Raw genomic sequence first — 966,762 nt, 5'->3', positions numbered from 1 at the left:
TGAGCTGTTTATATATTTTGGAGATTAATTCTTTGTCTGCTTATTCGTTTGCAAATATTTTCTCCCATTCTGAGGGTTGTCTTTTCGTCTTGTTTATGGTTTCCTTTGCTGTGCAAAAGCTTTGAAGTCTCATTAGGTCCCATTTGTTTATTTTTGTTTTTATTTCCATTCCTCTAGGAAGTGGATCAAAAAAGATCTTGCAGTGATTTATGTCAAAGAGTGTTCTTCGTATGTTTTCCTCTAAGAGTTTTATACTGTCTGGTCTCACATTTAGGTCTCTAATCCATTTTGAGTTTATTGCTGTATACGGTGTTAGGGAGTGTTCTAATTTCATTCTTTTACATGTAGCTGTCCAGTTTCCCCAGCACCACTTATTGAAGAGATTGTCTTTCCTCCATTGCATATCCTTGCCTCCTTTTCATAGATTAGTTGACCATAGGTGCATGGGTTTATCTCTGGGCTTTCTATCTTGTTCCATTGATCTATGTTTCTGTTTTTGTGCCAGTACCATATTGTCTTGATTACTGTAGATTTGTAGTATAGTCTGAAGTCAGGGAGTCTGATTCCTCCAACTCCGTTTTTTTCCCTCAAGACTGCTTTGGCTATTCGGGGTCTTTTGTGTCTCCACACAAATTTTAGATTTTTTGTTCTAGTTCCATAAAAAATGCCATTGGTAATTTGATAGGGATTGCATTGAATCTGTAGATTACTTTGGGTAGTATAGTCATTTTCACAATATTGAGTCTTCCAATCCAAGAACATAGTATATCTCTCCATCTGTTGGTATCATCTTTAATTTCTTTCATCAGTGTCTTATAGTTTTCTGCATACAGGTCTTTTGTCTCCCTAGGTAGGTTTATTCCTAGGTATTTTATTCGTTTTGTTGCAGTGGTAAATGGGAGTGTTTAATTAATTTCTCTTTCAGATTTTTCACCATTAGTGTATAGGAATGCAAGAGATTTCTGTGCATTAATTTTGTATCCTGCAACTTTACCAAATTCATTGATTAGCTCTAGTAGTTTTCTGGTGGCATCTTTAGGATTCTCTATGTATAGTATCATGTCATCTGCAAACAGTGACAGTTTTACTTCTTCTTTTCCAATTTGTATTCCTTTTATTTCTTTTTCTTCTCTGATTGCCGTGGCTAGGACCTCCAAAACTATGTTGAATAATAGTGGTGAGAGTGGACATCCTTGTCTTGTTCTTGATCTTAGAGGAAGTGCATTCAGTTTTTTACCATTGAGGGTGATGTTTGCTGTGGGTTTGTCATATATGGCCTTTATTATGTTGAGGTAGTTTCCCTCTGTGCTCACTTTCTGGAGAGTTTTTATCATAAATCGGTGTTGAATTTTTTCAAAAGCTTTTTCTGCATCTATTGAGATGATCATATGGTTTTTATTCTTCAGTTTGTTAATATGGTGTATCACATTGATTGATTTGCGCATATTGAAGAATCCTTGCACCCCTGGGATAAAGCCCACTTGATCATGGTGTATGATCCTTTTAAAGTGTTGTTGGATTCTGTTTGCTAGTATTTTGTTGAGGATTTTTGCATCTATATTCATCAGTGATATTGGTCTGTAATTTTCTTATTTTGTAGTATCTTTGTCTGGTTTTGGTATCAGTGATGGTGGCCTCGTAGAATGAGTTTGGGAGTGTTCCTCCCTCTGTTGTATTTTGGAAGAGTTTGAGAAGGATGGGTGTTAGCTCTTCTCTAAATGTTTGGTAGAATTCACCCGTGAAGCCATCTGGTCCTGGACTTTTGTTTGTTGGAAGATTTTTAATCATAGTTTCAATTTCATTACTTGTGATTGGTCTGTTCATATTTTCTATTTCTTCCTGGTTCAGTCTTGGAAGGTTATACCTTTCTAAGAATTTGTCCATTTCTTCCAGGTTATCCATTTTGTTGGCATAGAGTTGCTTGTAGTAGTCTCTTAGGATGCTTTGTATTTCTGCTGTGTCTGGTGTAACTTCTCCTTTTTCATTTCTAATTTTATTGATCTGAGTCCTCTCCCTCTTTTTCTTGATGAGTCTGGCTAATGGTTTATCAATTTTGTTTATCTTCTCAAAGAACCAGCTTTTAGTTTTATTGATCTTTGCTATTGTTTTCTTTGTTTCTATTTCATGTATTTCTGCTCTGATCTTTATGATTTCTTTCCTTCTGCTAACTTTGGGTTTTGTTTGTTCTTCTCTCTCTAGTTCCTTTAGGTGTAAGGTTAGATTGTTTATTTGAGATTTTTCTTGTTTCTTGAGGTAGGCTTGTATAGCTATAAACTTCCCTCTTAGAACTGCTTTTGCTGCATCCCATGGGTTTTGGATCATCGTGTTTTTATTGTCATTTGTCTCTAGGTATTGTTTGATTTCCTCTTTGATTTCTTCAGTGATCTCTTGGTTATTTAGTAACGTATTGTTTAGCCTCCATGTGTTTGTGCTTTTTCTGTTTTTTCCCCTGTAGTTCATTTCTAATCTCATAGCATTGTAGTCAGAAAAGATGCTCGATGGGCTTCCCTGGTGATGCAGTGGTTAAGAATCCTTCTGCCAATGCAGGGGACACGGGTTTGAGCCCTGGTCCGGGAAGATCCCACATGCCGCGGAGCAACTAAGCCCTTGCGCCACAACTACTGAGCCTGCGATCTAGAGCCTGAGAGCCACAACTACTGAGCCCTCGTGCCGCAACTACTGAAGCCCATGCGCCTAGAGCCTGTGCTCTGCAACAAGAGAAGCCACTGCAATGAGAAGCCCACACACCACAACAAAGAGTAGCCCCCGCTCGCCGCAACTAGAGAAGGGCTGTGTGCAGCAACAAAGACCCAAGGCAGCCAAAAGTAAATAAATAAAATAAATAGATTTATTTTAAAAAAAGAAAAGAAAAGATGCTTGATATGATTTCAATTTTCTTAAATTTACTGAGGCTTGATTTGTGATCTATCCTGGAGAATGTTCCGTGCGCACTTGAGAAGAAAGTGTAATCTGCTATTTTTGGATGGAATGTCCTATAAATATCAATTAAATCTATCTGGTCTATTGTGTCATTTAAAGCTTCTGTTTCCTTATTTATTTTCATTTTGGATGATCTGTCCATTGGTGTAAGTGAGGTGTTAAAGTCCCCCACTATTATTGTGTTACTGTCGATTTCCTCTTTTATAGCTGTTAGCAGTTGCCTTATGTATTGAGGTGCTCCTATGTTGGGTGCATATATATTTATAATTGTTATATCTTCTTCTTGGATTGATCCCTTGATCATTATGTAGTGTCCTTCCTTGTCTCTTGTAACATTCTTTATTTTAAAGTCCATTTTATCTGATATGAGTATTGCTACTCCATCTTTCTTTTGATTTCCATTTGCATGGAATATCTTTTTCCATCCCCTCACTTTCAGTCTGTATGTGTCCCTAGGTCTGAAGTGGGTCTCTTGTAGACAGCATATGGATGGGTCATGTTTTTGTATCCATTCAGCAAGCCTGTGTCTTTTGGTTGGAGCATTTAATCCATTCATAAGGTAATTATTGATATGTGTGTTCCTATGACCATTTTCTTAATTGCTTTGGGTTTGTTTTTTTTGTTTGTTTGTTTGTTTGTTTTTTTTGGGGGGGGTTTGTTTTTGTAGGCCCTTTTCTTCTCTTGTGTTTCCCACTTAGAGAAGTTCCTTTAGCATTTGTTGTAGAGCTGGTTTGGTGGTGCTGAATTCTCTTAGCTTTTGCTTGTCTGTTAAGCTTTTGATTTCTCCATCGAATCTGAATGAGATCCTTGCCGGGTAGAGTAATCTTGGTTGTAGGTTCTTTCTTCCCTTTCATGCCACTCCCTTTTGGCTTGTAGAGTTTCTGCTGAGAAATCAGCTGTTAACCTTATGGGAGTTCCCTTGTATGTTATTTGTCGTTTTTCCCTTGCTGCTTTCAATAATTTTTCTTTGTTTTTAATTTTTGCCAATTTGATTACTGTGTGTCTCGGTGTGTTTCTCCTTGGGTTTATACTGTATGGGACTCTCTGCGCTTCCTGGACTTGGGTGGCTATTTCCTTTCCCATGTTAGGGAAGTTTTCGACTATAATCTCTTCAAATGTTTTCTCTGGTTCTTTCTCTCTCTCTTCTCCTTCTGGGACCCCTATAATGCGAATGTTGTTGTGTTTAATGTTGTCCCAGAGGTCTCTTGGGCTGTCTTCATTTCTTTTCATTCTTTTTTCTTTATTCTGTTCCACAGCACTGAATTCCACCATTCTGTCTTCCAGGTCATTTATCCGTTCTTCTGCCTCAGTTATTCTGCTATTGACTCCTTCTAATGTAGTTTTCATTTCAGTTATTGTATTGTTCATCTCTGTTTCTTTCTAGGTCTTTGTTAAACATTTCTTGCATCTTCTCAATCTTTGCCTCCATTCTTTTTCTGAGGTCCTGGATCATCTTCACTATCATTATTCTGAATTCTTTTTCTGGAAGGTTGCCTATCTCCACTTTAGTTGTTTTTCTGGGGTTTTATCTTGTTCCTTCATCTGGTACATAGCCCTCTGCCTTTTCATCTTGTCTATCTTTCTGAGAATGTGGTTTTTGTTCCACAGGCTGCAGGATTGTAGTTCTTCTTGCTTCTGCTGTCTGCCCTCTCGTGGATGAGGCTATCTAAGAGGCTTATGTAAGTGTCCTGATGGGAGGGACTGGTGGTGGGTAGAGCTCAGATTTCTGTCTCTTGCTTTCAGTTTATTATGGGTGTGATTACCACCAGCATTATATAGTAAAAACTAATACTTGTAAATACATGTATATGACACTATGCTAGTGTTTTTACCAGTACTATGACATTTCTTTCCAAATATAATTATGTAATAGATAAATGCTGTTATTATCATCCCTATAGTAAGAAGCTTCACTGAAGATTTTTGTTTTCTCAGGTCTAAAAGAAAGTCACCTTGACTTTCCTAAAAGGTTAAATTTTGGAGTATTAAAGGTTGCTCTCTTCACCTGGAGATAATCAGGGTAGCTGCAGTTAAGTGTGAGCTGGTTACTCTATTTTCAGAAAAGGAGTATGATCAAAACCTTTTAGGGGGTGGGGCCCCCAGGAGACACTAAAGGCAGCTACCCTTAGAAGGGTGAGCAGTGGCCAGCTGTATTATTCTGGAAAAAAGATGTAACGAGATCCTTTGTGCTTTAAGAATTGACTAGGAGGGGCCACCTGACCCCTGGCTGTGTGGATCCCTGGGGAGAGAAAGGAAGCAGAGGTTCCAAATCTATGAGGGCAAGGGCCTACCCAAATCTGAGAAGCCTTGGAGGACAGCTAATCCAAAGTATCCAGCTCTAAGAACTGTAACCCTGGAAATCCATGCAAGGCATCACTGAAGCTGGACCAAGCCCTGGGAAGCCGATTGTCCTCCCTGGAAAATCCTCGGCAGCCCACCCGGGAACCTGGATTTGTAGTACTGCAAGGTTTGATGGACTGTGTAGGACGCTGTCAACAGTGACACCATGTGGCAGTGAGAAGCAAAGGCAGGAGCAGGCTAAGCCTCCAGGGTCTCCAAGGTGGACCAAGTCCGAATGACCCCCTTCCTCCCTCCTGTTTAGGATTCACTGTTCCACAGAGCACTGGGGCCATGAGGTGGGGTTTGCAGATATGAGACAGCTACAGACCTGATGCAGCTGATCCCAAGACACTGAAACGACTGAAGATTCCCAGATGAGGCAACTCCATACTCTTCTTTCTAACTTATTTCCCCAAGTGCTCAATTCAGAAAAGTGAATAATTTCTATTACTCACATGATGAGAGAGCAGTGGCTAGTATATTTAGTAGGAAAATTGAAGCAGAGAAGGTCATTTTGGAGGGCTGCTGTTTTGCAAAATCAAACGGGGTATTTCCAAGCTCCCCCCGGGAAGCCTTCCTTGATCCTGAGTTAGGTGTTCTCCTAAGGGCCTGTACTTCCCCATTCATAGCATTTAAGGTGCAATTGTGCTTTCCTGTTGACGTGCTCTAGCTTGTAGCAGCAGGGACAGTATTTTGTTCACCATTGTATCCCTGCTGCTTTGTATGTGTTGAAACCAAAGGATTATATTATAGCTAATCCATAACCCAGACTCAGGAAAGGTCTGGCAAGAATGAGACAGTTTTTTCACTTTGATGCCTGATGCTGTGTTCTTTCTATCTGGTGTCTTCAATTTGGAAGGCTGTGGACCTGTATCTGGAAGTCTGGACTTTAGTTTTGAAGGCAAGTCAGAAAGGCTGCTTCCTGAACTAATGCACCACCTGCCCTGGGCTGTTTGGTTATGCTACCAACTTGACATTCTTTTCATAGAGATTGTTCTCAAAGTGCAACTATGTGACTTAATAAAAACTTTCAGCAGTGACACAGAAGAGAAATACTTTCAGAGGTCATAAAATCACTTTTACTTTTTATCATTTCCAACATTTCAGTAACCCATACATGACTGATTTTGGAGAAAAGACCTGGTTTTACAATCCTTCATGTCTTCTCTAGCGGGTGAATATAATCTTTCCAAAGAACAGAGAAGGAAGCTCAATCATATAGTGAACATTGTCACAGGAGGAGTCCTCCTGAAGCTTAAAGGGAAGTTTGCAGACATATAAAAATATATACTTCTTTATGTAAAAGGAGAATAAACATTGGAACTCTAACCTAAGAGCTTGTACGGGTAAAAAAAATTAATATGTTTAATGTGAACTCACAGATGATTTACTCTATAATGGATTATGAAAAGGAATTCAGAGAAGTTTGGAGCTCAATTTCATGGAAGAACTCTACCTTCCATTTCAGGGACAGAACACTGGGCTAGGAAAGCTGCATGTCTGACCCAGTGTGGAATTTCTTATGATTTGTATACTCCTCTATGGCACACAATAGATGGTTAGTGAGTTGAAGCCTAACCAGACACTGAGCCTTAATGATGTCATCAAGCTCAGCTCTGGGAGCCAGCATTCCAGAACCCCAGGCTAGGGGAGCACAGGAATGTGTAGGCGGGAATCAGGTTCTGATTCCTCGCCCTTTGTTTGGTATTGACTCCCTTCAAACTCCAGTCCCCAGACTAAGAAATTGGTTCCCACTTAGTCATGAGGAAACCATGAGAAATGAGTTGTATTTCAGAGATATTTCTGGCTATCTCTTCAGTCTGATGTTTGGGAGCAAAGGGCAGTGGGAATGGGGGTGACAAGGCACAGGCAGGATCTTCTTTTCTGAATCTGAGAGTGGACTGGTAAATCACACAGCAAGGAGCAAGAGGCTCTCTCACCAGTTAACACTGAGACTGAATTCCTACTCAGAGGAGCGGAGCTTGTGGGTGGATTGGATCCACAGGACATGAGGGCCTGAAACACTGTTTTATGGGACCATAGAACACAAAGGATAATGTCTCTTTCTTTCTCTTCTACTCCCTCTTCCCTCTCTCAGGAAACCCCAGTAGTAGAGGGTGCCTTCAACCAAATAGCTCTTTCTAACTAACAGTTCTGTGCATTGTGCTTTTCTGCTTGTTGAACAGCAAACTGGCTTTCCTCCTCTTTGTTCTTCTCCTTCTGCCTATAGGGCAAGTTCCTCCCCTCTATCTTGCAGGGCCGATAGTTCAAACACAGTGCTATGATGATTACGCCCACTCCAAGGATGACAATAATAATGACGAAGATGGTGGAACTGACTCCTTCATCCAGTCCTGCCCAAGCACAGAAGACAGAGAATTGGGAGTGATCGAGGGCAGGAGAATCGCCCCACCCCAGCCCACAAGGCCCATTTGTCAGTCTCACCCTCCCCAGCCCACCGAAATCTTTCTTCTTTCCATGTTTGTTTAAGAATCCCAGCCCCTGGGGGATTTCCATCCTGGGCCTGGCAGCAGGGGAGCTGCAGTCACCTTGAACAATGACAGCAATGTCTTTGCTGACAGAGTCCAGCGGTTAGTGGCTGTGCAGCAGTAGGTTCTAGAGTGGCCCTGGGTTGCCTTCTGTGGCACTTCAAGGTCAAAGATCGTTCCATTCCAGGTACACGACAAGATTGGTGTCGGGTTTCCCTTTGGGACACAGGCAAGCATCTGCTCCATCCCTTCCAACCAGGTCTGATTGCCAGGGCAACCAGATTCCTCTAATCGTGGCTTGTCTGGAAAAACAGGTCCCCAGAGGGGCCAGCTCAGGGCGCCACATTCCCTTGTCTCCATCATGCTCAGCTCCCTGTCCCTCCCCTAATCCAGACGCTGTGTCTCCTCCACCCAATAGCTTTCTTTCCCAAGGGGAGGACCATCAGTTCCCTGCTTTGAGCTACTCTTTTTCCTCCTTGGACGAGACTGAGATGCAGCACAGGGCATTTTAATGGATTAAGACTAAATGATCTGAACTGCTTGATCAATGATGGCCCTGGGGTCCCTGCTTCCCATCTTTGCTTCTCAGTGAGTGAGAACATGGGTAGGGGTGAACCCAGAGACAACGATTTTTCTACTTTTCAAAATTCAAGTTTTTATGAGGAAATTTCCCTCCTCAGCATAGGCTCCAACTATCGATTCCTATGTTCTCAGCCTTTGGCCCTCAACTAATACTGCCTGATCACTTTAACCACTTTTTCTTTTCTCTTCCTGGTTTCCCCCTAGGGTTCTCCCTACTCACTTTCCTAGGGGTAAGGTAAGCTTGAAGAGCTTTAATTTTATTTTCTCCTTTTTTTTTAAAAATGAGAAAAATGTGGCAACTCTAATAATGAAGCTGCTGGCCAAGATCTCTGGAAATGGAACACTAATCATCCTTGTTTTGACAAGAAAGATCAGGCTTCTACTCACATAAGACATGGAGTTGGATCACAGTGGTTTTGCTCAACCGCTGACCCTGAACCTCCAAAGAGGCCTCACAGGAGAAATTTCGGCCATCATCTTCCTCCCTGGCGGTAAGTAAAAGCCAGGCAGGCTCCCCAGGGGCAGGGAGATCTGGGGCTCCCTGAAGCCGACAAGTAGGGCTGGGTGATGTTAATACATGCCCTGAGCAGGTCACGTTAATTTCTGTCCCTGCCAATGGGTGTAATTCTTCTATCTCCAGGATTGGCAGAGGGAAGCCTATAAAGAAAGGAAAAAGGGAATGAAACATATTTCTCAAAACTGACAGCCACTTCTGTACTCTTGCTGCTGGTGGCACCCCTCGGGCAGGCGGAGAGCAGGGGAAAGGCTCTGGATACCGTTACTGCTTCTGTGCTGACTGGCGGGAGCGACGAGATGCTGTGGGAATTTGCGAGCTTCTCCTGTAACAAGTGCCGCATGCACATATCTGGCTATGCCTCTGCTGCAAGGATAGCGAGATGTCTTTTCATCTTACACATTTCCTCCTCACTTCAAATCATTGTTCCTAGGAATAAGTTCAAGCATTCAGAATCACTCTGTAAGTATGATGGCCTAAGGAAACAGGGTGAAGGCTAGATAGAACTACTGCCTCAGCGCATCCCTGCGCTTAGAGAAAGATGAAAACTAATGTTCACTTTGGAGTATACCTAGCAAAGATTAGTAGGGAAATTTGCAGTTGAATCACCAAGGCTTTACTGTGGACATTTTCAATGGCAGAGAACTGTCAAGGGAAGGGAAGAGGCAGGTCACTTACTATAGACTCTCTTGTTGGCTCTCTTGTTTTGTGTTCCATCGGACCCAGAGATACAAGGCAAGACAGCTCCTGATCACCAGTCTCCATGGCCCGAACACTGGCATTGGCCCATACTGTGTCTCCCTCCCAGGAGAGGAAGGGCCTAAGCTCCTGGTCTCCCAGGAACATGCGGATCATTACCTCTTCAGCTGGGAACACCCTAGCCACCTCACAGCTCATGGTCTCTGCCATCCCAGCTTCCAGAAGTGAAGAGACCCAGATTTGGGGGCTCTGAGAGAATTCTGCCAAGAAATGAGGAAAAGGAAAGAAAGGAGAAAAGCCATGATAAATCACATGTCATATAGGACCCCACAATGTAGGGAGTGGGGCTAGAAGCTCTCTGTCCCTCACAGTGAGTTTAAAACTCAAGTCAAGGTGGAGCTCAATTACCCTTACACCCTCATCCTAAACACTATGGGAAATGAGGGCCAAAGGCCAAGGTAAGCTGAGGAAACTGAGCCCCAGGATTCCTTCCACACCTGGGCTCTGACTCACCAAAGATTCGGAGCACCTTGAGGGCTGAGCTGCTGCAAAAGAGCCCTCCACCATGTGAACTCAGGTCCAGTTCTGCATGGCAGGAGAAATTGCACCTGTCATCCTCCCTTTGGGCTTTGACACTGATGGTGACCTCAGCTCTTTGGGAGGCCACAGCCAAGCTCCTAAAATTCTTTCTATGTAGTTCTTGGTTATCCTGGAGAAGGGTAAGGGTGAGGTTTTCCAGGGGTGTGACACTGGGCACGTGGCATGTCACTGTAAAGGCGTCATCCACAGCCACCCATTCAGGCTGCAGCTCCATGATCACTTGCGCTGGTGGCTCTTTAAGACAGAAAGGTGGGCTTGATGAGAGAAAGATACTCAACTCTCCAGAAAGAACTAGTATAGGACAGGAAGCCTGTGACAGAAGGTGACCACTACTCTTAAACCATCTGATGAACAGTGTCAGCTTTCTGCCCTAGATGAGATGAGTTAGCCTTCTTCGTCCCATCAAAGGTGGCTAAAGCCAAGAAATGTTAACTGGTGAGGGGCCCCCTGCTTTGATAGTTGCTGCCATTCTGGAGAGCTTTTCTCTCTTACCAGAGGTGCTTCAGAGGCACGAGCAACTTCTGAGGAGCTTCTTACCGTCACACGAAAACGACACCCTAGCTAACCAAGCTCTGACACCCCAGAGATCACACTTATTCTTATGGATACATCTTTGCCAAAGCTATTTGCCTACCTGAGAGAGGCTCCTCGCCCATTCCCATCACTTCAAAACCTAACCATTTGCAGGAATGAAGCTCAAGGGCCTCCTTTTCTGTGGAGACTCCTCCAGCTACCCCAGCCTACAAAGACCCCGCTTTCCCTAATCCCTGTTTATTCTAAAAATTTGTGACAAATAATTCAACAATGATTTTATACTTTTTTGATAACTTATAAATTAGCATCATTAGCAAATGCCTCCTCTATTTGAACATATTCTCAAAAGCACAGATGTCTGGATGTGCTCTATGGTCTGCTCCTAATTTAAAGTCCTACACCAAAGGGAAAGAGAAATAATTGGCTCTAGAATCCCTACAGTAGGACAGAAATCTTTATTAAGGGCCACAATTCTCTCGCCTAAAATAAGTCTCTTTCTTATTATTCCCTAAAGAAGGCACAGTCATGTTCCCCCACTCTTCCCTTCCTCCCCAGCCCTCAGCCCCACTCACGGTACACAGTGACGCCAAGGCTTATGTCCTTTTGGATCCCTGCACAAGAGAAGAAGCACTGCAGGATGGAATTCTGTGTGACATCTTCCAGGTGAAACTCCTTCCACTGAGGCCCTTTGCCCACCTGGGTTTTCTTTAATAAAGTCTCAATTCCACTGGGTCCCAGGTCTGGACAGGTGGTGCTGCAGTTGACCATTAGGGACTGCCCATACTTTACAAGGGCCTGATGTGGCCAAACAGAAACCCCAAATAGGTCTTCTGCAGCCCCTGAAAAGGTCAACCACATATGCCAAAGACTCTGGTGAGGACCACAAGACCCAAGAAAGAAAATACAGAGCCTATTCTATCTAGTTACAGGTTAGAGAATAGGAAACCTACCCTGAATAAAAAGGTACAGGGGACAAACAAGAAAAAGACCCTTAAGGAACAAGTTAGAATCCTGACTCTACCACCACTCCCTCCTCTCAACATCTTTCTTGGGATCTCGATTTCTCTAATAGTGTCACCATGGAAACTATGGCGTTGCTAAAAATCATGCCCAGGAAACCATTCTCTTCCTAAACTTCCAGAAATCTTGGAAACTTCCAGAATTGGCTGCTGAGGGCCCTCATGGGGTAAGTAGACCCCTGAAAAAAAAGAGCTTTGTTACTTATACCTCAAAGCAGTGTTTCTCAAATTATGGTCTAAGAATTGCCTTCACCAGAATTATGCTGGAATGCTTGTAGATTGCAGATTCCAGCTCCACCTCAGACTGAATGATTAAGAATTTGTGAAGGCAGGACCTGGAAACACTCAAGGGAACAAAACAAGCACTCCTGGTGACCTTTGTGCACACCAAATTATGGGAACCACTGGTATAAACGTGACTCCTAGGGTCACTCATTTCCATGGAACTTTTCACCTCTTCTTCTCAAAGTGAGACTATTCCATTTTGCTTTGGTGCTAAGGCAACAGATGTTTTTGGATGCTTAAGAGTTTAGTCTGTTAGGGAACTCTTCTCAGGAACAGTGAGAGAGACATCAGGTAAGTTTTAAATGTCTGATATAGGTGAGGGGCACAGTGTCCCGAAAACGTCCCTTACCGGTCCCCTTTAGCTATTCCATGTCCACCATCTACTTCATCTCCCAAATACTAGTCCCTTCTGGGAATACACAGCTCTTGCAGCAATGTTACCCACTAAGCCTCCAGTTCCTTTCTTGCCATCTGGAGAACTCGCTCTTCACAACTGCACTATGGGCCCTGTCCTATCGAGATCCTATTGTAGCTCATCGTGACATAAAAGATGGCAACAAAGAAGTAAAAATATTCCCGAGAGCAGAATAGGACAGTCCAGGGGCAGCAGGGAGCCAAGCAGAGAAGGTATATTTCTTAGAGAGGGTTTTTTCTGATGGTCTATTATCCTGTCCCTTAATGTGGGTTTTCCCAGTTACAAGCCGGAAACACCTATGATTCTGTGTCCTAGATCCAAGAAATAGGACTCTCTCCCAAGGGTCCAGATGAGTGAATACTAAAGTGTCACCCCACTCAGGATTTCCTAACCTCTTTCTCATTGACCTGTGCCCTGGCACATACTAGCTAAAGAAACTTTCCCAAATAGCCTCACCTGGGCAAGGAATCAGGGCCAGCAGGGCCCAGACACCAAACAGTAGCATTTCCATCCTTATGAGAAGCGCCAAAAGTTGGAGAGAAAGAAAGGAGACAGCAATGCTGGAGAAAGTGACAAAAAAAGAGAAAAAGGATATAGGAAATTCTTTCTTTGATACTGTTCAAAGTTAGCTCCTTCCCTAAAAGCTTGCATGGTCTGGAGAAATTGTAGCAAGAGTATCAGTGGTATGGAGGTACGAAAAGAAATTCTTGCATCTATTTCAGTTTGGTTTATGTGCATAGCAAAAAGACATAGGAAAATATGAGAAATAATGAAGGAGTTATGAAATTAAGTGAGATTCCTATATAAGCTTGTATTGCACTTACCTGTTTACATGTTTGCCTCTGTTTGAGTCAATAGAAGATGGCTGTTAGCATAGACATATGAAAAGTGAGGTTTAGAGAGATGAAATTTGGCAGTGTTTATCTGGCAGTCCAGTGGAAAGTGACCCTGAATCTAGAAAACATGTTCACTCAAGTCCTGTTCTCTTATGGGAGAAATGCTTCTTCAGGACTCTCTCTTCATGACCTCTATGAAATATCCCTCAAGATAATCCATCTCTTTCTGATCTACCTCCAGGTTCACCAAGCAACATTTGGATTACTACTTTGGCTTAGTTAAATCTTAAGTGTCCACTTCTTTTCTCTGCCAATCCATACCAAGTTTTTCTTTCAAAACCCCATTCAAGCAAATTTCTTCTAAGAAAGGACTTTCTTGACTAATCCTATCCCACTTCATAATCCCTCACTTATTACACATTATCTGTACCTCACTTTATGCCAAACACGATTTCTGAAGCTATGTATATTAAAATGTAATTCACCTCAGTGCATTATTTTAATGATGTAATCATTACTGTACTAGGAATTCTTTAAGAACAAGAGATAATACTTTCATCATCTTGCATCTCCAGCACCTGGCACAGTGCCTAGCATATTATGGATATTCCATAAATGAGTGACTATCCTCTAATTCTCCATTTTAATTTTCATACACTGGGTTGTGTACAAGTCTACCTTTACTTGTATGCTGGTCTGAAAGAGAGTTGTTTTTTTTTTTGGTCTTTTTTATACACGCATAAAACAATAGGCATATCAAAATTTACACTCCCAAGTAAATGCTACCATTCAAAACAATCACTTTGGGAGGCTATAAATTTAATCCAGTGATGACACTATTATTCAAAACATTTTTGGGAAGTGATTTAGAACTGGCTTTTAAGCTACATAAGAAATATCAGTCTCTTTATTAAGCTATTCTGTTGGGTTGGCCAAAAAGTACCTTCGGTTTTTAAGTAAAAATAAAAGACACATTTTTCATTTTTACCAAGAACTTTGTTGAACAATGTATTCACCCTTTTGTTCCAATACCTTCTGCCATTTTTCAGGCAACTTCATAATTCCATCTCCCCAAAACTTTTTATCTTTTTGAGCAAAGAACTGTTCCAGGTGCCTTTTACAGTCTTCCAGGGAATTGAATTTTCTTCAATTAAGAGGATTTTGTAAAGACCAAAATAAATAGAAATCCGAAGGTGCAATGTCTGGTGAATATGGCAGATGAATCAGAACTTCCCAGCCAAGCTGTAACGGTTTTTGCCTGGTCATCAAGGAAACATGCAGTCTTGCCTTATCCTGATGGAAGATTATGCATTTTCTGTTGACTAATTCTGGACGCTTTTCGTCGAGTGCGGCTTTCAGTTGGTCTAACTGGGATGGAATTAATCATTTGGTTTTCCAGAAGGAGCTCATAATAGAGGACTCCCTCCCAATCCCACCATATACACAACATCACCTTCTTTGGATGAAGACCGGACTTTGGTGTGGTTGGTAGTGGTTCATTTCGCCTGCCCCACGATCTCTTCTGTTCCACATTATTGTACAGTATCCACTTTTCATCTCCTCTCACAACTTGTTTTAAAAACAGAACATTTTCATTACGTTTAAGTAGAGAACTGCATGCATAAATATGGTCAAGAAGGTTTTTTTCACTTATGTGGAACCCAAACATCAAAGCAATTCGCATAACCAAGCTGGTGCAAATGATTTTCAACCCTGATTTGGATATTTTGAGTATGTGGGCTATCTCCTGCATGGTTTAACGTTGATTGTTCTCAATTAATGTCTCGATTTGATCACTATCAACTTCATCTGGTCTACCTGACCATGGAGCAGCGTCCAGCGAGAAATCTCCAGCACGACACTTTGCAAACCACTTTTGATACTTTCAATCAGTCTCAGTACGTTCTCCATACACTGCACAAATCTTTTCTTGCATTTCGCTTGCGTTTTTACTTTTCTTGAAATAATAAAGCATAATATGCCAAAAATGTTGCTTTTTTCTTCCATCTTCAATACTAAAAGGCTACACAAAAATTCACCAACTTTGATAAGTCTTTTTTTAAATGCATGCTGATATTGACAGCTGTCACATACAATCTAACATAATTGTTTCCAATGAAGTTAAAGACAACTAAGTGCTACTAGAGCCATCTTACGGTTAAAAAAACCAACGAACCTTTTGGCCAACCCAATATTATTCTTTGGACAAAAGTGATATTACTCAGTCACCTTATTCCCCAAACTTAGCTCTGAGTAACTTACATCTCTTTCAAAGGAAGACCTCCTAACATGAAGAGATTCTAAATAAAGTAACCTCAGACTCTGAAGGGCATTTCAAAACAAGTGTTTTGAGTAACAACAGCTCTGCTGAAAAGAGTACAAAAGCCCCAATTGGGACTACTTATATTCATACATTCTTTCAGCAAACAATTATCGAGCCAGGCTTGTAGTAAGGTGTTGAAGTTACCAAGATTTATCCTATGACATAGGAATTCCTGGTAGTTGGAGGGAAAGACAAATGTAAATACAATTAACAATATACTGTGCCGAATGTTATCATAAATATTGAGAGGGAGTAAAATGAGAATTAAATGAGTTAATTCAAGTGTTCAGTCCAACTATTGGCACCTAAGTCTTCAATAAATGTGATGATGGTGATTGTGCTGTTCTTTGATGCTGCTGATAATGACAAGCAAATTGATCAGGGAGCATTGAGGAGGGAATCATTACTTCTCTCTGAAGGAGTTGAGACGGTCTCTCAGAAAGGTCCCCTTTGAGCTGCATTTTCTATTATGTGCAGAAGTCTGTTAAAGCATGAAGTGATATGGAGAAGAGGTCAGGCCAGGCTTATTTGAGAAAATTAGAGAAGTTCATCCTCGTTTTCCCTGTGGCATGTTATGATCAGGTACTGAAACATGAAATTTTATATTCATTTTCTTAATGAAAAAGAAAGTGGCATCCCTAATGGGAAACAGTTTTTAAATCTTGAAATCCCTTTTGCTCACTCTGTAGACTATACCTAAATTAAAGGTTTAAACTGTCGGCTATTCTAGGCCTGTACTCCAGCCACTAAAGGGTTGCAGGGAGAGTGGTGGGCAATGAGGGGAGGGTGGCAAACATGCATGTGCTGTTGGATGGCTTTGGCTGTGTAGCCGAACTGGACTTCCTGTCAGAGTTTGGGATGCTCACCATCCATTTACATCCCAGGGGTTCTTGCAGTTTCTTACACACACCTGAGTCACATCCCACCCTTTGAACACTGTCTCTTCGCTATGCCTGGAATTTGCTTCCTCATTCCTGGACACTCTTTCACCCAGTTCAATGTGTCTTTTCAACGAAGCCCACTGTGACCAGCACTTTTCAACCCCGGGTGCCCAGGCCGCATCCCAGCACACCCTCGGTCGATGCTGCTGCTTTCTTTTCCCCCAGCAGCACCACCTTCTACCACACTCCCCCTGACCCCTTAGGCCTGGGAGTCTGGTCTACTTCCGGCCTGGACTGTAAGCCCCATGAGGGCAGGGCCTTTTTCACTGATGGATCCCAAGCACCCAGAATGGCTGTAGGTGTTCAACGACTATAAACGAATGAATTAATGAACTAGATAAATTATTTACAAATCTTTGAGTGAGGGGCTGCGCCCACCCCTCGGATACAGAGCCCAGTCAGTTGTGGCTCGGCAGGAGTTTCCCGTGCAGTGTGTACACAACGTGGCTCTGAGCCCAACAGGCCATGAAGCCTTTTAAAGGTGGTTGGTATTTTACATTTTTTAACTATGTGGGGGAAATACTTCAATGAGTGATCCTCAAAAATTCCGGAGTGTGAGGAGGTGAAGCCCACCAGGAGGCCAGACCCCCACAGATTTGACAGGAAAGCTGGGAGAAGACCCCAGCATGAATCTAAGCAAAGAAAACAAGACCCAAGTTCTCACTGAGGGCCGCTCCTTGCTGCCCCACCCGCTCCTCGCCTCGCCCGCTTCCCTCTCAGGCGCCCGCCACGCGCTCCGACCGTTTGGTAGGCACAGCCGGGCGGGCGCGCACGAAGACGCTCCTGGCCGGAGGATTTGCCTGATCTGCCTAGAAACTCGTGACGTCTACGCAGAAGCTTAGCGAGAGTTGGCTGAGACAGGCGGGGCGGGCCGGAAGCTAGGACGACAGGAGGGGGTAACGGGGAAGATGAGAGTAGGGAAGCCTGTATCCTGCTTGGCAGAGAGCACATATTTGACTCAAGGTAATGGCTACTACATAAAAAAAACCGTGAAAACAAAATGGAAATGGTGGTTGTAGCAAATAATGGCTCTGTAAGGAAAACAAGGGGTTGTCGGCACCCCCCTGCCTGTTCGTCTGGTGGTGCGTCCTGAACACGTGAGGCTCCCGCGCGGGAGTGGGCTGCGCGCGCAGCCTACTTCTCGCCTTGGCCCTCCGAGCGGGCTCTTCTGTGGACTTCGGCTAGGCCCTCGCACAAAATCCTGCTGGGACTCCACCAGGCTCTTCCTGGGTGGGCTGGGAAAGGGGTTCGGAGGCACGCCTTGCCACTGTCTGAAAAGTCTTTCCGGCGCCTCGCCCCCTGTTTCTATACCCCGCTCTCCACATAGAAGTAACACGCTTGAGGGAACTAGCGGTTCGGGCCTCACTTCCTACCAAAGGTGCTTGCGCCCTTGCTCCCGCCCAGGGCTTATCAATAAGCTATAAAAATTAAGGTGAGCTTGTAAATCCTCCTTTGTTGCCTCTTTTCACCCCGCGTCCCTTTTCCTTAGCTTCCACGTCTGACGTCTCCCGAGGGTCGTGTCTCAGAAACCTTCCCCTGAGCCCAGATAGGGCCGTTCACATCGGCACCTTTTTGCGGCTTTGGATCTCCCGTAGTCGTTGGTCTGACCGTAAGGCATGGGCTGAGTTAATTGGTGAAGTGAAATTTGAAGATTTGGGAGGTTTTTTTAGGAGGGCAGTTATTAGGTGCATCCACTATCTCGTTTAATAGAACTCCTTTCCAGCGAGGAGGCAGTCCTTTTAACCCGATTTCGTGAGTGAGGAAACAGACTTGGAGAGGCCTCACTAATCCTTGTATGGGGGAGGCAGGCCGGGAAATTATTAATGTTGACAGTTTTGGTGACCAGTATAAGTCTTTTTTTTTTTTTTTTAATTTATTTTTGGCTGCGTTTGGTCTTAGTTGCTGCCTGTGGGCTTTCTCTAGTTGCGGCTACCGGGGGCCACTCTTCGTTTCGGTGCGTGGGCTTCTCATTGCGGTGGCTTCTCTTCTTGCGGAACATGGGCTCTAGGCACGCGGGCTGAGCAGTTATGGCGCAGGGGCTTAGTTGCTCTGCGGTATGTGGGATCTTCCCGGATCAGGGCTGAAACCCATGTCTCCTGCATTGGCAGGCAGCTTCCTAACCACTGCACCACCAGGGAAGTCCTGACCAGTATAAGTCTTAAGAACCTTTTTTTCTTTTTTTCAGCTGCCTGTCTTGTGTCCTAATACCACTGCCTCCTCTCCTTCCATACTGACAGTTTGAGGGAGAGTGTTGGATAGAATAGAAGCTTGGAGGCTAAACAAGCCAATGAATCCCTCAAAAATGTCCTACTAGCTTTAAGACTATGGGAAATTTACGTAACTTACAGTTTCCTTATCTGTCAACGGGAATGGCATTTAGTTTATTTATATGAAAGTGCCTACCATTGTTTTCTGACACTAAAAATAAGTGTGCAGTAAATGGGCATCTGTATTTTCCTCTTCCAATCTCAGAAGGGCCTTTTCTGACTACTCTCTAAAACTGCCAGGCTTTGTTTTTCTTTATAGCACTTATCACTACCTGACTTTAAGGTAAATATCCAGTGGTGTTCTGGAGCAACTCGAATGGGCAAGCCGTTCTCTTCCCAGCTCTGCATTTAATGATGTAGGTTGGTTACCTGAAGACCATGGTAGAGGTTTTAAAAAAAATTTAGCTGAAGTGTAGTTGATTTACAATGTTGTGTTAGTTTCTGGTATACAGCAAAGTGATTCAGTCATATATATATATATATGTATATTCTTTTTCATATTCTTTTCCATTATTGTTTACTACAGTGGTGGAAGTATTTATATCACTGAAATTGTCAGAGGTTACAAATCAGGGTTTGATTTTGTTTTTCTGAGAACTGGTTGGTAAATATTTACCGGTACACCACTGTATATTTCTGTTTGTTTATGTTTATTGTTTTCTCTCTAGAATCTAAGTGTCACGAGGGCATGATTTTCATGTGTCTTATTTATTGCTGTCACCTTAACACCTAGAACAATGGCTCATGTAGTATGCACTCAATAAATATTTAGTAATTGAGTGAGCTGAGAGTCTGTGAAGAGTGGTGATTTCACACCTTAATTTTCTTTAGGGGAGGCATGGCATAACTCCCTCAGAGGACTCTTAGCTTTGTGACACCAACCTCCTTTGACTGCTTTTCATTTTCCTTCTGCTTCTCCATCCCTTGTCCCCAAAGGTAGTGGTGAGGATGAGAATTTGGATCTGTCTAGAGAAGACATTACCACCACCCTCTTCCAGGCAACAAGCTTCCAGGCAACAAGCTCAACCCCACCCCTGAAAACCTCTATCAGTGGGAGAGAGTGAAGGAACTATGCTTGTCAGAGACATGCCCTCAACTTATCCCAGCCCCAGACAACTCAAAAGGCCAAAATGGAGATGACCCCTAATACCATTTTTCCAAAAAAATGTTTCTCATACCTCTTCATAAAGTTCCCAGCAATTACTATTTTATGGGCTAGTTTTAAAAGGTTTCAGAGATTTCTGGGAAGTTCTAATTGACAGGTTTTTATTTTATTTTATGGTAATATTTTCAGGAATATTTAATTTGTCTGAAGTCAGAGTAATTTAAAGACTTTATGGAAATAGCGTATATATCAAAATTTATCAAACATGTAGTTGATTGTCAGTCATATTTCAATAAAGCTGTTTTTTAACTCTTTATAGAAATATTTAATCATAGAAATATTCATATTTAATAATATTAAACATTCATATTTAATATTCATATTTTTTTTCAGTATCAGTAACCAAATTTCAGTTTCATGATAGAATGTTACCATTTTCAGGAATTGTTTTGCCAATTTCTAACTTTGCATATCACTTTAGTATGTTACTTCTAGCAAAATGTATTTGTGATGTGGTTGCTTCTGTTGCTTTACCTGATTTTTAGCATGTTCTTTTTTTTTTTTTTTTTTTGGTCCTTTACAAATTCATGTTCCTGGTTAATGCATATCAAATCTGAGGCTAGTTCATAAGCTCTATCATAGTAACCCCTTTAAGCTGCCTTCCTTTCTCTTTTGTGGCTTTGAATGGTTTTGCTCATTTATGTTAACTCTTTCTGTAAAGTGCTACCAAATCAACATCCTAATCACTCCTTGTTAGAAATCAAAATTTCTGCACTTATACTTGGCAGGATTTTTTCAGCTGCTTATTTGTTTTTTCAGGTACCGTTGAATGTCATTTTCTATTTTGTCATATGCTTACATTTTTATTATCCTTTTTCCAGTTCCTCAATGGCATATCAACCTTAAATTTCATTTCTTCAATTAAAATTTTAACCTTCAAAATCTTTAAGGCTGTTAATATAATCCCATGTAATAAAAATAGCTATATCATGTAAAAATAGTTTTTTAAAAGTTCTGGTAATTTTATAAAATGGTCACTTAGTGAATGGAATTTTAGCAAATAAGCTTGCTCCAGCTGTCCCATTTCTTTATGTGAATGGTGCTTTCCTAGAGAAGTGGAGAAGGCACTCCTTCAAATGGATAATTGCTTTGGCCCAGGTGGTTCATGATTGTGGGACTGGCTTATAGAGGCAGCAGGTTTGAACCTGACAGAAGCCGGAAAAACCCCAGCTGGAGAGCTGTCCTCTTCTGAAGGTGCATCTCTCATTTGACTGCTTTTTTTACTTGGTTTCTTGGCTCCCCAAATCTGCTGCCTCTCTGATCCCTCAAGACTCTCTTTCTCCTTTACCTGCTCTTTATTCGTGGGGCTGGCAATGCCTAACTCAGGGCAACTTGTTTATAGAGGCTAAATGGCTAGTTAGGATCAGTATAGTCTTAACCAGAATCAGAAGGGCGTATAGATTATGGGTTAAACATCAGGAGTTAGTACTAAGGGAATCAACCTTGGCAGCCCATCAGAGTCAAGGTGAGGATAAGATCTGAGCTAGGGAGTAAACAAAGAAAAATCCAGGAATCCAGGTGGAAGGTCACAAGTCAGTATGTTCAAGAGAGTGAGAGTGTAAAGCTCAAGAAAGATTTGGGAGTCAAAGTTAACTACTATGATTAAACTGGTTTTAACCTTCTGCCCTGATGGGTTGACTCCTGATTGGGACCAACTTGGAACAGAGTTCTAGGGTGAGGAAGCAGAGGTAACTTTTATCAGAGATATTTCCTGTGCAGGCATTTTTTTGTGCACTGTCCTGGAGTTCACACTGCAGGGGTGCGTGGTTGGAGAGCCCCAAACAAAAGCCACAGCACAATATGATGAGTACTCTTACACAGATTTAGATTGAGTGCTATGGAAAACAGAAAAGAGAACAACAAATTGACAATGGCAGTTGGAGGGTGGGGATAGGAAATCACGGAAAATTCCAGAGGCAGTGGCATTTGAGTTGGCCTTGAAGAATAAACAGACTTTTGCATAGCAGAGAACTGGGGAAGAACACTTACTCATTTAATAAATATGTATTGAGTACTTAACTTTGTGCCAGGTATAGTTCCAGGCAGTGGGGACACAGCAGCGAACAAAGTCCCAGCCTTAAAGGAGCTTACATTCTAGTAACATCATAGGCAGAAGAACCACAGCATGAAAGGTATGTTCAGGGAAGGGCAAGTTCAGTGTGGCTTGATAGTAGAATACATGGGATGGTGGTGGAAAATAAAGCTAGAGAGGTAGGAGGAGGACAGAGAATAAAGAGCCAATTATGCCATGTTTAGATATAGACTCTTCTGGAAGCCATTGGCTTTTAACATTTTAGAAACCCTTTAGGAACCCTTTCTGCCAAAGAAATCATGCAAGGTCACTCAACATAAAAAGCAAAAAACAGTAGAGCTCCTTGTCTGAAGCAGGGATATGGAAGGTGGGGTGCGGGGAGGTCAAGCAAGGGAGGAACTCCTAGTTCTGCCCTCTCACCTCATTCTCAGCTCTCCACAAGAGCTCTGAGAAACCCGAAGGACCACAGTGGGTTTAAAGCCCACTAGTGAAGATGATGGAGGGCACACGAATATGAGAAAATGGAGAGATGTGATCAGATTTGCTATCTTGAGATAAAATTGGCAGGGGGAATGGGGTAGAATGGCCTATTAGCAGAGAAACCATGGCAGAGGGAGGTTATGGAAGAGGTGCTGAGGTGCTGACCTAAGATGGGTAGGATGGATCCAAGAGAGATTTAGGAGGTAAAACCAATAGAACTTGGTGACTAAGACTGAGCAGGAGTAAGAGGGAAGAGGAGAAGATGATTTCAAGAACGAAGGTCCTTAAGGCTTCCTCTATTCTCTTTGCTTTTGGTTGCAGGCACCCTGGGCATCTGTTTGGGTCACTCCACCTTCTTTGGCTCTCAGCTGCCTATAAGACCAGTTTGAATGTCTCAGCAAGGCAGCGTTGGCCCTTCGCCATGTTTTCATGCCCTTAATCAAGATAGATACAGGGGAGGAGACTGAGAGGGAGGACAATGAGATACTGATTTTGGACAGATGGGTTTAAAAGACCTAGGGAGCATCTAGCAGGGAGTTGGAGATATGGATCTGAAGGTCAGGAGAGAGGTGGGAGTTGGAGTTAGAGATTTAGGGTCATCAGAAAATAGACAGTAATTGAAGGGATGGGAGTAGATGAGTATGTCTGGGTAGGTCATGTATAAAAGAGCTAAAGATAGAATGTCAGAGGACAAGCACATTTAGGGACCAGAAGAAGAGTGAGGATAAGTCAGAGATCCCAGGGGAGACCCTTATCTTTCCTCTGTTTTAGTGGTCTGTTTTTCCATTCTACCAGCAGCTCTGGGGCCAAATTCCAGAGCTAGGAGGTCACCTCTGGGAGGGTCTGAGAAGTGACCAGGAAGAGGACTCTGAGACCACAATGCCACATAGGTCTCTGAATGCTCCATAACCCTCTACCTTGCATGGGGAGAGAACAAATGGTAGCATCAAGCCCCAGACCTTGGCTCCAGAGAGTACAGGAGTGTCACCTGGGCTGTAGGCCTAAAGCCCACTTCTTGAATCCTGGTATCTGCTCCCACTATTGGAAGTCTGTGCTTCAGGAGTTTTACCTGCTAGACTGTGTTGACTGTGAAAATATGTGTATTGAGAACCATGACCTCAATTGGGCACACAGAAGAGGAGCTTTCTGACTTACACTTGATAATCCAGCAAAATTGATTCTGATTCTCTTCACCCTGTACTGCTTCATGCCCTTGAGTCTTACACTGTTTTCTTTACCTAACTCATTCATAACCTCTTTTGCATAACATCCTCCAAGAAGTCTTTACTAATCCCTTTCCCCCACTAAAGGCCTCTTCTGTTTTCCCGGGGTACCTTATGAATACCTTTATCTTAGCAGTTGTCACATGGAGAAATGATCTATTTATGCATTTATTTTCTTTGCTAGAATATGTCAGGGACTGGCACATGGAAGGTGTTCAATATAAGGCTTCTCAAATGGCAAATACAGCATCTGCTGCTTTACTATGCAGCCCTTTTGCTGCTGTGACTGGGCAGTGCCCCAGGCCTGCCTTCCCACCACATCCACATGGGAGATGGATGCGTCAGCTGCCTGGACGCTCCAGCGGGGACAGACTCCTCATACAGCCCCAGAATGCTGCCATCATGATAAATTTTTCCCGCCATGACCTGACTACCACATTGTTTCTCCTGTAATTCCAGCCTCCTGAGGGCCACCACACTGAGGAGTGATCCTTTGCCTGCTTGCTCTAGGGCCATCTTGCTCCAAGGGCCTTTCTCTTGTGAACTCTTCTGGGGCTATTTTGCCCACCAGACAGCTGGGCAAGGAACATTAAAGCGCATGCTGGGGATTATCCCTTTGGCTCTGGTTGTATTAAATACTTTACTATTAAACACTTTATTACATTAAATACTTCAGTTTCATTCAGTCTCTGGGCATCTGTAGATACAACAGGGTCCAGAGGTTATTGGAAAGTCCCTCTTCTGAGACCATAGAAGGTCTCAGAATGAAATTCTGAAAAGTGGTCACTGAGCAGAATAAGTATCAAGGGAAGAAGGGAGGAAGAGAAAAAGGCATTACAAGTTGAAATAACAAAGGCATGGGAATGCTGCCTCCATGACTGCAAGTCATGTAATTGGCTGTACCATTAGGTCCTACGAGGGTGGCAGTGGAAATGGCCTCCCCTCCCCACATCTCTATCGTTTCTTCAGTGTTAACTTAGTGCTCTCTTTTCACAAGGTTCTGAATTGTCTCAAAGTGAGAGATCCATTTGTCTACTGGGTGACCACCAATCGTATCTCCTTCTTCAAATCAGAGTGCTCCAGGAAACATTTTCTGATTAATCAGGCCCTACCAATCAACCTCCCTCTGAGTCCCTGTGGCACTTGCTTTTCAGTTTGAACAGTTTCTTTGCAAGTAATAACAGACCAGAGGTAAGAGAGAAATAACAGTTACCAACAAGAAGTCATATATAGTGGGTAAGTGCCTGGATTGTGGATTCTCAAGCCAGATCAGAACCAGGTTTGAATCCCAGCACCATCATAGTAAGAGCAGGCAAGTAACTGAATCTCTCTGCCTTGATTTCTAAAATAGAGGTAAAAGTAGTATTTACCTTATATGCATTGTGAGGATTAAATGAGATAATATGTGTAGTAAATGCTTAATAAATGTTAGCTCTTCTCTGCCTGCTGTCTAGGAAATCTTCTTTAACCTCTACCATGTCTTAGGTATCTGTTTTCCCCCAACACCTTGAGGATATTATTTCATTGCAATTAGCTCATTGCTGACATTGTTTATCATTTTATCTCACTACACTTAAAGATCATTCATTTGTTTACACATACAAGGAAGGTTGTGTCAGAATTACCTGGGAGGTCTTTTTTTAAATGCAACACTGGGAGCCAATGGGGGGGTGTGTGGTGTGTGTGTGTGTGTGTGTGTGTGTGTGTGTGTGTGTGTGTGTGTGTGTGTGTGTGTGTGTGTGTGTGTGTGTGTGTGTGTGTGTGTGTGTGTGTGTGTGTGTGTAGGGGGGTGGTTTGGCAGGGATATTTTGGAATAGCTCCCCAGGAGATTCACACTTACTACTTCCTCTGGAACTACTGTTGCTCTAGCAGCTTGAAAGTCCTGAAATGGACATTAACTGCATTGTCAAGAATTCTTTACCCACTTTGCAGTGGTGGGGAGGGGCCTTGATTCAATGACTGGAACAATTCCAGTGGTCTGTTTTCAGACTGGCAGTTAACCCACTTTTAGGGAGAAAGAGGACAGGGATCTCTGAGAAGACCAAGAGGCAGGAAAGCAGCAGCAGCAGCAATAGCAGGGTTTATCACTGGAGGATAAAGATACCAGGAAGTACAGATGAGCAGAACTAACTAAAAAGGGTTGCACTGTAAACAGGATCTGGGGTGCTATGGTGCAAGACTTGGTTGGGGATGAAAACATACAGCAGAGAATTTGTATAATGAAGAAGTCGATCTTGGATAGTCAAAAGTGTAGTCTGAGTAACAAGAGCATTGCTTGGGAGCTCGTTAGGAATGCAGAATCTTGATCCCTACCGCAGAACCCAGGCCTACTGGATCATAATCTGCATTTTAAACAAAAGCCCCAGGTGTTTCTTATGCTCCTTAGAGTTGAAGAAGCACTGGTCTGTATCATGGGGAGAAAAATCACAGAACACCTGGCACAGCTAAAGCACTTTATTCTGAGTACCTCTGACACAGGGCTGATTTCTGAAAAGGTACTGAATTTTTGAAAAGTGCTATAAATCCTGGAGAAGGATATTTAACTCAGGGAGGCTTCTCATAATGCAAAATTCCTTTGCCTAGAAACATTTCCTGTGGAGTAAAGTACTAGGCTTCCTTAAAGTGAGGCAGAGGCACATTCAAAATATGCGATAAGAACTCGGCGCTTGGCCAATTCAGCCCTTCACACAGCTGGATCCGGTCTGGGGCAGCCAAGTCCCTTGGCAGCTCTGCGCCACCAGGATGGGCTTTTTTTTTTTTTTTTTTTTGGCTGTGTTGGGTCTTCGTTGCTGCGCGCAGGCTTTCTCTAATTGCAGCGAGCAGGGGCTGTTCTTTGTTGCGGTGCACGGGCTTCTCATTGCAGTGGCTTCTCTTGTTGCGGAGCATGGGCTCTAGGTGCACAGGCTTCAGTAGTTGTGGCACACGGGCTCAGCAGTTGTGGCGCGAGGGCTCTACAGCGCAGGCTCAGTAGTTGTGGTGCACGGGCTTAGTTGCTCCGCGGCATTTGGGATCTTCCCGGACCAGGGCTCGAACCCGTGTCCCCTGCATTGGCGGGCAGATTCTTAATCACTGCGCCCCCAGGGAAGTCCCCAGGATGGGCTTTTAAAGAAAGTCAAGTTGGCAGCTGTTCTGCTGGATAGGGCAGCTGTAAGTTGTCTTTAATGCTGAAAACGTAGAAAGGATGTCTGATAGAAGTATTTTCAGGGAGCGTGGCCGTGTACCGCAGTGAGTCGGCTGCACGAAGGAGAAAGCAGCAACTACTCTTTCACTGTAGAAGCCCTCCTGACCTTTGACCTCTGACCCCGCCCCGCTTTTCCGTGCGCAGCTTCCGCCCCCGCCCCTCCGATGGAGGGCCGGCCCAAGGGGTGTGGGCGGGGCTCCTGGGGGGCCGGCGGTTAGGGGTGGTGCCTGTTGGGGGCGGGTCTCGCGAGGGGCGGGATTTGAGGAGGCATCCTCGCACTGGGCGGCTGGGTATAGGCGGGGCTTAGTGCTGGGCTGGATTAGGCGGGGCAGAGGGTTAGTTGCCGCCTCTGCGTAACTGGACACTGGCGGCCAAACCTCCGGAGGCCGGGGGAGGCAAGCGGGCCCGTAGCACATCCCGGATCCGGAATTTCCCGGGCAGGACCGGAATCAGGATCGGCCCTGCCCCAAACTGGGTTTGTGAGGAACTCGCGAACTTGGATTAGGAAATCCCGGAATCCGGATCAACAAACCCTAGAACCCGGAATTTAGAGCGGAAAGTCCCGGAGCGCGGAGCGCGGAGCGAACTCAGCGCGAAGCCCGGAGTCCGGATCGAGACACCGCCGGACGGGACGGAGCGATGTCGGGCCGTGGCGCGGGCGGGTTCCCGCTGCCCCCGCTGAGCCCTGGCGGCGGCGCCGTTGCCGCGGCCCTGGGAGCTCCGCCTCCGCCAGCAGGACCCGGCATGCTGCCCGGACCGGCGCTCAGGGGGCCCGGGCCGGCTGGAGGCGTGGGGGGCCCTGGGGCCGCCGCCTTCCGCCCCATGGGCCCCGCGGGCCCTGCGGCGCAGTTCCAGGTGAGGAGGGCGGATGGGCGGGTGGCGCCGCTAGCACGCCCGGGGCAGGGGGCGAAGGGGGCCTCGAGTGAGGGCCCTGGGGCAGCCTCCTGGATAGATGGTACAGGGGCTCTGCATGCGGATTTCACGGGGCACGGTGGGGGGCAAGGCCAGGGACCCTCGGGCTCGGCTAGGTGGTGGTGGAGTTGGGGGAGAAGGTAAGAGCTACTCTGGGGTGTAGGGTTTGAAGCAGTTAGGAGGGTCGGGGTTCTTCCTTAGAACAGGGATTCTGAGCAACTGAGAGATGGAGGCGTTGTTGGAGCTAGTGAGTTGTGGGCGGGTGGGATGAGAAGTGTAGTGTAGATTATCGGGTAAGGGGTCCTGGGAAGTGATGAGAAAGTTTTGGAAAAGGACCCTCACTGAGAAAGCAGGTTACCCTGCATTGGTCTTGGTCCTACTCCAAGTCTGCTCTGTTTTTTTTTCTACTTGGGAACTGGCAGAGTTCTAGCGTGTCTGAGATGGCTCCCAGCTGCTAAGGAGGAGGAAGAAGGGCCTGGCTTCCCACGGCCACCGGAGGCAGAAGATAAGGGATTCCAGCCTGTGCAGGGGGAGTCTACTCCTGGGTCAGGCCAAGGGGCCTTCACACAGGGATGACTCTGGGTTAGACCAGAGAGGGTGGTGGACAAGCCTGAGGAAGGAGGAAAGCCCAGCCCATTCTGGACAGACTTTATTTATGGCTTTCTGCCTGGTGTCATAGTGTCCAGGAGTTGATCAGTCTGGAGGAGCAGAGAGTCTCCACTGAGCACCGCTGGTCTGCGGCTGGAGGAGCCTGCAGAGAGTTGCTTCAAAGGGTTCTGTCTTTTTTGGCTTTGCAGAGGGGCTTCTCGGGTTGCAGCTTCAAAGGCCATTGAGAGGCAGAGACTCTTAGGGTCAGTGTGTGAGGAACTCAGCCTGACACTGGGGGGGCGGGGCTTATCAGTCCCCAAGTTCATTGTTTCTGGTCGCCCCCAGAATGCTTGGGAATTGCGCCCATCCTTTTTCCCGCCACCCTCTCCACTTTTTTTTTTTTTTTTTGGCTGCGTTGCGTCTTCATTGCTGTTTGCAGGCTTTCTCTAGTTGTGGCGAGCGGGGTCTACTCTTCGTTGCGGTGCGCGGGCTTCTCACTGCGTTGGCTTCTCTTGTTGCGGAGCATGGGCTCTAGTGCAGGCTTCAGTAGTTGTGGCACGCGGGCTCAGTAGTTGTGGTGCACGGACTTAGTTGCTCCGCGGCATGTGGGATCCTCCCGGACCAGGGCTTGAACCCGTGTCCCTTGCATTGGCAGGCGGATTCCCAACCACTGCGCCACCAGGGAAGTCCCCCCCCCATTTTTAATTAGTCTTTAGGTTCTAACAATGCCATATCCCAATCCATGTGCCCCAGCATTTGACACTGGCTTCTTGCTAATCTCTCAGGGCAGCTGGGAGATTTTCATGTCTCCTCTACCTCACTTGCCCAGGTAGAGGTCCCCCAAATGGATCCTCATAGAGTAGGGTACACATATCCCCCCAGGAGCCCTGGGCCCTCACTTTGTAAAGAGATGCTTCATTTGGGGGCAGTGATTTTTCCCTCTTACCCCTCATTCTCCGTCCTCCCTGTAAAGAAAACTAAGGTCTGAGTATTGACAGGGACAGATCTGGTCCCAAAGGCTCCAGCTGGGATTCATCTTTCCCATCTTGCCCTCCCCCTTGGGGATTCATGGGCCAGGGTGTCACTGAGGGATCCCTGCATCTGTCATTCTGGCTCTTGGGCGAGTTAGCTGAGGAGCCTCCCTGTGGGCCATTGGCCTGGGAAGGATCTAAGGATCTGATAGGAGCCTCTCTAGTTTCCTCAGCTTGCAGACCATGGGAATGTGGCCTGGGGAAAGCCCCTGAGAGGATGGATTCCACAGTGATTTGTAGGGAGTGGCCTTGGGCCGGTGGCAAGGCTGAGCTGGCTGGCTGGGTAGCCCAGGCTTCTAGGAGTGGGGACCTTGGGGAAGGCACTGAGCCTCTGCTTGCCATCCAGCTGCTCAGGGTCTCCTCCTCCTCTCCCCAGGGCCGGGGTTGGGGGGGCCGGCAGTAGAGGTAGGTGCCGGGGGCGGGGGCGGTTCACTTTGGCTGAGTTTGAGGAGGATCCTGCTTGGCCTCTTTCCAAGTCCAGTTATGTGACTTCCGGGAGAAGGGATCTGAGACCTGAGGAGCGGGGGTGCCTCTCTATTGGGGTGCCTGCAGTGAGCTGGAGCTGGTGCCTGCAGTGAGCTCTCAGGCCCAAGTGGGGCGAATAGGGGAGCCTATTGATACAAGGGAAGTGACGACCCACCTTCTTACAGTGTCACAGTCTACCAAGGAGCTTAAAGAAAACAAAAAATGAAAAAAAAAAAACCCCAAAAAACACAGAGTGCTGGGTTCACGCCGGAGAGTTCAGGATATTTTCCATGTATGCAGGGGTATACGCTCTTCTCCTCCGTCCTTAGGCCCAGCCACCAGGAGCCCCAGGGCCCCAGGGGCTGAGCCGGGCGAGCGTGCTCTCTGGAGGCGCAGCATCAGGCCTGGCCTCCCGCCCCTGCTGTCCCCGGTGGTGGAGCCAGAGTCCAGCTGAGGACGTGGGCTGCTGCCGGGCTGAGGGAGAGGAGGTTACTGCCCGCTCCTGAGGCTCAGGGCACTGAGCCAGGCCTCCCTAGCTAGCCCTGCTGCAGGAAGGGGCTCAGGGAGCCCAAGCGTTCGGGGCTCTGTTCTTTTCTTTAACTCTTGGGTTGTTTTTTTAGAAGAGAAGGAGTTACTGGTGCTTCAGAGCCCAGGTGTGGAGCTTGGCCAGGCCGAGCTGGGACTTCATGAACTGTAAGCAGCCTTTCCCTGGGCCCCTTCCCCCTCGGGAGAAGCCTGGGGCCCTGGGCGAGCTGGGGGCTCTCACCCGGGAAGAGTGTGGAGCAGCGTCTGGGAGGGGCCTCTTCCAGGCCCTGCCTGTGCCGCCTGGTCTGGGGACTTCCTGTTCCGGGAGCACCTGCCTCAGCGGGTTGGGTGTTGCTCAGGAGGTTTTGTGGGCGCCCTAGTGAAGAGGCCCCGGCTCCCACTCTGCAGGCCCCCGCCTCACTTCTTCCTCCCCTTCAGCTCGGGCACTGGTGGGAAAAACTCGAATCTAGGGTGCGTGGGGCTGGGCTCTCAGCTGTGGCCACCCTGAGTTTTTTCTGTCATCTCTAGCTGTGGCTCATTAAGGCAGAGAAGCAGGCTGACTGCCTCTCAACAGCTCCGATGACTCCCTTCCTGATGAGGAGAGACTTGTGGCAGGACTCCAGAGGTCCCAGACAGAGCCCCCCACATTGAACTCCATCCTCCCAAACGCTTCCTTCATGCCTCACTCCTTTCTCCTCCCCCCCCCCCCCCACTCTGGGTCATGTTTCTGTCCGTCTCTGCATCTGGTCAAGAATCTGACCCTCCTTGGAGAGAACAGGGGTTGAGTGCTGGCTGAAGAGGTGGAGCAGGAATCTCCTGGTGCTGGGGGGGGGCGGGGGTCCTTTGATTTGGTGCGAGTCCCCACCCAGCCTGGCTTGGTTGGCTGGTCCTGGCGGTTGCATAATCTGGGCCTTGGGGCCAGCCCTGTGAAGCTGCCAGGGACAGTGTGTACGAGGCAGAGCTGCCAAACAGGCCTTGCAGGCAGCAGCCTCTGGGAAGGGGCGGGGGTTACTCCCCGAGGGGCTCCACAGAGATGCTGGGGAGCCTGACCTCGGTGGGAAATCCTTCTGCAGGCTTCTAAGGAAGCCACCTCTCATTCAGATTCCTCTGCTGATCCTAAGACTTCGATCCTTGCGTCCCCTGATAATCTTACCTCCCTTCTCCAGCTTGGGATTGCCAAGCCAGCCCTAGCCTCCAGGCGGTGGGTGCGTGGACCACGCGCAGAGGCCAGGTGCCAGCTGCTCTCTCTCCCGCAGGAGCCACGGCTTCCCCTTCAGGGTCTTCTGGCTGGGGGCTGGGCAGTGGGGAGGTGAGAGAAGGGTCCAGTTGTGGGTGGTGAGTAGGGGCCATATGGCGGCCAGATGGTCTCTACTCCGCCTGAGGCCCCCCACTGGCTGGGACAGGCTCCACGCCATCCCGCTGCGGCTTGCTCACCTGGGCTTCCACTGCCTGATGGGCTCGCCAGCCTGTTGGACTGCCTTTCTCCTCTTAGTCACACCACCAGGCTGGCGACAGGATGGGTGTTACGGCTGTGACCGTCAGCCTGCTCCCCTCACACTGCACCCAGCCACCTGGCCACGATACTGCCCCCAGGCTTCTCCCTCAAGTTGGGGGAAGGAGCGGATGGGAGTGCTTGGTGGGACCATCTGAGAGCCTCAGGAGTGCCTTGAAGCTGGCTGGTCCCAGGGAGCAGGGGCATAGTGTGCTAGGGCCGGAAGGTGGCTGGAAGTGGCGATGGGCCCTGAAGAACTCCCCCAGGCCCTTCTTCTCTCTGCAGGCAGGATTCTCCTCCCACCCCTGGGCTCTGCAGGCCTCATTCGCTGGCACGGCTGCCAGGGCGGTTGAAGGGGGCGGGGCAGGTGTGGTTTACACTTCTGCTCTCAGGCGCCTGCTCCCCTTTGTTCTTGGCACTCCTGCCCGGGCTCCGCGGGCTCTGCCGTGTGCTGCTCAGGGCTGGACCTGGCTGAGCAGAGGGATGGAGGGAATGGGTTACGGGCCCCATAGGGCCCCACCGCTGACCTGTGCATCTCCGTTGGCTCACTTCCCCCAGAGGCCTGGCATGTCACCAGGGAGCCGGATGCCCATGGCTGGCTTGCAGGTGGGACCCCCTGCCGGCTCCCCATTTGGCTCAGCTGCTCCACTTCGACCTGGCATGCCACCCACCATGATGGACCCATTCCGAAAACGCCTGCTTGTGCCCCAGGCTCAGCCCCCAATGCCTGCCCAGCGCCGGGGGTAAGACCATCCTGTTTCTCCCACCCCATCTAGTGCAGCTCTAGTGGTAACAGATGGTTTCCTTCTGTCCTAAGAGCTTCGATGATTGAGGAAGACTCCCAGGTCTCCTGGGGGAAGGTCCTGGGGACTGGAGAGGTAGATGGTGAGTGGGGGAGGTACGTTGGACCATTGACCTCTTAAGTGGGTTTCTGTCCTCCCAGGTTAAAGAGGAGGAAGATGGCAGATAAAGTTCTACCTCAGCGAGTGAGTATGTTGGGAGGGGGCCTAGGAGGCTCACCCAAGGGCTGGTTGGCTGAGGGTGGAGTGAGTCTCCCCTAACCCTGGGGTGAGGGAGAAATGGAGGAAGGAACCAGAGCTGCAGCTGAAACAAGCTGATGAACCCCTTCTCCCTTCCTCCAGATTCGGGAGCTTGTCCCAGAGTCTCAGGCGTACATGGATCTCTTGGCTTTTGAGCGGAAGCTGGACCAGACCATTGCTCGAAAGCGGATGGAGATCCAGGAGGCCATCAAAAAGCCTCTGACGGTGTGTGCAGCCCCAGCTACTTCTGGGCCTTGCCAGGCTTCTCTGCCTCTCCCTGGCCTTGTTTTCCAGGGGCCAAGCGAGGGTCTGTGATGGGCTAGAGCAGGATTTTTCACATTGTAGGATACAGCCCATTGAGCATGGACTCAATTTAGTGTGGTGGGGCCAGCACGTTCTCAATGAAATATAACATAGTAGAAATTATAATAATTCTTCACCGTAGTAAAGGACTTAACGACATTTTTATTTCATGTATTTATGTGTGTAGATCCTGGATCATGATTTAAAATGTAAATATTGTAGATCGTGGTCAGAAGTTTGAAAGGCAAAACTACAGGGTAGATGAGGATAGTTCCTGTCTTCTTCCCCATCCCTAGAGAAGCTTTATCTAGAACAGCCTCTTGAACGGTGAAGGCTTTCCAGGAGATGATATTCTGGGACCATCATGGGTGTTTGAGTTTCATTTAAAATAGGAGCCAGAGGCTTCTGGTTTGCCTGATAGCACCCCCTGTGTACCTCTGTCACACCACTGATCCCCCTGTGTTGGAACTGTTGGTAGTGCATCTGTCTCCCCTATGAAATTGTGAGTCCTTTGAAGGCCAGGACTGAAATTTCCTCTCCTGATTCCCAGTGCCTAACCAGGGGCCTGGCCCACAGTCACTGCTCTGTATTGATGTTGAATGAGTTCAGACGGGAAGATTGGGTAGCAGTGTTTTCCAACACACTGGTCCCCCTCTAGCTAACCGGTCGTCTTTCTCTCTTTAGCAAAAACGAAAGCTGCGGATCTATATTTCTAATACGTTCAGTCCCAGCAAGGCAGAAGGTGATAGCGCAGGAACCGCAGGGACCCCTGGGGGAAACCCCGCAGGGGACAAGGTGGCTTCCTGGGAACTCCGAGTAGAGGGAAAACTGCTGGATGATGTGAGTTGGGGAAGGAGGTGTCTGGAAGGGAGGTGGCCTGTGTGGGCCAGACAGTTGGGCACTTCCGGGGACGTCCTGCATGAGGGAGAGGGCACTGCTCACAGTTCATGCTTTGCACAGCTCTGAGCCAGTACGAGGTGGGAGATTTGTATGGTTATTACAACAGTTTTCCTGAAGATGGCAGTAAAGTGTCCTGAGGAAGGGGTGCCCCTTTCTAATTGGCTGACAGTGGGGCTGCATAGAGCCCCTTCCCTGTCTCAAGTCTCTCACTTTTCCCGGCTTCCTTCAGGGCCCAAGAATCTTCAGTACCCTGAGCTTCAGGGCTGAAACAATATTCCTCTGTTTGGGGCTTAGTATAGCTTAGGCTTGAGTGCTCATCAGCACCCCTATCTCACACCCCTTTGCATCCCCAGCCTAGTAAACAGAAGAGGAAGTTTTCTTCATTCTTCAAGAGCCTCGTCATTGAGCTGGACAAGGAACTGTACGGGCCTGACAACCACCTGGTGGAGGTGAGAGTGGGCCTAGGGTTCAGGAACACAGGGTGACATGCCAGGTGGCCAGAGAAATGGCCTTAGTCCCCTTGCAGGGCCAGGTTGTGTATGTTCATGCCCACCCCCTTGGTGATGAGCTCTGCTCCCCTCCCCCCTGCCAGTGGCACCGGATGCCCACCACCCAGGAGACAGATGGCTTCCAGGTGAAACGGCCCGGAGACCTCAACGTCAAGTGCACCCTCCTGCTCATGCTGGATCATCAGGTGACAAGTGCCCTGGGGCCATGTTTGGGGTCACAGGGACTCTCCTCTGGGGCATTGGGGCAGGTCCCTATTGTAAAGCCTGTCCCTGTCCTATTCTTTTTTTTTCACAAGAACCCCTTCTCTGACTCCCCTCTGTCCATCCCAGCCTCCCCAGTACAAGTTGGACCCCCGACTGGCGAGGCTGCTGGGGGTGCACACACAGACGAGGGCTGCCATCATGCAGGCCCTGTGGCTCTACATCAAACACAACCAGCTGCAGGACGGCCACGAGCGGGAGTACATCAACTGCAACCGGTACTTCCGCCAGGTTAGCTGGACGCCGTCCCCCCTCTAGTCTCGCAGCCTCTGTCTTGCCTGCGGCTCCAGAGCCCCACTGGGCTAGTTCTCAACCACGTTCTTCACACTGCCCCTGGGATGGTCCACTTCGCCGTGTGCCCACAAAGGCATCACCAACCCTCTGGTGCTCTCTCTAGATCTTCAGTTGTGGCCGACTCCGTTTCTCTGAGATTCCCATGAAGCTAGCCGGGTTGCTGCAGCATCCAGACCCCATTGTCATCAACCATGTCATTAGGTAAATGGGAAGAGGAGGAGGAAGGCTCCTCTAAGAGCAGTTTACCTTTGGCTTGAATTAAAGCCAGAGAAAAGCAGCAGGTTTGGTTTCCTGCTCCCCGAGCGTGTGCAGTTTGGCCCAGGTGGGTGGGGTGGAGCTGTGTGCTCACGCTTTCCCTCCCCTGTGTTGTGTGTAGCGTGGACCCTAACGACCAGAAGAAGACAGCCTGTTACGACATTGATGTGGAGGTGGATGACCCGCTTAAGGCCCAGATGAGCAATTTTCTGGCCTCCACCACCAATCAGCAGGAGATCGCCTCTCTTGATGTCAAGGTGGGCCCCTACCCTCACAGCCTCCTCTGGGCCCACAGGGAGGCCAGTTAGGCTCTCAGGCATTTCCATACATGTGGCACCTTGGGATGGGGTCCGAGTCCTCTGGGGTTAGGGCTGGAAACAGCCAGTCTGACACATGTACCCCTTTTCCCAGATCCATGAGACCATTGAGTCCATCAACCAGCTGAAGACCCAGAGGGATTTCATGCTCAGTTTTAGCACTGACCCCCAGGACTTCATCCAGGAATGGCTCCGTTCCCAGCGCCGGGACCTCAAGGTGTGCTCCTCTTTCCTGAGGTTGATCCCATGTTAAGCTCTGGGTGGTTGTGCCCCCATCACTATTCTTCCGGTTCCAGGGGCAGATAGATCAGGGGTGGGAATCATGTTCAGCTTTCCTCCTGGCTCTTTGCAGATCATCACTGATGTGATTGGGAATCCTGAGGAGGAGAGACGAGCTGCTTTCTACCACCAGCCCTGGGCCCAGGAAGCAGTGGGGAGGCACATCTTTGCCAAGGTGAGGCGGCCGCGCCCCATCTGCCCGCCTGTGGTTGAGCGGGACTGCACACCAGAGGGGAGGGCGAGCCGCTCACAAGCACGGGCGGTCAGACAGGCCTGAGCCACCCGTCTCTCCCTCCTCCAGGTGCAGCAGCGAAGGCAGGAACTGGAACAGGTGCTGGGAATCCGCCTGACCTAACTGCTCAGGGATCCCTTCCTTTCTTCCCAGCCCTGGAGCCACCCCCTCCTCAGCCTGGAAGGGGACCACCCTCTGGGGCACAGACATGTAGGATAAGGAGGGGGGAGGGGTGTCTCCTGTCACCCTCTGCTCCCCAGCTTTAGTTTCGTAAGTGTAGTGATAGGATTCCTTGTTGCTTGGTCCCAAAGCCTTATTACTTACACGTTGGCTTTAATTGGATTCACAGCAGAGGCCTCCTCTGCCCCCTGCAGGCAGGCCCAAGTAGGACCTGGAGGCTGTGCTTTGACATGGTAACCGAGACCTTTCAGAACCAAAGGCCCCTGGCTTTGCTTGTTTACAGACCCCGTTGGGGCGAGTGTCAGCGCTGGCTCTGGGGAGCTGGGCGAGGAAGAGGGGCACAGCTCACACTCTTCCTAGCCTTTCCAAACCAAAGTTCTTTGCCATTCCTACCAGCCCAGCCTTGCTGCTGGTTTTTTTTCCTTTCTTGGGTATTTGCACTATTCGTGGAGCAGGTTTTTCTATGCGGGAGCCACTTTTTTTTGTACAGGGGTAAGCTGGGGTTTTTCAGGGAGCCCTACTTGGTGTCTCCTTCCTTGTTTTCTTCTCTCAATCTATGCAAGCGGCTCTGGCCGCCATCATCTCCTGAGAGGCCAGAGGGCTGCCACCCCAGCTCTTGGGCCCGGGGGGTAACGCCTCCTAGAGGGAGGGCACACTAGTTCTCTGGCGTGGCCTGAGGCATGGGTGTATGTGGGCAGGGGTAGGTACAGGGGAGAGATGGCGAGGACTGTTGTCCTTTGGAGCTTGTTAAGGAGGGTGGGCCTAGGGCTTGGCAAGTGCCACTTCTGGCAGGTTTGGAAATTTCCAAATAAATCTTTGTTTATTGGTGGTGCCCAGACCTGGTGACTGAACAGTGCGGCCACTCATTAACAGACTCAAGTCCTCAAGGTCTTGTCCTGCAGAGCTTTATTTGAGGGACCCACACAAAGGACATCCGCCTCACTTCCACAGCTTCTTGATGGACATGTTTTTCTCACTGTCCTTTTGCATGACCTGGAGAGACAGAGCGAACATTTAAGTTAGAGACTGGGTGAACACGTGCCCCATCCCCACTGCTCCAGAGCCACCATCAGCAAAGGCGGAAAGACGGAGGCCTGTACCTTGGCTACTGCCATCTCGAAGTCCTCCTGGGTGACGTGGACTCGCCGCTCCCGCAGTGCGTACATGCCGGCTTCAGTGCACACGCCCTGAGCAGGGAAAGGAAGACAGGCGCTGGGGCTGTGCCCTGGAACCTGGAGCTTCGTGCTGCTGCCCCCATTTCCTTGGGCCCTCCAATTACCTTCACTTCAGCCCCTGATGCTCCTGGCATGAGCTCAGCAATTTTTCTCAGGTTGATCCCCCGGGTCAGGTTCATTTTCCGAGAATGGATCTTCAAAATGTCCAGCCGGGCCTAGCGATGGGAGAGGAAAAGCCTGAGCCCGTGGCCTGCCCTCACAGCCGGAGCCACTGCCAGCGCTGCCCATCACAAACCTCCTCATTGGGGGGTGGGAATTCAATTTTTCTGTCAATGCGCCCTGGGCGGAGCAGCGCTGAGTCCAGGATGTCAATCCTGTTAGTGGCCATGATGACCTGAGTAGACAGAGCAGGTGGCGTCAGCTAAGCCCTTCCTGAGGCTGCAGCCTCACCCGGGGCCTTCCCGTGGCTCCTCCCACAGCCGACCCCACTGCACCTTGATGTTCTTGGTGGCCTCGAAGCCATCCAGCTGGTTGAGCAGCTCCAGCATCGTGCGCTGGACTTCACTGTCCCCTCCGGAGCCTCCCTCCAGCCGGGAGGAGCCGATGGAGTCGATTTCGTCCATGAAGATGATAGATGGAGCGTGTTCTCGGGCCATGACAAACAGTTCCCTCACCATTCTTGCCCCTGCACAGAGGCCAAGCTGGCGTTAAGCTGATGGGCCCCCCAGCCCCCGCCGCCTTATAGTTTTCTTGTTTCTGGCCACAGTTACCTTCCCCGATGAATTTCTGCACCAATTCAGACCCAGAGACACGAATGAAAGTACAGTCTGTATGATGAGCCACAGCCCTGGCCAACAGTGTCTTCCCAGTGCCTGGGGGTCCGTACAGCAGCACTCCCTAGAGAACAACAGGACTCAGGGCAAAAAGCTGGCCTCCATGTTTCATTCAATGAACATTTATCGAGTGTGTGCACTGTGCTAGATCCCGTATTAGATGCTAGAGATAAAAAAATGAATGTCAAGGCCCCTTCTGGAGCTTATAACCAAACCACTTGGGTGGCCTGGCAGCATCTCTCCCCCAGCCCCTCGGCATGGGGAGGGCCAGCGTAAGCAGGCTCCAGTCTATCCAGCCTGGGGCAGGAGATATACAGTAGCAGCACGGTCCTCCCATAGAAGCCCTGCTCACCTTGGGCTGCGCGATGCCCAGCGCTTCAAAGAGCTCAGGATGCTTAACGGGCAGCTCAATCACTTCTTTGATCTCCTTGATCTGCTTGTCCAGGCCACCAATCATCTCGTAAGTTGAATCTGGCACCTTCTCCACCATCATCAGTGACACCAGTGGGTCTACCTTGTTGGGCAGGATCTTATGCAGAGTGTAGCTGTCATTTCTGAGGGCCACCCGGCAATTGGGTGTCACCTGGGTGAGGAGAGAGAGGTTCAGGAAGTGGTGTGGTGAGAGCTGACCCCCCACCTCCCACCTCCCCAGCTGCACTCACATCATTGATGTCGATGTTCTTATCTACGTCTACGACAAACTTGCCCTCAGGATGTACCTAGAGAAACAACGGCTCGTGACCTTCCTCCCCAACAGCCACCAAATCACCGACCTCGCCCAGGAAGACACATGAGTCTTACAGTAACGTGAGAACAGTGTCCTCACTACACACAAAGGTATGGGAATGCAGTGGGCAACGGGCTGGTCCCTGGGGTCATGTTGCCTTTACCTTAACCAACACTTTCTTCTTATCCATGGCCCGGACTACTTCCCCCACATAGGAGCCCTGTTCCTGCAGCAGCTGTAGCTCTTCCCGCAACAGGCGAACTAGATGCGAAACAGACACAATGGCCACCCAGATTCTTTGGTGTCCCCCACCTATGACTTGATTCAACATGCATGAACTAAGCACCATTGTAAAGTTTTGAAGGGAAGGCCTCAAAAAAAAAAAGTCAAAGTTCAGGTCTTTAAGGAGATTACGATGGGGCTGAGGAGAGAGATGTGCATGTAAACAGAGCATCATCTTGGACTGGGAAAAGCAATAGGCACCAATGTAAAGACTCACTTCAAACTGCCCACACACAGCCTTCCCATCCTTCCCCCTCACCTTTTGCATTAAGCTCATTCCTCTGTGCCTGCAGCCTCCGGAGATTTTGGCTCTTATCATTCACAATCAGCTGTGGAGGACAAGAAGCAAAGGGTGGAAAACAGTAGGCAATTAAGATCTTGGCCGAAACCCTCATAGGCTGATATGAGCTAAACGAGGAAGGAGCACAAGGCACCTGCATTCTCCATTCAGATTCTCCAATATGATTCTAACGACCCTATCCTGTCCTCCAAGAGTCCCTCTGGAGTGTAGGACAACCACAGGAAAAAAAGGCTGCTTGTCTAATACTGGTCCAGGAATAACAAACCATAGTGGAGAAGAATTAACAGCTGGCTCACATAGTCAGTTTCTTGCAGACTGGTAACATGGTAGAGTGGGAAGACCTCTGAGTCAGAAGCCTAAGTTCTAGCCCCATTGCTGGCAATTAACAGTTGGGTAAAGCCAATGAAAGCTATGTTAAAGATCTAGATCTGTTACCAAACTGCAAGCATCACCTATCCTGCCTCTTTTCAGGACTAACGTGAGAAGCAAATGAAAGCACATGTAATGCATTTCAAAAATGACAAACCAGACTTCCTTGGTGGCGCAGTGGTTAAGAATCCGCCTGCCAATGCAGGGGACACAGGTTCGAGCCCTGCTCTGGGAGGATCCCACATGCCGCGGAGCAGCTAATCCTGTGCGCTACAACTACTGAGCCTGCACTCTAGGGCCTGCGAGCCACAACTACTGAAGCCCGTGCTCCGCAACAAGAGAAGCCACCGCAATGAGAAGCCCGCGCACCATAACGAAGAGTAGCCCCACTCGCCGCAAAGAGAGAGCCTGCGTGCAGCAACGAAGACCCAACACAGCCAAAAATAAAAATAAATTTTAAAATATATATATATATCATAGTCTCTTCTAAAAAAAAAGTGACAAACCAAATATGATACCTACAAATGTACCTGGAGTTCAGAATTTTTCCTTGTGGCTCTCCTCCATCCAACTGACATTATTTTCCTTATTTCTGTGGTCCCTGCTCCCTGTTTAGGCTAGAGCACTGGGTTGTCCAGTTCCTTTTCATTCAGTCCTACGGAATCAGCATTGTCCAGACTCCTCAATTCTGTCTTCCCTCACTCTGCCCCAACCCTCCCTCTGATAAATCTCATCTTCTGATCCTATGTCTTCTCTTTTATAAGAAACCCTCTCATTCAGGCTTCTTCTAAGAAGAATGACTTTTGGCTAGGGGTACCTTTTACGTTAAAATTTGACTTATAAAGATGTTTAATGAACTGTGAATACTACCTTCAAAATGATGAGACTTGAGAGGAACAAGAGGCTGTTAACTTCATATACTTTATACCGTTGGCTTGTTACTTCTTCCACTGCGCCCCCAGTGGAATTATATGGATTTGCAGAAATCCGTTCCATCAATCCCTCATCCCCCTTCTAGCTCCCTCTGGACCTTTGGAGTCCGTTCTCACCTGGAGTTCTTCAATCTTGGACAGATAATACTGGCGGAGTCCACTGCCTGCCTTCCCCTCTTCCAGCTCCATCTGAAGACACAGTGTAATTAGTTACCAACAGGTTAAACATCCAAGGGATAAAGCTACTTCCAGCTTGGATTTCGGAGATTTAAGATTTGGGTTCTAAGCCCTCACTCCATCTCTTCGGAACCATTTCTCGTGACTAAACTAAAACAGAATGAGAACGGTGCCTACCTCTTAAGACTTCCAGAAGGATCAAGAGACGACACACCCGGGAACGCTACACAAACCCCAGGTGTTATTACTACAGGAGGAGCCAGCAGGAAGGACGTGTCCCCCGACTCCCTCGACTCGCGGAAGGATGGGTTCCCGCTCCCACCGCTCCTCTCACTTACTCGGCTTCCACCGGGTCTTCCACTCCCGGCCCTGCCTTGACCCGCCGGGGGAGGCGCTGACACAGCAGATCCGGTCCCAGGTAGGGCCCAGTCTAGACTGGCCCACCCACCCCCACTCCCCCCACCCTCTTGCCCCGACCGGCTGCCCACCTCGGATCACACCTGTTTCGCATCCAGCCCCAGTCCCCGCCCGACCACCGCCGCCATACCTGCTCTGGTCCGTCAAGCGCCATCTTCCCTCTTCCGCGGCCGGCATCAGAGCCGCCTTGGCGCGCAGGCGCAGAAGCAGGGGCTTGGGGACCGAAAAACCAAGGCAGAGAACAGTTCCGGGTCAATGGGCGGGGTGTGAGGACAGACGGTAACTTAAACAGGGGCCATGAGGGGAGGGGCGGCGGTACGCGAGATCAGGAGCTTTGAAAAGGGTTAGCAGAACTCCTAAATATTACTCTCCAGAAATTCGGTTTTGGTTAAAGTAACCATTTATCCTGGTGCCAGCTTCCAACTTATAAAACCTGGGGACAGAAAATTTTTGTGGCCACGCTCAAAATGGCGGAAAACTTGGAGCCGGGGACGCGAGTGACGCAAGCGGAAGCGGAAATACGTTTGCTGCCCACACGTGCCGCTTCACGGGTGATAGAAATGGTGCTGGGTGGTGGTGAGTAGTGTGGACTGAGGCTCCGAGTGTGTGTGCGACGGCGAGTGGGAAACGAAGAGCGGAATCTAGTGCTCCGGGAAGAGACGTCCCAATTTCTGCTTTCTCTCCATATTGAGTGGCGCTTCCACCATGGGCAAAAAGGGCAAAGTCGGGAAGAGCCGGCGAGACAAGTTCTATCACTTGGCAAAGGAGACGGGTGAGTCAGGGTTCGCGCCGTCTGCGAGCGGGCGTGCCACCAGTCTTGGCCGGTTCGCCCCCTTTCCGAATATTGAGTTTTTCTTCCGTAGAAAGGGTGGTGGGTCGTAAGGCCGCAGAAATCCCGCTGGGAAAGCGCTTCACGGGCCTTACTTTGTCGCCGCCTCCAGGTTACCGTTCCCGCTCTGCTTTCAAGCTGATCCAGCTGAATCGCCGCTTTCAATTTCTGCAGAAAGCCCGAGCCTTGCTGGACCTGTGCGCTGCACCAGGTGGATGGTGTGTAACACCCGGCACCTGACGCTCCTTGTGGACGCGTTCTGGATTCCAGCCCTGGATGATTGAGAGTTGCATTTGGGGTGGGAGGGAAACAGTAATACCAACCTCAAATTTCTCTACTCCCCAGAACGTAAACTGCAGGGGGAAAGATTTGGACCGTGTACTTACGATATGATTGGCTGATACCGACCAGGGTTCTTGGTTTTCCCCAGTCAATAGAAATGGACTAGAGGCCAGACAAGAAATTCAGGCAAGGTTTTCTTGGGGCCCCTGCTGCAGCAGGGAGGAGCGAAAACAAGTAGCAGGTTCCCTTGCTAGCCAGCTCCCCAAGGAGGGGGCTGGCTTGTTCCTTATATAGCGTGAAGGTGGGGGTGTGTCCGGGGGTCCGGCCTGAGGGGCGGCTTAGGTGGTTTGCCCACCCCTTTGGTGGAGCTGAGTGCTGGGGGGCATGTGCAGTGCCCTGCTGCCTACACCCTGTTTTTGCTCCCAACTCTTCAGAAGTGACAGTGGGGTGGTGTCTTTTTTGTGTGTGTCCATAATTTTTGTCTTCTTGTCCATAATTCACCCCAACTGGGTATGCATGCAATGTTTAGTCCCTTATAGTTTCTTTGTATTCTGTTGCTCGAGTTGTTTTGTCCAGGTGCAAGTATTGCAGCAAAGGGTCCGAGGTCCCAGCCTGTCTCGTTTCCACTGCACTTAGCAGGGACCCCTAACACCGGGGATGAGAGATCACATTGCTGAGGGAGGGGAAGGGACAGTCCAGGGTGTTTTAATCTTTACTTCTCTTTTATAGGCTGCAGGTAGCCACCAAGTTTATGCCTGTATCCAGCCTTATTGTGGGTGAGTGACAGGTGGTGCTCCTGGATGTTCCAGGGGGTGGGAGTGTGAGACCCTGTGTTCTGCATTTCCTTTCTCCCTGCTTGAGACAACCTTTTGGAATACTCTGCCCTAATACCTTCTAGGAGTGGATCTGGTTCCAATCAAGCCTCTTCCCAATGTGGTGACACTCCAGGAGGACATCACAACAGAACGCTGTAGGCAGGTAATAGGAATCTCTCTTTTCCTGTTCCCTTTATATGTAGACATCCACATTCATTCCTCTTCCCACCCTGATCCCCTGAAGGCACGTTTTTCCTGTTAACCATGCCTTGAGCAGTGCCTGCATGTTGTTTATATAACAAGGCCCATAATATTGCGTGTCCGCCCAGCCTTTATTTATTCAGGAAAGAGGTATTTGGAGTTGGAGGAAGTGTAGAGATTTCAGTGACATCCTTTCCAGCGAATTCACTAGTAGACTGTAAGGTCCATGAAAACAAACGTGTTATTTTTGCTATTGTTGTATCCCCTGTCCATGGCACAGGATTTGGCCGTGGTGGGCACTCAACAGCTGGCTGAATGAAGGGCTCCATTCGTAGCCATTTCTGTATTTCTGTTGCTGTGGTTTCTCTCCTCTGTAGGCCCTGAGGAAGGAGCTGAAAACCTGGAAAGTTGATGTTGTGCTCAATGACGGGGCCCCCAATGTCGGGGCTGGCTGGGTCCATGATGCTTACTCACAAGGTGCCGGGATCGGGGGGCATGGAGCTGAGGGTGGAGGTGGGCATGCCCTCTCAGGCTGCAGAGGTCCTCAGCTAACTGTCTCCCCCCCACAGCCCATTTGACACTGATGGCTCTGCGTTTGGCTTGTGATTTTCTGAGCCGTGGTGGCTGCTTCATCACAAAGGTTTTCCGTTCCCGTGACTATCAGCCCTTACTATGGATTTTCCAGCAGCTCTTCCGCCGTGTCCAGGCCACCAAGCCCCAAGCCTCTCGTCATGAATCTGCAGAGATCTTTGTCGTCTGCCAGGGTGGGCATAACTTCCCTTGTTCTCTTGATTTAGTCTCCCACCTACCAAAGCACGCTTTCTTATATATCCTATTACCTTAGGATTCCTGGCTCCTGACAAGGTCGACAGTAAATTCTTTGACCCCAAATTTGCCTTCAAGGAGGTTGAAGTTCAGGCCAAGACTGTTACTGAATTGGTGACTAAGAAGAAGCCAAAGGTGTGTTTGGCGAGTGGGGGCCACCCTCAGGTCCTGGGACTCGGGAGGTTGGGCCTGGTCAATCCTACAGACACCCCAGAAGGGACTGCTCAACATTCATTATTTCCCTTCCTAAGGCTGAAGGCTATGCTGAGGGTGACCTCACACTCTATCACCGAACTTCAGTCACCGACTTCCTCCGAGCTGCCAACCCTGTTGACTTCCTTTCCAAAGCCAGTGAAGTGAGTCCCCAGACTCGAGGGGTACGAGGGAGCCCCAGAAACATGGCCTGAACACCTCCCCTGACTCTTTTCCCTCCTCCCGAACAGATCTCGCTAGACGATGAAGAGTTGGCACGGCATCCAACTACCACTGAGGACATCCGGGCGTGCTGTCAGGATATCAGGGTGCTGGGGCGTAAGGAGCTCAGGTTTGCACTGGGGGTGGGCATAGGTGCTGTGAGCCCCGAAGGCAGGGGACAGCCCTTGAAGGACGTGACGCTGGGTCTCTGGGAACAGGATGCTGCTGTGTTAGAGGTTTGGGGTGGGGGCCTGAACCTTAGGACTTCTGTGGCTCAAACGTGAAATTCGGGGTATGGGCCCAAAACGAGGAGGTGAGGACAAAAGGGAGACAGCAAGGTCAGGAATGGTATCTCTGGGGCAGGTCCCTACTGAACTGGAGAACGAAGCTTCGGCGGTATGTGGCCAAGAAACTGAAAGAACAAGCAAAGGCACTGGACATCAGGTGAGGAGAGAGCTAAACCAGGGCAATTGTTGACTGGGTGTTGAGGGGAAGCATCTGGGAAAATAACCGACTCCTGCAACTACTCTGTCAGCCTCAGCTCAGGGGAGGAAGAGGAAGGTGAAGAGGAGGAGTCCGCAGCTGGGATGGGGCCGCAGCCCTCGGAGGAGGAGGAGCTGGACCGGACCCTGGCAGAGATGAAGGCCCAGGAGGTGGCGGAGTTAAAGAGGTGAGGGGAGCTGGGGAGGAGCTTGGGGAACCGCAAGGCAGAGTCCCTCGGTGGGTGAAGATGGGGAGAGAGGGTGAAGGCACGGATGGGGATCTTCAGAGCTGGGCAGCTTTAATTCCTCAAACCATACCCTCAGGAAGAAAAAGAAGCTGCTGCGTGAGCAGAGGAAGCAGCGGGAACGTGTGGAGCTGAAGATGGATCTTCCCGGGGTTTCCATCGCAGACGAGGGGGAGACTGGCATGTTCTCCCTGCGCACCATCCGGGGTCACCAGGTGAGGCGGGGTTTGGGGCCCACTGAGGGGACAGGAGGATCTGTTTGGGTATTTGGAGTTGGGGCGTCGGATGTCTTTTTGGTAAGTGTGCTGAAAGATCATGGCTCATGGTTGCTGTCTTCACCCGTAAATGACGTGATATGGGGAGATTGGGAAAAAAACAAGAGCCTTGTGTCTCAAAGGCCGGGAAAGAACACACCCCTAAAATAATGAAAGTAGGAAGATTTGTGAGTGTGGCGTAGATTTATCCTTGTAGAACTAGAATATCAGAACCAAGAGGCCCTCGTTGCAGGAAGCTCAGGTTATAGGCGATGCAGCCAGGGTGCCTGGGTTACGAGCACGTGTGAGGGAGGGTCTCCCTCAAGAGGGGCACAGCGTTCTTCAGTTGACTGAGACCAAGTTAGCACCTTGCTGCACCCGGCTGCGGGATGGTGCTTTCTGCCGAATACTGGAGTCTGCTTTTCCTGGTAAAAGCAGCATCACAAACAATGAGCTTTCGTGGCTCTCGTGTGGGAAGGTAGTGACCAGCTCGTATTGTTGAGGGGGCAGTAGAGCACAGTGGTCCTGGAGCAGACTACCACTTATGTGCTCTCTGCCTCAGTTTCCTCATCTGTAAAAGAAAATGATAGACCTACCTACTAGCGTTTTTGGAAGGAATAAAAAAAAGATGGTGTAATTCCTGGTATGTGATTCAAGAAATAGCTATAGTTGCCACGAGGAAAACAGATCTTGGAGTTGACATTATTAGTGAAACAGTGCTTCCTGTTAGATGTATACGGCATGGGCTTCTTTATTCAGTGGAAACGAGTTGTAGATGTTATTTGCTGGTGATAAGGTGCCTTCTGAAAGTAATTTTTTAAAAAGCAGTGTTTTAGAACATTTTAAAATCGGACGCTAATTAGACCATGGGGTACTTTTCCATAAACCTGTTTCTGCTACCACTGAAGAAGACACAGCTGAATGATCTGGCCTAGAGTGGGATGTTTTAAATGGTTAATCCCATCACTTCCCTGTCTGTAAAAGAAGATATTATGTACTTGACACAGTGTGTTTTCCAGCGTTGCTGAGGATAAACTAAGGTGATGAATATGGAGGAAAAAAGCAGTATGTACCTTGTTAGTGCCCTTGATCTCTGTTTCTCTGTCAAACCTCAGTTGTTAGAGGAGGTAACACAGGGGGACATGAGTGCTGCAGACACGTTTTTGTCTGATCTGCCAAGAGATGACATCTACATATCAGATGTTGAGGAGGAGGATGATACATCTCTGGATAGTGACCTGGATCCAGAGGAGCTGGCAGGAGTCAGAGAACCTCAGAGTCTAAAGGACCAAAAGTGGTAAGGAGGGGGGAGGGGTGTGGGGAGGTGTCTGCAGGGCACCCTCAGCTCAAGTCCGAAGCAGAGCTGGTGGCAGGGCTTGCCAGTTGGAGTGTGGGCAGCAGCAAGCCCTCCAGGGCACTGACCCTCCACCCACTTTCCTTGGGTGTACAGTGTACGGTTTGCTGAAGTGCAAGATGGTAAAGAGGAGGAGGAAGAAGAGAATCCATTGCTGGTACCATTGGAGGAAAAGGCACTACTGCAGGAAGAACAGGCCAGCCTGTGGTTCTCAAAGGTGAGCAGAGGCTGGTGGCCAAGACAGACAGGGACTGGCATTCCCTGGGCAAAGGGTGCCTGACGATTTCCCCATCACAGGATGGCTTCAGCGGGATTGGGGATGATGCCGACGAGGCCCTGGAGATCCGTCAGGCCCAGCTGTTGTACGAGAGCCGTCACAAGGGGCAGCAGCTGCCACCACCGCCTTCCGGTGTGAAGATGGAGAACAAACCTCCCCCGTGCCAGGATGAGGCCCCTGAGAGGGCAGAGGCTCCTTCAGGGACAGAGGCTGCCACTGGCCCTGGCGGGGAAGAGAGAGATGACAGTTCTGACAGTGACAGCAGTAGCAGTGAGGGTGAAGAGAGGTGAGTGGTTGCAGCTGATGGGAGAAGAGCTGAAGAGGAAGCAGTGATTGTAACCAGTACTCTGTAATTGGGAGTTTGCAGCTCTGACTGCAGATGGAGAACTTTAAATGCTGATGATTCTAACTTGAGTGGTCTGCAGTACAGCCTGGGTGGCAAGATTTCTGGAAGTTCCCCAAGCATTTTTAACTAAGAACCAGGGGTGAGGTGAGTAGGAGTGGGCCCGAGTGGTGTGGGTAACGGTGAGACATGCGTGCACGGTCCTCCTCCCTCCCACAGCTGGAAACCACGCGGCAGGAAGAAGCGAAGCCGTGGGCCTAAGTCAGATGATGATGATGTCGGGTTTGAGGTCGTGCCTATCAAGGACCCAGGCGAGAGCTCTGCACCTACTAGAATGGGAGGCAACATGGAGGGGTCAGTGTTGGGGACTGAGCTTTGACTTCCTTCCTTCTTCCCTCTCTAGTGAAACATCGGATACTGGACCCTGAAGGCCTTGCTCTAGGTGCTATTATTGCTTCTTCCAAAAAAGCCAAGAGGGACCTCATAGATGACTCCTTCAGCCGGTAGGGGGCAGAAGGTCCCGAGAAGGGGTGGGGCGAGGAAGAGGGGAGGAATGATTTCTTTGAAAGCCTAGATTGGTGTCCTCTCCACCAAGGTACACATTTAATGAGGATGAGGGGGAGCTTCCAGACTGGTTTGTGCAGGAGGAAAAGCAGCACAGGATACGACAACTGCCTATTGATAAGAAAGAGGTGGAGCATTACCGGAAACGCTGGCGGGAAATCAATGCACGTCCCATCAAGAAAGTGGCTGAGGCCAAGGCCAGGAAGAAACGGAGGGTAAGCAGTGGGGCTGCCTGAGATTCTGGGTGGGTGGGGCAGGGGTAGGAAAAGAGGTCAACCTGACCGAGGTTCCCCCACCCCCCCCACAGATGCTGAAGAAGCTGGAGCAAACCAAGAAGAAGGCAGAAGCTGTGGTCAACACAGTGGACATCTCAGAACGGGAGAAAGCGGCACAGCTTCGAAGGTGAGGGGCAGGGGGGTCACCCACAAAGGTACACGGGGGTGAAGGAGTGGTGGAAAGTCTCTAACCTGTGTCTTCCATTTACAGTCTCTATAAGAAAGCTGGGCTTGGAAATGAGAAACGCCAAGTCACCTATGTTGTAGCCAAAAAAGGTGTGGGCCGCAAAGTGGGCCGGCCAGCTGGGGTCAGAGGTCACTTCAAGGTGGTGGACTCGAGAATGAAGAAGGACCAAAGAGCACAGCAACGGAAGGAGCAGAAGAAAAAGCACAAGCGGAAGTGAGCGGAGCCACCAGAACCTCTGAGGGACTGACTGTAAGGACGAAGAGCGATTCGGTGCGGCTTCTGGCCTCCTTCGTACCAGCCCTACCCACCCTTGCCTGCATGGCAGTCATCTGAAGAGACAGATTTGAGGTACCTGAACTCGTGGTGGCCCTGGGCAGTGAGGGGGACATCTTCCTGGCTGGAAGAAAGGGCTCCCGTTAAAGCCCCGCTAAAATGTCTTGTCGGTGCTGTCAGAGCCCACAACCCTTCTGTGGTGCTGGGCGAGAAGTCACACCATTTTTAGATCCTAAGGCGAAGTTCAGTGGCATTCACTGTAGTCTATTCTTGGGCAAGTGGGCCTCTCAAGTCTTCCCCCATTATCATCTGAATAAAACCAGGATGATTGATTGATTGATAGATGTCTGACAACAGTTTAGTTCCTGGTAACTTGATAACTCAAAAAACATCTGGGTGTTCACACCATGTGCACTGTTCTAAATCATATTTAATATGTCCCGACTCATGGTGAAGTAGAAATGACAAGCAATCCACAGGTCCCAGTAGTAAAACATTTACTAGAGCAAGCAGAAAGGAATGCACATCTTAAAGAAACCTTCACAAAGTCACAAAATTTGATGTATGTGTATTTCTTTTCCTTTTATAAACAAGATAGAACAAAAATCGTCAAAATCATTTCAGCAAAAGATTTTCCTACCATTATGGCAAGTTAAAAAAAATACAATGAAATAGGAGAAGACAATTTAAAAGCTGTTGTCAGGTTTTTGTTTTTTAAATTTAGCAACACTTCAGACCCAGAGCAGTCCTGTTTCCAGGACCCTCTCTCCCCCCTCAGCTGTAGGGACTCTGGATCTGGCAGGCTGCTGCTTCATGTCTCAGGACTGGACACGAACCTGGCTGGGAAACCTGAGCATCAACTCTCACTTAGAATCAGACCCCTCCCCTAACCTGCAGATGTTTGGGAAGCGCTTTGCTGCACATCCCCCTACCACCATGGACTAGGCTGCAGAAGCCTGTCTCAAATGGGGCCTGACTAGCCACAGAAAAAGAATTTTATTTGTAGGTGTTTTTAAGGTGACATTTTAGTAAAAAATATGTACTACATACAAACCTAGAGTGAGTTTTGTGCCCTATAAGGCCCTTTCTTCCAAGATATCCTCAACTGACCTTCGTGACACTCACCCAGAGCCAAAAGAAGCTGCCCAACTCTGACTGCTTCTAAGGACCAAAGCAGCTTCCCAAGAAAACATCTGGAAAATTATCCAGATGACGGGGTAATGTCTCCAAGCTCCAGCTATCCACTAAGGGCAGGGGGTCCTTACACCTTGTGCCCCAACCCAGCCCTGAGACACCTAGTTACCAAAAGTCTTTCTAAAAATAAAATTAAAAGACAATTGATTTCACTCTTCAGCACATACCCTCTAACTGTCCCATCGACTTTTCTTGCGCTTGGGTGGCTCGGGGACAGCGAAGCCATCAGTAGTCTTATCTGTCTTGCTGTCCATCTTGTCCATCTTGGTGCTGTCCACCTTGGGGTCCACCTTGCTTTCACGATTACAAATTTCTTTCCTGCTTTCACCATTCCGACCATCATTTGCACCTCGGCTCTCTCCATGTCTGCCTCCACCTCCTCCATGCCTGTTCTCTCCATGAGGATGGCCATCAGCATGACGGCGCCCATCAGCGTGACGGCTGCTGCTTTCTGGGTAGCGGTATCCCTCTCCATGGCGACCACCGTCTCCATGACGTGGGCTATCGCCATGCCGATTCCCACTCTCTCCGTGACTATGACGGCTTCCACCCCGGTTCTCAGTGTATCTCTCTCTTTTCCCATTGCCACCCCCAATCCCTTCTCGGCCGTTATTCCCTGAAGCTGTGTTGTTGACTCCCTGGGCTCCGGCAGAAGGATAGGTCACTGGGGCACTGCTGAGGTTCCCAGTACTGCCAAAGCCTGGGATGCCCTTTGTGGCACTGGCAATGGGGCTGTCAGGACTGTTATGGCCCTGTTGTTGGGCTGAATTAGTTGGAACTGAATTCAAGCTCCCTGCACTAGTCCATCCACTCGCCCCAGCAGCAGAGCTTCCAGCCTTCTGGTTGGTTAAACTGGCAGCAACAAAGTGACTCTTGTACTGTGACTAAAAGAGAGACAACAACAGTGGGTAAGACAGTAAGTTAAACTTGATGGCCCAGCTAGTTAACTGGATGCCAGCTAGCTAACTGGAGGTATAGAAGGATGATGGGTTCAGAGTTCACAAGAGACACAGAATCAAACTTGTCTTAGCTAAAAAATGGCAATTACTCTCAACCAGATTACAAGAGCCTTGGAGCCTTGAAGGCTGTTAAGGCAGGGAGGGAACACCAATCCTGCTGTAGGAGGAGGGCCCTGAGCATGACTGAAGTAGATGACCAGCAAGAGGGGTTTCTCTAGGCGCTACACCTGCAGCTCTAGGTAAGCTGCAGTTACGGTGATATTCGAAACTGAAAACAGGAGAAGGCCCTACCTAAATCCAGCAAACATCAAGTCTACGAGGCCAGCTACCATCTCAGGAAGACTAGGGCCCCTCCTCACTGCCCAAGAGTTACCAGTGAAAGCTCTTAACTAAATGCTTAATTTCAGACCGACCTGGAAAGCTGCTTTCATTGCCGTCAGCCGATCTCCCATGGCTCCTGTGGAGGGCTTGTAGGCCTCATAATTGCTCATTACATTGTTGTTACTTCCTCGGTCCTAAAAAGTCAACACACTCATGAGGATGGAAGAGTAAGTAGGAAAGCCCACTGCCACAGGAAAGCCCAACACACTCATGAGGATGGAAGAGTAAGTAGGAAAGCCCACTGCCACAGACTGGGCCTCAATATACTGAAAACTGAAGTGGGAGCTGAAATGGGAATGGGAAATTTTTAGAAAGTTATGCTTTGTGAGAAAAGAGGCACGGTAATGAATCATTTAAAAATGCTTATGCCTTTCAACCCAATAATTCTATTTCTGGGAACTAACCCGAATAGTCAGAAATGAGGTCAGATTATGCCCAAAGCTGATCACTTGGTATTATTTACAGACACAAATATAAACATGTTTATGTAATTATATAAAAATTACGTTAAGGCTGAAAAGGCCACAAGGCAGTACAGCACATACATGACTGCTCAGCCTCCAAGTCCAGACCCTAAAGAGTGTGAAACCTCAGCTTCAGTGCTCAGCACAGTGTGACCTCGGGTGCCTCCGTTTTATCATCTGTACTTACTCTGAGTGGCTGTGGAGACTGAGCTAATAACGTGTGGCTGCCCGGGCTGGCCCTGGCACATATTCAGTTCTCACTACCATCTATCTGCATGACCCACATCGTCATCATCACTGTAACATGGGGACAGATTTTGTATGTAACAAAGACACCAAGTTAACTGTGATGATGCAGAAATGGAGACTGGCAGCTTTCTTCCTTGGCTTAAGAAAGTGACAGGAAACAAAGTTAAGAAAGCCAGTCAGGGGGAGCTTCTGTTACTGTTTTGTGAGAAAAGCTAGCTCTCGTATCTCTGGTTCGATTTCCCAGAATGTAGGAATCATTCCTGAGTTTAGTTACAAGCTGTAGCTGGAGTTTACAGAGTGACCCTCCGCTCTAGGCCAGTGCTGGAGGGCTGGTGGACAGACTGCTGGGCCCCACCTCCGGAGCTGGATTCACCAGGTCTAGGGTGGGGCACGAGTTTGCATGTGCTACTGGTCCAGGGACCACAGTTTAAGAACCACTGCTAATCTAAACTGGTATCCTGAGCACGCCTAGTCAGTCAAGGACACACAGGTGCTTCTTCAATAGAAAGTCACGTTAAGAGGCTCTCAGACAAGAATAATCCTAACATCCAGGACTCACCGTGTTCTCAGAGCCGAGGCCAGGCCGCTCCCTATAGCCTAGGCCTCCTCCACCAATGTTCAGCTTTTTCCCTTTCCCTCCTTTGAAGCGGGATTTCCGAAACCAGGCATTCTGCATTGAACACAATTCAAGGTTAAGACATGGGAGGAAGAGGCGCCCAGAGGAACGGGACGAGATCAAAAAGGAAACTAAATGGGAAGAACTTTTTGTTTCATCTTTTGCGAATGTATCTGTAGCAAAGGAGGAACTGTTCACAGGCACCACAGATTAGCTGCTTTTTGGTAGCTTCATCCGTCATATTTGTCAGGAGCCTTATCTAAGGCTTCCTTTTACTGCTCCTTCCTTCCTTCAGGGGCTCCAGGAAGGGAAGTGATTAAGATACACCTCAGATGCAGAGCAGTTACTCTGGCCATTTCTAACTTCCTTGAGGAAAATGAATTTATTCTCTATTTCTCAGACAATCTATATATAACATCTCTGGGGGTGGTTAGAGCTTTATCTGACAATCACGTTACACTCAAAAAGTACCTGAGGGCTTCCCTGGTGGCGCAGTGGTTAAGAACCCGCCTGCCAATGCAGGGAACACAGGTTCAAGCCCTGGTCCAGGAAGATCCCACATGCCGCGGAGCAACTAAGTCCAAGTGCCACAACTACTGAGCCTGCGCCCTAGAGCCCGTGAGCCACAACTACTGAGGCCCGCGCGCCTAGAGCCCGTGCTCCACAACAGAGAAGCCACCGCAATGAGAAGCCCACGCACTGCAACGAGGAGTAGCCCCTGTTCACTGCAGCTAGAAAAAGCTCGCACACAGCAATGAAGACCAAACGCAGCCAAAAATAAAATAGATTTATCAAAAAAAAAAAGTACTTGAAAGGTAGGGCAGGCTGGGCAAGGTGCTAATCAGGGAAGCTGATCAGTCTGAGAGCAGAGAAAGCCTGAGGCACAATGAGATGTAGGAAAATGCCACAGACAAAATACATCTTGTATTTAATTCAGGACTGGCTCTCCGCGAAAGGAAAGGAAACATCATTCTACTCTCCCCTGCAATGCAGGTCCTTTACTCCCAGGTCTGGAAGCACAGGCAGTACCACAGTACAACTGCATTATGGGTGAACAGTTCTGTAGGCTGGCCTATGAATTTGAAAAACACATAAGTCTCTACTATCAGTCTCTACAAATCCATTTGTAATCTGGGGACTGTGTGTACTAAGACAACTCAAGGCTGAATTCAGTAGAATGCCTCACTCAGTTTTAAATGGGTAAGCAGTGTAGTCAAAGGTCTGAGATCTAGGTCTGAGAAGTAGTGAAATACATTTTTTTTTTTAAAGACACCATACATTTTTAGCCCCCCAAAGAAAAAACTTTGGGGAAAAGGGCAGTGAGGAGACTAGTAGCTTTCTTTGATATTATATTTGCTCACAAGTGTGACATGGGGCAAGCAGAAAGAAATGTCACAGGGACAGATTTTAGCACAAAGGAATAGCTTTTCAACATAAATGCTGCTGAAAGGAGAGGATGAGAGGACAGACCAGATGAGTTTTAATGTCCTACAATACCAATCTATACTTCATAAGTGCTGCCTGCCCAACTTTACTGTCATGTTTCTATGTTATCTGCCTCTGGCATATTGAAATTTTTTCGCTTAGTTTTACAACCTGGAGCAACCTGAAGTGTGTCCAGCCCCTCACCTGCATGGCCAGATCTAGGAGTTCCTTGGAAACATGCTGATTGGCTCCTTCCAAGTTCCGGACAAGGTCACCGGCAAAATTGCTATCCTTGGGTGTCAGCAAGGTATAGGCCACGCCTTTCTCACCCGCTCGTCCTGTTCGGCCAATCCTATGCGTATGGGTATCAATATCTCGTGCCACATCATAGTTAATGACAGTCTTAATTGAAGGAATGTCCAGACCACGGGCTGAAACAAAAAACAAAATTCTTTTATTCTTTATCAGGAGCCAAAACACCAAAGTGTCCCCAAATGCTAACCTAAGAACCCACATTCCTCTTATCTAAGCAAAGTACATGATTTGGTGTGCTGAGATACAGGCATGTAAGCTGCCCTTCTAGAACAAATGCCACTATCGTAGATTCTATGATGCTGGGTCAACTTAGTGTGTAAGGGACATCTATCTTCTACTATCAATAACCTGCCGTGGCCTCACTCTTGCACCAGAAATATGTAAAAAAAAAAAAAAAAAAAGTAAAACCAACATCAAATGTGTCCTGAAGCTGAGAAGTGATCTCCTTTCTGCGAGAAAATACCAGTTTTTAAGGGTAGCTATTAAAACTCAGCAGAACAAACTCAAAAATCACACTTCAAAACTTTTTCTGATCTTGAGTGAAGTATGCCAAACTAAATAATCAATGTAAGGTATGTACTATATTCAGACACACAACAGGGGCATAGCCCACGATGTGACTGTGTAAACAATTTCTTCCCCAAGTGTCTTCCAACTGCAGGGATTCTTTTTTTCAGAGGAACATTAAATGAAAAGTGGTGGGCTTCCCTGGTGGTGCAGTGGTTGAGGGTCCGCCTGCCAACGCAGGGGACGCGGGTTCGCGCCCCGGTCTGGGAGGATCCCACGTGCCACAGAGCGGCTGGGCCCATGAGCCATGGCCGCTGAGCCTGTGCGTCCAGAACCTGTGCTCCGCGGCGGGAGCCCGGAGCCACAGCAGTGAGGGGTCCACGTACCGCAAAAAAAAAAAAAAAAAAAGTGGTACCCAGAGCTCCAGACTGTAATCACGGTGCTCTGAACTGCTGCACCACGGGGTGTGGCCAGCCAGGCCAGCAGAGTGCCTTCAATCAGCCTCCTCAGATATTAAAGGTCTTATATAGCAAGACAGAGCACCCTTATAGCATGGTTACTGGGGAAATTCATACCCTACCTGCAACATCTGTGGCCACGAGGACTGGGATGTCCTTTTTCTTAAAGTCTGAAATAACCTTGTTTCTTTCACTCTGATCCATGTCACCATGGAGCAGGCCAAGACTATGACCCTCCTGTTTAAGGTTATTGGCTAGCTCTTCAGCATTGGCTTTTTTAGTAACAAACAGGAGGACACTTCCTGAAGAGGTAAACTCCACTAGACGCCGGGTGAGCCAGTTCCATTTACTAGGCCCAGAATGCAGAATCTCCACAATCTGAGTCACATCTTCATTTGCCTGAAAAGAAATAAATGAAAAAGATAATTGCGACATTTGTGCCACAGGGCACGTGAATTAGGACCAGCCATCACATTTTCTACCTGCATCTGGAAGAACCTTGAATAATCCCTCTTCTCCTTGGGCCTTTCTTCAGCAAGTCAAGTGTAGCTCAAATTTTACATCCCTTAGCAAATCACAGTGCTCTCCACCTCCCCTGACGTGTACATATACCTAATAATCTGTAAGCCCCAGTGCTTTGCTCAATACTTCTCTATATGCCTATTCAGATTATTCCCAATAGAGTAAGCTCCTTTTCTGTCCTTCCCACTTACTGTTCCTAGTACAATTCATACATGCAAATAGAAGGCACTTAGTGATGAAAAGCAGACAATGTCAAAAAGCTAACTGCACAGAACTTTAATAAATATACCAAGCAAACTAAGGAATTCTCAAAGCAGCCTTAATTGATTTCCAAATCACAATTCAGAGAAATTTTCCACATAGGACATATTTATAGGTAAGGAAAATAAAACCCTTAACTCATTTTCACCAGGCCTTTCAAATCTCCCCACTCCACGCTGTGCAGGCCTACTCCCACAATCACTTATGATGTCAGTTCCATCCTAACTGACCAGTAGTCTTTCGGGCAAAACCTGCTTTTACCCCAAAAAAATATTTTTTAAAAAAAACCTTTTATTCTGGAAAAAACTTTAACATTCAAAAAGAGTAAAATGAACAAAATCAACTCCCATGTATCCATCACCAAGCTTCAACAATTACTAACATTTTGCCAATCACGTTTCACCTATTTCCCCCAACCCTGGTGTTTTTAAAGCAAATTTGAAACATGTTGCCTCATCTGTAAACGCAAAATATTTTTTTCTCAATAGTGAGAAATTAATTCCATGTCACCATAGTAAGAGAAATAACCCACTGGGATCCTATCCAGCCCTGCTTAGGGTTACCTCTCCAATATCCCCCTGCACCACACGAATAGGGTCAATCAGGATGTCTCTGGCCAGTTTTTCAATCTTTTTCCGAAAAGTTGCACTGAATAAGAGAGCTAAAAGGTAAAGTAAATTCTGTTAAAGAAACAATATGACTTCTTTTCTGAATACCCACTAAGCTTCCCACTGACACTGCTCAGTTTTTAAAAAAGTAAACCCACCTGAACTTTAAATTTAGTTTAAAAATTAATTCACTAAGGGAAAAAAAAAACTTGCCCTTATTCTAACTTTATGCATTTTCAGTTAAGACAGGGGTCGTCAGCATGGTTCAGAAAAAGGCTCTTGACTTCAAATCAGCATATCTGCACTGTGTATTGCCTCTAGCCAGTGATAAAACTTTATGAATTGGGGCAAGTAATTTAATCCTCAGCCTTGGTTTCATCATCTATAAAAATGAGCAAGTTCTATCTAATGATCTCTAAGGTCCTGTCACCATCATTATCTTCCCCTTTATGGTTCCTCACTAGAACACACATGATCATTTTTGCTGCCATAGCTGTGAGTGCTTATAAAATAAATAGGTGTTTATTCTGAGTACAAACATGGCTTAATGAAACTGCTTCATACGTACTCTGTCTGTCGGGACGGACATGACTTGCTATGGATCGCACCTGGTACTCTGGAAGAAGTAGAACAGTAAAATTAGTATCATACCTCTGTATGACAGTTTGGGATGCCTGGGAAAAGTCATTTTAGTAAAAATCTTCACATGAGACATTATAAGAATTAAGGAAATTCTGGAACTCCTAGACCTATCACTCAGTATGAAACTCAGAAACACTTACCCCAGCACCATTGGCTGGGCCCAGGGATGATCCAATCCATAAAGATAGCTATTTAGAATTTTCACACAGCTGGTTAAGTCAAGGAGGACAGGAAAGCAAAAGGCCTTGAATGATATGACATCCACCTACCTAAGAACACAGACCTTGACCTTCACAAAGGCATATGAATAAAAATAAAGCCTAGAGATGATATTTCCCTTATATTCACAGGTACTTTCAAATGTCCTCAACCCAGTTAAGCCTAACATACTTTTCCTGAAAAAACTCCTAAAAATAGTTAATGTCTTAGCAATATCTCTATGGTCTAATCCTATCCAGGAGTATTTTTAGCTTCTCTCGTGCAGAGAAAAAATTAAGTCTAGAAAGATATGGAAAAAACTAGTATCATGAGGATGGGGACAGAAGAAACTGGTATTCAAGGCATACCAAATCCCATGTCAAACATTCGATCTGCTTCGTCAAATACAAGGTAAGAGACTCTTTGAAGGTTGGTAGCTTTCTTCTTCACATGATCAATAAGTCGACCCTATGAGATCCAGAAAATGAATAGTAAGCATAGTCATCCCAGTGTCTGCTGGACACTGGTTCCAGGATCACCCACACTCACCTCCCACGAGGACGCTCAAGTCCCTTAAACAAAATGAAGGAGTATTTGCACATACAACCTACACACACCCTTCTGTATCCTTTAAACCATCTCTACTTATAATACCTAACGCAACGTAAATGCTACGTAAATAGTTGCCAGCACGCAGCAAATTCAAGTTTTGCTTTTTTGGAATTTTTTTCCCCTGAATATTTTCAATCCTTTGTTGGTGAAACTCACAGGGAAACCTGCCGATGTGGAGGGCCGATGGTATAAAGGCATTTACAAGAACTTTCTAGAGTTCCACTCCTGGGAAAAGTGCTAATACTCCAGTCTTAGACCGTAATAGACACTAGTCTGACAGCCTCAGACTTTACGCACTACAGAGCCCAAAAGAACAGAAAATCTGAAAACTCAACAGGATTCTTCCTTTACATTAATTTTGATTTAAATTGTGGAAAGATGGTCAGAACTATTTTTTGTGAGGCATTCTGAAACTACCTAAGTTAAAGCCTTATTAATGGGTTTTAATGTTTAAACTACAATCTTCTAGGCAGTTCTGACCATACCCTGAACAACTTTCTGATTCTTGGTGCTCTCAGTAAGCATCGATCCCTTTTCTAGGAGAGCATAAGAAAAACTGTTTGCTATAGAGGGGAATTCACAGCAGAGAGAATCTTATTGGACTGCTATTTTAGGCTAGCAATCAAAATTAAACCAAAGCCACCAGCTGTCATTGCATCAGAGTATTCTTAACCCTGCTTTACCACATTTTAGGGGAAATGCCCTCCAACAACTAACCAATTTTCTTCATACCAAGAGAGGCTGATATTTAAACCCAAGACATACTTACTGGTGTACAGACAACAATCTCTGCCCCTTCCTGAAGGGCCTTGGCCTGCTCCCACATGCTCCCTCCTCCATACACGGCTACTGATCGGAGATTATACGCTTTCCCAAACCGCTTGCATTCTGCGTGGATCTACAAAGTTGACATAATGACGTATTAACAAACTGTGACAACAGACACCTCTGTCATAACCCAAAAGGGAGCTATGAAAAACACACAGAATGCGATATCAATAGAAAATCAAAAGCCAGAAAATGCTTTAAAAACACAATTTTACTTATAAAGTAAATGAACAGAGTACCATTATCATATCTTAACAGGCTATCTAAAATCTTGTTGTGATTATTCTTTTTCACGTCTCTTCCCGACCCTGTTACTGCCCTTCTACCAGACAGAATGAATTAACCCAGGAGGAAAACTTATAATACAGTTCCCATATTAATTTGGTTATACAGAAAATCTATAACACATAATATTTTCCAGAAGTTTCCTGGTAGCACAACAATGTGAATGTACTTAATGCCACTTAACAGTACATTTAAAAATGGCTATAATAGTAAATTTTGTGTATTTCACTGTAATTAAAAAAAAAAGTTTCCTGGTAATTCTACCCATTTGACTGGCTAGTCCCTTATCAGGTAACAATATGGAGGGGGGCTTCTACACAAAGCACATACCTGCTGACAAAGCTCCCTAGTAGGACACACAATCACTGCAATTGGTCCATCACCCGGTTCCAATTCTTTCTGGTCCATTATATGAATCAACATGGGCCAGATAAAGGCCGCAGTTTTCCCACTGCCTGTTTTGGCAATACCAATCATGTCTCTACCACTTAATGCCACAGGTACACCCTAGAGAAAAAGAAAAAAAAAAAAAAATCCACTCCAAACTTTCAATTTTAAAGATGTGCTGAAGGAAATTCTGTGGAAGGGTAAATGACTATTAATGACATTTATTTCCAATGGAACAAAAATGTCCTGGGCTATGCATACTGGCTATGGAATAACAAGAAATACCTGGAATTTCCATTAACTTCTTGATCTGTAGGAAATATTATCATTGCTAAAATTTTTAAAAATTTGTCCCCCTTGTGAAGGTAGAGACTGTCTCATCCACATACTGAACTGCGTAGAAATGAATAAAATCCATATATAAATGAGAAACAGAAGCTATTACCTTCAGTTATGAGAATTTTCAGGCCATGGACAAAGGAATCCTCATAATCGACAGTGCTAAACTTCTCCATGCACAAATTTTATTTTGTTCAGTCTAGGCCTAATGAACTATTTTCTTCAGATCATATTTTCAAGACATTTATCAGACACAAAAGAACATTTCCCAGCCCCTTAGCAACTTTTTTAAAAAATAGGTTAAGTAGATTTATTAATATAGGTTGCTTGTGAAAGGCACAAGTGGGCAGGCAAGAGGGCTCTGCCCCAAGAACTAAGCAGACATTTTTATAATCAAAGGAAAAGTGCGGAGGGGGAGAAGACCACCTCATGTCCTAGGTCACAGGCAAGTTCCTAGGACAGGCTGCCAAGTGAGGGTCCTTCCTTGGCTTTGCACAGGAAAGAATTCAAGAGCCAGCCATAGTAAAGTGAAAGCAGTTTATTTAGAAAGACACACATTCCATAGACAGAATGCAGTCCACCTGAGAAGGTGAGAACAGCCAGCAACTTCGTAAGAGTGGTAAAAAATTCACTTTTGCTCTTTAATTTTTAAACGTTTCAAAAATTCTATCTATGTCAATACAGTTCTATACTAAACTTTCATTGCTTTGACTTGTTAAAAAAAAAAAAAGTCACAATGTCATTCTACTTCATTTTTCTTTCAATATGTTTTACTTACCTGGCACTGTATTGGAGTGGGCTGTGTGTACTCAGATTTCCGAATCTGGTGCATAAGTTGCTCATCAAACCCAAAATGAGCAAAACTACTTCCTGGTCTAGGAGGTGCAGCACCAGAAACCTAGAGATAAAGACAACTTGCAGGAATGACTTGTACTTCAAAACAAACAGCGTTAGAAGTTCAAGAATATTTGCCTGTATCTACCTAGCATTTAGTTGGGAGTATGAAGAAGTGAAAATATAAGTCTGTAGCTAAGAGCCTACACTGTTTGAAAAGGTAAAATTCAAATAATAACAGGTCTAAAACCGCATATAAAAAACTCCAAGATAAATATTCCTGAGATAATAGTCATATCATTTTAAATGATTAAGGGCCTAGAAATCTCTTAAATCAAAATCAATTTTCTCATAAGAAATAAAAAGATGTTCAGTAAATTGGAAAAAGCCATTAATATACTTCTTCCATTTGCATAACTATTAACCAGGTGGTAGAAAAAATAAAATTTACTCTTGAAATAAAGAGTGCAAATGAGCTCCAAATTCAGACACGTCTATACCCACTAGTTACAAAGATATTGTCTACTGTCTCCAATTTCAGTGATGCCTGAAGAGCTAACATCCCGCTTAGTGATGATCCAGACACTGCCAAACGTTGTTTGAACTGCACCCAGGTGAAGAACTGGGCTCCACCTCCATCAAGGTTTCTCAGGTGATGCTGATATTTCCAACCAGGATTTCACTTAAAGGTTTTTTGAAGGGGTACTTCTTGGAAAACAGACAAGTACATACGTGTACACACACACACACACACACACACACACACACACACACACACACCCCCCTCCCACACACCTACCCTCAGAAAACACAAGTTCAAACATCATGTAGCAACTGGTAAGGCCAGAAAGTTGTCCACACAAGAACACACATCACTGTATTATCTGTGTGTTTCACTTAACATCTAGCAGCACCCTAAACAATGTGGTCAGTGTGCAACCCAAAGCTTTTTAGTGGACACTTTAAACCATTATTCTGATATTAGTACATGCATATTTTTTAAAGTTGTTAATTTCTTCTTCTAATTAAAAATGCGTGCTGTATATAGTTTGAGAAGCAAGTGTATCTTAATTTCGAAATAGTCTAAAACTTCCAATATTGTCCACATCTATTAATCTTGTCTCCTCTTCCTGAAGATGGGAACCCCTTGTTTTCATCTCTAGCCCACCCAACGCAGTTCTTAGCATACTGTTCTCACTGCAGAAATACTTGCTGATTAGTTTTAAGGTCACATGACCTATTGTTCCAACACAACACACAAAGTTGACTGAACACATACATATAGTATTCATGTGTATCACATGAAAGAATGAATAATCCTATCCTAAAACAGCTATAAGACTAAAACAACAAAATCAAGACACAAGAGCCCAAGGGATCTAATTATTACTTTATCAAAGATAGCTCAGGGACTATTAGAAAAGAAATTCAAGATTATTTCAGTTTGGATAAGCAGTAATACTAACCCTGCACTAATTAACATTAATATGAATATTTGCCTTAATGGCTGACTTACCCGAAGATTGAGCTTATGCCGGAGATCTATTAGCTGCTGTGGGGTGAGGTTGGTTATCTCTTCATGTTCATTGTAAAAATTTTTTTCAAATGGTGGATAGTCAATCTGCAGGTCCAATTATTCAAAGTTAGTCTAGAATTCAAGAGTCAATCCTGTAAGTTTGATTTTAATGCAAAATAACCTTTCACAAATATTATACAAGTAAAGCCATAACCAGCTAGAGAGAACAAAGGAATTCATTTATTCATGACACAAATCCCGAAAGTACAGCCAGTACTTTTTCTTGTTCCTGTTTTCAATATAAACACCGACCTATTTCCTAAAGAGACTCTTAGGACACCTCAGGTTTGAACAGCCTTGATGCAGACTAGGGAATCTCTAATGCCAAAAAGGACTCAGATATTCCATCATATAACATTTAAATATGTTTTGCAGTAAGCTGTTCACCTAGATCTCGGCATTTAAAAACATTTCTAATATTTCCTTTGGGGAGAGCTCTACCTTTAGAGGGAGTTCCATTCTTTTTAAAAACATGGAACTGTTTACATAACTTTTAAGAAATGTATGGCCAAGCATTTCCAGTTCCAAAGAGGGAAGAAGTCATTTCTGCTAATCTTTCATAGCTTACTGTACTAAGAATACAAAACACTAGCATATTTACCACATGTGAATCTGGCTAAATGATTCTCTTTCTGACATGATATGTCTACAATAAACTTATTCTTTAAGGAGAACTTATGCCTTTCATAGGTGGTCAAAAATTTCATAACTCGAGATACAGCCTAAAATTAATTATCTTTCTATGGTACTATCAACAAAAAGAAAGAATTTAGTTTTATTATTAACAGGACCTTTGGTTATGCTCCCCACAATGCTGCACTAAGCCCTTTTCTTCAGTTCTCTTCTCTTACCAGAACAGAAGGTCCATGAGGGCAAGAATTTTTGTCTTTGTTCACAAAAATTTACAAATATGTAAATTTTTTACACACACACATTTTTTTTTTTAACCCAGAAGAGAGGTAAAAAAAAAGAAGAATGTGAAGAAAGGGGTATCCTTTCTTCATATCTGGTCTCTCCTGGCAGACTTCTCATTATATTAAGACAACTGTGGGATACCCCAGGCAGGATAATGAAGTTTGACCACTTTGTCAAATATCTCAAATATTTTATTAAATGAATATTTCAAATATTTGAGCTTTTCCTTATTAGCTTTTCACTCTTTATCATGCATGCATCCTCCTAGATCAGTTTCAGATATTTAACTTGCCACATGTAAAAATGCCAACTCCTTATGTGGTAACAGCTGTGCCAAAGGAAACATTTAAAAAGCTGAATATAACCCATACTCCAGTCTAGACCAGTAGTTCTCAAACTTTTTAGTCTCATGTACCCTTTACACTTAACGGAAACACAATGACCTTTTGTTTATGTAGGTTAAATCTACTGATATTTACTGTATTAAACTTAAAACAGACAAATTTTAAAATTCACGTTAAAGTAACAACAAACCCGGGAACCTACCTCAACATAATAAAGGCCATATATGACAAACCCACAGCCAACATTGTTCTCAATGGTGAAAAACGGAAACCATTTCCTCTAAGATCAGGAACAAGACAAGGTTGCCCACACTCACCACTATTATTCAACATAGTTTTGGAAGTTTTAGCCACAGCAATCAGAGAAGAAAAAGAAATAAAAGGAATCCAAATCAGAAAAGAAGAAGTAAAACTGCCACTGTTTGCAGATGACATGATACTATACATAGAGAATCCTAAAGATGCCACCAGAAAACTACTAGAGCTAATCAATGAATTTGGTTGAGTAGCAGGATACAAAATTTAATGCACAAAAATCTCTTGCAGTCCTATACACTAACGATGAAAAATCTGAAAGAGAAATTAAGGAAACACTCCCATTTACCTTTGCAACAAAAAGAATAAAATACCTAGGAAAAAACCTACCTAGGGAGACAAAAGACCTGTATGCAGAAAGCTAAGACACTGATGAAAGAAATTAATGATGACACAAACAGATGGAGAGATATACTATGTTCCTGGATTGGAAGAATCAACATTGTGAAAATGACTATACTACCCAAAGCAATCTACAGATTCAATGCAATCCCTATCAAACTACCAATGGCATTTTTCACAGAATTAGAACAAAAAATTGCACTATTTGTATGGGAACACAAAAGACCCCGAGTAGCCAAAACAATCTTGAGAAAGAAAAACGGAGCTGGAGGAATCAGGCTGACTTCAGACTACACTACAAACCTACAGTAATCAAGACAGTATGGTACTGGCACAAAAACAGAAATATAGATCAATGGTACAGGATAGAAAGCCCAGAGATAAACCCATGCACATATGGTCACTTTATCTTTGATAAAGGAGGCAAGAGGATACAATGGAGAAAAGACAGCCTCTTCAATAAGTGGTGCAGGGAAAACTGGACAGCTACACGTAAAAGAATGAAACTAGAACACTCCCTAACACCATACACAAAAATAAACTCAAAATGGATTAAAGACTTAAATGTAAGGGCAGACACTATAAAACTCTTAGAGGAAAACACAGGGAGAACACTCTATGACATAAATCACAGTAAGATCCTTTTTTGACCCACCTCCTAGAGAAAGGGAAATAAAAACAAAAACAAATGGGACCTAAAGAAACTTAAAAGCTTTTGCACAGCAAAGGAAACCATAAAAAAGATGAAAAGGGACTTTCCTGGTGGCACAGTGAAGAATTTGCCTGCCAATGCAGAGGACATGGGTTCGAGCTCTGGTCCAGGAAGATTCCCACATGCTGCGGAGCAACTAAGCCCGTGCACTGCAAATGAGCCTGTGCTCTAGAGCCCACAACTACTGAAGCCCGCGTGCCTAGAGCCCATGTTCCGCAACAAGAGAAGCCACTACAATGAGAAGCCGCACACAGCAAAGAAGAGTAGCCCCCACTGGCCACAACTAGAGAAAGCCCGCGCACAGCAATGAAGACCCAACACAGCCAAAAATAATAAATAAATAAATAAATTTATTTTAAAAAGATGAAAAGACAACCCGCAGAATGGGAGAAAATATTTGCAAATGAAGCAACGGACAAAGGATTAATCTCCAAAATTTACAAGCAGCTCAATATCAAAAAAACAAACAACCCAATCCAAAAATGGGCAGAAGACCTAAATAGACATCTCTCCAAAGAAGATATACAGATTGCCAACAAACACATAAAAGGATGCTCAGCATCACTAATCATTAGGGAAATGCAAATCAAAACTACAATGACGTATATCTCCTCACACCAGTCAGAATGGCCACCCTGAAAAAATCTACAAACAATAAATGCTGGAGAGGGTGTGGAAAAAAGGGAACCCTCTTGCACTGTTGGTGGGAATGTAAACTGATGCAGCCACTATGGAGAACAGTATGGAGGTTCCTTACAAAACTAAATATAGAACTACCATATGACCCAGCAATCCCACTACTGGGCATATACCCTGAGATAACCATAATTCAAAAAGAGTCATGTACCACAATGTTCATTGCAGCTCTATTTACAATAGCCAGGACATGGAAGCAACCTAAGTGTCCATCAACAGATGAATGGATAAAGAAGATGTGGCATATATATACAATGGAATATTACTCAGCCATAAAAAGGAACGAAATTGAGTTATTTGTAGTGAGGTGGATGGACCTAGGGTCTGTCATACAGAGTGAAGTAAGTCAGAAAGAGAAAAATAAATACCATATGCTAACACATATATATGGAATCTAAAAAAAGAAATGGTTCTAATGAACCTAGGGGCAGGACAGAAATAAAGACACAGACACAGAGAATGGACCTGAAGACAAGGGGAGGGGGAAGGGTAAGCTGGAACGAAGTGAGAGAGTAGCACTGACATATATACACTACCAAATGTAAAATAGATAGCTAGTGGGAAGCAGCCACATAGCACAGGGAGATCAGCTAGGTGCTCTGCGACCACCTAGAGGGGTGGGATAGGGAGGGTGGGAGGGAGATGCAAGAGCGAGTGGGATATGGGAATATATGTATGCATATAGCTGATTCACTTTGTTATACAGCAGAAACTAACACAACACTGTAAAGCAACTGTACTCCAATTAAGATGTTAAAAAAACCCCACAACAAACCCATCACACTTTAACATAAATGCTTTAATAAAAGTAACTTTTTTTTTATAACTTTCCTTTACATTTTTGCAAATCATTCTAATGTCTGACTAAGAAAATATTTCCTACTGCAAACTGTTGCAACGTTGTTTTGATTAAAGCCAAGGAAATCTGTCCTCACAAAGATATGTAGTTGGAAAAGGGACAGGAGTATTTATTAATAATCTTTTCAGATGCTTGTGGACTTTAACTCTTCTTCAATACTACACTAAACCTTGACAAATGGACATTTCTTAAAGATCATTTTCATTGTGGAATCTGAAACTGTATCAACTAACTTTTACATTCTGTTACATTAAAATTCATTGGTCTATCACGCACTTTGAATGGAGCCTTTACTCACGCATGATTTTGTAACATCGTGTATTGGCCATTTGAAAACAATGGTTCACTGAAATGGTCTGCAGATCATCCAAAACATTTCATTATATAATTAAAAAACTACATATATCATGGTTGATTATCAACAGACTTTAAGTATTAGAAAGCTATCAAGCTCACCATGGTGAATATGTTTCCCAAATTCTAATTTTTGCTTGAAAGCTTGATTTTCTACCATTGGCAATAGACACTTGTTTTCCTTGAAGTGTCATTCATTTTCTCAAGTGAAAATGGTGTTCCATGAAAAAAAAAGCATCTAGCTTAGCTCACAACTCGAACACCTAAGTGCCTTTCCTTGAGACAACTGTCATATTTTGGCATGCAATAGAAATGATTTGCCCTTCCCATTTTGTCACAGGATAAAAAGACATGTTAACATAAAGGTCAAGATTTAATAAATATTTTTTACTGTTTCATCAAGGATACTGTTAAGTGAAACTGGTTTGTATTTGTTTTGGGTTTTTTTGGGGGGAGCGGTGTGTGACTGTGATGATCTGGCAGGGAGAAGCAACTGGTGCTACTGTCCTGATTCATGTTAATGCATCAGCATTGCTTTTAGTCATTGGTGCAAATGCTGACACAGTGAAAAAGGTAAATGATCTCAGCATTACTATGAAAATTCTTTTGACTTTGTAGACTCTGTGAAAAGATCCTTCTAGGACTCCTTGGACCACACTTTGAGAACCACTGCTCCAGATCTAGAATCACTGTATGCAAGGTCTAGTCTGATATTTAACCTGGATGAAATACTGATTTCCCCCCCCACCGCAAGTGAGTACACTGATATCCTCATTTCCTTTTCCTGATTTAAGGGCCATGTAATTCCTGGTTCCACTTTGAAGGAACAACCCCTCATCTGTTCCAGATCTAGGAGAAATACTAAAGATTTACAGCAATTAAAAAGCAAATGCAGGGGCTTCCCTGGTGGCGCAGTGGTTGAGAATCCACCTGCCAATGCAGGGGACACACATTCGAGCCCTGGTCCGGGAAGATCCCACATGCCGCAGAGTAACTAAGCCCGTGCGCCACCACTACTGAGCCTGTGCCCTAGAGCTCGTGAGCCATAACTACTGAGCCCGTGTGCCACAACTACTGAAGCCCACGCGCCTAGGGCCCATGCTCTGCAACAAGAGAAGCTACAGCAATGGGAAGCCCATGCACCACAACGAAGAGTAGCCCCCGCTCTCCACAACTAGAGAAAGCCCGCAAACAGCAACGAAGACCCAACACAGCCAAAAATAAATAAAATAAATTTATTTTAAAAATAAATAATAAATTTAAAAAATAATTAATTCATTAATTTTTAGAAAAGCAAATGCAGGCCCACGGACCCACTGTGAGATGAAGATGGTAAGTGATGGTGCAGAAAACAAGTACAATTGCTTGAAAAAAACTGAATGTGAGCAAGTGACTCAGCTGTACCTTCAACAGTATAGGCTACAAAGTCTCAACCACTCAGTCACCTTCTGACTCAACCATTTGGTAAAGATGACAAGAGTCCAAAGAAATAGTCTCATGACATAATAAGGAGTACGAATCAGGATATTGGGAAAACCTAAATATTAAAGCTAAAGAAAACTATCAGCTTGAAAGAAGAGTCAAATTCAGCAAGAAACACCATACCTCTGAATGATCAATGGGAGGAAGAGGATCAATGATTTTTTTGGAAGGTGCAATTGGATTTCCATCACTATCATATTCCAAATTATCCTCCTCTTCCTCCTGAACCACGCCAGCAGTTGGATTCTCTGCCATGTACCGAAAATAAGCTTCCTGCAGGAAAGCACAAGAACATAATCATACCCAAGTATAAATGAGAACATTTCTGCTCCTGTAATTAGTGCATACAGTGTACAGATAACTGCACAGTTTAAATACCTACCAAGACTCTTACTAGCAATGATTCCTTTAACAATAGCAGTATTCAGAGGGACAATCAGAGGAAATGAATGAGACGGTTACTACCATAAAATGATTTAGCTTGCTTAAAAGAAGACATATATCTGTCTGTTCCACAGCCTTCCTCGGGTGGGGTGCCCAGAGCTGTGGAACACATGCTGTGGCTTTACCAATCCAAGTTTGGAAGGTGACACTGATTAGAAGGGTCACAAACCTGGGAAAGGCTCACTCTGGTTCCCTTCTCACAATCCCACAACTGAATGGGGAAAAAAAAATACTAACGAATAAAAACCCTAAAGGACAGTCATTTAATTAATGTTCCATCTTGAAACACAAGAATCACAAACAGAACTCTTAGAAACAGGTAGAGGTTAGATGTTGCTAGAGTCCATCCGTAGATCCCACTCTACTCTACTTCTTGACTTATCAGAAGAAACATTAATTTTGGATTAAAAAAATCAAGCTGAATAAAGCTCATATTTGCTTTTGATATTATAGTTGATCAAAATTCCATCTTCAACATGGGGGAAAGTCACATGAATCTTTATATTACCAACTGGTCACACACGCAGAAAAGCAGCAAGTCAAATGACATTCCCTCCTGAACGTCAGGAATGGCCATTTCAGTGAAGGCAAGCTCTAGCTTGTCCCCAGTACAGACTTTGTGGGGTAAAAGTAAAAGAAATACTGCATAGGAACTCACTTGGTCATCTTCCTCTTCAATGTCATCTCGAATACCCCTGGAAAAACAAGCGGAGAAACAAACTTCCCTGCAAATGTTCCACATACCCAGCTCCATACTTATAGCACATTAGTGTTGAATTCCATACAGCACAGGAACTCTCAACACTAACAATAACAAAGCAGCAATAAGCACACTGTAAACTATCCATCCATCATACACGTCTGGTTTCACTCTGTAAGCCACAGTTTGCATTTCTTTTGAATGGGATGATATGGTACCCCTAGAAACATCAAATACTAACAAGAACATAGGGAGTAAAAACTTTTGAAGAGAGATACCCAAGGACCCCAGGCTTGTCAACCCCATACAACAAACACAGTAGTGTTTAATATAAAGCATTTTATATTAAAAAAAAAAAAAACCTGCATTTGGTACATGCTAAAAAGACTGTCACAACTTTCTTAATGTGCCCCAGAGTTTCTAGCCCTGGAGTAACTACGTTCAGCCAAAATCCTTGGGGACAGAGAGAAAAACTACATCAACTCTTTTTAAAATTTGGGACTAAAACTCCCAAACAGTTCACATGGAGAAGCGGACCATCGCCACTTGCATCTCTCAGGAGCTGTGGACAGTATGGTTGCTTAGTTCCCATAAGCATCTCTTTTTAATCAGACTTTCTTCCTAACCTAGTGCACTTGCTATCCCTAAGGCAAGCAGCACCGCCAGTGAAGGGCAGCTGGAAGAGGATGCAGCACACAGTAAACGCCAAAGAGAGGGCTGAACCTCCATATGGCACAGGAACCTTGGGGAGGGCCTGAGCACTGACTGCCAAGTAGAGGTAAAAGTCCAACCATGCCTCCCTGTACTTGGTAAAAAGCCTTAAGAAGAGTATATTCAGCAAGGGGACGAGGAGAATTCTCTTTCCTAGAAAATAAAGTATTTCAAGTTCTGACTAGTGGCTAAAGCATGTCACCCCTTAAATAAATTTTTATTATTTATTAAAAATATACACAGTTTTTTGTGTACAATCACCATTACTTCTTAAAATCAATCACACAGGCATAAGTCTATTTTATATCAGTTATGGGACAAGACTGAAAAATGAACCCAAACTTTAGTAATGATGCTCTCTCGATTCTCTCTGTAACTCATTCTTGTGTTTACTAAAAACTATTTATAGTTGAATACCAAAAAGAATGCTTTTTAATTACTATAAGAAATATTATTCAAGATACAGAAATAACTTTAAGTCATTTGTGTATTTTAATTTTTCTCTATAAACTTTGGGGGTATAGGCTTTGCAATACTGTAGCAATTTTTATGTAACTTTTGAGGGAGAAGAAAACAACTTACTTTACGTTTTTTCTTTCCTTGTCCTTTTCTTCAAGCCTCTTCATGTCTCTAGCCGCTTGATCCTAATGAAACAAAAGGCCGCAAGGAATCACCAACTAAAAACACTGAAAGGGAAATTTCTTTATAAAGAATTTTTAGATTCAAACAAGCACCACCACAGTTTTAGCTATGCATTTTAACAATTGCATTTCGATGCAATCAAATTGTTTGACAATTATTTTTTAAAGAGAAATACCCAAATGTTCTAAAAATTTGACTGTACATGGATTGCTTAATTTTTATCTGCAAATATACCATGCATGGAAAAATTAGCAAAAATTCTTGATTGATCACTTTTAAGAGTTAATGATATAATTACCAATGGGGCTAGTAAAAAGTGCAGATTTCTAGATCTGGCTCTGGGAAGGTGGTTCTCAGCCTGGGGTAATTTTGTCCCCCATGGACATCTGGCCATGTCAGGAGACACTTCTGGCTGTCATAACTTGGGGTGGGGGATTGTTACTAACATCTAGTGAGTAAAGGCCATAGATACTGCTAAACATACTACAATGCACAGGACAGTCCACAAAACACAGAATTATCCAGCCCTAAATGTCAATAATCCTGAGGTTGAAAAACTTTAATCTAAATAAACCTACTACATCAGAATCCTTTGGGTTGGACTTAAATGCATGTAGTTTTTCCATTTTCCACAGGCAATTCTTATACACAGCAAATTGATAATTATTGATCTAAATTAATTCTTTGTTTTATACATGTGAAAATCAAGGTCAGAAGAATTAAGTAATTTTCCCCAAGGTTAAAACACATTCTGCATAACTGTTTCTTGTTACAAAGTAACGTGAGTTTTTCTGACTCCTTTGATGTAAAAAAATGCCACTATATATAACCTGGCATAGTCAGATGTTCTATCTAATCAAAAGTTCCTGATAAAGAAGAAGTATTTTAAAAAGAAATATTACACATAAACACTATTTTTCAAGGGACTGAGCTACACATAAGATATAGTAAAGCCTATGGGTGAAGATGACTATGCAACGTAACATAAGAAAAGGGCCACAAACACTTACAGAACATATTTTTTAGCCTACATAAATCTTTTTTGAAACACTAGCTAAAAATCAATCTTCATCTAGTTCAAATACTAGAAAAGTTTACACCTTCTAGAAAAGTTTACACCTGAGATCAGGGATTAATGCAATACCTTGGCAACAACACTCTCCCCAAGATCAGATAATATCCAATCTCTCTGTCCTAAAATCAGCAAAACCCCTTTGGATACTATACCAAAAAAATACCCAGAAGAATGATTCTATATCAGAAAGATTTAACCTCCAAACAGCTTCAACTACTTGAAATTCCAAGCAAGTGAATGTGGGCCATTCTTGGATACTCCTACTCAAAAAGGGCTATGCCAGCATGCATCACCAAACATTAAATCTAAATTTAAACACAGAAAATCAAAAGTTGATTTTTTATTCTAATTCATCACTAGGGATCTGAAGAAATGAGAAACATAGCCCTTTGGGAAATGTCCATATCTCAAAAAGATGGGGGAAAAAAAAAGACATGTATAAGACATCTCAAACACGACAAACCATTTATTTATTGCCTTTAGTTCTAGAGAGAATCATTTAACATAATCTATTTACTAAATTGCTACCATGTTGCAAAGCACATGTATGTTCTGAGTAGTTTTGGTTAAGCATTATGACAGAGATACACAAAGCTACAAGAACTCAGATACTGAATGATATAGCAAAAAGAATATGGGCTTTGGAGTTGAATCCTGGCTCTGCTACCTTTTATGTATATATTCTTTGGAAAGTAATTCAAGATGTTCTAAATCAAAGGTGGGAAACTCAAAATACTCAATGGGTACCAATGTGACAATGAATGAAGTAAGCCAGGATAAGAAAAGTTCTATTCTTTTGACACAGACATGCTTTGCTTGCACTTTAGTAAGTAGGAATATTCTAAAGAAGCATGCCCTAATTTTTCTTCTAACACGTAGCTCTGAGTCTTACTTTCTAATATTTGATAAGAGACCCAAGCTCGAGAAAAATATTTCTCCACTCTAAGAAAATTACAGCACAAGTGTGATGGTAAATGGTTCTAAACGATGGCCTCAGTGTCAAGAAGACAATAGGGACTGATGGGTGAAGTAGGAAAAGGCTGCCTTGTCTAAAGCAGGCAGCTATTTCCTCAACAACAGGCTATTTTTTGCCACATAAGAATGCAGGCCTAGTCTTGCCAGATTTTCCACTTTTCAAGAGTCTGATCTTTTCAACAAAATCTACTGATCTTAAAAATGTTGGCTCATATTTTAGAAAAGCAATGTTTAGGCCGAACAAAAACACATCCATATTGGATTCTTTTTTTCCCCTACTTCCTTAGAGGAGAGATGAATTCTGGCTGAAGACTTTAGGTAACAAGTAACTGAGGAATCTAGAAGGACTTCACTTCATAAGCAATGAAGTGACAGTTTTTGAGCAAGAGGAGTCGCATGACAGGAAATCACTCTGTAGCTGTAAACACCACATCGACGGGAGAGCAGGGAGCCTAAAGCTGGGAGAGAATTTAGATCAGGCAAGAGTTAACGAAGGTATAAGGTAAGATGACTATAGGGGACGTAGAAAGAAACAGATGCAAGAGATACTGTAAAGACTGACAGAACCTGGCAAATGACAAGAGGAAGGCAGCATCATGTACTGGACAAGAGCTAGTTCTCAGGACTACGAAGCAAGAAAAATTAGATTTGAGTCCCAGCTCTGCCACACAGTACCAATGTGATTTGGAGAATGAATCTGAATTATCTTAGGGTTCAGTTTTCTTATTAGTTAAAAAATTATATTTATATATAGTTTTTCTGCCTATTCTCCTTTGTTATTCTGAGGATTAAATGAAGCAAGTCATGAACATGCTTGATCATCTGCTAGAAGAGAGGGAGAAGATGTGGCACATATATACAATGGAATATTACTCAGCCATAAAAAAGAAAACGAAATTGAGTTATTTGTAGTGAGGTGGATGGACCCAGAGTCTGTCATACAGAGTGAAGTACGTCAGAAAGAGAAAAACAAACATTGTATGCTAACACGTATATATGGAACCTAAAAAAAAAAAAAGGTTATGAAGAACCTAGGGGCAGGACAGGAATAAAGACGCAGGTGTAAAGAACTGACTTGAGGACTGGGGAGGGGGAAGGGTAAACTGGGACAAAGTGAGAGAGTGGCATGGACATATATACACTACCAGATGAAAAACAGATAGCTAGTGGGAAGCAGCTGCATAGCACAGGGAGATCAGCTCGGTGCTTTGTGACCACCTAGAGGGGTGGGATAGGGAGAGTGGGAGGGAGACGCAAGAGGGAGGGTATACGGGAATATATGTATATGTATAGCTGATTCACTTTGGTATACAGCAGAAACACATCATTGTAAAGCAATTATACTTCAATAAATGTTAAAAAAAAAAAAAGAAAAGAAGAGAGGGAAGAATCAAGGTGGTGGAGTAGTAGGACATGGAACTCACCTCTTCCCACAAATATACCAAGAATATATCTACAGGGACTTCCTTGGTGGTGCAGTGGTTAAGAATCTGCCTGCCAATGCAGGGGGCACGGGTTGGATCCCTAGTCCGGGAAGATGCCACATGCCGCGGAGCAACTAAGCCTGTGAGCCACAACTACTGAGCCTGCACTCTAGAGCCTGTGAGCCACAACTACTGAGCCCACGTGCCACAACTACTGAAGCCCATGTGCCCTAGAGCCCGTGCTCTGTATCAAGAGAAGCCACCGCAATGAGAAGCCACAACAAAGAGTAGCCTCTGCTCACCGCAACTAGAGAAAGCCTGCACGCAGCAACGAAGACCCAACACAGCTAAAATAAATAAAATTAATTTTATAAATAAATAAATAAATGAAAAGTTTAAAAAAAGAGGAAGTGGTACGGGACCCCCGCCCTTGGGAAGGAGCTGAAGGAGAGAAGTTCCCATACTCTGGGAAGTCCCATCCCCAGCAGGGAGATTAGCTGGGACAGAAAAGGAGCTTCAGAGGCTCAGAGGAGAGTGCAACAACCAGTTTGTGGCAGGCAGGACAGAAAGAGACCTACACGTAGGTCTGTGCCACCGCCCTGGGAGCCTCAGCATGAGAAGCTCGGCTGCTGGTATGGGGGTGGGGGGAGGGTGCTGGAATGCAGGGTTTAGAGAACAGACCCCGGGGGAGGACTGCTGCTGGCTGTATGGAGACAGCCTGAAGGGGCTGGAGCGGGGCGCACAGCAGTAGTAGCATTTTCAGAAGAAGCCTGGGCCACCACAGAACCAAAGCACCAATGTTAAGTGGTATGCGAAGGGAGGGGTGGGGCTGCCATTGCGGCCTCCTTCCCCAGGCACTGGCCACTGCCTGGGCAGGCTTGCGAGCCACAGCTGCCACCCTAGCCCCCTCCCGCCTGGACAGGCTTGTGTGCCCCAGCCACCTCGGCAACCCCAGGAGCAACGCCAGTGGGTTGCCCACATGCAGCGGTGTGGGTGAAACCACAGCTGAGCCCCAGGGGCTGTGCGACTCACGAGCAGAGCCGAGATCTCTCCCAGCAGCTGCGTGACCACGGATTTAGACCCCTGCTGCCAACTCTGTAAATTCAGTGCCTGTGGAACAACCGAACAGACCACAGGTGCTCCCGCGGCTGTGATGGGTCTGGCTTTAGCAGTTGTGGGCTCTGTGGACCAGTATACGTGGGGGCTGGGCCCGGCCAGGGTCCGAGCTGCCTCCACAGCTCCCACAGCAGGTCCAGGTGCATGCCTACTGCAGTCCTGGGACCTGCCTTCAGCGGATCTGTGCTGCTGGCCGTGCAAAAACAACGCCGGAGAGATACCAGGGCCTGCTGCTGGTGCACCCAAGGTTGAGGTGGGGCCGGAGGCCACACCAACAACACTGTACTCTGTGAACCCGCACAATGGGTGAAAGGTGACACAGCAGAGGGTACTCACAGATGAACAGCTCCAGCGGAGGAATACTCAGTGGCTCCGGTCCCAGTGGGAGCCCTCCAATCACACCTACCTCACACTGCGGATCAGAAATGCAGCTCAGAAACAGATCTGGGGGCTTCCACTCCAACAGCTAGGGAGCAGACCCTGCCCCTGACAGGACAGTGACAACCAGAGAGCAAAGAGGAGGTCTCGCTCAATGCAGGCTCTGGTCACACCACCAGTCACACCTCCTATCAAGGGGATAACGGCCGGCATACACTGAGGAAAGAGATGGCAGACATCCATACTAAAAACAGCCCTCACACCCAAAATTATTAAACCCATACAGGCTACACAGGGACGATACCACATAAAAATAGCCCTCCAAGACAACAGTAAATAATTGTTTCTCCTAAACTCATACAGCAAAAGCAATATGACTAAAGTGAAGAAGCAGAGGAACTACTCCAATTAAAAGATCGAGAGAATTCCCCTGAAAGAACAAACAATGCAACAGACCTCTTCAGTCTAATAGACACCAAGTTCAAAAAGGAGATAATGAAAATACTGAAGGAACTAAGAAAGGCTATCAACAGAAATACAGATTACTATAAAAAGGAACTAAAAACTATAAGGAGACAAGAAAAATTAGAGAATTCATTAGAAGAGATGAAAGCTGAACTAAAGGCTATGAACAGCAGAATGAATAATGCAGAAGAACAAATAAGTGATCTGGAAGATAGAATAATGGAAATCACCCAGTAAGGAGAGCAGACAGAAACCCAATCGAAAAAAAATGAAGGAAATATAAGAGACCTATGGGATAATATAGAGTGCCAATCTATGCATAACAGGGATCCTAAAAATAGAAGAAAGAGAAAAGGGGATTGAAAATTTATTTGAAGAAATTATGGCTGAAAAATTCCCAAACCTTAAGAAGGAAACATATCCAGATACAGGAAGCACAGAGGGTGGCAAACAAGATAAACCCAAACAGACCTACACCAAGATGTGTTATAAAAAAATGGCAAAAGTTAAAGAGAGGATTCTAAAGGCAGCAAGAGAAAAACAAAAAGTTAATTACAAGGAAACCCCAATAAGGCTATCAGCTGATTTCTCTACAGAAGTGTTTCAGGCCAGAAGGGAGAGGCAAGCTACATTCAACATCCTGAAAGGGAAAAATCTGCAACCTAGGACACTCTACCCAGCAAAGTTATCATTTAGAATGGAAGGAGAGATAAAGAATTTCTCAGACAAGCAAAAACTAAAAGAATACAGCAATACTAAACCTATACTAAAGGAAATATTGAAAGGTCTTCCCTAATAGAAAAGTAAGAATCTATAGGAAAGAGGAGGACCTTCAAGATGGTGGAGGAGTAAGAAGTGGAGATCACCTTCCTCTCCATAAATATATCAAAAATACATCTACATGTGGAACAACTCCTACAGAACACCTACTGAATGCTGGCAGAAGACCTCAGACTTCCCCCAAAACAAGAAACTCCCCACGTACCCAGGTAGGGCAAAAGAAAAAACAGAGACAAAAGAATAGGGACAGGACCTGCACCTCCAGGAGGGAGCTGTGAAGGAGGAAGAGTTTCCACACACTAGGAAGCCCCTTCACTGGTGGAGATGGTGGGGGGGGTGACGGGGGGGGGAAGCTTCGGAGCCACAGAGGAGAGCGCAGCAACAGGGGTGCAGAGGGCAAAGTGGAGAGATTCCTGCACAGAGGATCGGTGCCAACCAGCACTCACCAAGCTGAGGCTTGTCTGCTCACCCGCCGGGGCAGGTGGGAGCATCAGATCCCAAGGAGAGGACTGGGGTTGGCTGTGTGAACACAGCCTGAAGGGGGCTAGTGTGCCACAGCTAACCGGGAGGAAGTCCAAGAAAAAGTCTGGACCTGCCTAAGAGTCAAGAGACCATTGTTTCTGGGTGTGCGAGAAGAGAAGATTCAGAGCACCGCGTAAATGAGCTCCAGAGACGGGCATGAGCCACGGCTATCAGCGTGGACACCAGAGACAGGCATGAGACGCTAAGGCTGCTACTGCAGCCACCAAGAATCCTGTGTGCAAGCACAGGTCACTATCCACACCTCCCCTCCCAGGGGCCTGTGCAGCCGGCCACTGCCAGGGTCCCGTGATCCAGGGACAACTTCCCCAGGAGAACACATGGCACGCGCCTCAGGCTGGTGCAACGTCATGCTGGTCTCTGCTGCCGCAGGCTCGCCCCGCATCCGTACTCCTCCCTCTCCTTGGCCCGAGTGAGCCAGAGACCCCTAATCAGCCACTCCTTTAACCCCCTCCTGTCTGGGCAAAGAACAGATGCCAGAGAGCACCCTACATGCAGAAGCAGGGCCAAATCCACAGCTGAACCCCAGGAGCTGTGAGAACAAAGGAGAGAAAGGGAAATTTCTCCGTGCAGCCTCAGGAGCAGCAGATTAAATCCCCACAATCAACTTGAGATACCCTGCATCTGTGGAATATCTGAATAGACAAAGAATCATCCCAAAATTAAGGCGGTGGACTTTGGGAGCAACTGTAGACTTGGGGTTTGCTGTATGAAACTGACCACTTTCTGATTTTTATATTTATCTTAGTATAGTTTTTAGCGATTGTTATAATTGGTGGACTTGTTTACTGGTTTGGTTGCTCTCTTTTTTATTACTTATAATTTTATTTAATTTTAATAATATTTTTATTTTAATAACTTTATATTATTTTATTTATTTTTCTTTCTTTTTTAATCTCCCTTTTCTTCTGAGCTGTGTGGCTGACAGGGTCTTGGTGCTCCGGCCGGATGTCAGGCCTGAGCCTCTGAGGTGGGAGAGCCGAGTTCAGGACATTGGACCACCAGAGACCTCCCGGCCCCACGTAGTATCAATCAGCGAGAGCTCTCCCAGAGATCTCCGTCTCAACACCAACACCCAGCTTCACTCAACGACCGGCAAGCTACAGTGCTGGACACCCCATGCCAAACAACTAGCAAGATAGGAACACAACCCCACCCATTAGCAAAGAGGCTGCCTAAAATAATAGTAAGTTCACAGATACCCCAAAACAAACCACCAGACGTGATCCTGCCCACCAGAAAGACAAGATCCAGCCTCATCCACCAGAACACAGGCATCAGTCCCCTCCACCAGGGAGTCTCCACAACCCACTGAACCAACCTTACCCACTGTGGGCAGACACCAAAAACAACAGAACTACGAACCTGCGGCCTGCGAAAAGGAGACCCCAAACACATTAAGTTAAGCAAAATAAGAAGACAGAGAAATACACAGCAGATGAAGGAGCAAAGTAAAAACCCACCAGACCAAACACATGAAGAGGAGATAGGCAGTCTACCTGAAAAAGAATTCAGAGTAATGATAGTAAAGATGATCCAAAATCTTGGAAACAGAATGGAGAAAATACAAGAAACGTTTAACAAGGACCTAGAAGAACTAAAGAGCAAACAATGATGAACAACACAATAAATGAAATTAAAAATTCTCCAGAAGGAATCAATAGCAGAATAACAGAGGCAGAAGAACAGATAAGTGATCTGGAGGATAAAATAGTGGAAAAAAGTATCACAGAGCAGAATAAAGAAAAAAGAACAAAAAGAATTGAGGACAGTCTATGTCTCAGAGACCTCTGGGACAACATTAAACTCACCAACATTCGAATTATAGGGGTCCCAGAAGAAGAAGAGAAAAAGGAAAGGATTGAGAAAATATTTGAAGAGACTATAGTGAAAACTTCCCTAATACGGGAAAGGAAATAGTCAAGTTCAGGAAGTGCAGGGAGTCCCATACAGGATAAATCCAAGGAGAAACATGCCAAGACACATATTAACCAAACTATCAAAAATTAAATACAAAGAAAAAACATTAAAAGCAGCAAGGGAAAAGCAACAAATAATATACAAGGGAATCCCCATAAGGTTAACAGGTGACCTTTCAGCAGAAACTCTGCAAGCCAGAAGGGAGTGGCAGGACATATTTAAAGTGATGAAAAGGGGCTTCCCTGGTGGCACAGTGGTTAAGAATCCACCTGCCAATGCAGGGGACCCGGGTTCAAGCCCTGGTCTGGGAAGATCCCACATGCCGCAGAGCAACTAAGCCCGTGAGCAACAACTACTGAGCATGCGCTCTAGAGCCCATGCTCCGCAGCAAAAGAAGCCACCTCAACGAGAAGCCCACACACCGCAATGAAGAGTAGCCCCTGCTCGCTGCAACTAGAGAAAGCCTGTGTGCAGCAACGAAGACCCAATGCAGCCAAAAATAAAAATAAATATATTTAAAGTGATGAAAGGGAAAAACCTACAACCAAGATTGCTCTACCCGGCAAGGATCTCATTCAGATTCGACAGAGAAATTAAAACCTTTACAGACAAGCAAGAGCTAAGAGAATTCAGCACCACCAAACCAGCTTTACAACAAATGCTAAATGAACTTCTCTAGGCAGAAAACGGAAGAGAATGAAAAGGCCTACAACAACATACCCAAAACAACTAAGAAAATGGTAACAGGAACATACATGTCGATAACTACCTTAAATGTAAATGGATTAAATGCTCCAAACAAAAGACACAGACTGGCTGAATGGATACAGAAACAAGACCCGTATATATGCTGTCTACAAGAGACCCACTTCAGACCTAGGGGCACATACAGACTGAAAGTGAGAGGATGGAAAAAGATATGCCATGCAAATGGAAATCAAAAGACAGCTGGAGTAGCAATTCTCATCTCAGACAAAATAGACTTTAAAATAAAAACTATTACAAGAGACAAAGAAAGACACTACATAACGATCAAGGGAGCAATCCAAAAAGAAGATATAACAATTGTAAATATTTATGCACGCAACATAGGAGCACCTCAATAAATAAGGCAAATGCAAACAGCCATAAAAGGGGAAATTGTCAGTAACACAATAATAGTAGGGGACTTTAATACCCCACTTTCACCAATGGACAGATCATCCTAAATGAAAATAAATAAGGAAACACAAGCTTTAAATGGCACATTAAACAAGATGGACTTAATTGACATTTATAGGACATTCCATCCAAAAACAACACAATACACTTTCTTCTCAAGTGCTCATGGAACATTCTCCAGGATAGATCATATCTTGGGTCATATATCAAGCCTTGGTAAATTTAAGAAAACTGAAATCGTATCAAGTATCTTTTCCAACCACAACACTATGAGACTAGATATCAATTACAGGAAAAAAAACTATAAAAAAATACAAACACATAGAGGCTAAACAATACACTACTAAATAACCAAGAGATCACTGAAGAAATCAAAGAGGAAATCAAAAAATACCTAGAAACAAATGACAATGAAAACACGACAACCCAAAACCTATGGGATGCAGCAAAAGCAGTTCTAAGAGGGAAGTTTAGAGGAATACAGTCCTACCTCAAGAAACAAAAAAAATCTCAAATAAACAACCTAATGTTACACCTAAAGCAATTAGAGAAAAAAGAAAAAAACCCCAGAAGTTATCAGAAGGAAAGAAATCATAAAGATCAGATCAAAAATAAATGAAGAAGAAATGAAGGAAACAGTAGCAAAGATCAATAAAACTAAAAGCTGGTTCTTTGGGAAGAAAAACAAAATTGATAAACCATTAATTAGCCAGACTCCTCAAGAAAAAAAGGGAGAAGACTCAAATCAACAGAATTAGAAATGAGAAAGCATAAGTAACAACTGACACTGCAGAAATACAGAGGACCATGAGAGATTACTACAAGCAACTGTATGCCAATAAAATGGACAACCTAGAAGAAATGGACAAATTGTTAGAAAAGCACAACCTTCCAAGACTGAACCAGGAAGAAACAGAAAATATAAACAGACCAATCACAAGCACTGAAATTGAAACTGTGATTAAAAATCTTCCAACAAACAAAAGCCCAGGACCAGATGGCTTCACAGGCGAATTCTATCAAACATTTAGAGAAGAACTAACACCTATTCTCAAATTCTTCCAAAATACAACAGAGGGAGGAACACTCCCAAACTCATTCTACGAGGCCACCATCACTGATACCAAAACCACACAAAGATGTCACAAAAAAATCTACAGGCCAGTATCACTGATGAACACATACGCAAAAATCCTCAACAAAATACTAGCAAACAGAATACAACAGCACATTAAAAGGATCACACACCATGATCAAGTGGTTTATCCCAGGAATGAAAGGATTCTTCAATATATGCAAATCAATCAATGTGATACAGCATATTAACAAACTGAAGGATAAAAACCGTATGATCATCTCAATAGACGCAGAAAAAACTTTTATCAACACTGATTTATGATAAAACCCCTCCAGAAAGTAGGCATAGAGAGAACATACCTCAACATAATAAAGGCCATATATGACAAACCCACAGCCAACATCATTCTCAATGGTGAAAAACTGAAACCATTTCCACTAAGATCAGAAACAAGACAAGGTTGCCCACACTCACCACTATTATTCAACATAGTTTTGGAAGTTTTAGCCACAGCAATCAGAGAAGAAAAAGAAAAGGAATCCAAATCAGAAAAGAAGTAAAACTGTCACTGTTTACAGATGACATGACACTACACACAGAGAATCCTAACAATGCTACCAGAAAACTACTAAAGCTAATCAATGAATCCGGTAAAGTAGCAGGATACAAAATTAATGCACAGAAATCTGTTGCATTCCTATACACTAATGATGAAAAATCTGAGAGAGAAATTAAGGAAACACTGCCATTTACCTTTGCAACAAAAAGAATAAAATACCTAGGAATAAAACAACCTAAAGAGACAAAAGACCTGTATGCAGAAAACTATAAGGCACTGATGAAAGAAATTAAAGAGGATACAAACAGATGGAGAGATATACCATGTTCTTGGACTGGAAGAATCAACATTGTGAAAACGACTATACTACCCAAAGCAATCTACAGATTCAGTGCAATCCCTATCAAACTACCAATGGCATTTTTCACAGAATTAGAACAAAAAATTGCACAATTTGTATGGGAACACAAAAGACCCCAAATACCCAAAGCAATCTTAAGAAAGAAAAATGGAGCTGGAGCAATCAGGCTCCCTGACTCCAGACTATACTACAAAGCTACAGTAATCAAGACAGTATGGTACTGGCACAAAAACAGAAATACAGATCAATGGAACAGGATAGAAAGCACAGAGATAAACCCACACACATACTGTCACCTTATCTTTGATAAAGGAGGCAAGAATATACAATGGAGAAAAGACAGCCTCTTCAATAAGTGGTGCAGGGAAAACTGGACAGCTACATGTAACAGAATGAAACTAGAACACTCCCTAACACCATACACAAAAATAAACTCAAAATGGATTAAGGACCTAAATGTAGGCCAGACCCTATAAAACTCTTAGAGGAAAACATAGGGAGAACACTCTGTGATATAAATCACAGCAAGATCCTTTTTACCCACCTCCTAGAGAAAGGGAAATAAAAACAAAAATAAACAAATGGGACCTCATGAAACTTAAAAGCTTTTGCACAGCAAAGGAAACCATAAAAAAGATGAAAAGACAACCCTCAGAAAGGGAGAAAATATTTGCAAACGAAGCAACTGACAAAGGATTAATCTCCAAAATATACAAACAGCTCATGCAGCTCAATATCAAAAAAACAAACAATCCAATCCAAAAATGGGCAGAAGACCTAAATAGACATTTCTCCAAAGAAGATATACAGATTGCCAACAAACACATGAAAGGACGCTCAACATCACTAATCATTAGAGAAATGCAAATCAAAACTACAATGAGGTATCACCTCACACCGATCAGAATGACCATCATCAAAAAATCCACAAACAATAAATGCTGGAGAGGGTGTGGAGAAAAGGGAACCCTCTTGCACTGTTGATGCACTGTTGATGGGAATGTAAATTGATACAGCCACTGTGGAGAACAGGGGACACAGGTTCGTGCCCCGGTCCGGGAAGATCCCACATGCCGCGGAGCGGCTAGTCCTGTGGGCCATGGCCGCTGAGCCTGTGCTTCACAACGGGAGAGGCCACAACAGTGAGAGGCCCGCATAGCAAAAACAACAACAACAAAATGGACTTGAGGACAAGGGGAGATGGAAGGGTAGCTGGAACAAAGTTAGAGAGTGGCATGGACATATATACCGTACCAAATGTAAAACAGATAGTGGGAAGCAGCCGCATAGCACAGGGAGATCAGCTCGGTGGTTTGTGACCACCTAGAGGGGTGGGATAGAGTAGCAAGAGGGAGGGGATATGGGGATATATGTATAGGTGATTCACTTTGTTATACAGCAGAAACTAACACAACATTGTAAAGCAATTATACTCCAATAAATATGTTAAAAAAAATCAAACACACACACACAAAAGAATATACAGGAAAGAGAAAATCACAGTTGTAAAGTAAATCACTTAACTAAGCCAGCAATCACTTAAGTAAGATTAAAAAAAAAATCAAAACATTTCTGTCAGAGAATGATAACCACAATGAACAGCAAAAGGATGAACATGAAGATGCAAAAGAGGACGTCAAAATCGTAAAATGTGAGGGAGGAGAGTACAAAAATGTAGACTTTTTTTTTTCTAGAGTATGTTTAGGTCTATATGACTACCAATGTAAAGCAAGTAGATATAGGAAGGGGTTAACATACTTGAAAAACAGGGCAACCACAAATCAAAAACACAACTGATTCGCAAAAACCAAAAAGAAGAGAATATAATTAAGCATAATACAAAAGGAAATCATCAAACCACAAAAGGAAAAACAAAACAAAACAAAAAGGGACAAAAAATATATATAAAATCAATGGGCAAACAAGGTTTAAAATGGCAATAAATACATATTTATCAATAGTTACCTTAAATGTCAATGAACTAGAAAGTCAGCAGAAGGAAGGAGATAATAAAGATCAGGAAAAGAGAGGAAATAAAATAGGGATTAAAAATAAAATAGAAAAAAATCAATAAAACCAAGAACTGGTTCTTTGAAAGGGTAAACAAGAATGACAAACCTTGGGAATTCCCCAGTGGTCCAGTAGTTAGGACTCCACACTTTCACTGCCAAGGGCATGGGTTCAATCCCTGGTCAGGGAACTAAGACTCCATAAGCTGCGTGGCACAGCCAAGAAAAAGAAAAGGAAAAAAAAACCCCAAAACACGGAAAAACCCCAGATAAACAAAATAAGAAATGAAAGAGAAGAAATCACAATTGATACCACAGAAATAACAAAAAACCGTAAGAGAATACTATGAATTATATGGCAACAAATTCAACAACCTAGAAGAAATGGACAACTTTCTAGAAACATACAGGCTACCAAAACTGAATCAAGAAGAAATATATAACTTGACCAGACCAATCACTAGAAATGAAATAGAATCTGTAATCAAAAAACTCCCTACAAAGAAAAGTCCAGGACCAGATGGCTTCACTGGGGATTTCTATCAAACATACCAAGAAGAACTTATACCGATCCTTCTCAAACTCTTCCAAAAGACTGAAGAGGCAGGAACACTCCCAAAGAGATTCTATGAAGAAACCATCACCCTGATCCCAAAACCAGTCAAAGACACTACCAAAAAAGAAACTTATAGGCCAATATCTTTGATGAATATAGATACAAAAATTCTCAACAAAATATTAGCAAACCAAATCCAACAACACATAAAAAAAGACATATACCACGACGAAGTTGGATTTACCCCAGGGTCAAAAGGATGGTTCAACATACACAAACCAATCAATGTGATACACCACATCAACAAAAGAAACGACAGATGCTCAGTCCCCTTCTGCCACTTGGAATCATATGTTGAAGAGAGTAGAGCCACAAGATGGAGGAGCCCTGAATGTTGCTTGAAGGAGCACCACCCACAGGTTAGAAACACCCATTTTGGCTTTTACATGAGCAAGAAATAAACTTACGGTGTTGGAGAAAGAAAAACAAACACACAAAAACAAAAGAAAGGACAAAAACCACATGACCATCTCAACAGACGGATTTGATAAAATTCAACATCCACTGATGATAAAAACCCTTACAAAAATGGATATACAGGGAACATATCTCAACATAATAAAAGCTATTTACGACAAACCCACAGCCAATATAATACTCAATGGTGAAAAGATGAAAGCCTTCCCCCCAAAATCTGGAACAAGACAAGAATGCCCATGCTCACCACTTCTCCTCAACATAGTATTGGAAGTCCTAGCCACTGCAATCAGACAAGAAAACAAAATAAAAGGTATTCAAATTGGTAGAGAAGAGGTAAAACTGTCATTATACGTAAATGACATGATACTGTACATAGAAAACTGAAAGACTCCACACAAAAACTACTAGAACTGATAAACGAATTAAGCAAGGTAGCAGGATACAACATTAACATACGGAAAGTGGTTGTATTTCTTCACACCAACAAGGAAATAACAGAAAGGAAATGTAAACAAACAATCCCTTTTCAAATTGCACCAGGGGTGGTCTAGTGGTTAGGATTCAGTGCTTTCACTGCTGTGGGCTGGGTTCAATCCTCCTGGGTCAGGGAACTGAGATCCCGCAAACTGTGCAGTGTGGCCAAAAAATATATACATATTTTTAAATAAATAAACAAAACAAAATGGCATCAAAAAAAAATACTTAGGAATAAACCTCACCAAGGAGATGAAAGACTTATATGCTGAAAACTACAAAAATTAATAAAGGAAATTAAAGATAATTCAAAGAAATGGAAAGATATCCCATGCTCTTGGACTGGAAGAATTAATAATGTTAAAAATGGCAATACTAGGGCTTCCCTGGTGGCGCAGTGGTTGAGAGTCTGCCTGCCGATGCAGGGGACACGGGTTCGTGCCCCGGTCCGGGAAGATCCCACATGCCGCGGAGTGGCTGGGCCTGTGAGCCATGGCCACTGAGCCTGCGCATCCGGAGCCTGTGCTCCGCAACGGAAGAGGCCACAACAGTGAGAGGCCCGCGTACCGCCAAAAAAAAAAAAAAGGCAATACTACCCAAAGCAATCTACAGATTTAATGTGATCCCTGTCAATTTACCCATGACATTTTTCACAGAACTAAAATAATGCTAAAATTAATACAGAACCATAAAAGACTCAAAATTGCCAAAGCGATCCTGGGGAAAAAGAACAAAGCAGGAGGCATAACCCTCCCAGACTTCAGACAACACTACAAAGCTACAGTAATCAAAACAGCGTGGTACTGGCACAAAAACAGACATACAGATCAATGGAACAGAATAGAGAACCCAGGAGAAAACTCCACATTACCTACCGTCCATTAATCTTCAACAAAGGAGGCAAGAATATAAAATGGGAAAAAGACAGTCTCTTCAGCTAGTGGTGGGAGGAAAGTTAGACAGCTGCATGTAAATCAATTAAGTTAGAACACACCATGCACAAAAATAAACTCAAAATGGCTTAAGGACTTAAATGTAAGATATGACACCATAAAACTCCCAGAAAAGATCACAGGCAAAACATTCTGACATAAATGGTACCAATGTTTTCTTAGGTCAGTCTTTCAAGGCAATAGAAATAAAAACAAAAATAAACAAATGGGACCTAAGCAAACTTACAAGCTTTTGCACAGCAAAGGAAACCATAAACAAAACGAAAAGACATCCTATGGACTGGGAGAAAATATTTGCAAATGATGCAACTGACAAGGGCTTAATTTCCAAAATATACAAACAGCTCATACAACTCAACAAGAAAAAAACAAATAACCCAATCGAAAAATGGGTAGAAGACCTAAATAGACATTTCTCCAAAGAAGACATATAGATGGCCAACAGGCACACAAAAACATGCTCAACATCGCTAATCATTATAGAAATCCAAATCAAAACTACCATGAAGTAACACCTCACACCAGTCAGAATGGCCATCATTAAAAAGTCTACAAATAATAAATGCTAGAGAGGGTATGGAGAAAAGGGAACCCTCTTACGTTGTTGGTGGGAATGTAAATCGTTGCAGCCACTAGGAAAAACAGTATGAAGTTTCCTCAGAAAATTAAAAATAGAGCTGCCATATGATCTAGCAATCCCACTCCTGGGCATATATCCAGACAAAACCGTAATTCAAAAGATACATGCACTCCTATGCTCATAGCAGCACTATTTACAATAGCCAAGACATGGAAACAACCTAAATGTCCATCGACATATGAATGGATAAAGAAGATGTGGTGTGCGTATGTGTACACACACACACACACACACACACACAATGGATTATTATTCGGCCATGAAAAAGAATGAAATAATGCCATTTGCAGCAACATGGATGGATCTAGAGATGATCATACTAAGTGAAGTAAGTCAGAAAGAGAAAGACAAATACAATATGATATCACTTATATATGGAATCTATTGATAAATTATGACACAAATCAACATATGTACGAAACGAAAATAGCCTCACAGATATAGAGAACAGACTTGTGGTTGTCAAGGGAGAGGGGAGGAAAAGAGGGGAGGAATGGGAGTTTGGGATTAGCAGAGATAAACTATTATATATAGGATGGATAAACAACAAGGTCATGCTGTATCGCAGAGGGAACTATATTCAATATTCTATGACAAACCATAATGGAAAAGAATAAAAAAGAATATATATATGTATAACTGAGTCACTTTGCTGTACAGAAGAAATTAACACAGCATTGTAAATCAACTATACTTCAATAAAATTTAAAAAAAAGAAAAGAAGAGGGGCAAATTAAAGGAAGAAATTAAAGCCAATGTGGGAATTCTCTGCCGGTCCAGTGGTTAGGACTCTGCACTTTCACTGCTGAAGGCCGGGGCTCGATACCCCTGGTTGGGGAACTAAAATCCTGCAAGCTGAGTGGCGTGGCCAAGGGAAAAAAAAAAAAGGCAATGTGATTGTGTGAATTTTGGTGCCATTAAGAGAAGTAAGATGAAATACCTGGCTGAGGAGGAAAAGATGATGAATTGCGTTTAAGGTGCCATTTTTACACCCATGTAAAAATGGTCAATATGATTCTAGAAAAGCAGAGCTGAAACCAAAGAGAGACTATGGAACTAAAGATATTAATTATTCACATAGAAGTTACGTTTTAGAAGAGGATGAGGTCACTAAGGAATGTATAAAGAGTGACAATAGCAAATCAATATAGCGAACTGTAGGAGAATCATATTTGAGAAACGAAGAGAATCACAGAATGACAGATAACAGATGGCTATGTAAGAATTTTTTTGGTACAATGATATGGTAGCTATGTTTTTTAAGAGTTATAGAAATACAGAAATACTGATGGATGAAATGATATGTCTGAGATTTACTTTAAAATAATCTGAAAGAGGGGTGGAGTTGTTAGATAACGAAAGACTGGCCAAGTTGTTAACTGATAAAGCAGGGTGAAGGGTACATGGGGGCTCATTTTATTACTCTACTTTTGTATGTGTTTGAACTTTTTCATAATAAATAGCAAATAAATAAATAGCAAATAAACAGAAAGGGAGATGGGAGAAAAGAACAAAATCACAAAAGCCTAGTGAGAAGAGTTTTAGGAAGGAAGAGGTCACAAGTTTCAATTTCCATAGCAAGGTCATGAATGTTGATGATAATGTTGATAATAAGAAATAAACATTAAAAGTACAGAATACAGAATTTGTAATTTTAGCAAGTTCCTTAAGTTTAATTACCTTACATATTTATTTAATAAATGCTAGATTGAATGAGATAATATTCATTCAAGAATATACCAAGAATTATTAAAACAAAACACACACAACAAACACACAAATTTTGAGCTACTATGTTCAAGGGATACAGTTCAAATTCCTAGGCACGAATCATCTCTGAAAATGCTACAGGGCCAGTGGAAGCATATTTAAGAAACTATAGAATACAAAAGCAAAATTCTCCCAATAAAGGGCCAAGAAACAAACTGACTGAGGACTAAAGCACTAGGTTAATCTGATCTATTTCTAATCACTGAAAATGTTAACATAACAGAGTTGATACTTGCCTCCACTTCAGCCATGAATGCCTCTAAGGGATCATCATCACTATCAGAATCTACTGGCTTGGAATGGAATTGCTGGCGGGTAGGTGAGTTTTCAGCAGGAATGTAAGGTAAATCAACATTGCTAGAATCTTCTTCCTCGTCTTCAAAATATCTGAAAATTAAGATGCATGACTGATAGAGTGAATGTTTAATTTGGGCTCAGGTGAATCTTTCATTTAACACAAATTTTTATTAAAGTATATGTCACAATTAAGAGATTTTGGTCCTTTGGCTTAGGACCTAATTATTAAATTATCACTTAATACATGCCAAATTCTAATACTGCAAAAAAAAAATCACAGCAGATTCTCCATTTCAATAGTGTCTGTTAAAAAATCACATTTCCAGTTCTCTTAAAAGGGATAAGTTTTCAGTACAAATTTAGTATATCATTGTTGCACAGATATAGCAAATATTAAAGTGTATGCCATGGAAAAAATTACTTTGTATGAAATATTATAAAGCTAGTTTATTCTTCATAATCCTTAAAAAAAATTTTGAGATGTATTCATGAGGCTAGAGACTTTCTTCAGAAGTTCTGGGCTGTTTTCTGAGAACCAACAGAAAATTTCTAAAATTAAAAATAAATGTTCAGGAATATAGCCAATATTTTATAGTAACTATAAATGGAGTGTAAACTTTAAAATTTGTGAATCACTATGTTGTACACCTGAAACTTATATAACATTGTACATCAACTATACTTAAAATGTTCAATCCAAAATCCTCACCATACTATGTAAGTATTCAGAAAAGAATTTCAACATCTGTAAAAAGTATCACTTTCCCTCTAACAAATATCCCAGAAAAGAATATCTATGTAGCTATCAACTAAAACAAAACAAAAACATTGTTTAGATCTTACCTCAGAATTAAATGAAATAGTAATACAACCAAATATTAGTTTAAAGAAATCACTACTACAGCCTAAAATTTTATAGCCTTTCAAGTCTTCATTTTAAAAGCTCTAGCCACTGTTATGTGCTGCACACACACATAAATGCATATTCATTTATATAGTAGTTTCATTAATGTATCATTTAAAAGTATCTCTGAGCCGGTAAACTGTTCTCTAGAATAATGATCCTTGACTTTGCTGAATCTTAAACACTTACTTCTGTATTTAATTGCTAAATAACATACCAACTTTTTTAAATGCTGCTGTGTACTTTAAAAACTCTGATCTTGAGGTGTTTTTTTTAACTAAAAAAAAACCTCAAGCAGTGTCACAACCAGGTTGGGAATAATAGCAATAAAAGATTTCTTCAGACTTGGCAAAGAGAGAAGTTATAATCTATAAGGAATTACAGCTCAAACTTTCAAGCCCCAGCTTCTTAACAATCACCTTCTTAGACATCAAGTTAAAAAAGGTAACCGGTAAATATGTTTCCTGAGAACTGTGGGCAAAAATCTGAGATCTTCCTACCACTATAAGATATTAAACATAACAGTTGTAAGGACTTGGGTATTGAGCCAAACTATGCCTCTGCCAGTTCTGACAACTGCCTGTGTTTCCAAAACAACTTGTATGGTGTAAACAAAAACTTCAGGGCTTCCCTGGTGGCGCAGTGGTTGAGAGTCCGCCTGCCGATGCAGGGGACATGGGTTCGTGCCCCGGTCCGGGAAGAGCCCACATGCCACGGAGCGGCTGGGCCCGTGAGCCATGGCCGCTGAGCCTGCACGTCTGGAGCCTGTGCTCCGCAACGGGAGAGGCCACAACAGTGAGAGGCCCGCATACCGCAAAAAAAAAAAAAAACTTCAGTAAAGACCATCAAAAGCCACATGAATTATTTAAAACTCTTCGGCCACATTTAGGTTTAAATGGCCTCAAATCCTTTTTGGAACAAGCAAAAGTGAAGGACCACAAAAGTATACTCCTTATGAATGAGTAAACTTAACAATTTAACTTGTTAGGAACAATGCAATCCAGTGAGATAACCACTTTAACAAGTCATATTATTATTTGAGAAACAAATGGTTTCTTTGCTTCAATTTCTGTTGATGGAATGAATACCTCAAAGCCTAACCTTTGCTAAATTACCAGGTATTCCCACTTACGCGTTTTCTTCATCAAAGTTGGCCCGTTTAGAACCAATTTTGTAGAAGGAAGGGAGCTGTGGTGGAGCCGACTTTCCAAATCCAGAAGAGCTGGTTGCCCCAAAGGCACTATGGGACTGCTGTGGGAGTTTTGGTTCCTCCTTCTTTCCCGCACTAATAGCGAAACCTCCAAAGCCAAATCCCCTCTTAGTGCCAGGGCCACCTTTATTCCAGTTCATGGTGTCAATGATTGATCTGTTAGGAACAAGAGACACTTACATAAGTTTAACTTTATAAACAGACCACTGATTTTTATGTCAGTTCCAACCTTTGCCTACAATTTTATTTTAAACCTTTGCCTCTCAATTAAAATTTTAACTTCAGTACAGCACAGATTGGCACAACACTATAAATCAACTATATTTCAATTAAAAAAATTTAACTCTGTACTTCAGATATGCAATATGCTAACCTCAATGAAACGGTCACATTTTCTGCAACACTGAAGAAATTGTTATTTCTTTTGTTGAGATCTCAATCTGAACAGGTATGCAGTATTTAATACCATGCCCTTCAAAAGGATTTGATTGCTCATTTAACATCTCATTCAGTTTGCCTATTGTTAAGGATAACAAAGAAATTTCCTAAGCACCGATCAAATGGGTTTAAAAACACCTTATCTCTTATAAGTCTTGGTTCCAAAAAACCTTTTTTTAATGACACAAGTTACCTACGTTTTATAGAATAGCAGAAAACTCAGAACGCGAAAAGGAACAAAATAAAATTACCTGAAATTCCTCTCCCAGATATGCAATTTTGTTGATATCTTTTGCTTTTTTTCTATGCATATGTGTATACACAAACACACCCCATTTAAAATCAAAACTGAAACCATACTGTACAAATTGTTTTAGTTACTGATTTCTTCACAGTATGATACACATGAACATCTTTAAATGTCAATAAATACATTTCTCTACTTCTGTTTTTTTAAAGTTATGAAACATATCATATATCTTTGTGCATACTCTTATTTCCTTAGGATCAATTTTTTTAAATGCAATTGCTTAGCAAACGGGAATGTGCATTCGAAGTTTTACATTTACAGAAAAGTGTCCATTATACACTGAGTAATATGAGAAGGGCATAAAACAAGGTGGGTGGTATGATTCAATGTAAAAGCATGTCTTACATGTACAGAGATAGCTGGAGGGCTGCTTATCAAAATGTTAATAGCAGTTATTTGATTTTTACTTTTTTCTTTGTATTAAAGTTTACCATTAATAAGAAAAGTTTAAATGTTTATAATAGACTCTGAAGCCAATGTGAACAGAGTTCCAAAAACTGCTTTTTACAATGGCATTGTTAAAGGGACCAGGAACAGCAACAACACGCTCTACTTTTCTGGTTCTATGCCCCTCCCCCATATATAACCTATAGGTTTTGTTTTAACTATTATACAACACTTAGTTCAGTCTGTTTAGTATTAAAGTTGATTTATGCCATGTCAACCACTGCCCTTAGTTCCAGGTAGGGACTGTCTTTACCCATTTTGGACTTTGCATAAAAGTGATTCATGGCTAGAATAAGCACTTTATAAGTAATAGTTTACTTACACTTAATTTAGACCATCTCCTGCCTTCTTCAGGAATTCCTTAAGGGGAATCAACATAATTCTAGTGAGATGAGATTTGGTAAGAGTATTTACAAGCCAGAAAATTTTAGCATCTGATAGTATCGTTTAACCAATCTGTGAGCCTAGCTTTCCAAGGGCTGTTCCTAAGCAACAAAAACGACGGATTCTGAATTTTAACCTTTTTCCTAGTGTATATAATGCATAATAAGAGGCTAGTAATAAATAAGCCATTGAAATCAGAACGTAGGCAAAGGAAGGATGGAAAAAACCACCCTTGGTAGATGTTAAGAATTACATTAACAGGGACTTCCCTGGTGGCGCAGTGGTTAAGAATCCACCCTCCAATGCAGGGGACACGGGTTCGAGCCCTGGTCCAGGAAGATCCCACATGCCACGGAGCAACTAAGCCTGTGAGCCACAACTACTGAAGCCCACGCGCCACAACAACTGAAGCCCGTGTGCCTAGAGCCCGTGCTCCGCAACAAAGAGAAGCCACCCCAATGAGAAGCCTGTGCACTGCAGCGAAGAGTAGCCCCCGCTCACCGCAACTAGAGAAAGCCCGTGTGCAGCAACGAAGACCCAACGCAGACAAAAATAAATAATAAATAAATAAATTTATTTAAAAAAAGAATTACATTAACAATCTCCTAGCAGGAAGACTTTCAATGGTTTATCGAAAGCTTGCTGAGGAAGGTCAGGCAATGCATTGGGTGCTCGGCGTTTATAGATGAAAGATACAGTCCCATTCTCAAGGAGTTCACAGTGTAGTTTTAGCCAGCTTAAAAAAAAAAAAAAGATGTGTTCTAATAGAGGTACTACACAAAGTGCATTTATTGATGGCCCAGGAGGAGAGTACCCAACCTATGATGAATTGGGGACAAGGCACAGTTTTTCTGGAGATGACACTGGCGTTAACTTTTTAAATCTGAAGAGGCATTATATCAGGGAAGAAGTGTCAGGAGAGGGAATTTTAGATAGAAGGCACTGTTAAGTGCTACCACAGAGAACTAGAAATATTGCAGTGCAGCTAGAGTTCTGTAGGACATTTGGGAAAATTGCAGGGCACATGTTCAGAAAGACAAGCAGGGCCCAGGGGAACAGTTTAGTATACTATGCTAAGAACACACCATACAAAACTATAGTCCGCCAGTTATAATTTTAAGCAAAAAAAAGGACACGTTTCAGATCAGTATTTTAGAATGATTAGATGAGAGACAGCAGGAAAAGTTGGACACAAGGAAAGCAGTTAGGACATTATTATAAAAATACAAATATAAAGTGACAAGGTACTGAACAACTAAGGAAGTGGCTATAAGGAAGGAGAAGGGGGGTTGTAGATCTGAGTTATTTACTTAGGTATCTATGAGGAAGAATCAACTGGGGTAACCAAATTAGACGTGGGAGCTAAGGAGGAAGGGAGAGTCTAGAATAACTCTGGAAGTTTCTGGCTTTTACAGATTGGGTGAATGGTGGTGCCATTAGTAGAGATGGAAACCTAGAAAAGCCAGGCATGGAGAAGCAGGTAGAAAGTGAGATCAGTCCAGTACCTATGGGAGAGCTAAGGACAGCTGGCAAGTAAGGTCTGTAACTGCAGAGAGAGATCTGTGATGGGGCTATAGATTTGATATGAGACATTTGCATCTGAGGTTACTGATGTAGATAAGCCAGCAGAGAGTGAGAAAAGGGGTGAGACAATCATAGTGTATGTCAATATTTAGGAATGGGCAGGGGAAGAGAAACTCACGTGGAAACTTGAGGACGAACGAAGAGGAAGGGAGGATAGCAGAGAAAGTGACACAGATGGTGAGACAAGTTTTACAGGCAGAAAGAAATGTCTAATGTTAAAAACTAAAAAGAAGACAGGTGAGATAAGAACTAAAAAGCCTCCGTTGAAGGAGTGGGGGCAGGGTTAAGGAATGATTGGTAAGTGGTAGAGGATGAAGACTAGGCCACAAGGAGTGCAGATTACTTCCTAGGCTGTTTACCAATGACAGGAAGGAGAGCATGAGGTGTTAACTAGAGGAATTTCGTTTAAGGAAGAAATGTAAGCATGTTTATATGCTAAAGAGTAAAAGCCAACAAAAAGAGAAACTAAAGATTTGGGATGACAGGAAAAATCATAGGAACAAGGTGTTGCAGAGACCTGAAGAGACAAGATCAAAACCTTTAATAAGGAGTAAGTAACTCTTCCCCCTAGACTGAGGATAGAAGAAAAGGATGGGCATAAATTAATCCTACTAAATAATAAAGGGTTCAAATTACAAAAGAAATAAATCAAATACTTCGTTTTAAAAATTCAACTGCCACAAACAGGCAAGCAATGTGACTTTAGGGGAGTGAGAGTTGCTTAATGGTTTAGAGACATAAGACGCAAAATATGCGTTTAGAATATGCGTAAAGAAATATGCGTTTCTTTAACTCTTCGGAGATTTGGGTCAGCCAAAAGACTGAGAACACTTAAGTGCCCCCAAGCCTTACACTAGTGTGAGCTAGGTCACACTGCCCACGTTCCCTAACTAATTGCCTCTAGCAAGGCCAAACAACTGTGCTATCTATACCCCACTGACTAGAATGTCAGCTCCGTGAGGGCAGGAACTTTGCCTGTTTTGTCCAACATAGTATCCTTAGTGCCTAGTGTATACAGTACTCAAAAAATTTTATGATGAATGAATAACTATCATGCATTCAGGCTCTTCAGAATTCATCCCAGTATTTGTGAAAACCATCATCTCCCGTTATTACAAACCTTGCTATCTAGCCAACCAGTCCTGATTAAATCTAAGCCAGCTCATCCTCAGTGCACCACTAATTCTTAATTTCTTGACAACAGTTTTTCCTACTATTAGTCCATGTATATGGCTACAGATCCTTGACAAACAGAGGTTTGAGGGGCTGTAGCTGATATAAGAAGCACAAGATGGCCAACCTAATCTCTATTTGGTTTCATGATGTTCAAAGAAAAAGAAAAAAAAATGAACCCTCCTCTGCATAAGTTATTGAGGCTATTAAAATTAATTTTCAGTCTCTAAGCAAACATTGTTTGGAGAAGAGACATCCATTAAACAGTTAATAAGAAAGTCAAAACATAGTGAGGATATTAAAAAATTAACTGTAGTCCTGCTATTCGTGGGTCTCCTCAAAGCTCCCTTTATTTGGTCTACACACACACACACACACACACACACACACACACACACACACACACACACACACACACACACCCCTGGGCCTTCTCTCAGGTTACAATATGCCTGGTACATCCTTCCCACAAGCTGGCAAACTCATCAAATAGCTCTGAAACTTCACCTCTGCCTCCATAAACACTTCTCAAATTGATGACAGAAAAGGTGAAAAATCACCACATGGCTTCTGACACCCAGGTAAAGCTCACAGACTTCATTAAAAACAACCACCAGCAACAAAAACAATCCAATTTTAAAAATGGGCAAAGGACTTGACATTTCTCCAAAGATATACAAATGGCCAATAAGTATATGAAAAGATGCTCAACATCACTAATCATTTGGGAAATGCAAATCAAAACTGTATCACCTCATACTCATTAGGATAGCTACTATTAAAAAAAAAAGGGCTTCCCTGGTGGCGCAGTGGTTAAGAATCCACCTGCCAATGCAGGGCACAAGGGCTCAAGCCCTGGTCCAGGAAGATCCCGCATGCCTCGGAGCAACCAAGCCCATGCGCCACAACTATTGAGCCTGCGCTCTAGAGCCCGTGAGCCACAATTACTAAGCCCGTGCACCACAACTACTGAAGCCCGTGTGCCACCTAGAGCCTGTGCTCTGCAACAAAGAGAAGCCACTGCAATGAGAAACCTGCGCACCACAATGAAGAGTAGCCCCGGCTCGCCACAACTAGAGAAAGCCCGAGTGCAGCAAAGGAGACCCAACGCAGCCATAAATAAATAAATTTTTTTAAAAAAGAAACCTACACAACAGAAAATAACAAGTCTTGGCAAGGATGTGGAGAAACCAGAACCCTTGCACACTGCTGGTAGGGATGTAAAATGGTTCAGCTGCTGTGGAAAACAGTACAGTGGCTCCTCAAAAAATTAACCACAGAACTACCATATGATACAGCATTTCCTCTTATGAGTATAGACCCAAAAGAACTGAAAGCAGGGACAGACATTTGTACACCCATGTTCATAGTAGCATTATTCACCACAGCCAAAAGGTGGAAGCAACCCAAGTGTCCACGGATGGGTAAACTAAATGTGGTGAGATAAATATATAGCAATAGTATTCAGCCTTGAAAAGGGAGACAGTTCTGACACATGCTACAACATGGATGAGCCTTGAGGACATCATGTTAAGGAAATAAGCCAGTCACAAAAGGACAAATACTGTATGATTCCACTTATATGAGGTACCTAGAGTAGCAAATTCAGAGACAGAAAAAAGAAGGGTGGTTGCCAGGGATTGGGGGATGGGGAGTTACTGCTTAATGGGGAGACGGTTTCAGTTTTACAAGATGAAAAGTGTTCTGTGGACACTATGGTGGTGATGGTAGCAAAACAATGTGGATGTACTTAATGCCCCTGAACTGCCCACTTAAAAATGGTTAAGTTTTTTTACGTGTAGTTTACCAGTTAAAAAAAACCTTGAAAATCAAAGAATCAGAATTCCACTTGCACATGTATTTTTAGATTGTTATTTTATCCAGTTTATGAGAGAGAATGATGCTGTCTAGACCTCAGTTTCTACTCTGAAATGCAAACATATTTGTGAAATTTCAGTTACATTTTTTCTCTTTAAAAAATAGTGCTTTTTAAAATAAAACATCCAATCTGAAAAGAATTAGCTGTATAATAGAAGCATAAACAAAATGTATAAGCATTTGCTTTAAAGAGAACAACCTGAGTTGGGTCTTAGAAATAACAAACATTGTTTTATATAGATCAATAGCCACTTTTTGCTATGTGCCCAGTACTGAGGGATAACACCTCTCCTTTCCCATAATCTATAAAAGGCGACTCTATGTGGTAAAGTATTAAATGAAGTATAGTGGGTCAGAAATAAATAGTGAAAAGAGAAAATGAATTTCCGTCTTTTTTCGGCAGGTGTTTGTTAATATAGTGGAACTAGGGAAAGTCACGCTCAAGGGAGATGAGCACTCAGATGCTCCGCAAAACCTTCTCCCAGGTACCTCCAGACCCTGGCCCCAAACCTCCCGGCCGTACATTTCTGACCCTGTCATTCCCTTCAATTCAACAGCTCTCCACAGTTACTCAATCAGGCTGGAATGAGGCTCTCCATTGTGGCAAGAACTACTTTACATGCACTTTGGTGAATGCTCTTCCCTCTACCTGTATACCCTCCCCACCAAATCCTATACCTACCATAGTCTTATCCTTCAAAGCCTATCTCAAATACCAACTCGTAGAACTATGACATGAAGATGATTCCCCAAGAGAAGTGGTATCTCCTTCCTCAAACTCCCTTTCTAGTCTTAAAACACCCAACATCTATTCATAACTATTTGTGTTCTTGTTTTATCTCTCCAACTCCATGTTACAAGTTCTATGGCTAAAATAGCAGGCTTATTCACTTTCTTCTCTTTTGTTTTCCAGAGAATACACTCATTATTCAGGTTTATTCAATATATGGGAGACCCAAGGCAATTTACAACTTGGCTAAATAGAAAAATTAAAGACAGCTGAAATACCTGCTTGGTACTGTTTTAGGCGCTGAAATGTTGTGATTTAGCAGAAAATCATAACAGCATAGTAAAGTAGTACAGACTATGGAGCCAAGCTGACTATGTTTAAACACTGGCTTTGCCACTAACTTGATGTGAACCTCATGGAAGTTACTCAGATTCTTTGGCCTTAGCTTCTTCATCTGTAAAATGGTGAGACCATCACCTGCTTCACAAGGTTGGTGTGAAAAAATGAATTCATACACAGAAATACACTTAGAACAAAGCTTGCCAAATAGTGCACAATATGTATTAGCTGTCATGTTTATCATCATCATTTTTTCTCCAAAAATCAATCTCTCCATTGGTAAACGGAGAATATCAAGCTAGACTTCTCAGGTTTCTTTAAACTCAGGGATTCCATACATCAGTGCCACATGACACTGAAGATGTCAGAGATCACTACGAGCTGACAAATGGGGACAGGCTTCATAAGAGAGCTAGAACCCAGAAAATGGGGTTTTTTATACAGAAAGATGTAAGCTGAGTAGAGAAGTGTGAAGGAAGAAGACATTCTAGGGAGGAAAGCTAGAAATAGCAGTCTAGGGAGTTAGAATAAGTTGGAACATAAAGAAGATAATTTGGCGAGAGTTTATGTTTTGGACAATCAAATAAGATACGATCTAAATGACTTTAAAAATAGTGGACTAAAAACAACTGATTATAAAACTACATTATCACTTGTGTTTTGGGAGAAGAAAGATTTCTAGTGACAGCTGATCACCATCCACTCTAATAATCTGCCTTGAGAACAACTCACACTATAAATCTGTCGGTTCTTTAACAAGAATCTGTTCAAAACCCAAGAATTTCAACACATTCTTCTAAAGCCAAATACAAGTAAATGCTGGATTTCACTTATTTTAAAAGCATCTCTCTTCTCTCTGCTGGCTTAAAGAAACTAAGAGCTGATTACGTAAAGATTTGATAAAACTAAAATATAAAGAACTGTACTCTTCCACAAATTACACTAAATTATTACAATGTAAGTCAGTTCTTACCATTTCTCTGCTCAAAACCCTAAGACAGTTCCCATCTCAGGCAGAAGAAAAATGAAATCTTCACAACAGCCTAAAAGGTCCTGGTTGTTCTGTGCTTCCCCCCACCCGCACCCCCGTCCCCCCAGTTCTTCCCTGACCTTATCTCCTACCACTCCCTCCTTTGCTCACAGTGTTCCAAGCATGTTGCTCTTCTAACTGTTCCTCTAACAGGCCAGCATTGTCCTTTGCAAGGTCTTTATACTTGCTGTTCCCTCTGCCTGGAATGATCATTCCTCCAGAAACTAGCTGGGGTCACTCCCTCACCTCCTTCTAGTTGCTTAAATATCAGCTTGTATGTAAATACTTCCCTGACCAAGCTATTTCAAAATGCAACACCTCCCCTTCCCTCTTTGCAGCTTTATTTTTTTACCTAAGGCATTAATTATCTTCTAACATACGGTATAATTTATATATGTGTTTTCTGTCTCTCTTTCCCTCACCAGAAAGTAAGTTTCATGAAGGCCGGGGTCACACACCTCGAACAGTGGTAGGGAACAGGCACACAGAAGGTATCAACAAAAATATTTCTTGAGTGAATGAATTGCAGATTAGGCCATATAATGCCCCTTCTGGGTACAGGAAAATACAACATACATTTTTTTCCCTCCACCGCTTAAAGTCTAAAAATTAATTTTGGTATGAAAGACTTATTGCCCACCTTCCACTGGGCTTGGATCTGGAAAGTTAAAGTGAATTAAAGCAGAATCTCTGCTCTTTAGGAGTTCGGGGGTGTGTATACAGGGGACAATAGATATACAAAGATCATTTACAAAAAGCAATATGTATGGGAAGCTAGAGGAATGTGAATGACTGACCAAAGGAGTGAGGGGCAAAGCTTCCACTAAGGTGATAAGGAAGCTATGATTCCCCCAAACTCTCGACTAGTACGACTGTTCTTCCTTATATTATTGGCGCGTATGCTTGCAACTCCATATAAATTATTTACCCACATCAGATAGGCTCCTAAGTAGGCCGCAAAAAAGTTTGTGTGACGATGGTGATGCTAATCACGGATGTACTCAAAGCTACACCAAGATTACCGACTATATCTTTTACTGTCCTCAGATTTGGCAACTTTTCCCTATCAGGTCCCCCGACTTGGAGACTAGCATCTGCTAACTGCTGCTGGCTTGGGTCAGAATCCTCCCCGCGGGTATCCCTCACCCGGAGCCCAGCACCCTGCAAATCCCTTCCCTTGCAGGGCAGGCGGCCGGGAGAGCGCCGCCTCCGGAACGCCGCCAACTGGGCCTCGTTAAGAGCTGCGGGAGAAGCGGGAGCCGTGGGAGGACGGCGAGGCTCGGAAGGGCCCCTCGAGGTTTCAGTCACGCACTCCTACTACTCCCCAGCCCCCTGCGCCTCGGCTTCCCCGAGGCTCCGCCGACTCTTTGTTAAGAGAGGCCGCGGTTCCCTGGCCCTCGCTAGGCCCCACAGTTGCCTTGCGGTGCCCCCGAGGGGTTACGGCCCCGCGTCCAGACCCACCTCGCACAAACCTGCTGCTGCGGCTGCAGAGGCAGCTACTACTACCGCCGACGCGGAGAGAATCCCACGGCCCGAAGTACGAGCGGTCCAGACCCCGTCCCACCGCGCTCCTCGCTCTCCGCCCCCTTCTTCGCCGCCGCCGCCGCCGCCTCCGCCGCCTCTCGGCCCGTAGCTGACGCGAGGAAGGGGAACAAAACCGGACATGCGCAGTGCAGAGCGCGGGCCGAAGGGCGGAGCCTGAGCTATGGCTCCCGGAAGGCGCCGCGAGCTCCTGGCCCTAAAGCTCCAGACTGCCTCACAGACACCTCAGACACCTAACAGGCACTACTGCTGGATGAAGAGTGTTCACGGCCCGTTTAGGAAGTGGGCCTGGAAGTGAAGAAAGTAGCACTGACTGGGAGCCGCCAAAAAATCCCAAGAAAGAGGCTCGAGTGGAAACCACATGTACATAAAATCGTCGATCCTCTAAAGTCCGCTCCTTTGCAAATGCGACCTGGGCAAGATTTCCCCGCGTGCCTCTGGCCACGTGGTCCCGTAGAGCATGGCGACTTTTAGCATCCGGAGCACGGGTTCAGCGTGATGACAACTTGACTGAACCCTAGTGGAGAGCACAGGGATAGGCGCGGGCAGTTCCGGCCCAGGGGCCGGGCTTATGTAACTCTCCCAGCTTCCACACCTCGCCTCAGCTGGGCGGGGGAGGAGGAGGTCTCGCTCGGCCCCCTGAGCTGTGTCCCGCCCCCGCGCCGTGCGCAGGCGCGGACGGGCCGCACGCATTCTACGTAACGGCTGGCGGAGGCTACGTGAAGAGTGGTGCGGCGTGACTGAGCTACCTGGTCAGGCTGTGTCCTAGAGGCGTTGAGGGCAGTAAAACCGCAGTGACCCGGCAGGCGGGGGCCGGCCCGAGAGGCAGGCAGGGTAAGGCGGCAGCCGCAGGAGCGCTGGGCCGGGTTCTAGCACTCGGTACAGGTAGGGAGCGGGCCGTGACGCGCTAGTCGGTGGGGTCGGGCTGGGCCGAGCGGTGACGCTGATTTGCGTGGCCTAACCAGGTCCCTTTTCCCACCCCATCCCCTAAGTCCAGCCTATGGTGACATGCCTCGGTCCCTGCGCCTTCTCGCCTTTCCCGACTTTCTTAAAAACAAACCAGACTTTGTCCACCCCAAGGCCCATTTTTTGTTGGGAGTTCTGATCAGGGTAGGAGTGACTTTTAACGGTTTTTGGGAACTTCCAGAACTGTGAGCAAATGCCAACCCACAGGGCAAAGTTAGAGCAAGCCCACAGCGTGCCAGCAGGAAGAATGGAGCGTAGAATTGATTCTGCTTGCTGGGGAAAGACTAGACCCCGCAGGCTTAACAGAAGCAGCAACCTCTGTGGTCCGTGTTCTCTGAAGGTTTCTAACATGACATGTTTTTATCCAACATGTGTAAGGAGACGGCAATGTCTCCATGATCTCCAGAAGCCTCAGGGTCTGGCCATTGTCAGAAAGGCCTACTCTAAAATGCCAACAAGGAATGATTCCTGCACTTAGTCCTCTTCCGTTTTTAAGTCCAGACCCAATCGCTGAGACTGCCAGGTGAGCTAGCAGAAGAAATCAGACCAGACTTGTTAGTGCTGGGGTGCCCTGCCCCAGGAGTCTCAGGACTGCCTCTCAGGCAGGGAGTTGTGCGTTTGAGAAATGAGTTGACAGGTGCACCAGACAGACTTCTGGGAAGGAAGGCCAAGGCACGGATGGCTTGGATAATTTTAACCTAAATATCCTTAAAGGAGCTCTGTTACAGGGCTGAGTTAACTTAGAAGTGCTTCTGTGGTGTGAACGTTCTAAGTGGAAATTCACTTTGAAATGACCAGACCTTTTGTCAGGGAGTTAATCAAGTTGACTGTGCCAGTGTTAACCTTTATTTGCTTCTATTTGAAAAAGTTTAAAACTGAGATCTGAAAGAGAAACACTAAAAATGAAGTATTTTTACACCTTAAAGGGTGTTCATAAGGCACAGTGGAAGGAAGTAATGGGAACTGCTATTTATTGAGTACCTTCTATGTGCCAAGCACGTATCTCTTGTAATATCCACTACAGCCCTGTGAGGCAAATAGTGAATGACTATCCCTTTTTTGTATGTGGGGAACAGGGGTTTAAGTAATTAGCCCAAGGTCACATGGCTGGCGAATGGTAGAGCTGATGTTTTGAACCAAACCTAACTCCACCAACATACGTGCTCCTTTTCATATGTCTTCCACTTTTGACTGTGAAGCTAAGGGTGTTTGGAGACACATCGCAAGCCTCTTTGAGGTTGTTGTCAAGAGGGCAGCTATGTTTTCCCATAAAATGTCCGCTGGTGCTAACGTCAAAGATCAAATATTGGAAAGGATATAATATTGGCCTATCCTTGGTGGCATATCTCAAATCATTGGTGGCATTTCTCAAATCATTGGTGCCTTTCAAAATTTATGAACTTTGTCCAATTTTAAGAATATTTCTTGAGCAGCCATGAGTTGCAAGGTATTGGGCAATAGCCTTTGATATTGAGCCAATTTCCTTTATGAATTTATGGTGTTGTAAATATGAGATATAGAATATTCACTATGCCAGAGCACCTTGAGAGATCAGTATTGGGTTGGCCAGAAAGTTCTTTCAGTTAGCGAATGTGTTGTTCAATAAAGTTCTTCACGAAAGTGAAAAATGTGTCTTTTTTGAACTTAAAACCGAACGAACTTTTTGGCCAACCCAATACATACTCCCTTTTGCCACCCATTCACTCTGTTAGTACTCAGCTCCCTGCATCCTGGCTTTCATACTTACCACTTTCTTGCAGTTGCCAATAATGACTTCCTTATTAACATTGGGAAATTTTTGGTCCATATCTTACTTGAACTTTCTGCAGCAATTGAAACCGAGCTCTGTTTCCTTCTTAGAAATATGCTTCTCCTTTGACTTCTGTGCTACCACTTCGACCAAAGTCTCTTTTTCTTTAACCATTCCTTAGTTTCCCATTCCAGTTCTCCCTATTATGCACAACTCTTAGCTGTTATGATTTGTTTCAAGACTTTTTGGTGCTTTTTTTTTTTTTAAACCTAACTCTTAATACTCCCTGGGGATCTAGCTCTTCCATTCTCACACCATCTCTATTTCCAGCTTAGGCGCATATCCTGAACTCCAGGCTTATACTTCAAATGCTTCCTTTCCTCCCTTTGTAAAATAGGTTATAATACCTTTTAGGATATTGTGAAAATTAAGAGATAAATGTTAATCATCTAACATACTGCTTGAAAACACTTAAAACTTTTCAACAAGTATTAAATTTAATTTATTGCCTTCCCCCAATTTTTTCGCTCCTTTATTGCTTTTTATTTCAAGGATGACTTTGTCCAGCTGTTAATCAAGCCAAAACTTGGAATCACCCCAGATCTTCCTTCCCCACATTCCTTATATTCAGTCACTTTATGCTGACAAATATAATTCTTAATACCTGTCAAATCTGTTTTCCTGTTCATTCCCAATACCACTGCCAGTTCAGTTGTGTTTTATCTCTTATCTAATTATCTCAGCCACTTCCTATTTTTCCCACCTCAGGTGCCCTTTTCTAATTCACCCTCTGTGTGAGCTGTCAGGGTTAAATTGCAAATCTGATTGTGTCACTCTCTTACTTAAATCCTTTAGTTGATTCTAATCATCCAAACTTCTCAGTGTGGTATTTAAATAAGGATGATCAAATAAATAAATAAATAAGGATCATCATGATCTGGCCTGTGCTGGCCTTTTTAGCCTCATTTCCCCCATTTGGGTCGACAAACCCAATGTTCTATCATACCAAACTCCTAAAATGCGCTGTTTCAGCCCTCTGTGCTATAGCTGTTCCTCAGTCTGCAGTGCCTCTTCTTGAGTGCAGGAACTATCCTTTTATTTTATTTTTTAAAGAACATTTTATTATAAGAACATAATAGAAAAATTAGAAAAGTATTCAATATAAAGAAAAATAAAGGCAAAATGTCCATAATCCTATCATACATAATAACTACTATTTATATGTAGATGTATGTATGACCTTCTAAACCTTTTTGTTTGTGTATTTGCTTCTAAAACAACTTGGGTTCTAACTTCATTCATAACAATTTTTAATAAACAAAATAAGTTTGTTTTTTGTATGTATGTATGGTTTAACCGGTTTCAGATTTTCCCTGTCATACTGTAACTCACGTCCTTGAAGCTAGGTTCTCTTGGCATAGTATCTGACATGGTGATATGCTCAGTGAGGGAACATTTTATTTGATATGGTAGGATCATTTTATGAAAAGCAGTGAAAGCCAGAGGAGTTTTATATTATTCTTTGGGTAATTGGTTAGCCTTCATTGGTGATTGAATCCTTATGTAACAGAAGTCATGTTTTAGAAGGATAACGGTAGTTTTTAGTGAGAAGTAGGGAGTAGGGAGAGAGTTGAGCAGGGGAGACCATTTAGGATAATACTGTGGTTCTTGAGTAGGTGGTGTTAGCAAAAATTGCTACTTTAAATAAGTAACAAAATCACTGCTACTGGCTTACGTTGGAGATGCTGCCTGAGAAGTGGATGATAGCAGGGATTCTGGAGGCAAAACTGGCATCAGAACATCGTTCTCTGTCACTTGGTGGTTGTATTACTTAGCATTTCTGTGCCTCATTTTCCTTATCTATGAAATGGGGATGTTAATAAAACCACTTTCTTCAGAGGGTTGTCATGAGGATTAAATTAGTTGCTTTTTGTAAAGCCTTTAGGACAGTGCCTAGCACTTTGTGTCTTAAACATGTGCTTTGATGATGATGATGATGTGCACACATACAGTTGATCTAAGAATGAATAGCTTTTCCATTCATGTATTATTTTTATTACAACCAACAGATAGTTGCATCTCATTCTTCTTTCATTACCCCTCTCCCAGTTTCTATATAAAGCTTTTAATAGGCGTTCAAAAACTGCGTACTGAATACACAGTGTAAATGGAAACCAACCTAAAGAAATTAAATGACTAGTACAAGATTTTACAGGTAACTAGTGAGAGAGTCCAGACTAGAACCCAGGCCTCTTGAACCTCAACTTATTATTCTTCATATAATGCTATCTGAAATGAACAGTATTAAATAAGAGAAAAGTGGGAGAGTCTTATATTTAATTTTTAACTGTTTACAAAATGTGATCGGTATGTGTAGAATGGCAGTCCACTTAGGGTTTTTGTTTTTGTCTTGTTTGACTCATTTTTAAGGGGCAATGAAAGCCTTCCATGCTTTCTGTGTTGTTCTTTTGATATTTGGGAGTGTCTCTGAAGCCAAGATTGATGATTTCGAGGATGAGGAAGACATCGTAGAGTATGATGATAATGACTTTGCTGAATTTGAGGATATCACAGAAGACTCTGTTACTGAATCTCCTCAACGAGTGATAACCACTGAAGATGATGAAGACGAGACTACTGTGGAGTTGGAAGGGCAGGATGAAAACCAAGAAGGAGATTTTGAAGATGCAGATACCCAGGTAAAGGTTCTTTTTTATTGATTTCTTGGGAAAGTGGAAGGATGGGACAATGTGTAACTAGCACTTTTCCCAGACATTAAAAGTAATGCCCAGGTCTAAGGAGACCTTTACCCTCTGGTATGCTCATTTTTATTCAGTAGGTGGAGCTCTTCTAAATGATTGTGGTATGTTCTCACCTTTTACATTCAACAAAAAATGAATTGTATTTTTCTCCTCTATGGAAAGCCTGGATGGAGGATGGTGGAGTGGGGGTGGATATGTATTGGTATGTGGGTGGGTGGGAATTGTATCATTTAGAACTCAGGGTTGAAATGCATGGGGGGGGTCATCATTTGTTTAAAATATGTAAGATCTCTGTGTTCTGTGCTTGCTGCTTTCATGTTCTTTTTTCCTTACAAATGTTATCTATAAAAATGAGATAAAATTGCTGGTGATGTTAGTGGGGGAAAACAGATTGTGCCTCATTTTCGTAGGAGGGAGATACCGAGAGTGAACCATATGATGATGAAGAATTTGAAGGTTATGAAGACAAACCAGATACTTCTTCTAGCAAAAATAAAGACCCAATAACAATTGTCGATGTAGGTATACAGGTTTTGAATCCCAAACTAACCAACAAAATATCTTGCTGTCATTAATCTCAGAAATATAATTAGTGACACGTAGCTGGTGTTGCTGTAACGTGGGAGCCATGAAAGAGTTTGACATCAGTTCTTCTGATGCAGTGGACACACGGAAAAACAACCTGTATCTTTTGTTGGGTTCTTTTTATATAAATTTATTTATTTATTTATTTTATTTTTGGCTGCGTTGGGTCTTTGTTGCTGCGCGCAGGCTTTCTCTAGTTGCGGTGAGCGGGGGCTACTCTTCATTGCAGTGCACAGACTTCTCATTGTCGTGGCTTCCCTTGTTATGGAGCACAGGCTCTAGGCGCACGGGCTTCAGTAGTTGCGGCACACGGGCTCAGTAGTTGTGGCTCGCGCGCTCTAGAGCGCAGGCTCAGTAGTTGTGGCACACGGGCTTAGTTGCTCCTCGGCATGTGGGATCTTCCCGAACCAGGGCTTGAACCCATATCCCCTGCATTGGCAGGCGGATTCTTAACCACTGTGCCACCAGGGAAGTACCACAACCCATATGTTTTTATTTTAGCCTTCCTAGTTTTATTTACCAAGGAATGAGGAGGATAGATGTTGGGTTTATTTGGGAGGTGGGACTCGGAATCAAGATGAATACAGAGGGCTTTCCAGCGTTTCATCCCATTTGATTATCCTCATATTTCCTTAAAGAATCTTTTACAAAGATGACCTGGAAGGACTTCCCTAGTGGCGCAGTGGTTAAGAATCCGCCTGCCAACGCAGGGGACACGGGTTCAATCCGTGGTCCAGGAGGATCCCACATGCCTGCGGAAGCCCGCATGCCTAGAGCTCATGCTGTGCAACAAGAGAAGCCAATGCAATGAGAAGCCCGTGCACTGCAACAAAGAGTAGCCCCTGCTCGCTGCAACTAGAGAAATCCCACGCGCAGCAATGAAGACCCAACACAGCCAAATAAATAAATAAATAAATAAATAATAAAACCTTCATTAAAAAAAAAAAGTAACACTGAAAAAAAAATGATGACCTGGAAAACCGAAATGGGCATATTTTTCAAAGTATAACCATATTCAGTGACAGTTATCTAACGTATCCACTTCTGTTTATGGGTTTTCTCATTCTCCTTCATACCTTGAGTTAGACTTCGTCCTTCAGCCTCAGCCAACATTAAATGGAACAATTGTTCTTCTTTAGGTTCCTGCACACCTCCAGAACAGTTGGGAGAGTTATTATCTAGAGATTTTAATGGTGACTGGTCTGCTTGCCTACATCATGAATTATATCATCGGGAAGAATAAAAACAGTCGCCTTGCTCAGGCCTGGTTTAACACTCATAGGGAGCTTTTGGAGAGCAACTTTACCTTAGTAGGTAAGTTAGGCTAATACAAGTCTAGCCACCTGTTTGAAAACTTTCTGGTAAGAACTGCTTATTCTGCTCAGTGTAAGCATCTAACTACTTTCATGGACTGCTGAAGAGGATGCTTTTTTTCCTTCTCTCAAGGATCCCTTTTTTGTTAGGTTTTGCATAATGAATAAATCGCATTCATGAAATAATTTTCTCACCTTTCATCAAACATTTGCTGTACAGCTTCAGATAGAATGAGACAATCAGTGTTATCAAAACAAGTTGATAAAAATCTAGCCAAAAGCAAAGAATTTTGACATTTTAGGTAGCTTGTAGCTTGATAAATGCTTTCAATTCATCTTTTAGAAATTGGAAGTCCTTCAAAATTCCTTCAGGTTTTAGGCACTTTAGTGTCAGACCCACTGTAGAGATGTACAAGATGTACACTGATACCTTAGAGGAAGTCCTGTAATGGTGTAGTGTAGGGGGTAAGGTAGACTCACTCACCTTCACTTCAGTTTGGCTTTAAACACTTTGTTTCCCTTTGATAGCAAGCAAGTATCCATCTCTTCTGCCCTTTAGCAGGAATGTGTACTATGTTGTGCTAGGTACTTTGCATACATTGTTTCTTATTTAATCTTTAGAACAATACTGTCAGTTGGATATAGTTTCTGTTTTCCTAAGGAGGGAACTGAAGTCCAGAGAAGTGTTAAAATTTGTCTAAGCTGTTCAACTGCAACCATGATATTAGAACCTAGTCTACCTGCTTCCAAAGTCCATGCTGTCCACTGTACCATATACTATTTCAGTACTTTTTGACCTGGAAATTAGGAAAAAAATAAGCAGCCTTTAATGCCTTCTACTTCCCTTGGTGTGTTTTCATTTGGTGTGTCAGTCTGCTTTACCTTGTAAAGTTGGACACTTTTTTTTGTACATTTGGACACTTTTTTGTACATTAATGAATTAAATGAAGAGAGGAAATTATTGGAATTTGAGCTTTTTGTAGCTCTTAATACCACTGTTATCATTTTGCTGCAGGAAAAACAAGCTTGGATAAAGTTAAATGAAAGGAAACAGTGAGGGAGTGTTGAATAGTTAGTATTAATGGTATTTTTAATTCACTACCTAGGTTTTTTTTTTTTAACTTTTGGCAGAGACATTTAAAGTGACTCTGCTCCATTTTGTACCTACTCTTGACATACTTATATTCCAAGCTGAATGTCGTTAACTAACAAGGACACACAAGTAATGCTAGAGTCCATAATTTTTTAATGGCAGCAATAAAGCATTTTAAAAGTAAAAGGAATAATGCCCATCTGTTGTAATCTATGTCTAAAGGAGAGTACTATAAGATAGATAAGTATTGTTAACCTAAAGGTACCGTCATTTTGGGGTCAGAGTAGAAGAGTGTGTGGTGATTAGGCCCCAACATTTCCAGTGAATCATGTTAATGGTTTTACCCCTAGGGGATGATGGAACTAACAAAGAAGCCACCAGCACAGGAAAGCTGAACCAGGAGAACGAGCACATTTACAACCTATGGTGTTCTGGTCGAGTGTGCTGTGAGGGGATGCTTATCCAGCTGAGGGTAAGTAGGGAATTTCTGGTACAGTGTATATCTTCCTTTCATTTTTTCCAGTGTGATCCCAAGTCCTGTAAGATCAGTGTCTCATTTTTTTCATGTTTGACTTAAAATGAGATCTAAAAATCATCTTTTGGGAATTCCCTGGTGGTCCAGTGGTTAAGACTCTGTCCTTCCACTGCAGGAGGCCCAGGTTCGATCCCTGGTCAGGGAACTAAGATCCTGCAAGCCATGTGGCACGGCCAAATAAGTAAATAAAAATCATCTTTTTTACTGACTGGCAAATGTAGAGTATATTTGATGAAGCATTTGAGTCCCCCTCCAATGTCTTCTCCTTATAGCAAACAGAAGTTGCAATTGTTCTCTTGGGCTTTTTGTTTTTTAGTTCCTCAAGAGACAGGACTTACTGAATGTCCTGGCCCGGATGATGAGGCCAGTGAGTGATCAAGTGGTATGTATTCTTCCTGCTGGTTTTCTCTGTACAGATTGAATTCTTAACTTCTTAGAGCTTGTTCTATTTCTTGCCAGGATTATATTTGGACTTTCTAACAACTTGTGTCCCTTGCCCAAAAAATGGAACCTTTTCTATCTAGACAGATCATCTTCCACTCAGTGTGAAACTGGGGGTGGAGGTGCAGGTGGGTGTGAGGAGACATATGTGCTTTTTGTGGGGAAAGAGGTAATACTTTGTCACCAGGTAGATCAACAGAATCAACCTGGATGATGGAGGTAAAACAGTTGTCACAGACCATTTGCCCTCACATCTGACTCTGCTTTTGGTATCTGCTTTTATCTTTGGCAGTAGGCTGGGTTTTTTTTCAAATATTTTTTGCCTCAAGTAATACATCTTGGGCTGAATGAGTTCATAACACAATATGGAGACCTTATTGTTTGGTATACTTTCTTTCCTTTGTTAAATTAACATGTTAATCTGAAAATTGTGTCCTTCATTAGAAATGCCACATTCCCCCTCCCTTCATTCTTCCAGTAAATAATTGTGCTGACTCCCACTGCAGCAAGAAACAAAAATACATGAGACAGTCTTTTATATAAGCTAGTAGAACAAGAAATGTATGCATATATATCAAAATACAAAGTAGTATTTGGTTAATAAGTGCTATATTGGTAATATAATTAGGTACTTTTTATTGGATTGAAACTCAATTGTTATTTTAAAGGTCTTATTGTTAGTTGGAAACCTGTTTCTTTTATTTATTTTAATTTTTCTAATGTGGCCGCTGATGATTTAACCCACTAGTTTTTAGAGCCTCCTCAGTTAAAACTCAAAGGAGGAAGTTTTGCTGCATCTTCTGCCATCTTTTTGTAGAAATTATTCTTTAGAGTGTTGTGTTAATCATTTTCAGTTCTTTCCTGAGGTAGATTTAATCTTCTCTTTTCCTCTGAGCCAGCCAGCCTTTTACCTTTTTTGCTGTTTTGGGGTTTTTTTTCCCTGCAATGAAAAGCAGCCTCAACAAACATATGGGTTTTTTATATTTTTAAGCCTTTTTATGTGGGTTCTGCTTAAAAGAGCAGAAAACCTTTCTTTAGCAGCTGACATCTTGCCAGATCTTTGCCATATTTCCCTTCATTAACATTTCCCTTCTTCCACATATATACTGGTAAATTTTGACCCAAACTTCTAAAGATATAGTTAATAAGACAAATAGGGCCATGTTTTATCATACCAGACTCTTTAGGCTATAACTTTATCTCTCTGGCCCAATGTCGAGTATTAAAAACTGTTTAACCTGCCTCTGGGGTGTTTCCAACACCAACAACCAATTCTCTGATTCTCCAGATACCAGTTGGGTGTCCAACAATTCAATTCAATTCTGATACTATCTACTTGGAGTTAATGCCAGATCCCACAAGTTAAAGGTCTCATTCCCACAAGATTGCCCACACTTCAGATGCCAGTTGCAGGCCCCGGGCCACCGTACTTCTGACTGCCCAGCTATAAATCTAGAGTTCCCACAGCCCTCCCCTCAGATTCAATAATTTTCTAGAATAGCTCAGAGAACTCAGGAAAACACTTTACTTACATTTACCAGTTTATTGTAAAGGCTGCAATTCAGGAACAGCCAAATGGAAGAGAGGCATGGGGGTGGGGTGGTGCACAGAGCTTCCATGCCTCTAGAGCTTGGGCCCCTCTTCATAGGGTCATTTAGGCTGTTGGCAGAATTCAGTTCCCTGTGGTTGCAAGTTCCTATTTTCCTGCTAGTTGTCGCTGGGAACTGCTCTTAGCTCCTAGAGGCCATTCTCCGGTCCTTGCCACGTGGTTCCCCTCCACCCCATAGCCCTTTCACACTTTCACCCTTTCTTCAAGTAGGGTCCAGTCCCTTTTGAGGACTCACTTGATTAGGTCAGTCCACCCAGGATAGTGTCCCTTTTGATTAACTGAAAGTCACCTGATTAGGGACCATCTGCCATGTAACACAGCATAATCATGGTAATGATAATACCATCACATTCATAAGTCCTGCTCACATTCGAGGGGAGGATGTATACACCAGCAGGCAGGCATATTGGGGGCTGTCTTAGAAATCTGCCTATCACAGAACCTAACAGGTGAGTTTTGTTGTTTTTTTTTTAAAGCAAATAAAAGTAACCATGAATGATGAAGATATGGATACCTATGTGTTTGCTGTTGGTACTCGGAAAGCCTTGGTACGACTACAGAAAGAGATGCAGGATCTGGTATGTCAGGTTCTTTTTCAAATAATATGTCGAAACTGTGCCTCTTTATTACATAAATGTTTGACTTCAGAGCATAAAGTAATTATATCACTTGAACAGTTGTATCACTTTGAAATAGGTCAGTACATATTCTCTTGAGAAAAAAAATCCTTGTGCATAATAAAATATCATGTCTTACTTTCAACTACTGTCTTCCTCTAGAGTGAGTTTTGTAGTGACAAACCTAAGTCTGGAGCGAAGTATGGACTGCCTGACTCCTTGGCCATCCTGTCAGAGATGGGAGAAGTCACAGAGGGAATGATGGATACAAAGGTAAATACAATAGAAGACATACATTTGTAGACCATTTACGGGGCAGTCTCCCTGAAAGTTACACTGTACAAATTCTTCATTTTATCTTCCTTTCCCACACAACCGGTAAAATACTTTCTTTAAACAATAGATTCACTTGTCAAAAAGACAGTTTTATTAGTCAAGAAATTCTCTCTAAATCAAGAACAAATTGTCCCTAGGATTGCCAATGGCTTTCAGGTTTTTTGAAAAAGGACTACTACTTTAATCCTTATCACCATGTCATTTAGTACGTTTGTTAAAGTTTCAGTTTGTGTAGAAGACAGGTATATAAAAAGCTATTTTTTTCCTATTGGTTATGTATGGTAACAGCACATCTTAGTATCATAAAAATATAGGATAGCTCAAAGACAGTTCTAAATGTAAGTTCTGGGTGATGTGGTTGTGAAGAATTCCTAAAATTATTTTAGATTTTATGTTCATGCTTTCACTCGTATTTTGAACACTATTTTGAGATATATTTTCAGCTGCTCAATTTTGATCATTGGTGTGACTAAAGAAGGGCAGTAGTTTCATCATAGGGAGAGTCCTTATTTAAATTTAATTTTTTTTAAGCTTTAGCCTTCATCATGTGCAAAAGTAAGGAGGATTAAAGAGTGAATATCTATGAAAAAAGAGAAGTGCATCAAACCTACTTTAAAAAAATAATTTTCTTTTCTTATTTCAGATGGTTCACTTTCTTACACACTATGCTGACAAGATTGAATCCGTTCATTTTTCAGACCAGTTCTCTGGTCCAAAAATTATGCAAGAGTACGTATGAAATAAAAATATTGAAATCAGTTTTCTTCACTAGCTTTCTGTGTTGAAACACCTGCAAGGTGCTTCTGCAATTTCCCTTCCCAAATGAGTGAGGGAAGTTGGTGACAGCATCCAAGTTTTCCTTTGCTTTGACTGCATGCATCGTGAAGGTAATTGAAAACCTATGGGGGACAATCAAATAAGCCTCCCCAGTTTGCAATTGTCACCGCATGTATGCATCACCCACTCAGTGAGGTAAATGAGAATCTAACAGAATGGCTAATACTAAGAAAATACAATTGGTAGTCTCTGTCCTTTGTAGTCTAGGGTGGTTGTTTTTTGGGGATTTTTTTCCTTTTTAATTTATGATGTGAATCTGTGACGTTTGATTTGTGTTTGATTGCAGGTGTATGCATTTTGTAATTCATGGCCTTTTCCGGCTTTCTACTTTGAATGGTTGAGTGATTATATTCTTTCTAGTGTATTATCAGACACCCTTGATGCCCGTAAAGTTTCTGGCTTTATAGTAATGTTGTTCGAATGTAAATATTCAGGGTTTGAATTTGCTGTTTGATTTCACATCCTGTTGCAGGAGAGCGTATTTAAGTTTACCCTTGGTGTAGAATTGGTTCTGACCTAAATTTTTGGCTAAGGACTGTGGAGTTGAATACAGTTAAAAGCCAATTTGAATTTTAATTTTGTGTCAAAATCACTAAGGTAATCAAAATTACTTATGCCTCTAGATGGTGTTGCATCATCCTTGCCTTGCTGAACTCAGTAATAACGCTTTGGACAAAGTATCACATTGCGGCATTCATGGAGCATTTTGTGTGTGGGGGGAGGTGTGGAGGGTTGAAAGTCAAAGATTGCAAGAGGATTCTTTGAAGAGTCAGAACTAAATTATATATGCTATAGTAGATTATTTCTCAACTTATTCTGAGCCTGACTCAAAAATAAGATCCTTCATCATAGGAAGATAGATGAAGAGTTAGAAATAAAACATAAAAATCCATCAAAACAGGGCTTCCCTGGTGGCGCAGTGGTTGAGAATCTGCCAGCTAATGCAGGGGACACGGGTTCGAGCCCTGGTCTGGGAGGATCCCACATGCCGTGGAGCAACTAGGCCCGTGAGCCACAACTACTGCGCCTGCGCGTCTGGAGCTTGTGCTCCGCAACAAGAGAGGCCGCGATAGGCGATAGTGAGAGGCCCGCGCACCGCGATGAAGAGTGGCCCCCACTTGCCACAACTAGAGAAAGCCCTCGCACAGAAACGAAGACCCAACACAGCAAAAATTAATTAATTAATTAATAAACTCCTACCCCCAACGTCTAAAAAAAATAAAAATAAATAAAAGGTTATTTAAAATATGGGCCGCATACTTAAATACAGGCTCATTTCTGGCTCCCCAGGTGAGATGGAATTATCCTGCCTGGAGGGGACATCACTGGAGGTGTTGAAGGATAGGATAAAGATACTTGGGAATGCATCCATCGGATAGACGAGTGGACCAGATGACCTGTAAAGCTCCTTCGGGCTCTGAGACTGTATTTAACTTGGGGATGCCAAGCCAAATACTGTGCTGATTATCTGCACAGTTATCTGTTCATCTAAGTGAATTGGGTGACTTATGTGCATGCAAAGTAACTCTCTCTTGCGTTCCTTCTAAATAGCTCTTTCTTTTATGACAGGGAAGGTCAGCCTTTAAAGCTACCTGACACTAAGAGGACACTGTTGTTTACATTTAATGGTAAGTGTTCTGTGTCCTGTCTGAGTTCTTTGTTTTCTGTGAGATGATCTTAAGGAGAGTATTGTTTCTTTCTAAACAATAGCTATAAAAAACTACATTAAAACTAACCCCAGGGACTTCTCTGGCGGTCCAGTGGTTAAGACTTTGCTTTCCAATTCAGGGGGTGCTGGTTCGATCCCTGTTCAGGGAGCTAAGATCCCACATGCCTTGCGGCCAAAAAACCCAAAACATAATAACAGATTCAATATTGTGACTAATTCAGTAAAGACTTAAAAAAATGGTCCACATCAAAAAGAAAATCTTTAAAAAAAAAAACCTCATGCCAGCTTATTGGTTTTTTGATTTCTTCAGTAAGAGATCCTTTTATATATTTTAATTTCTATTTTCTGCTGTATTTTAGCTGCCTAAGAAATTTGGAGAAAGGAGCCTATTAAAACAAAAAGAAAAAAAAATTAATACAAGAAGTATGAATGCTGCCATTAACTCAATAGGAAAATGGTTTTGTTTTCCAGTGCCTGGCTCAGGTAACACTTACCCAAAGGATATGGAGGCTTTACTACCCCTGATGAACATGGTGATTTATTCTATTGATAAAGCCAAAAAGTTTCGACTCAACAGAGAAGTAAGACCTGCAGCCTTAAGTTGGAGGCTTTTATTGTGTTTTTCCCCCCAAGGGGCGGTGGGGAGGGGGCCCAGCTTTCGATTATTTCAGTGATTTTATCTTTGCTAGTTGACTTAAAAGTGCTACATGGGAGTGGTTTTATGAAAGAATATTAAATGGGATTTTGTATCTGTTTGGATTGAAATGGATTTCTTATGAATTGCTTTGTTTCCTGGGGAAAGGGCAAACAAAAAGCAGACAAGAACCGAGCTCGAGTGGAGGAGAACTTCTTGAAGCTGACGCATGTGCAAAGACAGGAAGCTGCCCAGTCTCGGCGTGAGGAGAAGAAAAGAGCAGAGAAGGAGCGAATCATGAATGAGGAAGATCCTGAGAAACAGCGCAGGCTGGAGGTAAGACAAACTTTTCTTATCACTGGGGTAAAACTCAGATTTGTAAGAATGCCTATTTGCGCCATATTGGCTGTTAAGGTAATTCTGTGTAGGAATGTACACAGGCTGAAAGCTTAGCATTTTCTCAGCACTTGGGACAGTTGATAGCGCTGTAAAAAAAAGAATAATCCTTCCTGTTCAAACCATGTTAGATTGAGCCTCAATCCTGGAGAATGATATGAATTATCCTGTTCCCCCAGCATAGGCCCTTTTTGAAAGTTCCACTATCATCTTTCAAGCCAAACACATACTAAGGTAGAAAGAAATTTGGAATTTTAATAGAAGCCAGGACATGTGCCCTATGGTCCACATAAACTTGTTTTATAAAAATTTTATTTTGATTATAGAATTAGAGAATTCTAATATTTTTTCTTTGTATTTTGTTTTCTATTTTGTACATAAGTAGAATCTCAAACTCAAGAGCTTTAATAAGGCTGTAGTCCGTTATGTTTCAAACATCAGCATGTTCTCATGTTTTGTGAAGTAAGATGCTGCAGTCCAGCTCTAAAATTTTAAACCTTGTAAATGCTGATCAAAAAAGAGGAGAACAAAGTTCTGGGAAATGTGAATTTTAATGTGAATAACCTCAAGAATTGAAGAAAATTCTTGTAAGTGGAGGAGGCAAGCTGCCAAGAAAAAGTGAGCCCCTGGACTTCCCTGGTGGCGCAGTGGTTAAGAATCCACCTGCCAGTGCAGGGGACACGGGTTTGAGCCCTGGTCCGGGAAGATCCCACATGCCCCGGAGCAACCAAGCCTGTGCGCCACAACTACTAGAAGCCTGCGCGCCGAGAGCCCGTGTTCTGCAACAAGAGAAGCCACCGCAATGAGAAGCCCGCGCACCTCAACAAAGAGTAGCCCCCAGTCCCCGCAACTAGAGAAAGTCCACGCGCAGCAACGAAGACCCAACATAGCCAAAAATAAATAAATTAATTTTTAAAAAAGAAAAAAAAAAGTGAGCCCCTGTGTGGCACTTTAGTTGCTGGTAGAGTCGTTAATGCTGTTGAGTGAAGTGCCCAGAGTACCACAGCCCTCCTCTCATCCTTTCTCATCAGTCTTTGGTTTGGTTTGGTTTGGTTTGGTTTGGTTTAGTTGATGGGTATTTTTCCCCTGAAAATAGAGCTCTGTGTTTATGCAATCTTCTTTATAAATATAAATGGCTTTTTAACAGATATACAGGAAGAATCTACATGGACTCATTAATAGATAATGCCTTTCATTTTTCTATGAAAAAAAAGTTCTCCAGTTATTTCTAAGTTTGAAACTATAGTAGGTTTAAGTAAAAGAGGGGCCCAGAACTTAAGTCAGATTGTAAGTTGCTTGTGGGTGTAAACCATGTATTTTTTTTTAGAACCACCACTTTATAGTATCTAGGCCTAGGTACCTTGTAAAAAGATCCAGTGAATTAAATGGGAAAGGAGCCAAACAAAACACAAAAAACCCTATAGTGAATTTCTGGCTTGAATGGCTCATTTATACCAATGATCTGGACCTTCCTGCCACTACTGGTAGAGCCTTGTTTTGTTTTGTTACATATTTAATTTGAAAAGTATAGAGAAACATATACACAGACATTAAAATTAACCTTAATTCTACCATGTAAGAACAATGTAACATAATCCTTCAGTTCCCATCCCTAAAACCAACCACTGTTAATACTATATAGTTTATTTAGTCCCTCAACTGTGTATATTCAGTGTACTTATTTCATTTCTTAATGTAGATCATCTTATAAACTTTTTATATTAAAAATATAGCAATCTTTCAAGAAAGTGTCTTTCCATATTCTTTTTTTTTTTTTTTTTTTTTTTTTGCGGTACGCGGGCCTCTCACTGTTGTGGCCTCTCCCGTTGCGGAGCACAGCCTCCGAACGCGCACGTGCAGGCTCAGTGGCCACGGCTCACGGGCCCAGCCGCTCCGCGGCATGTGGGATCTTCCCGGACCGGAGCATGAACCCATGTCCCCTGCATCAGCAGGCGGACTCTCAACCACTGCGCCACCAGGGAAGCCCCAGCAATTCTTATAACTATCTTCTGGAATGTTATTTGTGATGCTAGCCTAAATAGTATAGGCAGTATTCTAGTTTTGACTTTTTTTTAAACAAGTACTGAAATCTTAGTTTGCATTCCCTCTTTCTCTCTAGGAAGCTGCCTTGAGGCGTGAGCAAAAGAAATTGGAGAAGAAGCAAATGAAAATGAAACAAATCAAAGTGAAAGCCATGTAAAGTCATCCAAGAGATCTGAGTCCTTATGCCCCCTGTAAGCTCTGAATTCACAGGAAACAAAAAATACCAGTTCATTTCTTATCTTAAAGTTTCCCAGTGACTGAGAAATCCTTATTTCATCATGTGTTCTGTTTTTGGTTTGGAGTTTTACAAAGGTCATAGATACATTGGAAGGACTCTGTTACAGTAATTTTCTTCCAGATAATCAAATTATTTTGATTATTTTATAAAAGGAATAATATATGAAATCTGTGTAGTTTCAAAACATCTTAAAAATTATAACATGAATCAGTACTTTTAGTGCTTGATATTTGAAGAAATATCATGAAATTTATAGATATATAATTAGATTGTTGCTTTTTGTTTAAACTAGGCAGTTGAAATGGCTATGAAGACTGACTCTAAACCAAGATTCCACAGATAACTATTGGAATTGCACAATAAACATTGCTTGGTGTTCTCTTCTGTGTCTACATTAAACTTGTAAAAAAATAAAATTCAGAACACTATATGTGGTGTTGAGATTTCAGGGACTCAACAGTCTAGTTCAGTATATGTTTATAGGTGGGAGGTGCTGATGACAGTATGATAGGATATCTGTAGGCTTTAGGATACTTACATGTATGTGGAAAATTCTAGGGATAGATAATACAGGAGCACGGTTTCCTCCTTACCTGATACCATGAGCTAATGACAATGTGAATGCTGTATTTTAAGTGGTTGTATGTTTTCTTGAGTAACAAATGCATGAAAAATTAACTGCTTCACCTAGATGAGATCAGTGGTCTATGTGAAGTCACAAAAGTTTTCCTTCTTGGTCGCTGCAACGTATGGGATGTTCACGGAGAAGCTCTGTTCTCTGTGTTATGGCCATATCCCTTTGCTTCTCCTTCTGGTTTTATCTCTTCCACAGTTGAGGCTGGGTATATTCTTTCAAAGAAATAGCCATGAATATGCATAAACATACTTTTAAAAATGAACTTTCCTAGACTATTGAGAGTTCCTTCTGCCTCTTGAGGAAGGAACTCTTGGGGGAGAGGCCCATCTACCTGCACAAGCATTTAGCTTGTTCAGATCTCTGCATTTTATAAATGCTTCCTACTAAGAAAGCATTTTTTAAGTCACTGCTTGTACCAGGTAATTTTTGCTGGGGATGGGAAGGGGTTGGGTTTTTTGTGGGAGAGGGGTGAGTGGGTATTTTTTGTTGATGCTTTATGTGCAGGTGTGTTCTGAGGCAATAACAAGTTGCTGTGAAAACAGCATGTGCTGCTGCCTTTGTAACTGCATGGAAACTTTTCACATGGGTTTTTCTCTAGGTTAATGCAGAAATGTATAAACTGGGAGATGCAAATGTAATATTTTTTTTAACAGTTCATGAAATTAAGTTATTAAAATAACAAAATTTAATTACCTTAATGCTATATAATTCTAGAATTAGCCTTGTTTTACAAACCTTTAACCTGCATTTTAGAAATCAAAGTTGGTATGCTTAGCTATCTTTTGATTAATAAAAGCTTTCTTAAAGTCCCACACATTTGGACCATGGCAGCTAATTTTGTAATTTAAGCATTCGTATGAACTACCTATGGACATATATTAAACTAATTGACAAAAGTCTCAGAGTGCCGCCTTTACTTTTCTGGGGTTGCCCTACAAGAGTATAAGCCCATAGTTGTTACCAGTTTTTGGTGTTTTGTTTTGTTTTTGGCTGTGCTGCACGGCTTACGGGATCTTGGTTCCCCAACGAGGGATCAAACCCGAGCCCTCGGCAGTGAAAGCGTGGAGTCCTAACCTCTGGACCACCAGGGAATTCCCACTAGTTAATTAATGTTTTATATTTTTAGAGCCCCATTATGTCATTGATGGGCTTCTCCCCAAAGTCCCCCACTAGAGTTAAGACACCATTGTCTCTCCTATGACTGAGAGGACAAAGAGAGGAGAATGTTGTTGACTGTCACACGTTAGAAAACCTGTCTTGTCCTCCAGTATTGTCTGCATTGCCTGGGCACTTAGCAATACCACAACAAGTGCTGGACTGGAAGATAGATAAAGACTTGGCCTTTAGTGCCAGCAAAACCAGTTACCAATCCTTTGACTTTGGGCAGGTCATTAACCTCTTTGAGTCTCTGTTCTGATCTTCCTTCTACAAAGTAAGGGAAGTAATTATTTTCTCTACCTACCTCACATTAGGTCAACACTAAGAGGTAATATATGTAAAATTCTCCTGTAAATGGTAGCACTTCAAAAAATGTATCATCTAGGCCTATTCTCCAAGTGGTGTATTTTTGCTTTATTCTGTTTTGCTTTTCTTTCTCTCAGTGAAAACCAAGCAGATCCTTCCAGAGTTCTCTAACTTTATCTGCAAAACTTGACAGGGTATTATTGGGGCGGGGGGGGTATAGTTTACAATTCTGTTTCCTTAATAATAGAAACTTTCCTTGTCAGGCACCAGATGTGAAACTCTTTTCTTTAGATGGAACTTAGACCAAAGAAAAACATTAATTGGCTTTCTCATTCCACCCATCCAATAGGAATTGGAAACGTGAAAATTACTTAGAGCAGTGTTGTACAAGGATCTAGTTTTGGTGTGAGGGATGAAATACTGTACTTAATCACCCCAGATTCTCTTTCCTTACTGTTCCTGGCTCCATGAATTCAAATTCATGCTTTGAATTATTTGAAAGCATGTAAGAGGGAGAAGACAGTTATACCCGTAAGAGTGGCTTCTGTTACACACTACTAAAACAATAGTGAAAATATTTTCTCAGTTTCTGGAGTTTGGTGATGGGCTAAAGATTTATTTGCATTTGGAAAAAAGTGTAATGTTTTTATCTGTGTACAAGTTGAATGCCATCTTCTCAGCTCTGTGAACTGAGAAATAATACCAATTTCAGAAGAAAGTTTTTTGTTTTGTTTTTTTTTCCCTGAAAGGGAGAACTTTGTGTCTACTACTATTCTGCTCTTAACGGCTATTATTAGGTTATATTTTCATCTTTTAAAATTAATTGTCCTCTTTAATTTCACCTATTTTGCTTTTCCAAATAGTGTAACTTTTATTTATGTAAAAGACACCCAGGCCTTTTAAAATATTTAGTTCCATGGGAGTTATTTGGAGATCAGATAATATCATATCTGCCTAGGTTGTTTGTTGTATCAACTTTGCTTTCCTATCACATTTCCAACTTAAATGCTTAAATAGCTTTCTTTTGCCTCTTTTTCTTGCATGTTAACTGCATCACTTAGCAAGGTTGTAGCAAAGCTAGAATTGAAGCTATTTTCTGCTTCAGGAAAGAGCCCTGGGTTTGTGGGTAGGGACCCAGGTGCTGTCCTAGTGCTGTAACAAGTCTCTTTCCTTATCTATAAGTGGGCATCATCTACTCTGCCCTTTCTAAAATGCCTTTTCAGAGGATATTAGATAACATGCATAAAGTGCTTTGACATATAAAATGCTCTATAAATTAAATAATCCTGCTCAACTTGTTAAACTACACATTGTAAGCATTTCTAGCTCTCACTTGAGTATTCTAGGCAATTAGTTTTACCTTTCTCACAGTTAATTTATGTGGTATCTTAAAGAGGGCAGTGCACTCCGGGTGCTCAGAGTTAAAACAAAATAGCCAGGATCTTCAGTCCATCTCCATTCCTCCAGGCTTCAAGCAAGTTTCAGAAGGTTCCAGAAATCTTGGAGAGTCCCAGCCCTTATGATACAGAAGTGAAAAGGAATAGGGAGTTTGTACATCCTGTGACTCAAGTCAAAAGCAAAGCAAGGAGAAACTGAGTTTGTAAACTCTCAAAATTGACCTTTCATGACACCAGTTTTCTAAGTTATCTGGATTTTGGAGGCCCTTTTGTAAGGAAATTTGCTCCCTGAAACAGAGTCTAGGCCAAAAGTTTCTCAAAATATCTTTTGTGGGCAGTCCTGAAGATGATGAGATCTCTTAGCCCCCTTGACCAACTGACATCCAGTTAGAAAATGACATAGCTACTGGGCTGGACAGAACAAATGAGAAGTACTTACGTGTTTAAACTCCCCATTGTGGTGGCTGCATCAAGTCTGGCATCTTTCAGGCACTGAGTCCTCTAGTATCCTTGATTCCCAAGACCACATGTGAAGAAGGTCTTTTCAAGAGAACATCGCAGGGGACGTCCCTGGTGGCACAGTGGTTAAGAATCCACCTGCCAATGCAGGGGACGCAGGTCCGATCCCTGGCCCTGGAGGATCCCATACTCTGCGGAGCAACTAAGCCCATGCGCCACAACTACTGAGCCTGCGCTCTAGAGCCCACGAGCAACAACTACTGAGCCCACGTGCCACAACTATTGAAGCCCACCTGCCTAGAGCCCGTGCTCCGCAACGAGAAGCCACCGCAATGAGGAGCCCAGGCACTGCAATGAAGAATAGCCCCCCCCCCCGCCGCGCACAGGAACGAAGACCCAACGCAGCCAAAAATAAATAAATAAAAATAAAGTAATTCAAAATAAAAAATTGCAAGGATTTTACTTCAATTTCTGCTACTATCTTGCTTTGTCCATTTACCGAGTTTGCAGCTAGTATCTTATTTGATGACAGAATAGTGAGGATACTGTTTTGGAATGTTAAAGCACTAGATAAGAGCAAAGTGATGTGTGTAAAATTCAGTGAGATCCTGAGATGCACTGGCAGAGTTCACATTCAGTTTCGGCATCAAATTTCCATCGGTCCCTGTTTGAATGGAGCGAACTTCTTCCCCATCGTGGAAGTGAGACCAGTATAAATCCGTGTCAAGGGTCGTAGCTGGCAAGGGCGAGTGTTCATTACTTGATGGCGTATATCCAGTTTTGGATCTAGCCCACCCCACCCCCGTGGGCGGAGTAAGTCACTGAAAAAAAGAAAAAGAAAAAAAAAAAAACCAGTGTCAGGGGCTTCCCTGGTGGCGCAGTGGTTGAGAGTCCGCCTGCCGATGCAGGGGACACGGGTTCGTGCCCCAGTCCGGGAAGATCCCACATGCCGCGGAGCGGCTGGCCCCGTGAGCCATGGCCGCTGAGCCTGCGCGTCCGGAGGCTGTTCTCCGCAACGGGAAAGGCCACAACAGTGAGAGGCCCGCGTACCGCAAAAAAAAAGAAAAAAATCAGTGTCGCAGAAGGAAGCCTTGCTCCATCCCTTACTGCTTCATCCTTTCTCAAGCCCTGCATGCCTTGGCTTAGGCTAGCTTCCCCAGCAAGGCAAACCTGACAGTTTTCTGCAAACAGAACATGTCTCTCAGAGTTGTGGGTAAGGAAGGATCCAGGACCAAAAATGTCCAGAGGGGGAAAAAAAGATAGTTGAGATATTTTCCTCCTTTTACCTAAGGTGGCACAGAGAAAGGGTGGGATTCCCCTTTGTAGCTTGTCAGTCTTGTGCCCGAGAGGCCAAAGTGAGGGGCATTTGAGATATCTTCAAGGAAACTGCGAGACTGATTTTCCCACTGAAGTCCTACCACACGAAAAAAAGAAGTTTAAAGTACTCAAAGTAGCCAAGTCAGCAGACAGTGTTGGTTTGCCTTATTCTAGTCCCCTTGACTCTACATTACTGAAATCATCCCACTGCCTTCCTGTTTCGGGGATGGAGGCTCTGGAGAGCCCTTTTCGGACCCCGAAGGCCACACCGACGACAAGCTAGGTCTTTGGCTTCCACACGCGGGGGGGAAACGTGTCCCCTCCGTTGGAGACCGAATGCCCTCAGGTATGCGCAGCGCGTAATGAGGTAACTCAGCACTGGAAAACCGCTCTCTGAGAGGCCGCTGCTGAGGGCCGGCCGCACCAGCAGAGATGCGGAAACCAAGAAGAACTTCCCCACCTGCCGGGCCTAGCGGGCCGGGGCGGGCCGGGGCGGGCCGGGGCTGGCCTTCCTCTCCGGCGCGGGGCGGGGCGGGGCGGGGCGCGGCGGGGCGGGGCGGTTCTCTACCAGCCCTCCCCGGGTCCCTCTACTGCGCATGGCACGTTGCGTACCTCCCTCCCAGCAACTGGCCTGGCGGCAACGCGGCCTTAAACCAAGGAGGCGGAGCTGAGATTGGGTCGAGACTGCTTGCTAACTCCAGGACCAGGTACCGGGCTGGCGGGGCCGCCTGGTGCGCTCCAGGGATCGGTCCCTCCTGCCCTGACGCCGATTCCATCTCCTCGGGGGCGGGCCTCCGGAAGAGCGGCCATCCTAAGCCCCCCCTCGCCTTCTACGGGCCCCTTTTCACCCGAATTCTCGATTCCCGCGATGAGGGGCTGCAGCCCGAGAGCAGAATAGGCTTGGGCCTGGCCCGGAGACACCGGAGCAGAGTTGCCGGGCTCCCTCTCCTCTTCCCCCCTCATTTTCAGGTGGGAAACCTGGGGCCCAGGTGGCAATTTGTCCTGATCTAGCAAAGAGGAGGCATATCCTAGGCTGCCCTCTCCCCGCATCCCCCCACCACATCCCCATCTCATCCCAGGCTGGAGAGCCAGGGGGTCAGGCCCTCGTAAGAACAGAGATCAGGTACTCCCTGAATCAGCCTAAACAGAGCTTCTGACTGTCTTGTTTTCCAAAATGTTTAAGTGCTCACAGTAGATTGGGGTGGAGATGAGGGGCGGGGGTAGGGAGGTGAGCGAGAGAGAAGGGGTGTGGTTAAATAAAATTGTTCAAGTTTTCAGGAAATGGGGAACTAACTTCTATGCCCAGCCTTCTGCTAAGATATCCTAGTATATTCTAACTTGACTTCTCCCAAAAGAGCAAAAGCCGTTCGAATTGATTCTTATTGTAATATCTGTTGGGGTAGAACCGTATTCCAATATGTATTTGTGGCATTAAAACAGTTTTTCATTGATTGATGGATACTTTTCTTTAGAGACCCCCAAGACTGTTTCTTGTCCCTGAGAGTTGAAGAAACCAAATCTTTCCTGATTTTCAAATCTCCTCAGGCCAGGAGCCTATTCAGCCATATGTTAGTGCTGAACGGGTTAAATCTGTTGCCCCACCCCCACCCTTTAACTAGGTTTCTTAGAGGTACTGTGGCGCAAATGCAGTGTTGTTTATAGTTGTCATCGCAGACATGGAGGAAGTTTAGAAAACCAGTGACAAAAATAGGGAAAAAAGGAAAAATCAAAGTAAATGAACTCCTTTCTATACCACTTGGCATCTGGTCAACCTCAATGTCCAATCAGGTGATGCTTTTTCAGTCATTATATCTTTGCACACACAGTCTTGACACTTCTCCCTAAGCTTCTCTATTATCACTCATGGTTTCTAGAGCACAGGCTTTGGAACAGACCTGATCAGTCCTCCACCACTTGCCTGTGTAACTTTGTTTTTTTTGTTTGTGTGTTTTTTATTTTTTGGCCATACCACACAGCTTGTGGGATCTTAGTTCCCCAGCCAGGAATCGAACCTGCAGTGGAAGTGTGGAATCTTAACCACTGGATCACCAGGGAAGTCCCATGCCTGTGTAACTTTGGGCATTTAACCTCTCTGAGTCTTAATTTCCTGATCTGTGAAACGAGGATCTATAATACTTGCTGTGAGCTGATCTCCATGAAGCATTTAGCACAGATCCTGGCACATACTAAGTTCACATAAGTGTCTGCTGCTTTTATTATTTTTACTATTATTAAGTTAACAGATACAGGAGTGCCAATATTAAGTGTTGGTCACAGTAGCCCCTGGGAATGCAACAGTGAATGAAATGCATTCCCTGCCTTGACAGAGTCTCTCTTCTAGTGGAGGAAACTGATAAATAGGCAATTAAGAGAGTGGTAGGTATAAGGGTTGAATACAGAGGCCAGACATCTAACATGGGTAGGGAGGGGCGGTCAGGGAGGACTTCCTGTAGCACAGGACACCTGAGATGAGTAGTGAAGGACAGGTAAAAGTTAGCAGATTGGGAGAGTGTTAGTGGTCCACAAGGAGAAGCAGGATCGTTAATGTTTTTCCTTTGGGTTCCATTTCCTACCTGCCTTTCAAGCTGCATGTCCTAAATATGGACCTATTCCAAGGCTTACTTCCCAGCTCTCTGCTTTTCTCTCACCATTTTCTTCTTTAGTGAATTTTTGTCGCTCATATAGCTTTAGCTGCTAACTTCCAAGTCCACATAGCCATCTCTAACCCCTCTTTTAAGCATCAGTCTTTTCAGTACTTCTCTAACTGAATGCTATTTCTACTTGGGATATATAACTGTTTTCTCAACCTCAGTATGACCTAAAAACTCAAACTCATCTTTCCACCAAAACTTCCATCTCTGAGCTTTCCCATTTTGTCTTTGACACGCTACTCTTTTCCCAGTTACTTGGGCACACACAAAAAAAGTCGGAGTCATCAGAGTTGTTCACAGTTAGAATGGGTTCCCTGATTAGGTAGTGAGTCTCTGGCATGAGAAGTTTTCAAGCAGAGACTAGATAACCTTATATTCAGGAGTTTTTTTTGTTTTGTTTTGTTTTTTTGCGGTTCGCGGGCCTCTCACTGTTGTGGCCTCTCCCGTTGCGGACCACAGGCTCCGGACGCGCAGGCTCAGTGGCCATGGCTCACGGGCCCAGCCGCTCCGCGGCATGTGGGATCCTCCCGGACTGGGGCACAACCCACTTCCCCTGCATCAGCAGGCGGACTCTCAACCACTGCACCACCAGGGAAGCCCCAGGAGTTTTTAAAAGCAGTTCTTCCAAAGGGTGGAGGATAGGCTCGATGACTTATGGTGTACTTACTAACTAAATTTCTTTATTTTTCCTTCTCCCTATCCATCTATTTCTTAATATTCCCTCTGTCACAGGCTCTTATCACCACAGATGTGGTCCAGTATAATTGTATTCTAACTGGCATTCCTTTTCTGGGTTATTTTCACCTCCCCCTCTCCCATCGTTTTGCAGATTAATATTCCTTAGAATGTTCCTTAGAACAAGGCTTCTCAAATGTCAATATGATGGTCCACAGATCAGCAACATTACCATCATATGGGAGCTTGTTAGAACTACCAGGCCCCACTTCAGACCTTCTGAATCAAAATCCGCATTTTAACAAGATCCCCAAGTGATTTACATGCACAATAAAGTTTGAGAGACACTACTGTAGACCACTGTTCTGTGTTTGTCACCTTTCTGTTCAAAACCTACAGTGGCTTCCTGCTGCCTGCTGAATAAGATCCGTGATCTAGCATGCACTTAAGGCCTGTTAATTGTTCTCATATGTGTGGAGTTCTGCTTCTGTAACTGCCCTCACATTAATTGGAGAGTGTATGCACAGTGCTGAAATACTGCTCGGCACATTTGGTCAGTCCTTCAGTATTACTGAGTGCCTCCTCTGTGCTAGGCGCTGTTCTAGAAACCAGGAGATACACCTGTGGATATGTAAGCACTAAATAATCAGCAGCTAATACTATTTTATGCTTGGAATTCCCATTTTCTTTAAGTCCTGTTTGACATTCAAGCCCCACCTCTTCAAAGAAACTATCCAGGTCCACCTAGCTAACTGTAATCTTTCCCTTTGCTGAACTTCATAAAGTGTTGCCCATTTCTACTTTTGCATTCCCCAGACCTGCTGAATTAAAATCTTTGGAGGTGGGAGTTTGGGCGGGCATCCATAGATTTTTCTAACAACACAAATGAATTTGAAACACATCCTGATTTGGGAACCAGTGGTTCAGATCATTAGAGAAGCTGTTGAAGTGGCAGCCTAGAACCAGTTCTTGGGTCTCTCCAATTGGGCAGTTATATTTGTTTATACAGTGTTTTGGAATTGACTTTATTTTCTATTTCCAGAGCATAGATAATTCCTTCTGAGGATAAAAATCATCTCTTTATCTACATTAATATTCTCTTTCCTTTCTGTTGTAGACTACAGATGGACGTGGATGTTGTCTTCTCTTAAATTTCTTTGGCTTGATGCTTTGTGTTTAATGTTATTAGACAATGTGCATTCTAATAATCTTTTTTTTCCAAATTCAATCTATATTTTTACTATTTCGTAGCAGGATAAATTATTCTCAGCATGGTGGGGTGGGGCTTCTATACGATCAGTGTTGGGGTGAGAATAAATGCAATTTGGTAAAAATCTATAGATGATTTTGAAAGGCCTCCTCACTCCCCTGGATTGAAAACCATTGCTTCGATTTCTCTGAAGCTGTTCTAAGGACTTTTAGATTCTGTGCACCACACTAAGTCCCCACCCCCATTGCTGTACCACTGCCACAACCCCTCACAACCCTACCCTACCTTAAAGAAAGAAGGGAAATGTGGCAGGGTTTTTTCTAGATTCTTCAAAAGCATTTCTGAGTATTTATTTTAATCATTTTACTTTTAAAATCAACTTTATTCAGATGTAATTCACCTATAACAAAATACACTTTTTTTTTTTTTTTTGGTTTTTTTGGCTGCGCTGGGCCTTCTTGTGGCGTGCAGGCTTCTCTAGTTGCAGCGCACAGGCTCTAGAGCGTTTGGGCTCAGTAGTTGCAGTGTGCGGGCTTAATTGCGGTATGTGGGATCTTAGTTCCCTGACCAGGGATCAACGGGCCCCCTGCATTGGGAGCGCAGAGTCTTAACCACTGGACCACCAAGGAAGTCTCAAATACGCCTGTATTAAGTGTACAGTTTGTTGAGTTTTGACAGATACACTCACATAACCACCATGCAATAAAGATACAGAACTTTTCCATCACCCTGAAAAGTTCTCATGTGTCTCTTTGAAGTTGGTCCCTCATCTCACTGTTGGTCCCAGGCAAGCAAGATCTGCTTTATGGGACCTCCCTTGTGGCTCAGAGTTTAAGAATCCAACTGCCAGTGCAGGGGACACGGGTTCGATCCCTGGTCCAGGAAGATCCCACATGCCACGGAGCAACTAAGCCCGTGCACCACAACTACTGAGCCTGTGCTCTAGAACCCGCAAGCCACAACTACTGAGCCTGTGTGCCACAACTACTGAAGGCTGCGTGCCTAGAGCCCGTGCTCTGCAACAAGAGAAGCCACCGCAATGAGAAGCCTGTGCACCGCAACAAAGAGTAGCCCCACTCACCACAGCTAGAGAAAGCCTGTGCGCAGCAACGAAGACCCAACGCAGCCAAAAATAATAAATAAAATAAATAACTTTATAAAAAAAAAGATCTGATTTCTGTTGCATTTTTACTTTTTCTAGAATTTCGTGTAAATGGAAACAGTATGTAGATCTGTGTCTAACTTCTTTCACTTAACATGAAATTGTTGCCTATATCAGTAGTTTGTTCCTTTCTATTGCTGAGTAGTATTACATTGGTGTATGTACCACATTTTAAAAATCCATTTACCAGTTGGCAGATGTTTGGATTGTTTCCAGTTTGGGGCTCTCGTGAATAATGCTTTTACAAGCATTCATGTACAAGTTTATGAGAAAATATGTTTTCATTTCTCTTGAGTAGATTACCTAGGAGCAGAATTGTTGGGTCATAAGAAGCTGCTACACCATTTTCCAGTGTGGCCATATGTGTTTGCATTCCCACCAGCAACGTATGAGAGTTCTGGTTGGTTGATATCAACACGTGGTATTGTCAGTCTTTATGTTTAGCCATTTTGGTGGCTGTTTAGTGGTATCTCATTGTTGGTTTATGAACATTTCCCTGATGACAAGTGATGTTGAACATCATTTCATGTGCTTAGTGCCCACTCATATATCTTCTGTTCAGATATGTTGCCCGTTGTTTAAGCTGAGTTGTCTTATTATTGAGTATAGAAATTCTTTATATATTCTGTATATAAAGTCCTTTGTAGACACACACACACACACACATATACATGCACACACAATATGTTTTCTCCCAATCTTTTCATTTTCTTAGTGGTGTCTTTCAAAGGCAGACATTTTTAATTTTGATAAAGATCAGTTTATCATATTTTTTGTTTTATATTTCATGCTCTTGATGTTCTTTTTTTGAATCTCTACTTATCCCAAGATCATGAAGATTTTCTCCTCTGTTTTCTTTAGTAGTTTTAACTTTCTGTTTAGTTCTATGATCCATTTCAAGTTAATTTTTGTGTACGATGTAAGGTAAGGGTCAATGTTCATTTTTTCTAAACAGATATCAAGTTGTATCCAGACTGTCTTTCCCCATGAAATTACTTTGGCCATTCTTTTGAAAATTAATTGACCATATATGCATGGGTCTATTTCTGGATTCTCTTTTCTGTTCCACTGATCCATTTGTCTATCCTTAGACCAAAGTACACTGTCTTGATTACTATAGCAATAAAGTAAGTCTGGAAATCAGGTAATGTAAGTCATAACTTTCTTTTTCAAAACTGTTTTGGCTATTTTAGGTCTCTTGTATTTCCATGTAAACCTTAGACTCAGCTTATCAATTTCTTTTAAAAGTCTGCTGGAATTTTGATTAGCATTGCACTGAATCTGTAGATCAATTTGGAGAGAATTAACATCTTAATGATATAGAGTCTTCCAATCTATGAACATTGTGCAGACCTCTTATCTAGATCATCTTTAATCCCTCTTAGCAGTGTTTTATAATTTTAAACGTACAGGTCTTATCCATAATTTATTAAAATATTCCTAATTATTTTATGGTTTTGTAGGTATTATTGATGGTATTGTTTTTTAAATTTCATTTTCTACTTGGTTGTTGCTAGTATATAGAAATACAATTGCATTTTATAATTGACCTTTCTAAATTCATTTTAAGTATAATGATTTTTTTATAGAATACTTAGAGTTTTCTATGTATACAATCATGTCTACATAGAAAAATCATAAAGAATTTTACATCTTTTCCAATCTATATGCCTTTTATTTCTTCTTGCCTTTTTGCATTGGCCAAGACCACTAGTACAATGATGAATAGCAGTGATAAGAACATTCTTGCTTTCCTTCTGTCCTTAGAAGAAACTCATTCATTCTTTTTACTGTTAATAGATGTTAGCTATAAATTTTTTTTTAATTTTTGAATTTTATTTTTTTATACAGCAGGTTCTTATTAGTCATCAATTTTATACACATCAGTGTATACATGTCAATCCCAATCGCCCAATTCAGCACACCACCATCCCCACTCCCCTGAAATTTTTTATACGTATCTTTTAGCAAGTTGACTTGGTAAATTCTATTTCTATTCTATTCCTAGTTGACTATTCCCAATTGACTAAGAGGTTTTTTTTCTTTAACTTGTGGGTTAGTGTTGAATTTTGTTAGATGCTTTTTCTCCATTTATTGAAATGATTGTATTTTTACTTGCTTACTCAGTTAATAAGGTAAAATGACATCGATTCATTTTTTAAAATTCCTTAAAATTGGTTGTTCTTTATTTGCAAACAACTTCAAACAAAGACAGTTTTGTGTACATTGACTCATTTTTAAATGTTAAACCAATCTGTTATTCCTGAAGTAAGCCCCACTCGGTCATGATGTATTATGCTTTTAGCCATTCTAGATATAAATTCTTAACTATAAATAGCAAACATAAGATAAGATCAGGATGATATGAAAAAAGATACATTTGAGAAATGGCCAAAGCTCTTGGAAATGGGTAACAAAAATGTAAAACTTAGTAGAAAGGTTGGAAAATAAAGTTTGAAGACGTCTCCTAGAAAGCAGAGAGTTGTAAAGTATGAGTGAAATAAATACAAAATTGGGGGCTAATTCTAGCAGTACACCTTTAACTATTAGAGTTTCTGTTCCTATTTCTTGTCAAAGAAATGATATTCCCCAGAATTGGAAGCCCCAAATCTCCACACTATAAAGGCTGACTAAGTGCAACTGACTAAGCAGCTAGTCCAGACCGCAGCAGGATGGAGGGCCTCTGGAAGGCCGTCTCCAGGGGAAAATTGGAATGGATGAGTTTGAGTGTATGGAAAAACACACTGATGAGACTAATAGCAGAAATGTTGAAGTATTTGGAAAAGTTAATAGCTACATGGAAAAACAAGCAAGTGAAGAAATGAGGCCATTATTAACTCTAGGGGGGAAAAATGAGTGTATGGGGCAGAAGACGTGGTCACCTCTGTTTGCCTCAATGAAGAACCATGTTTGCATAGTCCTAGTAATGTAAATTTGGACTATTGTTTTAACCAAAATTTATGTCAGAACTATGTTGGGAGAATGAAGGCAGGAATGTAGGGTGCAGGAAGTTGATGTAGGAGAGCTTAGTCTTCACCTACCATGGTAGGAAGTTAGTAGATAAATGTCTAAAATGGATAAGTCATGACACATAAACAGCATTTAAGAATGATGATAAAAAGGAGGATAAACAGACAAAAGAATTGAAGGTAATTGCTTCTGCAGAGGGGTCAGTGGAGGGTTGGGTCATGAGAAATTTAAAGATTAATTTAAACAAAAAAACCCTATAAAAAACTTCTCTTACAGATATTGCAGTATTTCAGAATGTATTTGGCCAAAGTACATCCAGGTTTATTGTCACTTAAAGTTTCTCTAAACAAATCTTTAGAATCTAGGAATTTGTAGGTCTAGTGCAGTGCTTTGAATGGTAGACTCATAGTAGGTTTTTGTTAATCAACAAATATTTCTATAAAAGCAGATTTGACTAACTACCTGTGTCTATTTTCCTTTTAGGTTTAAATTTTTGAAATTGAAGTAGGTCTACACGTTAGGAACTCATGTCTTTTCTTGTAAGTAAACCAGAGCGAATTAGGGTGAGTGTTTCTCTTCTTCTGGCTTTACTATTTTTTATTTTCTGAAAAGCAGTGTGTTTGGCAGATATTGTAGGAGGTTTTTGGGGTTTTTTTTTATGTGATGTTCAGAATCATACAGAAGTGAGGGATGTAGAAAGTAAAGTAGGTATTGCAGCCTCCACTCCTAAGAAAAGAACTTGCAGGGACATCCCTGGTGGCGCATTGGTTAAGAATCCACCTGTGAATGCAGGGGACACGGGTTTGAGCCCTGGTCCGGGAAGATCCCATGTACCGCAGAGCAACTAAGCCTGTGTGCCACAACTACAGAGCCTGTGTGCCACAACTACTGAAGCCCGCACGCCTAGAGCCCGTGCTCCGCAACATGAGAAGCCACCACAATGAGACGCCCGTGCACTGCAACGAAGAGTAGCCCCCGCTTGCCACAACTAGAGAAAGCCTGCGTGCAGCAGTGAAGACCCAACGCAGCCAAAAATAAATAATAAATAAATTTTTTAAAAAAAGAAACGAATTTGCAGGCAGAGGCTGGCCAGAGACATAGAATATACCCACCAGCTTGTCTGATAGAGGAGAAACAAGGTGGCTTATTTTATGATTATCAGTCATTCAACATTAAATGAGTTGCTGGCCCTTTTCAGTGTAGATGTGTACCTACTAATGATCTGCCTGTTTCCTACACATTTTCAGTGAGTTTGTGTGTGTGTGTGTTTGTTTTTTTTTTTTTTTGCGGTACGCGGGCCTCTCACTGCCGTGGCCTCTCCCGTCGCGGAGCACAGGCTCCGGACGCGCAGGCCCAGCGGCCATGGCCCACAGGCCCAGCTGCTCCGCAGCATGTGGGATCCTCCTGGACTGGGGCACGAACCCACATCCCCTGCATCGGCAGGCGGACTCCCAACCACTGCGCCACCAGGGAAGCCCAGTTTGTGTGTTTTAAAAATCAGCATCGGACTTCCCTGGTGGCTCAGTGGTGGGGAGTACGCCTGCCAGTGCAGGGGACACAGGTTCGAGCCCTGGTCCAGGAAGATCCCACATGCCACAGAGCAGCTAAGCCTGTGTGCCACAACTACTGAGCCTGTGCTCTGGAGCCCGTGAGCCACAACTACTGAGCCCACATGCCACAACTACTGAGCCTGTGCTCTAAAGCCCACGAGCCACAACTACTGAGCCCGTGCGCCACAACTACTGAGGCCCGTGTGCCTAGAGCCTGGGCTCCACAACAGGAGAAGCCACCGCGATGAGAAGCCCACGCACCACAACAAAGAGTAGCCCCCGTTCACTGCAACTAGAGAAAGCCCGCGTGCAGCAACAAGGACCCAATGCAGCCGAAAATAAATAAATTAATTAATAAAAAAAAAATCAGCATCAGATTGTAATCATTGGAACACTTTTTTGAACCCGGGCCCTTGGCAGTGAAGGCACGAAGTCCTAACCACTGGACCACCAGGGAACTGCCATCATAGGTTTTAATTGAAGGCTTTTTGAAAAATTTTATTACACCTGAGAACTTCACTAGCTAAAATGACCTCAAGAACAAATACTGGGTTTAGCTTCTTTACAAGCTTCCTAAATGATTTCCTAAAAAACTATCTTGTTTATTATCAAGTACTCAATTTCTAACTGCTGTAGTAATTATTTTAAAATTCTGTAACACTGTATGTGTACTGTGAGACATTGTGAATATACCACTTTCTTTTTTTTTTCTCTTTTGGCCGCACGGCTTGTGCGATCTTAGTTCCCCAACCAGGGACTGAACCCGGGCCACAGCAGTGAAAGCCTGGAATCCTAACCACTAGGCCACCAGGGAACTCCCTTAATATACCACTTTCTTTAAATATTAAGGTGTCAATTATATTTTGTGTTCCAGTGAATATAAATTTTTTATATCAATTTTTTAAATTTACAGTGTTCTTTTTTTAATTTGGAAAAAATTGATATAGAGAATGATGTTATAGTTTAAATTCATAGTCCATATTATGCAACTTATTTCTGAATGTTCCTTAATCTTCCTTTTTCTTATGTTTATGTGGTAAGAATAACTTACATTGGAAAGAGTAAACCTCTCTATTAATTAAGAGAAACAAAACAGAATCCCTCCTTAGCCTGAACTCTACCCAGTGGAAAGAATACCCCTAAGCCAAGCTTTAATACCAGCCCTTGAGTGAAATACAACCTTGATCCCATTGCTTTTATGTATGAGCTGCTTTTCTATTTCAACCTAACCTGATTCAGGTGAAACCAGACCGCTGATCGGTATGATGGAAATCCAATACTAGTTTGAAATAGTCCAGTAAAGTGAACCATAGATTAGTCATGCTAGTTTGGTCCTTGTAAACTTGGTAGAAAATGTAAACGTTGGTGATGTCTTTAGAAATCCTAGCGGATGAAAGAATATGCAGTTTGCTATTTCCTTTTACAAACTAATAGAGACTTGTGAAAAACTGTTTCATCCCTATTTTCTGTGTGTGAATTCCAGTAGTTTTCAAATTGGCATTAATGATCCAAAGCATCTGTAATAGACAGCCATGGGATGAATAAGATGGAACCAAAAGGCACTTTTATATGTAGGAAGGACAAAAGCATGCTTCATTATCAGGGCCAGTACTACTTATTTCTCATCTGTCAGATTTAAGAATTGTTCATCAAATTAGGCAAAGAAGAATAGAGAAAGGAATTAATCTATTGTGTTCAGTTGATTTAAATCCAAGATTCTTTTCAAAACTTTTCCATAGAAATGTAGCTTAACTGTACTGCATGATTCGCTTTTTGTAGTTGTCTTTTTGTCTATCTAATGGCTGATAGTTAATTTTTTGTGGCTTGGAAGAAATACTAATTCTCTTTGGGGTTTTCCTCTTTAGCGGTGGGTCTCGGAAAAGTTCATTGTTGAGGGCTTAAGAGATTTGGAACTATTTGGAGGTAAGTACAGTATGGCATTTAGCCATCACTTCAGGATAAATATCGCTGCCTTTTTGTTGATTAAATCAATTTATAGAAATTAGCAATTTAAGGGCAAGTTGTTATATTTGTTTGGCTACAGCTGTTATATTTACTTGGCTCCTTTTTGAATCCATGCTTTCCCCAAAATTTGAGGACTAATCCGGCAGTTGTCCTTGGCCTGTCTTGATTGTTAGAAAGCCAGTATTTACTTAAAAGCACACGTGTTTCTTCTAAGTATTTGGCTATGAAATACATATTCTTAAAGGAAAAAAAGTAGGTGTTTAAAAGTCTCTAGCCTTGAAGATTTAAAAAATAAAATTATAGTCAGGACAAAGGTAGCAGTGATATAAAAGTTATGGTTTTTCTGATCAATCTAGTTGACTCATCTTTTCATGAGACTTAGAGACTAGAGAAAAAAAAAATCTGTCAGGACAAAAATACTAACTTCCTATTGTAAAATCTAAATGTTGATTCAGAAGTAAAGTAGGTTTGCAATTTTGAGGTTTAACAAACCCAGGCACTCCCCTTTGGCTATTTTCCAACTGAGCTGTTTTGGGAACTGTGATCTTGACTTAAGGCAAGGAAAATTCTTTTTCTATAAAAATAATAGTAGTAAAGCCCCTTTCTTTTTATCTGTACACCATGATACTCTCTTCAGCTCCTATAGCTAAAGAAATGGGTTATCAGATAGAGTGTGTTGGTTAACTGATCCAAACTACCTCGAGAGGCTTGAGTAATTGAAAACTCAAACTTGCTAGTGACTAGGTAGCACCTATTAATTTATTTTCCCTACTGCCACTCAAAGAACTTCTGGAGTTGAATTATTCATAAACTTTGTCAAAGGGTTTTAGAGAAGACAAATAAGAGTTTAGAAAAATGATGAGTTATTTTTGTTTTGGTTATAAAGAATAAAAGTAATCTGCACAGTAAAGGAAAGGCTAGTGGAACAAAAATACTATGTTCTGGTGCTATTCTCATTTTTTCCCCCAGCATTAAGGGCAATACAGTGGTTTAAAAGTAAACATTGGCATTGATGGAAATTGAGTTGGAAGTCCAGTTTACATTAATTAGCTAAAAATATTCCAGTTATGTGAATTAGATGAATGGATTTTGGTTTCAGTGTCTTGAGTGTAGGATCTCTGGATGTCTTTTGATAATTCCCTAGTCTCTGGTCTGAGGAGGATGAAGAGATTGTTCTGTATATTGTTTACAGCTTAATGAAGTGTATGTTACCAAGCTGATACAGCTTGGAGTTTGCCTTCTGCTCTAAGAAGCCTTGGTTTGATTTCCTTTTACCTATTCACCTGGCTTGTCTTTGACTTGTAAGAAGCCCCTCTTAAGCAGCCGCTCCTGCCATTTATATACCAGAAAACTGATGTCCATGGCACACACACAAAAATCTTATTTTGATAAATTGAGGCTAATTTACTCTGCACCCAATATCTAGCAATATAATTTAAGATATTTGGAGATGTGTAATCATTCCAATACTTTACAGTTAAAATCTTTACTTTGATCACTTTTCAGAATAGAGAAAATAAAAAGCACAGATACAGGATTTGTCTTCTTTTGGAGCAGAAAGTCATTTAAGTTGTCCTTTGCTTTATTCTTATTCATCAGGAGTAGCAGAGAGCCAAAAAGCCCTTGCTTTATTTTCATTTAGAATAGAATGTATCTGACTGGAGAATCAAATTGGGTAATGGTCCCACAAACACATGTGACTGTATTAAAACTTTTTTGTCTTTTTATTTTGGAAAACCTGTTTTCTAGTCCCTGCACTCCCTGGGAAATAGCCAACCATGCATATAATTTTATAATGAATTTTTTGTTCACAGTATAAGACTCTGAAAGTAGCCTATTGAAAGTAACATTGTGTGCTGATGGAAAGTAATTGTATGACCAGAACTATAGCAGTTGAGTTGTACTCAGTAAAGAATACCCGTAGAATAAGAGCCTTGCCAAGTTTTGAAGAGCCATAGATTCATGTTTAAAACTCCATCTATCTGCAGCATTTTTACTGTGGATCTCTGGGGCTGTGTGTGTGTGTGTGTGTGTGTGTGTGTTTGTGTGTATGTAGCACTGCAGGCACTTTTTGCTGTAATGATTCTTAAGTGGTTTCCATTAGTAAATGTAGTCCTAAGTGCAGTAATTGCTGTTCTGAATGTGGGTGTGTCTTGTTCCAAAACCCAAAATGCCAACACTCAATCTCTCCACTCCAGAGCAGCCTCCGGGTGACACTCGGAGAAAAGTAAGTGATTTTCCAGGCTCTAGCACTGTGGCTTGTTGCATGGAGGTGACTTGTGGAATGTTGTATGTTTTTTTGGTTGGCTTATCATTTTATGTTTCTGCTCATCTGTCACTGAGTTTTATACATGGTATATAATTCTTCTCCTTGTGGGGACTTAGGTTTCACCCTAGAGAGATTCTGATGTGTACTTTGAAAACTGAAAAACTCTCAGGCACTTTTTCTGTCTCCTCCCCTTTGTAGCCTTACCAGTCACCAGCCACCCCCTCCAAAAACTAAAAGGGACAGTTTCAACACTCTAACATGTGGTTATCTTTCAGTGGCTAGTAGTACTAAGTTTCCCATCCTTAGTCTATTAATAATAGATTTCAGTCCACAGAGATAATATAGATCTCTGTCTAGATTATAAGGCAGGACGTCAAATCTAGTTTAAAAACAAAACCCCATGTTTTAAAGTACAAAACAGAAAATGTATTTTTTTGGCAGAAGTTTCAAGACTCTTGCCCTGCTTCTTACTCTTCTAGTTTATTTTACCAGTGGAAATAACAGCAGCGTGCCAAGCTGCTTTTTTTTTTTAAATTTGTTTATTTATTTATTTATTTTTGGCTGCCTTGGGTCTTCGTTGCTGCGCGCGGGCTTTCTCTAGTTGGGGCAAGCGGTGGCTTCTCTTGTTGCGGAGCATGGGTTCTAGAGCGCGTGGGCTTCAGTAGTTGTGGCATGCGGGCTCAGTAGTTGTGGCTTGCAGGCTCTAGAGCGCATGCTCAGTAGTTGTGTCTCACGGGCTTCGTTGCTCCACAGCATGTGGGATCTTCCCTGACCAGGGCTCGAACCCGTGTCCCCTGCATTGGCAGGCAGATTCTTAACCACTACGCCCCACCAGGGAAGTCCCCAAGCTCCTTTTGATACTGTGAATCAGTGTCTTATACAGAGAGGATAAGAGCCCTTTTCTCCATAGACGTCTTCCTCTTTTCAGATAACAGACCTTTGTGCCTTTTGCAGGCAGCTCCAAGGTGAGTGAAGGGTGATGCTGCTGACTAGGGATTTCTTTCTGAGTAAAGCTTGGCTGCGCTTTCCTAGCCAAGAGCACTTCACTATCAGATCCCAATATTTTCCAGTCAGGAGACCAAAAACGTGCCCTATAGGATCAGTTGGGTATTTTTCCAGAGTACAGCGCCAATTATATATAGTTCTTATATTTTCACAGCGGCTGACGTTATACCAAAAGTTATCCTGTGTGAAACCTTTGGGAGGTTGAATGTGCTTATTTGTTGGACATTTCATAAATATTGTGTTTGTGGGCTTTATTGCATTTTGTCTTTAAACAAGCTCTTTAAACAAAGTTATCCTTTTATGGTCATTTCTGGATAGCAGTAGCTTATGTGTTTTTCAAATGCTTCAAAATGAACAAAGTGCTTTTCATGGTGGGGGAAACTAAGAAAAGACTTCGATAGAATTCGTTTCTTTCTCTAGGCAATTTGAGATTATACATTATACTAATAAAACCGTGCCATGCTATGTTTAACGAGAATGGGCTAAATATCTCCTTTTCATCTGAATTTTGACCTTTTCTAAATCGGAAGCAGTATAATGGACTAACCTGCCTTTCTTGTGGTAAAACCAGACCAAATCTCTTCCTTTCAAACTAGTGCCTTTGTTTGTTTGTTTTCCTAAATAGAGGTCGCCTTCTGTCTGAGTTCAGACTATAGAACATCCACAAAGTAGAAAGCATCCATTTTAGGGTCATTTCCGGGGAGTTGGGGACAGAATGGTAGAGGGGTCACAGCAGCCACCAGACGAGTTCATTTCATGCGATTCTGGATTCGCCCAATGAACTCATCTTCCCAATTACCTAAAGAATTTCATTTTCTAAACCTAACACTTTGAAGTAGTTTTCCATAGTCAACGAAGACAGTAGAAATATTGTCAAGTTACGAACTAATCATATCAGTAGTTTAATGAATCATTTCTCACCTAGGCTCAACAAAAGTGTGGCTTTAGTGTGTAGCCTGGTAGGTAGTATGTCTTACGTGCACTCCTGGCAAGGAAAAGGGAGATAGGTAATTTTAAGAAAAAAGTATCCTATATGTAGTTTATCCAAAGGGAGTTATTTAAAGTGCCTATAAAAGAATTTTTTTAAATCTCAGGTCTCAGCTGTTCCTCATAGTCCTTTTTTTTTTTCAAATTAGAGAAACAAGGAGTTTGCCTAGAGATCAGAGGAGAGACCTTCAAATACAAAGTCATTCTAGGTTTGTCCTCGTTGGGGCCATATTGTTACCTGCTAAAAAATGCAGTCCTTTCTCACATGCAGGTGTCAGATTCTGATCTGTGAAGTTCCCCTGGTAACAGGGAAGCTAGGGAATGTGTTGTAGGAGGGCTGGCGTTTGCGGTATAAGTCAGCATGTGGAACTGTCTCCAGTGGAACCGACTGGTACGTTTGCTCTCCTCTCCAGCCCATGGGAATAACAAGGTCATGGGCAGAAAACCTCCTGAGTTCAAACGTTGCTTAAATGATTACTTTTTAAGTAGATGCCAGCACTGTTGTAGGCCTTGGGGAATACATCAGTGAAGGAGACAGACAGGCCCTGCCCCGACAGAGCTTGCGTTCTAGTAGAGAAGACAGGCAGTAGACAAAATAAACTGCAGTGACCGCTATGAAGAAAATCAAGCAAGATGACATAATAGAGTGACTGGGAGCTGCTTTACTCGGCGGGACAGAGTCTTCAATGAATAGGTGACATTTGAGACCTCAAGGACGAGGAGAAGCAGCGATGGGAAAATAGTGGGGCAGGAGTGTCCCAAACGGAGGGACAGCCGGTGCGAGGTTGCTAAGACTGCTGGTTCGTGGGGGTCAGGTGCGGTGGGTCAGGGCAGCCCCGTGTGGGGCGAAGTCGTGGAAGTAGGCAGCGGCCGGGTCGTGTGGATCCTCACAGGCCGGAGTAGGGGGTGTTGGGTCCGAAAGCAAGCCCCTGAGTTTTGTGTTAACCGGTGACACTGATTTTATTGAGGGCAGGTCGATACTTGAGAAAACAGCAAAACAGAGCAAGAGTCTGTGCAGCGGGTTAGAGGTATGAGGTGAAGCTGGGACTCCCCAAAGTCAGCCTAGCCGGCGGCGACGTTCTCAGCAGCTGGGGAGTCGCTGTGTCGGAGCTCTTGGTTTAGGCTTTTTGCTCAAATTGTTACCGAGTCCAAGCTTGCTCCGCTCGCCGCACACCAGGTCAATAAATTGGGAGACGAGGTGTTGAGGCCAGGGATATGACTTTATTCGGAAAGCCGGCAGACCGAAAAGATGGCGGACTAGCGTCTCCAAAAAAACCATCTTATCGGAGTTTGGATGCCAGTTTCTTTTATAGAACAGAGCGGGGAGGAGATGAGGAAGTAAAGTAAAAAGGCCGTAAGTTTTGCAAATATCACCTTGAATGGCCAGCCTCGGGGAGGGGATGTGTTCATTTTTTCTTTCTCGCAGCCATCCACAGGTAGACGGGGTCAGGATGCTTCCCTGAACAAAGGCACTTTGGTTTAACATTCAGGCAGAGGGGCAGGGTTCCCTGAGGCAGGCCATTGTGTATAGACAGTATCCTTTAGTGAACAAAAGCAATGGAAGCAAAGGTTAAAGTAAAACAGATCCAACATGGAGTCAGATTTGGTTCTTCCCTGTTACGAAATCTGTACTCCATTTTGTTCCTTGATTGTCTGTGTGAGGCACTGGCTGGCACCAGTATCTTGCTTTGAAGACAAGATAGTTTCAAGAAGCTACAGTGGCTATTAAGTCATCCTAGAATCTGTTTTCAGAGCATTTGGAAACACAGAAACCTGTAAAAAACAAAATCAAACCAACTTTAACTATCGATCAAGCCCTATTTAGTAGTCTCTGTTTTCTCCATTTTCTCTGTTCCATCTTCTTTGCTGAACAGGAGAGTGACCAAAAAGTAGACAGCAAAAGAGAGAGGGGAAGAATAGAATTCATATTTATTGAATACCTGTGATACACCAAGTAGTGCTAAGCTCTTTACATATTTTATCTCATTTCATAGTCACAACAACCCTGTGAAGTGGGGATTGTTCCACGGATGAGATGATGAAGATCTCAGGGCTTAGAGGGACCTGCCCAGGGTCACAGAGCAAGGGATAGACTGAGTTCAAGTTCTGCCTATCCCTGGCCCCTAAGCCGCGAGTCTTCACATTATACCACATATTTTACTTAAAACAGCCTTTCCCAAATCATCTTCCCCCAAATTTAACGGATGTTAGGCACAACAAGACTTCTCTGGACAGGTATCTTTGGGAAATGTTAGGTTAAACGAAGTTATACTTTGTCAAATTACAGAACTTCTCAAAGCCCTTAATATGGGAGTACCCCTTGTGGTTGTCCATGAGAAGGAGAGTGCTGCATTTTGTAAGTTAATGGGACGTGTAAACTTTTTTCATGCGTTAACTGGCAGGATCCGTGTTCCATGGGGCCTCCTTTGGGGAAATCCTGCATTAAAACAACTAGATAGAAAAGTGGACAAGAGACAGAAGTAGGCATCTTCACTCTGGAGAAAACCCACGTAGCCAATAAATGCATGAAAAGACGCTCAACTTCATTAGCACTCGGAAATGTAAATCAGACCCACAATGAGACTGGCAGGAATGAAGTCTGAATACACCAAGTGTTGGGGAAAAGATGGATCAACAAGAACATACATGTATCGCTGGCGGGAATGTAAATTGATATAACCATTGTGGAAAACCGTTTGGCATTTTTTTCTAAAGTCGAATGTTCATATACTCTGTGACCTCCAGTTCCACTCCGAGGTGTAAGCTTTAGTGTAACTCCTGCATTTATGTGTCAAGAAACACATTCAAGTGTGTTTTTAGTAGCACAGTTCGTAATAGCAGAATGAAAAGTAACTGCAAAAGCCCCTCAGCATTGGAAGGATAAATTGAGGTATGTTCACAAGATGAGCATTATACAATAAGGCTAAACACAACAATATAGGTGAGTCTTAGAAATAGAAAGTTGATTAAATTGGAACTGGGATTTGCTAACAGGGCTCAATTCTGCTTGACTGGGTTCCTCTTAATGTTAAGTGGTGCTGGAGGTAAAACCCCATTTGGTTTCTTTCGTCACTGGCAGCATCAACTGTTTTGAAACCAGATGTGTTTCAAACATCAGGCACCCCACCCCCACCCCAAGGTGACACCAGCACGTCAGAACATTCTCGACTCCAGCACTTTTCTGTCTCGTGCTGAGCCAAGAGCCTTCGTGTATTCAAAGACCTTTTCCTGATCGGAGGGCAGGTTTAGGAACGCAGCATATGACATGTGAGCTGGCCTAAGGCTCTTTGTTTCAGTTAGACATACATCTCAAGAAAGAGGATCCCAAAGAAAGAAAAATACTCACAGTCCCTAAATCATACAAATAAATTTAGGTTTGGAAGAAGGAAACTGAACCTATTAAACTGAAGGAAGAGCCATTGGCCTGCCATGTATTTTGCCGGGCACTTTTCCATCAGGACCTCACATGTGACACCCACATCCTAAATGGCTGGAATCCAGCTTCATTTGCAGCCTGGGTGCACAGGGACGAGGGAGCAGGTCACTTCTGCTGCCTGGGATGATGGCTGAGACCTGACAGCTCTGTTCCCCGCCTGCAGCCCAGTGTGTTAGCTGTTTTCTGGCTTCACTTGGAAATGTCAGGGAATGATTGGTCTGGCCTCTTGGTTTGCTAACAAGGGGGCCTCATATGGCCACTTTTTGCCTATAGCAAGATTCAGCGTCTGATCTTTGGGATTTTTTTAGTCAGGACCTTAAAAATGGGACCCTAGGGACTTACCTGGTGGCGCAGTGGTTAAGAATCCGCCTGCCAATGCAGGAGACACGGGTTCGAGCCCTGGTCCGGCAAGATCCCACATGCTGTGGAGCAGCTAAGCCCATGCGCCACAACTACTGAGCCCGCGTGCCACAACTACTGAAGCCCATGAGCCTAGAGCCCGTGCTCTGCAACAAGAGAAGCTGCCGCAATGAGAAGCCTGCGCACTGCAAGGAAGAGTAGCCCCTGCCCGACACAACTAGAGAAAGCCGGCGCACAGCAACAAATACCCAACGCAGCCAAAAAAAAAAAAAAAAGGACCCTAATGCAGCAGGAAATTCAAGAGAAACCCCACCTCTCCATTCCCCTTCTCTTTTCTAAATGTGCCTTTCTCCAGACATCCTTTCCCAAGTAAGAATTTCATAGTTTTTAGCAAATGAGCCAGCTGTTGGGAAGGACAAGCAAACCAAGTGTTGACTAGAACTGGCCCTTGTCCCCACCCCCACTCGTAGATAGCGCTCACGCTTGCTCTGATATTAGTGCCAGTGACTGCATTGAACAACTGATGCTTTACTTTCTATTTCTCATCAAGTAGGGCTGGAACTGTTTCTTTGCTCCAGGGTCAGAGTTTGTATGTTTGTTTATATGCCAGTCTCCTTGTGGGTCTGAATTACCATCTCCCCACTCTCATCCCGTCCCCAAGTTCCTCTTACTAACCTGTTTTTCTTTTTCTTTAGACCAATGAGGCGAGCGCAGAGTCGATAGCATCCTTTTCTAAACAGGAGATCATGAGTAGCTTTCTGCCGGAGGGAGGGTGTTATGAGCTGCTCACCGTTATAGGTAATGTCCAGGACTGTCATGCTCCAGGGAATCATGGCAGCCGTCTCAGCATCCTCGGGTGAATGTGTGCCAGAAGCTGTCAGCCAGTTGGCAGGATTCGTGGAGACAAAACTGGCTTTTGTGGTTCTTCTATGGTTTTCTTCTTCCAAGTGTAGGGGAAGAGATCATGTTTCCAGGAGAGAAGCTCTTTTCAATTTTTCCTTTTGGGCTGTACACTTCTGGTGTCCTGGGCCATAGTCAGTTAGAATAGTTGGCTGAGAAGGAACTGATGGAAGAAAAATCAAGAAATAACAGAAACGAAAGTTTTAACTTCAATTTTCTTTTAAAATCAAGTCTCTTTAAGGAAGATGAAAACCTGTGTTGCTCTCGTCCCTGTTTATGGCATTTCCCTTTTCTTTTAGGCAAAGGATTTGAGGACCTGATGACAGTGAACCTAGCAAGGTACAAACCAGCGGGAGAGTATGTGACAGTACGAAGGATTAACCTAGAAGCTTGTTCCAATGAGATGGTGACGTTCTTGCAGGTAATCGAACGTGAATGTGACACTTGGAGGGAGGGCTCTTAGTTCCAGCAGTAACCACAAGGCATCTTTACATCTGTCTTCTGAAGCAGCTGGCGGGAAACGAAGGTAGACCAAGCCAAGAAGTTACGGAAGCTCTTGGTGAAGAATCTTGGGCATTTGGCATTAAGGGTTCTATAACACTGCTCAGCCCAATTTATATTCCCCTCCTCTTCACCAGATCCTCCTGTGACTCATTTATTCACGTATTTATTATTCAGAGAGGCTAAGTAACTCGCCCCTGGTTGCTCGCACTAGTAAGTGGCAGAGGCAGGCTTCACACCCAGACAGTGTCTTTCCAGGTGCGGGGCAGCTCGCCTGGCCACGGGCGACCGTCTTCCGGCTCTTAGTGTCCTGTTTGCCTGAGGCTCATTTCTTCTGGAGAAGCAAGTAGCTGCCCTCTTGTTAAACTGGGAGACACTGCAGGTCTAGTAAGTGCCTGGGGATGAAGGCTTGCCCTGGGAACTCCCTAGATTTAGGGCCCGGCTCAGTGTATTTTCAGTACAGTTGGCTGCAGCCCCTCCCCCTCCTTCAATTACAATGTTTTTCTGAACTCACGCTTATCTGACAGTGCTCCAGTACCAGTTCATGTGTTCAGAGTAGTTTTGGGGTCTGAGGATGGAACAGAATGTCAGTCCCAGCTCAGTTATTTGGGAAAAAACTTATCTGAGTTTGTTCTAGAGCACATTTGAGCTTTGTGATTCTTGTCTTTATTCCGTACAGCCGTGGACAGGTAGAAGGTGTTGCTGCCTATTTGACCTTGGCTCATTTCCCAGAGGCCAGGACCCTGGAGTTGCTGTAGTTCTTTTGTCCAAATTTTTTTTCACATCTTTTGTCCAAATTTATTTTAAAATTCCATCTGTCTTACGCTTTTCATAGCTGCTTCTGAGGAAGGGAGCTCTCAGCCTGAGGTCGCTGGAGAAATCTATTCTAATGGTTAGTTGTTGTTTGTTCTTTAATGCTTTCTTTCTGTGTTTCTATTGCTAACAACATTTTCCTTTATAATAGGAAAACACTTATTTGTTTTATCTTTTTTTTTTAATTTTAAAATTTTTTGGGTCTTTGTTGCTGCGTGCTGGCTTTCTCTAGTTGCAGCGAGTGGGGCTACTCTTCGTTGCGGTGCGCGGGCTCCTCATTGTGGTTTCTTGTCTTGTTGCGGAGCACGGGCTCTAGGCGCGCGGGCTTCAGTCGTTGTGGTTCGTGGGCTCTAGAGCGCAGGCTCAGTAGTTGTGGCGCATGGGCTTAGTTGCTCCACGGCGTGTGGGGTCTTCCCAGACCAAGGATCAAAGCAGTGTCCCCTGCATTGGCAGGCAGATTCTTAACCACTGCACCACCAGGGAAGTCCTTGTTTTCTTATCTTAAAGAGGAGTTCTGTGCCTGGGCCCTTGAAGTTGAGCTAAGCTTATAACTTCCTAAGTCTGCAGTAGGCGGTTTGTTTTCATGGCCTCCGAGGTGGTGCACTGTGACCCTCTGCTGTGGTGTTAGCAGTTTCCCTGTTGGCAGGGAATGGTTTCTCGAGGTGCTTTAGGATTGGCTGGCAGAGCCCAAGTTAGGCAGAAGCTGGCGAAGGAGGGCTGGCTTCCCTGCTGAGATGGCAGAGCCTGGTTCCTTTCATACTGGTGGCACCTGCTCGGGCTGCTCCCAGGATTCTGAGCAGGGCACGCAGGGAGGCCTAGGTCCCCGTATTATTCGTGCTGCCACCTTCATGTTGAGCGTCCTCCTTGGGACCCCTTGGTTCTGACTGCAGCTCACCATTGCTTTCAGGGGGAGCTCCATGTCTCTAAGCTCTTCAGCCATCCCAATATCCTGCCATATCGAGCCACCTTTATCGCAGACAATGAGCTGTGGGTTGTCACATCATTCATGGCATACGGTGAGTGGGAAAGGGGTCCTGGCAGGGATGGGTTCTAAGAACTCTGCTGTCAGCTTGCTCACGTGCTGTCACCCTGTGCTCCGTCCCCACGATCCTCTTCCTCAGGCTCTGCAAAGGACCTCATCTGCACACACTTCACGGACGGCATGAATGAGCTGACGATTGCTTACATACTGCAGGGGGCGCTCAAGGCCCTGGACTACATCCACCACATGGGATACGTGCACAGGTGCTTTCTTGGGCCTGTTAACCCTTTATAAGAGTGGTATCTGGGCCCACGAGCCCTCGAGTAAAGGTTGACTGAAGCTAGTGAAGCCAGAGTTTAAAGCAAGGGTCGAATCCTGCCCTTGCCTCTGCTGGGAGGGCAGAGCATTTACCCTGTCAGCGCTAAAGCTACTGACTTTCTCTTTACCGAGCAGCTTGGTCCCGAGTATGAGGGGAATACCTGACGTGGGCCTCTGCACCCCACCTTCTCCTTCCTTGGAGCACCCATACTGGGGTGTGCCCTGGAGTCAGCCCTATGCTGGGAGGCTCGGGAGAAGACAGACTGCTCTGTAGATGGTGTCCAGAAAAGCGGCTCGTGGTAGGGGAGATAATAAAACTAGGACCCCTACCTAACTCCACATACAAAGGAGCACTTCAGGTAGATTAAAGGCCTACATGGAAACGATAGATAGAAGGAAACGCCAGGAAATATTTTCGTGACCTGAGGCATAACTTCTAAATGTTTTACATGCACAAAACAAGGCAAAAAATGGATGGAATTGATAATATCAAGATTAAAACTTCCTCTCCAATACAGGACACCAGGAACAAAGTTAAGAAAGGAGTTACAGCATGGAAGGTGTTAGTTTTGTCTAAAACACACAGGAGATTAGTAACAAGGAAATTTTGTGAATCAATAAGAAAAGGATAGCAGAGCAACAGAAAGATGAGCAAAGGATGTGGAGTTTATAAAAGAAAACCTGAAAGACTAATGGTCATATGAACAGACACTCAAGTCTAGCAAGAATCAGAAAATCAAGTTAAAACAGGAGGATGTCACCTTATACCGTGGGACTGGCTGTAATTCAGAGGCTGGGTGAGGACCAGTGCAGTGAAGAGGTGGGTCTCCCGTCCGGATAGTGGAAGGTGGCCCAACACAGCCAGTCGGAGTCACTTAGAACCAGGACCATCAGTGCTGCCTCTGGGTGCATACCCCAAAGAAACCCTCCCGCAGGCCCATCAGGGGACATGTACGTGGACATCTTCGTTCATATTTGTGGAGATGAGAGGCAGCACGAGTGTCCTTCCTGGAAGAATGGATTCGTAAGTGTTAGACCCCACCCCAGGGTGCAGGTGGCATTTAGAAGCAACAATTAGGTGTACACAGTTGGCAGCACAGGTGGGTCTTGGAAACATTACACTGAAGAATGGGCTGCATAGCACAGTACCATTAGGCCAATAGAAAACACGTGAGAGAAAACAATATACTTTCGAGAATACCTACAAACAGAACGTACAGATTAAAGGCAGTAGATGGTAGAGGAAGCAATGGTCTGTAAGCATAAAAGAGAACTTTAACAAAACATAAATAAGTTTTAAAGTCTGGTGATATGTAAATGGGGTCATGCTATTTTTTCTTTCTGTGTATATTTGAAAATTTTCATAAAAATGCATGTTCGTGTATATATATGTGATGTATATGCGTATAGTACACACACACACCTGCCAGGGGAGAGGGCTGACTGGGTCTAGTGTGTGAAGACAAAGGCTTGTGGTGTGAGGGGCTCCTGCTGCCCCATGACCCCCTCCCCGCCCCCCAGGAGCGTCAAGGCCAGCCATGTTCTGATCTCAGCGGATGGGAAGGTCTACCTGTCTGGCTTACGCAGCAACCTCAGCATGATCAGCCATGGGCAGCGGCAGCGTGTGGTCCACGACTTCCCCAAGTACAGTATCAAGGTTCTGCCGTGGCTCAGCCCAGAGGTCCTCCAGCAGGTCTGTGAACTGGGTCTCAAGGGGTCCCCATTCCCCACCAGCTCGTGATTCCCCAAGGAGGCCTTCAGGAATTTCCGGGGATGGGGGTTCCCAGAGGGAGGGCTTCCCTGGTGGCAGGTGGAACTGGGACGCTTCTCGCGCGGCTGTTCCACGCCCTTGGCCGCTGATCTCGTCCCCCCCCCCCCACCTGGGGAGGGTCCCAAACTGCGCCTGAGGCTCCCTTCAAAGATGCTGCCATTTCCTGGGAAGAAGAGCGTTTGGGAAATGTTTGGCGCTCTCTACATCCCTGTCCTAAGCAGGAGCACGTCCTCCTGCTGCCACAGAGCATCAGCAAGGCATTCGTTCCTTCTAAAACAGCAGTGACCCCTCAGTAGTACAGGCGAGGAAAGTCTCCGCAGCCGGTCCCGATTTGGGGACAGGCCTTCTTTTCCTCTCCCCGGTTTTTGCTCCACTCGCTTCTTTCTCTAAGAACAATGGCCAAGGCTACAGTGTGGAGTGACCTGTGGCTCTTTTCTCCTGATTTAGAATCTTCAGGGTTACGATGCCAAGTCTGACATCTACAGTGTGGGAATCACGGCCTGTGAACTAGCCAATGGCCACGTCCCCTTTAAGGATATGCCTGCCACCCAGGTGAGCCTGCAGCCCAGGGGCTTCCTTCTGCCTTCCTGCCTGTCTGCCTTCCACAAACACTTGCTGAGGAACCGCCACACGCAGGACACCAGCCTGGGATACTAAGATGAAAGACCCAGTTCTTTCCTTCAAGAGCCCCACCAGTGGGGAGATAGTTGTGTAACTGTTTACTTCTGTCAGTGGTAACTGTGGTGGTAATGGAGCCCGGGGGTGGGGGGCGCGGGTGTGGGCTCACAATTTCAGGCCTGGAGCCCACACACCAGGTGTCTATTTAAAACATATAAATTAAGCTAACAAAGTTTTATAGATGTATAAAATATGTTCTATATTCTTACCTTGATCCATATACCTGGAGGACCAGTTTCTAATTTAGAATTCTTAGACTTCTCAGGTTCTGTGCTACCACGTTCCAGTCAGTACCTTTGCAACCTCCAGCCTGCACGTTCTACTTCTGTTCATGCCCCTTTTAACCACCGCCCTTGGCTTCTAGGCATACACGCAGCCAGTGGCATCGTCTACCCTTGGAGACAGACCCAGGGAAGAGGGTTATCCAGGTCTTATCAAGTCCAGGAAGTGGACTTGGGTCATTTGGGCAAGGATTACCTGGGTCCCAAGTACCTGGAGCATGATCTAGACCTGAGAGGGGGTGGGGGCGGGCGTGTAGGCTCTGAGTCAGCCTCTCCCAGAACCCACAGACTGCTTGCCCTGTGGGGAGAGGAGGAGCTAGAGAACGGCCACAGGGCAGCTCTAGAGGAGGGGGTCTGGGAAGGCTTCTGGGAGGAGGTGACCCTTGAGACTTGAAGGCAAATAGGAATTAACTGTGTGAAGAATGGAAACTGGAAGGAAACTCTTTTCGGCAGAGGGAGCAGCATGTGCAAAGACCCAGAGTCAAGAAAGAACAGGACCGGGGTTTCCCTGGTGGCGCAATGGTTGAGAGTCTGCCTGCCGATGCAGGGGACACGGGTTCGTGCCCCGGTCCGGGAAGATCCCACATGCCGCAGAGCGGCTGGGCCCGTGAGCCATGGCCGCTGAGCCTGCGCGTCCGGAGCCTGTGTTTTGCAACGGGAGAGGCCACAACAGTGAGAGGCCCGCGTACCGCAAAAAAAAAAAAAAAACAGGATCTGGGAAGAGCAGGTAGTTGTAAATGGCTGAAGTACGGGTGCTTCTGGGGGGCTGCTAGGTGACGTGGTTGGAGAAGGAAGCAAGGGCAGATCACGAAGGACTTTGCTTGTGTGCCACGCCAGGGTGTTCGGTTTCTGTCCCAAAGCATGTGGAGAATTGCTGAAGGAGTGATAGCATCAGATACATATTTTATAAAGATGACTCTCGCAGATGGATTAGCTCTGGCAGACTAGTTAGGAGGGTATGGAAATCTATCTAGGTAAGGAGTCTAGGAAGTCTAAGTAAGACAGAAACGGATGCTCAGGAAGGACTTAAAAGGCCATTTTTAGGTAAACAAGGTAGGGATGCAGAAACAGCAGTGCCCAGGAGAACCTCCTGAGGTGATGGAAATGTTCTGTACCTGGGCTGTCCAGCGTGGCCTCCACTAGTCACCTGTGGCTGTGGAGCACTGTGGCCCGCGAGATTGAGGACTGGATTTTAAGCTGAATTTAAATAAAGATAAATAGCTATGGGAGTTCCCTGGCAGTGCAGTGGTTAGGACTCAGTGCTTTCACTGCTGGGGCCCAGGTTCAAGCCCTGGTCAGGGAACTGAGATCCTGCAAGCCAAGTGGCATGGCCAAGAGCAACCAACAAAAATCTCTTTGTCTGTCTCTGTCTGTCTCTGTCTCTCTCTCTGTCTCTCTCTGTCTCTCTCTGTCTCTCTCTCTCTCTATATATGGCTACATGTGGCTGGTGGCTCCCATATTGGACAGCACAGCTCTAGAAGGATTTCCAGGTTTCTGCCTTGAACAGCTCACGAGGTCCATGAGGACAGCAGTCCCCAAGGTGGGCTGCTTTTACATGTGTGGAGTCTGAGGACTTCGGAACAGCTGCCTAGCCCGCCCCTGGGTGCACTGCTCCTGTGCAGCCCGCTGCAGTGACAGTCGGCCAGAATGAACCCCATCGGACCCACCTGGGCGTGGCACACTGGGGCTGGGCTTTAAAGAAAGGACCTGGCTGCCACCTTGACCCTAGGGTGAGGGCTCTACAGTTGGAAGGATCTGATGCCTTACGAAGGGGGAGAGACTGCAAGCCCCTGCCTTCCAACCACGGCGGAGGCGGGTACTCCTTTGCAGTCCTCCTCGTCAGTTTGGCCTTGCTAGGGTGTGGCTGCCAGTCCTTTGGAAAAGTCAGACTTTTTCCACTTCTTTCTTTACTTCTCCCGAATCACTCATGTGTTGGGGAAAGTATACTTGTGAAGAAACTCTATAGGCCTTCCAGGGGCCCCCTCCAGCCTAGCCCCTGGCTCTGTCCTCCCCAGATGCTGCTGGAAAAGCTGAACGGCACCGTACCCTGCCTGCTGGACACCAGCACCATCCCTGCCGAGGAGCTGACCATGAGCACCTCGCGCTCAGCGGCCAACTCTGGCCTGAGTGAGAGCCTGGCCCCCAGCCCCCCCAGGACCTCCAATGGCGACACGCCGTCCCACCCCTATCACCGCACCTTCTCACCCCACTTCCACCACTTTGTGGAGCAGTGCCTTCAGCGCAACCCGGATGTAAGGTATGTCTGCTGGGCTGGGAGTGGGCTTTGTGGGGAGCCCAGGGGGCTCTGGAGTGCAAGGCCGGGTTTGAGAGGATGCCTCTGTCCTGTAAAAGTCTGGGTTCCTGGGACGAGTCCAGAGCCCCCTCGGCAGGAGGGGTTTGCTAGGAAGCCAGCCTGGGTAGCTCTGGCTGTTGTTTCTTGGTGAGCTGAGGGAAGGAGAGGGGGCACTTGAGGGTAAGGTAGAAGCAGCAGGACTGGGGAAATCCGGGCACAGGGCTGATGCTGGTCTCTCCTCCCCTTCCTCTACAGACCAAGTGCTAGCACCCTCCTGAACCATTCTTTCTTCAAGCAGGTACAGTAGCACTTTCCCAAGGCTCCCTGGTTCTTTTTCTTGCCTGTGGTTCCAACCACCCTCAGTCCCCTTAGCTTTGGGGTCTTTAGATATTCTCTCCTCCTCCGTTCAAATCAGAGAAATGACCATGTTTCCAAAGCCCCTTAAAGGCGCTGCTCCTTCCTCCCAGAGACTCGTGGCTCCAACAGCCCATCTGTCCCTGGGCCGTGGTCCCTTGCCCCATGATGTCCTGAGACTCAAAGCAACAGCATCCACACCCAACTCTCTCTCCTCCCCCAGATCAAGCGACGTGCCTCAGAGGCTCTGCCGGAGTTACTTCGTCCTGTCACCCCCATCACCAGTTTTGAAGGCAGCCAGTCTCAGGATCACAGTGCAATCTTTGGCCTGGTAACAAACCTGGAAGAGCTGGAGGTGGACGACTGGGAGTTCTGAGCCTCTGAAGAAGGTGCACATTCTCCATCCCAGGCTGCGTGAGCCTCCGGGACCCTTCCTGAGGGCTGGCTGCACTCCCACCCTCCTGGGGGCAGATTGAGCAGAAAGGACATTTCTGCCAGGAGTGTTGGCTGCTTACTGACTGGGAAAGAAATTCCTGGAAGGAAACTTTTTTTTTTTTTTTTACTGCTCCAAAGGCTTTTGAGACACGAGGGAATCCCAACAACCAGGGATTGGGAGGGGCCGGAAAGCTGACGTTCCCAGTCCTGTGAGCTCAGGTGACCTGACCTCTTCAGAAGGAATAGATGCTCTTCTGGCTGTGGCGGCTGAAGTCCAAGGCCAGGGTTTGACTCACCCACCCAGGGAACTGTGCGACTTCTTCCCACTCTGGCTCTCCTACCAGCCTAGTTGCGTCCTTCTCCCCTGCTCTCAGATCCTATAGGTCCAGAGGGGCAAGCAATAAGACTCCCCTCCCCTCGGACCTCTCCCTGATAACTGAAGGCAAGGGTATTGTTTCTTTATAAGCACTAGCTGAAGGCTAGGGCAGTCCATCCTCCTCCCCCTTTTTGCTTGGGCCCTGACACCTGAAACCTTCCCTTGGTTCATCTTTGTAGCTCATTCCTTTCCCACGAAGGGTCCATCTCACCGACTCCTGCTGGCCGCCTTGGTGCTTCCTCCAAGGGCCATAATTTTTGCCTAACCTGAGGGCCTGGGTCCTTATGCAGTGTTGGTTTCATCGCCAGAACAAATTAAAAGTTCCAGAGAATCCACTGGAGAGTGACATTGTTGTGTGTTGGCCATGCAGGCTCGGACGTGAGTCATTCCACCCCCGGTTCTGCCATCTGAGAGTGGTCCCACAAGTGCTTGTGGAAGCACAGCGGTGACTTCCTTCGTTAGCTAGACAGCCTCACAGCACACGTTTCTTTTAAAACCCATAATGGATTTGTCTCTTAACTATCTAACGTTGAGACGATTAATTTTAGCCTGTGGCCATCAAACTGCTTTGGGGCTGGAAAGGTCTGAGCACTGGTGACCGGCCTCTCTGCAGGACCACTTCTGGGCCACTGGAGCCCAGGCAGAAGAGGCTCACTTTTGTCAGGAAAGGCGGTGGACGGGGTTGTTTTGGAACAGGACTCAGCGTCTCCTCACCGTTGGGACTCATACTCAAAGAGCAGGTAACCTAAGACCCGGCCTCCGCCCTTCCTGTCGTCCTGGCTGGCAGCCAGGGAGTCCAGGCCAGGGGGTGATTCTCACCTCGGGCTCCTGCGTGTGCGTCCCAGCCTGCACGCGCCCCCCAGCCGGGCCCCTTCCCCCACCAGTCTCCCCAGGTGGGTGCCCCTCTCTAGCCTGGGTACTTCAAATGTCAGATCAAGGAAGTGCCCCTCCCTCTTTCCTGTAGCTGCTTTAACCCGTCAAATGCCCTCACTTTCCCTTTCCTCAGAAATTGTAACATCAGTTTTAAAAAGAAAAATAGAAAACCTCTTCCCCTGGGCAGTTACAGGGGTTGAGGGGAAGTGACTCGCACCAGCCGGGAGGGCGTGGGGAAACCTGAAACGGAGGGAGTGAGAAGGCCAGGTCACATTTATTTCCAGCCCTCTTGCCAGCTCGTTTTTTTTTTTTTTAAACCTCAAGTTCCCTTTTCTTAACACCCTCGGCAGCTTGTTTTTTTTCCCTCTGATCTGCTTGCTCCACCTTGCTGTCGGCGCCCCAAGGGCTGATTCTGTGGGGGCCGCAGCAGTTCAGCTGCGGGTCATCCTGGGCACGGCAGGGGGGCCTGAGGCACCAGCCAAGCGCTGCTCCTTGCACCTCAGAGAGCTTCAGGTTTCTTGCATCACCATAGCCCCCTTTGAGCATCTGACGACAGGTGTGGAAGCTTGGCTGGTAAAGATGCCTGTTAACAGTTTTAGAAGTTCTCACACACCCCATCCAGGGAGTTCGGGGGGCTGCAGCTCAACCCAAACGTAAAACTTCCTCCAGAGAGGGAGGGAGCCTGAGGGGAAGAGTGAAGCACAGCCTGGGTGCCCTGAGCGAGCCAAGGGAACACCCGGGGGCTGGGGATGCCTGCTGCCCCGCTCACTGTCCTGCCAGGTGAGCACGATGAGCTGTTCTGTTCCTGACAAGGCTGTGGGCCTCGCTGTTTAGCCACTAGTTCTACTCTTGCCATCGCACGGCAGCTATGCTTAGGGCTATGCTTCGTGAAACAGCTTCCAGCTGCGACCGGGAGGTGGCTTCCCTGTGCTCCCCGCAGAGCTGAGGCTCTACCCCACAAGTGAGTGATGCTCCCTGGGACCCTTAGTGCCGTGTGCCGGAGGAGCCCAGGCAGCCGGCTCGGCCTGGGGGGGGGGGAGGGGGGCAGTCAGGAGGCCTGGCCTTTCACGCCAGCCCTGCCGCTCCAGCTTTGTTACTTGAACGAGTCACTTTAAATCTTCAGGCCTCGCTCCCTGTGTCAAATGAGGTTTGGTTGAACCCAGGATTGCTTGTTTCAAGGATGGAGATCTCTTTCCCTGAAGGGGGTGCCGGCAGGGGCTGGGAGTTGGGGGGTGACGAAGCCCACAAAGTCCCTCCACAGAAGCGCTTTAGGACGGCAGCCTCTGGGCACCACAGCCGCAGGCTCCCGGTTTCCCTCTCTCCGGGGCGCCAAGAGAAGGCGCTGAGGGCTGGTGGCCGAAGCTGACCGAACACGGAGACCCCGGGGCCCTTCTGCGGCGCGGGCCAGACCGCGTGCCCGGCCGCGTGGCCAGACCGCGTGCCCGGCCGCCCCTGCCATCTTCCTCGGCGGCCATATGGGCGCGCGAGGCGCCCCTGGCGGCGGGAGGACGAGGCGCCCGAGGGGGCGTGGGAGCCGCACGGGGACGCTGGGCGGGCCTCCGGGGCGGCCCCCGCGGGTCCTTCGTGCCGCAGGGCCCACGGAGCGGGGAAATGGAGGCAGCGAAAGGCCCAGGCGCGCCGGGTTATCCTTTTCCGCCGCGAGGGCCTCGTCGGGAGCGCCATTTGTCCCGCGACCCCAGTCAGCTCCACCTGGACTCGCCCCTGGCCCGAGGCCTGCGGCGCGGGTCCTCCAGCTCCGGTCCCTGCCTCTGTCCGGAGCGGGCCGACGGGGCGGCCGGTTTCGCGAGGATGGTGGGCGCCAAGGCCGAGGGGCGGTGCGGAGCGCTGGGAGAGCGGGGTCGGCGCTGGGGGCAGACAAAGGCGGGGGACGCCGAGCAAGGGGAAGACAAAGCGCAGAAAGGGGGTCGGCGGCGGCGCCGGGGCCCCGGAGGCGGCTCCGGGCGCTGCGGAGCCAATGGGCGGGCGCGGGGCGGGGGCCGGCGGGGGCGGCGCCGTAATAAGGCGGCGGCGGCCGCGGCCGCTCGGGGACCACTGGCAGCGGCGGCAGCTCGTGCCCGCGCACTCCTCGCACCCGAGGCGTTCCCCGGAGACCGACTCCCGCCCCGCGGCCCAGGCCGGGGCCCGGTGAGACCCGCGGGCGGGCCAGGGGAGGGGCCGGCATCACGCTCGTAATCCGGGCGGCCCAGGTCGGGGCTGTGGGCGCGAGGGCCGCCGCCCACGGGGTCCCGACGCCGAGCGCCTCAACCCGTCGCGCTCGCCCGTGGCCCCGAGGCCAGCGTCCGCCCTCCGGGTCCGGCCTCCAGACAGAGGCGGGGCCGAGGTCTCCTCGGCTGGACCCGCGGGAGTCCCGGGTCTGGGTTCCGGTACGCGGGATCGGGACGGAGGAGCGGGGCGCGCGGGCGGCGGCTCGGCCGGGCGGGGCGGGCGGCTCGGCCCGCGAGCGCTGTCCAGGGGCTGGGTCGGCCGAGCGAGGAGCGCCCGGGCCCCCGCGCCTCGGCCCCGAGCTGGGGAGGGTCGGGCCGGGGTCAGGCCGGGGCAGCGGATTCTGGCCGCGCCTCCCCCCCGCCCCCCCCAGGACCCGCCCTCTCCTGACCTCCCCTCGCACCAGGCGGGGTCCTGGTCTGCGAAGCGCTCAGGCCGCTGCGCGGAGCCCCTCCCCCAGTCGCTGCCAGCTAACTGTTCTTTCCCCGACACATGGTTCCACTCAGGGACCCCTGCCCCCTGAGGAGCCGCGTGGGGGACGAGCGGGCCAAGGGGGAGGTGGGTGAGGGGCGGAAGTGGCAAGACCCAGAGCAACAGGAAATGACTTAGGGAAAGCCCCAACCGCGGCCCCCCAGCCCCTTGCCTGTAAACACCCCACCCCCACCCTGCGGGCTGGGGAAGGGCTTGTGGGGCCCTTTCAACCGACTTCCCCTTGCAGAACCCGGCGGGTGCCGCGGCTCCACACGGGGCCTCCATCGCCGCCAGTGAGCCATGTTCCAGACTGCAGGAGCCACCCAGGCCACCCCCTCCCACGTAGGTGCTCGGCCGGGTGGGAGGGCACTCCATTCCCGCAGGTGTCTGGCCTGAGGGTGAAGGCGTGCTGAGCGGCGTGTTTGCCTGTCTCCCTTTCCCTCCTCCTGACTGTCCCTGGGATCTGGGCTGGTGATGGTCTGGGGCCCTCCTCAGCTGACCCTGCCCCGCCTGCCCTCTCCCTCAGGAAGCCAAAGGTGGCAGTGGCAGCAGCGCGGTTCAGCGCTCCAAGGTAGGGCCCTGAGGCTGGGGTGTGCGGGAGGGCGGGCTGGTCGCTGGTCAGGCCCCTGATGGGGTCTCTCCCGAAACAGTCCTTCAGCCTTCGCGCCCAGGTGAAGGAGACCTGCACTGCCTGCCAGAAGACCGTGTACCCCATGGAGCGGCTGGTGGCCGACAAGCTCATTTTCCACAACTCTTGCTTCTGCTGCAAGCACTGCCACACCAAGCTCAGGTGCGCCCTTGCCCTACCCCCGCCCTGGCCTTCCTGACCTGACCCGACCCGACCCGACCCGACCTGAGCGCAGCTGTTCTGCTTCTACAGCCTGGGCAGCTACGCGGCGCTGCACGGAGAATTTTACTGCAAACCCCACTTTCAGCAGCTGTTTAAGAGCAAAGGCAACTACGACGAAGGCTTCGGCCGGAAGCAGCACAAGGAGCTCTGGGCCCACAAGGAGGTGGACCCCGGCACCAAGACAGCCTGAGGCCCCTCTCACCATCCACTCCCTCCTCCTTCCGTCGAGGGCCTGGAGCAGGCAGCGGGCAGGGTGGGAGAGACGTTGGACCGGGCCCCGGCGGGGTCAGGGTGGGAAGGGGATGAGGCTGTCTTGCTCGGGCAGAGGGTCTTGGGGGCAGGGCTCTGCTTCGGGATTCCTTCCTTCTCCCTCAGTGGGTGGGGGGGTTAGGGAACCAGGACTGGGCTTTGCTCACCGGCCCGCTTCCTGCTGCTTCCAGCCTACCCCACCTTACCCCACGGCCCCCTGGGAAGGCCCCCCAACCCAGCTTCCCTATCTAGGTGCCTTTTCTCCAGCAAGGAGTCAGCATGCCCCCCTCAGGGTCCCAAGCTCCCTCACTGCCACCCAGGGCCCTGTGTGGCCCCCACATCTCCCCATCTACCTCTGCCCTTAGCCTGGTCCTGAGCCATGGAGACTGCAGGAAGGTGAGCCAGGATGCCCCCTGCTGGGTCTCTCCAAATGCCCACCAGGACCCAGTGGGGGAGGGGAGGGAAAGTGGAAGAGCCCCGCCCTCCTCACCCCCCCCCCCCAGGCGAGGCAGGGCATGCCCATTAGGGCTTGGGACCATCCCACACCACGGAAGCAGCAGAAGCTAAAGCACCGGCCAGGCTGAGAGCCACAGAGACTGGTGGGGAGCTGGCAGGGTCACGTTCCCCTCTTCTCCCATTTCTGCCGGTTTTGACTGTTGTAATCAACCCTGTTTTAAACACGTTTCAACAGATCCTGACTGTGTATTATGTGGCCTGATGGGGGTTTTGTGGCAGGAAGGATACAGAGTCACCACACAGAAGTGAAGGGGGACAGGGTCAGCCCAAAGCACCCCTGGCCTTGATTGGTGGTGGGGGGCTGATGGTGATGGGTGTCAGGGGAATGAACACTGGGCAGCCTGAGAAAAGGGGGTGCGCTTCCCAGCCAGGTCTTCATACTGTCAAACCCAGAGTGTCTGATGACTGAACTCCACTTTGCCCCTCAGTCTGTGTTGCTTAAGGTCAGGCCGTCAGTGGGTAATGGTGCTGCGCCTCGCTGCACTTCAGTATGTTGGGGTACACGACAGAATCCTTTTGCTGAGTCGTCTGAGCCCCCTTTGCCCTGGAATGGTGGGAACCAGCAGATCCAGCAATTTGTATCAAAGGTCTCCTAGTCTCTGTGCCCTTTCCCCATCTGTCCTCTTCCTCCTGCTTTTTCAAGCTCCAGGGAATGGGGCAGCCGTGGTCACCATCCCAAGCAGTCTAAGGAGAAACAGCTCGTCTGCTCTTCTGAGGGGACAACAGTTTACAACAAACAAGGCAAGCTTGGAGGGCCTAAGATCCTCCCCTGCTCCCACCCCCACCCCAACAGAATACAGGCAGGATGTCTGGCTTGTCCTGCCCCAGACCCAACCATCCTGATTTCCCCCAACTGCCTGTGGACTATGTGACTTGGTGGAACAAGAGGGCAGACTCCTGGGGGATTTGCTACCTCCACCCCATATACGTCCTGAAGTTCCTAAGTGACCTCATGCCCATAGAACAGGGCAGGGAGCTGGGCCTCAAACTCCGAAGGCAGGTGGGCGGGCCACTGTGCTATGTTGCCCCTGGAAATGGCAGAGCTAACAGCAAGCAGAGTTGGCACCCCGAGCCTGGGTCCTCAGAGCGTGAGGAGGGCTGCTGAGAGCCTCACTTGGGGCAGGTCCAACGTCTGCACCAGAGGCCTCAGATGGGGACAAGGATGGTCCTTCTCTGCTCCGAGCTAAGCAACAGCAGCAGATAGCCATGGGGGAGCTATCAGAGAGGTGGCTCCTGGAGGTGCCCGATCCCTGCCCTGCAAGGATACGACTCAGGTGAGTCCTTCCCTGGGCTGGGAAGACCAGTGGATGCCACAAAGGTCCTGGAAACGGAGCCACATTGATACTTGGGTCAGGTGAGCTGACAGTGCCACCTCAGTGAGTCAGCTGTGGTAGAACCACCCTCGGCAGAGCTCCGAGGAATGGGGGGAAGAAAGGGAGCCACTTCTGAGCTAGCAGACTGGTACCAGCCAAGTCACACCACCCCAGGACCCCTCTTGGAGTCATTTCAAGTTCTCATCTGCTAAGGGAGGCAAGCTTGTTGCCAGGCGCCATACCCAGCTTCTCCCAGGTAGACACCTGTTCCCTCCACCCCCCCAACCAAAAGCACTGCCACAGGACCCCTTGGGTATAAATGATCCCTTTTATTGTAAGTAATGCACGACACTGGCCTGGCTTTGCACTGCAAGCCCTCGGTCAAGATATAGTCAAAATAACTATGGCTGCAGGTTCTTCTGCACGATCCACAATTCAGACACAGACACAGAGCTGGGGTGGGCAGGAGGGTGGTGGAGTGTGGACTGTCCCCAGCCCTGGCCTCTCCGTGTCGGGCTGGCCAAGGCTGACATACCCCACGGGTTGATGAGCAAGTGGTGGCAGGCCCTTCCCACAGCCAGCCTGGGGCTGCTAGGAGACAGCCCTTCAGATCCTTTGGGCCAGGCCATCCTAGGCCCCACAACTTTTCATCTGGATTATTTAATAAAAAAACAATAAATTAAAATTAAGCAACAGCTTGGTCCTGAGGATGCTGAGCCAGCATGTCCACAGTTTTTGGCACACAAAAAATCAGGGTCGTGGTTTTTTGGAGTGTAGGATTTGTTGGCTTGTTCGCAAATTCATTTTTAAAAACATTCCCTGTGCGGCAAGACCCCGGGGGGGGGGGTGGGGCTCTGTGAGAGCCTGAACCTGGGACACAGAGTCGTCTCATCTTGTCGGCACCGGCACCACGCCGTTTCCTGGCGGGGGTCAGGGACTGGGGGCGGGGGTGTGGGCCCAAGAAGAGTGCTACAGCCATCAGGACGGGGTCGTGGAGAGGCCGAGCTGCCGCTCGGCAGCTTTGGTCGAGGCAAGGGGCCAGTCCCCACCCTGGGCCAAGAGCCAAGGTGGAGGCAGGAGCACATGCTCACTGTCTTCAGAGCGCCCGCCTGGGGGTGCCTGACAGAGGCCCCTGGGGGAAAAGGATGGAAACAGGGGCCCAGGCCCAACTGGCACCGTGCAACACACATTCCTGCAAAACCAGCTGCTTTCATTTTCTCTTCTCTCTCTTGAGGCGTCCATCACCTGTAACAGTCTAGAATTGATATATATAAAAACCATCAAATATGATCTGAGATATAAATTAACAAGTACAAGGCCTCACATTACATGATGTGAAAAGGCTAAAAACAGCGATAGAAACTACATTCATAAAAGTGCATCGTCAACATACAACGAAGGCTTTGGCTTGTTCTGGTGCCCGTGGGGAAGTGGGCAAGGCTGGCAATGAGCTGCCTGGCGCTAATCCCCAGCTCCTTGGAGACACCCATCCCTGGGCACTGGCTTTTTTTTTTTTTTTCCTTTAATGACAACTCCCAAGGAAACTGGGTGTTGGAGAGGGAGGAGCTCTAGCAATAGGCACATTTTTGGAGGGGAGGGGCCGGAAGAAAGGACCAGCGCCCAGGCTGAGGTAAATAAGGCCAACTCTAAGCTGCTTGGAGATACTGGCTCCCTGACCCCTGCTGCCATTCCTCCCCCATAGGAGCAACAAGGGAAAGAGGCTGAGACCTCATGGGGATGAGCAAGGCTGGCCAAGGAGGAACAGAGCTTTGCAGTTTGGGATACAGTTGGTGGCATCATAGAGAGCTCTGGCCTAGCAGGTCGTAACCCGCAGACAGCCTGATACGACTCCCCTGGCTGCCCTGAACGGCCCACTCAGGGTAGCCAGCTGGCTCAGATGCCTTCACTGTGTTGTCCATCGTCCTTTCTGCCCCAGGAGGGGAACAGGTGCCAGGCCAGGAGCACAAAGGCCATGACCTTCAGCTCTTTCCAATCTGGCCCAAGGCCCAAGCCCAGAGCAGGGGTACTCAGAGCCCAGAGGGCACACGAAGTCTCCAGTTTAGAAACTGGGTACAGCATAAGAGTGACTCCAACTTGTAAAACAGAGACAATTGCATTGACAAAACTGGGTCTCCCTCTCAGTGGGGGCAGTTCCACATCTCAGGCCCCTGCTTGAGGGTGGGAGGGGGTCAGGGTCATGGGGGCAGGCAGGACAGGCTCCTCCTTCCCTGAATAAGGCAGCATAACATTTGCTTCATTCATCTTTGGTAAAGGAAAGGGACTGGCAAGCTGGCCTGGGGCTCCAGGGGGAGTGCAGCCCAGGCCTCCGCTTTCCATTGGCTGCGGGATGCTGGGCTTTACCTCAGGCGTGGGTGGGCTCATCCAGCCCAGAGATGCCCTGGTGGTCTCCAGACATGGGGAGGAGAAACAAAATAACACTCTGAATGAAAGTAACACTATTCAGACCCTCGTGTCCATCCTGTGCCCCCAGACTCCCGGGGGTCTGGTGCTGACCGTGGTGTCAGGACACAGTGCCGAGGACGGGGCCCACGGCGCCTCGCACGCTGTTGCTAGCCCCTTCCCCTCCAGGCTGAGCTTAGGATGCTGGAGCTTCAGGTCTGGCAGGCTGGGGGCTCCCAGTCCGTGAGGCTGCAGCCACCCTACCTGGCTCTGGGCCCCAGCAGCAGAAGGGCACAGACAACGCTGGCTGGACTGCAGCTCCATGGTCCACAGCCTTGCCTGGGAGAAGCAGCAATTTTGCTGAGCCCCACAGCAGCCCCTCGCCCATGCAGCAGGGGGCGGCCAGCAACAGCGTGGCCTTGAGAGCTCAGTACACGAGCTGTGCAAACTGGTGTGTGAGCAGCTCCTCGGCCGAAGGTCTCTGGCGGGCCTCCACAAAAATGCGCCTCAGGAAGTCCCGGCCGTGCTCAGAGATGTGGGAGGGCAGCTGAGGATTGGTGGGCTGGGTGGCAATCTTGAAAATGGCGGCCATGGCTTCATACTCTGCCCAAGGTGGTTTCTCTGTCAGCATCTCCACCACAGTGCAGCCCAGGCTCCTGGAGAGAGAACCCCAGTGTCACCCCCTCAACCCTCCCCAGGCTCCCAGCTGCCCTGCCCACTGTTGTGAAAGGAGGTGCCCTTCCCAGAACACACTGAGACAGGATGGGCCAAGCTGACGGTTGACACCCCTGTAGAGGGGTCCCCAAGGCCAGAAGAGGCTTCAAAGCCCCGTCAGCTTCATCCATGTGGGCTTCATCAACCTACACCCACCCAGGTGCTTCCTGACATTGGGGAAGAGAACCACTCTAGCATGTTCAGAAAGAGCTCTGAGATAACGGTATTAGTTCCTGTTGCTGCTGTAACAAATTACCACGAACCTAGTGGCATAAATTTATTATCATTTTGGAGGTCGGAAGTCTAAAGTGAGTCTCACTGGGCTAAAGTCAACGTATCAGTGGGATGGTTCCTTCTGGAGGCTCTGAGAGGAGAATCCATCACCCTGCCTTTTCCAGCTACTAGAGGCTGCCTGCATTCCTTGGTTCATGGCCCGTGCCTTGCGTCACTCCAACCTCTTGTTTCCTTCGTCACCTTTTACTGCTCACTCTGATATCCTGCCTTCCTTTTATAAGGACCTTTGTGCTTATACTGAGCCCATCTGGATAATCCAGGATCATCTCCCCATCTCAAAGTTCTTAATCTGCAAAGGCCTTACTGTCATATAAGGTTAACACAGGTACATTTACTAATCCTTTTGGCATTAGTATGTGGACATCTTCAGGGACCATTATTCATCCCACCACAGTAACATTGTAAGAGGAAGTGATGCTCTCACAACTTTCAGGCCCTTTCAGAGGATGGACATGAAGTTAGGCAGAGCAGATGCAAGCCACCTGAGCACGAGGAGGGAGCGCAAGCCTGCTGCTGTTTAGAGACAGATCAGGCCTTCAGATTGGATCCCAGTTCTTTCAGGGATTTAGCAAACATCAGGGATGTCTTCCATGGCCTAAGTTCTCAGTGGTAACAAAACAGTTGCTATTCAGAGTTAAAACACAGCGCATCTGCTGTATGTACTGCTGCAGGCACCACCACCTCTGCCCACACGGAGCCTGCAACCTGGCCTCGCTGGCCAGAGGTGAGTTCTCACTCCCTCCTGCCACACTGCAAAGCCCCCAAGCCTCATTTCTAAGTTGGAGCCGCTACAGCCCAGACAGGGAGATGGGGTCCCAGCACGTCCCCAGTGCTCACCACACGTCTGCCTTCCTTCCGTAGCCCTCACCGCTGATCACCTCAGGGCTCATCCAGTAGGGTGTGCCAGTGACCGAGCGCATGCCCGTGCCTGACATGCAGATGGTCTGCAGGCGCTTGCTGGCCCCAAAGTCCCCCAGCTTCACATTCCCAGCAGAGTCTCGGAGGATGTTGGCTCCTAAGGCATGAAAGGGCAGAGGCTGCAACCCTGGACCCCTGGGCACTTTCCACGATCCTCCCTCTGTCTCTCCCTCCCAGGTCAAAGGGCTGCTGGGGAGGATGGGGGGCTACCATGAATTAGACATGACCTGCACAGAACAAACAGGCTAGTGACGGGAAGCCTCAGCCCTACAGCACCAAACCGTCATCACTATGGCCAACATCTGCAGAGCACTTCACAGTATTTTCCCAAATTGCTTAACTGATCTTCATGCCAATCCCCCAAGGAAGCAATTAGGGTTCCACTTTTCAGAAAGTTCAAAATGACCGGGTCGAAAGTTCCCAAGTAACTAGGTCACGGGGACCACACAGCCTGCCCCTGCTCACCCTTGATGTCCCGGTGAACAATCATGTTACTGTGCAGGTAGGACATGCCCTCCAGGATCTGCCGGGTGTATTTTCGGGTCACACTCTCTGTCAGAGCTCCGTAGGCCTTCAACTGGTCTTTCACTGAGCCCTAAAGCCACAGGAGTCAGAGGGAGTCACTGCAGGAAGGTGGTGGGAAGGGGCAAGGCTACTTCCAGCCCCCGGCATTTGGCGAAGGAGTGATTCTTCTGATTCCCATTTGTGATGTGCCAGGCACTTTGCTAGGGGCTGTCAGGCAGCTTGGAGAAAAGTCTGAGACAGTCCCTTCCTTAAGCAACAGATGACCCAAATCCAGAAGGGAGGTCTGTCTACTCTAGGTAAAGGCGCTACTTACTGGACAGTGCAGCTGCCCTGTAAGCCTCAGGTTAGGGTAGCCTGGGACATTTCTCATCCCACACCATCACTGCAGCCAGACGCAGGGCCTGCTGACTCCAAGTCCTGCCACTGCCTCACCTTCCCCCCTGAGCCTCTGGAGTCTCAGGTAATCAGACCCATGTCAAAGGGACCCCTCCTCCACAGCCCACAGCCCCAGGAGAGGTCCTCTCTTGCGTGTCCCACATGCATCAGGGGCACATACCCCCGGCATGTACTCCATGAAGATGGTCAGAGTCTTCTCGGCACGGTCCCGCAGGCAGCCATAGTACTGCACTATGCGCTCGTGCTGCAAGTTCTTCAGCAACTGGATCTCACACTCCAGTGCACTCACCTCCTAGGGGAGAGGCCCAGTGGTCACCTAGGCTTTCAGGGCCCTGGTTCTACCTGCCTAGGATCAGCTCAGCTTGCCCTAGTCAGTGGCCTCAGAGGAGTCTGTCTGCCTTGGGAACTTCAGCTGGAGAAAAGGGGGGACTCTCTCAACTGTTTGGCCCTTGTCCACAATGCTGGCTAAGCCTTGGGATGGTGGCACTCCCATGCTGGAAGACAGCAGACAGTGGGGTGGGAGACGGGTTTGTGGGGGCAACTAAGCAGTTTAGATAACTGCTGTATTTATCCACTCAAACTGGAATGAAGGTCACATCCAAAGCTAAGCTCCAAAGACAGGCTCCTTCCTGGTCTGAGAGCTGGGAGACAGAGGCATCTGTTTGGTGAGGGTGGGGCAGGTACTGCTCTTTGTAGCACTGGCCATCACCTCCCAGTTTGGGTTGCTTGGTACTTTGGCACCAACTCAGTTCCTCATACCCAATCTCTCCCCTGGGCCAGGGTCAACAGCAAGGGAGCCTGGGAGGAAGAATGATGGGAGAAGCAACCTGTAGCATCTCGAGCAATTTGTGCAACGCGACAGGTATTTTCTTGAGAGGGAGGAACTGGAAGTCAGACCATGGGGAAGGCAATACCTTGCTTGTCTCAGGACTGTCTGGGTCAAACTGGACCTGCTTGGAAGCAAGTTCTCGTCCTGTGTCCACATCATAGCACAGATAGACCCTGCCAAAGGCACCCTGGCCCAGGAGCTTCCCCCGGCGCCAATTGATGGGGGCACTGGGAGCTACAGGAGAACAGAAGGAAAGAGCATTAGAGTTCGTGCACTTAGTTACCGATATCCTGCCTCATCCTACAGAGGCCCGAGCTGCCCCCTCACCCGGCATCATCACATCTCTCAGCATAGCATCTCCACGCCCATCTGGAACAGGCTCAGTGCCCTGGTCAATCAGACCTTAAGGCCCAAGGCCTGAGAAGCAGAGGATTGGCTAAAATAGTGGTTAAATGTTCATCTGAATTGATTAAATACCTTCATACTTCCAAGGCCCCCAAATATCTCATTATGTCAGGGATTAAGGAGACTGCTCTTCAGTTTAAACATGGAGAAACTAAAGGCCAGAGAGAAGTGCTTGTCACACAACAGTGGAGTGAGGACTAAGGTCCAGGGGATCTGCTGCCCACCCTCGGGCTCTTCCACTGGGTGCGGATGGGCCAGAGCTGCCAACTGCTGAGCCAAACAGCCCCAGTGGACCCGCTGGCCTCCCGCCCTGCAGCTGGTCTGAGCATCCCCTGGGCAGCCTCCACCTGGCCAGGGCCCACTCCTCACACTTGGTTGGCACGTTCCTCTCCTGCACAGAGAGGGCGTTCTCACTGTCCGCACTCCGCAGGCGCCCTCGGGGGTCCAGGTACTGCACCGCCAGGCCCATGTTCTCGCCATTTGTGCTCAGGGAGCGGCTGGAGGGCACCAGGGTGAACAGGTTGCCTTGATGACGCCGTATTCGGGGAAATGTTCTTCTGCCTGAAGGGTTGCAGGGCCAGAATAGAGCAAGTCAGACCCCTGGCCACAGGCTGAATGTGCAAACCGGGCCATAACAGCAGCTCCAGTCGGGTGAGCTCTCCAGAACCCATCTGCCCTCCCACCTGACTCGTGCCAGAATGGCTAATGTCTCAAGCATCCTGAGAATCAGGACAAAAGCAGGAATTAGCAAGCAGCCAGATGGTTTAGGGAAACCTAGCCAAAGCGAAAGCATAGGGCTGGCCCCTATGTCCTACGTCACTCGCAGGGCCAATCCACGGCTGATCTATTTTCCTTGGCATTCTAACCCTAAACCTCTGAGGAAGCTCCATTCCGTTTGCTGCATGAGGCAGAAGGGGGCGTTGGAGAGCTGGCGCCCTGGAGCATGCTGTGCACTCAGACAAAGGACAGAGTTCCCAGAGGCAGCATCAGTCTACAAATACCAGCCTCCCCCCACCCTTTTTTAACCCTGACTCTACTGCCTCAAGCCTGGGCACAGTTCCTCAGGAATAAAGGGAACATGGGGCCTGGAGTACCTGGGCCACCCGCTCCAGTGGCTTTAACCACATCCCTTTTGAGGTGGCCAGCAGGGGGCAGGGTGGAGGCACACTCACCGTCATTGTAGTCCTTGTGGTGCACGGACACATGGTAGCGCCGGGGGTAGGTTCCACCTTTGACCCCTTTGTCATAGAGCTGAGTTTCCCGATCTGAGTAGGAAAGAGGAATCACTGGCTTCTCGACAGGCCAATGTTAGTGATCCATTTAAGCCTCTAGGTCACCTGAGGCCTCAGAGCAGCAAGCCCGAGGAGAATTAAAATACAGCCCTGGCTTCTCTTCCCAACTCAGCCATCAAAAGCAGACTGCCTGCAGCCCCACCCGGACACCCCGCAGTGCTCACCCAGGCTCTGGAGAACTCACCCGAGAATTCCTGTCTGTTGTCTGGGAAGCTCTGGGCTCGGGACATTCGCGATTTCCGGAAGGATGGGCTAGAAAAACAAAATGAATCACAAAGTAGACTTCAGGGTACCTCCAAAGCAGCTCAACAGGGCAGAAGAGAGGATACTCACACAGACTGCTTCTCCTAGCTCCTTCCCACACATGTCATTGCATGGTAGGAAGCAGAGTTGGAGAGAAACAGCCCTTTTCTCAGCCTACTACTTTCTCTTCACTAGTCTGAGGCCCACATCTGACGGGACCCTGAATAATGAAGCCCTCCAGTGCTACCGACCTCCACCCTGGCTGCACAGTGCTTTATCTTACCCTTCCCTCCCACCTTGGTGACAGGGGAAGAGCTGCACAAAGCCCCTTGCCCAGCGCAGTAATAAAGATAGCAACAGCATCTTCCTTTCAGAGTAATCACCACCGTCCCATTTTAGAGACGTGGAAAACAGGAATAGAGAGGTTAAAGGGCTTGTCCAAAACTATTCAACTAATATTTGGTGGAGCTGGGTCTATATGGCTCCAGATCCCATGAAGGGAAGATGAAAGCTCTGACCTTAGGTTACGCTGGCCCTCAAAGAAGTAAAGTCCAGGTCACTGAGTCTGACTCCCAAGGAGAAGAAAACAAAGCATTGGAGGGACAGAGGAAGAATTCAAGAATCAAGTGAGTTATCTTTCCCAGCATCCACCTGAACGGTTCTTTCCCTCATGTGAGAGTGCCTTTGGAAAAGGTCATAGGTCAGCAAAAACTCTCAAGGCAGTGATGCAGGGGCTGTCCCCTACTTCCCAACTGCTAGACCTTCTGTGGTCCTGTCCCACAGCTCCCCTCCCCCACCAGCGTGGCCACAAGGCTTAGAAGAGAGTTCAAAGCCAGAGTCAGTTCCTGTCCTGGCAGAGCTGTCAGTTTGCAGCAGCAACTCTGGCACTTTCACCTGTGCCTTCTTACTCTTTTTTTTTTTTTTTTTGCTGTACGCGGGCCTCTCACTGTTGTGGCCTCTCCCGTTGTGGAGCACAGGCTCCGGACGCGCAGGCTCAGCGGCCATGGCTCACGGGCCCAGCCGCTCCGCGGCATGTGGAATCTTCCTGGACCGGGGCACGAACTCGTGTCCCCTGCATCAGCAGGCAGACTCTCAACCACTGCGCCACCAGGGAAGCCCTGCCTTCTTACTCTTTTGGTTGGAAAGCAAGCCTAAAATAAGGCTGCAGATTGGATGCCAATAAGCAACTGTGACTGTTCTATGATACCTAGAGGGGAGACCACGCTCAGCAGCTCACAGGTCTGTTAGGAGAGACACGGTACAGATCCAGCCATGGTCACAAGGTGATTACCCATGTGAGCAATTAATCAGTTACAAAAAGAAAAGAAAATCCCCAGAACTGTTCCTTAGCCTCTGACCACAGTCCTAAGCCCAGCTGGATGTGGTCAAGCTTATTATGCTCTTGGGCATAATAAGGTCAAGGAGAGAGACTGGCTACATCAATGATAGATATGCCAAAGCCACCAATGATAGGTGGCCAATGATAGGTGCCAAAGCCACCTCCAAACACCCCCGCTGACGGGCAAATCAGCTCCACAGAACCACGTGGTGTGTGAAGGATGACGCTTGTTGCCTCCCAAAGTGTAAGAACAAGATTACACACCAAGCATGCAGTGTGGTAAGCTAGGCAGTCTGAATATCTTGCTTTCTGGTTTTTATATCCCAGTTTCTTACTCCACCAGAAAGACTTGGAGAAAAAAAAAAAGAAAGTAAACCCAAAGGTGATAATTCAGTTTTGTCCCCCAAGCAATGAAGGCTGAAGGTTGTCCAGATCTCAGCAATGAGGCTAAGGGTACAAGGGCAGCATGTGTTATGTGGGAAGTCAAAACATGTAAAGTGCTTGGAACAACAGAGCAAGCATTTAACACATGTGAGCTGCTATTATAACGTACTACATTCATCTAATTATACAAACATAACATTCTCCCTGTTTGGAAAATTAAGGAGAGGGCTAGGAATGCTAGCGAAAGGTTTCTTTCCCAGAAGCATGACGTTTTAACCATGGGTCTGCAGACCAATGTGCAGTTCAGGGACACACACACTAGCTGACTCCATTTCCTCAGCTCATCAGTTCCAAAAATGCCTATGCACTAACCCCCGAACCAGCCACAGTCTCATACCTGTCTGCGGACCTGTCCAAGGATTGGCAGCTTCCTGACAAGGAATTTTCAGCACTGCTCAGGGGATCCAGCATCTGCAAGGCAAGTCATACAATAAAACCCCAGCCCCAATCCCAGCCAGGTGACCCAGCCAAGGCCAGCAAATGGTCCTTTTTCTTTTCCAAAATATGAAAGTGCCCTTTCTCCGCCAGGGCAGTGGGAAGAATGGTTAGGAAGGTACCATTCTCCCCCGCAGTCTGAAAGGCAAGTTTCCAGGAGTGAGAAAAATGCCTGGCTGGCATCCCAAGGAGCCCTGCCAGGAAAGCAAAGCAGAGACGCTGCTTCTCTTGTTGACATTTTCTTGGCTTGTGAATGCTGGAGCCTGGTGCTGGAGATGGTCCTACCCTGCAGAGGCTTCCAGTGCATTTGGGTGGGACCATAATGCTTCTGTTTACACTCCACAATTTATAATTTAAAATTCATAATTTTATTGCCCTCATTTCACAGACAAGCCACTGCAGGTCTAGAAAGGTTAGGAGAATTGTCTGAAGTCATGAAACTAGTTAGTACACAGCTGACACAGAACAAAAATTTCCCAGTTCCTCGTTCTCCTGCAGAGCCAGTAAGTATCTATGTAAGTTAAAATGTTTCTCTGGCCCTTGGTCAAATGCAGTAACAAAAAGCCTTCAGGTTAGCTTTTTCTCCAACTAATCTCCCCTTCATTTTGCCTATGGGGGGTATTCACTACCAGAGAATTTATTATCTGAGATCCAAAGTTAAACATTACATAGGGAAGCAGAGTATCAGAACCATGAAAATTCATGAACAACTTTCATAAAATTGGTTTCCCTCTCAAATTATCTCTTCCCATTTAATGCTGGAGTCCACCTCACCCATACTGTCACTCATATATTGTCATATATGATTTTTTTTAAACTGCCAATCAAGGCAAATTAATTGAAAAGTAAAATCCCCAAAATCTTGATAAGGATATAGGATTTCCCCAAGAGGATAAAACCAACATGGGAAAGAATTGCTCCCAAACCATAAAGTGCATATTTGGCAAAGTTAGATCAGATAACAGAAGAAGAGAGAATGAGCAAGTATAACAACATGACAGGTGTGACGAAGGAGGAAGAATACCAAAGGTTCAAGAAAGGCCTGTGGAAAATACACTGAACCCCGTGAAGGCTTCTGTAAAAAAAAAAAAAAGGAGCCTCTTTAGGACAGTGCTGCAGAAGTCAAAGAGGAAGTGAAGGAAGTTATGTTGTGCTAGTAAAATTTTTGTTAGAAAAATTAAGCCAAAAAAAATTAGCCTGAATCATGCTTTGTTCATTCTAAAAATTAGCAAATAGATGCAACTATTACTCAAATCTGATTAAAGAAAAAACAAAATAAAGTTATCTTAGTTTCATTTTTCAAGAAAGTCCCAGTTGGATACTCTTTCACTATATACTATGCTGTTTTGGTCTCTGTTAAGTGGATTTATCTTGAATGGCCCATTAGCAGCAGCAATTCTCTTTAGCTAAAGAGGCGGGCACTGGGGAAGGACCTAGGCATTCTCCTGCTTCCTTGGCCTCTTTCTAAAAGTCTATCCTCACTACAAGTCTAATACTCCCATGCTTTCCAGGGCCAGGCAGGTAAAGAAGTAAAAGGACCAGGATATAGGACCATGGGGAGGGATAGAAAGCAAAGGCAATCAAACTCATTAGCAAAGTCACCCCTAGTACAGCTGATGTCTGGAAGCACTCTGGTTAGAGAAAATGGAAAGGATGGTCAGTAAGATATCCAAGAAGGGACTCTGCAGCTAAAAGCACTCTAGGTCACTGTTCTAAACATAAATTTACCTGGAAGGCAGGACTGTAGAAGAGAGAAGAGGCAGTTTAAAAATGCTTCTCATAGCCTATATAGTTTGAACAATGCTACACAGAGATTAGCTATTGAGGGGAAGAAAAGTTGTAAGAATCAGTTTTAGGAAAAAGAAGTTACAAGAATCAGGTTTTTTTTGGTAAAATCCCCCATGTGATGGTGCTGGCCTTCTACTGGATGCTTTTACCCTTAAGAAATTTCCCCTCTCAAGATCAAATCCCGAAAGTTTATAAGACAGATCTTTTTCTTGCAATCAAAGCAAGCTCATTGAAAAAACTTCAGAATGAAGCCAGAGATCTCATTCTTGCTGAATTCACTAAGCCAAAGTGCCATTTTCATCAAGTGGGCCACAAGTTAAAAAAGCTAGCCATTAAAATGGGTAAGCCATTGTGGTAGACGCACCCTAGGATGTCCTCACTCCACCCCACCCCAGTAAGTCAAAGCCTTGCATATAACCCCCGCCTCTTGAGTATAGGTAGAACTTGTAATTTGCTTCTAGTCAATAGACTATGGCAGAGAGGATGGATTTTCGTTGCCGCGTGCGGGCTTTCTCTAGTTGCAGTGAGCGGGGGCTAGCTACCCTTTTGTTGCAGTGTGCGGGCTTCTCACTGCGGTGGCTTCTCTTGCTGTGGAGCACAGGCTCTAGGCGTGTGGGCTTCAGTAGTTGTGGCACATGGGCTCAGTAGTTGTGGCTCCCGGGCTCTAGAGCGCAGGCTCAGTCGCTGTGGCTCACGGGCTTAGTTGCTCCGTGGCATGTGGGATCTTCCCGGGCCAGGGCTCAAACCTAAGTCCCAGGCATTGGCAGGCGGATTCTTAAGCACGGCGCCACCAGGGAAGCCTGAGACTTCATCTTTGCAGACCAGAGCAAGAGATTCTTCTGCTGGCCTTGAAGAAGCTACCATATTTTGAGAGGGCCACATGGCAAGGAACTGCAAGTGGCTCCTAGGAGCTCAGAGTGGCCCCTGGCCGACAGCCAGCAAGAAAACAGGGACCACAGTGCTACGACCACAAGAAACTGAATTCTGCCAACCACCATGTGAACCTGGAAGGGAACCACAAGCTTCAGAAAGAAATGCAGCCTGGCTGACACTTGAGTGAAGCCTTGTGTGACCCTGAGTGGAGAACCCAGCTAAGTCATGCCTGGATTCTGGGCCCAAGGAAACTGTAAAATAATAAATGTCTGCTGTTTTAAGCTGCTAAGTTTGTGGTTGTTTTACTTCGCAGTAGATAACTAATACAGCTGTCTACTATCATAAAAGTCCACCCAAAGGAGACAGTCCTGCTTTGGACTGCTATACTCGTTACCTTTCATTAAGAAATAGCAAAACTAAAATCTGGTTGAAATGCAAAACAAAATCTGTTTAGGACTGGTCACATGTTAAAACTCTGCTGAAATGACAGGTCGTTGTAAGGAAGTATACAAACAGCGGAGTGGTGTTCTGCAGGGAGACCAGTGAGAGGACCACGGAAGAGGAAGAATCTGTCAAATGCACATGCAGCACCAAGGAGGCTAGGCAGCTTAGATTCTGTCTTTGGTAGAAATGGATATTTGGCCCCTAGAAAGGAAAAATTCATATTTTGGCAGGCCTGGTTTACAAAAAAGCTACTGGATAGGACTCAAGTCCCTCACCTACACACCATGCCCACTGAGAACTCCCCCTGCTAAGCGTGGTCTGACACGTCCCAAGACACACCCCAGCCCCAAAACCCCCATCCCCAGACTATACTCACGCACTGCTCGCTGGTCTCTGGGATGAACTCCCCCTCGCTGTTGATGCTGGTGTAGGACCCCTGTCGGGCAATCCGCTGCTGCCGCTCAGGCACGTAGCCAGGGGGAGGCGAGCTTCGGCCGGGGTTCTGGGAGCCTAGAGCACAGAAACACGACCTTTGACTGCAGAGCCAGGACCTGCAGCCTGAGAGGAGCAGACTTAGGGCCAGCTCAGACAAAGCATCTGCTTGGTGGTAGAGAGCTGGTTTGGCTCTTTGAACATCCTGGAGGAGAGGGAGGGCCTAACAAAGTGCTGAGGTTGAAGGAAACTTCCTGAGCCAGGCAGCTCCTCCCCCAATCCAAGGACCTCAAGAAGGAAGAAAAATACTTAAGAGAAAAGTTAAAGAATGGTGGGTAGCGTTGCTCTTTGAAAGATAGTCTTTAAGGAGTTTTAAACTATTATTTTCAATGTCCTTCAAGAAACTCACTCCTTCATTCTTCTTCACGAAGTCACTCGGTCAGAATACAAGGATCATGTGGTTCGTAGAGACGCTATTTTAATGAATTCGCCACCGAGAGCACTTGGTGCTCCAATCTCTTGTTGGAGGCATCAACCCATACTCTCTCCAAGAACCACTGACACGATCTCGGGTGGGAAGGCTAACCTGAGGCTCTTGGTAGTCTGGCTTCCCCACGTGACTCCAGGGCAGAGGCCAGAAACCAAACTGCTCTAAAAACAGGCACAGAATTATGCTGGATTTCCACTTGCAACACCTCACAGGGTAGAGGCTACCAATTCTGAGATAAGGAGGTACCTGAACCATGACTTTCAAATGATCTCAGACAGCCCATGGAGGAAAGAGTCTGTTTGTCCAAGTTTTCTAAGCCCTGGCAGAAACTGATGCTGCTCAGAATATACACTTAGAGATGCTATGCCATGAACTAACAAAGCAACGAAATCAGCCAAGGCAAGTTTTCTTTTGTTTCTCTGCCCCCCCCCCCCGCCCCCGGCCACCTGCACAATATGCGGGATCTTAGTTCCCCGACCAGGGATCGAACCCTCGCCCCGGCAGTGGAAGCACAGAGTCTTAACCACTGGACCGCCAGGGAAGCCCTTCTTTTCTTTTTTATACTGTTACCTTGTCTTTAATTCTCACAACACACCTACAGCGGAGGTGCATTATTATCATCCACAGTGTGCAGAAGGGGAAGCCAAGGCCCAAAGTCATGTAGTGTCTTAAGGGTGGTGCTGCATCTAGAAAACAGGCCTTGTGACTCCCAGTATATTTCAGCCAAGGCAATTTTGAGACCACAGTTTATTTCCAAAAGGGGCAGCCATGCTACTCATACATTCCCCATAAGCAATCCAAACAGAGGAGGGGGGGATCCCACCCATGGGGAAATGTGACAGCCTTTCTGCAAGGAGCAGGAGGGAGGCAAATATGGGGATTTCTTGATAGCACGAGGGAAACACAGTGCCATGTCTCATGCAGCTCAGATTCAGAGTTGTTCTGTCAGTGATCACTTGTGAGTTGGATGCAAGATGCCATCTGGCCAACAGAGGGCTCGAAGGCAATGACAAGATGGAGGTAAGGGGAAATCGAACAAGAAAGCTACTCCGTTTTTCAGAGGGCCAAATGTCAAAGACCCATGCAGCCGGCCATTTCCCTTGCCACTGTAGCACAAAATGCCAGTGTAACCATGAAGAAAAAGATAGTTTTCTTAAGCCCTAGCGTGCCCTAAAGCACAGAGCGCTTTTTTAACACATGGCTTACAAACATTAGCCCAGTGCCTACTTCCCACTTCCGGCTTTGGAAAACATTCCAGTAGCCCACACGTTCTATGGAAATCCAATCCCTATGTTGGCAACATTTGTCAGCAGCAGAAGCGACCTAAAAAGGTGAGCAAGGTATAGTGAGAAAAGCCTAGGCTTGAAAATTAGATAAACAGAGGTTCAAATCAGGCTTTGTCACTTATTAGCTGAATGATTTAAACTCTCACCTAAATTTCCTCATTTCAAAAAGGAAACAACTATCTACCTCATAACCGTTTTTGGAAATTATAAATGAAATGTGGTAGCACAGGTACACATATACGTGGTAGGAACTCAATAGAATTCCATTCGTTCCCTTCACGCTGTGTAGCAGATATAATGGGTTAGATAGACTCAAGAGCCATTCTACCCTTCTAGTGTGCCTTCCAGCACTTCAGAAGTTCATCAGCTAAAAGCTATTCTAAGACCTCCTTTAGGTTCAGCCAGTTAGATGCACTTGTGTGAGATCTGGATGGCTTCCTGCTGTTCCTGGGCACAGTCCTAGAAGCCTTGGTTTTTCTGCTGCAACACCAGCAGAGACCCCACACCTGATCTCAAGACACAGGTGCAGGTATCCCTGTGTAAGTGGTGTGTGGACAGAGCACAGGGGCCCTGTGCTTCTGGATCCGGTGGCTTCCTCATTACAGAGGGAAGAGGAGCTCTGCAGTGTGTCTTTAGACTTAGAGTCTGTTTCTCACTCTTCATGATTTTACAAGCCAGAATGTGCACCAAATGCCTTCTTCCTGAAACTAGTCAGAGTGGATTCTGTTCTGTGCAACTGAACCCTGACCAATACATTCCGGAGCGAAAAGGTATTACATATTTGACCTACAACAAACAAAAAATGTCTCTTGTGAGGAACTGATGAGAGAGAAAGAAAAACTCTTACATATTGATGAAATCCCACACACTAGTCCAAACTACCCCCAGGTAGGCTGAACTACCCTCGATCTGAGCATCAGAGCATCTAGGGTGAGACCTCCCCGGCACAAAAGATCCCTGGCCCCTCAACACCCATTCTCTCCTTCACTGCTGCCACTGAACTCTCCCCTGGTTTTGCAGGTGGGATGGGACTAGCTCACATGAGGCCAGCACTACAGACCCAGGAGGGGCTGGGGGAAAACAGCAAAGGTTTTCTGAGCTTTTATTTCCAGCCAGAGACTTTCACTTTTTCCAATACACATTGCTGCCTGCCGAGAGCCAGCCTTGTTATCTGATGGGCAATGGGCCAGGGGCTATTGTGCACAGGCCCACAGCTTGGGGCAGGAAAGGGAAGTCTCCCCAAACCAATGGCTATCAGAGGAAGCGAATGGAAAAACCAGGAGTTGGCAGAACTGCTCCAGAGCATTTTCAGTTTTGTTTTTATCTTCATTTCAGAAATTAGGGGCTAATGAGACACATAACAGCATCTGAGAACGAGTTAGACAGGGACCTGAATAGGACAGGATACTGAACTGTAAGACTCACTGATCCTCGCGTATTTACCAGCAGGGACAACAGTGAGCCAGACAGCACAAACACAGTGCTATGCAAGACACAGCTCATCCTAGGTCTCAGAAGGCAGGCAGCTTCTCTGGGCCACCCTTCCCTGGCATTCCAGCCTGATCTTGCTCTAGTCTCATCAGGGCACTTATACCAAGGGGCCCCCTCTCAGCACCAGCTGAAGTAAAAGAACAGAGTAGTAATCCTGTGCTCAGAAGTGCTCTCTTCTGAACAAGGATTTCAGCTGCCAGCTGTCTGCATTCCTCTAGCGCTTGCTGGCTCTCTGCTTACCTCCTTGATCTGGGGCAGCAAAACCCTTACCCTATGATACGGTTGATTCTTTTGCTCTGTCTTCTGACTCAAAGCTGAAAGCTAGGTTCTCAGACTCTAGCCCTTCTCATAGGAGACTCCTGTCAGGAAGCTGATGCAGTCAGGAAGTTGCCTCCACAGGGAGTTAGTTCTAGGGCTTTGGGTCAGTGTTAATGTGCAGGTCATTGCAAGTACAAAGAGAAAGCTTTTTTTGGCCATCGACTATTTTCTCTAAACCTTGTTCTCTCTTAGGGAGCTGATGAGGGGAAGAATCAAATCTTTTTTTCTTCTTCAATATCCTCGCACTGGACCAGGTTGTGCAGAGCAGAGCTCCGCAATATTTTCATCTCGTAAGACCTTGAGAACATCCTGTGTTTCAACTTTCAAAACTCCCATTTTATTTTGAAGTTGTGACCACCACTAAACAGTTTCTGGTCTCATCTAGTATCACAGAAGAATTTTTAGCAAGAAGGAGAAAAAAATCCTGTGCAGTGAAGGCAGCTGACCTTTTTGTTTCCATGTATGTGGTCACTACCTCTGCAGTCCTGGTTTCCACTCTTGCATATCTTACCAGGACTGGAGGTGTGCACTGTGTATAGCTCTCTAACTTGTTACTGCCCGGGTGTCACTGTAAGTCATCTCATCCTTTCAACATTCCTTTTCCCTCTGCCTGAGTTTTTCCTCCTCTGTTCTCAGAGGAAGAGGGCTGCCCTCCTCCTTACCAAGGCACTGTAAGCCCTCTGCCTGGACTCCCCAGTTCACCCCCAGCAGGAGTCAGCTCCCCTATGGTCCCCTCTTCACCACCTTCAATCTCCTTTTCAGCTGTCTTTGTGCCTCCCTTCATAAACATGCTCAGATCTCTAGCCTAAAAAATATCCTGACCTTATTTCTGCCACTCCCTTAAGCCACTAGCCCACCTCTTTTTTTCTTTTATGGCCAAACCCCTTGAAAGAACTGATTGCCTCTACTCATCAGGTACCCATTCCTTAGTGGGGCAATCTGGCTTGCCCCGCTGTGGGACGCAGTGGCAGGACGAGGAGCGAGATGGAATAAGAACAGAGGCGAAGGACTTAAGATACACTAGACCAAATGGGAGTCAGATGTGGCAGGGACAAGTCCTTTAGTCGATGGCTTAAGGGCACCGCCCACTGCATTGTGGAAGAAACAGTGCTTGAGCTCAGCTTCAAAGGTGACAGAATTTCTACAGGCAAAGACACAAGGAAGGGTAAATTCGCGTAGGGAAATTCCATTTGCCTTGTCTGCAGATCTTCCCACAGGGGTCTCTCTTTTGGGTTAACACATTCCCTAGTAGTTTTTTAAAATTTATTTATTTATTTATTATTTATTTTATTTTATTTTTAGCAGACTAACTGGCTTGAAAAAAACCTGGAATTCAAGGTATGTATATTATGATGGAAAAAACAAAAGGTGAACAGGATAGCTGGTTTCAAATATCTGAAAAACTGTCATATGAAAGATGTTATCTGTGTTGCTCAAGAGAGCAGTACTAGAGTCAATGCGTAAAGTGAGAGAAGGCAGAATTTCGCTTCAAAATAAGGATGAACGTCGAATAAAGAGAGCTGTCTAAAATTGGGTTGGGCTTCCTTGCACTTCCTCATTACTGAAAATGTTGCAGTGGGAGCTGAATGACCTGCATGTTTAGTCTTTCACTCATATGCACTGGTAGCACAAGTACATTAATGCTGGTGGAGGAGGAGGGCAGAGAAGCCCCTCCTGTAGGTGGGGAGTTGGATCACTAAGGCTTCTCATTTAACCCCATTTGTATAGCTAGGGCTTCTCCTAGTCCCTCATGCTTAAACCTTGACTTCTCTCTTTCTGTTTCCTTCTATTCCAGAAGGCCTTACCCTGTACCAGCACAGCAAGCACTCAGACATTTGTGGATGAAAATGACAAGTTTGTGTCTCTTACTCTTGGTCTGTCCTTTCCAACCTGGCTGGTACCATGTAACGTCTTCTTCCCACCTTCTCTTACTTTCCCTCCTACTTCTCTGGTCACTCCTTTCCTGCGTCCTTTGCAGGCTCATCCTCCTCTAATTGGCCACTGTCTGGGTTTCTAAGGCTCAGTCCTAGGCCCTCTTCTCTTCTCATTTTGTAGTCTGTTTAGAAACTCTTATCTGGGCCCCTGGCTTCGACTTGACAATTTCCAATTGTTTCTACCTCTGGTTTTCTCCCCTCTGAGCTAGAGATCTGTATAGTTAGCTGCCCATCTGCTATCACCTCTTGGCTGTCTCTCTTTTTAAAAAAAAAAAAAAAACACAAATATGTTTATTGGTGAATTGATAATCATACCAAAATATCCATAATTATACCAATTCAACCTGTCTAAAACTTAAGGTCTGCCCTTCACAGTGCCTGAAACCAGGCTCTCTTCTAGTCTCTGTCTTGGTGAAAGGCACTGCCAATTACCCAAATCCACAAACCAGTAATTTACGTCCTGTTCTCTCAACACCTGAAAATCCAATCCAATACCACAGTGGTTCGTAAATCTTTTGAACTTAGAACCCTTTTCCACTTCTAAAATTTGGGACACCAAAGAGCTTTTATTTATACAGGTTATATCAACTGATATTTACTGTATCAGAAATAAGGGTCAAAAAAATTTAAAACACAATAATACACAAGTACACATTCCATTAGCCATAGAGCAATGACATTACCTCAGGCAGGTAACCTCTGGAAAATTCCACTAGATATATGTGAGAGCCAAATCATGTCTTAGCATTATTATGAAAATAGCTTTGATCTTCCAGATCCTAAAAGGATCTCAGGGACCGCACCCCCCCCCCCATGTCCCTAGACCACGATGCCATGTCCTGTTGGCTTTACCTTCTAAATGCCTCAAATCCACCTGTTCCTTCCTCTCTCCACTACCCTCACTAGCCTAATCCACGCTTCTGTCTTCTTTCACCTGGACCACTGCATTAACTAATACGGTTCTCCCTTGGACCCATGCTTGCCCCCCTGTGATTGGCTCTCCACACTGTATGCAGTTGGAGCAATCTTTTCAAAATACAAATCCGAATATGCCACCCATTCCTCTTCACTTAAAAATCCTAAGGTGTATTTTCACTGCTTTCAACGTAAGGACCCCAAGGCTCAGTCTCCCTCCCCAGCCTCAGCCCATCCTCCTTTCCCTTGTTCTCAGCTCTCCAGCCCTCAGGGCTTCCTTCTGGTTCTCAAACACACCACACTCCCTCTACCATGAGGCCTCCGCATGGGCAGCTCTCCTGCCTGGAGCTCTCCTCCCTATATCCCCTTTGAGTAAGTCCCCTTCAAGCTCTGGGTCACAGCCTATGGCTTCTCTGGCCCCGAAATCAGGTCACATCCTTCTGCTATACGTGCTCCCAGCACCACACACCTTCTGGTCGCAGCCTGTAATTATAGATGAATCACATCATGACACGTAAGGTCTGACTTCCCACAGGTGGACAAGGGCCATAGGGACGGGAACTGTGTGTTTTGCTTCCCATGATTCTGGCAATTATTTCTTGAATGAATAAATGAACAAATGAGTAAAAATGCAGTTTGACAGGGAGAGGGATACAATAACAAGACAATGTGATAAGCATTAGGATAGAGATGGGTACAAGGGGTCACTGTTCCCAGTGGCTCTCCACTGCCCACCGAACAAGCCCATGTGCAGACAAGGGTCCCCAGCCAAGGCAGGCATTCTTTCCCAGCCTTCTCTACTTATCCAAATATCAATACACGAGCCAATCTGAAGGATAAGTGGGATCTCCACCAGCAAATCACTGAAATGCCCTCTCCCCTCATCCTTGCTTATGGAAATCCTCCATAATCTATAAAAATCCCAGAATGCATTTCCCAGGTCGTTCCAGTTAGAAATAATCTCTGCCATTTTCCAGCTTTTAGAAAGGCTGCCAGGCTCTGCCTGCTTCTCTCGTCAAACCCACCACTCCAAACCACCTGGGGTTCTCAGAAGCCACCACCTTCTTCTGTGATCGTGCCTGGCAGATGCCCTTTTCTGTGCCCGGAGTATCTGTCCCTGCACTCAGTAAATCTTCCTTAGTTTGTCAGCTCTGATGTTCCCTCTCTTTAGCGAAACCTTTCCCCAAAGTCCTGGGCGCCGTTGGTTACTGCCTGCTCTGTGCTCCCGCACGACTCTCAGCCTCCCAGATGCCTCCACCATGGCACTCATGCCAGCCCAAAGGCTGGTGCCTAATGCTTGCTGACTGAAGGAACCCAGGATCTGTGTGTGCTGGGAGGCTGTGTTGCCCATTCTCTAGATAGATAGGAACTCGTTCATAGAAATCTTACTCCCCGTAAGATTTTAGCACCCTCAGACAAGGAAATTCCATATACGGCCCCTACAGTGAGGGCCCAGCATGTAGCTTCCACACACAAGTCACAGGAAATTGCTCAGGAGCCGGAGGCCCAATCACTGCCCTGTGTCCATCCTCACAGCTTACTCTGCAAAGGAGCAATGCTGCCCTCCTCCAGCCCCTTGCTCTCTACAAGGGCTCTGGAACAGAGGCCAAACTAGCAGAGATTCCCAGGTTCCAGGGCACCTGGATTTTAGGGCCAGAGATACTCTAGATAAGGTTTCCTTGTTGGGGTGCTGGCTCTCTCCTCAACCAGCTTATTGAAAACGCAGCCACCAATTATCCACAATGTTAGGGAAATATGAAACACATATACAGACTTTCAGCTTGGCAACACTTACTACCAGTGCTTGCTAGGGTTCCAGAAATTACTCAGTGAGGCAAAGTCAGTGCCTCAGCAACACATTCTTCCGGCTGCCCCCCGAGGAGGCTTATCACTCCCAGACAAGCTCAGTGACAGGACTGATGCTCAGACCTCCCCAAGTTCAGCTCAAGATCTCCAGAGAGCAGTTCAGTTTGCTGCAATTCTACCTGTACGGATAGAACCTGTATGGACAGCAGCAGGGGTCTCAGCGACGTTAGGGCAGCAACCTCAACAGAAATATTGTTAAGGCCGGACTTCCCTCTTGAAGCAAACTGCACAATTCAAGAAATGAGCTTTCTCCTCAGACTGTGGGAAATGGGATCCAGAGCAAAACTGGATTGCCTGGTATAATGCACAGACCTGATTTAGATTCCTTTCCTGGGGAGGCCCGTCAGCAGCTTCGTAGCTTTCTTCCTAATGAGCCAACTGTATTTACTACGTCAACAGTCTCCTGCCCTTCCCAGACAACTTAGTTTGACTCTCCAGGAGTTTCATTGGAGAAACTTTGTCCCATCTTCCTTGAAGCATTAGGACTCCTCAGGAATCACAAGCAAGAGGTTTGATGTCAAAACTCAATCTTGGACCTGATTCGTAACTTCACAAGTCCCCAGTCCTTTGGGGAAAGAATGGTCAAAAACGAGGGTATACTGCTGCTGGAGGTCTTCAAGCAGATGTTTGAGGAGATCACTTTTTCAGGACTGTTGAAAAGGAATTTGATTTTGCCACCACATCATGACAGTGTAAGCTCCTGGAGGGTCAGGACTCCATCCCAGTCACTTGTCTATTTCTTCTCCCCAAAGAAAAGCATGGAACATTATTCTGAACAGCGTAGCAGTCAATAACGTTTGATGACTGTTTTTTAATAATTTTTAAAAAGAATATTTAAAAAAATACATGGGCAGATAAATTAGATGAGAGGAAAAAAGGGGTGAGATACTCACTGACAGAGAGGTGCCTGCTCCTGGGCTCAGGGGGCTGGTAGATGGTATTTATGTCTCCCGCAGACTGGGAAGCTTTGATTCGCACCTGCCTGGACACCCCGGAGTGGGGAGGGGAACTGGTCTGCAAGATAAGAGGAAAAAGGCTGAGCTCGTTAAGCAGGCAGGCTTAGAAAGGCCCCCCGCCCCTCCCTGGGCCTCCCCATGCTCTCAGCCGCCATCACGCTTTCAATACATGAGCTACCCAGCTTTCCCTCAAATCTCACTCCTCAACTCATCTTGGCAAATCACTGTTTACTCAATGTAGTTATCCAGCTTCACTGATATAGAGCACTGAGACTCAGTGCTCCAATTTATTAGGTGATGACCCAGACACAGAAGAATAACAGGCATTCCTGTAATAATGTGCCAAACAGAAAAGCGTTGTAAATACCCTCTCATAAAACTCTCCAGAGAGCTTGGAAAGAATAGCAGGAAAAGCAGGAAATTATTTCAGTGGCAAGATCACCTGCCACGTGGGGGGTCAGAATGGAGAATGGTGGCAACTTCTGCACCAAAAATTCTGGTTGATAAACTTAAAAAATAGCTTGATATGCTGCTTCTTCCCCAACCATAATCACTCCTGGAAAATTAAGGTAAGAAGGTCTCAGATGCTTCATATTACTGGGGTTTACATGTGAACCATCTCAGGATTGTGTTCATCTCAGAAAGGCTATCAAGGCACCATTCTGCCAGAGGTCAAGGACTTCAGAACAGGGTCAGCAGCCTTGCCACATCTACCTCACTTTGCACTGACCCAGTTGGGCCTCAAGGTGAGCCCTTGAGAGAAAACAAAGCAACAGAAAGGGACCCTTGCACTGAGAAAGCTTAAAACTGAAGCTTGAAGGTGAGCTAAGTGATGTCAGGATGTGCTCATAAATAAGCAGAGTACTGTGGAGAGTGGGAGCTCAGAATTTATAAATAATTTGGGTCAAAGTTTCTACTTGTTTCTCTCTCTCTCTTACCTCCTGTAAGAAAAAAAAAAAGGTCCAACCTAAACAAACTATATCCTGTCCTCCAGGAAAAAGGCTTCCCGCTCTCAGGGCTAAGTTCAGCTGCCAAGCAGCCTCCTCTAGTCCCCCCACGCCAGACTCTATCACATGCAGGGCTGTCTTGACAAACTGTCTTGCTCTAACGGGAAGTCAGACCAAGGGGAAGTGAGTGTTCTTGCTAAAGCCTCCAATGTGCAATAGCTCTCTGCCGAGGGTCAGAAAGGAAAAAACAATCAAAGCCACACGCTGGGGAAGCAGGCCAGTGAAGGGCAAGGAAAAAGCCACAGCCTTAGAGTCAGAAAGAGGAGAGCTGCACGCTGAGCACCCCAAGGACACCTGCTTAGACACGGGGCCTTACACAGGGTGGGAATTCAATACATCGTGGCAACATGAATCTGAAACGTATCAAAGAACATAGATTCTAAACTCTCAATTTTAAATCTAAAAGCTGAGCCAGGAGAGGAGGTTCAACAGCCAGCACGAGCGTAGGTTTCTAAAACGAAAGGCTGACTGTGGCAACAGTGGGAAAACAGATGAAGGGAATCAAGGAAGGTTTCAAAGCAGGGCTTCTCACATTTTCGTGTGCACACAAATCACCTGGGACCTTGATGAAGTGCAGATTGTGATTCAGTAGGTCTGGGCTGGGGCTGAGAATCTGCATTTCTAACAAGCTTTCAGGTGATGCTGACACAGGGCGGCAGCAAGGTCTTAGGAGGTGAGTCACACTTGGGTTTAAGGCAATGGTTCTCAGCCCGAGCTGACCAGCAGAACTGCCTGTGGGGTTTTTAACACCTCAGGCCAACTACAACAGAATCTCTGGGGGTAAGGCCGAAGGACTGGTGTTTTTTAAATCTCCCCCAAGTGTTTGTAATAGTCAGTCAAGTTCAGAAAACCCTGATTTAAGGAGATAAAAGAGAATGGCATGGTAAACAAAAATGAGGTTGATGCAAGGATTCAGGGAAACTTGAACAAGACCTAGAAGTGGGCAAGAGAGGAAGGAGGAAGGTGGGACTAGGAAAAATAAAAGGGACCTGTAAGAGAGTGAAAGGAGAGCCAACAGGTATAAAGTGTGTAGCTGGCAGAACATTCTAAAGACAGCAAATAGAATGGTCATTTCATTTGACCATTCAATGAAAACCTCACTGAAAGGCTCTGGGGGTAGCAGTGTGCTGTGGCCGACACAAACAACATGAAAAATTACCAGGGAGCCACATGCACAAAGACTGCAGTCACTGGAAGCGAGGAGATTAGCAGAAAAAGAGATTATAAAAGTTGACCCACAAATCATCTCGATAAAAGATTTGGTGGTGTCAGACAAAGGGAACAGGTGGATTCAATGATGCAGGGGGAAAAGAAGAGGTGTGTGTGTGTTTGCTTTAGTTTGGTTCACGGAAACATGAGCTGAGAAATGGCACCTTGGATGTCACTAGTCCTCTGCTTCAATGGTGGCAACGAGACATTTCCATGATAGACCATGACAGTTATGATAGCTGTGGAAGCATCCAGGTTATTTAATAGATTTACAGCTTTAACATCCATGAATTTATTAAAAGCCTTAAAAAAATCTGCTTTGAAGCTATACAACTTGAATAAAGGATGCCATGTTTATACCCCTTATACAAATTCTTATTTCCATTTTGTTCTATGATAATCCTCAATATTCAAGGGGCTCATCCAAACTGAGATTAGGTGAACAAATCTGTGTTTTTATTATCCCTGCTCTTCAATGCGTCACAGGCTTTGTTTATACATAGGTATGCTTCGGCTTCCTTTCCCGACTAAAGAGTTCCAGGCTTTTTAGGCCATACACATATAAAACTGACCCCAACCCCTTAAAAAGTTTGTCTTCTCTTGGACCTTTCCTAGCTCAGTTAACCTTCTGAGCTGTGGGGAAGAGAATGACACATCTCACAAGTTTTCCTCACGGGCAACATTATACTTTCTGTTCTGTTTCTAATGAACTGTGAAAGAACCTGGGTGAGGTTTTCCAAGGACTACAATAATTCTAAGATCCCTTTCCTGGATGGTATCTAATACATACTGGACTATAGTCAGAACATCTGGATTCAAGACCAGCTCTGTCACTATCTACTGTTTCACCTAGGCCAAATCACTCTAAGCCTCAGTTTCCCCAGGGGGTAGACTGGCGATAACAGATGCCTAACCAACCACTCAAAGCTGCAAAAACCAAATGAAAGTTGAAAGTACCTTATACATGTAAAGTGTAATGATTTTTAAACAGGGGCCAGACTGAAGGTATTCTGCCCAACAAGTTTCGTTCTAACTTCCTGCACTTGCCCCATTAGTTTCTTGGAAAACTGAAAATAATTACCATTTAGATTATCCTTGATATTTTGAACTTAAATAGTGTCAAATTCATTGATGGGAAATTTGGGAAGTGGGCAACATTTAGATGAGAAGATTATAAGTTTACTTTTGTCAGAATCTGAGGTAACAAAACAAAATGCCATTCACAGTTTAAGATGGTTGGGTATTTAGTTTTTATCATATGCAGGTACAAGTGACAACAGAATGTTAAGCTTGAGATTATGTTATGACAGTGGAAAGGTCGAGAAAGTTACAAGAAAGTCAAGAGCAGAAAGATAAATTAAGAGTTAGATGCACACATGTTTAGAAAAGAAGTCTGTAATAGGAAAACAGCTAAGAGTTGATGGCCCAAGGCAGAGGGCTAGGGCAGCAAGAACTACTGAAGGAGACGGTGAAGTATCTTAAAATGGCAGTAAAACCAAGGCTAGAGAAAGACTCTTCAGATTAAGAGGAGGTTCTGTGATTGCCCAAATCCAGGAGTTCTCAGGTAAAAACAATATTGAAGCCTAAGACCTGGCCTTGGCCAGGTGCGATGGGAGGAGTATGACTTTCCACCTTGGTGAGGGATGAAGACAGAGGAAAGACCAGAAGCTGTCATAGAAGGATCAATAAAAAAGGAATCTGGAGAGTAGAAAGAGATAGTACATTTAGAAACAGGAATAAGAAGGGAAGTAAAGGTATAGGTGATAACAAAAGGTGGATGAGTTGACAGATTGCTAAAAATGGAGGAAACTAAGTAGAGAACAAAGTGGCTCACAGTTACCATCAAGAGGAGATGAAGACCAGGTTGATATGGTATCCTGGAGAAGTGTATGTAAAGTGTGATCTGTGGGCTGGTGCCAGGGTACAACCTGTGGTGTATACCAGTCCTCAACAAGGTAAATACCAAAATGGAAGAGTAACTCTTTAAGCACTTTTACAACAATTTGGCAGTGACTCATGTCTATTGAACTTAACAATAAAAGTTGTGGGCTTGTATTTTATACGTCTCTAGTTAAATTTTCCATTTCACTTTTCATGTTTTTAAAAAAGAATTGGTCCATAAAAGATTAGAAACTAGAAGAAAACTGATATTTCATCACAAACAGAGAAGCACTTCCAGAAGTAGGACTCCTAAGCACATAGCAATTTTGGATCATGATACCTCTGTTTATTGAGAAGCCTGAGGTCTAGCTGAGGAAGTCCTCAAGGAAAGATTTCATCACCACCAATGCCACTATTAGTCTTAAATGCAAATCTTTATAAATGCAAAAAAAGGAGTAGCTTAAGTGTTCCAACAGTAGCAAAAATGGTTATTTAATTAAATTATGGTATATCCACTCAACGGACTTATGCATCCTTATAAATTATAATCATGAAGACTGTATATTAACAGAAAAATGTACATGACAATGTTAAGTGAAAAATTAAAGTAGAAAATTGTATAAATACCATGACAACACTTATAGTGTGTATACATATGGCCAAAGAGGGGCGTATGCAAAAATCAATCAATGTGTTACGGTGCTAGGATTATGTAAGACGGTCCTCTTTTTTTTTTAAGTTTACAACAAGTTATACTGACTTTATAATAATTTTAAAAAATACACATCCTTAGAGAGAGAGGCATCAACGTGGCACTTATTTTATGTGATATCTAATGCCACACCATCAGTGTCAGAGCTTAGATGGTCATCTTCCAAACAGCTCTGGTGTTGCAGCAGTAACTGCAGCTGAGTGCACCCCTTACTGGATGGGAAAGCGAATGCAAAGAACCAGTTGTCTACAGTTTCTCATCAGGGGAGTGGAGGGATCACAATCAGGGGTGCTAGCTCCCAGTTAAACAATCACATCATTAAACTAAACCCCAATTCCAGCTTCTTCTGTAAAGAAGGGGTTGGCAGAATATGATTTCTGCTTGACTCCTGCTAACAATTCAAGAAGTATTCACTGTGTTCTCTTAAGAGGATGGGTTCCAAAACAAGACACAGCTCCCGTTCTCAAGGAGCTTATAATCTTTTGGGGTAAAACTTACAAATATGCAACAACTAGAGGGCAATTACTCAGGAACCTATAAACTAGTGTGCAAATTATATCCAATGACTAAAGGAACAGGGAATAATGAAAATGGTCTCAGTCAAAAATACTGACCAAACTGCAGCAGGTAAATCAAGCTAGAGCCTTAAAAAAGGTTGACCATGGTCTGGCAAAGAGGAAGCAGGAAGAACTGCAGAATAGTGGAAGTATGCTGAAGAACTTGGAAAGAGGAGACTGGGGAGCTGAGAGGAAGGGTAGTTAGTGACAACCCTTGGGTGCCAGGCTAAATTTAGATCTTACATGATAGGCAACGAGGAAGGCCTACAAGGAGCAGGTGAGTAACTTGAACAGAGAAATGAAATAATAAAGTATATATTTTACTTCAGAATACTTCCCAAAACACATCCAGAAAAGAAGACATTGTGAGAGAGAAGACCAGTCCTCATGCTCAAGGACACTTCTATAATATGAGAAAATGTCTTCTTTACTCTAAGCCTTCCTAACCGCATTCTCCTGTGTCTTTCGCTAATCAATAGACAGTCCAAGGTGTCTTTAAAACTAAATGGTCAGGGGCTTCCCTGGTGGTGCAGTGGTTGAGAGTCCGCCTGCCGATGCAGGGGACACGGGTTCGTGCCCCGGTCCAGGAGGATCCCACATGCCGCGGAGCGGCTGGGCCCGTGAGCCATGGCCACTGAGCCTGCGCGTCCGGAGCCTGTGCTCCGCAAGGGGAGAGGCCACAGCGGTGAGAGGCCTGCGTACCGCTAACTAACTAACTAACTAAATAAATAGTCAGCATAAAGCACCATTCCATCTAAACTCTGTCCTGGTATGGAGCGTCCATAGTTCTCAGACAGTAATGTCAGCTGTCCACAGTTGGCTGTCTTCAAGCATAAGGAAAGGAAAGAGTGCCAAGAAACCTTCAGGAACATGCATCTGAAGAAAACTGGTAGAGCCATCAGTGATTAGAAGACAGACCCAGATTACAAGCATTCTTGTGAAATGTAGGCCCCCAGGGACCCTTTAGGAGAGGAAACTACATAAGGGATGATCCCTCACTTCTGAAGGCCCCCACAGATTGCTGCCATTTGGTAAGGTAGCAGCTGGTAAATTACAAGAGGCCCTTTAGACCATGGCCTTTTTTCCACTGAACAGAAGGGAAAGTTTGTTTCCTACATGTGTCCCAAGGGAAAGTCATGGTTGCCGAGGAGTTGTGGGAGTTGGGTTTACAAAGCATGATAGTCTCAAATCCTTGACAGCCTCTACTAATCAGCTCCCCCACGCTGAGCAAATCTTTCTTGCTGGGGTCCAAATCTAGTCGAAAGAACATAAATACAGAGAAAAAGAATTTCCTCCTTTATCATAAAATGTTTCCCTTCCTCCCATACCACAAGCCAAGTCACCTTCAGTTGCAATTTTAACACCAATGATCTGGCTTCGCAGTCAAATCAAATGCAGAAGGCTAAATGGCTACTGACCCAGTGGGCTGGGCCACACCTACGTTCTCGCTTTAGCAGTGACTAAGGAACACAAAATTCTGTCAAGGAAGCAAGCTGGACTCCTGAAGGACAGCAAGCTTTGTCTTCAGCTGTCAGGCCGTGACAGGGGCTACTTACATGGTTTCTGTCCTGGGACAGCAGCAATATCCTAAGGCTTTTCATGCTTGAGCTTCTATCCAAAATATCAATTGCTTTATCAAGATCATCTTGGTTCTTCAGCAGGATGGAGAGCTGTGACACAGGACACAGAAAAAGGAAATCACATAAAACATAAGTCTTTAGTTTGCAAAAATGAGCAAAATAAGCAACAAAAAAATAAATTTGGAGGAAAACAATCTCAGTGGATACTATGGGGTCTTAAAAGATCTAATTGAAACCACAAAGATATTTTCTTTCCCTTTTTATTAAGTTTACAATTCAAAGATTTTTGGTAAATTTACAGAGTTGTGCAACCATCACCACAATTCAATTTCAAAACATTTCCATTGCTCCAAAAAGATCTCCTGTGCCCATTCAGAGTCACTCCCCTTTTCTACCTCTTACCCCAGGCCACCACTAATCTACTTTCTGTCTCTAGAGATTTGCATTTTCTGGACATTTCATATAAATGAAATCACACAATTCATATTCAATTCAATTCAATTCATAGCCTTTTGCATCTAGCTTCCTTCACTTTGCTTAACGTTTTTGAGTTCATCCATGCTGTAGCACATATCAGTACTTTATTTCAAGGTATTTTTTTTTGATGGTATAAAAATATTTTTTAAAATATTTTCAGTTTTTTTTAAAATTTTTATTTGAGTATAGTGGCTTTACAATATTGTGTTAGTTTCTACTGTACAGCAAAGTGAAATGAAACAGCTATAGTGAAACAGCTATACGTATACATATATCCCCTCTTTTTTGGATTTCCTTCCCATTTAGGTCACCACAGAGCACTGAGTAGAGTTCCCTGAGCTATACAGTAGGTTCTCATTAGTTATCTATTTTATACATAGTATCGATAGTGTATATATGTCAATCCCAATCTCCCAATTCATCCCACCCCCCCCAAGATATTTTCTAAGAAAAGCTTCGTCTCTAAAAATACCCTTTACTCCAAAGCATCAAATCCGAAACAGTTATAGGCCCCATATTTCTTCCTAGATTAAGCAGTAGAATCATGTCCCATTCTACCCTGTGCTGACATTAACAGAATAAGCAGAAAAGGCACAGGAGGAGGAGGGGTCAGGCAGAGGATGAAAACGTTACTCAAATAAGAACACAAACTTAGACTGCATAGAAGGGTTTAGTATCTTAATGTATAAAGGTTAAAAAAAATCAGTGACTAGAACGAAAAACTACTTCCTCTGTTTTCATTCCACTGAAGTATTAAAGAGATGGTTCTTGAGGGTACAGATAAGCCTCACTCACTGTTAGAAGCAAAAGATATTATGAGTACTTAGTATTAAAAGATGCAAAACTATGCTTTGCCTAAGACCTAAAAAATGTCAGATCTTATGTACTTGTGGCAAACATAAAGCAAAAATCCAATTAATTTCTTCAGTTCCCCATTCAGAATACAAGGAAGTGAGAACTCTAAACCCCAGGCCAGGAAAAAACAAATAGTAAAAACAGTATTTAAAATAAAACCTCAAGACAACCCATGGAATGGGAGAAAATTTTACAAATCATATCATATTGTAAAAGAATTCCTTCCTGGGTAACACTCAAAGTAGGGATAAATAAGGACTGGTGTTGGGGGAGGCGAGGAAGGGGTGGGTGGAGACAGGGGAAGATAAAGAAATTACTGGAGTAGGTTTTAACTTAAAAAAAAAAAAACTACAATTTTGCAAATGTATGATAAGGGTCTAGTATCCAGAATATATAAAGAACTCTTACAATTCAACAATAAAAGGACAAACAATCCGATTTTTTAAAAGGGCAAAGGATTTGAATAGATATTTGTCCAAAGAAAATGAAAAAATGGCTAATAAGCACATGAAAAGCTACTCAACATTGTTAGTCATTAAGGAAATGAAAGTTAAAAACCACAATAAGATACCACTTCACGTCTACTAGGATGGCTATAATTTTTTTAAAAAAGAAAAAAAAAAAAAGAGAGAATCACAAGTATTGGTGATGATGTAGAGAAATTGCAACCCTCGTACATTGCTGGTAGAAATGTAAAGTGGTACCAGTTGATACGCGAAAGTTGGGCAGTTCCTCCAAAAGTTAAATACAGAGTTTCTACAAGAACCATCATTCCACTCAGGTATATTTTAGAGAATTGAAAACATTTGTTCATATAAAAATTTGTACACAAATGTTCATAGCAGCATTATTTATAATAGCCAAAAGTGAAAACAACTCAAGTGTCCATCAACAGATGAATGGATACACAAAATGTGGTATAACCATATAATGGAATATTATTCAGCCATAAAAAGGAATGAAGTATGAGACATGCTACAGCATAGATGAGCCTTGAAAACATGCTTAGTGAAAGAAGCCAAACACAAAAGGCCACATATTGTGTGATTCCATATATATGAATGTTCATAATAGGCAAATCCAGAGAGGCAGAAAGTAAATAAGTGGTTGCCAGGGACTGGGGAGTGGGGAGAATGGGAAGTGACTCCTAAGAACTACAGGATTTCTCTTTGGGGTGATGAAAAAGTTTTGGAATCAGGTAGTGATGTTAGTTACACAACTCTGTGAATACACTAAAACCACTGAATTATACAGTTTAAAATGTAAATTTAAAAATAAGAGTAAATTCTATGGCAGGTGAATTATATCTCAATAAAGCTATTATTACAAAAATATAAACATAAATAAAATAAAATCTCAACAGATTTTTTCATTTGTCGTTCACAAATCCTGACAAGACAGGGTTTAGAGGGCAAAGAAAAGAAAAATAGTTGAGACATTTGAAATTAATAAGATGTAAGTAAATTAGTCAATTCTTGGTCACTGACATTAGCAGACTGCGGAAAGACGTGAATGATTTAAAATAGTAACAATTATGGGAGTTCCCTGGTGGTCTAGTGGTTAGGATTCCAGGCTTTCACTGCCATGGACCAGGTTCAATCCCTGGTCGGGGAACTGAGATCCTGCAAGCCGTGCAGCACAGCCAAAAAACAAAAAACAACAAAAAACAAAGTGATGAAAAATAAATGCTCAAATAAATTAGTCTTCACTGACTCAAAAAATAATGACAATTACTTATATTTGGCTTTAAAATCAATATCTGTATAAACATTTGAATAAAGGAATGCTCAACATTCTGGGCAGTCATTCCCTTGGCAAAAGAGTTTGAAAATGGATTTTGGGACATCTGAAATTCTTAATGGAAATATTAATGGAAAGAGAAACAAGTGGTACTAAATCATCCAGAAAAGTCTTTACTAACTAAAGAACACCTTCTTTAATGCTGATTGGCTAGCTGACTTCAGCCTCACTTTCTTATATAGTCACTGATGCTTGAGCTGCAATTTTTTAAACTTCTATGGATTTGACATTTGTATTTGGGGGGGAGTTCTCAAATCCTGTATTTAAAATGTGTTACTTTACATACTTTAAAATACTTACATCTGTGTTATTTATTAACTATAGAGTTAGTGGTTTATTTTTCAAATTTGCTGTATTTCTAAAATTTATCCAAAAAGCAAAAATCAGATGGTGTTATTTTTGTTAGCTATTTGGCAGTGCATATATCCAGTTGTGGTTGTACATTTTATATGAAGAGGACCACAGAGTTTTTGCCAACAAATGTCATCTCCTACAGATTTAAGCCCCAAAGTAGAGGAAATTCTTAACTTTTCAACCAATAAAATAAAACTACAAAGTAAGGGGACTTCCCTGGTGGCGCAGTGGTTAAGAATCTGCCTGCCAATGCAGGGGACATGGGTTCAAGCCCTGGTCCGGGAAGATCCCACATGCCGCGGAGCAACTAAGCCTGTGCGCCACAACTACTGAGGCTGTGCTCTGGAGCCTGCAAGCCACAACTACTGAGCCCACGTGCCACAACTACTGAAGCCTGCGTGCCTAGAGTCCATGCTCTGCAACAAGAGAAGCTACTGCAATGAGAAGACCGCGCACCGCAACGAAGAGTAGCCCCTGCTCACCGAAATTAGAGAAACACCGCACAGCTACTAAGACCCAACCCAGCCAAAAATAAATAAATTAAAATAAATAAATTTAAAAAAAAGAAAAACTACAAAGTAAGGACCTGACTCTCAAAGAGCCATCAGGTTGCCCAGCTTTCCTGTCTTTCCCCCCAACTCAGTTCCCTCAAGGTGCAGGCTCCTTATTGGGCACAAACAGTGCCTTTCAGACTAATGCAAAGCACCAGCCTAAGCAGACTGCAGCCTCTAGTACGTTCCTTGGAGCTGGGAAAGCAGCCAAGTAACTGACATTCAAAAGAATTCCTTCCTGGGTGATGTTCAAAGTATGAATAAATAAAATGGCTGTTGGGCGGGGTTAGGAGGACTAAGAGTTAAAGAAATCATTAGAGTAGGTGCTAACGTTTGGAACCAGCTACAGTTAGAAGTTAAACTCTGAGAGAAGAATCCAGCATTTATGCCTGTCAATAGAGGATCTACCCACCAGTTTTCCACACCTCCCCAGCCCTACTGAACCCTCTGCTACTAAGGCTGTGCTGGAAGGAAAAAGATAACCTACAAAATGTAAAGGAGACAATATAAGCCCTGACCCTAATCGCGTACCTGATTCCACCATGGAGTATTAGAGCTACCAGCATTCAATGAGCAGAGGGAATGGACATAGCTATGTAACCTCCCATGTAATAAAAAAGAGAAATCGCAGAATTACTGGAATTAAGGAAAGAGGCTCCAGAAAATGAAAACCTGAAGATGACATTAAGGAACAAACTAGGAAATCCTCAGTTAAACAGAGAGAAAAAAGGTAGGCAGCTGGGCCTCCCTTGCCCGCACACCATCCATCTTTCGTACCTCATTGTTCATGTAATGTAGATCAAGAGGCTGCCCAAACACTGTCGTCACCTTGTGCTCCACATCTTCATATCTTACAGGCCGGCTGAATGCTATAATTCTGAAAAGGAACAGAAATCATGGTTAACTGTATATTTTAAATGCAGGGTTTAGAAGCTATGGCTCCTGAGTGTTATCTTCCTTTTCTTTTCAACATAGAATTCTCTTTTTATTTTTCATGCAGCTTGCCTTTCTCTGTATTTTTTTCTTCTCTTACGTCTACCTTTATCTTTTCACCCTTCTTCTGAGCATCTCTCAGGTTTGTCAACAGTACCTATGAGCAGTACTCAATCTCAGCCATTGTTCTTCCACTTCATCTCAGCTCTTTCGGTCAATGACAGTGCAGTATCATAGGAGGATACCTGGATTTAAAAACTATGCTTCAAATATTCCTGTTAGGAAGAAAACCTGGGGATTGGAGCAGCAGTCCTGAAAACATGGTCTTAACTCCTATAATCAACTCAACTCCAGGACTTGAAAGGTCTCTTCCATTGTTCATTTTTGAGATGCCACAGTAATCTCAATGCTGATTATCCTCAGAACTGACATTTCCTGCCATAGTCACAGGAATTCCCCTTGAGTTGGTTATATGCCTGATCAGTTTTTTCTTAACCAGTGACACATGTGTGCATGTAAGTAGCGTTGATATTGATGCTCTTCTAGAGAGACTCTCTAGGTCAGTTCAAAGAACAATTTCTATAAATAGATGGTAGAGTAAGAACATGTTCAAAGAGGTCTTAAAATGATTTGTCGTTAAATGTCACAGCAAAATTTACAAGTGGGGATAGATGAAACAAGGTTGGCAAAATGTTGATAATGTTGAAGTTGGGTGACAGGTCCTTGGGGGTTGAGTATCATATTCTATTTTTGTGTGTGCTTGAAATGTTTTTAATAAAAAGCTTTAATTAATGCATTAGGTTTAACTATATGATACTGGAGGTAGTCAACAATTTTTGCATATAAAAGTGGCAATTTTATATGGGACCAACCCAACACTCTAAAACTTAAATAATTAAAACAAAAATAAGCAAAGAGGGACTTCCCTGGTGACACAGTGGATAAGACTCCACACTCCCAATGCAGGGGGCCTGGGTTCGATCCCTGGTCAGGGAACTAGATCTCACATGCCTTTTGCAACTAAGAGTTCGCATGCCACAACTAAGGAGTCCACGTGCTGCAACTAAGGAGCCCATGAGCCACAACTAAGGAGCCCGCCTGCCGCAACTAAGACCCCACGCAACCAAATAAATATTTAAAAAAAATAAGCAAAGAGATAAACAGAAGAGAATATCAGAAACCCATATATATTATATATATATATATACACATACATATATATATATATATGTATAAAGAAAATACAGGATTGAAAAAAATATTAGAGCAGGGAAGGTCTTCCTAAGCATTGCATAAAATAGATAAGACAAAAAGGAAGAAGACAAGTTTGACAACAAAAATTTAAACTTTTGATGGGAAAATAAACCATCAACAAAGTTAAAAAGAGGGCTTCCCTGATGGCGCAGTGGTTGAGAATCTGCCTGCTAATGCAGGGGACACGGGTTCGAGCCCTGGTCTGGGAGGATCCCACATGCCGCGGAGCAACTAGGCCCGTGAGCCACAACTACTGAGCCTGTGTATCTGGAGCCTGTGCTCCGCAACAAGAGAGGCCGCGATAGTGAGAGGCCCGCGCACCGCGATGAAGAGTGGCCCCCGCTTGCCACAACTAGAGAAAGCCCTTGCACAGAAACAAAGACCCAACACAGCAAAAATAAATTAATTAATTAATAAACTCCTACCCCCAACATCTTCTTTAAAAAAAAAAAGTTAAAAAGAAATACCAAACTTGGAGAAAATACTTGCAAAAATCAATAAGAAAAAGACAGCCCAATAGAAACACAAGCAAAGGATATGATGAATGGCTAATAAACACATGAAAAGATGCTTAATGTGATAGGGGAAAATGTATATTAAAACCACCTTAATCTGTTAGCATGTCTAGACTTAGATGAAATCTGACTAGTGTGTGGCGGACTAGCAGCACTCAGCCATCAGCCTCTATAGTTCTTGCCCTCCTCCACACTGACAGGAAGAAGTGCGTGGTTCTCTCATATACTCCCTGCTCCCCCAGACTGGGAAGTGGTATAACCAGAGGAAGAAGCAATAAGCCACAGCAAAGAGGGATCTAAGCCATTTTTTAAAAAATTTATCTTATTGAAGTATAGTTAATTTTACAATGTTATATTAATTTCTCCTGTATAGCAAAGTGATTCAGTTATACATATACATGCATTATTTTTCATATTCTTTTCCATTATGGTTTATCATAGGATATTGGATATAGTTCCCTGTGCTATACGGTAGGATCTTGTTTATCCATTCTATATATAATAGTTTGCATCTGCTAATCCCAAACTCCCAATCCATCCCTCCCCCACCCCCCTCCCCACTGGCAACCACAAGTCTGTTCTCTATGTCTGCGAGTCTGTTTCTGTTTCATAGACAAGTTCATTTGTGTCATATTTTAGATTCCACATATAAGTGATATCATCTGGTATCTGTCTTTCTCTTTTTTTAAAAGAAATTTATTTATTTATTTATTTTTGGCTGTGTTGGTTCTTCATTGCCACGTGCGGGCTTCCTCTAGTTGCGGTGATCAGGGGCTACTCTTCCTTGCAGTGCACGGGCTTCTCATTACGGTGGCTTCTCTTGTTGCAGAGCACAGGCTCCAGGAGCGCGGGCTTCAGTAGTTGTGGCACATGGGCTCAGCAGTTGTGGCTCACGGGCTCTAGAGCGCAGGCTCAGTAGTTGTGGTGCATGGGCTTAGTTGCTCCATAGCAAGTGGGATCTTCCCAGACCAGGGCTCAAACCCATGTCCCCTGCATTGGCAGGCAGATTCTTAACCACTGTGCCACTAGGGAAGTCCTGTCTTTCTCTTTCTGACTTACTTCACTTAGTATGATAATCTTTAGTTCCATCCATGTTGCTGCAAATTGCATTATTTCGTTCTTTTTTATGGCTGAGTAGTATTCCATTGTATATATGTATCACATCCTCTTTGTCCATTCATCTGTCGATGGGCATTTAGGTTGTTTCCATGTCTTGGCTACTGTAAATAGTGCTGCTGTGAACACAGGGGTGCATGTATCTTTTGAATTATAGTTTTGTCTGGATATATGCCCAGGAGTGGGATTGCTGGATCATATGGCAACTTTACTTTTAGTTTTTTGAGGAATCTCCATACTGTTCTCCATAGTGGCTGCACCAATTTACATTCCCATCGACAGTGTAGGAGGGTTGCCTTTTCTCCACACCCTTTCCAGCATTAGTTATTTGTAGACTTTGTAATGATGGCCATTCTGACCAGTGTGAGGTGATACCTCATTGCAGTTCTGATTTGCACTTCTTTAACAGTTAGCGACGCTGAGCATCTTTTCATGTGCCTGCTGGCAACCTGTATGTCTTCTATGGAGAAATGTCTAACTAGGTCTTCTGCCCATTTTTCGATTGGGCTGTTTGTTTCTTTGTTATTGAGTTGTATGAGCTGTTTGTATATTTTGGAAATTAAGCCTTTGTCAGTTGCATCAATTTGCAAATATTTCCTCCCAGTCCATAGGATGTCTTTTCATTTTGTTTATGGTTTCCTTTGCTGTGCAAAAGCCTGTAAGTTTGATTAGGTCTCATTTGTTTATTTTTGCTTTTATTTCTCTTGCCTTGGCAGACTGACCTAAGAAAATAGTATGATTTATGTCAGAGAATGTTTTGCCTATGTTCTCTTCTAGGAGTTTTATGGTGTCGTGTATTATATTTAAGTCTTCAAGCCATTTCAAGTTTATTTTTGTGTATGGTGTAAGGGTGTGTTCTAACTTCACTGATTTACACGTGGCTGTCCAGCTTTCCCAACACCACTTGAAGAGACTCTCTTTTCTCCATTGTATATTCTTGCCTCCTTTGTCAAAGATTAATGGTAGGTAATGTGGGTTTATTGCTGGGCTCTCTACTGTGTGTTCCATTGATTCAAATGTCTGTTTTTGTGCCAATACCATACTGTTTTGATTACTGTAGCTTCGTAGTATTGCCTGAAGTCTGGGAGGGGTATGCCTCTGGCTTTGTTCTTTTTCCTCAGGATTGCTTTGGCAATTCTTAGCCTTTTATGATTCCACATAAATTTTAGGATTATTTGTTCTAGTTCTGTGAAAAATGTCATGGGTAATTTGATAGGTAAGCCATTGGATTTTAATGAAATCTGGCTGGCTGAAATCAGTGGGCACCATAAAAGCTGTTATCATCTAGAACTGCGCTGTTCAGTATGGTAGCCACTAGCCACATGTGGCTATTTAAATTCAAATTAAATTTTAGAATTGGCTCTTTCAGTCCCACTAGCCACATTGCAAGTGCTCACTAGATACATGTGGCAAGTGCCTAGTATACTGGAGAACTCAGCTATAAGTCGGCCCTCCATATCCACAGGTCCATATCTGCAGATCAAAAATATCTGAAAAAGGGCTTCCCTGGTGGCGCAGTGGTTGAGAGTCTGCCTGCCGATGCAGGGGACACGGGTTCGTGCCCCGGTCCGGGAAGATCCCACATGCCGTGGAGCGGCTGGGCCCGTGAGCCATGGCTGCTGAGCCTGTGCGTCCGGATCCTGTGCTCTGCAGCGGGAGAGGCCACAACAGTGAGAGAGAGGCCTGTGTACTGCAAAAAAAAAAAAAAAAAAAAAAAAAAAAAATCTGAAAAAAATTCCAGAAAGTTCCAAAGAGCAAAACTTGAATTTGCCACATGCTGGCAACTATTTACATGGCATTTACATTGTATTAGGTATTATAAGTAATCTAGAGATGATTTAAAGTATACACGAAGATGTACATAGGCTATATGCCAAGACTGCACCATTTTACCTAAGAGACTTGACCATCCAAGGAGTTTGGTATCCACAGGGGGTCCTGGAACCAATTCCCTCGGCTACCAAGGGATTACTATAGAACCTTTCCATTACAGCAGCAAGTTCTACTGAACAACATTGATAGGATATTACTATAAACCATAATCTATCCTTCACACAAAGCATAACATCTCAGGAAGATAATTTCTCTATAACTTTTCCTTCATCCATCACTACCTTTCATTTTTGGAAATTATACTGCTGAATGTATTAGCTTATATCTACCAGGAAATCCATCCATATTGTAATCCTTATTTTTCCCTCAAATCAACTGTCCCAAACAATAATTAGGTGCAATCTAGATATGGGTTATCTAGATATGAGTGTTTTCTGGATTCTTTTGAGAGAATACCTTTCTATTAATTCAAAAGGGGCCAGCCTTTTTTTTTTTAAATCAATTTTTTAAATTTATTTATTTTTTTGGCTGCATTGGGTCTTCGTTGCTGCGTGTGGGTTTTCTCTAGCTGTGGCAAGCAGGGGCTACTCTTCCTTGCGGTGCACAGGCTTCTCATTGCGGTGGCTTCTCTTGCTGTGGAGCATGGCTCCAGACCTACGGGCTTCAGCAGTTGCGGCATGTGGGCTCAGCAGTTGTGGCTCGCAGGCTCAGCCATTGTGGCTCACAGGCTCTAGAGCACAGGCTCAGTAGTTGTGGCACACAGGCTTAGTTGCTCTGCAGCATGTGGGATCTTCCTGGACCAGGGATCGAACCCATGTCCCGTGCCTTGGCAGGCAGATTCTTAACCACTGCACCACCAGGGAAGTCCCCGGGGCCAGCCTTTCTGAATAAAATACCAGGAGATCACTCAGATGTCTCTAGCACAGTTAGAAAAACATCAGGCTCAGAGATAAATTTTCCTGCATTTGGCCTGGTGATGAGCCATTCAAAACCCCCAAAAGCAGCCCAAAAGTCTGGTCAAGATCAGAAACCAGCACTCCCAGGTTTGGTAAGATCTAAGCTGCTGCTACCACCTTGAATAACAGACATTTTTAGGCCAGTACTTCAAAGAGGGGTCTAACACCCAGGACAACCATCCCCACCAGTGTTCAGACATGAAGGGAAGGAGATCCTAATCTACAGTCCTCTTCTGCCCTCCTGAGGCTAAGAGGGAGGAAGGGTAGAAGTCTGATGCCCACCCTTCCAAAGCAAAGGGAAAGTCAGCCCACCAGAATGGATACCTGGCAATGACGAATGGGAAAAGTCACTACTTCTTTCCTCTTTTCTGTAAATTCTTATTCTATAAGGGCCTACAACATTTAGGTACATACTGTCCATATTCCCTGTAAAAAGTAAAGAAAGCCCACAATAACACTTTCTACAAAATCCTAAGACATGAAATACACGAAACCAGAGCTGTCTGGCACAGAGCAGCTTGAACTTGGCTTCCCCGCACCGACTTTATAAAGTCCTCAATTCCACACACAGTACACAAACAGTGAAATGCCATGGCTCCCGAAAACAGCTCCATAAAAAGAGAGTGCAGTTTTCAAAACCTTGATACCAACACTGCCGCTTAGGGCTTCAAAAGCCTGACCACCTTAAATATTTGTGGTTTCGATCTGGCAGCATCTCTGAAACTAAACACATTCACTTTCTCAGTGTAAGTCCGCTCACTGTAACTGCACACCACTTAGGGAACAGGAATTCAGGAGCGTGTACTGTGTAATTAGGCTCCAACACAACTGAGCTTTTGATTTCCTATCTTCATACTTCTGAAAACTCTCTGCTGCTCCAAGTTTGGCAATCCCTCCAAAACCCAGTCAGGTCAGAAGTGTGAAAAGGAGCAACAATGAAGTGACAATTTAAGTTCCATGCTACTGGCAGGTCATAGGACAAACAGCTGGGGACAGAGCTCAGAAGACCTTCTTCCCTCCGGCCCTGGAACAGCCCTAGAATTCGCATGGCGGCAGCAGAACCCTGGCTCTGCAGACCACTCTTTGTACAACGTTTCCATCCGGCAACCTCTGACAACCTTGCAGACTTCCGAATGTATTTTTTTAAGGGAGAGCAGCAGCCAAAGCTCTCCGGAGCTAGTTTCAAATTGGGCTGAAAGATGCCAGCAGTACAGAACTACCAGTACAAGAGCATTTGAAGGCACTAAGGTCCTCTGGTGGGACTCCTAAAGTAGGTGGATCTTATCCTGATGGGTATGCTCTTTGCCCCTCCAAATGCTCAAAGCAAAGGAAAAAGGGCGGGGCAGTTATCAATGGCAGAGAAAGGCAAAGAGGGGGAAAACAGGTACTGAAAAGCTTGCTTGGGCGCATGCTTGTGCCACATACATGCACACACAGGGTCTCAAATATCCCCTGACCAGAGTTCTGTAGGCTTTCTTAAAGGTTTTTCCTTAAAATAACTTGAGAAATTCAGTGGAGTCATTTTTCTCCACTGAGAACTTCTACCTTGACTTCCTACAAAAAACTAAATACTGACAATGGAGAAAAGGATACAAGGGTTTTGTAACATTACTTTCACTTCCCTAACAAGGTAAAATACAGAATGCAGACTGAAAACTCCCTTTCTATGTCCTCAAATGAACTGAAATCTTTCACAACTGAGGGACTCGATGCAGCTTCCCATGACCTAGAGACATTTTAAACTTTTTTTTTCTTTTTCCGCTGAGTTGGGTCTTCATTGCTGCGCACAGGCTTCCTCTCATTGTAGCGAGCAGGGGCTACTCTTCGTTGTGGCGTGCGAGCTTCTCATTGCGGTGGCTTCTCTTGTTGCAGAGCACGGGCTCTAGGTGCGCAGGCTTCAGTAACTGCAGCTCACAGGCTCTAGAGCACAGGCTCAGCAGTTGCGGCACACAGACTTAGTTGCTCCGCAGCATGTGGGATCTTCCCAGACCAGGGCTCGAACCTGTGTCCCCTGCACTGGCAGGCGGATTCTTAACCACTGCGCCACCAGGGAAGTCCCAAGACATTTTAAAGAAAAACTTCCAATTCACCAACCTGACCCCTGATGTGGACAAAACCAGGGACACTCTACCGGGGATGGGAATGGTACCACGTAACAGGAGAATCCTCATCTCCCTCTGATACCCATGGCTGGCACAGTGTCAGTGTGTCTGGAAGCCATGACTCAGTAGAGCTGGGGTCCTGACTTCCTCCCCTAGCACAATGGTGGATCTCACAGTAGCAAAATAAGAGCAGAAGAGTGAAACATTAGCAGTTGAAACGGCTTCCAATTTTAAGACCAGAAACAAGGTTCAATCAGCAGGCCAAACCAAGGGTGAAACTTTCCCCTTTATGCCCTATCAACCCCATTCCCCAGCCAGTGACCCCACAGGAATCACTCCAGGGCAATGGCTTCCACAAGCTGAACACTTTCTAAGAAATGCAGCATACATGAACACAACCACTCATCAGAAGGCAGACCTACCGCCTCTCCCCGTTGTGCTCGAACTTGATCCTGACGTCACTCTGCCAAAGAAATGATAGACAGGTTAGCGGTCTCTCTGGTGTGTGTCATCCCTGCCCTTCCCGGGTAAGTCTCAGGCAGTCCTTTAGCAACCTTAGGCAGACATCCCTGATGGCTCCTGTTAGAGCTTCTCTACCCCGACAGGCATTCCTTTCAATGAGTTCTAACCCCAGCGGCAACAAAGTTCTTGGGACAAGATCCTTTGGTGGCTGCCCCAGCTCAGGTGCTCTGCTCTGACATATCATTTCTAAGTTCACACATTCTCTATTTCCACAACTGGCTCTGGAGTTTCTCCCACTATATCACCACCTCCTGGCCAGCACACCGTTCCTTCTGGGCTGATGTAACTAGACAGAAAAAGAAACCTTAATACTGATACTTCCTAGCTCTACGACCACAACCAAGTTACTTATCCTCTGTAAGTCTTAGTTTTTCCATCTGCAAAGTAAGGCTAAACATACCTAATTCACAGAGTTGCTATGAGAACTAAACGAGAAAATGTAAGTAAAATACCTAATACATAGTAGACATGCAATAAATGGTTGCTGCTGCTACTAATGATTTCCACAATCCTTTCAAGGCTGCCCTCAGTGGGAGTAAAGTGGCACTCTGGACAAATACCTTATAATTGTCCCCAGCTCTAGCCTAAATGGCCATCATGTGTACCCTATAAGCTCCAGGAGGACAGGGTTCATGTCTCTCGTTTCTGTAGCTCCAGTGATAAGCAAAGGTAATAGTATATATCTGTGCTTACAATATTTATTAAACGGATTGACTGAAGAATAGAGTTGGGCGTTAAGTGTCAGAAATTAAGACGAGGTAGGAGTGTTAGAATGTTAAGGAACACATCAAGGAGGACGAGAGATACTGTAAAGGGCAAACAAACAATTTGAAGGAGTTAAAAATGACAGGAAAAGGGAGAAGATATTATAGAAGAAAAGAACAGGTACAGGGGAAAAAGAAAACTAAGATAGTCAGGAAACCAACAACTAATAGAGGGGGAGGTAAGAAAGTTCATGGTCAATGAATGAAAATTATACTGAGATTGACAAATTAAAAAACTGTGGCTTGGAGGAAAGAAGAGGGTTTCAGAGTATCTGAAGATGAAGAACACAGAGCAGACAGAAAAGATGACAGAAAAGGGAGAAAGCTGAAAGGTAGGGTGGGTGCACACAGGACTTCCTTTTCCCAAGAGATTGGGGGGCTAGAATTCCCTTCCAGTCAAATGAACTAGACTGGTGTTTCTAATTTACACTCTAAAACTTATTGAGGACCCCAAAAAGCTTTTGTTTATGTAGATTATATCTACTGATATTTGCCATGTTAGAAATTAAAATCGAGAAAATTTAGATTTTATTCATTTAAAAATAATTTAAAAACGTTATGTGTTAACATAAATACATTTTAATTAAAAAAACTTTAAAAAAGTGAAGTGAGAGAATGCCAGTCTCTTTAATGCATGGCTTAATAGGAGACAGCTGGATTCTCATATCAGTTTTTGCTTTCAAACTGTTGTGATAATACGTATTGTGTAGCCTCTGGAAAACTCTACTGTACATTCTTAAGAGTATGAGGGTATAAAGGGCAAGGAACATCTTAGTACTATTATGAAAATAGTTTTGACCTGATGGACCCTCGAAAGGTTCTTGAGAACTTCCTAGGGGTCCTAGAACACACCTTGAGAGTCAATGAATTAAAATATAAGAATACAGCCTCTAACTCACTATTTTAAAGACAGGGAAATGGAAGCTCAAAGAGCTTCATGACCCTGAAAAGCTCACATACTAAACAGTGGACAGCAAAGCTCCCCTGAGGAGTAGGCCTGTGATGTGACAACTTTTCAAAATACAGCCCTGATACAGTCCTTTCATCCTTTGATGTAACATATGGGCCACTTGATCCCATTACTAATAATATGACAACAGTTAACATTTACTGAGGATTTACTATATACTAAGCCTTGTTCTAAGCATGTTACATGTATCAATTAAACTAACCCTCACAACAGGTACTATTATTGTGTCTACTTTACAGGAGAACCTAATTTACAATGAAGTTAAACAAGTTCTCTCAAGATTATAATGCTTTAAAAGAAGCTCAGATATGGTATAACTTAAGTGTCACACAGGCAAGGGAGGTTTATTTTACTCACAGATGCAGGGCTTCAATGGGAGCACTGAAAGAAGGAAACTATCAAAGGATCTTTTGAGACCTTTTCAGAACTCATGGAGAAGATGGAGTAATAATAATGGAGCCAGCATCAGGAGACCAGGGTAGCGATCATGCAGGAAGCTATGGGGCCTGGGGAACCAGTAGGGGAGGCTCTGGCTGAGGCTGTGCGTAGGTGGAGATGGAGGAGGTGGCATGGAAAGGCAGTGTGCCCCCTCTGGTGTGCATTCCAGGTGAGAGAGACTGTGTGTGTATGTGTGCACATGCGCGTGTGAACATGAGCACACAAGCAGAAAGGTGAGGCACTGCTGCAGAGGAAGTTATCATGGGGCTTCAAGGTTTGCATGAGTGACAGCAGTGTTTTCACTGTCTTCTTTTTCTCCTTCCCCTGAACTACTAAGCAGCTCCCGTGGCAAGGCCTTCCGAAGCACAGTGCCTGCAACACGCTGCCGCATCTGACATGCTGTCTCCAGCTTCCCATGCTGTCTGGTTCCACAACTAGCTCTGGAGTATCCCAAGTGCTCACCGCAGTTTGCAGCCCTGTCTGTCCCTGCAGCTGGGTTACCACTCCTTTCACTTCCTCCTGCTCACAGCCCAGCACACCTTGGTGTAGCACTCATTATTATTATATTTTATTAATCGATTCTATTTTTAGAACAGCTTTAGAGTTACAGAAAAGTTGAGCAGATAGAGCAGAGTGTCCATATACCCTTCTCCCCCCTCCACCCCCAGTTTCCCCTATCAGTAACATTAGTATGGTACATTGCTTTTTGTTACAACTAATTAAACAATATTGATGTGCTAAATAAAGCCCATAGTTTATTCAGATTTCCCTTTTTTCCTGTTGATTAAAAAAAAATTATTCCTCTGTTGATTTTTATCTAATTTTTTATAGTAATAAAAAACACATAACATAAAAACACATAACAATAGCTCTCATTCTAAACTGGGACATTATATTTAGATGCACCTATGAAGGAATCCCCTCTGTCCCTTTGTGGGACTGAAGGAACTAAATTTATTTCATGATGGGCCACAATCCAAATACTATTCTACTTGAATTTAGTGAGAAAGGGAATTAAACTTTTGCCTCAAACCACAAATCACTCCCACTCAAGACTAACCTAGCCTGTGATTAGTAAGCAGTGTAAACAAAGATGCCTAGCCTTCTGAATCCCTTGTCTGATGTGGCTACAGCCTTTCCAGAGCAGGATGCAGGCTTCCATGTACCACATGGTGTGCCCAAACCTGCCAAGTTCCTAAATCTGAGTGACCCCTGTCAGGCTGACTAGAATAAGCCATGGATAAGGAAGTTCAGATACAGCTAACTAGATTCAATTCCTTCCTGCCCACCATCCTCCTTGCCCCTCCGAGGCATTTCGCACTGGTAGCGGCGTCCTCTGTCATGAGGTTCTCTCCTCTTGCCTCTGTGACTCTATCCCAAGCCAGGGAACCTGCCACCACTCTAACCACTTCTGCTTCTTTGCTGGTTCCTCTTCCTCATGCCTTCTCACACCCCTCCCCCAACATGTAACTGTGCCTCAATGTTTGGACTTTTGGCCTCTGGATTTCTCTCCCTCTTCTCACATCTTCCCCTTGGCAGGAATTAAAAAATCAGGCAACCTATAAATAGAAGATTCCCAAATCTCTATGTCCAGCCCCAATTTCTCAAGCGAAACCTCATCTGTCTGCCACAGATATAAGGCAGATAAGTCATTGTTAGGAATGCAGCACTAGAGTCAAACTGTCTGGCTTCAAATCCTGGCTCTATAACCTCCTTGTTGTAACCTTGAACTAATCTCTCTGTGACTCAGTTTCCTCATCTGAAAAGTGAAAATAGTGACAGTATCTATCTCATGGAGTTATCAAAATACTTAAATGAAATAACTGGATAAAGATATGAGAAAAGTTCCTGACACATAATAAGTGCTCAAAAAATGGTAATACAGGTCCTTTAGCCAAAACCCTTGGGGCCGAAAGTGTCTCAGAAAGCACTTTTGGATTTAGAGAGGTAGTGGTACGTGTTCTGTATGTTAAGTGATGCCCCTCCGGGGGAAGGCGTCTGGGCAGCACTCCTCGGCACAGCAGAACGCTCACAGGCATTCCGTGCACCCCTCTGCGCTGCTTAGCCTCTCCGGAAGTTAGTTTGGGATTCTGTAACTACTTCTGACCAGCAGCTGGGAACAAAGTTGAGTTCTACACTCTCTTCCCTGGCAGCCACGTGTGCCAGGTCAATGGAGCCACCTTCAATCAGGGTCCTTAAGTGACTGTGGGGAACACTGGCCCCCCTTCCCTGTGCTGGCCGTATCTGTACAGTCACTAAGATTTAGGGTTTACCTGTTAAGAGCAAAAGCTAGTTTTTGTATTGAAAAGTATGAATATTCACAATTAGTCAAATAAATAAAGACTGTAAATGGCCCTGTGTCCATTCAGGCCAAGTTTTGTTGCCAAATGAATTTGCTGCAAATTTAAAAATAAAGAAATAAAATTTTAAAAACATCTTTTAGTTTGCAGTACTCTTTGGATTTTAGAGTTGCAGATAAGGGATTGTCTACCTGCAAAAGCAATATACACACATACCTCTCAGAGTATTTCACTGTAGTCGCAAACTCAACCTAGCCATGTGTGTCTGCATCAACTACCCTCCCGAACTAGTCCCCCTTCTCAGTGTTGCCATTTCTAATACTGGCTACAGGCTCAAACCTCTGAGTTCTGCTTGATTCTTTCCTTCTTTTCCCTTTCTCACAGCCAGACAGCAAGTTCCAATTCTCCCCTCCAGGGACTCCAGTATGAGACTCTGCTTCCCATTCTCTCAGTTGTCACTCTCGGAGCCCCTTTCCCCTCCTGAATTCCTGAAGCAGCCTCTGTACTTCTCAGCTCCCCCCTTCCAGCACATTCTACATTCCTACACAGTTTCAGTCATCTTAACCACCACTTTCACCACACCCCTTCTTTGTTCAAAAAGTAATCAGTGATACCCATGACCTATGGAATAAAGTCTAAGTTCTTTACTGTCATTCAAAGCCCTCTGGAATGTAAGCTCACTCAGTTTACCTAATCATCTCACACTGTTTGTTCTCAAAGGGAACCCTCTCTCCAGCCAGATCAATGCCCACCCTATTTCCTGAAATATGCCATATTCATTCCTTCCCCTAGGCCTTTAATAATTCAGCTTCCCAACCTGGAGTGCCACACTTCCTCCTTTCCACCTAACTAAACTCTTATACATCCTTCACTGCCTGGTTCCAGTGCCACCTCCTCCAGAAATGACTCCATAACTCCTTCGGCCCAAGTTCGTCTTTTACTTTCCTGGCCTCCTGTGGCTCTCAGTATCTGTACCATATATTTAGGCATAGTCACATAGTACCTTAGTTTCTTTTCTTTTTTTTTTTTACATATTTCTCATTTCTCATAAGACTGCATGATTCCTAGGGTACAGGGAATATAACTTATATTTCTTTGTCTAAGAAGGTTGAGTATAGGCCCATGTTGAACTGAATGGAGAGGTGCTGCTGCTGAGAAAGAAGTGCCAGTACAAAAATTCCGGTCTAGGCAGGTTCAAGTCCCCTGCCCACCAGAGCTAACCTGGCGAAAGGAAGGGTGAGAGCGCACCCAGGCCTGGCTGCAGGCCTCCAGGCGGGGCTACGGATTTGGGAACTCAGGGGGCAATAGGAGTAACCAACGCTACCAAACTTAAGCAGACGTGACCTTCTCAAAGTTTGAACTCAACAACCGGATATGTAACCCAAGAAGACTCCCAAGAATTCAAAACAACCTTTATTAAACAAAGGCTTATGAACCTCTGACATGGCAGAGGCCCCGGCCAGCCCGTGTCTCCGGTGCCCTCTCTCTGACTCTGCAGTGCTCCCCCTCCCTGTAGTTGCCATATACCTTTGGCTCCCACATCTCTGGCACTGGAGTCCTTACTTTGCCAAAGAAAGTAAATAAATGAGAAGAAAAGAGCAACAAAAATAATTTTATTTGTGTGACTCAGGAAAGTCCTAAGAGATCAGTGGAAGAGGTGATTATAAAGCAACCTTCTTCCCTACCCTAATTCTTTCTATATCCCCAGTCCCAGCATTGTGCCTGGCATGCAGCAGGGGCTCAGTGAGTATCTGAATAAATCAATGATGAAATAGTGTATTAGTTATTTACTGCTAGTTAATAAACTATCACACACAAAAAAGGAAGCTTCTTATAAAATAGAATATGAGGCTTGTATATTGTATTATGTTTTATTTTCAAACTAGCCAGCCTATCTTATCAACAACCCATGAAAGAGAAAGGAAGTCCTCAAGAGTCAGGTCTATCACAGTAAAAGCAAAAGACAGTCTGCTCAATCACTGACCCTGCGGAGGAACAGCTCCTAGAATTCTCCTCCTCTGTAACTAATAGCCAAGAGCCTGCCCTTCTAGCAGCTGCTATGAAGAAAGCAACTTTTCCATTCTTAAGCACCCACTAGTGAACATCTGGAGGGTCAGACCCAGACCCTGGGCTCTGTTCAAGCCTCTACCTACCACCGTGATAAGATTCAAGGGAAACAGGAATCCATGGTAATAAGGATTCTATTTTTTCTTCTACTGGGACTTTCATATATCAGATTAGCTTCCTAAGTCTGCAAAGGACCATCTGATATATAGTAATGTCAGTCCAATAAAGGTAGAAAACCTTAACCCTTTCAGTTCCATGACAATCTGCATACTTCTGGTTAGATGCTTTCACTAGCGCTCATACCCACAATGCCCGAACATTAACAGAAGTGATGTAGTCACTACCACTTTACACCCGTACCTTGTTTTACAATGTATAAAATCTTTTGTATTCTGTCTATGATCTTACAACAACTTTCAGAGGTAGACACTAGGCCTGTATTTTCAGATGGAAAAACTGAGGTTTAAAAAGGTTATCAGACTTATACATGGTAAAATTATTGTGACCGGGAGTCAGAAGATCTGGGTTTGCTTCCTGGCTCTACTTAATATCTTTGCATAAGCACTTTGTAAACTTTAAAGTATTATACACATGCTTATAGTTTAGCTTATAGTTGTTGTTATTGCTGTTAACTGTTGTTGTCGGAAGCACTCTCTAAACTGTAAGATCCATGTTAATGGATTATTAACAACTCAATGACTTCTGGGCCAGTGCTCCTTTCACTACACTAAGCTGTCGCCCTCACAGAGAAATAGCACCTGTTGATAAAGCACTGTTAGTTGATGACTGCTAAAGGGTCTGCCCTTCATGGCCTATAAAACCAGCCACAGGCCCCAGCTGAGGATGTGCCACACATGTCTAAGAACATGCAGCCAGCTCTAACCGGCTGTAGGCTTCCAGGGACCTAATGTCCAGGTGGGAGAATACAGAGAGCACAGATCCTAACTCTTAGCAAATAGTTGAATAACCAAGCGCCTCATACCCCTGTACTTCCGTAGCTGCTCAGAATGCTCAGTTTTTCTCAAATGTATTCTCTTTTTCAATTAGTTGCCTAGCTTGTTTACTCAGGGAAGAGGGTATCTGAAGTCTTGCCAAGCAGAGGTATTAAATTATGATTTCCCGTTCTTCCAGGCCTCAGCCCCCAAACGATTCTGTCAGTGAACCCCCAGCTCCCGTGGCATTCCTTGCTGTGCCAAGCTTGAGCCCCATGAGGCTATGCCAATCTCAGCACTGCCATTCTCACTCTGAGGCGCTGCTTGCCTCTGCCAACATCATTCCATCCCTGAACAAACCACCTTTCCTGGTGGCCAAAACACTCGGGTACTTTCAACTGGGACTCTGCAATTTGAATCTTTAGCCCAATTTGACATTTCTTAGACCAATTTGGCATCTCTTAGCCATTTAAATTAGGTTTTGATCTTTCAGTCCTTTCTCCTCCTAAGCATGGACCTTCTGACAGAAGAATTGCTACTGGAGAAAACCGTTTAATCCTATCCTAGGCCCAAGCAAACAAAAACAAGAATTTTTAAAAAGGGAATTCACTGTGTAAACTGTAAAGTCCTACATTAACAGATTATTAACATCTCAAGACTCAGGCTGCGCTCTTTTCATTACATTGAGCTGTAAACACTTCTCCCCCTAAATGTTCCCACCATCCCCATCTCACCCCATCCTTCCTTGGAAATGCAATCACTGAGACTCTCTCTCTCCTTCTGCTTTCACGATTTTGCTGAAGACTATTTCTCCTGGTCAGAAGCTGAACATCTGCTATACTTCCCAGGAGAGACCATTCTACAACCTTGACTTTATTAAGGGGGAAGCTATTTTGACGTTTTCATTGCCCTTTTACCCAATATTAGCATAAAACTTTGAGCTTCAACTTCTAAACAGCCATGCTAGTTCCAAGCTTCATATTCCCCCCAGATCCCCATGCCCCCTGGAATAGACGCTTAGCTGGGATTCCCACTGATGAGATTATCACAATGCATAGAAACTCATGACCTGTGTGGTGGAACGAATGTACCAAGGAGATGTGCACATCTCCAAGCATGTACTTAATTTCTTGCCCAACAAATCAATAGTCCCTTATACAGTATATAAAGTTGTGCTATCCAAGACAATAGCCATTAGCCATATGTAGCTATTTAAATTTAAATTAATTAAAATTAAATAAAATTTTAAATTCAGTTCCTCAACTACACTGGGCAGTACAAATATAGAACATTTCCATCATCACAGAAGTTTACTGGACAGCACTGACAGAGGTTGCTTATGAATAATACTGTTGTGAGAAATGGTGACAGCACACAGGTAATGAGTAACCAGTGCTCCCTGCAAATCCACTAAAACAATTTGTCCAGGAAATGAATTCCACACTCTTCCAGCACTAGTAGATTTAAAAGCACATTTTAGCTTTAACGGGTAATTTTGTTCCTTACCAAAAATTTCTTTTTCTCACTGGCCCCTGCACATGAGCTTGTAGTTACTGTGGGGCTGTTCAGAAGGGCTGAGCTGCTGCTGTTGTGTTTTTTCTTTAAAAGCAAAAAAACTGAGGTTAATAATTTGTATCCTTCATGCAACAGAAAAAGTTTGACGATATTCAAGTAAACCGTGGGTCCAAAGAGCTAGTACCGCTTGTTAAGATTATTTCCTCTATACTAGTCAATCCTTTTCACAGGCTTCTACCTTCATAACCACTGCCTTCACCCCAATAACACAGCAGCAGGCATGGTAAAAGATCAGGATTTTTCTTATAATAGCTCTTAGGCCTAAACAGGATTCCTAAAAGGTAATCTCCCTTCAAGGAATGATCAGAGACCACTCCACCCCGCCTCTTCTCCGCAGAGTCCATTTAGGTCTTCCAACTCAAGAAAGCTTCCCCTTTTCACCTACTAACTGACATCCACGCTAATAGTCCCATTTGGAGAAAGATCAGCTGACTGGAGCAGCGTTAACAAGCACACTCTACATAGGAAGACAGGAAGGAAAGTGAGGTCATTAGGCTCAAGCCTGGGGGAGGGGATTCACTTCTGGTAAAATGCTCCTTCCAAAAGCAGCTTTGAATAGAAGTGAGTTACAGCAAGTGAGAACCCACACAATTAGAATAATGTACAACAGTACAAGAATGGGCCCTATTCTGTTGTTCCCCTAGTTCTGTAAGGTAAACACAAAAAATAAAAGCAGCTTTCTAAACTATTCCTTATGTTACAACTGAAACAAAAGGACTTCGGGTCCCTAGTTTTCCTAAAGGCAGGAAATACTCTGGGAGGCTATATCTAGCCAACCTCAGACAGAAGAAGTTCTAGCCCCTTACACTTTCTCCAGGAACCAAGAGCACTTCTGAAGAATTGGTAGACAAGGTGCAAATGAGGAGAGAGAAGATTAGCTGATAACGAAGAGAACCACAAGGAAGGATATCATCAAACACACCAAACTTGGCCATCTGATACCCACCAGGAAGGAAAGCTCCCCGTCACTCACACCTCTCTGTGGGCCAAAGGGCCGAGGCAACAGGGAGGTCAGTGACACTGGAGGCGAGAAGAAGGTTCTCAACAGCACACAACTTTAAATGTTAACAAAATAGAAGCTGTTTTCCTAAAGAAGCACACAACTCTCAATAAAACAGGCACTCTCAACTACCTGAGTTAATGGGGGGAAACAACTGTAAACAACAATAACAAAATCACTCATTGTTACTTTCAGAATATATATGATGTTTTATTAAATAAATTTCCCTTCCTAACTACATTTTAAATAAACCAATACTAAAATTAATTAATTTTTTCTGAGTATATACTGTAAGATAGCTAAAAAGTTTCTGAATTAGGGATCGTGAATCTGGATAAAATATTTGCCAAATGATCAGTAAAGGAAAAAGTATATGAATACTGTCCCCATAATTAGTGAAGAAATTATTCTAACTCTCCAAAGATGAAACAGTATTTACAAGGTGAGATGCACAAGGCATTGGGACTCCAGATCACAACCCACACCTGGTTAGTACATATCACTTACCATTTAACAGACTTAAGGGAAGGGACCAATAGCATTCAAGCCTGTATCAGAGTATCATTGGCTTCTCACATATTTGCCACCTGAAAACCCCTCCCCAACAAATTTAGTTAACAGCCATGGCCGCACACACCTGCCTATTTGGGTGACCCGTTTCTTTGTTCTTCATGGTCTCATATCCAGGCACCCGGGGACGTCGGCTCATCTGGAGGGCCACCAGATCCTTCATGATTGAGTTCAATGCCTCCTGTTCGTCTGCAAAGAAAGAGAGCACATGGGCTAAGGTACTTTAATACAGACCACAGAAGTACTTTCACAAATTATATAACTAACACTCAGGGAGTTCTGCCCAGGTGAGAGACCCTGTAACTATAATCTCATGAATTTGTTATCTGTGAAAAGTAGATAACTGAGGTCAGACTACGGCAATTTGAATTTTAATGGATTCTTAACAGCTCTCCAATCAGATTTCTGGCAGCAATATCTACCAGTTCACTGGGGGCAAGGGAGGTGTTCAAACAGACCAATTCTTCCAGTGCCAGAGAAACTCAACCAGGAATAATAGATGAAGAGTTGGAGTGAAGAACAACAAAGCACAGTGTAGTAGGGTACTGAGTGAAAAGATGAATTCATGGAGAGCTGATTATGGGACATAGTCAGTCAGACTTATTCCTAAACTATCATACACAGGAGAGCATATTTAAAAGGTACCAAACAAGGACCTCAGGTTGCTGCTTTGAACAAATGTTGTTTTACAAGCCTAGCCTCTGAATGCCCCCTCCCAACTCTTTACAATTTTATAGGCCTTCTGCTTCCCACAGGGAAGTCAAAAGGCAGTTCTATTGTTTTTCTTCCCTAACTGACCAAGCAATGCATTGTCTCTGCCTTACTGGTATTACTTTTAATCCCCCTTTCTTGACATAGAATAGATCACTACAGTTCTCATGCAATGAAGACAACTGGCCAAAACCCAGAACTTAAACCAGCCCAATTCCATGTTTTGCAAAATCCTCCTAGGCCCTTCAAGAGATCCTTGTCTACTCAAATAGCACTGGGGAGTTGAAAATAAATCTGCTGATCTGCAAAGAAACATGAGGAATGAGCTGTTACACTTGATTTAGTGACAAATTAGTCACTTAGGGACTTGGGGCACACCTTAAAAGAAGTACAAGACTCCACCCACAGAGTGTGCCTATCTTCTGCGCTTTATCACTGTCCCTTGAAAATACTCTAATATCCTGTGGAAAGGAAAGAGCAGCATGGAGTATAGGAAGTAAAGCGGCGTTAGTTGCCTCTCCCCTCTTCCTAAACCAAATCTGCTTGGGTGCCCTACATGCCCTCTGAGGAGATGCAGCAAAGGAAGGAGAAGGGTGCCCCTGAAGAGATTTTTGTCTGCTCAGAAAAGTAAAATTAGATTTAAGACTTGAAGGAAAAACACCAGTAGAGTAGCTTCCCAACTAATTCCACTTCAAAATATATACAAAAGTATGAGAGTGATATAGTTGTAGTATGAAAAGAATGAGGTAAATGAGATAACGAATGAGGAAGTGGGTGTCTACAGAAAGACATCTGTCAAAATTAAAACACAGGGCTTCCCTGGTGGCGCAGTGGTTGAGAGTCCGCCTGCCGATGCAGGGGACACGGGTCCGTGCCCCGGTCTGGGAGGATCCCACATGCCGCGGAGCGGCTGGGCCCGTGAGCCATGGCCGCTGAGCCTGCGCGTCCGGAGCCTGTGCTCCGCAAGGGGGGAGGCCACAACACTGAGAGGCCTGCGTACCGCAAAAAAAAAAAAAAAAAAAAAAATTAAAACACATACATCCCATCAATTATTTTATACTTTCTCACAATTTACCTGTAGGCTCCTTAAAGGGAACTTGCTTGGTTTTTGTTTTGTTTTTTAACCTCCCAACCAAGATTTTAAAACTAGAGCATAACATCTAAGCTAGGATGACTAGATTATATATATGTATAACATATATATATAGGCTTATATATTAAATTGGCTTATATATCATTAAATATTATATATGTATAAATTTATTGGGCCAACTGTAACAGTAAATTGGGGTCATTATGATTATGACTAGGTGGGTGTTTTCTGAGGAGCATCCAGTGATAGTCCTAACAGCAGAATGCATATAGTTTTCAGTATCAAGGTAACCAGCCTTAGAATTGAGAACTTCAGTTGTCTCAACTCAGATACTGAAACAAGATGGATGTGAATATACACACACAGACACACGCACATGCTTTCCAAGTCAAATCCATGACAAGTATGACCAAAGAAATTGTTTCTAATTCTGTATAAGATGATGCTATTATAAGAGCTGGTTTATCAGGTTGACAAATTCTGTTTCCAGGAAGCTAACCAATTCCTGGCATTACTTAATGGATAAGAACTTGTTTGGTAGTTCCAGTGGTGCGAACACACTAGAGGAATGGTTTGGTTCTATCTCTTGAAATCTGGGGCAACTGACCCAAGTGAAACAAAGTAATAGAATCTGATTTTGTGTCAAAGTTGCATATATTTCTAGAGGCAAACGGGTTCTTTTTTTAAAAAATAAATTTATTTAGTTATTTTTGGCTGTGTTGGGTCTTCGCTGCTGTGCGCGAGCTTTCTCTAGTTGCGGCAAGTGGGGGCTACTCTTCGTTGTGGTGTGCAGGCTTCTCACTGCAGTGGCTTCTCTTGTTGCGCAGCATGGGCTCTAGGTGCACCGGCTCAGGAGTTGTGGCGCACGGGCTTAGCGTGTGGGATCTTCCCAGAACAGGGCTCGAACCCGTGTCCCCTACATTGGCAGGCGGATTCCTAACCACTGCACCACCAGGGAAGCCCTGGTTCTTAAACTGATACTTCAAACTGAGGACATGGATAAAGACAGGAAGCAAATCGAGTGGTTCTTTTAGGCATTTCTTCCTGGATTGGGATTTTAACTGAATTATCTGTGCTATCGTACTCTTTCCTTAAAAAATAAAAACAAACAAACAAACCTTTTAAAAACAAATAGCAGCTTTCTTAGAGTGCAGTAGTCAGTTATATGGACTTTGGAGTCAGAAAGACCTGGCTTTAAGAGGCCTTAAACAAATTACTTATTCTCCCTAAACCTCAATTTCCTCATCTGTAAAATGGAGATAATAAAAGTATCATTACACAGAGCTGCTGTGAAACTTAAGGGAAAAAACAAACAAACAAAAAACCTTACAAATTATTCCTCACGCTACCTAACACTTAGTAATGATGGAAAAAATGCTGGCTATTATTTTTAGTAATGGAGAAAAGGTTAATGTTGAAAAAAATGCTGGCTATTATTATTAGCAATGGAGAAAAGGTTAATGGAGGCCACCATCTATCCTAATATTTAATTGTATTTCTGAATTTTTATTAATCATTAACAATAACCATTTACTGAATACCTATCATGTATTATACATTAGACAGTTTTGAAAGATACTTTAAGGTATTCAAACTCTAGGGGTAAAAAGACAAAACACACAAATACAAGGTTACACAAATAAAGAGACTGAATTAGACAAGAAACAAACCAGAATACATAAACACACGTGTAAAAAATTTTTTTTACAGTGTGAGTAGCAAGAGATTATATAGATGATTTTACAGAATAAAGAGTTTTCCAGAAAAGCAAGTTGTACCAGCTATGCAAGAGAGCTTTACAAATAAACTGAGAGAAGGACATGAAAGCAAGCGAGTGGTGGAGGAAAAGAAAAGGTCAGGGACTGATCCTCAGTGAATAGTAATGCCATCAAGTAGAATAGGAAGAAGGTGTGCTGGCACAGAAGCCTTTAAGAGGATTGGGAAAAAACAAGGGTGACACCACAGAAGCTCAGACCAAAGAATAGCAGGGGCACGCAGAGGCCAGGCAGGTCCAATAGGGTAGTAGAGGCAGAAACAATTTTACAGGGAATAGAGAAGCTGGAGATTAAAAGAAAATTGGAAGTAGTGGAAATCAACAATTCACTTATGAACTTTACACGTGAACAAGCTGAGGCAGAGGTAATAGTATGCTATATAATCTTGAAAAGATTTCCGAAGGATGGGGGTGGTCTGACACACTTAAAAGCTACCAGAAAGAAGCACAGAGGAAGAAGTTAACTCTAGAGATTAGGAGGTCAAGGATCTAGGGGTGAGGAATATTCATAGAAAAAGAAAAGAAGGAATCTATGAAACAAGGTTTACAGTTCAGGCTTAAAAAGTGGAAGCTCTTCAGCAGTCTCAAGCAGACAGCTATCCATAATTATCCAGCGGCGTGTACTTTTCCTTCTCCCCATACCCTGACCTAAGGCATGGGGGCTGCCAGGCAACACACTTCTCTCTCATTAGTCCCAGCAGGAAGTCACTCTTCCAGACTGAGCTATTACTTCTATCTAAAAGCAGGGTCCTAAGGCACTCCCATTTACAAATTCCCTTGGCTTAAAACCCAGAAAAGTTTCCAGAAGCAACATGTCCTTCGATAAACATTGTTGTCCTGCATGATGCCAGACACTCACTCTTTTCCATATATACAACCCCCAAATTTAATCTTTGTTTTCATTTAACAAACTACTTCTTCACCTTGCTCTACCCAACTCTGCCAGATCATCTGATCACACTGCTCACTCAGGAGATCCTGTGCTTCAGAGTGTCTGTGAGTCAGATTTTACTACCTTACTGTTCATGACATGTTACATACTCACACTGCCTCCACCCTCTCCATACCTGGGCAAACATCATTTCATAGTAAGTATAAGCAAAAAGGTCTGATCCTCAATTCACAAGAAACATTTTTCCTTTTTCCTTCAAGGCCCTGGTTGAATCTTCGCTAAATCTCAAAGTCAAATTCTGGTGTTTATTTTTCTGTTTCTGGGATATAACTGCCCTTCAATATTAACTGATGACTTAAAATTAAAAAATACATATTACAAAGTAAGCTATTGCTTCCTCGTAAAAATCAATATATCACCATCATATTTTATTTTAATGGTTAATGAAATTGACCTTACAGGTCTGAGGACTATAGGATAATGTATGTCAATCCCAAAACTACAGAACTGATCTCTCCCTCCTATGTACCTTTACAGTTTTGATGAAGTACCTATAACACCTCATTGCACTGATTTGTTTTCATGTTTTTGGTTCACCTCACCTAACTGTAACTTCTTAAACACAGGATACATGTATGTACAGGGCCTAACACTATATCTGACACATAAGAGATGCTCAATAAATGGGCAAAGAAAAAATGGATAGCTTACATAGTCAGAACCAAGAAAACTGCTTCTTCCTCTATGTATTCCCCTAAGTAATGCTAAGTTGGACTGATACTTTTTACAAATGCCTAAAATTCAGTTTTAAAAACCAATCATCATTTTGTAAAGTATCAGAAATCTAGTCGTGACATAGCCATGTTGATTCATTAAACTGTGATCCCAATTTCAATCAAAACAGTTGCTAACTATTTAGAGTATACACAGGTGGTCAGATTCTAGCTTGGTCTAATTGGGAGCTCCCAACAGACTTGAAACCCTAGAGACACAAGGCATCTGTAAATCACAATGATTCTGACTTCAAACCAAGTTATCAAACCAGAACCACAACATCCTAAATCCTATACTCAGTTCATGATCGTTTCCAGTAACATTTCCAAGTTGTTGCATAGTTTTCAGTAATACTTCCCACTAAATTTTAGATTGCATTTATAGAGTCCAAATAAACACTAGTAAATTAATCTTAGGTGTTATTAACAGCATGTGCCACTATAATTACTAAAACTAGGAGAGAATTTTGGTGTGACCAAGAAAAAATGACCAGTCAAGCCCAAATTTTTCTTTATAACCACATAGTATCAAAGCCAAAAAAAAAAAAAGACTATTTCCTATTATTTACAAGGATAAGTGTAATTTCCACTAGAAATTTACTGGGGCTAACAGCCAATACAAAATCTGACCTCTTTTCATTACCAACCCAAGTTGTCAAACAAGCTTGAGTCTGGGGCTTAGAACAGCTCAGGAAAATATGACTATTAACCAAGGAACCTGAAGGGCAGGAACTCAAATTAGTTTTAGTCCTTTCCTCACTGGGCTGGAGTTTAACAAGTATAATAAAAATATTAATAAGTCTATGCTTCTCTCTTATTACTCCTTGAATTTATTTAGGACTGCATGCAGCAACTAAAGCATACTAACCTGGGAATTTGATTTTTCATCATTTATGTCACCAAAATGGAAACTAGTATTTAAGAGAGACTCTGTGTGTGTGTTTGTACATACATGCTTGCTGAGCCCTATACAAAGCAAACTAAAGGCCAGGTTCTAAGAGAATTCGTTATCAGCTCTAATTGCACGTCAAGGTCATCTACTAAAAGGAAACCGAGAATGGTATGAGGGGAGAGTGCTGAAGAAAGCCAGGCAGTGGTTCTTAAATCAGCTTGCCTAATATACTGCAACCACCAGGCAAGTTAATTCTCCCCTCACTGTCTCACTTTCTTCATGTAAAACCTGACATGGGGACAAATGAGAAGACACTGAATTTTTGGTCCTTTTTCGTTTGGGGCTCTGGACCCTACCTATATAGTTCCTTTCCTCCTCATTATTGTCTCTCCATATACTCACACACTTAAACTTTTTGATTTTTTTTTTTTTTTTTGCAGTACATGGGCCTCTCACTGTTGTGGCCTCTCCCGTTGCAGAGCACAGGCTCCGGACGCACAGGCTCAGCGGCCATGGCTCACGGGTCCAGCCGCTCCACGGCATGTGGGATCCTCCCGGACCGGGGCACGAACCCGCATCCCCTGCATCGGCAGGCGGACTCTCAACCACTGCACCACCAGGGAAGCCCCTGAAAATATCTTGAAATGTGAAAACAGGCTGACATCTATTTTATTTCTAGGGATGCAATGTAGTCAACGCATCTGGACACTCTAACTGATTTAGCAGTTGAGAAAGTGGGAAGTAGGTCTGCACACCCTCAAGTATTTCACACTACCCTTTGGGACTTAAGACTGTCCCCGCAGGACAAAAAGGAAAGACTTAGAAAGATTATAGCAAGTGTAGGCTCACAAATCAATTCAAAGATTTAGTTCAATCATCAAATTCCAGAACACAAAATAAATGTATGAAACCTGGGGAGGACAAGAAGAATTATGTTCCCCATTTATAGTAAATGTTCAATGAGTATTTGGTGAATTATGTATTTAAATACCAGGCCTCACTGGGTTCCTTTTCTGCTTACTGTCACAGACTTTTCCCAGAAAAGCAAGCACTTCTGAAGTAAAGCATGGGAAGGAAACAGTAAGCCCAACAAATGAACAAACCCATCTCTTACTGTATGAGGGGCAGTATGGAATAGAACAAGGTAATTCATTCAAAGCCAGAGTGTAAAGATGGGCCGCAAAAGAATATCTGCCCCATGTGACACAGCAAACATTTAACCCCCTACAGAAACGACTTGACCTTGCTATAGGGCAAATCAAATATTAACGTTCCCTCTTCACAGACGCAATCAATGGTCGTGCAAATGATCTTTTTACTGACTTTTACCCCTTGATTATTTATGACAATACCAAATATTTTACAAAACTTGCCATTGCAAACAACAGTATCAAAATAACTGATCCAACAAGAGAAGCAAAGTACATCTAAAATGTTATTTGCTACTTAATCTAGTCCAATAGTCATTTGGTAAATTACCAAAAAGGACATGAAATATAATTCAGTTCAAATGCTGCGTGTGGAAGACATTAAAAGCTTTTCTTAGATTACATCTTCACAACAGAAGTTACAAATATCGATTAAAAAGGAAATGATTTCATAGAGATTCTTTTGTGTAGTGAATGTTTCTCTCTTTCAAAAGTTACATAATTTCAGGGATACAGTTAGATTAAAATAATGGATGTAAAACACTACTAGATTTTTCGAAAGGTAGGATGTGTATTATAAGTGGCAGCCCGCGACCAATTCCTAACCTCCAGCAATCTGCGCGCAGCTCGCATTTCTCAACCGCGCGGTTGATAACAGTGATTGCCGTTTTAATCACCTCCCAACCTATCTCCCTGCACGCCCTCCCCCCTGCGCTGGGGCGCGCACAGGGCTCGAGAGCAAGCCCCGGGAACTCTCACAGGCCAGCCTGTGTGAGCAAAGGGAAGGAAATGACACAGGCAGGAAAAAAAAGCAAATCAAGGAAAAGACACAACAGCAGCTGGGCCTGCACCAGCCTCCAGCCCGGGCCCCACACTGCGCTCGCGCTCCCCCGCCCTCGGGCTCGCGGTCCGGCTCGCTCGGCCCGGAGCGGGCTGCCCCGCCGAGCATGGGCCCTCGACCCGCCGCCGCTTCTTTGGGATGCGCCGGCCGCGCGGCCCGGAAGGAGGCTGCCGAGTGGGCTCCGTCGGCCGGGGCCGCCCCGGCGGGCCGAGAAGCCAGAACCCCCGCCCGGGCCGCGGAGCCGCTAAGCCGCGAGCAGGGCGGGCGGGCGGGCGCCGGCGGTCCGCAGTCCCGGCCCGGCTGGCTGTCCATGCCTGTCAGGCGGCGGCCCAGGGTCCTCCTCCCCTCAGTCCGGGGCGGGGCAACGCGAAGCAGCGCGGGCACAGGCCGGGGCGGTGGCGACACTCACCCATGGTGGCGATGGCGGCGGCGGCGTCTTGGGCCCGAGTGTCACCTCCGCAGCCGGGGCTGCATGCCGGGGGCCCGGGCGGCGGGGACGGCAGCGGGCCTGGCTCCGCGCAGGGGGCGCGGGCTGCGCTCAGGGCCCCCGCCGCCTCCCCAGGCTCCGGCTCCGGCTCCGCCCGCAGCCGGGCGCTGTGGCATGGGCAGGGTGGCCCGCTACATCCCCGGCGCTCCTCGGCTCGGCCCAGCCCGGCCTCGGCGGCGCCGCTCGGCCCGCCCGACCGCCAGTCCCTCAGTCCCGCAGTCGCTCGGTCCGGCCGCCGTTCTCCACCTCAGGAACGCTCCGAAAAACAAACCGCTGGTCGCGCAGCTCGCCCCCTTGTCTGTCACTCACCCCAGCACCCGCCAATCCTAGGCAGTCGCTGGACCTTGGTACCACCCCCCACTCACTTCACCAGCCAATACCAAGGAGGAAGTCGCTGCCCCCGCCACCCCTCCTCCCCCCGCCCCGGCTCTCTCTCCAACATCCTAACTCTCAGCCGCCAGCTAATCATCAGCACCACTTGATGAACCAATCCCGCCTACTCTCTCAGGATGCCAATAGGCGAAGCCAAGGCAGTTTCCGAGGGCTGTCTACCGCCTGCCAATCATTGAAACAGCTCCCGGTTCACTCCGCTGCTAGCCAATCACATAGAGGTCTCTGAGCACCCTCCTCTGCGCATCCCTCGCAGGCTTGCCCTCCCTCTCTCCCTGGGAGGTGTGGGTCGCTCCAATCACAGCTCGCGCTTGAGGCTCCGCCCACATTCCCACCTCCCGTCAGTCACCCAAGGCTCGGCGGGCGCGCGGGCTGGCGCGGTTCCCCGCCGGCTACTTTGGGGCTGGAGTTTGGGAAGGCGGCTGGAGGGGCCCCTTGGCCTCCCGCCTCCCGGCTCTCGATGGTCTCTGATGCTGAGGTCCTGCCCCTCGCTGTGCCCACACCGGGCGCGTAATAAGCGGGGAGGGTTCTGGCTCTGAGCGCTTCCCGGCATGTGGCCACCTCTGCCGCCGGATCCCCAGGCAAGTCCTCCGGTCCAGACGCTGCGCTTGCCCGGAGGCAGAAGCGGCTTACCACTGCCCGCCTTTTCCTGGGTCTCACACCTCCAGGGCCACACTCTCCAAGGGGCTGGGGTAGTGCCGGAAAGTGGGTCCTAGGAATCTGCTGGCCAGGGCCGAAACCATTAAGTGCAAAGCCAGAGAGGTTCTTTCGGGAAGAAAACTTTTTTTTTTTTTCCTGGTCATAAAAGCAATACAAGCTCTTTGTATTAAAATTGAAAAAAATAAAAATAAAACTTCCACCCCAGAGATAATTTTATCTTTCCTACCTAAATATACAATGTTTGATAAAAACGGCTTCACATTGTTTTGTAGTGTGCTTACATTTTATCATAAGTGTTTTCCGGGGCCACTGAATATTGTTCCAAAACAATTGTACTGGCTGCATGATATTTCAAAATAGAGATGACCATAATTAATTTTCCCAACCCCCATTGTTCAACATGTTATACACCCAGATCTTCAGATTCCAAGTCCTCCACAATCCCGGTTCCCTTCCTCTGGCTTCTGTTCTACTGTAATATAAATCAGACGCCAGAATCATCTTCCTCTTGTTTTCAACTGTCAACTAAGAACCTTTAGTGGTGGCTTTGCCTTGGTATCAAATCTCTTAAAAATTACCTTAGATTTCTCTCTTCTCTCTTTCTTTACACCCACCCCTCCCCGCCACCACCACGATTCAATCAGGCCCCTTGTCTGTTATTTTTTTCCTCCAGCAAGCTTTTAAGTCTGTCATTTTCCCACTTGAGTAGATCCCTACCCAGTTTATTGCAGTTCCTTAACTATAATAACTTCTCTTTTCTGGGAAGGGGAGGTAAAGCAGAGAGAACTAATATTTATCAGTCATTTTCTATGTGCCAGGCACATCCTCTCAATCTTTTCAGTAACTTTGAGGTAAGTAGTAGTACTGGTGTTTGAATGATGAAGGTGAAGCTCAGAGAAGGTAAGTATCATGTCCAAGTGGTAAAGCCAGGATCCACATCAGGGCTTTCTGACACCCAAAGGCCATGCTCTTGCACATTTCTCAACTGTTTTTTTCATTATCACCCCCCCAAGGAGAAAATTTTTAATTACTTAAATTTAAATTCTCCCTAATGTGAGAAATTAAATATTAAGGGATAAGATTTTGTCAGGTAGGGCTGAGCTTTGAAGCCCATATACCATCATATTATCGAAGATTTTTTTCACCTCGTAAGAATCATTTTTCGTCCTGTTGGGGATATCACCCTGTTAAGAATGTGTGTAATAGGCCAGTGCTGGAGGTCACAATCTGCCAATCTGAGGCTCAGATCTGACCCTTAATTTTACTGAGCTGTGAAATAAATATTTAAAAAAAAAGACATTTATGCCAGTGGAAATGTAGGACCCACTCCTAGATTTAGGAATACTTGCCTGTATTCAAAGGTCCATTCAGCAGCTTCTCCTGGAATGTCTAAAACACAACTCCAATTTAATGTGTTTTACACTGAACTCTTGATTCTTTCCCCCTCCCCCCACAAACCTTGCTCCTCTGTTTTCCCAATTGTTAAAATACAAACCTAGGAGGCGTCTTCCTTGATTTCACTTTCCCTAACATCCCTATATCCAGTCATCCAGCAAGTCTTTTCAGCTCTCCTTTCAAAATGTATCTGAATCCAACTACTCACCACTTCCACCCTAGTGCAAGCCACCACCATCTCTACTGTATAACTGCCCTAGCCTCCTAACTGGTTTCCCTGTTTCCTCTGTGGCCACCCAGCAAATGATTCTCCACACAGCAGCCAGAGTGATCCTTGTAAAATGTAATTCAGATGTCACTCCCCTGCTCTCAACCCTCCAATGGCTTCCCACCACACTTAGAATAGAATCTTCCAGGCCCAACAGGAGCCGGCTCCAGCCATCCTCTCCTACCACAACTCTCCTGCTCCCTCAATCGCTCCAGCCACAATGGCATTCTCACCATACTTTGAACCTACCAAGCTCAGGACCTTTGCACTTGCCATTTGTTCTGCCTAGAATGCTCTTCCCTAAGATGTTCCCACAGCTAATTCTTGCATTGCATTCAGGTCTCTGCTTAGATATCAACTATTAAGAGCGCCTAAACACACGATCCAAAATAGCCCCTCTCCCCTCCATCATTCTGTATTTCTATATTCTGCCTTATTTTTCTTCATAGTGCCTGAAATTATATACTTATTGTCTTTCTTCCAACTACAATGAACATAAGCCGTGTAGGAAGAGGGATTTTGTCCTGTTCACTGCGCTATCACCGGCACTTTGAACAGTGCCTCGTACATAGTAGCACATGCAATACAACTACATTAAGTCTTTAGCTGAAAAGAGCCTTCTGATTTTTCTTCTACTTTACTATCAACTGCTTTCTTTGAGGGCTTCATTTCTGTTGCCTGCTGCTTAACCAGCCATCTCAAACATTCCCATGCTGCATTTACCATACTGGGCTTTCTTCTGAACTTCAGAGGCATCACCCATTGAGTACCCCACAGGCACCTCAAATTCTACAGGTCCAAATTGAACTGATCATTTTCCTCCATAGTTCTCTATATCCTCTCTCCATCTTCAGTTCCCCAAGCTGGATGCTTCTGAGTTATCTAACTTGGAGAGCTCTTTCTCTCCATTTCCCTTCCCCCACAGCTAATCTCGACCATGTCTCCAATCTGTCCACTCCTCTCCCAGCCCCAGCGCCACCATCCTAGTTCAAACCCCCAAAATCTCTCACTTGGATTACTTAGTTTAACAGCCTCTCAAGATCACTCCCATCACAGGGTGATCCTTTAAAATGGATACCTGATCCCGTCATGCTCTGCTTAAAAACTTTAAGGCTTCCCTGGTGGCACAGTGGTTGACAGTCCGCCTGCTGATGCAGGGGACACGGGTTCGTGCCCCGGTCTGGGAGGATCCCACATGCCACGGAGCGGCTGGGCCCGTGAGCCATGGCCGCTGAGCCTGCACCAACGGAGCCTGTGCTCCGCAAGGGGAGAGGCCACAGCGGTGAGAGGCCCGTGTACTGAAAAAAAAAAAAAAAAAAAAGATGGTCTAGCATCTCTCACAGCACATTCAAAAAAACAAATATTTGGGACTTCCCTGGTGGCACAGTGGTTAAGACTCCGTGCTCCCAATGCAAGGGGCCCAGGTTTGATCCCTGGTCACGGAACTAGATCCTACATGCATGCCACAACTAAGAGTTCACGTGCCTCAACTAAAGGAGCTGGCGAGCCACAACTAAGGAGCCCACCTGCCGCAACTAGACCCGGTGCAACCAAATAAATAAATATTTTAAAAAACTCAGAATTCACAAGATATAAATTAATTAGGCTTCACTCTACTGGCTCTTAAAAATAGTCAAAGTGCTCAACATATAATTCTTAAAAAAAACAATTATTTGTTGAATAAATAAGTGAACTTCAAATGGGTATGTTAGTAATTGAATGTAATTTCCACAGGTGTGCCCTTTTAGCTATGTATTTTATCTACTCTATGTTGTCTCTCTCCTCACTCTTCATTTTCCCCATGTGAAGGCTCCCAACTGGGCCAGGCCTTCTCAAGTCTATTCCCCTAGTTTTACACTGAGTAGATGCTCCTGGTTAAGCACGTGAGCCACTCCTGACCCCAAGACTCATTAGGCAGCCAATCACACACCAGCTGCACATTTTCCTTTTTTCTTCCAAGAGCACAGGACACATGACAGGGAACAATAAATACAAATGAATAAATTTCCTTAAGGGATAGCTCAATGAATTTGGTGTAAAAACAAAAACAAACCAAAAAACCTATCACCTAATTTGATGAAAATTCTTTTAATTCAGAGGTAAAGTGGAATATATTCAGATTACCAGTTCAACCAGTTAGTTTATCTGCATTGTTAAGAAGTGATGTACACAGAAGATTTTTACATCTCCTTTACATTTTTATATATGGACATTTACTTCTAAAGAAAAATTGCTTTTCGTTTTGAAATTCCACTTCTATAAATTTATCCTAAAGAATATTTTGCAAGAGACCAAAGTAAAGAATGTTCATCGTAGCATCTTCTGTAAGATAGACAACCCAAATGTCCATTGATAGAGACTAGTTAAATAAATTATGGCACATTAATTAATACAATAAAATACTACGTAGCTACTAAAAAGAATGAAGCAGACGTCTCCATTCTAATACCAAAAGGAATCCAGGATATATCTGGGGGGACGGGGCACAGGAGACAGGTTATAAAGCAGATATATATAGGGTGATCACATTTCAGTTTTTAAAATAGTTCTTTCACACTTAGTGGGAAAAAAGGCCAACATACACTGAACACCTCCTATTGCCAGGCACTGTTTTAAGTGCTTAGCATATATTAACTTATTTAATTCTCAAAACAGCCTTATGATATAGATGCTATTATCCCCATTTTATAGATGAAGAAATAAGTACAAAGAGGTGAAGTTCTTCCCCAAGGTTGCTAGCAACTGACAAGAGTCAGAATTTGTGCCCCAGAAGATTGACACCAATGAGAAGAGCAGACTGTTAATGGTGGTTGTTATTTTAGGAGGTTAGGATTAGATGGGACTTTAATTTTTTTGCTGTATATTTCTATAAGATTTGACTTTTTAAAAAACAATAAAGGTTACCTTTTTGGCAAAACCAAAGAAAGATAAAAAGAGGAAAAAGTAAAAACTTCTATCCCATTCACTGTCTGGGGATAGAATAAAGAGAGAAAGTGATTTCAGTCAAGACGAGTGTAGTATCTATCATGACACTCTCCTTTGTGAGATCTACTGGCTCACTTATTTTCTCTTCATAGAATGTCTTCAGAGGAGTCCTCAGGGATTCAAAAGTTGAGGACTCTTAGAGTGTGAAGCTTTATTGACAGCTGTGCTATATATTTCCGAGAGAAAAAAAAAGTAACTCAACCACACGACTGAATTTCTAGAGTTGGCTAGAGGCAGAGTCTTCACTGTTCCTGTCTGATTCAGCGGGGGCCCCTGGCAGAGTTGGGGCAGCTACATACCACACAAGCACTTCTCGTAAGAGTCAAGGCTATGGACAGAGCCTGTCACTGATACTTCCATCCCACTGAAAGGAAACTTGAAAATGAGCCCGAGCCAGCTCAAGGCTCTAAATGATTTTGTGTTGCTAAGACAATGACCAAAGATAAGGCAAAGGCAAGGCAGGACCAGACGCTATTCTTCTGACTTTAAGGTACACCTGAATCCCACCCTCTCACATGCTGTCTCCCTAACCGGACAATAATGTGACTAGTTTTCTTTTTAAAAAAATGCTTCCCTGATAAAGTAAGATACGATTATTGAAAATAAAACTCAATTATAACATCACCACCCAGAGATAACCAGTTTTGATATTTTGCTATACTTCCTTCTAGTCTTTTTTTAAAAGTTCATATATAAAGTATGATATATATTTTAAAATTTGGACCATACTATACATATAGTTTTGCATCTTTGTTTTTCACTTAACATTATATTGTAAACATTTTCTCTGACATAAAATATTCTTTGAAAAATAATTTCTAGTGGCAGAATAACTCATACCCTCTTTACTTAACTATTCAGTTAAATAGTTAACTATTTAACCTGTAGAGCTAAGGGTCTCTTTACCAGATCTAGAGGCAGAGCAGGTCCAAGTAAGCTTTCATTTCTGCCTTTCCCATACTAATTGCAGGAAAGACTGCAGGGCACCGCCAGGGGTCAGTGCAGAGCTGTTTAGTATGTCTTTATGCAAGAAAACTGGTTACACAAGAATTCACATTAACAAATCCTATCTATTAGATTAGAGGACTATTCACATGAGTAACCAAGTTCCCTTCTAGAGCAGGCTTCCTTAGTATGGATTTCTCAGATCAGCATGACCACATTCTTCCAAATTAATTTATATTCAACATTTATAATAGACCTTGGTTTATTTCATACAGATGTAGTTCTCACCTGCTTGGTATGAGATCATCTGTGCATAAAATACTTGGCCTGACTATTTTGTAGGTTTGTTTTGAAAATCAAATGAATAAAATATGAAAGTATCTTATAAGTTAGGAAGTGGCATTTAAACTTTACATTGCCCTATTTTAATGATGTGCTATTCAGATATTTAGATGAGTTATCTCCTATAAAAACTAAAGAATGCCAGGTAGTACCAAAATTATGAAATGAGGTATAACAGCATATGCTTTGGCACGATAACAGGTTATTTCATTGGTTTTCCTCCCTCTAGCCTTCACTCTCCAGCTGTTGAAGTCATCATGGAATTAGTAATCTGTTTTTCCTAGAAGGTGAAGTTATCATTTAGCCAATCTGGTTTTAGTTCTTTTCCATGCTCATTTACCTATGAGTCCTTCAGGAAAATTACTCTGAGCTCAGAACTGGCTTAAACAACTTACAAGAAGGTGGATAACAGGGATCAAAAAGCCGCTCCGGGACCGACACGCCTGACGGGCTCCAGCACAGGTGGTTGGCACTCCTTGTCTCTCTAAACCCAGAAGTGACTCAGGAACAAAAGGCACCAAGGCCCCTATTTCCCACCTGGCCAGGCTTCTGACTCAGCCTTCTTTCTGTTCTTATCTCCTTTCCAGTTCCCAGTGCCCCATCATCTGGCATCAGGGATGAAAAGGAGCCAGGGCTGGGCCTTCTGGGGATCAAGCAGCTTTCAAAACCAGCTTGGTACAGCCCTTCCTGAGCGCAGCACACTGACAGGTCCACTCTGAGCAATCTCAGAACACAGAGGGACCCAGGAAAAGCAGGGCCTGGAGTCCCTTATCACTGGCACTTGATCTCCTTCGGGGCCACAGCCTTAAGCTCTCTGACAGAAGAAGGGTACAGAGGCCACACAAAGAGAACAAGGATGCATGCACAGCACCTCACATTGCCCTGGGAGAGCTCCGGTAGAGAGCAATCCTGTGTCTTCCCCATGAAGTCCTACGTCTTAGAGTGGATCTAACACAGGGCATCAATTGAACAGCCTGTAAGTGCAGTTCCTGGTACACAGTAGGTGTTTGATCAATATTAGTTATGTGAAAGAATGACAGGTTTAAGCCATTAGATGAGCACTAGAGCACAAAGTACCTGGAGGGAGCTACATTTCTATGGTCAATCAAAAAAATAAAGTCTTGGGATTGGAGTAGTGGAACTAAGCCTATAGACTTGAAAGGAAGTCAAGAGGGTCCCAGCAACTGGACACAAACCCAGGAAAACTCAAGAGTCATACAACAGCAGTGCAGCAAACCCAGATCAATAACTGTTATTATTTAAGAGCAGTTTCTAGTACATGGGCCCTCAGGGCACCTACCATCCCCACAAGGGCCAACTTCCTGAGATCAGAATCTGACCAGCTGACTGGCCTCACTCTGCATCCAGAAGGATGTGGAGGGGCTCACCTGGGACGGCACGGAGACACCAGCAGAGCTGACAAATAGGCTTCACAAAAGTGCAGGGATTCCGTTGACCACAAACTACAGGTCTTCTGCTTCCTAACCTGCTAGACCACCCACCGCCCTGACCTGCTTGAGTCTCAGAGGATGCTGCAGAAGCTTGTGCTCCAGAATAGGCTGCCGGGGGCACGTACAGCCTGGCTACTCAATGTTGTCATAGACGTGGATCACGTCATTGTGGTTGCCGAGAGCCTGGATGAGATGGGCAGCCTGCTCCAGGTCAGGGTCAGCCAGCCGCACCTTTGTGTTGGGGATGAACTCTAGCATACAGGACACAGAACACAGGCCCAGGGAGTCCAGCTTCTTCCTCACTTGATGCAGTGAAGAGGCATCACAAATAAACTAGGAACAAAGGAAAGTCAGGAGGTAAGTAGCCAGGAGATAACAGGACAAAGCTGGACAGAAGTTTGCAAAACCTGAATGGAATTACTATATCACTGGGTTTAAGTCTTCACTGGCAGAAACAGAGTTTTCAATGTTCTGAATCCTTCTCATCGTCCTCAAGAGAGTAAGCCCTATCCGGTATTCTCTTAGTAAATGTCTGTGCAATATGTGAGCTCTTTATCTCACCTGTACCCCGGGCACAGGAAAGAAGAGACTGACAGAAGCATGCCTTAACATGTCAATCAGGGGCCTCTCGGAAGTCCACCAAACACTAAGGCTTCACACTCACTTTAAAAATGTTCGTTTTCTCTTCATCTTCAGTTTCCTTGACATCCTCAGCTCCTGCTTCTATTGCCAGCTCCAGGGCACGCTCCAGATTCACAGCTTTCTTCTCTTTGTCCTCCACTCCAACCACGATCACCCCCTTTTTGTCAAAGGAGTGGCGAGCTCCTTCAGCCATCATTCCCCTAATAGGAAAGGAAATGGGCCAGAAAGAATGCCTTTAGACACTCATTCCCACCCAGCCCCTGGAGTATAAACAGACATGGAGCAGCTCTCTTCCTGAGGCAGATGCAGCTACCACTGGGCAAGGGAATAATCCAAACATAACCCCAACCTTCTATTTTCTGCCCTGTCTGGAGTTTGGAGGATGCAAAGACTTTGCTCATCAATTCCTGTGCAATTAAGATTCCATCCTGGTTGTACATTTTAAGACCTGGACATTATACAGACAGATGGGATAATGGGACAGAGAGCTCGTTCTACACCTGATGAACAAGTTTTTTGGATCCTGCCCAGTACAGAACACATTAAGGGAGAATAAATGATCCCATTTGGATTCTGCTAAGGATGAAGTGTGTGTAAAACTTGAAACGCCACTAGGAACAACAGTACTTTCCCTGCACAGAATTGGAAACTAAAGACTCTGTACCCTTCTACTCTCCCCAGACACACACCTACCCATTCTTGTTCAGGATATGTTTGATGTCCGAGTGGCACTTGGAGCTACTGTTAGATAACGCCTCAATGAGAAGAGAAGAGCCACCAGGGCCTCGGCCCTCATACAACAAATAAATGTCCTTGGTTTTCTGCAATAAACAACATAATCACATTTTCCGGTTTCCTAGTTCCCTCCTACATGCCAGCCCAGGCACCACAGGCACCACAAAGTTGACTCCATGGGATGGGCTCCCTGGGCTGGAGCCTAGGCTGTTAAGCTTCAATTTTGTCCTCCCCTCTGAGAGGAGGCCCTTGGGACCAACTTTTGAGATAATTGGAAGTACTATCCCTTACTTGGAAGGCAGTCTGTTTCTCTTGTCCCTGAACAATCAATCTGCCATCTCCCAGCTTTGTTTTCGCCCCTCCCCAGCTGAATCCCACATCCACCCCGCCATAGCGCCTACTAAAACTCATTCTCGTACACCTTATCCCGCATGAAACCCACCTGTGCTCCTACCCCAGCGCTGCTGAGTACTGCCACGTGAAATGACACATCTGGGCCTTATCAAATAGCATAGCCTCAAAATTCAAACAATCGATCAAAAACTCTAATGACCAATCTCATCTGGATCTCCCACACTGCCTCTGCTCATTCTTTGCCCGCGCATCCGATCTTCACCACTCTCTCCATCACCCTGCCCTGCCGTCTTCCCAGGAACTCTCAACTGATGACTTCTCCCTTCCTCTTTCACAAAGGAAATTAAGGACACCAGGTGGGGGAAAATCCTCTGCCTCCACCGCCTTATCTGCACCACACCTGACAGGAGGGCAGTATGAATGACGGTTAGGCATAGCCTCTGGAGTCTGTCTGGTTCCCAGTCTGTCATTTTCTGTGTGACGTGGTCAAGTCGCCTAATCTTTCAGTGCCTCAGTTTCCATTTAAGGTTGTTCTGAGGAGTCAGTGAGGTAATGCATACAAAGTTCTTATCAAAGAAATTGGCCTGGAATAAGCACTCAATAACTGTTAGCAATTAAGATGACTACTACTTCCTCAGATCCTTCCCCCTTGTCCTAGAGAAGAGGTGTCCCCTCAGCTGGGCTTGCAGACAATTCCCACACCTAGGCTCTACATCCCAGCCCCTCCCACTATCACTATCATCTGCACCCTCTCTATTTCTACTGGCTTTTCTCCTTTAAGGCATAAATATCAGAAAAACAAACCCTTCCTCAAACTAACACCAGGGCTTTCCCCATACTGTGGCCCTTCTTTTTACCCCATCTCCTCAAAACTCAGCTCAGCAATCCTAGGCTATATAGTTCTGTACGCTGTCTATACATCCTGCTCCTGACTGTGCTCCCATAACCAATGGCCGAGAGAAGAGTCACCAGGAGACTTTGGGCTGAGTGTCAACGACATCACTACCCTTCTCTGATAATTTAAGGGGTGTGTGGTGGCCTTCCAGACATGTGCCCTGTAGGGACTGTGATCAAAAACAAAGTTAAACTGAGGACACACCTCCATTTTCAGTGCTGCCTCAATTGTTGCCTTGGGCATGTGCTTGCTGCGACACACCTCTAAGATGCTGGCCAGGTTTCTATTGAACTCGGGGTTGGGGCCTCCTTCTGAGATAGAAAAGAGTAAGCAGAGACATCTCATTATGACATGAGAGAAAAAAGGGATTTCCGCCTCCTACCCCCATCAGCCAAAAGAGCGACAAGTCAGCACTTAGATCTCGGCTTGTTGAGGACACTTTATCCAGTGTTTGAATGAGATCTGGGTAAGTATTTTGGAAAAGAAGTTTTCAATTCGCTCTGAATGAAAGGCCGAGGATCGGGGTGGGCCTGGCCCAACTCCAGTAGGCAAGCAAAGCCGTGGGCATAGTGAGGGCAAGTGGCTACCACCGGGGGGTGACCGTCAAGTTCTCACCTTTAACCGCTAGGCGAATGCTCAAACTGAGCTTAGAGAAGACGCGACTCCTTTCGGTGTCCTTGGGACCCTTGATGTGCCGGACTTTGGACCACTTGTTGTGCCCGGCGAGGACTTCTGCCGTGAGGTGCAGCGTCCGGCCCTCACAGGGGCTACAGCCTGGGGACTCAGGCTGGAAGGCCGGGGGGAAGCGCGGACGAGCCACCCGGACCCCGGGGCCTCGCGCCCACAAGCACTGGGCAGCGGCCCTGCTCAAGGTGACAGGGGCCCAAGCCGCCATCGGCTCCGACCCTGGGCCAAGGTCAGCAAGAGCAGTGGCCGAGGTCAGTCCGCCGAGTCCGCCACTGAAACAAGCAGGTCCAGAGCCTGCGGCCTCCTCAACCCGTCACTGGAGAGCCAAAGGCTCAGGCCCACCCCGGGGAGCCGGAACACGAAGTACGCCGCACCTTCACCGCGGCAGCCCAACCCGGGCAGCCGGAACACGAAGTACGCCGCACCTTCCCCGCGGCAGCCGGGAGCGGGTACATTCAATGGTGTAGCACACTTCCTTTTCCCGGTCCGTTCCAAAAACGCGTCCCCACCGCCCACAAAAGCCGTTCCGTCGCGTGGTACTTGCTTTTCTGTTGCTTGCAGCTGCGCAGAGCCTGGGCGGAGGTGGGGCAACCCTGTGCTCAATCCGTCCTGGTTGCCTGGGGAACGCCGGACTTTACTTCCCACGATGATCTAGTAGAGATACATCTTAGTTATGAAACTGATTTTGCTTCAGAATGACTTCCCAACTCTAAGCAGGCCTAGAATGATAAATGTTTTGTTGTTGCAAAGAAATAGGTAGTTCAATCACTTCACTTTAAGGTAGGGAAATCGCTGCCCAGAGATGTGATTTAACCAATCATTTAGTCTCTCTGAACTTCCTCTTCGATATCTGTAAATAAGGATGCTCCTACTTGCTTTACCAACGTAAGAGGGTTGAAAAAAGCTCTTGGAGCGTTAAAGTAATAAAATCTTATGTAAATAGCAGCAGCGATCATAGTGATGAAGTCCCTAAATGCAAGAGACGCTTGCCATCCTGGAGAGGGAGGATGATCAGAAGAGTTTCCTGGAGCCTAATTCGCCTCTGCATTTTCCCTCTGCTCTCACAGAAGAGAAAACCGATGCCATTAGGAGGAGAAGGTATAGAACAAACAAAGCAGGAACTGTGAACAACTTTCCAGTGGCTCCCCAGGCTGGTGAGATTAAATCCAAAAACTTGGTGTGTTAGATAGAGAGCAGGTTAAGTTTGTGGCCTCTGGTCCGAACTGGTGGGTTCAAACCCCGGTTGTTACACTTACTTGTGTAACCTTGGGCAAGTTCCTTTACTTTCCTATATTTCAGTTTTCTTACCTGTAGAATGGCCTTGCTATGATTAAATGGGATAATGGATAAAATACACAGGCATAGGTTTTATGTTATTTTTTAGCTATTATGTAAGAACCTTCATAATCTCAGATCTACTCATTCTTCTGGTCTCATGTCCTGACACTACAGTCCAGTTGGAGGGAATTATACTCACTGTACTCTGAATACAAGTCTTTATCACCTCTTTGCCCCTATCTGCTTGGAGTGAACTTCACTGTCTCGGTGATAAAATCTTCATCGTGCTTCAAGACCCAGTTCAGCTGTCCCCTCCTTGGTTAAAGCCTTCCTAAGAGTCCTTCTTTGAGTTTTTAGCTGTAACTAATAGTGCACTTATGAATTGTTAATTTATTATTTTTTATTATCGAAGCTACTTGGGCTGGGCACTCTCCTCCTTGTACTTTGCAGATTACGCAGAAACACCAGATTGCTCCTACTGCTTCTCCCAATTCTTGTATTAAGCACAAACCTGTGTCTTTGCTGTTCTACCTCACTTCTGGCTAATTTTTGTTCTTCCTTCAAGATTCAGCTCAGGCATCATTTCCCACCAGAGGAAAACATCTGCAAATTCTCCGTTTGGGTTCAGATGCTCTACTCTGTGTGTTCACATAACCCTTCATACATGTCTGTACCTTAACACTTACTTTTTTAATATCAAAATGTTTGTCTCTGCCATGATATTAAATTCTTTGAGAGCAGGACTGTACTCCTGTGCCCAGTACAGCTTTTTTTTTTAACAAAAACTTTACTGACATGTAATTTAAATATCATACAAATCACCAATTTAAAGCGTACAATGTTTTTTAGTATATTCAGATTTGTGCAGCCATCACCCAAATTTTACATTTTCATCACTCCCTAAAGAAAGTACCCATTAGCAGTTACTCCCCATTTTCCCCAGTTCCCCCAGTCCTAGGCAACCACCACTTTACTTCTGTCTCTATGGGTCTGCCTATTCTGGACATTTCATATGAATGGAATCATACAATATGTGGTTCTTTTGACTGGCTTCTTTCATTTATCATAACGTTTTCAGGGTTCATCCATGTTGTTAACTAATGTTCCATTGCATGAATATACCACGTTTTATTTATCCATTCATCAGTTGATGGACATTTGGGTTTTTTCCACCTTTTGACCATTCTGAATAATGCTGTTATGAACGTTCACATACAGGTTTTTGCGTAGACATATATTTTCATTTCTCTTGGGTATATGCCTAGGAGTGGAATTGGTGAGTCATACAGTAACTCTGTTCGATCTTTTGAGGAACTGCCAGAGTGTTTTCCAAAATGGTTGCATTGTTTACATCCCTACCAGTAGTGCATGAGGGTTCCAATTTCTCCACATCCTTGCCAAAACTTGTTATCATCTCTTTTTGACTCTAGCTGTTGTCATCCTAGTGGGTATGAAGTGGTATTTCATTGTGGTTTTGTTTGTTTGTTTTTTCTCATTGTGGTTTTGATTTCTATTTCCCAGATGACTAATGATGTTGATCATCTTTTCATGTGCTTGCTAGCTATTCATATAGAGTATTACTTTTTGTAATTTAAAAATATAGCTTAGGGGCTTCCCTGGTGGCGCAGTGGTTAAGAATCCGCCTGCCAATGCAGGGGAGAGGGGTTTGAGCCCTGGTCAGGGAAGATCCCAGATGCTGCAGAGCAACTAAGCCCACAAGCCACAACTACTGAGCCCGCGTGCCACAATTACTGAAGCCCGCGTGCCTAGAGCCCGTGCTCCATAACAAGAGAAGACACCACAATGAGAAGCCCGCGCACCGCAATGAAGAGTAGCCCCTACTCGCCACAACTAGAGAAAGCTCGCGTGCAGAAACAGACCCAACACAGCCAAAAAAAATTATTAAAAATAATAATAATAAATAAGAATATAGCTTAACATAAATGTTACTTCAAGTAGCAAAAAGCAAATGAAGGAAATCTATAATCACAAATAAGAGTAGAGGCCAAGGGTTTCCCTGGTGGCATAGTAGTTGAGAGTCTGCCTGCCAATGCAGGGGACACGGGTTCGAGCCCTGGTTTGAGGGATCCCACATGCCGTGGAGCAACTGGGCCCGTGAGCCACAACTACTGAGCCAGCGCCTCGGGAGCCTGTGCTCCGCAACAAGAGAGGCAGCGACAGTGAGAGGCACGTGCACCGCGATGAGAAATGGCCTCGGCTCGCCGCAACTAGAGAAAGCCCTCGTACAGAAACGAAGACCCAACACAGCCAAAAATAAATAAATTAATTGAAAATAAAAAAAGAGTAGAGGCCAAAACAAAGTTTGAGATAGTCCTGGTCCAATCAGCCTAAACCCACCAGGGCAAAGCTGTAGTCCAACAATGTCAGTCTATCAACTCACTGCAACAAGGCAAACTGCACACCAGAGGGATGGTGGAGTGTCTCACTAAAGGAAAAGATCTCTATTATATAATTATGGGAATGAGTGGAGGTTAGGTGAAATTTCAATGAAACAGGTTTTGATATACTCAAAGGAATACAGAGTTATATGAAAAGAGAGTCAACATCAGCTCTGGACTGCAAAGTAGACCCAAGGTTAAGTTTCCTTGAAAACTACAATGTTAAATGTGGAAAGTTGTGTTCAGAAAGCCCTGAAGTTCTACACCTGGGTTGGAAATCAAGGCTGCTTTTCTGTCAAAGCAACTTAGATTCTCCAAGCAAGACTGTAAGGCTTCATTCTCACTGGACATAATTTCAAACAGCAAACTTCCCGACAGTCTATGATTTTATTTAATTTATTTATTTATTTTTGGCCACACCACGTGGCACGCAGGATCTTAGTTCCTCGACCAGGGATTGAACCCTGCAGTGGAAGCATGGACTCATCGCTGGACCACCAGGGAATTCCCAGTCTGATTTTAGAGAACAGTTTCTTAGTGAATTTTTTAAAGCCACCCAGAGAAGGGAATTATTATCTGATAAGTTGCAGTGTGTGCTTGGGAGAAATATTGTTTCCTGTTAACTTTGCACCTGGTTTTATCTGTGTCTGTTTATCTGTGATGAATGGCAGGGCAGATTTTTACTTTCTCAGTCTGAGCTAATATTCATGTCTCAAAATGAATTCACAGGTGACTGAACCATCCCTAGAGACCTGGCTGTCAAGATCATTGAAAAAAAAAATTTTTTTTTGGCTGCTTTGGGTCTTTGTTGCTGCACGCAGGTTTTCTCTAGTTGCTGTGAGCAGGGGCTACTCTTCGTTGCAGTGCATGGGCTTCTCATTGCAGTGGCTTCTCTTGTTGCAGAGCACGGGTTCTAGAGCACAGGCTCAGTAGTTGTGGCACAGGGGCTTAGTTGCTTCACGGCATGTGGGATCTTCCGGAACCAGGGCTCGAACCCATGTCCCCTGAATTGGCAGGCAGATTCTCAACCACTGTACCACCAGGGAAGTCCCTGAAATTTTTAACTTACAATGAACCTTGGATTCTAAAGACTGGCTGAAGGCATCATTCTACTAGGTTTGAACAGGTGTCGTCTAGTACTAACGGCTCTCAATGAATAGAACCACACTTGTTACTATTCCAGATACTCTTGCTAATTTGATGGTATGGTGGAGACATTATTTATTTCCTCTTCCTAGGCACACAGGAAAAATACATTCCTTGCAGTTAGGTTGAATGACGTGACTAAAGTGGAAGGCACTTACTAAATACTGGCTCACTGAACCAATCAAAATGTCTTTCTTCTTTTCCTTTGAAATGGCTCAACAAGAGCACAGACTGAAAATAAAAATAAACAGAGGGAGTATTCATCTAGGACTAACAGCATTTGAATAGCAGTGGGATAAAACTCCTCCATCCTATCACATTGGGGCACAGGCTCGGGAAACCAGCTTGGACTTGGAAATTCTAGTCAGCCATCAGAGCCTGATGTCTTCACCCAGGGGACGTGGGAGTTATCATTTCTTGGTCAGCCTTCACAGCCAACAGATTACTGAATCCTGATTAGCCTGTCCCTTAAATCTCTTCGGTTGTGCCCTGCCCTCTCCTTCCCTGCTGCTCCTGCCTTAGTGAGGCTTTTGCTTTTTTTTATGTTGACTATTTTAATAGGTGAGGTGACTCCTTGTCTCACCCCCACTCAGAGGCATGTTCTTCACTGCCTCCTAAAATGCAGAACTGAGCATGACTTCCCTCTGTGTAAATTTTCCAAAGTCTCGTACAGGAGGAAGGTCTAAACTTTCTACAAAGCACAAGACCACCTGCTCCTGCTCTCCTCTCTAGACCCACTTCCCACCACTCCCCACACAAAACCCCACATCACCTTACCATTCTCTGAATAGAACCATATTCTTCTTGCCTCTACAGATTTATACATGGATGTTCTCTCTGCCTTAAATATCTTTCTTTACTCCCAGAAGACTCCAACTCAGCCTTCAAAACCCAGTTCATAACTACAAAGCTACAGTAATCAAGACAGTATGGTACTGGCACTAAAACAGAAATATAGATCAATGGAACAGGATAGAAAGCCCAGAGATAAACCCACGCACATATGGTCACCTTATTTTTGATACAGGAGACAAGAATATACAATGGAGAAAAGACAGCCTCTTCAATAAGTGGTGCTGGGAAAACTGGACAGCTCCATGTAAAAGAATGAAATTAGAACACTCCCTAACACCACACACAAAAATAAACTCAAAATGGATGAAAGACCTAAATGTAAGGCCAAACACTATAAAACTCTTAGAGGAAAACATAGGCAGAACACGCTACGACATAAATCACAGCAAGATCCTTTTTGACCCACCTCCTAGAGAAATGGAAATAAAAACAAAAATAAACAAATGGGACCTAATGAAACTTAAAAGCACAGCAAAGGAAACCATAAACAAGACGAAAAGACAGCCCTCAGAATGGGAGAAAATATTTGCAAACGAAGCAACGGACCAATTAATCTCCAAAATATACAAGCAGCTCATGCAGCTCAATATCAAAAAAACAAACAACCCAATCCAAAAATGGGCAGAAGACCTAAATAGACATTTCTCCAAAGAAGATATACAGACTGCCAACAAACACATGAAAGAATGCTCAACTTCATTAATCATTAGAGAAATGCAAATCAAAACTACAATGAGGTATCACCTCACACCAGTCAGAATGGCCATTATCAAAAAATCTACAAACAATAAATGCTGGAGAGGGTGTGGAGAAAAGGGAACCCTCTTGCACTGTTGGTGGGAATGTAAATTGATACAGCCACTATGGAGAACAGTATGGAGGTTCCTTAAAAAACTAAAAATAGAACTACCATACGACCCAGCAATCCCACTACTGGGCATATACCCGGAGAAAACCATAATTCAAAAAGAGTCATGTACCACAATGTTCATTGCAGCACTACTTACAATAGCCAGGACATGGAAGCAACCTAAGTGTCCGTCAACAGGTGAATGGATAAAGAAGATGTGGCACATATATACAATGGAATATTACTCAGCCATAAAAAGAAAGAAATTGAGTTATTTGTAGTGAGGTGGATGGACCTAGAGTCTGTCATACAGAGTGAAGTAAGTCAGAAAGAGAAAAACAAATAGCGTATGCTAACACATATATATGGAACCTAAAAAAGAAAAAAAAATGGCTCTGAAGAACCTAGGGGCAGGACAGGAATAAAGACGGAGATGTAGAGAATGGACTTGAGGACACAGGTAGGGGGAAGGGTAAGCTGGGACGAAGTGAGAGAGTGGGGTGGATGTATATACACTACCAAATGTAAAATAGATAGCTAGTGGGAAGCAGCCGCATAGCACAGGGAGATCAGCTCGGTGCTTTGTGACCACCTAGAGGGGTGGGATAGGGAGGGAGGGTGGGAGGGAGACGCAAGAGGGAGGAGATATGGGGATATACGTATATGTATAGCTGATTCACTTTGTTATACAGCAGCAACTAACACACCATTGTAAAGCAATTATACTCCAATAAAAATGTTAAAAAAACAACCACCAAAATAAACCATTCAAGCATCCTTCGTCTTGTGAAGTTTTCCCTGACCCTCTCTGGCTCCCACCCAGACATAGGTGATCACTTCCTCCTCAGGGCCACCAGAGAACCTGAACACACCCATCACTGCACAACACTGCCAGTGTTTCTTTATGGAGATGTCTCTTCTCGTTGACTGTGAGCGACCTGAGGGTCATGGCCCCCAGCAGACAGTAGGTGGTCTGTATTTTGTTAAAGGTGATGAATTAGGCCATCAGATAGTGTGATGGGCTGGGCTGGAGGTCTAATCCCCCAGCCAGTGTGTCTGGAACATGACCACAGTGGCAGAATGGGAAGAAGTGAATTCATCACAAGAAGAAATTCAGTCAATCTATACATGTTCAAGTTTTATTACAAAGTATGATGGGCAGAAAATACGGTACTTCTTATACAGGAGGCTGAACAGAATGAAAGGGTGAAAATTAGGTTTAATATATTCAGAAAGCAAGAAATAAAATCATAGATAACACTCCACTTTCAGGTGCCTTTGAAGTAGCCTTCAATGGAGATTTACCATCATGGTTTCACAGCACAGTGTTAAAAAATTTTTTACAAGCCCTGTGTATAATCAATCCTGTGAAAATGTTTTTTTAAAAAAATGGTTACAGTACAGTTCTGCAAGGGGCAGCTTCCTCTCCACCTGACCATGGGATGCCACAAAACCTATAATGTAGAGGAAAAGTTTAAATATATAACAGGAAATTAAGTTCAGACACACTAGGCTAAAGGGGACAGAAATGGATTGGCTAGCGCTTAACACTTCAGAGAACAAGGAATCTCCATTTTCTCTACATAGAGATTTGTACAATCATGCTACAAATTCACGCTCGGGGGAGGAAGGATGGAAAGTCACTGAAAGAGGGGTCATCAAATACACAGGAACCATATCAAATGATCCATATTCGACTCAAGCAAGTCAAAGCTTCAGCTCCACGAGTTTCATAACACACTGTATTACCACAATCAACCCAAGGTGAGAACATTCTTTCAAATAGCAGGTATCACAAGTTCTTATTCACTGGGTTTTCCCAAAGGCCAGTACTTGTAAGTTTTCCAGCTCTTACACAGACTGCCAGTATCCTCCTTCCTCTTGAGTTTATACTTTGATTAGCTTATCTGTTTCTGGCTTGATACACCAGTCCAAGCCTCTTGGAAAGGCACCTGCATGTTTCTACACTTAAAAAATCACATCTAGGAAGTAGCCTGAGAGGAGCTGGCCCATCCCATGTGGTCACACATTTAACTCTGACCACTAGCAGCAATGACAACGGTGGGAAAAGAGGACGAGGCTCTGCAACACTGAGTAGCTGGCCCAGCCAGTGCAGGGATGGCAGTTCTTGGAGAGCCTGGCCCAGGGTTCACAGTGACTGCTCAGCTCAGCTTTCCTCCCAGGGAAAACACAACTTCAGTGCCAAGCTGACCCTCCCTCCTCATCCTGGAGCACAGACAGGAAAGGGAAGAGGCTGCTTTGGGGCTTCTACTTTACTGGTCTCCCTTCTCCCAAGTCAGGCAGTCAAAGGAGCTGGGGACAGTGGAGGGAAGTTACTAGGCTGGCCTCCCGTGGTTGGCAGACCCTGCAGCTCCTACATACCTTACAGCCTAGGAATTCAAGGCCCAGGTTGCAGCAGGGAGGAAGTTCTACAGTGGAGAGGCAGTGGGAAGGTAAAGAGGAAGAGAAAAGACAAAAGGGAGGGGGGGAAGTCAGCATGACTGTTTACAACCTCTGCTTCTTCTCTCTACAAACCTACAACCAAGAAGAGCCATTGTCTGGAATGATCGAGGGACTCCCACTCCTGCAAGTTTCTACCACCAAACGACACTAGGGCTGAACTGCAGCAGGAAGGGGTCCCCCTGTCCCCCTGTCCCCAGTTACCCCACATCACAGGCACCTGATGAACAGTCCAGGAAGGCTGACACAGGCCGAGAGCACAGTCTCACTCCACAGCCACATGACGGTCTGAATGCTTCCCCAGCTCAGACCTTTACTGCCCTCTAATATTTTCTCCTTTGCTACCACTGCTTTTCCCCCACACCCTAAATCACCTCCTAAAATTTCAGACACACCTGCCATCAAAAACTCATCGGAGTCTTAATGTTTTCTGTTTCTTAACCAGTTCTCTGAGAGCCGATCCTGGTTCTGATAAGAAATTCTCACCTGGCTATCAAGTTTCTTCCCTCTTCAAGTCCTCATCTTTCAGCCTGGCTCCTCCCTGGAAAGAGAGGCTTCTGACTCTCCTGGGTGTAAACAACTCGAACTCTTGAAGGACCTGGATCCACTCACCAGCTCTCTGATGGGGAACCTGAGGCCTCATCTATTCAGCAGCCCCCTCCCCTCAGAGCAGACAAGGAAAACAAAGGCGGCTGCGGCTCTGGGGGCCAGAAGCATGTCAAAGGGCCACAGCCCAGAGAGCCAGAGCCCAGAGGTGCTGCCGCAGCCTTTCCAGTGCAGTCCCGGCAGTGGCTCTTCTCATGTTCAAGGAGTGCAGAGACAGAGCCTCCCAACCTATTCTCGCTGGCTGGCAATCTGAGAACCTAAACACATTAAACAAACACTTGCTTTTGAAACTACAACAGATCTCTGCTTCCTGTGGCGTGGCTGACTAAGAGGCTTTCTAAATCCTGAGACTACAGAAATCCCCTCCTCAGCCATGAGGCCATCTGGCCCATGGCATAAAGGGAGAGTGAGGGAGCCGGGACTTCAAAATCCCAGCATGCCAGCTACTGTGTGTCTGTGTCTGCTTGGGGGGACTGGGGAGTCTCACCTGGGCCCAAGTGGGATGTTGAAAGGAAGAGGACCAGACCACACTGCAGGGCCTAAGGAGGGTGACAGGGCTGGGAGTCTGCAGGGCAAGGAAAAAAAACATTCAAAGTTGTTGTTTTCCACAGTAAATAGCAACTTTATCCAAATATATCCCTATTCTTATTAACAAATTTTTTTTCTCCAGATTATTTTCAAGTTAGAGTGGATAAATCTTCTCAGCACTCAGACCACAAAAGTGGAGATCAGGAAAGGAATCTTAACCGAGAGCTCAGTGTAGTTAAGCCCTGCCCCAGCAGGACCAGCCCCCTCTACCACTAGACCTTCATTTCAGACCCTTTTCCACAGGAAGGAACTGACAGCCTCCTAGAGCAAGTGACACACAATTTATACTTGCTACCCTTGAGGGAAGGACCCTGGAACCATCAAACACAATAACAAGCAGAGGAGTGTTCTGACCAAGAACTGTTCGCTTTACATCTCCAAATGATGCAGTGCAAATCTGGTGGTAAGTGCAGGAGAGATGACCTCAAGCAGACGGCCAGCCAAAGAGCCTCAAAATCAGAACAATGTATAAAGGGAGAAGGGGAAATAACCTGACTAAAAAGAAGAACCTTTTTCTTTGGGCCAAGCCCCCGTGTATTAAAGCAAAGAGCTATGACTTTGGGGATACAAATACATCTGCTTCTGAAAAGTAGGACTCAACCAAGAGAGTTTAAGTGTGCAGAAGGACAAAGCTAACTGCTTTGTTTCTCAAAAGCAGATGAGAACTGGACAAAACCATTGGCCTCAAGGTCTGCTTCTCTCCTACTCTCGGACGCTCAACTCAGAGGGTCTCAGAAACCTTCCGGCACTTGGCAGAGCGTGGCAAACTCCCCCCGCCACCCCGCGCCGACTCTGAGCACGTCCCCAACTCTGCCTGCCCAAGGATTCACCTACCACCGGAATCACACACAGGCCCCCTCCACGGAACTCGCTCATATAACGGACACAGACACCCACAGCCTACAATCCAGTACTGCTCAGAACCTAAGCTGGGGTCAGGGTGGCTGACAGGGGTTCGTGGAGTTCTGAACTGGCTGACCCTGGGTCTCTGAAGCTTTTCTTGCTCTCTATATAACTGATGGCCTGGGATCACCACAGCCTATTGGTCCACCCTTTGCAAGAGCTGACAGTCTCCCACACTCTAAAGGAGATCCTGCTCAGGCTAGATGCTCAGACTGTGCACCTGTCAAGCAGGGCTCTCTCACCTCAGAGCACTCTATCCAAAGAGTGGCCAATATACTGCCACTCACAGTAAACTGAACAAACAGAGATACTGAAGTTCACCTTATACTTCATTCTTGCCTATCATTCAAGACATGAAAGAGACGGGCCGGGGGCTTATATCTGGAGGGAAAAACAGACTCTCAAACTAGGTACTGGAAACATGCTCTAAGCTCAGCTTTCCTGCCACTGTTCCCCTCAGTCAGGCGCCCCAATCAGCCTGGCTAGCTCAGAGCTAACACGTGCCCAAGAGGTCCTGGGGGGCTGGACAGGGGTACTTCCGGGAGTTAACAGAAGGAGTCCCATGTCTGTTTCGGAGCTCAGAATGCCCTTGAGAAGAGCCAGGCTGAGCAAAGGTGTGAGAGCTGGCTGACTTCAGAGCACCGAGGCGGTTTGGGACTCCAGGTCAGGTATGTTCCGCTCAGGCAGTGATTCAAGAAGGCAAACTGCTCATGGGGTCAAGGACCTGGGGCCAGACCCAGGCAGGGAGGGAAGAGAGGAAGGTGCTAACAGGGAGGGCTATGAGACAAAGGAAGAGACCAGGGAGTAAAATTCTTTTCGTAAAAAAATTAGCCTGATAGATAAAAAATATACAAAGTTGAAGTTTGTTAAAGACATTGATAACAGGAGGAAAGACAACTTTGAACTGGCGTTTGTTCCCACCTAAGTGCTCACATGGACACGGACACAGATTGCTGCCTCGGGCAGCAGCAGACAGAGACGTCTGGGACAGATGAATACAAACAGAGCCGGTGCCCACAGTGCTCATTAACACAACGGCTGACAAACAAATATACAGAAATTTTTAATTGAGGAACCAAAGGACATGAGGAAAAGAGAGAAAATCTTAAAACTCAGCCTTGGGCTGAGGAGGCGCCACACGGCACTGAGTCCGGCCCAGAGAGCAGTGGGGCGACTGGCCGGGAACTCCTAGAGCAGCTTCTGGGAACAGTGGGTGCAAAGCAACGAAAGACGTACTGGCCACCGGAAACATGTTTCTTCTTACTTTGGGGGTGGGACAGAGGCGGGAAACACACAAGCCCCTGCCTCGTGGGCACGGCGCCACCGACACTACACTCTGAGTATCTCCAGGCAGTTGTTGTAGCAGATGGCAATCCAGTCGGGCTGAGTCGACGCCCACTGCACGTTGTTGATCTCTCCCTCGGCTGTGTAGGCCAGGATAGGGTCCTCGATGGCCCGAGGCATTTGCTGGATGTCCCAGATGAGGGCCTGATGGTCATCCGCTATGGACACAGAGAGCAAGCGAGCAAGGTCACAACTCAGGCAGTGAGGACCATGACCCCTGCACCTGAGCGGGGATCGCAGTTTACAAAGCATTCATTCACCAAAACCCCAGTGAGGGAGGTTTTACTGCAAGCCCCCATTTTATAAATGAGGAAATGTTAAGGCACATGCCCCGAACCACAGAGCTATGCAGCAGTGAGTGGCAGAGCCCGGACGCAAAGCAAGGCCGCTGCCTCTGACCCATTCACCACAGCAGAGCTGGGATGGCGGAAGGGACTTGGATGGGCACCTCATCTCATCTGGGGCAGGCATCAGGAAAGGAAGAAGGGATGGGATAAAAACGATCCCCAAACATGTCATTTTCAGCCACTTAAAGTACTTGAGTGATTAAAGATCCCTCTCTGACGATTCAATTATTTAATGGGATTCTTTTCCCTCCATCTTATGGACATTTATACATCAATGAGGTGTTATACAGATAATGAGATACAGTGTTGTGGGGACATGTGCCCAAGAAAAGGGCCCTGGGAAATACCAGAAAGAAGGAAAGCACCTTAAAAAGACAGATAAGCACATGAAAAGTGCCTGGAAAGAAATATATCAAAATGAGACCAGTGGTACCATTAGGACCGCAAGGTAATGAGTTATGTTTACTTTTCTCTAGTTCCTAAGTGATGTGTAATGTGGTGGTCATGTTACTTTTACGATCAAAATAATAAGTTCTTAATTTAAGAGAGGAAAAAAAGGGCAATGACCTTCCACACCACAGTGTCCCCTAGTCCCATCACCCATCCCGACGTGAAAGCCTGTCTCTCTCCTGAATAAACTAAACCCTCAGAGGCCGCACAACCTGGGCATGGGTGAGAGACACCCTTCCCAGGACTATCTGCATCAAGAGATCTGGGAAGTCGTTTTAAACACTCGGCACCTCTAAAGCAGTAAGTGCCTTTTCCTCAACCTCAACTGAGCACGCTCTTCAGCACCAGCTCCTGCCACTGGAAGGACACAGGGTGGGTGCGGCACCCAGGGCAGCAGCAGGTCTGCAAAGGCGGCCACTGGGAGCCGAAGGTGGGCTTCTGCTGGGTGGGCTGATACTGTTCTCCTTTCTTTCTTTTTGCTCCTCCTGCCCTTCCCTAGCCACACTCCTGGGAAAAAGCGGGCAAGAGTGAAGAAGTCAGGCCACAACATGAGGCACGCAGGACGGCGTTGGGCCTCAACTGCTCCACAAGGAGACAGACAGGCATGAGCAGAGGGCCCCAAACAGGAAGAGCTTCATGCCTTTCGAACTCATGCTAAAATGGCAGAAACCCACCAAACTACATCGCTCCTCTGGCTCCATAATGAACAAGGAAATGAGGATGCTACTGATTTGTGAGGAGGGGAAAAGTATGTTAGGAGGAAACCCAAGGCTCTGAAAAAGATAAGGAGCACAGCATTATGGGGCTAGAGTGGAATCCTGTCTGTAAAACAAAGGGACAGGTATTCATATGGGAGGGATGTGTACACATGGATCCACCTAAAAGGGTCTGGAAGGAGACATACCGACCGTCGTGAGTGGTGCCACCTAAACAAAGTGGGGCTGAAGTAGAAATGGGAAAGGAAGCAGAGAAGATGACGTTCACCTTCCTTTTTTTTACATCTCTGTATTGTTGAATTTTTAATAGCAGGCATTGTTTCTAGAATACAAGCACACTGACGGCCAGCGTATTTTTAAGGGGTACTCTTTTGGGTCTGGCAAATGGAGAGATGGGAACTACACGTCACACACCACGGACCCGGGCAGGCTGTGCAGGCCCTTCCATGCACCCAGAACTCAGGGCAGGGGGCATGTGCTTTTGGTATCTCCCAGGCGACAGGCCCAAAGAGCCAGTTACATCCAAGAGAGACTGCGCCCTCCTTCATGCTCCTGGATGAGTCCTCTGTGCCGACCTAGATTTCAGAGGCGCACAGTAGTTGGTACAAGCCTATAACGGGTACACGATGTAAGTAGTATACAGATGCTCTGACATCACTGAGGGTACAAAATCATCTGGAAATCCGGACTGCTTCAATTTCACAAGCATAGGGAGGCTCTCAATGGAGTTACTCTGTGTAAACCTCTCAAACTATCCTTGGAATACACTAAGGATTACAATTCTAAGGAGACAAGAGGAAGATCTCCTTACCGCTCCCTCCCCATCGCCCCCTGCCAGTAATTACCTGCAGTACAGATGTGGCAGGATGAATGTGGGGCCCAAGCAATGCCATTGACACATGCTCGGTGGTTGTTTAACCTGGCGACAGGCGTGCAGGGAACTCGAACATCCAGAATCACTACCTGCAGAAATAACAAGGAAGAGGCCCAGAAACTTCAGGGTGTGACAGAAAAAAACAAGACACTACACAAGAGAGAGAAAAAAAAAATTGTTTAACTTGTTCATTTGTAGATTTAAAGACTCTTAGAGACAGAGGGTCTCGGCACAGCTAGTTTCTAGTCTGTGTCATAAGCAGCTCAGGGCCTTTAGGCTGCAGGGGAGAAGGCAGAGCAAGTAACATGAATTTGAATAATCCACCAAGTCCTATTAGGTGCATGTGCTAAGGACTCTGTGCATGCTCAGCTGGGCAGCATGGAAGCCCTCTCCCCAACCCCTGCAGCAAAAGTTGAAAGGTAAGCAGCCCAAGGTACTGGTTTCATCAAAATAAAATTCATCACTGCATCATCTCCACCCACGGTCTACTGCTTTTATCAAATAACAGGCTACAGAGTTGCCACTTCCACATCTGTTCACTAAGGCTGGCAGAATCTGTCCAGACTACAGAGGGGAAAACTGCCTGTTTCTTTACTCGGCACCATAAGCACAGGAGATTTGGTTTACTCTTTAGATATTGCTTTTCTTGGCTCCGACTCCAACTCTCCAAGTAGTAAAAGTTCTTAACTCACAGCCCTTGTTCTAGATCAGGTTTTCTCAGTTTCAGCACTCCTGACATTTCGGGTCGGATAATTCCGGGCTGTGAGGAGTGGTCCTGTGCACCACAGGACGTGCAGCAGCATCCCTGGCCTCCACCCACTAGACACCAGTAGCACTGCCCCTCCCCCTCCCACCCCGAAGGTCTCCAGATATTTCCAAAAATCCTCTGAGGAGACAATGGCGACCAGTTGCAAACCATTCTTCTAGATACAGTAAGTACGCAGAGCCGGAGCTGAGTGGCAGGGCCTATGTTAGCCTCAAGCGGGGCTCTCACCTCCATTCCGTCCATGGCCATGGTGGCCAGGTAGTTGGGGTCCTGCTTGTTCCAGCAGAGGCGAAGCAGTGGGTGATGCTGTGGGTCTTCGTAAATGATGGTGCTGTGCTCTAGATGACGGAGGTCAAACATCCGCACCGAGCCATCAGCACCCACAGAGGCAAACATGTCCCTGCCGCCTCCGGCCCGGCTAAATGCAATATCATAGACCTGTTGGTGAATAAGAAGCGTCAGTCGGATTCAGCTCTGTTACCACCCTTTCCTGTAACAGGGAAATCTGCTATCCCTAGTTCATCCAAACCCTTGTTCATGACCCAGAAGGAGGTAAACAAAGCCAAACAGCGCCTGTGAGGACTGGGACCTGAGAGTGCTAACATCAGTGACTTTCCAAAGAGTGAAGGTCATTCTGCTCTGGAAACTGGCTGGCTTCTTCTCACTTCCTGCTTTCCAAGGATTCTTCCGCCACCTCCCGTGATAAAACAAACAGCACATACCCTGCTGACCAGCAGAGCACAAGTAGCTCGGAGCAAGTATTCTGTAGGCTTGGACAGGCTCAGTGAAGCGAGAGCCAGTGGCTGTCTCCTGCCACCCTGTTACAAGATGGAGACATTTATTTCCTGGGCCTTCGTGGTTTCATTTGTGTGTGATCAGAGGCAAATCCATGAGCACATTAAGGCCAAGATCATCGATTTGCTGGGTGGAAGCAGCCACGGTTCTGCTGAGAAACCTGGACCTGAGATTCATTTGCGAGAAAGAAGTAACAGAGTTTTGAATCTCGGGAGGCTCAGGTGTTCCTATACTTACGGAGAGGCTTAATACCGCTCTCTTGTCCTAGGACACGCTATCTCTTCTCCTAGTTGGTTTGTACTCATAAGTGAATCAATTTAGGTTTTGAATCATTGTTTTCTGCACTTATTACTTGCTACAAACATTGCACTCTGCTAATGTCTATGAGAAAACAGAGGCAGAGAGCAACAGAGAGCCAGACAAGCGGAGAGAGAGAATCTGAAAAAGGAAAACAAAATGCCAAACAAAACCTATCTTCTGGGGCCAAGGGCAAAGACAGCTGACTTCTGGGGAGACATGCGTGGAATCCCTCACTCAGGACCGTGACTCCAGCCTTCTGGAGGTTCTACCTGCTAAGGGACACTGGCAAACAAGCATCTGTTTCTATTCAACCTCGTAACTTCCTTTTCCTCTGGCTGACTATGAAGAAATTACACTTCTCTTTCTGTAGTAGGAATTAGGAGTGGTTCAATGGGGCACTGGGCTGGTCATCACAAGGAGGCCTGACAGATCAAGGCTCTGTCCAACACCGACCAGCTACCTTAGGGCTGGGCTGTGTTTATCCATATGTGCACCCAGGGTTGGCTCCCAGTAACTCGCAGGGACAGGGACACCATGGCAGCACCACTAAGCAGTAAGGTTCTCACAGGCAATATGGCCGAGTGTGTAAAGCTCAGCTCTGACTGCTTCTTCTTCTGTGCTCCACCAGTGTATTTCATCATAAGCCAAGGGAGGGAAATAACTCCCAGATATATGCTACCCTCCTCTGCACCAATCCGCCAGCAGCAACGAGAACCTCCTGGCAAGTCTTTACTTCAACAGAGAGAGGTGGGCTGAGAAAAATCTAAGGTGCCAGGAGGCGTCATGTTCCTCTCAGAACAACCACCCTTCGATTCATTTCTTCGAGGCCGGGGTGCTGGCCCAGGGCCCGTTGGCTGTTGAGATCGCTGCTCCCATTGTCTACACTGCACTACCTCACTGCAGCTCCGGTGTGGCTTCTCAGCTTTACCATCATCTGTGTAAGCAATCTCCTCATTAAATCCCCTCAGTTTAAATATTTAAAGTAGCTCTAGGTTTCTGGGTTGGACCCTGACAGAGGACAGCAGGCTAAGCTGTCACAGAACCAAAATGCGGCAACCTGCTCCACTTGATGCCCAGAGGGCTCCCAGAACCTCCTTATACCGATCTTCTCGGCAGGACAAACTCTTCCCTCGCCCCTTGGCTTATGGCAGCCAAGTCCAGCAGATTTGTAACAGATCTTACCGTTGGGAGCACAGAAAGCCAAAGAACAACCTCTCACTAAGAATGATAATCTAGTCACCAGCTTTCCATTCTGTGGACAACCTCAAGTTTCTCACCTCATGTCAAGGCATCCTTTTTATTGGTACAGATACTAATAATCTTCACTGTGCAGGGTACGATAGAAAAGAAAACACTACCCACAGGAAACGTCCTATAATTTTTCTGGTAGAGGACCAGCATGCAGCGGCTCTGGCAGTTAAAGATTTATGACCACTTTACAAAATCACTCAGAAGAACGCTTTGTTAACACAATTACAGATAGCTTCCTTTGGCTCTTCCAATAAACACAGGAGAAACATCACCATCAAAATAAACCATATTCAATTCCAAATAGTCTTAAAGTATAAGCATTAAGTGAACATACTAGAATTTCATAAAACAAGTTTAGAGAAAAATTAATGATTTAGTTTTGTCTGCCAGGAAATATTCCCTCTTCTTGCCTCCCTGCTCCCAAAAAAGTAAATATATTTCAAGATAAGTGTTACTCTAAGATTATTTTTTAATCACATTCAGTCCAAGTTTGTCTATAAGAGATCTCATTATTAAAACCCAATAATCTCTGGCACAAGAAGAAAAACAACAGACTACAGAATGTTTACACCAGCCAAAAAAAAAATACACTCATTTACAACAGTGCTGTTTTCCACTGTTCTGACACATTACTATTTTCAATTTAAACAAGACGACGTCAGCATTATGATTTTCCATGTCATTTGCAAAACAGGGAGAGAACAGCCTGCCTTCACGCTGAAGGCATAGAAAGCAGCTGCGCACCAGCATCAGTACCTCTTTGTCATGGGCAATCAGCTGGGTCTTCACATGGCCGGACACAAGATTCACTCGCCCCAACACCTGCCCGGTCTCCAGCCCCCATATGGTACACGTCGTGTCAATGCTGGAGGTACCTGGAAACAACCAGTGCAAGTCAGCAGCTGACGGGGGTGAAGTTCCCACGCCAGCTTCTCTCCTTGTCCCTATTCATCTATTCAGCCCAAGAGACAACGCACTACAAACACTTCTTGAGTACAGGGATGGAGACCCCAAAAGAGTCACGTGGGCTTCCCTGGTGGTGCAGTGGTTGAGAGTCCGCCTGCCGATGCAAGGGACGTGAGTTCGTGCCCCGGTCCAGGAAGATCCCATATGCCGCGGAGCGGCTGGGCCCGTGAACCACGGCCGCTGGACCTGTGTGTCCGGAGCCTGTGCTCCGCAACGGGAGAGGCCACAGTGGTGAGAGGCCCACGTACCGCAAAAAGAAAAAAAAAAAAGAGTCACGTACTCCATCCTCACCCCAGGGCCTTGGACTCTGCCTGGAGAGACAAGACATGCACACGTGGGAAGCTCAACTCCACGGGAGGAATTAATAACCACATTCCATATTTAGCCTCTTCCCCACTCGGCCCCATTTTAGGATGTTGCACAGACCTCAGGGCCCTGGTTAAAAACTGGCCCAGTGTTATATCTGAGAAAATGTATCTTTGCTTCTTCACACTGGAATACACCCTCCCTCACTCCCTTACCTAAAAGATAAGGATCCACCTCATTCCAGTCAAAGGAGGTCAGAGGAGCACAGAAATCCGAGTTCTTGTTATTGTTTAGCAAACATTCCAGCCTGGTCTCTGTTTCACCAACCTGAAGGAACAATAATCTTTAAAAACTCAGCCAGTCTTATCTTCACAAAAAATCTTTAAAGCCTCTTTTAGTCCATATTTTAGTAAATTTAAGACGTGGGGGACATTTTTATCATAGAGTAATAAAAACCAGAGGAACTACTTGAATGCTACTTCTTTCCAAGCTTTCTCCTCTGCCCAGCTTTGTTTCCCAAATTTTCACCCCCAAATTCTTCTAGACAAGAAGTCTTCTCACTCTGCCCAAACCGGGGCATCTGTACCCTGCCTGGCTGGACGCCACACCTCCAGCTACAGGAGAGGCCATGGTGACGGCTCGGCAGAGGGGAGGGGAGGCTCCAGGATCCACTCCCATGCTGCACTAGAAGCAGCGGCCTGGATTTTGTTTAATTTACTCAAAAATATCCTGGCTGTAAATAGAATAAGAGGCCGCCGGTGTCCCCACCCCTGCAGAAGGCCTTCGTGCTTACATCACGGTCACTGAGCCTTGAGCTTCCAGGCCGACTGCAGTCGGCAGCAGGACTTGAAGGAATCTTGGCTGGACTCACTAGGAAATCTGCTGAGCCAAACAAGCTCAGTCCAGATCCGCTCCCACCTGTTCTCCCGGCTGCAGTGATCTGGCCTCCAGCCCCGGCCTGTTCTCCGTGCGTCCACGCTGCTGCGAGCAGCTGACTCTGCGGAGGCCCATCAAGCACCTGCTTACCCTCCACACGCGGAGATAGTCGCCACTCGTCGCCAGCAGGTCTGGATAGACGCCTTTTGTGTCAGGGATCCACATGAGCTTTGTGGTGGGGTACGGATGGTCGAAGGTGTTCCGGCAAATAAACTCCGAACTCTCTTCGTCTAAACCAACAAGCTGGACCTGTAACACAGCAGAATCCAGCCACGTAAACATCTGCTTCTCGGGAGCTGCACCAAATACACCAGACCCCTGTCAGTGACAGCCGTCCTGACGCTGTACTACTCTTCACTGCAGAGGCAAGAACTAAGAGAGAGAGGGCATCTAGTCCAACGGGCCTGCTGCTCAGACGAGGAAACCCAGCCTTGGAGGGGTTGAGTTACACTGAAGACTGCAGAGCTAGTCAGAGGCAGAGACAAAATCTGAATACAGGTTTTCTGACTCCAACTCCTGCCCTCTTGATCCAACACCCTAGAGCTGTGTTAACTGCCCAGCTGGTTACCTTCCCCCACAAGCCGAGGCACTTGACAACGTGCAGGTGTGGTTTTAGTGACCCCACGACTAGAAGTGCTGTGGACATTTAGTGACAGCCAACAAAGGAACGTCTCACCTAAAAAGGCAATCGTAGGGGCTTCCTTGGTGGTGCAGTGGTTGGGAATCCACCTGCCAATGCAGAGGACACGGGTTCGAGCCCTGGTCCAGGAAGATCCCACATGCTGCGGAACTACTAAGTCTGTGAGCCGGAACTACTAAGTCTGTGAACCACAACTACTGAGCCTGCACTCTAGAGCCTGTGAGCCACAACTACTGAAGCCCACGCGCCTAGAGCCCACGCTCCGCAACGAGAAGCCACCGAAATGAGAAGCCCGCTCCCCTCAACCAGAGAAAGGCCATGCGCATCAACGAAGACCCAACACAGCCAAAAATAAAAATAAATAAAATTTATTTTAATAAAAAAGGCAATCATCCACAAACCGCCTCCTCCTCTAGCCCCCCAACCTCGCCCCCACTGGCTGGTAATATGCTGACACAGAAGGGTGTGCCAAACAAGCATTCGGGAGCCCAAACCACTGTAACTGGCAAAAAAGCGGGTACTGTTGATGAGAAAGTCCCAGCTGGTCTGGCCACCTTTTCTTTGAGTCAGTTTTGGACCAATATTGACTTCCATCCTTTGCTGTCCAACTCAATCTGGCTCAGTAGGAAATGCCACCTGCTATACATTTGCTTATGAACTTCCACCAGCTGGAAGATGGAATGGTAGGGAGGATAAACGAGAGGATAGGCACTAACCATATAGCAGAAAGAATTCCTTCCACTCCTGTCTTGCTGACTCCAGTCTCAGATACCAATATCTTCCTATCTTTTTTTTGTTTAAACAATTTTATTTAGGTACAATTGCATACAATAAAATTCACTCACTTTAGGTGTACAGTATCACTGAATAATATTGCATTATGTGGGGGCTTCCCTGGTGGCGCAGTGGTTGACAGTTCGCCTGTCAATGCAGGGGACACGGGTTCCTGCCCCGGTCCGGGAAGATCCCACATGGTGCAGAGCGGCTGGGGCCGTGAGCCATGTCCGCTGAGCCTGCGCGTCCGGAGCCTGCGCGTCCGGAGCCTGTGCTCCGCAACAGGAGAGGCCACAACAGTGAGAGGCCCGCGCAAAAAATAAATAAATAAAATTTTAAAAGGTGTACGGTGGGCTTCCCTGGTGGCGCAGTGGTTGAGAGTCCACCTGCCGATGCAGGGGATGCGGGTTCGTGCCCTGGTCCAGGAAGATCCCACATGCCGCGGAGCGGCTGGGCCCGTGAGCCATGGCCGCTGAGCCTGCGCGTCCGGACCCTGTGCTCGGCAACGGGAGAGGCCACGGCAGTGAGAGGCCCGCGTACCGCAAAAAAAAAAAAAAAAAAAAGTGTATGGAAAGGTTCTGAGGAGGCATAGAAACGGAAGGCATCCCCAGCAAGTGGGGCAGAGTTACTAACTAGATGGCCCACTTGGCGGGCAGCAAGAGGAACCAACGGAGAGAGCCCCGCAGAGGAGGCTGATGAAACATGCCTAGGGCAGGCTCGAGAGCCCTGACAGCAAACTGAAAACAGAGGTGGGTTTTCCCTCGTGAAGGCGTCTGAGAGGCAGCGGTAGGACTGTGAGACCGTGGAGGTATGAGCATGGGGCCTGGTAATGCTGGGCGGGACTGACTGGATCCAGGAAGAGGCTGGAGGCGGGGAGCTCAGCCTGGAGACCCACAGGGGAACAGGTGGGAAAGGTTAAGGGCCTGTGGTGACCGGTAGTGAGAATGGCAAGGGATAACCCGAGATGGCCACAAGAAGGATTTTGACAGAATGAACAGTTCTTATGGAATTAAAAAGTTGACATTCTGACCTTTGCAGAAAACAAAATGTAAAGGAAGATTCTAGATGGAACAGGGAAAATTGGCATCAGGCTTGGTGGGGGAAGGAGGAGAAAATAGATGAGAAGGTAAATTTTGTGGCTCACTGGGCAGAATAAAGCGTAAGCCTCTCATATAGATTCTGAGCCAGATATTGCATTCATCTATTTATTCAAATATTTACCTAGTGGTTATTAGGTGCCAAGCCCTAAGTGCTGGGGATGTGGCAGCAAGCACAAAATCCCTCTTTCTAGCCATGCAGGTAAGGCTAAACTAGAAGGGGAAAATGCTGCTACTGCTAAAAGTTGCTTTCCAGCCATTGGAGGCTTCTCTGCAAACCTCAAAATATCAGCTCCCATGAGCACGTGCCACTTAGGATCCACTTAAGCAGGCATTCAAAGCTTTCGCTAGCCTACCTTATCTTCCACTTTCATTTATCTAGTCAGTGCTTCCCATCCCTCTCCTTACACTGCCCTCACTTATAAAATCCTCATACCTCCTTCCGTTGATCCAAATCCTGCCCAGTATTAATAAAGAACGGTGGCATCAGCCTTCCAGGCCTCCTTACTTACCACTTGCTAGTTGTAGGACCTTGGACATGTTACTTAACTTTGCTAAACCTGTTTCCAATCTGTAAAGTGAGGATATTCACAGTACCTACACCTCACAGAGTTGTATGTAACACCTTTTGTTTGTAAACTGTTCAGTATGATGCCTTCCTCAGTGTATGAGCTTTTAATATTCTTACACCTCACCTCCTTCATAAACCATCTGCAGTCTTCCCAGCACAGTGGTCTCTCAGTACTTATCTATTCCATCCATTTGGTGACTAATCCCACACTGCCTCATGAAAGCACCTGCATGACTGTCTTATGCTATTTCTCTTAGTAAATGCCTTAAAAACAGGGCCTGTAGGGACTTCCCTGGTGGTCCAGTGGTTAAGGGTCCGCCTTCCAATGCGGGGGACGCAGGTTCGATCCCTGGTCAGGAATCTAAGATCCCACATGCCGCGGGGCAACTGAGCCCGTGTGCCGTGACCACTGAGCCTGCACGTTCTGGAGCCTACATACCACAACTAGAGAAGCCCGTGATGAAGAGCCCGTGTGCCACAACCGGTACCCGACACAGCCAAATAAATAAATAAACATTAAAAAAATAAAAAATTAAACCTACACACCATTGTAAAGCAATTATACCCCAATAAAGATGTTAAAAAAATAAAAATTTAAAAAATTAAAAAAATTAAAAATTAAAAAAAAACAGGGCCTGTGTCTTACTCCTGCTTGTACTGCCAACAGCAATGGTTTTCAAATCTGGCAACCAGATTTACCTAGAGTGCTTTACACATTCCTGGGCTCCCCACCGTTAGCCCAAGATTCTGATTCAACAAGTGTCAAGTGGGGCCCAGGAGTCTATATTCTTAAGACCCTCCCTGGTGATCTGATTCAGCAAGGTTTGACAACCTCTGCACAACAGTACCTAACCTAGGGAAGAAGCCAGGAAATGGCTGGGATCTTTCCTGATCTTCCCAAAGACTTCATGTGTTTGCACAGACTCGTGTTTCATCCTTGGCCTAACTCGCTTTAGCTCTTCTGCTCCAAATTGCCAACCAAGTACTGAAAGGAATAACACTTTGCTTTCACTGTTATTCAACTGTTGTTCATATATGCAGATGTTAAAAATTTAATGAAAGAGAATGTAAGTTCTCTTGAATATTCATATAATACAGAATGAAGTGGTAAAGTCTCCCATTAACTTCACCCTCAATTCTACTTAGTGACTCTCAAACCAGTTTGATATGAACTACTTTCCAAATGTTTTTCCAAACAAAACACCAAAAAAAACCCCAGATAAGTTTGGACCATAAAATGTATTCTGTAACTTGCTCTTAACAACATCTTGGAAGATCTCACGTCCGTACAAATAGCTCTACCTCATTCTTCCACAGCAGACTGTGGTAAGCACACCATAATTTAACTATTCATAGTTACTGTGGTTATAGCCCATTGTTTTGCTATTATAAACAATGCTCTGTACATATATGTGTAAAGGCTTTTATTGGTCAGATTGCTAAAAGTGTAACTGCTGCATCACATTTTAGATGTTAATACCACAGGAACTATGAGATAATAAATGTGTGTTGTTTTAAGCTAAAAAAAAAGTCACAGATTCTGTCCAGCAGCCTTTGAAAAGGCTGCTTCCATTTACACTTTCATTAACAGTATATGAGGGTGCCAATTTCCCCATACCTTTGAAAACACTGAAAATAATCTTTTAACATTTTTGTTAATCTGAGAGACGAAAAATGGCATTTTACTACTGAAGGTGAGCATATTTATTATTTTTACTTCTGAATAATAATTTTTAAAATGAGTGCTTATAATGGACCAAGTATAAGCATTACACTTACTGCTTTACATGCAATACCTCATTTAATCCTCTCAACATCTCCATGAGGTAGGTACTCTTATTCTTCCCACTTTCCTAAGAGATGGAGTAAAAGAGATGTTAAGTATCTTGCCCAGGATCACAAAGGTTATCACTTCCCCATACTATCAGCAACACTAGAAGCAGTAACTTAATTTTTATAAATTTGAAAGGGAAAAGTAACATCACAGGGTCAATTCTCATTCCCCTTAACTACCTGAGGTTGAGTATCTTTTCCTGTTTATTGATCACTTGCATTTTCTCTTCTACAAACTGGCTATTTATACTCTGTTCATTTTTCTATCACACTAAGTAAATTAGCTCCTACTGGCTGTCATGTTTTGAAAATATTTTTCGTTGTCCTATCATCTGTCTTTTGACTTTGTCCACAGGATATCTTTTCACATAGAAATGTTTTATTTGTATGTACAGTTGACCCTTGCACAAGGTGGGGGGTTAATGCACGTATAATTTAGTATCTGAGTCCTCTGCATCTTTGGATTCAACCAACCATGGACCCTGTGTAGTACTTAATTGAAAAATATCCACTTATAAGTGGACCTGTGCAGTTTAAACCCGTACTGTTCAAGGGTCAACTGCACTATAGCCTGTCAATCTTTTCCTTAGTTGACTCTGGATTTAATGATTGGCTTAAAGATCACCTTCTCTGCGCACCCTCCACTGCCCCAGTACAAATTTCATAGTCAATTTTCTTTTACTATGTTTGGGGGACTGTTCCTTACTTGATCTGGAATTGATTTTCATATATGACGTGAATTAGGGGGCTCTAAATTTTTCTGCCGTACAATTTATTTTTTTCCCCAGTGAGTTAAAGTTCTATCTTATCAATAACTACATTTCTATATATACTTAGTTCTGCTTTGGAACGTTGTGTGTGATTGCACCAACTATATGTGGTATTGGCTGTAACTATACCAATTCCAGTATGTTTACTCTGATCTGGTAGGCAAGTGTTCCCCTCTCTGTTTTCAAAACATCTTTTCCCTTTTTTTTTTTGGACATCAGTATACATTTATTTTTAAGACTCTGGAGACAAATAGTATTCCAGTTCTAGCCTCGCATTTACCTTCTATGTCACTTTGGGGAGTTACTTAGCACATCTGGGCCTCAGCTTCCTCATCTTCCCATAAGTTCTGATATGTATTATTTTTACCAATCAGCTGGTTTCCCTTAAGAAAAATTTTTTTCTTAATACATGGCCAATTTTTATAAATTATCTTTTTAAAAAGTGCATTCTATTCCCCATATAAATCTTATATACTCAAGTATATTTGCAGGTATTCACAGTAGCACAATCTGTAATAGCTGCAGATTTGCAGACACTGCTCCATGCCTTCTATCATCAACTGTGGCTAGCCTGACTTTTCCTTCCCCTCTTCAAGAGGATGTGATCATTTTGCCTGAATGTCCAAAGATTCTTTCTTCACCCTAGGAAAATGTAGACACTTTCCTAGGAAAGTTTTCAGTGCCAATTGTTTTGTGTCCATTTCTCTTGAGATATAGTTTGAACTCATTACTTCAAACCTTTATTCTATAAAGTCTTCTTTAACGACATATTTGAGTTTTTGTGTTTCATTTCTTTGGTCTTCTTCAGAGACACCAATTATACCTAAGTTAGACATTCTTTATTTTCTGCATCTATTACAGACTTTCTAATTGTTCATTTCCACTTCATTTTCTCCATCTGTCTTCCCTATCTTTCACTGTTTTCAGCAGTTTGTATTCATTTTAATTCTCTTTCTAATGTGGCTTTTAGGTCTGTGATAATTTTTGTTTTCTCTTCCACTTTTTTCCTGGGCTGCACCTGCTGGTGGTCCCATTTTCTCTTGTCACCATGCCTATTTTACCTGATCTCCTGTATCTCCACCTGGAGTTCTTTATTTTCTTAAGTTATTTGAATTCATGGTGGCCATTAATTTTCAACTAAGGTGAAAACAATTTTCTAGTGTAGATACTTTACCTTCCATTTGTTTCCCATTTTTTTCCCCTCCTTTCTTATAGTATCTCTCTATTGCTACTATGCTGGTTCCTGAATGAGGCAAGTTCTTTCTAGATGATCTGAAGGAAGTTCCTATGGGAGAGAGGTCAGGGCCATGTTCCAAGTTAGCATAAATACATGAGGCTTTTGCATCTTCCCAACCAACAGAGATGAAGAGCTGTCAAGCTGCTCACAATTCAATCTCTTCCAACCTGCCTCATCTAGTGCTTCTAGAGACGATGGCATGTCTCCATGTCTCCTTATACAGCTTAGCTTCCCTCTCATCCAAGGTGTCAAGTGCGGTCTAGAGAAGCTCCTGCTGCCTTCTGTGCACCCTCTTCTCACTGTCCCAAACAAAGGATTGTTGGTTTTGCCCATCAAAATCCTATCCTGGAGAACTGTGCTCTTCTGAGTTTGAATCTGCAGCCACAGACATCCTTTCTCAGCATCTTCCTATACCCATTTGATTTTCATTATACTGCCATCCTTCCTCACTTATTGTGGGAGCGTAAGGAAAAAGTATGTCTTTAATCATCTTGTCAACATTTAGGTTACCCCTCTGCCTTTTCTTTCCTCCATAGTCTTCCCTGTCCTCCTGTTAAACTTCTTCTATCTCCCACCTCCACTGCCTTTCTGCAACTATTGTTTCACAATGCTTTACCCCAACATGTGAAACAAATGCCCCCTAGAAAGAAAAGACTGTGAAATAAGATCATTTTTACTTATTTTTAAACTGTGGATATTACTATGTCAGATATCTCCTAAGGAGCAGATATAAAACATAAAATATTTATTCCTTGGAGGCATGACCACACCTTCACTTTCAATTACTTTCATGAACAACAACATAAATTACTATTCACATTACTCATACCTTGTATTTTTTAAAATTTAAAAGCTGCTGTGTTTATCTTGTTACTATGCTCCTCGAGGGAGGAGACTGTGTATCCCGCTTTAACTACATGCAGTGCTAGTACCAGAACATGAAGGTGAATGCATATGAATATGTGTGCACATATATGTAATTAATAATAATAATAAAAAAACCCGGGGCTTCCCTGGTGGTGCAGTGGTTGCGAGTCCGCCTGCCGATGCAGAGGACACGCGTTCGTGCCCCGGTCCGGGAAGATCCCACCTGCCGCATAACAGCTAGGCCCGTGAGCCATGGCCACTGAGCCTGCACATCCAGAGCCTCTGCTCCGCAACGGGAGAGGCCACAACAGTGAGAGGCCCGCGTACCGCAAAAAAAAAACCCAAGTTATCTAAACCAGTAATACCACTCTTGACAGTAGAACATTTCCCCACAATTGTTAATATAACCAAAATCAGCTAAGGCAAAATTCTGACAGAATAAACCAGCTTTTCTTGGTCTTTTCCATTTGTCCTCCTTTCAAGCCTGTTCCTGACTGATTATTGTTGATCAACATCTGCAGAGAGGTCCTGCCTTGTCAAACTCTGAGATGAACTCTGGCACAGCACCCCTTCAGCTCCTGGCTCTGAGGCTAATCAATCAGCTCTGGCATCACAGCCCCAGGCAGGCCAGACTACCTACAGAACACAGATTCACTCCTTGTTCAAATCACAGCATCTCCAGTAAGTCTGTGTGAACCAGGTTAGGGCAAAAAACAATATAGCAGAATTTTATTCAGTGGTCTCATGGAGGAATTAGTCCCCTCACTGTCTAGAAAAAAGAAAGGAGGAAGTTAAAACCAGAAGAGTTTTATACTTTAAATTCCCCTGCTGACACTCTTGGCAAGGACTGATGGAGCACTGCAAAATTTTAAATATCTATCAAAAATACTTATGTGTATTAAAACACTTTCTCTTTACTGCTACCAATCTCAAATCTGCTAAGAAAGGATACAGAAGGTTACCAAGTATCATCGCTGTGCCTAAAACACATAAATATTTGTTGAATTAATGAACAAATGAATGAGAATCCTGAAAGGCTGCCAGAAATACTGAGAAATGAAAACTTATATGCCAGGGTCAAAACCATTATGTGCCAAATACGCAGTGGTTGGGGGTCCGCCTGCTGATGCAGGGGACACGGGTTCATGCCCCGGTCCGGGAGGATCCTGTGTGCCGCGGGGCGGCTGGGACCGTGGGCCATGGCCGCTGGGCTTGCGCGTCCGGAGCTGTGCTCCGTGGCAGGAGAGGCCACAGCAGGGAGAGGCCCGCGTACCGCAGGAAAAAAAAACAAAAAAAAAACCATTACGTGCCAAATAGATAAAGTAATTCTACATTAAAGATCTCATAGGAATCAACACAGGCTGACAAAGCAAGCATTCATCCCATGTGCATTTCAAGTACAAGGTAGTCTTACTCAGATTCACTACCAGTATTCTTCAAAAAGCATCAGGTATACCTATGATTTCTCTCCTCAGAACCTCAAAAAATGTTTTCTAGATGCCAAATCTTAACGCACATATGGTCAGCTAGTTAAATATTAGGGCAAAATAAATCCCAATCACGCTGTCAATTCTATTCAAAACCAACCCTGAAACATGCACCTAAGTGGAATAGAAGCCCAGGAACTGCTACCCATCTTTCCCCATAAAACAAGGGAAATACCACTCGTCTAAAGATGACAGATATTGTCAAAACTCAGGAGAAATACCAGAGTTCTTTTTTTTTTTTTTTTTAATTTATTTTGGGCTGTACTGGGTCTTCGTTTCTGTGTGAGGGCTTTCTCTAGTTGTGGCAAGCGGGGGTCACTCTTCATCGCGATGCACGGGTCTCTCACTATTGTGGCCTCTCTTGTTTCGGAGCACAGGCTCCAGACCCGCAGGCTCAGTAGTTGTGGCTCACGGGCCTAGTTGCTCCTCGGCATGTGGGATCTTCCCAGACCAGGGCTCGAACCCGTGTCCCCTGCATTAGCAGGCAGATTCTCAACCACTGTGCCACCAGGGAAGCCCCAGAGTTCTTATATCAGAGTTACTGTGTCTAATCCAGGTAGAACAAGAGAAAATGGGCTTAAACTAGCATATTACACTACTTGGAGTCCGACAACAAGAAGCTTCTACACCACAAAATGGGTTTGGTTGAAAGAAACCAAGAGAATTTTTTCCCCTGGGTCTTTAAAAGGCAAAGGAATGAACATAATGACCTTTTGAGGTACCTTTCTGACCTAAGGTCCTGATTTTTCTCTGGAAAATACAAAAGTCAAATTTACCTAACACCCATATAATGCTCCTTGATTATATTTCGATTACAGATAGAGTAGTGATGATGTTTAAGTAATAATAGCTAACATTTCTAAATTGCTTACTATGTGCCAGGCAGAGTTCCTAACTCCATTACATATATTAACTCATTTAATCTTATTACTCTCATTTTACAGATGAGGAAACTGAGGCACAGAGTTTCATTTGCTTAAGGCCATACAAAACTGGTAAGTGGCAGGGCTGAGATCTCAACCCAGACTACCTCAAAGAGGCTATTTGGTAATTGAGCTTTTTTCATGGGATGGAATCAATATTTAGGCACATGCAGATGCAAAAAGAAGGATTCCTGTCTCTGGTCAGGAGATGCCAAGGTAACTCCAGGGTAATGGTCTTAGAGCACCACCTGGACCACCTGTGTCTGAATGACCTGGGTGTCTGTTAACTAGTGAAGCCTGAGAATGTATAAGTCCCTCAAAGGATTCTTATACACAAGCTAAAATTTAGAAAACCATTCTCCAACACCAGTGTTGCTCTATCCCCAAGCAGAGACCACAAAAAAACAACATCAAACACAATTACCAATAGTAGGACTCTTTATTCCAGGTGTAGTTGATAGAACCTAGTTTACTCCACAACAATTCCCAAATTTATTCGGATGATGGAACACCTGGAAGTCAAGTTGTTCTTGAAATGCTAAGAGATTTAATTCTACCGAACTACAAATAATTTTACTACAGGAAAATGTGATGACATGAATACAAAATTTTTCTTAAATTATAATCACGTTTTCTTAATGTCTCACAGTAAAAAAAGATGACCGTTTCTAGGCTTTTTCATCAATGTTAATTTGCTGTGTCAATTTATTTTGTCCTCTACTGGCAATTACTATTGACAGCAAACAGGAACCAAAGGTCTGAGAATTTCAACCAATAATTTTAAAATTCCTCTAAAATATGAAGTCTGGCACCTCCATGTCCAGGTTTCTCCGAAACTGAGCCTGATAATCACTGTGTTAAAGTGAGATTTATTGCCCGCCAGCCCCTAAGCACAGATCCTCTACAGCAGGGTTTCTTACCTTGAGGTCCATGAACTTGAGGCGGAAAATCACATTTACATTTTCACAAACCTCTAGCTAAAATTTATCATCTCCTTCCATTACAAATGGAGGCAGCTACTCACCATGGCATCAAGATCTGTGATTTGTTACCAATAAAAATCACTGATTTTTTCATATCACATCAAAGTGAACATCTTGAAATGTTGTTTACCCTCATCCCTACTTCAAGATTAATGATTATAATGGATGATGTAATTTAATGAGTTAACTTAATTAAAAGTACAGATTATCACTTTTTTTTGTTTTTTGTTTTTTGCAGTACGCGGGCCTCTCACTGTTGTGGCCTCTCCCATTGCAGAGCAACAGGCTCCGGACGCGCAGGCTCAGCGTGTCCCCTGCATCGGCAGGCGGACTCGCAACCACTGCGCCACCAGGGAAGCCCCCAGATTATCACTTTTTAAAAAATGTTTTTAATAACTATACCTCAGGGCTTCCTATAATCTGGGGATGCGGGTTCGTGCCCCGGTCCGGGAGGATTCCGCATGCCGCGGAGCGGCTGCGCTCGTGAGCCATGGCCGCTGAGCCTGCGCGTCCGGAGCCTGTTGCTCCGCAACGGGAGAGGCCACAACAGTGAGAGGCCCGCGTACCGCAAAAAACAAAAAAAACGAAAAACAAACAAACAAACAAAAAATAACTATAGCTCAATATGATTGGTTTCCTTTGTAATCCTATGTATTTTATGCATTTGAAAACAGAATTATGAACAGAGATCTACTGGCTTCAAACTGCCAAAGGTGTCCATGACAGACAGACAGACACACACACACACACACACACACACACGCACGCACACACACACAAGTTAAGAACTCTGACCTAGATAGGTGAGGGCACAAAAACAGTAGGCAAGACACTGCACTGCCTACATCATGCAAGTGAACTGAGACAGAGGTAACCGCTTAACCTATTACTCCTGGGATCATCAGACCACGCGGCCTGTGTGCCTGTGGCACAAAGAAGGGGCTCCACATGGTTACTAAATGAAAGGACAAACTTTGGGGTAGAGTCCCTGCAACGGAGGTTTGACACCAATTACTCCACTGATTCCCCCAGCAGCCTAACTGTGGCTCAGTTTCTCCTCTCTTAGAAATGGGACTACTGCTTACCCAAATCGACCCTGGAAGAACTTGCAAGGAAAAAAAATCTATCTGTGTGAAAAGATTCAAGCCCTTTGAAAGATATATTTTACTTTTCTTCCCCTTTTAAACATGTATCCTTAAACAACAGTTCTAATGTTCTCAATTTTACTAGTTCAGTTTACACATCAGGGCCTTGAATTCCATTCCCAGCTCTGCCGTCCACTATGGGCCATAAAGAAGAAAGAGGCACCAGAGAGAAGAAAATAAAGCTATGTCTTGTCAGGACTCTCTGCTTTCTGTGGGCAATGGGTGGACTCCAAGATCAGTGCATACTCCCCAAGATTTGTTTGTAAATTGTGTATGTGTGATGTCTGGGTAATGAAAGTCCATCGTTTTCATCACTTTCTCAAAGGGGATTCCAAAATAGTTAAGACCTAACTCTAGAGAAACAGATGTGCTCCTGAAAAACTGTCAACAAAATTACAATGTTCAAATGTTTTTTACAGGACCTTTATGTGTAAAAAGAACTTTCCTACAACAAATTGTGGGTCAGAAATAATAAAACTGACCTGTGCAGTGCCCCACAGCTGGTCAGTGGACCAGACAGGACCCAACCCAAGAGCACCTGTCTTTCTTCCCTGCCCCATGCCTGTCACCATCCAACACTTTATTCTTCTTAAGTCACGGTGTTCATGGTGTTAAGCAGGTGTACAGGCTTTCAACACCGCTAGGCACGGCTCTCCGTTGCTCTGATCACTATCAATCACGTTTACTCTAATACAATAAATGGAAGAGATTAAGGAATAAAGGAAAGAAAACTCTTCCCACTAACTTATTCAACAACTTTCAAAAATAAATTTATGCTTCACTGCCAGCTTAAAGCTTCCTCCTACTACCCGTGCTTCTATGAAGGATTCTCAAATTGTGGATGTCCAGAAAGACTTACTACTCAAGATTACATATCTGTATTAGCACGAAAGATGCCAAGAAAAAAATACGGCAAGTATCATCCTTCTCTGTTCGGAAAACAATGGCGGGATTACAGCCATTGGCCAAGATTTCCAAAAAGAGGGTCTCTTTGAAGAGGATGAATATGAGGCAGCAATAGCAATGGAAATCCCGGCAAAGGGCTGGGGGAATCCAGGAAGAGTACCTGGGGGTGGATGTAGGGGGCTGGGAAGCCTGCGTAGTAAACAGTCCTAATAGCGATCTAGCGTGGCCAGGAGTGACCACCGAGGCGCCAGCATTTTCTTCACAGCCACCATTCCCTCATCCTTCTTCCGCCCCCTAACTGAAGCAATGCGGCAGGAGCGGAGGGGATAGGAGTGATAAATGGCATAGCTTTGGGGTGTAAACCTGGGTTTGAGACCTGTTTCCGTCACGAAATAGCTGTGTGACTCGGGCAAGTCACAACACGGTGCCTCAGTTTTCCCATCAGTAAAATGAGAGTAACTACACTCCTGACTACCCAGGAATGCTGCAAGGATTAAATGCGATAATGAGAGCGAAACTGTCTGCACAGGGCCAGACACAGAGGAACCGCTCGGTGGCGCTAGGGCAAGTCCGCGGGAGGGTCCTGGGGTCTGGGCTCCGGCCCGGAAAGGGCGCCCCCGGGGCCCGCTCCCCGCCAGCCGGGTTCCGAGCCCCTGCCCGGCCCACCTTGTTGTTGTACTCCTCCACGAAGCTGCCCAGCGCCAGGCGAAAGCGCTTGTCGGGCCGCACGCTCCAGTTCATGGCGTAGACAGTCCAGGGCGCTTCATACTTGTAGATCTCCTTCCGTTTGCCGTGCAGGGACATGGTGGCGGCGGCGGGGCCGCAGTGCGGACCGGGACGGCAGCGGGCTGCTGAGGGCGGGGGCGCCAATCGGGAAGGGAGCCTGGCCTGGAACCCAGGGGTCCGAAGGGAGGCGGGGCGGGGGCGGGCAAGGACGGCCTAGCCCGGAAGAGGACCCGCAGCGAGAGACAACGAGGGCCGAGCCCAACTCTCAGTTTCAAACCTGCTTCGGCTCGGACGACAGCCACCTTCCGTTTGAGACACCGCCCCGCCCACCCGGGACGGAAGCTACGCGACCCTCGCAGCGGCGCCGACCGTTGGCTGCCTGACACGTCCTTTCGAACGATGCCTTCTCCTCATTGGCTATTGTACCCGGGGCTTCTGAAACCTCCTTGCTATTGGTGTGTTTTGTCATTCCAATTACTTGCCCCGCCCAACTCCGCGGGGGGAGGCGCTTTCACAGCCCCAAAGGTCATTGGCTGATAAAGATGTCAGTCAGAGAGATAAGAGGGCAGTGCGGGTGAATGGGGGCGTGGGTGCATAGAATCTAGCGCGCTGGCTTACGGGCCTTCAAGTTCTAGGTCAAGTCTGAGCGTGAAAGCTCTTGTGACGTGCTCTGACTTCCCCACAGCAGCTGCTATTTCCAACGGCTTCTCCACTCTGTCGAGTGAAAAAGAAAAGTCTGCCTTACCGTAGGGCCTGCTGCATTCCGCGGCACAGAGCTCCGCGGCCTGGCTGCCTGGCCTGCGCCAAAGGGGAACCACCGTAATTCCCTGTCGTGCCAACGCCCCCGTTACGCCGGAATGTTGTTCTCCCAGCGCCCCAAGGCGAACACACCGTTGGACACGCCGATGTACTCAGGGCCAGGCCAGCTTCAGTCAGGCTTTCCTGCGCTATCCTGGCCACTGTAGAAATGCTCTGAATTCTAGGGTTGGTCTTCAGCAGGCAGCAGCCCGACCAGTGTGGCTCTCACTTTTTATTAGTTCCCATTCCATCTTTTCCCCACCGAGGGTCCCAAGGCAAATGCTAATCTAGCCCTAAATACTATATCTGTGTCTTGAGTTTGAAATGGAGAAGGGTCCGAACCTAGGTAACATCTCTTTATAATTTAAATGGTTTCCAATAATTTGCTTTCAACAAAACTAAAGGAGGATTGAATTGTTAGATATCATTAAATATAGTTTTTAATGATAAATGTGATTGTTAACACAGCTCAGAAAGAATTCAAAGAATTGAGTGACACTTATATATAACAAACCCCTTATAGTACTATCTACTTATGCGAACAAGTTTTCTCTGTGCTTCTGTTTTACTCTAATAAAAAATTAATATTCATCCACACACATGAACTAATTGAGAGGAAAATTCCCTCTTGTAAGTGATGTATATCCAATACAATTTTAGTTTCTATAAAAATTTAAAGAGATATTTATGTTGTTTTGAAAAACCTAGTACTAATAAGTGTAACCCTTAAAGCCTTAGTAAGGTTACAATTACTTAAAAAATTTTTTTTATTATTTTTTATAAATTTATTTATTTCTTTTTGGCTGTGTTTGGTCTTCATTGCTGCGTGTGGGCTTTCTCTATTTGCAGCGAGCGTGTTTTCCAAACAGATATGATGAGGTTATTAATAATAGACTTTCAAGCATGGAAATAAATTACATGTCAGATAAACTGTGGATGGAATAGAGTGGAATTATGAGCAGAGAAAAAGGAACTATGTTAAAGAAGAGCTTGCTCTCCTGTTTTTAAATGAATGATATTGGCTTCTGAATCACTGCTATTTGGATTGAAATAGATTGATATGAATGCAACAGTTTATAAAGTGTCAATATTTACAACACACTGGAAATTATGTCCTCTGCAACTATTTATTTATTTAAAAAATTTATTCATTCATTTTTTTGGCTGCGTTGGGTCTCTCTAGTTGTGGCGAGTGGGGGGCTACTCTTCGTTGCGGTGTGTGGGCTTCTCATTGCAGTGGCTTCTCTTGTTGCAGAGCACGGACTCTAGGCGCATGGGCTCAGTAGTTGTGGCTTGCAGGCTCTAGAGCGCAGGCTCAGTGACGCACGTGCTTAGTTGCTCCGTGGCATGTGGGATCTTCCTAGACCAGGGCTTGAACCCATGTCCCCTGCATTGGCAGGCAGAGTCTTAACCACTGCACCACCAGGGAAGTCCTGTCCTCTTCAACTATTTAAACTTATCAGGAAATACTTCAGATGTCAACTAAAAATGTGTGAGGGGAAAATAGATTTTCAAAATTCTTTTAGGGAGTACTGCAAAAGGACAGGACCACTGACTTTTCTGGACAACAGCCAATTTCAGTGGAGTAGTTGACTGCACATGTTCTCAAACCAGACCATCTGTGTTGAAATTATGTCCTCCTTTTGATATGTTTTTGGGAAATATTTTTTTTAAATCAAAGTATAGTTTACACATAGAAGTGCACATGTTTTTACAACCTGAAACACATTGATGCAATCAGCACTTAGATCAGGAAATAGAAGAGTACCAGCACCCCAGAAGTTTCCCTCCTGCTTGGGTAAATTTCTTAGTGTCTCTCTGCTTCTGATCCCTCATCTTTAAAATGGGGATAATAATACTGACCCCATATAGTTGTTGTAAAGAGTTGATGAACTAATATCTGCAGGGCAGTCAGCACGGTGTCCCCCAACACAGGGTGAGTGCTATGGAAGCGCTGGCTGTTGTCATGATTCCCTATGGCCACCACGCCAGCGCCTCTCTGCTTCCCTTCACCCCAACCTGGCTAAAAGCCCCCTGTTCCGGGGACTCCTGAACATGGTGGATCCACCTTCAGGTCCCCAACACACAGCTCCTTGGGAGAAGGACTTGGAGAAGATCACAGCTGTCAGTTACAGCACAATCAAGGACCTGATGACCCTACGTAAGTTACACACCCAGCCCAACATGAAGTGTGCAGACTTTATTAGCTCTGAGACACTCACTCCATTGTCCCCTAGGGTCCCAAAGGTCCTCACAGAACCATCAGGGGCAGAGTGGCTGGGGGCTGGAGTTCTGTCCCTGATGTGTCCACTACAGAGGACACTTTCATCTCCAGCTGGTTCACAAGCTCTCGGCGGGAGGTCTTGACCAACCTTGGGGGCTGGCTGGGTGGTGGGGGAGAGTTCTGAGCTGGGAGGTGATCGTAATTGGCACAGAGCAAGGCTCTCACACAGTAGATCAGGAAGGTCTCTGTTCTTCACTGAGCCCTCTGTCCCATAAGCTACCTCTACACCTGAGGCTCACCCCCCCTCCACCAGGCCTGCTGTCTAAATAGAGACCTGCGGGAGGTTGGGAGAAGTCCTGAGCCTCTTGGCCCAAGCCATCTTGGGTCACCTGGATTGGCAGTTTGTAGCTACTCTAGGTAAATGGTTTTCAGTTTACAGGCTGTCTGCCTCCCCCAAATCCTTAACTGTCGCCTCACCCGCCTTCAGTTCCTTCCTGGTGTCTATTATCTTGGGGTACAGTGGCTCTAGCTCCTCACAAATCCAGGATCTGAGCCATGTCTCTGGAACTCCAGCTATTTGGGGACAGAGCTGAGGTGTTCAGGGAGCAAGGGAAAGTGAGGACCACAGACAAGTCCCTGTACCTCCAGGGGATGCAGAGGCGAGGCCAAGGGTGACGGGAGCCCCTCAGGCTGCTTCTGTTCTGAGGACGGTGTTGTAGTTTTGTCCATTTCTGTGGCTGGGGCCAGCATCCTGGAGGAGGAGTTCCCGAGCTTCGGCCTCCATTCGTCCAGGTCACCATAACTGGGGGCCTGGGAGGGGCAAGAAAGAGGGAGGCATGCAGTACGGGGAGCCTCCCCAGGCCACCCCGACTTCAGCGATGGGAAGTGGCAGGAGCTGTGTCCTGCTGCCCTTGCCCCAGATGTGGCGTCCCTGGTCACAATCTGGGCTCTGTCACCGCCTGTCCAGGCTGCCTGTCATGACTCAGACCATAAAGGAGGACAGCAAAAGTCATAGCTGCTCTCGGACCACAAAGGCCGTGGGCTGGATGCCCACTGAGACCAAGTTAAGGGTGGGGGAAGACATGCAGCTGCCTCCAGGCAAGCCCCTGGGGATCTCCTCAGCTGCTTACCTGTGCAGGGGGCAGATCGCCCTGGGGTAGTAGTCTAGTTCCTGGACTCTGAGTTGCTGAGGTTGAAGGAGACAAGGCCAGGTCATTGGAGGCAGGGGCTCCCAGAATGTAGCCAGTGTGGTCCTGGGGCGGGGGCTGCTGAAGGAGCTGCAGGATGCGGCTGAGGTCTGAGGACATGCGTGATTCCAGCCTGTCAGGCAGAAACCCACAGTCGGAGTCAGGGTCAGGGCTGGGGCTGGCAAAAGCAGTTTAGGTCCTGAGGGCAGCTCTCGATTTTGCAGCCTGCATGCTGTCCCTGCTATTTCCCTGCTGTAATCCACAGCCCCTGCCCAAATTCCCCTTAGCACACCCCTGACTCTGATAATAACAGTGATCAGGCACGGTGCATACATCATTTAGTCCTCATAATGAAGTTTTTTTTGGCAGGGGGGTGGGTAACCAAATTACTTTATTTGACGGAATGGTACTATGGAAAGAACTTAAGTAGATGTTTTGGTGCACCTTAGGAAAGGTGAAGGTAACCCAAACATGCATGCACTGCCTTGGTGACCAGGGACGTCATCCCCGTGGCTACAAGAAGCCAGCCTAAGGCTTAGCTCTCCTTAACACTGTTTCCCAGAGGGTGCCTGTCAAAGAGACACTCTGGCCTCATAATGAAGCTTGACGTGGGTATTCTGGTTATCCCCATTTCACAAAAGGGAAAACTGAGGCTCAGAGTGGTTAAGTAACTTGTCCACAGTATTGCTGGTAAGTTGCAGAGCCAGAATTGGAACCCAGGACTATAGTGCCCCCAAGCCCTCACTCTGCCACCACAGCCGTACCATCCACAGGCCACACCCCCTTTCCAAGGGCCTGTGGAATTTGTTTCTGCATGAGGTTATGCCCATCTCCCCAGAAGTCCTCCTTGGCATGCTCCAGGGTTTGCTGGGACAAGCCATCCAAGGAATTGTACTTAGCGACAGGGATGGGGAGGTCTGCAGCTAAATGGGGCTGGCCATTCTCAAACCCATGGGGCACCCAGCGATGTCCCTGAGGCACCAGGAGGGGGCACCCGTGCCTAGCCTGCCACTGGGCCTGCCCTCTGTGGCTGCCCCCACCCGTGGCCCACAGGTCACTCACCTGTTCATCTGGGCCTGGAGCTGCTCTAGCCTGGAGCCTAGCTCCCGAGGCCAGCAGTCTGGGTCTCCCTGAGGGTTTGGGGGGCTCTGACTTTGCCTGGGGGGCACTTGCTGCAGCAACTCAGGCCAGCGGCCAGATGCATCTGAGATGCTCAGGGAAGGGGCTGCACCTGCACGGGGCAAGGGAAACTTGAGCTTCGGTTCATCCGGTTCCACAGGCCTGACCCCTACCTGCCATGGGAGCACAGGGTGGGAGGAGTGGATCTCCTTACCTGGGCGCCCTGAAGTACGAGGTCCTACCCCCATAGAGGTCTGGCTTCTGGGACCCAGAAGGCTGTAGCCCTGGGAGGGGGCCTGGGGCCCCAGCCTGGTGGGGGGGGGGGGTGGCTGGCTGGCTGGGAACGTCCAGCCCTGGCCTCACTGTCCAGGGAGCTGCCGCCCAGCAGGGCCCTTGGTGCCTTGATGTGGAGCCCCAGGGGCTGGCCAGTATCTACCCCTGAGGGCAGCCCTCACTCAGGCTCTGAGGACACAGGGGGAGGAAGGGTACAAGGGCCTCCGACACTGAGCCTAGGGAGGGAGTCCCTCTCCACTCACTGAGGGGACTGGGGAGGCCTCTCCCAGGGGAGGCAGATTGGGGAGGACCTGAGAAGGGGCAGGAGGCTGGGCAGGGGCTTCGGGCTGGGGAGGGGCAGACACTGGTGGGGGCTGGCTTTGCTCACCTGACTGGTTGTCACTGAGGAAGAAGCCTTGGTGGTCCTGGCTGCCTGGGGCCTGTTGGGGTGATGACTGGAGACCCTCGCCTGCCTTGTGGAGAACGAGAGCATCAAGTAACAGGGACCAAAGCCAGGACAGGGCTTCTTTGCCCTCCCCTCCCCCTCCCCCCGTGGCCCTGTGGCCACTAGGTGAGAAAGTGGTGACAGGTGGCTGGGCTCCCTGACTGTGCTCCCGGCAGCTCCTCTCCTGTGTGTGTGGGTGGGAGATGAACAGGGGCTTGGAGACGTGCAGACCCCCACAGAGTCCTGCGAGAGGCCGCCTTGAGCAGCAAGGTTGGGGTCGTGGGAGACGGGGGGACTGTTCTCCTCCCTTTTTCCCCAAGGTCCTGGTGTCCCCGCCTTCAGCGTGGGCCAATGGGGCGATTTCCTCTGAGGAGACGGGGTCTGGAAGTCCCAGTCCGTTCAGGGGGTGCCCTCAGCAGTGCCCCTGGCAGCCCACCTTCCTGGCACCATGAGATTTGAGGGTATCCAGGGGCTGCAGATATCCCAGGCCATGGGGATCGCATCCCTCTTGCCCTGGAGTCCAGCCACTGAGCACTTGGGCCACCTGATGGCTCCTGGCTGCTGGACCTCCCCCAAGGCAGGGTCTTTGCAAGATGTCCCCTAGGTGGGAAGGGGGCAGACCGGGGAAGGGGAGGACAGCAGAGGGCAGAGGGTGCGGAGGGCTGTCCAGACCATGTAAACCTGCCTCAGCACCACCTCCAGAAGCTGGGTGTGGGGCTGGGCCAGCAGGACCCCTCCTCCTGACACCGGGGATGGGGGGCTCAGCATCGGGGCCTCAGCTGCTGCTGCCCCTGCCGGGTGTGCCTGCCCCCGCCTTCCCACTAGCTGGTTCCAGACCTGCTCCTCCATACAGACCCTTCCGGGCACTTCCACTCCATACTGGCTGCCCCACGCCTTGGCAACCCTGAGCTCCACAAATATTTGGTCTCCCTGCACACCCTTGAGACTTCCTTGGTTATTTAACTATGCAGCTCTTTCTTTTTCCTGAGTTATTATAATCTCCTCCGCTGAGTGATAAACTTGAGAGGAGAGACTGCTCTATTACTGTTTATACCCCTGGGACCTGGCACCGTGAGTTCTTGGATGGCAGACACCGCTGCCCCCGCCTCGCACCCGCCCCTTGCAGCTTGGTAGGATGTGGTGGGAAAAGCCCGGGCTATGGAGATGCACAAACTTGAGTCCCATTTTGGCTGCGCCACTGACTATACGGCTTACTGTATGGCTGTGTGGCTTTGGTCATTTGTCCGCTATGACCCTTAGTTTCCTCATCCGGAAAATGGGGATAATAACACCACCACACTTGCGAGAAGACTAAATGAGATCATGTAAAAGGAGCCCAGCACTTACCACATAGTTGGTGCTCGATAATTGGTAGCTACCTTCATATTTAGCATTATGTTGGCCATGGTAGGCACAGAAGAAATTATGGTAAAGGATGCAGGAGGGGGTTGAAAGGAAGGCAAGTGTCCGGATGGGTCCCTTTAGGCCAGGCAGGCCAAGCTCTCAGCCGGCTGACTGGCCATTGCCCATTACCAGCTGGCCGAGGGCCACCCCCCACCCAGCCTATCCAGCCCGGACTCACATCCCGCAGGTTGAAGGTGACTTCCAGCTTACTCCAGAAGCTGTCTGCGAAGGCGGGGTACATGTCCAGCACCTCCAGCAGGTCTGCCCGCTGGATCTTGTGCAGGTCACAGTAGGTCAGGGCCCGTACATCTGCACTGGACTTGCCCGGCCGGGCATGGAGGCTAACGGGCTCCCCAAAGATGTCATTCTTTCCTGCCAGCCAGAGGGGCGGGGTCTTTCTAGGGCCTGGCTCCAAGCTCTCTTCTGAGGAGCCTCCCTGAGGACCTCTTAACCATGACCTCACCCCACTTCAGGGATCCTTCTGGGCTGGGGCCTGGGAACAAGGTTGGATGTGCTGGCTGAGGGGTGCTGCAGAGACCCCTCCCACCCCAGCATGTGGGGCCCCTTGCTATCTCCAGGCCCCTTGGGACCATCCTCTATTAGACTCCCCCCTCCTGTTTCCCACTTTCTTTGGAACTGCCCCTACCACCCCCATCCAGGGGACAGTGGGCAGTAGGGACCCTAGAGGCTCCCTGCTTAATCTCTTCTTCTCCGGGCTGCCGCGGTGCTGCAGAGTGCACGGGACCCAGCGTCAGGAGTACCCAGCTCCCCAGGGGAGGGCCTGAGGCTTCCCTCTCTTCGTGTTCCCGCTCCCTTTGTGGGGCCAAGTGACCAGCATGGCCCCAGCAGAGGAAGCCTGGGAAAGTCACTTCCTCTCTCTGGACCCCAGTGTCCTCATCTCTAAAATGGGTATAACCATATCTGCCTTGTCAACCCCCATGGGCTGCCCAGAGAAGCAGATGTGATGCTTGAGGAAGTGGCTTGAATAGCAAGACGCACCAGACAGGTGGATGCAAGGCCCTGGGAGGGACAGATGTCACAGGGTGGACACGGGCTGGATACAGGGGCACGTGGTGAGGGTATCGGGCCCTCCTGGCGCCAGATACTGTGCTAGCCACAGCATGTCAACATGAATAAGATGCTGTCCCATGCACAAGGAGCCCCCCAAATCCCAGAGAGACAGATTACAGAATGATCTCTAGAGCCTTAGAACAGGGAAGAGCCAAGAGCAATGGGGCTATGGGGGAGGGAGAAGCTCGTTCCACCAGGAGTGGTTGGGAGCAGGGAAGAGGGGGGCTTACAGAGCAAGTGAAGTGGGGGGGGGGGCTGTGTTGTGAGACTCTAGGAGGACTGGAAAAAGGCAATGGGGTGGAGGAAGCAGCATGTGGTCCGTGTGGCACAGTCAGGGCTGGGGGCAGAAAGCCCAGGGTCAGGGTGCCAGGGACCATGATTACTTGGATGGCCACTCCCCACAGCAAAGTCCAGCCCCCCAGCCTGGCCGTACCACACAAGAGGTGCTAATTGCTTGCACAATGATGGACAGAGGCCAAGACATGTGCCCCAAGAGAACCGGATAAAAGGTCATTTACAGAGGAAGGGACCGAGACTTGGAGAAGGAAGGGACCCTCCAGGGTCACATATGAAACCCAAGAAGCTGGAAATCTGGGCAACATTATAAAGTGATGGTTTTCCAGTAGATGAAGGATTATGACCTAATGTCCATTTCCACTCAGGACAAAAATGAGAGGAGTTCATGTCTCTAAATAAAACTTAAATTGGACTGGCTTCTTAATTATTAATAATAATTATTGTCTCTCCCACACGGACGGTACTTCTAAGCTTGGCTGAGACTGAGGGAAGGGCTCATAGAGGAGCCCGTGCTTGAGCTCAGCGTTGAAGGATGACTGGGGTCCGCCAGGCAGGGGTGCAAGATAGGTGCTCTGAGCAGAGTGGCAGCACGTGCAAAGGCACAGAGGTGTGACAGATGGGCAGGTTTACAGAACTAACTAGTTTGTATGGCTGGAATGTGAACTACTGGGGGGAGGCTGGCAGGACTTAAGGTGGCCAGAATGGGGAGGGCTGTGCATGCCATGCACAGGGGTTTACATTTGTTCCATGGGTCATGGGACCCATGGAAGGATTTTGAGCAGAAGAGGAGTATGCCAGATGTGAATTTCAGGTCACCGGCAGAAGGTGGAAGATGGAGTATGGCAGGAGACCAGATTCAGGGCCATGGGAAAGGAGCTCCTGACACCTGCCCAGGAAGGACACAATGAGGGGTGGACCCAGGCAGGGACAAGTAGACAGGTATGGGACAGAGCGAGATTAATGAGGGGAACAGACAGGGCTCCGTGGCTGCCTGGGTGGTGGCGGTGGGGCAGAAAGGAGGAGGGTGCTTCTTTGGTTGACTCCCAGGTCTCTGGCCCAGGCAACGGAAGGTTCACAGTGATGGGGATGCCGACGGAGCTGCCTTTGAGGGCAGATGATTTCAGACTGAGATATGCTGTGTGGTCTGCCTATGGAATATAAGGGTGGCCATGCCCAAGAACACATGGGGTAGTCCAGTCTAAGGAGAGACTGGGGTCGGGACACAGTTCTGGGGGTCCTTGTGGCATAGGTGAGGCTGAGATCACAGGAGCAAGGAGCTGGCCCAGGTGAGGATGTAATGGGAGAAGAGAGTGAGCAGCACACTTGGTGAACACCAGCCGAGGGCAGGCCAGAGGGAGAGGACTGGGTGGAGGGGCTGGAGTAGAGCCCGGCCATGGCGAGCAGGGGAGGGTGAGTGACGGCCTGGGCAGGGACTTGGGGTGGGCTGAAGTCAGCGGGAAGGCAAGGAAGATGAGCTCTCAGACAGCTGCGGTGACCTGCCCAACGTAAGTGGCAGGGGCTGTGTGTGCCCCAAATCTGTCCCCTGTCCAATGCTCGCATCCTTCCTCTGAAGTGTCCAGCTGTCCCTGCAGCTGCACCGAGACTGGGGACCCCCCTCCATCCGAGGCAAACCCTCGTCCTCTCACCCTGAGCTTCCCAAGGGTGGGAGAAGGTCAGAAGCTGCCTGGACTTCCGAGTCAGCCCCGTAGCCCTGGAATCCCTGCTTGTCCACCCACCAGACGTCTCTGAGCATCAACTTCCCTATCAGGAAAATGGGGCCTGTGGCAGAGGTTAGTTTTAAGGCTTGAGTGAGCTGGGTGTAAAGCTCCCCCGTGGCACACGCTCTGCACATGGCAGGTCAGCAGAAGGGGCCACCGTCATCATTGGGAATGGCCTGGTCCAGGCAGGGCACCCCACACGCCGGCCTAGCCCTCCCCGCCAGACGCACCGAGGATGGCCACCACTACGTCGTCGCGCAGGATCTCGATGGAGCCGCGGGAAATGAAGTAGAGCGTGGAGAGCACGTCGCCGAGGTGCACCAGAGTGTCCCCGGGCGGCGCGTGCGTCGTCTTGAACTTGACGGCGAGCGCGCGCAGGCAGCCCTTGCTGGCGCCGTGGAAGGCCGGGCAGTGCTGCAGCAGCGCGCGGTGCAGGTGCAGGCAGATGTCGGCCTGCAGGCACTCGGGGAAGCCCTTCAGCACCTGCGAGAAGGGCGGTCGCGTCCAGCGGGGCGCGGCCGGGGTGGGGGTGGGGCTGGGGGAACGGGTGGGGAGGGCTCTGGGGACGCCCTGCGCCCGCGGGACTTTGGCCTCCCTCGGGGAGTTAGCCAGAGCTGGGACTTGGGCTAGGTCGCCCGCCCCGCCCCAGGCAGAGCGGCGGGGGCTCACCGCGTTCATGTCGATGCCGTTGGTGTAGGACCAGGCGTGCTGGAAGTACTCCTCAAGGCGCTGCCGCAGCGGGTTGGGGATCTGGTGGAAGCGGATGAACTCCTTGACTCGCAGCATCTGCGTGTGGTAGCGCGCCGTGCCCGAGTACAGGCGCTGGATGATGGCCGACACGTTGCCGAAGATGCTGGCGTACATGAGGGCTGGGGCGGGGAGCGGGGGATATGGGCCGGGGGCGGGGGGCGGGGTGAGCTCCTGAGCATCCCCGCCAGGCCACAACACCTCGGGGCCTGCTCCAGGACCCCCTCCCTCTCCCTGGGATCCCCCAGTCAGGGACCCCTCTGTCCAGGGCAAAGTCACAAGTGCCCAGGACGGCGCCAGGGCACATGGGGGACAAAGACCCCTGGGCTTCCTGCCCTCCTCCCTCTGCCCTCCCTCCTGGCAGCTTCCTGGGCCCAGAGGCCAAACTCCTGAGAAGATGAAACCGGGGCAATGAATTTTTTAAATTCAGATATGTTTTCTCTTTCAAGTTGTAAAAATATAATAAAGGGAAAACTCTTGGTCTCTTGTTTTCACCCATTTTCCCCTTGTTTTTGTTTTTCTGGGCTTTAACATCTCTAAATACTTCATGGGCGTGGACCTGTGCTAAGAAGGGCCCTGGACTTAGTTTAATGCTCTGCTGTCACCATCTTGAAATTCTTAATAATTTTGTTTTAACAGAGGGCTCCACATTTTCATTCTGCCCCAGGCCCTGAAAATGATGTAGTTTGTCCTGATCCCTGGTATATAGCGAGGGCTACATGGGTGTTAAATTCTGTGTATAGTTGGTGTACACATATGCAACACGTTCATTGTGCTGCCAACTTAGGATCTGCCTATCATACACCCTCTGTTATATCTCATTACAAAACTGAAACTGGGATTCTATGAGTAAGGCCCGGGACACTCACAGCCGATGAGCATGACGCAGATGGAGAAGACCTTTTCAGAGTTGGTGTTGGGTGAGACATTGCCGAAGCCCACGCTGGTGAGGCTGCTGAAGGTGAAGTACAGGGCCGTGACATACTTGTCCTGCACCGAGGGGCCTGAGGCTGGGTCGCTGCCATTGTAGCGCTTGCCGAGCTGCGCTCCCAGGCTGTCCAGCCAGCCGATCTTGGGTTCCAGGTAGGGCCGCTCCACGTTGCCGATGGCGTACCAGATGCAGGCCAGCCAGTGTGCGATGAGTGCAAAGGTGCACATGAGCAGGAAGAGCACTGCTGCCCCGTACTCAGAGTAGCGGTCCAGCTTGCGAGCCACACGCACCAGCCGTAGCAGCCGAGCCGTCTTCAGCAGCCCGATCAGGGTTGTGGTCTGGAGAGGTAGGGAGGGGGCGGGGACATGGAGTTGGGGGTCAGCCCTTGAAAGGCTGTGCTTAAGACCACGTTTATTCACTTGCGAATGTGGTCACATAGTCATTCAACAAACACTTATGGAGAGCCTGCTTTGGGCCAGGCTCTTGGCAGTGGGGCACAGTGCAGGGCCTTAGGAGCTCTCAGTGTAGAGTTCAAAATAGCCATGTGTTTGCTCGCACAAAAGTCTACGGGGAGCACAGAGGAAGGGGAGGTCAAGTCTGCAGCGGCAGGGCAGGGAAGGCTTCCTAGAGGAGGTGGCACAGGAGCTGAGTCTTGAGAGAGGAGGCTGGGTCTCCAGGCAGACAGGAGGGAGAGGTAAAGGGCACTCCAGGCACAGGGAGCAGCATGAGCAAAGGCATGGAGGTGTGAGAGGGCACAGTCCACATGGAAAACCAAGGGTGATGCTGCAGCTGGGAGCACAGAGTAGAAGATGGTGGAGGAGTGAGGAGTGAGCCTGGAAGGTGGGCAGGGGCTGCTGCTGTGGCCGCAGGGCCCACAAAGAGCTCGGCTTTTATTCCAAGCCACTGGGGAGCCACTGAAAGTTCTGAAGACTGGGTCAGATAAGGGACAGGGTCAGACAAGTGATCTGAAACTTGCTCTGGCCTCTGCGTGCAGGGGCTGAGGCTGGCAGGTATGGGGCTGGGGCAGAGGTGGGTAAGAAGGCCACTTAGTGTGCAGGCAGGGGCAGTGTGGGTGGAAAGTGGGAGGGCGGACTTGGGGATAGATTTGCTGGGAGTGGGTGGTCATGGGAGCAGGTAGTCACGATGGACACCCCGTGCTGGACGGGCTGGGTGACTGCAAGAGGCAGAGCCGATTTCAGCGGAAAGCTGATCCCAAGAAGGTGGGTCAAAAGGACATAGTGGGACTGGAAGCTACGGAAAGAGCATGAAAATGCCCTCACATCAGCTATGAGAAGCAGGGTGGGCATAGTGGAGGGGCTGGGGCTTAGGAGGGGGTCAGGCTGCATGGAGGGACAGCCTGTGGATTCCTTTTCTAACGCCAGGGTAAGAGTGGTTTAGAAGTCAGCACGAGGGGCTGGGGCACAGGAGTGCCCATCCCAGAAGGGGCAGGATTCTGGAGCACAGGGAGGGCACTCAGGCCTGGGGTGCTCAGCTGCTCCTTCTCCAGGGCTGGGAGATGACAGATGTCTGAGGCCCCCCCTTTCCACCACCACTTGCTTTGGCAAAGGTGCCCAACGCCAGGTACTCTCTGCACCCAGGGCTGGGGCACAGGGGATGGCCACAGTGGCCGGCCTGAACGGGGTTTGCTCACCTCATCAGAGCCAGTACGGAAGATGAGCAGGTCGAAGGGGATGGCGGCCACCATGTCGATGAGGAACCAGCCCTTGAAGTAGTGGACGGCAATGCGGCGGGGGTGGCTGACCACCTCGTCGTTGGCGTTGACGTAGGTGGTGCGGAAGTTGATGACGATGTCCACGACGAACATGATGTCCACGATGAGGTCCACCGTGGTGAGCGGGCTGCAGGTGTAGCCACAGTCCGCGCGCTGAGGCTTGTCCTGGTCGCCGAGCAGGAAGGCGGCCGAGTAGGGCGTGAAGATGGCCGTGTAGATGACCAGCAGCAGGATAAGCCAGTCCCACACGGCCTTGAAGGGGCTGTAGTGCAGGAGGGTCCCGCGGTGGATGCGCGGTGCCTGCAGCTGGTACTCCGGCAGCACGTCCGCACCCAGGGACAGCACCTGGGGGTGGGGACCGTGGGGCAGTCAGCAGGGTGGCCGCCGCTGGTGAGACGGGTCTGGGAGGGGTGCAGATGCAGGGCTGAGGCCTAGGAAGGGAGATGTGGGAGAGGGTGGGCGATCGGGGCTGTGTCGGGGAGAGGGGACGACACAAAGATGGGGTGTGCATGTATAACAGGGCAAGTTCTTAAGGGGACAGGTGTGCAGGAAGTGCAGAGAGGAGGGGGGTTCCATATGAGGGGTGCAGCTCTGTCCCACAGTGACCCCAGGTTTGAAGCTCACAAACTCCCTCCCAAACAGGCCAGCCTGGAACGGGTGGAGACGGGGCTGGGGGAGGGGAGAGGGGAGGGCCAGGCTCAGGCAGATTGAGAGGGTGGTGGGGCGGGGGGCGGGGCATCAGTCCTCTCTGGTGGGTTTGGGAAGTTTCCAGTGGTCAGGTTCCCGATGGGAACAAGTCACCCCCAAAATACCCTCTGCATTCCTGAGGGCCCTGTGGAGCCTGGACCAGTGAGGGCCCTCCCTGGGGCCAACCCTCAGAGCCTCCGTGGAAAGAACCAAATTTGGGGGTGAGTAGCTAATCTGAGCCCTCGACAGGTGCTGTGTGCCGGAAGCCTTGACTCCTTCACACGTCCGAGGGGGTTTTGATCATTACATTCAGCTGAACGCCCTTCTGCTCTGACCCTCTGACCCCCGCCTCCGAGCCTATGGCCAACACAGGATCCCCAGGGCCCAGTCCAACATACCCAAGCTCTGCCCAGCTGCCCAACACAACAAACAGCTGGGGCAGCAGGAAGGCAAGCGTTTTGAAGCCAGACCTCCCAGGTTGATCCCAGGTCGGACATTGCTGTGTGTCTGTCTTGGGGCAAGTTTTTTAACCTCTGTGAGCCTCTGTTCCCTCACTGGCAGAAGGGGATGACAAAGGACAACAAACTCCATGGGGCTGTTGTGAGTAAATGAGCTGGTACGTCTCAATGGCACATGTCGCTCTACACGATAATTCCTCCTCCCCACTCAACCCATGTCAGACACTGCCCCGACAAGGATGGGGCCTGAGGGGTGTCTCACGGACCACGCCCCACCCCCTGCCCAGCACTACCAGATAGGGCCCTGCCGGTGGTCCTGGTTTAAGAAAATCTACCATGTAAGGTTCTGACCTTGCAAACCAGGTCCATTAGCAGATGGGATCACAGTAAGGAAGATCCACCCAAGGGCTGGTTCCAACCAGACGGTCCCCCATCTGCCATCCAAGGCCCTGGGAGGGGCCACAGTGTCCCCACCCTGTGGTGACCTCCAGCTCAGCCTTGGCCTCGGCTCCTGTTTTGCCTCCCCAGGATGTTTCCTCTAACCCTGCACAGACTCAAACCATCTTTTCCAATGTTCTCCCTGCTCCTTGTAAACACCCTGACCACACAGCTGTCCCCCACTGACTTAGAGCTGCAGATCCCTTGTGCCGCACGTCCGCCTCATATGCCCCGCACTTGGTCCACATGGGGGCTCAACTAAAAGGGGCCAAACGAGCACTGAAAGCCTGGCTGTCATGGCCACCTCCGCCCCTGGCTGCTCAAGACCAGCCAGGATGAAACTGCAGAGCACGGGGAGTGGGAGGGAGACAGTCAGACTTTGGGGGGATGGGGTCCGAGGAAGTGTACATCCTCAGGACTTCCAGACAGGGGTGCCATCTCCCCCACCACAGACCTCCATAGTCTCCCATCGCCTCTGAGGCCAGCACGAGGCCCTTCTCAGTGGGCTCTCAGGACGTAGGAACTCAGGTGTGGGATCACAGCCCTCTAGGCCCTTTGAGTTCGGGTTGAGGCTGGTGTGACTTCCGTGCTCTGGGCCATGCCAGCCTGAGCTCTGTCAGGCTCCTCCCCACCTTAGGGCCCACAGGCAGTGGGTTAGTAAAGCCAAGAGGGGCTGGGGCAGGGGGAAGGGCAGCAGGACAGGTTGGGTGCGGGCAGGGACCACGAGCCCCAGCCAGCTCTGTCGAGCTTCACGGGCAACTTTCCAGTCCAACAGCCCCCATGGCCCCTACCACCAACCTGAGGGCCCCGGGGTGTGCAGCTTGGTGGGCTTCCCAGGTCATTGGGCCACATTGCCTGACCTCCAAGCGCCCAGCCCTCAACCTGGGGTCCTTTCCCAGGGTTCCTGTGCTTGGTGAGGGGCTGGGTCACAAGGAGTTTCTACTCCATCTGCTCCGGCACAGACAGTGCTTCAGGTGAAAAGGGGTAGGGAGGCAAAAGAGCTGCTCCCATCCGCTTATGAAGCAAAGTCCCAAGGGAAGCTGCAGTAGGCGCCTACCTCGCCCTGCAGCCCCTTGCCCATCTCTGGCCTAGGCAGCCCTCAGTGCTTTGTGGGGCCAGCACACTCAATGTCAGATGAGTCCTCAGAGACGGTGCGGTCCAACTCATTCCTCCGGATGGGAGCCCCGGGGCCCAGTAAGGGCATAAGGCCTCTTGCCCAAGGTCACAGAGTGGGCTGGTGGCAGGGAACCTGAACCTTGGGCACGGCCCTCTGCATTTCCCCCTGGATGGCCAGCTGGGGACTGGGGCATCAGGCCCCAGGAGGAGGGTCACGGGGGTCAGCTGGAACAGAGGACCCAGGGGGGTTCGCCTTGGCCTGGCCAAGGTGGGGTGGTGGGGAGGGAGGCATTTCGGGCCTGATCCCCAGGGACCTGAAGATGCCAGGGCCACCTCCCCTCTGCCTGGATTGCAGAAGGATCCTGCCATGGGGGGGCTGGCCGTCGCCTCAAAGGCAAGGGGCAGAAGCAGGGCTGGGGCTTCCCCATCCACTTCAGTATGGCCCTGACACCTCTTCTCTCTGCTTCTCCTTCTCCGGGACTGGCAGAGCCTTGGGTGGGCCTCCATGGTGACCTGCGGGTTCCCCCCTCCCAGCTCCTCCAGGCCTAGGATGTGGCACTAGTCACAGGCTCTGCTGACCCCATCCTCCCCTGGTTCTGGGAGCTGAGCATCAGGGTGGTGGCCTTGGGGTTGGTCTTTAGGTCTAAAGAATCAGACTCCAGCAGGACAAGAGGCCTGGAGCTCAGACCAGACAGTAGGGGGCTGGGCAGGCCGGCTCCCTCTGCTAGCCCAGCCCCGGAGGAGTCCAGTCCATGGCCTGAGGAGGGACCCTCGAGGCCCAGCAGAGCCCCGTCCACCCTGCCCTGCAGGCCGCACCTGGGTGACCTTCTCGGTGACGTTCTGGGTCCGCTCTACCACCTTGTGGGGTGCGATGATCTCAATCTCCGTAGTGGAGCCCGAGCGGTGCTTCTCCAGGTTGAATTCCACGAAGTTGAGTGTGAACTGCGGGATCTGGCTGATGGTCCTGTACTTGACCCTGCCCGGGCCAGGTCCCTGTGCACCCGGCCTGCCATGAGAGCCCTCTGAAACCAGGGCTGGGGTCAGAGCAGCCAGGGCTGGGGGACCCACTGCTCTACCTGGTGCTCCCCGCCCCTCCCCGGCCACCTGCTCCCCGCCTCACCGGAGCCCAGGAAGCTCTGGGACAGCAGGCGCTGGGACAGGCTGCGGCTCCCTCGCTTGGCCAGGAGCTGGGCCAGGTCCTCAAAGTTGAGGATGAACATAATGACGGCCCCATCCTCATTCTTCACGGGCACCACATCCACGAGGCAGCGGAAGCTGGAGGCTGCAAACACCGTGGGGAGGGGGTGTCACTGGAGGGGTCCTCTCCTGCAGGAACCTGGCCTGGGGAAGCTAGAGAGTGATCTGGGTTAAGGTCAAGTTAAGAGCAGCCGTGGGGGGTGAGGAGGCCTGCAGAGTCACCAGAGCTATTGGGCAGAGGGTTGGTGACACTGCCCAGCAGGTGCCCCACCCACAGGGCAGAGGTGGAGAGAGCAGCTAAGCTTCTCATTAGAAAATAATGTAGCATCGGGCCCAAGTCCACACTCAGCCCTCAGCTCAGGGCTTAACCTTGAGGTTCGCTTCTGCTGTAATTAAAGCCGAGCAGATGGGGGTGGATTAAGTGGGGAGGTGAGGTCGGGTGTTCTACCCCCATGTAGCTCTGGCTGGCCCTGGGTTCAGCTCCCATATTCCCGTCTCACAAAGATGTCCTGCTCCCCTGATGCTGGAAGGAACTCACTGTTGAGAACATACTGAGTGCTGGGCACTGAGCCAGTTGGCACATGAGGCCGCAAGCTCCGTGGTGGCACCCAGTGGATCCCTGGAGGGCCCACACGGACCCCTGTTCCGCTGAGCCTGGGGTTCTGAGAAACTGACTTGCTGGGGCTGGCTGGGGCCCTGGAGCGGGGAGCCCTGGGCTCTCAGTACATAACAGTTTGGAGAGGAGAGGGGACTTGTCTGGAGCGAGGACACTGGAATGAAGGCCAGGCTACTGCTCCAGGCCTGGAAGGGGCCCATGGTCTCAAGGCAGAGGTGCTGGTGCTGGGACTGGGGGTGGAGGCGGGGCAGGCAGGGCAGTGGCCTGGGGTCTGGAGAGGGAGAGGGAGATAGATGGCAGGGTGGGGGCAGGATGGGCCCTCCAGCCACTCTCCCTGCTCTCTCAGGAAGCCCAGACCCAGCCATTGACCCCACTCTTCCTCTTTCTCTGCTCCAGGGTCTCACTCCCCCTCCCATAGGTGAGTGGAACAAAACAAGCTAAAACTTCCCTGTACCCCAGAGTCCAGTCTGTGGGCTGGCTGGATGCCCCGTGAGCCCCCCTCCATGGTACCCGGTCATCCCATGTCCCTCAGTTCAAAGTGTTGGTGGGTGTCAGGCCCAAGGGTCAGGATGGATGCTAAGGGCAGGGGCCTCAGGTAAAATGACTATCAGAAGGCAGGTTTGTGTCTGTCTCATTTGCCAGCTGCCAGGACCTGTTCCAGGTGCTGTTAACTGAGTGAATGGAAGAATGTGTGTAAATGTGAGTGGGTGGGAGGCTAGCTCACAGGATTATTACTACTTTGGGTTTCACCAGAATCACGCTTCCCCCAGCTGCCCTCTGGTGTGCTTCCTCTCACCATTACTGCTGGGGGGCAGCCAAGCTTCCCCCATCCTCCCTCCCACGTTCCTCCCTGGGAACAGGAATCTCCAGGATCAGATTCCCGGACTCCCAGGCACCAGGCGTCAGGCAGCCATCTGCCAGCTGCTGCATTGGGCCCCACGGGAGACATCCACCCCGAGGAGAGGCTACCCGCTCGCCTCTGTGACCCACTCCTGGGCTCGCAGTGCTGTAGGCCTGCCTCCCAGGCCAGAGCCTGGTGCTCTTGTCCGCCCGGGGCATGGCGAGGCTTGGGTACTGGGACCCACCCAGGAAGCCTCCTTGGCCAGTGACCTGAGACACCGCCCCCAAGGCCAGACTATCTCCTCACTCTCTCTGGCACTGCAGAAATCTGGCCTGGGAGCAGGCGGGGAGAGGGCAGACCTGGGCAGAGAGCAGGGCCTCCAGGTTCTATGCTGCTAGGGGTTGCCAAGGCCCAGTCTGTACCCACTGATGCTATCTTTGGAAAACTGAGGCTGGGAATGGACCAAAGACCAGCCCATCAGAGCAGTGAGGGCTGGAAGGGGGCCGTGCGTGACACCCTATGCCTGACCTTCACGCTTGCTGCCTGTGGGGTGGTGGAGACAGGAGGCTATCAGGATTTGGACGAGTTCAGAGCATTCTTTTCCTGATCCCTAAGCTGTCCTTGCTCATGAGCACCTGTGTCCGGGTGACCGGAAGGGGGTGAGTGTGGTCACCCTAGGTTGTGCCCAGGAGTGGCAGTGTTTCTGTGCCCTTGCCCGCTCCCTGGACTGGGGGCCACAGGCTGTGCTCATTCTCCCTTCCAGGGGCTCCTCCCGGTCACCTCTCTGACCAAGGGCAGCAGGCGCATCTGCCCCCTGGGACACCTCACTGCTCTCCGCTCTGCTCTGTGTCTTGGATGTGTCCTTTCCTTCAATTTCTTATAGTCCCCGCCCCTCCCCTATGAGCCTCCCTGTTGTCTATTGCCCCCATCTCTTTACACACCCCCGTCCAGCATGTGGTGAGCCCTCAGGGAGGAGCTGGTGCCACAAAAGCTGCCACTGAGAGGGCGGCTCCACACCGCCTCCCGACTTGGTCTTTCTGACATTCATGGGTGGGTGTAAAGAAAACACTGGGACCTCAGACCTCAGCCCTTGCCCTACCCTCCTGATCTGGAGCTGAGGACTAGAGGATCCCCAGGCTTGCGGATTAAGGGACTCTCTGGTTTGGGGTCATCAGAGAAGAGGATCTGGCCAAGGCAGGCAGGGATGGGCCCCTCTGACAGGCCCCCAGTAGGGGCGTGGGCCGGGGGGGAGATCTGAGTGCCCTCCATCCCTCCCTGCAGACTTTCGTTCGTTCTAGTCTTATGGCCATCCCCATGCCTTCCAGCTGTTAAGTTCTTACTTGTCCCAGTAAAGGCAGATGGCGGCAGAGCCAGTTTCTCAGGGGTCTCTGAGCCCTGTCTCATGGGGTAATTTTTGTCAAATGCCCTGGCCTCTTTGAGCCCAACTTTACACAGCTGCACAATGTGGAGATATGTGGACACAGACCTTCAACTTTGACTTGGAGAACTGTCAGTGGATTACCCCTTTAGAGGAAAAGAGGATTATAAATCAGCTAGAATTCTGTCCAGGACCCCTTCCCTTCTCACCTCCCTGGAGTCAGAGGGGGGAAAGAGGGGGGGAGAAGAGGTATCGTGAGGAGGGAAGAAATCATCATTAGGATGCCCTCCAGCAGGACTATAAAATGTATGTGACTATGATAAAAAACAATCATGCAGTCAGAGTGGACCATAAGGTGAACATAAGTTATCTGAGCATTACATCCTTCCCTTAGGGGAATGCAAGCCAGGAGGTTCCCCTTTCTGGGTTTCAGGCCAATTTGGGGCAGGTCCAGGTGGTCAAAGTCTTGGACTATAGGACAGGGAAGGGCTTAGGATGGGGGTGGGAGTAGACTGGGATTTATGGGCCACCAGGCATGTGGGTAATTTTTCATTTTCACCCAGGGACAACCTCCAAGACTAGGTCTCTAGGGCCCCTTCTGATTGCTAGAGGACCCCAGCAGGGTTCTGAAGACCGGAGTCCTGATCTGAGGGTCAAGGCTTGGCCTTGACCTCTACCCCCTGCCCAGGCACATGCAGGGTGCTGAGGAGACCCTAAGAGCTCTGATTTGACATCACTAGGAGTCTGTGGTCAGTCCTCACCCCTCTGGGGCCCAGGTAGAGCTCTGGGGTCAAGGGGAGGGACAGAGAAGGACTTGTTGTCCGCTATCATTTCCTGCTGTCCCACCCTGTTCCCCTGGGACCCTTCTCACTCCTTTGACTGTCACCTCCTCTCTGTAGTGATGTGAGGAGGTGAGGTCACAGCTTTTAAAAATATTCTAACTTCATTAAACCTGTGAGCGCTGCCAAGCTAAGCCAGGTTCTTCCTAGTCCCCTAATCACTACCCCATTCACATGGGTGGCAGCAGCAGGGGACAGCCAGAGGTACAGCCAGGACCTGCCCAGGAAGCACCCGGAAGCCCTTAAACACACATACACATGCTCAGGTTCACACTTACACTCATGCTCCACACACACACACGAGGCCCCTGCTACCCGGCTGTCAGCACCCCTCAGCCCCAGTGCCTGCCCTTTACCTGCACTCCAGTGGTCCTCATTCCTTCTTCCCCAGGGAAGGCCCTCTTCTGAGGCTTCCTTCCCCCAGAGTCCTGCCTCCAAACACAGAGGCTGTTGGGTTCCTTTCTCCCTTCTTGGGATTATTCAGACCAGATATCTCTGAGGGAAGAATCCAGAGATTTGGGGTCCAGTCCCAGTTTGGACCCAAGCAGTAGAATCTTGGCCAAGTCCCTTCTTTTTCTTGGGCCTTGGTTTCTTCATCCATGAAAGGAAGGGATTTATCTAAGCCAGTGGCTCCTAAACTTGGCAAAACACCCAAACTGCCAGGGAGATTTTTACAAATACACCTGCTTTGTCCTCCCTCCACACCTCTGAGTCAGCCTCTCTCTAGGGAAGGTGTGTTTTGGAAAACAAGCTCCAGGTAATTCTGATTCAGAACCAGGCTGGTGGGGCCATTGATCCAGGTGATTTCAAAGGGACTTTCAGGATCCTAATTCCCACTCCTCTCTTCCCTCCCCTCACGGATCCAGTGAAGCACTGGGGGGAGGGTCTTAAAGGGCTTCATGATTTTTCATCCTCAGCCCCTGACCTATGCTTTTGTTCTGTTTGCAGTAAGCTTGGGCTGGCAATAACATCCCAAACAGGATGAGCCTCCAGGTCATGGCAAACTCCAGACCCTATCTCCCCAGGGAGCTAGGGCTTGGTGAGCCAGACCCAGCACTCTTTTCAAGCCAGCTGCCCCTTGCCTTGCCTCGCCACAGAGGCCTTGAGGGGGTGACTCCTCCCCTAATCCCCAGAGCAGATGGAGATGAGTAAAGGTTAATTTCCATCCCAGCTGCCTGACAGCTGGGGCTGACAGTGACAGAGTGGACAGCCAGGAGACCAGGGACATGGGGGAGGGATGGTGGTGTGGGAGGCCCTGCATGGGGCCAGGACCAGTTGGTGGCTCAGTCTGGTCCCTGGCCTCTGAAAGGGACCTCAGAAGGCATTTCATCCAGTGTCCATCACTTCACCCTACAGATGAGGAAACAGAGGCCCAGAGAAGAGACAAGATTTATCCAGACCCTTTGGTCCTCTGGGTCAGTGCCCTTCCCATGGTCACTCTGCCTGGACAAGAGAGGGGCCAAGCCTGCCTTGCAGAACCTGTGGCCTGAGGGCACCTCACCATCCTTGCGGTAGTAGAGGATGTCCACCTTGCACTCCTCGGCCCCCAGCAGGGCCTGCGCCAGGCGGGACATGGCACTGCGTGGGGTGTTGGGGCCTGTGAGGAAGTCGCAGGTGCACGGTCTCTGCATCACTTCCACTCGGGAGTAGCCGAAGAGTTCACAGAAGCCATCGTTGCAGTAAATGATGGCGCAGTTCTCCATCTGAGCATTGGCGATCAGGAACTTACGACCTGGGGTGGGAGGTGGGAAGCCCATGGCAACCAGGATCAAGCAGCAGAGAGGGAAAGATCATAGGGACTCTTGGGAGCAGTCAGGGGGGATCTGGATGGGGGAGCAGAGCGGTGATCAGAATGGGGGAGGGGGGAGGTCAGGTCTGGGGAGGGTGGGAAGACCAAGGAGGCCAGAGCCATGGGGGAAGGTCAGGGGACTCCTGGGAGTAATGAGGGGGTGGTCAGGAGGGGGAAGCAGGAGAGTGATTAGAGGAGTGAGGGAAGAGGAGTCAGGGCTGGGGATTGTGGGAAGACCAGGGCAGGAATGAATGGGGTCGTGAAGAGGGAGGGAGGCCCAAGGCTTCCTGGAGGCAGGGAAAGGGGTGTGACCAGACCGGGGCCAGGCCTGGGTGAGCTCCTGGAAAGACCAGAGTGGCTAGGGTTAGGAGGTGAAAAGGAGGGTGAAAAGGAAACCTCTGAAGGAATTTGGGGGGGTGGGGGGCGGTTCAAGAGGGAATTGGTACAGTGATAGAAGGGGAGGTCAGGGCTTGGAAGGGGAAAAAAACAGCTCAGGGGTGGAGGGGAGCACTGCGCTCTGCCCACCGTGCTGTAGAAGAGAGGGCAGCATTGGAGGTAAGCGGGGGCTCCCTGGGGGAGAAGGTGTTTCGGGGACACTAAAGAGAAGGGTTTTGCGTTCAGCCTCAGGTACCCCCCCACCCTGCTCTATCTGAAGTTAGTAAAGGGTTCCGGCCACTCCGGCCACCGAACCAGGGCTCCAGATCGTGCCCCCACCCGACGCACACACTCACTCTGGCCCTCGAACTTGCGGATGATGGTGTCCAGGTAAGTGTTTTGGGGCGCGACGTGGCCCCTGCGGACCGGCATCTTTCGGCTGCGGCCTCTGCCTGGAGCCACCAGCGCCCCGGCTCCCTGCGTCTCCGTCTGCCCTCTGGCTCCGCAGCGTCCGGCTCCGGGCGGGCGCCGCCCCCGGGGAGGGCCGCGGGGCTTCGTGCCCCGCCCGCCCGCCTGCGTCTACCCTCTGCTGCTCTCCCCGGCCCTCCCCGGCCCTCCCCGGCCGGCCGCTCGCCGCGCCTCCTCCCCTCCGCGGCCGCCCGGGAGCTGTCCGCGACGCGGTGCTGAAAGAAGCCGCGCGGCGGCGGCTGGGCGGGGGCAACTTCTCCGGGACTCAACGGGGCAGGGGCGGGGCCCTGACTCCTAAGGGGCGGAGCTGGGCGGGAGTCCCGCTCCAGGACTTCTTGGAGGAGCTTCTGCTCTGTCCCAATGACCTGTGGTCTCGGCCCCTCTCAGACCCGCTCCCGGTACCAGAGGGCAGTCCAGACGTTGCCAGGCGGTCTCTCTCAGGCCATGGGGGGTCGGGGGGTGGTGGCGCAGAAGGGGGTGTTAGAGGCCTCAAGTGGTTTTCTGCTGAAGGTCTCTTTCCTGATCTGTTGGGCTGGACTCCAGCAATGGTACGGTTAGACCTCTTGCCCATCCTTACCAGGTGCGCTCCAGCTGAACCCCAGTGCCCACGTAGAACTCCTAGTGGCAAGCCCATCCAGGACCTGGTCCTGGCAGAGTGATGTACAAGAAATATGCAATGAGGTGCTTTCTTGAGCTCTTAGCATACAGGCACTGCTTGGGAAGAGAACAGATTTAAAACCACCTATTAGCAAGTGACCACTGATTAAAGTGTCTGAGTACAGGTTGAAAATGAATACAATAGAATAAGCAGATGGGGATGGGGTGAGGTTTATTGAAAGAGGCTTCTTGGAGAGGAGGGAGAGAAGGGGACCACAGTTTACTGAGCATCTTGGTGGGCTTGGAGCTTTGCAGAGGGTCCAATGGCCAGTTTCAAGCCAGGCCTTGGAGGGCAAGCATTCAAATGGGGCATGCACTTCAGGCAAAGGCTGATGGTGGGATCAGTGCAGGGGTCTGAGCTGGGGGGGTGGGAGAGGTCAGGTGGGAGAAGAAGGGAATGATAAAGACCCTCAGATGCCATTTTGAACATCTAGATTTAACTGATGGACAACTAAGTTGTTTAGCAGTTACGCATGAAGGAAATAGTCCAGTGAAAGAAATTTTACAATGGCGGGTGGGGGAGGGAAGATGGAGAAGGAGGCTCAGTGAGATTTTTGCTGGAGTCCAGGTGAGAGGCTCAGAGTCCTGGGTCGGATGTGCCTTTGCCACGCAGAGCCACAATGCCTGCTGGGGGCCTCGTTGGCCACTGTGGCTGGGGGATGGGAGGGCTGCAAGTGTGGCCTCCTGCTGGGGGCAGAGTTGTCCTGGCTGACCCTGTGTGTAGGGGGATAAGCTGTCTGTGGAGGAAAGGTGGGGCTGTTTCTCATGGGCTCAGTGTGTGGGGTGCTGAGCTCTGAGGAGGGATTTGGGCAGTGGGACACTCATTCATTCACTTACTCAAACATTTTCCAAGTCCCCACTATGTGCCATGGCCTGTGCCGGTTACAGGTGTTACACAGTGTCCTGCCCTTACAGAGCTGACAGCTAGTAATGGGGACAAATAAGGACACTGCAGCACAGCAAAGCAAGAGCAGTGACAGAGACATCAAACGAGGAGCCTGTGGAGCCTGCGGTCAGAACAGGAAGTGCTTGGGCTCAGCCAGAACTCAAGAAGACCTCTTGAAACCTGGGCAGAGGTAGGATCCATGGAGGTCTCAGCCTATGGGTACAGTCCTTCTGTACCCTGAACCCCTGAATTCTGGGCTCAGATCCTTAATCTAGAGAGAGCCAGTTCCATCTTTTGGCCACCTTCCCACTAGCTCAACTGGAGCTCCTGTGCCTCCCCTCTGTGGTTACTGGCTGTGATGCTACTTCTCCTCAAGGTTTCCCTAATCTCTGACAGGCATTGATTCTCAGCCTCCCCAGCAGCCCCTGGGGCCTCAGTCCAAACTCAATAAGTTCCCATATATTGGGTGTGGCATCCTTGGGTTAGACAGACAACACAAGAAAGAAAGGGTGAGAAGAGGCAGGAGCAGAGGCCTTCCCTCTCTCCTCCTAGGTTTGCCCCTGGAGTACTCATTCCCCAATGTCCTCCTAAAGCTCTCCCTCCCCATCCTCCCCTCCCCCACTGAGCCTGGAAAGGTGCTGTTTGCCCTGTGCTCAATCCCCAGGGCAACAGCCCAGGCAGCAGGTGTGTGTGTTGAACCAGGCCATCTATGGAGCGCAGTGGCTGGAGATGAGCTTTGTTTAAATATTAAAGAAGTCAATCATTAATCAAGCTTCTCTTGGTGCCCAGCTACCCACTCTCTCCATTTGGGAGGGCCTGGACTGGGGCAGGGAGGGCCATGGGGCAGTTTGTAAGGCCACTTGCATCTCAGACAGCTAACAAGCAGCTTTTGGGGGCTGGATTATGCAGCCCAACACAGGGCAGGCCAGAGGATCAGCAGAAAGAGGTGCCGGCCAGTATACAGAGCCTCGTGCTCATGAACTGGGCGCTGATGATTTGTACAGGAGTGTCTGGCTCTACTTGAATACATTTTATAAGGGGACTGAAGCAGTGTCCAGTTTCTAACCAGAGCAGATTCTCCTCGGGTACTGCAGTCCCTGTCCAGCCCCACAGTTGGGCTCCTAAAGAAAGCATGACTATGAAGAACAAGTTCTGGGCATGAATTGGGGCTGGGGGATGGCTTGGAGGAACAAAGCCCCTGAGTCACTAAAACCATGGTTCCTGCGCCCCCAGGGAAGGAGGCTGGCCTGGAACCCAGGGCGTACATGGAATCACACAGTCACATGGCCTCACATACATGAGTTCACACACACACAGTTACAACTCCGCATGGATCCAGATCTGCCACAGCTGCACCCATTACAGCAGGGCACTATGTGTGCAAGCGGCCCCCTCCTCAACCTCCCCAACGTCCTCTCTGGCTTGGCCATCCTCCTCCTGCCCCCCAGCCTCACCAGTCACACTGGTGTCTAGTCCCAGCTCCACCATTCAGCTCTCATCCACGGGGGCTTCCTGCTGTGCTGTGTGAAAATCCGAACGGTCAGGCCGGTTGAGCGCAACATCAGGATGAGGCAGAGGCCCAGCAGCAGCCACTGTTCTTTGACAACTTGGTGGGGCTCCATGGCTGTGCCTAGAAAGCAGGCTTTGGGTGGTGACTTGAGTGTCCTGTGCTCTGGTGTCCTGAGTACTGGTGTCCCGCGCACTGGTGTCTTGGGCCAGTGAGCTTTTTTTCCAGGATGTACAGCCTGTAGGCCAGCAACAGGACCACCAGTAACATGACAAAGCTCAGGGCCAGCAACACCCACTGCCTAGATTTGGCCTGGGCAGGGTCCAGCTCCAGACCCAGGAATGCCTCCCTGTCTGTTTCTTTCTCTGTGAAAGACATAGGAATCTTGCCAAGCAGGTGGAACTGGGGAGGGTACCTCATGGTGATCAGAGAGGATCTGACTGCCACGGGCCTTCTCCCTCAGCCTCTGGCACCCACCTTCCAAGCCAAAGTTGAAGGCCTTGCCTGGGAAGGAGAGTGAGAAAGAGAGCAAAAGGAAGAGAAGGAAGGGATGGTACAGATAGGGCTGTGTACCACATGGCACCCAGCAGTGGCTCCGTGCAAGGGTCGGGAGGCAAGGTGCCCACCCCGTGCTCAGAAGCCAGCCCGGCAGTCTAGCTGGAGAGTGGGCAAGGAAGCATCCGAGCGAGCTAGTGGCTGGGGCGTGGGCTGTGGTCCCGGCCGAGGCTGCATCAGGTGCAGACAGGGCTCCACAGCAGAAAGTCAGGTCATAGATGGGCTAGGGGTGAAGGCTGGGTTGCAGTAAGGGCTGGCCCAGGGCAGGCTAGGGTAGGGCTTGGGGCTAGAACAGTGGTGGGATTAGGGTCAGATTACCAAACCTTCAAAGGAACAGCTGAAGTCTGGCCAGCCCAGGATGTCCCCACGCCGCACATTCTCGGCGACCAGCCAGTTCAGCAGGGGCTTGAAGTAGGTCATGAGGGCCTTTGTACACACCTTGGTCTCCCCGGTTATCTTCTGCAGGGCCTCTGGCCAGGGCTTGCTCAAGCCCAGCTTTAGGACATCCCTGGGAGAGTGGGTACAGCTGTGAGGCTGTGTGGGGGAGTCAGCTGATGCTGCTGGGACCCCTCCGTATGCCCAACCCCGCCTTTAGGGCTGTGATACCCAGACTCTTCCAACAGAGCTCAGCACAGTGGATAAAATCATAAGCTTTGAAATAACACCAACCTGTGTTTGAGTCCTCTGTGGCTCAGCTGTGGGACCTTGGGCAAGTACTTAACCTTTCTGAACTACAATTTCCATATCCATAAAATGGAGAAAATAACAGTACCTATCTCCTAGGGTTGCTGTGTTGGCCAAATAAACACAATTCTCGGAGCATACTAGGTAGGCAATAAATGTTTGCCTAATATTATTATTATTATTATTACTACTACTACTGTGATGATTATTGTTCTCCTGGACTCAAATAAGCCTAAAGCCAAGAGGGAAACCTCATGTTTCCCATGAGGTGTTCAGTGTTAGCAGAGAGAGGTCACTCTTCAGTCTCTTCCGGTCTCACAGGGAGCGTTTGGGATGATTAGAGAGATAATTAGCATGGGATGTGTCCTGTGCACTGCCTGCAGCGCTGCAGAAATGTCAGCTCTGTCTCAAGGCACACCTAGTGCTTGGTGGCAGGGGGTCTAGCCTTAGGCAGAGGTAGCAGGAGGCGTATGTTGATGCTTCTCAACCTGTTTCCCCTGATCTGACCAGGAGAGAGGTGGGGCTGAGAGGCCCAGAAGTCAGAGTGTGGAATCTAGACTAACAGGACCCAGGTTCAGATCCAGCAGTGCTAGCTACGGGCCGCACAACCACAGACAGTCAGTTTAACCTCTCTTAGCCTCAGCTTCTTCATCAGTAAAGCCGGGTTCCATTAATACTTGCATTTCACTGTGGTGAGGATTAAGTCACATAATGGCAGCACAGAGGGCTTTGTTGCTTGCAAAGACTTATACACATCGCTTAATAAACAGCTAGGAAAGAATGAGGTGGGGAAGCTAAAGGTCAGTGGATCCTTGGAAGAAACCACTGGGGGGAAATGTAGTTATGAGCCTAGAGAAATGGAGGAGAAAAGTCATCAAGATAGAAAGAAAAAAACAAACAAAACTAACTTTAAGTTAGAAGATTTTTATCAGATGCCAGGTCCTGGGAAAAAGGAAGGACCTGGTGGGGGAAAAGTTTCAACCACTCACAGTCTGCCTGCTCAGAAATAGTCTTTCAGGCTGGGCGGGACAAGAGGTTTGATGTGGGCAGCACATGAAACTTGCAAGGGTGACAACTGGGCACTGCCTGGAGCCCTCAACTCCAACGTGGCAGCAACGGGCCCCATGGACAGGGTCAGGTCCTCATGGCTGGCTGCGTGAGGCAGGGGACTTTGGGAATTTGGACCAAGTCCACTTTGACCCTCTCTTCCCAGGAGAACCAACCCAGAGGCTGTCCCACGGCAATCACATTTAGGAAGATGAGTCAAAAATAGCAAAATCAAGTTTTAAGCTGTGTTAGGCAAAAGAGCAGCCAAGGATCTTGCCCCTCCCCTTCTCCCCTGCAAGCACGTGCCTGCCCCATCCCTCCACAATATGCCTAGTGACGACCGGCAAGGCTTCTACATGCTTGGTGTCAAGTCACACCCTGGGAGCCTGGTGTGCCCTGTGTGGAGTGGGGGTGGGAAGTGATGAGAATGACTGAGCTCAAAAGTCCCAGCGACCAAGCGGGATGAAGGCTCAGAGTCAAAAGTGAGTTGATGTTGGGAATTCCCTGACGGTCCAATGGTTAAGACTCCAGGCTTCCACTGCAGGGGGTGCGGGTTCGATTCCTGGTCGGGGAACTAAGATCCCACATGCCACGCGGTGCGGCCAAAACAAGAAAACACCACAAAACAAAAGTGAGTTGATGTATAGAAAATGGATGTCTGCTATTTTTTCTACTCCTGCGTTGGGGGTCAGAGATCCCTCTTTGATCCCCTGGCATGACCTCCTCACTCTCTTTACATGTTCATCAAAGCCCTTTCTTACTGCACCATCTCCTTTCTTGGATTACGGTTATTGATTTATCCTGTGGCCCATTGCCCCCTGCTGGACGCAGGGCAGGCTGGTTGGCACGTGCACAAGTAAATGTTTGCTGAATGAATAAATGATAGGCAGCCAGAGACATGAATGCAGGAAGCAGAGAGGCCTCTTATGTTTCACACATTCAGAGAAGCTCAAACCTGGGCAGTCAACTAGAATAAACTGCTGTAGTACGAAAAGATAGAAAAGCAAATAGACTAGGCAGACAAGAAGGCATGCAAGGTGTAACCCTCCTGCAAGCAAAGGCAGGCACCAGTCCTGCAACTCCATCTGGCCTTGTGGTTACTGATGAATGGCATGGTGGAATCACAAATGTGCTCATTAAATTTGCAAAGGATACTAAATTATTGTGGGTAATTATTAGGATACTAAAAAGAGGCTTTGGGGCTTCCCTGGTGGCGCAGTGGTTGAGAGTCCGCCTGCCGATGCAGGGGATGCAGGTTCGTGCCCTGGTCCAGGAAGATCCCACATGCCGCGGAGCGGCTGGGCCCGTGAGCCATGGCCGCTGAGCCTGCGCGTCCGCAGCCTGTGCTCCACAACGGGAGACGCCACAACATTGAGAGGCCCACGCACCACCGCAAAAAAAAAAAACAAAAAAACCCAAAAAAACCCTCAACATGACCTTGACATGTTAGGGTAATGGACCTACTGAAATCGGTTGAAACTCAATGGGGAAAAGACCATGTCACTGGGTGGGCCTCATGTTTCAGTGGTTAGAGCGCTGATCTTAGGACCAGTGGACTAGGTCAACTTCACCAGACCAGTATCGTTTAACTTATGCAAGCAACAGGGTGAAAGATATTGTGTTCTGGAGTCAGTTTGGGCCTCAAAGCATGACTCTGCCACTTCCTAGTTGAGCGATGTGCACTAGGGGATCACATTACCTCTCTTAGCTTTGGTTTCATCATTTACGAAATGTGGATAATAATATCCATTTTGCAAAGTTATGAGCTGCTAACGTGAAACACTGTAAGAGCGCTTGTTAGGGAGCCCAGCCTGTAGCAGTAAATGCTTCCCACCATCAGGTCAGCCTCTCGCCCCACTCCAGGTTTGCTTCAGGACCAGAAAGCAGTGCCACAGAGGCAGGGATGGAAAGGATGGGCTAGATACCAAGTGCAGGAAAAAAGACTGTGGGTAGGGGGTCAAAGTAGACCACAGCTGATCAGAGTGTGCCAAGAGGCTGGTGTGAAAGCCACCTGGATCGGCCTGGGAACTGGGTTCAGATGCTTCCAAGAAAAGGTGGAAAAAGCAGAGTGCACCTTATCAAATGCTGCTGAGAGGCTAGGCAAGCGACTTGCCAGGAAAGAATAAGGGGATTCAGATGGAAGATGGAGGCAGAGGCAGGACTCCAACACTGGGTTCTGATCTGGGACAGTTTGGTTTATTGGCTATGTGAGTGAGGGAGGGAGGGAGTGAGTGAGTGAGTGAGTGAGTGAGTGAGTGAGTGTGTGTGTGTGTGTGTGTGTGTGTGTTAGCAGGAGGGGCTAAACAGTCTCTCTGACCACAAGGGGCTACACAAGAGGAAATGAGCTTTGATTAACATAGGAGAGACTGCAGTCTGACAGAAGGAAGAACTTCCACTAGAACACAAGCTCTGCTCAGGGGGCCTAGGGTGGCCAGGTGAGAAGAGGGGCCCTGGGGCAGGCTTCCTGCAAGGTGGGGAAGGGGAGCCAAGGACAGGGGAGGGAGGAAGGCACTCACTCCAGGAGCTTCCCAGCCAGCTAGGAGTTATAGAAGTCGCATCAGTGCAGGGGCCCCACGTGGCCTGAGGCCTTGCAGAGTGCTTCATGGAACTGGAACTGGAGCACGAGGCTGAGGAAGTACCTGGGGAGAGAAGGCGAGGCTGGCTAGGGAGGGGTGGCAGAGGTGGGCCTGGGTCCGCAGTCACAGTGGGGTAGGCTGGCCCTGGAGCACTGCAAGGGCTCTCCTTCCTAGCCTTCTGAATCAAACCTATGCTGGCCTCCCTCGTTCCTTCCCTCCTCTCAGGGACATGAGACACGCTTTCCCATCAGCTCTGCCCTCCACGCGGGAGCTGACGTAAAAGCCCAGTGGGTTCAGGGCATGGCCCTCAGAAGGCTGTGCCGTCTGATGGGAGGAGGTGGGGAGGGTGCAGGGGGACGTTTGGATCTGCTGCCTTCCTGGAAATCCTCAGCCTGGGTCCTATGCCCCCGACTCCCAACTCGAAGAGCCGGTTCTGCTGGCAGGGCCCAGACCTTTACCGAATGTAGGGCAAGCTGGCAGAGATGTGGAACTTGGTGCCCGGATCAAAGTCATTCTCTGTCCGAGGGACAGTGGGGCACAGGCCCTGGGACTTCAACCTGGGGGCAGGGGGCAAACTGGGGGCTTGATAGTGCCATCCGGTAGGGTTCCCAGAGCCTTTTCCTTTTGAAACATTTGCACAGCTATCAAAGCGACTTGGCATGCAGAGCACACTTAATGCATTTTTACTGATTAAATAAATGAGTTGAAAACACACGGGATTGGGAATCAGAATCAAATAACAATAGTGAACACTGAGCACTTCCTCTCTGCAGGAACCGTGCCAAGCTCTTCACACAGACTCACTCAACATTGTCCTGGTTCTGGGGGCACAGGAGGCAATAAGCTAGGCAAGGTCACTGCTTTCATCCTAATGATGGGGGACGGTTGTAGACCAACCAACAAGGTCGTTTCATCTGATAAAAAGTGCCGGGGCTTCCCTGGTGGCGCAGTGGTTGAGAGTCTGCCTGCCAATGCAGGGGACACGGGTTCAAGCCCTGGTCTGGGAAGATCCCACATGCCGCGGAGCAACTAGGCCCGTGAGCCACAACTACTGAGCCTGCACGTCTGGAGCCTGTGCTCCGCAATAAGAGAGGCTGCAATAGTGAGAGGCCCGCGCACCACGATGAAGAGTGGCCCCCACTTGCCGCAACTAGAGAAAGCCCTCTCACAGAAATCAAGACCCAACACAGCCAAAAATAAATAAATATTTAAAAAAAAAAAAAGTGCCAAGAGGATACCAGGGGATAACGGGGTGGGATAAATTGGGAGATTGGGACTGACATATACACACTACTATATATAAAATAGATAACTTCTGAGAACCTGCTGTACAGCACAGAGAACTCTACTCAATACTCTGTAATGGCCTATATGGAAAAGAATCTTAAAAAAAAAAAACAGTGGATATATGTATATGTATAACTGATTCACTGTGCTGTCCATCTGGAACTAACACAACATTTAAGTCAACTATACTCCAATAAAAAAAAAAAAGAAGAAGAAGAAAAGAGAGTGACATCCCTGTGGTATAGTACTACTCCTATTCCCATTCTACAGATGAAGAAAACCGAGGCTTAGGGATCAGGGAATTGGTAGCAGGACACAGAACAGTCATGGGCAGACCCTAATAACGTTCATGTTCAGGTCTGGTTTTGCCCCTCTGAGCTGTGTGACTATGGGAAAGTTATTGTCACTGAGCCTTGTTGTAAAATGTTGTCTGTGAAATGGGGATAAAATGACCCATCTTTGGGAAGAGACAAAGTCTGTGAACAAGCTCATCGTTTCACTGTTGGCCCACTGGAGCCTTGAACTATCCTCTGAGGGAAGTTCCTCTCTCATTGACAGGTTTTTGTTCAAGGACCAAGGAGTTGCCGTCCCTCTCCCTCAACCCCAGGTTTCCATCACTCAGGTGGTGGTGGGCATGGCCGGGAGAGGAAGGAAAAGGTCCTGGGCAGGCACTTCAGATGGCTGGTGGGGGTGCCCTCGGAGGGGGCACGAAGTCAAGACTCCGCCAGTCCCTCCAGTGAGGCCTGGCCCTGTATTCAGGGCGGGGGTGTGAGGGTGAGAGGACAAAGGGAGGGGCGCCCAGCTCTGCCATCCCTGGATGGCGGTGTGACCGCAGGGTGGTCACACCTTCTTCTGTGAATGGCCAACGTAAGGGCCTGGTGCAGAGCTAGCAGGTCCATCAGGGTCGTCTGTCACAAGCAGACCTGAGCTGGTCAGTCTGAGGCCTAGTGAAGATGGAGAAGCCATAGTCATGGGCAGTTATTACCCAAGCAAACAGCCAGGGGTCAGTGATGGGATGGACACAGGTGCCCCTCACTCAAGACTGATGCTGCCCGACTGCTGGTGGTGCTCCTTCTGTTGCCCGCAGACAGGTCTGGGGATGCTAAGTCAGAGGCAGGTGTGTGTGCGTGTCCAGGTAGCAGGAAAGGGGGCACTGGGCCTGCCCCTGTCCCATGAGGACTCTTTCCACAGGAGGGAAGGATCTCAGCCCCCCAAACACCCCTTCTGCTGGTCCCACTGGTGGGCACAGAAAGGGAGGGGGGGAGCAGGAAGGCCTGCCCGGCAGGCAGTGTCCTGTTCTTGGAGGAGCCCAGGCGCAACGAATGTGCGAGCTTCCCGGGCTCCCAGGATCCCCAGAGAGGCTAAGGGGACTGCTCAGCTGGTGCTGCACTCGACATGATCCCCCACGACTGCACGCTCGGGCCCCACCCACTTCAGCAGGAACGCTTTTGTCCGGTGACAGCAAACAGCCAACGCCACCCCAGGGCTTCCCCATGGCCCCAGGTCAGCAGCATCTCACTCCCAGCTCTGCCCTCACAGGAGAGGCAGCAGCGCTCTTTAGTAGCAGGTGGTACCCTTGAGGCTGCCCTGAAAGCCCTGGGAAAGCCCACAGCAGCGCTGGGCCTGGGCAGTGGGCCCGATCAGCGGTCCTCCCCACCTGAGGTTCCACCACTCCTGGTTGTACACGGCCTTCTCGATGGTGCCGTCAAAGACCTTCCAGTGAAACAGGTCCACCAGGTAGGCGAAGGGGATGAAGGCGATCTTCTCCAGGGCAACGTTCATCAGGAAACTGACCTCCTCTTCTGGGGAAAGTGGGGCCGTTAGGAGGCTGCTCCCAGTTCCCCCTCCCCTCAGCTTTGCCTGGAGAGCCCCAGCTGCAGCCCCAGGCCCAGACTGGCCTCCTATGATCCCCTTGGTCCCCATCACCTTCATCCTGGTGCTGGTGGCTGAGCAGGGCTCTGTTGAGCAGGTGCTTATGGGAGGAGGCCGAGAGGGTGATCACCGACCCCACGGCCTCTTCAAAGGCTGGGTTGGCGCCTGTGTGGAAGATCACAGAGAGGTTCTTGTACTGCAAGAAGTACTGGATATAGCCCATCTGGTGGAAGATGGAGAGCAGATCTTCTATGGTCACTTCAGTGCACTTCTTTATCCTAGGGTTAAAGGGCAGGGGTCAAGGAGCATGGGGATGCCCTGGGAGGAGAGATTTCTCCATTCAAGCTCTGTTAAGGGACGGGGGTGGTCGAGCCAGAGACCAGCAGGGCCTTATGCTGTTACTCCAGGCCTCACATCCACGCAGCGGCCAAGCCCTTTGCTCTCACCCACCTGGCCCACCCCCCGCCCCCGCTGCCCTCCTGAGCCAGGCAGACAGGTGGAGAGCGGAAGGAGCAGAGGCAGGGGGTGATGCTGGCCATAGGCTGAGCACCTGAAGTCCTTCCCCTCGTAGACGTCCCAGGCGGATGCGTGGCACTCCACCTCCCGCCCGTCCGTTGGCCTTTCCGTCATGGCATTTTTCCAGAACTCAGGAGGGGTGGAAAGCAGCCCCAGGGAGGTGACGAATTTTTCAGCCTCTTGGAACATTTTCTCAGACTTCCACTGCTGTGAGGAAGAGGAAGTGCGTGGGGCCCCACTCAGGGCTGCGGAGTGGGCAGGGGCAGACCGAGGCCGAGCGCTGACCTGGCCTCACGTGATCTTCGTGATGTCCTCGGGGTGCTTCTCCGGAAGGGCAGGACCAGGTCTAAGACGCTGACCCAGGACTGAGCCCACATGTTGCCTGGAAGGGGAGGGGGAGGGCTGAGAGGAGGCAGGAGACCGGCTCTCCCCCGCCTGAGCGCCTGCCTGCTCGCCTGCCTGCTTGGAGGCCCACTCCGCCCGCCCTGCCTCTGCCGCCAGCTGGGGTTTTACCCAGAACGTGGGCTGGGATGGGCTCCCTCGGATCGATGAGCTCGGGCCCGTAGAAGTGATACAGGGCCCGGCGCACGCAGGCGCACGCAGGCGCACGTAGGCGTGCAGGTTCACGTAGAGCGGCTGCAGCTCCTGGAAGAGCTGCTCCAGGTCTTCTTCCAGTGTGTCGGACTTGTACGTGGACCGCCATAAGGCCCCCATGTCTTTGTAACCCAGGAAAGGGGAGGGGGCTCAGAGGCGCTCACCACCCTTCAGCCTGGCCTGGCTGGCAGGAGACCCAAGCACCTTCTAGGGAAGCCACTTGACCTCCTAGATCCTTAGGGGTCTTCATTTGCCAAACAGGAAAAACACCTCCCAAAGCCACTGTCCGTATTAGATGAGATCAGGGTGGAAAGGCACTTAGCAAAGTACATACTGTGTGCTCTTCCCCTTGCCTGGTTGGATAGGACCTGGGTAAAGCCCTGTTCCGCTCTTCACCCACCTCAAGCCCTACCCATCCAGTCCGCCTTCCTTTAGCTCCTCCCAAGGACTTCAGGATGCTCTTTTCTTCTTGCTGCCTGGCTCGTTCCATCTTTCAGGCCTTGGATAAACGTCAGCAAGGCTTTCCCTGACCACCTAGCTGAAGCAGGGCTCCCCTATTCTCTCTCTGCAGCCCCTTCCTGCTCAGCATTCATCCCGGCTGGCAACAACTGGAGATGTGCGTCTGTCCCCCAGCGAACTGTAAGCCCTAGGAGGGTGGGCACCTTCTTTGTCTTTTCACCTATGCATCCTCAGAACCTCCCCAGCACCAGCACACAGTAAGTGCCCCATCCCCATTCGTGGAACCACACAATGAGTGAGCCACCTTGCCCTCCCCAGTGGCAGGGCTCAGGGTTCCCATCTCCAGGTCCTACCACCACCCTTCCCCTCTGCAGACTCTGCTTCGCCCTTCCCAGCATTGCCCTGAGCCCCACGCAGCACCTGGTCGGCCCCCGGCTGGGCTGACTGGTAGGTGTGGGGCGGGGGAGGGGCCTCACCGGTGAGCTTCGCAGCTGCAGGTAGCGCTTGAAGGTGCTGCGGAGCTGGTGACCCACAGCATCCCGCCAGCCCTGCCAGGCCCACAGCAGCTCCCTCTGGTCCCGGGAGGAGGCCGTGACTTCTTGGAGGTCTGTGCCCGGAAAAGGAGCCAAGGTGGGACCCCACTCCGGCTGGTGGCCTTCTGCCCTCACCTGCCCCAGGCACCCACTCTCCCCGCCCCCCCCCCCCAACAGGGCAGCTGGGACCAGGGTGGGAGTCTAGAGGCTCCTGGAAGGGGCTGGTGCTGAGACTCTGGGGCTGGGAGGGGTGGGCTCGGGTGCTCCTCAGGCTCCAGGGGCAGGCAGGGCCCCTCGTTCAGGCACACCTGGGCCATGCTGTCTGTGGTCTCCATGTGGACCACAATCTGGTTGTACTGGGGGGACGGGTGTCACCCAGGGCAGGCCGGTACCTGTGGGCCCACCCCGGTACGAGCCCCACCAGCCTGGAGAGGCAGGCCCGGCCAAGGCATCTTCCCGCCAGCCTCTGCTTCCCTCCTCCTCCAGAGGAAGCTCTGGCCCTGCCTGCCAACCTCCCTCCTGCCCCCGGCGGCTCCCCGTCAGGCAGCCCACCCACCCTGGAGACCTGGGGGCCTGTCCTCACCTCCCGGAGCTCCTCCTTGGGCAGGACCGCCCTGTCCAAGTTCTGCAGCTTACTCAACATGCGCTTCACGGCTGGGTCCTGGAAGCTGGCGACCTTAAACAGGAGGGCCCGCGTGCCAAGAGCACAGCGTGTGCTGGGACCGCTCCACGTCCTTGTCCAGCTGGAAGGAGGGTCACTGTGTTTGTCATGTGAGGCTGAGGGAGAGTGTCAGGGTCTCACAGCCCCCCAACCTCCTCCCAAACCCCACTTTTTTTTTAAAAGATTTTTTTTTGATGTGGACCATTTTTAAAGTCTTCATTGAATTTGTTACAATATTGCTCTGTTTTGGTTCTGGCCACAAGGCATGTGGGATCCTAGCTCCCCGACCAGGGATTGAACCCGCACCCCCTGCATTGGAAGGTGAAGTCCTAACCACTGGACTGCCAGGGAAGTCCCCCAAAGCCCACTTTAAGGGTTTGGAATCATTAAAAATTTGCTAAGAGGGAGAAAGGAGGGAGCCTGGTCCTTAAAAGCAAGCAGGGGATATCTACAAGGGGAAAGAAACAACAGACTCTTACTTAGAGATCTTTAGGGCTACCAAGAGGCCTGGAGCTTACAGTCTGTTTTGACATGTACTTTGGGGCTTCCCTTTTTCCTCTAGCTCTGGAAAGGGGGCAAAAAAGTGTGGTTCTCCCCATCCCCCCACCGAGACCCCTGAGAAGAGCAAGGGGAGAAGGGGCTGGGGTGGAAGTGGTACCACACCATCTCCCCGCGGTTATTCTTGGTGATGTTGGTGACATAGTTCCAGGTGGCCTCCATGAACTGGTTCCACACAACTTGGGCTGTACGCTCATAAAACTGCAGGAAGGCCTTTGCCACGGCCTCATTGTAGAGCTTGTCTGCGGAGAAGGAGACGGGTATAATGCTGCCCTGGGAGGCGTCTGCCCCTGCCTGGTGCCCTTGTTTGATCCCATGCTCCTTCAGGTCCCAGCGCTACCTGAGTTCTGATCAGCCTCAGTCCTGAGCCATGGCAAGAGCTGCCCATAATAGAAGAGCACAAGTAGGGAAGGTCCAGGGCAAGTCCATCTTGTTCCCATGGCCAGGAGAACAGCAGAGCTGGGTGAGGCTATGGGCCAATCACGATCAAGCTCCATATTGTAACATCAAGGGCCAAAGGGTCAGCCATTGAACGTCAGAACTGGAAAGCCCCCATCTACCTTCTGGTCCAACTGTCCCCATTTTACAGGTGAGGAGACTGAGGTCCAGAATGGTCTAGCCATACAACCTGATTCACACAGCTAGTCAGTGGCAGAGCCAAGAGGAGAACCAGGGCTCTTGACTTCTACACCAGAGCTTGTCTCACTCTACTCGGTCACTTCTCCCTGGCACTGGAGCCACCCTTGGCCATGACCAGGGATTGATGCGTCTCCTCCCTCCACAGGCTGAGATTACCTCTGAGCAGGTGGGTGGGAGGATGGATGGATGGAAGGAAATGACATCTCCGGGTCTCTGGACTCTGGAAGCACAGTTGTCTCTCCGTGTTCTTCTGACTTGACCTCCTATGTTCATATTTTTGGCCTTTTTCTCTCTTGTGGGATGTATGACCATCCCAGGGCTGTGCAGGACCCTTCCTCCCTTTCCCTGTTCTTACACCTGCTTCCCCAGGGAGAGCCCGATACTATGAGTTTGCTGTCAGGAGGAGGCACGGAAGGTAGAGGACCATCTACTATGATAAAAATAGTACTTTTTGGTTGTTGTTAACTATTGTCATCATGCTATACATTACATCCTCAGGACTTATCTTGTAACTAGAAGTTTACACTTTTTGACTGCCTTCACCCGTTTCACCCACCCTCCCACCCTTGCCTCTGGCAATCACCAATCTATAAGTTCAGTTCAGTTTTGTTTTGTTTTGGGGTGTTTTTTTGTTTTTTAGATTCCTCATATAAGTGAGATCATACAGTATTTGTCTTTGTCTGACCTCTTTCACTTAGCATAATGCTCTGAAGTTCCATTCATGTTGTTGCCTTCTCTTACATGGCTAAATAGTATTCTTGTGTGTGTGGGTGTGTGGGTGTGTGTGTATGTGTGTGTATTATATTTTCAGTGTCCATCAATGGACACTAAGGTTGTTGCCGTATCTTGGCTATTGTAAATAATGCTGCAATGAACATGGGGGTACAGATGTCAAGATACTGGTTTCATTTCCTTTGGATAATACCCGAAGTGGAACTGCTATATCATACGGCAATTCTGTTTTTAATTTTTTGAGGAACCTCCATACTGTTTTCCAAGTGGCTGCACCAATTTACATTCCCACCAACAGTGCACAAGGGTTTCTTTTCCTTCATATCCTTGCCCACACTTATTTCTTGTCTTTTTGATAACAGCCATTCTCAGAGGTGTGAGGTGATATCTCACTGTGGTTTTGATTTGCATTTTCATGATTAGTGATGATTAGTGATGCTGTGCACATTTTCATGTACTTTTGGCCATCCATATGTCTTCTTTGGAAAAAAAAGTCTATTCAGATCCTTGCCCACTTTTTTTTTTTGCGGTACGCGGGCCTCTCACTGTTGTGGCCTCTCCCGTTGCGGAGCACAGGCTCCGGACGCGCAGGCTCAGCGGCCATGGCTCACGGGCCCAGCCGCTCCGCGTCATGTGGGATCTTCCCGGACCGGGGCACGAACCCGTGTCCCCTGTCATCGGCAGGCGGACTCTCAACCACTGCGCCACCAGGGAAGCCCCTTTGCCCACTTTTTAATCAAATTGTTTTTGTTGTTGTTATTGAGCTGTATTCGTTCTTTATATATGTTGAATATTTAACCCCTTATCAGATATATGATTTGCAAATATTTTCTGCAAGTCTGGGGGTTGCCTTTTCATTTTGTTGATGGATTCTTTTGCTGTGCATGAGCTTTCTAGTTTGATGTAGACCCACTTGTTGATTTCTGCTTTTGTTGCCTTTGCTTTTGGTGTCAAATCCAAAAAAATTCATTACCAAGACTGATATCTAGGAGCTTACCTCCTATATTTTCTTCTAGGAGTTTTATGGTTTCAGGCTTTACATTCAAGTCTTTAATCCATTTTGAGTTAATTTTTGTCTATGGTGTAAGATAAGGGTCCAGTTTCATTCTTTTGCATCTGGCTGTCCAGCTTTCCCAACACCATTTATTGAAGACATTATCCTTTCCCCATTGTATATTCTTGACTTTTGTCATAAATATATTGACCATATAAGCATGGGTTTATTTCTGGGCTCTCTATTCTGTTCTACTGATCTACGTGGCTTTTTTTTTTTTTTACATGTCTGTTTTTATGCCAATACCATAACGTTCTGATTACTATAGCTTTGTAATAAAGTTTGAAATCTGGAAGTGTGATGCCTCCAGCTTTGTTCTTCTTTCTCAAGATTGCTTTGTCTATTTGGGGTCAAAACATAGTATTTTTAAAAATGCAAAATACAGAGCTGAGATGGAAAGCAAGAAAAGGGACTCTTCAGATGCCTGGGAGACAAGGAGGGCTCATGCAGCAGTGAGTGGGGGCCCATGTGGTAAATCAAAGTTCATCCATGCCCAAAGGGCTGCAGCATTGGTGCCTGCCTGGGGATAGCCAGTCATAGTGGAAGTACTGCCTACATCAAGGGAGCCAGCAGATGGCTTCTTTTCTAAGGGAGCCCTGCAAGAAGCAACCATGAAACCGACCCGGAGGACATTTTCACAACCTGGTGTTGCATGGGAAGGGTCCCCCTGCAGAAGGCTGTCCCACTGAAGATGGCTCATAGGTCAAGATTTCCATGTGAAAGAGGAAGTCCAATGTAGTCGGTGTTAATAATGATTACCAGCCCTCACTGAGCATTTCCCAGGGGCGAGGGACCCTTTGAGGGCTTTCAGGACATGAATCCTCCCAACAAACCCATGAGGTAGGTACTGTGATCAACTCCCCCAGTTTACAGACAAGGAAAATGGGCACAAAGAGGTTGAGAAACTTGCTCATAGTTACATAGCTAGCAAATAGTGAAGGTGGGACTCAAATCCACATAGTTTGACTCCAGAGTCTGTGCTAAACTACAGACACAGGCATGGATTAGACCTGAGGAAGGGCAGGTGTTAGAGCAATCTGAAAGGGACTTAAAATCTGGGTTTTACACCATCTACAAAAATTAACTCAAAATGGATTACAGACCTAAACATAAGAACTAAGACTATAAAACTCTTTGAAGAAATCACAGGGGAAAACTCCATGACATTGGATTTGGCAATGATTTCTTGGATATGATACCAAAAGCTCAGGCAACAAAAGAAAAAAACAGACAAGTTGGACCTCATTAAAGTTAAGAGTTTTTGCACATCAAAGGACACTAACAACAGAGTAAAAAGGCAAGCTACAGAACTGGAGAAAATATTTGCGAATCATAGACCTGATAAGTGATTAATATCCAGAATATATGAAGAGCTCCCCAAATTCAGCAGTGAACAAACAAACAACCCAGTTCAAACATGGGCAAAGGACTTGAATGGACATCTCTCTAAAGATGATATATAAATGGATAATAAGCACTTGAAAAGATTCTCAATATCACTAATCATTAGGGAAACACAAATCAAAACCATGAGATACCACTAGGATGGATATTACAAAGAAACAAACAAAAAAACCCAGAAAACATCAAGTGATGGCCAACACGTACAGAAACTGGAACCCTCGTGCACTGCTGGTGGGACTATAAAATGGCTCAGGCACTGTGGAAAACAGCGTAGAATTACCATATGATCCAGGAATTTCAATTTGGGGTGTATACTCAAAAGAAGTCAGAGACTTGAACAGATGTGGTGATGGTTGCACAACAATTGAATATACTCAATGCCATTTTTAACTGTACACTTAAATATGGTTAATGGGACTTCCCTGGTGGTGCAGTGGTTAAGAATCCGCCTGCCAAAGCAGGCGACGTGGGTTCAAGCCCTGGTCCAGGAAGATCCCACATGCCGCGGAGCAACTAAGCCTGTGCGCCACAACTACTGAAGCCCGCGTGCCTAGAGCCCGTGCTCCGCAACAAAGAGTAGCCCCCACTCGCCACAACTAGAGAAAGCCTGCACAGCACAACAACGAAGACCCAATGCAGCCAAAAAAAAATTAAAAATAAAAAAAGGTTAAAATGGTAAATGTTATGTATATGTTACAACAGTTTAAAAAAAAGGTCTTTAAAGGGATGAGAGAAGGAACAGGATCTGTGAAGCAAGGATAGACTTTTGTGGAAACACAGTAGGTTTGAAAGTAACAGAGATGCAAAAATAAAAAATATAGTTATTAAATTGGAAAAACAGTAATCTCGATGCACAGGCTAAGACACAGCTGGGGAAAATCGCTTGGAGCACAGGACAAAAAAGAGATGAGAAATACGAGTGGGAATGAGGAGACACAGAGGACAAAGAAAGAAGCTCCAAGCTGGGTCTGGCAGGAGTCCCGAAGAGGAGACTGAAAAGGACGAGGAGATGACGGCTGAGCGTCTCGAGAACTGATGGAAGCCGAGTCCCTGAAGTGAACAAGCTCACTGCACTGCCGGGGCGAGAGCGTCCGATGGTGCACGGAGGAATCATGAGAAATGTCTATCCAGCTGGCAGTGAGCTGCTCTGGAAGACTTTCTCTGTCTCTCTAGTGAGGGGCTTGCCCTTCCAGCTCTCCAGTTTGCAACTCGAAGGGATGTTTGAAGTGGGAGGCAGATATGAAGCAATCTTTATCAGGAGATGATGCAGTCATTACAAAGAGAGGAGACTAGGCACCGGGAATTTGTATTATCTCATTCGATCAACTGCAGCAATCATGAGGCAGCGTCATAAGAACCATCATAATTATAAGCAGCATCATAAGAACCATCTCACACGTGTGAAAATGGAGGCTCAGAAAATGGAAGTAAATCACTCAAGGTCACATAGGTGGTAAGTGCAGAGGTGGGATTTGACTCAGGCCTAATCCAAAGCCACTGGACTCACTCATGAGCGCCAGAGTGAGCAGCTGGGGGCAGGGTGGGGAGATCAGAGAAACCACCATCACCCCTGGCCTGTGTGCGTCAGAGCTGTCACTGAGAAATGACTCCTTGACGGGCAGCGCAGGGCAGGGCTCAGCCTTCAGGCCACTGGGAGAAAATGTTGGAACGGCCCCTCTTCCTGCTGTCACCACCTCCTCTTCCCTAGGCCACCTCCCAGGTAGACACGGCCCCTCCTCGCTCATCCGAGGAGGCAGAAACAGGAGTCTGAACAGTTTTAATATCTCAAGAGGCCTAGTGGATAAGGCTGTTAAGTCTTCTTTGCACCTCAGACCTTTGGGTGTTGAATGCTGCTGCTCTCACGCTGCCCACAGCTCTGACAGGCAGCAGGAACCTATGTCATTCATAAAGATAGGAAAGGGGTGATGTGACAGTGACCTTCGTCTAGCAAACAGTTTTTGAAACATCAGGCTGGGGAGGGGGGTAATTACAGAAGTCTTTGGTGGTAGAAGGCTTGGAACTATTTAGAGGCTATGTTTATAGATTCCATTGTTCTAAGTAATCATAAACTTCCACCCTCTTGCAAATCCAAAATACCTCAACTCCACGTCATGCCCCATGGAACAGGCCTGTACAATTAAGTCTATGTACAACATACACACACAGACACACACACACAATCACAGACACATACACACACACACACACACAATGGCAGCTGGAGACTGGGGGGCTGGGCAAAAGCTGTGGACTAAAGGATGTTGGGGGACAGATACTAGGGGCTGGGCCAAGTCATCAGCAAAACCGAGAAGAGGCTCAAGGCCGAGGGTCTCCACAGAGGCGGCCAGGCTTTGGACAGTTTCTAGGTTTGGCATTTAAATATCTAAAAAAATAGGTCTAGTCATGTTAACTGGAAAAAAGGTTATACAACTGTAAATACAGTGTGACTCCACTTAAAATATGTGCTGAGAAAAAAAGGCTGGAAAGATATACACCAAATGTCAACAGTGCTTATCTCTGTGTTGACATAAAGGGCTTTTATTTTCTTTATACTATTCTGTGTTTTCTAGATTTTCTACAATAAACATGTAGATAAGAGATTTTTAAATGTCTCTCAAAATGATACTCCCTCAAACCCATAATGGCCTTCCAAGGAAGGCTCAGGGTGAGGGCATGTGCTGGGGGGATGGGCAGGGGTGTCCCCTAGCAGTCAGTCCCTGCGTGGGCACCAGCTACTGCCTAGCTGGGGTGACGGGTCCTGACCCCGGGCCCTGTGGGCAATACTCTGGTGGCTCTGTCCACTGTTTCGAGTGGAAATGGAACTGGGGCAGGCAGGCGCCTGAGGTGACGCCGGGGTCAGTTGGCCAGTTCTACAGCCTCAGCATGCAAGGCGCCCTCCCGAGGGAACCAGAGGGCAGCCCGGAGCCTTCCATCTGGGGGACTTAGCCATTTATGGAACAGCTGGGGCAGGGCTCCAGAAGCCCAGAATGTCTGCTTCCTCTTTGCTGTCCAGAGCCCTCCTGAGTTGGTGTCCAGGCCTGGCAGGGGCTGCCTGCCATGGCAGGACAGGGGCCAGCTGCCCCGGCTGAAGGGGAGACTGGGATGGGCGCTGGGGGGTGCTGGGGCCAGAGCTCTGGGTATTTTCCAGCCTCTTCTTGGAGGAGGATGAAGACCCCCGAGAAGTGACCCCTTGACTGTCAGGAGGTGAGAGAGCTTCCCCTGTCCCTGGCTTCCCTGTGAGGGACATGGACACAGATGGGGAGGGCAGGACCTTTAATTGAATTCAGAGAGAGATGGGGAGGGGGTTCCATGTTAGGTGGCCTGGTCCCCAGGGGCCAGGGGGCCAAGGTGGTTCGTGGTCCAGAGGACTGGAGGAGGGGGGAGGAGGGGCGGGAGGGGCGGGAGGGGGAGGAGGGGCGGGAGGGGGAGGGGGAGGGGGAGGAGGTCTGGGGTGAGCCTTGAGAGCAGTGGCGGGTCGTCAGCCCATCCCCGGGCCTTCCCGGTCCCTGGGTCTCCCGGTGGCGCATTCCCCGGCAGGCCCGCCCAGCCCTCATCTCAGGAGTGTCTGAGCTCCACCTCGGAGCCAAACTGGGACCCGCTGTGGGGGTGGTGAAGGCTGTGGTGGCGGATGCTGAAGAGCCGGTAGGCGAGGCCCAGGGTGGCCACCAGCAGGGCGACGCCCAGGAAGAGCAGCACCCACTGGCCCACGCGGGCCTGCTGCTCCTCCAGGTTCAGGCCCAGGAAGCTGACACGGCCGGAGCCCGGGAAGGAGGCTTCCGAGCGAGCTGGGAAGGGAGGAAGGAGAGCGGGCGCTGGGCCGGTCCCGGGCCGCGGGCTGGCTTCCCACCCGCGCCCGCCCGGAGGTCGACCTCCCACCTGCCTGAACCTGGGGGGGCCTGGCCCTGCGCGAGCCCCAGGGCGGCCTGGGGCCGAGGGGGGTGGGTGGCGGTACCTGAGTTTGGCATCCAGTTGTACTGCGGCCAGCCCAGCTTCTCCCCGTGCCGCGTGTTCTCGGTCACGAGCCAGTCCAGCAGCGGCTTGAAGTAGGTCATCATGGCAGCGGCCGACATCTTGGGCTGGCCCGTGATGAGCCGCATGGCTTCGGGCCACGGCCGACTGAAGCCCAGCTTCATGGCGTCGCTGGGGGAGCCCCGGGAAGGGGACCGAGTCAGAGGGACAGGCCTCGGGGCTCCCTGCCCGTCTGCCCCAGCCTCGTACGGGTTCTCTCTGCACCCCACCTCCCCGCGCCAGCTTCCCTCGGCCTGAGAGGCCCGCGCAGGGCAGGTCGGGGGCGGGCTGGGGGAGGGGCTCCTCAGGCCCTGGGAAGTAGGTCAGAGGGTGGACAGCAGGCAGGGGGACACCAGAGGAGACTCACGCCAGGCGCTTCCCGGCCTCCTGGGACTGGTAGATGTCGCACTTGTGCAGGGGGCCCTTGTGGCCCGCCGCCTGACACAGCGCCTCGTGGAACTGGAACTGGATGACGAAGCTGACGAAATACCTGCGGGAGGACAGGCGAGGCCTGGGACCAGGGCGGAGGGGCGGCGTCACCGCCCCCGGCCACCACTGCCTCCGCCCCGGCACCTCCCGCCCACGCCCCCGCGGCTGCCTGCACTTGTCAGCAGGGCCTACTCTGAGCGCCTCTGGGCGTCCCTCGTGGGCGAGGAGGGGCAGGGGCACTGGCAGAGCCCTTCACGGACGGACGTGGCAGGCTGCTCTGGACGCAGCGAGGTCTCCGTCCCTGGGCTACGTGCATGGAGAGGCCGGGTGTTGCCCAAGGGGTCACCTCTCTGACGAGGCAGGGAGGCCAGCCCGAAGGACCTCCTTTATCCCAAATTTGGCAGCAGGAATTCCCTGCAGAAGTCTGCCGGTCCAGGTGGGGGTCGCCTCTCCGAGCCTGGGGAGGTTGTGAATGTCCTGAACCAGCAGGGCAGGCCCCCCGCTTTGAAGGCTGGGCACAAGCCGTGTGTCACTGACTTTCCTGGCATTTCCTAAAGTGCTTCGCCAAGGCTGCTGGTCAGAATTTGGAGTGCATCCCTCTGCGCACCCCCGCCTAGAGAATTATCTGTGCTAAGCTCGGAAGCTAACCATCACATGGGCCTGGCTTCTGTGTGAAAGTGAGTGCCAGCTTGGAAGCTCAGAAATCCTTCGGGAAGGCGGGCGGAGGCCCTCCCTGCGGGTCATCCTGGCACACTGGCCGGGTCAGGCCTGTGCTGCGCCCTTGAGTCTCCTTGGCTCCCTGCCCACCTATGCTCTCTGGAGCATCTGAGCAGGCTTTCTCTTTCTTCCTGGACTCGGGGACAGAATTCACCCACCCTATGCTTACTTATTAGGTCTTGACTATGTGCTGACGTTGTGCCAGGTGCTGGGGTGGAGGACTGGGCACAGTGGGCATAAGCCCTCCCTCACTGCCTTCCGGGGAGCACAGGAGGCAAGGGCTGGGGTGCCCTCACGGGTGGCCTGGGCTACTTGCAGCCCAGGGGCCCCCAGCCCTCTACCCTGAGGTGTCCCCAGATCCCTACCTCTGGGAAGGGCTCCAGATCCTCTAATCACCCTTCCTAGTCCCCAGCAAGTGCTCCCCTGCAGCACATGGAGGGAAAGGGGCTGCGCTGGGTGCATTCACGCTATGGCTGCATGACTCACAACGCGGCTATGTTTCTGTATTTCATTTAAGACAGTGACTTAGGGACTTCCCTGGTGGTGCAGTGGTTAAGAATCCGCCTGCCATTGCAGGGGACATGGGTTTGAGCCCTGGTCTGGGAAGATCCCACATGCCGCGGAGCAACTAAGCCCGTGCGCCACAGCTACTAAGCCTGCGCTCTAGAGCCCGCGAGCCACAACTACTGAGCCCGTGTGCCACAACCACTGAAGCCCGTGCGCCTAGAGGCCATGCTCTGCAGCAAGGGAAGCCACCGCAATGAGAAGCCCGTGTACCGCAACTAGAGAAAGCCCGCGCGCAGCAACAAAAACCCAACCTAACCAAAAATAAATAAATTTTTTAAAAGAGAAAAAAAAAGTCAGTAACTTAATAATGGTGGGTTATGGCCACCAGTTCCCAAACATGCTATGTATTCGACAGTGTGATAAGAAGTTAGCTCTTGCAATGATCCTGTGAAATAGGATTCCACAGCTGAGGAAAATGATGCTTACAGAGACTGAGGAATTTACTCAAGGAAACAGAGTTGTGGAGACGAGATTTGAACCCAGTTCTGTCTGGGCCCCAGCCTATGACCCCATGCCCCTAATAATACAGACTCCCAATCTAGCTGGGTCTCTAATCCTACTTCTAGTGGATAGAAGGTATTCCAGGTACAACTTAAGTTATATCAGAGGAAATACGTTCAGTATATAGTAAGGGAATCACAATCTTGTAAAAATAAAAAAACAGTGCTCAGGTCATGATCCGGCCGTGGGTCATGGTTAATGTTAACTAACAAAGGTCTTATAAGCATTAGCCAGTTATAGTGAAGTTTTTGTTTTCAGCTGTCAAGAGGGTGCAGGCTCTTGTCACATCACAAGAGTGAAACAACGGCCAGCCTTGGTCACAGGTGAGTGGCCCGGTCACAGGTGAGTGGCCTAGACACAGTGGGCCATGCAGCCGGGTGCCCAGGTCGCCCTGACGGTAGCTGCCGGGGGGCAGCAGCAAGGGCAGCCCGAACGCTGAGCGGAGGCGCTGCCCCTCACGGCACCCTCCTCCCTTTCCTGTTACCTGATATATGGCACGCTTGAAGGAATGTGGAACTTGGCCCCTGGGTCAAAGTCGCCTTGAGACCTGGCCACTGGGGGACAGAGGCCCTGGTACTTCAGCCTGTTGGGGAGGAAGACACATTAGAGGGAGGGTTTGGGAAGAATCAAGCCGGGAGAGTTGGTGTTTTCGATTTGAAGTATGGCACCTGCACTGGGCGCTCCAGACTCCTGTGTGCTGTGCCTCTGCGCATCACGGCACTTACACACACACACACACACCCCTAGACGCCACAGACGCAGACGCACCATGTGCACACGGATACAGGTGCAAACACCCCGCCACGGAGGCCCCCCCAGCCCACAGCAGCATTCCAGAACCTGAGGCTCCACCACTCCTGGTTGTAGTTCTCCTTGGTGATGCTTCCGTCAAACACCCTCCAGCGCCACTGGTCCACAAGATAGCTGAAGGGAACAAAGGCGATCTTGTCGAGTGCCATCTTCATCAGAAAGTTGATGTCCTCCTCTGCCAAGGGAAGGGGGCCCTGGCATCAGATCCAGGCCTGCCTCCTAGCAGTGGGGCTGTGATGGGCGCGATGGGGGGAGCGGGCGGGGCGAGCTGTACCTCTCTGGGTCCTGCGACCTGCCTCTTGGGATGGTATGGGTTTCATCCTCCCACTCTCCCTGCTGGTTGCCCCTCTTGTTCCCCACTGTTCTGTCCCAGCTCTGCCTGTGGGCTATGAAGTCTCCTCTCTCCGCCTCCCAGGCTTGCCCCTTCTTGGCCCCTCTGCCCACTAGGATCTCCCCGTTCCTCTCTCACCATAGCTGCCGTCCCCACTGCTCAGCAGGTTGATCTTGTGCAGGTGCTTGGGGGTAGACACTGAGAGGGCCAGCACATCCCCAATGGCCTCGTGAAAACCAGGGTTGGCACCCTCCCGGAAGGTCACCGGCAAGTCCTTGTACTGCATGAAATACTGTATGTGGCCCATTTCGTGGTGGGCCACCACCAGGTCCTCCATGTTCACAGTGGTGCACTGCTTGATCCTGGGAACACGGGGGTGGGGAGACGGTGTGGAAGGGGGCAGTGAGGATCCCTGGGGCAAAGGGACCTTCTGTCCTTACTGGATGCAGAGCGTACCCACAGGACTGCTTTATGCAAGGAACACAGCATTATGGGAAGGAAAGCCGAAAGGGGAAATAGAGGGAATCTGGGGGTTAGAAGCCCCGAACGTCTGGTCCTCCAGACTATTCCTCTGCCCCCAACTTCCCTGAACAACTGACTCCAGCCCACACAGCCGTGTGGCTTCCTAACTGTACGAAGTATGTGCTCTAGAGGCATGGGGACCCTCGGTCACGGTCCGTGTAGGGCTTGGGTCATGTGAGTCATGTGGTTCCTCATTACGTGCTTTGTCTCTCCCAAGACTTAGGCTTCCTGAAGGAAACAACAGCGTCTGAGCTCTTCTGCATCCCTTGTGCCCAATGCCAGCAAGGATATTCATCCCAGGATTTCTCAGGGCCAGGACTAGAGGGATATCTGCTGAGCAGTCCAAGCCAGAGGCTGCATCACTTTCCATCTTTTGTGAGCCAAAGCAATTCTCCCTTGGATCTAACCAGAACTCTTCAGCTCAGTTGACCCCCTTTGTCTGTCATTCTAGGGAAAGAGCTGCCCAGCACCCTGGTGACAATGAGGTTGGGAGCTGTCCACCTTCTGCTATGACTCCCCATACAAGGAAGATCCCCAAAGAGCCCTCACCCCCTTGATTCTGTCTGCGCCCAGCCCTACAGCTCTGGTCCTTGTGCCTTTGAAGGAAGGACCCAAGGCCAGGTGAGCCAGTGAAACTGGCTGCTTTGTTCCAGGATCTCTGTGCCCACTCTTCTCATAAGAGACACTTCATCAGCTGTGGCAGATCATCTCTGCCACTTCTCCCGAGAGGTGGAATCTTCTTTACCTTCTCTTGAAACTGGGTTGGCCTTGTGACTTGCTTTAGCCAATGAAATGTGGTAGAAGTGACCTGTCCCAATTTTAGACTTAGTCTTTAAGAGATCTGGCTACTTCTACTTTTGCTCTGGGGATGCCAGCCTCCAGGTAAAAAATAAAAAATCTGACCACCTAAGGCTGCCATACTGTGAGGAAGTCCAAGCTTTCCTGGAGAGAGATGTCCCACCAAACCCCAGCTGCTCCAGCCATGCCAGCCCAGGTGCCCAGCACGTGAGTGAAGGAGCCCAACGTGAACGTCCCTGCCCCAGCACGTGCCACACAGAGAAAAACTGAGGAACCGAACAGACAGCCGGAAGCACAGCCCCAGATAGACGGCCCCACTGAGCCACGCCAGCCCTCTCTAGCCCTGCGGAGCTCTCCACCACTGCAGAGCAGGACAAGCCATTTCCACTGTGCCTGAATTCTTGGCCCATAAAATCATGAGCGTAAGCAAATGGTTGTTTTACACCACTAGGTTTTGGGCTGGTTTGTTATGCAGCAGTAGGTAACTGAAACACTGTCCTCCAATGAAGACAGCTTCTGAGCCCATCAGTGGTGAGAGTGGATCTGTGCAAAGCCCCCACGTCCCCATGTGCCTCCGTGTTAAGGCACAGGCACTCAGGGAGAGGGCCAGCTGTACACAGGGGCCGCCTGAGAGGGAGGGAAGGCTGGCAGCTCACGTGGGGCTCACCCCCAGGACTGGGACCTTGAACGCTGGGCTGACAGAGCTGGTCAGCACTCGAGGAGACCCTGCCACAAGCCAGTGGCCAAGCTGCGGCCAGGCCCAACTCTCTTAACCCTCCGTCCCCTGTTCTGGCTGAGGAGACAGCAGCGGAGCCTGTACTTGACTCGTCTCCTTGTCCTCTGGGCTCAGGACCAGGTCCCCCTGGCCTGTAGCCCGGACATACCTGAAGTCCTTGCCGTTGAAGAAGTCCCAGGCGGAGGCGTGGCACACCACCTCCCGCCCATCGGTCGGCTTCTCCAGCATAGACTTGCTCCAGAACTCGGGGGGCACGGGCAGCAGCCCCAGGGAGGTGAAGAAATTGTCTGCTTCCTTAAACATCCTTTGGGGTGTCCAGCCCTGCAAGCAGAGGGAGCTCTGCCGAAGCTGGGGATTGTGGGGATGGACTGTGTGCCGCAGTGGGAGGGCCCTGGGAGAGGGCCAAGCTGGGAGTCTTGAATCAGAGGGCCCTCTCCCACCTGGGCAGGGTCCCCCTCCCCTGTGCCCTGGAGGAGCAGGGGTGCAAGGAGGGGGTCGGTGCGGACCTGCTTTATCATGGCCTCTGTGGCATCCATCCTGGGGGCTGAAGGGAAGGGTACTACCAAGTCATAGATGTTGGACCAGCTCTGTGCCCACATGTTCCCTGGAGGCGGGTAGAGGAAGAGATGGCGGAGAGAGGAGAGACAGGTGTTAGATCTTAGGCTCAGCACCGTCATGCAGGGGGAGGGAACACTGATCATAATCTGACCAGCCACTGCTCTGTCCCCTCCCTGTCGCCTGAGGTCAGTTTACAGGTCAGCTGGCAAGAACCACCCTCCTTTTGGAGAGGCTGATGCCTCTGCATTCACCGCAAGAGTGGAGATAAGGAAGCTATTCAGAATGAGTGGAAAGGTGCAGAAATACATTTGGAGAGGCTCTGACAGCCAAAGGGGACTAAGCTTGAGCTGACATCAAGTGGAGCCTACAGTGCAAACCAGTGAGAGTCAGAGCGAGTGAGAAGCGAGAATGGGAGGGGGGAGCGAGCCTGGGCCTGGCTGCTCTGCTCGTCTTGGGGGCTCAGCTCTAAGCCCCAGCTCCCAGGGCCAGCCGGGCACCTGTGTTCCCTCCCGGGGTCTGTGTTTCTCCGCCATGGAGCTGATATTCTCTGGTCTCACAACAGAGGGACCAAAAATGGCTGGTCTCTTGGGCTGCAAAGACCCTCTAGGCTGAGCAGAGCTAGACCCAAAGCTGGACGGGGGGTGGTCTCCCTCTGATTTGTCAATGGTCCATGGCCCCGCCTGGCCTCTCTGTTCACAGTAAGAAGCCCCCAGAAACGTGTTCCCGATGGCCCGACAGAGACAGGAACCCAGTAGCCTCTACTTTGCCGCAGTCCCCACCATCCCTTATTGTCCTCCACTGCCTGCTTCAAGTGTTCAGGGCATCTGAGTTTACAACCCCTGGAGAATGAGGCGCCCAAAGTTGAGGAGGATCTACACTCTCACAGCTCCCTTTGCCTGAATGTCGTGTCTGCCTTTCTCTCCCCACGACTACTTTCTCCATCTGTCAGAACCTCTCATCTTTCAGGGCTCTGCTCACATGCCACCTCCTGGGGAGGCCTTCTCAGCTCCCACTCACGGCCCCCTCCTCTCCCTCATGCTGCCTGGAGCTGCGACGGGTGATGTGGTCTCCCCACGACAGGCCTATGAACTCCGCCCACTGCCCCATCCCTGATGACCTGTGTAACGTGGATCTGTAGCAAACGTGGCACCAAATGCAGGGAGGGGGCTCTTCTCCCCACCCCCAGCCCCGACCCCACTCCAGCCCTGGCAACATTCCCCAGCCTCAGGTGTCATCTGCAGACCCTTCCCAGTCTGCCCTCTGCCCTCTGGCCAGCCCTGGGCTGCCCCCTCCCTCATACTGTTGACTGTCTCACTTGCCCTCACCCAGCAGGTGGGCTGGGATGGGGCCCTCCAGGTTGATGAGCTCGGACCCGTAGAAGCGATACAGGGCCCGGCGCACGTAGGCGTGCAGGTTCAGGTAGAGCGGCTGCAGCTCCTGGAAGAGGTGCTCCAGCTCGTACTCCAGGAATGGCATCTCGTACATAGATCTCCAGGAGTCCCCTCCGTCCTTGTAGCCTGCAGAGGGGACACAGCCAGGCTCTCAACACCTGACCATCCCCTGAGCGCCCTGCCTCCTCCCCCCTCACCTCTTGGGTTTCAGAGGACCTTTCTGAGGGCCTCGCGGGGGTCTGGGACCCGACAGCCAGTGACACTGGCAGAGAGGACTCACCATTGAGCCTGGCAGCCTTGTTGCTGAGCTCCACATATTGGGGGAAATATGGGAGGATGGATCTCCCCACCTTGTCTCGCCAGCCCTTCCATGCCCACAGCAGTTCTTCATAGTTCCGGGATGTGGCCATCAGATGTGTCAGATCTAGGTGGGAGGGATTGGATGGCTTTAAGCCTCCAGCTCTTGGCTCACCTCCCACCTCCTTCAGAGGTGAAATAAAACTGGAAAGGGACTGCACAGGCAGCAAGTCGAGGGAACTTGGAGACAGGCTGGTGCCCTTTCCATGGGGCTTACAGGGCGCCAGGCCCGGGGCTCAGCGCTTCCTGTACACAATCTCAGGCAACTGCAGGGCTGCAACAGCCCTGTGAGGGATGCCCTTGACCCTCTTTCCACGCAAGCGGTTTGGTGACACGGCTGCATTCCCCAGCCAGCAAGTGGCTGAGCTGGGGCACAAAGGGCCCAGACCCCAGAGCCGCTGCTCCCAACTCGTTCCCTGCCCACCACCTCCCCGGGAGAAATGGCTTGGAGGTCAAAAGACCCGAGTTCTTGTTCGGTTTCCTCCTGACCTCGAAATCACCTTGGGTGAATCACGGGACCCCTCCTTCCCTGACTATGAAATGGGGATTATGCCGGCCCAGGGGCAGGACGCCCCTGGGCAGGGACAGTGCCTCCTTCATCCCCACGTCCCCACAGGGCCCAGGGCATCTTTCCCACATTGTGACTGGACTGATTAATAAAAGAACAGCTGTGAAGGCAAAGTACAGAGATCCATTCAAGCATCATCAGGGAGCCAGAAATCTTGCGTTTGTGTCCTGTCAAAGCCGTGACTATACGAGTGGCCTCCTGGCTTAGGGATTACACGGAGCTCACATCTACCTCACAGAGCTGGGATGAGGATGGTGTGAGCTCACGTGTCGGTTCTGAAGGTGGCTCCCCTTCCTGCCCGGCCTGGCCTGAGACGGAGGCCTGAGGGCATCCACACCTCATGGACTTGTGCTCTATCCTGAAACATGCTATGCGCTACCTACTCTTCACAGACAAAGTACATTCAAGTTAATTTTATTGGGGGAAGAAACATATCTTGAGAATTTTGTCCTCTGCTGATGTGAGTGTTCTGTTTTTGTGGGTGCTTCTTATTTTTACTACTGGCAGTGACCTGATGGCCCAGCCCTGGATTAAGGGGCTGACCGATGGGGGGTGAAGGCCATACTCCCTTTAATGCTCTTCTCCATAAATGCACACAAATGCGCATCCCCTCCCCCCACTTTGCGTGCCTACCCACATACACAACCCTCAGGCCAAACCCTGTCCCAGGAAAGCTGTTTCTCTCTCCTGTTTATTTTCCATTTCCCCTTCTGTTTGTCATTGTTCTAATGTGGGAGCTGGGCGGAGGGCCAGGAAGAGACTGCTTCTGGGTGGAGACTCCTCAGGAAAAATGTTTATGCGTCTGGCTCCTCGACCCTGGGAAGCACGGGTCAGAGAGGGGAGGGGGTGTATCTGTGCGCAGGTACTGGGGTGTCGGGGCTGAGCTCCTTCAAAGAGGAGAAGGTAAGAAGGACCAGCCAGTCTCCTGCGAGAGAAAGAGGACAGGCCAGAGCTGGCCCACTCCTTCCAGTGACGAGTGGCGGCAGAGGGAGTGAAGTGGGAATGGCGTGGACGTGGCTTCTGCTGGCTGAGGCTTCAACTTCTGGGTGGAGGAGGGGGCCAGGGAAGGGCCAGGGAAGATGGGGAAGGTGGATCGGATCAAGGAAAGAGCGCAGAGGGGAGATGCCTAGAGTTACTCTCCCTACTGGGGAGTCCAAGCCCCTGAGAGATGAATTTGAGATACACCTGCTCTGAAGGGCGGAGTGGAGGGAGGAACAGAGGGGACCCAGCGGGAGCAGATGGGCGGAGCCAAGGGCAGGGCAGGGGACCAGGGCAGCGATGAAGGAGGTGTCGGTTCTAAGCAGGGGCAGAGGAGCACCACCGGTGGGAGACAGGGAAGTGAGTCTCCCGGGCGCGCGGACCCCGTGAGTCAGACGTGAACTCCGCCCTTTCACGGCCAGCACCCCTGACCTCCCCAGGCCTCCCTCTCACTCCCCACGTGTGCTCACCAGGCTCGAGCTGCAGACAAGTGCCGTTGCTATGGCACACAGAGGCCACGCTGTAAGTGGTCTCCATGTCCAGCAGGATCTGGTTGTACTGCAGGGGGAAGGAGAGGGGCGGCCAGCTTGAGCCCTGGGCTCCCTGCTCCGCCCCCGGCACCATCGTGGACCTGGGCTCTGCAGCTGAGGCGGGTGCTCCCAGAGCTCTGCCTTCTCAGTAGGTTTGTAGGTGTGTGTTGACGTGCCAGATGTCACGACACGGCAAATCGAGGAAGGGGAAGCAGCATGAAGGCCAGACGCTGTCCCCCGAGCTAGGACCCTCCCCTGACCCTGGATCCTCCGCCCCATGCGCCCCACGAGGCACACACCTGCTCCAGCTCCCTGACAGGCAGCGCCGCCCGCTGTAGATCCTGAATCTTCTTTATCATCCGCTTCATGGTGGCGTTCTGGAAGTTGGTCACGTCAAACTTCCTGGCCCAGGTGCCGTACTTGACAGTGTGGTTTGCCATCTGTACGTTCTTCTCCAGCTGAAGGCACGGGGGAACCGTATCATGAGGCCCAGGAGCTCTAGAAAGGCCTCCTGGGAGGAGGCGCCTTGAGGGGAGCCAAAGGGACTGAGGGTGTCAGGGTGGGGCCGGTTTCACCAAGTGGCTGCCTTTGCCTATGAAGACCCTCTTCGACCCGGACTGTCTATAACATCCTGTGTGCAGTACCTGCCCCTCAACAGATGGCCATTTCGAGCAAGACATCTGATGGCAGCGGCAGAGAAGGAAACCCCACCCCGTGTCCTAAAGGCTGTTAGGATAGATGCAGCCTGGTATCTGCTCTGTGGCCTCTCTGAGCCTCAGGGTCCCAGCTGTAAAATGCGAATAAGGTCACTGGTTTTGCAAGGCTGTTGAGGAATCAATGAGGCAACAGATGTCCAGTGCCAAGGAAAAGTGGCCGGCACACAGTGGGTCTTCAAGAAATGTTAGTCCTCTGCGGCTCACCTTGGTTAGTCAGCGCTCAGCCACACAGGCGGGGAGGGGGGTTGGAGGGGACGCACAGCCCTCTCAATGGTGGCAAACGGGAGCGTTCAATCTTTTTAAAAACTGACTTTAGCATCACTTATTTATCTACAAATTATTCCGTTACCAACAACGGGTTGGTTGTGAATGATAAGGCAACTTGTTTAGGCACTGGGTGTGTGCCTGAAATTGGACGCTTTTCAATATGCCATTGGGATTCTTCACAAATTCTGACAGCCTGTTCCCACTGAGGTGACGTCGGGGGGCGGAAGGGCGGCCTGCAGTGCCTTGGGTTTCAGAGGGTGGCCCCCGGGGGAGGAGCAGACGTGTGCTGAGTCTGTGCGCGAGCTCTGGTGGGGGGAAGGGGGCGTGCAGGGGCCCCTACCAGTATCTTGCTGCCCTCCTTGGTGATGTTGGTATTATAATCCCAGCTGGCCTCGGCATACTCGTTCCACACCACCCGGGATCTCCGGTCATATTCCTCCACAAACCTGCTGGCCTCAGCCTCGTCGGACACCAGGTCTGTGGGACAGAGCAGAGAGACACAGACAGGACTCCCCCTGCCCTTCCACTGCTGCCCCGGCCTCCCCGCCCCGGCCCCCAGCTGGTCCCACTTGGGCTCTGGGTTTTCGGGCTGCTGGTTGTCGAGTGGCGGGTAGTCGTCTGGCTGCTGGCTGTTCCCTGGCTGACTGACACCTGGCCGGTGGTCCCCTGGCCAGGGGCCAGCAGGGGGCGCCCACAGCAGAGCAGGAGGAGGAGGAGGAGGCGGGACAGTCCCGGAGCAGCCCAACCTTGGCCCATGGCAGCAGGAGAGCAGAGTCCTGCAGCCCCTCCCCCTGGCCTATAAGAGCGGAGCCTGCAGTGTGACCTCAGCGTGACCTCATAGAGCAGTGTGCCTGCCAGCCAACCCCCGGCCGGGGCCTCAGATCTGGGCATACCCTCCCCAGGATGCTGGGAAAGATGTGCCCACCCCACCCCAGGGCCCTGCCAACCAGCTCAGGGGGCTGCCTGGCCCTCCAGGCAGGGCGCCAGGGCCCGGCTGGGAGAAGCTGATGGGGAACCATGAACCGGGGGCCTGGTCCCGAGCCTGGAACTGAGAACCTGCGGTAGCGCCCCGCCCCAGGCTCCCTCGGGCCTTACCAATGCCCTCTGGGTAATTGTCGGGCATCGGTGGGCGCCACTGATATTCTGGCCAGCCCAGGACCTCGCCATTCTGCCGGTTCTGCTCTTGTAGCCACTGTGTGACCGGCTGGAAGTAGTTGAGCAGCGGCTGAGCGTCCAGGGAATCTGAGCCGACCATGTCCTTCAGCACCTCCTGCCAGGGCCGTGAGGAGCCTGCCTGCAGCAGTGCCCTGTCAGGCAGAGCGGGCACAGTGGGCACAGGGCTCTCGGGCCAGGGGCCACTACCGCTGCCCTGGCCCACCTGCCCCATCTCCGGCCACTTCTGCCCCCACTGGATGGCAAGAACAGCAGCATTAAGACCCAGGGCCTAGGAGCTCTGTGAAGGGGGGAACGTATGTTTTGCCCCATGCCAGCCAAGAGGCCCACTCAATAAACATTCGACGAGAGAAAGAAAGGGAGGGGGAGGGGAGAAAGGCCCCCTCCACTGGTCTGGTGGTGGTGCCCTCACTGGCATGCCCTTCACTGGTCGCTCCCCTCACTTCCCACTGCCCTCCCTGTGCCCCACACACCGGAGCTTGGCCCCCGCCTGGGTGGACTGGTAGATGTCGCACTGGTGCAGCGGGCCCTGGTGGCCCGCCTCCTTGCACAGGGCTTGATGGAGCTGGAACTGCAGGACAAAACTCACGAAGTACCTGCAGGCACAGGGTGGGCATGAGGGGGATGGTGGAGGCCCCTCGCCCAGGTCCCAGCCAGCTTCCGCTGGGCAGAGGCCAGACCAGGGGCTGCCTGGGGGAGAAGGGAGAACCGAGCTTGGCTCAGGAGAGAGGCCCCCTCAAATTCCAGGCCGTTGAGGGGTCCAGAAGGGTGTGGGAACAAGCCCTGGGAATGGGGGTCCCAGAGTAGGGGGAAGGGGACTAAAGGTGTGCTGGAAGTGGGGGCAATAGTACCTGATGTATGGTGTCACATTTGGGACATGAAACTTGGCTCCAGCGTCAAAGTGGGTTTCGTTTCGGACAACTGGAGGACAGATCCCCTGATACTTGGTTCTGGAAGAGGATGTGGTTAAATTGTCTTAGGACCCAAGGGTTGTACACAGGCTGATTTTACCTTTGCAGAAAAGTCTGCTAAGCAGACATTCCCACGGGCCATACCTTCCCCATCCTGGCGAACCAGGAGAGACTGCCTGACGGAGGAAGTTTTAGGCAGGAAAGAATGCCTTGCGGAAGAGGATGGAGGCATCATTAGAGAGGAGGGAGGCAGGAGGCAGGTTGCCCGGGAGCGGGGGGAGGGCCGTTTGGGATTAGGCCCTTCCCAGTCCTGCTTTGCTCACCGAAGATACCACCAGTCATAGTTGTAGAGGGAAGGGGGGGTACGCCCACTAAAGACCCCCCAACGCCACTGGTCCACCAAGTAGCCAAAGGGCAGGAACGCAATTTTTTCCAGTGCCATCTTTAACAAGTAATTGATGTCGCTTTCTGTGGGGAGATGAAAAGAGAGAGGTCAGAGGGAGAGGGGAGTCCAGCTGGGACAGGGTGGGCCTGGGGAGAAGCCAGCAGGAGGTGAGGCTGGGCAGACGCATAGAAGGGAGCGCCAGGCTTTGGGACCCTGGGGCCCCGCTTGGAAGAGGGAGCTTGGGCAGTGGAGTTGGGACTCAGGGTGGGCTGTGAGGGTCTGGGTGGATCCCCAAACCTGCCTGACATGGGGCAGTGAGGCAGAAACAAGAAGGGCAGAGGGGAGCGGGGACAAGTGCGGGCCTGCTGTGGGATCCAGCGGGGTCTGGGGGGGGCGGCTGCACTGGGCTCTCTCCACCCACCCCCATACCCTTGTCGTTGGTGACATGGTCCAGCAGGCCAATTTTGTGCAGATGTGCAGGAGTGGAGACGGAGAGTGCCATCACATCCCCGATGGCCTCATGGAAGCCGGGGTTGGCGCCTTGGCGCAGGGAGACGTGTTGGTCCTTGTACTGCAGGTAGTACTGCACGTGGCCCATCTCGTGGTGCACCGTGGACAGCTGGTCCATAGTGACCTGCGTGCACTGCTTGATCCTGGGGTGGGGAGAGGGCGTGGGTGAGGGTGAAGGATGGGTGGGGCAGGAACCAGAGAACAGTGGGGCTGGCGCCTGAGGGAAAGGAGCCAGGCGGGCACTGCCCCGGGGCTCGAAGGAGCGGGCGGAAACAGGCAAACACTTTCCCCTGCCCCAGCCCACACTCTGGCCTTTTCCCTCCGTTCCAAGGTACAGAGCTGACTGCCTGTCAAAGCTGCCCAGGGAAGGGACCCCGCCCCCAGCCAGTGCTGGGGCTGGGTTAGAGGCGGGCCTGGGAACTGGCTTCTCCGTGCCCAGGCTGCCTGCCCTGTGGGAGCCCCAGAACCCTCCTCCTGAATCGAGACCTGAAGTCTTTCCTGTTGTAGAAATCCCAGGCGGAGGCGTGGCACACCACCTCACGCCCGTCGCTTGGTTTCTCCAGCATGGACTCTGCCCAGAACTCAGGAGGCATGGGCAAGAGCCCTAGGGAGGTGAAGAACTCCTCTGCCACCCGGAACATGTGTGTAGCGTTCCATCCCTGGTAGGGGTGTTCGCACGGGTCAGGGGCCAGCCGCTGGAGCCCGCCATGGCTGCCCCAGGGGCACGTCTGTGGTCCCCCACCCAGCTCAGCTCCGTGCTCATGAAAAGCACCTCTGCTCTGGGGCCTCCCTTCCCAGATGTCCGGCCCCTGCTGGCTAGAGTGGATGGACCGATGCTCACAGCCCCCACTCCCGAGGGGCCCCGGAGGAGGGATTGGCAGCTCAGCGAGGACGAGGACACAGACCCCAGCTCATGGCTTGGACACACACTCCAGGCTGCTGCTCTGTAGAAAGGGAGGGACTGAGGTCCCTTCCCGTCCCTCTCCTCATGTCTTGTTCACTCCTGTGGCCCCCACCTGGCCTGACTCCGAGCTTACCTTCTGCACCATAGTACTGGTAACGTCAAGATTGGGCTTGTCAGAGAAAGGCACCACCATGTCGTAGATTTTGTCCCAGCTCTGGGCCCACATGTCCCCTAGACAGAGGAGGGGAGCCAGACAGCTTGGCTCCCAGTCCAGCCAGTGCCTGCTTCCCCATGTGTGTCACTGAACGGCACCCTGGGCGCCTGGTGTCTGGACCCAGGGTGCTGCAGGGCCACTGCCCTCTCAGCTGGCTCACACATCAGTCCTACCCACACCCCCGAGTGCTCCACGTTCCCTGGGGCTGGCAGAGGCCAAGTGTGAGCCCAGGTGATGCTGCTGGGTCCTTTCTGACGGTGCCAGGGTCCCTGCCTCCCAACCCTGACGCAGGGCCACAGGGCTGGCTTCCTGGGGCATAAACTAGGCTTATTTCTCCTCCTCCACTGGACCTGGAGCTAAAGCCTCCAGTGTGACTCCTGGCTCTGCCTTTTAATAGTTTTCTGCCCTCTGCCAAGTCACTCGCGCACCCTAAGCCTCAGTGTCCCCGTGTGAAAAGTAGGAACAGTAGTGACCATGAGAAGGGTCACCTGCTTTATGGGCTCATGTGCAGGGGATCGAGCAGTGCGGGGCTCTGAAATGTGACACACGATGAGGAGGACCCTGGACATGTGTGGTGGCAAGGCCAGGTCCTTACCCAGCAGGTGAGCAGGGATGGGTCCCCTGAGGTTGATGAATCTGTCCCCGTATCGGCGGTGCAGTGCGCGGCGGACGTAGGCGTGGAGGTTCAGGTACAGGGGCTCTAACTGATGGTACAGGTGCTCCAGATCCTCCGTGAAGGTGGGGGAGTCGTACCAGGAGCGCCAGTAGGCCCCCGTGTCTGAGAAGCCTAGCCGGAGGGTGGCGTTGGGGTGCAGCTCAGGCCCCAGGCTCTGGCACCTCCGCCTCCCAGCTACCACCTGGCCGTTCTCCCGGCTCAGGGCCAGTGTATCTGCCTGCTAGCTGGAAGGGAGAGCTTGGGGGTTGCTGCTCTACAATCTTCTAACTACGGGTTGCTCCAACTCCAGCTAAACAGATCCTAGAGAGCAGGAGAGGCAAAGTTGAGCCCTAGGGCTGGGAGGAGTGCCAGGAGCGCAGCATGAGGGCGATGGGGCTAATGCCCATTCCACCATCCACTATCTGTGTGACCTTGGACCAGTGTATGGAGTCACTGTAATAGCCGCTCTGCTTGCCTCAGGGGGCGGGGCTCAGTGGAGACAGAAGATGAGAGGGAAACGCCCACAAAAGGGACAGGGTGGCCATGCTCACCATCCTGCTTGTAGGCCGCGTTGCTGAGGGCAGTGAACTTCTGGTACAGGGGTTTCAGCGGGATGCCCACAGCGTTGTGCCAGCCCTCCCAGGCATAGAGTAGCAGGGCATAGCTTCGCGACGCAGCCAGGATGTTGGTGAGCTCTGAGACACAGGTGAGCAGGGTCAGTTTGGAGACTTCTGCGTTGAAGTCAGCAGTAGCCTTCACCAGAGCTCCCACACCGGTCCTCACCATCTCCACCTACTTCCTCAGCATCATGATACCCTCAAAGTCAAGGGCAACCTACAAGCTGGACAGGATGGCACTGGGAGCTATACAAAGTAAGGAGCCAAGCAGGGTCCTGGTTCCCAGGAAATGATTATTCTAAGGTGGCTGACACCAAGAGGACACCCACAACTTGAAACATAGGCAGACCCTTCATGGCTCCTTGGACGGAGTGGCTGACCTCAAGGCTGCCTGGTACGTGGCGGGGCGGGGGAGCTGTGGGGGGAGAGGAGGAGGTTTGCAAGGGAAGCCATGAGGGGTCTAAGGCCTGTGGAGGACTCTTGTGGGGAATGAGAGGACCCATGAAAGGGAAAACCAGGCAGCCAGGAGGAAAGCCGGTTGTGATGAGAGAGGAAAAAGCACACATGCATGTGGGGGTGGAGCGGGGGCTGGAGGCTGGAGATTCCAGAAATCAGTTTGCCTGGAGGAGCAGGGGTCTGGGGGCATCTGACAGTCCAGTCCCAATTGGAGGTTAATGCCTTTGGGTTTACCCACTCTCTCTGCAAAAACACGTCATCCTCCTGAGTGCAGCAGGCCAATGGGGAAGGGTAGGAAGCCCCCGAAGACAGAGAGAGTAGACACAGGGCAGTACCTGGGTCCAGGGACCAGCAGGTGGCAGTCTTGTTGGGGAAGCAGACCTTGGCCGTGGAGTAAATCCTGGACATGTTGCTTAGCAGAGAGTTGTACTGGGGAGTTAGAGTTGAGAAAATGTTAGCGATGAACAGCCCTTGGAGGTAATCTGGCGCCCTCTACTCTTTCCGCTGGGAGGAAAAGGGGAGATGCCTGGAGAGGGGGACGTGGCTAGGGCAAGGCCACGCTGTGGCACCCAGAGCACAGCTGAGCATGAATGCACGGATTCCACTTCCAGTGGAGCAGCCTGGGAAACTAGTGTCCTGAGAATTAGGGATCAGGGTTCAATTCTGAGCCCAGCCACCACCTTGAGCGAGGGCAAATCCCTCTCATTCTCTGACCTTGATGCCTTCTCAGCCCTTCCCAATCTTTCTGAGGAAGCCCATAAACCAAACCACCTATGGAGAAAGTTTGAAAACCCCTGTTTCATCCTTTTCTCTTTATTTGAATTTTGCTTTCTGCTCCATAATACTTGCTTTGATAGAAATGAACTTCTCTCACTCCAGCTCCAAGGAAGATCAGTACTTCAGGAATCCGTTCTGTGTTTGCGGGGCTTCCCTACAGTCGGGGCCGGTAGAGATCCCAGGGTCCCTCCCTGCCAGGCCCCACCCCTCCGGGGCAATGGGGGCACCCAGGCCACTTCTGCATCCACCGCTCCACCAGGCCCACCTGCTGCCGCTCCTCCAGGGGCAGGTTGGCAGGGCCCAGGGTGCGCACGGCACTGATGATGCGTCGCAGCGTGGGGTCGGTGAAGTGCTGCCAGATTGGGTCGAACAGAGCCTTGGCCTTCTGGCCCCAGACCTCTGAAAACTCCTGGCTGATTAGGGCTGCCTCCTCCTGTGGGTACCAGGAGGGCACGAGAGGGTAAATAGGGGAAGCCGTGGCGCGGGGGAGGGGAGGAAGGCCAAGGGCTTCAGGAGACTGGGGCTTGTGGGAGCACGGCTCCCTCCTCCTGGGCCCTCGGGGTGAAGAACTGGGGGAGTCTGCCTCAGGGAGGCGGTGGAGCAGAAACTGGGGCCAGGAGAGGCGGGGGAAGAGTGTGAACTGTGGTGAGCGATGACAGGCACAGTGAGAGAGGGGTACGTTGCAGTCGGAGAGGATGAGAACCCAGAGCAGAGCGGGCACCCTCAGCGAAGACTGCCGCTGGCCCAGCCCGTCGTCAACCCCAGGCGCTGCCACCTGGGGGGACTCGGGGTCAGAGGGGCCAGCCTCATCCATTCGGTTCCTTACTGGGCATGTGCCCAGCACTGTGCTAGGAAACCGACCGCCTGTCTTGCTGGGACGGCGTTGGGGTTGGGGGTTAGCGGGGAGGCCGGCTGGCCCAGCCCGGTCCCCACCGCTCAGGGGCCGGGGGCGCACGCGGGGCGATGACTCCCCGCCCCCCAGCGCCCGTCCGCCCGCCTGTGATTGGGCGCCCGGGCCCCGCCCCCGCCCCGGGCCCGCGCGCCCACCTGGCGCCGCGCGTTTTCCTCGGTGATGTTGGTGTCGTGCGCCCAGCTGGCGGCCGTGCTGTGGAACAGCACCTGCTCGGCGCTCGAATTGAAGCTCTTTGCGAAGACCTGCGCACCGGCCTCGTCGGCGGAAAAGTTCCCCGGCTGCAACGCGGGGTCGAGCGCCAGGACCACAGGCGGCGGTGGTGGCAGCAGCAGCAGCAGCAACGACAGCAGCGGCGGCCGCGGCCACCGGCGGCCCGACGCGGCCCCCATGGCGCGGTGCGCGGTGCAGCCTCTTCTCCCGCGCCGCGCCCGCCCCGCGGGTTATAAAACCCGACAGCCGCCGCCGCCTTCCGACACACCCTCACCTCCCCGCCCCGCCGCGCTTCCTCCTCGGCTCCAAAGTCCCCCGGCCGCTACGCGGGCCTAACGGAGCGGGGCGGGGACCGAGGCTTCCTGGCCCGCCCCAGGCAAGGGCGCCGGCCCGAGGCGGCCCCCTGCGAGATGCAGCCCGGGGGTGGCGGATGGGCCTTAGGTCAGGTTCTCACAAGGGAGGCTAGAAAGAAGCCCCCTAACGCACACACACACCTCTGAAGCTGAGGGACCCAGCAGTTTGCTGGAACACCCCAGCCTGCCAGCGTGCCCTCCCCTTCCATCTCACAGCCTCGGCGCAGGGACCCGGGGCCCAGCGGTCTCTGACGCTCAATCTCCCGGCCTCGCCGCCCCAGGGCTCTCTGGACTCGGGAGTGACAAAGTGGGGGAGCTGTCCGCAGTGCCGCTAGTGCTGCCGGATAGGGTTAAGGATGGTCGCCCGGTCCAGCTTCTTCACGAGGCCCTGGGGGGAGAGGGTGTGGCCTGCGCGGGTAGGGGAGAGTTTAGCTTCCGCAGGCGCCTGGGGCGGTGCTCAGAGCCCCCGGCTCACCTGCGGACTGGGGAAGGGGGGCTGTCAGAAGGCGGGGGGAAGAATAGAGGAGCTGTTCTGGGAGGAGGGGGCGGGTAATAAAGCCAAAGGAGCACTGGCACACCTGCTTTCTTCACAGGAGCTGTCATTCGCTCAGGCAGAAACAGTCACAGACTTGCCGACTTTGAGAGCTAGCTACAAAGATGAGCGCAGAGATGACAGCAACCTCTCCTTCAACAGGGGAAGACATGAAGACTCAGGTTGAATGGCTTGCTCCAAGTCACTCCAGGTCTCCACACTCCCCATCAGTCTTTCCCTGTCTCACCACGCGTTCCTCCAAGTGACAAGCACGGGGGAGGAAGGAGAGTGGCATCCTCTTGAGGCGGCTGGGGAGGCTGAGGGCTCGCCCCTAACTCCTCAGCATCATGGTGTCTGTCCCCAGAGGCGGGAGGACCTACCCCCAGCAGACGCCGACAAAGGTGTGGGCAGGGCGACGGAGGAAGCACAGGCTGGGCAGAGGGAGCAGGGAAGGAGTCAGTGACAGCTGCTCAGGAGACCCAACCCATCCGCAGCTTGGGCACCTTGGGAATCACCTGGGCTCCTGGGTATCTGTGTGCAGGATGGCGCCTGGGGCTCTGAGGGACACGTGGGCTCGCTGTGCTCTCCGGAGTGTGTGCAGGAGGCTGTGTGGCCCGAGGCCGTGCTGAGCTGCCAGATGACATGGTGCCAGGGTGGTGTGTGAAAGGGGGGGTGAGGGAGGAAGGCGGGGAGAAGAGGAGGGTGGCTGCCCCAGCCCTAGGAGGGGGAGCAGGGCATCGTCAGTGCTGTTGTTCAACAGTGTGGGGGAAGGCGGGAGGGGAGGAAGAGGAGTCCTGGGCCCCTGGCTTTCCTTCACTCCAGCGGACACTTCAGGGCTGGCGAACTGGACACCTGTGATCAGAGCAGCCCCATCGAGGGCAGGGGCCCGGCTGAGGGCGATGCAGTGAGCCTGGCCTCTCTTCCTCAGAACTCGCCAGCTCTCGAGTGGCTCTAACAACTGTGTTCTCCAGGCTTTGAGGGCAATGGGCCGTGTGTGCACAGTGAGCTGCTGTCTGCTGGGAGAGAGCAGTCTCTCCACCAGCTAAGGCATGGGTGGGGGGGATTTTGTGAGTGGCACCCCTTCAGGGCCCAAAGAAGGGGTCCTGGAGCGGAAGGATGGGCAGAGGGGGTAGAGAGCCTGGCGCTTAGCTTGTGACCGGGGAGCCCTTCTCTTCTACCAGGAAAGAAACAGCGTGGAAAGCTGAAGGGTTTGAGCAGGTCTGAGCAGGGCCTTGTCTCTGAAGAGCTCTCGAGCGCCGTGTCTGGGAGGCGGGTAGGGCAGGGGTTTTGCTCCACGGCCCATCCTCAGCTCTAAGGTGGCCTCGTGACGCTGTCTATGGAGCATCTGGGTTCAGCATGGAGCAGCCTCGGCCTCATTGGAAAACCATAAGAGCAAAGGCTAAATGGGGCTGGAAGATAATCTAAAAGTAAATACAACTTACATCTGGATAGCATTTTAGACCTTTCTGAATTCTTTTGTGTAAGTGATCTTATTTGATATTTATAATAACCTTGAGAGGTAGTAAAGAGATAAGGTCCTTTGTTCAGTCAGCTACCTCCCAGCTGCCATCAAAACAATGGAGATGGCTCTGAATCCTGCAGGAGGATGTAATTATGACCCCCCAGAGGCCTGACCCACCAAGGAAATGCAGTCTGCTTGGGAGAGCTCCCCATCTCTCCACCTCTCTTCCAGGGGAGGACAGGTCACAAGTCACCACAGTTTGAGAAAAATATCCCTTAGAAAATATGCCCAACAATGGAATAAAATTGAGACCTGACCAAGAAACACATGAAAAGATGCTCAACTCCATCAGTCATCGCAGAAGTGCAAATCAAACCACAGTGAGATACCACTTCACACCCACCAAGAGGCCTAAAGTCAAAAAGACAGACGATAACAAATGTTGAGGATACGGAGAAATTGGAGAACTTATACGTTGCTGGTGGGATTGTAAAATAGTACAGCCACTTTGGAAAAAACATCGGCAGTTCCTCAAAACTTTAAACAGAGATGCCATGTGACCCTGCAATTCCATTCCTAAGCATGACAGCCCCAAATGGGAAATAACCTAAATGTCCACCAACTGATGAAGAGATAATCAAAATGTGGTGTATTCATACCACAGAATATTATTCAGCCATAGAAGAAATGAAGAATTGACTATTTGCTACAGCATGGATAAGCCTCTAAAACATGATGCTAAGTGAAAGGCCACATGTTGTATAAATCCATTTACATGAAATGTCTGGAATAGGCAAACCCATAGAGACAGAAAGTAGATGAGTGGTTGCCAGAGGCTTGGGGGAGAGGGAATGGGAGTGACTGCCAATGCTATGGAGTTTCTTTATGAGATGATGAAAATGTTTTGAAATTAGTAGTTGCACAACTCTGAATATACTAAATATACTAAAAACCACCAAATCATACAATTTAAAAGGGGGAATGTTATAGCACATGAATTATATCTCAATAAAGCTGTTATTAAAAAATACGCCCGAATGTTGACTTTTGTCATTCTATGTTCATCAGGAATCTCACGATTATTGATTGGTTTTCAGAGGAGCCGTGGTTCTCTCACTGGATACCCACCTGCTCTTCTTTGTTTAGCCAAAACCTACCCATCTCTCAAAGACCAGATCAAGTCCTGCCTCTAACATGAGCAGCTCTAGCTCCTCAACCAATGATAACCTCGCCTTTCGATATTTATTCAGCATTAACTCACATGGACTCCAAAAGCCAGGTGTAGGGGAGATAGCACTGGATCGGGAGCCAGAAAAATCTGGGCCACACTTACAAGCCTTATGACCTGAGCAAAATAACCTCTCTGAGCCTCAGTTTCCTCATGTGTAAAACAGCTATAGACATTTTTACCCATTCTCCCTCTAAGGGTTGCTCCCTGAGTTGAGGAAGAGCTAAGGCACCAGTGCGGCGGGGGCAGGGGGAGACAAGAATAGGCTGAGTGTGGACAGGCGGCCAGAGCAGGGACCCGGTTATCTTGAGACGAGAACCCAGTGCAATTGTTGGGTATTGGTGACAGGCTTTCATTTTTTAAAGTGTCCTCTTATAATGTAATATATGTTACATAGAATATAAGTAGTATGTATATATGATATCTAATGTATATGTAAGTTATGAAGCATAATAAAGTGAGGACCCATAAATCCACTGCCCAACATTACTCTTGTCTAGCTGAGTCTGGTCCTTCCCTTTCCCATCTCCCTCCCCCACACCCACATGCACCCACACCAGCTCCCCTGAATGCTATCTTTATCATTCTCCTGTGAAGAAGAGTTTCAGCACTTCGTATGTATCTCTAAACATCACACTGTTTAGTTTTGCTTGTTTTAGAACTTTATAAAGACGGCGTCACCTAGGTATGTACCTAAGAGAAATGAAAACACATCTGTGCGAAGACCTGCGTGCAGAGCAGTGTTACTCAAAGGAGCTGAACAGTGGAAGCAACCTGACGTCCATCACCTGGCGAATGGGTAGACAAAATGTGGTAGACCCACACAATGGAATATTAGTTGGCGATAAAAGGGAATGAAGTTCTGATACATGCTACAACGTGATGGACTCCAAAAACATTATGCTAAGTGAAAGAACCTAGACACAAGAGGCTACATATGGTATGATTCCACTTATATGTAATGTCCAGAAAAGTCAAATCTATAGAGACAGAATATAGATCAGGGGTTGCCTAGGGCAGGGGGTGGGAATGAGGAGTGACTGAAAAGTGGCAGGAGGGTTCTTTTGAAGGTGATGGAAATGCACTGCAATCTTAAAATAATCTATTAATCATTGAATTGTACACTTAAAATGGGTGAATTATGCTAAAACGTGGAAATGTAAATTACACTTTGATAAAGTTTTTTTTTTTTTAAAGGCATCATATTAGAGTCTTCTAAGGTTTGTTTTTTCTCTTACAATTACGTTTCTGAGACTTTGTCGTTGCTGTTGCATGTTTACAGTTCATTTATTTTTATAACTTTTTCATAGCCCATAATAATCCATCATGTGATTACGCCACATTTTTTTCTTCCAACCTCTAATCCTGTCACTGGACATATGAGTTACTTCTTGTTTTCAGTTACTACAAAACAATTTGCCAGCAACATTCTCGCACATGTCTCCTTGGTATACATAAGTAACTTTATGTCTGTTGAATCTAATAATATCAGGCTTGTATACTGTATGTCTATTTTCACTTCATTTTTAGGAATTCATTTTTACTGTATTTTACGAAAGTATTATTCCCCCAACAAATTAAAAATCAAAACAAAACTGGTCCTCATTGAGAAATATTGCTCTAGGGAGTAAAATTTCTGGGCCAAGGATATGCAGATGTTCAGAGATATGCAAAAGTTCAAGGGGGTCCCAATGTCAAACTGCTTTCTAAAATAGTTGTACTGATTTGCACCCCTGTCAGCAGTGGATGGGAGCTTGCACACTGCCCCACATCTTCATCAACACTTAGTGTTCTCCTATTTTTAAATTTGTGCCAATTTTGGGGGCATGACATATTTTCATTCCTTTGTTGCTAATGAGGTTGAACATCTTTTTATATGTTTATGGGGCAATTGTGCTTCCTCTTCTGTGCTGTTCCTGTTTGTTTCCTTTGCCCTTTTCTTTTTTCATTTTCTTATCAACTCATACAGTTCTTTATATATTCTGAATATTAGTCCTGTGTCATTTAAATGTGTTGCAGAAATCATTCCCAGTATGTAACTCGTTTGAATTTCCTTGTGGTGTCTTTTAATAAGAGAAGGTCTTAATTTTTTCTCTATTTTTCCTTTTTTTGGCTAGCTCCTCTTCATTCCTTGCAGATCATGCCTATTTCCTGGTCACAGCCTCTGCATGGTCCCTGCTGAATTGATAAGCTCTGAGCAGAGCATGGACGGCCTCCTGCATCCAGCCTCGTCTCAGTCCCACTTTACACTCAGTAGTTTGTTCTGGAGCTCACATTTTCACCCCTGAGTCTGTCCTGGCTGCAAAGACTTCCCTTCATCTGCTCGTAGAACCCCATCACTCCTCAAATCCCAGCTCTGGCACAACCTCCCCTCCGCTCCTCTTCCCTTTCCCCTCCCTCTCCCTCTCTTCTCCTTCTCTCTCTCTTTTTTTCCCCACAGTCCAGAGGTCTTTACTTTTTTACAGCTATCAAGCCATGAATTCACAGGGAGTGCGTTCCAGCAGTGCAGGCTCCTCTCACTGGTTCTCACAAAGCGGGACTCTCTGGGTGGAGCAGGCTGGCGCTTCAGTTGAACCCAAGTAAATTTCTTCCTTCTTTTTCTGATCAGTCTCTTTCACACGTTTCAGGAAGCTGTCTCCGCTGGTGGAGTAATCCTAACTTAATTCTCTTGCCAAGAATCTTGCCCTTATCTTGTTTGTTTACAACAATGCCAGCCACATGCTGTGTGCACTGGAGACTCTTCCTGTTTTGCCATGGGGACACTGGTGGGGCGTTCCTTTTTAAACGGTGCCCCTTCCCTTCATGTCTACAACATCACCTTTCTTGTAGATTCACGTGAATGTGGCCAAAGGAACAGCTCCTTGTTTTCTGAAAGGCCTGGAGAACATACAGTAAGTGCCTCTCCTCCCCGCTTTTGTGTTGGTCACTTTGTGAGTTACTGGAAAATGGTGGCTCGGGAGGAAAGGCACAACCTCCTCTTCACAGAAGCATTTCTTCCTTCCTTGTTCAGTGGGCCCCAAGCCTGGCTAAGCGTCAGATAACTGACAATACACAGGTTTTTGACTATTAAAATGGAATAAATTTTACTTTGCATAAGTACAATTTATTAAATAGATACATTATTATCAAACATGGGATTCGTGAACAGTGGGATGTTCGGAAGCGGAAGAGAGGTTAGGAAACGCTGGTCTCCTGCCAGTGATGGCCATGATATCCCTGACATCATCCTGCTTCCATCAGGACGTTTCCAGGGACAGGGAGCTCACCACTCTGGTGGGCCGGATTGTTCCAGCTGTTAGGAACTGCCTTCTTCTGTTGTGTCTCCTGCCTCACCATTTATACTTACTGTTCTTCACTCTGCTCTCTAGAGACACACTTCGTCTTTTCTCTCTTTGGCACGACCATCCTCCAACAGGAGAGGTCTGTCTGTCCAGGTCTCCTTTTCTCCAGGAGAAATCCATCACCTCCAGTGACTCCCAGGAAGAGAGGGTTTCCAGATCTCTCTGTACCGGCTCATCCTCCTGTGAATGGGTTGCAGCGCTTCCATATTCCTGGTAAACCGCACACCCGTGTTTGAGGAAGACCCCAGGGCTGGTCTAACCTCAGGGCTGGGGCAGAGGGGTCCTGATCCGGTTAACGTGAGTCTATTGGTGCAGCCCGAGGGCCGTGGCTGTTCTGGCAGCCTCATCGGCCCTGTGGCTCGTACGGAACCTGGGATTTGATGAAAACCCTTAGATGTTTTTTCATGTGAAAAATCACCAGTTTGTTTCTGTGCATCTGACTTCCCCCTTGTCTGAACGCAGAATATATGTAAAATTCAATCTTACTGCTTTTGACTCAGTAATCCTATCTTTTGAGAAATTTTTCTTACTTTCATGTCTCACTTTGTTTTTCCCCTCAGCTCCATGGCAAGCACAGATTTAGTCAGCAAGATATTGTTTTTTTTAAATTTTGGCATCCCCAGGACAGTGCCCTATGGCAACTAAGCATCCGTGGACCCTGTCTGCTCTGTGCTCTGCCTTTGGGATGTCAGGCCCCTGACCCCAGGAAGCAGGGGAAGGGGAGGTGCACCGCATCCCTCCAGGCCCAGGCTGAGGCCCAGCTCTGCCACAGCTGTGGGCGGTGACGGTCAGGTCTGTCTCCCAGGCCGGGAACATCTGAGTAATCTTTAACTCACACCTGTCCTGTCTCCTCTTGCCTAATCTTGCCTGGTCTTCATTAAAAATGTCTCCCTCTGGGGAGGGGGAAGGGTGGGCTGTGACGGGGTGAGAGGGTGGCATGGACATATATACACTACCAAACGTAAGATAGATAGCTGGTGGGAAGCAGCCGCATAGCACAGGGAGATCAGCTCGGTGCTTTGTGACCACCTAGAGGGGTGGGATAGGGAGGGTGGGAGGGAGGGAGACGCAAGAAGGAACAGATATGGGAACATATGTATATGTATAGCTGATTCACTTTGTTATAGAGCAGAAACAAACACACCATTGTAAAGCAATTATACTCCAATAAAGATGTAAAAGAAAAAAAATATGTCTCCCTCCTTTTCTTTCATTCACTGGCTCCTCTGCACATTTCTCTTGAGACCATGGGGTGCAGGCACTGTGCTTGTGCTGAAGATGGTCTCACCAACACAGAATCCCTGGATGTTTTCTTTAGGGACTCTGGCGTGGCATGAGGGATCTTAGTTCTCCGACCAGGGATGGAAACTGCACACCCCTGTACTGGGAGCGCAGAGACTCCCTGGATTTTTTTTTTTTATAAATTTATTTATTTTTTGGCTGCGTTGGGTCTTCGTTGCTGCGTGTGGGCTTTCTCTAGTTGTGGCCAGCAGGGGCTACTCTTCATTGCGGTGCGCGGGCTTCTCATTGCGGTGGCTTCTCTCTGTTGCCAGCATGGGCTCTAGGCGCGCGGGCTTCAGTAGCTGTGGCATGTGGGCTCAGTAGTTGTGACGCACGGGCTGGAATCCGTGCCCCCTGCACTGGCGGGCGGATTCTTAACCACTGCGCCACCAGGGGAGCCCTCTCTGGATGTTTAACAGCAATTCCCAGAGTGGTGACAGGCCCTGTGCCCCTCTGGGGGGTGTTGCTTGGGCTGAGCCATGAAAGGAGGGGTAGGACTTGATCAGGTCAGTCGTTGGAGGACTCACAGTTGAAGCAGATGAAAGAGAAAGCAGTTTCCCCCCGTCAGCACACGGATGTGAGGGGGGTCTGGAGAGTAGGCTGCGGCTGCCAAGTCAAGGTAGGCAGTCAGACTTCCTCCTAAGGAAGGGCTCGCAGAGGGCAGTGCCAACGCCACAACTGCATTTCAGGGTGTTCAGTGAAGATAAGTGATTAGCAAACTCTGGAGGCCCAGAGGTGGCAGGAGAAGATAGGGCTCAGGGTCCCCCAGAGACTGAGGGAGGTGGTAGATTCAGGGTCTGCTGAGGGAGACAGGGGCCGAATGGATGAGGGCAGGGCGGGGAGGAGCTGAGGGGTGACGGTGCCTTGAAAGGCACGTTCCCAGGCAGCAGACATCCTAGAAGCAGGCTTCGGGGGTGGGGGGCAAGGAGATGAGGGCTTGGTTTTGGAGGGCACTGGTCCTTCGCTGGGAGGAGGTGGGTGACTGAGCAGCCAGCTCTTCTCACTGCTGCCACCACAGGGCATCCTCCAGTCTGCTCTCCCTCCTGCGGCCCCCAGACCCTCTGCCCCCTTTTCTCTGCCTGCCTCCTGCCACTGGACCAGGCATCCACCCCAGAGAACCTTCCAGGAGGTGTCGAGTCCCTTCCCAGGCTCACCAAGTTTCCATCTCAGTCGGCGTTAGGTGTGTGTGGCAGCGGCAGGGAAGAGCTGCCCCAAGAGAGCCCAGGAGGGTTCAGAACCCTGCCCAGCACCCCGGAAGGCGGGCTCCGAGCCCAGGGCCTTCCACGAAGCCAGGCCTAGTATTTTCACCAACATTAACAATCCCTCCTATTCTCTGGGGGCTGTGTGATTGCTGGGGATGTGACAATGTATAATAATATCAGGCCATCTCTATGGAGCTGGGCATCTAAGCGCTTTACATATCTTAATTAACGTAAACCTCCCAGCAACCCTATGAGTTAGGTACTATGCGGTTCCCATTTTACGGAGGAGGAAACTAAGGCACAGAGAGGTTAGGAAGTTGACTAAGGTTGCACAAGAGGTGGAGCCCAAGTGCAAAGTCAGACAAGTGCCCCCACTGTGAGCTGCCCCACTGCTCACTCCTCCCCCGCCTTCCAGAATGCTCACTGCCTTGGTCTATTCTCACCGACGTGTCATGTTTCATATTCTTTACAGTCAGGATGTTCTTATCTTTAATCCCAAATCCTAAGCCCACTTCCTCAGGCTCTGCCCCTAGTGAGGTTATCTCTGTTCACGGTCCCTGTGAGAACGTGAATGTGAGAGCAGGATGACACCTTCCTCTTCCTAGCTCCTCCCCCTTCTCCAGTCCCACCACTGTCCCCGCCTTGGGACAGACCCTCATCATTTCTGCCAGCTCCCTCCGCCAGGCTCCCCCGTCTCTCTCTCTCTGGTCCATCCTTACAGCTGTGAGAATGAATGCTCGTCCCAAAGCACGGATCTGACCGCAGCATCTGTTCCCCGAGAGCCCCTCCTGGCTCCACATCAGCTGGGGGATAAAATCCAAACTCCCGAGTGCATAGTCCAAAGTCCTTCCTGGTGTGGCCCCTGCCTCCTCCAGGTCCGCAGCTCCTGCCCTGCCTCTACAGGCCCCTCTGTCAGCACTTCCCAGAGGCCAGTCCACTGGCTGGTCTGGCCTTTGATAAAGTGTTCGATAGTCAGCAATAAAGCAAGACAAACAAGAACAGTGAGATATATAAAATCGATCGGCATACATCAGCCAAATTGCTAGCTGCCCTTTCTTGGTCACAATATCTTTTATTCTAAGTATTCTATTTTTTTATAGTGAAAATACTTCTTTCATAAAATGGTGCTGAGAGAAAAATGATGGATTTTTTTCCCTTAATGTTCTTACTTGGCAAACTAAAAAATGTCTGCAACTCTAGTCAGATTCCTTTTTTATTCTGACAATTCAGGGGTTGATGGAAGCTTGCCCCACTGGCATGCCAAGCAGACCCTGATCTCTTAGGCTCCTGAGTCTTTCCTGCCATTCATTCCTTCCGTCTGCAATGCTCACCCCCTGACCCAGTGTTGGTCATCACCCACCGTGCCTCAGGCCTGACCTTCCTTCTCAAAAAGCATGTCTGCAGCACCATCATATTCACATTTCCAGAGCCTGGTGCAGGCCCAGCCACCCAGGTACTTGGAGGTTTGCTGAGAGCCTGACTAGAATGAATGAATTCCAGCCTTCTTTGCAGCAGGTTGAGTGTGTGGTGGTGAGGGGCAGTGGGTGGAGGTGTCCAGGCTTCCACTGGCCTCAGCTGTCAGGCCGGGGCACGGCCAGCTCTCTCCTGCTCTGAAGGCCCGGTTGGGTGCCAGCGACTCTTCCCCAACCCCAGTGGGGCCCAGGTCAGAGCTCGGAATCTTAACAGGCCCTAAAGTGCTACCCGGCACCTGTGTGTATCTCACTCATTGTTCCCAGGGGGTCAGGAAACCAAGTGAAACCACCCTTGCCCTGAAATGCTAGAGATCATCATCTCCCTCCTGGAAGCCCAGGAAACGTCAGGTCAGCCGGGAAAACAGAGGTGGAAGGAAGGGGGAGAGACTGAGAGAGAAACTGAGAAAGAGAGAGACAGTCAGGGGAAACAAAACAAGGCCTGTTGTGGCAGCAGAGAGGGCAACGTGGGGGACCCAGAGAGAAGGGGGTCAGGAAGGACAGCTGTCATTGGAACGGTGGGCAGCGGAAGCCTGGAGCCGGGGGTCTGGACAGCCTCCTGCTGGGCTGGGGAGAGGCATCCTCCTGCTGCCCTCTAATACGGTCTCCGTCATAGGAGGCAAATGCACCTTTGGGGTCTGCCCCCACCTCTACATGTGCAGGGCCCAGCAAGGCCCTCTGAATGCCCAGGGCCCCTGAAAGGCCTGCAGCCCCCCTGCCATCTCCAGCAGCATCCTGGTCTCCACATCCCTTCCCTGGGACCCTTCAATAATCAAACTCCCTGGAAGGCATCAAGGATGGGTCAGAGGAGGGGCCCCTAAGGGAGAAAATGACATTTTGTCTTTTAGTTAACTCGGCGTAGTTTGCTTTGCTTTAGCAGGTACCACTTGAGAAGGCCATTTTTTTTTTGGCCGTGCCGCGCGGCATGCAGGATCTTAGTTCCCCATCCAGGGATCGAACCTGCGCCCCCTGCAATGGAAGCATGGAGTCTTAACCACTGGGCCGCCAGGGAAGTCCTGAGAGGGCCTTTTATGCAGACATCAAGAAGAAAGTCTGGGGACTTCCCTGGCGGCGCAGTGGTTAAGAATCCGCCTGCCAATGCAGGGGACACGGACTCAAGCCCTGGGCCGGGAAGATCCCACATGCCACAGAGCAACTAAGCCCGTGCGCCACACTACTGAGCCCACGTGCCACAACTACTGAAGCCCGCGTGCCTAGAGCCCGTGCTCCGCAACAAGAGAAGCCACCGCGATGAGAAGCCCGCACACCGCAACGAAGAGTAGCCCCCGCTCGCCGCAACTAGAGAAAGCCCGCATGCAGCAACGAAGCCCCAATGCAGCCAAAAATAAATAAATAAAATAAGATAAATTTATAAAAAAAAAAAAAAAGAGGATGAAAGTCTGTTGAGGAGATGGAGGCAGTGGCCTTCTGTGGCTGGGCAGAGGCCACCTCAGGTCACGCCCCTTGAGAGGGGGGTGGGTGGGTTGACCAATGTGCATAAGAGGAAGAAAGAACCTGAGCTGAGACCCTTTTGCCTTAGCAGACCTTCTCTGATGGCCAGCTGGCCAGGGAGGCGCTGGGGCTGCTGGGGAGAAACCTCTCCACGGAGGAACGTGGATGGGGCTGGGCTCCGCAGAGGACCCGGTCGGACTCAGTCATCTCGCGGGGTAGCTGGTGCTGTTCACTGCACCTGACGGCTGCTAACCTGGCCACCTGAGTGCTGCAGCGAGGCCATGGGGGGCGGGAAACGAGCACGGGGTCTCTAACGAGCTTAGAAGCTGGGCTCGCTGGCAATGGCACCATTGGTCTTGACTCTGTGGCCAGCTGAAGCCAGGACTGAGCCCTGGGCCAGAATAAGCTCTTGGAGGTGCCTGGGTTTATCCGATGAGGAGGGGCCTGTGGAAGGGGAGAAAAACTCCTCCAGATGGATGACAGCACTCAAAGTTACACCCGGTTGGACTTGACACTGCCTTCCAAGCTGTGAAGGTACCACCGACAACGGGATGTTGGGGTGGATGAAGACTCCAAGCAGTACCCTTGCCTTCCAACAGCCTTAGTCCGTGGAACCTGAGAGAGGGCACTTAGGGTCGTCATTTAGGGGCCCTGGAGCTCTGGGGTGAGCTACCCAGAGGCCTACCCAGAAGACCTGAGCTATCCATTGCTGCAGGAGCAGGAAGGCCTAGCTCTGACCCCTTGGATCCCTGCAAGAGCAGGAGGCATGACGGCCCCACAGGAGGCCATGAGGCAAGAGACTAGGGGACCAGCTGAGGGGCGTGGTTCTCCCTGGCACCAGCCCACCTCTTAGGGTCTCCCACTGGCTGGGAGGGATCAGAGGAGTGTGGCTTCTTGCGTGAGGGGAGTGCTGAGCTAAGGTCAGCGTACCTTCTAATCATCTGCTCTCAAATCAGGGACCAGATGGCCTGATAGGAGCACTCAGGCAGGAGGTGATGGCCAAGGTCAGGAGAAGTATAAAGGACGAGGGGAGGGGCAGAGCAGAGCGGGGCAAAGTGAGACCTCTGACTCAGGACAAGCAGGCTGCTGACTGGCTGTGACCTTGGGAGAGTCACCAGCCTTCGTGCCCTCACCAGGGACAGCGCCTGGCCTGGCCTCCCCTTCGTTCTGCTCCTCTGGGCTCAGCTGCATCCTGCTCTGGGGTCATCACAAAGCTACAGCTGGGAAGCGCTGCCTGAGCCTTTGCCCGTCTCCCGCCCGGGCGTCCTCGGGCCGCGGCTTTGTCACCCCACAGCTTCGGCTCAGGGTGGCCTCCACATCCGCAGCACACTCCTAGCATGAGGCGCGCGGCTGAGAAACGGGGGGTGTGGAGCCAGAGCTGGAGCAGCTTTAGGAGCCAAGATGAGCTGTCAGCTGTCAGGGGCTCTGAACAAAGTGCAGGAGTCCTGGCCCTGCGCGGTTTATGGCTGTTAGTGGAGGCGATTAGATGGCTGTCAGCAGCAACTCACGCCCTCCCCCTTCATGTCTCTGCTGACACCACCCCAAGCTTTAGCCAGTCCTCACCCCCGGCCTCACACCCTTGCCCTCCTGGGCCTTTCTTGCTCTCCACAACGCGTCTAGCACTCACACAGCAGGTCTTCAATGTTTCTTGACTGAGACTCAATGACTGATGGACTCGGAGAAGAGTGGGGAGGTGGGATTGAGGACACGACTGGGAAACACGCCTCCTCATGGTTTCTTGTCTGGAGGGGAGCGCTGGCCTGGGTGGATGTCATGCCAGGGCTGGGCTCCAATGCCTCCTTCTCGGGCCGTACCACCAGCCACAGGTAAACCTGGGCTGGACCAGGGGAGCCTGGTGGTGCCCTACTGACCGGGACTGATGTCTGGATTCTCCAGTGGGTGATAGACGTGGTCAGTGCTCAGACACAACCACAGCTACGTGCCTAGAGACACTTCTCCGACGCCCCAGGAGCCTCTGGTGGGGTCCCTGCTGCACACCTCACATCTTCAACCTCTGCCCTCTCTAACGACCCGTCTACATCCCTGCTCTCTTGTCTGCACAGGTGGCTGATTTCTCCTGTGTTGGGGGAAGAGGAGTGTTGGAGGACAGGGTGGAATGGAGATGGCCATGCACATTCCTGTCCTGGGACCTTTGTCCTTCTTCCCTCCTCTTTCATCGGCTGGAATTACCTTCCCCTGGACCTTCACGTGGCTGCACCCTCACTTCTCTCTCCTCAGACAGCCTTTACTAGCACCCCTCAACAACAGCCCTCCCTCCCGGGACACTCCATCCCCTTCCCCTGCTTAATTTTCTTTGCATCATCTGTTACTACATGCGATTAGGTTTGTGTGTTTGTGTGTGTTGTTTGTTTGTTTACCTTTTAATTATCTGTCTCCCCCACTTCATGTAAGTTACATGAAAGCGGGGACCTTGTCTGTCTTATGGATTACTGTCTCTCCAGGGCCTGGAACAATGTCTGGCATAGGTAGATGCCCAATAGACCTTTGTTGAAAGGAAGAAAGGAAGGGAGGGAGGAAGGGAGGGAGGGAGGGAGGGAGGAAGGGAGGGAGGGAGGGAGGAAGGGAGGAAAAATGGACTTCCTCCTGATCCCTCCCTCCCCCAGGGGGCTGCACAGAGCTCCCTGAGAGGCTGGGAAAGCCCACCCCTTCCACTGCCACCCACTTCAGGTGCCCAGTGCTGTTTTGCCACCTCCTGCACTGGGCCAGTCCCCTGCACCACCCTGGCCGCTTATGCCTCCCACGTCTGTTCGCTCAGGGCCAGCAGCAGTGAAAGCTGGCCTGACTGTTTCATTCTCATCGCTTCTCCATCCAACCTGCAGTGTTCTCTTGGCTTGTGGACTCTTGTTTATCTAAGTCTTGTTTTCCCAGACTTGGACCAACTTTGTGGGTCAGCCGGGAACCCACAGCCTGTGACACCCCTCAGCCCCATCCCCACGCATGCTGGAGGTCGCAGGTGACTCACCGTCTTCACTGGGAGCTTTGTGGTCAGTCCCCCGCGTGCTGCCGCTCCCGCCACCATCGCTGCTGCTTCTGCTCGGGCTGCCGATGATTTTCTGGCCTCCTTTGCTGCCCCTGAGGCTGGAAGATAGGATTTTCCCCCTGAGTGATTATTGTTCCATTTTAAACTCATCAAAGTAGCCATGTACTTTCAGATTCAAATCAGTTTTCTTTTCCAGCAAGTTGGGGCAAGTCCCCCAGGAAGCGGACCTGACGATGCCACCCCCGCTGAAGGATGCTCTCACCCTCAGAATACAGGTTAGCAGATGTGTCCTTCGAGTATTTGCCACCCGAGTGGCCATGCCCACCTCCCAGAGCTGGCACAGGGTTTGGTTCAGGCGTATGGATTCCTGATTCCTAGTCCAGCAGTACTGGTTGGGCCTCCTCACCTGCCTTCCAGCCAACACTCCTGCTCTCACCCTGCTGTCCCTTTGCCAGGTTACCCCTGCTCGCCCTGCAGCTCTACGATTCTATGCCATGCCCCAGAAGCCTTCCCTGACCCTCACATCTGGGTTAGGCGCCCTTTCTATGCACTGTTAGGGCCTGAAGAGAACAGGGCTGTGCCTGTCCTGTTCACTGTTATACCCAGTGTCACCCAGCGCCTGGCACACTGAAGGGACTAGATAAAAACTGTTGTAAAGAGTGAATGAATTGTGTGTGTTTGCATCTTACAGTGCGTTAGGACTGGGGAGCCCCATCTCCAATGCCTTTGGTATTCACTGCAGCCCAAGATTAAAGCCTCTGGCTAAAGTGTGTGCTGAACAGGAGTTAACTGGGTGTTTCCGCCTGCTGGGGTAGGGACGCTTTGCTGGGAGGGGCCGGAACTGCTGGGAGGCCCTCTGTCCTTCCCACACAGGAGCAAGGGTAGGATTGCCAGACAAAATACAGGGCGCCCCGTTAGATTTGAATTTTGGATAAACAGCAAATACATTTTTAGTATATTGCATGTCATACGTGGGACATACTTATGCCAAAAAAATATTAATTTCAGATGGAATGGGGCATCCTGGGGTATTTTCCTTCTTTTTAAGTCTGGGAACCCTAGCAAGGCAGACATGATGCGCCAGGTGCTAGGGGGTCTGAGGTCCTTCTACAAGGTACATTCTGTTCACTGTCTGGGTCCTTCCTGCTCTTTAAATGCTTTTGGGCAAAGAACAAGGTGAGCTCAAGACGTGGTTTCCCAGGGCTGTCACTCGCACACTTAATCCACTGTATCTCCCTGCATCTCAACCCCTGACCCAGGCTACTGGACTGGACGGTTAGGGAAGGCCTCTCTGAGGAGGGGATGTTTGAGCTGAGATTTGAAGGAATGAGCCAAGTGATGACTGGGGAAGAACGTTCCAAAGGAGAGTGGGTGTGAACTTGGTGAGTCTGAGGAACATAAAGGCTAGTGGAGTGGAGTGAGTGCAGGAAGGGAGGGGTTTACATGGAAGACCTTGGGCCACATCCGTGGTCTCCAGGAAGGGGACTTAAGGCTGCACTCCTTGCTGGTCACCGCCCCCAGCTGTAGGGTGGATGCTTCTCTGGCCTCCAAGGCTGAGTCTCAGCGGCAAAGATGGGGGAGGAAGGGAGTGAGTGTCTGCCGTCTGGGGTTAGGGATTCTGGCAGCAGCGGCAAAGCCACGGGGCCTGCTTCTTGACTGCAGTTTGGTGGGGTCTCCAGCTCTTAAAAATGGCATGGAGCCATGAGTGCTTAGAGCAAAGACCCCATGTGACTGGTCCCTGTGGAGAGCCACCTCCATGCCCTCCCAAGAGCACTGCTGGGAGCCAGGTGTGCGCTCCTTTTTCGGGGAAAATGCTGCAGCCCAGGGCCACAGGGCCACGGGGTGGGGAGGACGCAAAGGGCTCCATCTCACCGCAGCAGGAGTCTCTCTCCTGGCTTTGGAACGGGTTGAAAGCCCTACACCAGGAAACTCAAATCAGGTCCCCAGTGAGGCTCTGCTCCTTTGTGCAGCCCAGCCCACCCCAGTCCTCCTCAAATACGCAGGCCAAAGAACGGGAAATGGCTCTTTTCCAAGGACTCAACTCACAAGACACTTGTTGCCTGCTGTTTGCCTACCGGCCTGTGAAGGAAGCTGTTTCTTAATTTAAAATGTCCATTAACTCCCTCCAGCTGGAAAGCTACCCCAACAAAACTTCTGTTTGTGGCGGGTTTAAGCTTGGTCACTCTGAGGGCGGGGGCCCAGCTGGGTTTGCCCCATCGGAAGGTGTGCCCAGGGCAGTGGGCACCCTTAGGTGTCTTGCCTTGGCTTGAGAGTATGTTCTCTCTGTCAGGAGGTATTGGATCCCCAAGGCCCACCTTGGCCAGGGCCCTTGGGAAGCCCACAGTGCTGGGGCAGGGGGTGGGGGTGATGTCCCTTTGCCGAGGTTCTTTTATGTCTCCAGGGGAGGAAACCCCATTTCCCTACTACCACCAGGCCCTCGGTGAGTCCTGCCGACAGGAAAGAACCTTTTGTTCTGAGCTTGTAGGAAGTCTGAGCTGGACTTGTTATCTACCCACAGCACTTCCTGGATAGGGGCCTGGACGGGACTGCACTAGGGGCTGGCTCCCAGCCGTGGCCTTGGTTCCTTCCTCTCTTAGCGTCTGGGGCCGGGGAGGCTGCCCATGGCAAGGTCTAGGCCTTCACGAAAGGCTGGTGAGAACTGGTATTTATCTTTAGGCTGCTGGAGGGGGTGTGTGTGGGGTGGGCGCTATAGCCTGGCAAAGGTCCCTGGCTTGGGGAAAGGGGGCAAGAAACATCACCTAGTGCGCGCGCGCCGTGTGTGTGTGTGTGTGTGTGTGTGTGTGTGTGTGTGTGCGCGCGCGCGCGCGCCCGCGCGCGCTGCGGACCTGGAGAAGGGGTGAGCCCAGCCTCCCTGCAGAGTGACACCTCCACCATCGGCTGCAAGGAAGGGGTGAGTCCCTCAGGGCTGCAGGAGCGGCAAGGTAGGCCAAGGTCCGGCCACGCCTGACACCTAGTGGCCACCTGAGCCCGGGGCAGGGCGCGGGAAGAGCAGGGGGCCTGTTCTCCCGTTCTCCCGGCCAGCATCCCCCTTCCCTCTGCCCGGGGCCCGGCCCTGGCAGCCCCAGCAGCCCATTCCCCCTCAGCCTCGCCCTCGGCCTCCGAGTCAGGCCTGGACTTGGAGGCCTCCCACACCCACGGGTGGGTCGCAGAACCCCATACGCCCCCGAACGTGGCGGACCCGGGAAGCCAGGTCGTGAGGCCCGGATTCGAAGGTTACCCGCGCTCGGGTCCGGAGGCCGGGTCACGGTGGCCGCCGTTCTCGCGCCGCAGGCCCCAGCACGCGGGCGTCAAGGCTCGGGCCCGGAGGCTGGCGGGACCCTGTCCCTAGACCCGGGACCTTGGGGGGCCGGGCCCGGTCCCAGGTGCGCGGACCCGCCGGGGGCACTTCCGGTCCCCGCGCCCCCGCCCCCCGCCCGTCGCGTAGTCTGCCGGGCTGCCAACCCTCTGCAGCCGCCCGGTCGCCATGGAGACGCGGTAGCTCCGAAGTCCGCGCGGCTGGCCGAACCGGCAGAACAGCCCGGGCGTGGCGCGGGCAGCTCGCAGGCCAGTCGGCAGCCCGACGCTGCGCAGCGAGGACAAGGTCCGGGCTCGACGTCCAGCCAGGTAGGTGGCCGGGGCGGGTGGGGGAGAGTCGAGGCTCGGCGCGGAGTCGGGAGGGGCCCCGGGTGTGTGCGGGGGGACGGCGAGCTCAGGTGTGCTCGGCCTGGGACGGGACCGCGCCCGCGCCGGGACAGGCCGGGATCCCGGCGCCGCAGCCAGTCTTTCTCTTTCCCTCTCCTGCCTCCACACCTGACTCACCTCACCTGCTTCCCCCGGCTCGGGGCCACCGAGCAAGGCCCGAGGTTAGGAGCTCATCCCACTCCTGCCTGGAGCTGTCAGCCGTCGGCCCCGGGTCAGCCTCTGTGCCCAGTCTCCGCGGAAGTTAGCACGGAGCGGCAGGTGATCCCAAGTTTATGTACGGCGTAATGTTTTGCCCTACTCTAGAAACTAGGTGGCATAGAAGTGGATCAACCAGCATTTGCCACGACTGTTCTTTTGAAACCTGAGACCGAGCTGCCAAACTGCTTCGCTAGTGGAGCGGCCTCCCTCCCTCTGCCTCTTTCCTCTCGGCGTGAGATGTCTAGCTAGTAGAGCCCTTCCTTGTTCTTCTCCAACATCTCCAGCCTCTTGGGTGCAAGGAGTTTCCCGTTTGGGAAATCCTTACTCCTTGGGTTAGCCTTGGTAGCCCCTGAACTGTGGGTACAGGGGATGCAGAACTGAGCTGAGGAAGGGATCTGCTGCTGCCTTAGACACCTGGGAATGGTGGGGGGGTACCTCCCCTCTCTGTCTGCCCTTCCCCCCAGGGCACCACAGAGAGGAGGATCCAGGTGGACCCTGGAGTCCCAGACATGTCTTTAGGAGCTGGCACCCCTCCCAAGTCTTTCTCCCTTCTGGTCGCCCCTCTCCACTCTCACTCTACCTTGGCTTTGAGGATTTTCTAAGACTCATTAAATGAAGCTCTATCTTATCTGGATTCTGTTCCTTCGTTTTCTTTCTTTTTTTAATATAAATTCATTTATTTTATTTTTGGCTGTGTTGGGTCTTCGTTGCTGCGCGCAGTCTTTCTCTGGTTGCAGCGAGCGGGGGCTACTCTTCATGGCGGTGTGCAGGCTTCTCATTGCAGTGGCTTCTCTTGTGGTGGAGCACAGTCTCTAGGCACGTGGGCTAAGTAGCTGTGGCTCACGGGCTTAGTTGCTCCACAGCATGTCGGATCTTCCAGGACCAGGGCTCGAACCTGTGTGCCCTGCATTGGCAGGCGGATTCTTAACCACTGCTCCACCACGGAAGCCCAGTTCCTTCCTTTTCATAGCAAATGGAAAACAAAACAAACAACAACACCCTACAGAGCTGTGCTACCTTCTCATACATATCTTGATTTCTCCTGTGAAACTGGATTGAGGCAGAAAATATAGGCAACTTGTAAATGCCGAGGGGAGCCCCATACAGAGAAGGGCTGCTACAACCCCGCCCCCAGGGCAGGAGGAGCCTCCTGGACCTGAGTGGATGCCCTGCTTGTCCCACTTCTTCCCTGCCTGCGCCACCTTCCCTTGGCAGGCAGAGCTTGGGTGGCTTCTAATACAAAGGGGTTCACCAGCACTGGAAGAATTTGGTGGATGAATTCACGCCAGATCCAGGGGTTTCTGCCCAGTGGGGGGATTCATGGTAGACAGAAGGCGGGGTATGGATTTATTAGAAGGGGTCGTGCTGTCTGCTGCCATCTGGCTCTCTGTGGCCCCAAACCTCATGTGTCAGCAGCTTCGGATGCATGACTCTTCCTAAGGTGCTATTAGGAACAGGTTTAGTTTTTGTTAGATTGCTATTTAACTGAATGAATACCTATGTGGCAGGCAGTGTGCTAGGCACTGGTACATATTTATCCTGTTTAATCTTTGCTACAGGCCAGTTAGGTGGCTCTCAACATCCCCCTACCTTATGGAAGAGGAAGCAGGCTCAGAGAGGGTGCTTGCCCGCCACCCCCCACCCCGGGCGCACACAGTCATGAACAGTGGGGCTGGCTTTGAAATCATATCCGTCTGACCAGGGCTGCATTGTGACTTTCCCCTTCCTCCATAAAAAAATAAAGAGAGGGCTTCCCTGGTGGCGCAGTGGTTGAGAGTCCACCTGCCGATGCAGGGGACACGGGTTCGTGCCCCGGTCCGGGAAGATCCCACATGCCGCGGAGCGGCTGGGCCCGTGAGCCATGGCTGCTGAGCCTGTGCGTCCAGAGCCTGTGCTCCGCAACGAGAGAGGCCACAACAGTGAGAGGCTCGCGTACCGCAAAAAAAAAAAAATTAAAAAAAAAAAGAGAATTATATTTTACAACCATATTGGTATAAAGATGAATATAATCCAGGCTGGATTAAAAATTAAAATATTTTTTTCAACCCTAGAAGTTTGTTTTTTCTTATGATTTTAACAGAAATCAAAACATTTTTTGTGAGTCCCCACAAGTACTGGGAGCCCCAACACTGAGTCCCTGGGCCCAGTGGAGAACTGGGCTCAGTGTCTGACTTCACGCTTTCTACCCAGGGGTTACTTGGGTGTGGGTAGTAAGAAAGTGCCCCACCTAACAGCTCAGCCCTCATTTTGCCTTTTCTTTGATCACATTCGAGGACATTCTAGGACAATTGAGTCATTTCTCCCCCTCACCCATCAAGAAAAGATCTAGCCCCCAACACAATCTTTTCTAACCCAATTAAAACCCTGCTTCTGATAAGGAGGCTGTGGTCAGGCCAGGCTCCCTGCTTCCAGGCTGTGGCACTTCTGCGGTGTCTGGTCCCCATAATGAGATTAGGCCTGGTGGCCTTTCAGTGAAAGCTGCTGGGCTCAGGGAGGGAGAGGGATGCTCGTAAGCACGTTCAAGCCCTGCGGCAGCTCCTGGCCCTGGTTGATCACATTAAGTGGAGTCTGGCTGCAGGTGTGTGTGGGAGGGGAGGGGTGACTGTCACAGCCCAAGGTCCCAAAAGCTGCCAGAGATCTGACATCCCCATCCTGTGCTCTGACAGGAAGGAGGGTGGCCGGGTAAGGATCCACAAGAGCTCGCCCTGGTTCTGAGACTCTGGTCTACTGGGCTGAGGAAGCCTTTGGGGGTGTAGATGGGCTGCTTCCAGACTGTTGACATTGCTGCCTGTACTGCTGCGCTGGGAACACAGGAGATCCCAAAGCAGCCAGTGTTCTGGTGTTCCACAGGAAAGGAGGAAAGGAGGCAAGGAGGAAGGAAAGGAGGAAGGAAAGGAGGAAGGGAGGGAGGGAGGGAGGGAGGGCAAGAGAATGTTCCCACTGTCTAGACTGGGAAATGAGGGAGCAGAATAAAAGATATTTGCTGGGCTTCCCTGGTGGCGCAGTGGTTGAGAGTCCGCCTGCTGATGCAGGGGACACAGGTTCGTGCCCCGGTCCGGGAAAATCCCACATGCCGCGGAGCGGCTGAGCCTGTGAGCCATGGCCGCTGAGCCTGCGTGTCCGGAGCCTGTGCTCCGCAACGGGAGAGGCCACAACAGTGAGAAGCCCGCGAACCGCACAAAAAAAAAAAAAAAAAAAAATCTGCTTACTAGGGAGTGAATCTCAACTGATTTCAAGGTTTGCAAATGTGTTTGTGGGTGAGTCAGATTCCAACCAGAGTCCTTGAAATGTCTTCTTTGTATCCCCCATCATCGGAAGCAGCCCCTCTGTGTACAAAGGTACGTCGTCAATTATGTTGAACCGAATAAGCAATAGGGCAACGGCATTGCTGAAGGGGTCTTTCATCTTCTGTGAAGCACAGAACCACTTGAGGCTTTGTCTTTTCTGTAAATCTGGATTTTTCACTTAGATCTTATTGGCCGTGATGTCACCTATGGGGAAGCTACAGGCCTGCCCGAGGAGGACTGGTCTTTCTGTGTGCGTTTTCCTGTCATCCCTCATACCTGGATTTAGAATCACCTTCAAATTGGAAGGGGCCACAGGGGAGACTGCTTAGGCCTCCATGAGTCCAAAGGTCGTTCTTTATCTCTGGCTTCCTCTGGGATGCCTAGTTACCAGGGCACAGGGACCAGGAGAGATGCCTTTGGAGCAGCTGGCATGAAGATCTTGCAGCTAGTTTGTCCCCATCACCTCTTCTCTCTAACCCACCTGTTTCCATCCTGCAGCCTTTTCTCCCAGGAGAGCCCATGGGGGACACCAATGCTTGATGCTATGGTGGGTGTAAACTGCCTTAGAAGCATGGTTCCCCAAGGGGTGGGGAGGGCCCAGGAGGACTGGCGTGTGAGGGGAGAGCCCTTCCTGGAACCCTGCCTCCAAGCAGATTCAGATCCTCTGAATACTGGCTGCAGTATGCAGGAAGTTTTCCTTTCTTCCCTAGTTACTGGCCTGAGAAAGTGCAGAGCCACACCCCGAGCAGGCAACCCCTGTAGGAAATTCAAAGGAGTGGCCGCCCCAGCGTGGTGAAGCCAGCGTGGACTGTGGTAAGTGCTCTGGGAGTTTAACTCATAGCCTGAGTCGTTACGGCCCTTTACTCTAGAATCGGCATGTGCTCTGCACCTTGTCTGCAAGGTCCTGGAAGGCGGGGCCACGGCTCATCTGTATCCAGCAGTGTCACCCCCATATCGCAGGCGCTTGATAAACAACTGAGTTGAGCACTTCTTTGCTGCGGCTGATTTGGGGCAAGTCATTTATCCTCTTTTGAGTCCCAATTTCCTCATCTGTCAAATTGGGGTAATACTCCTGTTATCACCATAGGTTATTGCGAAGATTGAACTGAGTACGGAGCGGGGCTCCCTACCCCTGAGGCTCGCAACTCCACCACCCTGGGGTGCAGACAGCACTAGGGTTTGGACTCTGAAGGGAATTCAGGTTGTGAGTTTTCAGTGAGGACATTAAAGCCATGTAATGTGTTTTCTTTTCAACACCACCAAGCGAGTCTCCATTTCTCAGCAGATGCTCCTGGGTGTCCTACAATTTAACTCAACATTGACACTACCTCCCCGGAGACGGCGTCAGATCCCACAGGGCTCAGTCCCACAACACTGCCCCCACCCACTTCAGATGCTAATTGCAAGTCCAGGTTGTCACCTGTGCTGCTGAACAACAGGCTATAGATCAGAGCTTCCCACGGCCTTTTCCTCAGGTTCAATTAATTTGCTAGAGCAGCTCACAGAACCCAGAGAAACTTGCTAGATTGCTGGTTTGTTATAAAAGGATGTAACTCAGGGACAGCCAGATGAAGAGGTATGTAGGGCAAGGTCTGGAAGGGTCCGGAGCACAGGAGCCTCTGTCCCCGGGGAACTGGGGTGCATCACCCTCCCGGCATGTGGATGTGTTCACCAACCTGGGAGCTCTCCAAACCCCGTCCTTTAGGGGGTTTATGGAGGGCTCATTACACAGGCCCGATTGATTAAATCATTGGCCACTGGTGGCTGCACTCAGTCTCCAGCCCTTCTCCCTCCCTGGAGGTCAAGGGTGGGACTGAACGTTCCAACCCTCCAGTCATGTGGTTGGTTCCCCTGGTAACCAGCCCCACCCTCAGGTTTCCGAGGGGCTTCAGTAACAAGATGTAATATTAACATAACAAAAGAAACGATTGCTTTGTCACCTGGAAAATTCCTAGCGTTTTACAGGCTCAGTCCCATATATTTCTTATTAACATCACACTATCATGGCTGTGAAGAGAAGTCTGATTTCTGCCCGACTCACGAGGAGGTTGGCTGGGGGTGGGGGGGCATCTGGCTCTGGCATGCGTCACCACAGAGCGGCTCGGGACCCAGGAGTGGCAGTCTGTGCAGCCCTGAGCTCCCCCTCTGTACTCAGTGGCTACTCGGCGGGGACGCTGTGGCAGGTCTGCTGGGGCAGAGCACGTTCCTTCCAGTCTTCCTAATTCAGAGCTAATCGGATTCTGACTGCGCCCCAGGCTCTCGGGGAGGAATCTAATAAAGCAGAGGAGGACAGCATTTCTCAGTTCAGTACACTCTTCCTGTCAGAGTCGGCCCAAGGATGAGATTCCCGAGGGGAAGGTAGATGCGTTCCCCGCCTTCTGGGAGCTCACAGGGCCCTGCAGCAGAGAGGCTCACAGGGCTTAACGTGAGGCAGGACACCGAGGGTAAGTAAGCGCCAGGCCAGCCTTGGGAACAGAGAGGAGGGGGACAGAGTGGTGAACAAAAGGCCCATTTCAGGTCGTGGAGCAAATCGACAGAGGCGGAAGAGGAGGAGCCGGGGTGTGAGGTGGAGGGGATAACAACAGGCCGTGCTGCCAGAGCTGGGGAACTGGGAGCATCTCTTCCGAGTGGACGTGGTAGGAGAACAGTGGGGGCTGCCGGTGGGCTCTGGGTTAGGGTCAGTTATGGAGCTGGCATTTGCCCACCACACGCTGGTGGCTCTTTGTGCCTGGTGGGGCAACATGACTGGGATCTGGCTTTGTCCCTGTCGGTCAGGCAGATTGAGGAGGGTAGGGAGACGGGGGCAGAAGCTCCAGGCCCTGCTGGGTGGTGGAAATGAAGATGGCCAAGAGGGAAGCGATGGCGAGACGTGGGGGAGAAGCAGGAGGACTCGGCACTGGGACTCGAAGGGCGACCTGGGAGGTCAGGGGAGGAGTGTAACTTTGGATGTGCTGAGTTTGAAGTGTTGGAGGGATGTCCAGGTAGAGATGTTAGTGGACAGTTAGAAATGGGGTTTAAATTCGGGGGAGAGGACAGACTGGCACTAGATTTAGAAGTCATCAGTGTAGAGGTGACAGATAAGCACGAGGGCAAGAGTTCCAGAAATATGGCTTCACTGTTGCCCACGGCTTCTGGAAACAGGTGTTCCCACCTGCCTTGGGAGTGTTTTCTGGAAGATGATTTGACAGAATGTATCCAAAACCTAAAAAAGAACCTAGCCCTTGCTCAGGATTCTATTTCTTCATTTAGGAATTAGACGAGTGTTGTACAAAAATGATCACAGTGTTGTTTATTTAGTGAAAGCTGGCTAAATATTTAACAACAGGAGATTAGGGGATTGGTTAAAATATGAAATAGCCTGTCATGTACTGACATGAAAAGATGTGCATGATCTATAATGAAGTGAAAAAAGCAAGTTAGAAATTGGTATGGTCACGTTTCTATGAAAGAAGGTACATGTATTTCCAGAAAAAAAGGATATAAATCAAAATGTTGATTACTTGTAATTTTTCTCTTTTTTTGCTTATCTGTATTTTACTGCAGGGAGGTGTGTTACACGGCCTGCCCCCCTTTTTAAAAAATGATGGAATTGCCAACAGTTGTCAAAGGTGGCAGAGAGAACTGGGGGTAAAGACAGCCCAGTCCCCAGGAGGACAAGGCCAGGCCAGCTGGAAACTAGTTCTTGAGCAGCACAGGGTACAGGGTGTGTGCTCGCTTTTAGGGGGGACCCCAAAATTTGTTAGTTAAACATCTCTGCTCAGCTGCTGTTCTCTGCTGGTAATGAAGGAGAAGGAGGGTGTCTCCAGAGCTGCTGGGAGAGGCTGGGGCAGTGGGAGAGGCAAGATGGGATGCAGTGCTCGGCCCTCTGGGAGCTGCAGCAGCGTCTTTCTGTGGCCCCAGGCCGCCAGCACCGAGGCCCAGCAAATGGACACCATACTTGTTCATCAACCGCCTCCTCTCCTCCCATCTTCCAGTGCCTCTCCCGCCTGGGTGTGGGGAGAACCAGCAGGTTCAGAGGGAAGAGCCGGCACACAGGCCACCCTGAGCCCGGGCGAGGCTGTGGAGACACTGGGGACTGGGCAGAGGAGCCAGGAAATGCCTCCCACTGGCCCTGAGCCTCGCTTCCCCAAACCCCATTGAGCCCCCGGTTCCCTGTCTGCAAAACGGGAGCAGTGACACACCTTTTCTCACAGGATCCCTGTGTGCTAAGTGACCCCAGGAGTTCTCACCTTGTAGATCTCAGTTCAGGAAGCCTGGCCTGAGGGAGGGGCGCAGGCCCACGCCCCAGGTGTGGAGGGGAAGACGAGGCAGGAAGGGAAACGGGCAGCTCGGAGGCTCCTGTCGCCTGGTCCTTTCTACTGAAGCGGCTCAGAAAACATTCCTTCTACCGGCAGCTGCCCTGCAGCTCTCTGTGGGCAGGACTTCTTTCATCTCCAGCTGGGAGCTGAAAAAGCAGGCACGGGGGAGTCAGGTTCCTCATTTCTCACCCTAGATGTCCTTTATGATTCATCTGGAGGAAAAATTCCAGCACCTTCAAGGAATTTGCTCACTTCTCTGTTTCACCTGTGAACCCCACCTGAGAAAACCCAGGGCCTCCTGAAACAGAAAGTAAAGCACTGGCACTGGGCCCTCCTGCTCCGGCCAGAGCTTGGAGGACTTTGACTTGCTCCCTCGTTGCAGGTGGAAGTGCAGCCAGGTGTGGGTCAGTCTCTGCAGGAAGGCGCCCCACCCCCACCGGGTGCTCCGGGAGCACTCTCACGGAGGCCTGGGGTTGTGGGCCGAGGGAGGAGGCAGAGGTGGGCAAGGGAGGCCTGCGATGTCTTTTTGGAGGCTGTGGGCCGCTCCTCTAAGCTCCACCATCTTCCCTGCAGCAGTCGCCTCGGCATAGAGCCGCCTCAGCATGGACAGCCCTGCCCGCCCAGCACCTGCCCCTGCGGCCCTGCTTTACTATGTGGCCTTCTCCCAGCTGCTGGGCCTGGCCGTGGTGGCCATGACTGGCACCTGGCTCGGTGTGTACCGAGGAGGCATCGCCTGGGAGAGCGCCCTGCAGTTCAACGTGCATCCTCTCTGCATGGTCATAGGCCTGGTCTTCTTGCAGGGAGATGGTGAGTCCCTGGGCGATGCCACCTGAGAGAGGAGATGTGCAGGGACCCTTTCACACCTGAATCTGCCCAGTAAGAGAAGGAAGCTGGCCTGGACCTTGGGGACACTGGGAATCCAGATCCAGGGCCCCACGGCTGGTGGGTGGCAACTCCTTTCTGACTTATCCCAGAGCTTTCACCTCTTGCTTCAACAAGGAGCATCCGAAGGTGTGTGTGCTGCACACAGAGGCCCAGGGGCTGGGCTGTGAGCAAAGCCCATCTTCTGCAGAGGCGGCTTGAAATTGAGGGAGAGAAAGTGAGCGTGAGTGTGAGCGTGAGGGTATGTGCGTGTGTGTGTGTAGACGCTGGACTTGGAGGAGCTAGAGCTCCTCTCTCTGGGGTAGGATTCAGGCCGTGGCTGGCCCCCACCCTGCCTCAAGGCCAGGGGGCCTTGGCCTTCTCCTTTTGGTAACAAGCAAGCTGGATCTATGCATTCTTCCTAGATGTGGTCCTGGTGACAGCCACCTCCTCAGCAGCACACTCCTGAGAGGCATTCCGCAGGACCCCTGGCCCTGACTGCTTCAGCCCGAAGAGGGGGAGTTAGCTTGGGGCTGCAAAGTTCTTTGAGAACCTGGGGTTTCCCAACCAGGGAGCCTGCTGGCTAAGAGTAGTGAAAGGCTGATCTGGCTTCAGTGCTATACAACCTGAGGACCATCATAGCTAAGAGGTGAACTCAGAAGCCTGGTGGCACCTTGATGTGACTGCACGATGAGCCTAAAACAAAGCCTGGGATACAGGACAGCTAAGAAGGGGGTGGGCGGTGCGGGGGCATACGGATCCTTGTTTCCTCCCCCACTTCCTGTGGCTGGGGTACCTGGACAAGCCCTCCCCTCTCCAGCCGGGGGTGTCTCCTCGCTGCCCTGGCAGGAAGGCCTCGTGCTCGGCTTAGTGCCCTGACATTCCCTTTCTCACGGCCCACCAGCCCTGCTGGTTTACCGCATCTTCAGGAATGAGGCCAAACGCACCACCAAAGTTCTGCACGGGCTGCTGCACGTCTTCGCCTTCGTCATCGCCCTGGTGGGTGAGTTCCAGGCACGGGCCCGCCCTCCTTCCCCCACCTCTGCTGACTTGGGGAAGGAGCTGCTTTACTGTCCAGTCCCCCCTCCCCACCCCTCCTCCCCCTTCCGGGCAGGGACACTGGTGCTGGCAGCTACCGAGCTGGGACTGGAGCCCAGAAGTCCCGGCGAGTTGGGTTTCCCTTGGGTCACCGCACCCCCTCCGTCGCCATCAGCCCAGTCCTCACGCGACCCCCTCCGGCTAGGCCTGGTGGCGATGTTCGACTACCACAGGAAGGAAGGCTACGCCGACCTGTACAGCCTGCACAGCTGGTGTGGCATTCTGGTCTTCGTCCTCTTCTTTGTGCAGGTGAGTCCTTGCGGCTCCACGGCGCTGGGGAGGGGCGGAGAGCAGGGCCCAAACAGGGCCGGGGCCAGGTGTGCGCACAGGCGAAAGGCGCTCCAGCCCGCCGAGCGCTGCCTCCGACCGGCGTCCTTCCGGCGCCCTTCCGGCCGACAGGCACGTGGATTTGGTCCCAGGCCCCGCCTCGGGGCGCACAGTGTGGGGCTGAGACCGGCCTAGAGCGCCGGCCCACGTTCCCCACGTGCTCAGCGTTCCCGCTGCGTCTCCGGGCCGTAGGCCACCGCGCGGGGGTGGCGGGGCCTTTGGTCCTCGCGGGCGGCGGCCCACCTGGGGCGTCCTCGGGCTCCAGTCTCCAGCGCAGCTCAGCCTCCGGCAGCATCTCGCCTTTCCTCCCAGTGGCTCATGGGCTTTAGCTTCTTCCTGTTCCCCGGCGCGTCGTTTTCTCTGCGGAGCCGCTACAGGCCGCAGCACGTCTTCCTTGGCGGCGCCATCTTCCTCCTCTCGGTGGGCACCGCCCTGCTGGGCCTGAAGGAGGCGCTGCTGTTCAAGCTCGGGTGAGCGCCCCCTCCCGGCGGCTCTGTGTGGGGCCGCCGAACAGCGGCTTTTCTCCCAGTGGGGGTGGGGGGCCGGGGTTGGGCTTGGGATCGCATTGCATCTTGTGGGCCGGGGCGAATGGCACTCGGCCTAACGGCGACGCCTCGGGTGGCCTTGCCCTCCGCCCCAATCCCGCAGGACCAAGTACAGCAAGTTCGAGCCCGAGGGCGTCCTGGCCAACGTGCTGGGCCTGCTGCTGGCCGCCTTCGGCGCAGTCGTGCTCTACATCCTGACCCGCGCCGACTGGAAGCGGCCCCTCCAGGCGGAAGAGCAAGCGCTCTCCATGGACTTCAAGACGCTGACGGAGGGCGACAGCCCCAGCTCCCAGTGACGCGCGCCCCGTGCCATCCCGTCCTGTCCCCCGAGGCGGTCTCCGCCGTTTCGGGGCCCCGACAGGTGTCTGTCCCGCACCCGCCGAGGCTCCGGGGGTGGGGAGCGGGGGTGGGGCAGCCCTCCTCCCTGAGCGCTGATTTCCGGGGTTCAGGCCCCCTCCGCTTTCCCCTCCTCACTGCTGCTGCCGCCGCCGCTGCCGTCGTGTTAATCCTGCACAGACCCCCGCCCCCCTTGCCTCTGCCACCCCCTCAGATGGAGCAGCTTTGGGTAGGGTTCTGGGCGGCTGGGCCTGGTCGCAGAAGCACAGATCCTTAAAGGGGTTGGAGAGGGGGAGGCGGCTCCCCGCTCGGGGCAGCGGGGGCCTGGGCTGTGTCCGCGGAGAAGGCGGGGCTCAGCGCCGGGCCCGGCGAGGCCAAGACTTGCTTTGTGTGACGCCGAACTCCAACCAGGAGTCTTGCGGGCCCAGCCTTTGGCAGCGGAGCAAGTGATATTATGTGTAAAATATTCTGGTGTCAGGGCAGGGTTCCCCAGGAGAGGGGAGGGACTGGCCCTTGGGAAGCTCTGGACGCGTGGCTTGGGCCCAGCTGCGCTCTGCAGCCTTCTCTTTCTTTAACCCCTTAGCCCCAGGGCGGCTTTCTTTGCCTTTGGGGCCCAGCAGCCCGAAGAAGAGACAGGAGGTGGGCCTCGGCGGGCGCTGCGGGCCGTATGGCGCCTGCAGGGGCTCCCCTCCCCGCGGGGGCCGGCCTCGCGAGCCAGCTGCCCACCCTCGGAGCTCACTCAGGCGCTGCTCTGACAAGAGGCCCAGGACACAAGCCTTTTTGCTTTAAACAAAAAGCTGCCGCTGTTGCCCCCTTTCCCTTTCCATAGGGGGGGTAGGGGCTGCCTAATCAGGAGGAAAGCCTCATCCTCTCCTACCTGGGGCCCATCTTTGCAGGAAGTTGGGACCAAGTCAGAATCGGATTAATTCCCCCAACCCCATGAGTGTATAATGCTGTTAGCTGAGTCACCGTTTGGCTTCTGTCTAGAAATAACATGATTACAGCATCGATCTTGTGCTTCTTGGACTTGGTGAATGCTCTCTCCTTGTTTTCCTCGTTTTCTGGGCTTTGAGGAGCATGACACTGTTTGAGACAAGACACAGTTTACTTAAATGAAGACATTAATAGAATTTCCAAATCTGACTACTGTTTGTTTTTTTTTTGACGGCTGCCTTTCTCACACCTAAATGCTGCCTTCGAGAAAGGGAGCTTGTCTCCCCTATTGCCCAGATTTCTAGAACAGCTTTTGTGGTGGGTCCTGCCTCAGGCGATGCTGCTTCTCAGAGCCGGTGGCTGTGTTGGGCGCCTTACCAGCAGGGCTCCCTGCTCCCTTCCGTGGGCATTCCGGGCTCTGCTACAGCCCCAGCACCAGGGTGTCTCCGCACCCTGCTTATATCATACGCTCCGCAAGGGCACGAGCTCCGGCAACTCTTTGATCACCTGGTATGGTCATTGTTTACACGTGGGAAAACTCCACCTTAGACAAACTACAAGAGTACAGTTGTGTATCTCCGTTGCCAGAAAGGCACAGAGAGAAATGGAACCTTGGATTTGCAAGAAAAGTCTATAAACTGGCCTGTTTGCCAAAGCGTATGCTGGACGATTCATGAGCCAAAAAGCCTCCCCCCCACCCCCAAGCTGTTCTGTGGTGGTTTATTTTATTTTGCCTGTGGCCAGTCTTCTATGAAGTACAATGTAGTGTTGGTACAACAGATGATTCAATAAATGTCTACAGCAGGTCTCTTGTGTGTTATCTTCATTTACTGTGGCAATAAAAGGAGCCAGTGCTTTTAGCAGATGCATGAAGTTAGTCTACTAGGGTTGAAAGAATTTGCATATCCCCAGGCTGGGCACAGAAGGTAAAGTGATTAATGATATTTATGATGACGCAGGCTCTGAAACAGCCCAGTGGCTGTCCTGACTCTGGACCCAGCGAGGGAGGCTCTTCCACACGGTTAGAGAAATTCTCTTCTCAACCCAGACAGAGTGGTCTGGAGGGTGGAGCCGTAAGAGCCTGACAAGGGCCTTGGCAAGAAGTCTCCCCGGTAGTCAATTAACCTTTTTCCCTTTAAAAACGTGTCTCTTCATTCCTTAAGAAGAGGAGCAAAGTTTTGAGAACAAGCTGAGATTCCACTTAGGTCAATTCCTGAGGCTCAGGCAGATGTGTTTACAGTAACGCTGGGTGCGACTCAGATCCCACCGGGATCTACCGTGTGCTCCTGAAAAGCACTGTCACTTAGCTGAAAAACTTACTAAGGGCTCACTATTGAAAGGGACCATGGATTCTCACTTCCTAGCACTTACTTTAGTTTCTGTATGGAATCTGGTCTCTGGCGTGTCTCAGCCAGAGCTTGAGAGGTCTTTGCTTGATGCATCTGTAGAGTCTCCTGATCAAGGCGTCTACGTGGACCTTCATTTGCTTTAAAGGCCTGCAAAGCATGGCCTGGTTCATGTCACGAGGTGATCTCTCGGTCAGGGTCAGGGCTGGCTCTCCGCGCGAGGGCAGAGGCATCCTGACCCTGGGAGGGTGACATCTCCCTTGCGGCTTCTGTGCCAGCCTCTGAATCTTAAGGGTCTCTTTGTGTTTGAATATTCACATAATCCCAGATGCTGCCTCTCCCTCCAGGGAGCTACTCCTTAACCCACTTACCTTCTCACTGGGTTTGGAACCTCGAGAGGTCCCAGAGTTATTCCTCTTGCCCGTGGCACAGAGTTGTTTCTCTAAAGGAGCACAGAGTAGCTTTCTCTAAGCTTCCTTCTGGACGACTGCCTGTGCTGCTTCCGGGGTCATCCAGATTGCTTGTCTTGGAATACCCCCTTCTGAGGAAGCGGGCAGGCAGCATGGTACAGGGAAAATGCTTTCTGGGAAGATCTGATTCAGAGTCCTACCTTTGACTCCATGACCTTGAGCAACTTAAACTCTCAGGATCTGCTTCCTCATTTGTGTTCTGGAGACGGCAATGTCTGTCAGAAATTGGATGAGGAATACGTTAGAGAACATGTGGGAAGTCCCCATCACAGTGTCTGGGACATAAGGGGTATCTCAAGAGAACGGCCCTTTACAATGGACTCAGCAATGGACTGTCTCTTCTATGAGGCCCTTTTTATCATAGGGCCTTCCAGACATGATGCCCTTAGTATGAATGTCCTATCCTTATTCCTGGCAATGGGAAGACTCAGTCTCCAAGTTTCTTCAAGCTCCTCCAGCTTTCATTTTTAAAGGTGAAAGAAGATGATGCTATGTTCCCCCCTCAGCCTTGGCCTGTGGAAGGGGAGTCTGACTGCCCACGTGCATGTGTGCACAGCAGTGTGTCGAGCTATATAAAGAGCAACTAAAGGGCACCTACCAGGGAATGAAAATGACTAGGGGAAGACCTACCAGAATGTGCTGAGTGCACTGTTTCCTGCTGCTCTGAGTGGCTCTTTAGTTAGGTTCAGGGCAAACAGTTTTTAAAAATTAGCTTTCTGGGACTTCCCTGGTGGTGCAGTGGTTAAGAATTTGCCTACCAATGCAGGGGACACAGGTTCGAGCCCTGGTCCGCGAAGATCCCACATGTTGAGGAGCAACTAAGCCTGTGGCCACAACTACTGAGCCTGTGCTCTAGAGCCCGTGAACCACAACTACTGAAGCCCGCACACCTAGAGCCCGTGCTCCGCAACAAGGCACCGTAATGAGAAGCCTGCGCACCGCAACGAAGAGTAGCCTCTGCTCACCACAACTAGAGAAAGCCCGCGTACAGCAACGAAGACCCAAAGCGGCCAAAAATAAATAAATTAAATAAATTTATTTTTTTTTAAAAATTAGCCTTTTAGGAATCATTCAGTGCCTCAGGAATTCTTAAATAACTGTTTCCCTGGGCTTCCCTGGTGGCACAGTGGTTAAGAATCCGCCTGCCAATGCAGGGGAGACGGGTTCGAGCCCTGGTCCGGGAAGATCCCACATGCCGCGGAGCAACTAAGCCTTTGTGCCACAACTACTGAGCCTGCGCTCTAGAGCCCGCGGGCCACAACTACTGAAGCCTGCACACCTAGAGCCCGTGCTCCGCAACAAGAGAAGCCACTGCGATGAGAAGCCTGAGCACTGCAACGAAGAGTAGCCCCTGCTCGCCACAACTAGAGAAAGCCCGCACACAGCAACGAAGACCCAACGCAGCCAAAAATAAGTTTATAAAAAAACAAACCAAACCAAAAAATAAACCCTGTTTTTCTTTCAACCACTTATCCATTTTTAACTTATAATGAAATAACTGGAACAGCCCAGGAATGCTTTTCAGACTGAGCAGGTAGTTCCTTCCAGAGTCCTCTCCTCTTTAAAGGCAGTTGTGGCGTCCAGGCTGGGATGACTGCATGCCTGGAGTTTTCCTGCTTCCCCAGCTTTGGTGCTTTGGGGGAAATGGATGTAGTTACACAGCAGGGGCGTTTGTTCAACAAAGTCTGGCGTCTAGAGGAGGTGGTCTCCTTCCTTGCTTGTGCCTGAAGTAGACAGAGAGGTCGAAGCCAGGCAGGAAAGACCACAGGACTCTGTCCTTAACGAAGGGTATGGAATCTCCAGCCAATTTCAGAAAACCTGCAACCTCTCCGTTCCCAGGGCAGCTGCCTAGCTCTCTATATGGCAAGGATTGGTAATTCCGGCCGGATTTCTGAAGAAAAAATAAAGTCACTGGAAGCACTAGGCTTCCAACTTTAACCAAGTTAGCCTTGGGAGCTGGTGCTGTCCCCCTGCCTCGGGCCTGCGGTCTCTAACCCTAACAGTTCTAACTGGCAGCCTTGGATTTTGGTACGGTAGCTGGATTGGGGTGTAGCCTCAGCTATTAAAATCAAAGGAGAGGAACTCAGTGCTCCCTAGGCATGGCTGGAGAAAGGCTCTTCCACGGAAGAAAAAGCCTCCCTTTCTCAATGAATGCAGTGAGCCTTGGCTGATGGGCCCTCAGGACCGTCTTGTGCATGGTTCTTGCGTGCCCACCGCAGTGTCCAACTCCCGAGAGAGGTGCTCAGTAACTTCTCTGATGAACCAGAGCCTGAAGGGGTGACTCTTAATATCCCTTAAGAGACCAGCCAAATCATTAGGAATTTGGCCTCTGCCAGTTGTTCTTGGGGGAGGCTTCCTCACACTGCAGGCCTTAGTGTAGCTGAGCGCAAGTCAGCTCCCCTGAGAGGTACTGTAATGAAAGGAGAGTGCACCACAACGCCATGTTTTTCCAAGTGTTACCCATTTATAAATAAGTACATTTGCTTTCATACATACAGTTCATTGTACAGATGGCGATCTGTATACATGGGCAGGAAACTGCATTCATTTAACTTTTCACATCTATCTCACACAGCTCACATGTACAGACAATAAAACTGCTCAAGCAAGTACAGCAAAGGAAAACGTCTTTCCTTACACAGGGGCCTAGATGCCTCTGTTGAGTGTGGGACATCCCCACTGCACGAGTTCACAACTGTGTGGTGTTCAATATATCAGGAGAGAGAACAAACATGCATTGGATAATATACTGTACAGAGAAAGTCCTTTACATCTGAGTTATAGAAAACCTAAAGGAAAACTAAGTGCATTAAAGCTTTTTCCAGCAAGTGTCTTGAAAGGACAGCAAAGAGGAGGAAGAATCAAAATCATATTAGTACAAATCACTCTTTAATTGTAGACTGTACATGTCTGTACTAATTAAAATCATCTTGGATTTGGAGGAGACAGAACACAGACAAAGATGCTATGCTGGATGGAAAGGAGGCCATGCCTGAGAATGGCACCTGCCCTGAGCCTGACGAGGAACTGGTCCCACTCAGCAGGAATCAGCCAAAGAGGAAAAAAAAAAAACAGAAACAAAAACAAACCAAAAAAACCAAACCAGAACAGGAAGTGTAAATTACAGAACTTCCAAAATAACCTGTGAATGAAGTAGAGATCTGGAGCCAGCATTTCTAACACTTTTCCAGTAAGTTGGTTCACAATAAGGCAGGTACATTCAAGTACTGAATTTTCCAGAATTGACTCTCTGTCTGGTCCTGGGGACCAAAGGGATTGAGTTGAGTCCCCCTAACCAGGTGTTCTGGTTAGCGATTAGGCAAAAGAAAAATCCAGCCAGCAAGTGCTACAACACAGCCCGCTAAGCTCCTTCCTTTCCACAGACTAGGTGGAAAAAACGAGAGCAATGCCGGCCTGCACCTATATGCATCCAGCTAAAACCTGACAGGTCAGCTTAGTGGAGATATCACAGAGTCAGCAGGAAGAAATGAGAGGATATGGGTGAGGAAACACGAAAGTAACACTTGATTTTTGGTGTCCAATTACGCATTCATTTGGTACTGACTTTCAAAGCTCTGACTGTGGCCATCAGCTGGCCACAAGCATCTCAGGGTGGTTCAGCTGCTGTGAGGCATTGGACACCGAAATGCAGGTTACCAACACTTCAGCCCTTGAGTGGTCTGTGTTATAAAAGTTGATGAAGTCCCAGTGATTATTCAAGTAGCTCTGCACAGTGGCTCCACCAGCCCCATTGTGCTTGTGTCCAGGCCCCCAGCCAGCCACCTCTTCTTGGGAGCAGCCAGAGCTGAGTTCAAGGCATTGCATGGTGAAGGTTTCCATGACACGTCTTTGTAGGTAGCTCCTACCCCTAAGCCCTTTGTTCACTGTTGTCAGTCATGGTAGCTGCTGGTCAGTCTGGAATTCCTAGAGGAGAAGGAGAGAAAGCCACACACACCCCCAGTGCACAGGCAACCGGGTGGCACAGGCCTGGTGTGGGAGCAGCTGCAGGCTGCCTCTGCAGGGTAGCTTCTCGAGAAGGGGGCAGCCCCGGGACAGACAGGCAGGGCGGGCGAGGCTGGGATGGGGTGGGTACATCCTGCCCCCTGGGGAGCCTGTTCCATTTTGTGGCAAAGATTCAGCAAGCAACTGGTTTTGTCCAAGGCAATTCTGCAGGAGAAAAATAACTATCTTTGAATCAAACCATCCAACCGTGACACCTCTGGAGTTATAAAAGTTGGAGGCCGAGAGGAACTGAGAGGGATGCTCCTGGGGAAGAAATGGGTCTTCTGCACACCCATTCATCCACCAGAGAAAAGGAGCTCTGGTCAGCCTAACCCCAGCCTCTGCCTGGCTGAAGGTCCAAAGCAGGAAGTGTTCAAAGAGCTTATCTCGCCACATCTGGCACAGATGTATGAAGAGCCCTTTCCAGGCCTTTGTTCCCTCCTTCTCGAACCCTCTTGAGCCTATGAGCCTGTCTGTTGTTGGCCTGGATGTCGCTCCTCCAGAGATGCTGCCATTCTCTGCTACCAGACAAGCCTGGTGCAGAGCCACAGTGACACCTAGTGGTAAAGTATGGTGAAGCAAGGTGACATCCACAAAAACCCACCGTCTATGACTAAAATCTAAGGAAAATACTTATGGATATTAAATTAGATACTGATTAATTTTTCTGTTGGGTACATCTCTGGAATATAAAAATACCAATATTTAGAGAGGGGGTTCATAAACTACTATACAATATAAGGGCCGAGAATACCTTTCTCTAAGCTGTTCTGTTTACAATAATCCAGGCTTAACTAAATTAGCAAACTTGTTATCTCTGGACAACGACCTGGGGTACTGTACATGATTCTAATTAGTGGAATTTTCCTGAGCCTTCGAGTTTAAGTTAAACACATCTAGAAAGAAGGGCACATGGGAGAGGAACAAGAAGGGTTTGTGCTCTATTAACTTGGGACTTTTAATAGCGCACGTCTGCAACCCGGACAAGATACAACAGCAGATACAAAATGGTCTCCATTTTGTCCATGCCAAATTCTCATGTTACACAGGTTTTCCCTTTACTTTGTAAATAAACATTAATTTTTAATTGTTAATTGTGTGCCTTACTGATCCAGTAAATAAAGTAACCATGTCTCAGGAGTCCCTAAGAAAATTGCTGGAAAAGCACTTTAAAATCACGGCAAATATTTTTTTGTATTTAAAAACTCTTAATCTTTTTGATGCTTATATACAACAGTTATTTCTTGTGCTATAAATGTTGTGATCCACTGCTTGCTTTCTTTCCTTTTTTTTTTTTTTTCCCTTGAAAAATACACTAAAAGACAAGGGCGGTTTTGCTATTTTCTAATGAACACATTACTCACACTTAAATATCCAGTATTTATCAGTTACAAATTCAAACAATAAAGTGCACCCATTTAAAGACATGATGTGATGGAAACCCATTAGTGCAAGAATTCTGGGTGAACGGAAGGTAGGATTTGGTGAGAAACCTATAAGCTGAAGTCTGTCACCACTGTCTCCATTTCAGGGTGATGTGAATTGGCTGAGTGGAACTTACCGGTTTCATGTGAAAAATTCCCCCCCCCCCCCACCTGAAGCCAGACATTGACTGAGCAAGTGCTGCCTGGGGAGGAGGCATCTCTAAGGTACAGCACTGAGATCGTCCCGTGGCAGTGAAGTAGCAAAACAGGGCACAGGCAGTCTGCTTACAAGGAAGAGCTTTGTCTCCTGCTCCAATAAGGTCCAGTTGGCAATTTTTAGTCAAAAACAACGGGCGCCCAGTAGTGATATTCACTCCCTCTTACGATGGCTAAAAAAGAATTGCATCTTGACTGTTGACAGTTTAGTGTTTTGTCCAGTAAGGCATGGACCCTAAATCTGTCTGTCCTAGAAAATTCTAAGAGACACGCTCGGGAGAAGTGGCATCAGTGGTGTATTTGTAAAACTACAGCACCTGCTTGCCCACTCACGTGAGTGCAGGTGGTACGTGTGGTGTTCCAAATAAACAAGGGGCACTTTTCTAATCAACACTGAGAAATTTTCAAAGTGTAGCAGCAGCTCCTCAGTGAGTAGTAGTTAAAAAGGGTAAGATGCAAAGAGCCCAACAGGGCTGAGATCTGGACCAAAAAAGCTGAGAGGCTGCTGGGCTCCTGGCTGTAGGCTGATGCTATAGCTGTACATTTCACCTTCTTGATGAGAGGGACACTGATGTCCACTCTGCGCTAGGCGAGTGGGAGATAGTCCTTACGCATCAGAGAGAGTGGACAGAGGCTGGCTTGAGTTAGCCTTGCTGTTGACTTCTAGCACAGGACACACATCCTGGCCTGTTCCAGGCTTGGGGGTGGAGGGGTTCATCTATTTGGCAGAATCTAAGTTAGTAAAGAAGTATTTCTGATTTCAGCTTCATGCTCCCCGTGTCTTAACGATTCTTTCAGAGGACACTTACTATCACAAACAGGTCTGGTCACATCTGGATTTTTACTCAGGAAACCTCCCTTCCTGTAGCCCTTTACTAACAAGAGCAGAATGATTCCTGGTAACAGTGACCGAATTCTCTTTTGTTTACTTTTAGTTGTTTAGTTTGTTAACTTTAAGAGCTGATGTGCAGTCGCTACCAGGCCTGTGCTAAGGCTTCGATTTCAGTGTTCTTGCCGTCCCTCTCATGCTGGCCTCAGTCACTCAAAGGACCGGTTAGCAAAGGGCCACCAGACACAGGAGATGTCTGGAGGGTGACTGGATCAGAAGACTTGCTGTCTACCTTATGTGCTCCTACCCAGGGCTGAAAGGGGTCTTTCTTCACCCGGAAACACTCTGCTGTGCCTGGCTTTTAAATATCAATCCCCAAACACTCCTACCTAGAAAAAGAAAAGAGTAAACAATTCCTGTAATAACAGATAATGAAACAATAGATCTTGAAATGGAGTTAGACAACATTTGCCATGGAATGCAATGGCCCTGGGTGCAAGCTCTGGGAATAAGTCTTACCGTCCCCAGAGAATTCAACTTCCTTCCCCCAAAACCAATTCTTCACTATACCATCTGGGTTTAAAAAAAAAAACAAAAAGAGGGCCAGTAGAACAAAATCTGGCTCTAGGCAAAGATCCAACTTAACAGGATTACTACACCAGGCAACCTCCGGGAAGAGAATGCTTTTTGAGGAATACGATGCTCAGTGACGTATCAGAATCCAAAAAGTAGATTTCTCCAAGACAGATTTTCTACAGCCTTTCACTGAGAATCCAGAACAGTCTCTCTCTCTACGTATTTATTTATTCTCTCCCCCACCCATGGAAAATCGGTAGCTTTTAATGGTTAATTTGGCTAAAAACGTAAAGAATAACTCAGTGAATTATTTAAAAGTATGCACGATTCTCATCCAATTTCCTCGGCTGACTGAAATATTTAAAGGACTGGTTGTTTTCTCAATGTTCCTAAAATGCCTCTTGGGAAATCCATGTAGTGACATTTCAAATAACCGCATTGGCGCTTTCTTATTTCTTCTCTTTCTCCTTGATCCTTTACCCCCAGAGGAAGACCAACGATAATCTAAATGAACATTCTAGACCGGATGGCTGCAGGGAGCTGGCGGTCCAGGGGAGGAGACCATGGCACAAGAATGCACTGGGGCTGCTATTTGGATAACACTGGATAAGAATGCAAAGGCAAAGGGGCATCACACTCTTTCTAAAGTTCCTAGAAGAAAACGAACAAGAACATCTTATTTTTGTAAAAAAAGGAGAAAGACGTTTTACACAACAAGAACATCAGTGAAAGCGATTGTCTCCTGGAAAAAGCTGACCAGTGTGTCTGATCTCCCTGGGTTAAAGCACACGGCACAACAATCTCCTCGTTGGCATCTGAAGAGAGGGAGAGAGCGTGTGGCTAGGGTACAGACAAAAGAAACCCAAGTCCTGGCTCCCCGGAGGCCAGCTTCCCAGTTGGCTGCATGCAAAGGATTTCGGCATGTGGGCTGCCACCTCTGAACACCACGCGGAAACTACATGAGAAATTAAGCCAGAGAACTACCTCGAATGTGGAAACCAAGCCTGAAAATGTGCAGTGAACACATAGGGGTCTCACTCCAACACACGTCTTTTAAACATTAGACTCCACAAATGGTCTCTTTGGTTTGATAGGGGACGTCTGCCCGTGTCGAGAGTCCCGGGACAGCTGCCTGTGCAGGTTGTCCTGGTACGCCTGAGCCACAGGGAGGGTCCGAGCCACCTTCACGTCGGGGTACGAGGAGGCCTGGCTAACTCTCTCCAGCAGGTCTCCGCGCGACCCGTTAGCCAGCATCCCGTGGGGGCTGTAGTAATCGTCCTCCAGCAAGTGGCCGTTCTGTGCATTGTTGGTTTTGTTATAAAAGGCAATGTTGCTGATGGATGACGGTGGGCTGAAGGACTCAGGCTGAGGCAGGTTGCCTGGAGATGTAGGACTGAGAACGGTATCCACTGATGACACTGCCCAGGTCCGATTCTGCTGGTGAAGGTGGGGGTACTGTTGAGTCCGGGCTGTTTTATCTATGATCCCCATGAATGGTGTGGTCCTGGATCGGGTGGGCTCACTAGGGTAACCTCCCTGAGTGGGAGACACTGGCGACAGCTCGTCACATGACCTATCGTATGCCGGTTTCAGTGGGATCTCCATTTGTTGAATCGAGGAAGATGGCCGGAAGGTAGGAGTTAGGTTGGAGGCGGATGAGATACTATTGCTAGATGGAGAGAAACGAAGGCCTACGCTTTGGGAGTGCAGCAATGGCCTGGGAGTTGGTGGGTGGGGTTTGATTTCATTAGGGTTGACACTAATAGGTCTTCTGATTAAATGTGACACATCGGGGGAACCTAGTTGGCTGGAGGAACGCTCCAGGTCTAGTTTTGAGTGACAGACTGGGTAATAGGATGCGGACTGGCTACGCCCAATCTGTGGTGTCTGGCTGTATCTCATGCCACCTCGATAGGCGGAGGAAGGTCGCTGGGGAAGGTCTTCTTTGGTCAACCCTCCATGCTGACAGATGGCGCCTGCACTCAGGCTGGCCTGCACATGCTGCACGGGTCTCCCATCCCCTACAATCCCCCCAATTGACCCTTGATAAACCAACCGGCTCTGACTTACTCCTATGTCTCCTTGTGAAGACTGGTATTTACCAGCCATTGAATGGGCCACTTGGCCATAGGCCCCTGTGGAGATGACAGTGCTCGAATGAACTGCTGAGCTGGGCTGGTTGCTTCTCACGATCTGCGCTTTGGCCGGCTGGAGCCTGAGCCCTTGCTGGGGCACTGCCACGGGAAGCTGGGGCATCTGGTAGGGCCGCTGGGCCATCTTGGATAATGGAGATTTCGGTCTTCCAGGAAGCTGACTAACATTTGTTTCTTGCTGATAGCGCACGGGGGAGCCTGACTGGGATCTATAGACACTCATGCTTTCCGCGGGAGGGCTGGCCCGATACTGAGGGCCTCTGCGGAGAGGGGACGGGGGAGGGCTCGGGTATTCCTTGCCCTGCCCTCCCACAGGAGGGGGGCTGAAGCGGTAAGATCCTCCCTGATGAGCTGGGGAAGTGTGCGGGGGACTAGGCCTGTAATGCGAGTTCTGGTGAGTCGGAGAAAGAGCAGGTGAGGTGGACTGATAGCTCTGCCTAGTGGGAGAACCTACAGAACTACTGGACCGGAAGTCAAAAACCTGGTGAGAGCCGAGAGGCGAGCTGGAGACGTAGGCCGCGTCACGGTGGGCCGGGGAGGGGGGCGGGCTCTGGATTATCGGGGGCCCCTGGCTGGGCCGAGCCTCCGTCTGGAGGCCGATGGACACATTCTCAACATCCTGTTCCAAGAACTCCTCCTCGAGTATGTCCTGCACGGAGTAGATATCTTCATGCTGGGGTTCGGGTTCTGTCTCTTCCGGTAACTGCTGCTGAGGCTGCTGCTGTGCCGCCGGCGGCTGCTGCTGCATCTGCCGACACTCCTCCTCCACTCTCAGCAGAAGCCTCTGGATCTCACGGTTGTTTGGACACAGCTTGATGGCCTCGTTCAGGTCCTCTAAGGCTGCTGCAAACTGTCTGCTTGACAAAATGTAAACACAGGAACTGGAGTTATTCTGAATCAACAGGAACCACCAAGAGCTGAGAACACGGTCACTGTTTCAGAGAACTGTTAGCGTCTGGGGGCATCTGGGGGGCTTTGGTTTCGTCTGATTTGTAAGGAAGGAAATAGGTAGGCTGTCATTCCAGAAGAGTCCAGAATGATTCCCTAGCCAGTTCAGCCTCCACCTTCCCTCTGGCCTCTCTGGGATCAGTGGAGAAATGTCCCCATTTTGTCAGTCCAGCGAGGCCCTTCAGGAAGTTTCTCTTAGTGTCCAAATGCACACCAGGGAGTATGAGGGTGGGGTGGGGTTGTCATTTACAGGGCCACTGTCAATTAGCTTAGGAACAAAACAGTAGCTACGATATTTAAAATCTTGCTGATCCAGCAGAATTTTTTCTTTATATTTTAGCTCCAATTTCCAGGCCTGTTCCATCCTAGGCAAGAACCCTGTCCTCTGCCCTTTCTACCCCTCGCCCCACAGCACTGCGGCTCCTCCATTCTGCTACATCCAAGCTGGGCAGGCGTTAGGCTTGCTGACGAGGAAACTCAGATTCTAGTCTACAGATAAGGACACAAACGGTCAGAGATACTCCCGTCCTCTCTATTAACCTTGCCCAGAAAAGGGGCAATTGGCCTTGTGGGGAAGGAATAATCCAAGGGGAAAGAGAATTTGACAGTCAAGCTTCTGTAAGAACTCTGTTGCCCCAGCTAATTAAGACTAAGATCACTGCCACCGTCATCACTAGACTTAACCTGGGTTTGATTTTCAGGACCACATGCCCCCTGGTCATAGCTGTGAACCTGAAGCAGTTCTTTTACAGGCAGAGTTGGGGAGAAGGGCAGGGCGCCGGGCAGGAGGCATTAAGGACAGTGACAAGTTATCTAAAGATCACTGATGGCAGTTTCTAGATCTTTCTGGAGGCTTTCCTGCCCACTGGCCAAACCACAGCAGATGGGGCATGAGAGATGGGGTTTCTCTTGGGCCTTCTCAGTCCTGGCAGCAGGACCTCCTGTCTCCATGCATGTGTGGTGTGGTGCTGGGAGGGGTGGGTATGGGAGAAGGAGGCTTGATCCCACCAGACTTGAGGAGAGCCCCAGGAGGAAGACTAAACGATCCAGGGAATCTCCCAAAGGCCTGTAAGAAAAGAAAGAGGGGCCTGTGATATATGCCCATCCTACTTTCCCCTCTAAAGGGCTGGGAGGATATTTTGCTCAAGTGACCTCTTCTTAAGCCACCAGTGTCTCTATGCTATCTGCTTTGGGGGTTAAAGAGCGACTGAGATACGGCAGAGGCTTCTGGGAAGAAGGTGCCATTCTCCAACAATGAAAAGGCAGTTTTCTCCCAAAGGAAAATGCTCTAGATCTCCACAGCCCCAAAGAGCTGCCAGCTGTACGATGCGTTCTGTGCGATGGGAGCCGTCCCCAAAGCTTGGTCCTGCGAGTCCTCAGGGACAGACATGGGGGTCTGTCCGATATGCCCCAGGATGGTCTACGTTGCCTTGGCCAGATTTTCAGAAAAGAGAGCTCTTGCTTCTCACCCTCTCTCTCTCTCTCCTCACCTGCTGCTGCGTTTTGCCCTTGCTCTTGCATAGTAAGCTTCATAAGATTTCGGTTTCAGCTCCAGGGCCTTAGTAGCAAATTCCTCCGCCATTCCAAAATCCTGTCATTACAATAGGTGTGCAAATGAGTCATTGAAGAGATATGAAAAATAGACATCTTGGGAATAAAACAGATTATATGTACATTTCTTTGACATTTATGGACGGAACACCTGGGATTCTTGACATGCCTGGCATGGCTCTAGCCACGTGGCCCAGACTGAAAGCTCCTTCTGCCTTTTGCCCTGTGTGGCCCTGCAATGGCTCACAGGAATTCATCTGCCCAAAAGTATGAAAATATTTTTAATTTGTCCTCTTTCTGCCTTTGCAACATAGTTCTTTCTGGTCCAGAAGCCAAATGTCAACCCACTGAAGCTGTTGAAGCTGGAAACCCAAACTCTCGCTGCACATGCGTATATGAGGCAAACACACACGTCGACGCCTCGTGTGTGCCCTCATCCTACCCCCCACCTTCCTGCCGCACCCACTATTCCTTGGCTTTAAAGGGATGAGAAATAAGTCTAGGAAGATGGGATCTGTGTAAAAAAGAAATGACTGGCTATGGAGACGGGATGGAGGAGGGACGTCAGACAGGCTTGCGTTCGATTCTCTGCTCCGCTTTGTAAGCCCTCGGGGTGTGTTGTGTGTTTTCTTAGCCATACGGACCTCCCAGGTAGGATTAAGAGCAATAAAGCATTTGAAAGCTCCACACACAGTCCCTGGCACACAGGAGCTGCTCAATGAACGGTAGTTTCCATTCTGTTTCATAGAGGCTTCTCTGGCCTGCTCCTTCTCTTAACTTGTTCCTTACTTAGGAAACATTTAAAATTTAAATAATAATAATAAGACAAGAGAGAAGACTGGCTGTCACCGGGGCCTGTGCTGTCACCTCATCTCTTAATCACTGAGGCTGCCTGGAGGAACACGGTCCCATCTGTCCTCATTCTGAGAAGCCCTGGGAACAGGAACCAGGGAAACAAAGCCATAGTCTTCAAGACACCCTTACATACTAAACTAAAGGGGAAGGTTTTCTCCTCTTTTACTATCAAAGCCATAGTACAGCACAGTAGCCTCTGGTTAAACTTGTGAATCCTAAGGCAGAACAAAGGCCCTGGGGTGGAGGTAAAGTTGAAAAAAGAAAAAAAAAAGAAAAAAAATTAATGGGCAACTTTCGACATAGGACGACAGACTTCAGGTGGTCCTGGGAGGTGATTAACTGTTTCTGATCCAACGTGGAGCTACAGAGGAAGTGTTCTATTTCATAGCATCAGCTTCCAGCTCTACTGTTTCAACCTTTCCCCTTCATTTTTTCTTTTGGGGCAATCGTTATTTCTGGGAAGATTACAGAGTATTTTTAAGAAGCAGACTATTTGTGAGGCAAAAAGGCAGCCAGCAGGTTGGCAGCAGCTTCGGAGCTTTGTCTAACTCTTACTAACTGGAGGAGACCCTTGCTGCTGTTTCTTCTGTTTCACGTAAGAACCTCACCACCTTTCCCGGAGAACCTCTCCCACATCCCCGCTCTCCTCAGCACCTGGGAAAACTCTGCCTCTTAGGGCATCACTGTGCCCTCTGAGATACCCAAGTCTATTTATCAGGGTGCTCTTTTCATTGCCATCTAAAGATGGATGATATAAAGGTCACTTTTCCAGAACCGATAGCAGATCTGTTGCTACTGAGGCTGAAAGCTCACTTCTGTACACCTGAGTTCTCTATCCCTTTATTCAAACATTCCTGTTTGGCCTGGATTATTTTTATCTCCTGAGGAACCGTGAGACCTCAGGCTAGTGGACGTCAGAGATGCCTGACATGATCCTGGCTATTCCCAGGATCTGAGAGAGGGTTCTTGGCCCAGGAGTGTCTGCAGGTCAAGGGAGCAGTGCCTGAGGCCATCAGAGGCTGTATCTGCAAGGCAGGCAAGAAGGACCAAGGACTACTTAGGGGATAATAAAGGACCAGGAGGAGTTCTAAGACTCCCTCTGTGACAAGAAGGGACACGTCATGTTAGAATAAAAGGACGAAGAAAGAAGTGAAAAGTTGAAGATTAGCCTTAGAAATTAAACCTTGAAGTTCATGGCCCTGGGCCCTCTTTCCAGCCCTTCCTTAAATGACTAGGGGGTCTACCAGTAAAGAAGGGAATGACTAAAATTTGTATCTAATTGCATCTGGAATTCCAGTGACCACTGCTCTCACATTTTCCCAAAGACCAGAAAACTGACCTGGGGGCAGGGCAGGATGATGATGGCACTCCAATCACTTTCAGCAGGAATTAGGAAAATTCAGAAAGCTACAAAGTGCCCACAGGATTAACTTTTTTATCGTTTGAGGTACGGATTGTACTTAGACTTGATTTCTTTCAAATTGCAAATGTCAGTGCTCTGTGAAGGACAACCAAGTTCCAAATGGGGCAGACAAGGATTTCAGGGGCCTGGTAAAAGCCAGTGCATGACACGGACCGTCAACTTCCAGTACTGCAGAGAGGAGCCGGGATGAGAGGGACTTACGTTCATTTTCCTGCGACATCGAGAGAGGTTGAGGAGGAGAGACACTTTTAGTTCCCGGAAGGTTTTCAAGTCCTCACCAAACCCTTCTCTAGGGAATTTCTTCAGAGCGTACTGGTAGCGCTGGGCAGCTTCCTTTACTTTCCCTTTCTAGTGGGAGCACAAGAGAGCAAAACACAGTTGGTCTGCTGAGCAGCTGAGGAGGTTTGCCCCCACTCCCTTCCTCTCTCCGCAGTTACTACTAAGGGTTAGGCCCTCCCAACACCAGCCCTGACGGTGAGAGCAGCAGGGTCCAGTCTTTTCTACTGGAAGCTCACCTGGCAGGTGAGGGGTGACGAAGGGGATTCCCAAGATACAAGCCAGAGAAACAAAGTCTTGGCGTAGGAAAGGCCTGGGACCCCAGCTTCCCAACTGGACTCCCAAGGAACTGACCTTGTTCATTTCAAAGGAGGTTTTTCCCCGACCTGATCTCCCTATAGGACACATAGCATTCCCCAGTCCCAATCACTCCAAGGTTATTACTACTTCTTTACATCTGTTTTATCTGGAAATTCTTTTTGTTCCACCTTGCCAGTCCTCTACAAGAGGCCATTCTCCTCCTCACAAAGGATGTGGGAGCTAAAGCAGTCTAGCTGTTGCTCCCCTAATCTCATGGCATAAAAGAATATCAATGAGTCTTCCCCTGTTTTTCGAAAAGGAGTCTTAGGGTGGTGGTAGACAAGTGAAATTTAGAATTTGTGATTCCATCTATGTCAGAGGGATTTTCCAAGATGAGGTAAATCTGTGACCCACCTAGGGAACTGGTCACAGGGGCCTTGAACTTTTCTTACATTTTGCATCTGAAAATCTATAAGCTGAGCCCAGAATGATGCAGGAGGCATCTCACACTCTGTTAGCTGCCCTTTATCCACTCCATTCCGTCTGTATAGTTGCAACTCCAACCAGGGATCCTGATCTTTTATTTTCTCTTTAGACCCTTTCACTGAGGATAGATTTGGGAGTCTTCCAAGGCAGAATTCTGGGTAGGAGCAGGAGTAGCTCTGCCTGTTTAGGAGGTAGGACTCCTTGTCTTGGGGTGCCACAAGTTATGTTATGAACAGGGCTGAGATTCTTGACAGCAGTGCCACTCTCGAGTCCATAAACATGACACCCTGAGAGGCCCTTCTTTGAAGTCATGTAAAATCATGGCTGGGTCAGAACTCAAGTTTCCTAGAAGCCTAAGAGTCCTAGATTACAATAACTCTCACTCAAAGGGTCTTTGGGAAATACAACGGTACTCCCAGGAGCTCTGTATACTCCTTACACAAGGCGGAAGTAACGTGCATCACAATCATTTCCTCATCTTTGGGCCTGGGCATGTCTCAGTGACACCCGCTGCCGAAAGTTGGGCCGGATTTGTATTTACTTTAGGAGAAGAAGATTCAGCTAATCTTAACACCATGAGATAACTCTGACACGGGAAGTTCTTAAGGGACTTCCTGCAGCCCACGGGAGTTTGTGTGTGTTAGGGATATGCAGCCTTCAGCTTGAACTGTGAGTACAAGAAGACTTCATACCTTTTTTGTTGTCATTTCAAGTAAATCTTGTAATTGCTATTTGTCTTGGTTTCCTTTCCTTCCTCAGGGATGCTGATAAGCTATTATTACTACAGATTTTTAAATCTACATAGATATTAAATATAAAAGCTAAGATCGATGCCTCTTTCCTACAGACTGGAAATATCTGCACTATATAACGTTTCTTTTACTTGTCCCATGGTTTCCAGGCTCCAATGAACAGATTCCATGTAGAATCTACATATCTGCCTATTAGTGACCAGGTAAGACCAGGTCTTTAGGTCCATCAGCTGCAGGCATGTGCAGGCTACTCTTGCTCTCTTGTTGAGAAAGCAAAAACCTGGGGTCCTCAGCTTATGAGCCCACCACCGAGGGATGCCATTGCCTCTAGAACCAAGGGTGAGACCTGCCGAGACTTCGGGAGATTCTACAAGGAGAGAACAGTCAGGGCTGTCTGGAGGACACGGTTCCTTCCTCCGCTCACCTTATAAAACATGTCCCCCTCTTCCATCAGCTTGCTCAGCAGGATGATCATGATGTCTGGTTTGGAGGTGGCCATCGCCCATGTGGCTGGACCTGTAGTGTACAGGATGCATGATGGGTAAAAAACTCATACAATGTAAGGGTGGCAGGAAGCTAGGTGAAAAAAACACCCTTGGGGAATTTCTGCTGAGAGAACAACTTGCTCCACAACAATGGCCTCATCTTTTAGAATTGGGAGTGTCTTAGTAACTCCCACTGCCAAGAAGCTGCGTTGGATTTGTATTCACCTTAAAATAAGAATGTTTGAACTGTCTGAGTTTGCACCACTGGAGGGCAGCAAAGCCTGCGTGTTGTATTTGGGCAGGCGATGGCTTATTTTGGAGTTATTTTAAATAAGGAAATTGGGAGAAAGGGTTTACATTAAATGTCACCATAAGATTTAAAAAATCTAAAAAGGGTAATTTATTTCAGAATCTGGGACTCAAGAGCCCCAGCTGTTTAGTCTCAATTTTTAAATACGTTCTTTGCAGAAGGGAAACCATGGAAGACTCTAAAGGCTCCCCTAATTTGTAAGTACTGAATAGGACTCCTGGGATTCATGCTGAACCAGGAGCACGGTTCCAGTGTGAAACAAGCCAACATGACCGAGGACCACTTTACCCACAAAGAGAAAGAAAAGGTTAACTCGATTAGTTTACGGATGCCTGAATTATTTACCAACTAGGCTTTTCAGGGTTAGTTATCAAAAGTTCAAGTTATTCTCTACAACAGTCATTAAAAAAAATCTTCTTTTAAGGTGAAGTAAATTAAAAGATTAGAGGTGTAGGGAACTCATGCAGGCTAAATCAAAGAGGAGAAGGCAAAGCTGACCAAGCCATCAGACCACGCCTGATGCTGACAGCGGTGAAATATACCTCGTGGGCGACTCGGTAACGTCTGACAACCTTCAAAGAAAGGAGAAAACAAAAAGTTGTAGGAGAGGAAAAAAAAATGGATGAAGGTGAAAAAAAAAAAAAAAAAGAAGGAAAAAGCAGCGGTGAGAGGCAGGCAGCAAAAAAGCCAGCATATCAGCCAACCCTTGTCTACAGGCCTGAGGGACGGGGAGTGGATGGGACAGCAGCCGCAGGGACTCGAGAGTCCAAAGCACACACAGAGCAAGGGAAAGCGAAGGCTGTGGCGGTGCAGGGATCCAGGATGCTCACAGGGCGGGGCTGCTACCGAGGTGTCAGCGCTGAGATGTGCTTAAGGTCGGAGCAGCCTCCTGGCTAAGGCTACTCGGGGCACGGCAGATAACCGTGTGATTTTGGACACAGGGTAGTGTAGACCATGGCTCAGATGGTGCTTTCTCTGGGCCAAGAGCCTTCTGTTCACTTGGACAATAACTGGGCCAGGGCAGAGGGGAGACTACATACACGCACACCACACACCCAGGGCAGCCAGACCGCCGGACCAGTCTGGCCCCTGGGCACAGATGGCCAGCACCTTCTTCCTTTTTCCTACCTATCTTGGCTCCTTTCTTCAGAAGAGTGACAACAACAGAAGTGTTCCGGCACCCCACTGCCCTGTCCAAAGGGCGCATTCCGCTGTAGTCAACGTGCTCAATCATGGCCCCGTGATCCACCAGGAACTGGACCTAGGGCACGGGCGAAGCAGCGCAGTTAACGCGGGTGTGACGGCTCACACTGCTCCACTCAGGGCTCCGGCTGCTGCCTGCCCTTCATTCAACTACTGGTTTGAGCCAGGCTGGACAGTCATGGTATTCCAGGCCAGACCTATGCTCCTGGTCTTTAATGGTGTTTTCAATGTTCCTGCCCTGGAGCAAGTACAGATCTGAGAACTTTTTATCAGGAATCATCAACCCCAGATAACATTGTGGATAGAGAACCTTCCCTGTTCTTACCACCCTGAGGCTTGGTTAAAGGCACTCACCACCTCAGCATCACCATAGAAAGCCGCCAGATCCAGTGGGGTGCGGCCATTCTTGTCAGCATGGTCTGTGGCGGCTCCATTATCCACCAGAGAACGTACTACTGAGAGGTGACCCTTCAAACAAGCCCAGCTGAGGGCTGTCAATCCTTCTTTGTCCATTAGTGCAATGGAGGCACCTACAAGAGCAGGCATAATACAGGGCTGAGGAAACATGAAAAACATGAAAATTCACAGCAGGAGGGAAAGCTGGTATTTAAGGTGTACACTCGGCCAAAGCACAGCTTATGTTTCTGGGATGTGAGTTGTCTTTGGATAAAACTGTTAACAAAATTGCTCCCACAAGCTGTCAGTACAAGAGTCCAGTTCTTTGACAGGGCAGCCTATCCTGGGTTGTGCATAATCTCTCCCCAAGCTTACTGTTTATCCTTAAGTTTCATTACTCCTCTGTGAGAATCCTCAACTTTGCCCAAAATGGATGTGCTCACCACCTCTAGAATCTCCCACAAGTACTCCTGTATCCGCACTTGCGGTCATGCTGCCCCCATGTGTGGATACCTTTTATCTCCCCATGACTTACCTCACTTCTACCTGTTCTCTAGGAACCATCTCAAACCTCCCTGTCGGGGCTTCCCTGGTGGCACAGTGGTTGAGAGTCCGCCTCCCGATGCAGGGGACATGGGTTCGTGCCCTGGTCCGGGAGGATCCCACATGCCACGGAGCGGCTGGGCCCATGAGCCATGGCCGCTGAGCCTGCACATCCGGAGCCTGTGCTCCGCAACGGGAGAGGCCACAACAGTGAGAGGCCCGCATACCACAAAAAAAAACCCCCAAAAAACAAAAAAAAACCCTCCCTGTCTCCAAAAAGCTTCTCGCATTCACTGTTACCTCATCTTGAACCTGCTTGACATATGTCACCTTATTCTGTTATTAATCTTTTTTTTAATGTATCCCACTTATTTGTAATAAATTCTCAGTGCATGTTTTCTGAACTTGGCAAAAATCTTCGATTTCTAATGGTATAAACTCCTTGAGAGGTTCTCATAAAATAAGGAGCTCAGAACATGTTTATCATTGATGGTAGTACCAGGCCACCTTCTCCCGCCTTAGAATGGGAGGGAAACGGACTCATGGGAAGAGACTGAGCCCAGGCCAGGAAAGAAATCAGGAGTTTAATTAAACTAGTCAGCCTTCAACAACCCCATCCCCACTCTTTTAGCCTATTTTATATTCTGCATCTTCTTCCCTTCAACATTTCTATTTTCACCTGTGAGGAGCAAGCACACTTGACATACTGTTTTTGTAATTAGTCTAAACTTCAATATACGTTTGGTTCTCAGCCTAGACTGTAAGCTCTTGGATGGCAAAGAGCCTGTCGTTCCCTTGCTAGTTTTGAAGAGTACCTAAGATGACTCTTTCCACACAGTTGGCATGACATGCGCACTAACTAAATTAGAGATCAACTTACTGCACACACAGTACGTTTTCCAGGCTGCGTCCTCAGCTGGACAGGATTCAGATGTCAGATCAAGCTCAGGACCTGCCACAGCCAGGCTCTGGGGCTACTCAGCAGATATGTGGCCTATCACCTCTGTATCCCTAGAGGTCAGACAACCAGACTTTGTGGCTTCCCGTAACAGGATGGAGGGTTGGAAAGTACGATACTTCTAACCCTGAGGAGAGCCATCCATGTAGTGGGTTATCTTTTCACAATGGTGTAGTTTGCAACTAAAACACTGACTCTAACATGGAATGAATCTGAATATGGGACAGAATCTAAGGAGTTTTCTCAGATGCAACATCTATAAATTTCCTGGACAGAGTCTTCAGGGGTGGAAAAAGCAGGATAAGAAGGTTCTGGATGTATGTTACAGATAAATTGATTTTACAAAGATAAGGGAAGCTGGAATTTAAGAAATTAAAAGGAGATACATATGAAAAAAAACCAGGTATTCAATTTCCTCTGAAAATTCAATTTGAAATCTTCCTCTTCTCTCTTTTCTTCTCCGGGCAGTTAACAGAATCACAGTTCTCCCAAACATCCCTTTTAGAACTTTGGAGTTACCGTCAACTCATCTGTCCTTACGACCTGCATGTAATCAACCCTTATATCCAAAATCTTTTTTGCACTTGGCCCTCCTGTTCTAACAGCTACTGCACCTGGATTCGGCATTACCTCTCATCTACTCAATGACAATGGCTTCCTAATTGATCCCCAGGTCCACTATAATCCCTTCATCAACTCTACTATTCACACTACTGCCAAAGTGATTTTTCTTTTTTTTTTTTTAAAGCACAACTCTGGCACTGATTCTCTTTTTAAAAATCTTGAAAGGCTCCCTACTGCCTTCAGATAAGTCCAAACTCTTTGAACCTGCTCCTTTTCAATTCCTTTCCACATACATTTCCAATTTTATTTCCCAACAGTCCTCATGTACGTCACTGGACAACTTGCATATTTCCCCAAACCTGTTGTGTACTGTTTCTCCTCTCTGACCTTTCATTTACATTACGTCCTCTCCCTGAATATAGAACATTTTTCCCATTCAAATTTCAAAGTCTGTCCTGTTCTAACTCAAATACCTTTATCATCAGAGTACTTAGGATTCTCTGCTTTTTAAGGTAGTTCCTTATCTTTGTTTTATCCCCTCCTTGCCAGATTCTAGACCCTTTGAAGACATGGATTGTAGTGTATTTATTTTAAAAAATCACTCAGTTCCTAGCATAGTGTTTTGCGGATAACGTAGGCTAAATAAACTTGGGTAGGATTTGTTGATTGAGAGAAACTCTCTGATTTAAGTGTGAAAGAATGAAACGGTAAGAAGACCGGAGACCAGACTGCCTGCAGCGTAAAGGAACACATGTCTGGGGTCTGTGTCTGATGAGCTTCCACGGGCTCACGGCAGACTGTGTGCAGTCATCTACAGCTTATCTGTGGTGAAGGGGTCCTGCCTTTTCCAGTAGACTCAGGTTGTTCTGGGACATTTACTCCTGCCACGTTTTATCCTGAGGAGCTAGGCGTATCTCCCTTGCTCCTCCAGCCCCCTCTTAACAGAAGGATAGAAACCATGAAAACAGGTTTGTTTGGTGGCTTGTATTGGGGAAGCAAGAACCACTCTGTACACGGGGAAAACAGTTCTCTGATTCTGACCCAGTTTTGTGAGTCTAAGGTTGTGGAAACAAATCTTTGCAGGAGAGAGCTAAAGATCCAGTAAGTCTCTGACTGAGTTGTAGTTTGAAATCTTAGAAGAAGAAACCTTGTCTTCTTCCTAAATCAACTACCCTTCAGCTGCTCCAGCCTGGGCACGATTTGCAGGGGCTTGTTTTTCTTGAAGTGTGTGCACCTGTGGATATTAATTATAGATGAGAAGATCCCGTTTATTCATAGGGGAGGCTTGCTGGAATGGAGTAAAAGCTGGTCAGAGTCACACCACCTCCTGCTTGATGCAAATGCTCGAGCTCCACTAGATGGTACTGCAGAGTCACCAGTGACTGGAGCTTTTCTGCTACAGAGGTTCGTTCCCCTGTCACTCACTACTATTCTGTATAGATGACTGAGGTCGGAGCCATTGAAGGGAATGCTTTGGATAGTATGACCACAAACTCACTTTAACTTATTTCCCATTCACCAGGAATATATGAATGTTGGTAAATGTCAAAAGGAATTTATTACAATAGGAGGGTAATAATACCCTGATTCCTCAAATAGGGTCCCATGGTCAACAATCATTTCAACTTCCATTTGCCTCCTTAGGATACAAGAAAAATATTAGTTGTGCAGGCTTACAAAACAATTGATCAAGTCAAAATACGATCCCCGGAAGATGAACATTTATTGAGTGTACGTTAAAAAAAATCAAATTTGGGAGATTAAAGAGCTTAGATTATGTAAATTTGATTAGGATACCAAAAACCCCTCAAGCCATAAAGAAATAGAGAATGTCAGATTAGAAGGGTCCCACCGTATATGAGAAGAGAGGAGACGGACTTTCATTTTCTCACCAACTGGCTTAAAAATATCCGTTCTCAACTCCTCTTGGAATCCATCCCTGGAAATCATGAGTTCCTGGGGTTGTTATGGGCACTGGTCATCAAGCTCTGGCACTGCAGGACTGACCTTGAGCAAGGAGAAAGTCCACAGTTCCCAGGTGGCCTTCGGAGGCTGCCATCATCAGGGGAGTGCGGCCCTGCTTGTCCGCCATGTTGACATCAGCTCCGTGGGTGAGTAAAAGATCAACAATCTGCAGGTGCAGAGAAGCAGGGTCCAATCAGCCAGGAAGCGCTGCTGAGCAGACACACGCACGCCCTCCCCCACACCGTGAGAACTCCCCGCTAGTCACCCCTAAAGAAACTTTCCACTGCAAGAACCCCCTGCGTGGTCTAGTACCATGGGATTCGGTCTCTGACTGTCTCAGGGACAGCCAAATGAGAAGAACTCAACTCTAAACGTCCGACTCAGCCACTCAGTAAAAAAGAATTCAAGATGACAAAGGCCAAGATGTAGACTAAACAACCCCATGGTGGAAGCGCCAACACCTATGTCAGTGCCATTTTACTGGCCTCCAGGGGTTGCAAACCTGCCTGCAGTGAATATTTACAACTGAGCAGAACACAGTAAATACAGAATACAGCCTCCGATAACTCTTCAGCACTGTTTGGCTCCTAGGACTTTTTTCCTACTTAAACATTTTCAAAGATTATAACCAACAGACTTTTTTTTCCATCCTAAATATATAAATTAGCGTTTATCCAGAATCCAAACATCTGGAAAGATCACATAACTAGAATTTACAAATACCACATTTTCTTTTTGCAAGTCTGAGGCACACCTGCTGTAAGCGGTTAGCAGGGATCTGCTGAGGTTTGAACCTTCCAGAGACCCTGGGGATGTTGTGAAGTGTGAGAAGGAGGTCGCTGCACCACCAGGCCAAAAGTAGCTAGTCCTTCTATATGATACAGATCATCGGGAATGATCTGTATTATATAGAATGTACGAATGTTAATTTTCTGATGTATTCTCAATTAACCAGAATATTAATAACAGAGGCCCAAGTCTTCAAACCCAGTGACTGCTGGATAACCCAAATTTTGTGATTTTTTTGCTCTCTGCTTGAGAAGTTCCCATCCAGGAATGTAAACTGATACAGCCACTATGGAGAACAGTATGGAGGTTCCTTAAAAAACTACAAATAGAACTACCATATGACCCAGCAATCCCAGTACTGGGCATATACCCTGAGAAAACCATAATTCAAAAAGAGTCATGTACCACAATGTTCATTGCAGCTCTATTTACAATAGCCAGGACATGGAAGCAACCTAAGTGTCCATCAACAGATGAATGGATAAAGAAGATGTGGCACATATATACAACGGAATATTACTCAGCCATAAAAAGAAACGAAATTGAGTTATTTGTAGTGAGGTGGATGGACCTAGAGTCTGTCATACAGAGTGAAGTAAGTCAGAAAGAGAAAAACAAATACTGTACGCTAACACATATATATGGAATCTAAGGAAAAAAAAAAGGTCATGAAGAACCTAGGGGTAAGATGGGAATAAAGACACAGACCTACTAGAGCACGGACTTGAGGATATGGGGAGGGGGAAGGGTAAGCTGTGACAAAGTGAGAGAGTGGCATGGACATATATACACTACCAAACGTAAAATAGATAGCTAGTGGGAAGCAGCCGCATAGCACAGGGAGATCAGCTCGGTGCTTTGTGACCACCTAGAGGGGTGGGATAGGGAGGGTGGGAGGGAGGGAGATGCAAGAGGGAGGAGATATGGGGATATATGTATATGTATAACTGATTCACTTTGTTATAAAGCAGAAACTAACACACCATTGTAAAGCAATTATACTCCAATAAAGATGTTAAAAAAAAAAAAAAGAAGTTCCCACCCAGAACTCACCCCTGCCTGGGGCACTGGAAGTAGCTACGTGCTTACCTGCCAGTGGCCTTGGCGAACGGTGCTGAATAAGGGCACTGCCCCTCGGCGGTTTGGCTGGGCCACTGCTGCCCCCTGTTCCAGGAGTAGACGACACACCTCCAGTTTGCCCCTTCCGGCTGCAGCTGTCAGGGCTAAGGGCAGAGAGCACAGAATGAGCACAGGGGGTCTTGCCTTCTCCAGCCCTCTAGGGTAAGCAGGGCAGCACACCTGTGTTTGATGAATGTAATTGCTACTTTACCTCCAAGAATGATGATTCTGGCTACTTCTGCCATGACGGAAATTTTCAAAGAAAAATAAAAGGGCTTACATACACGGAGACAGTTATAATAATTTTATTGAAAAAATCACCTTTGACCAAACTTACTTGGTTTCATGTTTCCTACCCAGACTATCTTCTCTGCTTTTAATCCCTCTCTTTTTTTGGTACCTCGTCCCAGCTACAAACCTTTTACTGGTATGTGCATGGGTAAGAATGCAGAGAGAAGGGTCTTTGCAGACTACGGTCTTTTAGAGTTAGCTAGGAACCACCTCTGGCCAATTTCTACTCCTGGGCCCTTAAACTCAGAGAACCAGTCAGAAATTGCAGTCTTAATTTTGTTGATTTCTTAAATGACAGTTTCCTGGATTGCTTTTAAGGGAGTATTTACAATAAAAATATATTAAAAAATGTAAAAAAAAAAAAAGAAAAAAAAGAAATTGCAGTCTAAGAGCCTTGGGCCAGTTTTCTTTTTTTTCATCAGTTGGGACAGAAGTTTCTAGTACATGTGTGACCATTTTCATAGGAGGGTCAAAACTGTTCAAAGTAATAGTCTTAAAGATGAGAGGAGTGTGACAAAGGCTCTTTTCTTCTGAATACAGGATAATGGAGTCACAGATAAAGCACAGCTATAGCGAGGATAAAGGACACACAGCAGGAAGAAACATAAACATTCTTCCTTCTGTGCTACTGTCCATTGTTTATGATCTCTGATACAGAGGATTCTAAGAGTGCTTATTTCATCCTTTGAGTACTGTTTCAATAGCAGTAAGAGGAATTTGTCAATACACTTTCTACTAAGTTCATATTTGAACAAATATGTATGTGTTTCTTAACCAGGGATCTCAAGTGTGTACACTCAGTGTTTTAAATGGATGAGGGTAGGGAAGATGGTAAACACTGTTAGAAAATGGCAGGAGTTATGCTTTTAAAGAAAGTATGGAGACCTTTTTCCCCACAGACTTGAAAAACAGATGTGGTAGTCAGCACGTCCTTCCTTTGCTGTGGCCACCTACTCCAATGACAAATCAGAGGAAGATAACACACGGCAGGTGCAGATATTTCAGTTTGCAAATGTCGGTATCTAATCAGGGAAGCAACTGAAAATCAAATGGTCACTTGTGATTTTTTTCATTTAAGTGCAAATTAAGGCATTTTGTCTTTGAGCTTGGCCAAATTTACCCACAACTGACTCATATGCAAAACTAAAACTACCTGTAATTTCCACTGAGATAAACCTTCAAAGTAATCTTTTCCTTCTTCAAGGACAGAAAGGGCTTATGAAGGAAAATGTGGCAATTTTAGAAGATCTTAAACTAGATGTATCTAGGCCTTGTCTTATGTGTATTTTTCATTTTATTTTTTGGAACTCTTAACATAGGTATTTCCATCCTGTTCTCACAGAAGGGCAGAGGCTTCATCCTATCTGAGGTGAGGGTCATTTCCAAGTTCCGAATGGATAAGTTACAAGTATTGATGGGTTTGATTGTTTACTTGACTGAGAAGTTTGTCTCTTGTTCTTTAAATCAAAGTGATTTTCCCTCTTTTCCAAGTTCACATTTCTAATAGTTCAGGAAAAAAAAAACAACTTTAGTTCTTGGGTCAGAACACAAGAGTAGCTTAAGAATTTGACTGGCAATCATCACATTGTATACATTAAACTTACACGATGTTGTATGTCAATTATATCTCAGTCAAGCTGGGGAAAAAGAAAGAACTTGACTGGGTTAGACACTTGTTAGGAACCATAAGAATCACCTCATTGGTACATAAAACAAAGGGTTTGGAAAATTTCTAACTCTCCCAAGTTTAAAGTAGCTACCAGGGGGCAGGGACGCAGCAAGCCTCCCTTTCAATGTCTTGTGTATGGCGTGGTGTGTGTGTGTGTGTGTGTGTGCGCAAATACATTCTTTTTCACGCAAGAATTTATAGCACTCTGGAGAAAATACAGACAGTATTTCAGAATCAAGCCTCTCGTCAATGATGCTAGTTCACAGAACACAGATAAAAATTCACAAGCAGTGCCCATCCTGAAAGCTAAACTTATATACTGTCTGCTCTAACCTGCAGTCATGTTGCTGGGGGCTGGCCCATCTCAACCCACCAGACAACATGTTTATATGAGAGGGAATGTTCCATTTGGCCTTTTTCTTTGTTGTATCATCTCTGTTACTTAGGTTATGATGTAATTTGGCAGGAATCTCCAGCTGATATCTGGACACGGTCATTAACACAGCTGGCCAACTTCATCTCAGAACAACACAACTATGGAAAATTGGGTCTGTACTTTTCAAAACCCAAGAGCAAGGAGTTGCTTTGGCTGGATTTTATATAGTTCTTATCAAAAACCGTTAAAACTTTTTGAAAGTGAGACGAATAAGGCAAAGCCAGTTCTGTAAAACAACAACCTGATTCTTAGAGCAAATGTTAACAGTTTGGAGCCAAATCTCTCTTCCTAAGAGACCAGTAACAGAATTCGTTCCCTAGCGTGTCAGCATCTGATGAGATTATTTGAAATAAATGGTCCTTTTTCAAAGGGAAACAGCTAAGGAGTTTGAAGAAACAGATAGGATACAGCTCAGAGTTGATGAAATAGCCAAAGTCGGCTTCGATGGGATGCTGATGCTGAATAGAATGCAGAGAAGCAAATGGTTCTTTTCTCTCTTCTCAACCTTGACAGTGTACAGCACAGACAGGTCATGAAGACCGATGGGATGGAGGTGGGTGGGGAAGACATATACTGATCACTGCTATCCAAAACAACATTCATTAGTTACACATTTATAGAGCTATTTTGTCAGATACTGTCAGCTCTCAAGGAACTCAGGGTTGAATAAGGATAACAGACAAACAAATACATTACTATACAGTGTGATAAGCACAACAGAGATAAGTCCACGGGGGTTGTCTGGAGGTGGCACAGAGGAAGAAGTGTCTGAGAAGGTCTCCAGGAAGAGATGACAATCTAAACGAGATGCTGAAAGAGAAATAGGAGACTTATAGGCAACGACGACAGGGAGGCATTCTAGGCACAGGGAGAGCACGTATAAAGGCACTGAGGTGGGGAACGGCACGTTTACTCCTACTGGAGAAGACAGGCAACAGATGATGCTAGAGATCATGACACGTCTTTTTATGCTACCTTTTTTTTTTTTGGCCGCATCACACAGCATGTGGGATCTTAGTTCCCCGACCAGGGATCGAACCTGTGCCCCCTGCATTGGGAGCGTGGAGTCGTAACCACTGCACCACCAGGGAAGTCCCTTTTTATGCTACATTAATGTTACAGGTGGTCAATGAAGGGTGGTAAGCAGGAAAGTGACATGGACAGATTGTGGCTTAGAGAGATCACTTTGGCTGAAGTCTGGGAGATAAATCACAAAAGGGTGAGGCCAGAGACAAGAAGATCAGCTAGGAAGTAGTTGCAATAATCTAGACAAAAGATGATGAAGGCATGAATTAATGGTATCTTGTTTATGTTCTGAATTTTCGCTACTTTTGGGCCATGGATGGCTCAGGCTCTCCAGAGTTGCCAGAAGCTTTTAATGCTGGTTCTGTTCTACAGCTGTAAGACAAAGGAGAGGAGGGATTGGTGAATCTTGTCATCTTAATTGCCTTTCTTCTGTGTTGGAATACAGATTTCTGTGTTCCATAAGAAATCTGTGAAAACCCTGCAGGATGGGAGGGGGTCAGCCAGACGGTGAAAGCTCGATGTAGGAAGGTGCTCTTTGGAAGGACAAAAAGGCCATAAAAGGAGGACGAAGACAACCAGGATATTCCAGTGACCTGCTTTTAGAAAATCTGATATGTAAAAATTACATCTCAATAAATATTTCACTATATGCTAAGATGCATTTCATTGATTCTAAGATGTACTTTCTTCCCTCCGCATTTTTAACATCTCAAAGTCAGGCTGCATCTTATAATCGATGTGATAATAAAGAACTGTGTCAGTTTTATAGGCAGAGGATTTTTCTTTCTGGTTTTTTTTTGGAATGGCACATAAGATAATGGTTATATCGTTTCTTATAGTTACTGGTGTTTTGGATTTAATACAGTAAATGATACAAATTGTTGGAAACATCATTACCATCATATTTTCCCTAAGTAAAAACTGGGTTGTTTAGGCCAGGGTTGCAGATACGAGACCCTAACCAGCTGGCTGCAGGTCACAGACCTTCATTCTCTATGCAAGGGAAACCTGTATAAGATTTTGCCATTGGAGGAAACATCACAATTCAATGAGTCATTATAAATTTTAAATGATTACATGCTGTAAGTTAAAAAGAAACGTGTACTTGGTAAACCCATCAGTATAGACAGAAAAGCAACTCAGAGTCTACTCTACACTAGCGGTGAGTTGTAGGGACATTTTTTAACATAGCAAAGACATTATTTCCCAGAAATTTTTCTGAAGTCAAATAACTTTTTATAGCTCTATAAATTATATTACAAATGTATTTCATTCTAACTCATATTTAAATAATGTCTTATGTTCATAATGCTGAAATTAGTTCATATAGATATAAAATTAAACACAACACAATTCTAACTACAAGCAAACTGACATGAAACTTTGATTTTTTTTACAATCTTGAGATACGGTATGTAGGTAAGAAAATTAATGTAACAAACTTTATTGCACACTTTAAAGCAGGAAATCTTTTAAAAGTCCTGAGGCTGTAAAGTTTTATTCTAGTAAGAAATTCATATCAATAAAAATAAGTCTTCCACTTAGTTCACACCCTTCTTCAACATTTTTAAGGAATTCTTTCAAGCACAGCACTAGGACGTGTGTGATAGTCATCACTATGATGGTTAGTCTTGTAATTTCTGTCCACTGTCGCCATCGGGCCACTACTTTTTGTTGCGCTCCCCAGTCAGGGTTAGGGTTGCACGCGGGTGGCCTGGCAACAGGAGACTCTGGGAGGGACGGAGGGGCTGTGCCGGGGATGCTGTGCTGACGGGATGTGAACCCTCATGTCTCTCCCGCAGCTCCAGGTCTCAGGATGCACACTCCACAACTGCTGGCGACCTGGCCAGCCCCTTCCCCTCAGTCTGTCCTCTGGCTTCCCTCAGGGTGGGGCCCCAGAGACAGCAGCTGTTGCCAGCTGCACATTTTCCTTTAATCTGTCATGGGCTCTTAAGCTGCAGCTGCCCGGCATCTGCTCCCTTTGGCTCTGACAGAGGGAGGGATTGTTTGAGAAGCAAATTCCTGAGCTCTGGACCATTCTACATGATGTTAAAGAAGCCATGAAACCTATATGAGATTACTGCCATGTGTGGAAACATCACAGGTCAATAGGTAATTATACATTTTAAGTGAATTCAAGCATCTTCTCATTTTTAATAACATTCTGACCCTAACCAAAGCATACCCCCTTCCTGTTCAGTAAAATGCTCTCCCTAAAATCGGCCATCTCAACGTTGGTCTACTTATCCTGGCAAACACAACACATATCTGTGGTGACGCTACAGTTTTTACTGCCCTGGTTTCATAAACACATAAAAGGTTACTAATGTTTTTCCAGATGTTCCAGTTTAGACTTGGGGGAAAGACAACAATCATTTCCTGCAAAGGCCACAAGGAAGAGGCTTCTGTTTGTGGAGTAAGTACCAAGCAATATAGAAATGGCTTTGCTGCAGATCGTGAGAGACTACGCAGGGCTGTGCCCTACAGGGGGGACCTTCATTTTGCATCCTGATAGCAACGGTACTCATGACGTATCAGTTTAATCATGTCAGGACCACTCCGCCATGCTAACACTTGGTTCAGTAAGCCAGAGGTGTCGATAAAAATTTAACTTCTTGGTTTATAGCTACAGGAGAAATATTTACTCCTAACTGCTATAAGGATCACAGGGAAAAAAAGTTCACAACTCTTTTCTGCTATGGTTTGGCACATTGTAAGGAAACTTCCAGTCTTTTAAGATATTTGGAAACAAGAGCGGGGAAAGGTTTGTCTGAAAGAAGACTCTGGGGCTAACGGCATGGAGCACCCAAAGGGAAAGAGGATTGAAAGGAGGAAACTTGTGACTTTTCCTTTGGCTGAATCAGTCTCCAACACAATAGCCATAAGACAGAGACGGCCACCTTTGGTCTGGCAGAGAAAAAAATCAGGGTGTGAGATGCAGAGAATATCTCCACACAGACATGACACGTTCACAGAGAAGAGAGAGATGTCCACAGGAGGTACCTGTCTCTCCCCAGAGACTGTCAAAGCTGTTGATCTGTGCTCGTTCCACCTCTTCCTCATCTTTTTCTGGAAGATCAAGTAGGTAGGAGACAATCTGAAACAAGAAGCTGTGTCAGCTCAAAGGTCAGGTGGAAAACTGTACTACTGATACTAGCCTGTGAGGTTTGGAAGATACCCGGATACCCAAGGGTCACGCTCTCTCTTGCACACAAAAGGCATCAGAACTGACTGTCCTCGCCTAAAAACCCAAAGCTGCCATGATGAGCATTTGTTCTACCAGGTACAGTTTACATGTTTCCCTTGAACACAATTAACTTACGTAGCATGTGACTTTTAAAAATCACATATTTATCACATTTGAGTTAAAAAAGCAAACCCTCGTCCTCCTAATAAAAATGCTACCAAGAAATAAACAGGAAAAAAATCAATAAACAAAACCCAGAAAATAAATATGGAGAAAACTGAGGGCCTGTAGTTTTTCAGAGCGGAGCTATTATCTTCTTTTCTCCTCTTGGAATTACAAGGACTGTTTGCGGATAATAAAAGGAGAATGGCTGCTAACACCAAAGGAAAGTGACAGCTCTGTTTCCAGGAATTTCACTGTAGAGAGAGCTAAAAAACCTTCTGTAGATAATAAAAATTCCAATTTTACTTAATATTCCCTTGGTGATACGTCAGGTCAGCGGATGGGGTAGCTGTGTCACTGAAGCATCTCAAGCAGTGGCGAGCCAACTGGTACTGGCCCATGAAAGCGGACTGTTAAATTTTCGGAATTTTGCAAGCCAGTCAGTAAACAAAGATGTTTATTAAAAATTAAATAACAATTAAAGAAATTAAATTAAAAAAGGTTAAAATATCAAATGTTATAACTTCTTAATTATTTAATTACATTTTACTATTATCTATGCTCTTCAGGTTATTTATATTTACTGTATGTGTATGGTGGAAACTTTATATAATGGTGTGCTCCTGTGCATCTCTTTGAAACTTTGTGTTCGGTGATGTCACATTGGCAGCTTGAAATCAGCCATGGTGGGGGGACTTATACCCTGGAAATTGGCAAACTTTGTAAATGAGGATTTGATTTACCGCTAAAGCTAAAAGGGGTTCCAGTTTAATGAATATCATTTGTATGAGGATGAGAAGTAATTTAACAGTAGATCGCACATCAGATTTAATGACAAAATTATTGGGAAAAGAGCAAATAGGGGTGCAACTTCATTTATCAAATCATGGTTGAGTTGTAACCACAGGTTGGGTACGGATATACGTTTAGCAAAAATCAACAAAAGCATTCAATTAAGAGTATTACACAATTCATTATTATTTGTAAACTGTGTGCAACATTTTTTAAAATATCAGTAAAATTTATAATAAATTTAAGTCTGTATGTACACACACACACACACACACACACACACACACACTTCTGTTCCACTCCCCTCCCCTCCCCAGAGCTGGCTGTTAACACATTTCCTAGAACACTACCAATTCCACATATTTTGCCACTGTATTATTACTTTCATTAATAAATAAATTAGCAAAAATACCATTTGCACAGTGATTAACAGTTTACATCTCATATCAACCTTGTAAAAAAGAATTTATTAGCCTCGCTTTACTGGTGGGAAACTAAGGTTCTAAGAGATTAGGTATATTGCCCAAGGTCCAGAGCTAATGAGTCGGAAAGCTGGGCCTCAAACCTGGTCCTTCTGAGATTCCAACTGTTGTGCCCTTTCCATTCCACTCTGTCTACCCATGTGAACACAGGTCAAAAAATAATCCACCTGAGCTTAGTGTCATTGTCTGTTAAATAGGGGTGGAAAGATGGGGAGGAATCAGATTAGATAATTCCCGAGGTCCTTTCCAACATAATTCTAGGTACCCTGGAATCTCCCTACTCCTCAGATCAATGACCAAAAACCTAATTCACATTAATTAGGCTAACAAATTTTTTAATTTATTTTTGGCTGCGTTGGGTCTTTGTTGCTGTGCGCGGTCTTTCTCTAGTTGCAGCGAGTGGGCTTCTCATTGTGGTGGCTTCTCTTGTTGCGGAGCACAGGCTCCAGGTGTGTGGGCTTCAGTAGTTGCAGCATGCGGGCTCAGTAGTTGTGGCTCGCAGGCTCTAGAGCGCAGGCTCAGTAGCTGTGGCACACGGGCTTAGTTGCTCCGCGGCATGTGGAATCTTCCCGGACCAGGGCTTGAACCCGTGTCCCCTGCATTGGCAGGTGGATTCCTAACCACTGCGCCACCAGGGAAGCCCTAGGCTGGCAATTTTATAATAATGCAACCTCTTTTTCCTGGTTTCCTAGGTCCTTCAATACATAGCTTGAAAAAACCCCCCAAACCTTATCCGCTTTCTTACCTCAGTATAACCCATGCTGGCTGCAGCGATGAGGGCCTGCTGGATGGCATGGCTCTTCTTAAACACCCCTTGCTGCTGGCCCGCCATTGTCCAGTCACACTGAATCAAAAACTTGACAACCTCCAGATGACCTCGGAGTGCAGCGTGGACCAAGGCACACTGCCCATTCTTATCTAAGTGATCCACCTACGGGAGGGGACAGAGAAACCTATGTGAAAAAGACTGTGGCTGTATTCCCAATCTAGTCACATCAGCCCACTGCACAGGTCGGGACTACTAAGATTCATCCTCTCCTATTCCTTGGACCAATCCCTGAGAAAATTTAGAAGATACTCTCCTACTCAGGCTAGATCTTCACTGAGCTACAACTCTGGTAGATGCCCCTCTGGGGAGAACCTCTTTGCATAACGTCAGGCTTTTGTTTTCACATCAAAAGAAACCAAAAAAAAAAAAAAAACAAAACCCAAAAACAAAACACCAAAACTCCCAGCTCCAGCTTTGTTTTCCTGAGGTACACTCTCCCTTGTCCTCAAATAGTTCTTTTTAGACCCAAATTTGAAAGACTTGTAAGCTGCGTTGGCACAAAAAACTGTCTTTGAAATCATGAAAGGGAAGAAAAAAATTTTGAAGCTCAAATTTTTTGGTCTTCCAAGGAGGCAAACATCTCATCTCATGACTCACACATCTGACCACCATGCTTTGCCAAAGGCCACTGCTCTCTTCCAGTGGGAGGGCAGAATCTCAACCATTTGGCCAAAATGCCTGGAGGTACTTGGAACTTAATGCTAGACTATGTTCCAACACCAGTTTTTACAGTTGCAGTGCTGGTTACAAGTTTAGGCTGAAAGAGAAGGCTGACTAAGGTCAATGTACCAGAAGGTCCCCAGCTACAAGTCTCAATAGATGAACAGCCTTTTCTGGCAGGTGGGCAGGTTATTTTCCAGTGGTACTTAGAGCACTTGAAGCCTAAGTTCTGTATCTGGTTCTCTCCAGCTTTAGTTTCACCCGGCCATCCATATAACAACTGTTTACTGAATGCCTACCGTGTACAAGGTACACGATAGGATAAAAAGAGAGTAAAATATAGATTCTGCTCTCAAAGTTTTGAACAAGGTAGGGGCGATGCGACCAATACAACAAAAACGTGTCCAACGAAGGTGTAATATAATAAATGTCAGCCGGAAAGCAAAAGTGCAATAAAATTTCAGAGAATTTCCAGCCAGAAGCAGGAACAGATTCAGAGGGAAAGGTGCAATGGTCTGAATGTTTGTGTTCTCCCACCATTATTCGTTGGAATTCTAACCCCTGAGGTAATTAGGAGGTGGTGCCTTTGGAAAGTGATTGGGTCATGAGGGCAGAGCCCTCATGAATGGGATTAGTATCCTTATACAGAGGCCCCAGAGAGCTTGCTTGCCCCCTTCCACCGTGTGACGGCACAGCGAGAAGGCACTGTCTGTAAACCAGGAAGCTCTCACCAGATACCGAATCTGCTGGCGCCATGCTGTGGGGACTTAGCTTCCAGAACTGTAAGAAGGAAATGTTTAAAGATACTCAGTCTATGGTATTTTATTACAGCAGCCCAAATGGACTAAGAAAAGGGCTATCTCAACTGGCTGGGATAGGAAATGATTAATTCTAGTTTTTGAAGGGTAAAATACATTAAGGGGGGGTTCAAACTACAACGTTGAGAGGGTCTTTTGGGACAAGAGCATGGATATTTTGAATGCCAGGCTAGTGGTCTGAATTTTCATAAGTAATGGAGAGTCACTGAGAATTTTCATGTTCAGAACTGTATTTTTTAAAACTAAAGGAATGAATTAAAAGAACCCTTGGCTTCTTGGGGAAATGGTTGATTCCAGGGCTGGGACAGTAATAGCAAAAGATGAGTTTGGAACATCTTGTGGTGCCAGAAAGTACAGAAGCACTCATGAAATAATGGGGGGGGGGGCTTGAAAGGACACAGGAACCAACGTGAAGAAGCTCCCAGTGGCCAAATCTGGGGCAATTTGAGCAAAAAAAGAAAATACCGGCAATGAGTTATAGATCACAGAATAAAATAAATATCCAGGAATCCATGGTGCTATAAGTAAATGAACCCATTGAGGAGAAGGGACAGCTCTTCCTTACAGTAGAATTCCAATTAATAAATGTAGAAGGAAGAGGGAAATAGAAAATCGCTATAATGCAAATATCATAGCAATAATTACTGCAGCAAGAATGGACCCATCAATGGATGGATCCTAAATTAGTGGACAAAAAAATTAGTGGACAAAAAAAAGATACAAGGTATCTGCCTAGTCTGAAAGCATCTCTCTAAAAGATACTTCTTAATTCCAAATGGGAGAAACAGTGACTTCAGGTTGAGAAACCTGGAAGATACCACCTTATCCAAGTGATAGAGGTTAACATCCCCTGTAATGAGATCTCAACATCACGCACCTCCTGCAGTGCTGCATGAATAAGGGCAGAGCATCATGTCTGTGGTGTGCTTGCCAAAAACATACAAACTCAATCTAATGAAGAGAAAATACCAGACCAGCTATAATTGAAGAACATTCAATTCAGTTATGCAACAAAATAACTGGCTAAATACTTAAGTGGTTTAGAGGGGTGAGAAATGAGAAATAGTTACTTTATTTGGCGACTGACAGTTGTTAGTGACTTTTGAGAGCAGCTTCAGTTGAATGCCAAGAGGTTGGGGTTTTTCCTTTTTTAAGGATATTATTTATTAGGCACTGCATGAGACTAAAAGAGACTTCATCTCTTTTTAAAAAGGCTCGATCACTTTTAATTGTCACAATGCCCCTCTTAATCCTGTTTCTAGGTTAAACAAGTGAGGCTGAGAGAGGTCAAATGACTCGTCCAAGCCCTCAGAGAAAGCGAGTGTGAATGCAGGCTTTGACCAGGTCGTGCTTGAAGCCGAAGTTTATGATTTTAATGACTTGCCTCCTCTTTCTGTCACGGAAGCCAGACCACAAATGGTTAAGGAGTAGTAAGGAAGCAGTGGTAGCAAGTAGAGATGACTCTTAGGACAGGCTTGGTGGACATGGGTGGGAAGAGATGGGATGGTGGCTTCTGGTTAGGAGAGAGAGGGGAGTTTCTCTTTTGGGTTAGAGAAGACAATCATAGGCTGTAGAAACTGAGAAGAAAGGTAGTGTGAATTTAGAAAAAGAATGAAATGATGTGAGAGAAAGAGCAACATACTGAGATTAAAAAATATAGGTGGGGAATTCCCTGGCAGTCCAGTGGTTAGGACTCTGCACTCCCACTGCAGGGGGCATGGGTTCCATCCTTGGTCGGGAACTAACATCCCACAAGCTGTGCAGCACTGCCAGAAAAAAAAAAAAAAAAAAATATATATATATATATATAGAGAGAGAGAGAGAGAGAGAGGAGGCAAGCATTCTGGAAAGGAAGGTAAACACTTCCTTCTCTGAGGCAGAAGTAAAGGTGAGTGTATGTAAGGATTAATAGAGTTTTGAGATCGAGGCACAGTGAGATTAAAATCAATCTTGGCAGTCGTAGGAGGGCAAAAAAGGTTTGATAGGGTCTTGAAAAGATCACAAATTATTTATTTATCTGCTCTGGGGAAAACAAGAGATGAATAAAATGATACCTGAGCAACAGGAAAGACCCAGCTGAGATGAGAATATGAATTCACAGCAGTCATAATAAGGCCCAATTTTCACTCTGTTTCTAGAGGTGTTCATTCAAATGACTAGGACCATTCCTGTGTCACAGTTAACATCTACAGCTCTGAGATTTCACTGAGGTTCCCAGGTCCCAGCTCCCAAAGGAGTCTCAGGAGACACAGTTCTTCCCTGGTAAGGACACTGGACACCTCAGAATGAGGGCATACATATTACTTATATTTCACTGCAAAACCACCAAATTCCTCAGTTTGTTTTCAGGATGGAAACAAAATACCATTGGGCTACGATGTTCCCCAGAGGCCTACATTTTTGAGACCAGCATTTTTCTTTTCACCAATATTTTCAAATTGAGTTCTATCAGTGGCCTTTGAGATACTGTAAAGCAAATATATTTCTGAGAAATGTTTTGAGAGAATTAAAATACACTAACAGAAACACTTCTGAGTTCCTCTGGTCAGAGAGAATCATCTTCTCCCCATACCTCTTCAGGGGTATCTTCAAGACTCTAACATGAAAGGCTTAGAGTCTAGAGGCACCATTCAGTTCAGACTTCACAGGGCCATCTCCTTGCTCCCCCACTTCTCTTTCCTCACTCTGAGCTCAGGAGAGAATTTCTTGGCTGTTAGGGACTTTTTGTGGCTGCTGATAAATGCAGTTTCCTAAGTGCCTCTCAAAAGTTTTAGAACTGTGTGCAAATTCAGCATGGAACTGGCCATGGCAAGTGGGCAACAGTAGGATGTAATCAGAGCTAGTTCTCCCTTTGATCTGCTCCCTAATAGGATCTAATGTATTCTACCTACACTCAGGAGGTCACGCAGGAGATAAGGAAGAGTCTATAGCAGGAAGAAAGAAAAGGGAAGAAGAAAAGGCAGCAGAGCCAGACAGCCACTACCTTGGCCCGTTTCTTGCACAGCAGCACAACAATGCTTAGGAAGCCTGCGGCTGCAGCATAGCCCAGAGGAGTCAGGCCGCTTTCTGAGGAGGCATCCACGTTGGCCCCAAACTCCAACAGTAGGGCCACCATTTCTGTGTAACCAAGATGACACTGGACGCATAGAATTGGAGCATTATTTAAAACCTCTGTCCGGTAATTAATGTTGGCACCTCCCAAAATCAGCAGTCGGCTGACCTAGAAATGAGTGAATAAACAGAAATAATACTCACATAAATATCAGTTATATCCTATTAGTCATCTTGTATTAAGTCCTCTGGGACCCCACAATAAGTGCCCAGAAGCATTTAGTAACGGCTTTATTTTAAAATCTTCATTTGTTCCTTTTTCAATACCTTGCCTTTGGAAAGGGATGTGAAATATCTCCTTTATATAAACTGCTCAGTAACTAAAGTCAACACCACCCATACTGTAGTGCTGTCAGAGTCTCCACTAAGTGAGCTGTCAGTCAGAAAAAACCCTATCAAAGCAAAGGTGGTCCAAGAATGACTTACTCCCTAGAAGCAGCAGGACTTATTCTACAAATCAGAGTCATCTTATACAAGGTACAAGGTCAACAGGCTTGGTCTTCAACTCACAGAACAAAATGTAAAATATATCAAATTATCAGTAAAAGGTTAATAGGAGACAGTCTAAGGCAAGTCAAAGATCGATTAAATAGCTACTTAAATGTCCTCCTAGTTTTAGGTTGTCATAGTTAATTCTTTAATCTGGCTGTAATTTATCACTTACCTTTATATTTGGAGTATAGAGATTTCGTAAAGATGCCAATGCCATGGAAAGACCCTCTGTGCTATAGGAGATCCAGAGACCTTGGAGGATGGAGGATGACACTCCAACTTTTTTACTCAAACCCTGAAAAAGAAATACAGAGACAATTAAATCATTAGCCCAGCTAAAAAGTACCATCAGTAGTTAAGTTAGGGGCCTCTAGGTTTGTGGTACTAACAAATGAGAAGAGAGTCTTGCTCAAACAATACCCAGGCATAACAAAGCCAATCCACTGATGCAGACGAAGACTAGTCCTGCAGGAACGGGCTAACTTAAACTGTCTCCACCTTGGCAGTCTGCGGAAACAAATCTACTTAATACCTCTCTTTTCTGCTCTATCTGGATATAATCCCCCCTCCCCCCAGATCTTTTCTACTAGCCTTCTTGAATCAATCTCTTAAATTCAAGTTAGTAAAGTATACACGGTAACAGAGATAATGCAGTGTGATCACTGATCTCCATCTCATTTCCGTCCTGGGCATTTGTGAAAACTGTATCTCCCAGCCTCCTTTACAGTTATGCAGGCCATGGGACTGACTCCTGGCGAATAAAATGTGGGCAGAAGTAATATGTCATGTCCAGCCGTGGCCCCAAATTCCCTGTGTGCTTCTCCACACTTTCTATTATTCCTCTTGATTGCAGGCCAGATGATCCAGTGGAGGGTCCTGAGGGCCTAGGAGATTCTGGAACTACTGTGTGGAAGAAGCCTGCCCAACGATCTGTACTGGACTGCAACGAAAGTGAGAAGTAAGCCTTGGTTAAGTCACTGAGATTGTGCAGGGTTGTTAGAGTAGCTAGCATTGCTCACCCTAACATAGCCTAAGATAATCACATCTGTTCATCCTCAGGGAAACAACATAGGTTTGATTGCCATCAGCAACAAATTTTCTCTAGTATGACTGGCCTAAGTCCCACTGTATGTACTAATGCTTGCCCTTTTACTTGGACTTCTCCAAAAGGAAGTTAGAATAAATTGTTTTTTAAAATCTCCTGCTGTGATGGCAAGATTCTCTGGCAATCTTCTTCTTCTTTCTTAAGGCTGTGCAGCGTGGCTTGCAGGATCTTTGCTCCCTGACCAGGGATTGAACCTGGGGCCCCTGCAGTGGAAGTGTGGAGTCCTAACCACTGGACCGCCAGGGAATTCACAGCAATCTTCTTATTATTCTGCCAATATCTGGGTCAAGTGAGTTAAAGCAGGAAATCCTGAGGGCCACAAGATATTAACAATGAAGTTTGGGAACCACAAAGTAGATCTGAGGAGGTATTTTTTTAAAAAACTTAATCTGCTCTGTTTGCTTTGTGAGAAAGTAGTCCAGTTTGATTCTTTTGTGTGTAACTGTCCAGTTTTCCCAATACCATTTATTGAAGAGGCTGTCTTTTCCCCATTGTATATTCTTGCCTCTTTTGTCATGGATTAATTGACTATATAAGTGTGGGTTCATTTTTGGGTTCTCTGTTCTGTTCCATTGATCTATGTGTCTGTTTTTGTGCCAGTACCATATTGTTTTGATTACTGTAGCTTTGTAGTATAGTTTGAAACCAGGGAGCATGATACCTCCAGCTTTGTTCTTCTTTCTCAAGATTGCTTTTGTTATTCAGGGTCTTTTGCATTTCCACACAAATTTTAGAATTATTTGTTCTAATTCTGTGAAAAATGCCTTTCATGTTTTGACAGAGATTGCACTGAATCTGTAGATTGCCTTGGGTGGTATGGTCATTTTAACAATATTAATTCTTCCAATCCATGAGTATGGTATATCTTTCCATTTGTTTGTGTAGTTTTTGATTTCTTTCATCAGTGTCTTATGGTTTTCTGGGTAGAAGTGTTTTACTGCTTTAGTTAGATATATTCCTAGGTATTTTATTTTTTTTTGATGCAATTGTAAATGGGATTGTTTTCTTAAGTTCTCTTTCCAATAGTTTGTTATCAGTGTATAGAAACACAACAGGTATCTGTTCATTAATTTTGTGTCCTGCAACTTTACTGAATTAACTGATTAGTTCCAACTGTTTTTGGTAGCATCTTTAGGATTTTCTATATATAGTATCATGTCACCTGCAAACAGTGACAATTTTACATCTTCCTTTCCAATTTGGATGCCTTTTATTTCTTTTCCTTCTCTGATTCTTGTGGCTAGGACTTCCAATCTATGTTGAATAAAAGTGGTGAGAGTGGGTATCCTCGTCTTGTTCCTGATCTTAGAGGAAATGTTTTCAGCTTTTCATCACTGAGGATGATGTTGGCTATGGATTTGCCATATACGACTTTTATTATGTTGAAGTATGTTCCCTCTGTATACTCTGTTGAGACTTTTTATTATAAATCGATGTTGAATTTTGGCAAAAGCTTTTTCTGCATCTACTGAGATAATCATATGATTTTTATCCTTCATTTTGTTAATGTGGTGTAAGATGTTGATTGATTTGCAGATATTGAACCATCCTTGCATCCCTAGGATAAATCCCACTTGATCATGGTGTATGATCCTTTTTATATTATGTATTATTGAATTCGGGTTACTAATATTTTGTTGAGAACTTTTGTATCTATGTTTATCAGTGATCTGGGCTTGTCAGTTTCTTTCTTTGCGGTGTCTTTGTCTGGTTTTGGTATCAGGGTGATGCTGGCCACACAGAATGAATTTGGAAGTGCTCCTTCCTCTTCAAGTTTTTGGAACAGCTTGAGAAGGACAGGCATTAACTCTTTAAATGTTTGGTAGAATTCACCTGTGACGCTGTCTGGTCCTGGACTTTTGTTTGTTGGGAGTTTTTTTTTTAAATTATTGATTCAATTTTCAATTTCATTACTGGTAATCAATTTGTTCATATTTTCTATTTCTTCCTTATTTAGTCTTGGGAGATTGTAAGTTCCTAGGAACTTATCTGTTTCTTCAGGTTGTCCGTTTTATTGGTGTACAATTGTTTGTAGTAATCTCTTATGCTCCTTTGTATTTCTGTGGTTATTTGTTATAACTTCTCTTTCATTTATGATTTTATTTATTTGGGCCCTCTCTTTTTCTTCATGAGTCTGGCTAAACATTTATCAATTTTGTTTGTTTTTTCAAAGAAGCAGCTCTTGATTTCATTGATCTTTTCTATTTTGTCTATTCATTTATTTCTGCTCTGATCTTTAAGATTTCTTTTCTTCTACTAACTTTGGGTTTTGTTTGTTTGTTTGTTTTCCCAGTTCCTTTACGAGTAAGGTTAGATTGTTTGAGATTTTTCCTGTTTCCCGAGGTAGGCTTCTATCACTATAAACTTCTTTCTTAGACTTGCTTTTGCTGCATCCCATAGACTCTGGATCATTGTGTTTCCATTTTCATTTATCTCTAGATATTTTTTGATTTCCTCTTTGATTTCCTCAGTGACTCACTGGTTGTTTAGTAGTGTGTTGTTTGGAGTTCACGTGTTTGTGTTTTTTTTTTTGGCGGTATGTGGGCCTCTCACTGTTGTGGCCTCTCCCGTTGTGGAGCACAGGCTCCAGACACACAGGCTCAGCGGCCATGGCTCACAGGCCCAGCCACTCCACGGCATGTGGGATCCTCCCGGACCGGGGCACGAACCCGTGTCCCCTGCATTGGCAGGTGGACTCTCAACCACTGTGCCACCAGGGAAGGCCCCTTGTTTGTGTTTTTTGTAGTTTTTTTCCTTACAGTTGATTTGTACTCTCATACCACTGTGGTCAAAAAAGATGCTTGATATAATTCAATCTTCTTAAATTTATTGAGAACTGTTCGTGGAATAGCATTTGCTCTATTCTAGAGAATGTTCCATGTGCACTTGAAGAAAGTGTGTGTTCTGCTGTTTTTGGATGAAACGTTCTGTACATATCTATTAATTCCATAATTGTCATTTAAGCCTAGTGTTTCTTTGTTGATTTTCTGTCTGGATGATCTGTCCATTGATATGAGTGGGGTATTAAGTCCCCTACTATTATTATATTACTGTCAATTTCTCCCTTTATGTTTGTTAAAATTTGCTTTATGTATTTATGTGCTACTATGCATCCACATTTACAATTGTTACATCTTCTTGTTGGATTGATCCCTTTACTCCTTTATCATTATGTATCATTGATCCCTTTATCATTATCATTGATCCCTTTACCCTTCTTCGCTAGTCCTTGTTTTAAAGTCTATTTTGTATAAGTAATGCCAGTCCAACTTTCTTTTTGTTTCCATTTGCATGGAATACCTTTTTCTATCCCCTTACTTTCAGTCTGTGTATCTTTGAACTGAAGTGAGTCTCTTGTAGGCAGCATATATACAGGCCTTTTTTTTTTTTTTTCAGTCCATTTAGCCACTCTATTCCTGCAGCTCTTTGGGACTCCCAAAAGTAATCGCCACTGGCCTTCAAAGCCAAATGCTCTGGGGACTCATCTTCCCGGTGCAGGACACCCAGGCTGGGGAGCCCGATGAGGGACTCAGACCTCTCACTCCTTTGGGAGAACTGAAGACATGTCCACACAAAAACCTGAACACTAACATTGTAAGTGTACTAAATGTCAATGAGTTATTCACTTTAATATGTCTAATTTTATTTTTAAAAAATAAAAAGAGGAAAAAAAACCCTGTATGCTATGTTCATAGCAGCGTTATTCACAACAGCCGAAAAGTGGAAACAACTGAAATGTGCAACTAGCGAATGGATAAACAAAAAGGAGTATTATTTGGCAATAAGAAGGAATCAAGTACTGATACATGCTACAAAATGGATGAACCCTAAAATCATCATGCTAAGTGAAAGAAGCCAGACATAGACAACCAGGGATTGTATGATTCCATTTATACTAGATGTCCAGAAGAGTCAAACTTATAGACAGTAGATTAGTGGTTGCCAGGAGTTGGGGGAAGCTCATGGGGAGTGACTACAAATAGACACAAGGTTTATTTTTAAGGTGATGGAAATGTACTAATAGTGGTAATAATTACACAACTCTGTAAATATACCAAATATCCAGAATTACAGACACTCAACCTCATATTTTTAAGGTGATTAATGACATCATATGTAACTTTTCATGAACAAAGATAAAATAAGGGAAATTTAAAACTAATTGGAAAGAAATATGCATTGGACTATATGTCATTGCTGATTGGCAGTTCTAAGTGGCGCTGAGTTTAAGCACTGAGTCTGTCTTTGCCTTTTCATGACCCTCAGCTGATAGGAAGTGAGAACTCTGGCAGTCTGAGAGAAGCTTAAGGCTATCAACAGGGAGCACGCTGCATTTAGAGGACCCTGAAAACTGCAGCATCAGGAAAACCATGGTCCGAGTCCACATTCTTCAGCTTGCAGTCATGTCATCACCACATGCTATACACCCAAGTATTTATGGCCTGAATCACACACGGAGCCAGTCTTATCTCAGGCAACCATGTTGTCTGCAGCAACATAAGATAAAACTGTGTCAGTGACAGGAGTGTATGGTTTAAGTGTAGGTCTCTATGACGGGCTGGTGGTTGCCAGAGAGGAGGGGGTTGTGGGGAGGATGAAGTAGGTGAAGGGATCAAGAGGTACAAACGTCTGGTTATAAAATAAATTAAGCCGTGGGGATATAAAAAAAAAATAAATGTAGATCTCCCTGTAGTGGATAAAGTCACAGGGGATCAAATGAAACTTCATATCATTTATCTGTTTCATGTGGTATTTATTTTATGGTGCAGGGCATAAAGACAGACATCATCTTCATTGCATCTGATCCTAGGCAGAGGGTGATGACAAATGTTCAAGCGTTTAAAGCAGTGATGCTTAATATGTAAGTTACTTTCCCGTCTAATTGAAGGATACTCATCTTACAGTTTGCAGAAGTAGCAGATACTTTTTGGTCCACTTGAAATTGGAATGAGACACCTTTCCTGTTAAAAGAGTCTCATTCTGCTCTCATTAGGTAAGGTCATTTTTGGTAGAGTGATTTATTAATAAGACAATTATGATTCAAATAAAGGACTTGTCACTGTGGGTTTTACTTCTGTCCATCTGATGAAAAGGCTTCTCTAGCTGTGTACTTATATACTGGGAAGAATTTGCTAGGCTCCTGAAGTTGCCCTTAATGTCATTTTTCTCTCTGAAGAGAACAGAACTGTTTTATCTTCAACAGTATCTCTTGGGGGAAGTCCAAGCCAGAGGACTATTTAAGATCTCTGTATTTCTCAATCTGGGAGCAGCAAAAGTGGTCTGAAGAGATTGTAGGGATTGTAGGTGGCAGATGAAATAGCAAGCTGTGGGCTAGGAAAATCAGGAAAACAAATTTCTTCCTTGACTTCTGTCCTTTGCCCCACAACTGATATCTAGACAATAAATTCCTTGAGATTAGGGGCTGTATATTTTTGGCTTGTGTATCCCTAGTACCTAGTACAATGCCTCAGTAAGCACTGAATAAACAAATGAATGCATACAAGCACAAACAGATGAATTACGTGCCCTTCTCTGGGTCCTCCACTCCAGCCGTGTGGATGTTGGGACAGGGAGGCTGATGCTTGGAGTCCTTAAATGTTTTGAAACTACTGCGAAAAACTGGGATTATAATTTGAAGAGGGAATGGGGGAAGTAGCTTAAAGGAAGGTTATAGTTGGTTCTAGACAAAGAGTTTGAAAATCACAGCACCAGGAATATTAAAATCTTCACTAAAACAATTATGAGAACACTGAGAGAGTAAACTGCTCTCAGCGATTTTTTTTAGACATTGTGAAAACCTGCAACTAATGCTACAACGTGACTCGTCTCAGAAGGTGGTGGGTCATATATGGAGTACACATGTGTATGTGTATATGCTTCTTACATAAATGATTATATATGTACCTTTCCTGGAAAGCCTAGCAATCCACTAAACTGGGAGATGACAAATGTGGCTTTCTTTCAAAGTCCTAGGGAGGAACGGGTCAGAAATTTTAGGAGATGGACCAATTTTGCAACAAACTGATTTCAGAAAGCAGGGGCCACACTGACATAACAGTAGCTTCATACACACAGTGTTAAGGAAAGCCTGATGGAAATGGAAAGAAAAACACCTCCAACTTCTTTAATTACCTTAAAAATGTGTGCTTTGAGGATGTGATGTCCCAGTTCAATTGTCTGCTGTCGGTTTAGTTTTCCCTCTTGGCGGGAAAACCAGAAGGCAAGTAATGTGTGACCACTCCTGCCAAAAAAAAAGACCCATTTTAGAAAATTTAATGCTCCATTTCTCCTTTGGGTGGACGACTGTTCAGGTCTAGCCATACCTCCAATGAAACTCTGTCTCATTCAACCAGTTTCTTAGGGAAGGGCACCTGCTATTGGGCAAGTAACGGGTAGTGAACGGTTCCTAGCTTTTACTGGTCCTTTACCCAAATCACATGTGTGAATATCACAGAATGTCATTTCTAGTTGGCTTACACCCATCCCACACATAGATGGCATTAAAAGATCCACTTTTATTTTCTGTCTCTGTCAACTCCTCTTATTTCACCCATGCTTTAAAAGTCAGGATCCTGCTTCCTCAGGATCTCAGTTTTGGTCCTAGTGTGTCTTCTGGATTTAGCTCATCCATCCTCAGAGCCTTCGCCACCACCTAAACCCTATTATCTTTTTCTCTATCTAGATGTTTCAGCTTTAGATCAATATACATCAACTGTCTACTGGATTTCTCTACCTAGAGGTCCTATAGTACCTTAAACTCAACATGTCCCAAACTGGATTAACAACCTCTTCCCCAAGTGAAGTCTTCTCTGATCAGCCTCTACCAAGCCTCTATCCTTTCTCTCTAACATTTTCTCCCAGCCGAGAACACAGCACTCTGTCTTTGGTGCAATCATCATCGGTTGTATATGCCTTTAGTACAGTGTCTACCACACTCTTACATGCTCTCTCCTCTACTAGACTGTAGGTTTCCTGATGGCATCATTCTCACCCCCCATCTCCTCGTCAACAGATCCCCAATCTGCTCATGAAAGAGAAAACCCTTTTCTCTGCCTCTTCATGTTGTCTTATCTGCCCAGGATGCTCAGTACTGCCACAGCCCTCCTGTAATCACGTGGTCAGCTGGCCTGACGACAAAGCCAACAAAAAGGCTAAGCTAAGAAAACTGCTGAAAAATAGAGCCTGAGTCCTGACTGTACGGCATCAGAAGCGGCCCTAATTTTGGACTGCTTGTTATATGAAGTGATAAATTTCTTTATTGTTTAATCCATTTGAGTTGATGTTTCCTATTTCTTCCAGCTCAAAGCATACTAATGATATATGCCTTTAAGTGTGAATGTATATATATATATGTGTATGTATGTAAGGTATGTGTATGCATGCAGGATTCTGTATGTTTATTTACATTTATGACAGAAATCCCGAGTTGTTTATACTCTCCACAGTGCCAAACATTGTGTATTGCACATAAAAATTCTCAATAAAATTTTCTGGGGGGCTTCCCTGGTGGTGCAGTGGTTAAGAATACGCCTGTCAATGCAGGAGACACAGGTTTGAGCCCTGGTCCGGGAAGATCCCACATGCCACAGAGTAACTAAGCCAGTGTACTACAAATAGTGAGCCCGTGCTCTAGAGCTCACATGCCACAACTACTGAAGCCCGCACGCCTAGAGCCTGTGCTCCGCAACAAGAGAAGCCACTGAAGTGAGAAGCCTACGCACCGCAATGAAGAGTAGCCTCCGCTCGCCGCAACTAGAGAAAGCCCGCGCGCAGCAACGAAGACCCAACATAGCCAAAAATAAAACAAATAAATAAATTTATTAAAAAAAATTTTGTTTGGAAGCAAGATCAGACATTAAAGAAAGGATACTGGGTCACCTTTGGGCTGTGCCTTCTTACCACATTTGCTGTAGTCTATAGGAACTGTGACACTTAGAACTGTCTCTCTACTCCCCAACCAGGTTAGTGTCAGCGGAGTTCTCTATGCTACTGACAACACAACTCTTTTACTCCTTTCACTTGATGTGTCATAGAGGAGGAAAATCAAACTATTATCTCAGTTTCAAGCCTAATGAATTAATCAAACAGAAGGAAAAACAGCAAATGAATTTTTGTTGGTGACTCTTCGCTGAGAAAAGGCCCAAATGTCTACTGGACGATTTTCTCTCATATTTAACACTGGCTACTCTGCCAGGTTTAACATTTGAAGATGTCTAATACTGAAGTCTGAAAAACAAACATATCCTTCCTTCCTTCTTCCTTTCCTTCCTCCCTTCCTCCCTCCCTTTTTTTTAAGCTTCAGTAAAGAACTTGGAGAACAGAGGATGGGACAGTTCCCATCTTAGGTAGGAATCATCCTATAAAACTTTAAAAAGAATTTCTACCATGTTCTAACCTTCGGCTTCATAGAATTTCTGAATTCTAGTGGATACCAGGTCATCTTACTTGATCAGACAAGACTAACCATAAAGGAAAGAAAGTTATTTAATTGAGAGAATGTCTCAGACAACTGTATCTTGTATGGAATCATCACTGTCATCTGAACATATGAGCCCAGGGTTGTTTCACACTCACAAAATCTAGAAATTGCTACTGAACTTTTATATATCCTTTGAAAGCCCAATGTAGTTGGTAGGCTATTTTAACAGAAGTTAATGAGAACCATTTCTAAAAGTTCCCTATCTCAAGTTCTCAAAATCCTAACCAGTTATTAACAATGAAATTATTGTAGCCTCCCTGGTGTAAGAATTATTACATTAAGCGTCTCATCCATGGCTGTACATAGTGACTAGAACTTCTGAATACGATCCACCACTTATGCTTCAGGCCATTAATGAGTATCCACGCCGGTGAGAAATAAGGATAAAGCTCATGGCTGACAAGGATATGAATTGTCAGTTAGACACGGAACTGACTTGCCCTAGTGCATTTAGTTTACTACCGTGACTAGGACACCCTGGGAAGATGCTTCCATCTCTCTAGTGTGCATTTCAGCCAGCTACAGAGGACAGTGCTTGCTTTTGTTATTGTTGATCAGGCACTGAGGAGAAACAGCAAGCCATATGGGTCAAGGAAAAGATGAAGGTGACAACACTAGTTTCTTTCTTTTTGGATACAAGCATATTACATTATTCATAAAAGAATGATTCTGATCAGTTCACTGGACTCAAAGCTTATGGTGTTTAGGACACAAAAGGTAAAACAGCAATTTCCATTACATGCTGGCATTTCCATTTGTACCTTACTATTTTTTTTTAACACCTTTATTGGAATATAATTGCCTTACAATGATGTGTCAGTTTCTGTTGTATAATAAAGTGAATCCGCTATACATATACATATATCCCCATTTCTCCTCCCTCTTGTGTCTCCCTCCCACCCTCCCTATCCCACCCCTCGAGGTGGACACAAAGCACCAAGCTGATCTCCCTGTGGTATGCGGCTGCTTCCCACTAGCTATCTGTTTTACATTTGGTAGTATATATATATCCATGCCACTCTCCCACTTCGTCTCAGCTTACCCTTCACCCTCCCTGTGTCCTCAAGTCTATTCTCTACGTCTGTGTCTTTATTCCTGTCCTGCCCTTAGGCTCAGCAGAACCTTTTTTTTTTTTTTAAGATTCCATATATATGTGTTAGCATATGCTATTTGTTTTTCTCTTTCTGACTTACTTCACTCTGTATGACAGTCTCTAGGTCCATCCACCTCACTACAAATAACTCAATTTTGTTTCTTTTTATGGCTGAGTAATATTCCATTGTGTATATGTGCCATATCTTCTTTATGCATTTATCTGTCGATGGACACTTAGGTTGCTTCCATGTCCTGGCTATTGCAGATAGAGCTGCAATGAACATTGTGGTACAAGACTCTTTCTGAATTATGGTTTTCTCAGGGTATATGCCCAGTACTGGGATTGCTGGGTCATATGGTAGTTCTATTTTTAGTTTTTTAAGGAACCTCTATACTGTTCTCCATAGTGGCTGTATCAATTTACATTCCCACCAACAGTGCAAGAGGGTTCCCTCTTCTCCACACCCTCTCCAGCATTTATTGCTTGTAGATTTTTTGATGATAGCCATTCTGACAGGTGTGAGGTGATACCTCATTGTAGTTTTGATTTGCATTTCTTTAATGATTAGTGATGTTGACCAACCTGTCATAAGTTTGTTGGCAATCTGTATATCTTCTTTGGAGAAATGTCTTAGGTTTTCTGCCCATTTTTGGATTGGGTTGTTTTTTTTGTTTTGTTTTGTTTTTTATTTATTTGCGCTATGCGGGCCCCTCACTGTTGTGGCCTCTCCCGTTGTGGAGCACAGGCTCCGGATGCTGAGCCACAGGCTCAGCGGCCATGGCTCACGGGCCCAGCCGCTCCGCGGCATGTGGGATCTTCCCGGACTGGGGCACGAACCCGCGTCCCCTGCATCGGCAGGCAGACTCTCAACTACTGCGCCACCAGGGAAGCCCGGGTTGTTTGTTTTTTTGATATTGAGCTGCATGAGCTGTTTGTATATTTTGGGGATTAATCCTTTGTCAGTTGCTTCCTTTGCAAATATTTTCTCCCATTCTGAGGGTTGTCTTTTCATCTTGTTTATGGTTTCCTTTGCTGTGCAAAAGCTTTTAAGTTTCCTTAGGTCCCATTTGTTTATTTTTATTTCCATTTCTCTAGCAGGTGGGTCAAAAAGGATCTTGTTGTGATTTATGTCACAGAGTGTTCTGCCTATGTTTTCCTCTAAGAGTTTTATAGTGTCTGGCCTTACATTTACGTCTTTAATCCATTTTGAGTTTATTTTTGTGTATGGTGTTAGGGAGTGTTCTAATTTCATTCTTTCACATGTAGCCGTCCAGTTTTCCCAGCACCACTTATTGAAGAGGCTGTCTTTTCTCCATTGTATATTCTTGCCTCCTTTATCAAAGATAAGGTGACCATATGTGTGTGGGTTTATCTCTGGGCTTTCTATCCTGTTTCATTGATCTATATTTCTGTTTCCGTGCCAGTACCATACTGTCTTGCTGACTGTAGCTTTGTAGTATAGTCTGAAGTCAGGGAGCCTGGTTCCTCCAGATCCATTTTTCTTTCTCAAGATTGCTTTGGCTATTTGGGGTCTTTTGTGTTTCCATACAAATTGTGAAATTTTTTGTTCTAGTTCTGTGAAAAATGCCATTGGTAGTTTGATAGGGATTCTACTGAATCTGTAGATTGCTTTGGGTAGTACAGTCATTTTCACAATGTTGATTCTTCCAACCAAGAACATGGTATATCTCACCATCTGTTTCTATCATCTTTAATTCCTTTCATCAGTGTCTTATAGTTTTCTGCATACAGGTCTTTTGTCTCCTTAGGTAGGTTTATTCCTAGGTATTTTATTCTTTTTGTTGCAATGGTAAATGGGAGTGTTTCTTTAATACCTCTTTCAGATTTTTCATCATTAGTGTATAGGAATGCAAGAGATTTCTGTGCATTAATTTTGTATCCTGCTACTCTACCAAATGCATTGATTAGCTCTAGTAGTTTTCTGGTACCATCTTTAGGATTCTCTATGTATAGTATCATGTCATCTGCAAACACTGACAGTTTTACTTCTTCTTTTCCTATTTGGATTCCTTTTATTTCTTTGCCGTCTCTGATTGCTGTGGCTAAAACTTCCAAAACTATGTTGAATAATAGTGGTGAGAGTAGGCAACCTTGTCTTGTTCCTGATCTTAGTGAAAATGGTTTCAGTTTTTCACCATTGAAAATGATGCTGGCTGTGTGTTTGTCATATATGGCCTTCATTATGTTGAGGTAAGTTCCCTATATGCCTATTTTCTGGAGGGTTTTTATCATAACTGGGTGTTGAATTTTGTCAAAAGCTTTTTCTGCATCTATTGAGATGATCATATGGTTCTCCTTCAATTTGTTAATATGGTGTATCACATCGATTGATTTGCATATATTGAAGAATCCTTGCATTCCTGTGATAAACCCCACTTGATCAAGGTGTATGATCCTTTTAATGTGCTGTTGGATTCTGTTTGCTAGTATTTTCTTGAGGATTTTTGCATCTATGTTCATCAGTGATATTGGCCTGTAGTTTTCTCTTTTAGTGACATCTCTGTCTGGTTTTGGTATCAGGGTGATGGTGGTCTCATAGAATGAGTTTGGGAGTGTTCCTCCCTCTGCTATATTTTGGAAGAGTTTGAGAAGGATATGTGTTAGCTATTCTCTAAATGTTTGAGAGAATTCGCCTGTGAAGCCATCTTTTTTAAATTTTTTTAATCACAGTCTCAATTTCAGTGCTTCTGATTGGTCTGTTTCTATTTTCTATTTCTTCCTGGTTCAGTCTCGGAAGGTTGTGCTTTTCTAAGAATTTGTCCATGTCTTCCATGTTGTCCATTTTATTGGCATATAGTTGCTTGTAGTAATTTCTCATGATCCTTTGTATTTCTGAAGTGTCAGTTGTTACTTCTCCTTTTTCATTTCTAATTCTATTTGAGTCTTTCCCCTTTTTTTCTTGATGAGTCTGGCTAATAGTTTATCTTCTCAAAGAGCCAGGTTTTAGTTTTACTGATCTTTGCTATCGTTTCCTTCATTTCTTTTTCATTTATTTCTGATCTGATCTTTATGATTTCTTTCCTTCTGCTAAGTTTGATGTGTTTTTGTCCTTCTTTCTCTAATTGCTTTAGGTGTAAGGTTAGGTTGTTTATTTGAGATGTTTCTTGTTTCTTGAGGTAGGATTGTATTGCTATAAACTTCCCTCTTAAAACTACTTTTGCTGCGTCCCATAGGTTGTGGGTCGTCGTGTTTTTGTTGTCTTTTGTCTCTAGGTATTTTTTGATTTTCTCTTTGATTTCTTCAGTGATCTCTTGGTTATTTAGTAGTGTATTGTTTAGCCTCCATGTGTTTGTATTTTTTACAGGTTTTTTTCCCTGTAATTGATATCCAGTCTTATAGTGTTGTGGTCAGAAAAGATACTTGATATAATTTCAAATTTCTTAAAGTTACCAAGGCTTGATTTGTGACCCAAGATATGATCCTGGAGAATGGTCCATGAGCACTTGAGAAGAAAGTGTATTCCGCTGTTTTTGGATGGAATGTCCTCTAAATATCAATTAAGTCCATCTTGTTGAATGTGTCATTTAAAGCTTGTGTTTCCTTATTTATTTTCTTTTTGGATGATCTGTCCACTGGTGAAAGTGGGGTGTTAAAGTCCCCTATTATGACTGTGCTACTGTCGATTTCCCCTTTTATGGCTGTTAGGATTTACCTTATGTATTGAGGTGCTCCTATGTTGGGTGCATAAATATTTACAATTGTTATATCTTCTTCTTGGATTGATCCCTTGATCATTCTGTAGTGTCCTTCTTTGTCTCTTGTAATAGTCTTTATTTTAAAGTTTATTTTGTCTGATATAAGAACTGCTGCTCCAGCTTTCTTTTGATGTCCATTTGCATGGAATATCTTTTTTAATCCCTTCACTTTCAGTCTGTATGTGCCCGCAGGTCTGAAGCGGGTCTCTTGTAGACAGCATATATATGGGTCTTGTTTTTGTATCCATTCAGCCAGTCTATACCTTTTGGTTGGAGCATTTAATCCATTTACATTTAAGGTAATTATCGATATGTATGTTCCTATTACCATTTTCTTAATTGTCTTGGGTTTGTTATTGTAGGCCTTTTCCTTCTCTTGTGTTTCCTGCCTAGAGAAGTTCCTTTAGCATTTGTTGTAAAGTGGGTTTGGTGGTGCTGAATTCTCTTAGCTTTTGCTTGTCTGTAAAGGTTTTAATTTCTCCGTCAAATCTGAATGAGATCCTTGCTGGGTAGAGTAATCTTGGTTGTAGGTTTTTCCCTTTCATCACTTTAAATATGTCCTGCCACTCCCTTCTGGCTTGCAGAGTTTCTGCTGAAAGATCAGCTGTTAACTTTATGGGGATTCCCTTGTATGTTATTTGTTGCTTTTCCCTTGCTGCTTTTAATATTTTTTCTTTGCATTTAATTTTTTATAGTTTGAATAATATGTGTCTTGGCATGTTTCTCCTTGGATTTATCCTGTATGGAACTCTCTGTGCTTCCTGGACTTGATTGACTATCTCCTTTCCCATATTAGGGAAGTTTTGAACTATAATCTCTTCAAATATTTTCTCAGTCCCTTGCTTTTTCTCTTCTTCTTCTGGGACCCCTATAATTCAAATATGGTTCGTTTAATGTTGTCTCAAAGGTCTCTGAGACGGTGCTCAATTCTTTTCATTCTTTTTTCTTTATTCTGGTCTGCAGTAGTTATTTCCACTATTTTATCTTCCAGGTTACTTATCCATTCTTCTGCCTCAGTTATTCTGCTATTGATTCCTTCTAGAGAACTTTTAATTTCATTTATTGTGTTGTTCATCATTGTTTGTTTCCTCTTTAGTTCTGCTAGGTCCTTGTTAAATGTTTCTTGTATTTTCTCCATTCTATTTCCAAGATTTTGGATCATCTTTACTATCATTACTCTGAATTCTTTTTCAGGTAGACTGCCTATTTCCTCTTCATTTGTTTGGTCTGGTGGGTTTTTACTTTGTTCCTTCATCTGCTGCATATTTCTTTGTCTTCTCATTTTGCTTAATGTACTGTGTTTGGTGTCTCCTTTTCAGGGGCTGCAGGTTCGTAGTTCCTGTTGTTTTTGGTGTCTGCCCCCAGTGGGTAAGGTTGGTTCAGTGGGTTGTGTAGGCTTCCTGGTGGAGTGGACTAGCGCCTGTGTTCTGGTGGATGAGGCTGGATCTTGTCTTTCTGGTGGGCAGGACCACGTCTGGTGGTGTGTTTTGGGGTATCTGTGAACTTACTATGATTTTAGGCAGCCTCTCTGCTAATGGGTGGGGTTGTGTTCCTGTCTTGCTAATTGTTTGGCATGGGGTGTCCAGTACTGTAGCTTGCTGGTCGTTGTGTGTAGCTGGGTCTAAGCGTTGAGATCGAGATCTCTGGGAGAGCTCTCGCTCATTGATATTACGAGGGGACAGGAGGCTTCTAGTGGACCAATGTCCTGAACTCAGCTCTCCCATCTCAGAGGCTCAGGTCTAACACCTGGCCGGAGAACCAAGACCCTGTCAGCCACTTGGCTCAGAAGAAAAAAAAGAAAAATAAATAAAATAAAGTTATTAAAATAAAAAAATTATTAAAAATTTAAAAATTAAAAAGTAATAAAAAAGAAAAGAAAGAAGAGAGCAACGAAACCAAAAAGCAAATCCACCAATGATAACAAGTGCTAAAAACTATACTTCAAAAAACAAAAAAACATGGACAGACAGAACTGTAGCACAAATGGTAAAAGAAAGCTATACAGACAAAATCACACAAAGAAGCATACACATACACACAAAAAGAGAAAAAGGAAAAATATATATATATAAAGGAAGAAAGCAACCAAATCAATAAACAAATCTGCCAATGATAATCAGCTGTAAATACTAAACTAAGATAAACATAAAACTAGAAATGAATTAGATGCAGAAAGCAAACGCCAAGTCTACAGTTGCTCCCAAAGTCCACCGTCTCAATTTGGGATGATTCATTGTCTATTCAGGTATTCTACAGATGCAGGGTACATCAGGTTGATTGTGGAGATTTAATCTGCTGCTCCTGAGGCTGCATAGAGAGATTTCCCTTTCTCTTCTTTGTTCACACAGCTCCTGGGGTTCAGCTTTGGATTTGGCCCCGCCTCTGCGGGTAGGTCGTCTGAAGGTGTCTTTTTGGAAGTCTGAAGTCTTCTGCCAGCGTTCAGTAGGTGTTCTGTAGGAGTTGTTCCACATGTAGATGTATTTTTGATGTATTTGTGGGGAGGAAGGCAATCTCCATATCTTACTCGTCCGCCACCTTGAAGGTCCCTCCCCTGTACCTTACTATTCTGACAAAATATGATGTCACTGGCTCATCAATAGTCTGAATGTGCCTATATGTGGAGTTGTCTACATTTATGTCTATTTTTCTTATTATTTGCTCACTCCCAAACCTTTTTTTTTTTAAGAATACAACATTTGAACATTTATTTAACTTTCTTTTATACTTATTTAGGGCTATAAATTTCAAATATAACACTTCTAATTTTTTGTTTACATCCCTCTCATTGAAGATGGCAAGTGTTAACCAAAACAAGTCCCTGCAAAGTCACATGACCAAGGGCTTGGCTACAAGAACGAACAAAGAATTAAAGTCCATGATGCAATTTACCAGACAACGATACAGAGATGAGTTTGCAAGAAGCTAGCATTCTGGCTGGAGTGGTGGATGGAGCAGAGTGGGCACTGATTGTGGTATGTGCTACAAAGAAGTACAAATATAAAATACATTACTATGAGTCCATTTCTGAAAATAAACATGAACCAGGCAATATGCTGTTTCATATACATCATTTCATTTACTTCCCACACCACCACAAGTAAGTAAATATCATTATCCCCATTTTACAGATATTAGATATAAAAATCAGAGAGGGGAAGTGACTCCACTAAGACAGCACAGTAAGTGACAGAACCCAGATTCCATCCCAGGTCTATCTGATTACCAAGCTTGTGCTCTGAACCTCTTGACTGCTACTGAGTTCCTGAAATTAAATGTAACAGTGATTCTGAGGAGAGAGAGGGAATTGAAAGTCTTCCTGCAAGAGAAATCCTTTGTCTCTGGGTCCTGGAAGTTTGAGTGTGATGCTGATAGGTAGGAAAATAGGAAAGTGGGGAAAGGCGTAGAAGATGGAGGGAACAGAATGAATGAACATATAAAGGCGAATTTTTACAATCCCAGAGGATGTATGGGAAGAAACAAGTCAACTGCTTTGGCTTCCCAGGAAAGTTAAGATTCTGGGCTGAGGAGTCGGTATTCAACACCACAGGCAACAGGGAGGCACTGAAGCCAAACCTTATTCCTTTTGACTCCTAGCCTCACCATTCTCTAAGATCACCAGGAGCCTCTTAATTGGTTTTCTTTTAGCCTTTGATCTTTTTCTATTTTCTCCCTCCAGCTTTAGGTCTTATGGACTATTTTCCTTGAAACTGTCTCTTTTCTTGACATCTGTGACACTACCTTGGCACTTTTCCTTTCCTTCGGTTACATTAACTTCTTTGCTCTATTCCCCATTCACTCTTCTTTCACAGGTAGCCCTCCCCTCGACTCCTGGCTTCAGCTCTCACTGCAACAGCATCTCTAGCACTGAGATTTCCTTTGCTTCTCTAGCTGCCTGCTGATCCCTCTACCTCCAAATGACCTGTCAAACGATGCTGCTTGAAGCTGAAGTCTTCCCTTAAAACCAAATCCCCTTAAGAGTTCTTTATTTTTAAAAAATACTTCCAGTCACTCAGGCATAACATCAGCTGCTGTTTTTCTCCCCCCTTTGCATCGTCTCTCTTGGATACTTGCAATCCACTCATTCTCTCCACTGCCTCCTTCCTGGCCCACACAGAAACCTGATCAAAATTCACCTCAAAATTCTTCAATGGCTTTATATTTCCTTCTGTACATAATCTAATAAACTCCTTAGCATGGTATTCAAAGGCTCTCCATAATTTGTCCCTCATCTATCTGTCTCTGTCTTTACCTCCTTACCTTGTACTTCTAATTCCAGACAGAGTAACTCATTCTAGAGTTTCAAACATGCTTTCCCTCTGCCTGGAATTCTCTTCTCCGTTTAGTTCATCAGACAAACTACTTCCCATTCTTCAAGTCTCAGTCCACACCATCTCCTCTGTGCAGCCTTCCCTGGTGCCCCCAGATGGACTCAGGGATTCTTTCCTTTAGACTGTGTTGTACCTGGTACACATCCCCATCACTGCACCAACTGCAGCACTCCCTCTCTGTACGGTCTTCCCACTAGACTGTACTGAGGACGGAAGCTACGTTTTTTCACATATGTACAACCTGCTAATAGGAGTAAATAGCTGCAGAATGAATAATAATCCCTTACATTTATAAACCACTTCATGATTTTTGAAATACTACAAATACTACAACACTTATATTCTCCTGTACACCTATACTACATTATTTCTCCTAATACGGTAGAAAATTGACTGAAACTCAGGAAGATTGAAGGATAGATCCTAGCTCACGTTGCTCAGATGTAAAAGAGATGAGGTGAGAACCCAAGGTCTTCTGAAACCTTGTTCCACTGCCACACTGACAAGATTAGGAACTGGTTTTTATTTCTGGGCAAATTTGTATGAAAAAGTTGACCAATGTAAAGAACAATATGTTCATTTTTACAGTGTACAATCTGAATTCTTACAATTAAAATCAGCAACTGTTAATTTTGACATTTTTCGATTAGCATTTTGGGAGAGAGTAGTTAAGAAATAGAGAGAGCCCTAGTCACTGTGACATTTTACGCATGACTGAACACAACTATGTTTTCCCCTATAATTAAAGATGATGGTGATCAAAATAAACATTAATGTGGGTTCATATGTGGTTATAAAGACCAATGGGGGGGTGGCAGTGGTGAGGGCAGAAGAAGTATTTCCACATAGCTTATATAATGAGGTCACCTTGTGATTCAGTCACCCTGCGGACTCCATCCCTGAAAGAAAGTCAAATCCCAGTTCTGTCATTTACAAGCTTTATAGCCTTGAATAAGCTTTCTAACCTCTCTGTAAGACAGGGATAGTAACACCTGTCTCTCAGGACTGTGGTGAGAATTAAGTGAGAGATATTAAGTAAAATATATTTTATATTTCTTTTATATCCTCCATAGTAACTAGCACATTGCTGGACTAAAGGAATGAACGTTAACCATAAAAGACTTTAAACATATTAAAAGATGACTGTGTGCTCAAACAGAACTTTAATCTTTAACGTATGCAGCACGGTGAAATGCAGTACCCTATCCTTAACTCCAATCTTTGCCCCTCCACACCTAACCCCACTACCTTTACAGCCAGAAAGGAAATCCATGGATCAGGGAAAAATGACTGGGGATGGATGTCATTCACTGTTAGTCACTGCAGGAAAACTTGGTAGTGTAACTTCAGGCAGAGAGTGGGGATAAGGACAGAGCTAACCAGTCCCTAAGAAATAAGGTAAAAGTTAAGCTAACAGGAGGAATATTAACCTCTCATGTAGATCAGAGGTTTTCAGGAGGATATACACCTTACATTCAAGATATATTTGCTTTGCGATATTTTAGGAGAGAATCAATCACGTATCAGAGTTAAAAGATTCTTCCCCCCAGAACTGTCTCCTCTCCCCTCTCCTGACAAAAGGCAGGGAAGGGCGTATCCAGAATAACAGAGGGTAGATCCAACCTCCGTTCCATCTGTAGGCATCAGCAGCCCCTCGATAAGGATAATGGAGACAAGTGATACTCACCCTTGGACAACTATAGGTTATAAGACAGTGAGGAACTGCCCTTACCTGATGCCCCTGTACCACAAGAGTTCAGAACTATGGAATCTTTTCAGACAAAATCTCTTTCTAAGGCAAGACTACCCTCTAGGGCATCCCTACCCTCTGCCCATTTACCGGTTTGGAAGTTTCATAACAGTTGTTATACATAAAATATACAATGGCACTATGTTTTTCTAATAGATTTTCACTTAGCACACAAGGGAGATAGTTAATCTTAAAGTTTCTATTTGTAGTACTGAAACACACTAACAAATGGACTCAAATATTTCCAGCATGGATGTTTTCTCCATTGTTCTAGCCAGAGTCACTAATGTGTAGTCACATAGATTTCATCAGCTCTGGTGATGACAAACTTGATATACAACACTATAGTGTTTCAGAGAAATAACACTTAAGTGTTCTGATATTCTTCTATGTGGTGCTCAGATGTGATAAAGTGGTACAGGGACAGCCAGCTGGCGAGGAACTGCTTACAACCTAAAGCCTATCCTAGCTATCTTACAATGTGGGCTGAAATAACATGTGCTGCTGTGGAATGTCTTTATATTATAGAGGTACTTGTGGGGAATTATTTAGGGAGACCTAGTGAGATTAGAATTATGGGGCAGAGAAGGATATCTGTCTGCAAAAGGTCTGAGCTCCCATCCACAGTCGAGAGTTGTTGGGAGCAGTTACTTTGCCAGGGACCTTGCGTTCACATTCAAGTGGGGTCACTTGACAGTTCTGGCTAATGGAATACAGGCAGAAATTATATTCATTACTTCAGACCTAACCCGGAAAAATCTTCTCCTTTGATTTCCATGACCTTACTTTCTCTTGTTTCTCTAATATTATTCTTTTAAATTATTATTTGGCTCACCATTTTCTTCTAGCATTTAAATACACCTACTCTGATATGAACCTATTTACGAAACAGAAATAGACTCACAGACATAGAGAACAGACTTGTGGTTGCCAAGGGGGAGGGGGTTGAGGGAGGGATGGAGTGGGAGGCTGGGGTTCGCAGATGTAAGCTATTATGTATAGAATGGATGAACAACAAGGTATTACTGTTATAGCACAGGGAACTATATTCAATATCCTATGATAAACCATAATGGAAAAGAATACAAAAAAAAAGAATGTGTGTGTGAGTGTGTGTGCGTATATATATATATAAATATATATATATAAATCACTTTGCTGTACAGCAGAAACACAACATTGTAAAACAAATATATGTCAATAAAAAAATATATCTATTCTGTTTCCATGCTTCCAAACTTCCTGCTTTATGCTCTTAACCTGGGTGATCTTGTTAAGTTCTATGGCTTCTACTGTCAGTTATTTGCTGATAACTCTGCAGTCCATAACCTCATGCCTTCAACTTTCTCTTTTCCTGTTTTCCAATGTCACATTTCTACATATATTTGTTCATCTTCCCTTGGAGGCAATACATTATAAACATGCCAAAAATAGGATGTCACCTCTCCCCATAAGCCTGTTCTTCCTCCTGCCTTTGTTCATGCTAAAACCCTTCCTCCTTTCAGAATGTTCTATGCTGGTCAGTAGCTTCACTATTTTCCATCATTGAAGATAAGTTCTGAAGTCATTTTTGATCCCTCCACCCTTACCTCCCATACACACAAAAAAAGACCAAGTGCCTTTGAGTATCTCCAAAATGTCTGCCTTGCTCTCTGTTCTCGCATTACAGGCCTTAGTGTTTCTCACATTACAGGCCTTAGTGTTTCTCGCATTACAGGCCTTAGTGTTTCTCGCATTACAGGCCTTAGTGTTTCTCGCATTACAGGCCTTAGTGTTTCTCGCATTACAGGCCTTAGTGTTTCTCACCTAGACTACTGCTCTCAACCTCATAACTAGTATGCTGACCTGCAGTCGCTCCTCTTCTTCAACCCATCTTCTATATGCTACTTGTCAGAGCTATTTTGCACATTATCAGAGTTATGTGATCATTGTCTCCTCCTTCTCACAAAATTATAGACTCCCTGTTATCTAGAGAATAAACTGTAAAGTCTTAAACCTGGCATTCAAGACTTTTTTCCTAGTGACACTTGCTATCATTCTCTCTGACCATATGTCTTATTTTCTAATTATGGCTTCTCACAATTCCCCAAGGGCACTTCACGTCTTCACACTTGTTTTTGTCCCTGCCATTATGTTTTCTAGCCTGCTTACAGTGCTCTCCTGTGCCAATGCTGCTAAACGGAATCAACTCATCCTTCAAGGCTGAACCTGTCACTTACTCTGCAAAGTATTTTCTCTTTGTCTAGGTCCCTACGGTACTCAGTACTATGGCACTGTCATTGGTTGCTATGTGTTTGGCGTTCCTCTAGAAGGTCATGGCTCTAGTGTGGGGGTGTCTCAGTCACCTAAGTTTCTCTAGTACCTAGCGGAGTCCTTGGTGTAGAGTAAAAGTTCAATAAATGTTTCATGAATGAATAAATGCCACGCAGATGCGTTCATGGAAAAGCAACACAGGGACTTCCAGACCCACTGTCTAATGCACTACCCAATTCAACCTTGAATTGGCAGGCATCTCTGTTGCCACGGATCAACTGTGAAATGAGTGTGACCACGACTCGAATACTGACCGTACACTGACAATCCTGATCTTTTTCATCTCTCATCTTAAAATGCTGCCTGCAGTTAAACTTATAGTCTGCTTATTGCAAATGACACCCACATCTTTACAAAAATGCTCGCCTCTATCTTCAGCTTTTCAGTTAGTAACTGCTTTGGCATGTTCTTTTTGTGGCTTTCTCGTGGAATCGGAATACAAAATACATCTCTAGTCAGCTTGTCTTACTGTTTCATATTCAACGCGGAGATGGAAGCGCTTACGATAAGGAGGCTATAAGTAAAGCGTGCCCAAGATGTACCTTTGTAGAAATGGGTGCAACAGCATGATTTCTTTTTAAACATAGAACTTGGATAGAAATTTGCTGCTTTCTCCCGCTATGCCTCACAGTCTCCTCCTGTGCTTCTGTTCTGTTAATGCATCACTGGCCCTAGGAAAACGGACGCTGTCTGCCTCTGCTGTGCCAGTGAAGCCTTTAGGCAGCTGGCAGGGCTTCATGAGGCAGCAGAGCTGTGACGCCATTGAACTGCCACAGTTTGAAACGCCAACAACAGGCACAGGAAGATGGATCACTTCTTCTTCCTTCACGTTCCTCAGCTCTTCCTTTGTACCTCCAGCACAGCACTCGGCCTTAAATTATAGCTGGTTATAAATATGTCTGTTAAAACTGCTATCCTGTAAGTCGTGGTACACAGATCTGTCTTACTTGTATTTGTATCCGCTGTAGTGCTTAACACAGAGCCTTGAATATGTTACCTAACGAACTGGGTGTGTGCCGAAATGCATGCCTTCACTTTCTACCGACGTGCAGGAGCAGAAAAACGAAACTACTTAACTGTGGGAAGAGTTTCTCAAATACTTCCAGTTGCCAGCTTAAAGTTAGTACCACTTACCACTTCTTTGTTCATTCATTAATTCATTATTTAACAAAATATTTGCTGAGTGCTGACTGTGTGCCAGCCACTCTATTAATCATTAGGAAGACCAAGGTGAGCGTGATAGGAAGGTTCGTATCCTCATGGAGCTCACTCACATTCTAGACGGGCAAGTGGACAATAAACAAGTATTCACAGACAATAAATTAATAAAAGACTAGAAAGTAAAAAGGTTGCTATGTTAAAGCCAGGAAGGACTTTCTTAGATAAGGTGACACGTGGAAGTCTTAGGAGGTGGCCATTAGGCTGCGACCTGAAGGAGTGAGGGATCTTGCCATGTGATGAGGGAAAGTGAGCTCCGGATGGAGCGAACTCTTAAGTGCAAAGAGCCAGGGGTGGAGAAGAGCTTAGCAAATACTAGGAACTGGTAGATGACCATTTATGACCAGAAAATTGTGAGTAAGAGGGAGAACAAATGAACTTAATTAGAGAGGGTCGGCAGAAGCTATCTTTGTAATACAGGGCTTTGAAGGATCGGGCTTTGATTTTATTCTAATCACAACAAGAAGCCACTGCAGGATTTTCAGGAGGAGGTTACATAGGGTGTGGTCAGTAGAGGTGGAAATAAGTGGATACTTACAAGTAAAATCTGGGTGGTAGAACCAAGTGAGTATGCTGATGGCTACAGTGACTACATGTCTCACAGCTGTGGGTCCTTATGGTTGAGTGAATAGAAGGCTATTAGTGTTGATTTTACCAAATGTGGAGACTCAGCTGCTTTTGAAAGTCTAGAGACAGCCGAGTAAGCTGCTCCGCTCACAAAAAAAGAAAATGTGCTGTCATATCCCACTAAGCTTGCAGTAACTCATTCTGATTGCTGTGCCATGAATCTTGGTTTGACAATCTAGGAAAGCCTGTGGGATTCCCATCTTTTCATTCAGCCAGTGTTGCTTCAGAGACTCATTAACAGGACAAATTAGGCTCTATTTCCTAGGCTACTTTCAGTACCAAAAATTTCCCTTAAAACTTCCCTGCTCTATTTCTTTCTTTTTTTTTTTTTTTGCGGTACGCGGGCCTCTCACTGTTGTGGCCTCTCCCGTTGTGGAGCACAGGCTCCGGACACGCAGGCTCAGCGGCCATGGCTCACGGGCCCAGCCACTCCGCGGCACGTGAGATCTTCCCGGACCCAGGCACGAACCCGTGTCCCCTGCATCGGCAGGCGGACTCTCAACCACCGCGCCACCAGGGAAGCCCTCCCTGCTCTACTTCTTATGTGAAGTTGCTTTAACCCGTATTTGCTACACCTTAAAAAAGCAATATATATATAAAGTTTAAATATATAAAGCAATATTATGTTTGTAGCAAAATCAAATATGGGAGAGTACAAGTCCCTTCTGTGTCTTCGTTAGCTGACTCTTCTGCACGCCTGCCAAGTCATAAAATGATGCTCTCTCTCCATCTTCTAAGCAGAACTACTTCTCTGTATATTTATTAACTTAGCAAACTTCACGTGAGTTTTTATGACAGTAAAAATAAGTAGTTCTCAGTTTTAAATAGTTGTGGAGAAAAATTCTGATTACCAGCTTTCCCCAAACTTAATTTTGGACTTGGAAAAGGAAAAAAAATATGTTATAGCTGTACATCTCTGAAGACATGAGAGTTTTAACAATGCGGACAATTTACCTATTTGACTGATAGACGTGGGTTCCATGATTTATGCTGAGAGAAACAAATTTGTAAAGTTTAAGGACATCATGCCTGGGGAAACTGGACATATTCCCAGATATACATTAGATTTCATGTAATATCTTCCTTGCATTATATTACAAAACCATGACCCTGGGTCACTAGAATAATAGATATTCCATTATTATTTTGAGTCTCAAATTTATTCTTGATGCCAATAGGGAGTTAGAAAATGGTTTAGATAATAAGGACAAAATATTTATTGCATATTAGACAAATCCCCCCAATTATTATAGATTAGTGAAATCTCTCCATGAAAATCACATATCGAAATCATGACACCAGAAGACTGACTTCCCCTTAGTGGTAGAAAAGAATTAGGAGTGAAGCAGATCTGGACCCAGAACAGTGATTAGAGAGCTAATATTTCTAGGCAGGTAACGTCATCTACTAAGGGACATGTACTAGCAAAAGGTGTTTGGTACACCTCTCCTCTCTCTGCATTAACTCTTCCAAACCTCCTAAAGGCTGACTTAGTTCCAGAAGCCTCTTTTTTTCTTAGCATGATCTGTCACTTTGCTGAATTCTTTCCTAATGCTTTTAGAAAGCAAAATCCATCTGCCAGTTCAAGGGGTTGTTGTGGGAGCCTGCAATGGCTGAGGAGCAGTAACCTCAAGTTCGTGCTTCAGTGAGGGTAAGGTTAAGTGTCGTTCTGCCTGAAGGCTCCTGTTTGGATTAAAAAAACAAACAGGGCTTCCCTGGTGGCGCAGTGGTTGAGAGTCCGCCTGCCGATGCAGGGGACACGGATTCGTGCCCCGGTCCGGGAAGATCCCACATGCCGCAGAGCGGCTGCGCCCGTGAGCCGTGGCCACTGAGCCTGCGCGTCTGGAGCCTGCGCTCCGCAGCGGGAGAGGCCACAGCAGTGAGAGGCCCGCGTACCGCAAAAACAAAACAAAACAAAACAAAAACCAATAAAACCACCACAACCCTGCAACTCACCATTTTGTGGTCATTTCAGCCTTACGTATTCTTTAAGAAGCCAGGCTGTACAAGTTCCTGACACAGAATTAGTTTTCCTTTATAGGGAGAATGGCCTCTTTTTTTTCCCTTTGACAAACTGCTTCTACTCTGACACTATGCTTTGTGACGTGGATTTTGGAGCACCCAGTCTCCAATGTGTAATTTGCTAACATGGCCAAAATAATTAAGAAAAATCTTAAAGAACACTTATTGTAAGATATCAACTCTGGCCACAAGGAATTGAGTAAGTCCTCAACTGTCCTCACAGGTACAGTTAGGACTTGTGTAGCCTTTTCCCTTTTCCACCCACTATAAATCTGCTACTCTTAGTTTGAGGAAATCAGGCCAGCTCAAATCAGGCTTCCAAATCAAACCTCATTGGTCCTACAGCTTAAGACTCGTTCAAGTTTACAACAGGCTTCCTGCGTTTTATTCAAACAGTTAAAAATAAGGCAGCTGAGTCTTTGAATCTCTATGTCAAAATCTTACATGTATATACACATCAAAATGTTGATCTGAGAGCTGTTCTTAGGGAAGGGGAGGCTAATACCATGAAAACAGAGATAACAGGAAAGAAACAGGAAAAAAAAGAGTGGGGATTCATTCAGGGGTAGCCTAAAGCTATGTAGAAATATTAGGCAGTAATTGGACAGCACCACAAGGCTGGTGGCCCCAACTGTCTACTCTACCAGCCTCACATTTCAACTATCAAAGTCATTAATAGGTTGGATTATAAAGGCTGGTGACTTCTCTTAAATGCCTTACTTAAAATACGCAAGTTGCATTTAATGTTTTCTACTTCCCTGTTATGAGCACAACAACAGAGATTAGTTTATTAGATTAGTGAGTTAATCTGAGAGCTCAGTGGCCGAGGGAATAACATATAAGAAAGATTAGTTTCAGAGTATGACAGAATATGACAGTGATGAATAGTGGGAAACAGAAGGCAGAATAAGGTGGTGAGGTCTAAGGCTTATGAGTGCTTCAAGGGGCAAACTTTCATCTAGAATGTAAATCTAAAATCTTAGAAGTTTTGATGTAATAAAAGATTTTGCAGTGATACTTTGCTTACAGTTTGATAAACACCAACATGCATATATATACAAATACCAAGCCAAGAAAAGGTATCTATAACTCATTTCTTTCTGTGACAGACGTGTATGCAACCTTAGGTCACTCTTTCTGGGATGTCAATTGTCTGCCCTGATTCTGGGACAACAGGAAATCTGATATTTAAAATAAGGAAAACTCTATCTCAGCTGCTGCACTGACCTCCAGCTCTGCTTTTTCCTCTTTCTAGCGCCATCCTCAGATTACTGACTCTCTTCACTTAGCAGAAGTACCTCCCTGGGTGGCCTATTTCTGATGAAGGTCAACTACTTTTTGGCTTCAGTAGAATATTCTCATCGGTGTCTAATTCCCTAATAAGGTCAATAAGTTCAGGGTGAAGACGTGAGTGTTGAAAGCCCAGGAAAACGGACTAGAAGAGATGTTCTGTAGCTTCTGAAAGTTCTCCTTACACAAAGTTATGCATGTCAGGCACTGGCCTACATAATGTGACTTCAGAGGCACTGAGTTAGTCTTCCCTGGTCTACTGAACCACATTAGATGTTCTAGAGAGAAGCTGGAGATGAAGTGGAGAACAGAGTGGGAAACAATGTACAGGAAATAGAGGCTGAAGCCATAATGGCAAACCCTGCCTGGAGGGAGTCCTGCTAATCAGACTCGCCTACAATGGAAAGCAATTACAGCCAGTTTCTTTGAAAGGCCAGCCTGGGCTTTGCCAGTGACATTAAATTCTTAGTGAATTTCCATCTCATTGACCCAGGGGGCCTCGAGCTCTGAGATCAATACCTTAGTAACAAAGCTGGTGCCAGACAGTGCTGGGAAGAAGGCTGAATTCCAACTGAGATGAAACGTGTAAGAAAGCTTTTTTGATAATGCCTGGTCCTGTTTGCTCTCTGCCATTAAGTGATATACGATGATCCCTCAGCAGCCCTGAGTGTTATTCAATCACCAGGGAACAGACTACACAGCATTAGAAGTTAGAAGTGTTTGCTCTCCTTGTCCCAGCGCATCAGCCTCTTGCCAAAATGATTCTAGTTAATAAACAATGTTGAGAAGGTAAGCCTGTAGAGCCATGATATGGCTGCATAAATACCATCTTTTTCCCTTTGAAAGCCTGGGGGTTTTATCTGTTGTAAGGATACTGTTAATTCAGCGTTCGTCTGGCTCCCTTGGACCTCAGTTCTCAATCCTCTGAGACGTTCCAGGATAAGAGAGCAGATCAGCCAGCAAAGTTCCTCTGGAAACTGATTTCAGTGTTCATTAGGCAATTCTAGATTGGTCTCTTTTTCTTAACTATGTCGTTGCCAACTCTGTGTACCAACATCAGCAGCAGTACTAGTGGGATTTACAATAAAATCCTCTTGGGAATGGCATACAACTCATAGAAGAGACTCAGACCCAGGGTTTTTAAAAAAAATCTTGTGCCCCCAGATGCGGATAGCAGAAGACTCCTGCTGCCTATCCAATCAGCCACAGGATTTAGCTAAGGTGCACCTGAAAGGTCTATTACTGCAGAGAGAGAGGAGGACAAGGAACATCCCCTGACCACCTTCTCCGTACTCTGTGCTAGTCTAGGCACTACACTACATGACCTCAATTCTCAACAGCTCTAGGAATTATTATTCCTTTTATGTAGATGAGAAAACTGTCTCAGAAACATTGTGTAATTTTCCAAAGGCCACAGTTCCTCGAAGAGGTAGGATTTATTAAGCAGGTCATCTGACTCTAACGTTTATGTTCTTTCCACTACAGCATGTTTCTTTAAAAAGTTTCCCTCTTAGGGAAGACAGCACAAAATCTCCTGCCTGGCTTAATATCGTCATCAGAGTCTGGAACTGATTTTCTAATGAGTCAGCATGACGTAGGCCGAGCAGCATGCCCACAAGCACAGGTGTCTCTAACAGGACCTGGTGAAGAACATGCCTCACGAGTAATAATAAAATCCCAGCACGGTCAGAGACGGTCAGCCTCTGATGACTCACAGCGGAAGGCAGAGGCAAACCTGGCCTATCTTCTTTTTGAGTCACAATAAGCTCTGCGTTTGTCAGCTATGTTGTTGGTATCTTCTTTGTTTCCAGGAAATCAGGACTATACCTGCTTTTGAAAACATCAACTTTATTAAAGGAACAGTTCTTTCAAAAAGGAGTGTGAAGGAGTAGAAAGCACACCTCACTAGGATGCTAGAGATCTAGGTTCTACCCAAGAGAATGGGAAACAGTTTCATATCGAGTCTGGTTTGTTGAGCTGAGAGAGATTAAGCCAGGGTCAAGCTCATCAGGAGAGAGTGCTGGGGTAAATCAGTGACGTCTGCCATGGGTGCAGGATAGGGGAGCGGTGGTACACACAGCGCATTTGCCGTTCTTCTTTTAACTCCTCTTCCTTTCTCCCACCTGTTAACCTTATGGCTTTTCACAAGTGATTCAGCATTTTAAGGCCTTTATAGTAAAATAGGGATAATGACACTTTATTTATCTAAAGGTAAGAGTGGCTAAATCAGCTGATCTCCTCACGTCTTTTTCAGCTATAAGGTGTAAGATTCCATTTTCCACTGTAAATCTTAGCATCAGCTGGGCTCTAATGGGGTCAGTCATTGGTGACTTTAACAATGGCATGGCTTTTAAAAGGGCACTCACAATTTTAAAACAATTCTGCTCTAAGTCAAAGAGGTGAACAATGTATCAATTCTTTCTGAAGAATACTGAGGAAGTCTGTTAAATGGTTAAATTAATTACCGCCTGGGGACTGCCCTGGTGGCGCAGTGGTTAAGAAATCGCCTGCCAAAGTAGGGTTCAAGCCCTGGTCCGGGAAGATCCCACATGCTGCAGACCAACTAAGCCCATGCGCCGCAACTACTGAGCCTGTACTCTAGAGCCTGCAAGTCACAACTACTGAGCCCGTGCTCCGCAACAAAAGAAGCCAGTGCAATGAGAAGCCTGCTCACCGCAACGAAGAGTAGCCCCTACTCGCCGCAACTAGAGAAAGCCCGCATGCAGCAACGAAGACCCAACGCAGCCAAAATAAATAAATAAATTAAAAAAAATTAATTATAGCCTGTGAACCCTAGTGGAATCAGAGAAAGTTGTTTAGAAAAATACAGGAATGTAAGGAGCATTCTAAACATCTATGCAGATTTTGAGTCTTAAGGAAATAATATTGTGAGAAAATAAACTTCATCATAGCCTTGTCTTAAGAAGAAACAGAGATGATGCTTCCTTTATGTGAAATGTTCAATGAAGAACACTTCTCACTGTTTTCAATACCCATGCTCCATGCAATAAATACAAAATAGGCTCACAAATTGCTTATTACAGATCTATGGCTTACCTGGGATCACAGAGAAATTTGGTTTTCTCTCCTTCTTCTCTCCAGATAAGCCATTCTCGAAAAGAAGGATGTACAAACATACGAGTCATGTCTCTGCGCTTGATTAGGAACATGGAGAGGTTCTCCATTCTCTGCTGAAAATCCTCCCATTCTAGCGTGCCTTCAATGCTGCCAGCATTGATGGCTTGGAAGATATGTTCATCAGTCAGTGGGTGGAGAGAGGCCACTGCCACATTCAGAAGAGGCATCACCCGGTCAAAGGAAGACTGGGTTGGGAACTTCATATTGCACTGGAGTAAGTAAACCTCAGAGAGCGAAACAGGAACTACTTTGTAGCTAGAGCTCTTTAACACTAGATAGCCTTTCTCTATGAGGTCAAATGTGAGTTTCAGGTATAGATAGGACCCTTGACTGAGTGTCTTGAGATGAGAACTGAGTTTGCCAAATGTAGTATTGTCCATTTTGCCATTAAGTGAAATGTTATTCTGGATCTCTGAGCTGCTGTGTATCCGGTGCAGGATGTAAGCCTGCAGGTCCTGGTCTATGGCTTCATTCTCTTCTAGTCGATCCAAAAAAATCCTATGGAAAGGCAGCAGCTTGGTAATTTCCTAAAACAGATGGAGAGAGAGGGAGAGAGAGAGAGAGAGAAAGACCTTCAGTTTCCCCTAACTCTTGTGATAAACTACGAGGTCCACAAATTTATTCTGAACTTCTGAGTGGTCAAAGAAAAGAGGGAAATACGATCGAGTATTAGTGTCCATAGATTAAGACATATTAGTTGCACAGGAGGGACACTTTTCCTAATATTGAGACTTAAAATAACTTTTATGGGTCTTCATAAAGGGCACTTTAGGAGTGATTTAATGGTCACTATCCTAAATAACACTCACTCCTAAAACAGAAAAGAGAATGCCATCTAACTTCTGTTGTAATTTTTCTCAGCGTAAACCATAGCCTAATGTCAAAGTACAACTCACTAAGATAAATGTAAAAGGACTTAAAGAATGTCATATAAAAATGTGACCTTCTATCCCACTTGATAAAATGAATTTATTTTAATGTAGGTTTTTTGGAGATGCCTTAGCCCAAAGGAACACTTCTAATAGTGGGAAGCTTGGTACCTTGGTGATCTGCTTGGAAATTACATTGGGGGAAGGTGACAGGGCTTTGTGGTGACTCTCATGCTCTGGAATCCATCTTTTCTTATCTGCTTATAGACTTTGCTCCTGTAAGTATCTATTCCCTCTCCTGCATTAATTTCCTCTTCTCTTCTCTTTCTGTCTTGTCTCCACACAGACATGTGACTCCATATTCCTCCCTCCAACTGCTATATCTCTGTTCCCATGTTTAGCAAAACCTAACAGAAAAGTTTTCTCTACTTACTGTACTTCATTCCTCCCTTCCCATTCTCTCCTCCATTTGTTGCAATCAGGCTTCAATCTCGTCACTTCACTGAAATGGTCCTTGCCAAGATGATCAGCAATCTTCATCTTGCCAAATCCAATAACCAAGTTTCATTTCTCTTCCCCCTCAGCCTCTCAGCAGTATCTGACACAGGTGAACACATCTTTCTTCTCGAGTCCCCTCCTGCAGCTTTTGCTTCCACAGCATGCTCCCCTCGTCTTCCTCTTAGCACACTGGCTACTCCTACCCAGCCTTTTTGGCTGGCTCCTCTCTCATTTCTCAGTCCACCCAGGGCTCACGTCTCCATTCTTTCCTCTTATCTGGCCACCCTCACTCCCTAGAATAGTTGGGTCCCATGGTTCTAAATATCATCTATACATGGATGATGTCTAATTTCATATTTCCAGCTTAGTCATTTCTTCTGAGCTCTCATCTTATATCTCCGTCTACTCAACAATGACACCTGGATGTTTCATAGACAAACTTAATGTGTGATCAAATCAGAACTACTAAAATCTCCCCCCACCACAAAACCTCCACATGTCAATAAATGGTATTACCACTAACCCTAGCACCAAATCGTAGGAACTATATATGATCCTTCTCTTTTCCTCAAACCAGCAACTACCCAGTTGCTCACCAAAACCCCACAATTCATCCTTGAATCTTCTCTCTTGCTCATTCCCACATCCAGCCCATCATCAAGTCCTTTTGATTCTTCTTCAAAATATACTCCAAATATGACCACTTCAGAGGGTCTCCACTGTTCCCACTCTAGTCTAAGCCACCATCACCTTTCACCTGTACTTCTGCTTCCATTCTTGATCCCCTACATATTATTATCTACACAGCCAGCAGCCAGAGAAAGTAAGTCAGATGTTATCACTTTACAAGGTTCCTTGGAGAGGCCTTTCCTATCTGCCCTTTCTAAAATATCTGTCATCCTCATTTATCCCTTTACTCTGTTATGTTTGTCTTCATAGCACTAACACTACCTAAATTTTTAATATATGTTCATTTTTTACTTTATTATTTGTGTTCCTCACTAGAATACAAGCTTTATGAGGGCAGGGATATTGTCTGTCTTGTTCACCATCGTATCCTCAGCTCTTAGAAAGAGCCTTTTATACTTGAAGTATGTAAAAAATGTTTGTGGAAATAATGAATGATCGATTATGAGGGTTCACTTTTAAAGACCTAGAAATTGTTTCATTGTCAGCTAAATAATTTTAAAAAGTTATTGGTTGAAGTGAATGAAGTATCTGGGAAGTTGTTGCAGGTCTTGATCTATGAAGACATTGACATTTGGACTTTGAGTGTATAGTACTTTTCCTGTTCTTTGGCACAGCTGAAAAATTAAAGTTACGTGGTCTACCAAGTCATACTTAAAACGTCTTTTGAGATTGCACACGGCATTATATAAAAATATAAATGAAGAAAAAAACCAAAACCAAACAAACAAAAATTATATAAACAAACATATCTCCTAAGTACGTACTTAGTAAAACTAGTCAGAGACTGTGTTCCTGGAAGTTTCTTTTATTCATCTTTCATCTTTCACAAGCTACTGACCAATAATGGCGGATTACATAATTTTTAGTTGTAAAGATGCATTTACGTTGATTCATTCACATTCCTCAAATTACTTTTGAGATTTTAATAACAAACATCTGCAAGTTGGTGGTCAGGATCAGAAGTACAGTCTTTGATCAAAGAAGGCAGACTGACCTAAATTGGTCAATCTATAGGAAAAATACTAAATGCCTGGGAGAGGGGAAAAGGAGGGCACCGAGACCATTTTCTGTATATTAACAACTGTTTTAAGGGAGTTGCATCAAAATAGTGGGATGGGTGTATAATATGCAAAATTTTAATGTTCTTTAAAAGAGGCTATGGTTAGGGGAAAAAAGGTTGAGAAACCCTGTTTCAAACCAAGTGTGAATATGTAAAGAATGGAAAATACCAGCTCAGCTATACTGTGAGTGGTAGAGAAGGTGGAGTCATTTCTCCTCAGCCTGTATGTCTTTTACAGGCACAGTTCCAACATTCCTAGTCATTCTTCTAGGCCATAAACTGAGTGATCAGTGAGTGAGCAGGGATGGTAATTAAAAAAAACTCTTATCTCCCAGTTGCAGTAAATTTAATATAAAGCCTTAATATTGCCAATATTTCTTAGAAAAAGAAATATATAGAAGAAAGTCCATCTTCATGCTATAGAAAGTTGAGAAACAGAGGGAAGAACTAGAAAATCTGACTCTACACTGTATATTGAACTGAATTTTGCCTGGCATTAAATGATAAAAAACATAAAACAAAAGTCAAACAGTGAATTAGAGTGTTACACCATCTATTTGCTTTGCTATACTCATGACAAAGTCTAGAAAAGTGGACTTTCTTTTCATGCTTTTTAGAGGGACACTTTATCAAAACTTACCCAGAGCAATGGAAATGGGAATTTGAGCTAAGAGAGTAGTATACAGAGAATGCTCTCTCTAGATTGCATCTCTTACTCTCAAAGTATGCTCGTTGGGAATTACTCTTGCTAGCGCTCTAGGACATGGTAGAGATTTGGAACTAAGAGTACAAGGACCTAGAATTTTTTCAGTTTAAGAACTCTCCAAGGGAAGTAATTTATGGTCCAAAAGCAAACAAACACATACCTGTAAACTGGTCCTAACTGTTACAATTAGTTTCAGCCAGGAAGGAAATTTTCCAATCATTTTACTCAGAAATGACACAATTGTATCCCCATAATCCGGTTTGTGAAATTCTGCTTCATTTAATCCATCAATTAAGATGATGAAATCTCCATCTGGGATTTTTCTCTCTGAGATAGAAAGAAACAAATTACTTAATAATTACAAGTGGATAAGTGAGTTCTTTCTGGGTCTTTGATCACATATCTTCTTGGAAGAAAAAATTAGAAAAGGTCTGTTGTGTGTTTAGTGAATGCTAAGGGTACGTAATTTATTATAAACACGTGGAATAATTCATTTAGTGGGTTCATTTTGCTTTTCACCAGGTATGAATGTGTTTGTCACATAAATAATATATAAGGCATATGTATCATCATCATCATTTCCCCCATGTTATCAGTTGTGAGACAGCCTGAGCAATGCATTTATGAGAATTTGCACATGTAAATTTATTTTTCTCTCATACCTGAAAAAGCTGGAAAGAATGTTTTTCTCCCCCTCAGCCCCCCGGAATCTGACAGCATTAAAGAGAACAGTATCACATGTTCTTTGGGGAATTTCCAAAAAAAAGGTCTAATTTGGAGTCCACAGCAGTATATAAGACTGTATGTGAATACGTAGTAGGAAGGAAGGGATGGAGGAACAGAGAAAAGGAATCCCAACCAACAGATAGATCTACACTAGGCAGGCTGGATTCCAAGATCTTACAGAACCAGCAGCTTCCTAGACTATACCTAAAGCAGCTTCAAGGAGACCAGACCCTTACGTGATCTTTCCAGGGGAGCAGGAGCCATGTAGGAAAGACAAATATCTTTTGTTTCCCTTTCCCGCCTGGAGTCTATACTATCCTAAACTGACAAAATCAGTTTATCGTTAGGGCTAGGCTGCAGAAGACTTGGTAAGATTTCAGGTTTCCACTCCCATTAAATGCTTACTGATTCTTAAACAATACTGAACAATTAGAGATTAAAAAAATCCCCTGGCTGAATGAATATTTCAGTATAAATGAATTGCAAATAACAAGTAAAAGTTCCTAGTTGGTAGGACCTTACAGGTTCTGAAGAGAGGAAAGCAGGGGAAGAGAGAAAGAAGTCACTGGATGCCTGAAACAGGAAATAGGTTATATCTGAGGAGGAAAAAGGAAGTGAAGCTGGGGACAGAAGGAAAACTCTGAGGAACTCTGTACCACGTTGGCTCTTTTAGCTTTTGAAAGCGTCAAGGCTAATCGAAACTCTACATATTTTTGTTTCACATTTGAAAATATGCAGATTTTTTGCATGATTAATAAATCTTTATATTTCCCCTCTAAAGTACAAGCTTTACATAAAGGAGTTTAATTTCAATAGCCTAAGTACTATAAATTAGTTCTCAAATTATAAAGAGTTTCAACTATTACTTTCATCTGGTGACTTTCGGAAGAGAAATGAACTATGGATTTCAGCTCTCTAACTGTTAACAATGATTATTAATGAAATGGCATTCTAGATGATGTAGGGCTAAGAAAGCACATTACTCCTTTAGGGAGTCCAAAGAATTCCGGAAGAGAGAGGAGTTGCTTGGAACTAATTGGGATTTACCCACACAAATGGGGGCTCTTAAGTTCTTGATTTTGAGGACCTTGGCTCCCTTTAGCATACTTGTGTCTTTAATTCCCACAGAGGAATTTTCTAATTGATTCTGCTTGGTGATATACTAGAGCTATCCTTTGTTACTGAGTAGAACCTTAAAGTATCGTGCAAAACGCTGACTCTCATTTTTTAAAGAAAAATATATAATTTGAAATCTAGCTCTTGAATCGAAATTGAAAGTGTTTTCAACTGAACTTTCCTGGAAAGAAAACTCCAGCTACCTTTAAAAAACTCCCTATTTTAAAAACTACTGTGATAAAATTTATATATAATTAATACAATTAATTGTGAAGATCTGAACTGTACACTTTGGTGAGTTCTGACAAACATGTATACTCATGTAACTAACATCCTGATCAAAGTGAGAACATCTCCATCATTCCAGAGAGTTCCCTGAGGTTCCTTCCCAGTTCTCAATAGGCAACCACTGTTTTGATTCATATCACCATAGACTATACTTGCTTCTTATGCTTGATATAATGTTTCTGAGATTCATTTATGTTGTTGAGGGTATTATTAGTTTCTTCCTTTTTACTACTAAGAAGAATACTGAGAATTTAATACTAAGATTTCATTTAATATCCATCGAATGAATATACAATTTGTTTATGTACTCTTTTGTTGAAGGAGCTTCGGTTGTTTCCAGTTTTTAACTACTATGAATAAAGTCAATATGAACATTTTTGTATGAGTCTTTTTGTAGACATATGTTTTCATTTCTTTTGGGTAAATACACAGGGATAGAATTGCTTGGTCATGAGGCAGATTTATCTTTAACTTTATAAGGAACTGTCAAATAGTTTTCCAAAGTAGTTGTACCATTTTAAACTCCCACCAGCAACGTGTGAGGGTTCCAGCTGCGTACCATCCTCACCGACATTTGATGTTCAACTTCAAAAATGTTAACCACTGTAGTGGGAGTAAAGTGGTGTCTCATTGTGATTTTAATTGGCATTTCCCTGACGACTAACGATGGCAAACACCTTTCTATGTGCTGGCAGCCTATTTGAATATCTTCTTTTGTGAAGCATCTAAATTTTTTGTCCATTTAAGAATCGGGTTATTTATCTTTTCAGCAATGATTTATAGAAATTCTTTAGATACTATGGATACAAGTGCTTTGTGACACACGTACACAGAGTGAATTATTTTCTCCCCTTTTATGATTTGCTTTTCCTTTTTCTTAGTGTATCTTACGTTGAGCAGACATTTAACATTTTGATGAAGTCCAATTTATTAATTTTTTCCTACATGGTTAATGATTTTTAGGACCTAAGAAATCTTTACCTACCCCAAGGTTGTGAAGATATTCTAAGTTTTTTCTATTAGCTTTAGAGATTTAGCTTTTATATTTTGGACCATGATCTATCTTGAATTTATTTTTGTGCACCTATGGTGTGAGGTAAGGATTAAGATTCATTTTTTTCTCCATACATGTATCCAGTTGTTGTAGCATCATTTGATGACAAAAATTCTCTTTTCCAAATTATCTTGGCATCTTTGAGGAAGGTCAACTGACTCCATATGTGTGGATTTCCTTTTAGATTTTCCATTCTGTTCCACTGACCTATTTATCTATCCTTGTGGGAATACCACCCTGTCAGGGGAGTGCTAGAGCCAGCTCAAGCTGGTTCATGGGAGCTGATTGCTAAATTTCTTATGGTCAAATCAGGCCCCACCCCTGGACTGATTGTTAAACATTTACTAACATATTACTGCCTGTCATGATTTCTGTAGCTTTATACTAAATCTTGAAACCAGGTACTGTTGGTCTTCCAGTACTGTTGGTCTTCCAATTTTTTTTCTTTTTTAAGATTGTTTTGGCTATTCACAGTCCTTTGAATTTCTGAAAGTTGTCAATTAAAAAAAAAGTCCTGCTGGGATTTTGATTGGGATTATGTGGAATCTACAGATCAGTTTGGGGAAAAACTCCGATCTACAAACATGGCATATCTCTTCCATTTACTAAGTTCTTTAATTTCACTCTGCATGTTTTGTAGCTGTCACTGTGGAAGTCTTACACATCTTTTGTTAAATTTATTCTTAAGCATTTTGATTCTATAGAAAACCGTATTTGCTCCAGTTATCTACTGCTGCATCAAACAGCTAAGAGTTACTCAAATGGCTGGGAAACGGAATCATCTGCAACAAAAACTCACATGTTTGGTGTCACGGCCAGAACGACTTGATGACTAGAACAGTCAACTGGAACACTAACATACAGCTGCTCCATGTGGTCTGTACTTCCTCACAGCAGGGTAAACTCAAAGTAGTCAGTCTTTTGACATGGCAATGCATACCCCCAAAAGCAAGTGTTTCAGTGAACAAGATGGAAGCAGCATGACCATTTATGACCTAGCCTCAGATATCACATAGCATCATTTTGTAGAATTTTATTGGTTGAAGCAGCCACAAGTCTGCTAAGATGCAAGGGAAGGAGACACAGACCCTAAATCTGGATGGGAGGAATGTCAAAGATTTTGCAGCCACGTTTTAAAACTGCCACACTACTTTTTAAATTTCAGTTTTCAGTTGTTTGCTGCTAGTATATAAATACAACAGATACTGCATATTAACCATACAGACTGTAGCTCCACCTATGTTAATTCTCGTAGGCTTTTTTTTTTCTTTTGTAGATTCCTTAGACTGTTCTAGGTAAACAATCACATCTGCAAATAAAGACAGTTTTACTTCTTCCTTTCCAATCTTTATACTATTTGCTTGTTTGTTTTCTTATTGTGCTAGCTTGGACCACACATGGAATGTCGAATGTTAAGTCGCCTTGCTCCTGATAGTAGGGGAAATGTATTTAATATTTCATCGTTACCTGCATGTCCTTTAGGAGACTAAGTTTTCTTCTATTCTTCGTTTGCAGAAAGTTTTTATTGTTAATTGTAATATTTTGTTAAATGTTTTTCTGCATTTGTTGAGATTACAGATACATATTTATATAAAGACATATAGATTTTCTCATTTATTCTGTTAATATTATGAATTACAGTGATTAACTTTCAAATGTTAAACTAACATTGCATTCCTGGTCAAGTAAAACTAATCATTTTGCTATTAGTGTGTTTCAGGATTTTGCTATTATGGTTATGAGGAATACATGTCTGTAATTTTCTTTTCTTATAAAGTCCTTATCATATTTTGGTTTCAGCATTAATGCTTGTCTAATAAAACAAACTGAGAAATGTTCTCTTTTCCTTTATTTTCTGAAAACATTTGTGTAAGATTCATATTATTTCTTCTTTAAATGTTGGATACAATTCATTAGTAAAGCCATCTGAGCCTGGAGTTTTCTTTTAACTTACAAATTAAATAGATAAGAGCTAGTCAGATTTTCTCTTTCCTCTTGAGTCACTTTTGGTAAGTTGTGTTTTTTATAGAATTTGCCCAATTTAAGCTGTTGAATTTGTTATATAGTTCTTCATAATAATCCCTTATTTTTCTTTTAATGTCTCTAGGAACTGCAGTGCTAGCTCCTCTTTCATGCCTGATGTGTTTTCCTCTCATTTTCTTGATCAGTCTTCCTAGGGGTTTATTCATTTTAACTATTAATTTTTTTCTATTTCACTGACTGCTGCTCTTGATTTTTATTATTTCCTTCTTTCTGCTACCTCTGGTTTTATTTTCCTCATTTTTTTCTAGTTTATTAAGTCATAAACTTAACCACTGATTTTATGTATTACTCAGTTTGAAATATTCTATAATTCGCTTTGTGATTTCTTCTTTCTCTAATGGGTTGTTTAGAAGTACACTGCTAAATTCCTAAATATTTGGGGATTTTATGTGTATTGATTTCTAATTTAATTCCATTATCTCAGAGAACATTTTCTGTAAGATTTTAATTTCTTGAAAATTTCAGACTGATTTTATGGTCCAGAATAAGGTCCATATGCACTTGAAAAGAATGTATATTGTGCAGTTATTGGGTAGTGTTCTATAAATGTCAGTTGGATCAAACTGGTTGACAGTGTTGTTAAAATCTTCTATATATTTACTAATTTTTGTCTACTTGTTCTAACAGCTACTGAGAGAGAGGTGTTAAAATTTCCAGCTATGACTGGGTATTTGTCTATTTAGCTCTTTGGTTCTATTAGTTTTTGATTCATGCATTTTGAACCTCCATTATTAGGTTCATACACATTTAGGATTACTTTATCTTCTGATAAATTGGTCCCTTTATGTTTATCAAATGCCCCTCTGATAATACTCCTTGTCTTGAGGTCTACTCTGCCTCACATTAATAGACCCACTCCAGCCTTCTTATGCTCCATGTTTATAGAGTATATATTCTTCTATCCTTTCACTTTCAATCTGTGTCTTTAAATAACCTCTCCTGCAGACAGCATATGGTTGGGTCTTGTTTTTTATCCAGTCTGACAGTTTCTGCCTTTTGATAGAAGTATTTGGTCAATTTAAATTTAATGTAATTATTGATATGGTTGATTTTAATCTCTCATCTTGTTCCATACTAAAAAAAATTATTCTGTTCTTTCTTTCCAGGCTTCTTTTGGATTAATCAAACAAGTTTTAGTATTTCATTAATTTTATAAATTGTGTTTCCAGTTATTGCTCATGACGGTGATTTTCTTTTAAGGGTAATTTGGGAATTTGATAGAATAATTAAATTCACTCAGAACAACATTTACCAATGGGGATATCTAAAGCTGGTTATGGAGACCTAAATGAGAAGCAAATATATCTAGTAGCAAAATTAAAAAACACATGAATTATGGTTGAGAATCCAGAGCTGAGTCTGCATGCATTTGGATATTCTCCTTGAATTAGCCTTAAGATGTAGATCCTTGTATCACTGACTTTCCTTCAAGGTACCCCTACATGTGAGCAATTTCTATGTTCACTTATTTGTTCAAAATTTATTTCCTGAAATGCCTACTATGTCCAAGGTGAGGTAACCACTATGAAGGATAAAAGTTGAACAAGAAAAGGTTCCTAACTTCAAAAGCATGCAATTTAGTCAAAGGAATAAGTACAGAAATAACTAATTCTTATAAAGCACAAAGTATAATATCTGACGTATAATAAATGTTCAATAAATGTTAGTAATAAAAATTTAAGTTCTACTATACATACAACAGTAATGTATGAAGTACCACAAGTGAGATTTAAAAAAGAAAAACCTGTTGTCAATTTGGAAGGATACTGTAACTTACTGGAGGGGGCAGGTGGATCAGCAGGTATTTCATGAATGAGGTGGTATTTAAGGTGGTCCTTGAAAGATGGGTAGAATTCTGACAGGTAGAGATATGAGGAGAAGGTATATCAAGAAAAGGAAACAATGAACAAATGTATGGAGGCAGGAAAATGGAGGGGAGTATTTAAGGATTAATGGATACTTTGGTTTACATGTAAATACAGGGTTCATAAGGGTAAAAGTAGATAATAAGGCTGGAAAGTAGGCTGGATCCAGGCCATTAAGTACCTTAAATGATAGGTTAAGGAGCTGGAAGTTAATTCAGTGAGGTAATAGGGAAGCACTGGAGGTTTCTGAACAGGGAAATTTAGTGATCAGAGCAATGCTTTACGAAGCTTTATCTGGAAGCAGTACATAAAGTCTAGAAGACTGGAGAGACTGGGCAGAGACTACCCACCAGGTATGCCATCAATGGGTTAGAGGTGTGCCTAAAAATGAATCCCTTCAGCCCTCAGGGCTTCGGGGGATTTGTGCAGCTGTAGCCTCAGGGCCAGCCATGTCCAGCCACGAGGAGGCATGATTTTTTATCTCAATGTGCTAAACAAATTTTAATAATTTTCCAAGTGTGTTATGATGTGAAAGAAGCACTAGACCAGAAAACCAGAGAAGACCAGGAAGGGTAGCAACACACATGTGATATCATGGGCAGCTGAGCAGCCTTCAAGGTAACAGTGGTAGGAATGACTCTGAGATTAACGGATGTGAGAGACATCAGGAGGGCAGAATTAACAGGATTTAAAGATTGACTGAATGTACAGAAATTTCTTTTTAAGTTTGCTCAAAATACGTGCAGAGAAATTCCAATGTTTAAAAAAGTCTAGGGTATGGTAAAGCTAATAGGTAGGTCGTAGAAGTACAGATAGACGTCATCAGCATTGAGAAGAGAAACTCTGATATCCAAGTAATTGGCATGGAAGTTCACATAACTGAAGATAGAGGCCGGAAGAATGTAAATTCTTATAAGTATCTCTGAAATGCTCGAGAAAAGTATGTAAGTCTCTCAGGAATAAACAGGATTGCTCAGCAATCTCATGCTTACTCAGGTCCTTTTCTTCGGCTTCCAGCACTGACAGAACATTAGGAAAGGGGTGAGGCAGAGAGACGGGTGAAGGAGGAGATGGTTACATTTAGGTCACAGCCGACACTTGAGCTACAGAGTTAAAACGGAGGAAAGGCACGAGGCGTGAGAGGGGGATGGATCCCATTTAATTTTCCCCCACTTCTTAAAAATATCTTAATACCTTTTAGTGGACAATTAAGTAATTTTTAGCATATACACAGTTATGCAACTCTACATGCCATTTCATTTTACCTGACTGTGGAGTAATAAAAAAAAATAGCAAATATAAAAACTGAGGATGTTTCTAACCATAGAAACTCCACGGCACTGGGTTGGAGTCGTGGCTTTACTGATTTATTTGAACTCCACGGAAGGACTGGTAGCTCTACTACCTTTAGTTCAAGAGAAATGCTTTATATTTGGAAATAAGAATGAGAATTTTTACAAATAAAGGAGGAAGTAGCAATTCCTGGAGGAATTTTTATTTTTTCAGGTAAAACCTTTTATTTGTTAACTGTATCCTGTAGGAACATTTAGTTTTTGCAGTGTGATAAAAATGATCATTTTTATAGCATGACCCGAGGTGAACTTGGGCTTCAGAGCCTCCACCTTCCACCTGCTTTGCACCTCATCTGTACCTTTGTGGAGATTCTCCAGGGGCTCCAGCACTCCCCTCCGGAAGGAGGCCATGGGATCTTGAACACAGGACCGAAGGCTCAGCATGCTCTGTAGGTGAGGCTCCCGGAGAAGCTGCTCCCGATAGGCCGCCAGCTGCGGTGAGCGGCAGAGCAGGGCAGCAACATTGTGGACGAATTCCGGCACCAGGCAGGTGTAGGCATTATCTGCTTGGCAATAGTGATAGGCAACCACCTAAAAAAGAAAGATGAGAACACAGACAGGTTTATCAGTAGCAAGAGCAACAGTCATGGCTACTGTACAATCATTCTCTAACACTGTCTTCTGTCTCCCCACTCCTCAACTTCTTCAAGTAAAAATAAAAGCTGCTAAACTTTGAAACTGCCTGATTTATCTAAGATCAGAAATTTGACCCAATATTTCTCTTGTATATGTATGGTATCATAATTCGTAATTAAAATTTATAAATACAAATTGAGTTTTCCCTCTGGATTATAAGAAATAGGAAGCAGGCCTGAGAATAAAGATTTATATTAATCTCTCTAATATTTATTCAGCATAGAGTAGTAGAGGAAAGAGTCTGATATTGTAACAAAGCATTAGGGATAAAATAACCAGAGAAATACCATATGTTAGACTCAACAAACATACGCTCCTAAGGCATATTTTAAAAATTATTAAAAAATTATAATTTCATTATAAACATCTTATAAAAAATAAAATGACTGACTTAAGAATTCTCACTAAGTATTTCCTGAGCACCCAGAGAGAATCAGAATTAGATAACAGGAAGCAGAAAAGGAGTGAGATTTTTGTCAGATGCAGGTGTTAAATTCAAAGAACTTAGAAAATGTATGCATCTTAATACCGTTCACGGTCTGGCCTGTCAGGCTGGAACCTGCAATTTTAAGCTCTGTTTTTTTTGTGTGTTTTTTTTTGCCGTACGCGGGCCTCTCACTGTTGCGGCCTCTCCCGTTGCGGAGCACAGGCTCTGGACGCGCAGGCTCAGTGGCATGGCTCACGGGCCCAGTCGCTCCGCGGCACGTGGGATCCTCCCAGACCAGGGCATGAACCCGCGTCCCCTGAATCGGCAGGCGGACTCTCAACCACTGCGTCACCAAGGAAGCCCTGTTTTCTTTTTTTTGTTTGTTTGAATTTGCACAGGATTCGCTCTATACCTTCTGGTTGTTCCCTCTGCCTCAAGGTCAAGTGCAGAGCGTGATTTTAATCTAGACCACTCTGTTGGCTCAGTACTACCTACAAAAGTGATGGGATTGTGCAGATAACAAGAAACTGCAGGGGAGATTCAGCCTGAATGTATGGAAAGCATTGACATGGTGCTCAGAACATACAAGCGCACAGTAATGTTAGCGGATGCCGCCACCACCATCATCATTGCCTTCCTTCTCCTCTTTCATCACATCATCTCCATCAACATCACGGTCATCATCAAGCTTCTGTATACCCTCTCCTTTTCAGCTACTGGCTTTGTAACTACAGGCATTTGAAATTTGCCCTAGGAGCATGCATAGATATACCACTGGGACCCCAGCTCCTCAATCATCTCTCAGAGAACAGTCATCCACGAAAGTGTTCTGCTTTGAAATGACTCTTAATCTAGCTCTTTAACAAATGCTGGGGTTTCCCTGGTGGCGCAGTGGTTAGGAGTCCGCCTGCCAATGCTGGGGACACTGGTCAAGCCCTGGTCTGCGAAGATCCCACATGCTGGGGAGCAACTAAGCTCATGCACCACAACTACTGAAAATGTGCTCTAGAGCCCATGAATCGCAACTACTGAGCCCATGTGCCACAATGACTGAAGCCCATGTGCCTAGAGCCCGTTCTCCGCAACAAGAGAAGCCACCACAGGGAGAAGCCCGTGCACCACACCAAAGAGTAGCCCCAGCTCGCCGCAACTAGAGAAAGCCCACGCACAGCAACAAAGACCCAACGCAGCCAAAAATAAATAAATAAGTAAATAAATTAAAACAAAACAAAAACCCAAATGCTGGAAATGTCACTTTTTAAAAAACACCTGGAATTGTTCTCATTAAGCATTAAGAAAACTGAACAATACAGGAAATGTTACTACACGTGTAAAGCTGAGGATAGGAATTGCTTGTGAGTGAAGCAATGATGTCTTAGCACAGTGTGGAACTGGAAATGAGGAGGTGTACTTAGAAATCTCCACTCCTTTCTGTAGACAGATTGATTACCGACCTTAAGCACAACATAAGGAACCCAAAGAGAAAACTTGGCAGCAATCCATCTGTGCTCTCAATGAACAGTGAATGTCAATGGTTATGCCCACAAGGACACAGATCTCCACTTTATAAAAAGCAAACAGCAAACCTCTGAATCAATATGAACTTTCATCATATTTTACCTCAATTGATTTCACATGTCGAGGCAAAGCACAGCTGAGCAAATCAGCTGTAACTTACCCTTTACCTAAAGTAACGGGATAGGAGTTTGAAGATAAAAATTCTAAAATTTAGGAAGAGGGTTCTTTTACTGATTTCATTAAAAATCATCTGCGCTCTTGGCTGTATGAGGTTTTATCTAACAAAGATCATTGCTAAAGTTGCCCCTTCTGTGGCTGCCTTTCTTTCTTTTAATTTAAAAAATTTTTAGGCATTCTAAATATAAAATCTCGACTCCTCTGAAGAATTCAGGCAGAAAGACCATTCAACATCTTCATGAAATTTGTAGTTTGACTCAGAACTGATCATCTACTAGACATTTCAAAGCAGCTACGTAGTATGTAAATGTATACACAATCTGTCAAAAACACTTGGTACTTCCCCTTAAATTGTCTATTGACATCATCTACAACTTTTCCTACATATGCAAATGGAAAACAAGTCTGGGAATGTAGTTTTTTCCTGCCTTCTCTCATTGTACTAGTGTTCAGTGATGGATAATAGATCACTCCCCACAGCTCTGAGGAAGTCATCACAGCCACCCATACTCAGTCACTATTATTACAACTTCTTGGAAATGGTTCAGAATTAGTCCACCCTCAATAAATCAGCAGGTAAAACCTTTCTGCCTGGTGAACTCTTGTCTCTCACAATGACCTGTTGAAATTTCATTTTCAGCTATGTTTTTCTTATGTTATTAATTTTTTTCCATCTCACATTTTCCTTATGTTAAATCTCTATACTTTTGATTAAAACAATTCTATCCAAAATATATCTAATATAACCAAAACTGTAGTAATTCTTTGAAGAGGACAGTGAGTAACTTTTAGATTAATGCTGTGAGGGAGGAAAAAAAAGGCCAGGTTTGTAGACTATACAGACCAAAAAAAAAAAAAAAACGGTAAGACTGGAGGTCAGTATCGCCTTGGGTAGAAAAAGGTTTTGATTTAAAGCTATACACAAGAAATGATACAACTAAGCAAAATCCTCATCAAAGGCCTTAATCAAATGATTGAATGGCAGCAAACCTGTCAGGCTTGTGTTAGAAGTCCCAGGCCTTCACTCTTTAAAGATTCTTTTCTACTTCAAATGAATAATCTGTGACAGGATTAAGCTAATCTCACATAAAGAAAAGGCAGCTTTGAATATCTGGAACTCATTTGGACATAAAAATTTAATTTACATCATGACTGGCATTTGCATTACTTAAATTCTAATGTTGTCACTGACCTTCCTTCAGGTCTGCTCTCATATTCTTATTCCCTGTCTCCTTCTCATCACTTCTTGAATGCCCTCACCACCACCTGATTGATTTCTGACTCAGCGCATCCCTTCCAACACTTCGGGTTACTTTGGCTTTTTGTGTTTCTAGGGACCTGAAGGCTCAGTGTCAAAAACTACTTTCTCTGCCTTTTCTCCTGTCCCTCAACTCTGACTCTAATCCCCATCCTGGGACTGGAAGCTAAGAATAATTCCAGACTTGGGTTCGGCCTCAGTAATTTTCCAGCTTGGAGCTCTAACTTTTTTTTTGTCAGTAGGACTTTTATTTATTTTTTAAAACTTTTTATTTTGAGCTAATTTTAGACTTAAATGTTGCAAAAAGATGTGAGTTTCCGTATATCCCTTACCCAGCTTCCCTTAACATTTTATATAACCGTAGCATAATTATCAAAACCAGGAAATAACACTGGCACAACACTATTAACTAAAGGCAGTATTCGAATTTTGTCAGTTTTCCACTAATGGCCTTTTCTGTTCCAGCATTCTATCCAGGACCCCGTGTCACATTTAGCTGTCATTTCTCCTTAAACTCCTGCAGTCTGTAAGAGCTCCTTGGTCTTTGTCTTTCATACCTTGACACTTTTGAAGAATCCTGATCTGTTATTTTGTTGAATGTCAGTCAACGTGGGTTTGTCTAATGTTTTCCTCATATTCCAACTGAGACTTTTGGGCAAGAATACCACAAAAACAATGTTGTGTCACTCTCAGTGAATCATGTCATGGGGTTCATGATGTTGACATGTCTTGTTACCGGTGATGCTGACCTTGATCGCTTGGCTAAGATAAAGGTTTCTTCTACGTTTCTCTTCTGTAAAGTTACTGTCTTACCCTTTGTAGTTAATAAATATCTTGGGGGAGATACTTTGAGAGAATGCAAATCCTGTTTCTCCACAAGTTTTTGCCCATTACTTTTAGTATCCATCGGTGGCTGCTGTCTGCAACATTATTATTATTGTGATGCTGTACAACACGGTGACTATAGTTAACAATACTATGCTGTATAGTTGAAAGTGGCTAAGAGAGTAGATCTTAAAAGTTCTCATCACAAGAAAAAATTCTGTAACTACAGGAGCTGATGGGTATTAACTAAACTTAGTGTGGTAATCGTTTCATAATATATACACATATCAAATCATTATGCTGTACATCTTTAACTAATACAATGCTATATATCAATTCTATCTCAGTAAAACTGGGGGAAAAGCACTATGAGAGAGGAAATATAAGATGTTGGTACAACACATCTAAGTAACTTAGGAGAGCCAGAGAAGTCTTCTTGAAAGTAAAACTTAAGCTGAGATCTAAAGGATGAGGTGGAGTGAACAGGCACAGGAGTGTCCCAGGCAGAGAAAAGCAATACGTGCAAAGGCCCTCAGGCAAGACACAGCTTTACACTTTCAGGAAATCAGTTTTAGTGTGGCTACAGTGGAAGTGAGCTGGGGGTTGTAGGAGATAAGACAGAGCAGAGGTTTTCATCTGGGGTGGCTTTGCTGCCCATGGGACACTTGGCAACGTCTGGAGACAGCTTTGGTCATTACAACCGGGGGTGGGAGGATGCTACTCGATAGTGGGTAGAGACCAAGGACACTCCTACACATACTACAATAAACAGGAAGGCCCCAAACAAAGAATCCTCTGGCCCACAATGTCAATGGTGCTGAGGCTGAGAAAACCTGAGCTAGATATAAAAGGTAAAAGCCCTTTATACTAATACATGTGATGTTTCAAGAAGGGAGTGTGGATTCCATTTAAGGGCAAGGAGGAGCCATTGACAGGTTTTATGTAGCAAGAAGAAAAATACGTTTTAGAAAGATTACTCAGGCTTCAGTATAGAGAACAGACTACAATTTAGTCACTCATTTAACACATATTTCTGTGCAAGGCATTGTGCTAGGAGCTGGGGACAGAGTGGTGAACAATAATTTAAATACTAACCATTCTGGTGAAGGAGACAGATAAAAAACACAAGATTGACAAAGGAATACATAAGGTTGTTTCCCATATTCAGTATCCTGAATGTAGATGTAATCTGGGTCTCACTATAAAATTTCAGTGTTAATTTTTAGAGGAAAAAAGCCCTAGACACATTTTATAAAACATCATCTATAGGTTACTTGTTTAGTTCTGATCACATTTCTCCTAAAATGTAAATCTTTTAAAAAATACCCAACTGGAACACAAACCAAATCTTATACTTCACTGTTGTCATTTTTTGTTTTTCTCTCTCCATGTGTGTATGTGTGGCTTAAGTCTCTGTATTATGCTCAACACACATGTGTGAACTGCTGAAATGATCACTTCCTTGGCTGATAGCTTTAACAGTATCAGCAACAATCTCAGGAACCGTATCACTTGACATCCTCCTGATTTAGTACAGAACTAGTCTCTTGGCAAGGATGACATTTCAGTTTTCTTTCTTTCATAGATTTCCTTCGGTGAAAAAAACCTTTGCTTTTTGTATCACTGTGACACTTCTTAAAATTAGCTGGCTTCTCTAATTAGCTTTATTTCAGATGTATTAGCTTCTTAATATAAGGACTAAGCTAGTGACAATTTACCTAATGTGACAAGAGCTTCTAGATGCATAAAAACTTTTTTTAAAGACTTTTTTTTGGATGTGGACTGTTTTTAAAGTCGTTATTGAATTTGTTACAATATTGCCTCTGTTTCATATTTTGGTTTTTTGGCCGCAAGGTGTGTGGGATCTTAGCTCCTCAACCAGGGAAGCTAAGCTAAGCAAACCCGCACCCCCTACATTGGAAGGTGAAGTCTTGACCACTGGACCACCAGGGAAGTCCTGCATAAAAACTTTTTGAAGAAGAATTTTAGGTCAGCAAAATTTCTGAAAGGTGCCCCTTCATTATGACTTCCTTACTTTAAAGCCACTCAATTATCGACAGATTTTCCAAAAGAACACTAAACAAAAATCCTTCCTGTCACACTACAGAGGCAGCACAGTGGTTAAAAGCATGGACTCTGGAGCCTGCCTGCCTCAGTTTAAATCTGGTTTCAAGTCACGTACTAGTTATCTCAGCAAGTTGTGTAACCTCAGAGCCTCTGTTTATCTGTGAAATGGAGAAAAGAAGAAGACTCACTTCATTGGGGTGAATACTGGCTCTGTATCCTAGCTCTGCCATTTACTAATAGTAAGACCTTGGGAAAATGAACTATCACTGAAGCACAGTTTCCTCATCTGTAAAATGGGGATGATAATGACCACCTCGCAGGCTTAAGAATGAAGAAGTGAAATAACAACTATAATGTAAAAAGTACTAAGCTCAACACACATTAAGCCCTCAGTAAATGGAAGTCAGCCTCTCCTTGTCTGGGGAAGTCTGCATGTATGATCACTTGGTGGCAACAGGCTGAAAGCCTGGAAAATCTGTGGTTGTTATAAAGTCACACACCCAGGAGAGGCCCTGAATGGGATCTCTGCACCGCTCTACTGTGATTATACTTCAGAACACGTAAGATTAACTGGAAATACATTTAAGAGATGTATACCTAGCAAAACCTGTTACTTCAAGTGGGAAGTGTTTCTTCAATAAATAAAATTGCTTGAAAGTTGTGACAAGAACTCTTCAATGTTCTCAATTATGAAGAAGAATAAGAAGCGGCAGGCATACTACGAAATACCAATGATAATTGATGATATACAAGCACCAACCCTAAGAACTCTGGCTAGCAAATCAAGAAGTTTTTCAAGGACACTTTTAGTTCTCATATATTAGCTTACTTTATCAAAATACTAACTGGTTTGAAAAGATAATTTCTGCTTACCAGTTTGTTACAGATGAGAAGCAAGGTTGTTGGCTTCTGCTCTATGCTCCTACAGCACAAACTTACACCTGAACTGCAACCTGTGGCACAATTACTGGGATAATATTCAATTTTAATCTAAGGGGCCATTTGTTTTAGATTTTTTTTTTTAGTGTAAACTTCACAATATCCCATCTCTAGGTGTGAACAGATGTATTTATATTTTGTTTAAGGAAGAAATAAGTGTGAAATTTTAAATATGTTCCTTGAGTAAGTGTAAATAATCACTAATTTCTCACTTATAATATTTAACATTTTCCAAATATTGAACTAAACATCAATTTTAATCTAAAGGGCCATTTCTTATATAATGTTTAATATAAATTTAAAAATATCCCATTTCTAGGTACAAAAGACATTTATTTATATTTTGCTTAAGGAAGGTATAACCATGGAATTTAAAATGTGATCACTTTTCAAGTAAGTACAGTCACTAATTACCTACTAAAAATAAATAACATTTTCCAAATACTGAACGTAAACATCTTGGGACTTTTTCTCTTGATGAGAGAGAGGCTAAGAAGTGACAGCATGGGGAGACTTTCTTTTTAGCACTCATCACCATCTGACATATTACATATTTGTTTGTTAATTGGCCTTTTCCCACCACAAAAATGTGGGCTACATAACAGCAGGGATTGTGCCTGTCTTGTTCACTGCTTTAACTTCAATCTTGTGTTATAGGCATTCCAAGCATATATTCTAAATGAATAAATAAATGACTGTGATGATGAAAGCTCTTCAGCATTTGTGTATTTCTTTCTTTTTTTTTTTTTAGCATTTGTGTATTTCTAAGATGACAGTTATTCTGATTGTTCTAAAGAAGAGGCAGGAGTCAGCTTAAATGGAATATTTAGAAAAGTAAAACAAAGATGTCTTTTTTTTCTTTTTTTTTTTGGCTCCACTGGGCCTTCGTTGCTATGCACGGGCTTTCTTTAGCTGCAGCGAGTGGGGGCTACTCTTCGTTGTGGTGTGCGGGCTTCTCATTGTGGTGGCTTCTCTTGTTGCAGAGCATGGGCTCTAGGTGTGTGGGCTTCAGTAGTTGCAGCACGCAGGCCCTAGAGCATGCAGGTTTCAGTAGTTACAGTGCATGGGCTCAGTACTTGTGGTGCACTGGCTCTAAGGCATGTGGGCTTCAGTAGTTGTGGTGCGCAGGCTCAGTAGTTGTGGCTCGCGGGCTCTAGAGCAGAGGCTCAGTAGTTGTGGCACACGGGCTTAGATGCTCTGCGGCATGTGGGATCTTCCTGGACCAGGGATCGAACCTGTATCCCCTGCAGTGGCAGGCGGATTCTTAACCACTGGACCACCAGGGAAGTCCTCCAAAGATGTCTTTTAAAGTTGCACTGACTTAGCAATGAGGATGTCTTTTAAAGTTGCACTGACTTAGCAATGAGGGAAATCTCAGACCATTTTCAGAAGCCCATTTATAAATGGATGTGTACCAATAAGTGGGGACAACTGAAAACGTATTTGGGGGAAACGTGCTGTTTCTGGCTATAAGCTGGACAGGATTTCTATGAGGAAATTAGAACCTTATGACATTGAAGATGGCTCCCTGTTCCTCATTACTAATTAATCATGCCAAGAGATTTCTTTAAATACTGGAGACAGGCACTCTGCACTCTATACTTCTCCTTAAAATCCTCAAAAATAAGGAGAATAAGAAACAGAAATGCAAACTCCATTGATTAGGAATATCTATCTCTAATCTTAGATTATAATATATAAAGATGGAAAGTGGATGTAGGATTAAACAACCTAACAGACAGAAGAAGGTGAAACAAATGCCTGCTGGGGTTAACAACAGGAATGAGCCAAATCATCTGTCAAACCTCAGAAAAGCATAGGAGTTAGAAGCACCAGGTACTATGGAAGATGGGGGTGAGGAAGGAAGTTGCAAACACAGAAACTATTATATGAAGTTTATATAAAGAGCAGTTAGATTCCCAGATATCCATCCCTATCCTGCCCAGCCAGGTGACTACCTTCCCCAAAACCCACAGGAAAGAGAAATTAAAATCACTAGAGAAACTAAAGCAGAGAATCTAGGCTTAGGACACATAGAGTAGGTGAGGATCAGGTGCAGGACTGAAAACAAGGGGCTTAGGTAAAAGGCTGCAGCCTAAATGATGAAAACTCTGCCACCTCCTACTAGCTCCAGAATGTTGGCGACCAGGTTATACACCCTCCAGGAAATTGGTGGATTCTTTGCTAGAACAGTGCAAGGAAAAAACTTATGGACACTGACTTTTGGGTTTTCCCATAAAGGCTGGTGGGTCATCTTAATGCTCTATAGTTAAGCTCTCCATATATACAAGCTTCCATCAGTTTTTTGGTGCCTAACTATTAAGGAAGAGATAAGAGAACATACTGCATCTATAAAACAAAAACAGTATGCTATAAAAAAGAGGGGTACAGGGACTTCCCTGGTGGTCCAGTGGTTAAGACTCTGTGCTTCCAATGCAGGGGGCTTGGGTTCAATCCCTGGTCAGGGAACTAAGATACCACATGCCAAGCGGTGCTGCCAAAAACTAAACTAAAAAAACAAAAAAAATCTCAGCTTCCCTTGTGGCACAGTGGTTAAGAATCCACCTGTCAATGCAGGGGACACGGGTTTGATCCCTGGTCTGGGAAGATCCCACATGCCACGGAGCACCTAAGCCCATGCGCCACAACTACTGAGCCTGTGCTCCAGAGCCCGTGAGCCACAACTAGTGAGTCTGCACGCCACAACTACTGAAACCTGTGCGCCTACAGCCCGTGTTCTGCAACAAGAGAAGCCACCGCAATGAGGAGCCCGTGCACCGCAACGAAGAGTAGCCCCTGCTTGCTGCAACTAGAGAAAGCCTGCGTGCAGCAATGAAGACCTAATGCAGCCAAAAAAAAAAAAACCTCAATTACAAAAAAAAAGAAGGGAACAACTGGGGGAAATAAAGACCTATTGGAAATTAAAACTATGATAGCCAAAAAATTTTTTGTGAAAGGATTGAAAGGTAATGTTGAAGAAATCTCCTAAAAGTGGATAAACAAATAGGAAACAGAAAAGTTAAGAAGAGTAACAATACAGGCAATCTAATTTTTGACTAAAAGGAGTTGTAGAAGGAGAGAACAGAGGAAGTGGTGGTGAGAAAATTTTCAATAAATACTACAAAAGCATTTCCCTGAATCAAAAAATATCTCCAGGGCTCACTAGGTACCAACAGAATATGAAAAAAAGACCCAAGAACAGTGGTGATAAAAAGAAGATTCTGGGCTTCCCTGGTGGCGCAGTGGTTGAGAGTCTGCCTGCCGATGCAGGGGACATGAGTTTGTGCCCCGGTCTGGTAAGATCCCACATGCCACGGAGCGGCTGGGCCCGTGAGCCATGGCCGCTGAGCCTGCGCGTCCGGAGCCTGTGCTCTGCAATGGGAGAGGCCACAACAGTGAGAGACCCGCGTACTGCAAAAAAAAAAAAAAAGAAGATTCTAAAAGCTTCTGGAGAGAAAAAAGGTATATATAAAGAATTAGGAATAAGAATAGTACCATATTATTTAATAGTAATACTGGAAGTTCAAGATGGATGCCTTCAAAATTCTGAGGGAAAATAATTTTTAACCTAGAATTATGTCAAACAAAGAGTAATGTATGAGAATGGAATAAAGATGCTTTTAGGAACATTAAGTCTCAAAAAACTTACCTCCTATGCATTCTTTCTTAGGAAGCTACCAGAGGACGTGCTCCGTCAAAATAAGGAATACAATCAAGAAAGACGATGACATGGGATCAAACACAAAAGGGAAGTAACAGGAATTTCCAGGATAACAAGTAGGTGGTAAGACTTGAGAGCATCCTAGGTCCAGATTAGCTCGATGGAGAGCTCTAGGATTTCCAGGGTTGGCGGGGGGAAATGTAACTGATGTGGAAAACTGTATTGAGAGGCATTTTACAAAGCATTAAGGCTTATGGAATGACAGCCATAGTTTTGAAGGAAAATAAGCAAACTTTACAATGAGGCATTTCATAACCCAGGAAAAACAAAACTGCTCAAGAAGAAAATGTTATCCTTGGTTCCACAGTGAACCATATTTGTGTAGTATTAATACTGAAAATACTGTAACATGGATTCAGACTAAAATCATGATATAACTGTACTGAGATGGTAGAGGGAGGAAGGAAGGTGAAAGAGCTAACATTCTCAACATCCATAATAAGAAGGAATAGATAATGTACAAAACTGATCAAAAAAGTTATAGCAGTATATGAATATTATTTAGAAACATGGAGGTAAACATCAGAGAAACATCTCCAAATGTTGAAAGTAGCTGCCTTTGGGGAGAGGGTGGGCTCAGGAGGGGAAAAGAATTTCTGGTTTTTATTATAAGTCTTTGAACATTATTTGATTTCCTAAACTATGTATATATGTTACTTTGATAAAAACAGAAAATTAAAATGCAAACATATAAAGAAGTTATGGATAGTGTGGTATAGCAGGAAGAGTTTTGAGCTAGGAATGAAAATACAAAGCTATTGATTACTTATACTGTGATCTTGGGTAAATCATACAACTTCTTTGAGTCTCAATTTCCTTATCTATTCATTGTGGGACTTTGGTTATTTCTAAGGGCCTTTCCAACAATAAGGTTCTGATTCCATAATAACGAAGTATTTTTCTAGGAACAGCAAAGAGAGAGAAACTTTTATCCATGTTCTCATGGTCCACCTGTACATACTTTTGTTCACTTTGCCAGGGGTCTCCCTACCATTGCCCCCTTGATGTTAAAATGGAACTAGCATGCCCGCAACCTGAGAATCCTATTGTACCTGCGAGGCTAGTCTCCGCATGGCCTCCTCCTGCCGCCTCCGCATTTCTGGAGTTCCTGGGCAGCTTCCACTGGTGATGGATGAGTGGGCTGAAGGTGGCTGTGTGAGTGGCAGCTCTCTGTTGGCATCCATATCTGTATTATAAAGATGAGATGTTTGCATCAGATAATCATAAAACTCTGAAGAAAGACTGGTTAAATCCCATTTGTTCTTTGATCCAGCAATTCTACTCTTAGGGGTATGTACCCAAGAGAATTAAAAACATATGTCCATGCAAAAACTTGTACACAAATGTTCAAAGAAGCAAGATTCATAATAGCCCCAAAACGGAAACAACCCAAATGTCCATCAACTGATGAATGGATAAAAGATGGTACAGCCTCACAGTCGAACATTACTCAACAATAATAAAAAGAAATGAAATACCAATATATGTTACAACATGGATAACCCTTGAAACGTTACACTCACTCAAAGAAGTCAGTTACAAAAGACCATATAGCATACGATTCTATTTATTTGAAATGCCCAGAATACGGAAATCCATAGGGACAAAAGGCAGATTAGTGGTTACCTAGGGGTAGAGATAGGGATTTAGGGGGGAAATGAAGACTGACTGCTAATGGGCATGGGATTTCTTTTAGGGGGGAATGACAAAGTTCTAAGATTATGGTGATTGCTGCACAACTGAGTGACTACAGTAAAAAGCAGTGAATTGAACCATTTAAATGGGTGAATTATACGGTACGTGAATTGTAGCTTAATAAAGCTGTTTTTTAAAAATTCCATTCGTTCACATTATTTAGGTAACATCTTAACTACTACTAGAAATTATAGACTCTATTTATAAATACAGACCATATTTTAAAAATGGGTACACAATAAGTAGACTGTTATTTGATGGTCAATAACTACTGAAAAGGAGAAGAAATAGGGGAAAATAGTTCTCATTTAACTCCCTACCAGTAGGACTTAATTGAGACTTCTTCCATCCAACTGGCAAAGTAAATTCCCTGGCCACTGCATAGAGTTCTGAATAAACTGCAGGGGGGTAGGTGTGGGAGACGGCAGTGAAAAAGACTGAAGAAATGTGCGCAGTAAAGTTCAGTGACTGTCACTGTATCATGCCTGTTGTTCACCCCCTCTGTCCGCCCCATTCCCCCTTATCTGGTTTTGTGGGTAATTAGTGTCTGAGTACCTTCTGTCTTCTAGCTGTTCCCTTTTGGAGAGGCCCTCCTTTTTGTCTGGGTGTCTTTACTTTCCGCTTGGTATTCAGAGAACAGTAGAAATAAAAGTTAATAGGGAGGAGCAGTCAGCGTGCACAGCGAACTGGCAACACAGACTTCTGGAATGAGCAGAGTGGGGAGGGGAGGGGTTACTCACTGAACAGCTATTTGGGGACATGGCAGCTGTTGGCAAATGTCAAATCCAAACAGTAACTACCCTCAGACTTTCAGTGATAGGAAAATACAGTCTTGTAATTAGACCGAACTTCCCTAACTACTGTACTGAGTACACTTGTAGTTAATGTAACAATGCCTGGATTACACAACAGGTCCATTTTCACAAAATGTTTCCGTTCTCTGTACGTGTGTGTTGCGGGGTGGGTGGTGACGGTAGAGATTGATGGGGGAGTTGGGTTTGGGACGGGGTGTATGTAGGTGGACAGCAAGATGACAGGCTAGTGCCTGCCTTGACAGCTTCTCTGTGCCTTCCCAGGGAAATGACAAGGAGGGGGCGGCTGGGGGCTGGGTGTCTGTGGGGGAAGGACAGAGCCAGGCAATGCAGTGCTGCAGGCTCGACTGCTCATGTCTTCCACAGCAGCGCTGCTCAGCGTGGAGGAGTGAGGGACAGAAGAAAGAATGACACAGGATGCAGAAACGGAGGTGGGGAGCTCCAATAATCTTCCACCTATTTTCATTACTACTACAACTGCATCACTGACTTAGGGTTGGGAAGGCCAGTGGGATCCCAAATACACCTATCAAAGCTGAATGTAAATTAAACTGTAAAACATTAAGCCAACTCTCTCTCGCTAAGACATCATTCTTATTCACTAATGAAAAAAATTCTGCTACTGCCAGTAACATTTTCAGTGCCGGCTCATAAAGTAATAGATCAATGCCGAAAAACAGCTTGTTCTTTATCAACCACTTATTCTTTTTTTCTTTTCCCCTCAAAGAAATATCTTTAAATTGGTTAAGATATATTCAGTTCATATTTGTTTACAGAAATAACAAATATAAAACAGAAACATACAGATCACTGATTTTTTTTTTAAAAAAGTAACATTTTTGAGCGCTAATACTTGAAAAGCTTTAACCAAAACCTCGTAAGGATAATACAAGAAAGACAAAACATTTGTCCTCAAAACTAGAAAATTTAATGAGAGCCAGTTCTAAAACAAACTGAAGTTAGATTTTATTATTAATCATTTGCATAACAGAAAATGAAAATTTTACAGATGTGTGTAGCTACTGGGGTAATTTCAAGAGTTGATTTTGTTTTTCAGAGTTAATATTTAAATACCAGTAAATGACATCAACCACTTATTCTTGACCATTCTTAAGTGGTTCGGTTAAGATGGCAGAGGTGGAATGTAGTTTGGACATCAAAGCGGACAACAAAAATTATTACATCAAATTACGACAAGGCAATGCTGGTTCTGTGTAGTTCTGATAAATATATAACCACATACTCGATCCCCTTTAACACCTTTTCAAGTTTTCTACGTTAACTATCAGGTCAAATCTATAGTCTTGACATGTGGACATTTATCACATGTATGGGGTATTTTTAGAGTTTCTCTGGAGGTAAAAGGCAACGGATGTTAGAGAATAACTTAATGAACTATCTTTAAAGGACCTCTGCTTTGGGGAGCACATGGGCTGTTTTCTATTAACTCCTGCTCTCCCAGGCTTAGAGGGGGCACTTCCAGGCACCTTTGCTTTCAGAGAAAGCAGCTCTTCTTGCCCTTGAGCCATGATTCTACCATCTGTTATCTGCAACAGTGATGGATATATAGAGGAGTCAGAGAGACTATTACCTAGCTGGTTTTCTTTCTGACACACTCAAATAGTTAACCTCTTGGATTACGCAGATAAGAAGTAGTCTGGCGTGATATTTAAGCTAAGCACTCTAACGAAAATACTGGAATAGGTATGGAAAGTTACTTTCAACCATGCAGACATCTTAGAATCACAGAATTTTAGCATAGGAATGAATCTTAAAGATCACCTAATCCCACTGACTTATTTTACAGATGACAAAAACCAAGGTCTAAAGAATTAAAGTAAAATTCTCAAGGTTACAAAGTATAGTAAGTTTGAGCGCTGGAGCCAAACTATGGGCTCTTGACTCCCATGACATTATGCCAATCTACCTCAGATAAACTTAATCCAGAAACTAAGCATGATACTGCTCTTAAGACATGAATTCTTCCATACCAATTCTTACCATACCCTGGCAAACGGGACTCTTGATCCAACCAGTTTTCTTTCTAGACACTAGTTCTTCTACGTGTCAGATATCCATAAGTTTACCAGAGGCAATCTGCCTACTTAACAACATGAAACAGGAATTAATTTCAGCAGGAAGCCAGGATGTTTGGAGGGTGTCCAGTGAGTTCCTGTTGACTTCCCACAGCACCGTTCTAGACTCTGTAACTACAATACTATGATCCCAAACAAACCATTTCTAGTGGTTGCTGTCTGGAAATCTGTGGTGAGCTAGATTATTGATTTGGACTAGCAGGGCAAGGGTTTCTTTTTGTTTTCTTATAACTAGCAGAAGCCAGGTAGACTGGTTCGATACATATAGTGTGTATAGGAAGAACCCCTATACATTTCTTTTTATCTCCTTTACTCAAGGGAGTTCCATCAATAAGGAGAGGGAGCACAGCAAAATGCATGACACTGGCCTCTGAAACCAGACTGCTTAGGCTCAAATTCTAGTTTCACTATTTACTGGCTATGAAACCTGGGAGGCTTACTTAACCTCTCTGAGCCTTAAACCACTTATCTGTGAAAGGAAGATAACAGGAACTACCTCTCTGAAAGAGATAAGAGGGTGGGATGAATGAATGTTTGTTAAGCTCTTAGAGAGTGCCTGGTACTAAGGACCATATAAGTATTTTAAAAACAAATAAACAGGATCCTGATGGCGATCATTAAGCTGCACCTGCCTGTGATGAAAGAAGCATAAATATATATGAGATCTCAGCATCTTTTCACATAGAAGCAGGAGAAACCCTTCAAGGACACAATGAAGTTCAAGCCCAAGCAGTGCAACACTGACATCGATCGCAAGGAAATGAAGGCCGCAAACAGATTGTGCCGGTGTGAACAGGAAGCCTGCACACAGGCTGAGCAAAAGCTGACAGTGATGGATGCAAACAAGCTCTTATGGGCAATTGCTGTAGTCATCATCCAAAGGACAGACCAGCCAGACAGTCAGGAGGGAAGAGGCATACATTTATTCTGAGAGAAAGGTTTTTTCAGTCACTCTCAGGTGACTGTTGGATATGTGGGTTAAATGTCAACAGAGTATTACATTCTTTCCCTCGACTCTGAGTTAATGGTCCTCACGTGCCAGTCAGGTTTTGCAGATCAGAAAATGAAAGGATATAAGACTTAATACAAAGATGCCGGAAAAAATTTCAGAGCAATGAAGCATGGAGTTATTTAAAAAAAAATTTTTTTAGTGTTTTTTTTTTTAACATCTTTATTGGAGTATAATTGCTTTACAATGGTGTGTTAGTTTCTGCTTTATAACACAGTGAATCAGCTATACATTTACATATATCCCCATATCTCCTCCCTCTTGTGTCTCCCTCCCACCCTCCCTATCCCACCACATGGAGTTCTTTAAAAAGGGATACATACGTTTCGGGGAGGCATGTGGGCTGTCTGAGGCGATCTGTCTCATCCGTGTTCCGTGGCAGCTGAGGGCCACCAGTCTGGAGACGATGGCGGTTTTGCCGAACCCAATGTTCCCCACGATCACTACTCCTTGGTTCACGCTGGCATTTGAACTCTGAAGTTGAGCATCTATTTCATGGAAAACCCAATCCCGGCCAACAAACACTGACTCTGTAGTGATGCTGGGCACTTCAAAGAGCAGCGGCTTCAGGGAGATATCGGGAGGCCTGTAAGGTGCAAAGCGAACTGGAAGGAACAATAAGAGAACACAGAACTTAGGCCAAATCATCAACATTGAAGAAATAAACAAAAAAACCAGTATGGTTTAGGAGACCACTGGGAGTTATAGTATGATGGTATTCTGGGTTATTCAGAAAATAATAAAACTCTGAATTTTGGTTCTACACAGATAAGCAATGGCACATGAGCTAGAGCTATTTGATACTGTAGCTGGCAGAACACAAGCATAGTTAAAACAGTAATAATTTACATTATAGGCAGAAAGTCAGGGTGATATTCAAAATTATTAAGCAATGGAGATGGCCCAGGCACCGGCAATCAGGATGGATGCAAAAGTAACAAAATGCAGGGTTCTTAAGGCCTCCTTCTCTGCCTGGGGATAACCTTCAAAATGTTGGATTGTGGGGAGATGTAGGGTTGGAGTTTCTGGGGGAGAGGCTGGGGTGTGGCAGGGAATCGGGACGGCTTACAGCGTCAGTCCTGTAGAAAGCAATGTAAAGAGAACTTGTGTCTTTAAAAATACCAATAAAAACAGTAATTCCTTTAAGTTCACAATGGTAGTTTTTAAAAATCTAGTAAGTATATTAAGGGAAGCAAATCTCTAAAAACTGTGATGGTTTAAAAGGTTTTCAATATGTTAAGCAGTCAAGGAAGCAGAAACCAAATTTTCATTTAATGTCTCTGCACCTGTAATGCTTGTATTCATGCCAACTGAAGAAAAAAAAAGATTTCTGGTTTACACACACACGTCTTGGGGACAAATCCCTATTGCTTTTCTCGAGATTTTTTTCTGTGCTTATGTAGTTGTGAGATGTGCTAAGGGCCAACCAAGCATGAGCTCTACTTGCTCTCTAAAAACGCATAACAGATATAACCTGGTTTCAATGATCAACCTTCTAATTACATTGATGGTAAAAACAAGTCCTGCCTGACCTCCCTCATCTGCGTTAAATGCCTTCATAACTCTTTTTTTTTTTGGGCCACACCGTGTGGCCTGTGGGATCTTAGTTCCCCGACCAGGGAACGATCCTGGGCCCCCAGCAATGAAAGCCCGGAATCCTAACCACTGGACCGCCAGGGAATTCCCTTTTTAACTGTTTCAAGAGCAGTTCTACATGTATCTTTTTTTTTCATTTTATTATTTTTTAAAAGTTCATTTTCTGTATCATTTACCTTAGCACAGTACCCTGACACACAGTAGAGCACAGTACCCTGACACACAGTAGAGCACAGTACCTTGACACACAGTAGATGCTAAATAAATGCTTACTGAAAGAATTAATTAAAAACAAGGTATTACACTCTCACCCCATTTTATATTTTGAAGAATAAAGTCCAGGGGTGGGAAGGGAACGAGGATAGGAGAAAGGGAAATCATAAAGGGGGAAATCAGATCTATTAGTATGGCTTATATTACTCTAGACCATACTTAAACCACTTATATATCATAAATTGGGATCTGGAGATGGCAGCTTACTCGAAAAACACACACAAGCACACTTCATGTAAACACTCATTTAAAACCGTCTGAAAGCCATTAGAATGATAGCTGAGCATTTTCAAAAAGGTAACAATTCCAGGACTTCCCTGGTGGCGCAGTGGTTGAGAGTCCGCCTGCCGATGCAGGGGACATGGGTTTGTGCCCGCTCCGGGAAGATCCCATATGCCGCGGAGCGGCTGGGCCCGTGAGCCATGGCCGCTGAGCCTGCGCGTCCGGAGCCTGTGCTCCGCAACGGGAGAGGCCACAACAGTGAGAGGCCCGCGTACCGCAAAAAAAAAAAAAAAAAAAAAAAAAAAAAAAAAAAGGTAACAATTCCAAAAGTAGTAAAAAAAAATTAAAAATATAAAGCCAAACTCTAATAATAGAAGCAAACTGTTTCCTATGTAAGTTTTAAAATGTCCCAAATTTTCACTAAAAAAAAAAGGCTGTGGAGATACACCTACATGGTTACTTATAATTTCCTGATTCACATCTCCTTATCAAAACGTACTCTTTTAAAATACACATATAATTACAGAATTAAGTGAAAAATTAGACTTTAACTTGCTAAAAATATTCTTAATTCTAGTGTCTTAGCTAAACAGATTCTATTTTATTTTTCTTAAACATTATTTTATTGAGCCTCACATGCTATAAAATTCACCCTTTTAAAACATACAGTTTGGTGATTTTTAGTATATTCACAAAGTTGCAAACATCACTATTTAATTCCGGAACATTTCCATCATTGCCCCCCAAAAAACCACACACCCATTAGCTGTCACTCTCTAGTCCCTGTTTCCCCCAGCCCCTGGCAACCAGAGAATTTCTGTCTTTACAGATTTGCCTATTCGAGACAGTTCACATATATATTATCATATGGTATGGGGCCTTTTGTGTCTGGCTTCTTTCATTTAGCATGCTTTTCAGGTTCATCCATGTTGTAGCATGTATCATTACTTCATCCTTTTTACTGCTGAACAATATTCCATTATACGGATATATCACATTTTGTTTATCCCATTTATCAGCTGACAAAAATTTGGGTTGTTTCCACTTTTTGCCTATTATGAATCATGCTACTATGAACATTCATGTACAAGTTTCTTTTCTTCTTTTTCTTTTTTAAAATTAATGACTAAATTTTTTAAACATCTTTATTGGAGTATAAGTGCTTTACAGTGATGTGTTAGTTTCTGCTTTATAACAAAGTGAATCAGCTATACATATACATATATCCCCATGTCTCCTCCCTCTTGTGTCTCCCTCCCATCCTCTCTATCCCACCCCCCTAGGGGGTCACAAAGCACCGAGTTGATCTCCCTGTGCTATGTGGCTGCTTCCCACTAGCTATGTATTTTACCCTAGGTTCTTCAGAACCTTTTTTTTTTTTTTTAGATTCCATATATATGTGTTACCATACGGTATTTGTTTTTCTCTTATTGACTTACTTCACTCTGTATGACAGACTCTAGGTCCTTCCACCTAACTACAAATAACTCAATTTCGTTTCTTTTTATGGCTGAGTAATATTCCATTGTATATATGTGCCACATCTTCTTTATCCATTCATCTGCTGATGGACACTTAGGTTGCTTCCATGTCCTGGCTATTGTAAATAGTGCTGCAATGAACATTGTGGTACATGACTCTTTTTGAATTATGGTTTTCTCAGGGTATAGGCCCAGTAGTGGGATTGCTGGGTCATATGGTAGTTCTATTTTTAGTTTTATAAGGAACCTCCATACTGCTCTCCATAGTGGCTATATCAACTTACATACCCACCAACAGTGCAAGAGAGTTCCCTTTTTTCCACACCCTCTCCAGCATTTATTGTTTGTAGATTTTTTGATGATGGCCATTCTGACAAGTGTGAGGTGATACCTCATTGCAGTTTTGATTTGCATTTCTCTAATGATTAGTGATGTTGAGCATCCTTTCATTTGCTTGTTGGCAATCTGTATATCTTCTTTGGAGAGATGTCTATTTAGGTCTTCAGCCCATGTTTGGATTGGGTTGTTTGTTTTTTGGATATTGAGCTGCATGAGCTGTTTGTATATTTTGGAGATTAATCCTTTGTCAGCTGCTTCATTTGCAAATACGTTCTCCCATTCTGAGGGTTGTCTTTTCGTCTTGTTTATGGTTTCCTTTGCTGTGCAAAAGCTTTTAAGTTTCATTAGCTCCCATTTGTTTATTTTTGTTTTTATTTCCATTTCTCTAGGAGGTGGGTCAAAAAGGATCTTGCTGCGATTTATGTCACAGAGTGTTCTGCCTATGTTTTCCTCTAAGAGTTTTATAGTGTCTGACTTTACACTTAGGTCTTTAGTCCATTCTGAGTTTGTTGTATACAGTGTTAGGGAGTGTTCTAATTTCATTCTTTTACATGTAGCTGTCCAGTTTTCCCAGCATCACTTACTGAAGAGGCTGTCTTTTCTCCACTGTATATTCTTGCCTCCTTTATCAAAGATAAGGTGACCAAATGTGTGTGTGTTTATCTCTGGGCTTTCTATCCTGTTCCATTGATCTATATTTCTGTTTTTGTGCCAGTACCATAGTGTCTTGCTGACTGTAGCTTTGTAGTATAGTCTGAAGTCAGGGAGCCTGATTCCTCCAGTTCTGTTTTTCTTTCTCAAGATTGCTTTGGCTATTCGGGGTCTTTTGTGTTTCCGTATAAATTGTGAATTTTTTTGTTCTAGTTCTGTGAAAAATGGCATTGGTACTTTGATAGGAATTGTACTGAATCTGTAGATTGCTTTGGGTAGTATAGTCATTTTCACAGTGTTGATTCTTCCAATCCAAGAACATGGTATATCTCACCATCTGTTTCTATTATCTTTAATTTCTTTCATCAGTATCTTAAAGTTTTCTGCATACACGTCTTTAGTCTCCTTAGGCAGGATTATTCCTAGGTATTTTATTCTTCTTGTTGCAATAGTAAATGGGAGTGTTTCCTTAATTTCTCTTTCAGATCTTTCATCATTTGTGTATAGGAATGCAAGAGATTTCTGTACATTAATTTTGTATCCTGCTACTCTACCAAATTCATTTATTAGCTCTAGTAGTTTTCTGGTACCATCTTTAGGATTCCTTATGTATAGTATCATGTTATCTGCAAACAGTGACAGTTTTACTTCTTCTTTTCCGATTTGGGTTCCTTTAATTTCTTTTATGTCTCTGATTGCTGTGGCTAAAACTTCTAAAACTATGCTGAATAGTAGTGGTGAGAGTGGGCAACCTTGTCTTGTTCCTGATCTTAGTGGAAATGGTTTCAGTTTTTCACCATTGAGGATGATGTTGGCTATGGGTTTGTCATATATGGCCTTTATTATGTTGAGGTAAGTTCCCTCTATGCCTACTTTCTGGAGGGTTTTTTATCATAAATGGGTGTTGAATTTTGTCGAAAGCTTTTTCTGCATCTATTCAGATGATCATATGGTTTTCATCCTTCTATTTGTTAATATGGTGTATCATATTGATTGATTTGCATATATTCAAGAATCCTTGCATTCCTGGGATAAACCCCATTTGATCATGGTGTATGATCCTTTTAATGTGCTGTTGGATTCTGTTTGCTAATATTTTGCTGAGGATTTTTGCATCTGTGTTCATCAGTGATATTGGCTTGTAGTTTTCTTTTTTTGTGACATCTTTGTCTGGTTTTGGTATCAGGGTGACGGTGGCCTCGTAGAATGAGTTTGGGAGTGTTCCTCCCTCTGCTATATTCTGGAAGAGTTTGAGAAGGATAGGTGTTAGCTATTCTCTAAATGTTTGATAGAATTCGCCTGTGAAGCCATTGGGCTCGGGCTTTGGTTTGCGGAAGATTTTTTTTTTTCTTTTGTGGTACGCGGGCCTCTCACTGTTGTGGCCTCTCCCATTGCAGAGCACAGGCTCCGGACGCGCAGGCTCAGCGGCCATGGCTCACGGGCCCAGCCACTCTGCGGCATGTGGAATCTTCCTGGACCGGGGAATGAACCCGTGTCCCCTGCATCGGCAGGCGGACTCTCAACCACTGCACCACCAGGGAAGCCCTGCCGAAGATTTTTTTTTTTTTTTTTTTGCGGTACGCAGGCCTCTCACTGTTGTGGCCTCTCCCGTTACGGAGCACAGGCTCCGGATGCGCAGGCTTGGCGGCCATGGCTCACGGGCCCAGCTGCTCCGCGGAATGTGGGACCTTCCCGGACCAGGGCACGAACCCGTGTCCCCTGCATCGGCAGGCGGACTCTCAACCACTGCGCCACCAGGGAAGCCCCCTGACAAAGATTTTTAATCACAGTTTCAATTTCACTGCTTGTGACTGGTCTGTTTATATTTTCTATTTCTTCCTGGTTCAGTCTCAGAAGGTTGTACTTTTCTAAGAATTTGTCCATTTTTTCCAGGTTGTCCATTTTATTGGCATAGAGTTGCTTGTAGTAATCTCTCATGATCCTTTGTATTTCTGCAGTGGCAGTTGTTAATTCTCCTTTTTCATTTCTAATTCTATTGATCTGAGTCTTTTCCCTTTTTTTCTTGATGAGTCTGGCTAATGGTGTATCAATTATGTTTATCTTCTCAAAGAACCAGCTTTTAGTTTATTGATCTTTGCTATCATTTCCTTCATTTCTTTTTCATTTATTTCTCATCTGATCTTTATGATTTCTTTCCTCCTGCTAACATGGGTTTTTTTTGTTGTTGTTGTTCTTCATTCTCTAATTGCTTTAGGTGTAAGGTTAGGTTGTTTATTTGAGATGTTTCTTGAGGTAGGATTGTGTTGCTATAAACTTCCTTCCTAGAACTGCTTTTGCTGCATCTCACAGGTTTTGGATCATCGTATTTTTGTTGTCATTTGTCTCTAGGTATTTTTGATTTCCTCTTGGGTTTCTTCAGTGAACTCTTGGTTATTTAGTAGTGTATTGTTTAGCCTCCATGTGTTTGTATTTTTTACAGGTTTTTTTCCCTGCAATTGATATCTAGTCTTACAGTGTTGTGGTCAGAAAAGATACTTGATACAATTTCAATTTCCTGAAAGTTACCAAGGCTTGATTTGTGACCCAAGATATGATCTATCCTGGAGAATGGTCCATGAGCACTTGAGAAGAAAGTGTATTCTGTTGTTTTTGGATGGAGTGTCCTCTAAATGTCAATTACATCCATGTTGTTGAATGTGTCATTTAAAGCTTGTGTTTCCTTATTTAATTTCTTTTTGGATGATCTGTCTACTGGTGAAAGTGGGGTGTTAAAGTCCCCTATTATGACTGTGCTACTGTCGATTTCCCCTTTCATGGCTGTTAGCATTTTCCTTATGTATTGAGGTGCTCCTATGTTGCGTGCATAAATATTTACAATTGTTATATCTTCTTCTTGGATTGATCCCTTGATCATTATGTGCCCTTCTTTGTCTTTTGTAACAGTCTTTAAAGTCTATTTTGTCTGATATGAGAATTGCTACTCAAGCTTTCTTTTGATTTCCATTTGTATGGAGTATCTTTTTCCATCCCCTCACTTTCAGTCTGTATGTGCCACTAGGTCTGAAGTGGGTCTCCTGTAGAAAACATATATATGGGTCTTGTTTTTGTATCCATTCAGCCAGTCTATGTCTTTTGGTTGGAGCATTTAATCCATTTACATTTAAGGTAATTATTGGTATGTTTGTTCCTATTACCATTTTCTTAATTGTTTTGGGTTTGTTATTGTAGGTCTTTTCCTTCTCTTGTGTTTCCTGCCTAGAGAAGTTCCTTTAGCATTTGTTGTAAAGCTGGTTTGGTGGTGCTGAAATCTCTTAGTTTTTGCTTGTCTGTAAAGGTTTTAATTTCTCCGTTGAATCTGAACAAGATCCTTGTTGGGTAGAGTAATCTTGGTTGTAGGTTTTCCCTTTCATGACTTTAAATATGTCCTGCCACTCCCTCCTGGCTTGTAGAGTTTCTGCTTAAAGATCAGCTGTTAACCTTATGGGGATTCCCTTGTATGTTATTTGTTGCTTTTCCCTTGCTGCTTTTAATATTTTTCTTTGTATTTAATTTTTGATAGTTTGATTAGTATGTGTCTTGGCACGTTTCTCCTTGAATTTATCCTGTATGGGACTCTCTGCACTTCCTGGACTTGATTGTCTATTTCCTTTCCCATATTAGGGAAGTTTTCAACTATAATCTCTTCAAGTATTTTCTCAGTCCCTCTGGGACCCTATAATTTGAATGTTGGTGTGTTTAATGTTGTCCCAGAGGTCTCTGAGGCTGTCCTTAATTCTTTTCATTCTTTTTTCTTTATTCTGCTCTGCAGTAGTTATTTCCACTATTTTATCTTCCAGGTCACTATCTGTTCCTCTGCCTCAGTTGTTCTATTGATTCCTTCTAGAGAATTTTAAATTCCATTTATTGTGTTGTTCATCATTGTTTGTTTGCTCTTTAGTTCTTCTAGGTCCTTGTTAAACGTTTCTTGTACTTTCTCCATTCTATTTCCAAGATTTTGGATCATCTTTACTATCATTAATCTGAATGCGTTTTCTGGTAGACTGCCTATTTCTTTTGTTTGATTTGCTGGGTTTTTACCTTTCTCCTTCATCTGCTGTGTGTTTCTCTGTCTTCTCATTTTGCTTAACTTACTGCATTTGGGGTCTCCTTTTCACAGGCTGCAGGTTCGTAGTTCCTGTTGTTTTTGATGTCTGCCCCCAGTGGGTAAGGTTGGTTCAGTGGGTTGTGTAAGTTTCCTGGTGGAGGGGACTAGTGCCTGTGTTATGGTGGATGAGGCTGGATCTTGTCTTTCTGGTGGGCAGGACCACATCTGGTGGTGTGTTTTGGGGTATCTGTGAACTTACTATGATTTTAGGCAGCCTCTCTGCTAATGGGTGGGGTTGTGTTCCTGTCTTGCTAGTTGTTTGGCATAGGGTGTCCAGTACTGTAGCTTGCTGGTCGTTGTGTGGAGCTGGGTCTTAGCATTGAGATCAAGATCTCTGGGAGAGCTCTTGCCAATTGATATTATGAGGGGCCAGGAGGTCTCTGGTGGACCAATGCCCTGAACTCGGCTTTCCAACCTCAGAGGCTCAGGTCCGACACGCGGCCAGAGTACCAAGACCCAGTCAGTCACATGGCTTTTGGGAAGTCTGAGGTCTTCTGCCAGCGTTCAGTAGGTGTTCTGTAAGTGTTGTTCTACATGTAGATGTATTTTTGATATATCTGTGGGGAGGAAGGTGATCTCCATGTCTTACTCCTCCGCCATCTTGAAGGTCCTCCCATGTACAAGTTTTTATGTACAGATGTTTTTAGTTCTCTTGGGTATATGTCTATGAGAGGTATTGCTGGGTCATATGGAAACTCTATGTTTCAGCTTTTTGAGAAACTGCCAAACTGTTCTATTTTACTTTTGTTTTTTTACATGGAAGTAATACATACTCACTACAGAAAATTTAGGAACAGCCGATAAACAAAATAATAATTTTACTCCCATTGGCTAGAGAGAAACACAATTCACTTTAAAAACAATTTATTTAGTTAAAATAAATTATTTTAATTAATTTATTTTATTTATTTAATTTTTGGCTGCATTGGGTCTTCATTGTTGCATGCGGGCTTTCTCTGGTTGTGGCGAGCGGGGGCTACTCTTCACTGTGGTGCGCAGGCTTCTAATTGTGGTGGCTTCTCTTGTTGGGAGCACGAGCTCTATGCGTGTGGGCTTCAGTAATCATGGCACATGGGCTCAGCAGTTGTGGTGCATGGGCTCAGTAGTTGTGGCTCATGGGCTCTAGAGTGCAGGCTCGGTAGTTCTGATGCACAGGCTTTTTTGCTCTGCGGCATGTAGGATCTTCCTGGACCAGGGCTCAAACCTGTGTCTCCTGAATTGGCAGGCGGACTCTTAACTACTGCACCACCATGGAAGCCCCGCACAATTCACTTTTTTTTTTCCCGAGTTTTGTCTGTATTATATATACTTATTTTTAAGACAAAAATCGTACTATAGGTACTGTTTCATAATCTGCTTTTCTTGCTTTGCTTAGCAATTCTAGAGTTCTGAAAAACTCTAGAGTTCTGTCAGACTTGCTTCAGTGGAGGGACTGATTCTTGGAGCTCCTTACTCCATTTTCCGTAATGTCACTTGATAGTAGGGGGCTGCTAACCATGCAGGGGGGTTCCTGGGTATCTGAGTGCCCTTCGTGGGCAGACACTCAGACAGACACGCTGAGCTCTGGCTGAGTAGTCACAGGACTCACAGCGAGGAAGGAGAAAATAGATCAATTGGTTTGAGATAAGTGTAATTAGGCCTAGAGAGATCTAAGGTCACACAGCTGGTTTCAGAACTAGAATCAAAACCTAGTTTTGACTCCAAAATTCAGTTTTTTTTTCTATTATTTTATGTTGCTGCTCTATAGGATGTCACTATTAAGTCTGAAATCTGGTCATGAGTTATACTACTGATGACCAGAATTGAGTAGACTTTAGCTGACTGGCTAGGCTGGCTTCTTTCTCCTTCATCTCTCCTGTGCTCCCCTTTAGGAATTACATGCTTGACCTTCCAGAGAGAGAAGAGCTTCTGAGACACTCAGTTGCTTTCTAAACTAACAGACCTGTCTCTTCAGGTCCAAGATTACTTAACATTTTGCATCAAAAGGGTGTTTCATGAATATGACCGGTGCCAATTTATAACATGGGATAAGTAAAGATTCAACTTAAATGCTGAAGTTTTTGAGAAAAACTCTATTAAGATAACTTGTTCTCATGTTGATGTAATCTCTCATCATATTTTATTCTACTGAGAAAGCTTTGACATTTTAAAGTTATTTTAAAATTTTTCTAAAAATGTAATCAATTTACAAAAGCCTCAAGGGAAGAACAGATAAAATTAGCCCAGCACCATATGGTAAAACAACTGTAGACACCAAGAACAGCCTAGAAACAATTTCTGTACCTCAGAATCTAATGCTTTTGTCAGATCAATATGATAAAAGAAAGCCATACCTCCTATGCACCAACAATAAATTTAGGGCATACGAACAAGAAGGCACTTTGGCCTGCACTGTGAAACACGGAGGTAATGAATACCCTCTGTGGAGTTCATATTCCTAAATAAATGCTTCTTTGTTTAGGATATCCACTGGCTTCCAAGAGATTTTCTAAGGCAGAAACCACTGAAATAATCCAGTGAGAAATGACCACTGCAACTATAGCTGAGCCAAGGGATAAAAGATGAGCTAATCCATATATTTAGTAACAGATGTGGTCTTCTTACCCCGGCTCCCAAGAAGTGGCAGTCCCAGGGTGGCAACAGAACGGGAACACCATCCCATCCTTCTCAAAATATTCCAAAGTATACTGACATCTGGAATTTACTTTGAAATTTGTAAAAAATGATGCGTGGTTAAAGAGATGGACAGATAGATAGATATGTGATAAAAATAATAAAATATTAATGATATAATCAAGGCAAGTAAACGAGGGTTTACTGTAAAATTGTCCTTTTTTGGGGTATATCCGAAAATTTTCCTAATAAAATGTTGAAGAAAAATACACAAAGAGGAAAAACATTCCAACAGGGTATACAAATAAGACAAGCTTTGGAAGGCAGTTTTTTAAAGAAATTTAATAACCACTCAAGACTCAGATCTGTGTGTGCATCTCTTCAATGCAAATTAGGCTTGTGACAGACAAATGAATGCTCTCTAGGAAACAGTCTCTGTGAGACCATCAATACAAATAATTATATATCTAGGCTTATAGAGAAAACTGACCTTTCTTTAACTATGGCAAAGAGTAAACATTTAAAAAACAAACAAAAGTGCATTAAGGCTAACAGACCAGCTCGTCCAAATGCAAATATAAACAGCTGCAGCAAGAGGAAAAGGGGAAGGGGAAGTGGGGGCAAAAGAGCTCTAACTGGATTTAGACTAAAGCTTATTTACTCATGGAAAACAACTATGAATCATCTTAAAAGAAGTCAGTCACAGGACTGGCAGAAGAAAGGGTGTGTGTAATACAGACAAAGGTCTCGTGCAAACAGGAGCAGAGCTGTATTTCCTCACATTCTTCCATTATGGCTGCACAGCCTAGCCTGGAAGTACCTCTGTTCCTCAGAACAAAAGATAATTTCAGGCTTATTCTTAGGGTTCAGGCCATGTATGGTATTCCCTACACGGAGCAGAGGATAAAAACATGTTCTTCAGACAAAACCTGGTATCACTTTAGTGCCAAACGTAAGTCAAAAAACATGCTTATTTTTTTCTCAAGTATATTTATTAAACCAAGGCAGGGCTCATTTGTCTACTGAGTTTCTAGAAGACTCATTATTCCATTTACAAGAGTCAAATCTCTTTAGGATCTGTTCCTTATTTATGGCACTAAGGAATAGGACTACAATTGGCAGGTACTCCTACCCCAGGAAATGAGTTTTGGAAGAATGTAAAGCAATTTGAAGCAGGTCCTAGAAAACAATCTAAAAATAATAGCTTGAGAAATGTTCATTCCAGATAACTTGTTTAAAAAAAAAAAGATTAAATAAAGCAGAGTCACTTTTTGGGTGAGCAGGGAAACATAGAGAGCAGGGTGGGTAAAACTGCGGACTCAGAGCCAGGATGCTTCAGCTTGTATCCAGTCTCTGTTACTTATGGGCTGTGCGACCTTAAGATAGTGACTTATGTTCTTGGGATCTCAGTTCTCCTTATCTTTAAAACAGGGATAACCATGACATGTGAGGATTAAAATGAGTTAATACATGTAGTGTGCCTAGGACAGAGTCTGCTGGTTAACTCTGGTAGCTGCTACTACTATCCACATGATCAAGCCAAAAAAGAGTCCAGTGTAACCTAATCACCTCCCTCCCACACACATTTATTTAAAACAAACATAATGAAAAGGATATTGAGAACATACTGGCTCTCTTGGAGCCCTCATCCCTTTGAGTTTCTGACTTATGTCCCTTCTCCCTTTCACCCCCACCCCCCTGCAACATTTTGAAAGGGCCATGCTTGCCATCTTCACTTCCACAGCAGTAACTCATCCTAGCCTGGTTTCCTCCCATGTTACTCTGTTGAAATTGTTTTACATAATAACACTAAAGACTTTCTAAATTTTAAGTTCAATGAATTATTTTCAGTCTTTATACTTAACCATGATTTAGTATTTAACACTTCTAATAAATCCCCACTTTTTGAAATACATTCTGTTCTTGGGCTTTACATAATAATACTTTCTTCTAGTTCTTTTTTTGGTCCTCTCTTTCTGATATATCTTTAATGAGTCCTCCTCTTCTGCCCATCCCTAAAATATTGCCAATCTTAGGTTCTATATTTTATTATTTTTTTCTTCTTCATGATCTCCCTGGGTAATCTCAAAGGAACAGACTGATGGCTTTTATAACCATCTAAGTGGTGATGGTTTACGTATCTGTTCCAGATCCCATTCCTAAACTCCTGTATAGCATTTCCAGCAATTCACAAGAGTTACCTATGTGGATTTCCAATAGACATCTCAAACTTAAAATGTTCAGAACTAAAGTTATTTTCTCACTCACCTTAACCTATTCTTTATTTTCCATTCATTATCTCAGTTAATGAAATATCACCATCTGCCTGGTCTCCCAAGATAGTAACTTGGGACTCACCAGGATTTCTTCTTTCTTGACCTTTACATCTAATTTGTCACAGGTCCTATCAATTATTCTTGAGGAATATCTCCCAGATATAATTTCTGTTTTCTTTTCCCATTCCACTGTTGCTCATAATGATATAATCTTTGGAGGTGTTGCCAGATTACTCTAAGCCTCAGTTTTGTTATCTGTAAAATGAGGATAATAAGAACATCTATCTCATAAGGCTAAACAAGAAAATGTACATTAAGTTCGTAGTTCAGAACCTAGTTAATCCTCAATGAATGACAGTCATATAGTTCAGATTCTCAACGTCTCTTGCTTTTTACCATGTACTTAAACAAGCTTTTAATGAATAACTTTGCATTCCACACAGCCCTCCTGTATACAGTCATCAATGATATGTATCTGATATAATCATTTCAGCCCCTACACTTCTACCCTCATATCTCATCAACTTACCCTACCACAATCACCCAACCTAGTAAGTCCTTATTAACTAGGACAGTTCTTGTCACAGGGTATGTACATTTAATAACATTTAATAAATGAATTAGTGAATGAAAACAGTGAATATGAATTTTCCATTCTTAACGGCAGGGAAATGTTTATAGACTTGGCTTTGGTAGGACAGCAGGGCTACAGGAAGACAGTTATAGGATGCAAACCAAAGTCTTTGAAAATCACTTGAACCATATAATAATAAAAAGAAATGAATCATTTGTTTGACACCTTTCAAGGATAAATTCCTGTTTAAAGGCTTCTGTCATAAACAAGAGGGCCATTAAGTAACAAGACATTCAGGGAAGAAAAACTGTTATTTTCGAAGCTCTGTACACATCACAGGCAAGGCCTGGATGCTGGCCAAGACACAAACAATCATATTCCTACAGGAAGCTGGGGGAAGGGAGAAAATGTGCCTTAGAGCTAGTGTCCAGAGAGGACAGGATATATTTTTTTAAAGACTAGTTTTCCTTTCTTTTAGAAAAGTTACTGAGAAGGCTGAAGTCACACATATCCACTTAGTAACTAAAGTCTTGCTAATGTGACATGTGGGATTTATTCTGTGCAAATAATAACCATATTTTTCTTCATCATTATAAGTAAATATGTATTTTAGCTTACAGAAAACCCAAGTCTAACTCTCAAGCCAGTCATTTTCTAAGGAGAGATGGGTTGATGCTCTGGTTCATTTCATCTATAATTTTCTTTTTAAAAATCTGACATGAATTTCCACTTCTGGTGAAGGAGAAACAAGGACTAGATTTGCCCTCCCACCTAAAACAACTCCAGAACAAACATATAAAGCTCTAGACAAAGTATATGAAATGACGGTTTTCAAGACACTAGACACAGGCAATGAAAAACAGTAATCCCTGAGAGATGAAAAACAAATAAGGTAAACCCTATGCCCACTCACAACACTGAGAAAATTTTCAGACCACTATGGAGGGAGAGAGAGCCCAGTCAGATTCTGGGAGACTCCCTTAGTTGAGTAGACTGAGCTGAGAATCCAGGGAGACCAAGGCAGCCACTGTTCAAAGAACAGAGTACTGGAAAGGAGAGAGCTGTACAGAAGTAATTCTGGAGACCTGTGGGGAGTAACCCTTGAGTAATCAGCAGGATAGTGATTAGCGCAAGTATGAGGATTGGAGACAAGAGTATCTGCAGCTTACACTGGGCCAGGAATAGTGCCTGCTCCTACCAGCCAGCATGGAAAACCTCACAATGCACAGGACATTGGATAAATCCAGGAAGACCTTGACTCAGTCGTATGGAATAATGAGATCTGTAAATATTGCCCTGGTTCTACTCAACAAATTTTAAAGGCAAGACCCAAAATTGATCATACTGTTTCCAAATAAGTAAGTCACATTCCAGAAAAAAGCTGAAGAATATTTATAGGAATACAAAAATATCCAACACCCGATAAGGTAAAACTCCCAATGTTTGGCATCCAAATGAAGATTGTCAGGCAAGCAGAAAGAAGCAGGAAAATATGAGCCATAAGTAGGAGAAAAACCAATCAACTGAAACTGACCCAGAACTGACCCAGATGTTAGAATTAGCAGAGAAAAGTATTAAAACCACGACTATATTCTATCTGTTCAAAAGGGACATGGAAGATACAAAGGACCCACATTGTGCTTCTACAGAAAAAAACATCAGAAATGAAAAATACACTAGATGGGATTTGGGACAAATCTGACATTGCAAAAGAAAAGATGAGTAACCTTGAAGACACAGTAATAAAAACAATGCAAGGGCTTCCCTGGTGGCGCAGTGGTTGAGAGTCCACCTGCCGATGCAGGGGACGTGGGTTTGTGCCCCGGTCCGGGAGGATCCCACATGCTGCGGAGCGGCTGGGCCCTTGAGCCATGGCCGCTGAGCCTGCGCGTCCGGAGCCTGTGCTCCGCAACGGGAGAGGCCCCAACAGTGAGAGGCCCACGTACCGCAAAAAAAAAAAACGCACAAAAAAACAATGCAAAATGAAATACACAGAGAAAAAAGAGATAAACATAAAAAAACTATTAAAAAAAATAAAAAGAGCATCTGTGAACTGTGGGACAACTCCAAGTGGTTAAGTATAGGTGTAACTGGAGTCCTTAAAGGTGGAGGACAAAAAAACATATTTAAGTAAATAATGGCTATGAAATTTCCAAATATGACAAAAACTATAAACTTACTGATCCAGGAAACTCAATGAGCCCCAAGGCAAGAAACATGAAGAAAATGACACCAAGGCACGTCACAGTCAACTTGCTCAAAACCAGTGATAAAGAGAAAAAAAATGCAGCCACAGAATAAAAAGACACATTAAGTACAGAGGAACAAAGATAAGGATGACAGCAGATCTCTTGTCAAAAACAATGCAAATGAGAAGGCAGTAGACCTAAAGCTTTAAATTATGAGAAGAAAAAACATGTCAATCTGGAATTCTATACCCACCAAAAATATCTTTCAAAAATAACGATGAAATAAAGATTTTCAGACATATAAAAGCTGAAAAAATTAATAATTAGTTACCAGCAGACCCATAACATAAGAAATGTTAAAAGAAGTCCTTTAGGCAGAAGAAAAATGACATCAGATACAAAAATACGACAAAAGAAATGAAGAGCACCAGAAATGGGAACTATGTGGATTAACATATAAGATTTTTTTCACAACTCTTTAAAAGATAACTGACTTTTATATGGTGGGGTTTATAACATTTAGATAAATAAACTGTCTCACAACAATAACATAAAGGCTCAGAGGAGAGAAACAGAAATATACTATTGTGCAGAAAAGAGTTAACATAACAGGCCTAAGACTACTAACCCTTAGAAAGCCTGCTTACAAGATTGGCCCTTACTGAAGTTTGGGAATGTAGATTTCATGAGGATTCACACCATTCCAAGAACTAAGAAGAATGGCTCACTGTGCCTAATTTGTTTGTACAAACAATATTGTTTATGCTGAATACTTGCTTTTCTTCTGGAAATCTGGAATTCTGGTATTTTTTTTTAGGCAAGGAGGTCTATGTGACCAGACCCCCATAAAAATCTTGGGCACTGAATCTCTAATGAGATCTCCTGGTAGACATTTCACACAGGTCACAACTTATTGCTGGAGGAATTAAGTGCATGTTGTGTGACTTCACTGAGAGAGAACACTTGGAAGCTTGTGTCCACTTTCCTCTGGACTTTCGCCCATCTACCTTTCCCTTTGCTGGTTTTGTTTTGTATCATTCTACTGTAATAAAGCATAGCTATGGGAATGACTATATGCTGAGTACTGTGAGTCCTCCTAGTGAATCAGTGAACCTGAGGGACACCCCAGACACAAGTATTATAAAGGCCTTGAAAAATTTACCAAGACAGACCATATTTTGGCTCATGAAAAATTCTGGATAAATGTAAAAGAATTCATGCTGTTCAAAGTGTGTTCTTTGACCATAACAGAACTAAGTTAGGAATCAACAGCAGATATATATCTGGAAATTCCCCAGAAATATCCCTGAGATGAAGAAGAAATCAAAAAGCAAATTAGTATTTTGAACTGGATGAAAGTGAAAATACAAAAATCTGTGAAATACAGCTAAAGCAGTACTTAACAGGGAAATTTATAGCATTAAAATGCTTATATTAGAATAGAAGAAAGGTCTATGTCAATGACCTCACCGTTTACCTCAGCAAATTAGCAAATAAAGAAAAAAATCCCAAAGTAAGCAGAAGAAAGGAAATATAAAAATCGGAGTGGAAATAAAATAGTAAACAGAAAAACAATAGAAAAATTAATGAAAATAAAAGATTTAATAAGCTCAATAAAACTGATAAATCTCTAAGCAGACTAATAAGGAAAGAAAGAGAAGACATATCAATAAGGATAGAATCAAGAATGAGGGGTAACATGACTACAGATTAAAAGGGTTAAGGGATAACTATGAACAATTTTATACCAATAAATTCAACAGGTTATATAAAATAGACAAATATCTTGAAAGACACAAACTAATGAAGCCCACTAAAAAAACCCACACATGACCTGAATAGCCTATATCTACTAAAGTAACTGAATTGATAGTTAAAACCTTCCCATAATTAAAACTGCAGACCCTGATGGCTTCATGAGCAAAAACCAATCATTTAAGGAAGAAATAACATCTATTTTACACAAACTCTTTATAAAACTAAAGAGGAGAGAATACTTTCTCATTACTATGGTATTAAAACCAGACAAAGACATTGCAAGAAAACTATAACCCAATATATCTCATGAACACAGATGCAAAAAAATATAAAAATTATAGTAAATTGAAGCCAATATAAAAAAATACACCATGATCAAGTGGATTTTATACTAGGAATTCAAAGTTGGCTTAACATTTGAAAAATCAATGTAATTCATCATATTAACAAAGCAAAAAAAAAAACCAGGGGCTTCCCTGGTGGCTCAGTGGTTGAGAGTCCGCCTGCCGATGCAGGGGACACGGGTTCGTGCCCCGGTTCGGGAAGATCCCACATGCTGCAGAGCGGCTGGGCCCGTGAGCCATGGCCGCTGAGCCTGCGCATCCGGAGCCTGTGCTCCGCGGCGGGAAAGGCCACAACAGTGACAGCCCCGCGAACTGCAAAAAAAAAAAAAAAAAAAAACCATATGATTATTTCCACAGATACAGAAAAACCACTTGACAAAATCCAACATAAACTCCTGATTAAAAAATAAAAAATCAAACAACTCTTACAAACTAACAACAGTAGGGGAACAACCTCAACCTGATAAAGTGCATCTACTGAAAACCTATCACTAACGTATCTCATGGTGAAAGACTGAATGCTTTCTCTCAAAGATCAGAATAAGGTAAGGATTTCTGCTCTCTTTGCTTCTATTCAACAATGTACTAGTTCTAGTCAGAGTCATAAGATAAGAAAAAGAAAAAGGAAGAAGTAAAACTATGTTTGCAGACTATATGATTATCTTAATGTAGAAAATCCTATGGAATCTATTAAAAAGTCATTAGAGGGGGCTTCCCTGGTGGCGCAGTGGTTGAGAGTCCACCTGCCGATGCAGGGGACACAGGTTCGTGCCCTGGTCCGGGAAGATCCCACATGCCGTGGAGCAGCTAGGCCTGTGAGCCATGGCCACTGAGCCTGCACGTCTGGAGCCTGTGCTCCGCAATGGGAGAGGCCACAACAGTGAGAGGCCCGCATACCGCAAAAAAAAAAAAAAAAAGTCATTAGAAATAATAAATGAGTTTAACAAGGTTTCAGGATACAGAAGCAATAGCAAGGTTTCAGGATATTCAGAAGCAATATACAAAAATCAATAGTACTTCTATGTAATTGTTCACTAGCAATGAACAATTAGAAACAGAAAGCAATACTATTTATAATAGCATAAGAAATATGAAATACTGAAGGGTAAATATGACAAAATATGTTCAACCTCTGTACATCTACAAAACATTGCTGAGAGAAGTTAAGGAAGACCTAAATGAATGGAGAGATATATTATGTTCATGGATTGGAAGATTCAACATTGATAAGAAGTCAATTTTCCTCAAATTGATTTACAGATCCAATGCAATCCCCATCGAAATTCCAGCAGGCTTTATGGGTAGAAATTTACAAGGTTTCATATGGAAATACAAAGAACCTGGAATAGCCATAACAATTCTGAAAATGAACAACAACATTGGAGGGTTAACAATACCTGATTTTAAGCTTTATTATAAAGCTACAGTAATCAAGAAGGTGTGGTATTAGCATCAAGATAAGACAAACAGATGAATGGAACAGAAGCAGTCCAGAAACAGATCCATACATATATGGATGACTGATTTTTGACAGTGCAAAGGTGCAAAAGGAATTCCGTAGAGGAAGAACAGTATTTGCAACAAATGATGTTAGAACAGTTGTATATCTACATGCCAAAAACAAAACCCCAGAAAACTTTGATACATATCACGCACTGCACCACATACAAAAATTAACCCAAAATCAATCACAGACCTAAATGTAAAACCTAAAACTGTAAAACGTCTAGAAGAAAATACAGGAGAAAATATTTGTGACTTTGGGTTTGTCAAAGAAATCTTAGATACAACCCCAGAAGAACAAATCCATCAAAGGCAAAAATTCATAAACTGGACTTCTAAGAACTTCTGCTCTTTAAAAGATACTGTTAAGAAAACGAAAAGACAAGCCCAAAACTGGGAAAACATATTTGCAAAGTACCCATCTGATAAAGGACTTGTATCCAAATTATATAACAAACCCTTGAAGCTCATTAATAAGAAAAGAAACCATCCAATAAAAGGGGACAAAATATCTGAATAGACACTTCACTAAAAAAGATATCTGATGGCAAATAATCATATGAGATGATTAACAATAAGCACAATGTTGTACAGCAGATCCCTAGAACTTTTTCATCTTGCATGACTCAAACTTTATATGCCCAATCAACAGCAACTCCCCATTTTCCACTCCCTGCAGGGCTTAGCAACCACCATCTGGCAATTAGTGTTTATATGCAACTGTTTCCCATCCCTAACACCCCGGTGTACTGAACTATGTACAATAAGCCATCGTATTGCTATTATTATATTACTTAAAGCTTTTTATATTATATTGTCTATGACATAGGATAGCATGGTGGTTAAGAGCACAGGCTCCAGAGTCTTCCACATATGAAATGAATCCTTGCACTGCCAACTACTAGACCTGTAACTCTAAGCAAGTTACTTAATCTCTCTAAGTCCCAGTTTCCTTACTACCCCACTTGCATCAAAGCGTTGTGAGGATTAAATAACATGTTTAAAGCTCTTAACACTGGGTCTATAAAGAATAAGAACTCCAATAAATGTAAGCTATCATTTTTATCTGTTTAAAAGTGCCCCATTCTCAGCATTTGTCTTAGTGTTTTAAGAAGTCTATTGTATTCTACTAATGTGGGGATAAAAAAGGGAAAAGGCTTATTTGCCTCTTGAAAATAACACTTTGAGTCTCTGAAAAACTTGTATATTAAATTTCAGCTTTCTGACATCCGTCTTATAGAAAAACATTTGTTGAGAAAAACCTGGAATCATTGCTGAGTGGAATTTTCAGGAAGGGAACAATGATCCTTGAAAAATAGTGGAAGAAATAGGGAAAATCCAACTCTCCTAAATGTTGCTACTTTTCACGTTTCCTCACACTTAATATCTCAAAATGTGGGGAAAGTATAAAAATGGTAAACCTTTTAAAATGTGAAACATCTGATAAAAGAATTATATAACTATGTCAACATAGTTTTGTGCTATTAGATTGTTGGTCTTGAAGGTGAGATTTTTATTGGGGAATCAGAACTGGCTAATTACTTGAAATTTAAGATTAAACTTAAAAAAAATTAATTAATTAATTGGCTGTATTGGGTCTTTGTTGCTGCACGCAGGCTTTCTCTAGCTGTGGTGAGCGGGGGGCTACTCTGTGTTGCGGTGTGCAGGCTTCTCATTGTGGTGGTTTCTCTTACTGCGGAGCATGGGCTCTAGGCATGCGGGCTTCAGTAGTTGTGGCACACAGGCTCAGCAGTTGTGGCTCACGAGCTCTAGAGCGCAGGCTCAGTAGTTGTGGCGCATGGGCTTAGTTGCTCCGCGGCATGTGGGATCTTCCTGGACCAGGGATCGAACCCGTATCACCTGCATTTGCAGGCGGATTCTTAACCGCTGCACCATCAGGGAAACCCAGATTCAACATTTTTAAAGTGAACACTCAGTGATGAAACAGCTATGGCCCTACAAAGGAAATTCTCCTGTGCTATATTTTGTTAGTATCTGGGGAAGTTATTACATAAAAAGTCTTTTATTACATACTGCAAGATTGGAACACTTAGATCATTTTACTGAATCAAAAATGTTTTACAAAGTGTTACCTAAATAAATTTACTGGCATTATGGTTAGTTTAATAAGATTTAGTCACTTTTGGAGAATATAATGATAGAAAGATTAACTGGGAAGCTATTCTTTAAATCTAATTTAGATCAAAACATAAAAATGGCTTAACAGTTATTTTTCTTTATTGCACTTAAGGCATTTAAAAATATTTTCAGTGATTTATTCTTGCAGAACTAGATATCACGATTAGAATTTCTTTCATGTTACTCCACAGCCTTTCTTTAAGTAGTGTGTTATTTAATGCGAGAGGTCAATACGTGCCCTGTTAGAAGATTAAATGGTTTATAGACTCTTCTCTTTCCCAAAGGCTAATTTTCCCTTTCAGGTCTTGTGGAGGAACTTGGTTGTATATTAGCCACTGTTTGTGCCTTCAAATTTTAAGACAGATTTACCAACTAAAGCTGGTTTATATAAAAACCAGACCTGTGTACTGATCTGGAGCTACTTTAACAAGTAGTGATCTGCTTTAAAAAACTACAGCTAGACTACTCCAAAATGTATAAATCAGTTTTCTAGCAGACAAAGACATCCAGTTTGAGTACTGCATTTTAAAATTTTAGGGTACTTTGCAAAAGAGCTGGCTGGAGGTGAGAGGATCACCTCCTACAACTAAAGCTTACAATCTATCCTAATATTTATATATAGGCAGTTATGTGCATGCAACTTTATTTCTGGATTTTCGATTTACCTAAAAAGAAAGAAATTTTATCTTGGAAAAATAAAACAATGACCAGTGAGACAGAAAAGACTGATGGAAATATTCCCTTGTAAATGTGAGAGCTAGCCAGGCAATGATCAAGATGACTAAGCAACCTCAGGGATGTATGACTCAGTAGGCTAATGCAAGATTATTAGCTTCATGACATACAACTTAGCCATCTTCAGAAAGGATTCATTGTTTTGGAAAAGTAGGGGACTCACAAATGGCATGAAACACTGATTTTATTTGATAAAAATTCAATTTTTTGCTTTGACAAAGCCAAGTGAACTTTGTCAGGGTCAATTTCACATCAGTTCTGCCAATGAGTCAGACCATCATTTGCACATACGCCCCAACCTAGTATCTATTAAAGCAGCTATTAATTAAATCCAATGCCTGCAAATGGCCATTTATGTAATGGGATTTAGTAAAAGTCCTAAGGAAACCAACACATATTGAGAAATGAAGTTTTAATTAGGAATGTATAATCTCTTTAAGCAGAATACTGTGATGATGATTTCACATCAGGCAGGTTCCAGAGTCTTAGCAATAATGATCTGTTGTTAATTTACCCCAAGTAGCTACTATTCAAAGTCATTATGCTATGATTTGCTTTGTGTATTTTTTTTTTTTTTTTTTTGCGGTAGGCGGGCCTCTCACTGTTGTGGCCTCTCCCGTTGCGGAGCACAGGCTCCGGACACGCAGGCCCAGCGGCCATGGCTCACGGGCCTAGCCGCTCCGCGGCATGTGGGATCTTCCCGAACCGGGGCACGAACCCGTGTCCCCTGCATCGGCAGGCAGACTCTCAACCACTGCGCCGCCAGGGAAGCCCTGCTTTGTGTATTTTAACTTCCCCTGGTTGCATTTATATATTCTTTCTTCAGATTTATTACATTTATCCATAAAAACCAACATCCTCTTCTTCCCTTTTCCTGGACAGTAAACAGTTTCTTTCTTTATCTGGGTAAAAAGAGATTCCATTAAGGTGGTCAGAGAGAGTGAGAGGTTTCAGGTCTAGCATGACTCCACATTTACACAAGGTGATTAAATTAAAAATGGACCCTGAAAATAATTTTAAAAACTTGACTTAAAAACTTTAAGATTTCAAATTAATATCTGTCAAGGACATTAGGCTTTGGGACTTAAAAGGCACATGTAGTAGGTTAACTAGCTGTATACTCTGCATTAGGACACAATCTACTGTAACTATTTTGTCATTAGAGCTCAAGCTCTTGGATGGTTGACAGCTAGAAATCTACTGACTTGCTGCACTAAAATCCTAGACAGTGCACTTATGTGACCTCCTCCCCACTGTTGGGCTGGGTCTCTGGAAACATCAATTTTGGGAGAACAGTTGTTCAAAACAGCTGTCTTGAGAAGTAAAAAAAAAAAAAAAAAAAAGACTTTTTACTAATGAAGCAAATGTTAATACTGAACTTGAAGATCCAAACTGTAGCTCATGGGTTACCTCAGCAACTTCTGCTTCAGCAGTCAAAAGACTATTATTATGATCAAACAACTGCAGTTATTATTAAGATAACTGTTAAATGAACTATGCCTGTACTATTAAACCATGTTCATGAATAACTTCTAACCAACTCTCAAACTACACTTTTCCACATTTCTGTAAACAGGCTGCGTGATCCTTAAAGGCATAAAACTTATCTTCAGTTACAATGGTATCCTCTAAACCAGTCTTTCTTAGTGTGATATTGGGACCCCTGGGGCTTCTCAAGACACTTTCGCGGGTCCACAAAGGCAAAACTATGTTCATAATATTAAGAGATTATTTGTCTTTTTCCACTCTTATTCTCTCACAAGGGTAGGGTGGAATTTTCCAGAGCTTACATTAACACTTAATGTGTCTACTATTAAAAAAAAAAAAAAGAATAGGTATTTTAACAATTTATCAGTTCTAATTTAATATGGTAAATATCAATCAATACAACTCATATAACACAAGCTTTTTAGGGTCCTCAATAATTTTTTAAGGTGGAAAGAGGTCCTGGGACCAAAAAGTTTGAGAACCACAGCTCTGAACAAAATAGTGCAGGACTGCCTGTATGAAGGGCCCAATAAATGCTTGCCATCTCTTCATATATCACAGTGATTTTACTTCAGATAATCTCTGCACTTGAAATCAGTCAGTTAATTTAGTACCCACTGGATATACTACAGTGTACATGACCATTAACTACCTTCTTCTGAAGATCCAGGGTCATTTAAAACCGGAATTGTGATTTAAAAACTATTTCATAGGACTTGTTTGAGTTATACTTTAAAATACAGAAAGATATACCTCTAATGTAGAAAGAGATACCTTAATGTACACTAAAAAAGTTTTCAATCACTTTATTACTTTTCTGGGGTAAAGCTGTTTTATTTCAATCATAATCAGAGTTAGCAGAAGATATAAAACTGAAATATGACTGCAATTTGTATGTTCCTTAAAATAAAAGTAGAAAACATGATGTGACATGATTTTTTAAAATTATACCAGGAAAACAATATGATTCTGTTTCTATAGTAAAGTGTACTGTTTTGGATATAATAACCACAAATTATAAAGGCTTGCCAAACAGGTCTACAGAAACACAAGGAAAATCTGTCCAAGTTTGCTTTCCTTTCTTGTTAATGTCTAAGCTACAGAGTTCATTTGTAAATAGTAATCAAGATAACATGTTTTTGAGGGAAAGTTATTGTCTAGGGCTTCGAAGTTCTAAATAAAAGTATGCTAATTTTAGAAGATAAAATACTTAGTAAACACCCTGTCTCTTATGGATTAATACACTCAACTGGATGGCATGTTCCAACCCTTTGGACTGCTAAAAGAAAACTTATTGAAAGAAAAGACAGCTTTAAGGAACTGAAACACTAATACCATAGCACACTCATCAACGGACAAACTCCATCTTTAAGTATTAATGTAAGCAGTAAGTTGAAACCCTATCTGCAAGGGATATGAAATTAGTTTTGTTAGGAATGCATTATTCAGGTGGAGAGCTTCCTAAAGATTTAGGTATGCTTTGGAAAAATCTTTGGAGGCGCTTTGGTTTTACTGAATGTTTAGGCTGAAGCTCAGTGAAATGGAAAAGATTTTCGTTGTATTCTATACACAGCTGATATCTATGTGTAAACATCAAGGTCACCAGAATGTATCTGTCGAAGACCTTACTAAAATCTTTAGATACTGGAAGTAGACATGTGTCATCAAGTATCAATAAAACCCAACATGAAGAGTTCTCAAAAATACATAGCTGGAATCTGTCATTTATTTTGTTTTTGATGTAGTATAAAATCCATTATTCAATGACTAGCAAAGCAGAAAATAAAATCAACAATGTCAGTATGTTTTTCAGTAATGCAATGCAAGGTGATGCCAATGTGGCATATTTTCAATCAAATCTGAAGGTCTATATAGATCAATAGTTATATCCCATCTTCTTTATTATGCCTTCTGGTCATGGCACAAATAATTTAGTTGGCCTTTGAATAAATTTATTCAGGCTTTGGACATGATCAGTATAGCAGCACTAAAGTAATACTTGACGTAATTCCACTTTCTGGGATAAGCAACTAAGATGTGGCTAACTGAAGAAACAGCAAGCAGGATGGATAGGATTGGGAACTAAAACCATGACTGAGGCCATCAACTCACCACTGTTGATGGGAGGTATGGTAATTGTAGCAATACAACTAATTATCTTATGCTCCTAGTTTCTGAGCCATCAGTGAAAAACGGTCAGCATAATGACTTCCAGAATGGACAGCAGGCATGTTTGAGTCCCTTCCTGTGTGAGTTATGCATGTGGCACTATACAGATTAGAGTAGGGCACAGGAAAAGGGGTGAGGAGAAGAGCAAAGATGCAAATAATCTATAAGATAAAATAAATAATGCACCTGATGTAGTAGAGCTATGGATTACTAGATACTAGAGAAAGCAGACCATCTGTTAAGACTATCACAGACAGTTTGGTTCACTTGAACAAACAAGAGGCACAAGCAGAGACACCAATAACAGGCCTCTCAACTAGACTGTGGTTATAACAAAATGAAAAGTCTTCAAAAACATCAGGTTCCTGACTGCAGAAGCATGTAGCATGCACAAAAAACAGGTGTCTGAATGGGAAAAGGATAAGTTGTTTAGATGTTGCCAGGACAGGACTAGAAGCACTAAAATTCTAAGAAAATAAAAGTACTGTATGTCACTAGAAATGGCCACTAGAATGTAAATGAAATGCATTCTCTAGTGAAACAAATTAGCAGCATCAAGTTCACCTGCAATAGGGCTAGGGCTGAAATTGGTCAACAATTACTTCTAAAATCCAGGACCTTAAAAAGGTTATTTCCCCCATCAACCCCAGCCCTTTCCACTTGTTTTCTTTCAGAATTTCAAGGAATCAATGCTTCCAACTGTTGGTAATTACACTGCCTTTCTATGATGATGAGTACAACGTATTTGTGTTCATCTTTCTCTCTAGATTCAGCAGAAATGAACTGGTTACATGCTCACTTAAGGGAGGCTTAAATAGGTGTGGAAATTGGAAACAAAGGAACTTTTTGCCTACTGCCCATTTCCATTTTCCCCTGGGCATCCCCATGCAAAGCCCTCTTGTGGTTCTAACCTCTTAAATCCTGTTGTGTGCGAGCACCGGCCATGCTCTGTCTTGGCATTCGAAGAGAAGTTCTCAAAGGTGTATGTCTCTGCTCATCCAGGTAAGCGAGGTCCTCCAAGTGGGTGGAGCTTGTGGCTGATAAGACAGAAGAGTTTAGTCAGAATACCTAAGTTTAGAAAACTGTCAGTTAGTCTGTATCTCCAGACTTCGGAATCAGAGCAGATACATTTACTGAGAATTTGCTCAACTCAAAGTCCTCATCAGTGTCTGGAACATGTGCCAGGAAAACATGTCAAGAGTTGTCTGTGGCTCCTTCACTACTATCAAGTGCCTGAGCTTATAGAGAATACTAGCAACAAGTTGGCAAACACATTAGTACCTGACAACAAGGATTATTAGTTTTTGCTTCTTTTGGGTCACAAATCCCATCTGTATAAACATCAGTGGAGAAATCTGTTCCAAATTATATTAAGCTAGAAAAGAACCATGAAGCTCTATTTTCAACATTTCCCATTCACGGTAAAGAATGAAATATGAAAACATCCTAAAAACAATTTTCACATGTGTGTATATATATGTATATAATGGAAAGGTGGGCACCTGGGACAACGGACAGAGAATTGCCAAATAGCATTTAGGGAAATGCCAATGTCCATGAATTCCAAAGAACGTGTTGTTGCTCTCTGAAGATGAAGGTCAAGTAACAGTGGCTTCCCACTGCGTCTATAAATCCTTTAACCCCTAACCTAGCCACGAAAGAGAAAGAGAAAATGGCAGAAGATGGGGGTAAAACGGCACTGCTACATACTGAGAGCTATTGAGTCCAAGAATCAGGAAGTGCTGAAGACAAAAAGCTTTTAACAAGAAAGAAAAAACCCCCAAACTTCCATCAGAAAATGGTTATTTAGAGCTCATACGTGATTAATTAAACCGTTAATTCAATCTGTTGCCAACTATGTAAGATACTGTGCTGGGGGTTAGTTCAGTAATTCCATGACAATTATTTACTGAGAGACTCCTGTGCGCCAGGCTCTGTTCTTGGTGCCCTTGCTGGCTCCATTGCTAGTCTACCTCTGGGACATTTTGGAGTGGGTGAAAGGAAGCAAACTGAGATCACTCTTGGCTGCTGAGCTCCAGTGAAGCAACGTCCACATCCTCAGTCAAGGTAAGACATAACAATAACATAAAGAGGGCTATGATGAATGGCACAAAGTCAGTTACAAAGAGCTCCATGAGCTGAAAAAGAGAGAGAAAAGATGGAGAAAATCGAAGAGAGGGAGAGGGAGAGAGAAAAGAATAAGAACAAGTGCAAGAGACATATATTCCCCTCACCCTTCAATTACCCCAACTGTCTTATTTACCTGGATCTACTGGAAACCCACACAAAAGGAATTTATCCAAATTATACATATAGTTTCTATAAGGAAATAAAAGTCTTTGAAAGCTAGTCCAGGGAACTTAAACCAAGAAAGGGAAGCCAAATGACACATGACACACCAGAGACAGAAAGAGAATAAATATCAGAAGAATAAAAGATAATCTCGATTTCTGCATTCTGAAATTAAAACTATCCAGAATAGATAACTTTCTAATCTCTTATTTAAAAACACTGGAGACAATTACACCATCCCCACTGGTTCTAATTTGGTTCTGTGAATTAGTTCTTTCTTATGTTTCATACAATCCCTCCTGTTTTAACCAAAGTCTATTTTCTTTTGCTAGGTTCTTTATCCATATGTGTGTAGCTACCAAAAAAAAAAAAAGGTGGGGGGTGGGCAGCCCCCAGAAGTCCTGTCCCCACAGAGCCCTCCTTGGAACTCAGAAATATTAGCATCAGCTGAGCATGGCCCCTTCACAGAGATGTTTGTTTCAGCTTTGTGGGGCCTCTCCCCCAAGCTTCTATGGTTTAATCATCCCAACCTCTTCTCGTTTACAGGCTCAGAAGTGGTAGCTGCTTCCTGAAGTTGCTAAGTCCATGATATCTCAGTGTTCTCTTTTACCTTTTCAGTTCTTTAAAACCTAGTTAACAATTCTTTATATATAACATCTTCTGTTAAAATATCTCTGTGGTTTCTGTCTCCTGGCTAGCCCCTGGCTGAGATAGCATAGAAAATAACAGAACAGCAATTCTTTTACTATGTGATGTTGATAATAAAGCAATATCACAGAACGCAGATGTGAAAGATGTTTTAAAGGCCATCTAGACTAGAGGTCAGCAAACTATGACCTGTGGATGAAATCTGGCCTGTCGCATAAAGTTTTACTGGAACACAGCCTTGCCTCTTTGTTTAAATAGCTGTTTACCATAGAGTTGAATAGTTTCGACACAGACCATATGGCCTGCAAAGCCTAAAATACTTGCTGACCCCAATCTAGTCAGATCCCCTCCTTTCACAGTTTAGGAGGCAGTGAAGTCATTTATCTACAGTGACTCACTTATTCACTGGACAGCCAGGCCTGGAAACCAGCTATCTTAACTCTCAATCCAGTGAGCACTATTTGCATTGTACCCTCCTCTCCTTTTAAACCTAAACAAATCTAATTCTTTCTTAAAAAGCTTATTTTTCATTCCTTCTTCATCTTTGTCACTTTCCCTCAATTCTCTGTTTTTTATGGTTTCAAAGAGCAGTGATCAAACTTGGGCAATAAAGGCCTTGCCAATGCACAGTAAGGTGCCCTGCATGTCACAGACCAATACATCTCTGCACTTCAAAATTTTCTGCAGAAGAAACAAAAGAACAAAAGTCCAAATTTGTTATTTTTTTAATAAGAAAAATACTTATAAGGTACTTTTTAAGCTGATAAACTAAAGAGTAATATGAAAAGACCAATGACAATGAGAATTTTTTATTTTCTTTTATTCACATTAAAACAAAATTCAAATAAAAACTGTAACAGCTGGATGAGTGATAGAAATTTCTGGTTATCATTATGGCAATATTAATGGTACATTATATGATTTTAAAGCAAGGTTCTAGCAGGGTACTTTTACTAAAATGGTTCTATATGCTAACACACTAAGATGGTTTGATATGTTTTAATAAAAAGAGAATATATATTTCATTAACAGTAGGCAGAATGATATAGAAATACACAACATGAAGTGGAGCAAAAAGCTTTGTTAAAAAAAGAAGCCTAAAGTCTTTCCTTTTTATACGTTATATCCATCTATGACTCTTTTAAAGATTAAACTATGGGAGATCTATACTTGGAGTATAGATTTAAGTTAAATAGCAGTTACATAATCCATTTTAATTTCTTTGTATTAAAAAAATCTTCTGGCACAGCCTTCATTTCACAGGTTCAACTTCTTATATTAAATGAAGAGCTACTGACAGCTTTTATAAAATGTAAATGTTTACTGTGAACTTAACAAGTTTTACTAAACTAAGCTTTACCATAGTAATTCCTAGAAAAATGAACATCAGTTGTTCTATTGCTTTTTTTCACAAAACCAAGAAATGTAGTAAAATATATTTTGGAATCAGCACATTTCTCAGTTCAGATAAATGACATTAGAAGAAAAAGAAAAAATATTGCAATAACCGAACTGAAAAACAGGTCATTCCTTTACAAGTCCAAATACTCACAGGCAAACTGAACTAAGGAAAAGCAGAGATATTCAGTATCAAGCACTATAGCTCTGAACCAGCCAATGGGGAACTACTGCTTTATTCTAGACTGCAACTGAGTTATGGTTAGTGTTACCTAAGTCTCTTAAAACATTCATTCTTTTTCTTATTTTGGCAATAATATCTTTTTCTCTGATCTCTGAATCTATCACTATTTTATCAAATAATCCAAAATAATTTCTTTACTGCCTCTTTTCCTTATTAAGTTGTTTTCCTTAGTCTTATTTTCAGTTTCTTTCTGCTTCATCATTTTCAAAATTCTTGTCCCTTCAAATATAGTATTTAAAGACTTAGCAGACAAATACTGGAAAGATCAGCCAAGAGATCTGAAATTCTATGCGCTGTGGCCTTTGTTTCACTAATTGTACGTAGTTGTACTCTCCGGCGTAGTCACATGAATCCTTTCTATTTGCAAGCCAATTTCTGAGAAAAAGTCTTTGTCATACTTTGCCAAACATCTCACTCATTGTCAAAATTTGCTCAGGCTACACTTTTTCTGCTTCCCTGATAGATCCCCCAGGCAGAATTAATTGCTTCTCCCTTTCAGCAACCATATACATATATGGCTAATTAGAACTTGTGTTATTCAGCTAATTGTTTACATGTCTGTCTTCCCTCACTAGATTATGGTAGGTTCTTGAGGGCAACTAGGAAATGTCTGATTCTTCTTTGATAACTACATTCCTTTAGAGTAAATCAGAGTGCCCTGCACGTAATGCTCAATACAGAACTAAATTCCAGGCTAGTCCTACTTAGATTTAGAAATCTGTCTGGCTCTATCCTCACCTTCCTTATTGCTCTGCTTAATGTTTAACAGACATCACTATGGTAATATGCTTGGCTCCAATGATATTCATAAAATCTTCCTTCAGGTACTGCTGATCCTTTACTTTTTTCTATAACACATATCACTTTCTACTGTATTGAATACTATATAAATTACTTATTTATTCTGTTTATTTTACTTTCCCTGGTGAGAATGTAAGTTCCACGAGGGTGAGAATCTTTGTTTTGTTTATTGATGATTCTCAAGTGCTTAGAAGAGTGTCTGGCATATATAGCATATGCTCAATAAGTGCTATTCTAATGACTAAATAATTGTATTTAACATACACGTTGTGTTTTGCCTATATTTAAACAATCAATGAATAACAAATTAGGTTTTGTCTCATTGGGTTATCTGAAAGCTAAGGATGAAGGAGGTGGCTATAACAACAATGCCTTGTACATCATCATCCCATAAAAACACCAGTGATAGATCTATAGGGACACATATATTCCCACCTTGTAGTGCTACTCTTACTGTGAAATTGTCCTGGCAATTTTTTTGAGATAATTCTGTCAAATTAAATCAATACTGTAATATTTAATGAACACTTTCTAGATACAAATATAAGAATTAATCAGATAAGTTGAAGTGAACTGATGAAATAGGAAAAACAAGTCAACAATAAAAAGTTTTATGTAAAAAGAAAACGCTTTAAAAAAGTAAGCCCATAAAATCTATGTCATTAAAAATCCTTGTTTTCAGAGAAGGAAGAGGGAAGTGGAAAAAGGGAGCATATATTTTTCTGAGATTTCATCAGATTGGAACAGCTGACTCATTTACAGAACATTTAACTGACATACTTTTTGAATTTAATACACAAGTGGGCAGGAAGAAATCCAGCAGATGACATTTGGTACAAAACATTCCAGAGGCAACTCTGTATTACAGAGTTTGGAATCAGTTTAAATTGTTTCTTCTTATATCAGTTGCCACTAATGCAAACAGATTTTAGTAGCACAATTGCCATTCTGGCTGACCTGAGCAGGGAGCCTGGAATGACACTTTATGTTTGCTACAGCCTGGGCAAGAAGCCACTCTGCTGTTCTTACACCCTTGATTCATAAAGCCAACATTCTGACTGCAGAAAAGCCCATTTCTGATTTTACTCTTTTTGGTAAAATCTTTATTACAGTTTCCGATTGGATTCATTTAAATCCCCCAGGATTCCCATTTTGCATTTACCTGATTCTTAAGATCCTTCTCTTAGGAAAATGTGCAGCACCAAACATTAAGAAGCAGATGGTGAGAGTTTATATTTTAACTGACTTCTGTTGTTTGCATGTTTCCCTGATAGACTCTTCATTTTCACACAAAGCACTGAGGACAGCTGTTGTAAGTGAACATTTCCTGCTTCTCATATCCCTCCAATTCATTGCCAATCTCATTTTAAGACATCAAGGATGACCACAGACAGCCTACTCTGATAATTTCTGCCATGCAACCACAAGTCCACAAGGGTTCTCTGCTTCCTTCCAACACAACAGGCTTAAAAATATGCAATAGTGATTTACATTTTGAAAACAATAAAAGACAGTTTTGATTTTTTCATATTTTACGATTTTAATTTAAAGGTGCATAAACTTCTAAATTTATATTCAGAAAACTGAGCTGCTCCAGGAAAAACCCAACCTTTAATGCTAGACTGCCAAAACTCACCTTTAATCACTTCATCATTCAAGATAAAAGTTTTTATGTTTTCAGTAAATAGTACTATTTTCATTTGTGGTATATGGAGCTTTTAATTGGTACATTAACTTTAGACTTCACTTGTTTAAGAATCTTTATGTTGCTAAAGGTATATAGCTAAATCTAACTGACCAATATATTTATTCAATCAGACCTACTTTCGTAATCAATAAAAAGTACATGATTGTTTAAAAAATTTCATTACATATGTTACTTCAATACACTGTAGTGAGTTAAAATCTCAGAAAATATTAAAAAAAAAATCACCATAAACATTTTATATGTGCTGACTCCATTCCCTGAAAATAAAAGTGTTATAAAAGCCACATATCCTTTCCAATTCTCTTTAAAATCAAGAATTATGGAATAACACAGACAGTTTTACTCTTCAGAGTTCAATCCAGCATCAGCCTCATATAATTCCTTGACAATTTCCTGGTCGTGACAAATGTGGTCCTGTAAAGATGCCACAAAGCTCAAGCTAAAGAGGATGCTTCTCTTCCCCAGGTGGGGAGAAGTCTAGAACACAGCAAGGACCAATTAAACAACTAATTCCCTAGGTTTTTAAAAATGTGATGAAAATGGTATTTTCATATCATTATTCAACATTAATTGGTCTCTAAAATAAATAATTATATCACTCATACTGAGATAAAGTTTAAAAAAGAAGGAAATTTAAAAGCTGAGTTTGAACAAAGCCTTTTATTACTGGCATTCATCACTCCCCAACCCCATTCATATACTTAGAACAATTTAATAAGTAAAATATACTGACTCTTTTCCCTATTTCAAACTCATCTCATATTTGAAATCATCAATCATTCCTGTTCACCAAGGAGATGTGAGTATTTGATCTTCCCCCAGCTTGGGGAACCACTTCTACGTACATTAGAAAGTAAAGGAAAACATATATATCTAGAGCTAAAATGAGAAGAGAGGACCCTCCTGAGCTAATACAATTTACTGTAAAAACTGATTTAGGTATCTAATCACTTAAGCTACTAGAGATTGTGGTCTTATCATATATTTACACACATTATACAGTCAGCAGGTGAAAGTAATTTTGTCCTTCTACATTCTGGAAACACTTTCAACCTATAATCTATTAAATTTTGAAAATAATTGAGTCGTTTGGTTTACTTTCCTGCCTCTGTGTGAGGATCTGAAACCATGGTTTCCAGATACAGAACATGGTTACAGATACAGATACATGGTTTCCCATACAAACTACTCCTTGACCTATGACTTGCCCTGTAGGCAATAGCAGGTCTGTTTGTATTACATTCAACATTGACAAGAAATAATTCTCTGATGAAGTATTTTGTTCAACATAGTCAGTAAGTGCTCCTCCAACAGTATAAAATCCTATTCTCCAGGACAGATCTATTGAAGAAGCATGATCAGTACTGCTTAGCAATCTGAAAAATCTCTGCTAGCCAGAAAGGCCAGTGTTATGAGATGACCACTGTGACAGATGAAAAACTAATCAATAATTAAGGTTTATCGGAATAACAATTTAGACTAATATTATCCCTTTTATTTATGTTTTAACATGAGGGAGGGTAGAAGGAAAAAAAGAAGGAAGAAAGCATTTAAGTATGTAAGGAAGTATTTTTCAGTACTTGAGTTAAAATAAACTTCAATAACAAAGAAAAATCAGTGTTTTATAATACTTGATATAAACAGTTTTACTTTCTGTTAAAATGATTTAAAAAAAATGGCACCAAAAGCATGGTCCACAGAAGAAAAATCTGATAAATTGATGTCATCAAATTTTTTGTGTTTCAGATGAATGGATAAAGAAGATGTGGTATATACATACAATGGAGTATTACTTAGCCATAAAAAAGAATGAAATAGTGCCATTTGCAGCAACATGGAAGGACCTAGAGATTATCATACTAAGTGAAGCAAGCCAGACAGAGAAAGACAAATATCATATGATACCACTTGTATGTGGAATCTAAAAAACGATACAAATGAACTCATTTACAAAACAGAAACAGACTTACAGACATAGAAAACAAACTTATGGTTACCAAAGGGGAAAGGCAGGGGGGAGGGAAAAATTTGGAATTTGGGATAAACAGATACACGCTACTATATATAAAATAGATAACCAACAAGGACCTACAGGGTACTGTATTCAGTATCTTGTAATAACCTATAATGGAAAAGAATCTGAAAGAGCATACAAATATATATGTATAACTGAAACACCTTGCTGTACACCTGAAACATTGTAAATCAAGTATACTTCAATAAAGGAATAAAAATTTTAAAAAATTTTGTGTTTCAAAATACATCAATAAGAAAACAAAAAGATAAGCAACAGAGTGGGAGAAAATATTTTACAAACACACCTCTGATAAGGATTCGTATGCAGAATATACAACAAATTCTAACAACTCACTAATAGGAAGACAGACAGCCCATAAAAAATAGTTATTTCACCAGAGAAGATATATGAATAGCTAATAAGCACACAAAATAAACTCAACATCATTAGTCACTAGGAAAATGCAAATTAAAACCACAAGACAGCATTTCACATCTGCTAGAATAACCATAATAAGAGGTAAGATAATAACAAATGGTAGACGGGAGGTGGAGAAACAGGAGTCTCCACACACTGTGGGTGGTGCAGTCGCTTTGGAAAACAGTTTCGCAGTTTCTTAAAAAGTTAAACATAGATTTACCCTATGATCCAGCAATTCCAATCCTAGGTATCTATTCAAGAGAAATGAAAATATATATCCATTCAAAGACTGGCACAAGAATGTTCATAGCAGCAGTATTCACAATAGCTAAAAAATGGAAAAAACCTCAATGTCCATCAACTTGGTGAATGGACAGATAAAATGAGGTAGAGACGTACAATGGAATACTATTTGCAAGAAAAAGGAACAAACTTCTGATACACCTTAAGTAAATCATCCAGTTCTTGAAGTTATTTGGATATTTTTAATCAACACTAAAAATAGGTATTTCTTCAAAGATCTAGTGATGTCACCTAGGACTGCTATTTCTAAACCAAAGACAAAGGAAAACCCTTCTAGAAAGACAAGAGCTTAAACATATACTTTATACGTATTTTAAGTTGAGGTATAATTTATATACATAGTGTACATAAATCTTAAGTATTTGGCTCAATAAATTTTTATCTGTGTATACACCCATGCAACCACCATTCAGATCAAGATATAGAAGGCTCCCTTAATTGATACTCCCACCAAAGGTAACCACTACTTTAGTTCTTCACCACAGAAGTGCCATAGTTTTGTCTGTCTTTCTGAACTTTATATAAATATACATACTTCATATAGTGTGCACTCTCCACGATGTTGTCTATAGCAGTAGTACATTCTTTTTCATTGTTGTACACAATTCATCAAGACTGTTGATGGACATGTGGATTAATTTCAGCTTTGGGGTATTATAACTAAAACTGATATGAACATTCTTATATCTGTCTTTTGGTGAATATAAGGACTTATTTTTGATGGCTAGTCTATGCAGGAGTGGAATCGCTAGGTCTTAGATAACATGCACATATAGCTTTATACACCTTTAACAGATCTTGCCAAGCAGCTTTACAAAGTGGTAATGCCAATTTATTAATATACCCCCATCAGCGATGTATGACAATTCCAATTGCATCACATCCTCACAAACACTTGGCATTGCCGTTCCTTTTAATTTTTTTAGGTATGGGTATAATGGTATTTCATTGTCAAGAACTGTGAAGGATCTGATATTTTATCCTACTTGTAAGCTAACAAGCCTGGATGCTTGAGGAAGAAGACATGAGACATCTAGGTCATAAATGAAAGACAGTTTATTACTCAGAGGAGTAACAGTAGCCAGAGTATCGACATTGTGTCAGTTATGAGCCCCAATTCCCACAGGGTCATACAAAGAGGGCTCGGTGAAACTCGCACGTGCAGATGGTTGTATTGCAAGAGAGACCCTCTGTGCCTATAGACTAGCTTGCATTTTCTAGGATTTTATATAAATGTAATACAGTATGTACTTCTTAAAACTCTGGCTTCTTTCACTCAGCATTAACTATTTTGAGATTCATACATGTTGTTGCAGTATCAGTTCATTCTTTTTACTGCTGGGTAGTATTCACTGTAAAGATATGCTTAATTTGTTTATCCATTCACCTGTTGATGGGCATTTGGGATACTGACAATTTGTGGCCATTACAAATAAAGCTGCTATGATTTGTGTAAATCTGGGTAAGAACATATGCTTTCATTTCTCTTGTATAAATCTTATTGATTTTTGACCTCACATGTCTCTTACATATATTATAATCACATGTAGCTATATAATATATATTATATTACGTATATAATATGAATATTGTATGTATAATATATATTTTTTAAAGAATCATAATATTAACGTTTTACTAAGAAGAGAGGGGAAAGTGGCTTTTCCTTTTGTGTTTGAATCTGAATTTTTATTTTACATATATAATATATATGAATCTTTAATTTCTAGAATATGTCAGCAGGAACCACTGGGCAAGGAGATTATAGCTCATTTCTTGTTTTGTTTTCTTCTTTATATCTCTCTGTATTAAAAAATCTAATAAATGTTATTTTTTAAGGTAAAAAAGAAGAAGATCTCTCAAGCCACTCTCTCAACTCTATTGATATAACCTGGCAATTCAATTCACTATAATTTTGCACAATACCAGAAGCTTTTAACTATTTTCTCTAACTCCAGGCTTTTGCCCTTCAGTCTATCTTATAAGGGATGGATACGTACAGTCATTCTTTTGAACTGCAAACGTGATAATATGGCTCCTGTTTAAACTCACTATCAACAAAGTAAACCCAACATAACATCAGAGTGCATAAGGTCTTTGGCATCCCTTTCAACATCATTTTCTACCATTCCTTCCATATACCCCAGGTCCTAGTCATGGAGAAATACCAATTATATGCCAAGTTTTTTAACTTCTTGGTGCCTCCTTCCTCTTTCTTCTCTTAGTCCTTCTAGTGAATTCTTATTTGTCCTTCTCTGTGATGTTTTCTGTTCTTCTCTACCCTACTCTCCCCTTTGCACTTAGATGCTTCCTTCTCTGTGTTCCTATGGTACTTCATAAATTACTGTATTATAGCATTTATCACACTGTAGCCAAGTAGGTTACCAAAACAACAATGGATGTCAATTAGAATTCCCTCCTGTAATTCTCCCAAAAAATCTTAATATTTGCTTCAGTCACTGTTCCAATGGATATGCAAAAAGTTACTGAAGTACAATTGTAGCCACGAGTATGTTGACGACTACAGTGAAGTTGCTAAATGGCAGTTTGCAAAAACATACCATGAGAGGCAGGTAAGAAGTCTGAAAAATTCACAAATTGAATAATTCCCTAAAAGTTGACCACAATTTAATAGATTTTATTAAGTAACTAGAATAACAGTGCTTACAAGATAAAATTCTAAATAGACAAAAATCTTACAATCCATATAATGGAAGAATGTACTCTTCATCTGATAAAATACTGCTTGCTTTTTAAAGTTTTTTAAAAAACATATTTCAAATTATACTTTTACCCGGTGATTAAAATACCTGGTATAGAAACCTGGGTTCTATACAGTCAATTTCTTCAATATCTATTAGTTAGAGAAATGTCTGATAACTTATTGATGCTTCTGACAGCTGCCTTATGCCAATTTCTGGAAAGCAACAGTGTTAGAAACCTTTAGAGACAGTGAGGGATGAATCATATCTGTCTAATTAGTCCTGTACAACTTTTTGTAAAACTTAAAGTTAGCTTTTGCATAGGGTAAAATAATGAATCTTTACAGACACTTACTCTCAAGAAGGGAAAAGTATTTTATAATCTCTTTAGTGAACTAAAAAGAGAACAAAAGAAGCTTATACCTCTGTTTCCTACTAAGTGCTCAGTGTTCTTCTCAAATAACAGAGCCAGTTCTCTTAGAAATCACTGCAACTTGGTTAAGAAGTAAATTGGGATGTACCATTAAGGCTGGTAGCTATATTTTCCATTTTTATGTAAGCAAGGATTTAAATGCTTCTCTTTTGGATAGATTGAATTTGCTTAGCAATTTCTCATAAGTTATAGCAGTCTAGGATTCTAAAAATGATGTCATGGTTGGGGATCATCATACTTAAAAGAACCCAGGAGAGAAAATTTTCTGTCATTATATAAAAGTGAATAATCTTGAAAAATTAATATTAGAATCTTCTGCAGTTACTGATCTTCCAGATGAGCCATGCTCCTCGTAATCACATGTGATGACAGATGCTGATGGTCTCCAGAGGACGGAACAAAGAGTAATGGTTTAGAAAAGGTACAGAAGGGAGATGGGAAAGGCAAGAAGCATCACACCATCATCTGCGTAACATAAATAATTACATCTGGAAAGAGCTCTTGATACAATAAGTATTTTATTACCTTGTGTCAGTGAGATAAACCCATCCTGACACTCATCAGGCAAGTAAGAAAGACAAACATAACTTTGATTTTGTAGCATGGACAAAGTCCAGATGATGATGCATTTTGAAAATGTCAGAATGCCCAACCGTTCTGCAAAAGTCTTGGTCTGAATTATTAAACAGCAACTTAGCTGTATTAAAAATATCCCTTGACGTAGTTCTGAACAGCTGCTAAAGAATAATGGCTCCATATTCCAGCCACTTATTATCTGTATCATCCCCTTATGACTGAGACTGCTAGTGGTGTTTGAGTTATTCTTTAGCAATGTAGGTAAGGTACCTGATGATTCTACTATGGGAAGACAGCCAGTGTACTGTGAAAATACTGAGCTCTTTGAATGGGGAAGTTGAATTCTTGCCTGCTTGTCACTCTCTCAAACTATAGGTGATGTTTCTGGTAATATAAATTCGACTGAAATATACTTCAATTTAATAATGTTTTTAAAATTTTATTTTGGCTGCACAGCGCAGCTTGTGGGATCTTAGTTCCCTGACCAGGGGTCGAACCCAGGCCCTTGGCAGTGAAAGCTCAGAATCCTAACCACTGGCCTGCCAGGGAATTCTCAAATAATGTTTTTTAAAACGAAAGTTTTTGAAACCTAAAATCTCAAAGTGAAATCATTTGAAAGACTTCTGATGTGAGAAAAGACTTTTAACAGCTTGACAATATACTTTATAGGTTCTCTTTTTGATTTTATGTGTTTTTATTTTATATTTATATTTTGGTTTTCTTTTAAGATTTTTTTTGATGTGGACCTTTTTTCTTTTTAAAGTCTTTATTGAATTTGTTACAACATTGCTTCTGTTCTATGTTTTGGTTTTTTGGCCGGAGGCATGTGGGATCTTAGCTCCCTGAGCAGGGATCAAACCCGCAGCCCCTGCTTTGGTAGGTGAAGTCTTAACCACTGGACTGCAAGGGAAGTCCCTATTTTATATTTATATTTTGGAAGCAGAACTAAACAATCACTTAAAGAACACAAACCTTCCCCCAGGTTCAAAAAGATAATACACATGTATGTTACCCAAACATAAAAGAATAGCTTAGTTGAAGAAGATGAATGGAAAATTTAAATACTGTCAGAGCAGAATTTATCTTCATTTCAATATATATGCCAATAAAATGGTGATTTAAAACAAATAAAACTTACCTGCTACTGAATTTGGCCGTGGCATAAGATAAAGAGGAATAGACTGTACTGACTGTGATAAAACTGTTTCCAAATTCCTCTCTGGGATCTTATTCAGACTATAGGTGGAAGCCGTCATGTTTTCATCTACTCGATATAAACAGGAATCCATGCTGGATTTTTGAGACTGCCAAGGCTTTATGTTTCCTCCAGATCCTAATTCTTTACTGCTTTCCCCAACGTATTTTGTGCGTTCCATGTTTTCAGAATAGCTTGTCAAGGTAGCTGAAGAAAAGAATAAAGTGAATTAAAAAAGAAAACCAAACCTAGAGGTTAATCTGTTTACTACTCTCCAAATACATGACTAGATAATGACAATATCAGAAACATTATTTTTAAAAAGTTACTGATGATCTCATCTCCATCATGAAGTTTAAACAGTTGAAACCAAAATATAACTCTCTCACACAGGTTCTCTCTCAAAGATTTACTTTTAACAACTCTATTTGAATGAATTAAATTCATATATCAGTGCCAAAGGGCCTACAAATAGGGCCCATCAATGGTAAAAACTGTGGAATTTCATCAAAAGGGAATGTACATACTTTTCATGGATTGCTGGAGAGCCCCAGAGGTGTCAAAAAGATCTTTATAGTCTTTTTACCCTATATTTTTCCTTCCTGGCCCTTTATATGAAACAAAGAATTAGAGAATATAGAAACATTCCCTAAGTAGATGCTAATATAGGAGAAAGAGTCTAAGTAAGGAAACACTACAAGGCCTCTGTTTTTAATTAAAAATTCAGTTCATATATTTATCTTTCAGTCATAAATAGCCCAACGGATCCTAACCTTTTTGCCACCAAACACAATGTTACACCTTCCCCAATGAGATTTTATGGGTTCTGTAGCATACTGTATAATTTCTAAATACGTTCAGTGATAACATATAGGTGTAAACTTATATTACGTGTGTATGTGTCTGTGTGTGTTCTTTTTAAACAGATGCATGCTTCTTTTCCTAATTTCTGGAAATTGTCTTATTACTTTAAAATATATTTAAACATTTTTCTTTCTGTAAAATTTGACTGAAGTATAATTTCATTTGGTGTAAAGATGTGGTGATTCAGCTGGCTTTTAATTCTTAGCTAGAGGCTTGGAGTTCACACAGCTGCTAGGGTCAGTATGATGAAAGCTGGAGAATGTAAAACTTCTGTTTCCCGGAGGACTTGTCTACATGTAAAGTGTCTGTTAGTTAACCCTTTGCCTTTCATGGTTTTTTTTGGTGGTGTGTCCCAGCAGAAGTTTTTAATCCTTAGGTCCCAAATCAGAGCTGGCTGAGATTCACTTGTATCTGTGTGGTCTCACCCTGGTATATATTCCAGAAATATACCCCTTTTCTCCAGATAAACCCTGAGCACATTCAGTAGGCTCCAAACACTGGAACACGACACCTTTAAAGGTCTGAGAAGGTAGTAATGGGTTTCACTATTTTCAATATTTCAAATAATTTGTAAGTAATAATATGTTTTCAAATAATTTATAAGTAATAATATGTTGACTAGTTACCTAAAACATCAAGCTTCTATAAACACAGCTGCAATTATATCAAGGGTGATAACATTAGTTATCTCACGTTGAACAGAAATTTTGGCATATATATATATATATATATATATGTATACATACCATATATATATATATCATACATATATATACATTTGATAAATAAAAAATGAGATAGAAGCTATTGGATAATGAATAGAGTGATGCTGAAAAGTTTTTCAAAAATACAGGGCCTATCAATAAAAATTATGAAAGTCCTCATTGATGGTGAAAAGATTTGAGAAACTTTGAATTAGTTCATGGTACAAAGAATTATTCATTGGCCTATGGACCCTATTTTATCATTTAAATGATAAAGTTTATAATAAGGAAGGGCTTCTATGGTCATGGTATTTAAAAGTAAAGACAAGGAAGACATCCAGTTTCCCAGTGTGAGAAGAGCAGTGATGTCATTTTGCACTACAACTGTACTATCTGCATGAACCAAACCTGTTATTACATAGTTCACTTGTTTTTCAAACCCAAAGTATCCCTTGTCCTTTTTCACTGGAGAGAAATGTATCTAGTCCCTGGCACACAGTATATGATCAACAAATATTTGTTGAGAGGATGAATAAATTAGTTTTATTGGATGCTCAATGGTCCAGAACCATTGGGGCACAGAAAGAGTGAAAACAGACAACTCACATAAAATACCAGAAGTAAAATCCTCTGGTTAACCATTCCCATTTAGGAATTTTGTACATTTCTGCTTCATTGATGCTTTTCACAGAATATGGTGACTTTTAGTTTATTTCATTCACTTATCTAGCCAATAAAATTTTATTGAGCAACTAGTATGTGTCAGACTACAGTGGTGAACAAGATAGGTCCTAAATCTTTAATCCCAGAAAAAGGACAATCCTGTGGCAAAAGAGGCCACACACAGAAAAAATGAAGAATCACAAAATGAAATGCTATTTTCTTTTTCTTGGGGTACGCGGGCCTCTCACTGCTGTGGCCTCTCCCGTTGCGGAGCACAGGCTCCGGACGCGCAGGCTCAACGGCCATGGCTCACGGGCCCAGCTGCTCCGCGGCATGTGGGATCTTCCCGGACCGGGGCACGAACCCGCGTCCCCTGCATCGGCAGGCGGACTCTCAACCACTGCGCCACCAGGGAAGCCCTGAAATGCTATTTTTAATAACAACATGCTAATGTCTGCACATTAGTCAATTTTATGGATGCTCCTATTTTACTCAACCACTCCTCTAGAGTGAGAACTTATCATATCACTTAAAGTCAACAAGGTGAATGAAGCACCAGAGAATGCAATGATATTTTGGTTCATGCGGCTACTAAAAGTTTCAAAAGTCTAAAGCCCAAGCAGTCTATATGTCAGACATTGGCCTACATAAATTAAGCACCCCATGTGCAAAGTTTCTATGAGTGGAGTTGAAGAGGAAGACATGGCCTCTCATTGAAAATTATACATATTTGTTTTCCACGAGACCTATTCTATCTCCATTTTAATTCTCTAGACCTAGTCATTCCCATGTGGAACAAAGAATAGTGGGAAATATTGAGTTGTAAGTAATTAAGGAGATTTTCCTGAGAATTTCTCCATTTTCCTTCCTTGATATAGAAAAATAAATTGCTACCTCAGTAGAAAGAACTGCTTACATGGCATTTCTGTTTACATTGCCATATAGGCCAGGAAGATAGTGTGAGGAAGTAGGAATTACAGGCTTATAAACAGGCTCATTGTGAATAAAATTAGCTCCATATATTTAAGTTTTATTGAGGTACAATTTACATACCATAAAATGCACCCATTGTAAGTGTACATGGGTACAAGCACATTTGCTTGTCATCTATAATAATTAAAAACTGATAGTAGGGACTTCCTTGGTGGCACTGTCATTAAGATTCCACGCTCCCAATGTAGGGGGCCTGGGTTTGATCCCTGATCCAGGAACTAGATCCCACAGGCATGTCTCAACTAAGGAGCCCACCTGCCACAACTAAGGAGCCCATGTGCTGCAACTAAGAAGCACTCGAGCCACAACTAAGGAGTCCGTGAGCCACAAGTAAGGAGCCTGCCTGCTGCAACCAAGACCCGACACAACCAAATAAACAAACAAATAAATATTAAAAATAACTGATAGTAGTAATTTTTATCTTGATTCACTACTTTGCTTTTGCTGATAAAAACTAAATTTTTAATGCTGGATAATAGTCTTAGGTCATCTGTTCTGAGAGAGAATTATTTTAGAACCATGCACTGTTTTGTAATAATTAGGACCATGGGTTTTGAAGTTATACAGACCTGAACTTGAATCTTAGCTTTGCCTCTTAATATCTATGTGATCTGGGACCAATTATTTTTGAATCTCAGTTTTCTAAGTCTAAGAAAGATTGTTATAGTATTATGTAAGACAGAGTTAATTTACAGCTAGACTGGGCCAGCCCTACACTTATCTCTGGGGATGCCTGGAACTCTGGTACTGACTCTTAGCCAAGATAAGGTCAGCAGGGATAACTAATGATTTATAATTTGCTGTTTAAAGTTTGAAACTCCCCTGGTAGCAACCAGGTCTAGTTGTTTATTGACAGCTTACACCTGGACTACTTAGACAGCCTGGCTTAGCTATGTGACCAGAGGGGCATAAAAAGCTTCACTGTAAACTTCTGGGGAGCTCTCCTGAAACCAAGATTCCTTATACAAATCTCGGTGATTTATACTCTGGGGACAGGCACATCCTATTTGATTAAGAAGGAACCTGGATATATATGGAATCTAAAAAAACAAAAATGGTTCTGAATAACCTAGGGGCAGGACAGGAATAAAGACGCAGATGTAGAGAATGGACTTAAGGACACGGGGAGGGGGAAGGGTAAGCTGGGACGAAGAGAGCGAGTGGCATGGACCTATATATACTATTAAATGTAAAACAGATAGCTAGTGGGAAGCAGTCGCATAGCTCAGGGAGATCAGCTCGGTGCTTTGTGTCCACCTAGAGTGGTGGGATGTGGGGGTGGGAGGGAGACACAAGAGGGAGGAGATATGGGGATACATGTATATGTATAGCTGATTCACTTTGTTATACGGCAGCAACTAACAACAATGTAAAGCAATTATACTCCAATAAAGATGTTAAAAAGAAAAAAAGAACGTGGAGAACTGCACTTGGGAATGGATCCTCGGTGCTCGCCGGCATTCTCTTTCGCCTGCTGTACTGTATCTTTACTAAAAGCTTTTTGTAAGCATTTTTCTGCAGAGTCTTATGTACCCTTTCAATTATCTGATCCTGTGAAACCTTTAGAACTATTTTCTTATGAGATGATTGTAAGGAATAAGTAATGGTACCTGCCTCGTACTTTGTACTCAATCAACGGTTGTTGTTACTATTATTATTATTATTGTTATTTTAGTTAGGTCAATTATGCAAAAGAAATGCTCTATTTGGTCTCCTTGATCAATTTAATAGGCAGTATCTAGACTTCTTTAACATATATGCCATGCCATATAAATATAACGCTACAGCTACCAAAAATTTATTAGTGCTAAGTAAGTAGAAGGTGGGAAGGATGACAGTCACTGGCACAATAACTGGAGAAACTTAGCAGTGAAGATACAATTGCACATTTCTGAAAACAGGTTGGAGAAAATATAAAAAAAAAACTCAAGTTATCTAATGTTCAAGTTTATGACTCAGGGAGGTGATTTTTTAAACGTGAAAATTTGGATCAAAAAAAGAACATACAACATCCTACTGGAATATATGTTACTAAACGAACAAAGGTCTTTGATGAGGAGTTTCTGATTTTGCTTTTTAGTTACTAATGTGAAATACTAGGAAAACATAATCACTGAACAATGAGCAAAGCTGTAGATGTTTCATCTTCCCAGGTGTTAAGTGATATAAGGCTAAAGGATATAAGAACAAATTTGGCAATAAATCAGAACCTAAAGAAAAAAAATTCTGAGATTTAATTAAAAGAGGGAATTCAAGAATTATACCTTTCTGGGACTTCCCTGGAGGCACAGTGGTTAAGAATCTGCCTGCCAATGCAGGGGACACAGGTTTGATCCCTGGTCCGGGAAGATCCCACATGCCGTGGAGCAACTAAGCCTGTGCACCACAACTACCGAGTCTGTGCTCTAGAGCCCGCGAGCCACAACTACTGAGCCTGAGTGCCACAACTACTGAAGTCTGCGTGCCTAGAGGCCGTTCTGTGCAACAAGAGAAGCCACAGCAATACAAAGCCCACGCACTGCAATGAAGAGTAGCTCCCGCTCACCGCAACTAGAGAAAGCCCGCGTGCAGCAATGAAGACCCAGTGCAGCCAAAAATAAAAAATAAACAAATAAATTAAAAAAAAAGAAATTTAAAAAGAATTATACCCTTCTGGAAGGAACTGTGATCTCCAGATAAACAAAAGGCAAGAAACATGCCTAAATGGATCCATGCTTAAATTCATTTTGCTGTGTACCACCACATCAAAACAGCCCATTATTAAAACTTAACATGAAAAAGGAATAGGATATAAAAATGATGTATATCTCACAGAGTTTATGATTATCAAGATTTTTGCTCGAAGCTATATAGGAGCTTATATATAAGCTAATAGGAGATTATATGTAGTTGGTGGTATTTAACTAGCCACATATATAAGACCATTATACCATTAAAGTTATACCAATAAAATAAAAGAGTAACAAATATGGGGGCTTCCCTGGTGGTGCAGTGGTTGAGAGTCCGCCTGCTGATGCAGGGGATGTGGGTTCATGCCCCGGTCCGGGAAGATCCCACATGCCGCGGAGCGGCTGGGTCTGTGAGCCATGGCCGCTGTGCCTGCGTGTCCGGAGCCTGTGCTCCGCCAACGGGAGAGGCCACAACAGTGAGAGGCCCGCGTACCACAAAAAAAAAAAAAAAAGAAAAAAAGTAACAAATATGCAATTACATTGTAAACACCTGACAATCATGTCAGTGACATTTTACCACATATTTAAGAAAGGTTGTGAGTTTGAGGAAAGGGAAGCTATGACTGGAACAGAGAATGCTTTCTGTGGTAAAAATTAAATTACATCTGGGGTGAATCTAGACCACATAGAATCTAAGAAGTTACAGTTATTTACAACCTTTTAGAATCTGAGAGAGGAACTTTTTACATTAACAATACTTAAAAATTCAGGAACTCTGCATTTCTAGTATTCTGATTCTTATAACTAGAATTCTGCATATTTTGGCATGCTGTAAGAGTGATACAGCAGGCATCACTAAAATTCTGATTGCTATAATTACAAAATGTAATCATAAGGAATTCACACTGAACTGACTGATATATAAAGAAATCAAAAATAGATCATTTAAATTAATACATTTAATAACTTTTGTGCTTTTCGCTGACAGGGCAAGATTTAAATATGGAACACTAATAAACAACAGACCATCTTGGAAGTTTTTGTTTGAAATAATTAAGCAATATTTAATTTGGAAAAGCAGATGTTTCTATAATCAGCAGGGAAAATACTTGAAACATATTTAACAGTTAAGGTAGGCTAGCCTTGAGATTCACAAGGTAATAACAATATCTTTGACTATTATTACTTATGCCATATACAATTTTCTTCCAAATCAGACTGAAGTGAAAAAAAACTAAAGGGAAGCAAGTCATTTCTCAAGATAAGCTGCTCACATATAATTCGATAACTACTCTATAGTCTTATGTAATTTTAGGAACAGACATTATTCTCTTTCTTCTCTCATTATTTTGCAAGTAAATCTGTTTCAGTATTTATACACATTAAAGAATGGAAGTTCATTATTCTTCAAAGTAGCTCTCTTATCCACAAAGGCACTTATATTTACAAGGAACACAATTTTGGAAATTTATCAGAAAAAAAAAATGAGGAACACTGTCGGCTATAAGTCAAAGCAAGATCTCATTTTTAATTTTCCGAACATTATGAACATTTATTCTGAACACTCACTGACATGTTAAGCTTCCACTTCGAAAGGTAACTACTTGTAAACGGATTTTATCCAATCTGTCAGTACCATGCCTTCTGCTTGGATGAATGTATTTCTAAAGCTATTTTTTAATGTATGGCAGAATAGATGATATGCAGTTACAGACACTCTAATAAGATCAACAGAAGAACCCAGGAAGAGGTGTGGCTGGGATTATAAAAGTCACTGGGCCAAAATGAATCATAAAGAGAATTTAAGAGAGTAAGATTAGTCGATGGAGAATTCTAATCTCTATTATTTATTAAAAATTTAATAAAGTTCCATCTTGTACCCAATGGTCACTCTAAACACCTGTCAAAAAGTAAAGTGCCAGGTCAGTCCTTTATCCCCTATCCTTCCACACTTAAGCTTTCTTTCCTTTGAGCACCTACTATGCTACCATATGTCAGTCACTGGACTAGGTGCTACAGATACGGATGAATAAGACACAATTTTGCCTAACAAGAAACAGTCTAATGGTGAAAAGCAGGCTCCAAAAGTAATTATAATACCATGTGTTAAATGTAATGGTACAGATATGCACAGGTATTACTGGGAACACGGAATAATAATATGTATTGGATAGGAGGTGGAGTGGAGAAGTGAAGAGAGGTGGTGGTAGTAGTGGTGACAGAATACTCAAGGTGAATCTTAAAAAATATGTAGGAGTTAGTCAAGAGGGAGAGAGGAGATTACAAGGCAGAATGATCAATATGAGCAAAAGCATAGAGATGAAAAAATGAATGTGTCAGGTAACAACAAAATCTAAAGTTGCCAGAATAATATATACAAGGCCGAAAGTAGTGGGCTTGAAGGCTGGAGAAATTGGCTGCGGTCAGATCAGGAGAGGCTGGCCTTTATCTGCTAGGTAAATGGGAGTCAAAGGAGTGATCTGATCAGATTTGATTTTCAGGTAGTTCACTACATCTTATAGGTAACAGAATCAAAACAGTAATTGTTTTTCAGTTAATTCACTTTGGTGGCTGTGTGAAAAACAGACTTAGGACAAGGCAAAAAACGCAGAGAGAACAGTTAGATTTGTATTAATCTAGGTCTAAGATAATGCAGACTATCAAGGCAATGCTAGGAAAGATGAAAAAACAATACAGGGATGAGAAATACAGGGGGAAGGAAGGTGGGAAGGACTCTCCTCTTGGCTTTCTAGCTTGGGTTCCTGGGTAGGTAGTGATGTCATTGTAAGAGAATATTTTGGACAAGTTTTTGCAAATAAATTTGAAAGAAAAACCATTACTAAGGAAAAGAGATTCAGAAAGAAAAAGAAAAAAATTTAAGTCCTATAGTATTAAATACACTGAAATAGTAGTTTAAAAGATTGACATAAAGAAAATAACAGGTCTGAAATATTTTAATGGCAGGTCCTACTAAATAGTCCAGAAACAGGTAATTCCAATTTTCTATAAACTATTTCAGAGGTTAGGAAAAGAGGTCAATTTTCATCATATTTTATCTATGTATTTTATTTAGTTAAAATATTTAGCTATTTAATGATAATACCTTCATAATGACTTCTCATATAAAGTAAGCACAAGTCAGAAATTATTATGTTACATACTGAGGGTACATTAAATTATTAGACATGAATCTGCCTTTTAGGAGCTATATAGTAAGTTTTAAAATCAGGAAATGTGAGTCCTCCAACTCTGTTCTCCTTTTTCAAAATTGTTTTGATTATTTGGGGCCCTTTGAGATTTCACAGGAATTTTAGAAAGGGTGTTTCTGTTTCTGCAAAGAACATTGTTGGGATTATGATAGGGATTTCACTGATTCTGCAGATTGCTTTGAGAAATATTATTTTAACAATATCAGTCTTCCAATCCATGAACACAGGATATATTTCCAATTATTTAAGTCTTTTAAAATTTCTTTAGCAATGTTTTGTGGTGTTTAGTGTAAATGCCTTTTGCCTCCTTAGTTAAATTTATTCCTAAGTATTTTATTCTTTTTGATGCTACTGTAATGGAATTGCTTTCTTAATTTTATTTTTTTTTGGTTATCCATTGTTAGGGTATAGAAATGCAACTGGTTGTTGTATGTTGATTTTGTATGCTGTAACTCTGCTGTAAAAATACTCTTTTTATCAACTCATTATTTATTTAAAGTGAATAAATTCACGTTGATGTATATTCATTTAAGTACTAGAGATATGCTTAGTTGACATGGCATTAAAATATTTGCAATAATATCTAAACAAATAAATATTTTGATTTGATAACCTTTAGAAGGAAGCCAAATGAGGAAAAAATATTTCATTGTCTTTATTCCTTTATCGTTTTCACTTTCCTAGTCTCTTCAGCTTCTGTCATTTGTTGAACAGCCTCTCCTCACCCCTTCCTTGAAACTTTTATCTTCCTTGGCACTGGTAACATTATACTGCCCCAGTTTTTCTCCTATCTGTCTGACTACCCTTTTTCTGTATCTACTGGCTCATTCTCACACCGCTCACCCCCTGCTCAACTTGAACATGCCCTAAGATTCTGTGCTCAGTCTTCTTTTCTTCTCTTTGCATTTCTTTGTCTTCAGAGTCTTCTTTTCCCAAAACTTTGCTCACTTCCATGTGACTGACTCCCCTTAACAAGTATACAACAGGCAATAATACGAAGAACTGAGAACCACCAAGAAACTACTAGTTCAGTGAGGGATAAACTTTTTCTGAACCACTTCTGTTGGTAGACAGATGATGCATGTGAATTTACAAGAAGAAGTAGAAAGAACTTTTTCTATTCATCCATTCTTTTATCAGATAATATCTTTAAAGGACTGGTTAAGCAGGGAGAGATACCTCTCATTTTGTTTACCCTTTATGTCTCTCTCCTGTATCATTAAAAAGAAAAGGACACATTTTATATATACATCTCAGTAACTCAAAAGCAGAATTTTTGAAAACCTTGAGCTTGTGTAATTATTTTAAAAAGAAAAAAAGACACAAAATGCTTTCTTTTTTAATGATTAATATAAAAACCAACTTACCAATGATACCGCTATCTCTGCTTTCAAGGGTGGAGGTTGGACTAGTGACAGCCCCATAGCTGCTATCCTTGGCAGTTGCATTTGTACTGACTTGCGGGAGAGTAGAGCAGGGGCTACTGGCTGGTGGAGAGGCAGTGCTGCTAGTCAAGGTGGAACAGGGACTTATCCTCTGGGTGATTGCTGAGGTCTGAAAAATTTAAATGAAAAATGAGATAAACTGATCAGCTGTTAAAGTAAAATATATCTTATGGTAAAACACATGCTTTGATAAGAAAAAAAAAATTCACATGCACAACTTTTACATCTATTAGGTTCTGTTTGTTTTTGCCTTCCGGGATAAAGCGTTCTGTGTTCTATAATTAAGGTGAAACTTGATAAATTTAACATGAGCAGAGACTGGCCTGTTTTTCTGCCTAGGAAACTCACAGTGACACGTAGTCTTTATCACTGCTATGAACTAATAGAGGAATTTATTAATCACAAAATTTTCTTGCTATTTTCAATCGAAATTTTTCTGAAGGCTTGGAACTTTTTCTTGCTAATAATTTTCTTTGGATAGAAAAAAAATATCTCTGCAGCCAAAGAGAAATAAAAATAAACTTCTTAATGCAAATAAATGTTTTTTTTTGATACACAGGTGGTTGCTCAGAGGCAATAAATGAATGCAGGGAAAATGCCTTATCTAAAAGTTTGTCAAATAAAATAGATCAAACAATATTAATTTAATACAAAATGAAATAATTTCTCTGTAGAAACTGATTACAGACTGAGATCACTGAGTGATTCTTACACCTAAAGTTACCTCCTTTTCACATTTTTGATGGGAAGTAATGAATAATCACCAAAAAGACTGATGCTAATATATTCTGGTTTACCTAATTTAATGACAATTCGCTTTTCTTTAGCTCTTTCTACCCAAATAAATTAATGAAATAATGAATGAAAGTCTATGTTTTTTCAAACACTCAAGAAATGTTATCCTACCCTGATACCAAAACCAGACAAAGATGTCACAAAGAAAGAAAACTACAGGCCAATATCACTGATGAACATAGATGCAAAAACCCTCAACAAAATACTAGCAAACAGAATCCAACAGCACATTAAAAGGATCATACACCATGATCAAGTGGGGTGTATCCCAGGAATGCAAGGATTCTTCAATATATGCAAATCAATCAATGTGATAAACCATATTAACAAATTGAAGGAGAAAAACCATATGATCATCTGAATAGATGCAAAAAAAGCGTTCGACAAAATTGAACACCATTTATGATAAAAAAAAACCTCCAGAAAGTAGGCATAGAGGGAACTTACCTCAACATAATAAAGGCCATATATGACAAACCCACAGCCAACATCGTTCTCAATGGTGAAAAACTGAAACTATTTCCACTAAGATCAGGAACAAGACAAGGTTGCCCACTCTCACCACTCTTATTCAACATAGTTTTGGAAGTTTTAGCCACAGCGATCAGAGAAGAAAAGGAAATAAAAGGAATCCAAATCGGAAAAGAAGAAGTAAAGCTGTCACTGTTTGCAGATGACATGATACTATATGTAGAGAATCCTAAAGATGCTACCAGAAAACTACTACAGCTAATCAATGAATTTCGTAGAGTGCCAGGATACAAAATTAATGCACAGAAATCTCTTGCATTCCTATATACTAATGATGAACAATCTGAAAGAGATATTAAAGAAACACTCCCATTTACCATTGCAACAAGAAGAATAAAATACCTAGGAATAAACCTACCTAAGGAGACAAAAGAGCTGTATGCAGAAAGCTATAAGACACTGATGAAAGAAATTAAAGATGATACAAACAGATGGAGAGATATACCATGTTCTTGGATTGGAAGAATCAACACTGTGAAAATGACTCTACTACCCAAAGCAATCTACAGATTCAGTACAATCCCTATCAAACTACCAATGGCATTTTTCACAGAGCTAGAATAAAAAAGTTCACAATTTGTGTGGAAACACCAAAGACCCCAAAGAGCCAAAGCAATCTTGAGAAAGAAAAACAGAACTGGAGGAATCAGGCTCCCTGACTTCAGACTATACTACAAAGCTACAGTCAGCAAGACAGTAATGGTACTGGCACAAAAACAGAAATATAGATCAATGGAACAGGATAGAAAGCCCGGAGATAAACCCACACACATTTGGTCACTTTATTTTTCATAAAGGAGGCAAGAATATACAGTGGAGAAAAGACAGCCTCTTCAATAAGTGGTGCTGGGAAAACTGGACAGCTCTATGCAAAAGAATGAAATTAGAATACTCCCTAACACCATACACAAAAATAAACTCAAAATGGATTAAAGACCTAAATGTTAAGACCAGACACCATCAAACTCTTAGAGGAAAACATAGGCAGAACACTCTATGACATAAATCACAGCAAGATCCTTTCTGACCCACCTCCTAGAGCAAGCGAAATAAAAACAAAAATAAACAAATGGGACCTAATGAAACTTCAAAGCTGTTGCACAGCAAAGGAAACCATAAACAAGACGAAAAGACAACCCTCGGAATGGGAGAAAATATTTGCAAACGAAGCAACTGACAAAGGATTAACCTCCAAAATATGCAAGCAGCTCATGCAGCTCAATATCCAAAAAACAAACAACCCAATCCAAAAATGGGCTGAAGACCTAAATAGACATCTCTCCAAAGAAGATATACAGACAGCCAACAAACACATGAAAGGATGCTCAACGTCACTAATCATTAGAGAAATGCAAATCAAAACTACATGAGATATCATCTCACACCAGTCAGAACAGCCATCATCAAAAAATCTAGAAACAATAAATGCTGGAGAGGGTGTGCAGAAAAGGGAACCCTCTTACACTGTTGGTGGGAATGTAAATTGATACAGCCACTGTGGAGAACAGTATGGAGGTACCTTAAAAAACTACAAATAGAACTACCATACGACCCAGCAATCCCACTACTGGGCATATACCCTGAGAAAAGCATAATTCAAAAAGAGTCATGTACCAAAATGTTCATTGCAGCTCTATTTACAATAGCCCGGAGATGGAAACAACCTAAGTGTCCATCATCGGATGAATGGATAAAGAAGATGTGGCACATATATACAATGGAATATTAGCCATAAAAAGAAACGAAATTGAACTATTTGTAATGAGGTGGATAGACCTAGAGTCTGTCATACAGAGTGAAGTAAGTCAGAAAGAGAGAGACAAATACCGTATGCTAACACATATATATGGAATTTAAGGGAAAAAAATGTCATGAAGAACCTAGGGGTAAGACAGGAATAAAGACACAGACCTACCGGAGAATGGACTTGAGGATATGGGGAGGGGGAAGGGTAAGCTGTGACAAAGCGAGAGAGTGGCATGGACATATATACACTACCAAACGTAAGGTAGATAGCTAGTGGGAAGCAGCCACATAGCACAGGGAGATTAGCTGGGTGCTTTGTGATCGCCTAGAGGGGTGGGATAGGGAGGGTGGGAGGGAGGGAGACACAAGAGGGAAGAGATATATGTATATATGTATATATATGTATATATGTAAGTGATTTATTTTGTTGTAAAGCAGAAACTAACACACCATTGTAAAGCAATTATACTCCAATAAAGATGTTAAAAAAAATAAAACTACAATGAGGTTATCACCTCACACCAGTCAGAATGGCCATCATCAAAAAATCTACAAACAATAAATGCTGGAGAGGGTGTGGAGAAAAGGGAACCCTCTTGCACTGTTGGTGGGAATGTAAATTGATAACAGCCGCTATGGAGAGCAGTATGCAGGGTCCTTATAAAACTAAAAATAGAACTACCATACGACCCAGCAATCCCACTACTGGGCATATACACTGAGAAAACCATAATTCAAAAAGAGACATGTACCACAATGTTCACTGCAGCACTATTTACAATAGCCAGGACATGGAAGCAACCTAAGTGTCCATCAACAGATGAATGGATAAGGAAGATGTGGCACATATATACAATGGAATATTACTCAGCCATAAAAAGAAATGAAACTGAGTTATTTGTAGTGAGGTGGATGGACCTAGAGTCTGTCATACAGAGTGAAGTAAGTCAGAAAGAGAGAAACAAATACCGTATGCTAACATACATATATGGAATAATAAAAAAAAAAAGGTTCTGAAAAACCTAGGGGCAGGACAGGAATAAAGACGCAGATGTAGAGAATGGACTTGAGGACACGGGAAGGGGGAAGGGTAAACTGGGATGAAGTGACAGAGTGGCATGGACATACATATACTACCAAATGTAAAATAGATGGCTAGTAGGAAGCAGCTGCACAGCACAGAGATCAGCTCAGTGCTTTGTGACCCCCTAAAGGGGTGGGATAGGGAGGGTGGGAGGGAGACACAAGAGGGAGGGGATATGGGGATATATGTACATGTATAGCTGATTCACTTTGTTATAAAGCAGAAACTAAACACCACTGTAAAGCAATTATACTCCAATAATGATGTTTAAAAAAAAAGGTTATCCTTTTCAAAACAGTATCTGATCAGTGGCAAAATTACTTGGAGTACTAATGATAAATTTAACATCTTTAAATGTTAAATTAAAAAAAAAGCATTTCAACTTTACATACAGAGTTTATTCATAATCTCTCTGCTAAAACTGAAGATTTATATTTTATAACTTGACTGGAAAATATGCTGATCACTGAATATGAGAATATTAAGGCTCTTTGACTCGTCCCCAAATGATTTCCAGATGCAATCTCTTATATTTAATTATCTGTGTTGAATCCAGGTTTTGATTTTAATTTAAATGCTATAACCAGGTCATAAAAGATACATTCAAGTCAACCAAGCATAAGTGACATTCTCAGAACCCTGCAACCAAGTAAATCTTTTCAATCATATGAATAATATTAGAAACTGATTTTTCTTAACAACACAATAAGCCCTCAAATCTATGCCATTTCTCTTCTATATAATTTTTCTCCAGAAGAGGGAGGAGTTTCAATTTCTTTGTAATTTCCTCTATTTCTATAAAATGATGTTGGTCTACCAGAGCAATGAATTTTTTAAAAACTGGGCTTGCAGTAGAATTTCCTGTGGAATGTAAAAAACAAGTTCCCCTACAAAACTGACAGATACTGAACCCCACCCCAGTCTTACTGACTTAGAATCCTCCCTAGTTAGAATCTGGCATGGCAATTTTTAACGGCCTCATTCTCAGTTTAAGAAATATATGGGTACTGTAATAGAACTGTATTAGAGTCTTCTACATTAGATACATCTATACTATAGTCATTCCATGTTGAAAAAGTTTAATTTGGGTATAAATCTATTACCTCTATAGCAACTAATTTCCATTTTTAGACAAGATTCTCAGTCGGTTCTTTGAGAAAGGAAACTGTATTATACGCATAATATAGCCAATGTGGAGGTTAGGCTCAAATGACACATAATTTTTACTACAAGTTATTTTCTGGAAAATAAAGCATTCAGCACAGACTATGCTTTAAAAGTTTTAACTGTAAAAGCAAAGCTTAAAGATCAAGCCATTCAGAAAGCAGAAAATTGTTCATGGCTTGTGAATTAAAAGGCAAGCCTTATATTTATTTAAGGAGGCTAGTTAATGAGACACAGAAATCTCTTCTGGGCACAGAAAGACAACATTATCTACTCTCCATACTGCAGGCTAAAATGGACATCTAATTAAGCCGCTCCGCTTCTAAAACCTTTCAGTGGTTTTCCCATTGATCTTTTAGTGGTCTCCAGAAGGATCCCAAACTCCCAATCGGATCTCTTCAAGGTTCTACAAATACCCAAGGGAAGAATCTAATGATGGAATTTATAAAGTACATCCTAATACACCAGAAACTACTGAGAGAAGAAAATATAGTGATCAGTTGAATATCACTTTCAATATGTTGTCCTTTGCAAAAAAATGATATATGCTGACTTGCCTGTGCTGGATTTTGTCATTACTAGCACTATTCTGAGGACACCATTACTATATAGGGTCTTTCTAAACAAAGCAATCTAGCTTTGTCAGTATGTTGTTTAGTACAGAAGAAAGTCACTAAGTGAACATGACCTCCTAGTTCTTAATAATTTTCCTAAGACTAGAAATTCCAATGGTCAATTCAGCCACTTTCTTCTGTGGTTCCAAGATAGTTTCATGGTATATTATATTCCAAGAGGGCTATCATGTAGCTTCATTATTAATATTTTACATTTGTTCAATGTTTCGTAGTTAAAATTTTTTAAATGTTATAATTGATACTTCATTATTTCCTTATCAACCAAGTATGAGGCATAATAAATATTATTTCCCCATTTGAGAAATGTGAAAATGAAACTACCCTAAGTATGCAAGCTATGAAGCAATTTCCCCCAAATCATACAGTTCCTGCATACATTTACATGCTAATTATATTGCATATATATCTTTTGTTTATATGACACTTTACAGCTTACAAAGTGATTTCATATTCATGATTTAACTTGATCTTCACAACAATCCTGTCATTATTTCATGCTATACTGGACCAGTACGGTGTAGCTATTAAGAACATAAGTTGTAAAAGCAGACTGCCTGGATTTGAATACTAGTCCATCACTTTCTGGCAGTGTGCTTCCATTTTTCTTTACCTGAAAATTGAAATATAAATGAACCCTACACATCTTCTACCTTCTGGTTCAGTGACTTTTCTGTTATACTATATCACTTTAATTACATTAAATCAATGATACTGCTCATTTACTTATTTTATGACGAATTTATTCAGTAAACGCACAAAGCACGCTCTAATCTGAAATCTTTATTTACCATGACCAGGAAGGGGCTACCTGATTTCTAAATGAAGTCACAAGTCATGTGACTTCATTTAGAAATTACTGCAACAGGCTGTGACATGAACTATCTCAAAAGCAACCAAATATAAATTTTAGCACCTCAAGAAATGTAGCTTTTTAGAAACACAGGGTCCTTGGCAAATTCTCAGATTGTAATGTCATGTTTCTTGGTCATTATTAGAACAGTCATATTTTAACCTGCTGTGAATATAAAGAGATAAAAAGTAAAATAGATGTTTTATTTATACCAATTTAAATGAAGCTCTCAACATGTATCATTTCTATTTTTTATTCACAGATCACAGCATACTGACATAGTTACAATGTAAATTAGTTAAAAAAAAATCCCTATCACCATGCAGCTTACATTCTTGTATGATATACACAACCCCCTCCACAACTAAATATATAATGTAATAAATTAATAAGAGCTATAAAAAAAATAAAGTACCAGGATAAGGGGATACAGTGATGGGCAGATGCTATTAGATAAAGTAATTAAGGAAGAGGCCTCTCGGAGGAGGTAACATTTGAGCAGAGCACTGGATAAAGTAAGGAAGTGAGTTATGTGGGAAGAACATTCCAGTATAAACGAATGTTTTATGTGTTTGAGGAATGACAGGAAGGCCAGTGTTGCTGGCGAGCTGCAGGTGAAAGGGAGAGGGGTAGGAAATGATGTAGGAGAGGCAGCGAGGGGTCAGATCAGGTAGCCCCTTGCTGGTCATGGTAGAGATTTCAGATTTAATGTTAAATGTGGGGGAATACAGTGGGCGATTGAGAGAAGAGAAGTCAAAGGACCAGGCTCACATTTTCAAGGATCACGCTGGCTTCTGTGTAAACAGACTACAGGGGGCAAGAGTGGAAGCAGAGCCCTATTAGGAGGCCATTTATTCAGACAGTAAATATTTATTGAGCACCTACTAATAGTAGACATTGTTCTAGGTGCAGAGGATACAGCCGTAAATAGAACAGGCAAACGTTCCAGCCTTCTAACCTTACATTCTAGGAGCTATTGCACTAGCCCAGGCAAGAGATGACAGTGACCTGGATTTAGGTGTACCAGTGGAAGTAATGAAAAGGGATCAGATTTAGCATAAATTCTGAAGACAAAGCCTACATAATTTGCTGAAAGAGTGAATGTAGAGTGTGACAGAGTAAAGCCAAGAATGACTCCAGTGCTTTTGTCTTATGCCTGTAGGTGATGCCACCTATTCAGACAGGAAACTCAGTAGAAGGAGCAGGTTCTGGGGAAAAATGCAAGAGTTCAGTTTTTTGACATGTTAAATTTGAGATGTATCTTCGACACATAGGTAGAAAAGGTAGTGTAGGCAGCTAAAAATACAGATCTAGAGTTAAGGGGAAAGGCAGGGCTAGAGATAGTTTAGGAGTTAAGACAGTATTTAAAGACATAAGAATGGAAGAGTTTCAATCTGATTAGAATCTCCAGGTATTTGAATCTTACAGAAACTGCCCACGTGATCAGAATGTGCAGCCAGCAAAACCAATGACCTTAGGAGTGAGAATATAAAGAAAGGAAAAGTCTGAGGAGAGAGCTCTGGAACATCTGAGCATTAACCACGTGATCGACAAATATATTCAAATAGTCCTTGTACACTTTATGGTGAAGTTAACGTATGACACAGAATCTTCACCAACATTACTGAGAATACGCAATTTGAATTTAATTTGTCATCTTCTGAGTAAAATGGTTCACTACCGGACGTTCCTTTTAAAGATTAAGACCGCATAAATGAATCTGAGTCTAATACTTCTTTTGCGACATTTTAACTGAAAAGAATGGAATAGACAAAATAAAAAAAGTCTATGAAATAATAATTTTTTCAAATTGCTAATATTTTTAACTTTCTGAGATAAATCTAGATCATTAATTTTTCGGATTTTCTGCTTTTCTAATATATGTATCCAAAACTAAAGTTTTTTAAAGCATATTTTATATACTACAAGTTTTATTATATTTTGTTTTTTATTATTTCCGTTTAAAATATTTTCCAATTTCTTGTGATTTTCTGACTTAAAGACTACTTAGGAGTATATCAATATCCCAACGCTTGGGGATTTTGATTTTCTGAGTTATCTTTTAGCTATCATTTTCTATGTTATTTTATAATTGATTAATTCTACTATGGTCACAGTAGTTGAAATCTTTTGACATTTGTTGAGATCTGTTCAATGGATCAGCATATTGTCAATTTGGCAAATAATCCATGTGTACCTGAAAACAATATGTATTCTGCAATTTGGGGGTGCGGTGCTCATATATATGTCTATTTTGTTTGTTGGCTTATTTACTTATTTATTTCCTCATTCATTCAATAAATAAGTCAAAACCTTAAAGTGGCTTTTTAAACTTAAGAAGGAAACTAAAAGACGTTCTATAAACTGAAGAAATATAGTGATTATGGAAAATTAAGTTATATCTCCAGGCCTCAAAAGGCACTCTATACTTGGGATTATTCTTCTCAGAACACTGACACCCTGCAACATTTTTCCTTTCCTGGTTATAATAGGCTGTTTCATCCCATGTTTCACTAAGTTGATAGGAAGCAGTTTACCTGATTTTCATCCTGTACTTCCATGTTGTATTGGTCACCTGGCTGAACTTCCGTGACTTTCTCTCCAAGGAGGAAACCCAGACGAGTCATGAGTGTGTTTGCTGCCTCATCTACAGATGGAGGGGGACCAAGTTCTTGTTCGGCATCACCTATAACAGGAAGACATTGAAACACCTGAATCTATCAAAATAAAATGGCCAGTTTTGCAACTATTTTTACATTCAGTTTGGTCATTTCCTTTGTTTTCACATTCTAAATGCAAAATTACTAGGTCCTTGACTAGAAGCTGATTTTTCCACTGTTACATATTATAATTGATAGTCTACTCAGAATCCTCAATATATTTACTTGAAACCCTTGAATTTGAGAGAATGTTTTTGTAACTCACTGAATAGAAGTTTCCCATTTCTTTGTCAGTTAGCCTTCCAATACAAGTCCTAGTCTTGGGATCTAGTCCTGGCCATAATCACCACCTTCATTCAGGTTCTTTTATCTTTTTTTTCCCTTACAGTTCGTGTAAATATCCTTTTTTATTTTAAAATCAGTTCAAACTTACAAAAAAGTTTCAAGAATAGTACAAAGAACATTTTTTTCCTTAACCATTTGAAAATATAGACATGATATCCCATCATGCCCAGACAGTATGCATTTCCTATAAACAAGCAATTCTCTTACATAACCACAGTACTAGCAGAGAAATCAGGAACCTAACATTTTACATTATTATGATCTCATCCACAGACCCCATTTAAGTTTTGATATTTATCCAGTAATGTCATTTCTAGCAAAAAGATCCAATTCAGGATTAAGCAACTGCACTGAGTTCTTAGTTCTCTTTGACTCCTTTAATCTCGAACAGTTCCTCAGTCTCATCTTAACTTTCATGATCTTGACACTTTTGAAGCTTACAGGCCAGCCATTTTGCACAGTGTCCCTCAATTTGAAGTTATCTCATGACTTAACTCAGGTTATGCATTTTTGGCAGGACTATTGCAGAAGCAATGCTGTGTTAACTTTGATCACTTGGTTATGGCAGTGTTTGCCAGATATTTCCACTCTAAAATTATACTCTTTCTCTTTGTAATTAATAAGTATGTAATGGGGGGATACTTTGAAAGTATGTAAGTATACCATTCTTCAACAAACTTTTAAATTAAAAAAAATTTTTGTGATAAAAATACACGTAACAAAATTTGCCATTTTAACCATTTTTAAGTGTACGATTCAGTGGCATTAAGTACGTTCACAATGTTGTGCAACCATCTCCATTTTCAGAACTTTTTAATCATCCCCCAGAGAAACTCTGTATCCACTAAATAAAACTCCCCAATCTCCCCTCTTACTAGCCCTAGTAACCTCTATTCTACTTTCTGTCTCTATGAATTTACTTATTCTAGGTACCCCATATAAGTGGAATCACACAGTATTTGTCCTTTTATGTCTAACTTATCTCACTTTGCAAATTTTCAAGGTTCATCCCATGTTAGATCATGTGTCAGAATTTCACTCCTTTTTATGACTGACTCCATTTTATGTACATACCACATTTAGTTTATCTATTCATCTGTCCATCAAGTTGGACACTTGAGCTGTTTCCATCTATTAGATATTATGAATAACGATAGTATGAACATTGGTGTACAAGTAGCAGTCTGAATCTCTCCTCAATAAAATTTTGCCCACTATTTTTAGCATCCATTAATGTTGCTTGGTAGAATTACTATCATGCTTGCCAAATAGTGATATTTTCTAAATCCATCACTCTTCTATAGTTTAGTTTCTTTTCCTTTACCTATCTACCTACCTATCTGAACTCAAAGACTCCTATCTTACTCAATGAGTTATAACCTGTTACTATTATTATTAATTTTGATGCTCAAATTGTCCCAAAGTTGGCCACGTAAGCCCTTTCGATTTGGCTCCTGTAACCTTCTGATATATCCCTGTCATTTTCTGAGCACTTCTTTGCTTTCTGGCATCAGATGTTCCGGGCTCATCTTGTACTTTCCCTGCCCTAGCCCTAGAATCAGTCCTTTTCCCAAGAAGAGTTGTTTGTTTTTTTTTTTTTTTTTAGTGGGGAAAGGTATTTAGAGTATCAGGTATGCTCATTGCGATCAGGATGTCACTGCCCCCCAGGTCCACTCTGTCGACAGAGTTAGGCAGTATGCTCATACACTTATATACATACACACAACTCTATATTCATTTTTATTTGTAAATCCATATACAAACATACACTCTAAATGTTCACAAAGATGCTCCAATTCCAATTCAATACCATAGGGTTAATTCTAGACTTCTTCCTTTCCAAAGTTATAACTCTGTTCTCCAATAGTGAAAAATCTGGTTCTTGTTTTCCTTATTTAATACTATACTTATTTAATCTATCCCCCTACATGTAACAAATCTCACCGCTGCTCATTGCCACCCTGCACACAGGTGCACTACTCACCCTGGTTGGGTTCCTACCCTATGCCAGATGGCCCTGAGCTATCATTTTCCCCACAGTCAGGGTCATTTTTTCAAAATAATTCATATACCATAAACTCTGTCCTCTTAAAGTATACAGCTCAATGGCTTTAGTCTCTTCGTAAGTTTAGGAACCATCACCACTTTCTAATTCCAGAATACTTTCATCACTCCAAAAAGAAACCCCATTCAGGTTCATTTTTCTGCCCTGGAATTTAGACCCCTAAAATTCCTGATCTCTGGCATTCATTTTAATCCTGTGCTTCCTGACTGCTACACTCTTCCCATACAATTAGCTTTTAACGCAATTTTCTTTTTTCTTTTTTAAGAGCTCAGCTTTTTATTGAACGTGTTACTAAAGAGGTTTAGTCAAAAAGACCAAAGCCCATGTCATCATCAGACTCTTCAGATTCTTCTTTCTTTGCTTCCACTTTCTTCTCCTCAGCTGGGGCAGCAGTGGTGGAGGGGCCAGGACCTCCTGCCGGTGCAGTCCCAGACGCTGGGGCGGGTCCACCTGCCCCCACATTGCAGATGAGGCTCCCGATGTTGACACTGGCCAAAGCCTTTGCAAACAAGCCTGGCCAGAAAAGTTCAACATTTACACTGGCTGCTTTAATGAGGGCATTGATCTTATCCTCGGTGACTGTCACCTCATTGTCAGACAGGATGAGCCCCGAGTAGGTGCAGGTGAGCGCTGAGTCGGAGGCCATGGTGCGGGCGAGTGCTAGGCAGGGGCTGCCGGGCATGGTGCAGTCGCCAGATGAAGTGAGGGCCTACACCCCAATGCGGCCTTAGCTTCCTCAGAAGGACCGAGCACCTTAGTGGCAGCTGAGGAAAGCGTAATTTTCTTTCTATTTAGGCTATTTTTCAGTGGTTACCAACTACAGGAATTATTCTTTTTCAGACCTTTTCACTGAGGGATGCTGAATAATGTCAGTGTGAGGTTTTTCCTTGGGCTCAATTTATTTCCAAATAGAGAATTTACAGAAATTTATAGACATAAAAAATAGCCAGGGAACTCAAGATGATCTATTTTAAATGTGAGGCAGAACTAATTTACCTGAACTGAATATCCCTTTACATTAACTTGATTCATTGTCAACATTTTTTCAGATTCTGTTTTATGTTCAGATGCATTCAGTCTAACCTGTTAACAATCCACAGTAGCACATATCCTATATAGGATATTACAAAAATCTTTTTTTTTTTTTTTTTGGAGTCAGATATGTCCTTCCACCATAGCAAGCATTAACTAGAGTATCATACGGTTTGATGCTAAAATATAATAGCTTAATTTTTTAGGATATTCAGCGTTACACATTAAATCACTCCTAATGGCAAGAAAGTGAGGTTTATGTTCTTATTATTCAATTTAACATTTATCTTAACTTCTCTACTAAAGTCACAACTTGCAGGTCAGAGGAAGGGACTACAGGTGTATCCTTGTATAGTATTATTGAACTCAAGTGCTCCATCTGTGGAAAATCTATATAGAATTCTCACTGAGGACTTCCCTGGTGGCACAGTGGTTAAGAATCCGCCTGCCACTGCAGGGGATATGGGTTCAAGCCCTGGTCTGGGAAGATCCCAGATGCCATGGAGTAACTAGGCTTGCGCACCACAACTACTGAGCCTGCGCTCTAGAACCTGCGAGCCACAACTACTGAGCCCATGAGCCACAATTACTGAGCCCACGTGCCACAACTACTGAAGCCCTTGCGCCTAGAGCCTGTGCTCCGCAACAAGAGAAGCCACCACAATGAGAAGCCCGTGCACCACAATGAAGAGTAGCCCCCGCTCGCCACAACTAGAGAAAGCCCATGCACAGCAACGAAGGCCCAATGCAGACAAAATAAATAATAAATTAATTAATTAATTAAAAAAGAAAGTGCCTAGATTGGCATTCAAACCTAATTCTACCAGCGTTAAAGTCCCATTAAAAAAAAAAAAGAATTCGCATTGAAATTACGCCAGAGTAGAAAAACAGGATCTATATTCCCTTCCCTACTTCTCTGCAAGAGGCAACAAAAACGGATTTCTCTGCCACAGACCAGAAAGATATCCCAGGGGCTTTATTACCTCTATAATGTCCAACATTATAGACAGTTCCTTATCTCTCTACCTCTGCCCAACTATGATACTCTAACATAAAATCTCAGGAAAAAGCTGTGTTACAAATGCATGCAAATGCATCTTCAAAACAAATACCCTAAATCTAAAAAATAATACAAATGAATGTATATACAAAACAGAAACAGAGTTACAGAGATAGAAAACAAACCTGTGGTTACCAAAGGGGAGAGGGAAGGGTGGAGGGACAAATTAGGGGTATGAGATTAACAGATACAAACTACTACATATAAGTAGATGAGCACCAAGGGTATACTATATAGCACAGGGAATTATATCCATTATCTTGTAATAATCTATAATGGAATATAATCTGCAAAAATACTGAACCATTATGCTGTGCACCTGAAGCTTACACAAGACTGTAAATCAACTATACTTCAATTAAAAACAAACAAATCCCCTATCCATCATTCAAGCAAATTTCCACCTTTAAACCCTTGCTATGAAGAATTTTTCATTTCGTTACCACAGTGTGTAGAATTTCTAAACTACTGAGTCAACTATTTAATATTATTAAAATTTATCAACGTCTACTATGATAACAAGAATATTTATAGCATATGAAATTTGAAGTAAACAGTTTCAGGTTAAAATGCTAAATGTAATTATGAAGACATCTATAATAAAATGTAGAAGTTCCTGACCTCTTTAAATTTCACAACATACTACTACACTATATACAAATGGCAGGCAAGAGGCTATAATTATATTATTATTTCATGCATTATTTGCAAAAGTCCAAAAGTTACTCACTTAAGAAAGAGGCTAGGGGAAAAGAAACCAAACTCTTCTTTTTTCTTCTAGACTCTTATACTCATGTACTCTTAGTCTTATTATATCACTCTATTTCTCTTAAGTGCTTTTTTTTCCTAAATATTAGTTTCTTAAAAAGATACTAATATTTATTATTTTTAAGAAGTCTACAAGCTCATATACTTTATATACATTAAAGTATTTATGGGAGAAATGATATAATGACCAGGTTTTGCTGAAATTACTACAGAAAAAAATGGAGAAGATATAGATAAAACAAAGTTGTCAAAATTATTGAAGCTAGGAAATGACTACATAGTAGTGCATTATTTTATTCTCTGTTTGTGAATGTTTGGAACTTGAGGAAAAAACTCTATGCAGGGAAGTTTCTTTTAAATAACTTAGCAGTTCTCAACTGGTGACAATTTTGCCCCCCGGGGAACGTTTGGCAATGAGTGGAGATATTTCTGGTTGTCACACTGTAGGGAGCGGTGCTGCTACTGGCATCTAGTAGGTAGAGGCCAGGGACTCTGCCAAACATCCTACAATACACAAGACAGCTCTCCACAATAAAGGATTATCTAGCCCCGAAAGTCATTAAATAGTATTGAGGTTGAGAAACCCTGAAACAGCTAGAATCACCTTATCCTTTAAAATATGTCAAATTGGATGAACTCTTAACACACAGTCAGCAGGAAAACCAGTGTCCAACCTGTTACTTCCATGGATTCTTAAAATTACTTCAATTTCTAACTTACAATGAATTTTTAGTCTTTGGGCTATTTCTTTCCTGAGTGTAGGGTCTGTTTTCTGCACTACTAGATTCTGCTGTAATCTTTTCAGTCTTCAACGAACCTTAGTCTTATGGTGGTGTGTGGACAGGACTTTACTGGGGTTACAGTGAGCTTGTTAGGGGTGGGGGATTATATCATGACACAGAACAATTAAATGAAACTAAAAAATATGATATATCTCAAATTTTCAGATTATCTTTTATTAATTATAATAACAGCTAGAACATATGGGGATTAATTATATGCCAGGTACTGTTTCTAAGTACTTTATATACATTAACTCTTTTAATGATCATAACCACCCTATGAGGTAGGCACATATATCCCCTTCTTATGAATAAAGAAAGTGAAGCACAGAGGGATGAGTAACTTACCCAAATTCATAAGCTAATAAGTAGCTGATCCAGGAAATCTGGATCTAGAACTCAGGCTCTTAACCCCTAAGCTCTACTGTCATCCTTGATTCCAGTCTCTCACCATTTTGTTGGGCATCACTTCCTACCTCCCCTCTGCCCAGGGTATTTGTTCAAAACTCTCAAAATTCCTCTTAAATCCTCATACCAAATATTTTACCTATCTTTCTGTCTCATCCATGACCATCCAGGCGATGTGAAGAAGGTGTCATCTTCATAACCAAACACGCCCAATTAAGGTATGTCCCTAAACAAAGACAGTACTTTTCTTGAGTGGAATTCTACTGTGACTCCTTATAATAATGATGAATTTGGAGTATGATACACAACAAAACAAGATGGCTGGTAGGTTGTTGGAAAATAATCACCGTGACACTATTATACACAAAATAAATCATATCATTCATACATTATGTTGATTAAAACTCTTGAAATTTATCTTGGCTATTTGGGAGCAGTGTGTTTATGCAATAGGCTTTGCTCCCAGAATACTGAATGAGGAATACAGCACCGTAAAACTAAAGGATTCTTATGCTTGGATATTTTTCCACAGCAGAAGTGGTTATTGAATGTTTATCAAATGCCTTTTTTAGCCTCTATGAAGAAAACTAGCTGTTTTTATTTCTCTTACAGCTATTAGTATGATGAACTATTTTAATGGATTTTGTAATTTTGAAAAGCTTTCATTAAAGTTAATAGGAATTATTATTAAACATTAAAAAAAATAAAGGATTTAAAATTCACATGGGAATGGAAAGGTCTAGGAATAGTAAAGAAAATGTGAAGAAGAATGACTGCTATTACTTAATATCAAGGTTTAATCTAATGCTAAAGTAATTAAGACAGAGTATGATTGGTACAAGCATAGATAAAATGACCAGGAGAACAGAATAAAGAATCCAGAAACATATCTATACATGTATAATCACCTTATTTGGACAGAGATACCATTGCAATATTTTAGTAATCAAATGGTGTTTTCAATCATTGGTGACGGATCAGTATGTATGAATAAAAATGAAACCTGTCCCAACCTCATCCCATACACAAAAATCAATTCCAGGTGGATAAAAGACCCAAATACGAAAGATAATACATTTTCTGGAAGATAGCCTAATAGAATAACTTCATGAACTAGGACTAGGCAAAGATTTCTTAAACAGAACACAAAAAAGAAAAGATGGGTAAGTTTATTAATGAGAAAAACTTCTGTTCACCAAAGACTTCATTAAAACAGTAAAAAGGGGCTTCCCTGGTGGCGCAGTGGTTGAGAGTCCGCCTGCTGATGCAGGGGATACGGGTTCGTGCCCCGGTCTGGGAAGATCCCACATGCCGCGGAGCGGCTGGGCCCGTGAGCCATGGCCGCTGAGCCTGCGTGTCCGGAGCCTGTGCTCCGCAATGGGAGAGGCCACAACAGTGAGAGGCCCACATACCGCAAAAAAACAAAACAAAACAAAACAGTAAAAAGGCAAGCCATAGAGTGGGAAAAATATCTTTAGTTCATACATCCAACAAAGGACTTGTATTTAGAATATACAAAGAACTCGTACAAATCAATAAGAAAAATAAAGACAATACGATTAAAAGATGAACAAAAGAAATTCCACACGGGAATTTACAAAACTCCTGTTTTATACAAAATGTTCAACATTGTACGGAAATGAAAATCAAAACCACAATGAGATACCACTACGTATGTGTAGTGCAGGATAGCACACAAAAGAAACAAACCAAAAACACCTGATAATATGGGGTAAAAGGACAGTTAAATCCTGTTGTACTGGTGTGAATGTAAACTGGTAGCATCAAATCTGGAAAAAAATTTAGACTGGGGACTGAAACCCCATGACCCAGCAAGTCTACTACTAGGTATATACCGAAAGGAAAAGTATATGTAGGGGCATCAAAATAGATGTAACAAGCATTCACAGAATTGTTCATAATAGCCAAAGTTGAAAATGTCCATCAACAGTAGACATACAATGAAATATGACAGCAATGAAAGAGAATCTCACAAACATACTACTAAACAAAAGAAGACAGACTCAAAGGAGTACATACTAAATGACTTCGTTTATATAAAGTTTGAAAACTGGTAAAAGAAATCATTGATGATGCAGTCGGAACAGTGGTCAAGCTTAGAGGGAATGGATTATGATGCAGAGGAAACATGAGAAAAGGTTATGAGGTGCCGGTAATGTTCTATGTCTTGATTTAGGTAGTGGTTATACAAGTGTGTTCACTTCTGAAAATTTCATAGAGCTGCATAATTACTATTTGTATACCTTTCTGTAATTATGTTATATTTTAATTTTCAAAACTTACAGAAAATGTATTAAGGACATAGGACACTGGGTTTGAGAATGAAACAATATTCACAATACTTTTTTTCCTCCAAGAAAGGAGTCTACAGCTATGAAAAATTAACTAATGCTATATATAATTAAAAATTGAGCGTAAAATAAAAAATTATCTGACCACTCCCCTCTTACATCCGTTAACTTAAAGTGGAGCAATGACCTAAGGATAGAGAGAAGCCAGTATATATACAAGAAGTATTTTGTAAATTAAAGGAAGTAGTAGAGAGCACAGAGAAAGAAACAAACTTGTTCTGGAAAGACGGAGGAAGAAAAGGAGGAAAGAAGGTTTTTTGCAGGAGGCCATACTTGTTTGATTTTTTAACAGTAGAGTTAAGGAAAAAGAGCAGAGGGAGGAGCAATTTTCAGATTCAAATTCTGTAAGACTTACCAGTTCAACACAAAGACAGAATTCTGAGATCAAAACTGAGTAATATAGCATATTCAGTATTGTTTTAAAAGAGTGTTTTAAGTTTATTTCTGGAATAATAATACTGATAGTTGTACTAGTAGTAATAATAACTTATTGAGGCATTACCGTCTGGTACTTTCCTAAGTGCTTTACATGTATTAAATCATTCAATCTTCACAACACCTTCCTTATCGTACAGATAGTAAAAGTGAGGCACACACAGATCAAGCTTTTGCTCGCCCACAGTTACACGGTTAGGCAAGTGACAGAGTCAATGTTGAAGTCCAGGCTGCCTGGCTGCTGAACTCATTATTTTGCCAGGAAATATGTGATTATTAAGGACAAATTGTTTAAATGGTTACTTTATTTATTAATGGGATCCAGCAGAATAACCTCCATGGACAATACAAGAAAGCATGAATTAATTCAATAAATATTTACTAAGTACTTTCTGTGTGTCCAGCACTGTGTGAGGTATTAGATCACATTTGTGAACAATGGGCGCAGTCCCTATCCCTTAAGGAGCTTATAGTCTCGTGGGGAAAAATGGAAAATAAATAATTTGAATCATAGCAAATTAAACTCTGAGAAATATAATGCAGGCAAGAAATAGGATGCTGTAAAAAAGCAAATGCTGAATATTTCAGAATATTTTGGTGTTTTGATGACATCAATTTTCTTTTCAGAGATGGTTTATACTTTACAACATTTGCAAAAAGTATTTTTTACTCTAAGTAGCCAAACTGCAGAGGGATTAAACAATGATTAAAACTGTGCCAAGAAATGAATTCATTTCTTGGCTACAATTAGCTAATGTACCCAAATCCCTAATCTGTATTCCTAACATGGCAGGCTACACATAGAACAGTTCCACAGACTCTTAATTCTCAGCATTCTCTTAGTATTTTCTCATCGGGCTGTTTACATTTTCCTTTATGATCTGTTCATTATAAACTGCTTGTTCTCATCTATTTCAAGACTCAGAACTTCGTACTACATTTAATCAAATAAAGAAACCCATGCTTTCTCTCCAACAGAGTTATAAAACCTGTGATTAGCTTGGCCCAACTGCCAAAGCAAACCTGGTTATATTTTCATTTCTTAGTTCTTAAATGGCAACCTAAATTTCTCCTTTTCTGATGAACATTGGAAATGGGTGACCGACAAAAGCAGTGCTTCTGCAGTTTGCCGCAGGAAGTGCTAAAGTGGAGCTCTACCACATCCTCCCCACACTGAGCTCCTGATCGTGAGAGTCACTGCCAGTGATCCAGTGATCAAGAATCAAAGCAACACCACTAGCCCATCTCTACTCATAGAGGCTGACCTGAAAGCATATCCCTACACTTCTTAGTTCCCTTGGGCATAACTGAAGAAGCGGGGGAGAAAATACATGAAATGACTGTTGATACTGTGGGGTTGGTATATGGGAGGTTCTTTGGGTAGGTTTAAAACTTCACACGATGAAAGATGGTTTTGGCTTGGCCATGCGACTTTATTTGGACCTTGGAATGTTATGAGCAGAGGCTTGAAATGTGCCTGAGCAGCTGGGCTTGTGTTCTTGTGCTCTGGTGATCCGCCAGGAGAAAGAGCTTCTCTCCAGTGGATGCCCCTTCATCCTGGGCCCCAGAATGAACACCCACAGGCCTGAGCCCAACTTGAACCCCAGAGCTGCTCAGCCAACCTGCAGCCTGAGACAGAGCCATCCCAACCCACACTTGCAAATCCATGACTAAAAAAAACTGCTTATTTTTTGGTTGCTCTAAATTTTAGGGTGGTTTGTTACACAGCATTATTATGAGCATTTACTTTTTAGGTACTTAATTTGATTCAAATGCAACCATAACTTATTAGTAGACCAAAATGAAACCCTGGTGATTTCTCTTACCATGTATTTTCTGTTCAGTATAACCATTCTCTCATTCTCAACCACTCACCTTCATACCCACTCACTTCTAGCTGTCATCTTATTCCAGGACTCTATTCTATTTCTTACTCACCTATTGATCTTGTCTTTTTAAAGATGTAATTTACATACAATAAATTATATTCCAATAAAGTGTGCAATTCAATGAATTTTGACAGATATATACATCTGTGAAACTACCACCAAAATTGAGATATAGAACATTTCTATCATCCCCAGAAGTTTCCTTAGGTCCCGTTGAAGTCAAACCCTCTCTCAAACCCTAGCCACAGGCAACCACTTTTTCTATTATCAGAAACAGAAACCACTGCTTTCTGTTATCTTAGTTTATATCTTCTATAATTTTATATAACTGGAATTAAATAGTGTATTTTCTCTTTTGTCTGGCTTCTTTCGTTCGGTTTTTGAAATCTATCCATGTTTCAACAGTTTGTTTCTTTTTATAGCTGAGTAGTATTCCTTCGTATGGCTATACCACCTTTTTTTTCTTCCTGCTGATGAACACTGGGTTATTTCATATACAATAGTTTTTTGGCTTTTATATATGAAGAAACTACGAATATTCTTATAAAAGTCTTTGTGTGGATATATATTTTAACTTCTCTTGGACAAATACAAAGTTGTGTAATGGCTGGGTTATAAAGTTTAAACATTTAACTTTGTAAGAAATTGCCGGTTTCCAAAGAGATTGTTCACACTCCCAAGTAGTGTGTAAGAGTTCTAGTTGCTCCATATCCTCGCTAACGCTTCGTATTGTGAGCCATTTTGATTTTAGCCATACCAATGGGTGCAGAGAGGTATCTCACGGTTTCACTTTGCATTTCTCTGATGACTAAAGATACTGAACACCTTTTCATGTATTTACTGGCCATTCTTATATCTTCTTTTGTGAATGTTTCTCCAAATCTTCTATACTTTAAAAAATTAGGTTCTCTTCTTATTATTTGTAAGAGTTCTTTATATTGGATACAAATCTGTCAGACATATGTATGCTAATATTTTTCCTGTTCTATGGCTTGCCTTTTCCTTTTCTCAAAAGTCTCTTTTGAAGAACAAAAGTTTTAAATTTAGATAAAGCCCAACTTTTAAATTTTTTCTTTTATAGCTCACACTTCTTTTGTCCTATCCAAGAAAACTCTGCCTACCTTAAGACTGCAAAGATTTGCTCCTAGATCTTACATTTAGGTCTATGGTACTTTAAGTTAACTTTTGTGCATGGTATGATGTAAGGACTGATGTTCACTTCCCCACTGAATTTCCCTGACACCTTTATTGAAGAATAATGGAAGTCCTTTAACTTTGCTGTTCTTTTGAAAAAGCACTGGGGCCACTCTAGGTCATTTGCATTCCTATAAAAATTTTAAAATCATGTAAATTTCTAAATTTATAATCATGTAAATCTTATAAATTTCTACAAACATTTTTTTCTTGGAATTGTAGTAAATCAAAATCGCTACTTTAGCAATACTGAATCTTCTAATCCATAAATGATATCTTCATTTATTTGGATCTTTATCTCAGCACTGTTTTATTTATAATTTTTAGTGTACATGTTTTGTTAAATTTATCCCTAAATATTTCATGATTTTGGATGTTACTGTAAATGAAGTTGTTTTTAGATTTAATTTTCCAATTGTTCTTTGCTAGAATATAGAAACACTCCTGATTTTTATATACTGACCTCACTGTCCTTCTTTTATACTTACATAAATGCATTTATGTAAATGTTATTGGAAATGTATCTTGCAAGTATTAGTCTGTGTTTGTGTATTGCTCTGCTAGTATATAAACATATTTATATAATATAAAGGTAGTTAGAGTTGGGGTGGGAATCTCCATGTCCACATAGAACACTGACATATCGAGGCAGCTTATCAGAGGCTTGCTTTACACCAAATTTGGGAGAAACAATGATGAGACACTCAGGTATTACCTAGTTCTGGCATTAGGATTCTTAAACAGGAAAGGAAGATAGTCACAGACTATCTTCTAAATTCTCAGGCAAGTCCATAAATACTGACATATATGGAAACTTTTTTTTAGTGCTCCTAGGGGAAACAATTTGGGGTGGAAGACGAGATGCCACTTCCAGTACCTTCGAACTTAACTGCAGGAACCTGGTTCTGAGTTCTTCCAGCTGGGGATAAAGGTAAGGGGAATAGAGGTGGTGTAAGGGTGTAAGAAAATGAGGCTAATAAAAGAGCTGTAAAACCAGGGGTACTGTACAGAACCGAAAGAGTAAGTTAATTCTAATTTAGAAGTCTGACAAGAGCTGTAATACTGGTATACTAAAAAAGCGCTTACCTCACACAGCACAGCTTCAGTGCCATGAGATGACTAAATCAAAATCAGTTAATGTGGAAAGTGATACACCACCAAGGCATTAATAGATTCCAAAGTCATGTCAAGATCTGCCTTTGTCACTGGGAATGATGTTATGTGAAAAAACGGTATGGAAATAAATGAAGACCACCCAAATAAGAACAAGAAAAGGCTATTTATTCAGAGCTTGCTATAGCAAGGGAATCAGCTACTATCACTTGCACCTGGAGGAGACTTAAAGGCAGGCAGAGGAGTTCAAAAGCTTTATAGTGGGAAAAAAAGGAGAGGCTTCAGGTCATGCCCTGATCGGAGGCACCTGGCACAGAAGAGCTGAAGGTGGGCTAGCTAGAAGCGTCCTACATGACCGGCTAGGCGTGTGTATTTAGCCTTCTCTGGTTACTCCTAAGCTGGAAGTGAGGGCAAATACTAGGGAAGCTGTCAGTTAAAAATCAAGCCCTGGTCATTTAGTTCCAATAGTTACAGGGGTTACTTTTGGCTTCCTGGACTGGTTATTAGAGATAGTAGTCTTACTTCCTACAAGTCTGACTTGTAGATAGTAAGTTGGGTTCCTAGGCTATCTGCTGCAAATTGGGTGTCAGAACTCTATTTTTATACATGGTCTGGTCATTGTTATATATATTCAGTTTCTCAAAGGATAGTGTTAAGCCTATTCATGTATTTATTTTCTTTTTCCTGACCTCTGAGGATAAATGTGTCACATTTGGCTGGCAGATATTTTCCTGAAATCCTCATTCTTTGTTTTATACTCATTGATTATGTTCTCTAATTACATTTATTACAATTCACTCGTAGCTGACTGATCTCAGTTGGCTGCCATGGCCGAATTCTTATCTAGTGAAGCTTGAAGCCCCTTCCCATATGCTAGTCACATTGGCCTTGTAGGTAGACGTCTATCAATGGAAGGAGAAAGTTTAGGAATTTAAAGCAAATGAGATACCACAAATTAAAAAACCACTGAAAGAAATACTACTTCCCCTTTCTCAACACCATAGTGAAATTACATTATAAGCACAGATTAAGAAATCATGGTTCCAGCTGTTCACACTCACAGGCCCCTCTGTAGTAAATTAGAAAAAGACATATTCCTAAGTAGAGAGAAAACCATGTAATTTACACATATTTATAACATACTAAATTTTTTTTCATTTTGCCTTCCTCTGACTTTTTAGGTTCATTTCATTCATTCAACACACACTGAATGAAGACCTACTATGTATTAGTCAGTCACTGCACTAGGCACTGTGGATACAGTGGTAAGCATAAAGGAGAAAATGTGTAAATTGTCCAGATGAGTGTTTTTGGTCATTTTAGTGTGTTTTTTTTTTCCTTCTTTTCTTCTTGTTTGAATATTTAAGAAGAAATGATTTAGGGATAACTGTTATTCAAAAGCTTTCATTAGAGAAATGCTGTGATGATTCACTTATAGTTTAATTCTTTCTTCTCTCTAAGGCAGACAGCATATAATCTGGGTCATTATAAAAAATGTTACTTGATTAGGGACCAGATAAGGCATGTGTTGTACTAGAGAATTCATTGTATAGAATAAATTTTAACTCAGAAAATAAGCATCGTTGCTCTGGTAAGGTACCAGAAAACAGCATCCATATTTTATGTCCTTGACTGTAATGGAAGTTTTACTTGTATACAAATGAATTCTAACCAGAGTTCTTTCACTTTAAGACTTATAAACAGGGCTTCCCTGGTCGCGCAGTGGTTGAGAGTCCGCCTGCCGATGCAGGGGACACGGGTTCGTGCCCTGGTCCGGGAAGATCCCACATGCCGCGGAGCGGCTGGGCCCGTGAGCCATGGCCGCTGAGCCTGCGTGTCCGGAGCCTGTGCTCCACAACGGGGAGGCCACAACAGTGAGAGGCCCGTGTACAGCAAAAAAAAAAAAAAAGACTTATAAACAGAAAAATTATTTATATGAAACAAATAATACCTTTACATTTTAAGGGTAGCATTCTGTTCTATAGTATCAAAGATGATTTACATAGATTAATAGAAAATTGAGTCTTTAATATATGTACTAGGAATTTTGTGGTAAATATAAAAAATAGATTACATGGCTTTTGATATTCAATGTTTTAATGAAACATTAACCAGCAGATTAGAACATTCCTTTTAAAATTGGTTTGCAACAGAGCCAAGCAATAGAAAGCCAGACTGTAGTAAGCTTGTGTCTCATGATCCTCTTCAAACACTAAAGAAACTCTCCAATCATTTTGCATGATGACTCCTATTCCCTATTTAAAGTTTTTTGTCTGGCAGCAATATAAACATCAGCTTCATCCACTCACAATTATAATTTAACTATTACGGCTATTGTAGAAGGTAAGATGAAAGCTGAAAATATAATAATGTTTAACTTACCTCAGTAATCTATGAAATACATTTGGGATTTGTGACTGGATGAAACAGACATTTTCCTCCCCAATCTAATAGTAATAGACCAAATAACACCAGAAAGACATCAGGCACAGAAAGGCAAGTTTTTCAACAATTCAGTATCATGGGTAATATCATAATCACACTTGGCAAAACTTGCCAAAATTTTGATGCAAAATACTAATTTCTTTGAGATTAAGTTCCAAGTCCAAACAGGAGACAACTTGCTCAAAGAGATGGACCATGAACCAACTCTGAGAACCTGTTTCAGGGCTTCCCTGGTGGCACAGTGGTTAAGAATCCGCATGCCAACGTAGGGGACACGGATTCGAGCCCTGGTCTGGGAAGATCCCGCATGCTGTGGAGCAACTAAACCCGTGCGCCACAACTACTGAGCCTGAGCTCTAGAGCCCGTGAGCCACAACTACTGAGCCCACGTGCCACAACTGCTGAAGCCCACGTGCCTACAGCCCGTGCTCCGCAACAAGAGAAGCCACTGCAATGAGAAACCCGCGCACTGCAACGAAGAGTAGCCCCTGCTCGCAGCAACTAGAGAAAGCCCACGTGCAGCAATGAAGACCCAACGCAGCCAAAAATAAATAAATTAAAATAAATAAATAATTTTTAAAGGCCTGTTTGAAAAGAGAAGTTCTTTATATTGATATTTAATCAACCGGCTAATACTATCAGTTCAATTTCTTAGTAGATAGCTCCCAGAATTTATGGGGACTGGTTTGTCCAAAGAGGTAGTGTTCTAAGACTGTTTTAGCATACAGTCTGTTCCCATGTAGCTTCATGGGGAGCATAGAACAGAAAAATAAAAATGTATACATACCTTCAGATGTATACATGATCTACAAATACAAATGCTAGAATTTTTTTCCCCCAAAGGAAATAATGATGGTAGGGACCTTTTAGTAATTGGAAACCTTCCAGCTGATGACAATTATTAAAAACTGGACAAAATATATTTTAAAAATCTTTTGGAAAGCATTAAAGATCCAACAAGATGGCGGTAAGTCATCATTATAAGAACAGGGAGAAGATGGAAATCAGAAATGGAGATCTTGCCCAGCACGGAGAGCCACTTTAGCACTGGGGGCATTTCTTAACAGGGAAGAAATGACTGAGCAGCTGAGCTGTGTGTTTAGCTGTCTCACAAGGTCAGGGGAACAAAAATGGAGTCTAGGATCTTCCAGGAGTGGGAAATCTAGTAAAACACCCCATACTTTAGGCTGAGACCCTTAAGAGCTACAACCTAAGGGTAAAGATGAACCAGAAGTAAACTAGGTCCTGCAGTACTGATTTGTGTCATTTCATTGGCTTGGAAAACTTCACACCCTGAACTTGGATTGAACTGGTCACAGGTGGCGGAAGCAAATGAAAACCCTCTCTGGAAAAAAAAGAAATCATCCTACTTTCAGATTATTTCTACACATATTTTCAAATATTAAATCCAGCACACAAAAATAATTAGGGGTATGAAAAGGCAAGAGAATTAGCAGAATAATAGGCAAAAGAAATAATGATAAAGGTCATAGGGTTAGAGTAGTACAGTCAATCTTTTAAGATTATTCTTAATATAATATTGTAAAAATGTGGTAGAAAAGAGCTAGAGTCTGTGGGAAGATGAGTGGTGGAGATGGAGAAAGGAGAGAGCAGTGGGAGAGTTACAAGAATAAGAGTCATTTGATGAACACCGTGTTGGAAAAGGTGAATATTTCCCTAACACCACTAGAGGTTATTGGTTGAGGAAATTCTCCTTTAGTTCTTCTCTTTTTAAAGTAACATTACATTTCAATTGTTCAATCATGCATAATGCTTCCTCCTAGCAGAGCTAAACCACAGCAGCTAATAACAAATGATATTCTAAATAGTAGCTTATGTCAGCTAATGAATGATCTGAATCAAGAACTCTTGATGTGAGATCCTATGATACACTTTTGGAAGTCTATGAATCTCCTGAACTTGCATGTTTTAATAGGGAGAGAGTAAGGGAAATTTTCATTCTTTCATCTTCCAGTTCTTCTTTGCCACCTCCTAAAAAAAGTTAACGACTTCCTGTAACCCACAGCAGAGGTTGCAAACTCAAATACCTTCAGGATATAAGAAATTTTAATATAGCTGGCATGGCTAGGGGTGATGGTAGCAGGAAATGATAAAGTGTATGTTGAGCTGCAGAATATACAGCCAGGCTGAAGGCACTCTATTTCTTTTCAATGTGCTTGCTAAACAGTTTTTGAATACCTTATCTCAAAAAATGTGTCTACTGTTTTAAAATTAAATATAAGTTGGAGGTTAAGATGGTGGTCTTGGTCTGAGATGCTTTCCATAGTTCTAAGTGAGAGCCACCTCTCAATATGGAGGATCAGGAGGGCAGAAAATAGGGAAGAATGGTCCCTGGATGTAGATGGGAAAACTAGATCCATGTCAGGGTACCAGTGACACAGGTCACTGTCAATCTCAACTGAGGGAAAAAAAGTGCCTTAGTTGGGGCAGGTGCAGAGAAATCTAAGGAACCTTTAATCACAGGACCCCATCTCTTTAAAACAGAAGTGTTTGAATTTCTCCTACTTACACTTCCTTTCCCTACTTCCTTCCTAAATAACTGCCTTCTTTAAATTAACTCACCTAGAGCCTAAGTTAAAGAACCAACTTTTATGGAATCTCTACAGTTGCATTATTTAGATACCTAGCTTTAGGGTATGGAATGGAAGTTAGCAATAATGTAACTTCCTTAGAAGACTCTAGTCTGATTCTTATTAATTTTGGTTTGCTTAGACTAGTTTTCAGATAAAACTATTACACAGGGAAAACAAACCTAAATGTTTTATTAATTTCTTCAAAACTCAGACAATATGCAAAATTTTGCACGTGGGTGCAATTTTCTGGAGAGGCTGTCCATAAACGTCATCAGTAATCCATATATATATAAAATGATAGTGTTGTACACAATGAACTTACCCAATGTTATATGTCAGTTATATCTCAATAAAGCTGGAAAAGGAAAAAAATGCTCCCTAGAAAGTAAATTTATCTCCTAATAACCCTATACTCTTTTTTTTTAAAATTAATTAATTTATTTATGGCTGTGTTGGGTCTTCACTGCTGTGTGCAGGCTTTCTCTAGATGTGGTGAGCAGGTGCTACTCTTCGTTGTGGTGCGCGGGCTTCTCATTGCGGTGGCTTCTCTTTGTTGCAGAGCATGGGCTCTAGGTGCGCAGGCTTCAGTAGTTGTGGCATATGGGCTTAGTAGTTGTGGCTCGCGGGCTCTAGAACGCAGGCTCAGTAGTTATGGCACACGGGCTTAGTTGCTCCACGGCATGTGGGAACTTCCCAGACCAGGGCTCGAACATGTGTCCGCTGCATTGGCAGGTGGATTCTTAACCACTGCGCCACCAGGGAAGCCCCTATACTTTTTATTAATAACTTAGACATACACAAATAAATGGGGGAAAAAAGTCCTACACACACACACACACACACACACCACACACACACATATACACACACACAGACGGTGGTTCTCCCTTGTGCTATTTAGGAATAAAATTTTTATAAGATTAGGGACTCTTTGCATTTTAAAAAATTCATTACTTTAGCACTTAGCTAAGAGAACAGGCTTTTAAATGCTTATAATCTTCCATTACAACATCCCACTATTCTGATTCTCTCCCATTGGAAGTGGGAATCACTGTAGAGGCAGGACACCTAGAGATAGAAAGTACTCATTGCTTGGCAAAACTTACACTAGTTTCCTTGCCTACATAATTGCCCCCAATGTACAAGAAGTACTATGTGCACGTCAATGTATGATGAGGACTATTTGGCTGAAATGAAAAGCAGTATTTGACAAGCTCAAGAACCTTAAACGCTTCACTGAAATCTGTAAGACTGACGTTTATCATTGAATGTTCCTTTGGATTTTAAACTGAGGTTTCTAACAACTGCTTTGAACAGACATATGTTTGAGATACAAAATATGGTAAAAATGTGTTACTTGTGTAATACAGTATTTCCATATTATTCCCCTACTGACCTGGATTTCCTTACCCATCGTACAATGTATTCTAATGTGGAAAGCAAGGCATTTATATATTGCTCACAGTAAGAAAAGTATTATCTTCAAAAGTCACCTTTGTCTAAATGGTAAATGTATTCTCTGTTGGCTTCCAAATCTGGAATTTATTCTAGAACCTGCACGTTAAAATAACATGATGTAGTTACCCAGACTTAAAGAGAAAAACACCATTCTAGGAACAAGTATTTCACTGGACCATAATAGTATAGGTTAGGCAAGAAGAAAGAACTACAGACAGTTATTAGAAGGGCAGCAGGGGAATTCTGAATATAAAAGGGTAGGATACCAGGAATACTATGGAACTCTTCTATTGGAAGACAAGGATGAGAAGGATTCATGCTTCCAGAACACAGAAAGGTACATATCAAATACGTAGAAAAAGCAAGGAAAACTCACTGCTTCATTTAAACAACTTTCTTTAAAATTTCAATTTACTCCTTTGAGTGTGGGCTGGACCTGGTGACTTGCTTCTCATGAAAAGAATATAACAAGAAGTGACAGGATGTCACTTTTGAGACTAAGTTATAAAAAACTGTTACTCTCATATTGCTTGCACTCTCTCTGCCTCTTGCTTGCTTGCTCTCATGAAGCAAGTTGTCATGTGTGAGGTGCCCTGTGGAGAAGCCCACGTGGTGAGGAACTGAGGGTGTCCTCTGGTAAAGGCCAGCAAGGAACTGAGGCCCTCAGTTCAACAGCCCATAGGAACTGAATCCTTCCAACAACCACGTGCATAAACCTGAAAGGGGAGCCTTTTCCAGTTGAGCCCTGAGATGACTACAGCCCAGGCTGTCATTTTTTTTTTTTTTTTTTTTTTTTGCTGCTCCTTACAGCTTGCAGGATCTTAGTTCCCTGACCAGGGATTGAACCTGGGCCCTTGGCAGTGAAAGTGCAGAGTCCTAACCACTGGACCGCCAGGACACTCCCCAGGCTGCATCTTGACTGCAGCCTGTGAGAGACCCTGACCCACAGAATGCAGCTAAGTAGCATCTAGATTCCTGACCCACAGAAACTGTCAGACAGTAAATGTTGCTGTTTTAAGCTACCAAGTTTTATGGTAATTGGTTATATAGCAATAGATAACCAATACAAGGACCTATATTCACAAGGGTACCCAATAATGATAAACAGAATATAACCAACACTTCCCATATCTTATATATATATATATATATATTTTTTTTTTGGTGGCCACAAGGCTTGTGGGATCTTAGTTCCCCAACCAGGGATCGAACCCAGGCCCTTGGCAGTGAAAGCGCAGAGTTCTAACCACCGCACTGCCAGGGAATTCCCTAACTTTAAATGTTATAATGAATCACTCCCTAATACCATACACAAAAATAAGCTCAAAATGGATTAAAGACCTAAATGTAAGGCCAGAAACTATCAAACTCTTAGAGGAAAACATAGGCAGAACACTCTATGACATAAATCACAGCAAGATCCTTTCTGACCCACCTCCTAGAGTAATGGAAATAAAAACAAAAATAAACAAATGGGACCTAATGAAACTTCAAAGCTTTTGCATAGCAAAGGAAACCATAAACAAGACCAAAAGACAACCCTCAGAATGGGAGAAAATATTTGCAAATGAAACAACTGACAAAGGATTAATCTCCAAAATTTACAAGCAGCTCATGCAGCTCAATAACAAAAAAACCAACAACCCAATCCAAAAATGGGCAGAAGACCTAAATAGACATTTCTCCAAAGAAGATATACAGACTGCCAACAAACACATGAAAGAATGCTCAACATCATTAATCATTAGAGAAATGCAAATCAAAACTACAATGAGATATCATCTCACACCAGTCAGAATGGCCATCATCAAAAAATCTAGAAACAATAAATGCTGGAGAGGGTGTGGAGAAAAGGGAACACTCTTGCACTGCTGGTGGGAATGTGAATTGGTTCAGCCACTATGGAGAACAGTATGGAGGTTCCTTAAAAAACTACAAATAGAACTACCATATGACTCAGCAATCCCACTACTGGGCATATACCCTGAGAAAACCAAAATTCAATAACAGTCATGTACCAAAATGTTCATTGCAGCTCTATTTACAATAGCCCAGAGATGGAAACAACCTAAGTGCCCATCATCGGATGAATGGATAAAGAAGATGTGGCACATATATACAATGGAATATTACTCAGCCATAAAAAGAAACGAAATTGAGCTATTTGTAATGAGGTGGATAGACCTAGAGTCTGTCATACAGAGTGAAGTAAGCCAGAAAGAAGAAGACAAATACCATATGCTAACACATATATATGGAATTTAAGAAGAAAAAAAAAATGTCATGAAGAACCTAGGGGTAAGACAGGAATAAAGACACAGACCTACTGGAGAATGGGCTTGAGGATATGGGGAGGGGGAAGGGTGAAATGTGACAGGGCGAGAGAGAGTCATGGACATATACACACTAACAAACGTAAGGTAGATAGCTAGTGGGAAGCAGCCGCATGGCACAGGGATATCGGCTCGGTGCTTTGTGACGGCCTGGAGGGGTGGGATAGGGAGGGTGGGAGGGAGGGAGACGCAAGAGGGAGGAGATATGGGAACATATGTATATGTATGACTGATTCACTTTGTTATAAAGCAGAAACTAACACACCATTGTAAAGCAATTATACCCCAATAAAGATGTTAAAAAAAATGTTATAATGAATAACTTCCAGATAAGGAAAAAACAAAATGACAAAGAGGATTTTAAGTGACTTAGAGATGAAGGATGGCAGTGGTGATATCAGATACAAAATTCATAAATCTCTAGTTTCTTAGGTATCAAAACACAAGTCAAGGGGCTTCCCTGGTGGCGCAGTGGTTGAGAGTCCGCCTGCCGATGCAGGGGACACGGGTTCGTGCCCCGGTCCGGGAAGATCCCACGTGCTGCGGAGCGGCTGGGCCCGTGAGCCATGGCCGCTGAGCCTGCGCGTCCGGAGCCCGTGCTCCGCAACGGGAGAGGCCACAACAGTGAGAGGCCCGCCCACAGTAAAAACAAAACAAAACAAAAACAAAAACAAAAAACACAAGTCAAGAATAGCTTTCTGTCTCTTCCTTGTTCCCACTGAATTTTTCATGAACATTGGGCTGCCAGAATGTATATACTGTTTAGGAAAAGAAAAACACAAAACATTTTTTTTTTAGAAATAAATGTATAATAATATATAAATGTGAGAGATGTTGTTAGTCCTAATAACTGATGTTCCAGACATTGTGCTACGCACATTATGTGTATTATCTTATTTAATCATCACACCCTATGGAGTAGGGTTATTTTACAGATGAGGAACCAGAAAATTAGAAAGATTAAGTAATAAAAGTTATACAGCTAGTAAGTGGCATAATTAGAACTTAACCAAGCTCATTTGACCCCAGGGCTATTTACCATTATGAAAAGCTGCCTCCACTAAAAAAACAACCAAAACCCACAAAACTTAGTATCTATACATGGACTGCTTATGAAAACAGGCCAGTGACAACAGGTTATACGTGTAATTTTATCCTCTTTGCAAAGCGCTCATAAAAAGGATATAACCTTACCCATAACATTCTTAGATAAAGGGTAGTAAAGGCTCTGAAACACTTTAAAAATTGTAGCTAAGAGTTATCTAGCACTAACTATGGACCACATAGTTGTCCTTATTATTTTACATATTTTATTACATCTTCATAGCATTCCTATGATACAGATAATATTATAATCCCCATTTTACAGATAAGGAAAGTAATCATTCTTATGGTTAAGTAATTTGCCCAAGGTCACACGAGCACTAAGTGGTAGAGTCAGTATCTGAACACAGGCAGTCTGGCTCCAGGGTCTGTTGTCTAAACTAGTGCATTTTACTGCCTCAAAAAACCAAAAGTTAAAACGGTGTTCAGAGTTAATGAAAAAACTGTCCATTTGGATACCTAACTAAATTACGGATCTAAGCACCATACTCACAGCCCAAGTCTTTACAATTTGTGATGCAAAACACCTTGAAACAAGTTAATCTAAAAGTTAGTTAAAAGATGGTTAACCTTTTAAATAATGATAAAATATGAATCAATAAAACAACTGAAAATGTTCAAAGTGAAAAGTTCTATTCAACAAAGCATCTGTCCATGGAAAGAACTTTCTAACATGTTAAGAACTTACTACTGGATAAGGGAGTGTGCAGATGAAAAGCTATTTATTTTCACATTCTAGCTCTTTGGTGTGTTTATGTTCATAATCAGTTTTCAGGCAGTATCTCTCATACTTAAAATATACTGAAATTATTCCTGTTTATCTCTCTGCTTCCTATCTCTAGTTGCTATACTGACTTTCATATCCCGATTAGGGCAGCACTGAAGTTCATTTATACCCTTCATCCGATTTACAAGTCTGTCCACTATCCAACTTTTAGGTGCTTTTTGTTGTTGTTCTAACAGTTGTACCATTAACAACCTTCATTTCATGTCAACCTTTATAACAGCATTTCTTTTTTCCTTTTTCGTGGGGGTGGGGGGAAGTATGTGTTACAGACCATTTTGAGAACCTGTTATAGGAAGAAGTACATATATGCATATAGAATGGTGTTTGTATGTAATTTTAAGGAGTTTAGAACCCGCCTCCCTAAAGCTCACCTGTTTAATTCAGGTTAAAAATCTTGCTGTATACTTATTGTGTTTACAACATAGTAGACTTAAGGAATACAAATACAACAACAGAAGACGTGAATTACAAGAAAAAGGCTTCTGGTATCCATATACCAATCAAAAATCAGAGGGTTTTATGTCTAAAGTATAAAATTCATAGCCAAAAGAAAAAAAAAAAGAAGCATGCCTAACTATTTAGGATAAAGATAACATTTGATAATGTTTTCAGGAAAAACATGGAAGGAAGAATATGAGAAAACAAATCATCCTTTTCTTCTAAGTGGAATGACCATGACTATATAGGAGTTGGAAAAAGAGGATTCAAGGAACTACTCACTTTATGTAAAATATTTCATCTATCAACAGTGGTTTGTACTTGTGCTATAGAGTACCATGCTGACAAGAAATCCAAATGAAAAATCCTTTACAAATTCAAAAACTATATAAATATGAGTATGTACTTTCAAATAAGTATCATAAAACTCTCTTCCATTCTTGAGTTGCAAATACATCTTAATTTTGTTGTCACCTTAAATAACACTGTCCTTTGAAGGACAGTGCCATTTTTAAAGAGATTTAAAAGAATTTATTACAAAAAGATTAATCTCAAATTCCTCTGAAAGTATCTGCTGTGGATAAAAGCCTGTCTATTTTCAGAACACTGGTCTGGACTTTGGCCCTTAACCTTGCACATGTAGTCAAAAGTCCTATAAAACTGTCAACATGGCCTGCCATCTGCATCAAGGGTCATTTCTACACTTGAAATTATGTGTTATAACATGCAAACTAAAAACTTAAAAAACTAAGACATAAGGAATGTTGCTATCCTTTAGCAGCACCTGATTACTGAAAAATTTCAATACAAATTCATTGCAGAAATTTTAGAAAATGAAGAAAATTATGATGATGATGATGATGAACAACAATAACAGGAAGGGTGCTACATATCTCGTTTGTTTTGCCTGAGCTAATCATTTGTCATATACATTATTTTACTTAATCTTAACAACTCTACGAGATAGATTTATTGTAAAAAATAAAAAAAGACCTACTTTTATCACAATCTTATAGACAAGGAATTTAAGACTATGAATGTTACATGTATTCACATAGCTAGTAGGCGACAGAGTCAGGAATTAAACTCACATCTGATTTCAGAACCAGAGCTCTCATTCCCTAACATATATTGCCCAATAAAGAAAAGTAAAATCATCTGTAATCCCACCAGCCAGATACAACCACTGCCAACGTGATCATTATCTCACCAATGCTACTTTCTCCTCTGACACGCAAACAATCCCAATTCTCTCCCTCTTCAGGCAACCGATGTTAGTTTGGGGTATTCTTCTGGACATTTTCCCCTTTGAATGTGTACTCATGTATCTATACAAATATATACTTAATTTGTTAAATTATATAAGTAACATCATGTTATATGTAACGTTGCTGTGATAGGAAACAGAGGCACAGAGACGTTACATGACATGCTTAAGATCACAGAACTAGTTAGGGGAAAATCATAATTGAAACACAATAAGACACATTTAATGAAAAATGACCCTAAACCTTTACACCTTGTTTTTCCTGATTGTTTAGAAAAACTTTAAAATCTTGTGTCATACACCTCAGGATCATCACTATGATAATAACAGAATTAGATAACATTTATAAGCATTTACTATAAAACAAGCATTGTGCTAAGTGCTCTAGATTTATTAATCTAAGGTTACCATTTCCATTTTTACAACTGAGGAAACAGGCTTAGACAGGTTAAGTGACTTGCCTAAAATCACACAGCTAATAACTAATGCTGTAGGTAGAAAAGTCAGAGTGTAGGGTGAGCATGTTCCTTTATTTTGGGAATTGTTTTATTGAAATCACTGATATCAGTTGGTTACCCTAAAAAGAGAATACAGCCCTGTCTCATATGAAAAAACTGAATTTTCTACTTTTTAATTTAAGGGTCAGTCAAGGGGTGCTTATAGAATTTACACAGCAATAGAATTAGGGACAATGTATTTCTGGACTATACTGTGTCCACTTCAAGAGTTCAACAATAAATCCTGCTTGTGACCTTCCACAAATCACTTAAATTCTCTAGGCCTAATTTCCCCACTGTAAGACGATTATCAAACACAATTCACTTGACCTCGCCTACTCTGGTAGTTCAGTTATATAACATCATCAATCATCTCCATGGTTCAGCTGCAGAACCAAAACATACTGTTAACTTGTAACTTTTCCTCAGGTTTTCTGCATATAACAAATCTGATTTGAGGAAGAGTAAAACAAATTAAGTATTCTAGAATCTAATGCTATGTAGACTGAATCCTTCAGTTTATTAGACAAATATTCTGGATCAACAGCTATATCCCATTGCAGCTTTCCCTAAACTTTGCAGACCAAATATCAACAACTTGCTCTGGTTTGATCCACAGTTTCCTTTTTCTTGTAGGACAACACTGAAAACTAGTCATGGGTACACAGACACCATGTACAAAAACACAGATCAGGAAAAATATATGTCAATTTCTCAGACACAAAAGCTTTATTCTTCCCACCTAAAATACAGGTAGCAAAAGGTTTAAGTTAATAAGGAAACATCCCCAATTACTCCCCAGAAGTCAACAGCAGAATGAACCCTATAGGTTTGTAAGCAGCCTCCAGCAGCCCTGTAACCCAGTTGGTTCTCCAAGTGTGGCACCTCAACCAGCAGCTTCACCATTAACTGAGAGTTTGTTAGAGAATTGAATTCTCAACCCACCCAGGCTTACTGAATCAGAAATTCTGGGGGTGGGTCTTGCAATCTGTATTTGAACAAGTCCTCCAGGTAATTCTTGAAGCATGCTAAAATTTGAGAACTATTGCTCGTTTTACCTTTAGCTTAGGACTGTTGCCTCTGTCTGATATCCTATTTTCCTAAATCTGCATGTGATAATGAATAAAGCAGGTGGACAGGAAGATTTCAGATCACTAGCTTTAACTGCACTATTATGCATGAGTATACAATAAAATATGATCATTATTTGGTTAATATATCCTATGCAAGAGAAATTCAAAGAGGATGGATTATTTGTTTGCTTTATGAGTCTACTAAATTCATTTGTTTATTGTTAATTTTTGGTACTATGTAGAAGATAATAGCTTCAACCCTCAAGTCACTAATCTTATCTCAGTAGAAACTTATTTCCACAGAGCTTAATAACTTTCCTATAAAAGAACAAATCATTAAAAAGTTTCTGTGCCTTCAATCTATTTCAGATAAGAAAAGGAGAGACTGCAGTGTATGGCAATTAACATTTTGGCAATATGTTTTAGTTTCTTCCCGGTTTTCTGAAAATCTTAACTGAGGTTTAGTTTGGTTCAATTCCAATTCAGCAAAGATTCCTGCTTGTGGAAAATATACGTAAGTAATAACACGGACAAGATTTTTCACAGTGATTCAGCACTGGCAATCTAACCAACAGCAGCTACCTTGCTTCTTGACAATAACAAAAGCTAGATTAGATTAAGGATGTCAGATGGGCAATCAGGAAGTGAAAGATTAGTCTCCCTACAATCATTCTGATTTGCAAATCTGGAAAAGAAAAGGCCTCTGATAGGGTTTCTCTTCCAAAACTCAATGCAGGAATAGAGAATTAGTGCATTTATTTATTTTACTTTATTACACTAAAATTTGCATAATGAAATGCAGAGCATAATATTCCATTGCCCAAGAAATGTGACAGTACCTCAAAACATGAAAAAATTTTGTTCCTTTTAGAAATAGAAAAGCTATTCCTAACACATATCTGCGATTGATTTAAACTGAATAGTCACTTACAACAGTGGATGAAGCCCAAGTTTCCGCAACCTGCAAGTGAAATCCCCTAGGTCTTTCAATATTCAAAACTGATTCATAGAATCAAACGTCTCTGATTAGGTTTGGCTCAAGTTTTTGCCTACTGTCTTTTTTTAAAACATGTCTTATTTGGCTTCAGAGGTATAGTATCCTGCTATTTCAGATTACAGCTACTGATAACTTCCCTAGAACTAGAAATCACCTTATTCTGCTGATCTGTAATGCTGTAAATATGTAGTAGTTGCATCCACTGGGCAATTTTAATGAGCAGGAATAAACAAAAGACCTAAAACCAAGTCTTGTAAAGTTTTTTACTGAAGCTCTGATCTGTATACTCAACTAGAGCTGTGAACATTTCTGACACAGCTCTACAGACTCACTGTAGAGTGAGTGTAAAGGATGTTGCCAGGCAACTCGTCTAAGTTTGGAAGAATCTAAGCCTTGATAATGAGTCTGTCTCAGGTTTGCTCCCACACAAGAAGGGTTTTAGTGAACTCCCACATGTGCTTACAGGCCATTCATGAGAAGAGGTATTTCTAACAGTGAGCGTCCAGGAGTCCAAATCAGGAACCTATAATGTTTCTTTTTTAATTCAAGTATAATGTTTCCAACATCACAACTATTTTCTGTAACTGTCCAGAAAACCAACAGGGATTAGGCAAAAAAGGTCATATGCAAAGGGCCAGTGTTGAATGAACATTTTTATTCACACTTGAATGTTCCTGACTGCACATGGCCAAAGCAAAATTTCAAGTATCTCAGATCACAAAAATCACCCTGAAAACGTATCTACTGAATTATTTTAATTCTTTTGAAAATTATCTTTGAAGCTGTTTTCAATACTTACATAATTATATCAATAATCAAAAAGGATGTTCAGTAAAAACAGTGCTCTAGTGAGGAGAATATGCAATCACAGTTGCAAAAGAGGTAGCGGCTATGTTTTTATGAATAATATACGTGCAAAACACTGCTCCGCTTGATGGGCCTGATCCAAACCTCCCTCTTTCAAAGCAGATACTTTGCATGCATGCTTACCAGGGCAGTATGCATCCACGTCCAGTTTCTGAGCTGAAGTGAGGGTTGGTGAGCCAAGCTCGGATTCTGGAATTCGTGGGCTCTCAACAAACTTTGCCTTCCTCAGAGGGGCTAAGGACAAAAGAGAGACAGAGAGAGAGAGCGAGAGAAAAAAAAAAAGAGAGAGGAAAATAGAAAGGAAGGAAGAAAGAAAAAGGAAAGAGAAACAGAGGGAAAGAGAAACATAGAGGGGTCATGAGTAAGGGGAACAGCAGGCAACAGATGGAAGCACTTAAATGAACGACACACTCTGTCAGACTCAGATCAGGTTACCCTATTTTTTTTGTGCCAGAAAAAAAATTAACTGCATTCTACATAGAGGAGATGGGTCTTGTTAAAAAGTCACTGCACACTGGAAAAGCTAAAATCTAATAATCAAAACTATGAGCATAAGTTGTAACTGTCTATCACCTTTAGCTATTTTCTCTCTCCTTATAAAGCAAGAGCTTTCTTATTTTGTCTTCCTTTGCCGTTAAATACAGGTATTGACTGAGTAAAGTATAGGACTAAGTTTTAATATTTTGTTTATAATAATTGTAATCAAAAGTCTTCTTTATCTAGAAATAACTATTATATAATACTGGGTTGTGATAAATACCTTAAGTAAGATTAATCTATTGATATTTAGCTTAACAAGGAAATCAATTATCTAACCGCTCAGCTGTTAGGTAAGAAGTCAAAACTGCTAGTGGACTAAAATATTAACTAGGCCATGCCAGTTTACAACTGGATGCTAAAGATAAAGAGATGTGATTTAGTTACAAATATAATCATGAGGTCTATGGAACAGTAATATTGCATGCCATGGAAAACATTCATTCTTGTAAGAAATGAATGAACGAAAAAAGTATAATTCATGAATTGAAAGTTTTCATATTGAAAGCTCATATAAATTTTATTTAATGGTTTTAAGGGGAAAAGTTAAGGAACATTATTGATATACATTTAAATAATCAGTTAAATATATTAAAAGTTATAATTATGAAGATTGCTTTGGTACTTTTAAACTGAGTTCTATTAAATAAACTGTAATAGGGTGAAAGTGCTTAGCATAATACTGGTGCAAAAGTAACGGTTGAATCTGAAACTGACTTATATGCATTACACATATCATAACTATAGGTGTCCCAGACATGTGAGTGCTTAAGATCACATTACTTTTTTCAAAAGTTTCTGCATGTTCTTCAAAATCCTCATCCATTACTGATTCACAGGGGGATTTTAAGTTATTCCTAAAACACCCTGTAAAAAGTAATATAAAACTTTGTCATTACAATGACCAGAATTCTCCTCTATTTTCTTTGGAGAACAAAAATATAAAGTTTTTAAAAAATAGAAAATATTTTTGATATGTGCCAATACTCAAAACCTGCAGTCAACTAAACCACACCTTAAATCTTAAGGTATGTATGTATATTTTAAGTGTATGTTAAAAAAAACAAATTAAAGCCTTACTGTCTCCATGGCAACAAAGGCTAAGGGTGCTAACAGTATGGTTCTCTGCCAAAAGCAAGCTCTGGAATAGCAGAACCCTCACCTCTGATGAGAGGTAAAACTTGAGCCTATTTTTAAAAATCACTATCACAAACGAAGATCTCAAATGATTTATACGCAAATCTGCAGGCTACTTATAGCCAATATTAGAATCTCTTTCACTCTAATCTCATCAATTCGAAACTAATGAAACATTTTATTTATCCAATATTGCTTTGTATAGGAGAAATTATTATAATTTAATTCTTAAATCTCTTAAGTCCTTTACTAGAATTTTATTATTCTATTTTATCATGGCAGTAGAATGATTATTTTACCTGCTGAGTTCTGACAAAGACAACCCTGGTCCCTGTTCAAGGGACTCTATACATCTAAAAATCTTAGTAACAATTTCTGTAATGAAATTTGGGGCTAGTAGACAGACAGAAATCAGCAACTTAGGGTAGATATGTAAGAAAGAAATTGAAAGATGGCAGGAGAAATTGAGGGAGGTATGAAGAACGTATTAAGAATTATGAGATGGAGTAAAGGGGGAAAATCAGGATCCTAGACATCTGTGAAACTCAACACCATGCAGACTTCTCTCTTTTCCCTTCTCAGGGAATCCCAACTGTTACCTTTATAGCTCATACTGGACATTTAATTCTGTTTTTCTACCTTCGTCTCTAACTGTGATCCATGGGACACTGTACATGTCTAATAATGAATTTTCATTATTCTATAAGGTAGATAATAATGTCACTCTCAGTCAAATTACAGAAAACTAGTGTTACCTGTAAGTCAATCACACAGAGGAGGTACAATCACAGGCATGACAGATTGTCCAATAGTCTTAACACTACTTGGTGGAGAACATAACAGGTCAACATGGAAGATGGGACACAGTATTTCATTTGGAAGCCTAGAATTCCAATATATTTTATTGTAAAATAAATGGTATATAAGATTAATCAGATGGGTAAAAGAAATCTTTGTCAAAAGGGTTTACCAGATTTTTTTTTTTTTTTTTTTTTTTTTTTTGCGTTACGCGGGCCTCTCACTGTTGTGGCCTCTCCCGCTGCGGAGCACAGGCTCCGGACGCGCAGGCTCAGCGGCCATGGCTCACGGGCCCAGCTGCTCCGCGGCATGTGGGATCTTCCTGGACCAGAGCACGAACCCGTGTCCCCTGCATCGGCAGGCGGACTCTCAACCACTGCGCCACCAGGGAAGCCCTTCCAGATTGTTTTTTTAAAAAGTGGTTGAAATGAGATGGGTAGGGGACTCTAAAACCAAACCAGGTATTTTATTATGATATGAGAGATAACAGGAAACTACTACCAACAATGGGAATATGATTCTTATGCTGTAAGAGACTTGAGTTTGGGAATCTGGCAGAGTTGAGAGGAGGATGCATACTGGTTAAGAATATGGGTTTAGTCATTTCAAAGATTGAGGTTGTAGCTCTAGTACGTATAAGTAATAAGAAACTGGGCAAGTTAGTTAACGTTACTAAGGCTCAGTTTTCTCAAAAAGTCACAGTATTATTATGAGGCTTAAATAATTCCAAGCATGTAAAGTACTTAGCATAGTGCTTGGATATGATGATATAGTTCATCTAGGAGTTTATTAAGACATGGAGCAGGGAGGGCAATGGCTATGGAAAACAAAGTAAGCATGGGGTTCCAAGACATAGCATGGAGGGGTAGTATAGCACGGTAATATAGTAACGAGGGGTTGGATAAGAGAGGAATGAAGGGTCTGAGCCCTGAAACCAGAAAGCCTAAGTTAGATCCCATCTCTTCCACTTTTTCCTAGCTGTGAGAATTCTTCTGTGCCTAAGTTTCTTCATCAGCTACTTGGAGCTAATAACAGCAGCTACACCATGGGGGAGTTGTTAAGGATTACACTAATTAATTCAAATAAAATGCTCAGAACAGCACCTAGAACAGAATCACTCCTCTATAAATGTTAGCTGTTTTTATCATTGTTTCTGCTGTTGTTGTCATCATTATCACCGTCACAGATGCAGCACTATTTGGAAAGTCTGAATGTGTGTGTGAGGGGGGTAAAACAAAGACCTTTAAGATGGCATGGCGGAATGACAAAAATGGTGATATTACCAATTTTGTTTTTAAAATTGAGAAGGGAATAATGTTGAAGAAAACATGTTATACCTTAGAAGGTGGTAGAATACCCAAATCAAAGTGGTCTAGGTTAGACAATGAGAAATATGTGGGTACATAAAGAAAGTTAAACACTATGATTTAGACCACTGGTTCTCAAACTGTGGTGCCTGGACCAGCAGCATAGCATCATCTGGGAGCTGGTTAAAAATACAGACGATCAGACCCCATGTCAAATCAGCTGATGATCAGAAACTCAAGAGGGTACAGTCCCAGCAATCTGTGCTTAGCAAGCCCTCCAAGTGATTCTGAAGCACACTGAAGTTTGTAGACACTGAATTAGAGAGAGAGAGATCTATAAATACCTCATGAAAACAGATCATTAAAAGGCCTTTTCTAAGAAAAAAGTTGAAAGAAAACAGAAATCAAGGCCTCATCTCTGAAAGAATTAACGTCTATCGTGAAAGTTAGGATTTCTTCTCAGTCACTCTTTTAGCAATATAACTCTTGTGTTATGGTTTTTTTTTTTTTTTAAACAGTTCCAAGTAATAAAGTATCCATTATTTGGGGCCTATTTTGAAGAGAGACCAAATATGTCTGTACTCACTGATTCTTACCAAGATCATTGAGGGGTGGAGGACAGGGTAATAAGAGCACTCAGATATATCACAAAGAAATGTTAATGGTGAAAGAGAAAATCCACCTATGGAGATCCTCTGTAAACTGAGATGCTATAGATGATGCTGAAGCACACCTAATTCAAGCAATTACAAAGGCATTAAAATATAAATTTTAATAACTATTGAAATATTTGTCTTTGATAAAAGTTTCATAGCAAAGGGGAATTTTTAGGGATAAACTGTCACAAGACTCAGATACTCATGGAAGAATGGTATGGGGGCAGATAAAATAAAGCAAGGACCAGGAAAATGAGAACTGAAGGATAAATATAAAGATGTGCAGAACATAAAGTACCAAGAAAGTACTTTCACAAAGTTGGTTTTGAGATTAAAAGCATATTCAGTAAGCTTCATCTAAAAACAAATTCACTGTCAAATGAATATGGTATCTACTAAATGTGAAAGGAGGGTAAAATGATTTTAGCTATAGGCAAGGAAAAGAAATACAAGGCACCCAAGTTAGAAAGGAAGAAGTAAAATTATCTTTGTTCGCAGATGACACAATCTTAAATGTAGAAAATCCTAAAGATTCCACTAATAAATGAACTCAGCAAAGTTGTAGGATACAAAATCAATACACAAAAATACACTAACAATGAACAATCTGAAAAAGAAATTAAGAAAACAATTCAATTTAAAATAACAAAAAGAATACGTAGGAATACATTTAATCAAGGAAGCTAAAGACTTGGAACACTGAAACTACAAAATGTTGCTGAAAGAAATTAAAGACACAAATAAATGGAAGGATAACCCTTGTTCACGAATTGGAAGACTTAATGTTGTTAAGATGGCAATACTACCCAAAGTGATCCATAGATTCAATGCAATCCCTATCAAAATCCCAATGACACTTTTTGCATAAATAGAAAAACTCATCCTAAAATTCATATGGGTCTCAAGGAACCCTGAATAGCCAGAATAATTTTAAAAAGAATGAAGTTAGAGATCTTAAACTTCATGATTTCAAAACTTACTATAAAGCTACAGAATTAAAACAGTGTGGTACTGGCATAAGGACAGACATATAGACAGTGGAACAGAATAGAGATTCCAGAAATAAAACCTATGGTCAAATGATTTGACAAATGTACCAAGACCGTTTAATGAGGAAAGGATAGTCTTTTCAATAAATGTCATTGGGAAACTTGGATATGTGTATGCAAAAGAATGAAGTTGGACCCTTATCTTATACCATATACAAAAATTAACTCAAAATGGGTCAAAAACCTGAATGTAAATTAAAGTTATAAAATCCTTAGAAGAAAACATAAGAGAAAAAGATCTGAACTATAGAATTGTTAACAAAGTAGAGAGAAACAGTGGAAAATTTATCTGGAAAGAGAAAACTGTATTTTTAAAAGTTTTTAACAGAGCTTTCATAGGCAGAATCTTAGGACATTCATAAAATTTTCGTTCCTAAACGTTTATTAGAAAATAAACCTTTCAGTAAAAATGGATTTCCTGGAGTGGGGGTGGGGAAAAGGGGTAAAAGGAAAGAGATTTGAGAAATTCTTTATTTCCTCCTTCTTAACCCCCAATCTATGGTGAGTTTAAAATCGGGAAATAGGTGGTAACAGCATCCTTCCAATTTATCTAATATCCTGATTGCTTGTCATAATTGTGCTTCAATGGTGACATAAACCACACCTTGAAGAAAGAAAGAATGCCAAGGAGCTTTTCTTTTTTAGTTATGCACCAATAAACAAATGAATCCCCCAAAATACAGGGAACAAAAACTAAAAAAAACTGAGAAAGAAAAACCAACAGAATTTGACAATTTGACACATGCTAGATGTAAGTGAAACACAGATAAAGAGAAAACTATAATTCATACAGTTCCCCATTTTTTGCAAGGAGAAAGTATCCGTCTATAGAAAAGAAAATACATATAAAACAAATGAACACCCTCAGAGGCAACCCAGAAAGAGGAAATTAAAACGTGACACGACAGTCTTTATCAAATAATGGCTAGTCTACTACAGAAAGAGTTTCCGACTCATTATAATGAAAAATAAAACTTTGCTGCTCTAACCAATGACAAAATTAACATAATGCTGGCAAAGTATTTTTCTGGTTCTCTTTTCTTCTATAAAAGTATTAAAAAATGAAGTATATGTTTTACACATTTCTCTTTACCCTGCTTCTTCCCCAAATACCATGTGTTACCTTCTTTAGTCTCCCCACTTTCCAGACTCTAAGCTACAAATGAAAATTGTTGCATGTTGTTTTACACCCAGACTATGCAGTGAAGTATCAAATAATTAGAATGCATTTATTTTAAATCTAAATATATATTAGTATAGCTAGAAATACAATATTTATTCTTGACAACAGACTATTAGAGATCTGATGTCTTTGAAACCTATACAAATATAAGTGAAATATGAAATGTGTGCAGTGTGACAAAGTCAACTATGTTTACCAATACAAATATCAGTTAGTGTGTGGTCACCTGGATAACTAGTGGGTGGGCTCGCCTGTGAACATTTCCTATCTCCGCTGATCACAGTGAACAGCTTTATAAAGAAGGAATCCAGAATTCATTTTATTTGAGCAAAAAAGCAACATTGCATAGTTTTACCGTTTCCAAAACTAACAGCAACTACATCTACTTTTTTTTTTTAATTGAAAGGTAGCTGATCAGCATCAACTTACAGCATTATGGTCCCACTGAAAGTAAGGACTGAAAAGAAGGTCCCACTTGAACATAACACAAAGAATACAGAAGCTATCCAAGTACAGAGAAATTTAGCAATTTGAATATCAAAATAAGTTCTTTTAAAGTACCTATCACCTAAAAACTTTAACACTAACTTCCTAATAATGAAAACAAAACAAAAAACTCTGAAGAAACAAAACCCAAATAACTGAAATGACATTAAAAATTTTAAATTTATAAAGAATTCAATAAAGTATGGAACAACTATTCACTAACAGTGACACAGCAAACTGCTACAAATAACAGTAAATGGAACTTGAGATAGTACATTGGTATATTTATTTATTTACAAGTAACAACTTCAAAGCAATAGGATGCCTCAAATACATTCATAAAGCTGTCTATCCACCAAAATATAGAGGTTGCGAGATCAGTGCTAAATTTTTTTTTAGTACTTTCTTCTTCAGAAGTTATAGCTGTGAGGTATAAATTTATATATAAGCACATATAGCTGAAAACTCTAACATGAATCTAATTTCTTCCTATTTAATTTTTTCATCTTTAAGGTACCCCTTACTTAAATAATCTTGTAAAAAAAAACACAACATAACAAAGGCACCTCCTCTACTAGAGATGCTAATAGGTAATAAAAATGGAGGCATCAGAATACATTTTAGGGATTATCATAATCATTTGACAGGATTAGGATACTTCACTAACATGAAAATTCATATTTACTCAAAACGTGAATTTAATCCTAAATGAAAGTTTTACATATAAATACTGATACTTTTAAAGTGAGAATTCTTTTTCTTAAAAAACTGCATACAACCATTTGTAAACCAATTCCATACAAAAAATTCCATAAGAGCTCTTCCATTCAATTCAATAAATGCTATTGTGTTCCTACCATGTGCAAAGCACAGTACTAGACACTTCAGGGGATTCAAACATGATTAAGGCAGTCTCTGACCTGAAGGAATGCAACAATGGGATAAGACAGAACAAGAACAGCTATGATAAGAAGCAGAGAAAGTGCCATGAAAAAAGTACAAAACTGAAGCTATAGGGTTTAAAGAAGAGAAAAATGTACATATCTTCCTCAACTTATGATGGGGTTGTATCTTGATAAATGCACTGTAAGCTGAAAATATCCAAAGTTGTAAATGCATTTAATACACCTAACCTACCAAACATCATAACTTAGCCTAGCCTACCTTGAATTTGCTCAGAACACTTACATTAGCATACAGCTGGGCAAAATCATCTAACACAAAGCCTATTTTATAATACCGTGTTGAGTACCTCATGTATTTATTGAATACCATACTGAAAGTGAAAAGCAGAATGGATGTTTGAGTAGAGAATGGTCCTAAGTGCACGAGTAGTTTACCCTCATGACTGCCTGGCTACTGGGAGCTTTGGCTGCTGCTGCCCAGCATGGCAAGAGCATATCATACTACATATTGCTAGCCCAAGAAAATATCAAAATTCAACGTTCAGGGTATGGTTTCTATTAAATGTATATTGCTTTTGCATCATTATAAAGCTGAAAAATCTTAAATAAAACCATCATAAATCAGGGGAGCATCTCTACTTCAGAATGTCTCCCAATTCAGTATGAAGTTTAATAAATATAATTAATTTTCTATTAAAATCAAAATTACAAGGTTAATTTAAGAAGCTAATTTTGAGAGAATTACTAATCTTGCTATCACCTTTTTTAAAGTTTCAATGAAGAGTTTTATGGTTACAATAGTTGAAAAGGTACTAGGGGAAAAATGCTCAGTATGTGTTTTTAAAAAGTTGAAAAAGAACAAACTAAACCTAAAATCAAGCAGAGAAAGGAAATAATAAAGATTAGAGCAGAAGCATTAAATAGTAAATAAAAAAACTGAGGATTGGGGACGGTAATGAAATCAGAATTTAATTCTTTGAAAAGATGAACAAAATGAAAAAGTCTTTAAAAATGGGCAGAAGAACTGAATAGACATTTTTCCAAAGAGGAAATGCAGATGGCCAACAGACACATGAAAAAGATGCTCAACACTGCTAATCATCAGGGAAATGTAAATCAGAACCATAAAGAGGTATCACCTTGTACCTGTCAGAATGGCTATCAACAAAAAGAACACAAATAGGGCTTCCCTGGTGGCGCAGTGGTTGAGAGTCCGCCTGCCGATGCAGGGGGCGCAGGTTCGTGCCCTGGTCCGGGAGGATCCCACGTGCCGCAGAGCGGCTGGGCCCGTGAGCCATGGCTGCTGAGCCTGCGCGTCCGGAGCGTGTGCTCCACAACGGGAGAGGCCACAGCAGTGAGAGGCCCGCGTACCGCAAAAAAAAAAAAAAAAAGAACACAAATAACAAATGTTGGTGAGGATGTGGAGAAAAGGGAACCTTTGTACACTGTTGGTAGGAATGTAAATTGGTGCAGCCACTGTCAAAAACAGTATGGAGATTTCTCAAAAAACTAAAAATAGAACTACCATATGCCCCAGCGACTTACTCCTAGGTATATATCAAAAAAAACCCGAAAAAACTAATTTGAAAAGATACATGCATCCCAATGGTCCTAGCAGCATTATTTACAATTGCCAAGATTTGGAAGCAAACTATATATCCATCGACAGATGAATGGATAAGGATGTGGCGCAGGCGCGCGCACACACGCGCACACACACACACACACACACACACCCCAGAATACTACTCAGCCGTAAAAAAGAATGAAATTTTGCCACTAGCAGCAACATGGATAGACTTGGAGGGCAATATGCTAAGTGATATAAGTCAGAGAGAGAAAGAAAAATACTGCATGATATCACTTATATGCAGAATCTAAAAAATACAACAAACTAGTGAATATAATGAAAAAGCAGCAGACTCACAAATATAGAGAACTACTGGTTACCAGTGGGGAAAGGGAAGGAGGGAGGGGCAAAAAAGGGGTAGGGGACTAAGAAGTACAAACTATTAGGTATAAAATAAGCTACAAGGGTATATTGTACAAGACAGGGAATACAGTCATTATTTTATAATAACTATAAATGGAGTATAACCTTTAAAAATTGTGAATTACTCTATTATATACCTGTTAACTTATATAATATTGTACAGCAACTATACTTCAAAAAACAAACAAAAAAGATGCACTGTATTTTAAAGTTACATACAATTTTCAGATTTTACAAAAATAAAAGGATTTATACCTAAAAAAAATTTTTTTTAAATCTTAAACCAGACTGACCAAGAAAATACAGCAAAGACACAAAACTTATGAATGAAAGAGAGGACATTGCTATCAACTCTACAGAAATGAAACAGATTATAAGAGAATGTTATGAACAACTTTGTGCCAACAAATTAGACGGTTTAGATGAAATGGACAAATTCCTGACACAAATGATCAAAATTAATGCATTAAAAAATGGAAAATCTGAATAGACTATTATATGTAAGGAAATTGAATTAGTAATTTAACATCTTCCCATAAAGAAAAACCCAATCCTAGTTGGCCTCGCTGGTGAATTCTACCAAATATTTAAAGAAGAAATAAGAGCAAACTCTATCAGAAAATTAGGAAAGAAGTTGGGACAGGAGCCAGAGACCTAGAAAAACAGGTTAGTTTAGGCACATGTGGCTAGATTTTGTATCAACAGTCTACAAGAAATCTGTAGTGATATTTATTTAATTTATGAATTTAGTTTATTCATATTTAGCTTAAGCACTTAAATAAATATCATCACATTTTTGCCTTGTTTTAAAAATTAGTTAATATGACACCATTTTAAGTTTTATCAAATAAAAAAGTTTAAAAACTAAGCTTTTTCCAATATTACATCTATTGATAATAGTTTTCTTATAAAGCGTTATAAAAAATTATAATTTTGCTCTGATCTTATTTGGCAGTTCAAAGCAAAATTAAGTACAAAAAAATCTTGTAGAAAGAGCATTCCAATGGTAGAAAAATATGCTTAAACTTTGTTTTAGAAAGATCAGTGGGAAGGGTAGTTCTGCTTGAGACTTGATTAGCCTCTTCTGTTAGTGAAACTAACTTCTTGCTGGAGCCTAATTCTAATGCTGGGTACATAGCTCTAAAAACAAAATATCTCACTTTCAAAAAGATATGCAACAACCAACAGAACAACAGCTAACATCTGTATAACAGTTTACCTGACTCATTCAACGTTCATACTTCATGATGAACACATTAACCTTGTTTTGCAGACGGGAAAATAGAATCAAAAGATCTCTTGCCCAAGATCACAGTATTCAAGTGGTAGATTACAGACTTCTGATTCAGAATATTATTTCACTCACAATATAGTTCTTCAAAAGGTGGCACTCATTTTAGGAAGAGATGATTTTACACAATCTATAAAAGTGGCAGTACACTGAATTACACAGTATGGTAGACTTTACAAGTGCCTACCAGCATCCTGCAGCCTCCATTCCTTTCTAGGCACAGGGATGACTACAACTGCCAGCTCCTGTGACGTTTAGGAAAGACTATGTGCCTAGTTCTGGCTTAGGAAATAAGAGCAGAGGTGACACAGTCCCTGAATGATTTTACAGTCTGTTTCTTCCTCTGGCACAAAAACCACAGACAGGTATCATGTTGAGATGGTGGGGACACAAGATTGAAGCAGCCTGGGTTGCTGTGTTACTGCATAAAGGACAGCTGTCCTGGAAAGTTGCCCGGGCTTGCTGGATAAACTAGAAATAGACCTTTGTTGTATTAAGCCACTGAGATTTTTTTGCGGTACGGAGCCTCTCACTGTTGTGGCCTCTCCCGTTGCGGAGCACAGGCTCCGGACGCACAGGCTCAGCAGCCATGGCTCCCGGTTCCAGCCACTCCGCGGCATGTGGGATCTTCCCGGACCGGGGCAGGAACCCGTGTCCCCTGCATCGGCAGGTAGACTCTCAACCACTGTGCCACCAGGGAAGCCCAGCCACTGAGATTTTTAAGGTTCTTTGTTATGACAGTATAGTCTAGCCTATTCTGACTAATGAAATAGCTACAATGTTATTCCCTTTTCAATTATCTTTCAATTCTTCTGAATATGTCAAGAAGAAAAATGTAATGTAGTGTTAATACTAGCTAATCCTCCTTTTTAACAAAGAGGGAGAAGAGTTTAGTTTCAGAGCCATGTGAAAGTATTTAGCTAGAATTAATGTTCTAGTTAATCTTACAGTTATAGCATGTGATACTGAGTTTCCAGTTTGACTAGTAATATAGTTTCTTTTAAAGTAAATTTATTTAAATAAAAACATGAAATTCAAAGAAAACATTAGATTAAAAAAGGGTAAGAGGAGATGTGGCAAGAACATGAAGATGCTCTGCCAGTGAATGAAACTTCAGACAGTGCATTGTACCAAACTGTAGCTTAGCAGCGTAGCTCTTGATCTGTTTTCAATTCATTCTACGTTGAGTTGTTAGCAAACTATTTAGGCAGCTACATTTAAATTGGTATCCAGCATGAAGGGATGAATAGAACTGATAAAATATTTTGGTAATATGAACAATCTATAACAGTCATGACTGGGATATTGGTTAGGCATTAAAGATAAAAGAATCAGGAGACAACAGTTGTAAATGGTGAGAATAAATTAATAACTTAAAAAAAGACTTATATGAATAGATTTATGGTCATTTGAGCAATCTAGTCATTTGATTAAATAATCAGAGCAGTTGCCTCTTTAAATTTTTTGCCATCTTTTCAGGAGGGCCAATCCAATTCCACATACTTGTAATAGCCACTGATGGCACCGTCAGAGGTCAAAAGTGGGGAAAGAGGAAGCACAGAGTGAATCAGCTGTACATACAATACACAAACTCTGAAGAACCTACATACAGGGTTATATTGTGGCATTCTTAGACAAGTGTGGTCTGTCAATATAGAAAAAGCATTAATGACTTTATTAAACTGAGAATAAACCATCAGGTTGTTCTTAGAGGTAAACAGGTGATTAGAGGGTTCTAACACTATAGTTTCAAAATTGTGCTACCGCACTTCATAATATGTAAAGGGTCTCATATGCTCACTCACCATACTTGCCACAGAAAGAAAAACCCTTGAAAAATTTGCCTCTTGTCATGAAGAAAGAGAAAAGGAAATATAGAGAAGATGGAGAAGAGAAAAGTATTTTATTTCAGGGAGATAGTAGGAAGGATACAGATTGACAGGGAAAATGGGACAGGATATGGGAAGTACATAGATTAAAGCAGCCCTTCCCATAGTTCAAGCAGACTAAGAGCCAGCACCAGAGCCCAAAGGAAGGCAGGTGTTTTCATCTTAATCAACTGGTGTACATGCAAACTGGCTGGTAAAGACTTAAGTCTCTCAAGCCCACTTTTAGACTTATGTATTCATAAAAATTATGGTCCTCTCCCATAGACATATAACCACAGTTACAGGACAATCACGGTTCTTCTTTGTATTAGGGTAAACCAAGAGCCCAAACAAACAACCCTAAAATCTCAGTGGCTTGAGACAACAGAATAGAGTTCTCATTCAATGTGGATGCTCAGTAAGAAGCGTCTTATCTTAGAGGCTCAGAGTTTTCTGGTGTATTCTATTCATCAAGCTAAAGACCAGGGGGAAAAGGGAAGAACTGCATATGTGACGTTTTTACAGCCCAGTCTGGAATTGGTATATATTATTTCCACTCATATTATTCAAAATTCAGTCACATGACACACTGATCTGCAAAGAAGGCTGGGATATATAGTTTATCTGTGTGCGCAGGAGGAAAGGAGAATAGGTTTTGGAGAACGCATAGTATTCTTTGCCACATTCTACAAAGCAGCTTTGAAATTCATACAAGTTAGATGGAACTTTGTTCATTAGTGGAACCAATGAACAAAGCAGCAAATTCTATATAAACAGCCCCTTTCTTTCTTTATTTTTTTTAAATTAATTTTTGTTGGAGTATATGGCTTTACAATGTTGTGTTAGTTTCCACTTTACAGAATCAGCTATAGTGAATCAGCTCTACACATACACATATCCCCTCTTTTTGGGATTTCCTTCCCATTTAGGTCACCACAGAGCATTGAGTACAGTTCCCTGAGCTATACAGTAGGTTCTCATTAGTTATCTATTTTATACATAGTATCGATAGTGTATATATGTCAATCCCAATCTCCCAATTCATCCCACCCACCCCCTTTCTTTTAAATGGGCTGAACATACATCACCGAGAATTAGGAGCAGCCTAAACCTACACGATTATTTTTATCCAAGTATAATGCTTTAGACTACGGTGCCTAGAACAGTGTCCGCATGTGGTACCTGGTTAGTAATTATTTGCTAATGAAGAGTATATAGTAGAAAATCAAAGCAAAGCCAGGCATTACAAATAATAGTTTTAATAAAGGAATGTCTTAAAAAGTGAGCTTTAAAAAGCACTTGTGGAAATGTTTATTGCAGCACTATTTACAATAGCCAGGACATGGAAGCAACCTAAGTGTCCATCAACAGATGAATGGATAAAGAAGATGTGGCACATATTTACAATGGAATATTACTCAGCCATAAAAAGAAATGAAACTGAGTTATTTGTAATGAGGTAGATGGACCTAGAGTCTGTCATACAGAGTGACGTAAGTCAGAAAGAGAAAGACAAATACCGTATGCTAACACATATATATGGAATCTTAAAAAAAAAAAAAGAACCTAGGGGCAGGATAGGAATAAAGACCCAGACGTAGAGAATGGACTTGAGGACACGGGGAGGGGGAAGGGTAAGCTGGGACGAAGTGAGAGAGTGCCAGGACTTATATATACTACCAAATCTAAAATAGACAGTTGGTGGGAAGCAGCTGCACAGCACAGGGAGATCAGCTCAGTGCTTTGTGACCACCTAGAGGGGTGGGATAGGGAGGGTGGCAGGGAGACGCAATAGGGAGGAGATATGGGGATATGTGTATATGTATAGCTGATTCACTTGGTTATAAAGCAGAAACTAACACACCATTGTAAAGCAATTATACTCCAATAAAGATGTTTAAAAAAAAAAAGGTTCTGATGAACCTAGGGGCAGGATAGGAATAAAGACGCAGATGTAGAGAATGGACTTGAGGACATGGGGAAGGGGAAGAGTAAGCTGGGATGAAGTGAGAGAGTTGCACTGACATATATACACTACCAAATGTAAAATAGATAGCTAGTGGGAAGCAGTTGCATAGCACAGGGAGATCAGCTCGGTGCTCTGTGACCACCTAGAGGGTTGGGATAGGGAGGGTGGGAGGGAGATGCAAGAGGGAGGGGATATGGGAATATATGTATACATATAGCTGATTCACTTTGTTATATAGCAGAAGCTAATACAACACTGTAAAGCAATTATACGCCAATAAAAATGTAAAAATAAATAAATAAATAAAGTTAAATTTTGTAAATAATGTGCATTAAAAAAAAAGCACTCGTGGATAATATAAATGTTAATCACACTATAAATCATCTCACTGAGGGCTTCCCTGGTGGCGCAGCGGTTAAGAATCCGCCTGCCAATGCAGGGGACACGGGTTCGAGCCCTGGTCCAGGAAGATCCCACATGCCGCGGAGCAACTAAGCCTGTGCGCCACAACTACCGAGCCTGCACTCTAGAGCTCGCGAGCCACAACTACTGAAGCCCGCACGCCTAGAGCCCGTGCTCCGAAACAAGAGAAGCCACCGCATGAGAAGCCCGTGCACCGCAATGAAGAGTAGCCCCTGTTCACCGAAACTAGAGAAAAGCCCGCACGCAGCAAGGAAGACCCAACGCAGCCAAAAATAAATGAATGAATGAATGGATGAATGAATCATCTCACTGAGAGACTTAGACTTCCAGAAAACAAACATTGTATAAATCATCATTATAATTAGACTATAATTATTTAACTTCGGCTTTATTTTCCATAAAAATTATCCAACGAAATATGCTGAGAACATAGTCGAGTTAAAAGGGAAACACTACAAAAGAAACTTTGGCTGTGTCCAAGCTCTTCCACATTCAGGGATATTTGAAGGATGCATCAACAAAGGAAGTCAACATCCTCTTTATTCTTGACTTTCACCAGGAAAGCTAAGCAGCTGCTTTCTGACCCTCCAAGGCATATCAGTCACTGGCTGATCAGTCTGATCTTTTTGAGCCTTATTTTAAAAGCTTTGTTTAGGCAGGTCTGCAGTAACCTTTTACTCAGAAGACATTTAGCCCTACTACGAAAGTGTGTCCTTTCTTGGATCTCTACTGAATGCTCCAAGTTTTTAACAAGAACTCTACACTCTGGCTGGTCAGAATGAAAAAAATCTCCCACTGCTGGGAGAACTCTAAGAATTGTTTTGTTTATAGGTATTTATTCTTTCTTCAGCCTCATGGAGTCTCACCCCACCTATGTGCCATTCAGTATTAAGTTAAAGACTCAAAAGGGCCCCTATGCAGAATTTTGTAGCTATGTTTCTATTTAGCTCCCCATTCTTCAGTACTCTGTAAATGCCAGTTGCCTTGGCTTTCCCAATTTCTTTCCTTTTTTTTTTTTAATTGAAGTATAGTTGACTTACAATGTTGTGGCAACCTCTGCTGTACAGCAAAGTGACTCAGTTATACACAGACATTCTTTTTTTATGTTCTTTTCCATTATGGTTTATCCCAGGAGATTGGACATAGTTCCCTGTACTATACAGTAGGACCTTGCTGTTTATCTGTTTTAAATGTAACAGTTTGCATCTACCAACACCAATCTCTAATCTGTTTCCTCAGTTCGGCAAGACTGTCATTCTCTAAATTCTCCATCATCAGGACAATACCTTTAGGCAAAAAGCCAGGATTCACCTAGTTTCCTCCACCACACTTTCTCCCAGAGATCACATTACTATGCTGTCAACTGTACAATGTCTGAAAAAAGTTGTCTCTAGTGGAAGGGCAAGTCCAGTACTGGTTAATCCATCATGATGGGAAGAAGTCTCTCATGGTGTTTTAATTTGCATTTTCCAGATGTTTAGTATTCATAATGTGGCTGACAAAAGGCAGAACCTCTGCCTGTTTTATATACTACTGCAGCCTTAATAATGCTTACAACAGTGCAGGGCACAGAGCAAGTACTATTACTTGTTAAATGAATTAACTATTTATGTTTACCTATATATTTTTGAAGGTATAAATGATCTGTTTATGTCTTTCATCCATTTAGTGATTATAGCCTAAGAAACTGGTGATTCTAAGCTGTATCCAAGGTAACTCAAGAGTAAGTCTCCCACATAAGTTCTATTTTCATGCAATTATGTTGTGCTATACAAAGGGATATACTAGACAAATTGATATATAGATAGACTATACAAGCAATAAGTATGGAGACAACATGGTGCTCCAAAGAAACAGTTACTCCAAAAATGAGGGCAATAACTTTTAGGACATTCCCACAAGACATTACTTCAATGGAATTTTTAATAAAATTAAATAGAAATTCTCATTTCAATAAGAAATTGAGATTTAAATCTTTGTTTACCATACACATTACTACAAAGAAAAAGACAAATCATTATAGCCTACAAACTCACTGCTGTAAATGCCATCTCTTTACAGCAGTGAATGGCAAAACTTGGGGTGTCTGAGATAAAATAAGGCAGCATAGATTTCAATTACCCATTTTAATATCTTTGCATATACAAATCAATAATCAGAGTTTAGAAAAACCTTTTAAATATGCTTATACAATATTCAAATGCCAGGTAGTTTAATGGTATTAGGTTTCATTTCCATACATCTGAAGAAGTAATGGGTTTTTGATAGTTTTAAAAAAAAAGAGTTCCAAATTTCAAAATTTTGGGTATGTTGGCATATGTATGATTACTGATTTATTGGTATAAGCAATTCTATATATTTGTAAGGCCAGCTTCTGAGTTCTAAAGTACCTACGTTATATAACTACATGAAAATTTAAAATAGTACATAAACATGTTTCATCATAGGAAAACTAGAAAATAAAAGAGGCAAAAATAATGCAACTAAAAATGATCAGAATCCTACCTCTGTTAAAGTTTCAGAGCATATGGCCTTTCCTATTATTTTATTTTATATAAAATATTAATGCCAACTAAAGCAGCTAAAAATGACTGAAAGGAATACTTAAGACCCTAAAAGTGGCAAGTGAATTCACTGAGCAACATTTTACATGAAGTGAGACAGTATGATGCCTGAGAAGAGCTGCATCACTAATATAAACCTGAATATTTAGCCAAAGGTTTTTCCTTGTTAAATGCCTCTTACCTTCTCAAAATATAAAATGCCTCAAACAAATTTACATATGTAACTTATAAATATATAACATTTTTATATGTACTTTATATATGTAATTTATGCAATAATACAGAACAGACATGTGATATGACTGGAAGGCATGAGGCTAGATGTACTTGTAAATGTTCTAAAAATGAGTTCTAAAAATTAGTCACCATCTCTCCCCTATTAGAGGAAAAATACATCTTTTCTAGCACCTTTATGACAGAAATATTACATCTGTATAATTCATATTTTCTCATCATACATCTATGAGAAAGTAGGAAGAAAGAAACAGGATAAAGAAAAGAACACAGTGATTAAAAGAAAGAACATTAAAGTGAGACTTATGTTACATGGCCTATGTATGTGGTTCAACAAATTATTTAACTTTTCCAAGCTTGGATTCCACATCTTTAAAATGTGAGCCATAATCTCTCTCTCAGAGTTGTTAAAAGGATTAAATTTAAAGAATAAAGTACAGATAAAGCTAAAAAAGAAGATATTAGTGTTTATCATTCTTTGGAAATAGGCAGCTGAAGCATAATGTGCTACTCAAGGCCACAGACTGAGCTACCCCTGGAATAGAAACTAAAATGTGATCTTGGATTCATGGATCGACCATAATGCCACAATAGATGCTCTGTACATCTCTAAACTAAGTGGCCTACAAAATCATAGTAATAATATGCCACTTACCCCTCAAGGTTATTGTAAAGGTTTAAACAAACTCATCTTTGTAAAGCAATTAGCATACTGCCTTGCACACAGAATGCGCTCAATACTAGCTGTTGTTGTTGTTAATAGTATGTGATGGTGATGGTGATGGTGATGATGGAGGAGGAGGAGGAGGGGGATGTCACAGGTAATAGAGGAACACGGAGATACATAAATTTTTTTTTTTTGCGGTACGCGGGCCTCTCACTGTTGTGGCCTCTCCCGTTGCGGAGCACAGGCTCCAGACGCGCAGGCTCAGCGGCCACGGCTCACATGCCCAGCCGCTCCGCGGCATGTGGGATCTTCCTGGACCACGGCACAAACCCGTGTCCCCTGAATCGGCAGGCGGACTCTCAACCACTGCGCCACCAGGGAAGCCCCATAAAGTAAATTTAAGAGGCTGATCAGAATTTGGTAGCTAGAGGGGATGATTTATGACGTCAAAGTGCAAGAATTAATCTACTCGTGCTTCTTGCCTCAGTTCTGTCTATCTCTCTGTACCCAAAAGGATAGAGATGAAGTTATTCTCTTTACTGGAATATGTATTATAACAAGAGTACTAGTATAGGTCCTCTTACATATATGATGGGGAAAGGTACAGTATGTTGGAAAAGTGGTATTTAGAATATGAGAAATCTAGTGGTTATCTCCTTTTTGAACATTTTACAAAGTATAATTTAAAAGTGTGTTAAGTTATTGGATCCAGGAATTATAAATTTGAAGTACAAATTCCATCCCTCTATTATTTGTGCCTGAACTGTCAAACCCTACTAGATTATAAACTCTTTTAAGGCAGGGACTATAGAATAATCATCTCAGAACCGTGTTTTGAGAATGATGTATAATGCCATCACACTGCTGCTTTCCATTTTGCATCAGCTATCAATAATGGCTGAAAATATGCTGACTAGGTGCAATAACATAAAATTCCTTGGAAAAAATAGTTTTACATATACTTAGGAAGTGAAGAGAAATAGATGTGGATAGTCAGTTAGCATGTAAATAATGGTCAGCCATCGATTCCTGACAACTCCAAATTGATTTCTCCAAAAGGACTAGGGTTAAAAAGAAAACAGAAAGTTAACAATTAAGGAAGGAAATTAAACCCTTTTTTTCTTTTACGAAACTTCAGGAAAGTATGCTGAAGAACATCCTAAGCAGTCAAGGTGGGAGGCAGAGAACGGCTGCAATCTGCCGGAAAAGGAAACATTGCGCCAGGCTGTGATAAAATTCTACAAGGATAGATAACAACAAATTAAATCTTTGTCCTATGGACAAAAATGACTACTGAGACATTTTCAAAGATTAAGTGTGAAGGACCAATACCTTCTGGCTTGTTTGTGGAGCGTACAGTTGCTATTGATCTTATAATAAAGAACTTACAACAGAGAATACTATCCACTAACTGTGGGTAGAGAATCACAACATTTCTCTAATCTTAGAATATCTGTCAGCAATTCCCAGTCTTTGTAACAATACAAGTTGCTCCACATCACTCAGAAACCTTGAGATCAACTCTGACTAGGAAGGAACAGAGAGGAAAATAAGATGATAAACTCCTAAGAAGAATAGGGTATGGAAAGATGAATTGTAGCCTCTAATGCAAATGAAACCATGAAAAAAGAGAGTTAACTGGAGGAACAGAACTATTGTTCTACCAGGCAAGGCTCTGATTTAGAAGCAGAAGCAGAGATTTTTATTCTGGCTTTCCTTAAATATACAAAGGCATGAAATACTGTTTGCTTTATTACTCTTCTTGGTTGTATGTTAGTAAGAAGCAATGTTACATAATACAGTAAAGAGAAGTGGAAGCCAAAAAGTAAATCTCAAATTAAAAAGTTTATAAATTTTTCTTATGATTTCTGTCATTTTAATAATGTATCTCACTGGATGTATGGAAAAGCGAAAACATGTAAGTATGTAACAAATCATGGTAAAGAAAAGAACACTAAAATCAGAGTCTCTATAAAATTTGGTACATGTAAGCTCCACAATGCATAAATGTTTCTACGGTTAGAAATAAATAACTTGAGAAAGTGTCAGTGTTAATGAAAGACAAAAATCTCAAAATCCTATTTGGGGAGGTTCTGTTTCTGTACAGTAAGCTTCTCTATCTGATGGACCCTCTCACAGATAATAACCATAAACTCTGGACAAAACACAACCACCTCAAGGCTCTGAGGATTGAATACAATAAAGAGATTCTTGGAGGAGAGCTGACAATTGCAAGATAAGACCAGATTGGGATTTCTCTCTCTCTCTTTTTCTCCCCCGGCTTTTAGACTACAAGCAGACCACAGTCAGCACTGCATGGGGTCATTAAAACTCCAATAGAATACCTACAGTTTTTCTAGTCTTAAGTATCTAAAGACAGAGCCTGTGGCAACAACAGTCTCTGAAAAGTGAGGGGAGGAGGATTTCCAGAAAAGAGAGAGAGAGCTAGAGGAGGTGGCCCAGATTCTGTGTATAAACTCCACTCAGATCTCTGGCTGATTCTGACCCATGCATACATGGAGCAGGTTGGCTAATGATAAAACAATTAAACTGAACTGAACTGATGCCCAAGAGACAGAATTTTCCATTGAGTCAAACTAAGTTAATTGCCTGCTAAAAGAAAGATATTAACACTCTTTGAAGGAACATGACAAAATCCAGAGTATCCACTAAATAAAATGTCCATGATACAATACATGAAAATTAATCAATACATGAAGAACCAGGAAAATGTGACCCATTATCAAGAGAAAGATGGAGACCAACCCTAAAACACTCCAGATATTGTAATTAGCAGATGAGGAATTAAAAGCAGCTATTATAAGTAGTTTCAGCATGGTAAAAAAATAGATTCTCTTAATTTACAAAGGGAGGAAATCTTAGCAGAGAAGCAGAAACTATAAAAAAGAACCAGGAGAAGCTTCAAGATGCCGGAAGAGCAAGACGCAGAGCTCACCTTCCTCCCCACAAATACATCATAAATACATCTAGATGTGGAACAACTCCTATAGAACACCTACTGAACGCTGGCAGAAGACGACAGACCTCCCAAAAGGCAAGAAACTCCCCCACGTACCTGGGTAGGGCAAAAGAAAAAACAGAGACAAAAGAATAGGGACAGGACCTACACGTCTGCAAGGGAGCTGTGAAGGAGGAAAGGTTTCCACACACTAGGAGGGCCCTTCGCGGGCGGAGACTGCGGGGGGGCGGAGGGGGGAGGCTTCGGAGCCACAGAGGAGAGCGCAGAAACAGGGTTGCTGAGGGCAAAGCGGAGAGATTCCTGCACAGAGGATCGGTGCCGACCAGCCCGAGAGGCTTGTCTGCTCACCCGCCAGGGAGGGCGGGGTCTGGGAGCTGAGGCTCGGGCTCCGGTTGGATCCCAGAGAGAGGACTGGCTGCGTGAACACAGCCTGAAGGGGCTAGTGCGCCACGGCTAGCCGGGAGGGAGTCCCGGAAAAAGGCTGGGGCTGCCGAAGAGGCAAGAGACTTTTTCTTGCCTCTTTGTTTCCTGGTGCGCGAGGAGATTAAGAGCTCCACTTAAAGAAGCTCCAGAGATGGTCGCGAGCCGCGGCTACCAGCGCGGACCCCAGAGACGGGCATGAGATGCTAAGGCTGCTCCTGCAGCCAGCAAGGAGCCTGTGTGCAAGCACAGGTCACTATCCACACCTCCCCTCCCAGGGGCCTGTGCAGCCCGCCACTGCCAGGGTCCCGTGATCCAGGGACAACTTCCCCGGGAGAACGCACGGCATGCCACAGGCTGGTGCAATGTCATGCTGGTCTCTGCCGCAGCAGGCTCGCCCCACACTCTGTACCCCTCCCTCCGCCCGGCCTGAGTGAGCCAGAGCCCCCGAATCAGCTGCTCCTTTAACCCCATCCTGTCTGAGCGAAGAACAGACACCCTCAGGCGACCTACACGCAGAGGCAGGTCCAAATCCAAAGCTGAGCCCTAAGAGCTGTGTGAACAAAGAGAAAGGGCAATCTCTCCCAGCAGCCTCAGGAGCAGAGGATTAAACCTCCACAATCAACCTGATGTACCCTGCATCTGTGGAATACCTGAATAGACAACAAATCATCCGAAATTGAGGAGGTGGACTTTGGGAGCAAAGATACATATATTTTTTTCCCTTTTCCTCTTTTTGTGAGTATGTATGTGTATGCTTCTGTGTGTGATTTTGTCTGTATGGCTTTGCTTTTATCATTTGTCCTGTCCTAGGTTCTGTCTGCCCGTTTTATTTTGTTTTGTATTTTTTAGTTTAAAAAATTTTTTTCTTAATAATTATCTTTTATTTTTTTAATAACTTTATTTTATCTTCTTTCTTTCTTTTTTTTTCTCCCTTTTATTCTGAGCCATGTGAATGAAAGGCTCTTGGTGCTCCAGCCAGGCATCAGGGCTGGGACTCTGAGGTGGGAGAGCCAAGGTCAGGACACTGGTCCACAAGAGACCTCCCAGCTCCACGTAATATCAAATGGTGAAAATCTCCCAGAGATCTCCATCTCAACGCCAAGACCCAGCTCCACTCAATGACCAGCAAACTACAGTGCTGTACACCCTATGCCAAACAACTAGGAAGACAGGAACACAACCCCATCCATTACCACAGAGGCTGCCTAAAATCATAATAAGGTAACAGACACCCCAAAACACACCACCAGACGTGGACCCTGCCCACCAGAAAGACAAGATCCAGCCTCATCCACCAGAACACACGCACTAGTCTCTCCACCAGGAAGCCTACACAAGCAACTGAAACAACCTTAGCCACTGGGGACAGACACCAAAAACAACGGGAACTACGAACCTGCAGCCTGCAAAAAGGAGACCCCAAATACAGTAAGTTAAACAAAATGAGAAGACAGAGAAACACACAGCAGATGAAGGAGCAAGGTAAAAACCCACCAGACCTAATAAATAAAGAGGAAATAGGCAGTCTACCTGAAAAAGAATTCAGAATAATGATAGTAAAGATGATCCAAAATCTTGGAAATAAAATGGAGGAAATACACGGAACATTTAACAAGGACCTAGAAGAACTGAATAACAAACAAACAGTGATGAACGATACAATAAATGAAATTAAAAATTCTCTAGAAGGGATCAATAGCAGAATAACTGAGGCAGAAGAACGGATAAGTGACCTGGAAGATAAAACAGTGGACATAACTACTGCAGAGCAAAATAAAGAAAAAAGAATGAAAAGAACTGAGGACAGTCTCAGAGACCTCTGGGACAACATTAAACACACCAACATTCGAATTATAGGAGTCCCAGAAGAAGAAAAGAAAAAGAAAGGGACTGAGAAAATATTTGAAGAGATTATAGTTCAAAACTTCCCTAATATGGGAAAGGAAATAGTTAATCAAGTCCAGGAAGCACAGAGAGTCCCATACAGGATAAATCCAAGGTGAAACACACCAAGACACATATTAATCAAACTATCAATACTTAAATACAAAGAAAACATATTAAAAGCAGCAAGGGAAAAACAACCAATAACACACAAGGGAATCCCCATAAGGTTAACAGCTGATCTTTCAGCAGAAACTCTGCAAGCCAGAAGGGAGTGGCAGGACATATTTAAAGTGATGAAGGAGAAAAACCTACAACCAAGATTACTCTACCTAGCAAGGATCTCATTCAGATTTGATGAAAAAATTAAAACCTTTACAGACAAGCAAAAGCTAAGAGAATTCAACACCACCAAACCAGCTTTACAACAAATGCTAAAGGAACTTCTCTAGGCAGGAAACACAAGAGAAGGAAAAGACCTACAATAATAAATCCAAAACAATTAAGAAAATGGTAATAGGAACATACATATTGATAATTACCTTAAATGTAAATGGATTAAATGCTCCAACCAAAAGACATAGATTGGCTGAATGGATACAAAAACAAGACCCGTATATATGCTGTCTACAAGAGACCGACTTCAGACCTAGGGACACATACAGGCTGAAAGTGAGGGGATGGAAAAAGATATTCCATGCAAATGGAAATCAAAAAAAGCTGGAGTAGCAATTCTCGTATCAGACAAAATAGACTTTAAAATAAAGACTATTACAACAGACAAGGAAGAACACTACATAATGATCAAGGGATCAATCCAAGAAGAAGATATAACAATTGTAAATATTTATGCACCCAACATAGGAGCACCTCAATACATAAGGCAAATCCTAATAGCCATAAAAGAGGAAATCGACAGTAACACAATCTTAGTAGGGGACTTTAACACCCCACTTTAACCAATGGACAGATCATCCAAAATGAAAATAAAAAAGGAAACACAAGCTTTAAATGATACTTTAAACAAGATGGACTTGATATTTATAGGACATTACATACAAAAACAACAGAATACACATTCTTCTCAAGTGCTCATGGAACATTCTCCAGGATAGATCATATCTTGGGTAAAAAATCAAGACTTGGTAAATTTAAGCAAATTGAAAACGTATCAAGTATCTTTTCTGACCACAACGCTATGAGACTAGATATCAATTACAGGAAAAAATCTGTATGAAATACAAACACATGGAGGCTAAACAACACACTACTTAATAACCAAGAGATCACTGGAGAAATCAAAGAGGAAATCAAAAAATACCTGGAAACAAATGACAATGAAGACACGATGACCCAAAACCTATGGGATGCAGCAAAAGCAGTTCTAAGAGGGAAGTTTATAGCAATACAATCCTACCTTAAGAAACAAGAAACATCTCAAATAAACAACCTAACCTTACACCTAAAACAATTAGAGAAAGAAGAACAAAAAAACCCCAAAGTTAGCAGAAGGAAAGAAATCATAAAGATCAGATCAGAAATAAATGAAAAAGAAATGAAGGAAACGATAGCAAAGATCAATAAAACTAAAAACTGGTTCTTTGAGGAAATAAACAAAATTGATAAACCATTAGCCAGACTTATCAAGAAAAAAAGGGAGAAGACACAAATCAACAGAATTAGAAATGAAAAAGGAGAAGTAACAACTGACTCTGCAGAAATGCAAAGGATCATGAGAGATTACTACAAGCAACTGTATGCCAATAAAATGGCCAACCTGGAAGAAATGGACAAATTCTTAGAAATTCACAACCTTCCAAGTCTGAACCAGGAAGAAATAGAAACTATGAACAGAACAATCACAAGCACTAAAATTGAAACTGTGATTAAAAATCTTCAAACAAATCAAGCCCAGGACCAGATGGCTTCACAGGCGAATTCTATCAAACATTTAGAGAAGAGTTAACACGTATCCTTCTCAAACTCTTCCAAAATATAGCAGAGGGAGGAACACTCCCAAACTCATTCTACAAGGCCACCATCACTCTAATACCAAAACCATACAAAGATGTCACAAAGAAAGAAAACTACAGGCCAATATAATTGATGAACATAGATGCAAAAATCCTCAACAAAATACTAGCAAACAGAATCCAACAGCACATTAAAAGGATCATACATTATGATCAAGTGGGGTTCATCCCAGGAATGCAAGGATTCTTCAATATACACAAATCAATTAACATGATACACCATATTAACAAGGAGAAAAATCATATGATCATCTCAATAGATGCAGAGAAAGCTTTCGACAAAATTCAACATCGATTTATGATAAAACAACCCTCCAGAAAGTAGGCATAGAGGGAACTTTCCTCAACATAATAAAGGCCATATGTGACAAACCCACAGTCAACATCGTCCTCAGTGGTGAAAAACTGAAACCATTTCCACTAAGATCAGGAACAAGACAAGGTCGCCCACTCTCACCGCTATTATTCAACACAGTTTTGGAAGTTTTAGCCACAGCAATCAGAGAAGAAAAAGAAATAAAAGGAATCAAAATTGGAAAAGAAAAAGTAAAGCTGTCACTGTTTGCAGATGACATGATACTATATGTAGAGAACGCTAAAGATGCTACCAGAAAACTACTAGAGCTAATCAATGAATGTGGTAAAGTAGCAGGATACAAAATTAATGCACAGAAATCTCTTGCATTCCTATACACTAATGATGAAAAATCTGAAAGTGAAATTAAGAAAACACTCCCATTTACCACTGCAACAAAAAGAATAAAATATCTAGGAATAAACCTACCTAAGGAGACAAAAGACCTGTATGCAGAAAATTATAAGACACTGATGAAAGAAATTAAAGGTGATACAAATAGATGGAGAGATATACCATGCTCTTGGATTGGAAGAATCAACATTGTGAAAATGACTCTACTACCCAAAGCAATCTACAGATTCAATGCAATCCCTATCAAACTACCAATGGCATTTTTCACAGAACTAGAACAAAAGTTTTCACAATTTGTATGGAAACACAAAAGACCCCAAAGAGCCAAAGCAATCTTAAGAAAGAAAAAGAGAGCTGCAGGAATCAGGCTCCCTGACTTCAGACTATACTACAAAGCTACAGTAATCAAGAAAGTATGGTACTGGCACAAAAACAGAAATATAGATCAACGGAACAGGATAGAAAGCCCAGAGATAAACCCACGCACATATGGTCACCTTATCTTTGATAAAGGAGGCAAGAATATACAGTGGAGAAAAGACAGCCTCATCAAACGCTTACAGGAAAACATAGGCAGAACACTCTATGACATAAATCACAGCAAGATCCTTTTTGACCCACCTCCTAGAGAAATGGAAATAAAAACAAAAATAAACAAATGGGACCTAATGAAACTTAAAAGCTTTTGCACAGCAAAGGAAACCATAAATAAGACGAAAAGACAACCCTCAGAATGGGAGAAAATATTTGCAAATGAAGCAACTGACAAAGGATTAATCTCCAAAATTTACAAGCAGCTCATGCAGCTCAATAACAAAAAAACCAACAACCCAATCCAAAAATGGGCAGAAGACCTAAATAGACATTTCTCCAAAGAAGATATACAGACTGCCAACAAACACATGAAAGAATGCTCAACATCATTAATCATTAGAGAAATGCACATCAAAACTACAATGAGATATCATCTCACACCAGTCAGAATGGCCATCATCAAAAAATCTAGAAACAATAAACGCTGGAGAGGATGTGGAGAAAAGGGAACCCTCTTGCACTGCTGGTGGGAATGTGAATTGGTTCAGCCACTATGGAGAACAGTATGGAGGTTCCTTAAAAAACTACAAATAGAACTACCATAGGACCCAGCAATCCCACTACTGGGCATATACCCTGAGAAAACCAAAATTCAAAAACAGTCATGTACCAAAATGTTCATTGCAGCTCTATTTACAATAGCCCGGAGATGGAAACAACCTAAGTGCCCACCATTGGATGAATGGATAAAGAAGATGTGACACATATATACAATGGAATATTACTCAGCCATAAAAAGAAACGAAATTGAGCTATTTGTAATGAGGTGGATAGACCTAGAGTCTGTCATACAGAGTGAAGTAAGTCAGAAAGAAAAAGACAAATACCGTATGCTAACACATATATATGGAATTTAAGGGAAAAAAATGTCATGAAGAACCTAGGGGTAAGGCAGGAATAAAGACGCAGACCTCCTAGAGAACGGACTTGAGGTTATGGGGAGGGGGAAGGGTGAGCGGTGACAGGGCGAGAGAGAGTCATGGGCATATACACACTAACAAACGTAGTAAGGTAGATAGCTAGTGGGAAGCAGCCGCATGGCACAGGGATATTGGCTCGGTGCTTTGTGACAGCCTGGAGGGGTGGGATAGGGAGGGTGGGAGGGAGGGAGACGCAAGAGGAAAGACATATGGGAACATATGTTTATGTATGACTGATTCACTTTGTTATAAAGCAGAAACTAACACACCACTGTAAAGCAATTATACCCCAATAAAGATGTTAAAAAAAAAAAAAAAAGAAATCAAAGGTTAAATTTCAAGTGGCTTTGGGCTAAATTAGTGATTCCCAAACTTGCTGATGATAAAAATAAACTGCGGCCATTGTTAAAAATATGGATTTCCAGATTTTTCTGGAATCCCTAAGTTTAAGAAGTACCCCAAGTGATTACTTCACTCCGACTAAATTTGGGGAACATTGTGTTAAATGTTCATTTTAAATGAAAACCAAATATAAAGCAGGAATCTTGGTTGACTTTTTGTAAGATCGTAGAGGTTCTCTTCATTCAAAAAATTGAAATTAACTTAAGTCAGTTGAACTTGGGAAAATAAAAATATTCGATATTAAAAAAAAAAACATGACTAGTTTCTCTTATTATCATGCATTTTCCCCCTTTTCTGTCACTAATAAGTTTCTTAAGGGTTTCTTATTCATGAATTGATGTAAATTTTCATATCTCTATCTATAATACTTTCACAGTATTCAAAAGTTATCTTGAAGGGCTTCTAAAAAAAAAAAAAAGAACCCATCTTCCTGATTTCCCATTAATGTAAGGTATCATGAAATTAAACTCTACAATTTGGAATGCTTGTTAATTTATCTGAAGAGGGACTAATGTTTGTAGTTTTTAAAGTATTCTGGAAAAATTATCAAATTTATAGTGTCAACAATATTATGTGGAAATACATAATTAATCTATAATATAATCATTGACTTACACCATCTCAAAATATGAAGGGTAAATATCTAAGAATCCTCTCTATATCATAAACCAAAGATTGGTAGACTATGGCTTGAGGGCCAAATCTGGCCATCTGGCTATCTTTTTATGACCTGTAAGCTAAGAATGGATTTTACTGTTTCAAATAGTTACATTTTAAATGGTTATATAAATACCTACATAACACCCTTGATTTTGCCTGTTAGCCAACAAAGCCTAAATTATTTACTATCTGTTCCTTTAAGAAAAAGTTTACTGATCTCGATCTGTGGTTACCAGAGGCAGGGGGTGGGGAGAGGGGGGACTGGATGAGGGCAGTCAAAAGGTACAAACTTCCAGTTATAAAATAAATAAGCACTAGAGATGTAATGTACAACACGGTAAATATAATGAACACTGCTTTATGTTATCTATGAAAGCTGTTAAGAGTAAATCTTGAGTTCCCATCACAAGGAAAAAAATGTTTTTTCTATTTCTTTAATTTTGTATCTGAGATGATGGGTGTTCACTAAACTTGATGGTGATAATCATTTCATGATGAACGTAAGTCAAATCATTATGCTGTACACCAAACCTGTAATGTACAAAAACTGGAAGAAAGAAAAAGTCTACTGATCTCTGTCATAAATGATCAATCTAGTTTGAGTGTAACTATTAATAATAACATTACCAGAAAGTCAATTTTATCTCATTCTCACTTATTAAAGTAGCAGAACCTTTATATAGCAAGTTAGAGATATGTTTTCATAGCACAATCTATATTACTAGGTATACTAAAATGGAATAAATATCCATTTAAAAGTTTTATTAATCCCTGGATAACTCAAAAAATATGTAGGGCACAGAGAGAATGAAAAAGAAAAATAAACATGTCACTTTCAACCAACAGTCTTGACTTCTTTTTTTGTTTCTAATGTTCTCTTTCTTTCCTTCACACAAGAAAGAACAGAATCAGCTACACTGATAACAGGCCATCATGAAGCATTCACCAAGAAAGAAGTGCCAAACCTTCTGCTTTAGGGCGCTTATTAGAGTCTAATAAGTAGTGGTGGTAATGTCACCTAAGTCTCCACTACTCCTACGAGAATACTGGTATGTCTATTTTTTTCTTTTCATTGTGAAGTCTGGGCAACGCAGCTATTTCCCATCAATTCTAAAGTAAAGCAGTTCAAGCAATTAAGAACTCTGCAGTTTTTCCCTACAAGGCAAGTCTATCTTACAGCCAACTTGATGGGTAACCCTGGCCAAAGACTAGTTTGTTTGCTGTCCCCAAAACTTTATATCCAGTCTGTTCAACTACAGAGAGAATAGCCAGGCAGCCTAACACACAAAGGATAGCCATTTTGTTCTAGATATAATACAAGGTACCTATTGCCTGGGAAGTAGAGTTCCCTTTCCAGCTGACCTCAAAAGCAAGTAGTGTATAATTCTACTTGAAGCACTATGGTGAAAATACCTTCCTTAGAGGTTGTGTTGTCTAGAAAAATGAATCTCAAACTTTAGCATGCATCAGAATCACTTAGAGAGCTTGTTAAAACACAGATTGGTGGGCCCCACCCTCACAGTTTCTGATTCAGTAGTTTTGGTGTGGCGGGCCCAAGAATATGTACTTCCAAAAGGTTTCTAAGGGATGCTGATGCCCTTGTTGCTGGTCCGTAGACCACATGTTAAGACTCACGAATCTAGGTGATCTCCAAAGTTCATTCAAAATCTGAACACTCTGAAACAATATCATTAAAAAATGTCTTGAAAGTTAAGTTGTTTCCATTTGATTTGAACATCCATTAATACCGGATAGTTTTATCAGCCCTGTGATGAAAGCAAATTTTCATACAAACCCATGTAATTGGTGCAAACCAGGAAAAACTAAAGAAGTTTTGTTGAAAAAGTAATAATGATGTGACATTTGGTAAGATACACATGTTTAATCTTCTCCTTCCCTTTTGTTCATGGGATGAAGAAGGGATTGTTCAGGAAGAAAAGAATTTGTTGATTAGTCGTATGTTTTGGTGGGGTGGGCCCAAGAATCTGTACTTCCAAAAAGTTTGAACATACAACTAATCAGCAAGTGATCTAGACCTTTTCCTTTCCCCAGTCATTTTTATATCCTTAGCCATCACAGCCACAGACTTTCTACAGGGCAAAATTTTAGTCTAGATTTCTATTACGATTTTATTTTAGTCTGCACATTGATGCAGCAGTAACTGCATTCTTTTTTTTTAATTTTTAAAATTAAGAAATTTTTATTTTTCATTCCAGTAACTGATTTATAACACTGTATAAGTTTCATGTGTACAACAGTGTATTTCTATTTCTGTATATGCTACAGCATGCTCACCATCAAAAATGCAGTTTCCATTCATCACTATACAGTTGATCCCCTTCACCCATTTTCCTCTCCCTCCACCCCTTCCCCTTTGGAAACCATCACTCTGTTCTCTGTATCTACGTGTTTGTTTTGGTTTGGTTTGTTCATTTATTTTGTTTTTTTTGTTTGTTTGTTTTTTTATATTCCACATATGAGTGAAATCATTTGGTATTCCTTCTCACTTTTAAACATTTTACTTTATCAAACTGTGCTATGAGCTTGAAAAAACAGGGTGGAGAATCAGGCCTATAGTCCTACAGCTCTAATACAACATATTCCACAGCAATGTGATTAGAGCTATTTTCTTTTAATTAAATTCTATGTAGTCACAATTCTAGAAAAACCCTTCCTGGGTTTCTAAATTCTAGTCAGTATTTTGGCGTTTCTGATCTGCTCCATGTTTCTCAATTTGAACTCCCTGAAGCTTACTCTTCATTGATGCTGTCTGACTCTTGTAAACTTTGCTAAATTCATTTTTCCACAGCTTTGAAGGAACAAAGAGTTAATGTATTTTGTTTTTAGATTCCTGAAAAATAAACTGATTATCAATTATCCATAGATTTTAGTGGTGTTCTTACATATCAATGTAAGCTTCAATGAGTTATGTATATTACAATAGCTATTTCTGAATTTAGTGTTTTATATACAATTGCAACTGTACTAAATCAGAGCTTTAAATTCTTAGGGGAATCTCAAGGCAGAAATAAACTACTATGCTCTTAATAAAGAATATGTAGAATTGTCTAGTAATAATAACCATAATAAAACATTTTACTATTGTATAGATTCAATTATAAACAAGTTAGGTTAGACCACGTCCCCTGAAACGTAAACAGACAGCAAATTAACAGATTTATAAAGTCATTGTCAATACTGACTCCTTTTAAGAAAATAATTAACAAATAGCTAACAAAAGACGGTAAATCTTTTATTGTGCTACCTAAATAAGAAAAAAATTTGGTTAAGATGAGAAAAACAATTAATTTAAATACTGAAGGAAAAAAATAGCTTTCCCAATTTTATTTCCTATTTTATAATTGTGTAGACATATAACAGAAGATTACGACAGGGAAATAGGAAGTAGTGAGTATAATTTACTTTTCCAATTTAATTGGACTTATAACAACAGGTAGAATACTGTAGATACGATACCAAGACTCTTGCTCTTAGTTGTTGCTATGTGTTTCCGTGCACAGGTGTACTTTAGACTTAGTAGTTCTATCACATATTTCTGTACAACTTTCAAAATGATTTAACTGTTAGTAATAAAGACCACTTGAAAGTATACTAATGGCATAAGTGCTTACTATGGGCTATGCACTGCTAGATACTCGACATACATTGTTTGCTTACCCTCAACATTCTTGCAAGGCAGTTGCTCATTATGCACATTTCGTCAATGAGGAAATTGAAACCGACAGAGTAGGAATAACTTGTAAAAAGTCACACAGCTGGTGAGTGGTAGTGCTGGAACCTGAACTCTGTATGTCAGACTACAAAATCCAGGAACTTAACTACTTCTATAAACTGCCTTAAAGTATGCACTTCTACCCAAAGGAACAGAAGATTCTTTTTTTTTAAATTATTATTATTTTACATCTTTATTGGAGTATAATTTCTTTACAATGGTGTGTTAGTTTCTGCTTTATAACAAAGTGAATCAGTTATACATATACATATGTTCCCATATCTCCTCCCTCTTGCGTCTCCCTCCCACCCTCCCTATCCCACCCCTCTAGGTGGTCACAAAGCACCGAGCTGATCTCCCTGTGCTATGCGGCTGCTTCCCACTAGCTATCTATTTTACATTTGGTAGTGTATATATATGTCCATGCCACTCTCTCAGTTTGTCACAGCTTACCCTTCCCCCTCCCCATATCCTCAAGTCCATTCTCTAGTAGGTCTGTGTCTTTATTCCTGTCTTACCCCTAGGTTCTTCATGACATTTTTTTTTCTTAGATTCCATATATATGTGTTAGCATACGGTATTTGTCTTTCTCTTTCTGACTTACTTCACTCTGTATGACAGACTCTAGGTCCATCCACCTCACTACAAATAACTCAATTTCGTTTCTTTTTATGGCTGAGTAATATTCCATTGTATAAATGTGCCACATCTTCTTTATCCATTCATCTGATGATGGACACTTAGGTTGTTTCCATCTCCTGGCTACTGTAAATAGAGCTGCAATGAACATTTTGGTACATGACTCTTTTTGACTTATGGTTTTCTCAGGGTATATACCCAGTAGTGGGATTGCTGGGTCATATGGTAGTTCTATTTGTAGTTTTTTAAGGAACCTCCATACTGTTCTCCATAGTGGCTGTATCCATTTACATTCCCACCAGCAGTGCAAGAGTGCTTTATACACAGCCCTGGTTTGCTAGAGGGCATATATGCTCAACGGATAGGGGGGTGACATGCGACTAAACACAAATCTCCACTTACAGTTAAACCTGGACCTAACTCACATGAGGTAAAACCAGAATTCATAGGTCTGTTCCATGCTATTCTATAGCTTGTCTCATGATTCCCCCAAACTTGATCAGGGCTATCAAAAAATATGATGGCGATATATATATACTAGAAGTTCTCTCTTCCTATCCTGATAGGGACTAGCAGTTGATCAATCTATCAAAAATCTTGGAAGAAGTGGGAAGAGACAAAAATGATGTATGTATGAAGCTCTTTAACTTAATATGTAAGTACATTTATTCATCAAACTTTTAATGTAAAGCCAAGACCTTCTTGTTTGCATATCAGTTCCAATTTTTCTTTCTGGCATAAACTGCACTAAAATGTATTCTATTCATTTCATTTAAAATAAAACAAAAACATAGACAACCTAAGTATAGGTGGATTTTTAAAGTGCTTTTTTTTAACCGAATAAATTTGACATGTAACACTGTGTAAATTTAAGGTGCACAGCATGTTATTTTGATATACTGATATACTGTAATATGACTACTGATGTAGTGTTATTTATCACATTATGTAATTACAGTACAGGATTTTTGTCTATATTCATTATACTGTGCATTAGATCTCTATGGCTTATTTATTACTCATTATAAGTTTTTACCCTTAAATACTAACAACCTTATCCCCCATGTAGTGTTTTCACACTAATTCATTATACCATTTTTTTTGTTAGCAAATTACCTTTACTGACATTTTAATTGATTTTTTCCAAGCTTTTAACATAGTTTTCTAAGAACAATAACTTTATAAATGCTCTCCTACTTGCATTGGTATTTCATTAGTTAATGTATATATATTTAACTATATTATCATAATAGGACATAAAATGGGCATTAATTTAACTGCCTCTCAGTAAGTAAGCATAAGCCACTACAGGGATAACAGAAGTACATGGGTATATCAGAAGGTAGCCTACTGGCCTATAAAATCCACCTTGTCCTGGCAACCATCAGTAGGTGTCAAAAAGAGGATGGAGAGCATTAATCCTGCAAGTGGTTAGGTGAAGGTCAGTTAAGAAAGCATCTCCTGTAACTGGTAGAGCTAATCTACCCTGCCTGGGGCATGATTACATGCAGAATGCAGATGAAAACATAAGATTGGACTCAGATGCCTAACTGAACATCTTCAGATGTCACCATGCCTGTAAGGCACCAATTATTAAGACTGAGATTTGGAAATAAAACACAGAGTATAAAATTCTGCCAGTCCCCTATGGTGATTAATGAGAGCCAGTGTCCATAATTAAAAGGACAGTGATGACCTAAACAGTGATGGAGTGGGAAATTAAAGCATGAATAGATTTCCCCAGAGGGAGCTGTTTACACTTTGTCATGTTTCATCCTCTAAAACTATACTATTTTTGTGACATTCTACTAGCTATATTCTTACCAATAAACTATTTGAGAAGTAAAGGGTCAAAAGCAACACTACAAATATAAAACAAAGCCATTTCAGACAGATAAATGTTGACCAAAAATATTCCTTTTCAAAATCCAAGGCATAAATAATCTAGGAAATATTAATTAGAATTTAAATTAAAATTAAGTCTGAAGTAGAAGAGGTAGCCCACGGTTCAATGTCACATTGCACAGACAAATGAAATATTGTTTAAAATAATCTAAGCTAGGGCTTCCCTGGTGGCGCGGTGGTTGAGAGTCTGCCTGCCGATGCAGGGGACACGGGTTCGTGCCCCGGTCCGGGAAGATCCCACATGCCGCGGAGCAGCTAGGCCCGTGAGCCATGGCCGCTGAGTCTGCGAGTCCGGAGCCTGTGCTCCGTGACGGGAGAGGCAACAACAGTGAGAGACTCGCGTACCGCAAAAAAAAAAAATAATAATCTAAGCTAAATAGATTAGATATTGACATGTCTAAAAAAACTGTTCATTAAAGCAATGATTTATCCTCAGAATGGGGGAGAGTAGCAAATACTAGGCATCTGGTACAATGAAGAGAATTCCAAAATACAATAGAGAAGACCTAGTGGTGAGAGTAAGAAAATAACAGCAAATTTTAATTTCAGTTTTGTCAAGTTAAATCTGACCTTTTTAGGTACTTAAAAATGAGAAACTTTTCATACCTGCAGTATGTTCCCAACCTTGGGCCTTGGTAAACTGACTTCATATGTTGGGGCAACTTTTCAGTAAGAAGTTCTTAAACCATGTCAAAATTGGCATGAAGAAAGCTATTTCTTCCTTTTCTAGGCATTACAAGGTCTACAAAGAATCCTAAGAATGAGGGAGGAGAGGAGGAGCCTCACTCATTTGTCATACCTACTTCTAGCCTCAGTTTAAAAATGTTTACCATCACAACTGCGATCAATAAACAAAATGGTGAGTAGAGCATGCTCAAGATTTCACTTAAAAAAAACCTCAGTGAGCAAAGCAAACCTCTTAACACTATGCGAGGGTTACCTGCTTTGGTCTGCTTGGCTGAAAGTATTCAAGCTAAGAATATTATTGAAGCCCTACTGTGTAAGCTCAATGTTTTACTGATCAACAAATGTGTACTGAAAATCTACTGTGAATACCTACTATACACCAGGCATTGCACTCGAGACTGGGGATATAATAATAAAGAGGATAAATACTGTTTCTGCCTTGTAAGGAGATAAGAGATAAACTACACACATACTAACTAATAACAAATTAACAAAGACTGAGCAATTATGATCCGAAACTGCTGTGTTAAGGTTTACTTCTTGACTCCCGAGAGTAGGAACTATAGTTAGAGAAAGACCTAAGTTGGAATCCTGATCTCTTACGCCTAAATTGCTTAATGGTTAACCTGATTAGGTCTTGTTTTCTTCATCTAAAAGATCATGGCCATAATAATTCAAACTGCTACTGAAAAGCTCAAATGACTTAAAGTGATAATGCCTGGTAAATGCTCATAAAATATTCATTTCCCACCTTTTTCTGTTTATTTGTTCTATATTCTCATTAAGAGATTTTTTTTTTACCTATTCTTAGTGTTTTAAGTACTCTCTACGGATATAGATATAAATTTGGAATATAAATTCCAAATTTATATCCTAAAATCTTACTCTTGTTAAGTGTTGAAACTGCATTGCCACTCTAATATTCTGCTATCACCTTGAACTCCATGTGTTTCAATCTCTCAGAAACAGCTGTCCTAATCTCTCTGTTCCTATTAATGAAGCCACCAATTCCCATTCTTAAAGTCTCGGACTCATCTTGGACAGATCTTCCATATTCCTGGATTCTGTAACTGGTCAGTCACCAGTTTGCTTATTCCTCAAAATCTTCATCTCTTTGTACCTTTTCCACTGCTACCATCTTAGTTTACCATTGCCCCAAACCAAAGGCCTCCTCCATCTAGTCGCAGTTTTCTCTTCCACATCATCCCTTACGAAACCTCTGTCCACACTAACTGATTTACCATTTGAATGCGTCCTGTACACTCTTGTTTCAAGTTTTAATTCAAGTCACTTTATTTATCATTTCACTTTCTAATCCACATGATAAATACAACCTTTTCTCTCATTAAAGAAACAAAACAAAACATACTATTCTTTAAAATATTAAAGCACAACTTATCTGGGGAATTTGAGTAAAGTGTAACTTTCCCATAATTGTCTGGAATGCCCAGGTGATTGCTTTCATACTTTGTTCTGTATGGTTATCCATTCTTCTTTCCTTCTGAATGACATAACTTCCTTTGGCCACTTATTTCCTTAGACGTACTCCTTAGAACACTTACTTGTTGCACATGAGTTTGCAGGAGTTGTGTAAGGGGGCTTGATGTAAGTTTTAGAGATGCTAGGTTAAGCAGTTAAAATAGGTTGCTTTATTTCAGGACTTCTCACAGTTTTAAAAATGCTAAAGCTGTTCCTCCATCACCGTTCTTCATTTCTGACATGAAGGTATTCCTTTCTCATCCCACTACAGCTTGACCCAGCTCCATACCACTGCTCGCTCTTTTGAACTGAGTAATAAGCCTTTCAGCTTTTACCAGATTCATTTTTCGTCCCTGCCTCTTGATTCTCAATCTGTTTCTCCAGAGAAACACGTGTCTTTTAATAAAGGATCTTTATTTCTTAAAAAGTGATACCCAGGGACTTCCCTGGTGGCACAGCGGTTGGGAGTCCACCTGCCAGTGCAGGGGACATGGGTTCGAGCCCTGGTCCGGGAAGATCCCACATGCTGTGGAGCAACTAAGCCCATGTGCCAAACTACTGAGCCTGTGCTCTAGAGCTTGTGCACCACAACTACTGAGCCTGCGTGCCACAATTACGGAAGCCTGTGCGCCTAGAGCCCGTGCCCCTCAACAAGAGAAGCCACTGTAATGAGAAGCCCGTGCACCACAATGAAGAGTAGCCCCTGCTCGCCACAACTACAGAAAGCCCGTGTGCAGCAATGAAGACCCAACACAGCCAAAAATAAATAAAAGTTAAATCTTAAAAAAAAAAATGATACCCAGACCAAGAGATCTGAGTAGTATGTCTTAAACTTGGGAATTCATAAGGATAGGTAGTCGTATGTTGGTGCAAATTTACAGGAGAAAATGTGGCATATTTTCCTAAAAAGTTGAGTTTTACTCAGAGATTTTTTTGGGGAAACATTTTTATGATTTTAAAAAAATATAGAACATAGACTATTTTAAAAGGGGAAATATGAGACTTCCAAGAAATTTCCAGATTTGCTTTTAGATGCCCCTTTAGGCTACATCGCATACTCTTTTGGTATGCATTCAAATTCCTATGTCCTAAGGTACTCCGAGGGAAAAGTCCAAGAACTTTTGGACAATGGAGAGGAAGGGTGGAGAATTATTACTTAGAAAATGTTTCCTTTGTGCTAAGTACTATACTAGATATTTCACACATATATTATCTTCCTTAATGCCTACAATGACACTACAAAAGGCATTATTTCATTAATTTTATAAAAGAGAAACTTCAGAGAGGTAAACATGTCCCAAGCTGCAGAGCTTACAAAAGTGGTTAGAATGTCTTACTATATAATGTTGGAGTGTAAAGAAGACACATTTATCATAGATATATTATGACTGATGTCCATGAGAAAACAATAACTAGGAATCACTCTTTTAAAATAATTTATCACCAATATGAGACTTTCAATCTTAATGCAGATCCTGAGAGAAATTAGGCACCTATTTCCTAGTAAAAGCTTATTAGTGGTACTAACAATTTTCCAGATATTCAGAAGTGGTATTAGGATGACAAATTTAAGTTTTAGTTAATGGAAACTAGGGAAGAAACCTAAGCCTTTTTTTTTTTTTTTTGCGGTACGCGGGCCTCTCACTGTTGTGGAGCATAGGCTCTGGACGCGCAGGCTCAGCGGCCATGGCTCACGGGCCCAGCCGCTCCGCGGCATGTGGGATCTTCCCGGACTGGGGCATGAACCCGTGTCCCCTGCATCGGCAGGCAGACTCTCAACCACTGCGCCACCAGGGAAGCCCCCTAAGCCTTTTATATTTATAAATTTTATATATTATTTACTCACTAGCACATTTCCCCCCAAATGAAAGCAATGCCTACTTTCAAGTAAGATTTTACCCAGTTATCTGTTATATGAAAAATATTGTAAAGACACTGAAGGATTTCAGAAAGTAAACCTGAAGATGTCAAACTAATTTGAAGTTGAGAGGTTAAACTTTAGTCCGAAGCATGAGGTTTAATTTCTTCACAGAATGCTGCCAGTTAAATCTGCAACTTGAATCCCTAGATACTGAAATAAACTGGATGGCTCTTTAATAAAACCTAGGATATGATATAGATTCACCAAATCAACTTAACGGCAGAATCTGTCAAAACAGGAAGCTTCACTAGTGGATTTTAAATTAGACAATTTACAAACAAATATACTTATATACAACCTTTTAGGAATACATACGTTAGGCAAGGACCCAAACATTAAAAAAAAAAAAATCACAGGATGTGCCAAGAAAAATTACTTTAAAATGAATAAATCTGATATTAAAAATACTGTCCTTATTTAAAATATCCAAATCAGGGACTTCCTGGCAGTGCAGTGGTTAAGAATCCACCTGCCAAAGTAGGGGATACGGGTTCAATCCCTGGTCTGGGAAGATCCCACATGCCGTGGAGCAACTAAGCTCGTGCGCCACAACCACTAAGCCTGCGCTCTAGAGCCCGAGAGCCACAACTACTGAACTCACGTGCTGCAACTACTGAAGCCTGTGCACCTAGAGCCCGTGCTCCACAACAAGAGAAGCCACCAATGAGAAGCCCGCGCACCGCAACGAAGAGTAGCCCCTGCAACGAAGACCCAACACAGACAAAATAAAAATCCAAATCAGTCTTTGTTACTATTAATAAGAATTATAGTTTCAGAGATAATGGAATACAAAATCCTTTGAATACTTATGAGGATAGACTAGTCAAAAAGGAGTGTTAACTTACAATGTACACAGTTATTAAATATACATAAATTTTTAAATTCATATTTTCTTGCATGGCAATGGTTAAAATGTGAATCGATTTATTTAATCTATTAATTATAGGCTTTCAAATAAAAGTAAAATATTACTACTAATGACAGAAATGACAGTAAGTATAAGTGATTAGTACTTTCATTATCCTTTAATATATTAATTCTCCCTATTTAAAGGTTTCTTAAACATTGCGCAAAGTCTTATGTTTAGCTCTATAGGCAAAAATCTCAAAAACGGAAGGAATACAAATCAAAATACAGTAATGGCAAACACTATCAATTTACAAGTAAACTGATAGTAATTTAATCTAAATTAAAGGAACCCAGTTATGTCCCTGAAGTCTATCTACTCTGAACAACATGTATTTAAGAAGAACAATTTAAGAAGGTGAATAACTACAAGAATAAGTGCAGATGAAATGCCTTTTTCTTTTGTGAGGTGGCTGAAGATCAGTCTAAATATTCTAATTTTGAAAAATCAAGTTCCTACTTTTAGTACATTTCTAAGTTACCATGGTTAGCTGAAGAACTAAAAAGAAAAAATAATTAGAAGCCAGAAAATGGACAGAGTCTTCTGAGAAAATGTAATCTATAAATTCAATTTCTCTCAAATTGATAATTACCAAATGGTCTAAAAACACAAGTAAGAATGGTAAATCTCTAATTCACCTTTCTCACTTGGGAAAACAGATAATATAAATTAACACAACTAGCAAATAATGTTAAGTTAAAAAAAAGTCCTTAAACTATGCAAGAACATCCATCTGCAAGCACTCCAGTTAATAAGAAAGATTTGATGTACTAAGGAAATGTGCTTACAAAATTCTAGTTTTCCATACTGTTATTTTTTTAATGTATTTTACTTATAAGGATATTGCAACAGGAAGTAGAAATCTATTCTGGAATCACAATCTAACAAAAAAAGCAATCTGACCCTCACATTTCATTAAAACATTGAGTTAAACAGCATTCGTTACAATGAAATATTATTTTTAAAAATACATCACTTTAAAAGATTCATATAGACACACACACAAGTAAACAAACACAATTAAAAATTAAATAAATGTACCTAATGACATTTCTTAATGGCTTCCCTGAAAACTAAGTGTAAAATTCTCTTAGGTGGCGTTTGCTTTTCTACAAAGCTCAAAGCAGGCCTCATAGCTCAGAAATCCATCTAATACACAAATACTCTACTCATACTCACAGGCTTTAGTTTTTCTTCCTCATTAGTCAATACTATATGGTCTTTTCTCCTGAAAACCTGAAAGGCTTCTTTTTATTCACCGGTCGTGCTGTTATCAGAGCTGACACGTCAGTAACGATCCACACTTTAATCTTCCCCAGCCAGCAATTCACACTGCTCAGAACTTACTGTGTGTTACAGGTGATACTTCTCATAGCAGATGCTGATTATGGTCCCAAAGCACAAGTGATGCTCCCAAAGGACCTTAGAAGCCCTAACAACATCACCTGCTGCTTTCTGTATCCAGAAATGCAATGTGGTATTTGTTTTGAACAGTTAATGATTTCAAGAAAGATTACACAGACGAGTTCTTTTCATTAGACTGCTTGACATGAGCTTATCCTTTCAGAATACTGCAGCAAATATAGATTGTAAGATTCCCTTAGGAAAAAAGGAATATTTGTACAATTTTCCTCTGTGGCGCAGTTTAGTTTACCCTTCTGTTACAGCAAGATGCTGGAAGAACTGGTTCTTAGGTTTCTAATGGCGCAGCGTTAACATAGTGAATGATTCACGGATGTTCTTAACATTCAGGAGTAACACGGAAGGCTAGCAGTGCAGCCCAGGTCCAGAGCTGATGAATGGTGCAGTGCTGCTGTTGTCATAGCAACCAAAGGGAAAAAAGCAGCACCATATAAGGAGCTGTGACATGGATTCTGGGAACGATTTATATTAAAAAGCTGTAAGCTCCTCATGCCTTAAAGCTATTAACTCCTTTCTTACTGATTTCTCCTAAGATTTTACTCTTCTGAATTCCTAAATCAAAAAAAAAAAAGGAACTAAATAAGACACAAAAAATTGCAATATTGAGGTTTCTAAAAAGATTAATAATACTTTAGCAAGCTAATATGTGCCTGTAATATCATCACAGTTTATTGGGTTAAATGGTAAAATTAGACACTGAGAAATAAGGAACTGTCTAAAATGTGAGACAGCAGAAAATTTATTTTTAAATAGAGATGTTAAAAACTTGATTAAATGCCTTTCATTCATCAGATGGATCATCAGATAGACCAAAACTGCAGAACCATCAGTTGACTAACATAGTAGCAATGGTTTCAATTTCAAAGAGAGGTACACTACCTCCTATATTCCTTACAGATGCAGAAAGGTACAAAAGACACTAACTGCCCTGAAAACGCTCACAGTCTTCACATGTGATTAAGGATATTCTTCGTGTCGGTCACTGGTGAGAAAGGGTTACTAGCCCACTCCATGCTTCTGATGAACTTTCCCTTCAGGGCCTGGAGAACTTTTCTCTTGTCATAGCTTCTCCTCACCTCCCTGGAATCCAGAAGAGTCCCTTCTCTTTCAGTGGACAGCAGAATAGCTTCAAAAAAGAACCATGGGAGAAGGGGGAGCTAGGGAAAGTGTCAATGCATGGATCTAGCAGTGGTAACGGCACTCTCTCTGCAGTATTGTAGACATGGTTCTGAACTGACTTGAGAAAAAAATCTTTCACTAGGCTTCTGAAGCATGGGTCCCTGGAAATATTCATCTATTTAGATAGGGCAATTCTATACGGAATTGTTCTATATCAATCACTGTGGGTTTCTTTCCCATCACCACATATTTAATGAAATGTTCAGAAACAAAGTAAAGCAAAAAAGGTAATTTTTTTATTATATTGTTCTTTTTTTTTTTTTTGGTATGCAGGCCTCTCACTATTGTGGCCTCTCCCGTTGAGGAGCACAGGCTCCGGACGCGCAGGCTCAGCAGCCATGGCTCACAGGCCTAGCCGCTCTGCGGCATGTGGGATCTTCCCGGACCGGGGCACGAACCCGTGTCCCCTGCATCGACAGGCGGACTCTCAACCACTGCGCCATCAGGGAAGCCCTATATTGTTCTCTTACGTGGGCAGCATTACCACTGTAATAATAATTCTGGTATAATTATATATTTGTTAGTCATAGATTTATGTTGCATAACTCTCCCTAAATGATGATAACCTCAGTAAAACGTGAATTAAAAGGACTGCAATGTAGTAGGAAGGACATGCACTTGGCTAGACTTTTGATTGTAGGTGTGATAATGGCTCAGTTGCTTACTAGACATAACCCTGGGTTATGGGTTAACTCCATATGGGTTAACCCTGGGTTAACTCCAACCCTCAAATTCTTCATGAGTAAAGTATGGATAATAACATATTTTCTACTTTCTTCCTAAAGCTACTGTGGAAATAAAATAAAATAATGTAATGCAAAGGCTTGAAATTCTAAAAATCTATGTCATCTTATTTAAAAATACCTAACTAAGCAAAATAGCAAAGATGAAAAGGAAAAATGGATTTCAATAGAACTCAGTAGACATGGAAAATAGCCTAAAAGAGTAAATATTTTTTCAGCTAGTTTTATGTTTGACTGAATATTTGGTGTCAACATATTGCACGTATTTGTTGCAAGGAAACACTTCATTTTAGAATTATAGTAAACAGAGATTCTGTGGACTAGTGTTAAAGAAGTATTTAAGATAATCATGCAAAAGTAATTTTACTACCCCAACATGACTTACAAACATCTTTAGAAAATGACAACTTGGAGATACAGAAGTATAAGCAATTTCTATAGAATGGTAATACTAAAGATCATGCAAAGTAAGAAACTTGTTTCAAATGATCTTCAATTACTTTTTCTCTCACCTAACTAGAAAACTGTAAGGCAAACCTAAAAATGAGCATTTCCGTTAGGTTTGAAAATTCTATGGACAGCACAACTCTGTTCTGTTTCCCTGATAGTCTAATCTATCTAGTGTTTTTTTTTTTTTTAAGTCAAATATTTTCTTGCCCCAATGGTTATTTTTCAGGGAAATTCTCTTTGTGTCTTTAAGAATACCAATAACTCAATACTTCAGGAAAAAGAGGGCAAGTTCCCTTCTCCCCCAAATCAAGTTGAGCTGATCCATACATTAGATGGATTCCAGAATAATTCTGGAAAAAATGCAAACTTGGACAACAAATCATTTTTCCACTGGCTTTCATTTTAATGTTGCTTATGCTCTGTAGGAGCTGACTGAGATGAGGATATGGTTAAGATACTTTAAAAGACAAAGTACATAGGTTTGTTTTGTTTTTTAAAAATTGGATTTCACTTAAGGTAAGGGGAGAAACAGATTTAAGAGACTAAGCTATTCCCCTGACTACTAATTTTTAACTCCCTTATGATTAATTTAGGTAAGTCATTCTAAACCTTATGCAGAGTTTTATATTCTTTTTATTCTTTTTCCAAACTTCTCCCTTTATAAGCTTTCTCTAAGGAGTAATTATCAGTGTTAAACTCTATAGTGCTTAAAGGCAGGGTAATACTTATGAAGAGGTGAATATATGAAATCTCTATTGGCACAGAAGTAAGAAAGTATCCATCCTACTTATTATAGCAATTCAAGCTTTGGCCAAATTTCTAATTTTGGTTTCTTCCTTTCCCAGGAATGGCTACTGTTCCAGATCAGGACTTCAACTTCCAAGAGAAGAGTGATGACTAACAGAGAAGAGAAAGAAATATATTCTTAAAAATCATATAATGTAGCCTCTATACATGAGTCAACTATTCATCTGGTGGTCAATAAATGAGTTTAAAAAACTGGCAGGGTTGGACATATTGAAAAGCAGTATTTCTGTTTAATGAATGCTATGAATTATCCTCTTAAGGGATTTCAGAGGATAATTTTTATTATATAGAGTTTTTACTTGATATGTTGACTTTATTACCTAAGCCCTGAATAAAATTTCCTCAAATGTGTGTGATGCTATCTGTACATTACAATCCCAATATTTGAAAAAGATCATTAGCTGGCAGATGGCTCTTTCAGAATGTTTTTATGGATAAGTAGAACATAAAAGGGCATACTGAACTACAAGACATACATATTGATCACCTTTCTCTCACTTTACTTAATTCACTAAATAAATCTTCAATTTATGAAACTCACTAAATGATACAGATGTACATATGACTTAAAAAAAGTCACTTTCAGAAGCCAGAAATATAGACTTTAACTAGAAAAGGAGGGAACATGTGGATTAACCAACTCTAGCATGTATCAGAACACTGTTCATTATGTTGTCTAAACAAAACAGATCACTCAGATACATAGGTGATTCTCAAATGGCCATATTTCTTACTTTTTTAAAATGCAGCCAATGACATGAAAGAATGAATAATGGGATAATAGAAAATGTCCTTTGGAACACTCTGCCCTCTGGTGTTTAAAATGTTCATCAAAGAGGGAGTATTCTGTCATGCCGTGTATTTATTACTCTTACAAGCTGAATACATCATTTAGGGCACATAATTTTCTATAATGAGAAAAAAAAACATGGTTTAGCATTATAATAAGCACTGTTATAATGTGAATATATATTCTATGCTAAGCTTTAAATAATCCCATACTATAATTTACTTCCTGTTTGGAGAGTCACTAAGAGGATTTCCTTTGAATCATGGATATTTACTTATTTGCCTTTTATGATGCTTTGTGACTGAAGAGTATTACTGATGACCAACATTATTTAGTACCTACATTCAGTATCTGACACTTTTTGAACTGCTCATATTCCATAGCAAGTGGGTAGATAAGTAGGGAAAACAGGGACAGTTAACTTTAAAAATAGACTTCCTAGGAACTGTGCCAGAAAATCATGGTGAGTTTTCTGGGGAAATCACAAAGGAAGAATCGACAATGAAGAATTTTTTTTCTATAAACTTCACTGCCATCTTTAAAAGTGATATTCAACTCTTAGAAACATCACACACTAGCTCAAAAGGTTATCAGAGATTATCAACCAAGTAATTGCCAACTTTTTCACCTGTTAGGATTCCTTTTATTATTTCCTCCCATATAGACTTAAATTTTAAAAGGTTTTACCTGTCAAAAATTTTATTTATTAATTTAAACAGAGATATAATAAACTATTAAATGGAGTTTTGAATAAATATAAGTTGATCACAGAAAGGTGATATAATTTCATCCAAAACAAAATAAGCTAGCCTGTATAATTTTATGACAAGTAAATGTATGTTTTCTTTTAGGCTCTTTCAAATATTGAGAATTACATCCAGGGTGTAGTATTGAATGTAACAGAGCTTCATGGTAGTAACTGTCAAATCATACTTAAATGTTTGACACAGTAAATGCTAGGAACATAGAGAAACTCTATACAAACATTTCTGTATTCCTCTCAGCCCTAAGGTATTATTTTTCCTACTATACATATTATAGAGGAAAGAGAAGCTCAGAAAGTATTCACCTGTCCAGACAGGTGGACAGGTGAAAAAGAGGGCTTACAAATGAATGAGTGTAGAATTTTAACCTGGTTCTCTGTCCAACTGGAAAGGCTGGGCTCTTGACCAGTATGGCACTATTGGTTCTTTTGGGCCTAGAGTTCTGAGCCTTAACTCTGCCACATTATAGATATATCAGTATCATTCTTCCATAAAGATCTGCTGACAACAAAACATTGCTTTATGACGGGTTCTCATTGTTAAACATTTTCCTTAATATTAACCACTTGTCCCCCCTGGAACTGTGCCTGCTGTCTGTCCCAAGATTCCCTTGGATTAACAGGTTTCACCCTTTTCCTGTTCACACAACCAGTTACATACAGCTGATCACCCTAATGTTTAGGGTCTGTTTAGACCTCCTCTTAGTGATTGTTACCAGATTGTATCTTACTAAGTAGCCTTGAACAATGATAATAATAATATTATAATACAGATTAGAAAACATGCTCAGAGGACTTAAGTGGCTTGACCAAGGTCATACAGCTAATAAGTGGCAGAGTAAGGGCTTGAACCTTGCATAACAAGTATAACTGCCTCCAAAGTTTGCCAAGGTTAACAACAACCTGCCTCCAAGCAAGAGACATAGAACAATTACTCCCTTTTTTTGCTTTAGTCTTTTCCATTAATTACATTTAAACTAAAAAGCGTAGAATAAACATTGTTAAGAAGTCACTGAAGTCCAAGTTATGAGTTTAAAAACATATACTTGAAATCCAGGCCCACACAATTTACACTTGAGTTCTAATAGAACATGAAGACAGGAACATGAAACTACTAATAGCATTCTCTGTAAACCCACGTAAGAAATTAGGAGGGCTACAGGACTAGAAAGTGGGAAAATATGCATTTTAAATAGTTTATAAAAAACCTTCATAAAAGGTAAAATGCTCACTAAGAGTCAATAAAGGGTCACAAAGAAAAGTAATTCCGAAATAATCTCGTGTTCATTTTGATATAGTTACTAGACTAGAAGATAAAGGAAATAACATAGACCTAGGACCATCTTGATACTGGACAGGTCTTAATGAAGTCTCTTAAGCTAGAGAAAGCAGATATGAAAATGGCTTCCCAGGATATAAAGGACTGCCATGTGAAAGAGGAGGTTCATTTATGTCATAAATAAAAAGAACTAGAACTAGCAGGTGGGAACAATAGAGGACATTTGCATATGTGTAAAGAGAAAATTGATGGTTAAAACTATTCAACAAAATAGGCTAAGTACAAAGTAGAAAGCTTGCCATCACTGAAATTTTTCACATAGAAGCCACTGACTATCCACTTAGATTGCCATGAAAATTAAATCTGCTCACTACGTAAAGCATTTCATACCGTCTGGAACAGAGAAACAGCTCAATATACATTATCTATTATTACTATAACTATTATTATCACCTAAAAGTTTAATAAAACTTGACTGTAAAATCATCTGGACCTGCTGAGTCTTAGGGTTCTTTGATTTCTATGGTTACTGGGCTAGTCATATTTTTAAGTTTACTTGAGTCAATTTTACAGTTTGTTTTCTTCCATTTATCTAGTTTTTAGGTTGTTCTGCTATAAGCCTGTATACTATATTCTGTTACAACAAAGAACATTATTATCAGCAGCTATTTCATTCCTTGTTCTATGTATCGCATATGTTATCTTTTCTCTCTCCTCTTTTCCTCTTTGGTGGAAAAATCATACCTGTCAAAGATTGTTCCACTCCCTTAATCTTTTCAGTGAACTTGTTTGTGGCTTCACTGATCAAGAATTTTTATTTTGTTTTTTAGTTTTACTCATTTTTGCTTTTAATTTTTTGATTACTTCTTTTATGTTTACTTATTCTTCTTCTATCTCCTTGAGTTAAATTAATAGTAAATTTACTTTCGGTATTTCTTGTTTTCTAATAAAAGCACTTGAACATACATATACCATATATATATGCACACTGGAAAAAAAGAAATCAATTAGCATATGATAAACACTAAGGTGAGGGTACATCTGGTTCCTCCAGGGCAACTGTGATAGAGGTAGTTGTGTTGTTCCTTTAGGATTGTAGGGTGGTGGAGTTTCTGGCTGCAGTCAGGTCTTCCTGGAGATTCTGAAAGCTATCATAACACTTCACTAAATGTCTTTCTGTTTAGACTAGCCAAGGCAACTCAGTTTTCTACAACTGAGATCCTAACCAAACAACTACTAAGATAGAAAAAGAAAGTAGGGGATCAGCTCATTTGCTTACCAGTTAAATTCTACATCAAAGAAAAGAACACCTCTCAGGAACTTTTTTTTTTTAAAACACAGATGAAGACTAAAAATAACAGTTTCACAGGAAAATTATAAAAACATCGTGTTGGGAATTACCCTCATTTGTACTATATGCTATAGTTTTCCTAGAAAGACACTATTTTCTTCTAGAAAATATTAGTCTACAAATAAAAAAGAATACATTGTAGGAGGTAATGACCATTTAGAGAGATACAAGGAAATGGGAAACTGAGCACAAGTTTATAAAGAACAACTTCTCATAGGTAGGTACCGATAAGAGTTCTGTTGAAAAATACTGTCATGGTTTCTTACAATCTTGCATATACTTGGCTAAGTCAACTCAGACCCTAAAATGTGAGTATTCGACTCCAGAGGTTCCTGGGCACTGTTGATCCTCACCAGAGGATTTTGGCCCTTTCTCCGTTAAGGGACATTTTGGCATTTTTTTTCAACCTTTACCCAGCAGTGGTTGAATAGAGGTAGGAAGACAGAAGTACTGCATTTCAGTGGAATATACACAGCAACACTACAGTTGCCTTAAATAATCCCACTATAAATACCACAATGGTACAAATAATGCTTTTACTCTGTATGAGTGACTTCCATTTAAATATAAAAAAAATAGTAGAAGAGAAAATTATTTGCTCTATACAAACTCTTTAGTTCCTATAAAAATCTAAAAAGAGCAGATTTAATTATGTTGCAAATTCAGCACATGCAAACATCAAATAAAGAACTCTTTATTTGATAATGTATGTTGCCATTTAGGTGTTCAAAATATACATAATGACAAAGACTCTCTCCTTAACTAAAATTTAGTTAGGCTGCTCTGAGCCCCCTATCTATCTGTCTATCTATCTACCTACCTACCTACCTACCTACCTACCTAGCTACACAATTTTTAAAAGTTACACTCCACTTACAGTTATTACAAAATATTGGCTCTATTCCCCATGTTGTACAGTACATCCTTGTAGCCTATCTTACACCCAGCTTAGACCAGTTGTATCAAGAATCCTGCAAAGTCAGTTCAGCAAGAACCCCACACACTTTATCTAATTCCCTGGTTTGCCTTCAGCAAACCCTTCCCCTACCCTTGATGTCTCCACTTAGTAATTTTCTATCCACTGCCACCCTTGCCATCTTCCTCCCTGGTTATAAATCCCTAGCTGTATTTACTCCTATCCTACAGTAGCATGTACACTAAGATAAATCAAACTGTGAAGACTAACATGATCTCTAGGCTCTTTATATTTCCAAACTGGCTTTTCAATAATTTTCTCAAGACTATATTTCCACTTTATCCAAGATATAAAATGAAAACTAACATTTATCATAAATAATAAGAAACTGCTGTATAAAAAATTAATTAAATTTTAAAAAGTAACATTTATCAATGTTTATTACATGCTAGGTTGTATGTTTAAGAAATCTTATTTAATCTTCATAGCAACCCTGTATTTTTTCTAATAAAATTTACTAAAGTACACCTTGAATTCCAGTGTTTCTAACAATTGCAAGATAATTATTCTTATGTGAAGAACATATCATAAGTACACTATAATATATCAGACTATGTAGACTAACTATGTATAGGTTCTTTTTAATGTCAAAATAGCTGTAAGCAATTTTCCCAGGATGTCTCAGAAAGAAGTCAATGATTCCATTTTATTAATAATGTATTTTAAAATAATATTTTGGCCTTAGCTAGCATCTAAAATAACTAGGCTGTAGCATGATCAGACTGGTTATTGTAACTTATTTACCATCTAAATTGGATTGCCACTTGGTCATTACAATCTATTGGTAGCAAATACTTTAAAAATCAGGCCAAAAAATCTTTTCCCAGAGGCTAACACTAATTAGTATTCCCAGATACTAATCCTTTTGATATCAGTATTTTAAGGTTACTCCTCAGAACAGGAGAGGGACTTACTTAAGGCTATTAAATAAAGTACTTGAAGGTCATCTTCCAAAGGCTCAGAATTCATATTTGACAGCTGACACACAGTCACCCAAATCTATTTTAAAACTATAATAATGACCATTGCTAACATTTATTGGACTACTTATTCTACGCCAGATGCTGTTTTATGAGCTTTTACACAAACCAACTCATCCAATTCTCTTATAGTCCTATGAGGTAAATACTATTACTATCCTTATTTTAGAAACAAGAAAACTGAAGTACAGAGACGAAGCAACTTTGCACAAGTTGACACAATTAGAAAAGGGCACTCAGGTTCCATCTCGTTATATTGCCTCACGAGATACATTGGGTTTTACACATAAAAATACAAACATGATAGAAGGATATACAATGAAATTCATGTCATTCTCCTCCTGCTTTTGAGTTAGAGCTATCGTATCTCCACTCCACCATCAAATGAACACACCTGTGATGTGTGTATGTTTGCATATCATTTTAAAACACAAGTGGATTACTATTATTGATATTTAGATTTTCATTTTTACTACATAAACAATATTATATATACATACACATACACACATATACATTTCAAATTTGTTCAAATTTATTTATAAAATACAATCTTAGCAATAAAACTATTGTGTCAAAGATTATGTGCATTACAATTTTGATGCATATTTCAAACTGTTCTACAAAAAGGGTATACTGGAACTTCCCTGGTAGCGCAGTGGTTAAGAATCCACCTGCCAATGCAGGGGACACGGGTTCGATCCCTGGTCCGGAAAGATCCCACATGCCGTGGAGCAACTAAGCCCATGGCCACAACTACTGAGCCTGCGCTCTAGAGCCTGCAAGCCACAACTACTGAAGCCCGCACGTCACAACTACTGAAGCCCACATGCCTAGAGCCCGTGCTCCACAACAAGAGAAGCCACCACAATGAGAAGCCCACGCACTGCAACAAAGCGTAGCCCCTGCTTGGCACAACTGGAGAAAGCCCGTGCACAGCAACCCAACGCAGCCATAAATAAATAAATAAATTTTAAAAACTTTAATAAAAAAAGGGTGTACCAATTTACAGCCCTACTAACAGTATGAATACTCAAAATTTAGCTTTTACTAAACCTACAGTGTACATAGTAGGCAGACAGTGTAAATTCATCAAGTGTTGGATGAGTGAACTACTGGCACTCGCAATTATCTATATTTTAAGAAGTATGCTGAGGGGCTTTATGATATTATGAACAAAAGCATCTGGAAAAGGTCACTGAGTAAGAATCCAGAGAACGGGGCAATCCCATGACCACAGTTACTGGGGCCAACGGTGTGTCTCTGCATACTCTCTTCCACGCCTCCCCCAGTGCAGAGCAACATCCACTGAGCAAGTGAACCTTGAGGCCTGACTAACCTCTAGGTCTTCTAGTTTCCCTATATTGGCTTAAACCATTTGGCTATGTTACTTTTTTTAACAAAAAAGTCTTAAGCGATATACCTGATGCCTTGGGTGAGTTGGTTAAGTTCTCTAAACCTCAATTTTTTCATTGGTAAAATGAGACACATTTAGGGTTTAAAGGCCTAGGTATTAATCTTGGCTCTGACCGTTTCCTAGTTGTATCATTTTGAGCAAGACATTTTACCTCTCTAAGATTTAATTTATTCATGTGTAAAATTGATATACATGTGAAGAATACGTGAGTTGACATGTGTATGTCAACACAACAGGCACTCAAATGAGAATTATCATTATTACTATTACTCATTAAAAAGTATAATTTTTAAAATGTGCAAAGTTTTCAAGTTCCAAATTGGTGTCTAATGCTAAAAGAAATTTTTAAAAACTTCTCACCAAATTTAACAATTTTGTTAACAATAACAGCGAACACGTTCTGAGCATTTATTATTTGCCAAACACAGTTTTAATCAAGTATTAAGCAATGTGATAAGCATCGATGGGTTATAGACCTGACTATCCATGAGGTAGGAGGTATTGTTAACCCCATTTTGCAGATGAAGAAACAGAAGCAGGTAGTAAAGTGACTTTCTCAGAGCTGGGATACAAACTCAAGCAGTATGACCACAGAGCCTGTTTTTCTCTTGATCACTTTTACGGTAACTTGTTTTTGTACAGGATAGAGCTATGTATATTCTAAATATACATATTTATATATATATAAAATTAGTTTTCCAGCTTCAAATTACATGTCTTTATTCTTGAGCAAACCTTTCCCCATTCTCACTCCCTCGAGACTAAAGAGAAGTCAAAGTATTTGGAAATGGATCCTCATACACACCTCTGTGTATAAAACAAATACGTTGAGAGTACAAAGGTTATATAGCAATAGGAAAAGTTGCTCCATTATGTTTTACGAGATGAAACAAAAAAAAAGATTAATTGTCTTTTCAACCTCTACTAACTTGTTAGAAGTTAAAGATCTATTAAAGATCAGGAAAACACACCCAAGGTTAATGGGATACTCCAGACCCCCATACTCTCTACTCTGAGCACATTTGTCACCAAGATCTGATTAAAAGCTAAATCAGATCATATTATTCCCATTCCAGCTCTGCTTAGAATCCTACAGAGTAGATTCCTTACCATGATTCTAAAAACTCTGGCTTCTGCCTACCTCTTCAATTATTTCATACTCCCCTCCCCTCTGACTTATTTTGCTGACAACACACCTGCCTTCTTTCTAATCCTTGAACATGCCAACGCTGCTTTCTGCTTTAGGACTTTTGTTCTCGCTGTTCCCTCTGCCTGGAAGGCTCTGATCCCAGATCTTCCCATGGTTGGCTTCTTTTTGTTATTCAGACCTCAGTTCAAATACCTCCTTCTCTGACTCTCCCTGATCACTTCATAGAAAGAACCTACCTCTACCCCAGTCTTTCTCTATCCCTTTTCCTACTTTATCACCTTCACAGTACTAGTTACTATCTAAAATTATTTATTTATTGGTTATATGTTTATTATCAGTCTCCCTCCCAAATGGAATATAAATACCTTGAAGGCAGGAGATTCAACTCTATTTACTGTATCTAGAGCAGTGCCTGGCATATAGTAGGTCCTAAACAAATATTTGTTTAGTGATTAAGTGAAAAGCACAGAAGAATAATGAGCAAACTACCCTGACCATAGCAGAGACAGGGGACTAAATATTAGAAAGTCAGAAAGAAAACAGAAGAAAATAACTATTCTGGCCCTACTTATTCGGTTTGGTTGTAATACGAATACAAGAAAGATAAGGTAGTTGGAAGTTTAAATGAATGGAAATGCATAAATTAGTTACTGTAGCCCTAATGGCCATATTAATGTATTTTGTTAAGAACCATTCTCTGAAGGACATTTCCTTATGGTCAGTTAATCTTTTCCCATACAAAGTTCTTTTTACTTATTTATAACAAAATATAATTAGGAAAGGAAAGATAACTGATGAATAATCTACTAAATAATTTTTTTTCTTTTTCTTGAGGTACGCGGGCCTCTCACTGTTGTGGCCTCTCCTGTTGTGGAGCACAGGCTCCGGACGTGCAGGCTCAGCGGCCATGGCTCACAGGCCTAGCCGCTCCGCGGCATGTGGGATCTTCCCGGACCGGGGCACGAACCCGTGTCCCCTGCATCGGCAGGCGGACTCTCAACAACTGTGCCACCAGGGAAGCCCCTAAATAATATTTTTAATTTAAATTTCAAAGTAATTTAATTCCAGGTTAAACCAGAAAATTCTTATCATCTAATTCACTTGGCAGAAAATTGGCCACAGAAAAATTTTCATGGCATCCTCTTTCAGGAGAGAGATTTCTTTCATTCAGATATTTAAAAATGCATTCTCAAACTTCAAATTCTTAGGCCTCTGACAACCTCTTCAGTAAATAAAATTATTTGAGAGGATGCTTATACTTCGAGCACTGTAAAATTAAAACTGAATAGTTCATACCTGTAATTAACCAAGTGTACTTCCTATTACTGCTTCCCTGTACTATCTCTGTGATATCAGGCATGTTGTTGACTTTGTTAGTATATGTATTTATCTTTTAGGTCATCTAAAGGTTGTCTATTTAAGTTAAAGTTCAAACTGAGATAGGCTAATGGGGTAGGAAAGTGCTATCTCTAAAACCTCAGGCAATTCAGCTAACTTCTATAAGGAAACTGAATTTTTCTTACTATTTCTTCCAATATGTGTAGTAAAAAGAAGCACATCACTTGACAGCCATCAGATTTGATTATTTGTATTTTCAGTAATCAATAATACCTTAAACTGTAAAAAAAAAAGCAGGGATTTCAAAGCATTGAAATTTTTATTCAAGCCCAATCACATAAAACTTACCCTGTTTTTAGATGACAGAAGGAATAAGTATTTTAGTAAAATGTTATTAAGCTACTTTACTGACTTTTACCTAATGACCCAAGAATCAAAGTAGACTTTGACTCAGTCATTTGAAGATGCCTAAAAAAACAATAAAAAATATAAGAGGCATAACTTATGCTTTGTGCAGGTTGTAAAGAAGTGTAAGTTATGCTCTGTGGAACTACAGAATAAAGAAATACTATTATTTTAATGAAAATTATAAACATTGTAAAAGTTCCATTCAAAATAGATGGAAGAGTGAAAAATCTCATTTCCCCCTCTATCATCTTATTTTCTTTTGAATTGTCTTTCGATAACACTACTGTCTAACTCAATGCCAGACGCATAGGAGGAAGTCAATATAGGCTTTGGGAATGACTTCATTTCTTGCCTCCATACACTCATAATCCATTCAACACCAGTCAACTTCCTGATGTTGATATAAACCAATAATGTTAAAAGAAACCTGACAAAGTGATCCAGGTGTACATATTTTCGCACATAAGTATCATTTAATATATTAACATTTCTTCCCTGAAAAAGCTTTAAGGGATAAAAGTTCATTTAATCAAGACACAGTTTCACACCTAACAACTAGACCTGACTGCACAATACATACTGTGAGATCATATTAAAGTTAATCCACAACTTATCAATTATGGTAAATATCCTAACAAGTTGGACTGTACCATGGAGAGGTAACTATCTAGATCAGCTTTTAAAAACAGGTATGAAATATGCACATCAGGATTTCAAACTGACGTACCTTTGCTAAACTATGAAGCGTTTCTTATTCTAGAATTACAATATCTCCATTTGGTAATCTGACACGAACAAGCTGATAAATGCAATCAGAACAACAGTATATTCTGGCAAAGCTGAAAATTTCCTGAAAGCCTAGAAAAATATGTCTACAACAGATGGATCATTTAGGAAATAAATACAACAATCTGTCAAATGGAGCACTATTCTAATTCCCTAAACTAAAATCGGTAGGAGCTCCACTTTCCAAGAGTCTGTGACATTAGTAAGGCCAAAGAGGAAAAACCTATAGCTGCACATAAACATATCTGATATGACCTAGAGTGCCACACTGTTAGGTTTCCTGTTAAATATACTAAATTTAGGTAAAGTCCTTACCAGTTAACTTCTTCACAGGTTGGAGCCGAACACTGATAGACTGATGTGTGAGTAAGGGGGAGGATGGAAGAGAGCGAGACATGCCCTCCATAATCCGAATGTGCTGCATACCTTCACTCACTGGAAGTGGTGGGACGGCGTAGTCTGGCTCAAAAGCACAGTCGCTTTCTGTGGAGATGCCACCTGTTACATAGAAGAGAATGGGAGAAAAGAGCTGGTGAGAAAATATTCTTCTACTAAAATTCTTCTCTATTAAAATTTATCTTTTTGGATGACTCAGCACAGTGTACACTGATATTGATTTTTCACTGTGAAAAGAAAATAAGGAATTCCCAACACACAGATTCATTTCTACGTAACTGGGTACTTAACTTCAGGTCCAGCACTAGGAAACTGAACATGAATAAGACAGGATTCCTCCTCGTAAGGGGCTCACTGTCTCATGAACAACGTAGTCATATAAAAAGTAATTACAGTACAATGCAACAAGTGTTACGATTACAGCAATGGTCTTCAGTTGTCCCTGAGAAGACAAACATGGAAGAAGATATTCCCCTGCTTGACAATCCAATCTGTGCAATTCCTAGTAGGATCACTGTAACCCTATTTCTTATTCTCTTTCTCCAAGAATGTACCTGAAAATATAAATGGGTAAGACTAACATTATATGGTGATTTTTGAATCTGCTCAAACATTTAAAAAAAGAGTAAATGATATGCTGTTTACTTCCACTTACGTACTGTTGACTTCTACTTCCGGCAATGGCAGATTATATACTTCAGACCAACCTTTCCCTAAGAAAACTACAACTATATACATTTTAAAAATCTTCCTGAAGGCACTGGAGAGTTAATAGCATGATGAAGAATTACAAGAAGACTGAGACCTGGTATTTGGGGCCACTTTTTACTTTGTGGCATCTGAAAGGCTAAGAAGCCATTGACAGTTTTACAGAGCTGGGAAGACAAGTACTGGAATGGCTGGAGAACCAAGTTGCGAAGGGGGAGCTGGTGTAACTCCAACACTTTTGTTTGGAACCCCAAAGGGCTACATTCTAGGAGTGTGTATAAACCAAAACTAGGGACTTCCCTGGTGGCGAGTGGTTAAGAATCTGCCTGTCAATGCAGGGAACACGGGTTCGAGCCCTGGTCCGCGAAGATCCCAGATGCCACGGAGCAACTAAGCCCATGTGCCACAACTACTGAGTCTGTGCTCTAGAGCCCACATGCCACAACTACGGAGCCTGCATGCCACAACTACTGAAGCCCACACACCCTAGAGCCTATGCTCCTCAACAAGAGAAGCCACCGCAATGAGAAGCCTGCACACCACAACAAAGAGTAGCCCCTGCTCTCTGCAACTAGAGAAAGCCCACATGCGGCAAGAAAGTCCCAACACAGCCAAAAATAAATTAATTAATTTATTTTAAAAAAAACAACAACAAAAAAACTAGACTGGCCTTTACAGGACTGAAGCTCAGCTCCAAATGTCTACCACAAAATTTAATTAAGGCAATCTTGGATTGCTAGTCCCTGCCAAAAACAAACATAAATCTTCTTAGAAGAAGATAACATCATCACAGATCTCAAAATACTTCCACAATTTTTCATATACAATATCTGGTCCTTAACTAACAATAACAAAAAGAGAACATGAAAAAAGCAAATCAGAAAGATCATGCAAAATAAAGTCTTAGAGGGAATACAGACTATGGAACAATAAGACACAGAATTTAAACTAGTATGCTTAACACCAAAAAGATTAAAATACTTAGGAATGAATTTAACCAAGGAGGTGAAAGATCTGTACATTGAGAACTACAAGACACTGATGAAGAAACTGAAGACACAAATATATGGAAAGATATCCTGTATTCATGGACTGTAAGAATTAATATTGTTAAAATGTCCATACTACCCAAAGTAATCTACAGATCCAATGTAATCCCTATCAAAATTCCAATGGCATTTTTTCACAGAAATAGAAAAAGCAACTCTAAAATTTGCATGGATCCACAACAGACTCTGAATAGCTAACGTAATCAAGTAATCTTGAGCAAGAAGAACAAAACTGGTGGCATAACACACTTCCTAATTTCAAGTTATATTACAAAACAGTAGGAAGACAATTTGGTACTAGCACAAAAACAGACACATAGATCAATGGAACAGAATAGAGAACCTAGAAATAAACCCATGCATATACGGTCAACTAATCTTTGACAAAGGCACCAAGAATATACAATGGGGAAAGGATAGTCTCTTCAATAACTAGCATTGGAAAAACTGAATATCCACATGCAAAAGAATGAAACTGGATCCTTACCATACACAAAAATCAACTGAAAATGGGTTAAAACTTAAACCTAAGACCTGAAACCATAAAGCTCTTAGAAGAAAACACAGGGGAAGAAGTCCATGAAATTCATCTTGAAAATGATTTTTTTGGATTTGACATCAAAAGCACAAGCAACAAAAACAAAAGTAAAGTAAGTGAGACTATATCAAACTAAAAAGTTTCTGCACAGCAAAGGAAACCATCAACAAAATGAAAAGGTAACCTACAGAATGGGAGAAAATGTTTGCAAACCATGTATCTGATAAGGGGTTAATACTAAAAATATGTAAAGAGCTCATACTCAATAGTAAAATAAAACAAACAAACAAAAAAACCTAATTAAAAAATGGGCAGGATTTCCCTGGTGGTGCAGTGGTTAAGAATCTGCCTGCCAACGCAGGGGACATGGGTTCGAGTCCTGGTCCAGGAAGATCCCACATGCCGCGGAGCAGCAAAGCCCATGCACCACAACTACTGAGCCTGCACTCTAGAGCCCGTGAGCCAGAACTACTGAAGCCTGCGTGCCTAGAGCCCGTGCTCCTCAACAAGAGAAGCCACTGCAAGGAAAAGCCCACGCCCCACTACAAAGAGTAGCCCCCACTCACCACAACTAGAGAAAGCCCACGCACAGCAACGAAGACCCAACACAGCCAAAAAAATAATTATAAATAAATAAATTTTTTTTTTAAAATGGGCAAAGGACCTGAATAAATATTTTCCAAAGAAGACATACGAATGGCCAACAGGCACATGAGAATGTACTCAACATCAACAATCATCAATCACAAAAGTCAAAATCACAATGAGATACTACCTCACACCTGTTAGGACAGCTATTACCAAAAAGTCAAAAGATAATAAGTATTGGCAATGATGCAGAGAAAAAGGAACCCCTGTACACTGTTGGTGGGAATGTGAATTGGTACAACCATTACAAAAAACAGTATGGAGATTCCTAAAAAAATTAAAACTAGAACTACCATATGAACCAGCAAACCTACTTCTGAGTATATATCAAAAGAAAGTAAAATTACTATTTCAAAGAGATACTTGCACTCCCATGTTCACTGCAGCATTATTCAAAGTAGCCACAATATAGAAACAATTTCAGTGTCTGTCAATGGATGGATGGATGAAGAAAATGTGATTTTACAAACACACACGCACACACCCTCTCTCACTCTCTCTCTCTCTCCCTCCCTCCCTCCCTCTCTCTCTCTGAGGAATATTATTCAGCCTTAAAAAAGAAGGAACTCCTTCCACTTGCAACAACAGGGATGAACCTGGAGGACATTATGCTAAGTGAAATAAGCCACCAGACACAGAAAGAAATAATCTCTATGTAATCTCACTTATATGTGGAATCTAAAAAATAAGGTCAAAATCATAGTAGTAGAGAGGAGAATGGTGGTGGCAAAAGGAGATGTTGGTCAAAGGGTAAAAACTTTCAGTTATTAGATGAATAAGTTCTGGAGACCTAATATACATCATGGCTCCTAGACAGAGTCAATTACTGAGTCAAAAGTGCTGAGAGTTTCTATTGAGAAATACTGACCAAATGCTGTATTAAAATTGTGTGTCATGTTATGTAAAAAGAAAAAAATTAACATGCTTAATATATATATATTTTTTTGCGGTACGTGGGCCTCTCACTGCTGTGGCCTCTCCCGTTGTGGAGCACAGGCTCTGGACGCGCAGGCTCAGTGGCCATGGCCCATGGACCCAGCTGCTCCGCGGCACGTGGGATCCTCCCGGACCGGGGCACGAACCCGTGTCCCCTGCATCGGCAGGCGGACTCTCAACCACTGCGCCACCAGGGAAGCCCAACATGCTTAATATTTAAAGAAAGTAAAAGTTTAGAATTTCAGCAATGAATTATGAAAATAAAAACTCAATAGGTGGATTGAAAAAACAGATTAGACACAGATGAAGAGAGAATTAGCAAACTGGAAGATAAAACATTTGTGCATCAAAGGACACTATCAAGAGAGTGAAAAGACAACCCTCAGAATGGTAGAAAATATTTGCAAATCATTTATCTGATAAGAGTCTAGAATTGAGGGGACTTCCCTGGCAGCCCAGTGGTTAAGACTCCGTGCTTCCACTGAAGGGGGCACAGGTTCAATCCCTGGTTGGGGAACTAAGATCCCACATGCCAGAGTGGCACAGCCAAAAAAAGTTTTTAAAATAAAAAACTTAAAAAAAAAAGAGTCTAGAATCAAGAACATAAAAAGAACTCCTAGTACTCAACCACAAAAAGAGACACAATGCAATTTAAAAGTAGGCAAAAAACTTGAGGAGACATTTCTCCAAAGAGAAATGTACAATACAAATGGACAATAAGCTCATAAAAAGATACTCATATCATCATTCATTAAAGAAATGCACATCAGAGCCACAATGAAATACCATTTCACACCCAGTAGAATGGCTATTAAAACAACAACAACAAAGAAGTGTTGGTAAGGATGTGGAGAAATTAGAACCTTCATACATTGCTGGTGGGAATATAAGATGGTACAGCTGCTGTGTAAAACAGTTTGGCAGTTCTTCAAAAAGTTAGACACAGAATTACCATACAACCCAGCTATCCCTCTTCTATGTATATACCCAAAGGCAATGAAAACAGGTTTTCAAGCAAAAACCTGAACATGAATGTTCACAGAAGCATTATTCATAATAGCCAAAAAGCAGAAACAACTCAAATGTCATTAATTGATGAATCAATAAACAAAATGTGGTATATCTATAAAATGAAATATTATTTAGCAATAAAAATAATGAAGGCTTGATTCATGCCACAACACTGATAAACTTTGAAAACATTCTACTAAGTGTAAGAAGCCAGACAAAAACAATGCCACATGTTGTATGAGTCCATTTATATGAAATGTTCAGAATAAGCAAATCCAGACAGAAAGTAGATTAGTGGTTGCCAGGGATGACTACAGGAATGAGGAGTGACTGCTTAATAGGTACAGGGTTTCCTTTTGGGGTGATGGATTATATAGCAGTGATGGTTGCACAACACTGTAAATGTACTAAAACCAGTGAATTGTACACATTAAAATGGTTAAAATGGTAAGTTACCTCAATTAAAAAATATTACGTAGATATTTACCACCTACTCACATATTTATTCAAACCAGAAGACTAGTAATCATTCATTTCTTCCCATCACAGCCCTTTGCAACAAATGCAATAGCTATTCTGCAGAGTATCAACCTCATATAGAGTTCAAATCTACCATGTTCTCTTCATTTCTCCTATCACTACCATAGTCCAGATCACTACTATCTTTCCCCCAAACTTCTGTTGGTGGAAATCTAGGACTTATTCCTTATGTTTGGATTTCAAAACTTTTACCAGAATAGGTCTTAACTTTTTATTTCTCATTAGTCACTGGGTCCTTTCCTTTACTATATTGACCAATTATTTTCTTCCAACCGTTCTCTTCTCTTTCTCTCTGGAACTGTGATCAGATGAAATCTCCTAGACCTATTTCACAAGTCTCTTTATTAATAGATTTCTAATCTTTGGGCTTTCATGAATAGACATGAGACTGATTTATATGGAATTATAGTATTTTACAGGTTTACAAAGAGGTATGTCATTAGTGTAATAATTCCCTAATTAAAGAAAAATCAGCACTAGATTGTTTAAAGACAATATACCTAGAAGAATGCATTTGATTTAGTGAAGTATCTCTTTTCATTTGAAATGTTCTAATGTTAAAACTTAGCTGATAATTTTAGAATCTAATAATACTCCTTAAGGAATAATACTGCAATTAGTCCAGTATGGATGTCCTAGTTTACTTTTTTGCTTAAAAATATTTTCCTCTATCTTCTCTGCCCTATAAATACAGAGAAAAAACTAAAAATATATGTTTCAAGTAAAGAAAAGTACTGGTATGCATGAACAGAATTGGACTGCATTAGTCATTTTTTCTTGGGTAACTAACAACCTCAAAATCTCTGTAGTCTACAACATTCACTTTTATGCTCATGAGTCTGTAGATTGACTGTGGGTCAGCTGATCTTGGTTGGGTTATCAAGTTCAGAACTATTCCAATGTGTCATTCATATTGGGCCTAGTCACTGAAGGGGCAGTGAATATGTGGGGCACACTCTTGTCATGGTAGATCACAGGGCTGCAGGAGACCAAGTTAAATCAGAGGAGCATATTTAAGACCTCTGTTCACTAATATTTTACTGGCCCATGCAAGTCCAAGAACAACATCAATGGGGCATGGAAATACACCTGGTGCATTTCAGTGGGAACCACTGAAAAGCTGCATAGCAAAAGAAATGGATGTATAATTTTATAACAGGAAGGAAGTAAAAAATTTGAAATCCAATTTACCAGGACTTCCCTGGTGGTCCAGTGGCTAAGACTCCACACTCCCAATGCAGGGGGTCCGGGTTCAATCCCTGCTAGATCCCACTTGCCGCAAATATAGAGTTCGCATGCCGCAACAAAGATCCCGCATGCAGCAATGAAGACCCCCGTGCAGCAACTAAGACCCGGCACAGCCAAGTAAAAAAATAAACGTTAAAAAAAAAAAAAGAAATCCAATTTACCAAGCATGTAAGATGATATTTACTGGTACTCCAAATTACTCAATCTTCATTTTCCTACCACTCACTTTTCCTGCTATAATCAACTGAATAAAAGTTACTGAAATAATGTGATAGAGATATGGCAGAATAAAATAAACTGCTAATGTGACAGAAAAATTCAGCTTTGCTGGATACCCGGAGATTAGATATTCAAAAGTTGAATTAAGATAGCACAGGGAGGGCTTCCGCGGTGGCACAGTGGTTAAGAATCCGCCTGCCAATGCAGGGGACACGGGTTTGAGCCCTGGTCCAGGAAGATCCCATTAGTTGCCACGGAGCAACTAAGCCCGTACGCCACAACTACTAAGCCTGTACTCTAGAGCCTGAGAGCCACAACTACTGAGCCCACACACGTAAAGCCCATGCTCCGCAACAAGAGAAGCCACCACAATGAGAAGCCTGTGCACAGCAATGAAGAGTAGCCCCCACTCCCTGAAACTAGAGAAAGCCTGCATGCAGCAACGAAGACCCAACGAAGCCAAAAATAAATAAATAAAATAAATAAATTTGTTTTAAAAAAAAATAAAGATAGCACAGGGATATCAAGTATATGGACACTAAAGAAATGTTAGGAGTAATTATGACTCAAAAAAATTTCAGTCCTAAGTCTTATATTTAGTACAGATGATTACGAGATATTAAAGTTCAAGTTAATAAAGAAATTCTTTAGCTGAAGGCCGTACCTATTCTACAGAACTGCCTTCTAATTTTTCAAGTTACATAAATAACCACAAATAAAACTTATAAATCAAAAGCCTCTAGCATGATAATTCATTAAACTGTATACATTACTTATGAATTTTCCAGTTTATATGTTATTAAAAGTTATTTTTAAAAGTACACAGAGAAACAAAACAAAACAGAGCATGGTGATAAACTAGTCCCTAAAGTCAAAGGGCTTTTACATATTTCAGAAACAAAGGGGTTTTGCCTGAAATTATTCCAAATATCATTTTAACTTACAGCACTCGGTGACTCAGTAATAGTCTCATAACGTGCCCATAATATCGGGCAGGAAACAGGCCAAGAGAAGTGTAATAGCTAGTACGGGGTCATGTAATCAGACAGCATGCCTGCCTATGCAGAAAATTTTAAGTAATCTAGAAAAAATTCCACTAGAAAAAAACAAGTGAGTTAGACAAACTCAAAGATTACAGAGTCCGTATACAAGAAGCAAATTTCCAGCAATGAATATGCAGAAAATTAAAAAAAATTTCAACCAGTAACACCAAAACAGCACCATTAAAAACATGAAATAATTAGGAAGAAATCTAACAATATATGTACAATATTTGTATGCTGAAAACTACAAAACACTGATGAAAGACATCAAAGACCTAAATGGAGAGATGTACTATTGACCTGTTCATGGAGCTGAAGATTTTAGGATGCTAGGTCTCAAAGTGATCTACGGGTTTAAAGCGATCCTAATGAAAATCCAACAGTCAATTATTCTGGTAGAAATCAAAAAGCTGATTTTAAACTCATGTAAAAACAAAGGGACTAGGATAGATAAAATAATTTTGAACAGTAAAATCAAAGTTTGGAGTCTCACAGCACCTCATTTCAAGACTAATGTGAAGTTACTGTAATCCAGACAGTATGTGGTATCGGTAAAAGAATGGACACAAAATCAATGGAACACAACAACTCAGAGGCACTGGTAAAGTTCACAGTCCAGGGGCACAGGCTCACCAAAAGACTGAGACCTAATCATAGGACTACAGAATGCTTCCCACCCCACTCCCACCTTAAAATTACATTTGCCGCAGTTCATTTTATCCAGTACACCATATTCACCTTTCAGCAGAAACTTACATGGCATACTAAAAGTTAAAAAAACAAACAAATGAACAAAAAACAGTATGAAGAGACAGTGCACGCATCAGAACCAGCCTCAGATATGGCAAAGATGTTGGAATTATAAAACTGTGAATTAAAAAAATGAAATTCTTAGGTATAATTCTAACAAAATATATAGAAGATCTATATGAGGAAGACTACAAAACTCTGATGAAAGAAGTCAAAGAAGATCCAAATAAATGGAGAGAAACTCCATGTTCATGGATACAAAGCATCAATACTGTCAAAATGTCAATTCTCCCCAAACTGATCTAGCAGACTTAATGCAAACCCAATCAATATTTGTTGATATTGAAAAACTGATTCTAGAGACTTCCCTGGTGGTCCAGTGGTAAAGAATCCACCTTACAATGCAGGGGACGCAGGTTTGATCCCAGGTCGGGGAACTAAGATCCCACACACGACGCTGTGGGGCAACTAATTCCATGCGCCACAACTACTGAGCTTGTACGCCTCAACTAGAGAGCCCACGTGCTGCAAACTACAGAGCCCACGTGCTCTGAAGACTGCGTGCTGCAAGTAGAGACAGAAAACCCACGCGCCACAACTAGAGAGAAGCCCGTGCACAGCAACAAAGAGCCCATGTGCCACAACGAACGATCCTGCATGCCTCGACGAAGATCCCATGTGCCACAACTATGACCAGATGCAGCCATAAAAATTAAATAAATAAGAAAGAAAAACTGATTCTAAAATTTATATGGAGAGGCAAAAGACCCAGAATACCCAACTCAATATTGAAGGGGAAGAACAAAGATGGAGGACTGACACTGCTGAACCTCAAGATGTACTATAAAGCTACAGTAATCAAGGCAGTGTGGTACTGATGAAAGAACAGACAGACGAATCAATGGAACAGAATAGAAAGCCCAGAAATAGACCTACATAAATATAGCCAAAGGAGCAAACGCAGTACACTGGAGAAAAGATAGTCTTTTCAACAAATGATCCTTAGACAACTGGACATCCACCTCCAAAACAATAAATCTAGACACAGACCTTACACCCTTCATAAAAAATTAACTCAAAATGGATCACACACTTAAATGTAATATGCAAAAGTATAAAACTCCTAGAACATCACATGGAAAATCTGGATAACCTTGAAGACATGATCCACGAAAGCAATAACTGATGATCTAGACTTCATTAAAATTTAAAATGTCTGCTCTACGAAAGACACTGTCAAGAATATGAGAACACAAGCCTCATACTGAGAGAAAATATTTTAAAATATATCCAAAGTATACAAACTCAATGATAAGAAAAAAAATTAAAACATGGGAAAAGACCTGGACACCTCACTAAAGAAGCAAATAAGTATACGAAGAAGACATTCAATATATGTCATTAGAGAACTGCAAATTAAAACAACTCAAGGTACCACTGCACACCTATTAGAATGGCCAAAATCCAAAGCACTGACAACACCAAATGCTGGTAAGGATGTGGAGCAACCGGATCTCTCGTTCATTGCTGGTGGGAATGAAAAATGGTGCAGCCACTTTGGAAGACAGTTTGGCAGTTTCTTACAAAACTAAACATACTCTTACCTTACAATCCAGCAGTCATGCTCCTTGGCATTTACCCAAATGAGTTGAAAACTTATATCCATACAAAAACCTGCACATGGATATTAATGGCAGCTTTATTCACAACTGTCAAAACCTGGAAGCAACCAAGATGTGCTTCAGTGAATGGATAAACTGGTACATCCAAACAACAGAATATTATTCAGCACTAAAAAGAAATGAGCTATCAAGTCATGAGATGTCATGGAGGAACCTTAAATATGTATTACTAAGTGAAAGAAGCCAATCGGAAAAGGGTACATACTGTATGATTCCAACTATATGACATTCTGAAACAGGCAAAACAATGGAAACAGTAAAAAGATCAGTGGTTTCCAGGGATTGTAGGGAGGGAAGGATGAACATTTAGAGTATAGAGGATTTTTAGGGCAGTGAAGCTATTCTACATGATACTATAATAGTAGGTATATGTCATTATACATTTGTCAAAATCATAGAATGTACAACATCAAGAGTGAACCCTAGGGACTTCCCTGGTGGCACAGTGGTTAAGAATCCACCTGTCAATGCAGGGGACACGGGTTTGAGCCCTGGTCCAGGAAGATCCCACCTGCTGCGGAACAACTAAGCCCGTGCGCTACAACTAGTGAGCCTGCGCTCTAGAGCCCGCAAGCCACAACTACTGAGCCCACATGCCACAACTACTGAAGCCCGCGCGTCTAGAGCCTGTGCTCCACAACAAGAGAAGCCACCACAATGGTGAAGAGAAGCCCGCGCACCGCAATGAAGAGTAGCCACCCCTGGCCGCAACTAGAGAAAGCCCGCGTGCAGCAATGAAGACCCAACGCAGCCAAAAAATAAAATTAATTTAAAAAATATATATTTTTAAATAAAAATGAAAGGCTTCCTTAAAAAAAAAAAAAAAGAGTGAACCCTAATGTAAACTATGAACTTTGGGTGATAATGATGTGTCAATGTCGCTTCATCTATTTTAACAAGTGTACCACTGTGGTGCTGGGATGTTAACAGTGGGGGAGGCTGTGGGTGTGTGGGTGCAAGAGGCATATATAGAAACTCTGTATTTTCCACTCAATTTTGCTGTGAACCTAAAACTACTCTAAAATAGAAAATCTTTTTTTTTTTTTTTTGCGGTACGTGGGCCTCTCACTGTTGTGGCCTCTCCCATTGCGGAGCACAGGCTCCGGACGCACAGGCCCAGCGGCCATGGCTCACGGGCCCAGCCGCTCTGCGGCATGTGGGATCCTCCCCGACCGGGGCACGAACCCGTATCCCCTGCATCGGCAGGCGGACTCTCAACCACTGTGCCACCAGGGAAGCCCGAAAATCTATTTTTTAAAACAAATAAATCTATAACCAAAAACCAACCAAAAAGAATGGGTAGAATACATATCTGAAGACTATGAAAATAAACAGTAGCAGGCAGGTTGGAAAAGAAGCACCGAATGTGAAGTTCCATTGAAGTGGTGGTGAGTTTGCCATGTTTTTTCTCAGGTATTGCCTCACCTGGACTCAAAGGCAGCCCAAAACTGAGAAGTGTACACTGGGTAAGAAAAAGCTCCAAGAAAATCCCTCCCTTTCTAGTGAGGAACAGGGAAGGGGCCCCTTGCTAGTCTGAGAAACTAGGGGAAATTCCTCCTTTTTCCCTTCTCTTCTATCCTGGTCTCCAGCCAATTCTATGGCAGTAGCAGCAGAGAGATGGTAGTGGTGACTGGGCAGGTACCTAAAACCCTGGGAGAAGTGAACCCTTTTTTCTGACCCCAGGAATTGTAATCCCAAGAGTGTGAGGCAAATCCTCACTGCTTTTTATTTCTCTGTCCTCTTATCACTTGACTTGGATACAGACACAGTTGTAGGAATTGACCAGTGGAACAGGGAAACTAGAGTCCCTGTTTTTTAGCCAGACTACTGGCAAGGGAGAGTCTGAGAGCTGGAAAATGTTGGTAAGATTGGGGTGTGGAGGTATATCAAGCAAACAATCCCATAGAGTTGTATATGAACTTCAGGGCTCACCTCTGAGCTCTGCGTGCATGGATGTGACCCTAAACATCCATACCATAGGCTTCAAGAACAGAGCAAGAAGACATACTTACTACCACTCTGGTCCCAGAATGGATACTGGGTCCCACACATGGAAATGATCTAAATAGAAATGCTCAGAACACCGAACTGACGTTGCAACTAGAGCCCCGAGAATGCAGGTAGGAATCTGTTTCCTGAACATAATCTGGTTGACTAGCCACTGACATACACACACACGCGCGCACACACACACACACACACACAAATCAACCTTCTCCTTAGAACTTAAATAAAATCTAGGGTCTCATATCATAATATTCAAAATGTCCAAGATATAATCCAAAATAATATGGCATATGAAGAAACAGGGAAATCTCAACATGAGAAGGAAAAGTCAACAGATGTTACTCCCAAGATTATACAGATATTAGAATTAAACACCAAAGACCTTAAAGCAACTATTACAACAATGCTTCAATAAGTAAAGGCGGGCTTCCCTGGTGGCACAGTGGTTGACAGTCTGCCTGCTGATGCAGGGGACACGGGTTTGTGCCCCAGTCAGGGAAGATCCCACATGTCGCGGAGCAGCTGGGCCCGTGAGCCATGGCTGCTGAGCCTGCACGTCTGGAGCCTGTGCTCCTCAATGGGAGAGGCCACAACAGTGAGAGGCCTGCGTACTGCAAAAAACAAAAAATTTAAAAAATTAAAAGTAATAATAAGTAAAGGCAAACATTATTGAATGAATGGGAAGACAGAAAATTTCAAAATCTAGTGTGTAGTTTACACATACAACACATCTCCTTTTGGACCAGTCACATTTCAAGTGGTCAATAACTACTGTATTGCACAGTAAAGCTTTACACCTATGTCCAGAATCAAGTTCATTTAGTTTCTAGAATATAAGGCAAAAAGTATGATAAATACTGGAAAGATCCTAGAGTGATGACTCTTACCACATTCCCATTCAACTCATCAATATGGCCTAAGCAGAAGAAAGACAAACCTTAGAGAATGCCAATGGATTTTTGTAACTTATTCAGGTTGTGTATCCCACTGCTGCTGCTGCTTTAGATGTGGTTTTCTTGATAAAGCAAATCAACATATCCCTGGTACCAGGTCTGCAGCTACAGACCTGAGAATGAGATCATCGTAAGCTGTAAGCATTCAGCTGTCAGGGTTAGCTATACATTTTCACTGGCCTACCTGCTATTAATTCTCCTGGTCTTAGGAATAATCTAATCCACAGGGACCTTAACTGCCTTTCCATTCTAAGGGCACCATGCTGGTCTACTACACTAATAATTTCATGCTGATTAGACTTGGTGAACAAGAAGCAGCAACTGATCTAAGTACTGTGGTAAAATATATGCCTCCAGAGAGTGGGAAATCAATTCCACAAAAATTCACAGGTCTTCCACACTAGTAAAATTTCTGTGAGCCCTATGGTCTTGAGCAATTCAAGATATCCCTTCCAAGGTGATGAAGTTGCTGCACCTACTCTCTCTTAATACTGAGAAAGAGGTGCAATGGCCAGTAGACCTCCTTGGATTTTTGAAGCAATCTGTTCCTCATTCGGGTATGCAACTATGAACCATTTACCAAGACTGCTGGATGTGAGAGAGGCCCACAACAACTGAAGGCTCTGCAACACATATGGGCTGCTGTGAAAGCTGCTTTGCCACTTGGGTTATATAACCCACTAGGATCCAGTGTTGCTTGATGTATCTGTGCTAGATAGGGATCTTGAACGGTTATTGCACAACTTTAGGTGAATCTCAGGCCAGATCTCCAGCATTCTGTAAAAAAGCTATGTCATCCGGTACAAATAACTATCACCCTTTTTCGAAAAACAGCTTTTGGCTTACCACAGGGCCTTAAAATCAATGCTTGATCATGGGCCACCATGTTACCATGTGACCTGGGCAGTCCATCATGAACTAAGTTTTGTTGGACCAACAAAGCAATATGGTTGGGAGTGTACTGAAGCACTTCATCATCAGAAGGAAGGGATGTACATGAGATCAGGCTTGAGCAGGTCCTGAAGGCATAAATAATTTGCATAAGCAAGTGGCCCAGATGCCCAAGGTTCCTAATTCCTGCTATATTGCTTCTTTTCTCTCAATCTGGATATATTTTATCTCATGGAGAGTTCTCTATGACCATCTCACTGAGGGGGAAAAAAAAATTAATCTTGTTTACTGATATCTCTGCATGATAACATGCAGATGACAACAATACTAGAGCCCCATTCTGGGGTCCTGAAGGACAGTGGTGAAGGGAAACCCTTCCAGGGCCAGAAGTATGAACAGGGTACCTAGTTGTTCATTTTGCCTGGAAGGAGAGATGACAGAGATACTGTTCTATACTGACTCAAGGACAGTGTTTAATGGTACGACTGGATATTCAGAGATTTGGAAGGAATAATTAGAGAACTGGTGACAAGGAAATCTGGGGATAAGGTATATGGACAGACCTCTTTGAAAGGGCACAGAATATGAAGCAATTTATGTCCCATGTGAATGCTTGCCAAAGTACAAACTCTACAGAGAAGGTGCTTAATAACCCCGTAGATAAGACGACCAGTTTGGAGGACTAAGCCAGTCTCTTTACCCAGCCATTCTATCTTTGCCTAGTGGGCTCATTAACAAAGAGGCCATGGTAGCAGGATGCAATTTATACAGGGGCTCAGCAATATGGGCTTCTGCTCACCGAGGCCAACCTGACTACAGCCACAGCTGAGCGTCCAACCTGCCAAAAGTTCACGCATGCACTGGGGAAGAGGCAGGTGGATGCCCCCAATACACGGTACCATTCATGCGATGGTTGGTCAGTTGTCTCTCTACTCATTTCTAGTCCCTGGTGACTTCCCCTTCCTTCTTAGTAAATCAATTATGAATGTAAAATAAATATTGTTTATAGTGTCAAGGATTTCAGACTGTCTTAGTCTGCCCCCTTGTGGGAACCAGCTCTTCAATCTTTCACTAGGAATAAAATTTATTAAATCCAGCCTGGTCCTCAAACAAAACAAAACACAAAATGTATTTATTAGATAATAATTTTACCCTAGGCTTCACTAATAGGTTCCTTCCTCATCCTTTGTTATCCAACTCTTTATGACCCTTCAATAAAACTTATGAAGTTTTTCAAAGAGATTTTTGTCATTTTTATCTCTTGCGAGAAGAATTCAGATAAAAATATTTTAAATCAGAATCTTTCTAAATGTCCAACAAACCTTTTCCAACCTTTTTAGTTCCCATGCTTTTATTCCGTTTCATTCATAAATATGGATAAGCAAGGAGTGGCTTCTACAAGCCTTCTAGTGTTAACTAGTCCAATTATCATAATACTAAGTAGGATACTTAATATGTTCTGACACAAAACGTGATTAGGGTTGCATATTCCTAGAGTTTAAGATATTACTAAGTAAATTATTATGAAACACTTCGAAAATCTGAACACTCATTGATGAGGAAATGGTGGAATAAATTATGGATTACTTAGCTAAGGAGGATTATACAGATTTTAAGAAATTAGAATTTAAGTATGTTCCTGGAGGGATGGCCATGCTACACTGTTAACTGAGGGAGAAAAGAATTAAAACTGCATTTTAGGTTTTCCCTGGTGGCGCAGTGGTTGAGAGTCCGCCTGCCGATGCAGGGGACACGGGTTCGTGCCCCGGTCCGGGAAGATCCCGCATGCCGCAGAGCGGCTAGGCCCGTGAGCCATGGCCGCTGAGCCTGCGCGTCTGGAGCCTGTGCTCCGCATTGGGAGAGGCCACAACAGTGAGAGGCCCGCGTACCGCAAAATAACAAAAACAAAAAAATGCATTTTATTTTTTAAAATCTTCAAAGTAATACACACACACACACACACACACACACACACACACATCCAGGCATGTGCCAGTATGACTTTAGCGGAAAACATGGAAGGATACAGACTGAATACAATTAATACTAGTTACTTTAGGGGAGTGGAAGAGGAAGAAGCCCTAACATATCCTTTCTAAATGTCTACATTGTTTGCTAAAAGTAATTTTTTACTTAATACAATTATTATATCTCACATTAAAAAATATAAAGTGTAACTGAAATATATAAACACATTCTGACATACCCCTAGCACCCTAAGATAATAAGAAATTGTTGGCTAGAGGGCCAATTTCAAGTTTAATTTTTTGGAAAAAAGAGTGTTACACAAAGAATTATCAACAAGAAGTTAAATCTCAGAAGAAACATATGACAAGAAATAAAGACACTTCAGAGGGATTTGTCATTTAAGGTCAGATCTTTTCAACTCTGTTGGTCCAACCACCAACAAACAAATTTGTGTTTTAAAATATAAGAATGGAAAGATTCTAAATATGTGCTACCAACAAGGCTGATTTGAAACTTTTGGCATAGATTAGTGTAAAGCCTGAAATATTTTCTGACTGAAAATAATACTTCACAGCATTATTCTGAGAATTAAATGAGGATTTTGTGAAAGCACCTAGCTCAGAGCCTGGCACATATGTATTATTAAAATTTTTTTCTTTATTCCTAAAGCAATCTATGTTGAAAGCTAAATAATTTTTATCAGAAGGAGAAAGTACTAAAACAACAAAATAATCCTGTACATTAGTGATGCCACTATGCCAGATATACTCTTACACTGAGATAAAGAAATGATATACTGAATATTGAAATAATTTTCCTTATCATTCTATATAATAAAACACTCTGGGTTTAATAAAGAAATCATCGTCACCAGACTGAAGATAATTTGTATACGTTTCAAGCACACGAACATCTCATTTCTACGAAATATTTCATATGTTTATAAGGAAAGAAAAAGAACCAGGAGATAGCATATTTGAAAATTTAGTACATTATTACTATAGATACACCAGCATGCAATAATCAAATGAAACCAGCTACAAATAATGGGCATCACACAAAGTCAAATACTGTACAATTTCCCAGTCTTCCAGCATGAACTGATCATAGGCATTATTATACCAATACATATCGTATATATCAGAGTCTAATGCCTGCATAATGTTATCTTTGCAGGAGTAAATCAAAACTGGGTTTCAGCCATATTACATTAGTTCATGCACCTATTTAGTATCTAGAAGCAGTAAGTCAGCTTATGTACAGATGACCTCTAATGAAAAATCATTTGATTCAGAAAATGGAGCTAGTACAATAAAAAAAAAACAATTCTGATGAAGTACCCCATGATTCCTGAAATACAGAACCAGAATTCCTAGAATTGATAAGCTTCCTTCATCAATTCGATGGCCTAAATGCAAGACACTGGTACTGTGCTAGATGCTAAGATCCTACCATTAATGAACTCCTAGATTACTAAGAAAAACAGAGATCCAACAGACAAATAAGACCAGATGTGGTATATAATATAACCCAATAATGTACAAAATGCTACGCTGGAAAGCAGAAAATAAACACCCAACCTTAAAAGGCTATACTAGGTTAAATTGTCACAACCAGTTTTACAGTCTTATTTCAAGAGCCTCAATTCACAAATCAATAGATAGTTGATAGTCTGACAAACTACATACATCCAACAAATTCCTCACTCCGCGGCTTTACTTTTTCAGTTACGTAAATAACAGAAGTGAATATTGGATCAATATGTGACCTGAGCACATCCACATACTTTCCCATGCACACTAAGTGCTAGATATTTGTTCATTCCTTCATTCAACAAATACTGAAAAAATTTTATATGCAAGTGTTCTAAGGCTAGAGTGGTGAATAAGACGAAGTCTCCGCTCAAATGAAACCAGTTTTCTGGTAGTTGAGACAACAATGAACAAGTAAGGTAGTGGCAATTATGAAGGTTAGAGCTGGGTGTTTAGGTGGTCAGAGAGAAGGCCTCTCTCACTTAAGAAGAAATCCACAGTCCTTTAGTCAAGAAAGAACAAATGTACAAGCCCTTCAAAGAAAACACTCTTTAACATGTTTAAGCAAAAAGGCCAGCATAGATGAAACAAAGTGGGTAATGAAGGGAGTGGAAGGACATAAAGTATTAGGAAAAGGGTAGCTTAGGCAGGGTCATATAGGGAATGATAAAGACTTTGGAATTTATTCTGAATGTGATAGGAAGCCACTGGAGAATTTTTTTTTCAAGTTTGGGGAAATATACGATTTGATTTGTTTTAACTAGAGCAGTATAGCTATCAAATGGACAATAGATTATATATTGGCAAGAATGGAAATAATAAGTTAGGACACTATAATAGTAGTAAAGGAAAGAAACGATGGTAGTTCAGACTAAAATGACAACAATATAGGTGGTGGGGAAATGATAGAAAATATATCTTAAAAAGAACAAATTCTTAAAGCATTATAAAACAAAACAAAAAGCCAATAATGGAGGAGGAATGTTAAGAAATCCATGGAAGACAGAAACTAGATGCAACTGGAGGGAGGAAATTATAGCCCACAGCATGTGTAGGAGGATAACTGTAAAAGATGAGAGTGTTTCCAGGTCTGTTTTAACCACAAAAGCAAGAGATGCAAGGAACAGGAAGTTCTCAGGGCAGCAATCTTAGTGAGTGGCATGGGATCTGTTTCAGTCCAAGTAGTCAGGCCATCTCCCATCTCCTACATTTGATAAGCAGATGACATCAGAGGTCTTTGCCCCTAAACCAGAGCAATGAGTGTGGGTATGTGTGACTCAGAATCCACTGCATCTGAAAGACAGATCAGAGGCCAAACTAGTTAGTTAACACACAGGAGAGAGCCTTCATGCCCAAAGATTAACACACCTCACCAGACACCTTACCTTACGTGTCTGCCATTATTACTGAGAAGAGACATTAAATAGCAACTATATCCACAATCAGGCAGGGCAGATTATCAAGCATTATGGCCCTCTACAGGCATATCAGTTGTTTAAAGATAATGTTTGTTCTGAACAGACTGGCATCTGTTCTGGTTGGTTGATATTTTTGGCATATTAATTATTAAATATTTTGAATGTTACCCTCCAGACAGGCCAACACAAAATATAATAAAATGGAAAGGGACTTCCCTGGTGGCACAGTGGTTAAGAATCCACCTGCCAGGGGCTTCCCTGGTGGCACAGTGGCTGAGAGTCCGCCTGCCGATGCAGGGTACACAGGTTCGTGCCCTGGTCCGGGAGGATCCCACGTGCCGCGGAGCGGCTAGGCCCGTGAGCCATGGCCACTGAGCCTGCATGTCCAGAGCCTGTGCTCCGCAACGGGAGAGGCCACAGCAGTGAGAGCCCACGTACCGCCAAAAAAAAAAGAATCTTCCTGCCAGTGCAGGGGACATGGGTTCGATCCCTTGTCTGGGAAGATCCCAGATGCCATGGAGCAACTAAGCCAGTGTGCCACAACTACTGAGCCTGCACTCTACAGCCCACAAGCCACAACCACCGAGCCCACGTGCCGCAACTACTGAAGCCCATGCACCTAGAGCCCCTGCTCTGCAACAAGAGAAACCACCACAATGAAAAGCCTGCACACCGCCACGAAGGGTAGCCCCTGCTTGCCGCAACTAGAGAAAGCCCACGCGCAGCCACGAAGACCCAACGTGGCCAAAATAAATCAATCTATTTTTTAAAAAAAATGGAAGGGCTCTGGTTCTGGTTCTGGGTTAAAGTGGAGTAAGCACACTCTGTGTTAACTGAATATAACTAAAACCCATGAATGTAACTGAAAACCCTGGAAAGAATGATGGAGCAGCAATCTGAGGACTCTGAAAACTAAACAGTAGCAGGCAAATTGTGGAAGGAAACCAGAACTTGAAAGACAACCAATTCAGTGATGCATTTCCTGTTGTTTTTTAATGTCACCGAACTCCCAGCCTGAACTCAAAGGAAATCCAAATCCTGGATTGGCACACCAGAGTCAAACAGATACAAGTCTTCTCTTTCTGATTAGAGAGTATGAATGGGGCAGTGGTGGGGGGACAGTCCATATACGACTATGAGAGTGGGAAGATCTGGCTTTTTTCTCTTTTTACCTTCCTCTTCCAGCCCCGCCTATAGGTAAGACTATTTCAGTAATGGCAGCTGTAGGGGATACTTAAATCTCTGAGGAAGGGGAATCCTTTCTGACCAGAGGATCAGTGGTATGAGCAATGTAGTAGAACTGCAAGGGGAAATAGATAAATCCACACTTACGGTCTGAGATTTCAATATTCCTCTTTTAATAACTGACAGAATGAGCAGACATAAAATCAGCAAAGATATAGAAGACTTGAACAACACTATCAATTAACTCAACCAGACTAATATTCGTAGAACCTTCCACCCCCAAAGAGCCTAATACACATATTTTAAGTGCACACAGAACATTTAAGATAGATAATTTCCTGGGCCATAAAACATATCTCAATAAAACGTGATCTAACTCAGAATATGTATTCTTTGGCCACAGCAAAATTAAACTAGAAATTAATATGAGGGGGTATCTGGAAAATTCTCAAATGTTTGAAAACTACATCAACACACTTCTAAATAACACATGGGTTAAAGAAGAAACCAAAAGGGGAATTAGGCAGTATTTTGAAATAAATGAAAAGCATTACTCATCAAAGTCTGTGAAATGCAGCTAAGTCAGTACATAGAGGGAAATTTATAGCACTAAAATTCCTGTATTAGAAAAGAAAGTTCCAATATCGGTGATCTTAGCTTCTACCTTAAGAAGCTAGAAATAGAAAATTCAACCCAAAGCAGGCAGAAGTAAGGAAATAATAAAGAGCAAAGAATAAACTGATAAAATAGAAAACAGGAAAGCAATACAGAAAATGAATGAAAACTGAAACTAATTCTTTAAGATCAATAAAATTGATGTATCTCTATCCAGAATGATCAAGACAAGGAGAAGGAATACTCAAATTAACCATATTAGGAATGAGGAGAGGTGACACCATTACAGATTCTATAGATTTAAAAAGGTTACTCGGGCTTCCCTGGTGGCGCAGTGGTTTAGAGTCCGCCTGCCGATGCAGGGGACATGGGTTCGTGCCCCGGTCCGGGAAGATCCCACATGCCGCGGAGTGGGTAGGCCCGTGAGCCACGGCCTCTGAGCCTGCGCGTCTGGAGCCTGTGCTCCGCAACAGGAGAGGCCACAACAGTGAGAGGCTCACGTACCACAAAAAAACAAAAACAAAAAAAAAAAGGTTTTTCTTGAGGAGTTAATTTGAATAGTCCAAGAAGGAGGAGTTAATTTGAATAGTCCTATATTTACTAAAGAAATTTAATTTATATTTTAAAACTTTCCCACAATGAAAATTCCAGGCCCAGATGCCTCCCTGGGAAATTCTATCAAACATTTATGAATGAAATAATACCAATTCTATAAAGAATACTCCAGGAAATTGAAGAGGGAGAAATATCTCTCAACTTTCAACTGATTCTATGAGACCAGGAGTACCTTGATACAAAAATCAGACAAAGACATCCTAAGACAGGAAAATTAAAGGCCAATATCCCACATGAACACAGATACAAAAATAATTAAAACTGTCTTAGCAAATCAAATCTATCAACTGTACAAAAGCAGGCCACACAGGCCAGATTTGCTCACCCTGCTTTAGAGCACTACTGCTCAACCATAATGGTCCAAATCAAATAATAAAAATATTTGTACCACACTGGAAAAAACAGATATGGTTTACCACTGGAGGTGACTGACATGAACTTCAGCTACTCCAGACACTACCCCAAGGACTGAGAACTTATTCTAACATCTCCTTTCACACATTACTTGCTTTTATTTGAGTTTAGATCTTTTTTCACTTACTACTTTATGTATTTATCACCAATTCAACCCTAAGGCTTTCATCAATTACTTAAAACTTTTCTAAAGATAATTAAATGCATCAGATTTCTACCAATTTCATTTTCCTGAGAATGGCTCTTCTGGAAGCTTCTAAGCTACTCCAATCTGGTCTGTTTACCCTCCAACCCTGTCTTTTCATTGTATGCTGAAGATTTCTTTACGCTTCTCTTTTGTTAAATTTCCTATTTCTTGTAACCTTTCCGTTTTTTATTTGGCTGACTTTCTCATTTTGATGGATCACATCCTGCAACAGATTTCTAAGAAAGGGTACAAGGTAGGCAAACAAATAAACAAAACGAAAAAACAAACAAAAAACCTTACATGTCTTAAAACATCTTAATTTAACTCTTACATCTGATTAATAGTTTCAATGCATATGAAATACAAAGGGGTTGAAATTATTTTCCCTCAGAATTTTGAAGGTGATGCTCCATTTCTCATTTAGTATCTAATGCTACCATTAAGAAGTCCAAAGCCAACTGATTCCTGTTACTTTGACACATTTTTTTCCCTCTCTGAAAGCATGAAAAGACCTTCTGTTTCACCCAGTGATTTGAAATTTCACCATGATGTGTCTTAGTTTGTGTTTATATTCATCCATTGTAATGAGTACTCAGTAAGCCTTTTGAACCAGAAACTCATGTTCTTTAGTCCAAAAAAGTTTTCTTGAATCATTTTGTTGATGATTTCTTCCTCATTTTCTCTGTTTCTTCTGGGAGCTACTGGTGTTGTTTTTCTTTTTTTAATTTATTTATTTATTTATTTTTGGCTGCGTTGGGTCTTTGTTGCTGCACGCGGGCTTTCTCTAGTTGTGGTGAGCGGGGACTACTCTTCGTTGCAGAGTGTGGGCTTCTCGTTGTGTGGTTTCTCTTGTTGCGGAGCACGGGATCTAGGCACGCAGGCTTCAGTAGCTGTGGCACACAGGCTCTAGAGTGCAGGCTTAGTAGCTGTGGTGCACGGGCTCAGCTGCTCCACAGCATGTGGGATCCTCCCAGACCAGGGCTTGAACCCATGTCCCCTGCACTGGCAGGCAGATTCTTAACCAATGCGCCACCAGGGAAGTCCCAACTACTATTATTTGAATACTGAAATTCCTGGACTGCCCCTGTAAGTTTCTTAATACTCCTCACTTCTCTTCTGTAACATTTGTTCTTTTGCTCGACTTTTTCACAGATTTCTTCAACATTAATTTTCTAAGTACTTCTACAAAGCTTTTTTGATCTCTATCGGAATTTTAATGTCTAAGAGCCTCTTTTAAAAATCAGAGTTATAACTCTTTTACAGTAACTCCTTCTTATTTCATGGCTGTATTATTTTCTCTTATTTCCCTGAAGTTGTTTATAATGGTTGTTATTTTCCTCTGCAAAAGATCTGTTCTCAGTTGCTCTATCCTGTTTATTTTAATCTCTACCTTTCATACTTTACAGGGTTTCCTCAAATATCTAGTAATCCTTGGTCAGCTGCTCACAGTTAGGAGAAAAGACTAAAAGGTTGATTATTTTCAGTATGGGACTCCTGCCCTCCACTATGCCTGGTGTCTTCTGCTCTAGAGAGAGTCTCTACTTTTGCTCTCTCCAAAGAATAAATTTCTGGCCTTTGCCAAAGTTAGGGGTGAAGAGCTGGGCACTTGTCAAGCTAACTGGTTAGCTAATTTTGAGAAGGAGGTCCCAGGAACCAAGGGCTTCTTTGACTGACTTTCAACCAATCCTCCTTTCACTTCCACTTCCACATGCTGCCATTCTTGAGTTTTTTTAGTCTTTTGGAGGGTAAATCAGATTATTTTCTTGATTTTCTCTGCTACTGAGTTTAGCATCCAGTCTACAATTATTCATATACTCCCTAGTTTCTAAAATTGTGTTGATTTTGTCTCCTCTCTAATTCCCCTTTGCTGATCTTTTAGCAGGTTTCTGAAAGGAGAAAAAGTAGAAGTATGTGTTCATCCTATCTCTTCATTCCTGATAATATGGATTCTCATTCATTCCAACTCATTATAGATGGCTTTGTATTTTTATTTCTGTCTTTTGAATAAAAAGATACAGTAAGTCCCCTACATACGAACGAGTTCTGTTACAAGAGTGCGTTCGGAAGTCCAATTTGTTCGAAAGTCCAACACAACTAACACAGTTGGCTATACACTGCTGCTTTTATGCTTGCTTCCAGACATCCTGGGCTTGAAATAAAGAAATAAAGATACTGTACAACTGTACTCTATACAGTAAAGTACACAAAAGCACAACCACTTGTAGAGGATGCACGTACGTGACAATATACGTCAGACGTGAACTAACTTACGTGAGCGGACATGCGAACACATGTTCGCATCTTTGAAAGTTTGCAACTTGAAGTTATTCGTATGTAGGGGACTTACTGTATTACAAATAAACTCTCTAAGAAGGTGAGAAACATGCTTTTATATCAGTTAACTCTCATAATGATACAGTTCCTGATGACTTCTAATTGAGATCAGTCCTGATGAGTTCTGAGATCAGGCAGCTGTGCTCAGATCATGAAAATCACTGATTTTGTTGTTAAGTTCAGCTTTCGTTACTAAAATTCAATTATACTCATTGATTTGAAAAATATTTCAACTGACATAATTCAGAGGGCACAAGGTAAATTAATAATCTCCCACATCTATATCTGTGACATTAAATAAAATTAAACTTTAATAAAAATTAGTATAATTATTTTTCTATTAATTTGTACTAATTTTGTTTTTAGGGTTATATGATGAGGGCACCCAAGGTGGCTGTTCTCTTGCTCTCTCTACATGCCCTGTTCACCAGTCCCTGCTTCACCTACACCCTACTCACATGACTGACCTTCCCTCTTAATCATAGAGCCTAATCAGTAAATGCCTGGTCTAATCTTCAGATCAGAACATCTCCACCACGATAAGTATCAAAGGGGCAGTGAGGGGTGTGCTCCTCTGCTGGTTTCCCTGGTAACCGATGAGCCAACCTGACATCAATTCCCCCTATAACTGGTAAACACCTCCACCCATCCCCGCTCCCGGGAGTGAAGACTGCTGCCATACCCTGCCCACTGTCTGCTGCACACAGGACCTTGCTTCAGACATGTAAGATTCTCATATCCATTAAACCACCGATGTCTCTGTTGCTGACTCTGGGCTCTTTCTTCTGTCTTGAGGTTGGGCAAGTACAGGGCATGCAGGCTTGCGGGGTGTAGCCCAACAAGGATTTTAAACACATAAACTCATTTTCTTTCTTTCCTCGCCACCAAGGTTTACTGAGATATAACTGACATAAAACATTATATAAGTTTAAGGTGTACAATGTGTTGATTTGATATAGTTATATATTACAATTCAGTTTTTCTCTTAATTTCTTTTTTTATATCAAAATACATGTAACATGAAAAAGTAAAAACTTATACAAATTCCTGACATTTATAATACATGCATATTATTTAAAAATGATTAAAAGTACTGGTGTAAATTTAAATTTCCAAATCAACCTGCATATATTATTCTACTTCTTATTCTGCGACAAACCACTGTATTAAAAATAGTACAACTCTGATACTTGGGAAGAGCAAAGTTGGAGAAAAAAGGGAACAGAATTACAGAATAAATGAACCAGGAGCTTTTACAGGATTAAAACATCACACATTTGTATATCTAAGGCTTTATTTTATTTGTAAATACTCTCAAAAAACTAAACTCAGTAATGACTGCTTGAAATTTTGCAGTATTTTAATCAGTCTGGGTTCCTAACTCTCATTCTCTTAGAGATGACTTCATTCATCCAACAGTATTTACTCAGTAACTATTATTGTATATACCAGGTACTTATTCTTGGCACTGGAAATACAGCAGTGAACAAAGAAAACCAAAAATCTCTGCAATCATGAAACATTCATTCTAGTTTTGGATAGAGAAAACAAATATAAAGGTGATAAGTACTATAAAGAAAAATGTGGAGGTGCTAGTCCTGCAAATTTAAATGTTCCTTAGGGAAGGCCTATCTGAAAACCCACTGGTAGAGAATACTTTAACCTAGTTTTGAAGTGGTCACTTCAAAAAAACCAGTCAAAAGCCTATGGTAATAAATTTTAAACAGAAAAGGAAAATAAGTAAGAAGATCTTAATTTTAGGTAATCATTATAAACAAAACCCATTTCTTCTGAGACAGCTAAGACAACAAATATTGCATTGATGAACTTTTAAAAGCCAGTGTGATGATACTTGCAACAAACGTTACTGCTAAAAATTTACTTTTGGTTATATTCCAAAAGTGATATCCAGACACACACCACAATGCTCCAAAATTACTTAAAACCTTAATATCGTTAAAAAAGAGACCATTTCTCATTTTCTTTTATCCTGAATAGATGATTATCATATGGAACTAATTAGATTGTAACATCTGAACTCCTAAATGAGAAATGAGAATATCTAAACTTGACCCAGTGAAAACCCCAGTCCTCAGATTAAGTACTGGAAAGGAATAGCTGGTATCTATTCTTTTTAATTTAATAATAAATTTGAGGAAAATTTACCTTGCCCAGAGCGGCTTTGGCGAGAGTCTACACTTGACTGTCTTCGATCCGGTGCTTCCTCGTTCCCTCCATCTGCATAAAATTAGAGCGATCATAAGCGAATAGATAATGAAATTGATGTAATATCATCCCTGGCAACATCTATATCTTAACACTACTATATCTATCATTTGTTTTCATTTCTTATAAGCTCAATCATTAAAACATTTGAGGATTTTTCATACACAAAGCAAAGGTCCTTACCCTTACTTTTGTGGGGATGGTTTACACTCCTCTCTGAAAGTCTAAAGAAAGTGAAGGTGTTCTTTCCCTACCCCCATACATATACACCCTACTTTGCATATAATAAAGCAATGTTATCTACTCTGAAGTTCATTCACAGAATTTCAATTTAAAAGCCTTGATTTAAAGCAATGTCTAAATTAATTACAGCTGCTTATTTAATCTAAAGTATGTCAAATAATCCTTAGGGCTATATATTTTACTCTAATAAAATTTACATTTACATGTTTTATGAGAGATAATGGGAAAATTACATAATACATGAAAGAGCAATATAAATCAGAATCAGAAAAACTCAGAAATGAGGAGGCAGAAACCAAGAAATAATGAGAAATCAAACAAAAATCATTTCAGTAATGAAGACTATAAGAAATACAAGAGCAAACAAACACAAAAGGTCTTAAAAGAAATAGAAGGTAAGATGGAAGAAAATCTTTAACAAATTTTTTACAAAGAAGAAATAGATTAAAAAGGATCTGTAAGAAGGGGATAAATATTGGAGATAGGCAAAGAAGATCCAGCATAAGGATAAACATAGGAGTCCCTGAAGAAGAAAACCAAAGTGAGAGAATAGAACAAATACTGAAAGACAATAATTCAAGAAAGCTTTCCAGAGGAAAAAAAGTGGCTATGTATGTGTAATATATATAGTTATATGTGTGTATAAATACATTTATACATGCACACATACACACACACATATATATATATACACATCTATATTTGAAACTACATATTTCAAGAGCATCCTGTGTCCTACTTAATCAACTCAGATCAATGCACCAAGACATTTTCTACTAAAACTAATGGACTTTAAAGGGAAAAAGAATCCTTTGGGCATTTAGGCAAATACATCACAAGATTAATAAGGGAAAACAACAGAAGAAAACAAAATAATATATTTAAAACACACAAGGAAAAAAAATTGAACCAAAGGCTTTACAACCAGTAAAACTTACCTTTAAGTATAAAGAGTAAAGAAAAACTATTACTAACATGCAAGAACTCAAGGAATATTGTTCCCATGGGCCTCTTCCTAGCTCTACCAGAAAACTAACTTTAGGCAACCAAAGTGACTAGAGAGACATTAAATAAGGACTGGTGGTGAGCACACATATACAACTGACTGTAGAATTAAGACTAAATGAGATGTAGAGAACAAAAGTATGGACACCAAGGGGGGAAAGTGGGGGCAGGGGGGATGAATTGGGAGATTGGGATTGACATATATACACTAATATGTATAAAATAGATAACTAACAAGAATCTGCTGTGTAAAAAAAATAAAAGTTCAAAAAAAAAAAGACTAAATGAGAGTTTTAACTGGAGAGATTATAATATGTAATGGCTATAAGATCTGACAATGAAGACACAGTACAGCCAAAACAAACGAAGAAAGAATAAACAAAAAGTAACTGATTTCAGAAATCAAAATTGGTAATTGTAATGTTGTGAGACCACTGTACTTAAAAAGCAAATGAATAATTATAAAATTATTGATAAAGCAAATGAAAAATTATGGGATACTCTAATGGTATCATCTCCTTGAGAAACAGAATTCTCTGGGTGGAAGAAAGGAACTATAGATATAAGAATACAGAAGAAGTTAAGTAAAAACTCTTTAGTATTGAATCTATATTGGAAACATCAGTACAGTCTTACAAGTCACATGTATGTCCTAGCTCTGTCCACTTAAAACACCTAACACCTTGACTAATCAAGTAATACTAACCACTCCTAGGGCCCAGACTGTTATCCTGAAATGCCATTCTCCATTAAAAGAAATCAGAAGTTCTTAAAGAACCAGCTGGTTTAGCAAAGGAAAAGTACTAGATGAACTTGGAACACCCTGACATATGCAACAGTAAAGAAGCTATTAAAGACAATGTAAAATTGAGGTCATGTCAAAAAAAAACACAGTGAAGAAGCTCATCAACATTCAAGAACTCAGGGAATATTGTCCCATGGGCCTCTTCCTAGCTCTACCAGAGAACTAACTAACTAAATGTACAATTGACTATAGATCATAATTTTAAAAAAAAACAAAACAAACAAACAAACCACAGCACTACCACACTAACTGGTCACCTTCTGAGGTTGAGAGGGGCCCAGTTCATTATCTTGAAAACTGTGGAAGAGAAAGAATCAGCAATTCATCCTACATTCCCTATATAAACTGTACTAGTAGCCAAAAAGTATATGAGAGCTCTCTCTATAAAATTATTCCAAATAAATGGGAAACAAAAGATAAAATATCACCATTTCACAAACTGCAAGTAATTAGTATCTCTGCAGCCATCGAGCACCAATGGCTAATAACATCAAAAAAGAGAAAAAACTGGACATTATATGCCTCCTAATGATAGGAACACAACTACAGTTTTGCCAAAGCAATCAAACCTGAGTCTAGTCAAACCTCTGAAACTAGCTGTCAGTTTCCAGGAAAAACAAAGAACAGAAGAAAATGCTGAATTGTTCCTGAGTGTATAATCAACAAAATACTGATTGTGGGAAATTCTACAGGTCAAACAATCCAGGTCTCTCAACAGGTAAAGAAAAAAAAATAAAGTATTATGAGGTCCTAAATTATTGTGAAACAAAAATTCATTTTATGAAAAGATAAAACTATACCAGAAATCTGTGGCATCTTATATCAGGGATCAGGATGTGTAAATACAGTCCTAGTCAATTTCCCTTCCTACTGATCATCTAATTTTTTAAGGCAAATTTCTTTCTTCTCTTTTACTTGGGAATAAATTACAATGAGCAACACTTGTATTCAGGCCTGTCTTAAATTTTCATTTTCCACATGGATAAAATTACATACATGCATCACATTCTCTGTTTTAACATCAAAACATGCCCTTGAAGTATGTGAGAAGTAATACAAATAAAATACAGACATTTCCCCTCACCACGATGTCTTTCTAAATAATAAAAGGAGAAAAAGAAATAAAAAAACAAGGCTTCAAACAAATTAAATTTGCATGATCTGCAGTATGTCAGCGTATCAATAAAACAACCTACAAGAAAACTACAGACAAGAAATGGTTTAAGACAGTTTTGAGTCAGCCAGCCAATGGCAAGACAAAAAGTCACCAATTTTGATACCATCATAATCTAAAATGTTCTAATTGCCTGAATTAAAAAAATTAAATTAGAACTACATTGCAGTAAATTTGAGCAGTTCACTCCTCTACGACTGAAATCTTAACCATGTCTTACTCTAGTGGAGGTTAGTCGTAAGAGTTGAGATTAACTCTCAGGTAAAAGTAAACAGCTAAAGATTTTTTTTTAAATAATAAACTCACCATTGACCCAAGATGGTATAGAAAAGAAGTTCAAGCTCTTTAAAAGTGTCTTGTGGTATGCTATGCAATCAATGGCTCCATTATCCAAAACAGCAAGACTGCAATGATGTACAGTACTTTGCCTATTTTTGCTTTGCTTAAAACACAATTCCTTCAGTACAGATAAGACCTCCCACACATAATACATACATCTACATTTATGGACAAAACAGAAGACCTTCAGTCATCAAGCAAGTCAAGTTACTTGCATAAGACTCATTACCTCACCCTGAAGTGCAGACGGGAGAAAGGGGCTGTGTCTGTGAAGTTAGAATTTACTCATCAAGCTTGAGTTAAAGACTTTCTTCAATGTAATGGGTACAAAATTTAAAAAGACCTGATGTCCAATTTAAGTGCTAGCTTTTAAAATTAGAGCTTAGGTTTCCTAGATTTGTTCTCATCAGAGAACATTTGTTTTTTATCAGCATACTAAATTAAATCCAGCAAATAATATAAAACAACACACCTTTAATAGACTTCCTCGTCCCATTATTTAAAAGGGAAAAATGTCATAGGAATATTTACTTCATAGTGTGAACAGCTTTCAACTCAGGTCATAAATGCACTAAAATAGTCTAAGTAAAAAAAATACCAACTACATAGGGATATTCCATATTTAGTGTTTTCCTATGAAGAAATTTAAGTTAGAGAAAGGCTTATAAGAAAGTGCCTAATTCCAAAACAAATGTTTTCTTTCCTGCAAGTAGAAGATACTTCAAATGATTATTCTTCTCAGTCCAGGATCAAAATATTACAGTTGAAAAATAAACAACTTAAGTGACCTTGAATTTGGTAGCCCCAGCCCATCTGTAGTATTCTCAGTTAAATAATGTGCCAGAATAAATATTAGATTTTATGAATTAAGATTTTGAAGTTGACTGTCTTCAATCCTCCTTTAGAAGTGTAAATATATGACCTTAATAGGAGTGGGAAGTATTAAAACTATATACATATAATCTATTATACATATAGATTAAAGTTTTACTATTCAGATATGAACTCTGCTCTCTTTTACTATTCAGGTATGAATCTGTAAGAACTGTATACACTTAATGCCAACAAAGGGAGACATGAATTGGAGGACATACATGGAATGTAATGAAAATGCAAAAGTATGGACCAAGAACATAAGCTAGATTTGTTTATTAGCCAAGGTCCACTTATGAAGAGGTACATACAGAAGATGTTCCTTGGCTACATATGCACGATGATAACCAGAAAAGATGAAAAGCAGCTCATCTGTTTGATGTAGAAAAGAGAAAAGAACTACAATTTGTTCAGTATCTATTCTCTGCTGGCTATAGGGTCAGTAAGGTCTTTACAACATTATCTCATTTAATACTAATAATAATTCAATGAAACAAGTAGTATGCCCATTTTTAAAAATAAATTTATTTATTTTGTTTGTTTATTTTTGGCTGTGTTGGGTCTTCGTTGCTGCGTGCAGGCTTTCTCTAGTTGCAGCGAGCAGGGGCTACTCTTCGTTGCGGTGTGTGGGCTTCTCATTGCGGTGGCTTCTCTCGTTGCGGAGCACAGGCTCTAGGCACGCGGTCTTCAGTAGTTGCCGCAGGCGGACTCAGTAGTTGTCGCTCACAGGCTCCAGAGCACACGCTCAGTAGTTGTGGCGCACGGGCTTAGTTGCTCTGCGGCATGTGGGATCTTCCCAGACCAGGGATTGAACCCATGTCCCCTGCCTTGGCAGGCGGATTCTCAACCACTGCGCCACCAGGGAAGCCCTATGCCCACTTAAATGTAAGACACATTCAGAGAAGAAAAGTGACTTTCCCCAAATCACACTGCTAGTAAGTAGCAATCCTAAAATTTAAAGTGTCTGGTTTCAAAAATCTGTCTTCATTTCCAGACCCTCCACTGTCTTTTTACTATAACAAACAAATCATTAAGATGGTGGTGGTAGTGGTTTGGAACTGAAGTGAACAGAAGAGGACAGAAGTAGAGACCAATTAAGAGGCTGCTGAAAAAACTGGACAAGGATAAACACCTGGACTAAGTGAGTAGTAGAGGTGGTGAGGAGAGGTCAGATTCTGGATATATTCTGAAGGAACAGTGGAGAGAATCTGCTGTCAGAAGAGAAAGATACAGAAAGAAGTCAGGGGTAATTCTGCTATTTGGGGCCCAAACAATGGAACTGCAACTTACTGAGACAGGAAAGACTGAGAGAGAAGAGGTTTGGGGATGAGAAGAGTATATGGAGCTCAGTTTTGGACATACTAAGTCTGAGATGCCTAACAGACAAATAAGCAGAGATGGACATACATATGCCATCATTACATAAATCACATTTAAAGTGTATGACATTCCCACACACTGGAGAGGGACAAGATGGTTCTAGTGACAAAATTATCTCCATCAGAGAGAAAAACCCCTCAGTGGGATTTTTTCACAGCCTGCCATTCACTGCTCTGAGGAGCTGCCTTGCAAATGTCCATTATTGCTCTGCTCAGTCACACCCTAGGACAGCTCCAGCCCTCATTACTCATTTGTAATAAAAATAATACCTTGCATTTAATGTGCTGCTTATCGTATATATGATATGTCATAAAACATTTATGATATATTTATTTACATTTAATTATAATTTAATAATTTGATATATGTATTTTATAATGTACTGCTTTATCAGGTATGTATATATAGTACATTAAGTTCCTGATAATTTGATACCTATCTGTGAAGTAAAGAATTAACCCAGCAGCCTTGAGTTACTCAAATCTTGTACATTCTCAGAAGGGCTTACTTGTATAACTAGCCTTTGGCTGGCTCCTAGGAACTGAGGTCTTAGAATGTTCCCTATGCTACTAACTGATTAGGGCACCGTGCATGCTTGAGGTCTTGAACCACATTATACCAGCTTGTGTGGACAGTGTGTGTAAAAAATGTGATTTATGATGAACACTTGCTTTCCTTCTGGGGGGTCTGAAGTTTCAGTAACTGCAATCAGCACTGAAGTTACCCCAATAAAAACCCTGGACTTTTAGGCTCAAGCAAACTTCCCTGGCAGAAAACATTTTGCATGTGTTTCTCCAGTTCATTGCTGGGGGATTTAGTATGTCCTGTGTGACTCCACTGGGAGAGGATTCTTGGAAGCTTATACGTGGTATCCTCCAGCTTCTGCCTGATGTACCTTTTTCCTTTACTGATCCTGCTTTTTATCCCTTTGCTGTAATAAACTATAGCCTATTAAATAAATAAATAAATAAATAAAGTGTATGACGTTCCCAAGGAAGGGAGTACAGATAGGAGAGAGACAGAGAGAGAAAAGAGGTCAGAGGTGTAAGCCTTGGGGCTGAATTCAACATGTCAAGGCTGCAGGTATGAGGAGAGACCAGCAGACAATAAGAAGTAGTGGCCAGAGAATAGGAACAAAACTAGAAGAGTAGAGAAGTCAACTAAAGAGTTTCATGGAAGGGAAAAGATCAGATGTTGACAGGTCAAGTAATATGAAGAGTGAGAACTGATCACTGAATTTGTCAATGTAGATGATTTAGTATGGTTCCTGTGGAGTGGTAGGGGTAAAACCTGATGGGATTAAGTCCAAGAGAGATTAGAAAGAGCTTCTGAAAAAGGTCTTGTCTCTCCCTAGACATGGAAGATTACACATGGAGACCCTGGATATTCTGACTGCCATCTTGTAAACACAAGGGGAATAAACTATGGGATAAAGCTAACACTATGAAAATTATGGCAGAGAGACAGAAGACACTAAGATCCTTGTTGACACTGAATTACTGACGAAAGCTACTCTATCTCTGGACTACAGTTATATAATCCAATAAATCCCCTTCATCATATAAACCAGAGGTCAGTAAACTAGTCCATAAGCCAAATCTACCCTGACGCCTTTTTTTGGACAGCCAGTGAGCTAAGAATGGTTTTTACATTTTTAAATAACTGAAGAACAGTTTAAAAAATAGTATTCTGTGACAAATAAAAACTGTATAAAATTGAAATTTTAGTGCCCATAAAGAAACTTTTATTAGAACACAGTCATGATCACTCATCTACATACTTCTGTGAAATTGATACAGTAATACCCTATTGAGTTGTGGGGAGAAACAAATGTAGTAATATAAAACACAGCATGCCATCTGGCACTAAGTAAACACTTATTAAATGATAACTGTACTCTTTATCTATCATCATCATGATCAACAACATCCTTTCACCAAAAGATGGCTTAAATGTCATTTCCAATCTTCTCTATAAAGACTTTCTGGAGGCCTATCAGAAAGAATTAAATGTTCCCTCTTCTGTGCTTCCAAAGCACATTATACATATCTGTTTTATAGCACTGCCACACTGTATAATAATTATTTATACGACTATCTCTGGACTGTAAAATGTTCTAAGTGTGCCTTTGAAAGCCTTTTTCATATTGGTATTTTCAGTGCCAACTTGGGAGTCAAAAGGTATTCCTTGAAAAGAAAAACAACAGTTGAATTAATTTTGTCAAGAGCCAGCTCTAAAATTAATGTATTCATCAAATTAAGTTCAAGGAAAAAACCAAAAAGTGGTATTGATATGGTCTGAGATACAGTTTTAGGAGTTCAGTGTTCCTCTTTTCTTATCCAAACTATTTCTATGAAAAGAAAAGATGAGCGGCATCATTCGAAAGCACTATGACCTTATCCACCACATCTATCTCCATGATCTTTATTTATCAATAAAAATTTTCATAGGGAATCCCAGACCCACCTAAAAGTTTATTTAGTTCTTAAGAAAACATATACAGAGTTTCTTTAAAGAGAAAAGGAAGCATTCTACACCAAATAAAATATACTGATTAACATGCCATCAGTACTACAGCTAACACTTTTCAAAAGTATACTATAAAATATTTTCAAAGTTTGCCAGAATATAAAACTGCCAAGTTCACAGGTTTTCATAGACCTAGCTTGTATACTCTAAATTAAAAAAATAATAACTTCTCTATGATAAGTTATTAATTTGTCTTTGCCTAAGGCATCCAAAATGTCCTAGAAAGTCTGATCTGTAGCTCAAGAAAAGTTCTGCTAAACACAGAATGTTCTGATTCTCATGATGTAGCTAATGCATCAATGATGATGACTAATAACAGGGAAACAAGGTAGACTTGCGAATTGTAAATGGAGCAATCACCAGTAATAATGTCAGTAGTTTAAAAGTTGATTACTATGCTTTCAAGGTGCACAATGAATATACAAAATATCAAGCCTAACACTGAGTTAAATTAATAGAGTAACTCTGTTAAAAACAAAGGTGTCTACAATTATATATTTTTTGCTTTTTTTTAAAAGTAAACTTTTTATCTTAGAATAGTTTTAGATTTACAGAAAAGTTGCTAAGATAGTACAGGGAGATCTTATAAACCCTAAACCTGGCTTCCCATCTTAGATTAGTCTAGTCATTTGTCCAAACTAATCAATCAATATTGACATTATTATTTTAAAGTCCATACTTATTTAGATTTCCTCAGTTTTTATCTAATGTTTTTTCCATTCCATGATACCATATTACATTTAGTCATCCTGTCTCCTAAGTCTCCTCAGACTATAACAGTTTATCAGACTTTCCTTGTTTTGGGTGACCTTGACAGTTTTGAGGAGTAATGGTCAGGAATTTTGTAGTGTAGAATGTCCCTCAGCTGGGTTTGTTTAATGTTTTTCCCATGATTAGATTGGGATTAGACTGAGATTATAGGTTTCAGGGAGGAAGACACAGGCAAATTGCCATCCTCAGCATATCATTTCAAGAATACATACTATTAATAGCATGAAACTAGTTAAATAAATATCCTACGTAACTGAAAAGGAAAAAGTGAAGCTCAAGCCTTCTTAGACTGTGCCAACATTAATGAAAAAAGTTGTTACCTACTTGGTCTTTACTATGTCAGGCACTATGATAAATGTTTTACGAATTTATGTAGTTCAATTCTCAGTAAAACCTTATGAGATGGGACTTCCCTGGTGGCACAGTGGTTAAGAATCCGCCTGCCAATGCAGGGGACAGGGGTTCGATCCCTGGTCTGCGAAGATCCCACATGCCGTGGAGCAACTAAGCCCATGCGCTACAACTACTGAGCCTGCCCTCTAGAGCCCGCGAGCCACAACTACTGAAGCCCATGCACCTAGAGCCCGTGCTCCGCAACAAGAGAAGCCACCACAATGTGAAGCTCATGCACCGCAACGAAGAGGAGACCCCATTTGCCGCAATAGAGAAAGCCCACATGTAGCAATGAAGACCCAATGCAGCCAAAAATTAAAAGAAAACAAAAAACAAAAAAAATCTTATGAGATAAATATTAGTTTTCTTTTTACTACATCGGGAAACAGGAGTCGAGACTTTAAGCAAAAATGGTCACAATTGTAGAGTTAGTAAGTGCAGGACCCAGGATCTGAAATGGCCTGATTCTAAGGCCTGTTCTCTTCTCCATTCTAGGTCACCTCCTTGCAAAAGGGAATACAGTTTATTCACATCTATATACAAACATACCATGACATGTTAAGGAGCTCTAACAATATGGTTGTAGGATATAAAAAAAAAGATGAAAAAATTCCAAGGTGAATTTGAAATAATCTCTGATTTCAAACTTCTTCCCCTCAAACTGGGTACTCAGTATAGCTCACTTAAATTCTTGAGCTTGATCTAACAGTTTTCTCCACATGGAGTTTCCTAGTAAGACAGATATCTCTACACATAAGTATTTCTTAGATTCATAGAATGACAGGGCCAGAAGGAATCTGGGGTTTCTTTGTTTTTGTCAATTTATTATTTTTTTTAACATTCTGTGAAGTTGAAGCTTTAAAAAAAAGTCCAGCACAGCAATTTATAATAGTTAAAAATATAACCGAATGTCAACAATAACTGTATATATACACACACATACTTTACTTATATTTAGTGTTCTTATCTGTTGAAACTGGATGCTGAAGAGCATACATATGGGTCTCAATCTTGGCTGCACATTTGAATGATCAAGGAATCCAGGGATTGTGAAAAATCCTCAATGCTCAAGCTACTCCCCCAGATCAATTAATCAAGAATCACTGAGAGTGAGACCCAGGCATGAATATTTCTTTAGAGCTCCCTGGATGATTACAAATTGCAGCCGAAGTTGGGAAACGTCAGTAGAGGTTAAGTGGTGCTGTGATACAGAGATGAACTGAATCCACCTGAAATTTTCCAGTGCTAACAGACAGATGCTGTAAGTCAAAGATACTAACTACAGAGAAGGATATGCTCTCTCAATTGAGGACAAAGATTATATTCACAGGTTCACTCTCTGATCTCTTCTGCTTATTTTTTATTATAATTTACTTTGGTGACTTGCGCAGAGGGTTGTAGATTAAACTGGGATAGTAAAGTGGAGAAGAGTTTAACCTACAGTTAACTAGTCTGAATGTACATCTCTGTACTGGGCTTGATAAGTTACATTACTGAGATGATTATTTCATCTAAATGTAAAGTTTCCTAACATTCTAAAATCTAGAATAGCCTCTGCTTCTTCCTATTAACCTGAGTCTCAGGGAAGCCACAGCTTCTAAAGTATGAGAAGAGTTGTTCAGAAACAGTACCACATTTGCAAAGACAGGAGTAAAAGAACATAGTGCATTTAGGGAAATTCAAAGAGTTTGGTATGGCTAGAGAACAGAAAAGTATGGGGAAGAGGCAGAACATAAAAGTAGAAAAGTTGGCAGAGGCAAAATCATAAAAATCAAGAGGCAAAATCAAACGGCATAATTACGATGATCAATTTGACCTTTATCCTGTTAAGTGTGGGGAAGAAAATGAAGGGCGTTAAGCAGGGAAGGAGCATGATCTGACTAGTGTTCTGAGAAGATAAACTTGGCATGTGTATACAAGTTGGCTCTATGGGGTCACAGGCTAAAGGGAAAGAGATCGCTGAAGTAAGTCCGCAGGAAAGGAAAGCCTGAGTAAATGCATTAACATTAAGAATAAAGAGGAAGATTAGAAGCAGAAGATGGCGGAAGAGTAAGACGCGGAGATCACGTTCCTCCCCACAGATACACCAGAAATACATCTACGCATGGAACAACTCCTACAGAGCATCTACTGAACGCTGGCAGAAGACCTCAGACCTCCCAAAAGGCAAGAAACCCCCCACGTACCTGGGTAGGACAAAAGAAAAAACTAAACAGAGACAAAAGGATAGGGACGGGTCCTGCACCAGCGGGAGAGAGCTGTGAAGGAGGAAAAGTGTCCACACACTAGGAAGCCCCTTCGCGGGTGGAGGCTTCGGGAGGCGGAGTGGGGGAGCTTGGGAGCCGCGGAGGAGAGCACAGCAACAGGGGTGCGGAGGACAAAGCGGACAGATTCCAGCGCAGAGGATCGGGCCGACCGGAACTCGCCAGCCGAGAGGCTTGTCTGCTCACCCGCCGGGGCGGGCGGGACTGGGAGCTGAGGCTCCGGCTTTTGTCGGAGCGCCGGGAGAGGATTGAGGTTGGCGGCGTGAACACAGCCTGCAGGGCGTTAGTGCACCGCGGCTGGCCGGGAGAGAGTCCGGGGAGAAGTCTGGAACTGCCGAAGAGGCAAGAGACTTTTACGTCCCTCTTTGTTTCCTGGTGCACGAGGAGAGGGGATTAAGAACGCTGCTTGAGAGAGCTCCAGGGACGGGCGCGAGCCGCGGCTAAAAGTGCGGAGCCCAGAGACAGACATGAGACGCTAGGGCCGCTGCTGCCGCCACCGGGAGGCCTGTGTGCGAACACAGGTCACTAGCCACACGCCCTTCCGGGGAGCCTGTGCAGCCCGCCACTGCCAGGGTCCCGGGATCCAGGGACAACTCCCCCGGGAGAACGCACAGGCGCGCCTCAGGCTGCAACGTCTCGCCGGCCTCTGCCGCCGCAGGCCCGCCCCACACTCCGTGCCCCTCCCTACCCCCGGGCCTGAGTGAGCCAGAGCCTCCGAATCAGTGGCTCCTTTAACCCCGTCCTGTCTGAGCAAAGAACAGACGCCCTCCGGCGACCTACACGCACAGGCGGGGCTAAATCCAAAGCTGAGCCCCTGGGAGCTGTGAGAACAAAGAAGAGAAAGGGAAATCTCTCCCAGCAGCATCAGAAGCAGCGGATTAAAGCTCCACAATCAACTTGATATACCCTGCATCTGTGGAATACCTGAATAGACAACCAATCATCCCAAATTAAGGAGCCGTGTGGATGAAAGGCTCTTGGTGCTGCAGCCAGGAGTCAGTGCTGTGCCTCTGAGGTGGGAGAGCCAACTTCAGGACACTGATCCACAAGAGACCTCCCAGCTGCACATAATATCAAACAGCAAAAATTTCCGAGAGATCTCCATCCCAACGCCAGCACCCAGCTTCACTCAACGACCAGCAAGCTACAGTGCTGGACATCCTATGCCAAACAACTAGCAAGACAGGAACACAACCCCACCCATTAGCAGAGAGGCTGCCCAAAATCATAATAAGTCTACAGACACCCCAAAACACACCACCAGACGTGGACCTGCCCACCAGAAAGACAAGATCTAGCCTCATCCACCAGAACACAGGCACTAGTACCCTCCACCAGGAAGCCTACACAACCCACTGAACCAACCTTAGCCACTGGGGACAGACACAAAAAACAACAGGAACTACGAACCTTCAGCCTGCAAAAAAGGAGACCCCAAACACAGTAAGATAAGCAAAATGAAAAGACAGAAAAACACACCGCAGATGAAGGAGCAAGATAAAAACCCATCAGACCTAAAAAATGAAGAGGAAATAGGCAGTCTACCTGAAAAAGAATTCAAAATAATGATAGTAAGGTTGATCCGAAATCTTGGAGATAGAATGGACAATAGAATGGACAAAATGCAAGAATCAGTTAACAAGGACCTAGAAGAACTAAAGATGAAACAAGCAACGATGAACAACACAATAAATGAAATTAAAAGTACTCTAGATGGGATCAATAGCAGAATAACTGAGGCAGAAGAACGGATAAGTGACCTGGAAGATAAAATAGTGGAAATAACTACTGCAGAGCAGAATAAAGAAAAAAGAATGAAAAGAACTGAGGACAGTCTCAGAGACCTCTGGGACAACATTAAACGTACCAACATTCGAATTATAGGGGTTCCAGAAGAAGAAGAGAAAAAGAAAGGGACTGAGAAAATATTTGAAGAGGTTATAGTTGAAAACTTCCCTAATATGGGAAAGGAAATAGTTAATGAAGTCCAGGAAGCACAGAGAGTCCCATACAGGATAAATCCAAGGAGAAATACGCCAAGACACATATTAATCAAACTGTCAAAAATTAAATACAAAGAAAACATATTAAAAGCAGCAAGGGAAAAACAACAAATAACACACAAGGGAATCCCCATAAGGTTAACAGCTGATCTTTCAGCAGAAACTCTGCAAGCCAGAAGGGAGTGGCAGGACATATTGAAAGTGTTGAAGGAGAAAAACCTGCAACCAAGATTACTCTACCCAGCAAGGATCTCATTCAGATTTGATGGAGAAATTAAAACCTTTAGAGACAAGCAAAAGCTGAGAGAGTTCAGCACCACCAAACCGGCTCTACAACAACTGCTAAAGGAACTTCTCTAGGCAAGAAACACAAAAGAAGGAAAAGACCTACAATAACAAACCCAAAACAATTAAGAAAATGGGAATGGGAACACACATATCGATAATTACCTTAAATGTAAATGGACTAAATGCTCCCACCAAAAGACACAGATTGGCTGAATGGATACAAAAACAAGACCCATATATTTGCTGTCTACAAGAGACCCGTATGCTAACACATATATATGGAATTTAAGAAAAAAAAAAAAATGTCATGAAAAACCTAGGGGTGAAACAGGAATAAAGACACAGACTTACTAGAGAATGGACTTGAGGCTATGGGGAGGGGGAAGGGTAAACGGTGACAAAGCAATAAAGAGGCATGGACATGTATACACTACCAAACGTAAGGTAGATAGCTAGTGGGAAGCAGCCGCATAGCACAGGGAGATCAGCTCGGTGCTTTGTGACCGCCTGGAGGGGTGGGATAGGGAGGGTGGGAGGGAGGGTGACGCAAGCGGGAAGAGATATGGGAACATATGTATATATATAACTGATTCATTTTGTTGTGAAGCTGAAACTAACATACCATTGTAAAGCAATTATGCTCCAATAAAGATGTTTAAAAAAAAAAAAAAAGAATAAAGAGGAAAAGGTAGGTTCACGGACTATTTGGGACTTAGAAGTACAAAGACTTTGTAGCCGGTTAAAAGAGCTGTTTCTAATAACTATCATCAATTTTCTTTCCCTTTTCTTCCTTGAATCCACTCCCATCGGGCATTTGCCCGCACCACTGCAGAATATTCACACTTACCAGGATCGCCTATAAAGTCCATTGCTAAATCCAATGGTCATTTCTCAGTTTTCTTATTTTTTGACTTATCAACAACATTTGATGCAGTTAATCATTCTTTTTTCCCTGAAGCTTTGTCTTCACTTAACTTCCAAGACACCACACTTTCCTACCTCTGTGTCTCCTCCTTCTCAGTCTCCCTGGCTTGTTCTTTTTCATCTCCCCCATCTCTAAATGTTGTACTGCCCCAGGGCTCAGTTTTCTAATCTGTACTCTTTGCTGTGTACATTCCCCTGGTTATCTCAAACAGATCCAGGGTTTTATGTTTCATCTATATGCTGATGATTTCCAAATTTATATCTCTATCTGGACCTCATCCATGAACTAATTCCGTATTTATAGAGTTACCTACCCTACCTCTCTACTTTGAATATCAAATAAAAATCTCAAGATTTAATGTCTTAATATTCCTCCATAAACCTGCTCCTCTCACAATCTTCTTCATCTCTGTAAACAGCAACTCCACTCTTTCAGTTGCTGCTCAAGTCAAGAACCTTGGAGTCATCCTTAACCAGTCTTTTCCTCTCACACTGCACAGACAAACCAACAGTAAAACCTGTCAGCCATACATTCATAACATATCAAAACTATCTCTCACCCTTTGCTACTGGTCCAAGCCACCTTCATCTACAACCTGGTTTCTCAGCTTCTGCCCCAGCCTGGCTTCAATCTAGTCTCAACAGAGCAAGCAGAATGGTTCTGTGAAAACACAAATCAGACCATGACATTCCTCTCCTGAAAACCCTTCAAAGATTTCCCACCTTAATAAGAGTAAAAGTCAAAGTCCTTAGGTCAAGGCGTTATATGATCTGCCCCCCATGCCCTCTCTGACTTCACCTCCTACTACTCTTGCCTCTCTGGCTTCTCTCTTGCTTCTGGAAGCATACTGGTTCCCCTCACCGTGCTTTAAACACTCCAAGAATATACCCATACCAAGATCTCTGCCTGGAATACTTTTCTCTCAGATATCAGTATAGCTTGTTGCTTCATCTCCTTCAGGGAGACACCTAAATGTCCCCTCAGTAATGCCTTCCCTCACCACCCCTATCTAAAACTGTACCCACACACACACACCATATTTACACAGATAGACTTTTTTCTCCCTTCCCTGCTTAATTTTTCTTAGTAGTTATCACTAACGTATTCTACATTTTGCTTATTTATCTTAATTTTGGCCATGTTCTCCACTAGAATTTAAGTTCCATGAGGGTAAATAATTTTGTATTCACTGTTCTATCCCTCATCCCTCATGCCTATAACAGTATCTGACACATAATAGGTGCTCAAAACATAGCTCTTGAATGAATTAATTTGCATGAGTGAAATGAGTAAAAGGAAGAAATTCTAAGGATGCCTTAGAATTATTGATTTGAGAATTCCACTGCACTGATTATAATGTCATTAACCAAGACAGAGAATAGAAGATGGGAGATTGGGAAGAAGAAAAAATAAGCCACTGTAACCAAGGAGTCAATTAAAATCTGATTTGATCTTCACCTCTATTTAGAGCCTCATCAATTTCTAGATCTAGAACCAGGTGGAGGAAAACATGAACAGCCAGAAATGAAATTATTTAATCCCTTGAAAACCAAATTAGTCACTCTCAAATAAGAGTTCTGTACCGATTCTCAATTCTCAACCCAAATATTTATGTTCTACTTTAAAATCCATCATTCTATTAGGGAGCTCCTCATTCATCTATCTGCGTGAAAACTGGAAAGCTCCATCTACATGACAACTGTTTTTTGCAACGTGTATTTGAATGTCTTAAATATGCTTCAAACTCGAAATATCCAAACGTGAAATTCTGACCTTCCCCTCACCCTTCAGACCTGATACTCTCTATCAGAGTTCCCCATCTCAATGAATTCATCACCAAATACTATTGATTTTCCTTCTTAAATGTCTCTTGAATCCATCCTCCCGACTCCATATCCAACCTGTATCCATTCCTATATTGATTCTCTTCTAAACGTTTATCCACAAAGCATCTGAGTCATCATTTAGAAATGCAAATCTAGTAGTCACCCCATTTAATGTTTAAAATGTTTAAACGATCTCCCATCAGAATAGATAAAAATTCTTAACATGATCTATAAGGTTCTACTTTTCCAGCTTCATTTCTAATTAGTTCTTCCTTTGTTTTCCTAATACTGGCTTTCTTTCATTTTCTGATCTCTACTCTCAGGATACCTAGAGCAGAAACCTAAGAAACAACTACTATATACTTGTGGAGTCAGGATAAAATGGTTTTCATCCAAAATTCCTGCCTTCATATACGAGGATAAGTTTCAAATGCACTAGTAATAGAGAATTTTACGTCATATAGCTCACAATAAAATAAACCTTTATATTTATTCCTCTTACTCCCTAAAAAGAAAGATAGCTACTGACAGACTAAAACTCAAATCTCCCCTCCCCCACTTCATCCCCAAGGCACAGCATCTTTCTGCTTTGACTGATAAGTATGTTTAAATGTATTGACACTGACATGGCCACATTATTTAGCCCAGCTGCAATGCAACCTCAGTCGATGAGTGTAGAACATCAGTACTACTACAGGAGCAGATAGGGAATCAACTGGGGGAGGGCACAAAGGCCTGGCTTCACCCCAGCCTGTTACTCCTCAGCAGGAACTTCCTATGAACAAATTCCCTAACTCACTGAGTACCACCCACTTCTCTTCATCATCTGTGGGTTGCAAACAGCATCATAAATTTAAAAGTAGTGTTAGCATACAAGGGGATTATAGATACAGGGAGCCATGGTTATCAGCTAGAGATGATTTAAGTAAAAGCCCAGTATAAATAAAATTGCAAAATGAAAAAAAAAATGTATTCACACTGAAAACCCAAAGTAATTAAAAAGCCCCCAAATCATACATTATCTAAACATTCTTCAATTCTTTTTCAAATAAATTATTCTTTATTTATCCTATATCCGTAAATAATACTTTGTTGCTACTGGTTTATATTTATATATACATACTTTTTTTCAAGTACTCAGCACAATACCATGCACTTGTGAGTACCTAATCTTTATTATATTATTCGATTTTGATAGTGATGGCAATGAAAATAAAAATTCAAGACCAAAATGTTAAAGTCTGGAGCTGCCGAGAGGCAAGAGAGTTTTTCTTGCCTCTCTGTTTCCTGGTGCACGAGGAGAGGAGATTAACAGCACCGCTTAAAGGAGCTCCAGAGACGGGCATGGGACGCTAAGGGTGCTGCTGCAGCCACCAAGAAGCCTGCATGCAAGCACAGGTCACTCTCCACACCTCCCCTCCCAGGAGCCTGTGCAGCCCACCACTGCCAGGAACCTGTGATCCAGGGACAACTTCCCCGGGAGAACACACGGCGCGCCTCAGGCTGTTGCAACGTCATGCTGGCTTCTGCCGCCGCAGGCTTGCCCCGCATTCATCTCACTCCCCCGCCACCCCCCCCCCCCCCCGCCTGAGTGAGCCAGAGCCACCGAACCAGCTGTTCCTTTTACCCCGTCCTGTCTGAGCGAAGAACAGATGCCCTCAGGCGACCTACAGGCAGCGTGGGTCCAAATCCAAAGCTGAACCCCAGGAGCTGTGCGAACAAAGAAGAGAAAGGGAAATCTCTCCCAGCAGCCTCAGGAGCAGTGGATTGAATCTCCACAATCAACCTGATGTACCCTGCATCTGTGGAATGCCTGAATAGACAACGAACCATCCCAAATTGAGGAGGTGGACTTTGGGAGCAAAGACATGTATATTTTTTTTACCTTTTTCTCTTTTTGTGAGTGTGTATGTGTATGCTTCTGTGTGTGATTTTGTCTGTACAGCTTTGCTTTTATCATTTGTCCTAGGGTTCTGTCTGTCCGTTTATTGTGTGTTTTGTTTTGTTTTACTTTTTAAAAATTATTTCTTAATAATTATTTTTTATTTTAAATACTTTATTTCATTTTACTTTGTCTTCTTTCTTTCTATTTTTTCTCCCTTTTATTCTGAGCCATGTTGATGAAAGACTCTTGGTGCTCCAGCCAGGCATCAGGGCTGTGCCTCGGAGGTGGGAGAACCAAGTTCAGGGCACTGGTCAACAAAGACCTCCCAGCTCCACGTAATATCAAATGGCAAAAATCTCCCAGAGAACTCCATCTCAATGCTAAGAGCCAGCTTCACTCAACGACCAGCAAGCTACAGTGCTGGACACCCTATGCCAAACAACTAGCAAGACAGGAACACAACCCCATCCATCAGCACAGAGGCTGCCTAAAATCATAATAAGGTAACAGACACCCCAAAACACGCCACCAGATGTGGACCAGCCCACCAAAAAGACAAGATCCAGCCTCATCCACCAGAACACACGCACTAGTACCCTCCACCAGGAAGCCTACACAACCCACTAAACCAACCTTAGCCACTGGGGACAGACACCAAAAACAACGGGAACTACGAACCTGCAGCCTGCGAAAAGGAGACCCCAAATACAGTAAGTGAAGCAAAATGAGAAGACAGAGAAACACACAGCAGATGAAGGAGCAAGGTAAAAACCCACCAGACCTAACAAATGAAGAGGAAATAGGCAGTATACCTGAAAAAGAATTCAGAATAATGATAGTAAAGATGATCCAAAATCTTGGAAATAAAATGGAGGAAATACACGGAACATTTAACAAGGACCTAGAAGAACTGAATAACAAACAAACAGTGATGAACGATACAATAAATGAAATTAAAAATTCTCTAGAAGGGATCAATAGCAGAATAACTGAGGCAGAAGAACGGATAAGTGACCTGGAAGATAAAACAGTGGACATAACTACTGCAGAGCAAAATAAAGAAAAAAGAATGAAAAGAACTGAGGACAGTCTCAGAGACCTCTGGGACAACATTAAACACACCAACATTCGAATTATAGGAGTCCCAGAAGAAGAAGAGAAAAAGAAAGGGACTGAGAAAATATTTGAAGAGATTATAGTTCAAAACTTCCCTAATATGGGAAAGGAAATAGTTAATCAAGTCCAGGAAGCACAGAGAGTCCCATACAGGACAAATCCAAGGAGAAACACTCCAAGACACATATTAATCAAACTATCAAAAATTAAATACAAAGAAAACATATTAAAAGCAGCAAGGGAAAAACAACCAATAACACACAAGGGAATCCCCATAAGGTTAACAGCTGATCTTTCAGCAGAAACTTTGCAAGCCAGAAGGGAGTGGCAGGACATATTTAAAGTGATGAAAGGGAAAAACCTCCAACCAAGATTACTCTACCCAGCAAGGATCTCATTCAGATTTGATGGAAAAATGAAAAGCTGTACAGACAAGCAAAAGCTAAGAGAATTCAGCACCACCAAACCAGCTTTACAACAAATGTTAAAGGAACTTCTCCAGGCAGGAAACACAAGAGAAGGAAAAGACGTACAAAAACAAACCCAAAACAATTAAGAAAATGGTAACAGGAACATACATATCGATAATTACCTTAAATGTAAATGAATTAAATGCTCCAATCAAAAGACACAGATGGGCTGAATGGATACAAAAACAAGACCCATATATATGCTGTCTACAAGAGACCGACTTCAGACCTAGGGACACATACAGACTGAAAGTGAGGGGATGGAAAAACATATTCCATGCAAACGGAAATCAAAAGGAAGCAGGAGTAGCAATTCTCATATCAGACAAAATAGACTTTAAAATAAAGACTATTACAAGAGACAAAGGACACTACATAATGATCAAGGGATCAATCCAAGACGAAGATATAACAATTGTAAATATTTATGCACCCAACATAGGAGCACCTCAATACATAAGGCAAATACTAACAGCCATAAAAGAGGAAATCGACAGTAACACAATGATAGTAGGGGACTTTAACACTCCACTTTCACCAATGGACAGATCATCCAAAATGAAAATAAATAAGGAAACACAAGCTTTAAATGATACATTAAACAAGATGGACTTCATATTTATAGGACATTCCATCCAAAGACAACAGAATACACATTCTTCTCAAGTGCTCATGGAACATTCTCCAGGATAGATAATATCTTGGGTCACAAATCAAGCCTTGGTAAATTTAAGAAAACTGAAATCGTATCAAGTATCTTTTCCGCACAATGCTATGAGACTAGATATCCATTACAGGAAAAAAACGTAAAAAATACAAACACATGGAGGCTAAACAATACACTACTTAATAACCAAGAGATCACCTAAGAAATCAAAGAGGAAATAAAAAAACCTAGAAACAAATGACAATGAAAACACGACGACCCAAAACCTATGGGATGCAGCAAAAGCAGTTCTAAGAGGGAGGTTTATAGCAATACAATCCTACCTCAAGAAACAAGAAACAGCTCAAGTAAACAAACTAATCTTACACCTAAAGCAATTACAGAAAGAAGAAAAAAAAAACCCCAAAGTTAGCAAATGAAAGAAATCATAAAGATCAGATCAGAAATAAATGAAAAAGAAATGAAGGAAATGATAGCAAATATCAATAAACTAAAACCTGGTATTAGCCAGACTCATCAAGAAAAAAAGGGAGAAGACCCAAATCAACAGAATTAGAAAATAAAAAGGAGAAGTAACAACTGACACTGCAGAAATACAAAGGATCATGAGAGATTACTACAAGCAACTCTATGCCAATAAAATGGACAACCTGGAAGAAATGGACAAATTCTTGGAAATGCACAACCTTCCAAGACTGAACAAGGAAGAAATAGAAAATATGAACAGACCAATCACAAGCACTGAAATTGAAACTGTGATTAAAAATCTTCCAACAAACAAAAGCCCAGGACCAGATGGCTTCACAGGCAAATTCTATCAAACATTTAGAGAAGAGCTAACACCTATACTTCTGAAACTCTTGCAAAATATAGCAGAGGGAGGAACACTCCCAAACTCATTCTACAAGGCCACCATCACCCTGATACCAAAACCAGACAAAGATGTCACAAAGAAAGAAAACTACAGGCCAATATCACTGATGAACATAGATGTAAAAATCCTCAACAAAATACTAGCCAACAGAGTTAAAAGGATCATAAACCATGATCAAGTGGGGTTTATCCCAGGATGCAAGGATTCTTCAATATATGCAAATCAATCAATGTGATACACCATATTAACAAATTGAAGGAGGAAAACCATATGATCATCTCAATAGATGCAGAGAAAGCTTTCAACAAAATTCAACAACCATTTATGATAAAAACCCTCCAGAAAGTAGGCATAGAGGGAACTTTCCTCAACATAATAAAGGCTGTATGTGACAAACCCACAGCCAACATCATCCTCAATGGTGAAAAACTGAAACCATTTCCACTAAGATCAGGAACAAGACAAGGTTGCCCTCTCTCACCGCTATTATTCAACATAGCTTTGGAAGTTTTAGCCACAGCAATCGGTGAAGAAAAAGGAATCCAAATCGGAAAAGAAGAAGTAAAGCTGTCATTGTTTGCAGATGACGTGATATTATACATAGAGAATGCTAAAGATGCTACCAGAAAACTACTAGAGTTAATCAATGAATTTGGTAAAGTAGCAGGATACAAAATTAATGCACAGAAATCTCTTGCATTCATATAACCTAATGATGAAAAATCTGAAAGTGAAATTAAGAAAACACTCCCATTTACCACTGCAACAAAAAGAATACAATATTTAGGAATAAACCTACCTAAGCAGACAAAAGAACTGTATGCAAAAAATTGTAAGAAATTGATGAAAGAAATTAAAGATGATACAAATACATGGAGAGATAAACCATGTTCTTGGATTGGAAGAATTAACATTGTGAAAATGACTCCACTACCCAAAGCAATCTACAGATTCAATGCAATCCCTATCAAACTACCACTGGCGTTTTTCACAGAACTAGAACAAAAAATTTCACAATTTGTATGGAAACACAAAAAACCCCGAGTAGCCAAGGCAATCTTGAGAAAGAAAAACGGAGCTGGAGGAATCAGGCTCCCTGACTTCAGACTATACTACAAAGCTACAGTAATCAAGACAGTATAGAATTGGCACGGAAACAGAAATATAGATCAATGGAACAGGATAGATAGCCCAGAGATAAACCCACGCACATATGGTCACCTTATCTTTGATAAAGGAGGCAAAAATATACAATGGAGAAAAGACAGCCTCTTCAGTAAGTGGTGCTGGGAAAACTGGACAGCTACGTGTGAAAGAATGAAATTAGAACACTCTCTAACACCATATACAAAAATAAACTCAAAATGGATTAAAGACCTAAATGTAAGGTCAGACACTATCAAACGCTTAGAGGAAAACATAGGCAGAACACTCTATGACATAAATCACAGCAAGATCCTTTTTGACCCACCTCCTAGAGAAATGGGAATAAAAACAAAAATAAACAAATGGGAGCTAATGAAACTTAAAAGCTTTTGCACAGCAAAGGAAACCATAAACAAGACAAAAGGGCAACCCTCAGAATGGGAGAAAATATTTGCAATTGAGGCAACTGACAAAGGATTAATCTCCAAAATTTACAAGCAGCTCATGCAGCTCAATATCAAAAAAAACAAACAACCCAATCCAAAAATGGGCAGAAGACCTAAATAGACATTTCTTCAAAGATATACAGATTGCCAACAAACACATGCAAGAATGGTCAACATCATTAATCATTAGAGAAATGTAAATCAAAACTACAATGAGATATCATCTCACACCAGTCAGAATGGCCATCATCAAAAAATCTACAAACAATAAATGCTGGAGAGGATGTGGAGAAAAGGGAACCCTCTTGCACTGTTGGTGGGAATGTAAACTGATACAGCCACTATGGAGAACAGTACCGAGGTTCCTTAAAAAACTAAAAATAGAACTACCATACCACCCAGCAATCCCACTACTGGGCATATACCCTGAGAAAACCATAATTCAAAAAGAGACATGTACCAAAATGTTCACTGCAGCACTATTTACAATAGCCAGGAAATGGAAGCAACCTAAGTGTCCATCAACAGATGAATGGATAAAGAAGATGTAGCACATATATACAATGGAATATTACTCAGACATAAAAAGAAATGAAATTGAGTTATTTGTAGTGAGGTGGATGGACCCAGAGTCTGTCATATATAGTGAAGTAAGTCAGAAAGAGAAAAACAAATACTGTATGCTAACACATATATATGGAATCTAAGAAAAATAAAAAAAGGTCATGAAGAACCTAGGGGCAAGACGGGAATAAACACACAGACCTACTAGAGAATGGACTTGAGGATATAGGGAGGAGAAAGGGTAAGCTGTGACAAAGTGAGAGAGTGGCATGGACATATATACACTACCAAATGTAAAATAGATAGCTAGTGGGAAGCAGCTGCATAGCACAGGGAGATCAGCTCGGTTCTTTGTGACCAACTAAAGGGGTGGGATGGTGGGGGGTGGGATAGGGAGGGTGGGCGGGAGGGAGATGCAAGAGGGAAAAGATATGGGAACATATGTATATGTATAACTGATTCACTTTGTTATAAAGCAGAAACTAGCATACCATTGTTAAGCAATTATACTCCAATAAAAATGTTAAAAAAAAAAGATCAAAATGCTTTAAGGAAAAAATGCTATTAAAGCTAACAATATGACCTTGATATACATAATATACAAAACTCAAAAACAATATTCCTTTCCCTAAACATGCCACTGGTAAGGTAAGACTAGAGTATTACCAATTTGTATTTTTCTCCCAAGGAACTTTGGAAACGTGAATACAATGATGAAGTGGTTGAATAACAGAGATCTTGAGGATCGAGTAGAATATAGAAACATTTAATCAAAGAATAAGGAAGGAACTGAATAAAAAACCAGAAAACAGACTTGCATAAAAATAAAGAAACTGTGTATATGAGAAAATAGTATTATAAAACACTGGAGTAAGGAAAGGTTACTCAACAACAAATAAGGTGGGAAAATTGTCTTTCTCCATATAAGAAAAAATAATTATATCCTCTTCTCTCACCATAATCTCATCACCAAATATTAAATGGAAAAAAAGAAAAAAAGAAAACCAAAATGTTCTAAAAATCTGAAACTGAAAAACACAACTTTAACCATTTTAAGAAAATACAGGAGTATATATTGGCAATCTTTTAAGGAAAGATTTGTGAAACAAAATGGGGGAAAAGAATGTCAAATATGAATAAATTAAAAATTTTAACTTCTATTCAACAGGAGTTTCGAGTTTTAGTCTCATAACCAAAAGCAAAGTTTTAAGACCAGATAGAGACTGAGAGATGATATCTGCCCTAAACATCACAGACTAAGGATCAATGTAAGGGTATACAAACTTCTGTAAAGAGAACAAATATTCTAGGCTTTGCAGATCACATGTTCTCTGTTGCAACTACTCAACTCTGCCACTGTAGTGCTAAAGCTCTGTTCCAATAAAACTTTATTTATGGACACTGAAATCTAAATTTCATAAATTTTCACATTATGACATTTTATTCTTATTTTATTTTTTTCTGAATCATTTAAAATAAATGTAAAAACTATCTGCACAAAAACAGGTGGTGGGCTGGATCTGACCCATGGGCTATATAGTTTGCTGAACCCTGCCTAGAATATATGAAGAATATTCACAACTCAATAAGAAAAAGATAAATAATCCATGAGAAAATGCATAAAGGATATGAGAAGGCTGTTAACAAAAGAGGAAATGTGAAAGGCCAATAACCACATGAAAGGATATTCAGCCTTGCTAAAAATTAGGGAAAGAGAAATTAAAGCAGTAGGGTATTACCTTTCATCTACCAGATTGGGGAAAATGGAGAAGTCTGACCATGTGAATGTTGGAAAGGATATGGCAAAACAGGAAGTCTCAAACACTTCTGAGAAGAGTGTAAACTGATATAGTGACACAGGAGAGAAATTATCTAATAAAACTGAAAATGCAAATAATCTACATCTGGTTAATTCCACTTCTAGGTAGAGCCCCTAGATACGTATGTAAGGATATTCACTGCAGCATTATTTGTAGTAACACAAAGCAAATACTAAAATGAACTCCCAGAATAAATAAAACTCCCAGAAACTTATCTCTAAATTTCACCCCATTCTAAGAATGTTTTCATTTTTTATCCCTTTTATTCTTAACTACACTGTTACTGTGAAATCATAAATAATACCCTAAGAAACTACCTGGATCTTAGAATTATAAATACAAAGATGGTTAAACGAATATTAGCAATAGTTTTTTTATTGCTTAGTTGAAAATGAATTATTCTCTATAGAGTAAAATCTTTTGTTTTTATTCTGTAAGAGTATTTGTACGTTTTCTTTAATAAAATGATGTTTCTTTATTGTCAAAGCACCTAATACAACAGTCATTCAGTCGTCAACTTACTTTGCAACATTCTCCTTCAACAAAAGATATCTTAATTGCATCCAGCTCTCTACTGCAAATTTACAGTACTAATCCTTGCCAGCCATTTTGTTTTCAGTTTGTAACACTAGCCGCCAGCTGCCTTCAGCCTGACTCTATTAGCATATCGGATAATTTACGAAAGAAGCACAGAAATGGAACTAAAAGATATAGTTGGTTTGTATCAGAATACAACAATACATAGATATACTCTTTAAATATGCTTTTAAAATGATGCTTCTCTACTTCTTTTCAATATAATAATTGAAATTAATAATTATTTTTAATATAAATGCTCATTCCTGCTCACAGTAATTTTTTCTTCCCCCAAGTCCTATAAATGACGTTGACCTATTACTGTTTAAATATAAGATTTTTCCAATTTTAATAGGATAAACTACAAGTGTATTTTAAATATGTTCTGTAAAAGGATAAAAGGGTTGGATATTTGGTACTGTAATTTACACCTATATTCCAGCAGGCCACCTAGCCAAGAATAATAAATACTTAAAAGCTAACATATATTGTTCTCACATCTCAAGGGTGTTTCTAGTAACCAGCGGACAGCAAACAAGTCTTCACCTGTTTTGACTTGCGATAGCCTGCTGTTTGAATGTCAATAACAATGTGCCCTCACCAAGCATCACTAAAGTCTTAGATGACAAACTATCTAATGCAATTTTAATATGATGGGAAAGGGTAGGGCCAGAGTTTCTATTAGTGTCCTGTTGTTCTTCAGAACTCTTTCCATCCCATCCTTCCCCCTCCCCCAATAAGTTCCACTCATCCATATTTAATAAATGTTCTGAAATTATATTATTCATTAACCCACTCCACTTAACATAAAACTCCTTTTAGAGAGACTCTTCTAGCTCATTAAATAATACTATTTAGAAAGTTTGTTAACTTCATAGAATATAACACTTCCTTGAAATAACAATGAACAACAACAGAGTCTGAAGGGGATAAAAACCCACAAGGACATAAAATGCTCAAGAATAAGGATTATCAAAGTGCTTTAACAACTTCATTTTCTCTTCCAAAGCCCTCCAAGGCATTCTTCTGTTTTTACTGTGATGTTAACTAACCATCCAGGCTGCTGTAGAAGCCTCTGGTTAGAATGGATTTCAAGGCTGCTGTGTCTTGTGAGGAACCAATCAGATTTCTTTGTTTCATCTGCAACATTCCATCAGGGTTATATAACATTTTAGATACATGAAACATTCTAATAATACAGTGTATTTCGATCTATAGTTAGTTATCTATTGTCACTAAATTTGGCACATGAAAATCCCTATTATTCTTCTGTGTCATTCGATAAATCAAGGAATACAGTACAGATGAAAAGGTTATATTTTCTTTTTGGGGAGAAGATAGAATGAATTTGCTTTGTCTAAAAGAAAGAGTTTTTGAAAATATAAAATATAAGCACTCTGCAGACTAGTAAGATTAAAGCTAATTCTTCTTATTTCTGTCTACAGTAAAGTGGGTGAGGTAATCCAGCACAGTAGCAAACAGCCATGTAGTTTGTTAATTCTTATCACATACAACATGTCATTAGTATAGAATAAAACATTATAAATAGATTTTAAACTCAGGCTTAAACTTTTGCTAATTTTTTTAAAGCACAGAAAAATTAAGTATTTAATATTTAAACAAATATTTCCTCAAACAAGAAAATCTGAACTCTGTATGTCATAGCCCAAATAAACACCCACAATACCAACCAAAAAAACAGTATACCAGCAGCACTGTTACCTATATGATCAGAATACTTGCAGTACACTTCTACTGGAACCACGCAAATATTCATGTTCTCTCTCTCTCTCTCTGCTAGAGATAATGCTGCATAACTTAAATACTGCTCTTCTGTGCTATTAATATAACAACTCAGATATTCAAGAATAAAGCCAGCTGGAACCTGTGAATCTAGTCTTTTCTTTCTTTTTACAACTCAAAGGCATCCCACATTTGATGCTTACAAATCAGCACAGGATTAAAATAGTGCCTGAATGCATTAAAAAGCTGAATCTGTTGGGTGTGGCTTAAGTAAATACATCTTGTCTCAACTGGACAGCTCCCCAGTACCATGCAGCCACCGACACCCAAAATATAGAGTACATAAGTGCTCCCGGGAGAGGGTGAGAAACTAAACCCCCATGTTTTTCTAAGCTTGATGTTCAATTGTTTCTTTACTGTACTTCTAAAATGACAGTGCCTTGAGTCAATACGGAGCATTGCTCAAGAAACCAAGGACAGAGAAATTTTACTTGTCCTATTCCTCTCCTTATTTTATACTCACTGTGTACAACATGGCCGTTCTTACTAACATTTTGCTTTCATAAAAGAGGTAGTCATTTAAATCATGACTATGTGCAATGCGAACTCACACTGCATTACAGTCATCAATAAAATATGAAGTGCCAACTCCAGTGTTCATTCTCCTTATTCTCCATCTCACCAGAGAATGCTCTACTAACACTCTCTACTATTATAAAATGAACACTATTAGGAAAGAGACATTGCTAGGAGCTGCGACAGATATGCAACAGAAAATATAAAACCTGTAAGTGCTTACTTTTAAAAAAATCTACTATTAATAGGAAAAAAACCCTTCATGTATATGTATATGTGTATCTATTTTTATATATACACATTACACATATTTAGTACAAGTATAAATCTGTTTATAAGCTACCATGCATGCATTTATTAAAGCTACACATGCAATATACCTGAAACTTCTATATATAGAGGGCATGCAGATTTCAGAACTATACATTTTCACTCTTAAGTGGCCATAATCAAATATTAAAACAGCTAAGGATATCTGACATACTGAACTATAGCTAAGCTTTTAATCTTGTTAGACAATTTTCTCTGCTATTCAGTGTAGCAAACCCACCTTTGGATCATATTGTCGGTTATTTTTTTCCCATGCCCTCTACGTGCTGCACCATTTTGTTTGTCTTCTGGACAGTGGAGAACTCGGCAGAACAGCAGTGAAGGAGTGTACTGAAGTCAGCAGAGGCAGTGCCAGCCTCCTACTGCAGTCTGTATATTGAACGCACTCAAACCCACAGGTGCCTACGTAAAATCCTCCAGCTGCAGCCTGTAACTTAGTGTTTCCTTCAGCAGCAGATCTGTATGCTACCTTCACTTTGTTTTAACCCAATAAATGGACAGGATACACAACAGTATGCATCTTTTAAAAATGCATTTTACACAAAATATTTATATTGATATTATCTCTATTAAGTAGCCAAAAATGACTGACTTTTTAAATCAGGAGGATAATTACCAAATTATGAAGATTCAGAGGAATAATCACCAAAAAAGAAATACATTTCTAACATTTTAAAAATTTTAAATTGATAATTTTTTCAAGAAAGTGTAACATTAAAAAGTAACAAGTGACATGTCTTACATCGTCTTACGTGAATGGCTTTACAAGTAATTTTTCACATACCATTTAAGTATATCATGAATAAATGTATAAATAGGCCTACCATTAACCATATCTTTTCAACAACAAATAATCCATTGATAAGAAGAAAATACAGAACTTATCTGTTAAAAGGCAAAGTGAACCTAAGTAAACCATTGTTCAAACACTGACGGATGAAACAAAAAACAGAAGCTCATAATCCTTTCACATAAACTTCAAACATATACACTTTTGTTCTACCAGGATTATAGAATTTAAAAACTGAGAGAAACCTTAAAGAAGACAAATAAATCTAACTCTTTAATTTTTCAGATGAACAAATTAAGAACCAGAGAGGTTAATGCTAAAGTACCTTTCCCAAGGTCACACAGCCAGTCAGTAGCAAAACCTGGATTTCTACCCACATCTTTTAATAAATAATTAATAACTACCGAAACTCACCAAAGATTAAATACTAAGCTGAATATTCCTATTAACTATTAAATAAAGTTTGGCGCTAAAAAACCTTTATAAAAAGAAATCTCCAGGCCCAGATGGCTTCACAGGTAAATTCTACCAAACATTTAAAGAAATAACAATTCTACACAATCTCCTCCAGATAACAGAATAGAGGGAAACACTCCCAACTCATTTTATGAGGACAAAATCACTCTGATATCAAAGCAGACAAAAACACCACAGAAAAGTATAGACCAATATCCGTCATGAACACAGAAACAGAAATCCTCAACAAAATATTAGCAAATCAAATCCAGTAATTTTTTTTTTTTTTTTGCGGTACATGGGCCTCTCACTGCTGTGGCCTCTCCCGTTGCGGAGCACAGGCTCCGGACGCCCAGGCTCAGCGGCCATGGCTCACAGGCCCAGCCGCTCCACAGCATGTGGGGTTCTCCCAGACCTGGGCACAAACCCGTGTCCCCTGCATCAGCAGGCGGACTCTCAACCACTGCACCACCAAGGAAGCCCCAGTAGTGTACTTTTAAAAGACCCACATACACCATGACCAACAGGGATTTATCCTGGGAATGCTAAGCTAGTCAACATTTGGAAATCACTAACGTAATCCATTATATTAGTGATTCAAAGAAGAAAAATCACTTGACGTAGAAAATGCATTTAACAAATTCCAACATCCATTCATGATAAAAACTAGAAAACTAGGAAGAGAGGGAAATTTCCTCAGCTTGATAAAGAACATCTACAAAAAACCTACAGCCAACATCATACTTAGCAGTCAAAGACTGAATGCTTACCCACAAACCCCAAAGATCAGGACCAAGGCAAGAACACCCACTCTCACCACTCCTAGCCACCATCATACTAGAAGCACGCATCAGTGTATACAGACTGGAAAAGAAAAAATAAAACTGTCCCGGTTCTCAGAAGACATTATTTTACACTTAAAAAATTCAAAGAAATCTACCAAAAGCAAACAAACCCCTCCAAAAACCTCTTAAAACTAAGTGAGTTTAACAAGGTCACAGTACGAAGTCAAAAAAAAAATCGTTTTTTAATTAAATTATTTATTTAGACTTTTATATATTAGCAATGTACAATTAGAAACAAACATGTTAAACACACAATAGCTAAAAAAAAGGAAAAGAAAAGAAATAGTTATAAATCTAACAAAACAAATACAAGATCTGTATGGCAGTACTAAAAAGTGCTGATGAAAGACATCAAATAAGACCTAAATAAATGAAAAACATATGTTCATGAACTGGAAGATCCCACATGGAAAGATTTCAATTCTACTCCAACTGGTCCACAGACTTAATGCAATTCTAACCAATATCCCAAAAGGATGTTTTTATAGATAAAGATTCTAAAATATATACAGAAAGGTAAAGGACCTAAAATATCTAAAACACGTTTGAAAAACAACGAAGTTGTAGGAATCACACGACCCTGTTTTTAAGACTTACTATAAAGCTACAGTAATCAAAACAGTGTGGTATTGGCAAATTGATAGAAACAGACCAGTGGAACAGAACAGACGGTGGAGAAACAGACCTGTTCGACAAATATGGTCAACTGATTTGTGACAATGGTGGAAAAGCAATTCAAAGGAGAAGGGATAGCCTCTTCAACAATGTTGTTGGAACAACTGCATTATGCAGATGCAAAAAAACAAACATACACATCAACTTTAACCTCAGACATGATATTAAAAAAAACTCAAGGGACTTCTCTGGTGGTGCAGTGGTTAAGAATCCGTCTGCCAATGCAGGGGACATGGGTTCAATCCCTGGTCTGGGAAGATTCCACATGCCGTGGAACAACTAAGCCCGTGCACCAGAACTACTGAGCCTGCACTTTAGAGCCCGCAATCCACAACTACTGAGCCCATGTGCCACAACTACTGAAGCTCGTGTGCCTAGAGCCCATGCTCTGCAACAAGAGAAGCTACTGCAATGAGAAGCCCATGCACCACAACGAAGAGTAGCCCCCGCTTGCTGCAACTAAAGAAAGCCCACGCACAACAACAAAGACCCAACGCAGCCAAAAATAAAATAATTTTTAAAAAACTCAAAAAGGATCATAAATCTAAATATAAAACTATAAAACTTAAGGAAAAAATAGGAGAAATCTTTATGACCAAGTTAAGCAGAATTTTTAGATATATACCAAAAGCATGATCCACTTTAAAAAAAAAGATAAATTGAACTTCATCAAAATTTAAAGCTTTGTTCTGCAAAAATCACCGTTACGAGAATAAACAAAACAAGCAAATCACATATCCAGCAAAGGACCTGTATCTAGAATATACAATGAACTCTCAAAACTCAAGAGTAAGAAAACGAACAACCTAATTAAAAACTGAACAAAAGATCTAAACAGACACTTCACCATAGGGGATATACAAAAGGAAAAATATGCACAGGAAAAGATGTTCTACGTCATTCACCATTAGAGAATTGCAAATTAAAACCACAATGAGATACCGGTACACATTTAATAGAGTGGCTAAAATAAAAAATTTATATATTGACAATATCAAGTGCTAGCAAGCATGTGGAACAACTGGAACTCTCATACATAGCTGCTGGGAATCAACATGATACAGCCACTCTGAAAAATAGCTCGGAAGACATTTCCTGAGACCCTCACACCATGCTGCTTCTTTATGCCACAAATACCCTGCCTTCAGGGAGGCAGATTCGACATTCGTTCTCCCATTTCATCCCCTGCCTGCCTTGTGAATAAACCCTCTCTTCGCTGCAAACCTCTACATCTCAGTATCTTGGTTTGTGGGATGTCAGGCAAGAGCAACCTAGTTTGGTAACACTTGGTTGAATGGCAAAACTGCCATGTGGCTGACAGGGTCTTGGTGCTCTGGCCAGGTGTCAGGCCTGAGCCTCTGAGGTGGGAGAGCCGAGTTCAGGACGTTGGACCACAAGAGACCTCCCAGCCACACATAATATCAATTGGTGAGAGCTCTCCCAAAGATCTCTGTCTCAACGCTAAGACGTAGCTCCACTCATTGACCAGCAAGCTCCAGTGCTGGACAACCCACGCCAAACAACTAGCAAGACAGGAACACAACCCGACCCGTTAGCAGAGAGGCTGCCTAAAATCATACTAACTTCACAGACACCCCAAAACATACCACAAGATGCAGTCCTGCCCACCAGAAAGACAAGATCCAGCCTCATCCACCAGAACACAGGCACTAGTCCCCTCCACCAGGAAGCCTACACAACCCACTGAATCAACTTTAGCCACTGGGGACAGACACCAAAAACAACGGGAACTACAAACTGGCAATCTGTGAAAAGTAGACCCCAAACACAGTAAGTTAACCAAAATAAGAAGACAGAGAAATACACAGCAGAGAAAGGAGCAACGTAAAAACCCACCACACCAAACAAATGAAGAGGAAATAGGCAGTCTACCTGAAAAACAATTCAGAGTAATGATAGTAAAGATGATCCAAAATCTTGGAAACAGAATGGAGAAAATACAAGAAACGTTTAACAACGACCTCGAAGAACTAAACAGCAAACAAACAATGATGAACAACACAATAAATGAAATTAAAAGTTCTCTAGAAGGAATCAATAGCAGAATAACTGAGGCAGAAGAACGGATAAGTGACCTGGAAGATAAAACAGTGGAAATAACTACCGCAGAGCAGAATAAAGAAAAAAGAATGAAAAGAATTAAGGAGAGTGTCAGAGACCTCTGGGACAACATTAAACGCACCAACATTCAAATTATACGGGTCCCAGAAGAAGAAGAGAAAAAGAAAGGGACTGAGAAAATATTTGAAGAGATTATAGTTGAAAATTTCCCTATTATGGGAAAGGAAATAGTTAATCAAGTCCAGGAAGTACAGAGAGTCCCATACAGGATAAATCCAAGGAGAAAAATGCCAAGACACATATTAATCAAACTATCAAAAATTAAATACAAAGAAAACATATTAAAAGCAGCAAGGGAAAAATAACACACAAGGGAATCCCCATAAGGTTAACAGCTGATCTTTCAGCAGAAACTCTGCAAGCCAGAAGGGAGTGGCAGAACATATTTAAAGTGATGAAAGGGAAAAACCTACAACCAAGATTACTCTACCCAGCAAGGATCTCATTCAGATTCGATGGAGAAATTAAAACCTTTACAGACAAGCAAAAGCTAAGAGAATTCAGCACCACCAAACCAGCTTTACAACAAATGCTAAAGGAACTTCTCCAGGCAGGAAACACAAGAGAAGGAAAAGACCTACAAAAACAAACCCAAAACAATTAAGAAAATGGTGATAGGAACATACATATCGGTAATTACCTTAAATGTAAATGGATTAAATGCTCCAACCCAAAGACTGGCTGAATGGATATAAAAACAAGGCCCTTACATATGCTGTATACAAGAGACCCACTTCAGACCTAGGGACACATACAGACTGAAAGTGAAGGGATGGAAATGGAAATCAAAAGAAAGCTGGAGTAGCAATTCTCACATCAGACAAAATAGACTTTAAAAAAAAGACTATTACAACAGACAAAGAAGGACACTACATAACAATCAAGGGATCAATCCAAGAAGATATAACAATTGTAAATATTTATGCACCCAACATAGGAGCACCTCAATACATAAGGCAAATGCTAACAGCCATAAAAGGGGAAATTGACAGTAACACAATAATAGTAGGGGACTTTAACACCCCACTTTAACCAATGGACAAATCATCGAAAGTGAAAATAAATAAGGAAACATAAGCTTTAAATGATACATTAGACAAGATGGACCTAACTGATATTTATAGGACATTCCATCCAAAAAGAACAGAATACACTTTCTTCTCAAGTGCTCATGGAACACTCTCCAGAGTAGATCATACCTTGGGTCACAAATCAAGCCTTGGTAAATTTAAGAAAACTGAAATCGTATCAAGTATCTTTTCCGACCACAATGCTATGAGACTAGATACCCATTACAGGAAAAAAAAAAACTGTAAAAAATACAAACTTATGGAGGCTAAACAATATGCTACTAAATAATCAAGAGATCGCTGAAGAAATCAAAGAGGAAATCAAAAAATACCTAAAACAAATGACAACGAAAACACAATGACCCAAAACCTATGGGATGCAGCAAAAGAAGTTCTAAGAGGGAAGTCTATAGCAATACACTCCTACCTCAAGAAACAAGAAACAGCTCAAATTAACAACCTAACCTTACACCTAAAGCAGTTAGAGAAAGAAGAACAAATAAAACCCAAAGTTAGCAGAAGGAAAGAAATCATAAAGATCAGATCAGAAATAAATGAAAAAGAAATAAAGGAACAATAGCAAAGATCAATAAAACTAAAAGCTGGTTCTTTGAGATGATAAACAAAATTGATAAACCATTAGCCAGACTCATCAAGAAAAAAAGGGAGAAGACTCAAAACAATAGAATTAGAAATGAAAAAGGAGATGTAACAACTGCCACTGCAGAAATACAAAGGATCATGAGAGATTATTACAAGCAGCTATTTGTCAATAAAATGGACAACCCGGAAGAAATGTACAAATTCTTAGAAAAGCACAACCTCTGAGACCGAACTAGGAAGAAACAGAAAATATAAACAGACCAATCACAAGCACTGAAATTGAAACTGTGATTAAAAATCTTCCAACAGGGTTTCCCTGGTGGCGCAGTGGTTGTGAGTCCGCCTGCCGATGCAGGGGATACGGGTTCGTGCCCCGGTCCAGGAAGATCCCGTGTGCTGCGGAGCGGCTGGGCCCGTGAGCCATGGCCACTGAGCCTGCGCATCCGGAGCTTGTGCTCTTCAACGGGAGAGGCCACAAAAGTGAGAGGCCCGTGTACCACAAAAAAAAAAAAAGAAAAACAAAAATCTTCCAACAAACAAAAGCCCAGGACCAGATAGCTTCACAGACGAATTCTATCAAACATATAGAGAAGAGCTAACACCTATCCTTCTCAAACTCTTCCAAAATACAGCAGAGGGAGGAACACTCCCAAACTCATTCTACAAGGCCACCATCACCCTGATACCAAAACCAGATAAAGATGTCACAAAAAAAGAAAACTACAAGCCAGTATCACTGATGAACACAGATGCAAAAATCTTCAACAAAATATTAGCAAACAGAATCCAACACCACATTAAAAGGATCATACACCATGACCAACTGAGGTTTATACCAGGAATACAAGGATTCTTCAATATATGCAAATCAATGTGCATGGTGATACACCATATTAACAAACTGAAGGATAAAAATCATATGATAATCTCAATAGATGCAGAAAAAGCTTTTGACAAAATTCAACACCCATTTATGATAAAAACCCTCCAGAAAGTAGGCATAGAGGGAACTTACCTCAACATAATGAAGGCCATATATGGCAAACCCACAGCCAACATCGTTCTCAATGGTGAAAAACTGAAACCATTTCCACTAAGATCAGGAACAAGACAAGGTTGCCCACTCTCACCACTATTATTCAACATAGTTGAATACTCCACATAGTTTTAGAAGTTTTAACCACAGCAATCAGAGAAGAAAAAGAAATAAAAGGAATCCAAATAGGAAAAGAAGTAAAGCTGTTACTGTTTGCACATGACATGATACTATACATAGAGAATCCCAAAGATGCTACCAGAAAACTACTAGAGCTAATGAATGAATTTGGTAAAGTAGCAGGATACAAAATTAATGCACAGAAATCTCTTGCATTCCTATACACTAATGATGAAAAATCTGAAAGAGAAATTAAGGAAACACTCCCAATTACCATTGCAGTAGAAAGAATAAAAAACTTAGGAATACACCTACCTAAGGAGACAAAAGACCTGTATGCAAAAACTATTAAGACACTGATGGAAAATTTAAAGACGATACAAACAGATGGAGAGAGATTTCATGTTCTGGACTGGAAGAACCAGCATTGTGAAAATGACTATACTACCCAAAGCAATCTACAGATTCAATGCAATCCCTATCAAACTACTACTGGCATTTTTCACAGAACTAGAATAAAAAATTTCACAATTTGTATGGAAACACAAAAGACCCCTAAGAGCCAGAGCAATCTTGAGAAAGAAAAACAGATCTGGAGGAATCAGGCTCCCTGACTTCAGACTATACTACAAAGCTACAGTCAGCAAGACAGTATGGTACTGGCACAAAAACAGAAATATAGATCAATGGAACAGGATAGAAAGCCCGGAGATAAACACACACACATCTGGTCACCTTATCTTTGATAAAGGAGGCAACAACATACAATGGAGAAAAGACAGCCTCTTCAGTAAGTGGTGCTGGGAAAACTGGACAGCTACATGTAAAAGAATGAAATTAGAACACTCCTTAACACACCATACACAAAAATAAACTCAAAATGGATTAAAGATCTAAATATAAGGCTAGACACTATCAAACTCTTAGAGGAAAACATAGGCAGAAGACTCTATGACATAAATCACAGCAAAATCCTTTTTGACCCACCTCCTAGAGAAATGGAAATAAAAACAAAAAACAAATGGGACCTAATGAAACATAAAAGCTTTTCCATAGCAAAGGAAAATATAAACAACACAAAAAGACAACCCTCAGAATGGGAGAAAATATTTGCAAACAAAGCAACTGACAAAAGATTAATCTCCAAAATATACAAACAGCTCATGCAGCTCAATATCAAAAAACAAACAACCCAATCAAAAATGGGCAGAAGACCTAAACAGACATTTCTCCAAAGAAGATATACAGATTGCCAACAAACACATGAAAGGATGCTCAACATCATTAATCATTAGAGAAATGCACATCAAAACTACAATGAGGTTATCACCTCACACCACTCAGAATGGCCATCATCAAAAAATCTACAAACAATAAATGCTGGAGAGGGTGTGGAGAAAAGGGAACCCTCTTGCACTGCTGGTGGGAATGTAAATTGATATAGCCACTATGGAGAACAGTATGGAGGTTCCTTAAAAAACTTAAAATAGAACTACCGTACAGCCTAGCAATCCTACTGGGCATATACCCTGAGAAAACCATAATTCAAAGCATCATGTACCACACTGTTCATTGCAGCACTATTTACAATAGCCAGGACATGGTAGCAACCTAAGTGTCCATCAACAAATGAGTGGATAAAGAAGATGTGGCACATATTTACAATGGAATATTACTCAGCCATAAAAAGGAACGAAATTGAGTTATTTGTAGTGAGGTGGATGGACCTAGAAATCTGTCATACAGAATGAAGTAAGTCAGAAAGAGAAAAACAAATACCGTATGCTAACACATATATATGGAATCTAAAAAAAAAAAAAGGTTCTGAAGAACCTAGGGGCAGGACAGGAATAAAGATATGTAGAGAATGGACTTGAGGACACAGGGAGGGGGAAGGGTAAGTTGGGATGAAGTGAGAGAGTGGCATTGACATATATACACTACCAAATGTAAAACAGATAGCTAGTGGGAAGCAGCCGCACAGCACAGGGAGATCAGCTCGGTGCTTTGTGACCGCCGAGAGGAGTGGGATAGGGAGGGTGGGAAGGAGACACAAGAGAGAGGGGATTTGGGGATATATGATACGTATAGCTGATTCTCTTTGTTATACAGCAGAAACTAACACAACATTGTAAAGCAGTTATACTCCAATAAAGATGTTAAAAAAAAATAGCGTGGCAGTTTCTCATAAAGTTAAACATAACCTTACCATAAAATCCAACAATCTCACTCCTAGGCACTGACCCTAGAGAAATGAAAACTTATGTTCACACAATACCTGTCCATGAATGTTTATAGTGGCTCTATTCGTAACTGCCAAAAAATGGGTAACAACCCCAATGGTCTTCAGTGGGTGAATGAATAAACAAACTGTGATACATCTATACAATGGCATTCTACTCAGCAATAAAAAAAAAAAAAGAAAACTATTCTTGGACCAACTTGGATGAATCTCAAAGGCATTATGCTGAATGAACAAAGCCAGTCTTAAAAGGCTTTATTATTCCATTTTCCATTAAATGACATTCTTTAAAAAAAACAAACAAAAAAAAACAACAAAGATAGAGAATAAATAGCTCATTGGTTTCCAGGATCCGGGGTAGGGTAAGGGTATGACTAGAAAAGGATATCATAATACAACCTGTACCATCATGTATACTAATTGTAGTGGCAGCTACACACATCTATACGTGTTAAAATTCACTAAATGGTACACACACACAAAGTAAATTTTACCTTATGATAAGTTTTTAAAACTTTACCCACTACTACAGAGGTTCTAAGATCTCTTACTCTGTCCTCTTCTCCAGGAACCTAACTCATGTGTCTAACTTCTCCTGGTTATCCCATCATCACCTCAAACTTAATATCTCTAAAACTGATTTCATTACATTTCCCCACAAACCTCAAATGAATGGCAACCACAATTCACCCAGTCACCTAAGCCAGAACATGGGTGTCGTCCTTGTATAAGTTCTGTGAGTTACTACGTAACTAGGACAGTAACTTGATCTATAGCACTACTGTATCTCCAGTAACTCTAACTGTATCCAGCACATAGCAAGTGCTCAGTCAATAGTTTTGTTGAGTGAATGAATAAATGTAAGACCAGGGCTCTTTCTTCATTGGACCCACACCCAACCTATCAAGTTCAGCTGATTCTTTCTTGACATCCCTCCATCCCCACTGCCACCCTCTTATTTTAGGCTCTCATCACTCCCCCCTGGTTGCTGTTGCAATCACTCCTAAGGATGACGTGTTGCCTGCCCACCATCACACACACACCCTTTCTGCAAACTGCCCTTTACCAATCCTCATTCCATCTGCTAATTCTCAAACTCTCTCACAACTTCATGCCTTTATATTTGCTGTATCCTCTGCCTGAAACTTACTTTTCTCCATTTATCAAAGTGGCTAACTACTAATTAGGTCCCACAATAGCCACTACCTCCTCCAGGAATTGTTCTATTTCCCAGTCTGAGATGGAGTCCTTCCTCTGTACTCCAATAGTATCCTGTGCAGAACTTTATCCTAATACTTCTCACACTATTTTAATAGTACTGGATTACTTGTACCATATATAGTCAAATCTAATAGGGACGATGTCTTATAGCTCTAAGCAAACTGTATCCCTCAGGACTTTACCTGGCCCACAGCAGGCACTCACTACATAATCAGGGTTGAAAAGACAGAACACAGAGAGGGAGGAAGGAAAGAAGCATCTAAATAGTATCTAATAGTACTGTAGCCCCAGAGTATGAAGTGACTGGAAGGTTAACAGAGTGGAGATTTACTAGCAGTATGGCCATCAGTCTCTAAGATAGGAACAAAGAAGAATGGCAAAGTAACACAATACTCTGAGTAAAGAAATGGCTGATATGAAAAATATCAGAGGTAATGGAATGAGGCTTGAGGTAAATTTTTGAGCAAAAAAGTAAAGCTAGGCATTATTTTGAAAAAATTAATTTTTTATTCAATATTGTCCTTCTCCCAGTAAACATCCCCTTTTTCAAGCAGCCAAGTTTTTTGTGGTTAGGTGACAGCAACAAAGCAGACAAATCTGTTCCAAATATTTGACCTGGCCCCTTACAGACACAAAAAGGCTTCCAATCAGGACTTCCCTGGTGGCGTAGTGGGTAAGACTCCGCGCTCCCAATGCAGGGAGCCTTGGTTTGATCCCTGGTCAGGGAACTAGATCCCACATGCATGCCACAAGTAAGAGTTCGCATGCCTCAACTAAGGAGCCTGCGTGCCACAACTAAGGAGCCCACCTGCTGCAACTAAAATCCCATGCCATCAAATAAATTATTTTTTAAAAAAAGTCTTCCTATCATTAAAAAATATATATTCAGGAAAAAAATTTAGAGCAAATCTCCCATCCACTCTTACTCTAGACTACAAAAGAATTCCCCTGGCCAAGAACAATCACAGAAATCTGTCTTCTGAGACGATCAGTGGGTTTATTTCCCAGGCAAAGCCTCTCATACAGTAAAATCCTATGGTTCAAGGCCCAGTCCTCAACCTTTTAGGTCAGAAACCAAGTCTTTAAAGATTTTCAAAGTGGATAAAACTCAAAGATTGAGTCACACCATAACAGCTCTATACCATCTGCAAACTTCATAGCAAAATATTAGTATTATTGACAAATGTAAGAAGGTCCTGTCTTTCCTATTTTGAGGCAAGTATGGGCTTGTCCTTCTGACTCTTGGCATAGGAAACACCACTAATTTTTAAAATAAACAAAACCCATAACTAGGTTAGTAAAACAAGGTGGTGGACTCCTCTGGTTGCCTACCCAACCCCTTCTTTCACACTAACAGAATCCCAATTTTATTTCTGGTATTTGCTTCAAGGGAGGCTGGTTCTCTCCCTAGCCTCAGAGCCAAACTTTAATTAGTAAATGAATCTTAAGAACATCAGCTGCAATTCCATTAATTGGTATAAGAAAGGTTATGTGCTAAAATTTGGCCAGTGGGACGTGAGGCAAATGCGAGAGAGAGAGAGAGAGAGGTAGCTTTCAGGAAAGTTTTTCTTAATCTTAAAGATGGACCCAAGAAAGGGGGAGCTGTTCTACAAGTCTTTGAACAATGCTGTGTGTGGATATACAAGTTGAAAGTACAGCAGTCCTCGCACAGCTATGCAAGGATAAGCCTGAGAAGAATAACCAAAATTCTAAAAATGGCAGGGCAGAAAGCTGGAAAGAAATTGGGTCCTTGATGATGTTATCGAGTTTCAGAATTAATTTATCTATAATCACCACACCTCTGAAATTCTTTATTATGTGAACTAATAAATCCCCTTCATATCTCAGTCATTGTAAATTGGATCTTTGGTAATTCTAACCACTCTGTTACAAGAGCAAATAAAAATGACCAGGGAAATGACTATAGAATCTAATCAAATTTAAATTTTAACATAAAATTATTATTTCCTCTAGAAATCTCAAATTTAATAAATATGGAGCAGAGGTACTGAGTTTAGATGTTAAAATCTTTCTTTACTTACCAGTTTAAAATCCTGCAATGGCTCACTTGAGGCTTTAAGGATATAATCTGAACTCTTTAGCTGGGCATACAAGACACTGCATTAACTGATGTGTGATTAACTGTCCATTTTTTTTTAAGCAATTTTCTAACTCACCCTAGGTTCCAGGAATCGAGAATTCTTGTAGTTGCTAGAATGCACCATATAGTCTCCTATCTTCGTCTACTGGCAAATGAGACTTTCTCTATGTAGACCCCTAACGCATACTTATCCTTAAAGTTCAACTTGCATTCTCTTCTCCTCCCTGCCTCTCGCCCAACTGCTGTCACTGTTGGTTTAGCAAGCTCTCTCCTCTATTAGACTTTGAGTTCCCTGGGAGTAGCAACTGTTTCCAACATGTATCACAATGACTGATACACAGTAAACACTAAAAATATCTTTGTGGAATGATTTAATGAACCACATTTGGGGGCAGTCATAAGTTCCTTCCATTGCAGTACTGGATGATGCAGATTTATAAAATATATCCATCATCACGTCAAGTTCTATTAAACAGCACTATTTTAAAGGGTTAATTTGTTTTAAAATGACTCAAAACCAGTTTTATCTGACTTTTAAAAGAATAACAAAACATAAGACAAAATAATGTCATAACTTTTTAAGAAAATTCATGCTATGTGACAAACATTTATTATGAAACAATGACCAAGGATAAAAAAATGGATAAGAGATGTCTCTGTTCCCAATAACATTCGTGGTCTGATCAGACTATTACCTAAATGCTTTACAATAGCCATAAATGATATTTACCATTCCTAATCAAAACTATAGGCGCCCTAAAATAAAATCTTCAGTGAGCAAAAAGGAAATCATCCCACAATTTTCACATATTACACATATTTCACATTAATGTAGACTAATATATGAGTGTTTCATTAAAGTGTTTAATATAGTGCAAAAAATGTAATATTCGATAAATGCATGCTAAATCTGAATCAACTTTATGCAGAGATGAACAAAGTATTTTTCTAAGTTTTATATCTTTATGTACATATACCACAGATTCATCTGAGGAAAGTAAAACCATATTTGTTACAGAAATAAAATTAGTATCATAGTTATAAATTATCAACTCACAATGTATAATTGGTACCCATATTTAAAATGTTTTCATGACAATCAATCAGAAAAAATGAGAGAGCAAAAAAAAAATCAGAGAGCAAAAATGCATGCAGTTTAAAATAAAATCTCTCTCAACTACCAAAAGAAGTCACCAAACTCTTGGCTACTTTCTGCTTTGATACAACCATTAGCAACTTAAGATCTGTTAAAAACTGACCTGCTACTTCAAAGAAAATACATTTAGTAGTGTTCAGATCTCAATTTAGACTTAATTCCGTTACTAATTGTCTCATTTACTCAGAGACAGCAACATATGAAGAGTGCGAATTCAATTGCTTCTACTCCTATGGCTGTCTACTAGCTATAGATACTTGGGAAAGTCTTTTTATCTTGGGCAAGTCTTTTTATCTCTCATCAGTAAAATGGAGTGGTGTTTGCTATACAGATTAAATGAGGTAGTAACACGTTAAAGTTTTTTCCTTTTGTGAACCACAGAACACATGTAAATGTAAGGTAACTGTTACTCAATACATTTTTATCGAAGACAAGATATTTAACCAAATAACCTCTTACATTCTCTTTCAATGAAATATAGATATATAAATGTAAATATAATGACAGTATGAACTGATGGAGAGTAAAAAGGCAGTGAGCATTTCTTACCCTTAGGATAGTTAAACTGTATTAGGGAAGCCTTTCTAGAAAGTTTATATGCAATAAAAGGCATTACATTATTAAGTTTCACATTAGGGATAAACACTACAGTACATGAGACACAAGAGTGATCACTGTGAACCTGAATAAGATATAAGCTGGACTTTAATGATTGACTGGGTAGTATTTAAAGAGGTGACCTAAGTATAAATGGCAAGTTTATTCCAGACAGGGTGAATGTCATGATCAAAGGGTCACAGAAAATACAAAGCATTAAGAAGATCGACTTGGATAAAGTAGAAAGTTTCTGAGTAAGAGTTATAGGGAATAAGGCTAGAGAAGTTAGGTAAGGTCAGGTGCCAAGCTAAGAATTTTCTAATTAAGAAAATTAATATGGCAGCAGGATGAGAGTAGGGCAAGTGCTGGTGAGTCAGAGAAAACAATATATTTATTCATTCGTTCAACAAATATTTATTGATCTACTAATTTCCAGGCACTATTCCTGATTCTGGGAATAATACAGTCAATGAATCTGTAAGACTTACTTTTATGAAGGAATGCAAACAATAAACAAAACCATGCAAACAAAGTAAAATACCTCAAAGAGTGATATGTGCAAAAAAGATAGAAAGGGTAACTGGATGGAGTTTGAATGTGGTGGGGACTGAGAAGGAAGACTGGTGAGGAGACTGAAAAGAAAGACCAATGACTATTAAAAAAAGAAAGCTGTATGCATGTGAGGGGCAGATGGTACACGGGAAATCTCTGTATCTGTCCCTCAATATTGCTATGCACCTTAGTGGTCTAAAAAAAAAATCTATTAAAAAAAAAAAAGAAGGAGAGTGGGGAGGCAGGCAGTGTTTATATTATCAAGGGCTCTATAAGCTTTTTTTTTTTTTTAACATTTATTTATTTGGCTGCACTGGGTCTTAGTTGTGACATGCAGGATCCTTTAGTTGCGGCATGCAGGCTCTTCGTTGCAACATGTGGGATCGAGTTCCCCGACCAAGGATCGAACCGGGGCCCCCTGCATTGGGAGTGCGGAGTCTTAACCACTGGACTGCCAGGAAGTCCCAAGGGCTCTATAAGCTTAGTGAAAGACTTCAAACTTTATTCTAAAACCTACTGAAATCTATTGCAGGGTTCTAAGATTAGGACTGATATAATATGATGAAGTTGATTTAAGATCACTAAAGCCATTTACTAAGTCAAAGCATGGGCAGTAAGAGGAAGACTGGTCTACCATAGGCAAGTACACCTGAAATAACACAATATTATAAATCAACTATACTTCAATAAAAATAAATTAAAGAAATAAATTAAAAAATAGAAAGAACAAAAATATGGGAAAAAAGAGAAATCAGCGAATTTTTTTAACGACTGTGTGAACTGGCTTGACAGTATAGAACGGGGACCATCAAATTTGTCCAGAATGGGCCAAACAGTAAATATTTTAGTCTCTTTCCCAACTATAGAATGCTGCTTTTATAGAATGAAAGCAGACACAGACAACACATAAACAAATGATTATGGCTATGGCCACATAAAATTCTACTTATAAAAGCAGGTGCTAGGCCAGATGTAGCCTGGAGGCCATGGTTTGTCAACTCCTGGTATAAAAAGTGAAGGAACCCCAAATTCAAAGCTAGTTCTCCCTGTCCACTGATACTCCACACAAGACTTCTACCAAATTCAGGGAGGCAACAATCCGGGAGACTGGAAGCTTGACAATAATGTTGAGCAAGATCTCATAATGAGATGATACTTAGATCCCAGAGTCCTGCTAAAGGGAGAGGACTGACATACACACAGAACAGGCCTCAACCTAGACATCTGAAACACATGTGAACTGAGACAAACTAAACTGCAACCTAGCCCTTATCCACCTCAACCCTCCATCAGATCCAAGAGAGCAGACCCTCACCACAGCTGTCTTACATAGGAAAAAGCTTTCCCTCTCTACATGTTGATGAAAATTGAATTAACTATCAAGTTAAGAAGAAAAAAGAGAATTTTCTTCAAGCCAAACTGAGGATTATAACCCAGGAAGCAGATGCTCAGAAGCTCTGAGAACTGTTCCACCTGTTAGAAGTTGAAGGCATAGTCATATACATTTCTGAGACAAAGGATCATACATCAAAATGATATACTGATTTTACATAAAGTTCACCAAGGATACACGGTGCAGGTAAACATGTACAAAGCGAACAGCAAGGCACCATGACCCCTACAGAGCTGGGAAAGAACACTATTCTTTTAAAAAATTACATTGCTAGTGTCAGAAGGAAGAAAAAAAAATTTACCTTTACAGTTGAGCAGGCACTCCCACCCTTGAGGAGCTCTGGTTAATGTGTAATGCAGAAGCACACTGCGCATTAGGGAGGGAGAAGGCCCAAACAAACACAGAGAGGGAATTTTATGTTTATTTTTTCTTGTCCTGCCTTAAAATATGAATTTTATTTCATCAAGGGAAAAATATTATTTACTCTAGCCTCTACAGATCTTTTAAACACAATGTCTGATAAACAACTGAAAAATGAGATGTGTGAAGCAGCAAAAGAATTAACAGAAGCAGACACACATCTGACCCAAATGCAGGACTTAGCAGACACATCAGCTATTAAACTATTATTTTTGGCTATTATGTAAAAGTAAAAAAAGGAGGTTAAAAACAGAAAAAACAGATGAAAAGATTAAAAATTTCAACAGAGAAATGAACTACCTTTAAAAGAACCAAATGAACATTCTATAACTGAAAAACACTATCTAAATTAAGAATTAACTGACTGGGCTTAAAAGCTGACTGGACTCAGCAGAAAAGTATTAATAAACCTGAAGTCAGGCCAACATAAATTAACCAAAGGGGGAAAATTACCAAAAAAAACAAAGAAAAAGAACAGTTTGAGATGCATTAGGTAATATCAAACAATTTAACGTACAAACTAAAGTTCCAAAACACAGATGAAAAAAGGATAGAAGAAATGCCTTAAGAAATAATGACTAAGGTTTTCCACAACTGATGAAAGACATCAACACTTAGACTCAAGAAGCTCACCAAAATCCAAACAATATAACAGAAAGAAAAGCATACACCTAGGTATATCATAGCCAAATGCTAACAGCCAAGATAAAGCAATTTTTTAAGCAGCCATACTAAATAAAATAAATAAATAAATCACATTTCATTCAAAGGCAAAAACAATGAGAACGACTGCCAACTTCTTATCAGAAAGAAAAAATAACAGAATAACATCTTTAAAGTGTTGAAAGAACTGCCAATCTAAGATTTTATACCCAGGGAAAATATCCTTCAAAAATGAAGGTAAAATTAAAACATTATGAGAAAATGAAAGCTGAGGTAATTCACTGCCAGTGACCTACACCTCAAGAAATGCAAAGGAAGTTCTGCAGGGTGAAAAAAAAATATCCCAGATAAAACACCATTTTATAAGAAGGAATGAAGAATACTAGAAGAAGGAAATATATGGGTTAATTTTTTTAAGACATTTAAAAAGCACCTTAAAGACTAATGACTACTTAAAGTAACAAATGTATTGTGGGATATATATCAATACTACAGTGGAAGTAAAATACAGACAACAAAAAGTGGGATATAAATAGAATTAAATATTCTAAAGTCCTTACAGTGCTCACAGAGTAGTAGAATAAAATTTGAAGTTAAACCATAAAAAGTTAAAGATGCATATGGTAATCCTTTGCACAGTCTCTTTTTTAGAAAATCCAAGAAGGCATAGCTAAAAGGCCAAGAAAACAGAATTTAAAATATTTCATAAATTCTAAAAATGACAGGGAACAGGGGGAAAAAAAGAACGAGGAACACATGAATGCAAAAGAAACAAAGAGCAAGATGAAAAACTTAAACCAAATCACATCAATAGTTATATAGTCAATGTAAATGGACTGAATATACCACTTAAAAATAGAAAATCAGATTGGATTCAACAACAAGACAAAACTACATATTTACAACAAGAGATACACCTTAAATACAAAATCTAGATAGACTTAAAGCCAAAGTATCAGAAGCTCAACTAAGCAAAACATTAACATACAGTAGTTTAAAAAAGCAGTAAAGTTTACTTAATAAATATAGCAAACTTTGTCCTATAAAAAGAAAATACATTTTGTTTTCTAGCATCCATTAGACAGTTATAAGATCTGATCAAAATACAGCCAAAAAGACCCCCAAAAACAAAAAAGCAAAACCCTCAATGTTTTAAAGCAAAAGTTGGCAAACTTTTTCTCACAGGGTCAAATCATAGGTATTTCGGGAGTGTGGGCTATACAGTCTCTATCACAAATGGGTGTGACTATGTTCCAGTAAGATCATACTATGTAAAAAGTTAATATTGAGGACACTATATATCAAAATTTATGGAATACAGCATAAGCTATATCATAGAAAATTCATAATGTAAATGAGAAGAAAAATAAAATTAGTAAAATCAAGAGTTGAATCTTTTGAAAAAGCTAATAAAATAGATAAGCCTCAAAGCTAAGAGACAGAAAATATAAAAACATTCAATATTAGGAGAAACTGAATTAAACTCAAATGAATACAATATTTATAACTTTATACAAATAAATTCTAAAATCTCAATGAAATGGACATTTTCTAGGAAAATAATAAATTATCCAAATTGCCTAAAGGAAACTTAATTACACTGATGAAAATAAAATAGAAAATACTGTCAAAAAACTACCTAAAAAACCCCCAAAAAGCTCAGGCTAGCCATTTTTATGTCTGAGTTCCACTAAACTTTCAAGGAATAAATAATTTATATGATACATGAAGCACTGTAAAAGATGAAACCATGACAATTCATCTTGTAAAGTTAGCAAAACTCAAACAACTCTGAATAAATAGGATAAAAATAAAACTGGAAATAGAGGTGAAAACATGAGTGCAAGTGTATGTGTCTATCTGATGAGAAGTGCTATTAGTTTAATTGCTAAACCACTACAAATACCTGAAATATAAATAAAACCAGTCAAATCAGATATGTTTCAAAATGCAATTTCAAGGCTCTCACCACTTTTTTCACTCTCCAGTCATGTTCATTTTCATAGCCCACCACCGAATAAGAATCCTTCCTCTTTTTAACACAGCCACACTCTGTCACTTCCTCTAATGACTTTTCCCCTCAAGTTCTATGACAGCCTATCTTAACTGGCAAGGACAAACGAATTTCATAAAGAGTAAATATCTCAACTGACAAACACAAATTGGGCAAATAGATGGGCAGAGAACAGAAAGGGAAACAGCAGTCAATAATGACAGGTTTGGGTTTTATTACAGAAGATGCTATAGCTCTACAATTAAATAAGTAAAATCCTTTCCTCATATTAAACAGGAGTATGTTTTCTAACCAAATTTGTTAGAACAGGGTACAGAAAAGGTAAAAACCCTTGAAAAGCTTATGCTGTAATTTCATGGTTTACTAATGAAATAAAACTTAATGTCCCTGGAAGGAAAAAGATATTTTTATAGCAAAATATATTTACATGAATGCTATGGTACATATTTCTTTGAACATTTTATTATGAACATTCACTATTCAGACAGCAATGAAGATTTTAATTAATTTCAATGCCCAGTTGGTGGTGGTGAGGAGGGTGGAGGGAACGCCAATAACAAATGCTTCTAACAAAGTGCCCTATTTTCACAGACGGACTGATTTTTGCTCATGAAGTGGTTAAAGAGAAATTAACTCAAACTCAAATATCAAGCAACCAGTACACTACCCAGTACTTAGTGATTAATGAATAAACATCTGTTGACAGAAATGAAATCATGATCTATAAAAGTAAAACAATAAACTGGACTTCATAAATATTAAAAACTTTACAAAAGACCCTGCTAAGGGGATAGAAAGACAATCAACAGGCTGGGAGAAAATACTGGCAAACAACATATCTGACAAAGGCTAGAATATATAAAGAGCTCTCAAAACTTAATACACACACACACACACACACACACACACACACACACACACGCAAACACACACACAGCCCAGTTAGAAGACAGCCAAAAGACATGAAGAGATGTTTCACCAAAGAAGACATACAGAAGGCAAATAAGCACATGAAAAGATGATCAGTATCATTTAGCCACAAGGGAAATGAAAATTAAACCACAATGAGGTACCAATACACACTTATCAAAATAATTAAAATTAAAATAGTGACAACACCAAATGCTGGCAAGGATGAGGAGAAACTGGATTACTTACACACTGCTGGTGTGAGTGTAAGATGGTACAGGCACTCTGAAAGAGATGGCACTTTCTTTAAAAACTAAACATGCAACTAAAGTATGTCCTGGCAACTGTACCCCTGGACATTTACCCCAAAGAAATGAAAGCACATCTTCACACAAAACCCTGTACATTTCCCCATATGACCAGCAATTCCACTCCTAGATATATTCCCCCCAAAAACTGAAAACAGAGACTCAAACAGATACTTGTATGACAATGCTCAGAGCAGCATTATTCCAATGGAAATAACCCAGTGTCTATCAACAGATGAACGGATAAACAAAATGTGGCATACACATACAAAGGAATAGTATTCAGTCATAAAAAGGAATGAACTTCTGATACATGCTACAACAGGAATGAACCTTGAAAACATTATGCTAGGTGAAATAAGCTACATACAAAAGGACAAAATAGTATGATTACACTTACGTGAAATATCTAGAAAAGGCAAATTCACAGAGACAGAAAGATTCGAGGTTATTGGGGCTGGGAAGAGGAAATGGGGAGTTACTGCCTAATGGGTACAGAGTTCCTGCTTGGGGTAATGAAAAATTTGGGGAGATAGTGGTGGTGGTTACATAACATGGTGAATGTAATTAATGCCAATAAATTGTACAATTAAAAATGGTTAAAATAGAGCTTCCCTGGTGGCGCAGCGGTTGGGAGTCCGCCTGCCGATGCAGGGGACGCGGGCTCGTGCCCCGGTCCGGGAGGATCCCACGTGCTGCGGGGCGGCTGGGCCCGTGGGCCATGGCCGCTGAGCCTGCGCGTCCGCAGCCTGTGCTCCGCGGCGGGAGAGGCCGCAACGGTGAGAGGCCCGCATACCGCACAAAAAAAAAAAAAGGTTAAAATAGTGAACTTTATGTTATATATATTTACCACAATAAAAAACTTAAAAAAAATCAGTCCGTGGCCTATGATACCAGTGCAGTGCCTAGCAAGAGACCATTACAATAACTAACAGCACAGGATCCTCACAGAAAACAATTCCTGCCTGAGATGAGCTTACAAACAAACTTAGAAAACACATCGGAAATGATCCACCATGAACAAGTCACAAAACATCACAGAAGAATCAGTGCCCCAAGCATTAAAGGTAATACAATGATGCCAGAAAACATAAGCTCTAACACCTCCATTCTATCCCTAGTTTAAGTCTAAATCAAAGGCAACCTCTGGCTGTTCTCAAATTTAGAATGTATCTTTTGGTCATAATGGCATTTGTGTCCTACAATGTGCTAGACAGCGCCACAAAATGAAGTGGCAATAATGCTCTTGCCTCAGTAATGCCATGGTTTTCTTTGCTCTCTTTCCTAGACATATGTCTAGCCTATGTGCCTATGTAACCAAGTATTTATAGCTAGTTTTAATATCTTGTTAAGTCATACCCTGACCAAAATCAATTATTCCTTTTCATACTTATTTTCATTTATTCTTCCATAGAATTGTTTTTGTGTTTTTTTTTGCGGTACGCGGGCCTCTCACTGTTGTGGCCTCTCCCGTTGCGGAGCACAGGCTCCGGATGCACAGGCTCAGCGGCCATGGCTCACAGGCCTAGCTGCTCTGCGGCGTGTGGGATCTTCCCGGACCGGGGCACGAACCCTTGTCCCCTGCATCGGCAGGCGGACTCTCAACCACTGCGCCACCAGGGAAGCCCTTCCACAGAATTTTAAAGTTATTTTACCCAACTGAAAATGAACCTGCTGTTTCCTGAATGGAAGAAACAAATTTATGTGTAAATCCAGAAGCACGATATGTTTTTCCATTTGTCCAAGTCTTACACACTTCAATAAGGTTTCTTGTCAAATCTATTCCTGAGAATTTAATGGCTGTTATCATTGTGAATGTAATTTTTTTCTCATTTACATTTCTAATCAGGAAATATTGGTAGGGATAAAAGTGCTAACCACCTTGCCAAATTACATTATTATTTCTAGTAAATATTTACTGGATTCTCTGGGGTTTTTACCTAGCTTAAAAATAAAAATGACACTGTCTTGTCTTTTCCAATATTTATATTAGTCACTTTATTTTCTTGTCTTTATTGTATACTAGAACCTTCCAAACAATTTTGAAAAAGAGTGGTAACAGGAGAAATCTCTATCATGTTTCTGTTTTAATGAGAATGGCTGATCCATTTCTTTGTTTAGAATGATGCTGGCTGTTGGATTTGGTGAATACTCTTTATTACATTTAAAGTATCCTTTTTCTATTTTAATGCTTTTAATGGCTGCTCAGATATATAAAATGCTTTTTCAGAATATAATGATATGATAATGTGGTTTTAAATTTTTTTTCTAAGTAAAAAACTTACATTGATTTTCTGATATAGAAACGTCTTTGCATTCCTGGAACAAATTCTACTGTTGTAGTAAACAATCAGGAATTATTTATATTTAACTATAAGTTTTACTTACTTTGCTCACTTTTCTTTCTGCATCTCCTTCTTTCCTCACATTTATTTTTTATTTTGGTAGAAGACAGCCTCAAGATATTTTTTTTCTCCCAATGGCTGCGTTATATTAAGGGTACTATACTTCCTGAGTTCTTGAATATCTGAAATTGACAGTATTTTGCCCCCCTCATACTTGAATGATGGTTTACCAAAACAATGATACAATGATACCAAATAGTGGCATTAGTTATATCAAAGAAACATATTGGAACTTTTACTAATTACTTGCATGATTTTAAATAATAAAAACAACAGTTAAGAAAAATATAAATAAACATTTAATTTTTAGGAAACATAAAAACACACATGATTTCTTTATAACTCATAATTCAAAAGAGCCACACAGTTGTCTTTTCACAAAGCAAGAGTTCCAAGTCCTACGTACCTCAGAAACAATTTTCACATCATAAAACTGAATTAAGCTATAAAATTCAAAGCTGATATTCACATATCCTTAGAGGGAAAACTTTGCCTGAGAAAATTCATTTGTTATTACTTGATATAAAATCTATTTCTGTTAAATATTTATGTAGTGCCCCACACAAGAGTTGAGATCAACTATTTAAAGGACAAATTAGAACAGTCAATATCCTTTATTACAAGTGCTTTTCAAACTAAAAACTAAATTGGTTCCCTAAAACAAAACAAAACAAATGATTATGCCATGAGAAAACTTACCTTACTAATTTTAAAAATAAGCCATGGGCCAAAAGTTAATATAAAGAATAAAGTACCCACCCAATTATTCATTAATGATTAAAGAAAAAAACTGTAATGATGAAAACATTAATGATATCATCCCATAAACACACTCTTTCTTTTAATATCAAATTTATTCTTGCTTTGGAATTCTTGTCCTAGAGAACATTTGAAAAAAAATACTGCTTCTCTATAAATTCTTGCCATATAGAATACAAATCACTATTTTTATAACTACTCTAACTTACAACTACTCTAAATTATAAACATTTTACATGAAAAGTCATGGAGAAGAATAAACACTAGAATAAGACCCCCCAAAATCATTACTGACATAATTAAATACCTAGTAAATCAAAATAATAAGCTTTAATAATACAGTAGAACCTTGACATATATGGATTTAATAATATGATTGCTACTAAAGCAGTAGTTACTCAGAAGTCTAGGATACAATAATTTGTAATTTTGCTAAAGCACAAATTTGGTGCCTACCTCTAATAAGGGTAGTATGTGGAAATAAATCACACCTGGTACTCAGGGCAAAAAGTCTACCCAGCATCTGCATCTTAATATGGCTTTACTGTTTTCTACTAGTTATTTTATATGGATTAGTTGTTGTGAAGTGACAGAAAATCCTACTCCTGGTGTCAAAAGTAAACAACTGTAGGTGTCTAAGGAAATCATAGTTCTTGACCAGAAAATAAATTTTGGATAAACCATTTCTTTAAGTGACAAATGTGGAGGCAGCTTGGATCTCTGACATGTATGAGTTACTCTGTGTGTGTGTCTTTCAAAAAGTGACCAGTGGGGTGACATCAACTATTACTCGTCTTCTGCTAAATCCAGCTAATGTCTGGGGAGATGCAATACCTAAATGCAATGTAGTCCTCTGGACTCAATTCTGGAGCACAATGAGGAGTTCAACGAAAAAGCTAATGAAATCCAAATAAAAGTGTGGAGTTTAGTTAACAGCAATATACCAACGTTGGTTTCTTAGTTTTGACAAAGGCACCATGGTAATATAAGATGTAACAGTTGGGAAAATTAGGTAAAGGATATACAGGAATTCTCTGTACTATCTTTGCAACTTTTCTGTAAAACTAAAATTAACCCAAAATGAAAAGTTCATGGAAAAAAAAAAAGAGGAATAGGAGGAAATAAAATTATATTAGTAAAAATCAACAGAAACAGACACATTTAGAGTTAGACAAAAAAATATAGATATAAATATAGTAGGTCTATATTTATAAAAGATAAGAGACAAGATTGAGAATAGTACTGACAAAGAACAGAAAAAAATAAAAACCTAATGGTGTCTACCTGCAGACTGTTTTTAAGTTGAAAGGGGAAAATTAGTATCTACATAGCAGAGAAACTGGACAGTACACTGATTTGGTCATCAAAATCACTAATGAGTGACAGATGGACATTATGTGCCTCCAGCTGTGATAACCCAAAAAGAAAAGAACGTATGTAATATTCAGACCACAGAAACATACCCTGAATCTAATCATTAAAAAAAATCAGAACAAATATAAAATTAGGAGCATTCTAGTTATTCATCAAGCATGTCAAGAAAGGCTGAGAAACTGTTTTGAATTAAATGAGAGTAAAAAGACATAACAAGTAATATAATACCTTATTCTAGACTGGATCTTGGAAAGGAAGAGGGAAAATTCTTTTTTTAAAAGTTACTAGGTAAACTGACAAAATTTGGAGAATAGATGGTAGATTGGATAAAAGTATTATATCAATCTTAAACTGCCTGAGGTTGATAACTGGACTGTGGTATAAAAAAGAATTTCCTTAAGAAATACCCGTTGAAATTTTTAGGAGTAAAGGGGCATGATGTATTTAACCCACCCTCAAGTGATTTAAAAAAGAGTGAGTGAGGGAGAAAGGGTGAAGTAGGGGAGAAATGGAGACACTGTGCATGTGTACTTATAGAGAGAGAATGATGAAACAAGTGCGGTGAAAAGTTCATGAATCTGTGCAAGGGTATATGGAGTTCTTTGTACTACTGCTGCAACCTTTCAGTAAGCTCAAAATTATTTCCAAATTTTGGGAATTCCCTGGAGGTCCAGTGGTTAGCACTCTGTGCTTTCACTGCCAAGGGCCTGGGTTCAATCCCTGTTCGGGGAACAAGGATCCCACAAGCCACACGGCGTAGCCAAAAAAAAATTAATTAAAAAAAATTATTTCCAAATTAAAAAAAAATTTAAAAAGCAAATGGAAGTTCTAGAACTGAAATATACAAAAACTAAAATTAAGAACTGAATGTGGTTAAGAACAGATTATATACCAATGGAAAGTGAATCAGTGAACTATAAGATAGATAAAAAGAAAATATCCAGCATAAAGTATATAGAGACAAAAGGATAGAAAGAGAGTGTAAGAGACATAGATGACATGCATGTAGTCTATCAAATGCATAACTGGAGTCCTAGAAAGAAAGGAGAAAGAGAAAAAGGGGAAAAAAATAAAATTTGAAGAGATAATGAGTAATAGCTTTCCAAAACTGATGAAACTCATCAAGCCACAGATTGAAAAAACCCTACAAACATAAATAAATAGAAGAGAAACAAAGACAGATTAAAAAGAAAACCACTCCTAGGCACATCAATGTAAATGTAGAAAACTAAAAACAGAAAAGAAAAACATCAGATTGCCTTTAAAGAGGGAGCAATTAGACAGTTGATTTTTCACCAGAAATAATTCAAGAAGCCAGAAGACAATGAACAATATTTCAAAGTGCTGAAAGAAAATAACTGCCAACCTATAATTCCACTCCCAGCAAAAACATCCTACAAAAAATAAAGGCAAAATAAAGACACTTTCAGATAACTAAACGCAAAGTAAAATCACCACATCAAGATGCCAACTAAAGGAAATTTTAAAGGGTGTTCTACAAACAAAAAGAAATTTGGTGATCCCATCTAGAAAGTGAAGGAAGCAGGAGGGAACAAATATCAATAAAAATGTCAAATACATGAATAAACCCAAACAACAGTGACTACATAGAACAATAATAATGTCTTGTGGCATTTAAATAAATATAGGTGAAAAGATTCTAAGGCTCTTCCATTGTCCAGGAAGTGGGTAAAAGTACAAATTGATACCAAACTTTGATTGATGTTTTAATCTTTAAGCTAACCACTGAATGAATTATAAGAGTATATAATCTCCAAGTCAATAAGGAGAGATATGGAATATAAAAAATCTTTTGATCAATCCAAAATAAAGCAATACAGGAGAGAGAAAAAGCACAGAACAGTCAGGACAAGCACAAAACACACAGCAATATGTTATATTTAAACCCAAATATATCACTGGTTGAATTACTATAGACGAACCAACATCTCCCTTAAGAGAAAAACTTGTCTGAATGAATAAAAAAGGAAAATTCAACTATGTGCTATTAACAGTATAAACATATATATATGTTGAAAATAAAAGAATGGAACAAATTATACCTTATAAATACTAATCAAAAGAAAGCTAGTACAGCTATACTAACATTAGACAAAATCAACTTTCAAACAAAAGGCATTATTAAAAATCCAGGGCTTCCCTGGTGGCGCAGTGATTGAGAGTCCGCCTGCCGATGCAGGGAACACGGGTTCGTGCGCCGGTCTGGGAAGATCCCACATGCCACAGAGCAGCTGGGCCCATGAGCCATGGCCGCTGAGCCTGCGTGTCCAGAGCCTATGCTCCGCAATGGGAGAGGCCACAACAGTGAGAGGCCCGCGTACCGCCAAAAAATATATATATATATAGAGGGACATTTTGTTATGGTAAAACAGTTAATTCACCAGGAAGATATAGTAAGTCTAAATTTCAATGCATCTAATAAGATATCTTTCAAATACAGACAATTCTACAATCATAGTGTGAGATTTAATCACACCTTTCTCAGTAAATAATTAAAAAAAAATAAGTTAGAATATAAAACGTTTGAGGACTACCATTAACAAAAACTGACCCACACTACACCCAACAACTGCAGAATCCACATTATTTGGTGCATCTAGAACATTAGACTAAATTGATCATATGCTGAGCTGTAAGGGAAATCTCAATAAATATGAAAAGAATAAAATACAGGATAGGTTCTCTGATAAGAGTACAAATAAGGTAAGTTAATAATAAGATAACCAGGAAATCATCAACTGTTTGGAAATTAACAATTATACTTTAAATACCTATGGATCAAGAAGAAATCACAAAGAGAGCTAAAAAACATTTGAAGAGAATGATAATGAACATACTACTTATGAAAACTTGTAAAATACATAAAAATTAGGAAATTGAAAAGATTAAAAGGATATAATAGCAACAAGGACATACTGTATAGCCCAGGGGATTATACCCATTATCTTATAATAACCTATAATGGAATATAACCTGAAAAAATACTGAATCACTATGATGCACACCTGAAACTAACACAATATTGTAAATCAACTATACTTCAATTAAAGAAAAGAATATGATAAATACCAACAACCCATTTGCAGAAAACAAACATTTAGTACATTAATCTTCAACATTTCTCCCAAAAAAGTATCTATACAGTTTTGGTTTGTTTTTACCTTAAAAGCCTAAGAATTACACTCTTGTTATTTTTTAAAAAATCTTTATTTTAATGACTAGAAAAATGTTCAACTTATATTTCACTTTCTGTATAACCCTTTGAGGACAGTTTCTGTTATTTTTAGTCTCATTCCCCAAAGAGTATCTAGGACTGAAATAATTTTACATGTTAATTCAAAAGTAAATTTAGGTCTAGAAAGTCTTTAATACATAGTTCATAGAAGCATTATACCCTCATATATCAGAAATAAATATTTTTCTTTCATTAACTCTTCCTTTACCTGACTATTCCTGATGAGTGTTCATCAAGTGTTCCTCTTAATAAAGAGTCTGACAGCCTATAGGAATGTACACTTTCTTTTTTTCTAAATTAAATAAGCTATTTAATAAATATATAAAGTGTTGTAGCACTAATTCAGATCCCTAAGAAAACTTTCTTTTCTAAAACATCACACAGAATAAATGTAGCAGAGTCACTCACCACTTGATCTATTCTTACGACTTGATTTCCCTCCAGTAAGAAGCATCTTGAGACTATTCCGAAACATGGTTGTGCTATTCTAGTATTCACAAAACTGTAAAAGAAAATGTGGGAAAACGTTAGAAAACTTGGTTTTCTATTCAAAATACTATTAAGAATTAATTTTAAATGTGCTATAAGGAATTAACTACTCTGTTTAAATATATAGTACAGAAATTTTAACTACATGAGAGAAACATTTATTTAAATAATTTAATTTAATTAAACATTTATGTTGTTTCTTAAAAATATACTATAATACTTTGAGTACCCTAAGAGACAAAGGTAGACATCACTGAGGGTACACAGAAATAGAAAACAATTAGGTTGCTATAAATACAGTTTACCCTTCCACCAAGCTCTCCATTTCTTGGACAATTGTCCCATATGCTCAATACACACACCCAAAGTTTAAGAGTTCAGAACTTAAGAACGGATGCCTATTTCCCATTGGTCAAGCCAGAATTCCATCTCATGAGACTACTAATATACATGAGTACATCAGTATACAGATATACTACTAACCTCTTTATGTCCCGCTCCTATCAAAGGAAAATCCTGCTGACTGTGCTTTGGATTATGTCCTCTCTCACCTCAAGAACTTTTATCTAGAAGTCATCTTCCTTTTCTCTCTCACGCAGCTTTAATTTTTTTCTCTCTACTGAATCATTCCAGTCATAACATAAACATGCTAGTACGTCCTAACCAAAAACAAATAAGTAAGCCCCTCTCTGTACTCCCACAAGGACCAATTACTGCTCCTATATCCTTGCTATGCACAGCAAAATTTCCCAAGTGTCAGTACTCGGCACCTGCAGCAGATTGAACAGAGCAAATGTGAATTAGAACAGAGGTTAACAGAAAATCTCCAAACCAAAGCACAGAGAAATTAAAGGTTGAAAACTACAGAAGAGTATGAGAGGCATATGGAATCCTTTGAAAGGTTCTAACATACATATCATTGAAATCCCAGAAAAAAAGAAAGAAAAAATAAGAAAGAAACGTTATATGAAGTGACAACAATCAAGAATTTCCTAACACTGATGAGACATAAAGCCACATCTTTAAGCAGCTAGGGAAAAAATAAACACACTGAAAGAAGCAACAATCAACAGACTGAGCGATAACTTTGAATAGAAATGCTGAATGGCACAAGACAATGGAATGACTGCTTAAAATTTTTGAAAGAAAAGAGGTGCTAATCAAGAAATCTATTCACAGTTTTAAATGTTTTGAAAAATGAAAATGAAATAAAGGTGATTTCAGAACAAAAACAAGGAATTTATCAGTAAAAGAAATACTAAAAGGGAGTTCTTCCAACAAAGGAAAATAATACTAGAAAAAAACATAGAAATGCAAAAAGGAAGAGCCATAGAAAAGTAAGTATATTGGCAAATATGAATGAACTATAATTGTAAAAAAATATAACATTACTAATTTGTTAAGTTTAAAATATATAGAGATTTTAAATGCATAACGACAATGACAGAAAAGTGAGGAGTGGGGTAAATGAAGTTAAAGTGTCCAAGATATCTGTCTACATTGTGCAGGAAGTGGCAGAAGTAATAATTTACACTAGACTGCAACAACTCAAAATTCATGTAATAATTTCTAGGATAGCCATTAAAAGCTAACTGAGGTGAGAAAAAGAATGATTAAAATATCTGACTGAACCAAAGGTGGTAAGAAGTGAGAGAAAAAGCACAGTACCTGTGGATAAAATATAAAACAAATAGTATGTTGGTAGCTTTAAACTTAAATTATATCTGTTATTATGTTAAATACTCTACTAAAAGACTATTTATGGACACAGAAAGATTAAATATAAAATGATGAGAAAAGATATACCACAAAACAATCAATTAAAAAGAAGCTAGCATAGCTATGCCAATATCAAAGTAGACAAGGCAAGATATTTCTTAATAATTAAAAAGTCATACCAACAAGAAGATACCCTAATTCTAAACCTCAATGGACCCAACAACAAAGCTTAAAAATATACAAAGCAAAAATATCCAAGACTAATAGATGATACAGACAAATCCGTAATCACGTGGGAGACCAACACACATTTGTCAATAGCTACAAGATCAAGCAGACAAAAAATTCACTTAAGATATATTGATAGACGATTTGAACTACATAATTAACCAACTAGACTTACAAAGTATATGTATAGTACGCTCTTCCAAATAAAAAGAGAATACACAAACTATACACAAAACATATACCAAAATGGACCATATGCTGGGTTATAAAGCAAGTCTCAATAAATTTCAAAGCACTGAACTCTTTAGGAGTATATTCTCTGACTACAACGCAAATTATTACAAGTGAATAATTTTTAAAAATTGAGAAAATCCCCTACTGCTTGAAAATTAAGTGATGCACTTCTAAATAACCCATGAGTCAAAAAACGTAAATAAATCACAATGGAAATTTTAAAAAATTTGCAATGAATGATAATGAAAAAATGACTTAGGGAAACATATGGGATGTAACTAAAGCAATGCTTATAAATAAATATATACCTTAAATGCAGTATTAGAACAGAAGGGTCAAAATCAATAGCTAAACTTCTATCTCAAGAAGTTCAAAAACAAACAGCAAACCAAAACCAAAGAAAGTAAATGGAAAGAAACAGTAAAGAGTAAAAATGAGTGAAGCAGAAAACAAATCCAAAATGGATAAAATCAACAAAGTCAAACACTGGATTTCTGAAAAGTAGCAAAATTGAAAAACCTAGTAGCAGGGCTGATCAAGAAAAACAGATGGAAATTACCAATATCAGGAATGAAATAGGGGACATCATTTCAGATACTAAAGCCTTCTTCTAAATAGGAAGATATACGAACAACTTTACACCAAATTTAACATTTTACATGAAACAAATTCTTTGAAAAATACAACTTAATGAAACACAAAGTTGAGCAGAAAATCTCAACTAGCTCTATCTCTATTAAAGAAACTGAATTTATCAAAACTTTTCCCACAAAGAAAAGTACCGGGCCAGACTATTTCACTGGTGAAGTCTGGCAAACATTTAAGAGTAACACCAATCTTATAAAAACTCTTTAAGAAAATAAAAATAATACTTCCCAACACATTTTAAGAGGGCAACATGATCTTAATCACAAAATCTAACAGATTATAAGAAAAGACAATTACAGATTACATACCTCATGAACATCGACTCAAAAATCCTTAACGAAAGACACTGAAAACTACAAAAGGTTGCTTTAAAAAGAATTAAAGAAGACCTAAATAAGTAGAGACAGAGGCACACCTCGGAGATATTGTGGGGTTGGTTCCAGACCACTGCAAAAAAAGTAAATACTACAATAAAGTGAGTCACACGAATTTTTTGGTTTCCCAGTGCATATGAAAGTTATGTTTACTCTATACTGTAGTCTATTAAGTATGCAATACCATTATGTCTGAGAAAACAATGCATTATATATACCTTAATTTTAAAATACTTTAATGCTAACCATCACCCAAGCCTTCAGCAAGTTATAGTGATAACATCAAAGATCACTGATCACATACAGAAAATAAACTAGTGGTTACCAAAGGGGACAGGCAAATTAGGGGTATGGGACTAAGACATACAAACTACTGTGCATAAAATAGATAAGCAAAAGAATATATTGTATAGCACAGGGAATTACAGCCATTATCTTGTAGTAACTTTTAATGGAGTACAATCTGTAAAAATATTGAATCACTATGCTGTATATCTGAAACCAATATAATATTGTATAAATCATACCTCAATTTTAAAAAAGATCATTGATCACAGATCACCATAACAAATATAATAAAAAATGAAAATGTCTGAAATATTGCAAGAACTACCAAATTGTGTCAGAGACATGAAGTGAACAAATACTGTTGGAAAAATGGTGCCAATAGACTTGCTCAACTCAGGGTTGCCACAAACCTTCAACATGTAAAAAACACAATATCTGCAAGGCACAGTAAAGTGAAGCATAGTAAAACAAGGTATGCCTATATACTATGTTCACAGATCGGAAGGTTCAATATCGTTAAACTGTCAATTCTCCCTATATTGCTCTAAAGAAACAATACAATCTCAACCAAATTCCAGCAGGCATTTTTTTTGTGTGTAAATTGAGAAGCTGATTCTAAAATGCATATGGTACTGCAAAGAGCCTAGAACATCCAAAGCAATCTTGGAAACTACCAAAAAAAGCTAAAGCACTTATAAGACCTGAAATCAAGACTTACTCTATAAAGCTCCAGTAACTGTGACAGTACAGTACTGTCGTAAGATTCATCAAATAGATCAATGGAACAGAATAGCTAGTGTAGAAAAAGACCTATACTTAATACCGTCATTTGTTTTCAACAAAGTCATTAACGGGTAAAGGAAAGTCTTTTCAACAAATGGTGGTGGAACAAATATATATCCATTTCTTAAAACTTAACCTTGATCTGTGTCTCACACTATACATGAAAATTAATTCAAAGTAAATCAAACATCAAACATCACATAAATGCTAAACTAATAAAGCTTTCAGAAGAAAACACAGGAGAATATCTTTATTACTTAGAGCAGGCAAAGGATTCTTAGACACAGCAAGTAATAACCATAAAAATTCATTAAAATGTAAAAAAAATCTGCTCATCAAAAATAACATTAAGTAAATGAATAGACAAATCACAAACTGGGAGAAATTATGCACAAAACATATCTAACACAAATAAACATCCAAGATATATAAAAAACACCTACAACTCGATAATAAAGAGACAATTCAATTTTTAAATGGGTAAAAGATTTGAACACTTTAAAAAAAAAGATATATCTTCTTTTTTAACACACATATAAAAGGAGCTCAACATTCTGTCATTGGGTAAATACAAATTACAACGAGCTACCTCTATATTCCCACCAGAAGAGCTAATTTTTTAAAGCCTGACAATATCAAATATTGACCGGGATGGAGAGCAACTGAAATTCTTAATACATTGTTTTAGGAGTATAATGATACAATTGCTTTGGAGAGTTTATTATAAAACTAAGCATATACCTAACATATGACTCCACCCCTTACATATTTACCCAGGAGAAATGAAAACATATGTACTTAAAAAGACTAGTACAACAATTTTCATAGCAGCTTTATTCATAACAGCCAAAAACTAGCACAGGTGCCCATCAACAGGAAGATGGATAAACTGTGGGATCTTCTTACAGTGGAATACTACTCAGCAATAAAAAGGTATGAACTATTAATATGTTCAACAACACAGATAAATCTCAAAATATAGTATGTTGAGTGAAAGAAACTTACATTAAAATGTATGCAGTTGGGCTTCCCTGGTGGTGCAATGGTTGAGAATCTGCCTGCTAATGCAGGGGACATGGGTTCGAGCCCTGGTCTAGGAGGATCCCACATGCTGCAGAGCAACTAGGCCCGTGAGCCACGACTACTGAGCCTGCGCGTCTTGAGCCTGTGCTCTGCAACAACAGAGGCCGCGATAGTGAGAGGCCCGCGCGCACCACGATGAAGAGTGGCCCCCGCTTGCCACAACTAGAGAAAGCCCTCGCACAGAAACGAAGACCCAACACAGCAAAAATAAATTAATTAATAAAATGTATGCATTAATATATGGTAAGAAAAAAATCAGAATAATTGTTGTCTCTTAGGAATAGATATGAGAATTAACTGAGAAAAGGCATGAGTAAATTTTCCAGTATGATGGCAATATTCCGTATCTTGAGGGAGCTTGGGATACACATATGCATACATTTGTCAAAACTCAGCCAATGTTCACACCAGATTTATGCATCACATTGCATATAAATTTTACTTCAGAAGAAAAAAGTAAGAAAATATTCAACTTTACTTAATGATATTCATGCTTATTTAGAGGAAAGCATACTGACATATCCAATTACTTTGAAATGCATTAAAAAAATAAGACAAAATGAGAGAAGTGAAGGCACACATGTAATAAAGCAATTATAGCAAAATGCTAACACAAGATTCTAAGTAGTAGATATACATGTGTTAAATGTAAAATTATGTTAAATATCTATATGTTTGAATTTTTTTATATGAGGTAAAAACACACTGCCACAAAAGAAACTCTAGGCCCAGATGATTTCAACAATTTAAGGAAAAAATAATATCAATCTTACACAAATTGTTCCAGACCGCAGAAGAATAGGAAGCATTTCCAAACATGTTTTCTAAAGACAGCATAAGCTTGATAACAAAAGTCAACAAGGTTGTTACAGGAAAGAAATGTTACAGACCTCTTTTGCCACAAGTACAAAAATTCTAAACAAAATATTGGCAAAATCAAATCTACCAATATATAGATCAGGACCAAGTGGTGGTTTAATTCAGAAATGAAAAATGATTTAACACATGAAAATCAACATAATTTACCATGTAACAAAATAAATCATATTATCAATAGATGAAACAAAACCAATTGATAAAATTCAACATTCATTCATTATTTTTTAAAAAACTTACACAAAACAATAAAAGAGAAGCTCTTTAATATCATAAAGTGTATCTTTTAAAAAGCCTATAGAGGAACTCCCTGGTGACGCAGTGGTTAAGAATCTGCCTGCCAATGCAGGGGACGCAGGTTCGATTCCTGGTCCGGGAAGACCCCACATGCCACAGAGCAGCTAAGCACGTGCACCACAACTACTGAGCCTGCGCTCTAGACCCGGTGAGCCCCAACTACTGAGCCCACGAGCCCCAACTACTGAAGCCTGCGCACCTACAGCACATGCTCCGCAACAAAAGAAGCCACCGCACTGCAACAGAGAGCAGCCCCCGCTCGCTGCAACCAGAGAAAGCCCGTGCGCAGCAATGAAGACACAACGCAGCCAAAAATAAATAAATTTATTTTAAAAAATAAAAAGCCTATAGCAAACATCATACTAAATGGTGAATGACTGCAAACATTCCCCGAGACTGAAGAATGTGACCACCTATTATCACTACTTGCACTTAACATGGCCCTGAAGGTCTTAGCCAGTACAAATAGCTAAGAACATGAAATAGAAAGTATAAAGAATGAGAACAAAAATGCCACTTTCACAAACAGTATGATTACTTAGAAAACCTAAAAGAATTTATAAACCATTAGAATTAATAAGTGAATTTAGCAAGGTCATTAGATACAGTGTAAAACAAGATTTAAGGTGAACATCAAAAAATAACTTATTCTGGGCTTCCCTGGTAGAGCAGTGGTTGAGAGTCCACCTGCCGATGCAGGGGACATGGGTTCCTGCCCCGGTCTGGGAAGATCCCACACGCCGCGGAGCGGCTGGGCCCGTGAGCCATGGCCGCTGAGCCTGCGTGTCCTGAGCCTGTGCTCCGCAACGGGAGAGGCCACAGCAGTGAGAGTCCCGCGTATCGCAAAAAAAAATAAATAAACTTATTCTTTTTCCAGTGAAGATAAATATGGTGATGAATCCTAAAAATATTTCAAGCATTTATGAAATATTCCTTTTATATATGCACTTGAGAGCCATTTTTAGGGTTTCTGCCCCCTAATCTTACTTTAAGAGACTATCTGAGAAGTAAAAGTTCCAAGCTTGATAAGTACTTACTTCACTAATATTTGAAAGACTTAAAAAATTTGTTTTATATGTAGGGATATATAAAAAATATACTTCATGCTTTAAAACATACCATGAAATTTAAATAGCAAACTTTAGAATTCTTAAATTTATATTTTCTTAGAAGAGAATGAACAACTATTTTCTTATATATCAGATTCTCTGCGTGCGTACAAGTGAGAAAAATACATATTATGTAAAATATTATACACATATGATTTCATTTAGTCCTCATCAAAACCTCCTTAAGACAGGTAGTATTTGCTTCATTTTAAAGAAAAGGAAGCTGAATTAAAGAAAAGCAAAATAGCATGTCCACAGTTATACAGCTAATAAATGCTTAAGGTCATATTTGAACCCATGCTCTTTGTCCTCCTCCTCAGTGTCTCTTCTTAAATAAGAAACGCTTAATAAATCTATTTAAAAGAGCTGAAACTATGAAATTTCTAAATCTAGCTTTCCAAATTAAAACTCCCAGAAGCAGTATTCCATTTGGTTCTTGTTTTTAAAATACGTTTATTTATCTTTTTGTGACACTACCACATACTTATTTTACCTTACTCTAGTAAATTTTTTTTTTTTAAAGTACTGCTACAGGTTGGCATTAGTCTTTGCAAATGCATCAAGAAAAATTATGACAAAACTCATTTGGGGGTGGGGGGAGAAAAGATATCCTGCTTTAGTGGACACTATGATGTCCCACCCAGATCCTCATTACAGGATCAGTGCATCCGTCCCTCCAGGTGTTACTATTGGCTGAGAGCTGCTCCCCCTTCACCAGACAACTGCTCTAGACTGACTAGAGCCACCAATGACTCATTAGTGCAGGAGTACAAAAGACCAGCTCCTTTTAATTCAAGGAGGGCAACTCTGTGGAATGATTTATGCTCCAAAGCCCTCACCCATCTCTTTCTATTCTTTATTTTTCTTCAAATACTGATCTCTAAATGATGTATTATATACCTGTTTTTTTTTTACTGTCAGTTCCCCCACTAGAATATAAGCTTCACAAAGGTATGAAAGCTGCTTATTTAACTCACTGCTGCAAGCCCATAACTGGAGAATAATGCCTGGTAAACAGCAGGTACCAAATAAATATTTACTGAATTAATCAATTAATTTCTTTAGTTTGTATATCACTGTCCAAATCGAATCTCTTGTAGAGAAATCTGATCTTACTCTTTTTATCCTCGATGCCTAGCTCATAGGAGGTTCTCAACACTTCTTAAATTAGTAAATAAATCAATGAATAATTGAGCAAAGACTTGATTAATCAGAGTATTAACTTGGTAAAGAGGTAAACAGATATAATATAAGTAAGCTTCAACAGACAGAAACAGGTTATGAACTAACTAGAATAATGAAGGCTAAAATGATTGTGCGTCAGAGAAGGGTACAGAAATTTTAGTCAAGTCCAAATTTTTATCTGAGGAAAAATCAAGAAAATTCTAGACATACTTCAAACTTCTGCCTAACTCAGACCTTACTGCTATATATGTATAGTTCTTCAAAGTTTCAAAAGGAAAAAAAGTATAGGCACAGATTTTTATTAGAAAAAAAATGAATTATTGCTTAAAATTTACTAAAACTAGGAGTAAAAAAGAATAAAAATTTTATATCTAAAAATAAGCCAAGATAACATTCTACAGTTAATTTAAGTAAAAATGATGACGGGTGAAATAAATTAATTATAATGATAATCACTTTTTGAAGTACAGAGGGGTTTTTTTGGTCTTTGGTAGTCCTAAAACATTTTATTAAAATTGACTAAAATGTATAAAGAATGAAATGAAACATAAAATACTTATTTAAGGCTAATTATCCATCTCATTGCTACATTTTGATAAAATGACTTTCTTATTCAAGTTAACCCACCACTAGAAAATTTATTGTAATAAAATATTAATACAGAAACTCTACAAACCTGAAGCTAAGTGGAAAATGACAGTTTGATCTAATTGGATTTATGACAGTAATATATGGCTAAATTTCACCCTACTTTTCCAAGTTTCAGATCCAAATTTTTTTAAATGTTAACTCTCTAGGAGAAATAATCTAAAGTCCTGGCAAGTGAATCTCTGGCAGGAGAATAATGAACAACATTCACAGACCCCCAATCATTTCTAATTGTCTCGTACTTAACTGATTCAAACCTTACGTTATCTACATGACCCCGAAGCTTCTATGTTTGTGACACACGGCTTAAACCATTCAGGAAAAGTATTGACTATTCTGGCCCTAATGGTCCACCAACGCTGGAAATTCAATGTCCTATCTCAATACCTTCTTGCACTATTTTATTAGTGGATAATCAATTTTCATTTTCAATGTTCATCCCTCCTGCACATAGAAAGCCCTTTTCTTATCCTGTTATTCAAAAAAGGAGCACAATATCTCCTTCATTTAAACATTTATGTAATAATAATGTAATCAAATTAACTCTTAAGCACTTCTGCACCATTCAGGCTAAATAATCGCAGAATTCCCTTTAACTTTTCCATATCAGACATTTTGCGTTCTGTTAGCCAGCTTCAAAAAAAAATAATCTGTGCTCCTAAATTGTCTTCCATTATCAGTGGTTTGGTATCATTTTTATTCTTATTTCTGGTTTTGTGGTAGATTGATTTATTCTTACTTTTTTTTGTTTTCTCATTCTAGAAACAAGTTGCTTGACATTGGAACTATACCTAGTAGATAAATTATACTATTAACATGCTGTTAAAGTTCTATAGGATCTGAAGAAAATGTTTTCAACAGTAAGAAAATAAAAAACAAGGAAAAGTAATAAACTAAGATATTGTCTGTAGAATTTTAATTACAAAAACAAAAATACATACTGATCCAAATGATGAATTATCACCTTTCCCTATCCAGAAAACCAACAAAATCTCCTTCTAGAATTCTCTCCACAATATTTGGATACTGCCTTTATCAGAGTCCCCTTGAAAACAAATCTGTTGGTATAACTGTGAAAAGTAAACTATAGATCTTTAAAGTAGATGCCACTCATTTTTGAGCATTACCCTTCCCTTCAGAGAAAGTTTTGCAAGGGAAAAAAACACACACACATACCCATGCTTACTAAACATTTCAAAGAAAAATTTTAAACATTACAGGGAAAGATGCAGTGCTTAATGATGCAGATATGATGGAAATGTTGGAAAATATGATAATATTTTATAATACATGGTTTTAATGGAAGATGCTAAGCACTTAAGTACCTAACCTTGATTTTAAAATATCTAAAAGATAGCATATTCCTCATACAGAAAACCTTAAAGAAAACATAGCACAAGAATGTAATTAATGACTATAAAGTTGTTTAGTGTTTATTTATTATATGTTTATCTCACTAGACTGTAAAAGCGAGGTTACCACTGAAACCCTTGCACCAGACACAGAAGCTGGTACATAAAACGCATTTAGTGAGTATTTGTTAAAGGCATGAGGGGTTTCCAAAAAATGGACTCACAAATAATCTAAGAGAGAAATAGAGAAGAAAAGAAGATCTCAAAAAAGTATGCACATAACTATAACAGGAGAAGTAAATAACCAATGACAAATGCAATAATGTGAACCATGAGAATATTAGTTAAAAAATAAATCCAGGGCTTCCCTGGTGGTGCAGTGGTTGAGAGTCCTCCTGCCGATGCAGGGGACACGGGTTCGTGCCCCGGTCCAGGAGAATCCCACATGCCGCGGAGTGGCTGGGCCCGTGAGCCATGGCCGCTGAGCCTGAGCGTCCGGAGCCTGTGCTCCGCAACGGGAGCGGGCACAACAGTGAGAGGCCCGTGTACCGCAAAAAAAAATAATAATAAAAAAAAATAAATCCAGCAGCATAAACTGGGGCTTTTGAAAAATGGTTAAAACTCTACGTTAAAAAAAAAAAAAAAAGGATAAACAATGATAGGACAAAATCAATACAAGAATGAAGAATCATCTGTCCACTATCTGGAAATTGCATGTTTTTCCATCTGTGAAAGGCATGTTGAAAGACCAGTATATTATCAAGAATGGCTTTCCACTGAATGTTGACTGAGGTAAATTGCTAGATGTGTCAGATACATTCCATTAAATAACTCCAGAAGTACCTACAATTAATTAAAGATAAGAGACAGTGACAATATAAAGACGGAAGGACTAAGGGAAAATCCAGAGTATCCAGTATAATATACAATAATCATAAAATGTCTGCTCATACTTTAACTTTTTTGAACAAGTTATATCCAGAGAAGTCTTTGGACTGAACAAAATTAGCTGAGCTCTGTCCACAGATAAACAATGGTAATTTCTCTGAGAAATTCTGAACTGCACTGAATAGCATCAAATCATGCAATCTCATTCAAGATTTGAGGGCACAGGAAGGAATGTAGGGCAATTAATTTCTCAAGTAAGGGGAGAAATTGATGATGGGCTCCATCTTACTCTCAATCATCTCACTGTAATGTCCACACAAGGATGCTCACTCTAGCAGTGTATGAAAAATAAAGGAAGACATGGGTATGTATAGCAGCTTTATTTATAAGTGCCCAAACTTGGAAGCAACCAAGATGTCCTTAAGCAGGTGAGTAGATAAATAAACTGTGGTATCCAGATTATGGAATATTATTCAGCACTAAAAAGAGATGAGCTATCAAGCCATGAAAAACCATGGAGGAAACTTAAATGCATATTAAGTGAAAGAAACCAATCTGAAAAGACTGTAAGATTCCAACTATGTGACATTCTGCAAAAGGCAAAACTATGAATACTAAAAAGATTAGTGGCTGCTAAGGGTTGCGGGGAGTGATGATTAGGCAGAGCAGAGGATGTTTAGGGCAGCAAAAATATTCTATATGATATTACAATTGTAGATATATGTCATTATACGTTTGTCAAAACCCACAGAATGTATACCACCAAGAGTGAACCCTAATGTAAACTATGGACTTTGGGTGATAATGTCAATGTAGGTTCGTCAATTTTAACAGATGTACCACTGAAACGTGGGATGCTGACTGTGGGGAAGGTTGTGTATCTGTGGGGACAGGGGGTACATAAGAACTCTGTACTTTCTACTTAACTTTGCTGTGAATCTAAAACTGCTCTAAAATATAAAGCTTCTTAATTTTTTTAAAAAAGAGAATGAAAGAAGGCACAGAATGAGGGAGGTAGAGAGGAAGAGAGGACCCATTAATACGGAAATGATTAAATTTTGGCATAGGAAATACTATGAACTATGGAACACTGTGTATGGTTTAAGCAGTATGCAGCACATCTCTTCTAAGATTAAAAATTCTCCAAGCTTTATCCTTAAGTGAAAAAAAGCAAGTAACAGAGCAGTGTGTGCAGTACAGTCTTATAATTTTAAAAACTATGAGTTTGTTGACCTGTACACATATGATACACATATGTACTTAAAACTGTGGAGTAAAACTTGTGAGAGAAGATACACAAAACTTCTCAGTGGTTTCCGTAGGAGATGAATACAATGTTGAAAGGAAGATAAATGTGAATTTTTAATTAAATGTATTTGTATTAATGTTAAAAAATAATAGGGCTTCCCTGGTGGTGCAGTGGTTGAGAGTCCGCCTGCCGATGCAGGGGACATGGGTTCGTGCCCTGGTCCGGGAAGATCCCACATGCCGTGGAGTGGCTGGGCCCGTGAGCCATGGCTGCTGAGCCTTTGCGTCTGGAGCCTGTGCTCCGCAACGGGAGAGACCACAACAGTGAGAGGCCCGCGTACCACAAAAAAAAAATAAATAATAATAATAATAATAAATAAAAATCAGTTGACCCATAGTACATTCACCATCTCTGTCTAGTTCCAAAACATTTTCATCATCTCGAAAGTATTTATTCATTATTGATGTCAGTATAAATTTTTAAATTATTAAGTTGACATAAATTTTCTTTGACTCCCCCAAAAAGCAGATAAGATCTCACAGGCTGAAGGATGAGAGAGCACTCTAGAAAACCTTTGCCTTTCAAGTTGGCTGCCTCCTCAGTTATCCCACCAACCTACATTGTTTCAATGCATACCCAGTGACATATATACCCTCAAAATTAAAAATCATTTTTTTAAGTTTAAAAGTTTAGATCCTTCTTAATATACCCATTTTCTAACAAAAAAATTTAAAGTTACATTAGAGAACTGTTTTGTTACCAGTTCAGTAAAAGGTCAAATGAAGAGTATTTACAGAACTGTCACTACCACTCCCTGCATCATTTGCTTTCCCTTGGTTTCTCCAAACCATATAATGAACCGGTCCAGCATGCCTGTGAAGTTAAAATTAAACTATTTTAGAGGCAAAGTCCAGGCACTAAGCATTCTTATAAATAACATCAAGAAACAACCAAAACATATACACACACAGCAGAAACTTTATTTTAATAACGTACATTAGCTAAAATTCTTTACAAATTATATTCTTGGGCTTAGGAATACTTCTCTACTTCTAAAACACGTAAAACACAGATGGCAAAGCTACCTCTAATCTTTTTCTAGTAGTAACCTAGAAATAAATTTTTTAAATAAAGTGTCTTTTGATCTACTATTTATTCAATCTTTATTATGAACGAGCTAAGATAAGGCCTTGAACAGATACTGGAGGAAATTTTTAAAAGGTTAATAACAGTTCCTGCCTAAAAGGAGCATCCAGGCAGGTAATGAGAATTAAGGAAAAGTGAACCCAAGCACAATTCAAGAGAGAAGGTGCTACAGGTACCACAAGAGAAATACAAAATGTAATGGGAATTTACAAGAGGGAGAGATTACTTACAGGATTAAGTAAACAAACATTTCTTAAGTGTCTGCTATGTGCCTAGCACCATGCTGGATACTAGGATAGCAACACTGGCCTGCCCTCAAGAAACGTAGAGCCAATAGGTGAACAAGAAACCTTATAAATGGCTTATTATAAAATTCAGTGACAGAGGTATTCACAAAATGCCTGGTAGTACAAAAAACTTCACATGCCTGTCTACCCACCTTTAGGTAGTGTGTGAAAATAATCCTAATGAATTAAAACTATCCTGCTGGTTTACTGACATAATTTTTTAGGGGTTAAAAAATACTTAAAGAAAAAGTGTAAGTAACATCCTCTCATCATATCCCCTATCTTAAAAATACAATCACAAAAATCATTATCTTTATAAGCATGGTTTTTAGACCTAAGTATGGTTTCTAGGGCAGTTTATAGACACTAATTGTCAAACAAAGTTAAACATTCTTATTAGTGTCAAAACACTAATAGGACTTTTAAGAACAAGAATCCATCTATACCAATACATTAATTTATTTTAATTCCCAATAGATATCCAGAGATAAAGCTTCAGTTGACATAAAGCATTAATAATTAAAATAATAATTTATTGTTATAGGTACAGAGAGAACCCCCCAAAAATTAAGTACAGGATAAAGATAAAATGTCAGACTAAGGCAAGAGCAAAAGAGGAAGAGGTTCAGTAGATGCTGGGTCAAATGGCTGGCCATTAAAGGAAAAAAAGGGGGTGGGAGGGATGGATGGATTCCTACTTTTACCCATATACAAAAATAAATTCTAGACATAATTAAAATGTAGCTACAAAATATTTAACTATAAAAATAATAGACTTGCATAATAAGAAAACCCATCCTACAATTCTACGCACAATTATGCAATAAAAACCAGAGCACTTATGGGGAAAAAACAAACACAATTCTACACATACCAAATGGCTAAGTAATAAATACCACAATAAATATGGTACTTTACCTTGAGAAACACCTGAGATTTGCTTGTGGAAGTGAATGTCAGAGGGTTGCAACTTGTGAGTTGTAAAGTGACAGAAGGAGGGTTATCAGATACCAAGTATAAAGTTGTAACACCAAATGTGGATGGGTATAACTCAACACACAAGGTAAACTGAGGTAGTTGGTAAATGTCTATCAATCACATTAGAATTCACATTCTCAAAACAAGCAGTATAGCAGAACTGACTAAATAAGTGCTTCTGTTCACCAAATACAAAAAGGAAGGAAGGAAGGAAGGCAGGGAGGAAAGAAGGAAGGAAGAAAGAAAATACTCAAATCTCAATTTTTAGGGTGTTGAGGATGGGAAACAATTTACTGTTTCCTAATGAACATCCTTAGCAAGCAGTGACTCAGACACTGCAATAACCTAAACCAAAAACCTGTCAATAAACTCATAATTTGTAAGCTATTAATACAATAGTGTCATTATCATTAAGGAGATCAAAATAAGTTACCCACAAGAACACTAACGTTTGTTGACCAAAACAGTTAATGCCAGGGATGACAATAATGATGACTAGCTGTAGTAAGAAATTAACTACTTTTATCAGGTATCTGTCTTCCAAGGCAAGTTCTTCCATGATTTCATCATGAAATATGGACATAGTTAAATCAACTGATCAAATCATCTTCAAAATTCCAAAAATGCTATATACACCTTTACTTGGCTTCCACCCTATTTCCAGCTGTCTGTTTTGAACATTTATGGATAATGCCAGTACCAGCCTCTGGTTTCTGAAACTGACAGACATAGGAAGCAGAAGATACCAGAAGGGAGGCCAAGTTTGATGAGAAGAAGGCTCAGAAGAAGATGCAGAGCAGATTGCTTAATTTTCCCAGAATTTTCACCAAGTCAGAACCAGTAATAGAAATCAAGTTTCCCAATATCTGTCCTGGAATCCTCATACAAAACAAATAAGAGACATAATTATAATAGTGTAATTGTAAGAATTGGGGTTTGGGGGACAGTCCCCATCACCAGTTACTAGTTTTGTGCGCAAGAGCAAACTAATTAGCTTTTCAAAGCCTCAGCTTCCCATCTGTAAATTGAGGCTAATAACAGAAAAGTACCTTTCCAATCCCTTGTGAAAATTAAGGGAACTAAAGCAAGTAAAGCACTTAGCACAGTCTGGCACCTACTAAGCGATCAATAAACATTGAAGTGTTCAATGAAAATCAGTATTAATTGAGGATATAAACCATCATCAATTTTTCCCAAATCTTCTGATCATCACTTCTAAACCCCTTAATTCTTTTTTTTTACATCTTTATTGGCATATAATTTCTTTACAATGGTGTGTTAGTTCCTGCTTTATAACAAAGTGAATCAGTTATACATATACATATGTTCCCATATCTCTTCCCTCTTGTGTCTCCCTCCCACCCTCCCTCCCTATCCCACCCCTCTAGGTGGTCACAAAGCACCGAGCTGATCTCCCTGTGCTATGCGGCTGCTTCCCACTAGCTATCTATTTTACATTTGGTAGTGTATATATGTCCATGCCACTCTCTCGCTTTGTCACAGCTTACCCTTCCCCCTCCCCATATCCTCAAGTCCATTCTCTAGTAGGTCTGTGTCTTTACTCCTGTTTTACCCCTAGGTTCTTCATGACATTTTTTTTTTCTTAAATTCCATATATATGTGTTAGCATACGGTATTTGTCTTTCTCTTTCTGACTTACTTCACTCTGTATGAGAGACTCTAGGTCCATCCACCTCATTACCAATAGCTCAATTTCGTTTCTTTTTATGGCTGAGTAATATTCCATTGTATATATGTGCCACATCTTCTTTATCCATTCATCCGATGATGGACACTTAGTAAACCCTTTAATTCCTGATTTATAATATGCCTCTTACACTGGCTGCCTATTTCTTCTTTTTAAAAATGTCACCTTCGGGCTTCCCTGGTGGCACAGTGGTTGAGAGTCCACCTGCCGATGCAGGGGACATGGGCTCGTGCCCTGGTCTGGGAAGATCCCACATGCTGCAGAGCGGCTGGGCCCGTGAGCCATGGCCGCTGAGCCTGCGCGTCCGGAGCCTGTGCTCCGCAACGGGAGAGGCCACAACAGTGAGAGGCCCGTGTACCACAAAAAAAAAAAAAAAAGAAAAGTCACCTTCCCAGACTAGACTTTTGCACAAGTAAAATAATTTTTCATAGCTTCTCTGAAATAAAGTTCAAGGGAAAGTTTACAGAGAAACCACGACTCCTTTTCTCCATCCTGAAGGAAGTAGACAATTAACCTTGCTTCCTTCTGTCTCTATGCTCGGTTCCTGGGAACGCTGAAGAAGTGGAGCTGGCACTGGTTTTGTCTTCTGAAAGGAACTTCAGAGCTGCGCCTGTGTGCTGCATATGTAAATCTGGGGTATCCAAATCATACTGAGAATCACCTTATTATATTTGCCCTAATTATGTAGCCCAAATTACATACCATTAAAATAAATTTCCCTTCCTTATTTTCCTCCAAACTCCTGATTTGACTATTTGGGGCTACAACCCAAAGAAGTTGTTACTATGCCTTAATACAAAATCTCACTGTACATCAACTGCATTTAAACTTCAAAAATTATTCTTACACCTGAACACCATTGCTGTTCTCAACATACAATCAGAAAAAAACCTCATTATAGTATGAGGAAAGCTTAAATGTTAGTATAATATGAGGAAAGCTGAAGAAAATCTACAAAAAAGTAATTAGAGCAAGAAAGTAGGTCCCGTCTAAGACATCCTGAGACCAAAGTAATCTGATTTCCCAGATAGTTGTCCCTTATCTTGCAAGAAAAATTACTGCTCTCACCAAGCAAAAATACCACAGGTGAATCAAAAAGATTGTGTTTAGTAAAGATTTACTATATTGACTATAAAAACCATGGAGAATATCAATCTTCCTAACATGCTTTTTTAATCGTGTTACTTCTCGTTTCTACATTTTAGTCTCCTGTCCCTACCGCACCCCTCAAAAAAACCTCACTTTCCCTCCACTGTATTTACTCCCTACTAAAGGTCGATGACGACCTTCATCATCATCACATCAGCAGATAATAATTATTGAAATGCTTACTATATGCCAGAAACTGGGCTAAGCACTTTAGGAGCATTAATTTAACCCCAAAATCCTATGAAACGAGTCTTTTACAGGATGAGAAAACTGAGGCTTCCATGGGTCAAATAACTTGCCACAAATCATACACCTAGCAACTAAAACAAGTCAGAATGTGATCTCAAATCTGTCAAACTCTAAAACCTGTGCTTGTAATCACTTCCTCCCTATATACTATGAGAAAATGTTTTAAAATTTTTTTAGTATGTAGCTCATCGTCTGGCATGTAAAATTCAATAAATATTTTCTGAAAGGATATGTTTAGTTTCATTATTCTGACATTCAAAGTTTCCCACTGGGAGAGAGAAGGAAATTCCCACTATTCCTTAAGACAAACCTTCTTCCCCAACCAAATTATAATCACTGGGGTCCACGGGATTTGAATCCTGGCAGTGGGGAAGGGAGGAGGAGAAGAGAACTTAGGCTTTTCTCCCAGTGTAAATAATAATTTCTCCTTGTTGTAATATCCCCACCTATACATATCTTATTATAAGCTCTTTGACATGTTTATATAAGGTACACAAACACATTTTAATAAGTAGTTACTACAAAGAAGAAAAAATGCAGCCCAAACAGGTATATGAAGTACCAGCATTTGCAAATTAAAAGGATATAAAACAAAAGGGGACTACTCCTAGGAATCTATCCAACAGAAATTAAAACATATATCCACACTCAAAGCTTGTACCTGAATGTTTATAGCAGCACTATTCATAAGAAACAAAAACCAGAAACAATCCAAATGTCCATTATTTGGTGAATGGATAAACAAAACGCAGTATGTCTATACAATAGAATAATATTCAGCAATAAAAATCAAGTACTGATACATGCGCAACACGGATTAACCTCAAAAACATTACGCTAACTGAAAAGACAGAAGCAAAAGACTGCACAGTATAAAACAAAACTACATATTGCATGATTCCATTTATATGAATGCCCAAAGGCCAATTTATAGAAACAGAAAGCAGATCTTTCTGTTGCCTAGGGATGGGGCTGGGAATGGAGACTGAATGCAAATGGGCTCAAGAGAATTTTGGGGGGTGATGGAAATACTGTAAAACTGGATTGTGGTGATGACAGCACAACTCTATAAATTTACCAGTAATCACTGAATTATGCTGTTACAATAGCTGAATTTTGTTAAATGTAAATAATATCTCAATAAAGCTGTAAAAAAGAGAGTTGGATAAGGTGAACAAAGACAACTGTTTTTGTGGAGTCTGGTATAAATGAGATAAGAAATGGGACGGTAGCTGGAAGGAGAAGTAAGGTTAAGAGAGAGTTCCTTTAAGATGAAAGAATTATCAATACAATGTTTTTATTCTGTTGACAGCAATCCAGAAAAGGAGAGATAGAGAAGAATTACAGGAAGAATGTCCTTGAGAAGGCAAGAAGGGGTGAGTGTTAATGGACAATTGGTGGGAATGGCCTTCAAGAGAAGAAAAGACAATTAATTCACAATAACATTGGTATGCAGGTGGTAAGAAGATTATTTCTGTTTTTTTAGTAAAATAGAAAGCAAAGTCACAAGCTGAAAGAGAGAAATGTGGAAAATTTGGGTGCAGGGGAAGGATAGGATCATCTAAGTGAATAGGAGTATGGAAGAACTAGAATAATACAGTAGGACAGCTTGGCAGCACTAAGCAAGGAATTTAAAGTCATTTGGTACTGGCCAAGAATTTAAAGTCAACACAGTTGTTCTGTTCCAGCCACATTCAGCTACAAGTATACAGGTGTAACATAAGTAGACTTAGTTTTAACCAGGCAATAACAACCAAGGAAAAAAGGTCAAATCAAGGGGGTTGAGGTAGAGGCAGGAGAGCAATTGTAATGATGGACTACGGGAATTCAGCTCGTTAAAAAAAAAAAAAAAGTGAGGACATGAATGCATTGAAGAACAGCTGAAAAGGTGGTAAATTAAAAGGTCCCTGTGAGATCAAGGAATTAAGGTTGTTGGGTACTAGAAGAAATAAGCCTGAAAAAATGTAGGTGGTAATTGGAGAGTAAAATGCCAGAAATTGATATTATAGAAACTTGTAGTTTTGGGGTAATAACAAGTTCTAGGGCAGTGTCTCTCAATCCTGGCTGCACATTAAAGTCACCCTGGAAAACTGTTAAAAATATTATCCCAGGCCACACCTCAGACCAGGCAAAACAGACTCTCTGGGAGTAAGTTCTAGGCATCTATAGTTTGTCAAAGCTCTCCAGTTAATGCAGATGCACTGAGAGTTTAAAAACATCTGCACAGGACATGCCATAGAAGTGAATGGCTGAGTGGAGGAGAGGAAGTCAAGAGACCAGAATATCAGAAGGATCATGTGCGTGAATACTGAAATCGTCAATAATTACAGCTGCAGTAGTAGGAAACTAGCAGTGAGTCCAGAAGAAGTCTAGAAGCAAATATGAAAAAGCAAAGAGAATATTTAACCCACCTCACCAGGAGGAACCACCACTTAAGAACTCTCCAGGAGGAGTAAGTGCCCTCAGCGGAGAGGCTAAGTTTCAGTCAGAGCAAGAAGGTAGTAATGTTTAGAGAAGAGGTTAAAGATAAAAGGGAGTTTTGCAGATGACTGACAATGAGACCCAGAAGGCACAGAGAAGCATTTCACAATCATAAAGGGATGAAAATTGAGATCAGGCAAGAGAGATGAAGGAAAGAGAAGGTCCAGATGAAACTACTGGAGGAGAATAAAGCCAGGAAATCTCGGAAAGCAAGCTGCCGTATTTTTTAACACTACACAAAAACAACAGAAGAAAAAGCTCAGTGAAAGAAGCAGCTTTCCTGAACCCAGCCACATTCTAAAAGATTCATTTAACTAAGTTCAAGGAAAACTGAGTCACAGAAACGTATCAAGGTCAATCCCATATAAAGTTGTTACAAGAAAAGAGAGAACATGACATGGAATAACATCCCTGCAGACAATGAAAGTATGCCAGAAAGACATGCCCACATAACAGATCAAAATTAAAACATGCTATTTCAGAATGAGCTAAAAGACCTTAAGAAAATGATATAACATGAAAGAATAACAAATATAAGAACTATAAAAACTCATAACTCAGGTAAGAATTAAAAATAAAAGGAAAGACACATTCCAGAAATGAAGACAAGAGTAAATAAAAACAGACAGTCCCTTAAGAAAAATAGAAGGTAAAAAAGAGAAAAAAAATTTAAACTCAAAAACAGAGATAAAAAGGATTTGAGAAAAAGTGACAAATACTGAAGACAGGCAAAGAAGATTGAACATACAGCTGATAGGAACTCCTGAAGAAGAAAATCAAAGCAAGGAACAGAACGCAGTCAAAACAATAATTCAAAAACACCTTTATGAAATAAAAAAATATTTGAGACTACATTTTGAAAGTGCACAATGTGTACCTGAGAATATCAACTCAGAATGACCAAAATGATTTTACTATCACTAAACATTAAAGAATAAGAAGAAAAAAAAAAGGGGGGGAAAACTGGAGTAAGGAAGAAATACAGAACTATAGAAGAAAAAAAAAAGGGGGGGGAAACTGGAGTCAGTAAGGAAGAAATACAGAACTATACAGATAGGAATTAGACTCCAATAAATGAGGGATGAACTGGCAATACTGAGTTTCTCATGATATAAAAAGGATAAAGTGCATAATGAGGTTAGACCTGATAATCTCAGGGCACATAAAGGTGGCAAGACTTTTTGTGTAGAAGATAAAGAACGAGTTATTGATACTTAAAAAGAAAGGAGAATCAGACTGGCATCAGACTTATCTATTGCACAAGAAGCTTAAAGACAGTGGTATAAGGTGCCTACGCTATATAGGAAAAAAAAGGATTATGATCCAAGAACACTATATCCAGCCAAGATACCCTTTCCTGATCAAGAGAAAAGAAAGGCATCTTCACTTAAGCAAGGATTCAGAAATTACGCCACATACACTCTAAGGAAATTACTCCAAAATGTTATCAAATGTTTTTCTGGCACCTATTAAGATAGTCATGGGTCTCTTTTTTCCAGTCTCCACCACTCCCAGAGTTGTGGCTAGCAGTAGAGATGTGACCAAATCCAATAACAATATCATATATGATCAGTCCTAGAAATGACTTCAGAAAACGTAGATCCTAAGGAATGTATATTTTGCCAACAAGCACAACAAGAAAGGCCTCAAAAAGATTCAGGCCAACATTTTCAAGACACTGAGCACCTGTACAGACGCCAATGAGGTGCTCATTAAGCCCAAAGTAATCAAATACAAGATCTTAAAAAGTGCCAGCCCTAAATCGGACAGGCTCACCCATAACATCCATCCCAGCTTCTAGAAGTATGCTTATCTTCATACTGTCAAGAGTACCAGGTTTAGCACCAAACGGTGAGAGCCAAAGCCCAGGTCCCACAGAGTCCTCCCAAAGAGTCCAGAAAAAAAGGTTTTTGTCTATCAACTCTGAGGATCAAAGAATTCTACAAAACTTAGACTACTGTCTGCAGGCATCTCCTTTTGCTGTTTTATATAAATACAATACAAAGTCCCCCAACTCACCCCAAAAGAGAGAGAGAACCATACAGTTTTTAATCTCAAAATCTGTTAACATAACAAATTACGTTAATATTTAACTGTCCTTGCCTTCCTGGAATATACTGTCTTTTATATACACTACTGGATTTATTTTGCTAATATTTTATTTAGAATGTTTGCTTGTCTACTTATGAGTAAGACTGGACTGATGTTTATAATAGAAAAAAAATGAAAACAATCGTAGTATCCATCTGTTGGAGAACAACAGACTATGGTGTAGTATGCTATGGAATGTTATTCAGCTTTTTAAAATTAATTAAAGCTCCATTTACTAAACTGGAGACAGCCATGACATATTCTTAAATAAATAAAGCAAGTTACAAAAAGCCTATGTGTGTGTGTGTGTGTGTGTGTGTGTGTGTGTGTGTGTATGCTTAAAGGTTTTTGAGCAAAGAGAAAGATGGTAAAAAACAAAGTGTTGGTTAATGCTGGCTAAACCAACAAGGTCAAAGTGGAGAAGGAAAGGAAAATATTATTTTTTTCTTTATTCACCCCGGTTTGGTTACTTTAGTGGTTGCAAGCGGAGAAATACTTTTGTAATTTTTTAAAAAAAGCAGAAGCGTGGGGGGGAAGGGGAGAGATACCAATTATCTACTATAATTAATGACAAATTAACATTTGTTAACAACTAATAAATGGCTACCTTTAATACATCCAAAGACAAGACAGAATTATATTATCTAAAACAAGGAGAGGAATCATTATGAAGTTCATTTACTTAAAAATACAAAACAATCCTGGGGCTTCCCTGGTAGCTCAGAAGTTAAGAATCCCCCTGTCAATGCAGGGGACACGGGTTCAAGCCCTGGTCCAGGAAGATCCCACATCCGGGGAGCAACTAAGCCCGTACACCACAACTACTGAGCCTGCTCTCTAGAGCCCGTGAGCCACAAACACTGAGCCCACGTGCCACAACTACTGAAGCCTGCACACCTAGAGCTCGTGCCCCACAACAAGAGAAGCCACCGAAATGAGAAGCCCACGCACTGCAAGGAAGAGTAGCCCCCACTCGCCGCAACTAGAGAAAGCCCACACGCAGCAACGAAGACCCAACGCAGCCAAAAATAAATATAAATAAATAATTTTTTTAAAAAAGGTAAAAAAAAAAAAGAATGATTAAAAATACAAAACAATCCAATCTGGAACCAAAGTCGCATATAAGTGGTCTTTCTAAAGGCATTAAGCAAGATGTCTTCAGGATGAACTAGTTTTTATCTTACAACTAGCACAAACTGATCAGTTCATGGATATTACAACGACCAAGAATAAAACTAAGATAAAGTGAGTCACGTCCATTTAAAGAAAAATAGTCGGTGGATTACTGTTCGCATGATATGTAAACAGATTAGCAGAAATGGGCAAAATGTTACAGAAATCCTTGAAGCTTGGGAAGAAAGTGAGATTTTGATAGCTTGTTATACTAAAGAAAGAGGGGCAAACTTCTTTTGATGTATAATTTTACACTGTAAATAGACAAGTCCTTTTTATTAAGTAGATCACAAAAGACAATCAACCACCATGACTGTCACAAATTTTTTAAAAAGAAAAATTACAAAAAGCTAACAACATGGCGCATGGTGGTGGGTGAGTGGGGGATAAAGGTATCAAACAGAGAACACTTCAGTTATTCACAAAAATGAGAAATGTCTGTAAAAGTAGAAAATATTCACATGATCAAACTGAAAAAAAAAAATTGTCAAAGGGCTCAATGTCTCAAGAAGTGCTGAGGTTTGCTATTTTATAGAGGAAATTAAAAATTAATTTTTCGCAAGTTTGTGGTACTTAAAGGGAAATAGTGCAAAAAGAAATGCATACTAGGAGTCTGCCTAAGAGTTTATATCTTTAAGTTTACAGTTATTCAAGAACTTTTTCTCAGCGCTCATCAAATCCTTCATAAAAGAAAATTTCAAAGCACAAAATTAATGAGTAGCCGAATTACCACAGGTTTTTTTGTTTTGTTTTGTTTTAAATACCTTGCTAGGCTGAAAAGACAAAATAACAAGGAAAAGCTGGACAGACAATGCTAGTAAAACACTGTGGGGCGGAGCTATGTGAAGCACACATCAAAAAAACAGAAATCCAGGGCTTCCCTGGTGGCGCAGTAGTTTAGAGTCTGCCTGCCGATGCAGGGGACACGCGTTCGTGCTCCGGTCCAGGAAGATCCCACATGCCGCGGAGTGGCTAGGCCCGTGAGCCATGGCCGCTGAGCCTGCGTGTCGGGAGCCTGTGCTCCGCAATGGGAGAGGCCGCAACAGTGAGAGGCCCGCGTACCGCAAAAAAAAAAACAAAAACAGAAATCCAGGACACTTTCCAAAACCTAATAAAACTTACCATTCATTAAGATCTAGACATTGTCCTAAGGATTTTTCACTGGCATTATTTCATTTCATCATCATCAAAACCCTGCAAGAGAGGTTTTAGCCCCTCACACAGCTAGTAAGTGACAGAGTGATAATCTCAACCTGTTTTCATGATTCAAAAACTCACAAATTCATGTTCTCTCTACTATACAAAGGGTCTCATGATTGTAAAATTTCAAAAGCTACTTACAACCAAACAACAGTATTGTCACATCCTACAATATAGCAACATCTGAATAATAGCTTCCAAAGGAAGTCTCTCTTCCTCTTTAAACCCCTAAAAAGGAAGAGCTAAGATTTTCTGACGCTGAAGCAGCATTTGAGTGTGCAGTAAGTCTACATCCCACGTGTCTACTAAAGCTAATTACCTTCATTCACCCTAATTCACAATCTTTGGGAGCTCTACAGGATTCCATGGAATTTGAACAGAAACAGAATTCTAGAGTACAAATACCCATCAAGCTTCCTTAGTTTTGCGTTATCAAATTTCAGCAATTAGAGCTAGAAATTGTGGGACCTCACAACGCAAGATTAGGAACAAAGGGCTACAAAGAGACTTCCTTCATTTAGGCAGAGGGAATTTACTGAGATGTGAGGCAGAGTCTCCTGTCTAAATGATTAAATCACAGTTCTACATACCCACTCCCATTTCCAAATTTAGTAACTAACGAATCGACTTATAAGGATAGATCCATTGGTGGGGAAAGGGAATTTCCCTGGCAATAAAAAACTGGTGCCGTATCTCTTCATGTTGTTCATCTCTATGATCAGATATGTCATCTGATATAATCATATATGATAATGCAAGCATGGTGTTACAGACAAGCATGGCTACCTGGTCCAAAGACATCTGCTTGGAATAACAAAAGTTTTCCATTATTATTGCTCACATACTTTTCATTGTGAATTTTATGTCTGTAGTACTTGCTAATATTTACAAAAAGAAATATATAAGTCACTGTTTTTCTTTTCATGATACCTTTGCCATCTAAAGAAGACAGTAAAATTTATCAACATTGGCCAGTGAAACTTTAGGAAAGTGACAAACTTTAAAATATTTTTTCAACTATATTTTTCCTGGAGGTAGAGCGAATACCCAGGACACAATTCTGAACTGCAAATTTAGTTATTTAAGGAAGAATATGATATGTCTACCTTCAACTGAAAGATTACAGTAGTTAAAGGTAACTACTTACACACAGTGGTCAATAAATATTTAAGTGAAGGATTTAATATATTAATATACTGCATAAAACTCCAATTTTTCCAACATAACAAATCTAACTCAACTCATATACCTTAAACATAACGTGTCTGTACAATAAACTAATATACAAAAATCAATGTTTTTTTCATACGACCTTTTCTATACAAAATAAGTATTTGAGAGACTAAAACCGGAGCAAACAAAGAAAAATGTTCTCTTACATGCTGTGCTCCCAAATCTCTCCACTTGGGATACCTCTTCTGAGAAAAAAAAGTAGGATCGAATAATGTATTTTGGCAGAAACTTCTTCAGGTAGACATAATATGGGTGTCATAAGGAGGTATAAGATGAGCCTGTCAGATAAATCATTACTAAGGCAATTAGATTTTTTTAAAACATACCAACAATATTATTCACTATAACGCAACTACTTGGTTTAAATAACTGACACCAGAATCTCTCAAGTTCCAATCAAAAGAAAGGCATTTGAGAAGTAAGATATACCATTCACTGAATAAAGGCAGAAATTAATATTATGGGGAAGGAAAGGGTAAAGAAAGGGTGTGATTACGACTAACACCAACTTAATTCTTTTGCCTCTTAAACTTAGTCATGTTTACCCTTAACTACTCAAGAACAAACAGAAGTTGAACATAACAAGATACTGTTGTAATGTGTGGCCCATAAAAAAGCAACTTACCTGATACTTATAGCATCCACAAACATAGCTTTCAAATGATTTATAAAGATTCTGTAAATAAAATAATTTGACCTAATAAAAGAAATTTGTTTCCAGAAAAAAATTATGGTATTACAATTATTTACTTAGAGCTTTCTAGAATATGAAAGATCCCTACCAGAAACTTTTTTCACTGATTGCATCCTCAACCTGCTTTAGCCTTCTAAAACCCAGGCCCAAACAGCTGTTCTCCATCTAATATTATCTTTTTAAAATTTGTTTATTTATTTATTTATTTTTGGCTGCGTTGGGTCTACGTTGCCGCACATGGGCTTTCTCTAGTTGCGAAGAGCAGGGGCTACTCTTTGTTGTGGTGTGCTGGCTTCTGACTGCAGTGGCTTCTCCTGTTGCAGAGTACGGGCTCTAGGCTCATGGGCTCAGTAGTTCTGGCACACGAGCTCAGTAGTTGTGGCTCTCGGGCTCTTGAGCACAGGCTCAGTAGTTGTGGTGCACGGGCTTAGTTGCTCCGTGGCATGTGGGATCTTCCCGGACCAGGGCTCGAACCCGTGTCCCCTGCATTGGCAGGCGGATTCTTAAACACTGCACCACCAGGGAAGCCCCATCTAATATTATCTTGAATCGTAAATACTCAAGGTAAAAATATCCTCTAAAAGAAAGAAAAAGGACATTGGGTGGGGAAATATTGCTGTAAGTCTTTAAGCTCTTCTTGTAACCTATTTCTCTCCACAGACTTTTAGAGATTCATCGAGGTCATGATGTAGTCTCTCAATCACCATACAGACATCTCCTTGACTCATTTTTTTTTAAATTGTAAACAATCTTCATCTAATACAAGTTATTACAAAAGATGCTATTCAAATAAACCAAGTGGTAGTTTTCATGGTATTATAACAAAGACTAAACTATTTATTTACACAGTGCCTTCTCTCCAAATGACAATAGTATTTGATGACTACAGGCACTCAACAGATACAATGCCGAGAAAAAAAAATCCAAATAATTAAACTAACTTCCAAACTATTTTATAACATTTGTTACCTCGATCAGACTCGTACTAGAAGAGTAAACAACCATCTGCAACCGCTTGTTCTAGCTCCTTGAAATAAAATCTGGGTACCATCAGGAAAAATATTACAGCTAACATTGGTGATCATGTGTAAGTACAATCCAACATAATTCAACTAGTGTGCCCAATCCGTACATCTCAGAGATTCAATTTTAATTCTGTTGTAAGAGGAAGTAATACGACAAGGAGAGAATTTTGATGCATTCCTTTAATCATACTTATTCTTTCTTATATCTAATTAGCATCAACTACCTTACAATTCCCCTTTGGGAACTACTGGTTTAGTATACTCTTTTCTAGGCCTACTTCCTTCTCCATTCAAAACAATGCACACAGTCATTCAGAAAATACTAAAAGAACAAAGGCCTTTATGAGGAAGGGCGGGGGAAGCTAGAGAGCTAGCATGAGACAGTCAAGAATCAATGACAGAAGAGGGAAATAAATCTACTACCGTTTAACCATGTTAGTAAAACTTTATGATAAAGATGCAAACAACAAATTAGGTTTTATAAGTATGCTAAAATGAACCATCAATCAATATAAATACAGAGCACGATCTGAGTCTGTGATGGTTTATTAAATAAACTAAAATATATAAACATACAAGAATAAGTCTTAGCCATAATCAGTAAATTGCCTTATCAACCAATGTATATAAAAATGAAGGAAGTGTTTGATTACATGACATATGTGATTCACAGAATGGCACAAAGTTTGATTAAGAGAAGAAAATAATTGTTAAGTACGGGAGGTGATATTCCATTTCTTAAACTGGGTGGAAGGTATATAAGTGTTGGCTGCATTATTAGTCTTCTACACTTTACACATTTTTACAAATATTATTTCATATGTAGTCGATATCTATAAAACAATGTTTAAGTGCAAGAAAAATCTGAGCAAATATTTGTTGGAAAAAAGAGGTAAAAAGTACATATACATCTAATCCGTTTTTGCTAATTATTTTTTTAAATAAATAGAGATCATAGGGACTTCCCTGGCGGTCCAGTGGTTAAGACTTTGCGCTTCCACCGCAACGAAGAGTAGCCCCCACTGGCTGCAACTAGGGAGAGTCAGTGCGCAACAACGAAGACCCAACGCAGCCAAAAATAAATTAATTAAATAAATTTTTTAAAAAAGTTTACTATGAGGTTAGCTCTATTTAAGAAAAAGAAAAAAGACTGCGCTTCCACTGCAGGGGGCACAGGTGTGGCCAGTAAATAATTAATTAAAATTTTTAAAATAGAGATCGTAAAAACGTAAGTAGGTAGGAAAATAAGTTTCCTGTAGAAAACAATTTCTATAGCTCTACACAGAGATCTATATACTATTTCTTTAAAAGCACCACTAAACCTTTCCTGCACACTACGTGTACACACATATACACACATACACACCAAATTACTTTAAAGTAAAACTTTCTACCTCCAAAGATCCCCCCAAAACCAACCTCCATCACAAATACTACCTTAACCCCATAAAAAATACTGATACTCCTCTACTCATAATCCCAGAAATAAATTACAAAAATAAATTCCTAAAGAGAAATGTTCATACTGTAAGTAACTGTATTTTTGGTGTATGTGTAGGCTTAGCATTTATGAGTCTTACTACCTACATGGGCCTATCCACATCTACAGTATTTGCTTTTTTATGATGGGCACCTGCATTTTAATGATGTGTGTCAATACTAATTTGATTGAGGGCAATACAGTATATTTATGAAGAGCACAGAGTGTGGAGCCAGAGTTCCTGAATTGGAACTCAGCTCTTCCACTTGCTAACTAATCTATTTAACATCTCAGTGTTTCAGTTTCTCATCTGTAAAATGGAAATAACAGTACATACCTCGTAGGGTGTTGGAACTGATTAAAACCTGTGTAACAGGACTGGCACAAAGTAGGTGCTATGTAAGGGTGAGCCATTACTACTAGCACTACTAGTAGTACCATCTTCCCAAACGTACTGAAAAGATTCTTAGCAATTCGAATTACCGGCTAAAATTAGATACTATTAAAAATAGACATTAAACCTGAAGCCTGACTGACAGTAAGTTTAAAGCCCTGCAACTCTGAATAGGTGATTATAAATCTACATAACCACTCTATCAAGAACAATCTGGGGAGAGCGGCTTTCCAAAGTGCAACTATCAATTTCTTCCCTTACACAAGGGGGCAGTGATAACAAGAAAAGAACTGGGCTCTGTGACACCTCCTCCTACAGACAGTAGGGGGTGGCAGTACATATGGCTTACAGTCAGAACAAAACAGGAAGACCCAACAGAATTGCTCTTTATTCTCCTCAGGCCCTCTCCTCTATGTTTTAGGCCCAACACAGCCTCAAGGTGAGAGACGTATCAACAGAAAAGACTAAAACCCAAAATTAATCACCAAGGAAAATCCAGTTTTGCCTTTGAAGCAAATGATCCCTCAATGGCTAAATCTGGATCCAGGAGGAAGCCAATCAGTATGAATTTTAATTATCTGGCAAATTACTTACTGTTCTTCTCATAAGAACAACATTCAGGCAAGTAACTCCGTTTCTCTGCAAGAATTGTAACATAAGACACTAAAATCTCATCAATAATTAACTATACCCTAATGAACACATGCCGATATTTCTGCTTGTTTCATACTATACAGACATACACTCACTGAATGTATATGTTATATTAAATAGCTCATGGAGCTGTCTTTTGTTACTTCTGAAATTCCAGCTATGTTCTGACAATCCTCTCAAAACACAGATGTTCTTCTTAAATGGAAGTCACAATGTTTTGCAGCATGTGGGTAATGATATACACACACACACACACACACACACACACACAGAGAGAGAAAAAGAGAGAGAGAATGAGAATATTTAATATTTCATTTCTGTGCTCACATTCCTGAGATGATCTACCTGGGAAATGCTGCAAGAAGCGTTCCACTGACAGTATCCATGTTGTTGCTTTTTATGCCACCTTTACTGTATTCAATTTTTTTCCTATTTTGCCACCCCAACATCAAGAATATTTCACTACTGTCATTCACCATAATTAGCCACTGCAACAGCTTTTGGCTTCAAACCCTCAAAATGCCTGAAAATTTATCCCTTTTGTTCACCATATTGTTTTGTTTTCCTCATTCCAGAAATTTTCACCTGTATAAAACTGAAGAAAGGGGCACCTATGAAAAAACGTCCCTTTGCCTAATGATCTTGAACTCAGAATTATGGTCAAGATGTAGGGTGGGTTTTTTGTGTGTTTTTTTTTTTTTTGGTTTGTTTTTTTCCTTTTCCTGGAGAGGAGCAGAGAAGACAGTGCAAGACACCCAAAACACCAAATCTTCTTCCTAATATTAATTACCATTGTTTATGTTTGGTGAAAACCATTTTAAACATTCCACACCTGGAACACAACACAGGATACAATTATATCAGTGCTCTACACGCTGACGGCAAACCCTGGAATTATTTAGCCCTATTTTTTCTTTCCCATCTCACAACCAGACACAATTTGCTTGTTTCTTTCACGTGGGCACTATCTCTATCTCAAAAAATAGCGTATCATAGCTCCTCTCGATTCCCTGTGTTAAAATATCTAGCCATGAGCCTTATTAATCTCTTCTTAGACTACGCCTCCTTTCCCAGAGAAATTAATAATATCACTAATAACACTTCTACCGTGAATTTCAACGCCACACAGGCCAACCCACCCTGTGCCTTACCTGGCACATTTCACAACTACTTTCATGCTGCATTCAGGGGGCACATTTTACAACTCGTTCTGCACCACATTCCCTGCCACGTTCAGCAATCTGCCTCGCATCTCCTCCTGGGTCCCCGTCATCCGGAGACTCTCTCGGTACCAAATTCCATGACACCTTCGGTGACACCGAAGTGGCCGATCCCGGACCCATCCGAAGCCACCCCGAGTGCCACATTTGGAGCCAACCTTCCCCACGCCCTGGACACCGGAGGCACTCCACTGCCCATTTCGCTGCCTCCCCGCTCGCCCCCGCCCCTCTCCCTGGAGCCCAGGCGTCGGAGGCGAACGCCGCTGTCACTGAAGCAACCTTCCCTTCCCGGGCTCCCGGGGTCTCTCACCTGCCGCTCTGAGAGGGGTTCGCTGCACCTCGGGGTCAAGCCCGAGTCCCCGGGGTCTCCTGTGAGAACCGCGCCGCCCGCCGGCGCCGCCCGCGATCCCAGAGCACCTCGCTGCGCTCCGACGCCCGCTGTGGGTCTGCGTCCGGGAAAGGCGCGGCCCGGCGGCTAGCGCAGCCCTCGGCGGTCCTCCTGTCAGCGGCGGCGCGGGTGCAGGCTCTCGCCCAGCGCGGCGGCGGCGGCGGCGGCGGCGGCGGCGGGCAACTTGCTCCGCCTCGCGCGCTGCACAGCCAGGAGGTGAGCGCGAGGGGGATGGGAACGGGGGCGGGGCCGCCCGAAGGAGGCACGGAGGGCGGCGGCTGGAGGGCAGCGCTGGCGGCCCCGGGACCGGCACTCGGAGCGCTCGCAGCTTCACCCGCCGGGCGGGCGGCTCGCACGAGGCAGCTGTACAAGCGGGCCCCGCCAGAGCAGCGCACCCAGCAACCCGCGCCCGGCCGGCCGCTCGCTAGCGCCGCCGCCGCGCCGGGGGCGTCGCACCCTCAGAGGCCGCCCGCAGCCCCGCCCCCTCCGGGCCGGGGTGGGGAGGAGCGCGAGCGCGGAGGGAGAGCGCGTGCGTGGGAGCGCGTGCGTGGGAGCGCGTGCGTGGTGGAGCGCGCGCGCCCCCGCCCCCTCCACCGTTTGGGGGTGGGGAGTGGCGGGGAGAGAGAGAGAAAACCGAACCGTTTTCTCCGCGGAGAGGTTTGGCCCTGGCTCTGCCTCTCTGTGAGGTCTGGGCATTTCTGTTTCCTCAAGGGGCTTTGGCTGGTGGGGTCGTGGGCATTCAGTGGGGAAGAGGGGAGGGGAGCTCAATAGCAGACAAGGCCCTGGATGGTTCGGCTCCGCCCACAGGGTGATGTCACTCTCGAGGTGCTGCTGCTGTCACGTGCGCCCACTTCTGGGCCTGTCCTGATGCTTTGATGGCCAGAACGTTCCTCTAGATTTTCCCCACTTAAGTCACCTCATACACATATCACTCCTAGAAGTCGTCGAACCCTACAAATGTCAGTTATTCTTTCCCTGATGCTTAATTGTAATCTGTAGACTGCTTCAAAATGCCATAGTTGGCTGGTGTAGGAAACAGAATGAAGTGCAAAACCAGGAACGGGGGGATAGTGGGGAGGGGAGAGAGAGAAGGGAGAGCTATTATCTAGAATCATTGCTGAAATTCACCAACCACAGCTTGAGAGCCTGAGGTGAAGTTGTGACGCTGCTTCTGTTGCTGCCAGGTTGGACAAGAAGTAATGTGATTTTAAGGGCTAGTTGTTAAGGCACGGAAAGCCACCACAGCAAAGCCTCCTTGAAGGTCATATTTCCCTCACTTCCCTCCACCTAGATCTTCTTCCCCTTTACTCTTCCTTTCCCTTGCATCGTAGAACAAGAAGTCAACTGTGGAAGATATCGGCACATAAATTTGTTCGTGTGCTTTAAGATGATGCAAAGCAATCACTGTTACCTACTCTGCCTGGTTAGCCTTTCTTCCGTAAACCGAGATGACCTTTCGTGGTCATCCATTCCTTAATGAGACACCATGATTGGAAATAGATACACCAGATTACTTCAGTCAAGCAACCTGTGTCTGTGGTGTTTCTAAGATGGAGAGATTTGATAACAGTCCTTTAATCTGCTGCATCCAGGATTTCCTTTGTGTTTTTTTCAAAATTAGTATTAATTTCAGAATAATGCAGGAAATTGAATATGAAGCCATTTTGCAACAGCTAGTCTCTACAGTGAATTCTTGAAAAGTCAGAGCTAGAGCAGCTTTGAATACTACAGCTAAAATGGCAAGATGAAGGATTGGTCTATGGAATCTTTTGGTGAAACTCCAAAAAGATTACTCCAACTAAAACCTATTTATCTATGGTGATAGAGTCAGAGTAGTGATTACTTTGGAGGAATTGAATGAGTGGGGGGGGCAGGAGGGAGCCTTCTGGGTTGCTGGAAATGCTCAATACCTAGATCTTGTTAATGATTACAAGGGTTAATATATGTGCAAAACGATTGGTGTGCTTTACTCTATCTCAATTTTTAGAGATTTTTAAAAATTGTATACACAAAAGAGGCATTACAGCGTCATCAAGATGGGAGTCTGGAAACCTAGATTTGAATGTCAAGTGTCACCCACCACTTACCAGCCTATGAGACCTTGAGCAGGTCTGAGCCTTCTTTTTCTTTATCTAATATGGGTGATGTTACCTCACAGGATGGTTGTGAAGATTAAATGAAATTATATTTGAGAAGTACTTATCACAGAGCCTGGTATATAATAAACGCTCAGGAAACATTAGCTATTGTTATGCTATTCTTGTTGCACTCAAATTTACCTTATTTAATTCTCTTTTGGTCTTTTTATTTATTTTAAAGATTACTTTGATTCTGAGCCTTTGCCTGTGAGTTTCACTGAGCTAATAACATTCCTTTCCCTAAGAAATAACAAAAGGCGGTTGGGGTGTAATGTATTGGTTTTCAAACTGGTTCAGGTGGTGATACTTAGAAATTATGGTGCTCATTGTGGAACACCATGAAATATTGTTAGATTGAATTCTGCCATATGGACTTGACACAATTTTACTAGCTCTAAATCTGGCTACATTATGTTTATGCAGATCTCCCACATATTAAAAAAAATGTATTTTTAAGAAATAATACGTCTGCGTTTTTCCTCTACAATTTGTTTGCAGCTTTTCACTAGAAAGTACCAAAAGTTTAATAACAATTCACAAAATGAAAACCTTTAAATCCCTTCTTCCTGGAAATGGGAAAAATACTGTAACTGTTCAATCTTAGCAGCAGAGCTCTTTATTGGATTTTCCCACAGTAAACTCTAATAGCTGTGACCCACAGGGTCTCTTGCTCTGATGAAGTGAGTAACTCTGACTCACTATCCTCATCATACTTCCAAAGATCCGTCTCCGTTTCTTTCAGCCGACCTTTCCAAGATCCCATGTTCACACTGAGCAGTGCCAGTGCCCACTGGAATGAACTTATTGCTTCTCTGTTTCAATCATCTAACATGATGCTACTCAGCCAGTTCTCTTCCACATAGTTCTGCTGTTAAGTCTTGCTATTTGCTGCCACACTCTTAACTTTGTGGAGGAAACAGTCTGTCCCTGACAGAGGTAAGGGTGGGGTACGGTAGGGATGGAAAGCAACAAGGTAGAGAGAAGCCACCTCTGTTCTCAACTCCTCACCCTGATTTCCTTTTCGGTCACTAATACCTGAAATCCTGAGAATGCTTTTTTTTTTTTTTACCTACTAAAACTCCATTCTAGTCAAGATGATAATTTAGTCTATAACTTAAACTTGGAAACATAATTTATGCCATGTAAGAGGAAGCTGTAAGTAATTGTCCATAAAGTGGCCCAACCATACTCTATACCTCCCAACTTTTCAGTGCCATCTATACCATTCAAAATTACCTTCCTTGCTTTGTCAACTCTGCACAATCACTCACCTCTGCATATGGCATATGTCTTCCCTGGCACCTCCAAGTCTCTTAAGTAAAGCATCAGGGCCACCTCTCTCTCCCTACTGAATAAAGAGTCATAACATCTACCATTGATGGATTGCCTACTGGCTGCAAATACTTTACTAAATGCCTTGTATATACTACTTCATTTAATTCTCACAACATCCTATCAGGTAAGTTTTTGTTTTTGCTTTTTTTATTTTATTCATTTGTTTAATTTTTGGCTGCATTGGATCTTCGCTGCTGCACGTGGGCTTTCTTTAGTTGCGGCGAGCGGGGGCTACCCTTTGTTGCGGTACGCAGGCTTCTCGTTGCAGTGGCTTCTCTTGTTGCAGAGCACGGGCTCTAGGCGCGCAGGCTTCAGTAGTTGTGGCACACAGACTTAAGTAGTTGTGGCTCGCGGGCCCTAGAGCACAGGCTCAGTAGTTGTGGCGCACAGGCTTAGTTGCTCCACGGCATGTGGGATCTTCCCGGACCAGGGCTCGAACCCGTGTCCCCTGCGTTGGCAGGTGGATTCTTAACCACTGCGCCACCAGGGAAGTCTGAGTTGCTATTTTATTTCTTAACAAAGACAAGCAATGGCGTGAACTCTAAATAGACATGTTGCAAGTCAAAAAAACAGACCAGAAAGCAACAGGTGTGAATGAACAGAAGAGTATTTACTAATCAGGGGAGAAAACATCAGTTGGTAAGAGGTTGGAAAGGTGGGACAGGACTGAACTGAAGTGGGTACTGCCCAGGAAGGGAAACACCCTGGACTCTCTGAGCAGAAGAGTGACAAGAAGACAGTGTTTAAAATATTCATCTCATAGGGTAGATTTGAGCATGGAGGCACAAGTAATGATGATATGGGTAAGATACTACTATTACTATTTAAGGAGCTAAAGAAGAGGGCAGCTTTAGTCAAGAACTGTGACAGTAGAGATAGAAAGGAATAGTCCCAACAGCCATTGCGTGGGAAGAATTAACAGAACTTTCTGAATAACTGAATGCAGAGGGTAAAGAACAGTGAGGAATGAAAATACAGCAAGATGACAAGTCTAACTGCCTAGAAGACTGTGGTGCCTGTGACAGAAGCAGGGGAGTCAGAGGATTGGTGTTAAGGAGAAGAAAGAGATGGTTTTGGCATATTTTGTGTTGTAGTTCTTTACTGCTTTTGAGTTACAAATCACTTCTTTTGAGAATCTGACAGAATCAATGAATCCTTTTCTCAGGAAAAAAAAAATGGATTCATACTTATACATGTTATATGATTTGTAATGGACACCCATGGATTTGGCTGCTGGAGCGCTCTTGACCCCAGCTGGGCACATTAAAGCCCTTTCTGGAATTTTTGTACTTTATATCCAAAGGATCAAGTCAATCTGTCCCTAATAACTGAAGCAATGGATGCTGTTAGCTGATGTGTTTCCTAACACATGAGCCCGAGAAACGAAGAATGCTCAAATGCATTTCAGTCCATGGATCCTTCACATTCCTATTCTTGGATTCCAGGACGTTTCCTAGTCCTTTGTTGAAATTCCTCCGTGGTTCAGCTTGTTTGAGCCACATTTCTGCCATGTATATGAGAGGTCTGATTAATTCACAGGTTAAAGGTGTTAATTGAAACCCACCCATGGGCTCCAGGTAAGAACTCCTAATTTAAAGTAACTTGGAAATAGCTGGTAGAAAGATGGGATTTAGGTGAGAAAGGGAACATAGTGAATACTCAAGGAGAGGGAATATAGCACAGGTGTATAAGAGCAAGGACCCTGGACCCAGACTGCACTCAAATCCTAACTTAACTGTTTACTAAATGCATGACCACAAGCAAGTTACTCTGCATTCCTAGATTTCAGGATACTCATCTGTGGATTGGGGATTAAAAACTATACCTACCTTATAGGGTGGCTGTGAGGCTTAGCTTGGTACAGGTGCAAGTACCTGGTCCATAGCAAGTCTCTATGGACTATTATCATTCAATGTAACAGGCCTGTACCTAGGCATTTCACATATGTTATATTATTTAATCTAATCCTCATAAAAACTTTACAGGATTGGAATTATTCCCATTTTACTAGATGAAAACATTGTGGCTCAAAATAACTTGCCCCAGATCCCACAGTAAGAGACAAAATCCAAATTAAAATACAGAATATTTGAATAGAAAATGAAGAGGAAGATTTTCATTACAATTAATAGAGCATACTACCTATCCTAAGAATTAATGTGTATATATGTGTATATACTAATTATGTATATATATATTTATTCGGCATCTATCTCATATAGCGTCTATCACATATAGATGCTGGATATATATTTGTGAATTAAATTTATTAAATCATCCAGATCTGTAAAAAAGGGGATGGAAAGGGTGTTCATACCAACATAACCATTCTAATCCATGTACAATTTTGCATATTAAAATTAAATATTGGCCCTCTGGAAGATATAATCATTTCTCATGATTTTAGTTAGCCTGAACCACACTTTCAGAGTCTAGTCCACTCTATGTTATGGACAAGCTAGAATTTGTGGACCTATAAAACTGAGGACAAGGCTCTGGACCTAGTTGACCTTTCAACCAAACTTCCTCAAAGAACCCTCACCTTCTTGCCATGCCCTTTCAATTCGTAACGACTTGAAACTGTGAAAGTACATTTACCATTAAAACTCAGACACCCTAGCTTATGGCTGAACCTTGAGAAACACCTTTATTTGGGGAAAGGGAAGTCAACAAAGGATACAGAGAAGCAATAGGCAGAAAGCACATCTGTATGTCTGGTACTGTTTTAGGCACAGACTTCTCCCTCACTTCTCTACAGAGTTTGAAGGTACTTAGTATTGATCATGTAAATTCTATAAAAGATGCTTGGAAGGGAAAAGGAGGGTAAATAAAGTTCCATTTGGAACTCCCTATAGGTGGACCCCTAGTTTATTCCCTACCCATCCCCATGCAATTTCTCAGTACAATCCTGGTAACATATACAAAAGTTGACTATGAAAAAATTAAATGCACACATAATACAAGAGCATTTCCCCCAAAGAGCTGAAAGCAGTATTCAGTTGCTATTTGCAACTCACATTTAAGATATGATCTTTGATAAAGTATTTCCAGCGTGTATTATATTTCCTAATTTTGTCCTAACATCTACCTGACTGAGGATAGAGTCCCTGCTTTGTATATAGCTAATGACTCCACCTTTGCTCAACTGGGTTATGTTTAGGAAACCTATGCTTCTTATTACTAGTATCAGCACTTCCATTTTCTACTCATTTATAAATAGTGGTAAAAAAATGTAATAAAATATTCAAATAATTGCATAAACAAATACTGAAAATGGTGATGATGCTGAAAATAAACTCTTGACTGGTAGGCTACACCACTGTGTAAGAGCATAAAACGTTCATTCATCTGCAAATGCATGAATATTATAATTCAATGTATTTTAAAATAACTGAGGAGTGGCATTGTATAAGAAAGTTTGAGTTGTTCCAAAGTTGAAACTATAAACATTGATGACCACCTATTTTGCACTCGTACTTGAAACATTTTTTCTTCAAGGACAACATACTAAAGGAATCACAACACTGTCATCATCAAGGGTATTTATTGTGCCCTAATACAAAGATGATGCCACTGACCCACCACTAATAAGACGTGAAGATTGAGTTGACTCTCCAGCATTGTGTGGGTTTTATTGAACCTGCCATATCCCCTCACTCAAAGCACCTAAGTAGTTGCAATGTAGTTAAATATTAAGAGAGGCAATCAGCAGCAAAGGGAGAATGATTGGCCTTTACAGAGAATGACCACACAATCATGGTTTAGTACCACAGCCCTTATCAATTAGCCATGAGTAAGAGTAAAGGTAAGAATGCAGTAGAGTTGTGTAAATTGTCTTTGTTTTCTTCACACAATGGAATTATTAATTAATTTCTTTTTAATAAAAAGAGGCCTTAGATAATTTTTTAATTAATTTTTATTGGAGTATAGTTGATTTACAATGTTGTGTTAGTTTCTGCTGTACAGCAAAGTGAATAAGTTATACATATACATATATCCACTCTTTTTTTAGGTTCTTTTCCCATATAGGCCATTACAGAGTATTAAGTAGAGTTTCCTGTGCTATACAGTAGGTTCTTATTAGTTATCTATTTTATATATAGTAGTGTGTATATGTCAATCCCAATCTCCCAATTTATCCCTCCCCTGCCTTTCCCCCTTGGTAACCATAACTTTGTTTTCTACATCTGTGACTCTATTTCTGTTTTGTAAATAAGTTCATTTGTACCAAGGAAATGATTTTTTAATATAAGGGAATTATAGCTTTGTTGATGTGAAATGTAGAGATGTTTTAGTTATTAAAAAGAGGTGGGAGAAAGAAAAGTTAAGGGAAATGAAGGTTTCGATTGGTTCCGAAGCCCAAGGAACAATTTCTCTAGATTTAGTCAACCTGACACACAATGTGAAAGGAACAAAAGGAAGTAAAGAATCAGAATTCAGTAGAGGAAAAGGAAAGGAGGCATTTTAATATTACATTATCAACCTGATAATTGTAATAAAACTTCATTTGTGTGAAACTCTGCTATCTGACAATCTCATCTATCTGAAGTACGGCAAGGAACCAAGGAAACAAAGGAGATGGAAAAAGACCTCTGCAGAAACAAAATAGAGCTCACCAAAATCCATGCCCTAAAGATCACGCCCATTACTCCTAGAGATTTATCGAAGCCCTTTCTCAGAGGCTATTAATTTTTACTTGGATTCGATTTTAAAAGACCTGGCAACCTGGCTTCCAAACTCATAAAAAATTAGAAGCGGTAAACTAGAAGAGGAAGGAGAAACTATCCCATGTAGGCATGCAGATAGCAGTGAGAAGAGAACACTGCAAGTCTGTAAGCAGGGCAGAGAGGAAAAGAGGCATAAAAATTGACTTAATGATCAAAAAAGCACAGGAATTTAGTGCCTTTAGCAAGGGAAAAACAGTTCTACGTACCTTCATAGAGCTTGGGGAAGAAATTTTTAAGTCTGAGTCTATATTAACCCTGAGTAAATCAAGAAAATTATATTCAATATACAGACATTCTCAGAGTTTTGCAGCACTCAACGTTATGTAAGTAGTTCCATGAGGCACATAATGAAATTTTGAAGATATGAGAGATTTTATTTTTTTTTTTTTGGCCACACGGCATGTGGGATCTTAATTCCCCAATCAGGGATCGAACCCGTGCCCTCTGCATTGAAAGTGCAGAGCCTTAACCACTGGACCGCCAAGTCCCCAAGATATGAGAGATTTCATATCACGTTGAGAAATGCAAAGAAGTCAAGTGTGTAAATGAACACTGCAAAATAAGTGTACAAGGCCAGAGGTTGCCGGTTCAAGGAGATAATGGCCTTCCACGGTCAGTCTTGCATGGCTTTTGTCCCCATGCAGATTCTCGCTGCATCAGCTCATGTTATGACACTACTGTTTGTTTGTTCCCCATTTTGTTACTTTCTAATCATGTCCAAAAAGTGGCTAAGTGATGGGAAGAAGGCAGGACCGGTTTATAAGAGTAGGTAAAATGAATGAGAGCAAAATATTAAAACTTTAAACAAGTCTGAAGATATTTTCACCCTACCCTGATTTTGTGTTATCCAGGACCTTTCAGGGGATATCTGTATTATGCATAAGATAGAGAATAGCACTAATAGGAACATATTTTAAGGAACAATCCAAAATAGAACAAAGATTTATGCACAAAGATGTTCATTATGGCAGTATTTAGCATTTTAAAAATTGGAAGCAATCCAATTTACCAACCTTAAAGAATGGTTAAATAAAATATGGTACATAAAAATTTGATGGACAATTATGCAACCATAAAAATTATATTTTGGTAGTCAGGAAATTTGTGTGACATAATTTTAAGTTAAAAAACAGGATACAGGGCTTCCCTGGTGGCGCAGTGGTTGAGAGTCCGCCTGGTGATGCAGGGGACACGGGTTCGTGCCCCGGTCCGGGAAGATCCCACATGCCGCGGAGCGACTGGGCCCGTGAGCCATGGCCGCTGAGCCTGCGCGTCCAGAGCCTGTGCTCCGCAACGGCAGAGGCCACAACGGTGAGAGGCCTGCGTACAGCAAAAAAAAAAAAACAGGATACAGGGCTTCCCTGGTGGCGCAGTGGTTAAGAATCCTCCTGCTAATGCAGGGGACATGGGTTCGAGCCCTGATCGGGGAAGATCCCACATGCCATGGAGCAACTAAGCCTGTCCACAGCTACTGAGCCTGTGCTCTAGAGCCAGTGCTCTGCAACAAGAGAAGCCACCACAATGAGAAGCCTGCGCACCACAACGAAGAGTAGCTCCTGCTCACCGCAACTAGAGAAAGCCCACGTGCAGCAACGAAGACCCAACGCAGCCAAAAATAAATAAATAAAATTAATAAATTTATTTTAAAAAATACAGGATACAGAATTGTATATGCAACATAATCTCTACAATGTACAGAATACATAGAAGATGAAAAGCTCTCATTAATCATGGCCACCAAAAAAAATTTTAAACCTAGGAAAAAACTATATATGCAATACCCACACAAAGAAAACTACAAATATTCACTGAAGGAAAATAAAAACTGCATAAACAAAAATGCATACCATGTTCCCTGATGGGAAGACTCACGATATTGTAAAGAAGCCATTTTGCCCAAATAATTTACAAATTCAATGTAATTCCAATCAAAATTATAATAGGATTTTTAACAAAATTGACATGCTAATTCTAAAATTCATCTGGAAGAGTACATACTTAAGAATAGCTAGGTATTTTTTGAAGTATAATGAGGGGCCTCTTCCTACCAGATATCAAAATATATAATCACAGTGATTAAAGTGTGATATTGGGTCACAAATTAAAAAAATAGATTAATGAAAGAGAATAGATCATCAACTACTGACACAAATATATGTGGGAGCATTTCAAATAATTGAAAATAGATGTCAGGACATCTATTGGTTATCCATTAAAAAAAAAAAGATATATCTCTTACATCACACCATTCAAAAATAAATTAATTAACTTCCCCTTCCCAGAAACTGGCCTGGTCAGGGTCAAGGCCTGAAGAGCAAGGTTGAAGACCAGCATGGCTGGGATGGGCAGAGCTGAAGCCAAGCAGACAGCAGGCCACAGGGTGGGGCAGAGGAAACGACATGGCAGGGAGATCTGTTATGTCCAGGGCTCTTGGGCAAACGGGGAAATAAAGGAAGATGGTGAGAGCAGGTTTCTCTTTTGGAGAAGGGAGTTGCAAGTATAGAAAGTGAGAAGCCTAAAATGAACTGTATAATTTTGGATTGGAGGAATTGGTGTGAACTCAACGTTTTATATATCTGTGTTCTAATTTGGATGCTTGTGCTAAGGTTATATAGGAGCATGCCCTTGTTTTTCAGAAATATACAGTGAAGTATTTAGAGGTAAGGGCTTCATGTCCACAATGGATCAGATGTCTCAAATGGTTCAGAAAAAAAATACTACATGTATGTAACATATATGTAAGGTGGGGAGAAGAGAGAAGAGATGAAGCAAATGTAATGAAATGATAATAATTGGGGAATCAAGGCACATAGGTTATGGGAGTTCATTATGCTACTCTTGCAACTTTTCAGTGAGTTTGAAATTATTTCAGAATAAAAAGTCGTAAAAATAATTTCCAGATGTATCAAAAATCTAAATAATTCTACTTCCTGGAATCTATCCCCCAAATTTCTCACATATACACAAAGATGTATATGTACGAGTTCATATTTAGAAATAATAATTAAAAATGTAGGACATATGCATCAATAGGGAATGGTTAAATAAATTATAGTATATGGTTAAATAAATTATAGTATATCCATCCATGGAATGGTGTGCAGGCATAGAAAAGAATAAGGTAGATCTGTATGTACTGACAATGCACTGACAACTCAGGTTGTGTGCTCCAGGTTGTGTTAAATGGAAAAGCAAGTGACAGGCCAAGAGGTAGAGTATGATCCCATTTGTGTTTTTTTTAAAAAGTTTTTAAAAAATCTGCTATGGGTGTGAGTTGTGTGTATCTGTGCATAGCTATGTTTATAAACAAATTTTAAAAATGGTCTGAAAGGATACACACCAAGCCATTAACAATAGTTAACTCTAGGGAAGGAGAATAGTATTATACTTTCCAGGTTTTCCATAGTGGCATGTAATACTTTATTATCAGTTGAAAAAAAGCCTAAGTACAAAAAGGCAGGAATGTATACGAGACATTCTGAAAGATTTCCTCTCAAGGTGATTATAATATTTACTGCTGGGAATTACCTTGGGTTATCTGGAAAACTCCTAGTCCAAAGGCTGCATATAGGGAATTGACCTTCCAGTGGACTGTGCCCAGGAACAGTTTATCATTAATTTAATAGAGGATTAGGCAGCCGGCTGAGCCACTCCCTGCTTGCCAGGCCACCGTCCAGAAGTGAATTCCCTTGCAGCTCTCCAAAAGGAGGTCAGACAAGTCCCCAGGGACTCTCAACAGAAAGAAGTTGCCAAAGGCTAAATTTGGCATGCAAGCCAAGCCCTGGACCGGGATAAACTGTGCCAGTGCTTTTCAGTTACGCTTTCAAGACCTCAGTCAGAATATGCAGGACTAGATAGCTATTTTCAAGAGTGGCTTAGCAGCTCAAATTGGAAACAACTGTTCAAACCAGAGTTTGGGGGTGAACTTGAAAATGTAAAATTCCTCCTCTGCCTCCTTAACCCCTATTATCTCTTATTTAAAGGATATTTAAATTCCCTTTCTTTTCTCTTGCTCCAAGCAATTTATCATAGTGATAATTCCTGCCAACCTGATCAGATTCTGCAATTCTTAAGCAGGAAAGACAGACTAGCCATCTTTTTCATTTTTCTTTTTCTTTTTTAAGTGTAAATGGCCAGTTTTGTATTTAAGTTGCTTTTTTTTGTGGGGGGGGAGCTCTTCTTCATATACAGTGTTTTATTGAGTTGTAATTCACATACCACCAGATTCATCATTCAAAGTGGATAATTCAGTGGTTTTTAGTATATTCACAGAGTTGAGCAACCATCACCACCATAGATTTTAGAATATTTCATCACCCCAAAAAGAAACCTTTTACCCGTTAGCCGTCACTCCCCATTTCCTCTCAATCCTTCCATCTCTAGGCAACCACTAATCCATTTCTTTCTCTATAGATTTGCTTATTCTGGACATTTCATATGAATGAAATCATTCAATATGTGGTCTTTTGTGTGTGGCTTCTTTTACACAGCGTAATGTTTTTGAGGGTCATCTATGTCATAGCATATGTCAATATTCCATTCCTTTTTTTTTTTTTTTTTTGGCTGCGTTGGGTCTTGGTTGCTGCGCACGGGCTTTCTCTAGTTGCGGCAAGCGGGGGCTGCTCTTCGTTGTGGTGCGTGGGCTTCTCATTGCAGTGGCTTCTCTTGTTGCAGAGCATGGGCTCTAGGTGTGCGGCTTCAGTAGTTCTGGCTCGTGGGCTCAGAAGTTGTGGCTCACAGGCTCTAGAGCGCAGGCTCAGCAGTTGTGGCGCACGGGCTTAGTTGCTCTGTGGCATGTGGGATCTTCCCGGATCAGGGATCGAACCCGTGTCCCCTGCATTGGCAGGTGAATTCTTAACCATTGCACCACCAGGGAAGCCCTCCATTCCTTTTGGAGGCTGAACAATATTCCATTGTTTGGCTCTATCATATTTTATTTATCAATTCATCATTTTATGCATATTTGAGTTGTTTCCACTTTGGGGCTATTATGAATAATGCTGCTATGAATATTCATGTACCTGTTTTTGTGTGGATATACATTTTCAGTTTTCTTAGGTATATACCTAGGAGTAGAATTGCTGGGTCATACGGTAACTCCATTTTTAACTTTTTTGGGGGGGAAGAAGAGGTTCGCTGGTTTTCATTTCTTTTTTTTTTTTTTTGAATTTTTATTTTATATTGGAATATAGTTGATTAACAGTGTTGTGTTACTTTCAGGTATACAGCAAAGTGATTCAGTTATACAAGTATCAATTCTTTTTCAAATTCTTTTCCCATTTAGGTTATTACAGAATATTGAGCAGAGTTCCCTGTGCTATACAGTAGGTCCTTGTTGGTTATCTATTTTAAATATAGCAGTGTGTACATGTCAATCCCAAACTCCCAACCTATCCCTCCCCCCAGTAACCATCAGTTCATTCTCTGAGTCTGTTTCTGTTTTGTAAATAAGTTCATTTGTATCATTTTTTTAGATTCCGCATATAAGCGATATCTTATATTTGTCTTTGTCTGACTTACTTCACTTAGTATGCTAATCTCCAGGTCCATCCATGTTGCTGCAAGTGGCATTATTTCATTCTTTTTAATGGCTGAGTAATATCCCATTGTATATATGTAACATTTTTAACTTTTTGAGAAACTGCCAAACTGTTTTCCAAAGCAACTGCACCATTTTACATTCCCACCAGCAATGTATGTAGGTTCCAATTTATTCATATCCTTTCCAACACTTGATGTTGTTCATTATTTTGATTATAGCTATTTTGGTGGGTATAAAGTGGTATTTCATTGTGGTTTTGATTTGCATTTCCCCAATGACTAATGATGTTGAACATATTTTCATGTGCTTATTGGCCATTTGTATATTTCCTTTGGAGAAATAGCTGTTCAAATCCTTTCCCTGTTCTTTAATTGGGTTATTTATCTTTTTATTGTTAAATTGTAAGGGTTCTTTATATATTCTGGATAATAGCCCTTTACCAGTTATATGGTTTGCAAATATTTTCTCCCATTCTTTTCACTTTCTTGATGATGAAGAAGAGGGAATAGTAGAAAGAGGCCATTAATGGGTAAAGAGTTTCTTTTTCAGGTGACAAAAGTATTATGGAATTAGTTATGATGGCTGTACAACTGTGAATGTAGTAATATGTATTATATATTAGTAATGTTATAGTATATATATAATACATTAAAATGGTGGATTTCATGGTACCTGAATTATATCTTAATTTTTTAAGTATAAAAATCGCTTTTAAAAGTATCAGCTGATCCACCTGACTTCAAACCTAACATCACCATTTCATTTGAGTTTAACAGTTTTTTACCGGTGCTGCTAGATGCTCAGATACAAAGATGAAAAGACTTTGTCTCTACCTTTAAAGAGCCCAGAGTCTAAAAGGGGAGAACATCATATACGTACTTCACTTTAATTGAACTTGGTTAGGACTAAGATAGAGGTGTGCTTTGGGATCATGAAGGCCAAACCAAGAAACCTGGGCTTTGTTTCAGAGGCAGTAGAGAACCATTGAAAGTTTTTAGGCTGGGGATTGACATGATCAGTTTTGTGTTTTAGATTTATCATCCTGGCAGCTATGTAGAAGACTGATATGAAGGCAGCATGGCTAGCATCAGAGAGGTCAGTTAGGAGACAGTTGAAGTAGTTTCAGTGAGAAGTGGTGGAAGCGTGAATGAAAACAGTGGTGGTAAGAATGGAGAAGAGGAGGTCAGATTCAAACTAATGTTTAATAGGTAAAACTCTATAAAGCTTGGTGTGATGATAAATGATGGGGAGGGAGAAGTCTGGGATGACTCACAGATTTCTGACTTGGGTCACTGGGTGGATGATGGTACCATTAACTGAGAAAAGAAATATAAAAAGAGGAAATTTGTAGGCTTAAATTATAAGTTTAGTTTTGGACAATACTTAGGTAGAAGACACCTGGAAAATGGTCGAGCAAATGTGTCCAGCAGGCAATAACTTTAATCTCTCTCTGATGCAGTTTCCTGATCTATAAAATGGCAGTATAGTAATAAAAATGAACTAACCATATATATGATATATATATCACATATCCGTATATGATATATACATCAAAATTTGGTATTAGGGATATTCACCAAATCTGCTTTGGGGAAACTGCAAACTCTATTAACTATTAAATATTTGCCTAGCTTTCTAAAAAAAACAAAAAACCTTGCTCAGTGGTATCAGAGGCATGTTTATATTTACAGGTGCAACTTCTTTTAAGCCAACTCAATGAAAATACAAAAAGATCAGTCAGAGATTGATAATTTGCCGCCCCCAAAGACTCAATATAAGATTCTTTTAATTAGGCATTCCTCCTAGTGAGTATAAACCAATTTGCCTTAGAGAAATTAGACTTACGTAAATTTCAAAAATAATAAAAGCTAACATTTACTTTGTGCTTGCTGCATGCTAGGCAAAGTGCTAAGCTCTTTATAAGTATTAACTTTTTTGTCCTCACAATAACCCTACTGAGGTAGATACTATTAGCATTCTCATTTTATAAAGAAATAAACGAAGGTTTAGAGAGATTAAATAATAGAACCAAGGTCATTAACCTAGTAAGCAATAAAGCCAGGATTCAAACTCAGGTCTCTCGACTCCAAAGCACAGGTTCATGACCAAGAGCTATTATTTTATATGTAAAGTCATGGTTATATCCATGCTTAGATCAATTTAATGATCAAAATAAAAATCTAATCTCACTTATGTGGAAATTATTGACCCTCCACTATTGCATTCATATCCTTATTCCTCTTCAGCATTCCTAGTTAATTTCCAGATTTACTCTCTAATCTTCATGGGAGGTCTCATTTTCTCTCTGTCCATCTTCCCATACTCTAATCACATTGTTCTATTCAGCACACAAATTGGAAATGTTCAGTAAACAAGGAAGGCTTCTGCCTTGAAATAGCAACATTTATGGCAGTTCTCAGAAGGCCCTTTGTGAAACTCATTCCCTAGCTGTGCTCCTGGATTCAGGACTTACTGTGGCTCAGCCTGGAAGCCCATCAACACAGAAACTTATTGGAGGAGGAGGAAGGGCCAAAGCAAATGTATATTCATGACAAGATGGACCAGTGGTGCCAGAGGAATTTGCTGAGTGGGGATGGAGAAGTGAAGAGCTGTTTGTTCTTCATAAGAGAGCGTGGCTGTGCTTTTTCCAAAAAAAGCTGAGCAGGGTCATCTCTAGCAGTGACACATTTGGGGACATAGAGAATGGGCACAAGAGAATTCTTCACAAATGGAGCTAGGCTGGCAGTCACTGCCAGGGGCTAGCCTAAAGTATGTTTGAATGAGGGCATTTCTGGACTCCTCAGACCCATGTAGATTGTTTAGGCAAGGAACAATCCCTGTCCACGGTTATTCATCTGAATAGTGACCGAAAGTTTTGAGAAGAACCTCGCCAAATGATAGAACTTTAAATTAATTTAACATGCAGATTTTTTTAAATTATTGGACTGAAATTATCTTTTCATAATGGCACGGCACTTCAAATAATCAGGATGCATTGTGTTCAGAATCTAATTTCCCAAATGTCAGCATGCTATTCATTTCAAAAGTAATTCACTTGGGACTACCCTGGTGGCACAGTGGTTAAGAATCTGCCTGCCAATGCAGGGGACACGGGTTCGAGCCCTGGTCCAGGAAGATCCCACATGCCACGGAGCAGCTAAGCCCGTTCGCCACAACTACTGAGCCTGTGCTCTAGAGCCCGTGAGCCACAACTACTGAGCCCATGTGCCACAATTACTGAAACCCGTGCGCCTAGAGCCCGTGCTCCACAAGATAAGCCACTGCAATGAGAAGCCTGCGCACCGCAACAAAGACTAGCCCCCACTCACGGCAACTAGAGAAAGCTCGTGCGCAGCAATGAAGACCCAGCACAGACATAAATAAATAAATAAATAAAAGTAATTTACTTTGCAGTGTGTTTTCCCCATTACACTCATATGGCAGAAATTATTGAAAATAATAGCCTAGGAACTGAGATCCTCACTGTATCAGCTAAGGGGTCTGACTGGGCTGTTGACAGTGAAGATTATTTCTGTTGAAAAGAGGAGAATTCCACACTATTTCAAAAATAAACATATTTGATGTCTTCTATCAACTACCCCCTGCCTCTCTTTAGCCTCACATATTCCCTCCATTTCTCAAGCCTGTCTGTACATAGTTGCCTGAACATGACTTACTATTTTCACTCTGTGCTTTGCGTGTTCTTCTCCCTGCTTAGAAAAATCTATGCCCTTTCTCTTCCATGTATTCCCATCTAACCTTCAAAACCAGAAGATACCTCTTTTCATGTCTTCCCTAATAATCACATAGCAAGTGTGATCATTTATTATTTCTAGTTTCCTTATCTATTGCAGCTTTACTCTACACTATACCATATTTTCTTGCAGTTATTAAAATATTTCTTTGGATTTCATCTCAAATTGTGTGTATGCTTTAGCCTCCAGTTCGATTTTACATTTTTGGAGAGTTCAAGAGCTGTGCCTTTTATTTCTTAACATCCAGAAATAGTACAAAGACTCACATTAACATAAAATAAATGCCATACCTGTGATACACTCGAACCAGCCTTATACGTTTGACAGTGATAACAAGAAAGATTTTATTAAACAGGTATCAAATCAATTTCAAAAGATTAAAGATGTAATATGAACATCTAATCTGTCCCTCGTGATTGTTTCATCTAAGAAGTTATTAAAACATTTCTTATGTATGTTTATAGTAATTGCCTTTATCAAATCTCAGTGTAACAATTTATTAGCTAATAGATGGCAGGTTCTGTTCTAGAAAACAGCAAGGTCATCTCACTCATTACCAATTGATTCTTCAACAAATTTATTCAACATTTATTGAGCACATACTATATAGATAACATATAGGAGACACTTAGAAAGGACATTAAATTTGCACTCTGTTTGAGAAACCAAGAACCACAAAGCAAAATAAAAACAAAAAATAACACAAAAAGTTGTCAGTTTAAGTTCTGAATAAGTGAGCCATACAACGTGGTGATGAGTTAGAGGGGTGGGAGAAGAGATATAAATGAATAGTCAGCGAACTCTTCTGAAGATGTTATAATATAAATTTAGCCTCAAAGGATGGGCAAGGGAGAGACAATAGGCCCAGAGACAAGAAAGTAAATGCCATGTTTGATTGATGGTGTTTGGTCTATCTCTATGAAAGGGTATAGAAAACCTTCTTAAACATCACAAGACACTATTATTCAACATAGTTTTGGAAGTTTTAGCCACAGAAATCAGAGAAGAAAAAGAAATAAAAAGAATCCAAATAGGAAAAGAAGTAAAGCTGTCACTCTTTGCAGATGACATGATACTATATATAAAGAATCCTAAAGATGTTACCAGAAAACTACTAGAGCTAATCAATGCATTTGGTAAAGTAGCAGGATACAAAATTAATGCACAGAAATCTCTTGCATTCCTATACACTATGATGAGAAATCTGAAAGAGAAATTAAGGAAACACTCCCATTTACCATTGCAACAAAAAGAATAAAATACCTAGGAATAAACCTACCTAAGGAGACAAAAGACCTGTATGCAGGAAACTATAAGGCACTGATGAAAGAAATTAAAGATGACACAAACAGATGGAGAGATATACCATGTTCTTGGTTGGAAGAATCAACATTGTGAAAATGACTATACTACCAAAGCAATCTACAGATTCAATGCAGTCCCTATCAAACTACCAATGGCATTTTTCACAGAACTAGAACAAAAAATTTCACAATTTGTATGGAAACACAAAAGACCCCGAAGAGCTAAAGCAATCTTGAGAAAGAAAAATGGAGCTGGGGGAATCAGGCTCCCGGACTTTAGACTATACTACAAAGCTACAGTCATCAAGACAGTATGGTACTGGCACAAAAACAGAAATATAGATCCATGGAACAGGGTAGAAAGCCCAGAGATAAACCCACGCACATATGGTCACCTTATCTTTGATAAAGGAGGCAAGAATATACAATGGAGAAAAGACAGCCTCTTCAATAAGTGGTGCTGGGAAAACTGGACGGCTACATGTGAAAGAATGAAATTAGAACACTCCCTAACACCATACACAAAAATAAACTGAAAATGGATTAAAGACCTAAATGTAAGGCCAGACACCATCAAACTCTTAGAGGAAAACATAGGCAGAACACTCTATGACATAAATCACAGCAAGATCCTTTTTGACCCACCTCCTAGAGAAATGGAAATAAAAACAAACAAATAGGACCTAATGAAACTTAAAAGCTTTTGCACAGCAAAGGAAACCATAAACAGGACGAAAAGACAACCCTTAGAATGGGAGAAAATATTTGCAAATGAAGCAACTGACAGAATTATTCTGCAAAATTTACAAGTAGCTCATGCAGCTCAATATCCAAAAAACAAACAACCCAATCCAAAAATTGGCAGAAGACCTAAGTAGACATTTCTCCAAAGAAGATATACAGGTTGCCAACAAACACATGAAAGGATGCTCAACATCACTAATCATTAGAGAAATGCAAATCAAAACTACAATGAGGTATCACCTCACACCAGTCAGAATGGCCATCATCAAAAAATCTACAAACAATAACTGCGGGAGAGGGTGTGGAGAAAAGGGAACCCTCTTGCACTGTTGATGGGAATGTAAACTGATACAGCCACAATGGAGAACAGTATGGAGGTTCCTTAAAAAACTAAAAATAGAACTACCATACGACCCAGCAATCCCACTACTGGGCATATACCCTGAGAAAACCATAATTCAAAAAGAGTCATGTGGGCTTCCCTGGTGGCGCAGTGTTTGAGAATCTGCCTGCCAATGCAGGGGACACGGGTTTGTGCCCCAGACCTGGAAGATCCCACATGCTGCGGAGTGGCTGGGCCCGTGAGCCATGGCCGTTGAGCCTGCGCGTCTGGAGCCTGTTCTCTGCAACGGGAGAGGCCACAACAGTGAGAGGCCCGTGTACCACAAAAAAAATAATAAATAAAAAAAATAAGTAAAGGAGTCATGTACCACAATGTTCATTGCAGCTCTATTTACAATAGCCAGGACGTGGAAGCAACCTAAGTGTCCATCAACAGATGAATGGATAAAGAAGATGTGGCACATATATACAATGAAATATTACTCAGCCATAAAAAGGAACGAAATTGAGTTATTTGTAGTGAGGTGGATGGACCTAGAGTCTGTCATACAGAGTGAAGTAAGTCAGAAAGAGAAAAACAAATACCGTATGCTAACACATATATATGGAATCTAAAAAAAAAAAAAAATGGTTCTGAAGAACCTAGGGGCAGGTTAGGAATACAGACGTAGAGAATGGGCTTGAGGACACGGGAAGGGGGAAGGGTAAGCTGGGATGAAGTCAGAGAGTGGCATGGACATATATACACTATCAAATGTAAAATAGATAGCTAGTGGGAAGCAGCCGCATAGCACAGGGAGATCAGCTCGGTGCTTTGTGACCAGCTAGAGGGCTGGGATAGGGAGGGTGGGAAGGAGACACAAGAGGGAGGGGATATGGGGATATATGTATATGTATAGCTGATTCACTTTGTTATAAAGCAGAAACTAACATACAATTGTAAAGCAATTATACTCCAATAAAGATGTTAAAAAAATAAAAATCGAAAATGAACATCACAAGACATCTTTATTATTATTGTTTTGAACAATAAATACTAATTTAGATATCTTCTTTCTGGTGCTGTTTGTTCCTTCCTGCATTTCTGGGATTCTAGCTCAGATTCTTTGGACTTCTACTTGAAGAATTCTTTATACTATTTCTTTTAGTGTATATCCGCTGACTGTGAACTCTGTAGGTTCTTATTTTTATGAAGATGTCACTGTTTTACCTTAATTTTTGACGAATATTTTTTGTTAGGATTCTACGTTTGCTGTAATCCTTTCCACGCTAAAGATGTAATATCACTGTCTTCTGGTTTCCATCATTTATTTTGGAAAAGTTAGCTGTCTGTTTTACTGTAGCTCATTTGAAGATAATGTACCTTTTTTCACTCTGGCTAATTTTAACATTTTTATATTAGCATTTAGTTTTCAGTGGTTTTCCTTGTATTAATCCTGCTTCAGATTCATAGAGTTTTTTGATTCTGTACCTTAATGTCTTCTGTTAGTTTGGGGAAATTCTTGGCTAATATCTCTTCAAATGTGGCTCTTGCTGCATTCCTTGTCTGTGTTCCTTCTGAGACTCCAGTGATAATCATAATAATATCTTTCATTGTGTCCCATATGTCTCTTACATTCTTTTCTCTATATTCCATACTTTTTTTCTCTGTGCTTCAACCTGGATATTTTGTACTGCTCTATCTTCCTGTTCAGTAATCTCTGCTGCTAGGTCTAATACTGTTAAACCCATCCATTGGATTCTTAATTTAGTTTTTATACTTTTTAATTCTAGGATTCACAATTAATTCTTTTTTATTAATACCAGTTCTCTACTGAAATTCTCCATATTTTCATCTAATTCCTTAAACATACTAACTACTTTTTTTTTTTTTACAACTGTGACTAAATAAATAATACAAGTATGTTTGTCCCCTATAGGTTTACTTCCATGGTCTGTTTTGTCTCTTGATTTTCAGTCATTTGGTCCTGTTTCCTGGCATTATTGATTTTTCTTTTTTTTTTTTTTGAATGCTAGACTTTATAAAATTTTAAGACTCTGGATGATGGTACTCTCCTCCAAAGAAGAATTCACCTTCTGGCAGTGAGATACACTTCAGGCATATCGCCTTTATCCAGGTAAGACTGGCTTGCCCTAATTCAAGGGCATGGCCCTTTCAGGACCTTTACTTAAAAACCTTCTTTGTTTATCAGAGTCCTTTCTCCTTGACAGACCCTGTAATGGTTAATTTTATGTGGCAATTTGACTGGGCTAAGGGGTGCCCAAATAGCTGATAAAACATTATTTCTGGGGGTGTCTGTAAGGGTGTTTCCTGGAGACGTTAGCATTTGAATCAGTAGACTGGGTAATGAAGATTGCCCTCACCAAAATGGGCAGGCATCATCCAATCTGTTGAGGGTCTGAATAGAATAAAAAAGTGGAGGAGGGGTGAATTCTCTCTCTCTCTCTCTCTCTCTTCTTGAGCTAGAAGGTTCATCTTCTCCTGCCCTCCGACATTGGTGCTTCAGGTTCTTGGGCCTTCAGATTCCAAGGCTTATACCAGTGGATCCCCACTCTCAGGCCTTCAGCCTTGGACTAGGAGTTAATCATCGGTTCCTCTGGTTGTCAGGCCTTCAGACTTGAACTAAATTATACCACCATCTTTCCTGGGTCTCCAGCTTGCAGATGGAAGATCATGGAACTTCTTGGCCTCCGTAACCACTTGAGCCAATTTCTATAATAAATCTTGGGAATTCCCTGGCAGTCCAGTGGTTAGGACTCTGCACTTCCACTGCAGAGGGCACAGGTTTGATCCCTGGTTGGGAAACTAAGATCCCACAAGCCACACAGCCAAAAAGAAAAAAAAAGGAATTGCTATAATAAATCTGTTCTTTTATCTATCTATCTATCTATCTATTCATCCATCCTATTGGTTCTGTTTCTCTGGAGAACCCTGACTACTACAGACTATGAACTCCAACCTTTGTCTCCCAGGACAATCTTAAAATAATACTACTAGTACTAATACTACCACCGTTATGGATAATAAAAACATTTAAACATTTTTTACTAATGTTCTGCTTCCCTGTTTTATAGTTGGACTACATCTACATTGTCGGAGCATATAGCCATTATATATCATACTCTCTCTCCTTTAACCCTCACTTGGTCTTAGTTATACCAGAAACTGTATTTAATGCTCGCCGCCAATCCTTATGTTGATGTCTCCCCAGTCATTTTGTTTGTCTGAAGCTCATTTGCCAGTATATTTCTCAGGAAAGGCTCATGGGAATAATATTTCTTGAGTTCATAGATGTTGAGTTCATAAATATCCAGTAATTTTACTAGAATTTGTCATTCTGTGTTTGTGGTATATTCTATCAGTGTATCATTTCAAATTTTTTTTTCCAGAAAGATTTTCTAAATATAGTTTTAGTATTAGTTCTGTTCCCTTACTTTTGTTTTCTTCTTTAGGGACTTATGTCATCTGTATTTTGGATCTTCTTATCATCTATATTTTGGATCTTCTTGGTTACTCTTCAATATCTGTCACTTTCTTTCAAATCCTTTTTTGTCTCTTCATCTAAAATTTTTTTAAAATATTTTCTTCTATTTCACTGATTTCTCTTCAGGCACTACTGTTCGATTTATTTGCTCTTATTTCCTTTCTAGAATACTCTTTATTTCTTAAATTATTGTTTCTTTATTTCTTATTATTTCCTGAATCCAATCACTTCTTCTCTGAGTTTCAAATTCTTATTTCTGTTATTTCATATCTTTTATTATTTTCTTAATGTCTTTTAGCTCATTTGGAACTACTAGGTTAACTCTCGGTATCTGTTTTGTGGGTATGTCTTTCTGGAGTGCTTTCATTGTCTGTAGGGATGTTACTCAGCTTTGTCTCCCCTTCTTTTTCTTTATAAAATCTATGCAGCCTTGATTTTTTTCTGTTGCTTCTTTAATGTGAAAATAGTTTTCCTGAATTTTTGTTATAAGGTGATGTTCAAGAAAGCTTTCCTTGGGGACATCCCTGGTGGCACAGTGGTTAAGAATCTGCCTGCCAATGCAGGGGACTTGGGTTCAACCCCTGGTCAGGGAATTAAGATCCCACATGCCGTGGGGCAACTAAGCCCATGCACCACAACTACTGAGCCTGCATGCCACAACTACTGAAGCCTGTGGGCCTAGAGCCCGTGCTCTGCAACAAGAGAAGCCACTGCAATGAGAAGCCTGTTCACAGCAACAAAGAGTAGCCCCTGCTTGCCATAGCTGGAGAAAGCCCCACACAGTAACAAAGACCCAACGCAGCCAAAAATAAATAATATATATATTTTTTATTTACAAGAAACCTTTCCTTACTTCACAGAACTTCCTCTCTTGATTTTGAGGACTGTCAAAAGATAAGGCAACTTGCTTTATAATATTATACCACTTTGGTCTGGAGCTTTTCTTTCCCTTCTCTCTTGTCCATGTCCCATTCAACTTTTATTCTACTCCAAGTAGTTTCTCTTTGGTTTGGGGTTCTGTCCTGCAAAGCAGTTGTTTTTCAGAGTTCATAGGAGCTAGGCTGCTCCAGCTTCATCAGATCTTTTTTCCCATGGGCTTTATACTGGTTTTGGTCAAACCTCTCCCAGTTTCAGCTGATGTTCTCAAATTGCCTTGGCCTCTTCTCAGTCGATACCTATTGGCTATTTTGGAGTCCTGTTCTCAGATCTAGGCGCAACTTCCTTATCCTTTCTCTCACACAGACACTGATACCATGCAGATCTTGGGGCTATTGATGGTTTGTACCCTCCTACTTGTACTTTGGAGTTCGTGAGGATACTTTGTTCTTGGTTTTGTTGTAAGTGTTGTTCATGGGTTTTAGGTTTTGCTATCCATTTGTTCTCTCTGTTTCTATGTAAGGATTCAGAGAGAATGAAAATCTATGCTACTGATGCTGTCATCTTCCCAGAATCCTCTCCTGAGTTAATTCAATTATGAGTGTATTTTGTATTACAGTTCCTGTGGGAGACTGCTCATAACTTACGGGTGTTGACGTTTTGCTTCTACTTGGGTCTGGGAAGGTTAAGGGCTTTAAATCTTAGCTGTTTATGTTACCACAACTAATGACCAAACATAAGGAAGCTAAAAATATGAACATAGTAAATTGCCAACTCACATGAATTTAAAAAAAAAAACAACAACACAACATTTATATTTAATTACAGCAGAAATATTTCTGAGGATTTGGGGATTGCTTTTAACAACAAATAAAAGAAACCGTTTGTGTATATATACTCAGAATTAACACAATGCAGCTTTCTTTTGTGGGGTACATATGCATAAATAACTTGCATAAAGCTCCATAGGAAATAATATATTTGCATATATTGTTGTGAATTTTATTTAAATTTTATTACTCTCGTAGTTAGGAAATTGTAACAACTGGCAAAAAAAATTGATTTTCAGTAGGCAGGCAGTCAATCAATACTATCATTAGCTCTAAACAGAATCTAGCATATGGACCTTTAGAACTAAAAAAAGTCCCAAGTGGTCATCTTGTCCAGACCACAGCCTCAAGAATCTTTCCAACGCAACATGTTTAAGTACAATTTTTTTTTATTGAAGTATATTTGATTTACAATGTTGTGTTATTTTCAGGTGTACAGCAAAGTGATTCAGTTTTATATATATTCTTTTTCATATTCTTTTCCATTACAGGTTATTACAAGATATTGAATATAGTTCCCTGTGCTATACAGTAGGCCCTTGTTGTTTATCTATTTTATATATAGTAGTATATATCTGTTCATCCCAAACACCTAATTTATCCCTTTCTCCCTCCACCTTACCCCTTTGGTAACCATAAGTTTGTTTTCTATATCTAGTACAGACAATTTTTAACTATTAACAATATCTGTAAGAAATAGGTTTTTGGTTTTGCTATCTAGTTTTTCTACCAGATGAACTAAGGTGTTCTGACAACAAGCATAACCAACAGAAACAATACTTAAGCATGACTTCAAAAAATTATGATAGAGCTATAGTAGTTAGGAAACAGCAGCACAGATAGTGCAGTGAAAAGGAATAGTTGAATAGCCAGGGGTAACTCTAGGGCCATGTTACGATGCTATGCAAGTGGCATTGCACATGGTTGCCATAGCTACAGAGCTGCACAAGCTATAGACACGCAGACCCTGTGTACCCACCCACTCTGCTGCCACTGCTTTCCACACCTGCCCCTCTGAGTTTTCTACAGCTCCAGCGTAAGGAGAAAAAGGCCATATGGCTTAAATCAAAATATTTTTTTCACTTCTAAAAATCAGAATACCAGAGATTCAGAGCAGAAGGCAAGGAAGCATTGGAAAACACTTCTTTCCCAAGGGTCAGGAGGTTTCAGAACATCCATTCCAGGAGGAAAGGCTGGTGACCTTTAGTCACCCACCTCCATGTCTACTTTCATGTTCCTTTTTACCCTCTCTATTCTTCTCCTGGCAACACAGATCCTGTCTCTCTCTGCCTTCCCCACCCCCAACTCCCTGTCTTGACAGCAGCACCAGGGAGAGTTATAATATTATTCGAAGGAATATATGTGGGTTAAAGTGCTAGAGTAGGGATTAGATATTTTGGTAGTCTGTTTTGTTCCACAGGGATTAAAGAAATTACTTTGGATGCCACTGACAGCTTTAAAGCAAAATCAGGATAAGCTAAAGAAAAAAAAGGTTGCTGGGGGTAGAGATTGGGGAGAAAAAACAAAGAACAGAAAAGAGAAGCATCTTGGGTATAATTAGGGAGGTCCCTAGGTATCACCCTGAATTTGGGGGTGGAGAGGTGGGCAATGAGAAACACATGTTGGGGAGGGTGCCCAGGGGGGCATTTAATTTTCCCTGGTGTACTCTTCCTGGTGAAATAACTTGTACTTGGTCAACTGGGGGACTGACTTCTTCACACTCATGAATATCATAATGCAAGTCAAATGGTTGAGGTACTTTCCGAACCTAGGGATTTCACATGAAGTCTCCAGACCCTTTACGCACACATTCTTTCTCTGCTCATCCCATATAAGCCAATCCTGTCCTAAATATATTAAAATGGTGTGGCAGAGAGGAAAGATGGCTTTGCTGTTTGCATTAGTTTCCTAGTTAGTTGCCATAACGAAAAAACACAAACTGGGTAACTTAGAACAACAGAAATTTATCCTCTCACAGTTCTGGAGGCTGGAAGTCCAAAATCCTACTTCCTCTGAAACCTGTTGGCGAATCCTTCCTTGCCTGGTCTTAGCTTCTGCTGGTTTGCCTGCAATCCTTGGTATTCCTTGGCTTGCAGATATATCACTCCAATCCAGCATTATCGTGTAGAGGTCTCCCTGTGTCTCTTCACATGGTGTTGTGTTTTAGAAGGACACACAGCAAACTGGATTAGAGGCCCACTCTACTTCAGTATGACCTCACCCCTGACCTCTTACACAATCTGAGCTTAGTTATTCTTTTAAGAAAAATGTAGTTTATTATATTTTAAGCAGCATTTCTATGTGCAGGGACTTGGGAATGGGGCTATTTTATTTTATTTTTGTGGCCACACCTCGCGGCTGGCACGATCTTAGTTCCCTGACCAGGGATTGAACCCATGCCCCCTGCAGTGGAAGCGCAGAGACCCAACCACTGGACTGCCAGGGAAGTCCCTGGGGCTCTTTTAAATTACCTCCATTCTCCATATTGAGCAGAATTTCCTATACCTTTTAAGATGAATAGCCTTTAAATGAATGAGTTCAATAAGATGATAGCTAGTAGGTTATGAAGAGTCAAGAAAGATTTTTTTAAAGAGGAGAGACATGAGCATATATACATGTGCACAAGGAAAGAGACCACGGACAAGGGAGAAATGGCAGATATGGGAATGAGAGGGAATAATTGTGTAGGAACAAGGCTAGAATCAAGAATGGAAGATCTTAGGATTTGGACCACAGGCAGAGGGATTAGCTTTGAACAAGAGTAGCTTCACCTCTTCCTTAGGAACAGGAAAGCAGGAAACAAAGGGTGCAGGTTTATTTACGTGCTTGGAGAGAGTCTGGAAATTGAGGCCAGATACCTCTCCTTTCTCTGAGGTTGGATGTAAGGTGAGCAATGGAGATGGAAGCCTGGGGAGCATTGAAGCTTCGCAGTATCAGCTGTGAGGAGTAGGAGAGTGAGTCAAATATGTATATACAGTGGAATTCTCAATAGACACACTGAGGTTGGAAACCGTGCATTTATAATGCCACCAATACAGTGGCTAGGTAACGTATTTAGGGCTGGTTAAACCCTAAACTGCCCATGTATAGGAGTAGAGAAGTACACGGTTGGGTTGGTAGAGGGTTAGAGTTTGCAAGGCAGTTACAAATAAAGAACAATCAGGGAAGGATACAGAGGATGGGAAGCAAGTGGATGAAGTGTTGAAATACAGAAGTTGAGCTGACCATGAACTAAACCCATCCTCAAATGATAACACGAAAATGGAACACACTGGACCATGATTAGTGTCAGTGCCCCAGTGGCACAGTGAGACCTCTAGAAATGGAAGCATCACTCAGGATGCAGTGTTGCTCCTGTGAACAGGTTTTCTTCCTAACCCTTAGGTAACAACTGCCCTGTCATTGTGGTGACAAGTACGCTCTGTTTTTGCTTTTGCTAATCTTGACACATAGATTCACTGTCTCCAGAAGTCTTTAAGCTCCCCAAGAGTGAGCATGAGGTTGGTGTGGCCCTCATTCACCCCTATTGGGCAGAGCCCTTGTACCAGGCCATTATATAGGCCTTTGACCTTTGGATCAGGTATCCAGCCTTGACCCAGTCAGCTGAGGCCAGGGTGATGCGGTCACATGGCAGGCCTGTACTTGATGCATAAGGGACCTCTCAGAAAGGTCAAAGACTTTCCACAATACTTTCCAGAAGGAATAAAACTGCAGGCAGAACTGTTCTCATAAACATTGGAATAGCATTTCGCCTCCTGGACTTCATGACAGATCTCCATCCATTTCTTCTCTCCAATTTGGGGAGCTGGACACAGTTCAAAAAATTCCCTATATAGAGCACCTCATTTTGTAAGTTGCGTATGTTGTATCTGCTTGGAATTTACTCCACCCACACCCCCTATTCACACACACATAAATTAGCTCATATATATATATATAAAATACATATATAATATAAAATACATATATATATATATATATATATAAAACACCCCTGGCTCCCATTTTTGAGATAGAAATAAATTATTTTCTACACATAGTTGTCTTCCTGGCATGCTGACGTTAACAATAGTAACGTAGAATCCAAAGTATGATAAAACGAATGGTTTCAGTTTCAAGGTGAGATTTTTTTTTACCACTTAATATAAAACATTTTGGCAATGTCTCTCAATTTATACTCTCTAGAGCAGGGTTCTGCAAACTCTTTCTGTAAGGGACCAGATAGTAACTATTTTAGGTTTTATATCACAAACACTATCCATCACAACCACTCAACTCTCTCATTGTAGGACTAAAGCAGCTGTAGACAATATGTAAATCAATGAGTATGGCTGTGTTCCAGTAAAACTTTATTTACAAAAGCAGACAGCAGGCTGGACTTGGCCCAAAGCTGTAGTTTACCAATTCCCAGTCTAGAGGAGAATTATTTATGGTTTCTTCTGTTTGGCTGGGTAAGAGCTGAACCTCGCAATAGTAGTGGTTTTTCTAACACATGGCCTGGAGGTTCACTGTTCTATTGACTTTCCTTACGTTGATTAAGTTATTCAATAATAAATAATTGAAGGTCACCACATCACACAACTCTGGAGTCATGCAGTGCCTAGCCTGTGTGGCCAAATGCAGCAGCACTGAATGTATTTAAAGTGATTTTTCTGCTGTTGCAATCTGAGACCAGATTAAGGCAAAGGAATAGGTAGTGTGTTCATTCATTTATCTGTCCCACGTATTACTTCAGACACTGTGACAACTGCCAATAAATATATCAAACAAGGTCCTTGTCCTCAAGGAGCTTGTGGTTTAGTAAGGTGTTTGCTAGGACTGCCATAACAAAGTACCGCAAATAAGTGGCTTTAAAAAAACAGAAATTTAATGTCTCAGAGTTCTGGAGGCTAGAAGTCTGAAATCGAGGTGTTAGCTGAGCCACGCTCCCTCTGAAACCTGTAGGGGACAGTCCTTGCTAGCCTCTTCTTAGCACCTGGTGGTTTGCCTGCAATCCTTATAACTACAGCTCTTCAATTTCTGCCTCTGTCATCACATGGCATTCTCCCCTTGTGTGTCTGTGTCTCTGTCTCCTTCCTCTTCCATTAAGGACCCCTGTCATAATAGATTCAGAGCGCACCCTACTCCAGTATGACCTCATCTTCTTTGAACTAATTATATCTGCAACAACCCTATTTCCAAATAAGGTCATATTCTGAGGTACTGGGAGTTAGGACTTCAACCTATCTTTTTAAGGGAGACACAATTCAGTCCATAACACAAGGCAAGAATAAATGTGAAATAAATGTGAAAACTTAACAGTTGCTATGATGGAAGTCTGTGTCAAGTACATGGTGAGGCCAGGGAGAGAGGGGATGAGTTTTACCTGGGAGAGTCAGAAAAGGTTGTATGGGCTTCCCTGGTGGCGCAGTGGTTGAGAGTCCGCCTGCCGATGCAGGAGACGCGGGTTCGTGCCCTGGTCCCGAAAGATCCCACATGCCGCGGAGCGGCTGGGCCCGTGAGCCATGGCCGCTGAGCCTGCGCTTCCAGAGCCTGTGCTTTCAGAGCCTGTGCTCCGCAATGGGAGAGGCTGCAACAGTGAGAGGCCCGCGTACCGCAAAAAAAAAAAAAAAAAAAAAAGTTTGTATGGATGAGGTGAAGCTTGAGCAGATTTTGGAAAATGATGTTGAACGCTTGCCAGGTGCAAATGGGGTGTGAGTTGGGCCTGGGGAATGAAAGAGCATCCCCTGTCCGAGCAGCAACAGGCAGTAAGGAGTGTGACATAACCAGTTTCACAGTGTTCCACTACAACTCGGAAGGGGCTTAGGCTTCCTGTTTTCCAGAGAAATAAAAATGAGGTCTAAACACTTTGGCTAGTGATGCCCCTGTGCCAGTTATTCAGGCAGCTTCAAAATTTCAATATACACTTTGTTGTACAACAGAAACTAACACAACATTGTAAAGCCATTATACTACTGTAAAGATATATAAAAAAAAATTTTCAGTGTAGGAGGGGCACAGGGAGATAATCTAATTGGAAGGTGGGTGACTTATCAAAGCTACCTTTGCATGATAAACACATTAGTTTTATTAGTTTTACTTAGTTTGCCTGTTAGAGACTAATAAAGATAGCCATGTTGTCTAAAGATGCCTTCATTGGCAGTTCACATAAAATGGAGAAAATGTCAATTGCATATTTCAAAGAATAAGCACACCCAGGGGTGGCTTGAAGGGGCAGTGATGGAGACTAAGAAAAGGGGCAAACCCTCCTCCTGGCCTGTCACCCATTCACATTCCTAGTGATTGAGTGTTGTTTCTGTTCCAGACACTGTGCTAAGTGATTACATGCATTATATCTCATTATCTCCAATTTATAGATGCAGGCAGTGAGATTTAGAGAGGTTAAATACATTGCCCTACTCAAACAGCTAGTGATTTCATTTTAATGATAATCTAAAAAACTATAATAAATGCATGAACTAGAATTCTGCACTGTCCAACACAGTAGCCGCTAGCCACATACGGCTTTTTAAATGGAAATTCATTAAAAATTCTGTCCCTGGGTTACACTAGTCCCCTTTGCTGAATAGCCACATGTGGCCAGGGGCTGCCATATTGGACAGGGCAGATATAGAACATTTTCACTAAGAATGAGATAAATACTTCATCACTGAGTACAGCCTCATGATTTTGTTCATGTTTGCTTTGTGTTTGTGATCATATTGACACGATTTAGCATTCTCCAATTGGCCCCGGGCAAATAAGAAAAGACTAGAGCTGGCCTTCGTATGGGAATGATGCACTACCACTGTATTAATGAAGGTAACCTAATAGTTCAAATAAAGAAAAATTGAGAGATCACTTTATAAATGCACCAACATCAAAAGAGCCTGCCCTGTGGCAATCAGTAGCGTGTTTACTTTGTAATCAGTTATGTAGTTGCAGCAAAATAACATTATTCATCTCATTAAACTAGTATTGTCAATTTAAATATCATTGGCTCCATAGTTTTATTTAAATTTAGTCTGGAAAAAACAAGAGCCTTTGGTTTATAAGAACTATAACTATTAGGAGTTGGCACCTAGTTTTATTTGTGTACATTTTAAGATAACATTATACTAAGGATAATTTAAGTAAATGTAAGGATCCCTGGAGAATTTTCATTCCTCTTAGAAGAGTTCGTTATATTACCCAAGGTTGAGAAACACTATGAAAGCCTTTAGGGTGAAGGAACCTGAACACTTTACCTGTAACACACAGTCCCAGGCCCACGGAGCTGTGTGATTGTCAGTATCCTATCAAATCCAGATGAACTAGAGCCCTCTTGGCACCAGTATGCCATAATTCTACCCAGGGATATATTAGGCTATAACTGCAGCAGCTGGCAAAACTTCACACTGATGAAGCATTTTACTCCACGATTTTCTAATCACTCCCCTGTTTTAGAATCCCGTTAGTAAAACTTGATTTACACTCTTCATAAATACCAAAATTTCCACCACCACCACCCCTTCCTAGCTCTTAATATGCAGAAGATGTTTGTAGTGAGGAAGACCACAAAGCAAGACTTCCACTTCTCATTTTCTGGCTCATGAATATTTTTTTCCCTGTCTTAATCAGACCAACTATTCTCAGGCATCTCACTGATGGGAAATAGGACTCAAGAGCGTCATTTTCATATTACCACTTCCCAATGTTTTACTGAAAGATTTCGTGTCTTCTCACTTAATCCTTGGCCTCCAGCTTTCCCCTTGAAATCTGCAGATGAATTTCACACTGTCTGAGGCAAACACTGCTTTTCTTGCCATAAATGAGAAACAGGCGTTATCTAGGCCGAGCTATCTCACTGGGTGCACCCCAGGGCTACGGTCAGCTCAAGCTGGTCTTTTCACTGTGATTGCAATAGTCAGAGAAGCCCATTCAGGCAACTTCTTCATCACTGGGGAAGTAAACTATTCTTTTTAGTAGTATTGTATATTACATTGAGACCCCTTATTTATGTTGTTGCACTGTTTATGTATCCCCAGAACCTTGACTGAATTTCTTACCTCTCATTTCTGAAAAATGCTTGGTAAATATTCCCACTATTTTCTGCAAAGTGAGAAAAGAAGACACAGCTTCTTATGTAAGTGGCAAATAAGCTCCCCAAACCCATGAACCAGAAGGATACTTCAAAGCGCTGCTTACCACCTTTGAATATACCCCAAAGACATGCAAACTAACACTGAGAAGAGTTTTAAAAATCCACTCCCCTCCCCTTGGGAAGGTGTTTCTGGTTGTTAAGTAAGTAAAGCCATCTTGTCCTCAGATTTTTGCAAGTGTAGTTAATTACAATTGTTGACGTTCAATTATGCTAAGCTAATGATAGTCGTCACCATTTATTTGGTTCTTACTCTGTACCAGATACGCTGCCAAGCTATTTACATATATTATCTTATTTATTCCTTACTTAGTGAAGGTAAGTAGTATTACCTCTATTTTATAGATTTAAAAAACCAAACAAGAAACGGGGAAGTTAGATATTAGTCTGAGGTCACATAGGTACTAAATGTTGGCATCAAGATTTGAATTCAGAACTTCCTGAAATCCCAAGGCCACACTCTTTTTTTTTTTTTATCTTAAAACAATACGCATTTATTAGCTTTCTGTGGGTTAGAAGTCTGGCATGGAGTGGCTGGGTTTTCTGGTCAGAGTCTCACAAGGTTACAATCAAAGTGTTGGCAGTTGCATTCTCATCTGGAACTTGGGGTCCTCTCTGAAGCTTCAGAGGTGTTGCCAAGCCCACACTCTTAGCGTCACAAACAATAATACAATATAATAAGGCTTTATGTAATAATGAGCCATATTTGAGTTAATTTGTTGTTACTCCTCAACCGAAGCATTCTGATTTCCAATATTTACTTCCCATTTTCGGGAAAATGTCAAAATAAGTTTCACTACAGTCAGTTGCAGATCATTCTTAAGGGTATCTCAGGGTATTGGCAACTCAAATACCCTTCACAAAGTACCTTTTTCTTTCCTGCTCGGTTCACGAGGTTTGGCCCCAAATCCCCAAAGCACTTTCATCTGTAGTCAGAGAGCCCTTTTATGAAGAGAATTGATTCCCCTTTTCATCCTAAGGTGAGCTCTCAACAGTGCTCTGCAATCAGGACTTCACTTCTCCAAGTGGGGGTCGCCTTTGCGGGAGAGTTCAGCTACCAACAGCTGGGCATCCACGGGACAGGAGCAGAATAATGAATTGCCTACTTGAAGATTCAAGGGGAATTTTGAGGGCGTGGATTTTTTCCAGGTTCTTGGTAAGCAACCTAATTTCAGTTAATAAAAAATTACTGATCTTTAGAAAAACACAAACAAGGTTTAAATTCAGGTTACTTTTCGAAGATCTTAGTATTTATTTTAAGTATTATTAGGTAAGCTTTGATAATTAACTCTATAAACCCTAAACTAGCCTGTTTGTTGTAAAATCAGCTATACCCTCCCCCCCACCCTGCCCCCAACTTCAGGCTCAGGGGCAGACTCAGAAAGCCTACCTACTCCTTATTATTTCTTGCCCCTTATCAGTTTATTTAGGGGAAAATGTATCCCAAAGAGAAGAGTAACAGTCTGGCAGGTACTGACTAGATAGTTATCTCCTATGCTATAAAACCTCTTCCATAAAATTTATCTATTGTGGAATTTGTGATGTTTGTTATGAACTTGTCCAAAGTTTGTATCTGCACCCTGAATTGAAAGGATTTGCTAGGCAAATAAATAATGTCTACATAATTGTAACTTGTAAAGAAAAGATCTTAAACTGAAGGGAAATAAACATGTCTTTTGCTATGAACTGTATTGTGTTTCCCCAAAATTTGTATGTTGAAGCTCTAACGCCCAGCGTGACGTATTTGGAAGTAGGGCCTTTAAGAGATAATTAGGTTTAGGTGAGGTCATGAGGGTGGGATCCGTGAAGGGATTAATGGGCGCCAGAGAACTTGCGTGCTCTCACTCTGCCTTGAGCACCCAGCTAGACGGGGGTCGTCTGCAAACCAGGAAGAGAACCTGACCATGTTGGCTCCCTGATTTCGGACTTCCAGCCTCCAGAACCGTGAGAAAATTAATTTCTGTTGGTTAAGCCGCCCAGTTTATGGTGTTTTGTTTTGGTAGCCTGAGCTGATAAACACATCAGTCATTACTTTAGAAGCACCTATTTGCATGCAAAGATAATCATTTTACAGTTACCATTTGTGTGTACGTTCATTAGAGGAGAGATAGGACCTCTCCATGGCAACGCTTTTATGATACTCTTTAACTTGGAAGTGATAAAAGTGCCCTTTAAAAAATAGCATGGGGCAGCTTTTTCAATAGTTTGGACAGAGTTGTAGCCAGCTAGTCAGAATTTGTGAAGTTTTATTCTTTTGCCCCAAAACTCTAAAGCAGTTATTATGTATCATAACACATGTTATAGCCTATAAGACACATGGGCATATTTCTCACAGCAGAATGGTGTGTTTTATTGCAAGAACATTAAAATGGAATGGATTTATGTGGATAATCATTGAAGTTGGGTATCGAGTACGTGGGGTTCATTGTACTATTCTCTCTACCTTTGTGGATGTTTCAAAATATTGATGATACAGAGTTTTAAATGAATATACACATATGAGCTAATGGGTGGACAGATTCACTTTGCAAGATGTGTGGTTGCTTAGTTGTGTGTTGGTCCATAACCATTTTAAAAAATGGAAAAAAACAACCTCCTGGTTTCTTAAAAAGTGCAAACTGTGCCAGCTGATTTGAATGAGAGGGAATGGTTTTCCGCTTTATTTTCACAGCTGTCTTATCAGTTTCCTAAACTCAATTAGGGTGGAGCACAGGAATTTCACTATGGGGGGACTAAGGGCTTTGTTGTTGTGGTTTGAAGATAATGTTATCTTCCCAGACTAACCTCTTGGAGTGAAGACATTTCCCCAGAGGGGAAAAAAGTAGGGCCTTAAAGATGTCTTCATAGAGTTTGCAGAGTGGTTGAAGCTTAACAGTCTATGGAGAACTCTGTCAGCCTCGTGGGAAAATGATTTGGTATTCAATTGTTTTCACTTGGGCACTTTCCCAGACTAGATAAAGCCTCCCCATTCCCTCCTACCCCTCCTCCACCCTAAAATGCCCTGAACCCTAGGTGTGGCAGGCTTGCTTTTGTTCAGGATGAAGTAGGGCAAGAGCTATCAGGTAAATAAGGAAAGTACCCTTTCAGTTTCTTGCCTGCTGACGGCATGCTTGTGTTCCCTTGGCTATAGTGTGGAAATGAGAATTTCCACAGTTTTAAAGGGAGTGTCTGTTACTGTTCATTATGAGCTGAATCATTATTTAGGTTCCTGACCTCTTTACACGATCTGGATTTTCATGCCTGTGAGATATGAATTGAGCGGAGGACTTTATGAGAAGCAGAAGGATTTTTTTTTTTTTTTTTGCAGAGTTTTCATTTTACTCATAACCTAGTTTTAGACTGGAGATGTGGGTGGTGAGTATCCAGGCCCTTCATAAGGCATTACACAATCTATTCGAGTTATACAGAGTGGATAGAAAAGTGCCTATAACCCACTTATTTAAAAGTGTTTCATAATATAGACTTGAAAACCTTAGAAAATTCTTCAGGGCATGGAATTCTTGACACTGTTTCTTGATGGAAGAGAAGAATTCTCAATTAAATAGTCGCTGCTCCTATAGTTCACAGGGTAGAAGGGGAAAGGAGGGTAAGTGTGACAGACGGCAGGAGGAATGCTTTGCCCTTGGGACTTGTTAACCACTTATTGGTTCAAAGGTTTGAACCCCAAACCTAGAAAAGATTCCCATATTTGGGGGATTGCAGTTAGTATATCATAACAGATTTTCATCAGAAATTTTCATTGAGTGATAGAAATAATTAATGCAATGTGAAACTTAATTTGGAAGTGCCTCATCCCCCCCTTAAAAAAAAAAACTAAAAACTAAAAAAACCAAATATTCATTAAGATGAAAGCATACATTAAGATCTTCTCTTTTCCTTTGTCTCTCCAGAATTTTTAAGGGAAAGTTATTTTCTGTGCTTTCATCATCATGAATCACATTTTGAGAGCTCATAAGTTATGTAGCAATGTCATTAGACAATTGGGAAAATTATGTAGCAATTTATGAGTCATAATGGTCCTAGATTTCAAGGATCTTATCTTTCGCTAATTTATTAAATATTTGAGCCCCTGCTATGTGCTAGGCACCATTCTAGGTGCTGGGCACGTGGCAAAACACAAGAAAGACAAGGTTCTGGTCCTCACAGAGCTTGCATTCTAATGTGGATAGACTCACACAAAGCAATGGAACACTAGGTAGTAATAAGTGCTAATATCAAATAAAACAGGACAGGGTGATAGAGAGTAGATGAGTGAATGTTTTAAATTGGGTGATGCAGGAAGGCCATTCTGAGAAGGTGACATTTGAATTGAGACCCAAATATTGGGAAGAAGCCAGCAATGAAGATCAAAGGAGTTGATAATCTAGGGAGGAGGTAAATAATGCAGAAGCTCCAAACCTTAACCTGCACGAGGAGCAGAAAGAGAGCAGGTACGGCTGGGGCTTGGAGAGGAGGGGAGGGGGGGATCTAGTCAGAGAGAGGACCAGAAACCTAACAATGCAGAGCCTTGAAAGCCAGAATTTATGCTAAACGTGATGGAATGACATCGAAGGGTTTTGAGCAGAGGAGTGATATTACCTGATCTGCCTTTTAAAACATTACTCTGGCTACCACATGGAGCATGGGTTACATAAAGTTTCTATAACAATCTCAGTAAGAGAGAATGGTGGCTTGGATGAGGATCAAGATGGAGAGAAGCAGACAGATTTTGGATGTGTCTGAGGTAGAGTAGATAGCTCTTGTTGGTGGGTTCAAGGTGGGGGAATGAGGCAATGGATGATCCTCAGACTCTCTGGGCTCCTGTTGGAGCTATTTGCCAGATAAGGAAAGCTGGGAGAGGCATAGATCAGGCTGGGGAAACAAGGGTTTGCCTTGGCAGCATGTTAATTTCGAAATTAAACATCCACATCACAGTGAAGGAGACAGCTGGTTAAGAAGGTTGGGGCTGGAAATACAAATTTGGGAGATGTCAGCATAGAGAGTAGGACAAAAGCCCGTGAAGTGGGCTGAAGAGAGAATGAAAAGGTAAGAAATGAAGACAGTAGCTACAAACAACTTTTTATAAGCTGACGCTGCAAACAGGGCATAGAGAAATACAGTTGCAGGAGCATGAGGGGCCAAGGACTATTTTCTTTAAAATAGTGACTATATACTTTTTTAAGATGAGAGTACTAAACTATGTAAGCTGATGGGAATGATGCAGGACAGAGGGAAAAATTAGTCTGAGGGGTTACCTATTCCATCTCCTCCAAGTGTAGACCCAAAGAAAGATGACAATTTGGAAAAACTAAAAGCACAGCTTACATTCGTTATGTATGTGTTGCAGACTTTGGGAGAGAAGTGGGACAGAAAGAGAAGATAAGCATTGGAGAAATGGGAATTGGGGAAGGCAAGAGAAGAAAGAAATATTTTTAAAATAGTACAGAGTTAGAAAATATATCTATGGGACCTGGGGAGGGGGGCTGAGGAATGAATGAGTTATGCTTCTACCTCCTAGAGACAATTTTTTCTAGGAGACATCAGTTCCATTGTCCACTAGAGTCTTTCTGCCCTGGAGAGGATAGCGGTTAGGAATCGTGCTGACATAAACTCCTGGCTCCACTTCTTGCTGGAGGGGAGCAAGTTATGGAACTTATTTGTGCCTCAGTTTCCTTACCTGAAACATAGGCTCAGAAGTGCTTGTCTCGTGGGGTTAGTATGTGAATTAAATGAGACCATTCTTGTAAGGCACACGGCAAACAGCCTTCTTCTAGGCACCTTAGAGCCTTTGGGCAAATCCTGCCTTAAGTTCTTTGAGGCCAGGGAACATGTCTTATCTTTTAATTTTCCATGGCATCTAACATATAGCCCTAAGTATAAGTGAATTTTGAATGCTTGCCTTTTTTTCCCCTCCTTTTCTTTCCCTCTCCTTCTGCTGTGCGAAACCCCATCTCGTGCTGCTCGCCACCTTACCTCGTATCTCTTTACACTTGCATTTTTGATCTATAGAGTGTTCTGTCGGATGTAGAATCACAGAAAACATGAGGTGGGACTTTAGCTTTATTCTGTGTTCCCTCCCAGAACAAGAAGGATTTTAAGTTGAACACCTTGATTTAAAAATGAAAGTTTAAAAAAAAAAATTTTATACCACCACTGAATTTATCTTTTGTTGCAGAGTTCATACGTAATTTCTCTTCTTGATCTAGTTGATTAGCTCCACAAAGATTGGTTTGTACTTATCGTTGTTTTTCTTTTTTTTGAGATAGTATGTTTTTTCTTTTTTAAAAAATTTTTATTTTATATTGGACTGTAGTTGATTTTTTTTTTTAAGAATTTGATTTTTTTTATTTTTTTTTTTTTTTACTTTTGGCTGCATTGGGTCTTCGTTGCTGCGTGCGGGCTTTCTCTAGTTACGGAGAGTGGGGGCTACCCTTCATTGCAGTATGCGGGCTTCTCATTGTGGTGGCTTCCCTTGTTGCGGAGCACGGGCTCTAAGGTGCACGGGCTTCAGTAGTTGTGGTGCACGGGCTCAGTAGTTGTGGCTCGCAGGCTCTAGAGCGTCGGTTCAGTAGTTGTGGCGCATGGGCTTAGTTGCTCTGCAGCATGTGGGATTTTTCCTGGACCAGGGCTCAAACCTGTGTCCCCTGTACTGGCAGGCAGATTCTTAATCACTGCACCACCAGGGAAGCCTGGACTGTAGTTGATTTACAGTGTTGTGTTAGTTTCAGGTATACAGCAAAGTGATTCAGTTATACATATATCTATTCTTTTTCAAATTCTTTTCCCATTTAGGTTATTACAGAATATTGAGCAGAGTTTCCTGTGCTATACACTAGATCCTTGTTGGTTATCTATTTTAAATATAGTAGTGTGTATATGTCAATCCCAAACTCCCAATTTATCCCTGCTCCCCACCTTTCCCCTTTGGTAACCATAAGCTTGTTTCCTATGCAGATTTTTTTCCCTTGATTGAATATGTATGAGTCCATATCAAGTTCTGCTTTCCTCCAGTTTCTGATGTGAACACATAGTAGGATCTCAAAGTTTGTTAAATGAATAATTCTTGCTTGCTTGAATAGGAAATGGATCTTTTCCTTCCTTTTCTGTTACTCTTCCCAAAGTCTTTCTCACCTACTGGGTGATTTTGGAGGATAAAATAGGTGCTTAATTACTGTTGCCTTATATAAAATTTATGAAATAAATCCTACGTATTCTACCAATTCTCATGCTGTCTGTCTCTAATAGGAGCAGAATGTAATACTACAAATGTGAGTAATAAAATCACCTATGTATAAGGGAAGGAGGGTTTATTGAGAATCCTTCTAGTTGCCATATGTGGATATTCAGTATAATATCTGTATTTTTCCACAGGTGAACATGTCCTCTTAGACTCCACTAATGAGAGGCACTTGCATGAGATCTGGTAGGGAAGAGAAAGAGAAGCCATTGTCTTCTAGAGGCAGTTATGGGCAGAAGTATAGGCAGCAGCAGATGGGATGGCTGACGTGGGATTTTTGCCTACAGCTTTTGGGTGGGTGGTCTGAGAATTTCCCGTTGCTTTTACAGGCAGCTGAGATCAATGGCAGTAGCTTCCTTGTGATCCCTGCACTTCCACATTTCCTGAAACAGATCTTAACTGCCATCCTTCCTGCCAGTTCCCCAGAGTTGTGAAAGTCTCTAATTCCCTGTGTTAAATCCCTTCCTATTTGAAATACCTACAGTGCTGACTGTTTTCCTGATGGTACCATGACAGATAATAGGACCTAGTCCACAATCTTCCATTGGAAAGTCTAGGAGAGTAGAACTTGATATAGATGTTCCCTAAGCCCCTCAGAGCAGTGGTGATGGGACCTTTAGAATTGATGGGTCCTTGACTTTGGAATTAGGAGTTCTTCAAGTTGTCACCCAAACCTATGCTTGTGGGATCTACAGAAACAGGGTTTATGGTAAGATGAAATAAATAACAGAGTCTATAAAACTGTATAGAACCTACTGAGACAAAAGAAGTGCAATAGAATGAATTGTCTTAGTGTTTTACTACATACATCCTATGCAGTTACATGTATCTGAAGAACACACAAGAAACAGATTACAGGGCAGAGAGCTAGGTGGCTAAGAGACAGGGGTTGGGGGAAGACTTATTTTCTACTGTATATGCTCTTGTACCTTCTGAATTTTATGCCATGTGCATATATTATCTATTCCAAAAACATACATTTATCTTTAATAGCAATAGTTGTATATTGTTTTTTATATACTGATTTTACAACCATCAGATTTTTTAAAAATCGTAAACTCTAACAACATAAAATGTTGACCATGAAATGAAAAAACGAGAGCTTGTATCCACTGTTTATGGAAGTTTATAGAACTACTTCCTAAGGATGTCAATTCGGTAATGTCTAGTAAGATCAAAAATGCACAAACCCGATCATCATCAATTCCTCTTTTATGTACCTACCCTGGAGAAAGGCTCATACATCAGGAGAAAGGTACAAAGATGTTCATTACGGTATTGTTTATAATAGTAGAAGAACTGGAATCATAAAAATGTCCATTATTAGGAAATAAATAAATTGATATAAAAAATAAAATACCATTTTGTGGAATCTAAAATATGACACAAATGAACTTATTTACGAAACAGAAACAGACTCACAGACATAGAGAATAGACTTTTGGTTGCCAAGGCGGAGGGCGGGTGGGGAAGGGAAGGATTGGGAGTTTGGGATTAGCAGATGCAAACTATCATATATAGGATAGATGAATAACAAGGTCCTGTTATATATCACAGGGAACTATATTCAATATCCTGTAATAAACCATAATGGAAAAGAATATGAAAAAGAATATATATGTATAACCGAATCACTTTGCTGTACACCAGAAACTAACACAACATTGTAAATCAACTATACTTAAAAAAAAACCCAAAAAACCCCCAAAGGGGCCACCCAGGCTACACACAGTATCATAAGCTAATTAAATTGTTGTTAAAAAAAAAAAAAAAACTTTGCGGGGGCTAAGGGGGAGGAGGAGGAATAAACTGGAAGATTGGGATTGACACATACACACTACTATGTATAAAATAGATAGCTAATGGGGACCTACTGTATAGTACAGGGAACTCTACTCAGTACTCTGTAATGGCCTATATGGGGAAAGAATCTAAAAAAGAGTGGATATATGTATATGTATAACGGATTCACTTTGTTGTATACCTGAAACTAACACAACATTGTAAATCAACTATGCCCCAATTAAAAAAAAAAATGCTATGGAACAATTAAATGGCCTAGCCCTATAAATGTCAACATGGATAGTTCTCAAAAGTGTATTCTTGAGAAAATAAAGGAACTGCTGAGTGACATATAGAGTATGGCAGCATTTAGGTAAATTCTAAAATACATACTAAAAGGATAAAAAGGGGGGGCTATAAGGGTTCATACCTAATTCATGAGAGCAATGGTCTCCATTAAGAGAAGAGATAGGGGTTGGGATGGAAAACAAAAGAAACTTCATTTTTATTTTATTTCTTTTTTAAAAATATGAAGCAAAATGATCCAATATCCTCTTTTTTTCATTCCGGTAGTAGATATACAGTTTTATATTATCTGTACTTTTCTATGGTACTTCTCAAAATAATACTTTCTATTCCCTAATCTCCCACTCATTCCCCCACCCACTACAGTCTGGACTGTGTCCTGCATCACTCAGGATCCCAGCAGGAAACAAAGGGCACTCTCAAACTGGCTAACTTTAGGGGAGTTTAATATAAGCACTATTTACAAAGATACTGACAGGATACAGGGAAGCCAACAGAAAAGTGTGGCACCCCAGGGGCTGGTAACAGCAGGAAGCTGTCACTGTCCGGGGGCCTGCAGGAAAAGGGGAAGGAGCAAAGCCTGAGAGAGTGCTATGCGGAAAGAACCACCCAACAGGAGTAGTGGCCTTTATCAAGGAATGCAGCCAGCCTATGGTGACCCTCCTCAAGGGAACTGGAGAGAATGGGTACCTCCACTTTCCTGTCCTCCCTCCCTCTGATTTCCTGTCAATATCCTCCTTTGACCAAGCCCAGCCCGAAACCATTGGGCCAAGAAATCCACTGATGCTGCCCATACAGGTCAGCTTCCCAGGACTCAGAGCAGGGACAAACTGAAAGTATCCATAGGCTTCACCATGTCTCACAAAGTTTGCCACTTCCGGCTAAATGTCAAATCCAGGAGATGCTTCGGATGTTTTTAAACTTAGCTTCTTGGTTATAACTTACAATTGACTTTTCTCCTCCTTTATACTCCCTCCTCTAGTTTTCCAGCTAACTCAAATGGCTCCTTGCTAGTCTTGTTCACTGGAAACAAGACTGCCCCTCTCTTAAGTGTTAGAATTCTCCAGGTTTCCATTTCTGATCCTCTTTCCTCATTCAGTCACTCCCATGCATGTAACTCCCAACTCTTTGCTGATAAAGACCAAATTCTTTATTTCTAGCCAAGACCTCTCATCTCAATTCCAGACTGACTTATTGATAGCAACATGGGACTGTCTCACTGGCTTCTCAAAGTCAGCATAGCAAAGCCAAACACATCAACTTCCCCGATAAACCTGTTCCTTTCCTTATGGTTCCCACCAAGTGAATGGCCCTGCCACTACCCTGAAATCTTCCTCTAATTCCTTGCCTTCCACATACTGTCTACTTCTCTTTCCCTTGAAATGGGGACTGGTCAAAGGAGAGCTCAAGCGCAGAAATGGTGAGCTATTAACTGGATTTGTCCTGGAGAGGTGACAGAGCTGGGAAAATAAGACCAGAGCCAGGATATCCAATCTAAGTGGCTTCTCAACTGTGCTGAGCATTAGATCTTTCTGGGTACCTGGAACCCACCTAAAACCAATGAATCCAAGAATCTGGTGTTATGGACTTAGAAAGGAAAAGCACACCTCCTGTGTGTCTCCTCTATTTTTGATACTCCATACATCACTTCTGAAACCAGATGTGTAGGTTTTCCACACTGCAAGCAATTCTGTGACACCAGCTGAGTGTCCTACAATTTAACCCAACTCTAACATTCATCAGCCTGGAAGCTCTCCAAATCCTGTCCTTTTGGGGTTTTATAGGAGGCTCATAACATAGCTATAATTAGATTATAGGTCATTGGTGCTCATCTTGCAGGAAGGGGGACCCCTTCCAGGGCCCGAGAGTGGGCTCTTGTCAAACACTCGGAAATGAATTGTCTGAGGAGACACATGTGCTGACAAAGCAAGAGACTTTATTGGGAAGGGGTGCCCGGACGGAGAGCAGCAGGGTAAGGGAAAGAAGAACTGTTCTGCCACGCGGCTCCCAGTCCCAAGTTTTATGGTAATTGGGTTAATTTTCCAGGTTGTCTCTGGCCAATCATTCTGACTCAGGGTCCTTCCTGGTGTCGCATACATCTCTCAGCCAAGATGGATTCCAGTGAGAAGGATTCTGGGAGGTTGGTTAGGACATATGGACTGGTGTCTTCTCTCTCCTTTTGACCTTTCCTGAATTCTTCTGGTTGGTAGTAGCTTGTTAGTTCCGCATTCCTTACCAAGACCTCCTGTTGTAAGATAATTCATGCAAGTGATTACTATCAGGCCTGGCCAGGGCAGGCGGTGTTGGTCAGTGTTTCCTCTAACAACTGGACTCAATCTCCAGCGGCTCTCCCCTCCCCAGAAATGGGGGTGGGGGCCTGGGATGTGGGACTATAGGTTGCAACCCTCGAAATGTGGTTGGTTCCCCTGGCAGTCTGCCCTGTCCTTGGGAGCTTTCCAAAAATTACCTCGTTAGCATAAACTTAGTGTGGTTGAAAGGTGCTTGTCATGAATAACAAAAGACACGCATTCCACCTTTATGCTCTGAAGCTATCTCAAGAACTGAGGAGGACAAAATGAAATATTGTAACAAAAGATGCCCCTATGGTTCTTCACAAGGCTTTTAGGAACTATGTGCTAGGACGAAGACCTAATATATATTTCTTATTATAAATCACAGTATCACAGGACTGAGCTGTGTCTCCCCCCACCCCCTTGCCAAATTCATATGTTGAAGCCCTAACCTGCGATGTGACTATATTTGGAGATAAAGCCTTTAAGGAGGGATTAAGGTTAAATGAGGTCACAAGAGTAGAGCCCCAGTCTGATAGGACTGGTGTCCTTATGAGAAAAAGAGATGCCAGAACTCCCTCAAGCTCTCTCCTGGTACATGCGCAGAGGAGAGGCCAAGTGAGGACACGGCAAGAAGGGGGCCATTTGGAAACCTGGGAGAGGCTGCACCAGGAACTAACCCTGACAGCACCTTGATTTTGGACTTCGAGCCTCCAGAACCGAGTAAATTAAATTTTTGTTTAAGCCACCCAGTGTGTGGTATTTTGTTTGGCAGCCCAAGCAAACTAATACACCTGGTAGAAAGTCCAGACAGGGATCTTTCTCATAAACTCCCCGGGTGATTCTAATGTACAGCCAGGTTGGAGAAGCATTGAGCCAGACAGAAAACGAGATATCTATAAAAAGACAAACACCGTGACTAACCAGGGAAGCCAAGGAGGAGGAGCAGCCCAGTTAAAGGAAAGCCAGCCTCCAGGATGCCTTTAACATCTCAGCACAGTTTCAGCTCGGGCTTCCACTGGCACCTCACGGTAATTAAGGGGATCCAAGTAGGGTGGCCATGCCCTTAGCAGTCATCAGCTCCTGATAATTCCACCTCCTATTTCCCAATTCTGCCTCCCTCTCTCCATCAGCACTGTCCCTTTCCTCCTATCCTCTAGTATGGCGGTTGGCAAACTATGACCCATGGGCCAAATCTGGGCAGCCAACTGTTTTTTGGTTTTTGTTTTAATTTTTTTTTTTTTTTTTTTTTGGCGGTACGCAGGCCTCTCACTGTTGTGGCCTTTCCCGTTGCGGAGCACAGGCTCTGGACGCGCAGGCTCAGCGGCCATGGCTCATGGGCCCAGCCGCTCCGCGGCATGTGGGATCTTCCCGGACCAGGGCACGAACCCATGTCCCCTGCGTCGGCAGGCGAACTCTCAACCACTGCGCCACCAGCGAAGCCCTGTTTTATATTTTTTTAATTTTATTGAAGTATACCTGATTAACAATGTTGTGTTAGTTTCTGCTGTACAGCAGTGACTCAGTTATACATGTATATATTCTTTTTCATATTCTTTACCTTATGGTTTATCACAAGATATTGAATATAGTTCCCTGTGCTCTACAGTAGGACCTTGTTGTTTATCCATTCTATATATAATAGTTTGCATCTGCTAATCCCAAACTACCAGTACTTCCCTCCTCATTCCCCCTCAGCAACCACAAGTCTGTTCCCTATGTCTGTGAGTCTGTTTCATAGATATGTTCATTTGTGTCATATTTTAGATTCCACATATGAGGGATATCATATGGTATTTGTCTTTCTCTTTCTGACTTCACTTAGTATGATAATGTCTATGTCCATCCATGTTGCTGCAAATGGCATTATTTCATTCTTTTTAATGGCTGAGTAATATTCCAGTGTGTGTGTGTGTGTGTGTGTGTATATACACACACACACATTCCACACACCACGCACCACATCTTCTTTATCCATCCGTGTGTCAATGGACATTTAGGTTGTTTCCATGTCTTGGCTATTGTAAATAGTGCTGCTGTTAACATAGGAGTGCATGTATCTTCAAATTACAGTTTTTGTCTGGGTATATGCCCAGGAGTGGAATTGCTGGATCATATGGCAACTCTATTTTTAGTTTTTTGAGGAACCTCCATACTGTCTTCCATAGTGGCTGTACCAATTTACATTCCCAACAACAGTGTAAGAGGGTTCCTTTTTCCCCACACCTGTTCCAGCATTTATTATTTGTAGACTTTTTAATGGTTGCCATTCTGACTGGTGTGAGGTGGTACCTCATTGTAGTTTTGATTTGCATTTCTCTAATAATTAGCAATGATGAGCATCTTTTCATGTGCCTATTTACCATCTGTATGTCTTCTTTGGAGAAATGTCTATTTCAGTCTTCTGCCCGTTTTTCGACTGGGGTGTATGTGTGTTTGGTTTTTTTTGAATTGTATGAGCTGTTTGTATATTTTGAAAATCAAGCCCTTATCAGTCACATCATTTGCAAATTTTCTCCTGGTTCACAGTTTGTCTTCTCATTTTGTTTACAGTTTCCTTTGTTGTGCAAAAGCTTATAAGCTTGATTAAGTCCCATTTGTTTATTTTTGCTTTTATGTCTATTGCCTTGGGAGACTGACCTAAGAAAACATTGGTATGATTTATGTCAGAGAATGTTTTGCCTGTGTTCTAGGAGTTTTATGGTGTCTTATATTTAAGTCTTTAAGCCATTTTTAGTTTATTTTTGTGTATGGTGTGAGGGTGTGTTCTAACTTCATTGATTTACATGTGGCTGTCCAACTGTCCCAACACCACTTGCTGAAGAGACTGTCTTTTCTCCATTCTTGCCTCCTTGAGGAGATTAATTGTCCATAGGTGTGTGGGTTTATTTCTGGGCTCTCTATTCTGTTCCATTGATCCATATGTCTGTTTTGTGCCAATACCATGCTATTGATATTTTGATTACTGTAGCTTTGTAGTATTGTCTGAAGTCTGGGAAGGTTATGCCTCCTGCTTTGTACTTTTTCCTCAGGACTGCTTTGGCAATTGTGGGTCCTTTATGGTCCCATATAAACTTTAGGATTATTTGTTCTAGTTCTGTTTAAAAAACAAAATGTCATGGGTATTTTGATAGGGATCACATTAAACCTGTAGATTGCTTTGGGTAGTATGGCCATTTTAATAATATTCTTCCAATCCAAGAGCATGGGATATCTTTCCATGTCTTTGAATCGTCTTTAATTTCCTTTATTAATGTTTTGTAGTTTTCAGCATATGTCTTTCACCTCCTCAGTGAGGTTTATTCCTAAGTATTTTATTTTTCTTGATGTGATTTTAAAAGGGATTGTTTGTTTACATTGCCTTTCTGATATTTCATTGTTGGTGTAAAGAAATGAAACCATTTCTGTATGTTAATCTTGTATCCTGCCACCTTGCTGAATTTGTTTATCATTTCTAGTAGTTTTTGTGTGAAGTCTTTAGGGTTTTCTATGTATAATATGTCATCTACATATAATGGCAATTTTACCTCTTCCCTACTAATTTGAATACCTTTTAATTCTTGTCCGATTGCTATGGCTAGGAGTTCCAATACTATGTTGAAGAGAAGTGGTGAGAGTGGGCATCCTTGTCTTGTTCCAGTTTTTAGTGGGAAGTCTTTCAGCTTTTCACTGTTGAATATTATATTGGCTGTGGGTTTGTCGTAGATAGTTTTTATTATGTTGACATATGTTCCCTCTATACCCACTTTCATGAGAGTTTTTATCATGAATGGATGTTAAATTTTATCAAATGCTTTTTCTGCATCTATTGAGATGATCGTGTGGTTTTTGTCTTTTCTTTTGTTGTTGTGGTGTATCATATTGATTTTGCACATGTTGAACCATCCTTATAACCCTGGGATGAATCCAACTTGGTTGTGGTGTATGATCTTTTTTATGTGTTGTTGGATTTGGTTTGCTAGTATTTTGAGAATTTTTGCATCTATATTCGTCAAAGATATTGGCCTGTAATTTTCTTTTTTGGTGGTGTCTTTGTCTGGTTTTGGTATCAGGGTGATGGTCAGCCACCTGTTTTTATAGTCTTTTTAGAGGACAGTCACACTTGTTTATGTATTGTCTATGGCTGCTTTTGCACTGCAACAGAGTATTTGCAACAAAGACCATAGTAGCCTACAAAGCCTAAACTATTTACTATCTGGCCCTTTACAGAAAAGGTTTACCAACCCCTGCTTTAGTAGATGACTACACCCTAATGGTGGTTAGGCCAGAGACCAGTCATTTATATATTAGTGTCTCACTGGTCCAAAAGAATAAAAATCCTTCACAATGTGCCCAGTTTGGCATTTACTGAGCGCCTACGATGTGCCAGACTCTATGGTAAGAAGTAGGGATACAACCGTGGACAAGAGACCCATATTGCCATTGCCCTTATACTCCAGCAAGAGGGAGCCCTACCAGGGAGTCCTCACTTTAGAAGGCTATGCATATTACAAATACACACAGACACAAATTTATTAAAGAATACATGTTGCTTCTGTCACTTGAGCCCTTGTGCTCAGCATTGGCAGAGCATGACCTGTAACTCTAAGCAACTACCCTTTGCAGCTCATTCAGGCCCCAGGAAGATGCTTCATTACATCCCTGGCAGTATGTCCTCAAAACTATAGATGACTGTGTCAGGGCCACAGAGGTTTGTGTGTCGTGCCACTGCTAATGTTGGAGCGACACACTTCTTTGGCACGCAAGGAGGATTTGAGCAGTGGAAGGTCTTAAGTAAGAGACAAGACAAATATGTTCTCAAATCCTCCTTTCAGCACGAATGCAATAGATTGGTGCAGAGTGAAGTATGATTTCCCAGGGGGGCTGAGAGTCCATTTTCTTTTTAGTATTCTTCCAATTTACAGTTCTCAGGGTACTTATGAAATAGCATGATATTAACTATGTTAAATAATTTATATTTGTGCATTTGTAGGTCTAGATATACTATATGAAGAGTGATACCAATTCTTTACATTGTCAACTAATAGGCATTACACACTAGAATTGAAATCCTTTATGTATATAATAAGATTTCGTTAATTTTTCACAAAATTAAATTTTAAATTTAGCTTTTTTTTTTTTTTTTAAATGTTTTGGCTGTACCACGAGGCATGTGGGATCTTAGTCCCCGACCAGGAATCAAACCCACACCCCCTGCATTGGAAGTGCAGTGTCTTAACCACTGGACCACAAGGGAAGTCCCTGATTTTGCCTTTTTAATGCATGGTTTTGAATAACTTAGAAGAAAAATAACATATAAAATCACGTTTTCCTTATTTTTACTTTACTTTTTTTTAACATCTTTATTGGAGTATAATTGCTTTACAATGATGTGTTAGTTTCTGCTTTATAACAAAGTGAATCAGTTATACATATACATATGTTCCCGTATCTCTTCCCTCTTGCATCTCCCACCCTCCCACCCTCCCTATCCCACCCCTCTGGGTGGTCACAAAGCACCGAGCTGACCTCCCTGTGCTATGCAGCTGCTTCCCACTAGCTATCTATTTTACATTTGGTAGTGTATATATATCCATGCCACTCTCTCACTTTGTCACAGCTTACCCTTCCCCCTCCCCATATCCTCAAGTCCATTCTCTAGTAGGTCTGTGTCTTTATTCCCATCTTACCCCTAGGTTCTTCATGACATTTTTTTTCCCTTAGATTCCATATATATGTGTTAGCATACGGTATTTGTTAATTTACTTTTTTGATGTAAGTAATCCAAATTTTTTGTTACTTTTAATACAATTTTATTTTTAATCCTTTAGATTATTACAAGCAATTGAACACATATTATGTGAAAATCTAGATTATAACACAATTGGTGGTTTTGCCAAAACGAAAACAAAAATAAATTTTACAAAATAAATAATACAATAGTTCTTAAATTTTGTGTCATTTTTGTTACTCATCTAAACATTGGTCTATCAGTGGAATACTCAGACATTCACAATAATAATTAAATTGTCTTTAATATTTTGCCAGCTTTTAATCATATCAAAATAATAGCTTGATATGTATTTTTCACCATATATGAAGGAATACTTGTCAGGGTAAGAGTATAAAGTTATTTTATTTAACGGTTTGCTAGCTTGTAGTTTATAATGCTTAAAAATTTAGACAAATGATACGCAGGACTTTATACTCTTGCCCCAGGGCCCTCTATAATGGAGAAGCAGGTCTGCAAGGCAGACCCAGTCTTTGTCCTTAAGGAGCTTACAGTCTAAAGGGAGAGACTAGTAGGCCCTTGTAATTATTGTTGTGATACAACAATAGAGTGCTAGGGAAACATATACAGAGGATGGGATGTAGTCAGGGAGGACTTCCTGGAGGAAGTTATTTCTAGGCTGAGAGCTGAAGGATAATTAGATGTAACCAAGTGAAGGGAGGGAAGGATTAGAAGTGGAAAAGGGACATAAGATGAGGAGAGTTCCAGGCAGAAGGAATCATGTATGGCAGGGACAGCAAAGTTTTTCTATAAAGGACCAGATAGTAAATATTTGAGGCTTTGCAAGCCACAAAGTCTCTGTTGCAACTACTCACTTCCACTGTTGTATGTAATAATACGTTGTTATGTGTATTGTAGACAAAACATAAATGAATGGGTGTGGATATGTTCCAGTAGAACTTTATTTACAAAACAGGCAGCAGGCCCGCAGATCCTAGTTTGCCATCTCCTTAGTATATGGGAAGGCCCAGTGTTCAGAAAAAGCTTATTTGAGGCACTGACAGTCAATCAGTATGGCTGCTGCAGAGGGGATGACGGGGAAGCGGGGAGGGAGGAGTCTGGGGAGTTAAAAACAAAGCTGCAGAAAGTGGATGGGTGGAGTCTGGATGCAGAGACCAGAGAGGTTGCTGCCTAGGCATCCTGGACTAGGGTAGTAGTGGGTGGAGGGAGAAAAGTGAATGGTTTAGGGAGAGATTCATTGAGTGGTCATAGGGAGAGGGAGGGTCAAGGCCGACTCCCAGACAGGCAGTGGGTGGATAATGCTGGGGGGAAGTGGGAGACCTGGGGGAAGCAGATTTGAGGGGTGGGTTGGGGATAGGTGATGGGATCTATTCCCCTGAGGGCTCAGTTTAGTGCTTGCCACACACACACACACACACACACACACACACACACACACACACGCATAATTTTTTTGTCAGAAATGTGGCTGGCAGTTTCTATGAAAATACAATCTATAAATCCTGCGAAAATCGGAGAGAAGCTGAGCCTGCAGAGCTAAATACCTTTGTAATGACAATCCTGGGGAATAATTACTATTGACAGGTTTTTCTCTAGCCTATGAGGATTGTAGGCTTTAGTTACTTTGGTTCCCTTTATTCACAGCTAATTTAACAACAGCACAAGGACCCAGTATCTGCTAGTAACCATAGCCAACTTGGTCAGGAAAGACAGCTTCACCCAGGCAGTAAATCTGGTCAACCAGATGGATTGGCACTTGGAACATCAAGTGCCTCAAGATGCAGGATTTGCTGCTGGCTTGTGTGTCGGGGGGGCGGGGGGTGGCATTGCTACAGTCCCTGGCACACAGCCAGCCTGGGGTGGTGTCCTGTGTGAAATGAGGGTGCATGGGGAGAGGTGGGTGAGGGAAACAGGCTTGCTGAGCACTCCTGACACATACTCTCACCAGGGTGGGTTAGCTGTAAGCCTTGCTCATCAGGCCAGAACAAGGGTAGCATTTTCATCACTGAAACAATTTAGAGATTCTCTGGATGTGAATTGATGGACCTGTGGCATTTGTCATCAATCAGAAGCACATGCATAGAACACCTGCCTTAGAATGAATGCTGCTGGGGCTCTTTGAGGAGCGGTGACCCAGATGACACAGTGGGAAGCAGGTGCTGTGGGATGTCTCTCAGGGCTCCAGCTGGAGTGTTGTAGGCCTCCATCATCTCACCTGGATGACGGCCTCCCTGGTTCCCCTCTTGCCCTCTTCCAATCAGGCTGCCTGAGTGACCTTTTTAAAATGTAAATTGGATCTTGTCACTCCTCTGTTTAAAAACCTTTAACGCTTTCCCATTGCATTTAGGAGACAATCCAGACTCTTCATCATGGCCTGCAAGTCTGCCCAGTGTGGCCCAGGTCTCCCTCTCCAGGGTTTCTCCCCTAGAATTCCTCCAACTCAACTACACTGGCTTTCTCTCGGTTCTTCCAATACCCCAAGGTCCTTCCCACTTTAGGGTCCTTATATTCCCTTATTCTAGAAAGCTCTTTGCACCCACCCCCACCCCTAATGTGGCTGGCTCCTTCTCATATTTCGGATATCCACTTAAAAATCACACCTCAGGCCTTCCCTGGTGGTCCAGTGGTTAAGACTCCACGCTTCTACTGCAGGGGGCATGGGTTTGATCCCTGGTTGGGGAACTGAGATCCCTGCATGCCGCGTGGCAAGGCCAAAAAAAAAAAAAGAAGAAAAATCACACCTCAGAGGGACTTTTCCTGACCACCCAGGCCTCCCTCTCTTATTCTATCTAGCATTGCACTATGGTCTTTTTTTTTTTTAAATCATAAAACTTGACATAATTTATAATTTTACGATTTATATGTTTGCTTATTTATTGTCATCTCCGCGCCCCCCACTCCCGCCCAGTAGACTGTAAGCTCCTTGGAGGCAGGCACCATAATTAATTTATTCACCACTGTATTCCCAGAGACTAGCACAGTGCCTGGCACATGAATGCTCCATTGATACTTGTTGAGAAATTAATGTTAGTAAATAAAAAGCCATTCAACTGATCCATCAGTGGATGGATCCATCCATAAGTGTATCTGTCCATGCGTGTAAATGTATAACTTCTGTCCTGGTTACCTATTGCTGGATTACACACCACTGAGTTTAATGGCTTAACACAACAACTTCTTATCTCATGTTCTGTGTGTTCAGTGGTCTCAATTGGGCGGTTTTTCTTGTATCTCATGTGGTTGCAGTCCAGTGGCAGCTGCTGCTGGAGTCATCTGAAGTGACAGTCAATGCAGGCTGTCAACAAGGAGCAGAGCTGGGTTGTCAACTAGAATGTCTACACCTGGATTCCCCATGTGGCTTGGGCTGCTCACAGCTTGGTGGCTGGGTTCAAGAAGGAAGGTCCCAAGGGGGTGTCTCCTTTTGTCTAGGAGACCAAAGCAGAAGCTGCAAGGCTTCTTATGACCTAGCTTCAGAAGACCCACAGTGTCCTTGAAGCCATATTCTAGTAGTGGCGAGTAAGTCCCAAGGCAACCCAGATTCAAGGGGGGACATTTTACAATGGCATAAAGGGCTGGTGCTGAGAAGCATGGTTCACTGGGGGCCATCTTGGCAGAGTAGCTGCTACGACCTCTTCTATCATGATTATGTAGGTGCCTCTGTTCCTAGTTTACTTTGTTTATTTCTCTTAGGCCCTTGCCCTCACCTTCTATAATTTGTGTCCTTTATTGCAAGGACACTTATTGGTAAAGGTTGAGCATCTCTTCTGCAAGTTTTCAGAGGACTGACACTAGTCCTTCAATTTCAAGTTACTCCAGGAAACTGCTGTACGTTTTGGAGGCTAACTTGCTGTGGGAGGGGCAACAGTCTTTCTGCACCTCTTGGTGCGGGTGGAAGAGAGGCCGGTGCTGCTGGTTGACATCCAGGAATCTTGGTGCTCACTGTTCATCGCCAAGAGCAGTGTGCTGACCCCAGCCAGCACGCTCGACTCGACACTGAAATCACTGGCTTCGAGAGCCAAGCCCGAGGAGAAATTGAGTTTGGGATAGTTTCAAGGGTGGGAGATGCCAGCCCTGTCTCAGTTTTGCCTTGGAGCTAGTTTTTTTATCCAAATGTGAAAAACTCTCCCTCTCCACCTCTCTTGCACTCCCACACCCTCTTCTCCCCCCGCCTTTTCCAAATGTCCTTCCAGCTGCTATTTTCGATTCTGGCCTCAAGGCAAACGTTTCACTGTAGCAGAATTACTGTAAAATTCCTTCCTGTGCTCCCACAGATAATGGGACAATTCCCTAGAGAACCCCCGGGAGCCTACCACTTCAGAAATGGCCCAAAGGCAATCCCAAAAGGCAGATCTGAGGAAACAGAACTATTATAAAAGGTTATCATCAGAGAGTCAAACAATATGATTGTTTTTAATGGCACTGGCTGAACCTAGGTACATTTTCTTTCTCTTTTGTGTATGGTCTCTTTCAAATCACCAAAGACAACTGAGGGGCAGAAAAGAGTATTATGAAGTTTGCTAATGGGCCCATAAACATACAAACCTAGGATATAAAAAGAACTTCAGTGGACAGTGTAAAAACACTGGGCTTTTAAACAAGGAGAAAATAAACAAGGAGAAAATCTTATCCAGAAACAACTTGGAAAACTGCAGAGGGAGCAGCATCCTTGAAAACAATGAGTCATAAATCTTTTTTTCTTTTTTTTTAACTCCTCTGATGGGCAGAGAATACAAAAAAGGGCAGCAGTGAATACTGATGATGTGTGTTTCCATTTCACTGCTATTTCAGCATGTCTGGGGAAGGCATGAGGACCATCTATGTCAAGGTTAAGAAATAATGCCTCTGAATCATCATGAGAAGGAATCCTCCAATTAAACACTTCTGGAAATTTGTGTGTTGTCTTGAAGCAGTGTCTCTGGTTGCTAATTGGTTTTTCTATCATGATTCAGCTATTGAACTAGACACTTCACTTCAAATTCATTAGTTCAGTATTAAGACAAGTTCAGATGGACACCTTTATTGGATCCATTTTAAAGTGTAAAAACAGGTTGTTTACTGTATAAGAGAAAAGATAAAAGTCCTTCCTAAGCAAGTCAGAATGTAATTTACAAAAGTTACAAAAATTGATGACAGCCAAGTGTTTCCTGCAGGACTCTCCCAGGAGACAGACAAGTAGAAAGGTTAAAGACATGAGGACACATGTATAGGTGTTGAGCAGATTTGGCCTCAGTTCCTCATCCCTCACTCTCTCCATGCCCCTTGCCATGGGATTTCGCAGATCCTCCCCAAGAGGGGAAGAGATTTTCCTACCCTTTGAGTTGTGTCATCTAATTTACTTGGGCCAAAGGAATATTCACATAGATGGTACAAATAGAGGCTTAAAAAAGCACTTGCTCCATTGGACATGTTACTCTTCTACCTCTGCCATTGCCAAGAGAAGAATGTGCCCAGGCTGGCTGGCTGGTCCCAGGAGGGGGGATGGAAAGACACATGGAGCAGAGTTGCCCTGCTAAACTCAGCCTGCAAGAGAGCCCCTAGCTGACTGCCCATGAATGAGCAAGCCCAGTCTAGATCAGCCAACCCCAACCAATCCCTAGATGCATGAACTGTAATAATAAAGGATTATTATTACTATGGTCGGTTACTATTGTTGTGCAACAGCAACTAACCAATAGAGGTGTTATGGGGTCATATTGGCCCCCCAGGTAGTTCTATAACCTCAGAATAGCCCTAATATCATAAGGGTTAATAACCAAATGAATCAACAGAGACAGTAAAGGATAGTTGCATAATAGGCCCACCATTCCTATCCAGAACCACAGAAAGCCTTCCTTAGCCTAAAGAAAACTCCTGAATCTTTACCTGAAATCTTCATCTTGCCTTGGGGACCTCCACAAGTTGACATTGAGATAAGGACTCAAGTGCAAGTAGTTTAAGTGGTGTAAGTGTGGGAGTGGGTAATGCAAGGGAGGAAAACTTGACAATAAAGGATGTGTTACTAAGCCAGCTACTACGAGCAACTGGAGCTTAATCCCATCGGGAGAGCTGAGAGCCAGTGCAGACCATGCCTCGGAGCAATCCCATCCAAGGGATGGGGAGGTGGGGTGCTGCTTCAGCTCTGGCCAATCACTGGGGGAATAATATCTGGGTACTTCCAGCCAGCCACACTAGCAGCCAGAGAACACCCTCAGACAAGGAAATGCAGATGCTGGCGATCAGAAGTCTGGTCGTCGTCTACTGGAAGTGATAGGCAAAGGGATAAGGGTGGGGGGCACTGATGTGTCTGCTGCTCCTCCGTTCGGGTTCTGCCTCAATTTGGGGAGCGTGAAACCATGGTAGGTTGAGTGCTAGGCAGGTCAAGCATGTGCTGGTCAGATTGGAGCACAGGGACCCCATGTTCTCCTCCATGCCAGTATTTTTTTTTAATACTTATGTACATTTTCCTGTGGCTTTTCCAGTCCTTTTCATCCCTTCTATCACTTTCTAGGGTGTCCATTCCACTGGGGTGAAGACAGGTGGCAACACCGATGACTGGCTTTTATTGTAGCTGCCCACAAGTCTGACAGTTCAGGTCTGTTTGGTCTGGGGGGCAAGGAGATGGATGCTGTCTATGAAATTGGAAACACAGGCCCTGCAATTTTACAACATCTACAGTGTCAAGACTTCCATCTGAAAAGTATAATGTCTGTGTGATAAGGACAGTCACAACTAACACAGTAGCTGTGGCTTGAAAAAGCAATGTGTATTGATCAGTGCCCCCCACACGTTTTCATGAAAGTTCCAGTACCAGCAGAAGACGTTAAACTGCGTACCCCTAACCCTGCTGGTAGACCAAAATGGGTTTATTTGAATATAAAATGTTTTAAATTATTGGACACTGAGTGTAGTGGACCTGATGGCTTTCTGTGCCAGCATCCTTTCCTTGGGGTAAATCACTGTCCACCTATTGCATCATTGCCAGGGGGCTGTTATTCATAATGGCTTTGATCCCTTGTCACAGGGCTAAGATGCTGACATGGACTAGGGAAGGCACCAACTTCCTACCAGTCATGGCACCCCACTGGCACATATCTCAAGCAAGGCACAACTGCAGTGTCTTTTCATAGGTGTATGGATATAAGGAGAAGGAAGTTCTTTTCCTTCTTGTGGTTGGCTAAGTAAGGTAAATAAGGATCCCGAGTTGCCAGCAATCAGCTTAAGTGTAAGCTGGAGAGAGCCTGCATATAGAACGAGGCCAAGCAGAGCAAAAAGATGGAAAGAGAGCTAGAGTTCTGACATCATTGGAGCCCCTGTATATCCAGCCATATCTGAAGCTTCATGGGCTTCCCAGACAAGTGAGCCCCTCCAAGAAAAGGGCGGTAGGTTTGCTTAAGCTAGTTCATGTGCAACTAACTGAAAGATTCCAAAATTGTTTAGTAAAATAAGATTCCAGAAAAAGTGCCTTGTTTATCCTGTGGCTTCATATTTCCCCCGGCACATTGTCATGTATCCCTTAGGAATGTGTGAGGCCTTATAATCTTTATTTCAGAGATGCTTTAACTGCATCTCTAACTATTCTTCAAATCGGCATCGATTTGGAACACTTTTGCTCTAAATTTCCCCCAGCCCCTCCTCAACCTGAGCTGCCTGTGAAGAGTTTAAGCTCTTTGCCATGTCATATCCCAACTACCTGTTCCCCCCACGATTCTCCCAACACTTACAGGTTTGCTCCCATGCCTTCTTGGGTCCTCTGCTATCTACTTAATATCACTCTTTGCAGATCTCACTCTTCCCTGCCTCCCTACCCTTGCCATCTTGATTACGGACAGTCTAACCTTTGGAAAAATCAAATTCATGAGATGTTAGGAGAGAAACGTGTGACAGATTTCTGGGGTCAGAGCAGAGAGGAATATGCCAGAGTGGCATGCCGTCACCAGAGCAGTCTGGGAAAATCCCATGAAGTGGAAGCGGTGAGGCTGGTTTTCAGGAACAGAAGGCAAAGGCAGGATCCCAACTCCAACACAACCACCATGAAACCTTCCTCTTTTATTAAGAAACTAGGGGCTTCCCTGGTGGCGCAGTGGTTGAGAGTCCGCCTGCCGATAAAGGGGATGCGGGTTCGTGGCCCGGTCCGGGAAGATCCCACATGCCGCAGAGTGGCTGGGCCCGTGAGCCATGGCCGCTGGGCCTACGTGTCCAGAGCCTGTGCTCCGCAGCGGGAGAGGCCACAACAGTGAGAGGCCTGCGTAATGCAAAAAAAAAAAAAAAAAAAGAAAGAAAGAAACTAGGTACCTATAGCACTATACTTAAATGCTATAGAAGTACACAAAAGAGGTAGTAGACAGGTCCTAATTTCAAGGCAGTTTTAATTTAGCTGAAGGATAAAGTAAAATTTAGAGAATGGTCACGAGGTAAAACATCACAGTGCATGGCGGAGCAGAACAGAGAGCATCAGACTAGTAATCAGCATATGTGGTATAAGGGAATGGCTGAGGGCCTGGAAGTTCCTGAAAGAGGGAGTCTTGGAGGAAATGAATCTTGAGCCAGGCCCTGAAGGAAGTAATTGACAAATGTAAACTCTCCAGCTGGCCACAGGGGAAGAGGCTCTTTCTGCAGGGGTTGTGTAACTCAAATCTGCTCTGACCTGTTTGTGAAGAGGCAGGCCAACTCTGCAGCTATTTAGCCTGCATCTGTAAGGCTGCACAAAACCACTGTTTTGGTCAAAAGAATTCAGTAGTTTGGCACTGGGCGCACCCTGTAGATGATATCATGTCTGTAGATCAAAGTCGGGCTAGTGTCACCTGCAAGGAAAAGAGTTGAAAAATAGTTTCTGTTATGGGTGGGGTTTTTTGTTTTGTTTTGTTTTTTTGCCTTCTGTTTCCAAAGTTAAATTATTTTATTTATTTTTTTTGGCCGCTTTGGGTCTTCATTGCTGTGCGCGGGCTTTCTCTAGTTGCGGTGAGCGGGGGGCTACTCTTCGTTGTGGTGAGTGGGCTTCTCATTGCGGTGGCTTCTCTTGTGGAGCTCAGGCTCTAGGTGCACAGGCTCAGTAGTTGTGGCTCAAGGGCTCTAGAGCGCACCAGGGAAGTCCCTCCAAAGTTAAATTTTAAGATAAAGATTTTCATCTTGATTACAGCTCTTGGTAAATAGATGTCATTTTAAAAGTCTGATTCCTTGCAGTGAAATGCAGAACTTATGGCCATACAAATTCTTTTTGATATGTTAAACGTGCTAATTGAAGCAGAAGTCCTCTATAAAACACAAACAAACCTACTTTTTGCCTTAGGAGCAGAAAGCTAAAGAGAGACATAATCGTCGAGGTTTGCAGGTTGTTCTCTCCTTGCAGGAGATATAAGCTGAAACAGCTAAAATGTTTTTATAATGAAAACACATTTTTAAGTTTCTTATTCTGGCAAGATAAAAACAAGTTGTAAAGAAACCACTTCCGTCAAGACTAGAAGTTTTGGCCTTCTTGCCATTGTTAAAAAGCAATCCAAGAAATACTATTTAAGGTTAATTTTGCTGCCCTTTTAAGAAGAATTTTGAAACCATAAAAAGCCTGTAAGGGAAAACAAAACAATAAGCTGAATTGGAAGGGTGAGTTCCTCTTTGGCAGTAAGTGTCAAATTACAATGTCCCCTGTCTGAGGATAAAACTGAGAACTGTGCTCTTCGAGGCTGCCAACATCTAACTTGACAACCACTACAAAAATTTAACAGTAAGTGAAACTGACGGCCTACTTCACAAGATTGAGAATACATCTGGACTTCTCCAGAAAGACAGCCGGACTAGAGTTCATTTCCCTGGAGGCTGGGCTACAGCAACACCTAATGAAAACAATGATGGGCACATATTTATTTCCAAGGCATTTGTAGCCTGCGTTCTGGTTCCAGTCTTACCGCAGAAGCAAGATCAACTTTCACATCTTTTCACTAAATGGATGGGATGTGAAATTACTCACATTGACAATCAGCATTCTCAAGGGCTCCAGTAATTACATAGCCCAGCACAGCAGGAAAGAGGCACTAACAACAGCACATAGACAATTGGTTACCATCAGTCTCCTCTGGTGCTGGCACATGTATCTGCAGTAAAAAAATTGAGGTCTTGGGTAAAAGCTACTCCTTCCAAATCCAACCAGCAGAATGCAGTTCGCAGGTGATTTCTTCTCCAGCCATCTTTGGAAAGTTCATGCACCCATATCTAATCATAGCCAGGATTTGTGGGCTGAGAAACCAAGGGCCTAACCTCCTGTCTCATAATTTCTGCCTACCCTCCCCCATCTCACTCCATTCCTCCCATTTTTTATTCTGCTCCATTTGTGAGATGAGAGCCAAAGGACCTCTTTCACAGTGGACCATAGTGGACAGCTTCTTTTTCATCTTCATCTTTAAAGGTTCAACCTGTGTAGGATGCTCAGATTGGAGACAGCTCCCAGCTCCTGCCTTCTTAATTGTTTTGTCTCAAATACACCAGTCTATGTTACAGGGACAAAGAATGAAGACAAGAGTAAGCTACTGTCAAGGTAAATTAGGACCCAGGTAGAGAGCCTGTGGAGTATGCATGTGAGAGAAACTGCTCAGAGTTTCCAGACCTCAGATTTGTCTTGCAGTCACCAAAAGCTGATCCAAGACTAATGAAACATTATACTCAGGAAGGTGCCCATAAGGTCAACTTCCTCACTATTATAAGAATGATTTATTTCCTCTAAAAGATTCCATCTAATTCAACCAAAAGCAAATTTAATAAGAAGCCCTTTATGTGTTTGTATAAATATAACTTAAGTCGGAAGTTGCTATTTTGACAGTTTGGGAATAAAGGTATAAATGATGGGAAACAATTCTCATGAAGTACATTAAAATTTGGATTAAAAATATTGCAAGATCAGGTTCACCTTTTGGAACTTTTGGTTCGGTTTAGGATCTGGGCTGTCGATCTATCAATAGAAAGGCACATTTCTTTCATTCCTTTCCATGTCCAAAGTTAAAATAAATAATAGTAAAATGTTCCTATCCATGTTTGGTATCAAAGAATTTCCTTTTTGCAGTCCCAGAAAACCAGAGAGGAGAAGAACACCAACATTTACTGAATGTCAGGCATTATTTAGGCACTTTACATACAGTGTGTATTTCATAAATGTTATCTAATTTAATTTTTACAACACTGAAGAATTATTAAACCCCAGAGTGTCTGGTTCCTACGCTTGAGAGCCTCCCTCTGTATTCCATATGGCACACGGTTTGCCAATTTTCAGAGAAAGAGAATATAACAAAATTTACTTGACAGTAAAATCATAATGAATAAAACTTGATCTTCTGTTGTGATCAAAAAGGCACTTTATCTCAAGTTTGATTTCTCTAAACAGCAACTATCATGGCTTAGCTTTATCTTATTTATTTATTTATTTATTTATTTATTTATTTTGGCGGTACGTGGGCCTCTCACTGCCGTGGCCTCTCCCGTTGCGGAGCACAGGCTCCGGACGCACAGGCCCAGCGGCCATGGCTCACGGGCCCAGCCGCTCCGCGGCATGTGGGATCCTCCCGGCCCGGGGCACGAACCTATGTCCCCTGCACCGGCAGGCGGACCCCCAACCACTGTGCCACCAGGGAAGCCCAGCTTATTACTTTCACATACATCATAGTTAAAAATAAAACAGGAGTAGGTAAGGCTGCAACTATACTATTCTATGTCATATTCTAATATCAAATTATTTAATTAATTGCTTTTTCTAATAAAATGAGAGGCCAGAAAGAAAAAAAGGTAGTTATTTGAGAATTTTGGTTGTGTGGATTCCATATAGTATTTGCTATTATATACCTCTTTGTGTAGATCCATTATGGCCTGCTCTCAACATTTGGCCATAAGAACTTTAAGCAAAACAATATTACGGGCCTTAATTCTCCCAAACAAATGTTTTGTTTTCGAGTTAACTATGACCTTAAATAATAGTCGAAAATATAAACAGGTTCAAGAAGAGTTGAGAAAAATTTGTGGATCTCAGCTGCCTAATAGATTAAGAGGAATTAAGTAATTTGGGGGTACATCCCTAATTTCTGAGAGCATTATCATGGAAAACCACCACTCTTCCCTCAGAGAATATTAAGAGAAAGATTGCATTTTTAATGCATTTCTCAAGTTAATTTCCATCATCTTTCCCTCAAAACCCATTTTGCTTCTTAACTATCTAATCTGTTAATTTTATCATCACTTTTTAAGTCTCCCAGGATAAAAATCTTAGAATAGCATCTCCCAAAATGAGTTCTGTGAAATACTAAGGCCTGTGATATAGTCATAAGGTTCTACCAAATGAGGAATCTCTTTCGGAAATCCTAGATTAAAGAAAATTATACAGGTTCCACTTCCAGTGATGGCCCAGGAGCTCATGTTAGAACAACGCTTCTGCAGAGAAAAGCTAAATTCTTGAGAAAATATAATTCTTGAAAACTATACACAAAAACTGGAAAAACTGAATGCAAGCAGATACTGAACGTGGCCAACACTATGAAGAAGGGGATGGCATGGGATGAACTTCCCATTTTTATAGCTGTTGGCCTTGGTGTACAGCAGGCCCCTACAGACAGCTGTGCCAAGCAGAGTGGCTAAGATTCAAATAGAAACTCAGTATTACTGAGTTGAAGAACTAGAAGACAGAGTTCTGGGTGACCACAGCAGCTAGAAAACGGAAGGCATTTCAGAAAGGAGAGAACCAGAAAGGGGGAGGCCCACATTCTTTATATAAACTCTGCCCAAATCTCTGTCTGACATTTGTACCATGCATGCATGGGGCAGACTCCAAGCAGCCCAGCTAAGACTAAAATAAATAAACTGAGATTTTAGTTGATGCCCTTCTCAAGGAAGATAGTTTGCAATTTGATTTCAGCCACGTTATCTTTCTGCTAAAACAAAAACTGAAAACTCTTTAAAGGAACATGATAGAATTCAGAGTATCTACAGTGTATTATTCTCAATGTCCAAGGATTATAAAAGAAAGTAAGCTCACAATGAATGAAAAGATATGAAATCTCAGCAGAAAAATAGAAATTCTAGAACTGAAAAATATATCTTAAAATGACACAGATTTCTTTAATGCACATTTTAAAAATGTGTTAATGTGCATCATGAGGGAAATGAACTATGGAACTGTTGCCCAAATTTCATCACAGAACTGTAAAGAACACAATAGAACACAGTTTGAATAATACTACCTTAGACATTCAAGTTAAGGTGTCTGTGATTCGACTGTAAACAAAAGCTTTAGGGCTTTGGTTTGACTCTGGTACTGAATCAGTATTCTGTAGGGCAGATATAATTCTGAGATATGGGGCAGAGAACAACTTTGTATTAAGTGCTTGTTATGTGCCAGGCAGTATCATTTCATAAAATAAGTTTTATTGTTCTTGGTTTAATATAAAGTATTTTACTAATAAGAAAGTTGAGCTAAGAAAAAGAACTTCTGTGTTCAAGGTCATCAATTACTAAGCATAGACCAGGATTCAAACTCAGTTCTGCCAGAATTCAGAGTCCAGACTCTTCATTCTATTCCCTTGATACTCAAAATATGGGGTGTGAACCAGCAGCAGGAGAATTATCTGGGAGCTTGTTAGAAGTGAATCACAGGTCCTGGTGAAGACCTACTAAACCAGAATCTGCATTTAACAAGGTGCTTGGGAAGTTTGTATGCACATTAAAGCATACAAATGCTTTGAGAAGCATTGGTCTCTACCAGTGGTTCTCAAAGTGTAATCTCTGGACCAGCAGCATCAGTATCACCTGAGGACTTGGTAGAGATGCAAATTCTTGGACCCAATTCTAGAACTATTAAATCAGAGCATCTGTGTTTTAACAAGCTCTTTAGGTGATTTGATGCACACTAAAGTTTGAGAGCCACCGGTTGATACCACGCTGCCTCATATTAAATTACTGAAAATCACGGAACCTGTCTAGTTAGGAGAGTGAGTAAAAGGCAAAAGTGAGTGAAACTTGGATGGTGAGTAGGATCCAAAAATAAACTAAGACCTGGTAGGATAAAGTTTCAAGTAATAACCTATATGAAGAAAAGCATAAAATATTACTGGAAAACATAAAAAGTTATTAAGTCTAAATATGGAGGAAATGCCAATGCTTTACAGATTAACATTCCCATTTAATATAATTAGAATTACTATCCTAGTAAGAAGATGCTTAACAAAGGAATTTTAAACTTCATATAAAAGAATAAACAAGCAAAAATAACCAATAAATTTTTGGAAGAAAAAGGCTAATTCTAGCAGAAATGAAAGCATGCTATAAGGCTACAATAAATAAAACACAAGAATTTATAACTAGATCAATGAAATAGTTTATGTGACTCCCAATGTAGTGATTTTCAAAAAGCGGAGCTTTTTCCAACAGTGCATGCCATTCATTGGAAATTCTAGTATGCCTCCATTTACAACCCTCCTTGTAAATCACTGCATGTTGTGAGTTTGAATTTTGTGGAGACAGAAAAAACACTAAGAGCCACTTCTCCATAATAAGAATTTTATATATGATTAAAAGTGTATCTCAAATTAACAGGGGAAAGTCTATTCAATAATTCATACTGAGGGAAATGGTTAATTATGGGGGGAAAAAATAAGTTAGAGCTTCCCATCAGAATTTGTACCACATATATTCCAGGTTTTAAAATAGTTTAAAAACACACAACATAAAAGATAGATTTGGTTACATAAAAATTCAAACTTCTGCATATCAAAAAAAAAGCCACAAAAAATTTAAAAGGCAGTAATAACACAGTTTGTGACAATTATGGAGAAAAGGTTAACAATCTTAATATTTAAAGCATTCTTACAAATCAATGACATAATCAATGTCTCAGTAAAAAAAAAAAGTTAGAGGCAAAGAACACGAACAGATAAGTTGTGAAAGAATACAAATGTCAATAATTGTAATTTTTAAAAATAAGAACAGGGTTAGAGTAAGCTGTTTTGATAACAAAGATTAGAAAGAAGGATGTCATGTTTCCCTTAAAAATTTCTTTTCACAGAAAAATGCTCAATGTGAATTGTATTCCTTACTATGTCATATTTAAATATTTGTTTTCATTGCCATATAACTGATATAACATTATATAATATATATTAACTTAAGGTATGCAACACAATGATTTGATAGTTTTATATATTGTAAAACAATCACCACAATAAGTCTTGTTAACACTATACATAGTTACAATGTTTTTCTTGTGATGAGAACCGTTAAGATCTATTTTCTTAGCAACTTGCAAATATGCAATAGAGTATTATTAAACATAATCATCATGCTATACATTACATCCTCAGTACTAATTTATTTTATAACGGGAAGTTTATACCTTTTGACCTCCTTCACTCATTTCACCCATTCCCACCCTCCACATCTGGCAACCACCAATCTCTTCTCTGTATCTATGAGTTCACTTTTTGTTTTATTTTGTTTTGTTTTAGATTCCATGTATAAGTGAGATCATACAGTATTTGTCTTTCTCTGTCCAGTTTATTTCACTTAGCATAATGCCCTCAAGGTCCATCCATTTTGTTGCAAATGGCAAAATTTCCTTCTTTTTTTATAGCTGAATATATCCTACCATATATATATCACATTTTCTTTATCCATCCATCCATCGATGGACACTTAGGTTGCTTCCATATCTTGGCTATTGTAAATAATGCTGCAGTGAATATGGAGGGGGTGCATGTATCTTTTCAAGTCAGTGTTTTCCTTTTCTTTGGATAAATGCCCAGAAGTGAAATTGCTGGATCGTACACTAGTTCTATGTTTAATTTTGTGAGGAACCTCTATACTGTTTTCCACAGGGACTACACCAATTTGCATTTCTACCAACAGTGCACCAAGGGTTCCCTTTTCTCCACATCCTCGCCAACACTTGTCATTTATCTTTTTTTTTCTTGTAACAGCCATTCTAACAATGATGAGGTGGTATCTCACTGTGGTTTTGATTTGCATTTCCTTGATGATTAGTGATGCTGAACACCTTTTCATGTACCTGTTGTCCACCTGTATGTCTTCTTTGGAAAAAGGTCTGTACAGATCTTCTGCCCATTTTTTAATCAGGTTGCTTGTTTGCTTTTGAGTTGTATGAGTTCTTTATACAGTTTGGATATTAATCTCTTACCAGATATATGACTTGCAAATATTTTCTCCCGTTTGGTAGGTTGCCTTTTCATTTTGCTGATGGTTTCCCTTGTTGTACTAGGAACTTTTTAGTTTGATGTAGTCCCACTTGATTTTTGCCTTTGTTGCCTTTGCTTTTGGTGTCAAATCCAAAAATTTTTCATCACCAAGACCAATGTCAAGGAGCTTATCGCCTATGTTTTCTTCTAAAAGTTTTATGGTTTCAGGTCTTTCATTCAAGTCTTTAATCCATTTTGAAGTTAATTCTTTTGTATGGTGTAAGATAGGGGTCCAGTTTCATTCTTTTGCATGTGGCTGTCCAGTTTTTGCAACACCATTTATTGAAGAGACTGTCCTTTTTCCATTGTATATTCTTGGCTCCTTTGTCATAAATTAATTGATAATATATGCATGGGTTTATTTCTGGGCTCTCTATTCTGCTCCATTGATCTATGTGTCTGTTTTTGTGACAATACCATACTGTTTTGATTAATAATTATATTCTAAAATATAAACCACTAATAATAAACACAAATTAAAACACATGTTTTTACTTAAATTTGGTTATTTAAATTTGGTTAAGATTTTGCCAGGTAACACATACATACCAGAAAGTTTCTATATGGAATGGCAAAGTAGCAGAACTTTTCTAGAAAGCTAGTTGATAATGACTTCATCCAGTAATCCCACCCATGGAAATCCTAACCAAATAATCAGAGTTTATCCCATAAAAGCAAAAAATTAAAAACAGTTTAAATGACAAAACTCAGAAAAATAATTATAGACACATGATAGTAGATTCATTAGCTATAATATTATGCAGCCATCAAAGTCATGCTTTCAAAGAAAATTTAATGATGTAAAAATAGCTTAATATAATGTTGGGTTAAAAAAGGCAAGATAGAAAGTTATATACCATAGAATTTAAATTTTGTACAAAGTGAAAATAAGCTAAAATATTAAAGGTGATTTTTCTCTGAATAGTATAATGAGGGTGATCTAAATTTTCTCTATTATTTTCTCTTTAACAATAAACATTTATTACTTTGATAATGTGGATTTTAAAAAGTACTTTTTAGTAAAATAGTAAGAAGGGGATTCATGAAAACTCATTTTTTACCATTACTACCAGTGCAAAAAGAGGGCTATTTCTTATAGAATCAATCAATTAAAAGATATTTATTGGACCAACCACTGAGTTATATGCTACTAGGGGCAAAATAAAGAAATAGTCACTTTCTCTGGCCTCAGTTATCTTAAAATCCCAAATGGAGACATTCTCTCCAGTCTGTATTTTATGTGTACATATGTGACGAGAAATAAACAAGCAAACAGTGCCCAAAAATAACCCCCAAAACGAATTTTCACTGATGTTACTGATTCAAGACACGAATTTTCACTACTCTTACTGATTCAGGACACTTCTATTACTGTGAATCTCAGAATTCTGATCTTAATCATTGCTCCCTGCTGACTGTTCTGCCCCCTTTGTTCCCTCCTCCTTTCCCTGTTGATTGACACCAGTTCTCTACTTCTTCCAGACTCCTCTCTAGCCACACTTCCCCCACATATATTGATATTTTTCCCCCATGCCTTCCATTAAGTGTCTGCTAATATAGAACAACACGTATCAACATTTGTCAAATTGGTTGACAGTTCTTATTTTTACATTTCTTTTTGCTAAGAACTGTGATGGTTCTGAGATTTCCCCCCACTTGCAAATCAAGAAGTTAGCCTGTCACAGTTTCCTGGTTGCTGGCAGAAGATGTAACACTCCAAGGTCAGAGACAAAGGATTTTATTATTCATGGGACATCTGGCAGCATGGAGCTTCATGATTCCATTGGTTCCTCTTGCCCCCAAAGTCTCAAAGAGTGACACAAAGGGGTCTAGGTGGGTGCTGTGCACGCAGTGGATGTGCCTCAAAGCTGAGGAACCTTAAGTTTAGGGGATCTGAATCTTTAAACGGACTGCAAGCAATCCTGCCCAAACTTTGCCCTGGAGGGAGACATTATATTATTATACTTGACAGTAAACAAACTTGTCCTTTGCACCAGAAGGGGATACAATCTCTATCTTCTAAGGCTCTTTAACTTTACAAATATCCTTGAAAAGTTAGACTGGGACAAAAGCTATCAGTGCCTCTGCTCACAAGATAGAGAGAAACATGCAAGACCCGTGGAAAATTTTCTCCCAGCATCTTTTCCAACATTTTTTGGCAACTTTTTATTTTGATACAATTTCAAACTTAAGTTGCAAGCAAGAATAGTTCAAGGAAAGCCCTTATACCACTGTTTGCTAATTACATGTTGTCACATTTGCTTTATCAATCTGTGTGTGTGCATGAGTGCACACATGCATTTTCTGAGCAACTTGACAATAAGTTGAAAACATCTTGCCACAGGGTGGAGGTTTGTCCCAATGTTGGTGATGTTAAATTTGATCCTTAGGTTAGATAATGTCTGCCCAATTCTTCTACTGTAAAGTTATTCCTTTTCCCTCTGTAATTAGTAGTTTATTGGGAAATACTTTGAGACTAGGTAAATATGCTGTTCCCCATAAAAAATTTACCCACTGGTTTTAGCATCCATTGATGACTACCAAACTTCATCATTTCTTCTATATTCTTATTGCCTTGCTACTATAAAGAAGAGCTTTCTCCTCTCCCGCATTAATTTTTTAATTTATTTATGTCTGTTTGGGCTCATAGATTCCTATTTTGCTAAACAGGTTATAATCTATCACTATCATTATTTCTTATGATGCTCAAATTGTCTCATATTTGGCAACCAGGGGTGTCTTCAAGCCGTCTCTAGTACAACAAGATCTTCTAGGCTCATCTTATACTTTTCCCATTTCAGACGTGGAATTACTCCTTTTTCCAGTGGTTGCTTTCAGTATTTTGAAATCAAGATCTTAGCTCTTAATGTGCTCATTGCTACTGGTGTGATGTTGTTTCTGGGCTCTCACAGCAAGCAGTCTCTCTCTCTCTCTCTCTCTCTCTCTCACACACACACACACACACACACACACACACACACAAAATCATAAGTTAATACTCATATCTCGAATTCCAAACCAACTCTTTTTCTTTATTGAGATATAATTAACATGTAACATTGTATTAATTTTAGGGGTACAACATAATAACCTGATATATGTATATATTGAGAAATGATTACCACGAGTTTAGTTAACATTCATCACCACAGTTATAAGTTTTTTTCTTGAAAAAATAAAAGATGAAAACTTTTAAAATCCACTCTTAGCAACTTTCAAATATACAATATACTTTTGTTAACTATAGTTACAATACTGTACATTACATCCCCAGGACTTACTTCTCTTATAACTGTAAGTATGCACCTTTTGACCACATTTATCCAGTTCCCCATCCCCCTAACCCCCACCTATTGGTAACCACAAATCTGATCTCTTTTTCTATAAGTTTTTTTCTCCTCCCCATTTTAAAAAAGATTCTAAGTGATGTCATCATCATACAGTATTTGACTTTCTCTGTCTGATTTATTTTACTTAGCATTATGCCCTCAAGATCCATCCATGTTGTTGCAAATGGCAGGATTTTCTTCTTTTTTATGGCTGAATAATATTCCTCTGTGTGTGTGTGTGTGTGTGTGTGAGTGAGAGAGAGAGAGATCACATCTTCTTTGTCCATTGATCCATCAGTGGACACTTAGGTTGTTTCCATGTCTTGGTTATTGTAAATAATGCTGCTATGAACATGGAGGTGCTGATATCTTTTTGACAGTGTTTTTTTCCCTTTGGGTATATTCCCAGAAGTGGAATTGCTGGATCCTACGGTAACTCTATTTTTAACTTTTTTAGAGGAGACTTCATACTCTTTTCCATAGTGGCTGTACCAGTTTACAATCCCATCAGTAATGCACAGGGATTTATTTTTCTCCCCAACCAAGCCAGCATTTATTGCTTGTTTTTTTTTTTTTTTTTTTTTGCGCTATGCGGGCCTCTCGCTGTTGTGGCCTATCCTGCTGCGGAGCACAGGCTCCGGATGCGCAGGCTCAGCGGCCATGGCTCCCCGGCATGTGGGATCTTCCCGGACCAGGGCACGAACCCATGTCCCCTGCATTGACAGGCAGACTCTCAACCACTGCGCCACCAGGGAAGCCCTATTGCTTGTCTTTTTTTTTTTTTTTGTGGTACGCGGGCCTCTCACTGTTGTGGCCTCTCCCGTTGCGGAGCACAGGCTCCAGATGCGCAGGCTCAGCGGCCATGGCTCACGGGCCCAGCAGCTCCGCGGCATGTGGGATCTTCCCAGACCGGGGCACAAACCCGCGTCCCCTGCACCGGCAGGCGGACCCTCAAGCACTGCGCCACCAGGGAAGTCCTGCTTGTCTTTTTGATGATAGCCGTTCTAACAGGCATGAGATTATAACTCATTCCTCTAATGATTAGTGATGTTGAGACTCTTTCATGTAACTGTTGGCCTTCTTTGGATTGTCTATTCCTGCCCATTTTTAATTGGATTATTTGGGTTATTTTGCTACTGAGTTGTATGAATTCTTTTTATATTTTGAATATTAACCCTTTATCAGATATATGGTTTGCAAATTTTTTTTTCCCAACGCATAAACTGTCTTTTCATTTTGTTGATGGTTTGCTGTGCAGAAGCTTTTCAGTTTGATGAAGCCCCACTTGTTTGTTTTTAATTTTGTTGCTTGTAGTTTAGATGTCATATCCAAAAAAATCACTACTAAGACCCATGTCAGGAATTTTTTTCAGTATATTTTCTTCTAGGAGTTTTATGGTCTTTGGTCTTACATTTAAGTCTTTAGCCCATTTCAAGTTAATTTTGTGGGGGAAGATAGGGGTCTAGTTTCTTTCTTTTACATGGGTATATCCTATTTCCCCAGCACCATTTATTGAAGAAATTGTATTTTCTCCATTGAGTATTCTCGGCTCTCATCAAATATTATTTGCCAATATATGCATGGGTTTATTTCTAGGCTGTTGATTCTGTGCCATTGGTCTATGTATCTGTTTTTACACCAATACCACACTGTTTTGATTACTATAGCTTTATAATATAGCTTGAAATCAGGAAGTGTGATGCCTCCCAATTTGTTCTTCTTTTCTCAGGATAGCTTTGGCTCTTCAGGGTCTTTTGTGGTTCCACATAAATTTTAGGAATGCTTTTTTCTACTTTTGTTTAAAAAAATGCTGTTGGACTCTTGATAGGGATTACATTTAACTTATTGATGGCTTTGGGCAGTATGGGCATTTTAACAATACTCTTCCAATCCATGAACTTGGGATACCTTTCCATTTATTTCTGGCTTCTTCAAATTCTCTCATTAATGTCTTGTGGTTTTCAATGTAGAGATCTTTCACCTCCTTGGTTAAATTTATTCCTATGTATTTTATTGCTCTTGATGCTATTATAAATGGGATAATTTATTTTTCAGATAATTTATTGTTAGTATATAGAAACACTACTGATTTTTGTATGTTAATTTTGTATCTTGCAACTTTACTGAATTTGTTGATTAGATCTGTTTTTTGGTGGAGTCCTTAGGATTTTCTATATATAAAATCATGTCATTTTCAGATAGAGACAACTTTACTTCATCCTTTCCAATTCAGATGCCTTTTCCACTTTTTTTTTCCTCCTCGCTAACTTCCCTAGCTAGGATTTCCAGTATTATGTTGAATAGGAGTGAGAATAGGCACCCTTGTCTTGTTCCTGACCATAGAGGAAAAACTTTCAACCTTTCACTGTTGAGTATGATGTTAGCTATAGGCTTGTGATATATGGCCTTTATTATGTCAAATTACATTCCTTCTAAACCTAATTTGTTAAAAGTTTTTTTTTAATCATGGATGGATGTTGAATTTTTTCAATTGTTTTCCTGCATTTCCTGCATCATATTTTTCTTTCATTCTATTAATATGACGTATCATATTGATTTGCCATCCCTGTATCCCAGGGATGATTCCCACTTGATCATGGTGAATGATCCCTTTAAAAATGCTACTGAGGGACTTCCCTTGTGGCGCAGTGGTTAAGAATCTGCCTGCCAATGCAGGGGACACGGGTTTGAACCCTGGTCCGGGAAGATCCCACATGCTATGGAGCAACGAAGCCCATGTGCCACAACTACTGAGCCTGTGCTCTAGAGCCCACGAGCCACAAATACTGAGCCCATGTACCACAACTACTGAAGCCTGCGTGCCTAGAGCCTGTGCTCTGCAACAAGAGAAGCCACCACAATGAGAAACCCATGCACTGCAACAAAGAGTAGCCCCCGCTCGCCACAACTAGAGAAAGCCCATGTGCAGCAACAAAGACCCAATGTGGCCAAAATTAAAACAAATAAATTTATTTTTAAAAAAATGCTACTGAATTTCATTTGCTAGTACTTTATTGAGAATTTTTGCATCTATTGTCATGAAGATAATGGCCAGTAGTTTTCTTTTCTCGTAGTGTCCTTTTCTGACTTTGGTAGCAGGTAATGCTGGCCTCGTAAAATGAGTTTGGGAATGTTCCCTCCTCTTCAATTTTTTGGAAGAGTCTGAAAAGGATTGGTGTTAATTCTTCTTTAAATGTTTGGTAAAATTCACCCGTAAAGTCATCTGATCCAGACCTTTTCTTCATTGGGAGATTTTTTCTTCATTATTCATTCAATCTCTTTACTAATAACTGGCCTGTTCAGATTTTCTGTTTCTTTCTGATTCAGTCTTGGTAAGTTGTATGTTTCTAAGATTTTGTCCATTTCTCTTAGGTTATCCAGTTTGTTGGCATATAGTTTTACATAGAAGCCTCATGATCCTTTGTATTTCTGTGGTATCCATTGTAACATCTCCTTTTTCAGTTATAATTTTGTTGATTTGTGTCCTCTTCTTTCCTTGGTTAACTTAGCTAAAAGTTTATCAATTTTATCTTTTCAAAGAAATAACTCCTAGTTTTGTTAATTATTTCTATTATTTTCCTGTTCTCTATTTCATTTATTTATGCTCTAATCTTTATTATTTCCTTCCTTCTGCTAACTTTTGGCTCAATTTGCTTTTTCTAGTTGCTTAAGGCATAGAGTTAGGTTGTTTACAGTCTTTCTTGTTTCTTAATGTAGGCATTTATTGCTATGAACCTCCCTCTTACAATGGCTTTTGTTGCATCCTGTAAGTTTTAGTATGTGTGTTTCCAATTTCATTTGTCTCAACACATTTTTTTACTTCCCTTTTAATTTATGCTTTGATCCATTCGTTGTTCAGGAGAGTGCTTAATTTCCATGTGTTTGTGAGTTTTCCAGTTTTCCTTCTGTTACTGATTTCTACTTTCATATCATTGTAGTCAGAGAAGATACTTGGTATGATTTCAATCTTCTTAAATTTTCCAAGACTTCTTTTGTGGCCTAAAATATGGTCTGTCCTAGAAAGTATTCCATGAGTGCTTGAGAAGAATGTGAATTCTGCTGTTATCTATGGTGTTCTGTATGTCTGTCAGGTCCATTTGCTCTATTGTGTTGTTCAAATCCACTGTTTCCTTATTGAGTCTCTGTGTGGGTGATCTCTCCATTGTTGAGAGTGGGGTATTAAAGTCCCCAACTACTATTGTATTGCTGTTTATGTCTCCTGTTAGCTCTGTTAGTTTTTGCTTTACATATTTAGGTGCTTCAGTGTTGGGTGTGCAAATATTTACAACTGTTATATCCTCTTGTTGTACTGATCGCTTTATCATTAATGACCTTTTTCTCTTTTTACCATTTTTTATTTCAAGTCTGTTTTGTCTAAGTAACTGATAGCTACTGCTATACCATTGTCTGATAAGTCTGATAGCTACTCTTTTGTTGTTGTTGTTACCATTTGCTTGAAGTATCTATCTCCATCCTTTCACTCTCAGTCTGTGTGCTTTAAGGCTAAAGTGAGTCTCATGTAGGCAGCATATCATTGGATCTTGTTTTTATAATTATTCAGCCATTCTGTGTCTTTTGATAGGAGAATCTAATTATTAAAGTAATTATTGATAGGTCAGGACTTACAACTGCCATTTTGTTGTTTTCTGACTTTTGTAGATCCATTATTCTTATACTGCTGTCTTTGTGTGTGTGTGTGTTTTGATGTTTTTTGGTTTCAGTATGCTTCGACTTCTTTATCATGTTCTTTTGCATAATTATTACAGGTAAATCTCCCTTGTGGGTACGCTGACACTTACATAAAATATCTTAAAATTATAACACCCTATTTTAAAGTGATAACAGCTTCAATAGCATTCCTAAACTTTACACTTTTCCTTCTCTTCCCCCTCACGTTTTAGATTATGATGTTATAGTTTACATACTTTTATATCATGTAACCAATAAGATTATTGTAGTTATGCTTTTTTACTATGGTTTTTTGTTTGTTTGTTTGTTTGTTTTGCGGTATGCGGGCCTCTCACTGCTGTGGCCTCTCCTGTTGCCGGGCACAGGCTCCGGACGCGCAGGCTCAGCGGCCATGGCTCACGGGCCCAGCTGCTCCATGGCATATGGGATCTTCCTGGACTGGGGCACGAACCCGTGTCCCCTGCATCAGCAGGCGGACTCTCAACCACTGCGCCACCAGGGAAGCCCTACTATGTTTTTTTACTTTACTTTTACTTTTTAAATTTTTATTGGAGTATAATTGATTTATAATATTGTGTTTCTGCTGTACAGCAAAGTGAATCAGTTATAGATACATATATATCCTCTCTTTTTTAGATTCTTTTCTCACATAGGTCATTATAGAGTATTGAGTAGAGTTCCTTGTACTATACAATAGATCCTTATTAATTATTTTATATATAATACTGTGTATATGTCAATCCCAATCTCCCAATTTATCCCCCATTCCCCCTGGTAACCATAAGATTGTTTTCTAATCTGTGAGTCTGTTTCTGTTTTGTAAATAAGTTCATTTGTACCATTTTTTAAGATTCCACATATAAGTGATATCATATGATATTTGTCCTTTGCTTTCTGACTTACTTCACTCAGCATGACAATCTCTAGGTCCATCCATGTTGCTACAAATGGCATGATTTCATTCTTTTTATGGCTTAGTAATATTCCATTGTATATATGTACCACATCTTCTTTATCCATTCTTATTTTGATGGACATTTATGTTGCTTCCATGTCCTAGCTATTGTAAATAGTGCTGCAATGAACATCAGGGTGCATGTATCTCTTTGAATTATGGTTTTCTCCACATTTATGCCCAAGAGTGGGATTGCTGGATCATATGATAGCTCTATTTTTAGGTTATTAAGGGACCTCCATACTGTTCTCCATAGTTGCTGTACCAATTTACATTCCCAACAACAGTGTAGGAGGGTTCCCTTTTCTCCACACCCTCTCCAGCATTTATTGTTGGTAGATTTTTTTGGTGATGCCCATTCTGACTGGTGTGACGTGATACCTCATTGTAGTTTTGATTTGCATTTCTCTAATAACTAGTGATGCTGAGCATCTTTTCATGTACTTTTTGGCCATCTGTATGTCTTCTTTGGAGAAATGTCTATTTAGGTCTTCCACTCATTTTTTGACTTTTTTTTTTTTTTTAATATATTGAGCTGCATGAGCTGTTTGTATATTTTGGAGATTAATCCCTTTTTGGTCTCTTCATCTGCAAATATTTTCTCCCATTCTGTGGATTGTCTTTTCATTTTGTCTATGGTTCCTTTGCTGTGCAAAAGCTTTTGAGTTTAATTATGTCCCATTTATTTTTATTTTCATACTCTAGGAGGTGGATCAAGAAAGATCTTGCTGCGATTTGTGTCAGAGTGTTCTACTTATGTTTTCTTCTAAGAGTTTTAGAGTATCCAGCCTTAAATTTAGGTCTTTAACCCACTTTGACTTTATTTTTGTGTATGGTGTTAGGGAGTGTTCTAATTCATTCTTTTACATGTAGCTGTCCAGTTTTTGCAGCACCACTTATTGAAGAGACTGTCTTTTCTCCACTGTATATTCTTGCCACCTTTGTCATAGATTAGGTGATGACAGGTGTGTGGGTTTATCTCTGGACATTTTGTCCTGTTCCATTGATCTATATTTCTTTGTGCCAGTACCATACTGTTTTGATAACTGTAGCTTTGTAGTATAGTCTGAAGTCAGGGAGCCTGATTCCTCCAGCTGTGTTTTTCTTTCTCAAGATTGCTTTGGCTATTCAGGGTCTTTTGTGTTTCCATACACATTGTAAAATCTTTTAATTCTAAGAAAATTCTATTGGTAATTTAATAGGGATTACATTGAATCTGTAGCTTGCTGTGGGTAGTATAGTCATTTTGATAATATTGATTCTTCCAATCCAAGAACTGGTATATCTCGCCATTTGTTTATATCATCTTTGATTTCTTTCATCAGTATCTTATAGTTTTCTGAGTACAGGTCTTTTGCCTCCTTAGGTAGGTTTATTCCTAGGTATTTTATTCTTTTTGATGCGATGGTAAATGGGATTGTTTCCTTTCCCTTTCTGATCTTTAGTTGTTAGTGTGTATGAACGCAAAATATTTCTATGTATTAATTTTGTATCCTGCAACTTTACCAAATTCATTGATGGACTCTAGTAGTTTTCTGTTAACATCTTCAGAATTTTCTATGTATAGTATCATGTCATCTGCAAACAGTGACAGTTTTACTTCTTTTCCAGTTTGGATTCCTTTTATTTCTTTTTCTTCTCTGATTACCATGCCTAGGACTTCCAAAACTATGTTGAATAAAAGTGGCCAGACTGGACATCCTTGTCTTGTTCCTGATCTTAGAGGAAATGCTTTCAATTTTTCACCATTGAGAATGATGTTTGCTGTGGGTTTGTCATATATGCCCTTATTATGTTGAGGTATGTTCCCTCTATGCCTACTTTCTGGAGAGTTTGTATCATAAATGAATGGTAAATTTTGTCAAAAGCTTTTTCTGCATCTATTGAGATGATCATATGCTTTTTTTCTTCAGTTTGTTAATGTGGTGTATCACATTGATTGATTTGTGAATATTGAAGAATCCTTGCATCCCTCGGATAAATCCCACTTGATCACGGTGTATGTGTTGTTGGACTTGGTTTGCTAGTATTTTGTTGAGGATTTTTGCATGTATGTTCATCAGTGATAATGGCCTGTAATTTTTTCTATGTGGTATCTTTGGTTTTAGTATCAGGGTGATGGTGGCCTTGTAGAATGAGCTTGGGAGTGTTTTTTCCTCTGCCATTTTTTGGAAGATTTTCAGAAGCATAGGTGTTAACTCCTCTCTAAATATTTGATAGAATTCTTCTGTGAAACCATCTGGTCCTGGACTTTTGTTTGTTGGAAGTTTTAAAATCACAGTTTCAATTTCAGTACTTGTGATTATTCTGTTCCTGTTTTCTGTTTCCTCTTGGTTCAGTCTTAGAATGTTGTACCTTTCCAAGAATTTGTCCACTTCTTCTAAGTTGTCCATTTTATTGGTATATAGTTGCTTGTAGTAGTCTTTTATGATTTATTTATTTATTTGGCCGCACTGCACGGCATGTGGGAATCTTAGTTCCCTGACCAGGATCGAACCTGTGCCCTCTGCAGTGGAAGTGCAGAGTCCTAACTGCCAGGGAATTCCCTCCTTTTTCATTTCTAATATTACTGATTTGAGTCCTCTCCTTTGTTTCTTGATGAGTCTGGCTAAAGGTTTATCAATTTTGTTTATCTTTTCAAAGAACCAGCTTTTAGTTTCATTGATCTTTTCTACTGTTTTCTTCATCTATATTTCATTTATTTCTGCTCTGATCTTTGTGATTTCTTTCCTTCTACTAACTTTGGGTTTTGTTTGTTCTTCTTTCTCTAGTTGCTTTAGGTGTAAGTTTAAGCTGTTTTTTGTTTTTGGCTTTTTTTAATTAATTAATTTATGGCTGTGTTGGGTCTTTATTGCCACACACAGGCTTTCTCTAGTTGCAGCGAGCAGGGGCTACTCTTTGTTGCAGTGCATGGGCTTCTCATTGTGGTGGCTTCTCTTGTTGCGGAGCGCAGACTCAGTAGTTGTGACACACAGGCTTAGTTGCTCTGCGGCATGTGGGATCTTCCCAGACCAGGGCTTGAACCCATGTCCCCTGCATTGGCAGGCAGATTCTTAACCACTGCACCACCAGGGAAGCCTGGTTAAGCTGTTTATTGGAGATTTTTCTTGTTTCCTGAGGTAAAATTGTACTGCTATAAACTTCCCTCTTAGAACTGCTTCTGCTGCATCCCATAGGTTTTGGATCATTGTGTTTTTGTTGTCATTTGTCTCTAGGTATTTTTTGATTTCCTCTTTGATTTCTTCGGTGATCCATTGGTTGTTTAATAATATATTGTTTAGTCTCCATGTATTTGTGTTTTTTACAGTTTTTTTCCTGTAATTTATTTCTTATCTCATAGCATTGTGGTCAGAAAAGATGCTTGATATGATTTCAATTTTCTTAAACTTACTGAGGTTTGATTTGTGGCCCAAGATGTGATCTATTGTAGAGAATGTTCCATGTGCATTTGAGAAGAAACTGTATTCTGCTTTCAGATGGAATATTCTATAAATACCAATTAAGTCCGTCTCATCCAATGTGTCATTTAAGGTTTGTGTTTCCTTATTAATTTTCTGTCTAGATCTGTCCATTGATGTACGTTGGGTGTTAAAGTCCCCCACCATTATTGTGTTACTGTTGATTTCCCCGTTTATGGCTGTTAGCATTTGGCTTACATATTGAGGTCCTCCTATGTTGGGCGAATATATATTTACAATTGTTATATCTTCTTCTTGGATTGATCCCTTGATCATTATGTAGTGTCCTTCCTTGTCTGTTGTAAAAGTCTTTGTTTTAAAGTCTATTTTGTCTGATATGAGTATTGCTACTCCAGCTTTCTTTAGGTTTCCATTTGTATGGGATATCTTTTTCCATCCCCTCACTTTCAGTCTGTATGTGTCCATAGATCTGAAATGGGTCTCTTGTAGACAGCATATATATGGGTCTCATTTTTGTATCCATTCAGCCAGTCTGTGTCTTTTGGTTGGTGCATTTAATCCATTTACATTTAAGGTAATTATTGATATGTGTATTCCTACTGACATTTTTCATTATTTTGGGTTTGCTTTTGTAGTTCTTTTTTCTTCCCTTCCTCTTTTGTTCTCTTGTGATCTGACCACTATCTGTAGTGTTGTGTTTGGTTTGCTTTTCCTCTTTTTTTTTTGTGTATTTATTGTAGTTTTGGGGTTGCTGTTCCCATGAGGTTTTTGATATAGCAATAGACACACACACACAAGGTTGTTTTGTTGTTTTTTTGTTTGTTTGTTTTTACAAGGTTGTTTTAAGTTGATGGTTTCTTTCACGCCTAGAGAGTTTCCTTTAGCATTTGTTGTAAATCTGGTTTGGTGGTGCTGAATTCTCTTAGCTTTTGCTTGTATGTAAAGCTTTTGATTTCTGCATCAAATCTAAATGAGAGCCTTGCTGGGTAGAGTATTCTTGGTGGTAGGTTTTTCCCTTTCATCACTTTAAATATATCCTGCCACTCCTTTCTGGCCTGCAGTTTCTGCTGAAAAATCAGCTGATAACCTTATGAGGATTCCCTTGTATGTTATTTGTTGCTTTTCCCTTGTTGCTTTTAATATTTTTTCTTTGTCTTTAATTTTTGTCAGTTTGATTAATGTGTCTTGGCATGTTACTCCTTGAGTTCACCCTGTATGGGACTCTCTGCACTTCCTGGACTTGATTGTTTCCTTTCTCATGCTAGAGAAGTTTTCAGCTATAGTATCTTCAAATATTTTCTCAGGCTCTTTCTGTTCTCCTGTGACCTCTGTAATGTTAATGTTGGTGCATTTAATGTTGTCTCAGAGATCTCTGAGACTGTCCTCATTTCTTTGCATTCTTTTTTCTTTATTCTGTTCTGTGGCAGTGATTTCCACCACTCTGTCTTCCAGCTCACTTATTTGTTCTTCTGCCTCAGTTATTCTGCTATTGATGCCTTCTAGTGTATTTTTCACTGTTATTGTATTGTTCATCTCTTTGTTCTTTAAATCTTCTAACTCCTTGTTAAACATTTCTTGTGTCTTCTCAACCTGTGCCTCCATTCTTTTTCTGAGATTTTGGATCATCTTTACTTACCTTTACTCTGAATTCTTTTTCAGGTAGATTGCTTATCTCTTCTTCATTTAGTTGTTCTTGTGGGTTTTTATCTTGTTCCTTCGTTTCCAACATATTTCTCTGCCATCTCATTTTGTCTAACTTTCTGTGTTTGTGGTCTCCTTTCTGCAGGCTGCAGGATCATAGTTCCTCTTCTGGTGTCTGCCCCCTGGTGGGTGAGGTTGGTCCAGGGGCTTGTGCATGCTCCCTGGTGGGAGGGACTGGTGCCTGTCCTCTGGTGGGTGGAGCTGGGGCTTGTCCCTCTTGTGGGCAGGGCCATGCCAAGGGGTGTGTTTTGAGGTAACTGTGAGCTCAGTACAACTTTGGGCAGCCTGTCTGTTAATGGATGGGGCTCTGTTCCTGTCTTGCTGGTTATTTGGCCTGAGGTGTTCCAGCTCTGGAGCCTGTAGGCAGTTGGGTGGGGCTGGGTCTTGGTGCCAAAATGGGGACCTCCAGAAGAGGTCATGATGATCAGTATTCCCTGGGGCCTCTGCCACCACTGTCCTTGCCCCCACAGTGAGCTATAGCCAACCCCTGCCTCCTCTCCAAGATCCCTAATTAGGCCTAGCCCTGGTTCCTGTGGAGGTATTGCTTTGTGCTGGGTCCCAGTGTGTGAGAGGTCTTACGTGCACCCTCCAGGAGTGGAGTCTCTGCTTATCCCAGCCCTGTGGAGCTCATGCACTCAGGCTCTGCTGCCCGTCAAAGCCAAATGCTCTGGGGGTTCTTCCTCCTGATGCCTGACCCTCAGACTGTCTTCGAGGCCTATTTTTATGTGGGAACGTCCCTGCATAGCCTGTGTGGGTTAATAATTTTTGGTGTGAGGGCTGTTTTTAGTATGGATGTCTGCCACTTCTTTTCTCAGTGTAAGCTGGCCATTATCCCCTTGATAGGAGGTGTGACTGATGTTGTGGTGACCTGAGCCTGCACTGGATATTGAGTGGGGCCTCGCCTTTGCTCTGTGGTTGTTACTGCCCTGTCAGGGGCAGGGTCTGCTCCCTAGTTTTTGGAGGCCCCCAAATCTGTTTCTGAGCTGTGTTTCTGATCTGCGGTGTGAGGTGAGCAGGATTGGAGCACTCCTACTGGGAGAGAAGCCACTGAGTATTCCTGCACTGGAGCTGTTCACCTGTGAGTGCACTCTGTTGTGTCACGTCTCACCTGTTTTACTGGCTCACAAATTACACTGCTGTTGGAACTGCTCTCGGTCCCACCTTAACCATTGGGTATGTGGGCAATTGGCTCTGGTGTCTCTCAGGCATTATTTTCACCAGGCCACCTGTGCAGATCCACCAATGTCAGGTCCCAGAGCTGCAGTGGTCATGCACCTGGACCCGCTATGGGGGCTATGGAGGCAGTTCAGATTCTGGCCTGCTCCAATCCCTGCATTTACATGCCCACAAAGCCCACACCTGCTAAAGCTAGACCCATCTCAGCTATAGGAGCACTCATCCATTTGGATGTTCTACAGGTGCTGAGTTTACAAAGCTGGGGGTGGTGGGGGTGGGGATGGGGGTGTAAATCTGTGGTTCCTGCAGCTGCGTGGAGAGATCTCAGCTCTTCTTCCTCAGTAGCACGGCCCCGAGGCTCAGCTATGGTTTCAGCCGCACCTTTGCGTGTGGGCCTCCCACCAGCATCTGCTCCCCGAGGCTGCCCCAGAGTACACATGCATGCCTGCCCGGGTCGGTGGAGGCTGAGGCAGTGATGGGCAGGGCGCACAAGCCCGCGGGGGCCAGCAGGGGCAGAGGAGGTAGTGGCAGTTTTTTAACTTTTAAACTAGAGTTGTAAGTGAATTACACACTGCCATCACCATATTACAGAATCTAACTTTGACTATCTATTTACCATTACCAGTGAGTTATACGTTACCTTCTTATGTTTTTATGATGTTAAGTGGTATCCTTTCCTTTAGCATTTCTAGTAAGGCTGGTCTAATGATGATGAACTCCCTCAACTTTTGTTTGTTTCAGAAAGTCTCTATTTCTCCTTCATTTCTCAAGGACAGCTTTGCCTAGTATAGAATTCTTGGTTGAGAGGGTTTTTTTTTTCTGTCACTGTAAATTGTATGTAAACTGTAATAACATAACTTAAAATGTTAGGGGGAGGAGAATAACAAGTGTAAAGTTTGAGAATTCTATTGAAGTTACCACTTTATAATAGGGTGTTATAATTTTAAGATATTTTATGTAAGCCTCATGGTGCCCGCAAGGGGGAAACCTGTAGTAATTACACAGAAGAATAAGATAAAGAAGTCAAAGCATACTGATATCAAAACACATTCAAAATATTTTGAAAATATCATTCCATTCTCTTCTGGCCTAAAAAGTTTCTGTTGAGAAACCTACTGATAAACTTATGAGGTACCCTTGTATGTAACTTCTCTCTTTTCTCTTGCAGCTTTCAAAATTCTTTCTTTCACTTCTGACAATTTAATGATAATGTGTCTTGGTGTAACCCTATTCAGGCTCAACCTATTTGAGGTCCTTTGGGCCTCATGGGTCTGGATGTCCATTTCTTTCCCCAGGTTTGGAAAGTTTTCAGCCACTATTGTCTTAAATATACTTTGTTCCCTTTTCTCTCCTCTTTCTGGAATTCTTATAACGTGAATATTGCTTCTGTTGTGTCCCATAGGTCCTGTAGGCTTTCTTCACTGTTCTTCATTCTTGTTTTCCTTTTGCACCTTTCAAATGTCCTGTCTTCTACGTCACTGTTTCTTTTTTCTGTGTGGTTGAGTCTGCTTCTGAAACTCTATTGAATTCTTCAGTTCAGTCATTGTATTTTTCAGCTTTAGGATTTGTTTGGTTTTTGATGGTTTCTATTTCTCTGAACTTCTGATTTTGTTCATGCATTGTTCTCCTAATTTCATTTAGTTTTCTAATCAGTTAAAACAAAAGTTTGGGTTTTTTTGCTGTCTGGGTGATTCTTTTAGTTAATTTTTTTTAATTGGAACATAGTTGATTTATAATGTGTTAGTTTCTGCTGTAGAGCAAAAAGTGAGTCAGTTATACATATATCCACTCTTTTTTAGATTCTATTCCCATATAGGTCATTACAGAGTATTGAATAGAGTTCCCTGTGCTATACAGTAGATTCTTATTAGTTATCTATTTTATATATAGTAGTGTGTATATGTCAATCCCAGTCTCCCAATTTATCCCCCCCTTTTCCCCCTTGGTAACTGTAAGTTTGTTTTCTACATTTGTGACTCAATTTCTGTTGTGTTAACAGATTCATTTGTACCATTTTTTTAGGTTTCACATATAAGCGATATCATATGATATTTGTCTTTCTCTGTCTGACCCTCTTCACTCAGTATGACAATCCACGTCGCTCCAAATGGCATTACTTCATTCTTTTTTATGTAGTTTTCTAATCAGTAGATTGGTATCACATTTCCATATGAAGAACAGCATTATTATAGCAAATAAATCATAGTTTGTTAATGACCAAATACACGTCCTTAAAAATAAACTACTATTTCCTTTTTGGTTAGTTTTTAATAATTACAAAGTGAAAAATACATTAACAGAATCAATAAACGATGTTCTACCTAACAAATTCCTTTTCTTGGATCCTCAGTAGGTAATATTTTTCTAGTTATAAACTCTTTTCTGGCCTGTTTAAAAGGCAAATTTAAATAGCACAAAGAAATTCTAAAACACTGAAAGAAGAGGCTAGTGTTTTATGTGTGTGCTATGAAACATGCTTGATAAACTGCACCTGTGAGGATTTCCAGTTGTATATGTGTGCACATGGGTGCACAGTGAAATTCACTGCCTGAGAGAATGGGGATGTATAACACAGCTTTTTAAAAAACTAGTAAACAGACACACTAAGATATTTAGGAACCGTGTCCTTAAACATAAAGACCTATATAGGACATAGGGAGAAACACCTCAGTTTTAGGAACTGGGTAGGCCTAATTTTGAATCCCAGCTCCACTACCAGCCAATTATAACTCCTCTGAGCTTCAGTTTTCTTACCCATAAAGTGGTGGTAAGAATACCTAAGTAGCAGAGGTGTCATGAGGATTAAATGAGACTAAACGTTAGGGACTTATGGTTAGGAATCAGGCTTTCACTCATCACCACAGCCAGGGATGTCTGTCTGCTTTCCTGCCTCCATCCACTCTTAAGGGGGTAATGTGGTCTCAAAGAGCATGAGTTTTGGAGTCAGTTCAATTCCAGCTAGGAGTCCTGGCTTTGCTTCTTAAAAACTTGTGATCTCAGGCAAGTTAATGTCCCTGAGCTTCATCAGAGATAAGGATACCCACCACGTTTAGATTAATGTGCAGATTCATTCATATGGTTATATTTAGCTCCTACCACAGCAACTGGTAGGATATAGTCAGTGCAAACTGTATTGCTACAGCACGTGCTTCTTAAATGTGAATGACCTTACATGCCGTAGGTAAATGGGGAATTGGTATAACATGGAAGTCATTTTGGTTCCTATGCAATTTTTTTTCTAGCATGTTAATATTCTGAAGCAACCAGAGGCAAGCTTTCTCATAATAATTACCTTTTTTTTTTTTTAATTTTTGGCTATGTTGGGTCTTCGTCGATGCATGCGGGCTTTCTCTAGTTGTGGCGAGCGGGGGCTACTCTTCGTTGCAGTGCGCAGGTTTCTCATTGGGGTGGCTTCTCTTGTTGCAGAGCATGGACTCCAGGCACGCAGGCCCCAGTAGTTGTGGCACGTGGGCTCAGTACTTGTGGCTTGTGGGCTGTAGAGCACAGGCTTAGTAGTTACGGTGCATGGGCTTAGTTGCTCCACAGCATGTGGGATCTTCCTGGACCAGGGCTCGAACCCATGTCCCCTGCATTGGCAGGCAGATTCTTAACCACTGCGCCACCAAGGAAGTCCCAGTAACTACCTCTTTAATAAGAGAAAACCTTAGCACTCTGTGAAGGCCTTAAGGAAAAGCTGCCTTTTTTAGCTGCAGAAAGCAACTGATTCAGTGACTTTAAGAATCACTATTATCCTCACACTGTGCTTTCTAGAGAAGCTGAGGGTACTGATGATGAGTCTGTGAAGACATTTCCCTTTAAACTAGGAGAGATTAGTGAAGAACACTACTCCTTAAATCACGTTTAATTTTGATGAAACTGATCCCTATTAGAAAAGAATGTCCTCCAGGACTTATATCTCAAAAGAAGCCCCAGGGCTCAAGGGCAGAATGCAGCCTGCAAATATTCAAGCTAAGGTTTAGTGGGGGCTAATATTTTGCTAATGTTGACATTGTTTTTGTTTGTTAGTGCTTGGGTTACAAAATTGCATAGGTTTTTTTGAGTGGTCTGCCCAGCCCTATTTTTTTCCCAGCAGCCCAGTTTTTTTCAGTGGGCTATTTTGTAGACCATGGAGCTTTTCAGGAACACATAGGTAGTGTTATAGCAGGGACATCTGTATACGTTCCCTTTCCCTCTAATGTTTATTTCTGAACAAAATCTAAGCAATACAAAATGTAATAATGAAAACAATGGCTCACATTTATTGTGTACTCTTTCCAAATGAGTCAACCTTCATTTAATTCTCAACAATCCTGTGAACTAGGGGCTGCTGTTACACCCATTTTATAAATGCGGAAACAGATGTATAAATAACAATTTATAATTTGTAAATTATAATTTAATATAAATTATAAATTTATAGATTTATAAATGAGTAAACTGAGATTAACTTGCCCAAGGTCACACAGCTAGAAAGTAGTAGAGTGAGAATTTAAAAACCTGTGCATTTTCTGTGCATTGAACCACACATCACATTGTTTTGTCAGTCTTTTAGCATACCTGGGATTATACTTAAATTGTTTAATTTTACAGGCACTGCCCTATTTAGACAGGCCATGTAAAGGAAAGCTGTTAGTAATTCACAGCTATTTACATTTCACAAGACTTGTGTTCCATTCCAAGAGATCAGGCTCATCAATTATTTGCATTTGGTAACATGTTAATTATACAGATAATTAGCCTTGAGACTAGACTTGAACATGAAAGTATAATGAACAGTTTTGCTAATTGCTCTTTTCTGTTATGGACAGTCCTTGATCTGAAGTATTAACAGCTCCAATATTCAGCTTGCTAAATTCTCCTAACTTTCACTTCGTGGAAAAGTCCAAATCAAGGATGACAACTAGATTTCCTCTGTCATGCCAACTCTAACCCGTTGATCATGACTACTGCGAGCACTGTGTTGAGAAGCTTTGGAGGGGGCGCGGCATCTGGGCCCCAGGGGCATTGCGTGGTGCTAGATGAGTCTGTTCACCACAGGTGAGTGTGAGTTCACAGCCTGTGAGCCAGAGATCTGCCATCTCTGGCCTGAGTGTTGGGAAACTTACTTCCGCCTTGGAGGTCATAGCTTCTTACTTCCTGCTCCCTTGGACAATCCTACGAGTAAGCTGTGTTCTGGGCTAGGAGTATCAAAATGAACCAGACATGGATTGTCTCCTAATAAGAAAGGCATAGATGGCCATACACAAATTAAAAGGTACTAAGTGCTCTAAAAGCAATAGATAGTGTGACACAAGGGATCAGAGGAGAAAATGCATTGTTTATAGTAACAGGGAGGCTGGGGCAGAGATGGCTCAAGTGTCCCCCCTTTGAGGTGAGCCTTACAGGATAGGTAGCAATGGGCGGGGGCTGAAGTGAGGAAGGCTCAGCGTTTTTTCCCTTTTTTGGGCAGATGATGAATCACCTGCTGTAGAGAAAAGAAGGAAATGTGAAATAGGGGCACGTACAAGGGAAGAATTCAGTGTGCCTGGAATGTAGGAAAATAAAGGAAGGTAAAGTCGGGAAACAAGGGCAGGCCCAGGTTGCGAAGGGCCTGGGAACACCAGATTAGGAATGCTTTAGAACAATATCTCTCAAGGTGTGTCCACAGGATGTTCATAGTTTTCACGTAATAAAAGGATCCTGTTGTCAACTGTTACTGGATTAAAAACAGGTTTCTATATCACAGGAGTTTGAGCTTCTAAAATGCTAATGTACACTATGAATTTCCAAGAGGGACTTGCAGTTTGCAAAAATCATAGTGATCACAGAATGTTTTTCTTGGAGCACCTCATGAGGTTAGGGTTCTGCGGGAGCTTTATGCAAGGAATGATATCCACAGAGTACATATTCAACATTACCTGCTAATTGACCAACTGACTGATCTTCTAGGAACCTGTACTAGTGTTATAGGGATACAGAGAAAATTATTTGCCCCGGAGGAGGCATCAACCCTCTCCCTCCCTCTCTGTTATCCCTTCTGCTTTAGTGTCATAAGGATCTGTCTTCAGCCAGGCTCAGTTGTACTACTCTCACTCCTGAGGCTCAGATCCCCTTCCCGATAAAGCCTTGCCTTGTTTCAGGGCTCTGAGGGTGCCCTGTTTTAAATCGCCTATCTGTCATCCTGGAGCCCAGACGTGCTGCCCGCCTGGACTCTTTCTTAGCCACTGCTCTGATGTCCACATACTTGGAGTGCTTCCGGTCCTCCTGGTAAACCTCGAGATATCCCGTCTCCAGCCAGTCACAGCCCTGGGGTGACTGTGGATCTGGCTTCTGCTACCTGTTCAGAAATGAGGTACCTGTGTGCTACCTTCTGGGGGAGCTGAGTTCATGTGTGTCTGGTAAACATCCTTCTTCCGCCTTTCCTGGTTGTCACTGCTTCCAGGTGAGATTCCATCATTCTGCTTGGGAGGGATGAGCAAGCAACCTCTAAGTGTATCATTTAATTATCCCCTGCAGAAGAGAAAAATTCTAGCAGTGACACATTAGAGCTGCAACCCTGAGAGGCTTGAGTCAGGTGGGATCCCCCGACAATCTAGAAGGGGCAGTGAAACCTCTAAGTGTTTAGAGCTCATCCGGCCCTTCTGGGTGTTGAACAAGAAGCCAACGGGGGTGAGATCAAATGAGGCTGGGTGAGTGGGCAAAACCTTGGCAGATAAACTTTGCTGAGAATAAGGGCGTGACAGGGAGGAAAAGTACGAACTATAGAAGGTGAGACGCTGCCCACTACAAACCAGCTGTTGTGACCCAGAAAAAGGACTTGGGCTTCAGTGCAAGAGTGTGCAGCAAAGACTCTGGCCCCCAAAGTCCTACCAGTTTTGCAAAATTATTAGGAAGAATGAGGAACAAAAACACACAGAAAATATTACCTTTATAGGGAACGTATAGCTCCGGTTGATGCATTATAAGAAAGAAAGAATGGAGGTGACAAGGCATTTGAAGTGGTCCAAACTAGACAGGCTTCTGTTTGAGGCCAGGGTGTCTTCCAAGTGGCTGTAGTGCTTGTCTTTAACAAGACAGATGGTTCTTCTGACTGTCTAACGCAGGGTTTCTCAAGCTCGGCATACTGGCACTGTGGGCAGGATACTTCTTTGGTGGTGGGGGCTGTCCTTTGCCTAAACATCGTAGGATGGTTAGCAACACCTCTGGTCTCTGCCCCCTGGTTATCAATAACATCCCCCTCCCCCACCACTATGACAACCCAAAATGTCTGCAGACCTTGCCAGATGTCCCCTGGGGGGCAAAATCATCCCTGGTTGAAAACCACAGCTGTAACTCAAGGGGGCTATGTGGTCTCCTTGCCTTTCTACCCAAAACCCAACAAACCAATTCACTCCTCCCAGGAATGTCAGCCAAGGAGAAGTGGTCCAGTGACACCTGTGGGTGGAGCCTGGCTTCTCTGGTTTGGGGGACGGAATGCAGCACACAGATTGCTGGCCCTGCACTTACTTGATGCCCCCACAAGACGTGAAAAATGTAGAGCTTTCAACGTGCAGATGGCTCGCGCTGCTTAATTTCCAGCCGAAAGCGTGCTAACATTTTCCTCCCTCTTTCTGCCTGCAAGCCCGCCAGGAGCAGTGAAGGCATTAACAGGGAGCGGTTGCCCTTTCCCGCATCCTTATCGCACACTATTTTATTCTAAAGAGACAAAGTAGAAAGAATGTAACATATGATTCTGACTACACTTTTTTTTTTTTAACTGTCTGCTTTTCCTAGTGACTAGAGCATAGGAGCTGGTTGCTAAGCAACTGGGAAACTGCAGGCTCCTGTACTGGCCATGCTGGTTTCGGAAATGAGCCATAAAAGGAATTCCCCAGTGAGAAGGGATCCCATACCATTGCCTGGTTGCCATGGACACCATATATAAGTGATGGATCCTGGGTTATAGGCCCTGCTTAAGAAAAAATGTTACCCCTGTTTAAGGCTTGAATGGTATAAGAAAGGGATGGAAGCCGTCTTCCTCCGCATTATCCACGTGGGCACTTCCCGGCCTCTTCCCCACGTGCTCCCCCTAAAGAGAGGTCTGAATCTAAGTGGCTGAGACATTCCATCCAATTTCAGCTCTGCTCTTATTTAATATGTTCCAGTCTTTGCTAGCGTTGGAAGGGAGTCTGCAATCTGGAGAACAAATTTTTAAGCAAGAAAAGATGCCTCGGGTGGCAGACAGGCTGTCTATCATCCACCCCTGTTTGGGGGCCACACAGCGCCCAGATCAAGCACAAGGGCAACTCTCTCTGTTCACAGGTTCTATTGGAATTTTGCAAAACGAGATTAGTGGGGAAAAGGACAATAGCTGTGACTCCAAAATGAAATTGGCATGTCATGCAGAGCGAGGCACACAATGGGCCGCTGCAATTCTGTCAGAAATTAGAAACAGACTTCAGATAATAGGAGTGAAAAACGTGAGGCAAATTTAAAGACGTGGAGCTTAACATACAAAGATGTGCGGGTTTAACCGGGCTTCATACACTAAACAGTAGAAGAGATGGGCCTTGTTGTAACCTCACAGGCTACATCTTAACGGACAGAAGACTTGAGACACTAGACTCTAAGCCCAAAGCCTCCCAGATGAGGAGACTGAAGCCCAAACAGTAGCAGCGATTTGCTCAAGGTCATAGAAGACACACATTTCTGAGTGGGGGTCTGTAAAGGACAACTCTGCATTTTTAATATTGCTGCATAAAAAATTACCCCCAAACTTAGCAGCTGAAAACAACACAAACATTTCACTACTATATATAAAATAACCAATAAGGACCTACTCCATAGCACAGGGAACTACACTCAATATTTTGTAATAACCTGTAAGGGAAAAGAATCTGAAAAAAATATATATGTATAACTGAATCACTTTGCGGTACACCTGAAACTAACACAATATTGTAAATCAACTGTACTCCAATTGGAAAATAAAAGTTATCTTACAGTTTCTGTGGTTCAGGAATCCAGGAGCATCTTAGCTGGGTGCCTCAGACTTGGGGTCTCTCACCGGCTACAGTCAAGATATCGGAGGGGCTGCAGTTGTTTCCAGGCTCCACGGGGGGAGGATTACTCACGTGGTGGTTAGCAGACCTCAGGTACTTGCTGGCTGTTGGCTGGAGATTTCAGTTCCTCGTTACATGGGCCTCTCCGTAGGTCAGTTTACAACATGGCAGCCAGCTTTCTTATAGTCAAAGAGCACCTAAGGTGGAAGCCAAAGCTTTTTTTAACCTAAGCGTAGAAGTGATGTCCTATCATTTTGGTCATATTTTATTGATTAGAATTGACTTACAAGGTCCATCCTGTACCAAAAGGGAAGGGATTCCACGAGGGCATGGAGACCAGTAGGTGGGGACCACTGGCCATTGCAGAGGCCGCTGACCACAATAACCAAGTATGCTTCCAGGATCCAAGGTGGCAGAGGGGAGAGCAAGGGGGCCTAGGAAGGGGCAGCTCAAGGGAGGTGATAGATAAATACGAGGAAAAGAAATATATAGTAGCAGAGAAGAGAAAGAGAACCTGGTAGAATGGGAACAGAGAAGTGGTGGAGGAAGGGAATCAGGGGGTTGGAATGAGGGACATAAGCTGTAAGAAAAGAGAAAATAGTTCCTAGGTTTTGGCACCAAAAACAAACAAGAGAAGTGAAAATAGGATGGAGGATGAATTGGGAGTGGCAACAGGGGAAGAGAGCTGGGAAGCAAGGAGCAAAGAGCTCAAGCAGACAGTGTAAGAGCCCTGAGGGCACAGGGTCTCGTTCCTCAGATCCCCACAGAGCCTTGCACTATCTTCGGCAGGTATTCAGAAAACTTTGTGGCACCAAACATTTACTTCTCCTGAATCCAGTGAGAAATTCTGCTGCTTTCTTAACTAACTTCATGCAAAGTGAGAAAAGACTGGCTCTCTCTCAGCCCAGCTCTTGACTGCCTGTTTGACTCTGGGTCAATGACTTAACCATTCTGGAATGTAGGATCCTTATCAGCAAAATAGACAGGTTGGCTGGATGATCTTTAAAGCTTTTTCTAGCTCTGAAACCTCACAAATTACATATCAGGGCCTAGAATTAGGAGTCAGAGTAGAAAAAGTCCATGGATCTGTTACAGATACAGGCTGCCACTTAGGTCTGACACAAAACTGAGCTGAATTCCATTTTACCAAGATGGTAGGCCATCAATATGCCTCTCAAGGGAAGTTCAGCTCCACTCTTTTGTGGCATCTGTGTGCCATAGAGACTCCATGAGCTTAATTCTCCTCAGCACCAAGATCCCCCTCTGATGCTGTGTTAGGAACTTAGACTCATCAACCCTCAAAACAGTAGGAAACCAACCAGGGCATGATTGGTTCAGCTGCCAGAGTGCCATTAGGAATAAAGACAGTAGCAGGAGTCACCAGGAACACGAGGGTCCAGGGCCTCCAAGATATGGGAGTTAGGATGCCTGGATTTAATCACTCTTTTCAGTTGTCAGTGTTTGGAGCTGGTACCTATGAATAAAGGACAGCACCCCATACCTCTGTTTGACCCCTGCCCTCTTGGGCAAGTTACAAGTGGTCTGCCTGCCACACCATGGTCCATGAGGTAACAAAGGATATACAGGCACTTTGAAAAAGCATCTAAGATTAGCCTTTGCTAATCATGGCAATCCACTGATGGTGGAATAAAAACAATCTCGAGAATAAAGGCTGTATATATTTGCTTCTATATCCTCCATCCACTGAAGATGACGGATGGGAGCATTTTGAAAAGGCTTGATATTAATCTATTGGTCGTGGCCACTGGTTCCATTTCCTAGTATTTCTGTATAAAGAAAATATTTTGAAGGAAAGACTTCACTTTCCTAATAATAAGTCTCTCAGAACCTTTTCTGATTTGCAGAAAATGCATCTAGAAGACACTTACCGATAAAGAAGAGTTGTTGCAGTGACACTCAGGAGCAATGGAGAAGCCACCTCCTCACACACATTCTGAGAATCCAAGTGTAGCAGATGTGCTGGTGTCCTGCCCACAGCCGTTTACGTTTCAGCCACTTACATTTGTCTTGGCTTCCAACTGCCAGCATTTACCATCCAAGAGCTTTCTTGGATTTCGATAGCCCCTCCCCAAGTAGAAGGTAGAGCGCTAGGATATTATTACCCACCCGCTCCCCAGAAGCAGCCCTCCAACAGTGACTGAGGGAGCCAGTATATAAACGCCCCAGGTTCTTCGCCCTCAGGTGGCACAAATCTGAGGTGTGTCTTTCCACTGTTTCCTAGAGACCCCCCGCAGGACTGAGCAGCCCTTGCCTAAGTAGTAACCTGCTCCATGACATACCTTGTGTTGACTTTCCTTCCCTTCCCACTATCAATTCCCTCTCCTACTGGTGTTCCCTGGCATGAACTCCCTAATACACCATTTGCACTTAAACCCTTATCTCAAGGTCTGCTTCTAGGTGAACCCAAATTTCTGCTAGGGCAATAGGAAGGAACAGGAAAAAAAAAAAAAAAAAAAAAAAAAGACTTATTTAAGAAGGATTTCTGTAAGCACTGTGCTCCCCTGGTGCATTTAAGAGTTTGTTTACCGCTCATTACCTTCCTTTACAGAAACGCTATGGGACAGATTAGGTAAGAAGTGCTACCAGCGAAAGACCGGCCAGAAATGAAGATGAAGCATCTCTGAAATGGTCAAGGAGGTTGCTAGGAGTATTGACTCGATTTACAAAACTTCTGTTTACAAAACTTCTGTTTACTCACGACTTTCCCGGTAGGAGAAAGGCAGGATGCCTGTAGTGATAGCCAACTGCAGCATCCCTAGAGACGCATGTCCACGGAGTCATCCGGAAAAACACACTGGGGACAAGGGGCTTTTCAGAGGAGACAGTGCTGGAGCTTGGCGGTACCCACACTGGATTGTCTGGTTTTCCTCCAGCAGCATTTGGTCCCGAGGCTGCCCCGCGGCAGAGGAGTGGGGGCAGGGAGAGCCGAGACACCAAAGCTTGAAGGGCAGCTGAATAGGAAGCAGCTTACAGCATGTGGGCTCAATTTTCCTCAAAAAGCTCATAATATAACTGTCAAAAATGGCACTATGAACCCCAATTGTAAGCTAATTATGTTCAGTCCCAAATTCAACACAATAAACGTTATTTGCTCGCAAGCCCTAGCAACCATCTCATAAGGGGGAGAAAAATACTGTACAAAAAACAAAATGTAAACTCACAAGGCAGTAATAAAACAGGCACACAACTATTCATTTCAAGTCTATTTTGAAAAGCCTTTGATAATACCAGTAATTCCCCATAAAGCTCATAGTCTCCTGCCACAGTTCCCTGCTGGAGATAGAAAAAGGTTTTGCTGTTCTACAGTCATTCCATTTAAGGAGATAAAGTCCACTTTCTTTCCCAATTTTAAATGTTTTTCATTCTTAAAAAAAAGTTAAATCCCTAACCACCTCTATCCAGCTAAGCCTACCACCTAGGCAGGGCTCAGGGGCAGTATCCATGTGACTACTTCTTGTTTTGCACAACAAAATTCATTCAGTGGTCTTAACAAGGTGCTTAAATGGAGTCCAAGAGCCTTGTCCACAAGGTACTGAAACGTTCCCCAAAAGGTAGAAAATTCAACCAACCGTCTGCCCATTTCTAAATATTCTGACGCTTCTGAGCACGCAGGCCAGGTGGTCTCCCTTTTACATCCCGGCTGACACGAGGGAGGCTGAGCAACTCCTCCGGGCGCTGCTGGCAGGTGTGCCTACAACAGAGGAAGGAAGGGGTAGGCGCTTGAGATACACCCTTGGTTGTAAGAACAGAAACCTACTTAGACAAGTAAGAGGGTGATGGTTATATCCTCTCATGGACCCTGAGGGAAAGCTGAGCAGTCGGGCCTTGGGGAGAGCGGGAACCAGCAGCAATTTTGGTGGGGGAGTGAAGTGGCAGGGAAAGGACAGGCAGGGCCGTGTACAGGGACAGAGGCCCCTAGAAGGGACTGGGCATGTGGGTAATTAGTCCCTTTAATACAGGAAGACAGAAAGGAAAAGAAAGAAGAACAGAAGGTGGGGGATGAAGTAAAATAATAGGAACCAAAGTGAAAAGGAAGATAAGCATTAACTGAGGAGTGAAGAAATGTCATCAACAAAAGTTTCAGCCAGCAGTCAGCAGCTCCCTGGTGCTGAAGGTCAGCCCGTCCCCTTCAATCAATCAACTAAAGCTTAGACTCTGCCTACTGTCCGAGCCCCTTCATGGACATGCATGTACCCACAGCTTAAGAGTCCCCTAATTTTGTTGTTTGGAGAGACACTTCTTTGGGAAACAACCCCAGTGTTCTTATTTGCTGCAAGTAATAATAAACCCTTCGTTCTCCCGGGGCGGGGGTGGGGGGATCAGCTGTCCCTAATGTAGAACCAGCCTGTGTAGTACTGCAAATGCAAAGCCCTTCTAATTTACCCACATTGGTCATTCTGAGTTACATGATTTATATTCTGATTTTACGGACTAACTGTAAAGAGAGAAAGTTGTATTCATTGAAAGGATGTGTATGATCTCGAAGAAGTCCACGTACTTTTCACGCTTCAGTTTTAAAAACTTGGCTTATACATACAATAAACGTAATCCGTAATTGTATTGGGGGCACACTGATGTTTCTTGCTACAACTGATGTGAACATCAGTTTACTTCACTAGGTTTATCTTTACATATATGGCATCAATTCTTTGTCCCAAGGTGTATGCCCTAAACTTTAATACATCGTTGTTTCAATTCCACTTCAACTTTATCAGAAACGTTTCCTGAACACCTATGATGTTAAAAGCACTGTTTTAAGCACTTATGTTGTTACAAAGTCGAATAAAACATAGCCCTGTCTTTATGGATCTTGTCATTTGAAAGTGGAGGAAGTGAGTGGAAGGGGAATTAGGCACAATCCCCTATAGACATAAATCCCCTAATTTATGTCTATAAATTAGACCTATACACAAGTGACTATAAGACAAGACTATGTCTATACTACTCTACCCAGCAAGGCTCACGTTCAGATTCAGCAGAGAAATCAAAAGCTTTACAGACAAGCAAAAGCTAAAAGAATTCAGCACCACCAAACCAGCCTTACAACAAATGCTAAAGGAACTTCTCAGGGTTGGGGGGCAGTGGAGGGGAGGCCACAACTAGAAACAACAAAATGACAAATGGGAAAGCTCACCAGTAAAGGCAAACATAAAGTAATAGTAGGAAATCACCCCCACACAAATATGATATCAAAACCAGCAACTGTGAGGAGAGTACAAATGCAGGAAATGGGAATTGCATTTGAAATTAAGAGACCAGCAACTTAAAACAACATTGTATATATACAGGCTACTGTATCAAAAACCTCATGGGAAATGCAAACCAGAAAACTACAATAGGTACACAAACAAAACAGAAAGCAACCCAAACACAACGCTAAAGATGGTCATCAATCCACAAGAGAACAAAAGAGGAAGGGAAGAAAAAAGAGCTACAAAAACCTAAAGCAATTAAGAAAATGTCAATAGGAACATATATATTGATAATTACCTAAATGTAAATAGATTAAATGCACCAACCAAAAGACAGACTGGCTGAATAGATACAAAAACAAGACCCATATATATGCTATCAACTAGAGACTCACTTCAGACCTAGGGACACATACAGACTGCAAGTGGAAAAAGATATTACATGCAAATGGAAATCAAAAGAAAGCTGGAGTAGCAATACTTATATCAGAAAAAATAGACTTTAAAATAAAGACTGTTACAAGAGACATGGAAGGACACTGCATAATGATCAAGGGATCAACCCAAGAAGATATAACAATTGTAAATATACATGCACCCAACATAGGAACACCTCAATATATAAGCCAAACACCAACAGCCACAAAAGGGGAAATAGTAACACAATAGTGAGGGACTTTAACACCCCACTTACACCAATGAACAGATCATCCAGACAGAAAACTATTAAGGAAACACAAGCCTTAAATGACACATGAGGGCTTCCCTGGTGGCGCAGTGGTTGAGAGTCCGCCTGCCGATGCAGGGGACACAGGTTCGTGCCCCGGTCCGGGAAGATCCCACATGCTGCGCAGTGGCTGGGCCCGTGAGCCATGGCCGCTGAGCCTGCGCGTCTGGAGCCTGTGCTCCGCAACCGGAGAGGTCACAACAGTGAGAGGCCCGCGTACAGCAAAAAAAAAAAAAAAAAAAATGACACATGAGACCAGATAGACTTAACTGATATTTATAGGACACTCCATCTGAAAGCAGCAGAATACACTTTCTTCTCAAGTGCACATGGAACATTCTACAGGACAGATCACATCTTGGGCCACAAATCAAGCCTCGGTAGATTTTAAAACTTGAAATCATATCAAGCATCTTTCTGTTCTGACCACAATGCTATGAGATTAGAAATAAATTATAGGAAAACTGTAAAAAACACAAAACATGGAGGCTAAACAATGTTACTAAACAACCAATGGATCACTGAAGAAATCAAAGAGAAAAAAAAATACCTAGAGACAGGGGCTTCCCTGGTGGCACAGTGGTTGGGAGTCCACCTGCCAATGCAGGGGACACGGGTTAGGGCCCTGGTCTGGGAGGATCCCACGTGCCGTGAGGCAGCTGGGCCCATGGGCCATGGCCACTGAGCCTGCGCGTCCGCAGCCTTTGCTCTGCAGCGGGAGAGGCCGCAGTGGTGGGGGGGCCCGCGTATCGCAAAAAAAAACCCAAAACAAACAAACAAAAAAATACCTAGAGACAAATGACAACAAAAACACGATGATCCAAAACCTATGAGATGCAGCAAAAACAGTTCTAAGAGGGAAGTATATAGCAATACAGTCTTACCTCAGAAAACAAGAAAAATCTCAAACAACTTAACTTTACACCTAAAGCAACTAGAGAAAGAAGAACAAACAAAACCCAAAGTTAGTAGAAGGAAAGAAATCATAAAGATCAGAGCAGAAATAAATGAAATAGAGACAAAGAAAACAACAGAAAAAATCAATGAAACTAAAAGCTGTTTCTTTGAAAAGATAAACAAAATTGATAAACCTTCAGCCAGACTCATCAAGAAAAAGAGGGTGAGGGTGATGGCTCAAATCAATAAAATTAGAAATGAAGGGGCTTCCCTGGTGGTGTAGTGGTTAAAAATCCACCTGCCCATGCAGGGAACAGGAGTTCAATCCCTGGTCCGGGAAGATCTCGCATGCCGTGGAGCAACTAAGCCCATGAGCCACAACTACGGAGCCTGTGTGCTGCAACTACTGAAGCCTGCGTGCCTAGGGCCTGTGCTCTACAACAAGAGAATCCACCACAAGGAGAAGCCCACGCACTACAACGAAGAGTAGCCCCCACTTGCTGCAACTAGTAAAAGCCCGCACGCAACAATGAACACACAGTGCAGCCAAAAAAAAGAAAAGAAAAACACATTTACAAATGAAAAAGAAGTTACAATGGACACCACAGAAATACAAAGGATCATAAGAGACTAGTATAAGCACTATATGCCAATAAAATGGATAACCTAGAAGAAATGAACAAATTCTTAGAAAGGTACAACATTCCAAGACTGAGCCAGGAATAGAAAATAGAAACAGACCAATCACAAGTACTGAAATTGAAACTGTTATTTAAAAACTTCCAACAAACAAAAGTCCAGTACCAGATGACTTCACAGGTGAATTCTATCAAATATTTAGAGAAGAGTTAACACCTATCCTTCTGAAACTCTTCCAAAAAAATTGCAGAGGAAGGAACACTCCCAAGTTCATTTTATGAGGCCACTATCACCCTGATACCAAAACCAGACAAAGATACCACAAAAAAATAAAATTACAGGCCAATATCACTGATGAACACAGACACAAAAATCCTCAACAAAATACTAGCAAACTGAATCCAACAACACATTAGAAGGAGCATACACTGTGATCAAGTGGGATTTATCCCAGGGATGCAAGGATTCTTCATTATTTGCAAATCAATCAATGTGATACAACACATTAACAAATTGAAGAATAAAAACCATATGATCATCTCAATAGATGCAGAAAAAACCTTTTGACAAAGTTCAACACCCATTTATGATAAAGACTATCCAGAAAATGGGCATAGAGGGAAACTACCTCAACATCATAAAGGCCATATACGACAAACCCACAGCAAACATCATTCTCAATGGTGAAAAACTGAAAGCATTTCCTCTAAGATCAGGAACAAGACACGGATGTCCACTCTCGCCACTTTTATTCAACATAATTTTGGAAGTCCTGGCCACAGCTATCAGAGAAGAAAAAGAAATAAAAGGAATCCAAATTAGAAAAGAAGAAGTAAAACTGTCACTGTTTGCAGATGACATGTTCCTATACATAGATAATCCTAAAGATGCCATCAGAAAACTACTAGAGCTTATCCATGAATTTGGTAAAGTTGCAGGATACAAAATTAATACACAGAAATCTCTTGCATTCCTATACACTAACAATGAAAGATCAAAAGGAGAAATTAAGGAAATAATCCCATTTACCACTGCATCAAAAAGAATAAAATACCTAGGAATAAACCTACCTAAGGAAGCAAAAGACCTGTACTTAGAAAACTATAAGATACTGATGAAAGAAATCAAAGATGACACAAACAGATGGAGAGATATACCAGTTCTTGGATTGGAAGAACCAATACTATCAAAATGACTATACTACCCAAAGCAATCTACAGCTTCAATGCAATCCCTGTCAAATTACCAACAGCCTTATTCTCAGAATTAGAGCAAAAATTTTTACAATTTGTACGGAAACACAAAAGACCCAAGTAGCCAAAGCAATCTTGAGAAAGAAAAATGTACGTGAAGGAATCAGGTGCCCTGACTTCAGACCATACTACAAAGCTACAGTCTTCAAAACAATATGGTACTGGCACAAAAAAAGAAATATAGATCAATGGAACAGGATAGAATGTCCAGAGATAAACCCATGCACCTGTGGTCACCTAATCTATGACAAAGGAGGCAAGAATATACAATGGAGAAAAGACAGTCTCTTCAATAAGTGGTGCTGGGAAAACTGGACAGCTACATGTAAAAGAATGAAATTAGAACACTCCCTAACACCGTACACAAAAATAAACTCAAAATGGATTAAAGAGTTAAATGTAAGTCTGGGTACTATAAAACTCTTAGAGGAAAACATAGGCAGAACACTCTCCGACATAAATCGCAGCAAGATTTTTTTTTTTTTTTTTTTTTGCGGTATGTGGACCTCTCACTGCCGTGGCGTCTCCCATTGCGGAGCACAGCCTCCGGACGCGCAGGCTCAGCGGCCATGGCTCATGGGCCCAGCTGCTCCACGGCATGTGGGATCCTCCCAGACCGGGGCATGAACCCATGTCCCCTGCATCGGCAGGCAGACTCTCAACCACTGCGCCATCAGGGAAGCCCAGCAAGATCTTTTTTGATCCACCTCCTAGAGTAATGAAAATAAAAACAAAAATAAATGGGACCTAATTAAACTCAAAAGCTCTTGCACAGCAAAGGAAACCATAAACAAAACGAAAAGACAACCCACAGAATGGGAGAAAATATTTGCAAATGAAGCAACCAGCAAGGAATTAATCTCCAAGATATACGAACAGCTCATGCAGCTCAATATCAAAAAAACAAACAACCCAGTCAAAAAAACAGGCAGAAGATCTAAATAGACATTTCTCCAAAAAAGACATACAGATGGCCAAAAAGCACATGAAAAGATGTTCAACATTACTAATTATTAGAGAAATGCAAATCAAACTACAACGAAGTATCACCTCACACCAGTCAGAATGGCCATCATCAAAAAAATCTACAAACAATAAACGCTGGAGAGGGTGTGGAGAAAAGGGAACCCTTCTACACTGTTGGTGGGAATGTAAATTGGTACAGCCACTATGGAGAACAGTATGGAGGTTCCTTAAAAAACTAATAGAAATAGAGCTACCATGTGATCTAGCAATTCCACTCCTGGGCATATATCCAGTGAAAACCATAATTCAAAAGGATACATGCTCCCCAGTGTTCATTGCAGCTCTTTTTACAATAGCCAGGACATGGAAGCAACCTAAATGTCCATCGAGAGAGGAATGGATAAAGCAGATGTGGTACAGGACTTCCGTGGTGGTGCAGTTGTTAAGAATCCACCTGCCAATGCAGGGGACACGGGTTCAAGCCCTGGTCTGGGAAGATCCCACATGCCGCGGAGCAACTAAGCCCATGTGCCACAACTACTGAGCCTGTGTTCTAGAGCCCACGAGCCACAGCAAGAGAAGCCGCTGCAATAAGAAGCCCGCGCACCGCAACAAAGAGTAGCCCCCGCTCCCCGCAACTAGAGAAAAAGCCCGTGCGCTGCAATGAAGACCCAACGCAGCTAAAAATAAATAATAAATTAATTAATTTTAATTAAATAAAAAAGATGTGGTACATATATACAATGGAGTATTACTCAGCCATAAAATAGAACAAAATAATACTGTTTGCGGCAACATGGATGGACCTAGAGATTGTCATGCTGAGTGAAGTAAGTCAGAAAGAGAAAGATATCATATGATATCACTTATATGTGGAATCTACAAAAATGGTACAAATGAACTTATATACAAAACAGAAATAGAGTCACAGATGTAGAAAACAATCTTATGATTACCAGGGTGGAAAGGGGAGGATGGAGGGATAAATTGGGAGATTGGGATTGACATATATACACTATTATATATAAAATAGATAACTAATAAGGACCTACTGTATAGCACAGGGAACTGTACTCAATACTCTGTAATGACCTATATGGGAAAAGAATCTAAAGAAGAAGGGATATATGTATATGTGTAACTGATTCACTTTGCTGTACAGCAGAAATACAACATTGTGAGTCAACTATACTCTAATTAAAAAAAAAAAAGAGTAGACAAGACTATTACCTGCTTCAACCCACATTGTTTAAACCTCTTCCAGCTCTCTGATCGGAGCCTTTGTCAGCCCCTCATCTGTTATACCTCCCAATCTTTCTATCTACATCTTACCCATCCTTTCCTGCTACTCATTCCATAACCATACCCTCTTGTGAGATCCTCCCGTAGCATGTGATCTCTTTGGAACCTCTGCAGCCTTTGTGTATTCCAGTGTGATGGAAGTTATCACTGGAGGTTAAGTGGTGCCTTTAAGATACGCTGAGTCAACGGACTCTGTGAACATGCCCCAGGGAAACCCTGAACACTGGAAATCTGCCTGAGCTGCTGGGCGCCCACACCACTTTTGCTACTCAGACACTTACTCTGCTCTCATTTCTGGTTTCATTTGGGACTTCACATTTCTGATTCCTCCCGTAAGAGTTCTCCATGCTTTGATCAGGCTGGAGAGAGAGTGTGTGTGTGCACACACAAGTGCACCAAAGGGGAAACGATAACTGATGGGTTTGCCTTCATTTCTTCTCTTGCCTTCTTGTCCTCAGCTGCCTCTTAAAAATTCAGGTGCGGGACTGCAGGTGTTGAGGGGCTCACACACCTCCATCAGCCCTGCCCCTGGAGAGAGGCTTGGCCAAGGACAGGATGAGCCTGGTGCCTGTGGAGGTACTCTGTGGTTGGCCTTACAGGAGGGTGTATCATGCTGGAAACCCTGTCCTTGGAGATTTGGGTCCTGTAGCTCCTGCCTTTTTTCCCTCTGCCCCGATTCTGATGGTGATAGGGATCAAATGTATTGCTGGCATCAGTGCTTGCCGATTACTCAAGGATCCTCACAGGACACCTCTGACCCGCAGCCCAAGTTCCATGGGGGTAGTAATAAACTCTTACTGCTTTGGAAGTGCAGCCCTCAGCTCAGACCCTGACCAAAAGCAGGTGATTCTTATCAGAGGCTGAAGGACAGGTTTTACCAGAGTTCCCATGCCCAAACTTGAAAAGCAAGTTCAGCTGCCCCTTACTCCACTCACTTGGGGTTCCATCCTGTTCTTGAGAAAGGGTCAAATGCTCTACCTCTTTAATGACTCTTGAGATCACCGTGTGGCCTAGTGACCACTGGCTGCTGGTCACTGAGGCTGACCAACTACGCTGGTTTCCTGGGACTTGGGATGTTCAGTGCTAAAACCAGGAAAGTCCCAAGCAGCCAGGGACAAGTTGATCAGTTTTTCAGAACTCTTGCTGTATTCAGAACCCTTGTATGTACAGGATAGTTTGTCCCCCGAGACTTGGATGGGGAAGGAGCAAGGAGGACCAGGAATTTTCATGATCACCATGTACCTGGACTGTATTCTAAGTCTTGTCAAAGTGGGATTTTGATAGTTATTTGTAGGTTGAGGACTGTATGACTGGTCCAATTGGGCCAGTCTGAACCAGTCTGGAACAACCAAACTTCCCTCCACCATCCACTCCTTCCTACAAGGTCATAAGGGAAGCTATACTCACTGAGGATAAAGTGAGGCAAAGGGACACTTACTCTGGCTGGCATTTTGGCCCCAAACCCTATCGTCAAACTCCAGTGAACTGGCTTGAGTCACTGATAGGGCTTCCTCTGGCTGAATCAGAACGAAAGCACAAGCCCAAACCTCAGGTCAAACCACGCCAACGTGAGGAAGAGCCGTGCCAGCAAAGTCACCTGTGAACAGAGCCAAAGAAGGAGGCAGGGGTACGTGGGAAAAAGAGTATTTGCCCCAATGGCCAAAACCAGGCGGGTCTCATGGCCAGGGCCGGGGGAGTACCAGTTGAGCCTGACACCAGGACCTCTTCTACCCCTCAACCCCCTGCAAGCACTGCCATCCAAAATCAGATAGTGACTGGGTCTCCAGGCCAGGCCTTATTTTTCTGGAATCCTTATAGGCACAGGATCCAAAGAGAGACTATGCATGTGCTCTGGGATCTTTAGCTATTTTTAAAGCTCTATCTCTATGTCTGTGGCCCATTAAAATGCTCTGATTTGACCAATTTGTTGAGCTTGCCTTCTTTGCGGGGGGAGATGAGTTTTCCTCTGCTTTGGAAACCATTATTGTGTAAGTATTCACAGGACTGGTGGCTAAGAGCCCCGAGCTTTAGTATTTTTAAAGATATCTGTGATTGGCCTAAGGTGAGACACTGAACTTCTCAGTTTCCTTGCCTATAAAATTGGACTAAATTTTGGGTACTAAGATTTCTTCCGGCTTTGTGATTCATCTCTCTCTCTCTCTCTCTCTCTCTCTCTCACTCTCACTCACACACACACACACACACACACACACACACACACACACACACACACTTACTCTGCATCATTTCTGGATGTTAACTCCAAAAGCCATGCCAAACTATATTAGAGCCTGAGGTAAAAAGGAAAAATCAGTAGTACTTGTTCTCTATTTAAATACTGATATGTTGTTCATGGGTGTTTTTGCATTAATTTGGATTTTAATGCACTATTTAAAATCTTAACTGCTTGGGACTTCAGGCAGTGGTTAAGAATCCGCCTGCCAACACAGGGGACATGGGTTCAATCCCTGGTCCAGGAAGATACCACATGCCGCAGAACTAAGCCCGTGCGCCACAACTACTGAAGACCACACTCCCTAGAGCCCGCAGGCCGCAACTACTGAGCCCATGCGCCATAACTACTGAAGCCTGCATGCTCTAGGGCCCGCGTGCTGCATCTGCTGAGCCCCCGTACTGCAACTACTGGAGCCCACACACCTAGAGCCCGTGCTCCGTAACAAGAGAAGCCACCGCGATGAGAAGCCCGTACACCACACGAAGAGTAGCCCCTGCTCACTGCAACCAGAGAAAGCCCACGCGCAGCAATGAAGACCCAATGCAGCCAAAAATAAAAATAATAAAAAAAAATTTTTTTTAAGTCAGGACCATAGAGAAACTAATGGTCATGACAGATCATTTAAAAATAAATAAGATAAAATAAAATCTTAGCTGCTGGATTTTTGGTACCCCCTTAAATTGTGTGCCCAAGGCAAGGCCTCACTTGCCTCACCCTAGTTCCAGCCATGTTAGCCCCTCTCTCCCCCTGGGTGATGAGGGAAGAGGGACTGCCACAGACAGGCAGAAAGAAGAGACTAATTCAGCTCGCTCTATGAAGGTACCAGGGCCAGCGGTAAGGGTTATTTTATGATCGGTAACCCACCTATAATTTCCAGTTGTTTATTTTGTTTCCCCCAGACTAACAATTCTTTGAGTACGGGGACCCTCATATCTATTTTTTTTTATTCCTGCCCCCTGCATACCAAATGCCCAGCACAGAGTTAAGCACTGAATTATTGGAGCAAAATGACAAGACACACACTGAATTCTAGACTTCACACCCACCCTTCTCTTGATCTTCCAGAATACGACTATCTGTCATTAAAATTAGTTTTAAGTTCAGACAATAAAAACACAAGCAGCCGGAAAACCAGAAACGTGAAACAGTGGCGTTGGCGCAATGTTATCAGATAACGAGAAAGAAATTTGGGTTTTATTCCTCGATTTTTTCTTGCAGAGTCAAGAGGAGCAGAGGGAGGTAAGACCTAGACAAACAAGCCTCATGGGACTAAGATGATTCCAGAACGTGCTCACTCTGAGGAGGGTTACCATTCTTTGACCTAACAAACCAAAGAATGCCTGTTAACCACTGGCTTGAGGTAGGATCTGCAGGAAAACCTTCTAACCGCACTCACCGGGGCTTGGGATGGAGCTCAAAGGACTTAGTATTGCAATAGGATCTGTGAAAAGTCTGCATTAGAGGACATTTCAGAGGAATTTTATTTCATTTAATTAGATGCATTAATAAAAACTAATAGCTATAAAAATGGATACGTGCTGAAGTGCTGGCACGCCTTTATCAAAGTAAATAAGTGACAATTGGCGTTTGGATGCTATTGTGAGGGAAGGCACTGGACTGTATTCTCTACTTATTTGACCGCTAATTGGCTGTGTGCCCTTGAGCAAATCGCTTGCCCTCTCTATACTTCATTCTCTTTATCTGTAAAAGAAGGTGTTGGACTATTTGGTCCAGCTGCTAAGATCCCCTTCTACCTCTGATATTATATAGGAGGGGCGCTATTCAAGGGCTGAGGGAAAGTTTGTTTGTTAACTATTCCCTCCTATTGTCTTTCTGCCCTGTTGGCCTTTTTTCTTCGGGAGTGTCAAATTCTTAATTAGTAGGTTTCCAACCATGAAGAATACAAAGCTTTACTGTACATCTGGTTTTGGTTTTTTGCTTATTTGTTTTTGTACATTTGGGAAGAATGGAGGTTTACCTTTGAAAGCAGAGAAATAGAGCTCGCTTAGGAAATCAAACTGAAGTCACACCCCCCATGAAAATGAAATGGAAGCATGAAAGGTCCTGAAAATCTGGGACGCCATGCAAGGAAAGAACAAGAACCGTGTTGGTATTTTTTTTTTAAAAGATTCTCATTTTATTTGCAACATCTCTGTGCTTCCTTTGTGGATTGCTCCATCTTTTTCAACTCTACAATGAGCTATTTTAAGACTCTGTTTTCCTTCTCTACAGTAATACTGTTCAGATAGGCAATTTAATTGTCATCATACTTTTTCTTAGTCTTTCAAGACCTTTCATTATGGTGAAATAATTTTAGGCGCACCAAGCACAGATCCATTAAATACATTCCTTATTTCACTAACGAACTATTGTGGGTGGTAAAAATTAATTTCATTCCACCCATGATACTCACATATCTGTTCAATTTTTATAGCTGAGAAATGAAGGTTGCAACTAACTGAAGGCAAATGAGAGTCTCCTCTTAAAATGTTAAGTCTGTTGTTTCATTTGTGCCAAGATGTATCCGAAGGAAAAAATCTATAAAAATACTTCACAGAATGAAAATGGCTCAGCAGTTCCAATCTCAGGGCGGACGCTGCAGAAGCTTTCCAGCCTGGATATGCTTAGGAATTAGAAGGCCCCTGTGTTAATGCACTGGAAGAAAATCTGAGCAGATGTGTTTAAGCTCATCCTAGTGGGCAAGTCATTTCCACGCTTGCATGGTACCAACAATATCAAGGTCCTGGGTTAAATCGCCACTCAGCTCAGCCAATGTCACTCAATTCCACAGCTCAGGCTGTGGCCCTGACACCTCCCTGCCATTTCACACACCCCTGTGGGAGGTCACAAATGAGAAGGGTAGGGGATGTGGAAGGAGTCAGTCAAACCCTTCCCTTCCAAGCTCAGGTCCTACTAACGAGGGCCAAGGAAGCCACCCTGACATTCAAGGGACAACACAGCATAACAGTGATGGGTCAGACCCATTAACTCTGGTTGGAAGGTGAACTGAAAAGGAAAACAGAAATCATCCCATCACACTGACAACAATAATGATCCCATTGGTAAGGGGTGTGGGTGCGGGGGATGTGCCTTTAGAGAAAAAGGGCAAAAGCCAGAATTCTCTTTAGGGGGACAAGACAAGTGTCACAAGGCAAGAAAGGTCTAAGAACTGTCCTTGAAGATAAATACTTACAGAACCACCAAGGGCCTTGACTAATGTGAAATTGGGACTGACTGGTAAGTGCTTCCTTATTTACAACAAGTCCCTTCCAGAGCCAACTCTGACTTACTTAACATCAATGCCTCAGGTAGAAGAAGCGGTGCCGATTTTTCTTTAGTCAGATTTAATTCCAGTTTCTGCCTTCAAATGTGCGCAAACTGCTCCAAAGGGTGCCCCGAGCCTGGTGCTTGAACCCCGCTACTCCTTTTTCCTTCATCTCTTATTCTGCACTTTCTCATTTCTCTCCACCTTTCTTTCTAAAACCCAAATGGTTGACTGACGAGAGGACACGATCACTGATAAGAAGACAGTCAAAGAGGAAACGAGCAAAAAGCCCCCAAGTCACGTCCTGTGGCCCTGACATAAGTACTCAGGAGAGTCTGATGGAGTTCATACCAATGCTGAGTTTAGGGCTTAACAACATAACCAGGAAGATCACTGATGACTTTAAAGAAAAAATGAAGAAAAGGGCAATGAGAAGGCAGTTATATTTTTTCAGTCTATAAAAACCATGATTTCATTGTACTTCCATTTATACACTTACACACACACAACCTGATACCTTTATTTTTTTTTAATATATTAAATGGCAGCGAGCCATGTTAGACTGCAGAGAATTATAAGTGGAGTCTGCCTTAAAAAAGGGAAAAAAGAAGGTTTCTCTCAAGTGACAGTAAATTGGATAAATGCTATTTTTAGATGAAATATATCTAACTAATGTCCAGATGTGATTCTACCACATGAAGAGAAAAATGAATCTATCTAAAGCACTGAGCTGTACTTGAAAACATTTTGTAAAGATTTCTGGTAATAACGATTTATCATGGAAAGGCTTAGACACATGGTACTGACCGGCAGCCTCTGCAGCAGTTCCCTTGGGAACAACATCTGCACACATGGCTTCAACATGTAGATAATCCCAAGGTTTACATTCCTGATTTAATTGTTACTAACTCTCCAGGCTTGCAACTCACTGGCAGTGTATCTCCACATGAGCAGAAAGGAATAGGGGGAGAAGAACACACGAATCAGGATTTCTGTGCTCAGCCAGTGGGGTCCTCACGTGGCGGGTGTCATGAGAGATCATCTGCTTGTTCAAAGGATGCTGCTTCTGCTCCAGACATTTTTGGACGTCCGACTCATTCACTCAACAAGTATTATTTAAATGACCTCTTTTTTGTTTTTGACCTCACTGTGTGGCTTTCAGGATCTTAATTCCCTGACCAGGGATGGAACCCATGCCCACTGCCATGGAAGCTCAGAGTCCCAGTCACTGGACTGCCAGGGAATTCCCCCAACAAATATTATTTAAGTGCCTACAGTCTTCAAGCTGAGCATGAAGTGATGAGCAGAACAAACACAGCCCCTGCCATCATGGTTATAGTCTAGTGGAATTTCTTTTGGCCCAGATTACAAGTTACAAGAGAAAATCAAATCTTATTACTTCGCTGACACAAACAGTGGTGCCGTGTTAGATCACGATCTTTGCTATTGTGCGTGACCCTGAATAACGTCTGGCCATTTGAAAAGTCAACCCCTGAAATACAGTCACTGAAGATGTTTAAAATAACATGATATTGGCTTTAAAATAAGAGTTACAAACAAATCACTGGGCAGTGGCATCATCACTGGAATAAAGGCATGGCCTCTCCAAGTGATTCTCTCTGCTGTTTCTGCTCCTACAAGGGAGTGAGGACATCTGCCTGAGGACAGCAGCAAGGTGGCAGGGAGGAAGCAGCAGCAAGGAGGAAGGTGGAGCAAGTAAGGCAGGTAAAGAATCCCTGGATAGAGGAGGGAGTACAGCTTTCATTGGGGGATAAAAGCAATAAATGAGGGGAGCTTCAGAGCTGAGCCCAGCTGCTTAAAAAACCTTGGCCAGGTTTGTAATGGAATCCATCAAAACAACTAGATGGGGAAGCGCAGGAACTGGCCTCACCTAGGGCCGGGGAAGGAAGTAGCTTCATGGGGCCACGGGCGTGTCAGGCACTTCTGCTCTTGGTAGGAGTGGCCACAACTACCTTAAAATCTTCAAGACTGTCTGATTGGCCCCACCATTGTCCCAAGAAGAGGATGAAGCCACCTAAAGATAACTATGTCCTCATTATGGACAGTCAATAAAAGGTGAAGATGGAACAGGGACTAATGACTTTATCTGACATGACTTTCTAATGATTTCTTAAATATCCAGCAGCTATGTGAAGTTGCACACATACGAAAAAGTCCTCTTTTTATAACTGACAAATCATATGCGCCATTTTGCAGTTTAAGTGGTTTTCATTTTCCGGTATTAGAGACGGATTTGCATGTAGCCCTCTAAACTCTCCTGCTCGAAGTCTCTCGCGAGTAGCCCACTCTGCAGAGAATAGCTGCAACCTGGGGTGTGCCTCGTAGGCATGAAATCGAGCCTTGAAGATATCAGGCCTGCGACATCAGTTTCACTCACATTACCCTCTACAGCTCAACTAACCAGGACAGGCCAGAGCTGGCTTCCTTTCCCTCCTCAAGAGCCACCCCACTGGGATAATCTTTTAAGCCAGAAATATACTTATTGGGTGCTTCCCGGCACCTTGGGTGATGCTGTTCCCTTGTAGGGACTCTAATGGAGTTGATCTCTTGATCTCCACCCCAATGCCCTGCTTTACACGGGTGGTTTTAAAATACACCTCAAGTAAAGCAATTATACTCCAATAAAGATGTTAAAAAAAATAAAAAATACCTCAAATATACATCTATGGGATGGCCTGGTGGGTAGGACCAGACTCTCCCACTTGGGTATATACAGAGCTGCTATTTATTTATTTATTTATTTATGGCTGCATTGGGTCTTCGTTGCTGTGCACGGGCTTTCTCTAGTTGTGGCAAGAGGGGGCTACTCTTCATTGCAGTGCACGGCCTTCTCATTGCGGTGGCTTCTCTTGTTGCAGAGCACGGGCTCTAGAGCTCAGGCTCAGTAGTTGTGGTGCATGGGCTTAGTTGCTCTGCAGCATGTGTGATCTTCCCGGACCAGGGCTTGAACCCGTGTCGCCCGCATTGGCAGGTGGATTCTTAACGACTGTGCCACCAGGGAAGTCCCTAGAGCTGCTATTTTTTTTTTTTTTAAACCAGTTTCTTGGGCTTCCCTGGTGGCGCAGTGGTTGAGAGTCGGCCTGCCGATGCAGGGCACACGGGTTCGTGCCCCGGTCCGGGAGGATCCCACATGCCGCGGAGCGGCTGGGCCCGTGAGCCATGGCCGCTGAGCCTGCATGTCCGGAGCCTGTGCTCCGCAACGGGAGAGGCCACAACAGTGAGAGGCCCGCATACCACAAAAAAAAAAAAAAAAAAAAATCAGTTTCTTAAACTGGTCTCCATGCAAGATTTTGTTAGATAAAACAAAAAATTCGGAGGAGTTTCTATTATACATATTTAAAGAAAAAAAGGTGGGGTGCTTGAAATAGCTATTCTAGACCAAGAGTCAGCAGTCATTTCAACCATATATGGGATGAACAGGGCTAGACAATGGGGTAAGCAAATTCCTTCTGTAGTCTGTTAAACCCAAGGCACGGACAAGAAAGAAAAAAACATGGGAAATCAATAAAAGAAGAGGAAAGTCAGAGAAAGAAAAGGATTAATTGCTGGAGTAGTGGTTTGGGGCCTTTCTCCCCAGAAAATGCACCCTTACACATATTCACATAATACTTTGCAAACCATCCGTCAGGTTCTGTGGACTGTGGAGTCCCTCACCTAGGGCCCAGGTTGAAAATCTCCACGGGAGGCCTCACCCACAGCAACAACCTTCAGTTACCCTATCAGTTACACAGTGTATCTGCTGTGAAGGCAAAATTCTGGATTCTTCATTTCTCTTTAATGCCGCTCTGATCATTTTTCCTGATTATCCTCATGTGGATGAACCATACCCAAAAGTTTGGACATGGGCTTTCAAATATTTCGCTCAGGATTCATCTGATTTAATAGGCTTTATCAGCTACTGTCCAATCCATATCTACAGATCTCTAATCAAAAGAAATAACATAACCTGTCCGCTTCAGGTGAAGTCTGCCACTTGCCAAATGTGTTTCAACACGTCATATCAATAGCTCCCCTTAGAAACATAAACAATTGAGGTTTTTGCTGGAGACCTCTACTATTACTTGGTTACTTTAACAGCACTAGCCTCCTGGTGTCATTCTTAGGCCTCGGTGGTTGTTACTGAAACTTTTAATCCACCTTCTGTTTAGAACCCTAAGACCAAGTAATCCACCTAGTCGTCACCCTATCGTGCTTGATCATTACCCAAAATAATCACTGCGTTTCTGGCCATCCGTCCTCTCTTGCACTAACAGAGCAGGGTTTAATTCCAGCACAGACTTTTCCTTCTGAGTTCCAGACTCACATATCCAGTGGCTTATAGGTCCCAGACACCTTAAACTCAACATGCCTAAAGCTGGACTCTTCTTTCCTCCAGATCTACTTCTCCACCTGTCAACTTGCGCCTACCACCATATAAACCATGCTTAAGACGCGCCTACCACCATATAAACCATGCTTAAGACAAAGTTATTTGGACTTCTTCCTTCTTCTCCGCTCTCACATCCAGTAGGTGATAAGGTCTTAAGGAGTCCACCTCCATAGCCAAGCGCTTTCGTTCAGGTCTCCATCCTCCTTCTGGATTACTGCAGCAATCCCATCAGACTTTTAGCCCCTCTCCCCTCAAGATGTTGCCAATGACCTTTCAAAATTACAAATCTGATCTTGGAACCATTTCTGCTTAAAATCCTTCAGTAGATTCCCCTTGCCTTCCAAATACAAACCAGACTCTTTAGCATGGAATTCAAGGCTGTACCCATGCTACCCTTCACTCCCCGAGGCCAGCACCCAAAGCCTGGACCCAGTCAACCACGTGCTATTCCTCTGAACAGGAAAGGGTGATCAAGAGGGAAAGGCCATCTTTCCTCTTGCTTAACACCTATGCGTTCTTCAAAAATGCATGGAATGTTGACACTGGCACTATGTTGCTGTTGAATGCACATTTTATCATTTCTAATCCTCCCAGCAATCCCCTGGGACTTGCAGAATTTGCTGAAAGTCACACAGCGAATGAGTAGCTAAACAAAGATTCAGAGCCAGGGCTGCTTGATTCCACTGCATACAATCTTTCCATGAAGCCAAGATGCCCCACTTCAGAGCTGCACTCAGATGTCTTCTACAGCCGCACCCCCCCCACCCCACCCGGCCCCACATCTGGCCTGTTCTTATAGCGCCCCACCTGGGCTTTCCTCTAACTGCCTCAGTAATATGCAGTACAAGTGTTCCTGAGTCTCAGTCCTATGTTGTGAGCTTCTAGTTGGCAGAAGTTGGGCCTTTCAATTAGAAAAGAATACCTGTTCACAGAAGCTAAAATTTAACTAATATATCAGACTATGAGTAGACCCACCCCCCCCCACCCCCAGTCCAGCTTCTTACAAGTAACCAATGTTAACCTCCTTCTTCTATAACCTTCCAGAAATGTTCATGACTATGGAAATATATGTACAAATACTCTTTCCACCCACAGATGGCTCATACTGTATATACTTCTCTGCAATTTGTTTTTTTTCCTTAAACCTACACCTTAGACATTTTTCTACATCAGTATGTGTAGATCTACATCTTTTTTTTACAGAAATAAATCCATGTATACTACTTTCACAATTCATATAAAGGAATAAAACTCACTGTTGAAAGGTTATAAAGTCAGTGTGGAAAAGAAAAATAAGTCTAGCAATGTGCTGTTTACAAGAGAAACACCTAAAACATGAGGCAGAAAGATTAAAAGTCAAGGGATTCACTCCTACACCGTTGGTGGGAATGTAAATTCGTGCAGCCACTATGGAGAGCAATAAGGAGGTTCCGTAAAAAATTAAAAATAGAGCTACCATATGATCCTGCAATCCCACTCCTGGGCATATATCCAGAGAAAACCATAGTTCAAAAAGATACATGCACCCCAATGTTCATTGCAGCACTATTTACAATAGCCAAGACATGGAAGCAACCTAAATGTCCATTGATAGATGAATGGATAAAGAAGACGTGGTACAGAACTAGAACAAAAAATTTCACAATTCGTATGGAAACACAAAAGACCCCGAATAGCCAAAGCAATCTTGAGAAAGAAAAACAGAGCTGGAGGAATCAGGCTCCCTGACTTCAGACTATACTACAAAGCTACAGTCAGCAAGACAGTATGGTCCTGGCACAAAAACAGAAATATAGATCAATGGAACAGGACAGAAAGCCCAGAGATAAACCCACGCACATATGGTCACCTTATCTTTGATGAAGGAGGCAATAATATACAGTGGAGAAAAGACAGCCTCTTCAATAAGTGGTGCTGGGAAAACTGGACAGCTACATGTAAAAGAATGAAATTAGAACACTCCCTAATACCATAAAAAAAAACTCAAAATGGATTAAAGACCTAAATGTAAGGCCAGACACCATCAAACTCTTAGAGGAAAACATAGGCAGAACACTCTGTGACATAAATCACAGCAAGATCCTTTTTGACCCACCTCCTAGAGAAATGGAAATAAAAACAAACAAATAGGACCTAATGAAACTTAAAAGCTTTTGCACAGCAAAGGAAACCATAAACAAGATGAAAAGACAACCCTCAGAATGGGAGAAAATATTTGCAAATGAAGCAACTGACAAAGGATTAATCTCCAAAACATACAAGCAACTCACGCAGCTCAACATCAAAAGAACAAACAACCCAATCCAAAAATGGGCAGAAGACCTAAATAGACATTTCTCCAAAGAAGATATACAGATTGCCAACAAACACATGAAAGGATGCTCAGCATCACTAATCATTAGAGAAATGCAAATCAAAACTACAATGAGATATCATCTCACACCGGTCAGAATGGCCATCATCAAAAAATCTACAAACAATAAATGCTGGAGAGGGTGTGGAGAAAAGGGAACCCTCTTGCACTGTTGGTGGGAATGTAAATTGATACAGCCACTATGGAGAACAGTATGGAGGTTCCTTAAAAAACTAAAAACAGAACTACAATATGACCCAGCAATCCCACTACTGGGCATATACCCTGAGAAAACCATAATTCAAAAAGAGTCATGTACCAAAATGTTCACTGCAGCTCTTTTTACAATAGCCAGGACATGGAAGCAACCTAAGTGTCCATCAACAGATGAATGGATAAAGAAGATGTGGCACATACATACAGTGGAATATTACTCAGCCATAAAAAGGAATAAAAGCGAGTTATTTGTAGTAGGTGGATGGACTAGAGACTGTCATACAGAGTGAAGTAAGTCAGAAAGAGAAAAACAAATACCGTATGCTAACACATATATATGGAATCTTTAAAAAAAAAAAGAAAAAAAATTTATCAGAAGAACCTAGGGGCAAGACAGGAATAAACACACAGACCTACTAGAGAATGGACTTGAGGGTACAGGGAGGGGGAAGGGTAATCTGGGACAAAGTGAAACAGTGGCATGGACATATATACACTACCAAACGTAAAATAGATAGCTAGTGGGAAGCAGCTGCATGGCACAGGGAGATCAGCTTGGTGCTTTTGACCACCTAGAGGGATGGGATAGGGAGGGTGGGAGGGAGGGAGATGCAAGAGGGGAGAGATATGGGGACATATGTATAACTGATTCACTCTGTTATAAAGCGGAAACTAACACACCGTTGTAAAGCAATTATACTCCAATAAAGATGTTAAAAAAAAGTTAAATAAAGTAAAAAAAACAACAAAGAAGATGTGGTATACATATACACAATGGAATACTACTCAGCCATAAAAAAGAATGAAATAATGCCATTTGCAGCAACATGGATGGACCTAGAGATTATCATACTAAGAGGAGTAAGTCAGAGAAAGACAAATATCATATGATATTGCTTATATGTGGAATCTAAAAAAAAAAGATGCAAATTAACTTGTCTACAAAACAGAAATATACACAGAGACATAGAAAATAAACTTATGGTTGCCAAAGGGGAAAGGAGGGGAAGGATAAATTAGGAGTTTGGGATTAACATATACACACTACTATATATGAAATAGATAATCACCAAGGACCTACTGTATAGTACAGAGACCTATACTCAGTATTTCATAATAACCTACAAGGAAAAAGAATCTGAAAAAGAATATATATGTGTGTGTGTATAACTGAATCGCTTTGCTGTAAAACTGAAACTAACACAACATTGTAAATAAACTATACTTCAATAGAAAAAAGCACAAAAAAGGGGGGAAAAAGACCAATAAAAGGCAAAACAAAACAAAACAATGTTCTAGAGAGCCGTTTAAAAAAAATTCGAGGGATTCATTGAATAAAAGAATACATGAATCTGTGTGTGTGTGTGTGTGTGTGTGTTTAAATAAATAAATGGAGGAGAAGGGAAATTTCTGCCTTACAGAAAAAAACTAACCAGTAAGTATGGGAGGAATGTTGGAAGTAGAAAATTGCCATTTGGCAACCATCATAGTAATAACTGATTCAAGCAAGAATCATTAATTTTTACTAAAGAGTAAACATTTGAGGAATAACAGCTTATTTACAATTGTCTCAAAATCCTCTCCACAAGAAAGAATGAATTTACAAATTACAACAGGAAAAATAAGAACTTTCCAATGAAGATATTGACAGGCACCACCCTAACCAAGTGATCTAAATTAGCAGCACAATTAATGTGCACATCATCTGATATCAAGCACTAAGAAGGACACAGCATTACTTCTGGGGTAGTTCTGTCAAAATATAAAACCTGAATATCATCATGAATACACATCAGACAAACCCAACTCAAGAGACATTCTGCAAAATAACAGGCCAGATCCTTCAAAAATGTCACGTTCATGAGAGACAATGAAAGCACTAAGGAGGCATTTCAGATTTAGGGTAGCTAAAGAGATGTAACAACAGAATGCAACCTGTGATTCAGGACTCTCTTTTGCTATAAAGGACACTACTGGGACAAATCTCAATGGCATTCCAAAATTACAAATCTGATCTTGCAACCACTTCTACCTGAAATCCTTCGATAGATGTCCTTTGCCTTCAAAACATAAAGCAAACCTGTTCGCATGGAATTCAATACTCTCCGTAACCTGTCCCATCTGTAAATACTTCGGTATGTATCTCTAAGCAATGACTTTCTTGTTGTTGTTAATGTAGCCATAATTTCAGCCAGGGCTGGATGTAGGAGCTATCAGAGACCCAAGCAGAGCCTGTGTACCAGCCCCCACCATCTGGAAGCACAGGGGTGCCCTTGCTATAGATGAGCTGAATTCTGGATCTCTAAGAATGATGCTAGTTGGTACTTTTAAACCCCCTTCCCTCCAGGTGATTACAGTGTGTAGTTGGCCCCTGCCAACCTCTCCATTCTCCTCTCCCACCCTCCACTGTTGAGCTCTGTGAGATCACAAACCATAATTCTGGGGACCCTCAATCTTTTTTTTTTTTTAATATATTTTAATTTATTTTTCATTTTTGGCTGCGTTGGGTCTTCGTTGCTGCACACAGTCTTTCTCTAGTTGCGGCGAGCAGGGGCTACTCTTCGTTGTGGTATGTGGGCTTCTCATTGCGGAGGCTTCTCTTGTTGCAGAGCACGGGCAGTAGGCATGCGGGCTTCCGTAGTTGTTGCACGTGGGCTCAGTAGTGTGGCTCACGGGCTCTAGAGCTCAGGCTCAATAGTTGTGGCACATGGGCTTAGTTGTTCCACGACATGTGAGATCTTCCTGGACCACAGCTCGAACCCATGTCCCCTGCACTGGCAGGCAGATTCTTAACCACTGCGACACCAGGGGAGTCCCATCTGGTTCCTTTTTTTTTGCGGTACACAGGCCTCTCACTGTTGTGGCCTCTCCCATTGTGGAGCACAGGCTCCGGACGCACAGGCTCAGCGGCCATGGCTCACGGACCCAGCCGCTCCGCGGCATGCGGGATCTTCCCGGACTGGGGCACGAACTCATGTCCCCTGCATTGGCAGGCGGATTCTCAACCACTGCGCCACCAGGGAAGCCCCATCTGGTTCCTTTTTGCTTAATAATTCCTTATTCAATTCATCTCTCCCCTTCCACATTTCACTACAAGTATTCAGGAGGAGCCAAGCTTTTCCTTCAATAGTTTCCATAGAAATCTCAGCTAAGCATCCAATTTTATCATTCACAAGTCCTACCTTCCACAAAACACTAGAACACAGTTCAGCTAAGTTCCCTGCCAAATTATAACAAGGATCACCTTTCCTCAAGTTTCCAAACACCTGTTTCTCATTTCTGTCCCAGATCTCACCAAAATCAATTGTAACATATTTCTAGCGTGCACCTCAAAACTCTTCCAGCCTTTACCCATTACCCAGTTCCAAAGCTGCTTCTACACACACAGGTGTTTGTTCCAGCAGCACCCCACTTCTCCGTACCAAAATCTGCTTTAGTCAGATTGGGCTGCTATAACATAGACTGGGTGACTTAACCAAAATTTATTTTCCCACAGTTCTGGAGACTGGAAGTCCAAGGTCTAAATACAACAGGGTCAGTGTCTGGTGAGGGCTCTCTCCCTGTGTTGCAGAAGGCCATCTCTTGCTATGTCCTCACATGGCAAAGAGCAAGCAATCTCTCATTCACTCTTCTTCTTATAAAACCAGTAATCCCATCATGAGGGCCCCACCTTCATGACTTCATCTAACCTTAATTCCCTCCCAAAGGCCTCATCTCCAAATATTAACACATTGGGGGTTAGGGTTTCAACATATGAATACGGCTCACAGCATTGTCTAAAATTTTTCTGTCTTGCTGGGCTGCTCCTTTTCCAATCCTTTGGGTAGAGACAGCAGGCTTTTGCTGAGGTTTCCTTGTCTGCTCCTATTGGCATTTCCAGGTTGCAGGCTTTCTTCAGCTCCAAGTCTGGGGTGTATGAGGAAAAAAAGAAAATCCAAGAAACTCACCGCCATATTGTTTTTCAGGTCCCGAAGTCCCTAGCCATTCTGCCTTTTCTCCACCTTTCAGAGTCTTCTTTTGTTTTCTTTATAGTGTCCAGTGTTTTCAGTTATACTTAGTGGAAAGAATAAGGAGAAGTATATCTACTCTACCTTCCCTGTTATTCTTTTAAAGAACTCTACTAGGGACTTCCCTGGTGGCACAGTGGTTAAGAATCCACCTGCCAATGCAGGGGACACAGGTTCGTGCCCTGGTTGGGGAAGATCCCACATGCCACAGAGCAACTAAGCCCGCGAGCCACAACTACTGAGCCCACGTGTCGCAACTACTGAAGCCTGCGCACCCAGAGCCCGTGCTCTGCAACAAGCCACCACAATGAGAAGCCTGTGCACCACAATGAAGAGTAGCCCCCCACTCGCCACAACTAGAGAAAGCCCGTGTGCAGCAATGAAGACCGGATGCAGCCAAAAATAAATAAATAAATAAATTTTTTTTTTTTTTGAAAGAGCTCTATTGGAGGGCTGTGCCACAGTTTACTGATGACCATTTAGGGTTGGTAATAAATGTCATTTTTTCCTACTGAAAACAATGCTGCAATAAACAAGGGCGTCGACTGTTGGGGTTTTGCTTGTTTTTCCTTCCTCTATCACCAGGGCTCAGTAGTGCCAAGCCACATAGCAGGTAAGTAATAAATGTTTATTGAATGAATAACTGCATTGACTGAACGGCTTCTTTCTTTACCTCGTGTGCCCTTAAATGCATCAAAGATTCTTACCACTTAGAAACCTCAACAATTCGAACTGAGTTGACTAAAAATGAGCTTATTAATTGATAAAGACTTGATCTATGCCTTCTCCATCAGTTGTTGCACTTTATGACTGAAAGAACTTAGCTTTCTAGGTATGGGAGCAAATATGATTAGAAGGAAATTCATCAAAACAAAATCCCAGTGTGAACTCTGGGATTACGGGTGATTTACGTTTCCTTACCTTCTAAGTTTTCTACAATGATCGCACTTTGTATCTGAAAAGAGTAAAACAGTAAGTTATTCTGAGAGTGAAAAGCTTTTAAAACTCAATGGCCTGAAACTGTGGTCATCGGTGGAGGGTCTGGAGTCTCCATAAATAACATCATGCTGTGGGTATATTTACTGGTCACCCTGGCCCTGCATTAACTTGGAAATAGATATGGGAGCATAAGTGAAATGTATCACTTCACCAAAAGCATCATGGCATGTAAGGGAGACAGGCCTACAGGTAAACGCACAGAAGGTTCACACAGCTGTACCCGGTGTCGGTCAGATGAGTGAGCAACTTGGGTGGCAGATGAATGATAAAAGCTGAGATTTGCTGAGCCCTTACCTCATGCCAGGTACTGTCCTGGGTGCTGTACGTGAAGCGATGGCCTCAAAACAACACCTATTCTGAGATGAGAAGATGGAGGCAGAACTGCCTTATGTGATTGCCCTAAGTCACACAATGCAAGCAGAGGAGCTAGGATTCAAAGCACAGGAAGCATGGCTTCAGAACCCAAACTCTGAATTTCAAGGGTGTCAAGATCTCCTCTGCTCTAAAAATATCTCCTCCTCCAGCTGTTTCTTGATTTGTCACACTTGCCAAAAGCAGCATTAAAGTGCTTCTGAAAGAAGGGTAGATGCGACGAATCTTGTCCATGGGAGTTCTGTGTGGGCACGTACATCCCCATGGCATTTCCCTGCTGGCTCACTACCGATTTGCCACTCCCACTGTTTCTGGAACACACCCCATGATCTGCCTTCACCCTTAACTTTTGATCATTACTAGACCTTTGCCTTTGGAATGGGTCCCAGCCACCTCATCAGCTGCACATCACACCTCCTCGGGTCCCATCCTTAGGTTCTGGTCTAGCTGCTTCTCATATTCATTCACATATTTAGTCCCTCTGCTAGGGGTTGACAATATTGGATTTATTTCTCTGGTTTTGGTCCCTGTGAAAACATAGTATTCCTAGCGAGATGCACCAAGTCTCGTTAGTATTTTCTCCAGTAAACTCACGCTAAGGCATAATTACCTGGGCCAGAAAATAACAGGCTATGAATCTGTTAAAAATGGAAGGGATGATTTTGATGATGATGTTGGTTACTTGAGTGATACCTGTGAGGTTCTAGACCCTTCACATGTATTGTCTTCTATAATCTTCACAGCCTTGGCAATGATAGTTCCCTTTTACAGATGGAGAACAAAAGGCTCAGAGAAGTTAAATAAGATTATATAGGCAAGACTCAAATCCAGGTCTGTCTGGTTTGCAAAACTAGAGTTCTTCCCCCATTTCTGTGCTTGTACACGGGGGTGGAGGATTGGGAAAAGAAAGTAAAAAGTTGAGGACTCCATGTACTGTCTATATATACAAATATACTACAAGCCCATTACTGGGCATCATCTACCAGTTTTTTGGCCATTAAGAGACATTCAGTGGCTCACAAACTTTAGGTGATATATTTACACACACACACACACACACACACACACTCTCTCTCTATATATATATATATTTCTTGAAAAATAAGAATGATATCCTGCCAAGAACCACTGCGGGAAAAAATCTAAACAAAATTGACTCTGCCCAATGAATTAGAACACTGACTTCAGTGCATAATATTTCTTCTGTGCCTTCTAAATCATTTTTGCAGAAAACTAAGTTAATATTTCACATTTGGGAAGCAGATATTTCTAATTCTATCTGGTGTTTCCAAGGCTTGAGCTAAACAGTAGGGGTTTTATTTGTTTGCTCTAGGCCAGTGGCTCTCAAAGTGTCGTCCATGGGCCTTGGGGATCTCTGAGACCCTTCCAGGGACGCCCACAAAATTAAAACTCTTTATAATAATACCAAGATGCTATTTGCCTTTCCTCTGTGTTGAAATTTGCACTGATATTAAACAACGGTGGGTGAAACTTCTGGTGTCTTAGCATAAATCAAGGCAGTGGCACCAAACTGTACCAGTACGAAAGGTTCGTTGATTTTAGAGAATGGAAAGACAAGCCACAGACTGGGAGAAAATATTTACAAAATGCATATCTGATTAGAGACTAGTATCCAAAATATACAAAGAACTCTTAAAACTCAACAATAATAACCCAATTAAAAAATGAGTAAAAGATCTCAGACACCTCACCAAAGAAAATACAGATAGCAAATGAGTACGTGAAAAGATGCTCAACATCACATGTCATTAGGTAATTGCAAATGAAAACAATGAGATACTACGATATACCTATTAGATGGCTAAACTTTTTTTAAAAAAACAAAACTGATAATACCTAATGGTGGCAGGGATGTGGAACAACAGGAAATCTCATTCATTGCCGGTAGGAATGTGAAATGGTACAGCCACTTTGGAAGAGAGCCTGGCAGTTTCTTACAAGCCTAAAATAAACATAGTCTTACCAGAGCACCTAGCGATCACACTCCTTGGTATCTACCCAAATGAGCTGAAAACTTATGTCCACACAAAAACCTGCACACAAATGTTTATAGCAGCTCTGTTCATAATTTCCCCAAACTGAAAGCAACGAAGATGTCCTCAAAAGGTGAATAGATAACAAACTGTAATGCATTCATCAATGGAATATTACCCAGCCATAAAAAGAATTGAACTCTCAAGGCATGAAAAGACATAAAGGAATATCAAATGCATATTGCTTAGTGAAAGAAGCCAATCTGAAAGGGGTGTATACTGTATGATTCCAAATGTAAGATGTTCTGGAAAAGGCAATACCATAGAGATCATAAAAAGATTAATAGTTACCAGAGGTTCGGAGGGAGAAGAGAAGGGATGAGTAGGTAGAGCACACGATTTTTAGGTCAGGGAAATTATTCTGTATGATACTGTCATGGTGGATACATGACATGAATTTGTCAAAACCCATAGACCTATATGCCACAAAGAGTAAACTCTATTGTAAACCATGGACTTTAGCTAATTATAACATACCATTACTGGCTCATCAATTGTAACAAATATACCACACTAATGCAAGACGTTATAACAGAAGAAACTGAGAGGGAAAAGGGTTTACGGGAACTCTCTACTACTTGCTCAATGTTTTGTAAACCTAGAACTTCTCTAAAAATGTCTGTTCGTCTAAAAAATAATAAACGTCCACTGATAGGATTTCAGATTCCTCATTAAACTAACCTTTAAGAAGCTACCACTTGTTGAGTCTGGTTTTGGTGTTCAAAGAATATTCATAATTATTTGAAAAGGCTGTTAAAATACTCTTTTCCAATTACATATCTGTGTTGGGCTAGATTTTCTTCATCTGCTTTAACCAAAGCAACATATCACAACAGATTGAATGAAGAAGCAGATATGAGAATCTTCTTTCTATTAAATCACACAAAAGCTAAAAATAATCCCTCTTCTCACTAAATTTTTTTAAGAAAATAGTAATTTTTCTCTTGAAATGTTATGAATGTTACATGCAATGTTTAATTTATTTTAAAACAAATAAATATTTTTATATATATTTTTAAATGGTCTCAGTTTGCATTTCTTAGAGATAGGGAGGGTGGGATAGGGAGGGTGGGAGGGAGATGCAAGAGGAAGGGGATATGGGGATATATGTATACATGTAGCTGCTTCACTTTGTTGTACAGCAGAAACTAACAGAACATTGTAAAGCAATGATACTCCAATAAAGATGTGAAAAAAAAAAGGAGGGGTGGTCCTGAGAACAAAAAGTTTGGGAACTGAGGCTTCGGGCCTATGTGGTCTGACTAAACTTTAATTTTTAGGCTATTTTCTGGACCATTTAACAAGTGATGTACTAATAGCAACTGCATCTAATAGTTAGTTAAGTGGAAGCTGCCAATCTCCAGAAAGTGGCCATCAGGGCTGTCCGGGCATATGCAAAAAAGATATGTATGCTAAGCGTATCTTTTTTCAAGTGTGAATTTGGAATTTGTTCAATTTTCATTCTTCTGTTATCTTCCTTTATAATGAAACATTGCAAAGAATATAATAAAACATGAAGATAAATAAAAAAACAGTGCAAGTCAAATTTATGGTGCGGGAACATAAGGCTTTGCTATTACAGCTTTTAATGGCAGATAGTTTACAATAAACATTGGGCTTAGCCTGGTAGAAAATAGTCACAGACAGGAGGTAATTACTTGTCCATCTCCAAGCATCAGAAGCTCTGGAGTCCCTCCAGCTGAATAATGTAGATCTGCCAACTGTCACTCACTTGGACTAATGCTTTTTTTGGTGGTTGTTTTAATTAAATTGGAAAAAAAGAACATAAGATAAACCTCCCTCTGAAAGTGCTAAAATTCCACGGATGGATAAATCCATGGCCCATCCTTTTGCACTGTCTTTATTAGTCTTGAGTAAATCACAGAGGCTCCCATAAATAGAGTCACAGAGGGGAATGGAATGTATATGGTGTTAGAAAGGGCTTGTTACCAGCAAATCTGAATATTACAGTGACGGTTCTATAAACAGTAAGAGAAAAACAGCTAGATCCCCATACAGATAACAAGAATATAAATGGACCTTTTAACGAGCTTTGCATCATCACATATGAAATAATAAATACACCCAAACAGAGATAAAAAGAGGAAGAGCAAAATTATGCGAAAATTCTGTCGTTAAGATTTGTGGGCAGCCTGGCTCAAAATAGAAACGAAGCAGCTTTCCAAAGACTCGAAGGTTTTAGATAAAGAAAATACAATCGCTCTAATTCTTGTTTAATCTTGTTGCCTTCAGATTTTGTCAGAAACTCTTACCCACCTCTGGTTATTTGAGGACAGGGGAACTGTTCACAGAAATATACCTGAAACAGAGTCTCACAAGTAGAAATTCTAATTTTAAGCCTTTTACATTTAAAAAAAGAACCATGGCAAAATTCAAGGTTATGTGTAAGGAGGACAGCCAAGATACAAATGCCATGCATATTCTACGTTAATCTCCAATATGCTTCACAAATAACTTACATTTATCTTTGCTGTATACTTTGGATTAAAGGGTAATTTAGCATCAATTCTTAAGTTGTTAACGAGAAAGCCTTCAGGTGTTATTAATATCTTCGATTATTTGAAATCAAGAGCTCTTGAAGTCACACTGTGTTTTTAGCCGGGATGTTTTCTTCTTGAAATAAAGAATAAGGGTAAGAGTCATTCTAATTTTTATTTGGATTATCATTTCATTGGCTAAGAGGTTGCCCCAGGACTTCAATGGAAACTTCCATTTCATTTCACAGTGAATGAAAACATTTTTCCTTACACAGCCCTGCATAGCAGAACTAGCTTATCCCATGGCAATGCTAATAATAGCCTGACTTGTTATATGTTCAAAAAGAATTTAAAAATAAATAATGCTAGATCTTAGGAACCGTAATGATCTCTACTTTCAATTTCTTATGAAAATGTATGACATGTCACAGGTGCCAAACCCAAAAGAAGTAATGTGGACGGTGAGAAAATGAATAAAATTTAAAAAGAAACTGAGGTACTGAAATGGAGCAAGACCCTATTGTCCTTCCCCACACCCACCCCGCAACCCCCGTCTTCCTCCTGCCTTTTGTCTGTAGAAGAACTTTAGCCAAAGAATAAGTTTAATCAGAGAAATGAGAAAATACAGAAGCAAAGGAAAGCAAACTGGACAAAATAATAGTTTAGTCATTAAGCAAAGTCAAGGACCTTTAGTTCCTCCTCAAGGGCTATAGATAATATTCGGAGCCATACCCTTTGAGCTGTTTTGTAGAGACTGAAACTCCCACCAGGTGGAAGAAGTTAACTACATGATGACCAGACTGCAGCCATGACAGGAGCTGCCACCATTCCGAAAACTGGCCTCAAGGAAACGGGAACAAACCGACTATGGAACTGAAGACGAACTGTTCTTAAAACAATCAAGGTGATGTTGATCAGACCAACACGTGACCAATTTCAAAATGACTGTCAGAGCTGGCTGTGCTGTCTCTGCATGTAGCCCCCTCCCTCCTCCAAAGGCTCTTGCCCACTGGTTGTCGGGGGTGGGGGGGAAGAGGGCGCGGGGAGTCGGCCTTTGGACAGGAGTCCGAGCACCCCAGCCCCTGGCCGGCCTCTAAAATAAAGCAAACTTTCGTTTCCACCAAGCTTGACTCTTTACGGTCTTCAGAGCTGTGAGCAGCCGGACCCCACTTTTGGTAACGGTACTACTTTTCTACTAGTTTTCGTTCCGGTACTGATGCTTGCTTTCAACAGCTTCACAGGGTCATGGCAAAAGTAAGCATGATGGCATGAGACCAACACTTTGTAAACCAGTAAGACTCAATATTGAGTATTAAGAAGTCCTATATTTAACTACAAGTTTGCACTCGGAACGCTTACAGGTAGAAGAGACCTCATGAATGGACGTTATCTGACCTTTACAGTGTGTTTCCAAAAACTGAATTGGTTGCCGACATTCACAAATCAGGATATTTCACAAAAACAGAAATAAACAAAGACCTACATTTCTGTCTTCCGGAGCAAGTGAGCAATCAGCAGTTCTGGCAACACAGCACCAACGTTGCTGCACCCTGGCAGAGGGACAGGAGCTGGGCCTTGGCGGTTCTCCTCCCAGGGGCTCAAGAGTTCCCCCAGCCCACTTTGCGCATGTGCACGTGCACTTCCTGCTTGGCGTTTGGCTATATTTGCATGTGAGGCCCCTTTGGATGAAACTTGCTCCACCTGTGAGTCAGTGAAGATGCCTGATCAGACTCCGGTGTTAGCTTCTTCTGGGTTCCTCCCTATCCTTTCCAATAAAATCCAGTATTCACTGTAGAGTTTCAGATCCTGATTGAATCTAAAAGGAGAGGCGTTTAGGGCCGTTGCTCCAGATCAGAATCACTTCCAAGTTATCACTGATCTGGAGATTTTCTGGGAAATAAGGACTCAGAGCCTTGACTAGAAGTGTTTGTCTAATCTAGGTTGAGCTGGGTAATGCATCTCGATTCAGAGCAAGAGTAATTCTGGGACCAAACAGGAAAAAGACTGGTGATGGAGGTATCATTGAAATGTCTCTCTGTATACGAGGTGGGGAAGAGAAGAATTCCTGGATTCTGGACCCCAGGCTGCCTCTAACAACCTGTGTGACCTGAGGTGAGTCACTTCATCCTTAGCCTCTGTTTCTTCACCTAAAAAATGAAGGGGATGTTTCTGCGGTTCAGAGCCCAGGCCATACATTAGAATCACCTGGAGGATTTTTTTTTTAAATACTGATGGTCCAGATCACCTGAGTCTGATTCCCTGAGATGGGGGTCCAGGAATCAGTATTTTCCTGACACTCCCCTCTGTGATTCTGAGGTACAGATAGGGAAACGGTGCAACATTGTCTCCAAGGAGAGACATGATTCCACCGGATCTCCAATTTTCCTTCCCATTCTCCAATTTTGTGGTCTCAGGCATTGGGTGTGGGTGCTAGGAGAATAGCCATTTGTTCTGTTAATTTCTCCTTTATGTCGGATTGCTGGCAAAGGCTATCCATTTCACCCTTAAAAAAAATTTTTTTTTCCATTAAATCACTAAAAGAAGCCTGGACTAGAAGCCCCAATTCTAACACCCACTCCCTTAAATTCACTCTCCACAACCTATTCAGGGATCACTTGTTCAAGGTGCACTGATTCTTATATTGTAAATATTTTTATCCTGGAGAAGGTATTGAAATTGTTGCCATTTAAAGATACCAAGATGCAGCCACTATGGAGAACAGTATGGAGGTTCCTTAAAAAACTAAAAATAGAACTACTATATGATCCAGCAGTCCCCCTCCTGGGCATATATCCAGAAAAGATGAAAACTCTAATTCAAAAAGACACATGTGCCCCAATGTTCATAACAGTACTACTGACAATAGCCAAGACACGGAAGCAACCTAAATGTCCATCGACAGATGAATGGATAAAGAAGATGTGGTACATATATACAGTGAAATATTACTCAGCCATAAAAAAGAATGCAGTAATGCCATTTGCAGCAACATGGATGGACCTAGAGATTCTCATACTAAGTAAGCCAGAGAAAGACAAGTATATGATGTCACTTATATGTGCAATCTAAAAAAATGATACAAATGAACTTATTTCCAAAACAGAAACAGACTCACAGACATAGAGAACAAATTTATGGTTACCAAAGGGGAAAGCGGGGGGGATAAATTAGGAGTTTGGGATTAACAGATACACACTACTATATATAAAATAGATAACCAACAAGGACCTACTGTATAGAACAGGGAACTTTATTCAATACCTTGTAATATCTATAATGGAAGAGAATCTGTATTTATATATGAATCACTTTTCTGTACACCTGAAACTAACACAACATTGTAAAACTATACTTCAATAAAAAAAAGATACCAAGAGCTTCACAGTATAATAAGGTAACTGCCAGCCACACCCTCTGCATGAACACCTGGAATGTGACGAGTCCCGATTGAGATGCACTGGAATTGAAAAATATACACTGAACTTTGTGTATTTAGTACCAAAAAAGTAAAATATCTCATTAATAATTTTTATGTCAATCACATGTTGAAATGACAATGTTTTAATATAGTGAGTTTAATAAAATATATTATTAAAATTAAATTCCCCTGTTTGCTTTTACCTTTCTAAATATGATTACTAGAAGATTTTAAATTACTTAGGCTGCTCCCATTATATTTCTACTGGACAGTGCCGATTAAGAGGTGTCCACTTTCTGAAACTTCCATTGAAGCTTATAGTGTTTAAAAGAAGAATGAACTCCTCAGAATGAACTAAGTTGGGGTCTGAAAAACATTTTATTTCCAGTCTTTACTGCCCAGGCTCCTACAAGGGGACGATTCTTAATAGAACCTACACAACTTCATCTGGATGGGGATACACAAATAAACTCAAAAGCAGTGCTCTGGCAACAGGACACTCTTGTACAAACAGGGCCCTTGGGAGAATCCTAGTGGAAAACTTCAAGGGAGAATGATGTGGAGGTTAGTGGTCACTTCCTCCTTCCTTCCACCCAACATTAGGAATATAATTTCACTATATGTACCGGTCCACGATGCTTTCCCCGTTCATGCACTCACGTGAGTTCTGTCCTGAAGCCGGAAAAATGCAAACCATAAAGAATGAATTAAACGAGTGAGTGCATTTGGAGGGGACAGCATCTGTAGGTCCCACTCACAGCAACTTTGTTTTTCATCACTGGTGTCTCAAACGCTTCAAAGCAGTTGTTTCTGCAGCCTTGAGGGATTTCCAGCCAAAAGGTCTCAGATTAGCAGTAATCTGGCTCCCACCCTTGCCTTATCATGCAGCCACAATAGAGGGCAGGGAGGGAAAAACACGTAAGACTGAATGGAAAAACAAGGCCAGCTTTAAGTGCAGAAAGAGCAGGCAACTATCCAGAATCTGGGAATTCAGAGGTGCCAGGAGCGCTCCAGCACACTCAGGAAAATTCTGTTCCGTAGCTGGCCGAAGCTCTTTACCCTTAAGGCTTTGAAGCCTGGTAAATGCACGTGCTCCCAGGTGTCCCCCATATTATTCATTCCTACCTTAACGTGAATACCTTTCAGGTGAGCTCGATTTGATAAGTATTGATGGACCACCACGTGCAGCTGCCCTAAGCAGAATTTGATAAGACAGGGAGGGAAAGGAACGTGGGGGAGGGAGGAGAAGGGCAGAGACGGAGGCGGGGAGAGCTGACGGACGTCCTCTAGCTCTGCCGGCGCTGTGAGAAATGCTTCCGCCAGAAAGGAGTGGCGCACCGGCAGGCAGCACTGAGTGGGACCTCTAGCAACACTTGGAGGCACTTCGTTCCTCGCAGTGAGAGCCTTCCGTCTTTCCATCTCCCCCTCCCAGTCTCCCAGGCCCACATACTCCTCTGCTGTGGGGCTTGCTCCATCGTCTTACTTTCCTTCCTCCCGCGCAAGCACAAAGACTGCGTCTTATTCCTCTAAGTCCGTGGAACCTAGCACGGCACTTGGCACTTAAGTGCTTAATGAATGTTTGATGAATGAATCCGTAACGGCACCGCCCTGCCTCATGGTGGGGGGAGGGGCGGGGGCCGGGGCACCAGGAGAATCTATCATCCTGCTGGTGGCACTCGGTTCCAAACCCCTGCATCAAACTCTGCCTGTGTTTCTCAACTCTGGACACAACATTCTGAAACAAAGACAAAGGGGAAGAGGCCTGAGACAGGTCGGGGCATGAAGATACCGCCGACTGTGTGCTCACATACCTATTGAGATGCTGCCAGAACGTTGCTTGGCCTTTTCTCGTGGACTCTTGTGTTACTGTTTTATCCCTGACCTCAGTAGGTTTTTTTAATGAGAAAAAAGCATTATTATGACTTGTTTTGCTCTATCCTGTATCAAAGTAAATAAAAAGCAGAGTATCTCAGAACCCTACCCCCCCATAGTAGATTATTCTACTTTTTAACAAGCTGACTCATCACCGTTTTCCAGCACTTGTGATGTGCAGCATGTGAGCGCCTGGCACTCAGAAAGCCCACGGTTCCAGTAACAGTTGTGTGGCCTTGGATAAGGGACACAGGGAGACTCTTTGTCCTCTGGTTTCTTCAGTGTATTAAAGGAGATAATGGTATATTCAATGGGTATGAAAAAAGCTTAACATTCGTCTGCACGAAACTCTTTGAAATGCATGAAGGGCCCTACAGTGTATAAATATAACACTTGCCCTATAGTGTTCACTTAGAACCCTTGTCCGAACATTTATAAAATCTCTCTGTGGATGTGTACACACACACACACACACACGAATATATTTAAAATTGCTTAATTGCTTTTAAAGTTTTAAAGTAAACACACTGAAATGATTATAAGGCATCTGTACAGTGTATCCAAAACGCAAGCCTGCCACGATAAGAGCTATTTGAGAAGCTAAATCACATCAATTCAAGAATAGCAATGAGCCAATTGATGAAATACTGCATTAGCAGCAGCCTCCGACCCCATATGAGGCCAACCAAACGCTTTTTCCTCTCTTTGTAATTTAATCATTTTCAGTTAAATTAATTTCTTAAAATCCACTCAGATAAGCTGCCTGTGTTAAACACACACACACACCCCTCCAGGTGTAGGTGAAATAAAGGACAAACCGCACCCTAGTTGTGACTCTCTCCCTCTGCTTGATTTTGGTAATGGACAATATCCTGTTCCTTTTTTCTCTATCTGAAAGAATTTCCCATAACTTCTTCCTGCTAATGTGTGACGTCAAGGGCCCCCAATCCCCCAAGATAGAGACCCAGTCACCATAATACAAAACTATGAAAATGCAGCCGTAAGAGACCCCACTGTGTCTCTGGCTTTTTTTTTTTCACGTTTTAAAAACTGAACACACACTAACTGGCTCGGAAGGTGGTTTTGTAAAGGTAGCAACTTTGAGAAGAGTGCTGACAAGCCCGCCCTGCACGTTTGTGCTCGGGCTTGCTGGTGGAGCATATTCCACACACATCCAGGAATTTGTTTGAGGACTGAGCGTGGTTTAGTCATGTTTTAAGAATGTTCTCTCATTATCCTGACTCAGAGGGTGCAGCGAGCCAAGAAGGGAGGCCGCCCAGTGATACCTTCTGTTCCATCTGGTTTTCAAGAACTGCCTTCCGTGGTCCTGATGCCCATGGACTGATGTCACCGAGGTTCATTCCTTCACATGTTCTTTTCACAGGGCTCGAGCAAGAGAGCTTTTTCCTGTTGACGTGTCTAAAACTGAGTGACCTCGGGTTGGGCTGGCTGAGGGAGGGGAGAGGTGAGGGGAACCAGAGAAGTCTCTAGCCTGGAAGGAGAGGAGAGAACCAGGGACCAAAATGACCAGCCAAGAAATTTGTTTGGGAAAATAGAAATCTAAGAGCTGCAGTTTGGCAAGGTACTCTGACTCTTAATGAGAAAGGCAGAGGGAGAAGAGAGGGAAAATGGGATGAGGTGGGCAGGGGGAAGATGAGGAAGGAGAGGAGGAGGAAAGCAAGACAGGAAGAAAGAGGCGGGAGGAAAAGGAGCATGACTCAGTGTGGGACAGAAATGCATCTCTAAGGGACATCGTGAAGAAATGCACCGAAATGAGACTGGAAGTTGAAAATCAGGATATACTACCCAATATGGGAACTCTGGTCTTGTCAGTGTCCTGGAAGTAGGAGAAATAGCTCTAATAATTCATCTTTAATCATCTTGTGCCACTGGCCAAGCACATGCTTGAATGACATTTTGAAGTTTCCTCAACGGCTGGAATAGGCATCAAGTGGTCACATCTACCAGTTCTGGCGAGGGAACCTCCTCACAGGTGTCCACATGATATGGCAGACACGCACATGCACACACACACGCACATGCACACACTTGCACACACACGTGTACACAGGCACACGTGCTTTAAAAACCACCCCATGGCTTTCCACTGTACTTAGAATAAAATCCAACCCTAGATCTCGCAACCTCACCAGCCTTCCCTCTCAACAGTTTTCCAGCCATACTGGCTTCTTTTCAGCTCCTCGAATACCCTGAGCTCTCTCTCACCTCAAGACTTTCCCAACGTTGTTTGCCCCACCTGTGCCCCTTCTCCACCCTCCGAGAGCTGGCTCCTCTCCATCCTTTGGGTCTCACCAGAGAGGCCATCTTTGACCACTTTCTCTAAATAGGTTCCCACCCTCCCCTTTGCCACCCCCAATATTCTCTCTCACTGCACCCTATTCGTGTCCTGGTGCTAATTACCATTGTCAGCATGTATTTACTGATTTGTCTACATGTAAATTGTGCTTGACACCTACCACTCAGAGATTTGTTAAGTGAACAGACAGAATGTTCTAGATTTATTTGTTTGGGGTGCACAGCTTGGAACACTGGCAGCAGTCCCAAGTAATCCACCTTCAGTGTCCCCTCCTCCTCCCCGCTGCGCCTCACCTAGTACCCACCTAAGTCTTGAAGCCATTCCCACCGCCTGCGGAAACTCTGAGAGGGCTTCCCCCCACCCAGCCCTCGCTAGAGGGAAGGGAAGCATCTGTCCTTGGTGGGAGAGGCAATGAGAGGCCACAAAGGGTTAAAGAAATAAATTAGTTAGCCACTAATCTGATGCTACTTCCATATAATTAGAAAAACAGAAAGTGAATCATAAAAGAAAGAGTCCTGGGACTCCCTGCTGGTCCAGTTGTTAGGACTCGGCGCTTTCATTGCTGTGGCCCCAGCTTCAAATCCCTGGTTGGGGAGCTAAGATCCTGCAAGCCCCGCAGCATGGCCATAAATAAATAAATAAATAAATTTTAAAAAAGTAGTCCTGAAGAGAAGAGTGTGCAGGCATTAGAAATATTCTATGTCAGGGACTTCCCTGGTGGTCCAGTAAATTAAGACTCCGCGCTCCCAATGCAGGGGGCCCGGGTTCGATCCCTGGTCAGGGAACTAGATCCCGCATGACACAACTAAGAGCCCAAATGCCGCAACTAAAGAGCCTGCATGCCGCCTGCCACAACTAAGACCCGGCACAGCCAAAATAAATAAATAAATAAATATTAAAAAAAAAAAAGAAATATTCTGTGTCAGGGATGAATGCTCCTCTGTGTGGCATGGTCATCTGATGGATCACTCCTCCATCCCTGTGATTACAGAGGACACTTCACAGAGAAAAACCTCCATGGCTGCCAGGATCAGGAAACAGATGATTAGAAAGGAGCTCCCCCCGCCCCTCGCTGCCCCTGCTCCTCCAGCAAGCTGCCTTCGGGTCGTTGCTCTGCGCTCTCTCTCACTTGCTCGGCATTTTTATCCAAACAAAACATCACCAAGTAACATCCATTTCATGAAGGTCCACAAGTTGCTCAGCGCCCTGTTGATGAGAAGGATTTTTGTTGTTGTTGTATTTGGCCTGAATATTCATCTGTCCAGAAGCATGTTTAATAATCACATGAGATCCCTGATGTAGCTTTTCTGAAGCCCGAGTCTCGTTCAGAGCTTGGTGATCGGTCCACAGATTAAACTCTTGGCCAAACATATATGGCTTGAGTTTATCCAAAGTCCAAACAAATCAGATACCCCTTCTGGACAAAAGTCAAGTTCTTTCCTTTGGTAATAATTTCTCAGAAATTCAGAAAAGCAGTATGTTTTATGTTCTCAAAGTTCTTATAATCACATCCAATCCTGTATCAGCTGCATCAGTTGCCATAATGAAGGGTTTCAAAAAGTCTGAAGCTTCCAAAATGGATAAAGAAATCACAGCCTGTTTGAACTCTTGAGAAATATCCCAGCAAACTTTAATGAGTTTGCTCTCTCTTTGTAAAACAGCACAACAGACTGGCTACAATTCCAAATGAGGAAAATTCTAAGGGATCCCCCAAAGGACATGCTGTTTTAAACTTAATTGTAGAGAGTTTGCCAATCTCTAGTAGAGTCTACTTTATTCTACAAGAGAATCATATCTCAAATATTTGACCTATGAAAGCCCAGCAGGCATTACTAAATTTCAAATAGTTCACGGATGGCTGCAAGCCCCAAATTGGACACACCCTCACGATTAGGTATGAGGTCACAAAATGTCACTCTCTGAAATTCAGGATAAAAAAAATATCAATCTAAAATTAACCACCATGATATTAGCAACATAAGATTAACATTTTTAAAAAAATAACAAGCTTTTGGAGATGTTTTATAAATTCATGGGGTGATGTACCTTGATGTATCCTCAGACTTCAACAAGGAGAATTAAGTCTACATAATACAAATAACCATGACAGCTACCACTTGCTGAAGAAACTATCAGGTGGCAGGTTCAAGGCCAGAAACTTTGCACTTGCTGTTTCATTAATCCTCACACCAAGCTGGTGAGGAGGCTCTGACTATTCCCATTGTAACAATGAGGACCTCAAGGTGTGAAGAGGGATAAGAGTTGTTCACTAGCATACAGCAAGGGCCATCGATGAGATTCAAACCCAGGGCTTCTCGACTCCAAACTATGCCGTCAATGGCGTAAGTGGAAGAGAAATGGTCCCGTAAAGTTGAGTAAAAAGGCAGTTAACTGAAACAAAGATGGGGTAAAAAAAAAAAAAAAAAAAATCTAAAGCTTTGAGGTGAATAGTCCAAATCAGTTATCCGGACTGAAACAGCTCTGGAGGGAAGGAAGGTTATTCCTTAAAGCCTCCTCGGCCTGCTAGATATATCACTCAAGAACACTCAATCCCCTTTGATTTAATTCAATATTCACCGAACCTTCAGATCTTTAATTTGATCTCCCGGGGATGCCTTTCCACCAGGAGGAAGTACCTTGTGCATATGACCAGGGCTGGTCAGCTGCCAGCTTTAGTCTCTGGGATAAAGCATCAGCTTAGTCAGGTGGAGGACATTTAGTCTCTGCTGAGTGGAATTACTGGGAATCAGTTCCTATAAAGATCAGCGCTGAATTAACTAAAATGGCATTTCTGATCTTAAAAGACCAAGGACCCAATCCTGGGTCTTCAGTGACTTCCATCAAAATGTATACATAGCCTAGAGGGTTCACCTTGAAACAGCCTATTAGGCTCTCTAGCCATCTTAATTACATCAATAAAGGAGCACTTTTAATGAGTGACGTTGAGATGATCACATTGCATACCCACAGTCTGGCCAAATTATCTCTATGGGATGAATGCAGAATGTCACAACAGCCCATGCCATATTCAATAAGCCGTTAGCTAGTTTTAAAAATTAATCAGATGAAACAGACTTACGGTTACCAAAGGGGATAGGAGGGCCGTGGGGGAGAGAGATATTAGGAGTTTGGGGTTAACATATACACACTACTGAATATAAAACAGGTAAACAACAAGGACCTACTATATAGCACAGGGAACTATACTCAATATCTTGTAAGAACCTATAATGGAAAAGAACCTGAAAAAGAATATATATATTATATATGAATATATTTTATATTTATATATATATATATATATATATATAAAAAACGGAATCACTTTGTTGTACCCTTCAAACTAACACAACATTGTAAATTTACTAAACATTCATAAAAAATTTTTTTTAAATTAATCAGATGAATCCCCTACCCAGAGGGGTTCTGGAGGAGAATCCATGAAGCTTTCAAGAACGACATGCCCACAGTCCCCTTCTCAGGAAAGCCAGTCCTAGAGATTCTATCTGTAAGCAATCTGCCATGGCACATAGCTTGTGCATTGAATGAAGGCAACGTCACCTCGTTGGCCTCAGCTGATGAGAACAGAAGCCTGTTAGTCACAGTGAGGCCCAGGTAAAAAAACCACCACGTTGTTTATGACGGAGCCCATCTCCTTCTGGGGCCACTTGGCCTGAAGCTCTATGCCCATCAGGGGAGCTCCTGACTGGATAATGACAAAGCGACCTAGTTAGACTCTCTCTTAGGAAGAGGAAATACTCAGTGGACAAAGAGAGCATGGGTTGTTCCAGATCAAGTGAGTAGCTGGGCCAGGTCTCATGAGGTGCCTAACACTTGGGAGGCTTAGAAAGCATAGCTACCCCTCTGCACAGCTTCCTCTTTGCAATGAGTTCAACATTGCCCTCAAAAATGTGATTTCCAGGGCTTCCCTGGTGGCACAGTGGTTAAGAATCCTCCTGCCAATGCAGGGGACACGGGTTCGAGCCCTGGTCCAGGAAGATCCCACATGCTGTGGAGCAACTAAGCCTGTGCGCCACAACTACTGAGCCTGCGCCCTAGAGCCTGCAAGCTACAACTACTGAGCCCATGCACCTAGAGCCCATGCTCTGCAACAAGAGAAGCCACAGCAACGAGAAGCCCGCGCACCGCAACAAAGAGTAACCCCAGCTCACTGCAACTAGAGAAAGCGTGCGTGCAGCAACGAAGACCCAAAAATATAAATTTAAAAAAACATGTGATTTCCAAAACCCAATACAGAGTCTACTTCTGAAATTATATACTTGAAGTTGCCCTTTGCAGAACTCTTAGATTAAACTGAAAAATTTCTTGACACTTATTTGCAAACACCAAATATCTCAGTCATTAGAATCTATTATCTACTTAAGTTGGGTTTTTTCCTTAATTTATTTATCACCTATTAGGGACACCGTGCAAAGACCAATGAAGAGTAGGGTCCTTTCCCCAACCAGGAATTGTGTTTCTTCCTCACTTTAATATTTCACTTTCTTGGCATTTTGCTCTCTAAAGCTAGAACGAATCTTATTGGCAATTTACATGCCAAGCTCAAGTTCACTCACTAAACACTGAACCAGGAGTTGCTCAGTAACTTTTTACAGGCTGACCTCTGGCACTCTCACCCTCTTTCAAGGGCACCATGGTGCTTTTCATAGAACTTAATTTTCAGAAACACTTGAAATGTAGAAGAGTTTAAAACTGAGACATGAAGTGATGTCTCCAAACTTTGTTATTTAAAAATCTTAAAAAATGTATGATTGACACAATGCACATTAAATAAAATCTTAAAATATGCCTCAGAAAGTAGAGCTACTGATTACTGAGTGCTTCCTGTACACCAAGTATGATGGTAAGTGCTTCACTTGTCCTGTCTCATTGAATCCCCACGGCAACCTTTTGAGGTAGAAACTATTATTTTATATAGATGTTGAAGTAGAAGGAGAAAAATCTGGGTCCAATATGTACCAAGATGTTTTTCTTACTAGGTAGGTAACATCAGGGATTTGGGAATGGGAAGCCCTGCTTTTTTATATATATATAAATTTATTTATTTTTGGCTGTGTTGGGTCTTCATTGCTGCGTGCGGGCGTTCTCTAGTTGCGGCGAGCAGGGGCTACTCTTTGTTGCGGTGCGCGGGCTTCTCATTGCGATGGCTTCTCTTGTTGCGGAGCATGGGCTCTAGGCGCACGGGCTTCAGTAGTTGTGGCACGTGGGCTCAGTAGTTGTGGCTCACAGGCTCTAGAGCGCAGGCTCAGTAGTTGTGGTGCATGGTCTTAGTTGCTCTGTAGCATGTGGGATCTTCCCGGACCAGGGCTCGAACCCATGTCCCCTGCACCGGCAGGTGGATTCTTAACCACTGCACCACCAGGGAAGTCTAGAAGCCCTGCTTTTGAGCCCTGGTCTGCCACTTACCATGTGTCCTAGGGCAGGTCACTTCTCTTCGACTATCTCACCTGCGTTTCAACTTCCTTCTCTGTTAATCATTAATCATTATAATTATTTTTATTTGAGGGGGGCCTAGCTCCAACAGAACAAACTCTCTACCTACCATTTCACTATTATAGTTTCAATGCAGTGTGCCTTAAAGATTTTGCGTTTTTAAGCATTTCCTTTTGAAAAGCACAAACCATGGGGAGAGGTCTTAGGTTAGTACTTACCAGTTAATGCTTCAATTATCAGTTGATGCTTTAATAAGGATTACTCGATAGCTAGCTGAGAACAAGAACAGAATGTGGGTTGGGCTACTGGAGACGGAAAGGTACTAGGGGTTACAGAAGGACTAATAAAGTTTGGACGACAAAGTGCCCAAAACAAAGACTTCACCTAAGTACATTTGATCTGGGCTCTGCTTGGCTCAGGATATGCCTTAGAAGTTGATATAAAGTCAGGGAGTAATATTCAGTGTGTAATAGAGTCTCATCTGGCTGAAGTACGATTGAAGAAGTGCTGAATGAGGAAAACCAAGAATGTGAGCCCTGGGGAAGGGATTTCACTCCCCAGGGAGCAAGGAATTTTGAGAGCTTCATAACATGGGGCCAAGGACATTGGATCTATGCCCATTATGGAACAGGGAAAATGGTGGCGATAGGGTGTGGAAGACAGGGGCCCAGGGTGTGGATAGGAGGCCCTTCTAATAATCCAGTTAAAAGGTCATGCAGCCCAAAACTAGAGCGGTGGTGATAAGAATAGAAAGAAGGGTGTGATGCTGCAGGAGACATGGACATCAACTGGGTTTGTGGGTTGCTGAGAAGACACCCAAACCACAGACACCTGGGGATTCTGGGCACTGATGAAAGGTCCAAGAATTTCTATTCTCCTTTTCCCCTATTCTCTACCCAGTCAAAAATGCCCTAACTTGACACCAGTTGGCAAGTTATCAAGTGCCTAAATGTGTACAATAAATGAAAGAGAGTCATCTTTGCCTGTGAAAACCACAGACAGAAATAAACCTGGCAGAGGGTGTGTCTAGCACAGGTTCCAGTGCCTGCTTTCCAAACCTGTGGGCACTAGTCTAAGCCTCTAAGAACCTCCTACCTTGGGAAAGGCAGCCAAGATTACTGATAACCAAGATATAACTGGGTTCCTGTCTCGTTTCTGCCACTGATGGGGTGCCTCCCTTAATTATTTATTTCTTCCTTTTAATGTTGGATCAGATAGTTCAGAGATCCCCTGCACAGCTCAAACTGCAGGGCTGCACTCTTTCCCTCCTCTATCCGTGTATTGCCTTTAATATTATTTTATTCAGTTAAAAATACTTTCCCCTCACGTTTTCTAATCTCATTTTTTGTAGAGCACAGCACTGAGTCGAGGCAGGAGTGAAGGCCTCGATATCTGGGCTTTCGACTGGGCTTTGGACTTCAAGACAAAGCCATTCCGCCTCCTCCTGCTCGCCGCCATCACCGCTTTGCCTTCCCGACCGCATCCCGACTAGTTCCCAAGGCAACCGGCGCAGCGCCCACGTCCGGTTTCGGGACCGCCTGGCCGCAGCCCAACCCCGCCCCCACGGCCGCCCCGCCCAGCTCCCGCGCGAGGGAGGAGGACCGGGTTGCCAAGGAAACGGGAGGACGCCAGGCAGCCGCCCCCACCGCCTCCGCCCCTAGAAAGCCCGGCCGCCACTGCTAAAAGCTGCCTCCGGGGAGGAGGAGGAAGAGGGGCCGGTAGAGGGAAGGGAGAAGAGCGAGGAGAAGGAAAAGGAGCACAGGGACGGCCCCCGCACGATTGATGGGCTGCTCCTCCGCCCTGGACCAGTCCGCCTGCCCCGCCCCTCGGCCCCTTTAGCCCCTCGCAGGGGGAAAAGACTGACCCGAAAGGTAATGGCCCGGCTCGGCCCGGCCCTCCCCAACCCTGTCCCCGCCTGATCCTCCGAGAAAGTCGGGGCAGTAGCGGGGGGACCACCTCTCCTTGCGACTTCTACGATTCTGGAGGGAAATCGGGCCTGAAGCCTGGGAGCCTGGCCGCTCCCTCCTTCCGGCTGACCAGAGCCTCCGTATTTTTCTGCCTCAAAGAGACAGGTTTGGGGGGGCTCTATGATCATTTATTTGCACCCTGGCAGCGGCCCCTCACGTACATAACTTCCCCGCAGACTACCCTTTTCTGCAGGTCCAGGAGAGGTATACGGATCACGGCCTTTCCAGCTCCTGAGTGCGAAATTATTGATATTGTTGAGAGCATCGAATTGCTTGTCCAGCCTGTGACATCCCGGCCCAGTCCCAAAGTTAACGAATTACACGTTGAGTCTCTCTTCTGGACTTGATGGTCAGCGTATGCCCGCCCAGCTCTTTCACGGTTACACAATAAAATGAAGAGTCACCGCCAAAGAGCTTTTCTCATAAGCCCTTTATAGCACAGCACCTCCCACCCCGCCCCCTGATTTCCTAAGCAAATTGCATGGAACCAATCTACCATCTACCCCGTCTTTTTCTTTGGTCACAGTATTCTCTCGGGAGTGCGGTGTTAGGAAGATGGAGCCCAGATCACTCATCTTTGTGGCTTATAACTCAAAATATTTTTATAAGTTAAGATTTAAAAACTCTTCAGACTTTATTTTTTGTTCAGATTTTCAAAGTTCTAAGATTTTTGAAAGCTAAACAAATTCTGTAATCTTTGTCATTACATATTAATTAATATTAATTGTGTAAAAGGATGAATAAGGTCTCCTGCAATGCTTCTTCCCAGCACCCAGTTATGGAAAGGGGGGGGTAATTTATAAACCTGATGGTCAGGTATAAATATAGCCATTTAGATTTTGGTTCAAAGGAACCCTCAGCCGAAAGAGGGGCTTACATCTACATTTTTCTTTATAACTGAACCAACAAAATATTCACTTTAACGAACATTTCTAATATGAGAACACGGGAAGAAAACAGTGAAATCGCTTGATTGTTAACAAAATGAACTCCCTTCCAATCAATTCGTTTGACAAACGTAGCCATAGAACAGAAAGACAGCGCATATGATTGCTTTTTAGAGAACTGAAAGAAATATACTCTGCAATCAGATTTTGTTCTCCTTAGGGAAATTCAGTTTGAATTCATGGGAAGTGTACACTAGAGAGGAAGACATATGTCACAAAGTTCTTAGAATATTCCTCCCTAGAATTTTGAGGCCAAGATGAATCATTCACTCTCACTTCCAGCAAAGCAGGACTTCCTTTCCCACATGCCTCCTCCTGCCTTCTCCTCTCCTGCTCCCTCTCCCTCATTTAATATGGCTTCTTATGTAGATTTCTAAAAGACAAAATTGGCACATCATCACCAGAGACTTAAAACAGAAGCGTGCATAACCATGAGTGGATAGTAAATTGAAAAGCAGTTCAAAGGTGAGAAACGGAAGAGAATACAGAATGCTATTTTAGAAACATGCGCCCTGCCCACATTTTATTACCACTCTCCTCCCCTCCACCTGTCTGTATTTGCTAAGAAAAAAAATTTTTTTTTGGCTTCAAATGGCCATCTGGTTGAGGAAGGCCACAAAGCTGAGATCCACGAATTAAGCATGATCTCATGTGGATTTATTTCCATAGAGTTATTTCCGTTTCTTGTTCCTCCTGGTCCGTTTTTAAACCTGAAGTATAGTATGAAGTTCAAGTGACACTTGAGAATGTTTGCCTAAACTGTGGTGATCTACCTACTATCTCCTTGATCTGTCTCTAATAATCTGTTTCCTTGGGGCCTGGAGTATTTGTTTAATCCCACAAAGCACTGACGTACTTAAGAGATTAAATGTGGCACCATGATGCTTCTAAATATTCATTTTACAGTAGAGTACAATAATAGAGAGTTTATGGGAGGGCAAAGAGACCTTTGCAGGCAATTTTAAAGTCCTTTATTTGTTCGGTGATTGTGAAGTCAGAGGTAACCTAGCAAGGAGTAATTCAAATAGTGTTATTTCCTGCCTATTTAGACGAAGTGATTTCACGCCTCTTGACTTAGAAGCCTCCTTAAAATTACACTACATTAAAGCCAGGCTAGATTAGCTGGCTTTTCTATGTTACTTTTGTAACCAAAATGTATCATCCAAGTGGACTCTGGGATGTGGTCCCTTAGTGACCATTAACATATTTTCATTATGAATCCTTATGTGCTCTCCCTGATTAATATTCAGACAGGTTTTTCTTTCCAACAGTAGCAGCAGGGGTCCATCTTTCTGCCGGGTTTAACACCATCGTTTTCTGAAAAGCGTGGGAACATAACTTTATTCTATGCAGGTACAAATTCACATGAAAAGTTAAAAGTGGTCTCTTAAAGTAGAGTTCCATAAATGACTATTAAAATGCTCAGAGACAAGATTTAGATTTTGTGTGTCATCTGTGGAACTACCCATCAGAATGGAGTTTTAGATTCTGACTCACAAAGACCAACCTTCTATAATTGAGAGAAAATATTCCCCAAGGGACCAGAACAAGTTCTTAGATGATATTGTTTGGGGCTCACGATAAACCTTTTAAGAGTTCATAGTGACCAGACCAGACATTGGGTCACCATGAGTCAGGTGCAACCTGATTCTGCCGATATCTGCACAAACGGAAAACAAAAACAAAAACAAACCGGAAAAGGGAAAGAAAGCTATAGAATGTAGACACTAGAGGTCAGGGATGTTGTCTGTCTTATCCTGCTGTTTCCCCAGAACCTAGAGCAGCACCTCTCACATGGCTGTCATTAAAAAGTATGTGTAGGAAAGAAGAACCAAGCTGGAGAGATCACGCTTCCTGATTTCAAACTTACATTACAAACCTACAGTAATCAAAATAGTATGATATTGGAAGAAAAACAGACACACAGATGACTGCAACAGAATAGAGAATCCGAAATAAACCTATGCATATAAGGTCAATTAATTTATGACAAAGGAATCAAGAATATACAATGGGGAAAAGACAGCCTCTTCAATAAATGGTGTTGGGAAAACTGGACCGCCACATGTAAAAGAATGAAACTGGACCCCTATCTTACACTGTACACAAAAATCAACTCAAAATGGATTAAAGACTTAAACATAAGAGATAAAACCATAAAACTCCTGGAAGAACACATAGGTAGTAAGTTCTTTGATACTTGTCCTGGCAATGATTTTTTAAATGTGACATCAAAAGCAAAGGCAACAAAAGCAAAAATCAACAAGTAGAACTACGTCAAACTAAAAAGCTTCTGCACAGCAAAGGAAACCATCAACAAAATGAAAAAGCAACCCACAGAATGGGAGAAAATATTTGCAAATCATATATCTAATAAGGGGTTAATATACAAAATCTATAAACTCAATAGTAAACAAACAACTCAATTTAAAAACTGGGCGGAAGATCTGGACAGACTTTTTCCCAAAGAAGATACACAGGTGGCCAACAGGTACATGAAAACGTGTTCAACATCACTAATCATCAGGGAAATGCAAATCAAAACCACGGTGAGATATCACCTCACACTTACTGGAATGGCTTTTATCAAAACGATAAGAAATAACAAGTGATGGCGAGGTTGTGGAGAAAAGGAAACCCTTGTGCACTGTTGGTGGGAATGTAAATTGGTGCAGCCATTTCGGAAAACAGTATGGAGTTTCCTCCAAAAAATTAAAAATAGAATTACGTGTGATACAGCAGTTTCACTCCAGGGTATTTACCCAAAGGAAATGAAAACATTCACTAACTCAAAAAGATATATGCACCCCTATGTTCACTGCAGCATTATTTACAATAGCCAAGACATGGAAGCAACTGATGAATGTATAAAGAAAATGTGGTGTGTATATATAATGGAATATTATTCATCTATTAAAAAAAAGAAGGAAATCTTGGCATTTGTGACATGATAGACCTTGAGGGCTATGTGAAATAAGTCAGAGAAAGACAAAATACCATATGATCTCACTCATATGTGGAATCTAACAAAACACCGAACTCATAGATACAGAGAACATACAGAGAACAGATTGGTGGCTGCCAGAGGCATGGAGTAGGAAGTGGGTGAAATGGCTGAAGGAAGCTAAAAATTACAAACTTCTAGTTATAAAATAAATAAGTACCGAGGATGTAATGTACATCATGGTAACTATAGTCAATAATACTGTATATGTCAAAATTGTTAAGAGAATAGATCTTAAAAGTTCTCATCACAAGAAGAAAAAAATTGTAATTATGTGGCTGACGGATGTTAACTAGACATACTGTGGTGATCCTTTTGCAATACATGCAAATATCATTGTACACTTGTAACTAATATGTTGTTATATGTCAGTTATATCTCAGTAAAAAAAATATGTAGAAATAGGACTTCCCTGGTGGCGCAGTGGTTGAGAGTCCGCCTGCCGATGCAAGGGACACGGGTTCGTGCCCCGGTCCAGGAAGATCCCACATGCCGCGGAGCGGCTGGGCCCGTGAGCCATGGCTGCTGAGCCTGCGCATCTGGAGCCTGTGTTCCGCCACGGGAGAGGCCACAGCAGTGAGAGGCCCGCGTACCACCAAAAAAAAAAAAAAGTAGAAATAAATGAAAGAGCTTCACTTGACAATAAGCAGGAATAGCGTGGGACCTTTGATGACCTTATAGATGAGGTCTAGTAGACTCACTATGAACAGTGCCATTTACTAACTCAATGTTTTGGTCATAAATTTAGACTACACCAGTCAGAGACAAACTTCTTGAAAGCATCGTTTCCACGTCCTTACTCCCATTTACACAACTCAATGCAATCTATCTTCAGCCCCGTCACGCCACTAAATGCTCTCACCAAGGTTATTAATATTCCCCTCCTTGAAGCTTGCACTTGACAGCATCTATGAAACTGCACCCACCTGATTCTCAGTTTTCCTCCTGCCTCTCTGGCTTCTTTCCAGAGCTCCTCTTCTGCTACCTACCTGTTCTTAAGATCCAGTGGTCCTCAGAATTTTGTCCTGGGTCGTCCTCCTTTCTTCAATAGCCATCCTGCCTTCAACTTCATTTGTCACCAAAATGCCAGCAATGCCCAATTCTTTTCTTCTCTAATCAGCTCCAGAGCCCTACGTCTAACTGCTTACTTAACATCTCCATTTGCTGTCCCCCAGCCCCTTCAAAGTTCACATTACCTTCTCACAAACTTGATCATCCCTGCGAGTTTTCTGAAGGGAATGTTGGCATCGACCAGCCAGCTGCCCAAGCCGGTAACCTGGGCCTCCATCTCCCATCCCATTTGTATTATCAACAACTCCTGATGATTCCCTGCCCTGAGTATCCCTTGATTCCATCATGATTAGAGCGTGGGCACTGGCACGAGACTCTCTGGGTTCAAACCCCAACACTTGCACCTACCAGTTCTGTAACCTTAGGCAAGTTACTTAATCCCTTTGTGCCTCAGGTTCCTCGTCTGCAAAACAGAGATATAATTCTTCTTTTTTTATTTTATTTTTAAAATTTTTGGCTGCGTTGGGTCTTCCTTGCTGTGCGCAGGCCTTCTCTAGTTGTGGCGAGCGTGGCTACTCCTCGTTGCGGTGCACGGGCTTCTCATCGCAGTGGCTTCTCTTGTTGCGGAGCACGGGCTCTAGGTGCACGGGCTTCAGTAGTTATGGCACACGGGCTTCAGTAGTTGTGGCTCGCAGGATCTAGAAAGCAGGCTCAGTAGTTGTGGCGTGCGGGCTTAGCTGCTCCGTGGCATGTGGGATCTTCCTGGACCAGGGCTCGAACCAGTGTCCCCTGCATTGGCAGGCGGATTCTTAACCACTGCGCCACCAGGGAAGTCCCTAGAGATATAATTCTTGCCTCAGTGTGGCTGTGAAGATTGCTTGAGCTAATATGTGTAAATGTTTAGACCAGTACATAGCACTTCCAGAGGCTCAATACCTCCCCCTCCCTCCCTCCAGTGTTGAGACCCAAGTCTGGGCACCACCTTAACGGGATTAGTCTAACATATCCCCAGTGGCCCATCCACTTCCCTTCGTCCTCCGCCGCCCTCACACTCCATCCAGTCTCTGTACTACAGCTGGAGGGACCTCTTTTTTTTTTTGGCCGCGCCCTGCAGCTTGTGGGATCTTAGTTCCCTGACCAGGGACTGAACCCAGGCCCTTGGCAGTGAGAACGTGGAGTCCTAATCACTGGACCGCCAGGGAATTCCCTGGAGGGACCTTTAAACATGTAAATCTAATCATGTCCTCCCCCGATTGGAACCTTCCAGTGGCTTTACATGACTCTTTGAATCACGACCTCCAAGGCCCCTCGTGAGCCAGCCCCTGCCTATCCTACAGCCCTTCCGTTACTGTTCTCTCCTCTCTCTGCTCCAGCTGCACCAGCCCCTGAAGCCCTGAAGCCTCTGTACCTGCTGTCCTTTCTGTCCCAGATCCTCTCTGTTCCACTTCTGGCCCAGCTCACTCCTTAGCAAACCCAGTGTCAAGTTTTCCTAAGGAAAACCTTGCCTCCCCCTCCCCCAATGACACTTTCTCAGAGAACCCCGTATTTCTGCTCCATCGCACTTATCACCATCAGGGTCCACTTGTCAATGTTCAAAGACTTGGGATTTGAACCCAGAGAGTTTCACGCCAGTACCCATGCTCTGATCATGATGGATTCCAGGGATACTCAGGGGAGAAAATCATCAGGACTTGTTTTTTATATAGATGGGGCAGGAGAAGGAAGTGTGAAGAAAACTGCCCAGGTTACTGGCCGGGCAGCCGGCTGGTCGATGGCAACATTTCCTTCAGAAAACTGGGAAGGAGGAGCAAGTATGTGAAAAAGTCATGTGGAGTCTGAAGGGGCTGGGGACAGCAACATTCATTGCCGTTCTTCCAGGCTAGATGGTAGCAACACAAAGCCCGGGGCCATGTCATCTTGCCGACCGCCATACCCCAGTGCCCAGCGGAGTGTCCGAGTTGGAATAGGGGTGTGATCATTTGTTGAGTCAATGAATTTAAGTCACCAGGGGCTCAGAGCTTTGATCATTGCTGAGTTAGCTAGGTTCTTGGGTTTTCTTTTTTGTCGTGTGGTAGAACTGCTTCTGAATCAGGTGTCTGCCAGTCTAACTCCCTATGACTAACCAGAACAGGCTCACTGAAGCCAGCCCATGAAAGTGGCTGCATTATTTATGTCTGGAACAAGACGGCTGTAAAGGCATCGACACCCATACAAAGAGTCCTTTCAGTTTGAAAGGAGCATCTGTGCCTTTCCAACAATGGATATTAGATTAATAAGAGAATAAAAGCAATTATACTAAGAGAAATCCAAATATGGCAAAGCAACAAAGGATGATATCACAGCACATTTATTTATCTTTTATATGCAGGTCACGGATTAAGAATCATGTTTCATGAAGCAAAGGACAGGCAGAAGTTCGTCAGTGATGTTCAATATCTGCGGGACATACAGCATAAGACGGACTCAGAATATCAGGTAATGGCAGGAAGTGAGAATATCTTCTACTTTCACTTATGGTATTAGGAGAGAATTCAGGCTACAGTATCAGTATATGATAAGCAGTAATAGGTTTCTAAAATCCAAAACCCACACTTACTAGCTGTGTGACCTTGAAAAGCTACTTTACCTCTCTGAGTCTCAGTTTCCTCGTCTGTACAATGGGGATAATAGTCTCCACCTTATAATACTGTCATGGAAATAACATTTTTCAACTAGTTAGCACAGAGCTTGGCACACAAACGTTATCAACCAATGACATCAGGGCTTAAACTGGATAAACCAGCAACCAAGAAAAAAGACATTAAGGAGTTAACCGGGTCGTCCTACCATTTATAAAATAACACACCCTTCCTGTTGTCCTCCGGCCAGAAGAAAGGTGGTTAGCACATTCTACAATAAGCTAACTCTTCGTCACCCTAGCTACAGTGTTTACAGGCAAAAACAAAACAGACAGGGAGCCTGAGGAGTCATGATGTAATTACCCAGAGCTGGCATAGGACAAACTTGCCAGGCTGGGTTGTGGGATTCTGGGAGCAGTTAGAAAGTGTCACTCAGCCCGCTGGCCGGAGGTCAGCCCTCGCCAATCAAGGAGGCAGGTCCTCAGCCTCAACTGAGGATCGAAAAGCGCTCCCTCCCTAGGGAAAATACAGGCCTGCCGTCATCAGGTTTTCCTCCTCCTTAGCAATCTCAAATATAACTGAACCTCCCGGGGCACCAAGGAAACCAGAGCGATCTCAGTAACCTGATTTCACCTGCGTAGCACCGCTTAGCTCTGGGCCTGGAAATGGAGCCAGCAACTTCCTCCTACACTTGCCGGTCCACCTCCAAGGCTGTAAAGTGGAGGGCGTCTCTACAAACTAAATAAGAACGTAAACATCCAAACGGGTCACACTGGGGGACCCTCCCCTCTCCACAAAGATGCCTCTGCCACACAGCCCAGGTTTGGAAATATTTGTCTGAAATCGTCTCTAGAACAGGCGCGTAAGAAAATCAATCTTATGATCTGATGGTCTCTGCTGAAGAAAACCACACAACTGCGTGGCTTGGAGCCACTGCAGTTTTATTTTCTAAATTCATTTGGGCTTTCAACACTGTCCTTGTTAATAAGGACACTTTCAACACCATCCTTATAAATAATAATATGTATTAAATGCCTACTATGTCCTGAACAAAGTCCCTGCTCTCCCGGAGTTCTTATTCTAGGATTGAGAAACAAACTACACACACAAAGTGAAGTAAATAGGTAAGACAATATAATGTATATGATAAATATAATGAGGTCTATAAAAACAGAGGCAGCAGGGCTGGGGTGATGCTCCTCTACACAGGCAGGGAAGCCTCTTTGACGAAGTAGCATTTGGTCGTGGAGGTAAGTGATGGGAAAGAGCCAACCAGAGCGTCCCGAGCAGAAAGAAAGCAAGAGCAGGGGCCCTGAGGCGGGAACTAACTTGGAGCCCTGGAGGAAACAAACGAAGGCCAGAGCGACTGGAACACCAAGGGAGAATGCGGACGAGGTGGCTAGGACCAGATGGTGTGGAGTCTCTCAGGACAAAGCTTGGTATTTGGAGTTTATTCTTAGCACGGTGAGAATTACTGAATGATTTTAAGCAGGGCAGTGGTATGATCTGCTTTACCTTTTTTTTTTTTTTTTTTTTTTTAAGATCACTCTGGCTGCTGTGTGGGAAAACAACTGAAAGGGGCAAGAGAAGCAGCAGAAAAACTTGTAAGGAACCTGATAGAAATTTAGGAGAGACCAGCGTGGTGGGAGCAGGGGTGGCGAGAAGTAGCCCGAGCCAGGATATAGAAGCAGCGCAGACATCTTGCTGATAGACGACGGGGAGGCGGAGTGAGGGAAAGAGAGGAATAGAGGATGACTCACTTCAACATGTTTTCTTGTCCATTAGCTCCCTCCGTTATCACAGTTTAAACTTTACTTTTTTCAAACCTCCCGTCCCCATACTTTCAGCAAGGACCGTCTCTTTCTGTTTTACATACACGTGTAACCAAACAAAGAATCTGAGGCCGTCAGGTGGGGAGCCACTCGGCGCTTCCCCTTCTATCCCAGGCTGCACGCCCGTCCAGCCCTCAAGTCTCGACGGGTGAAGGACAGTCTCCCTACTGGTGCCGGACTTGAGATCCTGGTCCATGCCCCTCTGTCTCCAGCCCCTCTCCATCCATGGACCTCTCTGCTGCATCCTTGGAATTTCTCTTCTTACTGGCTCAGCCCACAAACATGCTCAACTCTCTCTCACACTGAGAACAAGAGAACAAAGCTGTCTGTGGACAATGTGTCCTTTTCTAGCCACAGCCCTGGCACTTTCCAGCCTTCAGATGTCCCCAAACAGTCAGCTACACTTCTGTCTCCACTCCGCCCCGCCATCCCATTCATGCCCTCACCTGCTGCAGCCTGGCGGTCTCCTCGCCTCCCCTGGAACGGTGCTCGCCGAGGTCAGTAGCGAAATTCAGCAGACGCCTTTGTAGTCTTTGTTTCCTGAAGCTTTACCTGCATTTGGCGCCATTACTCTTTCCCTCTCGCAACATTACTTCTCTGGCTTTCTCACATCGCACTCTCCTGGTTTTCCTCCTGTATCACTCACATTCCTCTCCCTGCCCCTCACAGGTTAATTCCCCGAGCTTTCCATCAGCCCAATTTTCTCCTAATTCACAATGCCTGTGGCCCATCTCATCCCCTCCTATGTTTGTAACCACCACATCATACTGATGACTTGTAATCCTGTGTCTTCTCAAAGTGTCAGAATCCCATGCACACCTGCTTGCTGTATGGTTCCATCTGGGTGTCACATGGGCACATTGAATTCAGCGTGTCCACAGTTGGACTCCATGTGTCCATCCCCTGCCATCCTCTTCTGTAGCCCCTCTCTGAAGACAGTGACCCAAGCCTTCCCTGACTCCTTCCTCGCCCTCACCACCCATATCCCCCAGCTACCAAGTCCTGCTGAGTTGACCTAAAACCTCATGAGCTCGTGCCTCCCTTCTCATCCTATGGCCATCGCCCTGGTTGCAATGTCCATAGTTCAGCTCCAAGACTATTACAATGTCCTCATAACTGGCCTCCCGGCCTCCAGCCTTGCCGCCTTTCAGACTGAAATTTATGTGAAATGCAAACTACGTGATTCGGTTGTTTCTCTCACGTAGAGGTGTGTCCCCGACCAAGAACCACAGCAAGACCAGTCCAATCCTCGACCACTTCTCTAACCTCCTCTTCCCTCTTCCCTACTCTCTCAACAAGGGTGGTGAAGACCATAGTTGTTTGTTCGTTTGTTTTAATATTTATTTGTTTGCACCGGGTCTTAGTTGCGGCAGCCAGGCTCCTTTAGTTGCAGCTTACAGGCTCCTTTAGTTGTGGCATGCGGGATCTAGTTCCCTGACCAGGGATCAAACCCAGGCTCCCCTGCACTGGGAGCATGGAATCTTAACCACTGTGCCACCAGGGAAGTCCTAAGACCATAGTTTTAACTTAGAACTAAAGGGAACCTCTGTATTCCCATAGCACCCTCTTTAAAAAACAAAAACAAAAACCCTTATTGAGGTATAATTTACATAGCATAAAGTTCACCTGTTTTAAGTTTAAATTGACCAAATTTGCCATCATTGCCATCACCTGATTTTAGAACGTTTCCATCGGTCCAATACCAAAGCACCCTTTTCATACCTCTTTTTCATTGCTGATGAAATTGTATTGAAATTGTCTTTTGTGTGTTTTCCTATCAAACTGGACTGCAGCTTCCTAAGGGCAGGGACAGAGTCTCACTCTCCTCTGTCGAACCGAATGCCTTGTCATTGATGAAAGCCAGCGTTACCGAACTTGACCACCAACTCTGTTTATCAGACATAGATCCAGCTGACTTGTAACTAATCCTCAAAGTTAAATCCACCTTCACTGAGCATTTTCAAAACCACTCACCACAAGGTCTGCAAAGATAAATATGGTTGTCTTTCATATGTTCTGAGGATTGTCGAATTAAGTATATAGAAACCCACAGAAACGATTACTTTGACGGGAACAGCAATGAGTTATATTATTGACTCTGTCCCTTGCCTTGTTCCAGAAAAGATTTAAAGTTGGGGTTTAAGAATTGCATGTCTTTAATGACCCCTCAGTAACTTGGTCCATATACGACCTTTGTGTATTTAGATTATTGCTAAGGTAGAGTTTGCACTGAATGGATATTGAAAGCTTGGGCCATTGATGAGCTTGGCCGGTTACTCGTGGACATCCCAGCTTTCACGAGCAGCCCAGCGATGTGCAAGGGATTCCCTGTTTCAGGGTGTACAAATAGTGTAAGACCTACTAACCAGGTATGACTCCCAAATCACAGACATTTGCCACACATGCCTTCCTGAGATGGACTTGCTTTTAATGAACTGACTCAGGTTGAGGCCCTTGGAAACCTCCTGTATACACTATGCCTGCTATAGCCTCAAATATGCTATGGGTTGGTAGGTACCAAATTAGCAGTGACTTTATAGGTCTGTCTGCTAGTGGCAGGAGAGGAAGGTTAAACCCACCCTGAATTATTCTGATGCTACTCCTTTCAGTGGTTGGGTGGGGCCCGTTTGAAGAAAACAAGAGGAGATACTTATTTGGCATATTACATGCTATTTCAGAATCTGGTAACTAGTACATAATTATACGACATCTCAGAATTTGGCTATATGTCTTCAAGGGTGTTCATGCTGCATAGCTTTTCTTCCCCTTCTTTCCGTCAAATGTGTTTATGTAACTTGTGGCGAAATTTAGCCATTAATGTCCACTGAAAGCTAGAGAGAAAGATTACACTTGGAGTTTCAGGATGATTTTCTAGACTATCAAATGTGTTCAAATGGGTTTTATTTTATGTCGCCGTCGGGCCTTCAGAAAAACAAGGATGAACTTCAAGTCTTTTTTCTTCCACAACCAAGATCAGAATCGCATTATTTAGCAAAGGCTGAGTTTAGAAAAGGGAGTAAACCAAGAAATGGGATTGGAAACAACAGTTAAAGCCTGATGATGGTGATGGTGGTGGTGATGATGGTCATGATGATGAGTTTTATTGAACAGTTTTATTGAACTCTCACCGCGAGCCGGTCACTCTGCTAAGCATCTTACCAACAGTGCCTCATGCTCTCCCGGCAATCTTGCAGCACAGAGGCATCTCCCTCTCACAGAGGAGGGAAGCAAGAATCCATGGAGTTAGTCAGCCTGCCCAAGGTCACAACGCTAGAAAGTGGCAGAGCTGTGGTTTGTCGTGTTTACCCGTACTGAGTTACGGTGAGTCACAAAACCCATGTCATCCCCCACAGGCATAGACGCACATTCCGTGTTCTGCCCTACAGTGGTAGCTTCTGCACAGAAGGCAGCCTGACCGCGAGCACTGCAGTCAGAGGGACGGGCTTGGGGGGCGCGACGCGAAAGGAGGAAGCCCCGATTCTCCGCAGAAAGAAGGAAGAAGAAGTTACTTGAAGCCTCCCGTTTCAAGACTCGGCCAGTTTTGTCACATGAACAGAAACTTATTTATAGCAATCTAGCTCCAGACACGTGAAATTGAAAGGGAAATAAAGTTCCAGAGTAAGGGGAGCCCCTGGTGATGATGAATTACAAATCTGCTCCTTCTCCCCTTCCTGTGGATTTCAGGGGCCTCTGCCCCTGTCCCTTCAGGACCCTCCAAGCAGAAACAAAACCAGCATCAAAAACACCAAAAACGTCATTCACTTTACAAATAACAAGAAAACCAGCCCCTGACGGGGGTGCGGGGGGAGGTATGGCTAGGTTCTTGCTGTTTCTAGGACTGGAAGTCCGAACTTGGCTCTGTCCCCGTGTTCCTTCTCAGCGAAGCAATAACTTGGAGAGGGCTAACGTTTGATTTACACGGAAAGATTGCTTGGCTGTTTCAAGATAAAAATTAGGAAGTACCTACCTTGCCACTGGTTTCTTCTCCTGGTCCTCTGCGAGAGGAAGGATAAGGAATCAGAGGGGAAAAACATGTTTTTTTTCAACGTTGCAAACCATTCTATTCCTCCTCCCCTTTTGGTAAAGAAATACTTAAGTTGCATGCATTCTTGGAGAGAAGTTTCAAAAAACACTCCGCCCACAGGAATTCTGTTCATCCCACCAAGTCTGCCTCGGTCCTGCGTGCAATAGCTAACAGGCTCCTCCACTTTCAGCCCATCAGCGTTTTCTTCTCGTGCCTTTAATACAAGTGGGTTAGGATAACAGAGACATCTGTGGCTCCAGGAAACAATACTGTACTCCAGGCCAGAGCTCCCCCCTCAACAGGGAGCTCCAATCTGAAGTCATCGTAAAGGAATAAGAAAAAAGAGGCCCACATTTAGTTGAACTCCATTAAACTCTCCAGCTGGCTCTCTTTAGTTTTACCTTGGTTTATTCTATTATTTGGTGTCTGTTTGTGTAACTTATTTATTATAGTTACTACTATTCAGCATTGGGCGGGGGGGGGGGGACTTCCTATTTATTAAAACAAACACTATCCAGGATTATTAAAATGGGTTGCTGTCTATATGGCATCGTTTTTGAAAATAAACCCAAGGGGAAAAAGAACGCCACCATTTTGGGGTGCTCTCCCTTTCCAAACAAGGTGGGGTGAAACAGCACCTTTCTCTTGGGAATCCAGGATTCCACTAGCTGCAGGTAACTGATTCACTGTTCCCAAGTCCAAGTGGTAAATGTTTTATTAATATCAGGTCATTTCTACTCTTAACCTTGTAGCAGAATATTGGCTTTCTCCTTGGCCGTGAAATTCTGGCAAGTCCTTCTACATCAAGGAAGGAGATGCATTTTCTAACAGAGGGAAAAAGATGGAGAAGGAGTCTTTCCTTTCTCAACACAGGCAGGAAGAGGGAGATGGCGGGCCTAGTTGAGAACAATAGTGTCCGTCTTTACACTGTACTTCTTTACAGTGGGTAATTTGGCCCTGGTAGGACAAAGGTGAGTTCAGTCGTTGGATCTATAGAAATGCTGCAAGAAGTTTTGCTATTTTGGAGTATTTGAAATATCAGTTGAAAGTGAATTAAGCCAGGGACTTCCCTGGTGGCACAGTGGATAGGACTCCGCACTCCCAATGCAGGGGGCCCGGGTTCGATCCCTGGTCAGGGAACTAGATCCCACAGGCATGCCACAACTTAGAGTTCACATGCCACAACTAAGAAGCCAGCAAGCTGCAACTAAGGAGCCATAACTAAGACCCAGTGCAACCAAATAAATACATAAATATTTAAAAAAAAGAAAGTGAATTAAGCCAGATAGAGAAAGACAAATAGCATGACATCACTGATATGCGGAATCTAAAAAAAGATACGAATAAACTTATCTACAAAACAGAAATAGACCCACAGACATAGAAAACAGACTTATGGTTATCAAAGGGGAAAGGGGGAGGGATAAACTAGGAGTTTGGGATTAACATATACACACAACTATATATAAAATAGATAACCAACAAGGACCTACTATATAGCTCAGGGGACTATATTCAATATTTTGTAATAACCTATATGGGCAAAGAATCTGAAAAAGAATACGTATATACATACACACATGTATATGTATGTATAACTGAATTACTTTGCTATACACCTGAAACTAACACAACATTGTAAATCAACTATACTTCAATTTAAAAAAGAGAGAAAGAGAACAGAAAGAGAAATAAACGCAGTGTATTGGGTACTTCCTTAAGAAGGCAATTGTCGGGTAAGTACTTAACAAAATGCCTCTTAGTATGTCTGTTGTTTGAATTTATTAAGGCAGTGACTAATATTTTCTGACCTGACATTTTGGGCAAAGGGAGGAGGGAGTGATGCCTGGGTGAGTGTCTTCACACCTGGTAACAGGTGTTGATGAACACTTAGAGATGGACGCCTGTATTGCATGTTCCTCACAACAGGAATTAAGTATAAAGTTCTCAAAGCTAGTTGTGGACCTAAACCAAAGAAACATCTTTTTTTTGTTCTGCAGGCTTGTCTGAGACGACAGGAATACAGAAGAGACCCAAATGGGAAGAAACGAGATCAGTTTTGGGGACAAGAGACAAATTTTGAGAGATCCCGGTTTTCAAGTGGGTCATCTTCCAAACAGGTACTTAGAATGCTGGGAGACATTCTTTTGCTGTAGGGTGTCTGTGTGTGTGTCTTTGTGTGTGTGTGTAACTGACTTAGGAAAAAGCCAGCCCCAAGAGGAGATGCTGAAGAATCTTAAAGGGCAGGGTAGGGAGAGGCAGGGGCAGGAGCTCTCGCCCTGGGTGCCACCCCTGCCCCTCCTCTGCTGTGTGACCTTCCCCCTTCCCCCTGGCTGGGCCTCACTCTTCTCTCCTGTAGACCAATGGAGATGGTCTCTGAGGTACCACCCAAATCAGAAATGCTGCAATTCTTTGATTTTAAAAGTCGGAAGCACCGGGCCTTCTAAAGCACTGCATCATAATGTATCTATATACCTATATCTATGCCTACCTGATCTGTCTATATTAATATAGACATATATGTGTATATATATATATGTAGGCTTATAGTCTTACCCATTGCATTGCTTAGTATAGTTTTTATTTCAAATAGAGTAAAATGCAGTAATAATTGCATCATGTAATAACTAGAAATTGTTCAAATATTTTTGTCTGGATGATAATAATAAATAATAAGATCAGTATAATATGAGAACAATATGAAAATGATGATTACAGTAGGAGTAGTTACCGTTACTTGAGTGATTACAATGTTCCAGTACCGTGCTAGGCACTTTATACCTATTACCTTATTTAATTCTCATAAATCTCTATATATTTGCCTCATTTTACAGATGAGAAAACTGAGCCCTAGAAAAGTTAAGAAACTTTACTTAAGATTTCACAGCCGGTATGTGGTGGAGTAGAGTTTTCTTTCTAGGCAGTCTGACCCCTGAGAGGGTGCTCTGAACCCCTGAGCTATAGGATCATATTTCATGTTTAAGATCTTATCCTTGTAAGAGTTTTACTTATCCTACGTAAGCACTGAATACCGCAAGCTGCATTCAACAATCGTTGTTAGTATGGCAAATTAAGATGAGTAATATGCCTTTTATGAATTCTTATTTAATGTTTTATGCCTGAAATATACTCTAGAGGACGGACTCTCTTTTCTATCACTGGTGTGGATCCTCAAGATAGATCCTGGATACCTGATATCAATCAAGTTCTTGTTGGGGTTTCTTCTTTAACCTAGGATGTTCACATGGTGGTTATTTCATGTTCGAAGGACACCTTAAAAACATCAGTGGTTGATGTTTATGGATGTATCCCTGGGAGAGATCTATATTCCCTATTGAGGAACATAAAATCACACAATAAAATACTCCACCTAAAGCCTGAAGGTGAAAGAGACTATCTCACAATATCGGCAGCGCTGAGAAGAACACATTGCCTGCATCTTTTCATGTTAGCCAAGGACTAAATATAATGCCTGCTGCTGATTAAACTTAGGGAGTGAGATTAATCCAAAACTCAAATCTAGTTTGGCTCGAACAACACATTTTTAGCATTAAGATAAATTCTCACAGTTTTGCACTTAGAAACAAAAATCAAGGACAGATGAAAAAAAATGTAATTTCAGTCAAACAGTAGCATGAAGCCATATTCCTCGTTTGGAATTACTGAACAAATGGGCAGCTGGGTTCTTCTGTTTTCATGCAAAGACTCATAGGCAGAGTCTTGGCCATTTCGCATGGCAACACTCATGCATTTGGGATATTCTAGAACTTGAAGGTTCACGCTCCTCTCCACAAACTGTGTTTAGGGGACAAACTGGTGACAGATTCCTGTAGTTCCCTTCTTCATGCTACACAAATTACTCATTCTCTAAGGCATCATTGCAAAACACTCAGACCACATCTAAAAAAGGATGCAGCTGTACATATAAAAGTAATTATGAAATAAAGACAAAAATATGTGGTAAAGTGCATAAAACTGGCAATTTCTAAAGCACGCGAACAGGATTTTTCATGTTTGCTTTATGTCACCGCACCTCAGTTTGTCGGAGAACTTGGAACAACATTACTTGATACTCTCGATTTTTTCCAGATGATGCTATCCCAAGGGTTTGGGTACTGACTGTACAAGTAACTTCCAAGTTGCACCTTCTCTATCAAGAAGAGTGACAAGATTAGAATTTTCCACAGTGAATTTCACCTCTGCTTTGCTCCCTGTGTTACAGATATTCTTTGGGGGATACTGGAGGATTTTGCCTCCGGATACAAAAGTGCAGGAAGGTCAGGGTGAGGGGAAGTGTCATGGAACGCATCCTTGTCAACAGCCACCAGGACTGTGTGCTTATAATCCCAATCCCTCCTCACTCAATCCTTCGACTTTTGCCTGGTACGAGTGACGCCAGAGAGCCCTTATGACATTCAAACCAGAGCCCAGAAATCTTCAACTCCCACAATCATGGGCTAGTTTGAAGATTTCTCCTCCCAGGTTTGGACCCCCACCCAAATTCTGTGAAAATCTGGTTGTTCTTAAACCTTCATAATCTGGGGCTGCCCTGCTCTGTATCAAATCCTGAGGGAACGCAGAATTTATGAAACCTCTTTCTACAGGGTCCCCAAGGCCAGGGAGATCCTAGAGCTAGTTTCCCAGGATAAGAACGCTGGCACCAGGACTTCCCTGGTGGTCCAGTGATTAAGACTCTGTGCTCCCAATGCAGGGGGCGCGGGTTCGATCTCTGGCCAGGGAACTAGATCCCACATGCATGCCACAACTAAGAGCCCACACGCCACAACTAGGACCCGGCGCAGCCAAATAAATAAATAAATATTAAGAAAAAAAAAAAAAAGAATGCTAGCACCTCCCAAAGGAGAACCCAGGCCGGACTGATGCAATTTCCAGAGCTTAGTGTATGGAATGTCACATCAGGCACTAGAGCTGCAAAAGATCCTCGGTCAATCAGAAAGTGGCAGGAGAAAGATAGAGTCCAATGAGACAGTGTAAACCCAACCCAAGCCCTCTTACCTAGGGAACATTTCCCTGAGTATTTTCCTTCTAGAAATTGCTGTGGCTGAAAACTCAAAAGAACATTTTATCCCTGATTTGAGAAGGCAAGTTCATTCCCTGACTGAGTGGGTTGTGTGACAGTGGATTGCTTAATCCATGGAAATTTTCCCACTGTACAATCACGATGTGAAGCATGCTACCACCAAATTTTGACACTTGTATTGCAACTTCCATCACTTGTTCATTCCTTAACCCAGTCTTAGACCATCACAATGCTGATGGGCCTGGAAAAAGTGAGGCATTTACCATCAAGGAATAGATCCAGTATCAAGATGCCATTTCTAAACACCTGCCTGGGGGTGGGCAGATCCCCAGATAAATGCACAGTTAACATGGTAGCCCCTCCCTTATGGCACAACCTCCTCACTCCAACCCGTGGCTTTAACCGCTGGTTATGCAGAGATTGTGTTCAATCAAACGCCAAGATAAAGCAATCACTACCAAGCCTGTGCTGAGGGGTTCTTTAAAGCATCACCTCCTAGAAAAGGGAATCCTCCCATATACGTTGTTGGTGGGAATGTAAGTTGGTGCAGCCACTATGCAGAACACTATGGATGTTCCTCATAAAACTAAAAATAGAATAACCATATGATCCAGCAATCCCACTCCTGGGCATATATCCAGACAAAACTATAATTCAGAAAGATACACGCACCCCTATGTCCATAGCAGCACTATTCACAATAGCCAAGACATGGAAACAACCTAAATGTCCATCGACAGATGAATGGACAAAGAGGATGTGATACATACATACAATGGACTATTACTCAGCCATAAAAAAGAATGAAATAATGCCATTTGCAGCAAGATGGATGCAACTAGAGATTATCATAGAAGTGAAGTAAGTCAGAAAGAGAAAGACAAATACCATATGATATCACTTATACATGGAATCTAAAATATGACACAAATGAACTGAAATAGAAACAGACTCAGGGACATAAAGAACAGACTTGTGGTTACCAAAGGGGAGGGGCTTGGGGGAGGGATGGAGTGGGAGGTTGGGGTTAGCTGATGTAAGCTTTTATAAATAGAATGGATATACACACTGCTATATTTTAAATGGATAACCAACAAGGACCTACTGTATAACACAGGACCTTCTGTATAACACAGGGACCTACTGTATAACCTACTGTTCAATATTATGTAACAACCTAAATGGGAAAAGGATTTGAAAAAGAATAGGTACATGTATATGTGTAACTAAATCACTTTGCTGTACACCCGAAACTATCACTACATTGTTAATCAACTATACTCCAATATAAAATAAAAAGTTAAAAAAAAATCATTAGTAAAAACATACACACAAAAAAAACCCCACAAAAGCATGCAACACACACACACACACACACACACAAAATAGAATGGATCAACAACAAGGTCCTACTGTATAGCACAGGGAACTATATTCAATATCATATGATAAACCATAATGGAAAAGAATATCAAAAAATAATATATATATGTATAACTGAATCACTTTGCTGTACAGAAGAAATTAATACAACATTGTAAATCAACTGTACTTCAAGTTTTAAAAATTACAAAACAAAAAATAATAAAGCAGCACCTCTTAAATGCATTTAAGCTAGTCGTGTGACACAGTACAAAGAACACTTATCATCAAGGGCTCCCTCATTACAGTGTCCCTCATTACAGTGTGAATTCGGACAAAGCACTTTACTTCTAAGTACTTCAATTTCCCATCAAGGAGATCCTTATTATTATGCTATTATCTCATAGGATCATTGTGAGAACATGTGAGATGCTCAAGTGTCACACTAACATTAGATTCATTAGAAGTTGCCTTGGTGTCCAGCTATGCTTGCAAATGATGTTCCAACACTTGTCGACAGAGGAGCAGCTCCTGAGGCTTCTAGAATACCTTCCTTCCTCTCAGCCCCATCTCAGGCCACATTTCAAAGAGCTAACCTAACGTAGCAACTTAATTTCACACCCTTTTCAAAGTTACCTACAACCTTGTGAGCTGTTTAATCAAATTAGAATTTAACAGGGAAATAAACAGCAGCTCTACAGAACCAACTACACCTTGGGTGATTTAGTACATTAAAAAGCAAAGCAGTCTCTCAGTATGAACAGGAAACAGTGTCCCCGGTACACTGCTGGCCCAGAGGAGCCTGCTGTGGTGCCAGGGGCACCAGGATATTTTGACCTCTCAAAACTTCACAGAGGGGACTTCCCTGGTGGCGCAGTGGTTAAGAATCCACCTGCCAATACGGGGGACACGGGTTCGATCCCTGGTCTGGGAATAACCCACATGCTGCGGAGCAACTAAGCCCGTGCACCACAACTACTGAGCCCTGCGCTCTAGAGCCCACGTGCCACAACTACTGAAGCCCCTGAGCCTAGAGCCCATGCTCCGCAACAAGAGAAGCCACCCCAATGAGAAGCCCGTGCACCGCGATGAAGAGTAGCCCTCGCTTGCCGCAACTAGAGAAAGCCTGCGTGCAGCAATGAAGATCCAACGCAACCAAAATTACATAATAAAAATAAGTTCAAAAATAAAAATATTTTTAAAAAGAAATTGAATTTAACAAAAAAAAAAAGACTTCACAGAGAAGGGCCAGGACCCCCAATTTCCCCAGAGAAAATGATGAAACTGATTAGCCCAGGACTTGGGGGACAGCAACCTTCAATGAAGAAAGTCATCATGGCCCCTTCTCATCTTCCAAGATCCTGCATCCTTGCTGGACGGGCCACTTCCAAGAGCACAAATCTCAAGGACCGAGGACATGTGGTCACTATATTTGGCAAAGAAGGTGGGGACCAGCCCTCAGTTTTTCAAGAGCACGGTTCGCTCGGATAATAGGAATAGGATTGTCATCCTTTCACGAGCAGCAACCGGGCGGCTAAACGTTTAGATTCCAGGTCACCGGGACCCAGCGTTACACTGGAAGGAGGCGGCTAACCTGCCACCAGCAGCAGCCGGCTCTGCCCCAGGCCTGGCTCAGCAGGATGCTTACGTCCGTGAGATCGCCCGAACCTCCCAGAAGGCAAGGCAAGCTTAAGTGTGAAGGCGGTTACCCAACATAAACATCTTAATTGTTTTGTTCGTGACCATCCACACAAACGTTGGAGGTTGAAATGAAAAATAAAGCTTCTTCAAGTAATCTGCAGTGGCTTAAAAAGTCAGAAAGTGCATTCCTACACCAGGGCAGCAAAAGCCTAAAACTGTGCTGTCCAGTACAGCGGCCACTAGCCACGTGGGACTATTTAATTAAAATAACATTTTAAATGCAGTTCCAGGCTCAGGAGCCACATGTGGCCCATGGCTGCCATATAGGACATTTCCAACACTGAAGAAAATTCTATAGGACAGCACTGCTCCTGTTTATGGTCAAGTCCAAAAGATGAAACAAGACAAGATCCCACGGGCCAGCAAGGGGTTTTGTTTCCCAGAAACCGTCCTCGCGTACTCCGCACTACAATGCTTTTGCCCACCGCAGCTCCTTGCAAACGTTTGCTCTCCGTTGCTGAGTCAGGTGTCCGCGAAGGCTGGCTCGCTTTGCATTTGGTGTTTTCCTCCAACTTGGGTATATTTGCATGTCTCCTTTCATTACCTGCCTCTCCAGCCTCTCCTGCCTGTGAAACCTGCAGCTTCTCCTCTTTCAAACCGCTCTTGGGGAGCTGTTTGTTCTCCCATTAATCTGTCAGTGTCAACCTACCAACACCCCTGATGGTGTCACGGAAGCAGCCAGCTTAGCACACGGCATATGCGTTCTGTGACTCACACTTTTAATTTTCTCTAACTTCCACCTGTCCATTGTCAGACTCCCCGTGGGCCGGGCCTCCCGTCGTTCTGGCCCCGGGCCCGTGTGAAAATGAGGCAGGTCACACACATGCATGCTGGCTCTGACTGCCGGGGCGGGGGTGGGGGGGCCCCACCTGGGAGGCTGTGAGTCATCCCTAACACCTGGCCAGGCGTGGTCACCGCCGCCCCCTCGACTCTAGCTCAGATTCCATGCCCTCGAGGTGCACCTGAGTCACAATGCAGCTCCACACCCAGCATCTCGAGCCCAACACGGACGTCAGGGAGGCAGAAAGTGCAGCCCACGGTTTGTTGGGAATTTTTGTTGGAGTTTGTTTTCCATTTTAGCTGTTGGTCTGTCCTCCTTGGCCTGTCCCACCACCCCCTCAGACTCAAGAGGCTGAATCCATTGTCTTCTCCCCTCAGATTGGTTCCTCTTCCTGAATTCACTGCTGCCCAGACCGGAATTCTGGAGATTATCTCAGACGCCTCCTTCTGTTGCCCCTTCACAACTTCACGGCCGTCAGACACCAGAGTTAGACCGTCTTCCCTCCTCTCTCTTGAATCTGTCCACCAGCACCTCCCTTTGCAGGGCCCTGTCTTTTTTTTTTTTTTGCCTGGATTCTTGTGGGAGCCATTTTCCTGACCGTTTTGTCTTCACCTCACCCCTTCCAGCCAGTCTCCCAGGCAGCATTATGAGTGGATCCGTCTAGAAGCAAACTGGATCATGCCACTCCTCTATTAAAAGCTCTCTAGTGGTTCCCCATGTCTTTGGGATCAAGTTCAAACACCTTAGCAAAGTGTTTGATGGCTCTCAAGGCCCTGGATGGCCTGACCCTCAATTCTGAGGACACTTCCTCTGGGAAGAGCTTCCAGAGCTGCTCCTGGGGGTCAGGTGGCTTTGTTTTCGTCCCTCCTTTGTATTCCCCAGAACACCATCTGGGCTCAAGCCCATCTTAGGATACGTCTTCCTGTCTGTCTCATCCTTAGGCTGGGAGCCACTCAGGCGCAGGCACTGGTTATTGCTCTTTTTTGATGGTTGGAATTTGCTTTAATAGATTTCAGCAAGAGGAAAAAAGAATAAATGAAGTAAATGTGCGAAAAATCATGCCAATTTTCGAATCTGAATGATGGGTATATAGGAGTTTATTATTATTCTCTCTACTTTGCCATGTTTCATATTAAAAAAAGTCTGAGACAAAGGCCCCACCCAGGGGCAGGAAGTTATAAGGCAGGACCCAGGTGAGGTGCCCAGGGAGGGCACAGGGCAAGGGAGATGGAGGGACAGAAGGAAGGAAGAGATGGTGCAGGGGGCCTGGAAGCAGAGATGATGCTGTCCCTCAGAGGGTGGCATTCTCTAGGACCTGCTGTCTTGTTGGGCAGGTCACCTCCCCACCAACAGCTCTCTGAGACTTCATTCTTCAGCACTCACTTCCAGACTCTTCCAGAAACCAAATCTGCTGGCACCTTGATCTTGGACTTCCAGCCTCTAGAACTGCTTGAGCGGGAACCAGTCCCGGGCGTTGGTGCACAGGGCGATGGCCAGGTGAGGGGCAGACAGGAGCACCCCACTGAGTACCGCGGCCCGCATGTGCACGGGCAGGAGCGTGTGGATGGTGTAGATGAAGAACACATTTTTTTTGTTTTTTTTTTAAATCATAGGTTCACAGCACAGGAAAGGGACCTTGAAGGACATTTAGTCTAGTCACCCATTGCAGTTTTAGACACACTAGTTGTTAGAAAGTTCTTTTTTTTTTTAATTTTTATTTATTTATTTTTGGCTGTGTTAGGTCTTCGTTGCTGCGCGCGGGCTATCTCTAGTTGTGTTGCACGGTCTTCTCATCGCGGTGGCTTCTCTTGTTGCGGAGCGTGGGCTCTAGGCACACAGGCTTCAGTAGTTGTGGCACGCGGGCTCCGTAGTTGTGGTTCATGGGCTCTAGAGCGCAGGCTCAGTAGTTGTGGCACACGGGCTTAGTTGCTCTTTTTTCCACCACACACTAGGAGTTCCATGAATGTTTGATGACTGCCAGTCACAGGAATGTTTTAGGAATGTGCACATGTTGAAATCATAGCAGTGTAACCACAACCGCCAGAGCAGGACCCTGCCTCGAGCGAGAGAAGAAAGGGGTACCGTTACCACGAGTGGTGGGCAGACGCTGGCCTGGCTTGAAATCATCAAGAAGAGAGTGGTTTGCTGAGACCGCCAACGTGCAATGGCCAGTTTGGGTCTGAAGGCTGAAACCGCAATCAACCATTTGGAAACCACCTCCTCATCGGTGGCAACCAGGGTGACTGGCTAAAGAGAACGTTCTTTTCCTGGCCTACCACTCCGCAAAGCGACAGGTGGCTTCCTTAAAGCTCTGGGTAAGTTCCTTTTGTCACAGGTGGGCAAGAACACAGAGACAGAAGCAGCTCTCCGTGGACAGAGGAAACTCAGAACAGCCCAAAGTTGACCCAGGACTCACTTGCACTTTATAAGAGGTCATCTTGGTGTGCTTAAATGTCCCACCAGGTAACTCACCAGACTGAACTGAAGGTTTCCTTTGTGATCATATTATAGAGTAACTGGAAGACCTGGGGTGCAGGCCCCTGGGCAAACCAGGGTCCTAGAAGCCTTTCACAGCAGTAAATGGCACAAACGAGTGATAATTGGTCTGGGCAAAGCCGGCAGTGCTTCCTTTCTCCTCCGTTTCTGTGCTTTGCCTGAGTTCCACTAGGTAATTTTAAAATAGGGCATGGCAGGAAAATGGGGCAACTGTCAGTTTAAATTGCAGCTGCTTCCAGAATGTCGTCCTGCCTTTTGAACAGATAAGCAGGACAGCCTAGAGTCAATCCTTCCACGGGGTGATTCTGCCACTCGGCCCAGCGAGACAAACACCAATTGTCATCCCAGCTCAGTGAAATCGCCGGTGCCGGGCAATGTTGACCTCTGACCCCAAGAGTTCCCCGTGTTAATTAGACTCAGCAGCTCAGAAATTGCATGAGTGAAGATTATGATAAAGTGGCTTTTTTCGCATTTTATGTAGTGCTGTATATTTCAGCTTACAACATCTTATTAAAATCCCCTACTTAAAAAAAATGGTTCTAATTGCTTTTTAAAACCAAGAAACTTGTTAAAAACCTATTAAAATTCAGATATCAAAATTTAAAATTTTTTCAGTCAGTTGCAAGACATGATTATTCAGGGGCATACTCGCATTAAACATAACCTATAAATACAGCATTTCACCCTAAAACCTTCTTTTGTTGACAACAACAATTGCTTTATTTGTTAAGGAATTATAAAGCACTGGTGTCCAAGACACTGTGTTGGGTGGTATGGGGATATAGTAATGAATAACCTCTGGTCCCTTGGTTCCTCTCCCTTTGTCCTTTCATTGTCCCCTCTGTACCAACCTTTCCCTTCCCAAGCAGCCTATGTTCTGTGCTTGATCCTCTTAACACTTCCCTTGCCCTTTGTTTTGTTGACACACCTCTCTGGCCAAATCCTGCCCATCCACGGTCTCTGGGTCTGCACCCATACCACTGGTGACTGCCGGAAAAAAATCACCCAACCTTGAAAAATGGTGCCCCTGGAAGGTCACGGCCACTAACCTCCTGCAACTCTTCGATGCTGCCCAGTTTCCCTGGTCAACTGTCCCTTCCACTTCAAGCCTTCTTCCCTTTCCCCAATCCCTCCTCTCTTCCACCCGAATCCACAGTGGTCCTCACGTGGAAGCTCCCTCAGCTCTCTGCTGCCCAGCCCATCCACCCCTTTCCCTCTGCACCCCCCTCCCCTCATTCCCACCCAGTTAGCAACCCTTCCATCTCTGCTCAGGACCCTCATTCCATCCATTGTCCCTTCCGTTCCTGCGTCTCCAACTCTGTACCAGAGCCTTCCCTTCCCATCAGTATTTAATCACGATCCAAGGTTTCCTACCAAAAATCTTAAGAGAACAACAGAAGAGACCTTCCCTGAGCCCCCATCCCCTGCACTTACTGCTTCTCCCTCACAAAGCTCTCAAAAGAATCATTTACGCTGACTGACTCAGTTTCCCCACCTCCTACTCACAACGCAACCACTGCAATCTGGCTGCCACACACGTCATTCCACAGAAACGGCTCTTCGTCAGATGCCTTCCACGTCTGCGATGCAGGGAGTCTCTTGCAGTCCTCACTGCGCTGCACCTCTCAGCAGCTTTAGCTCGCCTGGCCACTCCACTGTCCTCAAAATGCTGCGTCCCCCGCGCTTCTGCGAAGCCACGTTCTCCTGGCTTCTCCTCCTTCTCGGCGCTGAGTCCTGGGATTCCTCCAGGCTCGCTTCTCTTCTCACTTTACACCTGGGGGTTTATCCTGGTTTTGTATCACAGGCCTCTTAGGCAATACGGATGACCTCTCTGGATCCTCTTCTCACAATAATATTTTCAAACGCATAAAATAAGATGCACAGGATTTCAAAGGAAACCGCAATCCTTGAAATAATCATCAAGATATTTTTAGAAATCTGTGACTCAGGAATAGATGTGCTTCTTTTTTTTTTTTTTTTTTTTTTTGCTGTACGCGGGCCTCTCACTGTTGTGGCCTCTCCCATTGTGGAGCACAGGCTCCGGACGCGCAGGCTCAGCGGCCATGGCTCACGGGCCCAGCCGCTCCGCGGCATGTGGGATCTTCCCGGACCGGGGCACGAACCCGTGTCCCCTGCATCGGCAGGCGGACTCTCAACCACTGCGCCACCAGGGAAGCCCTGTGCTTCTTTTTTAACACATGAAATAACAAGTGATGGGCGTAAAGGGTACTTTGAGACATCTGCAACGTATTTAATGAAATGTGACAATACCTGTGATTTCGATTGGTGACACATCACAGGTACGGCTAATACTACTGTGGTTTGTCGCCTGTATTAGTAAATGAAAGATATGCTTAGATTTCAATAAGAGGTTAGTGGAAATAAAGATGCAATTTTTTTTCCCATGCATATTCATGTCCCACCCCCAAGAAACCCTGCTCTATTCTCCTCAGGTTACCTGCCCAAGATGTTACCTGCCTATGACTCCCAAATCCGCATTTCTAACCCAAACCTCGCTTTTGATCTCCAGATCTAAATATCCCATTGTTTTCTAAATAATTTCTACTTGGATGTCTCAGACTCAATAGGCCCAGTGCTAAAGTTCCCAGCCTGGCCCTTCGTTCTTCCTTTTTTTTTTTTTTTTTTTTCCTGGCCGAGCCGCACGGTATGCAGGATCTTAGTTCCCTGACCGGGGATCAAACCCGCGCCCCCTGCAGTGGAAGCGTGGAGTCTTAACCACTGGACCACCAGGGAAGTCCCTGCTCTTCCTTTTGCGCAGTATCATCAGAATCTGACACTTTCCTCCTTACCGTCTTATTCATCACCAAGTCCCATCCATTTTACTTATCATTTTAATCCATCTGTGTGTTCGTCTCTGCTATCACCTAGTTAAGTTACTGCAAAGGCCCCCTCACAGGTCTTCGCAACTCCTGCTCCTGCCCCCAAATCCCGCTTTCTCTACCACACGTGATTTGACAAGTGGAACCCAGATCACTCTGTTGGCCGCTTAAACCCCTTCCATGGTGTTCTTCAGAATGGGGTGGCTTTCAGAATGGGGACCAACACCCATCATGTAGCCAACAAGGCCCTTTGGGATCTAGCCTTCCTTACTGCTCTATGCTTCAACCACACTGGCTTGGGGTCCTCTTTCGTGCCAGGCCACCTCCTGCTAGGAGGCTTTGCACATGCTGTTCCCTTTTCTTGAAGCACTCGGCCTGCCTTCCCACCAGGTCTCAGATCTCAGCTCAGGTCACTTCCTCAGGGGGGTTTTCCCCAACTGCGCCCAAGCCCCTGGCACAAAAAACCTCTGCCCTATCTTCTGATGGTTGTCCATGCGGTTCCTTTTTTTTTTTTTTTTTTTGCGGTATGCGGGCCTCTCACTGTTGTGGCCTCTCCCGTTGCGGAGCACAGGCTCCGGACGCGCAGGCCCAGCGGCCATGGCTCACGGGCCCAGCCGCTCCGCGGCATGTGGGATCTTCCCGGACCAGGGCACGAACTCGTGTCCCCTGCATCGGCAGGCGGACTCTCAACCACTGCGCCACCAGGGAAGCCCAGTTCCTTTTTAAAAATGTATCAAAATTCACTTTTTTAAACGAGTTTTGATAAATGCATGTAACCATGTTTTGAGTTTCCATCACCCCATGACCCTTTCCAGTCAATTCCTGTCTCTGTCCCTCTCAGAGGCAACCACTGTTCCGAGTATTTTCACCATAAATTAGTTTTGCCTTTTCTTTCTCTATTTCTTTACACTGTTTTCAGTTCAACTTTTAAGTCACTTTTTAGAAATTGGTGGAATATAGATTCTAAATAGATGAGCTAAATAAATGAACCTACTTAATAATTAAATTAGGGGACTTCCCTGGTGGTCCAGCGGTTAAGAGTCTACGCTTACACTGCAGCGGGCACGGGTTCGATCACTGGTTGGGGAACTATCCTGCATGCCACATGGCGTGACCAAAAAATAATAATAATTAAATTAAAATTACATACAAGTCACAGATTAAAATTATAGTCTTTTCCCAAAATGACAAAGTCGCTTTTAAAAAGATAATACGTAGTTGGAAAAGTTATGTAGAAATTGGCATTCTCATGTACCTCTGGAAATGTAAATTGGTACAGTGTTTCTGGAGGACAATTTGGGAACAAAATATTGTAAATCTTTGTGATGCTGTTAATCTACTAATATAAATTCCCACTTTGGGAACTTAAAGAAATAATTGATGATGTGCATAAATATATAAGAATATTCATCATAGCATTATTTATCATAGAAAAAGTTGGAAGCAACCTAAATGACCAACAAAAGTAAGTATGACAGAGCCATACAATAGGAATATATTGTAAAGACAACGAGAACTGCCAAGAAAGACTAAAGTTTACTTAATGGGTTTATTCTTAGAGTATATTTGTACTGTGATTCTGAACTTATTTCATGTTCATTACAGAGTAAAACAAATGAATACATATATTAATATAATTAAGGAATAAAGATTTTAAATTAAATACATATATTAATATAATTAAGGAATAAAGATTTTAAATATAATTAAGGAATAAAAATTTTAAATAAAGATTTAAAATCTTTAAAAATAAAGATTTTAAAGATTTAAATAAAAAGATACAAATATAAAACAAAAGAAAGGAAGGGAAAACCCCTTCCACTAAATATGTATTAGTGTTAAATACATATTTCTAATTAATTCCATTGAAAGGACTTAGGAACAATGTCCCTCTAGGAGCAATGAACACACATAGCATGAAGATACTGATTTCTAAATAGCTTTCTAAACTAAAAGGAACCAGAGCTTATTGGGAAAATAGCTGATTCTAGGTCTGAGCCAGGTAAAGTACAAGGTGAGGCTATGAAATTTCATTGTGCCATAAAGCGTAGACGTGCTCGGAGACTCAAGTCAGAGCAAACTTGAATGAACTCCCATTCACCAATTTGGGGACGATTTGAGCCTCAAAAAATGTGATGAGATGATTGAATAAAATGTGTCCTTGAAACCACAATGATGACGATAACAAACAAAGAGGCAAACAAACAAATAAGAAGGGAGGAAAGTTCTTCTTTAGAGAAGAATGCCAGCTAATAATTGTAGAAGAAAGGATAGAAATAGAAATATCATCCTTTTGCTACCTTGATGTAGTTATCAATTCAGGCAAAGCACATCAAAAGATGCTAAATCACTGGGTAAAATGTATCATGAATAGGGTATTTAGTGTCAAAGAATCGTCCCAGATTTCTGACTAATTACAAAAGGGAAAAATGTACTTTTATAGTGGAAAAATCCGGCAGTCACCACCTTACCCTAGAGACCAAACAGCATTGTTAGGCACTGAGGTGATATTATGAAGAGGGATACCACACCACCTATGGAATATTCTAACCCAAAATGATTAACCTGAATTTTATTATGAGAAAGCCATCAAATTCAGAACGGTCGACGTTCTATGAGGCTGGGACTCTTCCAAAGAGTAAAAATCATGAAAAGACAAAAAGGGCCGAGAACGAAAGAGACATAATAACTGCGTGCAATGGGTGTATCTTGATTGGATCATAGATCAAAATACACAGCTAAAAAGACATTTTGGGGACAGTTTGGCTTGAATATGCTCTACATAATAAATAATGTTATGGGACTATTAAATTCTCTTGGGTAGGATAATGGTGTTGTGGCTTTGTAGGAGAATGTCCGTTTCGATAGGAGATGCATATTGAAGTATTTAGGGGTAAATTATTATGAAGTCTAGAGACAGGGAGGGATGGGGGAGAGGGAGAAAGCAAATTGGCAAGCAAAGGGTAATGGATGTTATTTGTACTATTCTTTCAACTTCTCCATTGATTTGAACATTTTCAAAATAAGGTTGACAAAATTATAGAAAGGTATCTATTGACGCAATGTATTGTTAAGTGACAACGTATGTATGGCTCAATTCTATTTTTGTTAAAAAACAATATTTATACAGATGCCTAAATATATGTGCAAGAGTAATGTCAGCTGCTATAACAAAGGGACCAAAAATATGATGATTCAATCAAGAAAGAATTTATTTCTTGCACCTGTGATGGCCCAGGTGCTCAGCAGGCAGCTCTCCTCCACTAGGACTTACAGGGATTCAGGCCAATGATGGTTCTCTTGTCTGCCGAGACAACAGTCTCTTGTCTTCAAAGTTGTTGCCTCTCCAGCCGAGAAGCAGGGCCAGAGATTATCTCTGAAGCAGGCTGTACATGTCACCTGTGCTCCCACTCCACTGGTGAGACTTTCCTCCTGAGGCCACACCTAGTTGCAGTGGAAACTGAGTCATTCAGTTCAAGGTGGGCAGCCACATCCAGCTGTAGCTCTTATCACTTGAGAAGGGATTTCAGTGGAAAGCTAGTAGTCTCCATCACGCTCATTTGTTACACAGCAGAAACTAACACAACACTGTAAAGCAATTATACTCCAATAAAGATGTTTAAAAAAGGGGGGGGGGCGGTGTCTGAAAGAACACAGACCAAGCTATTTGCAGTTTTTATTTCAAGGTTAATGGAGTTTTGAATGCTTCAAAATTTCTCTCTTTGTCTTTAGTTTTCCATTATGAACATGGATTTTTTTTTTTTTGGCAATAAAGAAAAGACTTACACTTTACAAAAATAAGCCATTGAAACTACAAAAAGATGCTTTGTTTTCTTCCTCTGAAAGAAACATACAAGCTAATCTTAAGTACCACATTAAGCATTTTTCTTCTCAGAAACCTTCAGTTGGACCCTATTCTCCATCACATTAACTCTCAATTCTTTGCTTGACTCTCAGAGCCCCCCACAATCTGACCCCAGCTTGCCAGCCAACTTTGTCTCTCACCTCTCCTTCTCACACCCTCTGCTCTGGCCATACGCCTTGCTGCCTGAGAATCACGCCGTGGGCGTCACTCCATCCGTACCTTGGCTCCCATGCTGCCTCCAGCCGAAGCTGGTCCCTACTGCTCCTTGAGTTCCTAGAAAACACCATCCCCTTCATGAAGCCTCCCTTGACATCTCACTTTTTTGCTGTGAGTTTCTTTGAGGTTTAGAATTGGTGCCACCCAATTTATCACTTAATTAAACTTTGTTTTGCATTTTGCTAGTATGGTATAAATTGTGTCTCTCCCATTGCAAGTATCTTGTCTTTATATGGGGTTGAAGACACAGTAGATGCATATGATGCTGTTCAATTAATTCCCATGTTTTATGACCTATTATTCTGAGTAGGAAGTATTTTCATGGATGACTTCCATTTAATGACTAAGTCTTTCATGTTCTTCAAGTGTTCCTCTCAACTAAAAGGAGAATATGAATTCAAATAAAGAATGAAGGAGAGGGGCTTCCCTGGTGGCGCAGTGGTTGAGAGTCCGCCTGCCGATGCAGGGGACGTGGGTTCGTGCCCCGGTCCGGGAGGATCCCACATGCCGCGGAGCGGCTGGGCCCGTGAGCCATGGCCGCTGAGCCTGCGCGTCCGGAGCCTGTGCTCCGCAACGGGAGAGGCCACAGCAGTGAGAGGCCCGCGCACCACAAAAAAATAATAATAAAAATAAAAATAATTGTCCTGAACATGGGAAGGACTTTGCTGCCCTTAGTTTCTTCTAGAAGAGAGAATGTTTAGCCAGCTTTGGGATACATCAGCATTCTGTGTAGGACATGCTAACTTTATATTTCTTGAATCCATAAACGTCCCCATCCTGTCCAGAATGCTATTTATACAAGCTGCCCTTAATTCCCAAAGGCCATTTTTTGTGTTTGAGGCATGATATGAATGTGGACTTTGGGGACAGCACTCTGAAGATACTCATTTGCACCCACAGTTCCTTGGTCACCCTTCCCATGTTGTGACCTTTGCGTGTCGAGGTTCACAGCCTTGATCGTTCTCTTTCGTGATCTCGGGAGAACGTTTTATCTCAAAGGTAATAAACACACTGTCTTTCTCTGGCACCAGCCTGACACTACTCTTTGTCTGTTTTCCTATTCAGAGCAAGTCGTGTCCTGATCTTTACACTATGTCATAAGATCCACTCAGCTCAGCCTTCCATCACATGACACGTGGCTACAATGCGTTTTGTACACGTCCATCAGAATTCATCAGCACACCTTGTGGGAGGGAGGGAGGCGGCATACCAGTTGAGAACCAGCTCTGTAGATCTTGGAAATGAGCCATCAGGCAAGAGCTGGAAAATGACTTGGTCTTTTCTGTCCCTGACTACTTCTTCTGTCTCCATGCCTTTCTGATCATCTGTGCTCACTGTCACCTTGCCATTTCAGACTCAACATTGTTAGGACCCAGTTTAAAAATCTAGGCCTTTTCTCACCTTCTGAGATGGCCCACACTCTGTCTGTGGAGTGTTTCTCTCTCTAAACAAATCCACTTCTTACCACTTTGTCTCTCACTGAATTCTTTCTGTGATGAGACATCAAGAACCTGGGCTTCATTAAGTCCTGAAACCAGAGCAATGTACAACATCCAGGAGAGAAGAGATTTTCCTTTCAGTTTTAATATTGCAATGGGTGACCAGTGCTAGAGACTGGGTAGGAGGAGTCAAGATTGAGGACTGTGGTCGAGAATCCCAGTTCATACTCCCCACAGCGTGCCCTGCCACTCATTATCCAGCACAGGACTTGACCAGCCCTCCAGGTTCTGAGTGACATGGAGAGCAGAAATCAACTGGAAAAACAAGGCAGAAGCCATCCCAGGATAAGAACAATAAAAGTTTTTCTCCCACATATCCAGAACCATGAGGTGTCCTACATCTAAAATAGTTCCAAGAAGTTCCAATATCATAACCATGGTGATGTTGTTTTAATTATATATACACTCAAAGACAGAAATATTAGAAAGAACTGCATTAAATACTAATGAAAGCTGTGTTGCAAAAAAAAAAAAAAAATCTAGTCACTCTAACATCCCTGAAGAAACGCATCCCACTTAGCAATCCTTGGGTCTCCATCATCCAGGAGGTCTAACTAGAACCATTATCATGTTTCAAAGTCGCTACTTCAGTGCCCAATTCCCTAATGTAAGTCTCTTCTTTTCCTAGCGTGAGTCTTGCTCTGAACTTTTGAGAGTTTCTAGCAAGGTCATATCTCTACTTTATTATGGATGATGCCAAAAGAGCAAGTTGGGGATCTTTGGAAAATGTTGACTGCAAAACCCATAATACTCCAGAAAAATATTAATTTTGACAATAACTTCTTTCAGTCAATGTGGCTTTATTAGGACGCTCATCAGATTACCAAGAGAGAACTTAAAGTCTACACATGGGGCTTCCCTGGTGGCGCAGTGGTTAAGAATCCGCCTGCCAATGCAGGGGACATGGGTTCGAGCCCTGGTCTGGGAAGATCCCACATGCTGTGGAGCAACTAAGCCCGTACGCCACAACTACTGAGCCTGCGCTCTAGAGCCTGCGAGCCACAACTACTGAGCCCACGTGCCACAACTACTGAAGCCCACGTGCCTAGAGCCCATGCTCTGCAGCAAGAGAAGCCACCGCAATGAGAAGCCTGTGCACCGCAACAAAGAGTAGCCCCTGCTCGCTGCAACTAGAGAAAAGCCCATGCGCAGGAACGAAGACCCAATGTAGCCAAAAATAAATTAATTAATTTAAAAAAAAAGTCTACACATGTATTATGTAATCTGGGTTTTTTAGTTTAGTTTTTTTTTTTTTTAATGTTTCAGGCTTTGATTTTGAAACACAGCGCTAGTTTTCTTCCCCTAAAGGAAGAGCAGTATGCTCTTGCCTCCACCTCCATGTGACATTTCAACTTAGGAACATACGGGGGAAGAAAATTGTAACTACTCTTCAAAATTGCGAGAGGAGGAGACAGTTTTAAAATCAGCTTAACATCAACATAATTTAATTTTTATTGTCTGCTAATCTTTAAATGTTGTTAAATGTTTGCCATTGGAACTTTACTGTCTGAAAGAGAACTTGTACCACAGAAGTGCCCCACCTCGCCGTCCATTGCTCTTTGAAGCAGGTGGCAACGCATTTGAATTTTTCAGTGGGGTTTATGGTTTTGGTTTCAACAGCAGGTAGTTAATTTTCAGCGGTTAGCTGGTTACTTTTTTAAATGGCTGAACATGAACGGCCAATTGCAAAAGCCAACACTTACATGGTACTTTCTCAGTGTCTGGCACCACTACTCTTGGTGCTATAGACATATCCTAACTCCTTTCATGCTCACAGAACCACCAAAAAGAAGGCACTATTGTTCACAGATGAGAAAATCTGAGCGGCAAAGAGATGAACTAAAACTAATCCTATGTCACACGGTCACTACGTGAAAGAGCCAGGACTCACTCCCAGGAAGCTGGGCTCCAGAGTCTTAAATACTACATTTTGGTGCCAGAATGAGTTACTTCAACTTCTTTCACCCAAGGAGCATCCTCCTTGGATAATATAATGGGCTTTCATGAGAGAGGACACATGAGAATGGCTGAATACATGACAGGACACGAATGAAGATACAAAGAGTTGAAGTGATTGGCTTAAGATTACTCAAAGCAAGCACGAAAAGACCCAGTAGCACATTCATACGTATTATAGTTCTCACCATTGTGGCTTTAGTTTCCAACCGACAAAACACCCACTTCCAGCTGTAATTTCTGGACTCAAGGGTGATTCCCAGGGACTTCCCTGGTGGCTCAGTGGTTAAGAATCTGCCTGCCAATGCAGGGGAAATGGGTTCGAGCCCTGGTCCGGGAAGATCCTACATGCCACGGAGCAACGAAGCCTGTGAGCCACAACTACTGAGCCTGCATTCTAGAGCCCGCGAGCCACAACTGCTGAGACCATGCACCTAGAGCCTGTGCTCCGCAACAGGAGAAGCCACTGCAATGAGAAGCCTGTGCACCGCCATGAAGAGTAGCCCCCGCTCTCTGCAACTAGAGAAAAGCCCACACGCAGCAACGAAGACCCAACGTAGCCAAAAATATAGATAGATAGATAGATAGATAGATAGATAGATAAGATTTGCAACTGGAAGTAAGGTTGATGGAACCAGGAACCAGAGAAGGATATACTTGGAAGGCAGGTGCACGATACCATATGTAATTGGCATGGTTTAATTGGCCAAGTTTTCTTCCACCTTTGGTGCTATTAATGCTGGAGGTACAATGAATGGGTGAAGGAAGGATAAACATGGCTTAACACCCCACCCAATAAAAAGTCTCTTCACCAACTCCTCCCGATTCACCACTGCCTGGGGTAAGCAAAGAATTCTAGTCCTGGCTGAGGGTGAAGGGGACGGACCCACCAGGAGTGGACACTATTACTGCTCCTGATGCTGTAACCATGCATATTGGTAGTCTTAGCGCAGAGCATCTTTCCTGCCTTTCCACTGGCTGAAAAACAGATGTGTGAGTAGGCTTCTCCATTTGCTAATGTAAGTTGTTCGTGTTGAGCAGTTTGTGGAAGAAATTCCGTCACATGTTCACTGCTGTTCTTCTTGCCTTATGACCATCTTAGGCACCAGAATTAAAATTTGCCCACATTTCCTTTTCTGAGAATGGAAAGCCTATCTCATGTTCAGAAATGACCTCATGTTTCATCTTTGACATTTCAGAATCATTTTCAAGGATTTCTGTTAAATTCCAGAACCAAAAGGGAAAAGGGAGAACAACCAACTCATTATGTCCTTTCCTTTTTCCCGTCCCTTTATCTGAGGGTGGTCTGTTTTCTGAAATGCAGGGAGAAACAATAATTATTTGTTTGAAGGCTGTCACCAGGCTCTAAGTGACCAAACATGATTTCTAATCCTGGAGAATAGTGATCTGTCCACCTATGGATTTGTACCGACATCCTTGTAGAAAGACTGACAGGTAGGGGACTTTTTTGAGAGTGTAGTTTGTCTTACGTTACCCCAATAATTCAAAGCTATTCAGAGTATTTTCCTGAGTCAGGAGGCTTAAAATGAAAATGCCACAACTGTCAGAGAGAACGGGAAGCAAAATCAATACAAATTGGCACCGCTGGGGAGGCGTGGAGGACGTTAATTTAGCACTCTGTGTCTGCAGAGGACTACACTTTCAGAGGACTTGCCAATATAGACCACTGTGCAGTGCAGGAGTATTTAGTGACCCTGCCCCTGGGGTGGGGGGGAACCCTGTGGTTTTGTTTGTTGGGTGCATCGCCTAGCAAATCATATTAACACCAGGATCTAAGACCTTAAGGCAGGACTTAAATCGCCCTTCAGGACCAAGTTTCTCCTAATTGTTCATGTTTGTTTTCATTCATTTCTTTGGTGGGTGTAAGTGTGGCAAAGTGTAAAGCTATTGAACGCCTGGATAATTTTTATTGTGTCTGCAAGGCTGTGTTGAGATATTCTGACACCGCATGAGTCAGGATTTGTCCGTGCATAGATTTATACCGACTTCTTTATAGAAGACTGACAAGTAGGGGCCTTTTAAAAAGATTAATCTGGGCTTCCCTGGTGGCGCAGTGGTAGAGAGTCCGCCTGCCGATGCAGGGGACGCAGGTTCGTGCCCCGGTCCGGGAAGACCCCACGTGCCGCGGAGCGTCTGGGCCCGTGAGCCATGGCCGCTGAGCCTGCGCGTCTGGAGCCTGTGCTCCGCAACGGGAAAGGCCACAGCGGTGAGAGGCCCGCGTACCGCAAAAAAAAAAAAAAAAAAAAAGATTAATCTGTCTTATGTTGCACCCAATAATTCAGAGTATTAAACTGAGGCCTCATTGATTCAGTCCCAACACACTTATCTAAATTTCCTTTTCCTTGTCAAGTATATGATTAACATAAGGAACATTTTTCCTCCCCCTCCCCCCAAAGTAGCTCAAATAGCAAATAGCGAGAAGTTTAAATGCACGATGGTTTCTCCTGTTTTCATACGTAGCTCTTCACGTGAGCTGTTTGTTGGTCATCCAATTACTTAAGGGTCAGGAATTCATTCTTTTCATAATGTTCTACAAAATAGACTCATTAACTTTGCTATTATTTCTAAACTGATACGCCCAGTCCATGAAAATCTGATGAAACCTGGTGAAAGGGCACACTGAGCTCGCAGGATGCTCCAGTGTCTCTGTGGAGGGGTTGCTGCATTTGGCTTGTCTCTTCTTCCTCTGCCCAGCCAAGATGGCCTATTGACCACAGATACTCAGACACCTTTCATTTTCGGCAGAGTTCTGGTGAGAAGCATGCTCTAGCCGAACCAGGATTACCTGCCAAGAGTTCTGCGCGTAAGAGTGATTCCAGACTTCCAGCAATTGACCAAACATCAGTCAAGCACAAACATAAAAGTACCACGACTCCAAAGAAATCAGAGAACGCGGGCCCCAGCAAACCCTCTCCAGGTGAGTGGCGGGTTTATTGAAATTCACAAGCTCTAAAATCCCGGCATCAGAGATAAGGACAGCAATCAATTCGTGGTCCCGATTACACCTAGTGTTTTCCAAGCGGCCAATTCAGGTTTTGCAGGGTCTGATGATCTTATGCAAATGATAAAATCCATTTCGGAGTAGACCCTCAGGTCAAGGAGGTGTGAATTATGCAGAGTAACTGTCTCCACTGCCCACATTTTCTGCCCAGTCATCGGCTTTCTGTGGCCCTGGCCCAGAATGGCTGCCTTTTCATCTTCTTCACCCTTCTGGGAGGGGTAAAGGCATTTGGCCCCAGGTATCAAATTTTATGACTCAGTCCAGAGCATGAAGGGAAGCTTTCAAAAGCATCTGAATGGCATAATTTACTGCTGAGAAAGTCCTCCAGTTCTGGGGTTGTCCTCTCTGGGAAAAAAAAGGGGGCTTGGTAAATCTTCCCCTTGGTGCTATTTGGTAAATAATTCACTCTTTAGCTGCCTTTGAAGCAAAGACCGGTCCTCTGCTTAAGGCAGGAGAAACTTAATAGTATCCAGAAAGGGGATAAATGCAACTGAAAGTTTAGAGTCCCTCAGGCTCATCCCCATTAAAGCCAACATCTGTAGGACAAACTTGATTCCTCTGGGAACTGACGTGGAAGTTGGGATAACGAGGCAGAAAGGTCTGCCTCCTGCTTGCGGTGGAATGGAAGCGATCTAGATTAACTGCCGCAGAATTCGTAAACAGCATGCAATTCGCTTAAATCCAAATCACAATGACTTTCTAATCCTAAATAGCTCCTGTCGTGCAACCACCCGTCTGGTTAAGTCTTAATGCATTTTTAGACAATGGCAGCTCTCACTTAGATTAACCACCCACATTTTATAGCTTTAATGAAGTTTAAAGAAAAATTGACTTCCGAAATGATGTCCGTTCAGACAAAGCCCCAACTCTTTTTCCTTAACCAGGGGAAAGTATCATCGTAGTTAACAACTTCTCATTTTGAAGCCTTTTAGTAGGAATTAGGTCTTTAATTCAGCTGTTTAAGAATGAAATAGGGCAGGGGCTTCCCTGGTGGCGCAGTGGTTGAGAGTCCGCCTGCCGATGCAGGGGACGCAGGTTCGTGCCCCGGTCCACGAAGATCCCACATGCCGCGGAGCGGCTGGGCCCGTGAGCCATGGCCGCTGAGCCTGCGCGTCCGGAGCCTGTGCTCTGCAACGGGAGAGGCCACAACAGTGAGAGGCCCGCGTACCACAAAAAAAAAAAAAAAAAGGAATGAAATAGGGCAGATAAGATCATTCCCCAAATATTTCAAAATCCATGTTGTCATGTATCAAATTGAGGATGTCTTAAATAGAAAAAAATAAATTTAAGTAAGGCAACACCAGTCACTCGATATAATTTTTAGGCTTCTTGCTAAAACCAGGTAGCTGTTTGCATGATGTGCTTTGTCCTCTGTAGAGATAAATCATTCTAATGGACAGCTTAGGCCCACCCCATCTTAGCTTGTCTGATTAATATAGATGTTCTTCCGACTGAGCGGACTCCACACGGAACTTACAACACTGACAGAAAGGGAGAATTAATTCACTTCACTTTCTATAAAACCTCAAATTCGAAGAATCACTAGGCTAGAAAGCACCAAGGTTTAGGCAAGAGAGCCAAGTTGGCAGAAAGATATCTATTTCACCACGTAAGAGATGTTACTTGTAGTAAACAGCCTTGAAAAACCACCAGCTTAAAAATAATGATAATAATAAAATAAATAAATTTTAAAACACCAGCTTTATCACCATATTATAGCTCTAGACCGTGTCCAAGCCCCATGCAGCCATGAGCTGGACTGTGGCCTGGCCGTCCAGCAAGCGTAACAGCCCTGCTGGTTGATGTCAGTTACTACAGAAGCCGACTCAGTTCTATAGCAAATTGGGTTGATCATGTGAGCTAAAAGCAAAGCCTTGGTGTGTTAGGATCCATTCGTTTTACATGTATAGTCTCACCCTCAGAGTTTCTTCATCAGCACAGTGAAATGACAGACCAGGGACATGGCAAGAATTTAAGCTGAGTCCATTCAGGCAAAGTTGAGTCCAGCGGTGGTGACAACTCAGAAAATTCAGATAAACATGCTGCTATTATAGAAAAAGAGGCTTGGGGACCTGAATTATCTGGACACGTTGATCCGATTCACTGGGTAAACTCATAGGTTCCTGCTTTCCTTCACCTCTGTAGGGAAATATTTTTCTAAAGCATTTTGCGGGGGGGGGGGGTCACCCAAAGTTGGCAGTAAGTCACCAAAACTTCTTCCCATGTCAGACCTGAGTTCTGTGCAAAACTGAAGCATTAAGACAGTGACATCCCTTTGCAACATCTGCCTAATAGGCTAACCTTCCATACTGAGTTACGCCAGACTTTTCCTGAATAAAACAATGCAGCTGGGGAATGTGGCTTGACCTACATGCAGATCTATGTAATGGTAATCCATTATAATCCCTCTATGTGAATGATTATCTGGAACGCCTAACACAGCTACTTATCAATACAACAGAGGAACCATCAGTGCCCTCTACTAATAGATGTATAACTGAGATTTTCATTGTACTTCGTACTCTGTTAGAAGAAATTCACGCCTTTTAAATTAATTCATACATTCCACGGAACTATTTCTAAATGAGTTGGCTTGTGATTCTCCTTGTTATCTCCCTCCGTGCAGTTTTGGGCAAGTGCTTTAGCGTCTTTAAAATGCTTGGATTAGCATCTGAGCCCCGTTTCTCATCTGCTGTTACTTGGAGCAAGTAACTTCCCTGTGCCTCAGTGTCTTCATCTGTAAAATGGCAGAGCCTGGGCGTCAGCACAGATCCTACCTGCTGGGATGGCTGTGAGGATTCAATGATAAACATATGCTCAGCCATTAGAACGGCCCCCGACACCATAGCTCATACATGACAGCCTTAAGGTATCGGGTACAAGGCAGCTGTATTCAGTAGGGAGAATGGACCAGAAAACTTTGTTTTCTTTGTCTTCACATTACCTCCTCCCCACCTCCCACCCCAATCTTTTTTCCTTTCCCAAAAATCAGGGTTATATTTTTAAACTCCTAACACAAACGCAGGTACAGACACTTCTACTGTGCCCTGAATTTCCAAAGCAAAACACCAAATGGAAAAAGATGAACCATCAGAAAGCATTCACCAAGTGAGAGGTTTGCTTCCCCTCCAAAAAGACATGGAAAACTCAGGCAGTGAGTCCAGACCCAGCTGGGTCTGATGTGCAATTGATTCAGAAATCCTATTTCATGATCAAGGTGAACACTGACACAGGGTGAGAAATAAGCCTGGCCGAGTTACATATTCTTCTTTCAAGCAGCGGGAGGCTTGGGGATTAACCTTTACCGAAAGCCCAGTCTGTACACAGGATCTGCATCCTCCCATGAATGAATCAGGGGGAAGCAGAGCTGACAGCAGGCCCCGTGAGTGCAGGGAGCTATGGTGGCCATCAGCTCCTGGACTCCTGCCTGTTCCCAAAACCCCTACCAGCCCCATCCTGCCTTGGAAAGGAGCCACCTTTCCTTTCCAGGACACGCAGAGGCATCCAAAGGCCATTGTGCTGTGGGGGTCTGGCACCTGGAGTCCTAAGTCACTCTTGATCCCCGTGCCAGGTTCACAGGAAGTAAGTACCCTCTCCTGCCCTTTCCTCTCACCTGGAGCCCGGGCAGAGTCCTACTAGTTATGTGCCAGGAAAATGGATCTGGATGGAGTCTGGTGAGCCTGCTTCCAAAATCTTGCCCTTTAAAACAAAGCCAAATGTTCTGAAATTCTCCTCACTCCTTATTGAGTTCAGTGTTCGTCATTACCAGATTCGAATTTGTAGGAATAGCAAAACCTAGTCAGATTAATCGTGGCTTATGGTGGAGACTGTAAAAGTAAGAAACTGCAGTAAACTCCGATTTTAAAATGTACACGTCTAAGGCAGCTGTGGTCTCTTTTGGACCGGGAACTATTCATTTGAAGAGCAGCCTGGAAGGGAAATTTGAGGGCGAATCCCAATCTTCATAACTTACCTGGCAGATAAATTCTGTTGAAGATGTCCTCTGAAAGGCCAAGGTTGATGGGTTTCCAGGCAAGTCCACTGGCATCCAACAACTTTCCAAGCTGTCTGCCCAAGTTAGAGAACAACCAACAATAAGCAAATGCTCCCACATTTATAGAGAGAACCATAATTCTCAGTCCATTTACGGTAACGCTCCTAAGACAGAGGGGCCTGGGGCATCCCAGAGCCCGGAATCTGAAGCTCTGGCTCAGATTCCTGGTCTACCACCTACTAGCCCTATAAACGTAAACTGGCGACTTCTCCAAACTCTGTTTCCTCGTCAGTAAAATGGAGTCGTTACCAACCCCACCAGGTAGACAGGAGGACTGAAATCCTGGGTATAGACTGGGCTTCAGGTAAAGGTTAATCTCGAAGCCTCCCTCTATGTATGAAGCCTGCTTCCAACACCATAGACTGCTCCCAGGTTAGCACCTTTATAAGAGAATAGCTCAACCAAAGAAATTTTAGTTTGAGATGTGAGAGGTCGTAACTTGATTATTAAAAAATTTACCTCTTTGATTACCAATAAACTCATCCATTTGTACCCCCAGTACCTATGGGATGTTAGCATAGGTACATTCAACTGCCCCACACACAGGACCCGCCCTCCAGGGGCTCACTGCCTAGTGGGAGGGCAGGACACCAACACGCCCCAGCCAAGGCCAGTTCTAAGGATGTGTGGGGAGGGGCCGGCGGGGAGAAAATCCTGAAGGAGCGGATTGAGCCAGGGTCCGGGGAGGGAGGCGAGAAAGGTGCGCCCGGCAGGAGGTACCGAGGGGGCGAAGGCATGGAGGAGAGAGCAAGGAAGAGGGGGAAGAGATGACAGACAGACAGACATGGAGGAACTACAAGAGTCTAGGGCCTCAACGTATCCCCAGACTAGGGGCAGAGGCATCACGGGAGAGCTTGTTAAAAATGCATGAATCCCAGCCCAGGCTTACTGACTCAGAACCTGCAGTTAACAGGGCCCCTGGGAGATCTGTGTGCACATCTGAGTTTGAGAAGCGCTTGTGTAGGCTCAGGCTACAAGTTAGGAAGTGTAAAGTTGATGCCCTATGTGTAGGCAAGGACCAGGCCACCGAGGGCCCTGACGTCATGCTGGAGGCGATGGAGCATCAGATCGGCATCGTTAAAAGCTGACTGTGCTGGGCTTCCCTGGTGGCTCAGTGGTTGAGAGTCCGCCTGCCGATGCAGGGGACGCGGGTTCGTGCCCCGGTCTGGGAAGATCCCACATGCTGTGGAGCGGCTGGGCCCGTGAGCCATGGCCGCTGAGCCTGCGCGTCCGGAGCCTGTGGTCCGCAAAGGGAGAGGCCGCAACAGTGAGAGGCCCGCGTACCGCAAAAAAAAAAATGCTGACTGTGTTCATGAAAGGGGGCTGGCTGGGAGGGTGAGGGCAGACAGAAGCCGAGAGACAAGCTGCAAGCTGCTGTGGACCTGGAGAGAAATGAGAAGGGCTTGACCTGAAGCAAAAGCAGAGGGAGAGGGCCCGGGCTGGAGGGATGTTTAAGGACGTTAAGCCTGGCACAACTTGGTGAGCACTGGGGATGGGGAGAAGGAAAAAGGAGGAATCAGAGAGATCTTGGGGGTCTGGCCCAGAAAACTAAGCCAACGGCAGTTGCCTTTGCAAGGCTGACAAAGCAAGAAGTAGGTGGGGCCCATCCTGTGGCCGTTGTCCGTGAATGAACAGCCAGGATGGGCTAGGAGGAGATGCCAGGAAGCACCTGGGTATGCAGGTCTGCTGCTCAGCAGAGAACTCTTGGCCACCGGAAGGAAGCCAAAGGCCTAGAGTGAGTAAGAGGTGGCTGAAACTACAGGAACGTCTCCCCTGCGAGAGCGGACAGGGTAACGAGAGATGATGAAGGAACCTCGGGAAATACAAACACCTGAGGAGGGAAGGGAGAAGACAACGACAGAGAAATGGTCCGAGAAGTAGGAGCCACGCCAGGAGCCAAGGGAGGCCTTTGGAAATGAGTGGGTTAGAGTGTCAGCTACAGCGGATTCAAGTAAATAAGGACCGAGAGCCCTCCGTTATAGGTCATGGTTTTCAACCGGATGGCATCTTAGCATAGGAACTGAGTTCAGCCGCAGCATTTCCCCAGGTTCTCTGATAAGAATCGCCAGGGAGGTCCTTAATAAAACACACACACCTGGGTCCCGTCCTGACCCATAGCATCAGACTCTCCAAGGAAGGGGCCTGCAGAGCTGGTTTTCCACAAGCTCTACAGCTGATTCTCATCCCAGAGGTTTGGACCTCATAGCCTTGCTTCTCAAACTTCAGAAGTTCTTGAGAAATACCTGGGGACCTCAATCAACTGCAGGTTCTGATTCGGTAGGTTTGAGTGGGTAGCAAGGCTGCACTTCTAAAGAAGCCGCCAGGTGACAGCCACGCTGCTGGTCTCAGGGCCACCCCGGCAGGAGCAGGGCTAGAGAAAACAGGTTTTGAGGAGGTAAGCCGTTGATCCAAGGTGACCCGGCTTGGCTAGTGGCAGAGCTGAGAGATCTGTCATGCTTGAGGGGTCTCTCTGGATCGTGACTGCATCACGTGCCCATATTCTGCGTCCAGCAAGGATGGCAGATGGAGTGTGAGGTTAGCGAACAAATCATTAACTTCACTTGGACACCTCCCCCGTCCACCTGCTTCTCCCCGCTTGCTCTCTCTCCCTTGCCGTGAGCCCACCAGGATCTCTCTGCTTCTTTCTCTTTCCCCGAGCTTCCCCTCTGCAGCAGAAAGGCCAGATTAGGGCATGACCACAACCTCCCAACCCGGGGCATCTGGAAAATCGGGGGAGAGAGCGTTACCGAAGTGAGACCCAGCGGGCCACCATATGTTGCCGCCAGAACAGCTAATTAGACTGGCTGTGGGAGGGGAGAAGGGCCCACGAGCTTCCACATGGGAACTTAGTGGGAAAGAACTTTCCTGCATCTGTCAGGGACGCCGGAGACCATCGGCTGGAGAAGGGTGTGATGGTGATGCCATTGCCCTGGTTAGCTCTTCAGTGACTCTGAGCTCCAAGCCAGGCACCTCCTGGGCAGGAGCCAGGCCGGCTGCCCCCAGGCCACCTAGACACACCACCCCCCAGCCCCCGAAGAACGAGTTTTGAGTTTAGATTCATTCACAGCCTTTTCCAAATGTCCTTTCCCACCCTGAGGGCTGCCTCCTGACTGCTCTTTTTCTTTCGTGCAGGTGACGGCAGGCAGCGCCCCCTGTTCTGTGTTGAATATTCCCCTTACTGCTCCGTCTTTGCTTTCTCCCCCGTCCTGCAGCCCAATACCAACTTCTGCAGCCTCCAGCTGCCCCTACTGCCGCCTGCCTCCCCGGGGGGCCGGGACACTTCCCCGCCTCCCCCTCCGGTCTCCTTTCCCTCCTCTCCGGGCCCCGCACCCGAGTCACCGGCAGCCCTGTGCTACTTCCCCATCTCCTGCCCCAGCCCGGCAGAGACCCCTGTGCTGTGCCTGCCGGACTCCCGAAGGCCCAGTAGAATTTACCTCGTGTGGTAAGTCGCCCTCGGTGAAGGACACAGCACAGTGGAGTCAGGGAGTGGGGACAGGGGGACGTTAAGCTTCCAGAGGGCAGCGCCGTGACCGGCGGCAGGAGGTGTAACGTGCGGGGAAGCAGGAAGACCAAGACAGCTGCTCCCACTTCACTCGGCCTTCTTCCAGCACTTAAAGGAGTGAGCGACCAATAAAAGCCCATCCTGTCTCGAGACTCATCTGATTTCTTCACTCCCGCGTCTGGCGCAGTTTCGATCGTTAACCACCAGAAACAGATCAGGCTCCTCCGGGTCTACTCGTAGCCTTGGGGGTGTGACTATGCCCGCTGAGCCGGCCCTGAGAGGGTGGCACCAGGGACAGGCCTCTGGGGGCAGCCCACGCTGGATCTGATTGTTGGTTCAGGACCACACGGAGGAGAGACAAATTCAAGGGCTCAGTCGCTGCTTACAGTTTCTTTCCTGACTCCTTATTAGGCCCTACACCTCCCCAAATCAAAAATCCCACCTCCTGGGGCCCAAAATAAAACATATTTATGGTGCATAATGAAGCTTTAATTAAGAGCTCCTCTGGGGATGCGAGACAACACTCATTTCCAGCACACTCAGACTGGCAAACAGACAGGGCCTGTTATTTGTAACTGTACCGAAAGCTGCCTATTACACCAAGGCAACAGCAGCTCCTGCGATTAAGCTGTAATTCTTCCCACGATCTGAAAGAAGCAATAAATCTTTTCAAAAGGCATCTCAGGCAGAGCCTTGGCACCTCCTGGGCACCGGGCATCGAAGTGAAGATGGTGTGGGGGAGGGTAAATGTTCAGGAATTGTCTTTCTCTTCACCTTGCTTTTCAAACTTGGTCTATCCAGAACCGTGTCTGGGTACGGCAGGTGATGTGAGGGGCGGAACAATTATCAGGTGCGTGGAATTAACGTGGACCGTTAAATGGACTCGGTTCTCAGCCATCAGAGTCTTGTATAAGGTTTCTACCTTTTTCTCCCTTTCCTGGTCAAATTAAGAACTATTCAGTCAACAATTAGTGTCCCAGCACTGTCAAGAGAACTGAGGCAGGACTACCCTGCTGGTACAGTGGTTAAGAATCTGCCTGCCACGTGGGGAGGGGGAAGGGTAAGCTGGGACGAAGTGAGAGTGGCATGGACATATATACACTACCAAATGTAAAACAAGATAGCTAGTGGGAAGCAGCCGCACAGCACAGGGAGATCAGCTCGGTGCTTTGTGACCACCTGGAGGGGTGGGAGGGAGACGCAAGAGGGAGGAGATATGGGAATATATGTATACATACAGCTGATTCACTTTGTTACAAGGCAAAAAGTAACACACCATTGTAAAGCAATTATACTCCAATAAAGATGTTAGAAAAAAAAAGAATCCGCCTGCCAATGCAGGGGACACGGGTTCGAGCCCTGGTCCGGGAAGATCCCACATGCCGCAGAGCAACTAAGCCTGTGCACCACAACTACTGAGCCTGTGCTCTAGAGGCCAGGAGACACAACTACTGAGCCCGCATGCTACAACTACTGAAGCCCACGCGCCTAGAGCCCGTGCTCCACAACAAGAGAAGCCACTGCAATGAGAAGCCCGCACACCACAACGAAGAGTAGCCCCCACTCGCCGCAACTAGAGAAAGCCCGCGCGCAGCAACGAAGACCCAACGCAGCCAAAAATAAATAAATAAATAAATAAACTTATTAAAAAAAAGAGAGAGAACGGAGGCAGACACCTTCTATGTAAACAGCTGTTTGGTTTTTTTGCTACTGGAGGTACCCCTTTGCCCAGATACTAGAAGGTGTGGGCTTCACGGTGCCCAAAGCAAGCCACAGTCTTCCCCAAATTCACCTACAAACTTCAGGATGTTAGGTTGGCTGGCAATGAAACTCCTGAACACAACCCCCTCCGTTCTCTGTAAGGCAAAGCGTCTGTCCTCCTACCTGGAGAGGAAGTTACATTTCACCTTTCAGTGTAAATATAACTTGGCCTTCCTGCAGATTAATATATGTAACATGCCACGGTGAGGACCATCTTAGAAAGGCCCCAGAGGTCTGAGGTTTGGTTCACTTTGGATGCGGGCAAGGTGATTAGGACTGGAATTCATGGACATACAAACTAGGCAGCTTAGGTCACCTCATTTGTAACTTCAGTTGCAGATGGAGAAGAAGGAATAATTCCCAGGAGTTTGCTTTCCACTGAACCTAAAGCGTATCACAGGGAAGAAGTCAGTGGTGCAGCCAAGTTAGATTATAATCTTTAGGCCAAAATGTGTTACTCATCTCTGTGAACCCCTGGATCATTGCATAGCAAAGGTGCACGGGTATTTGTTGAACAAATTATAATAAAAAAACAAGTTACTGTTTGCCTCTTGGATTTTATAACAGGATTAAGGAAGAGAGCAAGAATAACACAGGGGCTTCCCTGGTAGCGCAGTGGTTGAGAGTCCGCCTGCCGATGCAGGGGACACGGGTTCGTGCCCCAGTCCGGGAAGATCCCACATGCCGCGGAGCGGCTGGGCCCGTGAGCCATGGCCGCTGAGCCTGTGCGTCCGGAGCCTGTGCTCCGCAACGGGAGGGGCCACAACAGTGAGAGGCCCGCGTACCGCAAAAAAAAAAAAAAAAAAAAAAGAATAACACAGAAATAAAGGCTGCTGAATAAGTTATTCTCAACCTATAAAGCCTGCATAATAATAAATTTCTGGTCAAATTCAGTTCTCTCAGGGGCGTGACTTCAGATTCCCAATTATTAGTAGTAGTAGTGTCACTATTCGTGGTGGAAGCAGCAGTCACCATTTTTAGCGGCTAATAAGCACCAAACACTGAGTTAGAGCATTTACATACGTTATTGCTAATCTTCACAATAACTCTGCAAGGTAGGAAGAGTCCCACTTTACAGCTGCAGATACTGAGGTTCAAAGTGCCCAAAGTCAGAGGGTTCTGCTTACAGTACCAGCAGTGTTTTCTTCACTGCCAGACCTGGTCAAACAGCCTCTCGTGTTTCAGCTTTATTACTTTAGTTTGCTGAGAACTCAATTAGAGGAGACAGGATTATGGAGATCATTTTGGAAATCATTTAAGAGATCTGACCCTTTGAAGAAGGTACTTTTTTTGAACAAGAAAACAGACTAACCTTTTATCTTAAGTCATCCTTGGTGTTCAGCACAAGAAAAAACAAATGGTTCTACTTCTGGAATTTCCCCATAGTTTCAGCTGAATACATCTTCTCAAGGCCTGCTAGGCGATTATGATTTGCCCTGCAGTAGAATTTGAGGCAACACACAGGCTGGCTAAGACAGGGTCCTCACCCTTAAGGAGCTTACAGTCTAGTTGGAGAGAAAAGACACACACCTGAGGCAATTTTGGAATATTTAAATGCTAAAGGCCCTAAGGACCCTGAACGTCTGGCCAAAGCAGACTCCTAAAACTGGAAACAGACCTCCAGGGACTTGCTGGCTGGCACATGTTAGCGCAGGCTGAAGAAGAAAGGCCCTCTGGGAGGGCGTTCACTCCCCCGAGGGTGTGCAGGTGTGGAGCAGGGGGAGTAGGGGGCTGCAGGCAGGGTGAAGTTCTGCTGCCTGGGCTGTGAAGGAAACTTGAATATTCTGCTGGGAATCAGAGTAAAATCCTTGTGACAAGGACCTTTGAGCCAGGTCCTGAACACACACTGGACTTGGCCTGTGCCCTGAGCCTGGCCCTTCCCTGATCCTCCCTCTGTTTCCTCCTCAGTAAGTAATAACCCCCGCTGCTTTCTCCCCGGTCAGCCAGGGGCTTAGGCAGGAGGCAGTCGCTGACTTCTGAGCGCTGGACAGGAACGAGGCCTCAGGGGATGGGGAGAAGCCTGTGGACCAGAGGAGCACAGCTCCTGGGGCTAAGTGCCTCCCCGCTTTCCTCCATGGCCGGTCCCTTAGTGTAAAGCCTTGGTCCCTCCTCCTCTCCCCACGCTTGGTCAGTGAGATCCTGTGTAACCACCATCCTACACCATCTCATTTCCTGGAGGATTCTCTTCTCTCCTTTCTGGTCATGCCCACAACCTCTCTGGGCTCCACCGACGTGCCCTAAGCTGGAACCCACACCACCGGTAGCTCCGCCTTTTAGTAAGTTCCCTGTGGAACACGATCCTCTCTGTCTTAGAGCACAGAACCCACTGCCTTCCCCTACCAGGGCCTGTCAGGGAAAGTAGGTAGTACCTAATCACTGTTTTAAATGAGGTTTCACGGACTGCCAAGGAGAGCTTTCATTCCTTCCCTGAATCTGGATGAAAACTATTCACCCAACCACAGCTTACACCACGGAACATAAATTCAGTTGTCTTCACGTGCCAAGAAAGGCTGTTCTCTCGCACAGGACTCAGGGACCCTTCCCAGCTTTACCCCCGTGGCCTGCTGGCTACGGCTATTTCTGAAATTTCTGAACTGTCCAAAAGGGGATGAGCCAAGCAAATTCTCTTGGAAGCATTTAATCGAGATATTCACAATTTAACTGCCTGTGAACTCGAGAACTTGTAGAGCTGCATGGAAAATAACAAAACTCTTTCCCTAAACTCACGGGCACTGACACTTAATACGTGTGAGGAAGAAACTTGAGATTATTCGTACTAATTAGCAACCTAATTCAAAATGTGAATCTTAAAAAAAAATATTGGGAACTCAATCCAAGTTAGCACTCCAGCTACCATCTTCCTGTGAGTGTATCATCCCAGTCCAGTGGTGGGTAGCACACAGGCAAGAGAAAGGGTATCTGGTCCCCAGATGCTTGGAACCTTTCTGGAAAGCCAGATTAGCTGCTAAAAAACAACCTGAGGATATGAATATGCAGGTGTAAAACAGGTTGTGATTCAAACTTGGATGAACACGTGGGGAGCAGGGCTTGTGGTGTGTCCCAAATGTAAAAGGCTCTTGACGGTTTTACCAACAGGCCCATCCCAACGTCTAAGAACTGGAAGCTAGAAACTTCTTAGTCAAAGGAAACACCCCCTACAGACTCCACATTGCAGGTGTCAGGGGTGCTCATTAATGGTGATAAAAGCCTTGTGAAGTAGGTACTATTATTCCCATGTCACAGGTGGGAAAACTGAGGCTTCCAGAAGTGATTTGTCCAAGCCCCCATGGCTAGAAGGTCACAGAACCAGATTTCAAATCCAGCTCTTCCCTGACCTCCTGGGTCTATTTCCTTAAAAGCCTTCCCCACCCTTTGAGCATTCTTTCTACAGAAGATGTTTTCCTGTAAAAATTATTGAAAAGATTTTGCATCTTTCAGCAGCCCAGGCATCGCAGATTTTATCAAGCAAGAGGAGGCCAAACCTAATAGTCAGCCCAGAAATGCAGAGCCCGAGAGCGTCTGCGGACAGAAGCAGAGAGAAACTGCAGCTGCCCGGGAAGGCGCCAGCCCTCAGGGGAGTAGGTAAGGACCTGCAGCTCGTGCACCTCAGTCCTCAGAGAGACTGACTTGTGCTGTAACCTGGTGAATTCCGTGTGGTTTTTAGACACTTCCGTTTTTATGTGAAGAGTGTGTACCTTACAGTGAAACACTTAAAAGCAAACTATTGGATCCAATTTCCTTCTCCAAGGGAGGCTGCTGGGAAAAGGCAGGGCAGGGAGGAGTTTTAATTTTCTCTGCCATTACTCCATAAGTGAGACTGTGCATGGTTTTGAGTGGGTGCCCGCCGTCAGGCTTCTGGAGAGGGTATTTGGGTGGTGGGTGGTAGGTGTTGGGGGATGGGGTGGGGGTGGGGGGTGGAGAGGCAGTCTGCAGCCCAGGGATGTCTCACCTGGCCACAGTTCCTGCCCACTTCCCAGGAGGGAAGGATAGGGGGGTCTGTGGATGGCAGACGACTCACCTCCCACGGAGATCTTCTCCCCTCTGATCCAAGGCGTCAAGACCTTACCGTGTAAGAAATAACATCAAAGCGAATATAAGCTTTATTTCAAAGCCCTGGTTGGCGGATACCTCCTCTTTCAGTCTTGAGCGTTCATCCCAAGGCCTAAGCCATGCTTGTCCTCTCCTGCGGTGGCAGAAGGAAAGGAGGAACAGGTCCTAAGGACGCCCCTTGGGATTCAAGGAAAGGGATGCTTGGTAGCTCACCTTGCCAAGGACCTGTTCTTCCCCTTGGGGAAGCCACCGAGCATCACACTTCCTTGCCACCCGATAAACACAGGCGCCTTTCTTTAAAAATATGATATATACTGTGGTGGACACACGCAAATATAGAACATGTATCTGGATGGCCTGAAGTCAGGGGCGATTAGAGCCTATGTGAATCTCTAGCAACTAGATGTCCACGGGCTCCCGGTGATCTAATGCCTTCCGTTGGGAAGGGCAGACCTCACTTCTAGTTCCAGCTCTTCTTCCTCCCAGCGATGGAGTCTTGGGTGGTCAAGTAGCCAGTCTGGGTTACAGTTCCCTTGTCTTAAAATAAGGATAATGATATCTACCTCACTGCATTGCTGTAATAACTAAAGGAGCTAATATTCTGACCAGGACTTGACGATAGTGGGCAATCAACTCCTGTAAGTTTCTCTCCTGCCATCTCCCCAACAGTCCTCAGTGAACTGTAGACTGTTATTTGAAAGGTGAGATTCCCTATGCATCAGACGTTCCTGGACCCGGGAGGCTCATCTAATCCGCCACCTGCACCCAGAAGACATCTTCCATGATCCTGAGATTCACTGAGATTTTGTCCCAATTTTCTATTATACCAGGACTCCTCATCTTCCCCCAATTACTCCCTCAGTCATCTCGCTGTAGTCCTTTTTTTTCACATTCTAAGTGGTTTGCATAAGTGGGAGTAGGAGTCACATGTTTGAATTGCACCAGTGAGAGATTCGAAGCAAATGGGACAGAGAGGTAATACATAGACAGCTCTTACGAATAATAAGAAAAACACAAATGCCTAATAGAAAAGTTGGGGAAGAGGCACAGCAGACAATTTCACAGAAGAAGAAATACAGATGGCTGATAAAATTGGAGGGAAAAAAAGTTCAAGCTCACTCAGTAATGAACGTAAACTTACATGAGATAAATTTGGCCTACCTTAGCTAGGCTAAGGTTTTTTCAAATAATGTTCAATACTGGTAGTGAAACTAATAACTAACATTTCCTGGGCACTGATGTGTCAGGTGCTTGCCAAGCCCTTGGCATGCATTCCTGATGACACAGTTATGAGAGATGCTTTCATAGTCTACCTGTAGGGTAACTTGGTACAAAGTGGAATTTGGCAACATGTGTCAAAGTCTTTAGAAAGCTTGCAATTCCACTCCTATGAATCTATTCTAAGAAAATAAGACATATAGTCAAGGAGTTATAAGCAAGGACATCTATCCTGGAGTAATTTGTGGCAGCAAAAAAACTTAAAATAATCTATATACCCAACAATAGGAGAAGGGTTATACAAATTATGATATTTTATATAATGTACCCTTGCAGTATAATTATTATTGTGTTCTTCACAATTAACGGCAGGAGATAATGCTCACAATAAAATGTTTAGGGAAAGGAAGCAGGACGTAAAGTTGTATATACCCAGATATCCCAATTTTGTTTTTTAAGACAATACTTCTAGATAAGAGAGGCCTGGGTTGTAAATTCAAATGTCTTCAGGGAACAGACAGGTATGGCAGGAGAAATACATGACAAAGGCTGTGGGGCCTGTGGTGAACCAGACATGCTCCCCCTAAAGGCAGGTAACTCAGTGTTCAAACACTGAGCCAGCAGACAAGTACAGGATGAAAATAGCCCACGGGTCTTGAGTTTGCAACCCACCTCTGAATTCCAGAACAGTAGCAATGGTCTTCTGAGTTTTGGATATTGGGTGATTTTTATTTCTTCTTCATCCGCTTCTGTGTCTTCCAAATTTCCTACAATGGACATCGACTACTTTTTTAACCAGAGGAAAACAAAACTCTATGGCTGTCAGAATGGATGAAACTGTTGGTCAAGCACATGCGGAAGTCTAGACCAAAGACATAGTCTTAGGGCAGAGAGATGCTTTTTCTGGTTTCATCTCACTGCACCCACGACATTCGGTTGCACCTAGTCAGACTCCTGGAAACGGCAGGCACTCCAGTCAGGGCTGGAGTCCATGCAGGGCCTGGAGTCCATGCAGGGCCTCAGAGGCCCAGCACCACCAAACCAGCTCTACAACAAATGATAAAGGAATTTATCTAAGTGGGAAACACAAGAGAAGAAAAGAACCTACAAAAACACACCCAAAACAATTGAGCAAATGGTCATAGGAACATACATATCGATAATTACCTTAAACGTGAATGGATTAAATTCTCCAACCAAAAGACACAGGCTTGCTGAATGGATATAAAAACAAGACCCATATATATGCTGTCTACAAGAGACCCACTTCAGACCTAGGGACACATTCAGACTGAGAGTGAGGGGATGGAAAAAGATATTCCATGAAAATGGAAATCAAAAGAAAGCTGGAGTAGCAATACTCATATCAGATAAAATAGACTTTAAAATAAAGAATGTTACAAGAGACAAGGAAGGACAATACATAATGATCAAGGGAACAATCCAAGAAGAAGATATAACTATTATAAATATATATGCACCCAACATAGGAGCATCTCAATACATAAGGCAAATGCTAACAGCTGTAAAAGGGGAAATCGACAGTAACACGTTAAAATTGGGGACCTTAACACCTCACTTACACCAATGGACAGATCATCCAAACAGAAAGTTAACAAGGAAACACAAGGTTTAAATGACATAATAGACCAGATAGATTTAATTGATATTTATAGGACATTCCATCCAAAAACAGCAGATTACACTTTCTTCTCAAGTGTGCACAGAACATTCTCCAGGATAGATCACATCTTGGGTCACAAATCAAGCCTCAGTAAATTTAAGAAAATTGACATCATATCAAGCATCTTTTCTGACCAAAATGCTATGAAATTAGAAATCAATTACAGGGAAAAAAATGTAAAAAACACAAACACATGGAGGCTAAACAATACGTTACTAAATAACAAAGAGATCACTGAAGAAATCAAAGAGGAAATCAAAAAATACCTAGAGACAAATGACAATGAAAACACAATGATCCAAAACCTATGGGATGCAGCAAAAGCAGTTCTAAGAGGGAAGTTTATAGCTATACAAGCCTACCTCAAGAAACAAGAAAAATCTCAAATAAACAATCCAACCTTACCCCTAAAGGAACTAGAGAAAGAAGAACAAACAAAACCCAAAGTTAGCAGAAGGAAAGAAATCATAAAGATCAGAGCAGAAATAAATGAAATAGAAGCAAAGAAAACAATAGCAAAGATCAATAAAACTAAAAGCTGGTTCTTTGAGAAGATAAACAAAACTGATAAACCAATAGCCAGACTCACCAAGAAAAAGAGGGAGAGGACTCAATTCAATAAGATTAGAAATGAAAAAGAAGAAGTTACAACAGACACTGCAGAAAAACAAAGCATCCTAAGAGACTATTACAAGCAACTCTATGCCAATAAGATGGACAACCTGGAAGAAATGGACAAATTCTTAGAAACGTATAACCTTCCAAGACTGAACCAGGAAGAAATAGAAAATATGAACAGACCAATCACAAGTAATGAAATTGAAACTGTGATTAAAAATCTTCCAACAAACGAAAGTCCAGGACCAGATGGCTTCACAGGTGAATTCTATCAAACATTTAGAGAAGAGCTAACACCCATCCTTCTCAAACTCTTCCAAAGAACTGTGGAGGAAGGAACACTCCCAAACTCATTCTGTGAGGCCACCATCACCTTGATACCAAAACCAGACAAAGATACTACAAAAAAAGAAAATTAGAGACCAATATCACTGATGAATATAGATGCAAAAATCCTCAACAAAATACAAGCAAACAGAATCCAACAGCACATTAAAAGGATCATACACCGTGATCAAGTGGGATTTATCCCAGGGATGCAAGGACTCTTCAATATACGCAAATCAATCAATGTGATACACCATATTAACAAAGTGAAGAATAAAAACCATATGATCGGGCTTCCCTGGTGGCGCAGTGGTTGAAAGTCCGCCTGCCGATGCGGGGACACGGGTTCGTGCCCCGGTCCAGGAGGATCCCACATGCCACAGAGCGGCTGGGCCCGTGGGCCACGGCCGCTGAGCCTGCGCATCCAGAGCCTGTGTTCTGCAACGGGAGAGGCCACAACAGTGAGGGGCCCGCGTGCCGCAAAAAACAAAAAACAAACAAAAAACCACATATGATCGTCTCAATAGATGCAGAAAAACCTTTGACAAAATTCAACACCGATTTATGATAAAAACTCTCCAGAAAGTGGGCATAGAGGGAACCTACCTCAACATCATAAAGGCCATATATGACAAACCCACAGCAAACATCATTCTCAATGGTGAAAAACTGAAAGCATTTCCTCTAAGATCAGGAGCAAGACAAGGATGTTCACTCTCGCCACTATTATTCAACATAGTTTTGGAAGTCCTAGCTATGGCAATCAAAGAAGAAAAAGAAATAAAAGGAATCTAAATTGAAAAAGAAGAAGTAAAACTGCCACTGTTTGCAGATGACATGGTACTATACATAGAGAATCCTAAAGATGCCACCAGAAAACTACTAGAGCTAATCAATGAATTTGGTAGAGTAGCAGGATACAAACTTTAATGCACAAAAAGCTCTTGCATTCCTATACACTAACAATGAAAAATCTGAAAGAGAAATTAAGGAAACACTCCCATTTACCTTTGCAACAAAAAGAATAAAATACCTAGGAATAAACCTACCTAGGGAGACAAAAGACCTGTATGCAGACAACTATAAGACACTGTTGAAAGAAATTAAAGATGATACCAACAGATGGAGAGATATACCATGTCCTTGGATTGGAAGACTCAATATTGTGAAAATGACTATACTACCCAAAGCAATCTACAGCTTCAATGCAATCCCTATCAAATTACCAGTGGTGTTTTTTACAGAACTAAAACAAAAAATCTTAAAATTTGTATGGAGACACAAAAGACCCCGAATAGCCAAAGCAGTCTTGAGGGAAAAAAAGACAGAGCTGGAGGAATCAGACTCCCTGACTTCAGACTATACTACAAAGCTACAGTAATCAAGACAATATGGTACTGGCACAAAAACAGAAATATAGGTCAACGGAACAGGATAGAAAGCACAGAGATAAACCCATTCACCTATGATCAACTAATCTATGACAAAGGAGGCAAGGATATACAACACAGAAAAGACATTCTCTTCAATACGTGGTGCTGGGAAAACTGGACAGCTACATGTAAAAGAATGAAATTAGAATACTCCCTAACACCATACACAAAAATAAACTCAAAATGGATTAGAGACCTAAATGTAAGACCGGACACTATAAAACTCTTAGAGGAAAACATAGGAAGAACACTCTTTGACATAAATCACAGCAAGATCTTTTTTGATCCACCTCCTAGAGGAATGGAAATAAAAACAAAAATAAACAAATAGGACTTAATGAAACTTAAAAGCTTTTGCAAAGCAAAGGAAACTACAAACAAGAAGAAAAGACAACGCTCAGAATGGGAAAAAATATTTGCAAACAAATCAATGGACAAAGGATTAATCTTTAAAGTATATAAACAGCTCATGAAGCTCAGTATTAAAAAAACAAACAACCCAATCCAAAAATGGGCAGAAGACCTAAATAGACATTTCTCCAAAGAGGACATACAGATGGCCAAGAAGCACATGAAAAGCTGCTCAAACATCACTAATTATTAGAGAAATGCAAATCAAAACTACAATGAGGTATCACCTCACACCAGTTAGAATGGGCATCATCAGAAAATCTACAAACAACAAATGCTGGAGAGGGTGTGGAGAAAAGGGAACCCTCTTGCACTGTTGGTGGGAATGTAAATTGATACAGCCATTATGGAGAACAGTATGGAGGTCCCTTAAAAAACTAAAAATAGAATTACCATATGACCCAGCAATCCCACTACTGGGCATATACCCAGAGAAAACCATAATTCAAAAGGACACATGCACCCCAATGTTCATTGCTGCGCTATTTACAATAGCCAGGTCGTGGAAGCAACCTAAATGCCCACCGACAGACGAATGGATAAAGAAGATGTGGTACATATATACAATGGAATATTACTCAGCCATAAAAAGGAACGAAATTGGGTCATTTGTAGAGACATGGATGAATCTAAAGACTGTCATACAGAGTGAAGTAAGTCAGAATGAGAAAAATAAATATTGTATATTAACGCATATATGTGGAACCTAGAAAAATGGTACAGATGAACTGGTTTGCAGGGCAGAGATAGAGACACAGATGTAGAGAACAAACGTATGGAGAGCAAGGGGGGAAAGCAGTGGCGGGTGCGGGTGGGGGTGTGATGAATTGGGAGATTGGGATTGACATGTATACACTGATGTGTATAAAATGGATGACTAATAAGAACCTGCTGTATAAAAAAATAAATTAAATTAAATTAAAAAAAAACAGAAAGTAATTAACCAAAGCCTACACTTCCAAATCCTCCATATCATTTTTTTCTTAAAAAAAAAAAAAAGGGCTTCCCTGGTGGCACAGTGGTTGAGAGCCTGCCTGCCGATGCAGGGGACATGGGTTCGTGCCCCAGTCCAGGAAGATCCCACATGCTGCAGAGCGGCTAGGCCCATGAGCCATGGCCGTTGAGCCTGCGAGTCCGGAGCCTGTGCTCCGCAACGGGAGAGGCCACAACAGTGAGAGACCCACATACCGCAAAAAAAAAAGAAAAAAAAAAAATATATATATAGAAAGACAGAGAGAGAGAGAGAGAGAGACAGAAAGAGAGAGAATTCAGATTGTCACATAGAAGCATTTGTTCCTTAAAATGCCATCAGCCCAGCCTGGGTGGGCACACAGCTCCAATCCTTTACATCCATAGCCAGATGCCCAGAGCATCCTAGAATCACTGCTACGTCTCTTACTGCGGTTTATAAAAACTTGGGAGGGGCCTGATAAGAAAGCTTAACTGATTTCTAAAGAGCCAATGAGTAAAGATTCTCACTGCGTCCCTGATTGTCCCATGCAGTTAGCAATAAAAGGAGGCTTATGGAGTATCAGGATGTTGGAGACGCAGACTGCTGCTCCCCTGAGAGGCGCCTCCACTAAAGCAAGTCTGTATTGACTTGGTCTCTGGCTAAGCCAGACACTTGGAGGATTTCCGTTTCACCTGCCTGAGCTGTTACCACACAGGCCTTGCCGAAGCTGTGGAGTTCTGTCCACTCTACAGGGTGAACTGCTTTGGGAACCGAACGATAAGGATGGCAGCGCCTCACCAGATCCTACAGGATAGCAGAGGGGGGAGCAGAAGGGGGTGGCCAATGGCAGGAGGGAACACAGGAGAGTGGAATCAGAGAAGCAGGTCCAGTGTCCTATCCACGTTGAGAGGGTAAAAACCCTCAGCAGTGCACACACTAGGAATGAAGTGGATTCTTGTTTTTACAAGGAAATTGTTAGTCCAGCCAGTGCAGGGTAGTGGTTACAAACTGTAGCATCAGGCAGATCCGAGTTCAAATGTTCACTCCATCACTTACTGGAAATAGGATCTTGGGCAACTTATGTGACTCCCTAAGCCTTGGTGCTCTCACTTATGATGCGGTGTGATTGTGGCACCTGTTCCACAGGGTTGTGAGCCTAACTGTGTGCATGTAACACAATTAGCATGGTGCCCTCAGTGCTTATGCGTTATTTTTATAAGGCAAGTTTTGACCAAACCATTTCACCCATAGACATTCCTACCCCTTTGGGCACTTGACCTCTCTCCTCTTTCTACATCTCCTCATACTTTAGATTCAGGGGGCAACGGAGAGGAATTCTATCACAGTCAGAGGTTACAAACTGACTAGGGGCTAGTGACAAAGAGGAGATCATGATTTCATCAGAGGGTTATGATTTTTATTTGCACTGAGTAGTAAATGTAACCATGACCATCAATTTAACTGGGCAGCAGCTTCTAGAGCCTTCCTCCCCATCTGCCAGAGTAGACTGTACCTTTCTTAATGTTTTGTAAAGCTGTAAGTGAAGCAGGAGTGTCCTGAGTGTATGTTGAACAAATTGGGATGAGAAAGCACTGGTGGGTTTTGTAGTAGTCGTTCCTGGAGTGTTGGTTTTCCTTCTCAGTAAACACTGCTATGGAAACCATCATTTGAGAGATGTTACCCATCATCAGCCCTGACTGACGTGGGGCTGGACAGACTTCCCAGAGCTTCTGCAGAAAGGATCTGTATCCTCAGGGTCATTGTGCTGCCCCAGGACCAACCTGAGCTCCACAAGTGTACAAAAGAGAGTTCATAGGGACTTCCCTGGCGGTCCAGTGGTTAAGACTCGGTGCTTCCACTGCAAAGGGCAAGGGTTCGATCCCTGGTCAGGGAACCAAGATCCCGCATGCCACACGGCACAGCCAAAAAAAAAAAAAAGAAACAAAAACAAAAGAGAGTTCGTACGCGGTAAACTGAAACTAGCTCTCCTGTACTCCTTCGGTACCACCAGTCATCTTAACCGTGCCCGTTTTCCTCTCCAGGGCTTGTTTTTGCCTTATGGGACCCTCACCCTTGGTGTTAGAGGTCTCTCATCTGTGAGCACCTACAGTAAAATGATAAGCTTATCTTTTCTCAATACAGATCCAATCGTTCAACAAGAAGGTCCAATGTGGGCAAGTGACACCAAGCTGAAGAGGCCAACTCGAGAGAGAAGAAACTTGGTCCCATCCTCACAGCTAGTAACGGTGATGGAGAATACCCCCGAGAAAGCCAAAAAAAAAGGCCTGAGTGCTCTCTCCCAGAAGGAACCACACCCAGCCCTATCCCAGGCCTTCCAAGGAACGAACAGTCCTCAAGAGTTGACCGAGTCCTTGGGGCCACCACGCATAGCTACCACCTTGGAAGGGCCAAGAAGAATGATGTTTCGGTTCAGAGATGAAGATTTTTATTCCGTTTTATCCTCAAACTCTGGAGAAGAAAATGATGACACTGAAGAGGAAACCCATGTAGAGGAAGAACTTTTGCTGGCTGGTATGCACCCACTCCGTTCTCCTTCCAATCATAAGAGAAGTAGATTTCTTGGGACATTGGCCACTCAGGCCAAAAATAAAAGTTTTGAAGAAAATCCTGCAAATTGCAGAGCGAATTCTGTAAGAAGTGAGTCCAGTCATGGCTCATTACGAATTAGCAGTGCAATGCAGCTAGTGACAGGGCAGCCTTCCACCTGGCAAGGGATATTCCAAGACCCTGGGCGGCCTGATGGGGGGTCTGCTAAAGAGAAAGACAGCAGTGACAGTGAAAATGAGAAGACCTTTCATTCATGGGACACCAAATCCAAAAGCAGTCTGGAGGATGACCTTAATGCTGAAAATGTATTTCGTGATGTTACTTCTATGGAAGACAGGCCCGGAACCCATGATTATGAAAGAGATTGGCAGGCCCATTTAAGTGACTCTCATAATCGTCTTGGCTGTTTTCTTGCTGGTAGACCAACAGCTCCAAGATCATCAATGAATTCATCCTATAACACCCCAGGATCATTCATGCATTCTGCTCTGAGAGACGATACTCCAATAGACCTGTCCACATCATCTACCTTAGCTCCCAGTTCAGACTCGGAGGGAAGCTCCAGGTTTAATGTTCGTCAACCACTGTCCCCCATTAGAAACAGGAATCTATTTGCCAGTGCTGAAAACCACAGTTATTTTCCTGTAAACAGTGTGCATGAATTTGATGTCAGGGGAGCAGAACATATTACTTTAACAAGCCAATCTCAGGAGGCTCCATTACATACAGAAGATCTCTTACTAAATCCTCAAAGCAGCTTGTCCTTGGTGGAGTCTTCCAGCTCTTCTCCATCAGAAATGAATTTACAAGGCCACTTGCATGTGCCCAGGTCCCTGCAAGAAAATATACCTTTTAATTTCTTTGCAGTGTCTGAGTTCCCAAATCAAAATGACAATGGGAGCAGAATGGAGGTCCCTGGCGTCACCGATGAAAAGGAAGCCACTAAAATAAAGGCAGACCCTGAGAAACTCAAGAAATTACAAGAAAGGTGAGGAATTTTCATAATTATATGAATATACATATATATTTCTAAATTCTATTTCTCTAACACGAAAATAAGCAGTGCTTTCCTTAAAGGGTCATGGGGATTCTAAGTCAAGGGAGGCCCTTCCTTGACATTTTAATGATTTCTTCTTTCAAGAAAATTGTCTAGTTTGTTGCTTTTAAAATATATGTCTCTACAAAGAAACGTTCGGTGTTCCAGCCCAATTTCTTCAGTATTCCCAAAGTGTTTTTTTCCTTGAATACCATAACTTTAAGAAAGGCAAGCAACTATACTCCAATAAAAAATAAATAAAATTTTTAGAAACAAAGAAAATAAAAGGCAAGTTTGCCAAATATAAGGGTTTTGGGGTTTGCTTGTTTGTTTTTGGCCGCACCTTGCAGCTTACAGTTTCTTAGTTCCCCGACCAGGGATCGAACCCGTGCCCCCTGCAGTGGAAGCATGGAGTCTTAACCACTGAACCGCCAGGGAAGTCCCAAGGGTTTCTGACTTCTACATAGGGCTTCCCTTTCCCCCTAGCAATTAGGAACCAAGATTTTTTTATGAAATGGTTGTTATCTCCCCAGAGAAGGAGCCATTCAGCACTTGGAAGTTCACCAGCTCTCCCCCATGAGCTCTGCGCAAATCCAACCAACAGTTCTAGAATTTGAACCTTCCAAACTAAAAGGCCGGTCTCCAACAGTTGCCACAGCTACCTCAGTTCTCTGAAGGGCCACGCTGGGGTGACCACTGCTTCCATTTTATGTGCTGCTTCTCATGCACAAGAAAGAAAGAAATAAGGTCTTTTTTGAATTGCTCTTTTCTTTGATCTCTCCTTTCTCGTGAGATGATTTTGGGATATTTCACAACTATGAAATGCAATACTTTTTAAAGCTGTCGTTAAACACCATGTCGGGATTTGACCATTTAATTTATGATAGGTGTTGCCATGCCCTGATATTGGCTTACTGATCTGGAAAGTGATTCTTTGAATGCGAGCCCTCTTTTTTGTGTTAGCATGGCTAACTGGGTCATTAATTATCCCATTGATATTCATCTGTAAGTGGGAAAATTCCATGGCAATGAATCTGAATGCAAAAAGGAGGAAAAGATATGACTTAGAATGCTCACACACTCCTGTCTATCATTCGACTGCAGGAATGAAGTAATTTCCTTGTTAGCAGCACCTTTTTTTTTTTCCATATCAAACAAACTACCAAAAGACAGACCCAGGGTTAAGGGCCAAAAGGTCTCGGCACCCATCCATCCTCACCTACCCAAAAATACTCTTCAAACCCACTTGGCAGGGGTCTGGACCTCCACCATCCCAAAGCAATGCCTTCGGGCTAAAAATGACTTCTTTTAAAAATGCACCCACTTCTAGGTGTAGTAATGCATTAAACAGCTACTATTTGTGTACTTCGTTTATCAGACACTCTCTTTTTTCTGTATACAATAAACCTTATGCTTTTCTTATTATTTCAAAATTATTCATTTTAGGAAATATTAAAAATATAAACTTAAAAGAAAAATCACCAATAACCCTATAATCCAGAGAAAAGCACTGTGAAAAACTCTTTCCAGTCTTTTATCTTTGCATATAAATGCAATTTTTAGTAAACATTGGTTCATATTTTATAATATGCCTTATTTTAAGATTTCAAGCCCATTTCTCAATGCCACTTACACTCTTTAAAAGGTTCGCTTGAGGGCTTCCCTGGTGGCGCAGTGGTTGAGAGTCTGCCTGCTGATGCAGGGGACACGGGTTCATGCCCCAGTCCGGGAAGATCCCACATGCCACAGAGCGGCTGGGCCCGTGAGCCATGGCCGCTGGGCCTGCGCGTCTGGAGCCTGTGCTCCGCAACAGGAGAGGCCACAACAGTGAGAGGCCCACGTACTGCAAAATAAAGAAAAGAAAAAAAAAAAGTTCACTTGATTAGTTAGCTTGATACATACAAATAACATACGCACACTCTAGAGAATTAGAAGCAGAACAAACCTTGGGCATCCTGGTGCCCACCTTCCAGCAAACGGAACATCACTGGAGCTTGGGAGCCCCTCACTCACTCTATCTCCTCATCTCCCTCCTTCATCTCCTCCCTCCCAACCCCCTAAACCCTCTGGAAATCATTCTTGCATTGCAACCATCATTCCTTTGCTTTTTAGTTTCTTGTTGGAAGTTTTTTTGCTTCATGGCTTCACCATATGAGCATATGTATTCCTAAACAACACATTGTATATATTTTTGAATTCTGTAGAAATGTTCCTATTATTTTTGAACTCCCTAGAAATGGAATATCTGTTCTCCCGTGACTTGCTTTTTCCCCTACATCGTTAGCCAGGTGCATCCTGGTTGGTATTCTGGGGCTTTAATGCATTTGCTTTCACCACTACAGACAATTTCGCCATTCTCCTGTCGATGGACATTTGGGTCCTCTACTGTTTTCTGTACACAGTGCTACATGAACATTCTTGTAAACGTCTCCTGGTGCACATGGGAACAGTTCTCTAGGATATTTATGCAGGAGCGGACTTGCTGGACTGGCGGGTAGCACAGCTTCCACCATACAAGTAATGCCAATGTACTGTCTCAACAGTGATGTATACTGTTGTCCATCCTTGTCAGCACTTGTACTGATTGGCTTTACAAATTGTCACCAGTCGCACGGGAGTAAAATGATACCGTGGCTTTAATTTACATTTTCATGACTGTTAGTAAGGTTAGGTGTTCTGTTGGCTCTTTTAAAATTTTTTTTGGCCACGTTGTGTGGCATGCGGCATCTTAGTTCCCTGATCAGGGATTGAACCTGTGGCCCCTGCATTGGGAGCAGGGAGTCTTAACCACTGGACCACAAGGGAAGTCCCTGTTGGCTCTTTTAAATGTTAAATGACCATTTCTATTTCTTCTTCTATAAAATGCTTATCTATGTCTTCTGCCCATTTTTCTTTTAGAATATATATATATTTTAAATCCTTTATATAGTCTGGCTATTAATCTGATTCTTTGACAGTTGTGTGTTGGAAATATCTTTTCTCAATTTGTAGTTTGTCTCTCCTCTTTCTTGATGTTTTTTAATGAAAATAAATTCTTAATTTTAATGTAGCCAACTGTATCCATCTTCTTTACAGATTGTGATTTGTACCTTGTTGTCTTAAGAAATCCTTTGCTAACCTGGGGTCATTATGACATTCTTCCTATTTTCTTCCAAAATCTCTACAGTTTTCCTGTGCACATTTAGGACTTCATGTGAAATGAATTTTGGACTTAAGTGTGATATTTAATTTGTGGTGTGAGGTATGCAATGTGAATACCAATGTGTCCCAGGATCTTTCCCCTGCAGAGCCACATCTGTCACATAACATAACTATAAATATATAAGTCTGTCTCAGGGCTCTCTGTTCTGTCTGTTCTGTTTTTTTGGTTGTTTTTCCCTAAGGCACACCATCTCAATGACTGAAGATTTATAAGTTTATAAGTGCAAAAGCCTCCCTCCCCACTTTGTTCCTTAAGAGTCCTTGACTATATACATTTAAAAATCAGCTTTTGGGGATGTTCATTGGAATTGCATTGAATCTATAGATTATTTGGGGGAGAACTGACATCTTGGAGACATCGAGTCTTTCTTTGGTAAACATGGCACATCTCTTCTTTTATTTGTGCCCACCATGAGATAGTATAATTCTGTTCCTTTTCATTGAACTTCCCTTTCTTGGGAGAAAACTCTTTTAAGACACTGAGCATATACTCCTATATCCACAGTAATGTCCATTTCTTCCTCTCCTTTGATTTTAGTCTCTAGCCAGTTTTGCTTTCCTTGACCAGAGAGTTCCTAGGCCCATGAAGATTCTAAACAACAAACAATTAGCCTTAGCTTCCTCAGAAGCCTCCCTGCAGAAACATCAACCAGCTATTGACTCACCATTTATGAGACACAAATACGTTTGCTTACATTTTCATTAATTCCACCTTCAACACATTCCAGCAGCTTATATTCTGGAATGTTGGCATAGCTTATTGGCAAGGGTTGAGTTACTGGTGAGTTCACGTCCAAGTTCACTGGCTCATCACTCATCCCAACCAACATCTACCGAGTGGTCTCCACATGCCAATGCTTTACCAGACTCCAGATGCACTTTGTTGTCTGCACAACAGGTTCACCCTCGCCACCCCCTCCAGGCCGCCCCGCGCCCCTGTAAGTGGGTAGCAGTAGTCGGACCATCATGGCTTTGCGCATGAGGAAACAGAGACCTGGAAAGCTCAAGCACCTTGTCCAAAGTCATCAAACTCACAAGTTTTAGAAGCAGACCTCAAAGGCAGGCCCTGGAGGTGCGGGGAGAAGAGCTCCTAGCCTCTGGCTCAGTCTCCCTCCGGAGCTCTTGCCCAACCTTTGGATGTGTGATAGGAGCGCTGATGCTCCTGGTTAGCTCACACGGATCAATAACTGCAAAGGAGCCTGACTGAAGAATCGTGAAGCTAGGGACTTCCCTGATGGTCCAGTGGTTTAGACTCTGCGCTTCCACTACAGCGGGGGCGGGCTTCGATCCCTGGTGAGGGAATTAAGATCCCACAGGCTGCGGGGTGTGGCCTAAAAAAAAGGAAATTAAAAAAATTTTTAAATACCTCTACCACCTGCCTGCTGCGGCCTAAAAAGAAAAGAAAAGAGAAAGAATCCCTGACCCTGTTATCAGTAACCATCATGCCGGGAAGAATCTTCAGCAGGGTCAGAGGGAGCAGTGGGTTAGCCCCCAGGAAGGCATGGGGGCGGGGGAGCGGGGGGGCTGGCTCCCTTTTCCTCCCCGCCCCACCCTACGCTCTGGGAACTGGTATTTGCGGAAACTGCAAACGTGTAGACTCCTGGTGACGAGGGCTTGTTTTCCACTTAGTCTCCTGGAGGAGGACTCTGAGGATGAGGGAGACTTGTGTCGCATCTGTCAGATAGCCGGGGGTTCCCCCGCCAATCCCCTCGTGGAGCCGTGCGGCTGCGTGGGAAGCCTGCGGTCTGTCCATCCGGAGTGCCTGAAAACATGGCTGAAAGTGAAAATAACATCAGGTAGGTGGGAAAGGCGGAACGACACACGTGCCGAATACTGAACACGAGGCGCCGCCCTGTGGGACTCGCAGCCTTGACGACAGCTCACGGCAGCAGTCGCTCGGGGGGAACGGGGCCCTTGCTCACAGCCCCCGAAGGACAGGGGCAGGACTAAGCTGCCTTCAAATTATGGGAGGGAAATGAGTTTTGTTTTGTTTTGTTTTGAAGGCTGAGGGAAGAATCCTGGAACGTGCTGTCGAATTTTACCCCTGCTCGAGGCCTGAGCAGAGATGCTGAGATTGCCTCCCAGGAGGAAGGAAACTAGAATTGGGTGTATGGCTGGGTCTCAGCAAACACACAGCGGCCACGGCAGCTGGTAGACAGACCAGTTCTGCTTCCTTTTACTTGGGGAGAGGGGTTGGGGTAGCACCTAGGAGCTGAGCCCAGCTGCCCTTTTGCGGCAAGGAAAAGAGCAGTGATCTAATTTTTCTGCCGCCATATTAGATAAAGAGAGTCCCATTGTGCTCATTTTGTCAGCTCTGTCTTTAACAGATCTTGTAACTGGGTGTGAAACCCCGTTCTCAACTCCCGAGGGAGGTTATAACCTAAATACAGCCATGTCAGTAGGTCGGCTGTAGTTTCCCTGGCAGAGAACAGATTTCTTCAAAACATTTAGGAACAAGAGCAACTTGAATAACAACAACAAAAAAAATAGGACGCCAGGGCTTCCCTGGGGGCGCAGTGGTTGAGAGTCCGCCTGCCGATGCAGGGGACACGGGTTCATGCCCCGGTCCGGGAAGATCCCACATGCCGTGGAGCGGCTGGGCCCGTGAGCCATGGCTGCTGAGCCTGCACGTCCGGAGCCTGTGCTCCGCAACGGGAGAGGCCACAGCAGTGAGAGACCCGCGTACAGCAAAAAAAAAAAAAAAAAAAAATAGGACGCCAATGCAAAGAACACTTCGCTTCAAAAAGACCTAAGGCTTTTAGACTCTCCTTTCTGAAAACTTTTTACCCCAGAGCCAGATGCTGTTTCGCTTCTCCTCCATGTTCTCCTCCTTGGTTATCATTGTGCCAGACAGCCCAGGAGACCTAGAACTTGACCCTGTCCCCGTGGCGTGTCACCACGCCCCCTCAGCAAGCACAGCACACCATTTAATCAGGCAACGAACACACAGGATGATCCCGTTAACTGTCTCCTCCCTGAGGCCCTTCTCCACGTCTGCAGGAGAAACGTAGGAGCGCCCACTGCCCGAGCTGCTTAAATGCATCTCCACACAGTGAGCAGGGTACCCAGCCCTTCAGAGAGCAAAGAACAAGTGGATCTCAGCCGCTAATGACTATGCTGTGCGATGCTTTATCTTACGAGAAATCTGGGCTAATTAAACATCTAGCACAGAAAAAATTCCTCATGAGATGCGTGATGAAAGTACTGCTAAATGCTTGTAAATGCTAATGCTGGCCTGGGTGTGATCTGGCAGGATTAGACTGGAGGACACACGGGACCTTCCGTAGCCTTAAGTGTTACGGAATGATGCTTTAAAAAAAAAAAAATCAAGTCAACAAAATGCAGATAAGGGATCGCTGTTCATCCCTGTCTTTTGAAATTCTCTATTATTTACTACTTCTCTGTATCCCCAGTGGGGAAAAATAGAACCGGGGTATAAAACCCTATCTTTACCAAATAAATTCAAGTAACTGATCCGTCCTCTGTTTTGTTTTTTGTTTTTTTTTTTTGGCTGCGCCTCTTGGCGTGTGGGATCTTAGTTCCCGACCAGGGATTGAACCCGGGGCCCCCTGCAGTGGAAGTGCAGAGTCCTAACCACTGGACCACCAGGGAATTCCCAGTCCTCTGCTTTCTAATGCATAACATAAACACTAGTACATCATTAGCCAAAATGCAGCACCTACACCAGGGGGAAAGGGCATATGGCAACACGCTTGCTTAGACATTACAGCCACAGATCTGCATCTTCCACTTTTGCACTGGGGAACAGGATAAGCGGAGGAAAAAGCGCTGATCTAGAATTCACGTTAAAAAAAAAACCCAACAAACCAGCAACAAAGGAAGCCTTCTCCTGTTTCTTTTCCCAAATGAGGCTGACAGGCTCAAGCATTGGCCCCAGATACTGCCATACCAGTACCCACACATGGCCCCAGGGTCCCTCACTCTTCTCAGGTGGCAAGTCACCTGGGCAGGAGTAAAGACAGATTTTTAAGCCACAGATCGAGGATAGCTTCTGCCACCAATTCGGTCCTTACTAATTTATTTGCTTGGACCAGTGTTAGATCTGCCAGGAAAAACAACAGTAACATAGACGTAATATTCACTCTTCCGGCAAACACTCGTGTTAACCGACTCTCAGCCTCCATGTAGTAATTCTAATTTTATGAACCAATATGTTTATATTTAAACAGAAAGCAAGACCTGTTATTTAAAACAGGTGAAATTCCTGGGAATTTCACTCACAGGAAGCTTGCATCATAATGAAGATGATGACAAAGGAAAGTTTTTGGATCTCAGGTTCAAGGTCATTTTCTACCTTGAGCCTGAAGAAAAAGAAAACTGACTGACTTTAAAAAAGAAAGCCACTGAAACGCAGCATTCCTCACACACACACAAATTCGCTCGCAAAATGTCCACACCAAAAGGGTTACGTGTAACAAAATTCTTTCATTTAAGGAGCAGATCTTGGCGCCGTGAAGACTTGTGAGATGTGTAAACAAAGCCTGCTGGTCGACCTGGATGATTTTAACGTGGCCGAGTTCTACCAGAAGCACCAGCAGTCCCGGGTAAGAGCTGCTCACACCCGCTCTGGGTCCACAGGCTAGAGTCGGGTAGAGGCACAAGGGAGGAAGAAACGTACCCTGATACAAGGAGCGTAGAAGCCCTATGCAGGGGGTGAGTCTGGGAGTCTCCTAATTTAGCTCGCTTCTCTGAGAAGGTCCGTTACTACACTGGACCACTGGAGGGTTGGAAGACTTGGTTGCTTGGTTGCTGGGGTCCCACTGCTGTCAGGGACGAAGTAGGAAGCTACAGTAGCTGACTGGACACACGGAAATAGGAATAGTCTGGCAAGCTTCATGCCCAAATTTGCTGGAATAATTTAATAACAAGAGAAAAAAATTAGGGTCTTGGAGGAAATAGTCTCCAATTTATATATCAAGTAACTCTGGGGTAACAAGGGACTGCTTTGCTCAAGGTTTAAAACCATGTAGGAAGCACCTACTGTGTGCTTTTTTTTTTTTGGCTGTGCTGCTCGGCTTGTGAGATCTTAGTTCCCCGACCAGGGACTGAACTCAGGTCCTTAGCAGCGAAAGCACCGAGTCCTCACCACTGGACCACCAGGGAATTCCCCTACTGGTTAAAAAGGTGCTTTTTAACACCTCGTGAATTAATTCTCCTGGGGCATTTGGATTGAAGTTCTAATACTGTGAAAGAGTTAACCTTAGGTGGGAAGGTGATTTATGCCCAGGATAATAGTTCACTGCCCAATTCTCAGGCAAACAATCTTCTATTTAGAGCTGTCCTGCCCAACGTAGAAGCCACAAGCCACAGGTAGCGCACGAACAAGTGGTTACTTCCCGCTGAGATGTGTTGTGTTATACACCAAAGTTCAAAGGCTCAGTATAAAAAAAAAAGAGTAAAATATCACATAAATAATTTTATATTAATTATGTGTTGAAATAACATTTTAAATATACTGGGTTAAATAAAATATATTACTGAAATTAATTTTACCAGTTTCTTTTTACTACTTTAATGTGACTCCTAGAAATTTTCAGGTTACATACATGGCTTGCATTGGTGGCTCCGACTGTATTTCTACTGGGTGGTGGTGCTGATCTGGAAGATGCCTTGAACCACATAAGCAGTCAGTAGATATTTTATCAAAAGAAGAGAGCCCATCATTACCATTAAAATTCAAGACTGACCTCCCTCCTCACACAATTAGGAAAAACATGATTAATAATCACGACTGTAAAGCACATAATTTAAAAACTATAAAATCATTGTTAGCAACTAAAATGTCACTCTTCAGAGGAGTCACTTTGGCTTTCAGATCATTAGCCTGTCTGTATCCAGACCTTTTTTTGCAAAAAGCACAGCTGAGTCAAAATGGTGCCCGTGAGTGTGGGCAATCCTGTAGTTACCTTTTTAAAATCCTAAGGTTGCTAGACAAGAAAGGAAGAAAGGATGAAAGGAAGGAAGGAAAGGGAGGGAAGGAGAGAGAGAGAGAGAAGGAAGGGAAGGAGAGAAGGAAGAAAAGAATGGAGATTGGAGCAGCACAACCAGTAAGTGTGATATAATGGACATAACGCCATCCCAGCCTTGAAGGTTGGGCGTCAGGAAGTTGAGGGGAGGGAGGCGGAGAGAAAGGAAGAAAAAAGTAGTTTCCTGAGAAAACAATTCAGTATTTTGAGTCCCTACATTCTGAGGCCTGAGGGTCTCAAATCACTCAGTCGTAACCCCCAGGCACTGAGATCTGAGATGAGAAACAGAAGCGACTCACTCTTGGACCCTGGGGATGCTGCAGTCAAACAATTGAAAGGAACCAGGCCCTCTGAGTGCCTGAGGTCAGGGTGCCAGCTAGATGCAGACAGCTTCTCTGAGGTCATTTCAAAGAATAGATTATTGCAGGGAGTGGAGCCTGCGGGACTTGCCGGGAAGGACAAGACCAGGCAAGGCCGGGTTACCTGAATCCCACCAGCATATTCTGCAGGCATCACCACCTCCATGCAGCCCAGGGGAAAGCCTTGTCTAGTAAAGACCCCTGTTGGTCCCAAGCATTTTCACCTTGTTCTCCCTCTGCGAAGCTGCTGCCGCCACCACATACTGCTGGCTCACCAGTGGCACTTGTAGAACTGGCTCTCTAACAGCAGCTTTTTCCAGTTGCACAAAAATGTGTGCATGCATGCAGCCCGAGGCAGCCCACCCTGCCAAAAAGCGCACCAACTTTGACTAAGATGTGAACCTAAATCCTATTCCCTTCTCCAGAGTGGCCCTGTGACCTTGAGGAAACTACACCAACTCTGGATATCTCAGTTCTCTCATCTGTAGGAAGTGGGAGATGATAAGTCCTACCCCGAAGGATTGGATGTAGGAAAGGACCTCAGCACATCACCTAAGACAGTGCCTGAGCAGAGAAGATTCTTGGTGAATGAGAACCGTCATATTACAGCCCCAGAGATGCCTGACCTCTTTAGACTCAAGGGAGAAAGCTAAGGGTACCCGGACCGAGCCAGAATCCATCCCGGAACAAAGCCAACTGGCCCCCACAGGGGTCATACCTGTAACCTCGGCCTCACTGCATCCTACCAGCTGAGAGAATGGGCTATGAGCACATTCTAAAAAGAACCGTGAAAGTAATCGTGTCAGCCAGGGTCTGGGCAGGAAAGAGATGGTGGCACGTGCACAAGGGGCGAGTGATGAGAGCTGAATGAAGGGCCAAAATGTGGATAGTGAAAGCAACGAGGAATGATTAGGCACTCTGGGACCGGCAACTGACCACCCCTAGGCCTGGAGTGACAAGGGGAGGGGGCAGTTATCAGGAGGGCTGTGGCTACAGGAGAGAGTCACCACCAGCCTGCGACCTTCAGTAGGGGAAAGCTGCCATGGCCACACCACTGCCCAGCAGAGAGGGGACGAGGGGAATAACTACCCCAGCCCCTCTCTCTTCTCCCGCCCTCTGGTCTCCAGCTAGGGTCTCCCATTGGCTGAACCCAGTGGGGAGCCAGAGGACAAGGGGGCCTAGTTAACGCAATCCATTGAGACCAGCCAACGATGGGCCACAGAGCAGGGTGGAAAGTGTATCTGGAGGGGAAAATGGAAAATATCCAGCACAGTAATTACACGACATAGAAGCAGAAGAGAGTTCAAATTAGTTTCAGTGAGAACTTGACAGGCTGTCAAAGCCTTTTGAAAATGCCCTTCATTATAATCACAGGAAGAAACGAGATTGACAGACCCACCCTGGTGGGAGAACAAAGGTCCCAAGAACCAACGTGCAATATTTATCTGCTGATGGAAAGCAGTTCGGCTCACACTTTTACAGCAGTTCTGTTCCGATGGCCCGTGGTGAATTCAGTGCTGTCTGTCTGCTAACAGTCTGAGTTAAACTTGAGACACTAGGGAAGTGTGACTTCGACAAGTTCAGAAACTCTCCATGGATGAAGCCCAGAGTAACTGTCATTTAGCACAAAGATAACGAGGATGGAATACAATCTCCGCTCGTCCCCAGGTGGGAGACCCTTGACCCTTGGAGGCTGATGTGCACACCTGTGCTTCTGAGGTCCAGGCCCTTCTTCTGACTCCCAAACCCTGGCTCCTCTGGGCCCTCTAAGCCAACCCTCAACACTGTTCACTCCTTGGCAAATGGGTTCCCTTCTTGAGAAGTGGGGTAGCTGATGCCAAACGCAGACATGTACCCAGAGAGGGTCAAAACCAGAAGAGGCTTAGAACTGGTTTCCGCTCAGACTGGCCTGCACTTAACCTCAACTCACTAACTAGCAAACTAACTCACTAACTTATTTTCTTGTGCATTTTTCACATTTAGATCTTTTTTGGTTTTCCTTAGTTATAAAAATCACAAACACACAAAAGTCTCCCATAATTGAAATTAACATTTAGCTGCATGTCTTCTTTTTTTTTTTTTTCTATTAAAATACTGATGCCTAGGCTCAGCCCTGGAGATTCTGATTTAATTAGTCTGGGATGGGACCAGGGGTCAATTTTTTTTTTTTTTTTTTAAGTGTGGAAAAATACACATAACACAGAAGTTTAACTCATTAACTTTTTTTTTTTTTTTTTTTTTTTGCGGTACGCAGGCCTCTCACCACTGGTGGCCTCTCCCGCTGCGGAGCACAGGCTCCGGACGCGCAGGCTCAGCGGCCATGGCCCACGGGCCCAGCCGCCCCGCGGCACGCGGGATCCCCCCAGACCGGGGCACGAACCCGCGTCCCCTGCATCGGCAGGCGGACTGTCAACCACTGCGCCACCAGGGAAGCCCAAACTTTTAAGACACATGTTGAGTGCCTGCTGTATGCCAGATACTGTGCTGGGAGATACAGCAGTGCCCACGGTCAACACAGTCACTGCCGTATAGTGGGGAAGTGGACCAGCAGGCAGGGACCCCAGTGTGGGAGGATCAGAGCAGGGGGTAGACAAGCAGCTGTGGACACAGCGCAGAGAGGCCTGACCTGCTCTCAGGACCAGAGAGACCCTCCCCACAGAGGAGCCTTTTAAGACGGGAGAGGAAAAAGAGTGAGCCCTCCACGGCAGAGGCTCTTGAGGGCAAAACCCTCTACTCACGTGGGAGACAGACACCTCCCTCAGCCTCTGACCACACCCAGCAGGTGCCCAGCCCGCACTCTAAGTGGTCTCTGAGGTGCCCCTGGGCTCGGATCAGTGTATGTTTTCCGGGTTTGGTTCATTGCTGCCCATGGCCTCTAACACTGAAATCCGATTATCCCTCCACCTCTCAGACTCTGAGCGGTTCCCTTGGGCCCCGTAGGGTCAAGGCTTGTTACCAGACTTGGAGCAGCTAGATTAGGAGCTCCTATAGGCCTGGAGAGCGGCCCCCTGAGGCTAAAGCAGCTGGAGTGGGGGGCTGCCCAGGACCTGGACTAAGCACCTTGGGCTACGGGCATTTCGTGGTCCAGTCACTGGCTGGCAGCAGTTCACCCCCGCCTTAACTCAGAGATGCCTCAGGGCTTCCCCGGTGGCGCAGTGGTTGAGCGTCTGCCTGCGGATGCAGGGGACGCGGGTTCGTGCCCCGGTCCGGGAAGATCCCACATGCCGCGGAGCGGCAGGGCCCGTGAGCCATGGCCGCTGAGCCTGCGCGTCCGGAGCCTGTGCTCCACAACGGGAGAGGCCACAACAGGGAGAGGCCCGCGTACCGCAAAAAAAAAAAAAAAAAGATGCCTGAAAATTAAGCCCAGCAGGCGTTCCACACCCACCGCCCACCTCCCAGCAGTGCTGCCCGCGAAGCAACCCCACATCTTCCCATGTGCTCTTTAACCTGGATGTGGGACTCATGCTTGACTGACTGGTTGGTTGATTGGTTTCTGAGTGGAAGGAAGAACTCCAGGATGACAGCAGGTAGAGCTCCAAGGAACATTCCAGGTTGCAGAATGGACCAGGAGAAAACAGGTTTAAGAAAAGTTTAGGCCATAGATTGTACATTCAAATGCCATAGAGGCCAGGCAGATAAACAAATGATCAGAATCTCCCAAGTGGCATCAGCTGGGAGTGGTGGCCATTGTGACAAAATTGCGAGTACTCTCTCCAACGGAAGAAGTTCATGTCTGTCCTCCTTTCCTTCCTTCCTTCCAACCAGAGCACATCCACAGGCCAGATTCAGATTACTGGCTACCAACTGTTGATCCTTAGTTTAAAGCAGGGGTTCTCAAAGATGGGTGGTCCCCAGACCACGAGCAATAGCATCACCTAGGAATTCATTAGAAATGCACATTCTTGGGCCCCACTCAGACCCACTGAATAAGAATCTGGGGAAAAGGGTGCCCAGCAACTGCATTTTAAAAGGCCTTTTCAGTAATTCTGATACACGTTAAAGTTGGGGCCACTAGAGTCAATAGTCATCACTGGTCCAAAATTATACATTTTTTCCTCATTCTTTCATCTGTGCATATATTTATTGAGCACATACCATGTACCAGGCATGGGCTAGGCACTAGGAGCACATGGGAAGGGCAGGGGCAGGCAAGGCACATGTGGTCCTTGCCCTGAATCCTAGCTTTAGCTCTTGCCTCTTGTTGGATGTTTTCTCGGTTTTGCGAAATACCACGTCCACTCGTATTAGCTCATTTTGCCATAATGCCTTGAGAAACAGGCAGAACAGAGGCTACTTCTACCCGTTTATCAATGGAGTCCCTTTGTCCATGCACAGTTAAAAGTCTACCCAACCTCGCAGGGCACGGTGGCCCCAGGCTGCCTATTCTGGGGGGCCCAGGCCCCCTGTGTGACGGAGACGTGCCCTTGGCCCTGCCGCACAGGAGGGGCTCAGAGGGCCTCTGGCTGTCATTGCTCAGAAGCACAGGCCTGACTCGCTCCATCCTGGCCTCAGACAGATGTCCTCGGACACACGCAGTCACCTAATCACCCTCATTCCTGGGAGCATCCCATGAATATATCTGAAGACTTGACAGAACGTTCAGCCAGGCTGTCTGTTTCTTCGAGCGGATTGTGTTGAGAATTTCCACCCGTAGCAAATCTCTTGACTGAAATGAATTTTAACAAAATGAAGGGGCAGGAGAATAGGAAGAAAAACATCTGGCAGGTGGGCTGAGCGCTCCCGAGCCCCCGTCCACTGCTTCACATGCCTCTCCCTCCCCTGAAAGTCTCCCAACGCCCATCCCCACCTCTGCTGCTGCATGTGGGCAGCAAAGGGTGATGCAACTGGGTTGGGGCGGGGAGGGGAGGGAGCAGCTCCAGTAAATAACGCTCCAAAAACTAGCTCATTCTGCCCTGAGCGAACAACCACCATGGACGGAACTCTTTCTGATAACAAATCCCTCCCACTTGTGGCTCCGAGTATAGAGGACGACTCTGAGCTGACTATGAAATGCCTGCACTGATTGGCTGGCCCCGCCCTTTTGTCCAGCATCACAGGCTCTGCAAAGGGCACACATAAAGGAGCCGGGCCAGTGAGATTTATGGTACCGAGTAACAGGTTCCCTCCCACAGACCAGAGAAGAGACACAATCTGCTGGAAGTGACTTTTCAAATGATCTGCAGAAAACATTAGTGGAGATTTTCCCATCTGCATGCCTCCGGGTCTTATGGAGTCATAAAAAGTAAATGATTTCCCTGAACGCTGTGACAAACCTGATAGTTTCAAGCCATTTTCTAGCTGATTGATTTGCCATTACGCATCGGAGTGCCTGTGAGCAGAAAGGCTTCCTGGCGAAGCGAGCGCTGGGGTGAGGGAGCCATCGGGAGCTCACAGGAGGCCGCCCGCACCAGGAAAAGCGAATGAGGGACAAGGCTTGGTTTGTGTGGAGGAGCTAAACAGTAGGGAGTCTGGGAAGGCTTCCCGGAGGCAGTGGCTCCTGAGAAAGACCGCAAAGGAGGCACCAGCTCTTGGGGAAGATGGGAGGAGGCCATTAACACAGAACAAAAGTAGCAACAAGCAACCTCCTCTCTGCCTGCTCTAGGCCAAGGTCAGGAGAGAAAGGCTAAAATAGGAGGCAAACCGCTCAGGACTGTTGACTAGAGCCTTTAAAGACGCGTCTGTAGGGTGGTGGAGGGGTCTCGAGCAGTGACCTTGGGGCCAGCGGTCACCAAGATCTGGAGCTGGCCCCAATGCAGAAGGAAGAGCAAATCGATCTTTGCTCAGCTTGGGCACCTTTCGGGCAGCTGTTTCGTCCTAGAAGAGGTGTGTTCTGCGCCAGCTTCCTGAGCTGCCCTCGACGGGATGGGAACAGGATGATGGGCCTGTGAAGCACCTCGGGCCACCGAAGAAGGAAGGAGGAGGCACTGAGATGCTCACTGGGTCAAGTCCGAGCTTCGGTTCTCCTGGGAAGATGGTGCCGAGCCTTCCCAAGGGTGATGTCAAGCGCCATGCCCTCCACAGGGGATTTCACGCCCCCAGGGCTTCCTGAGCACCGTCTGGCCCATCCCCGACCCTCCCACCCTGGAGACTGGACATGAGGACAGATGGGGGAATAAAGTGGCAGGCAAGGAGGAGTCATCACTAATCCACGAACTTATTGAGGGTCGATGCAGGTCCACAGGCTGAGGCTCTGGAGGACAGACGCCCAAAGGAGCCGAGGACAGAGGCACCGTGGTCATCCAGACAGACAGATCCTCCCTGGGAACCTCCCTGTGCTCTCAGCACCAGTGAGAAAAATACAACCCAACCCACCCACCGAGAAAAAGCAAAAACATTAACAAGTGCGAAATGCCGTGTACAGAGTAAAGACAAATGCTTAGGACTCAGGGGAGGAATGACTAGATCAAATGAGGGTATCGTCAGGAAGCCTTCTGCAAGGAGGTGACACTGTGACAGCTGTAGAGGAAGTCGTGCACACAGCCTTAGAAAGGTGGAGAGTGGCAGAGGAGCATATGCACAACAGAAGTACCAAAACAAGCCAAGAGACCACACAAGACAGAGCATGAGCAAAGGCCCTGAGGTTCACAGGGCACGCCCTCTCTGGGGGTCAAATGATCATAGAACAGCCAGGGCGGGTGGGGGGTCGGGGAGCCCCTAGGTGAGACCATCGTTAAGCCCATTTGTAAAGGGAGAAACGTACAGAACTAAGGCCTGAGGCCCTTTCCCTGGGCAAACGAGGGATCTAGGAAAATCAAGTGCCCCCTCCCACCCCCGTGGCACCTGTGCCCCAGATTCCCCTACAGACAAGTCTGCCTTCCTAAGACACACAGCTCATCGTGTTTACCTCTCTACTCAGAGGCCAGCAGCTACACACATACACATACACAGCATGACGTCCAAACACCTCAGTTCTGCCTAACGTGGTCTCCCACCTTACCATCTCCCCGGCCCATGCCAAGATTTTTTAAAAATTCAAAACAAACACCCTCCCCATATACTCCAGCCACACCAGTGAGCAGAGAATTTTGCCCAACATACGCTCTGCCCTCTGTGTGTGTGCCAGCGTGCAGTGCCTCTGTCTGAAAGGCCCCGACCGCCCCCCACAGCCACCTACCGAAGTCCCTCCCATCCTTTAAGGACCAAAGATGCCATCCCCCACGTCACACGCAACCAGGCTCTTTCTTCCCCTTCACATCTCCCTCGTGGCCATTGACACATCCAGCTGCTACCGGAGCCATCTATGAACGAGGCGCTCTCTCCCACATCACAGGAAGGGGTCCCAGCAGGGAGATGAGACCTTTTGCCCTGTGTTCTCCAAACACCCAGCTCAAGGCCGTGGCAGGTAGCTGCTCAGTAAATGTCCACGCGGACTCCCTGGTGGCACAGAGGTTAAGAATCCGCCTGCCAATGCAGGGGACACGGGTTCAAGCCCTGGTCCGGGAAGATCCCACATTGCCGCGGAGTAAACGTCCACGGCCTGGGGCTAAGCCTGGAGCTTTCTCAAGCATCCCCCACTAGGCAGTAACGGATTCCAGGATGGCTGCACGGCCTCCACCCTGGATTCCGCTTCTGCTCTGTTCTCTGGTCCTCCAGGACAGGGCTTGCCTTGGGGCTCGGGCTCTCGTCCTATTTCTTGTCCCCTCTTGGCCTGGTACCCTCCACCCCATGATGTAGACCGTGTATATTTTACAGATGAACTTAAGAGCTTCCTTGTCCACACGCAGGCACAACACGAGCTGATGAATTCAGGCTTATGCCTGGTGCTGCTGCTTCGTCTCTACGAACAGAGGTTTGCAGAACTCATGAGACTCAACCACGGTCAGGATGCAAGAGAGAGGGTGAGTCCGGCCCTGCCTGGGCCGTCGGGCAGCAGCCCCACCAGCCTTGCCTCGCCGTTTATTAGATGTGCATCCCCTGAGGTCCTCAAGGTCAGCTGGTGGGATGTGGCACTGTCGTCGTTAGGACTAGGACTCAGTGGCTGCTGGGTGTAGGCACAGTGGTCCTCTGGCTGAGAAGTGAGTGACAGTCATGTAACTGTTAAGCAGGAGTCGTAATGAAATGGTCAGGAATGGTCATATAAGCAAGTGAGTGTCTAGGATATTTGCCCCCCCAGAATAGAGGCCAGCAAGGTTGCGGGGTCTGGGTGTACGTTACGTGTGGATGCCCCCTGCCCAAGCAAGGAGGATCCACGAGAAACAGGAACCCTCCCTGCCCCCAGCCAGGGAAGCTGTTTGTTTTGCTTTGGATCCTAGGATCCAGCGTCTGTGTGTGTGTGCCAAGAAACAGAGGTGCTGATGGGGTCCCATCTGTCATTAGAGAAGTGACAGTGTAGTTACCAGAAATGATCATCTGCGGCTGCCCTTCCTTTAATAAGAGAACCGAGGCCCTCCAGGAGGCCCTGTGGCGTGGATAGAGAAGCCTAGATCCGCTACTCTACCAAAATGAGGGCAACGGACAGGCCGACCTCTGAAATGCACAAGTACACTTGGCTGTTGTCGAGTCAGAACCCTGAGCCCCAAGGGACTGCCCTCCTGGTTAAATGCCTCCCTGTGGCCAGGCCAGGAAAGAGCACTGGCAGCACAGGGGCACCTCCCTTACCTTAAAGCCATGCCAGGCGCTGACATTTTCTTAGTTGTGGGGTTGCCCGTACACCCCTTGAGGCTTGGAACTCAACCTCTGCTCACATCAGAAGGTCACCACTGGAAAGAAAGCCAGTATGGCAGTGGGCAAGCCACCGACGGGGCCGCGAGACAGCTTTAGTGATGCTCTGCCCCCTTATCTGTTCCTCTCCTCTTCACTTTCCTCTCCGTGTCTCTCCTCTTCTACCTCAAGTGGACAAGAGGCATCTGTCGGCACCAGTCACTGCCTGGAGGCTGGACCCCACTGGCTCCAACCCGGTCCTCCACCATGGCCCCAGTCCTCGCACCACTGGAGGCCGAGGTGATCTGTTTGGAGCCGTCCCCGCTAGAAATGCTGGGTTCAAACCATTAATCGTAAGAACTCGAGAGCTGTCCCTACATCTTTCTGACTTCAATTCTCCCCTTAGACCCTAAGCTCTCAATTAAGACAAAAGGCTGGGTCTTTGCCAAAATTGTCTCCTCAGGAATCTCACCCTCTTTCTGACCCAGGCCTGTCCTTCCTTTCACTCTTCCGTAGTTTTAGTGGTGACATAAATTCCTCAGAGAAATACATTTTTTTTGAGAAAGAAGTACAGGAAGCAGGAAATGATCCTTTGTTTAACAAGTCTGTAACCTCATTTTCATGATTCCACATCTTTTTAATGAACTTTTTATTGCACACTGAACTTCAAAGCACCTAGGGTTTGAGAGAGGTTACAGATGGCCACAACATCAACAAACAAATGCAAGTGACATTAGCCTCCAGGACTGCAAAGCACACACAAGAAGGCAACAAACAGTACAACCCATTGGATGAAAACCTAGGCCCTAAGGCATTGGCTCTAGAGAACGTTCTGGTAAAAACTATCCTAGAGGAGCAGTAAGTGATGCCAGGAGCAGGCCGGGAGCCAGAGAGGAAGGAAGCAGAAGGGACAGGGCAACACTCTTCTCTCCCCACAAGCTTACATGTAATTTGAGATTCCCTGAAATAGATCTCACCCATTTAAACCACCAAGCAATAACCGGCACAAATAATCAGTTAAGACGTACCCGGAGGGCTTCCCTAGTGGCGCAGTGGTTAAGAATCCGCCTGCCAACGCAAGGGACACGGGTTCGAGCCCTGGTCCGGGAAGATCCCACATGCCGCGGAGCAACTAAGCCCGTGCACCACAACTCCTGAGCCTGCGCTCTAGAGCCTGTCCTCTGCAACAAGAGAAGCCACCGCAATGAGAAGCCCGCGCACCGAAATGAAGAGTAGCCCCCACTCGCCACAACTAGAGAAAGCCCGCGTGCAGCAACGAAGACCCAGCACAGCCAAAAATAAATTGATTTTTAAAAAAATTTTTTTAAAAAAGAGGTACCTGAATGGAACTCGGAAGACAAGTGCCTTCTGTCAAATTCACACTCTTCTGGATTTGAGTCTCAGTATTTTCTTGTAGAAAACACCCACACTCTAAGGGTAACGTTTAGCAAAAGAGAGGCACTACGATGGGAAAGGAACCCTCCTTCCCTCTCCTTCACCTACCAGAACTAAAAAACCCATTCATGCCAGGCTTCTGGCTGTGTCTCAGTAAGACACCCAGTGATGAGTGCCTGTCAACGGGAGCGATCATTCATTCACTCCTTTATTCATGCCCTGGCCTGTATCAGATGCTGAGATGGGAATCTGGGAAAATGGCTACCAAACATGATACCATGATGTCTCTTTCTTTGAGGAGCTTATGATCAAGTGGGAAGATGTGACTCACATATTTAGAAAACCAGTTAATAATCAGAAAGTAGCCCTTGGTCAAGAGAACCAACGGACCCACTGACTTCCCAGCGGCTGTGATATTGATAACCCAAGATCTTCCCAGACTGTGGCTTCCTGGGGTTTCCAGTGATCCTATAAACAAATAAGTTGCCTCCCCACTGAGGCCGTGAGCTTGTTGAAGGCAAAGCCAGGTCTTCTACACGTGTCTCCCATGATGCCGGGCACACAATGAATAATATCTGACTGCTGACCAAGTCCCAGGCACTACGGATGCCAGGAGCACTGAGTGCTCACAAACTTGCTAAATTCTGTACATTTCGCTAACCTGTCAGATAAGAATGCAGTCTGCTAAGGGTTGCAGAGGCAGGGTGGGGGGAGGATGTGGTCACTGGCAACTTGGGACATGGACTCCTTATCTCTTTTGTACATCACAGTCCTCCAGTGCCTAGAAAAGGCCTGGCACACAGTAGGTGCTCCGTAACCTTCTGATACTCAAACAATGAACGAATGAACCAATACCTGCTTCTTCCAGGAGGCGAGTCTTGAGGTATGTTTTGGAGAAAGTGATAGTACAAATTTGTGGAGAGAAAAAGGTATTCTAGGTAAAGGAACACTCCCGAGTTCAAGGCATATTTATGTATGCAAAGATTTTCTGCGTGCCTACTATGTGCCAGGTTCTAAACTAGATTCTGGGAATACAAAGATGATCAAGACAGGCTTTGGGGACTTCCCTGGTGGCGCAGTGGTTAAGAATCTGCCTGCCAGTGCAGGGAACACGGGTTCGTTCCCTGGTCCGGGAAGATCCCACATGCCGCGGAGCAACTAAGCCTGTGCGCCACAACTACTGAGCCTGTGCTCTAAAGCCCGCGTGCCACAACTACTGAAGCCCGTGCGCCTAGAGCCCATGTGCCTAGAGCCCGTGCTCCACAACAAAGAGAAGCCACCGCCACGAGAAGCCCGCGCACCGCAACTAGAGAAAGCCCGCACACAGCAACAAAGACACAACGCAGCCAAAAATAAATTAATCAATTAATTAAAAAAAAAAAGACACGCTTTGCCTAAAAGGGACTCAAGAGTCTAAAGAGACAGACATGTAACCAAGATTATCAAAAAATGTACCTTGTGTAATGACAGGAGATGGAGCCATATGTGGAGGAACACAGAACAGAGTTAGAGGACGGGAGGGGCCCCTGTTCTCACCCCCTCCTTCCACTCCTTCTCCAGGACAGACTCTCCAGTCAGGGCCTTCAGGGACACAAGCCAACGTTGCAGAGGGCTTGCTTTTCACCCAGTTAGGTTGTACTCTTTGCCCTCAGTCTTCCCACTGCTCTGGGAGCCTGGTGGCAAAGCTGCTTCCATTATTGCTCTTGTCCACTGATCAGCTGAGGGGGTGATGCGAGCTGAATCTCGGACCAGAGCTGCTGGGGAGGGAAGGGCATTCCACGCAGAAGCGAACGCAAAGGCTCAGAAAGGAAAAGACTTGCGCGTCTGGGAAAGTCAAGGAGCTGAGCGTGGCCGGAGCTGGCAGGAAGCAAGCAGGATGTGAAGGGTTTGTGTGAAGCTCTGGGAGGCCACTGAAGGCTTTCTAGCCTGGGGCTGGCAGGCTGGGAGACCTGCGTTTCTGAGAGAGAACGCGAGCAGCCATGTGGAGGGTGGGCTGGAGGGGGAAAAGCCCGGCTGGGTGGCTGCTGCCCTGGGACAGGGTGAGAGGCCCCACGTGGGGAGCACCGGAGGTGGGGGGCAGGTTTAGGAGGGCACAGAGTGAGGTACAGGCTGAAGGGAGCATTGCCTGTTATTCTCTGCAAATGCCCAGCAGGAAAGTGGCCTTTTCTCACTTCAGCTGTTCACTATGGGAGCGTCTCCAGAGAACACAGCGCCCCACCAGCCTCACCTGATCCCACTTGGGCTCACCCTTTAGTGGGGACACAGGGCTGTCCTGCGAGGTGAAGCTAAATGGGCTTGCCCTTCCTCCCCGTTCTCCCTTTCCGCGCCTACGCGGGACACCCCAGTATTCAGGGCCTACACCCCGGGGCCCCTGTCCTGGGCTTCTTCCTAGCCCTGGGCGTGATCTGTACCACACTCTCCATTCCCCCCAATGAAATGACCCGGGACCCCGAATTCCTCTCCCCGCCTGCCCATAGCAGCTCCCCTAAACCCCTCAAGTGCCTAATCTGCTAAACTAGGCAAAATAGAAAGAATCCCTGTCAGTGAGTCAAAAGGCAGAGCGCTGAAGGGCCCCCAGGCCCTCCATGAGGCCCTCCTGGCGTGAGCGCCCGCCTCTGTCTTCCGCCCCAGGTGCGCTGCACTAACACCTCCCCTGTAGGAAAATGTTCACCTGGACGGGAGGGGAAGGGATTGCAGTGGCTGGCCTGGGGGGCAGGGAGGGTCTCGAAGTAGCTCTGCAACCCCACTGGCCCATTCACGAGTGAGGCTAGATGGACCTACTCTAGGCCCTCCCCATTCACACCTTTTCTACAAAACCGAAAACCCTTGCCTCAGAGGACCGAATCTACCCAAAGGATGCAAGGCCCAGGCTTGGCCCGCAGCTGGGAAAGCTTTCCCACTCACCAAGACGGCGCTTCCTGGTGGCGTGTGAGAGTTGGTTTAGAAAGATGCCACCCCCTGGCGTGGAATCTAGAGGCAGGATGAGGTCATCCTAGCAGCCTGGAGAGAATGGAGGCCATCACTAGCACAGTCCCGATGTATCATTTACCAGGTAACCAGGACTGCTGCTCTAGAAGAAACTCCATCCTTCTCCTGCCCTCCCCCTGGCCTTCTGGTGAGAGGGACCCAGAGACCACAGCTGCCTCCACGCTGGCCAGGCAGTTGCCCTAGTAACAGTGTCCAGCACCCCTTATTTTGTCCCCCAGCGTGTCACAAAGCCCCTCTTCCCCCTGGGGGAAGAGCAGCGGCCCCTCTGCAGCCTGGCACAATGGGCTCCCGTGGAGTACACAGTGTTTCTTATTGTGGCATAAAAGGCCATAAAGTCAGAACAAAGAGGGAGCCCAGAGCCCTGATGGGCCCGCTGCTTCCTGCCGGGCAGAGAATACAACCGATTGTTGAAAAGCCAGTGGTGAGGCAAGTGGCCAGTTAGCACGGCCTTCACCCCACGGCCTGTAAATGCGGTTTGCACCATCAGGATGGGATTCTGCGATTCAGATCAATTGCTGAAAGGAAGCAAGTCTGTTCACGCTGCCAAGTTTAGAAGCCCCGAACCAGCGACGGGGACCTGGGCCACGGCCGAGGCTGTCAATAGGAGGAGCCTAAGCCCCACAGGTGCTGACCATCGCGCTGCCCCCGGCACCTCCGCGCGTTTACTCTGCCCCTTTAAGGTGACGTGAGGGATTCCTAGAACATCCCCGAGACTAGGGAATTAGACATCTGTTCACAATTGCTTTGGAAAAATGATTCATTTTTCATTGTCTCCTTTCTCATAGTTGTCAAGAAATTACCCACAACCCAGACCGGAAGAAAATGAAAGTAGGTTTGGGGATCAGTCCTGCCATGTTGCGGTGTTTGCTAATGTGCTCTCTTTCGGTGACTGTGTTGAACCTAATGGTGTGGAAGGAAGTAATGACCATCACCCAGAGGCAAAAATAACCCCACAAAGCCTGGGAAACTCTAACTGCAGCAGTCGGGAAGGCGTGTCCAAGTATGCTGGATGCAGAGGAGATACGGATTCTAATTCATCCCGAAAGCGAGGGGAAAGGCCAACAAAGGGAGGACGGCCTCCTCGGGTGTAGGTTAACTTGCTACAGGGCTCTTCCTTTCCCTTTGCTGGGATTCACCAGCGTCCAGCCCTTGGGGAGCCCCTTGGGTTTTCTTCTAAACCTTGGAAAGGCACTGTTTAGCCATTACCTGAGGGGACAACAGTCATTCACAAGCTAGTACTGGATTTTCTCACTAATTTGGCCCATTCAAGTGGGCCTGTTGGATTCAGAAGTTGAACAAGGAAAACAGGTGTCGGGCAAAGTCAAAGGCGGCGGGACAGCTGTCTTCAAGCAGGTTCATTATCCCATAGAAAACCCAACTGAAGAAAACGTGCTCAATTAAAGCAGGCGGGCTGGCAGTCAGACTTGGGAAGAACTTCTCCATCAGCTGGGAGAACAAACATTACAGTGAACTGGGGGGGTGACAATTCCATGCCCAGAGGCTGTTCTGGCGAGAAATTTCACAACTGCCTGCCTTCAAAGGTTTAGAACAGCGATTTCCACGCTGGCTCCGCCATGGGAATCACCTGGGGAACTTACCAAAAGTACAGATTCCTGGGCCCCTCCCTGAGATTCCGTTTCAGGTGATGGGGTGGGCCCCTGGTGATCCTGATGCAGCCGGTCACGGTGACGCTTTGGGAACCCCCAACAGACCCGTCTGCAGGAGAAGCTAAACCAGCTCAGAGCTCCGCAGGGTGGGGCCCAGATGACGACCCTACAGCACCCAATCTATTATTCAGGGCGCGCAGTCCCGAGAACCCGGGCTGACCATTTTCAGAGCGGGGGGGAGGGCCCTTCCCTCCGTTCACAAAAGGAACCCGCAGAGTCCCAGTCCCGGGCGCCATAGCGGGGGTCCAGCCGAGCCGGGTGAGGGCCCAGCGCCCCCCTGCGCCCTCGCAAGGCCCTGGGGCCACTCGGGGCGGCCGGCCCGACCCCGGCGCCGTCGCCTGGGCCAACCCCGAGCGGCTGCTCCCCCTCGGGCAGCCGGGAAGGGAGAGCGGGCAGGGAGCTGTGAAGTCTAGGACGGACCTTTGTGTGCGGGCGCACGCACCCGCTCTGCGCCCGGCCTTTGGCGAGAGCCCCTGCTCCGGAAAGGGCCCCCGCGCCTCGGCCAGGACGACTCGGTGGCCCGAGGCACCGGACAGGGTCTCGGCGCCGCGCCGGGCTGCACCCCTCCCCAGCGCACGCCCCGGAGGCGCCCGCGGTCTTCCCGGTTGGAGGAAACCTGCTGCTGCCGGGCGCGCCCGGGTGGGTCTGGCTGGGCAGGGGCGACCCCTAGTGCCCAGCGGGGGCCGCTGCCGCCCTGCTGCCTGGGGAGGCCCTGAGCAGGATGGAGAGCCTCCCACCCACACCCCAGCTTGGGGATGGGGAAGGGGCACCCCGGCTCCAAGCCTGAGCCCCAGGGAAGGGGGACGTCTCTAGAGGGCAGGAGAAGAGCACCCCTGGGGTGGTGCTTAAAAAGGAGTCTCCGCCGAGGGCACCCTGCCTTCCCGTGTTGCTCTGAGGCAGATGGTCCCCTGATGTCACTTACATCCCTCTTCAGGAAGCTGGGACTAGCTCTAGGATCCACCGCTCCCCCGTCCCGGTCCCAATGTAGGGGCCGCCAATTCTCCCCTGGAAACAGGTCTAGGCCCTCTCTACCTGCCCTGAGCCCTGCACACACCCCAGACGCTGGCAGGGGCAGCCCTGCACAGACACCGTCCTGGCACGCTGGTCGGACGCCGCCGTTGCCTGGCTTCCCGCCCGAGCCATGATCAAGACAGGAGCCAGGGCAGCCAGAGGCAGATCCACATGCCTCCCGCCCTCCCCCGGGGCCACCCTTCTTTGGTCTCCGGCAGCCTGGCATGACTCACCTGGTTGGCAGCGCCCTGTTAAGTTGGGTTGTCAGAGCTGAGTCACAGCTGTGACCTGCTGCCCTAGCTCGATGCAGGTAAACAGGGAGGGAAAAAGGCAGAACATCAGGGCACACCAGGTGACACAAAGAGATGCCAGCCTCTCTGTGGCTCTGTGGTGCCCATGCCAACCTTCTCACCCTGTCCCCTGCACCTGGGAACCGAGGCCACACACAAGATGCCACAGGTGGCGCAGAGGTCAGGGCAGCTGGGGAGAGTCCCTGGTTGGGTGCGCCTGGGTCTAACAAACTGTCACACAGCTCTGTACCCCAGAGCCCTCCCCACCCCGACAACCGCTCCCCAGTTGGCACGAATAACTGTCACCACAGCCACGTCCGAGTCCAGGGAGGGGAACAATGCCTCTGGCAGCCACCAGTACAGGTGTGACAGGAGTAGGCTTGAGAGCCTTCAAGCCAAAGGCTGGGCCAGAGCTCCTCCCCCCAATACATAAGAGTCAAGGCAACTAGATTTGGGGGAAAGAACAGGAGGAGTGAAAGAAGGGGGGCAGCTCATGGGGCTGGGGCCTCCTTGTGGTGGAGGTAGATGCTGAGAGGGTCCAGGTAGGGATGGAGGGATAGTAATTACTCCTGCTCCCCTGCCCTTCTTCACCAGTCAGAATCCACTTCCAAATAGTCAGGGAGCGCTCACTCAGGCCAATGGGGAAAGAAATGTCCTGAGAACAAGAGTTTTCCCCAAGAATAAAGAAAAGCCCGCACCCCACCCCACATCCTCCACTCTGACCCCACTGCCATCTCCCTGCCTCTTTGCCCTCCTGCCCTCCCTCCCATCACGTGACCCTCTGTTTCCAGCCAATTTGATCTCTGAAAGACCAGGGTTCCTGTTCTCAGCACTGTTCCGGGCACTGTAGTGCACATGCGCACGTGTGTGTGTGTGGGTAGGTGGGGGGGTCACTGGGGCTGGGGGAGGAGGGGGCAGGAAGGGCAGAGATGCCACGCCCCTCCATGCCAGATCCCACGGCCTGCCGTGGCTCCACAGCCTGAGAGATGCTCTTGCTTTCCAGGTTCCGAGTGGAGAGATGGGAATGACAGTAGCATTTGTGAAAGCAACAGCCCAGTGGTCTAGCAAGGGAGCTGGCCATGGAGCTGGGCGGAAACCTTTGCCCCCAGCAGCCCCCCTACGTCCCCACATGCCTCCCTTCCTGCTCGTCTCTACTGAAACTGAAACCAATGTGTTGGCAATTATCTTTTTCAACCTTCTGCCACTGTCTTCTTAGGGTCTGGCTTGAGCATCTACAGACGGCAACAGCGACCAGCCTAATCCCAGACAGCGCAGACCAAGCGACCTGGGCCTGCTGAGCCCCCGCAGGCTGCCCTGCGGCTGCCCAGAAGCCCAGAAGCCCAAGGGGACCCAGCAGCCCTGGCGGGCCCCGGGGCCTCAGGTCCCCCTGCTGAGGGCGCCCATTCAGGCCTCACTCCACCCCGAGCAGAATCAGTAAACCGACTTTATTCACCCAGCTTCATTTTGTGCTCATTCCAGTCTCCTTGGACAAAGGCTCAGGGCCTCAACTTCCACTTCTCCTTGCTCCCCACCATCACTGCCACGACGGATGACACATCCTGGGGCCCCACGGGCAGGGACAGGCTAGCTGGCCAGCCGCCCTCTGTAGGTGCCCACTTAGGAAGTTTTGGTACATGGACTCCACACTTCTCTCCTAATTATGTCTTAGGGCCCAAAGACCAGATCAAGAGTTAGGATGCAAAAAGGGCAGAGAATTTAGTAAGAAAAGTGTGTGTGTGTGTGTGTGTGTGTGTCAGAGAGAGAGAGAGAGAGAAAGAGAGAAACAAAGACAGGTCAAAAAAAAAAAAAAAGATGGAGGGAATGAACTGCTGATACCTGCAAAAACATTAAGTGAAAGAAGCCAGACACGAAAGACTGCATACTGTATGATTCTACTGAAATGCAATTTCTAGAACGGGTACAACTATAGAGACAGAGCAGTGGTTGCTGGGGGTTGGGGAGAGGAGCAGAGATTGACTGCGCAAGGGCTCGAGGGGACTTTATGGGGTGATGAAGGGGTTCTAAAAGCTGGTCCGTGGTTATGTTCACACAGCCGGATGCATTTACTAACGCTCATTGAACTGTGTGCTTAACACGGGCGAACTCTGTGGTATAATTGTAAAATATGCCTCAATAGATTTGAGAAAGGGTAAGAGAGAGAGAGAGAGGGAAAAAGGTGAAAGGAAGAGGAAGACGGGCTTCCCGTCCCACCTTCAAGACCCGCCCTTCTCAGACCAGGAGTGACCATTGAAGATGTTGCTGCCCAGGGGGTCCCCCAAATAAATTATGATGCCAATAGGGTTTAGGAAAGCTAGCCTTGAATTACATCAAAATCTTGTCCCACTTCTCTGATCTGTTCCACAGTTAGACAGAGACTCAGGGACTGCAAACAAGTCGATTCCACCAAGATCCATGCGCCAAACAAAGGGGCATCTTTGAATGTGAATAGAGCCTAGAAGAGCCACTCAAGTTGAAAATATCCCCATGCTGTACACAAAATTCCTAAAGCCTCAGGTCCCTCCGTTCCCAAACGGAGCCCCAAGCCCCGATCATTCTATGAGAAAATGGGTCTTTATTTTGAACCGAACTTTAAGGTTGACTGAAGATAAAAGGTCTGTCCAGGAGCCAATACTGAGAAACATCTAAGAAGGGACAATGCATATTTTAAAAATAAGGTTTATAGAGAGCTTGATGGAATGTGAGGCAGTCGGGTAAACATTCCGACAGGCCAAACCCCCAGTAAGATGTGGCAGGGTTTGAGGCAGCTACCCTGAGACCGTTACAGGTTTACATCAGTCCATGTTGGGTTTTGGGAAACTATATGAAGGATTTACGCACGCAAGCAGGAGCGCCTCCTGTGAGGTCTGGGTGGGGAGAGATGCAACAGAACAGACATCCACCTGCACCATCAATTCAACATCACTGCAGCCCAGGGATCTGCCGGTGGGGCTTCTCATGGCCCGAGGTGCCCTAAGGACCGAGTCTCATTTATTAAAAGACAGTGATGAAAAGGGCTATCTCCCCCCTCTATAACTGGCTAAATATTGCCAGAAGCTATTAGAGGCTGAGTCACACTGGATAGGACACAGGGTCTTTCTAAGCCTTTAGCTCTTTAGGCAGTTTTACCAACCATTAACTATGTGCTATGTTGTGAGGACACAGGAAAAATGCACGATGCCCATCTCCTTGGAGCTCAGTCTTACTGGGGCAGCAGGACATATACAGAAAAAGTCAAGCTGAGGTGACAGGAGCCCACATGCGCCACTTCCTAGGAGCCGAGCCCGGGGATAAGCATTTTATATTTATCTTTAATCCGCACAATAAGCCTATGAGGCAGGTATTAGTAACCCCTTGTTACGTGGGAGGAAACGTAGATTAGGGTTCTCCAGAGAAACAGAGCTAATAGGATAGAGAGAGAGAGAGAGAGAAAGAGATTTATGATGAGGGATTGGCTCCCATGATTATGGAGTTTGAGAAGTCCCACAGTCTGCCATCTTCAAGCTGAGGACCCAGGGAAGCCGGTGATGTGGTTCCAGTTCAAACTGGGCCTGAGAACCAGGACAGCCAGGAGTATGAATCCTGGTCCAAGTCCCAAGGCCCGAGAACCAGAAGTGCTGAGGGCAGGAGAAGAGGGATGGCCTAGCTCAACAGAGAGAAAGTGTGCCCTTACTCTCCCTTTTTGTTCTGTTCAGGCCCTCGATGCCCACCCTCACTGGGGAGGGCCATCTGCTTTACTCAGTTTATTGATTCAAATGCTAATCTCCTCCAGAAACACCCTCACAGACTCACCCAGAAATAATGATTTACCAGCTATATGGGCATCATTTAGCCCAGTCAAGTTGACATAGAAATTAAACCATCATGAAACCTAACCTCAGGGAAGTTAAGTGATGCCCCCAAGTTTATAGGGTGAAGTCAGTCTACTGGGCAAGGCCATGCTCCTGGCCTGCCCGAAAGAGAGGGCAACATCCCTGACCAGCCCAGGAAGTCAGGGGAATAGGTGGTCCCCAGAGCCAAGGGGTGCAGAAAAGGGCCTTGAAGGATGGTGGAGAGAAGGGAAACAGGGAGCCCACACAGATGAAGGGCATGGTGGGAGCAACCAGCTAGAATGGGGTTGCTGGGCAGGGGAGCTGGGGAGCCCCCAGGCCAGGTCAAGGAGCTGAGGGTCCACACATAGGCAGCAGGGAACCACCAAAAGCCAAACCCAAGCAGGTGAGATGAAGAAGAGCCGGAAGGAGGAGAGAGAGGAGAGCACGCTGTTGCTGCAGTGCCTTGGGGTGAGTTGACTCCCACTGAGGAGGTGAGTGTGAGCTTTACAATATCCATAATAGTGTAAATGTCTAGTCTACGCACCAAGCCCCCACTTCATTTCTATGCACACTACACAGTTCTCCGTGTTTCTGGCTGCACCACGCTGCACGTCAGTCCCCGACCAGGGCTCGAACCCGTGCCCCCTGCGGTGGAAGCGCTGAGTCTCAACTACTGGACCGCCAGGGAAGTCCTCATTCTATGCAAGGCTATGCATAGTATCCCGAAGTCCAACCCCAGCCCAGGGTACCCAGGTGTCCCTCCCCCACTGCCTTGGGAAGGGAGGCCGTCGAAGAAGAAAAGGAAAGAGGCCACTCAGCCCTTATACTCCAAATAGGCTTCTGAAACTCGGCAGAGATGTCTCAGATAGAGACAAAGTTCCTGAGCCTCAGAGGCTGACTGTAGTATCACAGAGGGGTTCTCTCCAGTTGCCCGCCCCCCAACCTTTTTATAGAGCAGGGAGGGTGGAGGAGAAGTGGCATGGCAGGTCCTTCCCCTCTCTGTGCCTCTGTTTTCTCTTCTGTAAAGGGGGACAGTAGCACCCAGCTGATGATGTGTTGAGAGGATAAAATGAGTTAATTCATGGCAAGAATTAGTTAGAACAAGTCCCGGAGAGAGATACAGACAGGCCTCCTTGCATAAGCTAATAGGGCCATGCAATGACTGAGGGCCAGATCCCCAGACACCCCACAAGACCTCAGAACTTAGAGGTGCTGGGCAGGAAAGAAAAAAAAGCCAACTGGACTAGAAAACCTGAGCTGACCAGGATTTCCCTGAAATGGCTAAAACTACAGTCCTGCCATCAGCCAGTATCAGAAGCCAGTTAATTTTTTTGCACTGACTGCAGCAACGAATCCACTTCAAGGGGGAAACGCCTGCATGCTGCTTCGCCCCTTTCCTTTCTCCAGGGCTGGCACCCCGCCTGCTTTTCTGGACAAGGATTGAGATCTGCAGCTGCAGCAGGCCGCTTCTGGGGGAGAGTCAAGTCTGAAGTCAGCCTTCCCTGGGCCTCTTGGCAGCCCTGACCCCTGAGATAAAGGCCTGAACATCTGGGCACTTTCATCTCATGCTGGTCTTGCTTGAGGCCCCTCCATGTTCCCTCCATCTCCTTTCCCTTTCCTCCCCCTTCCTGCCTGCCTTTCTTGGGGTTCTCCCTCCAGATGCAATTCTTTACCTTGTCCCTGCAACAGACTCCAGCCCTAGTGCTCGAGGCAGCTTGGCAGGGCCCGGCCAGCCCCGTTCCCGGAGAGCCGTGTGATGCGGCTGGCAGACTCCTCACCCCGCAGCCTTGCAGCACTGCCCGCTGGGCCAGGTCAGCTCTGCCAGGACACCTGGGAGGAAGCCATCTCTGGCTTGACAAGGAGAGGTTGTGAGAACGCCTGACACCGTTCTCTGGAGAGCGGCCCGTTCGCCCATTCATTCATGGATTCAGCGAGCTGTCACGGCATCCAGGTGGCCAGAGCTGAGCCGGTTTAGCCCCGCAAGTGCAGGTTGGGCTCAGTGCCTGGGATACAGTGCCCTTTGCCCAGGCCTCTGGGGCTGGGTCTCAAGGCATCAAAGATGGAATGCAGAGGAGGTGCTTAACGCTTATTGTATCGAAATGAGCAAAAAGAAAGGAGTTTCTGCCACAGACTCTACCAGAACCAGCACTGGCCTGGAGCCAGAGGCAGATGGCCCCGGGCCCAGAGGCAGATGGCCCCGGGCCCAGAGCCCTCCTCCTGTCCTACAGAGACCTGCCCGGAGTCCCCCTGCCCTCCTCTGGGCAGGCAGGAGCCCGCAAGCATAACAAGGTCTACGGGGAGCCCCCAGGTGCATGCGAAACTGTTTAAAATGCTTTGGGGTGGGGTTCAGGGCTCTGGTGAGGACTAAAGCCACCCGAGGGAAGGAGAGAGGAGTGGGGACAGGTATTTCTGGCGTGATTTAAACCTCTGGACACACACCAGCTACTGCCCTCACTAGTTGGGTTCTCACTCTCTCAGCTGCTCCTCCCACCCAGAGCCCGTGCCCCTGCCTTCACCCCTGGGCTTTTCTTCTCTCTCAGGGCAAGGGTCAGCTGCCAGCTTCCCAGGGGGCTTCTGCCCAAGGTGGCTCCCTGCAGCCTGGTCAGGCGACCTTTGAGCTGTGGCTAATGGCAGGGCACTTAACTCACAAAGGGAGCTGTTCCCCAGTTTGGAGAACTAATCACTTCAGGGTGAAGTGGATTAATCATTCAGGACCCGGGGACTTCCCTGGCGGTCCAGTGGTTAGGACTTCACCTTCCAATGCAGGGGGTGCAGGTTCAATCCCTGGTGGGGGAGCTAGGATCCCACATGCCTTGTGGCCAAAAAACCAAAACATAAAACAGAAGCAATATTGTAACAAATTCAATAAAGACTTTAAAAATGGTCCACATTGAATAAAAAAAAAAATCACTGGGGCTTCCCTGGTGGCGGAGTGGTTGAGAATCCACCTGCCAATTCAGGGGACATGGGTTCGAGCCCTGGTCCGGGAAGATCCCACATGCCACGGAGCAACTAAGCCCGTGCGCCACAACTACTGAGCCTGCGCTCTAGAGCCCGCAAGCCACAACTACTGAGCCCGTGTGCTGCAACTATGGAAGCCCGTGCACCTCGAGCCCGTGCTCCGCAATGAGAAGCCCGCGCATTGCAGCGAAGGGCAGACCTCTTTTGCCATAACTAGAGAAAGCCGGCGCGCAGCAGCGAAAACCCAACAGCCCCCAAAAATAAGTTTATTAAAAAAAAAATCATTAAGGACCCGCCACAGGATTGGGGCTCCCTCCCTGAAGCTGAGCAGGCCCCTCCATGTTTCCTGCTGCTGCTGCAGAGACAGAAGAGCTGGATGGAGGAGGGCCTCGGGTTTGGCCTCAGCCTTGGCCTCAGAAAACTCAGGAGCTCACAAACCCTCCCTCAGGGTTCCCCGACTCAGTAAATGGCACCCCGTTTACCCTGCTGTCCAGGCCAAAAGCTTTGGACTTCTCAATGTGTATCTTTAATACCATTTGGTTTAGGCTTTGAACAATGTGACAGTATCACCTATTCAGAAAATTATAAACTTTTTAAAAAAATCACGAACAAGGCAAAAAACGCACGTGCACGCATGCGCACAGAATCTTACCATTTGCCGCAGTCCCGATCCAAAGCACCATCTGAATAGGTCAGACTAGCTGTTCCCACTGACTTCCTGCTCTGCTTAACATCCACACTCTCTACCACTGCCCTCAAGGCCTCGGGCAATCAGGCCCCGCCCCGCTCCCCTGCCCCCTCCCCCACCATCCCTCACCTCCTCAGGTGCCAGTCTCACTGCCTCTGGTGAGATCCTCCCCAGCCACCCCGTCCAAACTGGCCCTCACGCAGCCCCCTCGGCCTGTATTAGGCCTCCTCACGGCACCTAGCGTGACCTGGCATGGTTGACCAACCTGGGCTGGCAGGGCCTTCTCTCTGTTCGTGGCTGTCTCCAGCTCAAACACCCTAAATCATTGGGTAGATGAGTGAAGGTGGGCGGGGGGAGGTCCTGTGATCCACTGCCCCGCCTCCTGCCGGTTCCAGAGCCCATGCTCCCCGGGGACGAAGGTGCACTCGCTTTCTCGAAGCTCAAATGCAGGTCTGACGACTGCCAT

General features: G+C 43.1%; 17 protein-coding genes, 4 long non-coding RNA genes and 1 pseudogene across 92 annotated transcripts; 8 read left to right on the top strand and 14 right to left on the bottom strand.

Annotated features, from left to right (window-relative positions):
• Window positions 1-7,425: 7,425 nt before the first annotated feature.
• On the bottom strand, window positions 7,426-12,928 carry LOC137213082 (intercellular adhesion molecule 1-like). Its single transcript, XM_067717453.1, is given in 8 exon segments — window positions 7,426-7,634; window positions 7,830-7,871; window positions 7,874-8,071; window positions 8,739-9,008; window positions 9,540-9,824; window positions 10,078-10,398; window positions 11,271-11,537; window positions 12,874-12,928. Coding segments are annotated over 8 exon segments (1,647 nt in total).
• Window positions 12,929-27,195: 14,267 nt separating this feature from the next.
• Window positions 27,196-37,276, top strand: SMARCD2 (SWI/SNF related, matrix associated, actin dependent regulator of chromatin, subfamily d, member 2). Of its 5 annotated transcripts, none has more exons than XM_067717451.1 (14): window positions 27,702-27,720; window positions 30,482-30,554; window positions 32,437-32,621; window positions 32,822-32,864; window positions 33,021-33,143; window positions 33,906-34,061; window positions 34,475-34,570; window positions 34,714-34,815; window positions 34,961-35,122; window positions 35,289-35,386; window positions 35,562-35,697; window positions 35,852-35,974; window positions 36,110-36,211; window positions 36,338-37,276. In XM_067717451.1, the coding sequence occupies exons 3-14, from the start codon at window positions 32,446-32,448 to the stop codon at window positions 36,389-36,391; spliced, it is 1,371 nt and encodes a 456-aa protein (XP_067573552.1). In that variant the 5' UTR covers window positions 27,702-27,720; window positions 30,482-30,554; window positions 32,437-32,445; the 3' UTR covers window positions 36,392-37,276. The 5 variants fall into 5 exon arrangements, with proteins under 5 accessions (XP_067573550.1, XP_067573552.1, XP_067573551.1 ...); XM_067717450.1 differs by lacking the exon at window positions 27,702-27,720 and adding an exon at window positions 27,850-29,801; XM_067717449.1 differs by lacking the exon at window positions 30,482-30,554 and having other exon boundaries at window positions 27,196-27,720.
• Window positions 37,277-37,337: 61 nt separating this feature from the next.
• On the bottom strand, window positions 37,338-41,936 carry PSMC5 (proteasome 26S subunit, ATPase 5). Its single transcript, XM_067717456.1, has 12 exons — window positions 41,792-41,936; window positions 41,185-41,256; window positions 39,725-39,794; window positions 39,347-39,444; window positions 39,119-39,175; window positions 38,809-39,039; window positions 38,394-38,520; window positions 38,118-38,308; window positions 37,919-38,017; window positions 37,728-37,838; window positions 37,549-37,635; window positions 37,338-37,441 (listed from the first exon to the last, which is right to left on the bottom strand). Exons 1-12 carry the CDS (start codon window positions 41,813-41,815, stop codon window positions 37,388-37,390), a joined length of 1,221 nt encoding a protein of 406 aa, XP_067573557.1. The 5' UTR covers window positions 41,816-41,936; the 3' UTR covers window positions 37,338-37,387.
• Window positions 41,937-41,956: 20 nt separating this feature from the next.
• Window positions 41,957-49,617, top strand: FTSJ3 (FtsJ RNA 2'-O-methyltransferase 3). Of its 2 annotated transcripts, none has more exons than XM_067717446.1 (20): window positions 41,957-42,433; window positions 42,603-42,708; window positions 43,502-43,548; window positions 43,671-43,750; window positions 44,166-44,265; window positions 44,358-44,552; window positions 44,633-44,748; window positions 44,865-44,969; window positions 45,057-45,157; window positions 45,391-45,471; window positions 45,563-45,697; window positions 45,834-45,969; window positions 47,124-47,305; window positions 47,459-47,579; window positions 47,660-47,925; window positions 48,202-48,293; window positions 48,386-48,485; window positions 48,578-48,761; window positions 48,854-48,948; window positions 49,033-49,617. In XM_067717446.1, the coding sequence occupies exons 1-20, from the start codon at window positions 42,367-42,369 to the stop codon at window positions 49,223-49,225; spliced, it is 2,502 nt and encodes an 833-aa protein (XP_067573547.1). In that variant the 5' UTR covers window positions 41,957-42,366; the 3' UTR covers window positions 49,226-49,617. The 2 variants fall into 2 exon arrangements, with proteins under 2 accessions (XP_067573547.1, XP_067573548.1); XM_067717447.1 differs by having other exon boundaries at window positions 42,401-42,433; window positions 42,603-42,701.
• A 144-nt stretch (window positions 49,618-49,761) lies between these two features.
• Window positions 49,762-102,935, bottom strand: DDX42 (DEAD-box helicase 42). Of its 3 annotated transcripts, none has more exons than XM_067717443.1 (18): window positions 102,368-102,935; window positions 92,505-92,738; window positions 90,408-90,558; window positions 71,398-71,459; window positions 70,063-70,099; window positions 69,084-69,233; window positions 62,882-62,986; window positions 61,310-61,429; window positions 60,136-60,312; window positions 59,462-59,590; window positions 58,449-58,548; window positions 57,809-57,856; window positions 57,196-57,293; window positions 55,972-56,248; window positions 54,774-55,000; window positions 53,088-53,198; window positions 51,848-51,949; window positions 49,762-51,359 (listed from the first exon to the last, which is right to left on the bottom strand). In XM_067717443.1, the coding sequence occupies exons 2-18, from the start codon at window positions 92,720-92,722 to the stop codon at window positions 50,646-50,648; spliced, it is 2,826 nt and encodes a 941-aa protein (XP_067573544.1). In that variant the 5' UTR covers window positions 92,723-92,738; window positions 102,368-102,935; the 3' UTR covers window positions 49,762-50,645. The 3 variants fall into 3 exon arrangements, with proteins under 3 accessions (XP_067573544.1, XP_067573543.1, XP_067573546.1); XM_067717442.1 differs by having other exon boundaries at window positions 102,357-102,934; XM_067717445.1 differs by lacking the exons at window positions 70,063-70,099; window positions 90,408-90,558; window positions 92,505-92,738; window positions 102,368-102,935 and having other exon boundaries at window positions 71,398-71,461.
• Window positions 102,936-103,111: 176 nt separating this feature from the next.
• CCDC47 (coiled-coil domain containing 47) lies at window positions 103,112-121,794 on the top strand. 2 transcript variants are annotated; one of them, XM_067717454.1, is made up of 13 exons: window positions 103,112-103,322; window positions 107,584-107,852; window positions 108,326-108,433; window positions 109,640-109,814; window positions 111,257-111,378; window positions 111,758-111,823; window positions 113,968-114,069; window positions 114,271-114,381; window positions 115,088-115,173; window positions 116,851-116,909; window positions 117,422-117,531; window positions 117,753-117,920; window positions 120,100-121,794. In XM_067717454.1, the coding sequence occupies exons 2-13, from the start codon at window positions 107,589-107,591 to the stop codon at window positions 120,178-120,180; spliced, it is 1,452 nt and encodes a 483-aa protein (XP_067573555.1). In that variant the 5' UTR covers window positions 103,112-103,322; window positions 107,584-107,588; the 3' UTR covers window positions 120,181-121,794. The 2 variants fall into 2 exon arrangements, with proteins under 2 accessions (XP_067573555.1, XP_067573556.1); XM_067717455.1 differs by having other exon boundaries at window positions 103,114-103,271.
• A 4,311-nt stretch (window positions 121,795-126,105) lies between these two features.
• On the top strand, window positions 126,106-155,812 carry STRADA (STE20 related adaptor alpha). 19 transcript variants are annotated; one of them, XM_067716672.1, is made up of 13 exons: window positions 126,106-126,242; window positions 134,687-134,742; window positions 137,619-137,676; window positions 139,917-139,945; window positions 146,471-146,573; window positions 146,975-147,096; window positions 148,897-149,005; window positions 149,111-149,234; window positions 150,811-150,982; window positions 151,508-151,612; window positions 154,035-154,276; window positions 154,568-154,610; window positions 154,890-155,812. In XM_067716672.1, the coding sequence occupies exons 2-13, from the start codon at window positions 134,731-134,733 to the stop codon at window positions 155,040-155,042; spliced, it is 1,272 nt and encodes a 423-aa protein (XP_067572773.1). In that variant the 5' UTR covers window positions 126,106-126,242; window positions 134,687-134,730; the 3' UTR covers window positions 155,043-155,812. The 19 variants fall into 19 exon arrangements, with proteins under 19 accessions (XP_067572773.1, XP_067572771.1, XP_067572777.1 ...); XM_067716670.1 differs by having other exon boundaries at window positions 134,687-134,766; XM_067716673.1 differs by lacking the exon at window positions 126,106-126,242 and adding an exon at window positions 126,249-126,504.
• Window positions 155,813-158,363: 2,551 nt separating this feature from the next.
• LIMD2 (LIM domain containing 2) lies at window positions 158,364-160,833 on the top strand. 2 transcript variants are annotated; one of them, XM_067716358.1, is made up of 5 exons: window positions 158,364-158,495; window positions 159,292-159,386; window positions 159,571-159,615; window positions 159,695-159,834; window positions 159,925-160,833. In XM_067716358.1, exons 2-5 carry the CDS (start codon window positions 159,345-159,347, stop codon window positions 160,082-160,084), a joined length of 387 nt encoding a protein of 128 aa, XP_067572459.1. In that variant the 5' UTR covers window positions 158,364-158,495; window positions 159,292-159,344; the 3' UTR covers window positions 160,085-160,833. The 2 variants fall into 2 exon arrangements, with proteins under 2 accessions (XP_067572459.1, XP_067572460.1); XM_067716359.1 differs by lacking the exon at window positions 158,364-158,495 and adding an exon at window positions 158,591-158,734.
• A 1,453-nt stretch (window positions 160,834-162,286) lies between these two features.
• MAP3K3 (mitogen-activated protein kinase kinase kinase 3) lies at window positions 162,287-224,743 on the bottom strand. 3 transcript variants are annotated; one of them, XM_067716355.1, is made up of 17 exons: window positions 224,363-224,742; window positions 215,897-216,018; window positions 214,191-214,283; window positions 205,114-205,154; window positions 196,760-196,859; window positions 191,922-192,035; window positions 184,937-185,057; window positions 175,688-175,821; window positions 172,109-172,182; window positions 169,930-169,997; window positions 169,626-169,718; window positions 168,823-169,014; window positions 168,134-168,282; window positions 167,380-167,511; window positions 166,764-166,893; window positions 166,218-166,395; window positions 162,287-165,028 (listed from the first exon to the last, which is right to left on the bottom strand). In XM_067716355.1, the coding sequence occupies exons 1-17, from the start codon at window positions 224,364-224,366 to the stop codon at window positions 164,800-164,802; spliced, it is 1,974 nt and encodes a 657-aa protein (XP_067572456.1). In that variant the 5' UTR covers window positions 224,367-224,742; the 3' UTR covers window positions 162,287-164,799. The 3 variants fall into 3 exon arrangements, with proteins under 3 accessions (XP_067572456.1, XP_067572457.1, XP_067572458.1); XM_067716356.1 differs by lacking the exon at window positions 214,191-214,283 and having other exon boundaries at window positions 224,363-224,743; XM_067716357.1 differs by lacking the exons at window positions 205,114-205,154; window positions 214,191-214,283; window positions 215,897-216,018; window positions 224,363-224,742 and adding an exon at window positions 197,073-197,522.
• Window positions 224,744-229,222: 4,479 nt separating this feature from the next.
• On the bottom strand, window positions 229,223-236,645 carry TACO1 (translational activator of cytochrome c oxidase I). The gene is made up of 5 exons (XM_067715747.1): window positions 236,118-236,645; window positions 235,707-235,813; window positions 234,212-234,339; window positions 233,541-233,718; window positions 229,223-233,209 (listed from the first exon to the last, which is right to left on the bottom strand). The coding sequence occupies exons 1-5, from the start codon at window positions 236,395-236,397 to the stop codon at window positions 233,009-233,011; spliced, it is 894 nt and encodes a 297-aa protein (XP_067571848.1). The 5' UTR covers window positions 236,398-236,645; the 3' UTR covers window positions 229,223-233,008.
• Window positions 236,646-236,713: 68 nt separating this feature from the next.
• On the bottom strand, window positions 236,714-270,601 carry DCAF7 (DDB1 and CUL4 associated factor 7). 7 transcript variants are annotated; one of them, XR_010937489.1, is made up of 10 exons: window positions 270,225-270,601; window positions 261,204-261,260; window positions 256,416-256,574; window positions 255,605-255,716; window positions 254,874-254,992; window positions 252,000-252,209; window positions 250,977-251,094; window positions 248,539-248,776; window positions 246,271-246,348; window positions 236,714-236,840 (listed from the first exon to the last, which is right to left on the bottom strand). XR_010937489.1 is itself a non-coding variant. In XM_067715745.1 (8 exons), the coding sequence occupies exons 1-8, from the start codon at window positions 270,360-270,362 to the stop codon at window positions 248,604-248,606; spliced, it is 1,086 nt and encodes a 361-aa protein (XP_067571846.1). In that variant the 5' UTR covers window positions 270,363-270,601; the 3' UTR covers window positions 248,325-248,603. The 7 variants fall into 7 exon arrangements, 2 of the variants coding, with proteins under 2 accessions (XP_067571846.1, XP_067571847.1); XR_010937488.1 differs by lacking the exon at window positions 236,714-236,840 and adding an exon at window positions 243,843-245,146; XR_010937490.1 differs by lacking the exon at window positions 236,714-236,840 and adding an exon at window positions 243,843-244,171.
• Window positions 270,602-272,161: 1,560 nt separating this feature from the next.
• On the bottom strand, window positions 272,162-298,188 carry KCNH6 (potassium voltage-gated channel subfamily H member 6). Of its 2 annotated transcripts, XM_067714480.1 has the most exons (16): window positions 297,898-298,188; window positions 297,430-297,605; window positions 294,321-295,143; window positions 293,302-293,532; window positions 288,050-288,211; window positions 287,746-287,951; window positions 284,150-284,575; window positions 282,437-282,836; window positions 281,490-281,689; window positions 281,051-281,303; window positions 277,913-278,106; window positions 276,274-276,358; window positions 275,556-275,724; window positions 274,437-274,626; window positions 273,949-274,116; window positions 272,162-272,469 (listed from the first exon to the last, which is right to left on the bottom strand). In XM_067714480.1, the coding sequence occupies exons 3-16, from the start codon at window positions 294,394-294,396 to the stop codon at window positions 272,443-272,445; spliced, it is 2,787 nt and encodes a 928-aa protein (XP_067570581.1). In that variant the 5' UTR covers window positions 294,397-295,143; window positions 297,430-297,605; window positions 297,898-298,188; the 3' UTR covers window positions 272,162-272,442. The 2 variants fall into 2 exon arrangements, with proteins under 2 accessions (XP_067570581.1, XP_067570580.1); XM_067714479.1 differs by lacking the exon at window positions 272,162-272,469 and having other exon boundaries at window positions 272,551-274,116.
• Window positions 297,464-314,218, bottom strand: LOC137211677 (angiotensin-converting enzyme-like protein Ace3). Its single transcript, XM_067714229.1, is given in 18 exon segments — window positions 297,464-297,495; window positions 297,960-297,986; window positions 298,361-298,545; window positions 302,285-302,407; window positions 302,803-302,901; window positions 305,289-305,433; window positions 305,558-305,781; window positions 306,054-306,270; window positions 306,348-306,401; window positions 306,533-306,626; window positions 306,629-306,762; window positions 307,426-307,516; window positions 307,549-307,682; window positions 307,877-307,961; window positions 308,189-308,311; window positions 308,313-308,348; window positions 308,930-309,066; window positions 314,161-314,218. Coding segments are annotated over 18 exon segments (1,998 nt in total).
• Window positions 314,219-315,099: 881 nt separating this feature from the next.
• On the bottom strand, window positions 315,100-335,876 carry ACE (angiotensin I converting enzyme). Of its 2 annotated transcripts, XM_067714200.1 has the most exons (25): window positions 335,087-335,876; window positions 334,305-334,472; window positions 333,598-333,691; window positions 332,741-332,884; window positions 332,130-332,321; window positions 331,454-331,551; window positions 330,903-331,075; window positions 330,336-330,559; window positions 329,845-329,989; window positions 329,462-329,560; window positions 329,084-329,206; window positions 328,533-328,744; window positions 327,778-327,914; window positions 326,754-326,912; window positions 326,395-326,482; window positions 324,302-324,445; window positions 323,956-324,147; window positions 322,579-322,676; window positions 322,221-322,393; window positions 320,155-320,378; window positions 319,716-319,860; window positions 319,360-319,458; window positions 317,029-317,151; window positions 316,606-316,793; window positions 315,100-316,438 (listed from the first exon to the last, which is right to left on the bottom strand). In XM_067714200.1, the coding sequence occupies exons 1-25, from the start codon at window positions 335,339-335,341 to the stop codon at window positions 316,209-316,211; spliced, it is 3,927 nt and encodes a 1,308-aa protein (XP_067570301.1). In that variant the 5' UTR covers window positions 335,342-335,876; the 3' UTR covers window positions 315,100-316,208. The 2 variants fall into 2 exon arrangements, with proteins under 2 accessions (XP_067570301.1, XP_067570302.1); XM_067714201.1 differs by lacking the exons at window positions 328,533-328,744; window positions 329,084-329,206; window positions 329,462-329,560; ... (7 more) ...; window positions 334,305-334,472; window positions 335,087-335,876 and adding an exon at window positions 328,007-328,463.
• A 3,514-nt stretch (window positions 335,877-339,390) lies between these two features.
• Window positions 339,391-353,860, bottom strand: LOC137213008 (uncharacterized). Its single transcript, XR_010937744.1, has 3 exons — window positions 353,722-353,860; window positions 350,466-350,581; window positions 339,391-342,448 (listed from the first exon to the last, which is right to left on the bottom strand). It is a non-coding gene; the product is annotated as an uncharacterized lncRNA (long non-coding RNA).
• CYB561 (cytochrome b561) lies at window positions 353,113-366,874 on the top strand. 10 transcript variants are annotated; one of them, XM_067717297.1, is made up of 9 exons: window positions 353,897-354,107; window positions 358,381-358,483; window positions 360,188-360,306; window positions 362,163-362,366; window positions 362,542-362,775; window positions 363,734-363,832; window positions 364,073-364,176; window positions 364,567-364,724; window positions 364,903-366,874. In XM_067717297.1, exons 5-9 carry the CDS (start codon window positions 362,571-362,573, stop codon window positions 365,093-365,095), a joined length of 759 nt encoding a protein of 252 aa, XP_067573398.1. In that variant the 5' UTR covers window positions 353,897-354,107; window positions 358,381-358,483; window positions 360,188-360,306; window positions 362,163-362,366; window positions 362,542-362,570; the 3' UTR covers window positions 365,096-366,874. The 10 variants fall into 10 exon arrangements, with proteins under 10 accessions (XP_067573403.1, XP_067573401.1, XP_067573398.1 ...); XM_067717294.1 differs by having other exon boundaries at window positions 358,381-360,114; XM_067717292.1 differs by lacking the exon at window positions 362,163-362,366 and adding an exon at window positions 361,214-361,373 and having other exon boundaries at window positions 358,381-360,114.
• Window positions 361,520-364,576, bottom strand: LOC137213009 (uncharacterized). Its single transcript, XR_010937745.1, has 3 exons — window positions 364,120-364,576; window positions 361,900-362,114; window positions 361,520-361,656 (listed from the first exon to the last, which is right to left on the bottom strand). It is a non-coding gene; the product is annotated as an uncharacterized lncRNA (long non-coding RNA).
• Window positions 366,875-370,326: 3,452 nt separating the features above from the next.
• TANC2 (tetratricopeptide repeat, ankyrin repeat and coiled-coil containing 2) lies at window positions 370,327-732,482 on the bottom strand. 12 transcript variants are annotated; one of them, XM_067717046.1, is made up of 28 exons: window positions 731,974-732,482; window positions 699,460-699,553; window positions 640,854-640,925; window positions 614,116-614,298; window positions 557,142-557,252; window positions 527,573-527,721; window positions 518,153-518,339; window positions 507,627-507,890; window positions 493,858-493,983; window positions 466,815-467,096; window positions 461,932-462,065; window positions 449,611-449,842; window positions 441,028-441,194; window positions 436,964-437,571; window positions 413,200-413,308; window positions 406,135-406,257; window positions 405,343-405,579; window positions 400,798-400,983; window positions 398,433-398,526; window positions 391,978-392,111; window positions 390,142-390,265; window positions 386,028-386,203; window positions 385,599-385,731; window positions 385,013-385,042; window positions 384,100-384,191; window positions 382,063-382,209; window positions 379,523-379,623; window positions 370,327-377,941 (listed from the first exon to the last, which is right to left on the bottom strand). In XM_067717046.1, exons 2-28 carry the CDS (start codon window positions 699,524-699,526, stop codon window positions 375,985-375,987), a joined length of 6,225 nt encoding a protein of 2,074 aa, XP_067573147.1. In that variant the 5' UTR covers window positions 699,527-699,553; window positions 731,974-732,482; the 3' UTR covers window positions 370,327-375,984. The 12 variants fall into 12 exon arrangements, with proteins under 12 accessions (XP_067573147.1, XP_067573149.1, XP_067573153.1 ...); XM_067717048.1 differs by having other exon boundaries at window positions 370,327-377,938; XM_067717052.1 differs by having other exon boundaries at window positions 614,227-614,298.
• Window positions 529,621-530,802, bottom strand: LOC137212907 (large ribosomal subunit protein P1 pseudogene; annotated as a pseudogene).
• Window positions 732,483-732,604: 122 nt separating the features above from the next.
• On the top strand, window positions 732,605-827,570 carry LOC137212910 (uncharacterized). 6 transcript variants are annotated; one of them, XR_010937706.1, is made up of 6 exons: window positions 732,605-732,737; window positions 753,955-754,055; window positions 765,136-765,233; window positions 766,229-766,404; window positions 789,062-789,145; window positions 825,626-827,570. It is a non-coding gene; the product is annotated as an uncharacterized lncRNA (long non-coding RNA). The 6 variants fall into 6 exon arrangements; XR_010937705.1 differs by lacking the exons at window positions 765,136-765,233; window positions 766,229-766,404; XR_010937703.1 differs by lacking the exons at window positions 765,136-765,233; window positions 789,062-789,145.
• A 43,788-nt stretch (window positions 827,571-871,358) lies between these two features.
• On the top strand, window positions 871,359-960,028 carry MARCHF10 (membrane associated ring-CH-type finger 10). The gene is made up of 11 exons (XM_067717060.1): window positions 871,359-871,375; window positions 878,802-878,908; window positions 886,908-887,027; window positions 909,431-909,602; window positions 922,442-922,585; window positions 931,839-933,252; window positions 938,131-938,297; window positions 940,957-941,066; window positions 950,572-950,685; window positions 956,656-956,698; window positions 959,842-960,028. Exons 2-11 carry the CDS (start codon window positions 878,819-878,821, stop codon window positions 959,901-959,903), a joined length of 2,436 nt encoding a protein of 811 aa, XP_067573161.1. The 5' UTR covers window positions 871,359-871,375; window positions 878,802-878,818; the 3' UTR covers window positions 959,904-960,028.
• Window positions 905,938-958,107, bottom strand: LOC137212909 (uncharacterized). Of its 10 annotated transcripts, none has more exons than XR_010937699.1 (7): window positions 954,338-958,107; window positions 934,934-935,143; window positions 931,210-933,097; window positions 924,944-925,038; window positions 917,175-923,186; window positions 913,660-913,754; window positions 905,938-910,814 (listed from the first exon to the last, which is right to left on the bottom strand). It is a non-coding gene; the product is annotated as an uncharacterized lncRNA (long non-coding RNA). The 10 variants fall into 10 exon arrangements; XR_010937692.1 differs by adding an exon at window positions 937,925-938,275 and having other exon boundaries at window positions 913,660-923,186; window positions 955,787-958,107; XR_010937695.1 differs by having other exon boundaries at window positions 913,660-919,387; window positions 920,316-923,186; window positions 954,338-958,106.
• Window positions 960,029-966,762: the final 6,734 nt, after the last annotated feature.

The sequence above is a fragment of the Pseudorca crassidens genome, chromosome 19 (genome assembly GCF_039906515.1).
Source record: "Pseudorca crassidens isolate mPseCra1 chromosome 19, mPseCra1.hap1, whole genome shotgun sequence".
Classification (NCBI taxonomy): Eukaryota; Metazoa; Chordata; class Mammalia; order Artiodactyla; family Delphinidae; genus Pseudorca; species Pseudorca crassidens.
The sequence above is the reverse complement of the archived record's forward strand: the minus strand, read 5'-3'. Positions and strand labels throughout refer to the sequence as shown.

Excerpts from the sequence above, each read along its gene's own strand:
- SMARCD2 (XM_067717448.1), top strand. The coding sequence starts at position 31,903 with ATGGGTGTTACGGCTGTGACCGTCAGCCTGCTCCCCTCACACTGCACC. Across the intron at positions 34,571-34,713 it reads CTGACAACCACCTGGTGGAG|TGGCACCGGATGCCCACCAC; the intron begins GTGAGAGTGGGC and ends CCCCCCTGCCAG. Across the intron at positions 35,387-35,561 it reads GTCATCAACCATGTCATTAG|CGTGGACCCTAACGACCAGA; the intron begins GTAAATGGGAAG and ends TGTTGTGTGTAG.
- PSMC5 (XM_067717456.1), bottom strand. The coding sequence starts at position 41,815 with ATGGCGCTTGACGGACCAGAGCAG. Across the intron at positions 38,018-38,117 it reads AGGCCACCAAGAACATCAAG|GTCATCATGGCCACTAACAG; the intron begins GTGCAGTGGGGT and ends CTGTCTACTCAG. Across the intron at positions 37,839-37,918 it reads TCCCACCCCCCAATGAGGAG|GCCCGGCTGGACATTTTGAA; the intron begins GTTTGTGATGGG and ends TCCCATCGCTAG.
- FTSJ3 (XM_067717446.1), top strand. The coding sequence starts at position 42,367 with ATGGGCAAAAAGGGCAAAGTCGGGAAGAGCCGGCGAGACAAGTTCTAT. Across the intron at positions 44,749-44,864 it reads TGACTAAGAAGAAGCCAAAG|GCTGAAGGCTATGCTGAGGG; the intron begins GTGTGTTTGGCG and ends TCCCTTCCTAAG. Across the intron at positions 48,294-48,385 it reads CGTGCCTATCAAGGACCCAG|TGAAACATCGGATACTGGAC; the intron begins GCGAGAGCTCTG and ends TTCCCTCTCTAG.
- DDX42 (XM_067717443.1), bottom strand. The coding sequence starts at position 92,722 with ATGAACTGGAATAAAGGTGGCCCTGGCACTAAGAGGGGATTTGGCTTT. Across the intron at positions 69,234-70,062 it reads TTGAAGAGGAAGATGACCAA|GAAGCTTATTTTCGGTACAT; the intron begins GTGAGTTCCTAT and ends GCTTTCCTGCAG. Across the intron at positions 57,294-57,808 it reads TGTCCGTCCCGACAGACAGA|CTCTCTTATTCAGTGCAACT; the intron begins GTACGTATGAAG and ends TTTACCTTTTAG.
- CCDC47 (XM_067717454.1), top strand. The coding sequence starts at position 107,589 with ATGAAAGCCTTCCATGCTTTCTGTGTTGTTCTTTTGATATTTGGGAGT. Across the intron at positions 111,824-113,967 it reads GGCCAGTGAGTGATCAAGTG|CAAATAAAAGTAACCATGAA; the intron begins GTATGTATTCTT and ends TTTTTTTTAAAG. Across the intron at positions 115,174-116,850 it reads GGTCCAAAAATTATGCAAGA|GGAAGGTCAGCCTTTAAAGC; the intron begins GTACGTATGAAA and ends CTTTTATGACAG.
- STRADA (XM_067716670.1), top strand. The coding sequence starts at position 134,731 with ATGTCTTTTCTTGTAAGTAAACCAGAGCGAATTAGG. Across the intron at positions 150,983-151,507 it reads GCCCAGAGGTCCTCCAGCAG|AATCTTCAGGGTTACGATGC; the intron begins GTCTGTGAACTG and ends CTCCTGATTTAG. Across the intron at positions 154,277-154,567 it reads CAGCGCAACCCGGATGTAAG|ACCAAGTGCTAGCACCCTCC; the intron begins GTATGTCTGCTG and ends CTTCCTCTACAG.
- LIMD2 (XM_067716358.1), top strand. The coding sequence starts at position 159,345 with ATGTTCCAGACTGCAGGAGCCACCCAGGCCACCCCCTCCCAC. Across the intron at positions 159,616-159,694 it reads GCGCGGTTCAGCGCTCCAAG|TCCTTCAGCCTTCGCGCCCA; the intron begins GTAGGGCCCTGA and ends CTCCCGAAACAG. Across the intron at positions 159,835-159,924 it reads CACTGCCACACCAAGCTCAG|CCTGGGCAGCTACGCGGCGC; the intron begins GTGCGCCCTTGC and ends CTGCTTCTACAG.
- MAP3K3 (XM_067716355.1), bottom strand. Across the intron at positions 196,860-205,113 it reads GAGCACAACGGGGAGAGGCG|AATTATAGCATTCAGCCGGC; the intron begins GTAGGTCTGCCT and ends GTTCCTTTTCAG. Across the intron at positions 175,822-184,936 it reads GAGCAGGCACCTCTCTGTCA|GCTCCCAGAACCCCGGCCGA; the intron begins GTGAGTATCTCA and ends TCTGTGCTCTAG.
- TACO1 (XM_067715747.1), bottom strand. The coding sequence starts at position 236,397 with ATGGCGGCTTGGGCCCCTGTCACCTTGAGCAGGGCCGCTGCCCAGTGC. Across the intron at positions 234,340-235,706 it reads AGGCAGCACTGAAAATGGAG|AAAACCAAGGACATTTATTT; the intron begins GTGTGTCCTCAG and ends TGTTTATTGCAG. Across the intron at positions 233,719-234,211 it reads CATATCCTGAACAAGAATGG|GGGAATGATGGCTGAAGGAG; the intron begins GTAGGTGTGTGT and ends CTTTCCTATTAG.
- DCAF7 (XM_067715745.1), bottom strand. The coding sequence starts at position 270,362 with ATGTCCCTGCACGGCAAACGGAAGGAGATCTACAAGTATGAAGCGCCC. Across the intron at positions 261,261-270,224 it reads TGGAGGAGTACAACAACAAG|GAAAGTGGGAAGAATAAGAG; the intron begins GTGGGCCGGGCA and ends TCCATCTCTTAG. Across the intron at positions 254,993-255,604 it reads GGTGGATCCTTATCTTTTAG|GTACCTCCAGCATTGACACG; the intron begins GTAAGGGAGTGA and ends GGTTGTTTCCAG.
- KCNH6 (XM_067714479.1), bottom strand. The coding sequence starts at position 294,396 with ATGCCGGTCCGCAGGGGCCACGTCGCGCCCCAAAACACTTACCTGGAC. Across the intron at positions 281,304-281,489 it reads ACGGCATCGACATGAACGCG|GTGCTGAAGGGCTTCCCCGA; the intron begins GTGAGCCCCCGC and ends CCCTTCTCGCAG. Across the intron at positions 274,117-274,436 it reads GCGATCTGCCCCCTGCACAG|GCCCCCAGTTATGGTGACCT; the intron begins GTAAGCAGCTGA and ends TGCCCCTCCCAG.
- ACE (XM_067714200.1), bottom strand. The coding sequence starts at position 335,341 with ATGGGGGCCGCGTCGGGCCGCCGGTGGCCGCGGCCGCCGCTGCTGTCG. Across the intron at positions 332,885-333,597 it reads CTGCTGGTCCCTGGACCCAG|AGCTCACCAACATCCTGGCT; the intron begins GTACTGCCCTGT and ends CCTGTGTCTCAG. Across the intron at positions 326,483-326,753 it reads CTGTCAGGGAGCTGGAGCAG|TACAACCAGATCCTGCTGGA; the intron begins GTGTGTGCCTCG and ends TTCCCCCTGCAG.
- CYB561 (XM_067717302.1), top strand. The coding sequence starts at position 362,571 with ATGGACAGCCCTGCCCGCCCAGCACCTGCCCCTGCGGCCCTGCTTTAC. Across the intron at positions 362,776-363,733 it reads GGTCTTCTTGCAGGGAGATG|CCCTGCTGGTTTACCGCATC; the intron begins GTGAGTCCCTGG and ends ACGGCCCACCAG. Across the intron at positions 363,833-364,072 it reads CTTCGTCATCGCCCTGGTGG|GCCTGGTGGCGATGTTCGAC; the intron begins GTGAGTTCCAGG and ends CCCTCCGGCTAG.
- TANC2 (XM_067717046.1), bottom strand. The coding sequence starts at position 699,526 with ATGTTTCGGAATAGTCTCAAGATGCTTCTTACTGGAGGGAAATCAAGT. Across the intron at positions 507,891-518,152 it reads CAGAGATAGCGGTATCATTG|CTACCTTGACAAGCTATTCT; the intron begins GTAAGTTGGTTT and ends TCTTTTCTTCAG. Across the intron at positions 386,204-390,141 it reads GGACTTTCTCCTTGCTCAAG|GTGCCTCCATTGCACTAATG; the intron begins GTCAGTCCTGCA and ends CTGCTCTTGTAG.
- MARCHF10 (XM_067717060.1), top strand. The coding sequence starts at position 878,819 with ATGTTTCATGAAGCAAAGGACAGGCAGAAGTTCGTCAGTGATGTTCAA. Across the intron at positions 887,028-909,430 it reads GTGGGTCATCTTCCAAACAG|AGTTCTGGTGAGAAGCATGC; the intron begins GTACTTAGAATG and ends CATTTTCGGCAG. Across the intron at positions 950,686-956,655 it reads GTCAGGATGCAAGAGAGAGG|TTGTCAAGAAATTACCCACA; the intron begins GTGAGTCCGGCC and ends CCTTTCTCATAG.